The sequence below is a fragment of the Halictus rubicundus genome, chromosome 6 (assembly GCF_050948215.1).
Source record: "Halictus rubicundus isolate RS-2024b chromosome 6, iyHalRubi1_principal, whole genome shotgun sequence".
Classification (NCBI taxonomy): Eukaryota; Metazoa; Arthropoda; class Insecta; order Hymenoptera; family Halictidae; genus Halictus; species Halictus rubicundus.
This window is the reverse complement of record NC_135154.1, coordinates 17,391,094-18,362,352: the sequence shown is the minus strand read 5'-3', so window position 1 is coordinate 18,362,352 and position 971,259 is coordinate 17,391,094. Positions and strand designations below refer to the sequence as shown.

The 971,259-nt window shown below is 42.2% G+C and overlaps 16 protein-coding genes across 24 annotated transcripts; 6 read left to right on the top strand and 10 right to left on the bottom strand.

Annotated features, from left to right (window-relative positions):
* Positions 1–5,683: 5,683 nt before the first annotated feature.
* Fuss (SKI family transcriptional corepressor fussel) lies at positions 5,684–34,875 on the bottom strand. The gene is made up of 7 exons (XM_076789346.1): positions 34,657–34,875; positions 28,242–28,338; positions 27,337–27,638; positions 25,266–25,849; positions 22,934–23,250; positions 7,242–7,371; positions 5,684–6,021 (listed from the first exon to the last, which is right to left on the bottom strand). Exons 2-7 carry the CDS (start codon positions 28,335–28,337, stop codon positions 5,792–5,794), a joined length of 1,659 nt encoding a protein of 552 aa, XP_076645461.1. The 5' UTR covers position 28,338; positions 34,657–34,875; the 3' UTR covers positions 5,684–5,791.
* A 63,578-nt stretch (positions 34,876–98,453) lies between these two features.
* Fd102c (forkhead domain 102C) lies at positions 98,454–100,074 on the bottom strand. The gene has a single exon (XM_076789344.1). It carries the CDS (start codon positions 100,030–100,032, stop codon positions 98,797–98,799), a length of 1,236 nt encoding a protein of 411 aa, XP_076645459.1. The 5' UTR covers positions 100,033–100,074; the 3' UTR covers positions 98,454–98,796.
* Positions 100,075–116,727: 16,653 nt separating this feature from the next.
* LOC143354953 (mitochondrial import inner membrane translocase subunit Tim17-A) lies at positions 116,728–118,026 on the top strand. Its single transcript, XM_076789343.1, has 2 exons — positions 116,728–116,820; positions 117,529–118,026. The coding sequence occupies exons 1-2, from the start codon at positions 116,728–116,730 to the stop codon at positions 118,024–118,026; spliced, it is 591 nt and encodes a 196-aa protein (XP_076645458.1).
* An 8,045-nt stretch (positions 118,027–126,071) lies between these two features.
* On the bottom strand, positions 126,072–137,729 carry LOC143354785 (ubiquitin carboxyl-terminal hydrolase 3). The gene is made up of 6 exons (XM_076789090.1): positions 136,842–137,729; positions 130,834–130,981; positions 129,638–130,430; positions 128,551–128,793; positions 128,274–128,467; positions 126,072–127,730 (listed from the first exon to the last, which is right to left on the bottom strand). The coding sequence occupies exons 1-6, from the start codon at positions 136,930–136,932 to the stop codon at positions 127,481–127,483; spliced, it is 1,719 nt and encodes a 572-aa protein (XP_076645205.1). The 5' UTR covers positions 136,933–137,729; the 3' UTR covers positions 126,072–127,480.
* Positions 137,730–139,260: 1,531 nt separating this feature from the next.
* Positions 139,261–140,283, bottom strand: Rps17 (ribosomal protein S17). The gene is made up of 3 exons (XM_076789089.1): positions 140,177–140,283; positions 139,726–139,877; positions 139,261–139,565 (listed from the first exon to the last, which is right to left on the bottom strand). Exons 1-3 carry the CDS (start codon positions 140,177–140,179, stop codon positions 139,325–139,327), a joined length of 396 nt encoding a protein of 131 aa, XP_076645204.1. The 5' UTR covers positions 140,180–140,283; the 3' UTR covers positions 139,261–139,324.
* Positions 140,284–140,963: 680 nt separating this feature from the next.
* Fur2 (furin-like protease 2) lies at positions 140,964–644,944 on the top strand. Of its 2 annotated transcripts, XM_076789088.1 has the most exons (17): positions 140,964–141,831; positions 151,994–152,558; positions 612,111–612,215; positions 618,857–619,063; positions 622,095–622,389; positions 625,978–626,150; positions 628,415–629,080; positions 631,337–631,553; positions 634,357–634,430; positions 634,545–634,816; positions 637,723–637,910; positions 638,631–638,879; positions 639,833–640,322; positions 641,257–641,456; positions 641,535–641,816; positions 642,083–642,294; positions 643,390–644,944. In XM_076789088.1, exons 2-17 carry the CDS (start codon positions 152,367–152,369, stop codon positions 643,495–643,497), a joined length of 3,930 nt encoding a protein of 1,309 aa, XP_076645203.1. In that variant the 5' UTR covers positions 140,964–141,831; positions 151,994–152,366; the 3' UTR covers positions 643,498–644,944. The 2 variants fall into 2 exon arrangements, with proteins under 2 accessions (XP_076645203.1, XP_076645202.1); XM_076789087.1 differs by having other exon boundaries at positions 634,357–634,816.
* An 8,512-nt stretch (positions 644,945–653,456) lies between these two features.
* Positions 653,457–680,107, bottom strand: Lis-1 (LisH and WD40 domain-containing Lis-1). 2 transcript variants are annotated; one of them, XM_076789084.1, is made up of 7 exons: positions 679,949–680,107; positions 675,567–675,714; positions 660,461–660,614; positions 659,836–660,042; positions 658,532–658,942; positions 657,851–658,199; positions 653,457–656,827 (listed from the first exon to the last, which is right to left on the bottom strand). In XM_076789084.1, exons 2-7 carry the CDS (start codon positions 675,602–675,604, stop codon positions 656,754–656,756), a joined length of 1,233 nt encoding a protein of 410 aa, XP_076645199.1. In that variant the 5' UTR covers positions 675,605–675,714; positions 679,949–680,107; the 3' UTR covers positions 653,457–656,753. The 2 variants fall into 2 exon arrangements, with proteins under 2 accessions (XP_076645199.1, XP_076645200.1); XM_076789085.1 differs by lacking the exon at positions 679,949–680,107 and adding an exon at positions 678,172–678,299.
* A 909-nt stretch (positions 680,108–681,016) lies between these two features.
* On the top strand, positions 681,017–682,055 carry LOC143354779 (SOSS complex subunit C-like). Its single transcript, XM_076789082.1, has 3 exons — positions 681,017–681,577; positions 681,646–681,770; positions 681,900–682,055. The coding sequence occupies exons 1-3, from the start codon at positions 681,550–681,552 to the stop codon at positions 682,053–682,055; spliced, it is 309 nt and encodes a 102-aa protein (XP_076645197.1). The 5' UTR covers positions 681,017–681,549.
* Positions 681,924–682,922, top strand: LOC143354778 (rRNA N(6)-adenosine-methyltransferase Mettl5-like). Its single transcript, XM_076789081.1, has 3 exons — positions 681,924–682,059; positions 682,183–682,539; positions 682,613–682,922. Exons 2-3 carry the CDS (start codon positions 682,200–682,202, stop codon positions 682,906–682,908), a joined length of 636 nt encoding a protein of 211 aa, XP_076645196.1. The 5' UTR covers positions 681,924–682,059; positions 682,183–682,199; the 3' UTR covers positions 682,909–682,922.
* Aldh7a1 (aldehyde dehydrogenase 7 family member A1) lies at positions 682,865–686,296 on the bottom strand. The gene is made up of 9 exons (XM_076789079.1): positions 685,856–686,296; positions 685,584–685,800; positions 685,148–685,335; positions 684,875–685,074; positions 683,910–684,025; positions 683,719–683,847; positions 683,541–683,650; positions 683,222–683,482; positions 682,865–683,147 (listed from the first exon to the last, which is right to left on the bottom strand). Exons 1-9 carry the CDS (start codon positions 686,153–686,155, stop codon positions 682,935–682,937), a joined length of 1,734 nt encoding a protein of 577 aa, XP_076645194.1. The 5' UTR covers positions 686,156–686,296; the 3' UTR covers positions 682,865–682,934.
* Positions 686,158–691,395, bottom strand: Ebo (exportin ellipsoid body open). The gene is made up of 16 exons (XM_076789078.1): positions 691,219–691,395; positions 690,847–691,050; positions 690,585–690,776; positions 690,302–690,461; positions 689,972–690,228; positions 689,513–689,679; positions 689,137–689,443; positions 688,972–689,064; positions 688,727–688,895; positions 688,519–688,657; positions 688,084–688,442; positions 687,703–688,024; positions 687,444–687,641; positions 687,010–687,288; positions 686,774–686,939; positions 686,158–686,698 (listed from the first exon to the last, which is right to left on the bottom strand). Exons 1-16 carry the CDS (start codon positions 691,219–691,221, stop codon positions 686,621–686,623), a joined length of 3,093 nt encoding a protein of 1,030 aa, XP_076645193.1. The 5' UTR covers positions 691,222–691,395; the 3' UTR covers positions 686,158–686,620.
* Positions 691,396–692,092: 697 nt separating this feature from the next.
* On the bottom strand, positions 692,093–696,834 carry Rsph4a (Radial spoke head protein 4a). The gene is made up of 12 exons (XM_076789080.1): positions 696,716–696,834; positions 695,938–696,127; positions 695,512–695,547; positions 695,035–695,219; positions 694,864–694,951; positions 694,474–694,743; positions 693,866–693,988; positions 693,640–693,793; positions 693,174–693,319; positions 692,657–692,883; positions 692,253–692,443; positions 692,093–692,151 (listed from the first exon to the last, which is right to left on the bottom strand). The coding sequence occupies exons 1-12, from the start codon at positions 696,832–696,834 to the stop codon at positions 692,093–692,095; spliced, it is 1,788 nt and encodes a 595-aa protein (XP_076645195.1).
* Positions 696,835–703,323: 6,489 nt separating this feature from the next.
* On the top strand, positions 703,324–892,361 carry Ppn (proteoglycan-like sulfated glycoprotein papilin). Of its 7 annotated transcripts, none has more exons than XR_013082378.1 (41): positions 703,324–703,520; positions 829,242–829,302; positions 847,195–847,382; positions 851,620–851,680; positions 863,790–863,872; positions 864,790–864,940; positions 865,101–865,224; positions 866,224–866,304; positions 866,425–866,597; positions 867,374–867,509; positions 868,251–868,594; positions 869,176–869,355; positions 869,590–869,763; positions 871,424–871,606; positions 871,855–871,996; positions 872,452–872,570; positions 873,097–873,150; positions 873,228–873,528; positions 873,693–873,869; positions 873,948–874,997; positions 875,364–875,709; positions 876,085–876,209; positions 876,296–876,502; positions 876,622–877,020; positions 877,439–877,795; positions 879,126–879,302; positions 879,468–879,647; positions 882,452–882,622; positions 883,324–883,542; positions 883,739–883,909; positions 884,285–884,695; positions 885,476–885,688; positions 886,009–886,179; positions 886,783–887,025; positions 888,289–888,608; positions 888,730–888,880; positions 889,294–889,800; positions 890,480–890,635; positions 890,722–890,835; positions 891,165–892,210; positions 892,297–892,361. XR_013082378.1 is itself a non-coding variant. In XM_076789086.1 (40 exons), the coding sequence occupies exons 1-40, from the start codon at positions 708,111–708,113 to the stop codon at positions 891,365–891,367; spliced, it is 8,646 nt and encodes a 2,881-aa protein (XP_076645201.1). In that variant the 5' UTR covers positions 707,813–708,110; the 3' UTR covers positions 891,368–892,361. The 7 variants fall into 7 exon arrangements, 1 of the variants encoding a protein (XP_076645201.1); XR_013082377.1 differs by lacking the exon at positions 703,324–703,520 and adding an exon at positions 707,813–708,133; XR_013082380.1 differs by lacking the exon at positions 703,324–703,520 and adding an exon at positions 774,917–775,038.
* Positions 892,362–896,507: 4,146 nt separating this feature from the next.
* On the bottom strand, positions 896,508–899,835 carry LOC143354874 (potassium/sodium hyperpolarization-activated cyclic nucleotide-gated channel 3). Its single transcript, XM_076789250.1, has 9 exons — positions 899,600–899,835; positions 899,021–899,242; positions 898,758–898,944; positions 898,537–898,629; positions 897,820–897,954; positions 897,565–897,757; positions 897,270–897,461; positions 896,981–897,204; positions 896,508–896,923 (listed from the first exon to the last, which is right to left on the bottom strand). Exons 1-9 carry the CDS (start codon positions 899,833–899,835, stop codon positions 896,645–896,647), a joined length of 1,761 nt encoding a protein of 586 aa, XP_076645365.1. The 3' UTR covers positions 896,508–896,644.
* A 3,910-nt stretch (positions 899,836–903,745) lies between these two features.
* Task7 (TWIK-related acid-sensitive K[+] channel 7) lies at positions 903,746–907,029 on the bottom strand. Its single transcript, XM_076789077.1, has 5 exons — positions 906,566–907,029; positions 905,599–905,754; positions 904,692–905,035; positions 904,288–904,406; positions 903,746–904,156 (listed from the first exon to the last, which is right to left on the bottom strand). The coding sequence occupies exons 1-5, from the start codon at positions 906,690–906,692 to the stop codon at positions 903,895–903,897; spliced, it is 1,008 nt and encodes a 335-aa protein (XP_076645192.1). The 5' UTR covers positions 906,693–907,029; the 3' UTR covers positions 903,746–903,894.
* Positions 907,030–932,270: 25,241 nt separating this feature from the next.
* LOC143354873 (uncharacterized) lies at positions 932,271–934,014 on the top strand. The gene is made up of 3 exons (XM_076789249.1): positions 932,271–932,538; positions 932,699–933,029; positions 933,771–934,014. Exons 1-3 carry the CDS (start codon positions 932,271–932,273, stop codon positions 934,012–934,014), a joined length of 843 nt encoding a protein of 280 aa, XP_076645364.1.
* The last annotated feature ends 37,245 nt before the right edge of the window (positions 934,015–971,259 follow it).

Genomic DNA, 971,259 nt, shown 5'->3' with positions numbered 1-971,259 from the left:
GAAACGGTTTGCAAATTGAGGGAAAAGCATCGAACAGGATCCAGAAGGAGAATCCTCGTCGCTCGTAAAAAGGAAAGCTTGGTTATCGGGCGAAAGGTAGCAAGGCGTGATTCAGCAGATCATTTGCAGAGTTAACCAAGCCTGCGACATGATTTACCGGGCATACAGCTAGCATCCATAATGCATATCGTCCCTTCCGTGGACATAATTGTATACGATATTACCCGAGGGAACCCGGTTCTTCCCGGTAACAAGGCATACCATCAATTCGAAGGAGGGACCTCATAAAGCATCCTCCACGTGGGCTTCTGCGTGATATCACCGTGTACCGCGAGATCGAGCCTCTTTCTACTCGAGTTATTTTACGGACTTTACCCCGATGTTATCCACGGGAAATATAGCCCTTTGATGCCCAATTACAGGGTCAGACCTTCGTTTTATTCGACCTAACTCGCGACATTTTTTTTCGCCGCTACTTTTGCCCGGTGCGGAATTTTTCAAAACGAGAACAGTCGCCATAAGTTTCCAGTACATTGCAGAAATTTTATTTTTACCATTTTCATTCCACCCTTCCGCCACACGAATTTTATTTGTGGAGTAGAATTTAATTTGTATCGTTTGTATTTTATTTTTCTGCCACAGGAATTTTATTTGTGAAGTAGAATGTAATTTGTATCGTTTGTATTTTATTTTTCTGCCACAGGAATTTTATTTGTGGAGTAGAATGTAATTTGTATCGTTTGTATTTTATTTTTCTGCGACAGGAACTTTATTTGTAGAGTTGACGAACAGTTCAGTAGTATAAACCTGCACATAGTCAGCCCACATCTATAAAATTCGTGATCGGATTAAGTAGTATGACCACATCTTCGTTCAGGCAGAATAAATTGCTGACTATTTAACAATTTCAATTTAATAATAACATCATATAATTTTTTCCAATGAAAATGAAACAGTGCTCAGAATAATTATAAATTATTAACCTTTTCAAAGTCCGAGTTCTCGTCGTTCTGGGCGTCTGAAAAATCTGAAAAATTTCTGAGCTACCTATCGTAGCCTTTAATTTACTGTGCAACCGGCATTTCACTCCAATGTTTATATCTTTTTGCAATAAAGATAAAAATTCGATGAAAAATTTGGAAAAACCTGGGAATTTGCCCGAAATATATTACCGGAGGGTTAATTAAAAAAAAAAGCTAAACGTACACATACGTGTCAATGTTCCTTACGAAGTTAATGAATAAAATAGCTCCTCAGACGATATTAGCTGCTAAAGAAGTCACAGCGAAAGGCATCATTCAACGATTTATACCAAACTGAAAGTTTGTACGTCTGCGAAACGTCAGAGAGCAAGGACGTCGCAAAGGTTCTTTTAATGCGGAGATTCTGATGTAATTTGTCTTTCAATTCGATGCTCCCCTCTCCCGTAAGCACTGAGTCATCCTCCATTGTTGCTCCTGTTCTCGAGGAAAACTTGCCGGCCGGCTTTTCCTTCGTTCGAACGAAAAGTCGAATTACTTTCTCGCAGAGATACAATACCAGTCAGCGCTGGTTTCGCGTCCCGTAACAGGAGGGTCGATTTTACTAATGCACGAGAGGGGGGCATCGGGTAAGCGGCTTACCCCCTGCAATTAAAATGTTTCTTTAAATACACAGCTTGCCCGAGACCCGTTGCAGATGACTGAAACTTGTGCTTCAATCCATGCTCGTTATACCGGCACGTCCTATAGGTTCGCTCCTTCGCTTGCGCGCGGTTAAAAATGCGATTCTTTTTTTCGGGGACTTTTGCCAGCCACAAAGAACGCCACCTCGCGAATAATGGTGCTCGAAACATTCATCAACCCCATTCGCTTCCATTCACAAGAATCGTCAAGAGTCATTTTAGGTTGTCCATATTATCTGCATTTTTCTGCCCCCGATAAAATTATTGACTTTGCTGTTCCTGTCTGCGTTCTACCGTCTGAAACCACTGAGGGTTGAATACGACTCGGGAAAATAATTGTTTAAATATTCCCGGAATAGTGTTGGGTTAATCGTTGTAATTTTTTCGATTTTTAATTTGTGAATAGTATAATCGATTGTAGAGGACATTCTTGAGCTAGTTTAATTGTCTGCTTCCAATGAAATCCTATCTTCTATGGACTGTGGATTCGAAAAAATAATTATTTAAAAATGATTACAATTGTTGTAAGTCAACGAATCCTGGTCATACAAGAACTTCAATTAATCATATTAATTGAAGTTCTACAGATTCTAAAATCATTGAGCATCGAATCGTATTCAGAAAAGCAATTTCTTCAAAATTATAGCAGTTATAAGTGTGTTTAGAAGAAAGACATGTCTAATTTTATAATTTTTCTGTTCTTTGTTTATTTTCTTTTGTCGAGGACTCGTTTCTGCGACGATCCAAGATTGAAGCAAGTCTCGTGCTCGTACAAATATTTCTCGTTTCGGGGCTGTAGCCTTTATGGGGGCACGTGAACCTGTATCGTCGGGACGTGAGGTAGTTACGGGAAAAATCGGCGAGGAAAATCCACTCGCACTTGTAGATTCCTCCCGAGAGGCAACGCAGACTATGCTCGCGATGCCAATTTGCCGGAACATTAGCCGCGGAGGATATTTCCTTTCCACGACGCCTATTATTGACGTAGCCTGTTCACAATCGGCTGTAATCAATTGTGTTTCTAGCACTGACGCTCGCCTGTTTTGCAAATAAATTGTACGAGTCCGTGGAGCTCCTCCGATAACAAATTTTGGAAATAATGTCTGCCTGAATACTTGTTCTTCAGGCACTGTCTTCCATTCGTGTGCATTCGTATTGTACCGAAAAAATTGAAATGCGTATCAACGAAAATTGATTGGATTTTTTTGAGTTCGTGCCAGAGGACTATTTCCTGTTGGTGCAAGGAATTTTTGAATGCAACTGATTCTCTTACACTTTCGAAAAAAGTTTAAATTAAGAATGGCACCGAATGTCAAAAAGGGTATTCCTCTGTCTAAATTAATTTTTTATTCAAAGTACCAGTAAAGAACTATTATTTCTGAATGTATTCCCTTGGCAATAGCAAAATCTAACCTCTTGTAATGCAACAAATTTTTCAATTTGTCGCTTTTTAAGATTTTCAGCCAGCCAGGATTTTTAAGCTTCGTTAAAACATAATTTTGACACATAAAGACTATACGAGGCAGAATAAAAATTATTCTCACAAGGCTGAAGTGACATGTAGAGCAGAATAAAAATTATTCTTACAAGATTGAAGTGGGATGCGAGGCAGAATAATTATTTTCAGAAGGTTCAAATAAAAGGCAGCTTTCCCAGATCCCGGAGGCAAGTCTGGCCGAAGAAACTTCGAAGACGGGGAGTTTTTCGCTTCCAGAATGGGACGTAAGTACCATATGTGGTCGAAATCTGAAATTTCGCTGACGATCGTCCGGGGACTGCGGAACCTGTATCCGTTAAGGGTTTCTGCTCATTGGAGCGTCCTTGCGTGCCAGGCGGGAGAGCTCCCCGAGGATTTCGCAGCAGGGATATATCCACCGACCAAGATTACACCGTTCATTCTGCTGCACACTAGTTTCTCCAGTAATTGAAACGGATTTGTTTCTTTTCGACAATATACGATCGATTAGCATTCAGCGAAATCCTGTCGCATGTTTCTTTTTCCACCCCCGAACGCTCGAACAGGGACAAGTCTCAGCTACGAGTCGAGTAACAGACCTGCCAATTGTTATATTTTATTGTCTTTAACACCTTGCCGAACGAGTCATGAAGATATTTTAAACAAAGCTTACTTTACATGGATGGTGTGTCTTTCTATTAGGACGAAATGAAATTCTGTTCTTCGCTAATTAATGTTTAAGTATTAAGATAAATGCACCTGTACAATAAATACCAATTATCTTCTCTCTTCTGCTGGAAAATCTTCCGCGAAAGGAAAACAAAGAAGTTGTGATCATTGTAGTCAAGAAAATGTTGCGAGGAATTAGGTACTGTAAGATGTACTGTAATTTCAGTCAGTTCGTGTTATCAGATATGAAGAACCTAGAAAATTATTCAAGAAAATATCCATTACCGTAGGACCTTTCGTACGATTCTGAACAGCGATTGAACAGAAAATGGCGTTGAAAGGTTCGGTGTCCAAAATAGCAAAAATTAAGAGCGGTTTCCCGGAATTTTCGAAGTCCCTAAAAATCGTTAAAGGAAGGGTTCAAGTATAAAGCAAAAATAGTTGAAGGTTTAATTTCCCTGAGACCTGTCGCGCGATCCTGAATATCGTCTAAAAAGAAAATGGCGTTGAAAGGTTGAGAAAGGCCGCGGGGAGCGTAGAAATGAGAATCAAGAAAATTACAAGGGTACACCAGTGATCAAGATCTTTTATTGTTAATTGAGTTACACATAGTGTTTCCGCATGCTTGTGAACTACTTGTTAGATTTGAGTGCTGGCGACGATCTACACGGCGTTTTCTTACAGCAGTGCTTATACACACCGGTCTCTACGTTTGAAAAGCGGAAGTTTCTTCGGACAATTTCGGCTATTCCCGATCGACGTCGAGATCGTCGTCGAAACGCAACAGTTCCGGACGACGAAGAAAAGCAGAACCCGGACGGCTGCATAAACGATATCGCCTCGAGACGTCGTCCTCGGATGCTCTTCTCGAGATCCTCACCCGTCGGAGGATGCTGCTGCTATCTGCGCAGCCTCGTTCGCTCAAGAGGATAATAATCGTAAAGAGTATATTGCACGGTATATCGGCTCACGGGGGAACCAATTTCAAGCAGCGTTGCGCCCCTCGGTGCATTAAATATAGCGATTACAATTTTCGTTTCCCTACACCCCCTCTCCTTACCACCTCCAACCCTCTCATTCCGACCGTAGCCGAAAAATCGAAAACGCGCGCCACGCTCGCAAAATAATTATTCGCGCGTTCACCTATCGGATAATTACACCGGCGGAAATATTTATCGTTTCGCTCGAGTGCCCGAATAATCTCGCATCGCTAGACTGCGGATGTTTAGGCGAGTTCGACACGAAATCCGGAAGTCGCAACGTTCTCCTCTCGCCGAACCTTCTTATTTTACAGTGCTGTAGGTCGTGGCACGTGAATGCGCGATTTTTGCAGTCTGCGTGCTCGAACAATCTCGACTTTATGCGGAATTGAAGAAGGTTTTATCCATTCGATCTTCAAACGAAATGCTGCATCGGATCTATGTTCTGTTAGCTGTTAGACGAATTCAGGGAGAAGCGAAGAAAATTCTGTTAACCCTCAGCACTCCGATCATTATCATTATTCGTTAAACATTTCGGTAGTGTGCGAGTAAATTCTATCGTTTGCGTATGTGTAACATGAAAAATATATAGAAGGGAAATATTGTAAGTCAGAAGAAATGTTTCGTTTTGGAGTTAAAATAGCTTCGAGTGCGAAGGGTCAATACGCTCGAACCTGAGATTTTACAATTTACTACTGAACTGCCGATTTCAAGCATTTATCGCAAAAATGCTGTTGCATTATTTTCACCTCTACAAAATCATTGAAAAAAGAAGTGAGCATCCTGTACCTCGCGGTTAATGCAGACAATTCTTATTTCGGATACAAATTTCGCAATCTATTCATCACTAGCGACAGCGAGAAACGAACAAATAAATTAACATGTACAGAATCAACTTTATGCAGCTCTCTCTCTCGTGTCCATGGAAATAAATCGAGTGACTCTTTACCGAACGAATGATTTGAGCATTGTAATCGCAAGCAGGTCCGCATTCACGCGACACGAGATCTTTACCTGAACGTCTTAGCAATAATCGTCGCTACGATGTCTTTTCGCATTCAGTTCTCTGCCGTCGTCGTTCTCCCGCAGTTTCTCAATGTTCTCGTGGTCTCTCTCTCTCTTCCTCCCTCTTTCCCTGCGATATTCGACCGCGTCGATAGCGGACGCAGACGGACTGTGAATCTGCCCGTAAAATATTCCGCGTGAATGGCAGGCCGAACAATCCGTTCCCGTTCGATCCGTCGGCTCGTTTCCTGCAATCATCATTGTTGGAAATTAACAAAATTCCCCCGGCCCCGTTCGGCCGCGAGACAAACAAATTTTTCGCAAAAACCGTCCCGTTTGTTCATTCAAATTGGATGAGTAATGAACCGGCGAACGAAACGAGCGAAAAGATTAGCGGGCACCGGTGGATTCGCGATGATTAAAGCAGAGTCGTCATCGATTTTTCGAGCGGCCCGCAGAATTAAATGATTTTGGTGCACAGTTAACGATTATAATTGTCTGACGATCCCGATAAATTTCAGATTTTTGTAAGTCATTTTATAGACGATGCAAGTACAATACACGAAAACGAATATCTTGTTCAGTCTGCGTTCCGATTTTTCGAAATCATTTTACCAATACAGGAATTACAGTGTAGAAGATATATTTTTTTAATAGAACAGGGGTCGAACGAAAACATAGCGAAATAAAATAATATTTTGCAACCGTGCAATTTCTTCGTGGACGAATTTGTTGGCCAGTTTTCGTGGGATTTCGGCATTAATTATGGGACACGCGTAACGTACGCGCATCGGCGATCGAATAAACGGGAGCCGGAATGAAAGGAGGTGCAACATGAAAGGGATCGCGTTTAGGTTGGACCATTCGCGAATTCCGTATCGCAGAAACGCGCAAGCGTCGCCGTAGAATCACGCCTCCTCACAGTGAGGAGTCCATCCGCAACCCCTTCTCGCATTATTACAAGCTCTAAGACCCACCCCCTCTGTCTGATATCAAGGCAACCCTCCGTTTTCAGTTAACACTCCGGTCGCGACTAATTACTCCAATTAATTGAAACTCCGATCTCGCCGTGAACCACTCGTGCCACGCTAATTACTAATTACTAATATTAGGCCGGCATGGTCAGAAATGCCGGGGAATTAACCGCTAACTAAGCGACGTTTACCATTTCCATTGCGGTTCGTATGGTAATTATTTTGCGGCAAAATTTTCACAAAATAACCCCGACCGAACGTTTGCTAATCTGTCATCCCGTTTATCCTGTTTGGCGATCGCTTATTTCGCGTAACTATACCGCCTTCTTTTAATCACAGATACTATTTGCCACAGAAAACATTAAATAGGTTCGGAACAATGATTGTTAATTTTAGAGAACTATGCGGCCATCATTCGTGGAAACAATGTCAAAAATACAAATATAATTCATGCTGTTTTGTACAATTCATTTAGTGATACGATTATGCGTTACCTTTCAGTGCGCTCAGATGTCGATAAAAATTGTTTCCCTGCCAGTTTTCAGGACTTCTCTCGGATTGAATTTCGGGTTTCACATCGCGCATGGCCGCCGCTTCCTCTGCAATTTTTTCTGCTTCTCGTTCCTGCAACAGATCGCAATTTTCCCGTTCAGTGAGTAATCATTGAACGATTAAAAAATTGTCAACATAGTCGAAAGCTGCCTATAAACCCTGGCAAATTTAATCTGATTACTTTGGTACTGTTTGCAGCGAACTGATCATTGCGAGAACCTGAAACTACCCTTGTGATAGAAAATGGGAGCTGGATTGTTGTTTTTTCTTCCGGTTTGTTATGCTTCCACGTTGTTTGAAACAGACGGAGAAACATAAACATACTTTCGTTACCATCTCGCCACAACTTCCTCCGGCTAATGACCTTGCGAGCAAGACCCGGCAAAATGGACGACCATCCAATCATCCTGAATAACCACTCAGTTATGCAACGATGGCCACAATCCTGTCGATGTGTTGTGACCAACGTCGCGTCGGTTTGCTTGACATGCCAATCTACGATCTAAACGCGGGGCACCTGTGCGAGGACGGTGGGGCGCCTTATTTAATGTTCCCGCCCGATAGCAATCGTGAAATTACTTAAATTAATTTAATCCCTCGGCTACGCGCCGATCGATTCCCATAAATTATTCACCATCGCGGAAGTCAATGGGAAATTCGCTTTCGACCCTTAGCGACATCCTGGGACGAACAATTCCTCGCCAAAACATTATTAGAACTTACATTTTCCCACTAAATAATTATTAGAACTTTTAATTCCTCGCGAAAAAATTATTGGATGAAAATTAGTGAAAAATTAAAAACAGGACATAAATCGAACACAGATTTTAGACCTCGATTAGTAGGATGGGGTTTCTCAGACTTTATATTATAATTTTTATATTTTTGTGAGCAACAATTTGAGAAGCTTTTCGAAGAATCAAGTAATTAAAACATGTTACATCGTGTGATATTATTTCAGGGCAATAACGTGTTTAAATGGATTGCTCGCTCGGCTCGGGTTGTCCCTCCTCGTCCCATCGATCTTTCTGATAAGATCCACCGATTAAATCAATTCGCTGAAAGTGGCGCGTGACGGATGTTATTTAAAAATCACCGTTCGTCCAGACTTTCGTGACCGGTGGCTCGCGAAAAGTAAAAATGTCGGGGAAACGGCACGCGAGGATGCATTTTTAACGTGATTCAGTCGGGCACCCTATAGAATATTATTTATTTCTCCATTTTATCCAAAATTAGAATGCTAACGTCAACGGAACATCTCTTGCCCATCTGTCTAAACTTTAATCTAACAATATAACATACCTGCCGCAATAATCGAGGAGGTAGTAAAACAACCTCTTAGCTTATTTTTAATTTAATTTTAGTCTAACGCCAGTAAAAAATTGAAACAATTGAGGACGTAGCGAAACAACACTTAGCTCATTTTCAAGTTAATTCAGCCGGAGATGTAAAAACAAATTTCTTTTGCTGTCAAATTGTGTTTTAATGAATTTCTTTAAATGCTAACAGAAACATTTCGCCATCTTGACATTCGAAATGTACAGAGGTGAGAACAAACAGAATATTCGTTCATTTCGAATCGATAATTTTCTGGAAAATATAATAGCGTACGCATTAAAGAGATGTTCTTCGTCAGAGTTCACAGAACAAAATGGCGCGAGCATGATCGTTCGGAAGCGGACGTTCCAGTAAAAAAATGCGCGCTATTACTCGACGTAATATGTTACGGCCGCGTTTTTCTCATTCGGAAAAGCGATTTAACACCGGCAATTGTTGATCGAAAGTAATTTCTATCCTTGAGCGCCGCTGCCTGGGAACAATGTCGATGGAATCGCCATTCGAGATGCACGATTCGAGATACCGGTGTTCTCAAAGTGGCCTGGCAAAGCCGATTGCCGAGCGTGACGCTTCCTGCCGCCGCAAATGAAATATTCATCCCTGGCAGCTACTATGATTATATTGTCACGTAACGCTGTACAAAAGCTACGCCGATTACATTTACTTTGTTACCCGCGAGAGATTGGTCACCGTTGTTAACGACGCTCTATATCGGCGTTAATGCCCGCCATGCACGTCGCCGGAATTCAACAGACTCCAGCCTTAATTTTCCTTCGAGCGGAACTGGAATATTTGAGTTTTTAATCGAACAAATGGAGCAAATATTAGTAAGCACGTGTATTGTGTACTCGCGTGATACGATGACATTATGCTAGTGGTATTTAGGTGCTACGCCGGAAATGACCGTATACGTTTTAAAGAAAACATTTATTATCCGTATTGCCGTAGGAAATTATTTTGGAAATTGTTGCTCCGGTCGATTAGAATTTTCAACAGTATTTTCGAACAGTACTTTCTGCAAATTTCTGTGTTCAACAAATGGTCAAAAATGTACCTTATCGTAAGTAGTAATGTATTCTAGTTTACTGTAAAAAATTAATGTTCGTGACCGATCAATCTGCGGTAAAATGCCAGAAGTTGCGCAACAGCCGCGTTAAAGGATGCGGCAAGATTTTATTTATTTCTAGAAAAAAAAAAAGAAGCGTTTATAAATTATGGAAGTCAACATCGACCTGGCAGCATTGAACACCAGATAGCATCGGAGGGTTTGAGAATGCGTTCGCCGTCGAGCAGGTGTTCGATGGAGAAAGATACCCCGATAGACATCCTTACGATCGTCACATATGTTGCCGATAATATCCGTGCAACCTCGACGCATTGTGAGCATGATCCTAGCGGTGAATTCGCTCCTCGCGACGGATCGATTGGGCACGGTGAGCTGTGTATCTTTGCTCCGTATGCTTCAGAACTAATGAGAATTAACGTCGCAGCTATCATCCTGCTCGACAAACTCACCCCTTCGTGCCCATAGCGTTTTGTTGTCGAAACGGTATCGATTTTTGACAATTGGCTCAGTGTTTTGTGTCCTTTCTTAACACACTGCTTTGTTGTACATTAGGCTGTTGACCCTTTTTTAGACCCTTAGTACTCGAGCGACGACTCTGAGGCGCCACTAAAAATTTCTATAATGCAAAAATGCTCTTTAATGTAAAATTACAAAATGAAAGAATTTCCATTTTATTTGATTAAAACAAAATGGAAATATTCTAAGTCGAAAGAAATGTTTGGTTTTAGAGTTAAAATAGCTCCTACTGCAAAGGGTTAATCAAGAGATGTTAAATGGTACCTTGTTAACACTTTGACTGCCATACCAGAAACCTCATAAAGCCATAAAATCAAAGTAAGTTATTTAACGAGATAAAAATTGAAAAAAATTAAATGCATGACATTGAGTAGTCCCCCAACTTTCTTGCATTTTACAGATCCTAATCAAGTTTGGTACGATGAATATATTAACGTAAAAATTCATTTAACACCACACACCACATTCATTTTTCACCTGTAGAAATAATTCCGTCACCCAAATATGGGTGACATGGCGGTCAACGTGTTAATCATTTAAATGTTAACTTGTCCAATTTAGTTTGACTATTCTTCCGTTTTTCTCAAGTTGACAATTCACATAATTCAGCCAGCAAATAGTGGTCTTAATAAGAAAAGAGTTCAATAGCAACTTCCAAGCATTAAAATGGACAAAAATAAATATTTAAATAGTATTTATGCCGGATCAAGATCTATGAACTTGATGAATCTTTCTGTTGTATGTAGACTGACCGAATGCACAAATTTTTAGGCGAAGGAATCAAAAAGTGGAGTTGGAATTTCCTCGACTAACGGGAGGAATAAGGGATGATTTATAAGGTTCAATTATCCTGTAGATATCGAGTGGAGGCTCCTCCGAGACACCAGCCACGTACAAACGAAAGATAAATAACTCGGTCTTATCCGGGAGAGGTAGCATCTAAACGTGCGCCTCGTAGAAGCAACAAATCCTAGACGTTTTTTGGACGTCCTATCGCGTGTTGCTCCCGTGGGTAAATCGTCCGAAAGATAGATCCTCGGCTAAAGAAAGGGGGCGGGGGGGGGGGGGGGGATGAGAGGATACAGGAAACAGAAAACGATCGTGAAAATCCACACCACGAATCTTAGCTGATCATCCAGTTATTGTATTGCCCGCACGTGACGCCATTTGCTCGGAAATAGAGAAGTTAGACGGTCCCACGAAAATGGAAGAAAATCGGGAAATTGATAAGCGAAATACGTGAATCAACAATTCAATGAACGTACATTATACCTTTCCCTAAACAATGTCTTCGAAAATGTTTCCGACGAAAAGGCGAAAGGTAAAAGTAAAACGAGCTTCTAAATTCAATTCAAATGATTGAAGAAGAGATAGGGGATTAATATCTCGGCTAGACTTTCACAAGACTAATCAACGGTTCAACAAACCTCCGTTACACCCTCCTAAGTAACAAAATACAAAATATCTGCAATGAAAAGAAGACAAAAGTGAGTAACCCTTTAAATTCAAAGGGATGAAGATCTCAGGAATGAGAATGCCCTAAGGACCTCCGGCCAAACAGTCCACATTAGGCTCAATACCATCAAGAACTCGAAGCGCAAAATGTTCTCAGCAAACAGATAAATAAATACAGGGATCCTACGGGGGGGATGAACATGTTCTAAAAATCTTGAGTCCACATTAGGTATGCCCAAGAACTCAAAGTGTAAAAAGCGCCCGGTTAACAGATAAATAAACACAGGGGTCCGAGGGATGAAACAGTTGCGGCAAAGGGGGGGGGTGAACATGTTCTACAAATCTTGAGTCCACATTAGGCCCAGTATGCCCAAGAACTCAAAGTGTAAAAATCGTCCGGTAAACGGATAAATAAACACAGGGGTCCGAGGGATGAAAAAGTTGCAGTACAGGGAGGGGGGAGGGGATGAAGATCTCCACTTGCGGATGAGTTCCGCGTTCTCCCATTTGTAACTCCGTTCACCCGGCAAAGTAGGTAGAAATCCTTTCCCGCCCCCATCATCGGAGCCCCGGCCTCGCTTATCTATCCCTGCCGCGTTCCTCTAGCTCCTCTCTATCCTCACCCCCGTCCGGGGGTTGCGGGGGTGGCGTTTTCCAGGTTGGCGAGGACCTGCACACAGGCCAGCACAGGCAGCGGCAGCATCGCCAGATCGAAAACCCGACACGCTCGTCTGCCTCTGTACCAGCCAGCCCATCCTCGCATTATGGCTCGCTCAATTGTTTCAGCCCCGTTGATCCAATAAAGGATTACGGAGAAACAATCGTAGCGTGCGCCAACATCCCCCTCCGGTCGCTATACCTCCACCCTCTGCGGAACTGATTCGTTCGTTCGTTCGTTCGTTCGTTCGTTGGTTCGTTCGTTCGTTCGTTCCTGTACACGATGGATTTTACTGAAACGGCAAAAGTTCCGACCATTATGGATATGTTTCACGGTGGACGCGTTCTTTTTCTTCCTCTCGCTCCAACCCCCGTCCCACGGGTTCAACAGCAACCCCGGAAAGATACATGGGAACACAACTCTTTGTTCCACGTCGATTAAATTTTGATCGACCGTGGTTTTCCTACCGATAGCCCCCTTTTCTTCCTTCAATCTGCTTCTATGCGGGGTCAGGGTTAATTTCTTGCCGTCGACGACTTATTAACCCTTTGCACTCGAGTGGTGACTCTGAAGCGCCACTAGAAATTATTGTGGCATTATTTCAAAGAAATTGCAACAAATATTAGAAAATATTTGTTACTTTACAAAATTTGTATTTAATAGATCACTAAACGTTTAAATATTGTATGTGGAAATCGGATCAGTTTCGTATGAATAAAATATTCCAAGACGGAAGAAAAAGTTAGTTTTAGAATAAAAATAGCACCGAGTGCAAAGGGTTAATTTAAGCCTGACTTGGTCGGGTGACGAGGTACTGATACCAGAAGAACGAAGTACCAGGACTGTCTAATGCTTTATAAAAATTATGGAAGGGCAAGTTTTATTTCGATGTAAAATGTTTCCCTTTTCCGAGGGTATTTGCTTCTGTGAGGTGAGGGTTAATTTCTTGTTGTCGACGTCTTATTAATTTAAGCCTGACTTGGTCGGGTGACGAGGTACTGATACCAGAAGAACGAAGTACCAGGACTGTCTAATGCTTTATAAAAATTATGGAAGGGCAAGTTTTATTTCGATGTAAAATGTTTCCCTTTTCCGAGGGTATTTGCTTCTGTGAGGTGAGGGTTGATTTGTTGTCGCCGAGGACTTATTATTTTATGTCTTCGTCAGGTAACGAGGTATTGATACTAGAAGAACGAACAACTGTCTGGTTTGCAATGTTTTGTAAAAATATTTCATATCCTCCAAACAACCCTTTTTTATGGTTTCAATCCTCATGCACTCCCCTGGTTAAAAATTCAACCATTTTCTGAATTGAAGACATGATTTGCGCTTGGTTCAGTCAATTGTGTTTTGTTCACGATTCCACATTTTGAGGTGCAAAATGAAAATAGGTTTAATAATTATAAAACTAAGACTTGTGCTATAACTAGACTGCGGATTTTCATGCAAAGTAGAAATTGTGTGAATTAATTGTAAGATACAGAGGCCACATAGATATTCATACCTTAATTATTTTAATAGGTTAGAAATAATGCCACAGTATTTTTAAATGACTTTAATACATTCATTCCTCGCGTTTGATCTACTCATTCTTGTCGTAAAAGCACAAAATCCGTAGTTTCATTATAAATAATTAAATTTTTAATTTCTGATGGCTCTCGTATTAAAGGCAACGTCGACAGAATTCTTTTTTCAATCACTTAAATACATTCGGTGCTCCCATTCGATCTACTCATACTTGTCATAAAAGCAGAAAATCCGTTTCATTATAAATGATTATACAACGCCAACAGAATTTTATTAGAATTGTTTAGAACAGTTCGATATTTATAAATTTTCATATGGTGGTTCGGAAGAATTGTACAGATTAACAAAGGCGAGAGCAATTTCGTAGACACCGGGGTCAAAATAATGGGATGTAAGCCCGATTTGTGCAAGTTCGGATTGGGTGTGCGAGCTACTCGTCGAGTGCAAAGTTAGTACGCAAAATCGCGTTAGTCGAATCGCTTCCGGCCGACCGATCTTGACCAAATTCATACCGCGGCACGGAATTATGCCAGGGAAATTGATTATGCTGTCTATAATGTCAGCTTTATTCGAGGGCTCGCTCGAACGTGAATTTACCATCCACCCCCCCACTGTTGCTCCTGTTTCAATAACAATTGAAATCTTTCCCAATTTAAGCTCCCCAACGCGTCTCGATCGATTATTAGAAAAAGATTGCTGTCAATGTTACATCCTTTTATCCGACACTTAATGCGCCATTGTGTGGTTATTAAAAATTGGAGAATGTTCAAGAAACTATACGTATGTATAAATACAGTAAGTAAATATTTAATTTAAATAAAAAATACAGTAAGGGGTTTGTCACGATTTTCATATACAGCGCAAAATGAAGTAACATAGAGAAAGATGCGTGTCTAACGACAACAATTAAAGATTGCTCGCCAGACAGGAAAATGATCGACTTCGAATCGTCACAGTACCCTTCGAGGAGTCCAAAGGGAAGTATATCATCGCGAATCTTCGCCTCGCTATGGAAGTGTGGGCGGTGACTGTTGATTTAATTATAATCGTCAGCTCGGACCAGCTCCGCCCAGCAATCTCGAGTTCAACCCGACTTCCATTCTCCGTTTTCCCTCTACTCTTCACCTCCCCCCTCTTTCCCTCTAACTTTCCAAAATATTTTCACCAAATTTCATCCTTTCTGTCGCTCGCAATTCACACCGACAAGAATACTACACGCGATTCGAGCGCGGTTGTCAGAGTTAATTTTCTGGACGGTCCATCAAGGGAGATTCTGCAGAATCGCACCGGGAGAAAAAAGAGAGATGAAAGAAGTACACGCTTAATTATCATAGTTCCTTGGTCTCCTCCGGTGGTTAAAATATCCCCCGGTGGATAAGCCAGGTCGCCATGGCGGCGGGTATTTAAAATTTCAAACACCGTCGGGGATGTTCAACAATTTTTTCGCTTCCAGTGTACACGCGCACACGTACACAGAGGCGTCCCCTAATTTTCCATTCCACTAGGCTCCAATCAATTCGAAATCGCACGATTCGAGGCGCGGGACACGCGAAAAACGGCAATCGACGCATTGATCACCTCCGAAAAATAAATGGAGCCACGTCGATGAAAAGGCGTCGAAATTTCGGTGCATCGGGAATGAAACTCGTTAGCTCCGCTACTGTGTTCACAGTACAGCTGTCCGAATAAGAGGGTTTACGGAAAATTTATTTCACAAGTTCCGGCACCGGAGCCGAGAGAGAATGACGTCCACGGTGATCGGCGAACGTATCGTTTATATCGCGATTTTTCATTACTTTAGAACGTACACGGTTCCCAGACATTTTATCTAGTAATGGAGTGCAAATTATTTTCGTTCCGATCGTCACGTCGAATTTTTACTTTCACTTCGAACGAGGTCGACGTAATATTTATAGAGGAAACTTTGAAGGGTTGAAATGTTACCGGGTTAACTTTCTCCAAACATGGCGGCACAATCGCGCGATATATCAGTCGATTTAATCACAGAGTCCCGAAGGGCTCGATGGGTATAAGGTCAACTGCTGGCATTTCCCGTTGGCGCGGGGAGAAACTTTAACGGTGCTTAAAAATGCCAACTGGATCTCCTTAATTAATGACCGTGCGAGATAGAACGCTAAATGTCAATCTTGTTTGGCCTGGAGACCGACCGGAGTCCCACCATTTTTCGGCTCTGAAATGCTCTACGTTCAACTATACTGATTATTAACCCTTTGCACTCGAAGCTATTTTAACTCCAAAAGGAAACATTTCTTCCGACCTAGAATATTTCCCTTCTATACATTTGTTTTCATGTTATACAGACGAAAATGGTGCGATTTACACGTACAGTATTGAAATGTTTAGTAATTTATTAAATACAACCAAATTTAATAATGCGAAACATATTTTGAATTTTTAGTGGTGCCTTACAGTCACCATTCGAGTGCTAAGGGTTAAAAATTAAACTGTAAAATTAAATTAGTAAATTTATTAAATTAGTAAGTTTAATTATATTAGTAAATTTAATTAAACTAGTAAAATTATACTGATCGTTCAGGCAATTGATCATAGAATCAGGGGAGAATTAAATCTTCAAAATTTTTCAGCTTCAAAGATGTGAATGTTTGTCTGTAAATTGTCTAAATTATCATTTTATGGAATACAATGCCTTGATCCATTTTTCATTACAGGTGGAACAGACTAAAATATTTAAAAAATGAACCTATTGCTATACGATATAAAGAAATAATCGATTCAATAAAATCGTGCATTAAAAAGAACTAACAAAACTGCTATTTAATTTTTAATATTCGTGTCGATTCCTGAAAGCGAAGGGTCTTCAAGAATACAATCTTAATTCTGATCACGTTACTAAGTAGATTTATGAGCTCGAAAACTTCAGCCAGACATACAACGAGTCTACCTGCACCATGGTGAAGAAACTATAAACGTACTTATTGTTTTAAAAAAATTTTAGAATCGTAACCAATCGATTACCGATATTCTCATAGTTGTGTAATTTTTTTAGAAAGAACCAGCTGAAAGACCGAATTGTTTTCTGAATTGCGCAGGTTGTAGCAACGAAGATGGAACGGCAAAGGTTTCCAATGTCAGATTAATGGGCCCGTTTAAAATTCCCGTCGTAAGAGTCGCCGTGGCAAGAAGAACCGGCTGCATAAAAGAAGTTTAACGGTGGCCCCTTCGAAAATCTAATGGCTCTCCAGACGGTCGAAGCGCAATTAAAAGTTGCGGTCGAAACTAACTAAACCCAGAGCCGGGAGTTTGATTTAAACGTTCCCCGGTCCCCGTTCCTCTTCTACGTGACGGCGTTTAATTGCATTTAAATGGACGGGGACGGAAGAAGAGGTCCGCTAGAAACTGTCTTCCGTGCTCTGCTCCTCTAAACCGAAACCCGAGGCGCGCGGCGAAACTGACGCGGCGCCGGATGTTCGTTAATCACGATCGGCCAAAAGGATCTTAATTGACCAGACCGGCATTACAAAACGATAATCGCCTGATCCTTATTTCGGGGCAAGTTCGAATACATCAAACGCTTTCCGCCGTAGCCTTTCGCTTTTATCGACGACGCGGTTTCTTCTATCCGGAGAGCCAAGATGGCGGACGTTGCGGACGACATGCAGGAACACTTCAAAACAATACGAAAATTAAGAGTATTTAGGAACTACTATTTTTTAACCAGTTAGCTGTTGCGACCTCTTTGAAAAATGTGTACCTAAGTTGCGTCGCAAAAATTAACCGCTGTTTGAATCATAGCTGTTTTGACGAGTATACTCGTCGTGACACAAAATATTGCCATTTATTCGTGACGAGTATACTCGTCAAACACAGTTAACTGGTTAATGACCTCTTTTAATGTCTTCTCGCTTTCGTATTTTCAACGCATTACAATCTGGTACATTCAGAAACATCAATTTTAGATCTTCTAATCCTCTTATCGTCAACAGCTATCGTCCAACAAAATTTTCTGTATTTTAGCGAGTTCCTCCACAAAAGTAAAGAACAGAATCCTCTCCCTGTTGGAATTTTAAAAATCAATACGCAGTGTCTTCTTAATCAGACATTAGAAGACAATTTGCAATTTCTTCTTTTAATTTTCCCTGGTTAACTTCCAATCTTTTCCCCATCGTTAGCAACTACGTGCGACAATTTTTAGCAGCGTTCGGCCCAGCATTCGCGTCTTTGAGGGATGACCCATTTATTTGTCGGTGTCTCGGAGTTTTCGCTAAATATTACTTTTGTGCAGGAGGCAGCGTCCTCGAGCGGATTTCGCTCGGGATCGGGAAAAGGAGTCTCGGACGCCGTGAAAATGAAAACACCGGTTTCCCCGGGGTTCCTTTCCGAAGAGGAGCCGACCTGACGAAGCGAGAAATAACTGCAAATAACGTTCGGGGATTACTTAGTTACCGCAATACACTTGCGCGAGCAGGGATGCAGTAACCGGGTTTCCGCTTCCTCTTGTACGTGTACTTTTGTCACGGATCTATCCCGGGCGACATGTTACCCACACACAAACGACAGAGGGAGAGAGAGAGAGAGAGAGAGAGAGAGAGAGATTTTGGCGAGTCTCTTCACAAAGCACGGATCTGCCCCACTCGACACGTTCACCAACAAGGGGGAATTGAAAAGCTGTCTGGCAATTCGGATGGCTTATCCTGGCCTACCCCCTACCCTACTCTTTTTCCTGCCCTACCCCCTCCCTTCCCTCCTTTTTTACGAACCCCTCATTTACTTCTTACGGATAATTATCGCTAATTGTACGCCTTTCGGCGGAGCAAATCGCTCTCATAAGTTTGCGTGGCCGCCATGGAGGAACTGTGCCACTAAAACTACAGTATTGATCATCGTTCCGGGAGACGATGACGCGATGACAGGGTTGTTTCAGTTTTTAAAGGTGTAGGGTTATCGGGAATGCCGAAATTGTCTCGGTGATACCGAATTTATTGTTCAGAAACGGTTAGATCGAATTATTTGGAGCCGGGAGAATGGTAGTTATGTTATATTGTTCCTAACTGACGTCCTTTTGAAATACAGAAATCTTAAATTCCACAGGGAAAGGTACAATGGATGAAGCAACTCATGAAAAAGAAGTGAAATGTAATTCTATGATATTTTACATTTAAAAACAGTAAAGAAGTCGGAGAATTGTTCTGCTTTGACAGCCACCCTTGACGTTCGCCATTTTGTTTGATACTTTACCCATTTCCGAGGGCATTTTTAAAGTGTTTGAACCCCAAAGCAGAATCCAGAGGCGGCAGTAGAGAAGTTGTCAAAATTTGTGCACCACATTGTACACTCGTTCCGCAGAAAAATCCATTTCAGAAAATTTTTAACACACCTCCTTCTTCTGGGCGCTCGTTTAACCTTCAAGAACCTAACGCGGAGAGTGCAGCTACCCTCGTGAAAGTAGCTACGTTCCCGTTTTATTCAATATTGTGCACGGTTTCGAGTGTGTTCAAGGAAAGAGAAGAGCCAAAGGAAAACGCGATTTGGAACAGATAGATGAACTGTGCCATTTCGAATAGAGGAAATAATAATTAATGTCGGAGGACGATTCGATACACGTCCGACCTGTAGGGACGCGTGACGCAACGGACGTCAAAACAACACGGCGGTCGTTCATTTAATTATATCGCCGGGCATAAGTGTATCCACACTATGAGTATATTACATCTAGTCGATCGGGCGCGAGCTCGTTAGTTCGTACGGTTACCGAGTATTTACTGGCACAATAATTATCGCAATTGACGGGGGGCAGCTGCACGAGCAGTCAGACCGCAGAGCAAATTCTAGGGACGTCGAGTAGTGTTACGTGGCATGAGTTCTCACCCCTTTGTGTCCTCTGACCACCCCTGTTCCCCTGTTTCTTGCCCCTAGCCATCTCTCTCTCTCTCTCTCCCCCTCTATCCCTCATCCTATCTCTCTCTCGTTCTCTGTTACTTGCCGCGCGATCGCTTTGACCGACGATCATTAATATTGGCTACCGTTTCTGATACGTTCAAGGGGTTCAACGTCACGTTTGAACCTTCTCTACACATCCTCTGGGTTACAAATTCAGAAGTTAGACTTAGTTTAAGACAAATTGAGAAATTACGTGGTCAATTCTCATTTCTTTATTGCTTCTTAGCTACTTTCTCAGGAGAGGACTGCTCTAATTCCAAATACAGTGATTTGTCCATACATTAGGGGGAACCATAAGTAATCAATTATTTTGAAATCTAAAACAAGCTTTGTAGTAAATTCAAGTTTTTATTTCTGAATTTATTATATAATCTCCATCATTATCGAGGACAGTTTCCCATCTTCCCTGCAAATTTTCAATCCCCCTCTTATAAAGATCCAGGGTTCGTGAAGCAAAATATGAGTCAAGGTGCCTCCTTGCATCTTCTACAGAATGTTTTATTTCTTAAATAATGCTCCAGAGGTCTGAAAAGATGGTAGTCAGAGGGAGCAATACGAGGGAAAATGAAAAAGTACGCAATAACGAATATGATCCTCGGAAGGTACGGACGCCGCCATTTTACTACAGGGTTGTAAAAAAAATTATACTCTTTAGAATATTTTGAACACAGGCTGCTTTACCGAAAACTGAACTACAGAACTAGAGGCAAAACAAATTCTTTGCAAATAATTGATTACTTATGGGTACCTCTAATATGTCGCCAAGGCCACGATGATAAACGTCGCGGAATTATCCCCACTACCGTGGGGTATACCCCGTGAGAGGGCCCGAAGCTCGAGAGACCTCGGTAAACATAACACGATGTTATTGAAATATATCGAGAATTCACTGTAAATGCTACTTACTAGTTAACGAATTTTCCGAACGAATAAAAATTCTAAGTAGACTTTAACGATCACTGGATTTCGTAGAGCAGTCGCAGATGAACTCCGCTACAATTTATTTAAAGAATGATCAACTCTAAACATTAGAAGTTTCTTTCGCAAGGTGCACGTTTGACTGGCAAACCAGCAAGTGAAGACCCTGCTGGTCGCAAGACAGCTGTTAGTTTGCAGAACTAATTGAAATTCGGGATTGTCCGGAGACTGTTCCCGCGTTTCCATCAACATTGCGGAATTGAAGCGAAGCCGAGGCTCTCGTTCGATATTTCCATCGAGAAATATATTTTTAGTGAAGCGAGGCGTACAAGCACCGCGGAGCGAGCGTTCTATTACAGTGGATTGCCGGGGCACAGTTTAATTCGATTAACTCGAAGTAAAACTGTTTGCCCGGTGTCGTGTGACCCAAAGTTATTTCTATGAACGTCCACAGGAGGGTTAGGGCTGTCTCGAACGTCGCTGCTTTCCATCAAACACGTATACACTCCGTTATTAAACGATACCGGAGCTATACAGCTTTATTTACCACTCAATGATTAAGGATGACCAACCAAGTTACGCTTTAATGTATTACTTTTTTCCCTCCCGTGCGTTCTCAGCGATCATTCAAGCAGCCAGAACCTCCAGTATTGTTGTAACAATAAACTGTATACATTTGATTCAATTTTTCTCGATCAATGCACTATGAAGCGCTTCTGCAGAGCCTTTAACACTACCCAGCGTCACAAATGTGTGGCAACCACAATTTTGTGTATTACATAAAGAAAATCAAATTGATTCTGCACTTGACGTTATTTAAAATTATGACTTATATTCGGAGAATTGATAACTTTTCTATGACTAGACGGCGGATCTATATGTATTTATGGCTTCTGAAAATATTTAAAAAAATACTATAATATAAAATTCCACAGAATTTAGTGCGATTTTTATTTATTTCAGATCCACATAGGTGACCACCACGGACAATTAGATTTTATTTGTTTCGCTTTCCTAAAATTTACCTACAAAAATTGAAAATTGCATTAATATATATCTGCAGTCTATCTATGACAATATCTCTTTTCATATTTTGCAAGAGGATTCATTGATTTGATTCGCAAGAGGATTCAAATAGATTTGAAGTTTTAAATTATTATTGATAAATGAATCCGGGAAGGGCATACATTATTTTCATCAATATTGCACTATAAAAGGAGCCTTAAGACATCCTGAATCTGTTTACAGTATCAGATTATGATTAATATATGGATTCATGAACGGTGTACATTGATTTAATCTTCTTACCAACATTGGAGTACGATATACTCTAAAAGAGGCCTAAGATCGTAATAATCGTCGTGCATGTTTTAGTCCTTGAAACCGACGTTGCGTGATCACGTGCCCAAGTGGTCGATCTAATTAGAATTGAACCGAGAATCGTGCTCGGCAACAGTTGACACATTTTTCGTATCGTGGCAAGTGTTTGCACAACCATGGACAGTTAGGCGATCAAGCCTTTGGTAACTCCGGATCTCATGGGGCCGCAACAATGGCCACGTGGCCGCCGTCGGGAGACATTATGCCGTCACGCGTCTAAACACCGGTCTAATGGGCCGACGATTAATTAATCAGAACGCTGGGACGTACTTTCGGGAATTGTTTCCCAGCCCGGGTCAATCTGGGAATTTTCGATTCGATTTTTCCTCGTCAATATTCGACCGTTAAGTGCTCTAAAAATCTCTTCAATTGAAGCATTAAAATATCATCAGCAGACTGCGGATCTTTATGCGAATAGGAGTTCAATAAAATTGATTTCGACTCCTAATCATTTCGATCACGTTGACAAATGACTTAACTTTCGTTACTCGTATCGGGATCTGCACCAACCTAAGAATTGTCTACGTTCGATCCGAAGCTTTCTGGATCAAAATCGAACCACCAGAAACCCTAGGGAATCTTTAACCGATCTCGATCACGTCTTGAACCCGCTCGGAGCGTTAAATTGTAATTTACAAACAGATGGTATTAAATACTGTCAAAGTAGATGAATGATTACTCACATTCCTCGGTTAACTAGAGATGTCTTCGGGAAAAGCGGCACAAGATACAAGGTTCAGTTACAAAGAAATTAAAGGGTTCAGGTGATCGTCGGTTAGTCATCTTGAATCATCGTCAATCTCTAATATCTCTTTCTACGAATATGAATGATCTCGTAGACGCACGGAGCCACTCACCGTTTCTCGAGGAGGACTCCAGCACTGAGGTGAATTATGGCCGCTCGGGCTTCCGGTGGAGGATTTAGGTACCGAATGAAGATTCTGCGTGGCCAACGGTGTCAACGGATCGTCCTCCGTCGTCTCGATGTCCACCTCGTCATCGGAATTGTCATCGTTCGTCACTAATGTGTCTGCCGGCTGTTCTTGAGCCACTGGCTCCACGATCGGTGGTCCACGAATCACTGGACGAAAGGCGGATTGATGTAACGGTGGATTCACTGTTGGTAGCAGCGGTTCCGTGGGACTTGAGCCGCTTATGGGCTGTGGTAATGGTCCTGGACATCCAACAAATATTTCACATTAATTAAAAACACAACAAATAACCCCCAACTTCAGAATCTTACACATCCTATTCCTCACGAAATGACCCCTCGTTTGTAGAAAGTGTAAGCAAGTTATTGTACAGTGATTTCTCTATATATGTCGCCAATACCTGGATGATAAATGTCGCGGAATTATCCCCACTACCGCGGGATATACCCCGTGAGGGGCCACGAACGTAACACGGCTCCGGTATGTCTCCTGGAGGATACATGACGCTGGCAAGACCCCTGTTGCTGACATATATCGAGAGTTCACTGTATATACTTCTATGACAACATTGTTTAATATGTATAGCTTAAATGAGAGCCGGTAAAAGATTTATTCGTATTCTTAGAACTCTTCTGGAATGCCTTGTAGGAATTACTCTTGTCTTATCGAATTAAATTTTCAATTTTTAGTGTAAATATAGAATTCAGAGTCCTGTTTATCGATTGGAATTAAGAAAAGTTTACTTTCCTGTTTGTTAATAGAAATGAAAATTATAGATTGCTTTATGGCTGTGCAAGAAGTAACTCGTTTATTCATCATTGTGCACTCACTCACTCAATTATGTTCGAACTTTTCGAAAACGACACGAGCGTTTTACAAAATCGATAAACGTTCATTTCAACCCGTAAGGAGACGATTGAACAAAATTTTTCGTTATTAGTCGTATCGAAGAGTCGTGCCGGGCATTTGTAAATTGGCCGAAGTGTCGGGGGTCGAATGTAGCGGAATTGTTGTTAATCCTCTGCGAACATTAAACGGCAATGGTTGTCGCGGGTGACGCTTAAGCGAATCCTCTAAACCAGGCTTGTCCATTCATCGTCAAAACGCGTCACCATCGGGGATAGCGGATAACTTTTGCCCGCGGTTCCTGTGAATTAATGACCGGACGGTCAGCGGAGATTTCTTCTACTATTAGTTAAAATAATTTCGATTGATTAATACTAGCCCCTGAAGTAATTTAAAATAGTTGTATACGAGCGCGACGGCGACGCGCGGAATCCCCGATGGATATTAATAATTATTATCAAAGACTGTTGGCGTACGATCGTCGCTGGGCCGTGGCCCGATTAATAATTTTCATTGTAATTTTCGCCCCGGCTCATTTTCCGTGTAATTATACTAATGAGCTCCCGGCTGCTTCGATGTAATCTGTGCTGGTGATATATGGGGAAACGCGACCCGCTCGTCCCATTAAAATTCACCGGGGCTCGCTTTATTTTGACGCAATTTTCCCTGATTATTGTGCTCGACAATTAAATAAAGTAGCTGCTCTTAGCCCGACTATTGTCCCGCATGCTCGAAAAATCATCGTGCAACTTTGCGAACGCGGGTGCATTAAAACATTGAAAATATCGCTCGATAGAAAAACGAATATCAAGCCCGACTTTCCGACGCCATTTTACCGTTGCTCCCGTCACGGTGCTCAGCAATTCTCGTCGAAGCTCATCAATTTGTATCAATTCATTATTGCACTGTTTCCATAATCCTTTGCAGTTTCCGCTCTGGAAACAATTTATTTTCTCTCGACTCTAAGCAGTAGGAATTTTACCATTTCTTCGACGTTGAGGGATCAACGTAAAACACAAACGCCCAACTCGAGTCACTTGAAATTCAGCACACGTTATCAACAATGGCCCGTCGACACTACTAGTTACTTTCAATTGCATATCTCCACTGAAATGGAAGTTACAGAAAAAAGTATTTCGAAAGCTATAAAAGCACGCAAGCTTGCAAGCTATAAAAATTGAACGAATAATTTCCGCAAGATTTGTATCATCCACAACAGCACATCGTGAGCTACCTAACGAGCACCAGTCGAAGAAAATCGAAAGTAAAACAAAAATTAAATAAAATAATCGAGAAATCCTGGTAGACCATGATGCGACCTCAGAGCAATTGTGAAGGCCGAACTTCTCTAAACGTTTTTAAATAAAATCCGACGACAAACGAACTGGAGAAGAATTATCGGAGGACTCACCAGGAAAGAGGACGGGGCGTCTCCAAGGCAGCGCGTAGGGCTGAAAGGGGTACCCGGGCGTTTTGGCAGCGGCGACGGCAGCAGCCTGATGTTGGTACCAAACACAGTCCATGACCAGGCTCCTGGGCAATGACAGAGGCAGTTCAGGGAACGGTGGGACTCTGGGAAGCGTGGGCGACGGTACGAGAGCCGGGATCTGTCCGGTTGGAGACTGGACCCTCGGTTTCTTCGCTGGAATCGGAGACTCTCTCGAAGTAGGATTGCTCAGCAATCGTTTCCTCGTCCCTCCGTTGAACATCGCCTTGACGTCCTCCCACGCGTGCACCACCTCGTCAGGCTGATTGCCCGACAGCTTCATGTGACGTCTCCACGAGTTGAAGTTCGCCGCGTCCGGCTGCACATATTTATTCGGCGGACCCATCCGGTGCGAATGGAAGATGAACTTGTTCGGCGAGAAGAACAGGCCGCAGTAGGTGCATTTGATGCACTTCGCACGGGAACTGTTGTAACGGGCCGGTAGGAACGCGCCGCTGCAGCCCCAGCCGCACTCGTGGTGCACAGAAAACGCGAAGTCCTCCGGCAGCCTTCGAACAAACGTCCTTCGCGATTAAAATACAACTTTCTGAACGAAGGTGGATATTTGTGGAGCGATTTTTTCTTTGTTTGCGACTGTTGCGGTATGTTGATATTTGCTTATAGTATTAGGTTGGCAAGAAAGTAATTTCGGTTTTCACTAATAGATATATGTTTTGTTTGATTGATTTCTGTTAACGTTGCATTTGTTCCCTTTCTGACATTTCATAACTGCATCTTTTCGGTTACTTTTGAAGCAAATTACACGTAACTTTGATGAAAATTGTTCGTTCTGTGTCGATTTGAACATGGAGTGGAAAAACGAACATTATAGGCACACATTGCTTTTTTATTTCCGTAGAGGTAAAAAAGCTGCCGAGGCTCACAAAGATATATGTGAAGTTTATGGTGTGGATTGCTTAACAGAACGCACGTGCCAGAATTGGTTCAAAAAATTCCGTTCTGGAAATTTCTCACTTAAAGACGACCAACGTTCTGGTCGACCATCTGAAGTTGATGATGACCAAATGAAAGCCATTATTGAATCGGATCGTCATATAACTGTCCGAGAGATTGCAGACAGGTTAACTGTCTCGCATACAACTATAGAATATCGTTTAAAAAGTCTCGGAATCGTTGAGAAGCTCGATATTTGGGTTCCACGCGAATTGAAAGAAATTCACTTAACGCGACGCATCAACGTACGCGATATGCATCTCAAACGGAATGAAATCGACCCTTTTCTGAAGCGAATCATCACTGGTGATGAGCAATGGGTTGTTTACAATAACACAACTCGAAAACGATCATGGTCCAAGCGTGATGAATCAGCCCAAACCACGCCGAAAGCTGAATTGCACCAAAAGAAGATCATGTTGTCAGTTTGGTGGGATTACAAAGGTATCGTGTATTTTGAGCTTCTCCCAAGGAACCAAACCATTAATTCAGACGTTTATTGCCGACAACTAACAAAACTGGACATAGCAATCAAAGAAAAACGGCCATAATTGGCAAATCGCAAAGGAATCGTGTTCCACCATGATGACGCTAGGCCACACGCATCTTTGGTAACACGTGACAAGTTATTGGAGCTTGGTTGGGAAGTGATGTCTCATCCACCATATAGCCCTGACATTGCACCATCGGATTATCATTTATTCCGAAGTTTACAAAACCCTTTGAATGGTAAAACTTTCACTAATGATGATGGTCTGAAATCGCACTTGGATCAGTTTTTCACCGAAAAGGATCAGAAGTTTTATGAGCGCGGAATTATGAAGCTACCAGAAAGATGGCAAAAGATCATAGAACAAGATGGAAAATATTTTATTGATTGAAGTTGATTGCTTTGATAAAAAAGTTGGATTTTGTTTCACCTAAAAATACCGAAATTACCTTCTTGCCAACCTAATATTTGCTTGGAACAGAATTTCTATTTTGCAATACATGTGGTAAGCAACGACGTTTCTGGAGGTATGTTTGAGGAAGTTTGACCAACCTGGGCGGAGCATTGTCGCCGAGGAACGATTTGCAGAGACGCTCGGCTTCCCTTCGCGTAATCATGCCGCATCTCCTCGATGAAACCGGCATGGCGCCGGCCCGTCGGAGAATCTCGAGCTGCACCGGGGTGCATTGGACGCACGTGATGCCCAGTGCAACCCTCCGGTTGTGGATCTCGTTGTAGCTGAACTGTTTCAGTAACGTGTTGCTAATCTGAGCCAAACAGAGCCGTTCCTGGCCCTCGATCACGAGGGAGACGATGTGAATCCCGTAGAGAGACACCGTGCCCACCTGCAACTCCTATGGGTTTAGATTCGCAACGCGGCTCTTCACCAAGTGCTCGATATTCGATAACCGTTTCATTGTGATTATCGATCATTCGAGTGCCCTTTCTCTCATCCAATTTGCCCGAGTGTAAAAAACGAGCGAGCCCGACCGGAAGTTACGATCTCGGTTCATAATTTAGGCATTCGGGTTCGGAAAACTTTAAGCATCAAGAGGCTCAAATTTATTTAATATCTCTTTGTGAAAGTAACTATTCGGCAGATTCTGTTCGAATTTACTCGCCTAAAAATTGGTTCTGTATAAAAATAATTTCGGAGAAATGCCAAGTTAATTACCCGGAAGATTGCACTTTAATCTTGAATCGTTTTAGAGTTCTGAACGTTGTTGAACGTATAATTCTGAATAATTAATTTCTGCATCCAGAGTACTGGTATCCATGTTTTAATACAATGTTACACCGACGAGTGACGTTGCGAATATTTTAAAGGCACCGTTTCGATAAAAACGATTTCGTTCGGTGTTCGTCGAGTAAAAAATTGACGTTGTTTGAACGGCGAAATCTATTTACATGGAACACCGATGGAATCGAGTTCTACGATGCGGCGAGATATACGATACCTGATTGGATTTTGAATGCGACTGTGGCTGCGGCGATTGTGCTGATTTTTGGGGCGCGGTTATCGGCGGCATCGATAATACCGTCGGCCCGTCCATTCTGCAAAAACAATCAAACAACCAATCAATTTTTCTATCCGTTTGACCGGGACGCATTTTATCGGGGGCCGTTTAATAAATTATCGTTCCGGGGTCTCTGGCGGCGAGCGCGCTAATGAACAGTTCTCAAATTACATCCGTCGGATTTCAATTCTACTTTTCTCTGGCAAACAACGCGAACCGACGATGAATTTATCAAACAAAAAAAAAAAAAAAGTAAAAACCGATACAATATTCCGTCCTTACTCCCGTTGTAATAATATTTATTACATTTTATCGATCGTTACCGTCACCGCGAGTCGCTTCCAGCGGAATCCTGCTCGTTTGTTTTTCGTTAATTAATTCGGGATTCGCACTCGTGAACCGAATCCGGGGAAATCATAGTGATCGGCTCTCCTCTCGGCGAGCAGAGCGAACGCGCGTGGCTTTCAAGTGTGGTTAAGTTGCTCGGCAAGACCATTTTTAATCGTCGCCAGTGACTGTCTCCGGTAATTAATTACACTCAAAGAGTCGCTGCAGGGATTAAACCCCCATTTGGCAAAGTCGTCGCATTCTGGCTCTTTAACGAACCTAGGAATTAAAAGAACCTGCTGCTGCTGCTGCTGCTTCGTTTTCAGACAGCTCCTTCTCGCTGCTTTTTTCAATGGAGAATTAATCGTCTGTGCTAGAACCGACGTTTTCAGGCTTCACAGAAGTGTATTCGCTTAATTTAGCCACTGGCCGAAATAGTTTAAACGCCCTACGCTTCTACGATTCTTCGTCAGCTCTTACTTCCCACGCCCTCTCGTCGTTTCCACGATTTTTCTGAACACACTTCGCTCGGAGGAAGTCCTACTAGTGGCTTCATTCGCGATCGTTGCGGGTGCAGTATCATTTATCCGGTTCTCGTAACTCGATCACCACCCACTTTAAATTCATTACTTTCTTTATTCTACTCAAAGTTCACAAACTCTAATTATTTTCATATACAATACACTGTGGTGATGTACAATTTTTAAATACCAGCAAATTGTACCACTGTGCATTCAATTCTTCTGAAAATTATAACAAAGAAACGTCCTCACTCGACTGTCAATAAGTAAAAATATCCCGGTGTCCCGACCAATCTGTTTTCTCGAGTCAATTAAATAAAACAGCCGTACCGAGAGTAAAGTCGGCAAGGAAATTCGCAGTGCTCAGGATGGTTAAAGAAAAATTTCCCGGAGCATTCTGCGGGTATTTTCGTCCGCTATTGACAAGGCAACCTCGAGCTGTGGGCCATCGATAGGTCCAAAGAAGCGTGGGTACCGCTTTCATCGCGTCGAGCCTCGCAAAGGAAGAAGACGCTCGGGGGTTGGAAAGTGGTCGTCGTCGTCGTCGTTCGTGGGTAGAGACGCGCCGGTAAGAAAGTCCCTGTTGGAAAGGTAGAGCGGGGTCGCGTCGGGTTCCTCATCCTCTTATACACACCGGTCGTCTCTCTGTCCCGATGGAAGACGCGGTAGCAATAAATGCAGCGGCGGGCCAACGGGCTACAGACTGCTTCCATTAGTTTAACGCGCGGCGAAGATTTCATTCGGTTTGTGAATTTTTCATGAGGGAACGTCGGCCGGTGTGGGGCGCGTGGGGGTGGGTGCTGGTAGAACTCGTCGAAATAAAAAGCACAAAGAAAGAGACTTTGCTGGTGGGGGAAAAACGCTAAAACGGGAGCGGATCTGATTTTGCGCAGGTACGAGGAGAGAAAGGGAGAGAGAGAGACGAGGTCGATAGGTTCTCGGGGGGGTAGAAAGAGAGGACGATAGGGGAGGTGGGGCCGAGAGAGGCAACCCTCGGTGTTGATTTTAATTGAAAACGCCTCCATGAAGGTATACTCTCTCTCTGTATAACGCTCGGCCGTGTACGGGGGCGCTTCTACAACGGTGTACGCAGATAAAACTCATCTACAAGCGAGCGTGGCTCTGATGTAGAAACACAGAGAGACCGGCAGCGCTCCAGCAAACGTCCCCGGGGACCCGGAACCAGGGGGTAATTCAATTTGACACCCCCCCACCCACGCTTAAACAAGGCAGCACCCATCCAACCACCTTCCACCTTCGCCCCTACTCCCTCTCTCTTTCTCTGTCTTCCTCCCCCGCTTGCCACCCCCCCCTCCTAGCGCCCTCTTCGTCGCGCAAATTAAATTCTCATCCACCGTGAAACAATGCCGGTACCCGAGCCGGAACAACCCCCTCCTTCGAGCCACCCCCCAACAGCCTCCGTCGACCATTTCCTACAGCACCCTTCCACCCTGCCCACCCTCCCACTGTCCACCCACAACTGTTACCATCCTTTTCCATCCGACAAACTACCCCTCTCTCTCTTTCTCTTTCTCTCGTCTCTTTCTCTCCTCCTCTGTTTCCTCTTCCGTATCCCGCTGGTCAGCGGTTCGACAGATTGGACTAGAACCGACCGCATTAATTACTCGCTACTTACAATTAGTGCAAACTATCAACGGCCGCGTACGTTCTACTAATGGTCGCGCGATGTTTGTTCGTCTACTTACGCCGAACGCATTAGCTAATTGAGCAGAGGCATCGAGACCGACGCCGATCGGCCGACGATTCCGATGGAGAAGCCGGTATTGTTCTTTTTGCGAGACAATGGGACTTGGGAATTTTGTATAGTTAATTGATCCGTTCGGCGGTGGTGGATTTTCCCTCGGAGAAGGGCAGTGGAAAATTGTAAAGAATTTTACTGTAGACGTTCGAAATTGGCGGAGAACAGGTACCGATGGATCTTTTGTCATTTTTATAATAATCCGAACGTTCTGGATTTTCTGTCTGATGAGTGTATTAAATGTTAATCTTTGAAAGTTGCTTTTACAAATGATATTTAATCTTCAAGTTTAATCTCGAATGTGAAGGGTGCTTTACCAAATAAATTACATTGAGCAGTTCGCTCTTCGTTAAAACACTGAAACATTGCGGAATAGGGGTAATAACGATATATTTTAAAATTTTTGTAATACTCCGAATACAGCAAACATTTTTCCTGATGAACGTATTGAAAGCGATATTTAATCGTCATACTTGAATACGAAGGGTGCTTCGCCAATGACATTACATTGAAGACCTTGCTCTTCGTTAAAACATTGAATATTGAAATTCTCTGTAATCGTATTAAATGTCATTAAAAATTGCTTTTCTCGTACTCCCTGTTGATAAACTGAATGCAAAGGGTAAAGACTGTATCGTCTACAAGTACGTATCGCTAAATGCACATTTGTAATTTTCAAACATTCGTCGAACAACTTCGCACAAAAATGACGAGCTCTGTAGCCAGGCTATTATTTAAAAATTGTTGTGACGTAAGATTACCATCTTATGCAAGAGAATGCATACGTATAATAGGTCTGTAGATATGTGAAAAAATCCTGTGGAATTCTGTGGTTCAGATAAAATCATGAAGAAGATGGTGTCGAGAGTGGCGACACCGTGGAGCAGAACAGAATCACGTAAAATTACCATAACGCGTTCCAGATAAGAATACCGTGTGGAGAACAGTTTCGACAACGTTTCTCCGTTTTAGGGGTGAAGAAGGGGTTGTAGAAACGGACACGGCACAGGGGAAGTTCTATGCAGCGCAGGGTAGGCGGGAAGTCGCCAGGATAAGCGTACCCGCGGGCTCGCGGATTATTTAAATGCAAACACAATGTTGTACCGAGGCATATTGTTCCCCTCTCGGTTATTTTACAATTCAATCTGCGATCCTTGGTTCCTGGAGGCAGCTAGGGGCTCGGGCGTCCAGGGGAACGCTTGTTCGTTCATTGTAACGTTGTTAAATCTCTACGTTTCCATTATAACTAGTCTCTCTCTCTCTCTCTCTCTCTCGTTCCCTCTCTCTCCTCCTCTCTGTTTCGTCATTGCTGCAACCCCCGCCAACGGGGGTGACTCTACATCCCCGACTTCTGTTCTCCTTGCCCTTTTGCTCATGCTTTATTCCTCTTTGCATCCACTTGTCGATTCTATTCTCTTTGAAATAGCATTTTCCTTGCGAATCCCGTTCTTTCCGAGATCTTTTTCGAGGGTAGTTAATAATTGGATACACGGGCAGAGTAATTGGAGTCTGGGAACGCTGCTGGATCCTTCTCGTTTCCGATACTATAACCATTTTATTTCTTTCATTTTAAAGTGAACTGGCTTCGCTCCTATTCTATCATGTTCCCGCTTACATGATTGTATTTACAAAATTATTAGCAGGGCAGAGAAAATTCTGTTCATTAAGTATATTCTAATATTGTTTCGAAGCAACTTGCCATTCTTGAAATTAACGAGAAATCGTGTAATATATTCTTTTGACAAGCCCTGTGTATAACAATTTCATTATTTTTTTACTTTCTGCTTTTCAGCGCCCGCTTTCCGAACAATTTCATTACTTTCACGTTTCTCCGGGTTAACTTTTCTTCGTTCTGCTATAACGTTTGATTAAAAATGTTAAAAATTTGAAACATAATACGAGGAACTTGTAATATCGCGTAATGCTCTCTAGAGATTTCCAGAGCATCATTTGACGCGCTCAAATGGGGTTGAGAGCTTGTTTAGGATAATGTAAACTCTTGTAAGCATAAATGAGACAGTGGGAGTCTCACAGACGCGAGGTTAAATCCTTTCAATCCCCAGTTCTTCATTAAACTCTAATTCAAAAATTAATTTTTTTAGTACATACTAAAAGGCTGAGCCTTGGAATTTCGTAAAGAGAGAGAGAGAGACATATAAATGCTGGTTAGCAAAATTTAAATCGTGACGCACGAGAATTAAACATTCGAGGAGACGGTCTTGAAAAATCTCTAACTTAAAAAGCTCCATTACCCTTTAATTCCCATCCATGCAAGAAAAACTTCGTTCGTTTTTAATAAAGAATTCTTTCGTTTTAAATATGATTTAACACGTCAAGAGTCTCAGTAATTAATTCACTGTTAATTTTCCACTGAAAGGCTTGCTATGTTAAAAAATAACAGTCTTACAAAAAGTACAATTTTTTGTTTGGCTTGTTCCGTTATCCGAAATTCTATTCACCTCAAAATGCATGTATCTTTTCGATCGTTCCTTTGCCATTGTTCGAACACGTTAAGAGTCCCAATATTGAATCCACTGTTTTGTCGCGGCGGTTATATTTAAAAAATCGCAGCGGCTTTATTAGAAACAGGAACTAAAATTGCCAGAGGCAGCGATTGGTTCGTTGTGTATCCGATACATTATCAATTGCCGCGATTGGTACGCGCAAAGTGTTTCCCGTCGCGTCGGTCCAACTTTCCTCCGAAGAAAAGTCGGTTCGTGGCCAGCCATCCGAAAAATTACTCGAATCCCGACGAACTTTAGTAACTCGTGAAATTGCTCCTCCCGGGGACACAGGATCTCGCAGAACTTTCCCCTTTTGGATCACCTGAGCCCCTAGGCTCGCCGGACTTATTAATTCCCCTAAATGGAACAGGTTGTTGTTTTTAAGGTCTTTCGCGAGTTAAATCCAAAACGATGCATGACTAATCCCTGGACAAACAGTTTACGGTGTTTGCTTGTTCTTGCGACCATCCCCCGTGTTCAAATGCAACCCTCGTGTCCCGCGGGACCGGTTCAACCCCCGACCATACTCTCGCTAAGCAGCCGACACCGATTTTTGTCAATCCTACCCCACTGTCGAATCGAACATCTTTCACGCGAGCATCTTAACCCTTACAACCAAAAAATGTTCTACTCAATCGTGTCGCACTTTACAGGTTCGACGCGTATTTTTAATAAAACAGACCTATGCAGATCTTTACAACTTATTCAAATTATTGGAAAAAGAAATGCATTTTTACCCATGCCTCGTGATAAAACTAGGGCAATTTTTATTTTTCATGAAGATCCGTAGACTAACGGTGAAGAATGTTCAAAAACCGTGCAGCATTGACAACGTTTTAATCAGTTTATCGAATGAAGCTGAACTCTGACATTCTCAGATGTAGAAACACAACGATTATTTTGTCCCCACGTTTAAAAATATTGTCTACCGACAAGAAACAGCTTTTATCGATCCCATTAAAATTTAACCAAAGCGAGCTTCGCGCGTACATAAAACAAATTGCAAAGACGCCAGTTGTCGATCTGTATGTTCGACGAATGATTGAACGCATTGTACAACTGGTACCATTTTCCGTACGTCCCTACAATTTCTCGTAATCTCGTCTTTCCCTAAACCGTTTCTAGCAATTGCCCCACGAAACAGTGTTACGATCGGCATAATCGAGCAAACCACAAGCACGTGCACTTCTCACTGCGCGTCCACCGCGATTATGAAAAGAGCTATCGAAAGCAATGAAAAATACCTGATGGTCAAGGTGTCCGAGACAGTCGACGTGGGTTCACTGAAGTTCCGAAAATCCCAGCACGGTTAACAATCACGTTGGTAGCGTCTCCCAGGTCCGAGGTCTGCGGATCTTGAGCGAGATTTGATTAAACGATCGAGAGCACCGGAAACTGGTGGACGGACCCGTTCACCACGGGGTGGAAAATAAAAAAAAAAACAACAGGCGGCAAGATCAAGGAGCGCGTTAGGGGTGGCAGCGACCGACTGTCCGTATTCGGGCAACGTTTCAGTATATACACTTTTGCTAAAACCTCTCTTTCTCCCTCCACGGTAACGCGATAGCAGGGAAAAAGCGGGACGGACAGAGAATCGCGGGAGGAGAGAGAAAGAGAGAGAGAGCAGGGCTGCGAAGAACCGCCCCCGAGTATTCCACCCGCGTAACAACCAACCCCATGGCGACGATAACGGGGATGAAGGCGGAGCCTAGGCTCCCTTGGCTTTCGGGGGTGGCTCGCCTCAGGGGTAACTACAAACACGTACTTACCGAACATTACGATCATGCTGGAGGCACGCACACCAGTCCGGCCCACGTTCGTGAGACGTTGCTGAACATGCACGCAAGGAAATGCCCTCGACGGAACGTTCTCTCAGATTAATTTTTGAGAGAGGCTGCGGGCGGGGGTGGACGACTGCAGCTGCTGACGACGATAAATAATTGTCTGGATAGACCGCCCCTGGGAACGTTTAATAAAATATCGGAAGGAAACCCGGTGCATCATTTATACCCTCAACTACCGGATTACACTGGTGAACAAACCTGCAATTTTTGGTACCGCGCTTCATTGCTTCTGAAACTCCATTTTTATAAGAAAATTTTCTGTTCTGTTGAATATCGATGATGTACAGGAACCGGCCATTTTTATTCCTTACTTATCTATTATTAATTTATAATCTAGAACATTTTCCAAGTCTGCAGTTTGCAAGAAATGTTTCCAAAGCGTGTTTAAAGAAATTGATGAATAAAGCTGTGAACGATCTCCCTCACGGCAACGACCGAGAACCCATTTTCAATTTCTGTTCAAAACATTTTTAACTATTTTCGAGGACAAATAGCAATTTTTAAATTCGACGCATAGAATACGCGTTGAAACTATAAAGTACAACATGATTGAATATCGTAGAAAATTTTGGTAATTGACATAAGGGTCACAAATTGTATAGTTTGCGAGAAAGGTGCGCCTTTCGAGGGTTAATTACTATTTCGAACACGTTAATGATGTCGTACCCCCTACAAAGATTGTGCTGATTGTCGGGATTGCAGAGATGCTAATCAAAAGTGTCGTGCTCAGCGGTAGACATCGTGGTAGCGATTGGTGGAGCCGCAGGTAATGGCAAACACTCTCGAACTTATCTTTAACATCGTGATTAGGATTTACCTCTACCCCTGCGGATTCGACCGGTATCGCATGCAACCCCTAAACATCGTGTTCCGTCGAAATCGGCCACATGTCTAGCTGGTTCAGGAAGTTGGCTTTAATACCCGACACGCGGCCTCATCAAAGCGATCCTTTCACCATTGATAGTCCATTGAGAGGCACGCTTCTTTTGTCCCGGACCTAGTTTACGGACTTACTCTTTTGTAACGGACCCGTTACTATCCCGTTTACCAACATCTCCTCGGCCAACCTGAGGATAAAGTCACTTTAATTTTATCGTTCCGTGATCGGCACGCGTTTCCCATAATCGATCGTTCATAAAATCCGTGTTGATTGCCGTCGAGGGCCGCCCAATTAACCCTACCCCTTTTTTCGGCACGTTCTACTTTTTTATCAAAGCATTACGCAGTGTAGCTGTTCATTTATACTATTTATGAAGTTGCAGTTCAATTGCGTTGTGGGGGATGAAATTCTTATGATGGTTTCTATAAAACAATCTTTACATACAAGAGCGGTCTGTTGTCTAGGTTCTGTTTGTCTAAATCATTCAAGTTGGAAGCAATTGTTTAACGCAAAAGTTGCACAGGGAGTAAGCATGCGCTTAAAAATGTTATACATGAATATACACGATTTTTTTTCAATAGCAAAATCCTAATTCTCCTCTCATTTTAGTCCGTAAAATCATCCCCTAAAGGGTGCCCACTTATAAAAGATCACCCCGTGTAATATGCAAATTGCAGCCTCCTCTCAAATCGAATCGCGCACAGAGAAATAAATAGAATCATTCTAGCGTGTCCGAAGCAACCAGAGCAGAAGATCATTTTTTAAGAATCGTCGGCGAGAGGCATTAATAAAATAATGCAGTTACGGATTTCAGGATACTCGACTGCACAAGGGTGAAAGAAACAGGGGTGAAAAAGAGACACGACCTTATGTTCGTATATCGTCACTCTTGTCTCTTCTTTTCTCTCTTTCTCGCCTGAGAGAGGGGAGGAAAGAGAGAAGAAGAGAGAGAGAGAGAGAGAGAGAGAGAGAGTGCACGCGTTGGCATAATTGGCAGGGGTCCGCAACAATATTTATTACATGTAGGGGTAGCAGCAATCGTAATGGCCAACTGGGGTATAAACTGCACCAGCCTCTTTGCGGTTCGTTAAACGGTGTTTCGTTAGAGGGATCGTTCCTGATGCTAAAAAGATGCACTGACGTTCCATTTTCATCCCCTTCTTGTACCGGAGAGTGAAAAGCATCGCTCCTTGAAAGATAAAGCCCCAAATCATTTTTATATCACTGTAACATATCTTAAAAACAGGGTTAAAAATGCCCGTGGATTGAAAATACATTTACTACCCTTGTCTATACGTTCTCGATATCCAGAAGCAATTGTTGCATTTTCCCGCAAAATGTAATAGTCGAAAACATTCTATAATACGAATGAAAATGATGATACGAAAATAGTGCAAGTAATTTTAACATGGTTATCATGCTTGTTTATTTAAAGTCTATGAGACTGTAGGTACCCATCACAATCACACCAACACTTCGTGTTCTCATTATCTGTATGCAAAACAAAAATTATTTCTTCCATATACACTGTTCTTTTCTTCTTTAATAACCTTAAAAGGTTGAAAACAAGATATTGACGTTCCGAAATTCTTTTAATGTTTCCACTGCTTTAAACTGCACCAACGTGTATTTCTGATAAATGCATAAAATTCGAAAGACATAAAAATGCACCTGATCAAGGAATAACCTCACACGTTCCCAAGAATTAATTACACAAAGGTTTCTGCTGCAACATTTCACAATCGACAGTGTTTTCTCATATAGTAAACATCACATTACAACACAGCAACACAACCCCCGAAAAACATACAAAAACAGAGAAGGGGTGAATTTTGAGGATTGAACAACTACCACCCCCGAGCAAGCATTCAATTTTCGATCACCTGTCGCAGTGTTCAATCCCTGCTCGAAGGAGGCCCTTTAAACGAAAACTGTCAAGAGGAATGGCCGCAATCCGATCGTCTGGCAGCATTAGCATAACAAGTCTCGATTTCGACGCGGGATATCATCGGTTGTTTGGAGGCGACGACGCGTGATGTTCGGTAGGGTGTCGGACGTTTTCGGTGTAAGAATGTCCGTGCGCGCCAGCGATTTTCGGCGTGTAACCGTGCCGGCATACTGCGCAGTCAATTAGTTTAATAGGCCAACAGTTGTTGTCCGGAAGGAAGGGTGCTGGAACCCGCTTCGAACCCCGTCACGCCCCCCGAGGGCTGCTATTACCGCCGATTTATCGATTCACCAGCGAAATCTGCAGTCGCCCAGCTTGATTCCTTGACTTCCTCCGGTGATTTACCTTCCAACTTCTCTCTTTGATCCGTTTCAATTATGACAAGTGAGCTTTGCGCTCCGGGGAGTTGAAGGGTTCGCCTGAGCGAACGACTAAACAGTTTAACATCCCGATTCGCTAATTAATGGATCGGCCTTCCGCGAACAGATTTTTACAAATTATTTTTACAAACCAGACTGGGTATGCATTTCGTTCTTTAATTTTGTACTATGTTTGAAGGATTGACGTCTATCAAATGATTATAAAGGTGTGAAATTACTTTTTATTCAACTCCTGCTCCCCACGATCGATGGAGGACATTGTTGTTTCGTATGAAGATCTACAGTCTAGTGTTGTGACATATCAAAATTTTATGTTCTAATGCTTTGGTTTTATGCTTGATTATTTCATGTGATTGCATAAAATTTTGTTCTTTCTTTGATAGATTTTTCTTATTATTTTATCAAGATAACCGTGCATCTACATTCAGTTCAATTTTCTATTAAGTCTTAGGGGTTGATGGTACCACCAAGTTGGTGTTAAGTGTCCCTTGAAAAACTTAATTTTATATTACTGAATAATATGCGAACAAGGTTGAACCCCTCAGATTAAAAATTTATCCGCATTTTTTCCCCTACGTACTGTAAATCATTCTATCTCTTATATTCCAAGATGTATTTCTCGAATACGTGAGATTGTAAGCAAAACACAGTTTGCCGATTTAAAGCGTACAACAAAAATGGTTGAAGTATATAATCCGAGGATCTTTTATGCGACTATTTCTGAAGCAGGGTTTCTTCGTAATAAGAAAAAGATTGAGTAAGTAGTAAAGTCCCGCGAATTCCTGGCACACGTCTTACCCGAGCCGAGATTTTAATTAAAGGGGAGACGACAATGTTCGCGAAGCGTTACGCATAATGTTACTCGACGTATCTTCCGTAATAAGTGTAATCCGCGTGGTCCCGATCCTCTCGACACTAATAGTCGGGGGATAATACAGATTATAACCCCCTCCATTCCGTTCCTTGCCAATGGTATACTACCCTCCGAGCAGAAACCCAAAACCCGCTTCGACAGAAGCAAACGTGTTTGCCACTCGAATGCCAATCTGAAACAATTCCGAAGCAATCGTAGAAGGCATCTTCGTGGTCAGCACTCTTCGCCGAATCGATTCCCGATTATTCCTGCAACGACGATCGTCTCGTACCTCGCGAATTCTCCGAGGATTGTGATCGAAATTTTCAAGTTGCCGCTTAAGCTCCGAAACATTAATGTGAACCACATTTTTCTTAAAACATGTGACACGTAAAAAGTGTCACATGAAATCTTAATGTCCACTCAAACTTCTCTTGTCAGAATAAATTTCGTGTAAAATCTTTGAAACAATGCATTGAGATTTGTCTTAACAGTCTACGAATTAATGATCGCTAGACTACAACCCCCACAAAATCCAACGAAATCGAAGCAATTCAGCGAATAAACCCGAAACTAGAGAGATCAGATTTATCATAGCGAATATTTGAACCCTTTGACCCCCGCTGCATCCCTGAATCTTGATAAAATTTAATTTTACAATAGAAATTAATTTCTAAACCTGGACAAGTGGCAGATATATATTGTTGTAACAGTTTTCCGGTCTATTTTAGCTATCGCAGATAAAAAGTGTCTGAATTAATAAATAATTTTTATTCGAGCTTTGCTTATGACGACAAAGATGGTAATTGTAGAATTTTATAAAGAATGTGGGATGGTGGATGAAAGTATGGAATTGTTATACGTTGCATAAATGTCCTGTATTGGGTGACAGGGAGAATTATTGGCGAGCCAATTGTCCGGTTTCCCGCAGCATAGATTTCCCTAAAAACGTGCGAAAATGGGCGCATAATAAAGCCATTATTGAGACGTCTACGCCCACACCTCGTGCGGACACGTTAGACGCTGTTCTGGGCTGGGGCGAACAAATGCCTGGTTCGATCTCTCCATAGTTATTCTGGGCCACGTGTGCAACATAATTTACCATTGATGGTTATTATTCTATTGTGGCTGGTACCTATTATGGCCCACGCGACCACAACTAGAACTTTGAAATGGTAAATAACTGGCGCTATTGTGGCCAAGTATTGTCTACATTTTTTGGATTCGCGGACAATGACAGAAATTATTGGTACTTTTACTGTATTGTTACAAAGAATATTCTTCTGTAATTCTGATTTTTGTCAGATTTCTTTCTATTTTCTATATTGTATTGTTATGATCGTTATGTTGTTGTTGATTATTCTAATGATTGCGTTGTTCTTTGATGTATTTGTTTACAATATAAGACTATGAATAGACTAGAACGGATTGAATTGAAGCGTAAAACGGGAATGGATAAAAATTGAGGGAGAATATTTTCTGTAACTATTACTGAGGAATGTTTAAGGGTTAATTTGTATTATTATTTAGTCGTTGCAAAAGTGCAAGTCAGGTTAATCGTTAGAGGATGATTATCGGATGATTTGAATTATCGTAGGCTGCCTCGTCGATTTACAACCCTTCGAAAGCGGTATTAATCGAGCTCGAATAAGTTTAATTGTATAATTTGAGAATATTCATTTGTCTTCTGAAAGGTGTGTAATAGGAGAACAGGGTAGCAACCCTCGGTTAAGTGTTAACTGTGCCAACAGACCCTGTTCCTTTCGTAACCCCTTGGAGAGTGGTAAAATACACGATGACCCTTTTCCACCCTTCGAGCACTCGAGCCTCGAGAGAGCCTGGCACTCCAAAGGATCGTAAACAATACTCCTGATCTTGTTTTAAACGTTCCTCAGCGGCGTGAATAAACTGTCGATGATCGATCTTGCATCACTGTAATTTTCTTTGGGATCACCGAAAATAGAAACTTACAGTAATAAATATTTCCTATAGTGTCCTCACTTGCTTTCATTGTTACGGGACTAAATACACCACCTGTTTATATTTAGAAAATAAATAATTTTGCCCAATTTGCATAGTGATTAAACTGAGAATATCTGGCTATAGCCATTATATAACTAACACAGTGGAAAATATAACATATTTTCAGTTAAAATTTCAGTGTAGAATTGTTTGTAATAAGTTTTGAAAGTGCAGGAGTACCAAGACTAATCATTTAACAATTTAAATATTTGTTTTATATACGCGCAAATGATTCTTGCTTCAAATCTCATTAGATACCATGTATAATACGGCAAACATCATTTGCCGTGTACAATCGTCCGTACAGCGCCATTTGACGTAGTAGCAAAACGCTCAAACTTTTAGATAATACTACCGACAGATGATAATGGCCTCAAAGGAGGTAGTGGTACCATCCGTGACAAAATTCGGAAACTGATCCCTCGGTTTTGGGGTGCTAGGTACAGCGTATCGAACGCCATGTCGGCCCGTAAGGTAAAAGACAAGGTATCTTTACGTTGACAGTGCAGTAGTTTTGTCGATGGAACTTAGTGTTCATTGCGCCATGTAAAACTGACTTTGCAATGTCTGAATCTGTAATAATAGTCGGGTCCGCTGAAAGCTAACAATAGTCGGCTCCTACTCGCGTGTGATACGATGGGAATTCCCAGATTTGAATTAGTTTAATGTGAAAGTTTTCCAATATGCAAACGGTAGAAAATCCCGCCTTTTAGAGTTGCGATAAATAAAATGCCGCACTGCACCCTGACATGACTGCCCCTGATTACCCGCAGCCGGTGTGGCAGCCCCTGAATACCCGCAGCCGGTGTGGTTGCCCCTGAATACCCACAGCCGGTGTGGCTGCCCCTGAATGCCCGCAGCCATTGCTTCCCCTTTAGAGTTGCGTATAGAGAAATTAAACCTAGAAATTAACCAACCCTTTTGCATATGTATGGTTTTTTTAAATTTTTTTTCATGTTTTAACCTAAGATTAAGTCTGTTTCAGATATTTCACCCCTTGTATATGAAATGGTAAGCCAAATAAAATGGCGGTAAATGATGAATTCCGTATAGAGTTGCGTATAAAAATTGAAGTGCACGGGAGTTTTGCACATTGTATTTATTAAATTAACTAATTGTATTGTATTTAATAAATTAACTAAGGAAAGCATAATTTTCACCCTTTTAAAACTGGCGCCATTTTTACATAGCTCCGAACAGCGCCATTGCACGTAGTGACGAAAGACTGAAACTGTTCGATAGATTTACCGACAGAGCTATTTTTCCTGATAGGCCAGAACTGGCCTAATGCGTAATAAATAAAAAAAAAAAAATAGACGTTTGTGGCGCCAGCTACAGCACACTGCTAGCACTTTTTACCGTTATCTAGTTCTGATAAGTCAACTTCTGTTGGGGCTATTAGCACAGACAAGGTATAGGAATAAATCAATTACCCAATCACCGACGAGATACTGTTTAAGACTGCCAGACTTACGGGAGAATGTGTCGCTCGAAAAATACCATATGGTACCGAAACCGAAATCTCATATGGTGATTGGTCTACTCCTATACCTCGTCTGTGCTATTAGTTAAAAGTATCGATTGTCGATAATGTTTGGCTAATGGTTTGAGCGTTTGGCCACTACGTCCAGTGGCGCTATTTCGAGATTTTCAGGAGCAAATTTTTCTTGCCGCAATATATAAGGTATCTTATGGCATTTGCGGCAAGAATCATTTGGCGTATATTTCTAGTAGAAATTTAATTAAAGAAATAATTCTAAAATACAGAAAAACATGTATCTTAATCCCTTCACGATCACGGAACACCTGGGTTCTTTTTAAACAAATCTATTTCGAATAATAAGAATAGGATAACATTGAACAATTAAGCCATCACATTTTGTGCTATTAGGTTCGTATATTCATAATTTCTTTTGCTCTTATTAAAGGACTGGGAAGGGTTTAGGAAAGAATTTAGGAGAAAGAGAGAACTGAGAAGAGGTCTAGCAAAAGATCCTCGAGGTAAGGATTTAGGAAAGGATCTAGGAAGAGAAGGATCCGAAGGGTCATTTCCTAACTTACCCGCTATCGCAGGACTCTCTTACCTTGCGAAGGTCAATGTTACAGTGTACCAAACTTTTAATTTACAAACATCACTCTACAAGTGTCCCTAAACTACAAATTGATTTTTTAAACATACCTCGCAATGTTACCAACGCATTTGCTAACGAAACGCATTCTCACCAACAGATGGCAGTAGTTGCGACTCCGATGGATCCGAATGAACGGTTTCCGTCGAAAGCGGAAGCGCGACGGAAAACGGCCATCCGACGGACAGGGGAAATATAAAAATCGCACCCGGCGTGCACGCGATACAGAAATTCTGTTCCACGCAGAACAACGCTGGGAATTTCGCGATCAGTTAATTAATTCGCGGCTAGAAAGTATCGCGTAAGAAGATCAGCCGACGCGACGGTCCGCGCGCATCAAAGCGCTCTGCGATTTCCATAATGCACCAACCGCGAAAGCAACTGCGGACGCGCTTAACACGTCTATCTGATACCTATGTTAATGGACGCATCGGTTAAAGGAACTAGCTAATGGCCAGCCAGTCACGATTATCTTGATGAGCCAGCCCCGGCCACGGCGTGTTCCGCGGGGCTATTTCTTTGTACACAACGGCCCCGTACGCGACCCCTTATTATTGCAAAAAAACGGTTTCACGTCTGCAATCAAAGCGATAATAACGTGCGGGGATTGAAAATAGATTTCACGCCGCCGAACGTTTTTCACCGAGCGTTAACGCTCGATTGGTGGCCGGTGATTTCATTCCTTCGCGAAACACTCGTGTCATTAAGCTATTCCGACGACTGGATAGAACACTGTCTAGCAAATTCCGGTCTCTCAGACATTTCTTCGATAAAAAAGATCATCGGCGATCGCGATTAGGAGCTTCGACCCCTTTCTGCTCCTCCGAACGTCGCTTCTCTCCCCCGAAAATAAAGTATCGCTTCTCGGCTGACAATTCAATCGTCTCATTCCATACCAAAAAAGCAGACCGATGCTTTTAACACTAGGTTTACGGAGCACCGAAAGTAACTGTTTCACATTGCGTTGTAAAAATAACAAAATTGTAGTTACTTAGATTTTCAGCCATTTTTATTGTAATATGTGCTCAAAGAAACGAAATCAAACAATTCTTCACAAGTGTGTCCTTGCACTCTTAATAATTCTAAATTTAGAAATCTCGAGTCCGTCATTTTGACGGGTCTCGTAAGTCTAGTGTTAATCGCAATTTTTCTTGGCGAAATATCTTAATTAATTTAGTACTATTATTTGGATACATTGTGTGCAATATTGGAAGTAGATTTTTTCGAGAATTGATTGTTAACCGTGGCTCGATTTAATTTCACATTTTCTTGGACAAAGAAATTAATGATCGTTGAACATTTCGAGTTTCTGCATTCTTGTGTTCGATTTTGTTGAAGGTTTTATCGGCCGATCGTCATGTTTCAAGAAAAGGATGACCGACGATCGCGGTTCGGTCCGTTTCTGCTCGCCCAGCGGCCACTTCTGACCCCCGAAAATAAGGTATCGTTTCGTGAAAAAAGAATCGAGCGCCGCTAAAAGGTTAACACGTTCATCGTGCCGCGTAGCGACTATTTCTGATCGCTATCTGGATCTGTGCGGTTGCGGCGTCGAGGCGGGGTGAGATGGGATTCGTGATGCCGTTGATCAATATACAAGCAAGGGCCAGCGAACCCGATGAAATTTCGTTCTTTTTTCCCAGAGGCATCCCGGGTATCGCTTATCATTACGAAGTTGCACGTATTTCGACGGACGTATAACGGTGGATCGGTTATACTATAGAATCCTAACTGAATCTCTTCTCTCTGAGGATCTCTTCTCGTTGGCTCCCTTCCTCGCTCACTCACGAGTCTCTGCCACACCGCACCGCGCCATTCTGCGCATCATCATCTCCTCCTTCGTCCCTTTCACCGTGTCTTTGTCACTTTCCCGGTTCTCTCGTTCTTCTCCCTTCGCCCCGTCGTTGTCGGCTGGGTCTACCTTTCTCTCCCTCGCGCTTCCGCCAGCCCCACCCGTCCCTTCGGGCAACCAATCCTGAGTAAAGTTTGTTACACAACTCGGCGAACTTTCGAAAATGGTCTGCCTCCGCCAAGTAAGCTGTTCTTAGCTCCCTCGTTAGCTAGACTTTCCTCTTTGCCATGGGACTTGCCTGCAACCACGCCGGACAAGATATACGCTTCTCTACCCAGTGTTCCTCCCGCGGCGGATAGTTCCGAGTGGTTTCGTCGATTTGCTAATGGCGGAATGCCTCCCTTTATCTCGCAATTAGCGTGACACGCTGCGTGCCGTCGTACCGCGTCAAACATTTTTATTCGCGGACGCTTCAAATTCCTTTTTTTAGCCCCCACCGAAACTAACGCGACGGAATCTTTCCCGACCAATCATATTTTATCCGCGAATCAGGGGACGCTTTCAATGCTGGATTTAGGGAGAACTAAAAGTGACCATTTTACTGTACTTTGTACAAATAACGAGACTGTGTCTGTCCACATGTTTGGTCGTTGTTTAAATAATACGTACTCAAAGGAATATTGAATAATTCTTCATGGATGTATCCGTTACAATCTCCGTAATCGTAAAAATAATGGAACTGTTATTTTGAGGGGTAAACCTAGCATTAATTAGATAGATACTTGCCGGTGTTTCGGGACTGTTCGCTGATTTGTTTGTCAATTTTCTAGACATATTTCTGACGGCGCTTTTCTACTAGGTGCGTTCGATTTTCGATTACTCTTGATGCAACGGTTACTACAGTGTTATTAAACATATTTTTGGCGGCACTTCTGCTAGGCATGCGAGATTTTCCGTTATTCTAAATGCAATAGGTCATACATTGTTCTCAATTATATTGTTGGTGGTATTTTTTCGAAACATCTTACTCTTCTGACTATTCTTGATGGGACTGCTACCATATTTTTATTAAACGTACTTTTGACGACATTTTTCTCTTGGACATGTTAGACTTTGGATCGTTCCTGATGGAACAGTATTAACGGATCGTAATGGACCAGCTGGCATATTGTTTTGAACATATTTTTGACGGCACGTGTTCCAGAGACATGTTAGATCACTTGTTACGGAATATAGCCAATACAACTTAACTGCCCTTGCTGTATTTCTTTAACGACTTCGTTTATTAAAATACATCTTTCCGGTAAATGATTTCAAAGAAACTAGAATGTTATTCCGGTTTAAAAGAAACGTATAACATTCGCACAGTCCTGCGCGCTATCATCTCATATTAATCGCCGAGGAATATCAAGAAATGTCCGTTCGGTATTAAGAAACTAAGAGCGCGATATTCGCAACGCACGGTGCCCCGTAAATTCTACGATTGCCGTCGCAAACGTTCCTTCGCGCAATAAATAGTTTGCCAGTAACTCTTGGCGATCAAGTTAAGCGAACTCCCGGAACGTTTGAAAATTCGATAATCATTGTCCCACTTTCAGCCAGATAATCCGAAAAGTTTGCGGCCGAACGGCTCACCGGTGGAAACAGAAGGATAAAGAGTTCGAAGAAGATCCATTTCTGCTGGCCGCGTAGTTCACGTCCGTGGTATCGCCTTAAATGCTTGATACAGATAGGAAGAATGACCGACAGACAGCGGGGAACGCTCTTGGAATTGTTGGTATCGAACAAAACGTGTCTAACGTCGGGTTCGCTTACCGTGAACGGATCCTCGCACGGCAACCGGGGCGCAACCATTTTCCGAGTCGGGTTTCCCTCGAGACGGCGGAACCGACCGTGCGAGCGAGAGAGGAAAATTCGTGCAGCAGGATCGTCGATCGATATTTTCGAGAGATATTACGTATTTGTTCGAGTAACGCGTGTTATCCCCGCGCGGCATCTCTCTTTCACGGTCTCTCCCGTCGGCCAGTGTCGACGAGGCGCATCGATATTGACCGGTATAGCCAGCCGTGTAGCACACAAGCCCGAAACAACATGGCCGCGGGTGGATCTCCATAACGAGCCTGGTGACTTGCACATTCGACCCAGAACGCATTAGCCGTATTTGCATTTAATTGCCGGTTGTTTGTTTGACGTCCGCGCGACCGACGGAATTAGGAGCGTTGGGGAACCAACTGCAGCCGCATCCTGCGCTCTGTGATCTGCATCGGCTGCTCAAGGAATCCTCGAGCGACCCGTCGCCGCCGCTAGTTCTTTTTCCTCTTCTCTTTTCCACTCGACGGGCTTCCGGCCACGCTCGATTTCGACCAACCGTCCGCAAATCGAACTGCGCTGCGACGCTCCTCAAAAACTCGAGCTCTCTGCTAGCTCCTATCGCCTTGCCGTCTTTGCGGGACGTCTCTGTCTAGAAAGGGGATCCTGGCACGCTACTAGATTTCTCTATGTACGTCACCAAGATCCGGATGATAAATGTCACCGAATTATAGCGAGGGGCCGCGAAGTATGTCTCCCGGACGATACACGACGCTTGCAAGACCCGTGTTGTTGACATATATCGAGAAGATTCACCATGACGTATCTTCCCACGACGTCATCCACGAATTAGATCCTTCTACATCCCTAACATCCCTTTTCTGAAGGACACCGTCTATGAGGTCAACCTGTCCAGGACATCGCCTACGAACTATTTTCCCAGGACACCATCCGTCAAGTGTATTCTAGTACAAGTGCCTCTTTCTAGCCTCGTCGAATTGAATCCTGGAACATCGTGTGCAAAGTCTGAATAATCACCATTTGGGCTGCAGGATCCGACCATTTCGTCTGTCGCAGGACGAGAAGCTGTTTATCGAAGACTCGGCTACGAACAAAGGGTTAGGCGAAACCTGTTCGCCGCGTCTTCGGGGCGCCGTGCGGCGGGGGGTACGTTGAAGCGATCCTGGAAGATCTCCCGTCACCATTTCGATTTTTCAATAATACGTCTGGCAGCTGTAGCAATGAGACTCCAGTCTCCCTCGGGATTTCCCGAGATGGCTTCTTCCTAGCTTCTGTAATCGAGTCCTTGCCCATAAAGAACACGCAGGGGGGGTGGGGGTGGAGGGGTTGCGCGCCGGCGCGCTTGCGCGTCACGCACACTCGGCCCCCGCGCAGATACATGATTCCATACATCCCTCAAATCCCGCAGACTGTGTATAACCCGTAATCCGCTGGTCTATTCTGCACGATACGCCGCGGCTTCGTGTATCCTGACCCGGTAATATACGTGCGCGGTCCATAATGTGGATCGGCGTACTACGCGAACCTGCACGTTTTACCCTCCATCCCCCTTCGCCGCCCCGGTTCGGGACACGCTCCATACAGAGCATCCTCCTTTCGGTAACCGGCCACACACACACACACACACACACACACACGCGGGGATAGATTCGACGGTGTACGCCGTTGAACTCGTAAAAAGGAAGACCCTGGTCCCCTCTAGTCTGTCGTTGCACAGGTTTACCGATCGTAGGAAGATCCAATGGGACAGATTCAATGTCCTCCGAGACTTTGCCTTTATCCCGTTGATCTTGTCCGGGAGAAATTGTAATGTCGACTGAAAAGCAGGGACCGGGACCGCGACACTTCCACCAATGATTTTTCGTCCTGTTCGACGACGGTTAGGATTCAATCAATTCGACAGTTTCTTCACCGGCGATTATCTTTATCCGCACACTTTGCGTCTTCCCTCGACCCTGATTTATTAGCTGCAGGCTTCTCAACGCCTCCGAAAGAATTTGTTCTCGAATCAAGCACGTAGCACTCGAAAATAGGTTGGAGTTTCAATCAAGCTTGATTGACCCCTTCCAACGATCCGAGACCGAGTCGTAATTCGCGGCAACGATCTGTGAACCCACTCGTTCACGGTGTAATTTGCTTAAATATACGCGTGCTGTACATTTGAGCGTGACAGCACGTGGCCGGGACAATGCGGAAATCTTGATCCTCGGACGATCGAACGTCATTCGTCAAGGTATACTGCCACCCCATGGAATCATGACAGAGATCTCGCCGCATTAAGCCCAGACGCGGCGGCACGGCTGCGTCACGTGGCCGGCCGACATTACATGACATATGTTTCTGCAGGCATAGCGCAACACATCGATGAACATTTGTACCAGGAGGATACACATTGTTATCGGACGCTCTTCATCTACCCAAACAGAATGTAGAATGGCGTGAACATCCGTTTCTTATACCACGTCTCTCTCTTATTCGAACATGTTCGCTCGCGAGGAACTACTACCCCGAAGGATCCTGGGAAGTCGAAGTAATTTATTCATGCTGGAACGATACAATTTATCACTATCGTTTTGTATATTTAACGCTACTTTCACCATTTTCGATTTGTCTTCGAAATATGTAAGATTCTTTCAGAGTGCAGTAGATTGTGGATTTCACGTATCTATAGGAAAAATGGAAATTCCAAACAGTGGAAAGGATGAAGGAATTTAAGCACGTGAATACGTTATTTTCAACTTGAAAATATTATTATCACTAAACCTACCACGGTCAGAATCAACGGTTTTCTATTTCACAGTTATTGAAATTGTAAAAACGTTTTCATAGGGAATTACTGAATTGACTTCTTTATTTAACACTAGGTTTACGGAGCACTAAAAGTGAGTATTTTACATTACTTTGTAAATATAACAAGAACATGTGCTGCCCAAATTTTTAGCCATTTTTTTAAATAACATATACCAAAAGAAATAATTCCTCATGGATGTATCTTTAGAATATTAATAATTGTAGATTAAAAATATTAGAACCCGTCATTTTGACGGATCCCGTAAACCTAGCGTTAAGCGGATATTATAATAAAAATCGTACAAAGTTGAAGTAGATGCAATCTTCTCCCTTCTATAAGACGTTTTACTTTTATATGTTTTGTGCTTGGAAGGTTTAGTGTTAACGAAGAAAGTAATTTTTATACGGTTTGTATGTCTTACAGTTCGCACAAAAATTCGCGATCTTGTAGTAACGAATAAAACATTGTACACACTCAATGAACGAAGTGATTAAGATTACAATTAGATTGCGAATTTGATGTGCTCGTAGTAAAGACGAGTAGATGCAATCTAAAATACTAAAAAGATAAGAAGGAGAACATCAATGCATTATTTCGGCCTTGTTAAAACTACTAAGGAAAGGAAGATAGACCTTTCCTCTTGTTTCTAGAAAGCCTATATCCGATCATTGTACAGAAAATTGCAGAGCAAGGGGTTAATGCCGATTGCAGTCAGCCACGGTAAAAATGAGCGGTTTTCTATTTCACAGTTATTGAAATTATAAAAACGTTTTCATAGGAAATGACTGAATTGACTTCTTTATTTAAGCAGATATTATGATAAAAGTCGTACAAAGTTGAAGTAGATTCAATCTCCTTCCTTCTATAAGACGTTTTACTTTTATATGTTTTGTGCTTGGAAGGTTTAGTGTTAACGAAGAAAGTAATTTTTATACGGTTTGTATGTCTTACAGTTCGCACAAAAATTCGCGATCTTGTAGTAACGAATAAAAAGTTTTACACACTCAATGAACGAAGTGATTAAGATTACAATTAGATTGCGAATTTTATTTTAAATACTAAAAATTTTATTTTAAAATACTAAAAAGATAAGAAGGAGAACATCAATGCATTACTTCGGCCTTGTTAAAACTACCAAGGAAAGGAAGATAGACCTTTCCTCTTGTTTCTAGGAAGCCTACGAACGATATCCGATCATTCTACAGAAAATTGCAGAGCAAGGGGTTAATGCCGATTGCAGTCAGCCACGGTCACCGGAGCGCAAAGGAGTTTCCATGGCAAAGGCATCAACCGCCCCCGCCCCCGTCGACGAAGTTGAAATTAGTTTGTCCAGTGTACCCCATACAATATGATATCGCGATCCTCGCAGAACGGGTCCAATAAACGTTGGAAACGGTCAGATGGGGATGGCAATGGTGGTGGTGGTGGTGGTAGTGTGCGCCTCGATTCGACCAGACTCGATTCAATGGTCCCAGCGAATCGCGGGAGCCCGCGAGAGCCCAGCGGACGGAACAATGTGTCCGCTCGAGCGCGAGCATTTAATTGTTTCCGTTTCTGTCCGCCGTCGTTTTCATTCCTGCGGAACGTCTCTAAGCGTCCCCCAAGGCTCGTTAGGCAGTTCCTCTCGGAACCGGAAGATGTCGATGCTAAGCCACCCCTCTATCCTGCTCCAGCTACCCCTGCTGATCGCCCCGTAGGATCTCGAAAGACACAACTTAATTTCTTTGTTTCGGCCGATGAACCGCGGCGGCTCGCGATTACAGGAGATTACGACAAAGGACCAGACGATTGTGATCTTTCGCGGCTAATTGATCGGCCCCTGACGATTCTAGAACCGCACAGGATACGTGGAGGTATCGGCGGAAAAAGGGGAACGCCAAAAATTCGCGTTCGTCGGGGGAAGAACATTTATTTATGATTTTACGGCGTTGTATGCCCGAATTTTTAATACTTGTGCTTACAATTTCACATTTTAGCTTAGACCTACAATCTAAGCAAGACATATATGGGTTCAGAGAGTATATATTAGCACTCGAACGGCGACTGCAAGGCGCCACTGAAAATTGCTGTATCGTTATCCAAAATATTTTTTACATTTTTAAATTTGTTTGTATTCGATAAATTACTAAACGCTTCAGTATTGTACAAGTGAATTGCACTGTTTTCGTATGTATAACACAAAAAAATATATATATACATAGAAAGGAAATATTCTTGGTGGAAAGAAATGTTTCGTTTTGGAATTAAAATGGCTTCGAGTGCAAAGGGTTGGTGTATATTATATTAGACGAGCGGGGCTGCTTGACCAACGACAGAAACTACTTCTTCGGTCACTGTTTTTCAAGACTGCGCATAATCCTCTGTAACTACATGAATTCTAGTTGTTCCTCCACGAAAAAATTTGTAAACAAACTTGAAGTATCCTTGTAAACGATCATCGAAGTCGCACAACGAACGGTTTCGCCGTTTCCCGATTAAAAAATTCCAAAGTCACAATGCTACGCGACATTGTGCTCCACCGAAGCTCGAGTACATTCTTGTTTAGGTAGAATCAGCAAGCTCCAATCAACGTTCTAATTACGTGGGAGGGTCCAGAGATGCTCACCGCCGAAAACATCGAAATGTCCTGGAACACGAAGCTGGTGGTGCAGCCCGGGGTCCCGCGGATCGAACGAATCGCGGCGGATAAAGGTTAGACATTAAACAATTTTGCGGCGGATCGGCTGATCCGGGAATCGAGCGCGGGCGGCGGGTAGCATAATCCGTATTTGGCTAATGCGAGACCGTGGGCCGTGCCGATGCGGGGTGTACCGGGGGGAGGAGGGGGGGAGGGGTCGGAAGGGCTAAATTATGTATGCCGCGCGTAAACGGGCCGCGGTATGCAAATGTGTACAAAGTGTCTGGAACATTTTGCCAACCGTTATTCCCCGGCTTGTGAAAACCCACCGCGAGAGCCGGTCGGCACCAAGTTTCGCCTTCGTGTCGGTTAGCTGGTGAAGCTGGCGGAGAGGGGAGGGGGACACAAAAGCTGAAACGGTTCGATTTCCTCCGCCGTGAACCCGGCAACCGTGGCCAAATTAGATAGAGAGGAGGCGAAAAGCGCGCCGCTGCCACCCAGGTTAGGAAGCTCGAAGTCTCTCTCTCTCTCTCTCTCTCTCTCTCTCTCTCTCGAAAGCTCGAGCCGAGTGAGCGAGGGAGAGAGCGAGAGAGCGTGTTGCGCGCGAGGCTTTCGCGCGACGCTAGGAAGGAAGGAAGGACGGAAGGAAGGAGGTCGGATTTCACACGTCGCCACGCACACGTGAAACGCGGTATGCAAATGTGTACAAAGCGGCGGAGGAACATTTTCCAGGCGGCGGCGGCGGCGGCGGCGGCGGCGTCCCTCCCGGACTCTCTTCTCCTCCTCCGCCGCCCCCCGCGTTCTCCTACTCTTTCCAAAGCGCTTTATAACCTGCCGCGCATGCACACGCCAAAGCAAACGCAAACACGTTCCTCTGTTCTCCGAGGAGGATACAGAGGCCACGTCCTAACCATCGCCCACCCCCATAGACCGCCCCCGCGGCTCCCCGTGCAACCACCGAAGTCCCCAGGCGTTGCGTTGCACCCCCCACACCACCCCCGCCGCCGCCATACGAAAGTCCTGTAGACGGCGTATGAATAAAATATTATTTTCGCACCAACCACCTACACCGGCGAAACGCGAAAACGCTCGACAACCGTGCGTGCCGTCGCGTCGAGACCAACCACTTCGGGACACAACCGTTTGCTGGCACGACGAAACGGACCTAGACAACTCGATTAGCCCCCGGAAAGGTGCGCTGTTTTTCGACGTTGATGAGCCGTCCCACTGTCGATCATTTTTATAGGATGCAAGGTGCACGCTAGAAGTTGCAACGTCGTCCGTGAAACGCGACGGATGGTGCATCAGATGATGCGGTTTGGAGAGACGGATTGTACGATGTGTGGAGCAGAGTTGTGCTGAATTTTGCAATCAAATTACTCCAGGAATTCGAGTTGCAAAATAATTGAATTACATTGTAATTCGAGTTACGAAATGATTGAATTACATTGTAATTCGAGTTACGAAATAATTGAATTACATCGTAACTCGAGTTACAAAATAATTGAATTACATCGTAATTCAGTCATATTGTAATTTATAATTCAGATCAATTAAATTAGAATGTAATTCGTGATTGCAATTGGAGAACAATTATAAAATACTTTCTAATTAAGTTACATAAAATAGAGGACGAGGAATAGAAAACATGCCGCGTAGACAGCAAGTCTATTAAAGAAAAACATAAAAATATATTGCACTTCTTCAAAGTTCTGGGCTATGATTTGGAGAGCTGTGTTTCAATTATATTGCATAGTGATTTCTCTATATATGTCGCCAAGGCCTCGATGATAAACGTCGCGGAATTATCCCCACTCGAAAGGCCTCGAATACATGACGCTGGCAAGGCCCGTGTTGTCGACATATATCGAGGATTCACTGTATTTCAATTACACATCCGATTAAAATAATTAGTAATTGAATTAATCGAAAGGTTTGAATTATGCAATTCAGCTAAGACGTAGTTGAATTACTATATAATTGAAATACAATGTAATTCAATTGTGTAATTGAATTAGAATGTAACTGAATTAGCACAGCTCTGACGTAGACAATGGACACACCAAGTGGTGTCTTTGTGTAGTTTAGTCGTCGCTCTTACGTCAGATGTCCTGTGTCTTCGACGATTTTTAATCACGATTCACGGAGCAAGGCACACGCATTAAATTCTGTGTAATTGCAAAATATTTATTGTTTTCGTGTGAACGTAGCGTGGAAGTTAACATAGAAGTTACGTTCTTCACAGTCGCGTCATCTTTTTGTGGAAACCATCCTTTTCTTTGTGGGTTTCACTGGTTGTTTCGCCTAGGATTAATTATTGTTGGGTCTGGGACGTTTGTTCCTACATCGTTATACTTGTTGAAACTTGTTCCAGTTAATACCAGATGTATATTTTTCTTAGTCAGTATTAACCTTAAGAAGCTGTTATTATTCTCGAGGGCTAACAAATTATCAATTGTCAAATGTATTAGGAACTTTAGAATTGAATACAATTTAAACGTCGTACACGATTTATAATTTAAAAGTGGTATACAATATAATTTGATAATATCTGAACTATCAGTTACCCAATACAAATTGATTTTCTGCAGATAAATGAGAATTGCGATTAATAACGCCGGGCGAAACACCGAAGTGGCTGGGAAGTGTACAATAATAATTGGTCAACGGACTCGTTAATTTCCGGGTTACAAGTTTTGTCGCGCCCGGTAACAATTACTTGCGAACTGTAAAATAACTCGATTAGGGAGGAGATTTTTCGCTGTAAGAGACGGTTAATTTGCACGGTCCGTTTTTCGAGAGGCGCGATCGCTATCGCCAGAGAACCGTGTCGAGAGGCAGGAAGGCGGCCTCGCAGAAAGGGCAAATAACGTCGTTAGTAAGGACTAATGGAAGATCCGCGAAAATTATTGCTCAAACGTAGTGTATTTATCGCGTCTACTATCTCTGTGCGCGGCACCCCTCCGCCCCTGGTAGCCAGCACCGGGCTGGCAACGTGTAATGTATTTTAAAAGCGTGCCTTCCGAGGGCGGCGTCAAAAGCCGATATAAAATATGATCAAATAAAGCGAGCGAGAATTAAATTTGCCGGGCTCTTTCTCCTCGGCGTCACGGCAGCTACGCTCCGTCGAGGAAATTGCGTGAAAACCTTTGTTCCGCATACTCACGGGCACCCCCTAATTCGACCCCCGCAGCAAATCAACCCTGCCCGTTTTCGGATACACCTGCCTTTCGACCCGAAACTTTCGATTTATCACCGTTAACACTCGAATTAATCACCCCCCCCCCCCCGATTAAACAACTTTTTCCTTCGTCTCGTACCTCTCATTTTTCACCATTTTTAGCGACCCGAACGTTGTTCGGCACTGTTCACAAATTTTTTCATAACATCTTGTTTGACTATTCTTATTTCTCTTTCTTATTTATCTTTAGTTGGAGCATGAATATGCAATTGTTGCTTGTAAAGCGTGGCAATATTTACTGGAATAAAGTGTCGAAAAATATAGAATTGCAAGGAACAATCGAAGGGACTAAACATTCACGAAAAGAAAAATTAGTTGAAGTACTAAGGGATGATGAAGGAACAAGTTTTTTCAAAGGAGCAATTCTAGGAAAAAGGAAGAATACGTGTGTGCGGTGTTTGCTAAAACCCAGTTTAATAAAATGTTGCAAAATTGAAAATTGTACGTAAAAGTTAAAAGAACTTCAGAACTAAGGAATCAAAATAACTAAAGAAACAAAGAATGATGAGAAAGTAAATATTTGAAGTAGAGATACCAATGGAAGAAAATGCTAACTATGAGATACGTAATTTACGAAGTGTATTTAATTAAATCTAAAGTGTTGAAAAATATAGAATTACAAGGAACAATCGAAGGGACTAAACATTCACGAAAAGAAAAATTAGTTGAAGTACTAAGGGATGATGAAGGAACAAATTTTTTCAAAGGAGCAATTCTAGGAAAAAGGAAGAATACGTGTGTGCGGTGTTTGCTAAAACCCAGTTTAATAAAATGTTGCAAAATTGAAAATTGTACGTAAAAGTTAAAAGAACTTCAGAACTAAGGAATCAAAATAACTAAAGAAACAAAGAATGATGAGAAAGTAAATATTTGAAGTAGAGATACCAATGGAAGAAAATGCTAACTATGAGATACGTAATTTACGAAGTGTGTTTAATTAAATCTAAACTGTTGAAAAATATAGAATTACAAGGAACAATCGAAGGGACTAAACATTCACGAAAAGAAAAATTAGTTGAAGTACTAAGGGATGATAAAAGAACAAATTTTTTCAAAGGAGAAATTCTAGGAAAAAGGAAGAATACGTGTGTGCGGTGTTTGCTAAAACCCAGTTTAATAAAATGTTGCAAAATTGAAAATTGTACGTAAAAGTTAAAAGAACTTCAGAACTAAGGAATCAAAATAACTAAAGAAACAAAGAATGATGAGAAAGTAAATATTTGAAGTAGGGATACCAATGGAAGAAAATGCTAACTATGAGATACGTAATTTACGAAGTGTGTTTAATTAAATCTAAACTGTTGAAAAATATAGAATTACAAGGAACAATCGAAGGGACTAAACATCCACGAAAAGAAAAATTAGTTGAAGTACTAAGGGATGATGAAGGAACAAATTTTTTCAAAGGAGCAATTCTAGGAAAAAGGAAGAATACGTGTGTGCGGTGTTTGCTAAAACCCAGTTTAATAAAATGTTGCAAAATTGAAAATTGTACGTAAAAGTCAAAAGAACTTCAGAACTAAGGAATCAAAATAACTAAAGAAACAAAGAATGATAAGAAAGTAAATATTTGAAGTAGAAATACCGATGGAAGGAAATGCTAACTATGAGTGTTTAATTAAGTCTAATAAAATGTTCAAAAATATTTTCAACTGCATACAACAGCAAGAAATAAATGAAAAGGTCTGAAGAACGAAAGAATTAATCGAAGAACCGAAGAGTGCAAGTAAATAATTTGAAGCGGAAGCGCCAGTGGAAGGAAGGCGAAAAAAATATGCGATGCGATCGAACGGGGATGCGCAAGGGAGGCATTGGAAGGTTAAAAATTTTCGGAAGAGTTATTGGAGGAGAAATGGGTGGTCTAGCGAGGGGGGTGACAGGTATGGGCCAACCGTAGTGACCAAACGAAGAGCGGAAGGGAAGCCGGAGCATTCGTCTACCTCTCGGCAGCCATTAGTCGCACCCTGTAAATTGAGTGGCGCCTGCTAGATACGCGCCTGATTCCATTAAAGACATCAAACGGGCAAAAATTACATCAGCAGCCACCCTCCACTCTACGCGGTACTGTATTAACCTGCCATGCAGGCATCCTCGCGCGAACACACGCGCGTGGACGTTCACGTGCACACGTACGACTGCGCGTGTACCGTACCTATGTACGTACACGTGTAGACGGGTACGTAGATGGTACCGTAGGTACGCGCAGCACACAGCATTTACTCTCTTCGCCGTACACTCTCGTGTACCGACGCCGACTCTTTGTGGAACTAAATAGCACCAGCTCGCATTCACTAGATCGTTTTTGCTTCCTTTTCACCAGCTGCTACTCAGCCCGGCGTCGAAGACCAAAAGAAAAATCCTTTCGACGACTCCGGAACGGACAATGGCTTCAAAACCCCAGGATCCACCGGCCTCTCGAATCTCGGACATTTTTCAACTGGATCGCTTCCGGCCTGACGATAATTGGCTCCTGGGATCCACCTTGGGTCATTTTTATACACTTTGTGTTCAGTCTACGATACATGGAAAACAGTCGGTTCATGTCTGTTAGGTGTAAATGGGCATCCTGGGGTCCTGCAGGGTACTCACGATTCTTAGGGGACGTCTGGAGCTACTCCAAAAATTTTGAAGATCAGCTAGATGTCCCTAACTGCGTTCACAGTTTACGCAATTGGCGAGGATGATCCTGAGGTTACCCAGGAAAAAATTTGGCAAAAATTTAGGAGATTAGCTAGATGTCCTTAGGTGGGTTCAGAATTTATGCAATGGTCCAGGAGGGTCCTAGGGTCCTTAGAAGACATCAGATGCTACTCCAAACACTTAGGAGATAAATGTCCCCAGGTGCGTTCAGAGCTTATGCAACTGGAAACGAGGATCCTGGAGTCCTTCAAGGTCTCTAGGTCGTCCTTAGCCGACGTCAGGAGCCTTTCGAAACATTTAGAAGATCAGCTAGATGTCCCTATCTGTGTTCAGAGTTTATGCAATTGGCGAGGAGGATCCTGAGGTTACTCAGGATCGTGGCCATTCTTAGAGGACGTCGGGTGCCATTCCAAAAATTTAGGAGATTAGCTAGATGTCCTTAGGTGGGTTCAGAATTTATGCAATGATGCAGGAGGGTCCTAGGGTCCTTAGAAGACATCAGGTGCTACTCCAAACACCTAGGAGATAAATGTCCCCAGGTGCGTTCAGAGCTTATGCAACTGGAAACGAGGATCCTGGAGTCCTTCAAGGTCTCTAGGTCGTCCTTAGCCGACGTCAGGAGCTATTCGAAACATTTAGAAGATCAGGTAGATGTCGAGGATGAGAATTGGCGAGGAGGATCCTGAGGTAACTCAGGATCGTGGCCATTCTTAGAGGACGTCAGGTGCTATTCCAAAAATTTAGGAGATTAGCCGGATGTCCCCAGGCGGGTTCAGAGTTTACGGAATTGTCCTTGGGACTCCTGATGATTCTTACGTGACGCCAGGTACTACTCTAAACAGTTAGGAGATAGATGTCCGTAGGTGCGCGTTCTTGACAAACAAATTTAACAGTTCAATGTCACCCTAACAAGATGAAACCAATAGCAATTATCAGGATCTTATCATACGTTTCACATTCTTCGTCCGAAGACCAAACAAGGAGCTTCTGCAATTCCAAGGAAAGAATGCCATTAATTAGGATCTAGGCGAGGAGCAGATCCAGCCCAGGCGAGTCAGTGAAACCGAAAGAAGCCCCGAGTCTTCTGGTCGCCTCGGAGAATCCCGCAGACGCTAAAATATATTATGTCCCGCTCATCATCGCGCTATTCTTCGCGAGCGATCGCGCGGAATGATAGGACTGGCGACGAGTGAGTGTATTTAGCCGAATGCTTCGACCTAAATGTTTGACATTAGCGACCGTGCCCGTGCTCGCCGTTCGCAGGAACAAGGGTTGCGCAGGGGGGGGTGCAACGGGGGTGTGCTAGGTGCCCTTTCGCCCCCGGGGGCGAAGCGTCCCTCTGCCCCTCGAAATGCGTTTTCACGCCAATTTGTCTCTCCGGAAGCTTTCACGAGTCTTTACGCTTCCCTCTCGATGGTCGCGTTCCTGGATGTAACCACGCACAAGCGCAACATTTTCCCCGTGTCTGCCCGTGTAAACGCGCGCGAGGACGATGGCGATGGCGCCGAATGAATCCCGGCGAGAACAAAATCGGCAATTTAAAGATCGTCCTCCTCCCCCCCCCCCCCCACAACCTGGCCCCACCCTCGGTCCTTTTCGATGCTCGCTCTTTTTTTTCGCACCCCCCACCCCGCGCGCGCGCGCGATTTTTCACGCTTTTTTTCACCCGAAAATATCGACTGGACCGGCAACCCCCCTCCGCCACCGGAAACAGAGTCCCTGTTTGCGCAGATTCCTGCATCGTTTCCTTTCTGTAGACGCTGCAAGCCCTGAAAGGACTCTAACCTAGAAGCATGAGTAAACAAATCTTCTGACGTTGAGCTTTATCATCGAGCACAATTTTCTTCTTCTTTTATGTCTTAACGTCGCGTCGTATCGACAACTTGGTCATTGGTGGAGCACAATTTATTTATTTTTATGCAAAATAAAAGTTGTCCAATAATAAAGCGCAAAAGAATATCTAATATGCAATTTGACCGCGTGTAATCTATTTTCAAATATCCGTTCAGTATGATGTGCGTCCGTATGATGTACAGTGATTCCTCTATATATGTCGCCAAGGCCCGGATGATAAACGTCGCGGACTTATCCCCACTACCGTGGGGTGCATCCCGTGAAGGGCCACGGAGTTCGAGCAGCCTCGGACTCCGAGTCTAGATTATGTCTCCTGGGCGATACACGACGCTGGCAAGACCCATGTTGTTGACATATATCGAGAAGTCACTCCACCGATGTCGTCCCTGAGTGGTTAGTTTGACTGGTACTTTACGATAAGATCCTCCATTATTGAATTCCGCGGATCAAGGACTTTATTGTCGTTTGGCGTAAAAACATTGTACGGAGGTCCATTAAAATTGAATTCGATTTGCTTCGTCAGTTTTCCTAACAGGCTTGTGTTGGCCTGTGAATGTGTTTTATTGGAGATTAATCCCAAAACAGTCTGTTCTCGGTCAGCTCTCGCATTGAACGCGTTAGGGGTAGTTTTCTTTGGACTCTGCCGTGCAGAGTGACAGTCTGGCAGGAGGGTGGCACAGTGATTAGAAGTTCTCTTTGAGAAGTTGAATTCGCAGGACCATCGTCTGCGGCTAATCGCATTAATCGCGCGAAACCACAACGGCTTCTTAATATTATAGATACACGGTATTCAAGGAGGATAATGGGTCGAGCAGAGGAGACCGCGGTGGTTCGACCTGGTGGCGCGTGTGTATAATAACGAGAGGAAACCCGGCGGAGCTTTATTTCCCCCGGGAGCTTAAAAGACCGCTTCGAAGCCCATTCGGCGAGGCGAGCAAGAGCAAAGACGCGGAAGATCATATCGAAGCAGATAATTGGTCGGTGATCCTCTCTCGAAACCCTAAGCGTCTCTCTTTCTCTCTTTCTCTCTCTCTCTCTCTCTCTCTGCCCGGGCCGGGGGAGAAGGACGTCAGAAATCCATGGATTGCTTTAATTAAAAGCAATCCGAGGCACTGCTTCCTCTCCTCTCCTCCTCCAGTTTTTTTTTCCTTCCCGTTCTCTCTTTGCCCTGACGAAATTGCTCGACAATCTGATTATCTACTTTTCGGGCGCGCGACGACGTTTCGACAAGGAGACGCTGTGAAATTGCGACGATTTTTATTAATCATGCTTTCTCTAGGCCCTCGTGGTCGTGACACCGATACCGTTCCACAGAAATACGGAGAAAGCGACACGGATAGCTTTTTAAGAATTACTGGGAAACTTGTAGAACATTCTTTTAATGGAATGTTGCGAGTTTTTAAGGGGTTGAGAATTTCTAGTTTTTGTAGGGGTGGGACTAGGATGGAGGGTTAAATGTTTGTATTCTTTCCGACACAATAAAACATTAACACTAGGTTTACGGGGCATTAAAAGTGAGTACTTTACATTACTTTATAAAAGTAAGAAGAATGTGTCTATCCAAGTTTTCAGCCATTTTTTAAACAATATATATATAAGGAAATAAGTTTGTTGAGCAATTCCACGTAGATGGATCTTCACAATCTCGATAATCGTAAATTAAAAATATTGGGATCCGTCATTTTGACGGGTCATTTGACCCGTAAACCTAGTGTTAAATACAGTTACAGGAAAGCTGTGAAATAAACCACGGCGAGATAAAAGTCTTGAATAGAGTGAATTCTCGATATATGTCACCAACACGGGTCTTGCCAGAGACATATATCGTCCAGGAGACATAACCGAGACGTGTTATGTTTACACTCCTCGGCGCGCGAGGCCTCTGCCTCGGTAGTGGGAATAATTTCGCGACGTTTACCATGCAGACCTCGGCGACATATATACAGAAATCACTGTAGTAACGTTCTAAATAAAACACATTTCCCGGGGACATTTTTGACAAACTTAATACTGAGATTATTAGATTCACAAGAACATTCTTAATTTAACTATTAAAATTTGTTCCAAGGGTGCCACGTTTTATCTAAAGAGAAGTCAATTTTAACCGAATTCGAGGAACACACCTGTGCCCGTGCGTAAAACAATACTGACGAACACAGATCGTTCTCTTCGGAGCATAAGCGTGGAAAAAAAGTTACGGGCGAAGGAATTAACAGGATCTTTATTTGCCATTAGCCGGGACACGAGCAATCAGATAGCATGACACGGGACCTCCTCGATCGCTGGCGTAATTTGCTACATCCACACAATGTGAACTCGTCCGAACTAAATTATAAATAGAATGTCCACTTATAAACATTTTTTTCAGGAGCGAACTTTCACGTCTCGCTCAATTTTCAAGACACCCGCGACATGTTTGAGCACTGTAGTCCGCATATGGCGCAACCCACGGTGTTCGATGGTTTACAATGATGGCGGCATTGCCGGGTGATTACAGGCCTCATCGGCAGTCGAGGGAGAAGAGAAAAGAAGCGGAGAAATGCGCCGCGCCGGTGTGTGCGTACGATAGCGATCACAACTGGCACTTTGACCGTGGTGTCTTCTCTCGTGACACTTTGCCTACCGTCGCCTATTAACCTTTGATCGACCTACGGTTTCATTGATTTCGTGGCAGCGTCGATATAATTTTTTACAGATTTTTAGACATCGTTCTTTCTGAGGATTCTCGGTCACGGAATTCTACATTAAGACGCACTTTGTGGTCTAGGTTAGGATTAGGCTATTTAATAATTGGGGGCCTTTAATAGAATTCTGTGTTTAGATAAATACGCACTTTATTGTATAAAATATACAGGGTGAGTCACCTAACGTTTCCACCTCAAATATCTCTGTTGTTTCTAAAGATATGTAAAATATGGTAAGGGCAAAGTTGAATGGTACAATGGGGCTGACACGATGCCATAAACAATTTTGTTTTTATGGAATTTTTTTTAGAGATATCAAGGTCGCCTTGACTTTTTTAATGGAACCACCCTTTTTTAAGCACCTACAATGATAGTCCCTTTCGTTAGGAATTCGGTGACTATATTATTCCAAGGTCATTCAAGGTCAAGGACAGAATTAGTCTCTCAGATTAGTCTCAATTAGCCCAGTTTCACAGTAACACCGTAAGCTTCCTTCTATTTATCCAAAGTCCACAGAAAATACCCTCAAGGGTTAGGGTTAGCTAAGCACGTGGATGCCTACGACTCCAAACACTAGCATTTCCTCGGGACTATCATCATCAGAGTCCAAATAAAACAGCTTCTAAACCGTGACAACTTTACTTTGAAACTTGTAAAAACGGAGAAAAGTCCTCTCACCGCGAGACTTTTTCTACGAACAATTTATTAACCATCCAATCTTCCAATTAACACAGTGAATTCTCGATAGATGTCAACAACACGGGTCTTGCGAGCGTCGTGTATCGTCCAGGAGACACACTCGAGGCCTCTCACGGGGTATACCCCGCGGTAGTGGGGATAATTCCGCGACGTTTATCATCCAGGCCTCGGCGACATATATAGAGAAATCACTTTATACGGTTTTCATTTTGCTAATCATAGTCGCAGGTGGGGATCGCATTTCCGGGCAATCCCACGATGTTTATCCGATCCTCCGAGCACGGACACCGCAGTGTCCATGGTGCTCCTACGGATCGCATGATGGCCGTGATGCACGCGCGTCGGCCGCATCATCCACGTCACCGAGGAAAAGGTTAATGACGAGAGAGCAGCCATGTCGGGTAACGAAAGGTGAAGAAGGTGGTTTCTCCTCTTCTTCATTTTCCCTGCGCCCCCGCTCGGCGGCCCGGCTCGGCCCGGCCCGGCCCGGCCCGGCCGCTCCTCTTTTTCTTCTTGGTATCCGTGGTCAGAAACGGACGATGACTTGCGTCTCTTTCACCGCGGCGAAATAGAGGTGTCCGAGATGAGAGGGCGGCGCGCTGCGTTTATTTATCCTGCCTGCTCGGAGCCTCGAATCCCGCGCGCCTTCTTCTCTCGTTCTTGTTGCTCCTCTACTCCTCGGCCTCCCTTCGATTTCATTCCCGTCTTTTCTCTTCATCCCCTCTGGGCAAGGTTTATCCGTTAACCCGGGGTCCACCTACTACCACTCCGCCACGGTCACTCCTCGTTCCTTTTCCTTCTCCAACACCTCTTCTTCTCTCTTCTTCATCTTTCTCGAGCTCTCCGGACTCTTCTCTTCTTCATCTCTCTGTCCTTGTCAACCGTGCCCGCTCCTTTTCGTTACTGGGCTGGCTCGCGAGCCCGTCAAGAGCCTGTAGACGCGGGTATTGTTGCATTGTTCCCGCTCGAGTGTAAACTTTGCCCGTCGTGGCCGGGGGAACAAAGCTGCTGCCTGGCGTCTTTAACTCTCGCTTTATCAAGCCCTCCGAACCGGGAACGGCTCGAGAGCCCGCAGGAATCGGAAAGGAGATTCTTCGTTTGGCCGCGGATGACGTGATTCGATTCGCCTCTCGGAACTTTTTGCTTCGCGGTCTTCGCGGTTTTCAGGCACTCCGAGCTGTCCAGCGCATTCTGATTCGATCCAGGTTTGTATTTGTGTTTTAAAGGCTATGGGAAATGTTTGCGAGTAATGTGCTGGTTGCCGAAGAAACAGCCGCCTCGGAAATTCCCGTGAAATCTACGCAATCTAGATCTAGATTCGACTCTCGTACGCTCTTCGGGTGAACAGTCCCCCATTTTGCGGAGGTCGGAAATGTCTCCATTCTATGTTCTACGATTTTTTAGTTTTCCTTCATTGTTTTTATCTAAGTTTACTGTTCGAGCACACCGGTTGAACACTATTTAAACCAGAAGCTAACCTTCGCTTTTAATTGCAATGCTTGGAGTGTAAAAAGATTAATTTAGTAACAATGGTGTACTGTACACGATTTGAACACTTGTTCTTTTCTGACGACTGTGAATTCGAAAAAATTATTAACAGACGGTGAAAAAATTTCCTACCTGAATGGCGACACACTCGAGTGAAATAGAAATTTGTTTTCTTTCTCGATACGTTGAATGGATCGAGAGTAATGCAACAGTAGTTTTAAACCCTTCTGATGATTGACCGTTTTAAATTGGACCTGTTCATTTTTGTCACGAAGCTGTCTAATTATTGATTTCCTGAACAGCACACAAGATTTCAATTTATTTGCAAAAGTGTAGTGTTTCGCAGAAAACTTTCTCAGTCCATAGAAGCAAAGAGACATTCCTCTATTCAAGCAAGAAGAAAGGCAACTAGAAATCCAAGAAAGTATGTACATATACAAAAGTACGTACATATTGCTTCCTCCATGAATGGACGTCCACCATGAAAGGAAGTACTTGTGTCATTCGAAATAGAAGAAAGGATAATTACGAACGCGTTCGTCGAAGACACTTCGAGGAAGTGCAGCAGGTAGCTCGACGTAAATCTGGAGTAACGGCGGCGGAACACCTGTCGAATCGCCATAGGTGGTGGGCTCTAAGATGTTTGTAATGCGAGCGAGTATCGAAAGGTCACGAGGAGGTACCTGCAGCTAAATTTGACAGCTCGGGAACTTGGCCGTTCCTCGTCTGGCTTTGCAACAAGGAGAGTGACCTGCACTCGAACACCGCCTTTCAGATTAGAGCCGCGCGTAATCGGCTTTCCAGAACAGTAAATCGCCCCCTGTAATCTAAAAGAGCTGACCCACCAAACAAACCTCATTTTACTGGAGGTACCGCCCGTGGAAAGAATCGTTCCATCCGGCTTTACTAATTTCCTAACATTGCCCTTACTTTACTCGGGGCCTAAATGCTCGAGATTCGAGATTGGTTGCGACTGTCACCGGAATTGCTGCGATTCCACTTGTCTCGGAAAGGGAAGACGAAACGTTCAAAAATTACATTCTAAAGTGACCGGGGATCATGAATAGTTGACGCTCATTTTTTAAAATACGTTCCATTTATCAGATTACTAAATTAACCATTTGCACTCGAAGCCGTTTTAGCTCTGAAACGAAACATTTCTTCCGACCTAGAATATTTCCCTTTTATATATATATTTTCATACAATACATACGAAAATGGTGCAATTTAATCGTAGAGTACTGAAATGTTTAGTCATTTATTGAATGCAAACAAATTTAAAAATGCAAAAAATATTTTGAATAATGATGCAGCAACTAAGGGTTCATAGTTTACTCTTCTTTTTATGAGAACACCGTGGCCCTGTGCGACAATTCGAAGCATATTGTGAGAAAGCAATAGATTGATAAATAAAATTGCTGTAGTAATATTATACAGTAATTCATAAAGTGTATATTTATAATATTTATCAGATAGTAATATTGTATAGTATTTATATAGTATTATAATATTCTATAATTTATTAAATGATTTATAACCTACCCTCATCAATACATATATTCTTCTTTGGACAGGCAGTATCATTTTGACATTTTCTTCGAAACGAAGCAGTCAAACTAACTTAATATCGTCTAATCAAACAAGTAATTCCATTAAAAGTTTATTCACGATAAATACAAGTATGTTTGTTTAAGTATATTTATATAAAACATTCATAGGATACCTAAGACACACTGCTAGATCACTCGAGGGTGTACAGAAAAATTCATGTTAACATAAATCAAATACTCAGGCACTTAATGCCACTTGGTTATAAGAAAAAAGAAAAATAGCTAAAACAAGGAGTAATCGATCAAGCGTCTTCCATAAAAATGGCAAAAAAAAAATATTGATGCATTGATAACCCTTGGACGACTTGGCCGGGGTGTACTCTGACTCAAAGAATTAAAATCGTGACATAATTATACAATTTCTGGCAATTAGGTAAATAGATGAAATGTCACATTGGAAAGACTCCCGGAGTCTGCAAGAAATATTTCGAAAGATACGTTTAAAAAATGGATAATCAGAGTCTCGTGACAGGTCTTAAGGAGCACAGGGTTAATAAGATAAAGGTTTGAAGACCACAGCCCTAGGTGGTAGGTGTTTCCTGCCCCGATTCCCGGCGGGGAATCGAAAAATGATTCTCGTCCTGCGGCAGCCGGTGTTCGATGACGGCCAAGACCGGGAAAGGGTTGAGCGCCTCAACAACGATTTTCCGGACTTTTTTCGTTTCCCACCCGGCAGAGACGTAAATATGGCGGGCGAAGTTTCATCCCCCTTTGTGTCCCGGGGGCAGCGGCCCCGCCCAGCCGGGTATTCCACCCCTCGGCAAAAATAAAGGAGCAAACGCCGCGGCACGCAATCGTCGAAACATTTTTGACGCTGGCACTCGCACACGAGGGGCTTGCGAAGAACGGGGCTGCCAGGAGGTTGGGGGTGGTGAACAGAGAGAGAGAGAGAGAGAGAGAGAGAGAGAGAGGCGAGGGGGTTGGAGGCGGAGGAGGCAGAAGGAAGACAGACATGGTCGAGGAAAAACGGAGAAAAAGAGAGGCGTTTAGGGGCGAGACGGAAAAAGGGGGGCTGCTGCGCACGAGAGGCGGAGGAGGAGGAGGACGGGGATCGGTAAAACGCGGAGGAAGCCGATGTAGCTGGAGGTGGAGAGGGTGTTCGAACGAACGCAATTTGCATGATTTTGCATGTTTTAGCGCGTCCTGGCTGCGCCCATCGGGTTTCAGCTTTCTGCCTACGTTTTCTGCTTGCTTTTCTGCCTGCGCCGGTCGCGGCAGAGGAGGCGCGAAGGGGTTGCGAAGAGGACCCCCCCTGACCCCGATGAGACGGGAAATTATTTTTCTTGGTTTTTCTCGGCGAAGCTGCTCGCCGTAAACCACGGAATATTAATCGACCGACCGGCCGGGACGACGGCCCCGCAATTATTGCGAAAAACTTGCGACGGAAGGGTGGCTGGCTGGCTGCTTTTAGGGGATCCTTCGACCGTCTTCGAGCAAGCTGAAATCATTTCGATAGCGGACGAACTCTTTATTTTTCTGCTCAGAAACTCTTCCAGTGGACATTCGGGAATATGTTTTTAATTCGAGGGGTGAATTTCTGGTTCATCGATTTTTCACAGCTGCGCATTTACAGTAGGATGTGCTTAGGGGTTGGAAATTGTTGTCAGGAGACAGTGAAGCTTTCGACGCGAAGGATTCGACTTATTTTTCTGCGCGAACACTATGCTTTCCCCCGGATATTGGAGAATATAATCTCATTTCGAGTCTGGGGGTGAGTGTCTCTGTTCATCGATTTTTTACAGCTGTGTATTTGTAATACGATGCAATCGGTGGTTGATCATTATTGTCAGGAGATAATGAACCATTGTGCAGTTTATATTCGTTCGGTTTGTAGAAGCTGAAATTAATTAAAATCGTACCTCTACGAGTTTGGTAAGGGATGAAATAAAAGGCAAACCTTGTTGCATCCTCGTCATTTTATCGTTGTGGATAATATTTTTATCGCACTCGAACGAGTCTTCTAAAATAATGTTGCCGTCGGTGGGATGATTCGCGACATTTCCAGGAATAAATTAGCAAGAAACGGGTTCATCGACAGGATAGCGCGCATCGTTCGCATGGCATTGAGAGCGAGCAATCAGGGTATCGACGAGTGGGACGAAGCGCGGGGATAGGATATGTCACATTAAAATCATAGATCGTTGAAATTCGCCTTTTATCATTCACCGCGCGGCATTTGGAATACGATTCGGTTGCCGGCAAGTCGAAAAAGGACGAGTCACCCTGCGGTGGAGCCAGTATCACTCCTCGCCGCAGTCGGTAAGGCCGTTCCGGCTCTCTCACCGGCAACAATAGGCCAATAGCGAGCCGATAATGAGCGGCCATTGTCACGAAGCTGTACCCACACACAGGGATCGGTCACGACCCCCATGAGAGATCGAGCGTCATTACAGGTAATCGCGCAAATCACGCGCGAACCGCCCTATCTGCCGCGATCCAGAAAATCGTGCACCGGGGAGGCCCTCTGCAACCAGTTTCGCGTCTTCCAACCTTTTTTCAGCCTTCTCCTGCCTATTAGACGGACAACCCTGAAGAGACCGGCTCGCGAACCTGACGCGAATTCCTCCGATCAACCCCCTGCATTTTATTTCCCTCCGGAAAAAAACTCACTTAGCCGTCCTCGAGGCTCGTACAAATTCCCCCAGCATTCATAATACTCGTGTTTAAATTCAGTAAATAGTTTTAACCTCCGATGAGTCAATCAAAAAATATGTTGTACGTATTTCGTGTGCAGTTTATAATTCCTCGACAGATATCAGCACTACGATCTAGCCGCTCTGCCGGATAAATCCCGAAATATTCGTCGTCATGCGAACATGCTCATGCTAGATGTCCACTCCACCCCTGTTATTCATATGTTAAAAGCCTGGAGTCATTGGAATGGGGTGCCCAGCTATTATGATCACCAGTTTATCCACTATACTTCTCTCTTGTCCAAAAACAGGCTGTAGAATTCTTGGAGCTATAATTTTTTATCGAAAGGAATCGAAAATGACCACATTGACGACACTAGGCCCGCAACCCTTAAAATTCCAAACAACTTTAGCTATTCGACCAGTGGAAGTACATGTTCCTCCGACATTTAAAAAAATCCCACGAGCAGTTAAACAATCATACCTTGAAAAATCGTTAAAGACGAAGGGTGTTTGCGGTAAAAGATGCAAACGACGGTCCGCAGCGGCGGGATCGGCCGATGAATAATTTCGCGGTGATCCGATAATGAAGATATGTAGGTCCGGCGCTCCCTATAAAATGCATCCTTTATGCATGAAGAATAATGCGTGTTCAATTATAATCGGCGGCTGCACTCTCAGGAATTTGCGATTCCGTTTCTTTTACGGCAGCTTGGCCGCTGGGCCGGGGAAAAAATGCGATTGCACCGGCGAATGAACACGCGCGTGCACGGTGCACATTGCGCGTACACACCCACGCACGCCGAGTATCGACTACACTTGCAGTCGCGGGGCGGCTGGCTGTGAATTCGCTGTTCCTCAAATGCAGCCATACGTCGTCGCGGTTTTAATCAACGCCGCTGCAAATCCCCTCGGCGTCGACTCTTTCATTTTTATTCTTTTTCTCTTTTGAAAATTTTTTTTTTTTTTTTTGTCCATCGAGAGGGACCTGCTCTCTTTTTTTTCGTTCGCGTCTCTCTGTGTCCTCTCTGTGAATGTCTGTGTCGCGTCCCTTCCACTCTTTCTCTCTCCTCTCGCCCCCTCTCACTTTTTATTTAATTTCATTAGCGAACACTAGACGGATTACGCGGACTCGCAGAATCCCCCTTTAGGATTATCAAAGCCCGGAAAAACTACGACAAAATGCGACAAAATAGCCCGGTCGCAACGGACGATACTGTTCGAGCCGCTTTGATGATTTCCAACCGGAAATTCGGGGCTATTTGCCGAGTCGAGTTTTGCAAATCTTTCCAACGAGGATAATTACATATTGCTGATTATTTCCGGCGATGTTTGAGAGGATGGTTTCAAGTGTTCCGCGCGAGACACAATCGTGATAACAAACATCGATCCCGATGTTTGCTTCGCGATGCACCACCGCAAAGTGCATCCTTCAAAGTTGCCTCTTTATTTGCAATGGAAATCGCGGAATGTGTGCATAATGTGGCACGTGAGACCTTTCATTGTGCTGCGGAATGCGCAAGCACTAAAATTATTATTCGAATGTCTTCAAACGTTTCAAACATAAAATACTTGAAAAAATCTCTGCTGGGATTAATACTTCAACATGCCTTCCATTGGGTCTGTTAGGAATTATACGAACTTATCTTCGCGAATATAAAATATATCATTAAAATAGCTGAAGAAAGAATCATTTAATTGAACGTTCGAATGTAAATTGGATGGATTACAATTTTTTCGTTTATTCTTTCAATGCCTCAAAATAAGCACTGTTAGCCACGTTTTAATATTTTGCGGGCAGGGTTCTGCGCAGGGAATGCGCGCGCTTTCCAGGCCCCGATTGTCTGAAAAACAGAGTCAGTTTCGAGAGTATTGACGAAACAAGGAAAATCATTTCGAGTGGTGTTTGCCGCGTTTAGAGAGGCTCCAGGGACGGAAGGCTCGCGTCGACGAAGAAGAAGCGCGGCTAAAGGATGAAGTACCGTTCGAAGACCGAGTAGAAGATCCCGACTCATCGCGCGAAATTACCCAGTCGAGTGGGTTCCATCTCGACGAATTAGTTGAAATTTTCTTTTCGTTCCATTGTGCCGGTCCCCCGATCTGACACTGATATAAGCCTGCTTTGAGGCGCTCACAAAGGCGATACGCGTCCGGGGATGCCTTCGCGCCGGCCACGAAATCCGTCGCCTTGTGTTTCACCGAATAAAAATAACAGCCGAACAATATTGCCGGTGATTCGACATTATTGACCGTCTTCCATATCAGTTTCCGCGGCGCGTCTTTTCTCCGTTGCTATCATTTACGAGCTATAATTACGACGTTACCGGCGTCTTTTATCCCGGTCCACGCCGAGCGCTTATCATCCTCTATTTACAATCTAATTAGCTCCAAAACTTACCGCGTCGTCCCTCGGATGGTTCAATCGCTTAGATTTGAAAAAGCCGAGTCTCGTTGAGAAAATCCTCCGCGTTTCCATGCGTTCCGATCGAGAAGTCTCGAGGTGAGAGAACTCCTGCGCGAAGGTCGGCCGCCATGTTACCGCCGCGCGGGAATTTGAAAAAAGTCTCCGCGAGGTGATTGCTGCTCAAGCAGGCTTTCGTGTTTATTTAACTAACAAACCGGGATGCGCGCGTCTACCATCGAGAATCGCGTCGATGCAACACCGCTCGTGGATCATGCTGCAACAATACTCGCTATTCAAGCGGCTCGTTCTCGCGGTAAATTAATTCCACGCGGATAATTTTTCTTAAGCATCCTCGGACTCGACTCGATGTTCTCGCGTTGCCCGCCGCCCGTCGTCTTTCGCATACAAACTAATTCTTCGCCACCGGGGGATTAGTTTAAAGGGTCTGATCAGCCGAAAGGTCCTCACGGTTGGTTAGCTCCGTCAACGTTGATCCTTCTTAGCGACGCGACAGGATCTTAATCTCTTTGCTTCCGCTTTTCAGGACTTTCTGTCGGGAGCGACGCGAAAGTGGGTCTCCCTATTGTCCTCGAACCAGGTAAATCGGAGCGACGACCGGCTCGATTAAATTTCCTTCGAATATTCAGCCGGAAGGTCTCCGAAGGATCGCTGTGTGGCACTTCGATCGGCCGGACAACACACGAACCTGAAGTGTGGACATTCCATTACGCGGCGGTAGCAACCATGAAAACGACAAACGGACCATTTCGAACAAGGTCCCGGTGTGTGCACACAGACACGGACACACGGACACACGGAGAGACCAGTGTCTCCTTCGGGTTATTGTACACGCGCAATCTGGAACCATTTCGCCACCGCTCTTTAACCCGTTCCCGGAAAGTTCAACAAGCCAATTGGAAGACTCTGTCTGCTCGGTGTATGTACACAACCAGCTGCTCGGATCGTTTACAAAAACTCGGCCCTGCGCTCGAGGTGCTTCGGGAATTTTTGGGAGACTCGGTGCCAAATTCGTGTCAACTAATTAACATACTGCTCCAGGCTGGCCGGTGACGCAATTCGCGGAATTTTTAATACACCCGGTATTTTTAGAGGATGCCCGTCACGGGTTTTTGGCAACGAACAAGAACATTTTACCATTTCGGGATTACGCTTTCGGCAAGGTTTCCATTTTTGGTAACTGGAGTCAGATACACGTTGGATGTCGTTGACGACATGCACGGGACATTTAGAATCTAGAAATCTGATCGAGACTGTTTCCAAATTTTGCAAAACTCTAAAATATCATTTTCCTAAACCGACCCCTACACACACTCGGTCCAAAATTATCTGACCAAGATAAATTTTTAATAAACTTTTATAACTGAATTTTCTAACCAATTATCTACTCAAACTAGCATCTATCTCAAATCATACTCAACGAGTAAAACTCTTTACAATCTCCAAAGCCTATTATTCGACCACGGATTTAATAGGAATGATCTGGGTATATTACTCTGAACTTATTAAAATTTCTAGAAGAGGAAACGCAGTTCTATTCAACTTCAGTTTGATCGCGGCTCGACACCTTCTCGAAAGATTGAAAAATCTTCAAAATTAACGATCCTAACTTGACCACAAACTCCAAGTACAAAATGCTCTAGCCAACAATGTGCTCGAACGAGGAACAGGCCCAAAGACGAAAGTACAACGATCCGAAACTCGGCCCGGAGTCTCTCGAAGCAAATGTGCGTTTGTCGAGGCATCGTCCAAATATTTACGGGGCGCTTCGACAGTAGTCGTTGAACGAGCCGGGCCATTAGGCTAGCTCGGTTCGGCAGATACACGCGGGCTGGTTAAATCACGCCCTAAACACTCGACGAATTTGTACATAATTTTCGCCGTTTCCCGTGGCTCATTGTTTCAACTTCCGGCGAGCGTGGGCGGGCAGGATCGAAGCCGGAGGACGAAGGGGAGGGAGAGTGTAATCGTGACCGATTGCAGAATGACGAAGAGGAGAGGACGAAGAGAGAGAGAGAGAAGGGATGACGAACAGGGGGTGTCGGAGGAGAAGGAGGGTGGAATTAGTATTCAGGGGCGTATCCGCGAGCGTTTATTTTCCAAAGACCGGCAAATAGGTTCGTTCGTAGCCGTCCGGAGGGGACTTGCGCCGGGTTCAACGCCGGTCCTTGCGTACCCGCCGGTCGTTTCTCGTTCGTTCCGCGGGTACCACGACCCGCCGTCTAATGGGCATGTCGTCGCAAACTGTTGGGAACGTTTAACGCGAAGCGTGGCGCGACGTTCGACCGGGTTCGACGGGTTCCGTCTCTCCTGCAAAGGGCAAGGCCAGAAGCCGAGGAACACGGGGACGACGGGGTGGGACACAGGGATGAGAAACCGGGATGAAACGGGAGACAGAGTCAGGGGCGGTGCATGTCGCCAGCAAACTACAGCCGCCATCTTGTACGTGAACGGAATTTCGAGGGATGCGGCCAGATACTGCACGAGACGCGGTCTTCTCTGCTTCTTTCGAGACCCTCCGCCGATTTTCATCCCCCATCCCCTATCTTTTCTTCCGTTGTTGGGCTGCCGGGTCTTCCGGGGACTCGCACCTGTTTATCCTGGCTTGTCGTTGTTGTTTCTCTTGGAGAAATTAGCTAGGAAACTCTTCAGCGCAACAGGAAATTTTTTGTTCCCGAGACTGTAGCAGAAGTTGTTCGATGAGCGAGGCTAATATTTCATCTTCGAGGTTGACGGAACGTCTTGTATTTCATTTTCCGAAGGGTTAAATATTTTTGTATCAAACAAGATTTGTACCGTTTTGTCTGTTGAGGCTTTCGGATGTAAGCCGTGTCCTGAAGGAAGAGATTTTCCAACGTTTCGCCAGCATTGCAGCTAGCTTCATCAGGGGGTCTGGAGACACACTGATACTAAAGTGTGTCGCTTTGCGTTCCACTTATATAGTGGGTTCACTCAGTGTTACGGTTCGGTGAGCACCAATCAAAGTTGACTTATTTTAATTGGGCGGCCGAACCGATTTGTACCGCTGAGATCAATGTAAGAATTAAAATGAAGAAGAGGCATCGTTTTTTATCAAACCTGTCGGACATCATTTGAGAATCTGCCACAAGAGTGACACTTCTTCCCCAAGGGAACATCCTTACCTTTGTACCTTCGATTAACGCTAGACCGCGGATGTGTTAACCTTTCGATGTCTGGGTTTTGTTTTACCCAGTGCATAAAAATCATTTAATTAAACGGTTTCTGACGGTTAAATTAAATCAGAAAGACTAAAAGTGTATACAAGAAGTACCTGGGAAAGTATGTTTAAAAAATTTATAAATAAAGGTATAAGAATGGTCCGCTGTCCGAGGATTAAAGAAATTTTTCGGTGGCTCCAGTTTCTTGGAATTAATCTCCGAAATGTCCGGTTGTTAGTTAATAATTATTACGACAGACTGTGGAGTCTATTACAAGATCAATAAGCATTGTTCAAAGAGCAAACAAGCAGGATTATAAAAAAATTGCGCCTCTCCGACGGGGCTATAGGTGAACGTGTTTCCCCGAAACAATAGTTAAACCGAGGCCAGGCCACCCTCGGCGCGTATGTTCTTACACAGAAGCGGCGATTAGCATTGGGCCCACGTAGACTCTCCCTAAACACTATACCCTATTTAGGCTAACTTGGTAATCACCGAGGGATTGCTAATCGCTAGAGGGGGCACGGCGTTTCCTCCCGCGCGCCATCGCCCTGCGGGTAATTACAGGACCGGTGACGTTGAATAAAGTCATTAGATTTTTCTTTTCCGCTCGTGTCCGTTTGCTTTCCGTATTCGTTGACCGGGGAATCGCACGCTGCAGCAAACGAGCAGGCCTGTCGTTTGATTGGCGTGAAGAGGTTAATATTAATTATTGGTCGATCGAGCACGGTCGCAAATGTCATACGAGGCGATCGTTGCATCTGCCACCGAGGCCAAGTGCGGAACGTCCCTTCGCGATGATACGACATTTCGGATCTGGCCAGTTGTAAAGCAAGAAATCGTTCGATTAAAAATGATGACGAGTGACATTCGGTCTTGAACTTTCCGGGATCGTTTAAACTTTGAAAGAAACGGGGTGGCGTCAGTCACCTTTGAAGTGATCGGAACTGTGAGATTTTCACGTTGGTCGCAATTTATCTCGCCAACGATGCGATGGTCAATTTCTAGATCTACCCGTAGAAATATTGATCATTACCACACGGAAGATTTGTATGGAAAAATTGCGGGCGACACAATTCTTGCGGAATTAGTTTTGTTCGTTTCAAACTTTTCTAACACATTCTTTAACCCTTAGCCCTCGAATGGCGACTGTAAGGCGTTGCTAAAAACTGCTGTATCGTTATTTAAAATAGTTTTTACATTATTAACACGTTAAGTGCCAAATATCGTTCCCAGAGATTCTTACAAAATTGGAGTAATTTAATTAATGAAAGTGAAACTAGAAATTTTGAATGTATTATAGGAGATGCTGTTTTAACTCTTTTGAATTCTGATCTTAATAAAATTCGGTTTATCTGCATATGTCACAATAAAAATGAATGTCTAAATCTAGTAAAAAATCACTGTCAGTCATATATGACTGACATGGCAGTTAACGTGTTAAATTTGTTTGCATTTAACACTAGATTTACGGAGCACTAAAAGCGGCCAGTTTGGATTATTTTATAAAAATACCAAGAATATATTCAGCCAAATTTTTAGCAGGCTTTTACTATAATATATGTTCCAAGGAATAAATGTGTTAAATAAATTTCCTATAAATGCAGTTTTACAGTCACAATAATTGTAAATTAAAGAACATAAAACCCGTCATTTTGACGGGTCCCGTAAATCTAGTGTTAATAAATTACTAACATTTCTGTATTGTACAAGTAAATTGCACCATTTTCCTATGTATAACTTGAAAAACAAAATATATAGAAGGGAAATATTCTAGATCGCAAGAAATGTTTCCTTTTAGAGTTAAAATAGCTTCGAGTGCAAAGGGTTAAGGACATAAATATATAGAGTCAAGGACAAATTCACCAACGCCTAGATTAGTAACACTCCTTCGGTGAAAGTTGAACATTTCAGTATTGTACGAGTAAATTGCACCATTTTCTTATGTATAACATGAAAAAAAGTATATATATATAGAAGGGAAATATTCTAGATCGGAAGAAATGTTTCGTTTTAGAGTTAAAATAGCTTCGAGTACAAAGGGTTAAGGACGTTTATAGGGTCAAGGACAAATTCACCAACGGCTAGATTAGTAGCACACCTTCGGTGAAAGTTGAACATTTCAGTATTGTACGAGTAAATTGCACCATTTTCCTATGTATAACTTGTAAAAAAAAAAATATATATAGAAGGGAAATATTCTAGATCGGAAGAAATGTTTCGTTTTGGAATTAAAATAGCTTCGAGTGCAAAGGGTTAAGGACGTATATAGAGTCAAGGACAAATTCACCAACGTCTAGATTAGTAACACTCCTTCGGTGAAAGTTGAACATTTCAGTATTGTACGAGTAAATTGCACCATTTTCCTATGTATAACTTGTAAAAAAAAAAATATATATAGAAGGGAAATATTCTAGATCGGAAGAAATGTTTCGTTTTGGAATTAAAATAGCTTCGAGTGCAAAGGGTTAAGGACGTATATAGAGTCAAGGACAAATTCACCAACGCCTAGATTAGTAACACTCCTTCGGTGAAAGTTGAACATTTCAGTATTGTACGAGTAAATTGCACCATTTTCCTATGTATAACTTGTAAAAAAAATATATATATAGAAGGGAAATATTCTAGATCGGAAGAAATGTTTCGTTTTGGAGTTAAAATAGCTTCGAGTGCAAAGGGTTAAGGACGTATATACAGTCAAGGACAAATTCACCAACGCCTAGATTAGTAACACACCTTCGGTGAAAGTTGATATCAGGAATGAATAAATCCTCCTGGAGCCTCTGTGAAAGAATGGTGGTTGGAACAAGATCGAAGATCTGGAAGGACGATCTTGTTGGCTAGAACGATGTGGGTCAGAAAATGACGATCGAAAGGATCGGATCGAGGGAGACACGGCCGTCGATTCCCTAACGGCTGCTGGCACTCGAGACGTTTCGAAAAGCGAGCAAAAGACGCGAACGCCACTTGTACGATCTATATGCACACAGTCCTCGCATGACCGTGGATCCCCGGGCCGGTGTTTGCCGTGCGGCTCCCGGTAGCCATGCAATCAAGGTGTCTTCTACGGTATTTCTTTACACACGCACGGCTTTCTTTGCCCCTCGAGCGTGTACTTTTCCACACGCGGGGCGGGGAGGAAAGAACCGAACGCAACCGCGTGCCCGGCTAATGGACGCCACTCGAGGCCACTTTGGCCGCGGCAAACATCGACGACGTTTCTTGAAAACCCATCCTTGCGACTCTTGCCTCTTACCTTTTGCCTCTTGCGTCTTTGCTTCCTGCCTGTTGCACCGAAAACGCTTTATGGACAACGAGCTGCCCCTGCCAACGCGATCGACCGCTCGATTAAAACGTTAACCGGCCCCGCGCGAGAACCAATCCTCGCTCAAAATTCGAGTATAGTAGTTGCTGCAACGTGGTATTTATGATTCTCGGCTGCACGATATTCATGATTTTCTAGGTGGCTCGGCGAGATTCGTTCGAATCTTTGCGTACCAATTTTATTTTGCGCAGTTTTCGGAATATCGAAATACTGTTCCTCTGAACTACGCGATTCTCGAAAAATCGCTTGTAACTCTTAGCACTCGAATGGCCACTGTAAGGCGTCACTAGAAATTGCTGTATCATTATTGAAAATAGTTTTTACATTATCAAATTCGTTTGTATTTAATTAATTACTGAACATTTCTATACTGTACCAGTAAATTCCACCATTTTCGTATGTATAACATGAAAAAATATATATAGAAGGGAAATATTCTAGGTCTTCGAGCGCAAAGGGTTAAATGTGATAATTTCGTGGAAAGTTATTTAATCCAGCGTTCGTCGTGATTTTATTCTACGACTTTTTCCCGCGATGCAACCCCTCGAAAATGCTGTGCATTCGAACGTCCGTGAAAAGTTTGAAACATTTTTCCCGTGACTCAAGCTATCATAGATTTAAAGAGCCAAGCTTCCTCTTTGCAACGATACCTTAAAAATTGATGCACGATTTTTAAGGTATCGTTTTATCGAGCTTTGAACGAGAAGTGTGCCGCCAACATTATGAGGCCTCGTCCTTCATTTTTATTCCGGAAAACCGTGATAAAAATCGTGCATCAATTTTTCTGGTGTCGTTGTAAGGAGGAGGCTTCGATATACAAATCTATGGCAGTTTGGATTGAAAGAAAAATTTTGGAGAGTTTCGGAGACGATTGAATTCGCAGCATTTTTTCGAAGAAATGTGTTTTCAGTTTCTTCCCACTTGCTACGTCGAGTAAAGCTTGTCAGAAGATTGTACACATTTATGTTGATGACTCTAATCATTTTAATTTGTAGGAGGCACGTGGTACGAGTATGTTTGTCGCAATTAATGATGGGTCCGTGAGAAGGATACTTCACGATACTCTTCCGACGGGTGCTAGCGGCCGGGACTGATACACGAGCCATTAAAAACCTGTTAATAATTAATTCCGGTTCGTCGACGAAGTTTCAACAACAATGTTCGATTCGCAACATTTAGTTTCGAAGAGGAGTCTCGGAAAATTACATGATTATTTCGTTGTTCCGTTTACAATGTCTGCGAAAAAATTCAGCGAGAACGCGATATTTCCTTGTGCACATAATAAACCTCTAATGGCCGCGGAGTAAGATTAAAATTGCTAATCACTGACAACCATTGCAAAACAGGTAATTTCGACTTGAAAATAGAAAAGAGAATATATTTTTCCATACATTTTGCAGTAGAAGTGCCAAGCAGTCAAAGCAAATGGCTTGTACATTGTTATGCAGATTGCAAAGATTGCATTTACTGATATTTCGGTTCGGTTTTATCGCGGTATAACAGGATAGCTTATGGTTATCGGGGACGTGTTTTACATATTATTGCGGTTTCTAATCGTTGTGGAACAGGGAAGTTTTGACCATGAAGTCATCATCGTGTTCCCTCGATTTGATCGGCGAAATGTTGCTAAGTTGCCCGACGAAACTCGATAGTCCGATTCCGAATGGAGGTGCCGATCGTGTCCCTCGGGAAGATGGTTACCGAACCTCGGGGCAAAATTTTACCCTCCGCTCCCTCGGGACGGCCCTGCAACCAGCATTTAGCCCACTAATACGCGCATTACTGCCCCCTTTACTGCAACTTTCTGCCCTGAGCCATTCTTTGAACTCGCCCGTCTTGCCATTTATTTCGAATCAACCCTTTCAAGCTTTAAGCACTGCCGTGGTGCACCGGTGCTCCCCAAAAATTCTAGAAACATTATTACAGTAAGCTCCACTCATTGAAATTGCCCGTTTGATTGTTGTATTCGGCCTGCAGTCAATATTTGCAAAGGAAATTAATTTTTGACAGTTTGTATTGGGAAGCACAAATCTGGCACACTAATTGCAGTGAACCTCATGCATTAAAGTTGTGTGCTTAATTGTTGTATCTGATTTGCAGACGATATTTGCAAAGGAAATTAATTTTTGACAGTTTGTATTGGGAAGCACAAATCTGGCACACTAATTGCAGTGAACCTCATGCATTAAAGTTGTGTGCTTAATTGTTGTATCTGATTTGCAGACGATATTTGCAAAGGAAATTAATTTTTGACAGTTTGTATTGGGAAGCACAAATCTGGCACACTAATTGCAGTGAACCTCATGCATTAAAGTTGTGTGCTTAATTGTTGTATCTGATTTGCAGACGATATTTGCAAAGGAAATTAATTTTTCAAAATTGGAACTGGTAAATAAACTAGAACGTTACTGAAATTATTTATTGACAATGCTTGTTGTATTTGATCTGCGATATTTGGGGAGGAAGTACTTTGTTTCCAGATAAAAATTTGAAAATATTGGCTAACTTCCACCCCAAATATTGCAGATTAAATACAATGATCGTTGTCAATCGAGTACAACAAGCATTGCAATAAATAATTTCAGTAACTTTCTCGTTTATTTCCTAGTTCGAATTTTAAAAAATTAATTTCCTCTTTCAGTTCCATGAATAAAGGTATAGGGAATAAATTTAATTCAACTCTCACGAAGATTGGGATCAACAGCAGAGTATTGTTTTTCGAATAATCATGCTGAAACACACGAGCACGCTCGACTACGTTGACAGAGCTATCTCGATCTAGATATTACAGCAGCACGATTCAACCAGCATTGCATGCTAGGTCGCTCCCCTAAGCGATTTCTTTCTGGATGGACTCTTTTATACAACTTAATTCGCGAAAATCTAGATTCTAGATCGAAACATTCGATTTTCTGCTGAAACTGAAAAACATACTTTCTAACAGCTTATTTTATCACGTTGGAAGATAAAAACGTAGGAGAGATTCGGTTAGATTCGCTACTGGATCGATTGGCCTTGAGTTTCCAAAAGGAAAAGTGTCTGCACTGGCTATTGAAAGCATCAATTAACTGCAAATTAGTTGCCGTAAGTTAGACCACTGTCTCCTGACATGATGGGACGCAAATTAGTTGTTTAATGGAACAGACATTGCGAATGAACATTTTCACAGATCTTTTACTGAAACAAAGTCTTGTCCTAAATATAATGTGTATTTCACTATGATTCTAAACTGGGTCCAATCTAGGAGCTAGCCTAAATCAGACGGTTGCTTTCTAACAGAATAAAACACACATTAAAATAATTGTTTAACGAAAGAGACATTGCAGCTCCACAGCATCTCAAATAGTTGATCCTCAATGAAACAACATTTCGTTTAAAATGCAGACGCGGTGTTTCCTTATAATTAGACTGGGGACGTTTATGCAATTTTTTTTAGAGGTATTTTAAGAAAGTGTAGTCGAATAAAATGTTGTTGTTAGTGGTAGTAGCCTTTGCAGAATCCGAAATAAATGAAAATTCTACTAAATTCTGTGGAATGTTATATTTTCTTATAATTGTAAATTGTCTACTTATAATTGTAAAGTTGGTCCAGATCGAATCATTGCATCCTAACATATGAGAGCAACATCCAATTAAGTTCGAACAGGAAATTGGCTTAGAATAAATGTTCAACCGGTTAAGCGCGTTCGACGTGTATACACGTCAATCCGAAACTCCATTGCGGTGCGGTTAACGTTAATGAATTGTTAATTTCTTCTCGAATAAAAACGTAATTCTTCCTCATTTCGTTTTACTGTTTCCGTAAAATATATAATAGCGGCTTTTGGCCTGCGTTCGACGTATATATTCGTCATTGCTTGATTTTAATTCCTCTCCGTGAGGGATTTCTCAAATTGAACTCCACAGTTAACTGGTTAAAGAAACAGGCACTAACTAAACTTCCTACAGCATCTCGAACGATGACTTGTCATTGAAGCAAAATTTTGTTGGAAACACAAAGGATGTTTCTCTATAATTATAAGTTATCACGGTGATGGAGTAATAAATTGTATCAGTAAAGGAATCGAGACGGTACAAGTCAACGTTTCCGCAGCACATGAAACGGGTATTTTTCACGGAATGAAAATCCTGCCGGAAACACAAGGTACGTTTCACAAAGTGCGCAGACTACAGGTCGATCAGAACGCGGGTCGTATCGCAACGGGTCCGTTCGACCGTGAGCTTGTCCAATCCGCTCGTCGTCTCTGCCAGGACACGTAGGCATCTTAATACACTGGGGTGTTTACGGGGATTCGAAATTCAGGCTGCATAGACGCACCCGGGACAATCGAGGTACGGCATGGCGGCTCTCCGGAGACGCTCTACACGGGCCACTTTGAATCTATCTAGGCTTCACGCACGGCCGAATCTCATTATGTCGCACGAGACAATCCGAGAGCCACCCCTTCGACGGCGAATTTGTTTCCGATTTCTCCTTGGCCAAAGAGAAGGATAAAGAGAGAGAGAGAGAGAGAGAAAGAGAGAGACGAACGCAGAGAGTCCTCGAGACGACTGCCACATGGCCAGGGCCACCACCGCGGACGTGGCTCGATCATGCGCTCGGTTACACCCTTAAGTACGGTGCCCAATCGAGTGTCCTCGAATACCTCACGAGTACCCACTTCCCGTTGCCATAGGAGGAAAATTCGAACCGGTGCTTCCGCGATTTCTACGATTCCCTGACCGCGTTCCGCTCGAACCACCTAATTTCGCGATTCACTCTGTCTTCCTCGGCCCGAAACCTGACCGACCACCTTCACTAGAGATAATTTGTCGCTTGTTAGCAGACTTTGCCAAATGTTAAATGTGCCCAACAGTGCCTTGCGGGGTTGTGGACCTCACATATCTGTGACGGTGGTCAAAATGGGGGTTCTAATACTTTTAATTTACGAACATCGAGATTGTAAAATGGCTACAACTTCCAATAGACACGTTCTTGTTATTTTTATAAATTAATAACAGTCACTTTTAGTGCTCCGTGAACCCAGCATTAAAGAAAATTATTTCAACACGTTGACTGCCGTGTCACCCGTATGTGGGTGACGGAATTATTCGTTCAGGTTTTAAAATGAATTTTTACGTTAGTATATTCATCGTAACGAATTTTATTAGGATCTGTAAAATGCAGGGAAGTTGCAGTAAAATGCAGTAAATTTTTATTTCAGTAAATAACTTACTTTGATTGTATGGAATTATTGGGATTTCTAGTTTGGCATGTCAAAGTGTTAAATGGGAAAATCTCGGTCGCGTATTTTGGCAGAAAAACATTCAAAATATTGATTAGGCCAGTGAACGGCTCTTCTAATCCTCTAACAATTCATATAACAACAGAAACAAGTCTAGATCATAGTTACTAAAAATCATTTTATAAAAGTGTCAACCCATCCGAAAATTCCACAGTCTTATCGACACTTGTTTCCTGTGTACTTATTACAGATTGGGGAATCTCCGTGTCGATGAATTTGTAGCATCGATAAGAAAGAGTATTGTACGCGGTGGACATGATCGAATGATAATGAGATTAACACCCGGTATCGCGGGACACCGATAAATCCCACGTCTACTTGTACAGGTGGACAGATGGGAACACAGCCGGCCGCTGTTACCAAATATTGTGCGAACGACATCCGCATTATGAAGCGCAGCCGCGTTTTGCGAGATTCGGCTATTTTCTGGCCTGTCGAATACATACATACATGCATACATACATAACATATACGTATACATGTACCGTGCACCGCGGGGCCAGCATTCACGGAATTATTTATTTGTAGCTGGCGTTCGATTGCTCGAATCAATCAATGGCTGCGTGTTCAATTCGAAACGCGCATTTGCTGCCGTTGCGACAATGCGCCGCCGTGTATCCTGTGTAAATATACGCTTTAACAGGATGCACCGATGCGCTCGACTGGTTTTCAAATTCGGGAAACCTTTACTCAACCCATTACCGTCGTTCCGCACACTTTCGGCCTCGTGCTATTGCAATTTTTGCCATGTGTGAACGAAAAATTTGAAAATAAGAAGCGCAGGGTGCGAACCACCCCCTAATGTTGCTACGTTGGTGACAAAAATATTTGACAAATAGATAGGGAACAACGAAACGTTTGATGAGTTACATTCCAATTTAATTTAACAGAATTTCGTGAAATAATTGTGGAAACATCATTTCTATTTTACTTTGCTTGTTGGATAAAAAAATACATGGCGGGAGCACACTCGTAATTAATCTTCAGATTTTCTGAAAATTATTGGAAAGATTATTTTCGAAAAATGAGTACGAAATGTGCAAATGTTAAAGGAAAATGCTATTCGGTTTTATTACGATCCGCAATCTATTCAGAATAATTTTATAATTGTCTGCATTTTATTTTGTCTATGTTTTGGGTGATCAATAATTTCCGACTCGTGTTTTTGATGTCTATTCGTATGTTTGAGTATGGTGACGAGAAGAATAAAACAACACCTCAATGTTCGCTTAAAAAATTCTTGTTTCTCGGGTAGCGATTTTTATAATTTATAATGTAGTTTTAGGATTTTTCTCGAACGTTCTGAGCCCGCAAGGTGCAACGACACTTCCGCGTAATTTATGCCGTTGATGGAATTGGTGACGGTAAGATAATGCACGCAGTTTCGCACGGCGCCATTGCCGAGCCCGATTTTCCTGGCACGGAGGAAATTTAGCATGGAACTATTGTTATGAAATTATGGCTAGCCCCGGTATGGCAGCGGCTTATGAAAATAGAATTTGTTACGCATTTGTGTTCGCGCGACCGTGTAACAAAACAGCTGAAACTTGCTTCTGGTTCTCCAAACAAAACGACATAAAAAAAGTCGCTCTTTCAAATGCCGGGAAAACAACCGGTACAACATTTTCCATCCAGTAAATACAGAATTTAATACCTTCATCAAAGAGAATTCGATATTGAACGAATCGACAATTATCCAAATATTTGTGAGCATTCGCTTTCCAACGCGAAACAAATTTTGTCCACTGTAAAAATTTGTTACGATTCTTTCACTGTGGAATGTGAGAAAAGAAGATCTCGTTCAAGGAAACCTGGAATTTCGGCAAAATAATTATTTTTGAACGCCCAGAAAATTTGATAAAGGGACATGACAGACGTCAAGGTCTCTAAATATTTATAGATAGTCACATTTCGAGGCTGAATAAATTTTGTCGTCTTTAAAAATTTATTCGAATGTGAATTTCATTGTGGTATGTGAGAAAAGTGGTTTTCGTTCAAGGAAACCTGGAATTTTGACAGAATAATTATTTTTGAGCGCCCAGAAAATTTTATAGAGGGACCTGACACATGTTGAGGTCTGTAATATTTATAGATAGTCACATTTCGAGGCTGAATAAATTTTGTCGTCTTTAAAAATTTATTCGAATGTGAATTTTACTGTGGAATGTGAGAAAAGTGGTTTTCGTTCAAGGAAACCTGGAATTTCGGCAAAATAATTATTTTTGAACGCCCAGAAAATTTGATAAAGGGACATGATACATGTCAAGGTCTCTAAATATTTATAGATAGTCACATTTCGAGGCTGAATAAATTTTGTTGTCTTGAAAAATTTATTCGAATGTGAATTTTACTGCGGAATGTGAGAAAAGGGGATTTCGTTCAAGGAAACCTGGAATTTTGGCACAATAATTATTTTTAAGCGCCCAGAAAATTTTCTAGAGGGACCTGACACATGTTGAGGTCTGTAATATTTATAGATAGTCACATTTCGAGTCTAAATAAGTTTTGTCCTCTTTCAAAATTTATTCGAATGTGAATTTTACTGTGGAATGTGAGAAAAGGGGATTTCGTTCAAGGAAACCTGGAATTTTGGCAGAATAATTATTTTTGGGCGCCCAGAAAATTTGATAAACGGGCCTGACAGATGTTAAGCTCTCTAAATATTTATAGATAGTCACATTTGGAGACTGAATAAATTTTGTCGTCTTTAAAAATTTATTCGAATGTGAATTTTACTGTGGAATGTGAGAAAAGTGAGTTCAAGGAAACCTGGAATTTTGGCAGAATAATTATTTTTGAGCGCCCAGAAAATTTGATAGACGGACCTGACAGATGTTAAGGTCTCTAAATATTTATAGGTAGTCACATTTCGAGTGTGAATAAATTTTGTCGTCTTCCAACATTTTTTTGAATGTGAATTTTACTGTGGAATATGAGATTTCACAAATTCAATTTCAAAATTCGATAGAGGGACCTCATAAAGGAACTAAATATTTCAACTCTGAATAAATTCATTTCCTTGCAAATTTGATTACAATCCATTTTTCATTGTGAAGCGTAAGAAAAGGATGTCTTTTTTAAGGAGTCTCGCAGCCTCAAGGAAATAACCCTTTCCGAAAGCATACAAAATTTTGATAAAAGCACCCCACAAACTGCAGACTTTCTAAACATTTATGGACAACAACTTACAACTCCCAAATTGCATTTCGATTGGAAATGTCGCTGCAGAACGTGGGAAAGGCAATTTCTTTCGAGGCTCGCCATTTGGTCGAAATAACTCCTTTCGGAGGGCGCGAAAAGGCAGATAATTTTATTCTAGAGATCTTGGTAGTCGATTCAGAATGCACGGGACCCCATAGACGCGATTCCCGGGCAGATATCCCGGTTTCCCGTGGGACTCGGTGGCGAAGCTCTCGGTCAACACTTTTGTCCCGCGGTTCAGGTAAAATATTAGCCGATCCTTCGAGTGGCGGACAGAACGCGTAAAATAGGATCTCCCTAGTCGTTGGTTCCCCATCGGAATGCCATAAGTGCGAGCAGGCAAGCTGGCCTCCTCTCACCGGCACTCGTGTGTCAGGTGTTGCCGCGCAATTCGAACGTCTAATAATCCATTTATAACGGACGCGGCCTGTCCCGGGATGTATTTTTAGGATCGACAAATAAATCGTGAAGGGAATCCCTCGTGTGCCACGAATCGGGAGCAACGCGAAACCATGGTCTGCCTACTTACGCATTTCCGGTGCCACGAGACCGACCGTGACAAAGGGCGAAGGACCGTCGATTGTCAGCGAATGCTACAGAGATGGCAAACTTACACTGTGTCGAGGAGAATGTGAAAAGATTCAGTGGGGCCAGGATATTTCATGTTTGTTCTGCGGGGATCGTCGTTTCGACGATCTAATGTCTCGCATCCGGTGTAAGCGATTCGTTTTCCCTTCGCTAGTTCACGTACACTCTAAAGAATTGTTTAAAATCACTTTTTCATTGTGTCATAAAAGTAGACCTGCGTACCTCTATGCAAAATCTCCTATAGACAACAGGAGTTCAACAGAAATTCATTTCGACGCCTAATCGTTTCGAAGCTCATTTCGCCTCGGAATAAAATGGTTAAAAAAACTCGTGTATCAATTTATCTCCCACGGAAACCTCGTCCGATTTGGCGCCGTGAAATCTCACTGACCCCATTGACACCGTGTTAAACCAGCCTTGCAAAACGGAAAGAAAACCGAGGAGTCGTCGCGAGCATTGGGAATTACAACGAGCTGCATTGAGAATTACAATTTGCTCGCCGTGGGCACCAGTATGAAAATCGGATTCGCGCAAATCCGGGTTCGCACGGGGTGGGCCCCGTCAGAAAGGAGAGCCGCCCGGCGAAATTAGTTCGAGACGAGCGAGCGATAATAAAGTGGTTTTGCAACAGTCGCGCAGCGGTGCGACGCGACGGGCCCCGTCGAAGTGTTTTCCGACGCATTGTCGGCGCCGTTTTCGGCGTTATTTGTGTGTCTCGCGAGGTAACAGTTCGTCGCCGTCGAAGGAGAGAGCGTCGCATTCGACTCGGGACAGCTGTCGTCGCCGCGGGGTTCGCCGTTTTGCGATTCCCTCGGTGCACGGGGATACGGCCCCCCCGATTGTTCGGAGGTATCGGAGCCGACGAGAGAGAATCACTCTGGAGGAAAAATAATTGCGCGAGATTCGAGCGTTAATGCCCGCCGAGCGACAATGGACGGCACGCGTGAACGCGAGCGACGAACCGCCGACTCCGTTCAAGCTTCGACGCGTCCAATTAACAATATTGTGACTTGACGCGTTGCGCGACGTGTTCGATGGAAACCCGAGATTGCTCAGTTCGGCATTCCGCGCCGACATCTTGCGCAATTCCGCGAGTAACGCCGCGACTCGCCCTCCGGGAATCTCGCGTTGCAAAATTAATGCCGCCGAGACGCCATCGCACTGTGACGAATGGCCTTTTTAGCTGGACGAAATTCTAAATCGCCTATTTTTCTATATTTATCGATTAATATGTTTACAGTTGTATAAAATATGAATAATTTTTTACAACATTCAGTTGGTTTTTGTTAATTAAACAATATATTTCAAGTGATTTATAGTTAAATATAAAATACAAGAAAGTTAGTAATGGACCTATGTAACACAGAATGATTGAACAAGATCTAGATATTATCAAAGAAGACGTCATTTTTAATTTTCTATATCTATCGATTAATATGTTTACAGTTGTATAAAATATGAATAATTGTTAATTTTTCACAACATTTGGTTGGTTTCTGTTAATTAAACAATATATTTCAAGTGATTTATAGTTAAATATAAAATACAAGAAAGTTAGTAATGGACCTATGTAACACAGAATGATTGAACAAGATCTAGATATTATCAAAGAAGACGTCATTTTTAATTTTCTATATCTATCGATTAATATGTTTACAGTTGTATAAAATATGAATAATTGTTAATTTTTCACAACATTTGGTTGGTTTCTGTTAATTAAACAATATATTTCAAGTGATTTATAGTTAAATATAAAATACAAGAAAGTTAGTAATGGACCTATGTAACACAGAATGATTGAACAAGATCTAGATATTATCAAAGAAGACGTCATTTTTAATTTTCTATATCTATCGATTAATATGTTTACAGTTGTATAAAATATGAATAATTGTTAATTTTTCACAACATTTGGTTGGTTTCTGTTAATTAAACAATATATTTCAAGTGATTTATAGTTAAATATAAAATACAAGAAAGTTAGTAATGGACCTATGTAACACAGAATGATTGAACAAGTACTAGATATTATCGAAGAAGACGTCATTTTTAATTATGGACAGAAAGAATATAATTTTGGAAAAATTATAGTAAATGTTACTTTTTGGAGATTCAGACATATTCGAACGGGAAAGAATTATTCGTTGGTTTACTATAAGCTTGTGTTGTTTATACCAATTTGTTTAGATTAATCTAAAAATTTGTATTTCCTATTTAAACTTTTCATAATAGGTAGTGTTCATTGAAAGCTATATCTACCGTTCATTTTCTCGTACAGTGAATTCTCGATACGTGTCAACAACACGGGTCTTGTCAGCGACATATATCGTCCAGGAGACATACCCGAGTCGTGTTATGTTTACACTCCTCGGCCTCTCGAGCTTCGCGGCCTCTCACGGGGTATACCCCGCGGTAGTGGGGATAATTCCGCGACGTTTATCATCCAGGCCTTGGCGACATATATAGAGAAATCACTGTAAGACATTTTTGTACGAGATAGAGGGTTAGTTCCTTAGTATTGTACAAATTGAAACGTTTCTGGTGATTTTAAAAATGTTTTTCACGAATGAAATTACCAAGGATTTGAACATTGAAGCCTCCCCTTTCCAAGGAGCTCTCAAAACTTGATGCACGACTTTTTGTTACTGTTCTATAAAACCAAAACGAAGAGCAAGTTCGATCCAAGCTGTTGGTACACCTATTAAAAATTGAACAAAGCGGGTAAAAAAAAATCGTGGATCAATCTTTAAGGTGTCGTTGCAAAGGGAGAGCTTCGATCTTCAAATCTCTGGCAGTTACATTGACGGGAGAAATTTTTTAAAGCCCCCAGAAACGTTTCAATTTATCATTCAATGCTTTCCAGCTATTATTTACTATAAAAAATTCTTGTGAAGAATTTAGTGTCGAATAATCGTCTGTTTTAATTCAATTAGATGACGCGAGAGCATATACATGGAGGCTGGCACGGGTTCTGCACGCAGGGATCTCTGAAAGCGTAAGAACTCTGACCGCCGCATGGCGTGTCCTAATCGGCGCAGCCGCAAATCCATTTGCAGAGTAACAACTATCAAGCTAACAAGATCACCGGTCGATTCTGCTGTCCTATCCCAGCACCGGCAGCGATCGGGTGCGTTGTGTCGTGCACCACCTACACAGCCGATGCATCCGGTGTGCATGACGTCCATCGATGTCCTCCTCTGGGTTTCTCTCTCCGTTGGCAGAGCCAGTTTCGCACACGCACAACCCTCCGCTGCTGGATCATCGGTTATGTGCATGTATATGCATGACGCGTTCTAGCAAACAACGTGGACGCGGTCGATCCGGCAATCCGATCTAAATACGTCCGGCGACGATATTCATCGTAACTGCGCTGATTCGAAAGGGATTTTCTCCGGGTGCGTTTATCTTGCGCGCGATCCACCAGCGAATTTGACCCTGAGCGACGTGAAAATGGAGCAAAAATGACAGTTTCCTTCCTGTTTGCCGCTTCGAACGGCCCCGTTCCACGGTTAAACGTTCCCCGAGCGTTCCTCGGAATCCTTTGTCGAACGACTCGTCTTCGTCTAAGATGCTTGTTTACGATGAAATAGTCTCGCAGTTCTCGCTATTAAAGGTGCCCGAGATTTAGGCGATCCGAACGCCCCGGAGAAAGAGTAAATTGTAGGGAAGCTTCCTTTCAACTGGAACAGTTTTGTTGTCCGGTACCTGTTAATCGCCTGTGCTGCAGATTTTCGATAAAATTTTCCCAGTGAAAGGACCGCGAGAAATTCCCAACGGTTGAACCGATTGAAATCTGCAACATGGATTTTATTCTCCGGGCAACAAAGTTTCGGACACATATTAGACCGTACTGGAAATAAAATTGTCTCGGTGCTTCGTTTAGTCCTTTACGTCCTCGAAGGACTTTGAAGTACTCTCGTTAAAATGGCCCTTTGATGCTTGACTTTTTCCTAATTCAATTTCGCTTAATGCACGTCGACGGAGTCTATTCTAAAGAAGAAAAATATTTGCGATGTTATTTCATATTATTTCAATGTGAATTGGGAATGGTTTTCGTCTTCTTAATTATGCATCTTCAAAGAGAAAAATATTTCCTGTGTTATTGAACGACTTCGATCCAGGAACCAGGCTCCAGGCTACATTAAAATACACAATCGGACCCAGATCTTTAATATGAAAGTCTGCAGTGGTCCTGGCGAGTGGAAATGTTCGTTTTGAAATTTTCGATAAAGTTGTTATTTGATTTACGGGCCCGCACAAAAGATGGATCGAGTTCCTCCCTGTCCAAGGCTCGTTTCGCCGGATGAACGAGGAACGGTGCCGGGCCGCGTCATTATTTGTTAAATATTCGAAAACTTGGAACGATAGTTCGCTTAGTGGGTTTGGAATAACAAACCAAAGAGCGGAGTTTGCCGAGCTCCGGCGAGCAAACGTCGGCTCGACTGTTTTTCTAACACCCTGTCTCGGACGCGGGGGCGTTGTAGACGAACCTTCTGGGAACGTCGATCTAGTTAGAGAAAGGATACACGGAAAAAATCTTTGCGCGACCTGCATCAACTCTAAAAGGATTTCTCCAGTCGAGAAAAATGCTGGGGCAACCGGGGAGGACCTCTCTGTTTGTTGAACAACAGTTTCGTTGACATTCGATACCCATAATTACATACCATCGTATTTTTATCTTACTTTTTGGGTAAATATTATTTCCCGAAGAATATTCAGAATGCGTTCGACTAAACATTATTCTTAAGAGAACGTTGAGACTGAGTTTGTACAAACGTTATTTTTAGGAGAATGTTGAGAACGAGTTCATGTAAGCATTATTTTCTTGGGAATATTGAGTTTTAGTTGATACAAATATTGCTTCCTGATAAATATTGGAAATGAGTTCATATAAACGTTATTTTTAGGAGAATATTGAGAACGAGTTGATGCAAGCATTATTTTCTTGGGAATATTGAGATTAAGCTGAAACAAATGTTGTTTCCAGAAAAATATTGGAAATGAGTTTGTATAAACATTATTTTTAGGAGAATATTGAGAACGAGTACATGTAAGCATTATTTTCTTGGGAATATGGAGATTTAGTTGATACAAATATTGCTTCCTGATAAATATTGGAAATGAGTTTGTATAAATTTTATTTTTAGGAGAATATTGAAAACGAGTTGATACAAGCATTATTTCCTTGGGACTATTGAGAGTCAGCTGATACAAATATTGTTTCCTGAAAAATATTGAAAATGAGTTCATATAAACGTTATTTTTAGGAGAATATTGAGAACAAGTTGATGCAAGCATTATTCGCTTGGAAATATTGTGATTGAGCTAATACAAATATTGTTTCCTGAAAACTATTGGAAATGAGTTCATATAAACATTATTTTCAGGAGAATATTGAGAAAAAGTTGATGCAAGCATTATTTCCTTGGGAATATTGAGATTCAGCTGATGCAAATATTGTTTCCTGATAAATATTGGAAATGAGTTCATATAAACATTATTTTCAGGAGAATATTGAGAAAAAGTTGATACAAGCATTATTTCCTTGGGAATATTAAGATTCAGCTGATACAAATATTGTTTCCTGATAAATATTGGAAATGAGTTCATATAAACGTTATTTTAGGAGAATATTGAGGACAAGTTGATACAAGCATTATTTCATTGGGACTATTGAGATTCAGCTGATACAAATATTGTTTCCTGAAAAATATTGGAAATGATTTCATATAAACGTTATTTTTAGGAGAATATTGAGAACAAGTTGATGTATTATTTTCAGAAGAATACGAAGATTGAGTTACTGCAAATACTATTTTCAGAAAAATATTAGAAACACATGTCGTCGTAAGTATTGTTTCCAGAAGAATGAGTTGACACGAATATCTTTCCTGGAAGAACGTCGAGGTTGAATTGATTATTTGGAAACGTAGTATTTGCTGAAGTTCTGCGTTTTCGGCGATTCGGGTGAGGTTCTTAAAACGAAGACTGTGTTGTTAACGGCGTGCACGCGTCGTTTATATCGTTGGAAGCAATATTTAACAAATTGCTTTCGTTCTCATCGTCGGGCTTCCATCCTCTGTGCCAGCATCCCATTGAGGATTAAGTTGACGCTCGCGACGCGATTATTTAAGGTTTCATTTGATGAACCGGGAGACAATGGAACACTTTGTCATGGGATCCGGCAGATCTTGCATTGTTGCTGCCTAGGAGAATGGTCCTGCGGAACTTATATCTACCAACAAAATATTATCTTCTTTCAATTCTCCTAGCAATAATAATTCGACAAATTATTTTTGTTTTTCTGCGGGCAACCACATGCGGTGAATGAAATGTTGAAATTAACTAAAATTTACACGAATTGAACTACTACAAGTTTTCCATTTGTAGAATCAATTCCTCTTAATCATTGAATTTCACTGTCCTGACAAATCGTTCCTTTTGTCTGTTTTCGGTATCGACTGAACGAGAAAAGTGTTTCGATTACCTCGAAAATAATTTGCAGAACATTTCCTCCCCGATCGTTCGGCTTTAAAACTCGAGAATTCTGATTCACAATTTCGCCCGACGAAGCCCCGGTGTGTTTTACATTCTGAATGCATGCTCGACATTTTGCTTCGTAGAAAATGACTCAACGTCTCAAAGGAAGCCGATGAATAATGAAAGGATAGCGTGCAGTTTCGATTTCCGACAAAATAGAACATTTCAGAAAACCTGCCGGTTTACCGATACACACCTGAACTCCTCCGTCATATCTTATCGCCACTTTTGATCGCAAAATTGATATCTTCGAGAAATTGTTCACAAAAAAATTAAAGACGTCATCAATAATCCTAACACACACATCTGTTAACCATTAAGTAAAACACAATAACTGCAATTTTTGCACTGTACCGAGTAGTTTTGCAAGAAATTAATTTTCCTTAATAATTGTAGAAATGATGTGAAAATTGTTTTCTTTTTTTTTTAATGAAGAATAGCATTAAAATTCCGATCCCAGAGAATGACATGAATAAAGTCAGTTTAGTATTCTTCGAGAGGGCGACTGGACAATTATTTCCAACGGTTGTTTCTTAAAAATGATAATAAACGATGAAATGTTGTCGCAGCAGAGGCACCAAACAAACGATAAACGATAAATCCGTCGAAGACACGGAAGTTCGAAGGAAACAGATTATCCGATTAGCGTGCCGTCGGATTTGTCTTATGGATTTGAGGGCGGCTGCGGCAAGTGTGTGGCCCATTAGGGCCGGTTTTCCTCTGTGAAATTATTTGCGATAAACAGATCGGAAGGTGTTAGGCTCGGATCAGGTGGCGAAATCTGCCGATCGACCGATTTCCAACCGGAAATCAGGTGACGCGGCAGCGAAGGGTTCCCAGAGATGTCTGGCCGCTGTCAACAAAAATAGCTATGGGCCCGATACTCGTCCATTATTTGCCCTATTTCTATGCTAAAGTATTTTGCGACGGTCTTATCGAACCTCTTCGACTAGCTGGGATTATCTGGAACCGCGACGGGCCGTAATTGAAAGTACAATAAGCAAATGAACGATCGATCAGCGATGGCTGCGCACACTATCGGCCATATTTTTAAATAAATGCATAATCCCGATTACAGCAGAACAATATTTATCAACATTATGGTAATGTTTGACAGACGGAAACCGAAGGTCTGTGGCGGGTTTCGAGCTGGATTTCTGTACCGGTAGCGATTATGTTACCGTTTTTAACCCTAAACTGGTCGGCAGGGGTGCCCTTATCACCCCATGTAACTCTTTAACACGTTCACAGCCATGTCATCGATATGTGGGTGACGGAATTATTTTTCTAGATTTTAAAATGAATGTTTACGTTAATATATTCGTTGTACCAAATTTGATTAGGGTCAAAGTTGGAGGACTATTCAATATCATACAGTTAACTTTTTAAATTTTTATTTTATTCGATAACTTACTTTGATTTTATGGAATTTTTCAGGTTTCTAGTTTGGCAGTTATTTTATTGGAATTTGTCAGGTTTCTAGTTATCAAATTTTGCTGCATTCTTTTTCAATCGTAGAAATTACTTTGGAAGAAGTTAAATTGAAATCAATTGGGATTCAACTGCGCTATAAATCGGCCAACTAAATTAATTGCCAAGGATTTATCGTCCACGGTCAGAGATGGTACAATAAATTTTGCAGTGCCAATGTTGTAAAGGAAGAAATTGCCTCCGTCAACGTGATCTGCCATTTTCTTTCGGGATAGTTATTCGGAAACAGGTTATTGTTTAAGCTCGAAGAAAATTCTATTAACAGCTGCCGCAAAGTGTCGGCTAATGGTCGACGATGGATTGTTGCTACTACAAACAGCATTCTCAATAGGAATGTTTGCGTCAACCTCGAGGCTGCTGGGAAATTCACAAAACTGGCCGCGGTATTCGTGTCAAGAGTGCCGGTTCTCGTTTAAATTCGCCTGGTAACGCTCTCTAATAATTAACAACGCTGCCCGGCTAAGAAATTCCATCCGGTAATTATTTTCAACGTCATTTTCTATTTTGAAATTCCTGTCGAGGCGATTCTGCACACAGACGTCGTTTCGAAGCTCAGAAAAATGAAGAGATATCGCAGCACTCTGTGTTTGTGTTTGAGATGTTAATTTTTTATGCTAATAGTCTGCAGAAGAGAATTCGTCAACAAAAGATCTAAAAATGTTTCTATCAAGAATTATGTTAATTTTATCGAGAAAATCTAAGAGTATGATTTTATTTTGTTGTGTGTTGTCACAGCTGAGTAGATCGTCACAGTTGATCATTCACTGTGAATAAAGTATACGATCGATGTGTTTAGGCTTAATTATAGTCCACTGCGGGTACAGCGAATGTATAATTGTATAATTTTCATGTGGAGTGAAGCTGGTGTTCTGTCGGAGACTGAAAATATTTAAACACAATCATTTATCATTCAAGTTTGAAATCTTGGCATTTTTTTTTTATTAATACACGACAATTACATTTTTGTTTCATCATTCAGAAAAAAGTATTGGAAGTCGTTTCTTAAGAAATAATCATTGGAGACTGTGAATGTCGATGTGAAAGTTGAAATTAAATAGAATTCCGTAAGTTGTTAATCCGAATAAATTAAAAACGATGTGAGACTGTATGAATGACTGTTCCCCGGTGAAACATTTATAATACTAATTTCTTAGACGTTCACGAACAAACTGTGGACTTGCATGCATCTACAAATATTTTTACGTTTACGGAAAGCGAAACGAAATCAAAATTTAATCCTGCTATTTAAACTTTCATTGGACCAGAAACGAATCAAAAACCTAACTAAACTTTATTGAATTATGTACTGCAGTGAATGCGAGACTATCCAATTCCCAATAAGTGCATAAAAGTCCAGAATCCAGGGAAATCGGCAAACACGAATTGAAACTGTCATGTCAAACAGCTCCGTACCGAGCTCCCCAATAATTAGGCGTATCGAAATCGGTCCCGATTAAACCATGAACGAGGGTGGGTCGGGTGAACAGGCAGAAACACGAGTCCATGGGAACAGAAACTTTATTGAACTTGAATTGCGATCGGTTCCGCGCTCAGAATCAAGAGGGATTAGGTTCGACGACATTTGCATTGCGTGGGTGGTGATCTTTTTGTTAAAAAACATTCTCTCCCGACTGCTCGCACGCTTTTTGTTGTTGTATCGGGCGCGAGATCGTCGGTATACGTCTCGGTTATACGTAAGCACGTATATGTAATAATAGATATACATACATACATACATACAGAGGGGCGCGTGTAATTGTTACATTCGCGTACACACGTGTGCGAACACCGTTTCTCGAAAAAAAAAAACGACGATAAAACGGTCGATAATAAAGACGAGCTATAGTAAACCTCCGACTATGCTTTTATATTACACTTTGAACAGCCGCGATCGCTTCAGTCTGACGGAAATGCCCCCGCATCGTTCTGGGATTTCATACTTCGCGCACGAAACGGAGGCCAGTGATCGCTATACCGGGGCTTCTCCCCTATTTACAAGGATTAATTCGCGGGTAGAATCCCACGATTGGCACAAGTCGATTCTCCAGTCTCGCGAAAACGCGCCGGAAGCTCGCCTTTCACGGTGAAACTCGATTTACTTCAAACATTTATTTAGTCTAAGCGCTTTGTTTCGTGAAAAACTCACCAGATATTTTCGCAAACGCAAATATTTGTTGCGTCCGCGGAAGCAAGAATCGAACGGAAATGTTCTTACTTCGAAGCTTGCGACCTACATAAGACGAAAGACTCGTTACGAGTCTTCTAGATTGCAAGTATTTAAATAAATATGAACATCTAGCCGCAAGAAACGAACAAGAATTGCCTTGCATCGAGCTTTCGTTAAGATGGAAACCTTGTTACAATTTTCTTAATTATTATGTCGCAGGTATTTATGCAAACATACGAGAATTGAATGTGAATCTTCTTGCTTGAAGGTCTAGAGAAAATGAAAACCTCGATTTTTCGAAATATCAAGAATGCTTCAAGTTTCATGTTCTAAATAACACGAAATAACAAGAAAGTCTTCTCCAGGTATCATGGTGCAGCTTTTAATGCAGACATAAAGCATTAAAGATCGCACGAGTGTCACTTAAAAATTCAGGTTCCGAATAAAATGCGAAAGTTCTTACAATTTTCCTAGACATCGTTGAGTTGCAGATATTAATGCGAATACAGACATAGAATCCTATAAGAGTTAATTTTCTAAATCCTTCAACAAGTCACGTTCGAAACAAATTGCAACAAAGCTATTCGATCGAAAATTTCTGAAATCCTGACGTCCGCAATTTCAACGAACCGAACGTTCTACAAATGCACAAGATCTGCAACGAACCGAGTCGAATGCACCGTGAAAGGTAAACGAGAATACAGTATCTACCTCGTGGGGTCTCAGGCATGTGGGATTCTACTCTCGAATCGGAATATACATAGTTTCCCTTACACATTTATTTATACAGCACACATATATTCTTCTCCTAACACATGTTTTGATACAAGTGGGATCGTAGCGGCGGCCTCGAAACGAACGTGTCCGAGGTGCAACGATGCACCGATGCACCAAGACTCTCTTCCTCGAGCCGGGATTGCAAAAGCTGCCCGGGAACGTCCGCGGCTCGGTTCGAGGCTACGTTTCGCGACCATAGGCGACGGTATGTACAATGAATTATGCTAATTAATCCGGAGGCCGTTCGGTTGGCAAGTGAGAGGAACTCGTTGGGTTCTCGATTTGGCACGACTAGGCTAGCACTCGGTGCTGTCAATCCTCGATCCTCCGATCCCGTGTTGATCATCGACTGCGAAGGCGATCTGTTTCTGGGGAAGGAAAGAATCACCCCGACACTTCTCCGGACCTGGTACCACGAGCTTTTCCGTACCGAGGATTCACCAGATAGAACCGGAAGAGAACTCCAGGACACAAGTCTTAGACGCCGGAGCCGGTGCTCGAGGTAGCCGGAACGTAATAACTCCTAGCTTGCAAATGATTGTGCAGATGCAGTCCGGAGATCTGTGGACTCGAGGTCTGTAGGCCCTGGTTGCTCCAGTGTCCCGCGGAGGAGATGACCTTGGCGTCGGGGCTGGCCGACGGGGTGTTAGGCGACGGCATAGCGTTCGTCTCGGCGACCACGTCGACGTCCACGTCCTCTTCGTCCTGATCCGGCTCGTGGAGGTCGTGCAACTCGTCCTCGCTGCAGCTGAACCTCCTCGATTTCGTTGGCCTGAGGTCCGACTCGATCTGATGTTGATCGTCGGGTGCCAGAAGCGACGCCACGTCGAACTGCCTCTTCCTCGAGGGTTGAAACGAGGACGACTGCCTGAACGTCTGGCTCTGGAAGGTCTGCTGCTGGTTCTGCTGTTGTTGCTGCTGCTGTTGATGATGCGAATGATGATGATGAGGTGTCCAGATACCGGAAATAGTCTGGGACGCGACTGGGGGTCCCAGGGTTGCCGGAGGAGGCGGCGTCGCGGGTAAAGGCGGCGGACTGGGACTATCAGGCTCCTCGTCCACTGCCAGACCCATGTGTCTGCGGACCTTCCGCTGGGCCTTGCGTCTCCGGAAGTCTCCGCGGCGGAAGTCCTCGAGGTTAGCCGGGTGTATAGCCCAGTAGTGTCCTTTGCCGTTCGCGCTTCTGCCGGACTTGACGAAGCAGTCGTTCAGAGAGAGATTATGCCTGATCGAGTTCCTCCAGCCTGGTCCCCGGGTCCGGAAGTAAGGATAGTGCTCCAGAATGTGTTGATAAATGTCCGACAGCACCAGCTTCTTCTCCGGCGAGGACAGGATCGCCATGGCGATCAAACCGATGTAGCTATGCTGCGGTTTCGGTTCCTCCGGTATTCTCTGATGATGAGGATGCAGCAAAGCCATCGACAGAGCCAGTCTGCTAGGGTATCCGGCAGCAGCAGCCGCCGCCGGGTAGAGCGGCAACGGAGCTGGGAACCCGGGGCCCATTCCTAAATGAGTTGGTGCGCTGGAAGGCGGAGGACCGACCCCCGGATGTTGAGGGTGCAACTGTTGAGCGAGTCGCAGCCTCTCCGCCATCGCGTAATGGTACAGCTGAAGACGATAGTGTTCGAGGCCTGGCAAAAAGCCTGCCATAGGGTTGCCCAGGCCGACGGCCAACGGCTCCTTCGCCGGCGGAGGACTCTCGTTGCTGCACATGATCGTACCACACGTATCTCGGATGGTCTTGTTCTCAGTTTTTCTTTTCCCCGAGTTTCTCTTCGATCGGATCACTAGGTCATCAACGTTTCACGTTTCACGTTTCACACTCGCGATTCCGTAGAATTCATTTGGGTACGCGCAGTCACTGGGAACACCCTCTCGGCACCCGATGTGTCCTTCGAGAGAGAGAGAGGACGTGTTCGTCGGAACGAGATTACAGATTGCCTCTTGGACACGATCGATCGCGGGGCCTCGATGTTTGCCGACGGTTTTCGGGCTGTTTGTCACGATGCGCTCCGAGCGACCGACTGGTCATGATTTACGATTCGGCCGCCTGCCAGGAGAGAGCACCGATGGCTTCTCCCCACCTGGGAAACACAGGCGGTCCAAGCTCCGCCCGTTCGCCCAGAACGTAGCACGGGGATCCCAGCCTGGAAACCAGAGCCCGTGTGCCGATTCTCCGACCAATAAGCACCGAGAGGGCGGCCGAAGATGGAACCCTCCGCCATCCGCCACACCTACCACGATGGATATTGATCCTGAATTCCGTAAACTACCACCGGGGGCGGTGGTTGTGTGTGACGGCCGTCGCCTTGTCATGGTGTTCCCCCTGCCTGTGCCCCCGTTGTCTCTTATCAGACCGGCTACAAAGCTCGATATCATAGCCGATTCGCAGCCGACCGGTGAGAAAATCACCGACGCGTTTTCTCCTTTGCTGGGAATCTTGCTCCGAGAAGGTCTCTCTCTCTCTCTCTCTCTCTCTCTCTCTGTCTCACTCTCGCTCCGCTCTCTGTCTCCTCGCCACCCCATTCCAAGCTCGCAGAAGTGGCGGCGGTTTGATACGGACCGGCTGATAGCGATCCGATATCGGGAATCGATGCCAGAATTGTTAATCGGGATTCATTCGCGTTAATACCGAGGATTTTCATTTTTGGGATATTTTACAGGGGTGGGGGCTGTGGGTGAGTCAAAAGCAGGGTTTTTGGAGTGGTGTTTTTATCGTGAGTGACTTGATTCACTCTCGATTGGCTCGGCAATTTTTGAGTAGTTGAAAATTGTTATTCTTCGAGGAGAAAGTTCAGGAGTGGTTGAGAATTAGATGATTTGCATTTCGAGTCGATTTCGGAAAGATGCGTCTGCGCACCATTCAGGAGCGAGTGGAGTTGTTGTCCACCTAGGGTCAGGTATGTATTCAATACTGTAAATCGAAAAATACACAATATATAAGTTAAATAATTATTTCATTCGGCAACCTGCGAAATAAATCCTTAGAAGCACGAATACGATTAGCACGGTTACAAACATACGGAAGAAAACATTCTAACGGATTAATATATTTGTGAGAAATGTTGTTAGAGTACCTCTCTATTATTCGAACCTAAGATATCTGACCTCTTCATTGTCTGAAGGCTGAATACGATCCATATGCAACTGCGGATTTTTATGCAGAATAAAAATTGTTTGCATCGATTACAAGAAGTAGAAACCAAGTAGAATGTTGTTTCTTCCCTTAACCCTTTGCACTCGAAGCTATTTTAACTCCAAAACGAAACATTTGTTCCTACCTAAAATATTTCCCTTCTATGTATTTTTTTTTCATGTTATCCATACGAAAATGGTGCGATTTACTCGTACAATACTGAAATGGTTACTAATTTATTGGACACAAACAAATTTAATAATGTAAGAAATATTTTGAATAATGATACAGCAATTTTTAGTGGCGCCTTACAGTCGCCGTTCGAGTGCTAAGGGTTAATAATTGTAATAGATGAAAATTAATATATCGACGTCTTTAAATTTTTTAAATTTTCCTACAATTTTGAATTTCATCTGCTCAGTTTTGCTATAAATGCATAAAGATCCGCATTCTAGTAATTAATTAACCTAGCACTGTAGCTAGACAAATGTTCCATTATCCGAACATCGATGCCCCTCTTATTAATTCAGACGACCATGGTTCTAATGAACAGCCATCATTTTAATTAAGCAAAGAATGAGTGGAACAGCAGTAAAAACGTCACTTCGTTGACATTCTCTTTCTTTCGATCATGCAAATAACTATTTAATACCAGCGTAGCATTGCAATTAACACACGATTAAAAAAAAGGAGAAGGCACAAAAACACGATTTTCTGTTCATAACGTTCTTGCAAGATGTTGAATACAAACCATATACATTTTAATCGCTAAGCTACAAAATCTTCCAAACAATAGGTGAAACAATAGGTGTACAGATTAAATCGTGGCTCTTACAATTGATAACAATTGTAACATTATTTTGAATTCAATTATTTTACCCATCGTATTGACGGTTTATTAATTGCTTGTAGGACGAAGTAAATGAACGGAAAATAATGGAGATAATTTTGGAGAGTCGAATATCTTTTGAGTTGCTATAAATAGACTGCAGAATTTATGCATTTACAACAAAAATGAGAAGGAGAAACATAACACGGTGAAGGTATTAGAAGAACTTAAAAATATTTTACTGTAGTTCATCTTACTAGTTCACTCTAGTTTGTCATTATCGAGAAAATTTCTATTTTGTATAAATATCCGCAGTCTAGTCATTATAAGTATATTGTGGATCGTATGCATTTATGACAAAAGTGAGTAGACGAAACACGAAAGATCCGGAAGAAACGACTTCCTAAAATTATTAACCCTTTGCACTCGGCGCTATTTTCATTCTAAAACTAAATTTTTGAAAAAACTGATCCGATTTCCACATATATTTAAATGTGTACTGATCTATTCAATACAATTTTTGTAATGTAACAAATATTTCGTAATATTTTTGGTAATCTCTTTGAAATAATGCCACAACAATTTCTAGCGGTGCTTCAGAGTCACCACTCGAGTGCTAAGGGTTAAACGAAGAAACAAATTTTTCTTCAGTCCCAGCAGCTTGCGATCAAAATTGATGACAATGACAATAAAAGTATCTAAAAGTCAAATGACAATTTCTGGCCAACGGAAAACGTTTTCCAGCGAACGGCCGGCTCTTAGCTCTGAAAAGGAGCCGTGTGTGTCTGGGGTTGTCGGCAGTCAACGGGGCTGGTGTTCGAAGGGGTGGAACTCGGAATTCGTTCTTGCAGGCCGACGGGGGATGGTGTAGCGGGGCCTCTTTTACAGAATCCTTTTCGTTCGTTGCCCGGTCTGGCGAACAAAAGAAAACGAGACCGGCCGCGCATTTATATGGAGGCGCCGCCCTGCAACTATTTGTAAGCATCCGCCATTCTGGTTTCATATCTGCCGTTTCGGCTCGCACAAAAACACTATTTTTCAGACCGGCCCAGCTGCAATATGGCGTTTACCGACGCTGCCGACGTGCATCGACTCCGATTGCAATTGTTGCGTTTCATTGCAAATAACAGCCTCGCGTCCCTCCTCGACCCTCGCACCCCTCCTCGCCCTCTCGATTTCTCTACCCCCTACCACCACGTCGCAACGTGTACGATCGCGCAGCCCCTCTCTTTCCAACCCCCCACCCCCCTCGTCCCTCTGTTGCCCGCGTTCTTCCGTTTCTGTATATACCGGCCACGGAAATACACCGTTGTCTGGTATCAATCGGTACGAGCCGGCACGCTGTACAATGTAATTGCAATATTCTCGTCGATCGACACCGTTACCCGGGGCTCCGGCGACTCCATTTTTGTTATCGATGCACCTGCTCCGTTAATCGAACGTTCCCATTAACCGTTCCGATGCTCGCTTGCTCGTTTCCACGGCAGCGAGCATGTTAACCCCTTCGACTATTATTTACTTTTACCGTCATGCCGATCGCAACTTCTTGGTCATGCAAATTTTTAATTCCCTTAGGTGAAGAATAAAAAATATGTTCCACTGAGCATTACTGAAAAAGTAAGCCAATTCTTGAAACACATAAAATTGCCGAAATGAGAACCCAACTCTACCGAGTTAAATAGTTAAATCATGTGGCGCTTCTTGAAGCGGAGAGTGAAAAATATATTAGGTCGTCCCGTAAGTTCGTGCCGTGGATATTTTTATATTGTTCACCATTGCAAAGTATTTGAATGAAAAACAACAAAAATTTTATAGTGGCGGTATGACGTCTTTGCCGAAAAGGTCGGAAGAGGTTGCGGAATGAAAGGGTGATTACGTATTTTATTTTTAGAATTTAAATGGTGCAAGAGTAAACGGCACGACCTTATGGGACGACCCACTTATGGGACTTATGCGACGGTCCACTGAACATTACGAAAACTACACGAAGAAGCGAGCTGATTCTTAAACGCACGTCAAATTTCCGAAATAAAAACCTAACTCTACCCGGTTAAACAGTTAACACTAGACCTACCAAGCATTGACAGTATCTGGTAAATATTGCCTTATGAAAATAGCAGCCCTAAATTTATTAAGATTGTCCAATGCTTGGACAAGCAAATTTATTCCACTATTTTCCATAAATGAATTTTTACAGTTTCAATAATTGTAAAATATAAAGGTCTAGTGTTAAATAATGTTTTCTTCCGTTTCAGAAATGTGTACTTCCTCCACTTGTTTAAAAATGTGCATTTCGGCATAGGATTTTAGTCAGAACGTGCAATAGTCGCTGATTAAAAATGACTGTGATTTGAGGTATCGTTTTTGGGTGGTCGGAACGTTTCTGATGTATGCGACAGTGATTGTAAATTTGTCGGAGCCCGACTTATCTCATTACCAGCGCAGATTCCCGTTACGCGGACGGGAAATCTTCAAGTTTGGTTTATCGGGGGCCGCGGTACGTGCGCGAGCGTTTAGGTGAGAGTTTGAAAACCGATTAGGGGTGTATTTCGAGGCATCAAAACTAACAGATACCTTGCGCAGTCCAGCTGCACGGAACTCGACCGTCCCGGGCTTCAAACTTGCTCGCTTCGTCACGACATTTATTAACCCCCGCCGTTGGGGTTGCTGGGATCCGTTCTGGACTAACGGGAGAGCAGAGATTAACTTCGACTGTCTTCGATGTGCAGCCAGTTTCATCCAGCTTCATACACTGTGCTATATCATCTCCGGAACCAGCTGAACTCTCACAATTTAATCCCCATAATCGCATTCAATGTATGTGCGAATTCTATGAAATTGCAGGGGAATACAAACTGAAAAGGATTTTTAATAGGCGCTTAAATACGAGTGTGTCTGTTTCCCCCATTTAACACGTTGACTGCCATGTCACCCACATGTGGGTGACGGAATTATTTGTCCAAGTTTTAAAATGAATTTTTACGTTAACCCTTTGCACTCGAAGCCATTTTAACTCGAAAACGAAACATTTCTTCCGACCTAGAATAATTCCCTTCTACATATATTTTTTCATGCGATACATACGAAAATGGTGCGATTTACTCGTACACTACTGAAATGTTTAGTAATTTATTAAATACATACAAATTTAATAATGTAAAATATATTTTGAATAATGATACAGCATTTTTTAGTGGCGCCTTACGGTCGCCATTCGAGGGCTAAGGGTTAATACATTTATTGTACCAAATTTTATTAGGATCAGTAAAATGTAAGAAAGTTGGAGGACTAGTCAATATTATACATTTAATTTTTTTCGATTTCTATTTCATTAATTAACACCTTGATTATATGGAATTTTTGGGGTTTTTAGTTTGGCAGTCAAAGTGTTAATCAATGTCTAGAATCGATTGCAGGGGAGTACAGACGACAAAGAATACACAATAGGCTCCTCAATACGAGCACAGTGAATTCTCGATACTTGTCAACAACACAGGTCTTGCCAGCGTCGTGTATCGTCCCGAGCCCTGTTATGTTTGCACTCCTTAGCGTCCGAGGCCTTTCGAGTGGGGATAATTCCGCGACGTTTATCATCCAGGCCTTGGCGACATATATAGAGAAATCACTCCGAAAATGATAGTTGCCAAAATTTGCAGGGAAATGTGTTGGAAATTAAATTTTCGCACAAGTAGAACGTAAGTACAATTAATGATGCAAAGGATTAAGCTCCAAAATTAGTATAGTTTCGTAAAGGCCACACAGATTGAACGATTACGCGGACAAATTGCAGTAGGGGAAATGCGCAGGGTGGTTTTCGATGGTTAGGCCGATAAACCGAAGAAGCTAGGCCACAAATCGCGTTCGCAGGCGGAGCAATGGTGGATCCTCGAAGAAAGAAATCGGAGAAGCTGTCAATCGAGCGGCATGCATCTGCCACTTACCCGGGCGAGCCACCCTCGATCGTTACCGCGCCTTTTTTCCCACAATGATGCTCCATTTCGTCACAATTATCGCCATTATTCGGCGCGAGAAGAGCATTTTAGCGTTGGCGACACAATGGGCCGGTATCTATCTACACCGGGACTGTGTGTACACATGCACACTCGGTACATCGGCGCGCACACGTGTAGGGCAACCTCCGGTTACGATCGGCGAAATCGATTCTTTCCTTTGGCCGCGTTTTATTGTGTTTTGACAGGGCCGAGTCCGGTTTCGGCTTTTCGAAGACGCGCACAGACCGTCGTATAATCATAGACTATCGGTGATCCTGAGACACCGATCTTATCCGCGAACGAGCTCGCAGTGGACACGCACCTTATTATTCTCCTGCGTCAACGAACGCTATCTGATTGCACCAAATCTAGAGTTACTCGCTTTCAGAAACAGCTTTATGCCGGTCCAGGTTGAAACGTTCTTTTCTGCCGAATAGAAGATGCTCTCGCTTTGATTGGGCACGGAGATTGCTCCTGGCGATCGCTGATCCAATTACACACCTTTCTCAACCCCTCCAAACCTCTTGTTTGTTCATCAGTTCGTAATCGAAGAAACGTAATCGTTATTCTGCGGATTTTACGCATCTATAACAAAAATTAAAAGGGCAAATACGAGACTGAAAAGGTACTAAAATAATTTCAGGATACAGTGAAATCTCGATATAAGTCACTCGCGCGGTTCTGGCGAGTGACATTTAGACGAAATCTGTGGTCCTCGCCGAACGTTGCACTTGAAATACACTGTGCACGCTGGAAATGTTAGAGTCACTATCCGTGGTGGAATGGGTAGTCCCAGTGACCTTTAAACGCGAGGCTCGCAGTGACTTATATCGGGCATTCGCTGTACCAATGATTTTCGAATGATCAAAAGAGAAAAGACGTTTTCCTTAACATTGATAATTGGGTTGCAACGTTACTCACCTGTTGCTACTTCTGGGAAAATCAGACAACGAATTATCTGGGTTCTGACCCAGGCATGAAGTGTTGGCAAATGAGAAAGGTTCGCAGACTATTCGTAATTAAAAGATCAAGTTTTGTTAGGGCTTCAAGTGTCGATAGACGAAGTCTACCTTCCCGATCTGCAACAAGATAACTAGAAATTGTAATAAACGCCAATTTTCAGCATCAGGTCGAAAGATGTCTCGTGCGTGGCAGTGAAAATGTCAATTCTGTTGTCTGCTCCATTTTGGTGGGAAAGTACGTAGTTTTAAGAAGCGCTGCTGAAATCTCGTGGAAACCGGCGAAGCCCGACGGGAGCGGCACGATAGAGTTTATAAATTATGAATATTTAAGCAGAAGCTGCCGCGGAAACGATATTTCCCTGGGCCGGTGCAATAACGTTGCTCGCCGTGTAAAAGGGATGCTTAGGAAACAGGATGGTACACGTCGCTAAAACGGGAGCATCCCTTTGAGAGGAGCGTCAAAGCTAATGGACCGTCTCTCTTCGCCGTCCTGGCAGTTCTATCGTGTTTCTCTTCGCCTTCTACCGGTTTTCTCTCCTCCTTTTCCCTCTCGGTTTCGTTCGCAGCCTCGTTACAAAGAGGGTCACGTGCCCCCCGCCGGCCCAACTACCCAGAAGCCCTGCTAATGTTTAGTGCCAGTTGATTGCAAGCTCGTTAGAATATGCATAAAGCATCGTTGTTAAATGCTCTTTCTCTTCGCTGCCGCGTTTCATGGATACGCGCCCGGTTTATGTCTTCACTTCTGCTTTTGTCAGCTTCGATATAGTATCTTTTCAATTTTCGTTTTCGAGGGAGAAATATTGATTTTTTGTTCGACGGAGAAATCGGTTTCTGTTTGGCTCCTGCGGACGAATTTGATTTTATGAATCTTATACTGATTCGCAGTGTATTTGATGTTATTGAACTGCGGGTTTTATGCACTTACACGACAGAGACATTTAAAGAATTTCAAAAAAATATTATTTCCAACCCATTAAAACTATTGAGGAAAGCATTGGCAATTTTAATTGAGCCTGAACGTTTGAAAGACTTATTCGAAATGAAAATAGAAAGCTGCTTAACACTAGGTTTACGGGGCGCTAAAAATGACTATTTCACAAAATTGTAGTTACTTCGATTTTCAGCCATTTTTATTGTGATATGTGCTCAAAGAAACGAATCTATTGAACAATTCTTCACAAGTGCGTCCTTGCACTCTTAATAATTGTAAATTTACAAATCCCGAGTCCGTCATTTTGACGGGTCTCGTAAATCTAGTGTTAATTGCATTACCCTTTTACGGTGGACACGTTTCAACCTCTGAACGTTAAATTGGCTAACAACATTTTTAATCATCTCAAACTATTCGAAATTCCAGAATATTTTCGGCTGCCTGTATGAACCATAAAAAATCAAACGTTTGGCTACACCAGGAAAATAAATTTTTGCGCTGGTAGTTCACAGTGATTGAAAATAAATGGAAATCGAATGACCAGAAGGACCCACGTGTCCAACTTCGATTCACCGCTTCTTCCGGTAACCGAACACCGTGACATCGTGTTCGAGAGAATATCGATCCCTATTTTTCCTCGACCACAGCCACGGATCGACACCCCGTGGCTTTGCTGAAGATGCTGGAATGCTCTCGAAGAGGCAATGACGCGGCCAACGACAAAATAACGAATTGCCACTCGAAAACGGAAGCGAGAGCCCTCGGCGGGACGCCATTTGTGTTTACACCGTCACCGATGGTACGAGTTTAACGAAGCGTGGACAGACTCTTTGCGGATAAACGCGTTTCCGCACGGCGGACCTGAAAAGCGAATGTTTACAGCCAAATGACAAAATTTTGTCGGACTTTTCTCGGTACTTGCCGATCGACAAGATTGTCAATAATTAAACCGATTTAAAAATGTTGTATTATTTTCAACTTATTAACACGTTTACACCCATATGTGGGTGACGAATTTTTACGTTAATATATTCATTGTACCGATTAGGATTTGTAAAATGCAAGAAAGTTGGAGGACTACTTAATATCATACATTCGATTATTTTCAATTTTTATTTCATCAAATAACTCACTTTGATTTTATGGAATTTTTGAGGTTTCTAGTTTGGCAGTCAAATTTCTATTTCACTCCAATTTGTTGCAATTCAGGCAGAGGATTTTTCTTTCGCAAAAGGTCCGCAATATACTAATAACCTTACGCCGGGATTCAAGATGGTGGACTCAGTACACTGTAATTGTTATGCGTTGAAAACTGTGTAAATATCGAACATCATCCATAACTACGATTTAAGATTTAATACGAATTTACATCGAAGCAGTTAATCGTTAAAGTAATATTGAGAAATGTAATATCTGTAACATCGTACAACGTTCAGAAGCTTCTGTCCGACCAATTACTCGAAATGTGCAATCTGTTTGTACTTCGGAGCGGCAAGGGGTTGTTGCATTCGTAGAAAATAGTCGATTCGTAAATCTTTAAGTCGAAGAACCGAGTTGTGGTCGGAGGGGAGGGAGAAGAGTGGGCTAGTGAAGAATCGTGGGTAGTGGGAGAGGTGTCGAGCCTATTATCGAGGCCCATTGTGTCGAGAATCGGGGACCGATGGCGGAAGGAAGGACCCTACGAACGAGATTTGTCATTGTGGAGTGGAGAGGCTCGTGTTGCCGCGTGGCCGCGCCAGAAACCGAGCGGAAGTCCTCGAGATCTGCTCGAGAGCCCCCGCGCACCTTCTTGATTCCGGTCGCGGTCGACGCTCTGCGGCTGAAACGTGACCGTTTGGCCGTGTAACAGGATTAGAGGGGGGATAGATTAAATTCGAGATATTTAGCTCGAACCGTTTCCACCCTTCTTCGACCCCCTTGCACCCTCCCCCCTCTCTACTCGTTCAGGGTCCCCCCGATGACGTCCCGTGGCTCTCGTGTCCTCTCGCACAGAGAAAAACGGAACAGTAGGATTTTCGGCAATATTTTCGGTGTTTAGCCTTTGTCGCCGGACAGTGGCCATTGTCGCGTGAAACGATGGGCGTGGAGTTGCGGACGAAAGGGAGACCGGCCACCTTCTTGTCCTTCTGCTTCCTTTTCAGGGCCCTCCCGGCGAAAAAGGGCCCGTGGACGGCCACTTAATTTGCCCCACACGCATACTTCGCTGACTCTCGAATTTGCTTTCTGCCTCGGCTCTTCTTCTCTCTTTCGCTTTCTGTCTCTCTTTCTGCCTACCTCCCCCCCCCCCACACCTCCACCCCCTCTTCAACCATACGCCAATAACGGCCACTAATTGTGGGATGCGGTGGGCCGGACCGGTTCCCGCTTTCTATGGCATCTAACTGAAAAGAGGATTTCAGGGGAAAGGGAGAGAACATCAGGGTGGGGCGGTTTCGACACAAATTCGGCTCGTGGCGGTCGATTTTTCTGAACGATATTCAGGCCTAATTTCTTCGAACACGCTAAACGGTTCGTCTTAACAGAGCTTGAGTGTTCAATCAGCAGTCTCAGACATTCCGTGAAATCAAGAAAGTTGACAAATTTAGACTGTGTGGTATTGAAAGTACACTTCCGACCTTCTTCTATTTTTCTGATCCCAATCTCGTCTCCTACACTTTGTACGTTAACGCAGAAATTAATTTAACACTAAACCTATCACGGTCAAAACGACCGGTTTTATATTTTAGAATTATTGAAACTATGAAAATTCACATATGGAAAATACTGGAATGAATTTTTTGGTCCAGGCATTTGTTATATTGAAAATTGTGGACAATCTCAATTTTAGGACTGCTGTTTTTATAAGGCAATATTTACCAGATACTGTTAGTGCGTGGTAGTTTTAGCGTTAGTAAACTCAAATGTTGTTCGAAAGTGTTTGATCAAGTCTGGGAATAATTGTGCTATCCAGAGAACGGAGGATCGTTTAAAAATCCCAGTGAATTGATTTATGATCGTTCATTCTTCTGTATTTCACTTTAATCCAGCTCCTTAATTTAAGATCTTGCTTTTTCGAATCTGTCTATAAAAATGAGAAAATTCCGTTGAACTACCTCGATACATTTAGAATTGCTCCATTTTTGTTTCGTCACATGTGCTAACTTTTATACCAAAACTGAATTATCCGTTTGTGTAACTTTAATCCTTCTGCGAGCGACCAAAATGTACAAACAGCTTTGTGGCTTCAATATTTAAAGCGCGTTGCATAAATTCTTCGTTCCGTGAGTCGATACAGCAAACTCAAAAAATTTGACTATGTTTACCAAAGAGTACAAAGAACGTCGATCGCATTGAAAACAATTTAAAAATATTCTCTAATCCTTTCGGTCTCTTTTCAGCGTTGTATTTGTTTAATACCCGCGGTCCAGTAACGACTCTATTGCCTCTGTTGTAGTGTTATAAATTTATGCTGGCAGATTTTTGGTAGGTGGTCCCACGAAAGATCAGAGCCGTGGAATAGCAGGCTGTTTGAGAATACTAATGTCGCCGCGATTAGCGGTCGGTAAGACGCAAAGGGGGTTTGCAATATCAACGATCCTCCTTTTGATACGGTCCCGGACGATCAACGATCACGAATACGAGATCAAAGCCGCGGCACCGTTGATGGTTAACGTCCAAATGTCGTCTGCGACAGCGAAGTTTCGGATGAATATTTCAGGGTAACCGTCCCATGTTGTTCCCGCAAAGAGCATTTGTGTAATCTATCAGTACGTCCGGGACGTTCGGGGAACGAAACCCTTTTGTCACGCGCGCGAGGCGCTTAAACGGTTGGTTAAGTTCGAAATGGGGGTTTTGATCCTGTCGAAAGAAACCTGCCGTGCGGGGCCCGATCATCGTCATTTATCGATGACGAAAGAGGTTCGACTCTCGTACCCGCACCGGATTACGGGGACTTCTGTTTGCGGGAACATGTAATCAACCAGTTATTTGTTTTTCTTTTTGTTTTGCGACGACAGATGATTAATAACTGCGGGGAGTGAATTGTTATTACTGGGAATAATGAGTGTAATTATTCTTTATCGCAGGCAGTCAGTGACACCTCGCGAGGAAAAGAGGAGCTTGAATGCTTGTGATGGATCCTGTAAAAGTATGAAAGATTAGTCAGAGAATTACGAGTTAATCGTCAGAAAGAAGAGACGTAATTGGCGAAAACTGTCTTTATCTCATCAAGTACTTGAATAAAAATAATAAAGAATACCGCTGCGGTGAAGTGTTCAAGATTTTTCACTGCGATCAATATAAATATTTGCTCGCTTATTTTACAACAGATATTGAACTATCAAGAAAAAAAAAAAATAAAATTGAATTTTTTATAATAATATTTTCAACAGAAAAAATTCGTACAAGGAATTAAATTTTATAAAACTTTGTACCTTATTCTTTCTTCAAGATTTTCGTAAGTTGTCTGTCCACGGAAATTCTTGTTTTAAAAATACTATATTATTTTTTGAACAGTAAGGGGACAAAAGACAATTTTTAAATTTTTTTTAGGGGAGTCGAAGATGTTAATGTCGAGGGCAACACTTGTTCGTCTCGTGGAAGGGGTAAGTCGCTGGTAGGGAACAAATAGAATGTGAGCATCCTAAGTGAATAATAAACATCGCAGCAGGGTTGCATGGGGGTGCAACTCGTCGCGTTTAAGGTGGCCATATTGGCCCCGTAGCCTAAGGGCTGGCTCCTTATTTATCCGACCAGCGTCGCGGCGACCCTCCTCGCAGAAATGATTATTCGGCTATTATACGATGATTACCCAACGGTACGTGGGTGTAATACGAGAAATAAGTGTGCAGTTTCATGCCACCATGGATCCAGTGACAGAACGACTAAACCCATCGAGTGTTACCGCGTATTTAACGCCTCCAGGAAACACATGGTCGTACATCTGTCCTGTATACTGTCGCCTTATCACTCTACACCCCCAACGTTTCACAAACAATAATCACAGGTTTTGTATTTTACGAGTGAGTCAACACGTTTCACAAATAATCGCTGGTTCCTGGACCAGTCAAGAAAGTTGTTTTATTGTTTGAAGAAAAAGTTGGGTAGACAATTTGCAAAACAATCATTTCAGTCGAAGGTACATCCAGAAAAGTAGCTTCTCCATAGTCTCAGTTTAGATATATAAATTGTAAATACGTGAAACAATATACATACGTCGAACTAGAGAGTAGAATTATTGTACTTTTTTAAATAAATATTTCAGCAGAATATTTGCAAAAAAGTAACGTGGAAGAGTAATTGTGTTGGAACGTTGCCGACAGAGCGAGAAGATTTCAGTTTCTCATCCGGTTCCAGCGTTAAATTATCTTTCTTTCGAGTCAAAAATTTGGCAAAAAATTTGCAAAAAGAATGCTAAAGGAGGATATCGGTGAACGTCATTGGAGAACATCGGTTTCTCGGATATTTAGCAATAAAAATCGTGAGTGTGTAGCATAAGGGACGCGCAAGAGGGAAAATGCTATAAGCACAGCAGGCTGCTGATACTCTTTGAAAATTGAATCTCACGACCCGTCGTGGTTTATGGCATGCAAATTGGGTTCGACCTTCCCCGCCGGTCTTTCTACCAAATCCTAATCCAATCCGCTTCTGCGTAAAGTCTACCTGCCCTCACTTTTGTACGAAACATCAACTTGAAGAAGCTGAACATCTTCCGATGAGCATCCGTGCGATTATTTCTTTAATTCGGTGCTTCTTGCGCTCGTAGGCTTTCCGTGAATCTGGAACCTTTAAAACCTGTACAAAGTGTCCGGATACATTGAAAATAAATTGATCACTCTCAAAATAATCTTGGTCCTTGGTGTTTGTTTCTCTAACAATTTTATTGAACGCTCGACCATTTCATCCAGCTCGTTTCTTCGCTTCTTGATTTGATCCATGATCGATAAATTAACCCTTTGCGCTCGGCGCTACTTTCATTCTAAAACTAAATTTTTCTTCCGTCTTAGAATATTTTCATTTTATTCATACGAAACTGATCCGATTTCCACATATAATATTTAAATGTTTAGTAGTCTGTTAAATACAAATTTTGTAAAGTAACAAGTACATTGTAATACTTTTTGTAATTTCTTTGAAACAATGCCACAACAATTTCTAGTGGTGCTTCAGAGTCACCACTCGAGTGCATTAGGGTTAATCCAACCCTTGTATCAACGTTTGGACACTCTGGTGTCTAATTCGAACTAGTTTCTAAATTGACATTAAATACAAAAATTTTTGATGTCGGCATAAGGGTAAAAAAATGCAGCTATTAAATTGACAGGGAAGTTGGTGTGTCCTTACTCTAATAAATATAGCTGCATTATTTTGATAAAAATCAATACATCCAACAGAAATATCAAAGGTGTTATAAAAGCAGAATAAAAATTCCTTTCGAACTACACGTTAAAAAACGATAGATTTAGACCGAAAGAATATGTAAAAAAATAGAAGCAATGTTACGTTTGCTATTGCACAGGCTCCAGCATTGAGATGCGACCGTGTACCGGGTGTAACGCGGCGAATGTTTTCGTTGGCGAGCAGAAAGGACCGCGGGTTATTGATCATTGTCATCCCGCCGAAGTTTAATCTCGTGTACCCTGTCCGGGAGTTCGATTACAAAGAATACTAGGAACGATTTGCCTCGTGCCCCGCGATACGTCCGCTTCCATGTACATATTTAACGTCAGATCGCGTGGAACCCCTTTTCTGTTTCCATTATGGCGAACGATTAACAAAGAGGGGATCCCCTTTGTTGCCGAGTCGGACCACGAGACGACCGAACCACGCAACAGCTGCCCGATGGTATCGATGTCCTTCGATCGAGATATATCTGCTTCTTATCGACTCGTATCACTCGTTTTTTCCATGCCACTTCTTCTGCGGGCACTGACGCAGCTTTTTCTCACCTTCGCTCGTGTAGAGGCACCACGGTAATTACACCGGCCGGTAATTATTCCCGAGACGGGAAGGGGTGAGTCTCGGGACCCCTTTCCTTTTTCTTCTCTCGCTCTGCTTGTGTACAACCGGGCTCCCCGGCTACATTGTTGCTAAAAAAAAAAGCGGTCTAGCGTGTCTTTTTTACGCGGCTATACTTCGTGAAATTAATTCGGAATGCGAACTCCGGCTCGTTTTATTGCATTACAACGTGAGACTGTTCAGGAAATATACAAGCTCTTTATAACGACTTTAATCGGCATTCGTACTTCTTGCAATTGAAAGAGAAGAAAAATTCGATTGGCGTTCTTACATCTCGCAAAGATTGTATGATATCAGTAAAAAGTTGACGCGTGGTTATTGAAAAGGACGGTATCGTTAATTTGCAACAGGATAAAAATATAGTAAAAAGGACTTGTAGGTACTGTATTCTGTATTATGTAGGCTATTCTGCTATATTCTAGTATATGCAAGTATATTCTGGTATATTCTAGTGTGCTCTACTATATTTTAGTATATTCAAGTATATATTGGTATATTCTAGTGTATACTGCTATATTCTTGTAGATACAATTATATTCTGGTATATCCGAGGCTATTTTGCTATATTCTAGTATATTCTGGTAAATTTGGTATATCCCAGGCTATTCTGCTATATACTAGTATATTCAAGTATATTCTAGTATATTCTAGTCTATTCTGCTATATTCTAGTATAATCAAGTACATTCCAGTATATTCAAGTATATTCTGGTATATCATAGTCTATTCAGCTATATACTAGTATATTCATGTATTATTATATACCAGAGGAAAATGTTCTTTTCAGCGAAACAAGAGGATATCGGAGTGATGCGTTGATGAGATTGATTTGTATTTGTTTAGTAATCTGCATAATTTCCGGAAGAAGGTCCAGCCAGAGGAGCAGAGAAAATATAACGGGGGTCTCGATTTAAATACATGTTATTATTAACGGACTGCCACGGGGGCACAATGGCCCCGGGAACAATTTGAAACAGAGACACGATTATGGACGGCTGTCGCAACAACTCAAGTGTTTTCGTAGGTTCTCTAAATACGGACTACAGCGGAGGTTTGGTTGCTGAACGGTATCAATACAGGCATTCTCTGAAACTCGACGGGAATAACAATTTTCAGGGCTTCGACGGTTTTCATACGGAGCCGTTCTGCAAGAGAACCATATTCACCATGGATTTGGAAGTAATATTTCAGAGACAACGTCGGTTATGATTCATCTCCTAGTTTCTTTATTCGAAAAATGAAATTCGTGTTTCTCGCTTAGAAATGTTCACCGTATCGATACAAATCGACACGAAAGCGATCAGTCGAAAATGTCACAGAGTTTCCCGTGAAACGGCCAGTTTCACGCAATTTATATTCGTATACATGACGCTGTTACTTTTTTTAAATAAATATTGAGAGCACCAGAGCGAAGTTTGGCTTTCTGTGTCTTCTGTTCGGAAAATTATGAGTAAAGAATTCGCCGAGAAGTCCGGATTGAAATAAGATCCTGATAATAGTGTACTTCGAGCATGTGTTAGTTAACAATTTCACGAGAGATCAATTAGAGTGACAAGCTAGGGGATGGAATATAACCGCGAACCTTGTCCCTGGAGGATCGTGGACGATTGTGGAGGCGCTTTCACCATGGGTGCCATTTGCGGATCACTTTTTCAGGTGAACAAACCAATTTGTAATAAACCAGCTTTTTATCAGAATCAGCGAGTAAAATGTACCAAAAATTCACTCCACTGTGTGGATCGCATTAAGTAAGTATTCATTTTAACCCTTATTCATCCCGCTTGTCAATTTAGCACGTTTTCCGCCGATTCTGATTAAATCTGTTTCACAACCTCAAATTAGAATAGATATTAATAAACAGACCGATTCTACGCACGAATTTAAGAACACGCGTTCTATTCAATTTAGTCAATTTAATGGAGTCAATTGCTTTAGGAAATCTTGCACAAATAGCTGTACAAAAGATGCTAGAATAATACTTCATCATGCTTCGCACTTTAAATCATCAAAATGTGTTTCAATTCCGATTCGAAAACGTGCAAGGGTGAACGCAGTCGAAAGACACTACATAGGGTCAGGCACTATAGACCAACATTTAAGCAATTTTTCACAAAAAGTTTACAAATCCAATCCGAATAAAAAAGATTCGCAGAATTTGCTCGAACCCCTAACAACACCTGCAGACATCGCCTGAAATCCTTAACAAACTATCCAAACAGAAAAATAATATGCACCTACCTCTATTAGCGTTCTCGAGCCAAAAACTCGAGATCCTAACCTGCGGGTCGCATTGGCCCGATTAGAATCGTAATTGGCAGCTTGGCGAACTCGGCCGGCATCAGTTCAGGTGTGTTGAACTTGCAGAGCGTCATCGGATTCCGGAACGCGCCTTCGGGGATCAATAGGAGGCTGCTCGGCGGTCTGGCAGCGATGAAGAACCGAGTGCCCCAAGTGGCCGGGAACTTCGCTCTCTGGGGCGGTCTTTTCTCGGCGATCGAGTGCACCCTGATCCGCTGTCGATCGAAGGACGATCCGTGGAACTCGATTTTGAGCGGCGCCCTGACCGGAGGCGTTCTGGCCGCGAGAACCGGCATCCCCTCGATGATAGGGAGCGCGACGGTTGGGGGTGTATTCCTGGCGTTGGTCGAGGGGTTCGGGATCATGGCGACAAGGCTTCACGCCGATTCCTTCGCCCAACACATACAGATGTACGACGCGGAGAATCTTCCCGAGTTCCATGGCCTGTCGCCGAGGAGCAGAGTTGGCTTCAGCGGGGCGCCAATCGCCGGTGACATGCCACCCCCGAGGCAGATGAACACCGCGAGCTCCGTCGATGTCGACAGAATCGGCAAGGGCAGATGAACCCGGAAATTTCAGTGAACTTTTGATCGCCCGCTTCATCCCTCATGCCCCGTGATCGTACCTGTAGGTCTTAAGAAAATTAACGCGTTTACCTCCACGATACTGTAACAGGTTTATCGCTTTAGGGGTGACGTGTCTGTACCACTTGTTATGACGCATTGTGTTTTAATAAAGGATTGATCATTCGTTTGTAGACTGGTCGAACAGTTTCGCCGAGTACAGTGATTTCTGTGTATATGTCGCCAAGGCCTCGATGATAAACGTCGCGGAATTATCCACACTCGAAAGGCCTCGGACCGCAAGGAGTGTAAACTTAACAGGGCTCGGGTATGTCTCCTGGACGATACGTGACGCTGCCGTGAGCCGCGTTGTTGACATATATCGAGAGTTCACTGTATATCGTTCCTTTTCTACGATACTTGACAATTTACCTGTAGCCTACCAATCGGCTTTTTCGGGACTGAACTGTACGTTAAATAATCTTGTTATAAACAACAACTTTAAAAGAATTTGCAGAATTATGGATAAAATTGCTTTCGCTTTCGAACAATTTGTGTGAATTGTAGTTGTCGTACTGTGTTAATAGGCTTTACAATAATTGTGCTATGCCAAGAGGGGGCTTAATAATCTTCTTTTGATTTCAAATGAAACTATTAGATTACGTTGCTGGAGATGACCGATTGGTTTACGATTGCAATTCCTACTGCAGTTGAAAGATCTACTAAAAATTCCTTAGCTATAGACTTCCGAAAATTATGATATGGTCGCCGGTAGATAACGTGTTGAGCTGAAGGAAAGATCTGAAGAAACAATGACGGATCAATTGCCAGCTGAAGGGGGATGCTGAACATTGTCCCATTTCGAATAATCCTAAGTTACCTCGAAGAGGAAGCCAGTGACCCAACCAGCACACGACCGACCATCTCGATTATCTGCTCCATCTGTTGCCCATCATCGATGGACACAGATCCGAGAGATAAGAGAGACGTCTCTGTTCGTCTCTCTCTCTCTCTCTCTCTCTCACTGTGGCTAAGAAACATTTATTTCGCAAGGTGGTAATGACTGTTTTGACAGCGGCTCACGCTCGACCACCAGGGACAATCCGGAAGGTACAGCCCCCAGGCTCGAGGCCCATTGTCGCTGACACCAGATTGGAATCAATATTTACACTCAAGCCCGTGTAAGCCTTGGATTACCGAAGGCTCAGCCGATCCTGCCCAACCCTTTACCGATTGAGTCAGAGAAATTTTACGGCCGAAAGGATCGCCGGGACGAACCGTTCTCGAGGACACTCGAAACAGCAAGTTGTCGGGAGCTTCCTCGGTCCACGGGCCAGGATTTTTCACGCCGCTTTTGCCCCGACACGGGGGAGCCAATTCAAGGGTGACTATACTCTCGATAGGCATTCAGTTAGGATCAGCTTTCATCGGCGACAATGAGATCTCGATAGTTATTGTGCACGGTCTATCAACGGCGCGTGGTACACTGAAAAGCGGACCCGCCGGATCGGCGTTGGCGTGGATAATTCGGAATTGGATCATTCTGATCTGGGAATCAGGCTCGATGAGAAATTCTCGGCCTGAACTTTCACCTTCGGAGGTCCGGCATTTTTCTGCGGAAATTTGGAACTTATTTTCCGCTAAATTTATGTTTGACATGGACCACGCGTTCCTTGAAGTTTCTTAGTTTACTCCTAGACAGTATGGTGGGAAATATTAAAAATTTACAAAGTTGTATACGTAGTAGTTGTCTATTTTCGAAGATTGCTACCCCTGAGAGTATACCTATAACTCTTTGCAGACGAAAACTTTTGCTAATTTACTTTTTTAAAGAACCGAAGGTATGTTTCCTCTGTGAAATAAAATGAAAAATTGAGATGCCGAATGTAACAATTAGATCCAGGACGAATTGATGTATTCAATGAAAATGAATTCCATTCTGGAATAATTCTTTTATTTGGACTTGAAAATGCTAAGTTTAATAATTGTAGGCAATGTTTAAAATAATAAACAGTGCGAGCGCGATTAAATGGGAAAGATGAAACTCTGATGCAGCTAATGCAACAGTACCACGGAGTTTAATGTAGGAATCATTGGGTAAGCGAGTAAGAAATTTAAAGGTTAGTGAAAGGTGCAGGAGAATGACGAGCTAATTGATCTTGGTTGGAGAATTTACGGTGCTCATTTTTTTTTTTTTTTTAGCAATTTTCATTACTGCGAGTTTGGATACAGAACGTGTTGAAGTGAAGTCATAAGAAGTTAATGCTTCTAATGGACAAACATGAGGGCAGCAATAATTGTTATTGGCTAGCTTTATACTTTACTATACAAATTCCTCTTGTTGACTAGTATAAAACGATATTGTCTGATACGTTATAATTCGAAAAGTGAATTACATTATCTGGAATACAAAAATAGTGCAATATTTGTTATTTTATTTATTTTAATTCGTTTTAATGATTCATTTTACTTTCCCACGAATGATTCTTGCCGCAAATCTCATAAGATGCCGTTTACATTTCGGCAAGAATCATCTGCTCCTGAAAATCTCAAAATAGCGCCACTGGACGTAGTGGCAAAACGCTGAAACTGTTAGCCAAACATTATCGATAATCGATCATTTTGGGGACTTAACTACTGGCGCCACCTGTCGTTGACTTATCAACACTGGATAATAGTAAAGTTCTAGCACAGACGAGGTATAGGAGACTCCTATACCTCGTCTGTGCCAATATTCTACAACGGCGCTGTTGCTGATAGAATTTTAAATCTCATGTCAGAGATTATATAAATGATGAATGAAACAAAAGAATGTTGTTTCCTGAGCTATCTCGTCGGTGTTCAAAAAAATTTCTTCTGTCGGTAAATTTGTGTAATAGTTTGATCGTTTTGCCGTTACTTCAAATGGCGCTGTATGGACGTTTGATAGGAGCAAATGATTCTTGCCGCCTTTAATATTGCATCTTACGGTTAGAGCGGTAAGAATCACTTGCAGCAATATTTTTAATAATTCTTGAACTGTTTCTTTGCATGTAACTTCAACAGAAGAAGGAAAAGAGACCACACCCTTATAAATTTATTTAAAGCCACCAACTGAATGTCCATAAAAAGACACCTACGTGTTACAGATTTTTGAAATTGTAAATTATAATGATTATATGTAACCCTTTCGTTATTTAATTAATATACACCCACTCAAATAATATTCCACATTTTATGAAACCAGCCCAACCCCACAGCTGCACTGCAAAAATGGTATTCACATGTTTTCGATTGTCCAACGTGAACACAAAGCAGCCTGAACATTTTGATAACCTCCGAATCAGCATCAGTGAATGCAAAATCAGTAAACTACTTCTCATGGACCCGCTATGTTAAGCAACAACGCCAGAAACCCGGAGAACTCAGAACCGAAAGCCCCAAATCCTCCATTTTGTCCCTCCGGTATGATCACTCCATCTAATTTCCCCTAATTAATTACACTCATCTCCTTCACCTCTCTATCCTTCCTCGAGTAACGCGAGCAAACTTATAAGCAAACTTATGGCGTACAATAGAAAGAAATCGTAGGAATTAACACACACCTCAAACGCTAACCAATAAATAGTGGACGTAACCCTGAAGGTGCAGAACGCTGGCTGAAGAAGGAGAAAGGAAATCCTACGAGAAGCAGCGGCAGCAGTTCTGGAGGCAGTTCAGCTTCAGATTTGAAGAGGCGTCTTCAGGATCTGCCCTCACCAAACGAAGCTGCTTTGCTGGCAAGTCGAGCGATCAACACCAGCCGACGACTTTCTAGGAAACGAGATCTTTACTTCTATAACGAGACGAATCGAATCGACGAGAACGACGAGAAAGAGGAGCAGGAGTCCCACCAGTCCAGAAGAGGTTTAGAATCGAAGAACAGCGACGCCAGGACTCGAAGAAGAGCAAAGTTTCTCCCCGGGGGCATGCAGGCGCAGGCAATCGCGTCTCAGCCAACAAGTGCGAATAATTCTGATGAAGTACTTTCGGTAGATGAGACACCAAGAACCGACACCCAGCGGCACAATTCGCTGTCAGAAACACCATCCACTCACAGTGCACGCTGCGATCAGCTCCCAGTCATCAACTCGTCCAGGTCGCAGAAGAGCCCTCCTTTATTTCGGGTTTCGTCGAGCAGAGCTTCCCTGTGCAGTGCGCCATCGAAATTCGGCGGATACAGGCCCAACTCGGGTGTGATCTTGCAGAATCTCAGCTCAGGCAGTGAGCCAAGCTCTGACTACGAGAACGTCACTGATAGGATCGGTTTTCCTCCGAATATTGAGTTAGGGTCAGCTCCGAGTTATAACAGAGTCTCTAGGATTCCAACTCCCCGCCAAGTCTTCAATAATTTGGATAGTTCCAGGCATTCTACAGCTTCAAGCTACAACAGATTCTCTAGGATGCCAACTCCTCCAGAAGTCTTCAGTAATTTAGACAGTTCTAGGAATCTCACCGCTTCTCCTGGTTCGAAGATAAGTTTGGACGAATCATTGAGCCCAATCAACGAATCACCTGCCAATGAGAAGGATCATGGATCATCGACGATGTCTTTTTATAGAGTCAAGGACACGCCAAGAAGCGATTGTTGCGATAAAAGAAATAGCACTGATAAGACTGCTGATCAACGAAAGTTTCTGTCTGCCAGAGAGAGTCTTTCCGGTTATCGTAGTCAGACTTTAGAGCCGCTGTCTTCATTGGGGACCCGCCGCGACGTTTCCGTAGAAAGGGCCCCGACAGAAATCCGCAATTACTACGAAGAGGACCGTTACGGGGACGAATCTTTGGGAAGCTATCAGAAGGTTTCGTCTTCGAAGGAATCTCTCGACAACCCTTCATACTCGAATTTCGTTATGAATGCTGACCAACCAGCGTCTCTGGAATCTGTGTCCTCGAAGCCAGAGTTCGAGAACTTGAAGACACAATATCGGGAAAACCTTGGGTCTCCGATGACAAAGTCAGCGTTTTCGGGAGGCCTTTCTGATAAAGGTAGCGTGCATTCTCTCGAATCTGTGGCCTCGAAGCCAGGGTTCGAGAACTTGAAGACACAATATCGGGAAAACCTTGGGTCTCCGATGATAAAGTCAGCGTTTTCGGGAGGCCTTTCTGATAAAGGCAGCGTGCATTCTCTCGAATCCGTGGCCTCGAAGCCAGAGTTCGAGAACTTGAAGACACAATATCGGGAAAACCTTGGGTCTTCGATGACCAAAGAAGCGTCCTCGGGAGGCGCTTCCGCTAAAGGCAGCGTGCAGTCTGTGGAATCTGTGTCCTCGAGGTCAGGGTTCGAGAACTTGAAGACACAATATCAGGAAAACCTTGGGTCTTCGACGACCAAAGCAGCGTTCTCGGGAGGCGCTTCCGCTAAAGGCAGCGTGCAGTCTGTGGAATCTGTGTCCTCGAGGTCAGGGTTCGAGAACTCGAAGACACAGTATCAGGAAAGCCGCGATTCTCAACTGAGTAAGGCATTATCCAAGTGTTTCCTGGATCCGAGTGAAGTCAAAGCCACCAGGATTCCCATGTCGACGACCAAGGTCCACGAAAGGACGGAGAGACTGTCCTCTCCTGGATTTCGAGATGGCTCCAGCGAAAGAAACAGCGCGATCTCGGCTATTCTAAAATTTCACAACAAAGACTCGAAGAAGATGGAAGAAGACGTCCTGGGTCGAGAATCCACCAGGAGTCGAGACTCTCACGAGTACGTTAACGTTCCTTCTCTCGCTCTGAACTCGCAGGACGTGTCTTCCTCATCGTCTTCTCTGAAGAAGACTGCTTCGAGGAAACATGTGAACGCGGACGACTTGATTGAAGCCCTGTCGAATGTGTCCTTGTTGCAAACGGAAAATACTTACAGGTTGTCACCCCGGACGTACTCCGGGAAAAGTGAAACAGCGGATGCCTTGAAGAAGTCGATGAAGTTCGACGAGAACTATGAAAGATGTACGTCATCTAGGTCTCGCGGTACAAAGCCAGCAGAGTCGTCCACATTTAGGGAACGGGATCGTTTGGACCCTGTTTCGATCGAATCGGACAGACAAGCGTACTCGAAGAACTTTCTGGCGTCCGATTCCGAAAGCGATCTTCGATCTGACAAAGAGTCTTCAGCGAGAAATTTGGAAAACAACGAGACAAGTAATTCATCAAAAGCAGTGGACCTGGAAAAGGATGCTGCCTCGAAATCGATCAAACGTGACGCAGCTGACAGTGTATACAAAAACTATGAAAAATCACGGGACAGTTCATCTCCCTTACCTCGTACGAACGAAACATTGAAATCGAAGCATCCTGCTGACGAGGAGGACCTGGACGAAGACAGCGAGGATTCAGAGAGTCCTCGCAGCGAAGACAAGCCAATAAACAGATACGCAACGTCTCCGAAGTGCTACGAGACACTCGAGTCTCTGTCAAAAGACCTGGAGGACTCGGACAATTTTCTGACGAAGCTGAAGTCCGTCGAGTCTACGTTCCCCGTAAGCTACCAAGTGAGCTACTTACAGCCCAGTTACGAGGGCGAGGTCTCCGACAAGCTTACAGAAAGAAGCAGGCTGAATCTGCTCGACAATCAGATCGGTGACGGTCAAGACGCTTTCGTCAAGGATTCCACCAAGTTCGAGCCATCGGACTCTTCAGAGGACGAAGATCAACAAGACAAAGTGATCGACGGCAAAGTCCGAGTCTCTTTGGAGAAGATGGCGGCCGAGCAGTTCCGTAGGAACATTTACGCGGAGCAGGCCAGAGCAATTCAGTCCGACAACCTATCCTTCTTCACGGAGAAGTTGTACGGGACACCGTTTTCCGTCACGGAATCGGCATCGACGTCGAAGCTGCGATACTCCCACGACTCGCCAAGGTTCCGGAAGAAGAGCCAGGATCGTTTCCCTTTCACAATGTCCGAGAAACCGAGCGTCGCTTCCCACAAACACCCTGGACGACTCGACAGCCTGAACGAGGAATCGAAGTCTCCGGAGAGGACGTACAAACTGGAACTGCACCCGAGCATCACGAGATTAGCTGGTAAAGGGTTCGTGGAAACACCAGCGGAGATTATCGATTACGTGTCCTTCAGCGAGGACCGACCATCTCGTTCAGGAATGAAAGGATTGATGAAGAAGTTCTCGGCTAGGTTGAAGAAACCTAAGAAACCGGATGGAGAGGCTGTCGCTAAGACAACGGACGTTCTCTACAAGAATCGGGACTATCGGGGGGACTCCGTGGTAGACAGCTGCTCGGAGTCTTCCTTATTGAAGGAGCTGAAGGTGTGCAACAGCACTTCTGGGAACCCGAGTACCGCTAAAGAATCTCCTGACGACAAATCGTCGGTAGTCACCGAGAAGTCTCTTATCAAGAATGAAAGTTCTAAGGACACGTTGCCCAGTGTCAACTCCTACAGACGACGCGATCGCGACAATTTATGGGTCCAGGAGATCAAGAGCCCTGATCAGAATCGTATCGAGCAGGTTCAGATCACGGAGACGCCGAAGAAGACCGAAGACAAGTCGAAGAAGGACCCGTACTCCGTGTTCTTCGTCAAGAACTCGCAGCAGACGCCGGTGGCGTCTGCGAGAGGCGCTCTTCCCGAAGAGGAGCCGAAAAGCGAGATCTCGACGGGGAAAAGGAACAAGGTGAAGTTCCGAGGCAGTGGTCTGGCTGTGATGCCGAAAGCGTCCGACGAGAATGTCCCCAGGAGTTCGATTAAACGAAGGAATTTCGAAAATCAGAAGGAAGCAGGCTGTCTGTGTCTGCGATTTTACCGGATGATCGTACCGGCTGTCAGGTATCGATCTCGGAAGAGCAAGTCTTCTGGATCGCTGTCGGCAAAGAGGAGGCCTGGATTCTCGCCGGGAAAGAGGAAGGGATGACGACTTCGTTTTATTTTCTGTATATACATTTAACAATATCGAACGCCGTGGTCGCGAACGGTGTTGTACATTTGTAGAATCGTGAGAAAAGACGTTTTAGATCGTTCGAGGGAACAGGTCGCTCCGTTCGGCGATGGATCGTGGATCCGGTTCGCTGACCAATAAAGAGCGCTTCATCGTTCATGTTCTTTATTTATACGTCGTTCGTACATGTCTCATTTATTCTCAATAATAGTGTTGCACGCTTACTTCCATCACGTTTCTCTGTACTCTCTCTCTCTCTCTCCCTCTCTTACTCTCTCCATCCTCTCTTATTCGTCGTGCGAGTCTTTTGCCGAAGATGCGCGTTTATCGAGTGTGTTTATCGCCTTAATAAAACGTTTCTCCGCTACGCTTTTTTGCTTTAACTTATCATCGTTATTATCGTTTACCGTTATAGAAAAAATAAGTCTTTAAATAATCACATAAGAGTCGTCGAGCCTCCGAGAACCGTATGGGATAAGGGGAGGGGCGAAAATGAGAGAACGTGTTCATTTTTTTCTTCTTCTGTGTACATATACATGCATGCATAACGTGTTACTTCGTCGACAATACACATGTAAACGATCCGCGGGTAGGTACACGTTCGTATGTCGCGTTCGTTCTTTCTCTCTGCGTGTGTGTGTCTCGTTCTTTTAAGTATTCGAGGGTAATGAAAGGTGACGCATGGCGTGTATGTGTGTTTGCGAGTTCTGTTAATTAGTGTGTTTTCCCTCTCGTTTCACGGCAGAGTATCCGGCCCTACATGGTTATCCTTCGTTTCGCCAGCTCTGTCTGTCTGTCTGTCTCTCTCTCTCTCTCTCTCTCTCTTTCTCTTTCCCTCGAAACAACGATGCGCGCTAAGCCTAGAAAAAATCTATCTACCGAGAAGACCAGTCGTTTTCGCGTTAAAACTAGACGAGGTTACGCGTGGATTCCGGTGTACGCGGCCCGGCGAGGAGGTTTTTAATCGATTCGATGAAAAGGAGGTGGTCAACGGCCACCGGCGAAAAGGAGCAGCAAAGAAAATCAACGCTAAAGGCAACGCGTTTCCGCGATCCGCCTCTAGCCACGCTTCTTTTCCCTCCGTTTCTAAAAAAGGAAAGGGAGCCGCGAGGCCCGCGTCTCATGCCCCTACATGTTCACGAGGAAGGGTCGGTCGGTATTCGTTCGGAGACCAGCCATTTCGAGAGCCATTTTCGCTCTCGAATCTGCCGGGAGAACGAACGACCAGGATGGTGGGGAGGCCGAGATGAAATTCGGAGTCGCCATTCGCGGACTATGATCAGCTGTTTCGCTTCGAACGACGATGCAGGTGTTCGGTAAGATCGGGTTGTCATGCTCGTCCATCGTGCTAATCGCCCTTGCGCTAGGCGGCACAAGCTGTTGTACGATGTCGAGCAACCTTACAGCGTGATCAAATGATTAAACAGTGGCAGAGACGCGGGTTTACAGGTCTCACCGTTCCTTTCTTAGGAACCCGAAACACAGCGAAGGGTTTCGCGACCCTTCCGTTTGGCCGTTTACTGTATGCACCATATTCAGATTCATAGTCTAATTCGGTTATTTCTTGTTCGATCGCTCGTCGTCGTCGTCGTCGTCGTCGTCGAAGCTCGTGTCGTCGGGACGGGACTGGCCGGGGAAACGGCGTCTCAAAGGGGGTGGAATGGAGAACTCTTTCCGCACGTAGAACAAAATGTACGGTTTGCACTTGGCGACTGCGTCCGTGGTCGCCGGACGCACCGAGCTATCGTTAAAGTGAAACCATTGTCCGTCGTGAACAGCGAAGGCAGTGTAGTGTCCAGTTCCAGCGCTGAAACAAGCCAAAAGATACCAAACCGGCCCGTGAACCTCTTAAAATCTCTTTGTCAACGCTTGCCTCAATACCCGATAAACCGTCTGGTTATTGACACAAGGCTGGATATCAATCGCATGGGTCCATTACCAGAAGAGGATGACGCTACGTCTTAATCAGATGTCGTACACCAACAAAATCTTTTTCGACAGTCTCCAGATTTGCGACCAAGTGGCAAATCATCAGCAAGTAACTTGCTACATTTTGCAAACATTGTTTACTGATCGTTTCGCTGTCTGAGAGCAACTGTCGCAAGTGAGTTCAACAAAAAATGTCGGAAGTTGCTTGCTAGTGTATTGGGACTGTGTACCGTCAGCTACACGAAGAGTATCGTGGGACAAGCTACTTTAGACTTCAGAAATATGAACTGACATCGATTTCAAGGTATAAAAGATACGACTTGCACACGTGAACGTGGCTGGGTAATGTGTTTCGTCTGTGGATTTTCTGTCGGTCTGGCATCTGATTAGGACGCAGCAGCCCGAGGGTAAAAAGACGCACCCCGAACCGTGATGCACGATGACGGCGGCCAGGTCGTACAAGTGGCTGTTCGATCCGCCTAACTTCGTCCCATTGACGTCGCGCACCGTGAACGCCGACATGTCGAGCGACTTCATAGGGAAATCCACTTGCGTGTCCACCTTCGAACGGTAAGAATTGCACCACCTAAATCTTTTAATGTGAAGGCACAACACCTGAAACCAAGCGTCGCCGTCAGTCAAGCAAAAATTCGAACAACAGATTCGCTATTTTCGTTATCGAACGCGTCGATGCTAACATTAGGCAGCCTGTGTATCCAGAACCTCTTGGTGGACCGTTGCTTCCCCATGCAATTGTCGCAGAAGTAGAGCTCGCTGTCCGTCAGCTCCTCGACTTTGAAGAATCTCGTCAGACTGTACGTGAGACTGCACACCTCCTCCTGCTCTTTCGTCCGTCGTTGCAGTCTGTCCGGTATGTCCAGTGAGAGATCCTGGAAGGGCTCGTGCGTCTTGGAATCTGTTCGGCAGTTCATGCAATGGACCTGCGCGAGGAAACGCGATCCATAATTCGTCCGCGCTTCTCCCAAGAAGAAAATGAATAAAATGACTTTCCAACAGAACGATCATTTCGAACAAGACACTTCTCCCGTCGTTCCGCGTCTGAGCGACGAAACGCAACCACCGGCAACGAGCAATTCCAAGCCGAATCGCACGAACTTACCGCATGATCACCGATCTTCAAACTCGCAGGATTCGCAGTCCTGGAAAATTGCATTCCGGCAAATTTTAACACATCGACTGACACGATCGATGACATTTTACATTGTTCTATTAGAATTTACAGGACCTTGCACGGACAGTTCTCGTTAACTAAATGCCGAAATTCTTCCCCGTCGCTGCTTTACGATCCTACTCCTAGAGTCATTCGGCTCCCCCACTAACCGTTACATTAGCCGCGTCCGGGTAACAACGAGAGAGGGAGAGAGAAAGAGCTACGTCACTAGCCCCTCCCTCTCGCAAACTATACCCGCCGAGTAGAGTCGTGGTGGGAGTCGTTCAACCTAACAGGCGAGTCGAGGAAGTAGCTGAAAACTGCTCATAAGCATTATTTTATAAATTTTTCAGGGATTGATACTCTTCAGTGAACGCGTCAAATGGCCTGCAAAATACCTATTCCCTAAAACTCTGACAATCCCCGGAAACCGTACAAGTTGGCCAGCTAAAATTCAACAAAACCGAAGTTCCGAGGACCCGGAGCAAGTCCTGCGAGTTCGAAACGGTTCAGCGACCGTGTAGCGAGTTCCAGGCAATTTAGCGTGGAGTGGCTCATCGTCCAAACATCGTCAAGTGCACCGCCAAGTGTCCCGGAAATTGACGGCGACTTACCACGCTAAGGAGTGTGCCGCCAAAGACGGCTGTGACGATGCTCTGCTTGCCCCTGAGACCGAGGGGCTCGTGTCCCAGTCTGGGTAGCAGCAGCAGGAGCTCCGTGTGCAGTCTGTCGAGCATGTAGGTGAGAAATTCGTGCGCGTCCTGCTGCTGGTAGCCGCGAAATCTTGGCACGACCTTCCAGATCACCAGGAAAAGACATTCCGGGGAGATCGCCTGGCCGTTCGAACCGCCTAGGTTCAAGCCGAGCAACACTTTCCTGAGCTCCTCTGCCAAGAGGGCGTCGCTCATGCTCAGCTCTTTCGCCCTGCCGGGGGTGACGATTCGCCCCCTGTGCGTCGGTGACTCATCGAACGGTATGCCCTCGAGACACGGCATTTGCGTCAGATACTCGCAGAAGTGGCTGATGTTGTTGAACGACTGGAGCACCGCGTTCATGAAACAGGTGTTGCCGAGGTTCCTCAGGCCGACGACCTTCTTCTCTTTGGTAATCTTGCAGCTTCTACGCTTGGTCGCCGGCCGATTGTCCCCACTCGTACCGTCCAACGAGTGTAGCCTCTTCCTCGCCGTCCTCGGCCGCAGGTTCCTCACCACAACCTCCGCCTTCCACAGGGCGTCCGCGTCGTTGTCGTTATCGCCGTTCTCGCGCCGCGACGACGGCGTCGTTGACGGCGACGTGTTCCAATTCTCATCGTTCTCCTTGTGCTCGTCCTTCCGGAACGTGATGCGACGGATCTTCTCGATCTGCCCGTTCGACGTGTCGTTCACCACGTACTCGTCGCACATATAACTAAAATAAACGCTCGTTAGTACTTCCAATCTATTCCCTCAGTGAATAGAAAGGGCCTAGGATGGAGGTCTTCAAACTATGATGCTGTGGAACCCTCAAGTTCCACGAAGCGACGGCAAAATTCATTTTCTACACATTCGATATCATTTCAATGAGTTTTCAGAATTTTTGTAATATAGCAGAGAATAATAGGAGGATAATAGCAGGACGATAAGGACCAGTAGAAAATGTCTAGGGTCGCAGTTGGAGCTGTATTTAGAAGAATAATCCCCGAAACATCATTGAAAAGGTATCGACATCGTGTGCATCTTTTATGCAAAAATGAATTTTGTAAAATTTATAATTTCGAAGGTGAGTCGATAAGGTTTGAAGACCATCGATCCGGGCGGAATTGGAGACTCACCAGAATACTGCCAGGTTCTCACAGTCTATGCAAACGCAGTGCTTACTATCTTGCTCGTGATGCTGCAACGCGTGGCCCGACACGTATCGTCCGCAGTGCACCGCGCCGCAGTAGAGACACAGCCAAGTACTCTTCTCGGTTCCACATACTGTCGGCAACAATAAAATGGTTAGCGATATCGTAAAATTGCAGAGTAATACGGCGCACGAAAGTTAATGGCTTCGGTGGGAATGTTAACCCTTCGAAGGCCGTTGCAGTGGTCCAAGGTGGACAACTGTTTCAGCCACGCATTCGCCAGATCGATTCACTTCGCAAAGAAAGACGCGGAGGAAATTGATAAGTTAATGTCCTAATAAACTCGGGTCTTTTTACGCGTAACAAGGCTGTCGCGAAGGTATAACGAGGCTCGGGTTATTTCGTAAAACTGTAGAAGGTCGGAGCGAAATTTATTCAGGAGTTTCAACGGCGGAGGCTTAAGATCAATTATTACGGAAACTTTTTAAGGATACAAAGGAAAAGGTTGGTTAAATGCTTTGGGACTGGAGTTCAGAAGAATTCGAGAAGTCGTTTTCGGAGCGAATGTCGCCATATTGGCGACAGAAGGCTCGCGCCCTAAACTCGCTTAGTAGTCCCTTAGTAGTCCCTAAAGTCGCAAACGTATAATTAGACTGCGAATCTACATGCGAAATAAAAATTGTCTACGTCGTTTGTAAGACACAGAGGTTGAAACGTATTTCTTCTTTCAATCATTTTAATAAACAGCAAAGAATGCAACAACGTCCTCAATTTCGTCTAACGTTTTCACAGTTTAGTATTTCAGCTAGTCATTTTTACCATAGACACATGTAATCCGCAGTCCACGTGTAAGTCAACTATTTAAATAGCTAAAAATCAATGCAAATTCACCCCTCTCCGTATTATTCAGGATTCAGCTAGCACTACAGCGTGTACGAACAAACTTGTAAGCTTCGCAGCAACTTTGAAGCAAAAGAATACACAATAAAAAAGTGCCTGTTCTTAACGAATTAAAGCACATGATTGGTTCTTTAACAGAACAAAGTTGAAATTGCCTTAATGCCACCCTTATCTCCAGGGGCCCGAATGCTGGCTATTTAAGTCGTCGTAGCCATAAGGGCCTTAATGAAAGCATATATCTCGGGAAGTGAGTGGCTGGCTGGAAGAAGGAAATACGCTCGTTCCAGGAGCCGTTGGGCTAAGAAATCTCTCGTTCAACAGCAAACAATTGCTACAACGAATTTAACATAGTCTGTCCTGTTCGACGCATGGTGGTCGCTAAATATCGCGAGTTCCGTAACGGCGCACAGTGGGCAATTTGGACAAAATCGGATTCAAAATCAAAGAACTTTCGATAGAAATGAGGTAGAGCGATGAAATTTTGTTTAAATTAAAGCTGAAACTTTGTAGAATATGGGAAAAATAGGGAGATTATTACCATCCAATCGTTTCAACGAAAAAATGATTTCATTAGTTTTCGTCACAAAAACCTATTTTTTGCAAAATCCTGAGGTCGTAGACAAATTTTGAGACCGGATTTGAAATCATCGTGAAAAAATCTATAGGAAATGGTGTATAGCATGTTAAAAAAAAATGTTTTCCGAGCGTGGTATTGGAAAAACTAAAATTTGCTTGAATTTGTTCGCGTTTAACGAATTTTCTCGAGGTTAAAAAACGTTCGTACCACAATCTCTCTATTTTTCCCGTATTCTACAAAGTTGCAGCTCTCATTTAAAGAAGATTTCATCGCTCCACCTCATTCCTATCGAAAGTTCCTTGATTTTGAACCGGATTTTGTCCAAATTGCCGACTGTGCGGCGCACCATCTTTTCGGCTGGTCCCCGCTTACGTAATTCTCGAGAGAGCGCGTAAAACCAGGGTGAATGGATGGAGGGCTGTTCGACACACCCCCTTCGCAGTCGATCGATCGCGAAATGTCTCGCACTTCTATCGAGTTTCAGATTTTGCGTGCTCGTTTCTTTCCGCAGCGGCGGCGAGCGAGCGTCGAGAACGGTAACGAGAGGAGATTCCGAAACCAGGAATTCATAGATCGTAGGCTCGGCTTTAATTGATCGTGTCCCCCGGCGGCTAATCGACCAATCAACAGAGCGTCGTTCAGAAGTGAATTTCCCGGCGGATCTCGTTCGGTCGAAGCGTGCGGGGAGTTGCCACTGGAAAGAAATCGCGAGATTTCGCCGACGGGAAAGACCGTTGGCTGGATGAAAATTGAAACGCTGGTAATCCGATCTTCCAGGAGCTCGTTCCCGAGACGCGGGGTTTGCGCGTTTATTTCGCAATCGCCGCGGTTTCGAATTCTACACCTCGCGGGGTATTCGCAGACGCGGAGAAATTCGGCAGGGATCGATCCGCGATCGCTCTAAAACGGTCCGCGGGATATCGTTCGAAATAATGTATCCACGGAGTCTCCGAGAAGTATTCTTGGACGGCGGTTCGTAATCGTCGATAGTCGCGCGTGCAGGTGCGAACGAGTTCTCGAATTTCAGATTCTCCCGTGGTGGATGGATCGGTGATCGAAGCTGCACGCCTCTTCCTCGATGGCTCTCGCCAAAACGAGAAGAAGAAGAAGAAGAAGAAGAAGAAGGAGAGGACGAGCGATCGAGGAACCCGGTGGTGATGATCCTTCGCCGGTGTCTCTTCCCACCGTCTCTTTTCGCCTGGGTGACGAACGATTCGGCTCGCCACACCTACCGTGCGCTTTTGCGTGGAAGAAATTTTCGTGTGCGTGGCTCGCGCATCGAGCTGTGGATGCAGGATGGCGACCCGACCAAACCCAGCCGGAGAGAGGACCCGGCGCGACCCGTCGCGTCGCGTCACGTTACGTCACGTCACGTCACGTCACGTCAACCCGGGGGACATGCGGCACTCGAGGGTCGCCGATGTGAAACAGAACGGAAGAAAAATTCGTTAAGGCAGTGGCACTGGTATCGGGGCATCCGATTAGCAACGACGCTGTTATCGATTTTGCTACGTCGTACCCGAACCAGCTTGCAGCGCAGGAAAAGAGACAGAAGAAGAGGGGTAGGAGAGAAGAGGGGAGGGGGGGGGAAGGTGTGGAGCATGGGGTTCTTTTATAGCCCACGAGGGACGATTTTTCTCCTGCGCGCGATTCGTGCGACCGCCTGCGGTAATTCTTGCCCGGCTTGTAGAGCTCGCGCGACCATAGGGGATATTTAAATTGATCTCGCTGGCCTGGAGCCTGGTTGCCGATGAGAGGGAGACCATTCGGTCGCGAAGGACTTCAAATTTCAGCATGATCTCGCCTGGCGAGAAACATTAACGATCCCCAAAAGCAGGTACAAGTACGCACTACTCGCTCGTTGCACGAAAATGGGACCGGGATTTCAGGCAAGATCCGAGGTGTTTTACAACGGACCAGGTGTCCAGCAAATTCGTAACAATATAAAGTAAACAGTCGTGATACGACTCGCAACATCTTCGCGTCCATCTTGTGCGAACAAAATGCAACGAACGAGGCTCGCGTGAAGAAAGGGCATTCGATTGCAATGAGGGGAACCTACTGCGACGAGCGGTATCGAGCGGTTCGCGAGCGCGAATCTCGCGAGGGAGGCCACATTCGAGACCACGAATGACCCAAAATTTCGAGGAGAACCTGGCCGTAATCGTCGCCGAGAGGCCCCGACGATCCCTCGAGCTTGTAGCCGGCGATATCGTGCGGATCGCGAGAAAAATCCTGCGTCTGACTCATCGGCGACGGGCACACGCGTTCGGAAACGTTTCACGGACTCTCTCCGCGACTATTCGTCTGCCGTTTCCCTCCTGGCAGCTCCCCACTTCGAAACCCTTTTCTCTTTTTCTCCCCTCGGCGAAACACACGTCGGATTAGAGAACGACGGAAACGGTCCGGCCGGTAGAACGAGAAAAAGAGAGAGAGAGAGAGAGATAGACAATAAGACGCGAAACGCGTGTTAGGGCCGAGAGTCGCCGTCCGCTCGTTTCTCGACGAATGACGACGACGGCAACGACAACGACGAAACGCTCTCGACGCGGTTTCTTATTTACGTAACGCAACGGCGCGGCGGCTCTTCTGGGAACTTGTTACGATTAAACGACGACTCCGCGAGAGAGCCCGCAGTCTCCGCGAAACCCGTTCGAGAGCCGTGTCGATTGTAAAACGCTTCTTCCTGCCCGGTTCTCTCCGTAACGCGAGAGAGAGAGAGAGAGAGAGAGAGAGAGAGAGAGAAAAGAAGAAGACAGAGGAACGAAGAGAGAAAAGAAACGCGCGCCGGTCACGAAGCGAGCGATTGTAAAACGCGTGGCGAGTCCGGCGGGTAGCCCAGGGTCGGGAGTCAAAAGTAAGAAGGAGAGGGAGAGGGGCGGCTCTCTCAAAGGGAGCAATAAAAGTATTGCGCATATTTCGGGTAAATATAGTACTAGGGGCCGTGCAAAGAGAAAGGACAAAGAGACGTGGTTCTCTCTCTCTCTCTCTCTCTCTCTTTCTCTCTCTCACTCTCTTCGCGGAGTAGGAGAAAGCAGCAACGAGCAACGAGCAACGAGAGGACGATGACGACGGCAGCCAAGGGAATAAGGGAAAAAGTGTGCCTGCACACGAGGCTGCGGTGGCATTCCCTCATTGATTTTTCGAACGCGTCTGGCGGCCCCCGATGCTTCTCGAGAAATCTCCGAGGCGGTGACTCGCTCGCGAAGCCGGAAGCGGCGCAATAAAATCGAGAAAAACCGCGAGACGTGGTAGGGGCGCGGGTATAGAGGAAAAAGGCCGGAATAACACACACGGCCGGGGGCAGAGCAGCCGCCGCCGCCGCCGCCGCCGGAGAGAGAGAGCACACGTTTATCTGGCGAGTTCTAATGACAGATCTCGGGGCCAGCTGATTAGTGCTGTCTGGTATTGATTTTCCAATGACGGCCGCGCCGCATACTGAGAACTCCCAGCAGGACGATGCACACGCGCACCGTCCGCGTCCGCGCGACGCTCTTGTTCGGTCCGTCGAAACAGAGGGGAGGGCAGAAGGGAAGCAGAGAGAGAGAGAGAGAGAAAATACCCATGAACGGAGCATGCACACGCACACACAACCGCCGGACTTATATCGCGCTGAGAGATATACAAAATACGAATGCGTCAAGGAGTGGACTTTTCACAACCACACATAGGGACGCGATGCGGTGTCCACGCGCGCGCGACGCTCTTCTCTCCCTCCCTTTCTCTCTTTTATCATATCTCTCTCTCTCTCTCTCTCGCTCTGTATCGCATACATTAGCAAGGGAAACGTATATACCGTGGCACGACGAGTTCGATCCGCGATACATGCGAACGGGTACGTATGGGTCGCGCGTCCGAGTCGAGGCACCGTCGACCACGCAGAGAGTGTGTCTATCGAGCAGCGTCGTAGACGGAAAGGGGGGAAAAATGGTAGCATGCATAGAGGGAGAGAGAGAGAGAGAGAGAGAGAGTAATGAGAGGGGACTCTGGTCTAGAGAGCAGACGGTACTCGGAGCACGCTTATTTCCACGACGGGAAATAGAAATGGTTTCTGCTCCGTCTCTTGTCGGGTACGACGCCTCAAGGCCGCGAGAGGAACGGCCGGGGCCTCGGTCACGAGAGGTAAAAGGAGAGAGAAGCAGGGAAAAGAGCGAGACGGAGGCGGAATAAAGAACGCAGGAGAGAAGGAAAAGAAAGTACGGTAAAATAGAGGACTCCGGGGAGAGCACAATAGAGCCCTGGCGAAAGGGAGGATCGAGAAGATCCGAGAGCCACAGACGGTTACGGTAACCCTGCGTCTCGGTGAAAGAAAGAAGACAGGACGATGCGTATCCGTGTCTTTCCGGAGTCTCTCGTTTCGGGACAAACAAGAGAAATAAAAACGCGAGAGAATTCTCGGCCCACGGACACAACACAATACACGCCTCTCTCTCTCTCTCTCTCGCTCTCTCTCTCACTCTGTCTGGTCGTAGAAGGAAGGACAGAGGTATAGGGGTTCTTTTGTATGAGGCCATACCTGCACAGACGAACGGTAGATCCTTCGTGCAGCTTGCTTCTACGTCGTTACCGCCGAATTGGACGCTTTGAGCAAGATGTGGACACTCCATGTTTTCCTAGACACGATTCCGCGGGGCCCTCGTGGCCCCTTCGTCGGCGAGTGCCTGCGTATATGTACGTGCCTGCGTTTACAACGTGTTCTTTCTTTCTCTTTCTGTTTCTCCGTTTCTCTCTGTGTCTGTCCTCTCTCTCCCACCTTTTCCGCCGTTCTCACGTTCTCTCGGAGCGGTGCGAGAGAGCCAAAGGAGAGTAGTAGCTGGCTGGAGGACAGGGTGGGAATGATAGAGAAAAGTGTGTCCGGGGTACGCTTCGGCGCCCCGCGATATCCGTCACATAGCGCGCGCGAATAAGGGCACCAGGCGCGCTTCGTGCGAACCAACCAGTCCCTTTAACGAAAACAAAAAAAGAAGGAAAGGATATAATGCAACTGATCCCGATGCGCAACCACGACGGACTGAGGGAAAAACGAGCAGACACACCGAAAAGAGTCAGCGGAGCGCCCGACTGGCCCCGACTACCGACCGAACGCAACCGAGCTGCGTCGGGCTCGGTTCTGCGGTGGTCGGGCTACCTCCAGAGTCACAGACCACGAATAGTCGACTGACTCGCCGGTCGTGTACAGTCTCTCTCCTCCCTGCACCCGACAGCACCCGAGAGTTCCGACATTCGCAGGCGTGCGACCCACGGTCCTGCGAATTCCCTCCGCGTCGTCGCGTTTCCGCACCTCTACGCCGTCGCGTTCCTCATCCCCGCTATCTCCTTGCGCACCCATCACTGCGCAGACATTCCCGGAGAGGGGGCAGCGGAGGGGCGGGGTAGCAGAGCCTACGAGCGCTCATGCGGAGCACGAGTACAGTCCCTTCGGAAAGTTTCACAGGCTCCCGTCCAGGCGAAATCCAGCCCATGAAATATGCATCGTCTACACCGAGTACTCGAAACAATGAGCTGGCCAACGCAACGGGAAACTTTCCAGATCGTTCTGTGACAGTACAACGTATTTCAACTACGGAGAATATACTCGTGCTACGCTGCTTTTCGAAAGAAGGTACCTAGAATACTCTCGTAGTCGCCATAGCTACTCACCCAACACCTATTATATGTACTTCGGGTGTCTCTTTGCTTCAGACTGGCAGCTGTTATGACTGCGAAGGTATTCCAAGCTAGCTTCGTTCGAAAAACAGACTGTAATGTCGGATAGCATACGAAAATGATATCTAATGACGTGTGCGTTCAACGTTATCGCTGCTCCTCGATAACACATAATTCCGCAGTACGTTAGTATCGCTCTATACCATGGTATATACACATAGTATTATAATTTTGTAATATATAACTGTTACTAGTTCTAATTTTTCTGATACGCTCTGGAGACCTCCTCGGTATAGATTTACTACGTAGTTTCAAACAATATTATTGCAGACCTAGAGGCTGTGCTTACGTGTTCGAAAACTTTTTTCACCGACTGTACACGTTCTCCCACTCGCAGGTCTCGCCTTTGACTGTGGGGGCAGCACTGTTGCAATAGCGAGTTGTCAGCCAATCAGAGCGAAGAGAAACTTTCTTCCGCCCTCTCCGTCATCGCGTTTTGTCACCGGAATTTCGCGACGACGCAGAGCGAATGCTGTACACTCTGTCTCTCTCTCTTCATCGAGCTTCGCCACCTACTGTTCAGGTTGGGTTAGGCTACCTAGCCTTGGATCGTGCTAGGTCGCGCAGCCTATGAACGAGTTGGCCAGGTCCGACCCAGTCGTGTGGGTGCCGAAGAAGGGCGACGCGTTTTCACCGATAATGCACACACGAATCGAATGTTGCGTCTATTTCAACATCTATTCCGCAAGGCGTTTTCGATATTCGAGGGGAGGCGTTAAAAAATTTGATAGCGCAGGGAGTTATCGCATTTTTTGAATACGCCCTGAAAAATGAGAATTTTTTAATGGGTACCGAGAATTGAAATACCGTTTTACTGAAATCGAAGAGTCAGAGGCAATCCACCTTTGAACAAAACTTTGATGAATCTATTAATTTTGATAGAAAAATTTTGGATGAAACAATATCAATGCATACAGAGGACGGAACATTTAACGAACTAAGGGAAGAGCATGTTGGGCTTGAAACGAATTATAGAATGTGTATGATAAAAAGAAAGTGAACTTTTTCGTCCAATTAAAATGGCCGACATTCGCGCATGCGTATATCAGGAATAACATAATTTTTTTATGATGCTTACGAATAACTTAAAATATTACAGACTATCGTTCGAATTATTTATTCGAACGTGCTGTAAAGTTAAAGTTAAAATTAGTTCTCTTGAATTTCGCTGAGATTTACAGATACACTTATAAATGAAAAATAAGAAAGGAAATGATTATTTCAGAATGTCAGCTTGCAATTTTATTAAAAAATGCAATACCAACAATCTTATGTATTATAAAGAAGATAAATTTAAGAACGTCTGCTATACGGTGGTAATTGGGATTGTGTGAGTTGGAGTCCTGGGATATTGTTGAATCCCAGCATCTGTAACATCTCTTTCGTCTCTGGATCGACCTCGATGATGTCGTGCTCCAGGGCAGAGACCTCAGGAACATAGTTGTCACGGCGTTCCCTCTCTTCTTCTTGCAGTTTGATGGAGATACCACGCACTTGGCTGTGTCTCAGACGCTTCATTAAATGCGTAACAAATCTGTTCAACAAATAATAGTACAATGTGTTGGATTTATAAACTGAGGGCACATTGTTCTTCATCGTGTTATCGTGCTATTATTATTGTTAGTAAGACACAGTGAAATCATACATTAGTCCAAGAAAAAACGGAGTGAATAAAAATATTAAAATATACCTACCCAGCGATTTTGTTACGCAGAGATTTGCTAGGAATAATAGCAATTTCTTCGCATATCCTCTTATTCGTATGGAAGTCCATAGTCAATCGAGTATAGTACTTCTCGATGATGAGTTTCGCGGCCTTTTTGACCGTCTTTGTCCTGACGCGACTCTGAAAATATAAACGATCATTTTATACTCACAAATCATGCTTCCAGATTCAATTTATCTTTCGCTCGACGTCCGTATATACAAAAAAGAAACCAAAAGACACTGGCAACACTTGCACATAACCTCAAATCGATAAACTAACGATTAACAAACATTTTTAACTGGTTTCAACAAATAATATTTCAATTCCGTTACTCAGTGTATTTATTAATACGGTACAAAGTGATTCGTTTACACATTTAATTAGGGATTGCTGTAATTTTTACTGATTACTACTAGAAAATATCAAAACGTACGCACCATGATGGCTAGTGTATCGGAAAAGACATGAACCAAGATGGAGGAGAGATACTACCGCCATGTGACTATCAACAGCCGCGGCAGAAGAGGGAACTATCGTATGCGCTGGTGAAGACATCTATGTTCATTCATTGATTACCTTCAGCAACTTAACTATTTATTATCTAGTGCTGATAATACAGCCAACTATCAAATATTTATACTGGCATAGGATTTTATCCATTTATGACAAAAATGGGTGAAAATTTAAGATAGTGAAAATATTAAGAGAGCTCAAAGACACCAACATACTAAAATTAGTAAACCAAGAAAGAACTTTTTACTTGGCTCCTACCTCTCACAATTGATACACAAAACTTTTATTTTGCACAATGAACCGCAGTCTACTAATCACTACTATATTTTCCTAAATGAAAATATGAAGTTTCTTACAATTTCTTACCTCCCGTCAATGAGTTAGATCCCGCACGATAAAAATTCTTTCAAAATGGTTCCGTTCCGGGTCGTAGAGGGCGCAAGAAAGCGAAAGACGATGCCCAAAATTGGTAACACGGACCGTGCGGCACAAAATTCCACATTACGTCACAACAGTCTGCTGGCAGAATCCGTCAGTGACCAAAATGATCGCAGCCCTAATCACCATTACCAGTTACAATCTCCTAAAAACCTGAAACGACATCAGAGACCAAGAGCTCAATTACTCGAGGATACCGACGCCCGGAAACCGCACAATGTTGCGCCAGTTTCCGGCAGGTGTCGGCACCGGGCTAAAAGGATTGTGGCAGTACGAAACGTCAGTGTGTCAAAACATGTCGCACGCTGCGTTGTCTCTTGACGAAATCAGCGTAGACGCGTCTCAGTCGTATCATCCGCGAGTGACATTGTGCGTGCGGCTGGAAGAGAACACTTCGGAAGGTGCGCCGCGTTTCGAATCGAACGAAGAGTCTGGCAAACGCGAGAAAATCGAGAACGCCAGGTGACAGGGTAGAGAGCAGTCTGCTGCGCGATAGTGGGGGACGTTGGTTGGTGGCAGCACTGTCGGACGAATCGGTAAAAGGAGTAGGGCGAATCCGTGCGAGAAAGACACGTGCACAGCTTGCTGGTGGGGGTTAGCTAGAGTGAGATGACACGGTACCACGAGTACGTTCGCCAGACAAAGACAGACAATTCGTTCAAGCGTACTCGGTGCTGGCTCGCCGGAGAGAGAGAGTCCCCTTCGGGTTGGAGAAGAATAGAACCAGACGAGAAGGAGGGCAGACTCGCGAGGGAGAGGCGACGAGTTTGTTTATCGCCTTGGTGAACGGCGAGAGCAGTCAGTGCGGTGCTACACTTGGCCCGTAGTGGTTAGGACGATCGGTGGTAGTTCGGACCCGTCGGTTTTCGGTTTTTCTCTCTTTTCTCTGACAATTATTCTCGCTTCTCGTCGGGGATACCGTTGAGTGCGCGGGTGTCGTGTCCTCGCGATCGCATGTCCTCGTCCGTCTGACTCTGAACCGGGGACCTCGTGACCGAAGAAAATGCCGCGAACCACTGCCAAAACATAGTCAGTTCCCGTGTCTCGCGTGCCAAAGTCGTTGACAGTCGTGTCGCGCGCCCGGAAGATCGCTGGAATTTCACCGACAACCAGCACGGAGACACCGTGACACACCGACCAGGTAAATCAGTTCACCTTTCCCTAGAATTTCAATCTCTGAGACGTCCATCGCCCCCGAACTTTATTTTCAGATTTGCTACATGGATTCATCTATCCATTCTATGCGTCTCTGTGTGCCTCGTGTTACTGTTACTAGGTAAAGGAGCCTCCGACACCTTTCTCACAGAATTTCAATCGGAAAGGGACCCGTGTCCCCCGAATTCTTCTTCTTAGGATACGTCTGTCAGTTTCATGACCTCTGCGTGCCCCGTGCTTCTGTTAGGGGATCCTCCGACAGCTTTCCCCCAGAGTTTCAACTGGAACTTGTCCCCCGAATTTTGTCCAGAATTGCTAAACAGATTTCTGTCTCTCCGTGCCCCATGTTTTCGGTAGATGTCTCCTATAGGAGAGATCGAGACTGATCGCTCTCGCTATTTCGCGCGGTCTTTGTTTCTGTCAGCTGACATCGCGTCCTCGTGTGCCTCCTAGTGACTTTCTCTTCGTGAAACTTCTCTCTCTCCTCCCCCCCCTCTCTCTCTCTCACTGTTGTGGTGTGTATCTCTTGTCCGCAGTGTTTTTACCAAGCCAGGCCCGGTTCTGTTCGCGGGGCCGTTGAACGCGTGTTTCGACGGGAATGGTTAGGGTTACCAGATGTGCACTTTTTGCGGTACATGTACTCTTTTTGGAGTACGTGTAGTCCTCCCGAGGTATACCACTTTCTGTACTTTCGTTTCGTTGTTCCCTTTCGCTGTTTCGTTTCGGCGAATTTTGATAAACGTGCGGCGAGCGTCGGGCATGCAGCCGGCGAGGTCCTTGACCCTTTCAGGATTGTTTTAAAAGGTTGGGAACGTTTTCCTTGGACGATTAGATTGTACATCGAAGTATTAAATAGCGGAGAACATTTACTGGTAATTTGTTACGCACAGAATTATGTTACTCGTTTGTAATTTCAGAAACTATACACAAGATAGTCACGTTAATACGGTAGTCTATCGCGCGAATTTTCTGCGTGTCACACAAAACCTACTTCCATCATGGAAGCCATTAGCGTCATTCGCGAAAATTGTTAGTCACTTGACAACGATCATTGTGTTCTTCATTGTGTCCAATAATGAAGGACACAATTTCACTATAAGTAGTTTTTATTTAATTACACATATGTATTTGCAGAAAGTCATAATTAGAACACGCTTACGTTTGTAACTTGCAACCGAACGAACGCGTAGCACGTAGTATTACTTTGTAAAAGCAATTGCGTAGAAGATCCTCGGATCTTTCGCACACATTTTTCACTCACGTTTTAATTATTTAATTTAAATTATATTTGATTTACAACTTCAAATTTTAATGAAATTGATCCCACAACACTGACAGGAAGAGATCAGGAAGTGAATTTTCAGCCTGAGGAACGTATGAGGGTTAAACCTAGATCGAAAAAGATTTGATGCTTTCACGGCCAGGAATGTACGCATGATTGTTCAGCTGGACAATTAAAAACTACTGGTGAGCACCGTTCCGGAACATTGACCAGTTTTCCTTGACACTCGCCAGTATCAGAGTGTCTTCACCCCTGATGAAGCCAGCTGCAATGATGGCGAAACGTTGGGAACAAATTGCTTTTGGACACGGCTCTCTCCCGAAAGCCACTAATCACGTGTAGATCGAAAAAGTATGTAATAACAAATTGTTGCGTATGTAAATCGTTAAAATCTCTGGAGTCTAGGCACGTGCCTTGCGTTTTAGATTCTTTGGACGGAGTTAGAGTTTGAAATCTTCTGTTTGAGGCTTCGTGGGCCGTTATGGCACTTGTCGAGTCTTTTCAATGGCACAATCCGGTGACCCCGCGCCTCGTTCGCGAATTTCTCCCCGAGTGGCAGGTGCGAGGGGTCGTTGATCGGGCATATTCTTTCACTTTCATCGAAAATACACACGCTGACCGCGATCGCGCGGTACGAATCGTACGCGAGCGCGTTGCTTAACACGGTGAAAAAGCCTGTGAAAGCAACGAGTCGCGTTTCACGCGCGATCCCGGTCCCCATTCCGGCCAGCGAAAAATCATCGATCCACGCGAATCGCATTCACGGACGATTCAAAGAAAATCTGTCTGACGGACGCTTGAATGACGCGACGCTTCCCGAAAATTTGTATCCACGATTAACGCTCTTGTTCGGGCCCCGAAACTAATTACGGTTTCGCGAGGCACGCTGCGACGCTACGTTTTCATGATGATTTCCTCGATCTTGTTTCTTTCTTCTTTCTCTCTTTGTCTCTCTTTCGTTCTGCTCGGTGGCCTGGTTCGCGTGTAACGTTGTCTTTTCAGGGAACGTTACACGCGATGCGCAGAGAGAAAAAAGGCAAGTTGCTTGTACAAGTTGGTATGGTTGTTCTGTTTTTTCTTTTTTTGGTCCTGTTTCGTTAGGCCTGTCGCGATCTGCTCGCTGGCTTTCCCGTTTACGGTCGAATTTGAATGTTTGTTTGCTTACCGGCAAGACCTTGGTCGACAGAGGCAGTATTTATATGTTGCCCTGGAAATTATAGCTGGTGTGCTGCGTGACAAAATAATTTTGTCCTAATTACTTGCGATTATCACTTGCAGTAATTGTGATGTTGCACAATATTTGCTGGCCGAACAGTAAATATTGTCTATATACTAAATCGTAATTATTGTAGATACAATCGCGTTCATAACAAACAATGTGTAATTTAAATTAACGCTGCAGCATATCAAACGTTTGAATACGAGATTGTACCGAATATCTCTAATTACTTCATTGGATTGTTTGGAGTCACCGATACTGTAAAATTATTTTTACCAGCGCCAAAATTAAGGTGTACAATTTAATAATTTTACGTTTTTGCTGAAAAGGTAATCGGACAAATTTATTTGAATAACCAGAAATATTTGAAGTTCGAATGGCTCGAACCTCATTCACAGTCCTACTCTAAATTCACAAAGGTCGACAGGCTGCTGATGGCGATAACTAAAACATGCGTGAGTCGTTGACACATGACAGTTGGTGTCTGGCTCGTTTAGATGCGGGTGAAAATTAGAATAAATTCAAATGGGACGCGGTACAATGGGATTTTTATACTGGCCACGTGGCAGTCGGTATAGCGGTCGGTTGCCACTGGGAATGTGTGATTCGTCGCACCCAAGTGGTTCAGTTCACTTCCGATTCGCGTAGTGATCGTTTCAAGTGCGGATGACAAAGCGTACCCCAAAGTTACCGAAGGTTTAGTATCGCTAATTAAATTATACTTCTAATCTACTGCTTCAACAAAAGTTAAATATACGGCCGAATTTCAACACTAAACCTACCACGCATTAACAGTATCTGGTAAATATTGCCTTATGAAAATGGCAGCTCTAAATTTATTAAGATCGTCCGGAATTTTCAATACAATACATGCTTGCACAAGGAAATTTATTCCACTATCTTCGATAAATGAATTTGTATAGTTTCAATAATTGTAAAATATAAAACCGGTCATTTTGAGCATGGCAGGTTTAGCGTAAAGGTTTAGTGTTTAGTATTATGTTCAACCGATCCAAATGATTTGCAACTAAATGTCCGTAGCGCCTGCGTAATTAATAGACAGGAAAATAAAATGTAGAAAATATGTGGAGTAAAAATCTGCAGTCCATTAATTGACGTGGAACAGAATGAGCAAAAAGCAAATATATTTTATACAGCTCGGGGATTCAATTTGGTTCAATTTGGCCAGATTCAGAGTAACATGGCTTCCGGTAAGCAAACTGGACCATCGGGAAACGTTCGTTCGTTAGCGAGCTAATAGAGCATTCAAGAGTATTTTGTTAGCTTGCAGATAAGAAGAGAGAGAGAAAAAACTATGGAACAGGCTCCGACCTTCGACGTGTTTAAAATCCGCGAGACGCCGTCCTATTTGCTCTCTCATTATTCGTCTATGGAAACCAGGTATAAATCGTTGTTCGTGGGCCGCGTATACATTAGTGTAGTTGTCACCGCACCGTCCAGACGTGTGTTTGTTCGATGCTGTCGTCATCAGCGTCTTCTCGGGTGTACTCGTGTCATTGGTAATTGAATTCAGCACGGAAGACGCTTGCTCCCAGATGCAGGCGACATTGGACACGCTATGCCAACCTGCACGCTGCAAATTGAAAAAATATCGCTGAACAATGCATCTTCGATAGGCTCTCTCGAACGATCTCTCCACAAAACCTGGATCAATCGAAATTATCACGAAATCGTACAAAGTTGGATGACACCCCTCTGCAATCAGTAATTTTCACTTTGATTCTTATCGCTACAGTTTAGGGTAGAAATTTTAGTTACCAATAATTAGGTCTTACTGTAAATACACCTAAGAATGTTGTTATGATTGTGGACCTTTATGCCAGTTCTTCATGCAAATCGCCTGTATGGATAATTTCATAAAAGTCAGAAGAAAGAGGATATTCATTTCATACATGTGCTCATTGCACTGACAAACAACTTTTAATTAATGAAGAACTAAAAGCAGCGAGTAATTATTACCTGGTTGAAATCTAAATTTCATTTACTGCGATACAAGAAGGCTTCATTTTCGGACAAATTGATCTTAGAAAGCAGTGAGCTAAAATCAGACAGCTTTGTTTCAGACACAATCGGAATTTTAATCAAACATTTTTCTCACGTTACGTAGTGATCCAATTGTTCTAACTTCTCAAAAAAAAAATTCAAGTAGTACAGTCCAATATTGACAAAGTCATGCGATTTTTAACACACGGGTCTTGCCAGCGTCATGTATCCCAGCGTCCGAGACCCCCGCGGTAGTGGGGATAATTCCGCGACATTTATCATCCAGGTCTTGGGCGACATATACAGAGAAATCACTGGTACTTGTAAAAATTTGTGTTCGAAGTATATTTTTGTACACATTCGAGCCTCGGGCAAATCAGCTCGGGCGATCAAACATGTAAGAATGTTGAAACAGCGTCCGTGTAATTTTGGTATCAGGTTCACGGTGGTTCGGCGGGTGTTTAGGTCCCGATACGTCTTATCGGGCTCCGGTTCTTTTTTTTTTTTTTTGCTGATGGACGTAAGTTAAATTGCTCGTAGCTGCTCTGTAATTAGAACAGAAATATCGTGCAGCTGTTCTGCCGGTGGCTCGTTTCACGCGACAAACTTGCACGCCCCGGACGACGACGCGTAATTACAATTGACTTTCTCGCCGCCTTTATTCGGTCACCGCGCGTGCCTATAATGCCTTTTTTTTCTCTCCTCTCCCTCTTTCTCTCCTCTCATTCGACGGCTCTTTGCTCTCCAATCTATCATAGATTCGCGGAATCATCCTCGGGGAGAGAGGAATTATGGGCGCGACAATTTTCGCGGTAATTGCCGGTCGCTTTGTGGCTCTCCGATCGGCGCCGCTCTGTGTTCCAGTTAAAAATACCACGCGAATCGATGACACCGATGTCGAACATAACTCCACGGTTTGTTAGCGATTCGATCGGCCTGTTAGATAACCGTCGGCTCATCTCGGCCGAATCGATTAACTTCGATTAATGCCGATCGATTCGACCGGCCGGCCGATCCCCGTTCCACATAGAACGTTTATGTAATATTCAATTAAATAGACATTCATGAAGTTGTTGCATATTGATCCGGGGGGGGGGGGAAGCACCTCTTCTCTCTATTCGTTCGCGGAAAAACGTTTCGACGTTTTCATGAACGAGAATTACGTGTAATATGCTCGGCCCCGCTCGGTTTTTTGGCATTCGGTTAAATAGAAATTTACGAAGTCGTTGCATATTGATCGCTCGACGCCCCCGCTCAGATGTGTGTTTTGCCGTTTCCGTGAATGAAAATCGTTTGCGGTGGGAATTATTGTCCGCGCTCCGCGGTTCATGAAGTGGCTACTGTTTTTATGATAAAGTTGATTCGACGCTGTGTTTACGACCGCTTAACGGATGATATTATCGCTTGTAGTTACTCCTACGCGATTAATTTGACGTATTACAACGTCGTGGGATATTCTAGAAATTGACTGTAGCTAAGGGGATCGACAATTATTTTCGTAACCCGCTAATTGTAGCCGTAATTGAATCAGTACCAAACTGTGCACAAAAACATCGTTGCAATCTCACCGGCTGAGAGAGAGAGAGAGGTCCACTGCAAGAAGCTGTAAGGAAAAATAATGCAAAACAAGGAAAACATTTAGTTCTCGGCCAGCATTTCGACGGAACTCGTCGGTGTGCGTCATTTTGGCCGGTTGTTGTTTCAATATTATCCTGATTCTATTGGCACGGTGTGTGTATCTCCAACACGAGATCGTGTAATCGCTCAGCAGGTAACAGCACTTACCGAAATAAGCGATCGGCTAAACCGTCGTAACTTTCGCATGGCGGGACTTATCGCGGATGAAATAATAATTCGAATTTTCGGTCGGTTCATTAGCCGGTTCATTATTCAGCTCGGTGCCGGCGATAAAGTTATCCGGGCACGTGATCTGCTAATTGTTTCAACGGGGTCAGTTAGGGGGCGGGTTCCTGATGGCCCGATCCCGCGTGCAGGCGTGCGGTCGCCTAACAAAATTCGCCCGACGCAACCGGGTCAACGACGGAGGAACGGTCATTAACCGGTTGTGCGTCGGCGAACAGGATCGCGGGGGCTAAATCGGTCAGGATTGCGTCGCGTCGATGGGGACACTCGTCCAGGATCGTCGTCCCAAGCTCCCCCGGACCGAGCGGGAACAACACAAGAGAGGTTCGAGGGACGGTCGATGATCTAATTTCGATCGCGAACTATTGGGGCGAGTGCACGCGTGTGCATGTGCTCGCGGAAGTTCGGCAAGTAGCTCGGCGAGTCCACCGGCAAAGGGAGAAGTCGATATACCGGTCGTATTGTCGATAGTTACCGCGAAACGAGCGAAAGGCCGTTCTAGTTCGACGCGGGGCTCCCAGTTAACTGGATCCCCCGGCGAAATTACTATTGCGCGCAACAGTTTAACAGGCAAATTGGACCCGAGCGCGAAAGACGCGGCGGCCTCTTTTAATTAGGACGCGCGAAAATGTCGCCGCGATTTATCGCACGGTCTTTTTCGAACGTGACTCTTTGCTTCTTCCTCGTTGCAACTTGATGGAAACAAATTCTAAAGCATTCCGTGTATACTCATACTCCGAAAAGTGAACACGATTTTCGTTTTCTTCGTACTTGCAACTTCATGCAAAATATTCTGAAACATTGTTTCTGTGCTCATTCTAAAGGGTGAAATCTCGACTGTTACACTCTTCGATATGCAGCGGGCCCAAAAAGTATTTGAACACTCCGGTGATCCTGGGACCTATTTATGCACTTAAACCCGTTGTTATGTCGTCAACATCTTTCTTCCATTTATCGGAATTGCAATGTATCGAGTATAAAATCGTTGCCCAAAGTCGCTTTCGTTTAACACGTTGAATGCCACGTCAGCCATATGTGGCTGACGGGATTATTTGTGCAGGTTTTTAAATGAATTTTTACGTTGATATATTCATTGTACTAAACTTAATTAGGATCTGTAACATGCAAGAAAGTTGGAGGATTACTCAGTATCGTACATTTCATTTTTTGTAATTTTTATTTCATTAAATAACTTACTTTGATTTTATGGAATTTTTCGGGTTTCTAGTTTGCCGTTCAAAGTGTTAATCGCAGTTTTGTATGCTGGACCACTATTGTTCACTGTTACATTCACTATTTTAAACAGTGTATCCTAAACATCAACTGTCTAGAAGTATCTGAACACTGAATTTCCGATTCTCGAGAAGTTGTTAATATTTGAACCATAATAATTTCGTTGCAAAAATGTGTACAGTAATGGACCTATCTTAAAGCTCGAGGCCTCGACTTTTGCTGACCGTCATATTCTGCTCATTCACAATGAAAAATTGTTACATTTAATATACTAGAGCAAATATTCATTTTTCCAATTTCTCCAGGAGACGAGACACCCATCACCAATTCTATTGTTCCTTAATGCCCCATTGTCAAGAACGGTTAAAATATTTTTAAAAGGGCAATTCATATGCTGAGGAATATTCATTTGAGGGCAATTCATATGTTGTTAAACCGTTTTAAAACAGCCTATTTATACATCAAGGAGCAATAGGAATAACTTCAATGCGATCCTTACATCAGAAACGATAGTTACAAAGCGGAATGAAAGCAGAAGTTGAGGGACACACGTCAGAGCCCGCAAACCAGTCGGCTACCAGAAACAGCATTTTTTAATTGGTCGCATGCAATCGCGCGGCCGCAATCAGCTCGCCAGCTTGTTTCTTTTTTTCATCGCTTTCCGTTAAGCGTTATCGTCTCAAAAACTACAATGGGCTAATCAAAGGACCGAATAAAAATGAAGAACTCCGTGCATTGGAGCCGTTACTTTTTAGCAGCACGAGTGCATTACGAATGCGTAAAATCCACGGGTCCGATCTCTCTTTGTGTCCTATCCCGCTTTCTTTTAATAAATCGCCGTCCGTCCGCGAACGAAAAGAAAGAGAAAAAGAATAAAAATATGATGGTTTATGAGACACGGACTCGAGTCGGTCTTTTCTCCGTGTTTTTTCCGAAAGTTATCAGAGCGTCTCGGCCCGTGGGGCATTCCTCCGTGTTTACGGAAAATGACAGTCATTTCGCGAATGATTAATACACTTCGGCTCGTTCGTTTTCCGTCGAGTCACGATCTCTCTCTCTCTCTCTCTTTCTCTCTCGACTCGGAAAGATCCGACGGAATCCAGGGAATTTTATCGACCATTTGCACACGGTTTTCGAAAATCCAGTCAGAAGTTTTCGGAGTCTTTGTAACTTCGAGTGGCCTGCCGGAGCTTTTTGATTTTATTAAAAGTTTTTTTTTGCGGCAGCCGCCGACACGTGGCAACTGCCCGGGGGACGTTCTCTATCGGTTTTCGATTTTTGAATCGGCGTTCTTTCGTCGAGTAATTGTCCCCTCGCTGCCGTAACTCTGAATGGCGCAGCAATATTGATTTGCATTATGCGCCGGCAATCGTTTCCTCGGGGAAATTGAACGGAAACAAAAGAAAGAACGGCCGCCCTCCTGTTCGAATTTCTCTTCTCTTTCTTCTATATCGTTTTTCCTTTCCTTTATTTCTCTCTCTCTCTCTCTCTCTCTCCTGCTCTCGCCTGGCGAACGTCCAGCTCGTCGTGTTGATAATTTAACGATAAGCTCCGACAAATCCTGGATCAGAACAGTATTTTCAGAACGTGGAATTTATTAATTTCGCCTCCCTATCGCAGTTCATAACCCGGCTAACAATAAAGTCGTTATCACGTTAATTCAATTTATGGCTGCTCGCTATTCGATGTAAATCGCGAGAAAAACGAAAACCGATAAAACTTGGCACACTGAAACACGTGGTCCGCGAAAGATTTATCCTTCGAGCTTCTGTTGGTCGTAGCGTTGTATTTGTCAAGGTGTCGTCGCTAGTCAAGATTCTTCAACACTAGGTTTACGGAGCACGAAAAGTGACTATTTTACATTACTTGACAAAAATAACACGATTGTATCTATCAAACTTTGCGGCCATCTTTTTAATAATATGTATCCAAAGATAGTTATTTTTTGTAATTATAGGTTACTGTAAACCGAGTCCAATTCTTGGCCGTAAGGCTGAATAAAGCAATATTTATTATTATTATTACTATATCCAAAGAGATCAATTTGTTAAATAATTCCTCAGGGATGCGTCTTTACAATCTCAATATTCGTAAATGAAAAATACTAGAATCCGTCATTTTGACGGGTCCCGTAAGTCTAGTGTTAAACTCGTTGCAAATTTTGCTTTAGTTCTTTGAGGACCGAGTTCTTATCGTTATTTTACTTTTCTTTTATTAGCTCGACTTACACGAAAGAATGGAATAAAATGGATCTTGAATCTCCTACAATGTCCTTGAAGCTCTAGCAGTGTCTTGGACAATGTCGCGCTTCGAACTCGCAAATTCGCGGCAATCGGCGCGCGTTTATCGCGAACGGGACCGCAGCCTGGAAAAAGGCGGAGTAAACTGTTAGATTAGAATGTATTACCGCTGTTATCCCCGGAACGGGGAAATCCTCGCCGAGATAATTAGTATCGCGTCCCACCGCAGGGATCCCGAGACATTCTTCCGTGGTCCTTGAAGAAAGCGACTCGAAACTAAACCGTTCCCTGTTCTTTTCTGTTGCAGACAAGCCTTCGGAGAGCAGTGGTGACCGAAAAGAATCTTGCAGTGATCGCGTCTCGGTTTCGAACTTGTTCGTCGTGTTTCGTCCGTTATAGTTAATTGTTGTTGCTCGGTCGACGTTGCTCGCGAGCCGTTCGCGATTTCGGCGATGGTCACGGCGAATTGATCGAAGTTGAATCCCGAGTGAATCGAATGTTGATCGAGTCGAGAAACGAGTCGAGCGAATTAAATGCGAATTAAATCGCTGCCTCGCGTCGGGATTCCACGGGTGATCTAGTTGCCGTGCGCGCGCGCGCGTTGTCGCGGCCCCTCTCGAGTTATCCGAAAGGATCCACGCGTATCATAGCACTCCGAAGAGCACTTCCGGTTCGACGAGATGACGACGATGATCGCGAAACCGAGCTCGTTGTGCGTTCTGTTGCTGATCGGTGTCCTCGTGAAATCGGAGCCCGCGCCACGCCCGCGACCCACGCCAATCTACAGCAATCAATTTGCGGTACACGTGCCGGATGGACCGGAAGCTGCTGCCGATATCGCCGCCAAATACGGATTCGACAATTACGGACAGGTGAGTGGGTCTTCGTTTCCGACGAGCAATTATTCCTTCGACGATCGCGTTCGAACTTTGCTCGGCGACCCGGTATAATCTGATCGCATTTTTATGGACCAGCCGGTGTGCTTTCTGTTGGCAGAAATTTGCCAATTGTTTCGCGTATTTGTCAATCGTCTGCTAAAAAGTTAATTCGAAGAAAGCGATACGTTTAGCAGCACAATCGTTGAATGTTAATAGGCTCGGTAAAGTGTTAATGGATTTTTATATTGCAAGTAGAATGTTTCAATCCCGAAAGTTCTTGCCACGAACGAAAGATAGAAATTCGTCGAACAGACGCTATCGGAGACAAGGAAGTTCGGAAAGTGCTCTCGCCTAACAATTAATAACTTATTCCGGAGGGTCTTAAAAACTCCAAGTACACTTAGAGACTCGGAGAGTTAGGGCTGTTCAGAAGTTTCGGGACCCTCGGAACTTCCAAGGTCATTCAAATTTGTTAAGCCTATTTGAAAGGCTTTCAGGATTTTTCGTGGCTTTGCAGGACCTCCGTCGAACGAGTAATATTCGGAACGGTTCTCGAAACTTTCCCACTAACAATTTTCCGTAAACGAACAGAATTGGGTACAACCAACAATCAATTCTGGAGGGGAGAAAAATATGCGGAAAATTTGGTTAGGAAATCTTGGTTTTTTCCCGTGGTTCGTTTCTTTCGAAAAATTGAATTCGAATGCTGGCCAAGCACGCTTGTTTTTATTTATTAGACCGCATTTCCATTTCGCAGCGTTTCCACTTTTCAGTCTCTATTTTTGCTCGCCATATTTTCGCTCTAAACCCAAACGATATAGGCATGTGTTGTTTTATAATCAGGCCACAGATTTTTATGGGAAGTAAAAATTTTCTACATCGATTGTAGGAAACAGGATTCAAGTAAAAATGTATTTCTTCGTTTAATAGCTGTAATGAATGAAAAATAGTGGAACAATATTCGAAAATTCCGCAGATTATTTATAATTGAATCGTGGATCTTTCTGTAAATGGAAATCGTGAAATTTTGACTGCAGCCGATGTGCTCATTTTTGCTGGGAACGCATACAATTCTTAAGATATATATTAATTAATTGTCCCAGAAGTTGTTTCGTTTTCGATCGACGCACACAATGCAAATTCAACCTACTTTTTAAAGAAAGCAAATTGCGCGGATATGCAAAAGTAAGGTTAGAAAGTACTGAACGTTCACGGGCAGATTACCACGTTGTTTGTACATGCTCGTGTTATTTGGCAATAGTAAACGTACACATTGCTGAAGAAACTCTTGGGACAAAGGGCAAAGAATTGTCAGTTTAGAAAATCATCGTGAAAACATTTTTATAATTTCGACAAAAGAAATGGCCAGGCACTTTTGAAAGGAAGCATTAAAATTTTCTTTTAGCGTGACGTTGAGTGACTTCTTGTTGATTGACGAATAAAACCGCTATAATTTGTCAGCTCTCAAATAATCTCCGATAGACACGGTGATAAATGAGAGAAACCGGGGGGCCATTCCTGTGCGTTCCCGTCGCGGTTTTCTCCGGGATAAAGCGCGGGACCATAAACAGACATAGTTTTATATTTTCCTGTTGTCGATATGCGTATGTGCGTGAAATCGTTTCCTCGTCGGAAGTGTCTCGATTTTCGCCGCGTCTAGCGTCCTTCATAGAGCCAGAGCGAGCAAAGCGGAAAGCAAAGCGAGCGCAAATATCCCGGAAACGGATCGTTCTGGGTTTATGCCGGCCGCTTAAACCTTTGGCGGATAATAATTGGACTCGCGAGAAGAAATTCAATTAACCGCGTGTGGCGGTTGCGGCATTCTTGACAGTTTTCAACCGGCAGTGAAAACGGCCGTATTATACGCATAGATACTAATATAGATAAATAATAATAATATCACAAATGTTAAGTTTGCTTTGAGAAGCCAAAAGATTGTAGTTAATTCCAAGTATTTTGTTTCTTCTGTATCCTACATGGAAATATCGAATAAAAAATGATTCTTGTTAAAACGTCGTATGTGTGTTCAGTTTTCCTCCTTACTGCAGATCCGGTCGCATTAGCTCGCGTTAAATTTATCGGCTCGCCTTATCGTCGACCGTCGAATTCATTGTAAAACTTTTACGACGATCACCGACATGTCAGATTGACACGGTGGCGGTTGCCGCGCTAATGCGTCTCGCCGCGGGTTTTACTTTCGCGTGATTCGAGTTTAATACCCCGCGCCGGGATCGCGATACCCGCGAACATTACAGCAACTATATCGGTCGCGACCGTTCCACGGACCGCTACCGAGAGCGTTTTTAATAGTTAGTTGACGCGAGAGCGTGAGCGGAGGCTGGGCGCGATATCTACTGCCTTTGATAAAAGCAATCTTCACGAGATATAGTTTCGCGCTCGAACTCGGCCCCCTTATCGCGCGCACGGTTCCCCGTTTAGCCTCGAGGGGAAAAAAATTGAACTAGCCGCCGTCGCCGCTGCACTAAAAACCATTAAAACCTATCACGAACTATGGCCGGCACACTATGTATAATCCTCGCTACCGTTTCCAACGCCGCGCCGATATCCGACAACTTTTTACGTCCGACGGACAAATCGCACGCCGGGTTCATAGTCAGCGCGTACGCTCTCGAGACGCGAACGCGTCGCAGCCGCGCATCGAAATCGCCGGAACCGCGTCCTCGTTAATTATGTTTACGACCATGCTCGCGCTCTTGCTCCGCGCTTATGGTCGTTTCGACGATGTTCTCGGTCCTGGAAATCGGCTCGTGGCGCGCGAGAGGAACCCTCCGGACCACGCTGAACAAATTAGTTTCACTCGAATTCCTCTGAAAAATTGATAACAGTTTTCTGAATTGATAACAGTTTTCGGGGTCCTTTACAAATTTTAATCAGTTTGTTTATTTTTAGAAAAATTGGCAGCAGACGGCAACGCAATTTTCTGGCGAACCTAATCGGCACCAATTGCGCAAATTGGTGTTTCTACTGAATGTACATGTTCTCTTCCGGTGGCAATTTTGTACAAGTTTCAAGACTGTATTTTGTCACTTTTTATTCTATTTTATGGGAAACTTTTGTTGCAACATTGGGCAGAGTCGAAAATTGGTTCCGTTTCGTATCGCGAGACAATAGTCCCAGTGCTAGTCCTATTAACCCTTTGCACTCGGCACTATTTTCAATGTAAAATTAAATTTTTCCTCCGTCTTACAATATTTTCAATTTGTTCGAACGAAACTGATCCGATTTTTACATATAGTATTTGAATGTTTGGTCGTCTATTAAATACAAATGTTGTAATGTAACACAAATATTTTGTAATATTTTTTGTAATTTCTTTGAAATAATGCCACAACAATTTCTGGTGGTGCTTCAGAGTCGCCATTCGAGCGCTGAGGGTTAAATTATCCGAGCATGCTTTATCCCAATGAAATTATCCATTTCCTATCATTCCCAATGTTACTCGATTTAATGTTTACATTCGAACAGGAAATCGTAGCAATCGTCGCTTTCGACGTTCATCTGGATAATTTGATTGTTCTCGCGTGGCGCTACGAACTTAGGTTTTTGGTACTTAGGATTAATCGATCGGCGAGTTCCTCCGCGGGTCCACTGAACTTTATTTGCACGCGTTACATGGCTCCGGTGGCCGCGCGAAGCAATAACATTTTTACATCTTTACGCGACGCGGTCACGTACAGTGGATCTCGGTCGGGTTTTACACGAGTCCATGTTTCCAGATCGCAATGACGTTACGCGGAAAAATTTTACAACCTTTCGAACGACGACACTCGGCTCCGACCGAACGGTTATCGCCACCTAAAAGTCTCATGATCGAGCGGCCATAAATCACGTCTGTAACGATGGTTTTCACGAGCCGAGGCCGGGCCGGGGGGCTTTTCGCGAGCCGTCGAACCCGCACGCCGGTTGTTTATTCGTTTGCGGTTCGCGTGCGCGAAAATTTCATCGAGTCAGCTATCGGGGGAGGCATCTCGTTCCTCTCGCTAATTTGCAATCCTTGTTATGCCGCCCGCGGGAATAAAAATCCCACGAATCAAGTTCGTCGCTCGCGAACCGTGTCCGACGATTCAATCCGACGTTCTCTGTATATTCGCAATTTCAAGCTTGCAAATCTTCTTTGTTCCCAGTAATAATTCCTAGCTGTTTTTCATTAGAAGAAATGCAATAGCGTATAACAAATATTAATACGGACAATAAATGCGTACGAGGCGCGACGAAGACGAAGGCATAAACGACGATAACGATATCTCGATGTTTACACCAAACATTGCAACATTCATTATCTCGCATTGCACACATTAATCAGACTCGTGGATTATATTACATCCTTCAGCCAACAGTAACTAATTATTGTTCATCGAAAATAATAAAATCTAGATCAAGTCATATTAACCCTTTGCAGTCTAAGACAAATAGAAAGACTGTAAGAAAAATATTTTTCACATTGTTAAATTTATCCATATTTAACAAATTACTAAACGTTTCATCGAAAATAGTAAAATCTAGACCAAGTCATATTAACCCTTTGCAGTCTAAGACGAATAGAAAGACTGTAAGAAAAATATTTTTCACGTTGTTAAATTTGTCCACATTTAACAAATTACTAAACGTTTGAGTATTGTACGAATAAACTGTATCGGTTTCGTATGCATGAAATGAAAAAATCATATAAAATGGTAACATTCTGATAGGGAAGAAATGTTCGGTTTTGAACTTGAAATAACTCCGAATGCAAAGAGTTAATTGTTTAAAATGTTTCGATTATGAAATGAGATACGATTATTCGCAATCGCATACGCATGAAAATTTTTCGTATTATTCGCAATATTAATTTTATGGAATGTTCTGCTATGTAATTATGAACATAATTTAATATGTGAAGGACCAACGAGAACATTCGGGCCAAGTAAAGTTAATTCTATGAAGTACTGTACGTTCTAAAATTGTGTAATCTTGTGAGAATTATTTCGCGTTACTTTTTTCTCGACTTTCTTTGCCAGTTGCATGAATGGGTTGCTTGTGAAAAGAATTTGAACGGTTCTTGCTATTGCCTGCGTAACATGCCATTAAGCACTTAGCTTTTCAATTAGGACCGGTCACGGCACTCGATAAAACTTCGATGCATTTGTTTAATGTATTGTTCCGCTGTTGCGGTGCTCTAACCGCGATCAGGGGCGTTCACCAGACAGTTTCGCGAGCCTTTCTTGCCAGTATCGAAGTTAGATCTGATAATTATAAAGTAGCTGCTGGATACAAGAGATTGAACGGAACCCTAAAGATTACATGCTGAACACTGTAATACTGTTTTATCTCAAGGATTAACTTTGTCGACCCTCTGCGAAACTCCAACGGTGCAGAATGTAGACTTTTTTTTTTTTAAATAAAAATAGCCCGAGTCATTAACAAAGTTGAAATGGCTTTTACCGTCCCGTTCTCGTTTGTTTTTCAAACTGTGAGACTTGATGAGAACTTCCACGAATTATTACTCCGGGAGAAATAATTTTATTAGTTCGGTCAGCAAGTTGCATCTTTTAATTAACACCTGAAAACGCCGCTCTTAAATTCTTGGAACATTCATTAACCCTTGCCCTCAGGAACTGGGTCGTTTTTACAGACTGTTGCAACCGTACGCCATCTTGGCCGCTGTTTTTATCGTTCTCGCGTCTTGTGCAACGTGTACACAACAAATAAAATTGCAGAAACGTGCAGTTTTCTAATTTACTCGTTATTCCAGCTTATTTAACAATTTTCTGAAGAGACATTTACCTAGATTGTGAAACTTTATGCTGATGTACATTTTTATGGATAAATGCAACAAAAATGTTACACTTCCTAAATACATAATTTCAGTCAATTTACTGGAAATTTTATAGAAGACCATTTATAAAATTCAGCTGTCGATACTCTAATCATTTTTATGCATCAAAATTCACAGTCCACTCGATTCGCGGGAATTGTGTCAGTTTAAAATTCTGAAAATCAAGCACACACAGTTTTCGAAGAGGAAAACGAAGAAGCTGTTCCCAGCGGGCCACGCGGCGTTCAGCCGAACGTGCAGCTCTGGAATCCAGCTGTTCAATCGTTTTTATATTTCAAGACCATTGCGAGAATCGCTGTGGACTCTCGCGTTGCACCGGGTGCATGGTCGCAATGAACAAGTTCCGCGTCAGAAGTAAGTCCACCGGCTCAAAGGGTGCGGTGCACCGCCCGCGAAACTTCCCCTAACTTTGTTCCCCTTGTTTCTCAGTCGCGGCTGCGACATTTCCGCGGGACTTTCCGCGTTTCTTCCCGGATATCGTCCCGTGGGGGAATTCTCAGTCCACCTAGGGGTCTCAACTTTCGGTTTCACCTTCAACCCACCGTCAAAAGAATCGCAGCCCCTTATCGCCGCAGTGCGAACAAATTCGCCGTTTTTCGCGGACGTGCTCAAATCGCTTGTAACAAACTCAATCTTGATTTTCTCTCGGTCTAAAAAATTGTCGACGTTGTTAAAACATTGTCGAAATTGTATACAAAAAATTTCATAACGAAGGATGTTGTAGTTATATGATAAAAAAGTCGCAACCCGACGTTGTCATGTTTAACGATTTGGACGCTTGCCTTTCACGCGCGTGCTTAATCCTTTATAACAAACTCAATTTTAATTTCTCCCACGTATAAAAAATCGTAGACATTGCTGAAACATGGTCAAATACTCGCGTGAAATTTTATAACGAAGGGTGTTCTACTTTCACGGAAAGAAAATCGCAAAGTTGGCCTAAAACGCACTGTACTTTATCAGGAATCCGGACACTCGTTTTCTCACGGAAGTGTTTAATCGCTGATAGCGAGCTGAACTTTGATTCTTCCCTCGTGCAAAAAATCGTAGACATTGCTGAAACATGGTCAAATACTCCACATGAAATTTTATAACGAAGGGTGTTCTACTTTCACGGAAAGAAAATCGCAAAGTTGGCCTAAGACGCACTGTACTTTATCAGGAATCCGGACACTCGTTTTCTCACGGAAGTGTTTAATCGCTGATAGCGAGCTGAACTTTGATTCTTCCCTCGTGTAAAAAATCGTGGACACTGTTGAAGCGTGGTTAAAAATATAGAAAAATAATTGAGAACGGTAGGCTTCGTACTTTAACGGTAAAAAAATCGCAAAATTGACCTAAAGTGTCTCGAACGATTCCTGCGAATCTGGCGGCAATTCCTTGGCCAGCAGACGTTCCCCCGTGTTCCCAACAACGACTGCTAAAGTTTTTATCTCGGCGGGGGTGCGGTATCGCGATGCATCGGCCGGGTTCTCTCCTCTTTTCACTGTGCGCGCGTTTTATCGGCGCGGCGATCCTTTTCCGCGGCGGGCCGCACCCCAACAAGAGGGCCGGAGAAAACGCGTGCTCCGAGAAAACGTAGGCACGTCACGAGATAAAAGTTTATTACCGGTTCCTGGCAAACGCAGCCGTTCTCGGATGCACACCGGGTGCACCGGGCTGCTGCGAGCCTGCAACCGCGGCACGCTCTCGAGTTTCGCGTTTTCCTAACCCCCCGTCCCTCCCCCGCCCTCTGTCTCTTTTGTTCTTGCTGTTTTATCGCGCTCTTATTATTAGCCGTCGAGGTTAATCTTCGAAAAGAAACCGAGTTCGGTGACTTCGACCAGGGCCGTCTCGTTCAATAGGCACTCTCGATACCGGGGCCCGTGGCCGCGGGAAAAATGTGGGATTTCAGAGTCTAGGGTGAAGGAAAAAATGCGAAGTATTTGGAAAAACATCGTGGAGCTACGAAACAAATTGTAGATAACAATCATACATTGCTTCGAGAAACATCGTGGAGCCTAAGAAAATATTTTAGTACTAAAAAAAAAATTGTAGCATTTAAGAAAACGGTATAAAACTCGGGAGGAAGACCCAGGTGAAGATTACTGGGCTCAGAGAAAAAATGCAGGGTGGACGAAAGAATTGTGACGCCAACATTGTAGAACCTAGGAAAAGGTGGTAGTATTCAGAAAAGAATGTAGATACTACGCAAAAATTTTAGGACCGATTCAAAAATTGTAGAATTCAAGGAAAGGTTGCAAATTTAGGAAATCCAGGAGAAATTGCATGGTCTAAGATCAAAATTGCAGGACCTTGAAAAAATTGTAGAACTTAGGCAAAATTCCTTACGAAAAATAGTATAACTTTGGGGAGAATTTCGGGACCAAGAAAAATATTGTAGAGCCCACGACAAGGTTGCAGAATCCAAGCAAAATCGCATAGCTTGTAAAACAAATTGCAGAACCTAGGGAAAAAAATCGTACAGCTCAATAAAAAAATTGTGGAACATAGAAAAAAGATCGTGCATTCCTTAGGAAAAATAGTATAACTTTGGAGAGAATTTCGGGAGCAAGAAAAATATTGTAGAGCCCACGACAAGGTTGCAGAATCCAAGCAAAATCGCATAGCTTGTAAAACAAATTGCAGAACCTAGGGAAAAAAATCGTACAGCTCAATAAAAAAATTGTGGACCATAGAAAAAAGATCGTATTACTTAGAAAAACGTAGTGGAATCTTGGACAAAATTTCGGGACCAAGAGAAAAAATGCAGAGTTCAAGAAAAGGTGGTAGAATCCAGGAAAGATTGCACGGCTTAGGAAAAAAATGGCTGGACCTGGAAAAAAAGATTGTGCAGCTCAGGAAGAGATTGTAGAGCTCAGGAAACAATTTTAGTTGCTGCTAAACAAAAAAAAAAAAAAAAAAAAAAATCGTGGAGCCTTCGAAGACCAGCGACTACCGGTGACTTTTTGGTGACATCTGCGGTCGGATTTTCGGTTCGCGACCGATTTCGAGCGGTCATGGTCTCCTTCATGGCACCGTCCGTTAAAAAGATAGAGACCGAGGTCCGGGCATTAATGTGAAAGCGTTAAATGTAGGTTTCTTCTGGTGTTGCGCCCGCGGTTTCACTTGTCGCAGCCTGTTGACGAAACAAGGGAACAGCTTCGTTCTGTTGCGTTTAGCTGGAACCCGGTTCTCGAGTGGATGCACGGGGCTACACGGAGAATTTATCTTTTTCCCGGTTCGAAAGATCGAATATTCCGCGCGGCATTTATCGCGTGCCCAGAGACCAGAACCCGGCGCGAGGATAGGGGGGAACAATGAAATATGCAGATTTCACATCGAGGAAAAGTTCTCGCGATTCTTTGTATTCAAAGTATCATTTTACGGGCGAGGATAGAGTAGAAAGAACACGGGTATACGGTCATTAAAAAAAAAAGGGGGGAAAAACCAAACAAGCTCTCGTTCCGACAGAGCTGAAAAGCTTGCGCGTGCAATCACCTGCGCTCCGGTGGAATCGCATTTGCATTGTCGGTGGCCGTTTTTCTCTCCGTCGACGGTCTCGATTTCTTTTAAGCCGCGGCGCCGTCAAATAAACCGCGAGATCGTTCATTATGTAACGGTATAACAATACCGTCGGTCTCCACGGTGTAACGTGAATCAGCGTGGGGGAATCAAGAGCGTGCGTGGGCGTAGACGCGATCCTACCTCGATACGGGCTCGCGGTTTCGAGGCTGCGACGAGCTCGTTGCGGAACGAGGTCTCATTTTCTCCGGAGAAAACCGAAAGGGAAAATGCCCGTCGTAAACTGTTGAATTTTACACGGGTGTTACTTCGTACATACGTTCGATTGCGGAATAAGCGCGAAATTGTTTCTTCGTTAATTGCCTTTTTACGACGGCCCGATGTGAATATTCATTCGCACGGACACAACTCGCTTGTCCGCTGTTTCCGTACGTGTCTGCCGGCTATAAATCCTTCAGATTCCCAACCTGGTTGCAACTAGGCTGCAGACGCTCGCGCGAGTATCTCCAGTTTGTGGACTGGGTTGCGGATTAATTGGGAAACTGCTTCTATTAAGAAATAAGTGGTCCGTTTAATTTTAGAATGCTAATGATGGGCGATAGCGCGCGGTGAGTGGTTGGTGAACGGCATTCAGTGCTTCCGACACCTGTTTCCAATTTATGGTGTTTGCTTGTTGGGGAAAATTATAGATTGTTCTAGCTGCGTTCGAACATTTACGAGCCTTACTATCTGTGATTTATATTATCATTGTTTTTTATTGAAGCATTTCAAATCTCGACGGAGATCTATTTCTGCTGCACTAAGTAAGACAAGATACACAGTCCACATTAGATCAAATTAAATTCGTAGCTTACAGTTTTCTAAGAAATTAAAAATGAGAAAACAAACTTTAATGCTAGGTCTATACTATCATTTTGTCAGAACTTTGTAGACACTTCGTGTCTTTTCAACATGTGTCGTCGTACATTTTTCTATTTATAATTTTCGTTCCCCTGTGTTACTAAGAAACATATGTACGGTATATTCTATTTGATTTAAATCGTCCTAGTGCTTCCTGTTTGTAATTTCTAGTCTACCAAAAAACAATCACAGTAGGTCATACTGTCTAATTGAATCATTCTGAACCCGCCTGTACGCAATAAGACAGTAAAATTTTTTTTGTGCCTCGCATCATAATCTTAGGTTTCAAAAATGCCTCTCGTTCCTGTCCACCCTAAATTGCAAGGAAAAATCACGATCCGCTCCTAAAACAATTTCGAACCGAGAAAACACTTAGAAAATTTTCCACAAGAAAAATCCTTGTAGCTTTCGAGACAGGGTTAAACCTGGGACCTTACAATCTCATTCCACAAAGAAACTCCCAGCTCATGCTTTCCAATAAAATTCTCGAAAATGTAGCAGAGTCTGCAAAAATGAAGCGGCAGAAGAGAAAAGCGAAAATAGGGCCGGGAGAGCAGCCCAGGAAAATAATCGGGAAACACGGAGCCGGAATATTACACCGTTATCATCGCAGGGGTCTATTTGTGCCGTGCAATAAGTTGTCGCGAGCGAACAAGGGAATCGAGTTGCCGGTGTTCGCAGAAACACGGTTAACCGGAGAAGCTAGATCAGAAACGGGAAACTTTGCCTCTTACCGGTTGGTTCTCCTTCCTCTCCTTTGTTTCTCCGTTAGATCAATCCCAGCAGTCGATACAATCGACCGGATCGGGGGAAGAGGAGAGCGAGAAAGAGAGAAAGGAATCGATTTAAACGTGTTTTGATCGTCGCCGGTATATAGGCCGGTCGCGATTCTCGTCTATGTCGCGTTCACGGCAGAAAAGTTGCTGTCTCGATGCAATATTAAGGCGAGGCCATTCGCGGAGAAAGGATTTCGCGGGTGTTTCTCACCGGCGTGCGCCATGGTGTGGGTGTTCGCCAGGTATGCGGTGCACACAGACACAGGAAGAACACGCACACACGCGCTCGCGGAGAGAACACAGACACACAGAGGTTGGTGTGCGCGCACACGCCCGTCTCTCCATATTTCTCCTCGCTAGGCCGATACTTTATATTTCGCTGCTATGTACTCGCCGACGGGTTCAGCGACGGAAGGTTATTATATTTTCCAGTCAGGAGAAGTTGTCTACTCCCTTCTTCGCTTTTTTCCCCCCTTCGCTCTGCTGCTGCTGCTGCTGCTGCTGCTCCCGTTCCCTTCGCAGAAACGTGCGCTACAACCATTTACCTCCGGCCCCGAGACGATCATAAACTATCCCCGTGTAATTCTTGACGAAATTATTTTAGGTGCTGCTTTTCGCGCACCCGGAACCTGAACGTGGCTTTCTGGAAACGTGGATGATCAATACAGTGAATTCTCCATATATGTCAGCAATACGGGTCTTGACAGCGTCGTGCGTCGTCCAGGAGACATACCCGAGCCGTGTTATGTTCTTTTTTTGATAATTTAAATTTTTGAATTAATAGCTCTATTAGACTTTCCACTGTTTCAAAATTCCCAGATTCATTTGTCTCGTAAATGCATAAAGTCTGCAATCTAGTACGGTGAACTCTCGATATATGTCAGCAACACGGGTCTTGCCAGCGTCGTGCGTCGTCCAGGAGACATACCGGAGCCGTGTTATGTTCTTTTTTTGATAATTTAAATTTTTGAATTAATAGTTCTATTAGACTTTCCACTGTTTCAAAATTCCCAGATTCATTTGTCTCGTAAATGCATAAAGTCTGCAATCTAGTACGGTGAACTTTCGATTTATGTCAGCAACACGGGTCTTGCCAGCGTCGCGCGTCGTCCAGGAGACATACCCGAGCCGTGTTATGTTCTTTTTTTGATAATTTAAATTTTTGAATTAATAGCTCTATTAGACTTTCCACTGTTTCAAAATTCCCAGATTCATTTGTCTCGTAAATGCATAAAGTCTGCAATCTAGTACGGTGAACTCTCGATATATGTCAGCAACACGGGTCTTGCCAGCGTCGCGCGTCGTCCAGGAGACATACCCGAGCCGTGTTATGTTCTTTTTTTGATAATTTAAATTTTTGAATTAATAGCTCTATTAGACTTTCCACTGTTTCAAAATTCCCAGATTCATTTGTCTCGTAAGTGCATAAAGTCTGCAATCTAGTACGGTGAACTCTCGATATATGTCAGCAACACGGGTCTTGCCAGAGACATATATCGTCCAGGAGACATACCCGAGCCGTGTTATGTTTACACTCCTCAGCGTCCGAGGCCTCTCGCGGTAGTGGGGATAGTTCCGGGACGTTTATCATCCAGGCCTTGGCGACATATATAAAGAAATCACTGTGTTTGCATGTATTGTCGAAGAAATTATTTTAGGTGTCTTCGGGGACCTCAGGTGCCACGTCTCCCAAAAATTGGAGACAAGGTCATTCGTTCAGATTCGAAAATGAATTTTCACGCCGATTTACTCGGTGTACCGAATGTTCTGAGAACGTGCTAAATTCGAAAAGACTGAGAAAGTACTTTGGTGTAAGAGGAATTTCTTGGCGAAATTATTTTGGTTCCTGCCGCGAAGAATGAGAACCCGAGGGACTCTTGAATTTGTTTTGTTTGGTAAATCAGTGGGGAAATCGATAATTGCTTAACGAGGTTGCGATTTATCGGATCGAACGTCTTCTTGTTTTGCTCGAGGAGGTTTGAAAGCAATCGTGGCACTCGTTCTATTAAATTGTAATTTATCGAATTCTATAAGAGAATTGCACAGTTGGTTCGACAGGTTGCTGCTGTCTTTTTCATACATCTGTTTTTAAGATTTATTTTCGACGAAATTAGTTTTCCTTCTGTTGTAACGAACCGAGCAGCTCCTGAATTTGTTTTGCTTATTGTTAGCGAGTCAATGAGGAAATCGATGATTGCGTATGCAGATTGCGATTTATCAGATAGAACGTCTTCTTGTTTTGCTCGGGAAGGCTCGAAAGCAAGATTCGTTTTGCTGAATTGTATTCAATTCCACAGAAGGATTGCACAGTTTGTTCGACAGCTTGTTACTATCTTCTGGCGCATCTTGATTCTGAATGTGTTTTGCTTGGAAAATCGATAATTGCTTAATGAGATTGCGATTCGTAAGATTCATCAAATTTCATCAGATTCTTGCTTTACCTGAGGAGGTTTGAAAGCAAGATTTGTTTTGCTGAATTATGTAGGAGAGAGTTATGTAGGGGAATTATTCATTCTCCTCTGTAATTTGACGTTTATTTTCTAATGTATTCATTCATAATCATTATTTCTGTATTGTTACATTATTGTCATAGCAAAGAGAATGGCAAGGACATGGGAATAAATTGTGCGTCGAGCACATTGAATAAAATATGTCTAGCACAGTGCTCACATTATTCACAAGAGGTTAGGAATTTTTTACGGAAACTTAAACCGTGTTATAAAGATTGAAAAGCCGATCAGTATCACTGCGTCGACTTTATGCATTTATAGCATCTTAGATCTTTGATCTAATGCAATCCTCAAAATAAAACCTCTAACGGAAACGTGTTTTTTCGAATCCTTTCTCTGTAAATCTGCTCATCAAAATTTATGTTCGCATAAAGATTATTCAGTGATTTTATTTTCAATTTCCAAAGACTCGTTGTGCGTGAGATAGGGGATGATTTCACTCTGTTCAACTGAAAATCATAGCTTGCTTGATAAGTAGATATGCGAAACGAATTCCTCTTATGTCAGATACGGCGTGCGAACGTGTTATTACTATAGCGTTACTCCCCGATTGACTCACGTGAGTACGTAGTATTTCGGAGCGCAAGGTCATCTCAGTTCATTGGACTTTTGCCGGTGATTAATGACCAGCTTTGTTTCCTTCAAAGTTATGGTCTGCGGATCGTTGTCTGTTCTTTCGTCTCGAGCAGTGAATAATTTCCAACAAATTAGGTGTGCTGAACAATTTAGAAAGTCCCGATGGTATGCACATCGATCTGCAAGTTTATATCCCGGCTCTCTATATGTACAATACGTGTCCGTGTTATGCGCGTGTAAAAGTATACAATACCATGAAATCGCGTGATGCAGTTAAAAATAAAGTCGTTACGCTTTCCAGTGCAAAATCATGGTATCGCATTATGCCAGGATTTTATCGGGAAAAATTCTCGGTTAGCTTGTGAACCGAATCGATATCAATACTAAAATTACCGAGTATTTCCAGCGACTCGCATCCGGGGAAAATATTTTTTAAGTCAACAATCTGACAGAGCAGGACCGTTCCACCATCTTCTTTCTCCAGGCGATTTTAATTCGTCGTAATATTTTGCACAATCGCAGCATTTAAGCAATAGTTTACAAATCAATGTGTTTATCTTCGATAGGCACAACGTATAGTAAGGTAAGTTTCCTTTATAGTGATAAAATATATCAGTTCTTTTATATTTTTTGATAAAATAATAGTCTAACCTCACTCAGGAAATATTTGAGCACGGGGTAAATTCGGACTATCCATCGGAGCAAAACCGCACTATAGTACGAATTTACCCAATGTTACATTTTAATTCTTACTTACTGTTTCATTAAATTCCCTTCTTGGTAGGCATTTAATTTTGAATTTTTTAGACTGATAATACTTTTGCAACGCCACGATTGTCCGAAATTATGCAAAGAAAACAACACCGCACTATACAAAGGAAATGTTGGCTGAAGCATTGGCAGAAATTAAAGCTGGCCGAATGACCGTTTATAGAGCTATTAAGCACTATAAAATACCAAAAAATACAATTAGTGACCGAATCCGAGGAAAAAGTGAATCCCGAGGAAGAAACACCGTACTTTCACGTGAAAATGAAAAACGTCTTTCCGATGGACTGTTAACCTTGGATAATATAATAATAAAAATTCGAATTTTTATTCTTATGTTATTTTATTACTAATAATAATTCCGCTTTTGCCCCATAATATAAGGAAATAAGATTCAATAATGTTTAAACAGGTGGGTGCAGTTTTGCCCCAGTTCCGGGGAAGTCCGCCCTAGCAGCACTGTTTTTCATTTATTAAGAAAATCATAACTTTCAGAAGATATTTTCAATCCAAATTAATGCAACTTAAAGACGAAACCATGCGCTGAATAAATACACTAAGATTATTAGGTTTTGGTGGAATAGATAGAAAACACATCAATTTAACACTTTGAACGCCCAACTAGAAATCCTAAAAATTCCATAAAATCAATGTAAGTTATTTAATGATATAAAAATTGCAAAAAATTAAATGTATGATACCGAGTAATCCTACAATTTTCTCGCATGTTACAGATCCTAATCAAGATTGGTACAATGAGAATATATATCAACGTAAAAATTCATTTTAAAACCTGCACAAATAATTCCGTCGCACACTTGTGACTCACAAGTAAACTTTACAATTTCTGAGTCGGTTTTACCCGACTCCTCCTTAGATTGTTAAATGGCAACAAATGCATGTCCCCAGAATCATAGAACCAAAACGTCCCACGACAGGTGAAATCCCCAAAAATGGTAAATCCGCACAGGAATGGTCGCGGAGAGATCTGTAGAGATCCGATCCGGAAAAATCGAATGCCGAAGTGAATGAGCAAGTTGTTAGAATCGCGGATCCCGTTACCAACGGGGCGCGACGTCACAATCTCTTACAAAAATGTCGGCTGTCGAACAGGCGAGACCGAGCAAGTTGCTCTCTCGAGGAGAGAAACACAACCTGGCCCCCCTCCAACGAATATGGTCACGTGGCTTGTCGGTTGCGTGAACTGGGGGGGCCCCCTTGTAAAAGCCTGCTGGAAACCGGTAACTTGGGAGCCCGACAGAGCCCGACAGAACCCGTTTACCGGCGATATACCGTTGCAGAGGGGACAGATGCGGTCGCGGCTGGGATTAAACGCCACTCCGTTGCTTGGCCGATGGCAAAAGAAGAACTGAAGCCACCAGGGACTCGGCCTGTGCTATTCTTCCTCCCCTTCTGCCCCCCCTCCTTCCCCCATCCTCCTCTCAGCTTCTATTTCTCGTCTACTCTCGATTTCTGCCCGGTTCTCTTCCTCCTCTCTTCTCACTTTTCCTTTTTCTCGGTGTCTTCGTTGGCCTCGTTCGACGCGCCTCTCTCTCTCTCTCTCTCTCTCTCTCTCTGTTCTCTTTAACCCCTAACTAGCGACCCCGAGCACCCCAATTTTGTCCTCTTTGCACCGCGAAATTTTCTGTTTTGCGACCGACCGCCTCGGCCAATTTCGCGAGCGTATTAACTACCCCGGCATACCGAGCTGGCTCTAATTTCCATGCAGACACGTAATTACTTCTTAGCATTTTTCTTACCCCGCGGGAGGGAACTCGCGGCCTCTGCGACGCTGCAGTGTGCCCGGGATTATTGCGGACTTGATTCGGCCCTGCGGTTTCGGTTATTCTCGAGGATTGTTCTAAATATTTTTCTCCCTGCGTTATCTTGTTCTTTCTCCTTGGCTTCTTGTTAGGATACCGCTTGTAATAACACTGTTCTTCTTGCAGCTTTCGTCCGCTTTCTTCTCTTGGATTTTTCTGTTACTCTCGTAAACATTTCTCTCACGTTACGTGAACGTTATTGTGATTTTGATCTCCGATTCTTGTTAAGATATTGCTCGTGATAAGCCAGGTCTCTCGCAGTTTTCATTTGATTCTCCGATGTTCTTTTATTTTTGTACGTTGCCCTAAACATTTCGCTCACGTTATGGCAGCTCGTCGTGCTTCTGCGTTCCCCTTTCTTCTTGATTGCTACTAGACCATTATGCATTAAAAACGACGGTTAAAGTACAAAACAGTAAGAACAGGAGAATTTAAGGGTATCGTTACAATTTTTATTTAGTCCCCGTTTCTAAAACTCGTTGCAGGAAATGTTTAATTTGCACAGACGTCCCGAGTCTACTCTTTACGATGCGATAAACCAGTTTTTCGTGCAGCTTTCATTCGATTCTCTGCTCCCCTATGTTTCCATATATTGTTTCTATGTATCGTCCTCGGAGTGTTTCTTTATTTTCTTCGAACGGGCTACCATAACCACCGACAACCGAGTTATTTCTTAATATTTTTCTTCCATCGTGTATCTTATTGCGGTCTCCGTTGGGCTTTGTTTAACCTCATGCAATTTATATTCTCTCTCTCTCTCTCTTTGTTCTTCTCTTATTTCGCGTGTTCGCTAAGTAAACTTCTTTCTGCTACGGTACCCAACATACAATTCACGTTTAAAATTTCTGTACTGGTTTCTACACCCATTTTCCTTTATTACATTTGCAATATAAAATCGCACACCGAAACAATCAGGTACGACGATTGCGAACTGAGCGAGCATCGCGAAAGACATTAACATTAACATTAACTTAACAATCCGCAGCATAACATTATCGAGTCGAATTAATCCGAACACAAGGTTTGCGAGGATTTAACACTTTGAACGCCCAACTAGAAACCCCAAAAATTCCATAAAATCAATGTAAGTTATTCAATGAAATAAAAATTGCAAAAAATTAAATGTACGATACCGAGTAATCCTACAATTTTCTCGCATGTTACAGATCCTAATCAAGTTTAGTGCAATGAATATATATCAACGTAAAAATTCATTTCAAAACCTGCACAAATAATTTGGTCACCCACGTATGGGTGACGCGGCGACGAACGTGTTAAAAAATCAAACAACGGTGAAATATGTGAAAACAGCCGCCATTAAAATTTCAATGAAAATAAACATAGTTTGCTAAAAAATCCCACGAAGCCTGCACCGCTTTGATGGGGGTTAAATCGATTTCGAGGCTATCGCACGGTCGAGCGCTCTCCAGCATTTTTTCCTTTTCTGTCGATCATTTTTGATCAGCGGCTGTTGTATTAGGAAGACCGAATATTTTCGCTCTCGATCACGTGTCGAACCACTTCTTTTTCGTCCTCTTTCTCTCTCTCTCTCTCTCTCCTCTCTTCTCCACGACGGTAATCGGTGACCACGGTCGCAATCTTTTTTCCCAACGAGCACCGTCGCGAGACTACGTCGTCCCTGCGGAAACATTCGCTTATAGCCGAAGGAAGTTCGTGTCCGCGGGTGTTCGGGTTGACCGTGGTAATTTCGAGAAGTATTATGTAGATCGTGTTCCAGGGAATCCTCGTTCCCTCGAAGAATTACGATGCTGAACGAGTGCCGCGGCTGGGGAGCTACGCGATGGGGGTTTGGGGAGTTTAACCCATCGGGATGGAAATGCTTCTGAATACGGCCGGTCGACTTAACTCGCTTGTATAGTATCTCTGCTCCTCTCCCTATGGTCGCGATGTTCGACGCTGGGAAACGTGACTTCGGTGGTCCATGGACGCGTTCTTGCTATAGTTACGGTCACCGTTCACGCTGCTCCCCCCATTTATCATTTTTACGCTGCTCTCTCCCTCCACAGTTTCGTCCGATGTTTACCACAAAACTCCCTTTATTTGTACCGAAACCGTCGCTTGAATCTGTCCAGCTGGGAAAATTAACCCTTCGAATTTTTGTTTAATGCTCTCCGAGGAATACAGCCCCTTTCACTTGGACAAATATCGTGTCTTTGTGTACACGGTCAACTCTGTGAATTCTCTTCTGATGTTTTAACAGTATGACAAACAGTACGATAAAATAAATTCACCGAAAGCGAGTCAATTCGTCCGAACTATATTCCATGCGATGAAACGATTGTATATACGGTATAAAGATACAAGACGCTGGCAAGAACCGTGTTAGTCGACATATGTCGAGAATTCCGTGAGATGAAACGATTCGTAAGACCGGCACGGAGCGATCATGCGTTTCCTTGGAGCGGTCAGGCGGCCCCGATTAGAATCGTCGTTGACGCGGCGCGTTTCATCGGCGCAATTTGTCGCGGTTATCAAAATGTGGTCGAACGTTTTAGCGACGCTCGGTAAACTGCAATTATTTCGCGCAATTTAACTAAACACTGTTTGCAGTTAACACGGAGAGACCAAAGCGGCAGTTTAAATCAATTATCCGGGAAAATTACTTGCGACGATAATTCAACCGTTGCTCGAGCGCCACGCTCCCCGGGTCATTACTATCGACTTTGTAGCTCGCATAGCTGAACAATCGGCGAATAGGGTCCTCGTGTTTTCCGCGCTGTCCGTCCCAGATTTTATCGGCGTTGCATATCCGTTGCACAGAGAGAGTGCAACGCGCGCGCGTAAGAGAGAGAGAGAGAGAGGGAGAATGCAACGCGGCAGTATGCACGCGTGTGCGCTAACCGCGCTCTACGAAAATTACTTTCACTTGCCTCGGCAGACCGAAGCCATCCCACGCCTCGCCAGTCACTCTTCCGAGGATTTCCACCGCCTTCAAAATCGTTTTTCTTTTCACCATCTGCTTTCGAATACCCGTCTGCCCACCAAGGTTTCTCTAATTTGTTAAACGCAGGCGCCAGACAGCCGGCGTTTTATAAACAATTGACGTGCCGTTTACAGATTTGTATTACCGAAATCGTCTCAATTCTCAGAAAATTTTAAACTTGTTATATCGTGTCCTTGTATCATGTGAAAGTTCCGGTCGGGGGCTGAAAAATTAATTCAAGGTTGGGAAAAATGTTTCTTTGTAGTAATAACTGTCGTGGAACCGTAGAAAAATGTTTGTACGCATTTCTGTACTGTTAACCCTTAAGTGCATAGGTAAACTAAACATTAGGAACATGAGTGCATACGTGGGGTCCATTGAGGACCCCACTTACCTAATTCCTTGCTAACTTTGATTACAGCAACAATTTATTTCTGTAAACTTTCTGTAAAACTGTAAAATTTCTGTAAACTAAAAATGGCGCGGCTAAAAATGTTAACACTAAATCCAACACTGGGGTCCTTTGCGGACCCCACTCATGCATTTAAGGGTTAACCCAGAGCACTCGAATGGCGACCGTAAGGCGCCACTGAAAATTGGTGTATTCAAAATATTTTTTACATTATTAAATTTGTGTGTATTTAATAAATTACTAGACGTTTTCGTATTGTACGAATAGATTGCGCCATTTTCGTATGTATAACACGAAAAAAGATATATAGAAGGGTAATTTTATAGGTCAAAAGAAATGTTTTGTTTTGGAGTTAAAATAGCTTCGAGTGCAAGGGGTTAATTGATACTGTGTGTTGCTTATGTTCAAACGAGGATAATATTCTTATGGCATTAATATTTTTAATCCTGTGGTTCCCACGTTTTCAATTTGTCTTTCCTGTAGAATTACGTCGTACACAAAAATTGAAGTTCACGGAGTTCATTTCATGTTTTATACATTTTATATGAATTCAATCAATAGAAAAGCTTAAAAACGAAAATTCTGTTTCGAATAAGTCTGATAAGAGTACCATACTTTATCAAGTAAATTTAATGAAACTCACACAAGAGTACCATTGATAAGAAAAATTGCAAAAAGAAATACCGATTTTTAATATACAATTTCAAAGTCCGACTGTTCCTGACATTTTTGTGTGCTGCGAAATTCTCTATTGAAAAAGTTGTTTCGCATAGATTCCACTGAAATGAATTTGTACGACTGGAATATCCAACTGAGATGTAAAAACATCGAATATTTCGTACAAATGAGAGATTATTGAATAGTTTTCGGATTTCCTCAACATGAATAGGTACAAGAGAATAGGGTAGAACCGGTAGAATGGGTTTAGCCGGGTTAAACCGAAAGTTCGGTGGCGGCTCAATAAAAGCCGTTCCGTAGCCGGAATCCAAAAAGCGAAATCCTATGTCTCTCACGGACATCCGTTTCGTTTACCCCGAAACGTTGGATCACGGGTCGATCATGGAAACACGTCTTGTCGCTGTTTGCGCGTACTCTCGAGGAAGCTGCTGGGTAAATAATTCAAGTCGCGAATACCCGGAATAAAGGAGGGCCGGGATATCCATCCACCGGCGAAACGTTTCGAGCCTTGAACCGCGTTTTCTTACGGTTCTTCTCACGTTCCGACGCTTTTTTCCTTCGGCGCCGTAACCGAAGACGCGCGTTCCCATAGAAACTCCCAATTAACCAGGATTTTATTCACTGACGCGATAAATTCATTTCGGTGACCACTTCCCTACAATATTTATACCCGTAGAGCCATATTGGAGTTTAAAGAGATCCCAAAATTACAATTTTTAGTTATTTTATTTCTCCTCCTCTCAATCCAACTTTCTAAGATCCGATAGTTGGCGATTTTTCATTATTAACCCCTTGCCCTGCAATGTCGAGTCATACTCGTGACGAAGATTCTGAACAGAGTCTCATAAATAGGTTTGTTATTGATTTCCTTTAAACCGAAATAAAATTCTATTGCGGCATTGTTAATTTACAGCTATTGAAGAACATATAGGCATACGATAGATATAAATATTCTCTTTCTTTCTAGGAAGTTACGAATTACGAAAAAATCCGTAAAATAAATCGTAGTGCAAGCGGTTAAGATGTGAAAGAAATTTATAAATCATGCTGTGAGCCAGAAAATGCGTTTTATGGGACACTATAATATAACGCACCCATGAAACTGCAAATCTTCGCGTACATACTCACACAAATTGTTCCAAAAACGTTATATTTGAAGTGAAATAATATTTGTCTGGACCTTGGCCCCTGTTGTTTCGACTGCAGTTTTATATCAAGCAAATTTTTCGCATCTTGCATAGTAACGGAATTCGAAGTTTCGAGCGAAAACTTTGCCTCGTTCTCGTGGAATTTCGTTCAACTGATTTTTCGTTTCTCTTTGTATCAGTTCATTCTCCCTCGTCTTGTTCTGCTTGATTTCTTCATTCCATCGAAATGTTAATAAATTCTCGTATCTGAAGGGAGCCGCGTCGATTCCTCAGGGTATAAAGATAAGACATGCTTATCACTTTTTGTCATTTCTTGACAGTCGTTTTTTCCATATTTTTTGTCGTTCGTATAATCGGTAACCGACAAGAGATATAACAATGCTGTGCGAGAACGAAGTGTAAAAGTAACAGGAGTTTAGAAATATCAATATTATTACAGTTCCGATATCAGAAAACTATAAATAGACGACGATACTTGTCATCTTCAATTCTTGTTATCTTTACATGTCTATTTATAACTTGCATTGTCGTGCGAACTGCACAGAATGCACGTCGATCTCGGTTGTCTAAAATTTAACGCATCAAAGCATTCGATCATAATCACCGACAACTTTTCGTTCCATTCCAAACGGAGTTTCAAATTCTGCATAATCTAATAACTTTTATAATTCGCATCGGACGATGCATACTATGCGTTCTTAGATTTTCTAAGTCTCTGTCTTGAAATAATTGATTGTCGAAAGCCTTAAACAATTAATCCGTGGGATTGACGCATTTATAATAAGAACGAGCAGCCGCAATTTAAAACGGTAACAAGATTGAATGAACTTAAGGATGTCCGAACTTAAGAATTAAGAAAATCTGCAGTCTAATTATAGTAGATGTTTGACGAGTTAGGCACACAAGAATCGGTCAACAAGTGGAAGTAGTTTCTCTAAAATAATGTTGCAACAGCAACGGCGTCAGAAATGATTTGCGAACGAGTCAATTGCATCGAATTTATTTCTCTCCGATTGAAAATTAACATTGAATTATTTCAGTCAGCTCGGCGCACGCAGCTCTGCGACGACTGCACAAGGAATTTTATCTGTCCGAGATTAAAAGTGCAGCGTGACGAAATCCGATCTTGAAACCGATGCGCGCTCATCAAGATGAAATTTGCAATCTTGTCGTCTGCAATTAATGACGGTTCTCGCGGGTCTTTAAACGCGTCGAATCGAGAGACGCGTGATTTGGATCCACGAATGGTTCGCATCACGACGTGCGAATCGTTTTCGCGAGGATTTCGCGCGATTCCGCGTTAATTAATCGGCCGATCTAGGGATCCACCAGCGGAGAAATTAAGATCGAGGATAAGAGGCTGCCGCCGTCGGACGCAACTCTGTTCTGCATCCGTCTCTTATTTTTAGTTGAACTTTCGCTCGAGTCATCTCTCGCGGACGCGTAATTCAATCTAAATCGCGGGAACGCGATTATGCAATAATGATCGTGATCGCGGGGCCGACGCGTGGAGCAAAACGATACATACTGATTTGGGATACCGAGATCCAGGTTAATTATGTTTGTACGCCCATTAACGGGGTGATAATCCTCGGTGTTGTCGGAAATCTAATCAGCTGTACGATGAACCTTTAACAGCGTGCTCTAAATTATTCGGAAGACTTCTTTGCGATACTGCAACCATGTTCTTTTTATCGTCTGGAAAATGTTCATTCATTTAAGGATAGACTGTGCAATTATTCTTCTTACAATTTGAATGCAGTGAGTTGTGGAAAGAATTGTGCTTGAGAAAAATTCTTTATAACATGGAAGGCATATTTCTAATTTTCTATAAATTTGAATTTGTCTAAAGATAGGCAGTATAATCATAATAATTGTGTGTTCAGAAAATTTATAAATTCTTGAAAAATATTCAAAGTGGTCTTACAAAAATTCTTTATAATACAGAGGCGATGTCTTTTATTGTATTGTTATTCCATCTGAGCTCGGAGGTCTTACATTTGCGTATAAAAATGCTATTTTACATAAAGGTAGCAGTATAATATTTACGTTCGGAAGGTCGCAAGTGATTCAATAAATTTTTCTCGACTAATTAAGAGATTTCTCGAATAGTTAAAAAGAATTCTACGCAGTATGAAGATTAGATTGTTTAACTTTATTGTTATCATATCCGAATAACGAGGCAGGAAATTAACCCAGAGAAATGCGAATTTGTAGAAAGATGCGAATATGATGATAATATTTGCATTGTAAATGCAGTACGTTCGTAAAAGAATTTTACGACGGGATTTAGCGATGGATAGATTGGTAACGCGACTTAATAAGGTCAGAAGTATACTTCTAGGGTAGTGTACCTCCGGAAGAATCAATGTGCACCGTTCTCTATGTAAGCGGCACACGTATCGGTCTTTATAATTAAACAAGAAGTGTTTTCTCGCTTGCGTTCGGAATAGCAGCGCCAGCTAAGATGCATATTCATGATAGGATGCAGGATGAATTTAAAGTGAACCGGCTCACGGTTTCTACAAAAAATATTTGCGAATTTTGTGGCGCGTAGTCGTCGAATACAAAGCCGTCGGATTTCATGGAAATTTTTGCTCACGTAGAAATAGTTGGGCTTCGCTCGATCCTTAAAAATCCTTAACATTCTACTCGCATTTCCCGTCAATTTTAACTCTATTTAATTAACTCCTTAATTCTGCTCGACATTGACAATTTTAATCGTTTCCTTGTTTTCTATTCTTTCTGTTGTGCTTTTCAATCACTAGTTTTACAGTGGTAAAAATAAAATGAATTATACAGAGGAAAGCACAGAAATCGACTGTACAATATAATAATTCTCTTCGTGCGCAGAATTTTTCAAACAAAGCTTTGTGAAATTTGCACGCTGTTACAGCATCCAATTTTTTAAATTCGTAAAACACTCTAAATTGTAATCATGATGAACACTGTGATTGTGATATCCTTTTTGATCCAGAGAACCATCGACTCACTATCAGAGCGTTCCCAAAGCGGAATCGATGACGACGGACAAGCGCCATAATCTCGCCAAGCGATTCCGCGCGTTGTTTCTTGTTGTTGCAACAGCTTTCGAAATAAAGCCGCCGTGAAGCATCAACATCTGCTGCAATTCCTCGCCTAATTTCGTTGAGAGAAGGCTCTCCGAGCCTCTCGGGAAACACAAGAGAAATCGCCGAACAAATTTCTCTTTCTCCCGAGCGATTAAGTAGATAAAAATTCGGATTCGTCCCTTTTTGCCCGTGCAGCAATAATTACATCAGATATTTAATCACCTCGCATTATACATCGTTAGTCACTCGAACCGCGGAAGCCTGCTCGCTGAAATTCATTTTGCAGATTTTATCCCCGGCGTAAATCTCCACGCTCGCGTATTCGCCCAGCAATTTTTCCGCAACGAGCGAAATAATTCGCTTACGCTTTATGTCTTTGCCCCCCGCCCCCCCTCCCGTGATTACCGCGGTAAACTAATTCGCAAATTGAAAATCGCGTCTCGATTTCGCGCGGAATTTCAGCAAGCGGAGAGGTAGCATCCGATCAGCGCCGGTGCGATTGAATCTTTCGAAAGTTTTTGAATGTCGAGATTATCATAACCTGTGTCTGGGTGCACGAGGCCTTTTAGCTATCAGTGAAAGTTCAAGGAAACGCGTCGACCAAGTTTGGAGACTGGCGTGTCCCAAAAGGAGAAACACTTTCTTCCTAATTAGAAGAAGGAAGCTAACCACACTGGACTGCGGATTCCATGTATTTATGGAACAATTTAGTGGGTGCCGTTTGAAACAGGAGAAAGATGATTCGTTCTTCTCGCGGACACTTAAGTGACACCACCGAAGCGCATTAACACTAGGTTTACGGTGCACTAAAAATGACTATTTTACATTAGTTTACAAAAATAACATGATTGCATCTATCAAAATTTGTGGCCATCTTTTTAATAGTATATATCCAAAGAAATCAATTTGTTAAATAATTCCTCATGGATGCATATTTACAATCTCAATATTCGTAAATAAAAAATATTATAATCCGTCATTTTGACGCGTTCCGTAAATCTAGTGTTAAAAACTGCAGCTGCTGCACCAGCTGCTGGATTATCTTATAGAGTGTAGAGTGTCTTTAACCATAAATAATTAAATACACGTTATATAATTGTCAGTTTTAAGGGGTTAATTCGCTCGAGGATTAACCCTTTGCACTCGAGTGGTGACTCTGAAGCACCACTAGAAATTGTTGTGGCATTATTTCAAAGAAATTACAATAAATATTACAAAATATCTGTTACATTACAAAATCTGAATTTAATAGATAACGAAACATTTAAATATTATATATATTATTTATTATTATATTATATATAATTATTTATAGAATAAAATGAAAATATTGTAAGACGGAAGAAAAATTTAGTTTTAGATTGAAACTAGCGCCGAGAGCGCAAAGGGTTAAAAAGCAAAAATCGGTTTCGGAGAAACGAAAGAGTCCCGGGATTGAATCGTTTAGAATTCAGCGGACCAAAGAACGGACCGGGCAACAACTGTATCGCGTTTCACAAAAGAAAAAATCCGGACAGAAGTTAGTCGCAGTGACAAATCGCGTCGTCCCGCATGGCGTTCATCGTCGATTCTTTTGTTCGCAGCGTTCGATCAAACCGTTAGAATGATTGCGGGCTTTATCCACCTACATAGTCGTCTGAGTTGCCGGAAGCGGACGTTAAATAAGTCCGGTAATAAAGCATAACGTCGAGGCCCTTGACTTCGCAGTTTACCTGCAACGCGACCGTAAATCTCGGGGCGATCGCGGGGACAAGCGTTGTTATTACGACAGGTGCGTCAAATTTACTTCGTGCTTAAAATCTCGCTGCTAAATGACCGGCATATATCTGACCCCCTGCCCCCCCACCCCCTCCCTTACCACCCCAACTCTCCCTCTCAAGATGTTGTGCATTATACAATTTGTAAAGCGTGTTCCGCCGAAACCGTGCGGGATCCCGTGACGCTGAACAAATGCGCGTACGGAATTTGGTAAATCGCTGTTTCAGCCTCGAGTTATAAACTTCGCCTCGGTTTTCCTGATATCCTCTAGCGAAAGGTCTCTCTCTCTCTCTCTCTCTCTCCCTTCCTCTCTCTCTCTCTGTAGGTTGGTTATCTACAGGCACTCATAAATTCGTTGTAATCGGCGGACTTGGGGATGGAAGTTCGACGGTTGTTACCGGCGCGGCCGATTCATGCGGAAACTTTAGAAAGCGTGCTAATTTAATTCGAACATCGCGAGAGTTTCGATACGTCGATACGTCGGATCGTCTTGAAACTCCGCTGCCGAATTATTCGTGCTTCCAACGTTCCCCTCGAGTGTCTTGAAATGTTCGACGAGGTTTCTTTTTTTTAGAAATTAACTTTTGAACGGGTTCGGTTTGATCGCGGCACTCGAAGGACATTCAGCTGTTCCGGAGCTGGCGATACATTTGAATCGGAGGCTGTTTAATTGAGGGCAATGGGATCAATCGGTGGGCATGAGTTTTAGAAACGCGGCTGGGGAAATTGGTAAACCACTGCTTCTTCGGTGGATGCGAGCATTGGCGGCTGTCGAATTGTCCGAAGCAGGGACCATAATTGTTATAACGAAACAGAGAGAAAGTCATGGAATGACAAGTATTTCATCGAGTAAAATCGTATTGGTTACAAATAAGGATTGTAAGTAATCGAACATTTTTCTCTTGTTGGTACATTGGTACATTGTTGAGGGAAATTCGTTTCGATCACTTATAACAGTTATCGATCGGAAAAGTTTATTTCGGTCGCTCATAACAGTTGTCGATTAGAGAAATTTATTTGAACAATAGAAACAGTTTTTTTTCATTGATAACAGTTATCGAGGAGGATCCAATTTTTTGGACACTAACAACTGTTATTTGTAACCAAAAAGTATAAAAATCGATATTTTTTAATCATTTTGTTGTTGGAAATTTTTTCTTTATATTTTGTGTGGATTGTCTTAAATTTCAATAATAATCAACTTTTTATCAACGATTTTTATCGTAGATAATTTTAGAAAAACTGTTACTCTTGGTGCCTGGTCTAACGTGCTAGCTTATTGTTAAGCAAGAAACAAATGGTGCAAACGTGATCAAAATGGAAGTTTCTAGGGTGTAAACATGGTATTATTCAATTATAGTTAGTCTTTGTGTTACCGAATAATCGAAAACAATGTTGTTATGTGATTAAAAATTAAAATTCCTGATAGACTTGGACTATACCTTGCATTTTAACAAATTTCTTTTCCTAGCAATATTTAATAGTTGAAGGACTATATCAAATTGGTGGTACATTTCGGTAACGTTTCAAGGAATATATTAAAAAATTGTCAGCTCAAAAGACTAATTTTTAAATGAGCTATAACAATTTCTAGGAGGGCCTTTTCGACTGTCTTCCACTGCATCTTACATCACGATCTAAAAATAAAGAGAAATTAAGAAAGACATTTTCCAAGATTCTGCGAAGGATCAGGATGCACTATAAAGATGCACTATAAAGATGCATTATATCGAGGGAGCGCGTTGTGTGGCACGTGTCAGCAGGTCCATCGAGCCGAGTCAATTACGTCGTCGGAGTCGTGTAATAAAAACGTGAGGCTCGCGAGATCGAAACGTGTCGGGCACCGTGGAACATTAATGAAAGTATAATAAATTGATTAATGGACGCGGAGGAAGGCGCGAGACAGAGAAGGCGAGATGGATGTATCGACGGGTTGCAGGATCGGTTATGAAATCACACGGCAGCGGTGCGTGGCGACGACTAATGCGTCGACATCAATCAGATTATGTTATCGACACATGGCCCGACGCTCGGCGGCGGCTACCCTTATTGTTTCGCTTGTGGTGGTGGAGTTTTTGGTGCCCGTCCGATGTTTATTCGCCTGTCTATTCGTTTATGACCGGCGATTCCGCGATGTCGTGTTGTTATACGAGGCTCCCGGTTCTCCAGTCCCATAATAATTGTTTATCAATCGATTCCCTGGCCCGGCGGGGCCGCCGTCGCCGTCGCCCGCTAATACTGAATTTATACAGGCGCGAAATTCGAAAACACGTCGCATTTGCTATGCTAATTTCGGACGTAATAAGCGATCGGCTTGCATGCCGATGAGATTGCCGCGATAACGGCCATCGGAATACCGGGCGCAAGGACGAGAGATCGATGTATCGCTTAATTATGCTGCTCGACTAGCTCTCGCGCCACGGCAATTATCGCAGGGCACGTTCTATCGCGGCTTCTGCGGCCACCTTGGTAAAAAAAAAAAAGAAAAAAGAAGAAAAAAACCCGCGATTTCAAAGTGTCGATCGGCACGGTACGATCCCGATCACATCATCGGGGACGCTTTAATTAGTCCCCGAGAACCTTCTTTTCTCGCCTCGCCCTTTCACCCTGTTTATCCGCCCGTCAAAATGGAAGTTCCCTGTCCGATAAGCTTTCCTTATTCGTCATTGTACCTAACTATCCGCTTCATTGATTTTCTAGATCCACGAATTTTGCGAAGAATGGAAGCTTGAAGGTGTTTTTTTTTTCACCCACAGTTGGTTGGGCGAAGATAATTCAGTTTTAACAGATTTTTGCACATACGCGGCATTTACGCGAAGCTCGGGCAGACATTAATACGTTGTACAAAATTATTCATGTTTTTACTCCGTTGTTACCGTGAAGAGTCGTTTGGGAAGAGAAATGTATTTTTTCGTTGAACTGGATGTTATCGAATCGCCTACAAGAATCACACTTTGCACAATGATTCACAAGTATGCGATTGCCAAGGAAGAATGCATTTTGTTGTTAGACTGCGGATTTTATGCATTTGTAGCAAACACGAGTCGGTGGAATACGAATAGAAGAAACATCAGATGAATTTAATATTACTATTACAATACATTAGACCGTGGACCTTTATACAAAATAAAAATGGTCTGTGTCAATTACAAGAAACGGGAGATATATAAAAATCGATTTCCTCTCTTAATATCTCCCTTTTCTTGTAATTGACACAGACAATTTTCATTTTGTACAAAGATCCACCGTCTAATGTATTATACCATAATTAAAAAAACAGGTCCTCGATCATTTTCATAGCGACAAAGATCCTAGAGAAAGTTCATGATTCTGCCTGGGTTATCGATTCGGATAGGCATTGAAAAATTCATTAAAAACTGACCCTATGATTATCATTTAAAAGACCATTAACCAACCCCCGGTAGATCCGAATTTAACCATGAATTAGCAAGTTAAACGCGAACTGAAATTATCATTTCATTGAATGAATTGCTTTGATTTCACAGAATCGTTGAGATCGTGTGGAAAGTGTACGTAAAAAATGCATAGAACACGTACACCAGGTCAGATCGAACAAGAACACGTTCCCTTAACTGGAATTGTTCTCCGTTTGCCACAAACCGCATAGCGATCACCGTCGATTGGAAACGGTAAAGAAAGATGGATACAGAAGAATAAACTCCGAAAGCCAATCGATCTTCCTTTGTTTCGATGTACACGGGTGTGCCGTATCTCGCGTTGCTTAGAGATCGGAATGATCGATGAAACGAGTCAAAGTGCAGTTTCCTCGGGGCTGCGTGAAACGAGTGATCTGATTGCGTCCGAACGATTCCATAGTCCGCGTGCGAAACCGTAGCATGGTTTGCCCGTATTCGCCCGATATCCTTCGAGCCCCTATTTCGAATTCGTTTGGGAACGGGACTGACAACTCTCCGGGACACAATTACTTGCTTATACGTCGACGAGATTCGCTCGCGGTGTTAAGCGTTTCGTATCGTCCCACATTCGGCTCGAAAGAGAGACACGCATGATCGACCCGGTGCCGGTAGCCTCGCTGTAAATAGTTATTTCGATGCCCATCACGTCCGTTCGAGCAACCCGAAAAGGCAGATGCGTGTTCTATGGCGTTCCGACGCGGCCAAGAAAATCCTCCGTGAACGCTTTTCAGTCTCCAATTTCATTCATTACGCGTACCCTACACGCCCATAAATCTTCCGGTCTGATGGGACTCTTTATACTGAGCGAAAGGCACCGGAGAATCTGCCTCCTGCATTATAAAACACGAATTTGTAGCGTTAGTTGAGAAATTACCGTCTAACCTCACGAATTAGTTACACCAGGGTCAACAGTTTAGACCTTTCTGTCCGTGGGAATTCTTGCGATTAGGTACAAATTCGTATTATCTGGAAATTGCGACGCGAACTCGATGGCGGTCAAGGTTTCGGAAGTTCAAGCTGGATTTTGTGACGAAACTGCCACACGCTTTTGATTATTTATTCTTTTTTTAATGAAACGTGTGGCATTAGATTCGTGACATTTTTCTGATTAAAATTAGTCCAAACATGACATCGTTTGAAGTATTTTTGCTTGTTTAATCCAGAATACAGTGGAACTTCTGTTATCCGAACCGGATGATATCCGAATTCCCCGTGACCTTAATACGAGCACGAATTCTTTTACAAATCGGTGAAGATTTAATCTAGTACCTAAATCGGTGAAGATTTAATTCGGATAATCGAGGTTCTACTATATCGTGGATTAAACAAACGAATACGAAGCACAGTGTATCGTGTTTGGTGTCAATTTGAACAGAAAAATGTCACGAATGTATTAATCAAATCCCTGGTTAAAAGGTCCTTAATAATAAGAATGTTATTATAAACATTGCTTAACCGGTAAGTGTCACTGTTTCGTTCACTAGCTTCTTTTTCTCGACGCTGACAGTGGAAGAATGAACAGTATCTCTTCGCGATACAAGTAACATTTTTGTCTGAGAACGTTCCGTGGAAGAATTGCTGAAACTTTGAGACGCCGAGCATTCAAACTGTTCCGAGGCGAAGATGGAGCATCGTGTCCGAGTAGGAAATCTAATTTCGCTAATCGTCGCGTCGAAAAATGGATTTCTGGTTTGCGGATCGGGCGAGAGGGACGTGTGCAAAGGGTTAGGGCGTCGACGGGATTTGTTAACCGAGGGCCGTTACCGACGGAAAATGCGTGGGATGGAAAACGCCCGGGCGTGTTATTAAGCCGAAGCGAGCGTCGCGTCGCGTCGACAATGTATGTCCGCGCGCGTGCCCGGGAAGGGTTAAACAAGAAGCGGGAGCATCGATGCGCAAAAACCGCAGTACATATTGCAGGAAAGTGGTAATTCCGAGGTATTTCATCGCAAAGAGTGGCGAGCATTTGCTCGTTGTAAGCGGACCGAGAGGGATGCGTACGAGAGATCAAGAGTCTGTGTTTGCGCGCGCGTGAACGCGAAACGTTCGAAATAAAAGAGAAACGGACGCGAAGGGGTGGCCGCGATGTTATAAATGGCGCGCCGTTGCGGTTTAAATTATATACACTGCGTGATACGAAAATGATTAAAAAATGGCGAAAATATCGTGTACCGGCGCCGCGCGCGCGCGCACGGAAAGAATAACGTCGTTACTATAGCTTCAACGGGAGACAAACAGGGAGAAGGGATCGCGATCGTCGAGACAACAAAGAAATATGCGGTTTACGATTTATAGGACGCGAGAGCAACGGGAACAAAAGCGGCGGTTTTACGCGCACTCACGCATACACCGAGTTCGTATTCCCGAGTCGGTGCGTGGAATTTCGAAACGACGACGCGAAAGGAACGGGTTACCAGCGGGAGTAATAAATCGATAACGGATCGATAACGAGCCTGGCCAGGCTAGCTCGTTCGTTTTCACGAGCCCCGCTCCGGGAATCAATCGTATTACGCTCTGCGTTAAGGAATTCGCGGATCGCTCGCTTTTACAATGCCGCGTCTTTTCACTCGTCGATTTCCGGAACAAAAGTCGGAAAAATCCGACGCTTCCAGTCTTTGTTTTACTCGGAGCTATTTGTTTTGCCGTGTGGAGCGAAAATCGGCCGGAACGTCGAAAGCCGCAGCCCTTTTTACGCCTATGAGGCAATAAAATGGTATTATTTTCATCACTCGAGGGCGGAAGTGCTGACAAAACAACCTCCGAGAAAGATAAGGGTAGTTCATAGCGGCTTGTGCTTCATCCCTTATGCGTCTTGATCAGAATCACAATTTCACTTGGATGAGTATAGAAAATTCGCTCCTGCTTTATTTCTAGTATTTATTTTTATCGAATAGAGCTTAGAATTCTATTTTGAAAAGGCATTATGATCGAAACATAATAATAATATAAAACAATAATACCACCAACCATTACCAAAACAATACCGAACAATACCATTTTATTTTATTATTTTCATCACTTTAGGGTGCAAGTGCTGACAAAACAACCTCCGAGAAAGATAAGGGTAGTTCATAGCGGCTTGTGCTTCATCCCTTATGCGTCTTGTTGATCAGAATCACAATTTCACTTGGATAAGTATAGAGATCTAGTTCCTGCTTTATTTCTAGTATCTATTTTTATCCGATAGAGCTTAGAATTCTATTTTGAAAAGGCATTATGCACGAAACAAGCGCTAAATACAAAAAGCTTGATCACTCCGTTTAATTGCATTTCCTTCTAGAAAAATCGTCGTGGATCTCGGTTCATTAAATAAATTGCACCGATCACAGCGTTTAAGGTTGTCCTGAGTGTACAGGGTCGGCTGGTTTAGCATGACGACGTGCACAGCTCTATCGGAATAGAGTTTCCTCGGACAGGAATCGGCCGACGCGGCTCGGCGCGGCTCGGGTTGATAAAAAGTTCCACGCTGTACAAGATTAATCAAGTTCGAGTGGTATCAGTTCCGTGCTCGGGAAGTAGATCCTCGTTCCCCAGTTTATCCGGCTTTTCCGGTTTGAGCACGCGAGACTGGCAACGTCTCATCCCCCTTTCGGAACTACCCCTTGCGAGGCAGGCAGCGGGAGAGAGAGAGAGAGAGAGAGAGAGAGAGAGAGAGAGAGATCCTTGGGAACCGGTCGATGATACGTCTGTCGATCGCCGATAAGGATAACTTAAGTAAGACACGCGGTTCCACTTGCGGTTCGAGATGATTTATTCCTGCCATTTCTCGTAGATCGCTCGATCGCCCGAGGGGAGACAAGTCACGCACGCCTGTACGATAGCCGGCAGTGATTCTTGACAGACAGGAAAGGATTTAGACTTCCTGCGATCGGAATCGAACCGGGGAATCGATGGTTTACTGTTCGGATCGCTCCCGATACCAACGTCAACGCTTTTTTCACTCTCCTAGTGCAATGTATGTGCATTCATACCGCACTAGAATTATTTATATTATTTATAATCAACCAGAAATTCTTCATATCATATTATCGTGTCTGTAATCCTCAAAATATTCCGAAGATTTTGATTTGTTCATTTTAAGCTAAGTAAGGGGATGTCAATTCGATGTTTATATTTCTCTTCTTCATTTCTTCAAGCGAGAAAAACGAATAGAAGCTCAGTTTATAACTTCAGTCAATGTAGAACTTATTTCTGGAACTTTGAGGATGATGAAAAATGTTTGAAGTGATCTGTGAGTAGAGTTAATTTTCGAAAAGAATGTTTTCAGTAGTAAGACATGAAAATCAATTCTCTGTGCTAGCAATTGAGTCTCATGACTTTCTGTCCACCAATGAACAACGGTGTAGTTTAGTTAGCACAGATTGCTCTGAGGTGCACTACTTGAGCTCTTCATAGTACGAGAGCACGGAAGCCACGCCTACCCAGTGTAGGCCACGCCTACTCAGTGTAGGACACGCCTCCTCTGCACGAAGACGTCAAAGGAGACTTTTGTCTCAATTTCTGCTAGAAACTCGCAAGTTCTACAGCTTAATACTCCTCTAAATCATTCTATCATTACTGAAACGATTTTTCAAGTGGTTCTAGTTCAATCACATTGCTCCCAAGGGCACCCAAGTATTCCCAGCTGCTTCTAAGTGCTCCCAGGGGCAAATAGAGCTGGCATGTCAAGCAGAATTTATTTTTCTGTCAGAATATCGTGACCGAATGGTAGCTCGAGACGATCCCTGGAACTAGAGCTACTTTCCAATGGACTCTATGGCCAAAGTTGAACTGACTCTGCCGAAGATGGATCTTTGTCGATCGGTGTCGGAATACGTAAAGAAAAGCAGGGTCGCGAGGCAACGGCTTAGATATAAAAGTCCGGCGTACGTCAATGGCATAATCTCTGCTTTGCTCGCGGCTAGGAAACGGTGCCAAGGCTCGCATAAATTTCTGGGATGGAGAGGGTCTGGAAGAAGCCGTTTCCTCGCCTGTCCTTCTCCGTCCATTTGTTCTTTTCCTCTATCGGGCTTCTTCCGACGCGACCGATCGCCTCGACGGACTGCGATTTATCACGCGATCCAGACTTTCAATGTGTCTCTCTTCGTTCCGTCGATTTCAGACCTTCGGCGGACTGTTTCGAAATTCCCATTTCCCAAAACAAGACCTATAGCAAGTCGGTTTCCTTGCGGCTTTCGTGATCGAAAATTCTTCGGTCAGGTGGACTCTCTTGCTTCGATCTCATCGGTACTGTCGCAGGCCTTCATAAATAAGCTGGAGGTCTCATGTATATTTGTTAAAGCATTATAAAGCGCCATGCACGCTAGTTTGTATGTGAATGATGCGCGCGCAACTGTCTGTTCTGTTCGGTTGGTTCTTGTAACGCCGCGTGTATTAAGAGTGTGTCTTCTACTTTATGTTAGTTAAATACAGTTCAGTTAATAAAGCAGAGTTTGTTAAGCTTGGTTTATATAATAAACGTTTGTCGGTATCACTTTGTTCAATAATATTTCGAAATTCTTAATTTCCCGAATAACACGTTCAACAATTCAATTTTCCTCTATTCTTCTTCTTCGAACAAAAATTCTTTGAAGACACGATTCATCTTCTTGCTTTCATTTTAACGGCTCCATCCCGATTTTTCTTTTTACTAGGTGCAGTCCTAAACTGGTGATCTCGTCCGCAATGTATCCCAAAAACATTTTCAATTTTTCCTTTTCTCTGTCTCATTCCCCCAACAAAACGAGACCAATCTTCTCCAAAAAGACGTCTCCAAGGATCGTTATGCAACATCGTCTTCGTCGATACTTACGCAGCCAAGAAAAATCGTGCTTATACTACACAATGCCAATCAACATCGGGCGAGAGGAGAAGCTTGCAGCTCATTTCGTATTCTCTGAATTAATTCCAAGAAAGGAGCTCCTACACAAGACTTGGAGCGAACAATGTGTTTGGCGGATATTACGCGAAATTCTGGATCCGAGTTCCGCCGAATTAACGGCGGAAATCGGAGGGCGTTTATCGAGTCGGCCAGATAGATTTGATCCATCGAGATAGACGAAGGATCAAACGCTGGATCCAACTATGTATCGAGCGCAGTCGTTTTTCCATCTGCTAACGAGCACGTTGCCAAGGATAACGAACAGAATCGATCTTTTCGCGTTACAAAGTACAGGCCGGAGTCGATTCTCAATTTACCGTAATGGTTCGATTCCTCGATACCCGATCCGCAATGGCGAACCGGCCGGCCTTGGTATTTATAATTGACGTTAGGCACGTTAGACCGCGACCGCCGACGTTTCGGTAGGCCCGCTAGAATGAAAACCCGTTGGCAATCGTGGGTTTTTTTCTTATCCGGACTGAAAGCCAGCAACGAGCAATTTGCGTTTCTTCCACTGACACGAGGCTCTTCTCTGAACGGTTTTCTTTAACGACCGGTCTCGTTTTCCACGTTCGCCTATCGCTTCGCCGCGAGGACAGAGATTCAGAGATTTTTTCGACCTTTTCACTCTAGCCACTTCGGGTTTCGTCTCGCAAAAGTACCGAAACTAATTCCTTGCGTTTGTGACGCCAATTTGTCACCTCGGAAAGAGCTTTTTCACAGAGGGGATCGGGCTATGCGAAATCGGTATAAATTATTCGATGGAGTATCCTATACACTCTGCATCGCAAAATTTGTTATTAAATGCTGAAAGAACTTGTTTAATTCAGCTTGTTCGGGACTTGCAGCGAGCTTAGAAAGAGCAGCGGTACATTTTTAGCAGATTAAAGCACTGATTACAACGGAGTAGTATTTCATTTTTCTATTTTATAAAATTTTTGGTCGGACATTGGCAGAACTCTCGTCAAGTTCAATTTTAATGTTTCAGTAACACACGGTGTCATCTGTGTCTGTTGATGTATCATTCAGGACTTGTCTCGCGAATATAAAAACCAGTAGCAGTTTTAGCACTCCATTAAGAGAGCGACTACACCGAAGAAAGCGTGATTATACGGAGAGTACACGAATATTGATTTTTAGAACACACTGAGAAAGCTAGCGAGAAATTTAGAGACTCTCTTTCGGACGAAAAGCGCACAATGGCTCGTCATCCGTCTTTCTGAAGCGCTGGCGAAATTTTGGTACGATACAGTTATAAATAGAGAAATTTATTGATCTTGAGAGAAATATTACGATGTACAGCCTGACAAGAACGACAACTGGGATTTATGGTTTGCACACACGAAAGTTATCCGCACAACTATTGTCGGCAAACAATAAATTCGCCGAATGTATAAAAATAAATTGTTCTTACAGCCGATACGTGATCAAATGTTATTGAGCGATGTACACCATGAATATTCGCGCTTAACGCGCACGCAAAATTTATTGGTGGAATTACTCTTATTGAATTATTCGATTACTTTCTGCCTTCTGCGCGACTTGCGTGGCAGTAGAATTGTGCTCGTAGTCAGAATGATTAATTACACTATCTTTGAGGTCATCGAAATCGTCAGGTTTCGAAGGATTATTCTGAAATTTAGTATAATATTAATTTATTTCAACTTTATTGGGAATATTAAATTTGATTAATGTTCCTGCAAACGCATCGATTCTAAACAAATAACTCCGTTACACTGGGATCTTTAAGCAAGTTACGTAAAACAATTGAAAACCTTTTTATTTCATTTGCCCTCTACTCGGCGAACGGAAAATCAAGTAAATGCGACGATAAAACTCGTGACCCATAAATAAAATATTGACACGTTTGTCTCTGCAAAATACTATACGGGTCAAAGAAATTTTCCAATAACGGACGCCCTTAATTAAACATTTTTCATAGTCTTCACGCACCAGTGAACAGCACGGTATTTTACGGTCAGTAAAAAGAGAATAGAATTTACACTTTCGTTAACCCATTAAGACCCAACGTTGCGTAATTGCATTTACAGAATTTACTTTATCGAATCCTGTTATTCACGTTGCAGTTTCAAATGGGGATTGGAAAGTTTTGCTTCATGTATTTTTCACTATTTCTTCTTTCATCTGGATGTTTTAAAATCCGTAAAAATTGAAACATTTTTAATAATGTGGTCGGACAATGTTACCTTAAATCGTACGTAGCACGAGCCCAAAAATTCTTTCGCTAACATTCACACTCTTCGCTGTACGCTTTTATAGTTAACAAAGAATTAGGTACACAAGAGTCTTATATTTTGGCAAAATAAACTACATGTATAATTACCAAACATTAACACAAAATAGTATAATCTAAATAAAGGCTCGAATTGCTCCGTGGAGTTCTATCCAAGCGATTCCTGGAACAAGAGCACCGAAGCCACGCCCACTCAGTGCAGGGCACGCCTACTCAGTACAAGCCACGCCTACTCAGTAGAAGCCACACCTCCTTCTTACAATTTAACCTCTATATTTTACATCTCTTACATTACTGGAAGCTAATTTATTTATATGTTTTATCTCGTCAGATAGATCACTCCAAAACATTTTCTCAGCACACTTTCACAAACAACGAACGCTCTTGTAGCCAAAAGTCGTCTAATAGTTAAGAAGAAACGAATTAACATTTCTCGGGAGCGTCGTTGACTGTTACATTCCGGTTCTCCTATAAACATTCGCGAATCAAATACTTTCTGCGAGGGGCTAATGAACGTTCCCTAATTTCGTCAACGCGAGGAATGCTCGAGCGTAATTTTCCTTTGCCCGGTGTCGCTTGAAATTCGTCAGGACGAGTCCGGTTCGAACGGTTCTTTATGCGAGTCTCGCTGGCTGCCGAGCTTTGACGCATTCCGCGTCTTTATCTCGATCCTCGGACGACTTGACTCGCCATTTTTCTGTCCACGTTTAGGAACACCTAAATATCCGAATCATTCGCAGAACACGTTTTCAGATTAAAATTACAAGCGTGTTCTTTCGGGATTATTACAAAATTATTTTAACGCTTTTCTTTTCGCGTAGGAAAGGCTTTTGTGTTTAAAAAATTTTGAAACACAGACGCAGCTGAAATATTGAATTTAATTTTGCGCTGCAAGATAATATTTTTACGTGGTTATGCTTCGGTAAAAGGAACTTTTCATCGCGTTTAGGCTAGCTCGGTCTCACTTCGCGACGGTCCCCTTTGTTGACACCGTTTTCTGGTTTCTTTTCCACCTTTCTTCTCGCCCCGCTGTTCTTGTTTCGCTAAAACACGCCGACCCACGCTGATTGGTTGTAATAGATCCTGTAATTGGCGTGCGCGAGCAGCACCGCTCGCCTAGATGGATTCAGAGTTGTGCAAAACAGTTTAAAAACACGCGAATCGTGCCCCACGAGAAACACCGTCGCTCGTTTCGCCGAGAAATTTGCTTCCCCTTCCCTTTAGTTGACGCTACAGTCGAACTTTTTCCTGCTGGGCCACTTTCGGGATCGCGATCGCTATTGTAGATCGAAGATTGTGCAACCGACTCATGGTTCTCTTTTTGTTTTTCAGGTACGTTCGAGGAGGAAGTTTATCGAGGATCAATTTTGGCCGGTTGCGTAAGTCAATGACAATTCGTTATGCGAATTTTCTCTGCACTTTCACGTGTCGCGGAGATCTTCATGGACGACTGCACTAATTTTGCACAGTCTCGTTTTTGCTTAAACGTTGTTCTTGAGACACTGAAATCGTTAGTACAGGAAGCAAAACTACATTTTTTGCCCTACGAATGAAAATCTCTAGAACGTTTGTGGTTAAATTTTGTAAAAATGTGAATTTTTATGAAGATCTATCTGTTATTCAATTCCAGAGATTTGTTCTTAAACTCCAGATATATTCCGATAAATAATTTCGTTTTCACGATAGACTTCAATTCAAAGTTTTCATATTACTTTGAATTTGCAACGACTTCTTTTAATTGTCCGGTGATATTCTGCGAAGGTTTTTTCTACAGATCTATTTGTTATTCAATCCCAGAGATTTGTTCTTAAACTCCAGATATATTCCGATAAAAAATTTCGTTTTCACGATAGACTTCAATTCAAAGTTTTCATATTACTTTGAATATGCAATGACTTCTTTTAATTATCTGCAAGTGATATGCTTCGAAGGTTTTCTCTATGAATTTTCTCATAAAAATTTGGTTTTAATTAAGCACGTAGAAAGTTCGGTTCAGTGTGCGAGAATGATCTTCTGTCCGAATTTTCCTCCCGATATTATGAGTGTATGAAAGTTCGATTTTAATTGAACATGTGGAAAGTCGATTTTCCGATATCGACCTTCGGAAGTTCGTCTTTAAAAGGCAGCAATTGCACAAAAATTTGCAGTCTGATAATTATCGATAAAGAGAGGAAGATGGAGGGGCTGATTGGTCAGAAGTTGGTTGCGGCCGAGCGGTTTGCACGTAATTACGAAACGCATTACGTTAATTCGAACGAAATTAATACTTCGTCTGCAGTTTTCTGTTTCGTTGTGCGTTGCGCAGCGCAGACGCACGAAATCTGCGATTTAATTAAACTTTCTAACACGCACGGTCTAGGAATCACGATAATACTGTTATTAGAAAAATCGCCTTTTACCTTAATCGATGTTTAATAATCGAACGTTACCGAATATGCAAACTTCCGAGTTGAAAATGCTGAGAATTCGACGAATAATATCAAAAATTGTTTACTGGGTACATGAGGTAGAGAACGCTTGACTTTTTGGTATCCTAATTGTTGCAATTCGATGAAACGTTTGTTAATTCCGAGGCTGGTCGATGTAACGATTCGCCACCGTCAATTATTGAGAATTATTCCTGCAGGAATTTCATTGCCCGTGACAAACGTTCATTCGATTATTTGATTCTTTGACCGGCATCGGGAATTTGAGTTCGCGGCAAAGGGAAATTTGAATGCCAGCAAAATGAATGCGGCCGCCACGGAATGGAATTCGCGCGAAAGGTTTATGGTTAATTGAAGAATATAGAAAACCGTTAACTTCATTCTGGCCCCGCCGACTCGTTTAATCGGACAGGGATAGTTCAAAATTTATACATGTAATGAGTCTGCGTAATACTCGCAAATTCACTCAAAACTGCCGCCTGTGTTCCGAGAGCATGGTCCCATCGATGTAATCTATCCGTTCGTATTTTATTCGAAGATTAAATTAAAATTATACTACCACTGTCGATCGAATTCCCGATTTATAATTTCTTATTTCGCTATTATTGAAATTATACACATTTATGGGAATGGTTGCATTTTCCTGAGTTCCATCTATTATTGTAATAAAAATTGTTCCGTGAAATTTTAATTTTGTGATTTTTCTGAATCAACACGTACGATTTATTTTTAATGCTTGGTATGTTAACGTCTAGAGAAAGTTTGGATCGGTAAATTTTTATTATTGTACGCAGTGTAAATATTTTACCATAATCGAATGCCTATTCAAATTGCAAGATCCTTCAAGCTATCTTCGTGCTCCGCAGTTCAATTTGAACTTTTCATTAGATTTGTAGTTCCCTTTTAATTTTAATCATCGAATTAAATTCGTTTGAGGATCTCCAAGATACGGTATAAGATTTTAATCTGATTGGACAACTTTCCGAGGAAAACCAGCCTCATCGGCACCTTCAAAGACGAATAACACGTTCGTCGCGCGATGCTTACACCTGGACAGCGGATTTTCACTCGGATCCAGTATTTCAAACGCTACTCCGTCAGAAAGACAATTAAGTGAAATTTTATTTTCCGCGCGGACGGTTCCATTCTGTTCATTTTACCATTTAGAATCGGTCGTCGTCGGGTCAGAATGGCCCCCTTCCAGATTTTTCATTTTGCAATTACTGAAATCATAAGGACCCTTTCGCGCAGAAGTTATTAAATGAATTCGTTTATTCGTGCCGGCACTACAATAAAAGCCGCCGGCGAATTCCGACACAAACGCGTCGTTGCAATTGTTCCGAATTATTAAAGAGTCGCTTTGGCTTTCGAGACGCGACACTTGCGTTCTCAGTTTATGGACGAAGCGTTTCACGATTGAAGTGCTATTATATCGAATGAACAAGGGATCGAGAGAGTAATACAATGAATAAATTTTCGTCTAGCTAGAATAGAAAATTCCTGTTGACGTGTACCTGGAAAATTCTACTTTGCATACAGTTGCCTACAGTTTAGTAATTACAAGCGTGCAACGCGTGTAATCGTCCATGTTCGCCAGGTGCTCGTAGCGTCGATTACCAGAAAAATGATCCAGTAATGCAGCCTGTAACACGTTAGCCAAAGTTCCATCGATAATTTCCCGAGGCGGCAGGTTCTTTGAGGAACCGACATTTCGGTCATGACGTCGGAATCTCGTAAATCGATCGGACAGTTTGAAAGTTCCGCTTCCGGATGTCGGGGTCGGCTTACTAGATTCGACAGGAATTTCGGTGGAAGTAGGACATACGACTTCCCGGTTTTTCATACCTGTCCGACCGCCAACATTTATGAAAGTGTGTCTGTGTGTGTGTGTGTGTATTCTCTCACTCGCGAAGTGGTTCGTGTCTCGCGGCGACGATAGGAAATTTCGCGAGGATGGCACGAGGGAGCAAAGCGGAGCGGGGCGGATCGGTGCAGAGCAGAACCGTGCGCGCGTGCTCGAGTAATTTACAAGTAGTATCACGGTCCTTCGCCCCGAGTTTTCGACCCGAGAACGACGACATCGAGTTGCCGGCGAGTTTCATGCCGGCTTGGTGCTCAAGAAGGGCCGCGTATACGTTTTTAAGGGGCGCGCGAACGCGGAAGATGGCTCGTCGAAACTTGCCCGGGAACCTGCAGAAGGAGAGTCTCCTAAAGCTGCGCCCTCTAGGCTCCTCCAACGAGAAAATCAATCCCTTCACGTTTCTTAAATCTTCTTCCCCTCAAAAACCAATTCACATTTGTCCGATCTCAAGAGTTTTAAGGGTGTGCTAATTATGTGAGATCATTTCCAAAGTCCTCTCGATCTCACGTAACCTGTGGTTCACTCGAGTGTCTCTTGGGCTCCCAAACGTTTTAGGAGTACCGACCCTTTGTATTCCTAAACTTTTACAATTTTACACTTTCATATTTTAGAGACTCTTGGAATACTGGCAATTCGCTTCCCGAAGACCTTTGGGCATTTCTTCTTACAGGGAATCCACCCTTGGGAGTACAAGTCCTTTGTATTCCCAAGGTCAGTTGGGAACACTAGCAATCCTGAATGCAACCCTTTGCAAGCCTTGAACCTTTCAGATCATCGCTCTTTGTATTTCTCTGAAATATTGAAAACACTTGCGTCTTGAAAGACCTTCGAAGAATCTTTTTAGGAACTTGGGAATACCCACCCTTTGTATTCCTAAACTTTTGCAATTTTACACTTTCATATTTTAGACTCTTGGAATACTTGCAAGTGGCTTCTCGAAGACCTTTGGGCATTTCTTCTTACAGGGAATCCACCCTTGGCAGTACAAGTCCTTTGTATTCCCAAGGTCAGTTGGGAACACTAGCAATCCTGAATGCAACCCTTTGCAAGCCTTGAACCTTTCAGATCATCGTTCTTTGTATTCCTTTGAAATACTGAAAACACTTGCCTCTTGGAAGACCTTCGAAGAATTTTTTTAGGAACTTGGGAATACCGACCCTTTGTATTCCTAAACTTTTACAATTTTACACTTTTATATTTTAGAGATTCTTGGAATACTTGCAAGTTGCTTCTCGAAGACCTTTGGGCATTTCTTCTTACAGGGAATCCACCCTTGGCAGTACAAGTCCTTTCTATTCCCAAGGTCAGTTGGGAACACTAGCAATCCTGAATGCAACCCTTTGCAAGCCTTGAACCTTTCAGATCATCGTTCTTTGTATTCCTTTGAAATACTGAAAACACTTGCCTCTTGGAAGACCTTCGAAGAATTTTTTTAGGAACTTGGGAATACCGACCCTTTGTATTCCTAAACTTTTACAATTTTACACTTTTATATTTTAGAGATTCTTGGAATACTTGCAAGTTGCTTCTCGAAGACCTTTGGGCATTTCTTCTTACAGGGAATCCACCCTTGGGAATACAAGTCCTTTGGATTCCCAAGGTCAGTTGGGAACACTAGCAATCCTGAATGCAACCCTTTGCAAGCCTTGAACCTTTCAGATCATCGTTCTTTGTATTCCTTTGAAATACTGAAAACACTTGCGTCTTGAAAGACCTTCGAAGAATCTTTTTAGGAACTTGGGAATACCCACCCTTTGTATTCCTAAACTTTTGCAATTTTACACTTTCATATTTTAGACTCTTGGAATACTTGCAAGTGGCTTCTCGAAGACCTTTGGGCATTTCTTCTTACAGGGAATCCACCCTTGGCAGTACAAGTCCTTTGTATTCCCAAGGTCAGTTGGGAACACTAGCAATCCTGAATGCAACCCTTTGCAAGCCTTGAACCTTTCAGATCATCGTTCTTTGTATTCCTTTGAAATACTGAAAACACTTGCCTCTTGGAAGACCTTCGAAGAATTTTTTTAGGAACTTGGGAATACCGACCCTTTGTATTCCTAAACTTTTACAATTTTACACTTTTATATTTTAGAGATTCTTGGAATACTTGCAAGTTGCTTCTCGAAGACCTTTGGGCATTTCTTCTTACAGGGAATCCACCCTTGGGAATACAAGTCCTTTGGATTCCCAAGGTCAGTTGGGAACACTAGCAATCCTGAATGCAACCCTTTGCAAGCCTTGAACCTTTCAGATCATCGTTCTTTGTATTCCTTTGAAATACTGAAAACACTTGCCTCTTGGAAGACCTTCGAAGAATTTTTTTAGGAACTTGGGAATACCGACCCTGTGTATTCCCAAACACTCTTGTAATACATACATTCCGCTGAAATTCTGGACTATTGTTCTACATCGGGATAACCCTTGGAGGCTTCAGAACCTCGTCTCTGAATTAATAGGAAATTGAACGATTTTGGTAATAGAATTTTGGAATTTGTTTGCTTGAACAGAAATTGCTGAATGTATAAATTGTTAACTTTCTAACAGTATTATTTGTGTAGATATCTCGACTCCGCGAGAATCCTTACGATGGATTAAAGACGGAAAATTGTAGAAAATATTTCTGTGGAAGCGCGAATAATATCGGGAGATTCGAGGGATAAAAGGGGAATAATTCCCGTTGAAAGGAATTTCAAACCATTTTCGAGTATCCATAGAAATTGGATTCTGTGAATTTCGTTTTCCTGCCTCGCATTCGATTTCCCGCGGCCCGACCTATATTCTACTATAATGGACGATATTGACCGCGCGGCGATACCTTTGACACGATCTCATATTTTGCATCGCAAAGTCGCAATCGATGATATCTACATTTTAATAGAATCTTGCGCCTCGAGATTCAGTTTGAAAATCCTCAAAGCAGAACAGTAAGACAAGCACCCACCCGCTGGATAGACGGGCAAAGCTTTGTATCGTTCGGCTGGCTAGCCAGATAGTTAATTTCTCGGCGTTTTCGGCCGGATTTTCGGTGCAGCTTCGGCGGTGGTGGTTTGGAAATAGATATTTCCATTTTGCGCCCCTAGAGAATATTTGATTTTTGTTTGAAGAGACTCAAAGTTATTCGTTAAGACAAAAGATGGATTCTTGATTCAGAAATTTTCCCTGTTCAAACCACTTCCACTTCGAAAGGGGATTCCTCTGTCATCTGAAAATTCTATTGTGCGAGTCTATTATTGTTACGCATTGATTGCAGTTAAAGAAAGCAGTGCTGTATCATCTGAAAATTCAGTCTCTTCATTTTCCTATTGATTCAGAGATGGGTGATTCTACCGTACAAAATTTTTGTGATCGAGAAGTCTTTGCGATCTCTATTTAACACTAGAACGACCGAGCAATAAATGCGACTGACGTATATTGCTTTGTAACAGTGACAAGACTGTGCCCACATTCAGACTTCATACAAGTTTAATTGTAATATGTGCTTGAATGAAGAGGTTCATTAAAAAATTTCCGACTGCTTCGGTCGTTCTAGTGTTAACCCTTTGCACCACTAGAAATTGTTGTGGCATTATTTCAAAGAAATTACAAAAAATATTACAAAATATTTGTAACATTACAAAATTTGTATTCAATAGATTAATAAACATTGAAATATTATATGTAGAAATCGGATCAGTTCCGTATGAATAAAATGAAAATATTGTAAGACGTAAGACAAATTTAGTTTCAGATTGAAAATACCGCCGAGTGCAAAGGGTTAAACAAACACCATATAGGAATAATATTCCATTATCCGAACGGGTATATTTCCCGTTAACACTATTCCTACCGACACTTCACGTATACCAATTCAAATGACCGGTCTTTAGCACAACTTATATTTTTTAATATAGAATGAAGATAATAGCCAATTTGATAGTATACAAATATAGTTTCTTTTATTTAGGAGTATATAATGTACATTTTATTCGTTTTCATCGCATTTTTTACAAATGTAAGACGGTGCAAGAAAATCCGAGGTTCTGGAGCGAGAACTGCCGATAGGCGAGCGAGAACTGTAAACACTTTGAAGTGCCGTAAAGCAGTCCCTGGAAGGCACTATTTGGCTAAAATAATGCCACAACTGCATCACCTTTCGTTTCTAACGACTTTATAGTTTCGGAATTGAGTCTTTGAAAGAATACTATTACAAAAAGATATAAATCGTTCTACCGGTCAAATGACCGGTCGTGGTAGGCAAGACAGACTACAAATTTTTCTCAGAAAATAAACAATAAAAAAAGAAATGAATATTGAAAAATGTATTGTACGCATATTTTAGGAAAAGTCGTGAAGTTTAAAGGCGATTCGATTACGTTGTATATAGGGAATTCTAATCGAAATATTAAAAACGGTCGTTTGACCGGTCGCGGCGGGAATAGCGTTAATTCATAGCGCATCGATCGCAGCGTATGAAGATCGTTCCAGCGGCACTGTGCCGAAGAAACGAAGTTAATGCCGTGGATGATTGGAGGGTGTTCCAGGTCGGTAGATCTGCTAGTCCCAGGTGACCCGCAAGGGACACGGTCCAACGAGATTATCGGCCCCATTGGAATTTGCAGACACAACGTTTAACCCTAACCCGTCGAATATGCGCGCCGTTAAATCTCCGGCGTGGTGTAACTTGGACGGCCACGGCCTCTCGGTGCAGGAAACCTGGTCTCTGTGTACACAGCCGCATAGGCGAGCGATCACGAAAGCCTTGATTACCGGAGACCCACGGCCGGAGACAGTTATGCCAGTTAGCCGCGATCTCGCGCCTAAGCGCGAGCCCGGTACACAGGCCAAGTTTCTCCCCGATTGCACGTACAAACGGCCGATGCTATATGGTCACGACGTTGACGGCGACGGCGAGGATCGTCGCCGACGAGGCGTCTCAGTCTACAGGCGTCTCCGCAGTCTCGACCTAAACTTGGATTGACACTCCTGCCTCAGACCTTCGATGAAACGGTTCAATTTAACTTGGTAACCGGTGCAAATGGTACGTCCCCTACGATCGTTAGGTATTCTTGGTCCGAGATCGAACGGGATCATCGGGATCCCCTCCCCCGTCTATCTATCGAGCGCTGCTTTTGATCGCAATTGTGCTTGTCTACCTTTGATCCGATCGAATTTTACCTGTCCGAATGGAATACTATGTTTCCCTAGACTGATCGTCCTTTTTAGAAAAAATCTACAGGCATCTACAGGTCTTCGATCGTTTAATCGCATTTTTGATCGGACACTTCATTTGTTAAGTTTTGAACAAGGATCGTGACATTATGGTCGACTTCCCTTCTACAGGGTAACAAGAGGGAAACGACATTGTAAGTCAATTTTCAATCGCAATTGTAGTGTCTACAGGTCTTTGACTCTTGAATGAACGAGGCTGGCTGAAAGTAAGCGAATATCGATTGTAGCTGTTTATAAGAATTTTCTATTCTGGTCAAACAAAAATTGACTTCTTGTGTTATCGATTTTAACACTAGGTTTACGGGACCCGTCAAACTGACGGATTCTAATATTTTAATTCACGATTATTGAGATTGTGAAGATCCACCTACGTGGATATTAGGTATATATTATCTAAAAGATGGCTAAAAAACTTGAATAGACACATGTATAAAAATCGCCATGATGGCATGGTATGTTAACACCCCATCTATCATTAACAACAACTGTTTCCTTCACAGGACTTTCATTATACAACCAACATAAAAATTCTTTTGATGTCCAGTCAGTACATGTATAAAAATCGAACTTGAATAGACACATTCCTCTTATTATTACAAAGTAATGTAAAATATTCGCTTCCGGTGCTCCGTAAACCTAGTGTTAATGTTTTAGCACTAAACCAGAAGCACTGTTGATTAGAACAGCATAGCTCGGGACCGATTCATCGTGACTGACCGCGAGCTATTATATTCCTCGATTTTTGTCGGAAGCAGTAACCCCATCGAATCGCATGAATCATAGATGAGAACGTCGCGACCCGATCGCCAACGATTTCTCAGTTTCGCTGTCGCAGTTTTTACTTTCGAGGATGCCATCGTGTCGCATGAATCACGGGCAAAACGCGTTTCGGCTGATCGGCAACTATTTCTCAATGTTCTCGCGTCAGGAATCTGAAAGTTAGGGACGTTGTCTCGAGGGGGCGAGCATAAATCCGGTGACCGAGCCGCGGGGCGCTTCTCTTGCCGGCTCGCTAAGATTCAATCTTTATTTTTGTAAAGTCTCGCGGCTGGCTTGTTCCATTAAATTCCGAAGTATTAGGCGATACGTCACGATCAAGTATTCATTAAAAGCAAAAGTTAACGGGGAAACTTGTAAGAACTTCGAAAACTCGAGGCTTCTGCTTCATCCATATTCCCCGGCCGTAGTAACCTGCCTCCTCCTCGGGGAATTGCATAAGACACCAGCGGTTTCTGCTGCACTTTGATTGCCGCGTCAACCATACATGGTCGGTACGAGATCGTCTAACCGTGATTCTCAACAACAAATATTTTATGCAGTCGCAAATGCGTACAAAATTACTATTTAGCGTCCCTTGGACGTCAAGGCTGTAATTATTTTAATATTAAGATCACCAGACGCGGCAAAATGTCTCACTTCAATACAAAAGAAAAAGTTCTGTCAACCAATCTCTTAAATTTTTAAGTCAGGGGAGAAATTATCATACAGTGTCTCTTAAAAATTAAAATTGTTAGAGGAGCCAAAATGATCAATTTCAAATTTTTCACTTTATAATTAGTGAAAGGATTAACGAAAGTGGTCTCTGTAGAAAGTTGTTGAATCAATTTCAGGAATTTGCAATTTTTATAAAATATTTTGGAAACCCCTCTTTTAAGTATGACTTGTTGTTTTATTAATCGTGAGACTAAATGTTATGTATTATTAGGCTGTGAACCTTCATGCAAATATAAACTTGTCAAGTTCAGAAAATAAATCGAAAACGGATTTCTTTACTCCGCTAGTTTCGTTAAATTCCACTGACAATATAAAGTTTCATTACGCTTCTTTAGACTTTTTTTTACCGGGTTTTAAACGATCGTAAATGCTGCAAACGCGTAAAATCCGCCGACTATTTGCTGCACACAATACCATTCCTAATTACTCGAATAACAGAGATTTCCTACTTCACTTCGTTCTTAAAATGTCATGTCCAACGTTATCGTGAACATGAATGACTTTTTACTAGCGTAATTAACACTCTTCGTTCTTATAGAACGGATTTAATGGCATGCATCTGAAATATCGGTTACGAGGTCTTACTCCAATTAAGATTTTAATCGATGAATCGGAGAGTAAGGTTAAAACTGTGCTTTACATAAGGAAGAAGGACATACGATCAAATTTATGCACAGACATTTAGAAGACTGTTATAGAAGCTGTTAATAAAACTAGTTCAGGTATTAAACACTTTTCTAAGCAAGTAACATCGTGTTCTAGCATGATTTACAAGCCTCTCGATTGCAACATTCTCTCTTTGGAATGCCTAAACTCTTCCAAACAATTCTGTGCTGCATGTTAACGCAAGCCCACAATATCCATTATTCATGAGATAGTCGAACTATGTCGATTATGTAACAAAGATAATAATTATGAGGCGTAGAAACCGTAAATTTTATATCGTTGTAAAGTCTGATTCCTCTTTTTACAACCGCGTCTCGAGTTTTTTAATTTAATTTTCTTATTTCAAAGGGTTTAAGAGGAATACAAAGAACAATGATCTCAAAAGTTTGAGGATTGCAAACAGTTTGTATTCCCAATGATCTTAGGAATACAAGGGGTCATTACTCCCAATTATCTTAAGAACACAGGTGGTCAGTATTTCCAATGATCTTGGGAGTACAAAGGGCCGGTATTCCCAATGATCCTAGATCTGAAAAGAGTCAGTATTCCCAATAATTCCTGGGCTACAAAAGGTCAGTATTCCCAATGATCTTAGGAATACAGTGGATCAGCATACCCAATGATCTAAAGAATACAGGGGTCAGTATTTCCAATGATCCTTAGAATACAAAGGGCGAGTATTCCCAATGATCTTGAGAATACAAAGGGCGAGTATTTCCAATGATCCTAGATCTAAAAGGGGACAGTATCCTCAATAATCCTAGACCTAAAAAGAGTCAGTATACCCAATGATCTAAAGAATACAGGGGTCAGTATTTCCAATGATCTTGAGAATACAAAGGGCGAGTATTCCCAATGATTCTAGATCTAAAAAGGGACAGTATCCTCAATAATCCTAGACCTAAAAAGAGTCAGTATACCCAATGATCTAAAGAATACAGGGGTCAGTATTTCGAATGACCTTGAGAATACAAAGTGCGAGTATTCTCACTGATCCTGGGACTACAGAGGGTCAGAATTCCCAATGATCTTAGGCATACCAAGTGCCAGTATTCCGAGTAACCTCATGAATACAAAGGGGGCCTGTATTCCCAAAAACAGATCCCCAGTGAATAAATTCCCAGAGGTCCTAGAGAAGCAAAAGCAGCACCTCGAAATGACACAAATCGCACACAACAAAAACTTCTCGTCAAGATCAAATTACGCGTGAAAGACAGCTGCGTAAAAGCGAAAAGGACGAACGCAGGATCCAAATGCGTATCGCAGAAACGACCGCGATGAAGCATTGTCGGTGGTGATTCCTAAAACAAAAAAAAAAAAAAGAATCAAGGTCCTTTCATGGATATTTGCACGCGATAACGAGCGTGGCGGCACACTCGTCCGCGAAGAACGAGTGTCCGCGCGTCTAAAGAAGACATTATAGCCGAAAGGGGGGGGTGAAAGTTGGCCGAGATTAGAATCGACGGGCGTGGGATCGGCTTCCGAAAGTGCAGGCTGCACTTTGCTGATGTATTTCGTGGCCGTGGCGCACATGCACACTTCCGTTCAGAGAAGCTCGAACAGCGAGAGGCAGGCAGGCGCACGATAAAGGCGAATGTATCGATCGGCACGTGACGGGACCTTCTTTCACTTCCTTTGTTTCCCGTTTGATCCTTTCTTACGTTCGTTTTTCTCTATCCGTTTCACCGCTCTTTCCTCTCTCCTTCTCTCTCTCTCTCTCTCTCTCTCTCTCTCTCTCTCTCTCTCTTCATCTCTGTTCTCCGTTTCAGCTCCTCGTTCGCTCACAGATCTTTTTTCCGCCGCCTATTCAGCCAGTGAAAACTGAAGATTGAAGTTTTATTCATTTACCGCGTTATCCCGCGCGATAAGGGCACAGTCTCCCTCTCTCCTCTCTCTCTCTCTCTCTTTCCGATTCTTCTCTGTACACGTGTACGAGACCCTGTAAAATTCCACGTTTCGTCTCGCGAGCTTTTTCTCCTCCTTTAACCCGTTCCTGGCGGCTTGATATGCTACAGGAAGCTCGGAAGCGTAACGCCGAGCGGTATCGCTACCCGTTGAATTTTATTGGAAATATCGAGCGAACAACCCCCCTCGGAATTCGTCCCCCACCCGTGGCGAATTCAGTCAAATATTTGACACTGGAAATTAAGCGGAGCTGCGGAAAACTGCGCAGACCTTGATAAGGCGCTATAAGCAACACTTGCCCAGACCCGGGATTATTTGCCGGCACTCCCGGAGTATTTAGTTTGCGAAAATGGTAGTTGGAGAGTTCGCGCATTCCTCACGGACCGGGAGAAGAATTCGGAAGAATTCGGCGCGATTCTAGAGAACTCGTTGTTCCTCTGAATTTATCGGCACCCTTGATTTTCGTTTCTTTGCTGTTCGATCCAATCTTGTAGGCAGTGGATCTTAACACTAGGTTTACGCAGCACTAAAAGCGACTATTTCGCATTACTTCGTAAAAATAACAGGAACGAGCTACCCACATTTTTATCAATATTTTAAAAATAATACATACCCGAAATTTGCTAAATAATTTCTCATGTATGCATCTTTAGAAACTGAATAATATTAAATGAAAAATATTAGAACCCGTCATTTTGACGGGTCCCGTAAATCTTGTTAATGAAAGTTACGCGCGAACTGCCAGAAAATTTGATCACGTATCCTCTAAAACCGTTTAATTTCACGATTGTAAAACACGAGATTTCATAAGATTTAATGGAACGTTTTTCACCGTTCAATTTCTCAGAATTAAATTCATTTTCAATATATTGCAATTTTAAATGATTTCAAATTAAAAATAACTTTTTCGGAGCACTAAAATCGACTATTTTGCATTACTTCGTAAAAATAACAGGAACGAGCTACCCACATTTTCAGCAATATTTTAAAAATAATATACACCCGAAGAAATAAATTTGCTAAATAATTTCTCATGTATGCATCCGTAGAATCTGAATAACATTAAATGAAAAATATTAGAACCCGTCATTTTGACGGGTCCCGTAAATCTTGTTAATGAAAGTTACGCGCGAACTGCGAGAAAATTTGATGACGTATCCTCTAAAACCGTTTAATTTCACGATTGCAAAACACGAGATTTCAGAAGATTTAATGGAACGTTTTTCTCCGTTCAATTTCTCAGAATTAAATTCATTTTCAATATGTTGCAATTTTAAATGATTTCAAATTAAAAATAACTCTGGGCTAGACTGTTTGCACGAAATCGTTCTGGCGATTATTTTGAATAAACTTTTAATTTCACGAGCGATTTTGCATACAGTACGCGCTCGATGATGGATGACGATAAATGCACACTCCACGGTGCAACATTTTTATAGGCTTGAAGGTTTCCGATTCGACGGGTCGCTGCGTTTCCATTATGCAAACAGAAGCCGTGATGCAGGTTACACGGGGGGGGGGGGGGGGGGCACGGAGAAAATAAAAAGAAGAATGAAAATTGGTGGAAAACAGGATTCCGGCGGCAAGGGGGGGAGGTCTCTTAGAAGCAAAATGTGCCGTCTTTCGTAGCATGACAAATCATCGAAGCTTAGGGGTTTCGGGATATCGGTCGGGATTGCACGCGAGTGTAAACAACAGGAACAAATTCCAGTCGCGATGGAAACATCGATACTCCGTTGTAGCCAGTCGACATTATACCTCTTTTTCTATCGTCTACGTCCGTGTCCTGATTCTTGCATCCGCTATTTACTTGATGCCATCGATTCGTTTTTTTCCGCCCTCCGGCGCTGTCCACACACAGCGAGCCACAATAAAGCGTTTTCTTGTAGCCCGGGACCAAGGAAAACGTGTATCGATTCCTCCCAGACCTTCGACGCAATCTTTTTCCACTCGGTCGAGAACCATAACGTTTGTAAATACTATTCGAACTGTCAACAGTGGTTAATCTTGCCTCGCTATCGGAGAATCGACAATGGAGCGATTACTCGATTAAATCTTCGTATCACAAAAAGCACACATTTCGACGTCTCTTGTTAACAATGCGTTTATCAAATGATTGACGTGCTTGTATTCCCAGAACGATGTGCAACGTTTCCTTTGAATTATGAAGGATAAACGTATGAATTGCTAATTATCATATTTACAAGACGATGTACAGTGTTATGTTTACAAAGGGAAAAATTAACAATTAACTTCCTTTGATTTCAAAATACAAAGCACACAGATTGCTCGTGTTATATGCAAAGTATAGAAAAATTTCTTTCCCTTTTTTGTTGAAATTGTGCAAGTTACTGAAGGATATGCACGGAAGGGTTCAAGGGCTAATAATCGCGTGAGCTAATTCCGGGATCTGGAGACGGTGCAGAAGCAAGGGAAATTTTCTCTAGAACCGGAAGCCCTTGCTGCGATTTTTTTCGGTAAGTCCAGAGAGGTTCCCGGCCGGTGAGAAATTTCGAAACGGCTCGAAGCTCGCGGACAAATATTGGGAAAGAAAAATATTGGGCATCGAAACCGTTGAATTCGCAGCAATTGTGACGCGGATTAGATACGAGGATTGGGTTGGTCGAAATATCGAATGAAAAAGAAAACAGAGCGGAGAGGGGAATAATGAACGAAAAACGACGGAGGATTACATTTTTCCATATGTTCCGAGTACTCCGGCAGAAGTATTAATTGCTTCGATAATTGGCCGCCGTGGATCTCCATAGTAATTAGCTGGTGGACCACGGACACCTCGCTGGAACGAAACCAAAATTCCTCGAGCCTTGAAAGTTAAAAGTTTCCAAAAGGTGCAGTTTTTTTCGATTGAGTATTCACGGTCAACGAGCAGTTTCTATCAGAAGTGTGAAGGTCCTCGAAGAAATTGATATAGATCATTAAAAAGTGAATCTTCCAAACTGAAAATTTTTATACGTCTCATTCAAAACATCTCTTTAATGCAGTAGAAATTTTATAAATTTATATTCAGCCGTTTGGTTGTTACAAATTCCTAGAGATGAGTCTTTTTTAAGTGAATCGCCAGAGTCTTTGAACAAACACTGTCCAAAATGGGGTCACCAAAGAAATATTTATCTCATTACAAAATGAATCCTCCAAGCTGAAAATTTTTATACACGTTCTTGAAAACACGTTTCTGATGCAGTAAAAATTTGACAAACTTCCGTTCGGTCGTCTGTGTATTAAAAATTCCTAAAGAAGTGGGTCGTTCTTTACAAGCAAGCGACTGCGTCTTCGAATGAATGTATATTCATGAGCTGTTGTTCCACAACTGTGGCAACCGTTTCTCAAATTAATATTTGACCACCAAACGTTGAAAAATCTCAGCAGAAGTAAGAGGTAATATGTGTTAATTCAAACTTGTATTTGTTTGCCGGTTCTTGCAGATTTTTATGGACAGGCGAGTGAATACAAGTATGAGGCCTGTTGGGGTAATTAGTGTGTTCGCATCAGTCGGCAAACAGGCTCGATCCACGCCACGGTGGATCGTGATTTCGTCGCGATCTCGGCTCTGTAATTACTCGATCCCCGTCGGTCTCGACAGAGATAGTCGGAGAATAGGAATGGCGGAGAGAAATCGAGCAAAGGTTCTTGGAGAAGGCGGTGCTGCACGAGAACCGGAAACCGTTTCCCGAGGAGATGGGGCTGAGTGAAACGGCTCCGCAGTCGATAGAATGAGAGAGAGAGAGAGAGAGAGAGAGAGAGAGAGAGAGAGAGGGGGGAATCAGCAAGAGAATGAACACAAAAGAGAGTGAGAAAGAAGGAGAAAGAGAGAGAGAGAGAGAGCTTCGCCTCTGTCCATTGTGGTTTACCAGCGGATGTTATTTGCAGTAGGTCGAGGAAAACTTGGCACGTATCTGTTAATATTTACCGGGCCGGTTTCGGCGGCTTTTCCGAAAAAGTACGCCGATGGTTAACGATCGCGGTTTCAGCTCATCTCGGGCCGGAAGTTCTGGTTCCGCGCTTCCGCCCACTTCTCCGGAAGTAGGCCGCACTTCTGGGGGGGGCCGAGGAATATCCCGGGGTAAACTGCGAAACACGGCCGGAACGCCTGGCTAAGATTATTTTAGTCCGCAATCCCTGCAGGCAACGCGCGCTCTCCTCGGAAAAAACAGAATGGAAAGTTGCTCGCGGAAAGTCGAATTCTCCGGCAGGCTAGCGAGCACGGAGCCGCGATATCCCGCGCGTCCCGTTGTGTGCCCAGATACTCTCCGGAAAGAAAACGCTAACGAACGGATTTTTCAGCGAACACCGCTCCGAATCCGGCTGCAGAAACTTGGCAACGATTTAGCTGCCACTTTTTTTCCACGGCCCGGCGTAAAACCGTTTTCGGAGCGGCAAGCTTTCCTCGGTGCGCCGTCTTACACGGCTGTCGAGCACTCTCCGCGAACCTGACACGGCGGTTCTAATTTTCTGTCCACTTTGTTTCGATCGAAATCAAGCGGGACACCGCTCAGCAGAGGCGCCAGATTGAGACTTGTCGCCCCCACTCTGCCATTCCCCTTCTACTGTGTTCCCCCACTCTACTGCTCCCCCACTCTACTGTTCCCCCACTCTACTGTTCCCCCCCTTCTACTGTGTTCTCCCACTCTACTGTTCTCCCACTCTACTGGTCCCCCACTCTACTGTTCCCCCGTTCTACTGTGTTCCCCCACTCTACTGTTCCCCCACTCTACTGTTTCCCCTTCTACTGTGTTCCCCCTTCTACTGTGTTCCCCCTTTCTACTGTGTCCCCCCACTCTACTGTTCCCCCACTCTACCATTCCCCTTCTACTGTGTTCCCCCACTCTACCATTCTCCTTCTACTGTATTCCCCCACTCTACTGTTCCCCCTTCTACTGTGTTCCCCCTTTCTACTGTGTCCCCCCACTCTACTGTTCCCCCACTCTACCATTCCCCTTCTACTGTGTTCCCCCACTCTACTGTTCCCCCACTCTACCATTCCCCTTCTACTGTGTTCCCCCACTCTACTGTTCCCCCACTCTTCCTTTTCGTGAAAAAAAAAACACAGCATCGATTATCGCAGTACAACTGTCAGTATCTTCGTTCCAAATAGTTCAAACCGATGCACAGAAATACCATTCTAATGTAACATTGATTGACAGACGTTTCCTGAAAAAAAATGAGATTCTTCGGGAATGGGGGTAGGAGTATCGATATAGATCGTCGGATGATTAACGTCCAAGCACTTGATCTACCATCAATTATAAATATGTTTTCGTGCTACCGGGTGTTTTCGAGGAAAGACAGCTTGTCAGTTTGACAGGATGGGATGAAGTCTGACGAGCGGTTGAAACCGGTGCTTTTTCATTCGGATCTAGAGAATCCGGGTCGGCCCGGTGCTCCTCTGGATCCTCTTCCCGTAACAAATCAATTACGAATTTTCTTCCCGTCCTGTTCGGTGATTACATTTGATCCAGAACAGAGGGTAAACGAATTGCGAAAGAGAAAGAGAGAGCTAAAGAGAGAGAGAGAGAGAGAGAGAGAGAGAGAGAGAGAGAGAGAGAGAAAGAGAAAGGGACAGAAAGGGGTGGGTACCAGCTAGGGAAATCTGTGAGAAGTTCTAATATGATCATCGAATTAACGGAATCGCGGACAGAAGAGCGTGGATCCGCACGTTCACCGGCAAGAAGACCCCTCTATTGCTCTTTCTTTCTTTGAGACATCGTCTAACGAACGTTGCCGCTCGTTAATTACTATTCTCATTCGTGATCCTGGTTACAATTCCCCGGGCCCGCGATCCCTTCTTTTACCCGTGCCGGAGAGAGCCGTTCTTTCCAGAGAATATCATTTCCGGTGACGTATTTAGGCCGATGGTTGTGGATGAAGCCCGAGAGAGGATACCCGGCTGCGAAATCGGAATAATTGTGCTGAGCTGCCGGGTTGCAGTTCTCCGGCCTATTCAGAGACGGCCTGACCAATCAAAAAGGCCCCATTGTTTTAGCTAAGGCATCGTTACGCTTCGAAAATTGCGTTTCTGATCCGACCCGAATTGCTCGGCTCCAAGAAAACAGAGAGCTCTTTGTGACAGACAGCGCACGGATCGTCATGAAAATTCCAATGGAATTTTATATCTCCCCGTGCCAAAACCGCGAGACTATTCCATCGTGATGAATAATAATTTGCACGCGAGCTCCCCCTCCCGTGCAAAACTCGGGAATCTCGACCTGAAAATCGAAATAACCAGGCGTCACTCCGCTCCAACCGCTGTATTTTAATTTCGCGAACATTTGTCAAAATAGCCGCTCGCCTTCTGTAGAACTCCTCGATTTCTCGGATAATTTCGGTTGTCCTTATAAATAGTCGATCGCAATTGTTAATTCATCGCGCCAACAGTTGTATTTTCGCTTTACTCATGCCCGTAAAATCGTAAAGAGCTCTCTCCCTATTTCGAGGGCGCGCGCGTTAAAGGACGTCGGTTAAAGTCAGCGAAATGAAGCGGCCACGATTCGCAAAAGTAGCTGTCTCGCGTATTTCATTCCCGTGACAGTAAGTCTTGAAACATGGCTTGTCCACTTTTTATATTTGCCCCGAGACGACGCTATAAATATACACAACGGAAAATCACTCTGACAAGAGATATCTGCCTCTTCGATCTTTATCCGCGTTTCGCATCTGGGTTTCGTCGTTTTCCTTGGATTTTTAATTGTCTCGATAGGGATCCGTTTCATCGGCGAGCTGTTTCCTCACCTGCAAAACCGGCCATCCGTGGCGGCCGATTATGGCTAATTATTTGCTCATCCGACTGTGCATCGTTTGGATCACTTTGAAAATTTGCGATCGCATCTGGCGGACCAGAAACCCGCCCTGCTTGCTGGATTATCGATCCCTGTTGCACCCGGAATGCACCGTAATGTGCGCATGGATCGGCAAAATTTGGTCGGCTCCTGCTGCAATTATTAAATACTGTTTTCGAGATTCGGGCTTTTCGAGAGGATTTTGCTTGTCCCTTTGGTCGGTGGATCGCTGTTTTACCGCATGGATATTTTCTATCATTTTTTGAACGTCGAATGTCTGTTATAAAAATGTGGCAGGAGCCATTTTATTTCTGTCAAAACAGTTTTCTTTCTATTTTTTGAACGTTTTCCCGAAAAACAGAATTCTATATTTGTTAAATCGTCTTTCTTTCTATTTTCTATCAACGAGAGTGTTTTAATCTTGGATCACAGTGCTGAAATTTAGATGTTTGCGGATGTAACAAATTTCACGGGAACAGTTTTATACCTGGTAGGAAAATGTTTATTTTTCCTTTTATTTTTAGTCGTGCCCAGGGCAATGTTTCTCGTCGCTCCCGAAGTTGACTGACCGCAAATAAAAACGCGTCAAAAATCGTGGTATATTTGTCAAAAATGTTTCTCTTTATTTTCATTCGTTACCAAGTCACTATTCTGGAGATTAAACTTTTTAGAATTCGGCCCTCACAGCGTGCTTGTTACTTTTTAATGTATCCGCGAGTCCTAAAAAATTATTCAAATTTGGCTCTGAAACTGTGCAGCATTTCCTTGGTTTATTTTCTGTTAAATCAGTTTCCAAACTGTTGAAGTGCTAAAGAAGATCCAGAGGACCTCTCTGCCCGTCTCGGATCCGCAAAAGGGGTTTCCGTTTATGGTCCCGCTGGGGTTACCTCCCTCTATCGTCCTCTGCGAGTATACATCTGTGATTAAAAGTAACTGCACGTATGTGTTCGGAACGGCAAATTAATCTTAGAAAGTGCATTAGTGACCTAATGCTTCTAAAATACATCGCGACCTTTGTAGCGAATCTGGGTTAGGTCCTAAAGGTTCACTGGAATTTCTGATCCCTTCAAAACGGCAGCGACACCAAAACGAAATTATAATTAACGAAATTATATTTCCTGGTAACATAAGATACTACTTTACAATTCTATACTATTACTTTATACTCTTTTACTATTTCATACACTCAACGGAAATTATTAAAATGCTTATTCATATATAAAAATTGAGTTTTTTCAGTTTCATAACGCAGTACACACCAGTCACTTTTATTGTTTGGTAGGTTCAGTGCTAACGATTGTAAAAATCACACTTTTTCACGACTTTCAGCCAACAATAATAAAAAAAGTCGAAGAATCTTACATCTTCCAGTGCTTGTCGATTTGCTTTGCATCGGTTGACTTCAAAATCTTTTCATTTTTATTTAACCTAATGTTCAAAGATGGTTTAAACCATCCGGACCTTGTGCCAGGAACTACCAACTTCCAACAGGAACGAACTACAATAAATTACACCCGAGGAATCCGGTGTCTTTTGGTTCTCACTTTTGGCCAAGATTCCCACGGTTTTCGCCACAGTGTGGAATCCTATTCGACGACTTAACGCGGGAGACTCCCTCTGGAATGGGGATCGTTTTCGATTGAAATTTTAACGGGTAAAAGTTCGCGGATCCCCTGTAATCGGCTGCTAAGTTCTCGGACAAGTTCCCTCTCCTGCTGGTACTTTTCGTATTCATCATGACTCGACTTATGAAAACTAATTGGTGTCGTTCGCCGGAGGCACCGTGATGCATCGCTCCGGCGAGCTTCTTGGAACTGTGTACTAATTAACCGGCGACGATGTGGGGCTCTGGTAACTTTTCGATAATCCCGGAACGCCTGGTCGATAAGCGAATCTCGGGGAACGTTTCGAACCGTTTACAAATTTTTTGGTTAGTCGCTCTTTAATCATTCTCTTGCGCTGGTTCCTCCAAAAACCATTTCGAAATGCTTATTATTTTGACGCTGTGCTGAACACTGTAGCGTACTGTCCCATTATCACATTACAACTGTTCTATTATTCATATACGTTTGTGTTCCACAGGTTAGTTCGGACAATCGAGGTTCTACTTTATCGTTGATTAAACAATTTAATGGAAATGGTATCGTGTTTCGGGTCATTCTAATAAAGAAATGTCGCGGATATGTCGGTAAAAGTTTCGTCAATAGATAATTACACACGAACAAATTTTATCAATAGTTATTATCTCACGTTATCACACGTTGGTATCGACGTTTCGTTTCCTCGCTTTCTTTCTCTACATTCTAGAGATCACAATTAAGATCAAAGTCTTCGCATATGTCTAAGCATTGCTATAAATATCAAAGATTTATCACCACACTGCGGATTTTATGCATTTAAGCTGAAATTATAAAAACTATGTTATTTCCAATCCATTAAAATTCTCAAAGAGAGAAACAGACGTCCTATGTGGTTTCTATCTCTTTCAACCCTCAGCACTCGAATGGTGACTCTGAAGCACCACTAGAAATTGTTGTGGCATTATTTCAACGAAATTACAACAAAATATTACAAAATACTTGTTACACTACAAAATTTGAATTTAATAGATCACTCAACATTTAAATAGTATACGTGGAAATCGGATCAGTTTCGTACGAATAAAATGAAAATATTCTAAGACGGAAGGAAAATTTAGTTTCAGAATGAAAACAGCGCCGAGTGCAAAGGGTTAATTGACCCCGATTGAGATCGTTCGAAGCGTAGAAAAACAATCTAACAACGAAAATCAGTTTCGCAATAATCCCACCCAAGGGAGAAAAGTAAAGTAATTTACAATGAAGGCGAACGGAATCACGATCGCGTGACATCGGCCAACAATTGCTGGCTCCCGGAAGTCACGCGGGCGCGACACCGGCCGTCTATGCGCGCGTTCGTGTGAACAATGGAACTCAGGACCGAAATTTCGCGCGACAAAGTGTGGGATCGATGACAGACATTTTTCCGCAGGGACAACGGACGGCTTGATTGCGATGAGAAGTTAATAAAGTGCCGGGACCGGTCGTCGTTACGATACTCCGACGACTAGCGTGGCGCTCCCAGCGCGGGCGTGCGCGCGCGCGCGCGGGAACATTAACGAGAGGGTGTAATGGAAGCCGGCACGTCTCAGAAAAATATGGTCGTCCGTTTATCGTGATAACGCCCCTAACGGCAGAGCATAGCTTTTCTCATCCTATTTCCTCGGGAGTCGGTGAGGCGCTTAAAAACATTGCTCGGTAGGTAACGTTCGTGCCCGATCTCTCTCTCTCTCTCTCTCTCTCTCTCTCTCTCTCTCTCTCTCTCTCTCTCTAGAAATGCAATTTCGAAAATGATACGCGCCGCGAGCCCGCGCTCCCGTTGCCCGTTTATCATTCGTTACGCTCGTAAATATTACTTAATCGAATGACGTGCGCCGGGGCAAGTTCGAGGCCAGCGACACGCCGAGCGTTTCCCGGCCAGGGAAATCGAGAACCACCGCGGGAAACTCGGTTAACATCGACCGTGATTAATGAAGAAAACAAAAGAAAAATTGTCGGAGTTATCGAGCACTCGCAAATCGTGAAAGAACACTCGACCGGGAACCATAGGCTTCGTGATGACAACTATTCTCCTGGGAGCCAACATAAAATTTTCGAAAAATGGAAAATTGTGCATAGCACGGTGACTTCTCTATACATGTCGCCAAAGCCTGGACGATAAACGTCGCGGAATTATCCCCACTACTGCGGGGTATACTCCGTGAGGGGCCGCGAAGATCGAGAAGCCTCGGTAAACATTATACGGCTCGGGTATGTCTCCTGGACGATATATGTCGCTGGTGAGACCCGTGTCATATATCGAGAAATCACGGTATTCATAAAATGTCCACAGCAGTGGGGGCAGTTCACTATTTTTCTGGAAACCTGCTTTCTTTAATTTTTACCTTTATCTTGGCACAGTGGTTCGAACTGTATTTTAGGAGCTGGCATAAGTTCCGTGAATTTAGGGGATTCGATTGATTAAATCCACTTAACCCTTAGCGCTCGAATGGCGATTGTAAGACGCCATTAAAAATTGCCGTATCATTATTCTAAATATTTTTTACATTATTTAATTCCTTTGTATTTAATAAATTACTAAACATTTCAGGATTGTACGAGTAAATTGCACCATTTTCGTATGTATAGCATGAAAAAATATATATAGAAGGGAAATATTCTAGGTCGGAAGAAATGTTTCATTTTCGAGTTAAAATGGCTTCGAGTGCAAAGGGTTAATAAATTCACAACAGAAGGGGCCTCGCGTAGAACAAAAATATGAACATTTTCATTCGAAGAAGAAATTCCGAGTACCCTAAAATCACGTAATAGAGACAACATGATAAGAACGTTGTCCATCATCATCAAATCCAAGTAAACCCTGTCGTGAAGCGTAAGTTGGACTTAAAAAAATGTTCGCAAAATTAGGCACAACGAAGGCAATTTCCATGGGGTTTTGCAGTCCGTAGGGCCTCTCATTTCGCTTATGGCAGTTGTAATTCCACGCCACGAGAGTCCCGGGTTACGTACACTGCCGGGATCCTGCTTATTATTACGAGGCGGCCGATGATGCTGGGCATTCTGCGGCGAGAAGGGGAAACGTCTGCTGCCTTCCGGCTACGGTTTCCTTAATGATCCAGGTAAATGAGAACGACTGGCGGTTAAAGCGCAATCGCCAGTTTTATAGGAAACCGTACGTGCTCGGCACGATAAGGTATCGCGCTCGTTTATATTAATTCCGGAAGCAGCGCCGGGCCCCGCAGCGACTGTCCGGAGATTTCAGCTCGATCGCATGTTCGACGGTTTCTGCGCGGTGATTTATGGTACCTGAGATCTATCCGCGCGGTACCGTTCTCCTCAGAATCCTTCACCTTTAACTGTAATTATCGCTGCGTTCGAAGCCGGGAACCGTTTTGTATGAGCATGAGCCAATGCAGTCTAACGTGGCTCGACGTTGTCGTTGAATTGAGCTTGTTCGAGAGGATTGACATTATTTTCTGACATTGTCAGAATGACGGGTTCCAATATTTTTAATTTTCAATTATTAGGATTCTAAGGATGCATACGTGAGAAATTATTTAGTAAATTTATTTCTTTGGGTATATATTATTTTTAAAATATTGCTAAAAATGTGGGCAGCACGTTCTCGTTATTTTTATAAAGTAATGCAAGATACAGTTATTTCTCTGTATATGTCGCGATATGTATTACCCCGCTATCGAAAGGCCTCGGACGGCTCGGGTATGTCTCCTGGACGAGCGATGTTGACATATATCGAGAATTCACTGCAGTCACGCTTAGTGCTCCGTAAACCTATTGTTAACGCGAGTTTAGTGTGATTGAGATATTGTTATATTATTGGGAGATTTTCGAGCACGTTGGGGATTTGTTTTAACACTGAACCGCACCGTCACTTCTTTAAAAAGCGAAGCATCTCATGCAGAAACTTCACTCGACATTTTCGATATATTTTTTGACGAGGAACGATCCCTCATGCGAAATATTATTAGAAAAATATTAAAGCCAGCGACGGAGGGCGAAGAACGGTTCCCCGAATCACGCGAAACGCATTTTTCCGTGTCAGGCGAAACGATTAATGGCGGCAATTCGCGTTCTGATTGATGCGTTGCGATAGGTCTCCGCGATTTCTCTTTCCGTGACGGTTTCAAGGGCCGTAATTAGGCTCGCGAGCTTTAGTCGGCCGCTTATAGCGGCCGAGAGGTCTAACGCGGTTACGTCGAATTGGAACGTTAAATTAGAACGTAGCGCAAGTCCTGGCCCCGATAGAGTTAGCGCGCGCGAAAACCGTCGAACGGGACCGAGATAGAGAGAGAAGCGAAGTATAGTAAACCGAAATAGCGACGCGGCGAACGAACGCGCGCGAGAAACGTCTGCGCGCACGTAAAATCGACACACGGTGGGACTGTGCCGCGCGTGTGCCAAGTGAAAGCGATTCGCTTGTGTAATTTCCAACACATTGCCGCGCCGGACCGTCGCTGTCCTCGCACACGTCTGCAGCGAAACCGATTTTCCAGCCTACCGATCGATCGTCTCTCGCGAGACGTCTAATTAGACGGTCTTTGGCCTTATCATCCCCTCGAGCTATGCACCCCTGCAGAAAGTCTCCGACCCCTCTTGTCAATTCGCGAAAATATTCCCAACCAGTTTATTTCCCTGCGAACAACATCTTTTCCGTGCTTGTTAGCGAACACGAATTAAATCTAGACTTAGGGGGTGGGTCTCCAGACTGCAGAATTCCTTTTTGCCGACTTCGTTTGCTTCCGTCTACGATATTTTTCTTTAATTTTAAAGATGAGGAATGGACGAACTTATATGTTATTGTTAAACGATGAAATTGGCAAATTTATATGATAAGTTCATCCTTTCGTTCTTTCATTTATCTTGAGGAAATAATAACCAAACTGAGTTTCACTGTAAACGCAAGGTTAAAGTTTTTTTTATTCGCTATTTACAATTATTTACATTATTTACATTGGTTACACTCTTACTTGTAAACACAAGAAACGACATTAAAAGCTATTATTCCACAAAGATTTATGTAAGAAAGTGACAATCCTAATCAATTAGATTTTTCAATGCGCGTCGCTTTTCTCTCCTTTGTCAATCCGCCATGTTGTTCTACAGACATGCGCAATACATATCCAATTCAAAATGAGTTTTAAAAGGAATACGATAAATTTACATAACCTCTGTCGTATTTCTTTTACATTTATATTTTCTCTTTAATATTAAGGATTGAGATGGGTTAAATGTTCTTTTTAGTATCAAGCCTTTCGCTGCCACGCGAATTTTTGAACTTGCACCAGTGGGCCAAAAATTTCATATTAAAAGTTTTATCACGGTACAATCTTGCCAATGGCACATTTTTCTTAGTGGTGGTCACCCGTGACCACCGTGGCCCAAATGAAAAGACTAGCGCCAGTCCCACGAGAGCACCATAGCAGAGAAAGGGTTAAGGGATGAAATGCTTACTCGACCTCCCCCCAAAATATTGTATCAAAATTGTAACACCATCGCTCAAAACAGTTTTTGTACTATTAGACTCCGTATTCAATAAATTGCTAACACTGCGTTGTACGGGAAAACATGCTGAATTTCATGAGCATAAAAAAAAGTATAATGAATATGTTCCAGGTGAAAAGGAATGTCTTGATTTTGGAGTTAAAACAGTTCCGAGTGCAAAGAGTCAGTTTCGAAGGATTGAAAATTCATCGAGATTAAAGAACCTGCTCCGTATCATCGTCAGGTTGTGGGAAACATTATCACATCGTCCTGCAGCAATTCAGGTCGTAAGAATCCAACCCCGCGAACAAAAAGACTCGCCGTCTACCGAGACCACATTCCTTTTCCTCTTTCACCGATCGACGACATTTTCTTTCCGTCTCTTTCTCACCGCGCCTCGTTTCACCGGGCACCTAAGCTCTCCAGCTTTCGAAGAACGCTCAAAATAATTACGCGACCCGAATTCGAGATTCGTGGCGGCAAGTGGACCGCGAACGCGACATTTGTTAACACGAGGAACCGCTCGTTGTCTCGTTGCCGAAGTGGCCCAACTCCGCCGTCGGATGAATCAAGCGGCTGCCACCTGTTTCTGATTTTCCACGCGTCCACAAGCCAGAAGCTCTCCGTTTTCGGATGCGGAAACGCCAGAACTCTCTGTTGTCTCTTCTTCTGCTTCTCTCTCTCTCTTCGTCTCGTTCTACAACGACCCCTCGTAAAAGGAGTTTACGATCCACGGGTGGACCGAGCGAGCAAACCGCTCTCTTTCGCCGCGAGAGTGCGTCATCTACTTCTCGCGAATTATTTACCGGATACGTTCTCGTTGTTTCGAGACTTGCTTCCGACTAATGAGTGGAAAGAATTTACGACGCTACCCCTGAAAGCTTGACAAAAATATCACCGGCCCCGTAACATTTACCACCGAATGCGCTCCCGCTGCGTACCGCAACTTGTCGCCCCCGGAAATTGTCCCCGCTTTAAACCGGCCATCCTGCCGGATTATCGAGCGTTCGTCTCACTTCTCGGCCAGATTTTTTCCCGGTCTTAACACGCTCTCACTCTCTGCTTCATTCTCCGCTTTATGGCATTTTTTTACTGATTCATTTACCTCGTGCATTCGTTCTCCCCAGTTGGAGTCGGAGTCGGTGCATATTTGAATTCTATATTTCGGTGTGCGTACATGAAACTTACTTTATAATGCGACAGTTGAATTTTTAATAACTAATTATAAAGAAATAACTTTGGTAGTATCAACAGTTCATTATTAACCCTTTGCACTCGAGCGGTGACCCTGAAGCACCACTTGAAATTATTGTGGCATTATTTCAAAGAGATTGGAAAAAATATTACAAAATATTTGTTACATTACAAAATTTGTATTTAATGGATTGCTAAACATTTAAATATCGTATGTGGAAATCGGATCGGTTTCGTACGAATAAAATGAAAATATTCTAAGACGAGAGGAAAATTTAGTTTTAGAATGAAAGTAGCGCCGAGTGCAAAGGGTTAACAGTATTTGTTTAAAATATTCCTCTATGTAAAGGATAAATTGAAAGTTTCGAATGGCTTGTGAAAATAGTGCTGAGCATTTATGCTCGTGTTTCGCTTCATTAAAATTTACAATGGCATTGATGTTATTCGTTCCTCATTTTATTATTCATTGAATAAAAAATTCCCGATATCATTGCATACGAATTTAGAAGCGTCGAATATTGTTTCGTTTTATTTTCAATTTTCTGGACGTTCCTCGAGAGGTATAAAGTTTTATTTCTTCTTACCCTCTTTGAATTTAGCCATAAAAAGGTACGTTCTCATAAACTACTCAGAATGCAGATTTCTTCGCGAATTTTGCGGTGAAAGAGTTTTATCCCACGTTTTTGGTTAGTTTATGCTGATGGAATGATTTCGGTTTACTCACCGCTGAAAATTGTATACAGTGTGGAAATTAAAAAAGCCTCGTCTTAAACGTATAATTTGTATGAGGCTTAAAAACATGGTAACATTGAACGGAGTGTGAAGGAATTTTGAAATTGTACAGGGTGAACAAAAATACTGTATAGGGTGCACAGAAATTGTGAGACTGTGCGGAGTGCGTAATTGCAAAATTGTATAGTAAAAATCACAAAAACCACAGGGGGTAAAAAACGACAAAATTGTACCACGAGATAAAAATTGCAAAATTTCTGTGCTGATCAACGTTCAAAGATGATAAAATTGCACAGGGGGTAAAAAATGACAAAATTGTACCACGAGATAAAAATTGCAAAATTTCTGTGCTGATCAACGTTCAAAGATGATAAAATTGCACAGGGGGTAAAAAATGACAAAATTGTACCACGAGATAAAAATTGCAAAATTTCTGTGCTGATCAACGTTCAAAGATGATAAAATTGCACAGGGGGTAAAAAATGACAAAATTGTACCGTAGGTGTGAAAGAAGGCTAAAATCGCAAAAATGGGGTGATTCGCAAAAAGGAATCGCAAAATTGAAGGTCGTGACCTCTAGGGTCTCCGTCTAAGGATCTCTAGACAATCCCAAAGGAATCTACTATAATACTTCACGAGCTTGATTGTGTAACTGGTCTATTAACACTAGATTTACGGGACCCGTCAAAATGGCGGATTCTAATATTTTTAATTTACGAATATTGAGAATACTGAGAATTATTTAACAAATTGATTCCTTTGGATATACATCATTTTAAAAAGTGGCTGCAAATTTTGATAGATACGTTCATGTTATTTTTATAGAGTAATGTAAAATGGTCACTTTTAGTGCTCCGTAAACCTAGCGTTAATTTCGCTGCGCCCTGTAGAGCAGCATTGCACTTCTAAACTGGAGCACGCGGGGACCGCAGATTTTGTTTGACAAACCGCCTAGCAGACCATCGACATTCCTCCTCGTCACCCCGAAAACGTCGGGGACAACCCTCGCATTCTATAATTGGTGCATGCGAATGGGCGGCACACATGCTCGCGCTCCAGTTTCGCCGGGCTTGTTTCGTCCGGCCTCTTAGCACGGATCTTGGGGAACAGTTTGTTCCTCGAGTTGTCTGGCCGGGAAAGCGCCACGTGCAACGCGTGCAATTTTCACGAGCTTCGCGAAATAGTGATGCGAAAAAAACAACCCGAGCCCACCCAAAAGGCTCTGTTCCTCCTTGCTATGTTTTTTTTTTTCGCCCAGTTTTTTTCGCTTCAACCGTGACTGCAATACGTTGCCGGCGAGTGCACACGAATCCTCTCAAATAGAGCCGATTAGTATGGGACAATGCGCACCGTGGGCCGCGGCACGCGTAAACGCGTCTGCGAAAACCATTTTAGCTTCTGTCTTCTGGATTCTGGTGGTCAGCGGGCTGTCAGGTCGAACAACCATTGGACACCAACTATACTTATCTCTGTTTCATGCTAGATCCTTTGATTTTGGCGAATTTTTATAGCTGGGATATTTGTATGCTGTTACTCGATACGTATGTTCGAGCTTGCTCGCATTCGTGAAATGGGATTTTTTAATTGTTGACGGAAATAAATATTGAATAAATTTTGGTCTTAATTTTAGACGAAATTTTCAAAGGCCGCGAGTGCGAAATGTTAGTTCAAAGAATGAAGGGTGTTCTAAAATTTATATTAATAAGAGAATACACATTATAGAATCTAATTACACATTCTAGAATTTAAACCCAAAAGGCTCCCGTGAAAAATATATTACAATCCAAAATGTGTTAAATTAAAGACAGAGTTAAATACAGAAATTAGTGGACTCTTTCAAGGATTAATTACTTCCAAGTCTATAGTATAATTTCGAAGCTTTATGAGAACAATTTTGTGTCATTTTGACGCCCCATAGAAATGCAACTGCGCCCGAAACCGCGCAGAAAATGAATCTCCGAGTAATTCGATCTACAAAAATTGCAGTTAAGAAATATCTTGTGAGTCCCGCGAGGATTCAATAATGCCCCGAAGGAAATGAATACTGTAGTCAGTGTTCGATCGATTGTAATACTTTTCAACTGACTAGGTCATACTTACCTGGGCGAATCGTACGTCGTCGATGTTACGCAGGTAAAATATAATCAGTTGATGAAGTGGCACGATGTGCAGCTCGGCAAGAGTGTACGGTCACTTTAATATGCAGCGCGGTTCACGGAACAAACTCTCATTTATCATCTGGTTCTACACTTTCTAAATAGCACTTGCGAGAGTAGCTTCTACGGGAACGTGATATTCTTCCTCTTTACTTATTTAAAATGTTGAGAAACGGGTTCCGCGCGACGGCAACCTATTATAGAAAAGTTTAGCGACACCGGAGTAAGTACACTTTCTGTATTTCTACGTGGCAAGTGCCATAATTCCAGGTTCAAATTTACCGGACCGCGCGATCTCGTTTACATCTCTGACACGAGGTTTACGATCTCTGTTTCGCTCGCGGTTCTTGCCATTTCTCCTCGTGATTTCTTTTTCGAACAATTTTCGCCAATTCTATTTCTCATGCTTATTAACCTAGTTCTTTGAAATCAATGTTGATCTTCCGCAAACTGCTAATGATACTGATTGGCTATTACAAAATTTAGAACATTTGTGATTCCGGGTCGAGGTGGACCCAAGCCCCACCATTCAAGAAGAGCAAAAGAAATGCTCTGATCGTCAATTTTTCTTTTTATTATATTTAAATATTGTTTATAGAAGAATAGATATTTCTATATCGACAGTGGATCGTATGCATTTACGACGAAAACGAGTAGGTGTAATTTAAAACAGGAAAAAACATTGTAAGAATGTAAAAATACTGTTATATTATTTTCAAGCTACTGAACATTTTAGAGAAAATGAATTTCTAATCCATTCCAGCTCTTTGCAATTGATGTAGATAATTTTGATTTCGTATAAAAATCTACGGTCCACTCGTTCCGCAAGCGGGGGTTAATTATCGCAATTTTCATCTCGTCAGAACGAAACGGAACAGCCCAGCCTATTCAGCAAACGACAGCATTTTCTAATGCACCGGCAATCGGCAAAGTCGCAGCAGCCGGACCCGATCGGATCGATTAAAGCGAATTAAACGGTGACATTAATTACAGGAAAGCAAGTGTGTTTCCGAGCTAAGCGTTCCGACCTGGACGTCCGAGATTGAGTAACGAGGTTTGTGTCAATGACAAGAGCGACGAGAGAATACGGTGCAGAGGAAAGAGAAAGAGACGAGAAAAAAAAAGAACCGTGTCGCGACAGGCGTTTGCGATTCGTCGGCAAAAAGCCAACACCGGCCAGCATTCGTGATCGCGCCGCGCTGTAAACAGGAAGACGGAAACGAGAACGCGAGCATGAGCGCAAGCATGAGAGCGCCCGACGTGCGCTGCCATTGCCGCTGTGCGGAACGACGTGCCTTTGGCGACTGATACACCTCGGGCTATCGTGATTTCACGTATAAATATTTATACGTGATCAAGGAATACCTGCTCGAGGACACTCTTCGCGAATATTTTCACCGGTTATTACAAAACTGTTTTTTAACACACACGCGGCCGACGAAGATCGCTGAACGAGTCCTCCAAAACGATACGAGCAAGCGAAGTGAAAGATTGCAACTTTTCTAATTTTTTATTTACTTTTATGCAACTTCTACCATCCTGTTCATGATTACGAAGAATATCCAACAAGATATAATTACGATTATAATTACGTACTCGTGTAACGAGCGATTAGTTGTACGTCTATGCGATATATTATATGCTATGTATTACTATACGATATTACTAATCGGTTTCGGACGTAATACTGAAATTGTCTCGTCATAGTAGAAACTAGAAGTAAACACTCCGAGTGTGAATGACAACATCATCTGATTCGCATGAATAAGGAATACTTGTAAACACATTGGTATGAAATATTCAAAAGGTCTCTTCCATTTCTGACCTTGCGTGACCTCGATACAGCATTCTATTTAAAAAATTGAAGGTCACCTTCATATCTAACAAAATAGTATAAACTCAAAAAAATTACATTACAGTACTACTTGTTCCTCTTTCATCTTTTCCTAATATTTACTATTTACAAGAATAGCGTGAACACCCTGTATGTCGCCAAGGCCTGGATGATAAACGTCGCGGAATTATCCCCACTACCGCTGAGTATAATCTCCTGGACGATATATGACGCTGGCAAGACCCGAATTTGTGACATACAGGGTGGTCCACGCAACTTGCACACCTATATAACCTCCAAAGGAATTTCACTTTATTTCCTGAAAATTTTCTTACAAAGAAAAAAAAATCATTTAATTTTCTTTTTATTTTCCTAACCCGATATGGCGCGAAGAAAATTTTCAGGAAATAAAGTAGTTTAGTAGTCTAATTTTCTTACAAAGAAAAAAAAAATCATTTAATTTTCTTTTCATTTTTCTGACCTGACATTACGCGAAGAAGATTTTCAGGAAATAAACTGAAATTGCTCGTTAATTATTAGGTTTAGGGCTAACGAAGGTCAATACTTTTTTACTCAGAATTCGACGTTCTTCCATATTTCGGTACACAAAATATAGTATTTCATTTGAAAAAACAAAGTCGACCTTCAAATCTCCGAAACACTTCCACCTGTAAAAGAAATAAATACACTAAATTGTGTACCGCTTCAGACCACAACTGCGCAAGTGCAAGTTGCGTGGACCACCCTGTATATCGAGAATTCACTGTACACGGGAGAAAACACTTGGGACAGTAAAGAGTTAATAAAAGAAATCTGCGAACCAATTCGCACGCGATGCTCGCGATCCAGAACCCGATCAGGCTCAATCAGCGGCACGCGCTAATTCGCATAAACAGTTTACGACGTGCGCGTTGCATCTGCCCGGCACGTTAACACTAGGTTTACGGGACCCGTGAAAATGACGGGTTCTAGTATTTTGTTAATTTACCATTATTGAGACTGTGAAGATCCATCTACGTGGAATTACTCAACAAACTTATTTCCTTAGGTATATATTATTTAAAAAATGCCTGGAAACTTGGATAAACACATTCTTCTTATTTTTATAAAGTAATGTAAAATACTCACTTTTAAGGGGGCCGGCATGGTTTGAAATCCATATACGTATGCAAGGGTGAAAACCTTTTCAAACTACCGCTTCAATATTGCAATGAGCAGTTTAGAAGTGGTCAATTGTGTTTCCTAAAAGTCCAATCTACGTCTGTATAGAGCCCAAATTGCGAATTTCTACCTCATCGTGGAGTAATTTGTAATATTCGGCAGAAAATTCGAATTCTGAAGCAAGTATCACGTCACAAGATGGCTGCCGCTGAGAGATTCTCTTAATTTCGAGAGATTTAGTGTTCGTATCGGAAAAGGGGCTCTATACAGACGTAGCAAAGACATGTACAAACACGGTGGTATGCGTTTTTAATTGATTACTTACTTATTTAAGACCTAAAATGTCTCGAAAAAAAAGGCACAGCGTAACATAGCGTGACAGTCAAGGTCAAATGCCTAGTGTTAACGGTGCGATCAATCGGTGGCCTGGTGCACCGGAAGAACCTAACAATCGCGGTAAATTCATTAGCCGGGGTTGATATTAAAACGACGCGGATGGAACTTTTCGCCCGGCGGAATCTTGGCCGGCTGATAAAAGATTACGGGAGGGGGATGGGGAGAGGGGGATGGTGGTGGTGGGGGGCTTCACCATTATCGAGTGCCGTGCAACTTTCCCGAAGAGGAACCTGTCGCAGATTATGCCCGGCCACGGGCTGCTGGATAGGGAACATAATAAGCTTTCATGTTTCCTCTGGTAATTCGCGGTCCTCTCTCCCTCCCCTCCTCCTGTTCGTCCCTTTTTTTTTTACTCCTCCCCGAGATGAACGAACACGTCGGCAACCGGGTAGCATAATCTCTGCGGAAAGCAGAGAGGATGCGACGCGGAGACGCAACGGTGCTCGCCCGTGTGGAACTTTCAGAGCAGTTTGCATCTTAATTAAGTAATGACGTCGCGCTGAGGACAGTTGATGAAAGCGTCGTCCTCCTTCTCTCTTCGGACCTACGACGTTCATTCGCGAGACCAGCTGCTTTTAACTTGCAACATTAACGTTGACTTTCAACTAATTCCTGTAACTCGGGCAGCGAGCGGGATTCGCCGCGCCGCGACGCGCCGTTGTGTAATCACGTTCGACGACGCGACGCGACGCGACGCGTCTATCGACAACGTTGCGCAACAAGGTCTAATGCACCGTTGTCTCGCCGCTCATTCTTTGAACCGGGTAATTGATTATTATAATTGGAGCAGCGGCGATCGAGCGTGTTTGCGGCCCGTGACGTTCCGCGAAGGAAAGTTGCACGTGGCCGCGATCGAAAGCGGCTAATCACTGCGGAAGTCTGCGCTAATGTTTTTGCGGACATCTCTGAGGGAATCGATGTTGCGCGTCGTTTCCTTTTATCTGTGAATTTAGTCCATCGGGGTTGCGGATCTTTTTATGCAAAATCGATTGCTAGACTGGAGCCAAGTAGAAATTTCCTTCTTTTTTTAATAATTAAAATTTTTGATTTAACAGTTCTATTAGACTTTCCACTGTTTCAAAATTCGCAGATTCATTTGTCTCGTAAATGCATAAAGTCTGCGATCTAGTACGGTCAACTCTCGATATATGTCAGCAACACGGGTCTTGCCAGCGACATATATCGTCCAGGAGACGTAACCGAGCTGTGTAACCGAGCGCGGTAGTGGGGACAATTCCGCGGCGTTTATCATCCAGAGCTTGGCGACATATATAGAGAAATCAGTGTAGTCAGCATTGTGTATGTATTTTGTTGAAATTGTGTGCAACTTCCGTGCTTTTTTCGGGTGTTTGGGAGATTAGGAGTGGCATGAGGAGTGGTATTTTTAATATTTTGTTGGAGTGTTTGTTTGCTGCAAGCGCATAAAGTTTAATCTGCAGCAGGGTCTGTTAATCTCTTAAGATAATCCTGCTCTGCAGAAAAGAACGAAATCAAAGTTAATGCAATACGTTATTTTTTGTGATTGTTAGAAATTACTCAGTCATATTAAGAAATGTTAATAGCATGCTAATCGCAATTATACAAAAAGTCAGGTACCCATTCATACATTTTTTATTCCGAAAAACAAAAATCATTGTTTACCTAATACGCAATCGAACGCTTTCGACAGCACACTACTACACAACTGAACATGTATTACGTCTACCAACCACGGAAATTGAATTTCTAATTAATTCCAGGTTTGATTAATCTCAAGAAATGTGAATGTACACAAACGCGTTCCATTTACTCGTTAACTCGGTCGTGATTCGTTATGCTTCTTCTTGCGGTCTTCATAATCTACCATCGATCGCATGAATAAAGTGGAAAGTACACATAGTTCTACACACCGGTATAATTTAGAGCAAGCCATAATGACGTTCTGCTGCAATAAATTTAGAAAATTGTTAAGTAAACAAAAACGTACGTCGTAAACCGTCACTTTCCTTTATTTTATACATTCCTCTGCTTTACCGTCTTAATAACGATTATAAAACATCTGTGCTTTAAAAAAGAAATAGCTTAGTATCTCAATTAAGCACATACTGAAATCGAATATTTAACAGCTGTTATTGATAACAGCTATCGACAAAATTGGTATGTCTGAGAAGTACGAGAAAATTTTGTTAACACTACAATTCTTAAAAAATTAAATAGTTACAATTAACCGCATACTGAAATCGAATATTTAACAGCTGTTATTGATAACAGCTATCGACAAAATTGGTATGTCTGAGAAGTACGAGAAAATTTTGTTAACACTACAATTCTTAAAAAATTAAATAGTTACAATTAACCGCATACTGAAATCGAATATTTAACAGCTGTTATTGATAACAGCTATCGACAAAATTGGTATGTCTGAGAAATACGAGAAAATTTTGTTGACACTACAATTTTTAAGAAATTGAATAGTAAGAAGGAAAATATTTACAATGTAAAATGGTACAATAGGGTACAGAAATTGCTGGTCACACGGGGTATGCAAGATAGACCTTTGTTTCCAATTGCAATTTTACTCTGATTGAAATATACATACAAATTACTTGGACATCATCAGTATCTGTCCATTGCGCACGAGTCAAAAATTATAAATATTATGTCGGTGTAAAAGTGTGTGCCCGATTCCGTATTAAAATACAAGGGGCATGAAATTGTGCACCAATGTGATAAATAAGCTTGAACATTATTCGATAAGAAATAGAAGATCAACTGTGGTCGAATTTGATCTATATAGCACCACGCAAGATTTCATATAAAACACCGAACCGTTCTGCACAATTTGGACAGACAAACGCTTTCCACGAGCAAACGTGGCCGACCGTAAATCCAAAAGACATTCTACCGAGTCCATTAAACGGTCCGCAGAAAACAAACGCGCCTGTATCGTTGTCTTTCACATGCCACGTTCCGTGCCGACTATTATTTAAAATTCCGTCGGACGTGACAGCTCGAATGTGAAGTGAAAAATCTATCCTGTCTCGAAACTTTTGCACGCCGCTGCGCTTTCCTCCGTGATATTCGGTGGTTTCCGCGAGAAAAGAAAAGAGCAAAAGGTGGCTGAAAGGGAAACGCTCGGCGAGAATTTACTCGAGCGATCTTCGGCTCGCAATTTCACGGCTTTTGAAATTACACGGAGACCGGAATTTACCGGGCACCGGCGGGCGTACACGTGTCGAAACAATGCCCGCGTGAGTGGACGTGGTAACCGACCACCCAGAGGGAAATTAATCGCTCGAATCGTAACGAAGCAACCGGTTGTTATATTCCTCCCCTCAGGGCAGGATTCAATTTCGCGGGGGCGGGTTTTCTTTTCGAAAAATCCGAAGTTCGTGGCACCACCCACCCACGACAGCCACGTACGCTTTTTACCGGTTATGCTTGGACGAGCAGTTTTCCAATTCGATAAAGCGTTTCGCCGAACGACGCGTTTCCGACGTCGTTGAAATGTCGCCGGAGCGGAAAAGAATTTTCCGTGCGGAAGGCTCCGGCGATCCCCCTGCGTCATATTACGCGCCGAGCTATTGTGGAATGCGTATTTCATGGGAATGTTTCGGAATTATTCGCGGGAACCTCCACGGCTCGCCGTCGTCGTTACGCCGCCAATTCCGCGGACGTTTGTTTGCTCGAATTCAAGCCGGAAACTTCCCCGAGACACAAGCACCCCCGGAAAAACGCCGGAAAATATCTCGACGATGTCGCGAGCATCCTCTTCCCCCTCCCCTCCCTCCCGGTTTTTACCTAATTCTACATTATTGCTGTCGTTCAGTCTACCGTGGCTCCACATTCGCAGAAAGTCCCTGTTGCGTTTCTTAGTAGGTTGTCTTAAAGTTTTGTTGTTCTCCTCAGTATCGGGAGATACAGTAAATTCTCGATATATGTCAACAACACGGGTCTTGCCATCGACATATATCGTCCAGGTCGTATCGAACCGTGTTATGTTTACACTCCTCGGCGTCCGAGGCCTCTCGAGGCTTCTCGAGTATACCCCGCGGTAGTGGGGATAACTTCGCGACATGTTCCCTCCAGACCTTCGCGACATATATAGAGAAATCACTGAAAAAAAAATTTCTTTTTGGTGTTGTCAAATTCATCTTCATTTTTTTAAATGGCACTTAGTATTTTTGACTTAACAGTATTATAGCCCGTATCAAGACGAATTCAACGACCTAGTATACCGTGACCATCGGATGACCTTGAAGGCAAAGAAATGAAAATTTCAACAAAAAATGACAGTCCGCTTGAATGGGTGATAATAACTCTAGCTTGGATACCACGATCCCCTGATTTGTCACCACTTAATGATTTTTTTTATGGAGTCATTTACAGTCGATAGTTTATGCTGTTCATGCTCTATTTATGCTAATAAGAATTTTGTTCCGAACTTCTTTTTATTGAAAATATTTATTTTGTTGAAAATATTTGTTTGTCAGATTGTCGCAAGTACTTGAAAAATCCTGGGACACCCTGTATATAGAGAAGTCACTGTATTGTGTACTGGAGTTGATATTTCTAAACTGAGAAAGTCTATGGTACGTTTCTGCTAACATTATAACGCGAACAAGAATAATGTGCATAAATATCATTTTATTCCCAGCTCACTCCATTTCCAATTTGTTTAATCCGGTATCTATACAAATTTTAATGTGCTGTTTAACAAGACAACAACGCTGCTCTTGCTTCCTAAACCGTTTAACAGAAAGATGAAAAGTGCAGCGAAAGCACAATATAAAAATGCAATTTCTTCATTCTTGCCACGGGACCTTGTACAAACTCGCATTATTTGTCGCGTTGTATGACACAGCAAACCGTCCTTGCTGACGTCTATATGTTATTATTTAAATTTGAGAAGTATTCTCTTATCGATGTACAACGTACACTCGTGTTTATACTCTTTTTCACGGCGGTTAAATTGCAACAGATGCAGTGCACTTTCCGTAACAAGCGAACAAATATTTGGTAACGAATTCTTCGTATTTACCCTTGAATTTGTGCAATTCAGAGCTGCGTGCTTGACAATTTAATAATAATTACTTAGCAAATATATGCGATCGTTTGTTGGGCTGAATTGTGGTTTTAATCATCGGTTTCACCCACTATACAATTTTTTTGTGAACTTTAACATTCTTACCTAGCTCCGAAAAATTGTTTCGTGAGCCTAATTATGTTCATGTAAGCTCTAAATATTTTCTGTAGCCTCTAATATGCTCTTCTAAGCTTTAAACATTTTGTGTGGACTATTTTTCAAAAACTGCACAATACTTTTAGAATCTTTGTAAGTCGTCCAACAATTTTTTCGTAGGACCTAAATATTGTTTGTGGGGTAGCAACTATTTTTTGTAGGCCACATAATTTTAATGTTCTTCGATTCCTAAATATTTGGTGCGAGACCCAACTATTTTTTATGGACCCTAGAATTTTTTTGAGAGGTTCTAGAATTTTTTGGTGAACCCTACCATTTCCCCTACAGGTTTTGAAATTTTTTCATGAGGCTCAATTTATGCAGACTATATTTGCTATGCAAAACTGAACGAGACATTCGTGCACCACAAGCGAGAATAGATTACGATTGACGAACGTACTTGCCGGGAACATAAAACGTTAACAGAGATTTCTTACGTATATCGAGGCCAGAATTTTCCTGATTCCATAACTGGCGATATATTCCCCCGAAAAGTAACTGGACAGTAACTGATAACGTAAATCCGATTTTCCTCTCGTTAATATCTACCCGAACGCGGCCAGTTTACCCGGTAACGTGTTCCGATCGACCCGCGTTCGATCCGTCGACTCGAATACAATGTCTGCTAACTACTAAGTCATTACAATCCTATTACACGCACTGGTAATGGTGTTCGTAATTATATTACACACCGTTTCGCCCACGGTTAGCCGTTCGTTCGTCCTCTGTTATATTTCAGATATCGTTTAATCATTCGCCTTTTAATTTGATGGCCTGTTGTGCCGAATCAGTCGTTTTACACGTTCGCCCGAGTTTTTTTTTTATCTCGTTTTGCCTCGGTCCATCGATGTCTGCGTCGTAATTCCGTTTAAAGTTTATCAGTTCTGTTTGCGACTCTGTCTGTCTCGGTAATTGCTTAATTTAATTTGTCTGCAAACTTAGTACCGGAATACGCACCGTTACTGCATTAGTTCTAATATACTGTTCTAGACTACTTTAATATCACAAGGAGAAACATTTAAAAAGTATTTTCTACAAACTGTACATATATTTAAGAACAAACGTAGATGCAACCTAAAGCAATGTAATTAATATTTACTATCTTCTCTAAAATAAAATTGATTTTTTAAAATGTTTTATACACGGGTGTCTTTTAACAGTGGCTCTTGCAGAGAGAGTAAGAAACCGTTCGATCATCAACATGACAATAGAACGAGATAAAGTGAAAGAAAGCTCAAGACAAAATTAATTGGTGTCTACAAGAGAGACCGAAAAATTCTGTGCAATTTTCTACTTCGAGGATTGCCACGGCCAGAACTTTGGAAACTCGTATATCCGATGAAATCGCAGATCAACGGGTCGATTCCATTAGCATCGCGGTAGCATATTCGCGACGTTCCGCTGTGGCTGGAAAATCGACAGCACTTAGGGAAGCGATAGCGTCGTCAGGATTAAATTTTTATTCGTTGAACAGTAACTTCGGTCCGGTCTTGGCTGGCCTAGCATCAAGATCCTCGTTCGGTGGATCGTTTCCGCGTGGATGGAGGGTTAGAGGGGGATGATCGAGCGAACGTTGCCGGGGTTCGAAATTCTCGCCGTGCAAGCAGCCTCCCTTCCGTGTGCCGAACGCATTTCGCTTTGCCCGCCGCGCCCGCCCATCGTCGTTCTCGACTTCCGAACGGCAATAATATTGTTCATTATTGGCGTTCCGAAAAATTCCGGTTTCCCTCGGCGAGCCAGTAATTCCCTCTGGAGAGGGCGCAACGGCCATCTAAAGGGGTGGTTTTCGAACGGGGAAGGTTCGTGCGCGTATCGGCGGCTGCGCTTAATGCATTTACAACGTCGCGACCATAAAACCGAGGCAGTAAGGGGTTAACCGGGCCCGCGTATCGCTTTCCAAGGGCCAGCTTTCCCGATTCCCAAGAGAAAGAGCGGGGGCGTGGAGTCTGGATGCTCGTTCCCGGTTAAGAGCTCAGGTGGTTTCTCGGAGAGCGCGTCTACGAGAGAGGCTCGAGGGTCTCGTTTAAGGCGAGCCGAAGTTCGAGGGAGGTCGAAACCGGCTTGTGGACTTCAGGCAAGATCGGTTTACCGCGCTCGATACTCTCGCCGCTCGTAACGAAAACCCACCCCCCGATCTCCAAGAGCGAGAGAAACCTCACCCGATCTCCACGAGCGAGACGAGACTCCCCCTCCCCCTATCTCCATGAGAGAGAGGCAACTGCCTCCGATCACTAGGAGTGAGAGAATATCACCCTCGATCTCCAAGAGTGACAGAAAACTACCGCCGATCTTCTAGAGCGACAAGAAACTACCCCCGAACTCCACGAGTGAGACGCAACATACCCCGATCTCAAAGAGCACGAGAAACTACCCCCGATCTCCAGGAATGGAAGGGAACTGCCCCCGATCTCCAAATGTGAGAAGAAACAACCCCCGATCTGCAAGAGTCAGAGGGATCGACCCCCGACCTCTATGAGCGAGAAGAAACTATCCCCGCTCTCCACGAGCGAGAGGAACTACCCCGAATCTCCATGAATGAGAGGGAACTACCCCCGATCTCCACGAGTGAGAAGCAACAATCCCCGATTTCCAAACGTGGGAGAACACAACCCCCGATCTGCAAGAATCAAAAGGTTCGACCCCCGATCTCCAAGAGCGAGAGGAACTACCCCGAATCTCCAGGAATGAGAGGGAACTACCCCCGATATCCACGCGTGAGAAGCAACAATCCCCGATTTCCAAACGTGGGAGGAAACAACCCCCGATCTGCAAGAGTCAAAAGGATCGCCCCCGACCTCCACGAGCGAGAGAAACAACCCCCGACCTCCAGAATAAGAGGGAGCTACCCCCGATCTCCACGAGTGAGAAGCAACAATCCCCGATTTCCAAACGTGGGAGGAAACAACCCCCGATCTGCAAGAGTCAAAAGGATCGCCCCCGATCTCCAAAAGCGAGAAGAAACTACCCCCGATCTCCACCAGCGAGAGAAACAACCCCCGACCTCCAGGAATGAGAGGGAGCTACCCCCGATCCCCCTCCCCGAGAGAGAGAAAACCAGGGATCTCGATAACCAAGGAAACCACCCCCTTCCTTGGAAGATCGACGACTACAATCCTTCGAGTGCCCTCTCGCCTACTCTCGCCTCGTTTGCTTCCTCCTTGTCTCACCTGTGCGTACACAAATGGGAGAGACGTCGACGCGAGGAACCTGCGCGTTTAAACACACTGGCGGAACTCAACCGCAAACAGAACCTAGACCGTGCTCCTCTGAATCCGACTTGCCGAAAGAGAAGATGAGGAGGGGTGGGCTTAGAGTGAAATCACTGACGCTAGGTTCGCGGACGGCTCGACTAAGAAGAGTTCGCTGAATTCCGCGATGACTGGGGTTGTTGCGGAGGCGCGAGGGTGAAAGTTTCATTGATGAAGAGGAATTTGTTTGTTTGGAAGATGGTGCGAGCCTGTTTTTGATTTGTCGGGTCGGGTGGAAGTTTGCGCGAAAGTGGAGAAGATATTATGCGGTTGATTATAAGGGTTGTGTGACGAATGCGTTTTTGTTGCATGTTGTTGAGGGTGCAGCAATGGCCTCTGTTCAGGATCTTTAGGAAATTGTTTCCGTTGGTCCCGATGACATTTGATAACGTGAATGAAATAAGAGTAAGATTTACAAGTTTAACATTAACAAGTTAAATTACTCATTTTCTGGTGAATTAATTAGACGAGCAGTTGCTGTCACAATAGAAAAATTAACGTGTCTACGAGAAATACCTTTAAATATTTATAAACGGTACAGCAGGAGCACAGTAGAGCAGGAGCCAAATGGATTTTTCTTTTTTATTATTAATCATTGCAATAAGTTCAACATAAAATATCGACGTTGTTAAGTTCCTTTAATCTTTCTACTGTCTTAAATCTCGCTTACTCGAGTTTGCCATAAATGCGTAAAATCATTAAATCATCGTCCAGTCATAAGAATGGTCCACCATCTGAGGGTTAACAGTAACAGAGACCATTTGTTGTAATTATCTTTTAACAGGGAAGTATTTATTTCTGCATTTAACACTTTGATCGCCAAACTAGAACCCCCTAAAAATTCCATAAAATCAATGTAAGTTATTTAATGAAATAAAAATTCCTCCAACCTTCTTGCATGTTACAGATCTTAATCGAATATGGTACAATGAATATATCAACGTAAAAATTCATTTTAAAACCTGGACCAATAATTCCGTCACCCACTATATGGGTGAAGTGGCATTCAACGTGTTAACCCTTAGCACTCGAATGGCGACTGTAAGGCGCCACCAAAAATTCCTGTATCATTATTCAAAATATTTTTAACACTATTAAATTTGTTTGTATTCAATAAATTACTAAACTTTTCAGTACTGTACGAGTAAATTGCACCATTATCGTATGTATAGCAAGAAAAAGTATACACTAACGAGCAAAACTGAGTCTACACTACAAAACTACTCTACATAAACGCTTAAAACTGGAAAAATTGCCATTTTTCACGATTTTCGACTTAAAATCGCACTTTTAATCGTTTATAACTCGTAAACGAATTAACCAATATCGGTGAAATTTTCAGCATGGATATAATTTATTCGAGCGAATCAAACACGTTCTTTAAATTTTCAATACCGGCTCAGATAAAACAGCTGAAAAAACCAACTTTTACTATTTCTTTTGCGATTCCGACCAATTCAAATTTCTGTACACCTCGCCTAATAAACTAATCCTTCTAACTTCTCAATAAAATTCAAGCCATTCGATCTAATTTTTAAAAAGTTATGTTGCTTCAAATGGTGTAGACTCAGTTTTGCTCGTTAGCGTACGTAGAAGGGAAAAATATTCTAGGTCGGAAGAAATGTTTCGTTTTAGAGTTAAAATGGCTTCGAGTGCGAAGGGTTAATAGAGTTGCGAAAAGGGCCGCAGGATCGAATCGCGGTTCCTCTGCCGTCGCTCGCGCTCCACCCAGCAGCCTTTCGCTTAAACGCTGTCGTCGGTAGCCTCTTCCTTGTCGCAGGTTTGTTGACTGTCCGCTGACAGCGAAGGCTCACTGTGGCTCGGTTAGTTTCGAGGTTGGTTAGTTTAGCGCGTGTGCAGCCACCGCCGTCGTCGCCGCAGCTATTTGCTCGGCGAAACGAGACGCTTGTTTCATAAGCGAGGGGCAAGAACCGCCATGCCAACCCCTTCGAACGGGACACGGGAAATTTCGAAGGGGCGTCCCTGAGATCGGGAAAGGATCCGAGCGACTCGAAATAGTGGATCCTCCTGGTGATGAATGCGCGGGAATTGCTACGAGCCGAGCTGGCAACTCGACACGGAGAAGTACGAGCCGCTGGAATGCCGGTGACGTTGATCGATCAGGAAAAGGAGTGTTGTTGATTTGATCGTGGGATTTGAATCGATGCCCGTGGACCGTGCTTTTTCACCGAAACGCGCTTTGCCCTTGAGTTTATGGGAAACTTCGTGCAGCCTGGATTGCTTTCGAAGTTGTGTAAATCGCGTTGAATATTGAGTCGCCGGGCCTGAAATTTCTTTACAACCGGAACGATCGATTTCTCAACGCTAAACTTACACGGGAATGATACGGGAACGAGAACTCTAATTGTGTTCGCAGGTTCGATGAAAATTATGGTAAACGAATGGCGAGTGATACAGTTTGTGCTCTCCGAAATCAATTCTGGTCTGTATTAATACTGTTCATACTATACCGCAGCTGTTACCGCAACTTTCCAATGCAATTAATTTCTTATCCAATGTTAATTCACATATTTCTTTAATAAAAATATCGTTTGTTTTATTAACTGTTTATTCTGCGAGATCACCGATTAATTGTTATTACTTTCTACAGAATGGTATTAAGAACGTAATACGGCGAAGGGTGAACCTCTTACGTGACTGATAATTACGGTAATTAAACGTGTCCAATAAGTCGCGTTTGTAACAAGTGCATCGTTTGATTCGAATTTCCATTAGAATCTTAAAAAACCAATCACCGTCACTAATTCCCGTTCCACATGAATGAAACTCCTTCGACAGAAAGCGATCTTCAAGACCAGTGTTAACGAGTCTCGATTAACGATTAATGCTGAGTTGTCAATCTCAGAGCAGAGTCGAAACGAACGTGGCAACTATGGTTTTCAAGAGCGTTTATTCCCGAGCGTCGCGAGTCCGCGTGGGCGTCGGCAAGGTCCCCGTGATCCTCGGTCGAGCGTATCGCGTGAAAAATGACGGGTCAGTTTAATAAAAACGAAGTATAATACGTGCGCTGCACACGGCAGAGCTATTTGTCGGAGGGTCGCCGCGACGTCGAGAGACATTTGACAAGCACGAAAAGCCAACTGTTCAACGTGCAAAGTTTTCGAAATATTTTCCCCGTTGGTAGGTATGTGTGTACGCGTCTCTCTCTCACTCTCTCTCTCTCTCTCTTTCTCTCTCTCTCTCTCTATATATATATATGTATCTACGTGTGTTTTCCTTATGTACCGATTCCCATGATTCGCCACGTTCGCCGATCCCTCGGAAAGAAATTCCGTCGACGTTTCTTCCCGGTCCGGCTGTTGAATGGACGTTTTATGACCGGCGGGAGGGCATATCGATCGATACGCTTTGACAACTGGCCATTCCGCGAGTTAAAAATAAGAAGCATGAACGAAGAAGTAGGAGGAGCCGGGGCGCGGGGGTGGTGGTGGTTGCAGGAAAAAGAAGAAGGATGTGGGCCGATGTCGCGACGTCTAATAAAATCCTGATAAAAAACCGTCGGTCTAAGACGACATTCGGACGCCTCTCGTCCTCTTCTATTTTCCTCCTCCAACGATCCTACTCGCGTCCTCCTCGGTCCTTCTTGCATCCTACTCGATCCTACCGGCGGCGTCTTCCTCGAGCTGGATTCCGTTTCTTCGAGCCACCCCCTCTCTCTTTCCCGGTTGAAATAGTTTCCTGTCCGCTTTCGGACGTCCGCCTCGCGTCTTGACAGAGCTCCGCCATTAATTACGCGGCCCGTATAAATTTAATGAAAATTTCTGTCCCCGCGACGACGAAGCCCGACCGCCCTCGATTGCTTTGTCACTATGCTAATAAAACCCGGCGAGCATTGCGCGACCGAGCGAGCTTACGGGTCGAGCAGGTCGCCTTTGTCGAAGGCCGACGCGTTTTCGTTTCCGCGAATTTATCGAGCTTCAGCGGATCGGGAATGCGAGGGAACAATGCGATGGTATTCGCGGTTCGATGTCCGGCGATTTGCTCTGCTGCTAATTTGTCAAATTGGGTGGAGGACCTTGTTGTATAGAGGAATTGGGGGTTGAAGGATGTTCGGTCTCCTAGGGGTTGGGGGCTTCTGCTATATTTATATCAACGCGTTGCGAATATGGTTAGCGTAGTGCACGATGTTATACGTACACAGGTTCACGAAAGTATTCGAACGTCCTTTGAAGCAGTACAGTGATTTCTCTATATACGTCGCCAAGGCCTGGATGATAAACGTCGCAAAATTATCCCCACTACCGCGGGGTATGTCCTTCGTCTTTTGGACGATACACGATACAAACGACCTGACTTTTTGTGAGCAATTAAAAGAACAGGGTTTCCAAATGACGTGCAGAAAAGATTTTGAAAAAATTGAAAATGGTAAGAATTACATAAGAAAATAAAAATGGCACTTTTTTCTATTTTTTTTTTTTTTGTATTTGAGCCTCTAATGAAAATTTAAAATATGCCTTTTGTAGATCTGTGTTAGTTGTACACATGCTGAAAATGTCATCGAAATCGAAATAGTTAAATAATAATAGTTTGGTCAGTTTTTGTTAAAAATCCACAGATTCTAACATCTTTCGATGCGTCTCGTTTTTATCTGCGTCAAACGATTTCGATGAAATCTTCAGTATGTGTATCACTAACATAGATCCAGAAATTGCATTTTTTAAATTTTCATTAAAGGCTCAAATAAAAAAGTTTTCGAAAGTGATTTTTGTAGTTGCTCTTATAATTCCTAGCAATTAGAATTTTTTCAAAATCTGTTTTGCACATCATTCGATAAACCAATTCTTCTAATTGCTGAAAAACAGTCAGGTCGTTCGGTCCAATTTAAAAAGAATTATACTGTTTTAGTCTTTCATGTATTTACACTTTGCACTCTATGTGGATTAGGTTCCCCAGTTATCATTCTTTTAAAATGTATTTTATGTCCACACATTTTGTAATGTTGTAGATAACGACAAGTATGTTAAAAAATTATTCCTTTCTACGTACATTTATTGGTATATTGTGAATATTTTTATTGTACATTTCTTTTTAAGACGAAAACGAACATGTCCTATAGTTCAAACGCATCCTCCCAGAGGTTCCGGAAGGTTCCTCTCGAACCGTTTGCAAGTTGGTTTTAAGGGTCAAACTTTGTAGGGTGGTTTCATCCCCCTCAAACTTGAGTTACCGCAGCTAAAAAAATTCTATCTATTGTTTTTGGCTGTTCTACAAGCCTGCAGTTTTCTTATTGGAACAAACTTTCTTCCGAAGTTTTTTAATCAAGATACGAACTTGCTCTTTCTTTATACATTTTTTTTAATTCTCTACAGTGATTTCCAAAATGAAAACCTGTGCTGTATTTAATCATAGAGCAATTACTACATCGCAGACGTTTATTAATGCAGGATTTTACTATATTGTAAACATTGATTATTCAGAATGCATTCTCTTTTAGCATTGAACGTATCGAACAGAATAATCTACAAGTTCGTACATTTTTAAGCAACGTTACAATTAGACCGCCGATCTTCGTGCAAAATGTTTGCATTAATTACGAGACACAGGAGCCGAATAAAAATTTCGTTCCTCTTCCAATCTTGTCAAGCTGAGACGAACACGTTGATAAATTCGTTTAACATCTCCTCAGCTTTAAATTGTACCAATTTTTGTCATGACCGCATCAAATCTAGTCTAGTTATTATCTCAAAGTCTAGTTATCTAAATTTATGTCTACAGTTATGTCTAAAGTCTAGTTATTATAGTTACAATTTCCCTTCTCGGCAACTAACATTTGCTTTTTCTTGTTGCAGGTATGTGTTGCTCGTATTATGGAAATCTACAGCAAGCTACCATGCGAGTAAGTGATACACCTCGTCTATCCTCTCTTGACTCGATCGATGGATAAGCTCATGAATAAACTATCCCCTTATACAAATTTTTTCGTAAACCTTTTAGCAGACAATCGGGGGGAAGTGCGTTCGATCGAGAGCTTGAAATTTCCGGCGGTTCCCGCAGTTCACAAATCGCGGAATCCTCGCGAACGAATGATATTTTCCACCGTCCCGATTAAAAATCAAGAAAGGTGGCTCGACCCAGTTTCGCGGGATACACGATTAACCACCGAGCATGCCGATACGTTCGGTGTCCACGGTCGAAGGTATCAATTCACGGCAAATCCAGCGGCGCCGGCTCGCAGAGCGAGTCAATTGTCCAAACTCACCGAAAATCATGGGCGTGCAATTACCGATCCGCATCGGATCCCCAATCAGCGGTCGCTCTTTCATTCGCGTCTGGAAATGAAAGAGCCCGCGGGCCTAGGATGCAGCGTCTATCGCGTTCGCAGAGAAACAAAGATTTTCAAGAGGCATTTCGGATGCTAGCCGCATAAATCGTCGAACCAGGATAATAATAAAGCCGCCTCGCAATTATAGCCGGGAACAAAAGCCTGCTATCGAAAGGGTGGGTAGCGGAGAACCGCAGGGAAAAATGGAAGGGAGGGAAAAAAAAATCTGAAGGGCTGGGCAAGCGTTGCTTTTTGGGGAGGGGGGCGGATGGCAACCAGCGAAAATCGTCGTTTAATGCGACACGCGCGTCGATGACGAAGGGAAAGTAAGTCGGCGAGGCGAAAAGACGGCAGGAAAAACGTTTTCGGCATTGACTCGTTCCCGGGACTCGAGCCCCGGAAGCTCGAATGAGGGAACAATAGTTGAGCACCGCTCGTTAAAGCATTAAAAGCACTTTTGTCTTTAGCGATTCCGGTTAAAAAGAGGCTGCGCGATGGGCTTGGGAAGCCTGGCGACGCCAGGCGTCGCTGTGCCATGGGCTTCGGAAGCTGTTCTGGTTTTCTTGAAAGTGTTTCCTCCCTTCCCCTCGTCCTTTCCATGCATCGCCATCTTGAACGACACAGCGTTTTCTTTTTCGTTCTGCGTCCGCCGCCGCGCCGGAAGGACCGTGCAATTTTTGCGAATGGCTGCTTTGACGATAGGGACTTCGTTTCCCCTTTGTGTCGCGTGACTGTGGCGATTGTCCTTTGGGTTAATTGTTAGCTGAAGAATTGTGTTCTTACCACGTGCTCGCTTCCATCGTCGCAGATAAGTGACGTTCACAACCCCCACAATTTACTCGACGACAGTAGAAGTTAGTCGTACAGATTTTGCAGTTTGAAGTGCGAAATAAAAATTATTCACAATGATAGTATTGCTAATTTTTTTTTTTTTTTTTGAGGCACTTGCCAGATACTTTCGTGCGTCGAGGCAGAACATTTTTACTTCGCACAGCGATCCGTAGTCTGTTTATCGTCGATCGAGTGTTTCTTGCGAGTTGGAGCAGAATTTCCCTTGCGTTTTCGATCGGGGCAGGGAAGTAGAAGGACAAAGGGACGAAAATTCGTGCGGGTCTCGCCCGGAGAAGTCAATTTTCCGGATCGGACGGCATTAGAGTCAGGGTTCAGTTCGCGCGGGCGCAGCTCTCGCAGCGGTAGCAGCTCGCAACACTCGCATCCGACCGCTTCGAGCTGCTTCTAATCGGCTTAACGAGAGTATTCGGAGCACGCGGCCGCTCGCCGCGCCGCGCCGCGCCGTTAGAAACGAGCGACGGGTGCGAAGAACGATTGTCATCGACGTATCCGTGGGTTTCCGTGTCCGGGTTGCCAACTGAAACGCCGGAGGAAACGCTGACCTTCTAACAAACCGAATCGAACCGAGCAGTTTGACAGACGGGGGTGTTTCAAGGGTGACAGTTACGAGACTGCGGGGGGATCAGTAGACAAGGTCGAGCCCCGAGCCCTCGATATCGGATAATTCGCGGCGAACTATTCGACTGGTATCACGGTAACGAGGATCGGTGGCCGATCGGATCCGATAAGCAGATTCCGCGTGCTCACGACGCGTAATCGACAACTATACGCCGTCACGATTGTGTGCCGAAACTATCCCAAAACCTGGACAATATTCGCATCTTTGCTAATAGGACGTTATTGGTTAGGAAACTGTCGAGTTTATGCAGTAAGGACAAGCACGAGTGGATCGATCGCGGGACACTTAGCCATGTGTCGTTGATAATTGCCTTCGTAGTTAATTATCTAACGGTAATCGCGGAAACACTATTTTCATTTATATTGCAGCTCTGATTTAGCAATGGAAAACGGTAAAAACATTTGCTGAATTGAAAAGTCTGGTTGCATTGTTGTCAACTCTATAAAATTATTAAGAAAAGAAACACATGTAACCAGGCTACGATAAAAATCATGAATAAAAAGGTGATTATTATTGAGACAATCTGCACAAAACATAAGGGCAAAAATTCGAGGAACGAAATGATTAAAAAATGTCGATTTTCAATTATTTTCGGTTATTTTCAGTAATTAGCGATCGAAATAAATTCCTCTCGTTGATAACTGTTACAAGCGACCGAAATGAATTTCTCTCGACGATAACATTTGCCAACAAGAGACAAAAATTTTCGGTTACTTATAATCCTTATTTGTAACCAATATGATTGTCATCCATGAAATACTTGTTACTCCACGACTTTTTCTTCCTCCGATTTAGCAATGAGAAACAATAAAAACATTTACTAAATTCAAGAGTACCGTTGCACTGTTTTCAACTCTATAAACACATGTAACCAGGAAACAAAACTAACTGTCACTCTAAAATTTTCTACGATAAAAATCATGAATAAGAAGGTGATTATTATTGGAATTTAAGACAATCTCCACAAAATATAAAGGCAAAAATTCGAGGAACGAAATGATTAAAAAATATCAATTTTCAATTATCTTCGGTTATTTTCAGTACCTAGCGATCGAAATAAATTCCTCTCGTTGATAACTGTTACAAGCGACCGAAATGAATTTCTCTCGACGCTAACATTTGCCAACAAGAGACAAAAATTTTCGGTTACTTATAATCCTTATTTGTAACCAATATGATTGTCATCCATGAAATACTTGTTACTCCACGACTTTTTCTTCCTCCGATTTAGCAATGAGAAACAATAAAAACATTTACTAAATTCAAGAGTACCGTTGCACTGTTTTCAACTCTATAAACACATGTAACCAGGAAACAAAACTAACTGTCACTCTAAAATTTTCTACGATAAAAATCATGAATAAGAAGGTGATTATTATTGGAATTTAAGACAATCTCCACAAAATATAAAGGCAAAAATTCGAGGAACGAAATGATTAAAAAATATCAATTTTCAATTATCTTCGGTTATTTTCAGTACCTAGCGATCGAAATAAATTCCTCTCGTTGATAACTGTTACAAGCGATCGAAATGAATTTCTCTCGACGATAACATTTGCCAACAAGAGCCAAAAATTTTCGGTTACTTATAATCCTTATTTGTAACCAATATGATTGTCATCCATGAAATACTTGTTACTCCACGACTTTCTCTTGCTCCGATTTAGCAATGAGAAACAATAAAAACATTTACTACATTCAAGAGTACCGTTGCATGAAAATGACAGTTTTCATGTTGCATGAAAATCCATGAAACGCATGAGCGAAATTGTTCCTGACCACCGGTTGGTATAAACAGTGGCAATAATCTGTTACGAGCGGTATCCGCGGAACGAGGGAATTAGAATCGCAACTGGCCTAAGTTAACAGCTTCCGGAGCTGGGTTCAGGAGAGTGTTCGGGACAGTCGTTCGTTGAAAAATCGATACGGAAGCTCGAATGGGCCGTCGGGATCGCAAATGGTACTCGAAGATGCCAGGAGCCGGTGTTCTCCTCTCTCGGCGCTTTCTTTTCGCGCGCGCTCGACGATACAGGCCGTGTCGTTCGATAAGCATTTTCGCGTGTTTAAAAGCTGCCGAACGATACTGTCTCGCCCGGTGAAAGCTTCCGAGCGTTCATTGTGCCGGGATACACAGAGTCTTGACACCGTTCGCTCGCTCGAGGCCAGGCCAATGGAGAACGGTACTTCGAGAACGCTCGAATGGGAACGGGGAACCGTGGACCTTCGCGTGCCGATTCTCGATTCCTGCCCGGTCGTTGCCTGTTCTGCTCGCGATTCTCTTAGGCGATTACTATTTGCAGAGTGCTGGGAGATTGATGATACAACGGTTTCATTGTTTCTTCGTACCTGGATACTCGAAGCGACACGTTCAATTTCCTCGATTGGGCAAAATTTTGTTTTCCAGTGATCCTTCGATCGAATAAAAATATCTTTTCACAGGGTGTTTAGCGACACCTTGGGTTTACTTTCACATTTTCTTTTATTATTTAGAATGACGAAATGACGACGTTATTGGAGGGTAGAAGGCAAACAATTTTTATGCGAACTTAATCGGAATAAATTCCACTGTGGCGCACGACTGATCAATAATTAACCGTTTGCACTCGGCGCTAGTTTCAATCTAAAACTAAATCTTTCTTCCGTCTTACAATATTTTCATTTTATTCATACGAAACTGATCTGATTTCTACGTGTAATATTTAAATGTTTAGTAATCTATTAGATTCAAATTTTTAATATTTTTTGTAATTTCTTTGAAATAATGCCACAACAATTTCTAGTGGTGATTCAGAGTCACCACTCGAGTGCAAAGGGTTAAAAAAAGTGAAAAATGGCGGCTGTTTGAAGAATGCAATCTTTTTCCCCTGAAGAGTAATGAACGAAGTTTAGATGTTCGTACAAAATTCAATAAACTAAGTTTACAACTGGCAGTTGTGGTTTTGTTACAATCTAATTTGTACTGTGGTAATACAGCAATCGTACGTATATTTTTCATAGTTTAAAAAAATACCCACACTTCACCGGGGAGCACCGATGCTTCATTTTCCGCTTGAAACAGTTAATTTCGAAAAAATCATTCCCAGATAAAACCGTGACGAAACGCCAGAGATCATTCAGTACACAACTCTCCCGGCAACAGGCAATAAACACCTATCACGCATTAGCAGCATGCTCCGCCGAAATTCGACGCGATAAAAAGTTTAATAAACACCGAGCAATATTTTTATTCGACGGGTGAAACCAATCGAGCGTCGAGCAATAGAACAAATAAACGAATCGCCATAAAAGGACGGCGTCCGGTATAAATGTATTCGCGACCGGTCGGCCAACGAACGATAAACATTAATTCCTGCACTTTCGCGTAAACTTGCTAATCCCATTAAACCGGGCGGATCGAAACCCTATACAGAGGTTGATGCGAGTAATCCGAGAGGCTCTTGCCTCTTTCTCCGGGGCAAATAAAAGAAAAAATGGCTAAGGAGAAGTGGAAGAAAGCGATCCATCCTACCAGCGACCTCGTTTCACCCTCGTCACGCCCCTTTCCCGCAAACTTTACAAGGTCTCTAAACACAACTAAACGAGCCAGAGCAGAGAGAGAGAGGGGGGGAGGGGGTTGGCTTGGTTGCGTAGCTTCGAAAGGGTTAATTGGCCCTGCTCGATTGAAAGGGTCCAGGACGCGGGATGGATTCCGAGCAAGGTTGCAGCGGTCGTTAAACCGAGCTAGCAGGAACCTCTCCGTGGGGGTAGTTTCTACCCCTCGCGGAGAGACGTTTACGAGCACGAAGAAGGCCGGACGACGCCTAACGTTCCGCGTCCGGGGCTCGTTGTCAAAAATAACAAGCGATCCCCCCGCCGACAACGAAATCCACGGCAACTTTGACGAGGAATAAACGCTGCGATGAAGGCTGAACGGCGAATTAGAGTCCTCCAGGTAATGCCCGCGCTGTACAGCGAGCAGCGCCCGGGAAGCATGCCAAAGGAACGTTCACCGAGTCGAGAAAAATTGTACGAGACCGTGTAACGGCGGGATTTATCTTTCCCTAAAACCGGAGAATCGTTTCCGAAGACTCGAAACGCTTGTTCGATTGCGGAATTAATTTCTCTTCGATTGGGTAAATCATTTCTGTGGCCGAAATCGAGGTAGCGGAGAGTCGTTCCGAACTTGCATAAAATGTAGAGAAGTTACGAGTGTTTTACGGGAGATGAAGTTTCTCCGAATTGTTTGCGCAACTTGCTGCACAAGAAGAATACGTTCTGGTTTTAATGTTGCGCGAGAGGAAACGTTTCGAGTCGTTTTTAGATATTTTTTTTTTTTTTTTGGTGGATGAATATTTATTACAGGTTGTTAAAAAAAATTATTCAATATTTATATGGTACGTATATGGAACACACTGTGCTGAGTAGGACAGTCTTAAACATGGGTCGAAAGGAAAACCGTTTCGAAGATTTAAACATTTCTGTTTGCTAACATCATGATTCAATTACTACTGGCCTTTTGATATTTACAGAAGATTTTCCTCGTCTCCTGCTTGGCATCTTCTTCTTACAGAGTCGCGAATTCTCTCGAAAATTCCACATTGTAACTGTGCAATACTAATAAGATCCACAGGTCGGCACTTGAATGAGGATATTCAGAACGCGGTTTATAAACTTACGTAAGTAACTCGATCATATGCTAGCAAACGGAAACGTTCATATCTCAGGAACGGTCGACCTTTTGACCTACGTTTATTAAGGCTTTTTTACTCAGCACAGTGTGTTCTGCGTGCCATATAAATATAGAATGGTTGTTTTGAACACCCTGTATATGAAATCTTAGGCATTTTATAAAACATAACACTCTTTTTAATAAGGTGGAGTGGGGTAAAACCGACTCAGAAATTGTAAAGTTTACTTTAAACTGATGTATTTTCTATCCATTCTTATCTTAATAATCTTAGTGTTTTTATTTAGCGCATGGTTTATTCTTTAAGTTGCATTAATTTGGATTAAAAACATCTTCCGAAAATTATGATTTTCTTAATAAATTAAAACTAGTGCTGCTAGGGTGGACTTCCCCGGAACTGGGGCAAAACTGTACCTACCTGTTTAAAAATTATTCAATCTTATTTCCTTATATTACGGGGAAAATGCGGAATTATTATTAGTAATAAAATAACATAAAAATAAAAATTCAAATTTTTATTCAGTCATCGTCAAGACATCTCTCACATTCATATTGTTTTTTTTTATCCTTCGTTGCAGTTTCCACAAACCCAGTTCACGCAATTGTGATTTCTACCTTACAGTTGGTACAATGCAACGTATATTCGAATAAATAAGGGCCTAGTGCGGATTTGCCCCGTGTATGGATTTACCCTGCTGCACCTTATAAGAGAACATTTCATTAGGAATCTAAAATAAAACTAATAAACTAGAGGGAACGATTACATTCTGTCAAATGGATTTGTTCATCAAGAATAATCTGGAAAGATACACTTCGAAAAAATGATTCTAGTTCCTTATATTATGGGGCAAATGCGGAATTATTATTAGTAATAAAATAACATAAAAATAAAAATTCAAATTTTTATTCAATCATCGTCAAGACAACTCTCACATTCATATTGTTTTTTTTTTTTTGATCCTTTGTTGCAGTTTCCACAAACCCAGTTCACGCAATTGTGATTTCTACCTTACAGTTGGTACAATGCAACGTATATTCGAATAAATAAGGGCCTAGTGCGGATTTGCCCCGTGTACGGATTTACCCTGCTGCACCTTACAAGAGAACATTTCATTAGGAATCTAAAATAAAACTAATAAACTAGAGGGAACGATTACATTCTGTCAAATGGATTTGTTCATCAAGAATAATCTGAGAAGATACACTTCGAAAAAATGATTCTAGCAAATTACCTATGATAATGAAATTGAACTATTCGGGAGTCTGATGAAAATTGGAGAAAAAAAAATTGGCGCCATACGGGGGATGGTTCAATAACTCGGGCGGTTCGATCGAGGGAGTGGTTCTGGAAAAAGTTTGATTGGCGTGGCGTTCGCGTAGGCAGAAAACAAAACTTATCGGGGAACGGGTTCCCGGGTCCTATTAGAAGCATTCTTGGCACTCGAAGAAGGTGCCTATCGAGGGCGATTTCGAGAGGGGTCACGATTCGCGAAACTTCGAAATCTCGATCTAACTTTATGAAGTGCGGCGCCAACCTCGCTGGCAGTTCGTGCCAGTGGCATCACGTTCGACGGTGAGCTCTCGCCCCTAATTTCAACCGAGCCCCCTCTCTCCGCGAGAATCCGTACCCGTTTTTCCGCGCCCCGGCACCCGGAAACTGTCAGGACGATTTGCTTCCACTCGTAAAAACACTTTACGTTCGTTACAAGTTGACGGGCTCCGCGGAACATTTCATCGAAAGCAATCGAGTTTAATGGTTCCTCGCCGATGATTGTGCTCGGTGCTGTTCCGGAACACAATTTTCCTAGGGTCTCTAGATTTTTCTGTAAACGCTCCACTTTTTTCGAGTGTCGAGGCTCGAGCATCGTTCTGTAACGTTTAACGAGAGAAGTGGGCATTTTGTGCTCGAGTGTTTCGAGGAACACGATGTTCATAGCTAATGGAATGTTTCTCGTGACTGCATCAGCGAATTTTGAGATTACTTGAACGGAGTACTTTTGCAGTGTATTTAGCTGGAGCAGCCGTTTTTTGACTTTGAGAGAAACGGTTTTAACCGATTGTTTATGTTTAACAGAAGCGTGTACTAAATAGAGAGTCATACTTGTATTGTTATTGGTCGTTAGACTTTTCTTTTCTTCACCGAAGAAAATATGCAAGCTAATCATTGTTCCGACAAAAATTCAAGTTTCCGATCGTTTCGGCTTCCATTCGACCGAGTCGAAAGCACGTTCCGCGACGGATGATAAATATTCAATGAATACTAATTAAAGAGCACTAGCATTTAAAATTCTGATAGTCAAGAATAATTTTTAAATTGAATTCTAACGAAGAATCTCCTCTGGAAGTTAATTGCCGATCGTTTTCGACGGGGAAAAGCTTCGAAACGAAAAAAACTGATCTCCATCTTTCCCCTATTAAACTTCCAAAAGACCTTAAATAAATTTCCAAATCAACCCTCCGTCTGCCACCATTTTTGTCTTTACGAATAATATTTGTTACCGTTCTAGGTTTTAAAAAAATCTAAAAAATTTCTGGAATACGTATTAAAGTCCCTATTTTAATTAATATAATATGAAATAAATATTGGAAAGATAGTAACTCAACAGAGAAATTTCGTTTGGGACACGAGCGACCCAGGTTGCTCAGAGGGTTCAAATATTACCTTAACACTAGATTTACGGGACCCGTCAAAATGACGGATTCTAATATTTTTAATTCAGGAATATTGAGATTGTAAAAATCCATCCATGAGCAATTATGTAACAAATTGCTTTCTCTGGGTATCTTTATTATTAAGAAAATGGCGACAAACTTTGATAGATAGATTGATGTTATTTTTATAAAGTAATGTAAAATAGTAATTTTTAGTGCTCCGTAAACCTGGCGTTAAGGATTAGAATTTCAAAAATAAAATACCTACAGACCATGTACAGTTAATCGACTCTGTCATTTCAGTGCATCCATATGTAATGTATATGGCGGAAAAATAATGTGCACCGAAAAAGAAAAAATAATAAAACGGTGGGGAAGAGTTTCCTCGTCGGGTTCAATATTTCACTATCGACTCAATTGCTTTAGCTTCGGAATCGACGGCGATATCACGGTCCACGAGGATCATACATAAATGAAGCCAGTTTGAAAGTCAGCCCCGTTCGCCATCGGGCGAGGAGGGACTCTAACAGCCAGTTTCAACCCCCGATAGACACCTCGGTGCATCCCCGGGGAGCATCGTTTCTTCGGCACCGTTCGCCGGGGCCTGGGCAGCGTAAAATGAAGAAGCGTGTGTACGTCGGTAATGGAGTCACTTTACCGGGCACCGGGATAAAAAAAGGCGAAATTGACGAGGTCGTTAAGCACTTTCATTTCAGCGCGCCGCGCAGCCGACGTCGGCGTCGCGTCACGGCGACAAAGCTAAAGTGGCCAAAAAACGACGGCTACCCTCCATCCCGGGGGTTAAACGCGCCCCACGGCAGAATTATTTAACTTTCCCGCGTAACTCTGTCACTTACACTACCGTCATAAGCCGCAAAACCTGCGAGAATGACGTTTTTGTTATGCTGAACAACAAAATCCATACAGAGCCCCGGTTCCACATGATGCGATCGAAAGAATCTGGTTGCTTCCATGTTTGCTGGCGAGCAAAAATGAATAGGAGGAACACAAGATACTAAAAACAATGATGTCACATTATCCTCAACTTATTAACCCTTAGCACTTAGCAAAATATTTTTTACACTATTAAATTTGATTGTACGTAATAAATTACTAAACACTTCAGTACTGTGCGAGTAAAATGCACCATTTTCATGTGTATAACACGAAGAATATGTATATACAAGGGAAATATTCTAAGTCAGAAGAAATGTTTCGTTTTGGAGTTAAAATAGCTTCGAGTGCAAAGGGTTAAGAAAAGATTTAAGTTCCTATTTTGGTTCCGTTTCTTAAAATTAATGACAATTTTTATTTTGCATGGAGGTCCGGAGACTAGAGATGAGCAACTTTCTTTTGGTTGTTCGAAACGTGCTTTTTCACCCTGTGAAATATCTTTTTACATATTGTTCCGTTTACACATTGAAAAAATTTCTTGTATATGAAAGAATGCTTTTAATTTTCCGGAGAGTGGAATGGTAGAAGGGATTCACAAAATCGGAAAAAACGCGGCAAACGCGATAAGGGCCTAAGAAATTCGGAACAAAAGGGCTAGGTAGACAGAATGAAGATTTACGGCAGAGAATGCGCTATACAAATTTCGTAAAAAGATATGAGAGGGTGTGATGCGTTTAAGAGAAACAGAGGGCGAGGGTGTGACAGTTTCCGTGGAGAAAGGGAGACACACAGCTCTACCGGTGGTAGCTTATCGGGGCGTGACCCTAATGCCGATAGCGTACAGAATGTACATGGCTGTATTTGCGAATGAGCTAAAGAAGCGAGTGGAGGAGGGAGGGATGCCGTGAGCCAATGAAACGGGATTCAGAAAGGGAATGGGAATAATGGATAATGTTTACGTATTGAATTAGAGTGGGGAAGAGTGTGGACGGCGTGAAGAGGAGGCTGACGGTGACATTCCTGGATTATAGTTTGAGATAATCGACGGCGCGTGTATTGTGAACGTGGGAACAACAAAGTATAATAAATATCTGTAAGAACAACAAAATATAATAAATTGGGTCAGATAAGACAATTGGAATTTTATAGTTGTGTGAATAAGGGGGTGGGAAATTTATATCAGGTGATAGATTGTAAATTTAATGCTCACTCATTTGGGATTTTCTAGCAAGGGTTCTTTTCGTTAGGGTTTCAATGATATATTTTCCTTTTAATTTTTATTTAATTTGTTTTTGACTTGGGGTGCTGTCTGTGCAACCGTTTTCGTAATTTAAGTAGAAATAAAAGTAATTGTAATTTAGGTCGGATAGTTGTACAACTAAGGGTCTGAACAATTTACAGAATAGATGGAAGATTGTAGCTTCATATGGGGTGGTTCAGGATCTCCCATTTTTCATTGGGGATGCAGTGCAATTGAAACATTTTTGCTTCCACTTTTGGTTTTTATTTTATCTATTCTCGACTGAGGGGTGTTACTAAAGCAACCCTCTGTGCAATCTTTACACAAAACAGATAGTTGCACCCCCTAAACAAGACCAATGGCTGCTAAAATAAACATACATCAATATTTCTTCGAGCTGCACGGTTATACTAACTTTTTGCCACTGCAAGTTCTAGCAGAACTGAAAGGGGGTAGCATCAGTATTTAGCAACGACCCCACGTGCTCGAAAAGCATCTAGGTCTCACCTTATCGGAATAGAAAATGGTGCAAAGCAGGAGCGTCGAATAAATTCGAAGCTGTTCAATTTAGTGTCAGCAGATATAGGAGATTAGTCGTGGAGGGTGGCGAAAGGAGGTATACGGTAGAACTAAAAATTTACTCGATAGCTTGGATCCCACCCTCGGTGGGAGGGTTGTCGGGGGTGGCAAGAAGATATATGAATAGAAAGGGAGAAAGAGAGAGAGAGAGAGGATACTTGGAAGCGAATGTGAACAAAACGAAGATAATGAGATTCGAAATGGAAAGCGAAAGATATCGGGGAGGCGAAGAAATTTAAATATCTGGCATGCCTGATGCTGCTGCGGGGGTGAACAGAGGTGGTAGATAAAGGGTCGGGTGCAGGAAGAGCATCGGCAATTATGAGACAGGTGTGGAGAATAGGAAGGAACCGTTCGCAGGTGACTGGCGTGGAAGATGGGGTTGTTTGACTCGCTTCGAGGGTGGCATGGTGAACTTCTGCCCAGGGGGTGGGGTTGAACAAGCTGTCGGGAAGATTTCTGAGGCACGAGTTCGAACCGAAGAACTCCGCGGAGAAGAGCAGGAAAACAGAGAAGAAGAAGAAGAAGAAAAAGGAGAGAGGGAGAGAGAGAGAGAAGCTTCAGGAAGAAATCGAAGAAGTAAATTAGCAACTGAATGTTCGAGACTAAGAGCATTCGAAGAGGTCGGGGTGAAAAGGGATAGGTTAGGAGACAAAGAAACACAGCGGCTCGAAGCTAAGGGAATCAAGACACAATAGATGGTATAGAAGGATAGCGGCGACGAGGTTATCGAGGTGGCTGAGGAAAAAAGAAGAAAAGCGTAAGACGATAAGGGTAGCTGGTTTAGAAAATAAGATGAGGGAAGGATTTGAGGGGGTCGGAGGGATGGATAGGTGCCTAGGGCAAGAAGCAGAGGAAGACGTCGCAGAGAGGATAAGTGGGGGCCTAGGAATCGAGGGTAGCTGAGAAATGTGGATGGAGGGTTGCATGAGAAAAGGAATGGATAAACAAAGGGGTGGATCTGGGTCAGGAGAAATCAAAGGGGTGGAGGAATTCATGGTTGGAGAATAGCTGAGGTTTAATAGAAGTATCGGGACAGGTAACCTTGCTTCTTCCGTTTTAACCCATTTATTAAATCACGCGTTTCTTCAACACTCTTCAACTAAATAACTCTTCTCATCCTTTCCACACAGTATTTCAAACATATAGTTTACAAACAGGATTTACAGACGAGCATTTTGTAAAATACCGAATACAGTGATTTCTCTGTATATGTCGTCAAGGCCTCGATGATAAACGTCGTGGAATTATCCCCACTACCGCGGGGTAAACCCCTTGAGGGGCCACGAAGCACGAAGCCGAGGAATGTAAGCATAGCATGGCTCGGGTATGTCTCCTGGACGATATATGTCGCTGGCAAGATCCGTATTGTTGACTTATATCGATAATTCACTGTATATCCTTCTCGGAGATCTGTAATATGCTTGAACATCTTAAACACTGTGCAAAGCTGTGTACTGATAAATAATGTATTTATTTGGAACTTTCGTAATTAAACACACGAGCCTGATGCCATCTACCTATACCACCTTCGTGCTCAAAGGGTTAGCATGTCCAGAATGAGGACAAGACTGTTAAAAAGGTTCCACGAATAAATGGAGTGCAACCTGACGTATATTAACTGAAAAATAAATTATTCATAATAAACGAAATGGAGCACCTAAAATGATTGGAGAGTTCTGCTTTCGATGACACAGTCCTCCACACATACAGTTACAAAAACTACCAGCTCCCGTAGACGTCATCGTCGAATTTGACAGTCTACGTAGAATTTCCTCGTTCCTACCAAACGAGGTTGCTCGCAATTAATTTCGTTGGTCCCTCCGAGGCCGAATTTTGTACCAGCGCTCTGGCTAAATTTTAAAGTCGCAATCGCGAGTTTTTTCTTTTTTTCCGCGAGCAGGAAGGATCACCGGCGAATCAAATTTCTTGGACAATTCCTTCGCACCTCCACGGGAGCATTTTCGGCGGGTAGAGTCTCTCCGGTGCTGGTCCCCTGGGAAAAACTCCCAGTCCCGTGTCCGAGAGATGTTTCCATCGACGTGAAACGTGACTTCCGACCACCTGCGAAGGCGGGCAGAAACATCGAGCACCGTCGATGTAATTATGTAATTGAAGGGGGGCGGAGCATTTAGAAAATTCTTCGTTCAGGAAAAGTTCTCGCTGTTCCCGGGACAGAAGGAGGCCGTAATTCGTTTCCTCCGCGGAGTTCATTCCGGCGCGGCGGACACTTTAAACTGCACTGCGAAAAACTCCGTATTTAAATACAAGATCGATTTTTCTCGCGCCGCACCCCCCTCCCCTCCCTCCATCCAGCACCACGCCGCCGCGATGCATACAAATGCAAAATTATCTGCACGCCGTGTTTACCCCCGAACACGTCGCGAAATATATGAGCGGCCGTCTCTCGTTTTGCATTCGCAATCGACCGGCATTCTCGAGCTGTCTGTATTAATTGAGTAACAAATCGGCTAATTGAATCGTATCGGGAACCGATGTAATCTTCAGCCAATTAGATCACAGATTATACGTGTGTATTAATGCTACGATTTTGAACTGATTTTTTTCCCTGCGAGACCGATTATAGATTGCACGTATGGTCCAGTTTGTAACGTTAAACAAATTTTTCTTTCAACCTGATTATTTTTATTTTAATATGTTCGAATGGTTCGTAGATTTTTAGGAGGAGCAGATGCTAGGGCGTTTTTTAAATTGGTAAATTTTGATCGAACCTGTAGGGCGGCTCGGTGCAATTGACTTTGAACTGACAAGGGACCGTTCCGAAGTGACAGTTATCCATTTTGATGAAGTTCCGCGCACGGCACGCACGCTCAAAATTATCTGACACGTATTTTTTTATCGACAATCGCCCCTGCGCTGGAAACAGCCCCCAAAATTTCCGATGCAATCTATATTTAGCCGAATATTTCACAGGACATTAAAACTAGAATATTTACATGGCGAAATTGAAAAGTTACTCCGAACCTAAAGTGATATATTAAAAACTGCCATCTTGGAAAACAGTTTTATACGCTTATGAGGGATGTTCCAAATTTTTCCTTTGCCAGACAAAATGTCAGACGTATTTTTCAAACCCTTATGCCGCGCAAGTCCTTCGTAGAACCCTCTGTTATTAAAATATTGCCATATTTCGTGAGATTTTCTTGTCTATTCAATTTAATTCTCTTTAAGACACCGCTACGTGCATTTATGGCTCGGTGATTATAAAAGCATTGATGATTTCATGAAGTGCATTACAAAATAGTCTTGTAACATCTTCACTGGAACAAAGATATCAGAAAAATATAAAGACAGTCCAGTAGAAATGTCAGAAATATTTGATCAATCCTTTATATCTTTGTAGATCCATCAATCAACCCTCTGTCATTAAGTTATCTCACCGTGTGTATTTCCTCTGGGTAATTATACAAGTATCAATAATCTTGCTAAATGCTAGCTAAAAACCCGAAGGCAAGAAGACAGTCCAGCAAAAGCCAAAAAATTAAAAATGAGACTGGACAATGCCGTTTATTAACACAGTGAAAAACGAACACAAAGGAGTAAAACGTATTGAAAATGGACGCCAGGGGACGAATACTTTCCTTGCCGTTCACTATACAGCGACGGGGCGGCTTTCAAGCGATTTTAATTGGATCCGAGAGAGCCAAAAGCTGAGGGAGGGGAGTGGGGCGGAAGTATTTCGAAGATCGATGGCAGGATTCCGGGATGAAAAAAGGGATTCGATCGAACGGAAAGTTCTTTGTCTTAGTTCCCCGGGCGAGGACCTGATCCCCACAGATAGCCCCTGTCAGAGGCTGTTCGAAGAGATCGTAAAGTTTTTCATAAGTTTAATCGAGTCGCTCGGCCAGCCGATGTCCTCTCCTTCCTCGTCTTCTTCTCTGTCCGGGGACTGTCCGCGCGATTAAACAACAAAACGCCGCTAAAAAACGAAGCGTCAGCTAGCCCGGATTAGCGGATAATGGTTCGCAAGCAATGAGCCGTGTCGAGACTCCCACCGTAGGAATCGTGCATTTAACTAGCGGACGAAAGAGTGCCGCCCGGAAAAGCAGATTTCCCTCGTTTCCCCGCGAGGGAAACATCCCTCTTTCCCCTAACAAATTTTCTTCTCGAAACCCTCGTTCTGCTTGGGGACTTCGAATCCACAATACCACACTATTTTCATGCTTCTCTGTCTCCTATAAATGGCTTATCGATGGCTTATTGTTAGGGGTCGCTCGATCCAAATTTTGGCTAGTGCATGTTTCAATGCAAGTTTGTATTTTTCTGTAGATGTATTTCTGGTAATTCTTTTCTGTTCATGTACTTGGAAGAAGGCAGTTTCAACCCCTAACTTTGGGGGCTGTTTTCGTCTGTTAAACGTATACTGTTCCCAATATAATTTCGGCAAAGTGCAGGTTTATATTTTTCTGTTAATTTATTCTTTTCTGTTCATGTACTCGGCACAAGGCAGCTTCAACCCCTAACTTTGGGGGCTGTTTTCGTCTGATAAACGTATATAGTTGCCAATACAAATTTCGCAAATTGCAAGTTTATATTTTTCTGTTAATTTCTTCTTTTCTGTTGATGTACTCGGAAGGAGGTAGTTTCAACCCCTAACTTTGGGGGCAGTTTTCGCCTGTTAAACGTATACAGTTGCCACTGCAATTTCCACAAAGTGCAAATTTATATTTTTCTGTTAATTTCTTATTCTCTGTGGATGTATTCAGCAGAAGGCAGTTTCAACCCCTCACTTTGGGGGCTGTTTTCACCTATTAAACGTATACAGTTGCCAATACAAATTTCGCAAATTGCAAGTTTATATTTTTCTGTTAATTTCTTATTTTCTGTGGATGTATTCAGAAGAAGGCAGTTTCAACCCCTAACATTGGGGGCTGTTTTCACCTATTAAACGTATACAGTTGCCAATACAAATTTCGCAAATTGCAAGTTTATATTTTTCTGTTAATTTCTTCTTTTCTGTTGATGTACTCGGAAGGAGGTAGTTTCAACCCCTAACTTTCGGGGCAGTTTTCACCTATTAAACGTATGCAGTTGCCACTAAAATTTTCACAAAGTGGAAATTTATATTTTTCTGTTAACTTCTTCTTTTCCGTTGATGTACTCGGCACAAGGCAGTTTCAACCCCTAACTTTCGGGGCTGTTTTCACCTGCTAAACATATACAGTTGCCACTATAATTTTCACAAAGTGCAAATTTATATTTTTCTGTTACCTCTTCTTTTCCGTTGACGTACTCGGAAGAAGGTAGTTTCAACCCCTAACTTTCGGGGCAGTTTTCGCTTGCCAAACGCAAGCGATTGCCAGTATTGTGAAATATTTGATCGAAAGTAATCCCTGCGATAGTTCCCATCATTTCGTTGTTGTCATTCCCAGCAAAACGCCTTTGCGTGCTGATTAGACAAACGGAGGTACGAAGGAGCTCGAGCGTTTCTTCTTTGGATCTGTTTACCGTGATGGTGCAATGTCTGCGCGCCAGCCATAATTCAGCAGAACCACCAAAGTACCGCCTACCGTCTTCCCCTTTGTGGCGCAATCACTTTGAGGCAGCGGAATGGTCGAAACTTGACAAATCAAGCGGATTTCGGATTCGATTCGAGTCGGCGCTCGGTGGGAGACACGCAGGGACTCCGGTGGGCGACGATTTGCCTTCCATGCATACGAATGTAAAGTGCGGGCCACGGCGTTTCGTGGTGCTAATTGCTAGCAGCTGCAGAAGCGTACTTCCCCTTCTCTCTCTCTCTCTCTCCCTCTCCCTCTCCCTCTCTTTCTCGCTCCCTCTGCTGGCCCACGCCATAGCTTGGCTCGGTGCGCGTGCACACGTATAATTTCGGTCGAAACGCGTGAAGGGAAACGTAAAGGCTGGCTGGATGGTGGTGTGCAGGCGTCAAATCTTCCTGGAAGACGGATTTCGCGTCTGATGTTGGTATTAATTCCCTTTGTGCAGATTGCGGTCTATGTTGCGTCTCTATGGAACATCCAGGCTCCCTGCGCCATCGTTACGACGAACGCCGAACGGAACTGTGGGAAGTCGAACCCCTTAAACCTGGCTCTAATTCATCTCCGGATCCTTTTCTTCCTTCTTCTCGTTCCGCTCCTTAGAATCGTCGTGGAAAAACAATAAAAACTCTTCCAGAAGATTTGAATACTTTCCATACGTTCCGTGACATTTGTAGTATGTACAGAGTTTTTAAACGCAAGCAAATCCTGCATATTAACAATACTTAATGATCGCTTCATTCATCTGCGATTCCTTGTCTTCATCCTTATTGTTTTACTGCTTCGAAAGATAACGATAGTCTTCTGGATAAATTGGAATGCATTCTATAGGTTCTATGGTATGTGTAGCAGGCATTATTAAATACAAGAAATGATGTATGTTAACCATAATCAATGCTCCCTTAATTTATCTTCAATCGCTTTCGGACGTAGCAACGTAAATGGCCATGCTAAGTGATGAATTGCTTCATCTGTGCAAGTACACGATATTCTTACCACGTAAAAATGTTCTTGTGTCTATAAAGATGCAACAGTATACAGTTCACCTGTGCTCGTAAGCTCGTGCACAGTCTAGTAATTAAATAAAATTTATTTGAGTAATCTAGCGATCGCATAAAATGTTTTCACTAATCTCGCGACTAAATACACCGCGTTCGGTAATCTATGGGATTATGTGGGATTCATTAAGCAGCGTCTTTTTACAAAACGCGAGTGCAATTGATTATAGTGCAGCACGAGTTGAAACGAGCACCTCGCCGAGAATTCAATTTCTTGGCAAGGCGTATCTTTTCCGGAACGGCTTTTTCGCAGCTCGAAATCGACATTACGGTAACGTTTCGGCAGAAATGATAAATTACTGTTGCCAACGGGACTGCGGCGACGTGCATTATGTTTTTTTTCTCATCGTAAACGGAAGCAATTTGTAGGACGAAAGAAATGCATGTTGTTTTAGCCGCATTTCATTATTCTTTTTTCGCAGCGGAAGGATTAGCGACCGCGAGCACCGTTGGACTGACTTAACCCTGGAAGCACACCCTGGGGTCTCAGTGACCTGACGAGAATTGCCAAACGTTTTTTTCTTGGATTCTAGCTCTGCCACTATGTATCCTGAAATTGGTAGACTTTATTTTTTCTTTTTCATCGTGTTTTCTTGGTTTCCGTTCGGCGTAGAGTTACCGCTCAAAAATGTTTGATCACCGACGGCGGGTACTCTACTCTGCCATGAAGCTATATGGCGTTATCTTTTTTGCCATTCTTTTTCGGCCGCAATCCCTTTGACCACATAAACGAGTTCTACTGTGCTATCATGGTGGTTTTACCTTTGTGACCGCTTCCACGATTTTTGTTTAGGCGCGCCTGTCGAATTTCAAACCAGTTCTACTGTGATCGAGATTCTACCATTCTCGCCACTCTTATAAGTCAGTTATTTCCACCATTCTTACAATTTTTTAACAGATCAATATTGAATCTTTGTTCAGTAGATTTTATTAAAATTTGTATTTCACTAGACCTTTTTATTCAATTTATTGAAAAATAATCGAGGTCTAGTACACTTCATAAATCAAGTAAATCAAAGGTCTACCAGTCGAACATATTCTACTAACAAGGAACAACGAATAAATCTTTGTTCAATCTTCTGAACCTTTTCGTTTCACTCACCTCTATCCAGTTTAAAGTACTATTCCCAAAGTGCGGAGTTTGAACAACAAAAACCGTTGTGCAGCCAACGCACGGAACGGTCGAATAAAACCTGCACTAATTAAACATTTTTAATCAACAAAGGACAATGATTAAACTCTTGTTGACTCTCGCAAACGTTCGTGTTCCCCGGAGCTCTGTCCCATTAAAATTGAATTTTCAAAACATCCATGCGTTTCCAGTCGAAAAACCGAGGCGCGCCTCGCGTGCTTCGAACGAGCAGTGGAAACAGAAGCAGCAGGCTTGTCGAAAAACGTTCTATACGAAAACGGAGGAATTGAAATTCGTGCGGAAGGCCGTCGCGGGCTTTATTTTGCGGAGCTTCATCGATTTTGCAGCGCACGCGAGGAGTCAAAATATTAGATTGACGCAGAGGCGGGAGCGGTGTTTCCGCGCGGCCCGTGCTCGCAACGCAATTATGTCGAGTTCCCGCTGACATAATAATAATAACGCTGCTGAAATCCGCCGGGGCGCTTTCGGAATGCTCGGGTTAAGAAAATTAACCGCGTCTTCGCCCGGAATTGTATCCATCCATCTCCGGTGGCTAATTATCCGTTTAATCGAGAGCACCCTCGGCTTCTTCTGCTGGGTCGAGCCTTTCGCCGCTTCAACAATCCCCTTCTATCCACCTTTCGAGACGTTCCTGCCTCTCTCTCTCTCCGCTCTCTGCATCTTTGCCACCCCTTAGAGCCCGCCAACCCCTTTTGTGTTCGCGGAAACAGACGACGGTGGCCGCCGAATGAACTCTCGTCGCTGACTCGATTTTCGATTCTCGAGTCGAGTGCCGGGGAAATAAATCCGAGTGCGACCACTTGGCCGCGATGAAGAAGCCGTATTTATGAATGCAATCGTTCGCGAAGTGTAAACAGAAGAATCAGCCGCCGGCAGGGAAGGAATTACCATTGGCCGAGAGAGAGAGATAGAGGAGATCAAGGCGATTGCTTGATCATTTTATCCGGGCCACTCTGCGTCGCTGATAAACCGCCATGTCTGCGGGGAAGATATTTAAATTGGCGGCTCCAGGAAAGCATTTTTCCTATTTACCCCCTTGCCCTCTGCTTGCGGACCTTTTCACGCGAAATTGCCCGGAAATATCGTAATTAGTTGCGAATTAACACTACACCCACCGCCGTCGGTGAAACGATCGGTTTCAGAATTTTTATTCCACGATTATCAATGTTGTACAGATGCTTCCACTGGAAATTATTATAGACGCATCTTGCACAAAATCTAAATAAATTCAACTCTGTCATTTTTACAAGGCGACACCTTTTTGATGATCGGTCTTTTGTTTGCTACTTTTTGGATCGGAGAGACTCTTCCGTGGGAATAATTTCGTAGTAGAAATATCTCCGCTGGATTCAATTCATTTTACAGAACGCGAGAAAGAACGTACCGTTTACGAAAATCTGATACGAGCAGAACTTTGAAAAATTCTGTAATTTCCTGTACAACACAGGTCGCATGAAAACACAACGTCCCGGCAAAAATTGCAGTCATCCGACCTTTGATAAAGAAGAGAAGGTTCGGCTATAATGCGATACAGTCATGAATATTGAGCAGCCGGTAAACATCCCGATTTCGTCAGAAATGAATACAGAATGTGCCAAACATAGTCATGAATACGTTAATAAATGATATTCTACGCCCGTTTGCAAGGGAGTTTCTCGATTATTTCACTCGATGAATATCGAGAGATGAGCAGCATTTACTTTGTCTTTTTTTTTTTTCTTTGTGATTTCCACAGAAACATAACGGAGCACCCGCCGCGCATTATCACAGTCCGACGAGGATGATAGCGCGATACGGTGGCGTTGTAGCTGCCAGAACTGATCTTAGATAAGCCTGACCTAATCCAACTCTGACGCGGCTTTGCGATACGATGAGGAAACTTCAAAGTGTTCTAATTAGAAGTTGGACTTTCCGGCGGAAGCCGGCGAAGCGATGAGTCCACGGAAGCCCTTCCGCAGGCTGAAAAATAACAAAAGGAGTCGCGGCCCCGTTGAAAACCCGCTCAGAGCGGTTGCCGTTTAATATCGCATGTGTGCCGATGCCTCGACGAACGTTTTATCTCCCGACACTTGCACTTTAATTACCCTGACCCTCCAGAAAAATCGCCAGAACGATAACATAATCACTCCGCCCGGTAACAGCGAAAATAAGCAAATGAGAAAAGCAGAAGTGTTATTTTATGTATTTATAAGAAAAATGTGCGAGTGAACCATGAAACAGTAATTGTTTCGGGAGGGTGTAAAAACAATTTTTATTTTGAATTTGTTAGAATTTTTTAAACGGGAGATACAGTTTCATTTAGCTCCTGTTGCTTGCATCTGCTTCAGGAAATTTGGACTTTCCACAGAAATATGAACAGTATTTGTGCAAATCTACCTTCGGGAAAATTAAAAATTTTCCGAAACTGATGCGAACCAACGGGGCAGAAAAGATACGATTTGAATAATTTCAATGAGTTGGAAATTAGCGGTAAATTTTAAAATTCCTCTAACGTCTTCAGATGTTCCATTTACCTTTGGTTAGAAATGCATAAAACTCGCATGCTATTTCTGAATAATCAAATACGACAATCGGAGCGTTCAAGAATTATTTCTGTAGTTGCTCGTTTATCTAGAACTCTAGGGCACAGCAATAAACGCAGAGATACGTGCCCGTTTCAGGATTCTTAACTAAGAATAATATATCAAGCATAAATACGTTTCACGGTCCCGAGGCCGTGAATGGACGTAGTGGCACACGAAATCAAATTAAATTGTTAAGAGCGCAGCTTTCGAAGGAAAAATGAGGTCCGCACCGGGCCGGCAACTTTCCCGCGTCAAAAGACCAGCCTTTTTAATTACAACATTCAACTTCCGGACAAAAGCAACGGAAGTTTGCGAGCGTGAAAGAAAGAGCATCGACCGGGGAATATAACACTGATTATTTCACAACGATTCCACCCACCTCCCCCGAAAAAATTGCAGCAATTTGCGTTCGCTAAGTACAGAATGAGGGGCGTATACACGTTGTTCCATGACACTTCTGTCGTTCGTTTCGATCGATGGGGCATTTTTCATTTTGTTTGCTCGATCAATAGCCGTTCGAGCGTTGTTTATTTGAACGATTGACACGGCATTTCCCGTTTAGTCGCTTATTTAATCGACGATCGCGCGGCCCATTGGAAATATTGTCCGGAAAAACAAGAGGGATGTAGCAAATTTTTTGACAACGTCGTTCGCCCGATAAATACTCTCTCTCTCTCTTTCTCTCTCTCTCTCTCTCTCTCTCTCTCTCGCGCGTGAATAGTGGCGCGAAGGAGACATTGTCGGCGCGGGAAACTCTTTTTATTCGATTGCGTCCCTCCGTGCTCCCGCGAATTTCTCATTTCAGTTTCGCGTTAATCCTTTCTGCCGCACGGATTTATTAAACTTCACGTCCGACGGAATATATTCTATGTCGGCGACGCGTGCACACCGAATTCGCCGCATCCGCTGATGCATTATTCAGCGGGTTCGCCTGATATGTATTTGTCTCGTTTTGTAGCTCCGCTTCAACCCTTGTCGAGTTTCGAGGACTCGCGATAGGGACGCGTTTCGGCTCCCTATCGTCGCGAAACAAGATTTCCGCGATCGTAACGCGAGACGGGTAACCGCTCTGCGGAAATCTGGTTATATTTTTTCCGGTCTCGAGAAATTGTCGATATTTGAACTGTGACAATATCATTAAAAAAAAAAGAAAAGAAAATAGAATATACTTGGACTCGTTTCGAAGCTTGAAAGGGACGACGAGCGATAAAGCAGTTGCGATCACCGTAAAACAGATCGCAGTGTAACGGGTTGAAGAAGAAAAGTGAATAGTACTTGCACGAAGCTTGGATATTGGTTTAAAAAACGAAAAACACGGAATCGCGTAGCCTGGGATACGTGAAGGGCTGCAGGAAAAAATCGGGAAAAGCGAGGGTCCGCTGTAAAATGGGATGGATCCCTGTGGAACAGGTGTATGGCGGTATTCTCTTGGAAAACGGCATAAATCCCGCGAGACAGCGCGCTATCTCGGTGCAGGCGGGGGCGGCTGGTGATATCGGTTGAAGTTCTTTTTTTTAGCCGGATATTAGGGCGTCGCGTAACGGAGACGGGATGATTCGTTCGTTGAAAAAATCCCTGGTGATTGGAACCACTCTGTTTCTAACCTGTCGGCTTGATCCCGACCGGTCCCGGGGCGTTATCGTCGTACGTTCGTCTTCGTGAACGTCCGAAATCCCCGGACGAGAGAGAAAGAACACGAGAGGAGAGAGAGATAAAGAGAGAGAGAGAGAGAGAGAGAGAGAGAGAGAGCACTGGTCGTTCACGCTAAAAGGATCGGCTCCCGTTCGGTGCCAGCGGCGCGTAGTAAAATAGATTAGATCGAGAATAAATCCGCGCGGGATAACGATTATCGTGCGATTGTTACGTTACCGACCGCGCGAACCGACTTTTCCCGCTTATCTTTTCGATATTTCCCTCTTAGGGAAACTCCACGCTAAATTCCCCGATGATCGATAAAACCGTCGATAACTTACACGGATAGATTTCGCGTTTTACGGCCGACCCGCGTATCTTCTAGCGATATTCGACGGGATCACGCTTATTGCTTGATCGCGAGCGGATCTACGACCTGTCTCGACGATTTCGGTGCCGGGGATCAGCTTCCGAGTGAATTGGCTTGCTTTGTGCAGTCCACGGAACCTGACGAATCAAAATTTTTGAAACTCGAACGCCCAATTTCAAGGGAAAACGATTTTCTTTGTGAACAAGTTCGAGGTAACTTCGTATTCGAGACGGCGTAAAAATGGCGTTAAACTCCGTCGTAAAACGCGTGATTCATTGCACTCTTGGAGTCGAATGTGCTGTGTACGTACGTAGACATTTTCTGTCAAATTTGCTGTGAACGAAGTAGGCGAACCCGTGGGGAATACTAAATCCTGATGGAAAAGAATTTGATTTAAGGAGTAGAAGCATTGCAACAAAAAATTTCGAATAAATCTACCAACACTTGCCGACAGCGACGTTAATTTTGGGGGCGTACCTAATTAACCCAAATTAACTCGAGCACCCAAAATTTTTCTATAATTTATTTTTTCTCAAATTTTTAATTCTTTTTTTACCGCGAAGTGAGCCGTTTCACTGTACGGGGCCCTGGGCTGCAGCCCGCAGCGCTCATACCTAAATCCGCCGCTGCATGCCGAAAGCATAATCACCGGGAACGACTATAAAAAAACGAAACCAGCGAAGCTAGCGATTGTTATTGATGGCCTAAATCAATGAGCGGAGGGAACAGCCGCGGAGGCGGCCCGGCACGAAATTGAATTACGACGCAGCGATTGCATTCGATCTGCCTCTGAATTTTACACAGCCTGATCTGCCTAATTGCCGCCAGAATTTCATCGGTCGAACGGCACCCGACTATAAAACGCAAACCACGGTCGGTGAAAATTGTTGGATTCTCCTCAAAAAAAAAAAAAAAAAACTCAATCTCTCCCGGAAGACGGTTGAACGTTCTATCTCCGCGACTTAAAAACCGTCGAACTTTTTGACCGTTTCTTCCAGGAGTACACTACCGAAAACCGTGTCCATCGATTCCCAAAATCGACGAAGTTACGACAATTTGAAATTGGAATACTCTGTGAACGCCGCGAAGCGACGCACCGAAAACTTCATTCGTGTTTTACCCGAAACCGTGTTTGTCAAAGTGGCTGGCATGATACCCACTCGACCGATTGACCCGAAACTTTGTGTGTACCTTCGGCACACTTGTAGCTATAACCCGGGTGCCTCGGCCAAGTCAAAACAAATTTTCGTTCCAATTCTACGGGCCGCGAAAGATTGGAAACGGCCCGGAAAGATTGAAATTCGATACCCCATTCTCAAAATGCCCCGTCGTTCTTTCAATCTTCGATGCCTGCTTTTCGACGGGGTATTGGGTACAGGTTCATGGTGGACGAGGGTCTAAAGCCATTTTCTCGAATGTGGAAAACTGGAATGTTGGCAACAGTTTTCAGATTGCTTCATTCCTGTGTCCGCTTGGATCGTGTGTTATTAAATTGCAGATTATTACGACGAATCATGATTTTATATTGAAATATCCAGGATCGAAGTAGAATTGTAGATTTCACGTTTGTAGTCTCGGTTGTTCAAAAATAATACCAGACAACTGTAAATTCTACTACAACGAGTATTTTATTCCATCTCGAACCCTCGGGAGCAATAAATACATCGAGATCTACTAATTTATTCCCAGCGAGCTCAATTTTGATTTTTCCTCCGCGCAAAAATTTGTGAATATTGCTAAAAGAGGAACCAAGCTGACAGTGCAAGTCGCGTAGCGAAATGTTTGGTAGTTTTCCGCAAAAAAAAATCGTGAATTTGTAGAATATAGTGCTGTGAGATCGCGAGGTGCTTTATCAAAGGGAAATACTGCTACCTAATTTATTCCCAGCAAGCTCAATTTTGATTTTTCCTCCGCGCAAAAATTTGTGAATATTGCTGAAAGAGGAACCAAACTGACAGTGCAAATCGCGTAGCGAAATGTTTGGTAGTTTTCCGCAAAAAAAATCGTGAATTTGTAGAATATCTTGCTGTGAGATCGCGAGGTGCTTTATCAAAGCAAAATACTGCTACGTAATTTATTCCCAGAAAGCTCAATTTTGATTTTTCCTCCGCGCAAAAATTTGTAAATATTGCTAGAAGAGGAACCAAAGTAACAATGCAAGTCGCGTAGCGAAATGTTTGGTAGTTTCCCGCAAAAAAAAATCGCGAAGTCGAATATCGTGTTCGGGGCATCGCGAGGTGCTTTGTCGGAATAAAATGGCGGGAATGAAGATGGAGGATACAGCTGGTCGTGAAACCTCGGGCCGAAAAGTCAAGGCAGCTTCCGAACGGATGGCTCGTTGACGGCCATCGGAAGATTGCCGTGCTGGAGGATATGACAGCGTTAAAACGATCGCGTCATTCAATCCCGTTCAATCTTCGCGCGCTGGATATACAGGCCCCTTTGTTCGTTTGATCGCGTGTCCCTTGGCATGTAAATTTCCGCGTGTCATTAGAACAGTCGGCCTCAATGGAACCGGTCTGGCTGCCGTTCGCGATAATGCACGTGCTGCCTGCCCGTTAAACGGTTTTTGCGAGATTTTTGCGAAACCGGGAAGCACCGGTGACGCATTATTGTCCGCGGTGAAGAATGCCCGGGCCCCATTCATCCGGGGCTGAACAAATTAATTCCCGAGGAACTATTAAATCGACCATTGTGCCGCGGACCGACCGACTTCTTCTCGATTTTGATCGAATGTCCGCTCAAGACGGTTTTTTCATCGCGTTTTTAATTGACGCGTCGAGTACCGACACTTTCCTCTCGAGGCACTCGGTCCCTCGAAATAAATATTATTTTTAGGAAAATTCCTTGTTGACTGGAGGGTTGATCATTCTTTTGTCTCCGGTTTATTTCATCGTTCGTTCAACGTTCATCGTGTTTTATAATTTTATTTCATCGTTCCATAAGCTCCTCAATTATCAGCTGCTAATTCACACTAAGTTTACAGGACCCGTCAAAATGACTTATTATTTTTAATCCACGATTTCCGAGATTGTACAGATGCATCCACGAGGAATTGTACATATTATTTAAAAATCGGCTAGAAATTCGTGCAGACGCATTCCCGTCATTTTTATATTCATGTAAAACAGTCCACGTAAACTGGTTTATCAGCAACACTTTATTTGACGAAATTAAAAAATACTACCCAACGGCGATGACATTAAAAACTAAAAACATACCAATTTGAATATAAAACCGACGAATAATTTTGTCTTGTGTAAATTAGATAGGAGTATCGAAGGGGTGAAACACGGTGTCAAGAGGAAGCATAGGGGAAAAATGGCGGAAAGAGTAGTCGGTAGATTGTTGGGGAAGTTTTCGGGAATGAGTACGTGGCGGTAGACTATGCGCGCCATAAATTGACCGTGGTGGGAGAGGTAAAGCGATTCGTTCGGTAATGCTAAAAGGTCGGAATGATCGCGACGATCGATTGAATCGCGCACTTACCCGTTCTTCTCCGGGGCGCGAGCGACGCGTACCGGATTTTCGGGGGAAAAACGCGGACATTTATCGGGCGAACGCTATAACACCGCTGTTGTTCGCTCCTCGAACAACAAAAATTGGACAGAAAACCGGCGCACCATCCGCTTACAGATATATGCAAATCGAGTTTGTATCGGAAACTATTCGGTTTTATAGTGTTTTTCGGCGATCCCGCGACTTGTTCGCATCAAAATTTTATCAGCCGATAGAACCTGCTGCGATCTAATTCCCAGGGGGATGAATTCGTAACAGCCGCTTCCCGTGCTGTTGTTCCGATCTTTCCGTTCGCATAGGCGCGCGCCGAATCCGCGTTACAATTTACGTCGCTCCTAAATCTTGGAAATTCCGGTTCGTTTTAATCGATCATGCTGAAAGCTGGCTTTCTGTTCGAGCTTCTGCCTGCAACGATTTCAACCATTGAAATAAAGATACGTCGTAACAGATTGTTTAATCTCATCAAAGAGATCCGGACGTTGTACCATACATTTTTGAAAAGAAGCTTGACCGAAAACCAAAGCCAAAATAGTTCCTCTCATCTAGAATATTTACATCCTGATTTCATTTTTATTTCACACGCATAAAATTGACCGTAGTCTTATTCACACTATTTTAGTCACGTAAAACAACATATTGGATGAAAGTAAATTCATTAGCGTAAATAAATACAATTTTTAGTGGCGCCTCATAGTTGCCGTTCGAGCGCGAAAATGAAATTTGATTTTCTTCTTGGACCGCGTCATGAATTATTGGACGTCGTAAATAGTTGCGAATTTTCCAAACAGTTCGAAATCATGCGGTGACGAATGACGGCCCCCTTTAGGGTTCAACGGTCAAAAATCTCGCAGCAGCTAGACGGTAATATTTCATTTTTTGTTTCCGGTGAATTTAGGTCGCACAAAGGATCGATAGGAGCGATCGATGGCACAGCCGGATTTTTCCCGGCGTTTAATCCAGCTTGTTAACGCGTGACAAAACCGCGGACACGGACGAACGAAATTATTCGGCGCGGCGCGGCGCGGCGGCCGAATTATTAAATTCATTTATCCAACGGCTGGTGCGCTATCCAGCAGCCTGCATATCCATACGCTTGTCACGCGTTCGCACGCGTGTTGGCTTATTATCTCGCTGTAGGCAATCCGTTCCGAAATAAGCGTCTACGTGAGCGGGGGCACAGCGCCGGGCAAACATCCACGGCGATGTCGAGCCCGCTGCACGATGCTCGGGTTTTACACGTGCGCTGAACGTCGCCGGTTTACACGGCCGTTTCCACGGAAGAATCCACTGAAATATGCGCGATTCATCGACATCTTTGTTTTATTGCCCCCGCGCAATCGTTTGCCGCTCGGGGTCTCTGACCCGCGAAACCACCACGGCTTCGCGGAACAACGAAGTTCGACAGCCCAGTTAAATCCTGCTCGATTACAAGGACTAATGAACCCACGAAATGTTCCGGACTCGCAAACTGTGCACGAGAGCCTCGATCAACAGAGATCATCGCCTGAAAGAAGCTCTGAGCGATCGAGATTAAATCGTGGTTCGCCAGTTTCTGCATTGTACTCGGTTCAACAAAACAGTTTGGCTTCCTTCGGTGCGATCGCACTGCGGAAAACAGCGTTCAGTAACTATCATAATAGAACCGGTCCTTTCACAGTGATTTACATCATTTTACGTTTGTTAAAATTTTGAGGTATGTATTTTTTGACGTGAAAGACCTACCATCGTAGTTTCAGGGTGCAGTCTTTTCTCGATATATGTCGCAGATACTTGGCTGATGAAAGTCGCAGAACTATCCCCACTAATAGTATCTCCTGGACAATATATGTCGCTGGCAAGACCCGTGTTGTTGACAAGTATCGAGAAAACACTGCACCGTAAAGACGTTTGCAGTCGAAGGGTTGATATGGAAACTATAATACAACATTGAAGTAGAAATATTGAGTATGTTCTAACTAGTCTGCAAAATAAAAATTATCCGCCTGAATCACAACGTTCACAAAATGGCCTGTCCTTGGGAACAAGAACCTCGACAAATTACTATGAGAAACAACGATCTACAGCAGGTAGCAGTCCAACTCGAGGGTTAAATTCCAGAATGAGTAAAACTCACTGACGCCTATCACGCCGATGGTGAACCGCGTGATCCATCAAGACACTTTTCCCGGGGACACGTTCGGGACAGCAAAGCGCGCGGGATCAGTCGCTCGGTGTTCGTTTCCGGTTCTGTGCCGTCCGCAGCACGTAGCAATATTTATCAGGCGATTACTTCGGGATCCTTGGTGGCGTCGGAGACGAACGAGAATCGTTAGGGCACGATCGACAGCGCTCGTTGCGGCCGCAATCGCGCTAACACCTCCGTCGTGTAACTTTCCCTTAAATTCGCCGACATCCAGGTCACGTATGTGCTCCCGCTCGTCGGGCAGAAGGGCGGAGAGGGAAGATAGCAGGAGGTAACAGAAGGGAGACAGAAGGTAACAGTAGGGGATAAGGGGGTTGCTCGGGGGCTGGGAAACAAGGGAACGGTGGAGCGCCGCAGGGGACGCAACGTTGGTCGCGCACCATCCAGTCTCGTTATGCGGATGAGTACGTTGCTCGGTACACGTCTGGTATTATTTGCGAGATCGATAACGATTACCCGCGGGCGCCGCTCCCGGCCCGAAAGAGGAGGACATCAGAACATCAGAACCGTGCGATGCATATCGCCCGACGACCAACGGACGTCCTACCTCCTGGTGCTCGCGGCCTCCTCTTCTCAGAGCGCGCGCCCTCGCAGCCGTTCTTCATTTCCCCGCGACTTTTCTTTCTTCCAACAGACCTCTTTTTCACGACTACATTCCTAACACATCGCTCAATAAGTCCCCGGTCTGACATATGTATGGCAACATTGTTGACAGACCCACGTGATTTCCGGGTAGTACTAACCTTCAAACAGTACGTGTCAAAATTCCATGGCGTTCTGACCGTCAGTTTAGAGGTTACAGTCGTTTTAGTAGGCCCAGTTTTGTAATTTTCAAGGCAATGGATAGAAAGGAATTTCGTGTGTTGATTGAACACTGTTTTTTGATGGGGGAAAATACTGTTGGAGCCAAACAGTGGCTTGATAAGCATTATGGGGACTCTGCATCAGGGAAATCAACTATTATTGACTGGTATGCTGAATTTAAACGCGGTCGTACAAGCACCGATGATGCAGGACGCTCTGGTCGCCCAAAATCGGCAGTTGTTCCGGAAAGCATAAAAAATGTCCACAAAATAGTTTTAAAAGACCGTAAAATGAAGTTGCGTGAGATAGCTGACACCTTGAAGATATCAGAAGGTAGTGTCTTTACAATTTTACATGAAAATTTGCGCATGCGCAAGTTGCTTTCGAAGTGGGTGCCGCGTTTGCCCACACCGGACCAGAAACAACAACGCGTCGACGATTCAGAGCGCTGTTTCGAGCTGTTCAAGCGAAACAAAAAGGATTTCTTGCGTCGGTATGTGACAATGGATCAAACATGGATCCACCGCTACACGCCTGAATCAAAAAGATCGTCAGCTGAGTGGACAGCAACCGGTGAAAGTAGTCCAAAGCGACCAAAAACTCAAAAGTCGGCTGGCAAGATTATGGCGTCCGTATTTTAGGACGCGCATGGAATTTTGTTCGTCGACTATCTTGAGAAAGGCAAAACTGTCAATAGTGAATATTACATGGAATTATTGGATCGATTGAGTGCAGAAATCAAGAAAAAACGGCCCCACATGCAAAAGAAAAAAGTGCTGTTTCACGAGGACAATGCCCCGTGTCACAAGTCGATGAAAACAATGGTTAAATTCGATGAATTACGCTTTGAATTGCTTCCCCACCCACCGTACTCTCCGGATTTGGCCCTCAGCGACTACTGGCTTTTCGCAGACACGAAAAAGATGCTCCAGGGAAAGAAATTTGGCTGGAATGAAGAAGCGATTGCCGAAACTGAGGCTTACTTTGAGAGCAAAGACAAATCGTTTTGCATAAAGGGCATCGAAAAGTTAGAGGAGCGTTGGAACGAATGTATCACTCTCGAAGGAGAGTATTTTGATGAATAAAGTGGAATTTCTAAAAAAAAATTTCTTTTTCTTAGTTAGACCGGAGACTTATTCAGTGATGTGTTACTACTTCCTCTGCCACCACCCGATCCACAATTCCTCTGAAGATTCCACCCGGATTCCTCTTCACAACCCTCGACGAACCATACGAGTTATGGGATCGAGAGTTTTTCGGGGTTATTGCGAACTTCGATCGTCATTGCTCTTTCCGAGTGGCTTTTCTTCGGGAAGAATTTTCCACCAGCCTCTTCACCTGCGGAGCCTCCTGAATATCTGGAAATAAACGTCAGATTTTTTCATGGTTGACTGACGTGGATGTCTCCTAAATATCACGATGTCCCACAGCGTAATTATCGGACCGCGGATTCTTGTACGAAGTAAAAATTGTCTGCGTTAATAGCAAGCAGGATCTTCTCGAATTATTCTTTAAAGAGGAAGATAGTGAAAGAAATGACCGAAGCAGCAATGCAAGTGAAGAAGAAAGTGAGGACTGCATTAAACGTATTAATGATGAACGTGTTTTTGTTGTTTTATACGCTATAAGCGCTGGTTACTTTGCTGGAGTGATGGTGAGGCTTATGCTCTCACTTTGACACCCATAGTATGTATGCTTGCGTTCAATGATCTTGAAATAGCAAGCAGGAGATCACTAGTTAAAATTAAAATTCATATTTACCAACAAATGAATTTATATCGCAATCCAATATACAGGGTCATCCGTTTTTAAACGGCCAAACGTCAACCAGCTATAGAGGACCCCAAATGGAACAACTTTCACCCCTAACACTTTTTTTGATTCGGTCTTGATTTTTAGATAATTGCAAAAACCCGTCGTTTTTTGCGTTCACTTAAAATTAAATATATTAGGACTGCAATTATGTATCTTGATGATTTTTCCTTTGTTTGGTTTAAAATAAATAGGGGCATCTTTTTTATTAAGTCAACTTTTTTGTATGACCTTTGGATCTTGGTTTTTTTGACATGGGGCACGCCGTGGAGACTGAATGAAATAACTTCGAATCAAAAAAAGTGTTAAGGGTGAAAGTTGTTCCATTTGGGGTCCTCTATAGCTGGTTGACGTTTGGCCGTTTAAAAACGGATGACCCCTGTATAAGAGATTAAGAATGAATCATCCGATTGATGGCTAGGAATCAAGGTCTACAAATTCTCGGACTTGGCTTAATCGTGACGCATCAACCAGATCGTATAGACATCCTCGCGGCGGAGATCATGCGAACGACACCAATTCGATGCTATTCGAGCGCGCTAAATATCGCGGCATCTCCGGGAGCGAACCAAAAACAATATTTCCGGAGTGGCGCGATTTTTACGAGCGCCCTCATAAACGGGACAGTAAAATCGACTAAATTATGGTCGGGTAGAGATGACCGTGGCAAACGGCAGTCCGCAAGTTTCTCGATGAGCATGATGGTGGCTCGAAAACGAGGAACGAGTTCTGGGCAGGGCAGGGCATGGCAGGGGGGCATTAAACCGCAGGCGTGTCCTAATATCCGGAAAGATAAAATTCTGGTCGCGAGCAGCGCGAGCGGGCGCGCGAGCGGGGATAGATCCTAGAGCGGTTGGCTCGGTCGGGTAATTGTGTAAAGTTGAAGAAACGGATGGCGTGGCCGGGGGTCTAAAGTTTGCCTGTGGAAATTTAAGGGTGGCCCCTGGTAGCCCGAGGGCTAGGAAAATTGCATTCGCCCCCGAGAAGAAAACTGGTGGTCCGCCGCGCCGTATGGCAACCATACACCGGGCGCATTATCGCGTTATGCCTCACCTTAAACGACTACATCGTACGTTTACACCGCGGGAGGGAGGGATTTACGACAATAGCCTCGGCCTAAATGAAAGAAAAAACCCGCATGGATTTAATCTAGCCGATGACCCGGCCGGCGCGTTCAGTTCACTAACGACGAGACAGAGAGACAGAGAGAGAAAGAGAGTTAGAGAGAAAGAGCATTAGAAAGATAGTGGAAAACAGTGTCAGCGATAGCACGCGTGCGAGAGAGCGAAAGAGAGCCTAGGTAACCCGGTGTCGGCGGCCGTTATTAAAAGCCCGCCTTAATGCCTTAAAAATGACTCGTGTGCCGCTGACGCGTACAAATTAACGCTCCGCGCGGCACTGTTTAAAAGCTGCCGGATAAAGGATTGTTTGGCGAGCCGCGCGATTGCAATTGCGAACGCGAGCGAGCGCGAGAGACCTCCTCGCAGATTGTTTGCACGGGAACCAAGCCGCGCCGCCCGGCCGGTCATTTGTTTCTATAACTCTATTCTATAAACGAGCCAGGATATTTACGAGCGGCTGGTGCTCGGATCGAGTGCTCGAGGATTTGCCGAGGCAACGGTATATACGCAAATGTACGGAAAGAGGATGCTGGGAAGGTGGAGATCTCTGGGATCGATTGGCGGGGCTACAGGGTTCGCGAGATTGCCCTGTGGAGCGCTGAAGAGGACCAGGGACCGACCAGGCCACGCCTACTTAGATGTCTTAGGTTCCGAAGTAACGAAGCCACGCCTACTCAAGGCAGTCTGCCTGGAGACGACCTAGACAGTCTTCTGTCGTCTTTCCAGCTGGATTTTGAGGAAATAGAGTATTCGTTGGTGCGCTGTGTTAGCTTCCAAGAGCAATGATGCCACGCCTACAAAGACGTTCTGCACGTACTGCATAGAAACAACGAGATTAGCGATTTTTCTGCGGTATTGAAGATTAGGATCTTTAAGAAATGCGGTACCGAGTGTATATTTGGGGATAAGTTGTATTCTGGGATACTTTGCTAGCTCTTGGGAGCAATAAAGCCACGCCTTCTCAAGATGTTCTGCACATTTCGCATAAAGACAGATAGTCAGTCCTCTGTGGTCACTGAAGCTGGTCTTTTAGGAAATACAATATCTAGGTTAAGCCTGTACGTAAACTGTACTCTGGGACACTGTTCTAGTTCTAAAGAACAACCAAGCCACGCCTACTGGGCGGTTCTAGAGACCGTTTGATTCCCGGGGGTATCAAAACCACGCCCACCAGGGATACTCAGAGCAGAAGGAGTTTTCTGTTGTCGACAATGGCGAATCAGCAAGTTGGAGAGTCAATTCCTTCTCTGACGTGTTTTCTCTGAAGCAATGGCTCTTGTTCAGAGCATTTTTATGAATGGAAATGGTTATCCTCTAACACCAAGGGGCTCGAAACTAAAAGTGCCACATTCCTGTACTCTCATTAAACTTTCCACGTAAAAACGCAAGACCTTCAGAAGACAATATTAAAATTAAATTAAAACGAGTACGTATGCTGATAATTTCATTGGGTAACAGGGCACGGGGGTTAATCCTTGTCTCGACCAGTTTTTTCGGCACGTCAAAGTAAAAGCCCATTAGCGGCCGCGCGCGCGTCGGAGTAAACGGTAATAAAGGGGACTTAGCAAACAGGAGTTGTCGGGGGACAATAGGAAGATACCGGCGGGCCCGAACGTCCCGGGGCGAACTTCGCCCGCGGATAAGAATCTAAAAGTGATTAGGAGGCGCGGCGGCGGTCCGCGAGAAAATTGCGTTTGGTCGTCGCGGACGAGGAAAGCCGCGGCGAAGATGGCGGCTATCGCGGCGTATTATCGCGTCGTGCTTCACTTTAAATGACTGCATTACGACGATACCCGGGGCCGGAGTTGCCCGGGTTCGTGCCGCGACCACCCCCTAAAAAGAAACGGAAAAAAACAACACCGTAACAGCGACAAGTCCGCGATAAATCAGAACCCGACCCGCTATTTTCGCGAGAGTTTCCGCGAGCACGGAGCGAGCAACGCTGACCACCATCCACGAAACCGTGGATTCTTCAGGAATTTTCCAGAGAGACCCGGTCCGTGACCGTCTTCATAATGCGATCCGCATAATATCTTCCGGTGACGAGGATGTTGCGGTACTTTGGACACGATTCGGCGACTGTTTTACGGCCGTTAGTCTTTCGACGGGAACTTTTCGGGGTCGTGCATCCCCAGAGCCTGTATCGTAAAACGGGAAACGTAGAGCATAATAGCTGCCCCCTAACCCGCGACACCGCGACATCTAATGCTGATTGCTCGACTGCGGATCTGTGCGCGAAACTAAAATTTTCTTCGTCGGTTCCGAGGCATTCGAGTCACAGGAAAATTCGTTTCTCTAATACCCTCGCTTATGTCTAGTCCGGGTTTAACGCGGGATCTTTTTATCTTTTTATCTATTGTTCTTGCAAAACGGGTTACGAAAATTCGTGTTTGCACGCTGATCCGTTACCTGGTTACTAGGAAGCCTCGGTCCACAGAGATTAAAACTTACAGTTTCCAAAGAAGTGAACGAAGTTTATCCGTTTAAGCCTCCCACGACCGTAGTCGCGGTTGTATACTTTTTCATAGTGCCGGGGAACAACAAACACAAATATTAGTAACAACTTTGCTAGAGTTTCTTCTTTAGTATCCTCCTACTTCTTGAGACTCTCCGGAAATAATACCGAAGTCTCTTATGGTCGTCACGAAGAACCTCGCCAGCGTATTAAAAAATAATTCCCTTTGTAATTGATCTTTCTGTTAAAAGTATTCAATCAGTCCGAATGTTTCAGGCAATTTATGTCGCGTTTGAAAAATGTCTTTTTCTTAGTAGATGCAATTTCTAAACTTGTACAATGCAAAATGTGCACTGTAGTGTGCTGTATCGAATCCAAAATTGGGGCGAAACTTATAAATTTGTTATAGAGTGAAGAGTGAGAAAGTGAAGGAATAACCTGATTAATATCGATCCTAGAAACAGAGTCCATGAGGAGCCTATAAAAATCAGTAAAAATCGCAGAGAGACACGCAAATGATTCTCAAGATGAACGAATGTCGCGAACAGCAACCACTTAGGGAACGAGATCCGGCAAAAGATGGCGGGGATTATGGTTACGAGTGGGAACAGTTGTTTCGCCGGGAGGCAGCAATTAGACAGTCGTTGTCCAGGATATTTTATGGGCGTGGTACAAGTGTCCGGATACTTACGAGGATAGTGTGTATCGGGACAACAAGGAACGAGATAATGTAGAAATCTGCTTCGAATTTGTGACGAGGATAATCACGTTTCGCCAGTTTAATTCACGAAGGGGATTGCGCCGACTATAAATTGAATAGCTCCGTCATAAACGTTTCGGGGTCCGGCAGAAGTTAGTTTCACACGGTGAATATATTACGGTGGAATCGCGTTGCCGGTTATGCCTTCGTGTTTCGCCTCTCCAAATAGGTTTAATATCATCCTGCGAAACACTCTTGCGCCACATAATTCAGAGACACAAAGTTTTGAAGCTGACGCTGCGGGTTGCGGACGCGTTCTTAGACCTGTAACGCTGCCTGCCGGATCCTCTCGTTCGTTGCCTGATTTTCCCGGCAATCGATAAAATTGTGCAGACTTCCTGTTCCGTTCCTTATTAAATTATACAATCGTGCGCAATCCAATTTGAAAGCTTCCTGTTGTCTCGGAGACTATGCTTCACCGCTCGAAATCAAAAAGCGGTCGAATAAAATAAAATCTTCCTGATTCATGTTTGCCGTGCCGTTTCACGTTGCGCGGCTGTGCCATTAATCAATCGAGCGAGTAAATAAATTCGCAATCTACTTATAATCGCACAGTTCAATCACGTAACAGCTGCAAACGCTATCAGCATGAACATTTCAGTTCGATTTATATCGGAGGGAATAGATTGAATTGAATGTAAAGAATCGAATTAATGGAGGCGATTGAATTTTTTCGTTGTTGCGGACAATTCGTAAGAATCGGATTAATTAAGTTAATAGACGGCGTTCTTGAGCGTTACGAGTGTTAGCGAAAAAGTGCAACGGCAAGTTGCAGTAACAGATGCTCCCGGAAAAAAGGTTAATTACTTGCTTGACCAGGTCAGCGCGGCCAGGTGTCGGAAGAACTTGGTGTCCAGAACGTTGCAACGGCAAAGTTTTATGATGAAGTAGAAATTCGAAGTTGCACCGTTACCAGTCTTTTTGTTCCCCCACGGGCCGGCCGATTTCCTCCTTACAAGCTAATTACTTCATCGATCACAAGCTTTCGAAATCCTGCTGTACAGTGTTTCAAACGGATCGATAATTGGTACGGCGTTCCTGCTTCTTTGTGGACTTTCTTGCCGTCAGTAAATCTTAATGATATTAATTAACAATTCTCGAATCTTGATTTTACCTCTGCACTCTTACGAACTAATTTAAGACAATTTTTCTTCATTTCCAGGTTCTCTCTATTCTTGCTGTTTGAATTGATTCAGGCCAGCTTGAGCAATCTAACGAGCTATAATTGTTGAAAATTTCTGGAAATTAATTTCTGAGTAGCTGGTTCTCATTCTTGTTAGATCCTTTACTTCTTATATTTTTAACTCTGTCATTTATATATTTGAGCAATTTAGGAATTAGCGATGAATGGAAGGAAGTTAATTAGGGGTAACTTGAGTAATTCAGATAAGCAAAATTGTGAAAAATTTCTACAAATAAATTTCACAGTATCCCGCGGTAGTGGGGATAATTCCGCGACATTTATCCTCCAGACCTTGGCGACATATATAGAGAAATCACTGTATCTTGTTCTCAGTTTTGTTCAATTCTCTGCTCTTAATTTTGTGTTTCTTTACAGTGTTACTTAGTTCTTAAAAAATTAGAAATTATTAACGTATTGAAAAAAGTTGACGAACAATTTTCTCCTTTTTTGTTTCAGGTGAGTGTCAATATCCCATTGGCAGTTATACTGATGCTCAGATATACACGTAAGTAGCAAGCGCATCTGAATCATATCAATTTCGCATCTACAAATGCATTTTTCAAATTTCCGTGAAAGTTAAAATAATCAAAACTAAACCCCGGCGATTTAATATCGGAAAATACGGAAAAATATCGGAAAAAATCAGTATTGACACATCGGATTCAAGCACTTGCGGTAATGTCACGCTATAGCTTGTTTATGAAGAGAAATGTACAAAGCAGACACGGATGCATTATTTTATGATGATCTCCGTGGATTTTTACCTGTACACACAGTTTTTTTCCCGCCATTATTTTACAAGAACGCGTACCAAGCGTTTCGAGAGCGAGCTATTGAAATAAAAATGTAAATAAATTCCCATTAAACCATTTCTTTTGTTACGTTTCGCATACTCGCAAACACTAGGAACGCTTCAAATCCGCAGTCTATTTATCATTTATTCACGGATTGTTTGCATTAACGGACAAAAATCTGAACGTATAAAATCGACAAAACATCTCATGGGAATGGATGTCACCATAGAAACCGGACATCGATGATTTTTACAGGATATTTAGCCGTGCGAAACACGCAACGGCGAGGATTACTATAGAATTTTTCACAATTTTCACGTAAATTTAAGCCGGCGTTTTTCATTGTGCCGAGCTACAGATTTTCGAGATTTTCATATGTCTGTTCGGATTTTAGTAAAAAATATATAAAAATAAGATTGTTTTGGTGCAACATAATCACGATGCAGATTAACATGTGATGTACAAAAAATAAGCAAGACCTAGTTGATGCTGATGAAACTTGTATCATTAAATACGATCGAGTGTCCCTCAATTATCTAGAAAAATTCGATAAAACTTCTTCGCTGATCCAGTATGATAAAATATGTTTCCACTTGATGTCGGTATAAAAATATCTGTTTCTACTCGAACCTGACCTGTTACTTTCGATCTAGTAAAATGATCAAAAAAAAAAAAAAAAGGAAAACTTCTTAACATGTTAAGCGCGGAGCTTGTATCTATGGACTTTCCGTTCATGCTGCAAGGAACTGCACAAAAAGGATATTATTAATAACGCTAAAGGGGACTACAAGGGAAATTATTTCCGACTCGGCCTAATATTTCCCCGGCAGATCTTCCCGACCAAAAATAGCATAAACATCCCCCAGCGATCATACGTGCGGTGTCGGAGTCTTGGCAGACGCTGTCTCAGCGGAGCAGCAAGGGAACGTGAAAAGGCAATGTATCAAATTAACCTGTCCTAGTTAACGTGTCCCTGAATCCATCTCCGCGCGTTTCCGCGACTCGAAAATAGGCAGTGGAGTAATGGCGTAATAGAGGCACCGAGAGAGAGAGAGAGAGAGAAGAGAGAGAGAGAGAGAGAGAGAGAGAGAGAGAGAGAGAGAGAGAGAGAGAGATGGAGTCGCGGGTGCCGCGAGGTCGAAGCCCAACAACCCATTTTGATTCGGCCGGCGCATGGAAACGCATTACAGGCCGGAAGCGGAGCGCAGCCACCACCGGCAATAATCCAGATCTGATTCACGCGAGACCGTGTCGCGTATCAGCGGACGAACGCTCGGTTCAAGCGACGCGCCCCTCGTACATTATTGCTGCATTTCGTGAGCCGCGGGAATCGCATTCGCGTCGACCAGACAGACAGAGAATGTCCACCTTAGCCTCTCGTATCCGAATGATACTCTACTACCTGTCTTTCAGAGCTTGCGACACACAGCACAGTACAGTGTCTACTCGATATCTGTCCAAAACACGGGTCTAGCCACGGACATACATCGGCCAGGAGATACTATTCTCTGATCCACGCGACCTTACACTCCTCGGCGACTGAAGTCCCTCGAGCTTCTTTGCCCCTCACGGGTTATACTCCGCGGCGGTGGGGATAGTTCTACGACGTTTATCAGCCAGACATTCGCGACACATATCGAGAAAAAACTGTATTCCTATTGGACCCAAATACCAACCCTTTCAGGTCTATGGGTCCTTGCAGAAATCTAACTGAAAATTACGAAGCATCGACGAGACGGAGTGTACACCTAGGCCTCGCATACATGATCGATACTGGACTGCCTTGAAAAAAATCCAATTGACAATTCTCGAGTGCCCTGATCGCGCCACTTTTCCTTACCATCGAAAAATGCCAGCCAGCGGGACAGCACTAATGTTGTAACAGTTACTACAGTGTTTACTCGATATATGTCCAAAACACGGGTCTAGCCACGGACATATATCGGCCAGGAGATACTATTCTCTGATCCACGCGACCTTACACTCCTCGGCGACCTAGGTCTTTTCTCGGCCTCTGACGGGGTATACCCCGCGGCAGTGGGGATAGTTCTAGGACTTTTATCGGTTAGGTATTTGGGACATATATAGAGTAAACACTGTATTCTTGCGAACGAATGCTACGGGAGCGTTTAGGGAAGGACAATTTGGGACAGGGGCCTGTCTTCCATGTTTCGCACGGTCTCTGTGTCACCTGCAGAACTCCCCCGGTAATTATCTGACTAGATGATTCGGATCGGGATGGAACAACTAGCGGAGCACCGCTACGCGGTGCAATTTATCGGCAACCATCGAACCGGAACGCGCAGATTGCCATTCCTCAAGACTAACTCCGGCCGCAAAATTGCGTCACACCTAGCCAAACAGCCGATACCCGACACCCTCGATCACGAATACCTTGGATTTTCCGATCCTAATTGCCGATCGGACAGCCCTCGATCGTCCGCTTATGGAATTTCGACTTCAAATCAACTCCCGACACTCCCCCTTCAATCGTTTGCACACCGACGATTTTTATCGTGCGCATTTGTCAGTTTTTGTAGCAGAGGATCGAACTTGTGTAATAGATAATATAATAGATAATATAAAGAAAATAAATTGTACTTAATGTGAAAGTCACTTTGTATTTCAAACGTTGACGTACCACGAACGAGCAAAGATTCGCGGTATTTTGTGAACGAGCTAATTAGACACGGAGTAAGTGCAGCTGCAATGGAAACCGTCAAGCAACGCGAAACTTTCGGCGAGTCACGTCAACCGAAAGAGAAAAATGGGCGAACGTGTCACCCCTCATTTATCAGGTGGGGTTGCTTCGTGAGCTCTCGGCCAGGGTTGATGCTACTCCTACACTGACAGTTTCTAATCGCTTAGAACGCCCCTTTATCCCACTAATACCCCTTAGTTCGTCCCGCAAACCTCAAATTCGCTCGGTGAGCCTCCAGCCGAAGTCACCTTACCAAATAGATGCTGTTTGGCATCGCGTAATATTTAGGTTGCGGATTAAACTATCGTTCCTCCCCAGATATAAAATATATAACTAAATATAAACATATATGATAATGCTCTCACGAAAAAATACGAAAGAACGTAGGCTCGACAGAAATGACTAAATTGTCACGTAATCAATAGATTGGGAATTTGACGAATTTCTAACAAAAATGGAGAGGTGCGATTCGGAACGGTGCAACATTATTAAAAAAATTTAAGAACGTCGATATATTATTTCCAACATATTAATGTTAGTAATAGATGACAGATCTTTACAAAAAATAAAAATTTTCTGCAAATGATAGAAACCAAATGGAGAATTCATTTTTTCTCGAAGAATTTTTATAGATTGAAAATAACATATTGTCATTTCAATCTTCTTCTAATCCTCCCACTATTTCAAATGTCACTTACCCAGCTTCGTCACGAACGCATAAAATTCGCAGCCTAATTGTCAGTGAAAGAAAGACATTTTCCGGAAGAATGATCCGCAGTCTAATAATTCGTTATTTCGATTCAAAAAGATACCTCCACCGTTGAAACTTGCAATGGGACATAATTTTCCACGAAAAACGATAAAAGTAGCATCGCATGAATGCCGCGGATGTTGTGAATCGCGTGCGCGACGAGAGGGATAGTTCGCGACCCTAATCGCGGATACAGGCTTTCGTTAACAAAGAGGCCGAGTCTTTGCAGCCGGCAGAACGCCGCGCGACGCGCGTACAATGGCGTGCCGAAGTATAAATGTATTCCAGCCAGTCACCGTTAATAATGCACATTCAATCTCGTACTATTTACAATCACTCTCGGGCAAACTGGTCCGTTAACTCGTGGCTAACGAGTGTGTGCGTGCGAGAGAGAAAAAGAGAGAGAGAGAGAGGGCAGAAGCTGGTAGAACGAGGAGGGCGAAGGGGTGATTAAAAGTTTTAAGGCGTGTTCGGAGGGATGATTAATTAATCCGCGCATAACCGTGCCGGCCGGAAGAGGTCGTTATGTTTGCGCGAGTTTCACCGGCGAAAACAAATCGTTTGATCACGGGAACGATATGTAAAACGCGCGCGAAAGACCGCTCGGCGACGTTTCAACGTTCTGCTGGAACATTTTTTGCCAAACGAGGGAAATTAACGCGGAACGAACGAACGAACGAACGCGCCGAGCCGCCACCGACATCTTTGACGAAAGTTCCACCCTACTTGGAAAACTGCTCCGCCGTTAATTTCCTCCGGAGTTTTCCGGCAGATCCCTTCGTCGGGAGGCATTCGATTTTAATTGAACCGCCGCGGAAATTTCGCAGAATCCTTACGGTTTTATATCCTCATACTTTTCTGCCTTTCTGGTTCCCTCTCTTGAAATTCATGGTCGAGTTCGAACCAGCACGTTCTTAGATTTCACTAAATGTTCAACTCATGGACGGTTAGCACGATTAACAACACTGTAAGTATTTTTTAACGTACACCGTACTTGAATCGAGGTGTCATTTCGAATCAGGCCACTGTATTTGTCATTTTCTCGGTAACGTCGCACTCGGGCCACGCCTCCAGCGTGACGCCTCTCCCCACCGCGTCGCAGCAGACCCAATCGCGAGGCAGCGACGAAGCGCCAGCCAATAACAGCGACGACAGTATAGCTTCCTCTACTCCCGAGTGTCTCGCTGTGTCTCCGAAGCTGTATCACGTTAGAGAGGAAAAACGCGCCAGACGGATGTTGCTTAAATTTTTATAATATCTAAAGAAGAAGGGGAGGAAATTGAACGTAACAATACAACTCTCTTTCTCACTCCGGTAACTGACACGTGACAGGCTCGCGAAGCATTTAGGCGTGCAGCTTTCGCGTAGATCGTCGAACGGTCCCCTCCAGTGGCGCAGCAGCCCGGAGATCATAGTTCCCGGCAAACACGGCTCTCTATTCACGTGACGTAACGAAGGCATTTAATGAAGCCTACAGGTATAAAAGGGTAAACCGGTTCCTCTGTAATCAGTGTTTATATTTAATCACTCCTATTCGGAATCGAGCTATCCTCTGCTAAGTAGTTGATTGCGCGTAAACGTGTTCACCAGTCAAAAGGAATATCGACCCCCCTCCCCGGCGCCGGCATTTGTCACACGTTGGCCACGTTGCCACGTGCAAAATTAGCGGCGGGCTCTGCTCGTCTGATTCGCAGCGCTATTAACGAGTTCCGTCAATGACCGTCGCAATTAGGTGCACGCAATGTATAAACCTCGAGAGCGTAAATGCTCCCCAGGCCCGTGCAAACGGCGAGCAGTTGGATCTTGCCGGAACACGATCAAATGGAGCAAGGCCAATGAGTGACGTTTAATCAAACTGGATTTGCAATAGCACAGATGGAACGCGCTAGATAAATTCTAATCAACGCGACCCTGTATTAGGCCACGGCAAACTAATATTACTTTGCAAACGGACACCCGTTACCCGCCTTCCAGCTGTCTTTGATTACGCTCCGCGATTTTTCGCCGTGATTGCCCGACAACCAGTAACACGTTAATTGCCACGTTGGTCGTTAATGGAAACCTTAAGAATTCATTTTTGTTGCGACATGGCTGTTTGAACCGATTTTCATTGGGATTTTTAAGATGGGAAATGTTGGTCGCTTGTGAGAACCTCCAAAATTATTTTTTTTTGTAGTATAGCTGTTTGCATCGATCTTCGTTAGGATTTTCAGGACTGCAAAGAACTGAAAAGGAAGTCACCGCGATTTTTGATCTTGTTATCTAAATTATTCTAATTTCTTTAATCTCGTGGAATTTTTCAGGGTCGTGTGTTGTAGTGTTCACTTATACCAAGTCGTTTTCTATTATTTAACGATTTACTTTGCTTGGATTGTAGGACATCTCTACTTTTATAAAATTATTAAATGGCTCTCTTGGTTGCTGTTACAAGTTTTATGAGTATCTACACATTTCCTACCGGCTAGATTAATTTTGTATTCATTCCAATTTGAAGTGGCAATGCATAATTTGCAGCATTTAAGAGTATTCGGAGCTATAAATGACTTCTCTTAGTTGCATCTTGTAACATTGCACTCTACGGAACATCATGACTAAAATGAGGATGAAGAATACGCTAAAAGGGATCTCTCAAGTTTATGGAACGAGCAGATTTTCAACTCTCGAACCGGACACGAAGAATATTTCCGTCCAGTTCATGGGATTAGAGTATAGAGCATTTGTTCGACGTACCGAAAGTTTTCCATACTTAGGGGATCCACCGAAAGACGTCGAGAGAGTTTTGGGGGAGTCTGGCCTTTAGGCGAGCCCCTCTACCCACGACCACGAACTATGTATTCCCCTCTTTTGCTCATATACTCGCGTGCAATAATGCCTTCCAGGTCAAACCCCGGAACTTACCACTTCCAGAGTGGTTTGCCTGTTCTCTTCAGCCGCTCGTTCCACATTTGTGTTTACTACCACCGTGAAAGGTCGATGGGGGAGGTCCACGCGAATTTTCCCTGGAAAATCCCGAAGAACCGATCGTGAATCTCCCGGCCATTGATTAAGAAATTTTCTGCTCGAACCTCCCTACGAATTTACTGTCATTGCCCTTTAAACTCTCACCCGCTTCAATACAATCTCGGGAACTGCACAAAATTATTTATACTGATAAAAGTCTGAGCACATATTTTACAAACACAATTTTAATAAAACCCTTTGCCTTCTTGTCAGTTCTTGGTAAAACTGCTTGCGTAAATAATTAGTAGGTTGCTTTATAAATTGCACACACAAGTGTCCACATACTTTTGAGTGATAGCTTTCACTGTACTTTACAGAGACAGCATTGGCTAATTTTTATTAACTATTTGCAAAAGAAAATTGTATACTATAGTACTGGTACAGAAGCTATTCAGTAATTAGAAATTAATTTTTCAATTTTAGCACTTGTTTTTTCAATAATTATTGCCTACGAATATGTTGGACGTTCTTCGTGCAAATTCGAGTGCGCTGCCAAAAAGCGACCTGTCAAACCGCGGTCAGAGGAGCGAAGGAATGATAGCGCGACGGACACCGTCAAATAACTCGCAATTGCGATGAATTATCCGCGAGCGTAATAGATCAAAGAGCGCGGGCGCGTTCGATCTATCTCGCATTTACTCGCGTTTGCACATCCGAGCGCATAATACACATACGCGTAGAATATATACGGCGGGAATAGCAGGCGAGTTCCGTTTGGCCGCATTCAAACAACGGGTGACTATCGTAAGCTAGGTTTGCTCGTTCGCGTTTGCGCCCTGTTTGCAGAGATTCGACGCGGGCAAATTATGCCATTTCCGCGTCTCTTGCAACCTCCGCGATCATCCTCTATTCTGTTGTTTCTTCTATTCATCGTGATTTCCTGCTCCTCCTCGCACCCCGCCTACAACTCCCACTCGTTACCGGCTCTTATCCTCGCGGTTAATTAATCACGCGGGAATCGATACAACCCGGATGACATTCGCTCTTCGGTCCTCCGATAGACAGTGGACGCGATGCCTTTTCATCCTGCGCTTTTGTCTTTTTGTCTGAAGCGTTACCATCTGTCTGGGATCGCTTACTCCGATCCTCTGATGACGATTTCGCTTTTGTTAGTTGCATTTTAGTTTGCCGAAGTCGTTCGATCATTTTCTGTTTCGAAAGCGTATATTAAATCGTTTTCCAACTGAAATGAATTTAATCAGTTTACATCTCGATTTTACCGGAGGATTTCCTTTCAATCTTAAGAGACCATTCTCTATTTTCATTTCATGCGACCGTTTCCATTTCAATTTTAAGGGACCATCTTTCATTGCACTTTTACAGGACCAGTCGTTACTATATTTTTAAAAAAATTCTTCTCCATTTCAATTCTGAGGAACAATTTTCCACTTCAATTTTAAGGAACTATTTTTTATTTCAACTTAAAGGGCCATTCACTGTTTCAATCCAACAATTTTCCATGTCAATCTTGAGGGACGATTTACCGTTTCAATTTTACAGGACCATTCTTTATTACATTTTTAAATCAACTATTTTCCATTTCAATTGTGAGGAACAATTTTCCATCTCAATTTTACGGAACGATTTTTAATTTCAATTTAAAGGACCGTTCACCGTTTCAATAAAAAAATTTTCCATTTCAATCTTGAGGGACGATTTTTCAATTTTAAGGCAGCATTTTCCATTGCAATGTCAAGGGACCGTCCTCCGTTTGAATTTTAAAGGACCATTTTACAGTGCAACTTTGAAGGATCATTTTATAATGAAGGAGCACTTTGAAGGATAATTTTGAAGAACTGTTTTCTATGTCAGAGGAGTGCATTAAGTAATTTTCTACTACGGATACTGTTATTATATTGAAGCATTTTCTGCTCGAAGCGAACACATTTAATCAAAGTTTCCCGACCTCAATAAAACGCAGCAAGAAATGGCAAATCCATTCTTTCTGGTGTTAACGGTGGCAGCCAGAAAAGTTGTCAGAGAGTGTAAGATCCGTCGCCGTTTTTCGCGACTGTCGCGTATTTCGCTGGCGCGAAGAAACACCGTGGAAATTGACAACTCGCAGTTGGCTGGTCACAGAGAGGGCGGAAGCAGTACGGACGAGTTCGCGGCCGCGAAAACAATATCCACGATGCGACGACGCCTCCTCGTGTCGGGATAAAGGCAATTCGACGTGCCGAAAACTTTGTCCGCCGGCTTTCCGGCGCCGTCCACGTTTGTGAGGCGCCCTACCGAAATTAGAAAAGAGTAGAAATCGCTTTTCCGTAAACCGGTCCACGTCGCCTGTATATTCCGGCTGTCTCGGCGTCAACACCCCCCTAATTGGGTTAATCTGTAATTGCTCCGGGAAGCAACTCTCGTCTCTCCCATGAAAGTTCCACGATTGAATCGTCATTACCATTCTGCAAGTGTCGAGGAACGAGTGATCAGCATGAAACACTTTCCAGCGAATCCGTACACAAATCCGTACACAATCTCCAGTTGTACTGAATTGTTTACTGATTTATCTATCGGTCAGCTAATGGTCCTTCGAAATGATCCACTATTATGAAATGATCATTCGAAATGATCCTTTAAAATGGACCTTACATTGGTCGTTAAAAATTTTTCTGTAAAATGCTCCCTTCAAATGGTTCTTTAACGCTAGGTTTACGGAGCACTAAAAACAAGAACGTGCTACCCACATTTCTAGCAATACTTTTAAAATCATATGTACTCAAAGAAATAAATTTGATAGATAATTTCTCATGTACGCATCCTTAGAATCTTTGTAATTTTAAATTAAAAATACTAGAACCCGTCATTTTGACGGGTCCCGTAAACCTAGTGTTAAAATTGTTTCGTAACATGGTCCTTTAAAATGGGCCTTTAGGATTATTCTGTATAATTTTTCTATAAAATGGGCCTTTAAAATGGGCCTTTAAAATGGGCTTTTAAAATGGTTCTTTAAAATTGTTTTGTAAAATGGTCCTTGAAAATGGTTCTTTAAAATTGTGTTGTATAATAGTCCTTGAAAATGGTTCTTTAAAATTGTGTTGTATAATAGTCCTTGAAAATGGTTCTTTAAAATTGTGTTGTAAAATGGTCCTTGAAAATGGTTCTTTAAAATTGTTTTGTAAAATGCTCCTTGAAAATGGTTCTTTAAAATTGTTTTGTAAATTGGTCCTTGAAACTGGTTCTTTAATGTTGTACTTTACATTGGTCATTAAAAATTGTTCTGTAAAATGGTCCTTTAAAATCACCACAGTGCACCGTAGTAAATTGGTGGCCATTTACAATCTACATCTGTGCGTCTCGATCCTCTAGCAGAGATATACCTTTGTTTTAAAAATTGTTAATTAGAGGTTCGGTACATTTTTCAGCTTGTAAAACCACATTGTGTCGTCCGTGCAAAATGGTATTCTTGATGTTCGAAGTGGATACTGCAGCTACACGATTTTTCACAACAAACGAGACGAAGCACTGTTGCGGAGAAGTGTGACGTGGAGTTATGCGTCCTGTGTTCTACAATTATCGCGGACGGTGAAAAATATTTGTTTAAAGAGGTAGAAGTGACGCATATGTTCGCTTAAATATTATTTCGCTAACGCCAACACAAGTAATTCGGAAAATTTGTGATAAACTCGTTCAGTTTACCATGCATTATTTTGCTGGATTACAAATTATTCAAATGTATATACGAGGCAGTAAACATTACAAAGCGGTAAATATATTGCTTTGTCAACGGTTGATACGTGGCAGCCATAGGTAGATCAAATTATTAACAAAATAAAACGTGTAACAACTTCAGTTTGCTTCGAAGAAATGTCAATTAAAATGAGCGCAAGTTTCATCGTTCGAGAGTTAAATATTCGCGGATTAATAAATAATTGAAACGATTCTAAAGTGTTCTACCGTTCCGTGAGAAAAGAAGATCGAAGGCTGTCCATTTGGTTTAATTCAGGCTCGCCCCCGAAGCTTTGCTTTCGAATACCATCAAATTGTAGCGGTGCTCGCGCTCCCCGACATTTGACTGTATAATGAACTCGTATTATTATTCAATCCTGCCGGTGTAATAAAACAAAAGCTCTCCGTTTCAATAAGTTCCGATGTTTAACGAAACCGAGGGAAAACAGGCGGTTCTTGGTTTCTCAAGAAAGCTCGACAACTTCGAATTAATTTTTAATTTCGTAGAACCGCGAGCACCATCTTTCTTTTTACCGTTTCTATCCGAGTTTCCGCGGAAATGATTTTTGAAAACTCTTGTTTCTCGCATTAAATGTGTAATTTATTCGTAGTCGACCGCCATCGACGTTGAAAAGAAACTCTCACCATTCTCTCTCTTTCTCTCTCTCCCTCCGGCTATCCGAGTTTAATTAGAATTTGTAATTTTCCCGGGCGTAAACAAGCAACCCGACCATGGTTACCTCGTTGAAAGAACATGGAAATTGTTAATCTCAAAAATAACGAAGAAATCACGTCCACGTCATAAACCCCCGGCTCGCGTCGTTGTACTTAACAAGCGCATTGTTCCACTGCAAAATAAATTAAAACATTCTATTCAGCCTTGAAACGTTGTTATCGTCGGGGGAAAGCAATTTGTTTTTCCCGCAATCCCACTGTAATTTCGCCGGTCGCTAATAGCTCGATCAATTAACTATTATTAACGTGCTCGCGAAAATCAAACTACCAACACCCACGTCCTCAACTAAAATTGCAAATATTCAGATCGTTCGCCTTTCGAACATTATAAAGCTATATTGCAAATATTTATTCATTCATCGCCTCTTCCAATAGACAAAATGGAGTAAAATAAAATTAATGATAATGATCTACGCACTGTGGACCTTCGTGCAAAATATTTTGTACTATTTTAAACTTCACCTATGAATTTTTATATAAAATTTAATGATCGATTCCCAGCACAATAAGTACATTTATAGCCGCTTTCCTTTCGCGCAACACACTGTGCTAAATTACACATTTACGCAAACAGCCACGGTTTAATTACCACTGAAATAAACATTGATTGCAAAACAGGAACGCAGTAAACTACGAGCAAACTAAACATTTCTCTGCAATCAAACTTTATTTAAATTCGCAAGACGCAGAAAGACGACAAATTTTTCTCATCAAGTTTCGCTCTTCGTATTTTTATAGCGAAGACGTAACTATATTTGTTGGTTACTTTACTATGTAAAACTATAAATTTGCGTAAATACTCGCATTCATTCACGTACTGGTCGAATGAAATCAAAGCGCAGCGAAGAGGGAATAAAATAAATATTTTAAAAAAATCATATTTCAAGAAATAAAATCGTAGCAGTACAAATCGATTTTAAACAAACGTGTACAGCGCAATTGCTGCACAATAGACTTATGAAACGTCATAATCGACGAACGAAATAAATATTTCCCGAAAACAAGAAATATCCCAAAAGATGAAATCGTACAGTAGCTGTACGAACTGATTTGACACAAACATGTACGGTATAATTGCTACACAATAGACTTATGAAACGCCATAATCGACGAACGAAATAAATATTTCCCGAAAACAAGAAATATCCCAAAAGATGAAATCGTAGCTGTACGGACTGATTTGACACAAACATGTACGGTATAATTCCTACACAATAGACTTATAAAACGCCATAATCGACGAACGAAATAAATATTTCCCGAAAACAAGAAATATCCCAAAAGATGAAATCGTAGCTGTACGAACTGATTTGACACAAACATGTACGGTATAATTGCTACAAAATAGATTTATAAAACGTCATAAACGACGAACGAAATGACGGCTGACGATTGAACGAACGTATAAAGCAGCGTAGGTACTGAATAAAACGAAAGATTTCCTCGGCAGGAATGCGATATCAATACCGTATGAAATCGATGGAAGAGAAATAGAAATGAAAGGAGAAATTACGTGGACAGCTAAGAATAACTGCCGGTGTAACAGCAAGCCCCGAAACCCGATCCGATCGCGGTGAAAACGATCGACTTGGATCCGTCTGATCGGGGTCGAACGATAAATGCGAATGGTTCTGGTCACGAAGCCGACGAGTGGAAAACGCGGCGGAACAAAGTGGATCGCGGGTGGACCTCCACTCCGGGGAGGGTTGAACAAAGTTCCAAAGGGTGGTAAAAAGGGTGAAAAAGGTGGTTGGTTCTCGCAAGACGTCGAACGGCAACGGGCCCCTAAATTTTTAATACTCGCAGCCGCTCGATTTCCCCCGTTTCGACCGCGTCCGGCTCCATCAGCATGGTAACTCGCGTGACGAGAACAACCCCCTAAGTTTGCACGCTGCGCACACTCGCCCGCTTCCTCTCTTTCTCTTCGTCTTTGTCCGCTCCACCTGTTACAAGTTTCCGCGTGGAACGGATTCAAAGTCGATCGGAGTTTTCCGACGGGCGAGACGAGAATCCTCGGGGCAGCTGAAATCTCGCAGACCGACCCCGTCTGCGAGATATCCACCCCTTATGGTCTTTACTTACGTCGGGGCTGCTCTGATAAATATTTGAACGAACGCCGAGAATTTCGTCGAAAAAGATCTCGCGGGCTCGATCTCGCGTGGCCCGTTTCGGCCCGATAAATGGGACACACGCTGCTGCCGCGAGAACAAGACTCAGGTCGTTTAGGGGAATTGCAGTTCTGATTGTCCTCAGTGAATTTGGATAATTGATGCAAGGGGAGTTGCTCAGACACAGTTCTAATCATCGATGGTGGGCTTCGAAATGGGAAAAAATTTAATCTGTTAGAGAAATTTCTGAAGCTAGAAACCACCCCTAAAACCAATCGCGCGGAGAGGTAAGATTCGTGTAATATTATTAGGAATAGTAATATTATTATTAACAGTAGGTACCAATTGACATTTCCTCGACGAGAGGGTGCAATAGATTGCACTAGGGTGCAAAACGGTATCGAGAAGTCAAATGCGAGTCCTCGCGGCGGGCTCGATCCGCGTCCCGGCGATCGGAGGATCACGTCGATCTTGTACGTGCGATCGAACAATCGAAATTTATTTCTGCGCAGGGTATCGGTTCGAGCAACAAAGTCCTCGTCGATCCTCCCTCGCGAAATAAAACAAGAGCGAGGCCGTCTTCGACGATAAAGTCTAGCGACGCGAGACGCGCGTAACTACCACCGAGCATCAACCCCCTGGAACCACCCTATCCACTCTCTCTCTCTCTCTACATCCCTTGTAGAGAGGGAGCGGGAGAGAGAGAGAGAGGGAGGGTAAAAGAAATTACCGTCTCACCGAAGAACTTCGTTACTGCCGGGAAAAGGATATGGCGGCAAGAACGAACGAGAAATTGGAACTCTTACGGCGCGCCACCGCGACTTTTCTTGCATACGCGTATCCTTCGCGGTCGACTCCTTGGATTCTCGGACCGACGCTCGGGAAACACGTAACTTCCGCGACGGTAAGGGTCGGAGTCGTGCGAGAAAGTTAGATTTTCCACACCGGCGAAGGGAAAAGTATATTGGAAGATATTGGTGTCCTCGCGTCGCGACGCGACGCGTCGCGGCTTCGTACCGCGAGAATTCTGATTTTTCCTCCCTCGGATATAGAAGATTTTTATTATGCTTTATTGGACGGAAGCCTTCTCACGGAATCGAGCAATTTTTGTGAGAGGCCTTTACCAAATCAGACATTTTATTCTTTATGTAGCGACCCTTCGATTTAACTACATTTTCAACTCCTTTCGTATTTTATTGATCGGCATGGTGTTCGTTTTTAACACGTTCACTGCCATGTCACCCATATGCGGGTGTCGGGATTACTTGTCTTGGTTTTAAAATTAATTTTTACGTTAATATATTCATTGTACCGATTAGGAACTGTAAAATGCGAGAAAGTTGGACGACTACTCAATATCATACATTTAACTTTTTTCAATATTTATGGAATTTTTGAGGTTTCTAGTTTGGTAGGCAAAGTGTTAAAGAACACTGACATGTATCTCTTCTTTTAACACTAGGTGTACGGAGCACTAAAAGCGACTATTTTGCATTACTTCATAAAAATAACAAGAACGTTCTACCCACATTTTTAGCTATATTTTAAAAATAATATATACCCAAAGAAATAAATTTGCTAAATAATTTCTTATGTATGCATCCTTAGAATCTTAATAATATTAAATTAAAACTATTAGAAACCGTCATTTTGACGGGTCCCCTAAATCTAGTGTTAAAGGAAATTTCTAAGGATTTAAAAACACTGTTGTATCATTTCTAACTGATTGAAATTACTGACAAAAGAAATGAATGTCTACGTACCTTTTCTGCCCTGCAATTAATGCAGACAATTTTTATTTCGCACAAAAATCTAGTTACAAATGAGTCGTAGTAATTTTTCAAAAATGATATAACTTCGCAGAGTACAGTCACGACATATGTCAACAACACGGGTCTCACCAGCGTCATGAGACATACCCTATCCGTGTTATGTTTACACTCCTCGTCGTCCAAGACCTCTCTGTTTCGTGGCACCTCGTGGGGTATACCTCGCGGTGGTGGGGATAATTTCGTGACGTTTATCGCCCAGGCCTCGGCGACATATATAGAGGAATCACTAGGAAGTGTGTCAAAAATGCGCAGGTGCGAATCTGTCAAGAACAATTCCAATAGTTAGTATCCAGACACGACCGTTCGAAAGATCAATTACCTATTCTTCCCCACACGAAAGCCGACAAAGATCTCTCGAATTAATATGCGAGCTAGCAGGCTTGTTAACCGTCCGAATAAAAGGGAAAGCAAAAAAAGACGTTGTACCTCGAAGAAATTCGTGAGTCAGAGTCGCATCGGTATCCTCGTCACGCCCATCGGCGAGTGAACTGTGTCCAGCGTCTCGGCGATCTCGTCGAGAACAAAAGGCCTGGACTTCGCCGGAATTCTACACAAGGTTCGTTCATCGTTACACGGTTCTGAGCAAAGATAGAGCAAAAATCCTGCACAGCCGTGGTAGAGGTACATCGGTTACAGTCGGGGAATGCAAACGCGGGTAGGGAACGTATGGCCGGTTAGGCGAGAGGCGAGGAAATATAATCGCGACGTTTCTCCTCGACGAGATGTCGTTCGTTTCTCGGAGGAATACGGAGGGAAAAGTCGATATCCGACGAGCAGACGTCGGAGGGCACGTTCGTGATACCGCAGACCCGGGGACACACGTGTACCTAGTACGCTTTCCGCGTGAAATACACGGAACACCCGAGGAACGAGCAATCTCGCGAAGGGAACGAGAACCGAGAGATTGGATCCGCAGGACGGGCTAAAAAGAAACGCGAGTTTATCAAATCTCGAGCGATAGGACCGTGCAAGAGGGAAGACCCGGGCTCCTTCGGAAGATCGGGCGTGCCTCGAAAGTTGCTCGCTTCAACTCCCCCCCCCCCCCCAGTATTTTAATTTACATTGTAGAGATTGGATCCGAAATACAGACTGACATGGGACACGTGGTTGTTCATTTTTTAACGATACGAAAATACACTTGAATGTGCCTCGAAAGTTGCTCGCTTCAACTCCCCTCCAGTATTTTAATTTACATTGTAGAGATTGGATCCGAAATACAGACTGACACGGAACACGTGGTTGTTCATTTTTTAACGATAGGAAAATAGACCGGAAGCAAATGTAGCCTCGAGATACACTTGGATGTGCCTCGAACGTTGCTCGCTTGAATCCCCCCCCCCCCCCCCTTCGTGTCTCAAGATTGTTTTCATTTGGATTGCAATCCTTGGATTTGAAAAATAGACTAAATAGGAATACAATGATTTCCCGATATATGTCAACAACACGGGTCCTGTCAACGTCATGTATCGTGCAGGAGACATACCCGAGCCGTGTTATGTTTACACTCCTCGGCGTCCGAGGCCTCTCGAGCTCCGCGATATATAGTACGGATAATTCCGCGACGTTTATTGTCCAGGCGTTGGCGACATATATAGAGAAATCACTGCATACGGTTGATCAATTTTTAATGATAGAATGGCGGAGAACGTAGCAGTGCTTCTAAATAAGAATCGAATAAAAATAATACATAAAACGCACCCGGTTTACAGTGTATCGAAATAATCGTGGTCCGGGTTCGGTAGTAAAGGCTTCGGCTAATGAAAGAATTAAGAACGTGACCTACTGCAACATGATCAAAGAGCTTCCGTGTACAATAAATTCCCGAAGAAGCGCGGCGCGCATGAAACACATTCGTCCCTTTCGGAATCGCGGCACGGTAGACCGTTGAATTGATGAAAACTTTTTCGTCGCAATTGCAGCCGATTCCGGACGAATCGAATCACGTCGGAATCTGCGCGAAGTAAGTGAAATGTGCCGGAGGCAGCGCGTAACAACGAAAACCTATGGGGGCTGAGGGGAGCGGTGCAAGAGGAGAGGAAAGGGGAGAGAGAGAGAGAGAGAGAGAGAAAGTAGGGGTGGTTGTGCACCCCGCGGGTGTACAGGGGGTTGGGGTCCGATTTAAACGCGCCTCACGTGCCGGTGCACGCGTGCTCGCGCGGACAACAACGTTAGTCCGCGCAACGTTATCAAATTATTCCGCATATTATCGAACGGACGGCAAGAGCGCTTAAAAGCTAACAAATCGACCAAGAGACCGCGTGTATCCGGCTTGATGCCGACAATCACGTCGATTATCCCGTGAGCCGGGTCAGGTATTGGCCCGTTGTTCCGTTCGACCGAACCCTGCCGCGCCGATGTCTCGCTTTGATCATGCAATTAAATTTTAACGAGATATTCAATTTTAATTAATCCCGGCATAACGGCCCGGACACCGTCCGAAACCCCATTCGAGTTTCGTTTCCGAATCGCCCTAACCCTTCGCCTATTCTCTCTCTTCACACCTCTGTGTCTTCCTGCTGTTGAGAGGACACACCTGGCCAGGTAACTCGGCAACAGAGTCGAGAGTTACGATTGATTTTCAATAAGATGCCCCACGCTGTCCGCCAGTACAGCGAATGTTCGATATATGTCAACAGGACGGGTCTTGTCAGCGACATATATCGTCCAGGAGACATATCGTAGCCGTGTTATGTTTACACTCCTCGACGTCCGAGGCTTATCGACCCTCACGGGGTGTACCGTTGCGGTAGTGGGGATAATTCCGCGACGTTTATCATCTCGGCGTTGGCGACATATATAGAGAAATCTTAGTTATGGTCTTTCCAGCGGCTTCGGAAGATTCACCATTAAGTAGCGGATGATTTTAGTAACATATATTACTGGTGTTTGATATTTAAATTTTACATTTTCAATTTTAAATTTTGATACTTAAAAAATGTGTCTGATCTGCGTTCTCGATTTTATAAAAAGTCGTCGACGTTCGAACTGTTGTAGTTCCGTTATAAAAAATCGTGTGGCGATCAACCTGGACTCGTTTCAAAGCTTGAAGCCTCTACTTTTATGCGCCATCGTTCATTTTTCCCTAACATGTTTTCGCACGACATGCCAGTGGGAAAACTGAAGTCATGTTTTCACCCGTCAGTGTTGTAAACTGAAACGACTGTAAAAACATTGTAAAATTTTTTTCGTGAGTGTATCTTCCGCAGATTCGAAGACTGACGCTTCCGCTTTACAACGAGATCTTCAAAATAGATGTACGTTGTTTTTTTCGCCGCTTTATGGAACAGGAAGTACACTTTTCACTCAAAGCTCAATAAATTGACCAAAAAAAAAAAAAAAAAAAAATCAAGATCAAATTTCAAAGAGTAGTTGTAAAGTAGAAGCTTCACTCTTCAAATCTCTGACAGATCGATACAAAAGAAAATTTCTTTCAAATCTCTTCTATCCAGCATCAGTCAAAAATAAAAAAAACAGATCTTTAAAAACGCGAGGACAAGTCCCATTCCGGTAGGAGTCGAACGAATTTATTTCCGCGTAATCTGAACAGTCGCGTGTCTCTTAATTGGATAAAATCCGCATCGGGTCTATTCCGGCATCAATTCAATTGCGCTTAATCCGTCCGTTATGTTGGTCCCGGTGTTATTCGGCGTCCCTGGACGAGCTAAATAATATTTCTCCGTATTAATTCCGGGGCGAATCAATTACCGGTTCACAAAATAACCGTTCGGCGTTCAGGCCGGCAGCTCCGCAGCTTCGTCATTGGTCGAAAGGGGGCCTGTCGAACGAGAGAATTCAAGGGGTAACGAAGTCGGACTTCCTGGGCTGGTTCGTCGAAGCTTTTTCCTATCCCGCGGCCCGTTTCCGTAAATGCCGTTATTCTGTTGGGACAACGAACCTTACCTACAAAGGAGCATGAGCAGGCAGGCGGGGGCGTGGGAGGCCGCTAGCTTAGGTCGGCAGAAAACGCCGGCGAAAAATAACGTACACGTCGCGACACCGCGGCAACTGACTCATCGCATTTTTACGACTCGTTTCGTCGCTCACTGACGGCCGAATATCTTTTCCGGGCGGGAGACACGATCGCCGGACGTATTCGTTATTCCGACGATGCCGCACGCGGAATCAATCGGTTCCCGTCGCCGTCGTGGGTTTCCGGTATCCAGGTTGCAGACTCGGCTTGTTTTTCGATGATAATGCCCCGTAATTCTCTCGCGAGCGCGAACAATCGGCGTCAACTTGCGAGAAATCGACCTTCCACTTTATTCTACCAGAGTCACGATGTCACATTTTTCGATTCCTAATTGCTAGACTGCGGACGTTCATGCAATTTCCAATGTTTGCCGGCAAATTTTCAGAAATTGGAATGAAATGAAATCCTAGTTTTATGGGCACAGCCTCTGCAGATCCAAAACAAATAAAAATCGTACTAAATTCTACAGCATTTTTCGAAAATTTTCATGAGCCATAGACGCATGAAGATCCGCAGTCTACTAACTACCAAGTCTTAACATTTTTAAATCTGCATCAATTGCTGGTAGCAAATACAAATGTCTTCGTTTCTTTAATCATTTTAATAGGTTGAAAATGACGTAGTGATATTTTTTCTTAATCTTTCTCTAGTCTCATTTCCAGCATAAATGCATTAACCGGTTAGCTGTTGCGACCTCTTTGGAAAATGTGTACCTAAGTTGCGTCGCAAAAATCAACCTCTGTTTGAATTATAGCTGTTTTGACGAGTATACTCGTCAAACACGGTTAACTGGTTAAATAAGTACTCAAATTACTTGTCACTGGTCAAAACAATTTCACACAAAGGGTACCCCACTGTTCAGATTGTAACAACGTATACTCATTTAGTCCTTGATTACTTTAGACTCCATAAATAGTACACTTTTAAGCCCTGTATAAAAATGTGGGTTAGTTCAGAAATAAGTTCATTTAATTCTTGGCTATTCTCCAGATAAAGTGTACTGTTGGTGTCTCAATAAAAATGTGGATTAGTTTAGAAATAAGTTCATTTAATTCTTGGCTATTCTCCAGATAAAGTGTACTGTTGGTGTCTCAATAAAAATGTGGATTAGTTTAGAAATAAGTTCATTTAATTCTTGGCTATTCTCCAGATAAAGTGTACTGTTGGTGTCTCGATAAAAATATTAATCGTCTTCAATTATCGATCGATGCTGATCAGATTCACCGGAGATTTTATGCATGATCCGGGGTCCACTGATCGCCGCGACCAAGAAACGCCGAGTACGACAGTGACCTTGTTCGATAGTGTGTCGTGGAGATCCGAAAGTGGTCTCGACGAATTGTGGCATGCGGGCCGCGCTTTCGTTCGAAGAAAGTTTTTTCGGCCTTGGTGGCCGAGCATAACGCCTCGCGGAGGCCGATGAGCGAGCGACTCATGGTCGATAAATCGTAAAAATTCGCGATGAGGAACGCTCGGCTTCGTTCCACATCCACGACGGCGATCGCGGCACTTTCTCCGAGTGCGTGCGGCCTGCATACGCGGCTAAACGCGTCCGTCTAGAAAGTGAAAACGAGCGTGTGTGCGACACGCTGCCAACCGGCCAGCGGAGCGTTCGAAGCCGCGGGGATTCCCCCGGTTCGACTCGTTCCAAAGGGGAACGTCCCTCTTTCCCAGCTGTCGATACGTCGATCGAGGAAAACGATTGCTGGCCCCGGGAATTTTTGTAATCGGAGAAAAAGTTTTTCCGCGTGCAAATATAGGAACTTGCCAGAACGGGAAAGCCCCACGCGCGATCGTTAGCGGCGACGACGACGCTCTCGACAGTTGCTTTGCACGCTTTTCGTTAGGATATTGTCGAGCGAGAAACTCTGCCGCCTTTAAATTACTTTCTTCGAATCATACCGTGTCAAACTGTCGGCGGGCTCGCGTCGGGACTGTCGAAAATTTTTCTGAAAGCGTCTTGGACGTACTCTGCACGATTTACGTCGACGCGCGTCAGAAGGGAAAGTGTATTTTACAGCTGAGTGGGACGTTTCACATCGTGGCAAACGTCGTCAAACTATTGTAGAAGCATCTTCAATTTTATGCAGACTGAAATGTAAATGTACAGATTTTGTTAGATTTCGCTGTCGTAAGTGTGGGAAATATGCCTGTTCAAATCACTGGTTCGTTGTCATACTACGTCAAACAGGCGGTTGGAATGGTTCGGTTTGATCAAACGTGTCAAAAATTGTGCTGGAAAATCGTACAACTTGTGAACACTGTTACAAGGGAGAAAATATGTTAAAAGAAGTGAAGCCTGTTTAACTGGGCCTCTCCAATCACGCTAAACATCGTCAAACTGTTTCCGAAGCACATTAAAACAATCCAGAATGGACGATTTTTACTCGAAAGGAAAACATACTTGACTAACAATAAGTAACCACACTAGCCAAGCTACTCGTTTCAAACACTGTCAAACTCCTTCAATTCCTTCAATCCCATCCACACTAATATATGAGCTCTCGTTGCAAGATTCTCGAGTCACAAACACAGAAACCCATTTACCTTGTCGAGGACCGGAAATTTCGCAGTCGTAGCGCGTCAAACAACGGGTTTGCGCAAACATTAACCGCGTAAGTATTTTTGCGAGGCAGGCTGCTCAGGCTTCAGAGGCTACAGTAACAATATGTTTGGACAAGTGAGAGGATATTTGGCTCTCAAACCACGGTACACATCGTTAAACCAGCATCAAAGAAGCTTTTCTAGCGAGCGGCCCGAGTCCACGCAAACAGAGCCGCTGTGTCGAGTTCCTTTTATCTCAGATGCACGAAACGTGTTGCCGAGCCCTGTCGGAATGGCCGCGATACCGCCCACGCAAGCTCAAGTTATCGGGAAGCGGATGTATCGCGCGATAAAGTCTATCTGGCCGCGAAAACGGTGGCCGCTCGCGAATCGCGATTTCACGCTGTGCAAAACGAGAGCGTGTTCTCCCGCGGAGAATTTACGCGGCCGGGCAATTAACGTTATTTCTTCCACGGCGAAGATAAAATAATTGTCCGATAGCCCGCGAGGTGTCCGGCCCGCGTATTTTTACTTCGGTTCCCGACGGTCCGCGCGCGGAATTAATGGCCTCCGAAATATACAGGTCGGGTCATTAATTTTCTTGAGCCGCAAAAAGACGTGCAAAAGTCAACGTCAGTCCGTGGCAATTAAAAGAGAGACCGGCGACCGTTTAACGTATCACCGTGCCCCGTTTTTCATATTCTTCCGTACCGAGCGCCGAATCGACGAATGGGATCGTTAGCGCGTAGAATCGCCATAACTTCCGGTGAAATGATCCTTTGGACCTCAAAAAATTTCTGTACCATCTACGAAGATTGATTTAGCGAAGCCACTTGGTCTGAATTTGATACGCTCACTGGTTATCTTTGGAAAAATTCTTAACCGTCCTACTATTTTCCAACGATCGTGTTCAGATAGATTTATATCGTGAGGGTTCTCTTTTTGGAAGAATAACTTTGTGCAAAGGGATTTCCCGAGTCTACAAAAATTCGAGTACTATCTTCGAAGATGGTTGCATTAAACTCATAAGGTCTGATTTTAATATCTTTATTATTTTTGTTCAACAAAATTGCGAAATATAGCATCGTATTTAAGGAGTCTTAGCAGAACGACAAAATTGACCATGTCGATACTCCCTCTGATCGAACAAGTATAGCTCTGAGCAAAATGATCTTCTGGGTCTAAAAAAAAATTTGTGTACGATCTTCAAAGACTTATACATTGAACCCACACGGTCCGACTTTAATATCCATCTTGGTTTTGTTAAAAAAATTCCAATCATATCAACATATTTGAGCAGTCCGAATAAACTAGCAGAATTGATCATACCGATTCTCTCTCTGATAAAACCGCTATAACTCCGTACAAAAATAATTCTGCGAGTCTAAAAAGATTTGTGTACGAACTTCAAAGATTGCTCCGTCGAGTGCACGAGGTTTGAACTCGATTTTTAGTTTCGCTTAAAAAATATGAGCAAAGCCACCGTGTTTGATCGGTCACGGTAGGTGGGGGAGTGTTCGAAGCGAAACAGAATCAAAGCGAGTCACGGATAAGGGGAACATTAATACAGGAATTCTGTTAGAGAAGAGAGGTTCGGTTTGTCCCCGGCAAATGTTCGAGACGAAACGCGGCGTCGTTCGACGTTGAAACCGATGCTCCTTTGTCTCGACGTCTTATTGTTAGCTCTGATCGAAGCGGCGTCGGAATAGACGATCCCGGCCTCCGCAAGAGAGACTGAGCACCGCGGAGGACGCAGAAAGATGCCAGGCATCGATCCTCGATATGGGCCATATCTGTCCTATTACCTCGGGAACTCGAGCGATTTTCGAAATCTGTAGGTGATATCCGACGATTCGGCGTAAAGCGAAACCGCGATAAAACGGATATCCGGCTCGTCGTTTTCCGCCGGCGAATGGAACCGAGAGATTTAGCCGCCTATAACTCGTTATGGTTCCTGAATCTCGTATTGGTGTACTCTCGCCAGGCTAATTCCGCTCGCGGTTTATGGCGCGAATTTTAAAACGACCTAAAATTCCGCCATCGACTGTCGCAAAAATTCGTTTAACGAAACTTCCGGTTATCGGGAGATGACTATTTTTGTGTCACGGACCCGGGTCCTTTGTGCTAGTGTGCGAACGAGCAGCGATATTTGCGGTAATACTGTCTAAGAATGTGAGACAGTACATTTTTCAAACTCGTGACTTTCCAGATAAATTAAAAAGGGAAATTGTGATAAGAATGGAATGAAATATTGTTCTTCTTTATGAGAAAATTTATGAAAGATTACCAAGTAGCCTGGGAAATTATTAGAGTTATTGTAATAGTATGAACAAGAAATATAATTATGTGGATTGTCGGGAAGATAAGTGTGTAGGAATGTTGTTTACAACAGGAATTGTTCTAGGTATACCAAAAGTTAATGTAATGTACTTGTGGCAATCCACGGGTACCTGAATTTAGTAGGCAGCTATGTGGTATTCCAGGTTAAGCAATGTACACCGTGGTACCGACTAGGATGGGTGATCACGGGAATTAATTTCTTATTTCTATGGGCATCATCGTTGTCAGCGAATTGTTGGTCACTGGAAGGGTTTTCCCAAAGTTTTAGTTCATCTTCCAAGGTTGTTCCACGTCCTTGGGAATACACAGATTTGTTGTATTCCCAATGAGTACCCTAGTAGGGAATGTTGGAATAGGGTTCTGTATTTTCCTATAGGTTTCCAATAAAAAAAATTATTAAGGGTCTTCAAAATACAGTGAAACCGTATCCCCAGGGGTCTCTGAAGCAATGAGAAAAAAATCTCCCAAGGGTTTTCTAGGGACTAGGAAGGGCCAAAAGTGTTCCTAAGGTTTCGAAATTAGGCGGAAAGGACTTATCATTTCCAAGAGCCAAAATTTTCAGGGCCAGTATTTCCACCGGATTTTATAAAGAAATACAAAGCTTCCTAAAACAATCCTACAAACGAGACAAAATCCCTAAAGTTCCCCAGGTTTCCAAAATGAACTTAAATTTCTAGTCACACTTAGATTTCGCATTGATTCCTAATATTACTTCTTCCTAATGAGGAACTTTGAGTCTGATATTCACAACTTCGGTAATAAATAAGTAGCAAAAGGCCGTAGGAAGGAAACCCGAGAAAACATTCTTATTAGAATCAGCACCGCGCTGTCTCTTATGGAAACGAGGATAACATTTGCCGCAACGATCGGTAAACATTTCCTGCTCTCTGTAGCCGGGCGGAATGTCTCCGTGTACCCTGTCGAGCAATAATTATTTCAATTAAAGCCGCCTTCTACAAAGGAGAAATTCGCAACTACCGTTCCGGGGCCGGAACCCCTTTGCGAACAGTCCCGCGCGCACACTTTTTATCGGCGCTGTTCTCTTTTATCCGGATATCCCGGCAAACGAGAGGGTTCAGGTATCAGAGAAACGATATTTCCAGGCTGATTTAACAATGCACAAAGTAAGAATGCGCAAAGATCCAAGATGCCCGAGCCCGACGCCTGCTGGGAATATCGGTCATTGTAATATCTCGCAACTCGCTGACGTAGCAAAAACCCCTCTGGCAACAATTACGCAAACTCTTCTAAAATTTACATCCGTTCAAGAAAATGTACAAAATTGCTCGGCTGCTGGAAAAACAATTTCAGAGCTTTGATTGCTAAAATCAATTGATTACGTCAGCGTCCTTTAAATTCCATATTACAAATTGTTACAAATCGACTTTATTTTCTTCTCAGCTGAGAAAGAAAAAATCTATGTAATTGCTCTGGTGTTTCCAACAAATGGAAACTAAATCAGGGCAATTTCAAACTCTGTTAAATTATGTAATGAGCCAATAAACCAAATACAAGTTATTACAACTTACTCGTCCAACAAATAAAATTCTGTGTCCCCTCCAAGTGGCTGCAATTAACGGAAAACAGATCAAAGCCTTGTCAGATCGCATTAAACTAGCCACTGTGGAATTTTTGCGGATTCCGCCGCGTTGCGATTGCACAAAGCGTGGCTGTCTGGCGGCGTGACGTTAATGGCGGCACTAAAAAGGGAAAAACACGATTTTCGACGTGTGCTTCCGATCGAGAAACAATTTCTCCGCCGAAGCCCGGCATCCGAGTGGCATTAGGCAGCCAACAGCTTGTCGAAAACAGGGGTCAACGAACCGGCAAAAAAGGTAGCTCGTACTAGCTGAAACTTCCTTTGATTTCGGATCCTTCCGAGCCGTTTCGCCGCAAGCTGCGCCGGTTCCTAAGCACGCGGAAAACGTGGGTGGGGTTTTCGCGATCGTTGGTTCTCGATACTTCCGAGCCAATTTTGCTCGTTGCATCCGCCGCTCGATCCAACAAAATCATTCGAATAGTTAATCGGTTTGGGAGACGCGTTGACTCGCTCTGCGACCATGATCGATCTTCGCTGGGACACGCGACGAGACTCGATCACGCCGAAATGTAATCGGATCACAAGATGAATCCGCGGGAAAAGTTTCCACCGGCACAGACTCGCTTTTCACTTTGCTGCCACGGTCGTTTCTGTGTTCGGTAAATCAACACAGCCATTTTGTTCTGGATTCTATTGCGTATTTTATGAGATTGAGAAAATGATGCTGTATTGGTGATGATATTGTGAGAATTACTTTTGGGATTAACGGATTGTAGGTGATATCGTTGATTCTTCAGGCTTAGAAATTCATTTGTATCATGATAGTATTATAATAAATCAGTAATTAAAAGGACTGATTGAAAAAAATGAATGATTGAGATAATTGAAGCAACTTCTGCTATCGTCCAAAAATATCTCACAAAATCAAAGCAATTTTATTGATAAAATTGAAATTAGAAGATTAGAATTTATCGTGGGATTTATTTCTGTCAGAACCAATTTTATCGATAACATTGCTTTGATTTTGTGAGATACTTTTGGACGATTGCAGAAGTTGCTTCAATTTTCTATGGAGAATTTGATGGAACTGCAGGGACAGAATTTACAGTTCCACTCGCATTACACATATTTAATATACACGTTTTTGTTATTATTCCTGCTGCTTTGGACAAGAAACTTTCACGGGAGTTAACAAACTGTAATATACATATATTTCGCAATATCTTTTTCCGCGTTGCTGCAACCGATCCTTTTGTTTTAATTCAATTTCCGCGTTCGTTTTGAATCGGTTTATCGGGGAGCAAAAAAAAAACAATGGCTAGATTGGAGGTTCTCCGCAGGCTTAGAATTTTTCGAGGCTCGTTTCCGCCGATCGAAATAAAAGCGGAATTCGGAATTCGTTCTCTAGATTTCGTTTTTTGTTTTTGTATCGAGCACTTGATTGGATTACGAAGAAAATAATGAATTGGTTACACTTTCGTTCGAATTAACGTTGCGCTGTACTTCCAATCGGCGCATTTTTTTTTGTTTTCCCTTTTTTATTTGTTTCACTTTGCCGCCGCCGCCGTTGTTGGCCTTTCCGCGGTTTTATTCCTATTTTCGAGTTCTCTTCGTATTTGGTTATCGCGGAACTGCGGCTAGATTGCGTGGTTTTCTGCAAGCTTAGAATCTTTTGGCTCGTTTTCGCTGATAGAAATGAAACGGATTGTTTCTTTTCTCCGCATTTTTCCCTGCACTTTGCTTGATGACGAGGGGGTGAACAAGTTGGTTACGCGTTCGCTAGAACTGCTGCAGAATATTACTTCATACCCCATTCAATTAAATTTGATGTTTAAATATTCGAGTAATACACGTCGATTCATAGAATAGAATTGTGAGTCACAGTTTCTGGCAATACGGTGCAATTTTATTTCCGAGTAAATTTACAAGATCAATGAAAATCATTCGTTAAAGAATCATTAAATTAAAAATGAAATAAAGAATATAGAAACAAAATTTCAAGAGCGTGTTATATGTAAAGGTGACATAATTGATAACATTACAAGGATCTTATCCAGCGAATGAAACGTATTGAAAGATTGACTTCTTTAAATTGGAGTAAATTTACAAGATCAATGAAAATCATTGGTTAAAACACTACTAAATTTAAGAAAAAATAAAGAATATAGAAACAAAATTTCAAGAGCGTGTTATATGTAAATGTGACATAATTGATAACATTACAAGGATCAATGAAAATCATTCGTTAAAGAATCATTAAATTAAAAAAAGAAATAAAGAATATAGAAACAAACTTTCAAGAGCGTGTTATATGTAAATGTGACATAATTGATAACATTACAAGGATCTTATCCAGCGAATAAAACGTATTGAAAGATTGACTTCTTTAAATTGGAGTAAATTTACAAGATCAATGAAAATCATTCGTTAAAGAATCATTAAATTTAAAAAAAAATAAAGAATATAGAAACAAAATTTGAAGAGCGTGTTATATGTAAACGTGACAGAATTTATAACATTACAAGGATCTTATCCAGCGAATAAAACGTACTGAAAGATTGACTTCTTTAAATTGGAGAAATGTTACAGTAGCTCTAAGAGATCTATAATTTTGGCTAAAATTTGGCAAATTGCGGGAACGCGTGAACGATCGTCTAGAGAACGCGCTTAAAATCTCGCGGTCCAGTTGCACTCGTTAAAGGTTTAATCGCTCGCGCGACGAATCTGCAGAAAATTGGAGCATTTTTCTGAACCGTACACCGCAATTTCAGCGAGAGTGTTAAATTGCAATAAAATTTCGAGCGTCGCGTCGGCGTTGCGAGGGAGGTGCCGCGCAATTTTTACTGGTTACACTCGCTTTCTATTACACGGAAGTCAAATAGTGCGTTTTATTGTTGCGATCTGTGTGTGTGTGTGTATGTACGCGTATATCCACCGAGGCCCGGTTCAGCGTGGTTCGTGTCTGGGAACCGACGTTCGAGTTCGAAGCCTAGTTCATCCGGGCAGAAGAGAAAGTGGAGTGAAGGTAACCGGGAAAGGTCAGTCGGCTCCGTGTTTACGAAGGAGCACCGGCAATTTTTCCGAAAACCCGCCTTCACCTTCTGGTTAATATTCGAACCCGAACGTTTCGCGAGCCTTCTCACCGATACCGAATCAGTTTACCTTCGTTGCAATCATCTTTTTCATTTACTCTCCAAACAGACGCTGCGTTTCGTTGCAATAAAAGATTGCGCGATTCGAGAGCACAAAATGTTGTAATTCATCGTTCCCGCGGGAAGTGCCATTTATTTAAGCCAAAAATAATTTTGGAGAATTACGATTGAAACGAACAACTAAAATAAAAAGAAATAAATTGTATTCCAATGCACGGATAAATCTACTGCAATTTAAAATGAGAACATAAAAATAGAAGTTACGGTTAACAATGGAAGCTCTGCGAGGTAGAAACAGTATCGAAATGGGGCAAAATAAAATATTCGAGAAAATCCGATTTTTGACTAACCTGGAATTCGGTACACGTCCCAGCGAAGTTAACAAATAATTGTTTCGGTGCAATGTGTACGAATTATCCCCGAAAAATCAGTATTCGCGCGGAGATCCTCTGGGAACACAATAGAACTGATTTTCTCGGCTCGTTATCGAGTGGTGCTCGATAAAAAAGCAATTCAGAAAATTCTAGCTCTCGGATTTCGAAAGTTCAAGGATGGGGGGTCAGGCCGGAGGGTAATTTGCCGGGTTGAAAGCGAATTCAGGACACGATTCGTTAATTTTAAGGGAGTTGGGACGTAAGGTCGAGAGTCCCTTGTCCCGCCCACGCGTTCCACGAGCGTGTAAGCTTACACGACGGTCTGCCAGGGCCAATTAAACCGATTCGAGCCTCGAAGAATGCACTCGAGGCTCGAAAATCACCCGTGGCTGTTCGATTTCACGGGGAGCAACGATGTGTCGGCGAGAGTGTCTGTCTTCTCGCGTTATTTAATGGCCCGGCGCCGGTTTGATGGGTCGAGAATTATGCAACCCGCGGCGAAGTTGCGTTATTGGTTATTTCGATTGTTTACCAGGCAGTTCGTAGCTTCTCGGACTGCTTAGAGAGCATCGGCGACGCTGCCTTCACCAAAAATTCCGGCGATAAAGTTCGGAGGAATAACTCCGCGCCACCCGTAAACTCAATCTTTACGAGCGCACTAAAACTTTTAATATTGGGGATGGGGAGGAGGAGGAGGAGGAGGAGGAGGAACATTTAAAGTCAGCCTGTTGTTTCCCTTGGGCATTTCTCGCTGCGAAGCCGGAAGGGTCTGCGAATTTTCTTAGGATTGTTGCCGGGAGTGGCGGTTACATCACCGATCTGCATTTTTAACTCGACATAGCGATGTACAGTGAATTCTCGATATATGTCAACAACGTGGGTCTTACCCGCGACATATATCGTCCAGGAGACATACCCGTGCCGTGTTGTGTTCACACTCCTCGGCGCACAGTGGCTTAAAAAGCGAAATTTAGTATTAAATTGACAAATTTAACAACTTTTAGAAACACGTTCAGGTTAGTAAATATATCATTCCTCTAAATTTTTGAAGAATCGCTCTTTAAATAAAATTTGGTTTAGTGCCTAGGGGTTTTTAGTCGCCACAGAGTCCCGACGAAGAACCCGAGAATCTATCCACATAGCCACACGGACGCGGTCGACTTTAAACAATAACAATAGGAGATGGAAAATAATTCTTACATAATTGTGTAGAAGAAAGTATGCTGAAAATACTCCATTTTGTACAATTCTATGATCTCCTATGATACAAAAGATATTCCTTGCGAACTCTTAAGAATTTTGAAAATTTTCTACATTGCATTTGGCATAACATGTTTAATACATTATGAATAGTAATTTTTAATCGACAATGGTAATTTATAGCGTAAAGATAAACCTTTCATTTAAAAAAAAGTTGGAGGGGCATCTCAAAGAAGAAAAGCAATTTTTTCCCATGAGAAAGGCTAATAGTATTTATTAAATTTTATTAATTTTTTCATTTTCAAGGTTGATGGACATTTAGAAAGCAATAAGCATTCAACATAAGTCAATATGAGACAGTTGATGCCCTTCACAGGGTATACTCCGCGGTAGTGGGGATAACTCCGCGACGTTTATCATCCAGGCCTCGGCGACATATATAGAGAAATCACTGTATCGAATTTGGGACTGACTTCTGGATGTTGGGGAACGTGAATAAAATGATCGATACAAGTTTTGAACTTTTCTGGAGGTATTGTTGGTCGTTCAAGGCTGGGGAAATATTTGTAGTTGCAGTGTGACGTAATTGTTGCGTCATTGATAGACGGAAGTGCATCGTCCAAGGAATCGAACGTTTGCGGTAAGAGTTTCGTATCAGAAGTAAAATATTCAAGCCAAAACGAGCTGGATTGAATTCTGCATCTTTTATGTTAGCTCTTTTTTTATAAGTGCAAAGGAACTGGCAAAAGAAATTGTAAGGTCTAATGTCTTGGAACAACTGTTCCCATTTCTCGAACCATTCATGTTGAAAAGAAAGAGCTAATCGATCAAATGGAATTGTCGATGCGTGTAAATTAGCAAAGGGCAACCCATTAAACATTAATAGCAACATGGCCTGAATTTTTTTCTCTTCAAAATCAAATCCCACAGCTTTCGCACTACAGTAAAATTGCGAAATGCGTTCCCCATACTGTCCATCGTAGATATTTCGATGGGAAAAGAATTTGTTCACATTTTATGGGCGAAAGGTGAGTCTCCAGGATCGCTTGCATCAGTGAAAGTATGCTAGAAAATTAGGACGACCAATATAAAACAGTTTATTACCAAAGATTGACGGATATAAGCATACACGTAAAGACAACGGTTAAGAAATAATGTCTGATGTTCTCCCGATGTCTCAATTAGCATATTCCGTAACAGCTTCGGGCCATAAATGGTAGGTACATTCTTCCGCAAACAACAACACGGTGCAAACACAACGTTGCCTTCAACGAACCAAATATTTTGTTTCTTCAAAAATTGCCACATGGCATTAAATGCAGTGAAAAATATTTTGTGCTTCGGTTCCTCTTCCTAAACAAGTGTATCTTTCTTCAGAAATTTTTGTACTAAAAACAAGCGGAACATACGCACAACTCACCTCGATCGTTTCGAATAAACACTACAAATGCCGTTAACTATGAACTTTGCCAATTAAAAACGATAGCCACGTGACGCGGAAATTAAATATTTTAATAGAACCAGGGAACGTGCGATAAAAAGCCCATTTGGTCCATGTTCTCCAATCAAGGTTCCGAACAAAAATGCTGTCAACTACACGCTCCACCTGTGTCAATCTGTAACCGTGTAACGAGAAAATCATATTTTCTGATTTAATCAAACTCTCGAATAAGAGACCTGTTAACAATACATTTAATTTATTCGAAGGAAGCAATTACCAGAATGCCTGTAAATAACATAAAGGATCAGACAGGAGGCTAAAAGTGTTCAAAACTAAAATTGACAAAGATGAATTTAGCGGTTTAAACGCTCCCGACCAGACGGGGAACCGCCGTTCAATTATTTGATCCCAGGTAATTGTTAACCGCAATGAGCCCCGATCAAGAGAATCAGAATTTTGGCTCGGTCCGGCAAATCCCATGATTCACGAGATAGAGACGTAGATTCTGTTACGCGGACCCTTTGCTACCCTCATTATCCTTTTCCATGGGCCGTCGCAGCTACACGGCAAATACTCGAATCTGAACACGATTGCGGATTTCACGCGAGCTCGTTACACACGCGCGCACGTACACACGGAAAAAGGGATCCAGGTTCACATGGACATTGGGGTCACTACGTAGCTCTGTTACGACACGTACAACCCTCCCACTACTCCGGCTGCCGGCAGTTCTCGTTTGATCCTCTCTCCTTCTCTCTCTCTCTGTGTCCACAAGAGAGACAGAGAGAAGAGAGAAAAGCTTTCTGTTCTTTTTCCCGCCTCCCCATCATCCACGCCTAATCCTTCCGTCATCTTTCATGGCGACGAATCGAGGTCTCCTGGCCTCCCGACTCGATCAGCTGGTGAATTAGAGATGACTCACGTGCCGAACTTCCGGCCGGATCCTTCGACCGACACTTTGCACCCTCGAGTTTCACTGACGACGCCGTTCGACGCGTGGAATTTCGAATCGACGGACTTGAAAGAGGCTGATTCCTTGCCAGAGAAGCTGGAGTACTCTGTGTACAGAGTGGACCATTCTTTAGTCAATCCACGTATTTATTAACGAGAAATTCATGTACAGGCTCGGACACTTTGAGAATCTTCCCTCAGGTTTTCAATTTTAGACCATTCTGCGATCGGTTGGGCAGCACAGGCATCATTGAACGTAGGATATAGCAACAATTTGTGTGCAATATCGACGCACGCCTGATTATAACGCGATTGGATTTTTGGTTCTACACCGTTTAGTTTGTCCGCAATAAATTCCCGAAAATGAAGAATGCGTCTCACGGACGAAAAACATTCCCTTTATCGATAAGCTAGTCGTTATCCTATGTTCAAAATCTTATCTACAATGACCACCGTGAAACGCAGTGTGCAGCAAAAATTTGTCTAGAATGCCGAACCATGTTTAAATATATTGCAACAGGTATTTCATCCCTACATCGTTTAGTTTTTCTGTAATAAATTCCTATAGATGAGGAATGCGTTTCATGGGCGAGGAACATTCTTCTTTTCAGCAGGCCAATAAACGTCATCCCCAATAAGCACCATTAGATACAGCGTGTGGTGACAAATTCTCTACAACACCGAATCACGCGAAAATACATTGCAAAAGGTTTTGTTGGTCTAGATCGTTTAGTTTTTCTGTGAGAAATTTTTAAAAATGAGGAATACGCTCCGCGAACGAGGAACTTGCTCTTTATGAGCATGTTAGTCAACGTCGTGCACAGAAGGGAGTATTAAAGACACCGTGTAGCAAAAATTCGTCGATAATACCGAAGTATGTTCGAACAAATTGCAGCAAATCTTGTGGCTGTATGTCGTGTGGTCTTTCGGTAATAAATTCGTAAACGTGATCTAACTTCTGCGCGATGTGACAGTTGTAGTATTATTCGATTGCGAATTTTATGCATTTATGACAAAACTGCGAACATATTAAAGGAATTGAAAAGCTCTCTGCGACATTTTTGGCATATTAAAATTATTAAAAGAAAAAGTAAGTACATTCTTATTTAATTTCTTTTTCCTACAAACGACTTTAAAAATTTGTACCTATTTTCTATAAATATAATTAATATTATACTCCTTAAGATTCATAAGAAAACGATTATACTTCTGCTGAAATGCTTTGCGATACAGAGGATTGGCATTGAAGAGAATCTGGTATTAAACCGTGAAGCGCGGCGTTTTCAACTGTGCTGAACTTTTTATTTCGAATGCATATATTATTCATTTCTAATGCATGCATTATTTCTAAATGCAAGTAAGTTGTATCTGTTTAGATTTCGCATCAGTTTTATTGAAATATCCACTTCGATAGAGAAGTTTATTAAAGAATGTTCTGATGGAAACATGTTTACAGTTTCAATATTTCGAAAAGAAAAAATTAGGGGCAAGTCATTTCGACTGATCCGGTGGTTGTAGTGTTAAGAGACCCGACGTATGAATACATTTGTCGTAATAGCAGCATTCAGTGAAATTCGCGAGCCACTTACTGTTCGAAATAAGAACCTTATCCCTTGCTTGGCCGAGCATCGAAGCGCGCCGGGAGCAGATTAGAGAGGCGGGCACAAAAGACACAAACAGGAATTCCAAACGAAACTTTAAACAGTTTCAATCACACCGAACTTCCCTGCAGACTTAATAGAAGATCAGACGCGAGTCCCGGCAAAGAAAATCGAAGAGCACGTCGCCTTAGTTGGAAGTTTCGGTTCGCAGCGACGGGAACACCAGAACAGACGTGTTTCCTTTCGTTTCTCAACGAGACGTTTAATCCTCTGCGCTCGCGACGCGCACACGTGACCGTTGCAAGTATCATCGAGGCCCGACGCATCGCACATACGGCCGAATGACCAAATTACGACGACAAAAGTAGATTTAAAAATTGTCTCTAAACCATTGACAAATACCATCATAACGTACTCTAAGAAACGGCCTACAATATAGCGTGAGAATTTTTGTTGTTAACGCAACATAGTAGTTGGTGCGCATGCGCAAACTGAGGTTATGGTTCGGACGGCGAATCTCGGTTGTTTGCGCCAGTATTGTCGACGACGTAATTGCGTTCATCCTATTTTCTCCAATTTAAATTCGCCAAGTTTCCTACATGGATATTGAAGCGTCAGGTACGTACTTTCATCTGCAATTATTGCTGACACAAAGGTAAGTTGTACATACTGTTAATATAGCATGTTCTATCATATACTATTTTTGGTTGAAAAATATTGACATGCTTACTTTAGCTAGAGTTATAAAAAAAGTTCCAAATAGTACACCGATTTTTCTTTACTAGTTCGAAAAAATGGCTTATAACTGATATAAAAAATTAAAAAATGAGTCCCAATCTTTGCCCTATCGATCGATAGATCGGATTGTTTACAGGTAGTCGCGTCGACCGTGCTGTAAAGGAAATGAAAATTGCGAGAAAAGAACTATTTGATGTGTTAAGAGGTGAACAGTTTTTCAAGTTTTCGTCATTTAAGTGTAATGAACGATTGTTAAAGCATATATTCGACAAGTTTGCTGTTAGTGAACTTTCGAAACATTGTATAATACAAATGAAACGTATAGTGAAAGTGTTTGTTTCGAAACTTCTGATGAAATAAAGTATGCGAAAAAAAACCGAAAAAAAGAAGCAAAGTTTAATCAGGTTGTATTAAGTATACTAAGAATGCCTACTTTCTATAGTAATGGTAATGAAAGCAACGATGATGAGCTTGATGATGATGCTACTGACGAAGCTTATGATAATGATGAAAATAACAATGAGCTTGTAAAATAATATTCTTATTGCATATTATATCTCGCTAAAACATACAGAAATAATTTAGTGTTTTAATTTATTTAATTTTTTTTTCAATTAACATACTGTGGATCCTTGACCCTTTTTCATGACCCCAATTAACCCTAAGTAGCTACTTTTCAGAAGACAATTATTAAGCAGTCTTCTTATAAACATTTCTAACCAAAATTTCAAATAAAATCTCATTTTATATTTTTGATGAAACTTTTGATGACATAAAGTATGCGAAAAAACCGAAAAAAAGAAGCAAAGTTTAATCAGGTTGTACTAAGTATACTAAGAATGCCTACTTTCTATAGTAATGGTAATGAAAGCAACGATGATGAGCTTGATGATGATGCTACTGATGATGCTTATGATAATGATGACAATAACAACGAGGTTGTAAAATAATATTCTTATTGCATATTATATCTCACTGAAACATACAGAAATAATTTAGTGTTTTAATTTATTTAATTTGTTTTTTTTTAATTAACATACTATGGATCCTTGACCCTTTTTCATGACCCCAATTAACCCTAAGTAGCCACTTTTCCGAAGACAATTATTAAGCAGTCTTCTTATAAGCATTTCTAACCAGAATTTCAAATAAAATCTCATTTTAGATTTTTGTCGTCGTAATTTGGTCATTCGGCCGTATGTGCATCGGTCAGACCGCGACACGACAGCGGTCACGCGTAGAATCGCTGTCAACGAGTGTCCGAGGACTATGCGTTGTGATCGTTAGAGGAGTCACGCGATACCTTTTCCCTGCTTGTCAAACGAATTAGGCAATCGTTCGACGTTAGAGTGGCCTCCCCTTGTAAACCGAAGTATCGGCGTGTGCGGGAATTGTAAAATGTAATGGCACCGGAAACAAAGGAAACCGGATCCATCACTGTCAACCTCGGTCGCGAAACCCTCGGAAAACTACCAGCGAAATTTCCAGCTCGATCGACCGACCGAACCGCCGTTGAAAGGATTGGGTGTGTTGCATCGATTCGTTCCAGTCCAATCTTTCTTTTTCTTTTTTCTTTTTTTTTTTGTCGGCGTTGCGCTCGGTTTCGAGAGGATTGGACCCGAAGATGCACTAGAAATTTGAACGGTAAGTAAGTTACACGCTGCGCAAACAGAACGGAAAGGACAAAGAGCGTTTTTCGATGGTAACACGCTGCGTGGGCTGCCCGAGAGTGCAGCGAAATGGCGAATGTTGATGCTGACGTCACACGAATTTTTTTAAAGAAGAATATTTGCTTCCCGCGACGTCGGGAAATTTTTGCAGAGAATTACGCTCGTTTGTTTCCACAATGGTTCGGCCAATAAACGAGTTACTGGCTCCAAGAACAGAATGTTGACTCTAATGGAACATGAATCGAAGAGAATATTGATTTTCAGTAGCGTCGGAATATTTTTTCGAGAAAATTTCACTCATTTGTTTTCACAAAAGTTCAGTCGGTAAGTGATTTGCAGGTTCTAAAAACAAGAGAAAGGAGAAAGTGGCTTTCGGATGGCAGCTTGCAGTCTGGGCTGTGCCCGAGGGTGCAGCGACATGGCAAATGTTGATTCCAACGGCACGGCAATTGTTTTTAGTTCACGAAACAAAGCATGAGGTACCTCAGAATGTAATCAAAATGACCCTGCTGTTTTCAACGTGATAGACAAATGTATGAAGAAAGATGTCCCTTTGAAAGAGAATTTTAAACTAATTGCAATGGCTTCCAGCCTCTGGTGCAGGAAATGAATAGTGATGTTACACGTAGAAAAATAGAATTTGAAGATTGCGTTTTTTTTTTTTAAATTCTAGAGCAAATTATACTTCACCCAGCGTTGCGATACTTTCCATTTCACTGTGATTTACTACATTTCTGTCTGCGGATAGAACAAATATTCCCCCTTTCCCACAAAAAATCCGACGCTTACGGAAATCCTGATTTCGCAGAGACCATTAAAGGAAGATTTTCTGAAAGCATGAATTCGAATGATGATGCTCAGCGTAGATCGGAGCCTGGTCGTTTAATCCCCGAAAATATTCAAGATCGTACAAGCAGCTTAGATGAAAAAATCAAAGACGAAAGAATCTTCAAAAATTGTTTAAAGGGGAATATTTATTAACGAAACCGAGGAGCCTAGTCTCTTCAGCTTGCTGCAAGAACGCCAGTTCAAGATACGGTGGATACTACCACTAAAACCATGTGAACACTCTTCTCTTTTGAGGGTTTAGCAAAAGCGCGCCGGGATTAACGGAAAGAGAGAGAGAGAGAGAGAGAGAGAGAGAGAGAGAGAGAGAGAGAGAGAGAGAGAAACGAAGGAACAGAGAAAAGAGAAGGGACGGAGAAAAATGATTGCAACGATAACAGATAAAAGTTTCGGAGTTCTCTTTTTCGCTGTAATTGGTGTCTGCGTTCATTCTTCCGGCGTACCTTGGGGAAAGGCGAGATCACGATCGCGAAACTTGGATTATCCTCTCCACCCCCTCGTGTTCACGTGGCCCCATTGTTTACCAGATATACTGTCATTAGTAAAATTGTTTTCCCAGCGCGTCGCGATCAATTTTTTAACGGCCCCGCGCTCCTCAAAAAAAAAAAAAAAAAAAGAAAAAGAAAACTCTTGCACAAAAGATTCTCGCGTGACGCTTCGCCTGGGTTCGTTCTCGCGCTTTTCCTTGCGAATTGTGATTTACTGGTATTAGCTCGGACCGTGGTGTTCTGCTACGTTTCTTCTCAGTGTATCAAGGTATTCTGTGCAAAAATAGTTGTTACGCGGATTTCATGCATTTCATTTGCGCGGATGCGATTTGAAACAGTGTACAAATTAAAGGAATCGAAGAGTGTCCATTGTTTGCAACTTTTATGAAAAAATCACCGAAGGTAGAATGTTCAGTCGGCTCTTGTCTCTTGGAATCGATGCCGAACGTTTTTGTCGATTAATAAATTGATACGTTGAAGGATGACTGGATGTTCTGATATAAAACGGAAAATGGTGTATTTTATAAAGGTTTGTTTCACGGAGAAATTTGTTTTTGAATTTTGGAGTATGTTACGACACTTTTTGGACAGCTCAGTAAACTTCCCCGGTGCAGATAACGATCCGAAACACGTAATCCCTACAAAAACATATTTTTTTACTAATCTAAACAAAATTCTACTTTCCGTATCTCGTGTAACCAGGCACAAAATTATACCGCAGAAGAAGTTAAAAAGAAATGTGAAAAAAACCGCCGTACGTTACGAGTAAACTAAGTAGGTTAATCTTTATGCAAATTCCCATTTTCACAGACCATTTCGCGGATGCCAAAATAAAACAAAAATTTATGCTGGGCGCTAGGGTATTCTTTATTGTGATGCTGAAAATATCATTAATGCTCTTTAATATTTTCTTGTTCGGTAAATCCCTTTATGACGCGATCGAAATACTATTATACGAAATACTATTAATACTTGCATACTTGCATACTTGATACGACAGTAAATGTAGAATAGCTCCTCGCATAACGTACTATAAAAATTGTTTAAAACAGCTGTACACTGGGATGTATAATGTACATTTATGGGCACCTAAAATAGTCAGTATTGATACAAAAAATTATTTAAACAGACTGTGCATTTATAGCCACATAAAACGCCCATGTGCAGCCTTTTGAAAAATTGTTTGACCTCGTTATACTGGATTCTACAGTACATTTATTGACACGAAAAATATTCATTCGGTCCAAAAATTGTTTAAACAGGCTGTTCACTTACTGCCACGTAATATAACATGTACGCCGTATTTAAAAAAATGTTTCAGCATGTTACGGCGGGGGTTTACCGTATTTTTAAATCATAATGGACATTTCGCTCCGGCGGCGGGAAGTTTAAGGGGAGCATTTATAGCGCAACGATGGCCGAAAACAAAACGCGCGCGCGCGCGGGCGGGAAAAGCGACAGATTCGAACGCGGCGACAGCCTTTGTTTTTGGAAAGCGACGCGAGCACGCTGTTGCGGAATTACTCCCGCTCCGCGACAACATCCCGAAGCCGAAGGAGCTTGTTCGCCGTGGTGGGTGAACGCCACGGGAAAAAAAACCGTGGGGAGAAAAAAAAAACCGAATTAGCCCGCGCTTGAAATGCAGATGAGCGCGGGCGCCTCGAAATCGGATCCGGGTCCCCTTCGTTTTAAGAATTTTAATTTCAACGTTTTACCGGGGAACGATAACAAGCGCCGGACACCGGCTAAGAAAATAATATTCCGCTCACGGAATCGGAATCCGGCGAAATCTATCCTTGCTGCTGTTTTTCTTTTTTTTTTCACTATTCCACTGTCTCGTACTGCGAAACGGCAAGATTTCGCAAAAACAATTGCTTAATCTGTGTTCCTGCTACAAAAATGACGGTGTATTTTAACAATCAGTGCAGCTTGTAGCAGTGCAACCTAATACGATTTTTAAGGGAAGTTGGTCACTAAGAGTCGGGATTCGTGAAAATTTTTTAAACATTAATTTGACCATTTTTCACACCGATAGAATTTTGTGAGTATCTTAGGATTTATTTTTCTATTGTGTTAATATTGCAGTTACAATTCGAGATGAGTATAGTGATTTCTCTGTATATGTCGCCGAGGCCTGGGTGATAAATGCCGCGGAATTATCCTCACTACCACGGGGTATATCTCGCAAGGAGCCGCGAAGCTCAAGAGTCCTGGACGATATATGTCGCTGGTAAGACCCGTGTTGTTGACATACATCGAGAAGTTCTGATCATTGTAAGGGTTCGAACAGCAACCCCCTTTTTGACGATTCCGATGAAATTCAACTGCAATGCATTTTTGATATTCTCACCTAATATTTCTGGAATGAAAAACAGGAAAAATTTTTTCTGAAGGAGTGTTCCGTAACATTTTGAAATACCGTTTCTTCGATGGAAGATTTCGAAGGTTGCGTCGGAGTATCCCGCGCGCGCGCTCCAGGACCGAGCGAAAAAAGCTGATTTAAGGGGAATAAAGGAAGGACAACGGACCGCACGCCGGTTCTAATTGGCGCGTTGCATTCGGTAATGAGACACGCTAATGCATTGTTCCGTAGGCGGATGCGGGACACGATCGCCTGCCTCGCGCCACCCCTTTTTATTCTCTCCTTTCTCTCCTGGCCTGGCGTGTCGTTCCCCTGTTCCACTATCTCTTTCTCTCTCTCTCTCTCTCTCTCCTGTCCACCGATTGTGTTCTGCACGCCGAGTAATTTGTTCGCTCTTTGATTCAGAGACCTGGCCAGCAACGTGCCTATTTCATCGAGTGCTATTGTACAAGACACCGGCACGGTTCCTGCGAAATTGCACTTTTAAACGGCAACCCTTAAAAAGTCTATAACTATATCGTACGACACTTGTGTGTGAATTTTAGTCGAAGTCTGGAAAGGTCCTGAACATTTCTGAAACAGTTTCAAGTGTTTGTAGCTCGTCGATCCCACAGGTTGGATAACTTTTTAATTAGGACTATTTTTCTTCGGTGAGAATTCTCAAAAAATTGTTTATTATCGTTTGTACATTTAAGTTTAACATTCCGAAGTCCCGTTGCTGTAGGAAAAAATTACAGTGCATAGAAAGGAAAAACCAGACAACGCTCCTTTTATCTTCGAAGAATAACAAGAATAATCCCAGAACTAAGAATCTAATCGCTGAACTGATTGGCAAGGAACGATGCAGTGCAGTGGCTTCTCTATATATGTCGCCAACGCCTGGATGATAAACGTCGCAGACATATCGAGAATTCACTGTATTTTACAGTCAAGCATTCAATGCGTTCAGAAGTGAATATTCATTATGAGGGAAGAGAATTGTATCTATTTTCTATTTTACAAATATACGTCTAAATGCAACGTGAAATGTTCATGAAGTATCACACGCTTAAATATAACAAAACTTTTTTTAACCCTTTGCACTCGAAGCTATTTTACCTCCAAAAGGAAACATTTCTTCCGACCTAGAATATTTCCCTTCTATATATTTGTTTTCATGTTATACATACGAAAATGATGCAATTTGCTCGTACAATACTGAAATGTTTAGTAATTTATTAAATACAAACAAATTTAATAATGCAAAACATATTTTGAATAATGATACAGCAATTTTGAGTAGTGCCTTACATTCACCGTTCCAGTGCTAAGGGTTAAAAAAGCAATTCTTTTTAGGAGAAATTAGGGCAAAAGATTTTGGGTTCGAGGAGCACCCCCTTGGGAATCCGCGTGACGGCTTCGGAGTGGTAGGGTTAACAGCGGGTACACGGAGCACTAAAAGCGACTATTTCACAGTACTGTATAGAAATAACAATTTGTCTTCGTAAGAGGCACATTTTCAATATTTCAAGCGCGTTCTCTTGGAAGGGTTACGGCGGTGTACCCCATAAAATTTCCTTACCATCCGAAGTGATTGGAGGACAATCTACCGGAGCAATCGCGGGGGGATGAATTAATGAATTGATGGTTGTATCGTTCTAGCTCGACGGTTCTCCGGGAGTCGGTGGAGGCTAGGCGGGCGTAAAGAGCAGAAGTTCAATCTAAATTCATTCGATCAGGCTGGCGTTCCTTGCCGTCGAAGTTTCTTCTTGGCCGAGTTCCTTTATGAACTTCTTTAACGGGCCGGGCCGGGCCGGGCCGGGCCGGCGGAAAGAACGCGGGCTCTTTCCCCAATGAAATCACAAATTGTTCTTTGACGAGGCGAAATGAAAGACATGCGGCGCGTGGCAGAAACGGGCCAGCGCAATCCGTTCGCAGCGTTTCGTGTCCGTTGTGTGAGAGAGCCGTGATTCATTGCAACGAAATTTTATGGACTGATAATTTATTGCACTTCTCCCCATTCCCGGCGTGGCAGCGCGATAATTTATCAATTTTTATCAGTCGTAAAGCCGAATCTTTACGCCGTTTCGCGTTGTCCGGTGAAATGTTGCGCCGCTCGTTTCTCTGTGTATATTTTTTTTTTTCGACCACCAGGTTTTATGTCTGCCTTTTTTTTTTTATTTGCTCACCGCGAGCATGTTCCGTTCTTTCGGAGCGATACGACCGATTCATCCCGCCGATCGAATTATATTTATACGCGAGTCGTTAGCGGCCCGACACGGTTCGCGACCCGAAGATTTTCCGCGGCCCGCTCGAATTTATCGCTCGATTGGACACAACTTTAGATCCTTCTCGGCTTTTTCACTCGGTTTCGGAACAGATTCGCTCTTTCGGCGACAAGAAAAGCTCGTTCGTTTATGAGCTTCAAAGGTTTTCCGTTCCACCGGATGCACTTAATGCGTTTTCCTTCGTTTTCGGCCGCGCAGCCGGTCAAAGCAGCTATTAGTAAAACCATGCCGGTTTGCTGCACTCCACCCAATTAGGATAAGTCATGTGTTCTTGCCCCGACGGCAGCCGGAAAACAAACGGTTAAAACATGCTCAGCGAAATTCTACGAATATGGCTCGCTGTTTTTACACAGTGTCTCTTTTTGCCGGTACTTTAGGAACTTGCACGGTTTCTCCTGTTGGTGGCTCAAAAATTTCCGGTATTAGCTGTTCTCGCTTGTCGTACAAAATGTTTTCTTCCTGTCACTGGCTTTACAGTTTCGACAAAATCATTTTCTTCTTGTCACTAGCTCAAAAGTCTGCACAAAATGTTTTTCCTCTTGTCAACAACTAGCACAATTATTTTATGAAATGTCTTTCTTCTTGTCAGTGGCGTAAATGTTTTAATTTGTTTTCCCCTTTGCCAGTAGCTTGAATATTTCTACAAAAATGCCTTTCTTCTCGTGAGCACCTTAAAAATGAAAAAAGAAATGCTTATTTTATTGCCAGCGTGTCGCAAATTTATACAAAATTTCGTTGTTTTTCGCCGGTAGCTTGAACATTCCGAAATCCTGAATTTCGGCCTTGAGATTTCGGAAATCATATTTTAAGAGTATATCGATAGAAAACCGGACGGCTCTGTTTCTCCTTGCGAGACACAGGGGGTGAGCAAGAAAGTAGAACGTGCGCCAAATTGACCTAACCGAGGCCATTGTGCCCGGATCTCTCTCTCTTCCCCGTAGAACGCGTTTCTTTCCGCAGCCGGGTCGCATACGTCTCGGGAACCGGGGGAAAATCCAGAAAAAGGTGAGAAATTTGAAGGAATACAGGTCGCGATACGTTTCCGTTGGAAACGTGAGTGGTGCATCGACTCGCTCGTTCTTCCACGTCGAACGAATTTATCGTCCGGGGGTAGGGGGCACACGGTTTTCCCTCGATGCTCTCGGGGGTTGCAGAGGATATAGGGATTGAAGGGTGCTCGGGGTAGGGGAATTCTATCGGAGGCCCGGGAACGTTTTGCCATCAAATATTTGGCACAATCAGGTGCGTGCAAATAAAGAGGCTGCGTAACGACGACGTTCCCGGGCCCCGCGGAAATCAAAATGTCGCGGGCAAACCCGTGTTTTACGCAAATTCCCGTCATCAGCCCGCACTGATTCGGGGAATCGAAACGCCATCGCGGAAACCCTTTGCAAATTGTTTATGGAATAACCGCGCGAATTGTCTGTTCGTTGTTAACACCAAACCTACCACCGCCGGTCAAAATGACCGGTTCCAGATCTTTTATTTTACAATTACTGAAATTGTAACGACTTGGGAAATGAGTAAATAAATACATTTAGTAAAGCATGTACAGTGAATCCTCGATATATGTCAAGAACACTCACGGGGTATACCCTGCGGTGGTGGGGACAATTCCGCGACGTTTATCGTCCAGGCCTTGGCGACGTATATAGAGAAATCACAAAATCCGAATTAATTCAATCTTGTCATTTGTATAAGACAACACGTATCAGTGACTTTTAAGGCTCGGTAGGTTTGGTGTTAAGCGTAATAATACATGTTTTGATCAAATTTGTTTGAAAATGAAGCTGTTTGAAAATCTGTAAAGTAAAATATGTATGCAAAATATTGTCACGCTTGTTGGAAAGATTCTCAATTTCTCTGAACTATTCGCGAACGTCAACTACACAGCGAAACACAAGATCGTACAATCACATAAAACGATTCGTTCGATAAAGTTCCGAAGAGTGCCAAATCAAAGCAGCATCGACGCGGAAAGGAATCGATTAACTTCGCCCGCAAATTGCGCAAACGGCACGCGCCGAAAAAATTGGAAAATTCCTTAGTGATCAGCAGTCGAATCGGCCATAAAAATCACGTAGATCGACGGCCAAAGGGCCGTGTTTGTTCGCGCAAAGTCGTAAGCAAAATGGCAATTCCGCGAAAATGGCACTCGATCGCAGGCGTTCACGAAAGAGGCTGCACCGTGGCTACGCAATTTGGCGCGGCGATTTTTCCAGCCACTCTTTTCCCACGATGTTCGCACACCGATGAACTGGTAATTACCGTGCTCTGCCGACAATTACGATTCTAATTACCGCAAAACGGAGGCGAAGTCCGCCCGGGAGGAACCGGGCTTTGAAATATTTCAACGGGCTGAGCACGGGCCGAGTAGCCATCGGTTTATGCGAGACGATTGCGGGGAAATGAATAACACGAAACTACCGGTCGATGTTTATATTCCTCGCGCTCGCAGAAATCACCGGGAAGCGGTTAAACGGGCGAGCAGAGAATGCTGTTTCCGCTTTCGAATTTCCGGCTTTTCAATGTCCCCGCGATTCTCTCCCGCGTGTGCTCTTTACTCGCGCGCAAAACATATTATTTTACATTTCCGATTAAAATTTTTCCGAGCTAATTCCTGCGAGGAGCGCCGTTTCTCGATTCAACCTTTTCAAAAACATTATCCGGCAATAAAATCTGCTGCGAGAGTCCTGGGAAGAGGCATGATCTCGGCTCTCTCCCGACGCGCGCGGCGCGGCAATCCTAGCGTGTGCGCGTATTAAAAACGTAAAGAGCTTTATTCGTCGTCGCTTTAAAGCCGCTTGAAATTTATATTTGGATCTTCATCCGATAATTATGTCCCTTTCATCGCGCTTTATATTTCCTGCTGGAGGGCCCCCCAACCATTGTTCCGAAGAATTATGGAAGTCCAAAGCCTCCATCGCGAAGTTGTTCTTATTCTTCTGTTTCTTCCTTTTTCTCCGTCCTGTCTTCTTCTACTCTAGCGGCTTTTCTGTCCGCTTTCTCTCCCCTTTCCCTTTCTCCTTTCTTTCTCTGCCCCCGCGAAGTCTTATTCCAACATCGCGATACATTATGCCTCGGGTAGGCAGCTAAATCCCCTAAACTCGCGCGCGTAGAACGCCAGGTGAATTATCGTCGGCGGTGAAACGCCGTCGGAAATATTAAACGGAAAGCACTTAACGCGATTTGTTATTGTAATCGTTACCGGTCGCGATGAAACATTATCCCCCACGGGAACACCCTCCTCCCCTCCTCCTCATCCCCCACTTTTGGCGGTATCGTCGGCCCGATCTCAGCCCCGAAATTAACAACAACTTACAAACATAATAAACGTCCTCGCTCTCCGGCGTTTCCCGCGTTCAATTCGAACGCGAGTTCAAACTATTAGGTAAGTGCATAAATTCCGTCCGCTTTGCCTGACGTCGAGCACAAATTGCCGCCCTATCTCCATTTTCCCGGGTAATTGAGGAATTCCGATTGTGTTGAATGCGTTAAAGCGATAGACGGATCTACCGGGATTCTCTTTTCTTTGTTTATTCATCTCGGGAACATAGACGGTTCGGAAAGCTACGGCATACTTGGAATTTGCTTTCCTAATCGGAATTTGTAAACGTTTCAGACATCTTCCTGGCTCCCTTTTTCGTTGATCGTTCACCTTCGACTGGGGAATCGTTGTTTATTCGTCGCCTAACTGAGAGAGTCACAGGGAATGCGACAAAAATGTTCTTAACAATTTCTCCTTGCAGGAAGAATACGATGACGCAAAGAAAACTTTGACTGTTCTTACGAATTTTATTTCAATTTCGTTACCAGCAGCTCCCAACGCTTCCAAGTATTAAATTTGATATTCGCTTCAAGATCATTCGTATTATCCTCCTAAGTTACGTAAGTTTTCTCTCGCTTAATAATAATAATAACAATAAACCGGATCGGTAAGAGCGTCGGTAACGTGTGCGCTACATTTATTTATTTGGACATGAAATAATGTCAAGTGGGACTCGACAATGGAGCTCCTGAGATAAAAACTAATGTCGAGTCACACTCAACATAGGAGTGCAAAGGGTTAACGTTAAAAATCAAGAAAACTTTCACCGATGGCGGCGTTGTGGAGCCGCCCAAGCATAATTGACAGGTTCCGTGGATCATCGGCTCCTCGGATGTGTCGGTAATATCGGTAATCCGAGATCATCGGGAGCTCGTTTCCGGCGCGAACATTTCGGGAAACGCGAGCCTCGCGTTCGTCAGCACGATCACGAGTCGATCGATTGGAACGGGCAACCGTGAAATAGTCCGGTCGCGTATGGGATAGTATAGTGATGATAGTACAGAGTGCGTTCGTTAGGCGAGTGCGTGTGCCGCGGGACGGCTGCAATTACCAAGAACAAAACCGAAGCGTTCGCCGGCGGTCACGCGTCGACGGGCCTCGGTGATTTCGATCCGCGTTGCCGCTTCCGAAAGCACGTGTGTCCGCCTCGATTTCTGACCAGAAAGATCCTAATCGAAAACTGACTCCCTTCACCTTGCCTCTAAATCTTTTGGCGATTTTATTCGTACCTTAACACCTCTGTTTTATCAATTAACCCTTTGCACTCGAAGCTAGTTTAACTCGAAAACTAAACGTTCTATATATATTTTTTTTTCATTTTACACATACGAAAATGGTGCAATTGACTCGTACAATATTGTTTAGTAATTTATTAAATACAAACGAATATAATAATGTCAAAAATATTTTGAATAATGATTTTTAGTGGCGCCTTGCAGTCGCCATTCGAGTGCTAAGGGTTCATTATTAGACTGTGAATCTTCATGTATTTTTGATGAGCACATATTTTTCAAATACAAGAAAACATTCTTAAATACTCGATGTTTACTATAAGGAATTTTTTAGTTGACAAGTTGATCTTTTCGCTTATCCCGGTTTTTATAAAATGTGTGACGATTAGACTGCGGAAACAAATTATGCGTGGAAATATTTAGATATGAACTAATTAGACTGCTCTAATTAGCCGATAAGCTTTGAGACTGAACGGGAATACCAATTGACTGAAAATAGAAAAAATAACAGTTATTCTAAAATTTTCTACGACAAAAATCATTAATAAGACGTTGATTGTTATTGAAATTTAAGATAATCTACACAAAATATAAAGAAAAAAAAATCGAAGAACGAAATGATTAAAAAATATCGATTTTTGTAGTTTTTGGTTACAAATAACAGTTATTAGTGTCCAAAAAATTGGATCCTCCTCGATAACTGTTGTCGATGAAGAAAAACTGTTTCGATTGCTCGAACTTTTCTCATTGATAACTGTTATGAGCGATCGAAATAAATTTCTCTTATCGATAACTGTTATGAACGATTGAAATAAATTTCTCTCATCGACAACTGTTATGAGCGACCGGAAAAAACTTCTCCATTGGATAACTCTTATTAGCGATTGAAAAAAATTTCTCTCATTAATAACTGTTATAAGTGATCGAAATGAATTTCTTTCAACATTTACCAACAAGTGAAAAATGTTCGGTTACTTATAATCCTTATTTGTAACCAATACGATTGTGGTCCATGAAATACTTGTTATTCCACGACTTTTTCTTGCTCCGATTTAGCAATGAAAAACAATAAAAACATTTACTAAATTCAAGAGTACCGTTGCATTGTTGTCAACTCTATAAAATTATTCAGAAAAGAAACACATGTAACCAGGAACCAAAAATAACTGTTATTCCAAAATTTTCTACGATAAAAATCATGAATAAGAAGGTGATTATTATTGGAATTTAAGACAATCTGCACAAAATATAAAGGCAAAAATTCGGGGAACGAAATGATTAAAAAATATCGATTTTCAATTATTTTCGGTTATTTTCAGTAATTAGCGATCGAAATAAATTCCGCTCGTTGATCACTGTTATAAGCGATCGAAATGAATTTCTCTCGACGATAACATTTGACAACAAGAGACAAACATTTTCGGTTACTTATAATCCTTATTTCTAACCAATACGATTTTAGTCGATGAAATACTTGTTACTCCATGACTTTTTTCTTTTCGGTAACAACAGTTATGGTCCCTGCATACAAGTGAAGGAATTTCCGAGCAGTCCAACAACGTTGTGAGAGCCGAACGAAAGTTCGGAACGAGAGAGCGGACACGAAAGAAAAATCGAACAATGCGACTATTTCGTCAAATTGCAAGGACAATGCTCGTCCATCAAGCGACAAAAGCGACAGAGCACCCGGCAACTTCTCGTTTATGCCATCTCCGTCGCAATTAACAAACTTCTCCAATTGTTTAGATTCCCGGGGCTGGAGGCGGAGGGCAGAAAACGCGTTCTCCTCTCTCTCTCTCTCTCTCTCTCGTTTTGTCCCGCCTTCGAGCTGCAAATCGAGATGAAGTTCGGTTTCCGCAACGAATCGAGTTAGTTGTCTTTTGCTCTCCGCGGTGGTAACGTCGTTACCATGCTGAAGTATAGCCGCAGACTTAGGATACGGGGAACCGTGTACCCTAAGTCGGTGTCGAGCCGTGGGTGGAGACGAGAACGAACTGTGATGGGATTCGTTACGCCGACTGCATCCCTTGCCATAAAAAGGAGAAAGACAAAAGAAGTGTACCGTCAATGAATCTCTACAACGTTCAACACCTGCAAAATTCGCTACTCGATGCAAAATTTGTTGCAAGAATCATTGCATCCTACGTTCCCAACGATCCTCCACGGAAACGTGAACGCGGGAACCAGCCAACGATCTCACAACAACACACTATAATCAATCACACAGGCAATTTTGACCACACTCCCGGTATTCCATTAAATTGCATTGAACGAGGTTCGTGCCCGCTCAGTGAACTAAAGTCGCGAAACCACGGTCCACGACCGCTCGCCTAATCTGTCCCAAGAGTGTCTGTTTATCATCCATCCGAGAATCTCCACAAACAAAATTTCCGAGGCACCGAGACATATTCGCGGCACCTTAAATACTTAATCAGCAGCCGCGCGATTCGCAAAGGGCGCGCTCGCGAAGTCTCTGCCTGAAATTTCGCCGTGAAATCGGGTAGCTGGTGTGCGCGGGCCAATTAAAGCGAGCGAAGGTGGAAGAGAGATTATGGCGTCGGGAGGGTGAGGAGGGGGGGGGGGGGCTCGTAGATTATGAAATTCGCAGGGGGCGAAACCGCGGAGAGCGATCTAGCCGCCCCGTGGCTCATTACTATTTTATTAACCCGCGGCGCGCGTAAACGCTCGCCGGAGATGCGTTTTCATTTGGCGAGCGCGGTGCGGGAGCTGGAAAAAACGAGCTGGGAAACACAAGGGGAGGGGGCATCTCTCTGTAAATCGTTCGCGATTCGATGTACTACACTGCGAAAATCCTCTGCCGCTCGTTCGCACCTGCAACGCTCCCCCTGCAGATTTAAATATTTCCGGGAGTTGCCCCGATCCACACGACCTTCGACACACGCAGGATTTTTGCGATCGACGCGGCGCGCGTGTGTGTGTACGTACGCGCGAGCGAGGATATCTGCTCGGATAGAGCCGACGGATATCGAACGAGGCCTGTCAGGCTTTGACAACCGGATCGCTGTTTGCTGAAAAAATTGAGGCGTGTCTTATTTGCGCGATCACTGCCGAAGTTTATAGGAAGCGAAGTTTTATGGGACGTCGGGCTGCCGGAAGTGTGCTCCGATGAGAGGCGAATTCTTTTCAGCGAGGACGGTACGCGGAGATTCACCGTTTTCGAGGGTGTAACGTTTCCTGCGGATTTTGTTGCGTATTAACGGGTTTTTGGGATATTTTGTTCGCGTATGATTAATTTTCGGACGTTCATTTAACAGTTTGCATTTGCAGACTTTTCGGAAGAACGTATTTATTCGATGAATAGTGAGCAACGTTTTGCTTCGAATAAAATGGCACAGCGTTGAGAATGGTGGAATTTGAATGAGAGTTTAGTTGAACCTTCATCGAGATGCATTTCACGAAACGTGAACACAATTTTAGCCTTTGTAGTCTGTTAACGTGTGATACGCTTGAAAATAACCACATATGCGCATTGTAGACTTGTTGGTGGAGATTTAATGTAGTGTAGCGTCGGAAATAATGACTCTCTTTAAACGAAACGCGGCCTGGACATTTACTGAGACCTGTTCTATCAAACAAGTGTAAAATAAAAATCGTTTTGAACAGCTGGAGAAATTTAACCCTTTGCGCTCGAAGGTATTCTGACTCCAAAAAGAAAAGTTTCTTACGACCTAAAATATTTCCCTTCGGTATATATTTTTGAAGTGTTGGACATACGAAAATGGTGCAATTTACTCGTACAACACTGATATTTTTTAGTAATTTATTCAATGCAAACAGACTCAACACTAGGTTTACGGAGCACTACAAGCGACTATTTTACATTACTTTATAAAAATGACAAGAATTTGCTGCCCAACGTTTTAGCCATTTTGTTTTAATAACGCATACCCAAAGGGATAAATTTGTTGAATAATTCTTCATGGATGTGTCTTTAGAATCTTAATAATTGTAAATTAAAAATATTAGAACCCGTCATTTTGACGGGTCCCGTAAACCTAGTGTTAATAATGTAAAAAATATTTTGAACAATGATACAGCAATTTTCAGTGGTCATTCGACTTACAGTCGTCATTCGAGTGCTAAGGATTAATATTCAAATTGTACATGAATATTGAACTTTGATTTTGCATGATCGACGTCTAAATCTAAATTCTGTAGAAATTCTATATCTATATTCTGTGTAAATTCTATAGAATAATGCTTGGGAACATTCAACAATCTGACCTCCAGCGATGAATTTCGAAATAATTCCTCAGAGTCATTACGAGGGATTAAACATCGCTAATCGTTCGGCACAACAATCTCTAACATCTCGAGCGAGATCTCGTGCACGGTGAACGAAAATCTGTTCCCTAATAGATCCCCAGTAACCCGTCGGTATGTCCATTTGTCGGTGGAAAGGAAACTTCCCGGTGGCTATGAAAGAAAAGTTATGACGAGAGGAAAGTAAGTTCGTTAGGGGGATAGAGGAGATCGGATCCATGAAGAGGCGTGAAACGAGCCGTGCGGAATGGCAAATCGATACAAAAGTTCCCGGAGGGTGTGCGGGGGGAGGGGGAGAGCCGGCCATTCGGGGCAAGAAAACGGGTTCGCAAGATAAACAATGGTACCTCTAAACTATTACATTGATTTCGCGATATTGATTCGCTCCTCTGTTCAAACCGGGGGAACTGCCGGCCCGGGCCTGGTCCGTCTACAAACTTGAACACCGAGCAAGTTCTAGTCGTTCTACCTCGCAGGCATCACGGGATGAACACACGGAGATATACTCCATCGGCTCTATCGTTCTCTGTTTCGTTCCGATCGGTTAGTTACGAGCCACGCGAGTCCTTCGAAACTATCAACGAGCGTCCATCAAAGTTCGGTGTCGCTGTCAAGCCGGGGCGAAGACGTTAGCGACGCCGGGCTAAAGCAATCTGGTAACTTTGATTGATCTGCTGATCCAGGTCACTCGATGATCTAGTCTTCCCGTTCCCGGCCGCTCCCCGGTTTATGGGAATGATCTCCGATGCGACGTCATCCGCGATGGCTCTTGATCGAACAGTTTAACACTTTCCTGCGTCATGTAACATAACACATCACTGAATAAGTCTCCGGTCCAACTAAGAAAAACAAATTTTGTTTTTAGAAATTCCACTTTATTCATCAACATACACTCCTTCAAGAGTGATACATTCGTTCCAACGCTCCTCTAACTTTTCGATGCCCTTTATGCAAAACGATTTGTCTTTGCTCTCAAAGTAAGCCTCAGTTTCGGCAATCGCTTCTTCATTTCAGCCAAATTTCTTTCTCTGGAGCATCTTTTTCGTGTCTGCGAAAAGCCAGTAGTCGCTGGGGGCCAAATCCGGAGAGTACGGTGGGTGGGGAAGCAATTCAAAGCGTAATTCATCGAATTTAACCATTGTTTTCATCGACTTGTGACACGGGGCATTGTCCTCGTGAAACAGCACTTTTTTCTTTTGCATGTGGGGCCGTTTTTTCTTGATTTCTGCACTGAATCGAACCAATAATTCCATGTAATATTCACTATTGATAGTTTTGCCTTTCTCAAGATAGTCGACGAACAAAATTCCCTGCGCGTCCCAAAATACGGACGCCATAATCTTGCCAGCCGACTTTTGAGTTTTTGGTCGCTTTGGACTACTTTCACCGGTTGCTGTCCACTCAGCTGACGATCTTTTTGATTCAGGCGTGTAGCGGTGGATCCATGTTTGATCCATTGTCACATACCGACGCAAGAAATCCTTTTTATTTCGCTTGAACAGCTCGAAACAGCGCTCTGAATCGTCGCCGCGTTGTTGTTTCTGGTCCGGTGTGGGCAAACGCGGCACCCACTTCGAAAGCAACTTGCGCATGCGCAAATTTTCATGTAAAATTGTAAAGACACTACCTTCCGATATCTTCAAGGTGTCGGCTATCTCACGCAACTTCATTTTACGGTCTTTTAAAACTATTTTGTGGACATTTTTTATGCTTTCCGGAACAACTGCCGATTTTCGGCGACCAGAGCGTTCTGCATCATCGGTGCTTGTACGACCGCGTTTAAATTCAGCATACCAGTCAATAATAGTTGATTTCCCTGGTGCAGAGTCCCCATAATGCTTATCAAGCCACTGTTTGGCTCGAACAGTATTTTTCCCCATCAAAAAACAGTGTTCAATCAACACACGAAATTCCTTTCTATCCATTGTCTTGAAAATTACAAAACTGGGCTTACTAAAACGACTGTAACCTCTAAACTGACGGTCAGAATGCCATGAAATTTTGACACGTACTGTTTGAAGGTTAGTACTACCCGGAAATCACGTGGGTCTGTCAACAACGTTGCCATATATGTGTCAGACCGGGGACTTATTGAGTGATGTGTCAATGGTAAAGTATAATATTTCCTTGCGTCCCGAATGTGTTTTCTTCCGATCGAATCCAAGTGATTTGAAATGAGGACCGTACGAGTAGTTAACAATATTCCGCGTTTAGTGTCCACGTTTACTCGAACGTTTCAAGATCGCAGCTCGATTCAGACCGGTGGCCCACGGCCGAGCAACTAAAGGAATCAATGCAGAGAAGCGTGTCTTCGAAACGGCGAACAAAAGGCGGGCTGCTCGTTAAATGTGGTCCGAAATCTTTCGTATTTGGCTTTCTCCAGTCACTCATCCGGCAAAACTATTTTCGTCGAGTGCCTTTGAAGCCCGAACAACTCCCCGGTCTTGCCCGAATTTCTCCGCCTCCCGTCTTTTGTCTTGGAAACGAGCAGAAGTACTTACATCTGTTCCCGATTCCTTCCTCTTCGTATACTTTTCTTTTTTCTGCTACTCCTCTTCGGCGGATCCTCGAGACATCCGGGGCCGGATATCTCCGAGGCCAGACTACTTAATTAACCGATCCTTTAACGCTCGTCAAGAACGCCGGGACACCCGTTTGACGGGCGAACTTTAATTAAACGATTGACAGCCGTGCGCGCGCGCGAGCTATCGGTCGAGTGTCAATAAATGTTGCGCCGGCATTTATTCGTGCGACCCCGTGTGGATATACGTATAATGAAACTGAATATATGGAATTGATATATATTTGGGGAGCCGAGCCCCGGCCACGGTAACGTTTTCACATCAAAGCCCCGAGATCGATGTTAATGAATCCACTCGTCCCGCGCTGTCAAAACAATTCCCTCTCTCCGCTCCACCGCGATCCTGTATCGCCGTGATGGATCGGGCTTCTGTACCGCTGATGGTAACGCGGCTCATTCAAACATCATCAAACAACCGCAAACTGGACTCCTGGATGACCATGCATCGAGCACAAAGCTATTTTTCAGTTATTATTTAATTCGAACGCGATGGAACGCGGCCTGCCGACGCCTGGGCTGTTCAAACGGGGTCAAACGGCAGCAAATTGCGATTTGTTGGACATCTAAACGCTATGTGTGATGGTAGTTTTTAGAGTCTGTTGGTAATTGATGTATACTGGTCAGAGGATAGCGTTTAATTTACGTTAATGGCACTTTCAGTGCATCAAATTATAAAAATCGTGAGCACAAAATTATATTATGGGAAAAAATTATACAGATCTTGAGCATCAAGTTATTCTTCGGATGATGATTCATTATCGATATCTGTGGGTCCCAGGAACTATCCTTAATATTAAGTATTAACTTAATTCAGACTGTCGGTATTCCGACAACTCAAACGCGATCAAGCCCTCATAAACTAGAGATCTTGAGATTATGTGCGTCATATGTAAACTTATTTTTTAGTTATTAGCGAGCAATCAATGTCTAGGAATCGTACAATCATGCCTAGTAGAGACTATGAAGCACAAACACGATCAAACATCCTCAAACTGAAGGTCTTGAGCATCTGTGCATGGTGTACACATTTCTTATGAAGTTATTAATTAGCAAATATGCTCAGGGAAGACAGAATGACACTTGGCTCAGGCTATTGACACCTCAGATCATACAAACTCGATCAAACGTTTCAAGATTAAAGTATTTGAACGTTGGACATCATTTGAATCGTTCAGAAACCTCTCAGTAATATACAGAAGAACCATTTCCACTGAAAAATTTTCATCTCCAACAGTCGTCAACATTTCTCCACCTCTATCAACAATGTGAGATCTATTAAATACCTACATTCTAATTTCTTCTTTCCTTAATGAAAGCTTAAATAAAAAATTTTTAATTAGAGATTCATTCCACCTTATAAAAATATTCTTCCCTTTTACAAAATGGCGGCTCTTCAGTCGCACCGTTAGAAGTCTTTCTTGGACAAGCTTTTGCGGAATATTGTCCATAATTCCCACAATTTTTGTCCGATGTATTTGAAATTTGAATTGGATACTTTCTGAAACATGATTCAAAGACACAGAAAATTTTCCCGATGCAATGAATCCTCTTCTCGCAGTGAAAACTTTTGTACAAAACTGTGATAATTTTTAATCAGAGATTCATTCCACCTTATAAAAATATTCTTCCCTTTTACAAAATGGCGGCTCTTCAGTCGCACCGTTGGAAGTCTTTCTTGGACAAGCTTTTGCGGAGTGTTGTCCATAATTCCCACAATTCTTGTCCAGTGTACTTCCAATTTGAATTGGATACTTTCTGAAACGCGATTCAAAGACACAGAAAATTTTCCCGATGCAATGATTCCTTTTCTCGCAGTGAAAATTTTTGTACAAAACTGTGATAAAGGGGGATGAAACGTTATTAAACGTTCGCCGGTCCTCTGGGAATGGATAGCATTAAAAAACCGGACTCCCTATCTTCTGTCTTCCCGAATCGCAGCGATGATGGATGAAAACGAGCGAAGATATCGCCGGGGAAGAGCAGCACACGGCAGAGCGAGTAATCGGAGCCGATTGCGGGAACTCGTTGTTAAATCTAATTCCGTCGGTCATCCGGGCTTTCTTCCCGAAGTCTTTGCGAACCGAAGCCGGCTCTGTTTCCCAAAACACTGTTCGCCTCGAACGGCATTCGAAATAACCGGGGCTAACAGGAGTTTTTGGCTCGTTCAAGGATACACGGCCGATCCGCTCGGGAACTCTTAAACTTTTTCCAGGCCCGTTTCACCCTCGAACTTTCCTACTCTCGCATCGCGAAGAAATTATTGCACGGCCGATGCACTTCTCGGCCGCATACAAAATTATACTACTCGTCTCGTCGGAATTTTATTAAAAGGAGAAAACGAGCAGAATCCGTTCGAAACTCTCCAGCCGGTATTACATTCGTTCGACTACTGTTTTCCTTTTTCTTCGGCGCGTGTTTCGATTTTAATTCGATTGCACTGCTTACGCAAAATGGAACCACACTGTACCGACTGCAACGAACAAAAATCAATCAGAAAATTATTTCGTAATCGTGTTCTGTGATCGTTTCGGTAACTTCAGTATTAAAATATTTGCAGAAAAGTTCGCCTCGCGGTCGAGTAACGCGCACCACTCGAATCCAGAATAGTTTTAATCAAGTTTAAACACCATTTTAATCAAGCAAATGGTGCGCGGTTGAATTAGCGGAACTTCACGCAATGATATCACGTAAAAACTTGTTGGACAACCTAAAGCTACGTTCACACCGAAGCGACAACTAGCTTCGCTGTCACTTGTTAAAGTTGCATGTATATTGAAAATTTCGCTGGTTTTCGATGTTGCCTTAGTGTGGACCCAGCTTAACGCGTTAATCTTTTACAAACTTTTTGAATTTCTCCGCCGTTTTGAAAGAGCACGCGGCCAATCGTTGTCGGACACGCATAACACCCGCGGTCCAGTGAAGATCGATAGATGATAGATGCGAAAGGGAACTAATTATCCCGCGGAAACGAGAGCGGAAATTTTATCGGACGCGTTCCAGCGTAATGATCGCGCCCTCGTCGCGCAATCGACGAACAGCAGGCAGGCGCCGCGCGACTTTTAATCGGGTCAAAGATCACTTTTACAGCGGGACCAGAATTTACGACAATGTTTGTAAGTTTATAGCACCCTTCATGCTTTAAGCCCCTGACGCATGTCCTTTTAATCCCTTGACGTATCTCGCGCGGATTTAGCCGACGAATTTTCGAACCCGATTCTCTCGGAAACGAAGCCGTGAACGAAAACATTTTATTCGCCACGTTTTTTGTTTGTTTTTTTTTTTTATTTTCGTTACTTATCTTTGCCTGCGGAATCGTCCATTTCAACTCTGTCAACGTAAAACACCGGCGCAATCAATACGATTTTTCGAATAAAAATGTCGGACGTTACAGAAAGGATTGAACACTTTGATTGGTTCGCCCAGGCACGAGTTCAACGAGAACATTTATTTTCATACATTCCGTCGTTGCGTGAGATTTTTTTACAGTATTCTGTTAGGTATTTTATGTCAGGGTTTTTGTCAGAAATAATGTGCACTTATAAAGTGGTCACTTCTGATCGAATTCCTGAAACGATACGTAATTTCCTTAACAAAAATAAAATATTGGACACTGCAGAAAGCGTTGAACATTTCGGAACAATTTTAACTGGTTCGTTCAATCACAAATAGAACAAGAAAAAATTAATTTTGTTCCTCTAAAATAATCCAAATTTCTGGACTGATACCGGAATTTTTGTGACAAGAGAAAAATATTGCACCACAGAAAATCTTTCAGAATTTGATTTAATGTGATCATTAAATGGCAAATTAGACGGACGAGATTAAAATAAATTCTGCCTTTGTGAGGAGAAGGTATTTAAAAATTGTATATATATATGTATATTGGGGGACACGTTTGGCACTGGAGGGTGTTTGATTTCGTGATTGGGGGATGGCGAGAATTTTCCGAAATCGACAAATAGGGCAGGATTCGGTCGAAGAGATCAATTAATTAAGCCGCTCTCGAAAGTGCCGTGGCCAGCGTTACCGCGGGATCTGTGTAACTTGCAAGATGAATGGGACAACAAGTGTAACGTTGTGTGCGCTTTGGTTTATGCATGCGCGATTGTCTTCCGTGGGGTGCAGTGTGTAATCAAATTAATCATGCCAGTTTGCCGAGTTAATAACATGAATTTAAAACCGACCGTAGTGCATTGCGTGCTCGCAAATGCGGTGACGTAATTAAATTAGCGAATGGTTTGGCACGCCGAATCGAAAACCGCGCTCGAACATGAAAAATCCTCTCCAATCTCTATTATGCGACCGACTGACATACACATAATCCGAGCGCCAAGAAACATCTCCGCAGTCATTAAACTTACATATTTACCATTCTTGGTTCAAACAATTATTTTGAGTTATCGATTTTTGTACTGTATATGTACAGTTAAACCTACCACAGCCGGTCAAACGACCGGTTTCAGTTTTTTTATTTTACAATTATTGAAATTGTAAATTCAATAGATTCCTTTATACAATCGTATATTGTAACAAAAATTGTAAGAAATCTAAATAAACTAAATCTTATTAATTTTATAACACAATACATGCTAGCCAATTTTAATGCTCGGTAACTTTAGTGTAAATATCCCAAGGAACTGGAATTCGTATGCAAACTCTTCTGAATTTCCTATCATTTGTGTTCCCGTTACGTTTCTGACGTCACCGGAATTTTATAACACAATTTTATATTGTGTCAGATATAATTGAAATGGAAGAAAGGAAATCGTGAGGGTGACGAATCGATTTGTTGACAACACTGTTAAACAATGGGAGGCGCTTGCAATTATGATTCTATTTGGAAAATGGGTCATTTCCTAATTAATACGATTTATGGACAGTTCAATTGTTCCGTGGACATTGACCGGGACGTATCGAGTTTTGTCGAGTTGCGATAACGTCAGCGAAATTTGAGATTTTCTTGACAGGCTGTTTACGATATCCTTGGCGCATTGTAAGTGACAGAACATATGATCATAGGGAATTTATATATTGTATTCAACGATCCACTCACACATATAATTTTTGCTTCGTGCGATCCTAATGATCAGAATTGACTGTCTCTAATTTCATTTTTAAATACAACGTCGAACAGGTTAAAGGAAATAACATTTTTAAATTATAACATCTAATAGGCTAAAGAAAAATTCATTTTTAAATTATAGCATCGAACAGGTTTAAGAACATTTCTGGCTTAAGCATTCAGGAGAATTAATTCGAATTAATCGGTGCATCGGGCGAATGCACAAGGACACGGTGAATGCTTGCTCAGTTATGCAAACGATGCGCCTGGTTATGGCATTACCTCGCAATCGTAAAATGATTGTTTAATAGTTATACGTTCGGCGATTGGACTAAGGTTTAGTCTCCGTTTAGCAGTAATCGTTCGTGATCGTAAAGAAAGATAATAACGCAAGACGACGACGTACTTTTTGCCGATAACCTGCATGTAATTTCGCGTATGGCATAAACAGCGCATCTTTACTGCATCTTCTCTTAGGTACTACTTTCCCGGCCACCTCGTTCGACATACACGCAATGAATACTGACGATACAACCTTAACGCCAATTCACATTTTCATCGAGCAATTTACCTGAACCGAGTATTGATTAATCCTCTTCGCTCCTTGTTAGTGGTCTCGCTTCATTAAAATTATTTCTTTCGGCGTGGTAACAAGAAATCTTTTCTAACTGGAATTCATACGATTATTAGCAGTTTATTGAATCAATTTTCAGAGTTGATTTTTTTCATCGATTACAGTAAAGATTGGAAACAAGCAATCTTTTCTAACTGGAATTCATACGATTGTTAGCACTTCATTGAATAAAGTTTCAGAGTTGATTTTTTTTGTCGATTACAGTAATGATTCGGCGTGGTAACAAGAAATCTTTTCTAACTGGAATTCATACGATTATTAGCAGTTCATTGAATAAATTTTCAGAGTTGATTTTTTTTTATCGATTACAGTAAAGATTCGGCGTGGAAACAAGAAATCTTTTCTAACTGGAATTCATACGATTAGTGGCACTTCATTGAATCAATTTTCAGAGTTGATTTTTTTTTATCGATTACAGTAAAGATTCGGCGTGGTAACAAGAAATCTTTTCTAACTGGAATTCATACGATTATTGGCACTTCATTGAATAAAGTTTCAGAGTTGATTTTTTTTTTAATCGATTACAGTAAAGATCATATTAAATTCTCCAGGCTGAGACTCGAGCAGGACTAACTACATGCAACGGAATTCTCGAAAGGGTGAATTCGATTTGCAGACTCGCCGGCGAATCCTTTTCCCAGCGGTGCAGGAAGCTCGGATGGGAAAAGCGGGAAGAAAGTGGATGATAATTGATGAGGAACTGGTAGAAGACCCGCGGTGGTCAATCCCGGGGACACAGTCGAGCAATTTAAGCTCCCGGGGCAATGTTTATTCATAAAGCTCTTCCGTAAGCAGCGAGAGAATGAGGGGTGGGGGGAGGAGGGGAGTGGAGGGACGGTATCTGGAAGTAATGAGGAAAAATATAGGACGATAACCGGTGAACGTAATTCCCGGAGTTTATATTTCGCGTTGAAAGCGGCACGGGAAGTTAATACGTCGGCCGGGCCCGCAATAACGATAAAAATATTTTACTTTCCGGCTTCCACGGCGGCGGAGGTCCTTATTCCTGGGAAACGGAGAATTATTCGAAGAAAACATTGAGACGACTCGCGCGCGAAACGAGGGCACGCGGTTTTTGCAAATAATCGAACCGGCTCTCTCTCTCTCTCTCTCTCTCTCTCTCTCTCTCTCTCTCTCTCTGACTTTGTCGTCGGCTAGGTGAAAAACTTTCGCCCAGAAACCCGGGGAACAGTTGGCGAAAAACGTCGGCGTAAAGACTTGGTGCATTAAGGTTAACGAATCGGAAGCACGCACCGGGGAATAGTAGAGAGAGAGAGAGAGGGAGAGAGAGACTGCCGAGATAAGAAATGCCGGATGCGCATGGTTTATGACACTTCCGGCCGCGACAAGACAGTTTTCATCGCCTAATGTCCTCCGTCATTGCCGTCGCCTTTTTAAATGCAGCCTTGTCCCGCTATTCCTATCCAATCTCCGCTTCTGATAGGAAACACACGCGCTTAACGTTCTGAAATGCGAGAGATGATTTTTGTGCTTATTTTCTGGACCGGAAGAGATTCGATTTGCGAGGGAATTATGGCAGTTTGGATCTAGGCGAGAGGAGGAGAAGAGGTAGGGGAATGGGAGAGGGAGGAGATTGAGGAAATGTTTCCGATCTTTTTAAGCGCACCGCTGGATTCGATCGATTCTACAACATAATTTCGTGGCAATAATTCACAAAAAAGTTCCTCTCGAAATGAAGTTTTCCTTATGAATTCCGAAGAACTATTTTTTTCAGTGGAAGAGATCGAGCTGCAGCAATCTGACCATAACTGTCCACTTCGCTCTAATAACTTCGGGATCATGCCAGACGAGTAATGGGAGTACGGTGGACAGCTATTGCGTATCCCACACATTTTCTTTCGAAAAAATAGGCTACGATATGAGATCGTAAACTATCCTTTGTCTTTCCTCGCTGATCTCTCCTACCTCGAATAGAACCGTAATCGAAAGAATTTTTCTTTACGATTATTAAATTTCCGAGCACAAGGTTTCGCGTGGAATCGAAATTCCTCGAAACACGGAAACAAAAGGAAGTCTCTTTTCACAAGTTGCGACTTGATTCGACTGACTTGTCGCGATCAACGAATATATATTGAAAAGAAAAGAGACAGATTTAAAAGAAACGTGCCAAACCACGTTAAAAAGCACAAATAGATCTATGATCGAGCGAGATCGTCCACAGTTGTCAATAGAATCACGGGGGAGGACGAAACGGCAGGAAACAAAAGCAACGATATTAAATTCGTTCGCTGGGTTTCCTATTTTGCATTTCGCTGCGCCAATCGTTCAATTGGAGGATCGCGCGGCGGCTTGTTTTACAGCGCGATCTAGAATCAAACAAAACGGAAAATAGAACGGATTAGATTATCTTTACGCCATGAAATTCCGCCGTGAACGTTCGCAATCTCGACAGGCATAAAACTACGCCGGTTGATCGTGAATAATCGCGGATATCGAGTCGACGAACGCTATAGCATCGCGCTTATTGATGGTAATTCGCCGCAATTCGAACAGAATCGAGCAACATCAAAGCACGGAATCCTAGAAACGGTACGAAATCGAACGGGATCAATCGAACTCGTGCGAAACGGAACAACACCGTGCAAAACCGTCCAGAATCGAATAGGGTGGTACACTGATTTCTCGACATATGTCGCCAAGGCCTTGGTGATAAACGTCGCGGAATTATCCCCACTACCGTGAGGAGTCACGAGGCTCGAGAGGCCTCGAGTATGTCTCCTGGACGATACGTGTTCTTCACTTATATCGAGAATTCACTGTATGCAGTTGTAGAAAACAGAACAAAATCGTACAAAATCGTTCAGAATCGAATAAAGTCGTTAAAAAAGATACAAAAGCAAGCATAGTCGAACCAAATCATGCAAAACGGTGGCATAAAATCGTGGGAAGTCGTACAAATTTGTACAACAGGCAGAGAAATCTGCGCCGATGATCGCGAATAATCGCGGACATCGTGCACGTCGCGCCTATTAATAGTAATTCGTAAAATTGCCCGGCGCGTAGGAGGCGGAGGGAGAGGAACGTTTGTGAAACGATAATTTATTCCCTGTCATTAAACGCCGCGGATATTTGCTAGATGGGAAACGAGGCGGGGGTGGGAACGATTATTGGTCCGATGTTTGCGCTTGAAGGTGTTTAACGGTTGTAACAAGAGAAAATTATCGTTTCCACAAAATACACTGCTCCCGGCCGGAAATTGTTGGCCGCATTGCCACGCCGCGTAATAAATATAACGAGTGATTACGTTAAAATCGAACTGCGCGTCAATAGAGCAATTACGATAAAAGGCACCGGGTTACGAATAACGTTTCGACGGCTCGGGAGCCCGTCGAATGCTAATTACACGCATAAATCACCGGCACCGAAAAGGATCCCGCAGCTGGCCGATACAACACACGCCCGGTGGTGCCTCGATCATGCTCCGACATACCGTTCTGCTTGACCCTCGTTCGACCGCACAGTTGATTCAACCCTTTTGCACTCCGGAATTTTGTAAACACCTGTTAAATGTTGCCTCAGCCTCGACACAGCAAAGGGTTAATCGTATTTTGAAGGGAAGTCTTCGAATGATTTTATAAACTCGTCGATCGGCGTGAAGCGCTATTAAATCCGCGCACGGATCATCTAATGACGGTGTTTTGTTCGCTTTACACAACGCGAATTGAAATTTTCATTTAATACTTGCCGCAAAAGCTGATCTATGGCCCGGCGAATTTGCATAAGCAACCGCGCCGCGTTTGTAATATTTTATGCATTTGTTGCGGGAGTATATCGTTAGCGAATAAGGACGCTGACTTCTACGATTTATCGGCGCTTTTGTTGCCGAAGGGAATCGCCCATACATGATTTATTTACTGCGAACGTCGCGCGGAAATATTGCTGATTCTTTAAAAATAAAAACAGTTCTTAATTTCTGAACACTTTGAGCTTTCGGATTTCTATTTGTTAGACATTCTGATTACTAGACTGCGGATCTTTATGCATTTATAGCAAAACTGAGTAGGTGAAATTCAAAATTGCAGGAGAATTAAACAAATTTAAAGATGGCAATATATTTATTTTTCGTCTATTAAAATTATTAAGCGAAGAATTCTAATTGGTTTCTGATTTTTATTTTGCATAAAGATCCGCAGTGTAGTGATTACTGTATCATATTCAACCCTTAAGGGGCGACTCCGGGGCACCACTAAAAATCGCTATAGCATTATTCAAAATATTTTTCACACGATCATATTTGCTTACGCTTAATAAATTGCTAAACATTTAAATATTATTTGAGTAAATTAAGTCAATTTTATATGTAAGAAATGAAAAATTGATATAACATGGAAATATTCTAGGTCTAGGGTTGTTAGGGTTAGGGTTAGGGTTAGGGTTAAAAGAAGCTTAATTTTTTTCAAGTAACAATCTCGAGAATGGCTACCAGATCGTATTACTCGATGCAATGTACTGATTTACAAATAAAAGTGAAACGTTAAAAAATATATGATTTGTTTCTGAGCTTCCGCGCGTGTACTCTACCGATTGTTGCACGAAGTCGAAATAATATTGACAATGCTCTCACAATATTTAACATATTTCAACGCAAAAGAACAGATTGATTTTAAAGAAATTTCGTGCAGAAATTTCGGTACACGAAATCGCAAACGATCGAAATATTTGTTAGTCCAGTGTAATATATGGACATTCGGGGAAATGGTGCGCAAATCTTGATGATAAATCGCGGCTTTTGTTACCGAGAATAACTGCAGTTTCATTGCGATTATCATCGGCCGATAAACTCTCGAAATTGTTACGTTTAAAAAATAATCCATCGAACCGCGAGACGAAAGCGTAATTTCGCTGTTTGCGCGGTCGAATTTGCACGAAATAATTTTATTCGCTTGCTAAAAATCGGCGGTGGTTTGTTGACCTCCGATAATCAATTTGACGGAACGATTCCGGCCGAAAACGCCATAGTTTCTGCCGTTTTGTGGCCGCGGTTTCATTATGAGGGTCGTTCGATCCGCACCGTGCTCTCTCTCTCTCTCTCACACTCTCCGGGTAGTTTTATTCTCCATCGGCGCCGTCACCGTTTTAATTAATTTCTGTCAGGTGTTCTTCGTGATTCGGCGTGTTAACGGTTTTATCGGGTCGCGACCACTTCCGGGGGATCGGTCGTTTTATTTATTTTATTAGCGAAAACGCGGCCGCGCACCCCCGGGGGGTTAATCGCGTTAATTTCGACCGCGATATTGCGATTTCCTAATAGTTTGCCAGTGGACCGCGGCGATTACAGCGCGAATACGCCGGTGCAGATTGGAACGGACGCGTGTTCCCGCGAAACCAGTAGTGACAAGATGTTTATGCAAATGCAGATTATCGCACGGCCGATTTTCCGGGGGCCGAGGAACGGGCGTCGATTAATTTTTAATAAACGTCGCTCTTCTCCGCGAACCTGTTTATTACAACCTGTAGAAATTAATCAGTTTATCGGCGTCCGACAAAATTATCGCATTGTTGTTGTTGTTGTTGTCCGTTTCACACACTGTTTTATAAACACGTAAACTCGGCTTTGTACATTTCGGTCGTTTGCCTGTTTATACGATAAATAATACTTTTCAAACGAGTCCGCCGTTTCGCCGTCAATCATTTAATTTATTTTATCGAGTAACTTGACCCGCGCGATATTTATGCGAACACGCTTTTTACGGAACATTATATATTCGCGCCGGAATTAAACGGAAATTTCGCTGGCCAGCGCGCGATACGGATTAGCCGGAGCTCTCGAAGGGACAATTTCAGTTTCAGCTCACAGCTTTTATTTAATTAGCGAGAAAAATATCGTGTTAATATATTTTATATCGATCCACGGTCACAAATAAAATCCTACACTCCATATTTTTCTATAATCACACCCGTCCCTGTAACGCCGATAAATTCTGCGAAATCATTTTTCCAATTATACCGTTCGCCATTCATTCGGAGTAATCTTCTTTCTCAAACAACGATCTCTCTCTCCCTCTCTCTGTTAATTTCTCTCCCACTCGATTTTCATAAATCGTAATTATACGTTTCGATCGAGGTTTCTACAGTTGAAATTCCGTCGCATCGAAATCTGCTTCGGTGAAGCTCGTTGCGAATTGTCGCCTTTGTCGATTACATCGTAAAATGTTATTCGTAAGCTTCATTCGGTTTAAATAAACATTCACTGAAAAGTCTGAAAGAGATTGTGTTTATTTATGCATCGTTGCCATTTGTTATATCCGCTTTATATTTCTTCTTAGCTTGAGGATGTGCGTGCAATAATTTTAAACAGTGTATGTGCAATTTCAATCCCTAAACCCTTGCCCTACAATATCGAGTCAGACTCGTGATGAAGATTCTGAACATGGTCTAATAAATCTGTATGCTATTAATTTCCTTTGAATCGAAATAAAATTCTATTTTGCCGTTGTTAGTGTGCAGCTATTGAAGAACATATAGGCATACAATAGATATAAATTTTCTCCTCTTTTTAACCCTTTGCACTCGAAGCTATTTTAACCCCAAAACGAAACATTTCTTCCCACCTGGAATATTTCCCTTCTATATATATATTTTTCATGTTATACATACGAAAATGGTGCAATTTACTCCTACAATACTGAAATGTTTAGTAATTTATTAAATACAAACGAATTTAATAATTTAAAAAATATTTTGAATAATGATACAGCGATTTTTAGCGGTGCCTTACAGTCACCATTCGAGTGCTAAGGGTTAAAGGAAATTACGAATTACAAAAAAGTGTTAATCACTGAAACGGGTTTAGTGCAAGGGGTTAAACGCAAATAGTACGTACCAGCACAAAAGCTGATGCAGTTCATAATCGAGAAACTTTTAACAAAATTGAACCGATTACAAAATCGTCCAAAATCAAATACAATCGAACAAGATCAAACTACGAAATCGAACAAAATCGCATAAAATGATCAAACATTTTGATCTACCGTCATCACAGTGGTCCCCCTGAAGAAAACGAATGGTCCAGCAATTTTCCAGACTGTTCCCGGTTTGTAACGACACCGATACCGGAATTTGCAGCCGGCGGGTCTCGTTCGCATCGTTTTCAATAACGATTTCCGATGATCGAGGGTCGCCGTGTCGCAGTAGCCGGTCCATTATTTGCATGATCCCCCATATAAAACCTGGAAGTCGAACGAGGGTTAAATCGCGCTGGTCGGCGGACGCGCGGGATTAATATCTGATCGCGATCCCGATAAATCCCTGCAATTGATAGGGTATAATTTGGTAATCCGACGATAACAACCGAACGAGAAGCGACGCGAACGGTGTCCCACCCTGCTGCGCCTCCTGCGGCCCCTGCACCCCCCCCCTGCGGCCCCGTGTAGGCTGCATAATTAATTCCGGGCGTTATCTTTCTGTTTCAGGTGAGTCTAAGCCGTCGAGGAAACGAACGACCGCTCGCGGCCACTTCACCCGCGGACGTAATTCGCGAACAGGCGCCGCTTGTTTCCGTAATTCCGCAGGTAATGCCGTCCGCGAGAATTTATCTCGGCGAAGCCGATCGATATAAGCCACCCTAAGAAGCGCCGCGAAAATTAATGAGACCGTCGCCGACGTTGCTTTTCATCGGTGCTGCCCCCCCCCTCCCCCCTCCTCTTTTCCGTTCGTGTCGCGTAATTACGCAGTTTGATCCGACGAAACCTTCTTCCAATTTCTTGGACTTTGCTCGCGAATGATTTTCCACCTTGACGCGTCCTCTTCCGATTTTGTTCACGCTCGCGGAGCTCGCGTGGCCGATTGCCGTTGACTTTCGACGCGTTTCCATTGCTGCTTAATTGCTACTTTCTCGTCGAAAATACCTAACTGGTGCGCCGTCCACAAAGAGTTCCGAGCTTTCGGTTTCGTCTCCTCGGTGTGGATCAGCCATCGAAAATGTGTTCCGAGTGTGTTCGTTTCTTCCGTTGAGAAATTGCAAGCTTTGGAACTTGTAGGTTGGCAATTGAATTCATAATTTTAAAGAGGAGAGCTAGAAACCGGTAATTTCGATTTTGTTGAAATTTGTAAGATAACACACCTTCGTAGAATTGTCAAATAATTTTCTTACTTCTTTAGAATGAAAATAATCTTCGCAAAGATTAACCCGCTTTTCTCACGTTAGCGTATAACTTAAAAATTAGAATTCTATTGGAAGGGCTGTTGAAATAGAAATTTAATGAAAATATAAATTTTAAAGCTTTTTGAATTTTCTTGTATAGTTTCTGAATGCGTCGTTGGAACGAATGAATGGGAAATGTTTCAGTGGAGGGTGTTTCTTAATTACCGGTCGTCAAGTAGCCTGGTTAGTCGACTTCGAGCAGGAGGATCGGCGATAAATCAATGGCGGAGCGCCGCAAACATATCGTGCATGCTATCAAGGAAATCAATTTCATCGTTTAGATGTTATCGCCGTTCTATCGGAGCAGATAAGAACGTATTGCCAGTCTTGGTCGATTTACGACTGCAACACCAACAATGTATTACCCGGAGGATTGCAAGGGGTTGCAGAGGGGGCTGTTCTTCATGCAGATAATTGTAATTGCGTTTGCGGCTTGGGTCCCGCGCGAGTTTAATCGCGATCTAATGCGCTAAGCATTTGGAAACCGAAGGATGCCTATGGATTCGTCCTAAAAAAATGTAACAAATGCAGAAACATGATAGTATTCAATTTTTATTGCGTGTATTTGATCTGTATTTACATACATATAAGCTTGCGCGTATAAAACAGAGAACGAAATAAAAGTTTCCCGCTCCGTGACAAATAAAATGAAAAGCTCATTAGAATACATGAAAGTGCTAGCTGGAATTTTCTGCTATGGATGCGGAAAATCCGCGGTTTAGGTATGGCGTCGCACGTGTCGCGATATCATTGAAGCGCACTCGTAGGAAGATCGTGTTTCCTTACTGCGGAATCGCGCGTCTGCCACGCATTAAAACAACACGATAATTATGTCTTACTCGTTATTCATTTCGGATGCTCTTTCCCAAGGGTTCTCGATATATGGAATTTCATGAAATTCATCATCATCCTCCGTTCGCGCGTGTCACGAGCATTTATTCCGCGATAACGCCGGGACATGGCCGGATAAATGAAATTTATTTCGTTCATTGAAATTTAATGCCTCGGTATAATTAACGTCCTCGTCACAGTCACAATTTGTATTTGTTTCTGTCCCAATGACTAGACGATTTCGAACATTGTTCCTTGATCCTCGCGCCGCCGTGCAGTTACCGGCAATTGTCATTGATTTTACAATTGGCAGCGATCGTTAATCGCCTCCGTGATGATTTCAATCTTCTTTCGCACCCTACTATAACGAAAGCTACCGGCCAAAGCTTTTCGCAACGCTGAAGATATTATTTAAGAGATTGAAGTATGGACAGATCAAACGACTAAAAGTTCGCGAAGCGCTTTAACGTGTTTTAAATCCTTTGTTCGCGATTTGCTGCCGGGTTAAACTCCCCGGAGTTGCTTTCTCGTTAATTATTCTTCGGGAGGGGAAGATGTTGTGTAGGAGACGTTAGAAATCGGAAACTTCGGAGATAGGGGTCGCAGTTGTGTCGAATGCAGGAAAACCAAGTTTATTAAATGGTTCTCCTAAAGTTTCCAGCCTTTTCTTGATCACTCAATTATTCTCCACATGTTCGTGTTTGCTTCGATGCGAACGAGAAAATTATTGGAAGTTTATGAAAAGCAACAACGGATGCTTAAAAGTTCCAATCAACAGATTTGTTCTGTAAAAAATATCTCTCTCAAGCACACGATTTTGGTTGCTACGTTTTCCAATCCTCGAAAGCACTATTGTGTGTCCGGCCTTCTAAAAGAATCTAGTCGTAGGGGGCTGAAAATTCCATAAAAATTTTCATCCCTCTCGAATGTACTGTTTTCACCACCGTGTCCTTCGAACATCGAATGGAAGCATTCCGTGTCCAGATTTTTGAAAGAAATCAACTCCGCGGGGGGTAAAAATTGGACCAGAACAATTTTTCCCATCACGTTCGCAGCGCCTGAGCGTCTCAAAAATCCTGCCGCAAGAAAACCAGCGAATTCCAAGGGGACAGAAAAAGTTGTCGTCTTCGAGCCGGTCATATCCTCGAGATAACGAACGGCTGTTCGCGGGAGAAGCTAGCTCCGACAATATCTCGCGAGATTCTTACGCCTACGGGTAACTGCATTTCGCCCGGCCGAGAACGACAGAGAGAAAGAACGCGGAGAAGCTCGAAAGTGCGAGAGAAAGAGAGAGAGAGAGAGAGATAGAACGAGATAGAGCTCCGGTAACTTTCTTCTTTCTTGCCTGGCAAGTTTACGTTGAAATGGCGGCGGGGAACTCGCGTTTTGGCAAGCCCGCGACCATTCGCCGTTAGAGTGGCTCGTTCGCGGGGACGATGAGCCGGCGATCCTGGCCGGGATCCACGTTTTACAGGAAGAAAGAAACCTCCGATCGTCGGCGTCCTTCCAACCTGGCCTTGTAAACCTTCAGGATCGTTTTCGAGCCCTGCATAATCATGCGTGCCTGTACCTCTCGGTAGCGGGAACGAGCGGATTCGAGACAATTTTTTTATTTTATTTTATCTTATTTTGACGCAGATTTTATGGTTGATATAAACACACGTTTCTAAGAATCGAACAACCTTGAATAAAATTCAACACGATACCACGGAATCGTACAAAGTCAGAGAAAATTGCTCAGGATCGAACATAATCGAACAAGAAAAAGTTACAAACCTGTTTAATATAGCACAAAATGGCACTAAATGGTACAAAATTGAACAATTGATTTAACTACAAAGTTGTATAAAATCGAAGAAAGTCATAAAAATCGTACAAGATGGCACAAAGTTTTTCCAAATGGAACGAAATTCTACAGAATGGAACAAAGCGGTTATCGATAGCGGGACCAAGTGGATTCGGTACAAAATCAGAGAAAATTGCTCAAGATCGAACATAATTGAACAAGAAAAAGTTACAGATCTGTATGAAATAGCACAAAACGGAACAACATGGCACTAAATGGTACAAAATTGAACAATTGATTTAACTACAAAGTTGTATAAAATCGAAGAAAGTCAAACAAGATGGTACAAAGTTTTTCCAAACGGAACAAAATTCTACAAAATGGAACAAAGCGGTTATCGATAGCGGGAGCGAGCGGATTCGAGACAATTTTTTTATTTTATTTTATTTTATTTTAACGCACATTTTATGGTTGATATAATCACACGATTCTACGAATCGAACAACTTTGAATAAAATTCAACACGATACCACGGAATCGTACAAAATCAGAGAAAAGTGCTCAAGATCGAACATAATTGAACAAGAAAAAGTTACAGATCTGTATAAAATAGCACAAAACGGAACAACATGGCACAAAATGGCACTAAATGGTACAAAGTTGAACAATTGATTTAACTACAAAGTTGTATAAAATCGAAGAAAGTCAAACGAAATTGTACAGGATGGTACAAAGTGATTCCAAACGGACCAAATTCTGCAAAATGGAACACATATTTTATAGAGTCTGTATAAAAGAATAGGCATTACGTCTCTGACACGATTGCTTTACACTTTAAGCTTCTAGATTGCATGTAATCATTTTTAAAAATGCATGGACATTTCCAACCCATAAATGTACACTGTAAAGTTTGATGCTTGGAGCAAATGATGCTAAGAATCGAATAATTTTCAGTAAAACTCAACACAATACCATGGAATCGTACAAAATTGCTCAAGATCGTAAATAATTGAACAAGAAAAAATTACAAATCTGTATAAAATGGCACAAAGTGGTACAGAATGGAACAATTGACCTACCTACAAAGTTGTATAAAATGGTGCAAAATCGAAGAAAGTCGAACAAAATCGTACAAAATGGTACAAAGTTTTTCCAAAATGGAACGAAATCGAAAGAATTGAACAAAATCCTGGAACCACATATTCCAACAAGAAAGAAAGCTCGGAGATATCGTCGGCTTCATTCGAACCTGGCCTGTGAACCTTCAGGATGGTCTCGGAGCCGTGCATAATCACGCACGCTGTACTTCTGGATAGAGGGAGGCGAGCCGATTGAACCTCCGGAAATTCACGAGCAGCACTTTTCTCCTCGTTAAATCCCCCCACCCCCCAACTAACTCGAACCAACTCGCCCGGAATATCTACTCTTCCTTAGCAATTTTTCCGTCGATGAAATTCGTGGAATTATCGGCGATTTGATTAACTCTCGGACGATGGAGCCGCGCGGCGTGTGGTGAAATGCGAGATCGATAATCGATAACCCTGCCGCTGCTGCTGCTGCCTACTATAGAATTGTTTTCGTTTCCCTGTTACTGTTTGTTTAGGATTGCTTTTTTATTCTGTCGCCCTCGAATGCATTTTTCGAAACGTCGAACTCGGTTTGACCTAAACGCGAACTTTCCGATTCTCACGGGATACGGCGAATTGGTTTTGCATTGTCCGGTTTCGAATGATGGTGGAGAGATCCCGGTGCGATTTTTTTCTTAGCTGGATATTTTTTAAAGCGATATTTCTCGCGATATTTCGCGTCGATAACAACCATCGTTGGGATCAACGTTTTATTTTGTTTTTGATGTAAAGTTTTTTTTCTGAGATTGATTTTTATACTGGCCTATTACAGAGAATAGCGGAGATTATCACAGTAAATAATTTAGATTTTTGTGTTGGTTTGAAACTGCATAAATTTGGATCAATACTTAAGGGCCTTTTTTTATTGTTTGTATTTTATAGTACTGGCTTGTTTACGCAATTTGTTCGTGATTTTGTCCCATTATTAAACTGTGAATCTTTATGCAAAGTAAAAATTATTATAAAAGTTATTTTCTATTACTTTTTCGTTGCCTATGATTTGTCAACATTTTAACCCGTTTAGTGTTGATTATACCACTGTTGTTGTATCAGTTTCTTTTTCGAATCTGTGTTTCTTGTAAATCTGATCGTCGAATGAATTTCTTAGCGTGTTTCCGTTCCCCGAAGTTTGCTTAACGTTATTTCTGGCGTTATTGTTGGTTCTTGTTCGCGAGCGATGCATACAAAGTGCGAATTTGCATAGGCTGTCTTGGAGTTTAGTTCGGAACAGTCATAGATTCGAGGCGCAGTATCTGTCGTAGAAAAATCCACAATCCCGCTAAAATGGAAGTACAATCACACTTTACCCGTTACGTCGATGCAATTCCAGAAAAGATAAATTGGCCCTGTTGCGTCGGCCAATCTCCTCTCTCTCTCTCTCTCTCGCTCTCTGTCTATCTCTCTCGTAAAACGGAAATAAAAGTAACTTATCAATGAAAATACAATTTTTCACTATCAATAGGATTCTGATACGTATCAGTAGAATATCGAGCTCTCAGCCATTAAAATGTTCGCGTATAAATCAACGTACAAATGAACACAATTTATTTTCAAACAGAGTATCAATTGCTTAAAAATTGGATTTAATGTGAAAATGCTGAAATCAAACGAAGCTAGCATTTGTATCAGTGGAACATTCGATTCCCGGTCATTAAACTGTTAAAGTGCAAATAAACATTAAAGTAAATACAATTTACCGTCGAATGAAACGTTGAAATGCAACCGAGCATAAAAGTAAGAGTAATTTATTATAGAATAAAATTGTTATGCGTCGAAAATTTGATTTCCGACGATCAAAGTGTCGCGACGAAAATAGAAGTTTAAATCGGTGAAAAATTCGATTCTCGGCTGTGACGGCTTTGAAGCAAAAATAAAGGTCCTTTAGGACGATAATTCGATCCTTTGCAATTTCGTTGCTCGTTCATTAAAGCGTTAAAATAAATATAAAATTGATGGAAAGCTCGAGTCCGAGCCATTACACCATCAAAATGGAGCTAAAAACAATTCTGGAATAAAAGCTTGGATTATAAATAATGCGAAAGTATGGAAATAAATACAAGGATAATTTGGAGCAAGTTAAATTCGTAAAAAAGTAAATTTCTGCCAGAGCGTCCAAATCAAATTAGCAGCGATAACGGTGCTTCTATTTTGGGCCGCGAAAGTATCATAATATAAAATTGAAAATAGGCTAGAATAACAATTCTAACCAAATCTCGATTTTCCTCCAACAGAATGTTGAACCGAAATTGAGATTCAATATTCGACCTATTAAAAATGCAATTCCAAGCGTTACAGTATCAAAATAAAATCGTAAATCATTCAGACTGGATGATCTAACGATACGATGGTTTTTAGCCATGAATGTGTCGACAAAAAAATAAAGCTGAAGCTCGAATCGTCGAAATAAAAATAAGGAGCGTTTCGAATGACGGTTGAACATCGACGGATTTTGATTTTAGGGGTTCTGCTGTTCGATGGTGGCCGATCGATTGGTATTTCTTGGTGAAGTCGCTTCCCCGGCCAATTGAGCCCCGGGGCTTGATTCCCGAATAATGAGTTGTCATCTTTCGCCAGGTAATTGACGTGGCCCACTGGAAAAATTCTCTCGATACGCTGTCACTCGCGGCGACAATCCAGGGTCAGGCAATTAGGGGCGAATAATAAATCCGCGCGTCAGATATTTCCATTGGCCGTCACGCCGATCCAGACGCTGATCATTTTTGGTGGCGCGCTGCTAATTGGTTACCGAGTCCTTCTACCCCCTCCTAAAACTCGAGCATAATTCGCGGCGGGATGCTAATTTGACGACAACACAGTCGTTCCTTGTTACGTTCGACATTCAGTGAGCAGCGTCTCTGTTGTAATTAGACTGCGGATCTTTGTGCATTTATGCGCGACTTTTCCGGTGGCATACATTTCATTAGATTTTATAACGACTTTGGCCCACTGTAACTGTTTTTGCTTAGCCGTGGCTCGTGACAGTAAAAATTGAAATTTGCATAAACGCGACGCTGTCGCCTCCTAATTGACCACGCTGGGATTGGTCTTTGCGTTTATGCTGTCTTGGCGGCTTTGGGCGTAGTTTTGAATTTGGGTAAAAATAGCATTGAATGATTAACAATAAATGAAATATTTAATGATAGTTCTTAAAATAAGCAAAATAGACTTTACAATTTTAATTTCTTGCTGATTATGGAAACTAGTAAACCAAAAATGGCTCTTCAGTCTCTCTCTCTCTCTCTAGAACACATAAACGATAAATAATTGTTTAGAAATGTATTGTGTAAGAAAAATGGCACAGTTTTAATATTTGACGGAGTCGAAGATTCTTAAGACTCGGAGAAAACAGCAAGAAGGAGGATTCTATTGAGAAACACGCTGCATGTTGCGACATGTTAGTCTTTGTAACGACTTCAGCCAACTGTACAGTCACTGTTGATTGAGTCAATCGCCTTTGTTGACTCGAATAAGTCAGTTATTTAACTTGGAACAAACAAATCCTCTCACAGATGTCGAAAACATAACGAACGCGGTTATCTTTCAGTCTCTCAAATAATACGGTAGAAACTCTCAAGATCGCCATTAACAGTTTCACCAAAAACCAGCTGAAACCGGCTCAAAAACAATACCAAAAACGTCCCTTACTTATGTCTAAAGGAAACCCAACTGTCCCAGGAAAAATTCTTCAAAAATCGTTCTATCTTTTTGCGAGAGAACACTATCAAAATTTATACACAACGACCACCGAGTTCGCAGACATTTCCACCAGAGACAAACTCAAAAATTATGTAGATCGTATCGCAAATTTCTCCATACCGCGAGAAACATTTGACCCATTTCCAGCAAAAATTCTCGAAACTATACGAATCGTTTCTTTTTCGGTGGGAACGGCGACTGTGAAGCTCGGGTCTTATGCGGCAATTTACTAGGAAGAATCGTAACGGTAGGAATGTCTCTGATGGCGAATTAATCATCGAGTTTTGTTAATAAATGGTCCGGTTTCGCTGCAACAGCCTCCATTCCCGTGGCTCCCTATCGCGGCAGCTTTCGTTCCCGGTTTTTATCTACCAGCAGGATTCCCGGATCCTCTCCTCCTCGGTCTTCCTATTTATTCCTTTATCTTCCACCTAGCCGGCAGGCAGTGCAACCGCTTCCGTGCGGCGCCTGTACGTCTATCGTTCGAATAACTGAGACGAGATAACGCGTGTCCGTCAGACACGACTTACTGCACGCAACAAGGAGCACGCTGATATCCTTCGGAGACTTTCGGTCAAGGATCTACGCGCTCGATCGTGTCGGCGAACTTGCGTAACGAGAGGATCCTCTCTGATTTATTGCCGATCTGATACCTCTTGAACGGGGGCCGTGGTTCTTCTTTCCGGCACAGACAAGAAAATGTTCTTTCGCTTTTTAGCTGATGTACAATATTTTTTAAAATTCTGTTACTAGTGTATTTTTATTTTAAATGCTGCTGATGATACCGTTTTTAATAATCGACCTGCTAGTGTATTCTATTTTCGGAAATCATCCTGTTGATGCGTGCTATTTTTAAAAACCGTCCAGATACTGTATACGCATTTTAAGAATCGTCCTGATATTTTATACGAATTTTAAGAATCGTTCTGATATTTTATGCGAATTTTAAAAATCGTCTTGATACTTTATACGAGTTTTAAAAATCGTCCAGATATTTTATACGAATTTTAAGAATCGTTCTGATATTTTATACGCATTTTAAGAATCGTTCTGATATTTTATACGAATTTTAAGAATCGTTCTGATACTTTATACGAGTTTTAAAAATCGTCCCGATACTTTATACGAATTTTAAAAATCGTCTTGATACTTTATACGAATTTTAAAAATCGCCTTGATACTTTATACGAGTTTTAAAAATCGTCCTGATATTTTATACGAATTTTAAAAATCGTCTTATCTAATAATACGAATTTTAAAAAATTCTAGAATTTTTGCCCGGGCTTCACCAAATTCGGTTATATTCGTCTGTATTTAGCCGGGGTCTGCGATAAATTTTAATTGCTGAGCAAGTAATTACTGGCCAAGTCCGGGGTTTTCGACACGTTATATCGTTATCGTCGGCTCTTAAAGAAGGACGTTATTAATCCGGTAAGCGGAAGTCGGGCCGGTTCGCCGCATGTCGAAAGTTAATGGAGTTCCGGCGACACTCTCTGCCTGCCACTTTTAACCGGCGCTTCTCCTTTGCCCTTAAATCATATTCGAAATTCACATTTATCAACGTGACATTTCGCATGGGGGATGTTTCGCGGGTTGGCCCGATTCGCGGCCGATGTGCCATATGCCACTGTTACACCGGCCTTGACAAACGAACCCCCGTGGACTATTTCTCTTTGTTAATTTTCCGTATCGCGATGAGGGGACGCAAATCGACCCTATTTTCTAATTTCTCGCCGCTCGATCCTCTGCGGACTCGAGTTTCACGGTTTCTCTCGTCATGCTATCGACTTTGCTTCTACCCTGAAAAGTCGGTTTTTAAACTCCCAACTTGTGGTGCATCAAACATAGTTCATCTTCTCTGACTACTGTTGTTTATGTATTCAAAATCTATATGAAATAATTTTTATTACTAGACCAGACTGCAATATAAAAATTGTCTACATTAATTACAGTACACAGACATTTATTTCCCTATTTAATTATCTATTTCGAAACACTTTATTCCACCAAAAAGTATTCATTCCCATTTTCAGTGAATTCTCGATATCTGTCAAGAACACGGGTCTTGCCAGCGACATATATATAGTCCAGGAGACTTCGTGGTCCCTCGACGTTTATCATCCAGGCCTTGGCGTCATATACGGAGAAATCACTGTATATGTTCAATAGAAATATTGAATAACAATTTTCACTTGATCAGATTTCTTGGAAAAGCCGTCGGAATAATTTAGCCGAATGCTCAACAAATTTGTTATAATTGAAGGAGTTAAAGAACATTGTGTGCAATTTTTTTTTGATTTTTCAAGAACGACAACCTGGCAGAGTTGAAGTGAAAAATCAGCAGTGTGCCGTCGATTTATAAAATTTCAATCGGTTCCCTCGTTATAAGAGTTCCGAGGGACGGGTAAGTTAATCTCGGGCCGAAAAATCGATTCCCGTGGACTCGATTTGTAACAATCAGGCGGCGGGGAGGAAAAGTAAGGCGACAAAGCGATTATACGTCATCTTCCTTGCTCGCTTTATCAATCATCGACCACGAATGTTCCGGTCGCCGCCTTTGTGCCTGGTGCACGGTCCCCGGACTCCGAATTCCATTTCGCGACAATTTCTCACGGCGACAAGACGCAAGGAAGCGATCGACACCCGGCAGTTCGCACCGTTTGCTACGGAAATACGCGTGCTAGATCGACGGCCGTCGTTTAATTGAAACGCCGATATATAGAACACCGTCGATTGTCAACGCGGGGAGCGTCTTCAAATCTGACTCCGACAGGAACGCCTCCCTCTAATTCCAACGGGCTCCTTTCAACAGACACACTCTCCTGATTAATCTGTTCCCGAATTCGATGAAAAATGTGTTTCGAATGTGCGTTAAGCTCGAACGAACCTCTTAAAATGTCTGCCTCTTAACTTAAAACTAAATTTTTCTTCCGTCTTGGAATATTTTCATTTTATTCGTACGAAACTGATCCGATTTCCACGTATAATATTTGAATGTTTAGTAATCTATTGAATACAAATTTTGTAATGTAACAAATATTTTGTAATTTCTTTGAAATAATGCCACAACAATTTCTAGTGGTGCTTCAGAGTCGCCACTCGAGTGCAAACGGTTAATTGACAGAAAATTTAGAAAGCAGCTGTTCATTGTCGCAAGCATTGTCCCTGTTTCAAGGAAAATCTCGGATAAAAAGGGATCGCGTCCCCGCGCTGAGAGCTCATCAGCAGCCGTCAGTCATCGCGTCCAGATAGAGATCCAGCGGATTTAAAGAGAATGACGCGACGCTATTTAAATCATTGCCACCGAGCGAACTAATCAACTCGTTAGCGGGGGCTAACTTCGGTAAACCGTGCCCGCGATCTATCATAACGGCCGGCCGGTCGCGTTCGTCGAATATAAACTTTTTGGCCATACATCACCGGCCGTTATTAGCGTTGCGCTGCAAGTGACATACGTTCCCGGTGCTCGTTTTTCTTGGCCCAGATTACTTAGTCGGTGCCTCGCGCCGGTCCATTTAACTCGTTAAGACCTTTTCCAGTTAATTGCCAGACCCGGCAGCCAACCCGGGGCCCGAACACCCTCTGGCGCACGCGTTCCTCTGATAATAACCGTTTGAAGCGACCAACCAACCTTGGAACGGTCGCTCGTCCGAGCATGAATCGCTTGGTACGCCCAGGAATTGTTTATGCGAGTGCTGCGTCAATTAATCACCGTTTCCGCGACGTAAATGCGATTTTTGATAGCCGTTCGGGGCCATAGTTTCCTTATTTTTGCTCTCGAAGATGTGAAGGAACATGTACCGTCGTTTGGTGATTTTGGGAAAATTAACATTAGGCACGTGAATTGAGCTGTGGCATTTTTTAAATCAATTTTCAAGGTGCGCTATATAATTTTGCCTGGAGTCATGGTGTATCGTTCTTTTACTTAAATTGGGATTCATAAGTTTGATTCATTACTTTTCCATGTAGATTTTACAGATTTCGGTGAAGATTTGGTTCACCCATAACACAGTAACGATAAAAATTCATTTTCCTAGTGCAAAGAATGATGTGTATTCATATGTGACTGATGCCGCAATTATTCGTTTTCGAAAATGAAATTTATAAATTTAGTTAGATGTCTTTCCGTAACATTCCTTACATGTTATTACATTTTTTAAGTCGATTTATTAATATACATTTAATCCTCGGACTCCTGCGAGCTATAGGCCTATGCCGGAGTCATTTCTGACCCACGCCGATATTTCACTAAGGTTTCCTTTCGATATAAGGCGATGCCACGGGACCGGCTTTCGTCGTATTTCGGATGAAGAAGATGCAAACTAACAACATTAAAAAGATGGGGGATAAACGGGGATTAATTTGGTGAATGGGTTTAGGATGTTGATAAATAAATTTTGGAGATTCGATATTTATAGAAAGCAGATTTCAGCGGTTTGTTTGATCCGCAAAAAATCGTGTTCGATTTTAGGTGGAAGGAGAATTGTGGCGAGCTTTTTTTTAAGCTTTTTGGTACGGTTCAATTTTCGATACCGGTGTGTGTATCGTACAGCATAGAAGCAAATGATTTAGAGGATTTTTATGAATTTGTGGGCAGTGTTAAATTATTTGTTGGACGAAGTGTTACGTTTATTTTTGACAAACAAATCCGTTAACTATTTACTTTGGAGAGAGGGGAGAGGGAGGAGGAGGAAGAATACGGGTAGAAGCAACAAACGAATGGGAATGGTAAAAGATTTATTTTACCTCTCTAAAGGTTTTCCAATTTCCGTTGATTGCTTTAATACATACAATAAATACGTTCTGTTGATTTTGTTCATCAGTTCTGCGTATCAACTCTGCACATTTCGGCAAATCTGCAAACCCTGTAGATGCCAAATTTTGTAGATTTCATAAATACAGTTTCCCGAGCTCTGTAAACAAGTTTAATTGATTTTGTAGGTTTTCTAAACAAATTAGACAGTTTGCACGTAAATTTAATAGGTTTCGTGGATTTGATATGTTTGGCAGAATCGGTATGTCCCCTAAATTAATTTTCAGTTGAATATATTTCTACACGAACCTGTCATATTAAATGAAATCAATATCGTAGCTTTTCCAAATTTCTAAATAAATTCAACAGACTTCAACAAAAGTCCTCGTAAACCAAACCATTATCTCCAAAACGTTATAACTTCGTTTCGGATTTTATTTTACTAAAGCAACGAACAGATCAAAATACTTTAAAAATACGTGTTACTTTCAGCTGATGAAAATGATTAAACCAAGAATGAAATTTCGATTCAAATCCTGTTTTATACCATTCTTATTTCCAAATCGGTAATCCACATTTCTCTTCATCCCTGAAGAGGCTAAATCACCAAGATCTCTGCACCCTAAAAACCGACTTTTCCGCACTAAAATCCAAGAAAAAAATAGCAATCGTCCCCGGAGGACGTTCGATCTTCATCCTCGATCTCCGTCCTTAAAACACAGAAACCTAACCGTGTCATCGCTGCGCCGGCGTTCGGTCCGCGTGAGCGATAAGGAAGGAGCGTTCGTTCGAAACGAGCGTTGACTTTTGGCTTTCGATTCGCCGGCCGGGAAATTCCAAACGTGGCGAAATTACGAGCTCGGTGGACGAGAAGGAAGACGTTTAGGGCGACGGTATGCAAAGTAGAGTCTCCACTCGGTGGCATCGGTGGCACCGTCGTCGTCGTCGTCGTCGTCGTCCTCGCTGAAAGTAAAAACTTTTCGCCCCCCTATCTGTTCCCCTTTGTCTCTCTCTTTCTCCCGCCGCTCTCCGTCGACCAAACTCCTCGGGGCTAACTCTCGGTATTTCCACTCTGTCCTGCTTCGATTTGCAACTTCATTATCCGGCGGGATCTTCGGCCCGTGGAAAAACTCGTCTTCGCGTCCCCTCTTACGATTCTCCCTCGATTAAACTTCCCGTACGGTTCCCCGCTACTTTGTCAGCTCGCCACGGTAAAAGAGCTGAAGCGCGGTCTACCGTGTCGATTATTTAAGTGGCCACCCGTGGCCCCACCGGTTCTTCCCGTCCGACCCCCTGCCGCCGTCGCTTTAGAAAGCAAATGTCGTTCCTTCATTCGCAAAAAGGTTTCCGGTAAATTAGGAACTGACGGCTATTAAGCGGGATCGTCAACCTTTTGATCGCGCCGCGGTTTCTTCGACGATTTTACCACCACCGGGTCTCGCTACCCGCTCCCCGATTGGCCACCTCGATTTTATTTATTTTCCCGCGTTCGCTGGCTGCCGCTGGTTAGTTTCAATTCCGAGAGGAAAACTGCTAAATATTCAAGCTTGATGGTGGAATTAGAGACGAAAATGTTGTAATTTCGAGAAAAATACACGACCGAGATGAACGAGCTGGTTACCCCTTGTTTTGTAGGCATTTTTTAGTACGGCGATGTGTTGATTTTTCTGTTGTGTACATAGCTTTCTTTTAATATTTGATTTCAAGAGCCTTGGGAGTTTGCGCTCGGAAAACTGGTTTTTGGGGAATTTCTTTCTGAAAAACTGTGGGACCTAGTTGATCAATTTTTTCAGGGTTTAATTCGATCTGTTTTAGAGGTTATGTCGTAATTTTTTTACCGAAAAATACTTACCGCTTACAAAGTTGTGGCTGATCTACTGCAGGTCCTGCCACATAACTGGTGATCATTGGTCATTAAAAATGAAAACATCTGTGTAATAGACTAACATTTTTAAATGGAAAAATTACGAGGTACTCTCTAAACTATGCATGTTTAAATCCCAAAATTTGTTTGAATCAATCAGTTTGATCTTACACTTTTTTGGGAAAAAATTCCTAAAAGTCACTTATGTATACCCCCACTTATTAATAGCCAGCAGTCTCGTAAAATTCACGCAAAAACTGGATTTTCCATCTCGGATTTGAGAAAGTTCTACTGAGTGCTCGTCAAGCTCGAAGCCTCGAATTTAACGCAGAGTTTAATTTAAAATTGTGTTCGAGAATATCGTCTCCGTCTTGTCTGTAATTCGTATAACAGAGGAATGTACAACGGGCATTATTTGTTGTTTAAACCCCGGGAAACTTGGTACCGCAGTTATCTTTCAGACGGAAACAAGGCAATTTCGTTTCTTCGACGGGAAATGTGTTTGCGATATGGGGAAAGTCTGAGTGGTTTTTGTTTCGAGCCGGGATATTTTAACTCGCGCGGCGTGCTCCCTTTTTTAAAAAGTTCGAAATACAATTCCTGCGTGCGGAGCTGCATGTGATTCGCTCTAAACTTTGTTTCCACGCGAACTCTTACATTGCCGTGCTACCCGCCGCGGCTCTTTCTTTTTTGTTGTCCCGAAAATCCGGAGAATTTTCGCGTGCGTCGAATCGCATTCAACATAACCGACCGAAATTAAAACGTCCTTTTTCCATTTTAATTAACTCGAACTCGGGCTTAACTAGCGAACTGCTGTCAACGCGGCCATTCGTTTTTCGGAGTTTAACCCGCGCTCCGGGGTCTTTCCTGACCCAGTAAAAAGTTCTCTCTAGACGAATTTTCTCTAAAATACGATATTCTTTTGATTTCGAATTTCGGGAGCCTTGAGAGGTCGCACTCAGAAGAGTGATTTTCAGGAATTTTTTCCTAAAAAACTGCGAGACCTAATTTAAACAAATTTTTAGGGTTTAAAGCAACTTGTTTAGAGAGTATTGCCAAATTTTTTTATTTAAAAATATTCATCGGTTATGCAGTTGTGGCTGATTTCCCGGAGGTCCTGTCAGAAAGGTGGTGATCGTTGGCGACTGGTGCAAAGTAAAAATTATAACCGTGCAATAGATGAATATTTTTTAATGAAAAAATTATGAGGTACTGTCTAAACTGTATATTTTTAAATACTAAAACTTTTTTGTATATGGTCTTGTAGTTTTTCAGAAAAAAAGATCCTTGTAGCATCTTAACCGAGCATTATCTCTTGATCTGCACTTTGAAATTGCTATAAAATAACTACTGTGGCACTCTATAGTTTGTGCTCATAAATTTAAATAAGACAGAGTTTTACATTTTCATGCAGATGAAAATCTTATTGGAATTAAAGTGTTACCTACATCTTCATTTTAATAGAAATTTAGCATTTTCATGAAAATTGAAATCTTACTTTTTGACGCGCAAAGTTTGAAAGGATCGCGTGCGCCGGAGTCGCGTAAAGATTGATTACGGTGATTTGACGGGTACAGCATCGCAAGCAGGTGCCATAATGCATCAGCCGGGGATTTTTTGCGCGGGTAATTCTGCGCTCTAAAGTTAGGGGAAGATGCTACCGCGCAGTAACAAGGCACTCCCCCGTTACACGAGCGTTATAGGGTTAAGCCGAAAACTCTGTTCGACGGTGCATCCTTTGAGGTTGTCCTGGCAGGAGTTGACGTGCTTCCCAACACCGAAGGAGTACACTCCCCTCGTCCCCCGGAGAAAGACGCAAGCTTTAACGGCGCGAGCACCACCTTGAGGTCGTCCACTAAAAGTCCGAGCACCCTCGTCCGGAAGAAGACGTTGTAACGCAGCACTTCCTTCGTCCTTTCCATCTCCCATCAAAAGTCCTGGCCCTCTTAACTCTCACCCCCATCACTTAGAACAGACTCGAGCTCGACCCTCGTCGAGCTGCTTCTTTCTTACCCTGATCAAAATTCACTGCATCCTCTTTCGCCAGACTATCTTCCCACGAAACCGTCTTTCATTTTCTCTGCACCTTGCTTCACCGATTTTGTCCATGATCTGTTAATTGCGCATCTCCACGCGTTCATGCTGTGCGCAAGTGCACATTTAATCAAGGGTGTGAACATTTTTCATTCACTTTTGTTCGAAGGGTCTTTCTAGTTGGGGAAACACATTTTTCCTTTATTTTATTCGTTGTGTGTTAATTAAACCGTGTCGAATTACCAGGCTACGGATTTTTATGCAAAATAAAAATTGTCTGCATTAACTGCAAGACACAGAAATCAATTTTTCCCTAAATCTACAGTCTACTACTTATTCAAGTGAAATATATGTAATTAACTGCCAATCAAGTGAAATAACGCTGTATAGTCAGACAGGTGGAATATAACCGCCTCATCGGGCAAGAACAATGACCGTAGTCTACGATTGAGCAAGTAGAATAGACCTGTATAGTCAGACAAGTGAAATACAGCCAGTTATCGGTGATTCCAGTGAAATAAGACCGACGTATCGTCAGACGAGTGGAATAGAACTACTTATAACCAAAGAAGTAGCACAAGATCGTATAGTCAGACAAGGAGATTGGACTTTTATAGTTTGACAAATGAGATATGGGTAGTTTACTGCCAGTCAAGTGAAATGTAGGTTGTTTGTTGTCGGGCAAGTGAAATAAGAACGACGTATGGTCAGACCAGTGAAATAAACTCAGTTATAATCAGACGAGTAGTACAAGAGCCAGCCTAACCAACCACTAATTGAACTGTTGCCCCAATATCGTATAAAATCATGAATGAGTAATAACAATACTGAGAATGGTTAAAGCAGCAACTATTCAATCTAATAATAATTGAGAATGAAACAATCATTTCATGCAACATAGAAAGAGTCTTATCGTTCTAGAAGAAACGAAAATTTATTTATTGTGTACATTTGTATGGCTCTGACGGTCCAAAGGTATTTCCGAGTCAGAACATGGTTGTTCGATCGTTTTTATCGAAATACCAGTGTCACGCAGTTCGCGAAATTTGGGCTTGCAACGGACTCGACAAACGATAAACTAAGAGGTAACAGGTATTGCCGAAATATCGCGTCGGGATATACAGACGGTAGGTAACAATAGAGAAATATGAGGCATAATACTATTGACTATATTTCCAATAAACTGCAGTCAAATTCGAAACACATTCCGACCGGCACCGAAATCTACAGGATCGCTCGAGCCCACTCGAAGCCTCGGCGCTCAATACAATATCGCGAAGCTTTGACGTCGACAAAAACCGCCGAAATGGAAATTGTTAATATCGCGCCATTACTTTTAAATCGAGTTTCTTGCTGCTCGAGAAACGGAGGAAAAGACGACGACGTCTCTCAGTCTCGGTCCTCATATTCGACGGATCGAAAAATGCCACGAAAACTCATTGTTGGATTTGCGTGCGGCGCAAGTCGAATTATCGAAATTGCGATTCGTTTCGAAACCGGAGAAAAAGCAGTGAAAATTATTACGGGCTTTGTGCTCGTTCGACAAAATTCAATTCGGTTTTGTTGACGGGCTTCGCGCGACGGGAGAGAATTACAAAATCCTGTGAAAACCAGTCCGACAAAATAATTTATTAATGCTGCCCAGCCACCGACGGGAAAATAATTCTCTGCAATCATCACGCAGAACCTCTTGTATTCGTTCCAGTTTTACATTGTTCCGGCTGCCTGGAAGTCGACAAGATTTCACCAAAAATTATCCAGCCAATTAGAAGTTTGAACATCCTTCTTCAGAAATTCTAAAGATCGTTGGAGAATCATTTTCAAGCTTCTACAAATTGCAGGATAAATTTAATATTGTGCATTTAGCTGTAATTATTGTTAATCTTTACTCTGTGAGTACTAAGTTTATGAACTCACTTGTTTAATTTTTCTAAAAGATGCTGGGATTTTGGACAGCAACTTTGAAGTGTGTGTAGATACATGCATATTGTTATATCAGATTACGATTTCGTGTCACTTTGAAAATCAGAGATTAATACTAGGCTTTCCATTATTACGAGTAACGTAGTGTAATAGTTGGACAGCAGATTTGAAAAATTGGTAGGTGTAATTTAAAAGTACTGTTATATTATTTTCCACCCATTAAACATATTAAGAAAGAAAATAAATTTCTATTTCTCTCCAGTTTGTTGCAATTTAGGTAAAAAATGTTTACTTTTCACAAGGATCTGTTGTCGAGTGATAATATTTTCTCCGGGATCTTCACTGAAAGAAAAATAATTAAACCTTTCCCAGATATACATATAAGACAATGCTGAAACAACATTAGTGTGCACTTTACCGAACAGTTTAAAACGCCAAACAATATGTTCATACAAAGACGACGCGGAGGAATAGTCGAAGCCGTCTAAAAGCATAAATAAATGGTAATCGAAATTGTCCCACAGCGTTTCTGAGAGCCGTGGCGGCTACCCTAACTCCGCGGAATCCCGGCGATATATCTCCGGGCAGCCTTTATCCGGTTCTTAAAACAACGCGAATGAAGATTTGTCCGAAAAGGTTTCCGCGAAACGACCATAAACATGGCGGGCATGCTCCGGTCCCATAAGTCGCGGAGCGTGCGTGTGCGTGCTCGCCGTGGAACTTTCCTCTCAGAATTTTTCGAATAAATTCCCGTTCGAGCCTAAAAGGTTTCCTATCCCCTGGAAGCTCGTCCCTGCCGATGGCTCAGAGGCGTTTCCGGCCCGGTTATTTACGACGGGGATGATCGTAACAGCCGGTTTTCTTCGTTTGTTATTCGCGTCCCGCGCGGCCACCGACAAATACGACCGGCATGAATTAATCGAGCCTTCCTGAATCCCCGGCTGTGCTCGATCAATCGGCAAAGTGAGTCGGTTTTCCCGCCGATTCAGCGATTTTTTCCTCTCTCCCTCCCTCTCTCTCTCTCTCTCTATTTTTCGCTCGATCGCGACCGGAGAGTTCGAAGCCGCTGCTCGTTCTGCCATTGTCGCGGGGCCGTCGCATAATAACGCTTTGTCCCCGGGATATCCGCGCGAGCTTTATTACGAATCCCCGCGAAAAGTTTCGGGGCCACCCCGGGGAGTGTCCCCTTTGACGAGCCGCTTAATTATAATCAAGCAATTTCTTAGAACAAACAAGCACTCTTTCCCCCGGTCCCGCTCTGTCGACGCGAACAGTAATTCCGCCGGGAGTTAACGATGCAAATTAACCGAGCCTTCGCCACAATGTAACTTACCGCGCCATCCCACTCTCTTTCCGAATGAATATGAAATATTTAAGCGGCCCCGGGCTGCCCACGACTTTCCGACGGCTAATTCGGTTTAATTTGCGAACAAGGATCCGCAGACGGTTGTTCGTGCTAGCTCGCTGTTCTGCCGAGTTCGAGATTCGGCGTGATTTTGCCGTCACGGACCAATCGATTCGCAAGGGATGATTTGTTGGACGATTGTTTCGTCACCGGAGAAAATCTATTCGATGTGAAGACGATTATTCTAGCGTGAAACCTCTTTAAAATCTCACCGAAACATACAAGAAAAGGTCTACAGTGAATTCTCGATATATGTAAACTGCTCGGCGTCCTACACCTTTCTGCTTCGTTAGTCACGGGGTAGTGGGGATAATTCCGCGACGTTTATCATACTGGCCTTGGCGACATATATAGAGGAATCGCTGTATATCGTCTTGACTTAATTACTTCCTAAATATTTGTCTCAGAAACGTAAGTGCGGTGTCATATTTCGACTTATATGCTCGCTGATACGACCTTGAGTTCGCGGCGCGGCCCTGGCTCCTTTCCATTAAGTATAATGAACATTTATCCATTAGTCGAAATAAATATCATGTACCATTCAGTGTCTGTTTTATGTTAAAATAAAATTTGGTACGCAGTCAATGTCTCGTTTCTATTTCAATCCAATAAAAACGCCCGATTTTTCGGCAATTTTTGTGGTACTCTGTTCAGTCATTTTTTGATTTAATAATTAAGATGACGGCGGTTTCATTACCGGTTCGAGTAGCATTTCTCGAAAAAGAAACTTCGTTCGATTCGCTTCTCTAACTAAGGAACATTTGAAATACACGCTCGAAGAGCGTACACGATTTAATATTCAGCTTTATGCAGAGGATTATTAAAATGCAAATATTTCGCTCTCCTCATCAGATTATTAAAATAAATGTACGTGTTTCATTTTATGGATCAGATTAGTTGAACATACATGCTGTATCTCTCGAAACTCCGAGTCTTATTTGAAAAGTGTTATTTTATCCGTGTTGCGTACTATGATCATATGCGAACAAATTTTTCTGCGAATTTTGTCTGTCTCGCGTCAAACAGTATATGCTGGCGACATTTTTAAACAATGAGAATTTTAAACAATGCACATTTTAACGAGAATATATTTGAGACGATAAAGGATTAAAAACTTTGGACAGATCCTACCTGGGTGCTGTCGAAGAGGTAGTAATGAGACTACGGATTTATGTAGTGCATTTATAAGGATAATGGACGCATGCAATTTCAAACAGAGTAGAAAGTTTAAACAAATGTTATTTCTAACTCAAAAATATTATTAAAGGAACAAACTAGTCTCACGATTGTAATAGACAATTTTTATTTTAACGGTCTAGTAATAGTAACCATCGGACACCAAGAAAAATTATATTTTACAATGGAAGAAATAAAAAAATTTCAAATACTATGCAATCTTGCCTGTATATTATTTAATGGTTTAAGCAGCTTTCCCAATAAAATCGTTTGAAATAATTTTCCTCTTAATTCCACTTACTTGAGAAACAAAAATAAATTCTACACATCAAGGAGCATTACATCCTGCAGTACTAAAGCGATCTTAATACAAATTCGGATGTTAATACACCATATTACAACATCCAGAGTGAAGTTACTATCTGTACGTTCATATAAACAATTTGTTCTATTTTCAAAATTTAAAAATGTCAGAAATATGCAGCGATCGGCAGTCTAGTGGCAGAAGAATGAATACCTTCGCCACCAAATATGTTTGAGAGTGGAATGTCGAGTGGAACCACTAAATTCGAAGATTCCTGGCGCAGCAGGACGCTCACAATAAATTCGTACAGCGGTTGGCGGAGATGGATGTGCACGCAAAAACTGATTTACCGATGGCTCGAACGACACCATGAATTCCGAGCAGTGCAAACAGCTTTTGGTAACCACGTGTAATCTTTTACAAGAGTCGCTGTTACAAGGCTAGGAACGAGGACGGTTTCTTCGCTCGTAATCGAGAGACCTTACCGCGAACGACTACAATCGCTGATTTGCCTTTTAATGAATCTACATTCATTACGTTGGCTCTCCCTCTCCGTTTCTCTCTCTTCGAGGTCGTTATTGCGCGGTCGCTTCATTGTACAGCATTAATTCCTACGCGTTGTTTCCTCCGATGTCGAATAAATTAAACAACGCGTTGTCCCGATAACAAATAGCGTCGATCGTGCGAAGAATTATCGCCCGGGTATACATATACATATATATATATATATATATTTTCCTAAACCGATCAGCGGTTGTCCAATAACCGTAAAATTAATTCTCTGCCCGTCGGAAGACCCCGTGGAACCCCCGTCGACAGACGACGAACGTTCCTCTGTCTGTTTGTCGTCGCCATCTTTATGGTAATTCGCGTTCTCGATTGTTTTATCAGCGTTGTTCCCTCCGGGCGAAATAAAACAGAAGCGCTGTTCAATTTCAAACATTCCTTACAAATTGTTTTGTATAGAACCTGCAGATGGTATTCCGTTCATTTCGAGTCAATGCTCTCGCTTGACCAGATCTGCTTTATTTATCATTTCATATTCTGAGCGTGATCAAAGCGTGATTTAATGAAAGAGGAACGGAATGTTTTGCAATACTTAGGACCAAAAACTAGGAATACAAGGGCCGTATTTAATTTTGAATTTTGTAATTGAAATATTCGCTGGATCAGCTGATATCGCATGACTGAACGGTTCCTATTGTCATTCTTGTTTTTCGGAAAGTTAATTATGCAAAGTTAAAAGATCGGAAGGGAGAATTGATCGTATCCACTTTCAGCTGAATCAACTCGATATCCCGAGAATTTGTGTGCCGAGAAAAAGTAGCCGGAGCTCGTGTACAGGTCGATCCCGAGGCAAGGCTAAAACGAGCCTAGGTTTTCTCCTCTCTGCCCCCCCCTCTCTCTCTCATTCTCTCTTCCACTCTCTAAGCGGTACATTGAAAAACCGAGTGTCTAATTGACGTCATTAACTTCCCCGGGAAGAATTCCGCGGGAAATTGTTCTCTCGTTTCTTGCCGGGAAAAAGGAGGAAGCAAAAAGCTCTGCTTTATAAAAACTTTAACGGGGCCTGTGTTATTTTCAATTACGCGCCTCGTCCCGACCCTCCGCACGCTGCCTGCGAACCAACTTACGCTACCCACATCTGTGCAGCGAGTTTTACACATTGTTACCCGTTCCCGTGTTCATCGGCGGCTCGAATGGGTCGATGGTCGACCGGGGGCGATTCGAACGAACTTGATCCGCGTTCGATCGCGAACGGAGAAACCGTGGAAGCTTGAAATATGGGACCCGTTAACGATCATACGGTCGAAATTCGATTAAAACGATGCCCGACGACGTTGAGGTATGCCTCGGCGCGGCGGCGGCGGTTGCGCTGCCTTCGTTTACGGATTCCCGTGGTATTCTCGGTGATTTCAATGTTTTCGTGCTGGTCGAATGTAATCAAATAGTTGCTCGTCCTTTTCGATTGTTCAAATATACTCCATTATTTATGTTACTTGCAAGGATGTGGATTATCTCAATCGGCCGTCTGATTTAACCCCTTGCGCTACTATTTATTTGCGATTACAGTGATTTCTCTATATATGTCGCCAAGGCCTGGATGATAAACGTCGCGGAATTATCCCCACTACTCCGGGCTATACCCCGTGAGGGACATTGACTGCGTACCAAATTCTATTTTAACATGAATCAGACAGTGAATGGTACATAATAATTATTTCGACTAATGGATAAATGTTGTATGATATATATATATATATATATATATATATATATATATATAAATATATAATCCAAAGGATAACAAAATAGAATTTTATTTCGGTTTAGAGGGAATTAATAACATACATATTTATTAAACACTGTTCAGAATCTTCATCGCGAGTCTGACCCGATATTGTAGGGCAGGGTTTTAAAACAGTTTCCTGTTAATGTATGATTAAACATAATCTCATTCTACTGTCTGACAATGAACAGCCTGGTTGTAATGTCTGGTTACAAACAACTGGCTATATCTGGTTACATGTCTGGTTGTCTTGCCTTATTGTCTCATTATAAACAGCCTCATGCTACTGTTTGGTTACGAACAGTCCCATACCATAGTCTCATTCTAGAGTCTCGATACCAAGAGCCTAATTCCACAGTCTGGTTACAAACAGTCTCATTCTACAGTCTAGCTACGAGCAGCCTCGTTATGCTGTCCGATAAGGAACAGACTCTCCTTATTGGCTGATTACATCCAGTCTAGTTCCACTAGCCAGGCCATGTTCCAATTATACACGCCAGTCTCCAGGATCCTCTTCTGCTAGTCTGACCAAACGCAGGTTCGCTCTACTAGTGAAATCCACCCGTCCCGGTTTCAGTCCATCAATCCGGTTACCCAAGACTTACGTCCACTTATCTGGGACTCTTCGACTTGTTTGCACAATCAAGATGCAAATGTCAGTGATCCAATCAAACATGATCCCCGCCGTTCGAGCGACGAATTAATAGCAGAGAATTATAGTCACGGAGATTTCGCACGCACGGCCGAGGGAGCGGTTAATTGCCGGTTAATTTAGCAGAATCGAGAACCGGCGGGAGGGAGAGATGAAGGCTCGACTGGGATCTTATCATTCCGTCAACGGACTCGCCATAGACTGCCGTGGCGATCGAACAGCGCCGCGAAAGGAGCTTTAGTCCACCGTAAACTTGCCCGTAACCGAATGGCTTTCTCACCCTCTTCTGGGATCCGCACCTTCGGGCCGCCTCTGCCTCTTTTCCCGCTTTGCCGCCACCGCCACTCCCACCCCCGCACCCTCCGCCACCCCCGGCACCGACCAATTTCCCCGTTCGCAGACCGAAGTTGGGGATTATTCAACAGCCAGCTCTCCTGGAGGGGTGTTACTTAGCGGATATGACTCCTGCTTCTCATTATCACGACTACTTGTACCACTTAGTTCGCTCGTGTTTTGTTCTCGATGGAATATTTCGGAGCATTTGTAACGATGCTCTCCTCCCACCCACTCTCCCCCCCTCTATCTCTCTCGCTCTCTCTCTCTCTCTCTCTCTCTCTCTCTCTCTCTCGCTGGCTTTCTCTCTTTCTCCCCGTTAATTCCCGGGATCCACCGCGTCGAACTCTGATATAATCCGCTGTGGACTTGATAAGTTTATAATACCGTGAGATATCTACATTAATCGTCTTATGCAATTCAGAGGAACTCCCTGCATATTTATTCAGTTCAGCGTGTTTTGTCTGTTTATCATGCTCTCTTCTGGTCTTCCCATTTTTACTATTACGACAGTAAAGTCTTGAATTTAACAAATAGCTTTTTCTGTAGAAAAATCTAAAATCGATAATCGGTACGGTGGAATATCTTGCATATAAAATTATTTAATTTCTTTTTATTTTATTTTATTGTTATAATATTTTCTAACCCGCTTTGTATTCTGTCTCTTTTGTCGCAAGATCATATTAAATGTGTAGATCAAGTAATGCTCTCAGCAGGATTATTTCTGATCACTACGAAGCTAAGATCTATTTTGATAGTCCGAATTATGACGTATTTATTCTACTTGCCGGTACAATAACCTCTGCTCCACTCGTTCCTCTTTTATCGCTCGAATTCTCGCGCTTATAATTCCACTTGTCTGACTAAATAAACACTCATTCCACTTGCTCGCCTAGATACTGTATACACCTCTTGTCTGGATATGAGTACTCCTACTCCACTTATCCAACTAGGAATAAGTAATATAATGCTTATCTGCTGTTTCCGACGAAAATACACGATCTAACATCGGTTTAATATACTTCACGTCTCGTTTGCAATTGGTTCGCGAACTTTGTGCAGCTATAGCATCTCCGATCAAGCTAATCTGATCATAATAAATTTGTTCAAATTGCTTAATGATAATCTAATCTGCTTTAGAATCCTCTACAAGCTTTGATGCTACTTTAAAAGTCACCAATCAATAACCAATTCTATAGTCTCCGCATCAATTTTTCAACATCCGTTTGAATCGGAAATCAAACAAATGCGTGGAACAAAACGATCTAATAATTCTTTCAGAATCCTTTCGGATATAGCGTACTCGCCAATAAGCACATTAAAATTTTGCCAATTTCAATTTTCATCGCTCATTCTACATAAATTTATATTCCACATATTTCCGTGAAATTCTAAACAGAAAATACATTCCTCGAAATAATTCATCAACAGTCAAAAATAATTCCTGGTGCGTCGCATAAATTCGAGATTATTTTTCTCGCGAATCTTTAATAATTGACGGCCCAGGCGATCAACGAATTTGATGAGAAGAGGGTCCGCGAAATGACGGTCGCGTTCGCAAGCGACTGGGAACTCAAAGACCACGGTCCCCCAGGAAATTGGACGCCGAAATTACATTACTATCACAATACATCCTTGTTTATGATTTTCGTCCCGCGAGTCGGTTCGCCTCCGTCCACAAAATCTGTCCATTTCTATGCAAATTTATTTAACCCGACCGTCCCCGTTTAATTTTTTCCAGGTATGTCTCCTCCTCCCCCCCCCCCCCCCGTCGCAGAGGTGTCTCGAGCATCCGGGGAAAAAATCCTATCACATAGCGGCTCAGTAGTTAAATTGCTTAATAAGAACTCAATTATATTAACGGTAAGTACGTTCACGGCGTGCTTGATGTTATCGTAGTCGGTATTGCCGCGAACTCGGCTCGTTTCTGCAGTTTAAAAAATTTCAGAACGGACGAATCGCTGCCTGATTCCACAGAAACCGCCCTTATCCATCGTTCAGCGAAATTTTTCCAGTGCAAAATTTTAATACGGCGCACGGTTTACGGGGAGGATGTTCGCCGCGATGAAAATCGCAAAAACCGGGGAAACAACTGGCAGAGATTCGTTTCCGTACAAATATGTTACTCTCAGACTGCTGCGAGGACAGGCAAAATTGAATTTTTGTGGCAAACAAAGGGAAACGAACTAAATTGTGCGTTCTATAAAAAGTAGCAGCCCGGGAAAGAATTCTGAGAACAATGTGGTATTAAAGTCGTCTCTGGTCGGGACTCGGAGAATTTTTTATTCTTCCTGTGTAACTGGTTTTTGTTTATCGTTGCGCCTTCGGAAAACTATTGAATAAGTTCTGTTTAGTTAATTGTATTTTTGCGTTTATTCCGCTTTCACAGTGTCTGTGGTTTTCCTTTTATTTCGCCGAGTTGATAAAATAGTGTGGAAAAATTGAACGGAACTAATGTAACGAGCCAGAGCACAGGCGCCGTTAATTATAACTGCCTCATAACTTTCACTGCGTTGCCGGCAAATAATGTTTCACCGTTTAATTATATTCGACAAACTCGGTTCCTCTGTTCTGACCAGTAATGCGTGTTTGAAGAATGCTATCGTTTGAAGTTCGTTCAAACTTTTCTCGGTACCTTCACGTGAAAAGGAAAATTATCATTTAGTGGTTAATAAGCGTTTATCAATTGTTCTCTGACTGTGAACTTTGCTGGAGCAAATATGGGCTTTCCCTCTTAAATATACGTTTTCTCATAAAAACATATTCGTTAATCCTACACCAACAATCTTTTCTGTGCAAATGAAATTGTAATTTTAGTTTTAGTCAAACAAATAATCTTGCTCTGGTCTGAAACGTTGTTACTTGATAGAAACAATTTTACTGCTACCTATTTCTTTAAAATCTGCAGAAATTAGGAACAACGTTTTTTTGTCAGCAAATCTAAATTTCGACCTAAGTTAACCCTTGACGTATAAATACTTACCCTTAAAGTATAAATATTTTCCTTTCTATACTTGATATAAAAATGTTGAGTCCACAGTTTCTATTCGTATGAAAAATAGTTAAGGCTTAATACGGGAAACATAAACGAATGAGCACGATGACCACTAGCAGTACTTTACACTACACGAACAAAATGACTATTTTTATTTTTATAAAAAGCAAGAATATTTTCACTGAGAATTCAACGATCTAACTTATTATACCTCCTAATATAAACTAGAAATTAAGAATAAGTTATCAAATGCACAATTATTGCTGGAGTATAGCTGGATCTAATTTTATTGTATAAGCTACAAAACTGTTTTCAGGGAATTTCGGCTGGCTTTTTTATTTCAGTATATCTATAATGAATTGCCTAGTCGAATAAATTCGTAGAGGAGCGTTCCAACGAACCGAAAAAAAAAAATGGTAAAACCAGAAATCATGGTAGTCCTGGTGTTAAATTGCGAGAACGAGAATTGGCATAAATATCCGCGGCGCTGACAAGTTATTTTCAGGTTTTTTGCGCCTAGCTGCCGGTGATCTCGTATCGAAGGGTTTCTGGGAGGCGCATCGATTTCCCATAAAGTCTCTGTCGGTCCGATTAAATTACAAAACTCGGACTGTTGAATCCTCAACGGAACGCGGGGAATTAATTCACGAACAAAGATATGCCGGAGACCCCTGGGGCGGCGCTGCTCTGCAATAACTTCTAATAATTTTCTGCCACTACGGGGCTGCCGATGTTATTATCCGTTGGTTCTGTTAATGGCCGACCATGTAGTTACTGGCCTCGCCAATATAGATGTATACATATATATACACTCGTACACCCACGCTTGTCCTCGCAGCATCTATCAGCCTGATGGAAAATAAATAACTGATTCGTATCTTTCGACCATCGTAATTCTGCTCCGCTGAAGTCCATTATTGGTTGTCCTAACTACACCGAGGAGCATAAATTCTACTGGCTACTTGTATTCTTAGCCACTCTTCCGTGGGAGCGCAATTACTCATTCCTGGGACATTATTATTATTTCTAACAGTAAACCTACCACGATCACAATAACCGGTTTTATATTTTAGAGTTATTGAAACTACAAACATTAATTTATGGTACATCGAATCGATTGAAGTTGAATTTTCATTGCAGAACATTTTTATTCGTCGAAGAAGCGCCGTCTCTATTTCATAAAAGTCCGATGCGTCGTCGGATTTTAATTAGGGAACCTAAATGAACGATACCGTTTTGCTCAGACAAGTAGGGGTAGGTAAGGCAATTTAGCCGCAATGTTAAAAGCTTTATTAACAGGAAGCAGACATCTATGCGCGTGTACACGTGTCAATATTATTTTACGAAGATAGGACTCGCACGGAAATTCATTTAGTCTGACAGGATTTTGAAAGCTTAAATATAACGCGACTGTCGAACAAATATAATATATGAACTTTTGTTAAATATTCATTAAGCTCTTTATCTCGTTCAGCGCTGCGATACGTTGATTAACGCGGAAGTCAAATTGTACTTTATTAAATTTCCTTCGTGCAAATAAAACATGTAACGCGAACTTTTCTAACAGTAAAATTGTTTCTTTCCTTTTTTCTTCTCTTCTTCGTTGTTGTTACAGTTGTGTTCAATATTGCATTCTATCAAAATTGTACTTTATTTTAGATTTAATTACATCTTCATTTTAGGCGAGGAAATTCATTTGCAGTCAATATTTCATAAAATTACTAGTGATAACAATTTTCACATTTTTACTCCCGCTGAAATTCGCGTTTCTGCTTGGTTAAAGTTCTGCTGTATTTCACATTTGTACATCATCCTTTTCATTTTACGCGAGCATATTCTCTACACAGTTCTCTACTATTTTATGCAATTACTATTGACAACAAATTTTACATTTCCGCACTGCCTCACACTCAAAGCTCTATTTCATCAAAATTCTACTGGCGCTTCGTATTTTTATTCCATTTTCCTCATTTTAGGCGAATTCATTTCCTACAGAGATTATTTTTCACAATTACTACCCGCGAAAAACGTCACATTTCTATTCTATTCCATGCTAAAAGTCGTATTTTATAAAATTTCTATTCTATTTCACATTTTTATTTCATTCTCCCCGTTTCATACGAAATCATTTTCTACACACTTTTACAATTACTAGCAGCAAGAAATGTACGTTTCCATTCCATTTCACGTTAAAAATTCCTCTCTATCAAAATACCATTCTATTCGCATTATCATTTCTTTCTCACCATTTTCTCTGAACAAATTCCCCGCATTGACAACAGATGAAGCATTTAAAATTGCATTCTCTCGATAAATGAATCTCCGAGCGATAAAAGCCTGTTTTACAATTCCATTTCGCCTTCTTGAATTTATGTCGATAACTATTCGCTTCATGGAGCGTTTTACTTGGTATTCCGCGAGTGTTTTGGCAAAAGGAATCGAACAGAATTTCGCGAATTTCCGGTGCGATCCGGCGAGCCGGGCACGCGGGCGCGCGCGAATCCGAAAAAAGCTGTCATTTATTTTTCAACCGGCCAATACTTCCGCCGATAGCATATTTTCGACTGTCTCTGGCAACAGAGCAATTTTGTTATCCGTTACAACTTACGATTCGATCGACACACAGCGGTACACGGGTTCCCCATGAGCGTGCAGATAGTTGCCGTAACAGGAACACGTTTTATTTCACCGATCAGCAGAAGCAACGTGTTTCCCAACATTTACCGGGTATTTGTTCCGTTTTATCGTTTAGTCCCGCGTTCACGTGTCGAACGGCTCGATCGATAACTGAGTTTCGTTGCACGAACGAAAGCTGCCGCTCCGCGAATTTATTTTTTTCAAAAATCCCTTATTGCGTTTCATCCCGAAGCTGTCTTAACCCGGAGAATTTCGCCGCGGCTGCAACTTTTCCTCGGGCAAAACTTACAGGGATACATAAAACATTTTAGCGTAGACCGGGCGGCAACTATCGCGAGACTCCCGGGAAAGATGCCCTTGCTTTTTCGCAATTTTATTCGCGATAATTGGACCCCGGACTTTCATGCGAACTCTGTCCAAGATGATTCTGAGGAACGAAGCCTTTTCGAATGATTTTATATAACGTCGAGAAGATACGGTTAACGTTTACGGAAACATTGGAAAAGGTGATTCATTCGTGGAATTGCTGCGCAAAGTGTTTGTTCAACGTAGACTTGCTGAAAACAATATTCCCGCGCTGAAGGTACACAACTTTTTCACGGGAAAAATATTCTCCAAAATCCGATATATTCCGGTCGAACGGTTAGTTTCGCCAATTGTTTGCTTAACAATATTGATCAGAAAACATCCCCGTGAATCGAACCAGATAATCGGCTATGGAGAGTAACAGGTTCAGTGGCGCGTCTCTATAAAAATATTTATGGAAAAATTCCCACGTCCATCGGATCGAATAATTCGATTAGGATTGCTCGTTAACGCGGCTCGGTAAGAGAGCTCGAGAAACGTGAGCGGGGAGAAAAAAAGAAGGAAAGAGGACGAGAGGAGAGAGAAAGAGAGAGAGAGAGAGATAGAGAGAGAGAGAGAGAAGAAAGGAAGTCTGTGGTAGTTCCATTGAATCCTCTCTCCAGTGAAATTTATCATTTTATCCGTCACATACGGTTAACAATTCCCTCGGCAACGCGAGTCGTTGAATTTTAACGAGTCCGCGGGTAAAAAATGGCCACCGAGAAATGTTAATGATATTCTCCGCCGACTTCCGGCCAACCCTACTCGCGAAACGCTTCTGACAGCGGCGAGAAAGAAACCACTGGTTTTTGCTAATGAAATTTATTCATACGACTCTTTATCCGTCTTCCATTAAACTGGCTCAGACAAGATACCCTGTATACCTGGCTCGTCGCTGCAAATGAAACCTATGACGAGCAACGACTCGTATTTCGATGAAAAATCACCGAGGAACCGAGGCAGATCTTTGCTTCGCAGATCATTCAGAATGTTGCATCTAGATCCTTTGATCGTGCAGAATTTCTTCGGATTTTGTGCAGATTTTTGGAGAAATGTCCGACGAGTTACCTTCGACCTCATTCATTAACTTCATCGTAGTCTCATTGTTAACTTCATCGTACACTTTCAGCAATGTTTTAATCGATTTTAAAATTAATCATTCTTTGTTGAGGCCAAGTTAATATTTGTTTAATTCTACCGTGGTCTTCGTTGGAGCTGCATATTTTCTTGAAAACGGTTTTATTAAATATAAAATCGTCTCTCAGAAAATGGGAACTCGGACGGGTTAATAAATGTTATACGATCGTAATACTGTTAATGAAACAATATTTTGTTATGTTACATGTTTATTTCAATATATTTAGAATAGAATAGTCAGGAATTTCTTCATAATTGTGTTAAAGGAACAAAATTTTATTATATTACATGTTTATTTCAATATGTATGGAATAGAATAGTCAGGAATCTTTTCATAACAGTGTTAAAGAAACAAAATTTTATTATATTACATATTTATTTCAATATGTATGGAATAGAATAGTCAGGAATCTTTTCATAATAGTGTTAAAGGAACAAAATTTTATTATATTACATGTTTATTTCAATATGTATGGAATAGAATAGTCAGGAATTTTTTCCACGGTTTGGCGGCGCAGTTCTGACAAATGAAGTTCTTGCCCGGCGGTGACACAATGTTTCGAGTCGGACATATTATAGTGGACTTTTGTGTAGGGGGATAGGTCCGCGAATGAACACAATGGTGCCCTTCAACGGGCGATACAATTAACAATGACCTGCAAGTTTCGATTGGATTTCTATTTGGACTATTTCCGGTCAGCGAAGCTATTTTAAGTGAGCTATACCTGTCGGTGACATTGCAAAGCTTTCAACCTACGAATTCCTGGACAAGAGACTGGTGATTCCGTCAATTACAATTAAACCGAGATTCCAGAAACGGGGAACAACAACGGCGACAAAAACAAAAACCAGGATGAAACAATTGTTCCGAGAATGGCAGAGAATGGTCGGTTTTAGACCCGGTGGAAATGAGAAATTCAGCTCGAATTTTTTAGAACGTTGAAAACACCCGGATGGTGGACACATTCATTTTTCCATCACGTTTCCAGTAAGTGCTCCCGACTGTTCCGTTACTTAATTCTTGGTTCCCAGGTTGCGTACCGAAAACTCCAGTTTTCTGCTGTTCTATTCCACTGTGCGGGGAAGCAACACGAGCATAATTGTTTTAACATTGAGGACACCGAGCACTAAAACTGATTTATTTAAATATTTATAATTTTCAATGACTAACGTGAAAAATGTAAATCCTATTACTTGACCGACGCTGGTAGATGTATGATTAAAGGCACAGTATGGACACATGAATTTTTACTTTCATTATTACTGTTCGCATAAATGCTCGCGAGACCGGACTGTGGATTTTTATGCGAATTCTCATTGGTTATTTAACGCAAATCGGAATTACGAAAGCATTGTCATCGTTTAAAAAGTTTCTCATTGTGAAAATGCAATAAATATTAGTTCTCGTTATATGCATACAAAAAAGTAATATTAACGTTAGTCTCGTTAACGTTTCTTGCATTTTATAAATCTGCACACGCCACAAGTGCATAAAGATCCGCAATCCACTCCTAACTAGACCACGTATTTTATGACAAGCACGACTAGGTCACATAGAAAACTGTAGACGTGCTATCGTCGCTTTATTAAAATTATCGAACAAAGGAATACACTCTGATTCAATTCCTGTTTCACGCGATCAATTTACACAATTTTTGTTTCGCACAAAGACCCACGGTCTCCCAAAAACATTTCCATTCCCGAATCCTCTACAACTTGAAGTCGCATGCCGCAACGCTATATGCATTTTTCAAGTGATGAAATTTTATCGCCGTACAACCTCGCAGCACCTAAATCACTTCGCGATTTTGAAGTTTCCTGAATAGCAGCCGCGATATACAACATGTTTCCCGGTGTTTCCCGGAGCTTATTCCCGGTTCCCGGGTGCCGTTCGAAAAATCGCGGTCTCCGGTTGTTCCGCTTAATTATGTGGTTTGTCGGGCCGAAACTGGCGGTGTTTGCCAGACACAGTCGAACAACAGTCAGGCGAAGCGTAATTGCTTTAAGGGCTCGGGGATCTCGAAGGAACACACTCGCCGTGGCCGTATTTGGTTTCTCTAATGGCTCTTTAGGAAACACTCTGCTTCCGCATTTCCGAATATCGCCGCGCTGAGACATCCGACCTCCGGATAGGGGTTTCGGAACTTATCTCACCGTTGCACCAACACCAAAACCCGTCTTTTTCCAGCTCGTCATCAGCGAGTGTTCTACAAGGAAGTGCACTTCGTGCTCGGACTTCCGTACCTGTTCCACCGGGACGGCGAAAGCAATGACGCCTCCATCTTTCTCCTTTCCACTCTCTCCCCCTCTCCGTCTTTCTCTATTTATCTGCCTATCTCCGCCTCCTTATCTAAGGCGAAGACGATGTACCTGGCGATTTGTGTTCCCACCGATCGGGAAACTCCATCGTTTTATTGCGTCTTATCGGCTCCTGTTCTACTTGTTCGATCCATCGAACGCGATGCAATCTACTCGACGTGGAATTTCGCTGTCTGTACAAGGTGTCCCATCAGCAGAGTCCCGGGAATCCGGGATACGCGTGAAAAAATATGTCCAAGGTAACGAACGAAGCGTTGTTTCCTTTATCGAAAGGAATTTCGGGGTTCGTGTGGATTTTATTTCAGCAACGAGGAAAATTTTGAAAATTCTGAGACCTTCAGAAGGCGTAGACTATGCATTCATGTGTACCGTACTATTTTTGTGTACTGCTTATGTTCATTCCAAGTGGTTGAAATTAATTTTTGGAGTTACACCTTGCAGGCTGCATTTTCGATCTTGTATTTTAAAAACTGTGAGTGGATTTGAGGGGTTAGGAAAACTTGGAAAATCGTGGAACTTTGGAAGCATGTAGACTGTGTATTAGATGTGTCATACAATTTTTGTACATTGCTTATATTCATTCGAAGTGGTTGAAATTAATTTTTGAAGTTACACCTTGCAGGCTGCATTTTCGATCTTGTATTTTAAAACAGTAAGTGGATTTGAGGGATTAGGGTAACTTGGAAAATCGTGGAACTTTGGAAGCATGTAGACTGTGTATTAGATGTACCATACAATTTTTGTATACTCCTTATATTCATTCGAAGTGGTTGAAATTAATTTTTGAAATTACACCATGCAGGCTGCATTTTCGATCTTGTATTTTAGAAACTGTAAGTGGATTTGAGGGGTTAGGGAAAATTGGAAAATCATGGAACTTTGCAAGCACGTAGACTGTGTATTAGATGTACCATACAATTTTTGTATACTCCTTATATTCATTCGAAGTGGTTGAAATTAATTTTTGAAGTTACACCTTGCAGGCTGCATTTTCGATCTTGTATTTTAAAACAGTAAGTGGATTTGAGGGATTAGGGTAACTTGGAAAATCGTGGAACTTTGGAAGCATGTAGACTGTGTATTAGATGTACCATACAATTTTTGTATACTCCTTATATTCATTCGAAGTGGTTGAAATTAATTTTTGAAATTACACCATGCAGGCTGCATTTTCGATCTTGTATTTTAGAAACTGTAAGTGGATTTGAGGGGTTAGGGAAAATTGGAAAATCATGGAACTTTGCAAGCACGTAGACTGTGTATTAGATGTACCATACAATTTTTGTATACTCCTTATATTCATTCGAAGTGGTTGAAATTAATTTTTGAAGTTACACCTTGCAGGCTGCATTTTCGATCTTGTATTTTTGAAACTGTGACACGTGGAAAGTAAGTGGATTTGAGGGGTAAGGGAAACGTGGAAAATCGTGGAACTTTGGAAGCATGTAGACTGTGTATTAGATGTGTCATACAATTTTTGTACATTGCTTATATTCATTCGAAGTGGTTGAAATTAATTTTTGAAGTTACACCTTGCAGGCTGCATTTTCGATCTTGTATTTTTGAAACTGTGACAGGTGGAAAGTAAGTGGATTTGAGGGGTTAGGAAAACTTGGAAAATCGTGAAACTTTGGAAGCATGTAGACTGTGTATTAGATGTGTCATACAATTTTTGTATACTGCTTATATTCATTCGAAGTGGTTGAAATTAATTTTTGAAATTACACCATGCAGGCTGCATTTTCGATCTTGTATTTTTGAAACTGTGACAGGTGGAAAGTAAGTGGATTTGAGGGGTTAGGAAAACTTGGAAAATCGTGAAACTTTGGAAGCATGTAGACTGTGTATTAGATGTGTCATACAATTTTTGTATACTGCTTATATTCATTCGAAGTGGTTGAAATTAATTTTTGAAATTACACCATGCAGGGTGCATTTTCGATCTTGTATTTTAGAAACTGTAAGTGGATTCGAGGGGTTAGGGAAATTTGGAAAATCGTGGAACTTTGGAAGCCTGTAGACTGTGTATTAGATGTACCATACAATTTTTGTATACTGCTTATATTCATTCCAAGTGGCCAGAATTAGTTCTGAAATAATGAAGTCTTGAAGGCCGCTGAAATAGGTACACAATAACGTTTATCCAATAGAGTTTACACTCAGAATAAAATTGTGTTGGAAAAGTAGGCAAACTTTAGTAGGATATCTTATTAGACGCATTTTGAAGCTTTTAGGAGGACAAAAGTCGAAAGCTCGTCGTCCTACCTATTATCCACGGTCTCCACAGCAATTGCCCGACCACGAACGTTCGTATACTACTGCATCTACATAAAGACGACGGTCTCGTATCACTTTTCTGTTTAGTCACGGTCGTTACTCTGCTTGCCTCGCCGGTAACGAGCTTTATCCTCCTCCGCACGATTCGCCGCGGTTCTTCATTCTACTTGTCCGACTTGCAGCACTTGACCTAGACAGCACCGGAGACCAGTTGTTACTTTATCCCGCCAGAAGATGTCTTCGTTTTCCTCCTCGTGCGCAGCTGTCACTGCCGCTCGAACAGACAAAAACGATGTTTGTCGGATTGGTTGATTGGATATCCCCAGAAACCAATCGTCCGATTTACTTAAAACTTGCCAGATGAATCCAACACGCGTTCCACTCTCGTCCGAATGGGGCTCCAGTCGATATTTGCAAAATTAGGTTTTTGGGAGCTAGCAGCTTTCCGTAATATGATCTCCATTATAACTTTAGACTAAACCTTCTACGTAAAAAATTTCTCTATACTATTCAACAGTTGACAAACGAATTTACCCCGACATCTACGAATCCGCTTTCGAAAATTTGTCTAGACCAGTGAATCCACAAAATAAAAACTTTCTGGTCCCATCCTACATTCCCCAAAGAATTCACAGGGATTACTTCGAGTTCATACGTTGCTCCAGTTATGAAAAAAATGTTTCAACAAACGCGCCTACGGAAGAACGATTTTGCCCACAGGGCCACGACTGACCGGTTTCGGAAATTTTTCTGAACGAAGCCAGTGAACCGATAAAATCCAAACTCGGCGGATCCGCTCACCAATCTCCGGGGAACTTGATTTTACTTCCCTGACTTGCAGCACTTGACCCAGACGGCCAGAGGATGTACTCTAGCCGGCCGGAAAATGTCTTCATTTTCCTCGTGTCAGTGCCGCTTGGACAGCGACGATGCTTATTCGACGTTGTTCAAACCGTTCTACGTTCTACTTTATCTAACCACATACAGCGGTTATCACACTTTGTTTAATCAGCTGCGGTTCCCGGTTGGAACGAGTCCCGGACTAGTCCGCGGCTCGTCGAACCGTTCGCCACTCCGTCCAGCTTCGCAGCGACGCTTACAACGGCCCTTTCCGCAATTTTTACTTTATTTTTCCTTGACAAACAACGCCGCTTATCTCTGCTGTGTCTGAGCACATCTCTTATGCTAATTAATCTGCTCTGAGCTCTGCTTATTTTCGTCTGAGCAAACGTAATTCTCACTCCACTTCGCCCGCGCTCGCGCTCGCGCACCGCTCTTTGCTTTTTTCTCGTCGCGAGGAATCTCTTCTTCTACTTTGTCTTTCCAAACACCGTGTTTACCGAGTGTCGTGGAATAGAAGGGTGCGTCTCTGTCTGACCAGAATTCGCCACGTTGCGCAATCAGCGACTACTTCGTTTAATCCGCCGCTTAATTTACATCGGTCGGTCATTCCACTCCGTCATGAAGAGCGCTTAGTCCACTTTTATATATTTTATGTTGCATGCGATTATCCCTCGGGCTGAAACAATAATACTTTCAATCATTCCTATTATGCTAGAATTGATCCGAGTGTCAGCGTTTCGAATAGCTAAATCATTGCCATTTTAAATCTGCCATTTTTACTGCAGTCTGTCATTAGACGAACTACGGGAATTTTGTAAAAGCAAAGTATCGAGTATCATTATTCCAAACTTGGCACGTCTAATGAGTAGCATTCGAAGAATGTTCTAAGACATTTTCAAGCGTTAACTATAATTTTGTTCAAAGTTATAGCTGTAATAGTGAAAGCCTCTTTTGAAGAAAGGTTTATTTCGGAAGAGTACGATTCGTGTACAACTTTTGTGATTTTTATTCCGGTGTTCAAAACACAATGCGTATGTATCGAGACAGCTTCGGAAACATGATTCTTCTATCCGGGAACTTTCGGAAATTGTTTATGGCAAGACAAAAAGGTCGGAGCACATTGTCCTAACAGAGCCGCGTCGGGCTCCACCGGAGGCCCTGCCCGTGACTCTAGATTTTTCAAAAAAATCGTTGTCGACAGATCTCCGAACGATAATGTCGTGAAAAGTACAAAAACGATCTCGCGCGCATCGAGACGGAAGCGATACCAGGCGATTTGCGTTCCCGTCCGCACATAAACGCGATTGTTTCCCTTTTTATCGCGACGCGGACTATCGGCAGGACGATCTTGATTCACCGACAAGGAAAAACAATCGCGGCGACGGATCAATAAACAATCCGAGCGGATGGTTGCGCATTTACGATGTAATTTTCGATTTTCTGTCGGTCCGAACGGGGCAACGGGAAATAATTGCTCCCCACGGCGGGATAAAAGATCGCCTCGAATGCTCTCCTCTCGCGATCATTTGATGCCGCTGCGGCTCCGATTGCCGTGGAAATGGCGATCCCGTGCCAACTCGAATAGAACGCGCGACATAAGTCTTCGATACTTTCGATTATCGCGCGAATCTACAGGCCCCTGAAGCATTTACTGCTTCGTGCACCGCCGAAACGTTGGATTACGAAGATAGAGCAGCGATGAAGCCCGGCAATATACTTATGGGATCCTCATACTTTCGTGACTCCATCAAATCAATCTTCATTCGCAGTTTTATAGCTCGGCAATGTAATCTCGAAGTTTTATATTTTAATCGAAACGATGTTTGCCGAGTTCGGAGGATATCTCGGATACCAATCGCACGATTTACTTAAAACTTGGCAGACATCTTCGGGGGACGTTTAAGTGTCTTTTGAATTAGGTTCGAGTCGGTGCTTGTAACATTCGACTCTAAGGAGGTAGAATATCTACTGCGAATACGCGTTTCCTGTAATACGATCTACTCGATGCATTCTCGCGTTATGTAGAGTACGGTAATCGAACTTTTTCTCCAAAACAAACATTTTTCTATATTCTTTAAAGATTGCTGAATGTATTCACCAATTTTCATACTCATGTGTTTATTAGTTTCGTTATAAAAAATTTTCGCGCGTCTTGAACTTTACGCGATGCAGAACGATTAGATGCCTATGGACAATTTTCTAACCAAAACCAGTGAACATATCAAATTCAAACTGCACAGGTTTGTTCATCAATCCTAGAGGAACGCACAGGAATTTTTTAAAGCCAGAATAATGTTCGGTCAGCCGTAAACAAAATCACATCGTCTGTGACTGGACGATTTTGGAAATTTTTTTAAACAAAATGAACGAACCAACAAAATTGAAACTGCGCGAACTTATTGATCAACCTTCGGGAAATAAACAGGAATTTTTTCACGTTCGAACAGCGTTCCATTAATCCACAAAAAAATATGCCAGCCAACTACTCCATTCAGACGCGATTTTCCAACGATCCGCTACTAGACGCTTTTGATAATTTTTTAAAACAGAGCCAGTGAACCCACAAAATCGAAACTACGTGGTTTCATTAACCAGCCTTTGAAGTGTGCATAGTAATTTTTTCACATTCAGGCAGCGTTCCGTTGATCCATGAAAAATCATTTTAAAAACTCACCCCACGAAAGAACGAATTTTTCCGTAGATCTACATACTACAACATACTCTCGCTAAACCTATGCAACCTGTGCAGGCGAACCTCTGATGAGCCCGCAGGAATTTCCCGGTGTCCAAACATCGCTCGACGAATCCATAAAAAAAAAGATTCTAATAAACCGGCGGCATGAAAGAGCAAGTTCACAGGGAGATACTCAGTCTCGTAATTACTCGCTAATACCGGGCTAACTACGGCGGAGAATAGGTGGCAAAAAGCGCGCGATGATTGCCGGCGGTGACCCCGGGGGCTGTGAATTTATGTCGGTCTCGGGAAAGAATCTAGATAAAAGCCCGCGAATCGCGGGCGTCACTCAGTGTCGTAGCCGAGTAAGCAAGCAAGAGAGTCGGGGGTGGTGGTGGGCGTGGAGGTAGACGGTCTCGGATCCCGGAGACAAAACACCGGCGGCTTATCGTCTTATTTGCACATATAACGCGCTATTTCGTATCAGCCTTATCCCCGCTCGGAGATATGCAAATTCTTCGCTGGTGGGGTTCCGCCCCGAAAATCCGCGCTTAAGTTCCGCGAACGGCCGGTGTTAACCGAACTTCGCGGCAAAGAGGGAGAGAGAGAGAGAGAGAGAGAGAGAGAGAGAGAAGTTCGCGCGCGCGCGTCTTCATGAATTTCCCCGTGGCAACTCTGCCGATTTCTTTCCAGCAACCAGCGCCGCGAGGAACGCGTGCCGAATTATACAGCCACCGACCGCGAATCTCGGCAATTAAACAGCTCGCGGAGTTCCGCGAACATCGCCCCGGAAAATCGGGGGAGGGAGAATCGAGAGAGATAGTGACGACGACGGCGGCGGCTGCCTCGGTTTTCCCGGCGACTTAATGAAATTGAACGCACACGCGGTCGAACCACCAGCCGATCTAAATTGAATCCTTCGGAGATCCTTCGATCCCCCGCACCCCGATCCTGTCTACCGACCTCTACCTCCCTCTGTCCCATTACGCCCGTGATTCTTCTTATCCGCCGAGCCGCTCTTGCATAGGAATTGCCGATTCCCGCGGAATTTGCTTTGCAGATTCACCGTTTGAGCAACGCCGCGCTGTGGACAATCCTTTGAGACTGTTTGCGGATACACTTTTTCGAATTGCCGCGCTCAGCCGCGTCTTATTGCATTTTTTCCGTGAGCCGGGATCGAGGTTTTACGTTTCCGTTCGGAGATCCTATGGGAAAGTGATTTTAACCCGGTCATGTATCGACCTAGATTCGACATTCACTTTTCCACCAACGGTTTCTTATTTTATCGGTGTCACAATTATAGGGTGCTTAACACTAGGTTTACGGAGCATTAAAAGTGAGTATTTTATATTACTTTATACAAATGAGAAGAATATGTCTATCTACGTTTTCAGCCATTTTTTAAATAATGTATACCTAAGGAAGTAAGTTTGTTGAGTAATTCCAAGTAGATGGATCTTCACAATCTCAATAATCGTAAATTAAAAATATTGGAACCCTTCATTTTGACGGGTCCCGTAAACCTAGTGTTAAGAAGAACTGTAGCGTGTTTCCGTAACTCTTCCGAACAGGTTAGGAGAGCTACCTATGCGAATATAATTGAATTCTGTCGGTTTGTAGCCAGTTCTGAAGTGAAAGAGAAGGAATACGTTGGGCCGCTAAGGGTTAATTAATTGCGTTTTGATTGGAATTGTGGCTGTGATCTTGTGTTGCATTTTACAGTGTCGGGAAATGTGGTTCTTTGAGATTGACTTCTCCCGTATCTTGCAATTTAGCTTTCCCTTTGAGCAAAGGGAATTTTGTTTTAAAGATTTTCAATGAACGCTTAGAGTTTGTTTCGTTTCACTAGTCCGACTCAAAGTGGCGTATTCTACTTACTCAGACAGGATACATTCGATTAAAGTTTCACTGTTTATTTTCACTGATTATTGTGACCTTTTCTCGTTACTGGTCTGACCAATAGCGGTGCATTCTACTGAATCGTGTGCGCAGTGAAATCGATTTTATATATCAACGTATGAATACGATTAGAATAACCATACAAATTAATAAATCAGGTAAATTTGAATAAGGAACAAAATAATTTCAAAGTGCCACGGAAAATTCTATTGAAAATTGTTTAAAAAACACCGGTAGAATGTAGTACGAGGCTGTGAAGTAGAACTGAAAATTGCTGAACGTACGTGTTACCCTATTGCAAAAATGTTGATTAACTCTCGGTTACTCTTTATCCCTTGTTTTAATTTAAAAAGTGTTGTGCAGTCTTCAATAGGTATAGTCCTCGCATTGCGAGCTAGCATGCTCGGACAGGAAGTGGTCGACGTATAAATCCAATCGAGAATTGCACGTCATTGTTAATTGTTCCGCTGCTAAAGGGCACTATTATGTCCTTTCGCGAATCTATCCTCGTTTATACAAAAGACCGCTATAGACCACGCCAGTTCATTGTTAAAACGTTAAATTACTGTACAGCAACAACGCGCATTTACTACGACTGTATTCTGTTCCACTGGGCAAGTCCTAATTAAACAAACTTCGAGACACGGTCACGTAATTATTCTCAATACATAATCGAGCGTACTCCTCCATCGGACCCGAAGAACAAAATGACCCACAATACAGAAATTACCAAAGAAAATTTATTTTAGAAAGCACTTGGAAATTCAGAGTGCTCCGATTAGACTCGAATTAATTTAATAGGAACCCAACAATATTTTAAATAGTCGCAAACTTGTGAAGATTCACAGTCTAATCTTGACATAATAGTTTTCTCTTGACTCGTAATAGGGACATTACCAAAGAAAATTTATTTTAGCAAGCACTTGGAAATTCAGAGTGCTCCGATTAGACTCGAATTAATTTAATGGGAACCCAACAATATTTTAAACAGTCGCAAACTTGTGAAGATTCACAGTCTAATCTTGACATAATACTTTTCTCTTGACTATAATAGGGAAATTACCAAAGAAAATTTATTTTAGCAAGCACTTGGAAATTCAGAATGCCCCGATAAGACTCGAATTAATTTAATGGGAACCCAACAATATTTTAGACAGTCGCAAACTTGTGAAGATTCACAGTCTAATCTTGACATATTACTTTTCTCTTGACTCATAATGGGGAAATTACCAAAGAAAATTTATTTTAGCAAGCACTTGGAAATTCAGAATGCCCCGATAAGACTCGAATTAATTTAATGGGAACCCAACAATATTTTAAACAGTCGCAAACTTGTGAAGATTCACAGTCTAATCTTGACATAATAGTTTTCTCTTGACTCATAATAGGGAAATTACCAAAGAAAATTTATTTTAGCAAGCACTTGGAAATTCAGAATGCCCCGATAAGACTCGAATTAATTTAATGGGAACCCAACAATATTTTAAACAGTCGCAAACTTGTGAAGATTCACAGTCTAATCTTGACATAATAGTTTTCTCTTGACTCATAATACAGAAATTACCAAAGAAAATTTATTTTACCAGCACTTGGAAATTCAGAGTGCTCCGATTATACTCGAATTAATTTAATAGGAACCCAACAATATTGTAAACAGTCGCAAACTTGTGAAGATTCACAGTCCAATTTTAACATAATAGGGACTCTTGACTCATAATAGGGACATTACCAAAGATAATTTATTTGATCAAGCACTCGGAAATTCCGAGTACCCACAGTGCAACAAAATTAAGTCGAAGACAGAGCCAATGAAATTGTAAACAGTCGAGTGTCGATGGATATGGAAAGCTTGACGAAGATAAATGCGGAAGCTGGGATTCTAATGCAGTAACGAGCGAGCGATACCGTGAATGATTCAAACGAGGATGCAGCGGGTTGGTGGGTCGACAGAAAGCCGATGGCGTAACCCGATTTCCCGGACAATTTTCCAATTGCTGGCCAGGGGGACAACGAGTAAACCTCAATAAATAAAAGGCGCGGCCGTCATGTAAGGGGTCGTCGGTATCCGACAGAGCGCGCGGGGTCCATTGAATAAATCAGCCGTGAGCGGATGAGCGCGGCATTAGAACGGGGGGGGGGGGGGGGTTGACATTGGAATTTGAAATATTCAATGAGCTACGGAGATAGGCGACCGCGTCGGATCGACGTCGAATTCTCGTCGGGCAAAAGATAATTTATCGTCGGACAGCAAACACCGAAATTCGCGGGCACGGTTTCAACGAGTTTCAACGGGTGCAAACACGGCCCGATTAATAATTAAGGCGCGCAGGAGTGCGATATCCCCGCCGATAAATCAACGGACGATGATCTTCGGAGCCCCGGCCACCATCGAATGGAGTATTTTCCGCGTGTGCCACACCGCCGGTTCACTGCAAAATTCATAAAGCTTTCCCGGCCATCGGCTACGTATAAATATTTTCCTTGCTTGTATGTTGATCAAACAGACAACCCGTTTCCTCAATGGTTCAATCATTCGGAAATAAAAGCGCCGCCATTGTTCTAACCGAAGAGAAGCTCCCGGCGGACGTGCACCGTGTTACCAAAACCCTCCCCCATGATTCTCCTTCCGTTACGTTCGCCTCGATCATTCCGCTTCTGACCGCATAACACCGTTGTTGCCTCCGCTGGTAACTTAGAATTTTTTTCAAAATCATTTGTATGCGGGAAATCATAGAGATGCGTGGAACTCGGCGGCTGAATATTATTTTTGAATTTGCGTCACTTGCGCGAGTGAACGAGTTCCGATAACATAGAATTTGACAAAAAATTTTCTTCTGTCATTTGTATATTTATAGGAAATCATAGGCGCGCATGGAACTCGGCTCGATATTATTTTTAAATATTTTTCAACGTTTTGCGAACACGCGATCGTCCCCGTTGCATGCTGGCTGGTTCGTCGAATCGAGAAGCAGAAGAAACTTTACACACGCATTCTTCAATGTTTAGAGAGCACTGGGATATTTTCTTTTTTTATTCAGACGTGTCAAATTTTCCCACCGAAATTCGATTAATTTCTCGGCGGTGACGAAAATCTACGAAAAAATCACCACGCTGCCGAAGACGGAGAATCTAAAATGCGAGATAAAACATATTTCAGAAGAATGTATAGTTATACGTTCCGCTGGAATAGGCGAGAAAGATCAAGAAATTGCGAGCTGCGTCATAATCTCAAGAGAAAAATCGACGACCGCGTGTCTCTCGGTTGTTTAAGGACCCATAAAGCTCCCGGAGCAGAATTTTTCGTTTTATCTGCGGGCTGGTAAAAGTTCGATGGTACGCGGAGGCATAATATGTAGTTATGTTTCCCGCATTAAACAACGAGACGTCTTCCATAAACACACCGGGAAACATCGATCGGCGGCGAGCAGCGGTTTCGCACGTTTTTACATAATGCGCCGTATCTTCTTATTTATAAAGTTCGCTACTTTGCAACGGGCGTCGGCTGAGGTAATGGCATTCGCATGCTACGTGACGTGCAATAGTTACCAGCCGACCGCTTGAACGACAAGGTTTCATTCATAAATACTGAAATATAGCGTAAAATGCGGCTCTCTCTCTCTCACTATCTTTCGCTGAGAAAAGCATTCGTCGAACAGTTACGAGGTGTTTCTGCTTTCGGAACGGTCGTTCGGCTTAATCAAAACCGGCGTTTTAGTATTATTTTTGCGACGTTAATAAATATGAGAATAAAAGGTCCGTTCCCGCGATAAGTCCCCGACGGGGGAGCCACTGTTTCAGAATTATAATGGAGGACGTTCCTCGAAAGTACTTAGCTCCGGCAGCCATTAAGAAACTTGGCGGCACTTCGAATGCCAAATCAGTCTCCATAGGAGTTTCATGGGATTAGAGATCTGCCTCTTTAACTGACCAAAGACTCGCTAAAACCGACATTTACGGCGGCCTCGCCGGTTTACGATCAATTAAATCTATTGCGTTTATTAACCCTAGTAGGCCCCTTCGCTGACAGTTCCGCCATTTAGGAGTCTGGATACCGGAAAGTAGATCGTTCCTCCTTAATCGGCTTGTAACTTGTTGGATTTCGACGAAATCGACACTTCCGGGGCTCGATCATTTTTAGAGCAGAAATAATCTCAACGAAAATTATTATTGTTATTTTATTCGAGTCGTCTCGATGATCGCTGGATAAAATTGCTATTGCTAAGCAGCAACTTCCTCTTAAGTAATCGCAATGAACCTTATCGAATTGTGAAGTTTGGAGAGAGGAATTGATGAAGTAGCAGTTGAGCGTCTTACAAAATTTGAAGTGCAATTTATTTAGGTATTATTGCTGGAGAAGGATCGGTATTTAGCCTGTTCATGGTTCAGAATATTTTAAGAGCGATTTGTATTTTATTGAGACACTTTCTGTCCCCCTATAACTCGAGGACAATTAGCCTATCGAGGAACCTTAACCAATGCAAGCAGCCTCATCGAGGAATTTATGAGTTTGTTTTTCCACGAGCTAAGTATCTATAGGCGTTTCTCGGCCGGGAAAAACAACCATAACTTCCTATCGGCTTCTGCGTGGTCCCTCTTAATTGCTTCCTGTTCCAAAGGTCATTTAAAACTACAATCCTGTCGGCGAAAGAAATGTTCAGCGTTCCTTAAAGACTTCTAAAATAAATAAGAGACACGAAAATTTTATATGAAAGAAGATATATTTTTATTCGAAGCTACATCATTATTTACGCAAAATAAAAATATTCCGGTTGAATTGCAACCACCTGCAGTGAAATTGAAATTTATTTTCTTTCTTAATATGTTTAATGAGAATAATATTTTCAATTTTTTTTGATGTTCTTACCGCTTGAACTTACACCTACTTATTTTTCTCACAAGTAATGACGTTTTAAAAATTGAACATTCCATGGGCTGCCGCAGTTCGGTAACGAGGAACAAACACATGGATTCGTGGTACATGGTGGATGAGTCCTGCGTCGTTTTAGACCTATGTCTCCTCTCACTCGAAAGGGTTAAAAACTCTTGCACCCTTTTCCACGGCCGCCACCTCCTCGTTACAAGCGCAGCGAAAACTTTTCGCATTTTCCTCTCGGCATCGAGGATTGTCCGCGGGGTTTCAAACCGAGAGCCCCGTACTAATTATTAAAACAGCCTAACGAGGGCTCTTTAATTTGCACCTCGTCCCTCGCCTCCTTCCACCCGGGGCCCTTTCATCTCGACCGTTTTCTTTTTCTATTCTTTTCGTCCGGAGGCCCCGGCGTGTCTTTCCGGTTCCAAGCCGGATGTTGTCTACCCTTTCTCGTCGATCCTTGTTCTGCGCTCTCCCTTATGTTACGTGGCCGCCGAGAATAAGACCCTTCCACCTCTGTCCATTTAGAGGCGGAATTTTCACGAACAATAAACCCGCCACTGTACTTTCGCGAACAATAAACCATACACTGTTCGCTGAATTATATGATCTCAGACATGAATTCATCGTTCAAAAATAAACTTGTAATTCAGCAATGAATTTGTTATTCAACAATGAATTTATTATTCTGCAATGAATTTATATGAGAAGCAACCAGGAAATGAGTGTCGTGAGAATGGTTTCGGCGAAAGGAACGTTGAGTTAAGAATTTTTGTTGAAATATTGCACCTGGGTCTAATTGATCGTTTAGGAGGGCGGGTTGTAACATGGGGTGGTTTCAACCCTCTGTAGTAGATGAGTAGAGGGTTCGTTTGAGAAGAAATGGAAACCGGACACTGGAGAGGTTGTTGGAAAGGACTATGGGAAAAGGTTACGTCTGCAGTGGGGATGTTTTGTGTGCAGGGTGATTAAAATGTAATGGAACAACCCTGGAAGTCAGAATATAAAGCGCTGTGTACAGGCTCATGAATATTTTTCTGAACAATTCCGACGCAGATAAATGAAAAATATAGTGCACCGAGCTAAGTTTGAATACCGCCTGGAACACCCAATACAACAAATAAAAAAGGAATATTGGGGTGTTTGCAAAATGGTGGGACAATCTGAAGACTAAGAAAATAGTGTCACATACATGCCTCTCTAAAAAATTGTAAACAAAATAATGGACTAGTATTTCTTCTCATAGCATCTGGAACACTCTAACGGAACAAAATGGAGGAACAATCTGAAGTACGAAATGTAACCATTAGATCACAAACGGTCGTGTAAAAAATAGTGGAAAAAATATACGAACAAATATAAAATGAGACTTTATTTGAAATTCTGGTTAGAAATGCTTATAAGAAGACTGCTTAATAATTATCTTCGGAATAGTAGCTACTTAGGGGTAATTGGGGTCATAAAAAAGGGTCAAGGGCCCACAGTATTTTAATTTAAAAAAAAATTAAATAAATTAAAACACTAAATTATTTCTGTAGGTTTCAGTGAGATATAATATGCAATAAGAATATTATTTTACAACCTCGTGTTTGTTGTTTGTTGTTAAAACGATCGTACATATATTTACAATCACGCCATTTCATCAAAAGTTTCGAAAGAAACGCTATAACTATACGCTTCATTTGTATTATACAATGTTTAGAAAGTTCGCTAACACCAAACTTGTCGAATATATACTTTAACAATCGTTCATTACACTTGAATGACGAAAACTTGAAAAACTGTTCACTTCTTAACACATGAAACAGTTCTTTTCTCGTAATCTTCATTTCCTTTACAGCGCGGTCGACGCGACTACCTGTAAACAATTCGATCTATCGATCGATAGAGCAAAGATGGGGACTCATTTTTCAATTTTTTATATTAGTTATAAGCCATTTTTTCGAACTACTAAAGAAAAATCGGTGTGCTATTTGGAACTTTTTTTATAACTCTAGCTAAAGTAAGCATATCAATATTTTTCAACCAAAAATAGTATATGATAGAACATACTATATTAACAGTATGTACAACTTATCTTTGTGTTAGCAATAATTGCAGATGAAAGTACGTACCTGACGCTTCAATATCCATGTAGGAAACTTGGCGAATTTAAATTGGAGAAAATAGGATGAACGCAATTACGTCGTCGACAATACTGGCGCAAACAACTGAGATTCGCCGTCCGTACCATAACCTCACTATGCGCATGCGCACCGACTACTATGTTGCGTTAACAACAAAAATTCCTACGCTATATTGTAGGCCGTTTCTTAGAGTACGTTATGACGGTATTTGTCATTAGTTTAGAGAAAATTTATAAATACTACTTTTGTCGTCGTAATTTGATCATTCGGCGGTATGTGCGCCGGGTCCGCTTTATTTCCGTTTCTGCTCGCAGGAGCTTCATAGACGTCCGAAAACCGGTGTCCTAATACAGCGAAAAGCCGCAGCTTGCTATCAATAATCCGTTTCCAACGGCGCTTCTTCCGCATAAGGTAAACACAGCGGCGCGAATTAGTTTCGCTCGGATTAACCGTGTCCGCGGCGAAGGAAACCGCAGAATCCCCGGGCGCTCGGTTTCATCCGAGCCATCTTGGCGTCCAGCGGTGGATATTAGACGGGGTTTCTGTGTCTCGCGTGCGAAAAATAATTTCGATTATACATGGTCCTCTTGCGCTGTATCCACACGGAGAGAGAGAGAGAGAGAGAGAGAGAAACGTTTCGGAAACCGAGGACGTTCGCTTTACGAGGTCGAAACACCGACCACCGAGATTTATGGGGCTCTCGTGGACGTGGATCTCGAGTTTCGGCTATCCCCGCGACCCTCTCACAAGGACGAACAGGTCAAGAAAGTTGACTGAAAGGGTCGGCCAATTGGCTGATAGTGGATAAACGCGGCGCCAGACGACGCTACACACGCCCACGCGGCAGTAACTCCTCACAATCACTCTTTCACCTTTGTCCATCTGGATGCAGACTCCTCGCGAGACCCGCTTTTCAAGGTGGAAGCGCCTGGAGTCGAAGAATAACCTCGGAAACTTGATCTGCACCGTTTTTGTGGGTTCCCCGGGGCCGACGTCTTCGAATTTTTAACCTTTGTCCGCGGCGTTCTGTGTTTGACCTGTTGAAAACGCGATTTTTCATACTCTACGCGCATAGCTTGCTTTTTGTTAACAAGAAATTGGAATTTTTATACAATACGGACAGATTGTCTAGACCTCTTTATAGCGTCGATTAAATCCTGTTAAACCTTTCGGTACACTTATTCCTTTGAAATATTTGTCTCGCACGTCTAACTGCACTGGCACTGCATGGAAAAGTGCATTTCTGACAATTCGTAACATACGCCTTTCTTCCAGACATTCATGCAACTTCGCGTGATCCGATTCGACGGAAAGATAAATAATTTCTTCACCGTACATAGAATAATAAATTTCCACTTTCTGGGAAAAATTCTAAATTTGCTGTTTCCTCCACAATCGCGAAAGGAAGAATACGGGCAACTTTGCGTGATCGGATTCGATGGATGGATAAATAATTTCTTCACCGTACATAGAAAAATAAATTTCCACTTTCTGGGAAAAAATTCTAAATTTGCTCTTTCCCCCACAATTGCGAAAGGAAAGATAAATAATTTGTTCACCATACGTTGAAAAATAAATTTCCATTTTCTGGGAAAAAATTCTAAATTTTCTGTTTCCCCCTTACAATTGCGAAAGGAAGAATGCGGACAACTTTGCGTGATCGGATTCGATGGAAGGATAAATAATTTGTTCACCGTACGTTGAAAAATAAATTTCCACTTTCTGGGAAAAATTCTAAATTTGCTGTTTCCCTTACAGTTGCGAAAGGAAGAATGCGAACAACTTCGCGTGATCGGATTCCACGGAGAGATAAATAATTTCTTCACTGTACATAGAAAAATAAATTTCCACTTTCTGGGAAAAAATTCTAAATTTGCTGTTTCCCTTACAGTTGCGAAAGGAAGAATGCGAACAACTTCGCGTGATCGGATTCGACGGAAAGATAAATAATTTGTTCACCGTACGTTGAAAAATAAATTTCCACTTTCTGGGAAAAAATTCTAAATTTGCTGTTTCCCTTACAATTGCGAAAGGAAGAATGCAGGCAACTTTGCGTGATCGGATTCGATCGCGCAGTGTAAGCGAAACCGATCGTATCCGATCACCGCGAGGAAGATTCACGGTGTGATAATAAGAGTGCGCGTTCGCGTTCATTAAATGCTGTCGCGCGAGCATTGAATATTTAATGTCACGCATCAAATGCGCGTCCATTTACAGGAAATATAACACGGCGTAACAAGCAAGAGCAACGCGTCGGGGCATCGGGTTGACGCCGTCGGAAAAATATCTATTAATGTCGTCGAATCCAGCCGATAATTATATAAATGAAAACGCAAAACCGGCGCGGCGCCGCGTGTCGCGCGGACCATATCGAGAGTCCCATTAATTAATCAGCAGAGACAAAAATCGAAAAAGGAAAAGGGAGAGCGAGAGAGAGAGAGATTAGTATAGCCGGTAGCTCGTGATCAAGGGAGCCGCGGAAAGAATTACGACGCTCGGTGGATATAATAATCGTCGACGTTCAAAATTTTAATGAACTTTCATGGAAACACGGCGCTTAATTTCCGATCCCGTTCGCTTTAGAGCGGAGGGGGGCCACACGGAGATTATTAAAAAGGAGGGGAAATTGAATTTTCCACGGGTGGGGGGACAGGGAGGAAACACGAAAAGAAACGTCTCCGCTCTCTCGCGGGCAAATTTTCTGGCGAATGGCACCGCCATTATTCATCGCCGGAACACGGCGAAAAGATTTCTCGTATTATCTTTTAATCCATTCCGACCTAATTGTTAGTCGCTAACTGAATTTGCCGAGCATTTGCGTCGCTTCCGAAAATAGACTGGATCCTTCAAAAGAAAAAAAAATCAAATGGCAGGAAATAGAGAGGGGGGGGGAGGGATATTCTCTTCCTGTTCAGCGCGTGAATTACGACGTGCCACGATCGTGCTCTCGAAATCGCATCCACTCAATCATTTCGACTATAGTCTGTCGTCTAATCCTGATTAAAACATTGCTCCAATTCGATCCCCTCATTGCACGCTGTTTGGCGAAGTTGACTTGCCAATTTTTTAAATATTGACGCCGGGACGCGCTATACAGGGGTCAGCATAATTTACTCGCGTCTTAAATTTTATGAACCTCCCCAATCGCATGTCCATCCTAATATCAAAAATGCAAAGAAGCATTAACAATAAATATAACAAATATTTACAGAAAAATCACTGTATCCAGTGAGATTACTTTTTCAGTAGAAAAATTGTCACTTCTCACCTGAAATTGTGACTGTCTCAGCAGAAACTTTGATTATTTCTTTTAAGAATGTTCGATCTTTCAATTTTCATCAAAAACACGCATACTCTCTAAACTCCTTAAAAATTCCAACCAAATTCCTCGAAAGTGTTTGTATGCATCAGCTAGTATTTGTACAATTTTGAATTAGAAGCACAGAAGAAAATAAAAAGCGACTTGTGCTATTTCACAGCACACATTAGCTACTACACTAATTTTTCCGATATCCGAAAAATGATCAAATCATCCCGACTCGATTATGTTCTTGTAAAGTGATCGCTTTTCCGACCGACGCGTCGCGACGGAAAGAGGGCTTTCGCGGTGTGTTTGTTCCGTCGCGTCGCCGAGCAGAAAAACAAACATAAATCGAATGCTCATTCAATCATGCGGGTATCCCAGAGCCCCGGGCAGAATTTATCGGAGGTTGGCCCGTGTTCTTGGTCGAGTACACGAGCCCACGGTATTTGGCGGTCCATATAAATGAATTAAGCAGCGGCCGAGCGAGTGGAATATTTTTCTGGAAGAAACGCAACGGGAATACGAGCGGGCTAAAGAGGGAAGATTAATCGCGGGGCTGCAGTCGGATCCCGTTGGAACCACCGGGATAGAACAAACACCGCGGAAACAACCGTACTACCCCCTCGGTTAATAGGGATAATGACTAATTCAGTTTTTCATCCCCAGTGAAGCGTAGCTCCGGTTGTGCGAGCCGGTCAAAACTCGTCCCACGCCGGTGTGTACTCTATTAACGAGGAATATTAACTGAGTCAACCGTGCGGATTCATCGGCCTAGATTATGGCAAATACGCCTAACTACTTTCTTATACACGCAACTGATTCGGCTTTCCACGATGTGCAAACTGTTCCCTGCGGGCGACCAGATCTGTTGGACAAACGATTTTGTTTCATTAACAGGAAATTGTGTCATTAACTTATTGTTGACTGAATTTTTTAAAAGTTATACTAGCAACATATTCCAACGATAACAACATCAGAATCTCACACAATTTTATACTGCCGGTTGAAATTAGAAGATCCCTTAAACCTGCTTTCAATGGGTTGTAACTCAGTGAAAAAAAATCGTACAGTTGTCTACATAGGCTCATTTTAAAGGCTAAAGTGTCTACTTTCAAAGCCCTGAGTGAGTTATTTCCAGAAAAATTTTTACATCCTGCTACAGTCGCATAACCCCGTCCGGGTGTGGCTCGGCAATATCTGAGCGATCCTGATGTCCCACTGTTCCCGGCCACTTGTGATCCAGAAAAATGTTCGCATGAAAAAGCAATTTAAAGGTGTCAAAGTGCAGACTCCACCCTTTCGAAAGAGCCCTAGTAGAATGCTGTACGATTTTTTCTCCCTAAGTTATAGTGGTTTGAATATCAAGAATGTTTCACCTAAGGGTTGACCGTCTTTCAATTTTAATGAACAAATATACAATGTTTAATCCCATGAATTTTGACTTTTATCTGCTTCTTACAGCTCTATCACAATTCTCGATGTTACAAATGTTAAGGATTTCTATTCAACACTAGAACTACCGGACCAGTCAGAATGACCGGTTCCTAACTTTTTCTTTTACAATTACTCAAATTGGTAAAAATGTAACCTCCTCATTGAAGCACATAGTACAGGGTGTAACAAAATTTAGTGTCATGGTTTTGGCAGATGGTTGTACCCCTTCGGATCGGTGGACATTTGTTAAAAGAAGTTGCCGCAAAATTGACTTTGACCTTGCAATTCAAGGTCAAATTTTGTATGCTCGTATCTGTATTTTGTATTTTTTATATTGTATTTTTCAGTTGAGTTGCGACCTACGGTTCCTTTGACAAGTTTGGTCCCCATGGCGAGTAGAATGCGATACAAGCATACAAAATGTTGACCTTGAATTTCAAGGTCAAAGTCAATTTTGCGGCAATTTCTTTTAACAAATCTCCACCGATCCGAAGGTGTACAACCATCTGCCAAAACCATGACGCTAAATTTTGTTACACCCTGTACAATAAAAGTTGTACGAAGTCGGAATAGGCACAGAGCTTTGTCACTGTTACAAAGCCAATATAAGTCAGTCGCATTTATCGCTCGGTCGTTCTAGTGTTAAAAATTCCTAGAAATGCACATTTCGCCGAGCCCGATTGAACTCGGATGGCAATGGGGCCCGATGATAGTCAATTTAACCGCGTGTTGCGACCACCACGGGCAAACCGGAGCGAAACCGGACGTCTTCAGCCGGGCCATTGGTTCGCACCGTCCAAACAAAAGTCCTCAATTGGCCGTGACAAATCCCCGGGATCCCCTAATCCCATAAATTCTTCATCCAGCGTGCTCTCGCCCCTCCGGCGGCGCGGCGCGGCGCGGCGCGGCACGGCGACAAATGAATCGTTCCACGGTTCGGATCGGCCGAAAACTTTCACCGTGTCATTGGCCAGGGGTTTCGATCCACTTCCGATGTACGGCTAAATTCCATCGAAAATTGCGAACTCCCCAAGAGAGCGAGGACAGAGAACCCGAAGGCGGAGGGAAAACAGTTCCGCTTTCCACGGAGGGATAGTTTAAGGATTCTTTCGGAACTATGCGGGCACCGTACACCCATTCGTCTGGAGATCTTCGACGGCGGGCCGAGGAGCGGATTGGAATCGCTTTATTCGGACGAATGGATCGCGATCTAGCCTGCGCGCCCTATGCGCCCTGACGCGGATCCGGATTCCCCGGGAAACAACGTTCTGCAACAAGCTGCGACCTGCAGCCCCGATTCCACGAGCAATTACGCGACCCCCGCCGCTTGGTAATTAAACGAAACGGTTTATATAACCGGCAGGATTCGTGGGAAACTTCGGATTTCCGGTTACGTTCCGCCATAGTTCGTTTGCCTTCCCGATCGCGTCCTTGTTGCTTTATTCCAGGCCCGAATTCGACATTTCGAGAAAATTTTCGAAACCTGATTTCAGATTTGTTCACCTTCTGATTTCTTGACAATTACTAATGATTAAAATATAGCACTGCCATCGACAGGTTGTGGTTAAAGATTGCGAGTCATCCTATTAGCTTCTACTTTATATTTATGTTAAAAATATTTTATTTTCATATTTTTGGAAGAAGAAGTACAGCAGTGTAGTTGCAATTGTTGCTCTGGTATGTATTTCTTTTAGTATGGGTTAGAGATAATGAAAAGACATTGGAAAGGAAGTGCTTGATAAAATAAAAATAACGTTCACGTCCAGTTTCACTAGTGTAAGAACATCACTAAGTTGATTTGTAATTTATTTAATCTTGTTTCCCCCATCCGTTCTTTATGTAGGTATTTATGCAAATTGATAGTGCGCAATTTATAACTGAAAATACGTATAATTTTCTTTCGTGTACTACAAGAATTTTATTGTATTTATTTTTAAGTGTTACGCTGTCTTTTGCGTTCTTTCTTTATTGTAGATATTTATGCAAAGCTATAATAGAGCATGATTTGCGACGAAGGAAAATGGGTATAATTATATTTCGTGTAGTATAAGAATTGCATCTGTTTTTTTATGTACATCCTTATGCAAAATAATGCCAGAAGATGAGTACGAAAGATGCAAAAGGAACGTCGTTTTTTTCCCCCTCTAGTAGAAAGATTTTATTGTGTCTGTTTTCAAATTTTACGTCATTCCTCGCTTCCTCTCTTTGCACAGGCGTTCATGCAAATTTTTCGTGTCAGAAAATGAGCTGAAAAGAAGGAAAACAAACATAATTTTGTTTCCTGCGTTATAAGAATTTTATTGTGTTCATTTTTAATTCTATGCTGTCTCTTTGCATCCTTTCCTCATGCGAATATTCATGCAAATTTATAACGTCAGAAAATGACATATAATAAGCTGTATGCACCTGCATAATGTCCCCTTGTGTCTCACTTTTCTGCCTTTTGCTCATCACAAAATGCTAAACACGCATAAACACCCCTAATCACACCATCGTCCACCTCCATGAATTTATGAAAAATTTAACTGATTTAAGCAGCAACATGATTATCAAAAGTTTATAAATATTCAATTTTCTTCCCCGTCTAACGAGACCAACATTTGCAAGCATCCGCATAATTATTCAAAATTATTTTAAAGTATTTTAAGAAAAAAAAATGAAAGAACTGCATTTTCTTCCACGGTGCTTTTAATTAAAAAATTCCAGCAAGAATTCTGTTTTGCATAAAATCAGCTGGGCTAATTATTGTGTTACAGCCGATCTGCGAATGCAACGTAGAATCTTCTTTCTATATTCGTGTTAATAATCCCAACAATGAGTAGGTTAAGAATACCGCGGTGAAAAGAGAATGAAATTCTATTCAAACTTCCATTCAATTCTTTTGTGGAGATCTTTATGGGCTGTAGATGTATAAAGATTCCACGGTCCAATTATAACTTACAATTTACCCGCAAGGAACTCGAAACTGCGAAAGTAACATCACGATTTTCTCTGGATTTTGTTTCAGGTATGCATCTCGTTACAGTCCGCTACTAGAGAATCCGTGCTCCATGTTCTGTAAGTAATCATTGCTATTCGTGTTTCGAACTGTAATGAACGAAAACAACGGTAAATGATAGAGTCGTGGGCTAATTAGATGTACCGACTAACTCGTTACTTTGCTAATTTGTTGTCTGTTCGGAAACGAGCAAAAGACAGTGCAATAAGACACTGCCATCCGAATTTATTTCCGAGATACTGAACGAGATAACTTGGCGAAACTTTACAAGATTGTTAACACATGTCCCAGTTGTATTTCTGAATTTTTTTCTTGTTACAATCTGTGGTATAGTAACTATTCACCTAAGAAGCAGACCCATCCTCTCGAATCGTTTATACAGTAACCAATTCTACCCAGGTCATCTAAAATCATTAACTACTTCAATATCGTCGATAGCGATGCACAAAAATTCACAGATACAGTCTAAACGTGTGTGAACGACTGTGTAAAATTTCAGGTCGAAATAGCTGCACACAATAATAATAAAAATGGTGCAATAACGCCATGATCACAGATCACTACACAAATAAAAAGTTAGAAGTAATTCCAGTAAGTAAGGCTTCAAGAATCTTCAGTGAACACAAAATAAATCATTAACTACTACAATATCGTCGATAGCGATGCGCAAAAATTCACAGATACAGTCTAAGTGTGCGTGAACGACTGTGCAAAATTTCAGTTCGAAATAGCTGGACACAACAATAATAAAAATGGTGCAACAACGCCATGATCACAGATCACTACACAAATAAAAAGTTAGATGTAATTCCAGTAAGTAAGGCTTCAAGAATCTTCAGTGAACACAAAATAAAATGAAAGAACGGTATTACAGCGAAGAAAAGAACAAGTATAAAAAGAGAATAGGATGTTGTTTTCACAGTGGAACCACTAAGCTCGGATTAAAAAAGTCTCGCCCAGTCTGATCATCGTCTCGATTTTTCCCTGGCGGGACTCGTTCCGGATCGAGGAATTTTGTTTCGCGCCGGGGACGGATCGATGCCGGACCTGTTTCACTTCGGTCGGACAAACCCCGTTCCACTTATCCGAAAGTTTCGCGGAAGACGCGACGTTTTCTTCTCGCGAATTCATTCACCGCGGCCGTGGAAGTTGAGGTTCGGGGCGAGTTAGAAACGTGTCAGCAGAGTGCGCGCGCCGAGTTGCCGGGCGAGATTGCGAGACTTTCTAAATTTGACTTGTTTACTTGTTATCACTTCCCGCGAACGTGTCTTCGAATACATGAGGTTCGGGCGAGCTGATTGGTCGCCGGAATGTAACCGAACTTGGAGAATTCTCGCAGTAGATGAGATACTACCTCGAACGATCTTACCCGGGAAGCGATCCTCGAAAACACCTTCGGGTAATTCCTCGCCTCTGTCGTTAGGACCGCTGGTTCCCAACTTGATTAAACCCTTCTCGCTTTGGTAAACAACCTTATCTACCCCGACACAGCGGCTATGATTCCCCAGATTTGTTTAAACAAATTTTAGAATCGCGCCGTGGCAAAACATTCACTTTACCGGGACTTGTCAGGATTTTCAGAATTTATTTTGGAAAAATCAGAGGAGGTATCGTTTTGAAAATTTTCACGGTTGTTTATGCATATGTAAGCTGTGCTCGTGAATTTTTGTTTATCGTTGTCGTTCGTAATATAGTAATTGTCTTTTCGGACGACTCGTAAAATGAATACCCACCATTCATGTCTTGTAGAATCAATAGTTTATGCAATTCTGATGACAGGGGTGTATAAAAATTCATACATACAGTTTAAATATGCGTAAATAAGTGTGTAAAGTTTCGTAAAGATGCGTCATTTAGTTGAGCCCAAAAAATTGCCAAAGTACACCTTAACAGAACTGATGAATCGAAACGGTTATTCAAACTATTAATGTATTCTAAAATTAATCATTCATGCAGTTTTGATGAGAGCGACGTATAAAAATTTATACATATAGTTTAAGTATGCGTAAATAAGTGTGTAAAGTTTCGTAAAGACGCGTCATTTAGTTTAGCTAAAAAAAAATTGCCAACTTACATCTAACAAAAATTCGGGAACGGAAATAGTTCTTGAAACTATCAATTAGATTTTAAGCAATAATTAAACCCCAAGTTTTATCAGTCGCGTTCTCGACACCTGGTACGTTTTGTATGTACCGCGCAAACAAACATTTAGAATGGCAGAGTAGGCGAGTCTGGTTCCTCGAAGTGTTCAAAACAACAGGTGTGTATATCACGATGAAAAATATGGTAGAAAAAAGCTCAGCAATTAAAGGATTAACATTGTATCGGCTGAAATCACTTGAACCCCCGGAATTAAACAGTTCCGCGCGACAGTTATACGGCCCGTGTGATTTGTATTTACGAGCGATGGACTTTGTGCCGCTAAATAACGCTGTTCGACGATTTTCCGTCGGAGGACGAAGTTATTTTTATTTCGCCACCGTGAAATATGGATTGACAAGCTTTCATCCAAGCGCTGATTGTTCCTTTCCCGTCGAAAATTTGATTCGCCGAGCAACTTTTATCAATTTGCCCGGCCGTGCAACTTTTCTCAATTTCCCCAGCCAGCCAGCAATTTTTCCTAGTTGCCACCGGTAATTCTGTTTAATCCCGTTGCATTAATTCGAAATTTCAATTTCAATGATTCACGCACCCGGTTACGCGTTGATGATCGTGCATTATTCAACTGCGCGCGAAGGTTTAAATTAATTTTAATTGTTGTTCCGCGGCCTGGGCCGTCGGTTTGTCGATACAATTAAAACTTAAACGTAGTTGAATCGCATAAGAGTCGCTTTGCTATTCGATTAATATAACATTTCACGCCTGCCAATTTAACAGAAATTGCTGTTTCAAAGAGCGTCGGCATTTCGAAGTTATTGTTTCACCGATAGTGGAATCATGACGGCGGAAAATTATCGAATCGAAGGCTACGCCAAGTTTAAACGTGCATCTCCCCTAATTTTTATGAAAAACTGAATACGAGTCAGCGGCAGTAACGTTACGGTCTTTTTTATTGGTCAAGATCAATTATTTTTGCAAATTTAATATTTTCTACGGACATTTAAAAAACTACAGTAGACACCTAGATATACCTAGATTATTTTCACTGACACATAGTTGAACCTTCAGTGACGTTACTATAATAATTCACTAAATTGGAATTTCCTATTTCTTCGGACTTCTCTTGAACTTTGACGATCTATAAAATCGGAACGAAATTTTCTACCGACTTATCCGTGATACCAATTACAATTCTAACTGTACCCAAGGTAGTCACCAACTTTGAAGTCAATCGGTCAGGTATATAAAGAAATACCATACCAAATTGAAAAAGCACATTTCAGATTTTTATGATTTAACCCTGCGAGTGCTTCATCAGAGCGCTGTAGCTCCGTTCATTTTAATAATTTCCGGAAACTACTTCACCAGGATATTGTTCGAAGGTTGTTTTTCAGGGCTGTGTCGAAAAACTCAGAGCAGAATTCCTGTACGTGTCGGGAAGCAGATCCGCGGTGCGTCCAGCTCGCACGTACAATTATCATAAATCGCCTGGTTCGTAACAGGCTGGCGCGAGGAGCAAGGGGTCTCGTAAAATGTGAACGAAGAAGCCTTTAATAAAGAATCATGAGTCCGACTCGGCCAGTTTCACCGTGGCATTCGGCGGAACACGTAGTTAAGCGTGCTCAGACGTTCCCGTTCGAATCTAACTCGGCGGATCCAGCGGTGCACCGAAAACCGCTTTATGGCAGAGCCGGGCATCGGATCCAACTGCACTTTTACTACTTCCCATCGACTGCTGCGGCTACGCAGAAAGAGAGAGACCTAAAGTAAGAAAATGAGAAAGGTATATATATATATATATATATAGAAAGAGAATGAACGAGTAGTTTCGGTGTAAAAGTGCTCGTTCGCCGATTGAAAGCGCGAGCTCCATGATGATGCGATTTAAAGCAGATAAAGCCGCGCGCGGTGGCTGTCTCGAATTATGCTAAACCGAGCGGGCTGAAACGATTCCGGTCACGAACAGCATGCGTTCGCGGTTCCTAGACGCCGTCGACCGGCCCGCGCCGTGAAAATCGAGTTTACGCGAAACTTGCGTCCCGAGTCCCGAGGGATTCTCGGGTTAGGGAGCTGGATACCTTAGAGGGAGGATTGCGAGCCCGCGAACAACACCACCGGACGGTTTATTCCACCACCGGAACCACCCCCGTGCCCTTCGTCCCTTATCCCACGCTTGAAATAGCTTTTTCCGTTCGATGGTGTCGATCACTTCGATTCAAACGAGTTTTAATTCACTCCCGAGGCCAAAGGGACCTGCAAGACTTCGGAGACTTGGCGGCACGCGATTCTGGGGTTCGTTAACCCTTTTGGTTGATGAGAGATTTTTTCTGTTCGGTTTTAACGCGATTGAAGTCGACAGGTAGCATTTTAGGGGTGCATTTTCATTTTTGTTCTTCGTCGGAACCAACCACGAATGATTCTACTGGAAAGTGGGATCAGTGGGACTTTATGGAACATGATTGAGTCATTAATTAACTATCTTGATCGATAAGAAATATTTTCTGTAGGGTCATAATGTAGATGAAGTCGATAGGTAGCATTTTAGGGGTGCATTTTTATTTTTAACCTCCAGCGAAGCAAGTGACATTTTAGGGGTGCATTTTCATTTTTGTTCTTCGTCGGAACCGACCACGAATGATTCTACTGGAAAGTAGGATTAGGGGGACTTTGTGGAACATGATTGAGTATTAATTAACTATCCTGATCGATAAGAAACATTTTCTGTAGCGTCATAATGTAGTTGAAGTTGACAGGTAGCATTTTAGGGGTGCATTTTTATTTTTAACCTCCAGCGAAACAAGTAACATTTTAGGGGTGCATTTTCATTTTTGTTCTTCGTCGGAACCGACGACGAATGATTCTACTGGAAAGAGAGATTAGGGGGACTTCGCGGAACATGATTGAGTCATTAATTAACTCCCTTGGTCGATAAGAAACATTTTCTGCAGCGTTTTAATGTAGTCGAAGTCGACAGGTAGCATTTTAGGGGTGCATTTTTATACTTAATCTCCAGCGAAACGATCACGAATCTATTCAAAAGAGAGACTGCGAAGGCTTTGTGGAGTATGAGTACAGGTTTGATTTATCTGTCCTTCGATAAGAAAAATTGTTCACAGTATTTGATACGCTACAAGTCTGCGCGCACCACTTCACGGGTGCAGTTTCACTTTTATTCGAGATCTAAACGAGTCATGAATGATTCTGATAAAAGCACGAACTTGGAGGGCCTGGGAGGAAATGTTTACATAGCTTATTCACCCACACGTTCAGTAACAACATACAGAGTATGAAACCTACATAAACAATTGTAGATGTGTATTTTTACTCCGGGCGTTGCAACGAAAATTGCGCAAGCCACTGTTACACTAATCTCGGTCGTCAAGCGTGCATTACCGCGCCGACATCAAACCGAGGTTCTAAACTCAGCTGAAATCCGTCGAAATCAGCGCAGGTCGGCGGGATCGCTGAGGATCATTTGCCGCGGCGATGGGATCGAAAAAATCCCAGCTAAAACTCTTAATCGAGCCCAGACAGAGCTAGAGAGAGGGAGAGAGAGAGAGATAGAATCCGCGTGTGGTCGCATCGTTACGCGACTTTCGCGCGGAAACGGTCCCGCCGTAAAGATAACAGCGGGGTAATGATCCCGGGGACGAACGGTTCCCGATAAAAATCTGGCAACGTCGCCGAGGCGGTCACTGTCGTACCAATATACGTGTGTGTATGCAGGGGTGTTTTGCAGGTGGCGTTGTGTGTATCGCGAAGGTGGAAATAAAGTTTGTTAGCCCGTTATCGCTTCATCCGCATTCACCGGGCCGGTCAGGGTGCCGTTATTTTCCTGGCAGAATGAATCCGGCGCGGCGGCTGTGCTCGTCGAGTAACCTTTAATCGCCCGGGTTTACACAGGCAACTTCCTGTCCGGGCTTAGCCTCGGCTCTCCCCCCCTCTCTCTCTCTCTCTCTCTCTCTCTCTCTCTCTCTCCCGATAACACCGCCCCCGCAATGCTACCCTCTGTCGGGTAACCGGTCGTCCCCAAAAACGCCCGCGGGGGATGTACCAAACGCGGAAACATAACCGTATCGTTATGCGTTACGGGATATTGTGACGTACTCGCATTATAGCTACTGTAATTGCAAATTTCCCGCGATTACGAGCATCAGCGGCCGCTGTACGTGCCTGAATTTGCGATCGGATTGCTCGGGATTTGCTTTTATTCGATGGCCTCCCGACAAACCGGCGCGCACGGCCCGTTGTCAACGCGTGCCCTGTCCCGCGGACACGCCACGGGGACGGTCAAAGGGAGCCGACCACCACCCCTCGATACCACCCCCTCGCGAGCAGGATAATGTCCCCCGCAGTATCTTTCTGTTCGGGAGACGTGCGTTGAAAACCGATACCGCGTTCTGCAGCGGATATTAATCATCGGCCGGCGCTCGCGACTCCCGTTGCTTAACGCTCAAACTGCCCCAACGAGCTGTGTTACTACTTGGCTGATCTATGGCTGTCCGTTCTACTTGCTCCTGGACGCGGCCCGGCTCCAATCTACCGATACGATCGTAAATTGACCGTACAATTAGCTTATTCGGCGTGGCCCCCTTGTCCGACAAGTGAATGTCCATATTCTACTCGATTGTGATCGTTGATCGTACTTAATCTACTTATGCTACTGTTAATCGACCAGAGAATCTGCTTATTCTACGCGTACGGCCGTAGGCTGATCAATGGTTGCCCGTAGTCTACTCGATCGTGATCATTGATCGCCTACTTAATCGGCTCGTACACCGTAAAATGTTTTTCTTCCACTTGGCCGATCAGTCGTTGTCCGTATTCTGCTCGATGCTGATCATTGGTCGAACTTAATGTGCCTAATGACTATAAATAGATTGTAGAATGATCTTCCTGCACTTAGCTGATGGCTACCTATTCAACATGCCCATATTCATTGACCGTTACTAATATACTCGTGCCACCGTAATTTGACCATACTGTGACCTAATTCGACCTGGTTGATCATAGAATCCCTATATTCCCGTTATTTGATTACTGGCTCTCCACATTCTACTTGCTCCTGTTCCTTCATCGTCCCTAATCTATTCGTGTGACCGTAAACTCGGAGTACTATGTCCTTATTCTACTTGTATGACCATTATCTACGCCTATATCACTTGTCTCCTCAGACGATACCTATACTCTACTTCGTTTTCATTATCGAGTGTCCTTATTCTACTGGTTTCACCATAAACTGCATCTATCTTGATCGTCTGACTAAAAAGTACTTGTTTGGCTAGTGGGTGGACCATATCCTAATTGACTGACCAATGATTGATCTCATACTACTTGCCTGGCTAATACAACGTCAACGTCAATACTTTCAAGCTTCTTTTCCATACAGAACAATTAAAATTCATTAAAATTCTTACTGTTAGGCGCCTAAAATTGCTTCGATTAAAACATCAGAAAAATATTCACACAATTCCACCAAAAAGACTTCCGTAACCCAGAAACTTCGCTGCGTCCTAAATCCCACGAAATCTGCAACATCGCGAGAATATCCTCCAATTTCCATGTCCCACTGCATTCCGACAATCTCACGAACATCGCAGACTTCGCAGCGTATTTCTCAGCGTGTCCCTACCATTTCGAAAACCGTAACCATCAAAGAATTACCTCGATGCGAATTTCATAGAAGCCGCGCGATACCAGCGAACTAGTTAAAAACTTCGCCGTCCGTGCGTAGCATTATTTATCTTCGGGTTCCGTCGATCCCGAAACCGTCCGGCCCGACGTCCTACGCTTCTTTTTCAGGGAAAAGGTGCTCGACAGGCGAGGCGAGCCGAGTTTACTTTCCTCTGGAATCCAGCGGAGATCCGGGACGGGCTTCGACGCCGGTCCCGGCTGGTACTGTCAAGAAAAATTTTCCACCCTCCTCTCGGAATCGCCAGTATTTGCGGTTCTATTAGCGACCCTTCGGCCCTGGACTCCCCGAGTCCGGTTCCACGGACCGAATGAAGATTGCACGAGCACTCTCTCTCTCTCTCCCTCTCTCCTTCACCGTCTGTCTCTCTCGCTCCCTCTCTACTTACCTGAGTCCTCGGGTACCTTCGAGGAGAGAGGGCTCGCAGCGGCACGTCTCACGAATTCGCAGAGCCGAGCGGAGAAAAGGAGGACAGAGGTTGGAGTCGCGTCTACTGTAGCAAAATACCGTATGCATTATGCATGGGGGCAACTCGGTGCTCGTGCCAAGTGTGTCCTCGTGACTGCGTGGCGACTGCATGTAATTTAATTTAACAGCATCGTAAGAAACCCCACCACCACCGCGCTTCAAACCGGGCTCGTCGTTTGTTCAACGAACACGCGTACTCTCTCACTCTCTCTTTCCTCCATTCTTTTCCCCCCTTCCTTCCTCTTCTCTTGTCTATCGGGGCTACGATCGCGATACTTCGATCCTGCGGGGATCTTTACGGCCCCCTGCTTTCCCCTTCGTCCGCGATTTTCGCCTGTGAATCCCCCCCACTCTCTCCACCCACCTTGGCCCCTAACCGGGGACAACGAACGACGCCCCGGGACGAGCAAGTTCGTGTCACCGAGCTCTTGAATACTCAATCGGAATCGCCCGGGCTGATTCTGATTCAGTAACTCGCTGAGAGACTACCGGTAAAGTAACAGGTAATTCGACGAGACACCGCCGACTGCCTTTTTCCTCGACCGGCGGAACTGTTCTCTTGGCTGAGCTCGCTCTCCTTCTGTTGTCGTGGATTTTTGAAGTATCAGAATGATTGATTAACATTAGGCAATTCAGAAATTTTATTTGCAATATTAGGTTGGCAAGAAAGTAATTTCGGTTTTCACTAATAGATGGCTTTATGTTTTGTTTGATTGACTTCTGTTAACGTTGCGTTTGTTTTCTTTCTGACGTTTCATAACTGCATCTTTTAGGTTACTTTTGAGGCAAATTACACGTAATTTTGATTAAAATTGTTAGTTCTGTGTCAATTTGAACCTGGAGTGCAAAAACGCACTCCATTCCAAATTTGCATTCTCAGCCAAGGAATGCTGCAGCGTCCACGACACTTGACGATCGCTGAGAGCAGCGTCTGGGCCGTGAAGTGGATAAATTAGGCGATCCCAATCCAATTCGCCAATTTTCTACGGTAGTCGACGTGCAATATGTGCAATATATTTGTCCTGCTGCAGAATACAGCGAGTTCTCCATATATGTCACCAACACGGGTCTTGCCATCGACATACATCGTCCAGGTCGTATCGAACCGTGTTATGTTTACACTCCTCGGTGTCCGAGGCCTCTCGTGCTTTGTTGCCTCTCACGGGGAATACTCCGCGGTAGTGAGTATAATTCCGCGGCGTTTATCATCCAAGCCTCGGCGACATATATAAAGAAATCACTGTAATCCCTATTTTCGTAAGAGTTGACGAAACGAATTTTCAGTCCACCACCAAACCCATCAGAAATTGGATTTAGTTGCCAACCCAACCGTCGGTGATTTTGCTAATTGAAAGCTAATTTATAGGAAGACTGCAGGCACGTCCGCGATATAAAACCATTTAAATACTGGTAAAATGAAAAACGTAGTAAAACCGGATACAATTATATTTTATGTACGATTAACCGAAGTCCGCTCACCGAGGTTCGTAGAATTTTATTTAATTCCTGGATCCTCTAATTTGCAAATGCATGAATTTGCATGAACCTCCGCACTCGATTTATTACCGCACATTTTTTATAAACTCGTGCGCCCCTAACCCCCAGTTATAATATATTTTAGCCGGAATAAACAGAGATTTCGCTATAACGAATGCGGCGTTTAAATGATATTTAATGTGAGAACGAGAAACAATTCTTTATGCGAGTGCACGCGATTATACGGAACAGTACGAAGGGGCTGGGGAGATACGATTTAATAAATTTTCCGTGGACCGCGTATAATGGAATCGGTGGTGTCAGTCAGGGAAATAGTCATGAGAAAGTCGCGGACGAGCAAAGACATTGGAAACTCCCATTTCGAGGATCTCCCACGCAATTTCCCTTCGTATCGAATGCACGGGAGAGCCACCGTTCCCCGTTCCACGCCGGTTCGCCATTGTTCGCGTGGACCTGCGTCGTTTCCACGATCTTTAATTTCCATCGTTTACAATAAGCACTCCGGGAAAACCAGTTTAATGGCGGACTTACTTGTCAGCTCGAGCGCGGCCGGTACTTTAATTACTACGGCCGCGGAACATTTTTTCGCGACGCCGTCCACCAAGCAAATATTCTTTGCAGATCGCGATAGGCTGTTACGTCACTTCTTCTATCTGATTCACTCATCTATCTTCATTGCCATCAGACCTATCTTATGTCAAAATCATATAGAGCGTTACTCAAATGTTTTCCCAGGTGTATCGGACCCCTGACCTATCCTTATTGCCATGACCTTTTTGCAAATTCGATCCTTTTCAAGGCTACTTTAAGGAACCTTCGACTTCTGAGGGATGGAAGAGTACTAAATTTAGTTTCGAAGTATCGCGAACGTTCATTCTACCGTATATCCTTATACAGATTTTGCTTAAAATTAATTTATACAAATTGGAATTGGAAAATAGTTCGTTCACTTCATAAAGGGATTTATGATGTTCTAAAGATGATTATAATCTTCTAGAATATTCTTGTTGAATTTTAGAATTGTTTGAATTTTCTACTGTCTGGGTGACGAACATGATATTCATAAACTGTTTGGTAAATTTTATATTGTATAAATATAAAAGATTCCTTCAAGCCTGACCACCAGCCCCATTTGTAATTAATTCATTCACCCTGAAAATGCAAGGGTGCTGCAACCTATTAAAAAATTATTTTCTAAGCTCCCAACAATACTCTTCTGTAAATTTTCTCTTACCGATCGTATTTTCTGTTTAAAAAGGAGTCCTCAAATACTGACCAACAACCCCGTTTCTAATGAATTTATTCACGCTGAAAATGCCAGGATGCTGCAACCTATTAATAAATTATTTCCTAAGCTGCCTACAACTTCTATCTACTCTTTGCATTTTCTCCTACGTATTATATTTTCTATTTAAAAAGGCGGTTCCGCGGACCAATCCCGTTGCCAATTAAAATATGAAAATATATTTTGCCAGTGCAGTATACAGGGGAGTAGAACCGGTCCAATTTTCCGAAGGAGCTTAATTTCGTTTCGGAAGTCGTCGGTTTCGCTACTGGAAAACTGGGTTGTGGAACATAACGCGACGTCCTTGCGTATGGATGACGATCTATAATCAGATGACGGAAACGCATGCTACGTATATCGGTTACGTCGGCGGTTTCCAGTTACGCGGTCGAAATCGAATTAACAGATGTTACACTGTCAATCCCGTTGCGCCGGTAGTCGCGTACCGATTCCTTCAGTGAATACGTCTCGTCTGCTTAGGGATTGATTACACAGAGAGCCTGTAGTCAGCTAGAACGAGAGCAAGAGAATTCCTAATCGACGTCGCCCGACGCCGCTAAATTATTTCTACGCCGTATCCCATGCGTGTATATTTGTGCGCCTGTGACGGTACGCTGGTGTGCGTACATGGTTTTCGTCGGCTAAACGACTCGGTGCCCTTGTAAATCGACACGTAAACGAGCGTTTGCCACACGATTAATTACGAATGTCCGCCTGGAAAATAGTCGACGAGTGCTCGGTGCACGCGACGTTGCCTATTACACCTGTATCCCCCTTTTAGCGCCTCATATTTCCCGCGAATAGTATGATGCTGTTGCGTGAAGTAGTTCGACAGTTTATATGGCGACTTTTAGTTTGTTTTTGGGTGAGTTAATATTGTGGCCTGTTGGCGAAACTGCTGAGTGCCACCGAATAGTTAATGATTTTAATAAGCGGACAGTCCGCGATTCTTTTTGTCTTCGTACTATTTTGTGTTTCACCTACTCGATTTTGTTATAAATCTGCAGTCTACTGATTCATTTGCATTCATTCCATTTTTATTATATACATTCAAATGAATAAATATGTTCCCGTAAATCCTATTTAGATGCGCTCGAGTAGAAGTGGAAAGTCATGGTCAGACATGCCAGCTAATATTTATTTAATAGAACGCGTACCTTAATGAAATATTTAAAATCTATATTATAAATTTAATTTGTTTAATTGGTTTCGTGTACATCTCCACTGAACCAAAAAGCTTCTCCTTTTTAATTCAGAATACTTAAAGCAATTTCTTATTAAAAATTTTTGAGGTAATTTATTTGATCAATGTTTGAAGACTGTTTGAAGAGATTTTTTCACGAAGAATGTTTAAAATAATTTCATACGGGTGTCAGTGAAGCTCGTAGAGTTCTTCGGACGCGTTTAATTTCCATGACGGCGAGATACTAAACGGAACAAATTATATTACAGCTTCGTTCTCTACTCGTCTGAGCATACATGCCTCATTCTACTGATTTTACTGACACGAGACAGTTAGCTCCTAATACAACGTGCTTGGGGGCGAAATAATTTAGCAACTACTGTGTTTGCCTAACTAGACTGTATTCAGAGTTACATTCGAGTTCATTTACAATTGTAATTGATATTTAGTGCCAGCCAACTATCGCAACTGAATACGGTTAATCTTGTGCACTTCTGAAGATAACTAACGACGTGTTTGCATTACCTAATGACTTCTCACATATTTTTCAACCCTTTGAAAATTTAAGCTTAACGAACATGTAATGTACAATTTATTGTAACTGTAAAAATGAACCTAAAATTTGAAAACACGATCATCAATCCTTGATAATTTTTAATTATAGCGACAATCTAATATTTCAAATAATATTAATTTGAACTTGAAAATGGCTTAAATATTAAATTCGGGAACATATTAGTTAGTCATTGACATTTCTAAATTACAGTGAGACCAATCTATGAAGTATTTATTTGACCAATCAGCAGTGATGAGATCGTTCAACTGAAAGCCCGATAAGTATAGTAATATTTCCCAACTGAATAGCATCGGGAAATGACATCGAGTGACCCGATGCAATTTACACACTCACACACCGAAACAGACGGTAGTCGATGTTCCACGAGCATAGTCGAGAAGCATTTCTCTTATCTCATGGCACCCCAAAGATATCAGGCCAGGGAGGGGAAGCAATTTCCCCCTAAACGCTGTCGCCGAAATGACCGGGAGAGGCCAAAACTCGTGAACTGAAGTCTGACTATTATAAGTAACATCCCCATTTTACTGGTCCGACTGCGTGCGTTCTCGTTCTACTAATCTAGCCAACATACTGGTCCCTACTCGAGTTGTCTGGCTAACAGTGGGTTTTACTACTTGACTGGCCGTTCTACTCGCTGCAGGACGTTCGTTCTACTTACTCATCTGCAGGATGTTCCCCTTGTACAACCTTGCTCCATTAGCATGTTTGCCACCAGTATCAGAATCATTTATTCTCCGTAAGAAAAAATTAAATCGATGTTATGCTCGCGTTGGTATTCAAAATCGTTGCTATGAAATTGAATACCTTTGCGCCGTTGCTTTGAAAATTGACAAAAATCGATTAATAAATCGAGAATAATATAACAACATCGTTCCAATTATTTGAACACCTTCTAATTTGCATTTACCGAATATACTTTATGCATTTATACCGATATTAGTAGGTACAATTTAAAACAGTAAAGAGATTAAAATAATTTCAGTATATATATCGGTGTACTATCTCCAACTTGTCAACATTGTCAATAGAAGAATCGCGTGTCTACCTGGCTCATGTATCTTGCAATTGACGCAGACAATTTTGTGCTTTGCATAAAAATCCTCACAGTCATAACTTTTTAAACCCGGCATAGTCCTTAACCGGCGTATCGAATGAAAAGTCTCGCAAAGAAACGGCTCAGCCTGTAGCGTGTTGAGCGTGTATCCTCGCGCATCGTCGCCGCGAGGAGATAACCGTGCAGCTCGTCGCTGTCTTCGAAAGGGGGTGTAGTGCTGGGGGTTGCGTCGTCGACAGAGGAAGGAAACGACGCCGACAACAACAACGATCCGTCACGACGTCCTCCGTGCATTACGTACACCGTGTTGCGCGGCTTTCCGGGCATGATTAAGGTTTCCAGCTGGAGAGACTGCACCCGCGCGGCTGCGTGGGCGGCCGGAAACGGTGGCGGAGAAAGAAAAGAAAAGAGCATCTCTCGAGTCTCTTCATCCGGCAGAGTACACGGCCAAAAGACAGAGAAGAAGAGGAGAAGAGCGAGAGGGGGAGAGAGAGAGAGAGGAAGAGTGTCGAGTAGAGAGAGAGAGAGAGAGAGAGAGAGAGAGAGAGAGAGAGAGAGAGAGGAGAGAACGAAAACTGTAAATCGTTGGAGGCGAGGCGCAGGCTCTTAATAAAAGAAAATCGCGAAAGTCTTGCCTCTTTTGAAGCTTTCAGCTTACAGCCGAGCAGTGTACCGTTGCGTGGAACGCCGCGGCTTGGTCTCTGGTCCGGTGTGCAAGGGTTACGCGAAAAATGAGTTTGAAAAGCCGGCGAGTATGCTAAGAGAGCCCCGGCCTCAAGTGTTGCCAGCTTCTTCAGGCTTCAGCTTTCTTCGCGGTCCCACTTTTCGCTCCTCTCCTCATTTTCCGGAATCCCCACGCTTCCCTCACCTCTCTATACCCTCTCTCTCCTCTCTCTCTCTCTCTCTCTCTCTCTCTCTCTCTCTCTTCTATGAACTCTCTCTCTCTGCTCTCTAGAGCCTCTCTCTCTCTCTCCTCTGTTCCTTGTTCTCTCGATCTTTTTTCTGGTTCCTCTGTGCTTCGCGCGGCAGTTTCGCTCCCGTTTCTTCGTTGTCATTTCGCTCGCGAAACTTTTCTCTGGCACTCGACGCTCTTCCTGTTAGCTCCTGCGGTTCTTTTCTCCTTTTTTTTCAGTCTCTCTTCCTCTCTCTTTCTCTCTCTTCATCCATCTTCCTCTCAGTTTCTCCCGCTCCGTCTTTCTCTGTTTACGTTCCCCGTGATCTTCGCGTCTCTCTCCTCTTTCTTCGCCCTCTCCCTTATTTTCATTTTACCTCGAGGGCCGAGTCTAGGATCTACTCCCTTCCGTTCTTTCCTGCAGGATGGTTATAGCAAAATGCTTCCTCCGAGTGGCACGCTCGCGAACCTCCCCGGGAATTGGAAAGGAAATTATTATTTTCCTTTCTTCGTCTTTCGGTTTCGATTCGACCGACCTCGTTTCTTCGCCCCTCTCCACCGATCTCGATGAGAATCGACGGCGAGCGGGGTTCCGGTATTAAGAGGAATTGGATCAGGTTATTTGAAATCTGCCGGCGAGATGCAAATTGGCTTCTGTTGAGGTATTGGCGTGCGAGGGTGTCCGACATTCATTGCGGAAGGTCAAGAATTCTTCTACTGCGCACACGATACTGAGCAACATAACTTTTTAAAAATTAGATCGAATGACTTGAATGTTATTGAGAAGTTCGAAGGATTAGTTTATTAGACGCGAGGTGTAAACAATTTTTGAAAAAAGTTTGAATTGGTCGGAATCGCAAAAGAAATAGTAAAAGTTTGTTTTTTCAGCTTTCTTATCTGAGCCTGTGTTGAAAAATTGACAAAATGTGTGTTGATTCGCTTGAGTACCAACTTTTACTATTTCTTTTGCGATACCGACCAATTCAAATTTTTTACACCTCGTCTAATAAACTAATCCTTCTAACTTCTCAATAACATTCAAGTCATTTGATCTAATTTTTAAAAAGTTATGTTGCTTCAAATAGTGTAGACTCAGTTTTGCTCGTTACTGTATCTTGCGCTTGATGCAGACAATTTTTGTTCCGCACGAGAATCCATCGTACAGGGTGTTGCAGTTACTCGCAGCGTGAAGGGAAAGTTCATAGGTACAGGCACCGCGCTTAACGTGTCAAGATCGCTCAACTTTAAACACGCATAACTTTTGGACCAGTGAATTCCTCGCCTTGAAACTTCGATTTTTGGCAATTTCTCGTGAAGATGTACAGTACTATATAATAAAAGGTTAAAAATTTCTGGTTTGCCAAGGCGAAGTTCCGCGTTTAATGAGAGATTCACTTGGAAAATCGATTATATTTCTCGAATAATTTCGAAAGAAATTCGAAGGAGCATTCCACCATCGAGCAAACTTGCAGCATCGACGATTCGACGCAAGCATAAGCATCTCGGCTCACTAACTATATCTGCGGCTTAATTACGAACCGAGCAGCATAATAACGGTCTCCCTTTTCTCTCGAAGATGCGGAGAAGGGGCAGTAATAAATGTTGCACGACGAAGTTCCAGAAAAGAGCGAGCGAGCACGAGTTTCGTCTCGAAAATCCGCGGGCGAAGCATTCTTGAAACATTCTCCCGGGTTGGTTCTTTTGCTTCTCCCAACTGTCTAGCATCGTTTCCGATTGCCCGGCGCAAAGTGTTTCCCGAGTCATAAATCCATCTGGCTCGAGTTTTTTTGCCCCGTTCTGGCCGGCCCCGTTGTCTTCCTTTTTCCGCTTGTCATAGAAAACGATGATACTTTATTTCTCCGTTCTTTCGCGGCCCCGCAATTAATTACTTAAGCTTCTCTACCTCAGCCTCCCACCTCCACCCCTCGAAGGACCACCCTTTTTCAATTTCCTGCGGGGAAAACTTTCCTCTTCTATGTGTCGCGCGAAGCGGAATGTAAGCTGCAACCGGCAATCATCAGCGGAATTGAACCGCCTCTCCTTGGGAAGCTTCTTTTCCCAGCCATGACGGCACCCGTTTCTCTGTTTAGGACCCCGTGCACATTACTTCATACTAATTTTCTGGTCCTACTCGCGATTCCTGAGCTGTTATTATACCCATTTCTGTAATAAGATCGAGGCGGCGCACTGCGCTGCGTTACGGTGGAAAAGCCCTCCAATGTTCATAATTTCGTGCGATTTTCGTGGAAACTGGCTCTTATACGGTATAACTAGAGTGCGGATTCCATGCATTTATGTCAAAAATGGGTTCACATTCGGAACAGTGAAACTATTCGAAGAATTTAGAAATATTGTTCTAGTTGTTCGGACTTGTTCGAATGATTTAGGAAACAAATAAATCCTGTTTGTTGCAACGAATGCAGATAATTTTTGCTTCGCATAAAAATCCGCAATATCTTTGTAACTGAAGATGGTACAGCTTAGCTATCGATCGGAAATATAAAATTTAAGATATCCTAAATTTATTTGAATTTTTAATACAAGAAATACCCTGAAAAGGGATGCCGAATATTTTCAGGAATACAATCTGTAACTAAACCAACGAATCAATAAATTGAAGGCTACAAATTAAATCGTGCAGCTAATCCTGAACGAAACCTCTCCTCGTTCTACCAAATTGCTCTGATCAAACGACAAATACAAAAATCAATAGACAACGAAAGAGGAACATTTATGAAACGAACTCTATAACCTCCACGACGAAACACAGAATCGGTTGGAATCGTCGGACGCAGGTGGAAGTTAGCATTTCACCGGGGACTACTTTCGCTGGAAGTTTTTCCTGGTTCCGGTGTCCGCTCCGGCCGGTATAGCGTGTCTCTAATTCCACGGCAAACGTCATTTAACCGGCGCTTACTCGCGCCACGTGGCGCGTGCTCGGAACGCTGACTAAGTACTCCAGTTTCCATCGAATCGAGCAGCTAAACACGGAGTTATCAATTCCCGAGTGGCTCGACCCCTGCCACCGTCACCGCGTTATATATTTCATTCTTCCGGATATAAGAGAGATCGATCCGTATTGTCGCTGGCGCGTTGCGCGCCGTTTCTCGTCGCTCTGGCTCGCACGCCGGTGTGCAACGGCAGTTACCATCAACGTCAAACGGGTCGACGCTGTCGACCCGTGTTTCCCTATCTGGTGCAACGCGTGCACACGCGTTGCATTCGCGCCCGGTGACGATACCTGCCGGAACGATCGGCTCGAATTTCGAGGCTCGAGGCGACCGTGCGTTTTGCATAAATGCTGATTCCGACGGAAATTAGGATTCTTCGGGACAACGCGCGCGCCCAATTGCCACAACTCTCTCTCTCTCTCTCTCTCTCTCTCTCGTCCTCTCTTTCTCTCCATCTCTCGTTCTCGTTCGCTGTTTAGCCGTCTGAGCATGGCGGTCGCGTTCCACTGCCGGGTACATTGATTTCCATAAGTGATCAATTGGCGCCGGCAAGTGCTCCGCCGCAACAATAGGATTTCACAGGAATTACCGAGTCGTTCGATACAACGTCGCCGTACTTTGAGAATTACCGGACAGAGCCTCGATTGCAATTAAGAGGAAGATTGAGGCTTCGATCGTTAGCAGGATTCGGAAGAATCACGCGCTCATTCGATACTTTTGCACGTTCGCTTCTGATGGGTCTTGGATAGGTTTTTGCTATTAACCGTTAGCGCTCGAATGGCGACTGCAAGGCGCCCCTAAAAATTGTATCATTATTCAAAATATTTTTTACATTATTAAATTTGTTTGTATTCAATTAATTACCGAACACTTCAGAATTGCACGAGTAAATTGCACCATTTGCGAATGTATAACACGAGAAAAAAGTATATAGAAGGGAAATATTTTAGATCGGAAAGGGTTAACCCCCTTCACTATAACATCGAGTCAGTCTCGCGATACAAGTTCTGTTTATCAATTTTTTTAAATGTACTTTTGGGGGAGCTTACTGCGGGCGTGTTTGCCTTTCCATTGTTCCTAATCAAACAGCTGTTCATTTACTTTAATCGCCAGAAACCAAGTACAGTGGTTTCTCTATATATGTCGCCAAGGCCTGGATGATAAACGTCGTGGAATTATCCCCGCTACCGCAGGGTATACCCCGTGAGAGGTTACGAGGTATACTCCTGCACCATACATGGCGCTGGCAAGACCCCTTTCATTGTGACAAGTATCGTGAATTCACTGTAATTAAATGTCAATTTTGCATGCGGTGTTGTTGTGTATTGCGCTGTGGGTCTTGGAATATTGATCGGTAATTTTGCGTTGCTATGTAACTTTTGGTTTTGAAATGGTGAATAATAAAAATCCCCAGATTAGAATTTCGACATGAACAGAAAAATATTGAAAAAGAATTTCAGCAAAATGTTTTCTCTTTCACAACGGACTCCGGATTAAAACTGTTTCAGCAGAGAATTACTATTTCCATTTGGTATTGGATTCCCATTCCTCGAAATGAAGACGCGTCTCCGTCAACATTGTAACGTGCACAGAGTGTAAGCCACTCTTTTGTGAAATATGTTTCCCGTTTTGTGCACGGGAGATGCTTTGTATTTAATAAAATATCGCAGCCACGACTGCCGGCAAAACGAATGACGAAAGCGAGCGTGTTAAGTCGTTTTCTGTGTGCAATTTCTCTGAGAGCTGGATTTGTAATTTGTGGAGTGCCTGTTCCACTCGGCTGGATTATAAGAAATGACAGAGCTGGATTACGTCCCTTTTTATACGGTAGCAGCCCTGTGAAATATATGATCGCGATAATCTAATCACTATTCGAACTTCAATACGAAATCTGCAAATTGCTACATTTTTTAATACTTTTACTACTACAGTTTCTGTTGCGCTGTGCAGCTAATTTATCGCATACGATCGAGGTTAATGATCGAGGTCTCGGTTAAATGACCTTAGTGTCTGCCTCGTGCGGTAGTATTCTACTTCATGACTCACTGAATGGCCGGCTGAGCCTAGTCTTATACAGAAATAGTGATTCTTTTATTAGTTCCGCGAGGAAATCGTCCGGAAATTGTGCGATTTATTGTACTTCCACAAGAACTAGGTGTGGTTTATACATTTTATTGAACGAGTGACCTGAAAGAATGCTGCATGTCTGTGCAATCGTTAGTCTTTTCTTTCTTCTGCACCAATAGAATCATTCAAAATAATTTCAAGTGACATTAACGTCTAGCATATTTTATTTTCGAAACCAATTCTCATTAACCCTTAAATGCATGAGTGGGGTCCGCAAAGGACCCCAGTGTTGGATTTTGTGTTAACATTTTTAGCCGCGCCATTTTTCGTTTACAGAAATTTTACAGTTTTACAGAAAGTTTACAGAAATAAACTAATCTGCTGTAATCAAAGTTAGACACCATGTATGCATTCATGTTCCTAATATTTAGTTTACCAATGCACTTGAATGCAATTTTTGTTTTAATTCGTGAAACTCACGGAATGCATTTTCCCATTACCACATCAGAATACCATTTCCTGGAAATCCCAGCACAACCAGCTTTCAACACCAATAAACGGCATTACTTCAACGCCTCTCTCACGCCGTAATGGCAGAGCGTTAACACAAGAATTCCCAAGAAGAAGGGTTTAAAGAAGAAGCGGTAGTAAGAGCGAAGGGTGGCGGGTGTGGGGGTGGATAATCTGCCTCGCGATTCGTTCGGAAAGTGGCGGATACGGGAAGCAGGCTCGAGACGTCTGCCCGCATACGAGTGACTCCATTGTTCCGGACGGACGTCTGTGTACACAGAGACGCGTCGCTCGACTCGCGTAGATTTTCAACTGCCTCGTCGCGCTGCCATGCCGTTGAATTTTTCAGGGACCACTGCCGGGGATGTGACGAAATTCACGGATCCAAAGCGTCCCGCGATAGAGCTAACCGGCCGTGTCGACCTATCGCCGGGATTTACTTTACTCCGGTGCTCGTCGGCGTCGGGCAACCCTTTTTCTCTTCTTTTTTCGTCGTGCAGGGCCGTGTGCACGCAGGGCCGCGTACCCAGGGGTGCAACACCGGGTAACAGACATCGGACGAACGCGGAAAATTATTCGCCGAACGCCTTTCGCGGACGATTTAACGTTGATCGACCGTACGACAAATTTAATTGTCGACTGGGGACGTAATTTGAGGTCTGTCGCCCCCGACGATGCTTTCGCCGATGCCAGAAATGTTTATAGCGCGGAATTATGCGACCAGAGGTGGTCCCTTGTGTATCAAGTTTTGTAAAACACAAGCCATCCAACACCATTTAACACTTTGACTGCCAAACCTGAAAAATTCCATAAAACCAAAGTAAGTTATTTAACCTTTAAATGCATGAGTGGGGTCTCCGCAAAGGACCCCAGTGTTGGATTTTGTGTTAACATTTTTAGCCGTGCCATTTGTGAACTGAGAGTTCATCTATTTGCTTCTGTCAATATTTAGGTTATGTTTAATGTGTTTACAGAAATAAATTGTTGCGGTAATCAAAGTTAGCAAGGAATTAGGTAAGTGGGATCCTCAATGGACCCTATGTATGCATTCATGTTCCTAATATTTAGTTTACCTGTGCACTTAAGGGTTAATGAAATAAAAATTGAAAAAAAATAAAATGTATGGTACTGAGTAGTCGTCCAACTTTCTTGCATTTGACAGTTCCTAATCGGTACAATGAATATATTAACACTAGGTTTACGGAGCATTAAAAGTGAGTATTTTACGTTACTTTATAAAAATACGAAGAATGTGTCTATCCAAGTCTTCAGTCATTTTTTAAATAATATATACCCAAGGAAACAAGTTTGTTGAGTAATTCCACGTAGATGGATCGTCACAAGCTCAACCAGCGTAAATTAAAAATATTAGAATCCGCCATTTTGACGGGCCCCGTAAACCTAGTGTTAACGTAAAAATTCATTTTAAAACCTGAACAAATAATTCCGTCACCAGCATACGGGCGACATGGCAGTCAACGTGTTAAGTCGACCACAGGGACCACTGGCAGGTCCACAAACAAAACAACAATTTCCCCATGCAATCCCTGTGCAATCCTGTGTCGCAAACCGACGAAACAGCGTTCCAGCAGCAATCCACGAAAAGCGTCTCGCGCAATCTCGGTTGTTTTGCGACGGCTGGACGCTCGTCCGCCTAACTTTTCTGGTCAGACAAAGGCGAAGATCGCGACGTGACGGGAAATCGATGGAAAGCAGCGTCGTTGGCGGTCCCAGGGTTAGGGCGAGGAACGAGGAGGCGTGGGTCGGGTGTCCCGGGAAATATGTAGAGCTGAAAAGACGCGGAGCGTGCCTTTTCGTTAATCCCGGGATGCACGGTAGCTCGTTGAAACTTCGCCTAAACTCCCCGAGCAGGAGAGAGGGCGAGCATACAGCTTCGTAAACGTTTTTCTCGCGGCGGCCGGGGACGCGATCGATGCTTCCGGTCTGGCGAGTTTCGTTTCGCGTTACGGAACTTCTTTTTCGCGGGTCGATCTCGCCCGGCCTCTTCCAGTTAAGAGTTCCAAACTCTCTCCCTCTTTCTAACCTTCTCTCTCTCCCACTCTTCAATTCTCTCTCTCTCTCTCTCTCTCTCTCTCTCTCTCTGTCCAAGGCTCTCCGTTCACTTTCAAACCGCCCATTCCGACCCTATTTCGCGAAGGAGCTCCCCTGTAGGAACTCGCCGCCGCCGCGTAAGACGGCTTTAAAGTTCACCGTGGCTAAAACCTTCGCTACATCCCCGCGACGTATATACATATTTTATTCGGTCGTGTACACTTCCGGCTGCCAAGGTTTCCGCCGCGCTTTGCATAGATCGACAACCTGGGAACCACAGCCGAAATTCCAGCCAGCAGCCGAGCGCAGATTTTTCGCGACGATTGTCACCCGGCTCTCTGCAGTTTGGCAATCGCGGCTCTGTGTTTTGCGGGCCTTTGCTCCTTTCGTCTTACTCGCCCGGCTCGTTGTATAACGGATTGTCTTGTTTTATACGCATTCGGCGTGGTTTCGTAGCTCGAATAAATTCTGAGAGGAAAAACGTACAAAAATTGTGATCCTAGCTGCACAGTGCTCGTTAACACTAGATTTACGGGACCCGTCAAAATGACGGATTCTAATATTTTTAACTTGGGAATATCGAGATTGTAAAAATGCATCCACGAGCAATTATTTAACAAATTGATTTCTTCGGGTACATATTATTAAAAAAATGGTTACAAACTTTGATAGATACATTCATGTTATTTTGATAATGTAATGTAAAATAGTCATTTTTAGTGCTCCGTAAACCTAGTGTTAAAAACGCTGTAGAATAGTTTGAAAAAATCGTACGTCAAATTTTAAACGTGCACTAGAAAGAGGAAACTTTGCTCTTCAAGCTGATCGCAGTCTGGATGAGCTGAAAAATTGTTCGAAGCCTGCACACGCGTTTGAAGTTGTCGAGAGTCTGCCAACGGGATATTGTCGATCTTGTAAAATTCGAAACGAACGATGGAACCTTCATTTTCTCACACGATTTTGTGACAGAAAAGTCTTTTCATATGTGATGGCGTGATGTTTTCTTTTCCACCGTGAATTTCGCCGAGCAGCGAGCGCCGCGGCGCAGTATAGTGGTCCCGGATGAATATTCGTAGTTACAATTAGCGAAGCCGGTGATCTCTCCGTGCGTCTCGCGGCTTATTGCACGGACCGGTGTCCCGGCGACGTAGCCGCGTAATCCTGATACAATATGAATGGTAAGTAAGGGATACGCCGGGTGTTATCGCGGCGATTTGAATAACGGGCTAACGGCGCGCGAGCCGCGACTCTCTCGGAACTGACTCGTTTTAAACGTATACCTCACGCAAATTCCCTCTCCCGCCGGAATTGTCACGGTAAATACCGGGGACCCGGGGATTCACGGGGTTTCTTGGACTACCGATAAAGTGAGAGAGCGATAGACAGAGAGGGAGTGGCAGGGAGAAAGATAGCACACCCTCCGAAGAAGAGGGTTCGACGCGTTGCTTAGATAATTCAAGCGAGTCCGGTGGAAATCGAGTGGTAATGATCGGTTCGGGAATTTAGCTGTGGATCACTCTAACTCGTTTGTTTACCGTCCAACTATGCTTAATCTACACTCGCATTTACCTGATTAATAATATTTGAACAACACTCGAATTTCCGCGTGAAAGTTCTGCGTGGAAAATTGTAACGCTCATTGAAAACGCTACAGAACGGTTCGAAAAAATCGTACGTCGAATTTTTTGGCTCGTTGTAAACAGGAGACTTCCGTTTATGAGATCACATTGAATCCAATACGGGACAAAATTTGTCACCTCCGGAATTTTTACATTTCGGAATGAAGAAAAACGAGTTCAGTGTTACAACAGAACAGACTCGAAAACGATAGACAGAATCAACTCCATTTTATACGACTGTTTTACACCAAGTTATGGGACTATGATTCTAAGTTCATGTCTGATCACACAGTCATCTAAGATGAGTAACGCCCTTGTATTTCGAAGCTTGAAAGTGTTTTAGAATACACGTTGAAAATACACTTTGAAAATATTGAAATTGCAGGATTTCGGTTAGGAAAGGTCGTGTCTCATTGTGCACTATTAACCCTTTGCACTCGAAGCTATTTTAACTCGAAAACCAAACATGTTTTCTGACTTGGAATATTTCCGTTCTATGTACACAAGAGCCGTCGGACCAATGCACCCAGTGGAACTGAAATTTTTCTTTTTCAGTAGGACTTTGAGATTATGATTTCTTTTTTTCATTTTACAATATACAAACAAATTGAATACTGTAAACGATATTTTTAATGGCGCCTCAGAGTCGGCGCTCGAGCGCTGAGGGTTAAATGGCGAAGCCGGATTGGTTTCGCAGTCGCGTTCCGAACAAAGGCACGTTGTTGCGAAGTATGCCAGAGCGTATTAATACGCGTCCCACATCGTTGCGACGACAATCAAACAGCCGGAATTTTTCAAGCGAGCCGGAAGCGTCGAAGTTGAGCAACAGCTTTTCTTCTACGCGGCCGTCGAAGAGAAAAGTGGAGCAGAGCAATGTGTCCCGTGTCGCGGTTTTCCCTTTTCCAGGGGGGATAATGAAAAATAATTATCGGGGAAACGAATCTGCGAACGGTGCCGAGGCAGGCCGTGTAAGACGACAATTGTTTTCGAAAACGTTCCCAGGCGGTGCCGTTGAAAGCGGTTTCAAGACAAAAGAGAGACTCGGTCTGCGCGCTGCTCCCACGTTCCTCGAACGGTCGCCAAGCGTGGATGGGAGAGGATCATGTACAAACGAGCCGGTCAATTTCGAAGACCGGCGTCACACAATAACGAGGACACCTCCAGGAATGATCGATACGCGTGCCGAGGGTATGCACCGACATACCGACGGCCCCTCGCACGCCTGCGGTGCACGAATCAATGCACATTGCGCCACTTCGCGATTTTATGCAACGCAAACGCGCCGTCCGCTCGAATTCCTAAACAATATTTCTTGTCGCGGATGTAGTCGGCCTTTGTCAAGTCTATCCGATCGATTACACCTTCGTCGTGTGCACCGGGTCAGTCGAGACCCGGGTCTGGTCGCTGTCACCTTCGTAATTGCAATTATCCGCAGTTAGAACTTTTTAGAAAGCAGAACAAGCAGAACAGTTAGAATTATGAACATTTTTAATAAAACTACGTAAATTCTAGATATGCATGATTGTTTATTTTCAAGGTTATTTGAAGGTCATTAACTTTGTTCTATAGCATTATTTCTACTAGTAATACAAATTAAAGGGTCGCTACGAATCGGTGATGTTTGAATTGTTATAACTTTGGTGAAAAAAATCGTAGAGCAACCTACCTAGGCTCATTTTAAAGGGCGAAGCTTGTACTTTTTTTCGTTAAATTTATCTTTTGCGAAAAAATGTTAACACCACACAGCAAGTGAAAAAGTGAAAATATTTATCTTTTAAAAAGTTGTCAAATTCGAATACGTCCACGAAGTTTGAACAATTTTTTCCCGGACTGAAGCCAATATGAATTTGAAGGTTGAAGCCTTCCCTTTGAAACCAGCTCTCAGAACTTGATCTACGATTTTTTCTCACCATTTTATTGAACATTGAATGAAGCCGTACCACTAGAACGAAGCTGACTCTCAGTACACCACGAGGTGGTACGCTTGCCGCACAATATAAAATTACCTCACAGAGAGATGAACTTAGGATTCTGTAAATAGAATCTTCAAGCTTTAAAATGAGGCCCTGTACATGGTTGTGCGATTTTTTTTCACGAAGTTACAGCAGTTCGAACATGAAAGTATTAAATGTGCTACGTTCTGATTGACGTCAAGACGAATTAATTTATTACAACTTTGAGTGAAAACGTATGATTTGATTTCCTCCATGTCAAATACGAGGTAGTAGCATCGATCGACGTGTTTAACGCTCGCGCGACCGTGCTAAGCGATTCGATTTCATTGTTAATGAAACGGCGAATGAATTGTGCACGGGAAAACTTCTAGCTGAAATTGCATTCGAGCTTTGCCTAACGCTAGGTGCTTAATTTCGGACCGCTTCGCAAATATTTTATTCGAAAATCCGGCATTGCAAATAGTAATTCAATACGTTCGTCTCCTCGTGAGAATGATACAACTTGAATTCGTATTAATTTTCAACGACCAGTTCGCTTGATCTTTGATATTAATCAATTCTTGCAAAAGCTTTCTTTTCAAATAACGTAGGAAATTCTTCTGGAATTATTATTCAACAGAAAAGTTCTTATTAAATGTACTCCCGCGAATATTACAATTTAAAATCGTATTAAACTTCAGGAATACATTCGTGCAATTTTCGTTTGATTTTCAATGTGAATACATTTTTTCGGGATTATCACTGGGAAATTGTTAATGGTTTTTCGGGGGTTTATTAATAGGCTCCTCGGGCACGGTGTTAACATGGCGAGTTCGGCGAGCCGATGGCCGCCTCTCTCGCACCTTTATTTCGCATGTAAGAATGTGAACTATTTCATAAGCACAATGTGCTCCTTTGCTCATACGAGAGGAATATATTTCAGAGGAATTTTTTAATCAAACGCGGTTTCGAGCAATGGACGGGATATCGTAAGTATGACGGTGGAAATTCTTTCAGCCGGCGCGTATCTCGTCGTTACGCTTAATTGTTCAACGAAGTGGATATTTTATTTAATGAATAGTCGGTTTCTTTTCGGAAACGTTCCCCGTTACAAGGTAGACAGGCGAATGGTTCTTCGCGGTGAAACGAGCAGAAGCAAAGTTGCCTATGTACATACGCGTAGAATGATACGGTTTCTTGATCGCCGGACCGCGGAGAATTATGCAAATTCACATTTTCGCGGACCGGGCGCGAACAAACTGAAATATTCAATGAAATTCTACTTTCTTCGCGGATCAGCTCGTTTCAACGGAGATACGTTGAAACTGAAATCAAGCGGAAGTGCTGAAACCGTATTTCACAATTCTATAAAGTCTTTCGTGCATTACAAGTCCACTAAATTTTACAATTTATTAATCAAATCAACTGAGTGAAATGTATGTTTATTCGAACAGAAGTCGATTACTTTTAGTGCAGTTTTCGTGGAGCTTAAATTCGAAGAAGTAGAGTTCGCGTTTTATTGAATAATGTGTAGAATCATTTGTTCGTTGGTTTTACTTTTGGATAGTTCGGCAACTTCATTGCATAACTGCAGTAGAAACGGCCCTCTAATTGCAATAATTGAGAGCCCACCAGAAAATCCAAGTAGGACACGAGTACCTACTTCCTAAATACCTGAGTGGATTACGACTGTCCCTGGTCAGACAAGCAGAACCAGTCCAGCGTCCACTTAAACTAGTAGAATGACACACGTCCTTGGCCAGACGAACTTAACAACATCCCCAGCTGGTCAGCCAAGTAGATTATCCTCTTTCATGGGCAGACAAGTAGCTGCGCTGCAATTCGCTAAATTGCTAAATCGATTCTCCGAATATCTCTTAACACTGTCCTACACGAAATTGTCAATTTAGAGACCGCCGGTCTTTGCAAATCTTGTACAAAATTTCCTAAACGACAAACAAACCTGTCGACTCCCTGTTTAAAATCCTCTGGGGAATTCATCGGCATTCTTCAATTATCACGGTGAGATGAGAACTATTTTTGAAGTGCAGTTCATGTATTATAAAGTGAGCTCTTTAAGCTTCACTTTGCGATAATTAAAACTAAAAGTCTTTCAAGGAACGGACAGAGTAATTGATTTCAAGAGACCCCCGAAATAAATTCTGGTTCTTGAAGGCAATCGCTCGGTATTGTTACATTCTCAAGATAAAATTGCAATTAATCCTATCGCGAAGTGTGCTCTTTTAGCTTTCATTTGTGGCATTCAAAATTAATAACTCTCTACGGATTTCTTGAGATCGCCTGATGGAAATTCTGGCTTTTGGGGGGGAATCAATGCTTTCAGATGCCCAGTTTAAGATCGTAATTACTTTCAAATTGCAATTGACCATATCGTAAAATGCTCCCTCCGCTTTAATTTGCGCTATTAAAAGATCAAAAATATCTACAGGGTTGGGATCGAAAAATCGATTCCACGAGACCCCTTAGTATAAATTCTGGTTCTTCGAGGCAAACAAACGATATTCTCGGTTTAACATTATTTGCATAATGCAATTAATCTGCCATAAAGTGCGCTCTTCCGGCATCAATTTTCGTTATGCGAATTAAAAATATTGAAAATTCACGTTCCCCACAACCCTCGCACCGCTTTCGCCAATCAGCCCCGATTATCAAATTGTCCTTCTCTCCTCCGAACAATAACTTTCTGCCAGCATCTCCGCGGACTCTGTCGCGCAAATCTCCGCGCGCGACAGCCGCCTGAGGGTTAATCACACGCGTATCGATCGAGGACAATGCACGGTCGGTTATTTCCCAAGTCCTTGGGCCGGAATCGAGTGGCGTCCGAGTGAGGAAAGGGTCGGATCCATTACGCGGATCTTTTTAGCCGCGGAAGGGAAGAGGAAGCTCCAAGAAAGCCAATTAACCCGCGGGGAGCGAGAGGAGACGGAGGTTTCGCCGTGTTTTGCATTCGACACACGTCCGACGCGCACCTTCGGGAAAAAGCGCGGCTCTTTCACTGTCTTCTCGTTCCGTGTGTTCGTGTGTGTGTCCCTATCCAACCCTGTGCCTCTTCATCCTTTTTTTTCTCTCCCCCGGTGCCTCCGACGTTCCCCAACCTTATTCTCGCTCATTATCCGTCCTCTCTGTTTCATTCTTCTTCACGGTCCTGTTTCCTCCGCTTTTCCGGCTCGGCACGTTTTCCTTCCGCTCCGCGGTTTCGTCTCCTCTCTCCTCCTATTTTCTCCTATTTTCTTCGCCGTCCTCCACCTCTTCACTGCCGTCTGCGTTCATAGTCGAACGCCGGCTTTCTCGCTTTCGTAAATAGTTTCTCCAGCCGTGTAAATAGGAAGACGGCGCGCGGCCGCTGTAAATCACATCAAATTTCAGGGAAGATCGCCGGCATCCCACGAATTAGCCGGGCAAAACGGGTCTTTCGGCTTCCGTGTGCCCGTCGTAATTGACGTTTTTTCGTTTCCACATCTGCTGCTGAACCACCCTCCTCCTCCCCCTCCTCGTCTGCACGGTGCTTTGGGCCAGAATGGATATTTTAAAGCGTTTAAAGCCAACATCCGCGGTTGCCGCCACGCCAACCGCTTCTGCGAGCTTCGCCGAGGATCGAAATGAAATTGGCCGAGTTGGATAACCTGCGCACTCGTTCCTTCCGCGGAATGTGTTGCTAAACGGTGCTGGCCAATCGGGAGAGGGAGAGGGAATTTTTTTAGGGGGCGTTTCGGGGTGGAATGCGTCGTTGCGGAACATATTTCTCTTTCGCCAGATCGCAAGAATAAAATGAATATTGTGGAACACCGTTATAGTAATTAAAAATCGGGTCACTGTTTAACTTAACGCTAGGTTTACGGAGCGCTAAACACGACTATTTTACTATTTCCTTATAAGAATAACATGAATGTATCTATCAAAATCTGTAGCCATTTTTTAAATAATATATACCCAGAAAAATCAATTTGTCAATATTCGTGAATGAAAAATATTAGAATCCGCCATTTTGACGGGTCCCGTAAATCTAGTGTTAAAAATCTATAGAGAAAATATAATATATTAGGTCGGTGTAATATTGAAGGATATTTGACATGATCTGCATGGGGCGGAGATCTATATTTCAAGGGATGATTGTATAAGGTTAACTACAATTGAAATTAAGAGTGTCTTGAGCTTATAGTCTGTACAAAAAAAAAATGAAAATTGCAATATCCTCTCTCTTAATTTTTATCTCGATTTCATAGAATCATCCCTTGAAATATTTACCCCTGAAGTCAAACATTATGTACATTACACGTGCAGCGTTATAATGAGAAATTTTATATCTTCCACCTACTTTCATAATTTTTCTGTCATTCTGTCTTGTGAAGTCAACCCTTAAAATATTCACCCCTATAATCAAACCCCTCGTACATTGCACAATTTTTTCTTGTTTACACAGATCCCTTATTATGTATTCTATCGCCCGCATTAACATAACTTTCCCATGCATAACAAATTAATAGTTATAATAATAATAGCAATGATAATAAAATATATTAGTCAATCCACATGACGTCATCAATCGAAAACGATGTTTACATGCACCCGCTGTACGCTGTAATTACAAATGTAACGAGCGTTGCTGTAGATTGCATGTAAATTACAGCCAACATTGCTAATTATTTATAATCTCTATCGAAGGGTTACCTGAATCCTTGATGTTACACGCCAACACCATTGAAGTTTCATAACCCTTGGACCACCGGTGCTCGGGTCCATTTTAATCCAGCGTTGCAAAAGCTCCTAACCGTTCCGTTTGCTGTAACACAATGAAATTAGTAGTTGTTCCATAAAATTGAAAATAAACTCGATCGTTACACAAACAATTTGAAAAGTTCATTTAACAAGTGCTAATAAACGAAAGGAGTCTGAATAAACCTAAACGTAGTCAACAGTGCGGTTACCACAGCCCATAAAATGAAATCAGCAACCGTTCACTTAAATGAAATTACAAAATCAACGTACACAGGAAAAATAACTTAGAAACTGTACTTAAATAAAATTAATGGATAAATAGGACCTAAATAAATATCAGTAGCGTAAGTGAAGTGACGATTAAAGTGACGGTTAACAAAAATATTGATGTATACAATAAAATTAATTTCGAGAATGTATTTAAAAATCCAGTAAAGCAAATTAGGTCTAAATAAACCTAATTATCAATCTCCCAACGATTAACACTAAGTCTACCACCGCCGGTCAGAATGGCAGCTTCCAGATTTTTTATTTTACTATTACTCAAATTATAAGGACGCTTTCGTGGGTAATTGTTAACTGAATATATTTCGTGGAGCATGTATCATCATACGAACCGCAGAAAATTCAACTAAATTCAATCTCGTCATTTTTATAAGGCAACACGTGTCAGTTATTTTTAAGGCTCGGTGTAGGTTTAGTGTTGATAAATTTCTCCGACTCGTTTTTCAATCGAATATTACCTTTCTACCGTCTTCGACGTCTAAAACAAGCTCGGTAACTGTTCAAACACTTGGCGGTCAGAATTTCTCGCTCGTCCGAGGTAATCGAAGGCTGCCATGAAAATAGAGAACGCTACGAAAGCACTCGACAGAGAGATAACGAGTGTAACGCGGCCGATAACGGAAGAATTTCCGCGGTGGCTTACAAATTTTCCGCGTTATCTTGGCCACGGAATTTTTAAGCCGCTCTTCCTTCTCGGCCGTGGTCGAACAACGATATTGGTTACCGTTAAATTACGGCCCCCCGACGCGGTAGACAACGGCCCGCCTCCTTTTCTCGCCTCGGCAAAGTTTATTTTCGGTCATTGAGACAGGATTTACGTTGACGGCCGACCTGTGGAGGGACGATAAATTCGACTGTAAGTCCCGATGGAAAACCTGGGGGCAAGACTGTAAAGAAAATTGCCGACGGATTCGAGCCCCCGTGTTTACCGCCCCGCGGCGTTCACATCTGTTTTCTCGATGAACTCCTAACTACTGTTTGCTCCCGCTGATCCTACCACGCGCCCCGCGAATCACGAACGAGACACTTTGCATCCGGAAAACTTCACCCGCGAAATTTACCCCATCGATTTTCTCCGGGGGAAAATTCTCATTACCTCGGATTATCAACCCTTTCCTCCGTCAAGTCAGACCTGACGCTAACCGGTTGGTTGCGTTTCGAACGTCATATCTTAGGCTTTCTTTGAGAATTTTTTTTTTTTTTTAAATCAGAACACTTCTTTGCACCAGGGCTCTTGCACATACAGGGTGAGTCACCTAACGTTTGCACCTCAAATATCTTTGTTGTTTCTAAAGGTACGTAAAATATGGCAATGAAAAAATTTTGTTTCTATGTCATTTTTTTAGAGATATCAAGGTCACCTTGACTGTTTTAAATGGGCCCACCCTTTTTTAAACACCTCCGATGATAGTCCCTTTCATTAGGAATTCAGTGACTATATTATTCCAAGGTCATTCAAGGTCAAGAGCAGAAAAAAGGTATAAGATTTAGAATATGAAAGAAGAATACGTTTATCACGGTTGAGACTTGTAGTAAATAGTAAACATACTATGGTCGTAGTTCAAGTATACATACCAAGGTCCTTCAATGTTATAGTTATCCAGCATTCTTATTTACTATCAGTATGTTAACAATATGTTTATTTGCCAATATCTTATCTACGTCGTATATCTTTTTCAAGTCGAAATACATGAAATTGTAGTAGTTACGCGTTATTGAAGAAGGTTATGTTATGGAAACATGTCTTGGGGGTGTTTTCGTCGATCAACGTTCAAGAATTTTTTTCGGGAGAACTATTGAACTTTCCGCGTTAGTATTTCACACACGTATTTATAGATATTTGAAGTACGCATGTAATTTTCTTTTATGAAAAATAATCAAAATTACGTGAGTTATATTTTGTTGTAGAGTATGTTTTGAAACACTTGTGCTGACTGTTGAGTTCGGTCCTTGTCACGATCGAAAACAGAAGAACGAGAGAAGTCGAGTTACTAATTTATTTTCAGTTGATTCTTCGAAAGAATAATTTCAGCTCCGATAGAAAGTTCAACGACGGAGAACGTTTCGAAATCGATGTATACAAAATCGTAGAGATTGAAGCGGTAAGGAAGCTGTGGTTCGCGACATTTCAACGCGAAGTATAATAAGGGTAGCAGGTTCTACGGTCGACCGTGGGCGTTCATCTCCGCTGTGGCTGGCGAAATCCTCGCCGCGGCAATTTCTATCGAAATCGTTTTATCTCGGCGCGTAGAACGCCGTTGCTCCGTGTCACATCGTCGGGAACGATACTAATGGTCGAGCCACAAGTAGAAAGGTTTCCCTAAACATAAGGGAGGCGAGCGGCGGGGGCCAAAGAATGCAATGTAAAAGGTACAGTTCCGCGGAAGTTTCCCCAAGGGGTAAGAGAAGGTGAAAGAGAGCGAGAGGAGGTGGAGGACGGTCGCCATTACATGTTTCCAGACGTAACATCGTTTCCTCTTCCGTGTCCTTTTCGCGCAGCAAGGATTTTCTTGTTCCTCGTCGCATGCAATTTTCTGCATCCGTCGGAATTTTACGACCGCGGGGTTCCTAGGGTAATGCGGGGTTTTTTTTTTAGAACGGTGCTAGAGAGGGAGGGAGAAATAAAGGGGAAGAAAAGGAGAGAGTCTTCGATATGAAGACATAGCGAACGGGGGAAAAAGAAAGAAATGGGAAGAACAAGAAACAAGGGTACATTAAAAATTATAGGAACGGTCGGAAAGATAATAGAAACGTACACGAGGCGAATGAGAAAGCAGAGAAAGTAAAGAAATTGGACGAGAACGAAGAAACGAAAGATGGAGAAATGAAGAAACAGCAAGATCACCTGCGAGGAAAGAAATTGAAGGAACGAGTAAAAAGAAGCAAATCAACACGAATCCAAAGATAATTAAAACGGGTGAAGACGTACGATAGAGCCCAGATCAAGATGAAGTCGTAAATAAATGGAGGTTACGTCTGAAAAAGAAGAACTTCTCAGGGCCGAAGCAAGAGGCAAAACCGAGCAGAGAGAAGAGAAGCAGAAACCCAGAAAGAAAGGAGATAAATAAACAGGCGTGGGAAGGGAGAATAGCGTGACGGAGAGAAAGGGAGGGCGAAAACGCAGAGAATGCGGAAAGCTCCGGAGCCTCGTTGAAAATGGAGCCAGGCGATAATTACGGCCGGCTGGTGCGTAGGAAACGGTGAAGTGTCATTCGGGCCCGGTGCCGGTTTACGCGCGTAGATACACTTTTCGTCGACGGGGAGAAAAAAAGTAGCAAAAAAAAAGAAAAGAAAAGAAGGAAACGAAAAAGAATTAAGCGACGCTTGTTACCGGGACGACGTCCACGAGCATGGCGGAAGCCGTGTGTGACTTCTTGCTTGAACGTTGTGCGCCCCCGCCTTTGTGTTGCGACGAGGGCACTTCGTTCCTCCGGAGCGTTTAGATTTCGTTCCGCGTGCGAGACACGCGGCTCGTTCGAATTTGCTTGTACAGCCCGGGACTTAAATCCTGTGCAAAAGTTTGCCTGTTTGCCCGCCGGATTTGCGAACGCTCGGAAATTCACGTGAACTCGCCCGCCACCGACGCGACGTATCGCTACGCCTCGAAATTCGCGATAGAGATACCTACCTGCATTCTGTTATCCTTTCCCTTTCCTTTTTTTATCAGACAGCGGAAAGGAATCCGCGCATATCCTTCTTCCTCCGCGACATGTAGAGCGCGTCGCAATTTTTCTTTCGCTTGTTCACTTGTGCCTGTTGTCGTTGCAAATAGTTTTTTCTTGTTGTTCCAGGTGAGTGCACGGACACTGAGATCAGTCGTCGGCGAATTTGTGAGTATTTCAGACGTTTGTCGATCGAGGTGGATCACTCAATTTCACGCGATCGATGTTTTTGACGATTTTATGGCAACTGTGGTTGGGGACGTTCGAATTTTTACTCAACAATTTTTATCTTTCTTTTGAAACCACTCGGTTGGAATCGACGTTCATAGTTCTTGTTGGGCCTGTTACAGTTTGGAAGAAATTCAACATTTACAGTGCGCTTCTAAAAGAACGTACACTACAAGTTAATACTGGATATACGAGACAGATCATTGTCGTATCTGATTTTCACTTCTTTCAATTATCGAAACTGTAAGAATGAACTTTTCCAGTTTTATAAATGTTCAGTTCGGAAAATCCAGTTTTATAAACATTCTGAAGCAATATACATCAGTACCAGGGGCCCATTAATAGGATTTCCAATAATAGTGCTGTACTAATTGGAAGCTTAAAAATCATTTATAAAATAATCCCAGACGAAATTATTAGCTCACATTACCGAGTGTGAGTCCTTGAAATTGGTATAGCTATTGAATGATCTATCAATGCTTTGCTATAGACTATAGACTTCAAAAAAATTCGAAAATGATCGTCGGTAGATAGTGTGCCAATACTTCATTCGATAAAACAATAGTCTTGCCTCTAATCTCGCTTAAAAATTGCGAGACATTTTTTACCCAACTTTAGCCTACCAAGATTAAGTAATCAAAGAAGTTCAACAACGTCAAAATTTATGTTGGACAACAATAATGCAGCAACATATCTGAAACATTCCCCGTAAAAGAGACAGCGGAGTTAAACAAATGCTTGACGAGAAAGAAGAGCGTTTAGGATGCAAGACAGCGTGCCTATCAGTCAGCGAACAGCGAAAGCAAAGAGCGGCTTTTGATTTTGTTGCGTTCACAGGTGAGCTACCGCGGTTATTAGACCGTGTTTAATGGTCCGCGCCGTTGAATATCATAATACCGACCGGAATACTCTTAATTAAGGCGAGCAATGAAGCCTGTAACGTTATGGCCGCGTTCCCAACGAAATGTGCTCGCCTGTCTAACGCAACTCGTCGCCGCATTGGGCAACAAGTGTATATCTGTTGCCGGGTTTTCACTGTTATCAAACTGCGTAACTGTCCCATTATTGTGTGCATCGTACGTAATACCGAGCGGCGTGCAACAACTTCAACGACTGCTACCGGTGCCGCGCATTATTCCCTCGGAACGTTTTCGCGCGCGCTCTCACTATGCAATCGGAAGTCTTGTTCCCCTCGGCGATGCATTTAGAGGTCTTTAAACGCACGGGGGACCTCTTTTTATTCGTGCCAGTCGCTGCGGCATTCCTTCGAACATCTCAATCATCGTTGCCGCAATCCGACGAACGTCCCTCGACGAATTTCGCAACGGACGATGTCGACTCTTCGAAATCATCCTTCCCAGCATGCACTTGCAGTTCAGAGAGTTTACGATTAAAGCGACTGTCGACACGCGACGGAAAATACTGTATCAGTAATAACGGTTTAATAATAAATGTACAAAATGTCACCAGAGTGTTTCATCTGACGAGCTGCACGAAAATAAAACGCATTCAAAATTAACTGAACGTAAAGTGGAACAGTGTTGCGCTATTCCGACGAATTGTTTCGGAGGCTCTTTAATTGATGTAAATCTGTTTCGATTATTTCGAGACTAATCCGATCTGCTCGCCATCTCCAATTAGCCGAGGGCTGTCACTAATATTCCACGTAATCTGGCCAACTAATTCTAAATGTTGATTTCACGGTGCATTAGCGTTCCTCCGCAGTGAACCAGCTTTCCATAAATTGCTCCGGGTAAGAGTATCGTTAAGGAAATTCAGAAAAATCGCAGCCCGTGACAAGGCTCGTAACCATTACCATAACGCCGATATAGTAACGCCGACCATTATACAACGGATCGTCGCGGCCGATGGAACGGATCATTGTGAAAAATCCTTGGGCCTCCAGGCAACCGTGCGATTTCAATTCGCACGTCGCGAATTTTCCCGTAGTATTATAGAATTTCCCGTTGACGCGCGTTTCATTCCGCGCGGCGATTTTTCCGCAAATTATTCGCGATCCGGAGAAAATTGTCAATCGCCCCGCACTCGATTTTGGCACGCGCGATTTTCAAATTGCCCCCGGAAGTATTTAATGTCGACGGCCTGCGCGCGATCAGGCTCTGTGAAATGTTTATGTTCGTCAATTTTTCTTCAGTTGGAAAAGAGTTTCAAGTTTTCCGCGGCGGAGGTCCAAAAGTAAAAACGCAACGGTGAATCGAACGAAAACAGAACTCAGGGAACAACAAAGAGGAACAATGAAACAGAAAGCTGGTAATACCTGTCGATGCTAACGGAAAAGTAAATAAAGGGATGTATTAACCATCCACGGGTCTTTCTGGAAATGAACGGAAACCCTGCGTGTTTTCAACCAGGTATTTTTATTGAAAACATATTTGTCGAACTGCAACTCTTCTCCTTTTGTGCCTCGATCTTTCGATTGTTTCCCTTGGCGTCCAGTTTCGGCGAGAGGCGAGTAATGCTAACGGTAAACGGTAAATAGAGAGATAATGAGTCGATCTTTTTTACCAAGCGTAGCAATTTAAATATAATGAATAAACCTTTTATTAGAACGTGATCTTCAAAAAGGATTCACAGAGTTTAATTATTTTTCGTATTTTTATGCTATTGGAACGCTTCACCTATCGGAAGCTCATGAATAGGATTTCTTATGACTGACTCAATAATTTTCTTTTAAACAATACTTTAAAAAGAAATCTCAATTCTAAAAATTTGTTGAATTATTCACGAAATTGCTGACGCTTCCAACCAATTTATTGAGAAATTCTCGACTGCGTTGGTCGTTGGTTTTAAAAAAAAAATTAGAAAATAGTTTGGCCTATTGTTAAGTAAAACTTGTTTTCTGGGTGTGCTTTTTAGGCATATTAATCCTCCGACTCCCATGCTCCAGGCCTATGCCGGAGTCATTTCTGATCCAATGCCGATACAGTGAATTCTCGATATATGTCAACAACACGGGTCTTGGCAGCGACATATATCATCGAGGAGACATACCCGAGCCGTGTTATGTTTATACTTTTCGGCGTCCAAGGCCTCTCGTGTTTCGTGTCCCCTCACGGAGTATACCTCGCGGTAGTGGGGACAGTCCCGCGACGTTTATCATCCAGGTCTTGACGACATATATAGAGAAATCACTGTATTTCGAAAAATACAGGAAACATTTTGGAGTTAAAGTGCGGTTTTGCGAGACAGTCTGCACGAATATCGTCTCGTGCGATTACACGGGACGGTCCAGAGAATGGACAGGACTGGAAAGCACGAAATGATAAATAGACAACTAATGAGCCGCGCCTTATCGCGGCGAATAAAACACTCGAAGATACAGGAACGGAAAAAGGGCGCGCCGGTTTTTCTGATAAACGGCGTGGTTGCGGTTGATTAATTGCTCGATGTCGTAGCTCACGGAAGCTCTTCTTTCGTTCCGCGGCCCCATTTCCCCAGGACCCATATCGATGCCGGGATAATGAGGAAACAAAATGCGATGGAATCCGCGGGCAGGAAAAAATTCATTTTTCGAGTCGCGGGCTGCTGGGTAGCGTGACTCTCCTCGGACGGTGATTCATGAGCCTTCTATTAAAATGATTTATCACACTTGGGAATTGTCTGGCTCGTCCTCTGTGTATATATGTATATACAATTTATATATATATGAGATAGCCAGGATATCTTTCAGATTAATCTTCATTTTATGCGTTTCATTTGCGTTCGACAACGGTGTTTACGTTCGAACGGCACGGGGATGTTACGTTCGAAGCATATTTTTCTCCAGTTGCCTTGGAGAGTAATTTCGTGGCCTTCGGCGGGCTTAATCGACGGGAATTATGCCTGATCTTGCGGCCGAGTGCATCCTCGGTTCCGCGTTGCATGCGCCGCGGCAATTAGATTGAAGATATGTGTTTAGACGTGGCAGGAATGTTGCGAAATCTATTTTGTAGAATCTCGCGCGGTTTTGAATTGGTAATTCGCGCTGGCTATTGATTTCGCAAATGATTGATCGTCGTTGCGTAAGTCTGGATACCTCTGTGCATTCATTTTTCACTTGTTGTGCTTTTACATTGCTGCTGATACGTCGAATGAATTTACCCGGTATTCTTGTGGAACAACATATTCAATTAATCCAGCTGAATTGGTCGTATCAAAAATTTCTCATACACGATCCTCAGGATGAAAATTCATTATATTTGTTACATATTGTACAATTTAATTAAATCTACGTATTATGTTTCATTAAAATTTGGCATTCTACATGAAACATAATTTGTAAGTTTTCCGGGGAACAGCAAAAATGGGCGAGATGTTATTGTTACTCACTGTTATTCATTTGCAGTAAGGATGCGCAATACTGAGGTTATAGTGGCAAGGGAAACATAATAACGTGGGAAACTGTGTGTAATGAAAATAGCAGTCCGCGCTAGAAAGAGTGTCGACTACGTTTGCCGTGAAAGTTTTTGCGGTAAATGGTTTCAAGTGCGTGTTTCAAATTTTAATTAAACGAGGCACTGTTCTGATAAAATGAAAGCAATGTTCGGAAGATCTAATTCCAGGCGAATTATCTATAAATAGCTCGTTCCGTTTCTTTCATCAAAGATTAAAATGTTTGGTTAAAAGTTTTGTCGGCTCGATCGAGAACTTTTCCCGCGACGCAGAAATATTTAATTCGCAAGGAGTTTAGTTATCGCGACAGCGGGATGATCGATGGTCGTAAAACTTCTATCATCGATCAGTAAATCCTTAGATCTTAATACAATCGCATGTATTATTAGCGAAATTACTCTCGGATACATTCTATTCGTTTTTCAGTTGTTTGTACATTTCCGCAAAGAATTGTTTCGAGGAATAAAAATGTTTTTCTTCGTGGTCGACTTTAGTAAATTAACAATCAAATGAAACTGCATTCAGTTTCATTAAACTTTGTTTTCAACGAGACTTCTCAGACTTTACATGACTTTTAATTACAGAATAATGCAGTCCTGTTATTGAAATTTAATCACGCGGAAGTGAGTGATCACTAGACTCCGAATCTTTATGCAAAATAAAAATTAGCGGCAACATTTACAAGGGACAGTTTTAAATTCTTGAATGTCCCGATTGTTTTAAATTGCACCGAGTCGTTTTTGTTATAAATGCAGAAAATGTGCAGTCTAGTGATCACCGAGCGACCAATACATAATTTAGAAATAAGATCTGATGTAATTTGCAATTATTGATTGATTTTAAATCGTTCACAGTAATTTGCTCTCTTTCTCTACAGTCTTAACAAAATTCTAACCTGTCTCTAATGAGCAACAAGTCACAAAAAAAAAATCGTGTTGCGATCTCCGATGAACAATGTACTCGCGAAAAAATTCGGTGCAGCTTTTGGCCACCGACGACCAGCAGAGAAATTCCGTGCTGGTCCAAAATGATTGACATTCTGTTAAAAAAATGTTGTATCGATTATTCTTGACTGGCATAACGTTTAAAAATGTCTGTGCTGGTCTACGAAGACCTACGAGCCGCTAAAAAATCTGTGTGGTTCAATCGATGACTGAAATGCCAGTAAAAAAATTCTTTGTCGATTAAAGTGACCAGTATGACGCTATAAGAACCATTAAAAAAATTCTATGTCGATGATCGGTGATTGACATGCTAGTAAACAAATTATATGTTAACCTCTGATGACCAATGTACAGCGAAAAAAATATTTCAGTGGTCACTGATGACTGTGGCGCGGCATTCAAAAAATCTGATGACCGATGCATTGCAAGAAAAATATTTCAGTGGTCACTGATGACTGTGACACGCCGTTCGGAAAATCTGCACTGGTTCGGTAACAAGAAAAACTCGAAGTAACCATAGTTCGCGTTACAGCGGTGTTTTCATCCGAACGGTGGAATTATTAGTAGGTTTTACGATATCCGAGAAATCTCTCGGAGTAATTCGAAACTTCGGTCGGTGGCGCTAAAAGGAGGAAAGAAAGAAAAACGAGGGGAGGGAGGGAAACGGAACGGACGTTTCTTGGTTGGTTTTCCCTCCCGCGACGACAGGGCAGTTTCCATCTGAAAGATTATTCGGTGGAATGAAGTCCGCGTTGCGTATTACGACGGAAATTACAAAGTTTCGTAATGTACAAAGGAAGAAACGAGCGCCGGTAGTTTCCTTTTTTCTTTTACACCACCTTCTTCTTTTTCCTTTATTGAATACCGTGGCCGAGTGTGTATCCGCGACGTTATTTCAAAGTTTCCAGAGAGAGAGAGAGAGAGAGAGAGCTTGAAACGGTTCGGGATTTAACCGATCTCCATAACCGGGCTTCGAACGACTTTATTTATTCGAAGGAGGCTCGTTTTCCCCCGGTCCCCACCGATAACGAACTTTTTATTTCCGGTTACCACGTTGAATTACAATCCGGATTACAACGTAAGGCTTCCATTCGGTGATGGAGCTGCGAGTTTTTGAAAAAAAAGAAGAAGAAGAAGAAAAGAAAGAAAGAAAGAATTCGACCTCATTCGATAAGAATAGCTCGGGATTTTTAGCTCCCGTAAAATTTACACGGCGAACACTTTTTTGTTTTACGGCAAAATTTTACTCCGTGATTTATATCGGCCGGATAAAGTAAATGGGAACGCCGAGGGTGCATGATACCTTTACGGCCAGCGGGGAACTGACCGATCTGAAAAATGAAGTGACCGATACGGAACTGGCTAGAAATTTAGCCGAGAAAGTGGAAGAGTTATTATGATAATCAGAACTTATATTCTGGACGCCCGGACGCCTTAATTTTATAGTGGTTGCACGAGGATCCTATGGTAATATTTTTCCCATTTTTACTTCAGTATTTTACAACACAAATAGAAAATAATCTAACGTTCTAAAATCATTAAATAGAGAAAATTGTGAATTTCTTATTTACCTTTTTATTGAATAATTCATGCTATATAAACCTTATATGGTTTACAGCAATAAATAAATAATAATAATAACAATCATTTATATTTTGCTGGTCTGAATTTGGAAAATGAATAAATTTTGTATTTGGACAATGAATAAATTAATAGAATTATTTTCGTTTGAACAGGGTTTGAGACTAGAGCAATTGTTATTGCGATAGGAATTTGTATTTTGTTGATCCGTACACGTTGATTTCGCTCCTGGTTAATTAAGTTTTTCCTTTTCAATTTTCAGGCAGTGAAATGTTTTTATCTTTTTGACAGTCGAGTCAAGATTTAACGATGTCCTTGACCCTTTTCGCACTGTGTTGTAGGAAAGAACCTAGTGCTTCAACTATACCCACACGGGTTGCTGATGCATCATTAAAATCGGAGATAATTAAAATGAAAAGCCACGTCAAAGGAATTCACCGGTGGCACGGGTGTTTCAACGATTGCTTCGAAAACTGTAATCACTGGGAATTTGATGCAAATTTACGATTTTATGGACACGTTCAAAAGGGTCCCTGGAATTAATTGAAATTGGTTTTCCCTCGTTGATGCTGCTTTGACGAAATTAAAAATGAAATTGCATTAAACTCTGGTCCACGTTGTGCGCGCGTGTGCAGATATTTTCGAAAACCCTGCGAGCGTGTTTGGTACAATAAAGCACAAACTTTAACGAACGTTTAATCAATTTTTCATTTTACGTGAACAATAAAATGCAATTTATTGATCCAAATATATTCAATCGAATCAAGCTTTCCTTTCGAAATCACCCGCAAAGGAGCCTGATCAAATTCACTCTATTCTTGTTGTTAAAAATACGAACTAAAAACCGAAATTTGCACAAAGGTCTGCAATCCAGAAATAAAAATTTAATATACAATACAATTTAATTTCGAATTCAACAAACCACCCTCAAAGTGCTCAAGGGAATTCGCCCCATTTTTGCTGCTAAAAATATTGACCGAAAAAGCGAAATATGCAGAAATATCTGTGAACTAAAGATAACGGTTTAATGGAACGATAAAATATTGTACTGAAAAAATACATTCGGTGATTTAGGGTGGTCGAATCAAGTTTTGGTTTCGATAAACCGCCTCCGAAGGAGCGCGATGGAATTCAGCCCATTTTCGTTCCGCGATTGCGAGTGCGTCACGAATTTTTCCGCGTTCCACGAAAAATTTCGCGCACGTCATCGAGCTCGCCCTTCGTCGCCACGCCCTTCGTGGCTGATCCAGAATTTTTCCGGCGACGGAAATCCTTCCTAATGCTCGATTTTTCAACGAGGAAAATCATGGTTAGCTGATGCATCGTAAACTAAGCAACTTACGGCCTGAAGGGAGCTGTCTTGCCTCGAGTAAAGCTTAAAGTATTTCACAATGTACTGGGTGAGTCGCGAGGCAAGCACCACGGGCAAACATGTTAACCTAGATACAATAAACAGACGCCTCCTGCGCCTTCCACAGAGATCCCACAGAGACTCCCACAAAATTCCATTGTTTCTCGGGTTCTCACAGCTATCCCTTCCATTAAAAAATTGATCTAACCTCGACCTGTGCGATCTTGTATGATCGCTCGAAAAAATTATTTTAATTGAAGATTTCGTCTTGAAAAGTGTAGGGTGTATCATCTACAAGTTTTGAAAATGAATGTTTTCTCTTATACAGAACGTTTAAAATATTTTCCTAACGTCGTTTATGACATCCATTTTGGAGATCCGACACACAATTTTCTAAAAATATTCCTAAACAATTACTTATTGATACTCAAAATACCAATCCTGAATTTCCTGTCTCGTGTATCTTCGAAATATGTGTCTGAAACTACCACAAACGATTTTAAAAAAATGCTAGATTGAGATTGAAGAAATTGTCCTTAATTTATTGGCAAAGATATTATTTGAGAAAAGTATTGGAAATTGACGGTTGTGCAGGTTGTATAGTTGCTGATCAGAAACCCAGCAACGTATAATTTGAACGTTAGTGTCAGAAACTTTCATGGATTCCGTAGAGAACGAAGTGGTTCGAAGTGGTGGTTCTCCGGAAGCGAGAGAGCGCCTTCAAGTGCAAGGGTTGGTACTTTTCCTTCTTTTTTTTTTGGAGATCAGAAGGGTTGTAGGAAGCTGTGTCAGGTGGTACCTTTCGAGTGGATCGCCCCGTATAGAAATCGCGGAGCTAAAAGGGGTCACCGGGAAAGTAGAAAAGTCCCACGTCCTACATCTTAAGGTCCCGCGCTACTTACGACGTCAGTGGTGCTCCGGACGTAATAAAAATTCAACTTACCCTCCTTGTCGTGATTTCCAGCCGTCTCGGGAGATTTCAACTCAAACACCCATTCTAATAGTTTTCCCCGCGTAGTTAGACACCGTTCCAGATTAATGGCCGACCGTGGTCGAGATTTGCAACCTTTTTAAAACACTTTGGACCTCGACGGTACGCGTTATTGCACCGACGATGATGTTATTAAGAAAGTTATGTGAGCAGCAGGTCCGTTTCAACGCGAGTCTTAAACGTAATTCATCATTGCTCAAGGAAATGTTGAGACTAGATTGAAATATTTTATTATTCACTGACTGACACAATTTCATTGAAATTTAAATAGGAAAACATGTCTACCTTCTGTTGGGGGTTGTAAAATAGTTCAAAGAACCTAAAAATCTCATGACATTGTTTTCAACATTTTTCTGCACCAACTTACACATTCTCTTTTAGGGGTTGTAAAATATTCTAATGAATCTAAAATGGAACTATCTTCAAAAATGTATAGATCATTTGTTTCTTCGGAATATTTCACAACCCCTAATAGAGAATCGTCTTCAAAACGTCTAAAATGATTCCATGAAGTTTTTAGGCTTCTGGAAATATTCTGCAACCCCTAACAGAGGGAGAAGTTGACAATAGCTTCGCAAAGGTTTCGCCTTCTTTAAAATTCCGCAGAGTCCCTAATACTAATAAACTGATTTCTTCATCTCAATCTAAACTTCTATCAACATTATTTAAACTCGTTTAAAATTAAAAATTGCAAGATTTTATTAGCTGCCAATTTGGAAGGTCTTCCTTGATTGGCATTTTGACTCGTTAAACGAGGTTTCACCCAGTGAAAGGGTTGCGAGAAGTTTCCTGGCGTGTCTGAGTGGATGCTAGGCGAATCACAATGACAGGAGTTATTGATGATCACGGGAATAAGTCTCGACGAGTTTCACCCTCGGTTGAAAGAGATTTTTGACCCGAGATTTCGAGACCCTCCTCAGGCCGGGGCGCAGACGTCTTTCTAAGTAATAGTTATTCCTTGAGGGATGTACCTTCTTTTAGGAAGAATCTACCGAACCTGTTGCTCTTCTGGCTGAGGGGCTCGGGCTTTCCCCGGGACCGTGTCGATCAGATACAACCGAGTTTCCGGTGATAAAAGGGTAGCGTCGAGCATAATCCTGTTGTGCCATGGTTTGCGTGACGATTTCAGGGGAAACGGGTCTCACTTGACCGTGAAAAAATTCTCAACCCCTCCCTAATTCGTTGATTAATCTGCTCTCGTTTTCTCCGTATTTACAGGTGGTCAAAATTCTAATAATATCGATTACAACATTACTGCGGATTTTATGCATTTATGACAAAAATGTGTAGGTGTAATTTTAAGCAGTAAAAACATTGGAAGTGTTTGAAAATACTACTTGTATTATTTCCAACTTGTTAAACGTACTGGAAAAGAAATTAAATTTGTATTCCACGGTCAGAGAACTACATAGAAAAATGTTTGCACATGAAAATTAGGCACTGACTGGAACGCAAACAATAGATTCTAAATGAACAGCAAGTCCAGCCGTCGATCCGGGGGCTAAAATTATTAACAAGTCCACCATCGTGACACCCAGAACCCCTATTTACCTATTCATGATGTAAAAACAGTGGAAGTGTTTAAAAATACTACTTGTATTATTTCCAACTTGTTAAACATACTGGAAAAGAAATTAAATTTGCATTCCACGGTCAGAGAAATACATAGAAAAATGTTTACACATGATAATTAGGCACTGACTGGAACGCAAACATTAATTCTAAATGAACAAGTCCAGCCGTCGATCCGGGGGCTAAAATGATTAACAAATCCACCATCGTGAAACCACCGTTTACCTATTCATGATGGCGGCAGTCCAACAACAAAACACAGCGAGTTCCTCCGAAGCCGATTGGCTCGCGCGACAATGCCGGAGGACTTAGGTTACCGGGCACGTTAATTTACCCGATCAACCCTTCGCATCAGCGGGTGTCTGATTGCGGGGTCACGTGACAAAGGCACCGTGAGCAGTTATTGCACGAGGCGAAACATGGGACACCGTCAAAGGCGAGTGGTTCGCGATCTTAGGTTCGTTGCTCGCGCGCGGTTCCCATAAAAGACGAGGATGCCACTCGAAACGGGCGAGAGGGTTGCGGCTATTGGATTCCTCGGTGTCTACGAGCGTGGATTCGGAGCCGCAGCAGGCAATTATTGCCGGCAACCATATCGCGTTTCCTCGCCTAACATCCGATCCGTATAATTCGATATGCTTTGACATCCCATCGGCGGTCGATTCGCGGTAGCTTCTTCCATACAGCAGAATATCTCCCGGCCCTGTGTACAGAGCACACTTTGTTCCGCGAGGTTACCCGTTAGGCGTTCTCTGGTTCTCGTTGGCTTCTTACACGTCCCGGGATAAGGTTCCCACCTTTTCCTCCGAGTATCTCGCAAGGGGAAGAGATGCTCTCGGTGTTTTGTATCGTGAGTTATTCGGCTCCCGGAGAACTTTATCGAATGAACGTGGCTGGAGTATAGCGTTCCCGCTGATGAAAGCTACTGATGGGGCTCGGGCTCCCGAGGATCCCTCCGATAGATTAGTTTTGGCGGGATGCTGCGCGGAATTTTTGAGAATTTTTCCCCCTCGGCTCGGAGAGCTTGCGTCGATGTTGCCGGATGAGGAATTGTTGTTTAGGGTCTATGCGTTGATTGCGAGGGACCATTACCTCGGCCATTCAGCTTGGCGATGATAAAGAATACTCTCCGTATCGAATCCTACGAATTTAAATCGGAATAAAATTCCTCCTCTCTGTTAAGGGTTGTAGAATATTCCAAGGAAGCTAAAAATGTGCCACCATTTTTAAAATATGTCCTAATCAAATTGTGGAAATTTTTATCGAGAAACGGTTCCTTTCCTGTAATATTGGTGGTAGAATATTCCAAGAAAGCTGAATACGTAACGAGTTTGAACGTTTTAAAAATAATTTCTTCCCTCCATTAGGGGTTCTAAAATATCCCAGCTAAAAATTTCACAAAATTTCAAACAGTGTCTCTTTTTGTAACCTCTGTATGCAAAGTTAAGAACCCTCTCCCATCACCATCGACAATTAACCCCTGCGATTTATGTTACGGTCGCAGTGATCAGAATTCGCCAGAAAACATAACTGCACATCGACAACAACAAACTAGAATTTTATTTCGGTTCAATCGAAATTCATAACATACGATTTTCTCCGAAATCTTCGTCACGAGTCTAACACGACGTTACAGTGCAACGGGTGAAAAATTCCCTAAGTGCTTCAAGAGCGGTAACTCACCCCTATCGATGTCCGAACGAGTCACCGGCACCGTTTAGAGTACAGTTCGATCCCCCTTTCTCTACGCAAGTTGTACCATCCCATATTGTTCTGAGGTAATGAGTGTCCACTGTGATTCAACGGGAAACTCGATCCACGGGGCGAGCCTCTCTCCCGGAGGAACTCGCCCCCCTGCGTTCCACCCTCTTTCTTCCCGGAGTCTTCATCCCCCAGTGTTTTCGCAGAAGTCGATATCCGCCGCCTGTTGCTCTGTCTCGTTTCATCCGCTTCGCGACGACCTCATAGGGGGTGGGGGAGTCGTAGCCAGGACAACCAAACGGAGGGAGGGGGGGGAGGGGCGACACCCTTTCTACATAAAACACGATCTCCGGGGCCGGGGATTGCGGCCAGATTGGAAGGGCAATTCCGCAATTTTCACTCGATCGCGCGATTCTTAGCGTCGCGACGCCTTCGCATCGACGCCGCCCCCTTTTGCCATCCCTGTGTGTCACGTTCTCCCCCGGGATAATCCGATCCCCGTTACCCACCATCCTCTCCCTCCCCCCTCCCCCCACTCTCTCGTACACCACCGTCGAACTGCTTTCGGCTTAATTTCATCGGACGGTTTATTGGCCGCCGGCATTAACCGCGCCTTGTTGCTTGTTTGCCTGCGCGGAACGATTTATAACGCTGCTCGATTAAATAATCGATGCACCGCGAAGGGCGGTAAATATTTGAGCACCCCCGGGGATGCAACTCGCGGTGCAAACTGCGTTTATTTGCTGGTCTTCATTTTTTCGATTTCTGGTCTTTGACGAACACTCGGCTTCGGGTGGATGATTTAACGTAAAGGGATGGATTTTAGGGGAATGTGTCTCTATATGTACCGTGTTTTAGAACACTCTAATACATTTTACAACTCATTCTATTTTTGACTCTGTTGTTACCACAATTATTTTGAGACGTTTTCTCGAGTGAAAAAATTGGCTGTCTTGAATGGAAAGTGGTCGTCAGACTGTACATTTGTTTCGTTTCTCAATCATTGCAGTCAGGTGAAAATAATCGAAACACGAAATGAAAAGGTACGAAAGTAATCGCTGAACTTCCTATCACTTTATCGAAATCCGTTCAATAAATTGCAACCGCATCTCGGTCATAGAATCATGATTCTTTGATCCACAGACGAAGAGAGAGAGAGAGAGAGAGAGAGAGAGAGAGCCGCAAAGCGTCTGACGATTGAAAAGCATTTCCGTTCGATTTGTCTACGGTCGAATTCGCCTAAATGTTTCTGGCTCACCGACCGGGCACAAAGTTTTCTCGTGGCGTATCGTGAAAACGCGTGGTTGTTCTCGCAGTTTGGAAAACGTTCTCTCGCAGACGTAGAGAGAATGAGTGAGAGAGGGAGAGAGAGGGAGGGGTTTTGCTGAGAGCGATTCGGCAAAATCGGCAATGGGCTGATAACAGCGTCCATAGGGATCATCGAGCAGATAGAGTTGAATTCGCTTTAAATCAGCAAAATTTTGTGATTAATTGGAACGAATATGCGTTTAAGCAAACCTTTGTGCAACCGAACACCGAACCTGTTGCGCCTGCCAGACTAAGCGGGGCCACCGAGTTATTCAGTACGTGCTCGTTCACCTGCTCGATTACTCGAATATACTCGCAAGCTCGGCAAAGCTGTGCTGCTGGCTGGTCACCACCCACAAAGGATTCCGTTTCCGGTTTATTGTACGCTGCCATCGCTGTTCATCTTAACACGTTCGCCTTTGTCAACGGCGACGCAAGAAAGCTGACCGATCTTTCAATTATTAGGACTTTCATTGTCGGAGACAAACAAATGAGCGCGGCTAGATCATTCTAATATGTTGTCTTCTTTTCGCAGAAAGGTACATTTTTGGGAATATTTGCCGGAGTTCAAAATATCCACCTTGTTTTATAATTCATTTACTAATGATCTAATAAAAAAAAATATAATGCGAAGACTCTTTCGTCTATTAATCTATAAAATAAAGTGTTTCTTTGGGAAACGATTATGAAATAAATTTTTAGAAGCCAGTTCAGTCTATATGTTACACTTTAAAATATGTTCTTCGTTCTCTAACTTATGACAATTTAAGAAGTCATTTTAATACATACAATTTTTCTCGGACTTTCTAAGCTGACAATAAAATGGGAGGTTTGTACAAAAATTATTATTGAATGAATTAAGAAATGTACATGACATACTGAAGTCTATATAATACAACTTTTTTTCAATATTTCGTTGCAGACACGATACATAGTGAACTGAATATATGCAATTCTCTTACAGGTTCTTACGTTGGCATTAAAATAAAACATTCATAAAGAAATTATAATTATACAAGGTAAAAGTCGTGCAATCTATTCTGAACTCTACACACTGCAATTCAATAAATGTCTTCAATACACACAAGACTAAAGGAAAATGAATATTAGATAGTTTGTGTTTCATGCAATTCGAAGTGCCAATGCCGACCGATATTTTTCCCGGCGACTTCCAGGTTCGTCTGTCCAGAAATATAACAAGACGTTCTAATTAGAATCCCGTCGGATCCTTATTAAAAACTGAGTATCTTTTAACGAGCATCGACGGGAGGATTGTTTCGTAACGCGGCTCAGCCGGAGAGACGTCAGGCTCAATCATTACGTAAACAGAACACGGAAATTGTCGAGCCAGTCTAATGTTGTGTCACCGTCGGCCGATACACGTGTGCTGAAATCCCGATAACGAACGTTATTTGTTCGCGCGCTTAATGACCATTACGATAATTACCGGTTTAAGCGGTACATTGAACAGAAAACGAGCATCGTCGACGCATCGATGCGCGTATCTACGTTCGCGATGGACAACGATTTTGCCGATCGATCGATCGACGGATCGAGCGACGCGATCTCTCGTTGACAAATAGATCGAAGTCAGCCGGCGCTCGTACTTTTCGATGCTTTGATAAATTATAATGATAATCGAGGCAGGCCGTCGATGTCGCAATGAGAGATACCTTTTCGCGAACCCGTTCCTCGCTAATGTGTCAGCTGTCCAAGTATTGTTGATAATTAAACGGGCGACGATTCGTTTCGATTGTTTGCTGGAGAGAATCGCGATCAGTCGTGACGCGCGGGGATCGCGAAAATTTTATGCGATAAGGACGAACGGGAAATTTAATGTTATCGCTGTTTCGATTGGCTTTATCGCGCTCGAAAAATCTCTCGGCTGTTTGACGAGACAAATATTACGAGCGACCTGTGGTTATTTTATTTATGTTGTCAGGCGTTTGTAGACATTTATAAAGTAGAAATTGAAACTGTTTTATCCGGAATAATTTTCTGTCACCGAGTCTGTACAAAATGTTAATGTAGAAAATTGTATCTTGCTTCCGATTTCTGGATGTTTGATTATGCTCCTATTGGTTTTAATCGTGTTGGAATAATCTTTCTGTTGTTAAATATTTTGATAAGTATATTTTTTAAGCATTTCTATCCTCAGTAATTTTATGTCACTGAATTCATACAAAATTTTAACGTAGAATATTTTACCTTGTTTCTGAATTCTGGATGTTTTAATCGTGATGGAATATTCTGTCCGTTGTCAATGATTTTGGAAATTAATGAGATTGAAATGTAGGCAATTTTATCCTTGATAATTTGATTTTTCTAAGCGTATGTTGTTAGATTGGAGATTGTGTTTGATTTGTGTTTGACTGCGAGTTTCAATAAAAATCTGTAGTTTAATTCGACGAATAAATGCATGTTAACGTGGGAAATATTAGATCCGATGCAATCTCCTCGCAATTAGCTAGACATTTATACAAATGTAAAAATTTTGGTAAAAATGTACGTTGCTTACAATTCTCGTGTTTTGTTCAGTCACAGTGACGAGACAATGTCGTCAAGAATTTTAAAAATCAGGTATCATTATACGGATAATGGTAACTTTGTTAAACACTTTTAATTACTTCAATGCTCGCTTTCATGCTGTTTCATTCCGATACAACGGAGCTGCAGTTCCACCGAGCTTATTTTAATTATAAAAAAATCAAAATTTACACTGTATGCACACTTTTGTATCGGACAGTTGATGTTCACGTGGCATTCCTGTATGACTGTTTGCTAATTAATAATTAACGTCTGAAAACGCACATCATGTATCAAATTAACGAGCGTGTGAGCGCGAGCAAAAGATCTGTTGTTAAAACAGTTATTATCCCTTCTGTATTCAATAATTTGCGATTATTAGATTGCGGATTTTATGCATTTATGAAAAAAATGGATTGATGAATACAAAATTGAAAAAACATCACAAGTATTGAATGATGTTTTTACATTATACTCGACTTATTAAAATTAGTGAAAGAGGAATTGCATTTTTATGGAACTTCTGTTTCGCACAACTTTTAGTTTGCATAAAGATCTGCACTCTAGTGATTATACTTTTTACCATACAATGCTGATTGCAAGATCTGAGAAAATATTCTGTCCTTGAAAAACTCACCAATGGAAGCAAACAATTCTGCTTATTTTCTCATATATTATCGTTAAACTGTAGATCTTGATGCACTTGACGCACGCGATGCACTTATCAAATTTTTTAGAATCGTAAGAATAAAATTTCCTAATTATTTAGAAATGGAATAATATAATTAATAGAACCTAACACTGCTGTTTCCTTTTATGTACTGACACTGACTGCAGGAGGTCAAACATGAAAACCTCACGCGGCAGGGAACAAGTCAAATAATTAACATTCTCAATTAACATTGAATCTCATCGTTTCTCTTCTGTATATCTCGCACCAGGTTCCATTAAACACACAACAGGAACAATGAAGCGGTAAATTACAATAGCCCGTGTACAACTCACGCAAATTCTATCGACGAGAAATAAGGCAGGAATCGCAAACGAAAACGCGTGAGTGCCATTGAAGTTATATTGCCACTTAAAACTTTCGAGCAGGCAGCGGATGAACGGAACTTGCCAGGGGACGCATTCTTATTTTGTTAAAAATATTACACACGCTCCGGAAATTGGTGGAACTCGGCCGGAACTCGGGGTGAAAGTTGCGTAATCCGATCGTAAATATTCCTCCGCAAGAAAAGTAGTTTTTAAAGGTTAAAGCGTTCTCGAGGTTCACGAACGTTGCTCTCCATGCGTATAAAGAGGCCGAATCCGCCGAACAATTTACGAAACTAGTCGCGAGATACACGAAATTCCACTTGGACCATTTTTATAGAGTTTTCAAACGATGATCAGAGCATCTCCCAAACCGATAGACTTTATAATCGGTGATAGTTCTTTATGCAAAATAAAAATTGTCCAGTAAAATGACGACTCAAACTCCCCCTAGTTTCGTGTGCATCATACAGCAATTTAAACAAATTCTGAAAAATAAAAGTACAGTAAAGTCTTGATCTTAGTTCGCCTATCCCCTCTACTAGGGAGCATACCCCTCGAGCGACCAAAAAGCTCGGTTCGGATATATCGGTGTGAACCACTACTAACTCGATTACAAAACTTCTTTATTATTCATTATTTTTTTATGGGACTTTTGCCAACTTATTCGTGGCATTTTTCTGATTAAAATGACACTAAACACGGTATACTTTGAACTTCCTTTCTTCGTTCGGCGCGATCACATGAAAATAGTAGGCCTACACGATCTATGTCATAGCACGGACCCGAGCATGGGGCTTAGATCGAGACTTTACAAATGTTTAGTTTACAGACGTTTACTTTGTTCATCCAAACACATTCTGCGACTGCTTATGCAACGGGTAATTCGCCAGTAGTTCGCATTAAAATCGGGAACTGGTGTTTGGAGAAGTTGTTCAGCAACGTGCAGAAAGAAATGACATCGGTAAAACAAGTTTCGTTCGAATAAAACAGCGATTGGTCACGCTATTCGCCGATCTGGAAGAGTCCGCGTATTTCCGGTCACCGCAGACAACTTCTTCAGCAGAGCGGGCGCAAAAATCGAGAAATTTCGCGACGGTCGTCGCGAAATGACTTTCGTCCAGGTGCACCGGCGATCCGTCACGCGGTGCATCGAGGTATGTCCGCGATCATTTCTGCCGCCGTGGGATCGCTTTCACGTCGAAATATACTATATATCACGCGGGTGTGCACCCGGCCACGAAGAACTCCGCGTGCTCGACATTTTCCCCCATCTTTCCACGGTTCACTTAATCACGTTACGAGAGACGACGGTGCGCGCCGGCCGTAATCTCGTTATGCGACCGAATGATTTCGCTCGTAAAAACGCCGGCTCGCGTGGCCCCGGGAACACCGACGCCTTTTTTATTATTAATCCGGTTCCCGTAACGTTATATATCGAGGGAGGCCAGAACCGCTAGCACCACCACCACCACCACCACCACTACCATCGCAGCAGTGGTCGCGATGGCTGAAAATGAATTTCCAGGCCGTCGCACGGTGCCCGCTTCCGGCCGTTTCCGCGCACGCACTTCCGTACAGGGAATAATTTCTGAATGCTCGCACGGAAAGCTCACTCGCCGGGAAAAACTTCATCGGGCCGCTTCGGAAAGGAAACATCGTGATCAAAGGCGATCCCGGCTGGAATTCCGAATTCGCTTTTTTCCCCACGGCGAACCTGACGCTGTCGCTCAAATGACCGATTTCTGGTTTCCTATTCCACGACTATTCCTGTTACATACTTCCACTGGAAATTTATGGAACAGAGTTCTCCGTTCAAACACATTTCGTCATATAAGTCGCGTCGAAATACAGTGAATTCTCGATATATGTCAAGAACACGGGTCTTGCCAGCGTCATGTATCGTCCAGGAGACATAGCCGTGGTATGTCGACGTTCATCGTTCAGGCCTTGGCGACATATATAGAGAAATCACTGTAGAGTCTTGTTGTTTTTAGAACGCAGCCGATTTTCATGCTCGGCAAGTACTCTTTAGGTGCTGTTCAGGTACTTCCGGTTTCTGGATTTTGTTCAAATTGCATTATCACATGCTGCACACGAAATTAGGGGGAGTTTAAGTCATCGTTTTGTTGGTTTTCAATTTGTTCATAAACTGCGAGCCTCTGAATTGCCCATTTTTTAACTATCCAAATAGCAGCTTTTTCTCTTAAACGGTTAAGGAGTAACCACTTTGCCTGGGGAATTTTTTGCGACGAACCTATTACAGCTATCAAAATAAAATTTCATGGGATCATTTCCTGTATATTCTACTATGTTCTCGATTTTTTTGATGGCAGAATCCATGACCGTTTTTATATGATGCCCACCGGAAGTAACCGTTGCACATAAAAGAAGGGTTTCGCGTATAGTCGCTTTTAGTGCTCGGTAGGCTCACTGTTAGCAACAGATCTTTTTTTCATGTTTCTGTGTCGGATTGGTCGACGCGGTAGCACGTATGATAGTGTTTTAATTGCCAGCTTTGATCGATACAATAATATAAATGAGAATTATTGTACCTGGATTAGCCGAGCGCATGTATTATTCATACCTGGATCAGTTAGACATAATACGCTGAGGCATTGATTATTATATGAATGGTGTCAGGCAACATGCACAGAAATGTGTGTGTGCACTTTCTGCATTGTACACTGCATCACAAAGTTGACGAAATCGTGAATTGTCAGATTGCAACGACACGTCATTCATTATGACATAACTGTGATTAAAAAGAAGCCAATTGTAGCCTGGAATTATACAATCGATTGGATATGATACTATTTATTGTTGAAAATAAAAAGAGGCACTGAACACAACCGGACATATTTATTTTACAAGATATCTGAAAAATTGTCAAACTTCGAACTCCTGTAACTTCGTGTAAAAGAACATTTAGCCAGAGCTCATTTTAACCCTTTGCACTCGGCGCTATTTTCATTCTAAAACTAAATTTTTCTTCCGTCTTAGAATATTTTCATTTTATTCATACGAAACTGATCCGATTTCCACATATAATGTTTAAATGTATAGTAATCTATTAAATACAAATTTTGCAATGTAACAAATATATTGTAATATTTTTTGTAATTTCTTTGACATAATGCCACAAAAATTTCTATTGGTGCTTCAGAGTCACCACTCGAGTGCTAAGGGTTAAAGGACGAATCCTCAACTTTCCTGAAGCTCTTTCACCTGGTAATTCAATGAAAAAATAAATGGAACAAATGGGTCGAATTAGGGGACGATGGAAATAATCACCGAAAAATTGAGCTACGATATCTCGAGATGGAAAAACGTGTGAATTTTCTTCGGGCGAAATATGGGAGAACTAAGATGGCGTATAATGAAAGAAATTCGGAAGTTTCGTGGAGGGAAACGCGGGGACTGCGGTTTTCGTTCGAGTTCGAAGATGGCGGCGATTTCGGAACGCCTCGCGAGACACGGGACTCATTAAACAGCGCGGCGGCCATGGCAAATATTTGCGTCGAATGGTTGAGCTTTCTGCCGGGTACTTGAGGGCCCCATTAGCGTTTTCCAGCGGATATCGAGGAACATCACGGTGTGTCCCATCGCTTCGTCATACATACGTCCGACGAATTGCTAGCCGCGGGTCACCGGGACGTTACACGTAACGCTGACGGAGGAAAATTACGAAATTCGGACGGAATTTAAACACGCCCCGGATGACACGTATTAATCGTCGCGGGGGCTGAGTCGACGTCGAAGCGGATTCCGCGGGAAATTCGTGGATACGTGTCGTCGTTCGAGCTTGGATAATTTGCGGACGCAACGGCCGGCACTGTTGGTTGCCTTCTCCCTTGATACGCGGCTGTCCTATCTCTCAAATGACATCGTGATTATGTTCGCCCGAAAATTCGGCTTCCCTCTAATATCAGAAAAATTCTCCAACCATGGTTGAAACGGTTGAGACGGTGTTTCGATGAGAAAGATTATTCTAGATGCCTTTTTTTGATTTTATATCGATATATTTCTTTGGAGAGGTAATTAAAAGTGACGGCTTTAGATCCTGCGATGAGATCGCGGATTTTTATATGCTGGAAATAATTCAGAAATGACGGTGGAGGATGTTAGTTTAAGAAAATAAAATTGAAAATTATATTCTAGCCTTCTGTAATAGTCTCAATTTTATGGCTTTGATGTCCAAAAATCATAAAATTCAAGATGTATTTGTCAAATTCAATTAAAAATATTGAGAACATTTTCAGAGGCCCTGGGAACGTTTACGATTTATAAAAAAACATTGGAAAGCCTAAAAATTCCTTTTTTTAATTTCACGCAGAAATCATTTGACATGCTATCGACGAATGTACACAATTTATATGTCAATAGAATCAAGCTAATGTTCTTATAACATGCAAAAAATCGTCGGAAATAGATTAAACAGAAAATACAGTAAAATTGAACGAAAAATGGAATTTGATTAAATTTCGTAAATAATCCAGTCCGTCTATAAAAGTACAAACTAGCCCCTGTTTGACGGACGCAAACATTGTAACTACCGGCCCGGAATAACATTCATACATGCACGGCGCGAATGCGCTGTATTTATAGAAGAAATATAAAATTCAAATCGAGGCGTTATATTATCATTTCTATTCTTCAAAACCGTTTCGGCGTGGGAGTCAATATCGACCTCTCGACTATTGACCGACAATTTCCATTGATATTATACGACGCACACAAAAAAATTCTTGCCACATAGTCGAAATTTCGAAATGCAATTTCGGGTTTCAAAGCAGCAGCCACGAGAGAGCGAGACCGAGAGAGAGAGAGAGAGAGAGAGAGAGAGAGAGAGAGAGAGAGAGAGAGAGAAGGAGAGAGAAAGAGGACACACAACGGCGGTCTGTTAACGGTATGCGAAAACCTTGCATTATTTAGGAATATATCTCCCCCGCATCGCATAAATTTACGTGTTATTACATCGGCGCGGCGTTAAGCTACGCCTCCCCAGGTCGATTAATTAGCGTTAGACAGCGATGCACGATTATGGCACTTTCCGAGTCATCGTGGCCATCAGAAAGCGTCGGCCACGTTATTTTCTCCGGGCCGTTTAATTCCCTTATATAACGCCGGCTAGTTTTCGACGGTGCGTGTCCCCCGTGCAAAACCACCGTGGCTGATTCATATCCGTGAATCGCCATGAGCAGAAATTACCGGCGGGAAATTACGTTTTTAATTCAATTTCCATTTAGTCGACGGAAAACCGTTTAATATTGGCCATTATCATAACGCTAATTGTACAAAGAAACATCGTCCGACGAAACTCGAGCTTAGCAAGCCGCGAAATTTATTTACCGTGCTAACAAATAGTGTAGAATCAATTAACTGTACTTTCTTTTACGTTGCGCTTATCGAAATTCCAACGATCTATTCATGGGGAATTTATTCGATAGAGTTCTTCGGACATGTGTTGTGATAAAAATCGATGAAAATATCGATAAATACTGCCTTATGATTTTTATAAATGTATATCTGTTGTTAATAAACTTCGGAGATATTAACTAAATTGAAGGATTTTATGGAAAGGAGCATATATGCGAAAATTTGACTTGAATCATATCGATTGTAAATTTTAAAAAATAATGCAATCGAGTCTGATCTTTTAAGAACAGAAAGCACGACTTTATTCCTTTTTCCCACTAATTGATTCAATTATAAAACATCCAATTAACAATAATTACAACACAGATTATATTAACACAGATGTATCACAACAAAAAAATACTCCGCCAATTTTTTTATTACAATTTCATTAGTACGACGAGACTTTTAATGACGGGAGACCAGACACCGAAGTTATTAAAATATATTATACTCGCTAATGATGAAATAAATAAAAGAATTGTTTAATCCTCGTGAACGGTATGAATAAGATGAATGAGGGAATAAATTCGCCGCCATTTTCCTCCGCTTTTTCATTTATTCTCGTTTCCATTCCCGGACAGGCGCAACGTTTCGAAAACAGTGAATATTTGAAAGTGTCTCCTCGTTACTGAATTTTTCTGATAATTATTATTTGCTTCTCGAGTCGCAAAGGTCTCTTAGAACGTCGAAACGACGGTCGGCTCGTTAGTGCTATCGCTAATAATAATAATGAAAGGGGTCGCGTGTATCGGCGCTGCGGAATCTTATTGCGACAGAGAAGAAATAAGAAATGGCGGCGGACGCTTTCAGCTTAATTGCAGTCGGTTTTTAATGTTCCGTGAGGTCCGCTTTTATTGGAAAGCTCTTTAAAAAGTAATAGCGCTAATTGGTGCTTATACCGTTGACAGAGGAACGGAAAAGGGATCGCGGCTTAAAAGTGCATACGAGAAAAATGCATCGAGAATGCACTCGGTTCCGTCCACCGGTTTCAATAGGCGATTTCAAATTATAATTTCTATCAAACACTTTCGAACAACGCATAGCCCAAGCCCCTGGTCGAATATTATTAACAATGTTTCCCTCCCAGGCAAAGTCGGCGTCGAGCGCAGCAGAATGAGTAGACCCCCGACGTCAAATGCACCGTGCAATCATAGAAATTAATTGCTGGCTCTTTCGGGCATTGTGAAATAATTTCCTCGAGAAAATGCCGGTTTACCTACAAACGCCTGAACGCCGCGAGGTTTACCTCAAGCCTCGCCTAACGGCGGGCCAAATAATAGTATCGCGACATTCTCAACCATAATTGGTCGCCCCGAGTGCACCGAAAGCTATCAGACCCACTCCGCGTCAAAACCATCGCGAAATTTTCGGCGAAAAATTCATACTCCGCCGTTTCTAACTGGGCGAACAAAAAATCTCGGACGACGATCTACCATCACTCGTTTTAAAGCTTGAAGCTGCTTCTTTCTCTACAAATTTTTGCAGCGCGCAACGACCTCGCAACATACTGCACCGTGAGTTGCTCTAATCCCGCGACGCAGTGGTCCTTGAAACGTTCGCGAATCGACGAAAAAAGTCGCGTATCATGTTTCGAGGACTTTAATGTTTAAATCCGTAATGGTTTGAGCGAGGGAGAAAATTGTTCGCGCAGCTGTTTAAAATTAAAGGAGAATGGCGTTTTCGCTTTCTCGCCGTATTCGTAGTGTGAAAACATTATCTTAAAAAGGAACAATTCAGGTGTGCGAAAGTCGAGACTTTACCCTTTAGAACGAGACCAGGAGGATTACGGTGTGATTTTTTTTTCGCGGAGTCACAGCGGCTTGAGTACAATAAATTTTTCTGTAACATTAATGGCGAGCGTGTCAGGCTTTTTTAAATCCTATTTATCCAGCCGGAGGGAAGCGGTGAGAAGAGAAAGAAAGCAGCCTTTTGAAAATGGATTTCGTAAGGACTTTCTTGTCGAAAGTTCTCTAGTTGAAAAATAAATATAAAATTTCCCGTGTAATACCCGGGGGCTAACGTTTCCGTGGATCGTGAAAAATCTGCCACAATTTCTCCTCTAGACGAAGAGCATTCAAGGCTGGGAGCTATGAATTTACATGAATCTATCGTCATCGCGTTTGAAAAGCAAGAAGTGCTTAAATATTACAGTTGCCTCGAGCCAGATTTCTGAAACGACACGCTTTTATGCTAGGCTTTCTCTCTCTCTCTCCCTCTCTCACTCTCTCTCTCTCGCTGCAATCCTGTCGGGCTTCCCCGAATGAAATCTTTCAAAGGACATCATCGTCGCGTGATTCGTTTGCATAAAATCCGCGGACCGACCCAGCATCCGGCCGGATGTTATGGAAATGATGGAAACTTTGTCGGTCGGTATTCCACGCGACATCCGAACTCGCGAGAGCACGCGAGAGTTCCTCGCTGGATTCAATCGGTCTCGCGTCAGAAACGACTGCTCGAGTTTCGCAAACAAGAAATCAAAACGCGAGAAGGACAAAAAATAACACCACGGTCCCGCGAGTCGATGTTTAAATACTTCTGTTCCCCCGGATTTTACTCGAAATGCTCTGCGGCGCAGTTAAATTAGGGGAAATTTTAGTCACCGTTTTGCTGATTTTATATTCGCTTGCAAAATACGAGCCTCCGAATTTCGCAGTTTTCAATTATTTCCATGGAACTCTGCTTTCAGTCGGCCGCGTGTATCTCTGTGATTTTGGGTATCGTTTAGGTACTTCTAGTTGTTGGATTTTGTTCAGATTTCAGTATGATGTAGCGTACGCAATATTAGGGGTAGTTTAAGTCATCATTTCACGCCTTTTATGTTTGTTTGTAAAATACAAGCCTCTGAATTTGACCATTTTCGATACATGTAAGAGTTTGGTTTTAGATATTGTTTATGTATTTCCAGTTTTCGGACTTCGTCCAAAGTTCAGTGTGATGTAGTGTACACGAAATTAGTGGGAGTTTAAGTCATGATTTTGTTGGTTTTCAATTTGTTCATAAACTGCGGGCCTCTGAATTTCACAATTTTCAATTATTTCCATGGAACTCTGCTTTCAGTCGGCCGCGTGTATCTCTGTGATTTTGGGTATTGTTTAGGTACTTCTAGTTGTTGGATTTTGTTCAGATTTCAGTATGATGTGGCGCACTCAATATTAGGGGTAGTTTAAGTCATCATTTCACGCCTTTTATGTTTGTTTGTAAAATACAAGCCTCTGAATTTGACCATTTTCGATACATGTAAGAGTTTGGTTTTAGATATTGTTTATGTATTTCCAGTTTTCGGACTTCGTCCAAAGTTCAGTGTGATGTAGTGTACACGAAATTAGTGGGAGTTTAAGTCATGATTTTGTTGGTTTTCAATTTTTTCATAAACTGCGGGCCTCTGAATTTCGCAATTTTCAATTATTTTCATGGAACTCTGCTTTCAGACGGCCGCGTGTATCTCTGTGATTTTGGGTATTGTTTAGGTACTTCTAGTTGTTGGATTTTGTTCAGATTTCAGTATGATGTGGCGCACTCAATATTAGGGGTAGTTTAAGTCATCATTTCACGCCTTTTATGTTTGTTTGTAAAATACAAGCCTCTGAATTTGACCATTTTCGATACATGTAAGAGTTTGGTTTTAGATATTGTTTATGTGTTTCCAGTTTTCGGACTTCGTCCAAAGTTCAGTGTGATGTAGTGTACACGAAATTAGTGGGAGTTTAAGTCATGATTTTGTTGGTTTTCAATTTGTTCATAAACTGCGGGCCTCAGAATTTCACAATTTTTAACTATCTCAATAGCAGCCTTTGCTTTAAGCGGTTAAAGAGTAATCCTTTTCTCTGGGAATTTTTTGCGAGAAAACTATTAAAGCTGTAAAAATGAAACTTAGTGAGGTGATGATTTATACATTAAAGTATGTCCTCAATTTTTTTGAGAGCCAGTGTACAGCACAGTTTTTCCCGCGACGTCCACCGGAAGACGACCCTGCACAAAAAGAACGATTTCTCGATTCCGCCGCATCTCTCGCCAACAATGACACGGAAAAAAATCTGAGTCCCTGCAGTTTCGAAAAGTGCCTGGAGCGATGCACGTGGAGGAGTCCAAGGAAGCTTCGGACGAGAAATACAAATCATTTTTCGACGGGAAAGCCCCTTAAACGGGTCTCGGCGAACGAATATCGGGAATGGACTTTGAATCACGTCAACGACGGCGATTTTTCTGTTTTTATCGTGGGCGGCCAGTGTATCCGTCGATTCGGAACAGCACACCGGCCGGTTCTGAGAACCGATGTATGTACTTTGAGAATTTATCAGGCCGCGATTCCGTTCGATCGGTCCGCTGTCACGCGCACGCAGCGATTGAAATTTTTCGTTGTCGACGGGGCCACCGTGGAAGACACAACGGCCGTCGATGCGTCGAGCCACGTGCATCCCTTTTCTACGACAGTTTCACAAGAACCGACGTATTCCGCGTCCGACGTAACCAATTCAAGGAAGCCCGTCTCTGCACGACAATTCCGCCGCTGAGACCAAGGGCTTCGCTGCTGGGGCAAACCGACTGGAAAACCAGACGACTATTCCGTTTCAACTTGCTTCTCAGCCTCGATGAAAGACTCGCTTCCCCAGTATCTCATATTCCTGCGAAAATCTCTCAAACTGCGTCAGACGCATATTAAGGGAGCTGTTTGTTCGCTCTTCCAACGTCTACGATCAGACAAAGCCCATTCAAGATCGTATTTGATTGCAGAACATCCAAAGCTGTGTATAACTTGAACGTCTTGTCTGATCACTGGCTGTCGGATTCTACTTGTCCGTTTCTTCAATGCCGAAATTAATTCATTTATTACACCCTCGGAAAAATGAATTTTCTAAGTTGAACATTTTCGTACATATTCTTCGAACCATGCCGTGAATATACTATAACTTTCGCAAACGTATGCCCAATCGTTTAATTATTAAAAAGTTCTGTTTTATTTGAAGAGAATTTGCTGTTGCATTCAAGAAGACCTTCAAATGGTCATAACTTCCTAAAAAGCGAACCTGTTAAACTGAAAATTTTTGTACGTATTCCTCGAATCGCAGTTCGAACGTAGTATAATTTACGCAAAGTCGTAATCGGTCGTTTAATTTCAGGAAATTCCTGAAGAAGTGTTTTCTCATAACGGAAAGTGGTTCGGAGAAAGGTGACAATTCTAAAAACCAGCTGAACGTTTCTCTTCCGGTCCGGAGGTGTCTGGAAGCTTCCGGTTGTCGATCCGCGTCAGCGTTACTTATGCGGCCCTCAAAAGGATTGGCGTGAAACGAGGCTGCCGGGAAATTCGCGAAGCGTACAGCCCTCGCGTCCCCGGAGTCGTCCTGGGAGCTCACCTGTCGTTCAAGACGTTCCCGGGCCACACGTTCGCGCGCATTCAGATTAATTTGAAGTTCATGGGTCTTTACAGTTTAAGTGGCTGCGGGTGTCCCTCCGCCTCCCTCCGTTCCTTCTGCTCTTGAATCGTCTCTCTCTCTCTCTCTCTCTCTCTCTCTCTCCCCTCTTATATCGAGTTTCCAGACCGGCAAGTACACGTTACGGCAAGTGGTTAAATCGATAGCAATGGGGGCTGGGAACTCGGCGAAAGAGCGGCCCGCTCGAACTTTTCAAGAAGCTTCTGACTTTCTATTACATTTAACGCGCGCTGTGTACGTGACGGCGACAACTCGGGAAGTTAGTCCTCGCGGCGATGGACGGAGCTAAATTCATTTAGCCCACGGCGTCAAGTATTTCTTATGGATCGGCAATACTAGACCTCCTGCCATTTTGCAACGCTGGCTCGCCGAAAGGATTTCTCTTTCAGCTCCTAGCACCGCTGCGAATCTTTACGCTAACTATAATTTTGTTTCTCGGCTCTTTATTCCGCTGCGGAATACCAATTTAGCAGAAACTTTTCCGGGAGCTAATTCTTTGAAGATTCTTAATATTCAAGCGGCAGTAACTTCAAGAGAAAAAAAAATCGGATGACTCAGGCTTGTTTTAAAGTGTCTCTACTCTCATATCCCTTAGTTCGTTTCTCCTGTAAAAATTTGTGCAACATGCAACAACGTCGCAACCTCGACGCTGTACCTCGACGGAACATTCTTATTCTAGTCTCGCGCCGCACGGTTCGCTGAAACGGTTATAAAATGGGAAGAAAAAATTGTAGACCGAATTTTGTGATCTCATTACATAGGTGAGACTTCATTCTTGAAATCCTATGTGGTTAGAGTCGCCAGAAAAATTTGTTCAACTTCGTAGAAACATTCAAAGTTGAATCTTCAAGAAAAAGTCTTCTTCCTCTCACCACGTTCTCCTTTATTTCCTGGCGTGAAAGAATTTTTCATGGGGAGAACAGTTTAGAGCGATCAAGGTAGAAGCTTCGCCCTTTAAAATGAGCCTAGATACACTATAGTCAGATTTTTTTTCGGGAAGCTATGACAACTCAAACCTCAACTACCTGAGAGAACCCCATTTAGAGTACAACTGGCACACTTTTACGTACAAGCACTGAGTTCATTTGATTTGTTTGGACATGTGAAAAGCGTAGATCACTCGGAAGATTATTCGACCAACGATTTATGGTCCGGGAAGATTTACGAAATCGAGCTCGCGCGCACGGGGCTCGTTGTAATTCGTTGCGGATCGACACCCACGCCTCCGCCGTTTCTTCTTTGTTTCCGGCCGTTCCAATCTGCGTTCCGCAGCTTTCTCATCGCCCACCTGTCCGCCTGTGCCAGGTAGCTAGAACGCGTGGTAGCTGCGAGCAATTTGTAGCTATGAAATACGACGGTAGCGTTATAACTTACTGGCTGGGAGCGAAGCGGTCTTATTGCTTCGTCGGTTTGTCGTATTTCCCGGTATTTCCGCGCGACTCCGCGCCCCCGCGCCTTCCACACCCCGCATCCTCTGCCATCCCCTTGCCCCTATCCCTTTGGTACCCTGCACGGCCCTGTAACGCACCCGAGGAGGATTGTCGTGGAATTTCCATACGCAGCCCGCCGGGAACGATGCCAGCGCGGAATTACACCTCTATATACTTTCCCGGGCGTCCGCTGAACGCCCACGAACCGTTTGCGGCTCGATTTGCGGCAAGATTCGAATCCTCCACTCTTTTCGACCACCCGATGGCTACACGCTGTGCAACGGTGTACCTACAGACCGCGGGGCTGCGGTTCCAAATGGCAACTTGCACGCGCATCCCGCGGAACCGCGCGAAACACTATTCCTCAGTTTTACAAGGAACACTGAAATATGAAAAAGTATAATTTCCTAACATTAGCCACCTCTTTATAGGTAGCGTATGAAGAATAATTGATAACAAGCGTCGCAAGCGATGTACACTATTAGGCGATAGTGCTTACAAAGTCGAAGGACGATCACATCTTGCACTAGTCAATGTTAGGGTTGCTGTAACATCCGGAGAAAAAATCGGGGGATGGTCTATCTTGGCTCACTTTGAAGGGATAAGCTTCTACTTTAATCGCACTAAATTGTTTCCCCATTAAAAAATTCTTTCACGCCGCGAACTAGAGGAGAACGCGAAGATAGGGTTTTTCTTCAAGATTCAACTTTAAACGTTCCTACGAAGTTGAAAAATTTTTTTTAGAGATTCTAGCTACCTAGGATTTCAAACACGAAGTCCTCCCTTTGCAACGAGACCATAAAATTTGATCTACGATTTTTCTCTCTTGTTTTATAATAATTTGAATGAACAGTGTACAGTAAGACTCGAACAACTGTATTGTTTCAAAGTGCGTCGTCGAGTTTGCGATGTTGCTGCATGTTGCCAAAAATTTGTTGGAGTAAACTGAATACAAACCTGTCAAAGTAGAATCCTCAGGCTTGAAAATGAGCCTAAGTATACGTTAGAAAATTGGCTTATGGAAAGGTTTCATTTAATAGAACATTTCTATAAAAATTGATATTAATTCTCTCGTGTACTCCTCTATAAAATTCGAGTTAAATGCATAATACTGGAGTACATGAGGGGCCAGCCAAACATTCGCGCCACTCATTATCAGCGGCACGGTAAAATCAGCCTCAGACGGACATAAAATTAGAGTAAAACAAGTAGGGGAACGGCTTACACCGTGGAATGTAAAACAAGCAAAAATGTTACGACCACGGAATTCCTCCTAATAACACCGAACCCGAGGGAATTGGCGTGGAGTAGGATCTAATAACACACGGGGAGCACGGCTGATATGCAAATACAACGGGCCGAGCCGAATTTCTGCGTTGCCCAGGGATAATTATTTCATTCGTTTCTATTCGATGCCAGCCCCTTGGTATTCGATCTCTCTCGTATCATTCCACGTTCCGTAATTATTGACTCGAATCGCTGATTTCCACGTTTATCTTCTCTGTAATGGCGCTCGATAATCTGGTCCGGATGAAAAGTACAATTGCACTCGCCAACACCAATTTTAAGCTTCAATAACCAGTGCAGAATACTAATTAATTTTTTAGATCAGAAAGTCGTTTTTCTCCATCATCCTCTAATTTTGCATAATTCTTACGTAGATCGATTCTGCAGACTCTCTCAAATATAATGGTATATTTTTTGTCACGTTATAAACATTCTAACATGTTTAAAACATATTTGAAGAGAGCCTTTAACATATCAATTTTGTTCGGTTAGGAGACGTTCTTTTTACACATTTTTTAAATATGTTTAAATTTTTATAATGCTGTAAAAAAAATACCAATTTATTCTGCAGAGTATACAGAATTGTTGTGCATAAAAATCATTTACATAGCTTCCACAGTTAGAGCAGGAAAAATTCTTAAAGTTAAAGGTCTGACGGCATTTCTGGAAGCAAATTTTCCAAAGCTGAGTCTGTTAGAGGAAATTGACTTTTGAACTCTGCGCGAGTAGCAGATTCGTTAATCGAATCAGGATTAAGTAGAAGGAAAGTGTTCAGATATTTTGGCCGGTGTTGTCGGACTGAAGGAAAAATCGCTGTCAACCGTTGTCGGTTTACCGATTTTCCGGAGACGAAAAATCAAAACAGCGGAAGGCGTTTTCCGGGCGGCTTTCGCCGAGTTCGAGGTTCTTTTGTTAAGCAAACAGCGATCGTTCGTAGCTTCAAAGGATTGCGGGGAAGTGTACTTAGCTCAAGGAACTTTATTACTATTGACGGCGGAGGTGGTTCGAGCAGCGCGTTTTTAATGAACGGTTTGGCCCGGAAGCGGTGGAGAAACAAAGGGGGCAGCTAACGAAGTTAAAACGCAGCTAAGTGGCTAATTCTGCATGCTTCTCGACGCGGCTGTTCGATTCAGGATTTTTGCCCGCGAACAATCACGGCCTTCGAACGAATTCTGCTATTGTCACGCTTAGCACGTGAGCTTTTACAAATATTTTGCGCGGTGCCTTGTAAAATTGCATTGCTTGTTGAATGCAGCTCATTCTACCCTCGCAACGATGCACAATGTGTTAAAAGAATATTCAATTATTTTCTGTGAACTGTACAAATTATCCACGTGGTTTGCCTCGAAATGAAATGTAACAAAAACTTCATCGTTTTTGCAGAAGTTCTGGTTTGACCAGTTAAAACCATTAATATAGAAAATAAAGTGGAACATTTTGGAGCTCTGCAAATTTGTGAAACGCAAGGTATATTCAACATTTACACAATTTTATTACCTTGCTATTTTATCAAAACTTCTCTATAATGAAATACAATGTTTACTCAACCATTACACAATTTTATTACCTTGCTATTTTATCAAAACTTCTCTATAATAAAATACAATGTTTACTCAACCATTACACAATTTGATTACTTTACAGTGACATTGAAACTCTTCTAGATTAATAGTAAGCTGTCGCATTTGAACGACTGAATTAGTTCAAAACGTGGCGCGGGATGTAAACACTGATACGGACGATTGCTGTAAATAAATTCCGAACGAAGCGACACGTAATTTTGATTTGCGGACTTCCCTTAGTTACGCCGCAAGTTTCTGGGTTCGGTAATCACCATTAACAAGTTGGAAACAAAACTCCCGTGTAACTAGTCTACACGGTTATCAATCGGAATGTTAGAGCAGGAGGAGACCGGTCCACTGTATTTTTCTTTCGATAGTGTGTACGTATCGCTGCGATCGAAGAGCACACTTAAGTATCATTTACACAGCAAACTCCGAGCCCCGACTCCTCTGAAGCCGACGTTTCAAAGCCCGTGGCCGAGCCACTTGTTTGTCGCCGCGCATTTCATTAATTCACTGCTGGAAAACCGCTCGCGTTTCTGCACTGTTCGCGAAATGCAATCCAACTGTCCTATTCACTGGGAAAATTCGTCGGTAATCTTCCCGGAATTCATTAATCCACAAAAATTACAAAATTGAATTTACGTCGCTATTATTTTAACACGTTGCTCAAGGTATTTATTCAATTGTTTCCACCGAATGCAATTTTCTTATTTTCGTACTAGCAAAATAGGAAATTTGAAATGGATCAGGGGTAGCAGCGACGACAGGGGTGACAGGGGTGAGTTTATGGTAGCGAAAGCCTGACACTTGGCGGTATGTCGTCGCGAGAATTAATTTTTGGAGGTAGTCGAACAGGTCCGTCGCAGCAAATCACGAAACAGGAGGGTGTAACGATCCGGAAACCCCGAAGAGACCAAACGGGGTTCCATCCGGTCTCCATTCTCTCCTAAAAGTTGAAACGTCCGACAGAGGAACGAATTTACTCGAGGAAGAAATTAACAGGTGGATCGATGCGTGAAATGAAGAAGCACCACTTTCGTTTCCCTGTGTGTCTGCCTCGGGGGTGGAAATTGGGGCAGGATGGGCGAACGATTCCGGCATTGAATGGCCCGCTCGAGGGTCGCCTTAATTCGACATATTTAGAGTACCGATGCACGAAACGAGCCGTAAGGAGCTACTTTTCCGCTTGTTCGGTGAAGGATGATCGCGGGGACCGTCGGGGAGGACAAATGAGGGAAACCGGGTCGATGTCTCTGCGAATATTACATCGTCGTGTGCAGTTTCCTAGATCTGCTCCGCTCCGCTCCGCTCTGGTCTGCTCGCAATTTCTCCTTGCCGGGGCGACGTTCGAACAAGCCCCCGAGAACCCACTGAAAGACGGGAATGCGACAACCATGAAATCTTCGGGGAGAACTTTTCTATTTCTCGGATGGTTCCGGCGGGATCCGAGAGCGCCACGTTCAAACGGAACTTTCTGCTCTCGGCTCTGTCGCGACTCCAGTAATTTCTTCTTACCGCCATCTCGTTTTCTTTCATCGGAATTTTTCCGCTACCGGCGTTTATTACCGACGAGACCGTGTAATGAATAGGTATACCGTGAGAAATTCCAGCCTCTAAGAGACCTACCGAACACTTTAGCAAGCACGGAATTTCAGGTTTCATAGGAATCGTACAGGAATTCGGATTATCTTCACGGAATTCTTCTTTTCCACGACCACGTCCAACTTTGTAGGTTTAGGTGTTGTTTAGGTGCTTCTGACTTTCGAATTTTATTTAGAACTCAGTACGATGCAGTGCACACGAAATTAAGGGGAGTCTCAGTCATCGTTTTGCTGATTTCATATTTGTTTGTAAAATACAGTGATTTCTCTGTATATGTCGCCAAGACCTGGTCGATATATGTCGCTGGCAAGAGCCGTGTTGTTGACATATATGTACAAGCCTTTGAATTATATAATTTTGAACGATTTCAACAGTGCTTTTTGTTCTTAAGCAGTTCAAGAGCTACTGCTGTATTTGAGAATTTTTTGCAAAAAAACTATTAAAGCTATGGAAATGAAACTTTGCGAAATTATTGTCTCCACGTTACAGCGTATCTTCAATTTTTCTGGTGACAAAATACAGTATCATTTTCGTATGACTTCTCGAATCTGCTGGGCCCGGGGACAAAAATTGTGAAAGAAATCTCGGTTTCTCCAATTTCGAAAAGTGCACAGAGTGATGTATTGTAGAAGTCTATTGAAGTGTCAGAGGAAAAATAAGTTCGATGTTTTTGTTGGATTTTGACGAAGATAAATTCTTGTTGAAAAGCTGCGAGGGTTGGAGAGTCTCCAGGTTGCAGAAGGAAATGTTTAGCGAGCAGTTTCGAGCGGAAATTTGTTGTTTAAAATAGACAAAGAAGCTGAACGCCATTCAAGCAGGAAAGACAAATGGAAAAATTGCGTTCGTTCCCGATGAAAGGGGTGAATATTGTAGAAGTTTGCGGAGGGATATGGCGTGCGAATGGGTTTGAAGGGCATTTTGATTATCGGTGGTCAAGGATCGAGGTTGAATGCGAGTGTAATCATCTCTGTAAGGGGTCCTGACGTATCCGCGCGACTTCCTGCACAGTTTGCGGACCGTACGTGCCCGTTCGGATATTCCGCGCTCGAGGTGCAGCAGTTTTTGACGGAAACGCCGGCCTACGCTCGCAAACTAACCATTTTATCCGGTGAATTCTCCTCGGCGGGACTCCTGACCGTGCCCTGAGCCGACAATGAAACTCGAAGTAAGTGCGGCGAAATTCAACGCACGTGAAACTAAATTAAATTGTTTTGCCAGGGCCGTTCGGCTCCGCGACGCCCCGTACAATGTTCTACGGGATTTGCGAAGATTTTAACTAGCTAAATAGATTTTAACAAATTTTAGTCCTCCTCTATACTTCTTTAGAATTATTTAAATCAGAAGTTCGTGCACCCCCGAAGAAATTAGTTTTGAGACCAATTGGTCGAATAATTTCATATCAGGACATTTTCTTCGGCCTCAAAAATTCTCAAAAAATTATTTTATGTTGTACAGTCCCTCTGGATGATGTCTAGAAAAAATTGTTACTCTGCGTGCAAAACACTCTGAACGGGACGAAAAAAATGGAGCATGCTACTTCAAGACCTACAAGTTGAACAATTATAAATTATAACTATGTTTTCCTTGCGTAAAAAATTCTGGAAAAATTAGCACGTGTAGTGGAAACCTTGGAGAATGATACCCGCAAATTCTTTTTACCGTATCCAAAAAGCACCGTCCCAGGGAAAGAGAAAAAGGAATGCAACACTGGTCACTGAAGTGAAATGAGTCAGCCACTGGCCAGGCTAGTATAATAAGTCTAATCCCGGTTAAGTGGCGTACTCTATCGTTGCGGAGCCATCTTCAGAAGCCACTTGCTCAGAATAAAGGTTCCGGGGGCAGCTACTTTTGGTTAAATAAGTGTAACGAGTTCTATCTCGAATCGGACAAGTAGAATAATCCCAGCAACTAATCAGACAACAGGACCACATCAGTTTCCAGTCGAGCATGCAGGGGAAACCCTGATCCTTGTTAAACTGGTCAAGAGGGACCAATTCCTAGCTGGAGTAGATCGTGAACCATTTTTGGCCGTGCCACTAGATTAGACCGTAAAACATTCGAGATTGTTCTATCATATTCTCGTCTGCCTCGTTACTTGGAACGTCCGAGCATTTTATAACGCTTCTTGCGATGTTTCGCAAACAATTTCACAAACTACACCAGATTCTTATCATCTAAAATAACGAAGTTAAAGTTCCAAGAAAAATGTGGGAAGTTTTCACCGGACTCATTTCTATTAAATATATGTGAAGCTTGAAGAAAGTTGGCCGACGCTTATTAACTCTTATTATTGAAAACACGATGCTCCTGCAGTGCGCTGAAGTTCATTCGTTATTTTTACACCATAACGTGGATTCCGCAGATAGTTTCGAACACAAATTCCACCTTAAAAAATGAACTGAAGTTGATAGAATGGAGTAATTAGTTCTAGAGGGAGTTCATGGAGTGGAAATTATTTTTAGACGGAACGTAGGTATTAAAAAACGGTCTGACATTCTAGAATTTATACAATCGAACGTCAAGAAAATATTGTGTTTATTCTCGGAGGAAATCCTGCGATCGAGAATTAATTAAAATTTCAGATCGACGTGGTGCCCGACGATATTTCATCGATTAATTATTTCTGCAGTCCGCGGCTATTTTTCAGACAGCCTGCCACGGTCGAGAATTAATTGGAATTGCAAATTAATCGAATATTCGACAGTATTTCTTTCGTGTGGGGCGTGGGAGGGAGAGACTTATTTATTCAGCTTGGCCGCAGAGGTAATGGAAACAAAAGTTGATCCATTGATTCGCATCGATGAATCCTCCAGGGTCGGAAACGAAGTTTTCGCCTGTGCTGCTTGATATCCGCTTTGCACGTCGTCCGTAGCTCGTTTCGTGTGGTCCACGGACCCGTCGAGTGCATAAAACTTTCTCAAAAACTTCCGCTGGCAATGTCGGAAGTTCGTCGGCCGGTAATGAAATTTCATTTTCGAAACTACGACGCTTTTCCTCGTCGATCAAATTCCCTTCTACGGGCCCCACCACTTCAACTTTCTTTTTTTTTTTTGCTTTTTCGTTCTAGCCCCGCCCGTTAAGCATCCGTGACACAGAGCTTAGGGGAGTTATGAAGATAGAGTGCCTCTAAAAATTTAACGACAACTCTCGGGTAATTGTATTGGCCCGTTGCACGCGAGACATCGGTTTCGACGATTATCAAGCGACGCTTCCACGAACGAAAATTGTCAACGATCGCTATGATCGACGGAGCATCGATTTGTTCCGATAGAAAATCAGGCGAAACTGAATCGGGAAGGGTCGAGGCATCGAGATGAAATCTGACAACATTTTATGCAGCGATTTTGTTTAAAATTCCTTGTTAGAAATAAACTTTATAGAACTTGGTTCGAGATTCTTCAGAATATTTTCTACGACAATGAAATCGTTTATCTCTATCTGTATTCTATAATTTACACTCAATTGGTTTGGTAACTTTATTTAGTAACTAATAACGATTTTGTTAGGTGATGAGAAAGATGTTCTAGAATAGGATAAAAAATTTATATTCCAGAATTTACAATCAATTGATTTTCTGTGTATTTTTTTACACTCGATTGAGTGTATAATTTAGAAAGAATGTTTAAGCAGTGGAATAAAGACATTCAAAAATTCTAGTTCGAATACGTGAACATTGTACTCGTAGTTTCGTTAATATTCGTTTTAATTGCGGATTGGAATGGATACTAACTTTTCATATTTTTTTCTGTTTCAGGTGAGTGCTATTTCATGATGAACGTGATCTGTGAAAACGAACGTGATCTTTCTGGTGTGTTCATCGGTTTTATCGAGCCCCTAGTAATGTATCTTTACGAGTATGATAGATAGATATCCTATCTCAAATTTCCTGATATTAATTAAGTACAGCAGGAGATACGTGCCCACGATTGTTGTGTAAAGTTACTATCGGCGAGAGAATATTTCTGGATTTCCTGTTAAAAGGTTCTAAATCGTGTTCGTAACGAAACGTAATGTCGTCCTTCGACGGGAATTAATGGGAATGAATGTGACAATCGTTCTCGTTGATTCCAATTCGTTTTATGCGAACTGATACGATCCGGAATTATTATTAGATTGATAGGACACGTTTAGAAGGAACTGTTAGATGACTCAGCTTACAAGAAAAATAAAGTTTTTCGTTTTGCTGAGACTTTGCTTTATTAAATTTTTCCTGAAATATTCGAAATCGGCATCTCCAGTCTAGCTACGCAAATTGACTAAAAATTCGAAACACGTCAACATCAATGGAAAATAAAATTTTCTGTAGACTCCGTTTCAATGTATTCCCACAGAACAAACGAACACTAAATTCTCAAGCCTTCAAACATATAACAATTCCTAATGTAAATGAAAATGCCAGGCTCGTTTTCGCCCGCTTTACATTTTATTAAAAGAAGTGAAAATGGTAATTTCCGCTGAGCAAATAAAAATTCTTAACGATACTCTGCTCGGGCGATAAAAATTCCGACTGGCACTCGGAGAATAAAAATTCTAAACGAGTGGTTAGGAGATAACAATTCTGTCCCGGCGAAGATTCTCGGTGTCTAAGCAAGTTCCCGGTATCGGTCGGTGCAGCATTCGCATGCAAGACCGTGGTAGGTTCGTTATGGTCGAAAACCATCGGAGATTACGTTTCCCTTACTTAACAAAACTTCTTTAAACACCGGCCCGCTTAAGCTCCGGCCGTTTTCTTCGGCCGTATCCGGCGGGGTCTACTGAATAAATTTCATGATCGCGGAACGAATTTCCATGAAAAAGCACGAGGGATACACGCGGAAACGACGCGACGTTCGCGCGTATGCTCTCGAAGCGCGCGCCGGGTATTCCCGGGCGGCGTGGCGCTGCCATAAATGGTACTTCGCGTTTCTACATTTAAAATGAGCCACGCTTTGCATAATTGTACGCCGATCTCCCCGCACGTACGCTTCACTAATACATTTCCGTCGCTCCCCCACGCTCTCTCTCTCTCTCTCTCTCTCTCTCTCTCTCTCTCTCTCTCTCTCTCTCTCTCTCTCTCTCTCTCTCTCTCTCTCTCTCTCTCTCTGTTCGTGAACAGTTTCGCCCTCCGGAACCAACGAGCGGATATCGGGAATCGAAGGACAAGAGGAAACTACCCCTTTGCCTGGTTTTATTCGCCCTTTTCGGCCGACGTTCTTGATCCCCTGATCTTCACTCGATCCCAAGATGAAAGCCAGTCGCGAAATATGCTGCGCTGAATTTTTCACCGAATTTAGGTTGTTTAAGGACCGAAGGAGTTACGAGTTCCTCGCGTTTCGGAAGGTTTGCAGAGTTTTTCGGATATAGGTTCTATTTTATGCTTGGCGATTTTTATTTATAATAGAATTGAGGACGCGGAGGATGTTGATTATTGATTGTTTCCGTTTGATGAACATTTTTGGACGCCGTTGGTTTTATTTTGAAAGGTTTATTTTAATTTTGTCGTTGGAGAATGTCAGGTATGCTTGCTTCCGAGTGAATTTTATTTATAATAGTATAATATAATATAATAGAAAATTCTCGAGCAATCCGAAGCAGAAAATGAATCCGCAGCGAAGACGAAAAGATTTCCGCCGTTCGGATCAGCAACGATTCAAACCGATCTGAAAACACGGTAGCATCCGCGGAATAAATTCTCATCAAACAGCACGGAAATCGATCCGCGACCACAAAATCGGCGTGTACCCGCTAATGATCAGTTTTCGCGTCTGAAAGGGTACTGGAAATGAAAATCGCTGGAAAAGATTCGCCGTGGGAGAAATGAGTTTCCCGTGGCAGGGAGAGAAAAAGGAGACTTTGATGGGGGGGGGGGGGATTCCGGGAGAACGGGGAGAGGTGGAGAGGGGATGAATAGAATTGAAGGGTGAGAACGTTATTAAATACGGATGTATTCCACCGCGTGAATCATTAATCGAGCGGCCGCACCGGTTTGATAATAACGCCGGTCCTTCTCTTCTCGTGCACGGAGATTCGAAGAAAGGCGGAGGAAAGGGAGGCGGGAAAAGAGCCGGCTGTTTGAAATTCTTGTCGGATATCAGCCAGACAGAATTGACTGGGATGCACGACGTCGCGCGACGTCGCGACACGGTTATATTATCAGGCTCCCGAAGCTCGTGGACCGCGCTTTAATTACGATGATCAAAGCTGCTCTTTTATTGACCAAAAAATGTTCATTTCCCCGATCGACGTCGACAACGCCATCGGCTCGCTTCTGACGCTTTTGCGAAGACACGATGCTCGATCAATACCTTTCCAGCCGTTTCTTAATTTTCTGTCATATGCCTGCTTGGATATTTATTCGTATCCCTTGAATTATTTCTGTGATATTTCTCTTCGCTCGTGTTTTGTTCAGACGTGCGGGTTGTATGTGCAAATTGTATCGTTCGTGTTGTTGTATCAAATCTGTCGAAACGTGTGCTTGGATATTCATTTATACCCCTGAAATTTATTAAGAGAATTTTTTGTCGGATTTTGCGTGTGTTTTCTTTAAATGAGCTAGGAAAACTGGAGGACGATTTTGTTTTATGTGAAAAGTATACATCCTTGATGCTGCGCTATAAAATTTTTCAGGGTTTAATTCAGTGTTCTGTGCTTTGCAAGCATACGGAGTCGTCATTTCACATTTTTCGAAGAGAAAGTACAAGGTCATTACAGTAAAGTATTTGATCTAAGCCGAATCCAGGGTCCGTGTTGTGACATAGATCGTGTTGAGAATTGTATGCATTTATGAAACAAATCCTTAACAATATGTTACGTTGTTTGAAAAGAAATGAACATCTATGCGCATATTTAATAGATCTTGTTCGGAAATTTCATCGCAAGTCCGATTCAACTTGTATGTCAAGGGATTAAATTCTGAAAGTATCAACAAAAAATTACCTTTATCACTCGCAATCAAATTCCATTTATTTTAGTGTACGTATTATGCCCAGCTTAATGGTGCTGTTCACGAGATTGTGTTAATATGCGAGATGTATGCTGAACTATGGAATATAAAAATTCTTGTCAGTCAAAAGCGACGGATTTGAACGAAAATGTGGATCCAGTCGTTTTTAAAGAATGGACTTCTTGCGTGGATGGGTGCTGGAATAGCAGACTTCGAAATGTTGGAAGAAAAGGAGTTCGATGTTCGATTGGTCGATGTTATTCCGCTCGACAAGAGCATTCCTTTGAAGGGTGTATTTTTAAGGATCTATGGAGATTCTCGGAGCAAGTTTGTAGTTGTTGCGAGAGTTTGAAGGCTGACAGGCGAAAGTGTTTGATCCAGGATTCATTGCTCTGGGAACGATGGAAATAGAAGCATTTGCGGTACCTCGTCTCGCGTCTGTATTCAGAATCATACATACATTATACACGATTCTCTACAATTCCCCGTGCGCCTAGAAACAATCGTTCATTTCATTCGAAATCTCGTGAAATATTTAATAAACGAATTTACCTCGGTACTAAAGCGTGAATTCTATTTATGATCCCCTTTCTTTTGAATTGTATCAGAAAAACGTAAACAAAACCCCTCGAAATTGAAAACCATAATAGCCGAGCGCAAAAATATCCAATAATATTATACAAAAATATCCAACATAATAGCCGAGCCAAATGGAACGATATTTTCATTCAACTCTGACTGTGGTGAAACTCGTGTCAAAGGGACCACATTTGTCATTCGCCGTTATGAATTAGTCTCGAAAAATGTATAGTTTTCCAAAGCAAAATGCAGCTTCGTTTATCTCGTTCATCAATATTTCCCCATCACACAATAGGTACAAAAACACAAACGAAAAAACACCGTTCACAGGCCAGAACCTCCACGCATGATAATTCTCAGCTATTTTCCGAACACTGCCGACAATCATCGATCCCTCGATCGATCCTCGAAATTCATCGGAGATCGTTGCGAACGAGCGGCACGCAGGAAAGCTTCGCGTGAACGCGCGCGGCTCGTACAAATCAGCGAGCGTTTGTTCAAATTGAGATAGGAAACGGCGTTGCTTATGGTTGTATAATCCGAGCACGCGTCGCACTATGAAATTAGAGACGTGAAAGTAATCTCGCGGAAGCGTCCTTGAACAGGTAATTAAACACGCAAGAAGTACTCTCTTCGGGATGCATTTAGCCATGCGTTACGCAAGCAAGAAACTGGCAATTTTTCTCTCGCAAGGACGAACGTATTTCATTTTCTCTCTCTCTCTCTCTCTCTCTTTTGGTTTTTCTTTTGGTCTCTCGTTTTCCTCGGCCGTTCCACGTGATTGGCTCTCGGTTACGCTCTGAAAATTACATCCGATCGATCTGCGTTGTTATCAGTGGCCGCGCGCGCACAGCATTAAAAGCTCGTATTACGAATCGACGTTGGTTTCATTAAATTTAACCAATTTGTTAACGATCCCGATGTTACCCTGCCCCTTTTGTTCGATGCTCGCACGGAACGATGTATCCATCGTTAAAGCAAACATCGGTGAAAAAGTAGTCGGCGAACGGAGCTCGCAGCAGCAGCCGTTCGTTCCAACCACTCGAATTGTTGCATCCCGGAAAATCCATTAAAAATGGAATTGGAATCGAATGTATTAAATATTGTCCTGTCTAATATTATTGCGTTATTCACCGAAAACGTGTTGACGCGTTCTTTTCGAACGGTTCTGACCGAGGACGTCTTCGGAGAGTGACGTGACTGGCATCGTTGCACGATGTTGCTTCAGCTGAACATTTGCACAGTTTTTCACTATTGCAGTGAAGCTTTTCAGACAGTCAGCATCGACAATTTTGTTAATGCATTTTCAACGATTGAACAGAGCGAAATTTAAATTAATCATCGCGAGTCTTTGGAATTCCGGATTAAAATTGATCCCGGTATCGTTATACAGCAGTTGAAATGGCTGTTGAATTTTTTATGCATTTATGAGAAAAACGAGGTGGTGAAATTCGAAACAAGAGGAAACATTAAACGAATCCGAAAATACCAATATACTATTTTCTACGTGTTAAGATTGTCAATAAAAGAAAGAATGTTCCGTATGGTTACTGTTTGTTGTACTAATAGCAGACAATTTTCATTTTGCATAAAGATCCGCGGTCTAATCGTCATCGACCAAACTGAATCATGAAAATGGACACAATATTGGAAGCTCTATTTCCAAACGGACGGTGCAAAGGAGCTTACACCAGTCCCTGGTCGGACAGCTTTAATTCAATTACGACGGTATTTCACGATAATTAGCAAGAAGTAAAATTAATCGAGGATATAGACAGAATATCGACAGCTTTGTTTATAACCGTACAACGGCAAAGGGATTAGTCCGTCCTCCGTCAGACAGCTGTAATTGAAATCTAAAAATGTCTCGAAACATTTCGAGATACTTGTTGGCTACGATAGTCAATGAAAGATTGATTCCAGATATAATTCGATTATGGGTTCTTGTACGAGATCGACCGGTCGAATCAAAAATTAATTTTTTCTTCAATCAATTTTAGGAACATTCTTGAAATACTTCTGAACATGTACGTGCATAATGAACGCAACTGAAATTCAAGGTTAATCGGTGGTCAGACAATTATACACTAAGTCCATAATTTCACAGAATGATACGGCCCCTTACAACGAATCGAAAGGATTTATATCTTGGTAAAAACGACTGTACGCACGATCGCTCGTCTATAAAGCACAAGCTCGCGATCGAAGGTTCGCGCAATCTCGATCCAATTAATCGTCGGCCCAGCCGAAATCGCAATCTACGCAATCTAGAATAATTTCGCCGGCATTAAAAATACGAATCAAACGGGTAGCGGCCGCAGGGTTGCTCGCGAAATTGAAAGGTTCAATTAATATTGCCACGGCGGCGGGGCGGAGTTCGTTATAGTAATTGCTCGGGGTTTGATGGGTGGCGACCGCGGGATTGTTTTCGATGCGGCGCGCATTGTATGGAAACACGAATTAACCTAAGTTTCCCGGCCGGGAACACTTACCGTACATTTAAATTCGGATTCCGCATAAACTGCGCTGATTGGAATTTGATTACCGGCGCGATTGGTCGCCGGCGCGCCGCCGCGGTTCAAAGGCATACTTTCCGGTGTTTCTAATAAATGTTCCCATAGAACCGTCGAACCGTACCGACGCGGTCACTATGAAATTTCTAATAGTTTGCGGGGCTCTCTGTCACAGTTTGTTAACCGGATACAGAACAACGCCTCCGAAGTTTCTGTCCGCCGTGTAATCGCAAACACGCGGCAGCGCGGAACGCATTAAAAGCGCTCGTTAAGCGCTTAATTCGACGTACGTGACCAATATGAAAACTGTTCGCCGACAATGCGTCTCTTAAACGGAACTGGCCGCGAGCAAAAAATAATTACGCACGCGTGGCTTAACGAGTGGCGTGTTACCATTCCGTTCCGTTCCGTTCCGTTTCGTACTTTCTGTCGTTCTTTCGAATTTACCGGGGTACATTCACCCCGGGAAAACGACATTGATCGACAGTTTTGCGCGGAAATACACCTTGCAACGCTGCTAATAATTGATACACCTTCGCTACTTTGATAATACCCCGCCCTCCGCGTTCCAATCCTTTGCGAACCTAATCGACGGGAAATCGCGGCCTCGTCGATTTTCTACCCTCCATCCTGCACTTTTGCTCAAAATCTTCGGGGGGAAACCTTTGTGGACGTAGGTCGCGATTTGCAATAGTTAACATGTGGTAACATTCTGGTAATTGAATTTATTATTTCGTTATTGCTTTACGTCATGTAAGGTTAATTTAATTTATCACGAATTTTTAAATTCTTTGGTAATATCACGACAGATGACGTGACATGATTTATGGTCAGATTATGCACAGCTATAAAACGAATTCGAGCGCATCGATGCGTTGCCAATGGACTATGGATCATTATGCAAAATGAAAACCGTCTGCCTCGATTAAAAGTGGCAGAAAATGAACAGAAATTAGTTTGCTTTATCGGTTCTTAATCTTGGTCTATCATTTTCCTTATGAAGGCATAAAATCCGCGGTAATCGAGCACTTGTTAAAAGTATTTGTAGGAAAAAACACATTTTCAATTGGTTCTTAGCACCTCGCAAACGATGTGGACAATTTTTATTCCCCGTAAAGATCCACGGTAGTATACCAATACCGTTAGGAAGATTTCATTCAAGTCGAAAAATAAAACACGTCGTTGCATGGCGGTACCCGGGTCCATTTCGACCCAGTACTTCGAAGGCTTCCTATCCAGATAAATTTCAATGCAAAATTGTGCAATTCGGTGCAAAGAGAAGACCAATCGGTTTAGATAAACCACCTTGAAAATTATGTTTAAAAAAATTGATAAACTGTCTAAACGAAATCGAAGATTGCCTCGTGTACAATCGTGAAAGTCTTCCGACTGTAAAACAGCGTCACCGATTTTTCTGTTTCGAGATCAACAGAGAACGAAACGAATAACGAAGCACCGATTCACGATATCGTTCGTCGCATTTGATTCGGAGACAACCGAGCCTCGATTTCAATGTAAAAAGAAGGCCGGGTTTCGCAAGCGTAATTGCAGTGGAATTAGCCGAACAGAAAAATCCAGTTCCCGGTCGTGCGAATCTTCCGTCCCCGTTTGGAATCCTTGCGCCAGCAGCGATGGCGGCGGCAGTCTAACTACCATCCGTCTGGCCTATAATTGGGAACTCGAAACGAGAACACACGGATTTTTCCGTGCCGCGAGCCTCAAAGGAGTCGCGGAGGCACGAGGCAGGCAGTTAGGAAATCTTTCGCGTGTCGCTCGGCAATTTGCGTGGCGCGTCGCCGTCGTCCCATAGTTGTCTTTTACGACAGCGGGACGCGCCTTTGAACGTTTTCATTACCTTCCGCGATTACCGGAATCGCCGTCGTTCCCCCCCACGATCGACGGGGTCCTCTTCCATCCGCGTAACTTCTCCTCGCGAAACTATCCCGGGCGAAATAACTTTCGGCTGGTTGTGTTTCGTCGGGCGCAGTTACAGCCGAACTGCAAAGAGCATTATCAACTTCTTAAATCGTTCCACGAAAATGATATATAAGGGAAGTTCGGCTTAGAGCGACGACGGTGAACTCGCCGACGAACCGGCTTACCTATCCTCCTAGGAGAGGATACGGAGAGGGGCAGAGGGAAAGGAAACGGTATGCAACAAAAGCGACTCGAGTCTGCGAGAGACTCCGTGTCTCTCGATGCTCTCCCCGAGGTTTTATTTTCCTCTCGGCCCTGGCGAAGTAGTTCGAACCGATCGGGAGGTGTCTCAACCAGCCACACGGAATTCTTAAATTCGATTTGTCTTATTGCGACGACCGCGCACCGGAAAAGTAGTTCCCTTTTTAGCCAAAGAAACCGTAATTCACCGCGTTACATCCCCCCGCGACCCACCACTCACCCGTAATCCTTCTATCGCAGTCACTTCCCGATTGCATTTCACACCGAGAATAAATAGCGGCGAGAGGAGCAATTTTACCAAAATATTTTATCTCTTCTATTTTATCACATTCCCCCAAAAATTCATTAGACGATTCTTGGAATTGAAGAAGCTGCGGCTTCCAATAGGCGTTTCAATTTTTCGAAATAATCAAGTTTTTAAATATATTTTTGTCCGGCAGAGTGGACTTCAAACTGTATATCCTGACAATTTCGTTAAAAAATTCTGAAGATTAAGGATGTTACGATTTATTATATGTGTGCAGGCAGGGATCGTTTCACTTTTTCGTCCTGATTCGAGGAAAGTGAGAATAACTATTGGCAAGGAATAATCAATTTTCTGAATATATTTTTGTTCCTTACCGCTGACTTCAATCTATATATCCTGAAAATTTCGTTAAAAAATTCTGAAGATTAACGATGTTACGATTTATTATATGTGTGCAGGCAGGAATCGTTTCACTTTTTCGTCCTGATTCGAGGAAAGTGAGAATAACTATTGGCAAGGAATAATCAATTTTCTGAATATATTTTTGTTCCTTACCGCTGACTTCAATCTATATATCCTGAAAATTTCGTTAAAAAATTCTGAAGATTAACGATGTTACGATTTATTATATGTGTGCAGGCAGAAATCGTTTCACTTTTTCGTTCTGATTCGAGGAAAGTGAGAATAACTATTGGCAAGGAATAATCAATTTTCTGAACATATTTTTGTTCCTTACCGCTGACTTCAATCTATATATCCTGAAAATTTCGTTTAGAAATTTACAAAATTGACGAAGTTACAGTCTGCTTCCTTAAAAATAGAAAACACCGATGACTCGAAACGATCTATTTTGCGATAATATTTTCATTGAGTGGCATCACCTTTCGAGCCAGTTGGCTGAAAATTTTGTTGAAAAATTCATGGAATCGACAAAGTTATGGCCCGTTATAGAGCCCACTCCAGCGTTGAAAACTTCGAACCGACTTCTTTGAAACTACTACACGAAATAACTCAAAAACTATTTCCTCGATTTACTCGAAAGTTTGCATGCCTCTACCTAAACACCTTCCTCGCATCGCACACGTTCGACAATAATAGTATTATTTGCCAGAAATAATATTCAATTGCAATCACGAATACCTCCGGTAAAAATCGCCGACCTTTTCCAACGCGCCGGAGCTTTCGCAATTTCGCGTTGCTCTCATTAAAAATGGTTTCAAGTGGTACGTGAACTCGCGGGAAAACGATATCATTTCGAATTTTCAGCTTCGGATAAATACAAACGACGCAGCGCTGCATCGAGCCGCTTCATTATCGACAGGTTAAACATTATTTCTATCGTGGAGAGTAAACAATTTTTCCGCGAACAAAAATATTTTCCGTCTCCCCAATGCTACATTACGGTCTCTGAAAGATTTCATAAGAATCGATTTCATAGTTTCCCAGAGAAAAAAAAAATCAGAACCGCCACCTAATTTCCAATGTGTAATTTTCTCGCGTAATAATAACGCGTGATTTTATCGATACATATGGATGGAACGCCGTTGAAATAATCAACGAGTTATAAAGCGACGCGAGCAAAGTGGTGTTATATTCGATCTCGACACTAAATACTGCAGCGTGGCCTTCGTTACCGTTTCATCATGCGATCGTAAAATAATCACAATGCTACCCAACATTTCCGGAAACCGGAGTGACAGTCCTTCGTTATATTTTCATGGGTGGCAACGAACTCCTATGTTTTCTTATACAGGGTGTCCCAAAAATGTTCCCATTCCTTGAAAGGGCCGGTTCCTGAGGTCACTCGAAGTGACATTTTCCTTCGCAAAAATGCCCGCCTCGGTTTTGTATACAGGCTGAACCACTTAACTCGATCACCTCGAATAACTTCTGAATTATGTCTCACACAAAAAAATTGTTTCTACAAATGTTACATGGTATCAAGAGGGACATAATGTGGCGTACACGACTTCCTTACACGTTGTAACGTTCCGGAGATTTAAAGATAGAACCCTATATTTTTCATGCCCTAGTCGGCGCAGTTTTTTTATTCTCTATGGAAAAGTATTAACCCTTTGCACTCGGCGCTATTTTCAATCTGAAACTAAATTTTTCTTCCGTCTTACAATATTTTCATTTTATTCATACGAAACTACATTTCTACATATAATATTTAAATGTTTAGTAATCTATGAAATACAAATTTTGTAATGTTACAAATATTTCAGAGTCACCACTCGAGTGCAAAGGGTTAACCCATGAAAAATGTGATTAATTTAGCAGATATTCTCTCTCTCTTACTAATTCACTTTATATGCAAAGCGCAACAAGAGCGTGTTGTCAATATTTCAATTAAGATATGTGCTAAAGTAATAATTTTTTAGGAGCCTCGCCCTGTATATTTTATTTTTCCGTCTACCGTACGGCGGGGAAAATGATTTAGAAGATTGATCCATCATTCGTACGAGCCTATTCGTTTCCCGGGCTAGCAGGAAATTACTCTGTCCCTTTTTTGCTGGCCCCGGGGGAGGGGTCGGGCCGAAAGAAAGCGATCGAGATAAAACAGTGATCACTAAGTAAGATTTTTCTGTTCATCGATTCTACTGGGAGAAGCATTAACTATCGGACCCCGTCCTCGGCTCTCCTCCCTCGTTCAGGGAACGATGGTTTTATATTCCCTGGAAACGTCATCGCGTACATCAATCTCTCCCTTAACGATCCTCGTTTTCCTGCTGATCGGGTCTTTGACGTCGTCCCACGGAGAAGGAGAAAAAAAAAAGGTGAAATTCGCTATCGATCCGCGAATTAAGACCGACCGGCAAGTATAAGGGCAGCAGATGTACCGGTATTCCGGCTTCTTATTGGAACGCCACTGGATTCGGACGGTTCCTAGTCGGACAAATGAAAAAAGACTCGACGGCAGAGAGGAAAGTTTCGTCCATAAACCGACCACGCCGAAATTTCATCTTTCATTACCTCTGGAGCACTTCTGACAGTCTGCGAGACCGCTCGAAATTTTTATTTAGCTATACTTCAACTTTGAATGTGCTCGCCATCGCTTAATTACGCTTGGAACCCTTTAAACAGAAAACAAGAACAAGCGAATTCGATCTTGATTTCGAAAGAAAACTTTTTGGCAAATAAATAATTTTGAGTGCCAACCTAGGAAACTGAAAAATACCATAAAGTCAAAGTCAGAAATACAAATCGAAATACTCTTCCAACCTTTTTCCATTTCGCAGATCCTAACAAAATTTGCTAAACGTAAAAATTTATTTATAAATCTAAACAAATAATTGCGTCTCTCATTTCTGAGAGACGCGACGCTGAAAGTGGTGAAGCTTAAGGTCTGCTCGGTATCTTCAAATCGTGCCAAATGGTGTAAGTGGAATAGGATCTCCATAGTCAGACAGGTAGAAGAACGTTTTCAGTTGAAATAAAATCAAAGAAATTTTTGAGAGTCACAGACAGAACTCACAGGTTTTACTACCAATTGAGTGTACTATTCTAGAGTTCACTGTGATGTTAATTCTTCCGAGAATACACCCTTGTATTTTCATCAAGCGTAGACCTTGTCACATTTCTGTGGTCTGACAAGCGACAGACCTCGTTCTACTTGCATAGCCTGGGACAGCTCATATTGTACACGTCTGCCAGGTGACGGATGTCATTCTTCCTACTAGATCATAAATGAGACACATTGTGTTAGTACATCTGCAAGGGAACCTCGTTTTTCTCACGTTCAGAGTTGTCTTAATTTCCGTGGATATTTATCTTTCATTGCAGTTGCTTGATTCCTTGGAAATTCTGAAGTAACGTGCTCTTTAGACAAGTCTAATATTCTGTAAATCTTGCACTCAATGGTAAAATCTTTAGAACCAATAATCCTCACATTGTCTGACACAAGGATGTCTTAAGCTCCTATTTATCTGCTTTTGAACTGTGTAAGTATCGAAACAAGCATTTTAATTTTCAGATCAACATCCGATGCAGGGTAGCTCTACAATGAAATATTTAAAATAGAATCAGATCTAGAATAATGTACGCAGTTCATTGGAAAGATCGTTTTGTTTTTAACACAAACAATCCATTGCTCCCTGAATCCATTACATTCTAAAAACAAAATCTTGTGACGATTATTTATACTATTTGTACTCACTAGTATCCAAATTAACCCTTATGTGAATAATCAAAATTTTCTACGAAATTCAATGATCTTGCACTTGACAGTTTCATTACATATTTCTATGCTTAAACGTAAATTAATGTATGACCATCCAAGAACGTACAAATTTACAATAATTTTGTCAACGAAACTGTGAAACAAGTTCTAAAAAAGAATTGAAAGCATGCACCCGGTTATTGACATAAATCTCGAAGCAGAAGGAATTTTTTTTCCGACCCAATACAATGTATTTCACTTGTCTGACCAACCGCAGTCTGAATCTCCTACCGAGTCTCTATCAAATCTCGAAAGCACTGTAAAAGGTGCGTCCCTCAGCAGAAAATTATCGCGAATAATTCCAGCGTTGAGCATTGCTCCGGATCCCTAGAAAACGTTAATATAAATTTTTAATTAATCCGAGGCTCGCGTCGTGAAGGATTAGGGTATTCCAGGGACGTTTGTCGGGGGTGCAACGTGCACGTTGCTCGATAAGCCGATGGTTAATGAGGCCCCGACGAAAAGGAGGGGCTAAGGAAAGGGTTGATGGATCGTCGATTGAACTGGCTGTTAATAGGAGCAACACCCCCGCGTCTGACTGCGTGGTCGGGGCCAGAAAAGAGGGGCGGCCAGACAGATTGGTGGGTATTCTTGGCATTACGATGTCACGGCGGCGTTCAATTAGCGTTCGTTAGGCGGCTCCAGCCACTGAGTACGTCCTCAACGAGAGAGTAATTAACGGTATTAGTCGAACGAGCTCGATCGAGAGAAGTCTCTCGTTGGAAGTCGAATAATGGAGCTTACGTTCGCAGCGCGGGTAAGCCACTTATAACTGGACTCATGTCGAGCCATTTACCCGGTCGTTTCATGGGGGAAAGGCCATGCCCGTTGCACCGGTCCCGCGTTGTATACCACGGTTTTTCCTCCTGTATCGTTGTTCCGCGCGTAATTCTCCCCGCTATACGGATTTTTTAAAGCATATATTTCTTCGGCAAAGAAAAAGAAAAGATAGTACAAACAATCGGATTAACGGTGGAGAACGCAACCGGTAGATTATTCCCCGCAACGTTAATTAGAAACATTTTTCTCGTTCGGAACGAACGGGGATGGACAATTATATGGGGAACCGGGGCTCGAGTAATATAAGACCGGAATCATTAAACTAAAAATGGGCGCATCATGGTAATGCGTAGCACGTGGCCCGGAAGAGCATCAGCCTGTCGACGACGTACGTGTAACTTCTCATAACATGCAAATTTCGAGAACGTGTCGGACAAATTTCAAACAACAGCCACACTCGGCTATTTTATGGGAGATTCAGCGAACGAAAAGCGGCAGGAATTGTGGCGCTTCGTTCATTCTTGCGAGAACGTATTTTGCGCTTGCCTTTGCTCGATCCCGAACGGATATTATTATGTGTAATTAATTGCAATACGAGCCGACGTTGTTCTGGTTAATTAATTTCGGCACTATTACCGCTTTTGTGACATACATACGGTTTTGATTAATATTTCTTTGCTACGGGAAAGATTGTACAATCGCTTTCGCTCGAACGCAAAGCCTACGCCTGTCTGACTAGTGCAAGGATTGTTCTACTTACTCAAGGGATAGAGTAACGTTAATTCTTTATAGAATAGTAGTAGCAAGTTCACTTGGCCAGGAAAACATGGACTGTACTTCATTCCACTTATAAATAACAACAATTCTGATCTGTGTACCCATCAACAATGTATTCCATTTATCGACGGACAGAATAACATTTTCGCGGTTCAAAGGGCCACCTATGGCAAATGTTGTTCCGGATAGACGCATCTCCCGGCATTCACTCCCGAGATTTAGAATTTGTTAGCGGATCCGAATTGCGGCTGATAGGAATCGCAGTCGGGGAACGTTCATAGCGTACGATAACTTCATCGAGGGTGGCGTGGTGTTCGATCTGACCCGGGCTACGTGTAACTCATCCATAACCCGGGTCCTCGGCCGAGCACGTGCCCCGTGTAAGCAAATAACTAGACGAGATTCGGATATAAAGCGCGTGTCGTGCCACGCCGCCGCTGCCTTGTCCACTCGACGACAATCCTCCTCCTCTCCCCCCCCCCCTCCCCGCTCCCAATCGATCCTCCAGGGCTCCGGAGATTGTTCGAGGAAGTATTGTCCCTTAAGAGCCCGGGCTACCGGTATTCGATTGATTACGTAACCTTCCCCGTAACCTGTAAGCCCCGGCAAGCTTTAACCTTCGCCGGGGCGATTGCGAGCTTTGCGCGGCGGAGTTTGATGGAACGTCGGGATTAAGCAGCCGTTGTGTAGTATAACAAGAGAGAGAGAGAGAGAGCGGGCCACGATGGATCGTGCAAACATACCGTGGGGAAGCAACATAGCCGGGGAGGATCGGAGATTGAAAAAAAAAACGAGTTATCGTTGCGCTCCGCCTTTGGAAAATTGGGAGCTCTTTCTCTCTTTCTCTCTCTGTCACTCTCTCTCTCGTATTGGGTAAGCGCAAAACTTAGTACCCGATTTGTAGACAAATCACAAGCAGCTAAAAATTAACGCTAGAACTACCGAGCCGTCAAATTGGCGGATTTCAGACTTTTTCTTTTACAATTTGTGGTTTTTATAGAAATATATCTCAATAGCTCCTCTCAACCCCTAATCGACTTGAATCGACGGTGACTGACGCTGAAACGTCTGACAAATGTCTCGCTATTCTACTGTCTTCCGATAGGCATGTAACACGAGATCAAGAAGAAACATCTACGCCAAAACGCGAGAAGGTTGGCACGTGCCAAGGTTTTCCGTGCAAAATCGGCCACGAAATGTTGCACTTGTCGAAATTTTTCGAAGAATCGAGAGCGCACACGGGCCGGGAGCACAAAGAAGCTCGATTGCATTCTGACAGGAATATCAGCTCGGCGGTGGATTTAATTACAGAAGCCAGACCTTTGGAAACCGGGTCCGCCGCGGCGGTTTAATTAATTTCGGGTCTTCGCATTACGTGTGAGATAACGCGTTATGCAACTGCGACGGGCGGGCGACCACGGCCCGGTTATCTTTTAATTAGTTTTTATTGTCTCCGATTACATGTATAATTGTGGATGGGGAGGACGGGTTCTCGCGGATGATCGAAAAATATCGCGGCGAGCGAGAGAGAGAGAGAGAGAGAGAGAGAGGGGCGGGAGAAAGATAGAGAGAGCGTGTACAATGGCGGTAGAACGGAGTTCTCCGTAAGTTTAATTAACATGCGCCGGCGGCGCAGTATTCGCGAGCGCGGGCCCGCGTCGACAAAGAGAGATTAGTATTTACCAACAAACTGCATGATCAATGTTCCCAGTTACGCGGCCGAAGTCCGTGAAGTTTGACTATTACCGGGGCTCTTGTTAAACTGCGTGTGTGCGTTCGGTATATCGGACAGCCAGATAAGGTACAAGAACGTGTGTTCTTGTTAGCGTTAAGATTAGTTGGCTGGGGCTGGCTTGGCTGGGAACGAAGTAGCAAGTTTGCATTCGCGATCGGAACGGAGTGCTTCGCTCTAACAGATCATAGGACGACGCGCCGGCTGCCGTCCCCCGCGATACTCTAATTACCTGAACCTCATTACGCCCCTCTGTGGACGGGAGATCGCGTTAAAAACTCGATGGGATTACTCGGTCGACCGGCAAATTGATTTAGTCGTCGATTCCACAGGAAATCCTGCATCCGGCATTCTCATTGTGAATGATAAATATAGTTAATATTGTTATCGTCGTCGGACAAGTGTACCTTACGTGGCCAGAACATCGTACAGTTTGTCGTTTCGATAAGCAAGACGGCCGTTCGAGTTGACTTTTATGTAATCGCCGAATGGGGACGTTGTATTATCGAATAACGTGGCCAATTCTGTATCGTTGCACGCTTCGATAAGCTTCTTATCTGCGGATGATTTTGTTTGGGCCGAGAAGATACGGGTCAGAGCCGAACAGCAATCAGAATGCGAAGTTGATGCAAAGCAAGAGAAACGGGACTCGTGAATTGACAGAAAAGTAGGACTCGAATTATGTTAGAATTTTTTACTTTTTGTAGCGACGTGGTAGCCATTATGTCGTCACCAGTCACCTAAACATTCGTCACTCCGCTTCCGTACGAATTGAGCTGCTTGTCTGACCATATACGAACTCTGTATCACTTGTCTCATCATCCCAATCCCTATTCTACTTATCCGACCATGTATCAATTCTTACATTACTTGTATATTTCCTCGTTGTATTACATGGAAATTCTATTTATATTACTTGTTTGGTCATGTACTGTATTTTTATTGTACTTGTTGCACTAATCCTCTCTAGTTGATTATCGTTGACTTGTTCCGCTTGTCTTTTGTATACTTTTTATTCCACTTGTCTGCTCGTATATTGATTTATTCCACTTGTCTGCTCGTATATTGATTTATTCCACTCGCCGTCTGCTTAATACGATTCATTCTACTTGCCCGACTAGAACCCGACTTATTCCGCTAGTCTGCCTAATATATTTGATTCTACCCGCGTATCGGTAATACAGGCTATCTTACTCCACTCGTCCAATCATTTAGAGACCCATTGCACCACATCCTATTCTACTCCCTCATCCGGCGTGCCCTACTCCACTCGCCTGACCATAGGGCGTCCAATTCTACTTCCCGCAGCAAAAATGTCTGCGGGTACCGGTCGGAAACGCTTTCACAGTGCAGCTGACGGTTCTCATTCTACTTTCGCCCATCTGAGACAGGTCGCGTCGCCGGTGTCTGATCAGGAACGGTCCACATTCGACCCGGCTATTCACGGGACACCAGGACTCTCTCTCTGTCCCATTCCATCTTCCCGACCCCAATCAGTCTCCGGGTCCGTGTGTACGTGTCTCTTTACTCTGGATCACTTTCTGTGTCCGGTACCCGATGTTTACCCCTAACGTTCCCGTTCGTATCACTGCAAATCATTTCCAGCCTTCAGTCAGAGTCCCGGCTACAGCTTCCAGACTTCCCGGGCATATATATCGCTTTACGCTCGAGCGAGCGGCGGAGGGGCGGGGGAGGGAGAGAGAGGGAGGGAGAGGGAGCAGGAAAGAATCGTTCAAAACGTGCTTTGCCGCTCGAACACGTATCTATACCGGGGTATGTCACGTGAAAGCCTCGAGCACTCCGAGTAAATACGTGCAGAGCAGCCCGGCCCTTCTACTACCTTCTCTCCTTTTCCCTTTTTCCCTTTGCTCCGCGCGCGCGCGCGCTCGATGCCTCGGACGCCCTGTGTCGGCGACGTTCCGCAAACGAACCGGTATGTAACCTATCGACGGAATCTTCCGATTTTGTTTGTTGCCAGCCGGCGCACACCGGACAGGTACAGCGAACGCGCCGGCAGATTATTCCATTGAAAAATTGATCGTCCCTCGGCGATCGATCCCACGAACCTCCGCGTCCTATAACCGCCGCTAGGAAAATTATCTATGCACATGCTCATTTATGTATGATAATCTTTGTGGCAGTTCCGAGCGATTTTGCAGGCCGTCCCTTCAATAACTAAAGGCTTCGGCTACCTTTATCTAGCCTAACAATAGGCTCTTTAATCACTGGGTCTGAATGTAACCCAATAATTTTCTCGCACACCGTGATAAATGCAACACAGAAGTCTACGTTATCGAGGATAATTTATCACTGTGGATACACAACAATTTTTTTCATCTAGCTACTCATTTCTACTCGTATCTAGCTATTGGTCAGCGGACAATATTGTCTCTGTGTGAGTTTCTATTCAGTATCATTTAAAGAGGTCATGCTTCTAAAATCGGACATATGCAACAGCCCTATACTTTGTTATCGGTGGCCTTCATCGAAGTAAAAGCAATTACTATGTAAATTTTACAATACCGCGAATGGAGCGAATTTTTAACATTTCTCAGCCGGTGAGCTTTTCCGGCTCCTTTCCGAATGATTTTCATTTTTAATGTGTCTCGTATGTTTTGAATATTTTCTAATTGGCGGGCACCCGAGGCATTGTTAAATTAAAATCCACCGGTCGAGTAATGTTCAACATACACTGGACGGAGACAGTACATTTTGTGGATTTCGTAATTGGTAGGCCGTGGAAGCGAGCGCTCCCGGTCTTTTTCGCGGCGAAACTTAATTAGAACACTACCAAACTCTCGTTCTTCGTTTCGCGCATAGTCACGACAAAATTTACTCGCCCGAGTTGCATTCGGTCGGGAAGAACAGCGAAGCAGCGGTCGTTCCAATTGGATTCGGTGGCAGCGCGGTGCATACCATCCAAATTACATTCCAGAAGCGTGGCGAAGAAAGCACGGGTGGCTTTTTTTCCCCCGCGGTGGTAACGGGGTCCGATCATAATATTTTGGGCGAACGAAATCCGAGACAGGTTTCGCTGGCCGCGGAATGAAAAAAAGAAAGAGAATTTGGAAAAGTAAGTCGGACCTCTGTTGCAGAGTGACGCGTGCGTATGAAAAGCAACGGGTAATGGTATTCGACGAGAAAAATTCTGCCGCGAGGCTCATTCAGCTAGATAATGGTTGATCCAGTTCGTATTCTCCGCCCTTCTTCCCTCGTGTTCCGCTTTTCACGTCAGATTCGTGCTTTGTTCCGGAGAACTTTCCATCGATACAAACCTACCACGAATTTAAAGTATTCCACGGTCTATCATTTGTTCTCGTTCGCATAACGTTCCGGAATTGGATACCGGCATGCCGAGAAAATACTTAGAGCGCCTCGCGAAACCGCGACGCCAGCTGTAGGGACGCTAAAATTCTTCGTATGCTCTTGAAACGTTCCGATTCGTTGCGGATACTTTCTGTAAATGAATATGAAATTCTAGATGTCCAGAATTAGCCCCAAACAATTTCAGAAGATGCTTTTACCCTAATATTTGAATCTCGTACATTATTCACGAATTTGGTTTCAGCTTGAAGAGCTTCTCGACCTTGTTGTAATTAATTTCATTTATGTTCTGAACATTCTTGTAACTTTTTATGCGCATTCCATCCACGTAAGAAGCATATTTCTCGCCTGACGATGTAACTCTTCCCGTAAAGGCGTGATACAGTCACAACCTGGCAATTAAGGCACAGGATACACGCAGTTGCAATTACGGTGCAGTTATGCTGCGTTTTAAGATCCGGTTGAAACGTAAAATTCCAGTCGTTGGAATAATAATTCGCGTGCTACGTAACGAAAGTTGATACGTAAAACTGAGTTTTTTTAATTTTCTTTCGAATTACGCACCTGAGACGAACACTTCGGTCTGATCATTAAACAATTTTTAAATCCAGACATATACAGAAACTGATAATTGTCTTGTGGTAGTCAACATACATACATCGGAATGGGCACTATGAGACGATAAAATGAATGAGTTATTGATTTGTTCGAAGGGAAAATGAAAAATCAGTGAAAGAGAGAGTGGACGATAATTAAACTGTGGATTCATCAGATCGAGCAAACAGAAGAAGTCTCGTGAGAATTTCATTACTCGTATTTTAGCTTGTGAAACTGTAAATTTGCATAAGGATGGACAGGCCAGGCGGCTGATAATAATTTTACCGCCTTCTGGTAGCCATCGATCGTCCCATTAAGAGAAAATTGCCCAATGAACACCGGCTATTGAATTTCGCGCGAGCAATCGTATATTTTCCATTCGATTCAGTATCGCCCTGTCTCGCCGGAAGCGGGCGAACGGTATCCCGCGACCGTGTGACAAGTATCGTCGTTTTTTTGCCGTAAATGCGTGCTCCATTCCGTAACCGCGCCGCGCTTACGTTAGCAATTCTAGGTTTTTAGCACCCGGCGCGTATTTCCCGTTGCCGGGCGATAAAACACCGGTTCAGAGGTTATTCGCATTCGCCGGCGGAAGATCCGGAAGGCGTTGGTGTTCTCGCAGAGGACCGTGTCCAAGGAACAAACCGGTCTCTCTCTCCCTCTATGTGTGTGTGTGTCCCCTGCCCCGCGCTCGCAAAGGAAATTAAACGATTCCGACCTATTTACTCGGCGCGCGGCGCATAACGAGTCGGTTTACGCTCTCGAGTGTCCACACTTCACGGTTTTTACGCGGCCACCGGCACTCCTGCACTTTCTGCGCTCTCTCGCATTCCCGTGCACGTGCGTTCCAGAGGAGGAAGAAAATTTAAAAAAATCGCCACGAGCGGTTGATCCAGTGGCGCGGAAATCTCGAGAGGAATGCTCGCGATATAGTTAACGCAATCACTGTCGGGTTCAAGATAATTATGAAGATTCGCCGGGATCCTCTGTTTAAGGAACACCCTCTTCTTCTGAGACCGCTTAAGCCCCTTCCGGCTTGGTCTGAGAAACGCCACTCTTTTTCACTGTTTCGTCTCGCGAGTTTCTTAAATAAAGTTCTGGTAGACCGTGAATTTGGGACTTTGTTCGACTTTTGTTTAATTTCTACTGGTTCGTCCTGATACTTTGTTGTCGAGAATGTTTTGTTGTAATAGAAATAGTTTTAACAGAACAATTTTTAACAGATTTTAAACTATTACAGCATTGCAAAACCTCGAAGTCGAACTTTGAATACAGTGGACTTTTTCTTAGGAACTTAGTTTTCTTCTTTGATGATCCTGCTGGGTTAGAATTATCATTATATTACTTCTTTTGTGAGTAGTAATCTGTATTCTTGTTGTCTGGCTAGATATTTTCATCGTACTACTTGCCCGACCATAGATTACGATTGTACTACTGGCTTATCATTGATCGTCTCTATTTTGCTTGTCAAATATGTTTCCATTCTCGGTTTGCCGTTCTAAACTGCCTTCATACCACTTGTCTGACTATACACTGCATATACTACTTGTCCGATCACTAGTTTACGGATTTTATGCATTTATGACAAAACCGAATGGGTGAGAGACAAAAGTGAAAAACATTAAAAAAGTTTAAGGATATTTTTACATTATTTTCGACTTTTCTTTGAATTAGTTAACTTCTTACATCTGGAAAGTTTTTAGTTTGCATCAAGATCCGCTGTCTACTGCAGACCAATCTTATTTTACTTGTGTGATCATTGATAATTTCTTCCTTGGTTTATCATTGGTCGTATACCATTTTTCTGGCCATATACAGTGTATATACTACTTGCCTGGCTATCCACTATTTTTATAACATTTGTCTGATCATTGTACGTTGAGCCATAAAAATTTTCCTGTTTGTTTCTTCTGGCTGTAGATTGTGCTTGCGGTACTTGCCTGGCCATACACGACCCTTATTCTACTTGTCTGACTACAATCGTTCCTTTCACTACGTCTGCAGCTTCTGGCTAATCCTACACTATCTAGTTTCATACTAGTTCCATATTATCTCTCTGACTAACCATCTGTCTAACCAACCTTAACTGCATGTCTGACAAAGTTGTTGGAATTTTCTCTCTTTTTTTGCGAGTGCATAAAAATTTGCTATTCATTCCCAGGCGTCTCCAAAATGAAATCGAACGAGAAATCTGACTGGCACTTTATTCTTCTTATCTTAATATGAAATTTTCATTGAATGTCTGTTTGGAACCAAAAGACAGCTGCTTTCCATAAACTTTCTCTGTCGAATAATCAGCCAGCTGTTTGCGAAACAATAGCGGGTTAACGGAAGAGTTGAAGACAGAGCGAGAGAGAGGGGGAGGGGGAGGGGTCTGCTGCGTAAATCTCGAACGGCAACGATGAACGTTTCACTTGAACATCGGACCGACTTGTTGTTCATTGTACCATAGGTTTAATTATACGGCGGAGTTTATGCATCGTCGATCCCAGGCTTATCGAAGACAATCGGGCCCCGTGGCTCGGTCTGTTTCTCTTTGTGCCGGGCATAATCTCGCAAATCGCCTCGTTTGCATGCGAATTTCTATATGCGAATAAAACGTCCTGTCCCGGAGGTTCCGAAGTGCGCACAGAGCAGCCCCGGCAGCACTATAATAGGCAGAGCGCCGGCGAACTACGAACAGAAGTTATTGAAATCAATGGGAGTGAATCGTGGGCGGTCGTTGTTCCGCCTTTAGAAACGGCGAATCGATACGCAAGTGTATTACTGTTGTTGTAAAGACTCGGACCGCGAATTATTTGATGCGTAAATGCTGCCCGCGCATTGCCGCCGTGATCAACGGGTTCGAGTAATCGATTCGAATCTAGCCCAACCACAATAGAACCGTTAACCGAACTTCGTTTACGGCAGTATCGTCTCGTTCGAGTCAATTCAATTTTCTTTCGACCAAAGTGAATTCTCGATATATGTCAACAACACGGGTCTTACCAACGACATATATCGTCCAGGAGACATACCCCGGGCCGTCGAGCTTCGCGACGTTTATCATCCAGACCTTGGCGACATGTACGTGTATAGTGAAATTAGTGTACATCTTATAATATATAGTTAATTTGATCGGTGATGAAATTGTCGAGTTGTCGATGTCATTCGCTTTGAAGTGAATGATTCGAAGTTTCTTCCGGCTGCAACTTCTAATCGAAAGTGAATCGATCAATGATAAAATTGTCGAGTTGTCGGAGCGATTCGCTTTGATGCGAACGGTTGAAAGTTTTAATTGAATGATGCTCTGTGTACCGCTGACAATTTAGGGACCGTGTGCGTTATAGTCGCCCGGAAATTTCAATCAACCGAGAAGACAGACGTCTGATGATCACTCTCTATTCACTTTGATAATTGGGCGGAAGATTATCATCGCAACGCTTGTGTTCTACGGTGCGCACTGTAGTAACGATTAATGTAATAGTCGCAGCGTTAATTGGGTTCGTTAATAGCATCATGGCCGTGATCTTAATTGATACGTTACGTAATGTTCTCATATTGGAAGTGGCGGTATAAGATGCATGCGTACCGGTGCCGTCAAGGTAATAATCCAATTATAATTAACACTGACGATTCAATCTGGATGTTCGATCTAAATCGCATTCCTCATCCTTTCAGTTCGCTACTTCATAGTCAATTTCTCAAACAATCCTTCTAATCTTCACACCACTTGTCTGAACGTAGGACACTGTACACTAGTCTGCCTATAGTACATTCACTAATGGTCCCATCATAATCTGTTCCCATTCCAATTGTATCTGGACTTTCTACATTTGTCCACCCATATACTGCCCTACACCACTCCCGTCTAATCATAGACTGTTCCTATTCCACTAGTCTGACCCTGTGATGGTGCTACTCTACTGCCAGTGGAGTAACAGCCAGTCGGTACGTACCACGTCTGACCATATACTGTTCTAAACCACTTGCCGCAGCACCACGAAAAGGAAAACATTTCAACCGAATAAAAAATCACAATCCTATTTTCAATCCCACCTTCAAAAAATCATATCAGAGTAATCTACAAGTCATACCAAATCCATACTCCAAACATAGTTACCGGGAATGGCTTCCAAACGAAAGTTCGATCAAAATCACCCCGCAGGCTTATCGCAGTTCGTCTCCCCGTTGCTGGGGAATCCCCACGACAAGACTGTGTTACCGCATTATCCTCCGGTACGCAAACCGCCAAACATTTCCGCTAATCCGGGCCCAAGACCGGGCATAATGCTCGACGCTCGCGAGCCCGGGCAGAACCATGCATTAGCCGGGATCGCGAAAATTCGGTGTTTCCGCGGAGACTTACGGCCGATCTCGAGGCGTCAACGTGCAAACCGCGTTTCGCAAACTCGCCCCTCTGGAGATAATAAATCAACCGGTTAATGCCGGTTACGGTAGTAGGCAGCCAGGCAGCAGCCAGCCAGCAACCAGGCAGCAGCCAGCCAGAGCTCTAGCAAGACCAAGAGCCCGGCTCCTCATTGTCGGTCACGCACGTGCGTGCGCGTCTCCCATCCGCGTGTGTGGAAGAGTAAACGCGTGTACACGGCCGAGCACGTATGCGCTCGAGTGAATTATGCGCTCGGTCCCCGTGTCCACCGTCACCCCGTAAATTTACATCGCCCCCGGTACCGACTGCAAACCCTTCCGACTGTCCTACCTGCGTCTCCGATACCTGTCTCTGTGTGCGCAACGATATACAATACATACAAACATATATATATATACACGTGTCGCGTCCCAGACGCAGTAGCAACGTCTTCCCGACGACTTGATGGAGCTACGGACAACGGCGACACAACGCGCCGAGAAAGTATGGCACCGTGAGTTATTGTGTCTCCTCCCGGGGACACTGCTGCCGCTAAATAAGACGTTGTCGATCGGAGATGCAGTGCGTCGATCGGTTCGTTTGCAACAAAACACGGTCTTATTGAAATTCTTGGCGAGAACATTTGTCCATAGAAAGTTCTGGACGGTACCTTAAATTTAGTTTGAACTCGTGTCCAATCGTGCGAAATAATTCGCCTGTAACTTAATAGACAGGATTAAAACAATTAATGTATTAAATGGTGTAACTCGGGACAGAGTTCTATTATGTCAGTGCAAAAATCCCATTTCGCACTGTTCGAACTCGAACTCGAACAGTGACCCAACTATTTGTTAGCGAAGTTAGGAAAAGCTGAAAAGTAGAATATACTGTACGAATTGTGTCTTGAATGTTAAAAGAGAGAAAAATTATTTCGTAGAGTTGTGAGTAAATATGTGAAGTAGAGTTTTGATTTCCTAGAAAAAATAGTTATAATACTGCGAATATGATTTTTAATTTCTCGAAGCTAGTAACGAGGGAAAGAAAATTCTACTTCGCTTCGGTAAGCTAACAGGACGTAAAAGTAAATTTACACAAACGTCCGCGGTGTAGTAATTAATTTCGTAGTTCGAGAGAGCTCGTCGACAGGAGTGCAACGCGGTATTAATAATCTACGGGACGAAATAAATTGTAGATTGCCAACACAGAAAATGATATTCGCTGTGTGTTGAAGTGAATTTTATTCGGCGCAGAGATTCGTCCGGGAACCGTGTTTCGTGACTTCGAAACTGATTTAATTAAGAAACCGCAAGAGCCAGCAGTACTTTCGTATGGGCGATTGTTTCAGCGAACGGGCAGCAGAGCGATACTATCCGGCGCATGAAATCTTGACGCGGAAATTGGATGTGTAGCGACACGTTTGAAACAACGTCGAGTGAGAGTGTGACGTGCACCGATGAGCACTCGATATTACACTACCGCCGCTCGAACTCGGATCCTGTTAACCCTCTACGGTGGTCACGTCGATAACAATAGTCATCCCCGGGCTCGTCCATGCCAATGGAAACTCCTCTTTAAGTAGTAACACCAGAACGCGACCGATGTAACATCGCGTGCTCGAAAGTTCTAATTGAAGTCAACTACTATATACCGTAGTCTGCGTGTGCGCCCGAATAACACGCTTCAAACACACCGGCCCGGATGTTAAGGTCTGAATTAAACTCCCAAATTGGTAATTAGATTAATTGGATAACGGGATTTTATGAATTTAAAGCGGGACGCGGATGTGCACGCAATCAAATAAAACCGCCACGAAGATTAACATCGGCCGGTCTTTCATCCAGCGATATATTCGAGTCTTGAATCGACGAATTTATAAATTTTAATTACTTTCGTTCCATTACAAAGTTTCCACGATCTCTAATCACTTCTACATCTCCGCAGTTCACATTTTCGTATCACTTTGACTCTGCTCGATTTTTCTTTAGGCGCGCAGTTTCATTATTTTAAGTTCTGCTTGTTTTAAATTCTACTTACTTGGCCATTGGTCAGATTAAAACTCACTTTATACTACTTGTCTGAACAGGTACTGATAGTATACCACTTGTCTGAGCATGATTCTTCTCTGTACTACTCGCGTGATCATTGAATTCCATTTAGCATTTCAGATCACATTCACTGTATCTGTCTGACTAAAGACCGTTTCCCTTCTACTTGCCTGGCTATAGAGTCTTGCTATTCCACTGATCAGATTAAAGAGCATTCCTATTTTACTCGCCTGACAGCAGATAAGACTTACTTCACTTATTTGACTACAAACGAGTTCTATTCCACGTGTTCAACTACAAACCATCCCTAATCAATTCGTCTGACCATACACCGCCCTTATTCCACTTTCCCGTCGAGGAACCTCGTCGATGAGTAAAAAGAAACCTAAAAAAAGATAAACATCTTACCCGTTACAGCCCTGTGTATTTTCAACGTCACACATTTTGAATTTGTGTGTGTTTCGTGCCTTGTTCCATTGAAACATTAGAATTCAGCACATTTTATTGTACTTCCACCTCTTTGTACCCGAACAATTTCCCTGCAACAATTTTACAGTTCTGTCAACTCCAGGTCATGTTACATCCATTTCAAAACCACCCTACGATATACACGTTTATTTCAAACCTGCAAAAAAAAAATTGCGAATAACATTCTAAAAAATATTCCCAATGTAAAATGTCATCGTAATATATTTAATATATATTAATAATATATATTAATAACGGTTAATCGGTTACGAGTCCCGACGTTAAACTATCGATCGACAACACGTTACAGAATAATATTACGAATGTCTCGCGAAAGTTAGCGTGTTCGGAGCGCCACGGACCGTCCCATACGTTGACTATTAGACACCGTGCGTGTCATTAGGTGGACATCGAATCGAAGACTAAACGATCGTGTCGAGAATCGATTTAACCATCGTATCCGAAGCGCCGCCGGCTCTTCAGGGGAACAGACACGACGGAAACGAGGACACGAAGGGGTGGGGGAAGAGGAAGATGGCCACGCGCAGGTTCGCGGACGGCGTCGGAGTTAAATTAGCATTTTAATTGAATGTAGGAGTTCCAAGACACGTTTTTTGTCGGCGCGCGTGTTTCCAGCCGTTTTCGTGCGCCCCGCCGCGTTTCGAGGCGTCTCCGGGCGTCGCTCGATGCCCCCAAAATTTATCGGCGCATTATTTGCGCCCGCCGCGCCGCCAGAAGACAAACACGGTTAAGGAACAGGAAGACGTAATTAGAATTTCCGCGCGAGGCCCGTATTAATCCCGTGTGAAACGGCGCATTGATCGATTGTCGCGGATTATTAATCGCACGCCCGTCTGCCAGGCGTCTAATAACCCCGGACCGAAAGATGGATATCCATTATTTAATGAGAACCGTCGCCTAATGTGCGACTTTTAATACTCATCGTTCGTTCGAGAAATTGAAAAATCTGACCCACACGCAAGTGCCTTGGAAGAAAAATTGTATCTTATTCAAAAATGAATTTGTCGAGCTGGAAATTTTTGTATATGTTCTTCCATGTTGTATACATGTACAGTAAAATTTTCGCAAATTTATATAGAACCGTACAATGGATAAAAATTTTCAAAGTAGCGGGTTCTTCGAACTTAGATTATTGTACGGATAAGAACGTATGGTTTTTAGTGGTTAACTTTGGTAGAATTTTCGGTAGCAGCACGGTCCGGTTGAAATACGGCAACCTGCTCTTTTGTGTGCTAATGGAGCCGGGAATGAAAACAAAGGTGTCTCTTTTCGGTAGAAGCGGCCGGCCGTGTTTCTGCAGCTGGAAACGTTATTCGAGGGAACAATTTCGCGTCTTTCGGCAACAAAGTTAGCTTCGATTCGAATCGCGATTGATTAAAGACACTCTCGCGGATTCGTTGTCGCTTTTGTGCATTGTTTTCGATCTGGAACGCGCGACGCATCCCGACGAGCACGCGATTAAACCGCTAAGTCGAGAAACAGCGGAACCGCGTCGTCCTCGGCGAGTGCGTAAATCAACACGACTATAACTCGGGAACGCGTTACCGGAAGCGGATGGGGTAGCTTTGGGGAGGGTTGCCGTGCATACGGGGATTCTCGCGCTCCATCTCCGTAATTTTCTTGTCTCTGTCTCTGTCTCTCCCGGCTATGTACGGTACGTATACTATGTATGTATGTACGCGTGTATGTATGTATGTGCACGCTCGCGCGCCATCCAGCCACGGAAACGAAAGTTCCACGTCACGACTCAGCAGCTTGCAGACGTACTCCCGTGTCTCCGCGTTTCGTCCGCTGACAACTTTATGGATTCTCCTCGGCTACAGGAAGATCATAATTCAATCTCGCCCGGTATAAAATTTTCACTTTTCCGGGCTATCTGATTTCCACGGGGGACAGCTAATATTTGGACGAAATAACGATCGGCAAACAGTTCAACGTTTTCATATTAAAAGCGGAGCTAAATGTCGGAGTTTAAAATTTCTCGCATTACTGCGTTGGTTTACTTACTCTTGGTCATCGGTGGTATATTTGATTTTGTTGCGCGGTCATTCAGATTATTACAGACCGCAACATTAATTATATTTATTTATACATAGACTGTCTCTACTCTACTCGTATAGCTATGGATTATTCGTGTATTAGTTTGCTTGCCTAACAATACGTACTCCTCGTCTGGTTATGTATGATACACTATACTACTTGTCTGACTCTATATTACATCGTACACTATTTGTTTCGTTATGGATTGCTTGTATTATATCCTGGTTCGTTGCAAATCATCCATATTGTACTTGTTCGGCAAAATAATATTTCTAAATAATATTTGATATTATGTATTTGACAATATGTTGTTGCTTACATTACTTGCCTGACCATAATCACACCCTGCACTACTTGTCGCACCGTAATCACTCTCTGAACTACTTGTCTGGCCATAATAACACCCTGCACTACTTGTCTGACCATATTCACGACCTGCACTACTGGTCCGACCATAATATCGACCTCCTTTCCGATCGTAGATCATATCTACATTATTTTGTATGGTTACAGGCACTCCCTATACTACTTTCCTGAACGCATAGCCTACGTTACACCACTTATTTTATTCGTACAGATCAAATTTCTTTTCTATTCCCGTACCTGTACAATATCCTTATTCTACTTCGTCCTGTACCCGTTGTCTGAGCACAGGATATCCATGTCCTACTCGTGGAATGAAGTTTTTTACTCGTACTACTTATTTATGCTGTTTACCATTTGTCTGCCTTGCTTGTGTTTCTCAAGCCTGTCTTTCTTCTATTTGTCTGACCATAAAACGCATACATGCTACTTGCCTCACCATATAATGTGTCTGCACTACTTGTCGGACTATACAGCGACCATATACTAATTGTCTGACTAGAGACCGATCTTATACCACTTGTCTGACTAGAGACCGATCTTATACCACTTGTTTGACTAGAGACCGATCTTATACCACTTGTCTGATTTACGATCCAATCTTCTACAACTTGTTTGATCACGTTTGAACCCCTTCCACTTGCCACTAACATAAAAATGAACACATTTTAAAATGAAACAATGGAGTTTAGTGATCGGTATCATAATTCTACTTGCTTCCAACGTTCGTACGAAAACATTTCGAAGCGAATCGAAGGAGTTAAAAAAATGTTCTTTTCATTTCATTTCACTTGCACCCAAGCTAACCTAAAAATGAAACGGTTTGAAACCGACATGTTGGAGTCGAACGAATATCTGCGGTCTGATCAGTGGCGTACCTGGCTCTACTTGCCATCCAGTCCGTGCAACCGTGTTCCTAGGTTGGTTCTCGAGCCAGTCACGGTGCCTCCGTCGCCTGAATTCCGTCTAGGCTTCGTTTAGATCCGATTTTCACTTTTCCCGGCTATCTGATTCGGCGACGAAAAGGTCGCAGCGAAAGATGGGCGCCGATAGCGTCTGGCGTTGCGTCGGCTGCCGCGAGAGACCCTATTTGCGGGGTTCGCTGAGCCGTGGATCGGCGTCCCGTGAAACGAGAAAAACCGTTTTCGCCGGCTTTAATATTTCAAAGGCATTACTCGGCCATCTCGCGCGCGCGCGCGGTTTCCTCCCCCGTCCACCCTCGTGAAACGAGCTTCGCGCTAATCCCCCCGGACTAATGGATTACAGATACTTCGGCCTCGTCAGGCATGCACAATGCAAAAATCGGGCCGCGCGGCAAGATTTCGCGTTCTGTCCAGATTACATTCGGCGCGGAGGCTAAGCGCATTAGCCACTCCGCTTTTCACGGATCAACGTTCTTCGCCTCGGCGTCGCGGAACCGGAAAAGTGCACCGAGCAAAGAAATTCTGGGTTCCGAGGGAAACGAGGAAAACCGGGAGGCTGGGATCGCGTAACGGTCGAAGATGAGACAATTGGCATAACAAGCGGCGCGGAATTCACGATTCAGAGATTCCCGACAGTGTTGCCAGAGTTGGCCTCGCCCGAGCGTGGGAGGCACGTGACCTCAAACATTGGCGAGAGGCCAGAACTAATTACAACGGGCTTCCATCCTCTTTCTTCCGCTCGCGGTTCCGCACGGAGACCGAGCAAGATAGCAGACGCGGTCCATCTTCCACGCCTCTAGTTAGCTTTCCTGGTTAGGTGGAAGGTCCTAGCTCGGCCCTATAAATCAACCGCCCAACAAATTCTCGCTCCACGTCGAAAAACTACCAATGTAACTGCAGTTACGTGCCTCGGGCTAAAAATTCAGGATCAAGAACAGGACGTGCATCTTTTCGAACTCGCTTCGCAAACGCCCAGCAAACCGCCCATGGTATCCCCACGTAAAATCTCGGATAATTCCTCCGCTCAAACCTCCTCGAACTTCCTCAAACTTTCTCAAACCTTCTCAAACTCGTTCTTCCTTTCGCCTATTTTCTTATTCTCTTCAACGGCACCCGATGGCTTCTCTTTTCATCAAGTCGCTCATCGAACGGATCGAACCAAATCGTCTTCGAACAAATCTAAACAGATTTTGGCATACTTTCTGCACACTTGGCTCGAGTTTCAGCCGTATTTTTCGTCATTTGTATATACAGGTAACCCTCCTATAACACGGTAGATAGGTTCCTAGAAAATGCCGTGTTGCATGAGACCCGGAGCCAGTACAAAAAGGGGGGTTACGATCCGAAAACATTAGAAACAAATATTTTTTTTTAATTCTACACAAACAACTTAATTTTTATTAAAAATACAAATGTATGTACAATACAGAACAAAAACTATTATTTTAATTTAACGCAACTTTAAGTTAATTGTAGCCGTGTTGTAGGAGGGCTACCTGTATATTGTTGTAATGAGACCATGTCTTGTTCCCGTAACTTTTAACGAATCCCCCATCATTATTCGAGTTCTCCCTTTCTTTAAATTGATTGCCGGCGCCTGGCAAGGTATTATCATCCGTCCGGAAAAATTGGAAACAGTTCTGGTATTCGATCGAGCGGTTTTATCCGTGGAAAGGAGACAAAATCTTTTCCACGGATATGAAACGTATCTTCGGCTCGTAAATTCCCGAGCCCCGAGGAGGAGGAACCGCATGTCCAAGCGGAGTAAGGCTGATAGGTACATCTATCTACCGCCGGCTGTGATCGGTACATCCATCGATAACCGTTTATAGAACCGTGACGAAATCTGGCAAGGCCGTCATGTACGTCGTCGAAACGGACAGGGGGATTCGAAGATCGCCCGGGATCCGATGGATCTCGATGGGTCTTCCATTATGCCGTGACATAACCTTGCCCGGGGACCAAGGTAAATCTTGGGATGAACGTAGGCTCCCCGATCCGATATCGTTTCAATGGGTTCGGTCGCCGAATGGTCCAGATATCGCAGTGAACAAACAACGCCGCGACGTTCAACAATTTATTCACCTCTGATATGCTTCTCGGCCATCTTGAAACTCCTCTTGAATAATTTCACGCTAATCGGCGACCGATCGTCTTTGCAAGAACTTCCGAGAAATTGAATTTTTGTTTGTTCTCCAAGCGAATTACTGGTTTCGAGAACTGCCTCCGCAGATTTCAGAATTTTTGTTCGTCCCTACCGCCGTTTTGTTTCGATGTTTACCTTCGTTAACACTAGGTTTACGGGACGGATTCTAATATTTTTAATTTACGATTATTGAGATCGTGAAGATCCACCTACGTGGAATTACTCAACAAATTTATTTCTTTAGGTATATATTATCTAGAAAATGGCTAAAAAAACTTGAATAGACACGTTCTTCTCATTATTATAAAGTAATGTAAAATATTCGCTTCTAGTGCTCCGTAAACCTAGTGTTAATACCGTCGTTAGCATCGTTAATTCTGTATCAAGGTTCGAGTGATTTTAGCGGGAGACTTATAGACATTCCGACATTTTTATTTTATTGGGAGACTTATAGGCATTTAAAAAAAGTCTGAGCATTTTTCGTCTATTACAATGTCTCCTGATTTTCAATGTAAAAATTCATGTCAGCCCTCCCCTCGCTTTACAAACAGCAAGACAGGTGTCTGAAAATTTGTAAAAAATGATCCAACGTGTACAAGCATCGATAAAATCGATCTTGTCCGACGTTCGCTGTTATTAGATCGCAGCACTTGGCGTTAGCGCTTCTCTATCGTTGGCCCAGATCGGCCGAGGCGCGCAAAGATATTCTCAAGAACTCTTCTCGGCGCAGCGGGTTCAATTTCGCGGCGATACAAAACTTGGTAGTCCGAGAAGATCTTCCGGAAGACGATCCGTCATTCGTTGGAAATAAATTCGATCGTCGTTGACAATCTCCATTCTGGGAGAAGAATTGATACGCCGCCGTGAAGATGGAAAGAGAGGGCGCGAGAGGTTCGAGGTATACTTTTTTGCGAAGGCGTCGGGCGATCCGCTGGTGAAATATGTACTCGCGTCTTCTCCGCGGTCCGATGTGGCGATCGATTATTCTCGACAGATATATTAGACAGCCGTTTCCTGGAGGATTCGCTCCCTCTCTCTCTCTCTCTCTCTCTCTCTCTCTCTTCCTCTTTCAGTCAGGTGAGTTTGTGCTCGCGCATCAATTGACGTGACGTAGTGGCGCGGTACATAAATTGAACGAAAACCAACAGCGTCCGTCAACGACGGGGTCCAAGTCACGCACCGGTGAATTATGGACTGGTTTTTACACCCGGGTGTTGTTCACGAGTGCGATTATGATGACGTGCCTCGTCGGTTGCCCGAGCCCCGGTCATTCTCTCTGTTTTATCACCGAAATGCGAAAGGATTGCCCGCGGCATACAAATCAAACCGCGGCGGCGGCGGCGGCGACGGCTGGCCGAAACGAGCGCGCAGCCTGCCGGTCGCCGATTCCATCTCCCCCGTGAATTATCCTAATATTTTCTGCCATAAGGAACGCACGCCTCCACCGCGAAAAGATAGCGCGATGAATAAACCAGAACGGCGTGACGGAGTTCGTGATCCGGCAAGCCAAACGCAGACCACAGACAATCCGATGCAGACAACAGACTCCGGGATAATCCTGACGGGAAATTCTCGAGTAACTGGCCCGAAAAAAATCGATTTCTTTCACTGCATTTTTTAAAAGCATAGAATATTAACCCTCCGGCGGATAACCTGCGGCGAAATTTCTCCCTTGAATTTCATTCTCTGCAATATTCATTCTTTCCCATTAACGCTTCGACAAGACGACGTCATTACTTGTTGCATCGAACTCGTTTCTATCCTAAACGAATCCGCGGTTTAACGATGCGTACCGTCATGATTTCACAAGGTAAAGAGATCCGTTATTTTATGAATGATTTTACGAGATATTAACCCCTTGTCATACTTTGACGAGTCTGGCTCGTCATGACGAAACGTAAACATTAACATTGCGAGTCAGGTTCGTAGTCGTAATATCACGTCAAACATAAATATCACGAGTCTGACTCGTATTCAAAAGTTCGAACATGAATTGGCGCTTGGGCCCGAATTCTTCCGAGCTAAACGGTACGGCAAGGGGTTAACAATGAATATTGTCAATAAGCTTACGGTAAATGCTGCAGGATCTCTCCATTTAATTTGTATGCCAAGGGGTTAATCGTTATATTAAATGCCAAAAGCTAATCGATTCCGTTCGATATTCTTCTTGGAACATTTGAAAATGAAATTTCGCCGAGCCGAGGTGCTAAAAGCTAGTCTCCCTGATCCAGAAGGATGCTGATCCATTTTTGAGCGAACCACGGGATGGGAATCCATCAACGTGTTCCCGACCATGGCAGCCGCAAGTCCGCGAGCCTATTCCCGGCAATTATCAGTTCCCGGTTTGCCGGTTTAATTTCCAAGTCGCCGCAACGAACCGTGAAAACGGCAAAGCGTCGATTTGAAGGGTAATTGCGCGAGTCACGGCAAGACTTGATCCCGGCGGCACGGGGTGTCGCCCCGGCATTAATAACAATATCCCCTATCGTATCGGGATTAATAGCCATTCAGGCCGCTTTAAATTCCCGTTTACCCCGCGTGCACGCGAGTGCTTTATCGCGGTCGTGACTTAACGACTTTTAGCGGCGCGACGCCCCGACGATGTTATAAACGGCTGCGGGACAAGCGGCGTCGTTCCCCCGCGGATTCGCGCGTATCAGGGGAGCCGATAGGGCAGAAATTACGATCGCCACCTCGCCTGCTCCCGATTAGGTCTCACGCCGAACCCCCGCGGATTACCGAAACCTCCTTTCTGCTCCTGTTGCACCGAGGATTTCTCTATCAACCGATTTTCCAGCGTGACCGTCGAGCTAACGGGAGTTTCTCCTCTGCTGGTACGTGAAATGGTTTTCCCGAATCACTGAAAAATTTATTACACTTACACAGGCCAGGCTGCTTAGCCCGCTTGCACACCTTGCTTAGCCTAACAGCACATTTGCTATTACGTCTGCTAATGCCCCAGGAAAATTTATGTTGGTGGCACTTCAATTTTTGAACCGGAAATTTCTTGTACGTATTTAGTATCGTTTTCCAGTGGCACTTTTTCTGATTTGAAGAACAAACACATTTCAATTTCTCAATTTCTCTCAAGTGTACTGCTATTGGTGTACATTATGATGTATTCGATTGTTTGGAATCATTGAAAAATTGTCAGACTGCTGTAGGGCAAGCTACTTAGCCCTTAAGTGCACTGTTGGTTCTGTAGTTGCCCTAGGCAAGTTTGCATTAATAGCATTTGGATATTACATGTTTTTTCATCGTTCGTCCAATAATTCCTTTTCTTGTGTTATAGCATTCATTTTGGTATAAACTTCGTTATGTCCACGACGACTCTGACAGAACTGTTGTTAAATGTATATTATTTTCCCACATTGTTACAATCACGAATGTCTGCAATTAAAAAGTTACATGCTCGACTGATTAATTCTTGCATGGCTGTCGGTGAGTAATTTTTGAACCGGTTCTGTTAATAATATTTTCCACCGATTGTAAACAACGCAGAAATTGTTTTGTCAGCTGCAATATGCTAGGGAATAAATGTACGTTTGATAAATCAAACCGCTAGAGCGAGAATATAAAAATACATTTACGTTTCATATGATCGATAACATTGACTACAGCATTGCCACGCATGTTTGCAATTAGCAAACACCAATATTTCATCGAGAAATAACAACAGGTAGGCAGACTTTTTCTGAAATAATCTATCAATTTTCCCGTACAGAAGAGATTGCAATTTTGCTGAACATTCGTAGAGAAAGAAAATTTGGGTATCGCCACTTAGGAAAGCGCAATGAAAAAGAAATCGGTCTTTCCGCCCGTCGAAAGGAAAATACCCCCTTATAAGCGGAAACGAAAATCCTCTTTCCCCCGTTGATTGTCCACAACAACCCCCTCCCCCCCCCATAAGGTCTTTATTGCCTCCTAGACAGCTCGAGAGTTCGCTACCGGCGCTCAAGTTTATCTTTTGTTCCGGAGCCACGGAGAATTGCAGTAATTTATTCGCCGACCGATGTTGCGAAACGAACAGCCCTCTCTCTCTCTCTCTCTCTCTCTCTCTTTCTCTATTCCGGAACGGCTCTTGACAAGCTGGCTTACCGCGATTTTAAGGAGTCCCTCGTAAAAATACCTTGCTGTTGGCCTTCCAAGGTTTCGCCACCTGATGCGTTGCCACGCGATCCTCGCCGCCATTTCTTTTATTGCCTCGCTGTTTACGATGTCCTTAGGAACCTGTTCCGCTTCCTTCTCTGTTCTTTATTTTTTATTTCATGTTTTGCTCGAGGTCTTTGTTATCGTTAAACCGTTTATTCGCCGTGCTCTCGAAGCGGGAATCAGGCTGCGCAATTATGGCAACCTTTTTCTCTCGCAGATTGCGCCGGGAAATTCCCGGAATCTGTCGTTTGCACGTTCTGCTCCGGGGAAATCGAGCGACATGGATTATCGAGGATTATAGTAATGGGCTAATTCGGACAGCTGTCGTTAATAGTAATTTGTTCCGGGGCCGCTCTTTGGTACTTCAGAATCGATTTTTTCGACCTTCGAGGAATAAAAGGTTGAGAAAGATTCGTTCCATTCTGTTCTACAGATTTATTTTTTGCGTAGAAAAGTTCATGCGTGTTCTTGGAAGATTGTTTAAGCGGGTCTAGAGAGTTTAAATTTAATAGCCCTCGGTGTTTTGTCTAGAAAAATTCGTAAACGCGGATAAAACTACATAAGGTGACAAGAAATGATGTAGAAATTAATAATAAACGCATATAAAAATTATCATATTTATGGCAGGTTGAGAAATGTTTTACCGCGGGTTTGAAAATGTTCGGTTTTTTTTCCACGGATTTCTTGAATGATTGCGAGCGGGATAAATTAATTTTCGTAGTTCGATACGTTGCGGGCGGCGAAGGAATTTGAATTATTGAATGCAATATAATGCTTCGTTCGCAGCGCCGAAAGTTATTTCAGTTCGTTAACCGCATTTGCGCGGCATCAGGACCAAAACAATAGCCATCGAATTCAATCAGAATCGAGTATTGTATCTAGTTTCGAAATGAAATCGCTATCCTTAGATCGATAACGGTAGAAATTGGAGTAGAACTCAATAGAAAGCGAAATTCGAGAACGCTCTTCTCACTAAACAATTGAACAATCGAACTTCACAGTGTCGATGAAACTTTTATCTTTCTGTGAAAAATTCCGGTTTAGATTCGGGAAGCGTGTGCGCAACACACAGCGAATTTGATGGGAATTAATTACCGCCAATTCCGATCGACAGAATTCCACAGTAGTACAAGTAAAGCATTAATTAACCATTCGAGTAATTTACATCAGTAATCGATATTGCTTTGCGTGCAGCAAATACTAATGGGCTACGAATATTTATGCATATACAAGTGCACCAAATTCCATGGACCAAGGAAACAAGTGTATTAACAAGCATTAATGACATGTTTAATTTATTTTCACGAACAATACGCGTTTCTCGCCCACTCCGGGGTTTCCAGAATAATTTCTCAGAGTCCGTAGTTGCATAAAGATCCGAAGTTCGAGTATTAATTAATTGTTGTTTATTCAGTGTTTAACGCGTACGACGCTTTGCCTGTTTCAGGTGAGTCTGAACCGCAGAGACGCGGAACGAGATCCTACGCGAGAGACCTTCGTCGCAGGAATTGCGGGTTACAACGGGACAAGCTTGTTTAAAATGCAAACATACCTTCGACGCGAAATTTCTAGGCTAATTACATTCAGACTGCGTCTTAAGAACACCCTGCCAGCCGAAATTTTGCGACAACGAGTTATTAGACTCGCGTGTTGCACTTAATGGCACGAAAAACGTCACGCGAGACACTAATTACGTGTTTGCTTCTGTATTTTATGTCGTCTAACGCGTACAATTCACTCGAGACAACCACGATATTTCAACTGAAAATATTGGGCTAACAACAATCCCCTTAACATTCCAAAACAATTTATTCTCAACGTAAAAATACCGAATGCAATTCTCTTCAGCATTTAATCTACTATATCACCAAAATAATTGCAGATTCGACACCTTCTAAATCTCTTTCGAACATTTAACTTTTATAGCTTCAAAGTACATACTCGAAAGTACTTCGCCAAATTTCTACAGAATTTTTTGCGTGTTCTAAGTGCGCGAAAAATGATATCAAACTTGAAAGACCCTGTGGAAGATTAATGTGAGAATTAATACGAATGGAACGGCGGTGTGTGAACATTTTATTGCGAAATGGACAGTGGGAGCTCGCAGCACGAGCCAATATGTCTCAGACACCGTGCTCTAATTATTTTAGAGACCACTCGCGGGAACCAGAGAATCAAATTAAAACTTTCGAAATAACAGATATTGTTGCGCCCGCGGCGGGATGCACTTTTGTAATCGCGGCGGGATATTCACTTTGAAAACTCCATCAGGAATTTCATCATTTTACGAAACCATTTTGCGGTTATGATCGATCATCCGGGGGCCAAAGGCGTGCCTCTTGGAAATTTTCTATGGGGAGTTTATTCGGCCATAAATCCGGAATGTAATCGCCGCAGGAACTACGCAGAGCTATTGCAAATACTTTAAGTACGAGAGCCTCGATGGTCACGGCGGTCCGTGAAAAATTTCGGTCAGGATAATCGAGGTCGTACGTACGCCATAAAATCTTCCATCAATTTTCAGATCGTGCTCCGAACGCCGTTGCTAAATACGAAAACCATCCTCCCGATTTATGTCCATCGAATCTTCAAACCTGCACGCACGACCACTTTTCACTCTTCGAAATATTTCGCAATTTTGCAACAAGGATTTAGCATTTTCCAGTCAAACCACATCTTCTAAAGTCTACTCTCACAAACATTAATTATATTTAAAATATGCAAGGTACAACATGAAAATATACAAAACAAGTACAGTGACCCAAACAAGTAGATTTCTCTATATATGTCGCCATGGTCTGGATGATAAACGTCGCGGAGTTATCCCCACTACCGCGGGGTATACCCTGTGAGGGGCCGCGAACTACTAGGAGTGTAAACATAACACGGTTCGAGTATGTCTCCTGGACGATACATGACGCTGGCAAGACCTGTGCTGTTGACATATATCGAGAATTCACTGTACAAGGTATTATCTTCGCAAACAGTATGTTTGAGCATTGTATAATTACTGCGGATTTTTATGCAGAAGGAAGTGTCTGTATTAATTGCCAGATGCAGGATTTGCATAGACGTTCATGTCTTTTCTTAATAATTTTATAGAGTTGAGAACAATGCAATAGCATTTTTAACTCCTCTAGTTCACTATTTTACATATGATTCACTCATTCTTGTCATAGTTGCAAAAAATTCGCAGTCTATCTTCTCTATGTGTGAGAAGTATGATATGACTGTATTCTACTTTATACGGTTTCATCTTGCTTTTTGTCAAATGAAAATGAGAATTTTTAAAACTAATTTTAGAATTGTTGAAAAATCTGCTTCCCTTGCATTATTAAAAATACGTAGTATATGTGTCACGAACATTTTTGAAAAATTTTTTAAAAATGCAGGGAAATGTGGACTACATTTGACACATAATATTCTGCCTCATTTTTCATTATTTTGAAATGGGTGTGGAAATTTTTCTGGGAGGCTCAGTACTAATTTACTTTGGCAGAGATTTGCGCAAGGTAACGTTTTTCGGTCCCGTTAATTATAAACCGTGTGGGCAGGTAACAGTGACCGACGGTCCGCTCGAAATCACCGGAAATTGAGTTTCGAGAGGAACTCTTTCCGAAATTCGTTCGAAGCCGTGAACTATTCGCAGCCGGCAGGCTGTTTGTTTAGCGGGACACTTCATGAATTAAACGCAGCAAGGAGTAATTTCCCGGTCTGTTTCCTCTATGGTCGACACACCGGTTCATTCTATTTCTTTTTTTTTTCTTTCGGTTATTTTTTCGTTTGCCCGAAATAAAACTCGGAAGGGTAAGGCTAGGCGAGAGAGAGAGAGAGAGAGAGAGAGAGAGAGAGAGAGAGAGAGGTTCGCGCGCGCGACCCTTGGTCGTGGAGCATAATTGGGTCATAAATATGTATCAACCCGTGATCTCTTTCTCCTCCGTAGCGGGTCTGAGTTATGTATTTTAATTACGAGCGTTACTAAACATATGCTTTTTCATTTTTTCTCCAGTAAACAAATTAACGAGCACGAGGACGGCCCTCGCATTTTCCTTATTGCAGCCCTTATTGCCGCGACCGACGAATATACCGACTACTAAGAGGCTGAACGTGTTAATTATCGCAAGAAAAATGTTCCCAACGTTCCCTAACAATCCCATCCAGACCATAATTTCTCACCGTGAAAACTTCGATGTCTTTTAATTTACCCTGGTCAATCTCCTTCCAGCTTTTTACTGTTCCAAAAAATAATTGGGAAGTTTATTACCGTGGGAAAGTATGTTCGGAGCTTACAAGACGGAAGTATCAACAGAAAAGACCGTCGAAAAGAGGAAAGTGAGTGAAAAGAGGATGGGAAACTATGGCTCGAGGAATGTAAGCTGGCAACTCGTCTGCGAGGGGAAACGTCAAGTAGTAGTGTCTTTAATCAGACAAGCGTGATGAGCAGGATCATTTCTGCTCGGTCGAAGGAGGTAGAAACGTCTGTAGTCAGACGGGTGAATCTAGGACTATTCAGCACAGACAAGGGAATCAGGAACAGCTTTGATCAGACAAGTGAAGTAGGGAAGACTTCGGTCAGACGAGGGAGCTAAACAGTGTTGAGTCGAGCAGGTGGAATAAGAATGCTTTGAGTCAGACGAGAGAGTCGAATACGAGATAGTAGAATAAGAGTACCTTCGGTCAGACAGACAATGCACTGTCAGACAAGTGGAACAAAAATACGCCTGGTCAGACAAATCCAAAAGAAATTGTCTAATCGGACGAGTGATATCAGCATGTCTTCTGTTAGGCAATTAAAATAGACGCCTGAATAAAATTATAGTTTGTTTAGTCAGATAATTGGAGAACACACTGTTAGTCGGACAGGTGGAATCAGAATACCTTCGACCACACGAGTGAAGAAAAGACTATTGAGTCAGACCGGTGGTGTGAAAATACCTTTAACGAGAGAAGTGAAACAAACACCATTTAGTCAGACAAATGAAATACGAACACCCTTGTCCAGGCGACTGAAGAAAACACTGTTTATTCAAGCAAGTAGAATGAGAATGTTTCTGTTCAAAGTGAAATTGACGCGATCTAATTAGACGAGTGAAATAAGATTGCTTGTGTCAGACAAGTGGGATAAAACTGTTTCGAGTTAGAAGAATGGAATAAGCAGTTTTTACTTAGCCAAGTGGAGCAAGAATATCTATGATCAGACAAGCCAGGTACATGGTGTTATCTGACAAGTGAAACAGCAATATGTTTAGTGCAACACACGGATTAGCTGCAATGTAGAGCGGTAAGTGAAATGAGACTGCCTTTGGTCAGACAAATGTGACCACAGAAACTCAAATAAGTTTGCCACACCAATTCTAATACATACTTGGTAGAATACAATTTTTTAAAATGGTACCCACGAAACAATTGACCATTTTTGAAAGATAAAAATAATTTTAAATAAATATGTTTTACCAAATATCTCCGCTATTATGGATCCTAACAAAAACTTTTACAAATAAAAACTGTGTATTTTACAACGCAGAATTTATACATTTAGTGGGATTATTCGTGAAGCCATTTTACCAGTGGAACAAAACGTCTCCCCGTCGAGGGGAGAAGAAAAGTCGTTGTGTTCTCGTTAATTATCAAATTCCCGGATATCCCGGTGGCTGGCTGGACGACGGCAGTTGATCATCGTTAGGAAAATGTTGCACGGAGCCAGCGTTTTATTTCAATTCTATCCTGGAGAGTCCCCTTTCGGTCAGCGTCGTTCTTCCGGCTGGTTTTTCCGTGCCCCCGTCCTCCTTTCGGCATCTACGGTTCGCTTCTAATGGAATGGGATTTACGTGTCTATCTTTCCAGCTGTCACGGCAGCATCCCAGGAGGCCACACTGTTCTTCGATTTCAAAGAAACGCTCTTAGTTTCTCGGGCGAGCTCAAAGCGATAAATAAATCCACGAGTTTTATTGTGAAACACCCCGGCCCCGAAGAAAATTCAATGGACGAACCCGGGGCGCGAAGGCCCGGCCTCTCTCGGAAGTGCTTTCAGCACAGCCGAGGAATTAAGAAGGAATAATCCGCGAGAGACACGGCCGGATCCGGGCCGACCCGTCTTTCATCGAAGTTTATAGTCTCGACGGCGCTGGCATTCCCAACGAAATTTTTATCCCCCGACGGAGCCCGGATCAAACGAATGGATTTACTACGTTTCTATCTTGATCCGATCACCCACTCCTCCTGCCCGTCCTCAAATTTCCCGGGACGTTACAAACTCGACAAATGAGCGACGAGTCCCTCGAGCTTCCGGACACTTCGATCTTTTTCCACGGTCGCAATTCATTACACTGTTTACTTAATGGAAACACAGACGGCTCCTCCTGTCCATGCCCTTCTACGTTAATTAACTTCGTATTAGAAACCCTTTGATCTAGAAACACTAAGCTAGTCTGTAAGATCCCATCTCCAATTTTTATTTAGATACTTAATTTTGATTTTAAATATAACTTATTTCAATGCCAATCAATGTGATCGTTATGTATTCTTTTTATACCAGTGAATACGTAAAGATAGTGAAAATAGCATTACCTGATTTTTAGTCAAAACATGATGCCAGGACAAACTCAAAAATGACAGTCCTTGAAACAGTTGAACAGTTCAATCAAGAAACTTGTGATTCGTTGAAAGAATATGTCGAATATAATGGTGCCCACATAGACTAATAAGTTTGTTAAAAGTAGGACATTTATATGCAACTGAAGTCAAGGAATATCAGGAGTACAGTTACGATTTTTCGACGCTGTTGTCCCGAGTAAATTTCAGTTTTTGTTGTTCCCAGTGAATAAAAGCTGAAACGAAACTGTGCATTTTACTAATGAGCGCATAGAATAATGCGTAACAGATTTCCGATGTCACTACTGTTATTTCCAGGGAATACGGCATGAAATGAAACTGTGTATTTTACACGTTGGGACGAGGAATGACGCGGAGAAGGTTGTCAATAAATTAGAAAAGAAATAAAACTGTGTATTTTCGGAATGTTATAGATTTTCACGCAGTCTATGTGCAAAAGACGCTCCGTATGATTCTAGTCGAACTTTCTGACGCATCTCCAGATATTTTCCCGAGCGTTTACCGAGCTGATTGTAGGATACGGTCCAATGTCACCGGTTTCACATAGCCATCGTTGCTCGGGGAGCTTCGATTTTTGTGCGGCTGTACGCATAGCATTTACATGTTCCCCCCAATGCCAGGCATTCTGCTGGCGTTCTGCTCTGTTTGCGCCGAGTTCATGCGGTACATGTTTTTTCAGATTATTTTTCCACATTTCCGCCCCTTTGACTGTTCACTTGAACGTTCCGCTGCTTGTCCCGGCGAGATCGATGCTCCTTTTTAACCCGAGATCACCAGAAATTATACTCGCGCGTCGAATCCGATGGTTTTCAAACTGACAACGTTCACGTTAGACGATTGTTAGAATTTCTGATCCGGAGAACACGTTGCTCGATGAATTTCTGTCGACGATTCGTTCGAATCGACAGGGAAATAGAGCCAGGGAGAAACTGAATTCCAACACGCTGCGATTACAGAGGCAATCGCCGTGATGAAGCAGAGCAGAATAGAGATTCACAGGTGTGGCGTGGCACCCTCTGGTTGTACGAGTACCAAAGGATCGTTTACAGTCAGACAATTAACATAGGAACGTCATTGGTCGGCCCCGGTGAGCTAGGGACGCCACTTATTCGACAAGTAGAAAGTGACTGGACAGTCGACCGAGGGCATTTACGCTTCTATAGTGTCTGCTGAAACTGCGAAACTCCAATGTTGCTCTTCGCTTTAATTTAAACGTCAAAGAAATGTTCTCGGATATCATCGTGTTGCGGCCTACACTGGTGTCTGGAAATATTTTTATCGGGATCTGAATAACGTATCTGCCTGAAACTCGGCAAGCATGATTACAAGTATCTACTGTACATTCATGAATTTTTCTAGGTAGCATGACTCACAGTTGTCGCAATTATGTGATTATTCAAAGGAATTTGATTCAAATTTGGCAGGTACACGTAGGCTACCATTTGAGAATTTTTTTATAACAATCTAAACAATACACATTTGTGAAACTTTGCACGTTCGTTCGCACATATCCACCCTATATTCGTGAGTTTTTATACACAGTTGTAACGAAAGTTATGGCAATTATTCAGTGAAAGTGTAAACCAGTTGTAAATCGTCCTCTCAAAAATCACCTCCTAGTTCCTCTGGCTCCTACCTCGAAGGACCGGCTAAACTCAAAATCCAAAAATACCACACATCACTCGAAGCATCCCCGAATACACCCCTAAACCCCAGTAATGCCGGGTTGCATCCATCCGCCGGCAAAAAATTCCCCGAGGACGCCGCCTCTTCCACCGTCCCCTAAGTAGAACGGCCTTAAATCTCCGCGCGCCGACAAGTAGATCAAGACCGCCTCGATCAGACAACCCGAACGAATCAAAGCCGGAACGAGAAGACCGTGCGAGCGCGATAGAAAACGGGACGCGTTAACAGATTTTCCCGGGCATCCATCAGAGCACTCTTCCGCGGTTCTCTGCCGTTGGAAGCGTTGCGTTGGGGCGTGTTCATATCGGCGGTTCTTTTGCCGCCTCAGACAAGGGAACTGAATTAAAAAACACAGCGTGCCGGCAGCTGCACACGTTACCGCGGCAGACAATCTCCGATAATGGACCGAGCGAAACGGAACGTGTTTTTGGTGTCCCTTAATGGGTCCATTGTGCCGGCGTATCGTAACGCCGCGGCGCGCCGCGCCGCTCTGCTCCGCTCTGCGTTGCATCGCGACGCCTCGAATCGAATACGGTTTCGTTTAAAGCGCAGAGTACCGGCCAGAACCGAGTCCCGTGGAGGGTCGTTGCGTATCGCACGCATCGGCACCGATCCGGAACAGCCCTCCGGGCGAACTATACTTTCCGTTTGGTGTCCCACCCACCCCCGCGCCGCTTTCAAATCGAGTTCCCGGCGTAACGAGATCGCTCCTGGGGCTCGTTACTCCGTACCGATGTTCTCCAGCCGTTCGACGTCGTTCTTTCCACGAGAGCGTGGCATCGAGACGGTCCTGGCAAGTCTGCCGCTCCGCCCTTCACTCCTTTGCACCCTCTGCTCTTCCCCCATTTTTATACCTAGAACATTCTCTTTCTCTCTCTCTCTCTCTATTATACCTAGAAGCTCCGTTCTACCTTCCCCTTATATATTACGTTGGGGAGAAAGAAATCCATCATTTTTACGTGAACTTCAAGACTCTATTCAACATGTTTCCGATTGTCCGATTTGGGTCAGATATGCACCGTTTTGTTCTATAATTTGTTGCCATTTTAAAGGTAGCTTCATAAAGCCTCTCTCATAGAAGTCTTGGTTCCTATTGGCGAGAAACTCTAGTGATCGATTTTCACAATCTCCTATTGATGCCAATTTCTTATCACTATGGAAGTTTTGCAATGCAAGAAAAACATGGTAAATAAAGTCTTGAAGTTCACGTAAAAGTAATGGATTTCTTTTTCCCTAACCTAATATTTCGAACCTCTGCTCTTCCCCTCTCTCTAATATCTACAACCTTTGCCCCTTCCCCTATCTCTCTCTCTCTCTCTCTCTCTCTCTCTCTCTCTCTCTCTCTCTCTCTCGTATCTAGAACCTCTGCTCTCTCTATCTTCCTCTGTGTCGCGTCTTCTCAGTCTCGTCTTTCCTCCGTTCCGTCGTCATCGAGGGAAACACAGGAAGAGCAAAGGGATGAAAGGACCGATAGCGTACCGAGTTGGTGTTGCCAGAGCGTCGTCTCTGTCATCGTAACTTCCGGTTCCCAGGGAATGAAGCTCGTTCCGTGGAAGTAACGCTTCTGCTAATCGAGCCCGGCTCCTTCGGGATCATGGACGTATCAAAGTACTGTTTTCCTCCCGCTGTCTTTGTCCGCTCGACTTTAGCCTGGCTCTCGATGATCCGCTCTCTCGGTTCGACGATATTTGATAATGCGAATGGCCTTTTTCTTCTTCCTTTTCTTCGGCTTCTTCTTCTTCTTCTTCCATGGGTGGATCTCTTTCTGTCGCTGCTCGTTTTATTGGCGTAGGGGAACGGTCTGTTTCGAGGGTAATGGGAGTGCGAATTGCCTGAGGAATTTGTGCGGGTGATTCCAGGGTGTGGAGGGGGGGGGGGGGATTGGAAGAGTCTTGGCACATGGTGGAACGGAGGTGTACATTATTGAATTGCGATTTTAGTGAAATTTTTCGGCAAGAATTGTTCGCAATAGAAAAAAGTAAATTGTGTTCGAATTATCCTGGCAGAACTGTTGTTATAACTATGGATGGAGATGTTGTTCGTGTACAGAACAATTCTTGCATGCTCTTGAAATACTACCAAGTGAATCCAAGTAGTTTCAATTTAACACCTACATTCGTTTTGTCTAACAAAATTCCTGAATGGAGTGGAAAACTTTCTTAAGCCAGTCATCAGTCTATCAAGACGAATTGATATATAAAGATTTATAATTTATGACAGAATCAATAGTTGTGTGTAAAAAGATTTCTGTTGGTTCTCCAAAGACTGCTAAATAAGACCACACAGTTTCAATTTTATAAGTCCATTAGTTTTTTCTGAAAAAATTCCTAAAGGCGAGGCAAATACATAAGACAAGCTTTCTCAAGTCGCTGTGGTAGAAGTGCTATAATTTTTTATATAACCATCATTTGCGTGTAAAAAAATTCATACGTGTCCTTAATGGGTTGCTAATTAATCCTGGAAAGTTTGAATTTGATACTCCCATTGGTTTCGCGGAGAAAAATTCTCGAGCATCGCAATTTTCGAAAACGATACCATTCAAACAAGCGGCAATTTGAACAGTGTTGTGAATATCAGAGGCTGAGTAAACTCAGAATCAAATTGCGTCGAGTTTTCGACCGTCCGTCGCGGCCGAGCTCGTTAATTAACGAAACAATGGACCCCATCGATTCATCTTTCTCTCCGGTTTCTAACTCGGTGCCAGGAAATTTCAATTTCTTTCTACGGATTTAATTCGTTCAACGCTAGGAAGAGAAGGGAACTGGACAGGATTCTCGAAATGTTTCCTTTGTCGCTCGCTACAACGTCAAGTGGATATCAAATATTTCCGTGAGCCGAGTTCTCTATTTTTCTCTCCTTCTCTCCCCGTTTCTCTCTGTTCCATCCTTGTTCGAACCGAACCAGCCAAGAATTAATGGTTCGTGTATCATTCTTATTCCGGGTTCATTTAACTTCCAACGTGATTCCGACAAAGTGAAACAGCCCGAGTCGGACTCGTACTGATGGAAATCACGTAATAGCCTCCAACGAACAGTGTAATTTACTGGGGCTGAATGAAGTGCCTTTCGTTATTGAACGGGGCACACTTTCCGCAGCTAAATTGCGAGGGATGAACGTTTCTGCAAACGGCCGCGAAGAATCGCCGAGAAAAACGGAACCTCTACAACCGGGCTATCACAAATACTATCATTATAAAACAACGAGCGTAGTTAAAGTGCTATTTTCAACACGTTTACGGCCGTTTAATGCCTTTTAGAAGTCTAGGATTCACAGTTAACACATTGAATGCTGAACCAGTGGCCGGAAAAATACCACGGAGTGGAAGTAATTCATTTCAGGGAACGAAAAACGAGAATTCCTAATTGCATATAGTTAGTAACAGACTGCGGATTTTTGTGCAAAATACAAATTTGCTAGCTGAATTACAACAAACCGGAATGAAATAGAAATTTATTTTCTATTCTTAACATATGTAATTAAATGATACAACGGTATTTCAAATTCTCCTAACAGTTTGACCATTTTAATTTACACCTACTTATTTTAAGATAAATAAAAATGAATTCATAAAATCCGCAGTCTAGATATCAGTATTTTCATCTTCTTGCGCTACGTAGTTTCTGACTCATGGTACATTCACAGTATCGGGTAATTCATTTTTAAGGTTCTTTTTCATGTAGCTCGGCCATTCGAAAATTCATTAATAAGTTTCCAGAAGGTACAGCGCGAGTTTGGCCATTTTTAAGGCACGATCAAATAATTTCGTAGAATCTAAAAACGTCTGTGGATATGGTAGAAGATTTTCCCGGAAAGCAGACCATTTCCTGGGAACTAGCCCCGGAAAATAAGCTTAAGTTTCCATCAAACTGCTGCGCTAAACTGACATAAAGAGGCGCTTGCTTTTTCGATACGAGCCGGTGAACAAGTTCGCAGAAAATTTCAAAATTTATCACGCGAAGAAGCAAAGAATTATCACGGTGATAACTGAACGAATTGTTGAGCGTTTGTAATTCATATATAACGGTATGCGATTCCACTTTTGGAAATGGATCAACATCTGCAGTGTAACAGACTGAAGTGCGTCAGACAAGTAGTATAAATACTGTCGCCGTACAAGCGAACCAGGACGCATCAAAGTAATTTACAATCGAAATTTTAATTAGAATTATTCTCTGGAAATAGACTACAACGACAGTGAAACGTGACAGTTAGACAAGCGAGATAGAAGATGATCAGATATTTCCAGCGGTCGGAAAGAGACATGTGGATCGAACAGGAGGCAGAGGATTTCTGTCAGCCACCGGAAACGGGAATGTTTTTTGAAAACGTTCGTTGGATGGTAGAAGTCGAATTAGATGAAAATTTTCATAAAAACGTTAACGGACAGTTCTTAAGAGGAGCGAGATCGGGGAATCGTTCGATCGAGTCCGAATCGGTGGAAAACGGTGTAATTAAAACTGGGAACGGTCAGGGAACTCGAACACAGCCCCTGAGATCATTGACACGAATACTGTGGCGGTTCGTGACCCGCCCTCGCGACAGGGGATGAAGCGTTCCGCTTGATCCGAGCGGAAATGGATTGTGATGCGTCCTGTAAAACGGAAAGTTACGAAATGTATGCGGAGCACTATCGAAAAGTGCTGGTCACTCGACATCGATGGATTTTCTTTTCCTCCGCGCGTTGCCTACCCCTCCCCCATCGCCCCCGTGCTTCCGGTTTTATCGACCCCTGTAAAACGCGTCGCCCCGGATCAAGTTTCACATTTGATTTCCGTCTTGCTTCTACCCCGTTGTCACCATCGGGATTCGGTACCGCTCGCTCGCCTGTTTTCCGTTCCGCCATAACGAACACCGTCGCTTCGGACCGATTGGAAAACATAAACGCGGATCCTTTCGCTTAACCTAACGCTCGACGCGATCACGGAAACAATGGCACAAAGATCCCTCTGCCAAATGGTGTGAAAAACCGATTAATTGGTCACGCGTTTCGGTGGTGGCAAAAATTTTCTGTCCGTTGCTATGATCGCATAGAAAAATTGCGAAACTCCCAGAATACCTGAAAGTGTTATAACAAATGCAGCAAATGACATTCGTATATTTTGTACGCCATTTTTTACTTTTTCTTTCAAATAAAGAACTATCATTTGCCAATAGTATCGACTTCTGGAACACTTTCTGAATTTTAGCGGATCATTAAAGCGGTTGATAAAATTGTATAAAATTTTGGTACAGTTAAATGACCATTTTATCCTCTTATTTCTCTTCTTCATTTGTTGGAAATGAATGAAACAGGAATATATGTCCGTTTTCGATTGAAAGACTGGTTGTGATAAAAATACTATGAACACATTCGATTGTTTTATTATACATGTGTTTTTTTGTAGCTTATACAATTTTCATAAGCTATAAATGCACAGAAATCGGCAGTCTATCGGCAGCTGTCCGGGAGACACATTTATTCGTATTTACTACTGCACAAGTAGAATGGGACAGACTTTGATCCGACAAACAGATCGATACCATACGGTGCACGTACATATTGTATGGTAAACTGTACATTCTTTTCTAAATTTCCATTTTCATACGGCACTTTGTAATAACCAGAATGAGAGGGAAATTTCTTCTTGAAAAAGGGAATTATTATAAAAGTATTATAAATATAATAAAAGCATTACATTTTTTTGGAGAATGTACGTAGATTATTTCTAAGAGTTTCCACGTGCCACGAGTGTATCTACAATCTATTGGTCAGATCAGTAGAATGGGACAATTTAGGATCCAGTAGAATAAGTCAGCATATCGTTAGACAAATCTAATAGGATCTGAATGGAGCTCAAATATGTTGAAAAGATACAGCCTGCGAGATATATGACACTGCTGGAATATCTGAATGCTCAAATGAGTAGAATAATATTTGAATAGTCAGACAAGTAGATCAATACCTGTATGGCCATACAAGTAAAGTAATTCCTGAACAAAATAAAATCAGACCGTGAATGCGCTAAAGCAATTGGAGATAGAAGTCAAACAGGTAGAATGGGATCGAATCTGTACACAAAAAATTTGATTTCACTCATGGCTAAATAATAATAATTCGCTTTCCATTACAATGGCGGATTAAAGCGCGGCATTCGAAGCCAGTGGATCGGGAATTTCTCTACCGAATGTTTTGAATAAAAATGGGACTGAAGTATTTGATCATCGGGGAAATGTTACCGCGAGTACCAATCACGTTGAAAACCGCTCGTGTTTCGCTCTTCGACATGCCAACCGTCAAACGGTCAAGCGGATCGACGGAAAAAAAACGAGAGAGACAGAGAGAGGAGAGAGAAGAGAGATGGAAAAGAGTAGAAGGGGCTGTATAAAATGAAAGCAACGTCGATGGCCGATCTTTTCATCGTGAACGCGAGCTACGGAAGACGTTTACTCGATTAATGTCGAGCGGGACTTAACGAGGTCAATTTCTAAATTAGACAGCCCGGCAATCTGGGGATCGAGCACCGTTCGCGGAGGCAATCGCATTTCCCGCGCATCCGACGTCTCGATCAATCGATAAAAAGGATTGGGGATCGCTGGCCGATCCATTAAATTTGCAAGCGGATAGGGACGAGACGTTTGAAACCCCGTTTACGCTGGAAAAAGACTGACCGACCAACCAGGGCTGGAGAGGGATCGATGGATCGGCCCCCGAGTTTTACAGAAAATTTTCATCGGCCCCGTGGCGCCGCCCGATTTTAATTACCGTTATTGCGCACGGTAAACTGCGAATCGCGTTACGCATTTTCGATAAAGTCGCCATTGCCGGGAACCCAACCGAACCGAACCGGTCCGGGCCGGGCCGGGCCGGGTTGAGCGAGCATGATCGATTCACCGGGCGCTTTGATGGACGTATTACGTATAACGCCGCTCGGCACCGTAAAAAATCCTACCCCCCTCCCCCCCGGATATAATTCATAGTAATGCTTTTTTCTGAGCTGCTTCGGTCGACCGACTGCGTTCCCATAATACCGACAGAAGAATGACGGTGTAAGCTGTAATACCGTCGGACAATTTGCCGTTTCCCCCGGAAAATTCGCACTCTCCTGTTTACGTGACCCCATTGCTTTCTCTCTCTCTCTCTCTTCTCTGGCAGAGCCATTTTCAACAGCGAATTCCCCTTTTAAAAAGTCCCGTCATTGAACAATTTAATGCTACAGAATATTTATGAATCCGTTCCGCGACGGCCAAATTGGATTCGCGGTCGCAGATTATTTTCGATTGTGGCATGTTCGACCGAAAATTGCGAGTGCAACGCTCGCTGGTTTTATTTTCTTCTCCGATCATTATCGGAAAAATTATCCTGGGAATTGCGAGGTACAATATTTTATTTCTGTGCGCTGTTCGAATTTCCGATTCTGCTAGCTCGATGATGTTTCTATTAAGCCTGTTAGGAAGAGAAACGAGCTTTTGCCTGATAAGTTCAAACGATCAATACTCATGTTCGAATGGAAATGTTCTAGCATTTTGTTGTGCTCTTGAAGCATTGCGATGACGATTAACTAAAAACAGTTTGCATCTGTAATGTATACGGTGGTACTTTATCAAATGATTTGTGCAGTTTATAATAAGAGAATTGTAACTGGTGATTCGTTCGTCTCGCATCGGCTTCATTTAATTACCATTTACAATTGGTTTATTATATTGGTGTTACAGTATAGATTGGGCTCTCGTGTTTACTGTTCTATAAAATCGTGATTCTGTCCAAGGATCAGAAATGAATGTCGTCTGCGGCTAATATTTTCGCGAAAGTCCAGGACAATAAATATTTTGCAGAATGTCGTCACCGTTTTCTCGCGGCGGGCGTTTTCTTCGCTCGAATTTCCTCGTGGTAATTACGTTCGAAGAAATGCCTCTAACTTGATGCCAGTCAAAGTTTTAACTCGAGTCTACTCAAGGGCTCGCGCACCCTGTAACGCTGTTACTCGTGGCGTTGCAGACAGGGGGTGAGAGTGCGGGGGTGGCGGCGGCGGCTGAAAAAATTAAACTGCAGAAGCGTCGCCATTCCGGGGAAACTAAATTAGCCGCTGCTTACGCTTTCGCTCTCGAAACTTTCGGAACAGTTCTCGCCTATGATCCGGAACTTTTGTTTTGCGTTAGCGTGCGCCGCGGAGGCGGCGCAAAGGACGCGGCCGTGCAGCGAACGCCGGGAAACCGCAAATAAATTTATCGGGACATAACGTCAGCTCGGATGAAACCGGCTAAAGTTTTTAGCGCGATGCGGTGTTGCGGAAGGATCAATTTTAAATGTTAAACAACGGGGCGCGGGCACGGTGAAAGCGCAATCATCGGATTGCGGATTTCGACGCAGCCGCCGCCGCGCGGAATGTTTTTATTCCTAATGCGTTGCCGAATTAAAATAAAAACATAGACCGAATCAATAAGGGATTTGCGTTTCCAATCAGGCGGCGCGAGCGATGTTAAAACAGAGCCGCTGCCTTTCGTTTGCTTTTTCCCTCCGCGAGTAATATTGCGCGCACAAAATCATTCTCGCTGTCAATAAACTGAGCTGGTCGATAATCTCCCACCCCCTGTTAGATGTACAAGCAACTGGGCTTTTTCAGTGCGCAATACAGCTGGCAAACAATTGCATTGACGCTCGAGTATTGATATGAATTTTCTTCAATGGAGAAGCGAGCATCTATCTCTGTTTATTAATGCCATCAGAATTTTATGCGTAACAAACATCAGTAAGCGTGAGACAGGTACTAGAAAAGACAACGAAAAAGTTTACTAATACTGTCAAGGTTATCATGAAATTATTAAAATGATTAGACAGAGGAGTAATTGTTTAATCACCTCATATTTGTGGCAATCGATGCAGAAAACGTTTAATTTATATAAGAGTTTGCAGTCTATCGATCAAGCAAGTAGAATGTGCCACTCTTTAGTCGGGCACGTCGTGAGGGAAAGGGGCTTGTAATCAGATAATTGTAATGAAGTCAGACAAGTGGAATAGGCACGAACATACCGAGCAAGTAGAATAGGTCATACTGATTAGACATGTAACGTAGGACGGTCTAAAGGGACAGAAGTACAATAGAACATGTTAAGCAGACCCGTACAGAGGACAATCCTGCTTAGTGAAGTGGATTAACACAGTCCATGATCAGACATCTGGAAGAGTATTGTGTATCAACAAATCTACAAATGTACAATTGTACCAATATACATTCACGTACAAATGTAAATTTTCATATCTTGTTTTATAACAATCGAAACAAACGAGAATTACCATCTGCACATGTTTTATACACATCCCATAGTATTTCAATGTTTTATACGTACGATAAATGCAAACAAATTTGCAGTTTATTAAATCAGACAAGTAGAATAAGACAGTCTATGGCCAGGCAAATAGAAGAAGGCAGTCTATTCTATCGGACAAGTGAAATAAAACACTCTATTAAATGAGACAAGTAGAATAGGAGAGTCTATGGCCAGGCAGGTACAGGAAAACAGTCTGTTAAATCGGACAAGTAAAATACGGCAAGTAGAATAAGACAAGCTAAGGCCAGACAAGTAAACTTCTTTTCTAAAATCACGTACCCTACAAGTTTCGTATTTTGTTTTTTCGTTTTCTGCTACGGAGGCAAATGCTCCACCATGTTCAGCTATAGTGTATATAAAAATGGAGTTACTGTGGGCAGCTGAGCAGACGCTCAGTTACGCGCGAGACGTTAACAAGAGTAAATTCAATTTCCCATTGTTCCACGAGTGGCGCGGTGCTATCAAAATTATCTGGACGAACGTTACAAGGGGGATCCCGTAGCGGATCCCCGTGGAAGAACAGTCTAACACTTTTCTTATCATCGGAGAGAGTCCCGGAACTCGATGATCTCGGTCCGGCGAGATTACAAATGTTATCTGGAACCGCGCGCAACGAGGCGAGATTAGGCAGCGGGCCACGTGGATGCGTCGTCAAAGAGGAAAACTAAATTATCTGGAGTAATTCAACCCATTCACCGGCGGGATTGTATCTCGTCGACAGAGATTGCACACAGGGCGCTAGGGATAGAGAGAGAGAGGGGGGGAGAGAGAGAGAGAGAGAGAGAGAGAGAGAGGAACGGAACCCGTGAAAGGCAAGCCAGACAGACGACCAATGAACGGACAAACACTGAGCCCGGGAATTGAAGGACAGAGAGAAGTAATAGATTTCGCTTTGTTACGGATTCCGAGAGGGCAAAAAGAGAGAGGCAGGGGGCTGATTAAAGAAAAGTACGCGCGACAGGAGCGTTGCTTTTCGATACGGCCCTCTCCCTCTGCCGAGAGCACTGTCAGTCCCTCCATATCATCCTGTGAGTACGGAAAGATCGGCCGACGGAAACGACGCTAACGAGATTTCAATTAATTTCCCCGCGTCGCTCCCGACAACGGAAAGGTTTCATTATTCCGCGAGTCCTTTGAACCACGAAATCTCTCGGCGGCCGTTCATAGAAAAACATACGGCAGTCTCGATGGATTTTAATGGTTAACCACCCCTCCCACCAATCTGTTTTCCACAGACCGAGTTCAGAATTCAGATAAGCCGCGCCGCCGCCGCTGCTGCTGCCGACTGAACGTAATTGCCACGATTACCAGAACACGTTAATTCGCTTATCTCCTGGCCTGCGCCCCTCCGGGGTGCACCTGGCATCGATGAAGATCACGTCTGAAAAATATCTGTTCGCGAACTGCCATCCAAACAGCAACCTTCCATTTTATACCTTTGTGCCCTATCTGAGCGAATTTGACTCGAAACGCCTGTTCCATTTCCGGCGCTTTCCTATCGCGCGAACTTCCCAAATAAAGTCGTAACGTTCAAACATTGAGCAGGTTAATTTATACGTCGATCGAGTGTAACGTAATTTTATTAGCAGTTTCAGAAGGTAATCTTTGTCGTTGCTATCAGCGTACGTCCAGATTCATCGCTAGATTGCTGATTTTATGCGTCAGTGGCAAAATTGCGTGGAAACTTCATTTCATTAATCATTAGATTTCGGACTTTGGGCATTTAAGACAAAAACGGATAAGTGAAATACAGAGCAATGCAGACATTAGAAAAATTTAAGAATATGTTGTTGCGTTGCTCTCAATTTATTGAAATTATTCAGAGAAGAGATACATTTTATTTGACTCCTGTTTCGGTGCAATCTGATGCAGAAAGAACGTGTTAATAGATGAAGCACGTGTAACGAATGTACGATCTACTTCTTCGAAAAACAAATAGTTTTAGAATTCGAAAAAAAAATTCTCACGCTCAAAGGTCTAACTGTACCTACGTATTTCCAGTCCCATTAACTAAATTGCCTTGATTTCGCGGGCGTCCTGGTGCGCTGTACGTTCCCCAGGCAACTTGTCAAAGTGCCATTAACAAAACCCAGGAACGAATCCGCAAAATTCCCGGCGCATTTTCGAAAGGTCGCGCGTCGTGTGCAAGAATGCGTTGCAAATGGTCGTCGATTCTCTTTCCGTCAGCCCTAAAATTCTTTCCTTGTACCCGGTCCGTTCGTTGACGGTTTGGGAGCCGTCGCGATCAAAGGCCTCGATTGTTGCGCGGCCGTGGCAATTAATAAAATCCGCGGGCATAAATCAGGATCGCCGAGGCGAGCTCTTTACTTCCCGTATTTAAAGATATTCAAAGATTTATTATTCCGTTCTTCCGACGGGGGACTTTTTGTCCCTCGCACATTGTGATTTGTGGGCCATTACCCCTACCATCGTTTTCCCAACCCTCCCCCCCCCCCCTCTCTCTCTCTTTCTCGCATCCACCCTCGCGTTGTATCCCTGTCGCACGATCGAAAAAGAACAGACGATGGTCCGTGGGAAGAGGGAGTCCGATCTCGGTCGAAGCCCGAAGGCTCTTCCGGGTTATTCATTACGGGGTCACCGGCTAAAACCACCCTTTCTCTCTGTGCCCTTTATTTTCACCGTCACTTTCATCCTTCAAAGGCATCGGAGCCGGCCGCTTTTTAGCAGTTTGAAAATTGAGGAAACCTCGATGTCCCTCGATTCTTCCCTTCGCTGCGCCACGTACCTTCGCTTCACCCCCGGATGGCCCGGCGATGGTTATTCCTGGAGAGGTATTCAATGAGACGTGAAAATGCCAGGGATGACCGGTCTACGTGGGAAAAAATGGCCGGGAATGGAACTGTCAACGTGGCGCCGTTTATTTCACCAGAATAGTAATTAATACGTGAAACCCCCAAAATCGTCAACATAAATAAAAATAATTTGATAAATCCTTTGCGCTCCACTGCCCTCTGTAAAACAGAAATTACCATACTGCGACCCAAAACAATTCTTGATATGTCTTTGTGTTTAATTAATTGCCAAACGTCCTAGCGTGGTACGGGCAAATGCGCTCGATTTTATATGAACAAAATGAAACGGAAATTTCCAAATTCTAGAGTCAAAATATCTCCGAGTGCAAAGAGATAGGGAAACCGAAATGGCAGAGATAAAATTGATAAAAATGAATTTATTAAACCGACGTGACATTCAACGTGTCAATCGATCGTGGAAGGTCATCGAAAGCGATACGTTTGTTTACAAAATTATATTTGAATTATTCTGTTAAAACACATTTTTTCATGGTGTTCGTATAAATCCTCATTGTTGCGTCAAATATTTTTGGAAGGACCCTGTCAGTTTCCAAATATTTATTGGAGTGACGGACTTTCGAAATTTTTGTCCGGTGCGGATGAAAAATAACGGTTCTGTTTTTCGGAAAAACATGGGGACTGGCCTTTTCTCAATGCCGATTGACGCGACGCTGCCACCGGGCTAGTAGAAGAGCGACACTGATCGATGGATTGGTCGGTTTCATCGAACAAGGGGCTAAGTGGCGTTGTGTAACGTCCTCCGGTGTTCTACGTGAGACAGTAAGTCGGAGAGTGGTCGTAGGGGTTGCACAATTTGAGAGGCAACCTCTTATTCGTTACTCCTCTCTGTTGTCAGACTTCCTGCTCCACCCTCTCTCGATCAAAATTGCGAAAACTAGCTACAGGATTTAATTTCCGTTGAATAAACCTTGATTTATCGAGATCAGTAGTATCGAAGTAGTATTGGACAACGCGTGGTTAGACGGGTAAAACAAAATGCTCTGTCACAAAAATAATAGGACAGGAACAATTAGAATAAAGACATTTATCAGACCAGTAGAAAAAATATGTTCTATGATCGGACAAGTATAATAGGTCAATGTGTGGTCAGCCAGGTTGAATAAAGTGCACCAGCACATGCGTAATAAAACAGAAGCAATTAAGACTGAGATAATCTGTGGTACGAGTAGAAAAGGAGAGTCCTATAACCAGACAAGTGTAGTAAGTCAGAGTGTGGACGGACACGTAGAATAGGAATGCACCATAGCCAGACAAGTGGAATATGACTGCTTTGTGTTTAGACGACGATAGCAGGAACAATTACAACAGATACAGTTGGTTCTTGAGCAAGTAGAACAGGACGAACCATGGCCCGACAAGTGTAATAAGTAGATTGCGGATTCTCATATAAATTGAAAATTTTCTGCATTAATTGCGAGACACTTATTTTCCTAATTAATTTTCTGCATTAATTGCGAGACAATTATTTTCTGAATAATTGTAATTAGATGAATGTAATAGATTTTCAAATTCTTTATATAGTTCTTCTGTTTTGCATTCGCTGTACTTACTTTTGGCACAAATGAATAGAATTAGCAGTCTAGTGATGAGGATACCTGATGGTCTGTAAGTAGAATGGGGTCAGCATTTGGTCACACATATAGAATGAAGATAGCATCTTCAGCAATGTAGAATACACACTACATGTATAGGGTCATTAAAAAAATGAATCGCTGAAAATTCGTAATCATCGAACCTCCAGATAATTTGTACAATTTCTGGAATAATTTATAAATTTATGAATTAATCGTGGGTAAAATAACGAGCGGTACGAAAACAAGTCATTGATACACGAACGGGGGATTTCATTTTTCATCGTTTTTGGACCATCGCGTGAACCACTCGCGCGCGTCATTAATTCCTCAGCGTGACAGAGGGACGCCGAACGGAACGCAAAAGTTTCATTTATGTAAATGTCATAAACAATTTTTATTCGATTTCAATCAAACTTTGTGCGCGCGCCCAGAGGTAAACGCTTTTCCGAAAAATAACGCGCGAATTGAACTGACAATTCTACGGACGAGCCTTGTTGCAATTTTCGCGGAACGTGTGACCTGTATAAGCCATTTTTGTCTGCCGTTGTAATCAACGTAGACGTAACAAAAATCTGTGCTAGCACTCAGAGAAGTTACAACCTACTCTCTTACCGCTCTCAATAAAAATTACCACACAATTCTACCAGAAACGTCTTGGAAAAAATAGACATCGATGAACAAGCAGATCCATTTCAGGGTAATAAAAAGTTTCTCGGTTTGTCAAGTAGCAACAGTTAGAGATCAGGACAATCCTCGCACGCGACGCTAACTTTTTCCGATAGAAATAGTTAACGGTAAATCGGGGGAGCTCTATCGTTAATCGGATCGTTCGCGAGAAGAGTTCCACCGTTTCCGGAGTGTCGAGCCGGCGCGCAAAAGTTGCGTGGAGTCTTTTATTTGAATTTCCAACGGCCCCGTAACGGATCATTTGCCGCTTCACCGGCGGAAATTCCTTGGTTCCCCCTTCGGGCGGAGCTTCCGTCGACTTCGGCGCAGGTAGGTCCGAGCAATTCCCTCGGGATTACGGTTAAATTTCATTTGTTTCCAGAGGGATCCCTAGGAACCAGGCTGCGGCTGGTAATCGGAGGTGTTGGAGCTTCTTTACGCTCCGCTTTATTATCGAAATATTCTCGCAGTCGCAAAAAGAAATACTAATAAAAAGCACCACACAAAATATTTGAAACCTGTTCAACCCTCTGCACCCATTGGCTTCGTATGTAAAATTTAAATTATGACGAGACACGTTACTATTAACACTTAACAATTCACCGAGTTATCAATAGACTTCGGATCTTAATGAATTTACGGTACATGTCAATTTTTCAAATACCAGAAAACATATAACCGAATAAGAATGAATGATGTTCTTCTTTTCGTTATACTACAGAGGATCCTTGTAATCAGTGAAAGAAATTTTTCCCTTATTTCCGTTAATATAAAATTCAGTATGGAAATGAGAATATGCATGAAGATCAGCAGTCTACTTACCAACTTTGCTACGTCAAAAAGGAGCTTAATCACTTTTTGATCACTCTCGTACGCTCCTCAGGCTGAAAATTCTCCCATTTTCATTCTCAAGGTACTGCGGAACATTTAATTCCTTCCTGTTCGCGTTGTCTTTTAAGAAATATTACATTGTAAGAGGAGCATTACTTTCGTGGTGAAAACATTCAACACAATCTATTAAATATGTCATTAATGCCGATCTTCGTGAAGAATAAAAATATTCTGTATAAAGCGTACGAATTTAATTATTTTGTTCAGCGGAAATGAACAAAATAACGCTGCTTTAAATGGCACTTACCCTTTTTTCTCATAAATGCATAAAACCCACAGTCTAGTCAAGTTTCTTTCAACCGGAAATTAAATTCTATTTTCCTGTCATTGATATTTAGGAATTAGAAGAAACGATTAAACTTTACCTCGGGAAACCAGAAATTCTTAACGTTATGTTACGTAATCCTGTAGATTTTGGCGAAAACATGCCGAAAATCTAAATTTTAATGTTAGGAATTCACTGGTTAAAAGTTATGCGTGCTTAAAGTTGAGCGATTCTAAGCGTTTTTGTGACAGGTAAGGGCGCCGCCATGTTGGTATGAATTCAGCGTCGCTGAAGATGGCACCACAAGCACGCTATGATGTCGACAACGTAGATTTGCAATTGTAGCCTAACCCCGACCAACATTTCTGAGGCTCCTCTCATTGGACGATATCTGAGTAGATACCAATATGGCGGCGCCCCTACCCACTGATCTCCTCGAATTAAAACTTGGGTTTTCGGCATTTTCTCAGCAAAATCTACTGGATTACATAAAAAGTGGGTAAAAATTTCTGGTTTCCTGAAGCAAAGTTTAGCCGAATAAATACATGCATGCAAGAAATATCAATTTTCTGTTTCCTATGGGAATTTATGAAGGATAACGGAGTTCTAATTACAACAGTTGCCAAATAAAGTATGAGGGATTAAATTGCATCGACAAGGCAAGCATGGAAATCTAGACGCATGTGTCGATCTAGGTCACCGCGTAGAAACGTAGAAGCAACGAGTGAATATGGTTGCGTGGTGGAAGCTTGCTGCTGACACGTCACAGACAAAAGATGGTCGCTCGATTTGTTTACACGGTGCGCGCGCGCGAGCGCGTGAGAACGTCGACCGAGAACAATAACCAGATAAAGGCGACTTCCTACGGCGCATGGTTCGCTGCTCACATGAAAGGAAGACGAGCTCGTTCCTCGCTTCAATGTATATTTGTCAAATCAAAGTTACCAGCTTCTGCAGTCGTGGCGATGAATGGTTCGTCGAGCATCCTTGGTTGATACAGCGCCTGCAAACACCGCCCAAAATGAAACGATCGATAGACCGTTTACTGTTCGCAACGGAGCTCGGCTCTTGCACATTCTATCTTCCCCGAAGTTGCTTGAAAACCTCGGAAAAGTATCCAGGAAACACGTTCATTCGAATCGGCTCGCAAGAAATGGTCAAATACAGCAACATTCCCAGGGGCTCCCATAATTCGTTTAAAGTGAAGGTTCGCAAGGGAAAAATTTTGGGAGTATGTTTATACTCGTTCATGGTCGATTTCGCGGAACAATTTTTCTATCGAGGACGTGAGCTGTTCGACCTACACGGGTTTCTAGAGCAAATTTGCTACTCTGAATCACGTTAAATTTACTTTCTACGATGTACGGGAGAGGTCTGAGCGAGCTATACCATACTGATATCATCTTTCAGATTTCCATAATAGGGCTTTCACCGACTACCTCTTCTACTGCAGATCTCAGTTAATTGTCTAGGCACTTCGTAGAGCAACCTTTCAAGTCTGAACCGCATGAAATTAATTTTGTAGAACATAAACTAGGTCCAAAGTGCTCATATAAACTAGTAAGATGTTTGAGATTCCCAAGGTAGGGCTTTCGCCGCGTAACTTTCTCGTTGAAAATTCTGGATTCGTTATAAACGGATTCTGCGATATATGCAACGCTATATTTGGAACACGAAGTAGGTCCCAAAAATGATCGGTTCATAAAATATTAAAAATTCACCTGGTAGGGCTTTCGCAGTATTTCCCTAAAAGTTAAATCTGCCGTATGCGTGACTTCGTGACTTCCAGCTACCCCTAACACATTTTCTGCAACACGATCTGTGCACAAATCGTGTAAAAGGACTCGGATAGGGCTCTCACCGACAACCTTTTCCCTGCCACTAGATTTCACTTATCTGAGCATTGAGCACACAAACCAGATTTTCTCCACTATACACCGTTGTAACAAGGAAAAATTCATTGTGCTCGCACCGTACGTGCCAGACAAGCATTAGCGATCGCGCAATTCTGACAAGTTAACAGAAAATCGGGGACTGAACACGCGGCACTTGGCAGTAACTTTAAGATACCGAGTGGTAGCGTTCGGTTTATCAGTGCGTCGGTTTATAATGAGGTACGTGGACCGCCATCCCGCTAATCCCTTTATCGAGGGTCGCCATCAGCCATTACAATGTTATAAATTCCATGGGCCGAGCGTCGGCTGGCCAGGCTGCTGATGTTAATGCTGTGTATTAGGAGGTCGGGTATCGATGGGACTCGACGAACCGTATCAAGGACTCGTCCCACGAATTCCCCTGGGTTTGCTGGTCCGCCATGATCCACGTTCCAGCCAAGATAAAACGATTCGACAAATGCGCTTGTTACTGTCACAGCCCCGGCTGTTTTTCTGGCCGTGTCTTTTGCGGTGGCGTCGGGACGCCAACTCGACGTCCCGGATCCCTTTGGGCGGCGTTCGATTTAATTCATGCCTCGATAAGAGTTTACCCCGGGCCTGTTTTATTTCCCACGGCGGCCATTGATTCGTCCCGAAGCTTTGCCGCTTGATCTGCCCCGGAAATGGATCCGATTTTATCGTCCGTTTTATTTGTTCCCGTTTAACCCCTTCGTTGCCGACGAGACGTCTTGCCGCTCCTGACACAACAAGTCTCGTTACTATGTGAATTTAAGAGTTTATTTGCAAGGGCCTTCTTAGGGAAAATATTGGTGGATCTATTATTTTTTCTTCAAATAGCAAAAGTGTTTAGTGTGTGATGGAATTTATTCAGACATTCCGCAGTTTTGTAATAATAAATGTTCGAACAAAGAGATTTATTTTATAATTTCCGATGGACGCATCTTTGTAATTTTAATAATTGTATAATAAGAAACGGAAAGTCCTCGGTGTGCTTGTGTTGCCTCATAGAAATTGCGAGACTGAGTTTATTCATATTCTTCGAAATGTTATTAATAGCGTACGCTCGAGCCAAGAAATTCATTCCATAATTTTCAATGGAAGCGTCCCTGTAATGTTAATAATCGTGCAGTAAGAAATGTGAAAATAAAATTGAAAGGGTCAATAACGCGTTTATTTAATCGAGGATATCTTTGACGTTACTCGAATAAATAACTGTACTGCTTGCAAATTAATTCTGACTTAAACCCAGCGAACCCTCTACCGGACAAATAAACGCGAATAATTAACATTGCGTTCAGGCAACCGTTTCAGTCATTTGTTTAACGGCAAAGTAACCGTGCTAGATATCTCGTGTTCCAAGGTATCGATTGCTTCGCCAGATAAAGCTGAACCAGTGGAATTGCCTTTAATTATAATCAATGCATACAAGGCCAAAATATCTTCATCATAATTCGGGACATCCGTTCTTCCCTAATTAATTCCGTCCCTAACTCGAAGACACATTGTACACCGCGACGACGGCGTCCTCGAAATTCCGATTTCGTCTCGCAATTAATTAAATTAATCATAGCGCTGTCGCGTATCGATCATAGATGTTCGCGAACGGTACAACATTTGCGAACAGGTTCGACGATGACAATGCCGCGGCAACTAATTTTAATTCGAAAGGAAACCTCTCTCCTCCTCCTCCTCCCCCCCCCCCTGATATTTTGTTTGTCCACCGATATAGCAATACCGTTGATCGGAGAATTGTGATTTCCTTGTACCTGCTCCCTTCATGTTATTTCAGTCAATTCGCTCGCGCAATTTCGGAATTTCCTTGAGAAACGGCGTGTTTGCGATCGCGCAACTTATTTACGAAGTAACGCAAACATAAAGGAGACGTTTAGCGCTGCGATGGAAAATATTTGTTCCTGTAAATTTGCGAGTCTCTGTCACGACAACGGCGCGACGTTGTTTGGACATGATGGGCGATTTCCGCCGTTTGCAAAATAGGGAAAATATACTTGGCTTATTATGCTTGTTTCGAAGAGCAGTGGCACATTTCCTAACAGTTACGTGTGTTAATTTTTGTTAGATAGTTTCCGTTCAAGTTTTTGTTCTCCTGTCGGTTCTTTCGATTGGATGTCCAGCTAAATAGTATAATTACGGTCTGTGATTAAACAATTGGAACAGGAACGATCTAGCAGCTAATAAATGATCTCGTAAGTAGAACGAACACATATATGGCCGGACAAATAAAATAAAAACTGTATATGGTCAACCGACTATCAAAATTACATTGTGTGGTCAGAAATGTAGAATAGGGATTTTGTAAAATGATCGTGTAAATAAAATAGGCCCAGTTCGTGACGGAGCAAGTAGTACGGACACTTTTTTGGCCAGGCAAGTAGAAAAGGAACTATCTGTAGCGAAACAAGGGAAATTCAGCTGGTCTAGAACCACGAGGGTGAAACGGGGATCGGATAAACTGACACAGTTTCTAACCAAACAAGTTTGCTTGGGTATATGTGATCAGACAAGTAGAATAGGGCGTGTATGTGGCAGGGCAAGTAGAACTGGTTCTGTCTGCGGTCAAACGACTAGAACAGGGATTGTCTAGAGCCAGATAATCCGTACAGGGATAGGAAAAAAACAGATTACCTACGGTAAAACAACATAAATGTTGATTTTCGTGATCAGATGAGTCGCAAAGGGTTTTCAAATGATCAGACAAGTGAATAGGTCCTGCTTATGGATAGATGAAAGTGAAATAGCACCAAACAGTGATCAGGAAAGTAAAATTCTGGCAGCTTATGCACGGGCAGGTACAATGAACATTTTCGAGATTAGACAAGAAGAATTGAGAATGTTATGCTCAAGTAGAATAGGGCTCGTATATGGTCAGACAATTGAACACACGACATCTGCAATAACCAGTATGAACGTTGAATTGAGACAGCCAATCATCGGAAAAGTAAAAGACAGTTGTTCTGTAGCCAGACGTTTGTGATCAGTATTTACAGCAGAAATGGATAGATACAATTTAAAATAGTGAAAAGATTAAGAGAATTTCGAAGCACCGATGCATTGTTTCCAGCTTAATGAAATTGCTAAAGTGCTAATGAATTGTCTACATGGCATCTGTTCCTTGCAATATTTGGTTAAACTTCACCTTCGCAGCCCAGAAATGTTTAACATTTTACTATATAATCCTGTACGTATTGGCGAGAAAATGCCAAAAATCGAAGTTTCAGAGCAAGGAATTCACTCCGCAGTTTATCAGACAAGTAGAATAGGGTTCGTACGAGGTTAGGCGATTGAATACATCTCATCTGTAATCAAAATTAACACTAGATTTACGGGACCCGTCAAAATGACGGACTCTAATATTTTTAATTTGCGAATATTTAGATTGTAAAGATGCGTCCATGAGGAATTATTTAACAAATTGATTCCCTTGGATATATATAATTTCAAAAAGTGGCTGCAAATTTTGATAGATACATTCATGTTATTTTTATAAAGTAATGTAAAATAGTCACTTTTAGAGCTCCGTAAACCTAGTGTATAGAGGTAGCAGTTAAAGTAGTATAGAGGCAGGCAATGCTCGGAAAAGTAGAGTGGGGCTTGTTTATGGTCAGACACTTGAATAGGTCTTCGTTGTGACCCGAATTAAAAAGTAAAAAAGTAAAATGCAGACAGAATAGGTTAGGCCAGTGAATAGGTCCTGTGTATGTCAAAAAATAAGATGGAACAGAACCAGTCAGAGCGATCGGACAAGTAGAATACATACAAGCGAGACTGTCCGAGGTCAGACATCGCAATCCCGACGAGTGAATTTCGAAAAACTGGTATTATTCGCAGCTGTTCCGCATCCGGTCGCGCCTGAACGCTGGTAATATCCGAACAATAGGTTCGAGACGGGTTTCTTGCGTTGCGCGGCCGTTTTATAACGCGAAGACAGGAAGGAAGCGACCGGAAGCCGTTGAATGCGGCTAGCCATGTATCACTAATCCGCGAAGAATGAAGGTTAACACGCACCCAATCTGACGAACGAAAGCCACGAGAGCGCGCGTGCGCGCGCGGGGCCTGACACACGGAATAAAGGGGGCTATTGCTCCCTGGTTCTTTCTCTCGCAGGGATAGTTCAAGCCGGTTCCCCGGGCCACGGTGGCCACGATTCATCCAGCGAAAGGTCCCTCGACACTGTCTACTGTAACCGACGACTTTCTTATTGTCGGCGGAGACCCGAGAAGCCTCGAAAATCATGCGAACAACAAAGCCCCAACAACCAACGCCACTGCTCTCTCGCGCGCGCGCGCGTACGCTGTTTTCGTTTCCGTATCCAACGGCCGGAGCATGCTTGGAAAAATTCCGGCAAACAAATCGCCGGCATTGTTCCAGAAAAATTCGAATACAACCGGGCCGAGACTGTGCGCAGCACCCCGGCGAATCGTCGGTTTGATGAACTTCGAATAGTCCGGGTTAATTTCCTACTTCCATGGAATATCGATCGGCGTCCTTGTTCCCCGAACTCGAAAATGCATTTACGACGGCTTTGGCATTTTTTTTTCACAAAGAATCGGGTGGACGCGCGTACTTAAACTTTTTGTCAACGCTGGAGGGAACCTCTTGCTTTTCAAACATATTTTTCGAGCGACATTTTGGACGACGCGAGCCGTTGCAGGAGCAATGAAAGCTCGCTCGATATTAGCGAAACGAAGTTTATTTTGTTGGTTGAAGATGTGACCATGGTTGAAATTAAAACGATTTTTTTTTCTGGAATATTTTATGAAACTGTAGGCAATTAACGGTGCTCTGTTGTTTGGGGTTTGTTCAACCCTCTCATATTTTTATTCCTTTATGTTAGGTTGTTGAGTATGGGTCCCATTTTAGAATGAAAATGTTATGAAGCAATTTGATCTAGAAGTACTATCGTAGGCTGTGTATTCTTTTGTCTGTGTAGACGAGATTATCTGCATATATGTCTTTTGGCATGAGTGGGAAAATAAATATATTGACAATAGCATTGTGCAATGTTCGTGACAAATGTGGTGGTAAATAAACACAATGTTCGTCGATGGTACAAGAAACTCAAAATGTAGAGGTGATGCTTATAAAGAACTTGAACAACTAGAAAATTTCTACCATAATGCGTAATTCGTTGACAGAATATATAATGTTGTTTATTTTGATGCAGAAGATTTAGACAAAAGTCATATTTGTTTAACGTTACTGGTCAAAATCGGACATTTGATACGCAACATCCTAATACAATTTTTCGACCTAGTTCATTTTCTTAACCAGTTAACTGTGTTTGACGAGTATACTCGTCAAAACAGCTATAATTCAAGCAGCGGTTAATTTTTGCGACGCAACGTAGGTACACATTTTTCAAAGAGGTAGCAACAGCTAACTGGTTAAAAAATTGTATATTTTAGGAAAATTGTTATCTGGTAGAAAATAAATATAAATATACCTGTCCCTTTTTTCTCAACAGCGGTTTAAACACAATAGCCCAACTGAGGAGCAGAGCAGGAGTAGAAGCGACGACTTCGAGGGAATAATTTTTGCACGTTTATTGTCGAAGTTAGTTATAAAAATTGCACGTTTCGAGGCGGTGCTTTCGCAGGGTACTAGGGAGTTAAATGAGCACTCGTACAAATGAAGAGGAAAGTTTTGGTCTCTCGCGAGGTAAAATCGAAATTTCCCGGGTGAAACGGTGCCAAGACGATCCCTCAAGTGGCGTAATAAGCGTTCGATACGGGCTCGCATAATAAATACATACGGAATGGCTCGAATATGGTAATTTTAACAATAGAATACGCGGGAATGATCATACGTGCTATTCAGATTCCATTCGTCTGAGCGTGCGGAGATTTAAGCGCAGCTGTGCGGTTGGCAGGCGAAGCTGTATCTGCAGCGACGAACGCTGAAGTAGAACAAATGTGGCTTTGGAAGTTTCTAAATTGCAGAAATAACCGTGACTACGGCAAGAAAATAATAATCTGCGGCGCGGAGAGCATGGCGGAATGAATGGATCGGCGGGCGGAGGCTCGGCCGCGAGTGCTATGACAACAACGAATGGGAATAATATCGCAGCGCACTATGGACCAAATAAATCATAAATTTGCAACGCGCTATTATCCGTGTAAAACGTGCCATCAAATAGAAAATTCCGCCACGCTGTTCCGTTCAACGATTCTCTAAACGTTCGAAACACACGACTTCCACAATTCTCTAAAAATCATTAGAAATTGATCAAAGACGATGGTTGTTGTTGAAAAAAATGGGCTGGATTAATTTAGAAACTGAACAATTTAAGATTAACAAAATTAACCTGTCGCAATCACTTCCATTCCAGCTTCTGTAAATTAATTTATTTACGATATAATGTGTGGATTGTTCGAGCAAATCAGAATTCGGTGCGAAATGAAATTACCCAATAATAATATTAAATTGATACCGGGTTCAAATTAATTTTCCAATCGAGATCAACATTACAGGAACGTAATGTGTACGCGTTACCGCGTCTATCCTCTTCCGGTCCAGGTCAATCCCCTTTCTACGCTTCCGCAGAGTATCAGGTCTACTGCTTGGCGATGTGATCCACGTAACAGCAATCCATCAGCAATTGTAACACATTTCACCGATTCAGGGTGCGCAACGCCACGGGAACAGCGTTCACCTCGTATCTTGTGTTTCTTTTTTTATTCGGGTGAAATAAGAAGAGCGCGAATCACCGTTGAAAAACGAGTCAGATAAATTCGGTGGTGACGACGGGCTCTCTCTTTCTAATCAGATCACGCGATCGAGGTGTTATGAAGATCTCGTTCGGCTCTTGTTATCGGCTGCGAGGATGTTTGCTCTCGGGCACTTATGGCATGGAAGGATATTGAGAAACCCATTAGCGGTAGTGTGCCCGAAGCAATTGTAATACAGGTAACCCCCATGCAACACGGGGCTCCTACAATTTCGCTCGAACACGACCGGAGAATCGAGGAAACCACCGATATAATACGACACATGTGCCGGAGGATGCATTATTCAACGTTAATGCATAATGCGCGCTCCGGTAATTATTGATACCTTCAACAAACACCGTATTTCATTGTTCGCGAACGATTCGTTCAGCTTTTTGAACCGGACAGTGTCTTTCGCTCCTTACACGCGATACGTAACGCTGATTTGCATAACAAGCCGATAATCGAGGCTGCGAATCGTGAATGAATAAAATCGCATATATTAGGCGGACAAATTAATTCGACACTCTCGCAATTAATTTAGCTTTCTTCGTGAAGCCAGCGATTAATTATGCACCGGTGGCGCGGTGCGTGTAAATTCATTGTGAATTTCTGCTCCGAAAGAATGAGGAATTACTTTACTTGGGCACAGATGCCTGTAAATAATGCTGTTGCAAATAAACAACGAATTTATGAAGAAGGGGGTGGGGGGGGAGCACGAATTAATTTGTGTATTAAATGTGTACTTTAATCTCGCCGCGCCTCTTCTGTCGCTTGTATACGAACGATATGTAATGTTTGCATAACAAGGCAATAATCCAGGCGATGAATCAGACATGAATAAAATCGAACGCGGTAATTGTGCAAATTAATTCATGATGTACTAGAAGTAGCCGTTGTTCGGACACGTAGTTGCGGTGTTTGTCGATTTGTAACTAAATTCGCATTATTGCAAAAAATGAGGTGTTATTTCACTTGACTCCGGTTGTTCCCGAATAAACAACGAATTTACGAAGAGCGGTGTATGAATTAATATGCGGCACTAAGTGTAATGCACTTCAACCCAACTGTGCCTCTTCTGTCGCTTGTTCGTGGACGATATACGATGCTTGTTTGCATAACAATGTGACCATCGGGATCACAAATCATGAACTAATGAAATCGAACACGCATACCCATAATTCTTACCAGTCTCGGACGCGGTAATACAAAATTCAATTTTTCGGCAGCGTCGTTCCAAAAATCGCGATGCAACCGAATGCAGAAACTTCTACAGGCACAGCTGCATCGAAAACGGAGAATAACGTTTCTTTATACAATGCTCCGTTTTCGAGATAGTATCATCCGAAGGTCACCTAAGCGTTTCGTTTTTGATCCCCGTGAACGTCGCTCGTCTCAAGTCAATTATTTCCCAAACGAGGTCTCGTACAAAAAAATGTCATTCCTCCTTTTCTCTTCCTCATTCCGCGCAGAATCGTTTCTTACTCTGGTGTCTCGATCTGGCGATCGCGTCGTGTGTTTTTAGAGCTCGCTGATGGCGAGGTCGTCGACAATGCGGGACAATTAGAGCCGTAACGTTAAGCCGCGCATTGTGGGAGGCTCCGGCGGCCAGCCACGGTGTCAATATCTAATTTTCGTAAAATACATAGGAGGCAGCCGTCCGGGAGAGAACGAGAGAGAGAGAGAGAGAGAGAGAGATAAAGAGAGAGGGACGTGGCGTCGAGCAGAAACGGGCGCCTCGATGCATCAACGGGGTTAACACCCATGGCGCGGACCAGGGCGCGCAAGAGATGCGCCGCTATTCCGTGATAGGAAGTCAGACGTTAATAATAGCGCTCGTTAATATTCGATCGGCGGTAGCCCCGGTTATACGCATCGTGTCTGCCGCTAATCGCGGGGCCATTATGTCGGCAGCCTGCAGGGCCTGCGGTGTCTCCTCCTTCCCCGACACCTATGGCCTCTGCTCTTGCTCTGCTTCTGCTTCTGCTTCTGCTTCTGCTCTGCTCGGCGAGCTTCCCCAATATTCCCGTGGCCTCCCTAAGAGGGCCAAAGAGGCTGTTTACCACCGCCGTTCCTGTTTACCACGTTTCCCGCATTCGCGTGATACCATTGTGCCAGAGCACACGGGAGCGGAGCACGAAAACCCACGTCGAAAACACAACTCGAAACGCGTCGAGTGCCCCCTCCATCCGCACCGAATACATTGTTGCTTTCTGCGCTCTGCCCCGAGAACCTACCCCGTTTTCCATTTACTTTAGGGGCCAACGGTGGTCACGTGACGTTCACAGCCTTCAGACACTGAATTAAGATCCGTCTTAACAGTAGGTTTACGGAGCACTAAAAATGACTATTTTAGATTTCCTTATGAAAATAACATGAATATATCTATCAAAATCTGTAGCCATTTTTTGAATAATACATACCTAGAGAAATCAATTTGTTAAATAATTCCTCATGGATCCATGTTTGCAATCTCAATATTCGTGAATCAAAAATATTAGAATCCGTCATTTTGACGGGTCCCGTAAATCCAGTGTTAAATCTGTGACTAAACTTGTCACACTTTTTGCGCTGTATTATCGATATCATGAATTCTGACGCCAGAAACGTGCTTCAAGTTTTTGGCTTTATTTATTTGGAGATATTTTCCAGCGCGCGCTGCTCTCGATTTCATCCAGAAAACTCATCCAATGGCAGAAAAATGCTTGGATTCCACGGCACGCGCATCGTCCATTTTTGGCCTACTTCAAACGCTTATATCACCGAATATCTGCATAATCTTGTCAGCTCATAACCAGCGCGCGCTAGATTGAACCTGCCTCTTTCGAACGAGCCCTTTCCCAGCGAAAAATATTCTCATATAAGGACGAAAAGTTGAGGCACGTAAAACCATTTTTCGCCTAACCTTGTCGGTAACTCGCAGTACCGGTTGGCAACTCTGAATCTCTCGGAAATGTGACGGTGTCCGGTTTATCCGAATTAACTTCAATTTAATTAAATTCTTATTCTTCGTTCCAATCCCTGTTTGAATTTTGACAGAGCTTAAGTGCTGATTTATAGCGGAAACAATGTTCGAGTCTCAGCTGTGCTCGGGCAAGTAGAATAGGACTTAACTGTGGTCAGACAAGTGAAAAGAGTGAATGTGTGCTCAGACAAAGAGAATAGCGTACCTATCATCGGAAAAATAATATGATGGTCTGCCTGCGAGATTGGGAGCACGTGTACCTATGGTCCGATCAGTAGAACAGCTGTATGTATGCTCAGGCGTGTGTGACAAACCGTACCAACGCTCTGACAAGTAGAATATGCTTTACCTATGGTCAGACCAGTGACATGTGGTGTGCGCCTATGGTCAGGTCAGTAGAATAGACTGTATTTATGCTTGGGCAAGTGCAACAAAGCGTGCCAATGTTCTGACAAGTAGAATATGGTACGCCCATTGTCAGAACAGGAAAGTGAACTGTGTATCTATGATCGAGTAGAATGGAGAATCTCCATGGTCAGACGAGTAGAATACACACGGGGTAATTCCATTCCATGGGCAAATAAGTAGACCCGGAGTGTCTAGTTACACAAGTGTTAATACCCAATGGTTTGTTTGCGTGTAGCTTCTGTTGCCATCAATTCGCCGAGTGCTTCAAAACTTTCGACAGGCAGAGGCAGCAACGTGTATCTACGTTACGCACCATGGAAGCGTGCAGTTAGGCAAATTTCCGATTTGCCAAACAGTGTGAAATTTTGAACAGTTTTCAAGTGCGATACGGTGTCTGCCAAAGACCGAACAGTGTTAAATTCTGAACGATTTCAGAGCGAAATGTTGTGTCTGTCAAAGCGCTCTGTAATTTCCCATCCATATTTCAACAACAAATCTGAAATAGCTGTTACGTTTAATTCATTGGCCGGGCTGTTAGAGCTACAGAACGAGATGATGTTAATAATTAAACAAACCGTGTGCGTTCGCCGTTACACGAATGGATACGGTGCGCGGGGCGAATTGATATATTTAATAATGAGAATCGCGAGCACGTTTCTAACGCTAGATTCAATTCCAGCGTACGCGCGTTTAAATTCGATGGAAGAATGCTTCTGCAGTATGCATATTCGAGAGCGACACATTTCTAGATAGCACGACGCTCGAGGATTTTCCAGGGAGAACCCTGCAAATATGGCGGAACGTTACGCAGCATCGATCTATTTACTTTATGAACGCGTGTACGTAGATCGACGCGAGCTAGTCCCCCACCACGAATTGGATTCATTTTGTAAGTTTAAAATTTAATTACACGCGAAACACGATTCCGTGTTTACCAAGCTGAATCCCTGGCAAGAGCTTCCATCGCGTCCCAATGTATTTAATTAATGCTTTCTGTGCCGCACACTCCTTTTGTCAGATGTATTACGTTCTACAGAGACGTTTCAAGCTCCCGTGTGCCGCTCCACAATCCGCGAGTCACATTCTACAGAGTTTCGCAAAGCTTCGAAATGAATTTATTCAACATTTTCAGACCAACCAACCAGCGATCACGAATGAAAATTTTGCGTACCCAAGCGGCCAGTTCCGAATTTTCCCTTCGATCGATGTTCCACTGCACGAGGTTCAATTTCTCCGAGATTTTTTGCCGGAAATATTGCTAATCTCTCGCGGCACGCAACTCCCGCGAAGAATTTACGCGAGGGCTGCAAAACCAACGGAATGAACGCTCGTAAAACAAGTTCTGCCGCAAGATTCTCCCCCGTTCCGACGAGATTCCTCGCAGCATCGGGTTCTCCGTTTCGACGTATATCCTCGAACCCGTTAGGGCACACCGAACCCGGTCCTCGATATTAAATGCCGGGCTAAGGGCTGTGAAATTCGCGGGACCCAAAACCGTGCACCGGAATCCACTTTGTTCCGCGAAAATCGCAATTTTACAACTGTGAAACGCGCAGCTTCAACAAAAAAATCCGGAAACGTTACCGAACGTCTTCACAGAATATTTAACATTTTTGGAAATTGGCCAATAACACTGTCAGTAATACAAGCCACGAAAAATCTGATGCTGAAGGGTGGAATTACAACAAAAATGTTTTACGATCTTTAAGCACCAACGCCAGCAACATTTCAAACGGTATTGAACATTTTTATTCGTTTGAACCACCAAAAATGTGCTCGAGTGACACTGCGTTCATTAATTTACGCGATCCAAAAAACGGTGAACAAGTGATCAATAAAAAAAAAGTTGTATCCTCTTTAAATCTTGAAAAAAATTCTACATTATCGAACGCGATCAATGAGGGCCACAAAGGGCGCGATAAAAAGGGTGCACAGCAGGTACAGAGGTAAAGAAAATAATCGATAGATAATCAGGACGAAGCAGCCACTTTCCGCCACTTTGCTAGTTAAAAATCAGCAACGCCATCAATCTATTTCATTAGGAAAACAAAAAGGAAAAAGAAAACAAAATTGACTCTCTCTGAACCTCGGGCACGATCGAAAACTCACGTGCGAAAATAACAGATAATCTCTGCTTCCATTTTCATTATAGCGATCGCTCGTCGGTCGCTTTGCCGGTTAAAAAGCAGCAAGCCCATCAATCTGTTTCAGCCAGGGGCGAAGCTTGCGTAGAGCCCTGTCCCGTCCGAGCACAGCAGACACGCAAATTCTCCAATAAAAGATCCCTCGCGTCCACCCGAAGATTAAAGCACGCGATCCTCAAAGAGCCCGGTAATCAGATAAGAGTTAATGAAACACGTCGCGAGCTGCACGGCCCCTGGAGGTGGATCTTATCTGTTTCTCAATTGAGCCGCCGCCGGAAACCGGGAGCTTGCTTGCTGAAGGGTGTACCGGAGGATCCGCACAAACGCAATACTTCGCCCATCGGTATTATTAGGGGACGTCTTGGCCGGCGTCTAAGCCGCTCGTTAACGTTTCACCTCGTTTTGTTTGTCGCAACGACGAGCGTCTGTCTCGACGGGTTTCACGCGAAGAAACGGAATTTCCATTCGGCGAGGTTCGCTCTTGAATAGTGTCTATCGTCACCCTGGCGAACCCCCTTCTGACGCCGTGATTACCGCGACACTGTCGTCGAAATGACGGCGTAATTACCTGCGACGCGGCTGAAATTGCGCGATGAGAATCGGCCCTTTTTCCGTGGCGGTTGTCTCACTCGACCGACCCTTTACAGGGCTGTGCGTGGTCCACGAAACGCAGAAATGTCGGTCTATTAATCGTATATTGTTTTCAACGAGCAGTATCTCCGAACATTATTGTTCAGGTAAAAGGTAAATGTCCGATTTTAACAGTAACACGCGAAACAAACCGCAACTTTTCTCTGAATAATTTTATTGATTTTGAAAAATTGACTAAATTTCAGTAGAAGTAAAATTAGATGTCTAACTTGAAATTGAAGATATGACCTTGCGAATTAGTGTTGTACCTCGAAGTGAACTGTAATAAAGCTGTAGACTGTCGTAGCATTTGCTTATCTAAACGTTCTGTAACATTTGCATTGTAATATTGGGCTATTTCATGTGCAACAATCTAATATAAAATAGGGTATAACCGGATCAGTAGAATAGGATGGTCAATGTTAGGACAAGTTCAATAGGACATGTACTCATATAAGTTGATCAAAGGTAGTATAGAATCGATTAAGTGGAAAGGTTGCTTTTAGTCGTACAAGTAGAATAACCAGTCTGTGACCAGATAAGTGGAGTAACCACTTTATGGCTGGCCGAGTAGTATAATCAATTTGTAGCCAGACAAGTAAAATAACTTGACTGTGACCACACAAGTGGAATAACCAGTCTGTGGTTAGATAAGTAGATCAACTGTGGCTAGATAAGTAGAGTAACCACTCTGTGGCAAGGCAAGTAGAATAACCAGTTTGTGACCACACAAGTGGAATAACCAGTCTGAGGTCAGAGAAGTAGAATGACTGTGGTTAGACAAGTAAAATAGAAAAACCATAAAGTGCTTAACGAAACGGAGATAGCCCATGACGAGTGAAATAGGCACTGTTTATGATCGGCCAACTATAGCACTGCCATCTTTTACAGTACTTTCGCTGCACTTGTTTGACTCTGACGCTCTATGTTCAGATGACTTCAGTAAGGCAGCTGAAACTGGAAACTACTGAACCCAAAACCAAGATTCATAAAAATTACTGTAACTCGATAACATTGCAACAAATAATAATAATATTCGTATAACAATTCATGGTATAGCACCAGGCATACCAGAAAATCTACATGGAAGGGCCACTCATGCAAAGCTATGGGCTCTCGTTAAAAAAATTCACAAAGTTCTCCCTAACCCTAACCCAAAAACAAGATTCATAAAAATTGCTGTAACTCGATAACACTGCAACAAATATTCGTATAACAATTCATGCTATAGCACCAGGCGTACCAGAACATTACATGAAAGGGCCACTCATGCAAAGCTAAGGGCTCCCGTTAAAAAAATTCACAAAGTTCTTCCTAACCCTAACCCAAAAACAAGATTCATAAAAATTGCTGTAACTCGATAACACTGCAACAAATATTCGTATAACAATGCATGCTATAGCACCAGGCGTACCAGAACATTACATGAAAGGGCCACTCGTGCAAAGCTAAGGGCTCTCGTTAAAAAGATTCACAGAGCTCACGGTTCTTGTTGCAAAAGATTGGCAAAGCTCGTCTGAGGAACGTTCGCCGGGGGAATGCGTTCTTAAACGTCTCGAGCTAATTATCGGGCTTTATCAGAGCCGGTGCTCGTGTCTGTCGTGGGTATCCCTTCGTTCGCAGACGATCGGCGTCGCGACGAGTTATTCGACTGCGACTCGCTTTCCGCTCCCCTGTCTTCCGTTCTCGCTCCGCGACTCGAAGCCGAACGAGAGGACGGAATAAAAGGCTGCATCGATCGGTCTTACACCGCCGGGCCCGGTATAATTAAAATCTCTAATTACCAATGCGATGAAACTCGCGCTCGCGCGCGATTTATAGACGCGTGACTGCAGAAGGAATTGCGACGCCGGAACGCAGGGGTAAAAAGCGAGGAAAATAGAGAGGGAGAGAGAGAGAGAGAAGGAGAGGGGGATGAATCGCAACGGGGAAAATTACTTTTGGCCGAGGGACCGGCGCAAATTATCGGGAATTATTGCGTAATGGAATTTATCTCGCGGACCCCGATGGGGCCTGCACCCACGCGACCTGACAGTCCAATCGTTCCGGCTCACTGGTTGCTCATCAGGCATTTTTTACGCGTGCGTGTGCAATCTCTGCGATCGAATGCTACCAGAGAAAGAGAGAGAAGGAACGTGCAAGAGAGAGAGAGAGAGAGAGAGAGAGAGTGGGTGTGGCGTGGGTGAACGGAGAGAAAAAATTGCGAAACCGCTCGGCCACGGTTCGTTTAACGCGCAAACGAGCCAGTCATATCAGTGGAAAACAAGCTTTTCCTGGTCACCGACACGAGGACTTGGACCATCAATGTCTCTCCCAGGCCTCCGCCAACCCTCCCGCCCAATTGGCAAGACTCATTAACCCGCGAATTCGCGTGTGATACGTCGCTTTTTCTTTGCCTCTGTTAATTAGACCACGCCCTCGAGGAGTTTGTTCTTTGTTGCTTGTGGAAAACGCGGTTTTGCCGCTGCTCTGTGCTTGCAATTCTCGGATCGGCGGAAACTGTAAATACCGTGATTTCTTGCGGTAATTTCTTTCTTTCCAGTGTTTCCAATTTTTCGTCGAATGCGTGTCCAAATGATTTTTAGTTACTGTTTTTTGTTTTAAAGAATGAATTTTAATATCATTGGGGATGCTACCCCGTTTTTCGAATATTTTTGTCCGTCAAAAAATCGCCACCATTACGTTACTGTACAGGAGAAACTATACCCTGGAATTTAAAGTATATTTTTATCTCTGACCATGTCCTGGGTAGTCTCGAGGGTAAATTTTCAGAGGGTGATCTCACCCCTAAACTTCAAGTACAAAAAATACTATTTTCGGCTCTTCCACAAAGCCGCGGAAAAATTCCCATCAAAATTGGGACAGGAGGGTTCGGTAATGTCGCTTGTCACTTTGGAGTACGGCCGATAATAATAATTGTAGCCTAAAAATATCTTTTCAAGCGACTCTTAATATTTACGTATAAATTAACAATGTCATAATTATTATTACGGTCACTGAGTTGTTACTATTCTATGCAAGAGTCAATATAGTAAAACAATTACCTGTAGTTCCCAAATTCCAGTGTTTCAGTCGAATCCGACGGCCAAATTAATTTCATAGCTATTGTGCGGATGACAAATTAATAGATGGAAACCGTTCGAAATGGTTTAATTAGAAGCAGGAAAATAAAAGTAAATTATTTTTGCGAAACAGGTCAAGAAATTCCTATAAATTGTAGAAAAATTGTACGAAATTATTAATCGTCTTCAAACAGTATAAAAAAATGTTTAGAATCATTATCTACCATCTTTTCGAACATAGAAGTACAAGTACTAGGTGTGAACGCCATGGTAACGGAATTTTATTTCAGACTGAAAAACAAAGTCAAAAAACATGATAAAAATCTGTACAACTTATAATAGGGATACTTTATCATTCTCAAGTATGAATTCTGCGAAACCATTGCACGTTAAATTGAAGCAATACTCAAAGTATCTTTTCAACTGGCAATGCGTCATTAATATCAACCACTAAAAAATGGGATATGTATACGGTTCACAAAAAATTCAAATAAATAATGGAGGATCTAGAAGCGATATGACCCATTTCGAGGGACATTATTTCGGAATATATAAACCTGATACGATCGCGGCTAGATTTTATTTGGGCGTGGAACGGTAGCTCCGTCGAAGGCCAATATTTCATCGAGCCTGCGATAAAGTCACTGCGAAACAAGCATCAAACGGCGTGTCACGCAGCTCGTTTTGTCTAAGTCGTATTAAATGGGTGACGTGTGTGCCCGATGCATGATGTCTCGTTGGGTCTCGCAGCCATGTGCTCGTTCGCCAGTCGATTTTCTCAGGATTCCTCGCCATGGGGATTACTGCTGGAGTTTCCCAATTAGGTCGCGCCATTTCGCGCCCTCGTGAACATTAATGTCGTGACACGAGTCAAGCAAACTCGCAGGAGAACTGGCTGATTCTATCTCTTCCCCTCCCCCTCCCTCTCTCTCTCTCTCTCTCTCTCTCTCTCATTCACTCTCCCTCCTTCTCTCTCTGGACGGAAACGCGAAATGGATCGCAGCCATTCGGCGTAGTCGTCCGAGAGGACACCTACACCACGAAACTCGCGTGTTTCCAGGAGAAAGCGAGAGAGAGGAGATAGTTTGGTTCTCTCTCTACCCCCGCGAGCCCTTTATTAGCCGAACAGCCCGGTGACCAGGGCCCTTTGTGAATTGAACGCCGACGCGTAAATCGTTTGTAACTGTGAACACTTTTGCGGTTGACGCTCTGTGCGGCCTTGTTGCGCTGTTTCAATTAAGCCGGTTAAAGGATGGCAACCAACGGACCCGGAGAGAGCTGCTTTGTTGTTAGAAACTGTGAAATCATAATCAGAACGGATAGAGTTCGAGACAGAACCCCCCGCACCTAGTCTAGGATCTAGAGACAACGGATGATCCTCTGGACCGTGTCTCCTATCGAGACAAAGCTTGCCTTGTTACTACATCTGGTTCTTAGTTTGAGTCACCTACATCCCAGGTTATGGTAGTTTTATTTCCATGTTTGTATTATTGACATTCCTCTTCTTCATTTTGCTATGTTGCTTTTGTATTGCACATTTATGCGGAGATCTAGCGAGATTCATTTTATTTGTGCAGATAGAATTAATTTAATATTAAACACACGTTAAATTCTCGGGTTACATTTTCTATGTGAATATTTGTAGTACTCATTTGCATACAATGCAAACAATTTTGCGAATTATGTCCTAAATATGATACAAATTTCTTTCAGCTCCTCCAACTATCCTCCATCACTGGAGTGCGGATTTTTAAGCAAAATGAATATTGTATCAATCGAAAGAAAACACAGTTACAGAAAAATTGATTTCTTCTCGTAATCATTATAGTAGATTGTAAACAATGTACCAGTAACAAATTAAATTCTTCCGGCGTTTCTTCCACTTTAAATATCACCTATTCACTTTTGCTAGAAATGCATAAAATTCGCAGTCTGATACCGTCACACATATGTGACCCCCCCCCCCCAATCTCGTAGTTCAATTAAACACAACCAAATTACTTTCACACACTTTGTTGTTCACAAATCTATAACATAATATAAGCACAATATCTATAAGGTACACAGCAAATGTTTACGAAAATTCTTCGTTATGCTTGCGCAAATAAGTTAACGTTAAACCTGCGAACCCTAAAACCCACCAGTGTGCCCAATCATGCGAGTGGCCAGATTGAATTTATCTAGATCCCGCACGACTTTTCCCACAAAATGGGACGCAGTCAAGAAACATGTTCAATCGCTTTTCCATCCGGAGTTCTCGTTACAATTTCAGTAACAGTAAACAATTCGGTGTCAAAAAAAAAATTAATAGTCTAATTCAATACGTGCGTCAGGGTACTAATTATCCGCTCTCGCGATCGCGGCGCGCCATTAACAAGAAAAGCCGAGTTCACCGGGACGGAATCGACGACTGCAAGTTTCACTGCGCCGCTAACTGTTTCCGTAAATACTCGCCAGGCCGGGCAGCTAATTGTTTCCGGCGAATTTAGATTTCCTGCGGCCTACAACGTCCCGGTAATACGCCCGTAACGACCGTAAAAAGCCAACGCGAACGAACGAAAGTGGAAGAAGAAGGAACGAACGAACGAACGAAAAAAAAAAGAAAAAGAGAGGCAGGAAGAAAACCGAGAACTCGCCGCATGATTTTCATTGTTCGGCGGGGGGTGGTCGGTCTCGCCGGTGTGTTTCCAGGAAGGAAACCGAACGTAGATTCCAGACTGCAGTCGCGGTCCGCCTCGTTTCCCCGTCGTGTTCTCTCATTTCTACCCCCCACCCCCAAATCAGCCTGCGGGGGCCCTGTTCTTTCGATTTTATTCACCCGTATCTCGACGACGCTCGACGACGCTCGACGCCGGCCGTTCTGCGCGCGCGGAATTCGCGAAAGTTAATGCCCTCTTCCTTCCCGCTGCCATCCTCCTCGATTTACAATCCCAAAGCGACCCGGATTTCGACCGCGGAAGCGATATTATACAAGAACAGCCGACTAGGTACATTATTCGAAATTGGCCGAAAGTTAAACGGAAGCCCCGTTTCGCTTCCTGACCCCGATCGTCCGCGGATATTCGATCTTTCCGCCGAACCCCTCCCCGATCGTTCTCGCACCCCTGCACCGACTGCCGCCGCCCCTCAACGGTGATCTCGAGCGAAACATTAATCCCTGGTTAATTTAAAAGTAGCCGAAATCCGTCCCCCGCCGGAAGTTTAAGCGAATTAAAAGTCGCCCGCGGCTTAGACCGGGCTTCAACTTCCAGTAAACTGGCCAGACCAGCCCTTATTACGCTCGAATTCCTCCGGTTGGCTCCCCTGGGCAGACTCGGTGTCCCGTCAGCCTCCGCTCTTTCTTTTTCCAGCAGCCACTTCTCCATCTCGCGATCTTTTGCGAATTCCAGCCATCCGACCGATCGGAACTCTCCCGGTCATCCCCGATTCACCCTGCGATGCTGCGAAGGGTGGGTCGTGGATTTTGAGGAAATTTTAGACAGGAAGGGTGGTCTAGGGAAATTATTGCCGGTGGTTTCACGGATGGAACTCGCGTTTCACTTTTCTCCGTGAGAAAATAATATCGAGGAGCCGAATGTCCAAATAATTCGTCCCTTAACAGGGAATAATTCGTACCTAAATTTTTATAAACAGTAAATTTGTAGTTCAATGTTTCATAACCAGCACACTCTGTCCGGTGTTAGCAAGAGGCTATTCTGGTGGAACCAAGTGGAAATAAAGAAGTTAGGGGTAGAAATGTTTGGTAACTATCTTATTGGAGGCAGAGCCCTGCAGACGGCACGTAGAAAAATTACCACCTGTTTCAAGATTTATCTTTATTGCTGGAAAGTAGTTTAAGTACACCACCGATCACAAGTTTCCAACTTTTTCTGCCCGGGAGTTAATATTTCTGGAAACAGCCATCGAAACTCCTTGCTCTGCTGCCTTTAATAAATTAAAGCAATTATTTGTTGTTATTTCGAGCGAACTTTTTACCGGTGCACCTACTCGAAGGGGAAAATCGGACCCCCTAATTTTTCCATCGGTTCGACACGCTAAGAATATTTTATCGATTCTATATCGACCGTGTGCCTTCTAACATTCTCGACATATAATGTCACCGTCACGTCCATTACCAATTAAGCGACTTCAACTGATATGTATCTATTGCGTTACCTTCACGTTAGTATGAGGTTATTATTGTAATATTATGTATGTAATACAGACTGCAGAATAACCTCTCATCGGAGGTTACAACTGTACAATAAAAAATTTTCGAATATCTTTTCTCCGAAAGATAGTGTGCACTGATTTCGAACAGAATGGACAACAGATGATTCGGCGAAGTTAAGTTTCGCAGAGACGCGAAATTCGACGTGAAACTTGCTTTTGTGGCGAATTTAGCAGAGGAGAATTGCGCAGAATAATAAGGCACGAATGTCGAAAGTAAATTCTCGCGTAATACCAGTTTTTCGTAATTGAATCCTCGCAACAGCGAGTTCGCAAAAACTCAGTCTGCAGTTCTAGTGCTTTGTCGATGGCCTCTTCGAGGAGGCAGCAAACATTTACGGGCCTGATCCGCGGGCTTTTAAGAGGCCGTTAATTAGCAGCCGAGTCTTTGTAACTGATGATGCCGTGAATGCTGGATTACCGTGGCTGTCATAAAGTTTCATAAATCAACGGAACAATAACACGGTCGAGTGGGCAAGTTCTAAAAGTCAATGGACTGTGGATCTACGGCATAACCAGAGGGAGTTCGTTCTTCGAATGGCGTAATTATGCGAGATATATACTCGAACTCTGCTGGCTCCCAAATTGAATTCAACGGCGACAAAATAATTGTTTGACGGTCGGGCGAGATGATTTTACAATCTCGAAATCGCGCGCGCGAGAAAGAGAGAGAGAGAGAGAGTAGAGCAATAAATCTCGTCACGCATTGAAAAATGGGACGCTCGATGTTCCACAGAATCCAGCAAATTCCAATTCGATGACTTCGATCGAATTGTCTTTCGAATTTTTTGATCCTCCGGTGTCAAATATTGGTGGAAAGAAAATTTGAATTTATTTCTGCAGAGGGCGGCCGTCCCTGCAATCTGCAGCGTGGCCAGGATTTGAAAAAATAATGCTTGGGAATTTTGTCTTCTCGCGTCCTTCTATCCTCTGGCCTGCTCGATCAAATTTTTCAGTTATCCTGCGGATGTTGTTACACCGGCGCACGCTGGAAAACTCGAAATTCAATAAAAGTCCAATATTTTTCCAACGAGCACATTGTTTCGAACGAATCAAACTCAAATCAAATTAGTTTTTTCGCTGGCTGATTCAATATCGGGTATCAACAGCCGCGTGAATGGGCTCGGGCATATTGTTCCTGGCACGCTGCTAACGAAACTTGCCTGTCCGCTACGCTAACACGATACTCCCATGGCCTCTGTTATGAATTTATATTAAGATCACGCCGGGATCCGCCGAATTGATCGACGCCAATCAAACAATTTGCTACACAGACGAATTCCGACGAGTTCTCCAAGACTACGTCGACGAATCATTGCTATTTTCGAACTGTGGATTCTCTGCACTTCTGGCAAAAATAATTACGCACTGTCTCTTGCAATCGAGACAGGATATTTTTACTTTGCATGAAAACTGCATGAATACGTCGGTTTTAGTTTGTACTTCTTTTTCGAATGATTCAATTTTCTGTTGCAGGTACGTCTACGTAGATTTGTGTGAGCTCAGAATGCAACTGGAAGCACGTGAGTGATGATAAATTAATTTTAAAGAACTACATACGCAACATTATTTATGAGTATTAATCGATACATTTTCGTTCATTTCTTTTTCGACTTTGGGAGCAGATATATAGCCTAGAATACACGTCACCGATACGTTTTCTATGGGCCAATTGAATCTATTGTTCGGTTGTTCAATTTGTACTTAAAACTCTTCGATCACGCTTTGAAAGCTTTAATATTTACGGTGTTAAAAGATTAAATGACGAGGAAAAATGAATTTCTGTAGAATTGCGATGTAAACTATTAACGCTGTTTTCAAGTAGTAACAGTGCTGTATCTAATTCGTGTACGACGAATACGCTCGTCAAGCAACAAAAAAAAACCGATTAATATCTGCAGTTTAAATTGAAATTTTCGTGAATATTAAAACAGATTCGTGAACTACGAACATTTTCATAACGTCCTATGCCGAGGGCGAATCAAAAAACACGCAAAAATCCAATCACGAGTCTTGCCTCCGCCAGATCCCTGCAAACAATTGAATAAATTTGTAAGGAATACGCAATCTGAAAATGCAACAGACTGTAAATACGTACTCAAAAAATTCTTTCCACGTCCACAAAAGCCGGGACGACGCAAAAATTCCAGCACGAACGGCTCTTCAATCAAACCTTCTGAAATCTCAAACGAAAAATGCAACTCATTTCGCGCACAATTTTTGAGACGATTCATTAATACTCGCGAACGTGTCGCTTTCTCAAAGGGAAAAATGCATCGGTTATAACGATGTTGAGGCGGGGGGAGGGAGGTGGGTTGAGAGAGGAGAACAATTCGAATCGTTAGACCGAATTTCCCAATCGAGTGAGCGGGACTTCGATCAAACAAACTATTTAAATCGCGAAAAATCTTTCCACGCGAACGCGTCCGCGAAACGGCAATTTCGCTCGCGCCAACACTCGAAAAAAAGGGAAGCGAATCAGCGCCGCGAAATAGATCGATCAGAGGCAGAGCGTTCGGTGGAGAGAGGAGAAAACCAGTGGATGGCTTCCCGGCACAGTGTGCATGTATCTGTCCGTGTAAGTTCCGATGGCGCGAAACGCGGAATGGGGGTGGGGGGAGTAGTTTTTTAGAAAATTACTTGGTATTGAGATATATTTTTTCGGCGTTGTGCGGCGCGGTTTGTGCTCCCATAGATATTAATTCCCGGCTCGATCTACCGTTGCTAATTAACCGGTGGTCTGTACAAGCGTGCGTTGTCAGGATCCATCTGCTGCCACCATAGAAACCAGGATAATGGAGGCCGCGGTGCAATCCCGATTTTGCATAAACCCCATTGCCGCGTCCTGAATGTCATTTCTTTCATTCCCACGACGGAAACTCTCTCGACAGCCCCGTGAATATTCGGATCAGGATCGAATTTCGATCCGGACCGCGCGCGCCACGTGTGTCCGAACGTCCGCCGCATATTTATTGGGGGTTTGATGAGACCGTTGTCTCGTGTACGCTTTTAAAAATGCGAGGAGGAATACCGGACGCCCGATCAACAAGAGAGCCCCGATCCCGTCGTCTATGTCGCCTTCCCTTTTTTTTTTTTTCACCACCATTTTTACCAGCCGAACCGCCCCGTCCTCGAATAACGAAACCGTGCCCGAGAAATCGATCGACCGCCGAATCGAAATGTTGTGCTCCTTTGTGTCTGGCCGCCGCTTGAAAATGTTCTATGATCGATTTTCTGGGATCTCTATAGCTCGGTGATTACTCTGTCCGACAAATTTCAAGTTTATTCCTTGCGCCTCGGTAGTTTATTACACGATCTTGAAAGATTTTGGAACGCCGAACTCGGCGCGGTTTAATTCTATAGAACTGTGAAAGTTTGAACTTTGAGAATTTTTTCTCAAGTGACTGTAAAAGCTATCGGGATGAATCTTACGTAGAATGATTCTTTGCACTCTCGTGAATACGACGATATATTCTTTTTTAACATTGTCAATCTTTAAATGTGTGGAAATTATTTTTTGAAGGAGCGAGGCGTTGCTAGAGCGTTCATTTTGATCTCGAGGTTCTGAGGCAAAATTGAACACTTTGAGATTTTTTCCTGGCGTAGTTATAAAAGCTATGGAGATGATCCCTATGCAGAATGATTCTTTGCACTCTCGTGAATACGACGATATATATTTTTTTAACATTGTCAATCTTTAAATGTGTGGAAATTATTTTTTGAAGGAGCGAGGCGTTCCTGAAGCGTTCATTTTGAGTCTCGAGGTTCTAAGGCAAAATTGAACACTTTGAGATTTTTTCCTGGCGTAGTTATAAAAGCTATGGAGATGATCCTTATGCAGAATGATTCTGTGGACTCTCGTGAATATGCCAGTATTTTTTTGTTAACTTTGTGATTGTTTAAATGTGGGAAAATAATTTTTGGAGAGAGCGAAGGGTCTTTAGCACGTTTTCTTCAGCTTCTGTGAAGGAAATCAAACTATATCTCGAGTATAATGCACATCTTCGATAAAACTGCGTTGTGCATCCCCAAAATTTCAGTCGGATACCATAAATTGTCAGGTAAGAAGCATCTTCGAATCTCATCGACAATAACGACCCCGGTCTGATTCAAATCAGCTTCGATGCCTTTCAATACTGAGTAACTTTATTCCGTTCCTTTAGCCGAAATCAATTTTACTGGCTTATAACTTGAAATCGCTTTACCTCTTGCCTTTCCCATTTAAATTAACTCTGACTTCCTTTAATATCGATCGTTTTTTTTTTTAGCGACGCACGGTGGCCCTTTGAGATTCATCGATAGTCTCAGATCAATTACATGAATTCATATTGTGCGCAGCTTCGATGGTTCTAATAAACGTTTGAATAAGATTATTTGCACTTGTGGACAAATAAATTTACATGCAGAACATGCTCTTTCAGAAGCAGTAAAAAATGTGATAAAACGACATAAAGAATTAATGAGGATTAAAGAAAGTGTTGGAACACCTAAAATTCCTGCTGCAGCTGACACAAAATTACAAGAGACTAGCTGTCCCTAATCGCGAGTACTTCTCCTCCTATTTTATGCAAAATCCCAGAGGGAAGGAAAAAAGAGGAGAATGGTATCCTCGCATTAACCCTTTACACTCGAACGACTCTGGGGCGCCATTGAAAATTCTCAAGTAGCCACATTTGTTGGTGTTTCATAAAATAGTGAAAATTTAAGTACAGTATCAATACTCAATTGCTAAACATTCAATTACGGTGCGAATAAATGTGCCCAGTGTCTAAAATTTTCAATACGGTATAAATAAATGCTTCTAAAGATCTCAATACGGTGTAAATAGATGTGCCCAATATCTGAAATTTACGACAAAGTATAAATAAATGTGTCCATTACCTGAAAATTTCGGTGGAATATAAATGGATGGACTGGATCGCTGCAAATTTGAGTGTTCTATAAATGGATTCACTGAACTGTTAAAAATGTAAGTGCAGTATGAAAATTAATGTACCCAATTTCTAAATTGTCACTTTAAATAAGTTTGCCCAATCCTTAAAAATTGAAGCCGATTTATAATTTCTCTTGCCGATTTATAAAATGACAAACCAGTGGGTTCGATGAAATTTTTGTAATTTGACGTCGGGATTATTAATGTAATAATTACAATATAATAAATTATTTTCATCAACGTGTTAAAGTGCATAGTTGCGGATAGTCAAGAATTATGATTTATATGATTAGTGATTATGGCAGTCGCATCGGTTAGATCGAACAATCTGTTCGTTGTTTGGTTGATGAATGGGGTCCGTCGCGTCCGCGAACGCTAATGTTAAATGAGATGCATAACTGCAGTGACAGAGGGATTAAGGGAGGTGCGATCAAAACGGATTTACCTGGGGAACATCGTATTTGTAACTAAATTACATCTACATCTGGTTAATTCGTCACGATAGCAGACGGGATGCACTAGATCTCGAGGATATCCGAATATCCCCTCCGAATCCACTTTCTGATCATTCGAGGCTGATTCGGATGTCGGTAGCCATTTCTTAGGTTGCAGTTGCATTAACTCAGCCATGCACTTAATCCCTATTTTCAATTTCTAATCCTATTACTGTCTTAGTGACTCTGATCCTTGGCAATGTAACCTTGGCATACAGTAACCACTTTCAACACAAATTACAAATTGTACGTTGTAAATGCTATTCAAAAAATGTTTAAACATCAATCTTCATTGGTGCAGATAAATTAGTGAAGTTAATAATGTTCTACTAAAGCTAACATGATTTTTCCTTCGTAATATACCAACCCCAAGATTGAATAAATTACTAAAAATTTGTCAATAATCGTTATCAAGTAACTTTAATTTACCACTAATTCAATTGATTATTCTAGCATCCGTATCATTTTTAATTTTTGACATTCAAATGCACAACGAGTGTGTACATTTTCGCAACCTCTGTAAATCTGAAGTAGATGACTTGGATTTAAAAAATTACGCTATCGTTCCGGAAGCAATCGACAGCATTATCGAGTTCGAAAAACCGAAATTCGAGTGTCGGGCACTTCTGTTGACGCGTTTTCTCGCGCATAATGCCGAGCTCGACGTCGTTAGCAAAATCGAATCGAATCGTGGCGCAGGTTTTCGAGGACGTAATAAGCGGAGCCAGCTTCAAAACCAGAATTTCATTTCGGCTTTAATTGAACATGGCGGCGAATTCCTGGGCACGCTGGCAACAACCCGCATCGGGTTACGATTTCGCCATGGTTTTTGTCGTCACGTTTCCATCGGCACACGACCTTATACACCGGCATCTACTGTTTATAAGCAGCCTGAAACGAACACTTTCTCTGTGTCACACGATCAAGAGTTTAACCCAGACCCGTAGACACCGCCGACAGAGAAACCAGAGAGCAGGAGCTGCGAACAGGATACTTGCTTCGATACCATACTCTTGAACCCTTTGTGACCTCTGCTCTACGTCTACAGGCTGAGAGAAAAATTAAATTCGCAATCTTTTCGAGTCGCTAAAAAGGGAACTCAGAAAATTAGTTTAAACTGTTTAATTCGGGAGAGGCTATTCGCCTTTGTGTTTTCTTTGGGCAATTGTCACGTTCCTGGCATTCGAGTGCCGAGAGATCTCATTATTCAGAAAATATATTCAATTATCATACTCTGTATGGTTCTGAAAAGAATTTACTCTCGCCAATGAAATAAACGAATTAGTTGACAATGTATATTTAATACGAATGGAGTGTAAGTGTAGTAATAAACCCCAAACCCATTCAATTTTATTTTTACATTGATAACCTCTTTAGCAATTGACTCTCAAAAAATAATTAAAACATCCCTATATTATTTTGAGTGTCAGAAAATGTAATAACGTGATACAATTGACTATGATTCTTTTGACAAGTCGTTGCATTAGAATTATAAATGCTATTACCATGAAAAAATTGATAGAGCTCTTAGCAATCGATGCACGACCCTCTAAAGATTATTGAAAAATCCTCATACAATTTTCAGTGTCAGAAAATACAATAATGTACTACAATTGACTACGATTCTTTTGACAAGTCGTTGCATTAGAATTATAAATGCTATTACCATGAAAAAATTGATAGAGCTCTTAGCAATCGATGCACGACCCTCTAAAGATTATTGAAAAATCCTCATACAATTTTCAGTGTCAGAAAATACAATAATCTAATTCAATTGACTATGATTCTTTTGACAAGTCGTTACTGTAGAATTATAAGTACTATTACCATTAAAAAAAAACATTGGTACAGCTCTTAGCAGTCGATTCTCGACTGTAAAAATTATTAAAAAATTCTCATACACTTTTGAGCGTCAAAAGATATAATATAACGCACTTGCAATGCTATTGTCACTAAAGAAAAAATGATACAAACCTGAGGAACAGTCTCCGGAATCCCAAGAACCGATTAAAGAAATTGGCACGTAATTTTGAGCGACAGAAAAGGTTGATTAATGCATTAGAATTTCTGGAAAAAAGTTGAACGGCGCCAGGTCGAACGATAGAAGGACCCAGTAGATGAAGAGGTCTTTCATGTAAGTCTTAACACGGGAGGGAATCGCGCGGCCGATACGTCCGTGTGAAATTCTATCCTCTTTCAGTACAGCGGATATATACGGCCCGGCCCAGCCAGAAGCTTAAACTTTTAGCAGGACTTTTTCGCAGCAGAAAGCGTTTTTCACCGATGTCCCGGGCGCAATAGAATATTGCGTTATAGACCGTTGGTGCGCCCGCGCAGCCAATCGTACGTTATAACGAGTCTAACGCGTGATACTGAAAGGCGAGCCAATCTACTCCGGTGAAAGGAGTGATTTTCATTATTGGATTCTGTGCCGGTGACTGTCGTCGGGTCAGAATATTGGAAAGACTTCAAAGTATTGGTTGTTTAAAAGTTCCCCTTTCAATTCCCTCCTACGGAGATCCCGTCGCTGAATAATACAGCAATTTATGTATTTCTCGATCTCGTCTGATTACAGATACCTTCTTCTCCTTTTTCTATTTTCGCCTCCTATCAATCGTTATTACCGGAATAATTTTCCTTAAATTCCGTAAATACAGTGCATTTTCATATAACTCATTCGTTCACGAACTTATTGATCTTGGGCGATATGGTGCAGCAATTTATGCGTTTCTTGATCCCATTTTTGTCGAGATATTTTTGTCTGATCGAGCACTATGACGAGAATAATTTTAAAAAAGTTTATAGCACAGTGAATCACCATGAAAACCGTTTATTAAAGAATTCATTGATTGCAGACTTATCTTTTACCACTGAATTATTATTACAATAATTTCGGACGTTGTTCAAGAGGATACGCATAAAATTACTTCGTTACAAAGAACAATTTTGCACAGCTCCACATTTGCTCGGTGAATAATTATCGTCAGAATAATTTTTTCACAGAATTTATTGATTGTAGGCTGAATATTAGAAGCTATTGAATTCAGGCTAAACCTAATGGAACTTATTGATTATATGTATGTCCGTGGACACGAACTGTTTGGAACAGTTCTCAGTGGTAATGTCGCCACGCATGATCCACAGTCGTCGAATTCGATCTGACGTCGATCTTAACCAACCGTTCCACGTTATCAGTAAGTGGTTGTTCCGTGGTAATGGTTACACCCGATGCAGGGGGTCTCAAGTAATTTCCAATAATCCATTTTGGCAAGCAACCCTCAATCGTTGCGATCGATAACCGATCCATGCAAAATCTGCCGGATGCTGATCGCTTAATCACTACTGTTCTGGTATTGCGCTATGATTAAGGCGGTCTGGCGAAGACGGGGTCGCATTCGTGCTTCCGCAACACCGGGGAACCTTGTACATTTATTTCAAACACTATTCTGATCCTCAAGCATTTTCTTTCATACTTATATTTTATTGTCAATCATTACATACTCTAGAAAAATATTTAACTTGTTCGTCCATGCGTCAATCGTTCAAAAGTATAACTTCTTCATTACAGATTCCATGGTGGACTTTTTGGATTTTAAATATTTAATTGAACCCTGAAATGAAACCCTGAAATGAACCCTGAAAAATTTCTTAACAGTTTATTAAAATACTTTTAAGCACGTTGTGTAAGGCTACAAAATTTAAACGTTCAAAGGAAGCTGAAGGAACTATTATATTTGAAATTATTTGGGAATAGTTTTACAAAACTTAGTGTAGAGAGAATTATTCTGGGTTCACGAGAGACCCCAAGGTACCACTTAAATGCTTAACAATCGAAAATGTCACTATAAGAATCGTATTTCTTACTATTTTGCCATATTCATCCAAAATTCGGTTAAACTTTACCTCAGGAAACCAGAAATTTTTAGCTTTCCTTATGTAATCCCGTAGATCTTGGCGAGAAAATGTCGAAAATCCAAGTTTCAATACTAGGAGAACACTAGTTCAAAAGTTATGCGTGTGTAAAGATGTCCGAATCGCAGCATTTTTGACAGATAAATGCGTCGCCATGTTGGTATGTACTGACCGTCGTAAAAGTTGGATTTTCCGCATTTTCTCGTCAAAATCTACAGGATTACGTTTCTAAAAAGTTAAAAATTTCTGGTTTCTTGAGGAAAAGTTAAGCCTAAAATTCTTAAAAAAGAGAAATCCTATTATAATTTGTTCAATTTAAGTCGATTCTGAATTTTCAAAAAAAAAAAAAAATAATAAATTGATAGGATACAGTATTTCAATCGGATTTAGAATGTCACGAAGTTGACACGAAGTCAGTATACTTCGCCGAGTCTTCACGAATCGGGCAAGCACGGGCACCATTTCCGCAGTCGCATAACTTGTTACAGGCTTCGTTCTAATGCGATTACAAAGAGCAAAAATTGTTTTCCCGCTAACACGATTATCGTTAACGGAGCTGCTAATAAGAGAACTGCTAACTATACGGCGCAAACGAACGTTGCACTCGTCGAATATGGGTTCCAGTTATGTCACGGTTACAACTTCGATTGTAGGGCTCGCGTGTCAAAAGTTGCAAGTCGACCAACCGAGACAATAAAGGATTTGCCTTCTCGCGTGATTTGTTTAGAGTAGCCTGACGCCGGGACTGTTTCGTTCCGGTTCACTTCGCGGTAAATGCCGGCTATTTATAAACGTACTTCGAACCTTTATGCACTCTGCATTCCCTGGAGAAGAGAACAGAACAGGCAATAGAAACACGCACAGTGGATCCAAGAAGTGTTTCGACACTAACTATGTCGATTGTCAAAAAGTTGCCTATATTTAACCTGCGATACTTCCGTAAAAAGTTATCGTACGACAATAAAGGACTCATTTTAAAGCTAGAATCCCCAACTCACTAAATTTTGTTTTCATGTTGTACGAAATCGCAGATCCTCACTGATAAGGACTCATTTTAAAGCTAGAATCCTCAAATCACTAAATTTTGTTTTCATGTTGTACAAAATCGCAGATCCTCACTGATAAGGACTCATTTTAAAGCTAGAATCCTCAAATCACTAAATTTTGTTTTCATGTTCTACAAAATCGCAGATCCTCACTGATAAGGACTCATTTTAAAGCTAGAACCCTCTACTCACTAAATTTTGTTTTCATGTTGTACAAAATCGCAGATCCTCACTGATAAGGACTCATTTTAAAGCTAGAATCCTCTACTCACTAAATTCTGTTTTCATGCTGTACAAAATCGCAGATCCTCACTGATAAGGGCTCATTTTAAAGCTAGAATCCTCTACTCACTAAATTCTGTTTTATGTTGTACAAAATCGCAGATCCTCACTGATAAGGACTCATTTTAAAGCTAGAATCCTCAAATCACTAAATTTTGTTTTCATGTTGTACAAAATCGCAGATCCTCACTGATAAGGACTCATTTTAAAGCTAGAATCCTCAAATCACTAAATTTTGTTTTCATGTTCTACAAAATCGCAGATCCTCACTGATAAGGACTCATTTTAAAGCTAGAACCCTCTACTCACTAAATTTTGTTTTCATGTTGTACGAAATCGCAGATCCTCACTGATAAGGACTCATTTTAAAGCTAGAATCCTCAAATCACTAAATTTTGTTTTCATGTTGTACAAAATCGCAGATCCTCACTGATAAGGACTCATTTTAAAGCTAGAACCCTCTACTCACTAAATTTTGTTTTCATGTTGTACAAAATCGCAGATCCTCACTGATAAGGACTCATTTTAAAGCTAGAATCCTCTACTCACTAAATTCTGTTTTCATGCTGTACAAAATCGCAGATCCTCACTGATAAGGGCTCATTTTAAAGCTAGAATCCTCTACTCACTAAATTCTGTTTTATGTTGTACAAAATCGCAGATCCTCACTGATAAGGACTCATTTTAAAGCTAGAATCCTCAAATCACTAAATTTTGTTTTCATGTTGTACAAAATCGCAGATCCTCACTGATAAGGACTCATTTTAAAGCTAGAATCCTCAAATCACTAAATTTTGTTTTCATGTTCTACAAAATCGCAGATCCTCACTGATAAGGACTCATTTTAAAGCTAGAACCCTCTACTCACTAAATTTTGTTTTCATGTTGTACAAAATCGCAGATCCTCACTGATAAGGACTCATTTTAAAGCTAGAATCCTCTACTCACTAAATTCTGTTTTCATGCTGTACAAAATCGCAGATCCTCACTGATAAGGGCTCATTTTAAAGCTAGAATCCTCTACTCACTAAATTCTGTTTTATGTTGTACAAAATCGCAGATCCTCACTGATAAGGACTCATTTTAAAGCTAGAATCCTCAAATCACTAAATTTTGTTTTCATGTTGTACAAAATCGCAGATCCTCACTGATAAGGACTCATTTTAAAGCCAGAATCCTCTACTCACTAAATTTTGTATCATGTTGTACAAAATCGGAAATCCTCACTGATAAGGACTCATTTTAAAGCTAGAATCCCCTACTCACTAAATTTTGTTTTCATGTTGTACAAAATCGCAGATCCTCACTGATAAGGGCTCATTTTAAAGCTAGAATCCTCTACTCACTAAATTTTGTTTTCATGTTGTACAAAATCGCAGATCCTCACTGATAAGGGCTCACTTTAAAGCTAGAACCCTCTACTCACTTAATGTTGTTTTCATGTTGTACAAAATCGCAGATCCTCACTGATAAGGACTCATTTTAAAGCCAGAATCCTCTACTCACTAAATTTTGTATCATGTTGTACAAAATCGGAAATCCTCACTGATAAGGACTCATTTTAAAGCTAGAATCCTCTACTCACTAAATTTTGTTTTCATGTCGTACAAAATCGCAGATCCTCACTGATAAGGACTCATTTTAAAGCTAGAATCCTCTACTCACTAAATTTTGTTTTCATGTCGTACAAAATCGCAGATCCTCACTGATAAGGACTCATTTTAAAGCTAGAATCCTCTACTCACTAAATTCTGTTTTCATGTCGTACAAAATCGCAGATCCTCACCGATTGCTCGAAAAATCGCGAACACCGCGTTTCACCGCTAACGCAATAACGCGATAATGCAATGACGCAGTGATGCAATATTACGGTTTTTTTCGTGGCAGAGTCGATTCCGAGCCGGGAAATTCGCTCGAGTTCGCTCGAGCCCGGCGAACGAATTATGGGTGTCCTTTGCGCGAACATTTAGCCGGCGATAAGCGCATGGACAAATAGGGGGCGCAATTACGCGTTTCAGCTAATGAAGCAATCTCTGGTCCCCGGCTCTTGTGATCTCGTTGCGTCCGTCGCATGGCCGGCTCGTATTCAACCATTGAGACGACGGAAGATTTCCCGCGGGCACCTTCGTGCCCGCGGACGCCCCAGAGACCTTCCCCGGGAAAATGGGGAAGGGGTTCCAGAGGGTTCGGATTTTCGGGACGCGAAATTTAATAGGTGGCTCGTGTCCCAAGAACTCTCGGCCAACGGTCCAGCTACTATCCTAATTAAATTCATTTTCATACGACTGCCCGGAGGGGCTGCAACACGGCCGCTGGATCATGATGGATCGACGTAGGCGGACCTAATGCAGGTCGCGGTAGCTTTCACTCCTTTGAATCCTTTCACCTAGAAGATTGTTCGACTCTAGACATTTCGCTGGAAAAATATAGCAATCGTTCGCAGGACATCGGTTGCCTCAGAAATAGAAACAGGACTCTTTCGAGCGGAAATAAAAACAATATTTTTGGACGATTTCCTTGGGAGAAAGTCAAATTACTTATAGTAACGTGAAAATTTTGACAAGATATTTTGTGCGAAATGGTATAGCCAAAACGTTACGAAAATTTAAGAACATCTATTACTTTAAGCCAGCATAATTACAGAAAGGAAGAACTTTCCATTTGGTTCTGACTTTTCGCAATTGCGGCAGAAAATGTTTATTTTGCACGAAGATTACATACGTGTACGAAGTGATTATTAAGAGGCTGCAATCTTCTCGAAGGTTAGAAGATGTTGCAAAAGCAGAGTGTACTATGAACAGACTCTGAGACATGAAAATAAATATACATGAAATGAGATGAAGGGAATTTGAGGATGAAATGAATGGGAATATTTTCCCGATGCAAGTATCGCAGAAGAATTTCGTCGAATTGGGTTTCCCATCGGCCTAAACTGTCATTTGTCGATAAAATTGATATCGCCTGCGAGGCACGTTCAGTCACCGATCGAACAGATACGAATACCCGGGCGCGATTCACTGACGGTGGGTACCTACTCCCCGGCTCTAGTTATAGCTGCAGGAGTGGTTTAAAAAGGACGAAAAACGAACGAAAAGAGGAACGACTCGCGTAAACAGCAAGTTTTAGGATCGTCGCCGAGATTGGAAACCCGTGTATTCTCGCACATCCGAAAGGCGAATTAATTCCTTTGGAATTTCCATAGCGCCGTTTCTTCCTGGAAATTCACCGTTTCCTTCGGGATTCTAGATTTTCCTCCACATATTTTTGATCGCCGTACCAACCAATCGTATGTAAGGATATTTCACACCCGATTTAATCGTACCTGCGTTCACACGGTATGCATATCCGCAAGATCCATCCTATCCAGAGATTTAAATGTCTTCTGCCACGCCGGGCGAATAAAATTCATGAAACGCTTCCGGGGGCCGTTTGTAATATTTCTGATTTGCAAGTTATCTTCGGTTAGAATTAACAAGCGGCGTGATACGAGGATTTTTTAGTTGTGCAAATGTTATGTATATCGATACAAAGTCAATGGAATGTGAGTACAGTGGTTCGGCAGATGTGTTTCGAGTCGATGTTTATGGAGCAATGATATCGAGACGATTTATTATCGAATTTTGTCGAGCGTACGGAGTTTTCCTATATGCGAACCGAAAGGGCAGTGACACTAAAGGTTAACGGAGGGTAACGTCGCATCTTTAAGTAGGATGATGGATATATTTTTGTATTTTCGTTTAACTTGTACTCCGTTGAGCAACTCTTGCTGAAAACGATTTTCAAGATTTTATGTAGACTCGAAGTTGCATGACACCAATGTGCAGTACAATTCCTGCACACAAGAAACATATAATAACTAAATTGAGTTGAACTTCACCTTCTGGGACCAACAATTTTTAATTTTTTTTTTTTTTTTTGTATAATCCTGTAGATCTTGGCGAGAAAAACATCTAGCAAGATGGACGACAGACGGCACCCTTATCTGTCAAAAGCACTTAAAATCACTCACCTTTAAACACGCATAACTTTTGAAAATTTGTGGTCCCAGTAAGTGAAATTCAGCCCTAAATTATGATTTAATGCAAATTGGAATCACTCGCAACTCCATTCTAATTGATTTCATGTAATCGCAAATCACGCGGAGCAAACTATTAAATTTTTACATCATAAAAATCAACACAGGTATACAAGCTTAAAATCTACGATTTAATATTCAAATTTTCTATGTAATTGTGTTATGATGTACTTGGAAATCGGAAACAAGCACTCACGTTTTAAGAAGACGTCAAATGCGGACGAACGTCAATGGCGAAAGCAGACCGCACAAAAGCCACCCATAAACGCAAAATCAAAAGAATCGCGTGCGTTACATTTCCAAGTCGCGGCAACAAACGGCGAACAACAACAATATCGAAACCCGCCAACAGAACGAAACCTTCTCAGTTGAACACAAACTCTACAGTCCAGCCGCCCCAAGTTCTTCCTGACAAAGACGTTCTTACAACGCTGGGCCCCCGTTCTCACGCGCACAAGATCGTATCCGTAGCACGCACAGCTGCGGTACAATTGAAATAAACAATGCATAAAACGTTCCTCGGTCGGCGGCGGTCGGGAGTCAACTGTTCGTTCGCCGTGCCCGCGGTTTAATTGTCCGCGAACGTCCGTCGTAAACAATTCAGGTATTTCCATCAATCCGACAGCAATTAAAATTTCAGCCCGATGCCTGGAAAGAAATATACCGGCGATTGTCACCGCGAAACGTGTTTGAAAGGAAGAATAGTTTCGTCGTCGTCGTCGACGTCGGCGTCGTTGGTTTCGTTGCGGGGGTGGACGAAAGAGGGGTTGCAGAGGAACGAGATTTCATTTTCCCTCGAAGAATTTCATGCGTCCGCGGATCCCTCGGCCACAAAGCGCAAGGAATTCGCAAGAAAGTTACGACCATTTTCCGACTATCTGGAACTTCTTACGACCGGCTCTCCCTCTCCCTCTCTCTCTCTCTCTCTCTCTCTCGCGCGCGTGCACGCGGGGGTGGACCCGCGCGAGGCAACTTCTTTCGTTTCTTCGTCCGCGGAGTGCTCTTTAATTAGGATCGAACGGTTCGGTAAACTGCCAAGGACAAATTTAATTATTCACCCTTCCGTAACGATGATTTTAACTTAACTATCAACGAGTTTCCTCCTTCTCCTCCTCCCCCTCTCAAGCCAACCCCCGAACCACCCCCGCAAAATGTACGGAGACCGTTACTCGCGCTTCCATCGATTCGATGTAATTAATCAGCGACGCACTCTGCCTCGGGCCACGAAAAATTCGAAGTTCTGACCAGTCTTTGTCTGAGAATTTGTCGCGCCATTTTTTATAATCGCGCGTGTATCATTTCGTGTAATTGGCACAGCGACGTTCGTTTAAGACTGTTTTTCAGCTTACAGGAATGACGATGACAGAAAACAGCATAGAAAATTTCTATTTTGCGTAAAGAATTAATAATTTGATCGCGGATTTTATGCTCGCGTGACAAAAATGGGTACGCGCAATTCAAAACAGAGAACAGATTTCGAGAATCCATACAATGAAATTATTAATGTGGCGAATAAATGTGTACTTCGCTCCTGCGTCTTGTAATTGACGCGCAAAAATTCGATTTTGCGTAAGTTCCGTATTGGAGGATTTGCAAGTTTCCTGACCATCGTGCCGTATGTTACTTTTTCAGATAAGCACGTGAATGAACGTAATTCGATTTTCTTTGCACGAAATCGCGGTCGTCCGGTTAGTGCGCTGCTGAATAAATTACCGGGATTTTATGGGATTTTTGAGGCGGCTGGCAGCGGAGGTGATAATTGGTAATGCGAAGGGCTGGTCGGTGATTGTTCGATCGTGGACAATGCTCGCGGGAGAACAATAATGCGGCGAGGTTGTTTCGCGACGATACTTCACAGCGGATATTTCTATCGGCCTCGGCCGCAATGATCGCGTTTCTTTGTGACGGTGGAACTCGAATCGACGGAACGATACATGGAAACGGGTAGAGCAGCAGCAGCGGGTACAGGTTGCCAAGCCCGGGTCATCGGTCAATGCGGTTTAATTGATATTTTCGGGACAAAAGTCGGCCGCGAACCCGCTAATCGGCAGCTGCGCCGCGCCGACGGATTTTCTGCTGTTCAGTTGCGCGGCGAATATTCGTTTTCACGCGCCCTAGCCACCCCTTCCTACTCCCTTCAACCCCTTCGTGACCAGGGGAGGAGAGGGAGAGAGAGAGGGCAGCTCGCGGGACAAGTGTAATCAATGGTTTTTGCTCGGCGAGGAAAAACTATGACGACAGAGGTTGCCAGAGGGATTTACAGACTGTGCACGCTCGCCCACGCCGATTCATAAATTTACTTACCGAGGGCTGACGTATTTATTTAGCCGGAAAAATTTATGGAAATATGCCGGCCCTCGCCGAGGAGCTATAATTGCCGAAGACACTCCATTCGGAAATTTATTCCGCGCGGAAATACTGCGAAACGTTACTCCTTGCCGCCGCGAATTTATACTTTCGGCTGGGCTTCGTGCTACTTTCTGTTCGGTACCTTTTTATCGGCCTTTGGGGAAATTTTATGGGGTGATCTTAACACCTCCATTTATTTATCTCTGGGCTCACAAATGTAGAATCGTCGTTCTCAGCTTTTTGCGAATTCTATGGGTAATTTAACGTGGTTTGTAATATTGGTAATATTGCTTTGGCGTTTTCATCATTTTTAGTTGCCGATTTATCGAAATTTTTTCCGAATATCATGAATTTTATATCATAATAAATCCTATATGTTTGTATATTTTTAGGGTGCTTTGGCATTCTAATAGGCAATCTAATTACAACAACAAATTTTATAGACCTCAATACAGCCTTTAGTCAATTTTCGGTACATCTCCGACATTTAAATCCCTCAATTTATTTATTTAACTTCTCAGAATATATTCTGCCCTCATTCTAACTAACCAATGAATACATATCTTTTCCCTCGCTTTCGTCCCCTAAAGTTTTCATTAGCGATCTTGAACCCGCAACTATTCTAAAATGAAAGTCAGCGCAGATATTAAAATTCAGAATGTTGAATAAATATCCAGTAAAATTTACATTTTAATTTATATAATTGTAATGCAGCCACAGTTAGAATCAGACTCGATTTTGGTCTCTGTTCTGCAAGTTTAGCATGGTTGTGAATGACACTCCCGAGCGGTGGTGGTTCTTAACAGGTTAATATTACAGAAACCGAATTCCCGCGAAAATTTTCGCAATGGCGAAACCTTCTGCTCAATGGGCTCGAAGAAATTCTCCCACGCAGTTGCCTTAGTTTCGAACCGTTCCGCAGCGAACGACCCCCTCGGCTTATAGAGAGTTCATTTAGACAGCTAACAAGAATCCTTTATTTGTATTGCGAAAGTCCATACGCTAATTAAATTTGTATTCTTGTTGCAGTTTTTCTGCTGCCGGCAGAACTCGCCCTTTACGCGTTCGTTACGAATATTTCGAGATAAAACACAAGTTTAATGGAATTCGAGACCGTTCTCCGTTGCTTTATTTATTCGGTTGTCTTGCTTTATTATTTTCAATACATTCTGTCCCGTAAAAGTGATGCACACGAGACTTTACGCATTTGTTATCTTTATTACGAACAGATACAATGCCCGACATTCCGTGGCACCGTATTTAAATTCGTTAATGAAAATAGAAGTGCTGCATGCCCTTACAAATTTCCAATAATGAAATACGAGATTAAAATGAAGTGCCTTTTGGCAGATTTTGATGAAAGACTACAAAGATGAAAATTTGCATGAACTGAAAATCATACGTAGAATATATCTGTTATAGTCTTCTTTACTTAATATAAAAATTAGATTTTCTTCGACTTTACGAAACTGTCGATTAAAAGGAAATTGATTTTGTGTTGAGAATTTTGTTACATTGTCATCGGCGTAGCATAATTATTAAAAGGAGGAGAACACATTATGATTTCATTTGCGGTCCTGACAATCAATTTAGAAATCTTTTACTCTGCGCCAAGATCCGCAGTCTGATTACAAATAAATAAGATACTTCAACAATACATTTAACCTGTAAATTATTGAACAGCACAGCTGTTAAGTCTCCGGCGAAATATTTTTAGCTCGCCATAATTTTTCATTCTGCTGAACATAACTGGATCAAACAAGCATCGTCGAATCCGCTAAGAAGGAACAGTTTCTGCTATTAACATATTACTCGCAGTTTCCGCAGCTGAGCCGTCCGTCCGTGTTCTTCTGTCTACTTAACAATACGAATTTAAATAAAAGGCGCCTAATCCGCGGGGGAAAATAGCGTTTCCGCTCGCCGGAGGCTGGATCTCCGGTCAAAGGAGCACGGATCCCGCGGGAAACTGCCCGAAGCCGTAATCCATATAGATCGTCGACTAACGACGCCGCCTCAACCGTAATTACGGCGAACACCCCGCAGAAAGCGAGACCGCCAGCGGACGTAAAAGTGTAAACCCGCGACTTCCAAAAGAACAATTACATATTATACATCCGTGGCGGCGCGCGAAACGCCCGGCCGCGTCGCAAGTAATTAATTACTCGTCCGTGTCTCCCGAACGAGAAACGGAAAAAAGCCGGCCTGGTAACCCTGCGGATGTGTATTCGGTGAATTTAATTAAAAACAAGTTAAATCGGTATTCTTCCATTACTCGGTGCGCAACGGCAGCGGCGCGCGTTGCCTTTGATAAGTCGAAAGAACATTCATCCGAGAGCCGTGTTTTCTCTTTTTCTGTCTATCCCCCCCTCTCTCTCTCTCTCTCTCTCTCTCTCTCTCTCACTCTCTCTCTCTCTCACTCTCGTCTGCTTTTTTCTCCCGTGGACACACAGCGAGAGGGAAAGAGACAGACGGATGTGAGAGGGATCAAACAGGCCGTCGCTATGACATCTCGACGGCCGCGACTCCCCGATCCAAATTTTCCCCTAACGCCCGGTGTCGCAAAAACGCTCGCATATCCACTGAACAAACTCCACTTTGATCCGTTTTCCGTGCGACGCAGTCCGGAGGTCTCATAAATCAGAGAGGCGCGCACAGCCTCGCCCGAAATGGCGGCCGAACGAAATTGCGACCGTTTCCAGGACTCCACAGGACTCGCGGGTCCTTTGCCAATGAGCGCACGGTGGTCGATCTTATTTCGAAAAAGCCGGACTAAAATCAGTACGACTTGAAAATTTAATTTACCTCTCCTTCTTCTTCTTCTTTCCTTCTATAACGACGACATCTTGGTCATTAACGACGACTGTTTAGATTTGATCCCACATGTCCGTAGCTGTTATGAACTTTAGGTTTTCTTTCTGTAAAATATAGGTTAAACTTTGCCTGAGGAAACCAGAAATTTTTTTTAATTTATAACTTTTTTTTATGCAAACCAATGAAAATCCAAGTTTCTATCCTAGGAGATCGCTAGTTCACAAGTTATGCGTGTTCAAAGATCGGTGCTCCACATTATTAGTATTACTGTGTCCATGTGGTGCCATTTAGCGGCCCCGCTCGTTAAGCGCCGCGCGACGGTCACTGCATACCAAAATGGCGGCGCCCTTGCCTGTCAAAAACGCTGAAAATCATCTTTACACGCGTACAACTTTTGAACTAATGATCTCCTAGGATTGAAACTTGGATTTTCGGAATTTTCTCGCCAAAATCTACAGGATTACCTAAAAAAAGTTAAAAATTTCTGATATCCTGATGTAAAGTTTAACCAAATTTGCATCAACTGCAAGAAAGGAGTCGTATAGAAGCTTCTTTTCAATAATCTTGGTAGGGTTTAAAATAATAATCTATTGACATTCTCAAATTCTTTTATCTATTTTGTCTTAAATTGGACCAACTCGTTTTTACCATAATCGATAAAATCCGCAGTCAACTAACCAAGATCTTGATATAAATTTTGTTACAAGTGAGATTTTATTTCATCCCGATGCCGCCGAATATTTTTATGGTCACTATGTTGTAGATTTCTTTTTTTTTTTTTGTTTTGGCTGCGCGAAAGATTCTTTCATAGCGATCGTTTCCCATCAATATTGAATACATCCGCTCGAGCTCGAGCATTCGGGCAATTCGTACAGTATACGAGACTGCCATTCTGACGAATTTTAACGAAGAATATAATTCCGTGTCGGTGTCACAGTTATTGGTCAAATTTACATTCAATTAACACTGGAACTCGCAGATTGCTGAAAATGGCCCATTTTGAATTTGTCGCTTTAGAATAATTGAAAAGTGCTTCGATAGCGAAATTATTGAACAAATTAATCGATAGTCGAGCGCGCGGTATAATAAAACTCACTCGAGACTTCAATATAACTGATTCGTTCCTTTCGATCTATGAACAACGCAGTGAACTGTTCCAATAAAAGAGAGCGTGGTTGAAGTAAATTTCATCCAAAACTTGTTAACTTGTAGTTTCCTTTTAATTTGATTCATAATTCTTCCAATAAGAGATTATTGTTTCAATATGTGTAATCGAAAACTGTTCGCTTGTTATTTTCTTTTCAGTTCAACCAATAAGTGCTCCACATTATCTTTAATCTTCTAAAACACCCTCGTTTACATATCAATATTATATCTATCGGCCACTAAAAATGACTCACAAAACTGACTTGCAAAGACTTACAATTAAACTGCGTACCTTTATGCGAAAATTGTCTGCATCATTAGCAAATCATAAAAACCAAATAGAAAGTTCTTCTTTTCCTTAATAATGTAAAAAAAAATCGAGAATAATATTAGTTTTAAATATTCACCTACTCAGAACTCCTCAGAAACCAAAACTTGAAATTCCCTTCCTCTTTTACTGGCTTCACTAAATTAAAATATATTCTACAATTCTTTCAATCTGCTAATTTAAATTGCACCTACTTGTTTCCGTCGTGAATGTATAAAATCAGAAAATAAAATAGGTGGCAGCGGTTGAGTCGACACTGGCACAGATGCGGCGCAGATTTTCGAGGATCGCTGCCGCGTAGCATAGTTCCCCGGTTATGCTATTTCACCTTGAAGCCCGCGATAAAAGTGCGTCGCCGATTAGAGAGGTGGTTGCACAACCGTTGAAATATCTCGGGCCAGAAAGTGGACCCGCTTGCTTGCTCGTGCGTACAACCGAAGCGAGCGAGCGACTAAATAGAGCGTGTCCCAGCTCACTCGGTATGTTTTACGTTGGCCGGTCGTGTCCGGCGATCTTTAACTCGGCAAAACACACGTGCGATTTGCGGGGCCGATATAATATTGGACCAGACCGCGAACTTTGATAATGCTCGGCCGGCCGGTTGCGAAAACCAGGACGCGAAAAATGGGAACACGCGAAAGCCCGAGGGATGGAGGGAGGAGAAGAAGAAGCGCGCGTGTACGCAACAGGAACCATTTTTATCACCGCGGTAGATATTCCTGGGTAATGCTATCTCCCAGCGACGCGATTTCGTTGCTTCAAAAACCAATTTGAAACCGTCGTTTCCGCTCCGCGTTTCGTTTCTTTCCTCGAACCGTTAGGGAACCGTGAAAGGACACCGTTATTACGGTTTCGCGAATCGGATAAAGTAGCTAATTAGCGAATTCAATTCTTTGCCTCGTTTTTCTTCCACCTACTCCGACCCGGGAATATTCTCTATGGGAAACTTGGAATGTCAACGTTATAGAAATCTGTGATACTGTGCTTTCTGTGAGATTTTAATATTCGGTGTGTTCAGTTATTCGATCAATTTCTAATCCTTTTGGTAGCGTCAAACATTTTCTGCGAAAAATTAATTGTCTAAGAATGTAGAAATCTGGACAGATGACAGTAATTTCGCAGTTTCTCAACGAAAGTATTGAACCAATTTTAAGAGCAAATATGGATATGTGGATATGTGGGTACCCAGATCTAAATAAATAGGGATCTAGATAAATAAGGATTCAATTTAATAATTATTGTTGGTACAACTTTCAACTAACTACTACAGTTTGACAATTTCTAGCATCGTGCCAGGTTGCTATAAAATTCCCTTTAACATCGTCCTCCTAATTACCTCATCGATACTCCACCTAGAAGATTCTTAAATCATCGTCAACAACTCACAACGGAAATTAAAAAGATTTCACGACGCAAAGTAACTTTCATTGAACTAGTTATTCTATTCTTAACATCGTTCGTTCTTGCTTTCAACATCGTTCCCCTAATTTCCTTGCAGGTGCTCTTCCCAGAAGCTTCTTAAATCATCATAACTCCGTAACTCTGAGCAAAAATGAGAAAATTCTACGACGCTCGCCGAAGCAACTTTCATTGAACTAGCTTGTTAACCCTCAGCACTCGAATGGTGACTCTGAAGCACCACCAGAAATTGTTGTGGCATTATTTCAATGAAATTACAACAAATATTACAAAATATTTGTTACATTACAATATTTGTATTTAATAGATGACTAAACATTCGAATACTATATGTAGAAATCGTATCAGTTTCGTTTGAATAAGTTGAAAATATTGTAAGACGGAAGAAAAATGTAATTTTACATTGAAAATAGTGCCGAGTGCAAAGGGTTAATCCCCGACGCCACGGCAGGTTGCAATAAGAATTTTCGTCCCCGTGCAATTCGACCTTGAATTACGCACCCAACCACGCTTGTTGTTCGCCTAGGTTCGCACGTATTCAACTAAATCCATCCGGCGGCTAAACCACCTACACAGACAAGAATTCTGCATTCTAGTCGCGTCTGATCTCCGCGATTCTCACGGACGGGAATTAGCATGACGCGATCCTACGAGCCGTTGAACCGACGACGTCGAAAGATACTACTCGCCACCGAACAGTCCTGTGTCCGCTTAGGCGAGCGACGTCCTCTCGCTCCTTCCGGGATGAATTGTCGCGCGAACAATCATACGAGAGCAGACAGCTAATCTCGAGTCTGAAAAGTTTTGCCCGGCGAACAGTATCGAGCCGGCTTAATTAAAATCGATGCCGACCCGCCGCCGGTGTATTAAGGGAAGAAAAGAGAACAGGGGGGGGGCAACCCTCCCGTGAAAGGAATAATACGGATATTAATTTCATGTTTATCGGCCCCTCGAATTTTGTTGCTTATTAAATTTATGGGTATTCCGAGGATGTGGGATATCGGACGCGTGCAGCAGGTTGTAAAGAGGTTTTATGTAGAGCTGCGATACTTTCCAGCTTCGACGGGTTCCGCGGCTACGGAGTTTGCTGGTTTCCGTGAATAGTTGATTGAAAGATGTCTGGACGAGTCGTCGGTATAGTGAGACTGCTATTAGATCGGGCCCGACGTGTTTTCTGTCTTCATTTTTCATGGTTTTGTTGGTGCAGAATATTCGATAACTGGGCTGCAGATTTTTATGGGAAATAGGTACATATTTGTATGATATACATACATGAAAATGTGTTCCTCCTTTTAATCATTTGAATATTCAATATTCTTAAATTTTCTTCTAAATGTAGATCTAAGGTGGAATCGTTCTAATATTTCACAAAAATCATGTAGCAAAGTTCTCTTGATTATTGAATATATGATGTGAACAATATTTTGGTGCTCAATCATTTTATCAATTTAAGACTATATTACACTTCAGAACACTCCATTTTCACGTTCCACCACTGGACTATAACAGCGTCATAAAAAACCATAGCAAAGTATATTTTCATAATTGAGAAAAACATACACGTTCCGAAAATCTAATAACGTTAAAAAAAAAAACACTGATCGAAGATAAAAGAAAAATGTGTATTTGAAAAAAAAATGTAGTTGACAGTGAAAAAAATCTAAAGAAAGGGACCGTGCCTGGTAAACAAAGATTATTGTACTCGTATTTGCATTAATACATCCGAAGCACGGACAGCCGTATTTTTCCGCGAATCGTGCAATAATTGAATGCAAACAATCACCTGATTGCAAAATCGATACAGCCAATATTTGCGGGGAAAAAAGAAGTGCAGCCCCGGCGAGGAAAAAGGGAGTCACGTTGCCGATATCAAATTCAATAACGCGCGTGCCCGATCATTATTTAAATTTCATTTACCGTTAAATGAAGCTTGATACACGGTGCGCTAAATATTTTAGCCGCGGAGGTGGCGCTGCGCCGAAGCGTATTGTTCATTGTTACACCGCCGTCGAACGATACAGTTTTGCGGTATCGGCAATACTTTTTTTTCCAGCGTCGCGTTTCGCCCGCAGAATCGCTGTCACTTCGAAACGGTCGACGATCGGCCAGAAATCAATTTTCATTTTTTACGACTCGGTCGAAATTAAATCGGTCGAGAAACAACGACGACGAAAAAAACAAACAAAAAGGAAACGCACGCGAGCACATTAGTTGGCCGACGACATTAGACACTTGGCTCGCGTAAAAAAATATCCCGCGGTGGCTTCGTTTAACGCTCGGAAACCGTGTTCCCATTTACGAGAGAGTAGCCGAGTTATCACCGATTCGTCGTAAATTTTTATTGGCTGGCCAGTTCGGTTTTTTCGAGGAACGGTTCACCGGGTTCGACGAACCCGCATTTCCGATCGGTGCATTCCGCGACTGCAATCCCGCCGGAAAAACGAAAACCGGTGAATTCAACACGGACATCGAGGAGTCGACAGTTCTCCAGTCTAGCGTCAGCATCGATGATTACTTTTAATTGTTAGATAATCATCGGGAATTGATCACGGTCTCGATTATTTTCATTCTTTTTCACCGACTCGGTGGGGCATTTATTTTTCGTTTCAACCACGCGAACGATTTTGCACCGCAACGCACGGTAAATCGGAAATTCGAAGCAACCGAAACAGATTTCGTGGGTTCCTCGACAATTTCTCTGAAGCGACAATTATTTGTAATTGTTACATGATCGCTAGAGATCGAGCACAGCCTCCGGTCCATTGCTTTCGTTGTGTTTTACCCCCTCGTTGGCGCGTTCATTTTTATTTTGATCGTATTAGTGAAACAATCGGAAATCGAAGCGACCGAAACCGATCTGAACGCTTTCGCGACGTTTTCCGGTTCGCCGTGGAAATTGTCCATAATTGTTAGGAATTCGTCGGAGATCGATCGCGCGATCTCCAGTCAATTATTTCCAATTTCCTTTGTCAACGCTTCATCCGGCCGTCCAACTTTATCAGGACTTATATAAACGATTTTGAACAACAATTTCGCGAAGCTCGGAGCTAATCGAGATCTTGATACCTCCACGACGCGACGTTGTCGGGTTTATTATCGTGGTCGAAATTATCGATGACTATTAGAAGCCCGTACCGAATCGATCAAAACTTCCTATCAACTATTTTCGAAGTGCTGTTTCAACGCTCAGTCGGCGCGTTTCAACTTTATTGGGCCTGTATTAACGGCTTAAACTGCGACGTTCGCAACAGAGAGTTCCGGATTGACTACATTCATTATCTTCCCTCTCATTTGGACACCGGGATTACCCTCCGCGAGCTACCAATAACGAATTAATCTCTCGTTTCGGTTCACGCGCCGGTAGAAATTTGAATTTATTTAGTACACTCGTGGAAGATTCATCCCGCGGTTCCACGAAACGATCGAGACAGAAAATTTCACTGTTGACCTTTCACTATAAAATTGTATGCATTCTGCTTACGGTCTAGGAAAGATCGTCGATCCTGTTCCGTCGTGCAAGTACTTAAAAATCCTGTTGTAAAACATGTCGCTAAGCCTAACAAAGAAAACAAAGTACACGAAGGCAAGGATTGCCGTTATTTTGCCACCGCGAAAAATCCAGAACCCAGCAACCGCAACAAAGGGGCCAAACTAAGAAATCCGTGCGTCGAAAAATTCGATGTTGCCTAGTTGGAAAGAAAGCGGATGCTGAGGAGAAGAGGTTTCGGGAGGACCTCGGCAAGATTACCAACCGTGTAAATCCATGCAAATAGATGTGCCCAGGGCGCGTTTAAACCGTAGAATGGCATAAGGGCCGAAGGTGGGGTAAGGGTTGGTGGATCGACACTGGGCCTCGGAGTTCCCCCTGAAGATACTTCGGGGATTCCGAATCACTTGGAACGATTACTTCAGCAGTTACTCGGCAGCGTCCTACATGAGCGTGCATCATACGCGATACCTATGTAACCCGGGCTCTCTCGCACATTATGTAACCTTAGGGAACCTCGAAGAGAAGGGAGAGAGAGAGAGAGAGAGAGAGATAAGACAGGATAGAGACGAAGACCGATCGGCCGCTTTTCCCAGATACCGTCTACGATCTCGGCTGGTCCTTTATCTATTTACTTTAGCCGCCCCGGCGACTTTGCCTCACGACTCACCCGTTCCATTCTGCCATTTGTTCGCTCGCGCTCAATTTAATGCGACCAGCGGCGGGGGGGGGGGTGCGAGCCCGTGAAAGGTGAAAGGGGGACACCGAGAGCGATTTGATTTCGTAAAAATGGCCGGCTTGCGACTGACTCGAACCACGGACAAGTGGATGAAACCGTCCCCTCGAAACTCGGGACTTTCTAGAAATCCTTCGAGCTCCGAACCCCTTCTTTTTGGTCCCGCGACGCCATTGTGGCGAGGAAAAGTGTTTGCTCGCGACGCTTCCACGTTGGAACATTTTTGTAATAAATAATCCGGGCTCGTAGTCGCTTTGGAAAACCATTTGACGGAGAGGATTTATAAATTTCTTGTTGATTCAGCAATTTGTGGTAAATTTGTTCACAGTTAATAAATTCCCGACCATGGAAACATTGTACGAGTAAATTACATCAGTTTCATATGCATGAAATGAAAACAAGAATGATGCAGGATCATTCTAGGTTCAAAGAAATGTTTTCTGGTTATAATAATTTCGAGTGCGTGTTTAACAATTCCCGATAATTTCAGTGTCAGTTCCGCGCTTCCGCGTCGGCCGATTTAATTTAAAATCCCGGGCGATCTGAAATTTTCTCCGGAGAGATCCGCGATCAGGAGAGGGTTGTTTTCTCGCCGTTCCTCGGATGAGGTAATTCCCGCAGGTCGAGGGCGCCAGTTAGCTCTCGCACGGGGCGCAAGAAGATAAAACGGTATAGCTGCGGGGCGTATGGCAGACAATTTCCTTCGAGAGACGGCCCCGGAGACGAGCGATGGCTCGGGATGCGTGTCACTTTCAGAATGCCAGATCGAAAATCAATTTCCGGTAAACGAAACGGAAAACAAGGATTTGACGGGAACATTACGCGCGAATACGACCGGTCCGTGTCCATTAGGCGAGAGCGACCCCCTCTCGGACACTTGTATCACGGCAATTTTCTTGTCGCGTTCGATTTTCTTCTTCTGTCGCGGCCGCCGCCGGGGAAAACCTCTGACAAATTGACGTAACCGGTTCTCTCTTCTTGTTACGGTTTACCCGGGAAACGAGGATATTCCAACGGGTATCAGGGAACGGCGATCGTTACCAACTAAGCCTAGCTATTCCTCGCGATTTTGCTGCGTCTTCCGTTTCGCGACAGATTTCGTCTTGACGGTATCCTTAAAAAACGAGTCGAGCTTTCTTGGAGGTTGCTGTGGAATAGGATACAGGTTTTTAGGGGAATACGGGCTTTCGAGATAGGTAGATACCGTGGATAATGTCACGGGGGACATTTGTCAGAGGGGAGAGGGGAGAGCTAAAACAAATCTGGGTATGGCTAGATTGAACCAGGTTTGACTAGGTTTGACTACCCTTAGAAAATGGGGAGAGGATTTTTGGAGGTTGCTGTGGAATGGGATGCACGCTTTAAAGATTTGTAGATACTATGGGTAATATTACAGAGGACATTTGTCAGAAGAAAGAGGATAGAACTAACACAAATCTGGGTATGGCTAGGTTGAACTAGGTTTCACTAGGTTTGAGTATCCCTAGAAAATTGCGAGGTTTTTTGGAGGTTGCTGTGGACTAGGACACAAGCTTTGAAGATTAGTAGATACTATAGGTAATGTTACAGAGGACATTTGTCAGAAGAGAGAGGATAGGGCTAACACAAATCTGGGTATGGCTAGGTTTGACTAGCCTTAGAAAATGGGGGGAGGCTTTTTGGAGGTTGCTGTGGAATGGGATGCACGCTTCGAAGATTGGTAGATACTATGGGTAATGTTACAGAGGACATTTGTCAGAAGAGAGAGGATAGAGCTAACACAAATCTGGGTATGGCTAGGTTTGACCAGGTTTGACCAGGTTTGGCTACCCTTAGAAAATGCGAGGTTTTTTGTAGGTTGCTGTGGACTAGGACACAAGCTTTGAAGTTAGGTAGATCGTGAAATGAATAGAGTCAAAAGAATAGAATAGACGAATAGAGTCAACGAGGAGAAAGAGACAATAGAAATCGAACAGAGGGAAAGAAATGAAAGTAAATTAAGAAATTCTTTTCGTGTCGAAACTACTAGAAAGGAAATTCGTCAGAGATTCGCGCCAGCCATCATCAGGTTTTGCTAGCCTTCGATTTAACGACCGTGTGCTATAATGTGAGATACTTTTTCTCGAGCCGTCGGATAACACGGGGATCAGGCGAGAATCGGGGGAGTAGGCTGAATATAAGAATCAGACCGAACGTCTTGCCTTCGATCACGGTCTCTTCCGGTCATTAGATTCCTGTCTTCTGGAGCGATAAAGGGGAGGCAAGAGAATGGCGTCCAGATCGTTAGCGAGATACGCCCCCGTTCGCCCGTAACACAACGATAAAAGATCGAACGGAGAGAAGAAGAGAGACCGCTGTTCTACGTTTTCAAGGCGACGTGTTCTGAGCATAAGCTCGCGCCGAGATACCTCGGTAAATCGCTCGACCTGACTGGGAACAGTTCTATATATCGCGATGCTTGATCGAACAATGCTACCAGGCTTAAAAGACTTCTCTCTCTCTCTTTCTCTCTCTCTCTCTTGAAACTGTCGACTGCGTTTCAGACTCCGTTTTTAGGCGACAGGGATAAAGGGCTCAGATTCGGCCGAGCTAAAACGTCGGGGCTGTTGAAAATTGGAGCGCGGAGTGCACCCGAAACGCATTCAGCAAAATTGCGCATCGTCGGAAACGGCATTGGAACAGTCTTGATGAAATTTAGGTGAGAAATAGCTCCTAAAGAAATATTTAATATCGATTCGGTTTATCGACGGTTATACGTGTCAACGCAACCCTGAAAATAGGGGTTGAAAATACGTTTCATAATATCTTAGGAACCAGAGGGTGTAGAAGCTCAATTCTTTTTCCAAATAATAGGGCATCGTATGAACAATCTACCCATGTGAAAAATTGTGTTGCGAGCTAGAGTTGCGAGTAGGACTCGTAACTTATATATAATTTAATTGATACAATCCGTGCGGTAAGATTGTATCGTGTGGGAACGTTCAATTATTAGATTAGGATATTGAAAACAAGACAAATATATTCTGAATTGAAAATTGTGTTACAAGTGTTGGTGTCGCGAATGAATTTATAATAAGTGTACAATTAAGGAATCTTTACCTATGATGCACAGTTTTGACGCACTGGTAATGCTTACTTGAAAATGAAAGGGGTGCTCTGTTTGAAATTTCAGGTCACGTAGGGTCACACTCACATATTTTTTTCACTTCTAATGAAAATCAGGCCTCAGTTAGATTTTCGTTAAAAGGGGTTGATAGGAGGTTATCCAGGCTATTTCCTATCAGAATCTTAATTAACGGATGCCAGAAGGGAGTGTTCCAGAGATTTTCATATAAAGAAGTCATCCGGTATTAATTTCCATTAATGAAAGTGGGCCTGTTGGGACGCTTTTCGTCCTCAGGAAAGAGATTAAAAAATTCTGGGAGAAAGTTCTCCATACGTAACAATTGAAGCGGAAAATTAATTGTTCAAATTCTACATTAAAAATTCAACTGAAAAAGTAGCTTCCTAGGAAACATTTCCTCCACAACACTGACATTAACCCTTAGCACTCGAATGGTGAGTGTGAGGCACCACTAAAAATTGCTGTATCATTATTCAAAATATTTTTTACATTATTAAATTCGTTTGCATTCAATAAATTACTAAAAATTTCAGTCTTGCACGAGTAAATGGCACCATTTTCGTATGTATAACATGAAGAAAATATGTAGAACGGAAATATTCTAGGTCGGAAGAAATGTTTCGTTTTGGAGTTAAAATAGCTTCGAGTGCAAAGGGTTAAAATTGAAACAAAATTACAATTGACACATCCAGTAAAATTCAATCTCTGCACAATTTCCTAGGTTTCTCAAAAAGAACGTCACCTGGAATCAATTTACGACCACCGAGGAAATATTAACCCGTAGCACTCGAATGGCGACTGTAATGCGCTACTAAAAATTGCTGTATCAATACTCAAAATATTTTTTACATTATTTAATTTCGTTGTATTCAATAAATTACTAAACATTTCAGTATTGAAAAAATATATAGAAGGGAAATATGAAGGGAAGGGAAATATACAGCATGAGAAAATATATATAGAAGGGAAACATTCTAGGCCGGAAGAAATGTTTCGTTTCGGAGTTAAAATGGCTTCGAGTGCTAAGGGTTAAGTATGAAAATGTACGAGGGATCGCACAGTGGGCGAAAAGCCCGAAAAAGCGGCCAAAACCTAAAAAGATGAACTTCCTCCTAGGAGTTTGTAACTCTAGGGTTGGGTACAGTGACGATATGACCACTTAATGCCAGCAAGGAAAAAGGTAAAAAGTTTATGGTACGGTTCAGTAGTCAGTTCAAAGTTAGCCTTCGTTTGATGAGCATTTGTCGCGCGCATTAGTAAGAAATTGAACGCCCCCTTCTAAAGTGCATAACTTTCAAAATAGTGCATCAATTTCAATTCTACAAAATGGATGCTGTTCCTGGAAGTAAGTAGAATGTTTATATGTTTTTGTTTCTCCAAAATTGTTAGTCATCACGTAACACGATGGCAATATTCTTTGGAGAACGTAGAAGGTAAAACTTGATGCGCGCATTGTAGAAACGTAGACATAAGTTAAAAGTTCCACCTAGTACCACCAAAATTCCTTTGCTGACGTGTTGCTAATACATTTATCTTCGAAATTTTACAAAAACCAGCTGCCGAAAGCTGCCCGATTGCTTGAACGAGGGTAAATATTGTTTCTTTTCTATGGATTTTGAAAATGTGATTATACTACTTTCAGTATGCTTTCTTTATAGTCATTGTGAATTGAATAGATATCTGCAGTCTTATTTTCCCAGTATCCTCAGTTGTTGAAAAAGTCCATTTATAAAAGAATTACAAATTGTCACAATTGTAGATGTTTTGCGCTTTTACAGCAGCCGCTACTCGGCTGTTTTCGGATGGATCTCTGTAGGCTCTCTTAAGTAAAAAGACAAATTGCTACCTTAAACTTGAGCGCGTCAGAAACGTGGTTCGCAGGTAGTCGCGCGTCAGAAACGTGGTTCGCAGGTAGTCGCGCGGCAGGAACGTGGTTCGCAGGTAGTCGCGCGGCAGGAACGTGGTTCGCAGGTAGTCGCGCGGGAGGTAATGCGACAATAATATTTTGGGGTACTCCGAGTTATAAAAACTTCCTAAAAACAGTTGAGGCCTGATCCTTCATACCTTTAAATATTTTCGGCGGTAGGTCAAGCATTCAGGAACCGCGCAATATATTTTGCCGGTTTAACATGATTCTAAAAAAAAACTTCCATGCCAAAAGCAACCAACCAATCGCCACCGCAGTGGAAGAAAACAGCCTCAAGTTAATCAAGTTAATTTTCAAGTTATTGCAATCGATTCACTTAATTTCAGGATCTTGCGACCGAGAAGTTCGATTCACGAGAAAGGAAATATTTATGATGATGAAAAAATATCTAAATAGCAACTTCAGCATCATAATAGAAAATCTGGAAAAGCAGCTGTTCGAGAAGTGTGGATATTCCATAAATATTGATGCAGAAATGAAGTCAGCCTTGAAAATATTGTTCAGCAAGATGAAATTAAAATGGCAAAGCACGAATAGAACGCAAGAACATTTTTTCCATAAATTTGAAGACTGGTTGAACGTTTCAATTGCTTTTCGCATACCTGTGGCCACTCCACGAATTATTGAAAAGAATACAGGCGGTCGTCCTTGTAAACCGTTTACGTCAACTAGCGTAAGGACGAAACGAAGAAGGACGGAGAACCTTCGTGAAAATTTCACGCTGGACACATTGGCCTACGCCACACAAATGAGTCTTCGTGCTGCAGGTAATTTAAATGCTGCGAAATTTGTTCAAGATATAACTTCTGCGAGCCCGACCAAAGCTGCAAAGTATCGAAGAGCAATAGAAACACATTGCGAAACAACGTTGTCCGGTGATGCTGCTCTTTCTATTTTGATCGAGAATAAATTATCAAAAAGCCAGTATGTAGGAATAAGAGAATCAAATCAAGAAAATAATTGCTGTTTGTATCCGCCATATGGAACAGTATTTCAAGCGAAACAACAATGTTACCCAACCAAAATGGATATTATCATTACCGAATGTAGAGCGGAAGTAAAATTACAGTCTTTATTAGACCACACTATTAAACGTATTTTGAAATACCAAAATAGTGTTATAAAAAGTTTGAGTGCAGAAGAAGTAAGCCATATGAGTTTAATTTGTAAGTGGGGCTGTGACGGAAGTTCTGGACAAAGTGTCTACAAGCAAAAATTCACCGATGAAAGTAAATTCGATGGTGACATCTTCCTAACGACACTCGCGCCACTGCAGCTGTTAACAAGTAACCAGCCACCTAAAGCAGAAATTGTAGTGTGGAAAAATCCACGACCTTCATCACCACGATTTTGCAGACCAATAAAGATTGAGTTCCTGCACGAAAATACAGATGCAACAGTACGTGAAATGGAATATATTGAGGAGCAAATAAAGGCACTTGTTCCCTTCACTACAGTTGTAGATGGAAAAGAAATTTCTATTTCATACAAATTGGCAATGACGATGGTAGATGGTAAAATTTGTAATGCTGTAACATCCACAACATCTACACAGCGTTGTTATTTATGTGGAGCGACATCGAAAGAATTTAATAAAATTGACATGATGATAAAAAAAGAAGTCAATGAAGAGTATTTGCATTTTGGACTCTCTACGTTACATGCATGGATTCGCTTCTTCGAATGCTGCTTACATGTATCATATAGGCTGGACATAAAAAAATGGCAGATGCGCACCAAGAAAGATAAAGAAATAATGGAAAACCGTAAAGCCATTATACAGAAAGGTTTTCGTTCACAACTGGGGCTAGTCGTGGATTGCCCAAAGCCTGGATACGGAAGTTCCAATGACGGCAATACGGCTCGGCGATTTTTTCATAACCCGGAAGTATCTGCGACCATAACAGGACTTGACGAAAAATTAATAAAGCGATTTCACGTTATTTTGCAAGTCGTCTCAAGTGGTCACAAAATAGATATATCAAAATTTAAAGAATATACAATAGAAACTGCTAGGACATTTGTCGAATTATATCCTTGGTATTATATGCCGACTTCGATGCACAAACTTTTAATTCACGGACCACAAATAATTACGTCCTCTTTGCTGCCAATCGGTCAAATGTCAGAGGAAGCACAAGAGGCCTCACATAAACACGTCAAAAGGATTCGAGAAGATTTCTCGCGGAAATCTTCACGCACCAAGACCATGGAGGATGTATTCTTGAGACTTATGGTGACGTCAGATCCATATATTTCAAGTATAAGGAAACTGCCGAAAAAGAAAATGAAGAGTTTGTCTCCGGAAGCACTAAAAATGTTGCTTTCGCCATTTGTACCTTATAACGAAAGGCAAACGGTTGCACAAGAAGAAAATGGTTCCGAAGAAGGATCTGATATCGAAGACGATTCGGATGAATAAATATTATGTACATAATTTACAATTATACTAATTGTTGATATACAAAGTGCAATTTTGTTTGTCATTTATACATTTTTACCTATCAACCACTCAAAACACATTTAATGCGGACTGTTGTTTAAATTTTAATCGGCCATTTTGTTTTTTGGAATTTCAACTTCATATTCGTAATCAGCGACCCCAAAGACCCCAAATAGATCATTTTCCAAGCAGACCCGCCCATTTTTTAATGTACATGTCCGCCATATTGGATCCGCCATTTTGTTTTTTGGAATTTCAACTTCATATTCGTAATCAGCGACCCCAAAGACCCCAAATAGATCATTTTCCAAGCAGACCCGCCCATTTTTTAATGTACATGTCCGCCATATTGGATCCGCCATTTTGTTTTTTGGAATTTCAACTTCATATTCGTAATCAGCGACCCCAAAGACCCCAAATAGATCATTTTCCAAGCAGACCCGCCCATTTTTAATGTACATGTCCGCCATATTGGATCCGCCATTTTGTTTTTTGGAATTTCAATTTCATATTCGTAATCAGCGACCCCGAAAACCCCCGAGTACGAATTTTTGAGTGCATTAAAGTACGTTTAGAGGTTTTGGCCGCTTTTTCGGGCTTTTCGCCCACTGTGGATCGGGACGGTCGATTTAGTTGAAGAATGGCGTCCCCGGGCCCGAAAATTTCGTCTCTTCCGGGCGGATGGATTCGTTGCATCGAGGGTTGAATCAATGGCGCTATTCTTTACGATTACGCGCGCGTCCCGTCGATTTAACGCTCCGAGGAGAGGAAAGACGTGACGTTCACGATCGAAGGGAATCGCAGCCGCTCGGGCTCCCTAGGCGAGGGAGGGGGAAGGCGGGTACGCGATGGCGAAAAGACGCGTGAAATTGTCGTGATGTCGACGATTTCGTCGATCTCTCGCGTTAAACATGCGAACATTACCGCAAGAGTGGCTCCGGGTCTCGTATGGCGGCTCGAAATTCCCGATCCGCAATTTCCTATCCCATTCGCTTTCAAGACGCCCGCGTCGCGCTACCTTCCGGCGTTCCTAACTGTTTCCTCCTGCGCCGTTCATCCGTTCCCCCGACGCTGATCCGATCGATCATCTTCCCCTTTTTCCTCGTTCGTTTCGATCGATATTCCGTGGCCTGATCCACGGAAAAATCCACGCACGATTTTATTAGATACGAAATGTCCGACTTTATATTGTGCTCGACTCCTCGCTGACGATTGTTACCGTCAATCCTCGTATCAGAATTTTACTTTTACATTTGTGTATGCATATATACATTTTCGTGTACATTATAGAATCTATAGACCGGAATATTATTAGTTCATGCTCTCCGAAGCTGGCTTTCAGTGTAGGTACAAAAGTCGAGAACTTTTTTTTTAATGAAAAATTCGTATTAGCCCGTCCAGCTCCCACACCAGTATTCGGAATTTTTTGGTATCGAATGAACAGCGATAATGATCATCGATGCACATACCTCGACACCCTTTTTTTCGAGAAACAGACTGCAGTCGACCAACGATATTGAAACATTGCGTATGAAAAAAAAAAAAAAACATTTTTTCATCGGCAAATCATGGCGTGCAGACGTAACCAGAAACCTAAATTGGTGGATGGAAGCCCTGCATCGATCGACCGTTTCGGTAACAGCATCCACGAACCGAATATACGTTTGTAACATCGCGGTGGATCTGAAAAGCTGAAAATAAAAATGTTGTTGCGATTCTGGGAACATTCTGCCAATTACGTTGCAACCGTCGAAAACCATATCATGAATCTATATTATCTCAAATTTATTCGTCTGTCGCGACAACTTCGACAATTTGTTCCTGGTTAACAATGATTCGATTGAAAGCTTAATTACCTGATCACTCTTTTAGCGAAGTATTCCAACAAATGGATAAACTCTCGCACTTCGCGAAATGTTATTTACTGAAAAATCGCTTTCTTCGAGATTCCTCTCGGCCGGAAACTGCGGTATCGTGGAAATCAATGCATCGAGAGGATTTTCCATCGCGTACTTTATCCGGAACAGCCGGTCCTCGGTTGAAATGCTTCCGGAAAAATGTGCCCGATACGTCCCGGGGATTTTGATAAAGATTATTGAATAAATCGAGGCCTTTCAAGTCGACGTGGCTCGAGCCCGAATCAAAATAAAGGCTCCTCCCTTTTCCCGCGATCCGGCGAGGCTCTTGTTCCTCGGTTTGTTGGTTCAATTAGGTCGGTCTCATTTAAAATTCCATTTTAATCGGTCGCCTGAATAGATAAGACGCTCGACGTCCCTTATATTTCATCGCTCGGGAGATAAAGACACAAAGCGCACCATGAATCTTTTATTTCCGGTGACTCGCTCGATCGGCGGAGCTAATCGATCGGAGCGATTCTCGATCGTCGAGGGGAATTTTCCCTCGATGAATTTTGAACGTTCTCGACGTCGCTCGTGAGGGTTAATTAAGAAATACACCCGACGGTTTCAGGTTTGAACATTTCCGTCGATGTGACCAGCTAGACCCCGGGCATTTTCTTTACCGCTCCCCGAAAGTCTCCATTATTCCGTCTCAGGGCGAGCGTACAGTTATATTTGGATTTACATAATTCCCTGCAGTCGAATCTTGCCGTGTATTCTCAATTTGAGCTGCCGCGAAGTAACTTGCCGAAAGTTTCCGCGAACTTCGCGAGCCGTACACCCCGTATATTGAAACGAAAATATTCTACCCGGCCCCGGGTAAAACAGTTGGAAAGAACAGTTCGGAATAGACCGGGCGCGATGACGAATCCCTAATGGGACTCCATCGACGGCCCTTTTATTCCTCGTTTCGTTTCATTTATCAGCTTTTTAACGGCAACTTTTCCCCCCCTCCCCGAACCAAGTCCGTTTCAAATACCGTGGGCTCGCAGTTCTATTGTTTTTTTTTTCGACAGCTAACGAACAAACCGAATGAAAACTTTCCGAACGGACTTTATTGGCCGAACCGCGAGAAGTAGGAAAATATTTTTTCTATCCAGAATGGCGGCAATTTGCCCGATTTTTAGCAGCGTATTTAATCAGATGTCTCGCTTCTCAAAGATAGCCGACTGGAAATGTTGAGAGTGTTTAAATATCTTTTGATTGAAAAGGTGAAGCGAAAACTGAGTCGAAAAATTTTTATGAGAGCTTTGTTATTGCACATCTTGAAGAGAATTTTTTATTTTTGTAGAAATACTCTTTCATTTTACAGAATGGCTATGATTTGTCAAATTTTTAACGGTAACTTCAATTCGACGTTTTGTTTTTTCAAATAAAGCCTATTAAAAATGGATTGCCATGTTTGGAATGCTTTTTCGGAAAAAGTAGTCTCAGTCTCTTTACACGGAAATATTTTTTGTTTTTCATTTTATTACACAATATGGTTTCATTGTTAACCGTGACATTGAATAGACGTGTAGTTTTAAATTTAGAGTCGTGTTCGAAATTTCATTTTCGACAAATGGGAAAGCAGATCGAAAAATTTTTAATATCCTGTTACACAAACCTCGGAAAGCACAAAAAATATGTTTTTCCAGGTTTTTATTTCGCAAAATGCTGTTATCTGCAGCGTTGTAAACAACATTTCCATTGTTCGTCAAAACATTATTTCGTTTCATACTGAAACGAAAATTGGATACCTAAATAAACAAAATGAAGATCGGGCTACACAAAACAGGTTCTAGGATGTGAAAATATATTTTTACACCAACAACAATAGAACTCTACTGTTTTTCCCTCTGGCGTACTTTTAGAACAACGCGAGCGCGTACTTTAAATAATTAAAATTCACAGATACATACATATATATATATATATATCGTCAAACTCAGTTATAATTATACCGCCGGCGGCTGTTAAAACTGCAAGCATACGGGGGGTAATTAAATGGAACATATAGTTCATATTATTCCGCGAATGAGAACGTGAATTTTATATGCTAAGAGTAATGATGAAGGATGCTCGTATATGAATGTTTCTTTCTTTTTTTTTTCTTTGCTTCAATGAAATGTTTCTTTGTGTCTCTTTCTAAACCGGAGCTGGGTCAATTATGTTACACGCGGTATTGCGGAATTAGGACGCCTTTGCGTTTCTTTGCAAACACCGGTCTTGTTCCGACCGAAAGAAACCAGCATTCAGCGAATAACAAACTCGTGAAGCATAATTATTCATAAATGAATCGTTAACCTGCATGCGCGTAATTTTACAGGTTGCTTCAAAAAGTTAAATGCGCAACACAGATTTACGTTTCTCGACGATCTCCATTGCAATTATTGCATACGCAACGTTACATTTCCTTGTATTACATTATATCGTTTATTTCACTCGGGATTACGAAAATGAAATAAGCTTAGTGAACGTGATCGAAATTATTTATTCAGAGTCAAATAATTGTCTTGTTTGCTTGACGCGAATGTTTCTGCAAAGTTGAAAACGTATCTTGCGATATGCAAGGTATCTTGAGAATGTTTAAAATATTCGCAAGCTGGATTCGAATGGAGGTCATATTTTATTCATTCGAGGATTTATTAAGCTTGGAGTGTAATTGGTACCGCAATGACAGCTTGTTAAATAATTCCCGGTTGTTACAAAATGATGAATTTGTGATATCGGACACTCACAAAAAATTTTTGCAAAGGTTAAACTTAGGTAGAAAATCTATTTCATAGATTCGAGGGTCACACAATTGGGACACTCGCAGAAATCTCACAGGAATTGTCATTAAACGGAGAGTTTATAAAATCGTTAGACTGGTGGAGTTTTCGCAAGAGTTAGAATTAAATTACAGAATTTATTCGACCAATTTCTGGATTTATAAGTTTGGAATTTTTCTTTCAAAGTGATAGTTTGTCGAGCATTCGTGTTTGTCGGAAAATCATGACACTCCGGTTGTCAGCGGTTCGGTCGAGGAGCTTTCTCCCTTCGATTTCTGACCGGACAGGGACCCAAGGAAGACGACGACCAAATCAACTGCAAAAGTAACTCCAGTTAGAAGTGCCTTTCATACGTCAAATTCCGGTTGGGCATGCCCCAGGGGCTAAGCTGCGTCATCTTTAGCTCCAGACATGGAACTGTCAACCTTTCTAACGTAATCGGAGCAGTGCACGTGGTGCTCGATAAAATGAAACGACAAACGCAAGAGTATCTATTATCAGGGCGCATGAATTTTTCTTCGAACTGTCTCTGACGTGCCCGTTCCGATTTCAATCGCGCGACGTGCCCGGGAAACGATGCTTCGAAATAAGCCGACGACCCTTTATCGAATTCCCGATCGTTCCACTGTTTAAACATTCTAGCCCATCAATTTTTCACAGGGTACATACACTAGCGGCGGAAACTATGTTAACACCTTTTCAAGCGGAATAACTTTTTTAAAATTGGTCCAAACGAGTAGAATCTTTTTTATATGATAGACCAACTAGTTTGCTAGAGAATGACTAAACAAACATTTTTTTAGATTACGATTGGTTGGAATGATAAAGAAATGAAAAAATTGTGATTTTTCAACTTTTTCGTCTGAGCCTATAACGATAATTTGAAAAATGCGTTTTGTAGATTTCGGTAACTTACATGCATACTGAAAATTTCATAAAAATCGGTCAATGTTGCAATGAGCTACAAACGTTTCAAGATGATCACATAAGGGCGATATTCCCTGGCAAGGTCGAAAATCTGCGACTTTAACCCTTAAACTCGCATCTTGAAATGTTTGTAGCTCATTGCAACGTTGACCGATTTCAATGAAATTTTCGTTATAGGCTACGATAAAAAAGTTGAAAAATCATAATTTTTCATTTCTTTATCATTCCAACCAATTGCAATCTAAAAAGATGTTTGTTTAGTCATTCTGTAGCAAACTAGTTAGTCTAACTTCTAGAAAAGATTCAAGTAATTTGGACCAATTTTAAAAAAGTTATTCCGCTTGAAAAGGTGTTAACATACTTCCCGCCGCTAGTGTACATCGATAACCACCTTCTTGTACCTAGTCGGATTCGTCATGAGTTCGTTCAAGCCCCATAATGCTGTCAATATTTTTCTCATTTTAATTACACTGATTCCACCGATTTGCAAATATCGGTGAAACGATCGTGGAGGACTTGGAATGAAATCGTCGAGAGGTCGATAAATCTGGGGAACGCAAAATAGCGTTCGGCGTCGTTAAAGACAGTTATTCGCTCGCTTTTACGACAAAGAGCCGCTCGCATTCGTCGGCGATACTTGAAGGAAATTAACCTATTACAAGGGTGTTCTCGTTAAGGGCGTTAATTTGCCCATGGCCACAGCGCGGCGCAACCTGCCGTCCCGTTAATAAGCGCCGCGAAAAATGCATTAACTCATTGCTGAGCACAAGCCCCTGGTCTTTGTGCCGCGTTCACGTTACATGTATCGCTGCCTTAGACGGACGTGATCTTACGCTGCCAATTAACTCGGTTATCTCGTTATCATTAAAGACGCACTGCCACGAGGACGGAAAAGAATCGGAAAGAGAACACTGCAAATCGAAACCCAGCGGCATTGTGCCTTCGTAAATTCGCTCCGAATTTTTGCTGCTTCCCCGACATTTTTTCAAAACGTCAAGTCAGGAGAATGAACCCATCACTTCAGTCTACAGTATTTTTTTTCCCCCCTCTGAAGTGTGCGAAAAGAGCAATTGTTAACTAACGCGTCACCGATGCATCGACGAAGCAGCCAGATTTAGAATTTCTGCAATAAACCTCAACATTAGAATTTCTCAAAAAATGATATTTGTAATCCGCGACAATAGTCTACGACTCCAGTCGACAAAGATAAACCAAACTTCCGCCACGTTCCCACTAAAACAAAAACGTTACAACCGATGTGGCCTAACTGTCCAACCACGTGCTTCTGGCAAAAAAAAAAAAAAAATAATTCCGTCGAGAGGAAAACCGGGGAACCCGGACCGGTGAAAATTAACAAAGTGGGTTACAAACACTTCGGCCACGGTTGAGCAAATAAGAAAATGGTTGCCGTTCGGCCGTGGTGCACGCAAGATTTGCTTTTGGCCGGCTGAAAAAACACCGGGCTCGTCCCAGAGACAAAACGCGTGTATCGATCGAAATCAATAGCGGACGGTGTAAAACGTGCAAAAAAAAAAGAAGAGGAAAATGGGAGAGAAGAGAGAAGGGGAGAGGGGGCTAGAGAGGAGAAAAAATGGGAATGAAAACAAGGCGAATCCGCATTGCACGCGAGTTCCGGGAGCGGAGCACTTCTGTGGGCCGGGCCGGGCCGGGCCGTTTTGAAACGCGTTGAATACCGGTCCGCCGCGTTCATTTAAACGATCATCATTCCCGCCGATATCGAATCTGTTCTGTTGATATTTTTACTTTTGGACCGACACGCTTTGCTGCGGTCGCCGCGAGCTATGCTATCCCCTATGGACAGGGTTTACCTATCACGAGTACCTCTTCGAAACAACAATACCGTGGCCAGTTAACGCTCCTCGCTCATTGCGGCCATTGTTGCACGGGCCGCGCGCTTATGAATGGCTCCCGGTGCTCGTTCCGCAAAAAAATCCGCAGGTTTAGTCTCTCTATCCATCTCTCCGTCTCTCCTCTCTGTCCGTTTCTCTCGCGAACGCGAGCTTGAAATGCGAGGAATTCGCTTGATTAGCTGTCAGAATGACTGCTCAGGTATCCTCCGCGCTGCGTTCGCTCGGTACACGCGAAGCTGAATTATGCGCCATTCATGAGTATCGACGCTGAAATACTTATCATAAATTGCGAAACATTCGGATGTTTTGATGAAACCCTTCCCGATGGAATGAATACAACCTACTTATACACCGGCGAGCATTTCCAACCGAATTGTGTGCATGTATATCGCCTCTTTAGCGACCCGGTTTTCTCGTTAGAATATCGATTAATTAAGCGGAGCGAGTCTTTTCAGATCGTTTCGATGTCGCGGATTCTATCAGACATAGGGGTAAGTGCGTTGCAGACTTTGTACCAGCCGAGTAGATACAGTGACTCCCACTAATGTTCGGACGCTTTTAAAAATCGTATAACTTTGTTATTATTGGATCATACGACTTGGTTTTTTTTTTAAGAAGTTAGCACAATTGGTTTGCTACGTAAAGTGAAAAAAAATTTTTACAAAAATTGCAATTGATCGAAATTGCAGAGAAAATACTAAAAGTTGTATTTTGCAACTTTTTTATGTGGACTTATATTGAAAATTTAGAAAGTACGATTTGTAGATTTGTATGAATTATACATATTCTGAGAATTTCATCAAAACCGGTCAACGTTGCAATGAGCCACAGGTGTATCAAAATGAACACATAAGGGCGAAAGTCCCTGACAAGACCAAAATTCTGCGATTTTCACCCTTAAGCTATCATCGTTAAGCGTTTGCAGCTCATTGCAACGTTGACTGATTTAGATGAAACGTTCGGAATATGTATAATTGATGCAGCTGTACAAAACGTACTTTTTAAATTTTTTATATAAGCCCGCATTCAAAAGTTGCAAAATACAACTTTTAGTACTTTCTCTGCAATTTCAACCATTTGCAATTTTAATAAAACATTTTTCCACGTTACGTAGCGAACCAATTGTTCTAACTTCTCGAAAAAAAATCAGGTAGTATAGTCCAATATTAACAAGGTTATGCGATTTTTAAGAGCGTCCGAATATTAGTGGGAGTCACTGTATTTAAGTCGAATATTTTCCTGCTGTTTCACAGTTTCCGAGCGTCGTTCTAACAATTAAATATTGCGACATTTGTAATTAAGTAATGCTTACGAGCCAATCGGATCGTGAAAGTACGCCTATTAACCTTTTGCAGTCGACGGTGTTTTAACTCCAAAACGAAAAAGTCGTCTTCAACCTAGGATATTTTCTTTCTGCATATTTCTTTTCCATGTTGTACATACGAAAATGGTGCAATTTTTTTTTTTTTTGTTAAGCATTTGAAACCCTTCTGGGAGTATTTCGCTTTACAGGAATAATATAAGTGGGTACAATAATATAGAATACAGAGATAAAGCAAGAAGAATACAATAATAATACAAGTGAATACAATAACAATGTCCGCTAATGCTAAATATGTAGATTGCAATTTTTGAAAGAAGAATGAATACTAAGACAAGCTTCAATATTTGGCTTCGCTATGTGTCTACTCGTACAATATTGAAATGTTTAGTAATTTATTAAATGCACACAAATTTAATAATGCGAAAAATATTTTGAATAACGACACAGCAATTTTTTAGCGACGCTTTACAGTCGCCATTCGAGTACTAAGGGTTAATAATACGTGCAACCTATCAATTCAAACTGATTGCGAATTCTTAGAATAATTAGACCCCCGCACACATCTGACATGGTTAATATTTTGAATGACACAGCAATTTTTTAGCGACGCTTTACAGTCGCCATTCGTGGGCTAAGGGTTAATACGTGCAACCTATCAATTCAAACTTGTTTCTCGATGATTGCGAATTCTTAGAATAATTAGTCCCCCGCACACATCTGACATGGTTAATATTTTGAACGTTGAAGCTTTGGATAGTTGTCAGTATAAAAACGTATTTTCAAAATATAGTATATATCATTTATTCATTCCCCTTGGGGTTACAATTTTATTTACATCTCCTGCTTTCGCTCGCTCTTACCCTAACCTTAACCTTAGACTTATCCTAACTTACCCTAACTTAACTAAACCTATCCTAAATACACGCCATAGAGAGAGAGAGAGAGAGAGAGAGAGAGAGAGAGAGAGAGAGAGAGAGAGAGAGAGAGAGCGATCTTACATTAGTACCCGCGTCATTTTTATTTTCCCTCTCCCACATACACATGCTTCTCTGCTCTCCCCCGTATTCTCAAAATATACAATTTGAAAAATTCAATTTCTCGCCAAACAAAGTCTCTAATCCGCGCCGCTCCCGTTTCACCCAATAAACAACGCTTTCCCGTTCCCGCGGGACTACGGGAACAAAACGAATAAAACAAGGCTAACGGATCACAGTTTCCGCGCCATAATGCGAGCTCCAGCCGCGTCGCGGTTTCGCATGCATCGACAGTCACAAGTCGTTGGTGGAGTCAAAGGGGTTAAATCAGAGCGGAAGTTCGAAAGTTTGACGAGAGAATGAGGGGGTGTAGGAGGGAGGGTTTTCCCGGGTAACTATTAAGAAGCGACAGGTCAGCGACAGTGCATCGTAACGAGACCTCAAGCTTCATCAGACGAGCGAGAAAGAGAGAGAGAGTGAGAGAGAGAGAGAGCAGAGTGGTTCGCCGGAAATTCCGTTCCCGCCGTGAAACTTGAAACTCCCGTGGCCCTCCATGAGACGCGTATTACCTTAATTCGTCCCCTGGCCGAGGGAATATACCGTAGGCAAAGCGTATCGGGCAGGGACACACGACGGGCAGGGACCGATGACCCACGGTATGCGGAGGTTATCGTGAGGCATTCTTGGTCGGTTTGATTTAGTGGTTCCCCCCCGTAGTTGCTGTGGTAACTTACCCGTTATCTGGCCCCGGCTACCTATGGCCCAGCCCCCTCGGTTACGTGGGAACTCGTTTTCCGGCCACAAGTTGTCCGCGGGCACACGCACGGATCTTTACCCGGGGCGAAATACAATCACTGGAAGACGCGTTTCAGCGGTACAGCTACGTGATAAATTATCCGTCGCTCCATCCATATCCTCTCGATGCACCCCTTTACCCAGGAATTTCATCCGGGCTCTTGACTTTTTTCTTCGCGAGAGTTTTGTTACGCGCTCGAGACTCGTGTAGCCAGAGCTTGTCGAGAGTATTTTCTTCCAGCGATTCTTTTGTGAACAGAGAATCATCAAGATGGGAAATGCTTTTAACCGTTAGCACTCGAATGGCGACTGTAAGGCGCCACTAGAAAATTGCTGCATCGTTATTAAGAATGTTTTTTACATTATTACATTTGTTTGTATTCAATAAATTGGTAAAGACTTCAGCATTGTACGAGTAAATTGCACCATTTTCGTATGTGTAACGTGAAAAGAAATCTATAGAAGGGAAATGTTTTAAGTCGGGAAAAATGTTTCGTTTTCGAGTGCAAAGGGTTAACCCTTAGCACTCGAATGGTGACTCTGAAGCACCACCAGAAGTTGTTGTGGCATTATTTCAAAGAAATTACCAAAAATATTACAAAATATTTGTTACATTACAATATTTGTATTTAATAGATTACTAAACATTCAAATACTATATGTAGAAATCGGATCAGTTTAGTTTGAATAAATTGAAAATATTGTAAGACGGAAGAAAAATTTAATTTTACGTTGAAAATAGTGCCGAGTGCAAAGGGTTAATAGAGTTCGTTTCGGGAGAGACTGAAAAAGTTTGTAAATGACGCGAGAGGAGAGACAACAGGAGGGTAAGTGGGCCATTTGGCCCGAAAAAACGGACAAAATATTTGTAATCATATGCGTGTACAATAATCAATCAAATTTGGTATTTTACACGTATGCATTTTATACATTTGTCAAAAGAAAAATTTTCATACATTTATCTATCATTTCAATTGCTCGCAGCCCATGCGCCTGCTGACGCGTTCCATTCGTCAATAATACAGTGATTTCGCTATACATGTCGCCAAGGCCTTGAAGATAAACGTCGCGGAAGTATCCTCACTACCGCGAGGTATACCCCGTGTCCTCGGACTCGGGTATGTGTCTTGGACGGTACACGACACTGACAACACCTGTGTTGTTGACATATATCGAGAATCGACTGTAATAGGTTGCGGACCTTTTGAAATTGTTTTAAGCAGAAATTTCTTCCCCTCCCTAATGACTTCAAACAACTGAAAATACATCGATACTCTTCAGATACTCTTTCGGATGGCACGTGACCATTTGTGCAGCCTATGATGATAAAAAAATAATGATAAAAAATCGGCCAATTTTTGTTACCAAAGGGGAGGTTTTTTACTCTTTGAAATCAGATCAGAACTAGACTTTCGAAAATGACGAGATAATCGCCAGTGAACAATCTGTTAAGATACACAAGGTGCCGTTTGACCTCCCGGGCCACACTGTAATTTCAAGACGCGTCGAGGTCTTGCGCATGTTCCGGTCCGCTTGCATATCCGCCCGAGATTATAGTCGGCGAGGCGTGTTGATAGAGCGGACGCGGGTTCGCCGGCGAAAAGCCGCAACGCAGGATTTTGAGACTCGAGATTCGAGAAAAGCCCGCGTGACCGTCTTAAATCAGCCCCGTAGGATCCCCAAGAACAATATCGGGGTTTCTCGAAGCTGCGGCCGCCGGTGAAATGGATTTCCGCGTGTGCACGCTGGGAAATCAAGCCGACAACTTGCCGCGGCACCCGTATCCGATCACGTTTTTATCTGAATCCACGGCCGGATCGATCCTGGCCGAGCAAAAACCTGTTACTGCTTCCAGCTAGCCAACACCCGAACGCCTCTCTCTCTCTCTCACTCTCTCACTCTCTCTCTCTCTCTCCTGCGAGACTCTCTTCTGAAACTGGACATTTCCCACGTCTGCCTCGAAGATCTGTATAATTCGTCGAATGGAAGCTTGCCGATAATTGACAGATTCGATTAAATATTTTATGCGGCTTAAAAGGTAGTTTCGATGGGAGCGTGTCGTTGAAATATCGGTAGGTGAGACAGGTAATTTGGTCGTGTGGAAAATCCTTTGGAACGGATTAAGAGCGTCCATTTTAATTGGTTTGAATTAGCGTAGGCAATTGAATGGATTTATACAGTAAGACATTTGCAGAAATGATTCCGGACGGACGGTGGCGGTGTTGAAATATTTACGGTAGTCTAGATCGAGGCAGTATTCATTTTAATTTGCACGTGTTCGATTCATTATCGACTGATTGGGCGTATAAAGTTTCGTGATAGTATTTGTGTTTTTATCTATTTACAAATTCCAAGTAAACTTTTGTTCCTGTTTAGGATCTCCGAATGCTTATGCTTCTAATTGAAAATGAAATGGAATGATGCTTTGCAGTTGAGAAGGTGAAATAAGTGGAAGCTAAAAATAAATACTGTCCTTCTAGGTGAGGTACAAATAAAAGGATGCTTTGCAGTTGAGGAAATAGTATGACTTGCAATTGAGAAAATAGAATATGCAGAGGTCCAAAATTAAATATTGCTATCCTTCTAGGAGAGATATATGTAAAAGGACGCTCTAAGTTGAGAAAGTGAAATAGGTAGAAGCTAAAAATAAATACTGTCCTTCTAGGTGAGATACAAATAAAAGGATGCTTTGCAGTTGAGGAAATAGTATGACTTGCAATTGAGAAAATAGAATATGCAGAGGTCCAAAATTAAATATTGCTATCCTTCTAGGAGAGATATATGTAAAAGGACGCTCTAAGTTGAGAAAGTGAAATAGGTAGAAGCTAAAAATAAATACTGTCCTTCTAGGTGAGATACAAATAAAAGGATGCTTTCCAGTTGAGGAAATAGTATAACTTACAATTGAGAAAATAGAATATGTAGAGGTCCAGAATTAAATATTGCTATCCTTCTAGGTGAGATATACGTAAAAGGACGCTCTACAGTTGAGAAAGTGAAATAGATAGAAGCTAAAAATAAATACTGTCGTTCTAAGTGAGATATAAATAAAAGGATGCTTTGTGGTTGAGAATGTGAAATAGGTAGAAGCTAAAAATAAATACTGTCGTTCTAGGTGAGATACAAATAACAGGATGCTTTGCAACGAAGAAAATAGTATAACTTGCAACCGAGAAAATAGAATAAGTAGAATTGAAGAAATAAATAAAAATGAAAATAAATAGAAAGTGAAATACAACAAAAAATAGCATAAATACTTGACCCAGTATGCAAGTTACAGGTTCTAACATAAAATGCTGAAACGCATTGAAAATGCAGTCCACGCAATTGTGAAACCGGCAATATCAAGGATAGCATGATCCGCGAACGGGAACGCGATCGTTTCGACAGAATTTTACAGCGATTCTACCAATTATTTGTAGAAGCTCGATCGAGCTTCTCGACGCGACGTTATTTCCAATTCCTCGAATGTTTCTTTTCCCGGCAAAGATGGCCGACCACAAAGGAGGTACCGGGGAATCTGGAAGTTTAAGAGGGACGGCTCTTGACCAACCGCATTTCAAATAAGATAGACACTTGTGCTCGGGAACGGCGATGTTGATACAAGACCTTTTCATTGTTGTCTTTTTCGCAAACGGTCAATAATATCGAGTTATGAAACCACCGTTGAAAGGAGGACAGGATATATCGTGCCGGAGTGCTCTTCCATATGATATGCTTTTCGTTCGATCCGGAAGTCGAAGAACGAGCAAACCGAACGAACGGGAGACAGAGTGTACTTCGAATGGCCATTAAGGGCCATTAAGAGCAAGGGATACTCTCCGACATTGTATCTCACTGAGAATTAAAATTTCTCCATAAACAACTTCGCCGGGCCTCCAGAAAAATACAGGGATCGCAAAGGAATTCGGAAACTAATTTTTATCGAAACTGCTTTGCAGAAATGTCCTGAGAAAATCATTTTTGTTGGAACTATTTACTATAAGAATTCCTCTTTAGTTTATTTTCTTCATAATAATTCTTTAAAATTTAATTTTTATATAAATTTTCCCCTAGAATTTAAATAAAAATTACTTACTATAAGTAAAATAATAGTCGGAAATAATTCTTACCGAGACCGTTCCAGAAAAATTTCCCAAGGAAATTGTTTTCATTGGAACTGTTCCGCAAGGACTTCTTAAGAAAATTATTCTTATCCAGACCGTTTCGCAAGGATTTTGTTTTTAAAATTTTTAATTTTCCGAAAAGAATCATCTTTATTGCATCTGTTTTTCACAAAATTTGTCGGATAAATCGTTCTCACTGAAACTGCATCGCAAAGATGTCGCAGGAGTATCGTTTTTGCGAGGCCGGCTTGGCGTAAATTCAAGGGAAGCAAGAATCGCGATCCGGGTATAATGCTGGCGACAATTTAGCATCGATACCGATTAACCGAGAGCCAAAATTAGAACAGCGAGCGTCGAGGGTAAACCGGAAGCAGGTTCGCTCGCCGTGAACGGGGCCAAACGTATCGGGAGGTTGTAGGGAAAAATCATCTGCAATGCTCGGAAATATGCCAATGAATCTTCCGGCATTAAAGTTGTATCGTAGCATTTGCTCGAGGAGTTGGCGAACCGTGCCCTATCAAACTCTACAAATATCTGAAGATAGGGGTTGGAATTCGCCGTGGAGAATCCACCAGCCCGTTTCCACACCCTCCTCGTTCTTATCTTTTCCCTCTCGTCGTCTGGTCCTTTGCCATTCTGTTTGCGGATTTACAGCGACGATTACGAGCACGAAAACCGATTCCGGGGTACGCGTTAAATCGGCTACGGGAAATTACGATGTAACCGGAAGTCATCCTTAGCTTTTTCAATTTCTCCGATGAAATATCGCCGAACAGAAGTGGCTCGATCCGTCGAATGCCCACGAGAAGCAAACGCTAACCGCAAATATTTGCCCGATATTCCCGAGCCATGCTCCTCGATTCGCGGATCGAACTTCGAGGCAGAAGCGGCTTCGATGTCGATAAATATACGCGTCTTCGTCGATTCCGACGCATTTTCGGGATCGTTTCTGATCACAAGATTCCCGCGGCGCGACGGAACGCAACAAGCCGGAAAAGTATCCTTTGACTGTGCCGCTCCGATTTGGAACACTGTCGATCCACGGAAATCCGATCGACGCGTTTTGCCGGCTTCGTTTCGCTTTCACGAGAAGCTGCGGGCTTCTTCTGCTCGAGATCTGCAAACCGTGATTAGATGAAGGGGCTTCCTGTACATTCGTGATTCTGCACGATCCTTCGTGAAACAATACCATTATATTAGGGCGACCCATAGGTAATCAATTATTGTGAAATCTGAAACAAACTTTGTAGTAAATTCAAGTCTTTATTTCTTAATTTATTATATCATCTCCATCGTTATCAAGGACAGTTTGCTGTCTTTCCTGCAAATTTTCAATCCCCCTCTTATAGAAATCCAGAGTTCGTCAAGCAAAATATGACTCGAGGTGCCTCCTTGCATCTTCTACAGAATGTTTTATTTCTTAAATAATGCTCCAGAGATCTGAAAAAATCAGAGGGAGGAATGTCCGGTGAGCACGGGGAGAACATCGCATATTTTCTTTGTTGTTACCGTTGCATTAAATCCCGCATGAAAATGAAAAAGTATGCAATGACGAATATGATCCTCGGAAGGTACGGACGCCGCCATTTTATTACAGGGTTGTAAACAGAAATTATACTTTTTAGAATATTTTGAACACAGGCTGCTTTGCCGAAAACTGTAAAATAATACGTGTTTGCTCTTCAACGATCGGTACAGAACTGAAGGCAAAACGAATTCTTTGCAAATAATCGATTACTTATGGTTACCCCTATACTAAATAATATTGTTTTCAATGTTTGCGGTAAATAAAAATTGTCCGAGACGATCATACGAAACATGCCTTAATATACATTTCCCCTTCCAATAATTAAAAAATAATTTTAGAAAGTTAAAAAGAAATGAAAAAGGACATAGTATTTTCAATTAATTGCGATCATCAAACTCTGTCTTCTGCTTCTTGTAATTCATCCAAACAATTTTTATTTTCTATGAAAATTTGCAATCTACTGATGCCTTCACAGTTTTGTATTTGACCAATAAATTTTTTACACGAATGCATAAAATCTGGTAATCAGTTGCGATCAAAGATGTACAGGGTGTATAAAAATTATATGTCACGACCATCATAGCGTGATTCTACACCTCTGGATCGGTGGAGATCTGTGAAAAAAATGCACCGCAAAATTCATTTTGACCTCGAATCTTAAGGTCAAAGTGATGAGTACTATACGATGCAGTAAAAGAAAATTTTTCGACACTTTGACCTTGATTTCCAAGGTCAAGGTGACTTTTGCGGTGCATTTTTTTCACAGATTTCCACCGATCCAGAGGTGTAGAATCCCGCTATGGTGGTCGTGACATATAATTGTTATACACCCTGTACGCCTTATCTAAAAATTTGAACGCATCGAAAATAATAAAACCATGTCCTCAGACCTCGTAACGTTTTCACACGTTTCCTCGTCACTAGTCCAATCTCGCTTGAAAAGAACGTAATCCAGAGTCTAGCGACGATGTTACACTGTTCCCGGAGCCCTGAAAATCATCAGACCCGCAGCGCCCTTTACCTTTACCAGAATCGATTATCTCGAAATCAGAGCCGAATTCTCCAACGCCGTGTTTCCGAGCCGGCTTTCCCATGGAAATTATCTGTCCGCCATTCGAGACGCGATTTCGGGTGCTCCTTATGTAGCACATAATGTGCAGGTACTCGCAGTAGAACACCGCGAATTTCGAGACACGAGTTCGACTAACATCGCGAACCGTTGAATGTATTATCAAGCCGCCATCAGGCGTCGCCGAATTTTCGCGACTGCTCGCTCGAGATCTTCTTCAAGGTGTATACGAGCTAACGAGCCGACATGCCCCGTCATAGCGATCGCCGACGTGTTCCCCGTGCATCGATTCCAATTGCCATCCGGCCGTTATGCGAGCCGAGCGCCGGAAACTTGTTCCGCTATGAAATTCGGAATAATATTTGAGGTTCATTTGCCGTCGCTGCAAATAGCGGGCCACCGACGAAAGAGGCCAATTACAGGCGACTAAATATTTTAATAACCGCGCGTTGCGTGTCGAGCGAACAGCAAATAAATCGGGGAACATTGGCAATTTGGCTAGACCAATATTGTTTCATAATACGGCGACCGAATTTTTTCCGTGATATTGTTTCCCGCTAGCCGGTCATCGTTGCTCGCCGACAATGCGAATCAATATCTCTGCAATTTTTATAGGAACACTGATGCAAATTGCATCGCTCGTTATCTCGTTGCCTGCGTCCCGTTGTTTCCCATTCGACCTTCGCGAGCTATTTTTTCATTTTTTGTGGAATGTTCTTGTGTCCTTGAAAAGAATCCTCCCATTGTCCGTCTACGATACACATTCGGAACTATTATTTTGCGCCTGAAGGTAGCGCCGGGGAACGACACAACTTATGGGACGACCTGATATTTCCGACAGGGGTTATTACCACATGGAGGTCCGCGCGAATTTGCACTTTTCTTGACAAATTCAGCACGTTCTCTCGGCGAAGTCGTATGACGGAGACTACCGTTTCATATTTCGCGCGAAGAAAACCGTATTACTCGTACGTGCGTTTTTGTTTAAAGCCGCGACGCACAGCGCAACATTCAAGACGGTAATGAGATTTCTTTGTTCCAGTTTTTTGATATTTTGTAAGGAGAGTATGTCGCGTTTCATAAAATAGTACCGCGGGAACTGAAACTGTGGTGGCGAACGTGTTGCAGAAGTTAAAATTAAGTGCAAATTTCTTTCCCTCGGCTTTCAGCACGTTAAAAATATCATGAGAACCTGACTCCCACTTTATTTTATATTTTTCTGAAATGTTCACAGCCGAGTAATTAAGTATAATTACTGCACAATCGGTCTTGGAACAAAATAAGAGATTAGGGCGGTTTTAGGGTGAGCAAGAAAATATTTCTTCTCCTCGTGTGCCAGTAAATTCAACATAAAAGTGTGATTGTGTTTGATTATTTTGTGTTTCATTATTTCCTGAGAGCTTTAGTGTGTTGGTAATGTTTAATATTTGACCGGCCAGTAATTAAGGAGATAAAGCAATCTGGTATGTCATTGAGTAGAGAAGTATGAAGTAAAAATGTTCCAGTAAATAATCTTTTAGCAAAATAAAATGAAATTCTGTTGAAGTCCATTACATTTTGTGCGTTACAATTTTCTGAAGATTTACGAGCACTATTACCGCTTGCAATTTCGCAGCCTAGTAATTAAGTACGCAGAACAGTCTACCGCATAACAAATTTGGGGATTAACTTAAGCAAACAAGAAAGAATATGTTGTGTAACATCGTTATATTTGGACTGCAGATTTTATGCATTTATGGCAAAAATGGGCACGCAACATTTAAAGTGGTGGACGTATTAAAAAGATTTTGAGGACTTCAGCGTATTAGTTTCAGTTCAACAAGATATTCGAAAGAGGAACGAAATTTCTGTTTGGCCCTTGTGCCTTGCAATCGATGCAAACATTTTTTGGTTTGCATACAGATCTGTTGTACTAAATTTTGTGTTTAATAATTTTCTGAAGATGTCTGCGCACTATTGACGCTTCAAGTATTGCAATGTAAGAATTTACAGAGCGCTCTTTAACTTAACAAAATAGAGAATTATGCATATACCTGAACAAGTAGTATGAACCTCTGCTCAGACAGTCACAGTGTCCCCCAAAGCTCCAAAGTGTCAAAAATGAAGTTCCACCATTTTCTATCGAATTTACAACGATTAAAACCACCGAAGTATCGTTCCAAACTTCCCAAAACGATCTAAAAACTCCGATTTGGCAAACGGTCACCGGTCACTGATGAAATAAACCGTACGCTTATCGGACAAGCAGAACCTAGTCCATCCAACGTAAATAAAGGATTTGCGGTCGATCTGGGTCAGGCAGATAGAACAAATCGCGCGCATGGTCGTTTAGCAAGGCAAATATTTGACGTCCACGGTCTTGCCATGATCCGATTAATTGAAACGAGAAGAAATTACCTTTTCCTGCCGCCTGGGGTGCATCCTCCCTATTCAACGAAACCCGACGGTCGTCTCTATCCAAGGGGTGAAACGGCTGGGAGAACGATTCGAGCGGAATATTTCATAACAAGGGGGTCGGCGGGGCAGTTGCGGGGGGACTGTTCTTTTAATTAAGAAGAGTCCGGGCTTGGTGATCCTTCAAGATCATTTCCACGGGACTACAAATGAAATCCCGGAGGGGGTCGAGGGGGATCCGGCCGAAAGCGGAAGAGTAATCCATCCGGCGACAAAGAAATTAACAGGTGCCTCTGTTTGTTTGCAGATTGGAGCGCTGAAGGAATATTTCTTGCTCGCCGACAAGCGGCTGCACAAGAGGTCTTTGTCGAGCAGCGAGTCGCATCACAGAACGCTGAGGGATGAGCCGCGGGTAAGTGATTCCATCTTCGACGTGTCCCAGGGTTAAGGTGTCCTCGTCAAACTATGACGGTGCCACGACACCACCGGGGGCACAGGTGCAAAGCGGAGAAGCCGCGTAATTTCACGGCGTCTGTTCTAGTACGACGCGCATTGTTTACCCGGCATTCTAATTTTCTCCTGTTCGCGAATAACACGCTTGCTCGCTCTCTCTCTCTCTCTCTCTCTCTCTCTCTCTCTCTCTCTCTCTCTCTCTCTCTCTCTCTCTTCGTGCCTTGCTACGTGCACAACCCTCCGAAACAAACGACCGAGCCACGCAGTTACATAATGTCGTACGTGTGCCGGCGTAATTCAAGTCGCACGCTACTCCGGAGCGTTAAATATCGTCTTGATACCTTTTTTTCACCGACCCGCGCGCTGAAAGTTATTTCCACCGTTGATACCGCGCCGTGTTAGTCCGGTTGAATGGTTGTGCCGACAATCGCGGGAAATTAGAGGGAATTTGCGCTTAGGTGGCGAGGAGATTTGTTGCTTCGACCTTCTCTGATCTCGGAATGGATCTATTGTGTTTCCAGATTCGGAAGATATAGTGTTCATTAATCACGTGTATTTACTCTTTTCTTGAACCCTATTGCTCCATTACACTCGTCTGTTGCTTCATCGAGCGTTCTATTCGCCTGGTCTGATCATAGACGTACTTATTCTACTTGTTTCGGTAACTCCTGTTCTAGGTGTATCTTGTTCCATTAATTGCAATCATTCATTTTGTCTGATCAGAAATCAATCTGGTTTCACTTGACTGTCTATAAAGGCTCTATACTACTCGTCTGACCTATCGTACCTATTCTACTGATCCCACTAATTTTCGTTCATCACTATTTTAATGTTCTCACCAGTAATTTTCTTCATTCCATTTATATGATCACGTATTATACTGGTCTCGATTGGCTAACTTCATATTGCCCTATTCCGCTTGTCGGATCATAGACCACGCTGATTTCACTTATTTCAGTAGCTCACTCCTGTATTTTCCTCGTCTATTACTTCATTAACCATGCTATTTACTTGGTTTCATCTCAAGCCAGTCTGCCTTCACATGGCTGACTATAAACTGTCCTTATACTACTTGGCCAGCCAAGATGAACCCTGAACTACTTGTCTGACCATGAATCGTTCCTAATTTTCTAGCAATTAGTTGTCCCCATTCCACTTGACTGCGAATTTTTATGCGAAATAAAAATTGTCCAAGTGAATCGTACGAAACAGAAGTTGAAATACGTTTGCCCTTTTAATCATTTCAAAATGTTGAGAATAGTATAACTTCATTCAATCCTCCTAATGACTTCACAGTTTCGTATTGGGCCATTACATTTTCGACATAAATGCATAAAATCCGCAGCCCACTGACCACAAACTACTTCAGTCTCAACTTGTCTGACTATGTATCCCTGCTCTACTTGTTTGGTCGACCACATTCAGTGAAATACTCGATATATGCCAACAACACGGGTCTTGCCAGCGTCGTGTATCATCCTCGGCGTCCGAGTAGTGGGGATAATTCCGCGACGTTTATCATCCAAGTCTTGGCGACATATATAGAGAAATCACGGTATAAGTGTTTGTCTGACTCAACTTGATGGGCCGGTTCCACGCACCTTGCGTGGAGAAGAAAACCGCGTCGAACGCAGTTTTGCGAGTACGGAAAAATTTACATCGAAATCGAGGAACAGCATTTCGGTGTGTTCCACTCGCGAAGTGCAAACCGGCGGCCGGGACGTCGCCTGTGCCTTTTGTATTTGTCCCGCGACCGGGTGGACTCGCAGGTTAATTCATAATTTGATTGCGATTTAAAGCGCCCTAAAGCGAAACGTTTTGCACAAAAGAATCGTTTAGATCGCCGGGGCAAAGGATTCCGGGCTCGCATTGTAATGGAAATGAGAACGAATTTTAAATTCTTACGTAACGAAGAATTAAAAGCGCTGCATATTTCAAATGACACTTTCATGCATATGGAATGGCTCGTGTTTTTTTTCCTTTCACTGCGCCTCCCCACCCCCCTCCACCCCCTCTCTCTCTCATTCTCGTGTGTGTACGTATGATTTTTCTCTGTTCCCTTTTTTCGTCGTTTTTCGATACGCGCATGAGCATACGATACCCTTTGTCGACGCGCATAATTCCGCGCGTTGGTTTGAAGTTAAGTAGACGCGTAGGAATCGAGTGTGTCAATTATCGTGGCGGCTATACAACAATTTCGGACGGCTCGCATTGTACACACCTTCCAATTATCATGACGCACATGCACGGAACAATCGATACGCGGGGATCAATTATTGTAGAGCCCAATTAACACCCACATAATGCTTGAAGCATCTAATGAAATTCGGCTGGATGTACCGTTAATTACAGTAAGCTGAATGTACAGGCTCGTGCGCGTAGCGAATCGCGCGATAAATCGATTCCTTCTTTTGTGTTGCACCCTCGACGAAAAACTCAAAATAAAATGTCCGCAATTTCGGAAGCCATAGCTGTTCCCTCCACCACGATTTCAATAATTACTGCTCCGAATTTATTTCGCAATTCTGTATCGAATAACTGCGGATTACAATGTAATCATTATAAAATATATAATTAATTTTTAAATAAACCGTACGTTTATACGTGTATTATAAATATTTCATTTAGGAATGAAACCAACGTATTCTATCTATCTAGCCATAAACAACATATTCTATTCGTCTGATTATTCTAGCAGTTATTCCACTGGTCTGGCAAGGAAGACCGTATTCTACTTATCTTATTATAGCCTATTTATTCCACTGGTCTGGTCAGAAGCCAAGTTATTCTACTTGTATAGTCACAAGTCCAATTATTCTTCTGGTGTGGCCATAAACCAACTTATTCTACTTGTTCGGCTGACCTGCTCTTCTGGTTGACTTGTCGATTGCTATATCGATTATAATGATTCGTCTTGTCTCAGCATAAAACAGTCTGATTCCACTTTGCAGACTAGGAAAGGTCGCTACACTACTTGTCCATCCCCAATCTACCTTTAACTACTTGTCTGACCATACATTGTGTCTCTTCTACTAGCCCCACCAATTCTCATCCATGTATTTATTTAGCGTGGTTTATTTAACAGTCTTTTCAAAAATTGATTGGATCGTAAACAAATATATAACCACATATTCGTACATAAACTACAAACTAAATTTTCGTGAATATAATATCCGGCGATTAATTAACGCTATTACTGTTACAGAGAAATGATTGGAAAATTGTAGTATTTTGTTACAATGTGATTCAATAGATTAATTTGTAATTTGGTTGAAATTATCAATTATATTGAATTATCGAGCTTCCTTTTTTGCGGAGTTATCGAAGGATTTATTAATAGGCTATCGACGAATAAATTGTTAAGAATCATCCTACCAGTGAACGAGATGCAATTAGATTATGGTTCGATTAAACTTCTTGGAGGCCGTTTCATCCACTTTGTTCCGTCAAAGTTCTTGAAATGTGACTGGCGGGGCAAAAAGTATCGTAAACCCGATCGAGAGAACGGGGAAGGGAAAAAAATAGAAAGCGGGGGGTGGGGGGGGGGGCATTAAACATTGAACGCGACATTGAAACTGAAGTGGCCATCCGGTGGTCATCTCGACCTGTCGACGGGGAGCTTTCTTTAAGAGCAAAAACACGGTAGAATATCGGCCGGCGTTCCCAGAGATAATATTGTGATTGGCCCATCTTTTCAGCCGCCGTCTTTTTCTAGTCGATGAAGCACTTCGGCCACGGATGAAACGGGAGTCAAGAGGTTTGCTCGAGAAATACCCGTGCCATTATAGCCGACGTAATGTATATTTACAACGGAGTTGTTATAACAATCCTCCTCGAGTACACGCGCGGAACGAGTATCGCGCGCAATTAATCGCCCTCTTACGCGTATGCGCCCTCGCACTCGATAACTCGATCTCTGCAATTATTTAGCGCCTTCGCGCGCCTTATCAATGAAATTCCAATAGGTAGAAATCATATTCCGATGGAGCAATTCAATTGAATTCTATTCACTCGATCTTCACTGTTCATATTTTACTTAATTTCAACTTCTTCAATGTATTCCGTAAAAATTTCAACAGACCTCAGATGTTTTAATTATACAAAAATCTTTAAAAAGATTAAGGACACTCTACTTAATTTCGATTGTATTTATTAAAATCGTAGATCGAAAATGTCCTACTTCATTTAACCCCTTGCACTACCGTGGACTTTTTCGAACTATTCTGCAAAAATGCCACTAGATTGTACAATAACTTTTTAAAAAATTGATAAAATACGCTGTCATATATTTAATAACTCGTATCTACCCAAATTATTTACAATTACACTCTGCTCAGTATCATCTTCTGCAAGCTGTTCAATAAAAATATTCGGCAAATCCGTGTATTAAAATTATACAAATCAGTCCGTTATGATGAATAGCCTAGTTTTCGACAACACGCAGTCAGGGATCGGCGGCGGTTATTCGAGGGCGGGTAACAATGATCGATAGGGACCGCAGCTCATTGCGGTCTTCGTGCAGCGCTTTTTCCACGAGCATTGTCACACGTGGCGCTACGACCGTGACACTTATCGACGCGGAACATGAACGAGCCTAGGGACTTTGGAGCCCGGCCAACATTCACCAGCCGTGAATTTCACGGGGAGGCTTTAAAGCCGGTGCAACCGGCGATATGAATGAAACGATGACCGGGGCCGGCCACGACCGCGAAAATGTTTTCGCGCTGCGATGCCGCATGGTTCACAAGGCCTCCTTCACCGACCATAAACCCCCGGGCACTTAATGCCTCTCCAGAAAATAAACGGCCGTTCCGAAACCTCCGTCCATCATTCCTGTTTCATTTTCTAAATTAGCCCCCGAAAACACCTTTTTTTTATTCCGTGTTGCTACGTGAAAATCGACGAAGAAATGCATTCGATTTTATTTGGAAAAAATTGAAAGGGTCACATTTTATTAACCCTTTGCACTCCTGAATCGTTTACACACCTGTCAATTGTCAAGTGACGCTCGACAAATTATTTGAAATCGTTTGAAACTCCGTAAAATGATCGAGAGCAGAAATGAATATCTACGTAGATCCTCTATGTCGCAATTAATTAGTCAATTCTTGTTTCACGTGAAAATCTACAACGCCATCCATTCGATGAGAAATAAAAACAGTCTCGACACCGGGCTGACTTCGGGCTGTACGTCGGTCGCAGCGCCAACAAAATCAGGCTATTTCCAGGACGTTGTAATTAAGTGGTTCCCCGGAGTGACAGATGCCAGCTAATCGTGCCGATATTCGGCATCGTAGTCGATCGAGCCCGAGCCCCGATGAATATTCGCCGATAAATCGTGGCCACGCTTAAAAATGCATCGGTACGCGACGAGTGTCCCGCGGAACGCGCGAAATTTTTCAACGGTTCTCGCGTCGCGGGCCCCGCGTCCTGGAAAACGTGACGATGCATTATAAACAGCACGCGGAAATTAATTTCGTTGCTGCCGCGGTGCCGCGCGACGCGACGCGACGCGACGCGGCGCATACAGTGTCGCGCGCGCCGGTCTCTCCGTGCAACGCCGATCCTTTTCACTCTATTATGTTTTATGCGCCGCGTTCCGACAGCCGCGAATAAACTTTCGAGGATTTACGAACGCCCGAGGAGTAAAAACGTTCCGGCGGGTCTCTGCCCGAGTGGATGACGTTGCGCTGTTGCTTCCGCGATAAATCTGGCTTGTTATCGCGTCGACGAATTTTCGAACCGGTCGGGTTACGACCGTTCCTACTGATTTGTCGCGCCAAAAAATCGTACGGTTCAGTTCCACGGAATTTCCTACGATTATCGCTTCAACCCGCTCGACGTCGTCCCGTGATTGTCGCAAAATGGCCCCTCGAAATGAATTGTTCCCATCACTCTATGGCCGTCCGATCTTCCCGCGAAATAAAAATTTTGTGAAAAAATTAACTTTTATATTTCTACGAACAATGCCGTCGCCCATATACGGATCACATGGCTGTCAACGCGATGAGAGTCCAATGATTGCATAAATTCAGTAAGAAATGAGCAGTTCTCCATTTGATCAAACGTTGATTTGATTTGCACTTGGAACTATTTTAACTCGAAAACCATGCATTTCTACCTAGATAATTTTGTTTTCATTTTATGCGTACGAAACTGATGGAAAATATATTTTTGTATAGTGATTTTTAGTGGCGCCTCAGAGTCGCCGGTCGAGTCCTAAGAGTTAAATCAAGTAAATCTGGAGCGTCGAAAATGAATCTGTGGTTCTTGCGAAGCACGAGATATTATAGTTGTGTATATATATATATATATAATTTAATTGTTTAATGTTGCTTCAACATCAAAGGTCATTAGCAACACGGTACATTTTCTTACAATATATTATACAAATTTGTATCCTTGATATACTTGGCAAGACCGGCGATATACTTGTTAGAACTTAACAGAATGTGTAAGGATCTAGGCAACTTAGCATTTTTCCTTTCATTCTCATATTTTTTGCATTCTATTATTCGGTGGTTTATAGTTGTCTTAAGCATCCTGTCCCCGAAATCCGCAGGCCAGAGACTGCAGAAAAATCTGTTCTTGTTTTTGCAGGTGCGATGGTTCCAGCAGCAGCACGAGAAGACCCGGAAGAAGAGGGACTTCGTGCACACGTCGTCGTTCGCATTCCGCGATTATCCGACGTTTTTCGACGGGTTCGTCCCTCGTGCTAGGCAGGACACGTTCCACCGGCAGAAATATAGGGAGATACCCTTCCAGAACCTGTTCACGGATCCGCTCTTTAAGGAACAGTGGTACCTGGTAAGTGGACCCTTCGATTCTACTTCCTTCGATCCCCCAAACCAAAACGAACTACGTGACGGGACTACCGGACCCGACCGATGTGGCGGACTTAACGACACCCGATAACTGTTATAACGTATTCGGGATCTAGCTCCTGCCATTCCGCTTCCGCAGGATTTCCTCCGTGACCCCCCGGACTCTGTCCATGTGTCTGTGATCGAATCGATCGTGTCCCCCATCGTCCTGCGGAACCCATAGAAATTATCACGATTTTTTTTTTTTAACAGACAATTTATTACATCTCCCGCGAGAGACCCCGACGACTTATTTCATTTCGCAAACTATGCTGCAAGACCTTGTCGGTTGCCATACTTTTCAATTCGTGGCAATTTTTGGTGCTAGAAGGCTGGAATTAATCTGTCTTGATTTAACCGTCTCTGTTAATTTTTGTATTCTTTTGGAGAACTTTGAATGGAAAGACGGTTTATTTAACTGTGTTCGAAATTTGTGACCACTTTTGTATTATTTCAATCGCACTGTCCCGACCTCCTCGAGCGCCATGCCGATTTTTATAGAATCAAAAGAACCCAGGATCAAATCACTGGCTACTAGAATAATGAATATTATAATTTCATCGCGAACTTTCATGCATTTATATGAAACATGAATACGAAAAACGGCGTGAAATATGCGACACGATGAAATGAAATTTAATTCAATGTAAATCGAATTAAAAATTGATTCACCCAATTTAATTACTGTTTAAAGAAAAATTAATATCTCCGGTACAAAATGCGTCCTAATTGCATCGTTCTCTATTGAATTGGTGATTTATGTAAAATAAAAATATTGTCCAGTGATCGCGAGGAATAGAAAAATTTCTTAAAAATGTTTTTCTACTCATTTTCTCATGGATACAGAAAATCGGCAAAGTTCAGGTACGGTGAATGAAGAACCAACGGAATCGTTGCTAATTATAAATAATCCGCTCGAAATTATTGTTCCAGCGTAGTCCGCGAGTGGCTAATTATATTCGTTTGGCGGTTGATCGCGCAATTGTTCGGTCCATCGAGTGTCAGCCCATTAAACGACTAAATCATAGAATAACGATTCGAGCGGCGATCGGGATTACGTGAAAGGGCGGCGCTTGTTCCGCGGGCCGAAATCCTGTTTGCGAATGAAAAACATCTCATTGTTAATACCGGGCTACCGTATATCCCGTTCCCGCCGTTAATTCCAGAAACGACAAGAGCAGCGATCGCCCGTTGTCTATACCCGAAAACGATCGTTCGAGGCGACGTGCGGAGAATTATGAACAGCACGAAAAAGGACGGCCTCTGCCGTTTCGATTTCTCGCGCTCGTATCGACACCGGACCGACAAAATTCTTCTTAACCGAATGTAGTCGGTCGTACAATAAATTCCTGCCGATTTTTCTCCGCCGAAATTAAATTCTCCCGACCGACCATAAATACTCGAACCTCCTCGGGAAATGTCAGGCACGCGCACATTTTGATCAGACCTCCATATATATTGTACTATACACTGATAATAATTCTACGTTGTAAGTACTCTTGTTCGATGTTTGCAATTTCCACGTTTTCGGGAAAATTTTCTAATTCTAAAGCGAGTCGTTAGGAGAATTAAAAATTGCTTCAATTCGGTATTTCACATCAGGTTTACGGAGCACTGAGAGTGACTATTTAACATTATAAAAATAGCGAGAATGTGTCTAGCCACATTTTTAGCCATCTTTTTATAATACCCTAAGAAATAAATTTGTTGAATATGCATCCTTAAAATTCTTCAATACGGCACCTGTTTTTCAAATTCAAATATTAAATTAACGCCAATACCAAGAACCTATCTGGCAGCCAATTTCCTTATTATTTCTATGATAATACGAGATCGCACAATTGAAGGACATCATTTCGAATCATAGTTTGCATTCAAAGAAATTGGACCATGAGAGGGAACGCGGTTTTCGTAGTTGTGCTAAGAAATATAATCGAATGTTTACTCTGTAAATTCAGACCGCGACTACGCGATAAGAAGAACACGTTATCTCAACAACTGCCATTGTGTTTCTTCCCGGAAACATTTTCTGAAAATTGGAAGGCTCTGCCACTGTTTTACTGACGCGTTTATATTCATCCCACACAGAGACATTTACTATTATTAGATCGTTATTACAACGTTTCGAGACTTGAAAGAACTGACTGATATTTATGCACATTAATTAAGGGGAGTTAATTAATTTCCTGTACCACAAATTCGATATTTCATTTCCGATGGTATGGGAGAATTACAGAATTAGTTCCATTTGTTTCGCGCCGCGTACAATTCCGTAAATCGGGACCCATTATAATTCGGGTGGGCACGGTTCAATGGCATTTCTGAAGAGTTGTACCGATGGGCGTTACAATGACCTGTGGACAGCTATTGTGTTAGAGTGCATCGTACAGTCGTGCTGTAATTCCATTGTGCGTGCCTCGTTGGTACCAAATAATTTCTATTCTGTGCCCGAAACTTTCCTTCACGGTTTGAGGATTTTTCCTTCGTTCAAACCTGTATCTTCGCTTACCCATATTTTTCATAAATGCATAAAATCCGCAGTCTATTGACAACGAACTCGAATAGGGAATTAACATGTCACCCCCAAGTTAAAAGATTAATATTAGTGATATTGGTCTGTTATAACCGACTCTGGTGCTTTTAACAAAAAAAGTATAAAACAGCGTACAGAATACATGAATGTCATTTATTTTTCATAAGATTTGTAGCTATTCAAAATTTTCCTACATGCGTGTAAACGAATAAAAATTGATAATATTTCTAATCAAAGAGAGAAAAAAAAATTGCTCGTCCAATATGTCTCAGCAAACTTGATCCCTATTTTCAAGTGGATCTCATTTGCGAAAAAATTCGACCCCTTAGAAATAATTCGCCTAGGGGTAAAAATGCGAGTATAGCGATTTCGTAGGAAGCGATGGTCGTTAAGGGGAACATATTCGATCACGGTTGTTGAGTTCTGCGATTTCGTGTTGCAGAACGGCGGCGCGAAGGATGGCTACGACATGAATCTTGACCCGGCGTGGCAGAAGGGTTACACGGGCAAGGGTGTTGTCGTGTCGATCCTGGACGACGGCATACAAACGAATCATCCTGATCTGGCACTGAATTACGACCACCAAGCCAGCTGGGACATCAACGACAACGACAACGACCCGATGCCAAGGGACAACGGCGACAACAAGCACGGGACCCGATGCGCCGGCGAGGTCGCCGCAGTTGCTTTCAACCAATACTGCGGTGTCGGCGTCGCGTACAACGCCAGCATCGGCGGTAAGAAATTGCGATTTTTCGACCGACCAGAAACCTACATAGTAGTCGACGCCACGCCACGCCACGCTACGGAACAAACGAGGAGACGGTGACTTCGGGATACCTCGTAAATAATGGTACCCGGCATCGAAACCGTGTACTCTCTCGCTCTCTTTCTCTCTCACACGGACACACTCTACACGGTGAAATGAGAACGCGACTCCAACAAATTACACTTTAGCCTGATACACGGTGCTCTTTATTAGCCGCGACTTCCCGTTATCCGACGATATGAGTTACCGTACCCCTGCGTCAGCCGCTTTTACTAATTCGTGGATCGAGACGCTGATCGTTTTCGAGAGTTTTGCCACTTCGACCCTTTCGACACGGTTATTTATAATATCCGGAAGTAATTGTTCCATCCATGCGTTGGTTTTGCAATTTTCGTTCCTACAAAGTGATCTTGGTCGGTTAGAAGACTGTCGTAGATTTAGCCCTTCCTGAAAGATTGTTTAAAAATATTAGGAAGTTATCCCCCATGAACTGCTGAACATTTCTTCTATAAATAGTTAGATAATGAGCCCTTATTCCACTTGCTCAGGTACAATTCATCGCTATTCAAGTTGTCTGATCATAAACTGGACCTATTCTTGCTTGCCTGACCAATGAGCTTTTGTTCCACTTGTTTAGTAACAGATTACCCCCATTCAAATTGTCTGACCATAAATTGGAACTGTTCTAGTTGTCTGATCGTAAATTAGGGTTATTCTACCTGTGTCGAATCATAAATTGTGTTTACTCTTACTTACCTGACCAATAAGCCTTTATACCATTGATTGTGGAAAAGTTTACTCCTATTTAAATTGTCTGATTATTAATTGGAACTATTTTTACTTGTTTCACTGATAAACCTTTATTTCACTTCCTTAGAAACAATTTACTCCTGTTCGAGCTGTCTGATCATGAATGGTACCTATTCGTTTGCTGGTCTGACCAATGAGCCTTTACTCCACTTGTTTAGGAACAGATTACCCCCAATCAAATTGTCTGACCATAAATTGGAACTGTTCTAGTTGTCTGATCGTAACTTAGGCCCGTTCTACCTGTGTCGCCATAAATACTACTTACTCTTACTTGTCTGACCAATAAGCCTTCGTTCCACTTATTGAGGAACACTTTACCCCTACTCAAGTTGTCTGATCATAAATTGTGGATCTTTTCTACCTGTCCGATCAAAACACACAGTAATTCTACTGATCAACTAGCACCTGCTCATTTCACTTGCCAGACTATGCGTTGACTTTAAAGGTACACTAGAAATGGTAAAAGGTAAAATGTAAATAGTATTCTACTTTTATGGCCATACGCTAAAGCTATTCCACTGATCTGGCCACGGACCAACCCCATTCTGTGTGTATGACTAACGTTCGCCATGTTATTGCACTTGCCCGGTTATAAATCGTGTTTATTCCACTTGTCTGGCCACAGATTGTCGTTCTTCCACTTGTCTGATCATAGACCGTGCACGGTCTACGTTTCTGATCAAAGGCCATTCTTCTACTCTACTTGTCTAACCATTGATCATTCTTATTCTACTTGTCCAGTCACAGACCGTTCCTACTCCACTTGTCTGGGTATGGACCAACCACGTGCTATTTGTCTGACTAACGATCGCCTAATTTCACTTGTCTGATTACAGACCAACCTCATTTCACTTGTTTCATTAAAAATAATCACCTTGTGGACAGTTCACCATTTGTCTGACTAGAAACCGCAGCTATTCTACTAATCCGGTCATAAACTATTCCTAATCTATTTGTCTGACCATAAACCAGCCATGATCTACTTGCTTGCTGTGGGAATTTTGTTTAATAGAGCATAAAAGTTTGATGAACCGAGTTTCTCGGTGAATAATTTCCATAATTTTGACGATAGCAATACTGAAAAATTCATGAACGTACTTTAACCATGTATAAGCAGGTCAGTAAAATTTTGTACGCGCATGTCATTTATTTTCGATGAAAAAAAATTCTCAAATTGTTAGTGTACTCCGACAACAGAGAAACGATAGTCGCCGTACTGACAACACGTTAACATATCCTTGTGCAGCGTGCTCGATTATTCCGGGTTACGGCATCATCAAAGAACTCTCCGATGATTCGGAAACATTGACGATGCGTTACATTCGATTCTATAAATACCGTAGCAGAGAATATTCTCCTCGCGACTTGGTTTAATCGCGTTGATGCGTTGCGTCGCAACGGTACGTTTATTCAGGCCTATTAATATTATCATTATGCACCGGTTCAATCACATTAATTGCAGCTCATTACAAACCATCATACTCTATCCTGTATATTTGCATGCGCACTGGTCGCTGTTTAAAACCGCCCCAGGATGTTGCGTCCCCATTTAATATTCACGACAAGGTAACGTAAACTGTTTCCATAAACGTCCATAAACATTCTTCGATATGACGCCGCGCGAACCAATATAATTTCGTCGGTACACTTCGGAGCCCCGGAACCCCGCGATTTCGATCAGTCGACCAAAAAATTCACCGAGATTCGCAATCCATTCGAAAAATTTAATTTACAATCTCTACAATCGAACCCGAAATTCTATACGAATTCGCAATTGCGCGCAACAAATTCGCACGAACGACGAACAAAATTAGTCGACCATTCCCTTCGGTATCGATTTTACTGAACGAGAGCAGCAGGGCCAAAGAATTTTCCAAAATTGACTGGTTAAATTCGACTGACATAATTCCCGTCCCGATCGATCGATTCCGGGGAATCGCGGAAATTTGCAATTTCGCGAAACAATTAACAAAACGTACAATAAACCGTTTCATGCTGGCCCACTCTCGATTGTGCCGGCGTTTAAAAACTTCGGTAACGTTCCGGCGATGGTCATCAGCGAAAAACTTGGCGAAAACTTGGTCTACTAATTACCGTCAATTGCGCAAGATCGATGCCCTCGGAGACACCTCCGACTTAAAAATTGATCGCGGTGCGTCCAGGTTTCCCGATTCAGGTGGGCGTCGAACTCCTCGGGAATTCGCCGTCGATCCCGGTGTTTAATTACTTGTCGTTACCTTAATCGCCGTCGCGACGTGCCCCGGCCCCGGCCCCGATATTTCGTTTCGCATCCACGGGGCCGCTTCTCCTTTTTTCGCCCCGAAACGATTATTAAAACGTCAATCATATCCCGCCGGCTCGTTATAAGTCGCCGGGAAACTGTTCCACGGCCGGCGCGGCGTGATATATCGAATTTCGATAATTTAACCGGCTCGTTTCCATTAAAATGCGTGTCAACAATCCGGCCGGTCGATTTAACACGGCCCCGAATACCTGTAGCTCGGCAAAAAGAAGAAAGAAAACGCGTCCCGGAGGATTGCAATTAGAAATCTCCGAGCGGCGCGACGCTTGAATACGTGCTATTTTTCTCTCGCTTTCTCCTCGGAATTGCGGGGGAGAGAGAGAGAGAGGGAGAGAGAGAGAGAGAGAAAGGTGTGTCGAAGGCTGCAGGAATTCCCGCGGAAGCGACGACACACAGGCAACGAGAAGGAAAGCTGTCTGACGCACATACCTTCCGTGTTCTCAGGCGTGCGAATGCTCGATGGCCCGGTAAACGACGCCGTCGAAGCCAGGGCGCTGGGATTGAATCCTGATCACATCGATATATACAGCGCTTCGTGGGGCCCCGAGGACGACGGTAAAACTGTCGATGGCCCCGGACCTCTTGCCAGGAGAGCGTTTATTTACGGTGTAACCAGCGTAAGTTACGAATCTCTGATCTAAATCGCTTCTTTCCGATCGGCCATACCGTGGATATCTACCTCTGGCAGAATGTACCATTTTTATGGGCACGCTGGCGCACGGCGGTGCGAATCGAGAATCACGGTCATAATTCGTTCCAGGACGTTGAATGATTTATACGATCGAAATTGCGAACCTCGCGATTTGTTTCACTGCTGAGGTCGCCTGGCAGCCTAGTTACAAAAATTTATATTATTAGGTCGGGGAAAAAGAAATCCATTATTTTTCCGGTGGATGGCTGTAACGATCGATATCTCGTAAAGTATCGATCGAACAGTTTCAGATTTATGCTCGTTGGAAAGGTGACATTTCGCGCTAGAAAAATTCTAATTGCTGCTTTTTTGTTTGGGCCATTCAGTTGTGAGTTACGGGGTGTTAAAAATGGAAGTCGACAAAGAGAAAATTCGGTACATTTTACAGTAGGGACATCAAGACTTCTATGAGAGAGGCATTATGAAACTACCTTTAAAATGGCAACAAATTATAGAACAAAACCGTGCATATTTCACCCCAATCGGACAATCCGAAACATTTTAAATAACGTCTTGAAGTTAACGTAAAAGTAATGGATTTCTTTTTCCCCAACCTAATACTTTGCGTCGATGTGAAGATCAATTTCTGACTCTAGCGACTCAGGGACTTCTAATACCACGAATTAGCAAATTTGACAGTTTTGTAAAATTTACCGTACCTCGAACAACCGTAGAAATTGTTTTGCTATTCGAGAAAACTTCTTTTGTCCGAAGTCTGTGACGTCAATTAAAATTAAATTTCGATTTTAAATTGTTGAAGGAAAATTTCGAATCGTTTGTTATTATTTACTGCCTCGAGCACAGAGGGAAACTGAAGAGAAATAGATCTGTTTGTAGAATACACGACCTTTCGATAAAGTATTCCCTTAAAGGGTAACGACGAACGTTTGTCCATTCACCGGGCAGGAAATAATATTTCAACTATCTCAATTTATGCATGATATTATAAAACATCGAGGCACTCTTATTTTCCCGAGCGAAACAAATGATAATGGAAGTTGTTGGAAACTTCCTTCGCGCCAAGGGATGATCGAAGACTTCCTTCATTTGCAACTTTCTTTCCCTGCCTGTGCACTCTGTAAATAAATGATAATATTTGTTTCTCGTGTTAATATTCAGAGCGTCGGGGTCTCTGAAATAGTTAAGATGCTGGGCACCGAAAATTTTTAAGATCGTCCGAGACACTTCTTTCGCTTTTGAACGAAATTTTTCGAAGAGAATGCTACCAGAGGAAACCCATGATCAGCCTGAGGCGAAAAAGTTGTTCAGCACTGCCTTATGAATATTTTTACTGAAATAAAAAAATTATTAATTCACTCTGTTCCCTTTAAAGTTGCTAAGGGAACTTGTTTTCTACTTTCGGTTCATGAATAAACTTGAAATGATCTTTAAGCTATTACTTTCTGCCAGGGGTAGTAAACTCCGACTTGCAAAATTAAGTTCCATCTGGAACGAAAATAATGATATTCGTCATCCCCTTTTACAAAAGTCGTTAATTCGAATATGAGGACTTCAGTGTACCAGAAATACCGATTCGAATCCCACAAACATAGAGTCATCAAAGCACCCGGGTTCTTTAAACCTTCCCACAAAGCCAAAGAGCCATCAAGAAATTCCGATTCTGTCGAAAATCAGCTCGCTAACCGCAAACCACCCCTAACACTCCATACAAACTCTTCCACAAACCTCCAATACACTCGATGAGTTGGGAAAACGAAACTGACTTCACCTTTGAACCCATTCTGCTCGGAATCTATACACCTGGCCCTCAAAGTCTGCTTGGAAGCAACCTCAAACACAGTATCCCAAAAAATCCCAGCCAAAGCAGCTTTACAAAGGGAAACATCAGAACATTAAAGACACCTTGCACAAACATTGCAAAATATTCGACAGATCAGTAAAACAAAGATACCATCACTTTTCGGTTTCAATTTCTTCTGTGTCCATATCTCCAATTTCCAGAGACAGCTTTACGAGCAATCCTGAAACACAAAATCTCCAAAAGCTAAGCATCCCTGTATCAGAAAACAGCTGGTACTTCAATAGAAATCAACAAAGCATTTAGTGACACCTTCCTCAAACTTCCACTTCCACTCTACAGAATCCCCAAAAATTCACCATCAAAAAGCTAGCGTCGCTAGCACGATTTAGAGACCTCTATCAAACCTAACGATTTCTGAATCTGAAAAGGGTCGCAAAGGCAAAGGGTCGATCTTCGTCTGGGCGTCGGGCAACGGTGGACGCCACACGGATTCCTGCAACTGCGACGGCTACACGAACAGCATCTTCACGCTGTCGATATCGAGCGCGACTCAGGGCGGCTACAAGCCGTGGTACCTCGAGGAATGCAGCTCGACGCTGGCCTCGACGTACTCCTCGGGGACGCCGGGCAACGACAAGAGCGTCGCGACGGTGGACATGGACGCGAAGCTGCGGCCGGATCATATTTGCACCGTCGAGCACACAGGCACATCGGCGTCCGCGCCGTTGGCCGCTGGGATCGTCGCGTTGGCGCTCGAGGCGAACCCGAATCTCACCTGGAGGGACATGCAGTACCTTGTGGTGCGCACCTCGAGGTCCGGGCCCCTCGAGAAGGAGCCCGGCTGGATACTGAACGGTGTGAAGAGAAAGGTGTCCCACAAATTCGGTTACGGGCTGATGGACGCCGGCGCCATGGTCAGCCTCGCCGAACAGTGGATCAACGTGCCGCCCCAGCACATCTGCAAGTCCGACGAGATCAACGAGGAGAGACGCATCGATCCGACCTACGGGTACACGCTCAGCGTCTACATGGACGTCACCGGCTGCGCCGGGTCCTTGAACGAGGTTCGATTCCTCGAACACGTGCAGTGCAAGGTAAGAATTGCGTTGATGCGCTCGGGGAGGGATTTCGAAAGATTCCGGTGCCTCTGCCGATCCGTCGACTGATGGCTTCTGGAAGCTCTTCGTTGATTTTAGATACAGATAGCTGGGACCACTGATTAATAGGCTAGTAAGCTTCTCGCTACCTCTTGATTCTAAAAATTGTTTAGCATATTTAGCTACCGATAGCTCTTGGCTACCTTCAGCCACTGATAGATCTTGGCTACCTTCAGCTACCGATAGATCTTGGCTACACCCTTAGGTACTGATAGGCATTTGGTAACTTCAACTGCTGGTAGCCACCACTAGTCTCTGATTAAGACACTGTCTTTTCTACTTCCAGCTGTTGAACATCTTTCTAATTCCTAGACTCTTTCGTTTTTGTTACGTTTAGCTACTGGTGGCTGTTCGAAGCCTCTAACGATTGGAAGAGTAATAAGTGCTTATCTTAACATGTTGACTAATGGACTAGTTAAATTTCTGCTACCTCCAGCCACTGATTGACCCTTTGCACTCGAAGAAATTTTAACTCCAAAATGAAACATTTCTTTCGACCTAGAATATTTCCCTTCTATAGATTTTTTTTTCATGGTATACATACGAAAATCGTGCAATTTACTCGTACAATACTGAAGTGTTTAGTAATTTATTACATACTAACAAATTGAATAATGTAAAAAATATTTTGAATAATGATACAGCAATTTTTGAATTGCTTTTGAATTGAAACAGTGAATTCTCGATATATGTCAACAACACGGGTCTTGCCAGTGTCTTATATCCTCCAGGAGATATTGCCTTTCTTGGCGACATATACAGGGTGTTTCACCTAACTCGAGCATCTAAAATATCTCGCTTGTTTTTTATGATAGAAGAAAATTTCAGAGGAAAACATTAGTTGGTTCAGAGGGGTAAATATTATGATAGGCAAAAGAGTTTGTTCAAGGTTATATTTCTTGAGATTTCAAGAATCTCGAAAAGAAAAGATTTCGTGAAGGTCACAATATTACAGGTCGTTGGATTCGTCTTGACCTCGGCTATCATATAGAGATAATAAAAATATAAAATACTTCGATCACCTTGAAATCTCAAGAAATATAACCTTGAACAAATTTTTTTGCCTATCATAATATTTGCCCCTCTGAACCAACTAATGTTTTCCTCTGACATTTTTTTCTATCATAAAATACAAGCGAGATATTACAGATGCTCGAGTTAGGTGAAACACCCTGTATAGATAAATCACTGTACTCATAAAATTTTTCGCTATATTCAGATTAATAGACTCGCGAGCTGTTTGTTACTTCCAGCTTCGAAAAATTGTTTGTCATTTTTAACCAGTGATAGCTCTAACAGCAAACGGTTATTGCGACCGGCGCTAAACATGAATTATAGCATCCCCGAGTTGGTAACTTTTTCGCCCCGTCACGGTGAAGTAAGACAAAGGTTACCGGTTGCTCCTCAGCCCGTATTTATGAAGTATAGGTCGACGGGATGCATAATACATAGTTGTCGGGCCGACCTTTTAAATTCTCGTATTACGCAGAAACATTTGCAAGTTCCGGCTATAGGAAGAATAAACCGAGGGTATCGTTAAAATGTAAATTCCCCGTAAAACCGTTTTATGAATCGTAAGCCGGCGCAAAATATACGTTTTACATAAAGTGAACATAAATCTTGCCCTGGATATATATATATATATATATATATATATATATATATCATTCATTTTTTTATATTTTTCATTCTTTAAAAAAAGAAAATATAACGAAGAAAAGACAGTCCCACGAGTTCGATACATTCACCGGGGTAATTATCACGCTATTGTAATAACGTGGGCGTCATCGATCCGGGGAAAGAACGTTAACCCTTTGCACTCGACGCTATTTTCAATCTGAAACTAAATTTTTCTTCCGTCTTACAATATTTTCATTTTATTCATACGAAACTGATCCGATTTCTACATACAATATGTAAATGTTTAGTAATCTATTAAATACAAATATTGTAATGTAACAAATATTTTGTAATATTTTCTGCAATTTCTTTGAAATAATGCCAGAAGAATTTCTAGTGGTGTTTCAGAGTCACCACTCGAGTGCAAAGGGTTAATAGAGGGAGTGAGCTTTAAAAGGAATAATATTGTCGGTGAAGAGAGGGTAGTGGCGCTGCTCGTAACGGTGTCGGATGATAGATGCTGTTCTTCGATTGTTTGTAAGGAAAATAGTAAACATTTCTTTTCGGGAACAGGTTTCGTTGAGATTCTTCCCGCGAGGGAATTTGAGGTTGCTGTTGACCTCGCCGATGGGGACCACGTCGACCTTGCTCTTCGAGAGGCCAAGGGATGTTCTCAGTGCTAACTTCGACGACTGGCCGTTCCTCAGCGTCCACTTCTGGGGCGAGAAGGCGGATGGCAGGTGGACCTTGCAGATCATCAACGCCGGAAACCGACACGTCAACGCGCCAGGCAAGTCATCTCATTAGATCACTAACAACTTGACAAATTCTATCCCCGTCGGAAAATGTCTGATCTCATCCTCGTGCAAAATCATGCTGAATTTTGTACCGGAAAATACTCAAAATTCAAATTTCATTTAGTTGAAGCCATCGCGTGTAACTGCAGAATGAACATTTAATTAACATATGCAGATGCAGGTCTTCGTGCAAAGTAAAAATTGTGTGCATCAATTGCAAGATACTGTTCCAAATTTAACTTGCTCACTTTTCGTCATAAGTGCACACAATTCGAAATCCAGTGATTCTGAAGTAACCGAAAATCTCATTCGGGCGCAGTGATTAATAAACTATGGATTTTTATGCAAGATTAGAAAAATCTACAATTATTAACACTAAGCCTACCAAGCTCAAAACATATAAAAGTGAAACATCTCATTGAAGATTGAATTTACTTAAACTTTGTACGATTTTCATTATAATATGTGTTTAAATAAACAAGTGAATTTAGTCACTTCCCATGAAAACGTTTTTATAATTTCAATAATTGTTAAATAGGAAACCGGTCATTCCCACAATCGATGACGAACATTTTTTATTTCGCATAAACATCCAGTGATCAAACATTTTCTGGCAATAAGTGTTCTCCCCATAACAACGCCATAAATTCGCCAGCCAACCAGTACTCGTTAACGCAATGTGTACGTCGTTACTAATTGTCGACTAATTTACACCAGAGCCTAAGCAACAGATTATAAGCCTCGGCAGGTTTGACGGCACGCTTATTAAAAGCCATAATGCTGCGACTCACAGTGCGTTCTAACAATGAAAGTAACACCTTGTCGACCCCGCCAAGCTCGCAGAATCTCACAGCAGGGTGGATTCCAGTATAATTCACACTAAGTCGCTGTAACAATCCCAGTAAACCTGATTAACAAGATCGTGTTCGTAGGTAGAGGGCTCGGAAACCGCGCACGGTTCTTCTGTTAATGCGATGTTTATTTTTTCAGGAGTCAGGTGCAATGCACATTCGCGTGATCCTGCTACTGTGTCTCGGGATATACTTGGCAGACGTTCTTCCTTCGATTAGGGTCGTCGGATATTTGCCAGATTCCTCGTAATCTTCGCTAGAATGATGTTCAATCCTGAATTATTCGTTGTCACGCCGTTAACGTGTTTCGTTGCTGTTTGTGAAGTTATTGAAAACGAAATTCTTCGAAAAAAAATTAGTGTCACTTTTGTAGAATGTTTTACAGATGCCTATAATTCAGCATTTTCAATCTTTGATATCTAGGAAGCCATAATTGATCGTTGACACTATCCTCTGATCACGCTTAGAAATTAATTTTTGCTGCATATTTGATTTGAGTTTTCTGCGGTTAGTTAGGACTTTCCAGTTTTGTTGACACTATTCTGTGATTACAACAGATTCGAAACAGCCGTATGCAATATGCTGTTAAGATGCAGAGGGTTCAAAGGGTAGAATCCCAGTGACAAATTTTAATTTTCCCGTATCAGTTCCGCTAACAAGATTGTTACGATTTCACCGGATAATTTGGGCTCGCAATTCAGAAATCAACGCGGTAATCACGAAAGGGATCAGATAGCTAGAGTGACAATCATCAATCAAATGTCACAGCACCTCCGGCAAACCGCACGATCGATCAAATAGTTCAATGCTGTCGTTCCGAACTCAAGATCCCCCTGGTGCTATTAATAGCAATTAATAATCTCACCGTTAGACCGAGATGAGGCCGTTCGTTATAAAATTTGATTTAAGAGGTGGGGGTGGAATGGTCAGAAAGGGTGAAAGTTACAGGGGATATGTGACGGTACACCCCCAATATTAGTCTTTACGCCTGCGTACACTCGAAAGTTGTCACCTACGGCTTTATACACACTAGACTGTGCGAGCAACAGAAACGCGAGGCAGCCATGTTTAGATAACATGAATTAGGAGAAGGAGGATTGCCGAAGGCACGGTTAACTTAATGGTCAAAGTCGGATCGGTCGAACGCGCGTTCGCTGCCGTGCCGTTTTCGGCGAGGGAACAGCGAGTGTCAACAGACGGTGACACGTCGAAGAACAAGTGTCCCGTGGCGGGGGTGTTTGTAAATATTGGGACGTCGATCCCCATTCCTGCTACGCATTATACCCGGGATGCGGATATTTATGAACCCATTCCCACGTGCAGCCAACCGGGACTTCGCGATCCTACGTTCACAATTTATTCCAGATTTGTACATCGTGTACTGCTCTGAATTCTTCTACTAGGTACTAAAGGTACCTAGGTACTAGGTGGTAAATTCTTTGCAAAACGTGGCATCGGAATGTTAACATTGGTAGCACCGATTTATATGATTTCCATAGCAATTCTGATACTCTAAATTCTTCGTCATCGAGTCCACCTTGATCCGTTTCTACTAAAGAAATTCGTAAAAAAGATAAAGAACAAAGACAATCTAAATCGCGCATCTTCGAAGAGCTGATAGCTCCTTTCCACCTTTTCGTGACGCGTACAGTGAATTCTCGATATATGTCAACAACACGGGTCTCGTCAGCGTCGTGTATCGTCCAAGAGACACACCTAAGCCGTGTTATGTTTACACTCCTTGGTGTCCGAGGATTTTTTATCGAGGAGTTTATCATCCAGACCTTCGCGACATATATAGAGAAATCACTGCACGACATAGGCAGCGTCGGCAAAGTGTTACAAAAGTCCCGGTGAAACCTAAAGAAATTCGTCGAGATAAGAAAGAATGCAGGAACAACGCGAGAGTTAATTTCTGATTGTCTTCTGCGATGTGTTGTTACAGGGATCCTGAAGAAGTGGCAGCTGATCTTCTACGGTACTGCGAAGAACCCGATCCGCACACGACAGTTTAACCCGGTACACGCACAATCTTCGTTCGCCTCCGTGCATTATCCATTCCAAGTAGCCGATGCTCCATTATCGCTGGGCCATCGCGGCGACGTCGACTTCTTTCCTTCGTCTACCTTTCAGGGCTACCAGGGCCCGTACGTCGGCGCCGGTTCCAGCGTCCAGGCGTCGGTGGCGACCTTGGACGGCTCCTCGGCACCAATCCTGACCAATCGGCTTCCTGGGGACACGTCCTCGGCATTCGAGTCGCCATCGTCCTCTTCGCAAGTCGGCGACGATTCGTTCGACGCTACCAAGAAGGTCTTGCACGACTGCGACCCTCAGTGCGACCCCCAGGGATGCTATGGAAAAGGGCCGACACAGTGCATCGCTTGCAAGAACTATCGGCTTGACAAGTAAGTCGATCTTCATTCTCAGCAGGAACTCGGACTTTCAATCTGTACGGGTCTGTGCGATTGGCTGAGTGTGCCTTGATTTGTTTGACCAGGTAGCCCTTTGTCTGAGTAGCCTTCTGTTGGTTAGAGAGCTGAGGACTTTTTGAATGTATGTTAGCAGATTGGTCGTTTGTTTGACTGAGTGAGTGTTTCTCAGTGAGTGTTTGTTTGACTCCAAGACTTGTCTGAAAGTTTGTGTTTGACTTAGAGCTTGTTTGACTGAGTACTTCTTGAATGTTTGTTTGCTGAGTGGTCGTTTGTTTGACTGGGTGTTTGTTCGTCTCAGTGAGTGTTTGTTTGTTTGACTCCAAGGCTATTCATCTGATTATTTGTTTGTTTGGGCGTTTGCTCGTCTGAAAGTTTATGTGTTTGACTTAGAGCTTGTTTGACTGAGTACTTCTTGAATGTTTGTTTGCTGAGTGGTCGTTTGTTTGACTGGGTGTTTGTTCGTCTCAGTGAGTGTTTGTTTCTTTGACTCTAAAACTATTCATCTGAATATTTGTTTGTTTGAGCGTTTGCTTGTCTGAAAGTTTATGTGTTTGACTTAGAGCTTGTTTGACTGAGTACTTCTTGAATGTTTGTTTGCTGAGTGGTCGTTTGTTTGACTGGGTGTTTGTTCGTCTCAGTGAGTGTTTGTTTGTTTGACTCAAGGCTATTCATCTGATTATTTGTTTGTTTGACTGAGTATTTGTTTGCCTGAGCGTTTGCTTGTCTGAAAGTTTATGTGTTTGACTTAGAGTTTACATATCCGAGTGTTTGTTTGTTTGACTGAGTATTTGAAGAATTTCTTTGCCGAGTGATTGCTTACTTGTCCGAGTATCTGCTTACTGTGTGATTGTTTATTCGAGTACAGTGATAAGTATGAGCGGTAGTGGGAATAATTCCGCGACGTTTATCATCCAGGCCCTGGCGACATATATAGAGAAATCACTGTACTTGTTTTTGTAAGAATTTATATATTTCAGTGTCTGCTTACCTCAGCCTGTATCCGTTTGAGTGTTTCTTCGGCTTAGAATCCATTTCTTCGATTATTTATTTGTCTCAGAATTTGTTGAAGTGCCTGTTGAGTTGTTGCTTGTCCGCGTGATTGTTCGACCGAATACCAGTTTGTTTGCGTATAAATTTGACAGTGTCCGCGTTCCCTTTCGTTATCTTCGAGCGTGCCACGCCCGACTGTTTGTTAATAGAATGTTTGTCCGGCCGAGTATTTATTTGAATGTGTTTATGAGCGGAACGTTTGGCAGCGTGTAATAAAATCGGACAGAAATTCGTTCGCGAACGGTATTTAAGCAAACCGGAAGTGCAGGCGGATATATTTTACAAGCGTTTCAGCGCGTTTCGGTCTCGCGGATCAATACACGCGTACCAGTAACATTTATCTGAAAGCACACCGAATTTCCGATTGAAATGTTATGCATTTGGTTCGTTGGATTCTTCGATTATAGTAAAAGACCCGGAGCTACCTGGGCCCGGTGATCATCGCACGACCACAATCTCGCCATCAAAAACGTCCGAATATTTCTCTGTGAAACCGATGCAAAAACGAAACGCCCCTACTATCCGTGTTTGTTCTGTTCCTCTGTTAAACACGACTCGACTCGCAAAACGCGTCGGAGCTTTCCGCTGTTTCCTTACCGTGACTATTTCCCCAGCGATTCATTTCTCGCGGCACTGCTTTTTCGAAATTCGATGAGAAGAAACATTACCGGAAAAACCTTGAAAAACCCGCCATCCGTTTCTGCTGCCATTTATTCCGCTCCCCGATGCATTTCACGGCGCATTGCACCATCTGCACATCCATCGCGAACGTTCGGCCCGTTATTTAGAGCGATACTTTTTATGTAAAAATCGCGACGGTGAATTTTTGGATTTGAAGGACGCGGTCGAGATTTACGGGGTTTTTCGCGAACTGCCACGAAAAAGTATTTCCTCGTAGAATGACCTAATAACCAACCATATCATTCTTTTTCCGAGCTGCAGCAACGTCTACAAAACTTCTGAGCGAGTGCAATTCTCCAAAAATTGACATTCACAAAAACCACAAATTTTAAATACGTTCCAAACCGAATTCGCTTCTTTACCATAAAATTTCGCGTTGTCCAAAATTAATAATAGCCCGACCAAGCACGCTTGAAAAATTCGTAATTGAAATTTTTCGAACCACCCACGCTATCATTACAAACAGCATTCTTTACGTTGTAACCCAGTTTATATTCGAACACACAAACCCGTCCGCGTTCACTGTCGATTTGATTGTTCTCTTACGAAGTGTATCGTTTACGTGTCGTTTTCGCGGTGTTCCGAGCTACAAATCAACGTGCCATAAGTGCCGTACCGTGCGACATTTCAGTGACGAATCGCGGGCAACGATTCAGCGGATCGAAACATCTTTTCGGGTGTATTGAAACGGTTTAATTAAACCGCGCGGTTTAATTCGTCGTCCGTTCGGCGCCTTGTTCCGCGCGCGCGTAATAATGTGTCGGATATATTTTTCCCGGCCGCGCTGAATGAGAAACCTGAACTGTTAATTCCGCAAGATTAAAGCAATTGCAGCAGCCGCTGTGTACCCGCGGCAAATGGAGCTCGCCCCGGCAATAGAAAATGAAGCTATTCTTTCTATCTTCGCTCATTCGCCGGCCCGGGAATTGGTTGTTCCGTAATTGATTGCCCTTTAACATTCGCCGTGTTAATTAAAAAGCCCAAGTGGAACAGCGGGAAGAAAACCCGCGGCGAGATCAAGAAAATTAAACCGGCTAACAACAATGCACGAATGGTGTTCGTCGCGAACTTTTTCATTCGGAAGATGGCCGGATGGGTACGGGGAGATTTTTGGCGGGAAGTTTTGCTTGAACGAACCGTGATTACAGCACCTGCGTCAGCCGATGCCCGCCGAGGAGCTTCCCGAACCAAGGCGGAGTTTGCTGGCCGTGCCACGAGTCCTGCGAGATCTGCGCTGGAGCTGGACAGGACTCTTGCCTCTCCTGCGCACCTGCTCATCTACGTGTCACCGACCTGGCCGTTTGTCTGCAACAGTGTCCCGAAGGATATTACGAGAGTAAGCCATGGGGATTCGGATAATGGAAGCTTCTTACACGGCCTTGTATATTCCTCGCGTTTCCTTCCTCCTTGCCGGCCTCGATTTTCGAAATTTATCTCCGAGGAAACCCTCAAGTTGAAACATTCTCTGCGCTGCGACTGCGAAGGATGCACCAGTTCTTTCTACACCAAAAAAATTCTTTCGACTCTTCCGAATAGAATGACATACATTTTTGTAGGATTATCAATGCTGGAACGCGTCTGAATAATGTTTGAAGCGATCGGGACAGTCTTCCTAGAAAAAATCTAATTATACCATGCGATAGAACAGACCCTTCCGACAAAGAAACAATTTAGGAAAATGGCAATATTAATTTTACTTGGCATTGAACAAACAAAATGATCGCTCGTTGCACCAGTCGCTACCTCGATGTTTGAATCCTCGAACCTCTGCCTGGTTCACTTTAAAGATTATTTAAACTTCAAACACAATATGTATCATTAATAATTAGTAACAAAAATATATATCATTCTATTCGTGAATTTCTAAGGAATCGTTTCCCGTAAGAAATGTTCACCTGGCACTTACAGTGTTAGCAGGAAAAATTGTCAGAATCTGTAACTTTCCCTCAAAATTGCAATATCTCAAAAACTAAAGATGACAGGACAAGTTCGTAAGTGTTGTCGATCGAATGATCGAAGTCTGCAGTTGTTAAGCGAAGTTCGTTGACACTTTCAGACTCGGAGAACAACACCTGCGTGCCCTGCGAGGCGAACTGCGCGAGCTGCCAGGACAGGCCCGACAAGTGCACCAATTGCGAGCATCACTTGGTTATGTACGAAAACAAGTGTTACGCTGCGTGTCCCCTGTACACCTACGAGACGCAGGATTACAACTGCGCGCCCTGTCATTCGTCGTGTGAAACGTGCAACGGCACCGCCGAGAACCTATGCATCTCCTGTCGACCTGGATTGTTTTCTCTGAACGGTACGTACCCCCCTGCAGACAGTAATCCTTCAGAAGAATAGACCGTGTCACTGCTCTTGCCGCTGATAGCCTCCCGTAATCTGTTTCCACTGAAAAGTCTCTTCGTTGTGCTCAACGGACGGCAGGTAACATGATTTTTGTCATCGGATTAATTTTTTGGGACCCGCGAAATTACATAGAGCACAGGAATCCTACAATCGAATTAATTCTTCCTCGAAAAGAAAGTCTTCATTGTATCAACGATAACCAGATTGCATGACGATCATAAATCCTGAGCACATCCTTCAATCGTACGACTTTTAATGCTTCTATGACAGGTTCAGAAACAACTTAACCAGTTAACTGTGTTTGACGAGTGTACTCGTCATGAAGGAATGGCGATATTTTGTGTCATGACGAGCATACTCGTCAAAACAGCTATAATTCAAACAGTGGTTAATTTTCACGACGCAACTTAGGTACATTCTTCAAAGAGGTCGCAACAGCTAACTGGTTAATTGTTACGCGGTTGTATTCAAGGATATACTATGTGCAGCCCCAAATGTCCATTCACCGTATTTAAAAATATTCCCAAAAATCGACAAGTCACTAAAAAATATACCGATGCTCTAAATGTCCTTGAATACCCACAATGTACGAATATAATTCGTACAACGACAAACTTTAATAAATATTGAAACGTACAACGCGTATTATTTGTAATGTTCAGCCAGGAATACTTTTTAAAAAATGTGCTATCTGAAAACATTGTTCGAAGTGTCCTTGTAGGACCACCCAGATTTCATACAATGGGACAGCAAGATATTGGATCGTTTATCCAAAGCGTTCAAGTATACAATTTGCGTAGTTCTCAAGGCCAACCTTGGCTATGCGAATATTTAAAAAATTGTGGAGTGCATTCCCCAGTGTCTTTGAACACTGTATCGAAGAATAAGATTTTATTTAATTTCCAGGAACCTGTCGAGTCTCGTGTCCAGCAGGTTTCGGCGCGGACAAGAAGCGTCGCGAGTGCGTGCCCTGTCCCTCGGGATGCGCCGTTTGTGCAACCGCATCCTGCACGAGCTGCATCGACGGCTGGAGCCTGAACGAGGAGGGTCTCTGCGCGCCGGAGCACCGTGATCGATGCAACACGTCCGAGTTCTACGACAATGGACACTGCAAACCGTGCCATACCTCGTGCAAGACTTGCGCCGGCCCTACCAAAGACAACTGTATCTCCTGCCCGGGCCTGGGCAACGGGCAAAAGGGCTCGTTGCTGCTGCAGGGGAGGCGATGCGTGTACCAGTGCGACGACGGTTATTATTCCATGGTGCAGCCCTCGAGACCGGTTTGCGTACCGTGTTTACACACCTGCAAGACTTGCGTGTCCCGATTGAATTGCACCGCCTGCCAGGACGGGCTGCAGCTGCAGAGCGGCGAGTGCAGGTCGTCCTGCGCTCAAGGGTAAGCCCGCCGAGCAATCATGTTTTTGGTAACCGTAATGTCACCGCCCCAAACCTCCGAACAGCGATGGGAAATTCGCGACTAATGTGACGGGGGTTCTGTTCCATTTGATTGCGAAATCGCGTTCTCGTAATTGAATCGCGCCCTGAATCCCAGAAAAAAAGGGACCTTCGATTCAACTCCGAGAAAAATGGTCGCAGCAATACAATTTAAAAAATTCGAACGCACTTTCGCGATTTCAATTATGTCATTTTTCGGCAAAGTTATGGCCGAATGAAAAGTCATTGGAATTTTTAGAGAGTTTTGTTTGACTTTGGAATATGGAGTAAAAAAATTTTAACGGATAAACTGTGTTTATACTGGCTGAAAGAGAGTATCTTTCTGTGTAAAAGCAGTGTTGGTTCGTTGTAGTACGATTTTCTTTCACCGAGTTATTCAACCTTGAAGCGAAAATGGCCCTGTTGAGTTGAATCGTTTCTCAAAATCTGGGCATAAATTGTCGTAGGACACTGATTTAAAAAGTAAAAGATCAGTCTTCTTTCTTGAAATTGCTGTCGTCACTTTTTCGATTCGATAAATATTTCGATGCAGAACGTCCTCTTGAAAATCCCCTTAAAAATGGCACAAACGTCACTGTTTCTTCGACTTCTTATATCTCAGCAAAGAATGATCGTAGGATCGTGATCTTTGGCTCATTTTAAAGCGGGAAGTCCGTCGATTCGATTGACCGCTCATAGAACCCACCGTGACAATTTCCAACCTATTCACAATGTTTAAAGTTACCAGAAATAATTAGTCCGCCAAAAAATTACGAAAGTTGCCACTAGAAAGAAGTTGAAAACTGAGGTATAGCTGTTACAACAACCGAATACACCTGACCGAACTGGAGGTACTAATGGTCCCGCTGACTAACAAAACTGCTTTGTACATGCAGGTATTATAGCGATAGAGGTCAATGTGCCAAATGTTATCTATCCTGTAACACGTGTTCCGGGCCCAGGCGGGACCAGTGCGTGACATGTCCTCGTGGCTGGCAGTTGGCAGCCGGAGAATGCCACCCAGAATGTCCCGAAGGATTCTTCAAGACCAACTTTGGCTGTCAGAAGTGTCACCACTATTGCCGTACTTGCAAAGGTCTAATAATATACTCCTGACATTAAATAATCCAAGACTAGCCATGGAACAACTGTCTCAAAATGGAACATCTTACAGGAGAAGGACCTCTCGAATGCACTTCCTGCCCGCCACACTCGATGTTGGAAGGTGGACTGTGCATGGAGTGTTTAGGAGCCCAGTACTACGATCCTCTAACACAGCTGTGCAAAAATTGCCACACGGAGTGTCGAAGGTGCACCGGACCAGGGAAATTCAGCTGCGCGGCCTGTTCGCCGCCATTGCACCTGGATAAACTGAACAATCAGTGCGTACCCTGCTGCACCGGAAATGAGAAGGGACCGGATGCTGAGGAGTGCTGTCTATGTGATCCGGAGACTGGTAATGTCGCTTCTCATCGTTTCTTTTGGAGAAGATTGGAATTTAATGCTAGGTCCACGGAGCGCTAAAAATTATTATTTTATTAAGTGCTAAGTTAAATATTATACAGATTTCTAGCGATTCTTCTTATATGTCAAAAGAAATAAATTTCCTGAGTAATTCAATTTTCTAACTTGGATGATCGTAAGGTTCCAGTGTTAAGTAAGGGGTTAGTCCAGGTGATCACACAGGTATTCTTCATTTCCTTTTTTCTGCTTATTGATCAGGTGGCTGCAGGAACAGCTCACCGGCTGGCAAAAGGAGAGTACCCGGCACGGAGTTCGCAGCCGCCGACACGTCAATTTCGGAGGTGTACGCGAATTACGAGGGGTCTATCAACAACAAAAGCGATACGACGACGCTGCCCATCACTGCGATAGCCGTGGCCGTTTGTCTGCTGTCGGTCGCTTTGTTCGCGACCATATTCATCGCTCTTCAGGTTCGTATCGATTGCCCCGTGTCTGAATTCTTTCCACGGATTTCGACTAACTCTTTCACCCTGTCCACGAATTGTTCCCAGTTTTAGAATTCGAATAACCATAACTTTTTTTAAAAATCGAAGTTTCCAAAATCGGCTTCGACAAAACCCCGCGATGATACGCTACCACAAACGGTGGCAGAAATGGCTGCCATGTGCATCCAGTTTAAGACATTTGCCCCAATTCTTCAGTAAATACTACTTAAACGTCATTGAATAAGATGTATATGTTGATTTTTTTAAAAAACCCTAATTGTATATATAAAAAAAAATTATTGAATTTCCCTTACACGTTTAATAACACTAGGTTTACGGAGCACTAAAAATGACTATTTTACATTACTTTATAAAACAGTTCGAAAATAGATTCCCGAGTTTAGATTAGCTTATATTATTAATTTTCTAGTTGAATATTTGTCGGTGTGTAGAAGCAAATTGTCATAGATTATCGGTGCTTACTACATTACTTTATAAAAATAACATGAATGTATCGATCAAAGTTTGTAGCCATTTTTTAAATAATATATGGATGCTCGTGGATGCATTTTTACAATCTGAATATTCGCAATTTAAAAATATTAGAATCCGTCATTTTGACGGGTCAAAATGACGTGTTACATAATTTTTAAATTTACATTTATTGTGAACTGCCATGTCGGTCATATATAGGTGACACAATTATTTGCATACCTTTAGAAATTAATGTTGTTCATACTGCAGTTGCTCGAACGAAATATCATTGGGAGTTGTACGATCTAAAAGGGTTCAAGGAGAAAAACATAAACTCTGCAATTCGGATTAGAATGATAAAATTAGTTTTTGATTTTGTGGAATACGTTTGGGGGATGCGTGCTAGGCAGTGAACGTGTTAGAACAGTCTGAATAAATGTATTCTTGTTAGTAGAGTGATTTAGGAAATGGTACGCTGGGACGGGGGTTTATGAAACGTTCCGGGAATGATTGAACGCGGACGATCCGGGATCGTCATCAATTGAAACAGTAACGTTCCCCTCGTGTCGAGGCAATCGAACTGATCCCTGTCCGCGATGTTCTCAGGCATCGTCGAACCGAAGAGAGGCGAACAAGGGTTACACGCAGCTGGCGATGAGGGTGGAGCCTCCGGACGACGTTGACGCGGACGACACGACGGAGCTGATGACCTAGACCCATTAATCAAGCCAGCCAATGACAGGACCTCTCGTCGAAGAGTTTGATGAAGGTCGACCAGTCCTCGATCACCGGGTCCCGATCGATGCGATGTGTTGTTTGCGTGTGGCATTAGGAAACCGTGGCGTGGCGTTCACCGAAGAAAAGTCTCACTGAAGAAGAACGAAGAAAAACAGACGAACAAAGAATCGGTCGCGCTTCCGATCCGAAGTGGTCCGAAGAACAAAAACCCAAAAAATGAAAAAAAAAACACACACACACACACAGAACAAAATATACAGAATTTTCGAAGAGAGAAGAGGAGGAATTTTTGTCCGCGACGAATGAAAGTGGTGAAAAAGAAGAAGAAAAAGAAGTAGAACAAAGAAGGTGAGAATGAGGGACAAAGGGAGACACACACACACATACACACACACACAAGATGAAATTCATTCGAAACGTGATAGTAAAGGCAGTTTTCTTGGGCGAGTATAGTGTGACTGTTGTTTCACTCCATATTGACAGTGCGGGGTTTAATGCGTGCGCGCGCGTTCGTGCGTGAATGAGGCAATTGAACGAAAGAGAGTGAGAGAAATATCTAGGTACAAGATTTTTTTAAAACGGTCAGGCGCGTCGTTGATTCTTTCGAGTGCGCATAGATATTATTGTACGAACTGTGTGTATTACCGCCGAATAACTATGCGAACGTGTACGAGTTACGAGCGAGAAGGGTAACGGACATTATAAAGTGCCTGATTTACAACGCCCTCACGGCCGCGCGCTTCCGTCTGCCCATTTTTGGTGCCTTCTATCGTGATCGCCTCGCCTAAATCACAGCCCGACACATTCACTACGAGAAAATCAATTTTAGATTCATCTTTGCTATGTCTAGTAGCTGCACCGTGCTCGTTGTTCGTTCCTGGTATCTATCAATCCTCTAAAACGGTAGCAAATGGATGTAGTCCATGATACATTGTTAGAACGTACTTCAAATCCAGCAATAAATTTCGATTTAACCCTTTATAGGGCACTGCTAGTTTAGAAAGAAATGTTAGGATGATTTGTTGCAGACAGTAACGTTGTTGCGATGGTACTTGGTTCAACATTGGAAATATTCTTCGGGAAATTGGTACATTCGTAATTATTTTCTTACGTTGTCCGAAAATGTAAAGCCACCTTCAATCTGCTATAATGCAATGTAATTTTGAGGTTGCGCATTTGTTGTTATATTTGCATGTTTCAAGAATTGTTTTGCGTGATTGATAGACTTTCACGCCACATCTTATTGTTCCCCTTTCTATTCAAAGAAATCCTTTGTTTTAATTTTGGGGTTCTTTTCAATTCCTGTTTGAATCCTTTTCACGTTATACACAGTTCATTCAGACTTATAACAAGATTGTGTTTTAAAGGGTTAACAAAATGGAGACCTGGCTAGTAAAGGATAACGTTAACTGTGTGAAAATGTCGGTGGCAAGGTTAATAACAAAAAGAAAAAATTTGTATACCTTGTAGAAGGTGGTGTTCTAAAGACCACAGTTTAAAATATAATAAGCTATTATATTGAATATAAAATTCGCGTTGGTGGTCAGAGGCTACCACCAGCCTATAAAGGGTTAAACGTGAAAAGAGGGGCATTTTGGGCCCGTCTTCGATCGTCGATCAGATTCATGGACCAGTATAATTAGGTTAACGTAATCATTAGCGAATGCGACAAAGCGGCGATTGAAAAGTTGCACTGATAGGGGGGGACGGAAATAGGAAGGCGGAAGTAGCTGAACCGGAAGCTTAAGACGAATGGGACAATGTAACGGGGCTAACCTGGGAACATTTTTCTCGCACTTGAAGCAGCGAAGACGGAAAGAGAGAGAGAGAGAGAGAGAGAGAGAGAGAGAGAGAGAGAGAAATGTTTGTACAGCTTCGTTCTCGCGCAACGAACCAACTCGACAACCCTCGAAGAAGAGTAAGCAAGAGCGAATGTATGAAAGAGAACCAGAGAGAGAGAGAGAGAGAGAGAAAGAGAGAGAGAATTGATTTGTCGATGATGCGACATACGCCGTGTATCCAGTCATTCCGTTATTTTCAGCCAGTTGACAGTGAATGTGCATTTTTTTAACTGTGTTGTTGTTATTGCTGCATTGTCTATGCATTTTGTTTTATTTAGTGAACTACGTGTTTTTCGCGTTGCTCCCGCTTCATTCGTATTCGTTTGTTTAGAGAAAGAGAGAAAGAGAGCGAGAGAGAGAGAGAGTGAGGGACGGAGAATTAAAAATAAAAACATGAATCTATAATAGAGTTTAGAAAACGAGAAAAAACAAACCATGTTCGTATCGCACGAGAGTTAGAGGGATTGCGAGGGAGAGAGAGAGAGAGAGAGAGAGAGAGAGAGAGAGAGAGAGAGAGAGAGAAAGAGAGAGAGAGAGAGAGAGAGAGAGAGAGAGAGAAGTTTACAGTGGAAAATGAAATGAATTCTAACGCGATGAACACACGAAAGCAGTCCTCGGTAAATCGGTAACTTTGAACAGCTACTGTCCGCGCCTACCGTGTGAATATTGAATTTCTCCTCGTGATTTGATATAAAGCTATTATTGTACTTTTATGATGGACGCGATTATAAATATATACATATATACATATATATCTATATACACACATACTCAGGCGTTTAAATATATTCTGAGTTCGTGTTCCCGGTGAATTATCATTGCTGCGAATCTCCAACATCCCGTCATCCATTTCTCAATGATTTATACCTCTATCCTCCATCCTCAGATAAAGGTAAGTGCACGTTTATTTAATTCGTGTGTAGATGATTTAAATGAATCAGCTGAGATAGTCAGATTTGTTGTATATTTTTAGTTTAAAGCGTAAAAGTTGAATTATTAAATCCATCATCAATTGAGCTAATACAGACTACAAGACTGGAATGGAAATTCTCATTTTATACATTTGTAATAAAATTGAGGAGGAGCAATTTAAATCGACAGAAATATTTGTGGGGGTTAAAAGAAAATCGGAATATTCTCTATGTATTAAAATTATTTCAGGAAGAAAGATATTTTTATCCGCCCCCTGTTCCTTGCATTTTATGCAGGAAGTATGAAGATTGACGAAATTTCTAGTCTGCACCCTTCGGGTCTTTGGAACGGTCGAGAATGAAGCGTCAGGCGACTCCGATGGTGAAATTTGAGGTCCGCGCGATTAATTCCGGGCAATTTGATGAAGTCGATGATTTTTCCGGGAGCCCGACGGAATCGGAATGCGATAAGGATCGTGATTTATTGAATCCCGTTGAAGGGGAGACGCGACGCTTCTTTGCGTTTCCTGATGCATGAAGAAGCTGTTGAAACGGGTGAAAAATCGCGGATTATACTGCGAGCAAAGCCATGATTTATCGAGCCGCGCACGGCGTCATGATTCACCGTCTGGTCTAGGTTTTGCCGGTATTTCGTCATCACGTCAAAATATCCCGGCGCATTAATCATTCGTCCATTTCGACGGATGACGAAGCGTCGGATTTGACACTTAAATATGCACGCACGAGCAGGCTAGCCTCCCCCCTCCCCCCATGTTTGCAACATTAATACGACATACGTATACGCGGGAAACGAATTACTTTACCGCGGCGTCGTTAGATGAATAATGGATCTTATTACGGCCGACGTTGATCTACTTCGATTCTCTGAACGGATTGTTTTCGTTTATTTATTGATCGTCGCACGATGACCAACGGCCGACGATATATCCGATTGACGTTCGATAGGTAATGACATGGACGCGTTGATGCATAGCGGTTCCCGTCGAACATCCGTTTCGCGGACACCGATTGACAGAAATGCCTAATAGCCAGATGTCAGGTGGTCCAGGTGTCCATTATTAAGATGCAATCACCAATCCGCGCGACGCTACATCCGGTGCATTTTTACTAATCCGCAAAGTGGTTAAAGCTACTGCATTCATCGGAATTACACCGCATCTTGTGGATGTTAAAGCGTTCTCTGATGCTGTACATTCATTTTGGCTACTTTGTATTCATAGCTACTGTGATTTCTCTATATATGTCGCCAAGAGCTGGATGATAGATGTCGCGGAATTATCCCCACTACAGCGGAGTATACTCCGTACGTCCCCTCGACGATACACGACGCTGACAAGACCGGGTTGCTGACATATATCGAGTATTCACTGTGCTACGATTAATTACGCACTACTCTTGTTGCTTGTTTAGAAAAAGTCGTGAAAAGTTTGCGTACTTTCATGACGTCTTCCTCTTCAACTTCATAAACCTTCCTAATTCTTGCTTTGAACTACCGTTTTCAGTAATGACTATCCAATTTTCCTGTATGATTTGTTCCGGATGAATAGTAACACTAGAACACGCCTAATCGGTTGAAATTAATGCACGATTTTCAACAGCCCTTCAATAGCTACAAAATAGCAGATCACACAGATGAATCACTCCAATCGCTTTAAAAATCGTTCTTATGCACAATATGAGCAAAGACATTAACAAAATTTGGTTATTTGTCCGTTCTTTTAGAGAAACAGTAATGCGATAAATTCAATGGCTTAAAAATGATTCTCGTATGCGAGAAACGAACAAAACGAATCAAGGAAAGCGTGGAAGACGAGGTTTAGCAAAAGGATCATCCTAAAGCGGTTGGTATTAATAAAAGTTTAACACTGTCATAGATTATTGGCTACTGACCCCCGAAGAGGGGCTTTTCGCGCGCGAAGCTCGACTGCAATCCGTCAGAAGGTCATTAAAAATTCAGAATAGCAATCGGTGCGCTTGCCTCGGAAGCCGTATTAATATTTATAGCATTCATATACATTCGAGGAATGCGGTTATTCCTGTTTGCCGACAATAGGTACACATCTTTGTAATAAATGCAAGCATAGCGAACAGATTCGGAACAATATAGTACGGAGAGAAAGAGAGAGGAGAAGCATTGCCAGGAAGACAAGGAAGCAGCGACGGCTTATGGGATCAAAGCAAGGATTATTGAGCTTCCTAAAGGCTTTATATAGCTCGAATAACTTAGTAAATAGAGCATCGCTGGCCCACGGTAATCGTTCTCACGAAATTGCTCGCGATTCCGCTATTTTTCGCCCGTTAAATAACAATAAATCACTCTCCGCAAGATGTCTGCCTTTCTACGGAACAATGTGATGCCCATCAAAGCTTCTACAACTTGCTCCTTAACGTAGTAAAAATTGTAGAACATTTTTCGTTGTGCACCTAAAAGAATAAAGTTTCTCGAATATTTTTTTATATTCTTCTTTAATTTTTCAACCAGGCAGTCCCGGTAACATAATCTAACAGATTTAAAATAAAAAGTATTATTAAACGATTCAAAGAGCAAAGGCTCGTATAACTTATCTCGCAAACTACACAAATTATTAAAACCTTTCTGATTCTCTAACCAATAAATACTCGTCGATTCAGCTTTCTTATTGCATGTTCTGTGAAGAAATAAATCTATGTGTTGTTTGCTGTTTCATCTGTTTGCTCGCGTGCGTTTTATCGAGGGTAGTGCCGTTAAAACAATTGAAATAGCAGTTTGGGAATAAAAGTGTAGTAATAATGTAAAGCATTGTCGTGGAAGGATTAAAAGGAGATCAGGACAAAGTCCCGGTGGAAATAATGGAAACTAATGGCGCCGGTGCCGAATAAATGTCGTTAAAGAAGCCATAGCACACGTTACAACCGACGATCGACGTCGAGAGGGGGCCGTGATATACGCACCGTCGATATGCCGATCGAGATAACGGGTTCGCCGATAAATTCGGCAACGATAATTCGCGTGCCCCTACTTTTATCAGGCTGGGTGTCGTGGCGTAAGCGGATATCGTAAATTCGTGAAGGCAAATCCCCCTTGCCCTGCGCCTGTGCAACGGTTTTATCGCCGTATCACTTTAATTATACCGGCCGCAACTATTCCGCCGTCGATCTTTTCCGATTTCCATGGGATCAGCCGATCGGAACGAACACGTGACGGTTATGCAACCGGAAGATCCATCATTTCGATCGTCAGTATAAAAATGGAAAATCTTTTGTACTTGCCTCCGCACACCGGTAGTTCCTATATGAAGAACAATGTTTTTGTGCGAATTAAAAGTTGTGGATCTTTGGAATACATTTAAAAAATTCGTCTCTAATTCTAAAAGTGCATAAAATTCTTAGGTATATTCAATTAATAGCGAAAGAACCACAGCATATTTCCGATAAAATAACCATTTTCTACGACATTAATAAAGTATGTACATGTCTATTGATCTACCTAAGTGTATGAGAGCGTTCGAATGATGTTACTTTAATGACAGCAGTAATAATACGTCGGCTACGATCTACCGATGGCCATTTCTCGGTATTTGTGACCATTTTTCGACAATAAAGCCGAGATAACGTAGTGCTTAGGACGCTGTAGATCAATTTTATGGTCGCGAGGAAGCGCCCTGTTAAATTTATAAAGCTCCATAAAGAAACAAACCCGTTAACTCTACTTATTTGCAATTCGACCGATCTTTTTGGGATCGTCGATAGATGAGAATGGTCCGAGTATATTTGCTGTGATACGCGATACAGAGAGTCGCAGGTCCGACCGGGACTCTTACTCAGCTTAAAATTCGAAAATTTGATCCGCCATTTCCTTCCCCCTTGGCGTTCGATTATACGGCATAAAACGAAAACCCGGTTAGACGAGCCGGTAATAAAGGAAAATCGTACGCTTTATTAGGGTGGTATCGGGCGGAAACGAGTCGAACGAGTAGCAGAATTTCACCGGAAGAAAGGGGGGAAAAGGTAGTGGGTAACGTAAAAGGTGGGGGGGGGGAGGGGGTGAAAGGCGGATGCGATCAAATCGGAAACAACTTTAGAAGATACGAAATAAAGAGGAGGCAATAAAAGCAGCGAGCCACCGCGCTCACGGCAGAAGTTAGCGGTAAAAGGAAGCAGAGTATTATTGGCCGTATCTGAGGTAATGCGACCCTTTAAATTCTATCGTGGCTGAAATTGTGGCTTCCGGGATTACCTTTAAATTCAGCCGCATTTTTTGCTGATTTATTAAGGAAGCTGTAGGATATTAGACCGACCGAGGGTGTAGATCGAATTACATTAGAGTTTCTCATGACTTCTAGCGACTTTAATCTTCTATTCCATTTTACAATACAAGGTAAAGTTGTTGCTTTAGAGACCCAAAATGTAATCAGCAGCTGGGCACGCAAATTAATATTTTGAAGTTGTCGGATTTCTCAACGGGAAAAAAATCAAATCACAATTTCTCTTAAGTATTCGATATGGCAACGATTATTGTATGTATATAGGAAAATTGATAAATATCAATAACACAGTGCCTAAGGCAGATCTGCATTGTGATCTCGCTAACAATTCAAATTAAGCGCCGGGAAGCCTGGTCATTGACTGATTGCGCCCTCTAATAACGACTCGAAATACTAATTTGTTGATAAAGATTTCAGTGTTCTACCGTGAGAGGCCAACACTAGCTTCCGGTATGTCACTTATTGTTAGATTGTCAAAAGATATTTTTCCGGGCACCGATGTGATTTATTGATCGTCGAGAGCGCAGCGCTATCGATCGACGGCTATCGAGGTGCGTTGCCAGAAATTGTCAGTCCCTCGCGAGCTGCCGAGGACGACGGACCTCCTCCTGGATCATCGGGAGGACCTATGTAGGTCGTTGGTAGACCATGATGGACCCGGGTAGACTACCTTTCCTTTCGCTCCTCCATGTTCCTATTCCTCTTCCTCACTTCTCTCTCCTTCATCCTTACTCTCAATCTTTTCCTTTCATCATTTCCCTCACTTTACTCTTCATCATTTCCTTCACATTACCCTTCATACTCATTGTCACTTCCTTAGACTCCTCCCCTCCTCTTCTGTCCCCTAGATTCTCCACTCATCTCCCCTCCCTTCCTTAGATCCTCACCTACCTTTCTTTCTGCCCCTAGATCCTCACCTACCTTTCTTCCCCTAGATCACATCCTACCTTTCTTCCCCTAAACCTTCTCTCTTCTCTAGATCATCCGCTCTTCTTTCCACCCTTAGATTCCGAGCCACACTTACCTGGATTCCCTTGCCCTCTTCCCATTCCTAAATTGCTCCCTCTCCTCTTCCCTTCCCTAGATCCTCTACTCCATTCCATTTCCTAGATTCATCCCCTAGACCCAACCACCCCTTCCATAGCTCCTGTCGCTAGATTTATTTCTCCTTTCCCTAGATCTCCTTCTCCTTTGCTTAGATCACCTTCTCTTCTCCCCTTCAGGCCTTCCCTTCCTTAGATCCCCCATATCCTTCGGCTCAATAGTTCGCTGTTCCAATTATGGTAGAGGGCGCAAGAAAACCACTGCTTCCGCTTCCATTCCTAGTCTATGGATGTCTTCACCATTTAGGGTGGGCATCAAAAATTTAAACCCAACGGAACAACTCTATTCAATATTTGAAATGTATCTTACAGCTAAAAGCAACAAAAATCAAATCACGTGTCAATCTCAGCCGCAAAGATATAATCTTGATGCTCGAATGAATCCTACAAAATGCACCACTCCAGAGAATCTTCCGTGAGTCGAAACAAGATAAGATATCTTTTTAAAAAGGTATAAAATATACTTACATAAATCTTCGGTACAGACACAGTTCGCCGGATAATCTGTATTCCGTATAAAACCAAAGAAATCGTTCTCCAACGAATAACAAGATAAATTAAGAACTAGAGAACTACAAATAGGCGCAAGATCTATTTATAAAAAAAATAACGACACGAATTAGCACACGAAAAAGATAAAACGACTAACTACGCTCGCCAGTTAAGTGGCCTATCGCGCAAGGATTTCAATGAAAGCTTGTCGATGTATGCGTATTTATCACAAACGGTGACAACACTTTATTAATACTCTCCACTTATCTCATTATTTTGTCTCGTGGGGGCGGGTGGAGGTGAGAGGGGGGTGTAGATAAAGCGAGATTCGGCTAAAAGCAACTGCGACGGGATTTACGAAAAGCAGCTACGACATTACTTTTATTACGTCATCCTACGTATAAACATCGAACATTCGGACTGTATTTTTCAGCACAGGTTTCGTTCGATTCTGCTTAATTACAATAATATATTTGTATATTTATATGGTGTGTGTGTGTGTCTGTACGTGTACATGTATGTATGGATGGCTGTGTATATACTGATATATCAACTTGCGTAGGTTAATATACCGTAGTGTATGTATATTATAATATATGTATAATATATGTATAATATATCATATATTATAAATATATATATACACGCGTGTTTTCTTGTTAAGTGTTAGCTCTTTTTCTTTCTATTATAAATGTAAAATACTGTCATGCATGTACTATGGAGTCGTGACTCAAATCGAACGCATTCACATATTTATTAGCACATATTCTCGTGCAGATGTCTCGAGGTCACGTATATATATATATATATATATTTACCATATATATACTTTTTTTAATGATGCGATACACGCTAGACGCCAATTGGCGTCCACCGCACGAATAGAGTCCGCGTCGAAGAGTTTGTCGTAAACGAGCGAGGAAAGGACACGCGTTCTCGCTACATGAGCCCCGACTCGTATGCGAGTGATCCTGCCACGCTCCGATTCCAAAGAATCGGCTTTTCGTTTGTACAAGAGTGCTACCATTCTATCAGAACAGAAAGGAACAAATCAAAACAGAGACTATACTCTAGGACATAGTTTATCAACACCCTTTGGCTCACCCGCACCCCCAAAACGATTTCTATCATCAAACTTTCCAAGTGTAGTTGCGTGTGCAATTTTTCAACACTTCACCTACCAACGACGACCTCTTTACAATTTATCAGACTTCTTACAAACTTATTTCTACAAATTCGTAGCACCCCTAGCTAGACCTACGTAAGAAGTACGGTTGGTCAAAGTGGGCCTAAATCCCCTCCATCTGAGAGTGAAAATTGAGGGCTTCTTCACCAATTTCACAATAGCCACAGAAATCATTACAAGATCTTCATTACAACGTGCTTGAATAGAGAAGTTCGACCACTTCCCATGAAAGCGTCTTTCATCATTTTAATAATTATACAATTGAGAACCTAGGACCAGTAGGTAAAGTGTTCGTTCAAAAATATTTTCAACTGTGTTTTCATCGTCCCGCTAATTCTTCAAAGTCTTCCAACTACCACCAGGACCAGAAAAATGTCCCCCGCATTTTCTTATCCATCACTAGCAAGCGTCATCGGCCACGTTGACAAACTATGCCCCGGGACATGAACTTCTCACCCAGAGAAAAAGTAATCAACACCGTTCCAGAGAAGGTAACGACAGTCCCGCATAATCAGGGTGTCCCTAAAAGAAGAGGCTCCAGTTTATCGTGATTGCTACAAGGTTTTATTATCAATGGATCGAAAAGTGGCAAACAACGATGCACGAACGACGACGAAACGCACAGGTAGTACAGCAGAACGATGTCACACGGCTGAATTACGAACTTCGTTTTTATTGTTCATCAAAATAGTTTAGTACCACATCGAGTCATAATGGTCTGGGCTCACTTGGAGGATTCGGGGGATGCTTTCAGGGGGTGGGGGCGGGGTGTGTGATGAATAATCAGAAGAAAAGGAAACCGGGGCTGGTTTCGCCTAAACGAAGGGATGCAGAATAGGGGAGGAGAGGAACCAGTCCAGCGACTGGCGAGAATAGTTTCGTTGACTCGTTAGAGTCGATCAAGCATTGTTTCTTTACACGAGGTCTTGACGAGTAGTGTCGTCAAATATGTTTGAAGTTGTATCGTGTGTACCCCGATCGATCGTTCCACTCGTGGCCTTGAGCTCTATATTCCCATCTCGTTTTCGTCTACGTTACGTCTCTACCGGCTAATAGTAGTTTAGGGTTAACTAGAAAACTAGTACCTCTCGTGTCGCGGACCCACGCAACGGACTATACGCTCCTGAAATATGCACTTACGCGTATTCACCACCGCCCCTGCCTCTTTCTAGCGTATTTCCTGTTTATTAATAATGCACGTTGTCTGGACGCCATACACTGCCTGCTCTCTCTCACTTTCTCTCTCCCTCTCACCCTTTCTCTCTCTCTCTCTCACACACTCTCTCTCATCGCATTTTGTCATACTATTCGGCAGTTCCATTCTCGCGCGCGCCCTACAAGGTGTCCTGAAACGAAAGGATCTCTGCTATCAATTCTGAGTAAAAAAATAGTTACTATTAAAAAATAAATAAACATATAATTCCTGTTATTAGAATATTGATGGGTTTCTCAATGGGCCTAACTTAACATTTTGGCTAGCTTTAGGTAGTCTATCAACGCTCTGCCTTAAATCATTTTCTTTTAACGCTAGGCTTACAGGGCACTAGAATTGACTATTTTTCTTGACTTCATAGAAATAACAAAAATGTGTCTACTTAAATTTTTAGCAATTTTTTAAATAATATATATTTTATAATATATTGGTATATAATATATGCAATAATACGAACATTATTAATAAAAATATTAAACATTACTTTATAAAAATAAAAAAAATGTGTCTATCCAAATTTTTAATAATATTTTTGATAATATATACGCAAACAAATAAATTCTTTGAATAATTCCACATGGAAGCGTCTTTACAATCTCGATAATCGTAAATTAGAAATATTAGGACGCGTCCCGTAAATCTAGCGTTAATAATCTCATAGGAGATTGTCAGTTGGTACGTATTCGAGGTAATCGAGGCTATTGTGAAAAATTCACGAAAAAATAAAGAGTTGCTCGCTTGGAACAGCAAATTTTGAGAGTAACATTTACGAATTCCTTCTGATCCGGTCATTTCTACTCAGAACTATGTCTCCTTCATTCCAGAACACTTTGTAGCCGCACGCGTACAACTGATCTCGTCAAATCCTTCCTCGATAGTGAAGGAACAACTCTCGGATAATTCTATCAATATCGAATGCAGTATTTACTCCCATAGTGCTCGTCGCTTGTACCCTGATAGTAAGCGCACAACCATAGCCATCGATTTCAGGATACTCGTTCAATTTCGTTGAATCTCAGAACGACGATCCCGCGATAAATGTTCGAAGCAGCGTTTCTTTCAGGCAAGAGTACGCATCCGGGGAAACTCGAGGAATGAATGTAAAGCAAACACTATTGGAATAAATACTGCGTGCGCGTGCGTGTGTATGTGTGTGTGTGTGTGTGTTACGCTCACATAAGGGGTACGCAGCAATGGAAAGTCGAACGTTTTACACGGACACCGTTTATGATCGCGGTGCTAGAGCCGTCCGTTTAACCACACACTTTTCTTTTTCTCTCGAGTATTTACATATGCTTCTGACTTGGCTCCTGTGGGAGCCAATGCTACTCGATCATCATCAGCGTCGGATAAATTAGTCGACGTTCAGTTACACGGTAAGTAACGACGCCGCACGGTTATGTTTATTCTCTGTTCTTCGTTTATCGGTTTCTCTCATCTGTAGACAGCAGTGTGTTTGTTTTGTATCTCTTCTACGTCGATTGTACATAGTGATCGACGGTCGCTTTTTCCGACTTCACATCGTCAAGAACGCTCGAGGAGAGATCAGCGCAGCAAACGAGACCGAGCAATGATGTATATCGAAGGAGGATGAAGGAGGACGACGCGTACGAACAAACCGGAGACCAAAAAGAGATGTCTTCGCTGCGCGTAACGATTAAACTGCGAACGATCGGCGGCTTCGTAGACAGCGGTATAATATCTCTGTCTCGTTTTCGCGCGCAGTAGAGGAGAGGACTCCTCCCCTTCTCTCGGCCCACTGAGATTAGTATCGTCATGGCAAATATGTCCTCCCCGCAGTTCGGAAAGCTAATTATATTTATCATCGGCCGACTCTCCTCGAATCGTGCAGATCGTTACCGTAAAACGTACATATAATATTAATAATTACTAATTATACTTTATTATAAATTAATTAAAGAGCTCTTAATCGTACGTGTTTATGTGTATATAATAATATTAATATTAATAATAGTAGTATGTACGATAACTTGTTTTTTTCTTTTCTTGTTTAATCCTCAAAATTTGCAGCAGCTTACTCTTTCGGCCGTTTTGCTTGTTCTCGTTTTCTTGTTGATGTTGTTGTTATTATTGTTGTTGATGGTGTTGTTGTTGCTGTTGTTGTTGTCTGCATCGAATTTGGTGCGCATCGTTCGCCTTCTTTCCACAATCTCTGTCTTACTCGACGAAGGTTCAACGAGACTCTGACATGGTTTGGTGACTAGCGGCACTCCCAGATCTTCACCGTTTGGTCGACGCTACCGGTGACCACGTAGGGATGGCTTTTATGAAAATCTAAAAAACAGCGGGATCAATTAATCCACTTGGATACAACTTGCTTCCTATTTATTTCCGTTGCATTATCCAAGAGACTTGCGGTAGTGCAACGCGAGTAAATACTTCAAAGGGTATGGGTGTTAGACTTCATTGAACATTACAGAATTCCTGGTGTGCACTGAATAGAGTAATGAAACATAATCAGGAACAATATCGTAAATATTCGCATATCCCCCGTGTTAACGTTTAAATGTTCGAACTCATCGAACGATAACTCCATATTCGAACTAGTTCGAACTTAGTTCTACGCCTTAAAGCGATTGTTTAAGTCACATACAGTTTGAACAATGTTGTGTATTCGTCGACTAGAATGTTTAACTCGATCGATTTAAAGATCAAGAAGAATCAATCGCAATTTAACTTCACAAGAAAACCATTGGACGTACGGTTTTAGCATGTTGCTTCTGGTAGCACAAGTTAGTGCCTTCAAATATATGTTTTACAATGAAGAGAAACTTTTAGTGCATGGTTCATTTGAACCGTTAATCCAGTTGATAGAACGCCAGCTAGATTTCATAGCAGCTATGCGTTAGCTCGATGAAACAGTCAACAATTGACTGCCCACGTCAATAAACTATTTCATTTGTGAAAGTTAATGGTTAATTTCATTAGATATTGCTCAACTCTGACCTGGAGATACCAGGAGATATCACGAAAAAATTCTGTCTAGACATGCTGTCTAAACGTAACGTCTAGTTCCATTGGACGGAAGTGAGAGATTAAACTGCGGATTTTATGCACTTCTGACAAAAATGTATCCGGAGAAACACGAAGGCACGTACAAACATTAACAGAGTTTAACGATACCGATGTTGTAATTTCAACTGATTAAAATTATTACGAAAAGAGATAAACGTCTACGTTGCCCGCGTATCTTGCAATTAATGCGGACAATTTTTATCTCGCATGAAAATCCGCAGTCTCGCGATTACCGGTCGAACAAGTTCGGTAATTAGGTCTTCAATTAAGTTTTTCGCTTACCAACGGAGGTGCAGAAATGTACGTGCGCCTCGAGGGTTTTCATAGCCCGCTTGTTGCGTGTGTCCCAGACTCGCAGTGTCTTATCGTCAGAGGCACTGACGATAAACTTGCCACCGGGATGGAAAACGATTCCGCGTACCCAGTTGTCGTGTCCGAGGAGGGCAAACAAGCAGACGCCAGCGCCGACGTCCCACACACGGATTACTTTGTCTCGCGAGCCAGATGCGAGGAAAGGTCCTTCGTGGGCACCTTTGTTGTCAGCACCTGCTGCAGCGTTGATCGATGCTCTTGCACTGTCCGGTGCCCAGGCGATACATTCTACCACGTGGTCATGGTCTCTGAGTTCAACCTGGAAATCCCATCATTCACCGTTTAATCCCGAACTTATCCTCCGAACCAACTGGATCGCGAGCACTTCCTACACATAGCGTCGCCACTTTATGGAATCTTTGGTAAATAATTTGGGACCTCACTAAAAATTGCTGTATCTGTTATACTGTTTTAGACTCTATCAGATTATTAAGAAAAGAAATGAATGTCTGCGCAGCTCCTGTAGCTTGCAATTAATACAGACGGTTCTTATTTTGTATAAAAATCAGCAGTCTACCGATTAGCTGAAGCTGTGACCAGGTTTTTTGAGGAGGTGGCAAGGCTATGTGGTTTGACGTAAAGGTGTAGTACCTTCGTTTCCTTCGTCGCCACGTGCCAGACTCGCACCGTTTGGTCGTTCGAGCAGCTGGCGATCAGTTCGCCGCAGGGGCTGACTCTGGCCATCCGTACCCATTCTCTGTGTCCCGTCAACGTCTTAACACAATAACCCGTCGCGACTTCCCAGATTTTTATGGTCTTATCCCTAGAGGCGCTCACTACGAAATCGCCCTGTGGCACAAATGCGACCGAGCTGACACTGTGATCATGCCCGTGCATGGTTTTCACGCAGGCGAATGACTGGTGAAAGTCCCACAATTTAATAGACATGTCCGCACTGCATGAGACTAACAGTTTCCCGGAGACGTCGAATGATACGTCCTGCACGCTGTCGGTGTGGCCCTTTAATGTTCTCTCGAATTCACCGCTCTCGAAGTCCCATACCTGCAACAAATAAGAACGCGAATCAGTGGACCTGTTCCGTTGGCGAGATCCTGCTGCGTTGACAAATGGGAAAAGTTGAAAGCAAACGACCGACGCGTCGCGAAAGATCTCTTATGGGACTTGTTTGGTAACATCATTTTCTACTTTCCATTAACTTCGGGATCGTGATTTATCTTCTCGCTTAATTCCAACCTTTGGTACTCTGACTGGCTGTGACGCTGACTGCTACGAGGCAGTGTTGAACTCTAATGGTTTAACATTGTTGTCAGAACTTGTGTACTTTAATATGTAGCGTTTTGTAATAATACAGAAATAAAACGTTGTTTCCTTCAAATTTGGAGCTCAAATTTAGAGGAATAAGATTTAAAGTAACACTTTTATGACCAACTAAGTATTCAGGTAGCCATTTACAATATTCAACAATTCTTTACATTCCTCTGAATATATCATATTGATTTATGCAAAGATCGCTAGGTTCACGGGACGCGTCAAAATTATGCGTTTTAATAGTTTTAATTTGCGATTATTGAGATTGTAAATTGAGATTATAAAAAATGGCTACAAATTTTGATAGACACGTTCCCGTCAGTTTTATAAAGTGATGTAAAACAGTCACTTTCAGTGCTCCGTACGCGTAGTGTTAAATAACAAAACTATGAACTTACAAAGCCTTTACATAATCTTGGAACTATAAGTGTCTGATTTTTTCATTCTGATAAAGTATTTGTATGCTCTTCGAAGAATATGCTTCGAACGATTTTATCGGAAATCTTATCGGTGTTGTGGTAGCGTTTTTAAGGAAACGTGAATTTGTAGAGATCGATCGTGGTTTTGCAACAGCAATTTTGTTTGAACAATTTCCCAGTTTTGTCATCCGTGTCGCCGGTTTTTACCTTGATGGTGGCGTCTTCGCTGGCAGACACTATAAGACTAAAAACCGGGTGAAAAATAACTCTGTTGATGGGAGCCCTGTGTCCAGTGAGACTATATTTTTCGGGTGGCCTTGGTATCCACTCAGACGGCGATCGTTTGCTGCGTGTCGGCGCTCCCTCGATGAACTCCTTCTCTGCTTCGGACAGTTTGGATTCTAGTTCCATTACCTACGAGTTTAACAATCAATTAAATCTTCTATACTCTAGGAATATTTTGAGAGAACTCCTACGTCTTGTGACGTATCGGGTGGAGTGATCTCATACCGATTTAGCTATAGTCCTTTAATTTCTCTCTTAATAACTATCGCTCTACTGACTCTCTCTCTCTACCAATTGACACAACATCCCTCGCATTCGTCCCTTTTATATAAGGCCCTTTTTCATTCTTCCTCTCTCGCACTCTCATTCTCTCTCTATCAGTTTCGCATCCATTCGGAAAACCCTAAACAGTGTCTCATTCATAAATACCATACAATTTCATTTTATTTCTCTCGTAATATTCAGATCATTCGAAGATCCAACCGCTCAACAATTCAATATTTATTCGAATGTGAGAATGAGAGCAACACGACGAAAACCTGCTCACCTTTTTCTGTAGACGTATCACCGAGGTCCATTTCTTCTCGAGAAGACCCCCGTATTTTCTCTCCACCTCGCCAGGCATGTCGGCTTCTTTCTTGAACGCCTCGAGGGCATCTTGGTAGCCATTGGTGCTGAGATAGTCTGCAATCGCCTTATTTCTGCAAGATCATATCAATTACAGCCAACCCTCGCTGTAAAACACGGCATGCCTACAACACGATCAAATCGTCCGGAAAAACACTGGCATAATAACGAGTCGCCTCTGACACAGAAATATATGAAACACAACAATCGTCAATGGAAAATATCAAGTCTTTTCTGACAAATAAAATAGAAAAATACTGTAAACGGAAGCTTCAGTTCCGGGGTGCTGAATGTTTATAGAGCGGTCAGAAAATTAACGAGCACGTTGACACAAATTAATTTATTTGACCCTAGACGACTAACCTTTGGTCAAAATGGTTTGAAAAATGTTTCAATTAATAAATTCGGTACTAAATATCTTCTTTTCAATCTTTTCAAGCTAGAATATTTCCGTTGCCGAATAAAAAGAATTCAATTGTTATCTCCACAAATGCCTAGTATGAGGATGAAAAAGGTAACTTAAATCCTTCAGTTTCTTCTAGAAAATTATTTCGGGGCGGGTTTGTCAGTGTTTTGAACGAGCCCCATTTTTTCGACTAATTTCTAATGCCTCAGGAAATAACTTGTCCGCATAATAGGTTGGGTTTCAGGATCGCAATGCGTTATTATAGGGTAATCCTAGTCCCGCGGTCGATTAGCGTTTCAGATTGCTCTTTCACTCGTTCCGATTCTTTTCCATTGATACAATGGCTCCTCCCAGGCATGCATTAACAACCTGGAATTCTGGTCAAATAACATATGCCCCTCGATAATGACATTTCGCTGGCGAACCGTCCGCCAACGTAGGCAGATACAATAGAGGGCACAGGTTGAGTACGTGGGAAAGAGATTGAAAGTCGGGCAGAATTATGCCGGGGTGAAAGGCCTGAAGTCGGTCGTTCGTCTCTGTTCACCTGTATCCGCGTGATAGTACGTAGCGAATTATCACCGCGAACCGGTAAACAAAACGAGCTACGGCCACGTTCCGCGATCTAATCGCGAAGGGACCGTTCCGTTTTGCCACCCTCCACGGAAAGAAACCGTTTACGCCGGTCCCCCCAACCATTGTGCCGAAGAAAACTCTCAAGAATGCTCCAAGAAAGCAGCTAAAACGCATTCATGCTCTTCTTCCCGCGCCGTAGATAAAATAACGTTTCCACGCTGGGATTTGCGAAAATCCCAGAAAACCACGCCAATTATTTTTACCATTTTTACTTTATGCTACTACACTCTTCCACAACGTTAACATAAGCAGAACAGACGAATTAGTCGAGTTAGAATTCGCATTATTTATGAAATGATCTATTGCTCATTTTTGTACATAAATTCATGTAAAATAATGATAATATTCCACGGTTTGTGTCGTCTTCGCCGATTCGTACGAACGTGCGCGTACACCAACGTTTCAAGAAACCGTTCGATGACTCGAAACCATTCATCCATAGTGAGTACGCGAACGTGAGTATAGTGAACGCATCGGCTGAACTATTCCGCCATCGTTACTCGCGCACCTACATCCCAAAGAAACTGTGCCGAAACATTCTCCGGTTACACCTGTGCACCGTCCTCAAACGTTCACTCGCATCATTCGCTGTCTGCGAATGCGCGAAATGTATGTGCGAAATGTATGTGTTCCTTTTTTATTTTGCATGAAAATATGTGGTCGCTTTGGAAAGGCGAGAAGAACCTCTTTCTTGAACTCTCCGTGGCGAGGTCATGTTACTTTAATGGTATGTACACTTCCATTCATGAACGTTAAGACATCTCTCTCCTTTGTTCGAAGATAATTTGATGCTTCGCGCGGATCGCGCGTTTCGCATTGTCTATCGAGCTTCAAAATTTACGGACGACGATAATCATCGTTATTCGGTCATTCGTTCTTCGCTGGAATCTGCCATCGATTTTTGTAAACCCATCTTAACAAGAAACGCTTGTAACGTAGATAAACAATTGCTTGTTGGACTGTTGCAAAACTGTATCCGGAAACATGTAAAATTTCCTCGGGAATTGAATTTTATTCTAATTCTGTGTCTATTTCTGTAATTATCGAGAATATTCAATTCCTAGAGGAACCAGACACGGTATAAAACATAGAGCAACATTTTAAAATATTGTGGGACAAAAATATTGATTTCATAACGTTGGAAAAATCGCAGACAATGCCACGATGAGCCCGTGCAGGTTCTCCAAGAAGTGCTCGGATTGTTATTTTCCTCGATGAGGAAACGTTCACTGTTAACATTCCATTGGACAGGGGTTCGGTCGAGTTTTCCGCGGGGGAATTTCTCTATGCTACAATTTCCGGTACACCGTGTATACACGTAAGAAGACGCGTCCCATGCGAAACTCACGGTGTGTTTCTCGCGCACACGTTCCAGCGATGGGAAACCTTATATCTCGTACACGCGATACCCGTTGACGGGTGTGTTAAGGTAAATGGAAAAAACAGAGAGTGCAGAAGCGAAAGAGAGGAGAGTGGAAAGGGATCGTCCCTCCATGGAAGACGATCGCGAGAGCCTTCTCTCTTTCGCGTGCGTGTGCGTGTGCGTGTGTCCAGATGCGAGGAGTTTACGGGATCAAAAGCCGGCCCCCGGGTATCGATCGCGCTTCCGTCATTAATTCGTTCCTCGATGTGTTCCGACTTTCTCCGGGAGATTAAGAATGTCGGTTGAATAATTATCCGAACGATCGGGCACCGGGGAACCAGGTGAAAACAAAATGATCGACGACCGGTGTCCACAGAGCTGCCTCCGACTAGACACCGTGAAACCTCCTGCAATTTTTATTACCGTCTGCCAAACGATTTTCGCGATGGACATCGCTTAATGGGACACGTGAAGATCCAGACAGTTGGATGATACCTTGTCGAGATATTTCCGTTCCGGCCCGCTAATCAATTTTCGCGCTCGGCATTGCTAAACCTGGAGCATATTCAAACTATGAAGTATCTTTTTTCAACACTAGATTTACGGGACCCGTCAAAATGATGGGTTCTAATATTTTTAATTCAATATTAGTAAGATTCGAAGGATGCATACATAAGAAACTATTTAGCAAATTTATCTCTTTGGGTATATATTATTTTTAAAATATTGCTAAAAATGTGGGTAGCAAAACAGTCGCTTTTAGCGCTCCGTAAACCTAGTGTTAAAATTCCGTAAGAATTTACTAAGATTGAAACCGCCCGAAATATTCCAAAGGAATTAAAGAAATTTAGCAAAAATTAGTGTGCGGAAATTTGGTTGGGTTCATGAGAGATCCCAGGATATTGCTGGGTTAACGTTGCATAGATCACGCGAGAAATATTTCTGTTAGTATTCGTGTGGAGATCCGAGCTTTCCAATTTAAAAGTTTTTTAAATTTTTCTGAGACATTCTAGACTATGTACAGACCAGGTAATTGTGGAGGAGGAAGAGTAACAGATTGACAAGAATTATTTTTAATTTACTGCAAGATAGATACCCCATGTGAACCATGCAGGGTCGATAAAGATCCCAATAGTTGAGTGAATGTGGTCATACTTGAAGCAGAGTCTAGATTATATCTAATCTACGGTAGTTGATTGATGTCAGCGTAGCGCTGCTAATATTTCTCCCCGACGAGATAATTGAACTAGGATCGAACTATAATTGACTCGGTCGATAGTATTTAATAAAAGTCGCAATCTCGGTGTTTCTATTCTGTGGACGCTGTTAGTCTCTAAGCGTAGTTCACGGGCAATTAATACTGTTAATAGCACTGCCAATATTTCTTGTCCGCAAGATATATAGGTATTCTTGAAAGCATAATTCGGTGTCGATTGATAGTATTAATGGCGTTGCGAGTCGTTTTGTTTGACAAGGTACGTAGGCAAATAGAGTTAGAACGTACTTTATTTTCAGCTGGTGTAGTTAATAACACCGATAATATTTCTCTTCTTCGAGATGATTAAGCTAGATCCAGAGGATAATTCATTCAGCCAATTGATAGTATTAATGACGCTGTATTTCTTCTAAGACAGCGAAACTAGATTGGAAACGTACCGTAGGCAATTTATTCTTTGAGATAGCTAGACCAGACTCGAAGCATACTTTATTCAGCCAACTAGTTTAGTACCTAGTAGCCAGGAGCTGAAGTTCAATGAAAATGTGTTTCCTCTTGTAGCCATTTTATTCAGCCCGAAATGGTGTATGAATGCTCTTAGATTCGTATAATGTTTCCACAATTTTAACAATTGTACAGCTCTGCCTTGATCTAACATGGAATCATTTTTCAAAAACTGAATACAACGCAGTCACTGTACAGGATAAAATCAGCTATCCCTATTTCACATAGAAAATATCAAATTAATGTTCTACACGCCGTTATTAAACTCTTATGTTAATACTTAAGATACCTTGGTGTCTATCTTCAATTTGTCTTTATCAATAAATAGGCAAGTTGTGTGTTTCCAATGTTCCAGCCAATTACAAATTGATTTACCATTCGCGCTGAAACAATGAAGCACAATGACTACTAATTGAACAGGGCATTATCGAAAGCTTAGTACATTAATTCTACAAAGGTTAAGCCAAGAGAAATCACTGACCCTGCTCAATTTTCCCGTAGGTAAAGGGTCAGCGTTAGATAACATATCACGGGGACAACACGAGAGGCCGATGGTTAGAATAATAGTCTGTTTCCCCGAGCACGAAAACCTCACGAATGAGGTAATAACAGAGCAATGGAGTGAATACCTCCGATGGTTTTAGCTCGTCGCCCTTAAATATTTGAAACCCTTTTACACGGTGGTTAGTATCGATCCCCGTGCACCGTTCTGTGCAACTTTCACCCCGCTCTCGGCAACAGCACGCCGCCACCCGTCATTTACCATTTTCTTACGCAGTTAACGAAACAGAATGGGAGAAACGTAAGCCAACGAAAAGGGAGGAGCTGTATCGATTGGTGGTCGGTCTCTCTGGTTGCAGCCAGACTATCCTCTATCCGCGCCAAACTTTCCTCGGTGCGAGCCTGCACTCGAGCCGCTCGAACACGCTCCCCGGTCGCATCTCTCTCTCCTGGCATCCTTAACGATCTCCTCGCGCTACCTTCTTCACTTTATTGCCTCATTAAAACACGTACGAACCCTCCACCGAACGCGTTAGCTGGTTCAGGTTCAAGAGCCATTCGAAATACCGTTTCAATGATTTCCGGCGAGACGTACCCGAACCTCCGATTCCTGGATCATTCGAGCAATCTTCGGCCCGTATTCGACACGATCAAAATTCTGGATAAGTATCATTCAAGTATCCTTTCGACGATTCCATGCTCGCAGAGGCTAGATTCGTTCGAATTTTCGTGCATCAATCTTTGGTTGCTTCGTGGTTGAACATACTTCTACGGGATGAAGGTTGAGGATCTTGTTAGGTACAGTTGAAGATGGTGATCATTTAATGTGGTCACTAGAAAATTGTGTACGTGAAACACCTTGGAGAAAACCAGCGCCATATATTTTTCTTAGGGCCACAATGGTTAGGGGAAGAAAACATTTTTTATTCACGTATGTCTATATTTATTTCAAGTTTCTGCAAGTGTACCTAGCAATTTGATCACTCGCTGTACATTCTCTTGAACTCGTTAAAATTAACATAAGAAGAAACAGACTCCTATCCAACATCCGCCACCTGCAACTGCATCGGACCTGTATCTTGCATACCACAGTCTAACGATTAGAATGCGGATTTTTACGCGAAACAAAAATTGTCTACATTATTTTCAAGCTACGATTCATTTCTTTGCTCAATAATATGATAGTAAAAAACTGGAGGTAATGCAACACAATTCTGAATTGTTTAACACTTTGAACGCCAAACTAGAAACCCCAAAAATTCCATAAAATCAAAGTAAGTTATTTAATGAAATAAAAATTGCAAAATATTAAATGTACGATACTGAGTAAAAAATCATCGTAAAAATTAAATAAAAAACAAACCGTAAAAATTCGTTTTAAAACCTGCACAAATAATTCCGTCAGCCACATATGGCTGACGTGGCGTTCAACGTGTTAATTTACAATTATCGGGATTGTAAAGATGCACTTACAGGAAATTTATTCAACACATTTACTCCCTGGAGCATATATTATGAAAAAGCTGCTGGAAAGTTGATTAAATATATTCCTGTTATTTTTATAAAATAATCCGAAATAGCCACTTTTAATGCCCCGTAAACCTAGTGTTACATGATGTTACTGTCTTCCATTTAATCAATTCATTTTCGTTGTAAATGCATAAAATCCACAGTCTGCTAACGATACACGATTGAACAGCTCAAAACGATCATCGTTCATTAGGCTGCACGAAAATTACTTCGCGTTCTAAAAGAAAGGTGACAAAGTGGTCCCGGCAAAAGAGCATAAAATCGTCTCGTTTCGAAACAGATTACGAACGCCACGAAAATCGAGGCGACTCTTGAACCCAGCACATGCTCGAATCGCGTGCGAGAGCAGATAAGGGAGCAAAAAGGTCGGGCTAAGCTACCGATTACTACTGGATCAATGAACGTGTTAACAGCGCGGCTCGAGTTACGCCTTCGCGAGATGAAGTCCCCGAATGCTTGTTCAGAGAACACAGCGAATATACCTACTGGAAGAGGCCACCTGTAATGATCAACGAAACCCTTCCGCCTAGCAGACCCACCCTCCACCCTCTGCCAGCCACCCCTTTGTTCCTAAATGCTCTCTTTCGCGCGTTCAATGACGCCCAGGTGCAATCATCCCGACTTCCGCAAACGATGGTCGGTGTCAGGAGGGCTGCACCTTGCCACCTGTGACTATCGAAGCCTAGGTAACTCCATTTGATCCTAACTTTCGATCCTGAATACCTGATCCGCGTGGAATCGACCCCCGAAGATGAAGGGTGCGAGCTCGAAGCGAGAAAAAATTGAGGAAGTGTCTGTCGATCCCTAGGTAACTCCAAACGAACCTAATTTATGATCCTAAATATTTCATCTGCGTGGAATCGACGCTGAAGATGAAGGGTGCGAACTTGAAGCGAGAAAATATTAAGGAAGTGGCTACAGTGATTTCTCTATATATGTCGGCAAGGCCTGGACGATAAACGTCGCGGAATTATCCCCACTACCGCGGAGTATACCCTATCAGGGGCCACGAAGCAGAGAGGTCTTGGACGCCGAGGAGTGTAAACATAACACAGCTCGGGTATGTCTCCTCGACGATATATGTCGCTGCCAAGGCCCGTGTTGTTGACATATATCGAGAATTCACCGTACATATACCCTATATAGATCCCAAGGTAACTCCAAATAAACCTAACTTTGATCTTGCAAAGGGCTTGCGTCTTGAAAAAATCGAGAAAGAGTAAAATTGAATCCAACTAAGATTTCTTTCGAGTTAATCATTTCCTAGAAGGAAAAGAAAATTTGTGCTGGTTGCATCCCTATAGTCGCACCAATGGTTAAGTACAGATGACAGAAAGATGTAATTTCAATTCAATTTGCAGGAAATGAATGATGTATGCAGAGCTCTCTGAACGTCCAGGATCGTTCACGTCCGTTTTCGAATGAGCATCGAGAGCTACTCTCGAAAGTAGCTCTCACGGTTTGCGTCCGCTGCGGAGTAGCAAGCCTAACTCTCGAGAGTAAAAGCAATTGCTGTTGAAGAGTAGCTGCGACTCGTGTTTATATCTCCAGTCAGACCTCTGTTCCAGTTTTCTATAAGCGATGCTCTACGTGCGCGGACTCCGATTCAATGGAAATTGATTTCCTCCGTGACCAGGGAGAAGAATGTCTTCGGGGAGTCTCGGAATGTCTTCGGAAATCTGCATCCCTTTCTGTTTTGCTCTGTGTTTTCTACACATCTCTGACGGTTTTAACCCTTTCGTATCTATGCTCTACTTAGCCTAATTCCTAATATTGCTAATAAATATTTTCTGAGCTCTGTGTTCCTAAGTTCAAAGTCTGCATCTCTTTCTACCTGTGTTTCCTGGACATCTCTGCTGGTTGCAACCCTTTACCCCCACCTCTACAACGTTGGTTTGCTTGATGTCGTCTCCTACATAGAAACAACACAGAATGATAGTAACATAACAAATTTTCCGCACCCTGCGTTGCAAAGTTCAAAATTTGCATCCCTATCTCCTTTGATTAATGTTTTCTAGATACATTCACTTATTTTAACCCTTTATGTTTAGCATCCATTTGCTTGGCATCGTCTTCCAAGTAGAACAGACTCAGAATGTTAGAAAAATAAAAAATTTTTGACCCTGCGGAATTATTAATTCGATTAATCGTTTGCAAATGAATCTTTTTCAAAGTTGCATAGCTCTTCTTCGATCTGTAGTGAAATATGCTGTTTCCTCCGTAAGGTCTCGAGACCAGGGACACAAGGCTAGACACTAGGAAGCAGGAATCACTATTTGACTCCGCCCATATTGGCTGGCAACTCGCTGCAGCCTGATGATTGGTTGCGATGGCCACAAGATGGTGGGGATAGAGATTCCAGAACGCGACGTTACGATGAAAACGTTATACCACGAGCCAGAATTGCCGTGGAGGTCACGAGACATGTATAAACGAGAGTTTCAACACATGATGAAACCGTTGAAATGGCAAGTTCAATATTGTTTCAACCAACAGATCCAAGAAAATGTTTCGAAAATGCGAGATAAAAATCGTTTCGAACATTCCGGATGAACATTAATTTTCCTGTTTCAAAGGGATGGAAAAATCGAGAAGGGGTTGCTGCTGCAAAGGGGTTGACCTTTCACATTTAGAACGCATTTTATCTTTGTTGCAACGCGAACACAGAATTTATGATATTAAATTCAGGATTATTTGTCACGGTTTACAAACATTTACATATATGATTTATGAACCACATACACCTTTACATTTCCTAATTATTTCAATACAGCTGTATAAGCGTGTAAAAAATTGAAACGTCGAGAATAATGATTGTAAATGACCTTGTAAATAATGACTCTGTGGTTGGAACTAAACACAAAAATCCCCGTAGCAAATATACACTATTTACGGACAGCGAGCGTCGTAGACAAGTATATTGAGTCACGTGGGCGTGAGTGAACAGAATATTGATCGACATAAGCTAAATAAAATATATAAAATTCTATGACAAATTTATCGCTACTTCCCTAACATTTTACTTCCAACGGTCACCGTCATCGCAGAAATACTGAAAGAATTTACTTTCGCTTTTCATTGAATGATGAAATACAAAAATATGGCGACTCTTTTACATACCACTAGACTGCGGATTTCATGCATTAGTGGTAGAAGTAAGTAAAATTTAAAACATAGGAGATGCTAAACGAATTCATATATTACATTCAATCCAGAAATGTCTTCCTTTGTTGAATAATTCTAGTTGGAACCAGACGTTATAAAAAGTGGGACACTCAAAAAAGACATTGTAATATTCTTTTAATGTTTCTCATTTTTATGACGAGCGCATAAAATCCGCAGTCTGGTAATGTATAACGGAGTAATGGCTGTGATCATGGTTATGTTACAGCTTCTGCTTCTTGCAGTTCACGAAGAAGATTTTGCATTATCATTCTACCGATTAGAAAGAAAGATAGAGAAGAATATGCACTAATTACAATCTTGTCTTTGTATTTTGCCTCTTGGAAGCGCAAAACGAAGTTTGCAGTAATTGTAAAAGGATCGAAGTCAGTCATGCTACGGCAGTCATCGGGTTGATAGGTTGAGAATAGGTCATCGGTGACAAAACAGCAGGTTGATCAATAATCGAGCTCGGGGCGTAACGACGACAAACAAGAAATGGATATATTTCAACCCCAAGGAAGTTAGTCATTCGCCGGTTCGATATGCCGCCGTATCAACCCCTAAAAACGGGACGTCATCGATCCAGCCGGCTGACCGATGCTAATTACGGTGACGTCAAATCAGTCGTGGATCGACGCATATCGTGCGCTGGCTGCCGCAGGAGAGGGCGTCTCTCGAGCACGCGCGAATAGTGGAATCGATAACACGTCGAATGAGTCGACGAGGCTCTGGGACGAAAGAGAAAGAAACGAAGGGAACAGGGAAGCGCAGGAAGACAGTGGACTCTGATGCAGATGCAGCCGTTAGGGATTTCACCGTGCCCGTCACGCACCGGGTGTCCCAAAAATTCCGGACCCAGTCCTGCCGAAAAGTCAAAACGGAGCGTGATCGTTAATAAAATGTACACAGGTTGTGCAACATCTACGAAAACTCTGCAAATGCTGTAGAGTGCGAGTCCTCACGAACAAGTTTTATAAAGGGCACAACGGGTGTCCTAAAAATTCCGGACTCCGTTCTGCCGAAAAGTCAAAACGGAGCGTGATCATTAATAAAATGTACACAGGTTGTGCAACATCTACGCAAACTCTGCAAATGCTATAGAGTGCGAGTCCTTACGAACAAGTTTTATAAATGACACAACGGGTGTCCTAAAAATTCCGGACCCCGTTCTGCCGAAAAGTCAAAACGGAGCGTGATCGTTAATAAAATGTACACAGGTTGTGCAACATCTACGAAAACTCTGCAAATGCTGTAGAGTGCGAGTCCTTACGAACAAGTTTTATAAATGACACAACGGGTGTCCTAAAAATTCCGGACCCCGTTCTGCCGAAAAGTCAAAACGGAGCGTGATCATTAACACTAGATTTACGGGACCCGTCAAAATGACGGATTCTAATATTTTTAAATTGCGAGTATTGAAATTGTAAAAATGCATCCATGAGCAATTATTTAACAAATTGATTTTTTTGGGTATATATTATTTAAAAAATGGCTACAAACTTTGATCGGTACATTCATGTTATTTTTATAAAGTAATGTAAAATAGTCATTTTTAGTGCACCGTAAACCTAGTGTTAATAAAATGTACACAGGTTGTGCAGTACCTCCGCAAATTTGACAAATGTTATAGGAAGATTGTGGATCCTGTTGTAAACAATTTTTATTAATTTTACCCGAAAGCCAAAGGGACCGTGTGCATTAATAAAATTAACACAGATTGTGCAATATTTTCACTTTGCAAATGTATGCGTTGAATTTTAGAAATGCTACGGAGAACTTGCGGATCGTCTCGCGAGCAATTTTTATAAATTGATTATGTTATCCTAATGTTACAGCCTGGTTCTCCGCGGCTTTAGAATATTCTCACGTTTGTTTGTAACAACGGCCAACGATGAATCAACTTCACGCTAAATCTGCTTTCAGGTTACATTGAAATAGCAGACACTGTTTTTGTCGGCGATTCTCCGAAATCAGGTTCATCCGACGCCAGTGGCGATCGACAACAACGCTAACTTTGGGGAAAGTTACGTACACACATAGTAGTCGGCGAGACGCGTGTGTCGCCGACAATATGAAATGCTGGAACGTACACAAATACTTTGACCTTTTGATAACGAAAGATCAACTACTGGGAGAGAGAGCATTGTCGTGAAGTTTAATGTGGGTGGGTTCTTCTCTATCAAAAGAAGGGTGTTTTCAATGTGAACTATTGTGTGCAGATAAAGTCGACAAAGCTTGAGAAAAACAATATTCTCGTATCAAAACAAATAACTTGCAACACAAGTTAGATAAAAAGAAGGGGAGTTTATATTAAAAATTAAATTCGGGGGTAGAAAATTGTGATCTGCAAGGCTAATAATTTGAAAATTGTGATTTACAAGGGAACTTAAAAATTGTACTACACGGAGGTAGGGAACTGAAAATTCTGATCTACACGGGCAGGAATTAAAAAATTGTGATTTCCAGAGGTAGGAATTAAAAAATTGTGATTTACAGAGTTGCCCTAATCAGCGAAAGTGTTATTAAAATAAATAACGATACTCCTTGTCACTTGCATGGACCAAGCAAATATTTTCGCGAATATTTCACTGACCTCTGGCTCCGTAAATTTGTTTTATCGAAACTAATCTCAAAGAAGAAGAGGATCTTTACAACACAAAGAAACAAAGTATATTGTCAGTATCGGACACGCGCAGATACGTAGCACGTTGCATGAAATTTTTATCGCGTTAATAATAGCCGGGGCGTGTTTTCCAAGCACGTAATGAATACTAATTAATAACAGAGGTATTCGCGGATCACAATATTCGTTACCCGGCGGCGGTGTGAATGGAGGGTGCGTGTGTACGTGTGTCTTCGATAATGTTCGAATCAGGTTTAATATGTCCTCATGAATATTGCTAGTTTCCTGCGGGACTTATTAGATTCCTTCACATAACGAGACATCGTTGTATTGTCTTCCGTACGCTTGCGTACGCTAATTAAACGACCCGATCTTCAGGCGACCTCGGGTATTTTTAAACTGTTTCGAAAAAGAGTAAATAAAAATTGATTTCCACCTACAAAGTGTAAGTTACCTCATCTTTGATTGAAAAATTATATTCAGACATTCCTGTGATTATCTATTATATTTTAAGTTTACTTATTGTTCGATAGACTGTCAGAGTTGGCGGGAGAAGGTACGCTCGCTTAATATGCGACGGCGATATTAATTATACAAGGTCTAACGTGATCCTAGTCTGTCCTTAGACTTAATAGATTCCGTGTGACAGAAGAAACATCTTTTTTTAGGTCTGGTTCTGATGCTGCAGTCTGTATGACGTTCAATTTACATCGGCAACCACTGTTTATAACTTGTAAAAACGACTGATCGATGCACTTGCAGATAATTGCTACAGTAATCGTTCGTTTGAAGAGATGTTCGGTGCGTCGAATCAGGGAAATGTTTCCGAATTTGTTACTGCCGCAAAAACTGAGGTACGTCGGTGAATCAAAAACGGAAATGAAGCTTGAACCTTCCTCCTCGGTTCGCAATTTTTTATCTTTCCGAAAAAGCCACCTAGTGCATTCAACTCGAATTCTTCACGGAAACGAACCACAGGACAATTCTCAGTTTTAAAAACATTTTTGCGAACTGTAGGAAAATTTTTTTAGGATGGTCTTTTAATTAGTGAGAAAATTCGAGTCTCTAGGCAATTTCTGTGCAAATTAGAATACCGAATCGTCGCTCTTCGTTTAAATATAGAGCAGAATTAATGAAATATTTCGTGCAACCATTTCTTAGAGATGGTTAATTTACCGGAGGTTAATACGCAATTGAATAATTTTAGAAAATGGAGAATGCAATGGGAAATTAGCCAGTGACAGCAATCGAGGCTTCCAGGTCGTATCCAAGAATAAAATCCTTAGATCATCGAACGAGACGCTGTTTGGTCGGTGATTCTCAGGATTAGCACGAGCGTTGCGCTTTTGGTATCGGCTGGCGAACACAATCCTTGGCCAGCAGGAATTGAGAAATTTCCATAACGGTGCACCACCGCGCCGGCAGAATCGCCGCTGCATTATCCGCAAGAAATTTTCTCCGGCGAGATCGCATTAACTTCAGCCGAATACGCGAGAACAAAAGAGACTGTTGCGTTACTCGTCACTTTCCTTTTCCTTGATTTCGAAGCGATCGCAGCCGGGGATTGGATCAAGAGTATCCCCGATAGGATCTTGGACAAGATCTTCGGGAATTATGTGGTCCTATCATTGGAACATGCAATCGCTCGGCTGCGGATCTTTATTCATTTATGCACAAGGCATGCACGAAGTTCGAATTCCTTTTTAAAAAATGATTCACGGCTGCGCAATGACTGAATTTCTCAACTGCAATAGAAATTTCAGTCGTGCACCTCGGGGAACATGATCTGATTATTTCGCGTTCGAGATTACTGTTTCAAAAAAGGGAGCACGATTTAGAAGCCTGTTGAAACGTTTCTGGCAGGACTGTTAATAAAAATTTACAGTGTTTTTATTTGATTCTTACTGTGAGGAATCGTACGGTTGGTATCGTAATTTCATTGTTTAGCATACTGGAACTTTTCTAGTAAAGACAAAGTAATAATAAAAATTTTAGTATGATTAATTCGTCAGAAATTCAGAACTTTTGATAGAGGTAAAGTGTTGGCAAAAATTTACGGTATTTTTGTTCAATTTGTTACGTTGGAAAAAGAAATTTGTTCTTTCGTTTTGACGTTTATATGATCTTTGAGAGCAGGATTTTGTGCGAGAACAGTGTCATAGTGATCAGGTTTGGCCCGGAGAGTGCGAAGACGATCGAGGTGTGACTAATTCGCTTCAAAATCAACAATGGAGGGAAAACGTGTTAGATTTCTAACTATTATCGTGTTGTCATGTTTTTTTACTGAACAGGACAGCGTTGATCAACCTGTTTGAAGAGTGAGAAAGCGACGTAGCCCGAGGATGTGCTTACGAATGAATTAGCAAATGTTCTCCGCTTGATGCAATTCCAGCTTCATGAATATATATAACATTATAAATGCGTGTATCGCTGCGTTAAGCCGCGCATACAGAAGAACAGATCGATTTAAACAGTCATTGATTATTTTCAATTATACAATCTCGAAACCGATCGGTTCGCACCGTGTTCTACTTTGCTGTATCATTCTCTGATTTTTCCATTTCAAATACGATATCAAAAACATAAATGTCTTTCTTTTTACTACCAGTCACGTCGATCGATGAATTTTTCACGTCACACGAGGATTAATTACTTCTCAATAATTAGGTACAGAATTGCCGCTAACTACAGGTTCGAATGGATAATCTAGTACAATATATAATTTTGCGACTGCCATTTACGATAGTTTTGTAATTATTTAGTGTCAGGGCATCTCCAATTTTAGGCGAATCTCGTGACTACAATTCCCGTGTTTACACAATTATTGCACAATCGTTTGGGTACACTTAAAAATTAATTTCTGTACTAGTAAATTAATATTTCTCTGCTAGTAAATTAAGTGTACCAAATTCTGTCAGCTTCTGTAGTGATAGAAATGAAATAAATTTAATAAATCTCAAGTCATCAGAGTAAGTTTCATTGAATAATCGATCCTACGGTGTTTTCGTTATTTCTGATGCGATAATTAAACTGTTGGGCGATTACTTCGCAGTGTAGAGTAAATAAAAATTGTGAAACTTACAACTCCTCCCTCTGACGTTGAGACAGCACCATTTTCATGATCCTCGCTTGTGTTTGCTGGCTGATACTCAACAGTGATTCGAATGAGCGCGACTAGATTCGTCTCCAGTCAGCTCGAAGTTGGTTTAGTACCCAGTCATCGACATCGCCTGGGAAACAGAAGGTAAAAAATATTTCACCAGGCACAATAACAATTGCCGGGGGGGGGGTTCGTGACGTTCAATTATACAATTGCTGTCGCAACCGTCTAAACCTTCGACGGTTTGTGCACGCCTAAGGAAAAAGAAAAACCGAGCCGGGGAAACGGCACACCGTTTTCCTTAAGGAAATCGAAGTCACACGTGATTTCCTGCACCGTGCATACGGCAGGATTGGATCGCTACAAGTATTTCCAGCGAAACAATTTCTTTGTGCATGCGATTACAATTGCAAAAGAAACAACGCCGGGGATCGAATGCGTGAGAGCGAGCTCTTTAATCGGCACAACGTGCTCCCTAAACGCGACTTATTTTACTTTCTAACAGGCTTTTTCTATGAAAATAAGAAAAACCATCGCAGAAATTCATTCACAGTCCGTGCAGAAAAACACGAGCCAGCGGTCTCGGCTATCGTTTCAATTTGTCTTAGCTTCTCAGAATTTTAAACCATTCTTTTTAGGGAAATAAGGCTCGAACACGAGGTTCCGCAAATGTTCTTACTCGACTGTGGATTTTTATGCGAAACAAAACATTTTTACGTCATCCGCAGGAAGCAAGCTGGCATTTTTCATTTAACCGTAAGATCCTTCAAATGCGTGAAATCCGCAGTGTACTTAATAGTATAAACATTGGTAAACAAAGGAGCAGAAAATTTTATACCCGTACAAATATTTACTAGAAACAATTTCGTTTTGCTCCTGCAGCCTAAAACTACAAATTGGATCTTTGATAGGTCAAAGGAGCACAAATATTCATAAACAATGTGAAAACCGCATGAATGACAATTTTATCATTATTAAACTGCTAATTAAAAACAATTCCGTTCTACTCCTGCAGCCCCAAACTACAATTCCCCTAGATCCAAGCAGACAAGTCACTAGCCTGTTCAAACGAGTACACACTCAACGAATAAAAGCCAAACCAATTTGTTCTAGGCAGAAATCTAAAACAATACAACAAATTGTACGTTTATAAAGAATGTACAGTGCAGAATGTCGAGAAACAAAACATTTTTACGTCATGCGCAGGAAGCAAGCAGGCATTTTTCATTTAACCGTAAGATCCTTCAAATGCATGAAATCTGCGGTGTACTTAATAGTATAAACATTGGTAAACAAAGGAGCAGAAAATTTTATACTCGTACAAATATTTACTAGAAACAATTTCGTTTTGCTCCTGCAGCCTAAAACTACAAATTGGATCTTTGATAGGTCAAAGGAGCACAAATATTCATAAACAATGTGAAAACCGCATAAATGACAATTTTATCATTATTAAACTGCTAATTAAAAACAATTCCGTTCTACTCCTGCAGCCTAAAACTACAAATTGGATCTTTGATAGGTCAAAGGAGCACAAATATTCATAAACAATATGAAAATCGCATAAATGACAATTTTATCATTATTAAACTGCTAATCAAAAACAATTCCGTTCTACTCCTGCAGCCTAAAACTACAAATTGGATCTTTGATAGGTCAAAGGAGCACAAATATTCATAAATAATATGAAAACCGCATAAATGACAATTTTATCATTATTAAACTGCTGATTAAAAACAATTCCGTTCTACTGCTGCAGCCCCAAACTACAATTCCCCTAGATCCAAGCAGACAAGTCACTAGTCGGTTCAAACGAGTACAGACTCAACGAATAAAAGCCAAACCAATATGTTCTAGGCAGAAATCTAAAACAATACAACAAATTGTACGTTTATAAAGAATGTTCAGTGCAGAATGTCGAGAAACATTGTAGTAAGTGGTCATTTCGCGAGCGCGGTTGCGAAAGCATAGTCCGCGGGCACGGAGCGGGAAAAACGCCGACAATGTGGCACAGTTATGTAAAGCCGCGCGTTATTTGTAAATATCAGTCCGCGATCATTCCCGTCGTGTCTCCGTGTCGGCTTGTACACGGAATCTTCGCGCTCGCGTCAACCGCGCAGGTACCCAAAATATTCGTCAACCCTTGCAAAACCGTGTACCTACGCAATTCCGCGAATGACATAACATTTGGCAAAACACGCGGTCAACAAAATAGCAATGGTATTGGCCGGTGATCATCGGTTACGGCCGTCGGAAAACGCGACCGGGGATTGGCCAGAGCGGATCAAAATCGGCCAATTAGAAACAGCGGGCCAGCGGCCGCCATCTTTTCCCGGTAAACGTTCGACTTGGATCGATACGACGGGAAACCACCGGGAAAACCGAGATCGCCCCGGAAACGGGAACCCGAAAAACGAACGAGAAAAGAAAAAAAAGGAAAAGGTTGGTCAAGATATGCTAGGGGGAGGATAGGACCTTGACAATCGTAAAGGCGTGCTGCGTCGTCGCGACGCTTTATGACGACGCTCCTCGCCGCGATGCGCCGTAATCGATAAACCGGCTGTTCGCCCACCCTCGTATATTTCACCTTGCGGTGCATTCAAATATTCATGCCGGCCTCCTTCGTTCCTCCACCCCGAGGCCCGTTAATAAACCGCGCACTGATTCGCCCACGAAACACCCGAATCCTAGATAACACTTTTCCCACTCGTACGACACTCGATGCTCCTGTCGTCGACACCGAATTCACCGAAACGCGAAACTGTTTTGACGGAAACTAGTTTGGCATGTAGATGGGCATGGTAGAGCACCTAGATCGATAACAGCAAGATAAGCGGGGCCACTGTTTTGCACATGGCTGATTTCCAGACGAGTAGAAACCACTATCTGACACCTAAAGCTAAGTTTCTATACTGAACCCTTAAGTGGTCCTCCATTAACACTAGGTTTACGGGACCCGAAATGACGGGTTCTAATATTTTTAATTTACGATTATTAAGATTGTGAAGATCCATTTACGTCGAATTACTCAACAAACTTATTTCCTTAGGTATATATTTAAAAAATGGCTGAAAACTTGGATAGACACATTCTTCTTATTTTTATAAAGTAATGTAAAATACTCGGTTTTAATGCTCCGTAAACCTAGTGTTAATGTATTCGATATTCGATCTTGACGTATTGGTACATGGAGATCGATTCTGCAGCGTAGGAAACGGAACGACAGAGTAAATGTTTCTCTAAATCTTTAAGTAGTTACATATACACAGGTTAAACAAGCACAAATTTTAATGGGACCGTCACAGGTATACCTAAGAGTCGAAGATACAGAAATTCAAATTATCGGAAGAAGATCGTCTCTATGTAATATGATATTTCGAGTCAGATAGAGCTTTCCGACGGGCCCAGCGCAAGGCCCGTTTGCATTGGATATTAATCTTGTATTTTTCGCGAGTGCTTCCGGGATCACAGGTGAGTCGACTGTTGGCCTGCTCTAGGCTGCAGCCGAAGATCTACCTGTGGCTTCCTTTTCTAATCTTATAAGCTGGCACGAGGAGTCGAGATCATTGGCAATCTCAACACAGTCGCGAAACACGTCGCCGAGTTATCTCGGTTCGCGGGTCGTAGTGGGACAACGGGTATAGCAGCAGCAGCCCGCGACACGTTTGGCAACAATGTCAGTATCCACGGGGAAAAATATTGGTAACCTTAAAGTCGCGGCGGATAAGATAATTCGATTTCCCCGTGAGGGGATGTTTGTGTTCGACTCGGAGGAACGTCATCGAGGTCTGTCGAGTCGGTGACAGGGCTGACAGCTGATCGGTGTAACCCGACGGCAGCTCGCGGAGACAACGTCTGTCAAAAACTAGTTACGGATTCGTGTCTCTTTGGCTCGCGTCTCTGACAGATAAGATAGCGGACAGAGCTCGCGGGACAACGAAATTCGGTACAAAGGTTTAAGTTCGGCGGTTCGACGGTTGCGGCAACGCGGTTCTAGCAGCGCACCACGCAAGGCGGTCGTTCGCGAAAAAATCAATTCGCCAGTGACGTGCAACATGTATGTTGAATATGTATGGGGACACGGCTCGATGACTGGTCAGGAATCGCGAATCGGTCCTGATCGCCGCCTAGTCGTTGACATTACGATGTCGACACGGTGTCACGGTGATCGCGATTCCCAACCGGTGTGAAATTTGACCGAGGACGGAGGAACAACCGTTTGTTGTAAATCGTGTACGGCCATTTTGCTAGAACCTGTCACGTCTGGTCGCCGAGGATTTTCCAGCGAGTCCGAGTCGCCCGAACCGACCGTCGAACCTGTACTTTTTCGACGAACCAGACTCGGGTGAACACTCGATACTCACTTCTTTTGGTCGGAGTAGCAGTAACGGAAAGGGATCCTTCGAGATCGGAAAAATCACGGGAAAACCGGACGAACACAACCACCGAAGAACTACTCGAGATAACTTCTACGACAGAACTGTCTCGCAAGGTGGCGCCTGCGGGAATCTTCGGTCCCGACGCATGCGTCAAGTATCGATGTCACGGATCTCCTACTCTGGTGATCTACGCGCCTTGATCGCGCCAGATCTGGGGACCTTTTCATTTATTCCCACTCAAAGTGTGTTTTGTATAGTTTGAATGATTTGAATTAGTGGGCCGAATTGTTTCTCAGTTTTGTGTATTCGTCCCGCCCCCATTAGCTGTTCGTTTTCGCATCAGTGCAAAATTCCTAATCATTTGAGTTACTCAGGAACGTACCTTAAAGTACCTTAAGGCAGAGCCTATGAACATAACCCTAAAACTAAAGCTAACATTACGGCTAGTGACGGGCTCCATCGACTAAAAACTATCGACTAAATCGATAGTAGCCAACTACTATTTTCAGTTGACTGTTTTACACGTCGCCATCTTGAAATTTCAAATGTCAGTGTCGCACGATGAAACGAAAAGGTTGGAAATACATGATTATGACAGGACGTGCAAATAATGTGCAAGTAATTAAATATGTAATAGATATTTCAATACTAATTCAATATTTTATTCATATTCATATTTTTATTTTTATTTTTTTCATATTTTATTGTTAAAATAAAAAACTTGTTCACACCTTGTATTTTTGGAATTTAAATTATGGAGTAAGAAATTTATAAAAATAATGGTGAATTCAGATTCCTGCACCACAGTCTGGTATATTTACTCTTACTGTGCCTATAATACTGAGTGAGCACTGCACTACAGTGCTGTAAGAGTGAGTGAGAAATGAGATCTATACGTACGCATAGACTATAGCCCGCAATCTAGACGTAACCACTAAAACGAAATTTCAGTCGACTAAAAACTATCGACTAAATATTCGATAGTATGTAGTAACTAAATAGTAATTAGTCGATAGTTGAATTTAGTCGATAATGCCCATCACTAATTAGGGCCTAAGTAGTGTTTCGAGGTTATCCAATTTGTGAACATGAACTTACAAAATTTTAACGTAAGTTTTATCTGAAAGAGTTCAATACTCTATGGCTTTAGAAGGAGAATCATGTCCGCCACATATGTAACCTATATAGGATAGAACGAATCTGGAGAAGTATACGTCCGCTTCACGATAAAGCCATAGAAATTGTTTATAAAATAATACCGAACCATTACTCGAGTACCGATATCGCAGAGATTCAAGAATTCAAACGAAAACATACACGTGTTGTCATATATCACAAATGGTTCGTTCAGTGATCTTTTTTGAGTTGATTATTTTGATGAGGTTAAGGTAACGCACGATTACTTCAAAACGTAAACATTGTTGAGATATCTACAACATTCTCTTCGAGCAAGCAACCGCGAATATATTTTTCCAAAATAGTGAAACGAAACATCAGCAGAGACTGTTTCGCATTTTTGGCCCCTCAATAAACCGCACGCGTTCATAAAGGTTTGCCTATTCGAGGAACGGGAACCTAAGTTTTTCATGGCTTTTTCACAATCGAATTCAAGAGGTACCATGATTCGTGATTTTACGATTTTTCTAAATATGAAGCGATGACTTTACTTGGATTGGTTGTAGAATTGCAAAACAGGAAAATCTTAGAGGAATTGCAACTGAAAAAGCAAATGCTGTTGAAACAAGGTGTAGCACCGACCCTGAACACTTCTGTAGCGCTTGCACCAGCAGGATCTCCTTCTAATTTGGTAACATACTTTTCGTAATGTTAATTCATAGTAACACAAATTTTTCCCACACAAAAAGATTATTTTTTTATTTTTATTATACTCGTTTCCCCTGTTTTTAAGTTTGTTCGATTGTATATTTTTCTCCAGCCTTCGACGCAACCCACCGATGGCATTGCAATGAGCGCATCGCAAAGGGCAGCCTTACACAGTGCCCATGCTGCATCATCGGGATACTTTGTGACCCAGGACTCCTCCTTTGGCAATTTGATTTTACCTGTTTTACCCAGATTCGATGCTAAATGAGATAGTTAGCTTACGTACATACATTCGCAAATAGTAAATGTTTAAGAAGACTGCATTTGTAAATAACACAATAGGGACTCTGGAAAGGGGTTAAATAATTTTTTAAGTATAACTTTCGCGAGATCAGAGAACAACGTAACTGAAATGGCTAGCATACAACTTCGCGAGTTAGAGGAATATTTGCAGCAGCTGGACGGTTTCGAGAAACCGAAAATATTGCTCGAACAGTACTGCACAAGTGCGCATATCGCGTCCCGCATGTTGTACACCGCGCAGACCCAATTCGATGACATAGAAGGTCGTGCAGTGGCTGATTTAGGATGCGGATGCGGTGTCTTGTCCCTTGGAGCACAGATGCTAGGGGCATGCCACGTTGTCGGCTTCGAAGTAGATACTGACGCACTTCAGATTCATTCTAGAAATTGTAGCGACTTAGAGCTGTTCGTGGAAGTTGTACAATGCGATGTACTTCAGTATCTACCAGGTATGCACAGAGTAATAACGTTCAATTTATATTTTTAATATCACAAATATGTTTTCGGACAATTGCATTGTAGGGAAATTTGAGAAATACTTTGATACGGTGGTGATGAATCCACCGTTCGGGACGAAACGCAACGCGGGGATGGACATGAAGTTTCTGGAGGTCGCCACGAAACTCGCGTCAAACGCCGTCTACTCATTGCACAAAACGAGCACGCGCAATTACGTGCTCCAAAAAGCGGCACAGTTCGACGCGAAAGGGAAAGTCATTGCGGAACTGAGATACGACCTGCCGAAAGCGTACAAATTCCATAAGAAAGTCACTATGGATGTTCAAGTCGATTTTATACGATTCGAATTAAACCGTTGAATATTTTCAAGAGACTGGAGCACGGACTATTCGAACTTGATGCCCTGAGCCAATGGCAAATCATTTCCGTAATTGATCGTGATCGTTGCACGCCGCATGTAGTGTTTCCATGCATCGCTGCCACTCTCGCGACCACCTCCAGTCGCTTTCTCCCCTCCAAATGCACCGCCAATCTCTGCACCGCTTGTTCCGATGTTGACATTCACTATTCCGCAGTCAGAGCCATGGGGACCAATCCACTGCGCCGAAAAATTAGTATAATTAGCACCTTTAGCCAGAAAAAGATATAAATTATATTATATCATCCGCTTACCCGGAACATATTTTCTATGCTCTTGGTGAACAGAGAACTGCTTAGACCCTGCTTCACGCCATTGTTGAGAGCCACAGCATCTTCCAAAGAATTTGCCTCGAAGATGTAAACTATCGGCGCGAACGTTTCGGTCTGAACTATTTCAGCGTCGGACGACAAACCGGAAATGATCGTTGGCTCCACGTAAAAGCCCGGTCTGTCTATCTGCTTCCCACCGAATTCAATTTTACCTCCGCTCTTCACGGCACTGTCGATAGCTTTCTGAAAAAAAGTAATGTTGCATTTGCTGTTGAAATGTGGGATCATTTTCTGCATCTACCTTGTATTTGTCAACTGCATGTTGATTGTGCAACGGTCCGTACAAAGTGTTGTTCTCTAGAGGATCGCCTATCCGCTCTAAAATGCTCTCGTATGCTTTCTTCAATTTTCCTAGAGAATTTAACTTCTTTAAAGCAACGTCCTCGCAATAGCTGTCACTAATTTTTAACTGAGCTTACCGAGAAATTCATCTTTGATCTTCTTGTGAATAATTAATCTTCTGGTAGTTGTGCATCTTTGTCCCGCTGTGCCGACGCACGAAAACACCGCTGCTCTCACTGCCATTTCCAGATCTGCATCTTGGGCGACTGATAACGGCGGACACGAGCAAATTATTATAAATTTATTGTTTGGTAATTTGTCAACGTACCTATCAACGCGTTGTTGCCTCCCAACTCCAACAGAAATTTTCCGAATCGTTCCTGAACCTTCAGAGCCACTTTTTTCCCCACATTAGTGCTTCCAGTAAACGAAACCAACGGTACACTGGACACAGTAGACAGTGTTAAGAAATAAATTTTTACGAGTGTAAGAGAGGAATGTCTTGGGAGGAATAACAATTATTTAATAGCGCTTAGAGCTTACATAAAGGCCTAGTTCAGACACGGCGGAATCCGCGCGTTTCCGACCAAAAATTGATAGTTGTTCAGAAAGAGGCGGCGACCGTTCGGATATGCAGGATTAACATGGAAGTTGAAGACGCAATATGTTTGTGGATGCTCCACAAAAAAACCAGAAAAAAGAATAGGGAAAGGCAGTATTCGGTGCATCCGATACTAAGCGATCGGCCCTCACATGGCCTATTTGTAACTCTATATTCCAAACTAAGAAATTTTGAGCCGAAATTCTTCAACTATTTGAGAATGTCGATAAAGTTTTTATAGACTATTGGAATAATCAGCACATTGAATATCCCATATCGCTGGACTTTTCTCCACTTCATCGATAAACAATTCGGTGTCGCAACACATCGTAAACGCGCGGAATCCGCCCAACAACTGAACCGCGCGGTTTTTGTTTCCTGCGGTCCATCTGCATCCCAGTAAACAAATATGAAGACGCTAATGTAAATAAGAACCGCGCGGTTTCCGCCGTGTCTGAATTAGGCCAAATACTTCTCGGACACGGTTCGTCAAAAGACTGCGTTCTCCGCGTTCGACCACGCGACCTCCGTCGATCGTGTTTTTTTTTAACGTTGACCGTTGATCGTAAGATTAGCGGGGGTCAACGGACACTTTTGTACACACACACACAGCATTCTTACCGCAGGCGAACCTCACGCACACCAGCATACCTCACGCCTCTCCTACACGAGTGATATGTTATTAAACTCACCGCGTGTCCTCGACTATAGTTTCACCAACATCCGGTCCACCTGTAACCAACGATGCAACCGATCCTGGTATACCATTTCTCTCCAAAACACCAGTGATAATTTTAGTAGTTGCGATAGACACTAACGGAGTAGTCAATGCTCCTTTCCAGACCATAGTGTTACCACAAACCATCGCAATCGCACTATTCCAACCGTATACCTAAAGAAACATTCCTTGTCTCGTTAAGTTCCATTGTCTATTATTTTTAATAATATGAGTTCATGGTACTCACCGCAACCGGGAAATTGAACGCAGAAATGACTCCCACGACACCAAGGGGATTCCATTTCTCCATGAGAGCATGATTCTTTCTCTCTGATGGAAATATACTGCCAGGTAGCGTTCTAGATAAGCCGACAGCATAATCGCATATATCAATAAACTCTTGCACCTCACCAATACCTTCTGGCAATATCTTTCCTAAACAATTACCACAATTAAAATTTCAGACAGATTAATCCTTTGCACTCTGAGATATTTTAACTCGAAAACCAAACGTTTCTTCCGACCAAAAATATTTCCATTCTACATTTTTTCCTTGTATATATATGAAACTAGTATAGTACCTTATGATTATAAGTAATTTGTTAAATACGGAATAGGAATTTTTAATAGCGTCTCGGAGTTGCCGTTCGAGTGCTAGGGGTTAATGAAAGAAGAGAAATTACCCATTTCCAGGGACACTAGCCGTCCCAAGGGTTTCAAGTTGTTCCTCAGTTCATCTCCAATTTGTCTCACAATCTCTCCTCTTGTTGGAGCCGGCAATGATGCCCACTGTGGCCATGCCTTACGTGCTTCTGTAATAGCGTTGCTAACTTCCTGTGGTGTCGAGGTCCTGACTTTCGCTATCACTTTGCCGGTCGATGGCGAAATCGATTCTATTACCTGCGTGACAACTGTATGTTAACAAGTGGCCGAAAAATATGGATATTTCAAATACCTTTCCGGATCCTCCCCACCGTCCGTCATAAAGTCCTGGATTCTCCGTGGTGAGGCCCAACTCCTTCAAAAACCCATAATTGGGATCAGTTACCATGTACCTCGCCATTTGTACTTTGGTAACGTGACTATTGCTTCTCGAGAATAAACGAAACATTGTCGGTTCTTGGCTAGCTGCTCCGTGTATGCAGTACGGTGCAAAAATCTCGGGGTTATCAACGCGATGCCGCTTATCAAGAAGAGGAGTAGGGATGTGATAAGTGAAAAGCAACAAACACTTTGAGAAAACAATTGATCCCATCGTTCGTCTTGTACATTACACTTTAATTACAATGTTATTTCGACAACGATGTGAATAGACATTTAATATTTATAATAGAAAATTCATTCGCGCGTGTTCGTATTATTTTTCTTTTTCTTTTTTTTTTTTTATTCATCGAAAGAACAGTCTCGGTAAAATTTGTTCGAAACATACCGAAGAGTAGGAAGTACGTGGATGGCAACTGAAATGTAAAAAAGATCGTGGTTTACTCCGTAACGATGTTAACATCACAATACGGCAATGGTTCCCACGGAGTGATCGTCAATTTTGAAAACGCCTCGTCCATTTCCATTGCACAGTAGAAAAACGCTCGATATTCGTAACTAGGTACAAAGAATGGAGATTCGTTCAAAAACGTTGATGCGTCGAAACTTTTTACAACTGGTTGAAATCACTTTATCATCGTATCAATGTAATCGGTCCCTTCACTGGAATGCAGTTCGTTCAACCGGGTCGCCAAAATTGGTAACATCTTAGATCGGAAATCAATTGGAGTACTGATCTTGTCAATGTCGGTTGATCCTACGAACATTTCACAGACTTAAATAAAATAGTGGACACAAAAATCGGAAGAAAATGTCTTCTAATTTAACTTACCGTGGACTTATCGAAGTTCCCTAACAATGTAGCTTTTTGCATATCATCTACTCCTTCGCAACCTGTTAAAAACGTTGGTAAGAAGTGTCCGAAGAACCATGTTATGTTCACAGAAGCTAAACTATGAATGGCTGCAGCGATCTCGTCTGCTAATAAATTATGGGACCTACGATACAAACAATGGTAAGAAGCTGGTATAATGTAGTATCAATATAAACGTAAATTTGTTGACTCACTGTTGGAATAGGACGGTGAATAACGCCATCAAGAACCTCTCCAGCAAATGTACCTTGAACACTGCTCTCTGGTAAAGTCGCCATCGGACGTTCAACTGTTCAAGGCTCTGTAAACTTTGTCGGAATATGTTCACGTCAGGTTGAAGAAGGGCTTGGCCGAAAGCTTCTAAGATGGCGACCAGTTCTTCCTTGTGTTCGACGGACTCTTCCTCGTCCGTGTGACCAAGAGTTCGTAGAACGGAGGTGTTGTAGAAGTACTGCCATCGGTGCATTAGAATACTGAAGAGTTACATTAATTACAATTCTATTATCATTGCTGACGATATAATATTAGGACAGTGCAAAAGTTCGTGCCTGATTCCTTGTTGTATTTTAATACGGAATCGGGTACGAACCTTTACACTGATCTAATGTTTAGAAATTTGAGGCAATACCTATGGAACAATTTTAATAAAACAAGTGTGGTGTCCGGATGCGCGCTGAGATCATTTCCAACCGCCGGCCATACTTGTCCCAAACACAAATTGGTCACCGAAGGTACAAATGCCTTAAATGCCTTACTGGGCGCCGACACAACCAATATTAAAATCTCTAATAACTGGTCTAACGCGGGTCCAGCAGATATATTCTCTCTGCAAACACGTGACATACATTTCCATACATCATTCGATTTAATGAACTTGGATCACTTACCTAGTGTAAATATGCAGCATCCCCTGAACCGCATTTTGAGTAAACTCAGGGCCCAGTTGTAATACTGAGAATACTGAATGCAAGAAGCTGAGTAAAATCTCGCATATACTTTGACATCTTATCATATATGGCAACAGCTCTAAAATTCGGTTGATCGTTGATCCCAAACAAGAGTGTAACATTTTTTTAATCGTCGTAGACGACGAAGAACAGTCTTCTATCAGCTGGGTTAATGGCACTACTGTTATCGCAATCGTCGATTCCGAAGGTACTGGTTGGTTCTCCGAGCCCAGAGGTGTAGACAACGTCGACACCATGGTACCTGGCCCAATCACAGTATTATTCATTCCGTCAATTAATTGATTATACATCTCTACTTACTTAATAGTCTTTCTCTGATACTTCCATCGCCGTGCGGCAGAACAATTGCATTTACCAATGCCCTCCGCAATACTTTTATCGTGTCGGGTTTCAAGAACGGGTACGTTACCATGGTAATTAAATTTCTAAATACAGGCTCGTCCCACAAAACTGGTTTCAAAATCGCCGTGATGCTTTGGAAAAGATGTGTGGCAGCATGAGTGAGACTCGCCGGTGGAGGATTATCACAGAAGGTTGTATAGTCTAACGCTAAGATACACGAGTCAATGCAACTTTGGCATAGCGACTCCTTGGTCTTCTCCGGCCTGTTCACTATCCAATGGCACCAGGCTTGAAGAGATGCTAGTAACTGGGAATGCCTGGCAATATAAATTGAAAAAAAAAAGTCCAATTTTCAACTTGCAGAATTTTTTAAAGATGTTAAACGTTACTTACACTTCTATAAGATCTATCACAATTACAGCCGGTTGCAACGATGCTTTATACAATTGGTTGGCTTTGGCAAATTTACACGCGTCCAATGTTTGCGACACTACCTCTTCCGCTAATGACTGATCGATACTATGCTCATCTCCTGTTGACAGAAAAAAGACCATTGTTTTTGTACAACTCAGTGCTATCGTACTTTTGACGCTGAACTCACCAAGAAAGAGAGAATATAATCTGGCTAACGCTTGAGTAGAGGAGGCTAAGTCACGCAGATGAGCGTGCACATTGGCAGCTTCCGATTCATTTAACAAAATTACCTGGTTGTTGGCTATGGCAGCACCTAGTTCTCCGAATATTGCTAATCCCTCTCTCCACGAACGGTACTAGAAAATTCATCGGAGTTAAAAATTCTAAATTCAAATGAATTCATCTACCTATCAATTATATCTTGGATTTTACCAGTAACGTGAATACTGGAATGGGACAAATTTCTGCGACTTTTGCTAGACACTCTACGTTGCATCTCAGAAAATGTTGCCATTCGGTTTCTTCCTGAAATAACAATTTTCAATGAATACGTATTGAGAATACGTAATCTCGAAACGTATCGAGAAAGTTATTTACATTTTCATCTAGACCTTCGGTGTCAAGGTCTTTCAATGTGCGCGAGTTGAGTTTGAAACTCATCTTTTGCACCACTCGCTCGGCAAGAGCTAATGCTATCGGTGCATATCTGGATTGAGTACTTTCTAAAAGAGTGGTCCAAACGTCCAAACATCGTAGATATCCGTTCACTGTTGAGCATTGTTGGAATGTGTGATGACATAAGACTTCTAACAACGTGTTCACAGGAAACTTAGGACACGATTCAACTCTTTTCAAATGATTCGTTACGAATAATTGCAAGTATTCTGTCAGTTTCTCCATGTAACTGAAAATATCAAACAACATCATTAAAATGTAATTCCACACGAAAGTATTTGCGTATACAACTAGATACCTTTCATCTATGGAATCTAAACGTTCCATATACTGGAATAATGTTACTCCATTTTGGAATATTTCTACTAACAATCTATCAGTCACATCTGGGGAATATAATGGTCGATATAAAAGCTCGTTTATCGTGGTCACAGCCTGCACAGCCAACTCTATCTGTTTGCCATTCTGTTGATAAACCATATAATTAGCTGGAAGGTCCATAGGCTTTATTAACTAGAGGTGTGCGAAAACCCGAAATCCTCGGGAATAATATTCCTCGAGATTATTTGAGATCATTCTCGAGAATCCTGAATATTCTCGGGAATCCCGAAAATTTCGAGAACCGACTCGACTCGACCCGTCCCGATGGGTTACCCGACAATTTCGAGTTCTAATGTAGTGTTAACACTTGAACTACCGGAAACACATATTTGGCGGTGATTAAAGTATTAAACTATTTATCGTATCGAAATCCTACCATTGCTTCGTGGTACCTAGCACAGGTAAAAATTGCATCAAGTAGATTCGTCGAGATATGTTCTGATAATTCGATCCAACTGAACATATGAGCCAATACGTCTAATGTAGCTATGCAGACGTCACTGGTTCCTGTGGCAAGTCCTTCAACATCTAAAATAGCTCTCACGGGTGCTATGGTCTGACCACTGGTGGGTGAAGGAGGCGGTGTAACAGTACCAGACCGGCTTTGTAGCTTTGTTGTTTCTTTCAGGAGTACTGAACAGGAAAGATAGTATTAAGTCTCACGCCTTGTATAAACAGCGAAGTAAAATTCCAAATGAAATAATACTTGTGAGGGTATCCAAAGTCAAAGGCACTTGTGCACAGAGTAACCTAAACAACTCATTCTTCCTCTGCATAGGCAAGTCTTCCCTTGGTGTCGCCAGTTCCTCTGAGGCTGTTCTCAAGTAAATAAGTCCTAGTAGCCTGGTATGTTTGTGACCTAACAACTATTAATATATAATAAGAATTAGTAATACAAAACAGTCTTGATATAACTGGTATTGTTAATAGATTTTGATTGCTAGCTTTGTTATCAATGAATCTTATTAGGCGCTAATACATCTACAAACCTGTAAGATATTCGAGTAAAAATCTGGATAAAAGTGTGGCCAGTCGTGTCTTGCAATGTCTACGACTAATTTGACTACTTTATTTCTTACAAAAGGGGCAACACCTCTCTCTAACGACAATGTGTACAAAGTGGATCTCATGAGAGCTCTGTCCTCCCACAGAAGAATTGGCCACCATCTTCCGATTGTTGTCTGCAACAATATTTCCTTTGAAGATAGTGAATCAACAACATTAAGAATTTATAAATACAGGAACATGTACCTCTAGGGTGGATAGAGCAAACATGCTAACGTAATGATTATTGGTGGAGGATAAAAAATGTAGACAGGGCCGCCAGGAGTTAATTTGCCCAGCGAACTCCTGGAAATTCCTTTCGATCGTACGTTTTCGTTCATTGTTTGTCTCCGGTGAGAAGAATTCAGTCATCAGGTGTTCCAAATTTTGTAGTGCAGCTGCATCATTGTCCTAAAATTTCAATCCACCTTTTAAAACATCAGTACTTTAAATATCAACTGAATAGAGTATTGACTACTGAGGCTCGTGGAGAACCGTTTAAAAAACTCACAACACGTTAAACATACACATGAAATATTTCGGTGTGTTCCATGGAAAAATGCAAATAAAATCACGTACCATGATCGCTGCGATTAAACCGCGCGTCCCGATGGAAATGTAATATAAATTGGCAATAATAAAGGAATCTGGCTTTCACTTGTCAGATATCATGTTTGGAGCAACAAAATATCAAATACTAATTTTCCCTCGATTGGTACAGGTGACGCTAAACTTGCCCCACTTTTAGGGGAATTCTACTAGATTGCCATTTTAGTTGCGTTTCGTGCGCCCATATAGGGACACGGATGAGTTACCAATTACAGAAGAGATCAGAAAACCGCTTGATTCTATGCTACAGGACTTCACAGTATCGACATACTTCACTAAGTCTGCGACACAGTGCATGCTTTCTGTGGAAGAGGACGCTGTAGTCAATCGCAACATATAGGGTCGGTAAGACTCGGTATGATGTCTGAGTTTTGACAAATGAAGTATAGAGCTAGATCGATCACGATTGGGATTTAGGGAAGGGAACGGGGATCTAGAGACGAGGAACGAAGATCTAGGAAAATGAAGGGATGAAGGGATCCTAAGGAAGGGAAGGTGATCCTAGGAAAGGGAAGGGGATCTAGAAAGAGAAAGAAAAGGAAGGGAGGAAGAGATCTCTCGAGGATCTAGATTGTCCTAGGGCAAAGAAGACGAGGGCAGGATCTAGGAGTGTCAACAAGTCCACTTATTCGTTTACACCGTATTCCATTTATTTACATTACAATTACACAAATATGACACCGATAACATCCAAACAAAAATGCTTTAATTGGCACTTATTATAATTAAAATGTTAATATATATTATTCTAGGGTTCCTCCTGGTGAGGGGTTCTTCAACATCAATCTTAAGGTGCTCAAGTGCTGCATGTTGCTTCATTTGCTCCAACAGCCGATCTAGATCTTCAATCTTCATCATCTTCTTCTTCTTCCTCTTCCTCCACGCCTTCTTCTTCTTCTTCGCCTACAAATATAAGTTAATTCATATTTATAAAGAAAGGTCTTCTCAAAGATTGAGATGCAAAGAACAAGTTAGTTGATCAGGTAAAAACAATTTATATTTACCCATTGGTATGGGCGGTGGTTTAGGCAGATGAGCAATGCGATAGGCTTCCTCCTCGTCGAATGTTGGATCCTGGATCTCCATGATCTCCGGACCGAGTTTGTACTGGTCCTGGACCGGCGGCATCGACGACGGACTGTAGTTGTACGCGTTGTATTTGTGTCCCCAGCCGATGTACACGTTAGCAAACCGTCTACGGGACCGCCGCCATTAAACTAACATTAGCGCAATTTCCCGGGCACTAATTCGCCTTTAACGCCCCATAATATCACTTTTCCCGGTTTCTCCCACGATACCGGCCCCCCGGTGATCGACCTGTTTCTTCGATACTCCGACAGAATTTACACCGGGCGCTCGCATAAATACCAAACCCTGGTACAGTTAATGGAAAATCATTATCGGGTACCTTCCGCAGGCGAACGCGAATGCACCCGGCCAAATGTTCGATCTGACCAACGCCACCGATAAATCCGCCATCACTCGCGATGATTCCCTGGCTGTCCACGGAATTATCGAATCGTCGATGGCGTCTTCCGATAGGGGAGTCAATAGGGGTGGTCCTACTTCCTTTTTAATCTTTGTTCTCTGGTCCTCTTCCTCTTCTTCTAATTCTTCCTCTTCGCCGAGATCTTCCTAAAGATCCGTTAAAGAGAGTTCGTAAATCGAAGTTGGCATATTTTCTGTAAGCAATAAGATAGCACAGGGTGGTCTACCTAAACCCGAACAAACCCAGCCCATTTTTCTGTGTGGCACGCATTCAAGAATCGTTAATTTAATTAATAGTTCGTACGGGGTTGCTATAATTCTAACAATACGAAAAGTCAGACTATAGAAGATTATTGATTCTAATGAAACCACTCTTTCCACATTCAGGTTTAGGTGTCAAAAGCTGTGTTAAATATTTCTAACTTCAGTATGCTAACTTCATCTTCTTTTCCAGGATCCCACCATGTAGTGCGACCCTGCTTCAAGATAAATTGTGCATGGTGGCACCAGTTGGCCATAGAAGAGTCCACCAGCTCCTTGATGGGTAGAGGATCGTAATGTGGGTTCTCTGTTAATTTTCCACCTAATTGTAAACATATCAAAACATATGATTTATTCGAATACCGATTAACAAATGGTCACATTGGCAGCCTGTTGAGGCCTCCACAATAAACACTGAATATGGTTCCCGCTTTGTACGACTGCAAGTGAGAAAGAATTCATATAATCTATTCAAACAAAATGCAGTGACAAATTTGTATAATCTTAACACATCTCCAATTTCTAATTTTTTATTTCAAAAAGACTATTAGTCATTGTACATAGATGAAATGTGAAGACAATTTGCAGTTCGACCCTTCTGGCCGATTTTCTCCAAGAAAAGTATAAAAAACGTAGACTAACCCTCCTCCATTTCTTCACCCAGCTCCTCCTCTTCATCTTCTCCGCCAAAAGTAAGGAATCCAATCGGTGAAACCAAAGTGGCCGCGCTGATCCTTGCTATCTGCGCACGGAGATAATTTCTCTCGGTGCCGGGGTACGGCGGGAACGTGTGAAACTACGATTAAAAATAGAACGAGATCCATTTCATCGATCGTCAAGCAGAATTGCTATTGCATTGTTTAAATACCGTCGTGTCCAAATTTCCCGTGCAGCATCGGACAATCTGCCGCGCGATTAGTATCTGCTGCGGCGTCACCGGTGGAAGTTCGATCCACTTGTTCAACCCGGGCTCGTTGCATACAAAATACACCTGCAACAAGGTGCACCCCGGGAATCACGAAAAACACGCGTTGTGTCTCGCATTGCATATTAATACCGGACCCGAGTGCATATTTTGGTATTCGAGTGGTTTTCGCGAGGAAGAAAATCGAACGCATTGGTATTTAAAAGCATGCTTCAAGAATGTCACGGCCATCTTATAGGCTTCGACCTCGACGCTGATATGTGAACGAGACAACCGTGGAATATTATTAACCCATAAATCTCCGTGATCCTCCTTTTTGGGGTCACGTAATTTTTCGCGCAGAAAAGTTTGACTTAGAAGATAGGACTTTACAATTCGTATTTGAATAATTTCGTTAAAAATTTTCGCCACGAGTGACTGACTGTATGTATATTCTCTGATCTAAATTGACAAAATGGCTCTGGTGTATTCGAACTGACCTAAAATCGTCTGATCTTTCTAGATACATGGAACGAGAAGAAGTAAAGAGGAATGTTTACGCATGGTCGTACTTTGGAATTCACGCCAGTTCCAACGTCCTCCGAGGGCACTTCCGGTGGCGGTTTCCACGAAGAGGTAGGCAGGGGTGGAAACACGAGCTTCAGGCCCTCCTCCTCAACTTTTTCCTCCTTTGCTTCCTCCTCGGCGTCCTCTGCGTCTTCTCGTTCTGCTTGTGCAGCTGCTTCTTCCGCAGCTCTCGCAGCTTCTTCCGCTTTCGCAGCTTCTTCAGCTTCTTTCGCTTCGTCCTGTTGCCGTTTCCTTTCCTTCTCCTCCGCCAATTTCTATAATTAATTTCCACTTATTCTTCAACTCAGACCGATAACCGAACAAAACACAGTGAAAGGTTTGTTGAGATTGCAACAATTTTTTGGCCCCGATAAACTCTTCAGGAAACAAATCACCTCCAGTCTCTTGTTCAATTCCTCCGCTGTGAGATCAGCTTCAACCACGTAATAGTTCTTCGGGTTCCCCAGGATCTTCCCCCAAAATCTGATTAGAATCGCGATTGTTAGGGATGTTGATTTTTTTTTTTGTTGTGTTGGAGTGGTGTTTATGGTTCCAATCAGTGTTACCTGACGTTCTCTATGGGAGCATCGACCACGAGCTTCCGTATGGACAAATTAACTACCACCATCTCGCCGCGAGGCAGTCCCACGTCGGTCTGCTCGAAATAAAACAAAAGGTCCAGCATGTTTGGCTTCCTCAGCTTCTTCCCCTCGCCTTCGTCTTCCTCTGCATCCTCCAATACTTCTGAACCCTGTTCATCGATCGTCTGAACGGTCTGCAAATCGAATGAGAACATGACAACTTGAAATGCACAAACGATTGCACCCCCTGCACCTCGCTTATTTATGCATCGAATAAATCAGATCGCTTTCAACCCTCTGAAAACAAATGCCGTTGACATTGGCTGCGTGTACATGGTTCCAAAATTGCAATTTGATTATTCAGACAACAACGAACTCGGTACATATTTTTCTCCCAATATTTCACATTGATTTATATTCTCGAGGATTATTTATTGTTTCATATGATCTGGTGGAGGCTACAAGTGACTCGCATTGCAGAATAAATTTATCTAATACCTGCTAATTAATTACGAGTTTACGAGTAAACTTCAAATATTATTTCTCAGTCAGAAGTAAAGGCATCCATCGTTTTACATTCCTTTTACTCTTCTCCCTCATATTTTCACGAATTTGATACATTACGAGTTTACGAGTAAACTTCAAATATTATTTCTCAGTCAGAAATAAAGGCATCCATCGTTTTACATTCCTTTTACTCTTCTCCCTCGTATTTTCACGAATTTGATACATTACGAGTTTACGAGTAAACTTCAAATATTATTCTGCTAATTAATTACTTGAACGCCCATTCCTTCAGGAACAGTCTTATACCACCGATAACTGCGATCTAAAAAGTCCGAGGTCTATGATTTCGAGCTCTATGGCGATTCTAGCACAAAATCGCACCTTGAAGAGTTGCATCATCTTCTTCGCGTTCTCGTAACGAGTGGGAGGCACGTACAATTCCCGCAGATGATTCGTCTCGGTGTTGAATCGCTCCCCCTTCACTCTCCTACTATACTCCTCGAAAATGTCGACTGCATTTTTCGGCCTCTCAGCCAGGATCTTGGCCAGTACCTCGGTCAAGTGATCGTACCTGCACGTTCGTCGAGATAGAGTCTTTTTCCGAAATGGATGTTCGACAAGGGACTAGTTTCAAACGTTCTCGATTGGCTCTTTGAAACAGCGAAGTAGCTAATTACTCGATCGCCGTGTCTACAGAGGTCCGCGCGACGGAAATTACATTGACGAGTGCCGGTTATCAAGATTTGTCGGCTCGCGTTTAATTAAATCAAGTATCGAGGTAGAAAGTTGCCACTCCGCAGCGTTTTCGCTTTGACGGCGGCGTTCACGGGGTCGCGGACTTACTACGAATCATTTTCCGGATCCCGATCATCTGGCTTTCGAGGAAGCCCTTTGCCCACCTAACTGGAGATCGATTCGCTGATAATGAGACAAATCAACTCTCCCCCCCCCCCCACTCGCTCCATGCAATTATATACCCCTAGTTTCAGTTGCTTCCCATCGGGAAAAAACATCTCGGACGAAAAGGAACGATGCATTGTGAAAGTAGAAACTTTAAAACCAGGTTGTGATTGTTGTAATATTTGTTTCTTTTAAATATCAGTAATTTGAGACAGTGGGAAATGAAGATTGAACTAGTTCGAAAAATTCGCGGACTCACAAGCTATCGCCAGACTCCGGACTGTGTTTCTGCAGAAACATTTTGGCACGTCGGATATCATGCTCGACGCACGGCATATCGTCCGGCGGCACCTCCTCGATATTGTAGCTGTACGCCATTTCGCGGTCGTTCTAATTGCCCGGTCTCATCACGAGCGTGTTTCCGTTCCGGGGAACGGAAGCTTGGTTCCCTACCAATGAATTTCGGTATATTTGTTATCGAGCCGACGTAACCCTCGTGCCGTCATCATTTTATAAAGCTGTGTGTCGTCTATCAACGGGCAATGACGATCGTCTCTGATTCTCTCTTTTTTTTCTTTTCTCGTTTCGACTCGCAGCAATCGTTCGTTCATCCGTTTCGCAGCCGGTTTCGGAAGTCGCGGGCCACCACGTTCCGAAAGCGTTATCTGGCGACCCAATTACGGTAACGAACCGAAAATGCCCCTAATCAACTCGAAATTAATTAAACCTGCGACGAAGATAAAGCTCCTCCGCTGATGCCCCGTTGATTTCTGCTTCCTGGAGCGTAGTCGAGCCTGATAGGGGACTCTGGTTCGCGCCAATATTTCGAGGTCTCGGAGAATCAAGAGGCCGGGATACACCTGGTGGAGCGTGGGTGGCACTCGAGATTCCAAAGAAATATTTGATAATTAGCGTAGGCTGTGGCGGCAGAGACGAACCGTGTCGTCGCGTTGAAAAAATCACCCTAAAAATCGGCTTTCCAGGCACAGATCTATAACTGGACTCTGTCTGTGAAATGCTTTTCATAATTAACCTCCTATTGAATTTTTCTAATCCCACGTTGACGAATATGATCATTAGGAGACTGCGAATTTTATGCAGTAAGAAACATTAACACGATCGTCACCATTGTCATAGATTTATTTCAAGTTAGTCAAGTCGATTTTATACATTTTTTTGTCTAAAGTCATAGTGCACAGTATAGTATTTCGAGATTCTACGCTCTCAATATTTCGCGAAGGAAATACGTTGCATTTAATGAAACATTTTAATAACGAGCACGTGTTAACGATTTTTCTACTCTACATATCTTTACTATAAGGAATTGTTTAGTTGATGAATTGCATTTGTTACATATCTTTACTATAAGGAATTGTTTAGTTGACGAATTGCATTTGTTACATATCTTTACTATAAGGAATTGTTTAGTTGATGAATTGCATTTGTTACATATCTTTACTATAAGGAATTGTTTAGTTGATGAATTGCATTTGTTACATATCTTTACTATAAGGAATTGTTTAGTTGATGAATTGCATTTGTTACATATCTTAACTATAAAGAATTGTTTAGTTGATGAATTGCATTTGTTACATATCTTTACTATAAGGAATCGTTTCGTCGATGAATTGCATTTGTTACATATCTTTACTATAAGGAATTGTTTAGTTGATGAATTGCGTTTGTTACATATCTTTACTGTAAGGAATTGTTTAGTTGATGAATTGCATTTGTTACATATCTTTACTATAAGGAATTGTTTAGTTGATGAATTGCATTTGTTACATATCTTTACTATAAGGAATCGTTTAGTTGATGAATTGCATTTGTTACATATCTTTACTATAAGGAATCGTTTAGTCGATGAATTGCATTTGTTACATATCTTTACTATAAGGAATTGTTTAGTTGATGAATTGCGTTTGTTACATATCTTTACTGTAAGGAATCGTTTAGTTGATGAATTGCATTTGTTCCTTATATTAATTTTTATAGAATAATTCATTCAGGTTAGAATTTGCGTAAAGTCTAATGATCATTCGAGCATCATAATATAAATATTTCAGATCGATGTTCAAGGAAGATTTTGTCGATTCTAGTCCACGTTGGCGCGCTGTTGCGCCAGCATGAATGGAGCCATCTCTATCTGAATGAAATTAAATCGCACGCGCTGCTGCTTTCTATCTGGCCGCATCCTGGAGCTTGGTTATCGTCTATCGAGTGTCCTAAATAGAAACGACGATTCTCGAGGTCACTAGCTGCTTCCTTTGACGCCCACCCTTCTCTGGCTGTGCAGCAAAACACGTGTCCTTCTCTTGGAAAAAGTGGCCTAACGGCACGATAACCAACCACTCGATTTAGAATAGTGCGATATCAGTTTTGGAAATAGCGTGCCTACGGATTCGCTCGCGCACGGAAATAGACCGGGCAAATTATCTTTTGCCAGGAATTCGTCGCGAATTATGCGAACGTGAAATTGGTTTCAACCTTTCTTCGGATTTTCGAGCGGCAGGATAATTTTCGATTAATTCTGGATGGTTTTATATTTTGATACTTTAACGAGTAGATACTAAGTAGAATCGCGTACAATTCTTTCATTATTTCAGTGACTTTTACTGTTGCAGGAAAATGGTTTTCTAAATCCTAGATCCATTGAATTATATTTTCTAGAGCAGTAGGAGAATTGTAGAATAATTTAAGATATTTTTTTACATTCTATAGAGCAATTGCAATGATTTACATTGTGCCTAATTGTAACTATAACTTCGAATCGTTTAAAATTAATTTTATTTTAGATCACAGAAAATGGAAATGATTCTAGAGTAATTTTTGATATTTTTATACCTCATATAGCAATTTTAATAACTTGTTAATTATTGCTAACTCGTGCGGATAAAGAGTGAAATCAGTCGGGAGTCGCATTACCCAGAATCGTAAAGTTTGCTTTCATTCGAGATAACAGAATCTCGGGGTTGATTAAACGATCAGATAAAATCAATCGTAAGTGAAACAATGTAAACGACGTAGCGGGAAATCATACGCTTCTAAGATAGTTACAAACGTTGAACCCTAAGCGGAGCAGTTCACTGAAACATCGACTCGTTATTGTAAATAAATACACTTCTCCCACGGGGTCCACGAACGGGATCACGTTTGTTTACAGGATCCTTCTGTGAAATGTTTGTTTATTTGATTACGACCAATTTCTCATGCGATGTATGTATACACTATCGTCTGGACGACATCGTGTTCCTAAACATTTTATTTCGAGATATAAAAACCGACACATGTAATAACAAACTCGTGTAATATTACGGTAACGATTTGTCACATGTTCGATCAGATTGCAATATTTTTTACTGCATTTAACGAGGCAGCTGAATAGATTGCAAATATTAACAGCAGGAAGGCAAAACGAGTTAATCAAAATTTGATTGTGTTTCACAAGGGTTTCGAAATCTTCTCAAATTTGTGCTGCACTAGCATGCGTTTCACATCAATGCACGGTCATAAAGCTTCAAGTCGCAGCGTATGCAACTGTTAGTGTGTTTACACCTTTACGTAACGCCTTATAATACTCTGATCGACGAGTCTAGGTTCATTAACCTCGATGTTCTCTCGGCGGCAACGCATTAGCGCGGTGTTTACTGAAAAAATATTTTCCTCGCTCTCCTCGTCATTTCTTCCGTATGGAAATGAATTTAGATTGCGTTCAAAGAAAATCGTATGCGCTTAACGCGCCGTTAATTTTTCTCTTTCGATCTCTCCATTTCTCGAAACCAGTCCCACACCACAATTCCAAATAATCGCTCTTAATCACTCTGCTCAAGATAATAAGATAATAATCGCTCTGCCCTTTACTGATATGCAACCAACAGAATATGTTGAATACGTTTACCCAACACTTTATGCGTTGATCGACAAGCCATTGATGTTTAAAAATTTTCTCCAATTGCTCTGCTCAGTTAATTTATTCAAAGAATGTCTTCAACCTACATTTTCTCCCCATTTTGGGAAAATTGGACATGTGTTCATTGGCAAGCTCATTGCGCTCAAAATGTTTTTAAACCGCTCGACTGAATGGTTTTAAAATTTTCCAATCGTCCGAGAGAGAAATAAATTACTAAGCAAATTATTCTTTCGAAACCCACCGAACCGATCAAATTCGCATTGAACATCCTCCGCAGATTGAAAATCAATATATGTGACCAGACTCGATCCCCGGCAACCGAAACCATTTCCCCAACCACAATTACATCGACCAGGATGTAAACATAGTATGATCGGGCAAATATTTCGCGAATAAATATAATGATTAGGCTTGCGGGCGAGATTCGAAGGCTTGCGGAGCAGCGATCAGGCCGATCGCACGCGATAAAATCGGTAATCAAGGGAATCGAATGCCGCGGGTGGAGGGAAAATCCTGAGGACGGCCTGGCAAACGGCGCCAGGCCAATTAACTGTGCATCGTTAATGCTAATCAGCCACCGGTGGCCGACGGGTAACGCGGGAACCGCAGAAAATGGCGGCCGTTATCAGTTAGTCGCACGTGCGCCGCGATTTGTCATCCGGTTGCGAATCCGTCAATGAATTCGCGAGGGATTCGAGTCGCGGCACGTGGCTTATTTCAGACGGCTGGATCGCTAATAATCTCGGATTCGGAAATTTCCCGGACCACATAACAGGTGCCACCGGCCCGGAGACTCGACGAGATCATGCCAAAGACTATCGATCGGATGCAAAACTCCGAACCGATCGCAGAGCGCGTTAAAGTTTCAATTCCCTTCGACATATGTTTCTTCAGCAATCGTTCGATAGAACTCTGCGATCTGACGAAATTATTGTACATCTGGGACTATTTTTACACGGTTTTCAAACGCGTTTCATTAATTTTTACACCGATTTTTAGCACGATACTTTTAACACGTTCCGCGAGGATTTTCCATGAATAAAACGTTGATTGTCTGATAGTTGAAAATGCTGTTCCTATCGAAAAAAGAATTCGACAAATATTCTTCACTTTTTATGCATTCCATGAATATTTCATTGATGTAACTATATCGTTGTACGAATAAAATCATGAGCTCATGCGAGAATTCCTCATGCAAGTTTTCGCAGATTTTGCGGATTTTCGCCACCGATCGGACGAATAAAATAACGGAATATCAACGGCGGCTCACTTAGTGTAAGTCGAATCTGACGGGCGGATTGATTAATTAAATTTTATTTGACGACATTATCCTTTAATTAAATATGGAACGGATTTCATTACAAAACTGCAATTCGTTGCGAAACGAGGCTGCCAATAAGTGAATAATTATCAGATGATGGACTTTAATCCCTCATTCCTCCATTCCTGTTTTTACCAAATTGGTATCCACGGGTTTAGCGTAAATGTTCATCCGTTATTTAACACCCTTTTAAAACTCGAGGATGGACAATATTTTCTTAATAAATTGTGGATTATTTTCATGTATCGTTGACTAACAATAAACCAATAAATCACTCGCAGAATATTAGAATTTACAAACCATTTTCCAAAATTATTATTTTAAGGAACAGTTGCCAAACTTCTCTTAGATGTAATATTAATTACTTGTTTCGTAATATTACTGTAATATTAATTAATTGTTCATTCACTGTGTGATTGGACATGAATTAATCTAACACACAGTTTTCCGTTCGTTTTCGTTGGAAGCAATTGATTAAAACAATTGCATGATTTTTCTATGCACCGTTTCTAGGTACGTGTAATTAGCTGACGGAGCAGGATTACTCGGGGAACGCCTGTGCCGCTGGCGTAATCCTAATTATTCCAATCACGACAATCCGGCCACGATGCGTAATTAACAAAACGAAACGTCGATTAATAAAAGGCGCGTGTTGGCACGGATAGAACGGATCTGCCCGAACGTATTATCCGATCTGTGCGGCAATCGAATTGCGCATTTGACACGTATTGTTCACGCGACCACACCGGGCGTTAATTAACAAACGGTCGTGTGCTAATCGTGTCCACTGATTTCCGGGGACGTGAGCAATACCCCGATACCACGATTATAATGTTCTTTCACTTGTTTTACGTTCCGTTAAAGTCAACATTCCCTACAAATTCATGGTACACTCTGCTCGATGGAAAATTCATTGTTCGTTATCGTGACAAACGCGGACGTGTCGATCGGTGCGACGATAGTAATTTCCGCGAACGCTGTCCAATATTGCAAAAAATGTATTCAGCAAATAAATGTGGGGGAAGCAAAAGTGATTCAATAAGATCGCTCAATTTTCAAACAGATGTATCTTTACAACAAGAATTATACTGTGCCAACAGTATTGCAATTCTTCACGAAAGGATGCTAAAAATTCTGTGTAGCTTTAAAAATTGATTGTCTGAATGCACGAGACACTTTGAAAAATTGTTTTATCTCATTGCGCGCGTCTCAGTGCGTAAAGGGGCCAGCTAGAGGGGTTAATCCTTGCAGAGGTTAATCAGTCTGCGGAGTTCGAGCACTGATTGGAAGAATGATCGGAGCCAGTGGCCAGAATTTGCGGAGGCGTTTGAGTATGAATGAGTAACAAGTCCCCACCAGGATGCTCCTCTCCCTTCCCTTCGTTTTTCTCTTCTTCTCTTCTCTTTCAGTTCTCCACCCTCTCGCTGGCTTTCGTCCCTCGTTCGTCCCATCGGTCCACCGCATCCAACCATCTGTCTATCCTCGTTCCACCAACGTTCTGTGCCCCTCTCTTCTCTAATATCTCTCTCTCTCTCTCTCTCTCTCTATCTCTCTCTCTCTCTCTCTCTCCGTCTCTCCCTCTTTCCCTCTCGTCGACCGAAAGAGGCTCGGTATCGGGGGTCGGTTCTCTCTCCGTGTTCCGCGCTTCTTTCGGTCAGTTTTCTCTCGCGAGTTGCACGCGCTTGTCCTTCCGCGAGGACCTCTCGGGAGTCAGTGTCTTCAGGATCAGCTACCTTCGATCCAGGACCCCGTCGATCACAGGATAAACCGAGATCGAGAGGATTCCCGCGGCCGGGAACTGACGTCCGTCAAGATGCGCCGTCGATGCATACGGTTAGTCACGCTCTTTTCGACATTTCTTTCCCGTGTGCTTTTCCAAAACAGAAAAATAGCTCTTCGACGACATTCAGTTTAAAAAAAAAAAATGACCGGTCGATCTTAATCAAATTGTGATCGATTAGAGTGGACGGTTCGAGGCAGGGAACTGAAAGGGCTGCAAAGGGGGTGCCATTGTGCAATACAGTAACGAACCTGGTTGAGCATGTTTTATACGTTTTTTAATTTTGTGCAGCCTGCAGTCTTTTACATGGTAGAATTTACATGGACGGATTTTATCTATGGTTTGTTGCTGCGTTTATTTCTTGCCGTATAAAATTATTTGAATAGTATGTATTCTGAGGAGGAACGTGAATGAAAATCGGAAGGGTGTAAATGCAAATGGTAGAACCTCGTGTTGAATCAAATTGTTTTCGGTTTGTAGCAATATTTTGACGAACGACTTCTTTGCAATTATTTGATATTTCCTATAAATCCATGTTTAACAATTGCAGGGTTCTTCGAGTACGTTCAAAAATTGTTTAGTAGTCGAGCAATTTTGTTCGTACAACATCAAATTGATTCTATGGTTTCGAGGTTTTACTTAAAAGAAATTGACCAAGGTTCTTTCAGCTACAATGATTAAAGTGGTCCTTTTAATACCCTTGGGAATAATAGTTAACGAGATGGCGTTTCTGAGACTCTTTCTGCGAGATCCTAATCTTTGCACATTTTTACCCAAATTTCGAAACCACTTCGAAGCCGTGGTCCCCGACACATCTACATCGCATTAAACATTCTCGAGTCAAAAATCGCAATGAGGCCCGGGTTCGTGGAAATCGAGTTCGCGGGCGTTCGTCACGGGAAAAGGTACGATCGAGGAAGAAGAATTGGCTGGAAGAAAAAAGAGAGAGAGAGGGAGAGAGTCAGCTCGGCGAACAATTCGTCGGGTGTTCATAGTTGTTAAAACGATTTACGCCGGCCGGGAGAGTTCGTGGCCCCGTCGCCATTAAATCTTATCGTTAAAACTTCCAGCCGTTGCCTCGAGATCCCGCGTGGCGTTCCTGAGGAGCCGCGTTTTGCTCGCTCGAACTTTCCTTCGTAGCGGCGCGCGATCGAGAAGAGGGCTCGTAATCGCGGAGAGGATCGGTAGAGGAACGCGAGAGGGTGGTCCATGGGACTCGCGAAGAATCGTCGGTAATGCGAAAAAATCGCGACCGAGGCTTAACGCGTTGTCCCGGCATCCACGCTTAGAGATTAAGAGCCCCGCACTTTTCTAAAACTGACGACGACCGGTCATCCCCTAGATAAATTACAGTGTTGCTTAACAAGTTTCGAAGGCCGTTTTAAAGCTCGTTTTATTTGCAGAATTCGTTGTCTGCAATTGTGTACGATTTATTGAATTTTTATGTGAAATCTTCGTGACGTCCGCATAATATGGACACGGAACTGCAAACATACAGACTTTCTAAATAATTTTTTAATCGCGTCGTACACGAAACGAAACGCAACAGTCCTCGCGTAGCCTAAGAACGTATCTGCATGTTCCAAGAAAGTCTGCTTGCATATCGTCATCGGTCCTCGGGGAAAAAATTCGTAAAAATCAGTTTTACAACTGTTAGGTGCGAATTCCCCCCGTAAGGTCTCGTTCTATCGCTCGCGCCTCTTTGCTGCTCCTTCTGGCGGTCGCGTCGAGTCGTTTGCGTATTCCATCGCGAGGAATAATGTCGCTCGTTACTATTAACGGGCCATCCCCGGATCACGCTTTACATTATTCATCAGGTGCTCGGCTCTCTCGCATAGCGCGCGCGCGCATCGGCCGATCGCTCGTAAATCGCCGGCTCACTTTTCATTAAGACCCGCCCGGGGACGAGTGAATGAGCGGCTGAATGAATTTCCAGAACCCATTGCTCTTCCTGTCTCGCTGCCACGGCCTTGAACGCGACCCGCGATGCACACTGGGTCAGAAACCATCGGGACGATCCCCTCTGGCCCTCCTCCTAGTCGTCCTCCGCTTCTCGCCCGCAGGATCTCGATCGCGGACACGTGCGCGGATTTTCTGAAACGTTTACGAAACGATGATTTAGGTGGGCCACCGAGGTCGATGGGAATTTGTATTGCCGCGACGTGGATTAAATGTTTACGAAATGTCCCCACGGCCCGCCGTGCCGGAGCCTAAATTAGACACAGTAGCGTTTTTATTCGCTTGGTGTTGGGACGTTTGGGCTCCGTGTTGCCTTTGTTTTTTATCGGTGGAATTAATTTCTGAAACGGTTCCAACACTGTTTTGAAGAATAAATTAGGCACAGGAGACATATCACTCCGGTTAGTGCCGAGAGTGATTTGTATTGGGACGTTTAGGTTTGCGACTTCATTATTTAATCCTGGGGTCAATTTCGAGTCTTTTCGAAACCGAAGATCAACAGTTAAGAATTTCCCAAGAAATTTTCTAAATGCGAGAGCAGTTTCACTCATAGTTTCAGAAATTTTTAGAATTATAATGTAACAATGCCTTCTGAAATTATTATTTAAAAAAGCAAATTATTGCATGCATCATGGCGAAAATGGAGAGTTATCTAAATAGATTCCGATTCAAATAGTTTTACTAATTTTGACGAGACAAATTTGTCAGATTAATGTGGTTCAACCGAGAGCAGAGCAACCAACGAAGAAACTAGGGAGGCGATAGTGCAGAGGGTGGACTCAAAAATGGAAATTAATTATGCACGTGCAATGGGTACGGTACTCCGGAAATTGATATAATATTCGCGTCAGGTCCGCCAATATTTTGCAGGTAGCGTTATAATATAAATTAGGGGACAAAGTTTTCGGCGAGAGAGATGCAACAGTCGAGAGAGAAAGAGAGACAGATGGAGAGAGCCCGCTACTGACTGAATGAATGGATGAACGAGTCCCCAGAATTTATGGCTGTTGTTCACAATTCGTCCGTGAACGTGCGCCAAAGTGTGCCACTGTTATACTCTGTTTAGAATTACCGGTATGCATCGCAATTAATTTATTACCGGTCCTAATGGCTCGCGGCAGACAAATAAGCGCTGAGAAATTGTCTCCTCGTGAGATAAAATCCAGCAAAGAAATTAACTATCGCTCTGCCATTGTCTTTCCACATTTTCGTCGGCGAACGAAACAAAGGGAAAGAGAAATTGTTCGCGTTCGATTGCTTCTGCCTTGAACTTGAAAAATTTTATACAAACAGGAAATACTTGGCGAGAATGTTTCCCGGAGACGATGCTTCTTCACGGAAAGGAAAATAAACGCGTCCTGAAATCACAGAGCAAATAATAATATACATGTAGAACATGTGCTTTGTCACACACGAGTGCCAGAGGTCTCGGAAACTTCACTGAATCGTGACGAATTGAATTTCTTGCTAAAGATGCTAATCGTCCAATTTAAAGATGACCTCACTAGTTTTTGATCCAGCATTCACAAAATTTCCAATGTTCACTACATATTATTCTACAATTATTAAGATCATAGAAACGCTTTTACAGAAAATGATTGAATAACGTTATATAAGAAACACATCGAGTTAAACTTCACTTTGGCAACCCAGAAATTTTTAACTTTCTGTTGTATAATCTTGTACATCTTGACGAGGATATGCCAAAAATCATAGTTTTAAGACGAGGAATTCACCATATGATTCTCTATATTGTAATTACTGACATCTTGTCCCAGAACAGAGTGTAATCGCTCAACTTTAAACACGCATAACTTTTGAACCCGTGAATTCCTCGCCTCGAAACTTCGATTTTTATAATTTTCTTGTCTATATGTACAGGATCATATGAATAAAAGGTTAAAAATGTCCGGCTTGCCGAAGTGAAGTTTAGCTACACATTTTACTATTTACTAGACTGTGAACTTTTTATGCATTTGTACCGCATAAAACGTTACGTAAACTCGCAAAATAGAGGATAACGTCAACGATTGATTACATTTTCGTTCAATTTCCAAACACAAGAAAGTCTTCAGCCAACAAAACCAATTTTTCCACCATTCTGAATGATCCTCGGTCTCCAGTAATCACTAACATCTCATTCCCTTGCATATAAAGGGTTAGCAACCTCGTTCAAAGAACCGGCGACCAAAATTTGTTCGCTTTGCGAACGAGGTTTTATTCCAATTCGTTGCAATACGGGGGCAACGACTATGCGAGGGAAGAGGAAGGCAAGCAGTGTTACGAGAGGGGGTGGGGGTAGGGTCGAATCAAATTCTCCGTAAAGAGGACCGTCTGTTTATGAAGAATGAAAAAAAAAAAAGTTGGAGAGGGAACCGAAAAAGAAAAGGAGGAGGACCGAGTGTGTAAACGAAACGCAACAGCCTGACGGAGGAGAAAGAGGAAGAAAGGAGGAGGAGAAATTGACGGTGACTTGAGTGTCAGAAGGCCGCAGGCTCGTGGTCCCTGACCGGTCGACGCAGCCTCCTCCCGGTTCCAGAGAATCAGAGTCACGTTCAGTCAGTGGCCGACTCCCGACTGCGAAAGGTGGTGCGCGTTTGTTGCCTTCGGTCTCTCCTTCTAATATCAGTGTCAAGAGGGTTTTCCGGTTTCTCGAGTCGCCCCCGGGGTCATCCTCAGCGGGAATGACGGCCGCCAGGAGCACGTGGTTAGTGGAACAGATTTATTTTCGTTTTTACCCCCACCCCGAAACGTAAAATTTCCTCCCTCTGTCTGTCGCTTATATTTTAAGGAAACTGTTTGTTCCAATCGACTGTGACGAAGTGCGTTGGTTACTGGTACGTGCAGGGGGGTGGGTTTTCAGTTTTCCTCCTTTGGGAACTCCGACATTTTTAAAAATTATTCTTTTATTTATTTGTGATGTTTCACACGTTTTGGTTTGTTTGGTTTCGTCGATTGTGATAGAGTGCAGGGGTTGTATTTTTTCCCTCCTTTGGAAGCCGTAGAATATTTTATTTTTGTTATTTTTTAATTTGTTCGTGGTGGTAGATATATTTTGATGGGGTCGGGCTGGTTTATGGTGACGGTGATGGTGAGTGCGGAGGTTGTTGTAGCTCTTGGTTTTTAGGAATAGTTTAACAGGTTTCCCTGGTTGGAGTGTTTAGGATAATTTTTGCTATATCTAGACCGTAAGACACTTTATCTGTCCCTTAATTTTCAAGGGCAGGTTTTAATTCTTCTTTGGGGAACATTTATAGAATATTTGTTCTGATAAATTGCTCAGTATTGTATTCCAATATTGCAGAGCTTGAACTATTTATTTTTGTCAATGTTGATAGAGTGTATTCGTCATGGGGTTATTTTAATTTTTAGGGGCAGTTTCTACTCGTTCCTCTTAGGAACCCCTGTAAAATTGTTTTCTTTCAATGTTCATATATTTCATTTATTGTTGGACACCTAAAACAATTTACACTACTTAACACTAGATTTACGGGACCTGTCAAAATGACGGATTCTAATATTTTTAATTTACGAATATTGAGATTGTAAAGATGCACCTATGAGGAATTATTTAACAAATTGATTTCTTTGGATGTATGTTATTAAAAAGATGGCCATAAATTTTGAGAGATACAATCATGTTATTTTTGTAAAGTAATGTAAAATAGTCATTTTTAGTGCTCCGTAAACCTAGTGTTAACACAGTGTACTGCTTATTAGTGTCTCATAATTCCTATGGGCAGTATTTCCATCTCCCTACGGGAACCTCTACAAAATTTGTATTCAACCCTAAAATTTCTGAAACCATAAACTCACTTTGATCATACTATATAAATTCCAAAAATGCATTTATTAAGCTTTTAATCGACTTTTAAAGTAGTAAATAAATAAATCAATCTACTGAATAAATCCTGAAACGAAATCACATTTACATTTGTAATTGTAAAACCAGGGAACGAGTAGATCGAATGTTGGTTGAATACAACGCGATGCTTAGTGTCATATGCTTGGGATAGTAGTGTACAACGAACACAATGTGTCTAGATTCGTCTCTCGATTTTTCGAGGGTGGTTTCGGTATTTGTTTGTCGCCGCGTTTCTGGGTCCCATCGAGTTTTAAATCGTTCCCATATGGTGTTCCGGCGTCGGTTTTCTATGGATGCGTCGTGACGGGTTTCCCATTAGTGACGAAACTGGTAAAAACTAAAAATAGATGCTCCACGCATTTTTATCGCCCTCATTACCCCGCTTATCCGACTGTGTTACGCCACATACGCGGCGCACAATTGTGACATAATTACGGAGCCTCAGTCGGTCGCGTTTGCCCGCTCCTTTCGCCCGGGGTTACGGGATTCTTTTGACGATCTGGTATCGTTGATTCGGAGATTGGGACGTTGACACTTCGCGACTTCCGATTTTCTGTACCATTTTTTAACGATTTTTTCCACTCTTAACAATGTTTACAGGCCGTCACCAGTGACTTCATATTTAAAGCGAACTTCCAAAATCCGTGCAGTGACTCTAATCGAACTTCCTGACAATTATGAAATTAAACTGACAGTGTCATTGGCAAACTATGAATTTTTATGTACAACAGAAATTGTTTGCATCGGTGGCAAGAAATTGGGAAGAAATAAAAATCTCTTCCTTTCTTTGATAAGAAGTGAATGATAACGTATTGATGTTCTTTAATCGGTTTAATTTTTACACTCTTTTCTCTGTGATCTATGCATGTTTACTGTAAAACAAATGAAATGTTCGAATGCAACTTCGAACAACTCGAAATGTTTGCTTTTGTTACGATCCTCGGTCGAGTTGCACATTTAAAATGAAGAAGGGGAAAAATCGCAATACTTGACAATAATTACAGCAACGAAGATTAGGTTTAAAGAGACTTAAGAAATCTTTAATACATTGCAACGAAACTGCAGGAGAATATTAACCCATATTAGCCTAATTAATTCCTGCAGAAGTAAATCATTATGGACCAGCAGCTTCGCCACTAATCTTCAGATTTAATACATTTCGTACAGATTTGATACAGAAATGAATAACCAAAGTACGAAACGGTGAAAACGTCAACAAAAATACAGAAGAATAAACGAACACTGTTACTGTATTTTCTACTCGTTAAAATAATGAATAGAAGAAATGAATTTTTATCTAACTGCTGTTTCTCGATATGAACGAAGACAACTTCTGATTTGCATAAAACTCCGCAGTCCTAATTTGACAAACAGATAATTCGGAGCACAATCCGTCACACAGCATCCACGGAGAATAGCGATCAATCAATTGCGGTGGTCGATGTTCGGCGAGGCGGCGGCGATATAAAGGAAATTGACGATTTTTCCGATTTCCCGTCAAATAAGGGAATTAGGAGGGTAAAGTGGGTTCACGTGTTTCCCGGCTGAGATTTAATTGGACGCGACCAGAGCCCCGGGGACCGGCTCGTGTGAAAATTCATTGAAAAATCCTGCCTCACGACGACGGCTCTCGGATTTTTACGATCCTCCTGTTACACAATTCGCATGTGCCGGTTAGGGTAGACCCTCTGGCGAGTTCCTCGAGACCATGCTGTGACATATGTGCTCTACACATTTCTCTCTCTCTCTCTCTCTCTCTCTCTCTTTCTTCCTTTCTTTCTCTTTGCTCTCGTCATTCGTCAAAACACGCCACGTCTTGTTGCGTCATGTGTACGATTTTTTGCTCCCCCGTGACGTGAAAAACTCTCTTTAATTAACGATACATGGGGGTGGGAACCGTCGTGGATCAAACGATAAAAAAGGGATCGGTGAGAACACAGTTCCGTGTCGCGTTCGTGAATCACTCGGGAATTAGGTTGAGCCGAATGTTGTCAGCGTTATGAAACGGACGAGCAGGAATTTTCTCTTCTTCTTGTTTTTTCCCTGACTCGTTTTCTTCGTGCTATCGAAGCGGACAACTAGAAATTGAATCTCTGGACGCGACAGCGGTGATTCACTTTTCTTCGAAGCCGAGAAAGAGAGAGAGAGAGAGAGAGAGAGAGAGAGAAAAAGAGAGACGCAGGAAGGTGATCGTCGGATTTCCAGAAAGATAATTGAAATGTAGTTGAAAGTTGAATCGGTTTTGTAGGCGAGCAGCTTTCCTCAGACGTTTTTTGTTTTTGCCGAGGATCTATAAGATGTCTGCCCCGTTCTCTAGGCGTGTCGTTCAAAATTATGTGGACGTGTGGAATTTCTGGAAACACTTTTAGAAAGCAGTCTGAAGGAACAGTTGCTTTCTGTATAATATAATGCCGCTGTAGAAACAATTTATTTTAGAACGTTCGTGCAAAAGATACGACTTAAAGAAGGTTCTGTAAAAGAGACACAAACGAACGTGTACTTCGTTTTCACCAGAAGAATTCTGCTAGTTAACATTTCACCGACCGGAATCCCATTAAGAGACTTTTTAATAACTATATGCAAAACAAGCACACATCACACACAAAATTTCTCCTTAAACGTCGCTCGTCTTATTTCCCGCATAACCTGTTCCCGAAGCAGTGCTCAAGCACAACAGAAAAATACTCTGCGATTCCATAAACCTCAAAAAAAGTCGCAGATCTTAAAATACCAAAGTTCTCCTAATTCCGGCATGTCGTGTACAGTGCTTTCTTTATATACGTCGCCAATGCCTGGATAATAGACGCGGAACTACCCCCACTACCGCTGGGTATACCTCGGACGCCGAGGAGTGTAAACCTCTAATACTTTGTTACAAAGTGTTGTTGACATAAATCGAACATTCACTGTATTGGGCATTCCTCGTGTCGCGCATGCGACGCGTCGATTCTGGATCGGTGGATCATTCGGGATCAATTTCATCGGGGCCGGGGGGACGATTATCGCGGCTCCGTCGGCATTATCAAGACATCCGGGGGCCAATTGAAATCGACACGATACCCGGTCGTCCGATGATGATTGTTTAATTGCGAGCCCGTAATTTCTGGGCCGGCATCGAATGGAATCACGAGGGCAGCCGCGAGCGCGCGATACGTTTTCATCGGATTTACGGTTATAACAGTACTCCACCTGCGGTTTGCGGAGGGTTATTGTATAGCGAGCTTTCAGATAGCATTCTCCTGGTCTGGTCCGGGCTCACGGGACAATGGCTTATGCTAATTCCTGCCTCTATGTAGATGTCCTTCCGACTCCGGGTACACTCCGTACACACCGTACGCTCTGTACACCGGCTACGCGTGTTATACGTCGGCTTTTAAATTCAACTTGTGCGAAACACACTCGGTCGGGTTGCCTCGGTAGTTCTCGGCCGGTTCACCGAAAAATAAAAAGAGGTCACGCGAGGAGAGAGAGAGAGAGAGAAAAAAAAAAGAAAATGATGAAAGGAAGCGTGTGCGACACGAGATGCGATTAATTCCGCGTGCCTTATCGCGCGAGCCGTTGGAAAGTGGATCCGAAGGGCTTCCCTCGGCCAGTTTGGATAGACCACAAGGTACATGTATCTTCACGCTGTTGCCATGCTTCCGAATACCGTAACATTGTAGATAGTTGCTCTAAGCTGCGATACCACCGGGCCCGTTGATAACCCGATCGACGAGGTTAACCCTTAAGCGGACCTTCAAAATGTACTTAAAAAATGATTCGTAGTCGGATAGTAAAATTTATAGTAATTACATTGTTATAGTTACATACACAACAACACAGAGAAATTGATTAACAAGGGACGGACGAGGGTTACAATTTAGGACACGTTGAAATTCACAAAGTCTATTCGACTACTTGACCCACTACAATATTCCTGCAGTGATGAGGGTCGAATGGCTGTAATCTTCTTTGTAGATAATCCTTTGTCTTCAATTACGATGCTTGTAACCGTGTTCGAAGAAGTATTAACAAGTTTCCACGATGAAATTATGCCACGAAGTTGCCGGAGAAAGTGTCTAAGAAAGTGTCTGCAATTGACATAAGCTATTGACCAAGTTTCAAATTTACAGGACGTTGGGAATCTGCAGAGTTCATTGAAGCGATGCAAATTTTACGATATTTCACAATATTCTCAGACTGATGGGGTTGTCCTGAACGAGACTAAATTTCGAAATTAAAATAAAATTGTGTAGAATTGATAGAAAGCTCGAATGAGAGTTACAATTTTCCGAATTGATCTAATTGTGAAAAATATAGTAATATGCTGACGAGGGTGGCGATTGTTTGTAACGAGTCTGCCCATCATCCACGATGATACATCGGCTCGGAGGCGTATCAAGAATTTTTCTAAATGGGCTTATGCTCCGGAGTCGGGAGAGGGTCAGAGGAAGAAGAAGAAGAAGTCCCGAGCGCCGGCCGCGCTGCTTTCAAGGTGTGTTAATTACGGTTCCTGCGGAGACCACAGGCATCCAAAGCTTTTCCGTTGAACCCGGGTGCTTCGAGGATTTTCTCTTATTTCGTTACGACGGTGGTCTCTCGCGGATGAGAGAGGCAAGAGCAGCTCGCCGGAATATTACGGAACAAAACGATTCCACGGCCTTGCCGGCGATATATTCATGTCATAAAGGGTACAAGTGGAACGATGATTCGACCGGGACAGAAATTTCTTTCTCGTATTTTCGAGCCACGAATGATTAATCACCGTTCCGCGAGCACGCATCACCGTCGCGGTTCTTGTTGGAAAATTATGGGTCTTACGAATATACGTTTTTTACCAATTCATTTTTACCGCATCATTTCCACTGCGTAGTCTGTCGCACAAAATTGGGCAAAATGCAGTGTTTCCTTGATGTGCAATAGCGTTTGTTGACTTTCGGGACGAACAGCTCCGAATAACGAAAACCAGTAATATCCCCCGTCGCTGAAACTGTGTTAATGAATTTACGAGTGCGATACGTTTAAAAATTATTGCGGCAGAGTGCAAGTGCCGAAGCGCGGTCGCGCGTATTTTCAAATCGAAACACGCGTGCTTTCTCATCTGTAACCGAGGATAGTAATTCATGCGTCCATTGCATTCGCTATGCCATCGGGCTGTTGAACACCGAATATCGAGCTATTTACACGACCTGCAGCAATTTCGAAGTAGTCGAATTCGGTGATCAGTTATCAAAATGAATCCCCTAACGGCTGCAGTACGCGGCTCGAAAAATTTGTAAAGTCTCTCCGATATCTTAATTTTGTAAAGACGCTAATGGAGGGCCACCGTAGAATTTACTGGAAGCGACAGTAAAGCGGCCAGGCACTCTTGATAAGCGGGCCGATTCAAAGCCATTTGAAACGATTAGCGGATACCGCGTTTCCACTGGAAGATGGACCGTGTCTGTCAAGGTTAATCACGCGTCAAAGCGACAAAGTGCTCCTCCGTCATCGTTGCACTTCCTTTTCGCGAGCTAACGCGAGCGCACACAGAATTGGAATGGAAGTTGGCGCGGCGGTGCCAATTCTGCGCGCAAATTAAAATAACTCTGCCTCAACCAGCCTCGACTTGCACTTTCCTAAAATATTGGAACCTGAGAACTTGAATCCACAACGCTCGCGTTCGAATCTATAAGGGGAAGCGTGAGCGTACAAAATTTAGTAGCTTTATTTATTTTCTACTGGGAACAATTTTTGAAATTGTCGAGAACAATTTTCTGTTCCGACTTTTGTCGGCTTATTCTTCAAAATGGAACTTTTGGAAGCTAGAATTTTCAAAAGTTCATGTATAGTTGAAATGACTTGGAGATTGGGGGTACTTAGGGTACTTGGAGATTTTATTTTATTTTAACAATTGATCTGTCTCAAATGTTCAGTTCCGATGAAGATGTGAAAATGTCATTGTGCAGATAAGGAAGGTGTTAATAAAATAGGAAAATGGCGTATCTCTTAGATGATTCCCGAGTGTCGTCGAATTTTCTCGTTATGGGGTTTGCCCGGAGGGGGTTGACGGACACGGGACTGTCGAAGTAAATCGCAGAGAAACCAGGAAACGTTTGCGAATCCGTAGGAATTCCCAAACTGGCAGGAACACTCTCCAAAGTAACGGTCAATCTCATGTTTCTTGGGTTATTTCGGCTCCCTGCTGTGGCAGCTGTTGTTTCTGTGTTCCCTTTAAGTTAATACGCAGCGAAAACTACCCTTACATTTGTTTATCCAACTGGAATTACAAAAATAGTAATCTGTCTCTTCATCTTAGATGATCGATTATATTTATACAACTTTGAACTTCTGGGGTCTAAAATTTTCTAAAACCTTTGGTACAAATAATAATGAGAGTGTTCATGTTATATTTCGTTGAAAGTGGTCTGCTGCAGCAGCGCTCCTATTGATCCGTGTTTTTGAAAAAATTATTTCAAACGACCTTAGGTATCACCATTTTAAAGGAAATAATACATTTTGTGGGACACTCTGTATATATTTTTTTAATAGAATTTTCGTGTTATTTTACAATATTTGTTAGAGAAGTTAGGGTTCATTGAAGAAAATAATTGGAGGTGCACCGAAAAATTCTGCTAACAGAATTCTACGATTCTGCTAACAAAAGCTAACAGAATTTTTAGCGATACTTTAAGCAGAGTAAACTCTTTAATTGTGCAGAAATTGTTTCTCGATTCGCAGTATCGAATATGATCCGCGGAAACGGGAACTTCCGCGAGGATCCCAACCGTCCAATAATAATTACTTCAAGTTCGTTGTTTCCACAGGCAAAAAGAGGAATTTGCTTCATTAACTGTTCCGCCGTTTATTTTGCTCCATTGTGTTATCTCTCTCGTCTCGTTTCATCGTCTAAACTCGCCTTTCCTCATAGTCCTATTAACTCGGCTCCAACCAATTAGCTCTTATCTAATATTCTAGATGAAACGCGGCCGAGCGCGTATCTCGCATTTTTCGATCGTTTTCCGCGAGTTTTAAAAATTTAAGGTGCGCGCCTCTACGTCGTCATCGGTCGCCGAAAACCACTCGTTTAGTATGCGACCGTCGAGTATGCAGCGTGTGTGCGATGCGAGAGCTATACAGTGTTTCCCGAATAATTGAGAAGCTTCGTAAAGGGGTAGCCGATTATCATGAATTAATAAGAAGGGCTTCGCGCGTTTCTTTGATCCAGCCGACTGTACGCCCTTTGCCGCTCGCGTTAGCGCTGGTCTTGAAACGACGATCATGCTCTCGGTGCATCGAAACGAGCTATTCATTACTGCGATTCACCTCGCCTGATAAAATCTTATTGTAACCACGACAGGTATTTTACGTCGATGGCGTCCCGATTCAAATTATTGGCGATTCGAAGTGTCAAAAAATTGACATCGTTCCCTTTCTGTGCCTGCACGGCGAAAAACACGATTTTTTCTTTGGGACTAAACGTTTATGGGAATTTAAATTTGTACATTAAAATAAGTTGGCTAAGTGTAGTGGTAATTATGGGGAAATTGTTATTGAAGGGTTCATCTTCATTTCAGGGCATTTCAGAGTTAAGAAATTATCCTTTTTGCTGTTACAACGAATGTTGTGCTCTTTTTATTAGTTTCGTGGTCAATTTTTTATTTCCTTAATGCAATTTTGGGAATAAGAATGATGAATATTACAATTTTGCTGTATTTTACATTTTGTATCCTATTTCAAGGTGAAGCTTTAGTTTGACATTTTTAATGTCTTCTCTACAATTTTTGCATGTTGTTTGCCTTGCAGATAAAATTTCAGAATGAATTCTTTTTAGCTAATGTTACATATGTTTCTTTATACAGTATTATGTGCTTTGCCTTATGCTAAGAAATTGTTCTGTTTCATTCATCCTATTCTAAATTTAATGGTTAATAACGCGACCAAAGCAACTTATTTTTGCTAACGCAACAGCATCCCCTAATTATCGATCCTATTGTGCAATGTCTAACTACACAATCGAAGCTGTTGATCTTTGCTTTCATCCCCTAATCACTCAGAACTGATCTCGCATCGATTCACGTCACAACGGATTAATTCCCACAATGCAATGTTCGCTAATCAAATGTCAATCGGCAATCCATCTAGGTAAGCTTGTGTTTGTCTTTGAGAAAAGTGGTGCAGCCTTAATGAAGATCGTTGTGAACCAATTTACGAGATCTAACCACACAATCGTAACTGGCGATCTTTGATTCCAGACAACATCCCCTAATCGTTTATTCTATTCAAATCTGTTAATCCCCTCTTCCATCCCCCAATTAGTCAGTGCTAATCTTGCATCGATTCGAAATTAATCTTGCAAAGGATTAATTGCCACATTGTGAACCCATATTCCCTCTAATATCAATTAGTAGCTTCAAGCAATTTTAATATCGCCGAGAAAAGTGAAAATCATGTTGAAAAATGCCAATTAAAAAAAGAATCTGAACAAATATAAGTAAAAGGCATTCCCCTCGTTTAATTTATCGATCCTATTTCAAGACATCTAATGACATGATCGAATCAAAATTCACAAATCATATTATCCAAATGAATCGATTTTCACTGTTATCCCCTAATTATTCGAACGCCACGTATCAGTCCCCACATTGGAAATCAATATGCGTTGTCGAATGTCAATATCGACTGTCAAGAAACTGTTTAACATTTTGACTGGCAAACTAGAAACCTGAAAAGTTCCATAAAATCAAAGTAGGTTATTTAATGAAATAAAAATTGAAAAAAATTAAATGTGTGATATTGAGTAGTCCTCCAACTGTCTTGCATTGTACAGTTCCTAATCAAATTTGGTACAACGAATATATTAACGTAACACTTCATTTTAAAACCTGGACACATAATTCCGTCACTCACACATGGGTGACATGGCAGTCATCGTGTCGAAGAAGTTCCGTCTACATTTTAGTGAGGATTATGCTGACAAGTGAGAGAAATGAATAAATGAGAGAAATACAGGGAAACTGTAACATCCGTTTAGTGTGGCGCATCATCAATTCTATTCTGCGAGATTCAACCCTTAAATGCACGAGTGGGGTCTGCAAAGGACCTCAGTGTTGGATTTTGTGTCAACATTTTTAGCCGCGCCATTTGCGAACTGAGAGTTCAACCATTTGCTTCTGTCAATATTTAGGTTATGTTCAATGTGTTTACAGAAATAAATTGTTGCTGCAATCAAAGTTAGCAAGGAATTAGGTACATAAGTGGGGTCCCCAATGGACCCCATGTATGCATTCACGTTCCTAATATTTAGTTTCCCCATACACTTAAGGGTTAATAACGCAATCGGATCAATCGACCTTAGTCTCCACACAGAATGTCCAATCATTCTCATCCAAGACCATCGATCCCTTAATCACACTCAGCCGCCTGGTAGAACAATTACCAGCCTAGAAATCAATGTTCGCCGATCGGCTGTCAATCGGCAGTCGGCTAACCGAGTTACGATTCCTCCATAATCGAATTAGGTGGATAGGTCGAAGCGATAGTCTGATGGCGGTGGCGTAGGGTGTATCAGGGCTGGGCGACAAAGCGTAGTTTCGTGAATTAAGTATCGCGGGTTCGGGGCGGATGGAAGGGTGGGGGTAGGGGAAGGAGGAGGGTGTTCGAACTTCCGGTGTTCACGGAACAACTCCAATATCTCTGGGGGCCGGGGTCGCGTCGAGTATCTTGTTGAATAATTCGGAAAGCCCCAGGTCAACGGTCGACGTTAAACTTTCCGCGGGTACTCTCGCATGTGCTCGGCGAGCCGAGAGAGTCGCGCGACGAGAGAGGAGAGGCTTTTCGACGAAGACGAGAGAGAAAGGTCAGCCGAAAAGGACAAGCCTTGGCTCCCGGACTTTCCGGCGCGACCTTTCCGGAGGCGTCGCCGCGAAGGGCCGCAGAGAGACTCGAAATTTACGGCGTTCCGGGAAATACCACCGTAAAGAGGACTACCAAGAGGGAACGCCAGGCTCCGCAAAAGGCTTTAATAAAAACCAGCCCGATGGAAATTCGGCCGACGAGGCCGGCCTTTTCACCCCTTTCCGCCATTTTCCCGGCGGGAGTCCATTTTCAAGGGTGCGCGAGCTAGCTACGGAGGTTTGTGGATCTTTCCGCGGTTATGGCGTTTGCTAGTCTTTAAAAGGAAATATTTGTAGCAAGAGATGAATTTGTAACGGGTTAGGTAATTTACGAATCGTTGTTGACCCTTCAGTTGTGCCGTATTTGCTCGGGCTACGAGGTATCGTACTGGGGATTTTCGAGAATTATGTTAAAATTTGTTGAGATTGCTTTAACACGTTGACTGCCATGTCACCCATGCGTGGGTGACGGAAATATTTGTCCAGGTTTTAAAATGAATTTTTACGTTAATATATTCGTTGTGCCAAATTTAATTAGGATCTGTAAAATGTAAGGAAGTTGGAGGACTACTCGATATCATACATTTAATTTTTTTCAATTTTTATTTCATTAAATAACTTACTTTGATTTTATGGAATTTTTGAGGTTTCTAGTTTGGCAGTCAAAGTGTTAAGTATGTAATCGAAGATAGAAATCTGCAAATGTTACTAAGAAGATATGGAAACATCGTATTTTCAATTTTTGCATATATGCGTGTTTAATGTTTTATTTATGAATGGTGGCATCGAACAGTGTTCTCTTTATGATTAGCATTTTCAAGGTTAATTCATATCTTCCCATTAAAAAATACCTTTGTATTCTTTTCTATTAGAACCACCTACTTAATATTGTAATATTTCCTGTATCACATGATTACTTCCAATGAAAGTATTGCTCCTATTATAAATGAAGGTCAGTTAACGAAGTTAATTATGCAGTTAAATTTTTTCTTCTTAAAGTGGTCCCTGTCTCGTGCTGTGCTAGATAATTTCTCCATTTTAAGAGTTACAAACGTTCCAAAAAATAAAATCTAGATATACTCCAATTTTTCATTAAAGCATCAGTGCAAATCATTAACTATATTCCTTGCTTCTTAATAAAAAAATTAATATTCATCTCAAAGAATTAGGTTCCTCAAAAATATGTAAAAAGTATTAAGGCATAAACATTTGAATGCATCCAGCTGCCATCCACAACATATAAACAGAATTGATGCATAAAATATCGAATAGATCCCATAAAATCGTCAAAGGCGTCCACCCAGCAAGGATCAAAAATTGTAAAATACCCAACGTAAAAATTAGGTGAATTTCTACTCTGAAGCATCGACGAGGGTTACCTGAACTTCCCCCAAAAATTTGCAACTATCAAACCTCAACATATAAACAGAATTGATGCATAAAATATCGAATAGATCCCATAAAATCGTCAAAGGCATCCTCGCACAGGAAGGGTTAAAAATTGTACAATACTCAACATAAAAATTAGGTGAATTTCTACTCTGAGGTATCGACGAGGGTTACCTGAACTTCCCCAAAAAATTTCCAAGCATCAATCCTCAACATATAAACAGAATTGATGCCTAAAATATCGAATAGATCCTATAAAATCGTCAAAGGCATCCTCGCCCAGGAAGGATAAAAAATTGTAACATACCCAACATAAAAATTAGGTGAATTTTCTCCCTGAAGAATCTACGAGGGTTACCGAGAACTCTCAAGAGAATTTCGCAGCATCGGTCCTGGTCAGGATGCACCAGCATGATTTTTCTTCTGGGGGATGAATTGGATCTCCGAGCGCCGTGTTAAATAAATGAAGAGCTGACGGGTGGTGGAGTCTATTAAAAATACATGCGTGGGAGTGTTCATCGGGATCTACGTTGCTCGTCTACGTGGAATAATAGCCGGGCTCTCCTTCGAATCCTCGAATTCCGAAGAGTGGGCAGTCAATTCTTGTCAGTGGCAATACGCCGAGTACGATTCCATTATTTATGAACTCGATGGACGGACCTCCATTATTTATAGAACTGGATTGATATGGCCGGCCGGAAAACAGGATTGCTGCCACCATTTTCGCGTGTCCTTGAACGTTCTTACCCGTGACATTGATCGCGGGGGATGTATCAATTAGGAAACGAATTTCTGGGACGCAGTGATCCATCTTCGATCATGGATCACGAGGATTTATTCAGTTTTCTTAGAATTGATAAATCGTTCTGAGATAAAATAGATTTCTTTTAATTGTTACACGTGGATATACGATATTTTATGTCAAGAAGTGAAAAAAGTTAAAGAATGTTCTTGAAAAACTGGGTCAGAATAGATCCACGGAGTAATTTTGATTTTTATAGGGTTTAATTTTTATATTTTCTTTACTTTAATGCAAGTATGACGAATTAATCGATTAATGTAAGTATGATGAATTAGTTCAGTTAAGGTTACATTTTCTGTCTACCACGTCGCTTTTGTACAGTAAAATAAATGTATAGTAAGACATACAATAAATCTAGCTAAAGTAATGTTACATTTTGAATTTCTCTTGTCATTGATTCACAATATTTCTTTTCTACAAATTGTAATACACTTTTTTCACATTAATCCTTGAACGAACAAGCGATATTCTCAGCAACAATTTTCTTTTTATCACGTTGCGATACAATGCCAGAATAAATCTCGAATGCCGAAGCTGAAAATTCTTTCGTTTGTTCCAACAATCTCCAGAATGATTGAACAACGAAGTGACTTTCAAACAGCCCGAATCATTCTGCAGCAGTAGTTTATTTAATTTCGGCGAGCCAGGCGAGGCTAATTGCGATTTTATTCGATCGACGACGTTCCGATCGAACCCGCGGCAAACGGTTTCCTTTAATTAGAATCAATTTCCGAACCGGACCCGCCAGAAATGAGCAAACATATTCCAGCATCAATTATACGGGGACAATGCCGAAACTGTTTCTATGGGTCCCGATGTTTTCCGATATACGTCCGCACAATACGTCGCGCCGTCGCAATTGTCGTCATTACAGAATTGCCGGGTCCTGCTCATTAACGCTGAGAGCGTATTTTAATATCGGGGGGTCTCGGGGGGCTTCCGATAACAGGAAGAGGGGGGTAGACAATGTCGTAATAAAAGAAGTTCGAATCACAACTAACGAGTAATATCCTGTCCCCGATTCCCACTCTCTTTCGACAATGACCCTTTCGATTGCGCTCGTCTGGTCCTTGCTCTCCCCGTCAAGGGTTGCAGTCCTTTCTCACTCCCCCCGCAGCCCTTTGTCCTCCTCTTTCACCGCTTCCGTTCGATTTTGTACGCTCAAGCTCGTGGGACTGGTTCGGATCGGTATCAAATCAGAATCTGTCAGTTCAGAATGAATACAAATCAATTTCCTAAACAAATTAACTCCAGGATATTTATTTTTATTTTTAGATATCTTTCTTGTCTAGTGACATAATTTCGTGTGGCTCTGCGTATTTCTCCCTCGCGAACTTATGTCTGTAAAACATATCTCTATCTTGAAGAAGACATTTTAAAAGAAATTGGCTTTTGAGGACGATGAGGATTTTGAGGTGTTTCTATAAAATTTGTTGTGTAATATTTTATGCATAACGAACAAATTTTACAGTAATTTAGAAAACAGTTCAATCGTCCTCGAGCATTGAGATTTTGATCGTTTGTGATATTGAAAACTGTTGTAATGCTTTACGCTCTTTGTTTATTTTCCCACCATTTTATTTTTCTCTTCTCATAACGAGGAATAATTTTTCAATTAATGCAGTCCCTCCTCTCCTTCTGTCTCAATGTCATGCCCCTTAATAATTAATTCTCGGAAGATTTGACCAGATCACGTAATTGAATCGTAGGAGTGAACGTACCCGCAACATTCCCCGTAGAGATTGATATTAATAAGTTAATATCTTTCGAAAGAAACAATCAATTTTCCCCCGGGCAAACGAAGTGCGTTGGCTCGACATTCTTAAGCTCGCAAACACTTAGGATGATACACAAGCATGGTACAGCATCCTCCCTCTCTCTCTCTCTCTTTCACTCTTTGGATGGTTGCAGTTTGCGGAGGTCAGACATTGTGCCCGGTCAACTTCGCGAAAGTAATATCGCGGGAAGTTTGAAGTTTTCGAGAACTTTGCCGACGGTTTACATACTTTCGAAAAATACGCGGCGTTTTCCTGGCGGTGCGCGACGGGCATTAATGACTTCGTGAGTTATTGCGGCCCGGTGGAAAATTCTGCGGCACTCCTCGTTCATAAACATTGCGATTTTCTTGTTGCTTGTGTTCACCCGTTCATACTTGAAGCAAAACGTCGCGCTCGAAATGCCTAGGACAAAAACAATTCTTTGCCGGAGACTCAATTCTGAACGCCATGGTTCAAGGCTTTGCAATAGTTCCAAAATTAAAATTCAATTCCTCGGTAAAAATTCAACTTCGCATGCTACAGTCTAACACATGAAAATATTTTAGAAGATATCTTTTAGTTGCAATTAAAAACAAATCTAATTCCTCAGTATAAAGCTCATTGTCGTAAGTCCAAGATAGGTATTTAAGAAAATACAACAACGCTTGAATATAAATTATTGCGATAAAAGAATTTCTATCTTAACGAGCAACACTCCCTTCAAATTTTTTGGATAACTTCTACAGAGAATCGCCGATGTTTAATTCATTTATAATTACAACTGGCAAACCGGTGTGCATTTTGATTGCACGCTATGCAAATTCAAGGCCCACCTGTCATTAAATCGAACACAAATGGAATTAATCGTTACTAGCGAAGATTCTGGATTCACGCACGTCCGAGCAACAACAAAATCCACTGTCTGCATTTCTGAATAATAATGAAACGCTCAAAGAGAGTTGCTAGACCACGATCACGTTCTACGAACTACAGTGTCAGCGCAACATCGTCGAAACAGCAGCAGCAATGAGCACGGGAATCGATTCTACAAATACGAGCACAACGATCCCTCCAGCATTGTTTGATCATGGTAATTACGAGGACCGCGAGATACCTGTCAAAGGAAGCAACAAAGGGGATGTAGGGAAAGACAGAAAAGGAGCAAGGAGGGACATGATTGTTCCCTCGGATCCTCGTATACACGCATGGTAGATCTTCCGAAGAGGATGATGATGCTGCTGCTGCTGCTGCTGCTGCTACGAGGAGAAAAAACGACGCGTGGACTGTGCACACACGGAGACTGTTCATTTTTGTGTGGGAGTTTCCGATGGAATACCACGATAGGGATTCGGTCCGACGTCCTTGAGGTTGCTAGGGGAATCAGAAGTCCGTGGTACTTTCGTTCGGATGATATTGACTCGGGGGATGTTGGGTTCTCTTGATTTAAAGCGAGAAATTGGAATTCATTGAAACAGTTTGGCGGACAGTTTCGGGGAACGAAGATTGTTTAGTTTCTGATTGGACAACGTTCACTTTCAATCGATTACAGTTCCGCTCTTCAGTACAAATTAAACACTCCAGCGTTCGGATAAAAAATTGTTATAAATTGCCATTCGTGGGCACGTCAGGAAAAACCGAAAATAAGTTTGCTTTCCTAAAAATTGAGAAATTTTTTGGACTGCCAGTGAAATGATTAATTAGTATTCTAGTTGGTGTTTAGCACGATTGCAGATCTCATCGATCGGTGATTGCTATATTCTCCCGTTTGTATAATCTTCCACATAAATTAAATTTACATAACGAAGTGAGGTTAAAGTTGAAAACGGAAGATAATTAATCGAAATAGATAAGAAATATTTGGAGGTAAGAATGAAAAGAAATTGCAGCTCGATCTGCATAAGCGGCCGAGGAATTTTTACCGAAAGCGTTCATAATGAGACGTTATTCGAATCAGTTTGGAGGTTCTCGCGAGGATAAAAAGACACTGGTAATAAGGACCCCGAACGACTCTCGCTCTCGATTAATATTAAATATTCGGTTGGCCACGGTGGAGGAAGAGAAGAAACGAAGAGGAGTGGTGCCAGCGAAAGGAGCTGTTTTAATTCTTCGTTTATCGATGGACCATGGTCTCAAACGATCGAGAATGAACAGTTGGATGACCGTGGAGAATCGTCGTCTTGTGTTCGTGCGCTGCACACCAGCCAACGGAAGGCAAAAAATTGACGCGGTGCGTTGCCGGCCACCGACGCGCAGGGAGGTTTACGATCGCTTCTGATGCTCGCCGCCGTTGCGTTGTTGCATTAAATATGATTCACGTTGCGGACGGCCGTGGTTCGTGGTGCCGAACTAGACGGTCTGTCTGCATAAAACCGAACGCCATTACGTTGCTGAGCTGGTCGCCCTTCGGATGGGAAAGCGCGTTGCTTTTGGCACTATAATTCAGTGTACAGCATTCCATGGTTAAAGTTGGAGTGGAGATTAAGTTGAATTTTGACGTTGCAGTTTGGACTTAAGGCTTTGGGTTGTAGGTGCTTTGGTCTCTAGGTACTTTGGCCTCTAGGTACTTTGGCCTCTAGGTACTCTTTGGTCACTAGGCACTTTTGTCTCTAAGTACTTTGGTCTCTAGGACTTTGGTCTCTAGGACTTTGGTCTCTAGCGACTTTGTGGTCTTTAGGTACTTTGGCCCCTAGGTACTTTGGCCCCTAGGTACTTTGGCCTCTAGCTACTTTGGTTTCTAGTTACCATGGTCTCTAGGCACTTCGTGGTCTCTAGGTACTTTGGCCTCTAGGTACTCTTTGGTCACTAGGCACTTTGGTCTCTAAGTATTTTGGTCTCTAAGTATTTTGGTCTCTAAGTACTTTGGTCTCTAAGTACTTTGGTCTCTAGGACTTTGGTCTCTAGGACTTTGGTCTCTAGGACTTTGGTCCCTAGGACTTTGGTCTCTAGGACTTTGGTCTCTAGGGACTTTGTGGTCTTTAGGTACTTTGGCCCCTAGGTACTTTGGCCCTTAGGTACTTTGGCCTCTAGCTACTTTGGTTTCTAGTTACCATGGTCTCTAGGCACTTCGTGGTCTCTAGGTACTTTGGCCTATAGGTACTCTTTGGTCACTAGGCACTTTGGTCTCTAAGTATTTTGGTCTCTAAGTATTTTGGTCTCTAAGTACTTTGGTCTCTAGGCACTTTATGGTCTCTAGGCACTTTGTGGTCTCTAGGCACTTTGTGGTCTCTAGGCACTTTGTGGTCTCTAGGCACTTTGTGGTCTCTAGGCACTTTGTGGTCTCTAGGCACTTTGTGGTCTCTAGGCACTTTGTGGTCTCTAGGCACTTTGTGGTCTCTAGGCATTTTGTGGTCTCTAGGTATTTTGGCCCCTAGGTACTTTGGCTTCTAGGTAGTTTGGCCACTAGGTACTTTGGCCACTAGGTACTTTGGCCTCTAGGTAGTTTGGCCACTAGGTACTCTTTGGTCACTAGCTACTTTGGTCTCTAGGTACTTTGGTTTCCAGTTACTATGGTCTCTAGGCACTTCGTAGTCTCTAGGTACTCTGGCCTTTAGGCACTTCAGTCTGTAGGCACTTGTGTCTAAGCACTCAAGGCACTAAGCACTCGAGGCACTAAGCACTCCAGGTACTGGGCACTCCAGGTACTCCTAGGCCATTTATGCACTGTGAACATTAATCCCTATAGTCTCTCCAGCGAGACGAGTTAGTAGAGTACTAGCGAGTGTCCTCGCTAACTATCTGAGAACCGTAACTTCAACTCTGTCGCACTCGAATGGCTGCTGCGTGCATTTGTTTACCTTTACTGCCTGGTTTCGTTGAAAAGATTATAGGTGATTCATGGACAGCAATGTACACGTTAAGCAATTAATCCACTAGGCACTTGATGTGTACTCCAAATACTAGTCTCCAGGGTTTATTGTTTAGACTTAGACAGTCGACGGACCATTAATTTTGGCTGGACGCAGGACCCACAAAGTGTCGAAACTCTTCACGCAACGATCAATTACTTCTCAAGCCGCAAAACGCCGACTAACGCAAACCGACTATCAAGCCAGGAATCGCAGTACAGCATAATCTCGGACAGGCGATCACGGGGTCACAAGGGCGTGTGTCCGCAGGTCCTTGGGTGTCGGCTAATTTCGTTGGACGTGTCGCGCCGCGTGTATCGTGCGGCTATCAGCGTGGAATTCCTCTGGGGTCGCATCCCCCATCCGAGCAACCTCCACCACCCGATCCTCCTTTCCCCTCGGCGGCAACCTGTTGCTGCTCTCTGCCAGCCCCGGAATTCTTCTCGGTTCCGCTACAAATCGACCCGACCCGACTCGACCCAACCCGACCCGAGCCGACTCGTCTCGGCTCGGCTCGTCTTCTCTCGTTCCCTCTCTTCGGGTTTCTGTCCCGTTCGTTCGCATCGGCGCGTCGCCGCCGCCGCCGCGGGCCTCGTCCTTTCCCATCGTCAGCTTGTTGCTCTCTTTCCCGCAGTTAGGGTTCTTTCTTCCGCCAGGCCGGCCTCGCGCCTCGTCTTTTTCCCTCTTTCCAGGCAACGGATAGAACGCCCTTCGTCAACCGACAACGCTACGCTCCGCACGTTCATGTTCTCCTGGTAGCACCGAGACCTGACACGTCGCACTCTGTTGCTCCGTTCGGTCGCCTCGTCCTCGTCGCACGCGTCCCCGAGTCCTATCGCGTCGCTTTCTCGTCGACCACGACGCTCGGACGCCTCTCTGTCCCGTCCGGGATTTTCTCTTCTACCATCAGGACTTTCCTCTTTCTCGGACCAGACTCTCTCTCTCTCTCTCTCTCTCTCTCTCTCTCTCTCTCTCTCTCTCTCTCTCTCTCTCTCTCTCTTTCTCTCTCTCTCTCGCTCTCTTCCGCTACTTTCCTGCCCGTCGCGCTTCTTCTTCTTCTAGCTACCCTACGCTTCCAGCGTCGCGGCGCGGGAACACACTTTCCCAGCTCGGCAACCTGCTCTGCCGCCTCTGCGCGGTACTGGTGCCTTGATCCGATCCTCACAGAAGTAGAAGAGAGCGCGGTTCGCTCTCTTTTGGTTAGACTGGATTTAGGGGAACGGGCCTTGTCGAATTCGACCGCCTCTGCTTGCTTGCTTGCTTGCTTGCTTTAGGGGGAGGAGGACGCGAGACTGTGGCTGCCGAGGAGGCTGTATATTGTTAACCTTGGATGGAGGATGAAGAAGAAGCGTCTCTTATCTCCACCGTCACACATATGTGACCTGTTCGTAATCTTGCAATTTACTTGAAGATAGTCGCATTAATTTTATTCACTTTGCTATGTGAACTCGTAGTACGTATAATATTCAGAGACTCCGTATATCAATTCTGTTAAATTTGCTGAATAGTTTGTAAAGAAGGTACGTTACATTCAATAAAATATTTTAACACTTACCGGAAGCCTTATCGATAGCAATTCCAATAATTGTATTGCAACAAATGGAAGCTTACATTTTACAATGAGTGGCCAAACGAAATTGTTAGACGACGTTACCGAGGGTCACTTGTTGGCTCACAATTGAAATTACTGTTGGGGGATTCATCGAAAAGTATGTAGTTATAGATGATGGACTTTTTAAGAAATTATGGAATAATTTGAAAATTTTGAAATCGCAGTGAATCTCTCCATATTTTTGATATAATATCTTTCTCATACCGACGTGGACAGTTCAGCAGCAAGCTTGAAGATTGATAAGAGCTGCTTTTGAAAAGATGATAGGCATTTAAAAATCATTGATTTAAGGTTTTCGCAGGTGAATGTAATGACACGTGCTCTACACGTTCAACACACGTGTTCACAGTGTATTTTCATGCTTTAGCGATCGTCTGTGATTAAATTGGTTGAATGGAGGGTTCGGTGTACGAACGAGATGATCAGGTTCTCTGGAAATGTTGGTTTCACCCGCGGAGATTCGCGGGATTGAAATTGCTTCTACGGATCGATGTTCTTTCTGGTGAAGTATGCTGTTGTGCTGTAAAATCTCGATAATTGAACGAAATCGGGATTGAGAATGCACGCAAAATTGACTCGCTTCCTGCCGGTAGGAATTTATGGCGAAATGTTTTTGATTAACGGATGTGAGCGAACGTAGCTACTGAATGAATTTCTCGATACCTTCTGTACATTGAAAATAGAACGACAGCGTAATAAATCATCATAAAACCTGCATTCTACAATTTCCTAATCGTATTGCTGTCATCCGGGACAGTTAATAAAATGATTTCGAGATTGAGAATCCATGCAGAATTGACTGATTCGTTTCTTGCTTACTAGTCAACTGAAATTTATGGCAAAATGATTTTTGATTAAAAGACGCGAGAGAGCAGAGGGACGGAGAGATTGAAAGAAATTTTCAACACTTTCTACACATCGAAAATAGAACGTAATTAATCTTATTTAAACCCGCATTCTACAATATTCTAAACGCACTTCTGTCATACAGGACGCTTAACGAAATGATTTATTGGAATCCTACTTGGTATTTGGTTGGACTGCAGATCTCAGTAGTCGCCGATTGCTATAGCCACTTATATAATGCTTTTTATGATTTCTCAAAGAACTTGGTGGAACCCGACGTAAATCTCCAACATCCTTGTTTCGAGTATGATAGGTATTTCATTCGGTCAAGGTGTTTCCCAAGTCTCGCTTGTTACACCCAGAGCAGAAAAGCGTGCTAATTACGGAAATTCCGTGGCTGTAAAAGATTTATAGGAGGTGTCGGTTTAATAGCTATGTAATTTTGTCAGTCAATCGATTTTCGTGCGACGCGTTACAAGTTACAACACACACCGACCGTCCAGTTTTCGATCGCAGTTTGCGATATACGTCGTAGACAGGGAACACGTTTCACGCGCGGTTTAGGCTTGCGTTGCCTCAATTATTACCTTTTATCGCTTACTATGTATGCCGCGTATCGTCTTACGACATTATCGACAAGTTATTTGCAGTTAATCGCTGGACACGCGGAACGGTAATTACGTTTCACTTTACATTCCGGTCATTACATTCTGCTGACCACGAACGCTTTCTCGAATTAAGCTGCCGATTCGCCTGAACTTTACACCGTGTTTCCGTGTCATTTACCAATTACGCTGCTCTAAAAACTGGACTTATTTTTTTTTAATTGCACTCGAAATGCAACATTCGAATCTCCATCGGCCGGCAGACACATTCTAATTCGTGATCTAAGTAGGTATTTATGAAAATAGTTGGACAAGCTCTACAATTTATTTTCCCCCGAGTATTTATATCGACAATCTATATGTACATTGATCGAGACGTTTATTTGCGAACCAGTTATGCATAAACAAAATTTTCTGCTCGCTGTCCATTTACAATTTGAACTGTTAGAAGACTCTTTGAATCGTCAGATTGTTATGCAATGCACAAGTTGCAAGAGCTGCACTGAAATTTGTTTGTTCGTTTAATCATTTTCACCAGTGCCAAATGGTATAAAAATATTCTTGAATTTTCCCGATGTTTTTCTTTGAAAGTAAAAGCACAGTCAGAAGTACTGTCACTCGATCATTTCTCAAGATTCAGCTGTGAAAAAATTAATACACGTACTAAAGGTACTTCTAACTAAGATGTTCGTTTAAAAAGTAAGTCCATTAATTTGGTTCAAACCACGAACAATAAAGAAATCTTAATTAATCGCAGCGATTGCGAAATAAATCGCGGCAATGGGTTAAGCAGCGTGTAAACAGGGGCAGTTGCAAGCGAAATGCAGTGTGCAGGTGCATAACGTCGCGTGGTCGTGCGCATAAAGGCTGCAGCTTGCCATTGTCTGGTTTTTCTCATACGCGTCGGTCGTAACTGTCGCTCAAAAATGATTATCGTCGCCGCGGATAACCGAGTGAAGCGGAATAATGAGTTCGAGACTCGTCTCTCTTCTTTTTCCCACTTCGTTTTATCACAGCGAGGTCCGGAACCTCTCGTACGAGGCGACTAATAACAGAGCGGACAGTTCGGAGCGATTTGCCGGCCGGCTCTTCTCATTCTGCGGTCGAAAAACCGCAGGACAACCCCTTCCACCGGAATGGAACACGGCCCCGACCGTTCGCAAACTACCCCCGCGAAATTGTTTCTCGAAACCATAACGAGCCCGACAACAGATTTCCATAAAGCACTGGATATGCTGATAATTACTTCGAATGAGATATTATGGGAATTCGCGCATCGCTCGGCTTCCGGCTGAACTCCGGACGGAATTTGCACCAAGTATATATTTTATTCGTCTTTTTCCGGCAATTCTGGATTTATCAACTTTGTATGAAAATTATGAGGAGAATGTTTGAATTTCGTGATGTTCAGTCTCAGGTTTAATTACTTGTTGTTGGACAAGCAGTAATAATCATGTAAATATAAAATAATTGCATATAGAGTGAAGTTTGCATCATTGCAGGTAAATGTCCATTTTTCTGAAGGCATGTCAGCATTCTCTAAAATAGAAACTCTCTAAAATTGCAAAGTATTTTAATGAAAAACCGCAGAAATTTTATAGTGACTTGGAATTTGCACCAAGTATTTATTTTATTCGTCTTTTTCCGGCAATTCTGGATTTATTAACTTTGTATGAAAATTATGAGGAGAATGTTTGAATTTCGTGATGTTCAGTCTCAGGTTTAATTACTTGTTGTTGGACAAGCAGTAATAATCATGTAAATATAAAATAATTGCATGTAGAATAAAGTTTGAACTTGACTTAAAAATTTTTAGTTCGAAATCAGTGCAGGTAAATGTCCATTTTTTCTGGAGGCATGTCAGCATTCTCTAAAATAGAAACTCTCTAAAATTGAAAAGTATTTTAATGAAAAACCGCAGAAATTTTATAGTGACTTCGAATTTGCACAAAGTATATATTTTATTCGTCTTTTTCCGGCAGTTCTGGATCTATTAACTTTGTATGAAAATTATGAAGGGAATGTATGAATTTCGAGATGTTCAGTCTCATGTTTAATTACTTGTTGTTGGGCAAACATCGTAGCAGTAATAATCATGTAAATATAAAATAATTGCATATAGAATGAAGTTTGAACTTGACTTAAAAATTTTTAGTTCGCAATCAGTGCAGGTAAATGTCCATTTTTCTGAAGGCATGTCAGCATTCTCTAAAATAGAAACTCTCTAAAATTGCAAAGTATTTTAATAAAAAACTGCAGAAATTTTATAGTGACGGTATGATGATGTCTTTGCCGAAAAGGTCAGAAGAGGTTGTGGAACGAACTGATGGGACGGCCTAATATTAACAGTTTCAATAATCGGCAATTAAACAATTTTCTATTTGTATGTGGCAAAATATTGTTGTGTTAAAAATTGTACGCGGAGGACTGGGCAAAGGGAGGTCGGTGGCGCGTTTGAGGGAAAAAATATGGCGTCCCGTGGCCGCGATTTTACTGGTACGCGACGTTCTCTTGAAGCCGACACTCATTACGCGGAACTTCCGGTGCATAGATCGCAATTGCAGCCGCGGCTCGCAGTCTCTAACGTTGTAAGATGAGAACGCACCAGACTGGAACTTTCATCCGCGAACACGGTACGGCTCTTCTCGAGCTTCGAATCAAATTGTTCTCGCTTGACGGGCTCCGTGCAATGTGCCGATTTAGCCGAACATCGCTCAATTATTTTTTCCAACGGACACCGTTTATCACGTCGCGGAGAAAGAATTTTGTTCACAAAGAAAAAAGATCCGTCAAGCCTCGACACGAATTAAAACAAGACACGAAACCAGTCTACAACACCATACAACCTTTTTCTTATTAACCCTCGGACCATTCCTACAATTATACAGGGTGTCCCAAAAATGTACTTCCTTGAGGGGGCGATTCTTGTGGTCGTTTGAAGGAACTTTTTCCTTTGCGAAAATGTCCTCCGCGGCTTTGTGAAGGAGTTATTAACCATAAAGACGGACCAATCAGAGCGCGGCTACAGCTGCGTTCTGATTGGTCCCTGTTTTTCCGTTAATAACTCCTTCACGAAGCCGCGGAGAACATTTTCGCAAAGGAAAAAGATACTTCAAATGACTTCAGGAATCATTTTTGGGCCACACATTTGAAATTGAATCCCTCAAATAATTTTTCTGTACTGAATTTGCTAATTTTAATTTCAATCTTGCTCTCGAATTGAACAAATTAGTTACTCACTCTCGAGATACATAACATGTCAATTTCCACTAACATCCTACAATTATGTTCTTGAATAGGTAAACATTTACCACGATTAGGAAAACGAATGTTTTACAGCTGCAATTATCAGCCACGTTTTACACAATATTGTTAACCAGTCAACTCTATTATTGCTGCAGATTTGAGATTGAATTTTTTAAATCACTTTTCCGCGTTCAATGTTTAATTCTGTGTAAGTCTCGCTGAATGTTGCACTTAAAGAACTACTGCTCTCTTGATAGAGAAATCTGAATTTCCTTTTACGACTGACTGAAACGTCAAGGGGATGATCTCTCGGTGCCTGCTTATTCACTTTCGACAGCAGATGCATTGGCACATGGCACAGCTACATACGTCGGGCATAGTATCTTCAGGCGTCATCTATCAGAGCCCTCGGGAATCGTAAATTTTTCTGTATTATAATGTGACTATCGAGTGTGTACGAAGCCACGGTGAATGATGGATGAGACAGTGTTTGTGAAAGCGAATGACGTACCCGGTTTGGAAAACGATTTATCCCCCGCGCGATCGAGATATTCATCGTCGAGAGAGTACAGGCGATGATCCGTAAGCTGATGATATGACGAAGTCGTTCTCAGTGGTTCTCGCCAGCTGAGCATCACGGGAAAACCACCCCCGTAAAGTGCAGCCCATCCTTACCACACGTGAACCTTAGCACTTACTTCCAAAATCCAGAAAAATACAAAAACAATCATTTGACATTTAGAAAATAGGAGAAGTACAATGATAAAAATTCGTAATAATTTTATGTTAACCTCAGGAATCTTTCAGTCAACAAAACATAGTTTAGTTTTCTTAAAATTAAGCATGAAAACTGTAATTTGCACAAAGATCCACAGTGATTCGCTAAAAAAAGAAATTGATGGCAACTGTTCAGTAACAGCGAAAAAATCGATTAAAAAATGAAATAGGAAGGACCTAGTTTTTAACATTGTACCCGAAATATTTCGTCCATCGGTCCATAGTTTAAAATATTAAATTCCTGACATTGTTCGCGTGGATCGATGGTTCCGAAATATCCGACGGTGTCGGCGATCTTTTTCCGAGGTGGCGATCTCGATCGGTTTGATTCCGTGCCGCAGGAGCCCCGGGATGTAGGACAGTAGGACCTGTTTGTCGAAGGAATTCTAAAGAGCCCATTATAATAATCCCTCACGTGCTCGTCGCGCATCCCCCTCGATCCAGCTTCCACTATACCGGGTGATCATGCTCGAATAAATTCCTAAGCACCGGACGGACGGCCCTTCAGTCGCCGCCGCTGTTCACGCGGATTTATGGTTCTGGCCACAGATCACGCGGTTGAATTTGTAAAGGGGAGTGCACACGTCGTCCTAATTTACTGTTCCCAGAACGGCACACGTTTGATTCCGTTGCGCACTTGTTTATCTTATTTTTTGGCTATGGCTCTTGACTTTTGGTTGGGAAATGCGAATACTCTTCCAAGTTCCCATTGTCTCGTTAACTATATTTAACACGTTGACCGCCATGTCACCCACACGTGGGTGACGGAATTATTTGTCCTGGTTTTCAAATGAATTTTTACGTTACTATATTCATTGTACCAAATTTAATTAGGATCTGTAAAATGCAAGAAAGCTGGAGGACTACTCAATATCATACATATAATTTTTTTCAATTTTTATTTCATTGAATCTGTAAAATGCAAGAAAGCTGGAGGACTACTCAATATCATACATGTAATTTTTTTCAATTTTTATTTCATTGAATCTGTAAAATGCTAGAAAGCTGGAGGACTACTCAATATCATACATGTAATTTTTTTCAATTTTTATTTCATCGAATAACTTACTTTTATATTGTGGAATTTTTGAGGTTTCTAGTTTGGCAGTCAAAGTGTTAATTTGGACACTCCGATTAGACAGTTTGACTTTTATACGATTATAGTACTGTTTTGATAGAGTTTGATTTTTTGGACGATCTTTGATTTCATTTTAATTCGAACGGTCTCTAACCCTCGCGTTAACCCATTTACCAACAATTGCTTAAAAAATCTCGATGACTGCCGCTAACTGTGGTGGAAAAATGCCCGGAAAAAATTGCTAAAAATTCCGTATTTAGAAAAAGATCCAAGCCGTGCACAAGCTGGAAAGTCCGAAGAACTTGAAGGTTTCGCTGTCGGAAGCCAGACGTCTCCTAGTCCTGCGTTTTTGCTGGTCTCGTCCTTGACCATCCTTCCAGGATCCCCAGCACGAAACGTGGACGCGGTTCGAGCTGTTCTCGAAGTGTTCCAACGTGGTGGCATTACAATAATCCGTCACGTGCTGTGAAGAGCACCTTCCGCACGGAGTGTACCCCCATTGTGGACTCTGGTTTTCGAGTGTGCGCACGCGAGCACTCGGCCGACGACTTCTTACAAAAACCACCCCCGCACGCATTGTGTGCGCGCACGTATGCTGTACGCGCGTACAAAGCGGCTCCCATACTCGCACGGCTATATCCTTTCGAACAAAGCCGAGGATCCCTTCGACATTCCGCGAATAACTGGTCACCGGCCCTCTCTTCGCTCTTCTTCTTTCCAGACGCGGTCACCCGATACACGACTCACGTGCACTCGTGGTGCGCGACGCCGGATTCGAAGTCCCCGGGAACTTTCACGGTGAATTAATCGAGACTTACCCTCAACTTTTCTGTAATCCTTTGGGGACTATTCCACTATTGGTCCTTGAAGCGTTTGGATTTCTTACTATTTTTATTTTGGTTGATCCTTCAATATTTAGGAATTTTTGCTTGCAGTTGCTTTCTTCTGGCTAGCTTTTTAAAGATTGACACTGATATTGATCTGTAAGGACCTAGTGCTAGTTTCGATTAGATTTTGTTTGAAGTCTTTGTCACGACTTGAAATCTTTCTGCAAAATAATAATTGTCTGCATCAATTAAAGGGCAGCAGCAAACCAGAAATATGCACCTCTAATCATTTTAAGAAGTTGAAAATAGTGTATTGATACTTTTAAAGACATTCAATCTTTCTTACGTTTCATATCTCATTCACTGATTTTTGTGATAAACGCATGAAATCCACAGGGTGGTGAATTTAGTCCGGTATTATGTGCAGGAAGTGATAGTTGAAATGAACATTCAAACAACTTATTGTACTTTTTTTTTTATAGCGTGTCCAACTCATTAGATTCTAAGAGCACTCGATCAACCTACCAAAAAAGAGTTTACTCAAACTCACTGAAACTCAATGAAATTCAGCTCGAGGGAGTAAAAGGCTTCATATCCCCCGATAAATTGCAAAGAGACTCTTCAACTAACTTCACGACGCTGTCGAAGCTACCCGGCTAATTTTACGATCATAAAAATATGTTTCGAGAAAGCTAGAATTTTTGAAACTATGAAGCAGTTTCATTTCACAAGAAGAGGGTGTCCGGCGATCTTTGAACGTCTTGTTTTGATCGGCTGAGAACCCAAGCAACTGTTCGGCATGACAGAGCATAATGTATGTTTCCCGATGCGTTGATATACTTTGTATCGTCGAAAGGATTATCGAGTCCTGCGGCACAAGATCGATATAATACATCCTCGCAGGATTGAATCGAGTGGAAATGGAACCGTGTATGCGTACCGGACAGTTTGAAACGGTGCCGGGGATCGTCTACAGATTTTATCTTTATGACGATGCTCCCTCGGAAGTTGCTCTATCGTGGCTCTCTCTATTCGCGTTACAAATACGCTCTGCTATCGGAAGGACCTCGCACTGCTGCAGAAATACGTGTCTGCGCTATAAAAATTTAAACCAGCCATCCACTATAAACTCTGCTGGCTTGCACTTTACTTTACTGGTGGAAATTACGACACTCATTTACTCGTTTTATCGATATTATTCAGTGGTATAGTAAAGTCTTGCTCTCAACCCAGTCCTTCGGTCCGTGCTGTGACATAGATCGTGTAGGACTACCAATTTCTTGTGACAGATACAGTTCAAATTATATCGTGTTCAGTGTCATTTTAATCAGAGAAATTCCACGGATAAGTTGGTGAAAGTCCCATAAAAAAATAATGAAAAATAAAGAAGTTTTGTAATTAACCCCTCGCGGGGTGTGCCCCCCAGTGGAGGGGATAGGCAAACTGACTAAGATCGTGCAGCTCCCTTCGGCTTAGATCAAGACTTTCCTGTAACCCCAAAATCATTCAAAAGACTCAAGGATATTATTATTTATTGTGTACTGTAGTAAAAAACGCTGCATTCAAATTTGTTGGACATTTACTTAATTGATGAGAGAATTGATGATTTTTTGAGAGAACGTTGCAGCGTATAAGAACATTTTTCATCTTTGACGTCAATCGGCCTTAAAAATAGCAATTCTCGGTACAAACATACTCTGCACAAAGTGAACCCTTATGACATAATTCTGACGTATATATATTTGTTACGAATTACAAATTTTATCCACGTTGTAGACTAAATACACCAAATTAATTTAAAGTGCATCGTTAGCTGCTTAATCGATCAAAGGTTGAAGCTACTTAACAATATCTACATTTTCACTGTCCATCCACACCGTAACTTTCCACATCCTCTAATAAAACAATCCATAAAAACAATCTCCGTAAACGCAAGATAGGCACTCTTCCCATTCAATCCAATAAAAGGCAATCCAATTTTTCTGGATCGTGGATCAAAGGCCCCTGTATCCTTTTCAGCGACGATTTCAAAAATTCCATTTGGCGCGGAGGAGGAGGAGGAGCAGGAGGAGGAGGAGGAGGGAGGTGAAAAATCGACGGTGATAGAAAGGATGAAATTAAAGGTGGAGTTACGGGAGCAGCAGCATTATCGTGTAACAGATCGGCAATCTCGCCTCGCTGGCAAATGCTTCTGACCGGCAGTGATCGTGCGTAGATCCGCGGCTCGATTACGCGCCTAATCTGTAATAGAATCTGCCACGGATTCGCTCGCGAATCAAATATAGCGGTCGTCGGCCGGACATGTCGCGGAACCGAGCGTTTATTGGCGGAATATCCGCGGACACGGGATGGCGTGTGCGAATTTCATTCTCGCGGTTTTCATTCTGACGTCAATTTGAATTCCCGAATTTTATGAGACCGTTGACATGCCGCCGTTCGCGCCCCCAGCTTCCGGAAATCACGGGCGACTCGTTATTGGCCCCGTACAAATCGGTTCAATAGCTGCCGTCACCCTCGCGCACCCCCCACCCCAAAAAGAATTGCAATCCTTTTAATTGGAACGCTGTCTCTATGGGTAAATAATTGGGGGTTCGAATATTTTTCGTTCTCGCAGATTGCCGGTCCTTTTGACGCAATTAGCAGAAACTTCCAGCAAAGAGTTGCAATTTTATATTAATTGATAGTTTGAATGTCCGTGCGAACATGTCTTCATGTATTTTTATAGAAAATGAACACCTTTTTGTTCGATCTTTCTAAACAGAATTTTATCTACCTATGGAATATGACTATTGTACTACTTGAAAAAATACGAACAAATCTCATTATTTATGGGACAATTTGAACTTGTGGTTTAGTGTAATATTTAGGGTCCAATACGGGTTTTAATTTCTGTAAATTTTTTGACATAACTCGAGTCGCGGGAAAGAGATCTCAAATTATAAAATAAAATATGTCCAGCAAAAAGAATTGGTGTTCTTTGGCTTCAGCTCGAACGGGCAGGAACGAGACCGTGGTACGTCATCGTAATTTAATGGTAAAAGTTGAGGAAGTATCTTTAAATCTTTCGGACGGCGGGTTCGCTACAGTTTTTATCAGGTTAGTTATCGCTGTAAAGGAAGATTAGAAAGTATTACAGACAAGTTACGCCGGCTGCAGCGAGATTACCCGAAAACGAGAATGCGTGGTTGAGACCAGCCCCGTAAACTTTTCTACGTGTATATACGTGCATGCACATCGGTCTCTCGTTCTGAAAATTTCGCATTTTGTACGGTAATTGATGTTACAAACAACGTTTCGTTGCAAACGGTCACTGTTTTAATTAATACGGTGTACACAATGCAATGGCATGTGTAATTGGAATTTTCAATTAGCCGGGGGACCGGGAATCTTGATTTCCAACTTTACGGCCGCGCGTGTGTTCTGTTGCCGGCGAGCCGCGCGATTATACTGCGAAATAAAACAAACGCGAGAGAACTTAGTCGTAATGTAAAACAGTATAAAATTAATCCCACGCGCGGTTCTCGGACTGTGATATTAAATCGGCGCGTGTGAACTGCACTGCTTCTTTGCGGATTTAATTTTGCCGCGCGGAAGGTAATACGCGTAACGACTTTGAATTATTCTTTCTCGCTGACTGCGTTCTACCTTGAAATTTATTCGGTATTCATAAAATAAACGTACTCGAGTAATGAGATTGATCGCGAAATTTATTTTATACGCTCGCTTTTATCGAATTTTATTCGACCTTCGCTTTTCATTTGGAATTTTCCTCGCTGAAATGTGCAATAGAATTACTCGCTGTTTAGTTGGGATCTGCAAGTGAAATAGCCTCGAGGCATACTCTATCTTTCATGTAGGGACATGATCTACAGTGATCACTGCTAGCTTATTAAATTATAATAGTTAAAGAAAAGAAATAATGTCACCAACTATAGTCGGGAAAATTTTCAATATTTAAACTGTAATGATTTCGTTAATAAAAATAGTACAGTATCAAATCTGGACTCATTTTGAAGCTTGAAGCTTCTACAATTGCAATCCATCGTTAATTTATTACTAAAAAAATGTTGTACGATATAGCAAGTGAAAATCTGGAGATGTGTTTTCACTAAAAAATGGTATAAATTGAAACGCCTGTAAGAATGTTAAAAATTGTTTTAGTGAATAAATCTACGGTAGACTTTAAGATTGAAGCCTCCTCTTTCCAACGAACCCTAAAAAATTGCTCTACGATTTTTTCTGGCTGGTTTATGGAACAAAAATGGAAAACATGATCGTAGAACGCCCTTACGGTGTACCTGACATTATTGCAAAGTTGGCGTTACACTTTTCATTCAAAGCTGAATAACTTGACACGAAAAAATCGTCCATCAAATTTAAAAAAATCATTGTAAAGGGGAAGCTTGAATCTTTGAATCTGTGAAAGATTCAATCACCGAAAAAATTTTTCAGTGTTTTTAAAGACGTTCAAACTTCGACGGAGATGTGTCGTTAGTTTAGTAGCCAAAAAATGAACAATTAAAAAGGCGATCATTGTCACCGTGGCGCAGTGCAACGCTTCTTTCGCCTCAATCTTGTCTAATTAGCCGTAGGAAGGTCCCGTGGAAATAATTACTGGTATTACCTACTGTATCTTTTGCCCACACGCAAGAGGATAATCCTACGGTCCTGGGCTGAAAACTTTCCAGGATTTTAGGAAGTCGGAGGATTAGTTCCAGCTACCGACAAGAACGTGTCTCTTCCGTAAATTTCACTTAATAACCTCCTGGAAGTTGCGGTCTGCTGAGCAAGGATCCATAATCGATGGAACCAAGCCAAACAGAGTGAAAGAGAGAGAGAGAGAGAGAGCGATGAACTTCTCTTACGCGCGCTTGAACAAGAAACTGTAGAACGAAGAACTTACATCACTATCATTTACAAATTAATCACTTACAAGACGTCGTCGATGAACGATCTGCATTTGCAAGCTATCATAGTATTTCTTGATTAAAACGCTTTGGAATATTTGCATTTTAGAGTCCGACAAAAATGTCAAAATATAATTTTTTAATTTAATTTTTTTTTTATTTTATATGTCGGAATATAAAAATATGAAACGACCTAATAGCCAGCTGGATGCGCATTAGATGTGCAACAATTAATTTCTAAATGGAGGCCAGTTACACTGAACTCTTATAATTTTTAGATGAAGCGTCGACGTTAAAAAGTTACAAATGTACATTTAGCAGATTGTGCAACAATTAATTTCTAAATGGAGGCCAGTTACACTGCACTCTTATCATTTTTAGATGAAGCATTGATGTTAAAAAGTTACAAATGTACATTTAGCAGATTGTGCAACAATTAATTTCTAAATGGAGGCCAGTTACACAGCACTCTTATCATTTTTAGATGAAGCGTCGATGTTAAAAAGTTACGAATGTACATTTAGCAGATTGTGCAACAATTAATTTCTAAATGGAGGCCAGTTACACAGCACTCTCATCATTTTTAGATGAAGCGTCGATGTTAAAAGATTACAAATGTACATTTAGCAGTATTTAACCAGTTAACTGTGTTTGACGAGTATACTCGTCACGAAGAAATGGCAATATTTTGTGTCATGACGAGTATACTCGTCAAAACAGCGGTTAATTTTTGCGACGCAACTTAGGCACACATTTTTCAAAGAGGTCGCAACATACGCACCGTATCTCGTTAATCCAGAAACATGCTTGAAGCTTACTCATTCGGATTAGAGTCTTTATTTCGTCACAATCGAGCCGAGTGTATTAGAGACAGCAAAAATCCGCGCCGCGTAAATTTTTCCGAGACGCGAGCGTCGCGTGACATTTCCGCCTGGTGGTAGGAACTTTAGAATTCTCCTATCACGGAGCCACCGTGAATCATGCTCCGGCGAGCCCGCCACCCTTTGTCCTTTCGGCAACAACGGCATCGACCCATATTCCTGCCGAGTCCCTGGAGTGTCGCGATAGGTTCCATTAACAAGCATTTCTTTAAAGGCCCCCCCGGCTTCGTTACACGTTTCTTTTTCTTTCCGCGCGGGACTACCGCGCCCCGAAGACAACTTCTTGTATGCACAGTGCATTAGCGAAGACGCGGCTGCAACACGCTTCCGGCGTAACCTCCTTAAACGACAAAGCCGGCCCCCGGTTGCAGCGACGCGGCGCCGAGGACGCGAAAGTCCGTTGCACAATTCGCCTATGCGCGTTCGCCTCTCCGGCGGATCGCATAAGCGTGTCTGATCATTTGCATCTCTCCGCCGCGCCGTGCGGCCGGCGTTTTTCCCCATGTTCGAGTGCTGGCGTTCATTCAAGAAGTGAAAGACGGAGAAACTCGCCGCGTCAACTTTGCACAGGGCGCTTTTAAGAAATTGCATTCTCATCCGGGAGTCTTTGGGGAAAGTAGCCTAAACGGCGGAGCATGCTTCCGGCTGGTCCCTGGCTTGTAAATAAAAAGGACGGGGGGTCGTCTCTTACCAGTGCATCAATCTCGAGGAACGCATCTTTGTCCTGCGCGTCCGCCAGTTCGCAAAATCTGCACGGAGGTGCCACGAGTGTAGGAAAGCAATCGGACCAGTCCACAAAAAATATTCTCCTTCGCCAGTCGCAGGAATAATTAGAAACTCGGCCCTAAAATTCCACAGAAGAGTCTCCTAGGCACCCCGATTTTTCATTTCCTGTGTCTCCCCAGTGTTTCGAAGCTAGCCAACCGACGTGACGGCGCCAGAAGACTCTGCGAGGCTCCGCGACCAAGAAGAGCCATTATGAGAACTACAATCCCGGTGTTTGCTCGCGTTGTCCGTTGTCGCGTGAGCCTCGCAGGTCGCGGAGCAGATTCGACGCGGATTCGGAGAGTCGCGCGAAGCGGCTTGTCCCTTATTGTCAGCGATTCGTCGTACTCCCGATACGTCCCGGGGGGCTCGCATCAAAGGGCCTCCGAGGCAGAAAGCTTTTCGACACTGGCAGAAAATATTTACTCCGCCACGCCGGAGGGCTCATCCATGCGTCCACCGGCGAGGGCAAACAAAGCTCTCGGGTCCGTTCTACTGAATGAAAATCTTGCCGACGCGTGTTGTATCGTAAACGCGGAATCCACTCGCGGGGTCGTTGCACCCCTCTCCCCCCTCCCGCGAAACGAGACAATAGACGGGTTCTTCGTGAATGCCGCAATTCGTCGGTCTCGATGACATTATTGGCTTTCCTGCCAATATTTGCCCGCGATTCGTGCGTCGCGTCCGAACGCTGCGATTCCTACATTTTGGATCCATATACAGGGTCATTCGTTCTTAAACGGCCAAACGTCAACCAGCTATAGAGGACCGCAAATGGAACAACTTTCATCCCTAACACTTTTTTTCATTCGGTCTTGATTTTTAGATAATTGCAAAAACCCGTCATTTTTTCCGTTCACTTAAGATTAACCCTTTGCACTCGAAGCTGTTTTAACTCCAAAACTAGTTAACTTCTTGTGACCTAGAATATTCTCCTTCTATATATATTTTTTCATGTCATACATACGAAAATGGTGCAACTTACTGGTATAACACCGAAATGTTTAGTAATTTATTAAATACAAACAAATTTAATAATGTAAAGAATATTTTTAATAAAGATCAACAATTTTTAGTGGCGCCTTACAGTCGCCATTCGAGTGCTAAGGGTTAAATATATTAGGACTGCAATTATGTATCCTGATGATTTTTCCTTTGGTTGGTTTGAAATAAATAGGGGCATCTTTTTTATTAAGTCAACTTTTTTGTATGACCTTTGGATCTTGGTTTTTTTGACATGGGGCACGCCGGGGAGACTGAATGAAATAACTTCGAATCAAAAACAGTGTTAGGGGTGAAAGTTGTTCCATTTTGGGTCCTCTATAGCTGGTTGACGTTTGGCCGTTTAAAAACGGATGACCCTGTATATATCTTTATATCTAACTCTGATGTTACCTACCAGCAGACGTCTCTCTGTGCATTTTTTCATGTCACGAATACTCACGAAATTTCGTGACGAGAAGGTTCACCTTAGCGATCAACTCTCGGAGAAGGAAATTTGTCTTTTCTGTTATGCGAAATAAAAATCGTCGACATAGTAAATATTAGAAACGAATGTAACAGTAAAAAGTAACACTAATTCCTGCAAGCAATGCAGTCGCACATGTGCAACTTTTCTGTGTGGAATTCATTCGTATAGTACAGAATGACTTTGAAGGTCATTCAAGGTCAGGAATGGAAGAAACATTTTTTCGACATTCTCTAATGATTTCAATGAGTTGAAGATAATGTTAGGAGTTCATGGACTCGGAACATCTTGTTCTGTCTTCGTTATTAGCTTTTTGGTTCGTTTAATGTAACATGGTTCCATTAAACAATTGATTCAATCATTTCCGTGGAAGCTTCTTTATAATTTCATTGTCAGACCGTGGTTCTTATGCGAAATAAAAATTGTACTTGTTGAATTTTCGAATTTCACCGCCAAATATTTTGGCTGGATGATTAGCAGAGTGCGCATGTCATATAGCCGTACCTTGCTCGACGTAATGCGATGTAGTTGAACGCGTTGAAACTTTAGTTTTTGCAATATAAGTACATAAATATTAAAAGTGTTACTGTTACTAAATATTAAATAATATACTAACGTGCAATCATTTACGACCCAAACCGTCTGAAAATCCCAACAGTATTCACTGCCAGAAACAGCTACGAAAACATCTACAGTGAATTCTCGATATATGTCGACAACACGGGTCTAACATAATATGTTAGTGATATGTTTGTGCTATTTGAGATTGCACCAGTCCGTTTTTACCATAAATGCGTAAAATCCGTGGTTTAGCGTGTTATCGAGTGGAATGAAAAATTGGATCTGGTTCGCCAAAGCAATCTTTTAGCGCATCTTCCTTATTGACAATGACAATCACGGCCAACGGTCGGTGTGTCATCGTCGAGGTTTCGAAGAAAACACCAGTTGTAAACGATGTTTGCGGATGATTAATTGGCCGGTTAACTACACGGTGGTCAGGGCAAACGTCAGCCCGCATTTCGGCCAGCGGGAAATCCAAATGGCCGTGGCATGCGTGATTAATCTAATTGATGTGGCATCTCGTGTCCCACACGCCGGTAGACGCGGTACACGCGTGCGCAGCTGCACTCGGCGTTCGTGCATGAGTTGTCGCCGCGCTGTCTTCATTAATTAGTGTTTTGGTACGGTCAAATGCGCCGAACGGACACGCATTGCACGGAATTTTCGATTCTACCGATCGCGGGACCTGCCGATGATTGCCTGAGAAACGGCCATGAGAATTCGGATCGTGCATCTTCGCGGACACGAAAGCCTATGGTGCTCGAATATTTGCCCCACTATATAGAGTCATACTGGTGATGAAGATTTTGAACAGAGCCTAACAAACATGTAATTAATTTTCTTTAAACTGAAATAAAATTGTAATTTGGCGTTGTTAATGTACAGCTATTGAAGAACATAGAGGCACACAATAGATTTTTCTCTTTCTTTTTAGGAAATTAGGAATTGCGAAAAAGTTCTAGTCACTAAAACCGTAAAATAAATCAGCACTTGATTAGCACTTTGAGGGGTAATTCCAAAATTCTTGCTACAAACTCCATTTTCAGTCATCCATTTCGGTGGAGAACTCAAAATTTGAGTATCGAGGCATGCCATTGTATTTGTTTTATACGGTCTTGAAGCAATGGAAGGTTAATCGGCGGAAATTGTTTTTGAGAATTTTTGTAAGAAAAGGAGGCAGACAATGTACAAGTTCGCTGTATTTATTTGGTGCCACGAAATACCACAAAGTGCATAAACATTCGCAATCCAACAGCTAATTACTAAAATCAGCAGAGTTTCGCGGTTGACCCATTCTACGAAGAATAGGATTTACATTGCCATTGGATTGCAGATTTCACGCATTCATGGTACAATTACAAGCTTTGTAAAGTTTAACAAGCATCCAATTTTATTCAGAGCATAATAGAAACTTTCATCGAGTATCTCAACGGATCTCCTTCTCACTTCTCTAACTTAATCCGCGGCATCTTAAAAGTGTGCTAAACTATATCTGTCCCCTCAAGATTAACCAATCAATGATAATAACACTGCAAATCCGTCTGCAAATTTTCCGAGTCAATCGCGAGAAAATCTTTTAACAATTTTAACAAATCGAAAATAGAATACGGCAATATTCTTAAATACTGTAATGTTCAATTTTGTTACGTTCTAGTAATGATCAATTCCGACTGCATCAAAATTTTCGACGCGGGGCGTTACAGTGTTTCGCGATGAATTAAAATCGTTTGTAATTAATTTTCCGGGCGCCGCGCCGCGCCGCGCCGGCCCGTTAATTATTCCACGAGGAGGGCGCAGATTTACGGCCGAAATTTTCTTCTCGGCGCCTATCCGAGGAACTCGGGAACAATTGCCGACCGAGTTTTCCAGACTCTGCTCAATCTGTCTCGCGGCGACAGGTGCATTCTCCGGGGTGGCCCGTTGCAGCCGCCATGCGGCACGTTCCACGATTATTTTGTCACGCTACTCTCTCGAGACGTGGTTCCGGTGTTGTTCCCTTCGGCTCGAGTTTTTCGGCTCTTAGATCGCTGCAGGTAGAACGATACTTTCCCTCTCGACCCTCGCTCGAGCTCGAAAAGGTACGAGCTACAAATTAGTTCTCTCCTCGAGCCTGCCAGCCGCAGATACTGAAGTGCTGTGAAATCTATGGTCGGATCATTTTCTGGAAATGATTTGCCCTCGATCCACCTGCAGATCACCTGACGCTAACCCTCATACGCTCCTCAGAAATTTTTTTTTTTTTTATTAAGCATTTGAAACTCTTCTGGGTTTATTTCGCTTTACAGGAATAATATAAGTGGGTACAATAATGTAGAATACAGAAATAAAACAAGAAGGATACAATAATAATACAAGTGAATACAATGACAATGTTCGTTGATACGAAATATGTAGATTGCAATTATTGAAAACTCCTCAGAAATGTTGGGTTGCAACATAAATTCATTCGGTTGCAAATATAAATATGTTGTAATTTCAACGATCCAGTTGTCTCATTGCAAATAATTGTGTTTAAATGAAAGCTATTTATAGTCAACAGATTTTATAACTCATTGATCTTAATTCTCTACTTTGTTAACAAACGAAGGGAAGATACATTGAAGATAATCGAAGGAATTCAGGTCACGATATCTGATCCATTTTTGCTGTACACTTAGACTAACGAATTATTTTTAATTTACGTCTTACAGCACAGACAGAAAGAGATCAATTAACTTACGGTATGTAAATATAGTTAACAGGTAAATTTTCACGGTGAGGAATGGAAATCTTGCTATCACGCAATTAATTCAGACGATTTTTATTTTGCATAAAAATCCACAATCTTCTGCACGATGCAATGGCGAATTGAAACATAATTCTCCTTTCAAGATTTCCACAAAATGGAGAATAACATATCGCCACTTTAAAATTCCTTTGATCTTTCTACCGTTTTAAATTTCACTAATTTTCGTCACAAATACATAAAATCTGTGATCTAATGAATGAACGTTTCCTTTTGATAGGAGAACGGCAATCAAACGACCACTCGATGGTTTATTTGCGTTTCGATGCTCCCGGCGGCGTTGTTTGCTTAAAATGTTATTCCTTCTTTTCCAAACTACGTGCCGCGGATATCGTATCAACCCGGGATGTTCCGTCTAATGGATATTTTTTATTCAATTTTCGAACCGCGAAAAGCTTTCAGCAATTCGCGAAAGGCGTCGTCGCGACTTTTAATCGATGTTAGAGCGGCATCGGGAGAAGGACAGCCGGGCTACGTGCGCGCGTCGTCGAATGCAAAACACTAAATACACAGTCGTTCATCCTAAACCAATAGTCATCAGCGAAAGATTTGTTTGCCCACTACTCCTCACCGACGGCGGTCTTTTTTTCCGTCGTTGTTCCGGGGAGGCTGAATAGTCATCGGACGATTCAGCGACCGGCGTTCTCAATCAAAAATTAAAGCCTACAATGTATTCTCAAAAAAATTCCCAAGATGGAGTCCCAAAATGAATTCTAAAAAAAAATTCCCATGATGAAGTCCTAAAATGAAGTCCTAAAATGAAGTCCCAAAATGAAGTCCCAAAATGAAGTCCCAAAATGAAGTCCCAAAATGAAGTCCCAAAATGAATTCCCAAAATGAATTCCCAAAATGAAGCCCCAAAATGAATTCCCGAAATGAATTCCCAAAATGAAGCCCCAAAATGAATTCTCAAAATGAATTCTGAAATTAATTCTCAAAATAAATTCTGAAATGAATTCTTAAAATAAATTCTGAAATGAATTCTTAAAATAAATTCTCAAAATGAATTCTGAAATGAATTCTCAAGACGAATTTTCAAAATGAATTCTCAAGACGAATTTTCAAAATGAATTCTCAAGACGAATTTTCAAAATGAATTCCCAAAATAAATTCTCAAGAAAATTTCTTAAAATTGTTCACCCTCATTATTATTCGCGAAGTCAATCAGGACGCACAGTTACTATCTTCGTGTTCACATACCGTACTAATTTTTCCAAGCACATGCATGTATCTACATCTTTTCATTAACTTCTTCTAATAATTGCAATTTTAATACAACTGGATGGTGGATTTTTATGCACAAACTATGTGGACAAAATTTTGAAATGCATGTAGTAGTGTATGATTACCGAAACACAATAATAACTACGACATAATTATACGATTACTGTTCCCTGAACAGCCTCGTTCGCAGAGACTACAGATGCAGTTTGTGCATTAGATGTCGCAGTAACAATTTGTATTCGTTCTCCTTATAATTGAAGAAAGACAGCAATTCCTATCTCTTTCGATCTTCTTTGAAAGTTTCATTAGACTTTGTTAGAATGGCCAATCACCGATAGCTGTTCCGGATTGTCACATGTTGGAGATGCCGAGTTATCGACAGAGGTCGCTTACACATTAATTTTTATTATACGCTTGGGTGTGCGTTCTTTAGTATGTTATGTTATGTCCGCATGGCGACATCGGAATTTTTTGTTTTAACACACGCGCTCCTGTTAATTTCTTAGTATATTGTAACTTTTGGCTTTTGCATTAAACACAAAGTATACCAAACGTTTGTGTGGAATCTTCCCTAAAACCTCAACAGACTTCAATCATGTAAATCAGGCCTGGGCAACTGATGGCTCGCGAGCCACACACGAGTTGTCTTCCCACTGTTGAGACCCCCCACCACGCTCCTCTGGAGTGAGGAAAAAGAGGGCGTTGGGTTAGGAACCTATAGGAGGTTGTCTCCAAGAGAGATGAATATAAAGTGACCAGTGGTGGGGGAACCTACACACTGGTAGTGGGAGTCGTGAAGCGACGGCGGGGAAGAAGTTGCCCAGACCTGATGTAAGTCACCCTTTCCTCTTGTCGAATTTATATTTTTCTTAATATCGAGCCATCGAAGAGAATCGAAATTTAATTCAACGAAAATCGCTAAAATGGACCAATAAAATAATTGAACTGTACCAGGTAAACGAACGTGAGTACTCCTTTATTCGGCACTCGATGTCGCCTCGGAGTGTCCGCAAAACAATTAATCAACGGCAGCGTGAAGCAATCGCGGCAGCATCGGGCAAAAAAGTGTTCGCGGCTGAAAAGAATTCTTCAAAGAAGACAGCGGCCGCGAGCCTCGTCCGCGATATGAACAGTAAGTCGTACTCGGGAGAAAGTTTAATTAATACGAGCAGCCATTCCAGACACTCGAAAGTTCCTCCGGCTGTTCAAAGAACACGGTCTCCGCGGTTCGCTCGTCTTAAAGCGCGTAATTGACTTATTCGCCGGCGAAAATCCTGGTCTGGCCGCTTCGGGCTGATTTTTACCTCTTCATTACGAAACGCGCTACTCGAGAACACGTTTCAGGGGATGGGAAGAGATCAAGAGAGAGAGAGGGAAAGAGAGAAAGAAAGCAGACGCGACGGACGGGGTGGTTCCAGCAAAAATCGCTCGTTAGCGGGCGAACTTGAAATTAACCGCGATCTTTTTGTCCTCGCGCATCACCGGCTTTTCGCGGAACCGGCGCCGCGATTTTTACGTGTCGATGCGCCCTTTTTTTTTTGCGACAGCCTGTTACAGTGTCTATTAACCCCCGTTCCGTCGCGGAATTCCGCAACGAGAGGAAGGTTCCCTCGATGCTGGCGCGCACAGGAACGCCTTGACGAGGCGTTTTTATGAGACGATAAACTCGGCAGGCCTTCGCGTCGATTCGGGCAATAATTAGTCCGAGAACTTTTCGAAGCAATTTGCCGAAGTTGCGAAAAAGTCGCGATTTTTACCCTCCATCGTCTATCTCGTCAGTTTTATTTGCGAAACCAACTTTTTGAGGACTTTGGACACAATTTTTGTACGAGTTCGATGCGAGAATTTCCACAGAATCGAACCAACCGGGAAAGGCGTGGAAACAATTTTTCAAACAATTTTTCCATGACACAAAATCTCTTTTTTTCTATACGAAACGTAATCCGCGCAGGTTACGGCCCAAGTAAAGGTTTGAAGAAGGTGTCGCGTTCTCCAACGGGGGAAAATGATTTTTCTCCGGTTTGAAAGGTCCACGCCGTTGCGGCGAAAGCCGGGGAGATCAAAAAGTCTCGTTTGTCGTTTGTAGGCAAGCGTTCCGTGGATGTACGCCTAAAACGCGTTGTCGTGTTTACCCGGGGTTCGCGAAAACGTTGACCCTTCTGAGAGCTAGCTCTCTTTGCCGTCGGGCGCAACCGGAAGTCGCGCGGAGCACCGAGATTCGGTGAATAAGGTGGCTGGGCTGATGACTTTTCTTTGTCGAAATGCTCTGTCGTGTCGCCAGAGGGAAACCGTGTCAAAGTGAACACGCAGACGACGACGACGACGACGTGCGACGGCGCGAGCACGCGTCCAAATGAATTTCAGATGAATTTCGACCGCTTTGAACCGCGCCTTCGACTTTGAAGGATGACAAAACGGAAGACACTGTCCACTATATCTAGTTATTAAATCTTGGATAGGTCGACTAAAATGTATTAGACGAATTCTGGTCGAAATGATATACACGTCTTTTGAAATAAAATCATTTTCAAAAAATAAGAATATTTCTAATATAATGTACTCCATGTTGTAAGTCTAATGGGACAGAATATATTTTAGCAATTTCCACGAACAAAATTTAGTTATATTTCCGTTTAATTTTGCTTTTTTGATGTTTTATTAAACATTTAAAAAAACTTCTATTTCCAGTCATATTTTTCGTGTGGAACCGTTTATCACGTTTACAGTTTTCCCTTAATTGAACGACAACGGTAGTTGAATTTAATTCGATTATAATGAAATATAACAATTACATGAGCGTTGAACAGTACCTCAATTGTAAATGTTGACAATATTGGATCTTTATTAAACGCAAACATAAACTTCCGTTTTCAATCATATTTTGCTTGTCGAAATATTTGTCACAGAAAAATTTTTCTTTTAATTGGATGACAGCTGCGATTTCATTTAATCGACAGGATATTAACGTGACAATTACCTGACTAATGAACAGTATTTAACCTGCAGATATTGACGACATCAGATGTTTATTAAGCTTGCGATTACATCTCTGTGTACAGTCATAATTTTCTTGTCAGAGCAATTACGACTTTTCCTTTTAACTGGACGACGAATGTGATTTAAATAAATTGAATTAGCAATGTATTTATTTAACAATCGTCTGAACGGTGGACGGTAGTCAAACTGTGAATATTAAATTTTTTATTTGGATATCTATTTATATGGAGAATTAACTTGAGAAAGCAACAGCTAAACACAAGTGAGTTGATTGGTTAACACTTTACTTACAAAACTCCTATTAATAGGATTCTTAATAATTGTACCGTACCAAAAGGAAGCTTATAAATCTTCTTTTACATTATAATTACAAATGAAATTATCAGATGACATTATTGGGAGTGACTTTTTTGTTCTCAATTAAAATTGTCAAAAATTAAAAGGTCTACAGACTTTTAAAAATTACAAAATATGGTCAAGAGTCCTGTCACATTAAATATCTATATACTATAATATTTCTACAGCCCAATTGTTCTCATCTAACGTCGATGACAATGTCCCTTCCAATTTCATCATCGATGATCGAGTTCCTTTTCCTCGTCAAAAATTAAAAGGTCTACAGACTTTTAAAAATGACAAAATATGGTCAAGAGTCCTGTCGCATTAAATATCTATATACTATAATATTTCGACAGCCCAATTGTTCTCATCTAACGTCGATGACAATGTCCCTTCCAATTTCATCATCGATGATCGAGTTCCTTTTCCTCGTCAAAAATTAAAAGGTCTACAGACTTTTAAAAATGACAAAATATGGTTAAGAGTCCTGTCCCATTAAATATCTATATACTATAATATTTCTACAGCCCAATTGTTCTCATTTAACGTCGATGACAATATTCCTTCCAATTTCATGATCGATGATCGAGTTCCTTTTCCGCGTCATTTTCTGTGCTTCCGTTGGCCAAGGTTCGAAGGTGTTCACGCCTCGGGGGATAATTGTTGCACGACGCGGAAAACGTAATTCCGAGACGACACTTTCTGTTGGTAACGACTCGGCGGGACACATTTTGCCGGGCCATAAGAGATAAAACCCCATGAATAAGATTTTTGTGCCGTGAACGGGAACGTTTCATGAAAATCCGACGGCCGTTATCTCAACGTCGTTATCATAGTGCGGTGGTTTGCGGGTTACACGATAGAGGATAACCTGCTCCTCTATGCTTAACCAAATATTACGAGAAGAAATGCTTTGATTCCGAACACCGGAACATATACGGTTTTCGTAAAGAGAAGATAACCGAACGATTCCGCTGTTCCGCGTTGTTGCTCTCGTGTAATCTCTAGCTTCCTCTTTTTATGATTAGCCGCCGTTAATCACGATCAATGATAATCGCGTTCTACATTCTCCTCTTCTACCTTGTCTGTGGACTGCGGATCTTTATGCAAAATATCAATTTTTATAAATACAAATATCTTTTATCCTTTACAAATTGTCAACACGGAGCAATAAAAGTGACTATTTTGCATCTCTTTATAAACATAACAGGAACATGCTACCCACATTTTTAGCAATATTTTTAAAATAATATATACCCAAAGAAATAAATTTGCGAAATAATTTCTCATGTATGCATCCTTAGAATCTTAATAATATTAAATTGAAAATATTAGAACCCGCCATTTTGACGAGTCCCGTAAACCTAGTGTTTTTCTCCAATCTCTTCGCTGTTCTAAATTTTACCAATGCAGTTTTTCCATAAATGCATCAAATTCGCAGTCCAGTAATAACCTCCAGCTGTAAAGACACTTCTTTACTCTTATGATTACTGACTTTAATTTCGACGGCAAAGCCTGGGTCAATTGTGACCCAGAGCATCAAAGTCGCCATTTAATTACTCAATTTTCTAGCGATTAAATTGAATGAATAAAATGTTACTGGATTAAACAATATTAATTTTACAGTTGTAAAAGAGTCAGTAGCTAGCAGCAATGTTTTAATTCTTTGTCATCGGTGCACTATACCCTATAGCATAATTAAAAATCCTCGTTTTCGATTGGTAAGAGTCTGGAGTCTCCGATGACCAGCCACGTTCGATGTTAGTTTATAATGTCAGAATTGCGAGTCGCGGTGATGAATATCCCCCGGGATGCAATTCCAGCACCCGGGGACAATGGATCCGCGATGACGTTGATGCATAGAGCAAGGGGATAATCATCGACGAGTCCCAGGTATTCCGTGTATCCCGGGAACCGACGGTATTCGAGTACTACTACTCGGAGTAGGCCAATGGAACAGGCGCACGCATAGCCGCGCGAATTATTAGAGAACCGCTAGAATCGCTGTCAAACATCGTGCAAAATTCGCCGCAGCCTCCAGAGAAAACGACAAACGTTCCTACCATCTCAAATTTCATCCGTTCGATCTATACTTACTCACTGATTCTCTGTAGGGACCAAAAATAACAGTTATTCTAAAATTTTCTACGGTAAAAGTCATTAATAAAAAGTTTATTATTATCGAAATTTAAGATAATATAAAGAAAAAGATTCGAAGAAGAAAATGATTAAAAAATGATTCTTATACTGTTTTGTTACAAATAGCAGTTATTAGTGTACAAATAATCGAATCTCCTCGATAACTGTTGTCGATGAAGAAAAACTGTTTCGATTGCTCGAAGCAGTTATCGATGAGAGAAGTTCATTTCGATCGCTCATAACAGTTATCAATGAGAAAAGTTCATTTCGATCACTCATAACAGTTACCAATGAGAGAAGTTCATTTCGATCACTGATAACAATTATCAATGAGAGAAAAAATTTTCGGTTACTTATAATCGTTATTTATAACCAATCCGATTTTAGTCGATGAAATACTTGTTGTTCCATGACTTTTTTATGGTCCCTGATTCTCTGCATTTCCATCATTACTTTAATCCTCTGGAAACAGACCGTTGAATTGCAACTTTTCCAGATGAAGTACACAAATTAATCTATTGCTAGCTATTTGTATACGATCCGCCGTCTCCTCGCGGAGCTCGCGCAATTTATTACCCTCGAATTAGTAGGCTAATATTCCGTTAAATTAAACCCACCGTTTCGCGCTGCTGTCTCACGACGTCTCTTTCATTTCGGAGGATCGTCGCGGGTTGCGAGCGTGTCACGGTCTAACAGGATAGGACGCGTAGCCGCGGGTTGGATCGTTTATCACGATCAAAATTCCATGCTCGTTGAGCGATTTTCACACGGCGTGAAATCTCGCAGCCTATGCGATGACTTCTGCCGATTATCCCGTGTATGAAAACTTGCCATCGACTACCAGTGTGTGTCTGTCCTATCGTTATTCCGTGTCGAACGTGTTGCTTCGACCGCTTTCTACACAACGTTTTATTAAACGTTGTAGCCCTCCCGGGTGAAAGGAGTCGCGCGAAAGCCTTTTCAAACGATCCATGCTGAAAGGTCGGCTAACGACCGCCGATTCGAACACCGAAAGTCGCCCTGGTAACGGTCGTTTAATTAATCTTAATTAACCTGGCGACGAAAAACTCCAGCCAAGGACTCTCTCTCTCTCTCTCTCTCTGTTTACTCGCCGCGCCTGTAATAATTAAGCGAGCTCCACTTTTGATGGAACGATTCCGACGTTCCAGTAACTTGCTCCTCGATACCGATTCCCTCTACGCGCTCTCCGTGTAATCGAATGTTTCCTGTTCAATTAGACGCTTGTTTACTACGGGCAGACTGAACGCAAATAAACAGAGGAGTTTGAACTTTACGAGTCCAACGACTGCCAAGCTGCCTGGATCTCTTTGCGCGGTGCGGTCTGCAAGGTTTCTTCTGGAAGCTAGCTGGAACTGTTTTCGCTTCGCTCTTGCATTTTAAAAATTGCTATGTGTTCTCTAGAGATTGCTGAATTTAATCCACCAAGTTAGAATTGATACGTCTACGGATTTCATCTAAAAAATTTCCGAAATGTCTTAATCTATTGTGAAGGAGTATTATTATAATTCGCGCCTTGATTCGACAGTCATCTGACGTGAGCTCCCGAGTGAAGGAGGGGCTAGATGCGTGCGCAAAGAAAACAATTGACAACTCTATAGAGCACGTGTTGGTGTAATCGAATGTAATCGTTAAGATAATAAATGCACACGTTAAAATATATCTACACGCATCAACTCTAACATCTATCATATTTTTACACTTTACGTTCCCTTTCTGGGAAACGACCATAATTTTGGACGTAACCGTAATTGTCACATAAAAATATTGCTGTATACTCTCTAGAGATTGCCGAATTTAATCCACCAAGTTAAAAATTCATACGTCTATGGATTTCTTCGGAAAAAATTCCGAAATGTCTCAATCTATCATGTTTTATCAATATACACTTTACGTTCCCTTTCCGGGAAACGACCATAATTTTGGACGGAACCGTAATTGTCACATAAAAATATTGCTGTATACTCTCTAGAGATTGCTGAATTCAATCCACCAAGGTAAAAATTGCTACGTCTATGGATTTCATCTGAAAAAATTCCGAAATGTCTCAATCTATCATGTTTTATCAATATACGCTTTACGTTCCCTTTCCGGGAAACGACCATAATTTTGGACGGAACCGTAATTGTCACATAAAAATATTGCTGTATACTCTCTAGAGATTGCTGAATTCAATCCACCAAGGTAAAAATTGCTACGTCTATGGATTTCATCTGAAAAAATTCCGAAATGTCTCAATCTATCATGTTTTATCAATATACGCTTTACGTTCCCTTTCCGGGAAACGACCATAATTTTGGACGGAACCGTAATTGTCACATAAAAATATTGCTGTATACTCTCTAGAGATTGCTGAATTCAATCCACCAAGTTAAAAATTGATACGTCTATGGATTTCATCTGAAAAAATTCCAAAATTCTCTCAATCTATCATATTTTATGAATATACACTTTACGTTCCCTTTCTAAGGGTCCTGGAAAACGACCGTAATTTTGGATGCAACCAAAATTTTCACATTAAAAAATTGCTGTACACTCTCTAGAGATTGCTGAATTCAATCCACCAAGTTAAAAATTGATACGTGTACGGATTTCATCTGAAAAAATTCATAGTGTCCTTACCCTTTACATTTCTTCCGAGAAGCATAATTTTCGGATCGCCACCTCTTCCGCACGATTGCGATTCTCTCCGCGAGTTTTAATAAAAATCTTTGAATGGAGATCGACGTGTTCGACGGTACAGAGGAGAAGGATGGTCGGCCGGAGCCAATCGGGAAAGCCCAGCCGGTTCGGATCTTATATCTTAGCGCAGCCGCTGTTCCTGACGGTCCTTGTTCGCCGAATACCGTAAGGAAGAGGATGTACCCGTGATCCATTTATCACTGACCCGGCCAGGAGGAGCCGGCCGGAAGTACAAAGCCACGAATGGCGGGCTGTCAGTGTTCTCGGTACCGGGCCGGCAGCCGGATGACTTAATTACTAGCCGAATTTCATGACGGCTACTCATACGGCAGAATGGAAGTTCGGTGATTAATGGTCGTACTACGGGTAATAGAAACTTCGTTATTGTATCGGTTAACTTCGCCCCGGCGGCCATGTCGTATCGCGGTGTTTTATCGCCGCCCGCGAATTTCGAGCCACTTGATATTCATAAGTGCCATTTTGATGGAACGCGCGCTGGTATCCCGCCTGCGAAACATGCAGCCCAACATTTAATCGTTTGAATACGGAAATTCATGTTAACACCGAGCAAATGCTTCCTCCCAATTCTAATTTTTCATATTCATTGTAGACAGTTTTAGGCAGTTTCATTTCTACCATTACTTCTTGCTTATTTATTATGACAAGCGTCATCGATTGTTCGTGTTTTGATTGAACATTGTATGACACGATTAGTTTCGAACATTGTGGTCTTCATTTTAATCATTGGGGCTAAACGTCACTGTTATTTCATATTTTATTAGAACCCTCTATGGCACGTCTACTTTAAAACGTTTTTATTCGATACTTTTTGAAGGTTTCACCGGTTTTACATTTTATGGACTCATCAAATTTGTAGTCCACTTGTGCCTAATATTGTGATCATCTAAAACTCAATGTACTGAAGAGTGTCATAAACTCTTACGACCTTTCTTTGACAATCTAATAAACTGCTGGAGAAAGTGAAACAATTCTCGCCTGATTCTATCGTCTATAAAATAACCCATGACAATCTACAATTGCGGAACGTTCACACACGCTTAAAAATTCTCATGAAATTTTGCTAGGTCAAGAGATAATATCTAGATGGAAAATAAAATTTTGTATGCAAAAATGTTGGGCGAGTAGTAACAGCGAAGACACTAAAGGTGGAGGACCAAGGATATTGGCATTCCCGTGGCACGCCGAGAGCCGAGAGTGGAAATCATGGTGTCAGGCCATCCCGGGAATTACGCCCTGCCTAATCTCCGGGGATTTTTGTAATGGGCGGGTCCCGCTACCCTTTTTTGGAGCCGTAAAACGCTCCCCGGGGCAGCCAAAGGTGCCGACATGTCATTAACGTTGGCCAGAAATCGCGCGGATCGCACGGTGTGAAACCATTGCGGCCCGACGTGTAGTTTCACAGTGACCCATAAGTCATGCGGCTGTCCGCATTTCGCCCGCGAGTATTGTAATTATCAGGTTCGCGGACACTGGAAACCATCGTGCCATGTAATTAATTCAACTCCTCTTTCATTTTATCCACGAGCGATCCGCGGCCATTAATTGATTCGTTCCGCGCACCGCCATTCTATTACCCTCCTGCATTTTTGGCAAATTTCAATGCAGACTCTGTTTTGATAACGCTTTACCCACAGGAATCCGGTTCATAGGACTTCGAACAACTGTACCATTTCGAAAAGAAGATTAATAATCTTCGTTCAAATAACAATATCAAAAGAAATGATCAACGTCACTGAGAAAGATTGTGGCATTTCGGAATTTTTTCAAGAGAAGCTAATAGACGTATTAATTTTTAACTTGGCGTATTAAATTCAGCAATTTTTACAGAACACATAATAATCTTTTATTTGTAAAAAGAGTAGTTGTGTCCAAAGTTATAGTTATTTAACTATAACCCTTTTTAGAGGACGTTAAACATCCTAATCTAATAGTTTTTTTTTTTTATAAAAATGTTGCTTCTATATCGACGGTCATCAGCAATGTTGTAAAATTGTTGTTCAATTTTTAGAAAATGCTCATCTTTTTCTCAGTATTTTCATTAATTTGTGAAAAGAGGTAGGACCGACACTTCAGCTGTTTTTTATTTGCAATGGTCACATAATTTGTATAAAATAATTTTAAATCAATCTTCAGCAATTTATTTTATTGTAATTACTTAGGATTAATTTTTAAGATGATTTTGATGCGGTGTGGAATATTTTTCGCAAGATTTAATATGGCCGCCGCTGCAGTCTGATGGCGTGTCGTTGATTTTGGAGGTTATGTATGATTGTGTATGCTGCTGTTTAAAATGCCAGTTGTAGAATGATTTTAATTCGAAATCAAAAAGCATCGGTGAATTCCTCTGAAAATATAAAATCCATCAAGCTCAATTTCATAATTTTTCCAGATCCGTATTATTATTTATTTTCCGGAACGATCGTCGTTCATGGAACCTTCTAATGGCGCGTTCTAATTGCGAGTAAAACGGGACGCAAAGGGCATAATGAGAAGGAAATTGACATCGTGTGGATTCGCGGCGGCTGTTAAACGAGACTTATAGTCATGCTCGTAAAAGTAATCAATACCCTGCGCGAAATAATTCGCCATTAAAACCGAGCTCCTCGACTTCCTGTCCCCGGGGTTCGCCTAAACGCTTTCGTTTGCTCGCGCGTGAACTGGTTCTCACCCACGGAACACCTTTCTCGAAAGAATGTCATTCTTTCTCTCTCACATTTCGGAACACCTTTGTCTAGAGAACATCTCTCTCTCTCTCTCTCTCTCTCTCTCTCTCTCTCTCTCTCTCTCTCCTCGGAACCGTCGGAACACTTTAACCGGTGCTTTCCCGCGGCGCGAAAGGTGTCACCTCTTTCCGCGAGTGTTTGACTTTTCCATTAACGTCGGCGCAGCCGACGACTTTGATGTATGTATATATACCGGTGCATTAATTAGCAGAACCGGTAACCTTACGTACGAGCTTTGTGCTCCGGGGATACGTCTGGCTCGCAGATTTTCGCCCCACTTCCCCTCAAGCCTACGTTCCCGCCGCTAATTAACCCGTACACCAGTTATACTTGATTTACTTCGCTCTTCAACTTTTTACAACACTCTGTAAACTCTGCACCCTGGTCCCCATTTTATACATATGCTACCGCGTTCGTTTCAAATTTACTCCATATCGATCGTATTAAATGGATTTTGCATCTTAAACACATCTTTCTCAGAATTTCGATGACACTTTTTGATTGTCGATCTGAGATTTTTCAATTTTTCGATTTCATTTAATCACTGAAGCAAACATCACCGCTGTTACAACATTCTGTTTCGACATTTTTATTTGGTACTTGCCATTATCGGTTACCATTACTGGGTTCAATTTTAATTGCTCTGACCAAATAACTGTGCTCCTTCTTCGTATTCTTACAACATTCTCCAAAATTCCGCCTGAATAAGTTACATTGGTAAACTCGTAATTGATCAATGTTTATCTCGAAAGATTTCGTCAGACGTTCCACAACGTCACTAAAAATAAATTCATAAAATTCCACACGATTAACAAACGATTTTAAAGTCATCGAAGAAAACGAATATTCCTGTTGAGGTGCGGATAAGCCAGTAATTAGTTCATGTTCGAGGCCAAAAGCATTACGGAGCGAAATCAGACATACTTTTCGCAGTCGTGTCGAATTACGTTCGCGTTTAAGCTCGTACTAGCATAACCGCGTAACGCGACACCACCTACGATCATTTTTCTGCGTGAATGAAGTAATGCTTGACCCCGGTTTGGTTTGTTCATATTTTTTGTTCCCCTCTCTTTCTGTCCCGACCATGAGTGCGCATTATGGATCACGCGAAGCGCCACGAGCATAAATAGTTTCACGGACAAATATAGAATTCCGCGTGCCTCCCCGCTATCGAGATGTGACATCCGTGAAAGCAACGTGAACAGCATTGCCGGCGTACCCCGTTTCCGATCCGCTCGACGTAAACCGATAACCATAACCGGCCCAGCTAATTTCATTGTTAAACCGTCTCCTCGGCTCGATCACTTTCGTTTGGATCGCGCGACCGCCTTGTTACGCCGCGAGCGATACCGATCGCTACCGCTACTCACCATCGAGATCGCTTTGGCAACTGTCCGAGACATTACGTAAAACGATTCTCATAATATTGTACGCAGAGCAAGATAAATAATAAAAAGCTCCCGTGCATTGTGCTTTGTTGTTGGCAAGAACCTGTGCGGCAATTAACGTCGGGATAATGTTTATAAGTCGGGGATAATTTGGACTTTCACCGAGTAAATTGCGCATTTTTGTGAACGTTGATTTTTTGGGGCCCCTTTCCTGTAATTAGAAGTGATTGGGGTTTTGTGTATTTTTATTGAGACTTTTTGCTTGTATAGAGTGACCATTGCTTGAAAATAGAAAATAGACACGAAAGTGTGCCTACTTGATTTAGAAGCCTTAATTCGTCTGGGCATTGTACAAGTAGAGATACGATTTTATGTATATTGGCAACGATTAAAATTAATGATGTATGTAATTGATTTTAATAACACTGAAGCTCGCGTGCATCGTACAAAATTTCCCACAGCATTCGTTAATTATTTACCTTTCCACCGATTAATTAATTGCGTGAACGAGAGACAGATAGTGTTTAAAACATTGTCCTTTCAACATGCGTAAAAGGTGTGTAACATGTGTAAAACTGACTTTTCGGAGCCGCTGTATTAGAACCACCCCTTAAAAGTTCCACGGGGGGGGGGGGGTGGGGGGTGATAATCACAGAATCGGTTCTCATTCGTACGTTCGAAAATCGAGCAGGTAAGGAGACCGACGTTGACCCACTTAGAGTTGCACGGTATCTCGGTGGAAAGAGTGTTACGAGCCTGATAACGAGTCATAACTAGCAATCGCAATTGAGCGTGAAGTCGTGCAGCCGACGTCGCGCGTTATCTCGCGGGGGTGGCGCTCGACGGAGGAAAAGAGAGGAAGTGAGGGTTGGGGGAGGGGAGGGTGGTGGGGGAAATAATAAGAGGAAGTTTCGTAATAAATCGCGAGCAAACTGGGAGGATCCGCCTCGGCCCGGAAGTCGTCCTCGGTTCGTGGGAAAATAAATTTCTGCTCGATCGGTGATCGGCGATTCTGCCGAGACCCGGGCCGCGAAAACCGGCGGATTTTCAGCCGGTGTCCCGGGAATTTATGGGGCGTTTTCAAGGAAAATAATCGGGATTATCGACGAAACCCATTCCTCCCGGCAACGTGTTTCGTATCGGGAATCTCAGATCCGGCGCGAACCGGCGAAAGCAGAAATAAACCGCGAATGTTGAAACGCTAATTTTGGACGCGATCTGGGAATCGTTTTACTGGAATCCTACGATGGAAATTTGTTCTGGACTGTTTGGAATTGAGCTGTTAACCCCAAGATGCTTTTGGATACTAGGATGCTCGCTTCAATATTTATTTTTAGGACTTCTATCTTGTGTAATTAAATAATTACACGTGGCTGTCTGTATCGCTTACTTGCGAATTCATGTGTTGGATTTTTCAACGCTAGAATCGCCGAACTGCTTAAAATGATCCATTTCAGAATTTTTATTTTACCAGTACTGAAGTTGTAATATTTTAATGGAAACAGCAAATTGTAATTACTTCTTTTCGCACCACGAGTATAGTAGTCATATCACAGACGAGAGAATAATACCCGGGCCGTATCGATTTTACTGCGCTACGTGCAGATAATATTGGATTGATATCAGCTGAAAATTTTGTTCTGGATTTCACGATCGTACAGAATGTCGAATAATTCCGGGTTTATGGTATCGTACAGGTATTATCAATTGTAGATTAATTCATACTTCGTGGCCCGCTTTGCCGATTTTCCCGATGTAACCATCCTTTCAATTAATAATACGATTTATTCGAGGGCGGCATTCAATGTATGAAAATTATAACGACGCACTTTTAATCAAAAAACGGTATGAATAATGAAAACGGATTTTCTGTGATATATTTCTAATTATTTTCCCGACCCAATAAAGCTGCAGAAAAGTTTTCATACGATCGCAGTACATACAATTGAATTATACAATACTGTTTTGCAAATTATGAAACGAAAGATGGGGAAACGCTTTGGACGAATACTTTGACACAACAATTTGGGAAATCGATTTAGGAGAACATTTTAGCAAAATGCTTTAGGAGAACACTTTGAGAAAAATGCTTTGGGAGGACACTTTGGGAGGACACTTTGGGAGAACACTTTGGGAACTGTTTGGGAGAACAGTTTGGGAAATGTTTGGGAAATGTTTGGGAGAACAGTTTGGGAGAACACTTTGAGAAAACACTTTGAGAAAAATGATTTGGGAGGACACTTTGGGAGGACACTTTGGGAGAACACTTTGGGAGAACACTTTGGGAACTGTTTGGGAGAACAGTTTGGGAAATGTTTGGGAGAACAGTTTGGGAGAACACTTTGAGAAAACACTTTGAGAAAAATGATTTGGGAGGACACTTTGGGAGGACACTTTGGGAGAACACTTTGGGAGAACACTTTGGGAACTGTTTGGGAGAACAGTTTGGGAAATGTTTGGGAGAACAGTTTGGGAGAACACTTTGAGAAAACACTTTGAGAAAACACTTTGAGAAAACACTTTGGGAGAACACTTTGAGAAAAATGTTTTAGGAGGACACTTTGGGAGAACACTTTGAAAAAAATGCTTTGGGCGGACACTTTGGGAGGACACTTTGAGAAAAATGCTTTGGGAGGACACTTTGGGAGAACACTTTGAGACAAATGCTTTGGGAGGACACTTTGGGAGAACACTTTGAGAAAATTGCTTTGGGAGGACACTTTGGGAGAACACTTTGAGACAAATGCTTTGGGAGGACACTTTGGGAGAACACTTTGAGAAAAATGCTTTGGGAGGACACTTTGGGAGAACACTTTGAGAAAAATGCTTTGCGAGTACACTTTGGGAGGACACTTTGGGAGAACACTTTGGGAGAACACATTGAGAAAACGCTTTGGGAGAACGCTTTAGGAGAACGCTTTAGGAGAATGCAAAGGGTTGAAACAGCGTCGAAGGTTAATCTGACAATGAACGGTAACAGATCCGAAAAGAGGACGACAGGTCTGTTGGATTCAAACAAAACCCTGTCGAAGTTATGGTCGACAGTGACCGGCACATGGTCGCCAATTTCCGTCGAGTTTCACGAACCGCCGACGACCGTTGGTCGCGAGACCAGAGCAGAGTTTCCGGTCGCGAAAACTTTCGACCGTCGAGCACAGGATCGCGAAGTTTCGTTAATCGACGACACGCTGACGACTCGGCATTTAATTGATCGTAATTACCGCATACCGAGATAAATAGTTGTCGTTCAGCCCTGCAGCGAGCACAACGTGCACGCCGAGCGCCGCTGGAGGTCGATATCGATTCGTGGCAATCGGAAAACATAATTTGCGGACTAATGAGCCGGCCGGGGTCGTGTTTCCACCTGAACGATCGGTGGATAGCGGGGACCTCGTTGTGGTGGTCCATGGGTTGACGGGTAACGCTTTTTTCGTTTTTTAATAAAATCGTAAAAATCTGCAAACATGGGCGGGGATTATTCTTAAAAACCTGTCGCTCTCCTTTGCTGTTTTAATCTGTCGTTAATAATCGTTAACAGAATATCTGGCGAGCCACGAAAGTTTCATAAAACTCGTGGAATTCAGAAGGAAGGAGTCAGAAGTAAAAATAATTGTACTTGTTACTCACAATTAGTGGGTAAGTATGTCGAGGTCCTTATTTAATTCGGTTTTATGATTGCACTTGCTGCGGATTTATTTATGTTTCGCACTTGCAGTGGAAATATCAGCTCTTGGATAAACTAATGGATCCAGTGGCCTTGTTTAAGTTTATTTAATTATAACGGCGTAACTGTTGTTGTCAAGAGTTAAATGAACGACTGTAACGTTTCGATTTCAGTTTCCCAACTTGATCAAAATAAATACAAAACATATGAATTAAACACCATTTGAGGATTGAAACAAAAACACAGAAGGATATGTTAAAGATTTCCACGATTTTTTGTAAAATGACAATACTAAATCGAAGTTATCTTGTTGGAGGATGAAAGCTCGTGGATCTATTCCGCAAATGATCGCGCGTATTTATTGCGAATCGAGATTTAATTGTCAAACACGTTTTTCGCAGCCGTTTTTTGGGGCGAATATAAATATCCGCGCGAATTTTTACCCGGCCGCGCTCTCTCTCTCTCTGTTCCTTCGTTCATGTGCACGCGGCTCTAAATCATGTTGCATCGTTGTTCGGTTCTAAATCACGAGTCGACCGGTTGCAAACCGAACCACGCTGTCGTCCGGTTTAATCTGATTCGGTGGACACCGCGATTTATATTTTAATCAGCGAAGTTCAGCCCCGCCCGGCAGCGCTGCAACCGGTGATTAAATCGCCCGTTCAAATTATTACTCGACGTATTACCACCTGCTATGTCAACGGAGTGCGCCTAAATGCTCGGCACACATGTGCGAATTGAAACATTGAACCTGTGCCTCGCGCCTTTGACCGCGTTCCAGCGAACCTAATCTAAAATGTTCGCCGTACGATGTTCTTTATAAAATATAGTATCTGATGTTTACTACCACACACCTAAAATTTAAAAAAACCTTTTCATTGAGGAATTATTACGTGAAATGAAAATATCTTTTCAGAGGATATGATGATCGTAGACAGTATTGTATAACGTTGACATTTTGCAGTTTTAAATACTAAGAGAAATATGGTTGCACAGTCAAGGCGTTGCTAAGTATCCCCGAAGAAGATACTTGAAAATTGTTTAATTTTACGAGTAATTTTAAACTTGCATGGTGGTGTGCCTGCATAAATTTATTAAACACAGACGAATTTGAAAATTGTTTTGACGTATGATTCACGGGAATTTCTAATGGTTCTTCAGCGTGTCCGTTCGGCTATGATAAAATGTGAAATGTCTGGTCGAAATCGTTCGAAACCGGCATCGAGTGGCTCGTGTCATCTTATCGTTTTAAGTCCGCGGTTTTTACGAACCACCCCCTGTAAGGCTCGTCGTAAGACACGCCGAGGCGTTCTAAACGGTGAATTTTATTCCCGTGCTCGCTTCCACGCAGCACAGTTTTTATTTCCACCGCTAAAGCGGCGGCATCCTCTTCCATCTGTGGTCGCCTTGTGTGGGATCAGCGTCCCGCGCACGATTTTCTTCCGTTTCTTCCTCGGTTTCGCGAAGGGAAAGGACGAGACACACGCGCGCGCTCGCGCGGAAATTCCGTTCGAGAAGGTATTCTCTCCCTTGCGGGATTCCCTGTTCGCGAAGCCGACCGCGTGCAACAAAATGCCGGCTTACCGAGGGAAAATCCGTCGCGAGCGAATTTTTGCGACAGCTCACCCTCGCGATTCCGCGATTCCGCCGTTGCTTCGCGTTTCGGCTAATTCGGAGATCCTTTCTGCAAAACTCGCTGCGCTTCAGGAATACTTTGAATTTCCCGCCTTTAGAGTCCACGGCAAATAAGGATGCTGGGCTCAACGTATTCCGTGGCGATTTCAGGCTACATTTTTACATGTTTTAACCCTTTGGGGACGACGATGGATTGGTAGTTTGCTTCTGTATGGTCGACGTTAGATGTTGCAATAATCTCTCGATGAGTTAGACCTTTCGATAGTATCCCTAGCTAGCTTCGAATTTCATGAAACTGACAATAATGAAAACACGTTGCATCTAATAAAGAAATCAATTTTAAAATATTATAAATTTCTGTAACCAATTTTGAAATATTGACTATGGCAATGTGCAAGCATTTTGGTATCTTGATTATCTAGTAACACGTTACTCGTTTGCGCTGTACTGAAAGGCATCTTAATAATTTATTCGTGAAGACATACTCCCAAAAGAAATTATTAAATTCATGCATTTTATTCGACCGTATTAATACGTTACGTGCTGTATTGAAAAGCTGCGAGGAATAATGTTGAACCAATAATGTTGGAAGGAAATTTCAACAGTGTTTCCCGAGATGGAAAACTCGCGTTTCTCATCGTTCAGTCGATATTTCCTTCCGGGAGCCTCGAACGACAATGCTGAGCCCATAAAGTTCGATCTGCGCGAAGTTTCGCCCTGATGGGAGCCTCCTCAATGGAAAAACTATAGCTTGTACTACGTGCCAGGTAAAAATTCAGCTTTTAGGCGAGCTCCTGGGGGACAGGTGACTTCGAAAATGTAAACGGAAAAGTGGAAAATCTGTCGCTCCACCCGCCGAACAAAATAGTCTCGAATGTGCTTCGACTTCTCTAACATTGGCAATAAAAGAAAAAAAAAAGCAATAAACAGAATAAGTGCCACAAAATCCACAGAAGCAATCGCCTACAAATTACTTGGACCAACTGAAAAAATTTAACAACAGATCTAACCTAGGCGAAGATGTCTACAGCATCCAAAACGGAAAAAAGCGAGGAACTTCAGCATTAACCCTTTGCACTCTCACAAAATCCACAAAAGCAATCGCCTACAAATTACTTGGACCAACTCAAAAGATTTAATAACAGATCTAACCTAGATGAACATGTCTACAGCCTCCAAAACGGAAAAAATCGAGGAACTTCAGCATTAACCCTTTGCACTCTAAGTGCCACAAAATCCACAAAAGCAATCGCCTACAAATTACTTGGACCAACTCAAAAAAATTTAATAACAGATCTAACCTAGACGAAGATGTCTACAGCATCCAAAAACGGAAAAAAGCGAGGAACTTCAGCATTAACCCTTTGCACTCTCACAAAATCCACAAAAGCAATCGCCTACAAATTACTTGGACCAACTCAACAAATTTAATTAGAGATCTAACCTAGACGAAGATGTCTACAGCATCCAAAAACGGAAAAAAGCGAGGAACTTCAGCATTAACCCTTTGCACTCCCGAATTTTGTAAACACCTATTAAATGTCGCCTCAGCCTCGACATAGGAGTGGAAAGGGTTAAAGCAAAAGGAATGAACCAGCCAAAATTCAACTAAAACGATGATCTCGACAAATTACCTGGACCAACTCTACGAAATTCACAGACAACACCAACTATACCGACAACAGGCTTAACCCAGACCAGGATGACTATAGTCTGCAGAACGGAAAAAGCGAGGAAGCTAAGAGCAAAGAGCCATCGCGCCGGAAACTACGGCGACAAAGAAAAAGAGGGGGTTGGCAGAAAACTTGACGAAACAAGGAAGAGCACTATCGTTAAGGCCTGGATATCAGAATGGCGGAGGCAGATCGGTTCGCTTCTACAGCGCGTGTCTCTGACAAGAGAGCACAACAGAATGAGAGAGAGAGAGTGAGAGAGAGAGAGAGAGAGAGAGAGGGAGAGAATACGCTAGCCGAAGCTGAAAACCGGCGGCGTGCAGGGGTTCGGCTAGGAGTTCAGTGCTCCTATAAACACCTCGCTGCACATAATCGCTGCACTCGACGTTGCAACGTTCCTCTGCAACGAGTGGATCGTCAGGCTCCGCTGGTGCGCTCGGCAACGCGTACATTGTCGCGATTGTTTGCGAGCATTTGAAGCCGCGCGCGGAATTTCGCGGGCTGACGGAGAGGGTGCGAGAGACCCCGGCCCCGTGTGCAAGAAGGGTGAACGGAATCTGATTTCACGATGCAGCTACTCGCGAATTGTCCCATAACCGCGCGATGACTTTCCCTTTGTGCACCGGCCGGATGAATCATTCCCCGGCGACACGATGTTTCTGATAAATTAACCCTCGCGTTGCCGGCGAGACAGCATGCAATTTTAACCCTTCGGGGAAGAGGACCTCTGTCGATTTTTGCAGATAATGTCTAGGTGTTTGTGCAACATTTTCGGACCGAAATGTTGATTACAGATGGGATTAATTAGCTTCGAATCGAAGTTAGTGTTGAATGTAAAAAGGATAGCGAGTGAATAGGACATCGACACCATTCGGTGTATCAGCGAGCCAATAGTAATTTATTCGTATAACTTTGTTGTTTTGAATTTTCTTTTAGTAGTGAACCTTTTGTCGACATATTTGTAAAATTTGGCTGATTGAAACGACAGCTAGTACGACACAGTTTGGCTCTTCTTTACTCGTTTATGTGAGGATTAAAAATGACTAGCGGGTTTTCTGCATATGACAAAACTGAGTAGGTGTCATTTAAAAACAGTAAAAACGTTGGAAAAATTAAAAAATACTATTATATTGTTTTCAACCTGTTAAATCTATTAAGAAAGGGAATACATTTCTGTTTCACTCCAGTTTGTTGGAATTTAAGTAGAAAAATTTTATTTTGCATAGAGATCCGCTTTCACAAAATGACCAATTGCTTCTTAACAATTCTCTATTACTAAAGCCAAATAGTATTGGTCCACAATTTGGAAGGTAGTCAGTAATTTGATGCACCTGTTTAAACTATGAAATTATCAGCTAAATTTCTAAGAATCTCTTGTGCAACATTTTCATAAGGAACGTATTGTAGGAATATTTTAAAGGAACTTCTACGTCTTAGGTGTGACGTATCGGGTGAAATGATTTGACACCGATTTCGCTGAAGTCCTTTTCTATCTCTTAACAACTCGATACTTCGTCAACACACTCGCTCTTCTGATTCCCGCTCTACCGACACACCATCCCTCACATTCGTCCTTTTTATCTAAGGCCCATTTTCATTCTTCCTCTCTCGCACTCTCATTCTCTCTCTATCAGTCTCACATCCATTCGGAAAACCCAATCAGTTACGTACGCCCCGTGCTTGGCGTCCCTAAACACTTAAATCCTGTCACCGAGATCCAAACACTATTCTTTCACACTTCGGCCCAGACAGACTCCCTTTCACGGAGGACCCAAACACGTTGGCGCCATGGCGTCGCGTCCACAGTCACTCTAAACAATCACTCCAACACAGTGTCATATTCATAACCCCACAGTATCAGAATTAAAAATGGTCAATTGCTTCTTAGCAGCCTTCCTTTACCAAAGCAGAGTAATATTTATCCACAATTTGCACGACAGAAATTATGAACTGGACGAAGTTAATCCTCCCTTGTACAACTACACTTGAGGACCATACAAGAGTTCAAAATGGCTGATTAGGCTCGGCAGAGTCCTCGATCCGGAACAATATTCGTCGACAACTTGCAAGCGAGGCTGCTCCAGGGACAACAGCGAAAGAAAATATTGACAGTGGCCGTGGCAGACGTAGAAAAATGTTAGCGAGAGATACCGAAGAAGTAATCGGACCGTAAAAAGAACAGAAAGGGGGATCAGAAAGAAGAAGAGGGGAAAGTGTGGTCCGAAGGAAGCATGACCGTGCAGTTTTTCGGGCGGATTTTAATTAATCGGGACGCAAAAAAGGAGGCGTCTTGCGGACACGTAACACACGGCCGACGGGGATTGCCACATCGCACGGAAGAGCGAGATAAATCACGGTTACACGAGGCGAACTCGGTAAAAAATCGTCGACGTGAGGACAGAGTTGCGAGCGTGCATCACGTTTTCGTGAACGTGTCGCCGACCGCAGGTGAGACACCGGACTTATCGATCGCGAGGATCTCGATCATCGTTTTTGCCCAGCCTTAGGAAAACTCGTATTCGAACCGGGAACAATTTCACTGCCGGCACGCGATAAATAATGTAAATCGTGGACTCCTCGCGCTGGAAATCGTCATAACAGAATTTCGTGGATCTGTAAAAAATTCCTTAACGCATTGTTTGCGGGACATCTCGCGCGCGTCCTTGAGTCTAAGATCCTCCTTGAGATAACTTTAAAACAACGCTATAAATAACAAAAGTAGTGTGTCAGTATAACAAGTATGTGTGTTGTGGAACTGCCACGAAGATGATGGTAGCATAATCCGTCGTTAAAAAACTCTTATAAACACGGTATACTACTTCCACCAGCAGACCACCACCAGTCTAAAAAAAAAAAAAACGGACTCATAATAGATCTACAGGCATTAAACACATTAATACACATCAGTACACATTACTACATCCATTGCTTCAAATAGTGCGTACCCATTTTGTCATAAATGTACAACGTCTACTAGAATAAGGGACCCAATTACTGTGGGGGTACCACTTACCGTGCCTATATTGATTATACTTCTTTTTAAAGCATAATGAATATTAAAAAAGAGATATTGAATTCGTTTCATTGGAATCAGCTAATATGTTACATATCGCTTTTTTAATATTTAGTATGCTATAAAAATAAATATAATTGATACGGACACAGTAATTGGTACCACCACAGTAAATGTAGTTACCCTACTAATGATCTTGAAGAGCTGCGTAAACGTTGCAGAAAGTTGAACAGGACCTAAAGTAACGTTGTTTCATGCATAATTCAGTAGCGGCGGTGTGCAAGTAATTAAATTAATTCGTCGGCACCGTCCCAATCCGCAAGGCGCGGGGATAATCAGTTTGAGTGGTCGGGGCTGTAAAAATGATTGAACGAAACGGTCCGGGTCCATCTTGTTGCATATCGTTTCGCGGCTGGCGTCTGGGAGATGCGAAACTGCTCGCTGGGAAGCGTGTCTCGGTGCCAGCGATAAAGTCGTACGTGGAGGTAAACGTCGACGCGGTGATGCGCTAAAAGCAGCCATAAGTGCTCCACGGAAACTCGTCGTTCCCGCCATAAGGGACCCGTACTCGACGGTCGTGCCGTCGCGAATGATGTAATGGCGATGATAAAATTCGTTTCGGTCTTCTGCGACGATACCGCGAATCGATGCCCGACGCCGGTCACGGTTTCTGTTCTACGTGGCTGCTTTGTTTGGCAAACGATCTGACAGAACGCTTTCTCGAGGACTACAGTGATTTCTCTATATATGTCGCCAAGACCTGGAGGACAAACGTCGCGGAATTTTATCCCCACTACCGCGCGGTATACCCCGTGAGGGGCCACCAATCTCGAGAGGCCTCGGACGCCGAGGACTGCAACGATTAAAAGTGTGATTTTAAGTCGAAAATCGTGAAAAATGGCCATTTTTCCACTTTCAAGCGTTTATGACTCGTAAACGAATTAACCAATATCGGTGAAATTTTCAGCATGGATATAATTTATTCGAGCGAATCGAACACAATGTTTAAATTTTCAATACAGGCTCGGATAAAAAAGCTAAAAATACCAACTTTTACTATTTACTTTTGCGATTCCGACCAATTGAAACTTTTTTCAAAAATTTTTTACACCTCGTCTAATAAACTAATCCTTCTAACTTCTCAATAGCATTCAAGTCGTTTGATCTAATTTTTAAAAAGTTATGTTGCTTCAAATAGTGTAGACTGTATATCGAGAATTCACTGTATCGACTCCGTTCGGCTCAAAAAGCTGTTGTAACTTTGGGAGAAAAAATCGTACGCTGATCGTTCCAGGCTCATTTCAAAGCGTGAACGTTCTACTTTCAAATCTCGTCGCTAGTTTTCCCAAACACATTCCTGTACGCTGTGAAATATTAGAAAAGCGGAGTTACCCCCTCCCTCGAAACACTTCTTGACGGAGATACACTCTGCATTCGAAGATCGATAAAACGGAGAGAAAAAATCGTACATCAAGTTTTCAGAGATCGTTGCACAGGGGTGGCTTTAATCTTTAAATCCATGGTAATTTCATTCGCAAAACAAATTTTTTAACGTTGCTAGAGTTGTACACGCATCTGCATCATGTGGGCCGATGCAGGAGCGAAAATACGCTCTTTCGAAAATCGTTCAGATTGAAGTCACTCCAGCGATGTCAATAAATTTTTGTCGCGAATGTTATTACTGTAGAATTAAAGAACGAAGCCTCCCCTTTACAACGGTCTTTGAAAACTGGATGTACGATTTTTTCTCACCGTTTTAGTGAACTTTGAATGGGGAGACTATCTGCGCTAAGAGATGTTTCGAGGTAGGAGGTAACTCCGGCTTTCTGATTTACCACACGATACGGAAACGTCGTCGGATAAACTAATAACAGGGTTAGAAAGTAGAGGCTTTAAGCTTTAAAACGAGCCCAGAATGATGACCGTACGATTTTTTCTCACGGAGCAACAACGCTTTGAATATCGCGGACGAAGGTTTTCGGCAAAATTTTTGAATTCTCTCGGTGCAGCGATCGTGCATGATCTCGGGGGTGCATGGCGGATCCGTATCGCGTCTGGATCCCTCGTCAGCGGTGATCCCCGCACACGAAAGGGCAAGCGATCTCGACCCGGTAATTCCGCGTTGCGCAACAGACACACAGAGGATCGAGGGCACGGCCGCGTGTGCAAGTGCAGCGCCGCGCTGTCTGCACCGACGAGACTGCAAGGCGGCGGCGGCGGCGGCGGCTGCAACGGTGGCGGCGCGGTGCACTTGTTGCAACAATGTGCCCCGGCTTATCCGCCGTCGGATAAGTCTCTCTCACCGGTGGTGATTCATGCGCCGCGGACTGCGGTTGTGCGTGTATCTGCACGCGTGCATGTGCATCTGGCCGCGGTGCAAGATCGTGAGAATGTTCCGAGGCCGAGAAGAACCTTGGCGCTGCAACGGCGAATCGGGGTTAAACGGCGATCGAGCCCGATGCGCACCGGTCGCCGATGGGAATCGTCGACATTCCGACGGGTAGATTCATTGGCAGGCATGATCGATTCGATCGCTAACCGAGCTGAGACTTGGCGGCACGCCAGAGACCGTTCCCCGATGTTGATTGGCTCTGATGGAACGCTGCAGCCTGGAAACGCTGCTGACCTGCTCCATGGAAAGACGACCGATCATAGTGATGACACGTATACCCAGTTTCACCCGCCAACGTCGCATTGTTTGCCTGCTACCCGGAAAAATATTTGTTGGACCCTGAATACGTGTTTTTTTTTTTTTCGACGGTCGATGCTCTAGGCTCGGCTAACACGATTTTTTTTTTGGCTTGCGAAGAATGTTTCTAATATATCGATCTGGTCGATGGTTGGACATTTTGTCCGGAAATATTTATCGCACGCCATCCATTGCTCAATACGTGGCATTAATTTGTCGTCCCTTGTGGAAGACCATTTTTGACAGGCTGCACATCAATTGTTATACCTCCTGCGGGTATGGATATTTTTTAATGAAAACAAATATTTGGTTACTTCGATAGCGTGGCAAAATAGCCACAAAATTTTAGACAGGTTGCTGCAACCCATTAATCAATTCCGAAAGATTTGTTCGTTCTTACATTTGGAGGTTCGACTGTATCTTGGATACAGTTGTTTCCCTATATATGTCGCCAAGGCCTGGATGGTAAACGTCGCGAAATTATCCCCACTACCACGGAGTATACCCAGTGAAGAGCCTCGGACGCCGAGGAGATTGGAACAATCACGAGTGAACAAACAGTATCCGAAATATAATTATTATACTACAGATTTTACTGTCTCTGTCGCAAGAAACAGTCCCTTTGAAATTGCCTTTTTCCTTCAATTATTTCAAAAGGTAAAAACTGTTTGAAACTGTGGCCACTCAATTTTGTCATGAATGCATAAAATCCGCAGTCGGATAATTATCATTACTTTATCGAGCGATATCCCTGCGAAAGCCGCGTTTTCCCGCTGTATCTCTCTACCGCGAGCCTTATTTCACGGGACAGGGAGGCGTCCAGGAAAGGTGAGGCCACTTCCGGTGTCGCGGTGGGGTCTCGATTCGTCGGTCGGCAGCATTGTGCGATCGGGACATCCGTCATTTATCGTTGGCGAAGGGGCTGAAAAGCTTCCCCGGGCCCTTTTAGCGTTCCACAAAAGCCCATGGAATTCCACGGCGAACCGTCACTCGTTCTCTCCCCGCAATAAATGACGTCGTTCCAATTAAAACCGTCGCCAACCCCCTCTAACGTTATACCTTTTTATCTGTTTCAGGTAAGTCCCCGTCTGCCGTTCGCCCGGCGATTCGACGCTCGAAGACGCGCATTCGAGGGTTAAGGGAACAAAACGCATCCCCCTCTCTCTCCCCCCCTCTCTCTGTCTCTTCGCCTCACGCCCTCTCCCTTTCGTCCCCCGTTATCGTCGATTTTAAAGGACGAGCCGGAGTCTGCGGAATTTCAACGCCTCTCCAGAAAACCTCTCTCGAATCAGTCGCGACGAGCCCCGCCGACTGTATTATGCGCTGCACGGGGAATACTCTCGTTCAAGCCGATTCGCAATCGTTTCAAACGATAATACCGTCTGTGTCTCCAATCATTTGATTTGCACGGGTTGGTTCGAGAGTCCCGATCGTGCCGGGATTGTTGGCGACGCTGCTCTCCGAACGTTGCAGACGACGTAAGGTTTTGTGAAAAGATTTTCTATCGTCGCTGTGTACAGAGATTTTCAGCCTTGGGGTGAGTAGAATTATTGTAGACACGTTTGGGATTGTATCGGTATTGTTGTGCATCAAGGTTTGCACCACGGTTCCAAATATTGCCGAGTTTTAACCTGTATTCGTCTACGGAAAAGTTGTGTGGGACTGTTATTTATATTAGATGTAGAATTTTATGTTCTCTGTTATGAAAATATTTTGTTTACACCTCTCGCGTTCGACTAGTAAACAATAAAAAAATTATACATAAAGATAGGGACTTGTAGCATTGACCACAGTAATTTACCGATGTATAAACCCCCATATATCATTTTAACCCCTTGCACTACAATTTATTTTATGATCGCAATGATTAGAACTTCTTTGATGTCTATAATCCACTAGGAAAAATAGAAAATTTATATATATCGTGTAACCACCTGTTCTGTAATGCTTAGAAATTGACTAGGATAAAATAGAATTTCATTTCAATTTAACACTTTGACTGCCAAACTAGAACCACAAAGTTATTCAATGAAATAAAAATTGAAAATAAATTAAATGTATGATATTGAGTAGTCCTCCAACTTTCTTACATTTTACTGATCCTAATCGAATTTGTTACAATGAATATATTAACGTTACAACCTGGACAAGTAATTCCGTCACCCACATATGGGTGACATGACAGTCGACGTGTTAAAGTGAATTAATTATATACATATTTAGAAAATTCTGTTCTAATATTATAGTACAGGGGGTTAAAACACCCCCATAAATATTTCTATTGGTATACACCGCGTCCAGAAAAACGTCAAATCAGCAGGTAGTCTGGCGGGCACGTAGAAATGGCATAAAAATTATCAGCATCGGGCTGAAACGTCCCGAATGGTGTCGACCAGGACGAAAGACATTCCCTGCAGGATATGGTCATCAATATCCAGTAAATCCTACAAGGAAATTGCTCCCGGTAACGCAGCCGGCGCGATCGCAAAGTCACCGGGCTTTACGTAAGGTCCGTCCATTCCGCAGTTTCCATTCCCCGGTTTTCTATAGCCGAGGATCCGAGGAGCGGAGGACTCGAATCGATCGACCACGCTCCGGTTAATTAGTAACCATTATCTCGATACCGACGCTGCAATTAATTACCGTCCGAGAGAGAGATTCTCTCTCGTAGCATCCCCTTTTTTCTCGCTTCTTCTCCTCTACTCAGGTTTCTATTACTCTCCTTTTCCATCCGCGTCTTATTCCATTCCTCCGTTTAATTCGGTCGGCTTGTCGCGAGGGAGGTTGAAATATCGTCCGCCGAGAGACAGGGGATGGCATATGCCTCCTTTTTGCCGAAGATTGCACGCTTAGGGGAACGATTGTCCTATTCCCGGACGTTTTTCGCCGTTTTTGCGGACGCCATGCCACGACGACGAACCTCGGACAGAATCGGGCTTTTGCCGGTGGCGCGATTCGAACTAATTGTGTCTGAAAGGGCTCTGTCAATAGGGGTTACGAAGACGCTTCTCAAGTCCTGATTGAATTCCCGACACTTCCGCTCCCTCGGGACACGTACCGCGCTTTATCTTCCTTTCTTTGAATATCACTGGCGGCGTTCTTGAATTCCGAAGGAGGCTGGCGAATCGGTGGAATTGTGAGATATGAATTCATTATTTTCGGCTTTATGTGGACTTTTGACTTCGTTTCTTCGAATATCACTCGTCCTCTCACATCCTCACGTCCTCGCGTCGCATCCGCGAATTTCATAAGAGGGTTGTGGATTGTAGAAAATTGTAGAAGCTGGAATTCTCTGAAACGCGAATTCAGGATTTTGAGCATCAACCAGTTAAGCGTGGAATTTAATTTGAAAAATCCCTCACGGCGCGGAATTAAAATCAAGCAGTGACGAATATACACGTCGAACGCAGGCCAAACGCGGCTATTATAAAAGCCAAAGCCCTTGCAAAGCTAAATGAGAAAGAATTACATTTTTATTCGATAAGGAATTAACAATTCGTTAACGTTAACCGCACCGCAATAGAATTCTGAACGACGCGTGTACACGTCAAACACGCCTAACTGGTTAAGTGAACTTTTCAGATGGACTCTGCAAACCCAATAATTCGTACATGTTCGATCCCAGCTGTTTAGATCCTGCGTCAATTTTCATCCCTTGCCATTCACAGTTTTCTCTATCAATTCTTTGAAACATATTTTCGAAGTACTTTTTGTAGGCGCATAATGAACATACGTACGTTAATATTCGTCTAAAGAGATTTGTACTTTGAACTATTAATAAAATTTTCAATAATTATGCTGCACCGAAAGGAAGCTTAAAAATATTCTTTTACATAGTAACACCAAACCAGATTACTAGATTAAACTACTGGGGGGTGGCTCGTTGACGTGCGATTGAAGTTGCTATTGCTTTCGAAGTTCCTGATCACAGACCACAGGGTCTCAAAAATGATGAAATAATTCTCGGTGGATGTCAGTTGCCGGAATTAGGAGTCAGCGGAGCCAGTATTTCGATTTTGCCAGTATTCTCCGAGCATTTGCGTCTGCAATTTCCAGGACGTGGAAGTCACAGTTCCGATTGTTGCGGCATTTCCGGATCTAATTGGCAGAATCGCGAATCAGCAAGTCGTTCTCGGCCACGGGCGATTCCGTTTCAAGGAACAGTTCGTCCCGAAACGTCGAGATTTCCGTGGTGCGCGAGGGGTGGGGTAGCGCGCAGCGACGAAAGCCGATCGTTACATTTCCCATAAAAATGCATACGCGCATCTGCCGGCGCGCGTGCATATTGTGCCCGAACAAATAAGACTGCGAGAGCGCTAGCCGACTTCACGGGCAGAGGCTTGCTGCATTCATACACGGCGACTGGGATAGCAAGAGGACGAAAACGACGAGGCAGCCGGCGAATGCGAATGCAATATTCAGCACTGCCGGCGTTACTCTTTGTTGCTTGATTTTTCTGTCTCCCCCGATGCTGTGCCGCTGCTTCTTCGTTCTCTTTCCCCGTGCACCCCTTTGCCCTCCCCTTCACCCCTTGCCCACGACCGGTCTTCGACTTTCTCTCTCTTTCTCTCCTCTATCCCGTTTCATGCACCGACTCGTCTGCCCCTCCCCCCCTCTCCCACTATCTCTGCCCACTTTTTAAACAGATACCGTCCTCCGTATTCTTCCCATTGTGTGTTCCTGGTCTAGCCCTTTTTTTTCGCCCAGATTTCTGGCCGGTTCTTACCCCCGTTTCGTTTCGTGTCGCTTTTCTGTCCCCCTTCGAGTCGACCTTGAAACGATGCGACTCCTGAAATCCTGATTCTTCGATTGTCACTCTCGGAATGGTGTCGAGACGTTAGTCGGTCGATTTGCAGAGAGCAATTACAGTACTCTAGGAATTACAGTGATTTCTCTGTATATGTCGCCAAGGCCTGGATGATAAACGTCGCGGAATTATCCCCACTACCGCCGGGTATACCCCGTGAGGGGCCGCGGAGCTCGAGAGACCTCGGACGTCGAGGAGTGTAAACATAACTCTCGAATATCATTTTTCGCATGAATGCTTTAAACAATTTAGTATACGTTAAGTTTACCACAGCTGCATTTTTACCTTGGACATTTTGAACGTTCGAACGGCTCCGTAGAGATGACACAATCTTTTTTTTTTGTTTCCAACGTGACCATTTTAAGGGAAGTCTCTCCTCGATATGATGACCCCTCAAAAATTGATCTGCGATTTTTTCTTGCGTTTTTAATCTGCTTCAACTGAAAGTGTGCCGTCGGCATTAGAATAGCTCGAGATAACGACTGGTCAGACTTGTGCTTCGCTTGGGATCAGTGTTTAGGTTTACTGTCTAATTTTAGTATCTCTGGTGTGTATTTAGTGTATGTATTTAGTGCGAGAAGAAGGTACGTGTGTCGAACATGTGTGTCAAATGTGTTTAAGAACGAGCAATATGCCTTTATTATTTGTACATTGAGCAGTTTTCAATATCGACCGTACACTATTTACTTAGAGTACTTCGTGCCAAAAAGAAAAATCGCAGATCAATTTTTAACACTAGGTTTACGGGACCCGTCAAACTGACGGGTTCTAGTATTTTTAATTTAAAATTATGAAGATTCTAAGGATGCATACGTGGGAAATTATCTAGCAAATTTATTTCTTCGAGTACATATTATTTTCAAAGTATTGCTACAAATGTGGGTAGCACGTTCTTGTCATTTTTCTAAAGTAATGCAAAATAGTCACTTTTAGTGCTCCGTAAACCTAGTGTTAAGACTCCGTTATGAAAGTGAGACCCCTTATAACATTGAAACCGACACGTAGAAGAAATTTTTGAACTTCGCACAGTCGCTTCGAAATAGTGCGAAAAGTATTTCGAATAATGCAATAGCAATTTTTAGTGGCGTCTCAGAGTTGTCAGTCGGGTGCTTCGGGTTAAAATAGGGAATTTACCCTTTGATATAAGCACACGAACTTCCAAGAGCTTTCGGTGACATTGTCCCTTCACTTTTGTGGACTGATATATTTTGAAAAAGTGTTACGCATTTGCAGTGTTTCCGATCGTCTCGCGCGCACGTTGAATCCGAGAAATTCGCGTTTCAGCAAACAGTGTCGATTCGACGGCAGCCGCCCTTAAGGGCCCTTTGCCGAAGGAATCCCGAAGATTTTTCCTCTGATCGTCGACGAACACGGCCACCCTTTGTGGCGCGTTCATCGCGGACGAGTGCTCGATCGAGTGGCGCGTTCGAATGAAATTTATAAGGGACACCCTTTCACGCTGCCATGGCTATGGCAATTTGCTGTAATTGCAGTGTTGTACGCACTCGTGGGAGCCTCGCGCCGGACAACAAACAGTAAACATCGGTCTCACTCTACGGGATGCTCGCAGAGAAACGCTCGAAACGCCACAGTCGACTTCGAGAGGAAAAATTCCGAGAGAACGCAACGCGAAAATAGAAGATCCTGAACGAGAGCGGCGAAGAGACATTTTAAAATTGTTAATCGACTAATTTTGTCTTCTTGACGAGGGACTGTTAATCATCGTGCCGTGGTGGAAAGAAATTGTAGGGCAAGGGGTTAACAAAGTTTAGCGACGAGAAAATGATTTCGAACGATGTTACCGTGGCTTATACTGGCGCCACTCGTATATGCAAAGGGTTAATAATGTTTCGTGACCTTCGATTGAACGTCCGCTTTATGAATCACAGCTAAAAACGCGCGGTGCGAGAGGATTTTTTGCACATCCTCTTAACAGGGGAAAATCGAACGCAAAAACGTTAATAGCTTTATCCTGCTCTCTGTGGGAGTGGTTTTCATCCTTTCTGTTTTTGGCATTCTTCAAATTCACGAACTCCGTTTCAGTCCGAAATGCAAGCCGAATTATTTCGATATTCCTCGAGAGGAAAAGCGTAATACAAAATTAAAATAAGTACGCGGTGCAGGATAATTCTTGAGAGTAGACTCGCGACAACAATTCGTTCCTAACAAAATGACCGGTCGCAAATTTTTTATTTTACAATTGTTGAGATTACGGGGACGCTTTCGTCGGAAATGATTGAATCAATGCCTTTAGTAGAACGCATATTGTAATGAGAACCGAACGAAGTCTAAATAAATTTAATCTTGTCATCTTTATAAGGCAACATATACCAATTACTTTCAAGCAAAATAGTAATAACTAGACTGCAGATTTTATGCACTTATGACAAAAACGGGTAAGCACAATTTAAAGCAGTGGACATATTAAAAAGACTTACGGGCACCAGCGTATTGGTTTCAGCTGATTAAAATAATTAAAAGAAGAAAGATATTTTTCTTTCGCTCCTGTGTCTTGTAATCAATGCAAATAGTTTTCATTTTCGAAGCCTAGTAATAACTAATTTCGTGGTCAGCGCAGTTAACAGTTTCCAAAGCAAGCAGGCCTGCTCGTTCTCCATACGATCAGCGAGAATTGTTTTCGCAACCGGAAACGGGCATTATGGGACACGGTGTTGAGGAACAGTTACTCGGAGTTCTCTGAAATTCGAAGGTGCCCGCAATCAGGAAATACTTACGGTGACCCTCGGAACGAATCGGCAACGTAATCTGTACGCGCATACACTTGCGTGTGTACACCTTCGTGTAAATTGCTGGGAAGACGAAAAGAAGAAAAAAGAATCGCGAAAGAAATCCTTTAAGAGGATATGCGCCGACGTTCGAAACAATCCGGTTAATTTCCCGCAGTCCCGACGGACCAGGGTCAAGAAGAATAATGATTCGTAATCGGAATCACCGTGGAAATTAGTGCCCGCGAGTCGGGTTACACAATGAGATTCTAATTAGGCGATTCATTTCACTTCGTCGATCTCGCGCCAGTTCAATCGGATCTACCGAGCGATTAGGTACCTGTGTTGCACGTTAAACCTTTTCTCGATTAACCAACGAATACTTTCCATTCTGTTTTGATAGTTTCATCAGTGTACGTTGCTTTTGGCGAGGCATTGTGGTTTATATTTACACCAAACGAATTCTCTTTGTATTAATTCTCTTTGTTAAACTGTTAAAGTTTGTAAGCAATAAAATACTTTATACAATTATTATTTTGTGACATTATAAACCGTTTTGGGCTTACTTTGGACTTCTATGGAAAATATTATGTACACAATAGGAAATCATAATTTCTGTGGAAAATGATTGAAAGGGTTCAAAGAATCACAAAAGAACACATTGAAATTTTGGAACGTGTGAATATCCTAAAGTAAAGTAATATTTATTGAAGAGAACCCAACGTTAAGACAACAGGAAAAAGTCGAGGATTAGCGATGTTCTCGGGCAAGACATTTGTACGATAAAATTCAGCGTAATTCGTTTCATTCCGACTAGGAAAATGTTTGAGAAAATTCGAATTTAGTAGTCTGGAAAAATGAATTTTTTCAGAGACAAAGAGCAGCGATCAGGTTTTCTTATCGGATGCAGAGCTCGGGGCGGGTATCTGGTCATAAGCCGAGCAGCTCCCGGGGCAAAAAGTAGGACAAATCCCGTAAGAGGATGAGAGCCACCGTTCCAAACAATCCGACTAATTTTTCCGAGCGGCCGCAATCAGCCGAAGATCAGAAGGAGGAGCCGGGACGCGAGAGTATCCTCGCCGAGGAGATAATCCTCCGGAACACTCGAGATGCCATCGTTGTTTCTCCGTCTCATCCTCCCTGTCCTCCTTCGCTGGTCCCATCTTCGTAAGAGATCCTCTCCAACGATCCGGGAACGAACACAGGCCGCGGGAACGTGTCCTGCGAGCCTCATTGTCCCCGCAATCCTAAATCTACGACACTACTCTGACGAACGCGCTGACGCGCCACCGTAATTAATGCTAGCCGAGAATTACTGCTGTTCGGACTTGATCTGCCAGTCGTTTTATTCGTTCCTCTGATTTGACGCCGATCATTTTATTGAGGCTGAAAATACCGAGCACGAAAAGTGACCACAGTGAATTTTCGATATATGTCAGCAACACGGGTCTTGCCAGAGACATATATCGTCTAGGAGACATGCCCAAGCCGTGTTATGTTTACACTCCTCGGCGTCCGAGACCTCGGTAGTGGGGATAGTTCCGCGGCGTTTGTCGTCCAGGCCTTGGCGACATATATAGAGAAATCACTGTATAGCGAATGTGTTGATAAACGCACGTTTTACGATAATTGAACAGTATTCAAATTGAAATAGAGTAAATGAAAATTAGGGAACGATCACTTACAGACAGCCGATAGTAGTTGAAGGGTTAATTAAGGGTTGAGTATGTTCTGACATTATCTACCGGGAAATATTAATAAAGGTACGTGACAAAAGATTTTTATGGGGTGTCCCAAAAATGTTGCACTTCCTTGTAATGGGTGATTCCTGAGGTCATTCGAAGTAACTTTTTCCTTTGCAAAAATATTGTCCGCGTCTTCCTTAAGGAGTTATTAACGAAAAACACGAACCAATCAGGGCGCGACGAAAGCAGACGGACTCCGCCCCAACGGCAGGTGCCGCTGAGCGTGGCGTTGGCATTGGCCGAGTCGGAATCCGTCCGCTGTAGCTGCGCCCTGATTGGTCCCTGTCTTTTTTTAATAACTCCTTAATAAAGCCGCGGAGAGCATTTTCTCAATGGAAGAAGATTCTTCAAATGACCTCAGAAATTACTCTTTTCAAGGAAATATAACATTTTTGGGACACCCTGTATTCACGAAATTCTTAACGGCAAAGGCAAATTCGCTCTCGAAAATTAACAAATTATTCCGAGGAATATAATCAAACTATTTATTTTTGGGATTGCTATTGAAGAGAAGGAAATTAAATTTGAATGTGATCCCTTTGTGTGGTCCTACAGATCTACAAGCACGAATAGAAGAAGATCGTGTATTGTGTGAACGAAATAGGGATTGTCGTGAAGTTTCGGCACAGGTAGTCCCGAAAAGAAGGTATTAATTTCAGCCCTCCGGTGAAGGGCTAGTAGGCACGCGGCAGATTTCCCGAAGAATTCTAAGGGATGGCCATGAGTCCTCGAGAAGCTCCTTAAGACGGATTTATGGTAGCCCACCCGAACGACTTAGTCGATGAAATGTTTGACAATAATCGTCACGCGGCATCTCCCGACGATAATATCTGCCGCAGCTCTTCCGTCCTTACCTGTTCTCTGTTCGCTCGTCTCTCGAGTTCAACTCGCGCGAACGTCTCTGATTAAAGCCGACGATACCGTGACCGTTAATTCTCGACCTCTCTCGGAGGTTCGCTGTTATAATAAATAAACGGCAACAACGTTACTCGACATCTTTATCCGTTCACACGAACGTTCCACGAACCATCGTCCGCTCGAATACTGAGTACTTTAAGGTCGTTTGACTTCAACCCTTTCTACAGCGACTGGGGAACATGAAGACACTTTTTTTTCATCGAAAATGGCACAATTTGTGTGCTGTTCTGGACTCAAGAATTTGGTTATCGTAAGTTTCTCAAGAACATTTATTGGGCACAGTCGCTCGTTGCGTGAACTGGGACTGAAGATAAATAATAAGAAATCAACTTTAACCCTTAAGTGCATAGGTAAACTAAATATTAGGAACATGAATGCATACATGGGGTCCATTGAGGACCCCACTTACCTAATTCCTTGCTAACATTGATTACAGCAACAATTTATTTCTGTAAACACATGAAACATAACCTAAACATTGACAGAAGCAAATAGCTGAACTCTCAGTTCACAGATGGCGCGGCTAAAAATGTTAACACAAAATCCAACACTGGGGTCCTTTGCGGACCCCACTCATGCATTTAAGGGTTAAAAAAACAGTTGTATTTGAAGACCATCTGTTTAGACATAGTTATTGTGAAAATTCATAGAAATCACTCGTTCTCACTGCCTTACAGGAGAAGCCTCTCTTAAGGGGGCCGGCATGGTGAAATCCATATACGTATGCAAGGGTCAAAATCTAGACAAACTGCCGCTTCAATATTGCAGTGAGCAGTTTAGAAGTGGTGAATTGTGTTTCCTAAAAGTCCAATCTACGTCTGTATGGAGCCCAAATTGCGAATTTCTACCTCATCGTGGAGTAATTTGTAATATTCGGCAGAAAATTCGAATTCTGAAGCAAGTATGACGTCACAAGATGGCTGCCGCTAAAAGATTCTCTTAATTACGAGAGATTTACTGTTCGTATCGAAAATAAGGCTCTACACAGACGTAGCAAAGACATGTACAAACACGGTGGTATGCATTTTTAATTGATTACTTACTTATTTAAGACGTAAAATGTCTAGAAAAAAGGCACAGGATAACATAGCGTGACAGTCAAGGCCAAATACCTGCCGCCCCCCTTAACGCTAGGTTTAATTTTGCATTACTTTTTAAAAATAACAAGATCGTGCCACCCACACTTTCAGCAATATTTTAAAAATAATATATACCCAAAGAAATAAAACTGAATAATTTCTCACGTATGCATCCTTAGAATCTTAATAATTTTAAATTAAATCATTTAATTTCCACGTCGTTTTGACCTAGCGACAAGTGTCTAGCAATTTTCAATTTTTGTAGGCAAATTTTCACAAAGTGGGATCTAAAATCTCATTTTCAGTCTTTGTAGTTCGGAAGTGAATAAAAATCGTACTAAATTCTGTGGATCTTTCTTTCCAGCATTTTTTCTTTAATTTTCAGAAGCCACAAATGCATACAGATCCGCAGTCTAGTAATGACAAATTGATATATCAGTATCATCTCGACAAACATTTCTCGACGATCCGATGCAGAATTATCCGGGAATTTCTCTCGCGCAGAAAAATTAGGCGAGCGTTTCCCGCGTCGCGTCGGTCGTCCACGCAAAAACGAAAGAAGGGAGGCCAGTTCCTCGTTTCATCTGATTTCGTGGCAGCGATAACGCTGGCCGGGGTCTGCCAGTCGGGGTCAATCCTCCGCATAAATTCGCGCGATATTACGCGGGACACGTCCGCGGAATTGCATTCATTGAGCTTTACGTAATTCCTCCCGAGGCGAGGGTTGGTCAAGAACGATGCCGAATTGAATTTCCGCCGCGACGGAATTAGCTGTGGCTTTGACCGCCCTTCAATTGCAATGGGAAACTGCCGACTCGTATGACGCCCCGGTAAACGAGTTGCGTCCGTTTCGTGGAACGCTCGAAACAGGAACAGACTGCAAACAGGAACAACAAAAAAAAAAAAAAAGAAACGCGCGTGCAGAGGGAGGAGAGGAGGGGAGAACGGCAGGGTGAGCATCGATGCAAATGAAAATTTTACGCGTCCGAATTGACAAGCGGCGACGATCGCGCGAGTTCGCGACTGGAAAATCGACGGCCGAGGCGTGAAGGATACGCTCCGGTGATGCCCTCGAGCGCGGCCATCGCGGAAAATTGACGACTCGACGAACAACGCGTTCCTTCCGATTTTACAAACAATCGTCCGCTCGAATTGAACTGTGCTGCCTCACACCGGTTGTCGTCGAACGGTTCGAGCCTTTTAATTGGCCCTTGACAGCGCATTTTGCCGATCAGAAGCTACAGAGAGTTCTCGATATACAGGGTGAATCACCTAACGTTTGCACCTCAAATATCTTTGTTGTTTCTAAAGATACGTAAAATATGGTAAGGACAAAGTTGAGAGGTACAATGGGGCTGACACGATGCCAAAAAAAAATGTTGTTTTTATGTCATTTTTTTAGAGATATCAAGGTGACCTTCACTTTTTTAAATGGAACCACCCTTTTTTAAACACCTACAATGATAGTCCCTTTCATTAGGAATTCAATGACAATAATTATTCCAAGGTCATTCAAGGTCACAGACAGAGAAAGGTGTCCGAGGCCTCTCGAAGTTCGTGGCTTCTCGCGGAGTATAACTCCGCGACATTTATCATCCAGGCCTCGGCGACATATATAGAGAAATCGCTGTAGATCCAAGAAGCGTTTGTTCATTCTGTGAAGAGATTACAGGGGAATACAGCCCTAAGCACGTTTAGAAGCACGTTCGTATTCTCATTACGGAAAAAGTGGCGCTCGAAATTTCAACGTTATCAGTCCCGGCGAAACCGTCGTGGAAGTAAAACGTAAGAGTCCTATCTCCGGCGGAGTAACGTCAACAACACTTTAGGGTTATCCACTCTTTTTTCCCCTCTCGCGTAATCTACCTCTTCCCTTCCCTTATACGTGGCACGAGTAACTCTCTCGCTCCCCGTTGACTCGAGTGCTCTCCACCATAGGGTTATCTCTCACTCCGCATAAGGATTTACACGTGTTGGCCGCGCTTTAAAGAACACCACCTTGCGCTCGAAACCGGTGTTCGACAAATGTTCGTCCTCTGCGGAAACTTGGAGACCCCGTCGAGGACCGAAATCTCAACAATTTTCCACTTCTTCGCCCTTCTTTTCCTCATTGCGATACTCTTCGGCTGTCTTTGAACCTGTAGCAACTAGTTTGAAGAAATTAGTATATTCCGGGGAATTTTTACCATTAAGCTATTGTTTTTATATCGGCGTTGTGGTTTATATTCTCGTTGTGGAATCGTTGCTTCGTTACACCGTGGATCTTTATGCGAAATAAGAATGTTCTGTCTCAATTGCAAGTAACAAGACTCAGGTAGAAATGATTTTGAACAAGTCTGAAGTAATTTATAGTCATTCTGAAATTCTTTCTGATCCAGGTACTGTTTTAACCCTTTGCACTCGAATGAAGACTGTAAGGCGTCACTAAAAATTGCTGTATCATTATTCAAAATACCTTTTACATTATTGAATTTCTTTGTATTTAATAAATTACTAAACATTTCAGTATTGCACGAGTAAATTTCACCTTTTTCATATGTATAAAAAAAATATATATAGAAGGGAAAAATATTCTAGGTTGGAAGAAACGTTTCGTTTTGGAGTTAAAATAGCTTCGAGTGCAAAGGGTTAAGTTGCACCTCATTTTGATCAGGAATGTATAAAATCCACTGTGTATTAACATCTTGTGAAAATGATATTGTTACCAGAAGAAGTGTTCTGCTCATTGAACGAAAGATTTCCTTCGTCCTTTAACGGGAACGTTAAAAGTATTGACAGAAAAAGAACAGTTCCTTTTCACAAAATGTCTCGTGCGGGGTCTATCTCGAGAATATTAACACTAGGTTTACGGAGCACTAAAAGCGACTATTTTGCATTACTTCATAAAAATAACAAGAACGTGCTATCCACATTTTTAGTAATATTTTTAAAAAATAATATATACCCAAAGAAAGAAATTTGCTAAATAATTTCTTACGTATGCATCCTTAGAATCTTAATACTATTTAATTAAAAATATTAGAACTCGTCATTTTGACGGGTCCCGTAAATATAGTGTTAATGTCGCCATTTAATTTCTCGCTGTTTACGTGGTTAAGTTGAATAAATGAACAAGAATATCAGAATGAACAAGAAATATGTTTAAAAAAAAGTTAAAATAGAATTTTTATGAGAAATAACGAAGTATATTACAAAATTTCTGAAAAAACTATTTCTATAGCTTCACGAATCGCGAAAGAAAGAAAAGTGTGTTAAAAAATGAAGATAACTTACACAGATAATTTCATAGTTGCGAGAAAGGTCCGCAGTTCGGGTATTCAAAATGAACGCGGCGAACAATTCAATTTAGTGACAGGGGTTGTTCCGACCAGTAAAAAGGAATCGTCCTCGTGCTGGACGATTAAGAATCTCCAGGAATAGAAGTCGGTTGGTCTCCGCGAAAGGAAAGAAAGGACTCCCCGGTCCTTTTGTAAAGTATCGGCTACCATTTGGTAGACACAACAGGCTATAATTATTCCGAGTGCGCGAAAGCAGGCTGAGCTCGTGCCTCTAACAACCAGGCGGACGAGAGAGAGAGAGAGAGAGAGAGAGAGAGAGAGAGAGAGAGAGAGAGAGAGAGAGAGAGAGAGCCTTTAGTATAGCATCTCGGTGTAAAGCAAAAGAGGATACATGCAGCTTTAAGGACAGGGACGGTCGAGAGAGCGCAGACACGAAAACAAGGAGGGAAAAATAAAAGAGTGCTGGCGTAGCAGGATCACGCGATACACTTACCTCCGCGTTGTCCTCTTCTCCTATGCACGATAAAGAGCCGCGGGGATCTTCCGAGGAGAGGATTCCAAAGGACGTTCCCGGAAGAGGAACAAGGGAGAAGTCCCGTGAGAAACACCGGGGGAAAAAAAAGGAGAGAGAGGGACTCGGAAGCTTTTTAAGCTCCGAAAAAGTATGAGGGAGTCGACTGCGCGAGAAACGAGACACGGCAGCCTCGGTATTAACATACACAGGCTGCTGGATTCCGTCCGGGAAATAACGTCTGTACCCGGTGAAATATCGTTGAATTCTTCTCTCGAGCGTTCTAATGCCGACATTACCGTCATATCAATAAATAAACGGCACGGAGAATTTACTAGCGGGAAAAGGCCGAGACAACGCGTTTGTACCTCGCGTTTCTTCTAGACGAGACTTCTGACACTGCTCCTTTCGCAAATCTGTAAGCGTTCATTGTGTATATCAGAAACATCTATTTCGGCGGAAATTGTGGAAGATATTAACCCTTTGCACTCGGCGCTATTTTCATTCTAAAATTATATTTCTCTTCCGTCTTGGAATATTTTCATTTTATCGATACGAAACTGATCCGATTTCCACATATAATATCTAAACGTTTAGTAATCTGTTAAGTACAAATTTTGTAATGTAACGAATACATTGTAATATTTTTTGTAACTGCTTTGAAATAATGCCACAACAATTTCTGGTGGTGCTTCAGAGTCACCAGTCGAGTGCAAAGGGTTAATAAGATCACAAGAACAACAACAAAAACTTTCTGAAGGCCAAAAATTGGAGATCGACACTTAACACTAGGTTTATGGAACCCGTCAGAATGACGGGTTCTAATATTTTTAATTTACGATTATTGAGATTGTACCAACTTAGTTCCTTAGGTATATATTATTTGAGAAATGGCTGAAAACTTGGATAGACACATTCTTCTTATTTTTACAAAGTAATGCAAAACACTCACTTTTAATGCTCCGTAAACCTAGTGTTAAATGTCGTCGATCTGAAGCTCCCTGGTTCCCAAGTCGATAATCTTCAGCCGGTTAAAATCGGAAGAATTCGGAATAGTAATTTCCGGCGGCACATTGTTCCGCGATGGAGCGAGGACTTCACCGTCGTCTTTTCCCCGTTCGCGGGCTACTTTCTCCGACGAGTGGCACTCGTAGAGTGTACCGAGTTTGCCGAAGTATCCGGGCTTATTTGCCTGAATAAAAAGATTCTCTCGAAAGGGGTCCCGAAGACAGGTGAAACGCGTAACCCGGATAGAATCCGGTAGGGAAGCACGCTCCTCGAATTTCACCTAGGCTCGCGTGGGCGACTCGAGTGCAGAACACACAGATTCGTCCCTATTACAGTTATGGTCGGCCGCGAGCAAGCCTCTCCTCTCCTTGTCCTCGAGTGTTGTTCTTAAGGTGTGCTTCACAACCACTTACCTGTAGCAACGATCCCGAGGATCCCACCGAGCACCGACGTTCTCGCATCCTTCAAAACCCACTTCCGCGATCCTGACCGCCGAAACGAGCCTTTGACAAGCCTTTGACGAGAATCTGACAACGCAACAATGTGGAAACGATGCGTTTCAATCGCGTTTGCAACCTCTTCGATGCATTTCCATGCTGCTTGTTCCGTTGTTCTCGAACACTTTTCGTGATCATTTTCGAGGAACGTGCTGCAGAGACACTTGCACTTTTTGATTCCTCGCTTTCTCATATTCTTCGATCGAATTGAACGAACAGTAGGTCGTTGTCTCTTTTGTCCTATGAAACAGTTAAACTGAAAAATCGTGGAACATATTTGAAGAAATTTGTATGAATGGGAAGATCCAATTTATAACTCCATGGTAGATACATCAAATTTTTTTAGCGTTTCTACAGACGTTTGAACTTTGTTGCATTTCCGAGTGAAAACGTGCCTTCAGTTTTTCTTTCGAGTCCAGGTTTATTGATGTGCCATTTGTTTTTCACGAAATTATTGCAGATTAACGTTACTGTTTGGATCCACTGTCATTTTCATTTTAACACTAGAACGACCGAACAATAAATGCGACTGACGTATATTGCCTTGTGACAAGACTGTGCCCATTCAGACTTCATACAACTTTGATTGTAATATGTGCTTCAACGAAGAGGTTCATCAAAAAATTTCCGATGAAAATATTTTTACAATTTCAGTAATTGTGAAAGAAAAAATTTAGGAACCAGTCGTTTTGACTGCTCCGGTCGTTCTAGCGTCAAGATCGCACATTTGTACGAGAATTTTTATAGTACGATCGCAATTCGAGTACGCTCCGCCTGCCGAACGGTTCGATCACTTTAGTGCGATTTCCCGATGCCCCTGAAATAAAATATTTTTCAAGGGGAGGGGTAACGCCCCATGGTCCACGGCAAACACAAAATTTCACTCAATTTCTATTTCCTGCTCGACGACTCCGTGAAAGCGGTTCTCAATCATGCCGGCAGCAACGCGAAGGCCCTTGTGCTCGATCGATCGTGACCAGGGTAACAATCGTCGATCGTTCGGAAGGAATCCTAAAAAGCTCGAACGATCTCGGGGATCGCGACGGTCAAGCACGATGGAACCAGCTGTCAACCGCACTCGGAGAATTTACAGCGTCGAGCGGCTCCGAGCGGATTTCGCCGCTTTGTTCGGCGACAAATAACCAACCGGTGAGAAGTCAATTTTCGTTCGGCCGCTCGTCCTCCCGTGCTCATTGTTTCCTCGAGTTTCGTCGTCGCGTCGCGCGGACTTCCGGCGGAGAAAAGCGGCTCGTTAAGAGCCGCGAAAGCTGCCGCCGTACAAACGAAAGCCTCTCGTCCGCGTCAAAAACCAACCCGACCGCTCTCGAAGCTACACGTGTGGAGAGTAAACGGGCGTGAATGCCGACGGCTTTCCGCTTCCGGAAAGATGTCGTTCACCCGACGGCGAAAAACCGAGCAGCTGAGAGTAATTAGTCAGACTCGAAATTTATCCTCTTCCCAACTGTATCACCAAGCTTCAATCTTATTCACTAGGTTGAAGAACTGTACGCTAATTTACAGTTTTGTTAAGATATTCAGAGAAACAGAATAATCCTGCAGATTTTGGCGAGAAAGTGCCGAAAATTCAAGTCTCAATCCTGGACGCGGGACGGTCACTACGTGCCAACATGGCGGCACCCTTACCTCTCAAAGACGCAGAAAATCGTCTTCACACACGCATAACTCTTGAAGTAGTGATCTCCTAGGATTGAGATTTGGATTTTCGGAATTTTCTCGGCAAAATCTACAAGACTGTATAAAAAAAGTTAAAAATGTCTGGTTTCTTGAGGTAAAGTTTAACCAAAAGATTGATATACAATGTAAAGCCATTTGATGAGTCTACATTACAACAATTTTTGTACGAATCTCTAGCTGCGCTGAATTCCTGTCATTTTTATACAGCAATATTTTCTAGAATAGAAAGGAGTTAGAAGTTAGTTTCAATAGGGAGTATTGAAATGTGTGTTTAATTACACTATAGGCAACATTATCCATTGGTAATAAATGTATTTCTCATATTGTGGCTCTAATAATGTGATCATCCACTGTTTGTTTATATTCAAGCTTCATTAACACGTTGACTGCCATGTCACCCGTATATGGGTGACGTAATTATTCGTCCAGGTTTTAAAATGCATTTTTACGTTAATATATTCATTGTACCAAATTTGATTAGGAAAACACAACAAACTTGGAGGACTACTCAATATCACACATTTAATTTGTTCAATTTTTATTTCATTAACACTAGGTTTACGGAACACTAAAAGCGACTATTTTGCGTTACTTCATAAAAACAACAGGAACGTGCTACCCACATTTTTAGCAATATTTTTAAAATAATATATACCCAAAGAAATAAATTTGCTAAATAATTTCTTACGTTTGCATCCTTAGAATTTTAATAATATTAAATTAAAAATATTAGAACCCGTCATTTTGACGGGTCCCGTAAATCTAGTGTTAAATAACTTACTTTGATTTTATGGAGTTTTTGAGGTTTCTAGTTTGCCAGTCAAAGTGTTCAAGTGTCACGACGAACATACAAGATACCTAGAAAGCGATGGCAGACTCGCAAACACTAAAAATGAAAGAAGAGCGGAGATGAAGAAATGATCAATCACAACGATAGCGCGGAGTAATGACAGTGATTCTAGTCTTCTTACGTGCGATCCGGGAGCTTTATTTTCGTTATCCCTGGTCGGAGTGAAAAATTCGATAATCAAAACGTTCGCGGCCGCTTCCGGGGCTTTTACCGCGGTTCCCGCCGTTATTTTCGGTCGACAGATAAAACTCGTCTCGGATGTATTATCCCGGAGCGAGAAGGAGTCGCCTCGACGGAGGCAAAAAGCCCGGTCCAGGTGTCGTTAAAAGTTCCCCGTGGAAAAAGTGTCCGGAGACGGGGAACGGTCTTCTCTTCGTCTTAATGGGTTCAACGTTTCGGGGACGAGTTACATCTAGCGAGATGAGCCCCCGGTGGGCTTGGGAATTCTTCGGAATTCCTCTCCTGGTTCTTTAATGATCGTCCGAGGACCTTGATCTGCTCGGTTCTTAACCCTTTGGAAGTTCGCGTGCCTTTTGCAATTTTTATTTTAACGCATTACTCACCGACCGCTAGGAGAATTTCGTAAAAAGTGATTCCTAGATTGCGGGTTTTATGCATTCATGACAAAAATGAGTAGGCGTAATTGGAAACAGTGAAAAGATTAAACGAGTTTAACAGTGTCGATGTACCATTTTTAACATATAAGAATTACTAATGAGAGAAATAAATTTCTACGTCGCTCCTATCGATTGCAATTGATGTATAAAAATTTTCGATTGCTCATCGAACAGAATCTGCCGGTTCGTGAACCAGCAACAAATGAAGACACGAAACAGTGCACGTGCTCATTGAACTTTGTAGGTTCCCCGTAATGTTAGCACCCATTTAACAGGCTCCGGATCGAAAATAAGATTGCTGAATCTCGCGTGCGATCGCCTAAGTGTTAGCGTCGTTGTCTTTCCCCACGATCGTAAAGTTCGATCGTGCCGTAGTCTTCCAGCCCTCGTGGTAAACGTCGTAAAAACAGGGAATTACTATGTTGGGCGTCGACCCAAACCGAAAAATATTCCACGCGTGGGCGGTGGGCAATAGCGATTGCAAACGACGAGTGAACCATAACGAATACACCGAAATACTAAACAACGTGTCCATCGTTCGTGAAAAGTCGGAAGAAGTTGAAGTTATTTTCGATTTAAAATTTTTCAAACGGTAGCAGATGAGAGTTTAGTCAGAGGTGATGGATAGCGAAATGGCGTCGAATTATTTGTTCTTTTTGGAGACGTAAAATGGTGTTCGAACAAAGCCTGACGGTAGCCGCGTGCCACGTGTCATTAGATCGGTTGAATGCGCGTGCAGGCGTAGTAAATAGGGGGAAAAATTGGATGAATGGTGCAATTGCTCGGAGGGGTACGGAGTTAGCAGAGCATCACTCCATCAGCATACCATTAGAGGATCAAAGCCCGTGGCCACCGTCTATCGCGACGTCTATCCGGAGCGCCGTCTATTATAGACGGGCCGGATTGTTTATCGGGTGTTCTAAAAGTATCCGGCCGGGGAGACAGGGGAAACCGGAAGCGAGCCGGTTTCCCCGATGCCCCGTTGATTGCACGCACACGCCTGTCTATTTATCGGCTCTTCCTCGGCCGTCAGAACCGCTTTTCCTCTCTTCCTGTTACCCTGTTCCGCGAATCGCGGTTAGTCCGCGATGCCTGCGCTGTTTTATCAGTCGCACGCTTTCGTCATTCCCCTCGACGCTCCACTGGCGATATTATTCGATGACTATTACGGAAGCATTATGCATTGCGTTATTGCGTTCTTCGTTTTCGCGAAATTTGATTTTTATTCCACAGGAACCGTACTGCAGCTTTCTCTGAAGCTTGGACACTATGCTTTTGATTAACACTAGGTTTACGGAGCACTAAAAACTACTATTTTATATTATTTTATAAAAATAACGTGAATGTATCTATCAAAGTTTGTAGCCACTCTTTCAACCCTTAGCACTCGAATTGTGACTGTAAGGCGCCACTAAAAATTGCTGTATCATTATTCAAAATATTTTTTACAATATCAAATTTGTTTGTATTTAATAAATTACTAAACACTTCAATATTGTGCGAGTAAATTCTACCATTTTCGTATGTACAACATGAGAAATATATATATAGAAGGGAAATATTCTAGGTCCGAAGAAATGTTTTGTTTTGGAGTTAAAATAGCTTCGAGTGCAAAGGGTTAATAATATATACGTAAAGAAATCAATTTGTTAAATAATTGCTCATGGATGCATTTTTACAATCTCAATATTCGCTATTTAAAAACATTAGAATCCGTCATTTTGACGGGTCCCGTAAATCTAGTGTCCCTAACTGCATCTCTGTTCCAATTTACCGACAGACTTAGGGCACACGTTCCCGAAAATTGCTGTTGACGCATCGAGTGTATTATAGGGTGTTTAATTTCTTCAGAATTAATTGTATTCGCTTTTTCTTTCGCGAGACTGTGTCACTCGAATTTTATTCAAACAGAAAAGATCTTCGGAACAGCGACGATTAATCACGCACATGGATTATTTTGTCAAACGAAATTATTGATGAATGTTCGATGGGTCTGAAGAAACGCAATTAAACGAATGTACATTGATGTCAGACGAAATTATTTATGCATGTTCGATGGGTCTGAATTAATGTTTGAATAAATATCGTTATTCTTTATGTTTTTAATGGTGATGGGTTGTTTTTGTAAATAATGAATCGTCGCCGTATCGATTGACGTGCGTGCGTCGTACAAGCAAACGATAACATAATCAAGGCGGAAACCATGCGTCTCGGCTACTTACCTTCGCTAATACTGTCATTGAAATGCCTGGTGGCTGATTGAAACGCCCACCATGCCTAATCCGGCCGGTAACTAATTCCGAAAGTGCGCGCGGATTGCTTTGACCTCGGGGCTAAGTCATTGGAAATTGAATCGGCGCGATGGTGCGCCGGTAATGGGACCGAAACAATCGAATCTCAATCTGTCGATTTCTTGTCACTCCAGCTGGACCGTTAATCTTCGCTGAAAAGACACTTTCTGGAAAAAGTGAAAATGAAATGCTCCGAAAAATTCTTTATGGAATCGAGAATCGCGAAAGAGTGGGAAACATTGTAGAGCAAATTACCAACGGTAATTTGGACTGGGGCCAGCGATCCTAATCTCCGAATGTATGCTCGTCTCATTCGCAACAGCTTTCTTCCCCCGCTAAAAACCACGGAAGAAACATCCGCGTCTAAAAACGCGATCTCGAGGCATTCGCACGATCGAGTGCGAATTTTTGCACGTACCCGATTACGCTAACGGCAAACACTCGGAAGTCGCTGAAAAGACCAAGGTCACCTTGATCGAGCATCCAGAAGTCGATTCGAGGCAAACTGCGAGCCGCCTTCTGCGTTACGTAGATCGAGTCCTGGTCTTATCAATCATTCCCTGCAGACGACCACGTTGCCGATTTCGATCCTAACCGAATGTCAGCCGATGACGACATCGCCCGAATCATCTGCATATGTTAAGAGAAGTGACACAACGCGCACGGCTCCAGCACACAAGGCTCGCCGTAATCGCACCCACCGCCACGTAATCAATAATTCATTCAACCCGCCGTTAGGCTAACACTTAAACTCCACACGAACGAGCAGATCCCAACCCGGCCCTGAATAAAACAAAAAACCGAACCAGGATGTACTAAATAAATCATAACAATTCCGAAGAGTACGTGCACTCTGTCAATTCGCAAAATTAGTTTAGCAATCATTTAAAATAGATTCGAGGCATGTTCAGTGCTTCCTAAAATTCATACGAATTTTCGAGCGTTTAATTAGACCCTGAATAAAAGAAAAGCTCGATTAACACTTCGAACGCCAAAAACTAGAAACCCGAAGAATTCCATGAAATCAAAGTAAGTTATTGAATGAAATAAAAATTGCAAAAAATTAAATGTACGATACCGAGTAATCCTCCAACTTTCTTGCATGTTACAGATCCTAATTAAGTTTAGTACAATGAATATATCAACGTCAAAATATGGCTGACGTGGCGTTCAACGTGTTAAACGGTATGAAATTAATGATATTGAAATGCATGAAAAATCGCAGGCACTTTAAATTCTCAAAATCGATCTGACAGTAATTTGAAGGAATTTTTAAAAGTTTCATGACTTCAGAGAGTCCGATTAGAAATGAGAAAATTCATTTCCAGAAAAATCGCGACGTCCGTAAATTCATAAAATCCGTGGAGTGGAGGCTCGGCGGATTTCGGTCGGTTTCGCAACGGCACAAAGAAAGGACGATCCCGTGTAGCAATTCTGTTGGGTTCGTCGAACGAGATCAGGATTCCCGGAACACCGCATACGAGGTCACAAAAATTCTTCCGGCCGGTGCCGCCGCGCGAAAAAGAAAACGAGCGTGCCCTGTACACCGTCGAACGTGCTGAATTTCGCCATCCGCGCCACGTGCTGCCACAGCACAAAAATAGTTTGGAGTGTTGCATGATTGCGTCACACGATCTCTCATTGCTGTTTTGCGGCTCCGGAATCAAAAATTCCCGAGGCTCCACGTGCCGGCGTTTCCGCGTCTGTTGCTCCCGTTTGCGCGGGTGGTCCGTCGGCCATGAGACTATCCATTCCCCCTAAATCGCTATAATAATCGTGGCTCCCTGCTCCCGGCTCGACCATTTAGAAACTTTCGTAGATCGTCTGCAAGAGAACAGAGAGCACAACGCCGCTCAAAAGTATCCGCGCTATCACTAATATCTGCGGAGAGTAGCCTAATTCACACCGAGTTAATTGTAAGAAACACAAGTTAAATAAACATGCGTTTCCTCTTTTAACCCTTAGCACTCGAATCGCGACTGTAAGGCGCCGCTAAAAATTCCTGTATCGTTATTCCATTTCATAAATCACTAAACACTTCAGTATAGTACGAGAAAATTGCACTATTTTCGTATGTGTAGTATGAAAAAGTATATATACAAGGGAAATATTCTAGGCCGGAAGAAACGTTTCGTTTTAGAGTTAAAATGGCTTCGAGTGCAAAGGGTTAATAATTCCAGCAAGTCGAAAACAATATAATAACATTATGCAATTATTCGAATGTCTTTGCAGTTCTATATTTGGCCAGTCCATTTCATAAATAAAATAAATAATGATAAAATCCGTAGTCTAGTTATGAACTATGCTATGTTTATGGTAATGGTACTGATTGACAACGATTTATAAATTAGGTCCATTCTAGGGCCTGCAGCAAATTCAAGTCCTGTCTTGTACATGTACAAAATGTTAAACTCAAAAATTCTACATTTTTTTAACATATCATTATTCAGATCGCGAAGATGCACTCGTGGGAAATGATTCAATAAATCCATGAATATTGCAGTATATTTGTAGTATATTGTAGTATATTGTAGTAATATTGTAGGTTCTGAACATTGTAGTCGCTAAAAGTCTGAAGGAACCTGGAAACGTAATGTAAAATGGCCACTTAGAATCAAGAAAGTGTCTACATATTTTTGAGCAATAGTGTAGGCAAAAAGAAAAAATTTCGTAAAGCACACGACGGCAGGACACTGTTTGCGAACTTACGTAAGGAGGATTTGCCTTGCGGATTTATGTAACCGGGTTGAGCAAGCTGCGCGATAGTTTTTCGCGCGGATCCTAACGGCGTGATCCTCGATGAATTAGGTATGGGTCGTTAACACGCTCGTTTGTAAAGAACAGTTTGTAAAAATCGATTATATTTGTCTATGTTGTTATTGCGACTTTATAGGACTGTTGTGGATGCTAACGATTTATTATCTGTTGACGGTTAATCGTTTAAATATGTGGGAGCGACGGTACGACAATATTTATAAACTCTTAAAATGTTTATAATGTTCCATATTCTAGCAACTGATTTTTATCAGACACTCTATTAATGTGAAAAGGAATTTTTAAGCTCACTTTTCTTCCAATCGTTACTATAAAAAGAGACATAAATATTTCCTTGCAGTTTCTAGCATGTTTGCAACTATGGGATCACTATTTTTCGATTAAAGTAAGAGCACAGATTCTCACAGGACTCTGAAGTATTCCATGTGGTAAAATATTGTATACAAGATGTATGGTACTTCAGATCTTGAAGATATTTACATTTCGAAGATACCGGCTCGTAACTGCATTCTCTGTTATCAGCCAGCCATTTATCGGAAACGGGCTAACGTAATCAAGGTGACACGATTCAAGCGTTCGTTCAGAGAATCCTGTCGCTAACAACGTATTGACAGTCGTGGGGGAGGGGGGGCTTGTGTCTGTTAGCTGTCAACGACAATCTGCTTGTACCTCGAGTGGCTCTGGTCACTCGTAACAAGTTCGATTGGACTTGAACGTCTGTGGGAACCACTACACCTTTCTGTAGACAGCTATCCATTTTGTACAATAAGCGACTACACCGAGCACCCGGCGTAACTTGTTTTTAATTCCATGGAAAAATGCACATCGAATGTATTTAACGATTTCTCTAATAATAAGGCTTCACTAATAACAAGATAAATATTCTGTCAATAGATTATTCTAGTTTATCCGATCAATTCCGTCTAATGAAGAATGCAAAATTTAATATAGACTTGATTTAATATAGAAGTATTTAATATAGAAATTTAATATAGATATTAATTTAACATAGAATTTACTATATTTTTAGACGCTCCGGTACGATTTCATTAGATGTAAAATCACAGGGGTATTAAATATTAGGTATTAATTAATTAGCCCACCCGATACTAATAGTGAACAGAGTCGCCTAAACCATGATCCACAAGAATGCCGCACGAATTAATTTTGACGCGCCCATGAACCAAAACGTTCATCACGGTAACGTCAGACCAATCGTAATTTGCGGCTATTAGCGTTGCTACACACATACACACCCGTTCCGAAATCTAATTAATTCCAGAAGTTGATTTGTTTCGAGAAGTCCGAATTCCCAACCGCGATTATTAAAGTTGACGCGCTCGTCGGGGCATAAATTTCATCAAGCAAATCACCAGAAAATTGTCCGAGTTTCCACGAAAAGATTTCGGGGCAAGTCCTAATCACGCGGAATTAACAGAAACGCGATAACGACCCTTATCGCTCAATCAGTCTCATTATTCGATCAAACCGGGTTCGTTAGGGGGCGTTGTCGCGTCTCGGGGAAACTTTTCCGGGAGTTGTTCCATTTGCACGGGGGTTCGTGTCGGCGGAGGCCACAATTATAATTAAATACGCGGGTCCCGCCATTAACATAATCACAATGGCGTTAGTACGCGGACCGCGGACAACATTACCGGCAGCCTTCACCTGTCGCCCCGTGGCTCATGGCAAACAATGAATCAACGCCACGGACACTGATTCCGATATTTGCGATCGCGGACAAGCGAAATTGTTCAGCGATTTAATTACGGGATCCTCGATCGGGATCCATTCACCGTCCAGCCCTTTGATCGCGTCTGTTTCGATTCGTTGGCGGACGTTTTCGATCACAATCTCCGGAGACAAAAATCTGAGCATCATCCATACTGCGTGGAATCATTTATTTTACATTGCATTCTGTGCTGATCTTTTCGGTTCGATTGGACCGAGGTTGTTTAGGCAAAATCAAAATTTTATTTTCTAATTCTTTCTTCGATAGTTTGCACAGAAGTTTTTTCTTTGATTGGTTTAGTTTGTTGAACGGTATCCGTACATTATTTTTAAAGCTGTACATTATTACATGCACTATGTATATGTATTAGGTGTACAAATTAATTCGTGGGCATCAGAATTTGCTATTATTATTATTTACTTTAAATATAAATCTTCTACCCACCAAATTGAAGGCATAATAATTATTTATGAGATGGAATAGATGCACGAAATGTGACAGAGATGATTTTCGACAGTAGAATGCATTCTTTGTAAACAATCATCGCGAAGAAAAGGTATGAATTAATTTGTATGTTTAATCTATTACTTTCAGTTCTTGCAATCATTCTGCTGTCTTGAATTCTACGACCTTTAAATTCTCACATCGTACAATTTAAATTCATCTGTGTTTTACTTTCTTAAAAAGTAGACAATCCTGTAATTAAATCTGATAATTAAAAGTACTCCTTACAAAATTCTACCAGTGCACCAATAAGTTAAAGATTATAGTAAATTCCAGAAAAACAGAGATCCGAAGAAGAAGAGATCTGCGAGAAACGAGAAGACAGTCGCAAGAATTGAGGAAATATTAGTCGAAGATATGGGTCAAGTGGAAGTGAAATCGAAGTACCAAAAAGCTACCGGTGCCTAAACCATCTCTGCTAGCTAAAGCGTTAGCATTCGTCTTCCTAGTTCTCTGATCTCAAACCGAATATCCCACAACGTACACCTGTCTCTTCCATCGAGTCCTACAATTAAAAAATTCTACATCCACGATTAACAACTTGACGTTTACACAATCTACAATTCAGTTATGCCCTACCGCGCAGCTGCAAAATTACAGTCCCTGAGCTGGCTATTAGCACGCTTCAGGTAGTCAAAGTAGTCGTCTTTCCTTCTCCCTTATCTTGTCCTACCATCTTAACATCACGCCCTACAATGTTTGCAGTTGCTTCTGCCACCGAGTTTAACCCCTGGACCACGACGGTGTAGACGGAGGTTGGATTTTGATCCGAGTTATTCGAAAGTTTCGTCGAAAATCCGAATTTCTAACTAAACAACAAGAGAATTTCTTTTCTGTCAGAAAAGTCGATTTCACCAGAGCTAAAATTGACAAAAATTCTCCCGGCTCTAAAACTAATGACCAAAAACTAATTCTTTCCAAGCTCTGTTCTCCACAAACCGAATCCTCAGAATCTGAACAATCCGCACAATTTCCGCCTATCTCTTGCATCGACTAAAAAAAAAAAAGAAAAAAATCCCACGCGCTCCGAAATCGAAGAGCAAGCGGCAGAAACTCGAATCGACGATTTGATTCGCGAGTGTCCCCGATTCGACGGGGATCCGGTGCGCAGAAAGGGTTAATAACGTAACAAAATCGTCGATTCATTGAGCAGTTATTCGGCCGGGACCGCGTAGGCAGCGATAGCGTTCTCTGTCCGTTTAGATAGCGAGCAACATCCCGGATGCAGGAACGATATCGCCTCTTCCCCCGCATTTCCTCGCGGTCGATGCGCATCGTGCAACCATCGTCGTCACGAAGCGATGGAATTTCGCGGGTGCCCTTCACGGTGTTCAACGATTACACGATTCCAGCAGTTGTTCCGTCTCCTCTTGCTGTTTCGACGAATCTCGGCCCTTTTCTCCCGCGAGCTGTGCTCCGGAGGCTCGAAGGGACATTCGGATATCGGACCTGTATCGATTACGCGGCCCGAGGAAAAGATTCTCTGACCAGTATATAATATCACGCCTGGTTTCGCCCGTTCTACGCGACATTTTTCCGATACCGACGGAAGAAAAATACCGAGGCCGATCACCGGCAGCCGGAGATTTCACTTTGCTCGTCCGAGGAATTTATACGCTCCATCAGTGTCGGTTTTGTAATTTCTGGGACCTTCTCTTCCCTATTTTCTACGGTTTATCGATGAATTAGAACCGGAACGTACCAGAATTTTCCTCCCCTCAGTGGAATTTGGCTCGTTTTATTTTCCAGTTTGGTTGGCCGTGGTTAAAAGTATTTTTACAGAAGCTACGTGTACATTTATTTCTTCTTTTAATTATTTCAATAAGTCGCATTTGCACCGTTTTCGATTAGTCATTTTTGTCGCAAGAAAATTCGTTGTGATAATTTTTACATCTAGCACCAAAGCAGTTTAACACGTTGACTGCCATGTCACCCATATGTGCGTGACGGAATTATTTTTCTAGATTTTGAAATGAATTTTTACGTTAATATATTCATTGTACCAAATTTGATTGGGGTCTGTAAAATGCAAGACAGTTGGAGGACTACTCGATACCATACATTCAATTTTTTAAATTTTTATTTCATTAACACTAGGTTTACGGAGCACTAAAATCGACTATTTTGCGTTACTTCATAGAAACAACAAGAACGTGCTCCCCTACATTTTTAGCAATATTTTTAAAATAATATATACCCAAAGAAATAAATTAGCTAAATAATTTCTTACGCGTGCATCCTTAGAATCTTAATAATATTAAATTAAAAGGATTAGAACCCGTCATTTTGACGGGTCCCGTAAATCTAGTGTTAAATCACTTACTTTGATTTTATGGAATTTTTGAGGTTTCTAGTTTGTCAAAGTCATTCAAGGAGACAGTGTTCCAAAAAATACCAAACCCAGCAAATTCTCCTCCTAACACAATTTTTGAAATTACCGTTGAAACGCAAATCGGCGAACATACGAATGCACCTTTGAGGTTTTCTATCAGTGAACCGACTTGATATTCTGTGCGGCCTTCCGCAGGGACTTTCAGGGGAGCCCTTATTCAACGCGGAAAGAATTCCAAAAGGGCGATCGAAAAAACGGCTGGCGAATCCGGCTAGCTCCACCTTGAACCTTCTGCGAAGGTAGAAGGGACGCTCAATTAGCCCGTAGTTGAGACAAAGGGACTACCGACGGTTTCGGTTAGGCCACGATAGAGCCTCCCCCTTCATTCTCTTTTTCTTCGGCGTCCCCTTCCCATCTCGGAGACACAGGAGCAGTTCGATTCCGTTGAAGGAACGTCGTTTACGCGAGACGTCATTTTTTTGCTAGCTTAACATGATACACGACGGCGGGATAGAGAGAGGGAACTTGATACATTATGCCGGTGCTTGAAATTGCCGGATGACGAAGGGTGGTTGGGGGATGAAATTCACTTGCCGCAGAAATCGTCTACCTCCCTGCCATTTTTAATCTTGGAATGGCGCTGGCTTCTGTCGACTATTTTTTCATGTTTTTATAGCAGTTTCGTTGCATTTCCTTATTCAGAGGTGAACACCGGAAATTTTTTAAAAATATTTTTTAAATTAACTCTGTTCCTCTCTTGTCGATATTTAACCCTTTGCACTCGAGTAGTGACTCTGAAGCACCACTAGAAATTGTTGTGGCATTATTTAAAAAAAAATGACAAAATATTTGTTACATTACAAAATTTGTATTTAACAGATCACTGAACATTTAAATATTATATGTGGAAATCGGATCAGTTTCGTACGAATAAAATGAAAATATTCCAAGAAGGAAGAAAAGTTTAGTGTTAGAATGAAAATAGCGCCGAGTGCAAAGGGTTAAATATTAAAATAAATGTGGACATACATTGAATATTCTTTTCTAATCGTTGTAGCTATGAAACAGCTTTAATAATGTATTAATAGACTTTTCAGTAATTTCGCTAAGAGGAAAGTAAAATTGAAAGCATTAAGATAAATGTGGACACAAGATAAATGTAAATTCTCTTTTTCTCTCTAATCATCGTGAAAAATGAATCGATGAATATAAACGAAGCTGTGAACAAATTCGTAGGACAAGGGGTTAAAATTTTAATAATTCACATTTTAACATTTTAACGATTGACTTGCATCGAAGTGTCGATGAACATTTTTATTCAATTTTTCAGCGGTTCCGAGAATTTGAAAGACTTCCGAACATTGATTGCAAAGAGTGTCGAGCAAACGCTGCTACGTAAAATATAAAAAAAGATTCGGAAAGAGGACGGGTATGTTGATTTCATAGGGATCGTGGGCGAAATTCGAAGCGCGACTTCACCGCAAAATCTTTCTATGCCGTCATCTTCAAAAGAATCACCGTCAAAGAGAAATCGTTTTGGGACAGGTTTCGCGAAATCAGGTAAACCAGTATTTTTCGCGAGCACGCTCCTACCACGTTCTGTTCTAAATATGCGTTCCGATTTCGCAAAATCCATGATTTTCATCATTCTTTTCGCAGACAAACGTTTCACCGTACATTCTTCGAGCAATTTCGACTATTTAAAAATTGAACAGCTGAAAAAATCAAAATCGTTGGATTATTTTCTGCGTCCATGATTCGCAAAACGGGTAACGAAATGAAATCGTAACTGAATGCTTCGTGTCCTACGAATAATGACTGCGTGCTCCTTGTTTGGCACCATGTGCAACCTATTTTAGAAATACGGAGGCGTGTGTTGCAAAAAGAGTTACAGTAGAAACGTTGCTAATGACGGAAATGCAAAAGAGTAGTTGGTTACTTCGTACTTGCAATTTATCTGCAGCTCAGCGTCACTGCAGTTGCAATTGAATTCGTGAGTTTACATGTTGTTACTAATCAAGTGCACCGCCAGGCTAATTCGAACGAATAAAATACACTTAATTTGGATATTTACAAAAATACGACATGTTGCAGCATAACAAGTTCGAGTAAACAGTAATCTCCTCGACGGTCACCGGTGACACCAAAAGTCACCAAAATCACCAAAAAATAAAATCAAATTTCTCCAGTCTCAAGGTGCAGGAAATTCGTCTAAAAAAAAACCAAGGAAGATGGAAATGAAAATAAAAGTAAAATGGGTTTCTTCGTATCGTCGGGGACCCGGCATAAAATAGAATAGAATTTCTCCAGCTGCAAGGAGCAGAAAATTCATTAAAAAAAATTCTCATCGAAGAGAATCATGCTCAGAAAAATGGTATCGCGATGGAAGATGGGTTCGGCGTCGTGAAGAAACCCGTCGTCTTGTGTCCGGACGAGGTTGCCCCGTTCCACCGGTGATATTTCCATCGCGGACAGTCCATTCGGCGTTCCGCAGAAAATAAAACCGGCTGCGGTCGATACCTTGCGAAGCTATTCACCGTCGGCGAGCCCAGAATTTGCGAGAGCATCCCTTTGTTTTCCCGTTCCTTTTCACGTGCCGCGGCCGGGACACTTGTTTTTACGGCAGCCGAGCGCGAAACTGGACGCGCTCTCAAAGCCGGTGAGTAATGTCGCCCGCAATTCCGCGTGCCCTCTTTTACTGTATTACAAAGCGGCGCGGTATCGCGCCTGCATAATAGAAACGCTCGTAACCCCTAATGAACGCTGCCCGGGAAGGGATTGATTTTATTACCGTGAAGCGTTCATTATATCGGTGATTGATTACTGTTCGAGCGCCTCAGCAAGAAACTGCGCGAGCCTGCCGGAATCTTTGCGAAATTCCGCATCGGCAAATTTTTTTTCTTCGTTAGCCTGACACTGTTGGGATAGTGATATTGCCCCCTCCCCCCCCCCCCTTCCCTGAATTAACACGTTGACTGCTACCCATATGTGGGTGACGGAATTATTTGTCCAGGTTATAAAATGAATTTTTACGTTAATATATTCACCGTAACAAATTTGATTAGTATCTGTAAAATGCAAGAAAGTTGGAGGGCCACTCAATACCATACATTTAAGTTTTTTCAATTCTTATTTCGTTAAATAACTTACTTTGATTTTATGGAATTTTTTGAAGTTTCTAGTTTGGCAGTCAAAGTGTTAAATACGTGTGTGAACAATTTTGAGAAAAGCCTGTGGGTGGAGTACAGCGATTTCTCTATATATGTCGCCAAGAGCTGGATGATAAACGTCGCGGAATTCTCCCCACCACTGCGGGCTATACCCCGTGAAGAGCCACGAAGCTCGAGAGGCCTCGGACGCCGAGGAGTGTAAACATGAGTCTCCTGGACTTAGAATTAATTTAATAGTGAATTAGTTTATTTATTAAGGAAATTAATTTATTCGTTAAAATTTTGGTAGATCCTCGGAGAAAAGTAAAATTTGTTGTGAAAATACAGCTTTGTAATTCTTTAATCGTGGAAGGACAGTTGAAAGGCGATGAATTCGTAGAGCCTGAAACTGGAGCTCGGATCTGTGGATCCATGGATCTCAGGACCCACGTGGGGAACCTGCATGTTGCAAGATCGTGTTCCCGCCGGATTCAATTAATTTCGAACACGAAACAGCAAAAGTTTCATGCAATCGACCCACCGGCCGTTCGCGCAGCGCTGAGAAAAGATGCTAATTAGTAATTCCAATCTTGTTAGAGGTCCGTAGACGTCCCAAGAGCCTTTTCCATTCAGGAGCACTGATATACCGTAATGTCAGCCCCAGTATGAGCAGTCCGCTAATGAAAGTGGCACCGAAGATTCTCAAGTGAGCAGTTCGAGCGTCGAATATGTTTAAGCACGGCTCAAAGAGCACGTTAGGGGAAGTCGGTGAATACTGCTGATGTCAAAAAGAGTTCATTGCACTGACATACCCGGGAGCTCATTTCTCGAGTCGGATCTTTCTGTTTTATCAGCTGACTAAAAATATTTGCCCCGAGATTTTGCTATTCCGCGCAAATGTGAACTTCCGCGTGATCGCACGAAAGCTTATTCAACGGAGAACTTGACCAACAAGTACATGCGTCATGTATCGTCCAGGTGACATACACCAGCTGTGTTTATACTCCTCGGCGTCCGAGGCCTCACGAGCTTCTTGGCCCCTCGAGGGGTGTACCTCGCGGTAGTGGGGATAATTCCGCGACGTTTATCATGCGGGCCTTAGCGACATATATAGAGATATCACTGTACCAATTTGTTAATCGTGATTTTCTTTTAATCTCTGGAGATCCGTGTTACAGGAATAATTAAATTGTTCAAAATTTTATTCTATTTACGTGGAATTTATGATCAATTATAAAACAAACCACCCCATATTAGGCAACTTTCTTCCATCATTTGTCTGGAAAAATTGGGTCTGGGAATCCTCGCGTGTTTCAAAATGGGTTTCCGGAAATTCGGCAAAGTTTTAGGCTCGGGAATAATCCCGATTCTTCCGATCGCTCCCAGGATCCTTCGGGACTGGGAATCTTGATGGCCGGGGCGGAAGAAAGTTTTAATTGCGAGGGATCGGGCCAATAGGTCACTCCCAGCACCGTGGAGCCCGATTCCCGCGAAAATGCTAGTTGGAAGGGTAAATCGAGTTATTTCATGGGTTGCCAGACTCGTGGTAGAATCCTCGAGTTCGCGAAGGTGTGACTAGGTGGATTCTGGGGGGTGCTTGTTGCCAGATACACGGGCAATGTACCGGGGAAACTTTGCGGAAAGTTGTCCGCCAATTAGGACCTTTGTGCGGAAATAAGAGCCAGTGACAAGACGGCGCGAGCCACGTATAATGAATTCTATGTTCCGAAGGGTTCGATCCGCCGACATCTAACACTGGCGCCGATTTTTCTGAAATATTAGAAGCCGGGAACTCGAAGAGACTCTAAGGTTTCCGTGTCAGGCCACTTGAACGCGATAGACCAGGCGTTTGCTTCTAAAGCCTTGGTAAACATTTCAGCATTTCTGCGAGAAAATACTTGAAATTCCAGCGTCGTTGTGGTATCGATTCGAAGTCGAAACGACAGCAATACTTTGCAGACTTTCGACATTTTGACCTAGTCAAACACTCCCGAAACGTTTCAGCATTTTCTAAACCCTTCGAATCTCCTCTTTTCTGCTGCCGTCAATTTCAGGTGAAAACAACACTGCTAATTTTTCACACTTTTCTGAATACTTCAAAATTAATTAAATCTGGTTAAAAAGCGACCTTGCAACACGTAGATTCCTTTTTTTGGGTTTTGAGATGGTCCAGAGGGCGTTTAAGTTTCAGTCTTTAACACGTTGACTGCAGGAAAATCTTCCACAAAATCTGAAGAATTTCATTAAGTGAGATCATAACTGGAAAGACAAAATTTATTATACTGGTTTCTCTTGTAACTCTTCTGCGTGCTTCGTATTCTAATCCAATTTAATCTACTCGACTGCACCAGAGTAATAATTAACCCTTTGCACTCGGCGCTGGTTTCAATCTAAAACTAAATTTTTCTTCCGTCTTACAATATTTTCTGATCTGATTTCTAAAACTGATCTGATTTCTACGTATAATATTCAAATGTTTAGTAATCTATTAAATTCAAATTTTGTAATGTAAAAAATATTTTTTGTAATTTCTTTGTAATAATACCACAGCAATTTCTAGTGGTGATTCAGAGTCACCACTCGAGTGCAAAGGGTTAATGTATTAGACTTGGTCAAACAATAATGGATTGGTTGAGTATTTTATCTTCCCAAGATAAAGAAATATTACACCGAAAGCTGTATTCGAAGAAAATATGATAATATTTGAAATTCGTACGATTCCAAATTTAAATAGAACTATACAGGGGATGCTGAGGATTCATTATTAACAACATTCTATGAAATAGAGAAATGAAAAAAAAATTGTCAATAACTTCAGCAACTCCTCTGCCAGGCAAGATGTAAAACAGTTCAGCTCCGAGACCGCAGCCAACCTAGAAGCCAGCCAGCTTGTTGATTCGATTTGTCGGGCACAGTTCGGGCTTTCTGTCGAGACGAGGCATTGGAATCGAAAACGATAAATCATCGACAGTCAGCGTGCCATCAATCATCGAGGAGCACTCGGATTCTTCCGGAAAGCTCGAGCCGACTTCCGATTTCATTAGCTCGAAAACGAGGGCTGGTAACGAGCAAGCTATTACCATAAATCAAGCCGGGGGTAAATCCATCCGTCGCGCTCTCTCGCTGTCCGGACGGTCTACTTTGTTTGCCTTGATACTCCTTCTGTACCGGAAGATCATTTCCCCGGTGACTATTATTCCCGATTATTCCCGGAGTTGCGGCCGAAACGTCGCGGGGAGCAATTCCGGCGATTTCGATTCCTCTGGACGAGACTGAACGGGATGAGGGAACGCGGCTCAAAGAGCGAGAATAAGGACCAGCATGGAAATGGAAAGTTTCATCAGCTCGAGGAGGATTGAATGGCGATGACAGCGGTTGGAAATGCAGGAACTGCTGCCGACAGCAACACACACACAGAGAGACAGAGAGAGAGAGAGAGAGATGGAGAGAAATTCACCCCTTTCGATCCTCTAGAAAAATCCTCTGAATCGTTTCTTTGTCTCAGCCTGCAGACAACAATGTACCTCGTCGAAATCCTTTTCTGTTGGTTCGTTTTTTTATTGTGGAAAATATAGAGGAGCCAGCAAAAGTCTCACACCTGGAACCGTTTTTACATAATACTTTCTTTACACAATTTTTGCCGATTAAAAACCGTCGATTTTCAACCGTATATTTTTATTTGATTTTCTTTAACACGCTCTTTCATGACTTCCGGAAAGGTGTAGTAATTAAATAGACCGCATACATTTTCATGCAAAATAACATTAGTGTGCATCGATTGCAAGAAAATGGAGTAACTTGGGAATTTCTGATTTTATGCATTTATAGAAAAAATGAGCGGATCGAATGTCGAAACGCTATTGTATTATTTTCACGGAAATGAGTCAAAAAAGAAATGAACGTTTATTTGGCTCCTATCTCTTACGATTAATGGAGACAATTTTTATTTCGTTGAAAAATCCGCAGTCGAACAACAACAGTGAACATCATTTGTAAATATTTCTTTCGACGTCTGTGTGTCGCTCGAAAAATCACGCAGAATCGATTTCGCACAGAATTGTGGGCAACTGTGCATCACAGTCAGTTGGTCGACTAAAAGGGTTGATTCCGGACCTGATCATCCCCTAAGGCAACGACAATCTTTCCGGAAGTTCGAAGGAACCCAGGGTCCACGGAATATCGAACTCGGGGAGAAGTTCCTCGCTGGAAGTTGTGCCAGGATCTGAAACGAGTATTAGAAGGAAAGTTAATACCGGAACGGGCGAAAAGGGACTCGCGATCGAAGATTCTTTGGGCATTCGTCGCAATCAGAATTTCATCAGCCGACTATGCGGAATATAGGTGGCCCCTCCATTGTCGTAGGAGTCGAAGATTTGATAAATTGCTTGGCCCCGTTTCGGCTGGCTTCCGTTCGCGCTTTTCCGATCCGGCGAAAATCGCTAACCGGTTTCGTGTACGTTATTATTGAGATTTATAGCGCGTCGGGGAATTCAATTCCGCGACGCTCGCGATCGTGATCGATGCTCAATCGGCGATTTAGCTTTTCGGGACGCTTTCTTCCAACAGGTAGACTTCGAGCTCGGCGAAAAAAATATTTCTGATCTCCTCTGACGTTCGTTGTTCTTGGAACTTTTAATGAACGTCGAGAATCTTAATTTCGAAGAAATGCCACCAATCTGCAACTTTGCGAATTTTTCCTGCTTGAACCGTAAAAGCTGCGCGACTGGTTCTTACGTGGAACGACTCTACAGACTCTCCCAAGTATGACAGTATATAATTTGGTAACATTATAGTTACAATAATTTGAATAATTGCTACACAGAGCGAGGCGATTTTAACGACGTTGTTCGAGGTTTCTCGACAATTCTTCGATTTATTTAGAAAATTAAAGAGTTGAGCAAAAATCCAACTACACCTTTCTCTTTACGAACACTACGGAAAAGTTAGAAAACAAATTTCGTTGTGTTAAACATTGTACTTTTTCCAAAAATATATAGAAACAACAAGTTAAGACGGATTGTACAGGGTGTAACAAAATTTAGTGTCACGGTTTTGACACATTTTAACATTTAATATTAAATATTTAATATTTGAGTTGAAATATTTAACATTGTTTTATAAGAGAACGGTTGAGTCGCGACCTACGGTTCCTTTGACAAGTTTGATCCCCATGGCGAGTAGAATGCGATGCAAGCATAAAAAGATTTGACCTTGAATCTCAAGGTCAATGTCAATTTTGTGGCAATTTCTTTTAACAAATCGCCACCGATCCGAAGGAGTACAACCATCTGCCAAAACCATGACACTAAATTTTGTTACACCTTGTACAGTAGAGCGTGTGCGACGACAGTCTGCGAACCCATTGTTAACAGCACTATCGAGCTTCGGCTGATGCAGCACGGCTCGCCGTCTTTTTGCTTGGCACAAAACCGAGGCGGCTCCGAGGTGTAGACAGTGGAACGAGGAACGTCGAGAAACAAGAAGAAAATAAGAAAGGGGACCCCGGGTAACACAGAGTCGCTAATTGGCGTGTGTTTCCGAGTGTGGATCTCCGACGGGGCCTCACTTCCGCCGAATGGCCAATAAGTCACGTGGTTTATGCCCCCATGGGCAGACCCATGGGTCCAACGCGTCCCGCGAACAGCGGACAGCTTTACGAGGACCGCGCGAGGAAATCTCCGATCAGGTTTTACCCGAGAGGTGGGAACACAGGGGAATTCCGCTCGTCGCACGGTTAATGTCTCGGGCCCATCCACGGGGCCTCTCTCGCGTCGCCAACCTCGGCGAATTAGGTGCGCGTTCCTCCGAGGATGATTAATTGCACCGGTCGGCTAGACCACGGCGACCGGCTCGTAAGTCACCGGGCGCGTTTTCCCATTGCGATAAACCCCATCGTGGAACCCCGGTTTTTCACCTGACGCGCCCATTAACTTTTCCCATTATGGCGACAACAATGCTGGAATCTGGTTTGCAGATTACTCCCCGCACGGCTCGCAAATCGATTTTCTGTTTCGCGCTCGAAATCGTTTTTCGAGGCGCTGCTGCGATTATGGGAATTCGCTCCGTGAAAAACCGGGGATGGTTGTGTAATTTTACAGAACAATTAACTGGAAGGATTTAACACGTTATTCGATGTATCGAAGTCCGTGGTCCATGGCTGTGGACTTTTCAATTGATCAACAGCTGTAGCGATTTCGATCGGAAACCGATCCACTCTCGGTTACGTGATCTTGCAAAACAAATATTTTCCACCTGAGTTACAACCAACTGAAATAGAAATTTATTTGCTGCATTAATGTGTTCAATAAGTGGAAAATAATATAACAGCGTTTTTAAATTCTTATGTTTTTACTGTATTAAATTACACTTACTCATTTTTGTTACGAATGCGTAACATTCCCTGACTATTTACGAGCTTCCTATTTGGTGCAATATAATGATTAAAAATCTTATCAATCGTGGTAGATAATGTTCTGTATGTTCTGCAGGGTTTTGTGTAAGGTATAATGCTCGATATTGACCAGAATATTTCATTAATTGTATGTCTTGTGCATGGTCTCAATCCTAGTATAGTCTACTGGTTTAACAGAACATGATTCTGTAAACGATTCCGACGAAGTATTAAAATACTTACAGTACAGGAATACAGTAACAGGAATTTTTTCTAAACCGAAAATGGAGGAGCATGAGGATGAGAGATTGAATATCAGAATTGATCGTTTATGTTAAACCTGTATTGCAGTTTCATACCGGTGAACCCAAGTTACGTTATCGGATGGGCATAAAATGAAAATCTTCGTTGAGACAATAGCTTTTCGCCGGCCGAAAGAAACCTCTAATGAGGTACTATTAGTTATGCAGCTGCAGGGATATTGTTACGAGCGAAAGGTAAAGGAATTCTTTCCGAGAAGCATCTAGGAGCCGGATCTCCATTGGGTCTGATTGGTTCGATGAATGGGAGTTTATCCTGAAGGCGTTCGCTTTCTATGGCGTTCTATGCACGAGCCACCCACCGCGTCCTGGTGATTTTCTTCACTGTTCTGTCTCGTGATCGTTTCGCATGCTGAATCGTAACTACTGTGTATTATACGTGATACAAATCTTCCGATGCTGTGGTACCTTTTTCTTACCGTAGTCCGAAGCATGACCAAATCACTGGTCAATCAAACTGGATAACCATCTTCGGAGGATCATTCAAAAGGAATTTCAGATTATTTAATAACCGTTGTTACGGCACCGAGTTGACTTGATTTTTATTATTACTGCGTTCAATTGATACCATACACGAAGCTATTTATTTCTGCGCAAATAATAAGTTACGGGTTTCAATTTTAAATAGCAGTCGAGGTATCTCTTCAATCGTTTCAAATCAGTTATTGTTAAATAAAATCAGGAACATGCGCTGGGACAATTTTGTCTGAAAATGGTACTCTGAATGGTCCTTCGGTTTTACTTCATTTTAATTCTTATTGCACTGTCGGTCCATTTTGTTTGTATAATGACATCTCCAGACTCATTTTTCTTGAACCAAAAATCAGCTACAAACGATTTCATCCCTGTTTAATCGTTATTCTATACAGTTGGCAGCACACAGTAAAATGTTCCATTCTTCTCGACCAAAAAATTATTCGCAAGCATTTAAAGAATTCTTATGTATTCCTGGTCCTTTCAATGGCATGGCCGAACCGAGAACGTCACAATCTGCAAATTACCCTGATTCAGCACCAACTGCTATATCTAATCTCGCAGGATCGACGTATTCCCACGGATCGATGGTCCCCGGTAATCGAAAAGACTTCGGAGAGGCACATAGCCGAGCGGGGAAGCAAACAAGAGCGAAGGATTTAATCAACGTCTACTCTGCCGCGCGAAAAGCGTCCTCTCGGACTTGTATTTTAGCTTTCAATTAAGCCGAGTCGCCGGTAACGAAGCACGTTTATTACCCGGCTCGAGATCCGAGGCGTCTTCTCGTTCGAGTGATCACTATGCCCGTTTCCGCTTCTGACCTCGGCCGATCGCGTGGCGAAACGATATTGTTGGAATCCTAATGCGATTACATCACAAGAGGATTAAGTCGCATCGGGAGCCGACCCGATCCCGAACCTGCTATTGTTCTTGAAGGGGTATCGAGCCTAAGATTAATAGTAATTGAGGAATCGGACTGCGATGGGCCGATAGGCATACATACGGCGAACGCACAAACCGCGGCTTCATTTTCGTAATAGGATATTGCGATGATAATGCACGGCTGTTTCGCGAAACTGGCTCGCCATTTTGATCGCGAATTTGCGAATCCGGAGACCGGTTTCGGGACCTGTTTTTCGCGATCGTGCTCGTGCTCGTGCCAATTTTATTGAAAATTATGTTGACACCTTTGCAAACTGGTTCAGAGAAACATGTCACAATCAAAGTTCCACTTGAGCAAAATACGAGAACGTTACATTAACCCTTAAGTTCATAGGTAAACTAAATATTAGAAACACGAATGCATACATGGGGTCCATTGAGGACCCCACTTACCTAATTCCTTGCTAGGTTTGATTACAGCAACAATTTATTTCTGTAAACTTTCTGTAAAACTGTACAATTTCTGTAAAACTGTACAATTTCTGTAAACTAAAAATGGCGCGGCTAAAAATGTTAACACAAAATCCAACACTGGGGTCCTTTGCGGACCCCACTCATGCATTCAAGGGTTAAATATTGATATCAAAATTCAGGTGCCCTCGTCAGCCATAGATATTACCAGTTCGATTTTAACTGATATAAAGTACGTTAATTTTACGAACTTCCTGGGCTGCCAATCAAAGCGTTAACCGTGCAGCGAATTGAAGTAACAAGCGATTTAAAATTACCCGAAGCTTCCGGCGAGATAATAGTCATTCTTTTCAATTTTTTATTTCGAATGCCGTGCCGGGACGAATAATTTCAAATTTTTAAGAATGCCACGCACATCCCCGTCGCAGTCGATTCAAATGGAGGTCTCGCACCAGTTTCCCGTCTATCGCAAAGTCCCCGACGATCTCGCCGTCAATTTCTTTTAATGCACGCTCCAACTTCGTTAGAATTCGCCGGGAATATAAACGAGCGAGACCACTCTCAGCCCGGGAAATGGGTCGAGACGCGGTGTTAACTTCGAACTCTTAACCGGACAGACGGGGACCGACGAACGTGGCGAGTTTAATATTTTATCGAGCACTTCCCGCCCTGCTGGATCATCCTGGCAAACATTTATTGTGCGAGCAGGACACTCGTCGATTGTCCACGCCGATAAAACCGACGACGGTCATCGGTTTCCAACGGTGGAACATTTTCGGGCCTCTGAGCGCGGACACGAACTCTGTCCTAAAGAGAAAACTGCATGCTTCATACTGAATAATTTAGTCATCAGTTAAGTCATCGTTTCACATTATTTAAAATACTATTCAGCAAACCGTACCTACTATTAACACTTTGAACGCCCAACTAGAAACCCCAAAAATTCCATATAATCAAAGTAAGTTATTTAATGAAAAATAAAAATTGCAAAAAATTAAATGTATAATACCGAGTACTGCTCCAACTTTCTTGCATGTTACAGATCCTAATCAAGTTTAGTACAATGAATACATCAACGTAAAAATTCATTTTAAAACCTGCACAAGTAATTCCGTCACCCAAATATGGGCGACGCGGCGCCGAACGTGTTAATTAAAAAGTAAAAATACCAAAAATCTCACAAGGAGAACAACTACAAATAAAACTTAAACGTTTTACAATAATTCTCACGATCGTCAAGCAATGTTAAATAAATTGTTAGGCTTGAAAGAATACACTGAACGACTACTGGCTTCTGTCCAGCCCTAAAATCTTCCGCACAAGACGCGATTTAAAAGAGCAAATCTTTTATTAGGATACCATCTCACGTCCAAATCTTAGAGTCACATAAATCGAGTTCCTCAATCCGGCGAGAGATGACCAAGTCACATCCAATTAAGATGTCTATCGCGGCTCAAAGTAAATTACTGGATACTGAACAATGAGAGGTTCATATAACTGGAATTTATTGCGGGCTCGATGTCTTTACGACTTCGTTTTTACAGCCTCCCTTCCTGTAAGAAATTTCGTATCGGCACAGGTTTCTTTAGGCCCGTTATCAGACCGATTTTACGGGTCGAACCGAGAGGAGGGGAGTAACCGGTGTTCAGGTTCGCGAAAATTTTCGGCGAGTCGCGCACAGTTCCGCGTAACATCTTCGCGATGATGCGCCGGCGCGATGGACCTTTTATCTCTCGCTGGCACGCATAATCTCTTCATTATATGGCTCCAGTTCGGTATCCAATTACCCGATTCGGGGCCATGCCGCGCCGCGGAGAGATCGCTATCCTACTCGCAACGACGAAAAAAAGAGCGTAAACCTCGGTATTAGCCGGTTATCCGAACGGGCATCTAGCCGCAGGCCGATTCTTGGGAACGTGCCAACGCTGATGGTCAGAATTATAGTGGCTCGTAAAATCGCGGTTAGGACTCCTGACTTGATCCTCAGGGTAGTTCTTGCCCTGCCATGATGGTTGCTCCTTGGTTCGCTTTTTGACGTGACCTGGAAACTTTGATGAACCTACGACTGATGCTCGGCAAGATAAAAATAGGGGTTTATTTCTCTGTTTTGTAGGATTATTATTATTTTACTGATTTAAATTACCTACTTTTCCAAACAATGCTTAAAATCGACAATCTAGTAATAATTGATCAATCACTTTTTATCATAAGGTAACTGTTTATTTTATTCCATTCGTCGTTCTATGTATACCAAAAGTTAGCCTAGTATAGTTGTACTCGTCTGTCGGTACAGCAGAATGCTGCTTTTAATCGCTGGTATTTCAGGTTAAGTGTGCTTCGTCGCGATACTGCCTGGGATGGGTGACCCCGGAGGATTTTTCTCAACAATTATTTCCATTCATGGAATATCCTCAACGTGGTCAATGAATGTTGGGCAACTTAGGGCTTTTGAAGGGTCGACAACGCTACTGATACCTCCTCAGCCTTTCGTCGTTGTTTATGAAGATGATCAATGAATTATGGGTCATGATCAATGCCTTATTGGAAATACGGGTTTTCTCATTGGACCCATTGAGTCACAATTCGTGGAAGGGTCGATTAGGAATACAAAGGGCAAAGAAAATATCCCTTCGAGTGGTCATCTAGGGAAAATGACGATATTCCCAAAGATAATAAAGTACTCCAGGAATGCAAAGGGCTAATATTCCTAGAATGTTCCACAATTCCCCGAAGCTCAATTATGAATATAAAAGGGTGATCATATTCCATGGGTTTAAACAATGCAGAATCAAGAATTCCACAGATCTTTAGAACCGAAAGTAGAGAGAGAGACGGATTCGCAGGAATCCATTCATCACTCCACCAATTAATCCACAAACCTCATTCCCCGGACCTCCCACGAATACTCCCCTTCATCGTGCCCATAATCGATCTAACCAAGACCTAACAAACTACCCTTAATAATCAGCAATTAGCGCGTCGCTGCAGACCGAAACACAGGGGCCAGTGAACCGTGTTCGAAAGTGGGATATCCCGGGCGGAGGGCAGAGATCCACTGGATCTCGGCGGCGGCGATCGTGTGGATCCTCTGATGCACCACCATCACAACGACGTAGCCGCCGCATGGTCCCTGGTACAATGGATAGGCGCGCCTTGTCGACGGCTCCGGTCAATTACGATCGTCTGAAAAACAAATGGCCCCGTTTCGATAATTAACGACACGGTGATCGGGTTTCTCCGGAGTCTCTCGATGAAATATTTCGCGACAATTATCGTGCCGGGACGCGCATTGTAACGGTGTGTGCTTGTTGCCCCCCTCTCGATCGTTCACCCGTGTTACCGCGTGCCCCGTTCCAAAGGAATCCTGACTTCAATCATGTCACCTCTCCCGACCACCTTTCGCAACTTTTTCTCTCTTGTGCAATCTGGGTCGCACGCGTTCCTTTAATTAACTTCCGGGCCGAAGTTCAGCTCGTTACCTATTGGCACAATTAAAAGCTTTTCTTCCAAGGGTTGCGGGGGATTCGCAATCGAAGGTATATGATTTTCGAGGCGAACGTAATTCGCGACCGGCTCGTGATTCGACCGACGGCCGAGACGTGTAATTTTCGCGATTGCGAGCCGGCGAAATCGATCCCTTTTTGCCCATCCCCGTCTCGATCGAGTGTAATTGCCGTGGACAATGTGGCGAGGCGTGAACAGGATGGAATCGGAGTTATGAGCCGTGCGATTTTGTAAGATATCTCGTGATTCGCGCTGCGGCGAACGTTGCGCGACCAGAGAATTAAAATAATTGGCTCGCGTGCTTTATCGCGTGAAACGATGAGTCGACTCGTTTAGAGCGGTGATCAAACCATTATTGATCAATTACGGGGATAAAAGTCGCCTGCCGATGGATCTGGCTTCGGTGTAATTAGAAATTGGAGACGTACCGTGCTTCTTCTCTGGGAAGCCGGTGGCGAGCTGCAAACACAGCTTCATCCTCAATCATTATCTGTAAAACTGTGGCTGGAGACAATTTTCATCAAAGAATCGGAAGAAAAATTCGAGGACATCTTTTCGTACAATACGTTTAAGTCCAGTGAAAGTTAAAGGCTTCAGAACTGAAATGATGATAATAATTATACTTTGAATTTTTGTGTCTTTTTGGTTAACTAAGGTAAGGGATCAGTATAGCGAGATTTAGAGATTTCGGAGTTGACATGATCACCATTAGAAATTGGTTCTTCATATCCTTATAATTTGTACAAATTTTCGTGTGCCAATAATATGTAAAATTGAACGAAATTGAATACTGTTACTGTAAGGGATCAGTTTAGTGAGATTTAGAGGTTTCAGAGTTGACATGATCACCATTAGAAATTGGTTCTTCATATCCTAATAATTTCTAAAAATTTTCGCGTGCCAATAAAATTGAATGAAATTTAATACCACATGAATTAGAGTCTCGTTTAAACTTTACTCCAGCTAACCTTCTTCCAGCGTTTGTGATTTACAATAATGACCAGCAGAGAATAAAATGTAAAATTGAACGTTTAACATTGAATACGTAATTGAATAAAATTTGAAGCTATCGCCGCAGGAAATGAAACGTAGCTGGCGTGCAGTTTGTTGAAAATTCGCGCACGGGAAACGAGAGGTTTGCATAAACATGTGGACGCAATGATTCAGAGAACGCGACAGCGAAAGTAAAAATAATGCAGCGGCAACCACCTGGGTGTTGCTCGTTAAAAGTATTAATAGCGTACTTTTCCTCTTGGTTATTTACGATCCGATGGAGCCGGTGGGAATAATTCATGCAATAATGTCCGAAGTTCAAGTGGGCGCGGGTCGCAAGCGAATGCAAACTTTACATACGAGGACCACCATGTGCAAACCGCGATATTAAAACCGAAGTTCGCCGCCGCCGCGCCGGAGGATCTCGAGCGCACGCTGTTAATAGGTCATTACGCAGGCGTAATGGAAATCGATAATTAATTGATCCGGCGAGAGTGCACGACCCTTCGCACCGATGGTAATTGACTCTTGAATATTTATGATTAACGAATTAACACCGTCGCGGATCGTATAATTCGATACCGGATCGCTGGGTCTCGCAAGGCTTCGATGTTACTATGGATCGCCTAATCTGACAGTTATTCGGTCGCCTGTGGCCATCGCTAAATTACTTCGAGAAACGACCTTCGTCGGTAGCAGGACGAATCGGAAACTTCTTGCTGTGCGAAACGCAAATAACATGTTGAAATGAACGCAATTTTCTCCACTGTGTTTTATTGTCGTTTTTTTTTTTTTTGTATTTTTGATAGAATTGCAAAAAATGGTCACAGGATTGCACGAAAGTGAAAGCTTCACGTTTTGAAATGGCCTGTTGCACAACTACTTTTTATGAAGTCGAAGCAGTTTGAAGGTTGACAATGCCTCATCGAAGATTTAATGATCTTTCAACATTACGCAACAGCGTGTATACATGCGTACTGTACATTATAGAGTGGGTGTATATTATTTTCAACTTATTAAGCACATTAAGAAATAAAGTTAATTTCACTTTAGCTTTTTATAAATCAGTTCGGAAATTTGTACTTTTATTTCCTAATTATAAGATATGACATTAACTATTATTGTTTCTTCTAAGCTTAACTCGTCGATAAAAGAGCGAAGAAGCTACCATTCCTCAAAAAACAAGATGAAAATTGTTTGATAACAATCGGCAACGATGTTCTACTATACAAATTGAATCCTGACTGTTTATATTAAAAACGTAATTTCTCGTTGTTACAAACGTATCCGCGCGGATTCGAACGTCCCATGACTACACAAAGATGGCCAATCCGCTCAACAATTGCATTTCGATGGAAGGATCGAAACGAACTGCATCGGGGACCGTCGTCGACAATGGTTATCTCGCGAAACGGGTAGAAGGAAAAAATGCACGGTGCACCGATAAATCCATGTTTCTATAGATTTTAATGGCCGTGCCGTTGACAGGCGAAACTACACGGGTTAGATTAAAACCGAACTTTCCGAATGCTGTAGAAAAGCAATCTCTGGCGGCGAATCGATAGACCGGCAACGGAATTATTAATAACCGATAAACTTCGTTAAAACGTTATCGGATTGCCGTTATCCAGGGGCGCAGGCATGCACACACGCAGTTCGGCGGCCAGCTGCAGATCAGATAGCCGCGCGCGGCCACTTTCGCGTCGTCGGCATAGCGACCAGGAGTTTTTTCTTTTTTTTTGCAACTTTCGGTATTCCCGCGTATCGGCGCTACTAATGAGCCCCTTGTCCTGCGGGATGCAACCTCGCTTTTGCCTCGCGAAGAGAAGATCGCATCGCTCGACTCCGACTTTCGTTATCTGGATTCTCTATTCTATTCGGAGCAAGCCGTTTGCGGTCCAGACCTCGGTCTGGGACCTTTCGCGTTCGCGCGCGATTCTGCAAATCGAAATGCCGTCGCTTTGCCGCGAGAGTCTGCTGCGTTCACAAAAAGTTAGGCGAAAGACGGTTCCAAAAATTTTCCGTTGATTTGGCTAAAAATGTACAGGGTGGGGCATTTTAAACCGGTCACCTGAATAACTCGCTCGTTTTTGAAGATAGGAGAAAATGCATTAGACCAAACTTACTTGGTATCGGGGGCCTCATAATCTGGTATTACCAATTTTTCTGTAGGTGGACGCGCAAAGGACATATGAAGGTCAACTTCATTTTTCTTAAATGGAATGTCCCATTTTTTGTACCATAGATCGATAGAGTATCAAAATCTGAGTATAAAAGCGTTGACCTTCATATGTTCTAAACCTAATAGTTAACGAGATATTGTCCAAAGAAGAAAGAAAATTATTTCGATAATATCTCGTTAACTATTGGGTTTAGGACATATGAAGGTCAACGATTTTGTACTCAGATTTTGATACTCTACCGAGCTATGGTATAAAAAATGGGATATTCCATTTGAAAAAATGAAGTTGACCTTCATATGTCCTTTACGCGTCCACCTACAGAAAAATTGGTAATACCATATTACGAGTATCTATCTTCAAAAACAAGCGAGTTATTCAGGTGACCGGTTTAAAATGTTCCACCCTGTAGTTTAACCGCCCCTTTATCTGAGTATATTGAAATAAATTTGCAGAAATTGGCACAAGTGCGAGCAAAAATAATTTTAACCACAGTGATCTCTCTATATATGTCGCCAAGGCCTGTACGATAAACGTCGCGGAATTATCCCCACTACCGCGGGGTACATTCCGTAAAGGGCAAGACCCGTGTTGTGAACATATATCGAGAATTCACTGTAGTAGCTCTTCGATTAGCATAATTTGTCCGAGCTGATTTTCCACGATTCCAATTGCCCGTTTCTGAGCTAAACATTTCTGACGGATTAAGACGAATCGAACACGGAATATTTGCAAAACTGCGAGCAGAAAATTTCGAATTACCTATCCCGCGGATATTACACTTTGCACGCCTCGTTCTCGCGCAGAGATGGACTGAGAAATTGCAGAGCACGCTATGGTTCGTTACGTCGTTCGCGACGCTTCAGTTTTTATGGAACGCCTTGCCTCTTCTCTTCTCCTTTCGCTTCCGTGAAATTCTTTCGTAAACGGCGATACCCCGTTTCATATTAGCGGAGAGTACTCAATTTTCCGCAGGTCCTTTTATCCAACTATCTGCACGGCAGATTATTGAAAAATAATCGGAGAGCAGATAATACTTTAATACAGGACACTCGTCCAGCCATCCAGACATATTCACAATTTTGTTAAAAATGATTCAGGAATCTCTCACGTGTTTTAATTCTGAACGATTTTATGTAGAATCGTGCTGCATATCGCAGACGAAGAATGTTTTTAACAGCAAGCCAATCAACGCTGTGTACAATGACTACCATTGGATACAGCATGCTATAACAATTTCTGTATGATATTGAAATATCCCTGAATATATTGCAATAGGTTTTGTCGCTCTACTTCGTTCAGTTCTTTGGTAATAAATTTTTAAATATGTACAGTGCACTTCGCAAATGAGGGAGCTAGTCAATCTCATCTACAGAAATCACCATTGAATACAGCGTGTAGCAAAAATTTGTATACAATACTGAATCATACCCGGACATATTGCAAAAAGTATTTTGACTCTGCATCGTTTAGTTCTCCTGCAATAAATTCCTAAAGGTGACCTATTTGTCCATTTTCCATTTTTCCTAACACAATTTTCTGAATTCTCTGGTAAAACAATTAGTAGAATTGTAAATCTATAAGATACTAAGCTCCTGGGTTAAAAAAGGAACACTGTACCGAAACGAAACAAAACGAAATCGTGAAGATCGACGCGCTCCCATTGCAAAATCAATGAAATATTTATTGAACTGGCCGGTGGGAAGAGGAAGGGTTAAACTCGTCTAAAAGCTGGCGAAGTTGGCTGCATCGGAACGATCTCGTCCGCATTCCAGCACCTGCAGCACGCGACTTCGATCGCGACGATTCATTAGGAGCGAGCGTCATCGCCTGCAAGTGTTCCCAATAAATCAGCAGGGACGTGGGTAGAAAGCACGCGATTCTCCGTGGAACTGGTCGCGGTAGCATTGACCCAGACTTTGATCCTCTCGTGGACAGGCGGGACAAGTTTCACCGAGATAGAGAGAGAGAGAGAGAGAGAGAGACAAAGAGAGAACAGAGTCGTCCCGCAACTCGTTGCGTCAGCCAGGCCAGAGAGAAAGAGGAGTAACAGTTACACGTGTCTGTTACGTGTCCCTCTGTAATCGTTACGCGTGCGGGAAGCAAGCCGTTGTCTACACCTGACGAAAGTGAGTCTCTGTTCCCCCCCCCCCCTAACGGCCCTCTTTTTCCCCTTTTGCTTTCAGTTTGTCGCGTGCGCGCGACCAAACCGAGACAAGTCGTCGCGTGGCGGTCAATTTTCCGGAGTAAGAATTCAAACCTGTCTAGAAAGATTCGGCAATTTTTTCTCTAATATTCAAATTCTCGGTGGACGCATTCCCAAAAAAATTTTCCACAGTTTCTACAGACGTTCATTTCTGTCAATCTTCATGTTTGAGGGGAAGCGACGAACGGGGTGCAGCTAAGTAAGACATGAATTCGGATGGGCAAAATTTTTTGGGCAAATTGACCGGTGTACGGCGGGCAATCGAGCCCGTCGCAGCCCGATTTATGGTGAGACCGGTACAGCTCGCTCACGGTCGTTGTTCCCGGCTGTTGCAAGGGCGTCGATAAATTATTTCACAGACCCCCTTTCCGTCGCGGTTCCCCGGACGTTGCTCGCTATTTACACGCGACCGCGCCGACCGATAAATCTCCGAAGTGTTTCTGAAATTGTATGAATTAGGCGGCCGCTACTTTCGCGGCTGATTTATCGGGGAAAATTGTCGGGCCGGACCCGGCGCCCGAGAATTTCGCGGGGGCAAACGAGCCGTCGTGTTTGCCGAATTAATTTCTACACGCCTCGCGGAATAAATATGCCCTTGCCTCTGCAGGATGTTGAACCCTTCCGGGCCCCAAATCGTTTCCTTTTCTTTTTTTGGTGACCAAACTAATATTGAATCTGTCCGGTTTATTTCTAGGTTCTGTATACTTTTAAGCAAATATTTCAAACGAATTAGAACCTTCTGAGCTTTCTATTCGAAGTTTATTCGATTTACCTTAGCGAGAGATTTTTAATTGATTTAATGGATTTTGAAATGGGATATTGTTGACGTATTGTGACCGCTGAGTCTCTGAAGCCTTAGCTTTGCCAAGGGGTTGACGTTCCTTGAGAACACAAGAGGTTAAATTGTAGTATTGACGCTCACCAAGGATCGATACAGGTGTCTGTTCCTGGTCCATTGACATTTGATACTCTAAAGCTGCATCGACCGGTGCCGAATACTACTTCATAACTTCATGGCACTGTCTCCGTGGCTGGGAGACAAAGCTACGCGAGTCACGTTCTCCAGAAACTTGATTCTCGAGGAAGAAAATTGAAAACAATTGAAGAAACTCTGTTAGACACGAATGTGAGAATTGTGGAACTAAAACGAAGCGGAGAACGTTCCTTGCAGTTTGGTGCTAATTTTATCCTAGCATACTCGCGAATAAATGTATCAGTCCATTTTATACAACACAAAGTTATAAACTAGCCATTCCAGTAATTATTATAATTAGAAAACATTATTTATCATAAAGTGAAATATAAAATAAATTGTAAGAATTGACTTATTAAAAGTTTTTAAACAGTTTGTGAGAGTAATGGTCTCGAAGATTTTTCTACTGCTCACGATTTCACGTGTTACTAGTAGTAAGTAGAAAAGGTGAGCCATGCGCAGACACAGTAGTCGAACGGACTTATTAGGAGCACAGAAATAAAAGTGAGTTTGTTGGTTTGAAAAGACTGTAGTCTAATTACCGCCATCGACAAGTAATTTTAAACAATATTGTTGGCCGGAACACGACAGCCGAACACGTGTACAAGGTGGCATTAATTGGAATGCAGCCCCCAGGACTCTAATTGCGTCCGCGGAGTCTTCCTGATGTTTCTGTTTGCCTGCGGCAACCGGTTCCACCGAAACACAGCTGGCTTATCGTCACTCGCTCCTGGCGACTGGACATCTCGTGGGTGCGGTAATTGGTTCGTGGTAAATTATTTTAATTGGGTGGCGGACAAGGAATTGATTTCGAGCGGAACTTGACGCGTTCTCGGAACTTCACACGTAAGGTCCACGGCGAGCTTTACGAACAACAATTTAGAATTCAGATTCTAACGGAGTCAAAAAATATTTTAGAAAATTTTCTGAAACTTGAGAGAGGCTTGGAAATTGAAAAAATCAGATGAAAAATTATCCGTAAGGCGATAGAAATAGAAATAAAATCTTGAATCCGAAGAAGTATAGAACGTACAAAATCGTGTTCATCTAATTTAAAAACTCTTGTCTCATGGAATATTAAGAATATAATATTAGACGACGCGTTAAAATAATTTTGCACCCAGGGGAGATTGAAGCAATTAAAATTCGAATCTCCCAATTTAAAAATTCGAGTTTTATAGAATATTCAGAATATAGAATTAACATTCGCGTTTTAGAGAACATTAAAAGTATAGAGTTACGAGAACCGTTCAGATTTAATATCACGGTAAAATTAAAACTATAAAGATACGAATTTGCCAGTTTAATCATTTGCGTTAGCGACCGTGTCTCGCCAATAATTGGGACAAAGCTCCACCCCCCCCTTTGGACTAAAAGGGTAATACGACGGGAACGTTGCAGGGTACTTAAAGCCCTCATTATCTCGAGAATTAGTTCCTCCGACGGGAGAAGTAATTTGCGAGCTTTTTCGTCGATTCATTTCGCCGTGGGAGATTGTTGTTGTTCCGGCGGGGGGAGGGGGGGGGGCGGCCATTAGAGTCGCACGACGTTCCGCATCGTTCTCGGCCAATAACACCGGGCAGCCATTTTTCACGGTGAATATTATGTCCTGGGACCGATAGCAGCCGTTCGAATGTAGTCTGGAGAGCTCGAATCCTTGGTTCTCCCTCTCGGCTGGTTCCCGGGCAACGTTCCAAAAACCTCTGAATGACGCCCACTCGAAGAGAACTTACGCAACAACGCGCGCCGATGCAGCAGAAAAACACGTTCATTCACCATTCAACCGACGACCACCATTCAAGACACACGCTGCTTCGTTGCTTTTTCCTCGAGACCTCGAACATCCCATACAATCGATAATATCGATACAGGTGCCAAACGTCTCCGTCGAAACCACCCCTTAATTCACGCACCATTTTTCTTTCGCCCAAATGTTTCTCTCTTAAACCACAATGCGTATCAACTCCACTTTTCAAAAAATTGTCACCAGAATCATGTCTTAATATCGCCCTGTGGTACCTGGTTCTTTCCAGTTCGTCAATTCTGACTCTTAAAATATTGTCTTCGATTTTATTGATGACAATTGGCTAGTTTTGATCAGCTCTGTATTGAGAGCACTATCTTTTCTTTTTTGGTAATCCACTTCAGAGATTTTCTCAGTATTTTACGCATTCCCTAATACTCGTCGGAATCACTTTACAGAAATTCAAAGTAAAAATTAGACACACTTCAGAATTTTTAATCTTCTCGTTCGTGATGCATCTCGGTTACCACCCTCAACATTTTCCATTTTTTTTTTTTTAGCACTTTGACTACCGAAGCAGCGGCTATACAACTTTCAGAAAATTTAAGCAATTTATTAAACGAAATAGAAACTTTTTGCATTTTGTAGAGCGTAAAAAAGTTTCCCCGACTCGATAGAAATTAATTTTTTAGTCTAGACAGAGTGTCACCCACGTGTATGGTAGTTCAATGCGAAACTCTAAAAATTGGTGCATATTTTCGTGTCGTGAAGCTTTTTAAATGAAACATTATGAGAATAACGATTAGACTGCGGACTTTACGCATTTATGACAGAAATGGGCAAATACAAAACTGTAAAGGCATTAGAGTTAAATTTACTAGAAGAGAGAATACACTGTTTTTTAACTTCTGTTTCCAATTCCTGGTCACAATTGACCCGTACAATCTTTATTTTGCAGCCTATTGACAACTGCAATGCCAATAATCGTAAATTAAAAATTCACGAAAAGATATATAAACAAAGGGGATCCAGTGCATTGTTGTCGGAGGCCGGCGTACCTTGCAGTACGTGTCTTGCAATCTTGAAAATGGCGTATAGCACAGCACGGGTTGGCTAAACGCGGCTGCCAGAGTATTGCCATAATTGTTCGAAGCTGGGCAAGAGGGTCGACAGGTTATAAGCCGAAGAACCTGTCGTCTGTAACGAACCCGGCCGTAGGAGGTCCTCGTTAGAAGTGTTCGAGGTAACCAACCTCTCTCTCCCTCTTCCTCTCTCTCTCTCTCTCTCTCTCTCTCTCTCTCTCTCTCTCTCTCTCTCTCTCTCTCTCTCTCTCTCTCTCTCGCGTGGTTTGGGTCCCGGCAGCTTTACATATTCATGCCGGTCCAGATCTGGCTCGATGCATCGTGAAACGTTGCAGTCTGTTACCGGCGGACGTTCATAAGCTTAACCCCCCCCCCCCGGTCGCAGTCATAAAAGATGTTTCGTATCGCCGCGGGCTCGATGGCTATCAAAGCCTAAACTCGATCCCCCGAAGTTTCAATAGCGGCCGACTCTATCTCGAAGTTAGAACGGTGGCGGGCCTGCGATAACACGGGCTTATGGCATTCGTGGAATCTGGTTTCGTTTGGCTCTGTGCGGACGCCGTCGCTGACTGTCAACGTTGTCTATTTTATTGTTCGGCGCACGCGGGCGAAGGAAAATTATGTTCAACGGCGCTGGAACCGCAATTTTTGGGGGACTCTTTTGTGGCACTTTTTGCAGGACTCCTTACACTCAGTGTAAAAATAGAGTGTAATGAATTAAGAAAAAAATTGATCGATAAATTGAGTGGAATTCAATTATGATCGACGTATCTAGCTTCAGTGATGTGTAGACTGCGAATTTTTATACAAAATAACAGGAGACGAACAGAGATTTTTCTGTGCATTTAATAATTTTAACAAGCTGGAATTAATACGTTCAAGCTCTTACATTCTTTTAATTTGACTGTTGCTCCAAATTGCCCCTACTCATTTTTTCCATAAATGCGTAAAATCCGCAGTCTATTAATGTGTTTCGAATAGTTGGGGAATAGCGTAACTGTTCTTACAAAAATTTTATAGCAGTCTCAAAAATTCTATAATACGAATTTTTATACAAAATAACAGGAGACGAACAGACTTTCTTTGTGCATTTAATAATTTTAACAAGCTGGAATTAATACGTTGAAGCTCTTACATTCTTTTAATTTGACTGTTGCTCCAAATTGCCCCTACTCATTTTTACCATAAATGCGTGAAATCCGCAGTCTATTAATGTGTTTCGAATAGTTGGGGAATAGCGTAACTGTTCTTACAAAAATTTTATAGCAGTCTCAAAAATTCTATAATACGAATTTTTATACAAAATAACAGGAGACGAACAGACTTTCTTTGTGCATTTAATAATTTTAACAAGCTGGAATTAATACGTTGAAGCTCTTACATTCTTTTAATTTGACTGTTGCTCCAAATTGCCCCTACTCATTTTTACCATAAATGCGTGAAATCCGCAGTCTATTAATGTGTTTCGAATAGTTGGGGAATAGCGTAACTGTTCTTACAAAAATTTTATAGCAGTCTCAAAAATTCTATAATACGAATTTTTATACAAAATAACAGGAGACGAACAGACATTTTTCTGTGCATTTAATAATTTTAACGAGCTGGAACTAATGCGTTGAAGCTCTTGCATTCTTTTAATTTGACTGTTGCTCCAAATTGCCCCTACTCATTTTTACCATAAATGCGTGAAATCCGCAGTCTATTAATGTCTTTTGAATAGTTGGGAAATAGCGTAACTGTTCTTACAAACATTTTATAGCAGTCTCAAAAATTCTATGAGATCAAAGCAATTTATCGAGTGACTCTAAGAGCACTCTGTCACCTTTCTAGCATTTTGCAAATCCTAAGGCTGCACTGAATACACTAATGTAAAAATTCGTTCACAAACATGGACAAATATTACAAATTGTTGGTGGGACTCAAAGTGTTAAGCGAGTCTAAGAGTCCAGAACTCCAAAATTCTCACGATAAAGTGGACTCTAACGAGATGATCGTTTCTGTTGCAGGTCGTCGGTGCTTCTTATACTAATCATAGGACTCTCCGTTCGCGACACCTTTGCTAGACACGTGAGTATGAGCCCCGTATCGTTTCCCCGCCGAGGTCGAATATACACATATTTTCTCGGTGGTCTGGCGATGCTGACGATAATGTTGAAACAAGGGCTGCACATCGGAACACCTTCGGCTGCATTCCTTTCGGCTTTGCTGCACCGGCTCGACACGTTGGCTGGCTTGAGTTTCAAAGGGTTCGAGGCGATGCACCGATCGAACTATCTCTCAGAGCCGGGTTTTTTTGCAATGTTTATGAGAATATACAGCCGCTGAATTTATGCAGATACCGTGGTGGAACGAGCCTCGCCCATTAGCAGCTAATTCTTGGTTGAAAACCGTGGGTGATCTCAGGCGTGCTCTCGACGCTTAGGGTCCCTAAATGTCACCGCGAGAAGAACAAATGGTAGATTATTAGCTGGAAAAATTAATTCACATCGAGGACTAATCCGTGCGAGCTGCCTCGATACCACCGGTTTCTCTCGATACTCCGTTTTTAACCCGCCTGTCCGGTCCCATTAGCATAAACAATTTTTCGAGAGCTTCTCATTATCATAACTTCACCGTCATTGTCTCCTGAATTTTCTGTTACGTTCGCAACTAGGCTGTGGATTTTATGAATTTCTCGAGAAGATTGGTTTGGGTAAATTGAAAACGGTGAAAGGATTAAAAGAATTTAAGAACAGTATTTTGAATTCATTATCTTTGATCTTTGTGTAAGTGCAATCAAAATGAAGTGACAAAAATTAACAGACTCCACGCTCACCAGATAGAAGTAAATAATTTTAGTAAAGAGTATTTTCTTACATTGTTTGAGAAGAATTATTTTCAAGAAATACTGGAATACAAAATTTCACAGAATTTAGTACGATTTTTATTTATTTAAGATCCAGAAAGGTCACTACCACTGAAAATTAGATTTTATTTGTTTCCGCTTTCCTAAAATTCGCCTACGAAAGTTGAGAATTGCATAAACACCCGCAGTCCAATTATAGTAAACGCTTTCTCTGGTCTGTACAAAATCGAGGATTTTCGTGAATCGTTCTGCACAAGAACGCAGCGGAAACCGAGCGATTCCGAGCGTAAATAAAGTCCCAATCAATATCGGAATCGCATTAAAACACGAAAACAAACGATTCCGGATGAGAAAGCAACGACAGCAAGCCTGGGAACTAAAAAGGGGATGTGCAGAAGGCTAAAAACGAAAGGGGGAAGAAATGAAAGCCGCAGCGATCGCGTCGACTCATTGTCGCGCGAATTCGCGTACGAAACAAAATGAGAGCCGTCTCGTTTCGCTATAGAGAAAGAGAAAGAGAGAATTTCGCGGATGTATCCTGGCGAGACGAGAAAATAGAAGGTTGTGAAGAGTGTGGGACGAGGGACGGTCCACGGTAATCTCGTTGTGTGCTCACGCCTGCTGGTCTGCTCATTCCTTTCGTTGTTTTGTGTGTTCCTACACCTTGCGACCGTCTTACGCGAGAAATAACTCTGCAAGAAATAAGATCGTGTTTCCACCATTTCTGGACCGTTCTCGCTTTTCAATGATCCAGCCTTCGAACGGAAAAAGAAAATGACCGTTTCACAGTTCAATGTCGATCGACACGTTCACTGCCACGGCACTTTTCAGGATTCCGGTGTAAAAATCCAATTTAATTCAATCATCATCGCAAAAGACTGTTCTTCTTAAATAATTTATCATTTTATACGCGATTTCTTAACGCAAAAATATTATTAACCATATTATGGCAAGTAAAGAAACTATATGTTATTACGTAGTTGGCAGTCAACGCGTTAACGTTGTTGCATTGGCTTTGATGAAGATGTCAGCATTTGTAGGAAGTGTTCCATGGCAGTGACATACAGTGAATAAATTCTACTAATTTCGCTAGATTCTTGATTTACGAAGAAACTGCAGAATTGCTTTCATTAACCCTTTTAGTGCCGAGCGAAAAAGAGGTACCTATGCGAAGATAACCGGCCGAATTTCACGATTTTACTAGGGTTTGGAAAAAGGCTCATAAAAACCAAACGAAAAGCAATATCTACGTAATGAAAAAAGCAGTGTATTAAGGACGAAATAGAGAATAAAACAGTGACGCTAATTTTCCTATATTCATTGAAAATTACACAAATAACAAAGGTATAAGCGATCATGAAGCAAAGAAAAATTAAGTTCTCTCTTTCAAAACGTAATTGCACATACGAAAAGTCATCTTTTTATCATAACTTTTTATAGACCGTTTATTACAAAGTATATACTTTGCATTTCGTAACAAATTTGTAAGAAAATAAATAATATTGCACAACAAACATAAAGAATAGCTCCAAGGTACATGGCAGGCGCCGGACGGATTATCTCATCCGAAGGAAGTAATTGTTATAGGTACTATAACATATAGAATATAAGGGAAGGTTAAACCGAAAAACTATTTATTTTAATTCTCTCGTAATGAAATTAGACCATACATAACGTATTATAAATTTATTTTGAGATAGAGTTCTCTCGCAATGCGAATAGTAAAGCGCTACAAGGTGCGGGCCGATATATCGGCCTCCGGCACTAAAAGGGTTAAATTGTATAATCTCCGAATGCAATTGGATCTTTTTTTTATCGAACTTCTGAGCATTCATGTCATAAAATTGCGGGGAAAAAATGGCAGAAATGAAAAGCTGGTATCAACTTGTCCCGGTCCTCCGAACTTATTTTTAAGACTCGCTAGTAGGTATAGCGTTAATCTCCGAACATTCATCGTCTCGCATCATCGCCGTACTTACACGGATCATGCGAAACGAGGGCGCAGCTCCTTAACCAGTTTGCGGCGAAAAATTGTGTCGATTAAGCTATTCCTAAAATAACCGAGTTGCTCTCGCGCGGTCGTCGAACGGAATTCGGTGTTCCGTGAGATTGCGTGGCGAAGAGTTAATTAAATGGTTCGGGGAAGTGGATCTGTAGGTTTGTCCGGTGGGGTCAGCCGATGAACCGTGAACACCGGCCACGCCTTTCCCCTTAATAATTATTGTCGTGTTCGAGTCAGCGTCCCGGCTGTCTGGCCGCAAAACGGTGACGAACACGCCGAGCCGCGCCGCGCCGCGCCGCGCCGCGGAACCCGTGCAAATTGCGAAGTCGGGACGATTTCGAGATCGACGATAACACCGTTCGCCGAAGAGAGGAATGCAACTGACACGAGCCGGTGAATTATCGTGCACTTCATCGTGCACTTCGTTCCTTCCTCCGACCGGCCGGTTCGAGTTGTCACGACACACTTGCCGCGATTGTTCGCCGTGCCGCGCCGCGTCGCCTTTTGCAGCGCCGGGCTCTTTCGGCGACTATTCGCGCGGAATACGAAGAAACGAATGATAGATGTCTAGGTTGACAGACGGCCGCGCCATCCCGGCTGCTTTCACATCAACGCTCGTGTGAATAGCTAAGGAGATTGGCTTTTTCCCCGGCCTGCACCGCGAGGAACAGCTCCGGTGAATGCAGCTCTGCGTTTTTAGCGGTCCCCGGGAACCTTAGAAACGGCTACACGGTCATTCGGCGATGTTTTATTACTCGCTTTTCGTGCACCGTCGCGATTTGACAGGCTTTGTTCTGCCGGTTTGCGGTCTGACCGCTTGCTGCGGTACACGTACGATTCCAGAAGACGTCCACATTCCTTGCTCATTAACATTAATTCGCAGGAACTAAGGGGATTAGTTAGTTACGAAATATTTAACCCTTGGAGCTCGAGCGGCCACTCCGAGGCGCCGCTAAAAATTGATGTGACATCATTCGCAATATTTTTCACGTTATTAACTCTCCGTGGGACGGTTGATTTTCTTTCTTTCCAATACTTATTTTTTCCCATTGATGTTCTCAACATTTGACGTTTGAACAGTTATATACTAAAATAGGGCGTTCGATATGTATCCCAGAATTTTTTTAGATTTTTTAAAAAATATATAAGGTTGCAGACGGAGGGATTTTGTTCATATTTAATCGGTTGCTTAACCAACGTATTTAACAAATCATATAGCATGGAAACATTCTATTATAGGAAAAAATGTTTCGTTTTTTTTGGGACTGCAAAGGGTCAAAAATATTCTTAATATTGCTGTATAAAGTACATTAACAGAATTATTGCTCCTGGTGTAGGTCTTCAAAATTGATACTGACTACCAAACAAAAATTATCTTCACCTGGACAATCAGGTTAACTGGACACTTCGTTGAATAAAAATGTGAAATCGATGAACAACAGAACAATGTTTGTACGAATTCTTCCTGTAATGTGGAATAAATCTCACGAGGATATTTTAATAAAACCACGTTGACAGTAATTGATTCAAATTGTAGTTTAAAGAAAACGTCAGAGATGAAGAGTTACGGGCTTTCATCGTACACTATTGCCCAGATTACAAAAAGTGATTTGCAACTTCTGCATCCGAGCAATCCTGAGACTCCTGCAACAATGTTCTCCGAAGTTCTTTCTAAAAGCTTCTTCCTTGTCCACTGTCGGAATAAAGAAGTATTTAATGAAAAAGTACGAAACGCGTCGAAAGGACTTCGCGTTGAAACTGAAACGTCTCCCCTGAATGCGAGAAGCCTTTCTTAAATTAATTATATGACTGAATATAATCCTTTCAGTTGCATAAACTATTCAAAGAATCTCTTCTTACGTATCCCATATCGTGTAGCACAGAGACTGTGATAAGTCCATATAAGGATGAAATGAAATTTAGTTAATTAATTAATCGAATGCCGGCCAATGTCAAACTCTAATTCTGAAGTTAATTACTAGACTGCAAAATTTATACGCAAGATCAATAATTTTCTAAACCACCACAAGAAACAGGAGCTAAATAAAAATTTATTGTTATAAATCATTCGTTTTTATAATGTAGTAGAAGCCGTAAATGATTAATCTTATTACATCATGAAAAATGTAACGATAGAAAAGAATATATAATGCACCAACAGAAAATGAATTCAATTTATCGGATATAACATTATTAGGTACAACAACATTCTGAAACTGTTCTGAACACAGTGTAAAATCACGTTCAAAGTTCTCTGGAGTTTTCACGAGTGCAGAGAGCCCACAGTCTGCTACGTACACAATTCCAATTTTATTAATTACATCGATACAGAAGCGGGGACTAGAGAAAGGAAGAATTCTTAAGCAGATCAGATCTATCACCCTCGGCCCATAAGCCATCGTAAGTTTCTTCGGACTGGTGGCAAACTTTCCTACGGAGCCCCCGGTAATTGAACTTCGATCCCCTTTCCATTAATTAACGAAGAATCGCTATTGGAATTTTAATCGCGACAGCCGTCCACGGGTTTCAAAGCGAAATAACAAAAGATCCGAAACGATCCCACGCGACTCCTCCCTCATCATTTTCTCGAACTCATCGATTACTCGCGTGCACGCATTCTCTCCGGCGTGGTTGCAGCAGAATGCATTCGGACTGCAGCGACGGTTTTTGTTGCGCCCGCTATTCTCGGCCACCGGTGTAACACGAATTCACGGCGAACATGATTAACGATCAACATTTTGCCAGCCGGGGAAGTTATCGTATCGCCGAGATACTGCCACTAAAAACTGCTCGCGGTTATCTGACCGCTAATGCCGCGATTATTCGACCACCGGTTTCATTGAATCGTGACGCAAGTGGTCGAACGATCCTGCAGAGGATGGATACGTTTCGCGATTAAATCGGTTTCATCGTGTTTCACGCACGGATGTCAAACTTTCCACACAAAGAACACTCGTATGCGGCTCGCTGCTCCGATGTTATAAACAATATTCTCTTGTGCGTTCTTCGTGTCCAATGACTTCTAAGTGCGTTCCTTGTTTCTTCAAGTCCCTCGATCATTCTACTTTCGTCCATCGAATAAATGTATTTTTTAACTAGAATTTCGTACAAATTGTTCAACAACACGGAACGAATTTCTCAAAAAAATTGTTTCAAGACAATTATTTTAAAAGATTCGTCAAGGGAAATGTTTCAGCAGCTTCTTTCGGAAAACCATGTCGAAGAATTCTTTAAGAAAATTATCTTTAAGAAATTCTGTAGGGAAATTGCGATAGAAAATTGTTGTTACTTTAATGCGGAAACAGTGGCAAAGCTGACAAATTGTTAATACAATCGGAGATGTTACGGACACTCGAAAACAAATTCTTCGAAGCGTAACTTTAGCCGCGGTTCAAGTGAAGGATCATCGGGGATCGAAGCTCGAGCTTGGATCTTGACAGCAAGGATCCAGGGGCGGATCGGGCTTCCCGTTCCTCTTTCCATGATCGATCCAGCAGTCGATTAGCCGTGGCATTGGCTCCGGCGCGTTGCATGTCTGCCGTAGTGAGATATGAAACGTAACCTGTTAACAGTGAAACATAATCCAATATCCTGGGGGCAACGATCCGCAGGAGATGCTTTCTGCGCCCGATCGAATAACTCTGCCTCGAGCTCTGCCGCGCCGCTTCCCCAAGCCTGAGATTAACATAATCTCGATGACAGTGAATTAAACTGGTCGATCGTGTACCACCTACCTGTCGGACTCGTTCGTTCGCGCGTCGATAGAACGGGTGCCGGTGCTAATCGTGTCAGAAACCTCTCCCCGTGACCGTGATTCATAAGTGGACTCTCCATTCCACCGAACCCTACGTTTTCTCAAGGACGTGATTAAAAGGGCCGAATTTTCAAGTGCGCGGTAATCTATTACCGACGAAATCAATTTTCGAGTCCACCCAATTTTTCTACGTGTTAAAAGGGTATAATTACTTTCAGATTGAAACAAATGATTCGATTTGTAGTGAGGATCTAGATCGATTAGTCTATCAGACGAGTCGCAAAAGAAATTTTTACTCGGGATCCTGGAAAAAATACTGAAGTTTGTTTTCTTATAAGTTGCAATCTGGAGGTCCTTCTAACAAGACCATAGTATCAAATTCGAGTTTAAAAATTAATAGCTACTTTAAAATTGGACCAGGCGACTAGATTTTTTGTGGAGATCTGGACCAATTAGTCTGTCAGTCGATTCGCAAAAGAAATTTTGACTCGGGATCCTGGAAAAAATACTAAAATTTGATTTCTCACAAGTTGCAATCAGGAGGTCCTCCTAACAAGACCATAGTATCAAATCCGAGTTTAAAAATTAATAGCTACTTTAAAATTGGACCAGGCGACTAGATTTTTAGTGAGGAGCTAGACCAATTACTCCCTCAGACGACCCGCAAAAGAAATTATGACTCGGGATCCTGGAAAAAATACTAAAATTTGTTTTCTCACTAGTTGCAATCAGGAGGTCCTTCTAACAAGATCATAGTATCAAATCCGAGTTTAAAAATTAGTAGCTACTTTAAAATTGGACCAGGCGACTAGATTTTTTGTGAGGATCTAGACCAATTAGTCTATCAGATGACCAGCAAAAGAAATTTTGACTCGTGATCCTGGAAAAAATACTAAAATTTGTTTTCTCACAAGTTGCAATCAGGAGGTCCTCCTAACAAGATCCTAGTGTCAAGTCCAAGTTTAAAAATTAATAATTACTGTAAAATTGAACCAAACGACTTGATTTTTCGTGAGGATCTAGACCAATTAGTCCCTCAGACGATCCGCAAAAGAAATTATGACTCGGGATCCTGGAAAAAATACTAAAATTTGTTTTCTCACTAGTTGCAATCAGGAGGTCCTTCTAACAAGATCATAGTATCAAATCCGAGTTTAAAAATTAGTAGCTACTTTAAAATTGGACCAGGCGACTAGATTTTTTGTGAGGATCTAGACCAATTAGTCTATCAGATGACCAGCAAAAGAAATTTTGACTCGTGATCCTGGAAAAAATACTAAAATTTGTTTTCTCACAAGTTGCAATCAGGAGGTCCTCCTAACAAGATCCTAGTGTCAAGTCCAAGTTTAAAAATTAATAATTACTGTAAAATTGAACCAAACGACTTGATTTTTCGTGAGGATCTAGACCAATCAGTCCCTCAGACGACCCGCAAAAGAAATTTTGACTCGGGGTGCTGGAAAAAATACTAAAATTTGTTTTCTCACAAGTTGCAATCAGGAGGTCCTTCTAACAAGACCATAGTATCAAATCCGAGTTTAAAAATTAATAGCTACTTTAAAATTGAACCAAACGATTTGATTCTTTGTGAGGAGCTGGATGAACCAGCCTACTAGACGACAAGTAAAAGAAATTTTGAGTCAGTATCCTAGAAAACATGCTTCTAACAGGCTGACAGCGTCGAGAAGTTCCAAGTTCCGCGAAACTGCGAAAGATTTAGGGCAACGGAGGCTGAAAAAAGGATCTCGAGACGGTTCCAGCGAGTTGAAAGGTTCCCGATCGACGCTCAATTTCCGACAGTTTCGAGGATCATTAGCATTTGGCCGGTGTCTGAACTCGAACGAGGAGGAGCGACAGACGACGAGGAGCCGAGGGCTAGCGAGATTGGCGCGAGCATTTCCAAGATTTCTTCGCCTCGCTAACGGCCACTTAACTCAGATTAGCCACGCGGGCTGGTAGGAGGATCGTTGATGATGGTAAAAAGCCGCAATAAGTCAGAACTCTCCCCCGTCCTCCTCTTTTTCCCCGTGAACCCTCGACCCTTTCGCTTCTTCAGCCCGTCTGGCCTGATAATCTCATTGCCGATGCCGAGATATCTCCGGTCTCGGGCCGTGGTTCGCCGTGCTGTGCCCTGTCGCGAAAAAGCGAACAAAATTCTCGCCGGATTTGTAAACCTAATTTCCCGGCGTCGTGTTCGTGTAAAGAGTGGGAATATCGCCTCGGAACCGTGGCAGTCCCGTGACAGACGCGGAACCGATACGATTTCGGGATTCGAAACGGCAGGCGGCTGTTTCATACGTATCCCTAGGTGTCCCGGGGCTGTCACCTGTGCTCCAAAAGGAATATCCCTCTCGCCGGCTGTCGTAACCGGGGATTGTTGCGGAAATAAAACCAGCCCCGGGCTCCAACGACTCGACTGGAAATAATTATGTCGATTTTTCTGCCGACTCCGTTTTTATTAGCCGCGGAGAAACCAAATAGGGATTCCACGGCTCTGACAACCACGAAATGTTCGCTCTTTCTCGCCTGGAATACTTTTAAAGTATCATTCGAGATTGGTAACGACGGAGTAACATCTTTTCGGAAAATTTAAGAATCATCATTTACCAGAAAATACACACGAATGTTCGTGTTAAAATATTTTATTCTTGTTTAAATTGTAAACAGAGTGAGACTTCTGAAGTTTTAGCTGAAAATCGCACATCTTTACACGCGTACAACTTCTGACCTAGTGATCGCCTAGGATTGAGACATAGATTTTCGGTATTTTCTCGCCGAAATCTACAGGATTACACGAAAAAAATAGTTGAAAATTTCGGGTTTCCCGAGGCGAAGTTAAGCCTAATAGCAGTACAGTGGTATTCTATTAACACTAGGTTTACGGGACCCGTCAAAATGACGGATTCTAATATTTTTAATTCACGAATATTGAGATTGCAAACATGGATCCGCGAGGAATTATTTAGCAAATTGATTTCTCCACTTATATATTATTTAAAAAATGGTTACATTGATAGATATATTCGTGTTATTTTTATAAGGAAATGTAAAATAGTCATTTCTAGTGCTCCGTAAACCTAGTGTTAAAAAAAATTCTAATGAAGCCTCCTATCGCAATATGTAAATCGAAACGTTCATTTTCGAGGGCTAGATACCAGAGAAAATGTAAAAATCCGTCTAAAAGAAGGCGATAAAATATTTGCATCATACACAAACTGTTCATTCACAAATTATTTGTAACATTCACAAGTTGCGACCCTGTTTGACACGGCATCGCTTCGAACAGGAAAGTTGTCTCTCAATAAGCGGGAAACTGTTTCGCGGGTGTTGCAGACACAAGGCTAATCTTATCGGCAGCATGTGCCGGCAAAGGTGCGGACGTTGCACTGCCCCCGGCGCGTAACCGTTTCGTATTAGCATAAATTAGTCGGCGGCTAGTCGGCTGTCGTAAACCTAACCAATTGTAAAGTCCGTCGGCTTTGATGCCGGGGATGGCTCGAACAGCTCGTGGTCTCTAATGGAGCCCGGCTTGAATACCAACCGGCACGTTGCCGAGGTTAAACGCATTCTTTCACATAATTCGCGTAATTGTGCCGCGCGGCATTCGCGCGACTCCCTAAATGCACATTCAGAGTCAAATACCCCCCCCCCCCCACCCCGGGCCCACGATTTTCGGGAAATTGGACGGGGGGAACAATTAATAGCGGCGCGAACGGTGCCAAAAATTCTTCTCCGTCTTAATTAAAACGTCACGCGGCAAAAACCACGTTATTAATCGCGCAGTTGGCCGCAGTTTTATTCCGCCTTTTTAGGCTGGCAAGAGACTGTTTCTGAAAGCTCACTGTTCTCCCCGCACTATTTAGGAGATTGATCATTTGCTTAGGTCGATGGGGATGTCATCGACACTTCCGTTTTCCCGACTTTTCCGGGATTTTCTTTTCATTTTCCATTGGCCCGTGTAAGATTTATTTTACGCTGCTGGTATTTGGTGTGATCATTATAATCCTTCGTTGCAATATTTAGTTCGAGGTTTTCGGGGCGTGGAGTCTTTGTTTTGTGCTATTTTTGTGAAATATGAAAGTAGTGCTCTGGACAGCGGATTTTATGAGAAAAACGAGTAGCTGTGATTTAAAAATGGGAACACATTGTTGCCTTCAGCCTACTAAATATATTAAAACAGAAAAGAAATTTCTGTTTCACTCCGCTTCGTCGTGCCAATTTATTTCTTTTTCGAGAATTGCAATTTTAGTTCGTCACTGATACCTCCGTCCTAATTATTTTCCTTTACATATAAAATGTTGCGCCATTTTAGCATCAATTGAATAGTGTCCCTTCCAAGGGTTAAAGGGTTCAATTGACAGACAGGGGAATCATGGCAGTTCCACTATGTCGGAACAGCGAAGGAAAGGGTCGTCGTAAAGAAAAATTGAATTCCTGAGAAGCGGGGTTCGCGGGTGTCGCGCATTCAATTTCATAGAAACGCATCCTCATCTGTCTCATCGCAAAACAAAGAAAAATGGGAAAGGGTCCAAATTTTTCCGTTAGCCGTCGCAAAAATAACGATGCTTAAAGCCGTCTAAACATAATCGATCGGGGAGTTCGTTCTAAAGTCCACGACAGTGTAAAATGAGTAAAAAATTCAATCGGTCCCAAGAAACACAAAAAGGTAAAATTCGAGTTTCCGAAAATTGTTTGAGCAATAATGAGATTTGCTATTAAATCGTCTAACGCGCGAGCGATTAAAATTCCCTCGACCACATGGTCGCACATGTGGATCGCGCGTGAACGAACTCGTCACAACAACCCTAGCTGAGAGTCGATTTTTCTCGGTTCGGTCGAAGCCGAGGCTGCCTCACGCGAGGCAGTCTTAGAAAAACAGGGAAACGAGATTCTAACATGAACGGGTCTCACCTAGCATCGCTCCGAAGCGTTTTAATCTGTCGTTTCCCGGGCGGGCCTCTCTCCGAGGGCTGTTTTGCGGGAAGCGAGTCTTGTCTCGAGGTTTTATAGTCACCCACGTCGGCGGACGCGCCATTATTATCGTCGTATATTCTCACAATACGGTCCACGCGACACCGCAGATGCTCCGGGTGGAAAGAAAAGCCCGCTGGCTCGCGCGTCGCACGGAAACGCGAGTATCCCAGGCCCATCTGTTCTCTGCTTAACCCCCTCTTTCCTTCTCTTTCTCTCTCTCTCTCGTTTGCATACGCTGGAGAAAAGTGCACGGGTACAGCTGTAACCGAGTCGAAACTTATTTACAGCCTGGAGACTCCGCTATTTTTTCGGCAGCTCCCTGCAGTGGGGCTTCTCGCAGAAAACCGTAAGAGTAGCTTCTTCCTTCTTGCCCCCTCCGAAGCGATGCACCGCGACAGATGAGACCGTGTTTCTATGAAATTGAACGCGCGACACACGCGAAACCCGCTTCCGAGGAATACTGCGGCGCAATGCAAGCCGATTCGTGAAAACCAGTCTTGTTATATTTAACAAATATACCGCGGATCTCCGTACAAAATAAACACTTTCTGCGGTAAGAGCCGAGACTCCGTAATTCACGATAAGGTAGAGTGACTGCATTACCGACAAAATCAACTTTTCGTCCTTTTATGAGAATATTTCGAAAGAATAGCGCGCGCTGGCCATGAGCAGACGAGATTATGCAAATATTTGGTAATGTAAGCGTTAAAAGTAGGCCAAAAATTTTGACGACGTGCATGCCGCGCAGCATTTTTATACCACTGGATGAGTTTTCTGGATGAAATCGAGAGTAGAGCGCGCTTGAAAATATCTTCAGCTACAAATTGAGCTATATTTTGATTCTCTACGAAATGAAGCCAAAAACTTGAAGCATGTTTCTGGCGTCAGTACTCATGATAATACAGAGCAAAAAATGTGTCAAGTTTAGTCACAGATTTGAGACCCGTCGGATCAAGACCGAGACGATCTGTGTCTGAAAACTGTGAACGGTAATTATATAGCAATTACCGATCTGCTGACTCTGAAAAAGTCACGTGACCACCCTTGGCCCTTAACTGCACGAGATAGGAGCCAGGTATACATTTACTTCTTTCCCGAATAATTGAAACACATACCAAATATTAATTCGCTATTCTTCAATTATTTCAATCTTTCTTCTGTATCGAATTGCACCAACACATTTTTTGTTATAAATGCATAAAATCCGCAATATATTAATAACTAGACTGCTGCGTCCATTACCAATTAAGCGACTTCAACTGATATGTATCTATTGCGTTACCTTCACATTAGTATAAGGTTATTATTGTAATATTATGTATGTAATATAGACTGCAGAATAACCTCTCATCGGAGGTTACAACTGTACAATAAAAAAAAAACTAGACTGCTGATCTTCATGCGACATAAAAATTGTTCGCATTCGTTGCAAGGCGTAGAAGCCAAGTAGAAATTGATCTCTGTCTTAAAAAATCCGCTGAAAATAACATATTTGGTGTTCGAAATCTTTATTGGACCCGATGTTATGGTACAAGGGGTTAACATGCTCCCTGGTGACAAAAAAAAAAGAAATTCTTCGAGCGATTCCACGAAGTCGTGCACGGGGTGACAAGTCGCACGAGAGAAGAGGGATGAGTCATTCAGCAAGTTGCCGACGGTTCATCTCGCTTTCGGAGCTATAAAGGGATCATCCGAAAAAGAAATTAGGTCTCCGACGAATTCTCACAGCAATACAGAGTCTCGCGATCGCGACCGGCCCGCGATAAATCAAGTAATTAAACGGCGCGTCTTAAGCGGTGACTAACCGTCGGCGTGTAAACCATAAACCAAGGCAGCTGTGCAACACGGTTTACATCATCGTGCGTAACACGCGCGTCAAACGATCGACGCTGTTCTGCGACAGGGATTAGTTGCGAAACGCGATTCCACGTGGCTGGAGCCGTTGGAATTTCATCGACCGAGTTTTCCCGTTAATTCACGAACAACTGGACCCGCTTTCACCTAATTTTGCGAGCAGTCTTCATGAATTACCCTCAGTTCCTAGTAGTAACACCATTACAAATCACGACGCGCAGACAATTGATTTTCAACACTGGACTGCGGATTTTTGTGCAAAATGAAAATCGTCTGCATTAATTCCGTGGATACAGGAGCTACGAAATTCATGTCTTTTCTTAATCATTTTAATCAGTTGAGCAAGTTTAAATTATTTAAATGCTTTCATGGATCTATTTAATTTTCTATTTATCATGCACAGATCCCCTATGCGCAGATTTCCTATTTTATTAACCGATTTTGGACGGTAGAAATCAGTCGGAAATTTTGTTTATTTGCTAGCGATTTTAGTGTGTCGAATGGTGAAGAATTGATTACAGTTATTCGTAGAAATAATGTACAGGCAAGGAATATCGTAATAATGTCTCAAAAATGAAAATGTGAACGCTGTTTTATAAGTCTCCGAATGAAACCAGCCCTTCTAATTAAGAACTACCCTTTATTTTCTTTTCATCAATTCAGAAAGTCGTAGTTTCATCTTGCCGTCGTAATTTGAGTGTAATATAGAGTCGGGAATAATTGGGCAGCTCGTTCCGGAAATCTGGTAAAGGAAACAATGTTCGACGTAACAGAGAAGTGAATTGTTTATTTAGCGACCGGTGGCACGGGCGTGAAGCGTCACGACGGAATTAATGAGAGTTGATTTACTTGATTGAAGTAGCAGGAGCAGTAGACTTTAAAAGGATCCTGCTGTCAGGCTCGAAGATACATAGCACGCAACGAGATTTACTCAAAGACGGCTGGTGCATTAAGTAACTCACCGAGGAATCTCGTTTCACGATCCCATCAAAGTTGGAACGCAAGAGACATGATTTAATACGTCTCGCGAGCCGGCGTTGTAACTTGTTAATCTGATGAGTTACGCGAGGCGTAATCAATATGAACGCCATAAATCTGGCTTCGCTAAATACCCGTGAAGACGCAACGAAAAAGCACGCACCTGGCGTAGTCCATTTCTCATTTATCCCCCTAACGGCAGGAACGCTTAGCGTTACTGATTATGGTAATAATCGCTTAACCGACGACCGCGGAGTATAGTTTAATTTATTTTTGTCGGAGCAAATCAACTGGTATCTTGTCAATCATGTTTCTCCGTGGTTCTAATACGTGATCCCTAGACTACGGATCGTGAGGCATTTATGAGAATTCATTTCAAAGTAGTATTTTGAATTTAACGTGATCTAGAAGAATTTTCCAGCCCATGAAAGAAGCACAGTGATTTCTCTATATATGTCGCCGAGGCTTGGCTGATAAACGCTCGAGAGGCCTCGGACGTCGAGGAGTGTAAACATAACACGGCTTGACTATGTATCGTGCACGATACATGACGCTGGCGAGACCCGTGTTGTTGACATATATCGAGAATTCGTTGTATTCAGCTTAGTTCTCTACAAGTCGGACAGAAAAATAAGCACTTCGCACAAAGACTCACAGTTTAGCGATTAATTATGGAAATGTGTCTGGGACCAGGGTGTCCTCGACGAGTTATTGCGGAGGGGAGGGTTCATCCCCGAGAATTGAATAATCCTGGTTGAAAAATTAAACAAGACCCGGATCCTCATTTGTCACGGCTGTTTAGCGGCTATACACATCGATCCGCGAAACTCTCGAAATTGTCCGAGCTCGGTTAAGTTAACCCGTCGCGGGACAAGTTTCGAGAGCCGGCTACCGACAAGTTCGCCAACTCCCTTCAAAGACCAATAATCTGGGCCAAGTGGATACTCGTGGCAAGTTCTGTGACAATGCCGGGGCGCTCTCCCGTATCCGTCGATTGCAGTTTGAACCGAAAACATTTTCGATCTTCCAATTCCGGGCGATTTCGGTCCGGTCAGCGTGGAAACGATAGCGATCAACCGGCGAGAACAGAACAGGGGGAACCGTATCGATGATTGGGCGAGATGTGCCTCGGCGGTGGGAAGAGTGCGACGGATAATTTTATTTGGAAACCAAGCTCTCTTGCACTTTACAACCGACCGCTGGAAACTGCTTTGGAGCTCGGCCAAAAGGCACCATTCAAATGTTGCATAGATCCCCGCCTTTAGAATGGAAGCGAATTTTCCTCGGATCGTGGAATCGTCGCTCCATTCGGGGCATTAATCTCACGATCTTTCCTTCTCCGGTAATCTAGGGGGATTATCGTCCTTTGGTTCGCCGAGAAGTTTTCCTCGTGGACGACTGAACGCGGGGAAAATGCGTTTTTAATGGACACGTGCGGATTTCGATGGGAGTTAGGCTGTTCTGGGATTTGTAGATGAGAGAATGAGGATTCTGGGATTTATGGACGCAGCATCCCCATACTGCGGAGTTTCCACACCTAGGATCTATAGAGCTACGGTAGGCGGTTCCAGAATCCGTAAGTTGGATTCAGGAGATCCTACAATTCAGAGATCCAATATAGCGGACGCTAGAAACCATAGATACGAATCAGAGGCTTACAGGATCCATGGATCGAAACTAGGGGGTTCCACGTTCCATAGACCAAAGCCACAGGATTCTAGGATACATAGATCAAAGTCAGAGTCCATAGGGGTCCCGAGGGTGGGGATTCTAGAAACTATAGACACAAATCAGAGGGATCCAGTATACAAACTAGAAGGTTCTAAAATCCACAGACCTAAGTCAGTGGATCCCAAGAGTCCTGGATCCAAACGAGAGTATCCCAGGATTCATGGACTCACGTCGAAGAATTCTAGAGTTGATGGCACGAAGAGAGAGGATCCTAGAATCTATAGAGCCAAGCTAGAGGATCCTAGAGTCTGTAGGGTCAACTTGGAAGATCCTGGAATCTATAGAGCCAAGCTAGAGGATCCTAGAATCTTTGAAGCCCAGATAGAGGATCCTAGATGATATAGAGCCAAGCTAGAGGATCCTAGAATCTACAGAGCCAAGATAGAGGATCCTAGAATCTACAGAGCCAAGCTAGAGGATCCTAGAATCTATAGAACCAAGCTAGAGGATCCTGAAATCTATAGAGCCAAGCTAGAGGATCCTAGAATCCTTGAAGCCCAGATAGAGGATCCTAGAATCCTTGAAGCCCAGATAGAGGATCCTAGATGATATAGAGTCAAGATAGAGGATCCTAGAATCTACAGAGCCAAGATAGAGGATCCTAGAATCTACAGAGCCAAGATAGAGGATCCTAGAATCTATAGAGCCAAGCTAGAGGATCCTGGAATCTACAGAGCCAAGATAGAGGATCCTAGAATCTACAGAGCCAAGCTAGAGGATCCTAGAATCTATAGAACCAAGCTAGAGGATCCTGAAATCTATAGAGCCAAGCTAGAGGATCCTAGAATCCTTGAAGCCCAGATAGAGGATCCTAGAATCCTTGAAGCCCAGATAGAGGATCCTAGATGATATAGAGCCAAGATAGAGGATCCTAGAATCTACAGAGCCAAGATAGAGGATCCTAGAATCTATAGAGCCAAGCTAGAGGATCCTGGAATCTATAGAGCCAAGCTAGAGGATCCTAGAATCTACAGAGCCAAGCTAGAGGATCCTAGAATCTATAGAGCCAAGTTAGAGGATCCTAGAATCTTTGAAGCCCAGATAGAGGATCCTAGATGATATAGAGCCAAGATAGAGGATCCTAGAATCTACAGAGCCAAGATAGAGGATCCTAGAATCTACAGAGCCAAGCTAGAGGATCCTAGAATCTATAGAACCAAGCTAGAGAATCCTGAAATCTATAGAGCCAAGCTAGAGGATCCTAGAATCCTTGAAGCCCAGATAGAGGATCCTAGAATCCTTGAAGCCCAGATAGAGGATCCTAGAATCCTTGAAGCCCAGATAGAGGATCCTAGAATCCTTGAAGCCCAGATAGAGGATCCTAGAATCCTTGAAGCCCAGATAGAGGATCCTAGAATCTATAGAGCCAAGCTGGAGGTTCCTAGAATCTATCTCGAAGAACTTTCTCGATCTCACTAATCACGATAAATTCACTCGACCGAGAGTATTAATTAAAAATCGAGTGTTCCACGGAACGTTTAAACCACGATGCAACCACGAGCTCGAAAATATCCTCTCTCCGGACGATAACGTAATTCACGTTTTCACCCCCGTCTCGACCGCAGTTCATCACTGCTAAAAGCCTGTACCTTATCGAGCTTCTCTGATAAGGGGATCACGCCTACGCTCTTCAACACGAAGATCACCCACGGAACCCTTTAGAATCTACCTCTAGGTAGGCCGTAGATAAACAAGAGACCACTTACCGTGAAATCCTTCGCGTTCCCACGGCAGATATTCTTCCTGCAGCATCCAGTTCCATCGACACCGTCGATGGGCAGAGACGTTATGAATCATTTCCTTTTGCTTCTCTGTTCGCAGCATCATATAAAATTAAGGCACGAGAGACACCGGCGACAACATGGCGAGAGCTACCTGCACAGCAGCTCCGTTCTAGACACGGACGAACCAGAAAGTGGAGCCTGGGGACCTTGGTCGTCACCTAGCTCGTGCTCCAGGTCCTGCGGAGGAGGCGTCTCGCATCAGACTAGACAGTGTCTCGACTTGGAGTGAGTTCATCATCAAATCCACTATGTTACACCCTGGAGAAGCCTTTTAACGATTTATCAGATTATCCTGCAGCTCGCGTTGCCGTACGGGATGTTGATTAATGGGAATTAATCAGGACACTGGGAAATCCTCTTCGGCTTACAATTTTCCAGAGAGTATTAAGATTTGTCTGACTCTCGTTTGCTCCTTGCGTCAATTTTTAACAGTTTGCTGAAGCTAAATTTGTAAAAAGTAAGAATATGCAAAGGAAAGTGAAAAGTCCTGCTACATGGACCATTTAATCTCATGTCACCGTAATTTTTAAATTCTGGGAAAAACAATTTGCAAAATTGATTTCTTTATCATTGCGTCGATATGATACCAAAGAACAAAGCAAGTTGAGCAAGTGAAGGACACACGCGAGAATGAATTCAGATGAATTGATTAATTTATCAAAGAGGATTTTTAACTGTAAAAAAGCCTAATCAATGTAAGTGACTTAGTACTTGTGGTCCTAGAAAATGTTTGTAGTGTGTTCGAATTTAATAGCCAGAAATTGTTTGCAACTGTTGTGGAATTGTTGATTTAATCGCGAGTATGTTCGGACGTTGGCAGACAGGTGTCGCGTTAATATTAATTAGAAAAAGAAGGAAGAGAGAGGTGGCTGGTAATAAGAAATTTGAAATTCCACCAACGTACTAAACGCTCCGAGGCCCGGCTAATGGAAAATTAATTTTTTACCCCGTCATTTCCCGCGGAGATGGGTTTCCTTAAATTCAATCCTCGTCCGGGTGAAGTTTCTACGCTTCGGGGCCTCCTCACCAGAATTTTTGACGCACCGACGAAACTTCCGGCGAGATCGCGGTAAATCCTTCTTATCTCCTGGCTGGGGTCAAGATTAAGCTTGACTACCCATTCCGCTTTCTGTCGTGGATCCCTATCTCGCTGAACTTTCCACCGATTCGATCATTGATCTCGAGGGATTGTTTAAAATCGGTCACGGAGAACAAATTTCATTTAATCTTTTTCCGCGATTCATTTTTATAATGTCTGGCCATCAACAATTAACGTAGGTAAATTTTATACATGACTTTATAAGTGTTCGTACACCAGCATTTGTTTATTTAATTCATTAATTTGTGAATTTACTTCGTTCATTCGTGCGCGAGTTTATTTGATTCATTCGTCTAGGAATCTTTAACACTAGGTTTACGGACCACTAAAAATGACTATTTTACATTACATTATAAAAATAACATGAATGTATCTATCAAAGTTTGTAACCATTTTTTTAATAATATGTACCCAAACAAATCAATTCGTTCAATAATTGTTCATGGATGCGTATTCCCAATTTAAAAATATTAGAATCCGTCATTTTGACGGGTTCCGTAAATCTAGTGTTATATTCAATTTAATTTTCGTATTTACATTTTAATAGAATTCTCATGCAAAATAATCACAATTTCTTTATTGCCAAATTTTTGTTGACTTGAGGTGCATTTAAGTTTTACAAGAATAAGATTAAATTGAATTTTCACTTATACAATATGTATGAAATGTTATAACCATTATTATGCAAATACAGCGGCAGTGTATAGAAAGACAATTCAATATTGTAAAGTACAATTTGTGTATTTGAAGCTGCAAGAGAAAAGAAAAGAATTCTAAATGTGTTTTCAAGTCTGTCTGGTTAGCGCCGTGTCTGTCTGTGGCTGGCTGTTTCTACTTGCAGCGAATATTCACGCTGCTGCGGTCTTACGCTCTTTCTAACCACGTTATTATGTCTTACCATTATTTATTTGTTGTCATGATTTTCCTATGACATCATTACGTCACAGTAAAAGGTAATTGGTACTAAAAAGAAAATTTTCCTCAAAGATTTCTTAACACAATAAAATTAAAGCATTCTAAGGTTCGATTCATAATTAGACAGCGAATTTTCATACAAATATCAACTTTTACGAATAAATTCATACAAAAAAACATCGTATCATATTCCAGAAGAAGACGTAAAAATTCATCACATATTTTTAAACATTTGCCTGTCAAATTTTAAAAGATCAAGAATAAATGCATAAAATCTGCAGTCCATTAGTTGCAGGTGTCTGTCCGTAGTCTAATAAAAATTATTCCATAATCGAGGAGCCCCTTTCACAAGTAAAAGTCAGGGAAGGAAAATCGCAGGATCGATCGTGAAAATCAGATTCTGTGAAACCGAGAGTGAACCCGTTGGTAATAACACGTTGAAGGGGTTCTAGAAAGCGGGCTAATCGTTATGGTAGGGCATTTAATGCAGGGAATTATTTCGTGGTATCGGATAGATCGTGTCATAGGTCAGACACGCTCCATCGCATAGGATGCTGCGGTCGATCGTGCCGAGTTTACAGCTCTTTTCAATTTACGATATCCAGACGCAGCATCGGCGAGTGGCTTATCGAAATTAATTCCCGGAGTGCGCTATTAGATTAATATCTTGACATAACGATCGCTAACCCGACACTAATGCGACAGGTGTAGTTTGCAGCTTTTGGAACGTTAAATCCATGAATTATCACCGCCAAAGAAACCTCAAAATATATTTTTCGTTTAAAATCTGCCGTCTGCCACAAATATTTTACTCTGACGGACCACCATTTTCGATACTAAATTCGTTTTTAAATGTTGGACACTCGAGCGAATTTTTAGATTATTCTGTTGATTCATTAATATAACATTTGACGCTATATAAACACTGTATTTAATGATCGAATGTTGTACAATTTTTTTTATTTTTTGACTGACTTTAAAAATTAATATTTTAATGTCCGTTTTGAGATAATACTGTCGATCTATTATAATATTTTGCACCTACCTTCGACTTTTGAAAAACCTCGTTTTATCATCAGAGTACATTGCCAGTTACATAAAGATAGTTAAAAATGAAAATTTTAATTTAGCAGGGCTGATAACAACGACATTGCACAGACACGACACCAGTCGTAAAAATTTTAATTCAATTCTTTGAGCGTATTGAAATATTTAAAGAAAAATTTACCGAATAAAAGGCTCGGCAACTCCAGCAAAAAATATGGGAATGAATGCTAATAATTCTACATTTTTATGCTCTTCACACACGTCTACAGTCGCTATTACACTCGCTTCTTGCAAACAAAGTATTACCACCGTGGAGCAACGCAACATTTCACACTGGTGAAATAACTTCTCCGATCGACCCACGCGTCACGCGCAAGGAATAAATTAATTTTGGGAACCATCGGTCGACGTGAACGCGGAAAAAATAAATGTGCGGGCGTTTGTCCGTGTTTCACGAGCGGGTTATGGCGATTCGTTACATTCCCAGCGATAGATTTCCGCATGAAAATTTCAGCGGGACGTGCGCGATCCTGGCAAACGTAATTTCACCGAAAACGGCGCGAATCATTGAGAAGTGGATCCACGCTTTTTTCCCGGGGATTTTTCGCTCGCCACGTGGGAGGAGACGTGGTTTACGGGGACGGAAAAACTGGTCGCTCCACTTTTCCTTCGAGTTTTCATCGAGAAGAAGCTCGTTAACGAGGAAGCGGCGGTCGGATGCGCGATTTAACGGAGTGTGAATTCCTGATTAGAGATACCGACCGCGTTTCGATGCAAAATCGACGGGATGGCGTCGTAATCGAGATTAGAATCGAACTGCGAACGCGATTTCGTGAAATAGAGAACGCCTCGGTCGTGTTCCACGCCGCAGGAAAATGTTCTGGAAAAAGGAAACGCGTAAGAAAAGCCAGAAATACCCTTGGCATTTTATTTGCGGCTGATTTGTTCCTCGGATAAAAATGACAATCGTTTTCTGTTCGCCGGAACTGTAATGCATTCATGAAATGAAAAAAACTGATTTCTTCAGTGTGATTTCAAAACGAGATTAAGAACATTTGTCGAAGAATAAACGAACTTTTTGAAGATTGAAAGCATATTTGACTCTCGTACTTTTATCGTTAAAATTGTCGTTGAAAGTATGGAAAATTATTTTCCGGAGTTGTCGGTGAATATTTGCAATCTGAACGTGGATGTTCCGTTTAGTGGTCGTTTTAAGCAGCCAGTAGAAAACGGTATGACTGTTTCAAAACCTCTCGCGGCGTTCTCGTTGAAATATTATTATCCTGCAGAAGGTACCGTACCCGCGGATGCTGCAGGACTTCGTTTCTTATTGTTCCTCTGACCTTACAACGCTTTAGAGGAACCGGGTTCAGTCGTTATAAAAACGTCTTATTGTTGCAGCGACAATGGCTACAACAAGTGCACGGGAGCATCCAGGCGATTCTTCTCCTGCAACGTCCAGGTGAGTATTGTTTACGACATCTGAGACAATAATAAACGTTATTGTAATGAAGCGGAAAAGGAACGGTGGAACCTCTGTTCATTCGGTTCATTTCTAAACGATCTTATTGCTGTATAGTATCATAATCTTTTTGTATCAGGAGGGATTTCATGAAACGCACGAACAAAAGAGGCAACGATGAATAATTCTGCGCGCAAATAGTGAATTATAATTCAGTTATCATAGTGCAGTGAATCGGAGAGATTGACCGTTAATTTCCAAACAACTTTATTGTTCCATTCCATTGAAAATCTTTGCATTATCTGGAACGGCGTGAGTCAAACGTGTACTAGAATCTGATTAATCATTGCGTAACTGTGGGTGATTTATGCGATTTGCTTTAATAGATCGAACAGCTTGACAGTCTATCAAGGGACGTCGAGGCATCGACGCATGACACGGGCTTCAATTATACTGATCTGCATGCGATCGCGAATCAATGAATCCAGTCTGACGGTTATATTACCTCCACTACCGTCGTATTAACATATTTTGACCTTGTTCTTCTTTTGGAGTTGGACAATTGATAATAAATTCCTGATATTAATCAATGACGATTAAAATTCTTTCGTTTCTTCGGAAACACAGATGATCGAAATGTGTATAACATTGCACAGCTCTCGGATATCGTATATTTTACCATTTTGTGTCGAGCATAAACTAAGTATTAATTGTGCAATCCGATACGATTGCAGAATCGTATTTTAATAATATTATTGGTATAATATAATCGACAATTGACACATTATAACAATGAAAATTTATACAAGAGCGCAAAATTATATCAATCCCGTTTATCACAATTGAATTACAAATTTTCCTGCAAGTTTACAATGTTTAAAAAGCGATTAGTAAAACCGGGAATTAAATTCGAACCTGTTACCACGACAAATGTGCCAACTAAATTCGCTAGAATACTGGATCCGCGGCCATAATCGAAGAAAGTATTACTCCGGTTAAAGAGAAAAGGCATGTCCAACCGCTGACATGAATTTACGTTTCCTCCTCCCTAACCTTTAAATATGTCGGTCAATTCGCCGAGCAGCAGCAGCAGCGCGGTTCGATGGTCTTTAATAAAATGATTTATATCATTATTTAATTCGGTTCGTTAAATGTCAGCCGCAGCCACGTTGAACCCTGAACCGTGAGAGCTCGAAGCGTGAGCATTGTCGTTCACGTGTGGCCCAGTGAACAACCGGGTCTCTCTTTCCCTCGTCTCTTTATCTTTGTCGTTTCGTTCGCCTCTCGATTTTAACGCGGATCGATCGAACACCGAGTCTTAACGCCCTGGTACTCGGCACACGTGCCAAGACCCGTCAAACTTTCATTTAAAACTACTTAATCAACGGGACGCTACGCTGCTAGACTCGCTTCTTTTCTACTGGGCCCAGGTGATCTTGACAAATTGTTCAGATGATCGATTAATCCGTGCCATTGCTTCACTCGCTTCGACCGAAACGATCTTTCGATTCGTTCGCACGAAATCGTTCTGAAATCGTCTTAAAAGTAACGCGATCCGCTTTAAATACGTTTCAGTCTTATTCCATGAGAACATTTTTTCAATATTTTATTCTTAACACTAGGTTTACGGAGCACTAAAAATGACTATTTTACATTACTTTATAAAAATAACATGAATGTATCGGTCAAAGTTTGTAGCCATTTTTTCAATAATATATACCCAAAGAAATCAATTTGTTAAATGATTGCTCATAGATGCACTTTTACAATCTCAATATTCGCAATTGAAAAATATTAGAATCCGTCATTTTGACGGGTCCCGTAAATCTAGTGTTAACCTTTAATCGGACTACGATATTGTACTATAATAGAATTTATGTTCAATATTCATCTCCATCGCAATAGTAAATAAAAACGTAGTGGCACAGTAAAATTTCTTTTAATAATTATTAAATAATTATTAGCGTAAGTGGGGCCGCATCAGTCCCAATAGTTCACTTGATATTCTGCAACTTTGAAAATATTTTCGACCATCACAATTCACTACTTTCCCCACTTCTCTCGGCTTTTAAATAATTGTTTTAAAAAGCCGCAGTGCTTTCGAGTAGGAAACGGTTCCTCGAATGATCGTGGCGGCCATAGTTTTCATTTTCCTCGGAGCGGCACCGAGGCAATTTCGCTTCTCTTTCTTTTTTTCCCCTGACAGACGGACCACGATTATCGGCCATTTTCTTCCCGTTCTTCATCCGGACAGAGGTCCGGACTGCGTCGCGATCATTTAAACGATTCACCGGGAAAATGATTCGACGGCGTCGAGCACACGGCGATGATAATTTTATGGCCGCTACGTGACCCTTGGAAATACATTTTGACCGAGAGCCTTCTCGGTCTTATATGGAGAAATAGCGAGGGTCTAGGAATTGACGATGGTACCGGAAGTGCTTGCACGCCGACGTGTGGGCCCAGGTCGAACGTTCGTGACTCGGGAAAATGAAATTAAAGCCGAGGGGTCAGTGGCTCGATTGATAGATGCTGGTCCTCGTGAGAATTGATTGGACGCCGCCTTCGATTGCGGCACGCTTGCACGAAATCAACGGCGACTGCGTGCACCGGAGAAATTAGGTTTTGATACCGCAAAGTGGCACGACGCCCTCGCACATTCTGACAGGATACATGGGGGTTAATCACGAATTACTGCTGGCACACGTACGTACTCAGGAATAGGACGTTATGCATCTGCGACGCAAAGGGGCTATGCGAAAATGTTAGGGGAACTTGACGATAGCATTCATTTATCGAATTTGTTGAGGGATGAAATTAATTTCTATGTAGCTTCTGCTCCTTCAAATTGACGCAGACAATTTTTAGCATGTTACTTCTAGAGGATAATTACTTATTTGATACATTTTTGAGTTGTAACAATTTTTTTTTAATTTTTAGGGGTCGTGACCTTCGCCAATTTTTATCTAGCTTCTACTTTTTGGAATTTTTCATTTTTTAAAATTGTTTAGGGGTGACATATGTTTTTATTCAGATTCTGTTCTGAATAATTGATGCAGACAATTTTTAGCTTGTTACTTCTAGAGGATAATTACTTACTTGATAAATTTTTGAGTTGTAACAATTTTTTTTAATGAATTTTCAAGGTGTCGTGACTTTCGCCAATTTTTATCTAGCTTCTACTTTTTGGAATTTTTCATTTTTAAAATTGTTGAGGGGTGAAATATGTTTTTATTCAGATTCTGTTCTGAATAATTGATGCAGACAATTTTTAGCTTGTTGCTTCTAGAGGATAATTATTTATTTGATACATTTTTGAGTTGTAACAATTTTTTTATGAATTTTCAAGGTGTCCTGACCTTCGCCAATTTTTATTCAGCTTCTACTTTTTGGAATTTTTTATTTTTTAAAATTGTTGAGTGGTGAAATATGTTTTTATTCAGCTTCTGTTCTGAATAATTGATGCAGACAATTTTAACTTTGAATTTTTAGAGGATAATCATGCGTTTTATGAATTTCACGGCGTTTATGTGTTTTGCATTTTTAGACAATGTTGTAATTTAGTTTATCGATGAATGAAGAAAATCTATAAGCTTATGCATGAAGATTGTTAGGAGACACTTCGAAATTTATGGGTTCATAATGAAGCACATTAGTAAACGTATAGTTAATCAGTATTACCTGCAGGTCGACAAGTCTCTCGAACTGATTTGAATTCAACAGGTTGAGGTTATTTGCGATTCAACTCGATAATTTAGGTTCATATTTTAAGATTCATTGCACGTGCAATTTTTTATGACCTCGTCCAATTTCCAAACTCGATTTGCAAACTTTGCACTGCGCTGTATTTATTTCTTCAAATGGAACAATCTCTACACATTAATTTCAGAGATACTCGCTATTAACATTCATTTTCCAAAAATAGTGTGGGTGTTCAAAAATATTTAGAAAAAAACCAGTTCAATTGGAGAAGCGTTTTGTTTCTTTTTTTTGTGATGCTCGTCCAAACGATTGTCAATGTAAAGGACTGACAAATACAATTCTGAATGACCGTCTATAAACTCTGCAGAAAATATGTCCCTCGAAATTAGACAATTATGTTCTACACCAATCGTATTTTTGTAGTAGAAAACCCAGGCAATGATAACGATTGCCTCGTGCATCTAATGTTTCGAGTTTCTAAAGAACTTCGTCGGTTTCTGAGACTTACGACTCCGATGGCCGTAGCGCTGTGTATAGGGTGTCTCAAAAATGATCGCACACACAAAAATATTTTTCGGCTCAGTTATTATTTCGCAATTCGTCTATTCTATTCAACTTGTGTCTCTACAGGTGTGTAGACTTGAAAAACTGTTCCATTGGCAGGCTAAAATCCTACGAAAATTAAGGGACAGTTGCACTGTGATTTTTTATTGTCTCAAGGAAATTTTCTTAGCCCTTCTTTGGAGCGAACCTGTATAAATCGTCATGTTTACGAAATTAAAAAATCAAGGGACAGTTGCACGGTGAGTTTGGGGCGTCTCAAATTTTCCAGGATATTTTTTCATCCTTTCTTTAGAGCGAACCCGTATAAATCGTCATGTTAACGAAATTAAAAAATTAAGTGACAGTTGCACGGTGAGTTTGGGGCGTCTCAAATTTGCCATGATATTTTTTTATCCTTTCTTTGGAGCGAACCCGTATAAATCGTCATGTTAACGAAATTAAAAAATTAAGGGACAGTTGCACGGTGAGTTTGAGGCGTCTCTAATTTGCCAGGATATTTTTTTATCCTTTCTTTGGAGCGAACCCGTATAAATCGTCATGTTAACGAAATTAAAAAATTAAGGGACAGTTGCACGGTGAGTTTGGGGCGTCTCAAATTTGCCAGGATATTTTTTCATCCTTTCTTTGGAGCGAACCCGTATAAATCGTCATGTTAACGAAATTAAAAAATTAAGGGACAGTTGCACGGTGAGTTTGAGGCGTCTCTAATTTGCCAGGATATTTTTTTATCCTTTCTTTGGAGCGAACCCGTTTAAATCGTCATGTTAACGAAATTAAAAAATTAAGGGACAGTTGCACGGTGAGTTTGGGGCGTCTCAAATTTGCCAGGATATTTTTTCATCCTTTCTTTGGAGCGAGCCCGTATAAATCGTCATGTTAACGAAATTAAAAAATTAAGGGACAGTTGCACGGTGAGTTTGGGGCGTCTCAAATTTTCCAGGATATTTTTTTATCCTTTCTTTAGAGCGAACCCGTATAAATCGTCATGTTAACGAAATTAAAAAATTAAGGGACAGTTGCACGGTGAGTTTGAGGCGTCTCTAATTTGCCAGGATATTTTTTTATCCTTTCTTTGGAGCGAACCCGTATAAATCGTCATGTTAACGAAATTAAAAAATTAAGGGACAGTTGCACGGTGAGTTTGGGGTATCCGAAATTTGCCAGGGCATTTTTGCGTGCTTCTTTTGAGCGAACCTGTACAGATCGGCGTGTTTACGACTGCCGGCTCGAGATCCCGCGGTTTTAACTTCGCCGATGTCCCGAAGGAGCAGGCCGCCGCGAGTATCCTCGAGCCAGGATTTAGTGGACGTCCCGGGAGGTGATCTTTACAGCCGTTGTAAACTTTTAATCCCGCGTTGTATTTCAGCGAGGGTCAACGCGTCGATCAGCCGACAGGACAAGGAATATCATCGCGAGAACCCTGTTAGGGTTATACGTGTCTGGTACCTGGGACACACACGCGATTTTACGGCGTCCCGGTGACCTCGTAAACTCCATCCGCCTCGAACACAACGCCGGGCACAGTTCCAGGAACCGGTTGCTTGTCACCGACCATTTAACCCTTTGTTTCTCGCGATTATTAATTGACAATTCCATTTTATATTCGGTTGGACGGCACGTTGGCCCGAACGCGTCACCGGCAGAACGCGTTCGAAACAGCTTATTCAGGGGAGCATGAATATAATTGGCGAAAAATATTCGAAAAGCTCAACATCATTGCAATAACCACACTGCGGACCTTTATGCATTCATAACATAAATGGGTAGCTGAAATATAAAATAGTGAAAGGACTAAAAGAATTGAAGAGTGTCGAAACGTTATCAATAGTCTGCGAATTTTTATGCAAAATTGATTAATTGCAGTTTCTTTTTTTTTTTAATCATGTTAGAAAGTCGATAATATTGGAATTCTTGAATACTTTAAATCCTTTTACTGCTTTAAATTGCACCAGCTCATTTTTGTCGTAAATGCATAAAATCCGCAGTCTAGCTATCATCGTCTTATTAAAGTTATTAGACCAGATGCATGAGGAAGAGTCTGACCGAACCGACAATTGATAGTTAACCCTTAAGTGCATAGGTAAACTAAATATTAGGAACATGAATGCATACATGGGGTCCATTGAGGACCCCACTTACCTATTCCTTGCTAACTTTGATTACAGCAACAACTTATTTCCGTAAACACATTAAACATAACCTATCATAAATATTGACAGAAGCAAATAGTTGAACTCTCAGTTCACAAATGGCGTGGCTAAAAATGTTAACACAAAATCCAACACTGGGGTCCTTTGCAGACCTCACTCATGCATTTAAGGGTTAATATGACCTACCTTCTTGTTCGAAAAGTTTCGCGCCCAGGTGGACGTTGATACGAACGTTATGCCTCCGAAGGGCCACCGAAAATCCCGAACGGCTTAGAAAGGACCTTTAATGGTCCCCGAACGCGACAATATGGCCTGGCCGTGTGATACTGCGTCGCTGCACTGTCGGAGATGCTAAAATTTATGAACGGCCGGCCATTATGCGGCCCCGACTCTCGAAGTATTAACTTTGTTAAAGCGACGTGCTAAATGAAACGAGCCGCAGCGCAGGTTGCGTCGTTGCCATAGACCGGCCCTTAGCCTGTGGATATTAATTGTTCGCCGACGTGTTCCGCCGGGATAATCACCTGCAAATTCGTCCTACACTTTTCCGAATTTTCGATACACCAAAAACTTGACCTCAGTTCGAATAACAGTTTTGATTAAAGTCGAAATTCATCTGTACATAATTTATTTAAGTATACTGTGTTTACGTACATAATTATGTGCACATATGATGTCAGATAAATTTTAAATTTTCTCTAGAAATACGAAAGGGGGTGACAATTAATATGTTTGATTCGAGAGTTAAAAGCAAGTTAAAATTATTCTGTTAATTGTCCAGACTTCTTTTAGATTGTCTTTGGTATGTATTAATAATTATGTTAATGTACACGTTCTACAAAATTTCATTTAATCCTGGGGGATTAAATGAAAGGGGGTTGAAATGAGTCCTTTCAAATTTTTTTGATTCAGAATTATGCAGCTTATGAATTAAATGAAGAGCTAATTAATTTAATTAGAACGTTTAACAATCGATGAATGTGTTCGGACGATTGTGTTATCTATTACGTGTGGCGAACTATGTCTTTTAAAATTTTCTTAAATCTTCTAACTTCGTTTCATATTCATAAAAAAGTCACCCTTGAGCAAACAGTTTACTGTAATTTACTGACATTTTTACTGCCTCTACAACAGGGGTCAATCGAGCAGCAATGAACCAGGCTCAAAGAATTGAATGAATTAATAAGAATAGACGAGATTTCCGTTCACACGGAAATGGGAAAACCGCAACTAAAACGATAATTAAAAATTCAATGTCGGACGAAGCAACAATTCTCCGGCCACAATACCGTTTTCTGTTTGGTGCTCGACGGTTTCAGCAACAATATAAAAATGTCGTTTGTCGCATAACAGATTGAACGGGTTGAACGACCGTGTTCCCGAGCCACTTTCGAATCAAACGGGGCGATCCGTTTCAGGGAGGGGCGAAGGGGGGTTGCAGCGCGCTTGCTGCAAAAATTGCCTCGCAACGCGGCTCATTGTTCTCGCCCCTTTTGTCTCAAGATTTCGTAATTAGTAACAATGCCCGCCGGCTAAACAGCGATTATCGAACGGTGGAAACTCTCCCTGAGGGGGCTTCGGTTTACCGGCCGGATGAAACTCTCGAGTAGCCGGAAGCGGGCTGCTGCGACGGATAAACGGGGGTTGCGGAATACGGGTTTCTTTAACGAGCGCGAACCGTTAATTACGAGTCACCGTAATTGCGAGTCACTCGCCTCTCTTCGTATTTCTAAGACCCGGTTATTGATTCCCGACCCTTTTTTTTTTTTTAGTTTTTCTCTCTCGCTGACTTCTCACCCCCATAATCTACCTCCACTCTTCCGACTTCTGAATGCCACTCGGGGGTTGTCGACTTCGAATAGCACTACTTTTTCGAGATCCAAACGGAAACTCGGGAAAATTCGTTTGACCTATATAGTTCGATATTTCACGATCTCTTTGTTCGGTAGTGAGATTTCGATCATTCCAAGACGACTTTTTAAAACGACAACAAGCGGGTACATTTTTAATAAATACAAAGATGGGTGTTTCGGAACATGTACGTACTACCTCCAACTTACTAAAATTACTCACGAATGAAATACCCTTTTAATTGACTCCTCTTCTTTGCAACTGCTGCACACAATTTTCATTTTCAACTTCGATAACTATGAATCTTCAATTTTCGTGACCTGTATCTAAGTAACCAATGAAAATACTTAAACAATTCAAACTGCGTTCGATGCGCTGACGTATACACAAGAAATCTACCATGGGAACAGAAGGCTGCTACACATACTTCTAATACCGAATTTTTAAAGAACGCATCGCTATTCGTCGCACTCCGAAAAATATTAAAAACGAGGACACCTCAATAAATTCTTCCACCCTCGAGCGCTTCAAAATCGTGGTCCACGGGAGCAATGGATCGTGGCTGCGGCAGCTACGGTTATCTGGTGACCCCGAAACGATTCGCCTCGTAAACCATCGATTTGAATAAGCGTCAAGGTCAATCGCGGTGGTTCGCAACCCGGTAGAAAAGCGTCCCGCGCCATAAATCACCGTTCCGCGATTCCCCGGGCAACATTCCTCATCCCCGTGCCGTCGTTTCGGGATCGCGTTTGATTTTTTTTCCCCCTTTTACGGTCACCAAACAGCAACCCTCTCGTCCCCTCGTTCCCCAAATTCATCCCCACCCCCTGGCCAGCTTCCGCAGCCAGCATCCTCGCAAAGAAATCTTACGTCATAAATCGTCGCGTATCCTCGTGCGTAGTACCGAGTCCCGCTGGGACGTCTTTTCTTCCTTTTTAGGACTCTGCTCGATTTATCGACATTATACCTGTGAGCCACAAGCCCCCCAAGTATCCCCCTTTTGCCCCCTGTAGTCCCCTATGGCCCCCCAAATCATTGCCCTCCTCATTCGAAGGTGGGACTTCATTTTACGCTCGAAGATGTTTGTTGTGGACGATTATGCAAGGTGGAAAGATGACTCCGGAAAGTGATAGATCACTGAATCTGCAATTTTTGAAAAATTAATGATGCTTGAACTGTTGTAAATTCGTAACAGAGAAAATAGTCCATCGATTCAAAGCGTTCTAAAATTGAAATTAACTTTGAAGCTCGAAACTTTTACTTTTACCCTCCATCCTGGAGATTGAAATAAATTGCAGCGCCTCTGAAAAATTTGTTCCGTGACCTAATCTACCATGGACTTGAAGATTGAAGCTTCCCCCTTCCAACGAACTCTGAAAAATTTATGTGCGATTTTTTTTTGGCCGTTTTATGAAACGAAAATGAAGAGCAAGTTCAGTCGTGAGAAGCATCCCTGGTGCACCTTATTGTAAACTTGGCCGTACGTCTCTCATTAAAAATTTAATGAAACGGCCAAAAAAAGAATCGTAAATTTAATTTTAATGAACTATCGTAAATTCCAAGCTTCAGTCTTCAAATCTATGTTAGATTTAGTCACGAAACAAAATTTACCAATGTTTCTAGGGACGTTTCAGTTAATAGCATTCTCGAAAAGAAACGCCTCTTCAATTTCATCGCAAAGTATTTTGAATTTAAACGATCCGAATATACGCTAAAGTATCTTATCCAATGTTTGATTGATGATTTTTGAAAGTGAATGGTACGATCGTATCGAGTCCCACTGGCCCAGTTGCGATACGGCCAACCCAATTTCTATGGGTATGGATCAGGTTAGGGGAGCACGGGTGGCAACACGCTCTGCCCACCGCCATTTGCACTCGGGATCATACGATAGGGGATGAATCCGCCGACCGTGTGATATCATCGTTGCTATTGGAATGGCGTTTGCTTGTTTGGCTCGCGGATCGATTGCAGGGAGAAATTGTGTTCGTGTTTGCCTCGGACAATGACAGGGGGGAGGCAGGTTTGATTAATTGATCGTGGAGGATGCCTTTTATTATTCGGGGCTCGTCGCTCGGGTTTGTTAACCCTTTTCGGACCACGTTCTTTCCACGGATTCGGATTCAGACTCGAACTTGTTTGATAGGGGTGCTTCGCGTTCGGGTCGTGGGATGCGTTGACAATGGCCTCCATTGTTATTGTCTTGTTCGAGAAACAGGCAGAGACAGAAAAGTGTACTACACGATGTTAAATATATATTTCTTTTGGGGGTGGACATCTTCTAAAGAACATACTTCAGAGAACGTATTTTAGAAAATAATTTTGAAATTAATGTTTTAACAGATTTTAAAGTACACGCTTGGAAAGATATATTTCAATGAAAATGTTTTAAAGAACATACTTTCAAGAACATGCTGCGAAGGACATGTCTGAAAGAATATGTCATAAAGTGCATACTTTAAAAAACATGTTCGGAACATATTAAAGGAACATATTATAAAGGAACATATTATAAAGGAACATATTATAAAGAACATACTATAAAGAACATCTTGTCAAGAACATGTTTTAGAGAATATATTTTAAAGTACATGTTTTCAAGAAGATACTATAAAAACATACTTTAAAGATCATGTGTGAATGAACATATCATAAAGAACAGGTTTTAAAGAACGTACTTTAAAGAGTAGGTGGAGAGAACTATTTTAGAGAACATGTTTTAAGGAACATGCTTGAAGCAACATGTTTTAATGAACATGTTTTAAGTAACATGCTTCAAGGAACATGCTTGAAGCAACATGTTTTAATGAACATGTTTTAAGTAATATGCTTCAAGGAAGATGCTTTATGGAGCATATTTTAATGAACATGTTTTAAGTAACATGCTTCAAGGAAGATGCGTTATGGAGCATGTTTTAATGAATATGTTTTAAGGAACATGTTTTAAGGAACATCTTTTAAGAAAAAGGATCTCAGGAACATGTTTTTGAGAAACGTGATTTAAGGAACATGTTTTAAGATACATGGTTTAAAGAACATGTTTAATGGACATGTTTAAGGAACATGTTTAATGGACATGTTTAAGGAACATGTTTAATGGACATGTTTAATGAACATGTTTTAAGACACGTGTGCGACAATCGTACGGGGTGTAGGAGAGGGGATATTTGAGCCTCATGGCGAGGAAGAATGCTCAAAGCTGTAAAATGTGACTGTTCGAGTTTCCCGGAAAAACTGGAGCATGGGGGTCGACGATAATTACTGGGTCGCGAGCAAACTCTCCTCGGGAAGAGAAAAAAGCTCGATGCGAAAGCACTCGAGAAAGCTTGCGGTCGCGGTTACAAGTGGCCCGTGTCGTGCGTTCGCGTGTTTTTCTTTTGCGCAGCCGGCTCTTGTCCGCGCGAATGCATTCCACCCATCCACCTGCTCCTTTGCGAGTCGGAAATAAATTGTGGCCACGGGGAGGGTCCTTCCTTCATGAAGAAATACGTGCTCCACGGTGATATAGACGCAAATTGAAAAATGCGTCTCGTCCCGCCAAGATGTAAGGCTCGAGGGTGCTTCTGTCCTCGGGGAACAGCGGAGCGCTTTCTCACAATTTCTAAATAGAGCTGTAATCTAATTCATCCTGCCCACAGAAATATTACATTACGTTCTCTACCTATAAAAATAGAAAACTAGATGCTTGGTTCACTTTCTGCGAAAATACAAATGAAATCCCGGTACCATTTTCTTTGATCTCTTTCTGCATAGCTTATAAATGGGACCATAGTCGAATTTACTTCACACAAAATATTTTATTATCGCTTCTCTGTCAAACGATTTTCTCTCTCTTTATTCAGAAATGTTCCGAAGATGCAAAAGATTTCCGGACAGAACAATGTGCGGAATTCAACAGCGTCCCCTTCGAAGGAGTCTACTATGAGTGAGTATGGAAATCTGTTATCCAATGGAAGCAATGATATCGGGGACCGATGAACAATTTTTAAAGCGTTCATCTTTTAAAACAATGCCGACTAAGAAATTTATCACGAAACGTCTTTTGAAGCGTGTCTTAACACTAGAACGACCGGAGCAGTCAAAATGACTGCTTCCTAATTTTCTCTTTTACAATTACTGAAATTGTAAAAATGTTTTCATCGGAAATGTTTTAATGAACCTCTTCATTGAAGCACATATTACAATAAAAGTTGTATGGAGTCTGAATGGGCACAGTCTTGTCACTGTTACAAAGCAATATACGTCAGTCGCATTTATTGCTCGGTCGTTCTAGCGTTAAGGAAACTGGTCTTCTTAAATTATCAAATCTTCTTGGTTTAATTGTATTGCACAGAGCAATGCCACTAGTACAGATAAATTTATCGAAGGATAATGATGAATTCTTCAAGTGTCAATCTTTTACAAAAGTGTACCCCAAGAAATCTAGTGTAAGACGTTTTTAAGGTATATCACAAAGCAGTTTGATTCATTGTGATCGCTTGTCTATCGTTTAAAAAATATCATAAATAATAGTACTCCCGAACCTCGCCGACAATGTTTTCATCGACGGCAAGTTTCGTCGACAGGTCAGGGTAGCCCCTCCAAGCGAAGACAAGCTTTCCAAGAAAGAACAAAGGATTCCAGGGTAGTGTAACCTTGCAAAAAATCTCTGGACAAAAAAGAAAAAGAAAAAGAAAAAGAAATCCAGGCTCCTTTAAGCGGTTCCATAAAACGATCCCCATTAAATCGAACGGAAAAAAGAAAAATCGATTCTTTGAGGCACCGGCCGATCGCGCACCGGCGTGCCAGGAACAAATGACCGAACTCACCGGATCGATTCGCGTGAAATCGTTTTGCCCGCAGTTGGATCCCTTACACCGGCGGTCCGAACAAGTGCGAATTGAATTGCATGCCGCGGGGCGAGCGTTTCTTCTACAGGCACAAGCTGTCGGTGATCGACGGGACGCCTTGCGAGCCCGAGAAGAACGACGTCTGCGTCGAAGGCAAATGCGTGGTGAGTTTAACGATACCGCGATTCATCGCGCGTTGAAGATCCGTTGTTGTCCATTTTGTCGGCGTGGTAATTACGAGCGCGATGCGCCCCACGCTGTACTGCCACGGAGAGATCGCGATATCGATCGCACGCACAAACGGTAATTTACTTTGATCGCCAGCACGTCGGATGCGACATGATGCTGGGAAGCAACATACAGGAAGACGCCTGCAGAGAGTGTGGCGGCGATGGATCCGATTGTAACACTGTCTCTGGACTATTCGACAGCGACGATCTGCAAGTCGGTGAGTTTTCCCAGCCTCCCATCGCCTGAGAATACAATTTTTTATTAACCTTTGCGTGTAAACGAGACTTTTGCACCCTTTCAATGTCCGTTCAATATTTTTCGGAGCGCGGTCAATGACCTTTTATTCATTCCATGCGTCTCAGCAAAGTCTCCAATGCAATTCTGCATCAATTGGCATTATTAATCTTTAGGGGAACTTTATTAGATTATATGTGTAGGCATGTTGTACGTGAATTCATAAAGAAAATTCGAGTTTCCAATGGTAAAATGCCGGGACCTCTAAAAGTTAATTTAACGCTAGGTTTACGGAGCATTGAAAGTGAGTATTTTACATTACTTTATAAAAATAAGAAGAATGTGTCTATCCAAGTTTTCAGCCATTTTTTAGATAATATATACCTAAGGAAATAAGTTTTGTTGAGTAATTCCACGTAGATCGATCTTCGCAATCTCAATAATCGTAAATTAAGAATATTAGAACCCGCCATTTTGACGGGTCCCGTAAACCTAGTGTTAAGTAAGCGATTCTTCTTGTAGACTGTGCGTTCGCAATAACCATTTAAGTTAATATCTCTGCAGATTCTTAAGCTAATCCTACGATGTATACACATAATTATTATACTGTGGATTTTTAAAATTCTTGAAAATTCTTGAAAAAGATCCACAGTCTGATCATTATGCCTTGTAGAAGTAACTGCCTTGTAGAGAAAATTCTTGTTCATGAAAAAATTGCACAAAAATTTCGTTGCACTAATAACGACAGAAACATTGACTTCAAATATTTGAAGTTTGTAAAATCGAATAAATAGTTAAAATAGCATTTCTGTTAACGCGAAAGCCAATAGTTGTTTGAAATTCGAACAATGTGACACAATTTGGAGAAGAATCTCCGGTAGTGTTTTGATTTCAATTATGTCGAAATAATGTTGCTTGGTGCTGATCTCACGGCGATTTTCATAGCGTTTTAAACTGATCGACGAACCCGACTGTTCCTTAGGGTACATCGACATCCTGGTGGTCCCGAAGGGAGCGACGAACATAGAGGTGAAGGAGATCCAGTCGTCGAACAATTACTTAGGTCAGTGAATTTGTACGATGCGCAGAGATAGCACGGGCTCGCTTTTACCCCCGGTGCTATTGAATTAGAAACTAATAGACCGGCCGGCTGCTGACGCTTTAACCCGTTTTATTCTCGCAGCCGTTAGAAACACGACGGGCCACTATTATCTGAACGGAAACTGGAGGATAGACTTCCCACGAAGCCTGAAATTCGCTGGAACCATATTCCATTATTCGAGAGACCCGCAAGGATTCTCGGCACCCGACACCATTACCGCCTTGGGGCCGACGAATGAACCAATTTACGTGGTGGTGAGTGCCTCCAGGCCTCTCTCTCTCTCTCTCTCTCTCTCTCTCTCTCTCTCTCTCTCTCTCTCTCTCTCTCTCAACTATCAAACATCTGACCAGCGTTTGCAAAAAAAAAATCCCTTTCGCGAATCCGACGAGAACAAACGGTCCTTGTTTCGCGAGAAAATGTTCACTTTCGCCGCAGACTCTCAACTGATGTCACAAAAATTTTAAACACGTTCTAATCCACCTGTACTTCGTAGAAATGGCTGTGTAAATATCATACGAAAATGTTTCAACTGCTCATGTTTCTTTGTACTCCATATTATATTTTTAATTTCAACGAATAAAAGATGAAAAAAAGATGTCTGGGAACATCTGTGTTCAAAGTAGATTCGTTTTATATTGTAATTAGACTGTGGAGTATTATGCAATATAAAAATTGTCTACATTCTTTTGAGATTCAGGACTTACATAGACATTTCTTTCTCTTGCATTCCTGCATATTTTTTGACATAGAATCACTCTTATAACCGTGATCATTTTAGTATTTTCTTTTCTGTCTATCAAAATTGTTCCCAATTTTCAACTTTTTCTAAAACCGTCTTACTCGTCGATTTCCTATTAATCTTTTCAATTTATTTTAGAGTGTTTATGATTCTTCTCGAAGAACACAGTCGACGTTTAAAACAGCGTTTTATTTGTTATTATCATTTCCGAAGCAACATGCTTCGTAACGGTATAGAAATAAATTTTTCTATGCGAAAAATTCCGAAAGAAATAATCTGCTTTTTCTGCAGCTGCTGTATCAAGACCACAATGTCGGAGTGAACTACCAGTACAGTATGCCGAAGAAATTCTCCCAGCAAACCGACGCAGACAGCTACACCTGGATAGTCGATGAGTTTTCCAGCTGCAGCGCGACTTGTGGCAGAGGTATTGTTTCCGAAATTCATTTCGTAACGAGATCCCGGCGAGTCTATGCGATTAATTAATTAATCGCTGACTGGTCTCTGCTTTTTGAGCCAGCGGTTCGAAATTTGATGGGATAATTCCCGAAACGAACGTTTTGGCTTCGCTAACTATTATTAATTAATTCGCTTCCCGTCCGACCGGAGCGAGCCGTTCCGCAAATGTTACATGTTCGATTAGCGATTTAACCGTGCACTTATTAAACTTTGCACTACAGTCGCTATGATCTGATTTGGAAGCGTTGTGATTCCCTCATTAATATAATGATGCTGTTATCGTACAATTAATTTACTTTCTACCGCTTCGAATGCATTTCAATCTGAGATGATCGAAATTTTGGGGACCAGGCGGTTCGACATTAATTTTTCGTTTAATGTTGCAGTCACTGTTTTGATACAAAAAAATTAGTACACATACTTTAAACATTGACAAAGTTTCAAATAAATTTTGAAGTGTATATATTTGTTCAGTTTGCTTTAAAAAATTCATAAATGAGGAAAATCTTGAATCTCAATTGAAGCAACTTCAAAAAATGGTATCTTTGTCCGTAATCAATATTTCTGCATGAAAAAAATTGTCTCATATTTTTCAAGGATTGCTAAACCCAGGCATAAATTTAAAAATTGATGTGTCCATTCGTTTTGCTTTAAACAATTCTGAAAGATCAGAGAAATGGTTTGTACGTGATGTTATTTTTTGGCGCAGGTTATCAGTCCCGAAGAGTGGCCTGTGTGAGAAGAAGGGACAGCCGGCAAGTAGATGATAGCCTCTGCGATCCACAGATGGAACCAGCTGACACAGTGTCCTGTAACCCGGACCCCTGTCCACCTGTGTGGGTGGAGGGCGAATGGGGTCCGTGCAGCAAACACTGCGGGGAAGGAGGTGAGCAGACCCGAGAGATCAAATGCGAGCAGGTCATCGCCGGTGAAATACCATCGGTGGTGGACGATAGCCAGTGTCTGGAGAAGGTGGGACCAAAAGGGCCAACCAGCCAGGAGTGTAACAAAGACCTACAGTGCCCTCAATTCCACATTGGACCATGGAAACCGGTATGATCTCGATTATTGCAAACCTCGCACAAACCCAATAATTGCCAAAACATCGAACTGTATGAAACGCTGGTAAATTATTAATTTCAAAACGATCTTGCCTCCTTCAAGATTTCCAATATCGAATAAAATTCCAAGTACTTCATGGAAATGAAAGGATTTGGCATTCATCAATTCTGAATAATTAATTTTGAGACAAGATGTCCTGTCTTCCAAGAAAATTCTAGTAAGGAATAAAATCCAGGGATCTATATATTTCCTGGAAATAAAAGAATCTGCTTTTACAGATTCTGAATAATGAATTTTTCAGACGATACCCCGTTAAGTAGTTCATCGAAATAAAAGGAGCTGGCTTTCATCAATACCGAATAATTAATTTCAAAAAGAAACCCTGTCTTCCAAGAGACTCCCAGTATCAAATAAAATGAAGGCATCCGGCTTTGATTAAGCCTGAATAATTAATTCCAAGACGATATCCTGCCTCTCTTAGATTTCCATTAAATGAAATTTAGTAGGGCAAGATCGAAACGAAACGATTTGGGTACAATTTAGCTAAGGTAACGAATGATATATTTTGCCAGTGCGATCATCTATGCGGGCCAGGCAAGGAAACAAGAAAAGTGACATGCTACAAGAAAGAAAATGGCAAGATCCAAGTGCTGGAGGACGAAGAATGCGAAGGAGAGGTTCCAGAGCGTGAGAAGCCCTGCGAATTGAGACCTTGCGATGGCCTCGACTGGGTCACGTCGGATTGGAGTGGTGTAAGTCTGCCCGTTTTTCCTCCGAAGTGAAAATGTCACAAAAATACCCATTATCCCTTCGTTATTTTAAAATCCATTCCCCCAAGAGCCAGTAGCTTTGGCATCGCCCCCTTTCCTCCGAGTAATATCAAGCGTTACCTTGAGACAGATTTAAATGAGAAAGCGTCAGATTTTTCTAACTGGTAAACTCGTGCTCCTCCGTGATCATTCTTCGGTTCTGTTCACTTTTGACAGTGCGATGACAAATGCGGACTGACTCAAGAGACGCGCACCGCTCACTGCGCTACGCAAGACGGCGCCGTTTATCCGGATGACAAGTGCGAGCCTGAGAAGAAGCCAGAATTGAGCCGGGAATGCGAGGGAAAGAAGGATTGCGAGTTCCTCTGGTTTGGATCTCAGTGGAGCGACGTAAGTGGAACGGCAAATTTATTTTGACTCGACGGAATTAAGTTGATCCGATTTCAACAGCGGCTTCTGCACCTCTCAGATTAAATAAATCGAAACTCTGCACACAATCACTATTGCCGCGTGAAAAAAATATTTCCTTACTCTTGAAACGTTGGCAAATTCGACCACAAAATTTTAAATTGATATTTCTATCCATCTCCCTCTAGAAAATGTTTAAAGACCACTACAATTTATACGACGATCCTTCAATTTTAATATTCATACGTCTCCTTTAAAAAATTATATTGTCGCTCACAGTCGAAATTTTTGCATATAAAAAATATTTTTATATTATTCTGATACTGACACATATAACCATAAATTTTTACGTTGATATATTTATTCGTTCTGTTTGAAAATATTCCGAAAGTCGCACTAATTTGCGACCATTGAAACGAGAAAGATCTTTAATCTCAATGATTGCTGATTTACAAAGTAGCTTTAAAAAATTGTGTCTTCGCCTGTAATCAAAATTATTGCATGCAAAAAATTGTCTTATATTCTTAGAAGATCGCCCAAAATCCAGCCATCAATTTTAAAATTCGTGTGTTCATTCATTTTCCTTTAAAAAATTCCCAATTGCACTAATTTTCGACCATCGAACACGAAAAATCCTTTTTCTCGATTGACAATGTTCAAAATAATTTTTAAAAATTGTAGCTTTGCTCAGAATCAATATTTTGACCTGCAAAAAATTGTCTCATATTCTTAGAAGATCGCCCAAAATCCAGCCATCAATTTAAAAATTCGTGTGTCCATCCATTTTCCTTTAAAAAATTCCCAATTGCACTAATTTTCGACCATCGAACACGAAAAATCCTTTTTCTCGATTGACAATGTACAAAATAATTTAAAACAATTGTAGCTTTGCTCAGAGTCAATATTTTGACATGCAAAAAATTGTCTTATATTCCTAGAAGATCGCCCAATCCAGCCATCAATTTAAAAATTCGTGTGTCCATTAATTTTCCTTTAAAAAATTCCCAATTGCACTAATTTTCGACCATCGAACACGAAAAATCCTTTTTCTCGATTGACAATGTACAAAATAATTAAAAAAAATTATAGCTTTGCTCAGAGTCAATATTTTGACATGCAAAAAATTGTCTTATATTCTTGAAAGAACCCTGAATCCAGCCATAAATTAAAAAAACGATGCATTCATTCGTTTCGCTTTAAAAATATTCTCAAAGACCCATTATTTTTTGGCTGCCGAAACAAGTTGTCCCGAAAGTAGAAGGTATGAAGTGAGTGTAAAATGAATTTACACAAATTTCCTCAGTTTAACACATTGACTGGCATACTAGAAACCTGAAAAATTCCATAAAATCAAAGTAAGTTATTTAACGAAATAAAAATTGAAAAAGTTAAATGTAAAATATTGAGTAGTCATCCAACCTTCTTGCATTTCACAGATCCTAACCAAATTTGGTAGAATGAATATATTAACGTAAAAATTCATTTTAAAATCTTCACAAATAATCCGTCATCCACATTTGGGTGACATCGCAGTGAACGTGTTGAACAAACGTGCAGCAACTGACACGATATACCGTCAAAGACTTGAACAATCTCAAAGAGATCATGCTACTTGATTTGAATGGAGCGTCGTTGCTTGCAGTGTTCAGCGAAATGCGGCTCGGGCGTGAAGACTCGCAAAGTGTTCTGCGGCACGTTCGACGAGGATACGGTGAAGAAGGTGTCGGAGGAAAAGTGCGACGCGAGCAAGAAGTTCAACGACACGGAGGATTGCACCGTCGAGGAGGAGTGCAAAGGCGAATGGTTCGCCGGGCCATGGAGCGAGGTAACGTATCCGGAGGATGGCTAAGGACTTTCTAGCATTCAGCTTCTTTCGCGGGAAAGATACTCGGGGATCGTTAGCCATCAATTTTCCCAGAGAGTCGCACAGCCGGTGAAATCCGCGGACGTGTTCCCCCGGTCGGTCAAGAAATTCAATATCTTCAATATCGGCTTTGCGCCGGGAGAAAGAGAGACCCTGCCAAGAAACGTCCGCCTCAAATTTCTTCCATTAATCACCTTACCGTGTTCCAGTGTTCGAAACCGTGCGGCGGCGGCACCATGAACCGCCAGGTGATTTGCATGAGGGACAACATGAAGGTACACATCGAACAGTGCGGCATGAACACGATCATTTTCCCGAACGAGGATTGCAACGAGCAACCGTGCGAAGACGGTATGGGCTTACTCCTCGATCCTCGGATGCTGGCTTTCGTTCGGAAATCAATGCTACATTGACTAACATTCTTCATCGAAACAAGCGATTTTATCAAACATTTTTTACGATTTTTGTCATTTGAATCGTATTTTTACTTTGGAATAGTCTCTGAGATAATGTCGAGAATGAACATTTTTCACCCCCTAAAAAGAAAATAAATTATAGAGAAATATTTATAGTAAATAATTTTAATTTGAGTTTTGAAGGAAAATTTGAGTCTCAACAACATTTTATTGAAGAGTTCACTTAAAATACGTGCACTTTGTATGGTATTATTTGGCAAACTGGTGAAGATATTTAGTTAACTCTACTTGTTTGTTGGGAAAATCGGTGAAAATTGTAAACGTATAATTGTATAGAAAGGTATGCAATTTTCTAGAGGACAGGAGCATATGATTGAATTATGTCTTCAGACGAGGTGATACCAGTCCAGCCGGAGACGATCAAAAATCTGGCCGACGAAGACGACGACGAGTGCGAAGTGTACGAAGACGAAGACTTCGTAACAGTTTCCTCCAGCCTAGCATCCGGCGTGAGTGAAACTCAGTTTCAGCTAATCGAATCTCCGGAAACCGTCTCCCGTCTCGTAACTGTTCGCCTCTTGCTGTTATATTTCGAGCTGTTTTCATGTTAATGGCATCGGGTACCGTTACCATCGGGAACTTTGATACCTGATCTCGACAAACTTGGGAATCGGTTCTCTCCAATAGGCGAAACAGCCGTTTGAGCCTTTTGCGAACTCTGGAAACTGATCCTGAATAATTCAGGCTTTGAATTTCTTACAGTTAACACCAAATTAACGGTGAAAAATTTTTATAAGTTTCGGAACGATCAAATTTTTCATAATTTTATCTACAAAAATGTGAACTTGGCAAATTTCCCTAAATTCATCTGCAATAATGTGAACTTGGCAAAGTTGCATTTGGTGCTGTCTACAATAAACTCGAACTCTTCGAATTTCTATTTCATTAAATAAACAGCTCCGATCGAGTGAGATGTTCACATTTTATTTTTATAATTACCAACAGAATGTTATGAATGGAATTTTGTGTGCGCAGGATGATAAATCGAGCAAACCAGACGACACGCTGTCAACAAGTGACATAGTCGATGTAGGCATAATTAAAATATCCATATTCATAATTGTGTACTATGGATAATTCGGGTAAATACAATTTTCTATTTGCAGGAGGAAACAACGAGCAAATCAGACGACATGCTTACAAAAAGTACCATGGACGACGTAATGCTCGGCGATGAGGCTGGTCGTACCAGAGGTGACATATCGCCAGGGGAGACCGGAAGTGGTGAAGGAAGCGGCTCAGATTTCACTGACATCCTCACGAATGCATACACCCCCGAGTTTGAGTCAATCTTCGAAGGCAGTGGAACGGAAATGACAACAGACGAGACTGGTGACTTCACCACGGTTTCAGGAGAAACTGAGGTCACTGAGGAGACTGTGACTGAAGGGAGCACTGTGTCTGGTGGTAAGCTTGCGAATAGACTAAGCAAAATTTTCAGAAATTTTTATGTCCATCCACAGCAATATTTCATAGAAATTAAAAATTAGAGGAATTTAATTTTCTCTTGTAATGTTACACCGAGTCAAAAGAAGTATACGATGAAATTGCAAACCTTGTTTGTTCCGAAGAAACTGAAGTAACAGAAACAGGCGAAAGTGGTGCAACAGATGCATCGACACCGGAAACCAGCGATGGCACATCGGAAATGCCAGGCACCACCGAATCATCGGAAACGGATGCAACTCCAGCCTCCGGAGAAACCACAGAGTCCGGTCCGACCACTTCTGCATCCGAAACTGCGACAGGTAAACGGACAATAAAAAATTTTAATATTTATTTGAAAATACCACAGATAATCTAACCACTGTGTGAATTCCACCCAGATGATACAACGAAAGTATCGGTGTCACCTGAGTCCACGGAATCGGGTGCCACGGAAGGAACCACGGAATCTGGTCCCACCGAATCGACAGTGTCAACAGAGTCCCCTGAGACTACCGAATCTGGTCCAACAACGGAGTCTGGAGCCACTGAAGCCACCGAAAGCACTGAGTCTGGTGCAACGACCGAAAGCACCGAGTCTGCGATCACTGAGACCACCGAATCTGGTCAGACCACTGAATCTGGACAGACTACAGAATCTGGAATGACCACAGAGTCTGGTGAAACTACTGAATCTGGTGAGACTACTGAATCTGGTCAGACTACTGAATCTGGTCAGACTACTGAATCTGGTGAAACTACTGAATCTGGCCAGACTACTGAATCTGGCCAGACTACTGAATCTGGTCAGACTACTGAATCTGGTGAAACTACTGAATCTGGTCAGACTACTGAATCTGGTGAGACTACTGAATCTGGTCAGACTACTGAATCTGGTCAGACTACTGAATCTGGTAAGACTACTGAATCTGGTCAGACTACTGAATCTGGTCAGACTACTGAATCTGGTAAGACTACTGAATCTGGTCAGACTACTGAATCTGGTGAGACTACTGAATCTGGTAAGACTACTGAATCTGGTCAGACTACTGAATCTGGTGAGACTACTGAATCTGGTCAGACTACAGAATCTGGAATGACCACTGAGTCTGGAACGACTGAGACCACCGAGTCTGGTCAAACCACTGAATCTGGACAGACTACAGAATCTGGAATGACTACTAAATCTGGAATGACCACAGAATCTGGAATGAGCACAGAATCTGGAATGACCACAGAATCTGGAATGACTACCGAATCTGCTGAGTCGACGACAGAAGAGTCTACAGTGTCTGGCGAGACCACGGAGTCTGGACCTACAACAGAGTCTGGAGAAACGACAGAGTCCGGTGGCACCACTGAATCAGGTGAAACCACTCCGACCGATGTTACCGAGTCCACCGTTTCCGGTTTGACGCCGTCCACCGAAGACGAGGATGGTGTTACACCTGGTAAGTGTTTGGAGATCACCTGGGGAATATTCTCATGTGAGATGGAGTAGATGGATGGACGTGGATGTATGTGGATGGTGTTGTGTGGCATATGAGTATGCCTGTGTCAGGATGATTGTTTAAGATAACTGTGGACGCGACATCGTGACGCCAACCTGTTTGGGTCCAGCATGAAAGGAGGGGTGTAAGGTCACGAGTACGATTATGCTAGAGTGATTGTTTAGAATAACTGTGGACGCGACATCGTGACGCCAACGTGTTTGGGTCCAGCATGAAAGGAGGAGTGTGGATACGTCACACCTAAGGCGTAGGAGTTCTCTTAAAATGTTCCTAGAATAATTTTCACACGTGTTACTTTTTCTCCAGCATCCGAGATCTGGACAACATTCATGCCGGAAGTGACAACCCGCAAGCAACGCGTCTGCAAAGTGCCCAAGAAGAAAACTTGCAAGACGAAACCATTCGGTTGCTGTTACGACGGAATCACGGCAGCTAAAGGTCCCTTTGGTCAGGGTTGTCCGACTCCGGAGACATGCAACGATACCAAGTATGGCTGCTGTCCTGATGGCGTTTCTCCAGCTACTGGGTCAGACAATAGAGGATGCCCGGAATCGCACTGCTCCGAGACTTTGTTCGGTTGTTGTCCCGATGGAGTCACCGCTTCCGAAGGAAACGATTTCGAGGGGTGCAAGAAGCCTTGCAACCAGACTGAGTGAGTGTCCTTTGATCATAGTTTGCTGAAATTGCACTACGAGTCTTATTTCACATCTATATTGATCAGAACTTTGTCGTTAACTTTTTCTTACAGGAAAAAGAAACTTTTTGTCTACTTTATATTTACATGTACACTACCGAATTCATTAGAATAATATTATTTTGATCACTACAGAGTGATCTTTCAAGTCTGAAGATTCAATTTTAAACTATTTGCCTAAATTAAAAGTTATCGAAGATAATACGAAAGCGACTAGCTGGTTCTTTACATTAGAGTTCATTTAGCGAAACAATTCTCTCAGAAAAGGAAGAAGGAAGATCTGTAGATTGAAAACAGTTTGAAAATATTTTTTTCTTTATTAAAATATTGCAGATTTGGATGTTGTCCCGACAAAGAGACCCCAGCAAGTGGCGAAGATAATATGGGATGTTGCAACGTCACCGAGTTTGGATGCTGTCCTGATGGAATCGAACCAGCTTCTGGACCAGATGGAGAGGGTACGAAAATGATGTTTCAAACCATGATTTTGTGTATCGAGATTCCTTGCTACTTGCGAAGATCTATATTATTTTATTAATTATAGGTTGCGAAGAGGAAGTCTCGGTCACTCCGGTCACGGACGTATATGAAATTACCACTATGCAGGAGGATTGCGCGAACAGCACCTATGGTTGCTGTCCCGACGGTCTCACTGCTGCAACTGGCAGTAACTTCGAAGGATGCGGCGTCATCAATAGTGAAAACTGCACTGCTTCTTACTTCGGATGCTGTCCCGACAGTCGTGCTCCAGGTATGTTACCATATCATTTATTAGAAATTATAAAATAATCAACATCCATTGATTCGACTTAATTTCTTACTTTGCTACCCTTTGGAATAAGGAGTAACTTTTAAATGCGGATGTTGTAGCTCTGGGACCGAGTAATTATGGCTGCCACATGCCATGCGAGAACACCACTTATGGTTGCTGCGAGGATAACACTACCCCCGCTCACGGACCCCAAAGAGAGGGTTGCTGCTTATCAACGCCGTTCAAGTGCTGTCCTGATAATATTTTGCCTGCGCGTGGACCAAACTTTTATGGTTGCGGATGTCAGTACACTAGGTTTGGCTGTTGCCCGGATAATTCTACTGCAGCACATGGCCTGCAGAATGAAGGATGCGGCTGCAAATACACACCTAACGGTTGTTGCCCTAATCGATTCACACCTGCCACTGGACCGAACTTCGAGGGCTGTCAGTGCTATACTTATCAGTTCGGGTGCTGTCCCGACGGCGTCACTATTGCCAAAGGACCTCGCTTACAAGGTACTAATTGTTTTCAGATTATTAACACGTTCGTCGCCGCGTCACCCATATGAATTTTTATGTTAATATATTTATTGTACCAAACTTGATTAGTATCTGTAACATGCAAGAAAGTTGGAGGATTACTCAGTATCATACATTTAATTTTTTGCTATTTTTATTTCATTAAATAACTCACTTTGATTTTATGGAATTTTTGGGATTTCTAGTTGGGCGTTCAAAGTGTTAAACCAGTCCTTAAAAGAAAAATGTATTTGTAAAAAGGGACCCGTATTTGTTTATGACTTTGGGACGAGAGACTGTTCAGAATGTTCACAAGTTTATTTTTATTATACTTTTTCAAGTGTATTTCCTTCGAATCATTCCAATGGGATCCCGAGTGTTTTACGAATTGTTTTGAATGATGTTTTCTGCGAAGGTTGCGGATGCGAGAACACAGAGTACAAATGTTGTTCCGACGGAAAGACACCAGCGAAAGGACCAAACTTTGCTGGATGCGCCTGCGATGCATCGAAGTATGGCTGCTGCCCTGACGGGGTTGAAGAAGCTCAAGGTGAGAACTTCGAGGGCTGTCTCACGGTACCATCGACACCTGGAGCTGCCTGTGTCTTGGACAAAGACAGAGGATCCTGTAGAGACTTCACCGTCAATTGGTACTTCAACACGGAGTACGGTGGTTGCTCGAGATTCTGGTACGGAGGCTGCGATGGCAATGCGAATCGATTCAAGACTCAGGAGGAGTGCAAGGAAGTGTGCGTTCAGCCGAAAGGAAAAGGTGAATTCACTGTTAATATTTTTCATTGCGAGCTACTATTTTTTACAACTGCCCAATCAGGGGAAATTACTCATTTCAGATTTTAGATTTCACTCTGTTGCTGAAAGCACAAAAGTATTCTATGATAATGTACCCGACAGATTACAATTATTTTTTACAACTGCCCAATGAGGAGAAATTACTCATTTCAGATTTTAGATTTCACTCTGTTGCTGAAAGCACAAAAGTATTCTATGATAATGTACCCGACAGATTACAATTATTTTTTACAACTGCCCAATGAGGAGAAATTAGTCATTGCAGATTTTAGATTTCACTCTGTTGCTGAAAGCACAAAAGCGTTCTATGATAATGTACTCGACAGATTACAATTATTTTTTACAACTGACTAATGAGGAGAAATGACCCATTTCAGATTTTAGATTTCACTCTGTCGCTGAAAGCACAAAAGCGTTCTATGATAATGTACTCGACAGATTACAATTATTTTTTACAACTGACTAATGAGGAGAAATGACCCATTTCAGATTTTAGATTTCACTCTGTCGCTGAAAGCACAAAAGTGTTCTATGATAATGTACTCGACAGATTACAATTATTTTTTACAACTGCCCAATGAGGAGAAATTAGTCATTGCAGATTTTAGATTTCACTCTGTTGCTGAAAGCACAAAAGTGTTCTATGATAATGTACTCGACAGATTACAATTATTTTTTACAACTGACTAATGAGGAGAAATGACCCATTTCAGATTTTAGATTTCACTCTGTCGCTGAAAGCACAAAAGTGTTCTATGATAATGTACTCGACAGATTACAATTATTTCTTACAACTGACTAATGAGGAGAAATGACCCATTTCAGATTTTAGATTTCACTCTGTCGCTGAAAGCACAAAAGTGTTCTATGATAATGTACTCGACAGATTACAATTATTTTTTGCAACTGCCCAATGAGGAGAAATTACTCATTTCAGATTTTAGATTTCACTCTGTTGCTGAAAGCACAAAAGTATTCTATGATAATGTACCCGACAGATTACAATTATTTTTTGCAACTGCCCAATGAGGAGAAATTACTCATTTCAGATTTTAGATTTCACTCTGTTGCTGAAAGCACAAAAGCGTTTTATGATAATGTACTCGACAGATTACAATTATTTTGTACAACTGCTCAACGAACAAAAATGACTTCCTTCAGACCCTAGATAGGAAAACTTTCAATTCAGGATGATTATTCCAGCGACGATATTGGAATTACAGTTCTGCTTCTGGCTTCGTACAGTATTTTTGTTGAACGGGATTTTTAATAAAATTTTTGAAATGATGCAGATGCTTGCTACCTGCCGAAGATCGCAGGACCTTGCGAAGGCTACTTCCCCACGTGGTACTATGATTCTGGCAGGAAACAGTGCGGTCAGTTCGTTTATGGTGGCTGTCTTGGAAACGCGAACAAGTTCAAGTCTAGAGAAGAGTGCGAGGAGCTTTGTGTTGTTCCTGCTGATCTGGGTAAGTCGCAATTAAATCACTAATTAATGTTCACTTTGAATACAAACATATTATAGCTTGACAAAAAAAAAAAAGGATGTTGATACTTTGGCTCGAAGTATACTTTAGTACTGACTTCCAAGAATTAATTAAATGCGAGGAAGTTAATTAATTGATTTATCGAAGATCCCTGCGAGCAACCAAAGGAAGTAGGTCCGTGCCAAGGCAACTTCACCAGATGGTTCTTCAACGCCGACTCTCAAACTTGCGAGACGTTCAAATATGGCGGCTGCAAAGGGAACGACAACAATTTCGCAACGGAAATTGCCTGCCACCAGCAATGTCTGCAACCGAAAGGGAGAAAAGGTACGTCTCTCTAAAATATTCTTATCAGTCCTTCATAATGCGATGCTCGTTTCTTTTTGCCTGAATCCTTGATTCCGTTAGGCATACATTCGACCATTAGTGACGGAACAATTTTTATATGACAAATTTTATTCGTCGGATTTTTACAATGAAACACTGTCTTATTACACAGATGAAGTAGACAGCACTACATTAGACTAATCAGTCGCGTGATTATTCGTGGGTTAATGCGGAGCGCCGTCGATGGTGTTTATGGAGGATTAAATAACTTATGGGAAACATTATCGTCTAACACTTCGTGACAGGAAACACTCGTTACGTTAGTTTCGTTTTAAAATTTAAGTGCTGCCGATAATAATAATTTAACAATTATTTCTTGGATAAGATGACCAGGGGAAATTGAGTGAATGGTTCATGGGAATAGCTGCTATAATAATTGGGGAAGGAATTAGGGGTTCGTATAGATTCTCAGGAGCAAAGAGGTGCTTTCAGAAGGAAAAACCATTTTTATTCTATAAAAAAAAAAGATTCAATATTCTCTATCCTACATTGTAATTTCTGTTTCCGAAAATCAATTTCTGAAATTGCAGAAGTCTCTAAATTAACAGGATCATTCTAAAGCACCCCTTTGGCTCAAACTCACAAATAAATTCAATCTCAAATCATCAAAGCAACCAACAAACCTCTCATTAGCGATAATCTACAACTAACAAGAACCCAAAATCGTCCATCAAATCGAGCCATTCTAAAAAAATCAGCAAAACCTCTGATCCTTGTTTTGAACCCTTAGACAAGGGTGTAAAATCGTAATGCGAAAACGTATTTGCAGTCAAACTGACAGACGTGTGCGTCCTGGAGAAAGACCCCGGACCTTGTCCGGGCTCGGTGTTGCGCTGGTATTATGACGCCGAGCGTCACACGTGTAACCAATTTGTTTATGGGGGTTGCAAAGGCAACGGGAATAGATTCCGTACGCGAGCTGCCTGCGAGCAGCGCTGCCCCGTAACAGGTATCCGAATCAGAATCAGCGAATTGCAAATCGTGGGAAAGTGATTGAATTTTAAAGAGTACCAGCTTCTCCGCTTCGCGAATAACTCCGAAACAGTCTCTCTCGGTGGTGGCGAACCTGGGCTTGAAACGGTTCCGGAACTGTTACATCAAAGTTCTGATTGAAACAGGTCTGAATAGACTGCGGAATTGCTATAATGCTATATTGCTATAAAAATTACCTGCATTAACACGTTGACTGCCACGTCACCCATACGTGGGTGACGGAATTATTTGTGCAGGTTTTAAAATGAATTTTCACGTTGATATATGCAACGCATAATATGCAAGAAAGTGGGAGGACTACTCAGTATCATACATTTAATTTTTTGCAATTTTTATTTCATTAAATAGCTTGCTTCGATTTTATGGAATTTTGGGGGTTTCTAGTTTGGCGATCAAAGTGTTAATAGCTAGGCACAAATTCCGATCCATCTGTTTCCGCGTTAGGCTCGGTATTTTAGTGCAAATTTTGCAGGCAGAATTCCATGCCAAATCGAGAGCAAATCGAGACCAAACCTTGGCATTGTTGTAGAGGGCAGGTCGGTCGCACTAAGAGCGATCCTAACCTTGCTCTAAGAGTAAACCTTGCTGTAGGGGGGAAAACGGAACTAAATGATTGAAAATACATGAAACTCAAAATTATATAATTTCGAAGTTCAAATAGAATTCTATTTTTCCTCCTACAGCAAGGCTTACTCCTGCCCTCTATAACGAAGCCAAGGTTTGGCCTCGATTTGGCATGGATTTGCAGTCAAATTCGGGCCAAATTCTGCTTCAAACAGGGCTTGGTACCAAATTGACCGCCCTTTGCTCGCGAAGTGTGCGCCAAATTTGTTCGAAACAGATTTGGCTATACATAGACATTTATTTCCTTTTTTTTTTATTATTAATTGTAATCGAGCGAAAGTGATACAACAGCATTTTTTAAATTGTTTAAATGGTTTTTCTATTTTGCATTCGATGTACCCATTATGACAGTTTTCAAGTCCTGTGGTGAAAGGGTTGAGAAAATGAGAGGCTGTTCCAAGTCGTTGACGGTGGTGGAACATTTGTTATATGTCGCTGAGCACACGCCTAATGAGAAGCACCATACGTTGTCTTTTAATTACATGTTGTTCTTCTGTAGCACTTAAAATGGTACACGTTGTTGCATCCGACGCGCGCTTCACGGTTTTTGCAGCACATCAACACGATCACTTTGCAAATCACGCTGACGCACCTGTTAGTTGCCTAATGATATATGTCAGTTACCTGTTAATTGCTGTGAAAATTAGGCAATTTTCACGAGGTTTTCATACGATGTTGTTTCTACTATTACTTTGGAAGTAATGTTGTATAGAATTACCTAGAGATTTCTGCTTAAACAAATTTTTATGCATCAGTTTATGAAAATTACACTCAACAAAATAGCTTCGGCATAATGGATTCAACAAAATGGCTCCATCATTCGATCGCTATACGTGACTGTAACAAACAACATCGAATAAAAATCATCGCAAATACCGACAATATTCCAATTAAATAATCGAATACAAGTAGGATGCAAAAGTTTATCGCTTTTATTTTCAGGAGTAGAGGATAATAAATAATCGCCGAATTATAACAACACATTCTCGAGACCTCAACCATTTGCTGTTCACGTTCCCATGAAATTGAAGAGTGGACTGAAACATTCGCGTCGCGAGGAACAGCGAATGGTTGAAACTCGAAAACAGCCTAACTCCGCATGACACAATAATTAATGCAATTAACAGATAGTTGCTTGCTGCCCCGGGCGGAAGGGAACTGCGGTGAGAAGCAACCCCGTTGGTTCTTCGATCAGTCGGAGAACCAGTGCATGCCATTCTATTATACCGGTTGCGGTGGAAATAAAAATAATTTCGAATCTAGGGACGCATGCGAGTCCGATTGCCCGCCTAAGATCGGTAAGACTATGAACACCAACAGGAATATTTCTCTCTTGCACTGTACCTACGCGAAACAAACACAGCCTAAATTTCGTAATACATTAACACTTCGTGGCACGAACTTTTCTAATTCGAGTATACGAGCTGTCTGCACGTCGACGTTTCGTCTATAGCCTGATGCTACATTTTTGTGTACACAAAATTCTGTATAAGACAAGAGATCTGAACTGATCTCCTCGGGCCTTGCCGAGTCCCGCGAAATTTTTGTATAGTTCGTTCGCTGCTTTCAATGTTTAAACCGAGACGTGGGAGGGAAAATGACTGCCATTGTCGAGAAAGCTGCAGTGCAACTTCATAATTTTTAATAAATCCGTGGAATTGCGACAGGAAAAATTTGAATGCTCCAAAAAGAATTATGACGAACAGAGTAGAATAAATTGTGGACTATGTATTGACACATTGATACTCTTGTATTCTTTTGTATACATTTCATTAAAATCTTGTGTTTCGTATTTGATTGAAGTCAGAATTAGAAGATCTTAAACAGCTCGAAAACTAAAGGAGCTTAAATAGTATAAAAGCTTGAATCGAGTTTGTCGTGCGAATTATTGGAAAAAGAGTTTCAGTCCAATTGTTTTCGACACTGGTAACATCTTTGCCTTCCACAGTCCAATGTCGGAGAATAAGCACATTTTAATGCTGATTTCATTTGAACGTAGAGCAAGACAGCTGTCTTTTGCCCGCACTTTCGGGAGAATGCCACAACTACACCCACCGATGGTACTACGACTCTTACGAACAACAATGTAGACAATTCTATTATGGCGGCTGTGGCGGGAACGAGAACAATTTCCAGAGTGAACAGGATTGCCTTAGCAGGTGTCAAACTGCGCTCACCACCCCCGCGCCGCCGAGTGTGGTCGCTGACTTTAAACCAGGTATGGCAGAGAATGTCAAAAAGATTTATTCGGAATTTTTGGAACCAATTTTTAACTCCGCGTAATAATTTCTTTTATGTATTTTCCCAACTGTGCAACTATCTGTCGGATAGAAACGTTTAGAACAATTGACATATTCAGTTAGGATAATTAACTAAAACAGTGTGCAGGGGTTGAAGGAACTCGTTCATTTCAGATTTCTGCTTCCTTCCTGATGATCATGGACCATGCTCCGAGGATCATATCAAATGGTTCTATGACAGCAGAGATGGCGTTTGTAAACAATTCAGATTTGGCGGCTGCCAGAGCAATGGGAACAACTTTAACAGTAGGGAGGAGTGCGAATACCGTTGCGGGGATGTTCAAGGTTCGTAACATGCTTAAAATTCGACTAAATAATATACTTCAAAGAATAACATTCATTCACTCGAGTTATAAAAAACAAACAAACTTAAGCTACAAAGATAACATAATAACTGTTAAGTGCAAATTGTACGACCCAATGCGTACGACTCCATTGTGAACGCGACCTCATGGAAATAAACTCAAACTAATACTAACGTAAAATAAAGATTTTCCATGATATCAAGAAAAATTTGAGAAGTGTATGCAAACCCACCATGAAGACAACTGTCTAATTTAATGCAATTGAATTGCAGCGCACAAAATTAATTCGCACCATCTATTATTCCCACGACGATCACGTAATAAACTAGTCAACGTGCATTATCTTTGTTCACAGATCCCTGCAGCCTGCCCAAAGTCGTCGGTCCCTGCAACGGTTTCGACAAACAATACTTCTACGATCACCGCACGGACTCATGCTACGAATTCGAGTACAGCGGCTGTCAAGGCAACAGAAATCGCTTCCAGGATCGGGACACCTGCGAAAGAAAATGCAAGAGGACGTCCGTCACAATTCCACCGGCTCGCAACGTCACCGTCACACCACATCCTCCCGCGGAGACTGTTTCGAATGCATGTTACGCTCCTGTCGATCCCGGCCCCTGTAATCGCGACGTCACTGCTTATTACTACGATCCTGAAAACCGGAGATGCCAGGCGTTCATTTACGGCGGATGCGACGGCAACGCGAATCGATTCCAGACCGAGGAACAGTGCGAACGTCTTTGCGGCAAATTCCATGGACAAGGTCAGAAATGTTACAATTTTTTAGTCTGCCAAATGTGGAAAGTATTATCGTATTTTATTTTAATATTTTCATATCAGTTCACTTATAGATTCTTTCAGTCGATTTTATTCTTGAAATGTTAAAAGTTCTTTCGTAGGAAATCGTTAACAGTAGAACGACCGAGCAATAAATGCGACTGACGTATATTGCTTTGTAACAGTGACAACACTGTGCCCATTCAGACCTCGTACAACTTTTATTGTAATATGTGCTTCAATGAAGAGGTTCATTAAAAAATTTCCGATGAAAACATTTTTACAATTCCAGTAATTGTAAAAGACAAAAATTAGGGAGCAGTCATTGTGTCGTTCTAGTGTTAAAGAAATCGATTTCTTGCATATGATTTTGGCAAGTATGTCCTGGCTGTTTGTAAGAAAACAATTAAAGCCGTGCCAATGTAATTGCCCTGGTGTTCCAGTCTGAATGAATGAATTTTTCGGAATCTTTGAAGAGGTTCATTAAAAAATTTCCGATGTAAACATTTTTACAATTTCAGTAATTGTAAAAGACAAAAATTAGGGAGCAGTCATTTTGTCGTTCTAGTGTTAAAGAAATCGATTTCTTGCATATGATTTTGGCAAGTATGTCCTGGCTGTTTGTAAGAAAACAATTAAAGCCGTGCCAATGTAATTGCCCTGGTGTTCCAGTCTGAATGAATGAATTTTTCGGAATCTTCGAAATAGAAATTGTAGATATAAAGGAGAGAATGTCTGTGCTGCAATTTTTAAATATTTATTGCAGACATGTGCAACATGCCAGCGGATCGTGGCGAGTGCAGAGGCGCATTCCGGAAATTCTTCTACGATTCTGTCAGCCGCGTCTGTCGCGAATTCGAGTATGGCGGGTGTGAAGGCAATGCAAACAGATTCAGCTCGATTTCCGAGTGCGAGTCGATTTGTATTCACCACGAGGAGCCAGTGCCAGCTGGAAACGACACGAACGCTTCGAACCTGTGTAAGTATCTTAATGTTCCCACTTAACGCATTATCTTCCGGCGATTATTCCATAATCTTTCCATGGCTGAGGATTTCAGTCATAAATCGACAGCTCGCCCTCGAAAACGTAATCTAATAATCTCGTTTGGAGTTTTTGGGCAAAAGAAGGGTTTTAAGCTTCCGGTAGATAAAGTGTTAATTACTCCATTTGCGTCGAACCGATCCAGAGACGAAAAAGAAACGAAGAAAAAACTGCAAATTATTTTATTGGATCGATAGAAGATTTTTAAGACGGGTGGTCCAAGGTTTTAATAGAATGTTTGAACGACGATGATTTAGCGATCTGTAAAGAACCGCTCGACACCGGCTCCTGTGCTTCCGGTACATCGATCAAACGATTCTTCTTTGACGAGGAAAATCAAAACTGTCGTGCGTTCATTTATACCGGATGCGGTGGCAATCGAAACCGATTCAAGACCTTCGAAGCTTGCATTCACACTTGCCTGCAGCGTAAGTCGAGGAAACGTGTCCGACATCATTTTTGTAAATCTTTATTCTCGAATTTACAGCTACCAGCTTCGAACACGGTGTACATACGTTCACACACTAGCTGCGAATTTTATCTCATTTTTCATTAACATTTTACAATATTCTTTTCCCCTGGATGTCCCCAACAAAAATTCCAAAATTCCTCAGTCCTGTTTTCGTTGTTCCCCGAGTGCAAAATGTAACATAGCTTACACCGCAAAATATTTTTTACTATTCTTTCGAACATTTTTTCTAACCCTTTGCATCCGAATGGTGACTCTACAACGCCGCTAAAAATTACCACACTATTAAAACAGGTTCTACATCACTATGTTCCTAGGAGATCGATAAAAATTTGAAAAGATAAAGAGAATTTAGAAACGTCGATGTATTATTTTCAACTTACTTAAAGAATTGTTTACTTGGCTGCAGTACAACATTTTTGGGACACCCTGTAGATCAAAAGAAATCTCTCGGTTTGGGAGTTGGAGCAGCTTCGGGTGCAAAGGGTTGATGAAGTTTTTAGATTTTTGGGATGGGAATTCTGTTTCGGGCAGTATGATTGTGAATTAATTTGTTTTTTAGCCACTAACGAGATCGACGTGGACAGGCCAGGGTATAGGACGGATCCTTGCGCGGAGGCTCGCGAAGATTGCAGCGGAATTCGATGTCCTTACGGCATCGAAGCGTTCGTGGATTCGCAGGATTGCCAGCGATGCAGATGCGTGGATCCTTGCAGGACACAAGTTTGTCCTGACGGCAGCAGGTGCGCGATCACGTTAGCCGCTACCAAGGACGGCACCGAGTACAAAGGCGTTTGCAGGCCCAGTAAGTGCATCGCACAATTATACGTCACACTTTTCAAATAGCCAAGGCGCACAGTGGTCCGAAATCGCCAAAACGTGGTCAAAACCTCATAACTTATTAAAAAAATTATTGGTTCCGCTTGAAAATTGGTAGTAGGCCGTTTTTGGGGTCGCTGATCACGAATCTGAACTTGAAATTAGAAAATTCGCTGTCCCATATTGACCCGAACGCGGGGAAAGAATAATTCTCCGGATAGAAAACTCTACCCTTTGTATTGTATAAAGTAGGTGTTCTATTCGCACTTCATAGTTCGCAAAGAAGAAAGAATTGAAGAGTTGCTGGTCTTGTTACGTACAGTAAGATCCCATAATAAAAAATATAGGTTTCCATTTGAAAAAACAAAGTTGACCTTCAAATGACCTTGAAAACGCCATACAAATAAAAAACTGATACTGCCTTGGACACGTATTTTACACTTTTTTAATATTTGTTACACTTTTCGAGATATTCGGCTGGAAAGTTTTCAAACGAACAGCCGATATAAAAACAGCGTTCGTGTTTGAAAAATATAAAAAAATTTCGGATATACGATTCTTTCTAAAAAACTAACATTCTATTCAATATCTGTTTAAATTTTAGACTTGGTGCATATCTCTCACAGTTTGACAAGAAACGCAAGGAAAGCACATGAAATACCTACTCTGCGTTACAGAAAACGGTGCTATGACCTTAGGGGCACCTAGGGGCAGCTAATTTTTTTTAGAATTGCAAGACGATACTATGTAGTAGAAGCTCCAACAAGTTTCATAGTGGGATCTGGTGGGACTTTTAACTTTCACTCTAAATCGTAAAAATGTATGCCTTCACTTTTACTCTTTCTTTGCATACACAGTAATCGGTTAACAATAAACATCTGGGACTAAAACCTATGCAACTTACCTCCACAAACAGCATCCATAATGCACAATTAAAATCGAAACGTTTCAACAGAATTTGTACACTGTGCACTTGAAATTCGCAATGTGCTTCACAAGCTTAAAAAGGTATGGTCTAATGAACTCGAAGTTCGGACTGTGACCGTTGGTCAGGTATAAAAAAAAAACGACCTTTTTGCTGTTTACCCCCACTTAGAAACACTCTTCGAGTAACCAATCCCATACCTAAAACTTACCTAGCTGAAAGTTCATTTTTTAGGTTTTGGCCACGTTTTCGGGCTTTGGGACCGAAAATTGTATTAGTACATTAAAAATTTTCATAAATTTTCCTTTCTTTTTTCTTTTAAAGCAACGAAGCCAGGAATCTGTCCGAACGTGACGAACAGCACTAGGTGCGAGCAAGAGTGCGTCACGGACGCTGACTGCACCGAAGATATGAAATGCTGCAACAATGGCTGCGGCGCTTCCTGTTTGGAGCCCGCCGTTGAGGAAGTTCCGACCACTCTGAGAACCTGGGTCACCTCACCACCTGCTGGAGCGGAACCTGCTTCGATCCAGCAACCGGAAGAGCCACGAGTTAGTGCACAGGAAGGCGGTTATGTCACTCTGACTTGCATCGCGAGAGGAAATCCGAAACCGAACATTACGTGGAGGAAGGACACGACATTGGTAATTTCGCGCGTCCTTTGAAATGTTTTTGGCGCGAGAGAAAACGTACTTCTTCGCGTGCGACTATTAATTGGAGTTATATCGGACGAACTGTAGCAAACATAATTATGAACGTCCACAGATCGCAACGTCGGAGAACAGGCGTCGCATACTGCACGACGGCTCTCTGCAAATCATCAATCTGTACAGATACGATGGCGGAACTTACATTTGCATAGCTGACAACGGCTTGGGGCCACCGGTAAGAGTGGAATACCAATTGGTAGTCACAGGTACGTACATGTCAACTGACGCGTGGATTCAGTCTTGCTAATGGGTGATGGAATGATTACAATTATCGTTGCTCTTCACACTGCACTCGTTGCGATAACCAACTACAATATATAAATTCTCACGGTGTTTCACGATGGTAGCTAACGTAGACTTTAACGTTTGCTGTGGAATTAGTCAATAGAAGTGTTATTGATGCTCTAACCATACAGCGGAAGTGACGTGATTCCTGTAAAAATTTTTATTTTGCATAAAGATCCGCAGTCTACTGATCAGACTAGTTGTCAGAATCACCGTCACTTTCGCTCTCTTCTAAAATTTTCCCGAGGAGATTATCTCTTCTAACGACTCGAGGATTGTGAACAATTTACAACTGTAAGGACCACTATGCATGTTATTGTCTTGCATCCCGTAGAACCTCGACAAATGGCCGCATCCATACTAGGGGAGCCGAACACGGTGGTGACGATCACGATGAACTCGCCTGTATCACTTCATTGCTACGCGATAGGTTGGCCCAGGCCTTTTGTCACCTGGTGGCGAGGCCACGACATAGTGCCCTTGATCTCGGACGTCTATGAACAGGACTCCGACTCCACTCTCATAATCCGATCGGTCACCTTGCCCACTCTAGGCGTGTACACTTGCCAAGCCTTCAACGCCATTGGCCGGGCTGTGTCCTGGTCGGTGACCTTGCAGGCGGTTGGCCCAGTGTATAACGTCAAACCCGAGTACGAACAGTATACCAAATACCTAGTCGAACCGCCTAGCAAACCTCAGTATCCGTACAGACCAAGCAGAAACGAGACCGTGAATTATCAGACCTATGCTCCTGTATATCCCACTAGACAAGCCCACGTTACCACTGTGAGTACTATAGGGGTGTTGACCACACAGACGCCTAGTCCTTCCAGGTATATAGGTGAGGAGAATGCACTTTTGGTTTTTCGTTTGGTCCAATTGCAATGTTGATTAAGATGAGGATTTCAGAGATTTTTTAATTTTGTGGTCAGATTTTGAAGAAAACGTGAGAAAATAGAAGAAAGGTAAAGGGGTGTGAAAGGGATGTATAGATACCCTAATTTGTACTTGAGTTTCTAGCGTGCAACTTTAATTTTATATAATAACTGTGTTTGTAGCTACATATAAAGAAAAGATGTAGAACATTAAAATTACAGTGTTTTCTCGATATATATCGATATATATCGTGAGGGCCCTCACAGAGTATACCCCGCGGTAGTGGGGATAATTCTGCGACTTTTATCAGCAAGGTATTTGCGACATATATGGAGAAAAGACCGTATACAGAAAGTGTCAGGAATCATATCTTTAAATGTAAAATTGTGTCTAGGATATGGAAGAGAACAATGCAATTGGACGCATAGATTTTTCTAGTTGCATTTTCGATTGCACACGCTTTGATCTTGCACGCTGCACTGCTTTCTCGCTTGCCAGCATGAGTACTAATTATAAAAAATTAACAGTTTCTTACAGGAGCCACCGGACAAGTAAGATACCCTTCAATCTGCTTTTCTGCAATTTTTATTCTTCGACTAAATGTATCTGTAAAAATCTCTAACGAACAACATTACATTCCGTAGTTCCTGTCAACGTCAGTATATCGATAGGACAAAATCAGTTCCCCGAGGAAAGTGACATAAGCATCGTCTGCAATGTTGACGGTTATCCAATTGCGAGAGTATCCTGGTACAAGGATAACGAGCTGATTCATCCTAACGAACGAGTACAGATCAACGGTTAGTCTTCAAACCAACAAGAATTGTAATTTACAAAAATTTGATAATATTGATTCGAAATCGATTGTTTTGATTTTTCTCGACAGAGCTGAACAAACTCGTGATTAACAATGCGAACAAAGAGGACTCGGGGAGATACCGTTGCGAGGCTACCAATGAGTATTCCTCAGCCTCTGAAAGCGTGGATATAGTAGTCGCCGGTAAGTTATGGTCACTCGTTTCGATTCACCAAAAATCATTCACAAATATTGCTTTAAATTGCATCTACTTGTTTCTACAAAAAAAAAAAAAAGAAAAAGTAAAAATCCGCAGTTTGTGTAGAAAAATGTGTAGATTAAATACAAAATAGAAAAAGCATTTCAAGAATGTAGAGATGCTGTTGTGTCCTGCAATGAATGCGGACAAACTTTATTTTGCGTAAAAATCCGGAGTCCACTAATAACATTGACCTCAAATCCAGACGTTACCAACGTATAGGCAGCTCGAACGGTATCACCGATCGTTGACAAACTTTATTCATCATCCCCAGGCATCTTCATCCACCCGAACTGCCAGGACAACGCGTTCTTCGCGAACTGCAAGCTAATAGTGAAGGCGAAGTACTGCACGCACAAGTACTACGCGAAGTTCTGCTGTCGATCCTGCACAGAGGCTGGCCAATTGCCATCGAGAGGGGCTCATCTGAACAACGCGTTGAGGAGGCGAAGGGACATCCTGAAGTCGCTGGTCTAGGACCCAGGACCTAGTGTTAATAGTGCGACCTGGTCCGATCAGCGGGTACATCAATCTAAAAACAGAAAAGAAACAAAAACAAAAAATCGAGGGGACACGACAGAAACCAGCACACGTGCTTGCAATCGGGGTTCAATGGGGTCAAAAGGCTATAAATCGAGATCAACAGCCGCGTCTCGAATCGATCGTGTGCCCCTTAAATCGACGTTAATTCACTGCCAAAGCCTTAGAACGTCTATACATAGGTATCCGTAAGATATGTTAAGCAAACAGCGAGGCTCCCTGATCTTCGTCGCTGTCTCATTCGAGGCTTTTGTCATCCATGTATATACGATCTGACGCTGAATCCTAGTCGGTCGAAGCCATATTAGGCGGGATAATTAAATATCCTTCGGGCTAGCGGGACCGGAAATGATCCCCGAACCTGGTCTCCTTCTGTTTTCATTTTAATGACGTTCACCGGGGCGGTTTCCGGCGCAGAACTTGCATTCGACGATTCGAAAATTGCGTGTTTAATGAAGACGTTACTTAGGACGGCATCTTGCGGACCTTGAAAAACTATGATGCCTGTAGCTGATGATCGAGATAACGGATATCATTGATTTGGTCACAGGAGAACTGGTGAAAGAAAAAACTGTGGCTTACTCTGAACCATTTTTCTGTGCTTTAACTGTATTATAAAAAGTGCAATAATGCAGCTGATACGTGCAATGTCGTCTTTATGTTAATGGTAGAATTACTGGCAGAGCTGAAAAGACTCATTGCAGGGATTTTATTTTACATTGCGATGGTACTTTCAAAACCATTCATTTATCAGGAGCAAATTTTATCGAATGCGGTGTTGTCATGGTTATAAAAGATTTTAATTGGGTCCATTCATTTATCAGAAGCAAATTTCATCGAATGCGGTGTTGTCATGGTTATAAAAGATTTTAATTGAGTCCTTTCGATCGCTCGGCGAATTCTAGCGTTAAACGAAATTTTTCAAAGTCTAGCGACACAGAAAATTGGTTTGACGAAGGTGACTAATTCGATGAAGGATTAACAGCGTATTTCCGAGAATGCAACGAAGATGCGCCGGTGATCATAATCGCGAGCAATTTTCCGTGAATCATGGTGCAAGTCAGCGACTCCGTCAAATCTGCGAGACAGAGAAACGCATCAGGGGAACAAGAAAACGTCGTAGATCCCGCGGAGCTCGTGTTCTCTCGCGCTTAGCACGCTAACGATAAGTTAAGAGCCGCGTTCGTTTTTCGCGTCATTTCTCTTTGTTCTTCTCCTTTCTCTTTTTTTTTTATAATTACGTTTCCTTTTGTACTCATTCGATAGACGCATGCGTGAAGAGACGAACGAGAGAGAGCGAGAGAGAGAGAGAGAGAGAGAGAGAAAAGGTTGGAGAACTTGTACCTATTTGTATGAAGCATATACGCACGTTACGTTGTACCATATAAAATAGTTTGTTACGCAATATGCCATTTATATACTCTATGATACTGTTAACACTTATTCCTTATTCGATATATTCGGACATGATCGCCGTAGGAGGCGCCGCCGCCAAATAGTTCGCGATCACGAAAGCAAAAATCATTCGCGATCATGTGCGAAACTCATTTCGCGATCACGAGCGAATATACATTCGCGAAGGTGCAACGTGTCGATCGCTGTCTCATTCCGTAATCAAAATTACCAGTATGGAGGACGAAGGATTTCGAGCTAATATTGCACTATTTGCGTTGCATCTTTGCGCACCGATCGCTCGCAGCGCTGCAGGAATGCACGCAGTTACGTTCTCGAAGCCGTACGATCAGTTTTGTAGCGCTCGAGCCGCGTCGCATGGTCATATTAACGTGTTGCATTTATATATTTGTTCCTGAACATTTTAATCGTAATGTTAACTACTATACTGTTACTATGTACACTGTATCGTCTATCGTGAACCCTGGGCGTCCGAGAGTGAGAGCTCCGATTAATCTGTACAATCAACTTTCGCCACGATGTTGCCGTTTTTGTTACTCGAGAATATTCTCCGTTTATTACAGAAACAGATTACTTTTAAAATATGCTAAAAATTCGGTGAAAGGTCGCTTGGAAGACTTCAACGCCCGGTAGATAAATTTTCGTAGATATTTTTTTTTAAATTCAGATTGACATCTGAAAGAAGTAGCATCGTCGAAAATTAATACTCGAAAGAATGAACATTCGTAGCTTTCATAATTTATTCGGGCATCTGTTTTGATAATATAAATAAATTAGTTGCGGTTGATGTGTAAAAGGAAGTCAGTGCTACCGATTGATAAACGCTCTCAATCCCGAACGTCAAAGGAAAATATCAGTAGTATCGTAGCATATCAAGGATTCCGAAGGGAAAGGTACCAAAAGCATTTATAAATCATAAGCGTAAGTCTCACTCGATTCGAATCGAATGGAAAAAATTGAATCCACGGAACCGTGTAGGAAGGGACACACCTCTTTCATCTTATCGTTTCAGTCACAGTAAATGACAGTGCCTTATTAGTCGCCCTTTCGAAAGTGGTCGGGGAAAGAGTGCTAAATATCAATATCGACAGGACAGCTATAATGCAGACGAGTCTTGCGGACGAATTCCTCCGACTTTCATTTATCTCTCATTTTCACTTTCGCGATCAAAAATTCCACAAGCCTTTGGCAAACAAATTCGAAAAAGAAATAAATTTTGGACGCTTATTTCAATATATTGTCTTTGATTTACTATTTTAGCACAATTTAGTACTACTCAGTGGCTGTTATCGGATTATAAAATTTTTTCTATGTAATTATTCTAGAAGAGAATGTCAGTTCGCTTCATTGAAAATGGTTTGATCGCGAAAGCGTGGAAATATTTCGTGGTTAGGACAATCGTAGCCCGGTTCAAAGCCTGAAGCATATCGACAGAAGTGTTTGGTATAATTCTATGGTATAGTCTTCTCGAGGAATCGTTCGTAAAAATTGCAAGGAACATGTTCAGTACTCTTCGCCCCCGTACTCCTCTAGATCTGACCAAACTAGATATTTACACGACTCGAACAGATCTGTTGTAACGTAACGACGCGACTGTCTAGTAAATGTATAAATAGTTTACATAATTTACGTCGCATAGATATCCCGCGGAGCGGCGTGTCGGGGCGTAGATATATAGTGACTATACTATGTCCGTGTTGTCTCGAATCGAAATGTCAAAAACCGAGCTGCGCAGTACGCGTGCGTGTACGTCGAACTTCAGTAGATCCTCTCTATTCTATAGGAAATAATTTATATTTCTACCGTGTGATTTTAAGTATGTAAAATGACCTGTACACCCACTCGCCCTGTTACACTAGAGATGTATATAATTCTCGCTATTACGTATTAATCGTTGACGAACATATCTTTGAGCATGAGCGTTCAGAACCTCCTCGTCGAGCTTGCGAGGTTCGTGGAAATGATCGTGGATGGTCGTTCGATGGTTTTACTCGTCGCCTTTCGGGAATCGATTATGCTACCTTCTGACAGTGCCCCGTCGACAGTAAACACCATAGTTGTACAACGTAGGTCCAAAAATGTTTGTTTCCTATTTTATTTTTAACGTGACAGCCTTCACTCTTCTAGGAATGAAGGCATTACTATTTTATTTTCAATGTGTCACTTTTCATTTCTTTTTTTTAGGGATGAAGGGCTATTTTATTTTCAATGTGGCCGTCTTCAATTTTGTAGGGATGAAGGGCTATTTTCTGTTTAATGTGACAGTCTTCAATTTTTTAGGGATGCAGGGCTATTTTATTTTTAGTGTGCCAGTCTTCAATTTTTTAGGGATGAAGGGCTAGTTTATTTTTAGTGTGTCAGTCTTCAGTTTTTCAGGGATGAAGGCGTAAAAAATATTGCATTGTTTTAAACGGCCAGTCTTGGTCTAGTAATTGAATGTACTATTGCGTTTACAATAATTTATTAAAGTATAGATCGTTCATTTCATGTTGTATAATTTTGTGTTGAAGCATTTTGTCGACGGCCCACTGTTGCCAGAGAGGTAGTACAACACTGTCAACGTAGAAATTGATCAAACAGATTAACGATTAGTAATAGTTACACTTTGAACGGAACTGTTTACGTGTTACAATTATTTTGTGCGACCCGAACAGTTCTGGTATTTTAATAGTAACGTGACTAGAACAGCTAGACCTAGAACGTCAACCTTCTCGTGTAAATACAAATTCCCATAGCGTAAAAGTAATTTTTACAACGGACTCGGTGATTACTTTGAACTACATATAATCGTCTTGAGAAGTATTCTAGGAGGGGGGGGGGGGATGAATATTTTTCCGAGGAATTGAAAAATCGTTTTCTGGAGCTTCCCCGTTTGATTCCCGTAGGGTAAGACTAGCTGACAACGCTAACAACAACAAGAATAACAACAACGTGGAACACACCTCGCGTACAATCGATAGGCCCTTTCGTTTCTGACGTCGACGCAATTTTTGTCAGTGATTAGTTTTTCTACGGTCTCTAGGTAGATTTCTAGCATAATTTTTGAATGTAAAACGATGCCCGCGATCATCGCTGCGAATATCGAACGAAGGTTCAAGCGTTTTACTGGAAAGAGATTTGCCAAAAAAAAAGAGCAAATGTACGAAAGAAAAAAGAAAAAGAAATACGAAGAAGAAACTATAAATTAATCACTTATTCATATCTCCAGTGTATTATCTGTACGTGCATAGATTACTGCGACAGTGCTAAAGATTTTAGTGAGTGTATTTGTAATTGTAAGTATCTTAGGTAACGATTAAAATAATATAATATAATGATATAATATAATATATAAATATATATAATTATAAAATAAAGGTAGATATAAAGGAATGCTACTATACAAACAATGTATGGACAATAATAATATATAAGATCCTTAAATATATGGTTAAACAATCAAGTCGGTCATTATTCTGTTTCTCGGTAATCTGAGATATATGTATATGATTTTTTTTTTTTTTTTGGAGGTACCCTAATTGATATTCAGTGTCAAGAAATTTATTTCTTCATATGTTTATCTAAAGCTTGATTGAAATGACTTTCTAAAAGTAACTCATTTATCAGCACCCTTAAAATAATTCGTTTATTAACAGATACATATTAACACTGGTGGAACACATTACACAGTGGAACTAAAATAAGTCAACAAATCAGTATAACGAAATTCAATTTACTTCGATATATTACTAAGACGTCTTTAAATTCCTCTTAAAATCTGTGAAGTGACAGCTGGCATATTAATCGAACTGTCATCATCTTTTATGGCATAGATATTCGACGCTGGTCTTGCGAAGAATTTCGAAGTAAGTATCGCTTATGCTGCTCCTCGATGTCCACAGCCCTCTGGATCCTTTCTGAAGCGATGTTCTCGAGTTTCGCGAATAATTCTGTGTGCACGGCAATGCACTTTCTAAAATCTTTGCGATCCAATCGATACACCTCGCATACTTCAATTGCAATCACACTGGCAACTCTTCTTTGATCCGGCACCAACAACGCCACCTCTCCAAAATGCGCTCCATCGTCCAAATGACAGATCTATGGATCATTTATTATCGTCGATTCCGTGAAATTCAATTTTCGATCTGAAATCACCTCTTTCCCGGTCGGCGTTAAGACAGCAACTGTTCCAGCCGAAATGAAGAACATGCAATCACCGTGAGCTCCAGCTTTCACTATAACATCGTTCGGCAAGTACAACTCGAACTTCAAGGCTCTTACTATCGCTCGCAGCACGTGTTTCGGCAACGCCTTGAAAATCGCAACATTCTCAACCAACCGGTGATTTGCTTGGAACGCGATTTCCATTCGGAGTTGTTCTAAAAATTGAGAAGCAGTTGTACCGAGCATTTTCTATTCAGTTAATTATTGGTAACTCGATTACCCGAGAGATTCATCAATATGGACTTCTCGCGGAAGTAGCTGAACCTGAAACGGTACTTATAGTAATTCAGAAGACGGTTCTTCATGTGCATAGGCAACTGTTTCTGTATCGTGTAAGCGATCACTTGGTTCATGATCTCGTGGAACTTCGATTTCGACTGTCTCGCCAGTGCTTTTATCTGAATCAACATCACTGCAACATAATATTATTATTGCTCTAGGAGAAATATTTTTAAGCGTCAGTTCGTTTACTATCAGATCATTTCGAGCTGTAAAAAGTTTTGTCATGGATTCACCTACGATGTAGCAGTCGAGCAATCTGCCCATTAACATCAGAAAGCTACTTAGTATAAGGTGACCATCCGTGATGGGAATGTACAAGCCATAACCGCTGGTCGAAATCTTCTCGACAACCATGAAGAACGAATGTTGAAACCTGTGGCCGATGTTGTCGTGATCTAGCCCAGTCATCCAACACTCCTCGCAGTCCTACAGTCGAAGATTATGGTCAAGGTTCGTCAAATTTTTCGATCAAATGATCGATGACGTACTTCCGGTGTGGTGTTGGTCAAATGTAGCATTAGTGCTGGAATTAAATAACTGAGACAGGCACACCAAAACATCATGTATACTGCTAGTAAAAGCGTGGTGAACACTTCGTAGTATAAGTGCATCACTCCGAGATACTGAAACGTAATTAATACAGTTGTTATCAGTGGATGTTTATGCAATTTTCAAGTTTTATGGACAAATTTTCAGAAAGTGGTGCCAAATAAAATCGTATTTTCATTGGCAATAGACTTTGTAGAATTTAATACTCAGTTTTTGAACATTTCTATGTGCCATAAATGCAGAAAGATCCGCAGTCTAACTATCAACATCAAATGTTTGCGATCAACATCTGATTATGATAAACTGATTTTACAGGAAATCGGAGTGCTTGTCGACATCATTGGAAAAAGAAGTTGTTATAAACATTACACAGCCAGAAATAATACATTTATCAGTCTACTGTGTTCGATAATTTAATGCATGGTTCAAAAGTTATTCTGTATCTTGAGTTCTATTAATTATGTTTGCTAAAAGATTAGATGGCATGATGGTCAAGGGAGTGCTTGTCGACATCATTGCCAAAAGAAATTGTTATAAACATTAAACAGCCAGAAATAACAAATTTATCAATAATCACTATCGCGGCGATCGAGATCTACCGAAATTAATTGGGGTGGGGGAGTTGCGCACCGCGTACCGCGCAACATAGTACATACCAATATGGCAGCGCCCTTACCTGTCAAAGACGCTAAAAATTTCACATCTTTACACACGCATAACTTTTGAACTACCGATCTCCAAGGATTAAACTTTGGATTTTCGGCATTTTCTCGCCAAAATCTACTGGATTACGTAAGAAAAAGTTAAAAATTTCTGGTTTCCTGAAGTAAAGTTTCGGCAAAGAGCGAGAGTTAGAAGCTTGATTTTGGACTTTTACCGTGAACCATTCGAACAGATTGTTGATCATCTGCGTGTAGCGAAAAAGTTTCAAAAGCGGTAGCATATTAATCACAATGACGAAGATGTTAGTATGCATCCCTGGAAGATACCGCCACGGTAATGTTATGTGGTCCCAGGGCAACGATGTGATAACATCCAAAATGAAGAATGTCTTTATGTAATGCCTAAACGAAAAAGATCGACAAAAATAGTTTTCGATTGCTTGAATAAAATTGCTACGAAAATGCTCTGATCTCTCACGTGAGTATAATCCAGGGGTCCAATTGCACTTGCATCTGTTTCTTGTCATAGTATCCGCTGACGCATGACATCATTATGTCCACCCAGCATATGGCATAAATGAGGATATTAAATTTGTCTACTCGAATCTCGTCGTGGCTCATCACTACGTAGCAGACGGAGAAGGGAATCGACAGGAAAGCAATCATGTAGACGATTAACATGATCATGTCCCAAACGAATCTAGAAATTAACCAGTTGCTTATAAATCCAGAAATTCATCAATTAAGATTTATGCTCCTGTAGAACATTTGTTGCTTGTTCTTCTTGATTGTACCGGGTCGGTGCAAAAATAATTGCGCACTTTGTCCCCGAATTTTAGAGTTGGTGTATATTTTGCTTCGTTTATAATATTTTCTATATTATGTTAAGTTTACATTGCTGTTTGTCAATGAATATATTAAAGAAGTTATAAAAAGAAATTGAAAGTGGGTATCCGGTTATTGACATAAGGGTTGAACTGATGAAATCCGTAATTATTTCTGCACCGATCCAACAATAAAATTATAAAAATTATATTCATTATGAAATTATATTCACCTCCACCTACTGAAAGGGTGGATGATCCACCAATACTGAAGATCAGCATGTCTTCTCCCTTCAGCGAACATGGCTGCTATGCTATGCAAATGCAGATTCGTTTTAGGCGTATTTTCACTGACATTGAACATATACTTCAACTTTTCCGGAAAGGTATATCTTTTGCCTTTGATCATTGAGGAAGACACGCGCAATCTGTCCGAGTTTATGGGCAGATTGCAATCATGCTCCGCCATATTCATGTTTCACTGATATTTTTAATCTCTTTTTCAATTAATCAACTTAAAACAGCCGTACAAGCTGTGTGTATACAATTCCAAAGCACTTTCCTCGTTTTTTAAATCCTTTAACCTTTCTTCGATCGAATAAAATAGAATGGAGAATGAATGAATGATAGCATTGAATGAAGTTGGCAAATTCAGCACCGATTTGAAGTTCGACGAAAGAATCGACAGGGGCTAATTACTGGAGATGTAAAGTGGTCCAGAGTATTTTTAGTTGTTTATTAAAAAATTCTCGACGATCAAGAATATATCCAATCACGACCGGTTAGTATGGTACAATGAACGTCTATGAACCAAAGTACACATGTATAAACGTCTATTGTTTGCAGTGCGTGTTGCGACGATGGTGTTTCGATCGGGATGCACGGGACACGACGACAACGTGAACGTAAACGGGATTAGGTTTGTGCGTGTATGGATCACGAGGATCAACTGTCGTAATTGACAAATTAGAACACGGAGGTATCGGTACCAGGATGTTTAAAGCTGCGATCAGGGGGATAGTAATCATCGTTTCAACCCTCCAACTGGTTCAATTTGTTGCTTAACATACGCTTTCCTATCATCGAACGCTCGAGAACCGCTTCGTTATCTGAAAATCGAACTATTAAAAGTGCCAAAATATTTTAACATGCATCTATAGCATATAAAATTGAGCTATACGTCGTATAAAAGCTGTCTGAATACGAACTAATGTGTGTGTGTGTGTGTGTGTGTGTTTGTGTCTGTGACTGAATTATTCGACTGCGAGCCTAATGGTGTAAATCTTTTAACGATTATCCCCTCGAATTTCTGTGTTCGATCGTTTCGAATCGGTGTCCATCTTCATGGGTGTCTAAGTATCAATATGTTTAAAGCGCCAGCTGGCTTCTATAACGCAGTGAACAGTGAAAATATCCAGGAACCATTTCGCAATTACTCGCAGTTTGAAGAAAGCTTGCTCTGTTTCGCTCCTCTCCAGTTAGGGGGTCAAAAAGCGCAGCTAGAAAACGGTCTCCGTTAAAAATATAACTACCCACTTAAGTTAACCTCAGTTATCAGTCTTCCCGGATATTTCTGTTTGACGTTTTAACGTACTCTCTAGTCCAGTAAAAAAATACGACCCTCGGACGTCGTCTCCATCGAGTCACTACCGTAGAAGAATCAAAGTAACTTGCTGCTCGATCTTCAGACGGCAATCGTCATTTTTTTTTTCTTTCCGAAAAATTCAATACACGAATTTTCTTGATTCATTTTCGGAAAAGATTGGAACAACTTACTGCTCAAACTTGAGACTATAATCGCCATTGGCTCTTTCTGTAAATAATTTCAGAGGTAAAATGTATTTTTTAAAGACACAAATCGCAACGATCAGAATTATTCGGTGTAAACGGATTTGTTTTTTTTTTTTTTAGGTTTCGATCACGATGATTCTTCTACGAAACTTTCTCGTCTATGAAAGTTTGCGCTTCTACAAAATCGCACTAATCGATCGACGACTATATTGTTTTCGTGGCGTTACAGTGACGTACTAGTACAAACATCGATCTGCGTTCATATTTAACAATCGCGCTATCGAGGCTAGAAGATTCTTCCGCCGTATGCATAATATATGTATAAATAATTTTTGTCTTTGGATACACCCAGGCGACGTGTGTCGCCATTTTGACGGGTAACGATGTCACACATTACTCTCAGATAATACAAAACTTTTTGCCATTGCACGGATCACATATGAAACTATCACGACGAGGAACGTAATTCTCTAAAATTATAACAGGATTTTATTAGAACTAATTGTTCATAGTGTAAACCAGATTTTAATACCCAATTTTTGCTGACGAGTACTCTGCATTTATTAGATCCAATTTGATCAGATTTAACGAATGTGGTTTAATGAATGTGTCGATCTATTAAATTAGATTCAATAAATGTAGTTAAATACATACGTGGATTTGATGAATGTATAGATTTATTAAAATACATTTATGTCTTATGCAAGGGATATGTGTGACTTCGTCGGTCATCTATTAAAACTATTTCCAATATCATTTTGTGACACATTGATTTTTAAATGCATGAATTATCAACCACTCTAGTCATTTATTTAACAATGACCACGGGGCACAACAAACACATTCTTTTGGTGCGGCTCTTGTCACCGAGTCTGGCAGATGTTCAATGAAATTTTGTAAAAGTCAGATCAACGAGCTTCCCTAACATTGGTTATTTATTATTACTAGGCACTACTCCACCATTAAATCGTATTTTCCGTTTCCTTTAATACTCCGTCGCGAACAACTTGTCGAATTGGAAATACTTTCTTTTCGTAGAGTATTCTTTAACCCATTAAATTTCATTGTTCAATCTCCGAAAAAAACGAACTTATCAATAAAAGCCCAATTTATTAAAAAAGAAATCATCCATTTGTACATGTTAATATATTTGAATAAAGCTAAGCTAAATTGTATTTTATCACTGAGAAATTTAATAGTATTTCCATACAAAATAAAATAACTGCAATTGTTTGCGTTAATTTTCCAGATCGCAATGTACAAATTGAGTGAAAATCACGGTCTTAATAAAAGTTAATGGGTTAAATAGGATTATGATACTAGTGTGGTAAGTAATCAATGGCCATTTGTACATCTTGTAGCGTCTCTCGATAAAATCACGATAAATACACTTTTACATACTGAAGTACAATCAAAATGAATAATAAATTTCCTTACAGTCACAAAGACTATAGTCGTCTAGTTCTAATTTTCAAAGATACCCTGCGCACAATTCCAATTAAAATCTCCAATGGAAAGGCCATCGATTCCCCACCGATCTAACAATCTCGACTCACACAGAACAATTTCTTTACAGCGAACGGCAGCCAGTACACATCTGGAACGATACGAAACGTATGAAATCGTTACAAAATCGCCTAGGAATCCTCGGATTGGTTCCACTTGGTTCGTATATGTATCATAACACGGATTAAACGACTGCGACCCTAAAACGATCTCCTCGGGTTTCACTTCGGGATAAATTCTCTCCTCGAGTTCTCAAAATACGTCTTCAAAAACGAACAACCGTGTGCGAAAGCGTCCTTGACCCTTTTCTACGTTCGACCTCGTTCAGGTTACCCACGCAGCGAACCTTATGGTTGCGAGAACACGATACTGGAGTTGATGAGCTTTGACTAGGAAATTGAGTCGACGCTCCTGACGTGGCTATTGTTTGCCTCGCAACTTCGTTTTCTTAACACCTGTTGCATCCGTACGAGTCACTCGCGGCACATTAGATTCGTATGAACCGCACGGACCACCTGTCCAACCGTCGACAATGGTCGAAGTGGACGGTGGACCGAGACAGGGTCCATTTTAGTCCATTTCAGTCCGTTTACCTTTCAAAATCCAGATAGTACAAATTGAAGCGGTTCATATTACTGGTTAGTTTAAATTGGCTACGAAACAAATCGATGGCAAAAGTTTCTGGGCTTTAAAACGGTCCTTACGATTAATTGTAGCTCTCGGGTACCATTTCCCATGCAATCCATATAACATTTTAATTTTTAAACACACGACAGAGTCAAACTAAAGGGGACACCTTTGCAGTTCTCTATAGGTTCGAAAATGGCCCTCTCCGGTGTGATTTTGCACAGAATTAGTAGTAATTAACTACAGCAAACCATGGGAGGGTGCATCTTTCAAGTTTTGAGACCCTGCACCAAATCCACAAAAAAAAAAAAATAATGTCCAGCTCCAAAAAGCAGCTCATTCGCATCGAATACCAAACCAGGAGCAAGGAGCCCAATCAGGAGTCGATTCCTGTCAGCAAATCTCATCAACTCGAGTAGAGTACGGCGAACAGCCACAGAACTCCGTCCGAAAAAATCATCCTGGACCATGGTGGTGGTTAGGGTGTGCGGGTGGTGGGTGGTTGGATGACCTCGAGTCGGTTTTACACGTCGATGCCGAGCAGCTCCCTGCTGTTGGCTCTCGAAAGTCGACGACGTAAACTGCGACGACGAAACTCCTTCCATCAGACGGATGCGCGTTTGACACGAAGGCTGGTAGCGGTCGGAGGTCTGTAGCCCTGGTAACCTTGGTCGAGAAGCTCCGAGGTCGCTGGTCCGAGGCAGGTGCACGAACACACGCTCACGCAGTCGTCCGCGTCCGGTACCAGTGTCACGTGACCGGCCAACAGTTTCCCATTGACAGCCACCACCTCCCCGTCCAGGGTCAGCAGGTGATGGGGAGCTATCTGCAGATCGTCGTTGTCCCGACGAGCATCTCCTGTATTCCTATTGTTCATGCGAAAATTGTTATTAGTTGTCCAATGATTTTCCCGTGATTCGGAGGATTTTCACTTGGACCAATACGAACGCGTCTTTCAAGCTTGGTACACACGTTCACTCTAAACTGATGCACTTACATCGTCATAAAACGTAGTACAAGCAGATTTATGCTGGCGGCGACCACGGCCAACCCGAATAGTATGAAGACTAAACTTAAGGCCACGTATCCTGGTTTGTTCGAAAGCGCGTGATCGTTCTGCAACATTAACAATTTAATTTATATTAACAACCGTTTCTAACACTGAGTACCGGCGAGAATAATGAAATTCTGAAGCTGGTTGCTGAAGTAAATTGATTAATAATTTCAAGTTCAATCCAATCCCATTAGTGCGTCTAATGTGGCCGCATTCAGAAACAAAAATTGCAGGACGTGAATTCACGTCAGGGGTCGCGAATGTGTTAAATTTGAATAACCATTAATAGTAATTTGAAGAGTTTGTAATATAATTGATAGAAATTTTTTGGGGAAGGTGTGATTTACCTGGAGAGCGACGTAATCACCGAAACCGATGGTAGTGAGCGTCACGAAGCAGTAGTAGAAGCTGTCGAAATAGCTCCATCCCTCGTACCGCGAAAACACGGCTGCACCGGTGGTGATAATGATGCTCGACAGACAGCCAGCCGCGAGCATGAGATTCATTTCCGTCGCTTCTGTTTTGTTGCATCGCAGATAGGTCTTTGCCCGCTTGATCACCACGGATGCGAATTTGTTCAGACGTTCTCCAATACTTTGGAACATTACCAGACCCAGGGGTATGCCCACCATGGCGTACGCCATGCAGAATGCTTTGCCGCCTATGGTGACTGGCGTCGAATGTCCGTAGCCTCGAAACGGAAAGAGAGATTTTGTCAGGAAAATATTGCCTTGGTGATTAGGGTACCTTTTCAAATCTGTCCCACCGGCCGTGCAACTTATTCTTAATTTTAATTTATTATAAATAGAGCATGGATTTTTCTACGATTTCAATACCGACGGGAAAGATCTCGGAAGAGTAGATTTAATATTCAATGCATTTCCATGGAATTAATCTTGAAAAGTGGCAGAATCAGTTTTTATCTCGAGTTTTGTTAGTCCCATTTGCAAAATATTTACTTTTTTTTACAATTTTCCTAATCCAGTGATGATATCAAAATCGCAGAGATAATTTTACCGTGCTTTTTCAATTCTCTACGTTGAGCTACAAAGATGTAAATATGGATAAGTTTATCGTACGATTAATTGCCTCGCTCATGAAGCCATCGATGAATTAATATTTCAGTACTAAACAGTAAATGGTCATGAAGAGCTGTTCAAATCGTTGAGCGTGCGAAATTTCAAGGTCGACTCTTAAATATCGATCGCGCATCGTGTACATTGTGTACACGATGCTTATATATGTCGCAATTACCTATCATAGCGAGCACAAGCGTCGCGAAATAAAAGGCACCCGCGAATTTCCACTGAGGACCAGCTTTGTGCGGTTTGTTCTCAATTATCACAATCTCGAGCATCTTGTAATCCTCCTGTGTGATATTGTACTTCTTCATCATGTTCCGGCGAACCTCTGAAACAGATTGTTCACCGTTGTTGCTCGTGATTAAACGCACAAACACATCGGTACAATACATCACATTTCTTTCACCACAACCATAAAATCTTCTCTAGTCTCCATTTTTTTTATTAATCCCTACTTAATTAGCACTCTACTTACTTTACCAGAGCTCACTGTTAACTTAATCGCGGATTTGGACACCCTGTATATTAGACAGGACGAACTCACTTCACAATAAAAAATTTTGGGTGTCACAATTCTTATTATTTCAATCTTTCAGATTCTCTGTATTTCTGTGTTCTGTGAAATGATCTCAAGGTTAATTCAAAAGGTTTTATCCCTAACGCAGCCGACTGTTACTCTGATCGAGGAGACACCCTGTACACTAGACTGGACCAACTCATTTCAAAAACCAAATTTGGACATCACCATTTTCAGCGTGTCAACTTTTACAGATGCATTACTTTCAACGTGAGAATACATTATGCGTCCTCTTATATTCTACGAAATCATTCCCAGAATTCATTTAACTCGGAGACACTACCAGAGCTCACTATCATTCAAATCAAGGACTCAAACACCGTATACATCGCACTGTACCACACCATAACAAAGATGCGAATATCACAAAGACACAAAACTGGTACTATCCACCTTTCCACAATTTTAAAAATCAACCCCCGCATTCCCTTCTCCTCCGATTCTCCTTCTCCCATCCTCCTCCTCGCTACTCTCATTATATCGAACAATCAGGCCACCCAATGCACGAAAACACTCTCGAGACACGTGAACCGACGCAGTTCGGATGCAAAAATGCACTCACCGGAGAGAAACTCCCAGCGTTTTCTCTCGGTGTTCGACTCGAGCGCGTCGAACACGGCCGCCCCTATCAGCAAATACGTGAACGTGCACACTACCAGCGACAAGGTCCTGACATTCTGCCTCTTCATCTTCGCAGTCTGTCAGCGGCAGAGCGAGAGTGTCAGCTCCGAGTTTCGGCACCACCCCGAGAGACGCTAGCACCCTTGTCTTTTGTGATATCAACCCCTCTCTCTCTCTCTCTCTCTCTCTCTCTCTCTTTCTCTCTCACTGTTTTCAACCGTAGAACGGCGCGTCGTTTTCACTGTCACCGTTTCTCACTTGTGCCACTGCCATCCGAAACGGTGCATAGAGCCGTGCATTCTCGTTTTCCGAACGCGACCCTATCGATTCGACATGTTTCGGAAGGAACGCCCGTTTCAGATGGGAACGTCGAGACGCGTGCACGATCCACGAAGGCCAGCACCCACCACGCTGCTCTTGCTGCCAACGCTGTCGGATGAAGTATTGATCTGACGGCAGCGCCAGGATAAGCGCCATGGAGACCGCTGTCGGGTGATCCGAACGGATAGCAGGCCGGTGGATGGTAAAACGGGGAGAGAACACTGTTACAGTGGCCTGGGTCGGTCAGTAATCAGTGGATCATTATGCATTCATGGCAGTACTGGAATTTGTAAAATATCAGCAGTCTACATTAGTCAAAATTAGTAGTATTGTTATTTTATTTACACCTGGACGAATGTGCCAGTAGAGGAAAGAATTTTCCATTTATTTTGCTGTTTGTCAAATGGTCTATTAAAAGTGGAATTCTTTTCTATTTTTAATTTACTTCAACTGCGAAGTCATTAGCCACCAAAAATAGGAATTTTGGAAAATAAATGTTATCGATTCGATGGATTTATGACGCTATTGAAATTTCTGTGCAGTGCTCTTGGCGAATACCAAGGCTGGCGAATGGTAAAAGTGATTGTAGATGCAGCTGCAGTAGTCCGAGTCGGTCAGTGATCAGACAGGACGCGCTTGTCTGCTGGAATTTTCTAACATAAACGTTGATACTTAGATTGCGGATTTTATGAATTTATGACGCCACGCAAATAGCTGTGGTTTCAATGGTTACCAGACTGGCGCATGGTAAGATTGATGGTAAATGCAGCTGCAGTAGTCCGAGTCGGTCAGTGATCAGACAGGACGCGCTTGTCTGCTGGGATTTTTTAACATAAACGTTGATACTTAGATTGCGGATTTTATGAATTTATGACGCCACGCAAATAGCTGTGGTTTCAATGGTTACCAGACTGGCGCATGGTAAGATTGATGGTAAATGCAGCTGCAGTAGTCCGAGTCGGTCAGTGATCAGACAGGACGCGCTTGTCTGCTGGAATTTTCTAACATAAACGTTGATACTTAGATTGCGGATTTTATGAATTTATGACGCCACGCAAATAGCTGTGGTTTCAATGGTTACCAGACTGGCGCATGGTAAGATTGATGGTAAATACAGCTGCAGTAGTCTGAGTCGGTCAGTGATCAGACAGGACGCGCTTGTCTGCTGGGATTTTTGAACATAAACGTTGATACTTAGATTGCGGATTTTATGAATTTATGACACCACACAAACAGCTGTGGTTTCAATGATTACCAGACTGGCGCATGGTAAGATTGATGGTAAATGCAGCTGCAGTAGTCTGAGTCGGTCAGTGATCAGACATGATGCCGTTTTGAATTTTGAAAGTTAATGACGATTGGATCGTGAATTTGATAGATTTCCTATGAAAATGAATAGTTAAAATACAAGATTATGCAGGTACTATATAAATTTATATATATTCTTGTACTTATTTTATGTATCAATATATTTTCGTCTTATTAAAATTATTGAAGGAAGAAGTACAATGCGATTTAACTTCAGTTTTACAATTGATTCAGGTTTTATTTATAAAGATCTGAAGTTTGGCAATGATTTTATATGGCATGTATGAATGTTACATGTATTCTGTCTCTATTTTTTTTTTTTCATTTAAGCACAGCGGCCCGTTTTACAGCATAATAAGGAAAATCGATGCAGCTAGCTGCAACAGATAACGCGGAAGACACGTTACCGGCAGAGGGATGATCCTGTAGGCAGATTCTGCGCTTGGGACCTTTTGACCCTTCGAACACGCTTGCACGCGAACGATACAAGGCTTAAACGGCAAGAATAATTGGAGCACTAGAACTTGGCACTCGATGGAGTTTCGAGTTAACTTTATGGACCGCGTCTAATCGAGTTGCTTCTGTGTTCTAGTTTTCTTGTACCCGGGCTAGCTTAAAAATGTCCAACCTGTTAAACGCCCTGAAAAGGGATCCTTGTATAAACGAATTTTTCGAACGACTTTCCTTTATGCGTTCAATTTCTACAAGACACGAACGTAATTACTGAAATCCGGACGGTGATTCTTAGAAGACACCGTCTTCGTCGATCTAGTAATTAGCGAGGAATTACTCGTAATGGGTCACTCAGAAAATGACTATATTCTTAATTCATTCTTACAAATTCTTATCATTTTCGCAATTATTCCTAGCTTTATCTTCAGCTCATGAATTTTCCTTACCACATTGTGCTTTATCTCTATGATTTATTCCAGACGTTTCCAAAATTTTATCTGAATAATTGTCTAGTAAATTGTGTACTCATAAATAGATTCGTGCAAGATTCTTAAAAGAATTTGTTTTGAATGAGACCTTAAAAAATTCTATTCTTAATAGAAGCAGATTTTAATAGATTTTATGAAAAGTAAAGTTCGATAAGATTTTTCCAAAAATCTTCTATGAATCTATTTTCAAATACGCCATTTCAAAATAGGTTGCAAAATTTCTTTTCCCCGAGATTTTCCAAAATCACGTATAAAATACAATTTTATGAAGACACGACGCAGTTCGATTTTATATTTGGTTCCCAGAAATTTATAGGAACGATCAATATTTTCTGCTGACCGTTTCGCAGAAAATTCATGAAAATGCAAATTTGCGCATGGCACCGCCGAAGGTATTGGTCTCTAAGGAACAGAGACCCGTTGTTGGCGTATCGACGGGGCTCGTGTAACGGATAATGATTAATTTGTCGAATTAATCGGCGTTCGATCGATACCCGGCCTCGATGACACTGAATTTTCCAGATTTGCCCCCGAGGCTTGATTGATTATCGGAAAAGCATTAGCAAGTATTATTGAAGAGTCCGTCCACACACGATCGCGATGATTAATCCCGGCGGCGCCGTCATTATTCCTGGAATTTATCTACGACACGTGCGGGATAGTTACTCAGTTACACGCCGGATATTGATTTTATAACGAAGGGATAAGTCTCGGTCCATCGAGGCCGCAAGGAAGACGCGAATTCCGCCGCGGATTCCCGCTTAATTACAACTTCCTCGAACAATCCGTTACAATTCTCGGCGAAACTTGCTGAATAATGTCCCCTAATCTTGCCAAATGTATTCAGTCGCGCAATTAGGTCCGTTTCCCTCGCCCAAAATAGAAATAGCGCAGCGCGATCTCTCTACAGGGTGTCCCAACAATCTTGTACTTCCTTGAAAGTTCGTGAGGGCATTTGAAGTAACTTCTTCCGTTGCGAAAATGTTCTCCGCGGCTTTGTTAAGGAGTTATTAACGAAAAACACGGTCCAATCAGGGCGCGGCAACAGTGGACGGACTCCGACTCAGCCAATGCCAACGTCACGCTCAGCGAGACCTGTCTCTGATTGGTGGTCTGCGTTTTTCGTTAATAACTCCTCAACAAAGCCACGGAGAATATTTTCGCAAAGGAAAAAGTTGCTTCAAATAACATCAGGAATTTTTGAAGAAAGTGTGACACTTTTGGGACACCCTGTATAAACGCTTCGAACGATCTTATCTTCGATGAATTGCACACCAATTGCATCAGATTATGCACAGTGAATAAAAAAGATTTTTGTACATTTTTTTTTTATTGAAAGCTTGAGTGTCAAATAAAATAGACTTTTTAAAATTGCATTAAACGACTACAATTTTTTCCAGTTTCATATGAAAAATATACTAAGAAAATACTAGACTGCAATTTTCAAGATTGGAACTTTTTAAATATTGGACTGAACGATTTGAATTTCTCAGTATCTCCTTAAATCGAGTTATGGATTTTAAATGATTGATTTTGGGCTCTTCGTTCCACAGTGATTAATATGATAAAGACGCTTCCGTGGGATACTATAAGTTTCATCGTTCGAGCATATTTTATCGTTCGAATTGGGAAAGATTTTTAGTGCTCGGCGGGTTTCGTGCTAAATTAAGTTTATAACGTTATTAGCATTTTATGTGCCGGGCTTTTGTTACGATTATCTTGCCATTTGTTTCGGGATTATATTTGTTAAGATCACTCAGCCATGAATATTCATTCGGGACGGTCATTTACATTGTATAGAACTGTACAGCTTATGGAGATTACAAAGTTAATAACGATGAGCTGTGTTCCACTTTGTCTTTGCAGAATAGAAAATGGTATTTTATTAGCAATATTAACTCGCAGCAAAGTCTTACAATTTTCCTTTATAACAATCCTAAAGATTAAGACCTTTATACAGAACAAATCAAGTCAAGAAAATGTGCAATACATTTTCTGCAGAAAATGTTACAGTAACATTCTTAAATTTCCCTGACATTTTCACTGTTTCACATTCAAACATAAAATCCACACAGTCTAACAGCATCCTCCACATTTAACTCTAAAGCTAGCCGCATAAAAATATTTCCACTTCTCTCCCGAGATAAACCAGAACAGTTTTATCCGAAGCGAGGATCCACAACGTTATCTTTTATTCCCACCATATACATGCACCAGTGCAAGCAAATTTCTCAACGTGTCCCGTGTCGAAAGCCAATGCGGTTCGGCTCCTCCAATAAAGGATCGAGCGTAAATTTTTGGAATATCCGGAAGACGTTCGACAGCAATCGAGAGATGGGAGAGATGGATCGAGAGTATGGGTGACAGTGTAACTCGGGGTTCGTGTTTTTCGGCGATATAGATTTCCCATACACACGGAGTCTATATATATATATAAAAGATCGGTTATCACGGAACCGTGCCTTTTATTTCCACCAGCACCGAGTAACTAGATCTCGTAAACGTTTTCCTTCTGGGACTTGCAACTGCAATAAAACTGCAGAACGCTGCGAGCGCGGCACGATCGAACCGGATCAATCGATCATAGTCCTCTGGAGATCGATACCGTTTCAATGCCACCTGTTAGTTTCTACAAGATTTTTCATCCTTTAATCCGTTGATCGTGAGTGACGTTAATAATAACAACTTGTCGTTTATGACACAGCGATGAAAAGGTTGCACCTTTTTAGAAAAATTGTAGAATGAAAAATTAGAATTTTACAGTTTTTTCTTTCGGGTAAAATTAAATGGAGATTAAAGAATGTATGATGGAATATTAAGTGACCGAAGCTTATAGGAGATTGTAATCGTGTTCCACTAAAAATTCTGCAACACGGAAACTTTAATGTACCACTAAAAATTCTGCAGCATGTAAATTTCAACGTTCCATTCATGCACCGTTAAAAATTCTATAGGATGTAAATATGAATTCTGCAGCACGTAGGCTTGAATAATGTTCTACTAAAAATTCGGTTTCCGTTAAAAATGATGTAACATGAAAATTGAGTTTGGTTACCGAGATATTGACTTTGGATTTTGTTACTGAAATATTAATTGAAAAACACGATATCTCTGCTCGTTTTCTGGCGTCGAAAATTTGATTCGGATTTATGTGAACGTTCCAAGGTGTCTTGTTGCGATTCTCCGTACCAGAAAAGTGCATTGTTTATTGGTGCTTCTCGTCGCGCACTAAGCACGACGTGCAAACGTAAACCGCGCACGTGAAACATTAATAAACCGTCTACAGAAACCCTTAATGAGGACCCATATATTGTTACCTTAGACAATGGCAGCGGAAGTACGCATTTCGTCTAACCGGCAGAAACACCGGCAACCAACCCCCAAGGAATTGTCTGTGTGATTTTAATAAGCGGCCATTCTAAGCGTGTAGAAGCGTGTAGAAGCGTGCAGAAACGATCCTGGGAATATTTACACTTGTCTTGCTATTCTCCTAATGTATTCACCACGAATATTCGCCATTTGCAATTATTGTGAAAATGGTTTCGAGTCAAGCAACAATTTTTTCCAATGATTAATGGGCTGGATTAAATCGTTTTTGACCACCAATTCTTCAGCATCCCCTATTGTCCAGTTCCCGTTTCTGTGTTCGAGGGGATGATATCGATTTCTATTCACATGACTGACGTTTCACCTGTGGACCGTGCCAAGGACGCTACTTCTCGCCCCCGATAATTATACTGCTTAGGAGATTGTCGTCTTGATTAACCATAGTAATTAGGTTTCTTGAGAAGGTCGCTTTAGCCGGGACACTGCGGGAGTGCTAGCATAGAACTGAAAAACATGGCTGCCAGGAATGTTTCCCTTGACTCTGTCGATGCTTAACGCGAAGTGTGCACCTACACACAGAAACTAGATTCAAGGGAACACGACATATACTGCAGTCGTGCCACTCACATTTTTATAACAAATTTCACGGACATTCTGATCCAGAAAAAGAAAATTTAAAAGAAATCCCTCGGAGTCATTTTTTAGTCACATCAGAGTCGTCAGATCAGGGGAATTGACTCGAATTGAGGGGAATACAGTTTCTCTCTCTCTCTCTCTCTCTCTCTCTCTCTCTCTCTCTCTCTCCCTCTCTCTCGCTCTCTCTCTCTCTCTGCTAGTACCGGATTAGTCACGTGACATTGCGACGCGTGCGCCACAGAGACGAAACGCGTCACGTGACCGTGGCGGAAGTGGGGAGACAAGGCGACTCTAACTCACGCCAATATTTCACTAATCGTATTGAAGGCCGTTCGAGCTTATCCCCACCGCTACTGCGACACGAATCATTCCGTAATAGTATACGGAGGGTTAAAACAATTAAAATAAATGACTTCGTTCAATTCAGTTAAACAATTAAAACAATTAAAATAAATGACTTCGTTCAATTCAGTCAACTTGAAACAATTGAAATTGCAAATTGACCTACAAGAATTTATATTTGTACAAAGATTCCTAATCTAATGAGTTCGGTATCTCTAAACAAGAAATCGGAAATCGATTGATTAGGTGCTTGCAAGGTTGATATGTAAGCCACTCACGTGCAGGCTGACATATAGATCCCTACAAGAGAATCTCAATTGGTCAGCCGAACAATGATACCACCGTCCACTATAATTTGCTCCCGGAATACAATTACCGGAAACGTCGCAGCGACATTCAAATTTCAACAGCAGCCTATTCCTCGAACAATCCTAACCCTTTACACTCGGAATTTCAGCTGTGCTGGCACCCCCCAGGACGCCACCTCTGCTGTCATGCATATTTCTGCGTCCTGTCAATATATGCGATCATAGGAGAACGATGATGATTTATTACTGCAGATTCTAGGCAAAACACCGTACACTTTGCTTCGAAAATTTTTAAAATACAAGAAGCGTGCAATATTAAAATTAAAAAATTTTTAAATGTTCAAAATTTTAAATGCTTGAATTTTTAAATTTTCAAATATTCAAATTCTCTACTCTAGTATTCAAGTAATCAAATATTCAAGTATTCCAACATTCAAGCATTCCAACTTTTAAATATTTAAATATTCAAGAATTTATACATTCGAATGTTTAAATATAGAAAAGCGGCAATATTCAAATATTTAAGTACTCCAAAACTACATTCCAAGACTTTTGAGACTGCAAAATTTATTAAATACAGAAATATCCACGTACGTAATTCTCCAAATTAAAAGTATTCGTTCAGCATTCCCACTGTATAAAATCACGCAAAATTAAAGATGGACGACCCTGTATGTTAGAAATGAACAAAACCAGCGAATATAATTCTAACAACAACACCCAAAAGCCAACCGGCAGCTGGTTAATCGTCACCGCGGAATTACGTGACGATTCAGCTTTTAAGCGCTCTCGCAGTTCGAGCTGTCAATCGCATAGACGAGAGACATCGGGATCGGACTATTTGCAAGCAGATACTATTCTAGACGGATGATGCTGCTTTCGAAAGACCATGTCGATAACGAACAGCGACCTATATTGCTAATAACGTTGCGCTACAGCGGACGAGGCATCAAGGAAATTTACCGCGGCTTTCGCCGGCCGGTTATAGCTGTCACCGTATTTGTCAGGAAAATTGCGCTATTCGGTCGTGCGTCAGAATTCGCCTTGAATGCGACACGCTCCGGATACGCCGTTACAACGCCGACGTCCTTTACTATCCGCCTTTCGCCGCTTTACACCACCACACACCCACTCTATCCCTGCAACACCGGCTGTTTCTAATTTGTTAATTCGAGTAAATTGTTGAAAGCAGACGTCAACGACGACCTCCCTCGGTCTGGCCCCGCTAATTGCCGCGGAGGCGAGAATCGTTTAACTTCGATTCCGTCGAACGAAAACTCAACGATCGATCGATATTCGAATATTTCGACGCGTGTGCTCAGACTTTCGCTGAATCGAATTTTTCAAATTCGAGAAACTCGGCTGTCCGCGGTATTTTTAGAGAAGGAACTTCAGCTGTTGAATGAGAAACAATTTGTACACTTTGTTTGACTTTCGAACTTCAAGCCTCCGAACGTTCCAGGCGTAATTTAGTTAATCGAACCGAAATGGGAGAGACAACGTTTATCGCAATAATTCTGCATCCTTCGAATCTTAACACGATTATTGCTTTTTTGTTCGATGTTTTAAAATTGCATCTTCGTTTTTGGAAATTGTTATTCTTGACGTTTTTCTATTATGCCGCTCTTATCATTTTTCTGTTATTCTTCCCAATTTAGCTTTTGGCTCTCTTGAACATACCACGATAAAAGTTGATTTTGGAATCGGAAAAGTTACACGTGCTGTCGAATAGGAATCGTCTGGCGCGTCCGATCACGACCAACCAATTCTACTTCCAGCGAATGCCAGACATGCGTAGCCGCCGAATTTTCATACCCGATTTTCTCGGAAACGAAGTGGGAACCAACAAAATGTTATTCGTTTTCCGTTTAGTTATTTTTGTCAATAGAATTGACTCGTGCCCGCTTGTATTCTCCGAAGATACATTCTGCTACCAAATAATTTCAAATTGATACATCGATCAGTTTTATGTTCACAAAAATTCTACTTACACGTGACTCACTTCCGCATACAAAAAAAAAAATTGTTCCACATTCTCTGGAGATCAGAGCACAAAACAGTTTCAAATTAATGTCGATAAATAATTTTGAAAGGTAGCGAGACGGAGGGGTGACCAGTTAATAAATTGGACATCAGTCAGTTTCATGTTTTTTAAAATTCTGCTCACACACGTCTCACTGTCGCACACAAAAAATTATTGCACATTCCCCAGAGACCAATGCACCGAACAAAAAAGTTTCTAATTAATGCGTCGATCGATTTCGCCTTAAATAATTTTGAAATGTAGCGTGCCGGAGGGGTGGCCAGTTAACAAATAGGACATCAGTCAGTTTCATGTTTTTTAAAATTCTGCTCACACACGTCTCACTGTCGCACACAAAAAATTATTGCACATTCCCCAGAGACCAATGCACCGAACAAAAAAGTTTCTAATTAATGCGTCGATCGATTTCGCCTTAAATAATTTTGAAATGTAGCGAGACGGAGGGGTGGCTGGTTAATAAATCGGACGCACCGCGTTCATGTTCGGCGGCCGTTTCCGGCGTGACAGCGCGGCCGTGTAACAGTTTACGATAAGCGGCATTAGGTTGCAGAGTGGCTGACCTATTTCCAGAACTCGGCAGACTCCACCGACGAGCTTAAGAAAGAAACGTAGCCGCCCTCTGATGCCCGGGGCGGCGAAAGAAAAGCCTTTTCCGAGGATCTCTCTCTTCTTCTGTCCCTCCGTTTGTATTCCGAAGGTTTGCTTTACTTCGTCGTACCTCAGCCGCAACCATCACCCGACTCCAGTTTACGATTTCTTCCAAGAACGGAGAAAGACATTACCACGGGACGTTGCTTTCGTCGCGATCACGGCAAACTTTCGTGTATGCCACCACCTGGTCTCGAATGAGCACCTTCCACCCCGTTAAATCGATTTCACAATGCCAGATATAAAAGAAAACATTAGCTTCAAGGGTAGACAGTACTCATTCCGAATCGCATTAAGATAAACTCACGGTGAACAGCTACTGGCAATTCCTGAAGACCAATTCCGGGAAAGTTAAAGGTACGATCGAATTGAATAGGGGATGGTTTTCAAGAATTTCTTTTGGGAGAACTAGGTGATGCAGGGCTGCGGAACTTTTTGGAATCTATTCGGGCATGGTTCGGTATTGTAGACAAATTTTTATGGCATGTTTTGTTTAACAGTCGTTTATTCTACGTGGTGTTTCTTAGGCCACTTAACGTTCCGAGAAATTTCAAGGTACGATCGAATTGAAAGGGGATGGTTTCTAAGAATTTATTTTGGGAGAACTAGGTGATGCAGGGCTGCGGAACTTTTTGGAATCTATTCGGGCATGGTTCGGTATTGTAGACAAATTTTTATGGCATGTTTTGTTTAACAGTCGTTTATTGTACGTGGTGTTTCTTAGGCCACTTAACGTTCCGAGAAATTTCAAGGTACGATCGAATTGAAAGGGGATGGTTTCTAAGAATTTATTTTGGGAGAACTAGGTGATGCAGGGCTGCGGAACTTTTTGGAATCTATTCGGGCATGGTTCGGTATTGTAGACAAATTTTTATGGCATGTTTTGTTTAACAGTCGTTTATTCTACGTGGTGTTTCTTAGGCCACTTAACGTTCCGAGAAATTTCAAGGTACGATCGAATTGAAAGGGGATGGTTTCTAAGAATTTATTTTGGGAGAACTAGGTGATGCAGGGCTGCGGAACTTTTTGGAATCTATTCGGGCATGGTTCGGTATTGTAGACAAATTTTTATGGCATGTTTTGCTTAACAGTCGTTTATTGTACGTGGTGTTTCTTAGGCCACTTAACGTTCCGAGAAATTTCAAGGTACGATCGAATTGAAAGGGGATGGTTTCTAAGAATTTATTTTGGGAGAACTAGGTGATGCAGGGCTCCGGAACTTTTTGGAATCTATTCGGGCATGGTTCGGTATTGTAGACAAATTTTTATGGCATGTTTTGTTTAACAGTCGTTTATTCTACGTGGTGTTTCTTAGGCCACTTAACGTTCCGAGAAATTTCAAGGTACGATCGAATTGAAAGGGGGTGGTTTTTAAGAATTTCTTTTGGGAGAACTAGGTGATGCCGGACTGTGGAACTTTTTGGAATCTATTCAAATTTTTACGGCATGTTTTCTATACTAATGTTTATCATAGGTACTTGGATCTATCCTTTGGCATCGCACGAACTAAACCGTGAAACATTGACGCAATAAAAAGTCACAATATCAAATGAAATCACATTTGCAGATTATCAAGAATAATTCCACTGAAACTCTTTTCGATAATCCTACATTGTACAAACAAACACCTCCACAAATTCATTCCGACACGTAAACAGAAGGAGCTGTTTTCAACGGACGATGATCTCAAAAAAGATTCGCGAAAATATTCGTATCCACTGAATATGCGAGTGTACTGCAACGATGCATCAAACGAGAATTCCGTAATTATTTTCCGTTTGGCGTCGGTTCGATTTATCGCGACGCTTGAAAATAACTAACAGTTCATCGATCCGACCGAGGGCTATTTTCGGCTGGGTAATTGTTTTCATCTGAATTTTTAAAAAATTCCGAAGTATCGGTAAACGTCGTTGCGACCGATATCGAATTTTTATTCGACGATATTGGTCCGAGGGTTGACCCAGCTTTCGAAAAACCTCGGATTGTTGAAAAGACGAGGCGCGGGGGTGGCGAGTAGGGGTGGACGGCAGCAGCGTTAATTCACGGGTGGCACGCGCTATCAAGCTTCGCTGATTTATGGCACACTTGTGGCGCGAACTTTGCCTCGAGATTCAAGGCCAGCCTCGAAAGATGGACAAGCAGAGTCAAGTTCAATTACTCTTCAATCTACCTGAACGAACGGCGAGGAGAGGACGTCTTGGACTGATAGCTTTATTGCACTGGGATAGTGCGACCGAGATGAGATTCCGCCAGAATTGTTTACCAGAAACTAGACGATCCCAGAGACAACGGTTTCGGTTGTTTCCACTCTGTTTTATTGGAATATTTTGCATGGAAATGACTCGATCCCCTTTGTGCATTTATTCGGAATTTCGGAGTGCACTGAACAACTCGCCCTTAAGGACTATCATGGGCAAACTTACACCCCGTTCCTGTGCCATTGTCTTGTTTTATATTTCTCGTTTCGATGTGTTTCAACCCTCGTGTCCCTTGAATTTTATTCATTTCTTTGAAATCAAGAATAAACTGCATTTCCAACAAAGACGAGCTGGTGCAATTTATAACAGTAGAAAAATTGAATTTAAGAATGTCCACATATTATTTTCGTCTTATCAAGATTATTAAAGGAAAAATATTGTTTCTTGCAATCGATGTAGACAACTTTTATTTCGCATACAAATCTTATTCGTTCCAAGATCTTTTGTTGATCTATGTATTTCCGAGGAGCGTATCAGTGTAAAAAAGTCGGTATAGAAACAATTTGTCTCTTTGTATCAAACTATGAAGAAACTCACTGTCACCGTTGATAACGACCACGACTCTGGCAACTCGCGCGAAACATAAGGTCGATCAATCACCGAGTAGGATGATTCGCGAACGAGCAGCACGTGTCCCATAAGATGGATAAACAATGTCGTCGTGAAACTTTCTATATCCCCCACCCTCCCCCCTTAAGATCTGTATCGTAAAGCACGGCGGTGGTAGTTCGAGCCCGTTAGACAGCGGAAAGGTGAAGGTAATGACAGACGAGCGACTCGAGTGCGTCGTTAACCGTGCGATCGCAATTACAGCCTCCCATTTAATTACACGGAGGATGTTTGTAAGTGTTGCCGGAGGCCACGGTTGCGTTTTACCTCGTTACGGGGGGCCGAGCCCGAATGGGATCGTAAGCCGACGCCTAAATTACAGCGACAACTATGGTCCGGTATGTGGGCGCGTCTTAATTAACTCACTGTCCCGGCAAATAGTTTAACCATCGACTATTCGCGTAATCTACGCCGCGTGTGTTTACCTTCTACGAGGTTGCGTGGGCGCGGCGATGCTTGAATAGATTACCGGCGCATCGCTCTCAATTGATCAGCGTGTTTAACGTAATTAGTCGATTGTGTAAGTTCCTGTGTAATCGGGTTTTTAGCGGGAGGTAAACACGTGTCGCACGACTCGTGTCATCCCACATTCAATTCTCACCGACTTTTGATATTTATAGACGATCTTCGTGATACCTTTTGCTTCTTCGTTACTTTGTTGTCATTTAAGACCATTCATTTATTCTCGTTACTATAAAAATGAGGGAGGTTAAAACAGTAATAGGATTAACAAAATTTTAGAACGAGTTATTTTCATCTCGTTGAAATTATTGAAGGAAGAATGGAAATTTTATTCGGCTCATCTTCCTTACAGTTGATGCAAACAATGTTTAGTTAGACAGCGGATGTTTATGCAACGTAATATGTTCATCTTCAAGGAAATGGAGCTACATAAAAATTTATTTTTCTGTAAATGATTTTGACTCTCTGAAAATGACTTCTCCATATTTTTACATTTTTCTAATGTTTTCACAGTTTTAAGTTTCATCTAGATTTGTCATTAGTGAATAAAATCCGCTTTTTATGCTTTTCTGTGCAAGAAAATGTTCATACTAACGAACATTTATGACACTTTTACCGTATTTTTACCGTGAATCGGATTTTCTTATAATTTAGTATTTTCTTCTGTCGTCACTGGAAATTATTCTGGGAATATTTTATTTGTATGAGGAGACGTTTTTAATTTTGCTTCTGATTCAATATTTCCCGGGTTATTCGTTATATTTTATACGTCAATTACGTCCATGCGTGTGTATAAATAAGTCACACTTTATTCCCTACAAACTGCAATAGCAAAATAATCAATTATTCATTGCTCCGCGTTTTCGAATTAATGAACAACCTACGCGATCTTATCAATATTTATAATTGTTGGTGCACGTCTTACACGCACCTCAAAAATAGTTGCACGAAAGATTCTAAATTAATATTCATCCAGCTTCGTTTTACACTTCAGTGGGACCAATCATGTTATATTCATAATAATGTCAAATTTTCCATAAATACGTTCAGTTGCAACAAAACATGAAAACAAGTTTACCGTAAATTAATAGTCACTCAGTTTTGTTTTACACTGTAATTCGACGAATCACGTTGTGTTCATAATATCGTATCTTAAATAATCAATTAAATATTAAAACAAGCTCGGTGAATTTTCAAGCAAGCATGGGGGATTGAGAAACACCATAAAGATCCCGTAGAAAACGAAACGGGGAACGTGCTCCGATTTTTACCTCAGCCATTCTTCGAAGAGTTTATGTTACGTCGGTGCACACGATAAACAGTCCTTTTCGCGGAATTTCATTTAACACACAAGCACTTCTAAAGGGAAGAAGTTATTTGAATCGATGGGGAGGGTGCCGTTCGAGTAACCTAAATACGTGTCTACCATGCACGCCGCGGTATTTACATTAAAATATATTAAATCTGAAACATTCGCGGCTGAAACCTCGACGAAACATATCACCGGCTTTGACCCAGATAAACGTGAAAATCCGGTTCGCGCTCTCGACCGTTACCCGACGAATTTTCAATAACGAAAACGCGTATAGAATGTGTTGCACGTTGTCAATTTCACGGTTATTGAACGTGGGCTAAGCATTCCGTCCAGCCCGCGTGTATCCGCGTTCGCACGAAAAAATACCAAAAAACAAAATACGAACACGGCGAAACAAAAGCGATTTTACACGGCTGAACGGGCCTTTTGTTCCGTCCGCTAACTGCGGAATTAATTGTATCTCATTAACACTTTGTTGAAATCCTCGCGATACCGTCGACGTACGTCGCGAATTTCGGGAACGCTTTAAGAAAAACTTCGTTTGCATTTCACTGCCTGGAGTAAATTATCCTGAATTTTCGTTTGCAGGAAAAAATTATGACAAACCCTGTTAGGTGAATGTTTAGGGATCTGAACCGTGTTGCGATCTCTCATGCGTTCCACAGAGTGGAAATTCGCGCATCTTCTTATCTCACATACTATAAAATCTTTATTTTCTTTCTCTGTTTATATTATAACATTTATTTCTTCAAACCGTGCAATTATAAGTGAAACACAATTTTAGTAGTTCGTCTTTTTAGACCGGTTAAATACACAATTTATCTAAAATAGATTAGTAAATTCAAACAACTGAGAAGAAATGTTTAAAACAACGATAGCAATCGTAATGACGTAGTCTCTCTTCGATTTTCCCACTTTCTTCAAACTGTGAATATTGCCACTGATCAAATAATTTTTTGCAGGTGCTGTAATCCTGTCCAGGGCTAATTCCGTACTTTATCTGAAATTAGATCGTCTGCGGCGGCGCGAGGAACGGAATAAATACCACGATAACAGTGCCATCGAAGCATTTTATGTAATGTTTATGGCGCACCGTGTCAGAAACCACCAGCACCTCGGCGTTCACTCGAATAGTTCTGGGAACGTTTTACGTTGAAACTTACAATGGGAGAAGTGTCAAGGCGTCATCCTGTCTCTGAGCGGACCGTTTAATAAGAAATTTAATAAGATCCCGTGGCGCGATAGCTGCGACTGTCGTCAAAGTGGAAGAAACGCGGCTGTAATGTAACAACGGTAACGAATAAACGATCGGCGAAATTAGTATCCTTATCGGACGAATGCTCCTCGAGATGAAAGCTGACGCAGAAAGTTTTTCATCAGTCGCAAGAAACAGAAGCTAAATAGAAATCTCTTTCTTTGCTCGATGATTTCAATGCGTTCAAAGTAACACTACAGTAAAGTCTTGATCTAAGCCGAACAGAGCTACACGATCTTAGTCAGTTTGCCTATCCCCTCCAGTGTGGGCGAAGACACCGGGCCGGGTACATCGGTGTGAACCACTACTAATCCAATTACAAAACTTCTTTCTTTTTCATTATTTTTGTAAGGGACTTTCACCAACTTATTTTTAATATTATAATTAATTATTAAAATGACACTAAACACGACATAACTTGAACTGTACTTAGTGGTTTAATTGACGGTATGTAGTGGGCATTCGGCCGCGCTATCACAAGGAAATAGTAGTCCTACACGATCTATGTCACAACAAGGACCCGAGGATTGGGTTTGGATCAAGACTTTACTGTATATTAGTACACGTAAATGTTTTAAATTTTACTTACTCGTTTTATGCACTTATGGCAAAAACGGGTAGGTGTAATTTAAAATAATTAAGGAGTATCAATGTATTGGTGTAGACAATTTTTATTTTGCTTTTGCTTTGCTAAAGTCCAATCGTAAAAATATGATTCCTCGTCTCCGGGGGTTGAAGTGGCCTGATTTATGCATTGGATTCAGCTGACACTCGAAATTTCTCGGCAAGATGGAATAATTTTCAAGCGCGACGAGTTTAGGAGTCCACTCTGTCATTACTTCGAGAGTTTGAGCTGTTCGAAGGAGGAAAGTTTATGTTTTAAAGACCGTGAACTGCGATTGCAGCCTTTGGGAACCTGAAGACCCAGAAACACAGTTCTCCAACATTTTATTTCCGCAAGTTCTTATACTTTTACTATTGAATTAATTAGTCAATTTTTTAAACAGTAAAAGCATTTACATGAACAATTTTATTCACGGTATTCTGTAGTATTCTAGTGTTTTTTCTTTTTAATTTTTTAATACGTTCTTCTACCTTGTACGGTGTACAATTTCTAATTTATAATTCAGCATCACCTCTAAGAGTTTAACAGCAGCGAAAATCCGATAACTGGGATTAAAATGCGTCCAATTACAGGAACGCTTAATTATAAAATGAGAGGGGCAGGGCGTTAATCATTCTAGGAATGAAACCTATTTGTGCTAACAACAGCTTAAAACGATAATTATCTTTCAGAGACGTAAAATGAAATATAATGTCGATAATTATCAGCAGTATTCAAATGTAAATATTTTATTGTTTGTGGTGCTTGTGGATATGTTTTCGCATATATGTATGTAGATTGTTGATTGAAAAATTATTTCCCAAACTATTTTGAAGTTTAAAATTTCTGTACAACACGATTTTAAGTATTGAGTTATTTTCTGGTACATTCTTAAATATCTAATCACTGTATGACATACTGCTAGGTGCAAAATTATTGCACGGTATAAACATTACTTCGCCATATATTTTCAAGACAAAATTTCCACCATAATATATGCCCAAGTTACAATTTACTTAACCATATATAATCCCAAGTCGAAATTTACTTCGCAATATATTCTGAAATCAAAATTTACTTCACACAATCGTATACTTCCTCCAAAACTTACTTCACAATATATTTCCAAGTCAAAATTTCCACCATAATCAATTTCTAGGTTAGAATTGATTTCATCATGTGTTCCCAAGTCACAGTTTACTTCACAATATATTCTCAAGTGAAAATTTGCTTCGCAACACGATTCAAATTTGCAAAAAACATCCACATCAAACCCAAAATTCAACCTTGAGAGCTAATTCCTACCCTCGTCGACTGTCCGACGCCCTCGGGACGTAAAAATCGATCCTGTCGATGGTGTAAACCATTTTCCCCTGGTGGCATTATCGAACGGTCCCCCGTAACGATACGGAAATCCGCGAGAATCTCGATCACGATCGCCTCGGTGTCCATTCAAGCGAAAAGATCACCAAATTCGCGGGTTGCGTGGGAGGGATGGTTTCCGCAAAGTCAAGGAGGACGACCGGAAGTTTGCCGTCCACGAAACTGCACCGCACAGTGAAACGAGTAAGAAAAATAACCGGACCCATTGTATATACATTATTTGGATATAAATTATCAAAAAAAAAAGGTTAAAAATTTCGATGTACACGTTCTCGTTATTTTTACAAAGCAATGTAAAATAGTCACTTTTAGTTCCGCGTAAACCTAGTGTTAAAAAGTCAGTATACTTACTGCTGCAGACGATTACAATCTTTTTAAATCATTTTTTGATCCTGTTATGCGTGGATTTACCGGATTCCTTTTCAATGAAATATCTTTTCGTCGTGCAAGAAATTAGGTATTTCGTTTCGCAATGGTCGCCATTGCCAATCGATACGGGAACAGAATTTGCCATTGAAATCGTTCGCAAACTCTGAATAACGATCGGGCCGCAATAAATCGACGTCCAGCAATGCGCGCATACTTTCGCAACAGCTGTTATGGGGATTTGTTGAAAAAGTTCGCGAACTCGGCCACGGTTTTTATGGAAATGATCGTGCCCCGGCCATTGGGTGTGTAATTGCGATTGATGAACTCGAGGGAACCATGCTGAAAGTTTTAGGGATCCTTCGAGGACTATGGACTGTTTATGGGCTTTGGGTTCATACAAATTGATATCGATGGTGTAGGAGATAATTTATGCGATTGCAGTCCGTTTCAATTCATTAGAAATGAGAGTATATTAACGCAACACGTTTCCATTTCTTTAATCTCCTTTACTTATTATTTTGTGTCTATTAGAATTCTCTCTCCAGAAAATAAATTAATATTGAATGACACTTGACTGTGACTTACCCATGATCATCGAAAGCTGCAAAAAAAAATACTATTTCCAGAGCTGAGCAAAAACATAGACGCAGTGTAATTTTTAGAATTCTCCATGAGAAAGAATTTCAGTGTTCGTGTTTTTTCGAAAAATTAATTGCCACCGTTCTGCTCGTACCTAACACAATTATTTGGGAATTAAAAATTCCGTAAAAATATTTTCAGACCCGTCGGATCGAGAAGAAAATAATCCAGCTCGAAACACGCGTTTCGAAATTCGATTGCGACCACGCTGTTGGAGGAAGCTAGGAAAACACATAGGTACGAAAAATAATTGGAATTCACGTGTAAAACGTCGACGATACCGTATGACAATCCGTCGTCGCTTGGGCGATTTTTTTTTTTGGCGAGCACGTCACAGTAAACGAATCACGGAGCTCTTGTATAAATAACGAGGACGCTAAATTCGTCGGCGCCATCGAATCGCATGAGCATCGACCACGTTACGGCCGTCGCACGTTCGCGAAATTATTAATTCTGCGCTCGCACCTCGAACAACGATCGTCTTCTTTGTTTGTTTATTATTTTCTTTTTTTTTTTTTTTTTTCATGCACACCGATATCACGACTCGGTTGTTTCGACAAGGATTTCCTGCAACGGGACAGAGCGGCAAGAAAGTACCATCGAAGATATAATGGCGCCGCCGCAGAAAAGGAGACCGGGACACTCGACCGGGAAGAAGACACGTTCCCATCGGGTGCAGGCCAATCAGCCCATCAACGTGCCGGAATTAGTCTACAGGCTGCTCAACACCGACAAACATAACCAAGGTGCTTCGTTCCTATCCGACGCGAATTAAATAAGCTCCAGCTTCTTTTGCAAACTGCAATGAATCGAGAGAAATGCAACTTCTTAATCTAAAAAAAAATAGTCTTTTTCTGTGAATTTTTTAATTCAACTCCTCTAATCGCTTTTCCTTTTATAATTACATAGAATCTGCAGTCACATTTCTACGGACAGTGATTTAATTTCTTCTCATTGTAACAATCTTTTGGCCAACAAGGCAAAATCTCTTGCAAGCAAACTGCGACGGTGATGTTAACCCTTTGCACTCGAAGCCATTTTAACTCGAAAACGAAACATTTCTTCCGACCTGGAATATTTCCCTTGTATATATATATGTTTCCATGCTATATACACGAGAATGGTGCAATTTACTCGTACAGTACAAGAAACGTTTAGTAGTTGATTAAGTACGAACAAATTTAATAATGTACGAAATATTTTGAATAATGATACAGGAATTTTTAGCGGCGCCTTACAGTCGCCATTCGAGTGCTAAGGGTTCAATTCGGGGGAGAAGTGAGTTTGTCGCGAACAGTAGCGGCAGGAGAGTAATCGAGACATTGATGGTGCTCGATAGGAAAGATGTCGGTGCAACGAGGAGCGAAACCGACGAAGGACAGGGCTCTGTACCGCGATAAAATACGGAAGTATCAAGATCTCCGTGATCCGTCGGACGACGCCTCGTCCGTTCGTGAAAGCTCTGCGTCCGCCACCGGGTCCGGGTACACAAAATCGGGAGCAACGTCCATGGAGAACCTGTCCAGGGTGATGGAGGTCACAAATAGCTCGTGGGCTTCCGGTTCCGCGGACAGCAGCGTATCGAATGTCTCCATGGAGCCGATCACTCTCGCGAACTCGATCGATAACACCAGGGCGTTGCTGAAAAAGAAGTCCCTCGTCCAGATCATCAACAACTACATCAAGGCTGGCATAGAAGAAGGTAGAACTCTTCGTTTCCTCATTGACTTTTCTAAAGAGCTAGATTGGTAGCTGAACTACTAGGAGGTAAATCGATCCTTTGGGAACCAGCCCAAGGAGAACAACATTTTTCTGATACCCCAAAAGTTACATTAGCGTTCAGACCAGAAACTGCAATCACTTTCGCGCTTAACGTGTCCAAATCGTTCAACTTTAAACACGCGTAACTTCTAAACCAGTGAATTCCTTCCCTTAATATTTCGATTTTTGGCATTTTCTCGTCTAGAGGTACAGGATTATATCGAAAATAGTTAAAAATTTGTTGGTTGCCTAGGTGAAGTTTGACCCTCCTAGGAGTCGAGATATTGTACAAGCCTACGAGGTTCGAATGAGTTGATGCACTGAAGTCAAGGTTGTGTGTATTCTAGGGAAAAGGCACGCTAAGAGATACATACGCAAAGCTCTCTCGTTCGGCGTGAAGTCTGGATACTTAATCCCAACAGATCCTCAGGGTCAAGTGATCCGAGTGTCTCCGACGTTGGTGGAGTCGAGAAGAAGCGATCCACAGTCACGTAGGAAACGTCGCAGGGTCAGACAAGGCGACGGGGATTTGCCGTACGTTGATCGCAAGGAACAAAGGCGTCGCGCGACCCCGCCCTTGACCACCAAAAGGAAACCCCGACGCGATACATCCTCGGACAGAATGATCTCTCAAAAGCGCAGGAAGACCTCGGCATATAAAAACCCAGGCACGAGCTGCAATCTGAATCATGCTGCCACGAGGAAGAAAGACGCGCCGCTTGCTCGCCAGGACTCGGCTGGGCACAGAAAGAAGAAGTTAGTATACCGTTCAATCCTTTAGAAACATGTCTACCTAAAAGTATAACCCAACAATTAATCTATTTCATGGTGTCTCCTGTCTAATTGCCCATAGAAAGCCAATACTGCTTTATGGTTGTCCAATGCTCGCCCTTATTGAATCTACTGGATGTTCAAACATTCGTTCATGTTTAATTAGTTTTAATGCCCGTTCTTACTGGGTTCTTTTTAACGTTCGTTCGTTAATGAATTTTTTTAACGTTCGTTCTTATCGGATTTCCTGGTCGTCAATTTTGTAAGAACTTGTTCGATGTTCATTCTTAGCCACGTCCGTTTTTTATTGACTGTTTTTAACGTTCACGTGTCTTCGTTTTACCGGTTGTTTATTATTTCGTTCGTTTCTTTCGTCTATTTATTTTGTTCGTCCAGCAGACGCAGATCATAACATCACTGATTGGATATCATCTCGATAAGATCGTCAATTCACGCATATGACATTATAGTCTTTTTACTGCAGCCATTAAAGTCTTTTTATTGCATGACCTCCTTCCCGGCCAGTGTCAATTTTTATTTACGTTTTTTTATACCTTCTAGGTAACACTGTGAAACCTGTAAGGATACGTCCTCGACAATAAACGCGTTCGTATTTAATATTTGCTCTTCCTTCTAAATTTATATGCGTGTTATACAATGACCACATTCGATCCAACTCCGTAATATTGCGTTTACTGAATATTAACATAACAAACCATAATTAGAGCTATAAATAATTGCTGACTCCGCGAGCTACGATGAGATAATCACGATGCATTTGTCAGATTAATTAACTCGTCGTATTCGAACTACACGATACACCGCGACGCTACAATCGCCATTTATTCGATCGATAAATAATATTGGTACACTGAAACTATTATTACTGATAATGGTATATAAAAATACATACAGCAACAACGGAGTCGTCATTTGGTTTAATATACAAATAATATTGATCGATAAATAGTATTAATACATTCAAATTCCAGAGACTAATAATTCTATAAAAATGCCTATGGAGCTGATATTAAAGAGATTAACTAATAAAATAATTACAGATAATATACCAAAACTAGTGCAACCAATAATCCTATAAGTAGGCATTTATGGTTTATGAAAATTTTCAAAAAATGCTACAATATAAAAGTCTGACTTTGATTTGTCTTCTATCTGCAAAGGTTGTTTCCGAAAAAATAGAAAAATAAAAATAAAAATAAAAATTGAAAATTGCACAAACATCCGGAATACCTGCAACCACAATAGCTAATCAAAGACCACCAAAAAATAGAAATGAAATAAAACCAGTAATAATAATTATCCAGTAACTTTACCCAATCGCAATTATCGTATGGATTTCAGGGGCCAAGTAACGCGAAAATCATTAGCCAGAAGGTCCGAAGAAACGATTAGACGAAAACGAACCACCAGACAGAATGACGAAGCGGTCGAACAACGACAAGGTCGCAAAAATCGCTCGACAAAGTCGCCGTACTCGGCCAAGCAAGCGGCGAAGCGTGATTTCTCGAAGTGTCACGAGGATTTGACAGACGAGGATGATAACAGCACGAAGTCCAGCGATAACGATGCGAACGAGAAGACCGTGACTGAACGACGGAAGTCTGAATCCAGCGGTGGGTGCGAAATCGAGGGTGGCAATGAAAATCTTGGAAATCCGTCGCGAGAAGTCGAGGAACAGGTGGAAGAATTATCGAATAACTTCGAGAAAGACAATAACCCGGTCGAGAATGTACATTAACGACTCGTCTACGTTTTTACTAACCACTTTACCGTCGTTTCGATGCATATATCATTTTGTACATTTTGACGAATTTAGAATTTCATTTGTATGGTGAGAACTGACAGAGGATGCAGAGAAAATAAAGGAAATTTTGAGACCTGAGGAATTGTTAAAATATTTTTTATTCTGCTAGATTGGTAAGCGATGCGCGAAGATCAAATTATTTTATTTATAAATTTATGTGCAAATATAAATTTTTCTAAGATTATTTGTCGAGAATAACACCTCGACGAATGTGTATAGATTTTTACGGGACGATCCATTAACAATTGAATCGAGAAATATTTCATTGCAATAGTAGGCGTTCCGTTATATCTCAATATTCACAACAATTAAATTGTATAGTAACCTGGGCGTTTACGTTCGATAAATCGACGAATAATCGACGAAATCGAGAAACGAAGCCAACGCCTACTCTACGAGCCAGCCAAAATAAAAATAAACGTGAATTTGTTGTTTTTGAAAAAAAAAAAAAACAAAAAGGAAAAGAGAAAGACACAGAAGGATCGGTAGCCGCCGATCACGTTTCATCAATTTCCGGAAATCGTTCGACAAAATTCTGCACCGCGACTCAACAGATCCGGGAAAATTATAAAATTTTGAGTGGGACTGACCAACCTCGAGGACAGTGAAATTCAAAAAAAGAAAAAATTTCGAAAAAAACCAGGAAAATAAAATGGCTAAAGCAAAGGGACGTCGAAACGCGCCGAACCGTAGCAAGACGAGTAAGTGATGCATAAAAATTAGTTTAAATTAGTCTCCCCGATTCGTTCGATTTTGCAAAAGCTCCGGCGTTGAATCCGATTACTCCAGTGCGTGTCATCGTCTTGAGAACAAAGCCAGAACGCCGTGAAACTTTCTGCTGTCCGAAATGTAATTAAATTTCGGCATGGAAGACCGAGCGACAGAATTAAAAAGCTTTTAATTAAATACTAATGGAACGATATATAGCCAGTTTAATCTCTGTTGGAATACGCTAGACACGGTTAATTCAATCGTCTACGACGCTTCTGTGATTGGGCTGAACGTTCCTCAGCTTCCGCGAAAGACTCGATTACGGATCGTTATTGACCGACTTTGCTGTCCACGAATTCTACAAATCCCCCGGTTTCTCATTTAGCTACCCCTGCTATAATCATTCCTCGCTCTTCCCCTTAAACTTCCTTTTTCTTCAAGCGACAGGTTTGTTCAATAATTACTTCCACGCTTTTCCCTTCCATATTATTTTGCAATTTGGAATTCTTTCAATTTTGCTCTCTTGGTCATTCCTATCAGTCATTATTTACATCATTACATATTTTAACTCCATGCGTGAATTATTAAATGAAATTAGAGTTTCATGTTATTTTGCAATTCAGAATCTTTTCAATTTTGCTCTCCTGATTATTCCTATCAGTCGTGCCGAGATCTGCGATCATTACATATTCTAACCCTATGCGTGAATTATTAAATGAAATTACAGTTTCGTTATTTTGCAATTCAGAATCTCTTCAATTTTGCTCTCTCGATTATTCCTATCAGTCGTGCCGAGATCTGCGATCATTACATATTCTAACCCTATGCGTGAATTATTAAATGAAATTAGAGTTTCATGTTATTCTGCAATTTGGAATTATTCTACCTACTTGCTTCGGCGCTGTCCGGCTGAATTAATTGCTGCGTGATTGTTGGACAAATTGATTGTTCATTATTGTACGTTCATTTTCAAAAGCGAAATATATTGAAACTACGGCTTGCAATATCCCTCTGTGCACGAGTTCTGAAGCTACACAAATTTCCACGGATAGAAAAGCTTTCAAGACGTCGCTTTTCAAGATCAACAGTTGTTTTCAACTCAACTGCTAAAGTTGGGGCAGCCTTGACTGCCGTCGTTCAAGATCGAAATTTTTATACGAAATTTTCGAGCTCAACTTCTCAGCCACGAGCTGCAGAATTCAGAGAATTCGTTTCCTAGGATCAAGAAAGCTTCTCTGTTCATTTGAACTTGAGACTGAACGATTTATTTAACATCTTCTCGATGTAGATTTTTCAGCCAGAAATTTCGTACAATTCGTTATTCAATATAAAAATAAGCACCTTCGGTATTTGTTTAATGTAAAAATTAAAGAATTTATTCAACATTTCTATTCAAAAGCTCGATCCAAAAAATATCTGACTAGAAAGCTCTCTCGTAAAATTCTCGAATTTCCCAGAACGGAGAAAACTTCGACATTCATTCAACGCTAAAAAATTTAACATTTTCATTCAAGATTATAAAAAACAGCCGTGACCCCAAATTCCCATCGTCATTCAAAATTCCATTAAAAAATGTCAACCGTCTCGAGTCACCGGACAATTTTCTCGCTGCAACCAAAGTTCCGAAGCAAAGGTTAAACTCGCGTCGAAAAAGGGTCGCGCAAATGTCTCCTCGTCAACTATGTCCGCGGGGTCACAGGCTCTTCGACGAACCGGAAGGAAGAACCATAATGTCGCAGAGGTCGTTCTGCTCGGTGACGCCAAAATGATCGCGTTACAGAAGGGCGCAGCCGTAAGCCAAGCATCGCCATGCTCGTTTACAAGTTCCTCAGCCTAGGACGCAATCCTGCTGAGTCGTGGACCTTGCCCGATAGAAACCCTAACGGCTGCTCATCCCACTGGCCTAAGGGACGCAAAGTAGTTCAGCGTCGCTTGAGTTCCCGCGTCAGCGAGGCCAAAAATATGATCAACAAACAGAAAAAGTCGAGAAAGTTTTCGAAAATGCACTTGGCCAAACGAGGAAGAGCGTCTAAGGAGCAGGTCATGGATGACTGCGTCTGCAAACATGGCGGTGAAGGTCAGTTTTATTTTTTAAAAAATTTAAAAAACATTGTACAAAATGCTTTTGGGGGTACAATGCTACAATTAAAAAGAGAACAGTTAATTGCAAAACCTCGTTCAAACGAAAATAAAAATTGTATCGACTAATTTCTGGTTATTGTTTTATTATATTCCAGGTATAAGGAAGATGAAGAAGTACATTCAAAAGGCCTTGGACTTCGGCGTAGAGTCAGGATACCTAATTCCGAAAGACGCAGCGTACAGGGTTCTTCGTGTGTCCTCGGATCTTGTCAGTGATGGCAATTATCTGAAAGACAGCAGGAGTTCTGGCAGAGTAGTCTCACAAGATAGAAATAGAAGTCCTGACAGAACACCGAATAAATTAAAAGACTGCGAGGTGCACGACACTAGGGCCAGAAGATCGAACAGGAAGCGGCGATCTAGATCCGGAAGCTCACCTAGGAGGCAGAGATCTCGCAAGCGGAAACGTGGAAGAAAACGCGGCAGGTAAATCGATAAATACATCTCACTTGATCTGCTAACGTCCCTTGGCGTTTTAATTAAAGTCCATATTGGCTAATTGACTTAATAGAAACTGAACCGTTCTGTCAACTAATCAGACTTGGCGGGATGATCCTCTAGATCTTGACGAGAAAATGCTAAAAATCGATGTTTTAATTTGCTGGTTCAAAAGTTATGCGTGTTTATAAATAAGCGAATTTAAGCGTCCGTAGGACGGAGATCTACAGGATTACAAAAAAAGAAGTTAAAAATTTTTGGTCCGAGAAAGTGAAGTTCAGCCAAAGCGTATTCCTGTCTTTATAAATCGTTATGCAATGTACCTAAAAAATTACACGCACGGATTATGCAATTTCTACGTACAGTAATAAGTGGCAAACATAAAAGAAACGTTAAACAGTTTCGATGCGGGCGAGCTGCGAAATTTTATTGTTTCCTCCAGGCTGGAACGACTCGCGGAAAACTGAAGCGGTGTCTCATTTCCAAAAATGCTGAATAATAAAATATTACGTGGTACGATCATGCTGGGCAATTGCGAGTTGTTCAAAGTCCCGATAATAATCCGATTGACGCGAGTTCGATAGTTGGTGCCGGGAAATGAAAGCGGCGAGCGATTCGGATCGTTTCGACGTCGAGGATTACCGATTCAGCGAGCCAGAATTTTCGTTCCACTTTTCGCGAACGATAATCGCCGCGATAAACAGTTTACAATCGAAGCGTTTCGTTCAGGTCCGCTAATAAGGAGGAGGAGGAGCAGGTCCTCGAGGGCGACGATTACGAGTTCGACAACCAGCCGGAGAAAAAGGGCAGCGCGGAGAACGCGTCCAAAGAAAAAAGGAATGATGATCGATCGAACGAATCGGACGGCGAGAAAACAACGATGAAGAGGGAGGAGGAGGGCTCGGATCTGTCGGTCGACGAGGAGGATACTGACGAAGACGAGAAGAAGGGGGACGACGGGAATAAATCGTGATCCTGCGCCGATAATTGCACTGCGGAAGCCTCCGCGAGCTTCAAACATACTCCCAACGAATTAGGGACGGGATTAACCCTTCGCGCTCGGAGCTGTTTCAACGACAGAGCCCGGGAAATTTTATTAAACTCGGAACATTTTATAAATTGAGAACAAATGAAATTTCGCCACGACTTAATTCTTTGCGATTTTCGAATAACGATGAGAAATTTTTTTCGAGTGTGGCGATTTTTAGTAATTTTTTTCGGAATCGCTATTCGAGTGTGAAGGGTTCCAGCATTTTGGTATTGTTTGGAAATTCGTAGAGGCCACAAATTTATTTTCCGCGGTGCGATGGTTTATAGTAATTACTGGTGGCGTCTTCGAGGAGTAAATTTCAAGTAGAAGGTTATTTTCCGTGTAATTCTTAATCTACGAATGTGTTAACATTGTTTCCGTGGTCGTGGTCCATTTACGTGTGCATTATGAGGCACTTGCTGTGGCAATAAACCAGTGACAGTACAGTGAAATCTCGTTTTCCTTTTGTCTTGCGTTTCGTCGATTAAGCACGCCTTCGGTGGTCGGGATATAATTAAAAATAGTAATTAAATTATAATTAGACCTTTCTCTCGGTGCGGCACGAGCACCGTGTGGCTTTGTACGAGAGGGTTTACACCTCAAGTAATCAATCTTTAAATAAATACAGGAGCGATATTTTGAGTCCGGGGAATGGGATTTCTAGCGATAAATCCCTCATTTTCAATTTCAAAAGCGTACTATGGTTTTACAGTGATAGCAGTCCGTTTCTAACTTACTTGGTAGTGTACCGTGGACTCTCTTGAAGAAAACGGTATGGTTTAATATCACATTAGTAGTACGGAAACGTGTTGAGAAAATTGTTAAAGCGAAGACATTGTAGGTAGACCATTACTGGCGTACACGTGACTTGCATTGCCATTTCATTTGTGTTTTGGAAACCACACATGATCTCTGACTTTTACCAACGCTATCGGACGCTCAAAGGTGTGCTCTATAACACGAAATAATTAGATTTTCTCCTACATGTTCAATTTTAGTGATTAATTGAAAAGTATCCGACAAAATTGCCCAATTTCAGGTGTCTGCCCAAGTGAACATCACTTTGACCAGTGTTCCAACATATTCCCCTACTAATAATCTGAAATTAAACAATACCAGCCTATTTGAGAGAGTCCATAGAATACTATCGTGCAATTTAGAACGGTATGGTTATGCCTACAGAGTTCAAAATTTGATTTTCTCATTTACTAAAGCTACAAATCCAGATAACACTTTAGACAGTTGTTGAACCGATTTGATCCCATCCTACGCAGAATGCGATTTATCTCTTGTATTAGCATAATATCGACAGGCCGTAGATTATGTCAGTTCGTATACGCTGGCCCATGAAGGTATTCAAACGCCCTTCAAAACATTATAAACACGTATAACTAACATAGATCTACCAAACGCATATTTTAAATTTTCATTAGAGGCTCAAATCAAAAAGTTGTAAAAAGTGCCATTTTTATTTTCTCGTGTAATTCTTACCAATTGCAATTTTTCCAAAATCTTTTTTACGTATCATTTGGAGAACCAGTTCTTCTAACTGCTAAAAAAAAGTCAGGTCGTTCGATCCAATTTAAAACAAGTTTTACGGTTTTAAAGGGCGTTTGAATACATTCGTGAGTCTGTATATGTATGCAAATTTCGCGGATATCGGGTTGCGCGCGAGCACTTGATAACCTCACCGGATATGAACTGTATATATAGTGCATTTCGCAGTTAACGGGATTCCATAGCGCAACCTTGAACAATTTTTCAGTGGTTTATCCTTGTGCTTCTCTTGGTCAGACGAAACCAACCTGCACTCGATCGAGGGTGTAAAATTCGATACAGTCGATCGGAAGTACAGAAGTGGCTGAAACCACGGGGACGACTGATAAGCCAAGTTTTATTAAGCCATTCTTTTTACGCGTACACTTCGAACGGCCTCGGACACGTTCGCGAGAGTTCAAGGCGTCGTTGCTTAAATCATATAAATAGTCAAAGGATGAACAGGGTCGGGATTTATCACCGAAACTTGCGAAACCATTATTTTTATGGATACACTGCCTCGTATGGTAAAAATTCGCACGGAGTGCTACAGGGGGAAGATTATCTAGAGACCTTGATCCGCGATTACGGAGGCTCGAACTTTCTCTTTGCGATATAACAATGTTACAGGTGAGGCAGCTCCAGCCAAAAAATATAAATGAACCAAAGTGGTCTTCTTATCTAATATATACAAAAATAAAAAGAACGCTTTTGAAGAAATGGGGTGAAAATATAACTGAGGTAAAATAGTCTTTTTCTCTAATATATTCAAAAACAAAAAAGAACTTGCAGTTTCTAGAGAAATGGGGTGAAAATATAGACGAGGTAAAATAGTCTTTATCTTTAAATATATTAGAGAAAAAATGACCATTTTATCTCCTGTATATTTTTACCCTATTTATCTTGAAGTTACAATCTATTTAAAAAAATTTATTTCAAGATAAATGGGTAAGAAAACGGGCTTAATCGAATCGAGAAAGTGTTTGCAATATTGATTGCAATATGGTGGCAATAGACTTTTCCAAGATTTTTATAGTCTGTTATAATCAGACCGTGGATTTCCATGTAAACTGAAAATTGCCTGCATCAATTACAACAAAATTGAGTTTCATAATCGTTGATTTTGTCTCTTAATAATTTCAATAGGTTGTATACAATGTACCAGCGATGTTAAATTCACCTGGTGTTTCTCCTATTTTATATTTTACTACTTATTTTTAGCCCCCTTATAATCAAAGTGTTTTTTCGTTTAACAGATCAAATAATTGCAATGTTAAGATAAAACGGCACTCACCAGATTCCCGGAACAGCAAACTAACAATTTAATCGAACTGCTTGCTTAATGCCGGCTACGAAGCACTTACGGTTTCTATCGGTTCGCTGCTCGAATTAAATCCTCCCCATCATTGATTACAATTACCCACGGGCGTGTTCCGCAGTTGCTTCGGGAGGTTGAAAAGTTGGGCAAAACATGTGTCTGGAGGACCAGCGTGTGCGCAGAGATATAATCTCGTGTAATTTAGAACTTACGAAAGGAGGTAATTAAACGTACTCATCGGGCTAACATTAACGCTCCAGTGCGTCGGAGAGAAAATAGGTTGCAGTGAAAAAAGTTTATAGACGCCGGTGAAGGTACAAACTTGCTCTCGTAAAAACACGGTAATACGACGGTATCACTTCGGTAACGCATGGTTAACGTTAATCTTTTACTTTTGCGGAAAACAGTGGCAGTAAACACGATTTATCCGAAAAACTTCTGTTCTCCCTAGTTACATTACTGTTGCATTACTATCGTTACAGTTTACGCGAAATCCCAGACTGGTTGGCCTTTTGACCCGAACGTGACCGAAACAAGAATTCGTTCGTTATCAATTCGAAACTTTGCTGCGGTGAAGAGCGAACAAGAATTGTTTTGCAATTTTTGCTGGGACTCGGCAATCTGGTTGTGGTTCAGAACAGGTAAAGATTTTCAGAACAATTATTTAATTACAGCAAGGATTTCAATCAATAAGTCCATTCCAGACACGATATAAATTTCCTCTGAGATTACTTTTTGAAAAATTAATTTTAAGCTTCCCCTTAACACGGGAACGTTTTCGAATATTTTACCAATTCACAGTCGCCAGTTCTATAACAACGCAATAAAAGTCATTTATTACTGTCACATCATACTGTTCCAAGTTTGCAGTGTTCACGCATAAACCGAGCATAAAACGTTATCCACTGCAACAAATAGAAAAGCTAGAATACATAAAAATTGGCAGCGAACCATCGTCGGGGTCCAGGAAAACCTTTAGCATAATGCATAAAACCTGAGGTCGTGTTTTAATCGCGTAATAACGAACGACAATAATCAAAATAGCAATCAGCTAACGACCTAGGGATGCAGATCGCACGGAAACACCGAGGGCCCAGGGATCCACCAAATAAAGGGTGATAAAGCAACGTGTCCCCTAAAAAAGGGCAATAAAAGTTCGAGAAAACAAGCCGTTTACATCGCAGTAAACGTGTCCGTTTCGTTCTTAGCCCGGAACCATGGTCGTTGCGATCCAATCAACGCTCAGGCAACCCCTTTTGTTGGCCCATGGGAGCTTCCGCATACGAATTGCAAGCGAATCACGGCTGTCGATCCTCTCTCTCTCTCGATCACTTCTCTCGATCCCAGGAGCCTTCCCGTATCCTTCGTCAGGATAGGGACAGCTGTCAGAGGGTGTCCGGACCATGGCTAATGGCCAATTTCATCGGGACAAGTCCTGGCTAGCGTCCGTTTGTCATGGTTACCCATGGACTGCTTACTCGACTGTATTACCGGGCCGCGTTTCGCTTTATTTCACCCTCGATCGCGTGTCTTAATATTTCCATCAGCGGTCGTTTATCCTCGTCGAAGGCGTACCGAAGCGATTAGGCTAGTCTAGCGTGAGCTCCGCAGGGCCTACAGCTTGTTGGCTAACTTACTTATTCACCCGCGTCGGTCAATTTAATGTTTATTTACGTTCCGGTCGAATCGAGCGGGATTAGGATCGTAAAAATTGACGGAAGACCATTTTACCACTACGCCGTGCATTTTTATGCAAAATAGGAACGAAGTGATCGTACGGAACAGAAGCCCAATAAAAATTGTATTTCTTCTATTCACAAGTTGGCTGTCACGTCGGTCATATGTGGACGACATTCTTCTTTAAAAATTAATTTTGTTCATAAGATTGTAGAAGAGTTCAAGAAGTAGTCCCTAAGCTTTAGTTCTGCAGTTTTGGCTGCAATGATTAACCCTTAGCACTCGAGTGGTGACTCTGAAGCACCACTAGAAATTGTTGTGGCGTTATTTCAAGGAAATTACAAAAAATATAACAAAATATTTGTTACATTACAAAATTTGTATTTAATAGATTACTAAACATATAAATATTATATGTGGAAATCGGATCAGTCTCTTATGAATAAAATGAAAATATTCTAAGACGGAAGAAAAGTTTAGTTTTAGAATGAAAATAGCGCCGAGTGCAAAGGGTTAAATCACAGTGAATTCTCGATATATGTCAACAACATAGGTCCTGCCAGTGTCATGTGTCCGTGTTATGTTTACACTCCTCGACGTCCGAGGTCTCTCGAGCTTCGCGGCCCCTGGCGGGGTATACTCCGCGGTAGTGGGGATAATTCCGCGACGTTTATCGACCAGGCCTCGGCGACATATATAGAGAAATCACTGTACTACGATTTAGTGATTTGATCACTTCAACAGTGCCGGATAGAACCTATTGTAGGATTATCGATAATTGTGTTGTACCAAAACGAAGCTTAAAAATCATCATTTCTCTATTAACACTTTAACGACCGCACGTCTACGCAGTGAAACGTCGCCAGGGGCCGGCAGTATTTTTGAAGAATTAATTTTAAAGAACTTTATTTTTATTTTTTTTTTACTTTATTTTTATTTTTTTGCGGTAGCATCACACACATGTTGTGTGAGCGGTCGTTAACGGTTGTTCCGGCTATCACACACATGTTGTGTGAGCGGTCGTTAAACTATTAATCCGAAACGAAATTACACGATAGAATTTATACAGGGTCATCCGTTTTTAAACGGCCAAACGTCAACCAGCTACAGAGGACCCCAAATGAAACAACTTTCACCCCTAACACTTTTTTCGATTCGGTCTTGATTTTTAGATAATTGCAAAAACCCGTCATTTTTTGCGTTCACTTAAGATTAAATATACTAGGACTGCAATTATGTATCTTGATGATTTTTCCTTTGTTTGGTTTAAAATAAATAGGGGCATCTTTTTTATTAAGTCAACTGTTTTGTATGACCTTTGGATCTTGGTTTTTTTTTTGACACGGGGCACGCCGTGGAGACTGAATGAAATAACTTCGAATCAAAAACAGTGTTAGGGGTGAAAGTTGTTCCATTTGGGGTCCTCTATAGCTGGTTGACGTTTGGCCGTTTAAAAACGGATGACCCTGTATAGATCGTTTGCGATTTGTATCTTTCCCAGAAATGAGGATCGTTTCTGAATATCTTCAAGAACTTGCAGAATCATGATACGTGCTTGAATGAAGAAACGTGTATAATCGTTTCCAGCATCTTTACAATGTTGAGTGATTGCGAAATGAAAAATCTGAAACCGGTCATCTGGCCGTAGGTTCATCTTTTTTTCATCTGAGCAAACTAATTTCCCGGCACCTTCTAAATCTCCGAGGGCGATAAAAGCACAAAGATCGTCTCGCCGACATAGGACGTTCGAAGAGACCCGGAGCAGAAACCGAATACAAAGCGTCGTATAGCAGAGTTCAACAACCTCACCCCCATAACTCCTCCTCTCCGAACCATCCTTTCCAATTCCCCGGAACGACTTTTCCATTCACAGTCGAATGGCTGGAACACTAAGGGAGTTTAAAACCGTGCGGCGAACTTCCTGTGCACTGGCTCCGTAGATAATCCAGTTTACCTCATCACGGAAGCACTTACGAGATTACTCGAAAAAAAACACGCCGTTTGGAACTGTGGGAGTGAGCGGAGGGTGCAGCATCCTCTGCCATAACCTCGGGCGCAGCTTCTGGGGGCCGAGCTCTTGACCTTCACCAGCCCGTGAACCCAGTCCCAAAAATTTATAACCGTATTTCCCCGCCCTCTCGCCCCTTCGAATCTCCTTCCACCACCATCGAGCTCACCCCCGGGAGCAGCCCCTTACACGTTCAAGCTTCCTGTGTTCGTTTATCTCGCGGTTCCAGCCAGAGTCGCATCCTCTTTCCTCGCTGAACGCGCTGCACCCGATCGATCGCCCGGTGCATCGCAGACTACGACAGAGCGCGACGTTTGCTGCACAATGTGCACTCTAGACGACGGTGCCTTCCCGATCTGCGAGGGTGGCTGAGGACGGATGACAACCCTGCCATCGAACTTGCATGCTAAGGGATGCGCGCTGTCGTGGGCGTGGAATTTCTTGGGGGTTGCTCATGCTTGATGAGGTATGCCGCTGTTTGGATAGCAGCCGTGATTCTTGGGATTGTTTGGGTTTGATGGTATGCTAACAGCTTGCTTCCGCTATTTTTGAAGTGGGAGGAGAATGATGGGGATGTTTTGATGGGGGTGGTTTCTTTTGAATGGAGCTGTGACGGATTGGTGGTGGTATTTTTTAGGCTATTGAGTCTGTTGCTCGGGGGTGGTTTCTTTCGAATGGGACTGTGACAGATTGGTTGTGTGATTTTTGAGATAGTTGAGTCTGTTTTTTTTTGGGGGGTGGTTTCCTTTAATGGAACTCTGACAGATTGGTTGTGTTATTCTTTTTTTATTTCTGAGGTGGAGTTTAGGGTTGTCGAGTCTGCCCTTAGGGGCGGTTTTAACATTTTTACGTTAATTGTTTGTGCCATTTTTTAATCGTTTAGGTGTTCTTATTATGTCTCTCTCTTAGGGGTAGTTTTTTTAGTAGAACTGTGACAGGTTGCTTGTATCACTTTTGTATCACTGAGATTCAGATTGCTTCGAGGATTTTCGAGTTTATTTATTTATTTATTATTTGTTTAACTTTTATAGAACGGTTACCGGTTGTCAGTACCATTTCTATATTTGCATTGTTCTTGAGATTTTGTGCCTATTTATAGTAGTTGTCCGGCTTTCATAGATTGATGGTATATTAGGTTAGTTTTGTCCTTGCGTGGGTGAAAAATAGTGGGCAGAATGAGATGGATTATCTTTCGATCAATTTCCTTATTTACAAAACACTGCTGCTTCGAAGTAAATTAGATTTCTGTACAGACATGTATCTGTCTCGCGTTGTTGATTTGATTCGATGTTCGAGGGTGATCCAGATTGAGGGTGAATTTTATGGGGCATCGAGAAGGATGTGGGGATAAATTTTATGGCTACCCAAATATTATGGATTCCTGGATCATTTATGGTCTCTTAAACGGAGTCATATATCTTTATTTACACCGCGTTATGGATCGCGTTAGAGCAAAACGGATAAACAGCTACCATAGATGTATTGAAACGAACAAATTTTATTGTCACAATAATAATAACCGTATGAAAGAATCCCACTCAATTCAATATGTACAGTATCGTTCAATGCGTACAGTCTCGTTCAATGCTGTACGGCAACGTAAATATATGCAATTCGATATACACAACGCAATGCAATTTTATATACACAATTCGAAAGTACAATATCAACAAATCATATCCACAAAAATTGATAGTACATTTAGCGACTTTTCCCTGGAAAAAATGTCCTAATTCGTATTAGGTTAGTGCAAATGTAATGAAGTTTTTTGATCTAGAAATATCATTAGGGTCTACAGGATTTTTATACATCGTTTTAAGTGATAAAGCTCCAACGTCGTATCTTCAGTTTTTATTTCGATATTTAATTTGAAAATTAACTATAATTGACGTTCACCCAATCACACTGAAAACTCGCAGAATCTGTACACCGGACAGAAACCGGTCTCTATCCACCGCATTCCCCAGCAGTAGACACACGTCCCTGGTCACCGCAGTGATCAACAGGCACGGGGTAAAAAGCAGTTGATAGCCGGTATTAATTTGTCTAGCGACTGGTACCACGGGGTTGCGATTGCTATCTGCCGGCGTGCTACCAAAACACAGAGGATACCACCGCAACAGCCTTCGTCGTCTAGCCATCGAAAGCGATCAAACAGCAGAATCAAGGGCGCGTTCGGCGTCGCGAGCGTCGACCGGTCGACGATTGCGCACCACGTGGAGATTCGTGGATTCGCGCCAGTAGGGGGTGAATAATAGGGGTGAGGACTGCGTCTGGGAGAGGGGTGGGGGCGACGCCGCTTAGGTGGGAGACGCCCGGCGTTCACGGCGTCCACGGCGTCCACGGCGTCGGCAGACGCACCCGGTCCCCCCTCCCTCGACGTCGCGAATCCAGCACCCAGAAGGAAAAACGACGGCTTCAGTCGGCACGCGGCGTCGCGACGCACTCCATCGCACGCGTTTTGTCCGGCTTACCGACGATCCACCGTGGATCTTGATCGTGCACAGTGATTTATCAGGACCTCCGTGAAGTGCGAATCATTTTCTCGATTTTCCCTTTGGTTTTCTACGTTTCCTCGGCTTTCGACGTGTCTCAGGTGTCACACCGGTAAGTGAGAAATTTTTTTCTGTGTGTCGTTTATGTGCTTGTATACCGAAGACTCTCGTATAGTTAAATTTTTTAAATTTTGTTCAATACATAAAGCCCCCCTTTAATTAAGAAATATTTTAGGGTGTATATAGGTGTCTATAAAATTCTATTCAATTCAAATATTTGGAGGCTTTATTAGAAGACTGTGGCAAAAATGATTGAACAGTTTACTGAAAATTTGAGAGTTTTTGAAATAAATTGTTGAATAATATTGTTTGTGCTAGTTGTATGGTTGTGTATAGCAGATGCCCTATGAGGCGACCAGAAAATTGTTTAATCATATGTTTTACTTGGTAGTGTTCTTCGTTGTGACCATGTTTCATTCATGTTTGAGGGTGTGTGTGTATGTATATATACAGCCCTGTCAAGCCCCCTGTAAAGTCCCGTTTCATTCAACTATTTGAGGGTGTATATACATACGTGTCTTTATGAACTTCTCTTTAATTCAAATATTTGAGGGTTTTATTGAAACACTGTGGACAAAATTGTTGAACTGAAAATTTGTGCACTGAAAATTTGAGTCTTAGTTTCGTTTGTGTTTGACAGTGACAGTGATTAGTAGACTACAGATTTTATGTATTCATGGGAAAAATGAGTGGATGAAACATTGCTGTACATTTGTTAACACAAAAAAGGTATATGCGTTACTGATCTTTACAAACAATTTTTTAATCGTGTTGTGTGGACGTCTGTTGTGCTTTTATGGGGTCATAACCCATGACACGTTGCTATAGAGAACTGCAGGGCGTGTTTCGAGGTTGATTTATGGACTATGTTTTGTTTATGAGAGGAGTAAGTGAGGTTTTGAAAAATTTGTTTACCATGAGAATTGTTGAGACTTTGTTATTGGTAATTATTTTGAGAATGGTATTTAGTGAACGAGTTTTGATGCAACCATGTGCTCCCTACATGTTTAAGTGTGCGGTGTCGTTTTCTTGGTTCGGAATTATTGATAGAATTGCGGAGAGGTGTTTTGTGAATTATCTGTTTACTATTAATCTTTTGTTATAGAGAGAGAAAGTGACTGTGTCAAAAATGCATTGAATTGGTTTCTTAATGTTATTTGTTTGATGGTAAATCTTGAGAGGAATGTAGATGTTCGTTCTTCGTGCGGCAAAGGGTTGAAGTTTCTGACTGAAAATTTATCGCGGTGTGGTCCCCGATTTAACATTAGATTAATTTAAAAGTGTGCTCGCATATTTGGAGTTTTCACATTTTTATTTAATTTCTATTCCTTGTAATTGACTCGGGATAATTTTGTCCTGCAGAAGAATCTGCACCGAAATCAATACTATACTGAAAACGAAAAATAGACGACCGACTACCCTAATCGAAAACCTGTTCATCGGAAGTAAAATCCTTGCGTATCTCATTAGGCAAAAAGTTCTTACTAGTAGCTAATTTGATTTCTCCTAAATCAGTAGCAATGGCCGGCCATTAGAATTTTACACAGCTTTTAGCATTTTATTCTTTGTCTATAAACGTTATTACCGCGGGAATGAGATTCCATTTAACCCTCCAGCACACGGGGACCTCCATTATTGTACAGGTAGGGTTCAGAAGATCCAATTTTGTCCCCATACATTTATTAATAAACGCATCTCTTTTGCTTGGACTAAGATTGCTGTTGTAAATTGTATAAGATTAACGCTCGGAAAGAACGAGTTTATCCGAGTTATTAAAAAGTTCCAAGAAAGTTAAACAGGTATATTAAACAGGTACACTAACTAAAGTTTGACACATTATTCTTTGACAAGCTGTATGTGCTCGACATTGCTTTGCTATTTGTTTAAAAATTAATTAAAATTTTACCTGTTCAGGTTCTTTAGTTTCTGTTGTAGGAGTTTGCAATTGTATTCAATTTTCCATCCTACTGACCTTTTTGTTGGTATATTAATATAATACTGAGGGACAAATTAACATTTTACCCATCAGAAGTGCGCTAATTGAAATTTACAATGATTGAAATCGTTGCTTTCATTGATTTCAATCACGAAAGGAATGATTAAATCATGTTACTGAAGTTACTTAAACTTCCAATAACGATCAAACTTCCTAATATATAGTAATTTAAAAATTTATCAAAAATTCCACAGCTATAGATGATAATTAAAAAATTAGTAAATAATCATCCACAGATAATTAACGGAAGGACAATTGCAGGTGAACAAAGTCATAATACAATTCACCCTCGAGAAATCCCTCACTGTATTAAATTGAAAGAGTAACGAACCTCGGAAACCTAAGAAAATAATACTCTTTCAAAACAGCCCCAATCCACTCTCAAACTGAGAAACTAAACTGCATCCCCCGCATTCCGCAGCGACTCAAAAAACAATTTTAATTCCATGAAATGAATTACCGCTCTTTCAAAACACCCCCAATCCACCCTCAAACTGAGAAATTAAACTGCATCCCCCGCATTCCGCAGCGACTCAATAAACAATTTTAATTCCATGAAATGAATTACCGCTCTTTCAAAACACCCCCAATTCACCCTCAAACTGAGAAACTAAACTGCATCCCCCGCATTCCGCAGCGAATCAAAAAACAATGTTCATTCCATGAAATGAATTACCGCTCTTTCAAAACACCCCCAATTCACCCTCAAACTGAGAAATTAAACTGCATCCCACGCATTCCGCAGCGAATCAAAAAACAATTTTCATTCTATGAAATGAATTACCGCTCTTTCAAAACACCCCCAATCCACCCTCAAACTGAGAAATTAAACTGCATCCCCCGCATTCCGCAGCGAATCAAAAAACAATTTTCATTCTATGAAATGAATTACCGCTCTTTCAAAACACCCCCAATTCACCCTCAAACTGAGAAACTAAACTGCATCCCCGGCATTCCGCAGCGAATCAAAAAACAATTTTCAATCTATAAAATGAATTACCGTAAAAACGAAGGTGTCGTCCCGGTGATATCCCCTCTTAACTCTCCGGTCGTTATCCCGCAAATAAACCCGCGTTCGTCGTCCTGACTCGTCCCCTAATCCGCAGACTGATACGTTCCTGTTCACCTAGCTGCGTCGTGGTGGCGAGCCTTAATTTTCCAGACGATTCGCCGTGGTCCCGGTTCGTTCCCGTGATCTTTTCTCGACGGTTCACGGTCCCGGGGATCCGATATAAGGTTCTCCGGTATCGTTCGCGGAAAACGAGAAACGGAACCCGACGAAACAGAAACGCCGGTTGATAGAGAGAGAGAGAGAGAGAGGGAAAGACGCGTTTACTTTTTCCAGAGACGTGCGGTATCCTCCGACGGGAAATCCGATAATTCCGGCCGCGTCTTCGCCGTAAGTCGGTGACTCCTATGCTATTCCATCGACTAAATGCATATCGGAATGGCATCGGCTCGATAATCCGACGTCGGGGAGTCTCCCTTGGAAATTCACTCCATGAACTCCACCTTGCAACTCGCGAGAAGAGCCCCCCCCCCCCACTCCCCTCACGAGAAGAAACGTTTTCGATATCGTGAATTTGAATATCGATCGTTCGCTGCTCGGGCACTCCGCCCGACGTTGTTTACTAATTAAACGAGCCGCCGACAGTTAAAATATTCAAGGGAACACTCCCTCACCTCGGGGGCACAGGACTACTCCCGTAAGGAACACGTCATCACACGATTCGTCGCGCCCTACTCTGTCTCCCTTTGACGTTCCTTAATATTTATGCAACCTTGTCGGGCGCGCCAGTTGTGAATTCATGACCTTCGGGATTAACGGCGAAATATGTTCCACCTTTTTTGGAGTGTATAATCTTTTTTTTTGTTCTTGAAATTTGTGGCACTCCCCCCTTCGAGTGAAACGTTTATGCCACCTTTTGTGGCAAGCAGAAGTAACGGGCACTGAACTTCGTATACGTGTTCCATGTCTGTCCAATTATTTCTCCTTTTCCTGGAAAAAGTTGGCAAGCTTATTTCTCTTAATTCGTTGCCATCCTCCTCGGATGTTCGTTAATGTTTACGCAACCTTCGCGAGTTGCAAATTAATGATCTTCCGGATAAATGGGAACTGCAATTATTTTCTTCTTTCTCGAAGGAAATTGATAACCTTCTTCTTTTTGAAATTTGTTGCATTTCTGCGTTTGACGGTTGATAATGTTTACGCAACGTTCTGGTACAAGGACGTTTGCAAATTAATGGGAACTACGTAAACGTGTTCCATAAGCATTCAATCGTTTCTCTTTTTCTTGAAAAAATTGGCGAGCTTTGTTTTTCTAAATTTGTCGCACAATTGAGTGATCGTAAACGTTTATGCAACCTCGCCGAACGCGTAAATTGTGCGATAATAAGCCTGAAGGTAAACGAAGCCTCTAATTATTTTCCCTTTTGTTAGGCAAATTGACAACCGTTTCTTTCTGAAATTCGTTGCACTTCCTTTGATAATCCGGTAATGTTTATTCAACATTGTAGGACGCGTACTATGTTTTTATTCAAATAAGATAACGACCCGTGAAGGAATATTTTAAAATTGTTTTATACTCCTGAAAAATAACAGAACCGACTTTTTTTTAGACGTTACATTCTATTCAACTTGTGCATAATCCTCATTATCTGTTACCAATGGAGGACAGATGTTTATACAAAATCGTACCGTATTGGAACAGCTTACAGTGATAGCTGCGAGAGAGGCATTCATTTTCTATATCAAGAATCAGTCTTGCTCTAAAAATAAATTAGAAATTAGAAACATTATTAAATAAACACTAATCGAAACACTATTAACACTAGGTTTACGGAGCACTAAAAATCACTATTACCACTATTATAACTATTATCACTATTTTTTAAATAATACATACCTAGAGAAATCAATTTGTGAAATAATTCCTCATGGATCCACGTTTGCAATCTCAATATTCGTGAATTGAAAGTATTAGAATCCGTCATTTTGACGGGTCCCGTAAATCTAGTGTTAAATAAATTAGAAACACTATTGATGTACAATAAATCCATCATTAGTTTTTAAGTATTACTTGAGAATTTAATTTCCTTTCATAATGAATTTCGAATATTTCACGGTCGAAAGTGTTCGAACGAACTTTTCTGCGACAAAACGATTTGCATAATTGATAGAGACCGCTAGAGTTTTTTATTCGCCACATATGTGCGTCACGTATGAAAAGAATGAAAACAACATCTGAATTCGTGTATAACAATGCCCGCTTGTATTTCACGCATATTGGCAGGAGTCAGTTTATTTCAGTATTCCAACAACACAGTGTCCACAATCCCAGTGTTCCTTGACACAGTGAATAAATCTTGGAAACATTATTCTGTTCTAATAAAGAGAAAATGCGCTTGCGACACACTATTGCAATTGAAAGTGAAAACATAAATAGGAATCTCTGCATCTTATAAATATAAATTTGCAGACTTGTGAAGTGTTAGAAAAATTTACTCTTAACACACATTACAGTCGTCTCTGCTTCATATTTTGATATAAGTAAAATCTTTTGGTTGATAAAATTTCTCTGCCAATTCCAGTGCTTACAAAAGTAATCCTCACGAATAAAATTCCACATCAACCACCCCTTTGTCTCCTCTTAAAATTCTTTCAATATTTTCTGCGACAAAAATTTTAAAAACTTGACACATTTAAATTACATTTAAAAGTTCCAAGACTTGGGACTAAATTATATTTTTATCAATCCTGAAAATGTCACGACTTCGCACTAAATTCTATACTTGAAAATATATCTATATTTGTATAAATTCTAAAAATACCAAGACTTCAGACTAAAATGCATGCTTCGATGTGAGCTGAAAAAAATCGACAAATCTTTTCAAGGCACCCGATACAAAGATTCACAGTTCAGTCAGATCGCATTCGCCGAGAAAGCATTATAACACTTCACAGTAAAAATCCGAGCATGGAAAGGAACGCAACAACCCTTTGAACGGAATCACAATTGAATATTGCGTGCAGGTTTCTCACGGCTGTTGCATCAGCCGTGTAACACTCAAATATGCACTTAGCAAAAATACAAAGCACCGGTGAAAGAATTTTCGCGAACACGAATACTCAGGGGTGTGGGGGTGTGGGGGTGGAGTAGTCTTCGACTTTCCATCGACCGGTGAATTTTATGGGGGATTCCGCGCGTACCGTGTTTTATAGGGGAGCAAGAGAATACACAAGAGGCATACGGAAATGAAAAACGCCACACGTACGAGTATATTTGCCCATTTGACTTGGACAGAAGATACGCGCGTCTCTATACGATCTCAATAAAAATCGGTACCCTGGCGTTTTGAAATGTTCACATAGAAATGTAATGTAAATGTTCACACTGAAATGTATACATAGTTACTTATTGCGTTCCACTCTGCCGAGCCTGTTTGCGTTTCTGTTTACTCGAACTACTTTTTATGGTGGCGGCTGAGAAACAGTGGATTTTCACATCAACTTTAGTCCGTTCTGGTATTTTATGTTTATTGAAGTAAAAGCTTTGTAGATGCTTGTCTGGAGCAAATTGGAAAAGAAGTATTATGCGTGTTGGTGGAACTTCTGTAGGAATTTACATCATAATAAAAACGCTGTTCTAATTATAGAGATGGCTTTGCAGATTATTGTTAAATGCATTTATGAAAACCCAGTTTCCATGACCTCGGCATTTTTGTAAATACCTTTAACCCTAGATTTACGGAGCACTAAAAATGACTATTTCACATTACTTTATAAAAATAACATGAACCTATCTATCAAAATTTCTAGCCATCTTCGAAAGAAATCAATTTGTTAAATAATTCCTGATGGATGCATCTTTACAATCTCAAAGTCCCGTAAATCTAGTGTTAACGAGCTTAGAGTCCCTCAAATCATAAGAATTCTTTCGTAGACAATGATTGACATAATGCGTAGAAGCTCAACTTTCCAGGATCTTGTTATTTCTAAAGAAAATCTTTTCAGAACCCCTACCATTATTCAAACGATGAAGATGCATTTGCCGTGGATTATCGTAAAGGACTAATAAAATGTCAATTTCGAAGGCAATTTTAATCTGATTTTCTAAATGATATTTTGCATGCGACGTGCTGGCGAGAGGGAAATCCTTTCTTTAAAAAGTGTATCGCGTCGGGAACTGTTGATAATAATTTTATATAAAATGGAAAAGGAAGAGGATCGTTCTTTGAGCTACATTACACTTCTACACTCTCTCATCGCTGAGTCACTCGTTCAGGGATTACACGCGTACTTCCCACTCACACTTCTCGAGTTACATTTATACTCTCGCATATTTCACACCTTTGAGAGCGCTATTTGCACAGAAAGGAAGTATCGAGAAAAGAGGATCGCGCTTGATATTTTTATCCAGGTCGTTCATAAATCTGGAATATTTTAATAAATACGACGCGAAGGAGTATCTAGGTTACGGAAGTTCATAGGAATATTTCTGGTAATTTTGCGGTTTATTTTGTTAAGCCGGTGTATAGAGGATGTTGCTTTGACGCACGGCGATCGATAAAATATATGTTCGCATGTTTGTTTTGTTTCCAGCAATACAATCAGCCCTCGACAATGTGTGTAATGGCGCGTCTCGGTCAAACTCGGGGGCTGCTATTCGAATATCGCTTCGGACAATGCTCGGGGACTTTTTTTTTTTGTTGGAGTACGGCTCATTGTTCGTCAACGAGTTAACACCCCGTGAATTTCACCCTGTCCACAATCGTACTGACCGCACACGATTTTGTAATTTTACCCGCGTTACTATTCCTCTTGTGAGGCGAGTACTGTACTATTTTATACGTTACCATAATCTATATAGAAACACAATATATTTTTTTTTTTTGTTCAGCACAATATTCTATTACTTTCCCATTAGTATTGTTAGCAATAATCGTCTTGGTACGTACAAAACGATCACCGAGTTTGAATAATTCAGTAAAATGTTTTCTTAGTTGAGCAATTTAAGAGAAGGAAAATAACGTAGAATTTTTGCTGAACTTTGTGCTTAAGAAAATCCTTCCTTAATCCTTAAATGGATCTTCAAAATGTGCTTTAAAAGTGCAAGGATTAAGTTAAATATAATATTCATGTGTATGGAAGTTGTTGATGTAGTAAGTAAAGTAAAATTTCATCTAAATCCGTGAATAATAATAATTAATAATTACAAAAATAATAAATAATAATTAATAATTATAAAAATAGTTCGGATCAATTGGAAGAAGCAGAAGACGCATTGAAATGCCTTGTTTTAATGATCTTAATAAATTGAAAATAATACGTTCCCTAGTCCCTTTTATATTCTTCACTGTTTTAAGTTGCGCCAACTCGTGTTTGCCATAAATGCGTAAAATCCGTAGTCTGCTTATTAGCGTGAATTTGAGTGGAGCTGCATCAGCCCCATTTAGTTCATTTAAGGGTTAGGATGAACTTTTATTATTAGTAACGCACTCTGTTTTAAAACATTTTTCTGACTTTGCATATTTACGGTGCTCATGCTTCTTCCAATAATAGACATAATTTTTCCTCAAGAGAACTTCCAAACCTCTCAAGAGACACTCGTTTTCGCGATCCCCTTTTATTCGAGGACGGCATTACAGTGTATTAATATTGCAAAGATAAAATTGTCAAGATAACAAGAATCCTGTCCCTATCAGGCTCGAAACTTTCGTCTGCAAAGTTCCCAAAGAGCAGCTTCTGCGTAATGCACGTCCGCCAGACCTTTCTGCCCCTGTGTTACGGTATCCAAAACGTGCCCTTCAACTTCGGACATTATTCTCGCGCGATATGAACGGCAGACCTTGCCTCTATGCTTGCTGGTATCTTTCAAAATGCAGTTTCCCTGCAAAGATAACTATAACAGACAGCTTAGGGATGAAATTCAGTGTTATGCGGCTCGCGAACACATAACCCTGGATCAATCTCGGGGTTCGGCTATGGACGCTTCATGTTCAAATTTTCTTCGAATACTTGTAAGGTCATTCAGTTGGTGGAGTGGCTTAAGAAAATTAAGGTCTGGTTAGGCTAAGTTTTGTCTATCACGTTGGCTGCCATGTCCCCTACACGGAATTATTTGATCATACTTAAAAATTCATTTTAGTGCCACTATATTCATTACATCCTAGGATTCTAAAATTCTAGGATTCGAAACTTCTTTATTTTTTTCTATGGGACTTTCGCTAACTTATTTTTCGCAATTTTCATTATCATATAATTTGAACTATATTTAGTGATTTAATTGACGGTATGCTTTCTGTCGTACTGGGCCATGTTTACATGCGCTGTACTTTTCCACGTTCGGCGCGGTCGACGCGGTCACAAGAAAATAGTAGCCCTACACGATCTATGTCACAGCACGGACCCGAGGATTGGGCTTAGATCAAGACTCTACCGTAGTTGCCAGTAATATCTCGATATTCACAAACTCCTTTAACACTAGATTTACGGAACACTAAAAGTGGCCAGTTTGGATTATTTTATAAAAATACCAAGAATATATTCAGCCAGATTTTTAGCAGGCTTTTACTATGATATATGTTCCAAGGAATAAATGTGTTAAATAAATTTCCTATAAATGCATTTTTACAGTCACAATAATGGTAAATTAAAGAACATAAAACCCGTCATTTTGACGGGTCCCGTAAATCTAGTGTTAATCTTGGTATTGTTTGTAGTCACGATTAAACATTTTTGTGGTAAATGCACAAAATCCGCAATCTACTGCTACTACTTCTTTTAATGCTACTTTGTTCGAAGCAAATAAAGGAAATATAAAAATACTTTTATGATCAGTTACAGAGTAACACTGATTTAAGTTATTTAGGGTTAATGGCAGGAGACGAGGGGTAGCAAGCGAAGCACGAGGTCAAAATGCCAAGTGATACGTATCTGTAACTATCGTGATGAGAGGATCGTGTGTTGATTATCCGTTGCCTTTGAACGGAATTTATTTTCGTCATTTAATCCTCCCTTTTGCTTGTCCCGTTCGACGCCGGGCGATAGGGAGAGCAAGACAGATAGAAAGGAAACCACCCTTCGCAGTCGCAGACGACACGGGGATCGGTAGGGCAGGTAGGATAGGAAGACACCAATCCGATAAAGTGTAATTTACTTAACAAAGGCGGTCTGGAATCGAGGCAACAACAATTTTCCGGGACCGGGGCAATTCAACCCGTGTCACGCGCTTATGTGTCGCGGCTAGGACGAACACGTGTCTCCACCGGAAGCGACGACGGGGCGAAGACTGTACAAATTGCATGTGCACTCGCAATCGTACCCCTGCAAGCACGATACGTTTCATTCCGAAGATATTGTGTCGCCCACGGGGGAACTTTGATGAATACGAAGAAGTATATTCGACCGGCGACTTCCCCTGTAAGGGATGTAATGGAAAAACGAAGCAATAACAAGAGGGAAACTTTCTCCCTCTCTATCTCCCTCTTACTACACCCCGTGGCAGAAGGTTTCCGATCGGAGGCATTGAAACGGATTTTAGAGAAAACATTGACAATTTACAAGTATAAAATATTACTGTACGGGGTTAAAACTGATGGGAAATGAAAAGGGGCTTATTAACGAATGAAAAACAACAAAATAACATAAGCTTACATTTATCATGGCAAAGAAACGAACGAATAAACAAATTGTTACTCGGAAAAAAGTAACTGCTGGAATGCTTCAATGCCTCCGATCGGAAACATTCTGCCACGGGGTGTATTGCTCTTACTCTTTCTTCTATAGTTCTTGTCGAACTTCCGACATAATTGCGAGACATAGCTGCGAATTACACGCGAGCCACGTATACAGACAAAGAATCGTCGCGAGAATAAATCGAGCGACCGACACGTTGCAGAAACTCGTGTGATACTCGACTCGTGCCCTGCTCTGGAACACGATCGTGTCGTGGCCTCGAATTTATGGCAATTTAAGGACTTGCGGAGAGCAGGAGACTCGAGAGCTTCGTAGGGAGTGTAATTTGAACTGAGGGCCTTGACGGAGTAATATTTTGTTCGATTTTATTATAGCAGAAGTTTTTGAAATCCTATATTTCTCACGTGCAGTATCGATTTAAATCGAAGTCTAACTTGACCAAAATTTTAAGAGACGTACTTGGATCAATCCTGTAGAAATATTCTACCTGGGACCAAGAGCCAATAAAATTTTCATTACCTCGATATCCTGTAGCCCTCATATTTTTAGCATCATTTTTAATCACTATTTTAATAAAATTTTTCGAATTAAATTGACGCAGGTACTCTGTAGGGTATTATAATGGAATCTCGTAAATTTCATAAAATGAATCCCACGCCCTACACAGTGTTCTATATCAACAGTATCAATTTTAATCAAAATTTAATTACACCAAAATATTGAAATGAGCCTGCAAATATATTATATACAATGTTGCACACTCTACTTTGGAATCTTTTTACGCACCGTGCTTTCTAAAATTTAAATGTCATAATAATATCATTGTATTTTTAAAACGAGAAGAATTCAGTGAAGGGTTGTTACAAAGAAATATGAGTAAAACATTTACAATTACTAGCTTATTTATGAAGATGATTTGTCTAACGAGAGGCACGTTAAAATAGTTGAACCTTCTATTTCATTTTATATAAACTACAAATGTGTACTTTTTTTAAGAGTCAAAAATTGAAGACACCTGTGTCATTATCTTTTAAAAATGTTTAGAGTAAACGAATACTGCTATTACTCATTTTTTACATTTTTATGTAAGACAAAGAGCCTTTGACAATAGACAATCATCTTCGACAGCTCTTTTTAAAATGAACTAAGTTTTCTTGGCTATTTTTTAACCACCGAGTAAAAGATTCCGAGGTGACTATTTTCATTGACATCGGGGATAGTTTTTCACAGTGAATTATTCCGTGATATTTTCCCTCAAAAAAAAAAAAAAATAAAGCAAGTTTGTATATCAGTGTCGCGATATTTTCCATAAATTTAGAGACTGTTTCCTCATAGCATGATTCAAACGCGAAATTTATTTAGTACGAGCGTGCAGCGTGAACACGACACCCCATTGTCTTTCGAAAGAAAGCACGCGATCCTCATCCGTCTCGGCTGACTTCCGCGAAGTCTATAGCTCGAATGGTTGGAAGAAACGCTCAATCGTTTCAGGTGAAAGATTTATATAGCAAAGACCGGGCATACGGATCACTGGGTTCTCCGGGTATAGGATCTTCGAACGGGACGATGATGATCCCGATTTTGCAGGGGAAACAAAACGGAAAACGCGTCCAGAAAATGATAAGCTATGCCCGATACCAACGAACTATACCATAAGTATTTCAAACTGATTCACAAAGTTGATCGTCGTATTTCTAACACCGGAGGATCGATAATCCATTTCTAAAAGAGCCGCAATGCACGTTACTGCCATTCCATCCTCAGTATTGGCATAGTGTTTTATTGCGAACATTTTGCGAGAAAAAATCGTATTTTGATTTTCATTCGTTAATTTAATATTAGATGTTACTACTGCTCTATTATAGCGATGTATAATAGGTATTGCCATAGTGGTTCAATGAAGCCAATTTGCAAGATACAATTGTGGTACTTTAATTTTAGTATGCCCGTCGATTTAATATTCAATCAACCAGTGTACACTGTTTTAAATAGGCTACGGTATGTTTGCACAATTTCATAATTTTCTAGATTAATCGCAAACAAGTATTAATTGGTTCTGTTCGTAAACGATATTCTGTCAAGTCGAGTGTAAAATAAGAGGAATTTTACATATTTATAGAATTCCTGTTTGATCGTGAATATTCGCACACAATACGAGAACATTGAGTCCATTGTGGATTAATTGACGAGAATTTATGCGATATAATAAAGTGACTCGTATGTGGGCAAATAGAATGGAGCAGCAGAGGCGCGACCATTTAAACTGACATTATTAATATTGTTTCTTTTCATATGCGATTCAAACCATTCAATGTATTCATCCGATTTGTTCATTCAATTGTTCGATTATGTATACAGGTTCCTCCATATGTGTGCTTAACCAAATAAAATAAAATATACCTTCAAACATTAAGGAACTCAATAGAATTTAATATTGCAGCGTTTCCAATTGATTCAAATCAACAGAGGAAATAGAATTACACTTTTAGCACAAATATTTCACACTAAGAAGTCCTCCAGTTCAAAATTTCTTCTTTGGGATCAAATAAAAGTCAATGAAGATTGCACAAATATTTTAAGACCGAATGCAACGTTAACACTTTGAACGCCAAACTAGAAACTCCAAATAAAATCAAAGTAAGTTATTTAATGAAATAAAAATTGCAAAAAATTAAATGTACGATACTGAGTAATCCTCCATCCTAATTAATTTTAGTACAATGAATATATCAACGTAAAAATTCATTTTAAAACCTGCACAAATAATTCCGTCAGCCACATGTGGCTGACGTGGCGTTCAACGTGTTAATAAAGTGCAAATAGGTGTGGAAATTCACAGTGTAAAATCACGAAACAACAAAGAATTTCTGCAATAACAAGTTGAACAAGATCAGCCATTTATTTTTCTCCTTAAATTCAACAAAACTCAGCCCGAAGTTGCCCAACTTCAACATTAATATCTGTTCGACTGTCCCGCAATAAAAGGAAAGCCGACGAGCCCTGAAAGCCAAACAAAACCGTAGGGGATCGAACCCTCGCGAATGTTTGCTGCGAAACTCCTCGCAGCATGAAAAGTATCCCTATACCGTCTCGGAGACAGAAAAGCAATGGCGGCGAGCGTGCAAATAACGCGCGCGGGCTCTCGCGGAAAATGAAAGACACCGGTCCGATGCTTGTTTCCATTTCCGCAAAAAAAAAATATTTCTGAATGCTAATTTATGTTTCGCAGCCGTGGTACAATGAATCGCGACGCGAGCGGAATCCCTCAAAGCACTCTCGCGAGTAATCTCGAACGACGAACTTTCCGGCCAGAGAATAGTTGAGCGTTGCGCTGAAACAGTTTGAAACTCGGGTAAAATGGCGGAAAGTTGGTTTTGCTACCGACTTGGTCGCCGGCTCGCTGAAATTAGGTTCGCTCACGGTGGGAAAGCATTCGCGAATTCGAAAAGGGACGCAGATTCGAAGGAGCGAACATTTATTCAGCGAACCGGTCCGAAACAACAACAAAGCTTCAGCAAAAGAGGTTGTGGACGTGCGCGACTCTCCCTCTTTATGCCACGGAATAAATGACGCCGTAAAAAAGTTTGTAAATCAGGTCACAGCTGCGGATGTAACGCGCCACCAAGCCAGAGAACGCCATTCTCTCGCGCGGCTCTCTCAGGAACATATTTCTAAATATCCACTTCTCGTCTCGACCTGCCATTTTAGCCCGGCAGTTTCGAAAAGTCGAGTTTTTGTGCTCCGTTGAAGAACCGAGTTTCGAAATCGATGTTTCCGAGCGGGGTGAATTCGAAAGATTAACAAAGTTGCAACGATTTGAATCGTTAAACCTAAAGATCTGTTTGACCGACTGGTTTCCAGTTTTCTCAGAGCGTTCAGCGCACCTGCCGCTATGGCTCGTTACATGATTAACTTAGTACAATTTTTTTATCTCGATTTTATAACGTTCTCGATCGTAAAAACTGCGAAAATTGTCGTACTCGATTTTTGAGGGTTCACGGGGTTGGGATTGATTGTAGCGAGCTGAATTTTTATTTTTTCTTCGTAAAACAATTTATGGACCTTACCAAAGGACGGACAAATGAGTACATGAAAATCCCGTACCAAAAGATTTTGTGGTTCTAAAGTAAAAAATTCTCACAGTTCACCCAAGACCTGCCCTTCAACCCAAAAGTCGATCGAAATTTCCTCCATCCAGTATCTACACAATCGTTCATAACAAAGTCACTTTTCATTTTTCGTTCATCAAAAAATTTGTACATATTCCTAAAATATTAACAAAAATATACATTAAAGTCTCATATCAACAGATTTTGCTGTTCCACGATAAAAAATTCTTAAACCGACCCTTGAACTAGTGCTTCAACCCAAGAGTCGCTCCTGCAACTCTTCACATAATCGCCCATAACGACCCTAATTTTCGCTGTTTCTTCATAGAAAAATTTGTACATATTCCTAAAAGATGGACAACAGTATAGATTCAAGTCCCATGTCAAAATATTTCACACTTCCCCAGCAAAAAAATTGCAAATTCGGTCCAAAGTCTGCCACACCAAAAATCCGCGAATTGCAAGACAAGATGGAGGAGGATCCTCGTCCAATTCTAATCTTTATCCGCACGTTTCACTGTCGCTGTCCTAAACCATTTTATGCGAGGCGTAAGTCTATCCGTTTTCGGAGCCGAATTAAATTTAAAAGTGAATTTATGCCGCGGGTAATTCAAGTCCGCCGACGAAATTTATTATAGTCGGGGATAGGTCGCGAATTTAAATGAATATCATAAATCGTATCGGGGAGCCATTAGCGGGACGCGCATTCGAGCAATGAAAGTTGAGCTTGAAACGTTGTCGACGGTCCTCGATACGTCGGCTAACAGAAAATATTCGAACGATGGTGTTGTCGTTGCCGGACGGCTTGTTACGTTTGCTATTAACGCCGTCAAAGTGTTAACGAACGTTCATGGTGCTCAAATACTGACGCTTTTCCGATTAATTACTTTATGGAGGGGTTACATTTGAAATACCGATCTCAAATTCATCAAATATTAAGGGTATGAAATGCAATGTTGAGTACAAATTTACGATCAATTTGTTTTGTACAAGATTTTCGGAATTTAAAGCGAACTTTCGTTGAAATTGATTTTAATATGATACAATGGTACGAACGATGCACGAAACGATTGTGCACTCGTTTCGAATATCACTACACTCGCGATGAATACTTTCAAAGTAATTTCTATCGGTAGCTGCGGCGAATTTTAGAAGACACATCTTTTGTAAAAAATTTAGATTCATTCCATGGTTCTACGGTTCAATATTTGTGATTATACAATGATTATAAACGATTAGGTTATAGAGATTATGAACGATTCTGTTTTCGGGAGAAATGTTAGCCACCTGGCTGCTCCACTCTGATTCACGTGTAGTCAACCTTCAGTTGGCCCGATGCTCCTCGGTGCGTGATAATTTAATAAAACGGGCGAGTTCGAGTGAAGGACCTTCGTCGGTCTCGTCTGAGCAAAGTAACTTTTTTCCACTTTTAACCGGTAACGAGTCACCCCAGGGATCAGGGGTATAGCGGTGGCATAATCGAGGCGACAAGGGGAACTCTAATCTCCAACGGGGAGCAGTTCCCGTAGCCGTGTCGATCCCCGGCAGACGGAGCGAATATTTTCGCGTTAATGAAGGTTATGAGACCGCTGTTAATAGAAGAGAGAGAGAGAGAGAGAGAGAGAGAGAGAGAGAGAGAGAGAGAGATCGTATCCTCAATCGTGGCTAAACGAAACTTAATTCGGAGCGATAACTCGTCGTTAGGTCGTCGACCTCCAGCCAAGAGGACACCCCTAGCCAGCAGAAAAGTCTGATTAACTCATTTCGTTCTGGTCCTGCGATCCCTTACAGCTTCCTTCTCGGTAAAGACACCTGTGGCGAATGTAGAAAGCATTTTCATGGGCACTCATCTGCAAAGGGACGTTTACTGATCTTATTAAGCTGCAAATTGCTCGACAAATAATGTAAATTGAACCTTGGATGGTCGGCGCCTTCGACGATCTCGTGACAGGTAGATTTATTAAAATTTTTGGATATTAATTCTCTTTCACAGTCAGTCTCGTAATTGATGGCACACACAAATCAGAATAATTTTTTCGGCCAAACTAGATGGGTTAATAAAGCCTATTCTCCCATGGAACACTTGAATCTTTAGCAATTTATAGAATACAGACGAATTTAATAATATAACAATTTAGAGTCGCCATTTCACTGCAAAAGCGTACTAGTTTTAAGCAGTTAAAATTAATGCAAAAATTTTCCGAAGTTCTTTGAATGTTTCTACTTTTTCTAGAAACTCTTCTTCGCAGTCTACTCGGAGAATTTCAAGACAGTCGTGGAAAATATCATAAAGCGAAAATCTTCGAGTTGCAGGATCTAGGAAAATTCCCAAATACAAAGAATTGAGAAGACACACGGAGAAGACAAAATAAATAGACTCTGCAGCCGCGGTTATTATCGTCAACATAACAGGTCATTTTTTTTTGTCAATACGTCTAAAGAAAGAAGTTGGATTGCATCTGGTTACTAAGCGGAGATGACGTTTCGGGTTAATTGAGACGTTAAATTGAGCAAGTAGCGTTACAATATGCAATTTAGGGCGGGAAAACGTTTCCAGCGTTTCTCGGCAGGACTCTGTTCTTAGGGAAGAGTCTATCTGGCCAGTACACGATGCTGGAGCTGGCTCGGCTCAAAGGAACAGACGAGGTCGCTTTGACGAGACCCTTTGTCTGCTTATCAACCCCGACCAAAACCCGGAGACCCTCCTGTATCATATTTAACGACACGCGGTCGACCATGAATCGATACATTCCTACGGCGACTCATGCTCGAGCAAACACCCTCCTGTAAGCTGCACACCGTGAACGCGAAAAAAGGGGCGTCGACGGGTGAGAGGTCAACCCTTAATCGCCGAAGGCGCAATTTCTCGAAAATTCAAAGCTTCGACGCTACTAATTTCCTCACTGTAAAATGCAATTTTATGCAAAATTCCACCGTGTTTCTAAAATTATCCGACACGTTATGAAATCATTAATGCCCCGTTAAAGGAAGAAACAAGTGCAAATTTTCGAAGATATTCACCTTTTCATAGCAAAAGGGAATTTTATACAAAATTCTACCGTGCTTCTAAAATTACCTACCGCGTTTAGAATCCTCGAAAAATCACTCTTAAATTATACAACCAACAAATCTAAATTTTCAGTTATGAACTTTTTTACCGTGCTTCTAAAATTACCTACCGCGTTTAGAATCCTCGAAAAATCGCTCTTAAATTACACAACCAACTAACAAATCTAAATTTTCAGTTACGAATTTTTATGAAAAGCAATTTTGTACAAAATTCAACCGCACTTCTTAAAAATCTTAGTGATGAATGAAAATAGTGAACTCAAAGTCACCAGGAACTTGGTGAAACATTTTTTCGGCAGAACAGGTGTACTCCCTTTGAACTAGCTCTACTTAGGTTTATAATCACGCCAATTATCGTCGACTTGAAGTCCACCCGTGATTGCAGGCCTGCGGGTGTTGTCCGTGAAAAAATCGGCACACACGCCAGCCAGATAAATGTGAACTCTACGTAATCGATCACAAAATTAATTAACACGGACGAGGGAAATTTCGAGAGCGTTCAGAGTTCCGCTAATTAGGATTCGTCGAGGGTGAAACCGCCAGGAGTTTAGGCAAGGCACGCCTTCCTGTAAGAGACTCGAGCGATATGCGTTTTAAGCATAGGCCCCGGGGAAAATTAGAACGGAGAAAATGAGTGGCTAATGTACAAAGCTAGCCGAAACTTTCGTGTTGATTAATCCGTCGGTAATGTTTACTTTGTACTTAGTTCAAGATGTGCCGTCGCGTCGGCGTGCGTCGTCGATGCTTGCCTTCCGGTGTTGATTCTGTATCGCGGAAACGGCCGCGGCTCTAACAGTTGAGCGAGCCCAACGCATAACTTCTAAACTACGGATTTCCTAGGGTTAAAACTTGGATTTTCGGCATTCTCTCGCCAAAACCTACAAGAATGCACAAGAAAAAGTAAAAAATTTCTGGTTTCCTGAAGTAAAATTTAGCCTTTGTTTTTATAATTATTCCTGGCCACTCATATGATTTTTTAATATTTGTGAGTTTAGTTAGCGAGTGTAATCGAACTCCATTTTGTATCACGAGAACAATCTTTCATGACTTGCTAATGATTAAACAAGCTTTTACATAATTATTATTATCCTCGTAGAACAGAAAATTTTGTTCTCCGCCTATTACAGTAATTATTTTAATATCGTTTCGCAGCCCACACGTTTGAGCTTCGATTATTGATTACTTAGTAAAATAATTAGCGTAACCTGGTCTGGTTTAAGATAATGTAATTAAGCCGAGTGTTAGAAACTTCGCATAATTTGTATAGTTCTTCCCGTGGATGGAGAAGTTCCTCCATCAACTATTCAATACTGTCTCATTAGCAATGCGCAAACATAATTGCGAATAATGATGCATCGAAACCCGAGCGTTCCGAAGAAAAATTTTCTTCCTCCGACAAGTTAAGTAAACTTATAGTTCACGTTCGTCAAACCGACCTGAGAATTACACAATTATTGCTAATCAATATCTCCTGTACCTATTAACCCTTTGCACAATTGTCGCCTCAGCCTCGACTAGGAGTGCAAAGGGTTAACAACAACCATTGTCAATGTCGTTGTACGTTGCCGAGGCGAATGGCTGCATCTTCCTTTACATCATTCATGTATTTCCTTAATGCAAAAAAATGTTATTCAACATTCTGCTTTATTCTTCTGCGCACTCTACTATTCTGTTTCAGTACTGTCTGTTGCAGAATGTTGAAACGTGCTTTCTTTCTTTTTCATTTCTCCTTTGAATGTTTGAAACATTTTCTGTAGGTGGAGACTTATTGTCGGAAGGTCTCCGGAATAATATCAGAAATTCGATGTGTAGTAGGACAGATGAGAATCTAAAGAAAAGAAAACTGAAGATATTAGAAGAATCGAAGAATATTAGTATGTTATGGTAGATCAATTAAAATTATTAGAAGAATAAATTAATTTTTCTTTGACCCGTGTCTGTCACGGTCGACTCGGACAATTTCGCGCAGTCCGGTGATCGGACTAATTGACAGCAGACAAGGGATGAAAAAGGTCAGGGAAAATTCTCGGTGGGGTGACAGTGCACGTTCGATACTTAAAGAGGGTATTGCTCCACTGTAAACCCAGATTCTATTTCTGGCATGCACGGAGCTTAGAGCACGCTTTGCGAATCGAGTCAGTCGTTGCCAGCGTTCTGGCCGTTTACTTGATTCGTCTCATTATCATAAAAGTCTTTCTGACAGTTATGCCTCCATTAGACACGGTCATTTTTATTCGAAACTCACTGGTTCACGTTCGTTGCACGATTAAATGTCAGACGCATTTAACATTCCTCTTCAAAAGCACTCGCACAAGCGGTTCTCTATCATTTCGTTTGCTCTTATCATTATTGAACTAATCGGAAACACGCGACTACAATTACAAGCCGACTGCGAATCTTTATGCGGAACAAAAATATTCACTGTGTAAGCTCAAGGAATAAATTCCCCGTGAACGCATGCTCACAGTTTCAATAATTGTAAATTGACACTGGACCTACAAAAGTAACAATATCGGATTTATTTATATTGCGAAGAAATTTTATTACAATTAGACTGCGGATTTTCGGAAAACTGTAGGCTATTATTTTCGACTCATTTAAAATATTTCGAGAAGCACATTGTCATTCAACTTCTGTTCCTTGTAAACAGGGTGGACAAATTTTATCTTGCATGAGGATCTGCTGTCTAATTACAATATACAGGGTGTAAAAGTGTAAAACACGAGTCCAAGGATTTCGAGGGGGAAAGAGGGGGACAATATCAGTTTTTTTGGGGTGGCGTTTTCAATGTCATTTGAAGGTCAAATTTGTTTCTTCAAATGGAAATCTATATTTTTTATTATGGGATCTTATTGTACGTAAAAAGACCAGCAATGAGTCATACTTATACTGCGAGAATGTTTGTAATCTCCTTATAACTATAACAAATTTTCAAAATCTTCTCCGTTGTTATGTAAACAATAATACAAATGATTCTCAAATTCTGAACGAACAGATATTCGAGATATTATAATTTCAGTAATTGTAAATCAAAAAAATCTAAGACCGATAATTTTGACCGATGGTGGTAGATTAAACGTTATAGAAATAAAGATAATCATTTTGATGTTCCTGTAGTCCTGCAATAATAGACGTTTGATTCGTTAGGTTGCATAAAAGCAACGAATACACACGTCTAGATGTAAGGTACCGCTTACATGAGGCAACGTCGTCTCATTACGGAACCTATAAATTGTTAACGAGCCGACAGTCTTGTCCGCGCCATTTTTACCTGGAAGTTGCGTGTTCGAGGATTGATTGCGTTAGGGGAGGAAACTCGTGGCACGTGTAGTTGTCTTTCAAACGCGAGTCTCGCCACGCGAGCATGTTGCAACGAGGATGTATTCTGGAAGGAAATTTATTTCTGTTGTTTTTGTTGCTACATTCTTTCCCCTATTTTTCCGTCCGCGCACGCGTGGCTCAGGGGGCTCGGCTTCGAACAACAAACCGTTCGAATTTTCATGAACTCTGCCGCGAGTGAAACATACTGACGAGCGAAAACAAACCTTTTCGCGAAGGCAAAAATTGCTTTGGCTCTCGATAAAGTTGCGAAACTCGCAGCCCGCTGAAAATAAATCCCGAGAAAAAATCTTCGAGAACTGCCGAGGGAACGACGACAACAAAATCGCGAACCATTTCGCCGTGTACCTACTGCGAATTGTTGAAAAATTGCGGATCTTCAAACCGTTATAATTTCGTAAAAAGAAATCTTACGATGACAAACGTGCACTCATTTTAAAGTTTGACGCCTCTACTTTCGCAGTCCGTTGCTTATTTTAACCTAAAAATATGTTGCACGCTGCGCAGTACAAAGATGTTTATGCTTGTACAGACGCTGCAATTTCAGAGTGTTGCGTAGTATGCAAATTACTGTTTCGAATGGATTATCTGACGGAAACTAAGGGAAACTATAACAGTATTATGCCGAGCACAGAATTACTCGTAAAACTGATAGAATTTGCATGTTTCTATCTCAAACCAGTTTCGGTCTATTTATATCCGAGTAATAAATAACAAACATTGTTCGTTTGCGTTTATTTTTTAGAACAGATTTATGGGAGCGTAAACTTAATTCCCGTGGCGATCATACAATAATTAACAACTAGCCGGCGTATTATTAAATTAATTATAATTAAATTCATGATCTCCGTGCATGTAACAGATAAAAATTGATAAAATACAAGGAAAAATCGTCGAATTCATCAACGTCACTGTAACTGTACCGAATGATTTTTTAATCCCGTCATCCCTATTCCCGGAATTTCCATAAAAATTCACACAGCCGATTAATAAGAAATGTGCATATAAAACGTAGAATGATGAATAATTGCGAGCATCAGTGTATATATCGACGTATTGATTCGCGAGGGTTCTCCATCGAGCATACCACGGGACCGTGAATTATTAGAACAGATTCTTTTTAATACTATTGCCGAGGGATCCGCGGAGACAGAGGAATCTGCTGACACAATTCCAAAACAAAGGCGACGGGGCTCGCGAATGGAAATTCGCGATAAATTCGCGGCTGGCGGTGGTCGCACGTTCCATTCTTGGCCGTGCCCTTTGCCCTTCCCGCTTCTGAAGCAGATAGAAATATTTCGGGATTCTTGACGATCTTGAAAAGACTCGTTCTCGCAATGAAAGCACCTCCATGTTTCATCAACGCACGTGTCTCCGACAGAAGTTTTCGTGGCTCCAAGTGCCAACGTCCACTCATCTTTTTATTTTACACTTTGCTTCTGTCGATCGTGTTTTTTTTTAACGTTGATAGAATCATCGCAAAAATATTCATGACGTAAACTGTTTTACGACGTCGGTAAAAAAAGATTGAGTGAGGTACAAGTGTAATAGGTGAAATCGTTCGATATGCACGGACAGGATCGAACTATACTTCAAATCTGTCGATTCTAGTAAGACGAAATTTTTTATAATCTTTTATAAAAAGATTGAAGTCATGCAGTGGCATTTTCTATTAATACAAAATTCACATAGTCACTATTATGTTTAACTGCATTTTCCGAATGGCTTGCAATTGCCTTTTCATTTGTTTATTTAGCCAATGGAAGTTTCTGATTTTAATGCAAAAAGAAATTAAAATTGATTGATTGCGAGATCCGCAAATTGATTTGTACGGGTTCAGACGTATTCAGAAGACGAAATTTTTCTGAATTCTCGAGAAGCGTCGTAGCATAAGAGCGCTCCATATTTCATCGAGCCACGTGTTCCCGACAGGACTTTTCGCGGTTCTACGGAAAAGTATAGTTGCCACGGAAGGAGCTGGTTGCGACGATAATAGGTTTAAGGTGGTTGATGTTTCCCCGAGAAAAAGAACGCCTCGCGTCAAACGAAATTCGCGGGAAATCTGGGACCATAGTGCAAGCTGAAAGAAACGCGGAAATATGCGAAACTGGGACGTGCGACATAAAATCGTGTCGGGTGAAGCTGATTGGAGGCCCTTTGACTGCGATTCTAATTGCATTTACGCGTAATTGCCCTTCGCAAAGGTAAACCCCCTGGTATTCCGAGCACGAACAATTTCGATGAAGTTCGATTTCTTTCTACGGTGTTCCTGCAAGGGTTCGGAACTATTGTGTTATAGTGGCGTGGTGGAAAGAGAAGTTTGCCTTTGGGGAAATTAGACGAGGAACACTTCGTAGACTAATATTGTTAACAGAAAAATTCGTGGACACTTCAATTCCAAGGTTTGAATAATGAAAAAGGTAAAAGAGTGGGTTCATTGCTGTTTACAGGTCCCTGCAAATAAGAGGTGGCTCTCAAAAATATATTTTTCTAATACACACGGTGGTATAATAAGACAATGTGTTTTGTCGCTTTTCTTAATTTTTTAAAAATAGGGGATTTTCGATTTTTGCTCCAAAATATGTTTTCAATACACAAGATAGCGTAACCTGATGTAGTGTGACCTAAGTTTTTGTATTGTTTTTCTTAATTTTATATGAATAGGTGGATGCTTAAGTTTTACTTTAAAAACTTTCTTTTATAAGAGGCGAGGTATTTCAACAACAAAAAAATACTTTATATTTCTTGTGATTCTTAATCCCTATCTTATAGTACTCCAGTAATTCACCAATTAGATCTTCATTCTAAGGCACCTTTCTAAAGTTTTTAATTATTCCTGACTATTCTAAGCAATTGACAACGTCTCAGACTTTCTCTTGCAAATGCTGACAAATGCAGTGCCCCATCTTTGTCGATAAATGTCAGTTTTATGATTATCGACTTCCAGTGACCTGAGCTTGTCAGGAAACATTCAATGACATTTGCGACAGACGTCTCCTCGCAAAGAAAACGGCTTAACGTCTGAAAAATCGGCGCAGACGTCGAGCTGCTGCGAGTCAATTATGATCGAATACAATTCCCGTCTGAGCAGATTACTTTTTTCATTAGATCGCACGGTGCATTGTTGAAAAGGGCTCGCCCTCTTTCGCTGAGCTGGAGGAGCGACATTTAAAGAAAGGGGGTCCGCAATCTCTCCCTCTATCCAAGACGGCCCTTCGAAGGGAATAGCAAAGGTAAAGGGAATCTTTTCGTCGCGACGGATCCTCGTGTAATCAGAAGCAGCACGGTCTCGACGTCGAACGCCAATTCAACGGAGAAAAAGCCCCGCGAAGAACTCGATTCATTTCGACGGGATCTTCCGGTCGCCTCCGAGCAATCCTCCTTTATGGAATTAGCTCATGCGAGTCTCCAATCTCTCCAATCTCTGGACAGAAAGTACGGATGTCCGGTTTCCGGTGCACGAATCTCTTAATTGCAAACCTTTCCAAACAAGAATTTCATAAACATATTATTTTTTCGTGACTCTAAAAATTAATTCTTCTATACATGGACCTGATATTGCATAAACTTCACCTTCGCAACCCAGAAATTTTTAACTTTTTACTATATAATTCTGTACATCTTGGCGAGAAAATGCCAAAAATCGAAGTTTTATAGAGAGGAATTCCCTGGTTCAAAAGTTATGCGTGTTTAATATTGAGCGATTACACTTTCTTCTGGGACAAGCTGTCATCGAACAGTAATCAAAATTTAGAGAATCATATATGGGATCCCGAATAGAAGGTGTAATCCAAGTTGGTTGGGATTAGATCGTTGAGGAGGGAGGGGGGTTCTGGGTTGACAAGTTGAAGTTTAACCATACGAATTGCGTAATTAAAAAATCAGCACTCTTCAGCAAATCTAAGGTGACCAAATAAACGGAAGCAAAAATAGTAAATACTTTTCTTCAGTGTTAACTATAAAAAAAATTGACAAAAATCTGCTAAAGAAAAACATATTCCAACGACGCAAAATTCGAATGTTTGAAAGAACATAAAGAAATTGTATATTAAATTGCAATTGCAAGTATACTGCGACACAGTAAACGAGAATTCTCAGTGCTCAGAAAAATGTACTGAGTCGTGGCAGACCCAGCGTACCACGAATTAAAGTTCCCTTAACCTAAGTGCTTATTTCTGTTCGTCTGTATTCAAAGCGAAATTTTTCTCCTGTCGTTTTTGGACCTTGACTTCCTCTCCCACGGTCGTTTATCCTGTGTGTAGCGTTTTCTACGTTTTTAATAAAAAAAAGAAATAAATCCGCCGCTTATTGTACATTTCACTCTCATAGTTGCCTTGTGACGAACAAATATTTCCGTCTTCTTAATACCATCTTTTTCCAGCGCTTTTACTATATGCACACAAACTGTAATTGGATTTCGACGATTAACATCATCGTCCGGTATTCATTTACCTTATGCAATAACATTTACCGGGACTGAACAATTTTCCGCAGATTGATTCGTGAAAAAAAGAGAACTCGGATGAAACGGGAACTCGTTACTTCCACGAACGGCGGGTCCCTCCCGTTAAGTCTGGATTAAATTCTGTTGCCTGGAAAAATTTTTATCTCGTGTTAGTTGCATAAAAAATTGGAAAATTCTCGGATTTATCGGATGCTGCTAGCCTGGGAACGAAGCATCGTCGTGTTTGCTGTAAATACAAATCGAATTTCGAAATGTTTCAGCAATCGAGCATTGTTCATTGTTGTTAAATTGTTATGGATCAAAGTATTATTCACTATTTCATACAGAAGCTATTGCAACACGAGCGAAAGCATCGGAGAGCGAACGACCATTTCCCGAGCAACAATTCAGCGAATCGGATTGAAGTGCGCACTGTCCTTTGACAACTGACCCCAAAAAACTTGAAATTTTCAATTCTTTTTCGACTCCTCCAAGCGCTTTTAATTAGACCGTTTGCTTGTTAGACCATCAAGGATGTAAGATTGTCGAAATTATTGAAAATTATGTTTAATGAAATGACTACAAATCTACCGTCACTATTCGCTTCCAAAATCGGGAATTATTAGATTATCAATTTTCTCAATATTTAGGCAATTTTCGGAGCAGAAGAAAAGCTCATCTCCATTTCCATCGCATTACGAGATCCGTGGTTAGGTCAATGTTCTCGCTGCTCTCGAGTTTTTAAAAATCATTCACTCTGCACACAACCTTCATATTACAAAATTTGTAGTAAAAAGTATTTTCTCCATTCCCATCTGAATTTCATTTTCATTGCCTCGGCAGAGTCTTCAAAACTTCCTCGCTGCTCGGGCAGTTTTCCGAGCACGAAAGTAGTCGGAAATATTCTTCAACTGCTTTCCAGCAAAAAAATAATTACCTCCACTGTTCCACCGGATCCATTGTTAGGCTCTTTGACTCTCTCGCCGTTCAGACAATCGGCGTAAAAACGGCAAAAAAATATTCCACCACTGCCCCGACTAAGATTTTTATCGTTTCCATTCGAAAGTTCTTTCAGCAATGCGAACTCGCCTTGACGACACCCGAGGTACCATCCGCGCGGTCTAATGTTCTCGCGCTGATAATCTACAAATGGTCCACAAGATAAATTACATTGTAGAATGGGATAGTTAAGTTTCCGCGCAGATGAACTTAATCGAATCCTTGATTTCGCCAATCGGATAACCGTGGCTCGCAGCAGGAGCCATGCGCTAACACCATTACTTCTATCATGCTGATCCGTTACGAGTTCGAGAACGTGATTAAGCTTCGTTACGCTCGATCTGTCAAGCCCCGACAGGCTCTCGATCACGTGGTGTCATATTAATACGCGGATATTAACTTGGCCGACGGTTTCAATTAATCCGCCGGACTAGCGCCGCGAAATTTGAGTGTCTGCGAAAAAAGTCTCTCGCGAATTCTGCGAATCTGCAAAAATCTGCGATCATTCCTAGACTAGAATAACATATGACGAGGTGTCTGCAATTATCTCGAATTTCAGCACATTACACATTTTCCCTGGTCTTGATTGACGGCTCGACGGTAACGAGCAAATTTCTGAACTCTCATTTGAATCAAGAAAATATTCTGCAGATATATTCATTTATTTCTTTACGAAGGTGACTAGTTAAACGATTCATCAACAGCTCTCCCCCCTCGTTTCCGGTCGAGTTTTCAACCGGAGGGCGGTTCACTCTCATCCGGTTTTACTTATTCATCGCAATTTCTGTTCGATCCGGTTTCATTTGTTAACCAGGCGATTTATGGACTGAATAGCCACGACCTTCGCGCATAATTCGTAATTATACTTCGCAGGGGGGTGGGGCCGGGCGCGTGGTTTCTCACGCGAATTAAGTCGTGTTCTTTCGTTCCCCGGCCCTTTTCGCAGGGCCACCGTTGTTTCCTCCCTGCGAACCTGCTGTTTCCGAGGGGACGAAGGATCAGGACCAAGAATCGACGGAGAAGAAAAGAAAAAGGAAAAGTCTGAGGGTCGCGTAATCCACCCCTGTTTCCACTCCCTTGATTTCGAACAAAGATTATCGCCCTTTTCTCTTGATCCTTGACGAAGCTCTGCCTGGTAACGAGCGACTTCGTGCGTGTAGTAGTGGGCACAGTCGATAGAAAAGTTATGTGCACACTCAATTTTTCTCCAGGGATACCCGAAAATCCCGATATTGTTGGTACAGTGATTTCTCTATATATGTCGCCAAGGCCTGGATGATAAACGTCGCGGAACTATCCCCACTACCGCGGAGTATACCCTATCAGGGGCCGCGGAGCATGAGCGACCTCGGACGCCGAGGAGTGCAAACATAACACGGCTAGAGTATGCCTCCTGAACGTGTTGTTGACATATATCGTGAATTCACTATATTTTCCTAT

Coding starts and splice junctions, on each gene's coding strand:
- Rsph4a (XM_076789080.1), bottom strand. CDS start 696,834: ATGGCGTACAGCTACAATATCGAGGAGGTGCCGCCGGACGATATGCCG. Junction 695,548..695,937: donor AGATGATGCAACTCTTCAAG/GTGCGATTTTGT, acceptor ATTAATTAGCAG/GTATTAGATAAATTTATTCT. Junction 695,220..695,511: donor TTCTGCAATGCGAGTCACTT/GTAGCCTCCACC, acceptor ATCGATGAACAG/GGTTCAGAAGTATTGGAGGA.
- Fur2 (XM_076789087.1), top strand. CDS start 152,367: ATGACGACGATGATCGCGAAACCGAGCTCGTTGTGCGTTCTGTTGCTG. Junction 629,081..631,336: donor TCGAACACGTGCAGTGCAAG/GTAAGAATTGCG, acceptor TTTCGGGAACAG/GTTTCGTTGAGATTCTTCCC. Junction 641,817..642,082: donor TCTATGTGATCCGGAGACTG/GTAATGTCGCTT, acceptor CTTATTGATCAG/GTGGCTGCAGGAACAGCTCA.
- Aldh7a1 (XM_076789079.1), bottom strand. CDS start 686,155: ATGGGATCAATTGTTTTCTCAAAGTGTTTGTTGCTTTTCACTTATCAC. Junction 685,075..685,147: donor CGTTCAATTTCCCGGTTGCG/GTGAGTACCATG, acceptor ATGTTTCTTTAG/GTATACGGTTGGAATAGTGC. Junction 683,148..683,221: donor GCATAGAAAATATGTTCCGG/GTAAGCGGATGA, acceptor TTTTCGGCGCAG/TGGATTGGTCCCCATGGCTC.
- Fuss (XM_076789346.1), bottom strand. CDS start 28,337: ATGGACGGGCCGACGGTATTATCGATGCCGCCGATAACCGCGCCCCAA. Junction 27,639..28,241: donor CGCATTCAAAATCCAATCAG/GTATCGTATATC, acceptor CTAAACCCATAG/GAGTTGCAGGTGGGCACGGT. Junction 23,251..25,265: donor ACGCCCCGTCCTCTTTCCTG/GTGAGTCCTCCG, acceptor TTGGATGTCCAG/GACCATTACCACAGCCCATA.
- Task7 (XM_076789077.1), bottom strand. CDS start 906,692: ATGAAGAGGCAGAATGTCAGGACCTTGTCGCTGGTAGTGTGCACGTTC. Junction 905,755..906,565: donor ACGCTGGGAGTTTCTCTCCG/GTGAGTGCATTT, acceptor AATCTGTTTCAG/AGGTTCGCCGGAACATGATG. Junction 904,407..904,691: donor GTGATTACGTCGCTCTCCAG/GTAAATCACACC, acceptor TTAATGTTGCAG/AACGATCACGCGCTTTCGAA.
- LOC143354778 (XM_076789081.1), top strand. CDS start 682,200: ATGGCTAGCATACAACTTCGCGAGTTAGAGGAATATTTGCAGCAGCTG. Junction 682,540..682,612: donor TGTACTTCAGTATCTACCAG/GTATGCACAGAG, acceptor ATTGCATTGTAG/GGAAATTTGAGAAATACTTT.
- LOC143354874 (XM_076789250.1), bottom strand. CDS start 899,835: ATGGCGGAGCATGATTGCAATCTGCCCATAAACTCGGACAGATTGCGC. Junction 898,630..898,757: donor ATCTGTTCGAATGGTTCACG/GTAAAAGTCCAA, acceptor GAAAATCCAAAG/TTTAATCCTTGGAGATCGGT. Junction 897,955..898,536: donor GTAAGGGCGCTGCCATATTG/GTATGTACTATG, acceptor ATTACGTTTCAG/TATCTCGGAGTGATGCACTT.
- LOC143354779 (XM_076789082.1), top strand. CDS start 681,550: ATGGCTTTTTCACAATCGAATTCAAGAG. Junction 681,578..681,645: donor TTCACAATCGAATTCAAGAG/GTACCATGATTC, acceptor GATTGGTTGTAG/AATTGCAAAACAGGAAAATC. Junction 681,771..681,899: donor CAGGATCTCCTTCTAATTTG/GTAACATACTTT, acceptor ATTTTTCTCCAG/CCTTCGACGCAACCCACCGA.
- LOC143354873 (XM_076789249.1), top strand. CDS start 932,271: ATGCTCGTTTACAAGTTCCTCAGCCTAGGACGCAATCCTGCTGAGTCG. Junction 932,539..932,698: donor CTGCAAACATGGCGGTGAAG/GTCAGTTTTATT, acceptor ATTATATTCCAG/GTATAAGGAAGATGAAGAAG. Junction 933,030..933,770: donor CGTGGAAGAAAACGCGGCAG/GTAAATCGATAA, acceptor CGTTTCGTTCAG/GTCCGCTAATAAGGAGGAGG.
- LOC143354953 (XM_076789343.1), top strand. CDS start 116,728: ATGGAATATAACCGCGAACCTTGTCCCTGGAGGATCGTGGACGATTGT. Junction 116,821..117,528: donor TTTGCGGATCACTTTTTCAG/GTGAACAAACCA, acceptor TTGAACTTGCAG/AGCGTCATCGGATTCCGGAA.
- Fd102c (XM_076789344.1), bottom strand. CDS start 100,032: ATGTGCAGCAACGAGAGTCCTCCGCCGGCGAAGGAGCCGTTGGCCGTC.
- Ppn (XM_076789086.1), top strand. CDS start 708,111: ATGACGGCCGCCAGGAGCACGTG. Junction 863,873..864,789: donor TTCGAAGGAGTCTACTATGA/GTGAGTATGGAA, acceptor TTTTGCCCGCAG/TTGGATCCCTTACACCGGCG. Junction 882,623..883,323: donor CGATTGCCCGCCTAAGATCG/GTAAGACTATGA, acceptor ATTTGAACGTAG/AGCAAGACAGCTGTCTTTTG.
- Lis-1 (XM_076789084.1), bottom strand. CDS start 675,604: ATGAAAATGGTGCTGTCTCAACGTCAGAGGGAGGAGTT. Junction 660,043..660,460: donor TGATACGTCTACAGAAAAAG/GTGAGCAGGTTT, acceptor TTAAACTCGTAG/GTAATGGAACTAGAATCCAA. Junction 656,828..657,850: donor ACATTTCTGCACCTCCGTTG/GTAAGCGAAAAA, acceptor GCTGTTTTTTAG/ATTTTCATAAAAGCCATCCC.
- Ebo (XM_076789078.1), bottom strand. Junction 688,896..688,971: donor TTCCAGTATTCACGTTACTG/GTAAAATCCAAG, acceptor TGAATTTTCTAG/TACCGTTCGTGGAGAGAGGG. Junction 687,289..687,443: donor TTATTAAAATTGTTCCATAG/GTATTGCCTCAA, acceptor GTAACTCTTCAG/TATTCTAATGCACCGATGGC.
- LOC143354785 (XM_076789090.1), bottom strand. CDS start 136,932: ATGGAGTGTCCACATCTTGCTCAAAGCGTCCAATTCGGCGGTAACGAC. Junction 130,431..130,833: donor GAGAACCTGGCAGTATTCTG/GTGAGTCTCCAA, acceptor CGTTTATTTTAG/TTATATGTGCGACGAGTACG. Junction 127,731..128,273: donor ATCGTGCATCACGGTTCGGG/GTGCGTCTTTTT, acceptor GGCTTGTTTCAG/CGCTGGAACTGGACACTACA.
- Rps17 (XM_076789089.1), bottom strand. Junction 139,566..139,725: donor CTGCGTAACAAAATCGCTGG/GTAGGTATATTT, acceptor TTTGTTGAACAG/ATTTGTTACGCATTTAATGA.